The 1,033,528-nt window shown below is 52.3% G+C and overlaps 36 protein-coding genes, 7 long non-coding RNA genes, 4 other non-coding genes and 6 pseudogenes across 151 annotated transcripts, besides 202 other annotated features; 19 read left to right on the top strand and 34 right to left on the bottom strand.

Moving 5' to 3' along the window:
- The first annotated feature begins 2,987 nt into the window (after nucleotides 1–2,987).
- On the top strand, nucleotides 2,988–15,436 carry GPR4 (G protein-coupled receptor 4). The gene is made up of 2 exons (NM_005282.3): nucleotides 2,988–3,105; nucleotides 12,503–15,436. The coding sequence occupies exon 2, from the start codon at nucleotides 13,334–13,336 to the stop codon at nucleotides 14,420–14,422; it is 1,089 nt and encodes a 362-aa protein (NP_005273.1). The 5' UTR covers nucleotides 2,988–3,105; nucleotides 12,503–13,333; the 3' UTR covers nucleotides 14,423–15,436.
- Nucleotides 6,550–7,186: an enhancer, noted in NCBI's record as "H3K4me1 hESC enhancer chr19:46101272-46101908 (GRCh37/hg19 assembly coordinates)". NCBI's record gives its function as "activates a minimal SCP1, AML or CMV promoter by ChIP-STARR-seq in naive H9 embryonic stem cells {active_cell/tissue: H9 hESC(naive)}" and the evidence as "EXISTENCE:reporter gene assay evidence [ECO:0000049][PMID:30033119]".
- Nucleotides 7,187–7,824: an enhancer, noted in NCBI's record as "H3K4me1 hESC enhancer chr19:46100634-46101271 (GRCh37/hg19 assembly coordinates)". NCBI's record gives its function as "activates a minimal SCP1, AML or CMV promoter by ChIP-STARR-seq in primed H9 embryonic stem cells {active_cell/tissue: H9 hESC(primed)}" and the evidence as "EXISTENCE:reporter gene assay evidence [ECO:0000049][PMID:30033119]".
- Nucleotides 20,339–20,518: an enhancer, noted in NCBI's record as "active region_14802". NCBI's record gives its function as "activates an Ori minimal core promoter by ATAC-STARR-seq in GM12878 lymphoblastoid cells {active_cell/tissue: GM12878}" and the evidence as "EXISTENCE:reporter gene assay evidence [ECO:0000049][PMID:35858748]".
- OPA3 (outer mitochondrial membrane lipid metabolism regulator OPA3) lies at nucleotides 20,398–77,773 on the top strand. 3 transcript variants are annotated; one of them, XM_006723403.5, is made up of 3 exons: nucleotides 20,398–20,577; nucleotides 50,551–50,690; nucleotides 51,289–58,919. In XM_006723403.5, exon 3 carries the CDS (start codon nucleotides 51,306–51,308, stop codon nucleotides 51,684–51,686), a length of 381 nt encoding a protein of 126 aa, XP_006723466.1. In that variant the 5' UTR covers nucleotides 20,398–20,577; nucleotides 50,551–50,690; nucleotides 51,289–51,305; the 3' UTR covers nucleotides 51,687–58,919. The 3 variants fall into 3 exon arrangements, with proteins under 3 accessions (XP_006723466.1, NP_001017989.2, NP_079412.1); NM_001017989.3 differs by lacking the exons at nucleotides 50,551–50,690; nucleotides 51,289–58,919 and adding an exon at nucleotides 75,744–77,773; NM_025136.4 differs by lacking the exon at nucleotides 50,551–50,690.
- Nucleotides 21,354–22,289: an enhancer, noted in NCBI's record as "H3K27ac-H3K4me1 hESC enhancer chr19:46086169-46087104 (GRCh37/hg19 assembly coordinates)". NCBI's record gives its function as "activates a minimal SCP1, AML or CMV promoter by ChIP-STARR-seq in primed H9 embryonic stem cells {active_cell/tissue: H9 hESC(primed)}" and the evidence as "EXISTENCE:reporter gene assay evidence [ECO:0000049][PMID:30033119]".
- Nucleotides 22,290–23,225: an enhancer, noted in NCBI's record as "H3K4me1 hESC enhancer chr19:46085233-46086168 (GRCh37/hg19 assembly coordinates)". NCBI's record gives its function as "activates a minimal SCP1, AML or CMV promoter by ChIP-STARR-seq in primed H9 embryonic stem cells {active_cell/tissue: H9 hESC(primed)}" and the evidence as "EXISTENCE:reporter gene assay evidence [ECO:0000049][PMID:30033119]".
- Nucleotides 23,725–24,225: an enhancer, noted in NCBI's record as "H3K27ac hESC enhancer chr19:46084233-46084733 (GRCh37/hg19 assembly coordinates)". NCBI's record gives its function as "activates a minimal SCP1, AML or CMV promoter by ChIP-STARR-seq in primed H9 embryonic stem cells {active_cell/tissue: H9 hESC(primed)}" and the evidence as "EXISTENCE:reporter gene assay evidence [ECO:0000049][PMID:30033119]".
- Nucleotides 27,303–27,938: an enhancer, noted in NCBI's record as "NANOG-H3K4me1 hESC enhancer chr19:46080520-46081155 (GRCh37/hg19 assembly coordinates)". NCBI's record gives its function as "activates a minimal SCP1, AML or CMV promoter by ChIP-STARR-seq in naive H9 embryonic stem cells {active_cell/tissue: H9 hESC(naive)}" and the evidence as "EXISTENCE:reporter gene assay evidence [ECO:0000049][PMID:30033119]".
- Nucleotides 27,676–27,825: an enhancer, noted in NCBI's record as "active region_14801". NCBI's record gives its function as "activates an Ori minimal core promoter by ATAC-STARR-seq in GM12878 lymphoblastoid cells {active_cell/tissue: GM12878}" and the evidence as "EXISTENCE:reporter gene assay evidence [ECO:0000049][PMID:35858748]".
- Nucleotides 40,156–40,953: an enhancer, noted in NCBI's record as "OCT4-NANOG-H3K4me1 hESC enhancer chr19:46067505-46068302 (GRCh37/hg19 assembly coordinates)". NCBI's record gives its function as "activates a minimal SCP1, AML or CMV promoter by ChIP-STARR-seq in naive and primed H9 embryonic stem cells {active_cell/tissue: H9 hESC(naive and primed)}" and the evidence as "EXISTENCE:reporter gene assay evidence [ECO:0000049][PMID:30033119]".
- Nucleotides 40,715–40,764: a silencer, noted in NCBI's record as "silent region_10781". NCBI's record gives its function as "represses an Ori minimal core promoter by ATAC-STARR-seq in GM12878 lymphoblastoid cells {active_cell/tissue: GM12878}" and the evidence as "EXISTENCE:reporter gene assay evidence [ECO:0000049][PMID:35858748]".
- Nucleotides 40,954–41,751: an enhancer, noted in NCBI's record as "OCT4-NANOG-H3K27ac-H3K4me1 hESC enhancer chr19:46066707-46067504 (GRCh37/hg19 assembly coordinates)". NCBI's record gives its function as "activates a minimal SCP1, AML or CMV promoter by ChIP-STARR-seq in naive H9 embryonic stem cells {active_cell/tissue: H9 hESC(naive)}" and the evidence as "EXISTENCE:reporter gene assay evidence [ECO:0000049][PMID:30033119]".
- Nucleotides 42,550–43,348: an enhancer, noted in NCBI's record as "H3K4me1 hESC enhancer chr19:46065110-46065908 (GRCh37/hg19 assembly coordinates)". NCBI's record gives its function as "activates a minimal SCP1, AML or CMV promoter by ChIP-STARR-seq in naive and primed H9 embryonic stem cells {active_cell/tissue: H9 hESC(naive and primed)}" and the evidence as "EXISTENCE:reporter gene assay evidence [ECO:0000049][PMID:30033119]".
- Nucleotides 46,671–47,171: an enhancer, noted in NCBI's record as "H3K4me1 hESC enhancer chr19:46061287-46061787 (GRCh37/hg19 assembly coordinates)". NCBI's record gives its function as "activates a minimal SCP1, AML or CMV promoter by ChIP-STARR-seq in primed H9 embryonic stem cells {active_cell/tissue: H9 hESC(primed)}" and the evidence as "EXISTENCE:reporter gene assay evidence [ECO:0000049][PMID:30033119]".
- Nucleotides 50,919–51,548: an enhancer, noted in NCBI's record as "H3K27ac-H3K4me1 hESC enhancer chr19:46056910-46057539 (GRCh37/hg19 assembly coordinates)". NCBI's record gives its function as "activates a minimal SCP1, AML or CMV promoter by ChIP-STARR-seq in naive H9 embryonic stem cells {active_cell/tissue: H9 hESC(naive)}" and the evidence as "EXISTENCE:reporter gene assay evidence [ECO:0000049][PMID:30033119]".
- Nucleotides 51,549–52,179: an enhancer, noted in NCBI's record as "H3K27ac-H3K4me1 hESC enhancer chr19:46056279-46056909 (GRCh37/hg19 assembly coordinates)". NCBI's record gives its function as "activates a minimal SCP1, AML or CMV promoter by ChIP-STARR-seq in naive H9 embryonic stem cells {active_cell/tissue: H9 hESC(naive)}" and the evidence as "EXISTENCE:reporter gene assay evidence [ECO:0000049][PMID:30033119]".
- Nucleotides 78,217–97,721, bottom strand: VASP (vasodilator stimulated phosphoprotein). Of its 4 annotated transcripts, none has more exons than NM_003370.4 (13): nucleotides 97,424–97,721; nucleotides 87,366–87,537; nucleotides 87,106–87,271; nucleotides 83,794–83,878; nucleotides 82,983–83,032; nucleotides 82,619–82,860; nucleotides 82,382–82,482; nucleotides 81,505–81,556; nucleotides 81,323–81,359; nucleotides 81,058–81,103; nucleotides 80,540–80,630; nucleotides 79,197–79,254; nucleotides 78,217–79,060 (listed from the first exon to the last, which is right to left on the bottom strand). In NM_003370.4, the coding sequence occupies exons 1-13, from the start codon at nucleotides 97,426–97,428 to the stop codon at nucleotides 79,023–79,025; spliced, it is 1,143 nt and encodes a 380-aa protein (NP_003361.1). In that variant the 5' UTR covers nucleotides 97,429–97,721; the 3' UTR covers nucleotides 78,217–79,022. The 4 variants fall into 4 exon arrangements, with proteins under 4 accessions (NP_003361.1, XP_005259257.1, XP_005259256.1 ...); XM_005259200.3 differs by having other exon boundaries at nucleotides 81,323–81,356; XM_005259199.3 differs by having other exon boundaries at nucleotides 82,382–82,479.
- LOC107985315 (uncharacterized) lies at nucleotides 80,887–84,250 on the top strand. The gene is made up of 2 exons (XR_001753959.1): nucleotides 80,887–80,923; nucleotides 83,957–84,250. It is a non-coding gene; the product is annotated as an uncharacterized LOC107985315 (long non-coding RNA).
- Nucleotides 81,330–81,449: a silencer, noted in NCBI's record as "silent region_10780". NCBI's record gives its function as "represses an Ori minimal core promoter by ATAC-STARR-seq in GM12878 lymphoblastoid cells {active_cell/tissue: GM12878}" and the evidence as "EXISTENCE:reporter gene assay evidence [ECO:0000049][PMID:35858748]".
- Nucleotides 82,105–82,657: an enhancer, noted in NCBI's record as "H3K27ac hESC enhancer chr19:46025801-46026353 (GRCh37/hg19 assembly coordinates)". NCBI's record gives its function as "activates a minimal SCP1, AML or CMV promoter by ChIP-STARR-seq in primed H9 embryonic stem cells {active_cell/tissue: H9 hESC(primed)}" and the evidence as "EXISTENCE:reporter gene assay evidence [ECO:0000049][PMID:30033119]".
- Nucleotides 95,657–95,786: a silencer, noted in NCBI's record as "silent region_10779". NCBI's record gives its function as "represses an Ori minimal core promoter by ATAC-STARR-seq in GM12878 lymphoblastoid cells {active_cell/tissue: GM12878}" and the evidence as "EXISTENCE:reporter gene assay evidence [ECO:0000049][PMID:35858748]".
- Nucleotides 96,597–96,796: a silencer, noted in NCBI's record as "silent region_10778". NCBI's record gives its function as "represses an Ori minimal core promoter by ATAC-STARR-seq in GM12878 lymphoblastoid cells {active_cell/tissue: GM12878}" and the evidence as "EXISTENCE:reporter gene assay evidence [ECO:0000049][PMID:35858748]".
- Nucleotides 97,272–98,056: an enhancer, noted in NCBI's record as "H3K27ac hESC enhancer chr19:46010402-46011186 (GRCh37/hg19 assembly coordinates)". NCBI's record gives its function as "activates a minimal SCP1, AML or CMV promoter by ChIP-STARR-seq in naive H9 embryonic stem cells {active_cell/tissue: H9 hESC(naive)}" and the evidence as "EXISTENCE:reporter gene assay evidence [ECO:0000049][PMID:30033119]".
- Nucleotides 97,391–97,570: a silencer, noted in NCBI's record as "silent region_10777". NCBI's record gives its function as "represses an Ori minimal core promoter by ATAC-STARR-seq in GM12878 lymphoblastoid cells {active_cell/tissue: GM12878}" and the evidence as "EXISTENCE:reporter gene assay evidence [ECO:0000049][PMID:35858748]".
- Nucleotides 97,721–97,990: an enhancer, noted in NCBI's record as "active region_14800". NCBI's record gives its function as "activates an Ori minimal core promoter by ATAC-STARR-seq in GM12878 lymphoblastoid cells {active_cell/tissue: GM12878}" and the evidence as "EXISTENCE:reporter gene assay evidence [ECO:0000049][PMID:35858748]".
- On the top strand, nucleotides 97,826–104,390 carry LOC107985314 (uncharacterized). Of its 2 annotated transcripts, none has more exons than XR_007067269.1 (2): nucleotides 97,826–98,515; nucleotides 103,653–104,390. It is a non-coding gene; the product is annotated as an uncharacterized LOC107985314 (long non-coding RNA). The 2 variants fall into 2 exon arrangements; XR_007067270.1 differs by lacking the exon at nucleotides 97,826–98,515 and adding an exon at nucleotides 103,179–103,516.
- Nucleotides 98,251–98,380: a silencer, noted in NCBI's record as "silent region_10776". NCBI's record gives its function as "represses an Ori minimal core promoter by ATAC-STARR-seq in GM12878 lymphoblastoid cells {active_cell/tissue: GM12878}" and the evidence as "EXISTENCE:reporter gene assay evidence [ECO:0000049][PMID:35858748]".
- Nucleotides 98,411–98,660: a silencer, noted in NCBI's record as "silent region_10775". NCBI's record gives its function as "represses an Ori minimal core promoter by ATAC-STARR-seq in GM12878 lymphoblastoid cells {active_cell/tissue: GM12878}" and the evidence as "EXISTENCE:reporter gene assay evidence [ECO:0000049][PMID:35858748]".
- On the bottom strand, nucleotides 102,687–106,757 carry PPM1N (protein phosphatase, Mg2+/Mn2+ dependent 1N (putative)). 3 transcript variants are annotated; one of them, NM_001080401.2, is made up of 5 exons: nucleotides 105,789–106,757; nucleotides 105,134–105,251; nucleotides 104,639–104,744; nucleotides 104,490–104,550; nucleotides 102,687–103,183 (listed from the first exon to the last, which is right to left on the bottom strand). In NM_001080401.2, the coding sequence occupies exons 1-5, from the start codon at nucleotides 106,725–106,727 to the stop codon at nucleotides 103,115–103,117; spliced, it is 1,293 nt and encodes a 430-aa protein (NP_001073870.1). In that variant the 5' UTR covers nucleotides 106,728–106,757; the 3' UTR covers nucleotides 102,687–103,114. The 3 variants fall into 3 exon arrangements, with proteins under 3 accessions (NP_001073870.1, XP_047294180.1, XP_047294181.1); XM_047438224.1 differs by lacking the exon at nucleotides 104,490–104,550; XM_047438225.1 differs by lacking the exons at nucleotides 102,687–103,183; nucleotides 104,490–104,550; nucleotides 104,639–104,744 and having other exon boundaries at nucleotides 105,145–105,251; nucleotides 105,770–106,757.
- Nucleotides 106,460–106,529: a silencer, noted in NCBI's record as "silent region_10774". NCBI's record gives its function as "represses an Ori minimal core promoter by ATAC-STARR-seq in GM12878 lymphoblastoid cells {active_cell/tissue: GM12878}" and the evidence as "EXISTENCE:reporter gene assay evidence [ECO:0000049][PMID:35858748]".
- Nucleotides 107,945–108,254: a silencer, noted in NCBI's record as "silent region_10773". NCBI's record gives its function as "represses an Ori minimal core promoter by ATAC-STARR-seq in GM12878 lymphoblastoid cells {active_cell/tissue: GM12878}" and the evidence as "EXISTENCE:reporter gene assay evidence [ECO:0000049][PMID:35858748]".
- Nucleotides 108,153–119,906, top strand: RTN2 (reticulon 2). 3 transcript variants are annotated; one of them, NM_005619.5, is made up of 11 exons: nucleotides 108,153–108,408; nucleotides 110,061–110,105; nucleotides 110,195–110,674; nucleotides 110,780–111,034; nucleotides 111,822–112,040; nucleotides 115,647–115,854; nucleotides 116,214–116,352; nucleotides 116,494–116,563; nucleotides 116,683–116,729; nucleotides 119,087–119,145; nucleotides 119,411–119,906. In NM_005619.5, the coding sequence occupies exons 1-11, from the start codon at nucleotides 108,375–108,377 to the stop codon at nucleotides 119,490–119,492; spliced, it is 1,638 nt and encodes a 545-aa protein (NP_005610.1). In that variant the 5' UTR covers nucleotides 108,153–108,374; the 3' UTR covers nucleotides 119,493–119,906. The 3 variants fall into 3 exon arrangements, with proteins under 3 accessions (NP_005610.1, NP_996783.1, NP_996784.1); NM_206900.3 differs by lacking the exon at nucleotides 111,822–112,040; NM_206901.3 differs by lacking the exons at nucleotides 108,153–108,408; nucleotides 110,061–110,105; nucleotides 110,195–110,674; nucleotides 110,780–111,034 and having other exon boundaries at nucleotides 111,947–112,040.
- Nucleotides 112,177–112,416: a silencer, noted in NCBI's record as "silent region_10772". NCBI's record gives its function as "represses an Ori minimal core promoter by ATAC-STARR-seq in GM12878 lymphoblastoid cells {active_cell/tissue: GM12878}" and the evidence as "EXISTENCE:reporter gene assay evidence [ECO:0000049][PMID:35858748]".
- Nucleotides 126,513–126,599, top strand: TRU-TCA1-1 (tRNA-SeC (anticodon TCA) 1-1). The gene has a single exon. It is a non-coding gene; the product is annotated as a tRNA-Sec (tRNA).
- On the bottom strand, nucleotides 130,021–137,204 carry FOSB (FosB proto-oncogene, AP-1 transcription factor subunit). Of its 4 annotated transcripts, NM_001411069.1 has the most exons (5): nucleotides 136,488–137,204; nucleotides 134,251–134,571; nucleotides 133,899–134,006; nucleotides 132,494–132,649; nucleotides 130,021–132,353 (listed from the first exon to the last, which is right to left on the bottom strand). In NM_001411069.1, the coding sequence occupies exons 1-5, from the start codon at nucleotides 136,611–136,613 to the stop codon at nucleotides 132,351–132,353; spliced, it is 714 nt and encodes a 237-aa protein (NP_001397998.1). In that variant the 5' UTR covers nucleotides 136,614–137,204; the 3' UTR covers nucleotides 130,021–132,350. The 4 variants fall into 4 exon arrangements, with proteins under 4 accessions (NP_001397998.1, NP_006723.2, XP_047294506.1 ...); NM_006732.3 differs by having other exon boundaries at nucleotides 130,021–132,649; XM_047438550.1 differs by lacking the exon at nucleotides 133,899–134,006.
- Nucleotides 135,107–135,156: an enhancer, noted in NCBI's record as "active region_14799". NCBI's record gives its function as "activates an Ori minimal core promoter by ATAC-STARR-seq in GM12878 lymphoblastoid cells {active_cell/tissue: GM12878}" and the evidence as "EXISTENCE:reporter gene assay evidence [ECO:0000049][PMID:35858748]".
- Nucleotides 136,202–137,103: an enhancer, noted in NCBI's record as "H3K27ac-H3K4me1 hESC enhancer chr19:45971355-45972256 (GRCh37/hg19 assembly coordinates)". NCBI's record gives its function as "activates a minimal SCP1, AML or CMV promoter by ChIP-STARR-seq in primed H9 embryonic stem cells {active_cell/tissue: H9 hESC(primed)}" and the evidence as "EXISTENCE:reporter gene assay evidence [ECO:0000049][PMID:30033119]".
- Nucleotides 137,288–137,567: a silencer, noted in NCBI's record as "silent region_10771". NCBI's record gives its function as "represses an Ori minimal core promoter by ATAC-STARR-seq in GM12878 lymphoblastoid cells {active_cell/tissue: GM12878}" and the evidence as "EXISTENCE:reporter gene assay evidence [ECO:0000049][PMID:35858748]".
- Nucleotides 139,511–140,011: an enhancer, noted in NCBI's record as "H3K4me1 hESC enhancer chr19:45968447-45968947 (GRCh37/hg19 assembly coordinates)". NCBI's record gives its function as "activates a minimal SCP1, AML or CMV promoter by ChIP-STARR-seq in primed H9 embryonic stem cells {active_cell/tissue: H9 hESC(primed)}" and the evidence as "EXISTENCE:reporter gene assay evidence [ECO:0000049][PMID:30033119]".
- Nucleotides 140,012–140,512: an enhancer, noted in NCBI's record as "H3K4me1 hESC enhancer chr19:45967946-45968446 (GRCh37/hg19 assembly coordinates)". NCBI's record gives its function as "activates a minimal SCP1, AML or CMV promoter by ChIP-STARR-seq in primed H9 embryonic stem cells {active_cell/tissue: H9 hESC(primed)}" and the evidence as "EXISTENCE:reporter gene assay evidence [ECO:0000049][PMID:30033119]".
- Nucleotides 148,419–149,385: an enhancer, noted in NCBI's record as "H3K27ac-H3K4me1 hESC enhancer chr19:45959073-45960039 (GRCh37/hg19 assembly coordinates)". NCBI's record gives its function as "activates a minimal SCP1, AML or CMV promoter by ChIP-STARR-seq in naive H9 embryonic stem cells {active_cell/tissue: H9 hESC(naive)}" and the evidence as "EXISTENCE:reporter gene assay evidence [ECO:0000049][PMID:30033119]".
- Nucleotides 149,374–149,623: an enhancer, noted in NCBI's record as "active region_14798". NCBI's record gives its function as "activates an Ori minimal core promoter by ATAC-STARR-seq in GM12878 lymphoblastoid cells {active_cell/tissue: GM12878}" and the evidence as "EXISTENCE:reporter gene assay evidence [ECO:0000049][PMID:35858748]".
- Nucleotides 149,374–150,352: a biological region, named in NCBI's record as "H3K27ac-H3K4me1 hESC enhancer GRCh37_chr19:45958106-45959072".
- Nucleotides 149,386–150,352: an enhancer, noted in NCBI's record as "H3K27ac-H3K4me1 hESC enhancer chr19:45958106-45959072 (GRCh37/hg19 assembly coordinates)". NCBI's record gives its function as "activates a minimal SCP1, AML or CMV promoter by ChIP-STARR-seq in naive H9 embryonic stem cells {active_cell/tissue: H9 hESC(naive)}" and the evidence as "EXISTENCE:reporter gene assay evidence [ECO:0000049][PMID:30033119]".
- Nucleotides 150,660–150,719: an enhancer, noted in NCBI's record as "active region_14797". NCBI's record gives its function as "activates an Ori minimal core promoter by ATAC-STARR-seq in GM12878 lymphoblastoid cells {active_cell/tissue: GM12878}" and the evidence as "EXISTENCE:reporter gene assay evidence [ECO:0000049][PMID:35858748]".
- ERCC1 (ERCC excision repair 1, endonuclease non-catalytic subunit) lies at nucleotides 153,653–197,866 on the top strand. 15 transcript variants are annotated; one of them, NM_001369413.1, is made up of 11 exons: nucleotides 153,653–153,724; nucleotides 155,956–156,027; nucleotides 181,819–181,930; nucleotides 183,807–184,022; nucleotides 184,773–184,876; nucleotides 186,003–186,102; nucleotides 188,303–188,379; nucleotides 190,240–190,339; nucleotides 191,166–191,237; nucleotides 191,455–191,523; nucleotides 195,475–197,866. In NM_001369413.1, exons 3-11 carry the CDS (start codon nucleotides 181,826–181,828, stop codon nucleotides 195,523–195,525), a joined length of 894 nt encoding a protein of 297 aa, NP_001356342.1. In that variant the 5' UTR covers nucleotides 153,653–153,724; nucleotides 155,956–156,027; nucleotides 181,819–181,825; the 3' UTR covers nucleotides 195,526–197,866. The 15 variants fall into 15 exon arrangements, with proteins under 15 accessions (NP_001356342.1, NP_001356341.1, NP_001356343.1 ...); NM_001369414.1 differs by lacking the exon at nucleotides 153,653–153,724 and adding an exon at nucleotides 154,434–154,559; NM_001369412.1 differs by lacking the exon at nucleotides 155,956–156,027.
- Nucleotides 154,002–154,051: a silencer, noted in NCBI's record as "silent region_10770". NCBI's record gives its function as "represses an Ori minimal core promoter by ATAC-STARR-seq in GM12878 lymphoblastoid cells {active_cell/tissue: GM12878}" and the evidence as "EXISTENCE:reporter gene assay evidence [ECO:0000049][PMID:35858748]".
- Nucleotides 154,212–154,341: a silencer, noted in NCBI's record as "silent region_10769". NCBI's record gives its function as "represses an Ori minimal core promoter by ATAC-STARR-seq in GM12878 lymphoblastoid cells {active_cell/tissue: GM12878}" and the evidence as "EXISTENCE:reporter gene assay evidence [ECO:0000049][PMID:35858748]".
- Nucleotides 160,731–160,930: a silencer, noted in NCBI's record as "silent region_10768". NCBI's record gives its function as "represses an Ori minimal core promoter by ATAC-STARR-seq in GM12878 lymphoblastoid cells {active_cell/tissue: GM12878}" and the evidence as "EXISTENCE:reporter gene assay evidence [ECO:0000049][PMID:35858748]".
- Nucleotides 164,808–165,307: an enhancer, noted in NCBI's record as "H3K27ac hESC enhancer chr19:45943151-45943650 (GRCh37/hg19 assembly coordinates)". NCBI's record gives its function as "activates a minimal SCP1, AML or CMV promoter by ChIP-STARR-seq in naive H9 embryonic stem cells {active_cell/tissue: H9 hESC(naive)}" and the evidence as "EXISTENCE:reporter gene assay evidence [ECO:0000049][PMID:30033119]".
- Nucleotides 164,808–165,659: a biological region, named in NCBI's record as "H3K27ac hESC enhancer GRCh37_chr19:45943151-45943650".
- Nucleotides 164,970–165,149: a silencer, noted in NCBI's record as "silent region_10767". NCBI's record gives its function as "represses an Ori minimal core promoter by ATAC-STARR-seq in GM12878 lymphoblastoid cells {active_cell/tissue: GM12878}" and the evidence as "EXISTENCE:reporter gene assay evidence [ECO:0000049][PMID:35858748]".
- Nucleotides 165,160–165,659: a silencer, noted in NCBI's record as "silent region_10766". NCBI's record gives its function as "represses an Ori minimal core promoter by ATAC-STARR-seq in GM12878 lymphoblastoid cells {active_cell/tissue: GM12878}" and the evidence as "EXISTENCE:reporter gene assay evidence [ECO:0000049][PMID:35858748]".
- On the bottom strand, nucleotides 168,496–168,546 carry MIR6088 (microRNA 6088). The gene has a single exon (NR_106736.1). It is a non-coding gene; the product is annotated as a microRNA 6088 (primary transcript).
- Nucleotides 173,916–174,075: a silencer, noted in NCBI's record as "silent region_10765". NCBI's record gives its function as "represses an Ori minimal core promoter by ATAC-STARR-seq in GM12878 lymphoblastoid cells {active_cell/tissue: GM12878}" and the evidence as "EXISTENCE:reporter gene assay evidence [ECO:0000049][PMID:35858748]".
- Nucleotides 176,416–176,595: a silencer, noted in NCBI's record as "silent region_10764". NCBI's record gives its function as "represses an Ori minimal core promoter by ATAC-STARR-seq in GM12878 lymphoblastoid cells {active_cell/tissue: GM12878}" and the evidence as "EXISTENCE:reporter gene assay evidence [ECO:0000049][PMID:35858748]".
- Nucleotides 180,555–180,849: an enhancer, noted in NCBI's record as "tiled region #13779; HepG2 Activating DNase unmatched - State 1:Tss, and K562 Activating DNase unmatched - State 1:Tss". NCBI's record gives its function as "activates a minimal TATA promoter and a strong SV40 promoter by Sharpr-MPRA in HepG2 and K562 cells {active_cell/tissue: HepG2 | K562}" and the evidence as "EXISTENCE:reporter gene assay evidence [ECO:0000049][PMID:27701403]".
- Nucleotides 181,098–181,147: an enhancer, noted in NCBI's record as "active region_14796". NCBI's record gives its function as "activates an Ori minimal core promoter by ATAC-STARR-seq in GM12878 lymphoblastoid cells {active_cell/tissue: GM12878}" and the evidence as "EXISTENCE:reporter gene assay evidence [ECO:0000049][PMID:35858748]".
- Nucleotides 181,208–181,297: an enhancer, noted in NCBI's record as "active region_14795". NCBI's record gives its function as "activates an Ori minimal core promoter by ATAC-STARR-seq in GM12878 lymphoblastoid cells {active_cell/tissue: GM12878}" and the evidence as "EXISTENCE:reporter gene assay evidence [ECO:0000049][PMID:35858748]".
- Nucleotides 184,892–185,392: an enhancer, noted in NCBI's record as "H3K4me1 hESC enhancer chr19:45923066-45923566 (GRCh37/hg19 assembly coordinates)". NCBI's record gives its function as "activates a minimal SCP1, AML or CMV promoter by ChIP-STARR-seq in primed H9 embryonic stem cells {active_cell/tissue: H9 hESC(primed)}" and the evidence as "EXISTENCE:reporter gene assay evidence [ECO:0000049][PMID:30033119]".
- POLR1G (RNA polymerase I subunit G) lies at nucleotides 194,463–198,556 on the bottom strand. 2 transcript variants are annotated; one of them, NM_001297590.3, is made up of 3 exons: nucleotides 198,476–198,556; nucleotides 197,965–198,106; nucleotides 194,463–197,067 (listed from the first exon to the last, which is right to left on the bottom strand). In NM_001297590.3, the coding sequence occupies exons 1-3, from the start codon at nucleotides 198,501–198,503 to the stop codon at nucleotides 195,699–195,701; spliced, it is 1,539 nt and encodes a 512-aa protein (NP_001284519.1). In that variant the 5' UTR covers nucleotides 198,504–198,556; the 3' UTR covers nucleotides 194,463–195,698. The 2 variants fall into 2 exon arrangements, with proteins under 2 accessions (NP_001284519.1, NP_036231.1); NM_012099.3 differs by having other exon boundaries at nucleotides 198,482–198,556.
- On the top strand, nucleotides 198,839–225,562 carry PPP1R13L (protein phosphatase 1 regulatory subunit 13 like). Of its 5 annotated transcripts, none has more exons than XM_017026178.2 (14): nucleotides 198,839–198,908; nucleotides 203,076–203,201; nucleotides 206,861–206,936; nucleotides 207,053–207,195; nucleotides 208,142–208,655; nucleotides 208,764–208,862; nucleotides 208,941–209,032; nucleotides 209,314–209,764; nucleotides 212,860–213,320; nucleotides 219,020–219,151; nucleotides 219,243–219,376; nucleotides 219,472–219,638; nucleotides 222,474–222,673; nucleotides 224,972–225,562. In XM_017026178.2, exons 3-14 carry the CDS (start codon nucleotides 206,882–206,884, stop codon nucleotides 225,008–225,010), a joined length of 2,487 nt encoding a protein of 828 aa, XP_016881667.1. In that variant the 5' UTR covers nucleotides 198,839–198,908; nucleotides 203,076–203,201; nucleotides 206,861–206,881; the 3' UTR covers nucleotides 225,011–225,562. The 5 variants fall into 5 exon arrangements, with proteins under 5 accessions (XP_016881667.1, XP_016881666.1, NP_001135974.1 ...); XM_017026177.2 differs by lacking the exon at nucleotides 203,076–203,201 and adding an exon at nucleotides 200,119–200,201; NM_001142502.2 differs by lacking the exon at nucleotides 203,076–203,201.
- Nucleotides 199,280–199,479: an enhancer, noted in NCBI's record as "active region_14794". NCBI's record gives its function as "activates an Ori minimal core promoter by ATAC-STARR-seq in GM12878 lymphoblastoid cells {active_cell/tissue: GM12878}" and the evidence as "EXISTENCE:reporter gene assay evidence [ECO:0000049][PMID:35858748]".
- Nucleotides 199,450–200,245: an enhancer, noted in NCBI's record as "H3K27ac-H3K4me1 hESC enhancer chr19:45908213-45909008 (GRCh37/hg19 assembly coordinates)". NCBI's record gives its function as "activates a minimal SCP1, AML or CMV promoter by ChIP-STARR-seq in primed H9 embryonic stem cells {active_cell/tissue: H9 hESC(primed)}" and the evidence as "EXISTENCE:reporter gene assay evidence [ECO:0000049][PMID:30033119]".
- Nucleotides 202,405–202,494: a silencer, noted in NCBI's record as "silent region_10763". NCBI's record gives its function as "represses an Ori minimal core promoter by ATAC-STARR-seq in GM12878 lymphoblastoid cells {active_cell/tissue: GM12878}" and the evidence as "EXISTENCE:reporter gene assay evidence [ECO:0000049][PMID:35858748]".
- Nucleotides 202,535–202,784: a silencer, noted in NCBI's record as "silent region_10762". NCBI's record gives its function as "represses an Ori minimal core promoter by ATAC-STARR-seq in GM12878 lymphoblastoid cells {active_cell/tissue: GM12878}" and the evidence as "EXISTENCE:reporter gene assay evidence [ECO:0000049][PMID:35858748]".
- Nucleotides 205,621–206,619: an enhancer, noted in NCBI's record as "H3K4me1 hESC enhancer chr19:45901839-45902837 (GRCh37/hg19 assembly coordinates)". NCBI's record gives its function as "activates a minimal SCP1, AML or CMV promoter by ChIP-STARR-seq in naive H9 embryonic stem cells {active_cell/tissue: H9 hESC(naive)}" and the evidence as "EXISTENCE:reporter gene assay evidence [ECO:0000049][PMID:30033119]".
- Nucleotides 212,601–213,117: an enhancer, noted in NCBI's record as "H3K4me1 hESC enhancer chr19:45895341-45895857 (GRCh37/hg19 assembly coordinates)". NCBI's record gives its function as "activates a minimal SCP1, AML or CMV promoter by ChIP-STARR-seq in primed H9 embryonic stem cells {active_cell/tissue: H9 hESC(primed)}" and the evidence as "EXISTENCE:reporter gene assay evidence [ECO:0000049][PMID:30033119]".
- Nucleotides 213,118–213,636: an enhancer, noted in NCBI's record as "H3K4me1 hESC enhancer chr19:45894822-45895340 (GRCh37/hg19 assembly coordinates)". NCBI's record gives its function as "activates a minimal SCP1, AML or CMV promoter by ChIP-STARR-seq in primed H9 embryonic stem cells {active_cell/tissue: H9 hESC(primed)}" and the evidence as "EXISTENCE:reporter gene assay evidence [ECO:0000049][PMID:30033119]".
- Nucleotides 213,118–213,647: a biological region, named in NCBI's record as "H3K4me1 hESC enhancer GRCh37_chr19:45894822-45895340".
- Nucleotides 213,598–213,647: an enhancer, noted in NCBI's record as "active region_14793". NCBI's record gives its function as "activates an Ori minimal core promoter by ATAC-STARR-seq in GM12878 lymphoblastoid cells {active_cell/tissue: GM12878}" and the evidence as "EXISTENCE:reporter gene assay evidence [ECO:0000049][PMID:35858748]".
- Nucleotides 213,898–213,957: an enhancer, noted in NCBI's record as "active region_14792". NCBI's record gives its function as "activates an Ori minimal core promoter by ATAC-STARR-seq in GM12878 lymphoblastoid cells {active_cell/tissue: GM12878}" and the evidence as "EXISTENCE:reporter gene assay evidence [ECO:0000049][PMID:35858748]".
- Nucleotides 228,183–229,021: an enhancer, noted in NCBI's record as "H3K27ac-H3K4me1 hESC enhancer chr19:45879437-45880275 (GRCh37/hg19 assembly coordinates)". NCBI's record gives its function as "activates a minimal SCP1, AML or CMV promoter by ChIP-STARR-seq in primed H9 embryonic stem cells {active_cell/tissue: H9 hESC(primed)}" and the evidence as "EXISTENCE:reporter gene assay evidence [ECO:0000049][PMID:30033119]".
- Nucleotides 229,022–229,859: an enhancer, noted in NCBI's record as "H3K27ac-H3K4me1 hESC enhancer chr19:45878599-45879436 (GRCh37/hg19 assembly coordinates)". NCBI's record gives its function as "activates a minimal SCP1, AML or CMV promoter by ChIP-STARR-seq in primed H9 embryonic stem cells {active_cell/tissue: H9 hESC(primed)}" and the evidence as "EXISTENCE:reporter gene assay evidence [ECO:0000049][PMID:30033119]".
- Nucleotides 234,334–234,413: an enhancer, noted in NCBI's record as "active region_14791". NCBI's record gives its function as "activates an Ori minimal core promoter by ATAC-STARR-seq in GM12878 lymphoblastoid cells {active_cell/tissue: GM12878}" and the evidence as "EXISTENCE:reporter gene assay evidence [ECO:0000049][PMID:35858748]".
- Nucleotides 234,627–255,363, top strand: ERCC2 (ERCC excision repair 2, TFIIH core complex helicase subunit). 8 transcript variants are annotated; one of them, NR_199646.1, is made up of 24 exons: nucleotides 234,627–234,664; nucleotides 234,968–235,067; nucleotides 236,053–236,130; nucleotides 236,208–236,270; nucleotides 236,457–236,570; nucleotides 240,042–240,158; nucleotides 240,246–240,362; nucleotides 240,653–240,776; nucleotides 240,869–240,965; nucleotides 241,081–241,214; nucleotides 241,289–241,457; nucleotides 243,558–243,676; nucleotides 247,501–247,570; nucleotides 247,657–247,726; nucleotides 247,829–247,930; nucleotides 249,472–249,535; nucleotides 250,349–250,470; nucleotides 251,866–251,958; nucleotides 252,045–252,117; nucleotides 252,384–252,454; nucleotides 252,551–252,694; nucleotides 252,848–252,991; nucleotides 253,479–253,732; nucleotides 254,170–255,363. NR_199646.1 is itself a non-coding variant. In NM_000400.4 (23 exons), the coding sequence occupies exons 1-23, from the start codon at nucleotides 234,660–234,662 to the stop codon at nucleotides 253,569–253,571; spliced, it is 2,283 nt and encodes a 760-aa protein (NP_000391.1). In that variant the 5' UTR covers nucleotides 234,627–234,659; the 3' UTR covers nucleotides 253,572–255,363. The 8 variants fall into 8 exon arrangements, 5 of the variants coding, with proteins under 5 accessions (NP_000391.1, NP_001427284.1, NP_001427286.1 ...); NR_199647.1 differs by lacking the exon at nucleotides 236,053–236,130; NM_000400.4 differs by having other exon boundaries at nucleotides 253,479–255,363.
- Nucleotides 235,032–235,873: an enhancer, noted in NCBI's record as "H3K27ac-H3K4me1 hESC enhancer chr19:45872585-45873426 (GRCh37/hg19 assembly coordinates)". NCBI's record gives its function as "activates a minimal SCP1, AML or CMV promoter by ChIP-STARR-seq in naive H9 embryonic stem cells {active_cell/tissue: H9 hESC(naive)}" and the evidence as "EXISTENCE:reporter gene assay evidence [ECO:0000049][PMID:30033119]".
- Nucleotides 247,739–247,905: a silencer, noted in NCBI's record as "fragment chr19:45860553-45860719 (GRCh37/hg19 assembly coordinates)". NCBI's record gives its function as "represses an EF-1alpha promoter that drives an FKBP-Casp9 reporter gene in an ReSE screen in K562 erythroleukemia cells {active_cell/tissue: K562}" and the evidence as "EXISTENCE:reporter gene assay evidence [ECO:0000049][PMID:32094911]".
- Nucleotides 253,681–264,450, bottom strand: KLC3 (kinesin light chain 3). The gene is made up of 13 exons (NM_177417.3): nucleotides 264,354–264,450; nucleotides 259,401–259,666; nucleotides 258,426–258,656; nucleotides 257,684–257,753; nucleotides 257,040–257,259; nucleotides 256,467–256,554; nucleotides 256,279–256,380; nucleotides 255,598–255,771; nucleotides 254,769–254,859; nucleotides 254,649–254,686; nucleotides 254,453–254,559; nucleotides 254,183–254,246; nucleotides 253,681–253,914 (listed from the first exon to the last, which is right to left on the bottom strand). The coding sequence occupies exons 2-13, from the start codon at nucleotides 259,656–259,658 to the stop codon at nucleotides 253,843–253,845; spliced, it is 1,515 nt and encodes a 504-aa protein (NP_803136.2). The 5' UTR covers nucleotides 259,659–259,666; nucleotides 264,354–264,450; the 3' UTR covers nucleotides 253,681–253,842.
- Nucleotides 258,375–258,669: a silencer, noted in NCBI's record as "tiled region #10062; HepG2 Repressive DNase matched - State 4:PromP". NCBI's record gives its function as "represses a minimal TATA promoter and a strong SV40 promoter by Sharpr-MPRA in HepG2 cells {active_cell/tissue: HepG2}" and the evidence as "EXISTENCE:reporter gene assay evidence [ECO:0000049][PMID:27701403]".
- Nucleotides 264,465–264,554: a silencer, noted in NCBI's record as "silent region_10761". NCBI's record gives its function as "represses an Ori minimal core promoter by ATAC-STARR-seq in GM12878 lymphoblastoid cells {active_cell/tissue: GM12878}" and the evidence as "EXISTENCE:reporter gene assay evidence [ECO:0000049][PMID:35858748]".
- On the top strand, nucleotides 272,024–272,564 carry RPS16P9 (ribosomal protein S16 pseudogene 9; annotated as a pseudogene).
- Nucleotides 281,359–281,601: an enhancer, noted in NCBI's record as "heart enhancer 22". NCBI's record gives its function as "activates a minimal c-fos promoter by transgenic reporter assays in zebrafish embryonic heart {active_cell/tissue: heart(embryonic)}" and the evidence as "EXISTENCE:transgenic organism evidence [ECO:0001131][PMID:20075146]".
- CKM (creatine kinase, M-type) lies at nucleotides 282,325–298,787 on the top strand. The gene is made up of 8 exons (NM_001824.5): nucleotides 282,325–282,379; nucleotides 285,469–285,679; nucleotides 287,221–287,375; nucleotides 289,603–289,735; nucleotides 293,280–293,451; nucleotides 296,668–296,791; nucleotides 297,550–297,739; nucleotides 298,272–298,787. Exons 2-8 carry the CDS (start codon nucleotides 285,487–285,489, stop codon nucleotides 298,448–298,450), a joined length of 1,146 nt encoding a protein of 381 aa, NP_001815.2. The 5' UTR covers nucleotides 282,325–282,379; nucleotides 285,469–285,486; the 3' UTR covers nucleotides 298,451–298,787.
- Nucleotides 296,513–296,670: a silencer, noted in NCBI's record as "fragment chr19:45811788-45811945 (GRCh37/hg19 assembly coordinates)". NCBI's record gives its function as "represses an EF-1alpha promoter that drives an FKBP-Casp9 reporter gene in an ReSE screen in phorbol 12-myristate 13-acetate-treated (for megakaryocytic differentiation) K562 erythroleukemia cells {active_cell/tissue: K562(+PMA)}" and the evidence as "EXISTENCE:reporter gene assay evidence [ECO:0000049][PMID:32094911]".
- Nucleotides 298,788–299,915: 1,128 nt separating the features above from the next.
- Nucleotides 299,916–353,929, bottom strand: MARK4 (microtubule affinity regulating kinase 4). Of its 3 annotated transcripts, NM_031417.4 has the most exons (18): nucleotides 353,561–353,929; nucleotides 346,011–346,211; nucleotides 342,034–342,087; nucleotides 341,833–341,881; nucleotides 340,451–340,516; nucleotides 340,290–340,360; nucleotides 338,919–338,975; nucleotides 333,492–333,728; nucleotides 327,158–327,277; nucleotides 326,585–326,684; nucleotides 324,717–324,826; nucleotides 324,466–324,625; nucleotides 317,536–317,753; nucleotides 310,748–310,851; nucleotides 307,246–307,524; nucleotides 306,978–307,057; nucleotides 305,345–305,389; nucleotides 299,916–302,826 (listed from the first exon to the last, which is right to left on the bottom strand). In NM_031417.4, exons 1-18 carry the CDS (start codon nucleotides 353,609–353,611, stop codon nucleotides 302,762–302,764), a joined length of 2,067 nt encoding a protein of 688 aa, NP_113605.2. In that variant the 5' UTR covers nucleotides 353,612–353,929; the 3' UTR covers nucleotides 299,916–302,761. The 3 variants fall into 3 exon arrangements, with proteins under 3 accessions (NP_113605.2, NP_001186796.1, XP_006723370.1); NM_001199867.2 differs by lacking the exon at nucleotides 306,978–307,057; XM_006723307.5 differs by lacking the exons at nucleotides 306,978–307,057; nucleotides 346,011–346,211.
- Nucleotides 313,364–313,566: a silencer, noted in NCBI's record as "fragment chr19:45794892-45795094 (GRCh37/hg19 assembly coordinates)". NCBI's record gives its function as "represses an EF-1alpha promoter that drives an FKBP-Casp9 reporter gene in an ReSE screen in phorbol 12-myristate 13-acetate-treated (for megakaryocytic differentiation) K562 erythroleukemia cells {active_cell/tissue: K562(+PMA)}" and the evidence as "EXISTENCE:reporter gene assay evidence [ECO:0000049][PMID:32094911]".
- Nucleotides 339,612–340,196: an enhancer, noted in NCBI's record as "H3K27ac-H3K4me1 hESC enhancer chr19:45768262-45768846 (GRCh37/hg19 assembly coordinates)". NCBI's record gives its function as "activates a minimal SCP1, AML or CMV promoter by ChIP-STARR-seq in primed H9 embryonic stem cells {active_cell/tissue: H9 hESC(primed)}" and the evidence as "EXISTENCE:reporter gene assay evidence [ECO:0000049][PMID:30033119]".
- Nucleotides 340,197–340,782: an enhancer, noted in NCBI's record as "H3K27ac-H3K4me1 hESC enhancer chr19:45767676-45768261 (GRCh37/hg19 assembly coordinates)". NCBI's record gives its function as "activates a minimal SCP1, AML or CMV promoter by ChIP-STARR-seq in primed H9 embryonic stem cells {active_cell/tissue: H9 hESC(primed)}" and the evidence as "EXISTENCE:reporter gene assay evidence [ECO:0000049][PMID:30033119]".
- Nucleotides 352,465–353,021: an enhancer, noted in NCBI's record as "H3K4me1 hESC enhancer chr19:45755437-45755993 (GRCh37/hg19 assembly coordinates)". NCBI's record gives its function as "activates a minimal SCP1, AML or CMV promoter by ChIP-STARR-seq in primed H9 embryonic stem cells {active_cell/tissue: H9 hESC(primed)}" and the evidence as "EXISTENCE:reporter gene assay evidence [ECO:0000049][PMID:30033119]".
- Nucleotides 353,495–353,644: a silencer, noted in NCBI's record as "silent region_10760". NCBI's record gives its function as "represses an Ori minimal core promoter by ATAC-STARR-seq in GM12878 lymphoblastoid cells {active_cell/tissue: GM12878}" and the evidence as "EXISTENCE:reporter gene assay evidence [ECO:0000049][PMID:35858748]".
- Nucleotides 353,875–354,254: a silencer, noted in NCBI's record as "silent region_10759". NCBI's record gives its function as "represses an Ori minimal core promoter by ATAC-STARR-seq in GM12878 lymphoblastoid cells {active_cell/tissue: GM12878}" and the evidence as "EXISTENCE:reporter gene assay evidence [ECO:0000049][PMID:35858748]".
- Nucleotides 359,103–360,099: an enhancer, noted in NCBI's record as "H3K4me1 hESC enhancer chr19:45748359-45749355 (GRCh37/hg19 assembly coordinates)". NCBI's record gives its function as "activates a minimal SCP1, AML or CMV promoter by ChIP-STARR-seq in naive H9 embryonic stem cells {active_cell/tissue: H9 hESC(naive)}" and the evidence as "EXISTENCE:reporter gene assay evidence [ECO:0000049][PMID:30033119]".
- Nucleotides 359,793–392,830, top strand: EXOC3L2 (exocyst complex component 3 like 2). Its single transcript, NM_001382422.1, has 12 exons — nucleotides 359,793–359,859; nucleotides 366,139–366,677; nucleotides 370,374–371,007; nucleotides 373,326–373,437; nucleotides 376,934–377,035; nucleotides 377,126–377,226; nucleotides 377,428–377,538; nucleotides 380,287–380,422; nucleotides 386,881–387,003; nucleotides 387,517–387,672; nucleotides 389,006–389,127; nucleotides 391,843–392,830. Exons 2-12 carry the CDS (start codon nucleotides 366,155–366,157, stop codon nucleotides 392,129–392,131), a joined length of 2,409 nt encoding a protein of 802 aa, NP_001369351.1. The 5' UTR covers nucleotides 359,793–359,859; nucleotides 366,139–366,154; the 3' UTR covers nucleotides 392,132–392,830.
- Nucleotides 370,391–371,005, top strand: LOC100420902 (exocyst complex component 3 like 4 pseudogene; annotated as a pseudogene).
- Nucleotides 386,742–387,435: an enhancer, noted in NCBI's record as "H3K4me1 hESC enhancer chr19:45721023-45721716 (GRCh37/hg19 assembly coordinates)". NCBI's record gives its function as "activates a minimal SCP1, AML or CMV promoter by ChIP-STARR-seq in naive H9 embryonic stem cells {active_cell/tissue: H9 hESC(naive)}" and the evidence as "EXISTENCE:reporter gene assay evidence [ECO:0000049][PMID:30033119]".
- Nucleotides 387,436–388,131: an enhancer, noted in NCBI's record as "H3K4me1 hESC enhancer chr19:45720327-45721022 (GRCh37/hg19 assembly coordinates)". NCBI's record gives its function as "activates a minimal SCP1, AML or CMV promoter by ChIP-STARR-seq in naive H9 embryonic stem cells {active_cell/tissue: H9 hESC(naive)}" and the evidence as "EXISTENCE:reporter gene assay evidence [ECO:0000049][PMID:30033119]".
- On the bottom strand, nucleotides 388,117–426,416 carry BLOC1S3 (biogenesis of lysosomal organelles complex 1 subunit 3). Of its 6 annotated transcripts, none has more exons than XR_007066811.1 (5): nucleotides 425,258–426,416; nucleotides 417,759–417,869; nucleotides 417,460–417,613; nucleotides 402,693–402,794; nucleotides 388,117–388,524 (listed from the first exon to the last, which is right to left on the bottom strand). XR_007066811.1 is itself a non-coding variant. In NM_212550.5 (2 exons), exon 2 carries the CDS (start codon nucleotides 425,901–425,903, stop codon nucleotides 425,295–425,297), a length of 609 nt encoding a protein of 202 aa, NP_997715.1. In that variant the 5' UTR covers nucleotides 425,904–425,912; nucleotides 426,369–426,416; the 3' UTR covers nucleotides 423,400–425,294. The 6 variants fall into 6 exon arrangements, 1 of the variants encoding a protein (NP_997715.1); XR_007066813.1 differs by having other exon boundaries at nucleotides 417,460–417,585; XR_007066812.1 differs by lacking the exon at nucleotides 388,117–388,524 and adding an exon at nucleotides 392,580–393,147.
- Nucleotides 388,754–389,288: an enhancer, noted in NCBI's record as "H3K4me1 hESC enhancer chr19:45719170-45719704 (GRCh37/hg19 assembly coordinates)". NCBI's record gives its function as "activates a minimal SCP1, AML or CMV promoter by ChIP-STARR-seq in primed H9 embryonic stem cells {active_cell/tissue: H9 hESC(primed)}" and the evidence as "EXISTENCE:reporter gene assay evidence [ECO:0000049][PMID:30033119]".
- Nucleotides 399,055–399,349: a silencer, noted in NCBI's record as "tiled region #12921; HepG2 Repressive non-DNase unmatched - State 23:Low, and K562 Repressive DNase matched - State 8:EnhW". NCBI's record gives its function as "represses a minimal TATA promoter and a strong SV40 promoter by Sharpr-MPRA in HepG2 and K562 cells {active_cell/tissue: HepG2 | K562}" and the evidence as "EXISTENCE:reporter gene assay evidence [ECO:0000049][PMID:27701403]".
- Nucleotides 417,574–417,623: a silencer, noted in NCBI's record as "silent region_10758". NCBI's record gives its function as "represses an Ori minimal core promoter by ATAC-STARR-seq in GM12878 lymphoblastoid cells {active_cell/tissue: GM12878}" and the evidence as "EXISTENCE:reporter gene assay evidence [ECO:0000049][PMID:35858748]".
- Nucleotides 417,714–417,803: an enhancer, noted in NCBI's record as "active region_14790". NCBI's record gives its function as "activates an Ori minimal core promoter by ATAC-STARR-seq in GM12878 lymphoblastoid cells {active_cell/tissue: GM12878}" and the evidence as "EXISTENCE:reporter gene assay evidence [ECO:0000049][PMID:35858748]".
- Nucleotides 418,135–418,429: a silencer, noted in NCBI's record as "tiled region #2997; K562 Repressive non-DNase unmatched - State 23:Low". NCBI's record gives its function as "represses a minimal TATA promoter and a strong SV40 promoter by Sharpr-MPRA in K562 cells {active_cell/tissue: K562}" and the evidence as "EXISTENCE:reporter gene assay evidence [ECO:0000049][PMID:27701403]".
- Nucleotides 424,202–424,703: an enhancer, noted in NCBI's record as "H3K4me1 hESC enhancer chr19:45683755-45684256 (GRCh37/hg19 assembly coordinates)". NCBI's record gives its function as "activates a minimal SCP1, AML or CMV promoter by ChIP-STARR-seq in naive H9 embryonic stem cells {active_cell/tissue: H9 hESC(naive)}" and the evidence as "EXISTENCE:reporter gene assay evidence [ECO:0000049][PMID:30033119]".
- Nucleotides 425,129–425,629: an enhancer, noted in NCBI's record as "H3K27ac hESC enhancer chr19:45682829-45683329 (GRCh37/hg19 assembly coordinates)". NCBI's record gives its function as "activates a minimal SCP1, AML or CMV promoter by ChIP-STARR-seq in naive H9 embryonic stem cells {active_cell/tissue: H9 hESC(naive)}" and the evidence as "EXISTENCE:reporter gene assay evidence [ECO:0000049][PMID:30033119]".
- Nucleotides 425,129–425,819: a biological region, named in NCBI's record as "H3K27ac hESC enhancer GRCh37_chr19:45682829-45683329".
- Nucleotides 425,510–425,819: a silencer, noted in NCBI's record as "silent region_10757". NCBI's record gives its function as "represses an Ori minimal core promoter by ATAC-STARR-seq in GM12878 lymphoblastoid cells {active_cell/tissue: GM12878}" and the evidence as "EXISTENCE:reporter gene assay evidence [ECO:0000049][PMID:35858748]".
- Nucleotides 426,170–426,489: an enhancer, noted in NCBI's record as "active region_14789". NCBI's record gives its function as "activates an Ori minimal core promoter by ATAC-STARR-seq in GM12878 lymphoblastoid cells {active_cell/tissue: GM12878}" and the evidence as "EXISTENCE:reporter gene assay evidence [ECO:0000049][PMID:35858748]".
- Nucleotides 426,560–426,629: an enhancer, noted in NCBI's record as "active region_14788". NCBI's record gives its function as "activates an Ori minimal core promoter by ATAC-STARR-seq in GM12878 lymphoblastoid cells {active_cell/tissue: GM12878}" and the evidence as "EXISTENCE:reporter gene assay evidence [ECO:0000049][PMID:35858748]".
- Nucleotides 426,642–427,585: an enhancer, noted in NCBI's record as "H3K27ac-H3K4me1 hESC enhancer chr19:45680873-45681816 (GRCh37/hg19 assembly coordinates)". NCBI's record gives its function as "activates a minimal SCP1, AML or CMV promoter by ChIP-STARR-seq in primed H9 embryonic stem cells {active_cell/tissue: H9 hESC(primed)}" and the evidence as "EXISTENCE:reporter gene assay evidence [ECO:0000049][PMID:30033119]".
- TRAPPC6A (trafficking protein particle complex subunit 6A) lies at nucleotides 426,963–442,267 on the top strand. 6 transcript variants are annotated; one of them, NM_001270891.2, is made up of 6 exons: nucleotides 426,963–427,065; nucleotides 440,006–440,073; nucleotides 440,230–440,347; nucleotides 440,953–441,036; nucleotides 441,191–441,284; nucleotides 441,977–442,267. In NM_001270891.2, exons 1-6 carry the CDS (start codon nucleotides 426,982–426,984, stop codon nucleotides 442,006–442,008), a joined length of 480 nt encoding a protein of 159 aa, NP_001257820.1. In that variant the 5' UTR covers nucleotides 426,963–426,981; the 3' UTR covers nucleotides 442,009–442,267. The 6 variants fall into 6 exon arrangements, with proteins under 6 accessions (NP_001257820.1, NP_077013.1, NP_001257822.1 ...); NM_024108.3 differs by having other exon boundaries at nucleotides 426,963–427,107; NM_001270893.2 differs by lacking the exon at nucleotides 440,006–440,073.
- Nucleotides 426,990–427,209: a silencer, noted in NCBI's record as "silent region_10756". NCBI's record gives its function as "represses an Ori minimal core promoter by ATAC-STARR-seq in GM12878 lymphoblastoid cells {active_cell/tissue: GM12878}" and the evidence as "EXISTENCE:reporter gene assay evidence [ECO:0000049][PMID:35858748]".
- Nucleotides 441,101–441,280: an enhancer, noted in NCBI's record as "active region_14787". NCBI's record gives its function as "activates an Ori minimal core promoter by ATAC-STARR-seq in GM12878 lymphoblastoid cells {active_cell/tissue: GM12878}" and the evidence as "EXISTENCE:reporter gene assay evidence [ECO:0000049][PMID:35858748]".
- NKPD1 (NTPase KAP family P-loop domain containing 1) lies at nucleotides 442,359–455,456 on the top strand. Of its 4 annotated transcripts, none has more exons than XM_011526799.3 (5): nucleotides 442,359–444,536; nucleotides 444,979–445,140; nucleotides 446,100–446,537; nucleotides 449,284–449,415; nucleotides 451,425–455,456. In XM_011526799.3, the coding sequence occupies exons 1-5, from the start codon at nucleotides 444,527–444,529 to the stop codon at nucleotides 453,260–453,262; spliced, it is 2,580 nt and encodes an 859-aa protein (XP_011525101.1). In that variant the 5' UTR covers nucleotides 442,359–444,526; the 3' UTR covers nucleotides 453,263–455,456. The 4 variants fall into 4 exon arrangements, with proteins under 4 accessions (XP_011525101.1, XP_011525106.1, XP_011525107.1 ...); NM_198478.4 differs by having other exon boundaries at nucleotides 444,218–444,275; XM_011526804.3 differs by lacking the exon at nucleotides 446,100–446,537.
- Nucleotides 443,936–444,568: an enhancer, noted in NCBI's record as "H3K4me1 hESC enhancer chr19:45663890-45664522 (GRCh37/hg19 assembly coordinates)". NCBI's record gives its function as "activates a minimal SCP1, AML or CMV promoter by ChIP-STARR-seq in naive H9 embryonic stem cells {active_cell/tissue: H9 hESC(naive)}" and the evidence as "EXISTENCE:reporter gene assay evidence [ECO:0000049][PMID:30033119]".
- On the bottom strand, nucleotides 447,836–451,621 carry LOC105372420 (uncharacterized). The gene is made up of 2 exons (XR_935986.2): nucleotides 451,532–451,621; nucleotides 447,836–448,136 (listed from the first exon to the last, which is right to left on the bottom strand). It is a non-coding gene; the product is annotated as an uncharacterized LOC105372420 (long non-coding RNA).
- Nucleotides 448,870–449,587: an enhancer, noted in NCBI's record as "H3K4me1 hESC enhancer chr19:45658871-45659588 (GRCh37/hg19 assembly coordinates)". NCBI's record gives its function as "activates a minimal SCP1, AML or CMV promoter by ChIP-STARR-seq in naive H9 embryonic stem cells {active_cell/tissue: H9 hESC(naive)}" and the evidence as "EXISTENCE:reporter gene assay evidence [ECO:0000049][PMID:30033119]".
- Nucleotides 450,324–450,550: a silencer, noted in NCBI's record as "fragment chr19:45657908-45658134 (GRCh37/hg19 assembly coordinates)". NCBI's record gives its function as "represses an EF-1alpha promoter that drives an FKBP-Casp9 reporter gene in an ReSE screen in K562 erythroleukemia cells {active_cell/tissue: K562}" and the evidence as "EXISTENCE:reporter gene assay evidence [ECO:0000049][PMID:32094911]".
- Nucleotides 451,770–452,395: an enhancer, noted in NCBI's record as "H3K27ac-H3K4me1 hESC enhancer chr19:45656063-45656688 (GRCh37/hg19 assembly coordinates)". NCBI's record gives its function as "activates a minimal SCP1, AML or CMV promoter by ChIP-STARR-seq in primed H9 embryonic stem cells {active_cell/tissue: H9 hESC(primed)}" and the evidence as "EXISTENCE:reporter gene assay evidence [ECO:0000049][PMID:30033119]".
- Nucleotides 452,079–452,138: a silencer, noted in NCBI's record as "silent region_10755". NCBI's record gives its function as "represses an Ori minimal core promoter by ATAC-STARR-seq in GM12878 lymphoblastoid cells {active_cell/tissue: GM12878}" and the evidence as "EXISTENCE:reporter gene assay evidence [ECO:0000049][PMID:35858748]".
- A 2,458-nt stretch (nucleotides 455,457–457,914) lies between the features above and the next one.
- PPP1R37 (protein phosphatase 1 regulatory subunit 37) lies at nucleotides 457,915–512,021 on the bottom strand. Its single transcript, NM_019121.2, has 13 exons — nucleotides 511,673–512,021; nucleotides 466,589–466,686; nucleotides 464,919–464,964; nucleotides 464,594–464,694; nucleotides 463,759–463,878; nucleotides 462,989–463,139; nucleotides 462,742–462,897; nucleotides 461,567–461,679; nucleotides 460,205–460,346; nucleotides 459,940–460,106; nucleotides 459,151–459,847; nucleotides 458,720–458,810; nucleotides 457,915–458,629 (listed from the first exon to the last, which is right to left on the bottom strand). The coding sequence occupies exons 1-12, from the start codon at nucleotides 511,872–511,874 to the stop codon at nucleotides 458,728–458,730; spliced, it is 2,076 nt and encodes a 691-aa protein (NP_061994.1). The 5' UTR covers nucleotides 511,875–512,021; the 3' UTR covers nucleotides 457,915–458,629; nucleotides 458,720–458,727.
- Nucleotides 466,740–467,312: an enhancer, noted in NCBI's record as "H3K4me1 hESC enhancer chr19:45641146-45641718 (GRCh37/hg19 assembly coordinates)". NCBI's record gives its function as "activates a minimal SCP1, AML or CMV promoter by ChIP-STARR-seq in primed H9 embryonic stem cells {active_cell/tissue: H9 hESC(primed)}" and the evidence as "EXISTENCE:reporter gene assay evidence [ECO:0000049][PMID:30033119]".
- Nucleotides 467,491–467,590: an enhancer, noted in NCBI's record as "active region_14786". NCBI's record gives its function as "activates an Ori minimal core promoter by ATAC-STARR-seq in GM12878 lymphoblastoid cells {active_cell/tissue: GM12878}" and the evidence as "EXISTENCE:reporter gene assay evidence [ECO:0000049][PMID:35858748]".
- Nucleotides 468,862–469,062: a silencer, noted in NCBI's record as "peak3514 fragment used in MPRA reporter construct". NCBI's record gives its function as "represses an SCP1 promoter by STARR-seq MPRAs in K562 erythroleukemia cells {active_cell/tissue: K562}" and the evidence as "EXISTENCE:reporter gene assay evidence [ECO:0000049][PMID:32103011]".
- Nucleotides 469,197–470,001: an enhancer, noted in NCBI's record as "H3K27ac-H3K4me1 hESC enhancer chr19:45638457-45639261 (GRCh37/hg19 assembly coordinates)". NCBI's record gives its function as "activates a minimal SCP1, AML or CMV promoter by ChIP-STARR-seq in primed H9 embryonic stem cells {active_cell/tissue: H9 hESC(primed)}" and the evidence as "EXISTENCE:reporter gene assay evidence [ECO:0000049][PMID:30033119]".
- Nucleotides 474,655–474,949: a silencer, noted in NCBI's record as "tiled region #10789; K562 Repressive non-DNase unmatched - State 18:Pol2". NCBI's record gives its function as "represses a minimal TATA promoter and a strong SV40 promoter by Sharpr-MPRA in K562 cells {active_cell/tissue: K562}" and the evidence as "EXISTENCE:reporter gene assay evidence [ECO:0000049][PMID:27701403]".
- Nucleotides 474,970–475,471: an enhancer, noted in NCBI's record as "H3K27ac-H3K4me1 hESC enhancer chr19:45632987-45633488 (GRCh37/hg19 assembly coordinates)". NCBI's record gives its function as "activates a minimal SCP1, AML or CMV promoter by ChIP-STARR-seq in naive H9 embryonic stem cells {active_cell/tissue: H9 hESC(naive)}" and the evidence as "EXISTENCE:reporter gene assay evidence [ECO:0000049][PMID:30033119]".
- Nucleotides 475,919–476,742, bottom strand: EIF5AP3 (eukaryotic translation initiation factor 5A pseudogene 3; annotated as a pseudogene).
- Nucleotides 479,056–479,195: an enhancer, noted in NCBI's record as "active region_14785". NCBI's record gives its function as "activates an Ori minimal core promoter by ATAC-STARR-seq in GM12878 lymphoblastoid cells {active_cell/tissue: GM12878}" and the evidence as "EXISTENCE:reporter gene assay evidence [ECO:0000049][PMID:35858748]".
- Nucleotides 483,103–483,292: an enhancer, noted in NCBI's record as "active region_14784". NCBI's record gives its function as "activates an Ori minimal core promoter by ATAC-STARR-seq in GM12878 lymphoblastoid cells {active_cell/tissue: GM12878}" and the evidence as "EXISTENCE:reporter gene assay evidence [ECO:0000049][PMID:35858748]".
- Nucleotides 485,956–486,005: an enhancer, noted in NCBI's record as "active region_14783". NCBI's record gives its function as "activates an Ori minimal core promoter by ATAC-STARR-seq in GM12878 lymphoblastoid cells {active_cell/tissue: GM12878}" and the evidence as "EXISTENCE:reporter gene assay evidence [ECO:0000049][PMID:35858748]".
- Nucleotides 486,186–486,235: an enhancer, noted in NCBI's record as "active region_14782". NCBI's record gives its function as "activates an Ori minimal core promoter by ATAC-STARR-seq in GM12878 lymphoblastoid cells {active_cell/tissue: GM12878}" and the evidence as "EXISTENCE:reporter gene assay evidence [ECO:0000049][PMID:35858748]".
- Nucleotides 487,776–487,935: an enhancer, noted in NCBI's record as "active region_14781". NCBI's record gives its function as "activates an Ori minimal core promoter by ATAC-STARR-seq in GM12878 lymphoblastoid cells {active_cell/tissue: GM12878}" and the evidence as "EXISTENCE:reporter gene assay evidence [ECO:0000049][PMID:35858748]".
- Nucleotides 488,114–488,769: an enhancer, noted in NCBI's record as "H3K4me1 hESC enhancer chr19:45619689-45620344 (GRCh37/hg19 assembly coordinates)". NCBI's record gives its function as "activates a minimal SCP1, AML or CMV promoter by ChIP-STARR-seq in primed H9 embryonic stem cells {active_cell/tissue: H9 hESC(primed)}" and the evidence as "EXISTENCE:reporter gene assay evidence [ECO:0000049][PMID:30033119]".
- Nucleotides 499,406–499,995: an enhancer, noted in NCBI's record as "H3K4me1 hESC enhancer chr19:45608463-45609052 (GRCh37/hg19 assembly coordinates)". NCBI's record gives its function as "activates a minimal SCP1, AML or CMV promoter by ChIP-STARR-seq in primed H9 embryonic stem cells {active_cell/tissue: H9 hESC(primed)}" and the evidence as "EXISTENCE:reporter gene assay evidence [ECO:0000049][PMID:30033119]".
- Nucleotides 504,708–505,295: an enhancer, noted in NCBI's record as "H3K4me1 hESC enhancer chr19:45603163-45603750 (GRCh37/hg19 assembly coordinates)". NCBI's record gives its function as "activates a minimal SCP1, AML or CMV promoter by ChIP-STARR-seq in primed H9 embryonic stem cells {active_cell/tissue: H9 hESC(primed)}" and the evidence as "EXISTENCE:reporter gene assay evidence [ECO:0000049][PMID:30033119]".
- Nucleotides 506,474–507,063: an enhancer, noted in NCBI's record as "H3K27ac-H3K4me1 hESC enhancer chr19:45601395-45601984 (GRCh37/hg19 assembly coordinates)". NCBI's record gives its function as "activates a minimal SCP1, AML or CMV promoter by ChIP-STARR-seq in naive H9 embryonic stem cells {active_cell/tissue: H9 hESC(naive)}" and the evidence as "EXISTENCE:reporter gene assay evidence [ECO:0000049][PMID:30033119]".
- Nucleotides 507,064–507,652: an enhancer, noted in NCBI's record as "H3K27ac-H3K4me1 hESC enhancer chr19:45600806-45601394 (GRCh37/hg19 assembly coordinates)". NCBI's record gives its function as "activates a minimal SCP1, AML or CMV promoter by ChIP-STARR-seq in naive H9 embryonic stem cells {active_cell/tissue: H9 hESC(naive)}" and the evidence as "EXISTENCE:reporter gene assay evidence [ECO:0000049][PMID:30033119]".
- Nucleotides 511,739–511,948: a silencer, noted in NCBI's record as "silent region_10754". NCBI's record gives its function as "represses an Ori minimal core promoter by ATAC-STARR-seq in GM12878 lymphoblastoid cells {active_cell/tissue: GM12878}" and the evidence as "EXISTENCE:reporter gene assay evidence [ECO:0000049][PMID:35858748]".
- Nucleotides 512,369–512,418: an enhancer, noted in NCBI's record as "active region_14780". NCBI's record gives its function as "activates an Ori minimal core promoter by ATAC-STARR-seq in GM12878 lymphoblastoid cells {active_cell/tissue: GM12878}" and the evidence as "EXISTENCE:reporter gene assay evidence [ECO:0000049][PMID:35858748]".
- Nucleotides 513,419–514,413: an enhancer, noted in NCBI's record as "H3K27ac-H3K4me1 hESC enhancer chr19:45594045-45595039 (GRCh37/hg19 assembly coordinates)". NCBI's record gives its function as "activates a minimal SCP1, AML or CMV promoter by ChIP-STARR-seq in naive H9 embryonic stem cells {active_cell/tissue: H9 hESC(naive)}" and the evidence as "EXISTENCE:reporter gene assay evidence [ECO:0000049][PMID:30033119]".
- Nucleotides 513,466–513,650: a silencer, noted in NCBI's record as "fragment chr19:45594808-45594992 (GRCh37/hg19 assembly coordinates)". NCBI's record gives its function as "represses an EF-1alpha promoter that drives an FKBP-Casp9 reporter gene in an ReSE screen in HepG2 liver carcinoma cells {active_cell/tissue: HepG2}" and the evidence as "EXISTENCE:reporter gene assay evidence [ECO:0000049][PMID:32094911]".
- GEMIN7 (gem nuclear organelle associated protein 7) lies at nucleotides 513,682–529,573 on the bottom strand. 6 transcript variants are annotated; one of them, NM_001319055.2, is made up of 3 exons: nucleotides 529,378–529,573; nucleotides 525,171–525,293; nucleotides 513,682–515,093 (listed from the first exon to the last, which is right to left on the bottom strand). In NM_001319055.2, the coding sequence occupies exon 3, from the start codon at nucleotides 515,083–515,085 to the stop codon at nucleotides 514,690–514,692; it is 396 nt and encodes a 131-aa protein (NP_001305984.1). In that variant the 5' UTR covers nucleotides 515,086–515,093; nucleotides 525,171–525,293; nucleotides 529,378–529,573; the 3' UTR covers nucleotides 513,682–514,689. The 6 variants fall into 6 exon arrangements, with proteins under 6 accessions (NP_001305984.1, NP_078983.1, NP_001007271.1 ...); NM_024707.3 differs by lacking the exon at nucleotides 529,378–529,573 and adding an exon at nucleotides 525,823–525,940; NM_001007270.2 differs by lacking the exon at nucleotides 529,378–529,573 and adding an exon at nucleotides 525,921–525,940.
- Nucleotides 513,759–513,808: an enhancer, noted in NCBI's record as "active region_14779". NCBI's record gives its function as "activates an Ori minimal core promoter by ATAC-STARR-seq in GM12878 lymphoblastoid cells {active_cell/tissue: GM12878}" and the evidence as "EXISTENCE:reporter gene assay evidence [ECO:0000049][PMID:35858748]".
- Nucleotides 514,414–515,409: an enhancer, noted in NCBI's record as "H3K27ac-H3K4me1 hESC enhancer chr19:45593049-45594044 (GRCh37/hg19 assembly coordinates)". NCBI's record gives its function as "activates a minimal SCP1, AML or CMV promoter by ChIP-STARR-seq in primed H9 embryonic stem cells {active_cell/tissue: H9 hESC(primed)}" and the evidence as "EXISTENCE:reporter gene assay evidence [ECO:0000049][PMID:30033119]".
- Nucleotides 514,414–515,524: a biological region, named in NCBI's record as "H3K27ac-H3K4me1 hESC enhancer GRCh37_chr19:45593049-45594044".
- Nucleotides 514,809–519,871, top strand: GEMIN7-AS1 (GEMIN7 antisense RNA 1). The gene is made up of 2 exons (NR_134887.1): nucleotides 514,809–515,131; nucleotides 519,560–519,871. It is a non-coding gene; the product is annotated as a GEMIN7 antisense RNA 1 (long non-coding RNA).
- Nucleotides 515,351–515,524: a silencer, noted in NCBI's record as "fragment chr19:45592934-45593107 (GRCh37/hg19 assembly coordinates)". NCBI's record gives its function as "represses an EF-1alpha promoter that drives an FKBP-Casp9 reporter gene in an ReSE screen in K562 erythroleukemia cells {active_cell/tissue: K562}" and the evidence as "EXISTENCE:reporter gene assay evidence [ECO:0000049][PMID:32094911]".
- Nucleotides 523,392–524,157: an enhancer, noted in NCBI's record as "H3K27ac-H3K4me1 hESC enhancer chr19:45584301-45585066 (GRCh37/hg19 assembly coordinates)". NCBI's record gives its function as "activates a minimal SCP1, AML or CMV promoter by ChIP-STARR-seq in naive H9 embryonic stem cells {active_cell/tissue: H9 hESC(naive)}" and the evidence as "EXISTENCE:reporter gene assay evidence [ECO:0000049][PMID:30033119]".
- Nucleotides 524,926–525,693: an enhancer, noted in NCBI's record as "NANOG-H3K27ac hESC enhancer chr19:45582765-45583532 (GRCh37/hg19 assembly coordinates)". NCBI's record gives its function as "activates a minimal SCP1, AML or CMV promoter by ChIP-STARR-seq in primed H9 embryonic stem cells {active_cell/tissue: H9 hESC(primed)}" and the evidence as "EXISTENCE:reporter gene assay evidence [ECO:0000049][PMID:30033119]".
- Nucleotides 525,863–526,122: a silencer, noted in NCBI's record as "silent region_10753". NCBI's record gives its function as "represses an Ori minimal core promoter by ATAC-STARR-seq in GM12878 lymphoblastoid cells {active_cell/tissue: GM12878}" and the evidence as "EXISTENCE:reporter gene assay evidence [ECO:0000049][PMID:35858748]".
- Nucleotides 528,526–528,935: a silencer, noted in NCBI's record as "silent region_10752". NCBI's record gives its function as "represses an Ori minimal core promoter by ATAC-STARR-seq in GM12878 lymphoblastoid cells {active_cell/tissue: GM12878}" and the evidence as "EXISTENCE:reporter gene assay evidence [ECO:0000049][PMID:35858748]".
- Nucleotides 528,722–533,700, top strand: ZNF296 (zinc finger protein 296). Its single transcript, NM_145288.3, has 3 exons — nucleotides 528,722–529,124; nucleotides 529,338–529,487; nucleotides 532,620–533,700. Exons 1-3 carry the CDS (start codon nucleotides 528,827–528,829, stop codon nucleotides 533,597–533,599), a joined length of 1,428 nt encoding a protein of 475 aa, NP_660331.1. The 5' UTR covers nucleotides 528,722–528,826; the 3' UTR covers nucleotides 533,600–533,700.
- Nucleotides 529,026–529,265: a silencer, noted in NCBI's record as "silent region_10751". NCBI's record gives its function as "represses an Ori minimal core promoter by ATAC-STARR-seq in GM12878 lymphoblastoid cells {active_cell/tissue: GM12878}" and the evidence as "EXISTENCE:reporter gene assay evidence [ECO:0000049][PMID:35858748]".
- Nucleotides 529,596–529,905: a silencer, noted in NCBI's record as "silent region_10750". NCBI's record gives its function as "represses an Ori minimal core promoter by ATAC-STARR-seq in GM12878 lymphoblastoid cells {active_cell/tissue: GM12878}" and the evidence as "EXISTENCE:reporter gene assay evidence [ECO:0000049][PMID:35858748]".
- Nucleotides 533,701–534,243: 543 nt separating the features above from the next.
- Nucleotides 534,244–566,155, bottom strand: CLASRP (CLK4 associating serine/arginine rich protein). 6 transcript variants are annotated; one of them, NR_103529.2, is made up of 21 exons: nucleotides 566,092–566,155; nucleotides 564,889–565,016; nucleotides 553,032–553,129; nucleotides 552,308–552,409; nucleotides 552,023–552,102; nucleotides 548,666–548,750; nucleotides 547,302–547,450; nucleotides 545,836–545,932; nucleotides 544,733–544,811; nucleotides 544,573–544,646; nucleotides 543,005–543,046; nucleotides 540,973–541,188; nucleotides 540,570–540,857; nucleotides 537,606–537,863; nucleotides 537,142–537,185; nucleotides 536,720–536,780; nucleotides 536,076–536,134; nucleotides 535,952–535,998; nucleotides 535,096–535,178; nucleotides 534,639–534,663; nucleotides 534,244–534,397 (listed from the first exon to the last, which is right to left on the bottom strand). NR_103529.2 is itself a non-coding variant. In XM_011526396.2 (21 exons), exons 2-21 carry the CDS (start codon nucleotides 564,985–564,987, stop codon nucleotides 534,355–534,357), a joined length of 2,103 nt encoding a protein of 700 aa, XP_011524698.1. In that variant the 5' UTR covers nucleotides 564,988–565,016; nucleotides 566,092–566,155; the 3' UTR covers nucleotides 534,244–534,354. The 6 variants fall into 6 exon arrangements, 5 of the variants coding, with proteins under 5 accessions (XP_011524698.1, NP_008987.2, NP_001265368.1 ...); XM_011526396.2 differs by having other exon boundaries at nucleotides 535,096–535,256; nucleotides 537,146–537,185; NM_007056.3 differs by having other exon boundaries at nucleotides 537,146–537,185.
- Nucleotides 547,857–547,926: an enhancer, noted in NCBI's record as "active region_14778". NCBI's record gives its function as "activates an Ori minimal core promoter by ATAC-STARR-seq in GM12878 lymphoblastoid cells {active_cell/tissue: GM12878}" and the evidence as "EXISTENCE:reporter gene assay evidence [ECO:0000049][PMID:35858748]".
- Nucleotides 555,302–555,856: an enhancer, noted in NCBI's record as "H3K27ac-H3K4me1 hESC enhancer chr19:45552602-45553156 (GRCh37/hg19 assembly coordinates)". NCBI's record gives its function as "activates a minimal SCP1, AML or CMV promoter by ChIP-STARR-seq in naive H9 embryonic stem cells {active_cell/tissue: H9 hESC(naive)}" and the evidence as "EXISTENCE:reporter gene assay evidence [ECO:0000049][PMID:30033119]".
- Nucleotides 557,640–557,740, bottom strand: RNU6-611P (RNA, U6 small nuclear 611, pseudogene; annotated as a pseudogene).
- Nucleotides 559,135–559,429: an enhancer, noted in NCBI's record as "tiled region #2438; HepG2 Activating DNase matched - State 5:Enh". NCBI's record gives its function as "activates a minimal TATA promoter and a strong SV40 promoter by Sharpr-MPRA in HepG2 cells {active_cell/tissue: HepG2}" and the evidence as "EXISTENCE:reporter gene assay evidence [ECO:0000049][PMID:27701403]".
- Nucleotides 565,612–566,481: an enhancer, noted in NCBI's record as "H3K27ac-H3K4me1 hESC enhancer chr19:45541977-45542846 (GRCh37/hg19 assembly coordinates)". NCBI's record gives its function as "activates a minimal SCP1, AML or CMV promoter by ChIP-STARR-seq in naive H9 embryonic stem cells {active_cell/tissue: H9 hESC(naive)}" and the evidence as "EXISTENCE:reporter gene assay evidence [ECO:0000049][PMID:30033119]".
- Nucleotides 567,008–603,736, bottom strand: RELB (RELB proto-oncogene, NF-kB subunit). 5 transcript variants are annotated; one of them, XM_047439189.1, is made up of 13 exons: nucleotides 603,515–603,736; nucleotides 602,204–602,251; nucleotides 596,690–596,742; nucleotides 595,378–595,386; nucleotides 592,924–593,264; nucleotides 582,990–583,147; nucleotides 579,780–579,871; nucleotides 579,463–579,594; nucleotides 576,208–576,312; nucleotides 572,451–572,666; nucleotides 570,888–570,956; nucleotides 570,672–570,749; nucleotides 567,008–567,795 (listed from the first exon to the last, which is right to left on the bottom strand). In XM_047439189.1, the coding sequence occupies exons 5-13, from the start codon at nucleotides 593,014–593,016 to the stop codon at nucleotides 567,410–567,412; spliced, it is 1,329 nt and encodes a 442-aa protein (XP_047295145.1). In that variant the 5' UTR covers nucleotides 593,017–593,264; nucleotides 595,378–595,386; nucleotides 596,690–596,742; nucleotides 602,204–602,251; nucleotides 603,515–603,736; the 3' UTR covers nucleotides 567,008–567,409. The 5 variants fall into 5 exon arrangements, with proteins under 5 accessions (XP_047295145.1, NP_006500.2, XP_005259185.1 ...); NM_006509.4 differs by lacking the exon at nucleotides 596,690–596,742; XM_005259128.3 differs by lacking the exons at nucleotides 572,451–572,666; nucleotides 596,690–596,742.
- Nucleotides 584,775–585,069: an enhancer, noted in NCBI's record as "tiled region #3318; HepG2 Activating DNase matched - State 9:DNaseU". NCBI's record gives its function as "activates a minimal TATA promoter and a strong SV40 promoter by Sharpr-MPRA in HepG2 cells {active_cell/tissue: HepG2}" and the evidence as "EXISTENCE:reporter gene assay evidence [ECO:0000049][PMID:27701403]".
- Nucleotides 587,976–588,185: a silencer, noted in NCBI's record as "silent region_10749". NCBI's record gives its function as "represses an Ori minimal core promoter by ATAC-STARR-seq in GM12878 lymphoblastoid cells {active_cell/tissue: GM12878}" and the evidence as "EXISTENCE:reporter gene assay evidence [ECO:0000049][PMID:35858748]".
- Nucleotides 593,066–593,567: an enhancer, noted in NCBI's record as "H3K27ac hESC enhancer chr19:45514891-45515392 (GRCh37/hg19 assembly coordinates)". NCBI's record gives its function as "activates a minimal SCP1, AML or CMV promoter by ChIP-STARR-seq in naive H9 embryonic stem cells {active_cell/tissue: H9 hESC(naive)}" and the evidence as "EXISTENCE:reporter gene assay evidence [ECO:0000049][PMID:30033119]".
- Nucleotides 597,930–598,079: a silencer, noted in NCBI's record as "silent region_10748". NCBI's record gives its function as "represses an Ori minimal core promoter by ATAC-STARR-seq in GM12878 lymphoblastoid cells {active_cell/tissue: GM12878}" and the evidence as "EXISTENCE:reporter gene assay evidence [ECO:0000049][PMID:35858748]".
- Nucleotides 602,903–603,182: a silencer, noted in NCBI's record as "silent region_10747". NCBI's record gives its function as "represses an Ori minimal core promoter by ATAC-STARR-seq in GM12878 lymphoblastoid cells {active_cell/tissue: GM12878}" and the evidence as "EXISTENCE:reporter gene assay evidence [ECO:0000049][PMID:35858748]".
- Nucleotides 603,503–603,912: a silencer, noted in NCBI's record as "silent region_10746". NCBI's record gives its function as "represses an Ori minimal core promoter by ATAC-STARR-seq in GM12878 lymphoblastoid cells {active_cell/tissue: GM12878}" and the evidence as "EXISTENCE:reporter gene assay evidence [ECO:0000049][PMID:35858748]".
- On the bottom strand, nucleotides 611,859–650,615 carry CLPTM1 (CLPTM1 regulator of GABA type A receptor forward trafficking). Of its 3 annotated transcripts, none has more exons than NM_001282176.2 (14): nucleotides 650,499–650,615; nucleotides 643,125–643,237; nucleotides 631,990–632,113; nucleotides 630,603–630,761; nucleotides 627,740–627,857; nucleotides 619,897–619,982; nucleotides 618,625–618,745; nucleotides 617,777–618,021; nucleotides 617,027–617,120; nucleotides 614,615–614,805; nucleotides 614,255–614,350; nucleotides 613,827–613,962; nucleotides 612,800–612,967; nucleotides 611,859–612,589 (listed from the first exon to the last, which is right to left on the bottom strand). In NM_001282176.2, the coding sequence occupies exons 3-14, from the start codon at nucleotides 631,990–631,992 to the stop codon at nucleotides 612,303–612,305; spliced, it is 1,704 nt and encodes a 567-aa protein (NP_001269105.1). In that variant the 5' UTR covers nucleotides 631,993–632,113; nucleotides 643,125–643,237; nucleotides 650,499–650,615; the 3' UTR covers nucleotides 611,859–612,302. The 3 variants fall into 3 exon arrangements, with proteins under 3 accessions (NP_001269105.1, NP_001269104.1, NP_001285.1); NM_001282175.2 differs by lacking the exon at nucleotides 650,499–650,615 and adding an exon at nucleotides 650,115–650,207; NM_001294.4 differs by lacking the exon at nucleotides 650,499–650,615 and adding an exon at nucleotides 649,733–649,820.
- Nucleotides 615,410–615,459: an enhancer, noted in NCBI's record as "active region_14777". NCBI's record gives its function as "activates an Ori minimal core promoter by ATAC-STARR-seq in GM12878 lymphoblastoid cells {active_cell/tissue: GM12878}" and the evidence as "EXISTENCE:reporter gene assay evidence [ECO:0000049][PMID:35858748]".
- Nucleotides 615,940–616,099: an enhancer, noted in NCBI's record as "active region_14776". NCBI's record gives its function as "activates an Ori minimal core promoter by ATAC-STARR-seq in GM12878 lymphoblastoid cells {active_cell/tissue: GM12878}" and the evidence as "EXISTENCE:reporter gene assay evidence [ECO:0000049][PMID:35858748]".
- Nucleotides 643,314–643,467: a silencer, noted in NCBI's record as "fragment chr19:45464990-45465143 (GRCh37/hg19 assembly coordinates)". NCBI's record gives its function as "represses an EF-1alpha promoter that drives an FKBP-Casp9 reporter gene in an ReSE screen in HepG2 liver carcinoma cells {active_cell/tissue: HepG2}" and the evidence as "EXISTENCE:reporter gene assay evidence [ECO:0000049][PMID:32094911]".
- Nucleotides 643,634–643,953: an enhancer, noted in NCBI's record as "active region_14775". NCBI's record gives its function as "activates an Ori minimal core promoter by ATAC-STARR-seq in GM12878 lymphoblastoid cells {active_cell/tissue: GM12878}" and the evidence as "EXISTENCE:reporter gene assay evidence [ECO:0000049][PMID:35858748]".
- Nucleotides 645,221–645,421: a silencer, noted in NCBI's record as "peak3513 fragment used in MPRA reporter construct". NCBI's record gives its function as "represses an SCP1 promoter by STARR-seq MPRAs in K562 erythroleukemia cells {active_cell/tissue: K562}" and the evidence as "EXISTENCE:reporter gene assay evidence [ECO:0000049][PMID:32103011]".
- Nucleotides 649,568–649,897: a silencer, noted in NCBI's record as "silent region_10745". NCBI's record gives its function as "represses an Ori minimal core promoter by ATAC-STARR-seq in GM12878 lymphoblastoid cells {active_cell/tissue: GM12878}" and the evidence as "EXISTENCE:reporter gene assay evidence [ECO:0000049][PMID:35858748]".
- On the bottom strand, nucleotides 655,635–659,149 carry APOC2 (apolipoprotein C2). Its single transcript, NM_000483.5, has 4 exons — nucleotides 659,125–659,149; nucleotides 656,667–656,734; nucleotides 656,340–656,499; nucleotides 655,635–656,041 (listed from the first exon to the last, which is right to left on the bottom strand). The coding sequence occupies exons 2-4, from the start codon at nucleotides 656,719–656,721 to the stop codon at nucleotides 655,951–655,953; spliced, it is 306 nt and encodes a 101-aa protein (NP_000474.2). The 5' UTR covers nucleotides 656,722–656,734; nucleotides 659,125–659,149; the 3' UTR covers nucleotides 655,635–655,950.
- On the bottom strand, nucleotides 655,635–662,962 carry APOC4-APOC2 (APOC4-APOC2 readthrough (NMD candidate)). Its single transcript, NR_037932.1, has 6 exons — nucleotides 662,847–662,962; nucleotides 660,310–660,451; nucleotides 659,125–660,060; nucleotides 656,667–656,734; nucleotides 656,340–656,499; nucleotides 655,635–656,041 (listed from the first exon to the last, which is right to left on the bottom strand). It is a non-coding gene; the product is annotated as an APOC4-APOC2 readthrough (NMD candidate) (long non-coding RNA).
- On the bottom strand, nucleotides 659,704–662,963 carry APOC4 (apolipoprotein C4). The gene is made up of 3 exons (NM_001646.3): nucleotides 662,847–662,963; nucleotides 660,310–660,451; nucleotides 659,704–660,060 (listed from the first exon to the last, which is right to left on the bottom strand). The coding sequence occupies exons 1-3, from the start codon at nucleotides 662,920–662,922 to the stop codon at nucleotides 659,895–659,897; spliced, it is 384 nt and encodes a 127-aa protein (NP_001637.1). The 5' UTR covers nucleotides 662,923–662,963; the 3' UTR covers nucleotides 659,704–659,894.
- APOC1P1 (apolipoprotein C1 pseudogene 1) lies at nucleotides 673,814–678,397 on the bottom strand (annotated as a pseudogene). 3 transcript variants are annotated; one of them, NR_028414.1, is made up of 4 exons: nucleotides 678,368–678,397; nucleotides 678,167–678,244; nucleotides 677,270–677,405; nucleotides 673,814–674,200 (listed from the first exon to the last, which is right to left on the bottom strand). The product of NR_028414.1 is annotated as an apolipoprotein C1 pseudogene 1, transcript variant 3 (transcript). The 3 variants fall into 3 exon arrangements; NR_028412.1 differs by having other exon boundaries at nucleotides 677,270–677,590; nucleotides 678,167–678,397; NR_028413.1 differs by having other exon boundaries at nucleotides 678,167–678,397.
- Nucleotides 676,966–677,858: an enhancer, noted in NCBI's record as "H3K27ac-H3K4me1 hESC enhancer chr19:45430599-45431491 (GRCh37/hg19 assembly coordinates)". NCBI's record gives its function as "activates a minimal SCP1, AML or CMV promoter by ChIP-STARR-seq in naive H9 embryonic stem cells {active_cell/tissue: H9 hESC(naive)}" and the evidence as "EXISTENCE:reporter gene assay evidence [ECO:0000049][PMID:30033119]".
- Nucleotides 685,854–690,875, bottom strand: APOC1 (apolipoprotein C1). 4 transcript variants are annotated; one of them, NM_001321066.2, is made up of 5 exons: nucleotides 690,711–690,875; nucleotides 690,467–690,528; nucleotides 690,251–690,328; nucleotides 688,875–689,010; nucleotides 685,854–686,027 (listed from the first exon to the last, which is right to left on the bottom strand). In NM_001321066.2, exons 3-5 carry the CDS (start codon nucleotides 690,306–690,308, stop codon nucleotides 685,970–685,972), a joined length of 252 nt encoding a protein of 83 aa, NP_001307995.1. In that variant the 5' UTR covers nucleotides 690,309–690,328; nucleotides 690,467–690,528; nucleotides 690,711–690,875; the 3' UTR covers nucleotides 685,854–685,969. The 4 variants fall into 4 exon arrangements, with proteins under 4 accessions (NP_001307995.1, NP_001307994.1, NP_001636.1 ...); NM_001321065.2 differs by lacking the exon at nucleotides 690,467–690,528; NM_001645.5 differs by lacking the exon at nucleotides 690,711–690,875 and having other exon boundaries at nucleotides 690,467–690,592.
- Nucleotides 689,521–690,278: an enhancer, noted in NCBI's record as "H3K27ac-H3K4me1 hESC enhancer chr19:45418179-45418936 (GRCh37/hg19 assembly coordinates)". NCBI's record gives its function as "activates a minimal SCP1, AML or CMV promoter by ChIP-STARR-seq in naive H9 embryonic stem cells {active_cell/tissue: H9 hESC(naive)}" and the evidence as "EXISTENCE:reporter gene assay evidence [ECO:0000049][PMID:30033119]".
- Nucleotides 690,279–691,038: an enhancer, noted in NCBI's record as "H3K27ac-H3K4me1 hESC enhancer chr19:45417419-45418178 (GRCh37/hg19 assembly coordinates)". NCBI's record gives its function as "activates a minimal SCP1, AML or CMV promoter by ChIP-STARR-seq in naive H9 embryonic stem cells {active_cell/tissue: H9 hESC(naive)}" and the evidence as "EXISTENCE:reporter gene assay evidence [ECO:0000049][PMID:30033119]".
- Nucleotides 690,279–691,579: a biological region, named in NCBI's record as "APOC1 promoter region". NCBI's record gives its function as "regulatory_interactions: APOC1".
- Nucleotides 690,453–691,579: a promoter, noted in NCBI's record as "-1271 to -145 relative to translation start codon". NCBI's record gives the evidence for it as "EXISTENCE:reporter gene assay evidence [ECO:0000049][PMID:11054415]".
- Nucleotides 690,773–691,228: a mobile genetic element.
- Nucleotides 691,797–692,556: an enhancer, noted in NCBI's record as "H3K27ac-H3K4me1 hESC enhancer chr19:45415901-45416660 (GRCh37/hg19 assembly coordinates)". NCBI's record gives its function as "activates a minimal SCP1, AML or CMV promoter by ChIP-STARR-seq in naive and primed H9 embryonic stem cells {active_cell/tissue: H9 hESC(naive and primed)}" and the evidence as "EXISTENCE:reporter gene assay evidence [ECO:0000049][PMID:30033119]".
- Nucleotides 695,807–699,404, bottom strand: APOE (apolipoprotein E). Of its 5 annotated transcripts, none has more exons than NM_001302688.2 (4): nucleotides 699,277–699,404; nucleotides 698,533–698,598; nucleotides 697,248–697,440; nucleotides 695,807–696,667 (listed from the first exon to the last, which is right to left on the bottom strand). In NM_001302688.2, exons 1-4 carry the CDS (start codon nucleotides 699,329–699,331, stop codon nucleotides 695,950–695,952), a joined length of 1,032 nt encoding a protein of 343 aa, NP_001289617.1. In that variant the 5' UTR covers nucleotides 699,332–699,404; the 3' UTR covers nucleotides 695,807–695,949. The 5 variants fall into 5 exon arrangements, with proteins under 5 accessions (NP_001289617.1, NP_001289620.1, NP_000032.1 ...); NM_001302691.2 differs by having other exon boundaries at nucleotides 698,533–698,613; nucleotides 699,359–699,404; NM_000041.4 differs by having other exon boundaries at nucleotides 699,359–699,404.
- Nucleotides 697,680–698,482: an enhancer, noted in NCBI's record as "H3K4me1 hESC enhancer chr19:45409975-45410777 (GRCh37/hg19 assembly coordinates)". NCBI's record gives its function as "activates a minimal SCP1, AML or CMV promoter by ChIP-STARR-seq in naive H9 embryonic stem cells {active_cell/tissue: H9 hESC(naive)}" and the evidence as "EXISTENCE:reporter gene assay evidence [ECO:0000049][PMID:30033119]".
- Nucleotides 699,285–700,087: an enhancer, noted in NCBI's record as "NANOG-H3K27ac-H3K4me1 hESC enhancer chr19:45408370-45409172 (GRCh37/hg19 assembly coordinates)". NCBI's record gives its function as "activates a minimal SCP1, AML or CMV promoter by ChIP-STARR-seq in naive H9 embryonic stem cells {active_cell/tissue: H9 hESC(naive)}" and the evidence as "EXISTENCE:reporter gene assay evidence [ECO:0000049][PMID:30033119]".
- Nucleotides 701,511–713,946, bottom strand: TOMM40 (translocase of outer mitochondrial membrane 40). 5 transcript variants are annotated; one of them, NM_001128916.2, is made up of 10 exons: nucleotides 713,886–713,946; nucleotides 713,511–713,793; nucleotides 712,740–712,807; nucleotides 712,271–712,363; nucleotides 711,319–711,420; nucleotides 711,134–711,239; nucleotides 704,348–704,470; nucleotides 704,096–704,172; nucleotides 703,890–703,992; nucleotides 701,511–702,170 (listed from the first exon to the last, which is right to left on the bottom strand). In NM_001128916.2, the coding sequence occupies exons 2-10, from the start codon at nucleotides 713,782–713,784 to the stop codon at nucleotides 702,031–702,033; spliced, it is 1,086 nt and encodes a 361-aa protein (NP_001122388.1). In that variant the 5' UTR covers nucleotides 713,785–713,793; nucleotides 713,886–713,946; the 3' UTR covers nucleotides 701,511–702,030. The 5 variants fall into 5 exon arrangements, with proteins under 5 accessions (NP_001122388.1, NP_006105.1, NP_001122389.1 ...); NM_006114.3 differs by having other exon boundaries at nucleotides 713,511–713,790; XM_005258411.5 differs by lacking the exon at nucleotides 701,511–702,170 and adding an exon at nucleotides 702,177–703,812.
- Nucleotides 713,610–714,249: a silencer, noted in NCBI's record as "silent region_10744". NCBI's record gives its function as "represses an Ori minimal core promoter by ATAC-STARR-seq in GM12878 lymphoblastoid cells {active_cell/tissue: GM12878}" and the evidence as "EXISTENCE:reporter gene assay evidence [ECO:0000049][PMID:35858748]".
- Nucleotides 714,560–714,719: an enhancer, noted in NCBI's record as "active region_14774". NCBI's record gives its function as "activates an Ori minimal core promoter by ATAC-STARR-seq in GM12878 lymphoblastoid cells {active_cell/tissue: GM12878}" and the evidence as "EXISTENCE:reporter gene assay evidence [ECO:0000049][PMID:35858748]".
- Nucleotides 714,889–715,390: an enhancer, noted in NCBI's record as "H3K27ac hESC enhancer chr19:45393067-45393568 (GRCh37/hg19 assembly coordinates)". NCBI's record gives its function as "activates a minimal SCP1, AML or CMV promoter by ChIP-STARR-seq in naive H9 embryonic stem cells {active_cell/tissue: H9 hESC(naive)}" and the evidence as "EXISTENCE:reporter gene assay evidence [ECO:0000049][PMID:30033119]".
- NECTIN2 (nectin cell adhesion molecule 2) lies at nucleotides 715,977–758,903 on the bottom strand. 3 transcript variants are annotated; one of them, NM_001042724.2, is made up of 9 exons: nucleotides 758,587–758,903; nucleotides 739,540–739,929; nucleotides 733,051–733,347; nucleotides 731,167–731,284; nucleotides 730,722–730,870; nucleotides 722,836–722,989; nucleotides 719,200–719,263; nucleotides 718,981–719,067; nucleotides 715,977–717,090 (listed from the first exon to the last, which is right to left on the bottom strand). In NM_001042724.2, the coding sequence occupies exons 1-9, from the start codon at nucleotides 758,672–758,674 to the stop codon at nucleotides 716,821–716,823; spliced, it is 1,617 nt and encodes a 538-aa protein (NP_001036189.1). In that variant the 5' UTR covers nucleotides 758,675–758,903; the 3' UTR covers nucleotides 715,977–716,820. The 3 variants fall into 3 exon arrangements, with proteins under 3 accessions (NP_001036189.1, NP_002847.1, XP_047295125.1); NM_002856.3 differs by lacking the exons at nucleotides 715,977–717,090; nucleotides 718,981–719,067; nucleotides 719,200–719,263; nucleotides 722,836–722,989 and adding an exon at nucleotides 726,262–726,977; XM_047439169.1 differs by lacking the exons at nucleotides 715,977–717,090; nucleotides 718,981–719,067; nucleotides 719,200–719,263; nucleotides 722,836–722,989 and adding an exon at nucleotides 726,262–726,647.
- Nucleotides 719,131–719,631: an enhancer, noted in NCBI's record as "H3K27ac hESC enhancer chr19:45388826-45389326 (GRCh37/hg19 assembly coordinates)". NCBI's record gives its function as "activates a minimal SCP1, AML or CMV promoter by ChIP-STARR-seq in naive H9 embryonic stem cells {active_cell/tissue: H9 hESC(naive)}" and the evidence as "EXISTENCE:reporter gene assay evidence [ECO:0000049][PMID:30033119]".
- Nucleotides 719,951–720,450: an enhancer, noted in NCBI's record as "H3K27ac hESC enhancer chr19:45388007-45388506 (GRCh37/hg19 assembly coordinates)". NCBI's record gives its function as "activates a minimal SCP1, AML or CMV promoter by ChIP-STARR-seq in naive H9 embryonic stem cells {active_cell/tissue: H9 hESC(naive)}" and the evidence as "EXISTENCE:reporter gene assay evidence [ECO:0000049][PMID:30033119]".
- Nucleotides 723,765–724,614: an enhancer, noted in NCBI's record as "H3K27ac-H3K4me1 hESC enhancer chr19:45383843-45384692 (GRCh37/hg19 assembly coordinates)". NCBI's record gives its function as "activates a minimal SCP1, AML or CMV promoter by ChIP-STARR-seq in primed H9 embryonic stem cells {active_cell/tissue: H9 hESC(primed)}" and the evidence as "EXISTENCE:reporter gene assay evidence [ECO:0000049][PMID:30033119]".
- Nucleotides 724,615–725,464: an enhancer, noted in NCBI's record as "H3K27ac-H3K4me1 hESC enhancer chr19:45382993-45383842 (GRCh37/hg19 assembly coordinates)". NCBI's record gives its function as "activates a minimal SCP1, AML or CMV promoter by ChIP-STARR-seq in naive H9 embryonic stem cells {active_cell/tissue: H9 hESC(naive)}" and the evidence as "EXISTENCE:reporter gene assay evidence [ECO:0000049][PMID:30033119]".
- Nucleotides 725,465–726,314: an enhancer, noted in NCBI's record as "H3K27ac-H3K4me1 hESC enhancer chr19:45382143-45382992 (GRCh37/hg19 assembly coordinates)". NCBI's record gives its function as "activates a minimal SCP1, AML or CMV promoter by ChIP-STARR-seq in naive H9 embryonic stem cells {active_cell/tissue: H9 hESC(naive)}" and the evidence as "EXISTENCE:reporter gene assay evidence [ECO:0000049][PMID:30033119]".
- Nucleotides 753,830–754,741: an enhancer, noted in NCBI's record as "H3K4me1 hESC enhancer chr19:45353716-45354627 (GRCh37/hg19 assembly coordinates)". NCBI's record gives its function as "activates a minimal SCP1, AML or CMV promoter by ChIP-STARR-seq in naive H9 embryonic stem cells {active_cell/tissue: H9 hESC(naive)}" and the evidence as "EXISTENCE:reporter gene assay evidence [ECO:0000049][PMID:30033119]".
- Nucleotides 756,211–757,193: an enhancer, noted in NCBI's record as "H3K27ac-H3K4me1 hESC enhancer chr19:45351264-45352246 (GRCh37/hg19 assembly coordinates)". NCBI's record gives its function as "activates a minimal SCP1, AML or CMV promoter by ChIP-STARR-seq in naive H9 embryonic stem cells {active_cell/tissue: H9 hESC(naive)}" and the evidence as "EXISTENCE:reporter gene assay evidence [ECO:0000049][PMID:30033119]".
- Nucleotides 758,833–758,932: a silencer, noted in NCBI's record as "silent region_10743". NCBI's record gives its function as "represses an Ori minimal core promoter by ATAC-STARR-seq in GM12878 lymphoblastoid cells {active_cell/tissue: GM12878}" and the evidence as "EXISTENCE:reporter gene assay evidence [ECO:0000049][PMID:35858748]".
- Nucleotides 759,063–759,142: a silencer, noted in NCBI's record as "silent region_10742". NCBI's record gives its function as "represses an Ori minimal core promoter by ATAC-STARR-seq in GM12878 lymphoblastoid cells {active_cell/tissue: GM12878}" and the evidence as "EXISTENCE:reporter gene assay evidence [ECO:0000049][PMID:35858748]".
- Nucleotides 759,223–759,272: a silencer, noted in NCBI's record as "silent region_10741". NCBI's record gives its function as "represses an Ori minimal core promoter by ATAC-STARR-seq in GM12878 lymphoblastoid cells {active_cell/tissue: GM12878}" and the evidence as "EXISTENCE:reporter gene assay evidence [ECO:0000049][PMID:35858748]".
- Nucleotides 760,140–760,539: a silencer, noted in NCBI's record as "silent region_10740". NCBI's record gives its function as "represses an Ori minimal core promoter by ATAC-STARR-seq in GM12878 lymphoblastoid cells {active_cell/tissue: GM12878}" and the evidence as "EXISTENCE:reporter gene assay evidence [ECO:0000049][PMID:35858748]".
- Nucleotides 783,779–796,141, bottom strand: BCAM (basal cell adhesion molecule (Lutheran blood group)). 2 transcript variants are annotated; one of them, NM_005581.5, is made up of 15 exons: nucleotides 795,994–796,097; nucleotides 793,854–793,975; nucleotides 792,809–793,037; nucleotides 792,652–792,722; nucleotides 791,854–791,950; nucleotides 791,580–791,762; nucleotides 790,912–791,048; nucleotides 790,440–790,596; nucleotides 786,563–786,678; nucleotides 786,318–786,459; nucleotides 786,008–786,144; nucleotides 785,710–785,854; nucleotides 785,474–785,618; nucleotides 784,378–784,495; nucleotides 783,779–784,284 (listed from the first exon to the last, which is right to left on the bottom strand). In NM_005581.5, the coding sequence occupies exons 1-15, from the start codon at nucleotides 796,073–796,075 to the stop codon at nucleotides 784,279–784,281; spliced, it is 1,887 nt and encodes a 628-aa protein (NP_005572.2). In that variant the 5' UTR covers nucleotides 796,076–796,097; the 3' UTR covers nucleotides 783,779–784,278. The 2 variants fall into 2 exon arrangements, with proteins under 2 accessions (NP_005572.2, NP_001013275.1); NM_001013257.2 differs by having other exon boundaries at nucleotides 784,378–785,618; nucleotides 795,994–796,141.
- Nucleotides 787,134–787,428: a silencer, noted in NCBI's record as "tiled region #5395; K562 Repressive DNase matched - State 10:DNaseD". NCBI's record gives its function as "represses a minimal TATA promoter and a strong SV40 promoter by Sharpr-MPRA in K562 cells {active_cell/tissue: K562}" and the evidence as "EXISTENCE:reporter gene assay evidence [ECO:0000049][PMID:27701403]".
- Nucleotides 791,193–791,725: an enhancer, noted in NCBI's record as "H3K27ac-H3K4me1 hESC enhancer chr19:45316732-45317264 (GRCh37/hg19 assembly coordinates)". NCBI's record gives its function as "activates a minimal SCP1, AML or CMV promoter by ChIP-STARR-seq in primed H9 embryonic stem cells {active_cell/tissue: H9 hESC(primed)}" and the evidence as "EXISTENCE:reporter gene assay evidence [ECO:0000049][PMID:30033119]".
- Nucleotides 792,377–792,923: an enhancer, noted in NCBI's record as "H3K27ac-H3K4me1 hESC enhancer chr19:45315534-45316080 (GRCh37/hg19 assembly coordinates)". NCBI's record gives its function as "activates a minimal SCP1, AML or CMV promoter by ChIP-STARR-seq in naive H9 embryonic stem cells {active_cell/tissue: H9 hESC(naive)}" and the evidence as "EXISTENCE:reporter gene assay evidence [ECO:0000049][PMID:30033119]".
- On the bottom strand, nucleotides 804,548–827,331 carry CBLC (Cbl proto-oncogene C). 8 transcript variants are annotated; one of them, NM_012116.4, is made up of 11 exons: nucleotides 826,916–827,310; nucleotides 824,149–824,295; nucleotides 823,837–823,993; nucleotides 822,709–822,830; nucleotides 820,799–820,936; nucleotides 815,109–815,196; nucleotides 812,686–812,817; nucleotides 811,580–811,726; nucleotides 810,919–810,996; nucleotides 804,750–804,819; nucleotides 804,548–804,649 (listed from the first exon to the last, which is right to left on the bottom strand). In NM_012116.4, exons 1-10 carry the CDS (start codon nucleotides 827,266–827,268, stop codon nucleotides 804,757–804,759), a joined length of 1,425 nt encoding a protein of 474 aa, NP_036248.3. In that variant the 5' UTR covers nucleotides 827,269–827,310; the 3' UTR covers nucleotides 804,548–804,649; nucleotides 804,750–804,756. The 8 variants fall into 8 exon arrangements, with proteins under 8 accessions (NP_036248.3, NP_001124324.1, XP_011524991.1 ...); NM_001130852.1 differs by lacking the exon at nucleotides 820,799–820,936 and having other exon boundaries at nucleotides 804,554–804,649; nucleotides 826,916–827,331; XM_011526688.3 differs by lacking the exons at nucleotides 804,548–804,649; nucleotides 804,750–804,819 and adding an exon at nucleotides 804,839–805,021 and having other exon boundaries at nucleotides 826,916–827,331.
- Nucleotides 804,713–804,762: an enhancer, noted in NCBI's record as "active region_14773". NCBI's record gives its function as "activates an Ori minimal core promoter by ATAC-STARR-seq in GM12878 lymphoblastoid cells {active_cell/tissue: GM12878}" and the evidence as "EXISTENCE:reporter gene assay evidence [ECO:0000049][PMID:35858748]".
- Nucleotides 806,701–806,901: a silencer, noted in NCBI's record as "peak3507 fragment used in MPRA reporter construct". NCBI's record gives its function as "represses an SCP1 promoter by STARR-seq MPRAs in K562 erythroleukemia cells {active_cell/tissue: K562}" and the evidence as "EXISTENCE:reporter gene assay evidence [ECO:0000049][PMID:32103011]".
- Nucleotides 820,409–820,458: an enhancer, noted in NCBI's record as "active region_14772". NCBI's record gives its function as "activates an Ori minimal core promoter by ATAC-STARR-seq in GM12878 lymphoblastoid cells {active_cell/tissue: GM12878}" and the evidence as "EXISTENCE:reporter gene assay evidence [ECO:0000049][PMID:35858748]".
- Nucleotides 820,469–820,538: an enhancer, noted in NCBI's record as "active region_14771". NCBI's record gives its function as "activates an Ori minimal core promoter by ATAC-STARR-seq in GM12878 lymphoblastoid cells {active_cell/tissue: GM12878}" and the evidence as "EXISTENCE:reporter gene assay evidence [ECO:0000049][PMID:35858748]".
- Nucleotides 840,100–840,224, bottom strand: LOC124900431 (uncharacterized; annotated as a pseudogene).
- Nucleotides 845,156–857,495, bottom strand: BCL3 (BCL3 transcription coactivator). 3 transcript variants are annotated; one of them, XM_011527198.4, is made up of 9 exons: nucleotides 856,154–856,492; nucleotides 853,820–853,973; nucleotides 848,860–848,968; nucleotides 847,979–848,183; nucleotides 847,785–847,873; nucleotides 847,477–847,554; nucleotides 846,727–846,954; nucleotides 846,359–846,476; nucleotides 845,156–845,772 (listed from the first exon to the last, which is right to left on the bottom strand). In XM_011527198.4, the coding sequence occupies exons 1-9, from the start codon at nucleotides 856,407–856,409 to the stop codon at nucleotides 845,585–845,587; spliced, it is 1,425 nt and encodes a 474-aa protein (XP_011525500.3). In that variant the 5' UTR covers nucleotides 856,410–856,492; the 3' UTR covers nucleotides 845,156–845,584. The 3 variants fall into 3 exon arrangements, with proteins under 3 accessions (XP_011525500.3, NP_005169.2, XP_016882599.1); NM_005178.5 differs by having other exon boundaries at nucleotides 846,787–846,954; XM_017027110.2 differs by lacking the exons at nucleotides 845,156–845,772; nucleotides 846,359–846,476; nucleotides 856,154–856,492 and adding an exon at nucleotides 857,072–857,495 and having other exon boundaries at nucleotides 846,483–846,954.
- Nucleotides 845,957–846,606: an enhancer, noted in NCBI's record as "H3K27ac-H3K4me1 hESC enhancer chr19:45261851-45262500 (GRCh37/hg19 assembly coordinates)". NCBI's record gives its function as "activates a minimal SCP1, AML or CMV promoter by ChIP-STARR-seq in primed H9 embryonic stem cells {active_cell/tissue: H9 hESC(primed)}" and the evidence as "EXISTENCE:reporter gene assay evidence [ECO:0000049][PMID:30033119]".
- On the bottom strand, nucleotides 846,479–846,543 carry MIR8085 (microRNA 8085). The gene has a single exon (NR_107052.1). It is a non-coding gene; the product is annotated as a microRNA 8085 (primary transcript).
- Nucleotides 847,910–848,561: an enhancer, noted in NCBI's record as "H3K27ac-H3K4me1 hESC enhancer chr19:45259896-45260547 (GRCh37/hg19 assembly coordinates)". NCBI's record gives its function as "activates a minimal SCP1, AML or CMV promoter by ChIP-STARR-seq in naive H9 embryonic stem cells {active_cell/tissue: H9 hESC(naive)}" and the evidence as "EXISTENCE:reporter gene assay evidence [ECO:0000049][PMID:30033119]".
- Nucleotides 849,463–850,173: an enhancer, noted in NCBI's record as "H3K4me1 hESC enhancer chr19:45258284-45258994 (GRCh37/hg19 assembly coordinates)". NCBI's record gives its function as "activates a minimal SCP1, AML or CMV promoter by ChIP-STARR-seq in naive H9 embryonic stem cells {active_cell/tissue: H9 hESC(naive)}" and the evidence as "EXISTENCE:reporter gene assay evidence [ECO:0000049][PMID:30033119]".
- Nucleotides 850,327–850,486: an enhancer, noted in NCBI's record as "active region_14770". NCBI's record gives its function as "activates an Ori minimal core promoter by ATAC-STARR-seq in GM12878 lymphoblastoid cells {active_cell/tissue: GM12878}" and the evidence as "EXISTENCE:reporter gene assay evidence [ECO:0000049][PMID:35858748]".
- Nucleotides 851,207–851,286: a silencer, noted in NCBI's record as "silent region_10739". NCBI's record gives its function as "represses an Ori minimal core promoter by ATAC-STARR-seq in GM12878 lymphoblastoid cells {active_cell/tissue: GM12878}" and the evidence as "EXISTENCE:reporter gene assay evidence [ECO:0000049][PMID:35858748]".
- Nucleotides 851,367–851,576: a silencer, noted in NCBI's record as "silent region_10738". NCBI's record gives its function as "represses an Ori minimal core promoter by ATAC-STARR-seq in GM12878 lymphoblastoid cells {active_cell/tissue: GM12878}" and the evidence as "EXISTENCE:reporter gene assay evidence [ECO:0000049][PMID:35858748]".
- Nucleotides 851,697–851,766: an enhancer, noted in NCBI's record as "active region_14769". NCBI's record gives its function as "activates an Ori minimal core promoter by ATAC-STARR-seq in GM12878 lymphoblastoid cells {active_cell/tissue: GM12878}" and the evidence as "EXISTENCE:reporter gene assay evidence [ECO:0000049][PMID:35858748]".
- Nucleotides 856,254–856,843: a silencer, noted in NCBI's record as "silent region_10737". NCBI's record gives its function as "represses an Ori minimal core promoter by ATAC-STARR-seq in GM12878 lymphoblastoid cells {active_cell/tissue: GM12878}" and the evidence as "EXISTENCE:reporter gene assay evidence [ECO:0000049][PMID:35858748]".
- Nucleotides 857,254–857,383: a silencer, noted in NCBI's record as "silent region_10736". NCBI's record gives its function as "represses an Ori minimal core promoter by ATAC-STARR-seq in GM12878 lymphoblastoid cells {active_cell/tissue: GM12878}" and the evidence as "EXISTENCE:reporter gene assay evidence [ECO:0000049][PMID:35858748]".
- Nucleotides 857,444–857,923: a silencer, noted in NCBI's record as "silent region_10735". NCBI's record gives its function as "represses an Ori minimal core promoter by ATAC-STARR-seq in GM12878 lymphoblastoid cells {active_cell/tissue: GM12878}" and the evidence as "EXISTENCE:reporter gene assay evidence [ECO:0000049][PMID:35858748]".
- Nucleotides 867,571–868,072: an enhancer, noted in NCBI's record as "H3K4me1 hESC enhancer chr19:45240385-45240886 (GRCh37/hg19 assembly coordinates)". NCBI's record gives its function as "activates a minimal SCP1, AML or CMV promoter by ChIP-STARR-seq in primed H9 embryonic stem cells {active_cell/tissue: H9 hESC(primed)}" and the evidence as "EXISTENCE:reporter gene assay evidence [ECO:0000049][PMID:30033119]".
- CEACAM16-AS1 (CEACAM16, CEACAM19 and PVR antisense RNA 1) lies at nucleotides 880,016–906,162 on the top strand. Of its 3 annotated transcripts, none has more exons than NR_186814.1 (2): nucleotides 880,016–880,363; nucleotides 889,117–889,643. It is a non-coding gene; the product is annotated as a CEACAM16, CEACAM19 and PVR antisense RNA 1 (long non-coding RNA). The 3 variants fall into 3 exon arrangements; NR_186815.1 differs by lacking the exon at nucleotides 889,117–889,643 and adding an exon at nucleotides 906,023–906,162 and having other exon boundaries at nucleotides 880,017–880,363; NR_186813.1 differs by lacking the exon at nucleotides 880,016–880,363 and adding an exon at nucleotides 886,550–886,746.
- Nucleotides 882,379–882,438: an enhancer, noted in NCBI's record as "active region_14768". NCBI's record gives its function as "activates an Ori minimal core promoter by ATAC-STARR-seq in GM12878 lymphoblastoid cells {active_cell/tissue: GM12878}" and the evidence as "EXISTENCE:reporter gene assay evidence [ECO:0000049][PMID:35858748]".
- Nucleotides 882,509–882,618: an enhancer, noted in NCBI's record as "active region_14767". NCBI's record gives its function as "activates an Ori minimal core promoter by ATAC-STARR-seq in GM12878 lymphoblastoid cells {active_cell/tissue: GM12878}" and the evidence as "EXISTENCE:reporter gene assay evidence [ECO:0000049][PMID:35858748]".
- Nucleotides 882,749–882,898: an enhancer, noted in NCBI's record as "active region_14766". NCBI's record gives its function as "activates an Ori minimal core promoter by ATAC-STARR-seq in GM12878 lymphoblastoid cells {active_cell/tissue: GM12878}" and the evidence as "EXISTENCE:reporter gene assay evidence [ECO:0000049][PMID:35858748]".
- On the bottom strand, nucleotides 894,482–906,049 carry CEACAM16 (CEA cell adhesion molecule 16, tectorial membrane component). 2 transcript variants are annotated; one of them, NM_001039213.4, is made up of 7 exons: nucleotides 905,940–906,049; nucleotides 903,707–903,839; nucleotides 901,507–901,851; nucleotides 900,904–901,182; nucleotides 899,332–899,610; nucleotides 897,013–897,339; nucleotides 894,482–894,704 (listed from the first exon to the last, which is right to left on the bottom strand). In NM_001039213.4, the coding sequence occupies exons 2-7, from the start codon at nucleotides 903,741–903,743 to the stop codon at nucleotides 894,694–894,696; spliced, it is 1,278 nt and encodes a 425-aa protein (NP_001034302.2). In that variant the 5' UTR covers nucleotides 903,744–903,839; nucleotides 905,940–906,049; the 3' UTR covers nucleotides 894,482–894,693. The 2 variants fall into 2 exon arrangements, with proteins under 2 accessions (NP_001034302.2, XP_016882284.1); XM_017026795.2 differs by lacking the exons at nucleotides 894,482–894,704; nucleotides 905,940–906,049 and having other exon boundaries at nucleotides 896,858–897,339; nucleotides 903,707–903,758.
- Nucleotides 907,877–908,482: an enhancer, noted in NCBI's record as "H3K27ac-H3K4me1 hESC enhancer chr19:45199988-45200593 (GRCh37/hg19 assembly coordinates)". NCBI's record gives its function as "activates a minimal SCP1, AML or CMV promoter by ChIP-STARR-seq in naive H9 embryonic stem cells {active_cell/tissue: H9 hESC(naive)}" and the evidence as "EXISTENCE:reporter gene assay evidence [ECO:0000049][PMID:30033119]".
- Nucleotides 912,697–912,766: an enhancer, noted in NCBI's record as "active region_14765". NCBI's record gives its function as "activates an Ori minimal core promoter by ATAC-STARR-seq in GM12878 lymphoblastoid cells {active_cell/tissue: GM12878}" and the evidence as "EXISTENCE:reporter gene assay evidence [ECO:0000049][PMID:35858748]".
- Nucleotides 914,992–915,491: an enhancer, noted in NCBI's record as "H3K4me1 hESC enhancer chr19:45192981-45193480 (GRCh37/hg19 assembly coordinates)". NCBI's record gives its function as "activates a minimal SCP1, AML or CMV promoter by ChIP-STARR-seq in naive H9 embryonic stem cells {active_cell/tissue: H9 hESC(naive)}" and the evidence as "EXISTENCE:reporter gene assay evidence [ECO:0000049][PMID:30033119]".
- Nucleotides 915,492–915,993: an enhancer, noted in NCBI's record as "H3K4me1 hESC enhancer chr19:45192479-45192980 (GRCh37/hg19 assembly coordinates)". NCBI's record gives its function as "activates a minimal SCP1, AML or CMV promoter by ChIP-STARR-seq in naive H9 embryonic stem cells {active_cell/tissue: H9 hESC(naive)}" and the evidence as "EXISTENCE:reporter gene assay evidence [ECO:0000049][PMID:30033119]".
- LOC107985306 (uncharacterized) lies at nucleotides 916,656–920,162 on the bottom strand. Its single transcript, XR_007067268.1, has 3 exons — nucleotides 918,970–920,162; nucleotides 917,184–918,357; nucleotides 916,656–916,968 (listed from the first exon to the last, which is right to left on the bottom strand). It is a non-coding gene; the product is annotated as an uncharacterized LOC107985306 (long non-coding RNA).
- Nucleotides 919,809–920,103: an enhancer, noted in NCBI's record as "tiled region #3873; HepG2 Activating DNase matched - State 23:Low, and K562 Activating DNase unmatched - State 5:Enh". NCBI's record gives its function as "activates a minimal TATA promoter and a strong SV40 promoter by Sharpr-MPRA in HepG2 and K562 cells {active_cell/tissue: HepG2 | K562}" and the evidence as "EXISTENCE:reporter gene assay evidence [ECO:0000049][PMID:27701403]".
- CEACAM19 (CEA cell adhesion molecule 19) lies at nucleotides 920,845–939,340 on the bottom strand. 3 transcript variants are annotated; one of them, NM_001389722.1, is made up of 9 exons: nucleotides 937,879–939,340; nucleotides 933,214–933,454; nucleotides 932,236–932,604; nucleotides 928,779–928,929; nucleotides 926,264–926,347; nucleotides 924,866–924,912; nucleotides 923,888–923,973; nucleotides 922,580–922,633; nucleotides 920,845–921,763 (listed from the first exon to the last, which is right to left on the bottom strand). In NM_001389722.1, exons 2-9 carry the CDS (start codon nucleotides 933,266–933,268, stop codon nucleotides 921,710–921,712), a joined length of 900 nt encoding a protein of 299 aa, NP_001376651.1. In that variant the 5' UTR covers nucleotides 933,269–933,454; nucleotides 937,879–939,340; the 3' UTR covers nucleotides 920,845–921,709. The 3 variants fall into 3 exon arrangements, with proteins under 3 accessions (NP_001376651.1, NP_064604.2, NP_001121365.1); NM_020219.5 differs by lacking the exon at nucleotides 937,879–939,340 and having other exon boundaries at nucleotides 920,845–921,766; nucleotides 933,214–933,718; NM_001127893.3 differs by lacking the exon at nucleotides 937,879–939,340 and having other exon boundaries at nucleotides 933,214–933,718.
- On the bottom strand, nucleotides 939,038–961,290 carry PVR (PVR cell adhesion molecule). 4 transcript variants are annotated; one of them, NM_006505.5, is made up of 8 exons: nucleotides 961,025–961,290; nucleotides 957,630–957,977; nucleotides 955,095–955,391; nucleotides 951,183–951,300; nucleotides 947,290–947,438; nucleotides 946,300–946,458; nucleotides 943,877–943,908; nucleotides 939,038–943,460 (listed from the first exon to the last, which is right to left on the bottom strand). In NM_006505.5, the coding sequence occupies exons 1-8, from the start codon at nucleotides 961,101–961,103 to the stop codon at nucleotides 943,389–943,391; spliced, it is 1,254 nt and encodes a 417-aa protein (NP_006496.4). In that variant the 5' UTR covers nucleotides 961,104–961,290; the 3' UTR covers nucleotides 939,038–943,388. The 4 variants fall into 4 exon arrangements, with proteins under 4 accessions (NP_006496.4, NP_001129240.1, NP_001129241.1 ...); NM_001135768.3 differs by having other exon boundaries at nucleotides 946,435–946,458; NM_001135769.3 differs by lacking the exon at nucleotides 946,300–946,458.
- Nucleotides 948,462–948,662: a silencer, noted in NCBI's record as "peak3503 fragment used in MPRA reporter construct". NCBI's record gives its function as "represses an SCP1 promoter by STARR-seq MPRAs in K562 erythroleukemia cells {active_cell/tissue: K562}" and the evidence as "EXISTENCE:reporter gene assay evidence [ECO:0000049][PMID:32103011]".
- Nucleotides 950,438–950,497: an enhancer, noted in NCBI's record as "active region_14764". NCBI's record gives its function as "activates an Ori minimal core promoter by ATAC-STARR-seq in GM12878 lymphoblastoid cells {active_cell/tissue: GM12878}" and the evidence as "EXISTENCE:reporter gene assay evidence [ECO:0000049][PMID:35858748]".
- Nucleotides 951,468–951,514, top strand: MIR4531 (microRNA 4531). The gene has a single exon (NR_039756.1). It is a non-coding gene; the product is annotated as a microRNA 4531 (primary transcript).
- Nucleotides 961,259–961,338: a silencer, noted in NCBI's record as "silent region_10734". NCBI's record gives its function as "represses an Ori minimal core promoter by ATAC-STARR-seq in GM12878 lymphoblastoid cells {active_cell/tissue: GM12878}" and the evidence as "EXISTENCE:reporter gene assay evidence [ECO:0000049][PMID:35858748]".
- Nucleotides 968,157–968,451: an enhancer, noted in NCBI's record as "tiled region #2639; HepG2 Activating DNase matched - State 5:Enh". NCBI's record gives its function as "activates a minimal TATA promoter and a strong SV40 promoter by Sharpr-MPRA in HepG2 cells {active_cell/tissue: HepG2}" and the evidence as "EXISTENCE:reporter gene assay evidence [ECO:0000049][PMID:27701403]".
- On the bottom strand, nucleotides 968,419–991,637 carry IGSF23 (immunoglobulin superfamily member 23). Its single transcript, NM_001205280.2, has 5 exons — nucleotides 991,430–991,637; nucleotides 981,228–981,493; nucleotides 977,627–977,780; nucleotides 969,735–969,799; nucleotides 968,419–968,781 (listed from the first exon to the last, which is right to left on the bottom strand). Exons 1-4 carry the CDS (start codon nucleotides 991,552–991,554, stop codon nucleotides 969,766–969,768), a joined length of 579 nt encoding a protein of 192 aa, NP_001192209.1. The 5' UTR covers nucleotides 991,555–991,637; the 3' UTR covers nucleotides 968,419–968,781; nucleotides 969,735–969,765.
- Nucleotides 989,724–990,225: an enhancer, noted in NCBI's record as "H3K4me1 hESC enhancer chr19:45118285-45118786 (GRCh37/hg19 assembly coordinates)". NCBI's record gives its function as "activates a minimal SCP1, AML or CMV promoter by ChIP-STARR-seq in naive H9 embryonic stem cells {active_cell/tissue: H9 hESC(naive)}" and the evidence as "EXISTENCE:reporter gene assay evidence [ECO:0000049][PMID:30033119]".
- Nucleotides 1,008,216–1,009,040: an enhancer, noted in NCBI's record as "H3K27ac-H3K4me1 hESC enhancer chr19:45099482-45100306 (GRCh37/hg19 assembly coordinates)". NCBI's record gives its function as "activates a minimal SCP1, AML or CMV promoter by ChIP-STARR-seq in naive H9 embryonic stem cells {active_cell/tissue: H9 hESC(naive)}" and the evidence as "EXISTENCE:reporter gene assay evidence [ECO:0000049][PMID:30033119]".
- Nucleotides 1,010,692–1,011,517: an enhancer, noted in NCBI's record as "NANOG-H3K27ac hESC enhancer chr19:45097005-45097830 (GRCh37/hg19 assembly coordinates)". NCBI's record gives its function as "activates a minimal SCP1, AML or CMV promoter by ChIP-STARR-seq in naive H9 embryonic stem cells {active_cell/tissue: H9 hESC(naive)}" and the evidence as "EXISTENCE:reporter gene assay evidence [ECO:0000049][PMID:30033119]".
- Nucleotides 1,015,250–1,015,749: an enhancer, noted in NCBI's record as "H3K27ac hESC enhancer chr19:45092773-45093272 (GRCh37/hg19 assembly coordinates)". NCBI's record gives its function as "activates a minimal SCP1, AML or CMV promoter by ChIP-STARR-seq in primed H9 embryonic stem cells {active_cell/tissue: H9 hESC(primed)}" and the evidence as "EXISTENCE:reporter gene assay evidence [ECO:0000049][PMID:30033119]".
- Nucleotides 1,026,372–1,026,903: an enhancer, noted in NCBI's record as "H3K27ac-H3K4me1 hESC enhancer chr19:45081555-45082086 (GRCh37/hg19 assembly coordinates)". NCBI's record gives its function as "activates a minimal SCP1, AML or CMV promoter by ChIP-STARR-seq in naive H9 embryonic stem cells {active_cell/tissue: H9 hESC(naive)}" and the evidence as "EXISTENCE:reporter gene assay evidence [ECO:0000049][PMID:30033119]".
- Nucleotides 1,027,925–1,028,219: a silencer, noted in NCBI's record as "tiled region #3461; K562 Repressive DNase unmatched - State 12:CtcfO". NCBI's record gives its function as "represses a minimal TATA promoter and a strong SV40 promoter by Sharpr-MPRA in K562 cells {active_cell/tissue: K562}" and the evidence as "EXISTENCE:reporter gene assay evidence [ECO:0000049][PMID:27701403]".

The raw sequence follows: 1,033,528 nt of genomic DNA, 5'->3' as shown, positions 1-1,033,528 counted from the left end.
ATTTTTTAATCACGGCTAATTTTTATTTTTTATTTTTTTTTGTAGAGATGGGGGTCTCACTTTTTTGTCCAGGCTGGTCTCAAACTCCTGGGCTCGAGTGATCCTCCCGCCTCAGCCTCCCAAAGTGCTGGGATTACAGGCATGAGCCACAGAGCTTAGGTGCCCTTTCTTCCCCCTCTGTTTCCCAGGCTGTAGTGCAGTGGTGCGATCTTGGCGCACTGCAACCTCCGCCTCCTGGGTTCAGGTGATCCTCCCACCTTGGCCTGCGCAGTAGCTGGGACCACAGGCACGCACCACCCAGCTGGCTAGTTAAAAGAAATTTTTTTTTTGTAGAGACAGAGTCTTGCTATGTTGCCCAGGTTGATCTCAAACTCCTGGCTTCAATTGATCAACCTGCCTTGGCCTCCTAAAGTGATGGGATTACAGGCATGAACCACCATGCCTGGCCTACATTTTAATTTAATTTAAAAATAAACACAAAAGAGCTGGGCGCGATGGCTGATGCCTATAATCCCAGCACTTTGGGAGACCTAGGCAGGCTGATCACCTGAGGTCAGGAGTTCGAGACCAGCCTGGCCAACATGGTGAAAACCTGTCTCTACTAAAAACACAAAAAGTAGCCGGGTGTGGTGGTGTTCACCTGTAGTCCCAGCTACTCGGGAGGCTGAGGCAGGATAATCACTTGAACCTGGGAGGTGGAGGTTGCAGTTAACTGAGATGGCACAATGGCACTCCAGCCTGGGGGACAGAGCAAGACTCTGTCTCAAAAAAACAAAAAACAAGCCAGGTGCCGTGGCTCATGCCTGTAATCCCAGCACTTTGGGAGGCCGTGGCAGGCAGATGACCTGAGGTCAGGAGTTCGAGACCAGCCTGGCCAACATGGTGAAACCCTGTCTCTACTAAAAACAAAAAAATTAGCTGGGTGTGGTGGTGCATGCCTGTATACCCAGCTACCAGAGGCTGAGACAGGAGAATTGCTTGTACCCGGCAGGAGGAGGTTGTATTGAGCTGAGATCATGTCCCTGCACTCCAGCCTGGGCACAGCAAGACTCTGTCTCAAAAAAAAAAAAAAAAATCAAACCTGACAGCTATCATTTTTTAGTGTTATATGCCACATCTATCTGAAGTCCCTTGACCAATAATGAATTCTCATGATTAGTTTATGAAAGATGTGATGTTAATAATAAAAATAAGCTAATGTTTTAGGAGCACTTATCATTCATTTGTTCACTCCCTGAAAACAATGTTTTTTGTTTTTTGTTTTGAGATGGAGTCTTGCTCTGTCACCCAGGCTGGAGTGCAGTGGCGCGGTCTTGGCTCACTGCAAGCTCCGCCTCCCGGGTTCATGCCGTTCTCCTGCCTCAGCCTCCTGATTAGCTGGGACAACAGGCGCCCACCATCACATCTGGCTAATTTTTTTGTATTTTTAGTAGAGATGGGGTTTCACTGTGTTAGCCAGGATGGTCTCCATCTCCTGACCTCGTGATCCGCCTGCCTCAGCCTCCCAAAGTGCTGGGATTACAGGCGTGAGCCACCACGCTCGGCCAGAAAACAATGTGTTTCACACCTATCACCTGCCCAGCAGTCTTCTAGGCAACAGACATGCAACAGTAAACAAGCCAGACACAAAAATGACACTCTTCCTAGTAGGAAGGCAGACAACTAGAAAAAAATAAGAGAATGTTGCCTTCCCCAAAGGGTAGGGGAAAAGTGAGGCAGAGAAAGATGGGGAGTGTTGGGGTCTGGTTGGCATATTTTACAGACTTGATAGCATTGACACCATTAAATGAGACCGCCAGGAGAAAAGGACCATGATGGCCGGCCTCGGTGGCTCAGGCTTATAATCCCAGCACTTTGGGAGGCCAAAGCAGAAGGATGGCTTGAGCCCAGGAGTTTGAGACCAGCCTAGACAACATAGTGAGACCCCTGTCTATAGAAAAAAAAAATTTTTTAAATTGGCCAGGTGTGGTGGCACACGCCTGTAGTCCCAGCAACTCAGGAGGCTGAGGTGGGAGGATCACTTGAGCCTGGAAGGTTGAGGCCGCAGGGAGCCATGATCGTGCCACTGAACTCCAGACTGGGCAAGAGAGTGAAAACCTGTCTCAAAAAAAGAAAAAAGGTGGGGCACGGTGGCTCACGCCTGTAATCCCAACACTTTTTGGAGGCCGAGGTGGGCAGATAGCTGGAGCTTAGGAGTTCGAGACCAGCCTGGCCAACTTGGTGAAACCCCGTCTCTATTAAAAATACAAAAATTAGCCGGGCGTGGTGGTGTGTGCCTGTAATCCCAGCTACTCGGGAGGCTGAGGCAGGAGAATCGCTTGAACCTGGAAGGCAGAGATTGCAGTGAGCCAAGATTGTGCCACTGCACTCCAGTCTGGGCAACAGAGCATGACTCTGTCTCGAAAGAAAAGAAAGAAAAAAGCAAAGCAAAGCAAAGCAAAGAAAAGAAGGAAGCAAGCAGGCACCATGAGTGACCACCTTGATTCAAAGAGGAAACTGAGGCACGGAGATGTCACTAGCCTAAGGTCTGACCAAGAGTCAGGCTGGAAATGCAACCCCAGAGCTCCTTCTAGGGGTGGCCCTGACTTTGGAGTTGGGGACCTAACAGAACCCTTTATTCTCTCCGTTGTTGGGGAGGAAGATGCAGAAGGTTAATGACCAGAGGATGAATGACTGAAGCCTGGGGTCTCTAAGGGAGGAAATGGCTTAACCCAGGGAAGGTCAGTAGCGGGGGCCTCCTCTTCCCATAGCCGAGGACCTGATAAATTTGGGGGTGTGTGGTTGGAGAGAGGGGACCTTCCAGCTGGGGACTTGGAAGGATTCGGGGGTGTTCCAGTAGCAGATGAGCCTCACCCGTGGCTGGAGGCGTTTAATGGGGTGAAGCCTGAAAGGGGTTAAGGGGCAGCGGCAAAGGTGGGGTTAATGGGGGCGGGCCTGGCCGGGGCGGGGCCTCGGCTGGCGGCTCTGGCCCGGGGGCCGGGAGGAGTAGCCGCTGTTCTGCCCCGCGGGGGCATCCGCTGGGTCCCCGCGCCGTTGTCAAGACCGGGGACCTGGACGCAGCGGAGAGAGGTGCCGCCGCCCGCCCCGTCCAGTCGCCGCGCGCAGGTAAGTGCCGGGTCCTCCCCGGCTGCCCGCGATGCTGCGGGGTCTCACTAGGTTGCCCTGCTCGTGGCGAGACCGCTCCTCCCCGCCCCCTCGGGGGCTGCCTCAGTCTCCCGCGCCGTCTCGGTGCCCGCCCCCTCTGTTGCTCTCCCTGGCTTTGCGTCTGTCTCCAACTCCCGCCTGATGTCTCTGTGTCTGTGGTCCCTCTGCCTCTGGACGTGTCTTTCCTTCTGTGTCTCTGGATGTCTCTGTCTTTTTCTTGATCTCTGCCTCTCTGTCTCCGTCTGTCTGTCTCTGTCTCTCTGTTTCTGGGTCCCACCTCCCTCTGCCCCTGCCTCTGCCTCACCCCCGTCTGTTGTGGGACCTCTGCGGATGTCTCTGACTCTATCTCCATCTCTCCCTGTCTCTGTGTATCTCTTTGCTCTCTCCCTTCCTGTCTCTTCATCTCTATTGCCCTGTCTCTTTCTCTCCGTCTCTTATAACACTGTTTTGGCACCTTCAGCTCTGTCTTCTCTCCTTCCAAATCCTCCGCATCCCGGAACTTTCCTCTGGGCTGGGAACCTGCTTGGGAGTGGGGTAGGGGGCAGGAGGCTTGTGACCTGGGGCAGGCGGACTCTAAGTGACACCATGATCCCAGCGCCCCCTTCACGGAGCCACCCCACTGCCCCTCAGGTCGCACCCAGCCCGCCCGCCAATTTCAGGAATTCCTGCCTGGGGGGTGGACTTCCTCCCCTACTTCCTCTCTTCCAGGATTTGGCTGGGTCACCATTAACTCTTTCCTGCTTCCGCCTCACTCTCCCCCCTGGAACTGGACAACCCCTCCTCCCAAACTAGGCTGAGGAATAGCTCTAGGATATCTGTGAGGCATCGGTTGTGGGATGTGTGTGTGTGCGTACTCAGGCTGGATATGCATTGGGGAATTTGTTTGGCGCAGAAGTGGAGAGGATGGGGCCACACCCCCCAGTTCCCCCTCCAGAGCCCACCATCAGCCCCCCTCCTCCTGAGCCCACCAAGGGGGTATCCGCCCCCACCTCTGTCTTTGTAGATGAACTTGACTTCAGGTTTGGGGTGAGGATGAGGAGGTTTTCTTTTCTGGGGGAATCCCAGCTGAAGAGGATGAAAGACCCATAGGGGCTCCTGGAACCCTGGGAATCCTATGATCAAGTACCTTGAATGTGAACATCTTTGAATGGAAGGGCCCAGATGGAAGAAGCATTGGAGGGGAGGCCTGGGAATTCCAGATCTTTCCAATCAAAGGTCCTGGGGATACTGGAGTCCTTCAATCCAAAAAGAGGAGTGTTGAAATCTTGGCACGTTTCAGTGATGGCAGCTGAGAGCTGGAAAGGGTTTGCGGAGCCACCTAGGCCAACTCCCCCTGCCCCCATTTTATAGATGGAGAAACTGAGGTCCAAAAGCAGAAGTCCCCACAGTGAGTCAGTGCCAGGCTGGAGGGTTGGGACCCCAGTTTTCAACTGAAGCCCAAATCCACAGAGCTGGCTTCTTCTGCTACCACTAAGTCGGATTAATTTGGGGAAAGAGGTCTTCTCAATGAGGAGGGAGAGATGCCAGGGTGAGTAGAAATGGCTGGAATCCAGAAGGGAGGGTTTTAGAAGCAGAGGAGAGAAAATATTTCCAAAACCATGGTGGTGGGGAGGGAGAGGGGCAATAGTTGGTTTGGGTGGAAGGGGTGGAGTTTCGGGAAGAGAGGGAGGGAGGTGGAGGGGAACCGGGATTAACTCCAGCTTCAGTCTCCTGACCCTCCGCCTGGAGCCCACCGTTCCCTCGGGGACAGGGCCTATAATTTGGTTTGTGTCTAGACAAATAATAACTCAGCTGGTGTGAGCGGGGAGGGCTGAGGCTAGGCCCACTAGCGAAAGGGTAGAGAGGCGGCCTGGATATAGCATGTCACCCCCAGGTGGTGAGAATTTAGGGGCCAGGTGGAGGTGGTGACTAACACGCCCCTCTCTTCCCTCCATGAAGCCATAATTTCTTAGAATTCTGCACAATCTTAGAAATCAGGCTGCTGGAATGTTCAAAAGCAGGCGAGAGAAGGGGGGAAAGAAAAGGAAGTGGGGCTCACCGTATTTAGTGTATGTTCCCATTTCTGTAAAAGAGAAAAGGGAAATACATATTCCTGTTTGCTGGGGAAAGATAAAAATCACTGAGCGTTTAATAATAGATTATGAAAGTCATAGAATGCTTAAAAAAATCATAGCGTGTTCTAACAATAGAACTTTCGAATCTTGGAATGTGACACTCCTAGAATATTGGAAACTTAGGGTAGGTACTTACAAAGCCACGATGTAATAAATAGAATGAAAGAAGAGTAACGCTCTAGAATGTTATAATAGAACATTCAACTGCGAAGTGAACTAAGGATAGAACCTGAAGACTGCAGAACCATAGAGACCTAGAACGTCAGAGAGGCCATCTAAGGACTGGTATCCCTAGTAGGCAGTGTGGGCTTTGGGGGCACAGAGACCCTCTCGGTTGAAACAGGGATACTGAGGTGCAGTGGGGCCGTTAGGGTAGCCCGATTGCCCCCTGGTTTCCGCCGGCCGCCAGGGCACCAGGTGGGGAGCGAGGACCAGTGATCACATTTCGTCCCTAATGAGCAGACCGGAGCTGGCTGGTCCCTTGGGGCTGCAGGGAGAAGGCGGGGAGGGGGGGGTGGTGGGAGCAGGAGCCCACAGAGGAGGAAAAGGGGGAGGTGAGATAGCCTGGTGGCATCGGGGACAAGGCTGGTGAGTGAGCCCAGGGGTGCTGGGGGATGCGGGGGGCTGTAGCACTTCTCCCTCTTGTCCTCAAAATCCTCCAAGTTTTTCAGCTTTGCTGGATTTTGGGGTGGCTGGCAGGATGCGGCAGCCGAGGCTGCTAAAGTTGGGGGGGCCAGGTCTTCCTAGTCTTTCCTGTCCCCCCACCATCTCTCCATCCTTGGGTATATTTCTCTTCCCCCCGACTCTCTGGAAGGGGCCAGCAGGGACCCAAGAAGTGGGGGCCTGTGGGACAGACAGGGGGAGCTTCTTGTGGATGTGAGATTTGGGGGTTTACCCCCTCAACAGAGCCTAAGGGGCAGAACTTAGATCCCAACCAGAGAGGGTCCTGGAAGGGGAACGGGGTTATGGGGATCAGGTGATGGAAGGTCGCTTGCTTTCTTTGTGGGGAGAAGGTCGTATCTTCTAGTAGGTTCTCAGAGGGGCCAGAGACGCTCAGAAAGACTTGAGAAAAATTACAGAAGTTCAGAGAGTGAAGAGAAAAACCTCAGGGGAAGGGAAGCTGTTTAGTTAACAGCGACAGGAGGTTTGCCCAGTCTTGAGACATCAAGTGACTTAGACAACTGCCTTGCTGCTGCGGGCCTCGGTTTCCCCATCTGTACCAGGAAGGGGTCAGAAATAGCCTCACACTCCCAGCTGCCACACATACGTCGGCTGCACTGTGGCGTTCTAAGAGTCTGACGTTCCATGCTGACTTTTGGGGTTTCCACGTTGGGCAGATCTCACGTGGGGAAGAAGAGAGGGCTGTCTGGGCACCCCTCCCCCCCATGTCCAGCATCCGCAAGATGCCAGCAGGTTGGGGAGGAGGGGTGGGAGGGAGGAGGGGTGAGAGCTGGACCGGTTCCCCCTTGAGGAAATTAGCAATGGGAAGTGTATTTCCTCCTCTGGCTGCCGGAAGTGTCTCCTGCCCGGGTACCCGAGTTAGGTCAGCAGAGCCCTGGGGGTCGATAGAAAGTGGGGCAAAGGGGACTTCTAGCCCTCGGTGGGTGTCTCCTGCCATGAAGAACCGGTTTATTTCTTGTCTCAGCCCCCTAGTCCCCGTGGAATAATAATAATCGTTCAAATACTGCATGTTACGGAGCTGATATCGCATTCTAGCAAGGACGTTCCGGTCTGTGATGTGATGACTATAAAGCCTGTGCCCCCTTTTACAGAAGGGAGAAACTGAGGCTCCTGGAGACCTAATTCTCTAAATGTCACAGGAGGAAGGGAGAGACTAGGGGCAGAGAGATGGGGAGAGAGAGGGCAGAGGAGAGGGGAGGGAGGTTATTTTGAGTGACTTGGTCTGGGTGGGAGGTTTCAAGTGGAAGGGAGGGACTGGATCACACTGTTCCAGCCTGGAGTACGCCCCCACCCATCCCATCTCCACAGGACCCACAAGCTTCTGCCCAAGAGTCTGGGGTGGGGGAGGCAGCTCTGCCGCTGAGGACCCCACAGGGGGCAGGACTTACTGAGCACGACTCAGCCCTGACCTTTCAAAGTCAATTAAGAAGCGGATAGATCTTGCCCTTTCCAGCTCTCCCCTGACCACCTCTTCCCCTGGGAATGGACTCCTCTCCCTCCCTTCCCCCTCCTCCCCATGCCCTTGTTTGAGCCTGGGGTGGGGTGGGGCAGCCTCATGGGCAGAGAGTATGTTTTTACTCCATGCCTCTGGCCTCTGCAAAGCTTCTGGAATGGTTTTTGCCATTGGCAAATGGCTCTGTGCTCCCTGACCATGACCTTGGTAATTTATTGAGCACCTACTGTATGCTGGGCCTGTCCTGGATGCTGGGGATACAGCAGTCAACAAGGCACACAAAGTCTCTGCCCTCCTGGACAACCTATTCTAGGCAGACAGACACAAACAAAACAGGGTGATGTGAGGAGAGGGTCCTGGGGCAGGGGAGAGTCGGGGACTGAATGGAGAGGGACTCCCGAGGAAGTGAAGGAGGGAACGGAGCTACTCAGACTATCTGAAGGAAGAGCAGTGGCTCACATCTGTAATCCCAGCACTTTGAGAGGCCAAGGTGGGTGGATCACTGGAGAACAGGAGTTCGAGACCAACCTGGCCAACATGGTAAAACCCCATCTCTACTAAAAATACAAAAATTAGCTGGGCATGGTGGTGCACACCTGTAATCCCAACTACTCAGGAAGCCAAGGCAGGAGACTCACTTGAACCCAGGTGGCGGAGGTTTCAGTGAGCCGAGATCGTGCCACTGCACTCCAGCCTGGGCGACAGAGTAAGATTCTGTCTCCAAAAAAAAAAAAGAGCATTCCAGACTGAGAGTATGGTAAGTGTGCAAAGGTTTGAGGCTGGAAAGAAGGTCACTCACTGGCCTTGAGACTGCTGAGGCAGGAAGGAGAGGTGAGTGAGATTGGCTAGGCTGCCCCAGCAGGTCAGACAGAACCTTGTGACTCCGGATGAGGAGTCTGGATTTTACCGCAAGTCCATTCAGAAGCCATTGGAGGGTTTCAAGCAGGGAAGTAACAAGAACTAGGCTGCATGTGGTGGCTCATGCCTGTAATCCCAGCACTTTGGGAGGCCAAGGCAGGAAGATCTTTTGAGCCCAGGAGTTGGAGACCGGCCTGGGCAACATGGGGAAACCCCATCTCCACAAAAAATAGAACGATTAGCCAGGTGTGGTGGCACACACCTGTAGTCCCAGCCACTTACGAGGCTGAGGTGGGAGGATGGCTTGAGCCCATGAGGTCAAGACTGCAGTGAGTCAAGATTGCACTACTGCATGACAGAGTGAGACCCTGTCTCAAAAAAAAGAAAGAAAGAAAGAAAAGAAAAGAAGAAAAGAAAGAGCTGATTTTCATGATAGAAAGATCTTGCCCGGGCGCGGTGGCTCACGCCTGTAATCCCAGCACTTTGGGAGGCCAAGGTGGGTGGATCACCTGAGGTCAGGAGTTCGAGACCAGCCTCACCAACATGGAGAAACCCTGTCTCTACTAAAAATACAAAATTAGCTGAGCGTGGTGACGCATGCCTGTAATCCCAGCTACTCCAGAGGAAGAGGCAGGAGAATCACTTGAACCCGGGAGGTAGAGGTTGTGGTGAGCCAAGATTGGGACATTGCACTCCAGCCTAGGTGACAAGAGTGAAACTCTCCATCTCAAAAAAAAAAAAAAAAAGAAGAAAAGAAAAGAAAGATCTTTCTGGCTGCCATATGGGAAGTGATTTGAAGGAAGCCAGAGTAGCCCAGAAAAGCAATGGTGATGCTACTGCAATGATCCCAGCGAGTGATGACGCTGATGCTGACGCAGAGTGGACAGTGGCAGGCGTTTGAGAGAGACGCACACAGATTCAGGAAGCACTGGGGAGGTGGAGCCCAGAGGACTTTCCCATGGAAAGATGCTCTGGCATCTGGGAGGCTCCCATGGACCTCCTTCCGTCCCCTCTCTGGGGATTGGTTTCCTCATTTGTCAATAGACTCCACCTTAAACTCCATTTTTAACATGTTTTAAAAGTGCATCCTGGGGATTCTTCAGAGGTGGCCTCTCCACCCCCACCTTGTTTCACCAGAGCAGCTAGCAGCTCACCCTTTTCACTGTTTTAGATTGGTTTCTGGTTAAGATCTTGTTGGGGGAAAAAAAAAAAAAGCCAGGTTTCACGTCCAAAAGAACTAAACCAAAAGACCCCTGGATGGAATGGCTCCTGAAGCTGCCTGTGACTCTGGACTTGGCTCTGCTTCTCTGCGGGGTTGATGATAGTCAGGGGCTTGGTCCATGAATATCCTTTGCCCTGTGTATGCAGATCTTCCCAGAACAAAGTGGGTGACAGGCTCAAGGTTCTCACTCAGGAAAATTGCGGGGGAAAGGGCAGAGACAGTGAAGAGAGTGGTCCCTGAGGGAGGAGACTGCTGGCGCTAACCCCAGGGCTTCCCCATGCTCCCTGATCTTGATCTTGACCTTGACTGTTCCCAGCAGCTCCTGGCTCTCCCCTTTCCCTTACTCCTCTGCAGCTTTGGTTCCCAGTCCCCACTGGCAGCCCAGGGCCCTTTTCTGTCCAGTTATTTTTTATTTATTTATTTATTTATTTATTTATTTATTTATTTATTTAGAGATGGAGTTCGCTCTTGTTGCCCAGGCTGTAGTGCAATGGCACCATCTCAGCTCACTGCAACCTCTGCCTCCCGGGTTCAAGCAATTCTCCCACCTCAGCCTCCCAAGTAGCTGGGATTACAGGCATGTGCCGCCACACCTAGCTTATTTTGTATTTTTAGTAGAGACAGGGCTTCTCCATGTTGGTCAGGCTGGTCTCGAACTCCCGACCTCAGGTGATCCTCCCGCCTTGGCCTCCCAAAGTGCTGGGATTACAGGCGTGAGCCACCGTGCCTGGACTTCTTTTTTTTGAGATGGAGTTCCTCTCTTGTCTCCCAGGCTGGAGTGCAGTGATGCTATCTCAGCTCACTGCAACCTCTGCCTCCTGGGCTCAAGCAATCCTCTCGCCTCAGCATCCCGAGTAGCTGGGATTACAGGTATGTGCCACCACGCCCAGCTAATTTTTGTATTTTTAGTAGAGACAGGGTTTCACCATGTTGGCCAGGCTGATCTTGAACTCCTGACCTCAGGCGATCCTCCCGCCTTGGCCTCCCAAAGTGCTGGGATTACAGGCATGAGCCACTGTGCCTGGCCTGTCCAGTTATTCTGGGGTGGAAACTGAAGCACAGGCTGGAGATGAGGACTGAGAGCAGAGATGGCTGCACTCTAGACATCAGGACCTTGGACAGGTCTTGGAACAGCTCTGTGCCTCAGTTTGTCAAAGAGAAAGAACAACTACTTTCCTCATAGGAGTCTTGAAAATTTCAAAGAAGTAATATCCATAAATTGGCCGGGCATGGTGGCTCACTCCTATAATCCTAGCATTTTGGGAGGCCAAGGTGGGAGGATCTCTTTTTTTTTTTTTTTTTTTTTGAGACGGAGTCTGGCTCTGTCACCCCCGCTGGAGTGCAATGGCGTGATCTCAGCTCACTGCAACCTTCGCCTCCCAGGTTCAAGCGATTATCCTGCCTCAGCCTCCTGAGTAGCTGGGACTACAGGTGTGCGCCACCATGCCCAGCTAATTTTTGTATTTTTAGTAGAGACAGGGTTTCACCATTTTGGCCAGGATGGTTTTGATCTCTTGACCTCATGATCCGCCCGCCTCAGCCTCCCAAAGTGCTGCGATTACAGGGAAGGATCTCTTGAGCTCAGGAGTTCAAGAGACCAGCCTGGGCAACACAGGAAGACCTGCATCTATTTTATATATATATATATATATATATATATATATTTTTTTTTTTTTTTTTTAAGCCAGGCATGGTGGTGCATGCCTGTGTTCCCAGCTACTTGGGAGGCTGAGGCAGGAGGATCACTGGAAGCCCAGGAGGTTGAGGCTGCTGTGAGCTGTGATCGTGCTACTGCATTCTAGTCTGGACAAAAGAGCAAGACCCTGTCTCAAAAAATAAATAAATAAAAAGAAATAATATGCATAAAAATGCCTGGAATGGGATCTGCTATGTAGTAGGGCTCAATTAACGTTTGCTGTTATTATCCTTGTTGACAAGAATGGGATTCTTGGGTAAGGAGTGGGAGGCTGGCCCCAGCCCTGGCCCTATTGCTGCCATGCTGTGCATCCTTAGGGAGGTGACTCAGCCTCTCTGGGCCCCTTCTCCCTGTCTGTGACATGATAGAGTTAGACTAGTCTGGCATTTCCTGAAGCATGATATGATACCTGTGCCAGTTTTACAGGAATTCTGCAGGAAAATGCTAAAATCTGAGTTGGGTCATTTTTTTCCCTTTTTCTCTTTCTTTCTTTCCTTTTTTTTTTCTTTTTTTTCTTTTCTTCTTTTTTTTTTGAGACAGAGTTTTACTCTTTTGCCCAGGCTGGAGTGCAGTGGTGCGATCTCAGCTCACTGCAACCTCCGCCTTTTGGTTTCAAGCAATTCTCCTGCCTCAGCCTCCTGTGTAGCTGGGATTACAGGCACGTGCCACCACATCCAGCTAATTTTTGTATTTTTAGTAGAGATGGGGTTTCACCATGTTGGCCAGGCTGTTCTTGAACTCCTGACCTCGTGATCTGCCTGCCTCGGCCTCCCAAAGTTCTGGGATTACAGGTGCGAGCCACCACACCCTACCTTTTTTTTTTTTTTTTTTTTTGAGACAGGGTCTCACTCTGTTGCCCAAGCTGGAGTGCCGTGGTGTGATTATAGCTCACTACAGCCTGAATCCCCTGGGATCAAGTGATCCTCCTACCTCAGCCTCCCCAGTAGCTGTGACTACAGGTATGTACCACCACACCTGGCTAATATTTTTATTTTTATTTTTTGTAGAGACTGGGTCTCACTGCATTGCCCAGGCTGGTCTTGAACTCCTAGGCTCAAGCGAACCTCCCACCTCGGCCTCCCAAAGTGTTGAGATTACAGGCATGAGCCACTGCACCCGGCCTGAGTTGGGTCTTTATTCTAATATCTGTCAGGGGAAAATATGCCTGACACCTCAAATCTGTGTTTTCAGAGAGTGGTTGCTTAGGATGGGGCTGAAGTAGGCATTGTTGGGGTGTCCAGTCTCTGCAGTTCACAGCAATTATGGTGAGGAGTGTGGGGAGAAGAAGGTTGGAGTGTCCATGACTCCCTCACTGCTGTCCTCTCTCCCAACAGGCACTGCAGTCAGCGGTGAACTGACTTCATCCCAATCCCTCAGCCCCCACCAGGACCAGTCTGGAGTCCCTCCCCTGCCCCCATTGAAATTTCCCTTCCGTCCCCAAACTTACCTCTGATCTAGACCTTACTCACCTCCTTCCTGTTTCCTAAGACTCCTTCCTGCCGTCCACAGACCGAGCCTTTTATCTTTGTCCACCCTGTGCCAGACACCTCCTTTTCCAGAACCTTCTCCTTACTGGTGACCTTACTTATCTCTGTTGCTTTCTGGGGTCCTAGGAAATGCCAGCACTCCCACCCACATTGCCTGAACTTTCCAACACTCCCTAACTGCGCTGTGTCCTATCTCAACACTTTCTCATGTATTTCTTGTGTCTTCTAGAACATTCCCCCGCCATTATTACTTCAATATGGCTACACATACTTCCTAATTGCCCTGCAAACCATCTCCTTCTCACCATTGCCCAGCGATGCTTTCGTCTCCTCCATAAACACTCCCGGAGACCAATTTTTGTGTCACCCCCATACTCCCTCGTTGACACACTGACTCCATACATAACCTCCTTGAAAAACCTCTTTATTAATCTCACCATCCTCCAGACTTCCCTCCTGTCATAATTCCATCCCTCCTCCAACTTTTCCCTCTCAAGCTCTGCCCTTCCCAGCCCAGCCCAGCCTACCCAACCTCATCTCTTCCCTGTAGACCACATCCCACCATGTTCCCCTGAGCCTCCAAGGAAGGGGCTCAGGGGGCCCCATGGCCTCCCGCTCCCTGTGGCCCCACAGCCCCCGTGGGCCAGGGGAAGCGCCCCAGAAGCCGAAGTGCCCACCATGGGCAACCACACGTGGGAGGGCTGCCACGTGGACTCGCGCGTGGACCACCTCTTTCCGCCATCCCTCTACATCTTTGTCATCGGCGTGGGGCTGCCCACCAACTGCCTGGCTCTGTGGGCGGCCTACCGCCAGGTGCAACAGCGCAACGAGCTGGGCGTCTACCTGATGAACCTCAGCATCGCCGACCTGCTGTACATCTGCACGCTGCCGCTGTGGGTGGACTACTTCCTGCACCACGACAACTGGATCCACGGCCCCGGGTCCTGCAAGCTCTTTGGGTTCATCTTCTACACCAATATCTACATCAGCATCGCCTTCCTGTGCTGCATCTCGGTGGACCGCTACCTGGCTGTGGCCCACCCACTCCGCTTCGCCCGCCTGCGCCGCGTCAAGACCGCCGTGGCCGTGAGCTCCGTGGTCTGGGCCACGGAGCTGGGCGCCAACTCGGCGCCCCTGTTCCATGACGAGCTCTTCCGAGACCGCTACAACCACACCTTCTGCTTTGAGAAGTTCCCCATGGAAGGCTGGGTGGCCTGGATGAACCTCTATCGGGTGTTCGTGGGCTTCCTCTTCCCGTGGGCGCTCATGCTGCTGTCGTACCGGGGCATCCTGCGGGCCGTGCGGGGCAGCGTGTCCACCGAGCGCCAGGAGAAGGCCAAGATCAAGCGGCTGGCCCTCAGCCTCATCGCCATCGTGCTGGTCTGCTTTGCGCCCTATCACGTGCTCTTGCTGTCCCGCAGCGCCATCTACCTGGGCCGCCCCTGGGACTGCGGCTTCGAGGAGCGCGTCTTTTCTGCATACCACAGCTCACTGGCTTTCACCAGCCTCAACTGTGTGGCGGACCCCATCCTCTACTGCCTGGTCAACGAGGGCGCCCGCAGCGATGTGGCCAAGGCCCTGCACAACCTGCTCCGCTTTCTGGCCAGCGACAAGCCCCAGGAGATGGCCAATGCCTCGCTCACCCTGGAGACCCCACTCACCTCCAAGAGGAACAGCACAGCCAAAGCCATGACTGGCAGCTGGGCGGCCACTCCGCCCTCCCAGGGGGACCAGGTGCAGCTGAAGATGCTGCCGCCAGCACAATGAACCCCGAGTGGCACAGAATCCCCAGTTTTCCCCTCTCATCCCACAGTCCCTTCTCTCCTGGTCTGGTGTATGCAAATTGTATGGAAAAAGGGCTGTGTTAATATTCATAAGAATACAAGAACTTAGGAAGAGTGAGGTTGGTGTGTCACTGGTCAACCTTTGTGCTCCCAGATCCCATCACAGTTTGGCGATTGTGGAGGGCCTCCTGAAGGAGGAGATGAGTAAATATATTTTTTTGGAGACAGGGTCTCACTGTGTTGCCCAGGCTGGAGTGCAGTAGTGCAGTCGTGGCTCACTGCAGCCTCCACCTCCTGGGCTCTCCAGCGATCTTCCCACATCAGCCTCCCGAGTAGCTGGGACCACAAATGTGAGCCACCATGCCTGGCTAATTTTTGTACTTTTTGTAGAAATGGAGTCTCACTATGTTTCCCAGGCTGATCTTGAACTCCTGGGCTCAAGAGATCCTCCTGCCTTGGCCTCCCAAAGTGCTCAGATTAGAGATGTGAGCCGCCATGTCTGGCCAGATAAATTAAGTCAAACATTTGGTTTCCAGAAAATAAAGACAAATAGAGAAGGTTAGATTTTTTTTTTTCCAACAAGTGGATAAAAGTCTGTGACTCGGGGGAAAGTGGAAGGAGAAATGCAGCCGATATAGAGTCATTATGTTTGCAAAGCCCCTGGTCATACAGGCCAGGGAACATAAGACCGCAATTCTAAGTTTCTAGATAAACAGCGATCTCCAAGTCAAGACTGAGGATGAAGAGGGAGAATGTCAGAACTCAAGTGAAGGGCAATCAGGGCAGACTGCCTGGAGGAGTGATGCCAGAAGGTTTGGGAAGAAGGTGTGGGACAAGAAGAAAGGGTATTTATTCATTCATTCAACAGAGGTTTATGTAGGGCACTGTGCTGGGTGGGGCTGGGGACACAACAATGACTGAGGCAGCCTGGCCTTGCCTTCACAGGGCTCACCATACACAAGTAAATAAAAAATATGTAATGTTTGGAATTGCTAAATGGGAAGGGGACATTTTTCTATGTAAAGCCAGTTGAGGGAACAGAGGATGACTTGGAGTCTGATCTGGAGGAGGGCAGAGAAGGGCTTGCTGAGGTGGCTTTCCAGCAAAGACTTGAAGCATGGGCGGCACTCAGCCTTGTGGCTGTTGTGGGAAGAGCATTTCAGGCAGAGGGAACTGCAGGTGCAAGGGCTCTGGGGTTAGACAGTGTCTGAATTTTGGGCCGGGCGCAGTGGCTCACGCCTGTAATCCCAGCACTTTGGGAGGCCAAGGCGGGCGGATCACCTGAGGTCAGGAGTTCGAGACCAGCCTGGCCAACATGGTGAAACCCCGTCTCTACTAAAATACAAAAAAAAGTAGCTGAGCGTGGTGGTGGGTGCCTGTAATCCCAGCTAGTTGGGAGGCTGAGGCAGGAGAATCGCTTGAACCCGGGAGGCAGAGGTTGCAGTGAGCTGAGATTGTGCCACTGCACTCCAGCCTGGGTGACAAGAGCGAAACTCCATCTCAAATAATAATAATAGAGTGTCTGAATTTTGAAAGATAGCAGGTATGGCAGTGTGGCTGGAGAGGAGGTAGAGAGGACGAGAGGAAAGGGGAAATGAGACAAGAGAGGGGACAGCAGGTCGTGTGGGGCCATGTAAATCCTAGTGAGGACTCTGCCTTTTAATCTGAGATAAATGGGAGCTATGAGGGGGTTCTCAGTAGAGGATGAAGGTGATTTGACTTAAGTATTAACAGTATCCCACGGGCTGTTGAGTGGGGAGTAGAATATGGGAGATTGGCTGGGCACAGTGGCTCAAGCCTGTAATCCCAGCACTTTGGGAGGCTGAGGCAGGAGGACTGCTTGAGGCCAGGAGTTTGGGACCAGCCTAGGCAACATAGGGAGACCCAGTTTCTACAGAAATTTTAAAAATTAGCCGGGCATGGTGGTATGTGTCTGTAGTCCCAGCTACTTGGTAGGCTGAGACCGGAGGATCACTTGAGCCAGGAGGTGGAGGCTGTGATGAGCAGTGATTGCACCACTGCACTCCAGCCTGGGCGACAGAGCGAGACCCTGTCTCAAAATAAAAAAGGAATATGGGAGACAAGGATAGAAGTCAGGAGCCCAGTGAGGAGGTGACTGCAGGAGTCCAAGAGGGAGGTGCTGTCAGTTGGGCCGGGTGGGTGGTGGTTGTGGATTTAACAAGGAGCAGTGATCAGCTTTTGGAGTTTTATTTTTGTTTGTTTATTTATTTATTTTGAGACAGAATCTCGCTCTGTTGCCCAAGCTGGAGTACAGTGTCAGGATCTCGGCTCACTGCAACCTCCGCCTCCTGGGATCAGGCAACTCTTGTGCCTCAGCTTCCTGAGTAGCTGGGATTACAGGCATGCACCACCACGCCTGGCTAATTTTTGTATTTTTAGTAGAGACGGGGTTTCTCCATGTTGGCCAGGCTGATCTTGAAATCCTGGCCTCAAGTGATCCTCCCACCTCAGCCTCTCAAAGTGCTGGGATTACAGGCTTGAGCCACCGTGCCCAGCCTTGGATTTATTTTAATGGAAGAAGCACAGGGGCCAGAGGGATTATGAAACACGAGTACCTCACTCATTCCAGGAAAAGGGTGACTAGGGGCTGTGAGCAGAAAAAACTTCCAGGAAGGATCCCAGGCCCTAGTCTAGGGCGGTCACCAGAGAGGCCAGGCAACCAGTCCAAGGTCCCATGGCTGGTGAGTCAGCGCTGGAGCCATCTTGGGTTCCCTCTCCCCTCCCCATCTCTGCTTGTGTTCCCATGCCCCAGGATGGCCAAGGCTGCCCTCCCTCCCCTGGTCTCAGGGGTCACCAGGAATGGCCACTGTTCCATGACCAGGCTGGAGAGCAGGAAGAAGCACCCAGCTCTGAAAAGGCCTCACCCTTCAGAGAAGGTCTCCTCTCCTCTTCCTCCTTACGGGTGTGTAAACAGACTCCTGAGGTGTGAAGATTCACTCACAACCCTCCTACCACCCCGCTCCCCCGGGCCCTCCTCTCCCTTCACAAAGGTTCCCAGAAGACTTTCCCGGGAACCCTTCTCAGAGAAAGGAAGAAGGAGGAGAGGAATAGGGGGAAAAATGCACTCAATGATTTTTCTGGGGTGGAGGGAGCACAGAGATGGCGGAAATCAGGGCTTTGGTGTTGGTGGGCTGGAGGGCTAGAGAAGAGAGGGAGGCCTGGGATCTGGGAGGCCTAGTAGTCTTCCCACCCCATCCCACTGCTGTAAAGCTATGGGAATGGAGGTGATGGGGCCAGAATTTTTCTTTTCTCTCTTTTTTTTTTTTTTGAGACTGAGTTTCGCTCTTGGTTGCCCAGGCTGGAGTGCAATGGCGCGATCTCGGCTCACCGCAACTTCCGCCTCCTGGGTTCAAGCAATTCTCCTGCCTCAGCCTCCCGAGTAGCTGGAATTACAGGCATGTGCCACCACGCTCTGCTAATTTTGTATTTTTAGTAGAGACGGGGTTTCTCCATGTTGGCCAGACTGGTCTCAAACTCCTGACCTCAGGTGATCCACCCGCCTCGGCCTCCCAAAGTGCTGGGATTACAGGCGTGAGCCACCGTGCCTGGCCAATTTTTTTTTTTTTTGAGATGGAGTCTCACTCTGTTGCCTAGGCTGGAGTGCAGTGGCGCCATCTCGGCTCACTGCAAGCTCCGCCTCCTGGGTTCACGCCATTCTCCTGCCTCAGCCTCCCGAGTAGCTGGGACTACAGGCGCCCGCCACCACGCCCGGTTAATTTTTTGTATTTTTTTAGTAGAGACGGGGTTTCACCGTGTTAGCCAGGATGGTCTCGATCTCCTGACCTCATGATCTGCCCACCTCAGCCTACCAAAGTGCTGGGCGTCAGCCACCACGCCCGGCCAATTTTTTTTGTTTTGTTTTGAAACAGAGCCTCGCTCTGTCACCCAGGCTGGAGTGCATTGGCACGATCTCGGCTCACTACAACCTCCGCCTCCCGAGATCAAGTGATTCTCCTGTCTCAGCCTCTGGAGTAGCTGGGATTACAGGTGTGCGCCACCACGCCCAGCGAATTTTTTGTATTTTTAGTAGAGATGGGGTTTCATCGTGTTGGCCAGGCTTGTCTCGAACTCCTGACCTCACATGATCCGCCTACCTGTGCCTCCCAAAGTGCTGGGATTACAGGCGTGAGCCACTGCGCCCGGCCTGGGGACAGAAATTTTATGTTTTTTGAGACAGGGTCTTGTTGTGTTGCCTAGGCTGGAGTGCAGTGGAGCTCATGGCTCACCACAGCTTCAACCTCCCAGGCTCAAACGATCTGTAAAATGGGAAGGGGGCTGGTCCCAAATGGATGATGGACCTTAGGTAGTCCCAAGTTTCTGCATACCTTCCGTGTGGAAGGGACCCTGGAAAAGGTTGTTTTTATGGAATCCTGGCATTCTTAGTAATTCAGAATATCAGGGTTCACACACACACCAGCACCATCAGTAAAGATGAGGAAACGCAGGTCCCTCAGTGCCAGGAGCTTGACAAAGGACACTCAGAGAGTCAGACTGGATACCAAAGAAGTCCAGAGCCCCCTGATTCTGTGTCCTGAATGTATGTTTCCTCCTACACACCACTCCTCTGTTCCTGTTTTCCTTTTTTTTTTTTTTTTTTTTTTGAGACGGAGTCTCGCTCTGTCGCCAAGACTGGAGTGCAGCGGCGTGATCTCGGCTCACTGCAACCTCTACCTCCCAGGTTCAAGCGATTCTCCTGCCTCAGCCTCCAGAGTACCTGGGATTACAGGTGCCCGCCACCATGCCCGGCTAAATTTTTTTTTTTTTTTAGTGGAGATGGGATTTCACGATGTTAGCCAGGTTGGTCTCAAACTCCTGACCTCAGGTGATCCACCCTCCTCAGCCTCCCAAAGTGCTGGGATTACAGGCGTGAGCCATGGCGGCCAGTCCTCTGTTCCTGTTTTCTTCTGTCCCTCTGCCTCCGAGAATCTCTCAATTACCCATCAGCACTCCATCATCCAGGAATTTCTCTCAACCCCTTCCTGACATTGTTTATATGATTTTACTCCCTGCTGGGTAAGAAAGGACAGTCTGGGACATGTCCTTAAATTTATTTCTGAACTAGCTCCCTGGGGAACCTACCTCCTAATGAAGGAAGTTGGGTTGCTTGAGAACGGGTATGGTTTTATTGGCCAAGATGCCAGGCTATCAACCTCTGCAGGAACCTTGTGCCACCCCCTGCCCTGCTCTGGGCCTCAGTTTCCTTGTCAGTTACTTGGGAAAGGGTTGGATTCGCTGCTTCTGGGGGTGAAATGCACCCTCAGGCTGGATTTAGCATTAATAATGCAATCATGACCTGTATAGTAAGAAGGGCTATTTACTGAGCGCTTAACTATATGAATGGCACCATTCTAACCACTTCCCATGGTCCACTGTTTTACACTCAAGATTAGCATAGAAGCCTCACAACAACCCAAAGAGGCAACTGCTATTAGGATTCCCATTTGGTAGACGGTAATACTGAAGTCCAGAGAGGTTATGCCACTCATCTAATATTACACAGCGAGGAAATGGCAGAGCTGGGATCCCAGCCAAAGTCTGTATGACCGCGCGGCTTCCTCTTAATCCCAATGAGAGCCCTAGCTTGCAGAGGAAGGTGTATTTGGGGCTCATAGGACTAATTAGGACTAATTAAGAGCCTCCTTTGGGTGGGGACGCCAACTCGGAACGTGACATCACGAAGGAGTACAGTGACGTTGGCCAAGGCGGGCGTGGGAATCCACACGCCTTCCAGCATCCGTTTAACGGCACCGCCCCCTGACCCGCCTCACTTCCGTGTATATTTGCATATTCAGCGAACGGACGTCGCTACGCCAGCGTCGACGGGGTGACGTCAGGATGCGCCTCTGAAGTTTCCCTCGAGCGTACGTACATACGTACTGACGCACGCATGGCCACGAGAGGGCGGGGGAGGAGTGAAGAGGTTGAGGCGCCCCGCCCAGTCAGCAAGGTTGCGCGTGCCCTGTGAGACCGCCAAGATGGTGGTGGGCGCGTTCCCTATGGCGAAGCTGCTATACTTGGGCATCCGGCAGGTCAGCAAGCCGCTTGCCAACCGTATTAAGGAGGCCGCCCGCCGAAGCGAGTTCTTCAAGACCTATATCTGCCTCCCGCCGGCTCAACGTGAGTCTGACCCGAATTCCCTCCAACCTTTTTCCTTTCTCCAACCCCTGTCAGGTGGTTGCTTAGGGGATGGACTTCTGTCTACGACCAATCACAGCCCGAACCGGCAAAGTCCAGTGGCCAATAGTGGGGGGTTTCTGATAGAGGGGCGTACGGGTGGCCCAGTAGTGAGGGCGGGGCGGGGCGTAAGGGGCGGGTCAAGGAGCCACCACGCGAGTAGGAAATGCCAGCCGATAAAGGAAGAGAGCGCTTGGAGACTGATGCCCTGTTAAACCAATAGTGTGAGAGATGGGAGAAATTTGGACGGGGCTTTCCAGGATAGAGGAGCTAGGGGAGGGGCTGAGGAGAAACCGGACGGGGTCCTTTGCCCGGCTGTCCTTGGGCAACTTCATTTCAAAAGCGGCACCGTGTGCCTCAGTTTCCCCACTGATCTAGGAGGTGCTTGTATATCCTCCGTTTAGGACGTCGACGTGCCTCAGTTTTACTGTAGTCAATAAGTCTGGATTAGGGGCATGGTTCGGGGGTGAAGTCTGGGTTCTGGAGACATGGCCTGGGAATCCGGAAAAGGACTTTGAGCCAGAGAGGACATTCATCTGTGTACTCATTAATGCGCTCATACGCCGTCCTTTCATTCGGTTGACAGACTATGCGGCCTTTTTGCTCAGCACTGGGAGATATACTCCTGATCCATCACTGTCAACCCAGAGTGGTCGGGAAAGTGGGAGCCCCGGAGCTCAGAGGAACTGGCTGACCCAGGGACCTGAGGCCAGCAGGGCTGCCTAGAGGGGGCCGCCCGAGCTCAGATCTAAAGGGCATAGTAAGGTCCGGCGCGGTGGCTCACACCTGTAATACCAGCACTTTGGGAGGCCGAGGCGGGCGGATCACATGAGGCCAGGAGTTCGAGACCAGCCTGGCCAACATAGTGAAACCCGGTCTGTACTAAAAATACAAAAATTAGCTGGGTGTGGTGGCGCACACCTGTAATCCCAGCTACTTGGGAGGCTGAGGCAGGGGAATCGCTTGAACCTGGTAGGTGGAGGCTGCAGTGAGCCTAGATTGTGCCATTGCACTCCAGCCTGGGCGACACAGCAAGACTGTCTCAAAAAATAATAAATAGAAATAAAGGGCTTAGTAAACACCCAAAATATAAACTACTTTAAAAAGGTGATCTTGCCGGGCGCGGTGGCTCACGCCTGTAATCCCAGCACTTTGGGAGGCCGAGGTGGGCAGATCACGAGGTCAGAAGATGGAGACCATCCTGGCTAACACGGTGAAACCCCATCTCTACTAAAAATACAAAAAAATTAGCCGGGCGTGGTGGCTGGGCGCCTGTGGTCCCAGCTACTCAGGAGGCTGAGGCAGGAGAATGGCGTGAACCCGGAAGGCGGAGCTTGCAGTGAGCCGAGATCGTAACACTGTACTCCAGCCTGGGTGACGGAGCAAGACTCCGTCTCCAAAAAAAAAAAAGGTGATCTGTGTTGTGCTACGTGGGACATAAAATAAGGGAATTTAGCATCATTGGCTGGGTCAGAGAACCACTGAAACCGCCTTTGCAAAATTATGACTGACACAGCGAAAGAGATCTAAGTTAACTTACTCCATCTTGCTTCTAACCTCCAAGCTATCCTTGTTCATTCCTGGGCAAAGGCTGAACTAACTTTGGGAGAGATTTAGTTTGTAGTTTATAGTTTAAACAAACATGGTAACAGCCCTTTCCCAAAGCAGACCTCCTTCTTGTCTGGCGACTGGATTGCCTTTGTAGGACTAACATTAGCCACAAGATTAGAAATTATGGTTTAGGAGTCATGCAGCTGGAGGGTACAAGATTCTGACCCTCCCTAAACTGCTCCTAAGATCAGTGCTTGAGATATTTCACAGACCCTGCACTTGATGGATCAGCTGGCCTTACCCAGATCAATAAACTGGCCCATCTGATCTTGTGGCCCCCCAACCCAGGAACTGACTGAGCGCAAGAAGACAGCTCCGACTCCCTGTGATTTCATCTCTGACCAATCAGCACTCCTGGCTCACTGGCTTCCCCTCACCCATCAAGTTATCCTTAAAAACTCTGCTCCACCGAGATCGCACCACTACACTCCAGCCTGGGCGACAGACCGAGACTCCGTCTCAAAACAAAAACAAAAAACAAAAAAACTCTGCTCCAGCTGGGCCCATTGGCTCGCATCTGTAATCCTAGCACTTTGGAAGGCTGAGGGGGGTGGAGCACCTGAGGTCAGGAGTTTGCAACCAGCCTGGCCAGCATGGTCAAACCCCGTCTCTACTAAAAATACAAAAGTTAGGCGGGCTTGGTGGCGGGCGCCTATAATCCCAGCTACTCGGGAGGCTGGAGCATGAGAATCGCTTGAACCCGGGGATGGAGGTTGCAGTGAGCCAAGATCGCGTCACTTCATTCCAGCCCAGGCGAAAGAGTGAAAATCCATCTCAAAAAAAAAAAATAAAATAAAATAAAAATAAAATCTCCCTGAATGCTCAGGGAGACTGATTTGAGTAATGGTAAGACTCCTGGCTGGGGCGCGGTGGCTCACGTCTGTAATTCCAGCACTTTGGGAGGCCGAGGTGGGTGGATCATGAGGTCAGGAGTTCGAGACCAGCCTGACCAACATGGTGAAAACCCGTGTCTACTGAAAATACAAAAATTAGCTGGGTGTGGTGGCGCACATCTGTAATCTCATCTACTCAGGAGGCTGAGGCAGGAGAATTGCTTGAACCTAGGAGGTAGAGGTTGCAGTGATCCGAGATTGCACCACTGCCCTCCAGTCTGGGCAACAGAGCAAGACTGTCTCAATCTCAAACAAACAAACAAAACACCCTCCCGCACAGCCAACTCTGCGTGAATTACTCTTTGTCTTGCAGTTCTCCTCTCTTGATGAATCAGCTCTGTCTAGGCAGCGGGCAAGGTGAACTCCTTGGGCGGTTACACACCATTCATCCCTCCATCCATTCATTATTTCCTTTAGCTGGTATTTTGTGAGCCTCTGCCCTGTGCCAGGCCTTGTGCTGGCAATGCTGGCGAAACAGCAGGGACCAAACCAGCACCAATCTGTGCCCTCAAGGAATTCCTAGTCCTGCGGGGGACAGACGTATCCCCCAACAGTGGGCAGAGCTGAGATGGGGGAGCCCACTGGGCACCTGACATGGCATGGGGTTCAGGGAGGGCTTCCTGGCAGAGGAGACATCTGAATTGGGACCTGAAGGGTGAGGACAACACCAGGACAAGGCGTAAGGAAAGCACTGGGGCAGAGGGAGGAGCACACACAAAGCCCACATGATTAAGGGAGTGCACTTTTTTTCCCCCTCTGTAAGTTTGGATGCTTAAAGTTTGCTTTCCAGGGCCCGGAATTCTTGGTTGTTCGGTGTTTGGTGGGGTCTTTGTTGGGGCTGCAGCTCTTAGAATGGGAAAGTATTAGATTTCACAGTTACCAAAGTGCTTTCCTGTTAGCCATCTCATTTGACCCCCACAACTGTTTTGTCCCCATGTCCGGAAAGAGGAATGACTTCCTCTGGTTTATAGAAGGGAAAATGGAGGTGTTGAGGGCAGCAGTTAATTGCTCAGGTCATACGCAGAGATTTGTGCCAGAGGCGAAACTTTGGACACTGAATTCCTAGACCCAGTTTGTTTCCTGTCTCTGCCTGTCTTCCAAACACTGTGACATTCTTAGCGTTGTGGTTTAGAAAATGGCTTCTGGAGCTGGGCGCAGTGGCTCATGCCTGTAATCCCAGCACTTTGGAAGGCGGAGGTGGGTGGATCATGAGGTCAGGAGTTCAAGACCAGCCTGGCCAACATGGTGAAACCCTGTCTCTACTCAAAATACAAAATTAGGCAGGTGTGGTGGCGCACACCTGTAGTCCCAGCTACTTGGGAGGCTGAGGCAGGAGAATTGCTTGAACCTGGGAGGCAGAGGTTGCAGTGAGCCAAGATCACACCACTGCACTCCAGCTTGGGCGACAGAGCGAGACTCTGTCTCAATAAATAAATAAATAAATAAATAAATAAATAAATAGGCTTCTGTGCTGGGCGCGGTGCCTCCCACCTATAATCCCAGCACTTTGGGAGGCCGAGGCAGGCAGATCACCTGAGGTCGGGAATTAGAGACCAGCCTCACCAACATGGAGAAACCCCGTCTCTACTAAAAATACAAAATTAGCCAGACGTGGTGGCGCATGCCTGTAATCCCAGCTACTCGGGAGGCTGAGGCAGGAGAATCGCTTGAACCCAGGAGGTGGAGGTTGCAGTGAGCCGAGATCACGCCATTGCACTCCAGCCTGGGCAACAAGAGTGAAACTCTGTCTCAAAAAAAAAAAAAAAAAGGCCGGGTGCAGTGGCTCGCGCCTGTAATCCCAACACTTTGGGAGGCCAAGGTGGGCAGATCACGAAGTCAAATTTCAAGACCTGCCTGACCAACATGGTGAAACCCCTTCTCTACTAAAAATACAAAAATTAGCTGGGCGTGGTGGCACGCGCCTGTAATCCCAGCTACTCGGGAGGCTGAGGCAGAAGAATCACTTGAACATGGGAGGCGGAGGTTGCAGTGAGCCGAGATCGTGCCACTACACTCCAGCCTGGGTGACAGAGCGAGACTCCATATCAAAAAAAAAAAAAGAAAAAAAAAAAGAAAGAAAATGGCTTCTGGAGTCAGACTGACATAGGTTTGAATCCCTACCCAGACTGGTGACTTTGGGTACGTCATTTAGCCCCTCTTAGCTTCAATTTCCGATTCTGTACATTGGGTATTATGTAATGGTCACATTAACTGGGCTTGTACTTTGTGCCACGGCTTGTCTGCAGCACCTTCCAGCCTCTGGCACTGGGTCCTCACCAGTTATGATGAGGTAGATACTATTATTATTATTATTATTATTTTGTGTATATACTATGTATGCATTATGCTGTAAATAATATTTATTGTGTTGTGGTGAGGATTAAGTAAATGGATATAAAATGTTAAGTCAGTGCCTGGCATAGGGTCATGGCTGTCACGTAGATGTTATAGATACAACAGGCAGGAAAAAGCAAAACATCTTGCCCTCAGGTACCTTACATTCTTGTGGAGGAAGCCAGACAATAAATGAAATAAATAGTTGGCTGGGCCCAGTGGCTCATGCCTGTAATCCCAGCACTTTGGGAGGCTGAGGCTGGTGCATCACTTGAGGTCAGGAGTTTGAGACCAGCCTGGGCAACATGGTGAAACCCCATCTCTACTAAAAATACAAAAATTAGCCAGGTGTGGTGGCAGGCACCTGTAATCCCAGTTACTTAGGAGGCTTAGGCAGGAGAATCACTTGAACCCAAGAGGCAGAGGTTGCAGTGAGCCGAGATTGCACCACTGCACTCCAGCCTGGGTGACAGAGTGAGATTCCATCTCAAAAAATAGTTAAAAGATGAAGTATATTAGATAGCAATAATTGCTCTAGGAAAAAAATCAGGGTTGTAGAACAAGGAGTATTTAAAGGAAGGCTATAAGCCTAGATAGGATTGTCAGGGAGAACTCACTGAAAATATGCCAAGGAGGGAGGGAACGAGCAGCATTGCCATCTGGGGGAAGAAACGTTCCAGCCCAGAGGATCCCGCATGCACACAGGACCTGAGGCATGAGCGTGCCTGGCACACAGGACAGAGGAAACTGATGACGGGAAAGGGGGACAGTTTGTATGGGGCCTGTGGGTCACTGCAAATGCCTTGGCTTTACTCTGAGTGGAACAGGACTTACTGGAGGGTTCTGTGCAGCAGAAGGACAATATCAGAGTTCTGTTTTATTTTATTTTATTTTATTTTTTGAGACAGAGTCGCACTCCGACACCCAGGCTGGAGTGCAATGGTGTGATCTTGGCTCACCACAACTTCCGCCTCCCGGGTTCAAGTGATTCTCCTGCCTCAGCCTCCCGAGTAGCTGGGATTACAGGCATGCGCCACCACGCCCGGCTAATTTTGTATTTTAAGTAGAGATGGGGTTTCTCCATGTTGATCAGGCTGGTCTCTAACTCCCAACGTCAGGAGATCTGCCCGCCTTGGCCTCCCAAAGTGCTGGGATTACAGGCATGAGCCACCACGCCTGGCCCGGGAGCAGAGTTTTTAAGGATAACTTGGTGGGTGAGGGGAAGCCAGTGAGCCAGGAGTGCTGATTGGTCAGAGATGAAATCATAGGAATTCAGAGATGTCTTGTGCTCAGTTAGTTCCTGGGTGGCGGTGGGGGAGGGGGAGGGCGGGCACAAGATCAGATGAGCCAATTTTTTGATCTGGGTGGGGCCAGCTGATCCATCAAGTGCAGAGTCTGCAGAATATCTCAAGCACTGATCTTAGGAGCAGTTTAGGGAGGGTCAGAATCTTGTATCCTCCAGCTGCATGACTCCTAAACCATAATTTCTAATCTTGTGGCTAATGTTAGTCCTACAAAGGCAATCTAGTCACCAGGCAAGAAGGAGGTCTGCTTTGGGAAAGGGCTGTTACCATGTTTGTTTAAACTATAAACTAAGTTTCTCCCAAAGTTAGTTCAGCCTTCACTCAGGAATGAACAAGGACAGCTTGGAGGTTGGAAGTAAGATGGAGTCAGTCAAGTTAGATCTCTTTTGCTGTGTCAGTCATAATTTTGCAAAGGCAGTTTCAGGATTACAGGCGTGAGCCACCACGCCTGGCCTCAAAATCTAAAATATTTACTCTCTGCCCCTTTACAGGAAGAGTTTTCTGACCCTGCTCTAGAATAGTATCCCTGCCCTTGTTTTTTGACATTGACATTGGAGCCAGTCCTCTGATTGATAGTGTGTCCCGATGTCTGGAGTCTCCTGATTGCTTCCCCGATTGGATTCATGTTGAACATGTTTGGCGGGAACACCACAGACTCGAGGTGCCTCCTAAGGACATCCCTTCAGGGGACTCCTGAGGTCTATTTGTTCTGTCATTTGTGATGGTGATTTGGATCGCTTGGTTAAGGTGTAACCATGTCAAGAACCTTTCCTTTTCCTCTTAGTAATGAATAACCAGTAGATTTGTTTACAAGGTAGAGCCAGCAGGATTTCCCATGGATTGGGTGTGAGACAGCCGACTGGAGGAGGGGCAGGTTGGACAGAAAGACCTGGAGCTCAGTTAGGGACAGGTCGAGTTGGAGATGCTACCAGATATTGCAATGTACTGGCTTCTTACATTTACACCTTTTAATTACATCATTAGTGTCTTCACACTGCTGATTGCCCTTTGCTGTGGCCCCCAGCCATGGTGATTGGAATTTCCCAGGGTGCACTGGCGGCCCTGCTTTCTCTCAGGTCAGGCGTCCTGAGCTGACCAGCAAATCCAGTATCTGTACCTTTGGCTGAGATACTTTTGACTCAGCAGGCTGCGCCCAGCTGTCTCACAGGAGAGGCTGGAGCAGTAGCTGTGGCTGCCTGAGGAAAGAACAGTACATGCTAGAAGCATAAATCATCGATGATGCACCCTGTTGGGGAGGCAAAGATCTTTTTAAACACAGAATTCCTTTGTTTAAATTATTTTAACCCAAAAGTAAAGGAGGTTGGTGATGTTAGGCAGGTTGAGGCCATGCCTGCAAAGTGCACTTTTGGTGCTCCCAGGGAGGCTGTGAGATATCTCTGGGCAGTAGGAAAATTCCAGCTCATCTGTGTTTATTCCTTTGGCGCGCACTGGTCCTTTTTCTGGTTTATCACACACAGTAGGCAGTAGAGTGACTGGTCCCCCAAAGATGTCCACATCCTTATCCCAAGAACCTGTTGAATATGTTACCATGCACAGCAAAGGTGACTTTGCAAATGTGATCAAATGAAGGATTTGGGGATGGGGAGATGATCCTGAATTATGCAGGTCAGGTCAGTGTGATCACAGGGGTCCTTATAAGGGAAAGAGGGAGGCAAGAGAGGGAATGATTTGAGGGATGCTGCCCCGCTGGCCTTGAAGATGGAGGAAGGGAGGCATGAGCCAAGGAATGCGGGCAGCCTCTGGAAGCTGGAAAAGCCGAGGAGATGGATTCTCCACTGGAGACTTCAGAAAGGAACACAGCCCTGCGGACACCTTGAGATTAGCCTAGTGAAAGCCATTTTGGACTTTTTTTTTTGGGGGGGGGGGGATGGAGTTTCATTCTTGTTGCCCAGATTGCAGTGCAGTGGCACGATCTCAACTCACTGCAATCTCTGCCTCCTGGGTTCAAGCGATTCTCCTGCCTCAGTCCCCTGAGTAGCACCCACCACCACACCTGGCACCCACCACCACACCTGGCTAATTTTTTGTATTTTTAGTAGAGATAGGGTTTCACCATGTTGGCTAGGCTGGTCTTGAACTCCTGACCTCAGGTGATCCACCTGCCTTGGCCTCCCAAAGTGCTGGGATTACAGGCGTGAGCCACTGCGCCCAGTTTTTTGTTTTGTTTTGTTTTGTTTTTTGAGAGGGGGTCTCACATGGTCGCCCAGGCTGGATTACAGTGGCATGATCTCAGCTCCCTGCAACCTCTGCATCCCGGTTTCAAGCGATTCTCCTGCCTTGGCCTCCTGAATAGCTGGGATTACAGGCGCATGCCCTAATTTTTGTATTATCAGTAGAGACGGGGGTTTCACCATGTTGGCCAGCTGGTCTTCAACTCCTGACCTCAGGTGATCCACCCGCCTTGGCCTCCCAGAGTGCTGGGATTACAGGCGTGAGCCACCACAACTGGCCCCCATTTCAGACTTCTGACTTCTGGAACTGTAAAATAATAAATTTAGGGCAGGTGCGGTGGTTCATGCCTGTTATCCCAGCACTTTAGAAGGTCGAGGCAGGAGGATCACTTGAACCCAGGGGTTCAAGACCAGCCTGGGCAACAAAGCGAGACCTTGTCCCTACTAAAAATAAAAAACAATTAGTGGGGCATGGTGATGCATGCCTATAGTTTTAGCCACTCAGGAGGCTGCGGCAGGATTGCTTGAGCCCAGGAGAATGAGGCTGCAGTGAGCTGTGACCGCACCCCTGCACTCCAGCCTGGGTGACAGAGCAAGACCCTGTCTCAAATAATAATAATAATTTGTGCTGTTTTAAGCCACTGCATTTGTGGTAGTTTGTTATAGTGGCCGTGGGAAACAGATACACCATGATCATTCATTCAGGTTGCTGAGGTCATTTTTTCAGAAGTGCTCAGCTCTGTGGCCATTCTTATGAATTTAGGCCATGGACTTGGTTTCAGTTTTCTTTTTCTACATAGCCATCTGATCCAAAGCTTGGTGGCTTACCGTAGTAACTCTTAGCCAGGTGCAGTGGCTCATGCCTGTAATCTCAGCACTTTGGGAGGTTGAGGTGGGTGGATCACTTCAGGCCAGGAGTTCGCGACTAGCCTGGGCAACATGGCAAAACCCTTTCTTTACTAAAAATACAAAAATTTAGCGGGTACCTGTGGTCCCAGCTTCTCAGGAGGCTGAGGCAGGAGAATCGCTTGAACCTGAGAGAGGTGGAGGCTGCAGTGAACCGAGATCGTGCCACAGCACTCCAGCCTGGGCAACAGAGCAAGACCCTGTCTCAAAAAGGCAAACAAACAAAAAACCCAGTCACTCTTAGTTTCTGTTACCTTTGTGGCTTGCCTGGGCTCAGCCGGACAGTTCTTTTGCTGGTTGCTGCTTGGCAGGCTCTCATCCAGGTGCAGGTGGAGGTGGCTGGGCTGGAGTCATCTGGAACTGGCACTGGGACTGGGGAGTTGGTTCCCTCTCAGCGTAGCCTCTGGGCCTCTCTTCTCCACGTGGTCTTTCCTGCAGGGTAGCTGAATATCTCACATGGCTGCTCAGGACTCCCCAACAGCCAGATTTTCATGAGGGAAGAAGCAGAAGCTGCAGGTTATTTAAGGGCAAGGCCTGGAATCTTCCAGCGTCATTTCCACCACACTATTGGTCAAAGCAGCTCCAGGCACAGACCACAGTGGGTGTGGGAAAGAACTGCACAGGGTGTGATACGAAGGGGTCCCTGATGGCACAGTCTGCCACAGAGTAGGCACTCTTGGCTTCGGATCTTGGCACTGCTGCTTATTAGCCATGTGACTTTGAGCAGGCAGCTTGACCTCTATGAGCCTCCATTTCCATATTTATCAAATGGGATACTAATAGAACTTATCTCCCAGGATTCTTGTGAGGATGCAGCAGGATAGTGGATAGGCGAGCCCTGGCCCGGGACATGCCCATCTGGTTGCTACTACAGGCTACAGGGGGTATACATGGAATCCGTTTTTTTTTTCTTTTTTTTTTTTTTTTTTGAGACAGAGTCTTGCTCTGTCGCCCAGGCTGGAGTGCAGTGGCACGATTTTGGCTCATTGCAAGCTCCGCCTCCCGGGTTCACGCCATTCTCCTGCCTCTCAGCCTCCCGAGTAGCTGGGACTACAGGCGCCCGCCACCACGCCCAGCTAATATTTTTTGTATTTTTAGTAGAGACGGGGTTTCACCATGTTAGCCAGGATGGTCTCGATCTCCTGACCTCGTGATCCGCCCGCCTCAGCCTCCCAAAGTGCTGGGATTACAGGCGTGAGCCACTGCGCCCAGCCCCCTTTGTTTTTTTTGAGATGGAGTCTAACTTTGTTGCCCAGGCTTTTGCCTTCCTGAGTAGCTGGGATTACAGGCGCCTGCCACCACGCCCAGCTAATTTTTGTATTTTTAGTAGAGACGGGGTTTCACCATGTTGGTCAGGCTGGTCTCCAACTCCTGACCTCAAGTGATCCGCCCGCTGTGGCCTCCCAAAGTGTTGGGATTACAGGCGTGAGCCACCGCACCCAGCCGGAATCCCTTCTTGTCATTACTGCCCAAGTGCCAAAACCTCTGCTTCTAGATAAAGACTTCGTGCACTCAGATCCTTGCCCTGCTGTTTACGTGGTGTGTGTCCTGCATGAGTCCCTCTGCCTTTCTGTACCGAATAGCACTTAACCTCATAGTTCTGATGTTCCCTCAGCACCATTCAGTAAACAGTGTTTACTGTTTACTGTTTGCAGCGCGGCCTCGAACCAGGCTGCCTGCTTATCTGTCCCCGCTCTGCCACTTTCTGTGTGACCCCAGGGAGAGTTATTTAACCTCTCTGGGCCTCAGTTTTATGCTTGTAATTGGGTTGTTATGTGGATATTAAGATCCATAAAACATAGAACTGTACCTGGCCCTCAAGTACTCTGTACATGTTTATTTACTTATTTATTCATTTTATTTGTTTATTTTTTGAGACAGAGTTTCGCTCTTGTTGCCCAGGCCGGAGTGCAGTGGCGTGATCTCAGCTCACCGCAACCTCCACCTCCTGGGTTCAAGTGATTCTCCTGTCTCAGCCTCCCGAGTAGCTGAGATTACAGGCATGTGCCACCATGCCCAGCTAATTTTTTGTATTTTTAGTGAGACGTGTGAATATAAGATGAGATTTGGGTGGGGACACAGCCACACCGTATCACTTGGCCTGGGGGATGGGGACTATGCTGTGGGGGAATTGGGCAGGCAACAGCCTTGTGTAGAACCAGGTCTCTGGCAAGGTACCTGGTGAACTAGAAAAAAACCTCCGTCTGAAGGCACACAAGCTTTGCCCTAGGTAGAGACTGATACATTCTCCTCTGAGAATTTGTAGCCACTGACTGTCCCTCATGTGGGCTTGGGGCCTCTTTGAAAGGTCCTGGAAGTTGCAGGCTGAGAATGAACCCCTAGGGGTACCTAATTGTATCTAAGCACCTGGCAAGGGCAAACATAAACTCTTCCTGCCTGTGCTCTCTCTGCCCAGGCCTTGGAGAAATCCTTCAGATAGAGTTCCAGCACATACAAGCTCACAGTAAAAAAAAAATATATATAGATAGATATATATCGAGATATATATCTATATATATAGTATGATATATATATCTATATATAGTATGATATATATAGATATATATCGAGATATATATCTATATATATAGTATGATATATAGGTATATATTGAGATATATCATATATATAGTATGATATATATAGATATATATCTCATATAGATATATATGATATATATCGATATATATATTTATATACATATATCATGATATATATGATATATATCAATATATATATTTATATACATATATCATGATATATATCCATATATGATATATATATCATATGATATATATATCTCATATCTCATATATGATATATATCTCATATATCTCGATATATATGATTATTATATGATATATGATATATATCATATATTGATATACATATATCATGATATATATCGATATATATCGATAATCTCATATGTTGATATATATGAGATATATATCGATATATATCTCATATATGTCGATATATATGAGATATATATCGATATATATCTCATATATGTCGATATATATGAGATATATATCGATATATATACTATATATATTTTTATTTTTTATTTATATGAGATATATAATCATATATATCGATATATATGAGAGATATATATATATCTCATATATATATCAGACCAACCTGACCAACATGGAGAAACCCCGTCTCTACTAAAAATACAAAATATATATATATATCAATATATATTGATATATATATATACACCACATGAAAAAAGCAGCCACCATGAGCGAGAGCCAGCAGAAAAACATGGCAGGTCACAGCCTGCAAACGTGGAATTATCAGATGTGGATATAAAATACCTAAGCTTATCTGTTAAGAGGATAAAAGAGAAGGATATTAAAACACAAGTAAAATGAAAAATTGCCAGGAAGCTGGAAAAAGAATTAAACAAAACTTCTAGAAAGGACAGCTACAACAGTTGGTGTTCAGCTCTCAATAGAAGGGCTAACTAACCACCAGGTTAAACACAACTGCCAAGAGGATTGGGGAGCTGAAAGGTGCACAATATGGAGGAAAACTAGTGAGCTTTCTGGGGCACTTCCAGTAGATGCCCAGGAGTGCTACCTGCAGGTCCTGATTTGGTGGACGTAGGGAAGGGGTGGACGTGTTTATTTTTAGCAGTCTCTAGAGTACATTCTCACACGCACCAGTGTTTGAAAATCACTTTGCTGGAGTTTATTTATAATCACCAGAGCGTCACATCAGTTATATTATATGGCAGCCAGGCTGCTGCTGGTGACCTCCAAACATTTATTATTATGTTCTCCTATCAAGGAAACACTTCTGAGGTTCCTTCCCTAGCATATATGTATGCACGTGTGTACACATATGTAAAATTATTTAGCAGTCAGCCAGGCACGGTGGCTCATGCCTGTAATCCCAGCACTTTGCGAGTCCAAGGCGGGTGGATCCCCTGAGGCGGGGAGTTCAAGACCAACCTGAACAACATGGAGAAACCCCGTCTCTACTAAAAAAATACAAAAAATTAGCTGGGCATGGTGGCGCATGCCTGTAATCTCAGCTACTTGGGAGACTGAGGCAAGAGTATCGCTTGAACCCGGGAGGTGGAGGTTGCGGTGTGCCAAGATCGCACCATTGCACTCCAGCCTGGGCGACAGAGCAAGACCCTGTCTCAAAAAAATAAAATAAAATAAGTAAATAAATAAATAAATGAAAGTATTTAGCAGTCATGTATAGCGCTAACATATAATAGTATGGTTATATTATATGCATTTAAAAACATACACAAAAATTAGAGGGATGAAACGAACATAAAAATTTTTAAAATAAACTTATTTATTCATGCCCCCCCCCCCCAAATAGTTTTGCTGTCACCGAAAACATTTTCCTATGCAGACATTATTAAGTAAATTTGGAAACTCTTGGTGAAACCCTCTGTGAGAGTCTGGCTTTGAATTTTTTTTTTTTTTTTTGAGACAGAGTCTCACTCTGTCGCCCAGGCTGGAGAGTAGTGGCACAATCTCGGCTCGCTACAACCTCCACCTCCCAGGTTCAAGTGATTATCCTGCCTCAGCCTCCCGAGCAGCTGGGATTACAGGCTTCTGCCACCACACCCGGCTAATTTTGTTTTGTTTTTGTTTTTTTCCCCAAGATGGAGTCTCACTCTGTCGCCCAGGCTGTAGTGCAGTGGTTCAATCTCAGCTCGCTGCAGCCTCCACCTCCCAGGTTCAAGCAATTCTCCTGCCTCAGCCTCCCAAGTAGCTGGGATTACAGGGGTGTGCCATTATGCCCAGCTAATTTTTTTTTGTATTATTATTGGAGATAGGGTTTCACCATATTGGCCAGGCTGGTCTCGAACTCCTGACCTCAGGTGATCTGCCCACCTCAGTCTCCCAAAGTGCTGGGATTACAGGCATGAGCCACCGCTCCCAGCCAGCTTTGACATTCTTTGTATGTGGCTGTCACAGCTGGCAAAGACCTAACTAAGGCACATAGTCTCAGATGGAAGAAGTGTGTCATTGGCTGCGTTTAATCTCGCTGCTCCTTTTTTAGTCCCACCCTTCATTATGCAGAGGCATTTGCTGGAATTTGCTCATGTACTCATGGCTAAATCTTCTGGCCGATTTCTGAACAGGGATCTTTTTCAGAAGCCCCTGTGTAGAGGGCTGGCTGATTTGCAACCTGAGTGCATCCCAGGGAATCTACTTGCGCTGGCTGCAAGCAATATGCCAAGTGGACAGGAGAGGGCGCCCGTGTCAGCCTGGGGATGGCGCCTGCCTGAGAAAGCACCAGAGGCCATCTCGGTCATTGACCCCGGTGTATCTCTGTATTAGTTTGTGCTCATCTGTAATTAATTGAAAACCCAGCCAGTAAATGTCAATCAAACCTTAAATCAAAAGGGTGTTTTTTGCTGGCTTTTCAGTAAGCCCTGAGGAAGGCCTGTTCTTGGTTGGTTTGGTGGCTCAGTGGTGTCATTGGGAACCTGAGGACTCCATCTCTGCTGTGTTGGTGCTCAGGCAGTCCTCATGGCCTCAGTAGGGCTGCTGCGGCTCCAGGCATTGTGCCTTTATGTTTCATAAGGGAGGAAGTCTATGCGTGTGTGTATGGAGGGGCGGGTGGTCAGGTAAGTGAGGGTAACGCTTCAAGGAGGAAAATCCTTTTCCAGAAGCCCCCAGGAAACTCCCCTCACTGCCAGCTTACCACAACCGGGTCACCTCCCACCCCTTGGTGTATGGGAGGTTGCAGTGGTGAGTATCGGCTTCTAAACTCTAATGGAGGTGGGGAGGATGGAATTACTAAGACAGTAGAGAATAATATAAAGTAGCACTGGTAATCAGACGCACTGAAGTTGTTCTGAAATCTTTTTTGTTTATTTTGAGACAGAGTCTTGCTCTGTCGCCCAGGCTGGAGTGCAGTGGCGCGATCTCGGCTCACTACAACCTCTGCCTCCTGGGTTCAAGTGATTCTTCTGCTTCAGCCTCCTGAATAGCTGTGACTACAGGTGCCCGCCACCACGCCCAGCTAATTTTTGTATTTTTAGTAGAGACGGTGTTTCACTATGTTGGCCAGGGAGGTCTTGAACTCCTGACCTCAAGTAATCTGTCTGCCTTGGCCTTCCAAAGTGCTGGGATTACAGGCGTGAGCCACAGCGCTCGGCCCTAGCCTCTCTGTTAATTGCGTCCTCTGAGCCTTAGAAACCCCTGAGTATCCTCTATACCAAGTTGAGTTGGTCTCTCCAGGCCTGGGAGGAGAGTAGAGGTGGGGATCATTTTCTGGGGTGTGGCTATGCTTCAGTCCATTAGGAGGCTGAGTAATTCATTCACTCAACAAATCTTTATTTAGTGCCTGCTGTGTGCCAGGAACTGTTCTAAGAGGCATGACTCAGTAGTCAACAGAACAAAGATCCTTGCTCTCATGGGGCACATTTGAGGGTATTAGTTACCTGCCTAGTGACCCCAGGGCACAGAGGGGTGCCTCATCCCGGATTTCCTGCCAAATTCCCAGGCTGAATCCAGTGGTCCACCCTGCGTCACATCCCCATCCCAGCACCGTCTCTGTGGCCCAGGGAAAGCAGTGCCCTAATTGGCCAGGCTCAGGAGTGGGGTTACCTCCTCCTGAATCCCTTGAACCAAAAGTTGGGGAGATAGGATCCCCCAGGATGCTGGGCAGATGGAACCAGTCATGCCCCTCTGGTAACTGGAGCATTGTGTGTTACTGCAGTCTCGGGTTGCTGTAATGGAAAGATCAAGCCAGGTCTGTGGGAGGAAGCACTGCCTATTGCGGCCTGCACAATTCTGTTAATACTTGGAGCACTGTTAGGGCAAGCTTAAAACTGGCTGGATTGGGCGGGGGCACAGTGGCTCACACCTGTAATCCTAGCAATTTGGGAGGCCGAGGTGGGCGGATCACCTGAGGTCAGGAGTTCGAGACCAGCCTGGCCAACATGGTGAAACCCCATCTCTACTAAAAATACAAAAATTAGCCAGATGTGGTGGGGCATGCCTGTAATCCCAGCTACTCGGGAGGCTGAGGCAGGAGGGTGGCTTGAAACCAGGAGGCAGAGGTTGCAGTGAGCCGAGATTGTGTCACTGCTCTCCAGCCTAGGTGGCAGAGCAAGACTCTGTCTCAAAAAATAAATAAATAACAAAATAAATAAATAAATTGACTGGATTGCCAGGTGGGGTGGCCAACACCCGTAATACCAGCATTTTGGGAGGCTAAAACTGGAGAATCACTTGACCTTTGGAGGCTCAGGTTGTAGTGAGCTGAGATCGTACCAGTGCACTCCAGCTTGTGTGATAGAGTGAGACTGTGTCTCAAAATAACAGTAATAATCATTGTCATCATCATCATCATCTGACTGGATCACATCTGGGGAAGTGCAACCAGGGCAGAGACTGGCTTGAAGCTACGTTTACCCTGAATAATAATTTATTGACTGATAATAACAGCTTTTATTTAATATGCTTTCCATTATCTCAGCAAATGATCTTAACCACCTTATTTAGGGAGTTTATGACCATCCTGGTTTTATGAGTGAGGAAATCTCTCAAAGCGAGAGAAACAGGTTCCCTGAGGCAGTACAGGATAAGAAGTCATATCCCACTGGCTCCCAAACTCCTCCTCTTATGTTTAATTATTGGCACTTGATTTTTTTGGTATATTCTTTGTTGAGATATAGTATCTGTACAATGCAAGGTACAGATCTAAAGGCTACAGTTCAATGAGTATTGGTACATGCATATACCCATGTAACTAGTACCCAAGATATAAAACATCGTCATTACTCTAGAAAGGTCCCTCCTCCCCTGCTCTGTCTCCTTATCTGACTTCTCTCCTTGTTGATTAGTTCTGCTTGTTGTTCAACTTGATATAAATGGAATCATACACTATGAAATTTATGTTTAGCTTTTGTTCATTTGATACTTCTGAGATACTTCTTGCTGAATGTATCAATAGTTCATTTCTTCTTCTTCTTTTTTTTTTTTTTTTTTTGACACAGGGTCTCCCCCTGTCACCCAGGCTGGAGGGCAGTGGCACAAACACGGCTCACTGCAGCCTCAACCTCCTGGGATCAAGCGATCCTCCTGCCTCAGCCTCCTGAGTAGCTGGGACCACAGGCACATGCCACCATGCCCGGCTAATTTATTTTATTTTTTGTAGAGATGGATCTCACTAAGTTGCCGATAGTGGTCTTGAACTCATGGGCCCAGGTGATCCTCACCGCTTGGCCTCCCAAAGTGCTGGGGTACAAGTGTGAGCCACCATGCCTGTCTAGTTTATTTTGTTATTTTGTTTATTACTCTTAATAAAAGTGTATTCTTTTCTTTTATTACAGTATATGAATATGCCATGCTTTGTTTAATAACTGTCCTAGTGATGGGCATTTGGGTTGTTTCCAAGTTATTGCAAGTAAAGGTGCTATGAACATTTGTGTACAAGCCTTTATATGGATGTTTTCATTTCTCTTGGTAGAAATGAAATTCTCCCAGTAATTATCTAGGAGTAAAATTTCTGGGTTATATGGTAAGGTTATATTTAATTTTATAAGCAGCTGGCTGAGCCAGGTGCGGTGGCTCACGCCTGTAATCCCAGCACTTTGGGAGGCTAAGGCGGGCGGATCACAAGGTCAGGAGATTGAGACCAGCCTGGCCAACATGGTGAAACCCTGTCTCTACTAAAAATACAAAAAAAAAATTAGCTGGGCATGGTGGCACGTGCCTGTAGTCCCAGCTATTTGGGAAGCTGAGGCAGGAGAATCACTCGAACCTAGGAGGCAGAGGTTGCAGTGAGTCGAGATCATCCACTGCACTCCAGCCTGGGCGACAGAGCGAGACTCCGTCTCAAAAAAAAAAAAAAGAGAAAAATCAGGCTGGTGGATCATCTAAGGGAGTGGTGGCTCACTCCTGTAATCCCAGCTCATTGGGACTCCAAGGCGGGTATTATCATCTGAGGTCAGGAGTTAGAGACCAGCCTGGCCAACATGGCAGAGCCCTAACTCTACTAAAAATACAAAAATTAGCAGGGCACAGTGGTCTGCGCCTGTAATCCCAGATACTCGGGAGGCTGAGGCAGGAGAATCACTTGAACCCTGGCAGCAGAGGTTGCAGTGAGCTGAGATTGCGCCTTTGCACTCCAGCCTGGGCGACAGAGCAAGACTCCATCTCAAAAAACAATAATAATAATAAAAAAAAGAATATTAAACCAATCTTATATTCCTGCAGAAATCCCACTTGATTATGCTATATTATCTTTTTTATATATTGCTGGCTTTCGTTTGCTAATATTTTCCTAAAGATTTCATCTGTGGTCATCAGTGACATATTCTATAATTTTATTTTCTTGTATGTCTTTGTCAGATTTGATTGATTGATTGATTTGATTAAGACCAAGTGTCACTCTGTCACCCAGGCTGCAGTACAGTGGCAGGATCATGGCTCACTGCAGCCTTGAACCTGGGGGCTCAAGTGATCCTCCTTTCTGAGCCTTCTGAGTAGCTGGGGCCACAGGCATGCACCACCACGTACAGCTAATTTAAAAATCTTTTTGTGGCCGGGCGCGGTGGCTCATGGCTATAATCCCAGCCTCTGGGAGGCTGAGGCAGGTGGATCACTTAAGGTCAGGAGTTCAAGACCAGCCTTACCAATATGGTGAAACCCTGTCTCTACTAGAATTACAAAAATTAGCCGTAATTAGACTAAATACAAAAGTTAGTCTCACTCTGTCGCCCGGGTTGGAGTGCAATGGCATGATCTCAGCTCACCACAACCTCCGCCTCCCAGGTTCAAGCGATTCTCCTGCATCAGCCTCCCGGGTAGCTGGGATTACAGGGTCATGCCACCATGCCCGGCTAATTTTTGTATTTTTACTAGAGACGGGTTTTTACCATGTTGGCCAGGCTGGTCTCAAACTCCTGACCTCAGGTGATCCACCCGCCTCGACCTCCCAAAGCGCTGGGATTACAGGCGTGAGCCACCACGCCCAGCCACTAGACATCAAATTATGTAATGCGTGCAGTTTCGATCAGTGGTATACTAATAGAAATTGCATGATAATGCAATCCAAGAGAAAATTTTGTTTTTTGTTTTTTGTTTTGTTTTTTGAGACGGAGTCTTGCTCTATCACCAGGCTGGAGTGCAGTGGCACCATCTCGGCTCACTGCAACCTCCGCCTCCCAGGTTCAAGCAATTCTCCTACCTCAGCCTCCGAAGTAGCTGGGACCACAGGCGTGTGCCACCACGCCCAGCTAATTTTTTTTTTTTCTTTATTTTTAGTAGAGATGAGGTTTCACCATGTTGGCCAGGATGGTCTCGATCTCTTGACCTCGTGATCCGCCCACCTCGGTCTCCCGAAGTGCTGGGATTACAGGCGTGAGCCACCACGCCCGGCCGAGAAAAGTTTTAACTAAAATCACAAAGAATGAAATTTTTGATTTTAATTTATAGATACATTTTTGTTTCAGAGACTTATGATAGGACATTTGAGCATAAAAAAGTCACATTAGGATAAAACTTTATAGAGAAAGTAAAATGTAGGTGGAACTTCAAAGATAGCAGGGAACAATGCAAACTCTTAAAAAAGAGATAGTTGGTGTATTTTTAAATGGCTTTGGAGGGAGACAGAGAAGCAGGGGTCTGGGAGCCACTGGGATGTCTTTGACCCAGATCCTTCCCATCGTCATCACCTCATGGCCAGGCTCACAGCTAAGCAGAGCCCCTATCTGGACCTCAGTGGCAGGTGTGGTTTTGTCCCCAGCAACACCAGGCAGGGTTACTGGAGTTCAAGGCCAAGGCTGAGTGGGCTCTTGATGTCTGCATTGCCCACCAGCCCCATGCCAGAGGAACAGGCTTGTTTTCAGTGTGGCACTTGCCCCCTGGGCTGTTCTCAGAGTCCTCCTGGTTTACCCCCAGTCAAGGAGGGATCCTGGGCTTAACCCCACCCTCAGTCACTTTGCATGTGTGGTCCTAGTCTCCAGTTCCTTCTGCTTCTTGTCACCGCCCTTTCCCCCTCTCCCCTTCTTCCCTCTACCTGCCCCCCTTCCAGGGTGCCTAGGTCTCAGCAGCCTCCCTGCTGGCTCAGTTACCTCTCAGCCATCTGCTCCCGCCTCAAGGCTTGCATTGATTCCCTCCCCTTCCGCCTAGTCGCATACCCTCCCAACCCCCCCACCCCCACCCTGATGCTTCTCTTTGTTCTTGTGGCTTCTGCTGTCTTTCCTTCCAGGACTGCTATTTTATTGGGTCTTGAGGAGGGAGCAGAGGTGCAGAGGTATAGGCTTAACCTGTGGAATCCTGGGGGCCAAGGTGGCTTGTTTGATTTTTTTGAAAAAAGTTTTAATTATCTGTTTTGGTCAGGCACAGTGGTGCACACCGGTAATCCCAGCACTTTGGGAGGCCAAGACAGGCCGATTGCTTGAGCTCAGGAGTTCAAGACCAGCCTGGGCAACATGACAAAATCTCATCTGTATTTAAAAAAAAAAAAAAAGGCCGGGCGCGGTGGCTCACACCTGTAATCCCAGCACTTTGGGAGGCCGAGGCAGGTGGATCATGAGGTCAGAAGTTTGAGACCAGCCTGGCCAACATGGTGAAACCCCATCTCTACTAAAAGTACAAAAATTAGCAGGGCATGGTGGCGTGCGCCTGTAGTCCCAGCTACTTGGGAGGCTGAGGTGGGAGGACTGTTTGATCGCTGGGATTCCAGGCCACAGTAAGCCATGATCCTGCTACTGTACTTCAGTCTGGGTGACAGAGTGAAACCCTGTCTCAAAACAAAAACAAAAAACAAGACTTCCTTACTCTATTTCAGCTGCTGACAGAAATGCTGGAATTTGTGAGATTATAGTGTCAGAGGGTCTCTCTTGGCTTTTTAATTGTTATCATAGGCTGGGCACAGTGACTCACACCTGTAATCCCAGCACTTTGGGAGGCCGAGGCGGGTGGATCACAAGGTCAGGAGATCGAGACCATCCTGGCTAACACGGTGAAACCCCGTCTCTACTAAAAATACAAAAATTAGCTGGGCATGGTGGCGGGCGCCTGTAGTCCCAGCTACTCAGGAGGCTGAGGCAGGAGAACGGTGTGAACCTGGGAGGCGGAGCTTGCAGTGAGCCAAGATCGAGCCACTGCACTCCAGCCTGGGCGACACAGTGAGACTCCGACTCTAAAACAAACAAAAAAATTGTTATCATACACTATGCTGCAGGATTAAGGAGCCCAGCAAGGCCTTTCCCACCTGGACGGGTGAACCTGACATAAATGCCCAGAAGCAGAATGACTGACTCCAGGGTGTGCAAGGATTTACACTTACACCAGCAAATGGGTGAGAAGGTCCATTTCCTCACAGTCGAGCCACCTGGGGGCTGTTTCTGTTTTCATTTTTCTACTTTGAACTAATTTTAGACCCACAGAAGAGTTACAATAAAAGTACAGAGAGTTCCCACATACCTTTCACCCAGAGTCTCCGGATGATAACATTTTACATAACCACAATGCAATGAGGCGACCCAGGAAATGAACACTGGTATAAAGCCTGCAGGCCTCATTCCTATCTCAGCAGTGTTTCCACTGGTGTCCTTTTCTGCCTGTTCCAGGATCTTCTCCAGAAATGCACGTTCATTTAGGTGTCATTTCTTTTATTTATTTATATTTTTTTTGAGACTGAGTCTCGCTGTGTCTCCCAGGCTGGGCAGTGGCGCGATCTCAGCTCACTGCAACCTCTGCCTCCCAGGTTCAAGAGCTTCTCCTGCCTCAGCCTCCTGAGTAGCTGAGATTACAGGCGTGCGCCATCACACCCAGCTAATCTTTTTTTTTTTAGTAGAGACAGGGTTTCATCATGTTGGCCAGACTGGTCTTGAACTCCTGACCTCATGATCCACCTGCTTTGGCCTCCCAAAGTGCTGGGATTTCAGGTGTGAGCCACCGCCCCCGGCCTATCATGTTTCTTAATAAGGGAATTTCTTTTTCCTTTTTCTTTTCTTTTTTTTTTTTTTTTTTTTGAGATGGAGTCTCACTGTATCACCCAAGCTGGAGTGCAGCACCATCTCAGCTCACTGCAGCCTCTGCCTCCTGGATTCAAGCGATTCTCCTGCCTCAGCCTCCCAAGTAACTGGGATTACAGGTGTGCATCACCACTCCCGGCTAATTTTTTATTTTTAGTAGAGATGGGGTTTTGCCATGTTGGCCAGGCTGGTCTTGAACTCCTGACTTCAAGTGATCCAGTGCCTCGGCCTCTTAAGTGCTGGGATTATTATAGGCGTGAGCCATAATGCCTGGCCCTAATAAGAGAATTTCTAAACATTCCTCATTTGGAAATTTTTTTCTCATCTTTTATTATTTCTTCCCCATCTTTCATTTTTTTATTTTTATTTTATTTTATTATTTATTTATTTATTTTTGAGACGGAGTGTCGCTCTGTTGCCCAGGCTGGAGTGCACTGACTGGCATGGTCTCGGCTCACTGCAGCCTCTGCCTCCCGGGTTCAAGCGATTGTCTTGCCTCAGCCTCCCGGGTAGCTGGGATTACAGATGCCTGCCACCACGCCCAGCTAATTTTTGTATTTTTAGTAGAGACGGGGTTTCACCATATTGGTCAGGCTGGTTGCAAATTCCTGACCTCAGGTGATCTGCCCGCCTCGGCCTCCCAAAGTGCTGGGATCTTCCCCATCTTTTATTATCAGCCAACTTCCTTGTATGAAAGATAAGGATTTGATGTTTTTCCTTTCCCTCTCCCATATTAAATAACCTCTCCCTCCTCCCTAGTATACAGTTCCGGTTACCGGTTCCACGGGATTTAGCCTCTCAGTAGCCAGCATGTTCGTCATGGCCGTCTTGCCATCGTGGGCTCTAGCAGTCACTACTGTGTCCTTATGACGACCCTTCACCATCGAGTAGTGGACCCTATGAGGAATACCTTCCCTTCATTTTACAAGGAAGCAGCCATCGTATGCAGGCGTGTTCCCAATAGTGGGGAAGAGGTGCTTTGTCCTTTTTTTCTTTCTTTCTTTTTTGAGATGGAGTTTTGCTCTTGTTGCCCAGGCTGGAGTGCAATGGCATGATCTCGGCTCACCGTAACCTCCACCTCCCAGGTTCAAGCGATTCTCCTGCCCCAGCCTCCCGAGTAGCTGGGATTACAGGCATGCGCCACCATGCCTGGCTAATTTTGTATTTTTAGTAGAGACAGGGTTTCTCCATGTTGGTCAGGCTGGTCTTGAACTCCCGACCTCAGGTGATCCACCCACCTCGGCCTCCCAAAGTGCTGGGATTACAGGCGTGAGCCACCGCGCCCGGCCTGTCCTATTTGTGCATAAGCTCCCGAGCCCCGGTCCCCCACCACGGAGGGAGCTGTTTGGTCTTAGCAGCACATTTCCTGAGGAAAGGGTTGCATTCCAGCCACCTGCAGTTTCATGCTCAGAAAAATCTTGAACAATAGTTAACTGTGGCCAAGTACGTCACTTTACTTGCCTCAGTGGGTTAAGATATCCCTCCTTTCCCGGGGAAATCTCTCTGGGCTTGGTCAGCCACTGTGTTGTGACCTAGAGTGTCTGAAGTGCCTGTGGCCTGGAGCTCCGGGGCTGAGAGAGATCTGAGCATAGGAGTTTGGGTCCTGAAGTTCTGAGTGGCCCCTGGAAGTAGATGTGACAGTCGAGTGAGAAAAGGGCTTAGGAAATGGTGCCCTGAGAAATGACAGCCACTGAGGCCGAGGAAAGGGTCTATATCAGAGACAGATGTGTAGAGGGGGCCTGGAGCCAATCCAGGAAATCCAGGAGGAGGGGCAATGCACAGTGCCACATTCTCGAGGGGACAGATAACACCAAAAGCATCAGGAGAGAGAGAAGGGAGATGGGGGAGCCAGAGACAGGAGCCATACCCATTGTCCATGGTCACCTCCTGGGCACCTCCACAGATCAGCTTTTTCATTAAGTGCCTGCTCTGTGCCTATCTGGGGCTGGGGACAGTGCAGTGACCGAGTTAGCCTCAGGTCCTGCCTGCATCGGCCTCACAGTCCAGTTGGAGAGACAGACTTGTCACCATGCAGTGAGGACCCAGAGCAGTCAGAGCTCAGATAGAGGATCCCAGGGGTCTGGAGGTCAGGGAAGGCTTCCTGGAGGAGGGGACATCTGAGTTGGGATTCTCCGGTATGGAAGACAGATGAAAGGGAGTGAGTCTGGAGGGAGAGAGTTCAGGGAGGAGACGGAAAACGATTCTATGTAACCCAAGAGTAGATTCACACCAGTGGGTAGGATGTACTTCCAGGAATAAAATTCCTGACAGAAGTCAGGAAGAGGATATTAGGTTAACATTTACAAACTGAGCATTTTCTCCCTTACTCTGTCATTGCCATTCTCCCAATCCTGTCAGTTGAGTATTTTGACCCCCAGTTTTGATAAGGAAACACCAAGGCTCAGCTTGCGAATCCAGAAAGTGACAGAACCAGGATTTGAGTCCAGGTCTGTGCGACTCCAAAGGTCTTGCTGCCATTTATTAAGGCCGGCCTCGTGTTAAGCCCAGGGAGCTTTGAGAACCTTGAGAATGTGTCTGACCCAGCCTATGGTTCAGGGAGGGCTTCCTGGAGGAAGGGACAGTCCAGCTGAGATCTAAAAGAAGAATTGGGAAAAGACAGGAAGAGAGAAATGGAGGGGGCCAGGTGCGGTGGCTCACACCTGTAATCCCAGCACTTTGGGAGGCTGAGGCGGGTGGATCACGTGAGGTCAGGAGTTCGAGACCAGCCTGGTCAACATGGTGAAACCCTGTCTCTACCAAAATATACAAAAATTAGCCAGGTGTGGTGGTATGTGCCTGTAGTCCCAGCTACATGGGAGGCTGAGGTGAGAGAATCACTTGAACCCGGGAAGCGGAGGTTGCAGTGAGCCGAGATTGTGCCACTACAGTCCACCTGGGACAGCATGGCGAGACTCCATCTCAAAAAAAAAAAAAAAAAAAAAAGAAAGAAAAAGAGGGAAAGAAGAGAGAGAAGAGAAAGAAAGAAAAGAAAAGAAAGAAAGAAAGACCATTGTCCATATTCTTTTAAGTAATAGAGAAAGTAGGAATACTGACTTACTCATTTTATGAGTCCAATAGAATACTGATATCAAAGCCTGATAAAGTCATTACAGAAAAGGAAAATTATAGGTTAAGATCTCTCATGAAGTTGGAGTTAGGCCAGACACGGTGGCTCACACCTGTAGTCCCAGTACTTTGGGAGGCCAAGGTGAATGGATCACTTGAGGTCAGGAGTTTGAGACCAGCCTGGCCAACATGGTGAAATCCCGTCTCTACTAAAAATACAAAAATTAGTCGGACATGGTGGTGGGCGCCTGTAATCCCAGCTACTTGGGAGGCTCAGGCAGGAGAATCACTCGAACCCGGGAGGCAGAGGTTGCAGTGAGCCAAGATCAAGCCACTGCACTCCAGCCTGGGCAACAAGAGCAAGACTCTGTATCAAAAAAAAAAGCACCAAAGTCTCATGAAGCAGCACTCAGAGGGTCTCCTCTCTGCCTTAGTCACACCACACTGGAGAGTGTTTCCATGGCCACTGCATTGCAGAGCGGAGATCATGCCACTGCACTCCAGCCTTGGGGACAAAGCGAGACTCCGTCTAAAAAAAATAAAAAAAAAAAACAGCAGAACATAGAATAATAAAAACTGCATACAAATCCCCTGTAGAAATGGGGGAGCGGAGAAAGGGCAGGCCGCATGGGGGCAGAGTGCTCACCTTTCATAGTGGGGCTGGATTATGAGTAGGTAACGATGGCGTAGATCTGAACAAACCTCCAGTTGAAGAGCTCAGAAATGAGTGAGGTATGCTTACTATGGGCTGTCCAGGAGATGGCGCTAGGGGAAAACAGGCTGGCGACCGCAGTAGTTGAGGGTTCCTCTGAGGAGGGGACTTTGGCTTTACATTTTATAGTTTGAGTACTTTGTTTTCTTGCCATGTGTTACTTTTATTTGCGGCAGGAGTTGGGGGTGGGGCGACGGGGAATGGTAGGTTTGTTCTTTTCTTTTCTTTTTTTGAGACAGTCTTGCTCTTGTTGCCCAGGCTGGAGTGCAGTGGCGTGGTCTTGGCTCACGGCAACCTCCACCTCCTGGGTTCAAGCGATTCTCCTGTCTCAGCCTCCCGAGTAGGTGGGATTACAGGGGCCTCCCACCACGCCCCGCTAATTTTTTGTATTTTTACTGGAGATGGGTTTCACCATGTTGGCCAGGCTGGTCTTGAACTCCTTACCTCATGATCTGCCTGTCTCAGCCTCCCAAAGCGCTGGGATTAAAGGCCTGAGCTACCGCGCCCAGCCAGTTTGTTCTTTTCTTCTCACCAATTCCTTCTGATTGCTGCGTGGGGGACAATTGCAGAGGGGTGAGGCTGGGGCCGGCAGGTGGGAAGGAGGCTGGAGGCGGGACTCACTTATGTGTTAAGCTTAGATCTAATGAGCATCATGCGTGTGCCTGGCCTGGCACTGGGCAGTGCTGGGGACACAGCAGTGACTGTGACAGCCCTGGGCCCCACCCTTGTGAGGCTTACAGGACAGTGGGGAGACTGATTGCAGACAGGTAACTGGATAGCCACTATTCCTGGTTGTGATAGGCACTCAGAAGGGGATAGACAGGCTGTATTCCTCCTATTCAGGAGGTCAGGGAGGAGAACGTTGGTCAGAGCTGGGATGGATCCTGGACCAGGACAGCAGAAGGGAATCCACTGGGAGAGATGTTCAAGATGCAGAATGGACCCGACACGCAGCTGAGAGGCTGTGGGAGAAGGGGAACAGCTGGGCTGAGGCCCCCGTCTCTAGCCAGGGGACAGGTGTGGGGCCAGGTGCTGGGTTCAGGTTTGGATGTGCTGAGTGTGAGAGGTCTAGGAGACATCTGGAGCGTGTTGACCCCCGCAAGTCTGGTGAGTCCTCCAGCTTAGCCTGTCCCGGCCCCTCACAGCTGTCCCTTCTAGAATCACAGCCCTGTGATTCATCCCCACCTGGGCCTTGTTTCCTGAACCCCACATCTGACCGCTGGCCCGAGGGAGAATGCCGTCGGCCCCTGCTCTGAAAGCCCTGAAAGCCCATGCCTGCGTGCACACACGCGTGCACACACACACACACCCTCTTGATTTGATTTCCTGTGGCCTGGGTATGTGCCCACTCCCATTGGCACACCTAGACCCACCTGCTGGCCCAGATCCCCATGCTTGGTCTGCACTGAGACACTTGCATTTCCACGCTGGGAACCTCACCCAGGAAGGCTAGAGGATCTGGAACCCTCACCCCTCACCACTCTCTGGCCACTGTGCTAGGTGTCCCTGACATGAAGGAGGCAGTGACAGTTACGGGCCCAGCTCTGGGCCACCACCAGGTCTGGCGAGTGTCATTGTCAGGATGATGCTGTCCTTCCTGTGTTACAGAGGGGCCTTGGGGCAGGCTGTCATTGCTCAGGCAGCAGGTGGCGGAGCCCCGGGGGGACCCCAGATCAGCCTGACCCTAAGACCTCAGTGTGGGAGGGGTCTCCACAGCCTGGACCCCAGGAACCCACAAGCCCAGGGCCTAAGTCACAGCTGTAACAGTAACTGCAGCAGCTGACAGTGACAGTGACAGTGACTTCTCGGGCCCTAAGCTTGCACCTCAGGTCTTCCCTCCAGCTCCAGCAGAGCTCCCCAAGCCTTCCTGCCACCCCACCCCTTTGAAGATGAAAAATGTGTAGTGGCTGGGCTCAGTGGCTGTCTCCTGTCGTCCCAGTACTTTGGGAGGCTGAGGCAGGATGATTGCTTGAGCCCAGGAGTTCAAGACCTGCTTTGGCAACATAGCAAGACCCAGTCTCTACCAAAAAACAATTTAAAAACAGCCAGGCATGGTGGGGCATCTATAGTTCTAGCGGCTCCAGAGGCTGAGGCAGGAGAATTGCTTGAGTCTAGGTGTTCGAGGTTGCAGTGAACTGTGATGGAGCCGCTGCCTTCCATCCTGGACCACAGAGTGAGAGCCCATCTGTTAAATAAATAAATAAATAAGATGGAATATGGCAAGACCCCATCTCTACCCAAAAAAAATAAAATTAGCCAGGCATGGTGGCATGCACCTGTTGTCCTAGCTACTCAGGAGGCTGAGGTGGGAAGATGACTCGAGCCTGGGAGGCAGAGGTTGCAGTGAGCTGAGATTGTTCCACAGCACTCCAGCCTGGGCAACAGAACGAGATCCTGTCTCAGAAAAAGAAAAAATAAATTGTGTGCCCTCTAGTGCATTTTCAAGTTGACAAGTAAAACTTTTCTTCATTAACCTTAAGTAGTTGTGAAGGATGGAATTTCTGGTTCTGGTGTGTTATGATACTGACATGTTCAAACAGCTGGTGCATCCTTCCCTTCATATTTATTGCAGTTCGCATACAATAATGATTTGATGCCTACCAATGTCTGGTTTAAAGATATATATATATAGGCCAGGCATAGTGGCTCACGATTGCAATCCCAGCACTTTGGGAGGCCGAGGCAGCCAGATCACTTGAGCCCAGGAGTTCAAGACCAGCCTAGGCAACATACTGATAAACCCCATCTCTATTTTAAAAAAAATACAAAAATGACTAGGCACGGTGGCTCACGCCTGTAATCCCAACACTTTGGGAGGCCGAGGTGGGTGGATCACGAGGTCAGGAGATCGAGACCATCCTGGCTAACACGGTGAAACCCCATCTCTACTAAAAATATAAAAAAATTAGCTGGGCGTGGTAGCGGGCGCCTGTAGTCCCAGCTACTCAGGAGGCTGAGGCAGGACAATGGTGTGAACCCGGGTGGCGGAGCTTGCAGTGAGCCGAGATCGCGCCACTGCACTCCAGCCTGGGCGACAGAGTGTGACTCCATCTCAAAAAAAAAAAAAATATTAGCCAGGCATACCTGTAGTCCCAGTTACTCAAGGGACTGAGGTGGGAGGATCATTTGAGCCTGGAAGGTCGAGGCTGCAGTGAGCCATGATTGCGCCACTACACTCCAGCCGGGGCGACAAAGCAAGACCCCGTCTCGAAAATAATACAAATAAAAACAAGCTCTTCTTTTTCAGTCAGAAATTTCACATGGTTTCTTTTTGTTCATGTACTTTTGTATTTACAGTCCACATACCCACAGAATTCCATCTAGTGATTTATATGTCGGCAACCAAAATACATACAGAAATTTACATGTTAATTTCCTGTGACCATAAGGTTCTAAATGCTAAGTTATTTTCTTCTGGATTGAGTTAATTTTGAAATTATTAGTGCGCAGTTACTTTAAAATGTTCATCTTTTGGATGGACATGGTGGCTCATGGCTGTAATCCCAGCAGTTTGAGAGGCCAACGCAGGTGGATCACGAGGTCAGATGATCGAGACCAGCCTGGCCAACGTGGTGAAACCCCTTCTCTACTAAAAATACGAAAAATTAGACGGGCATGGTGGCGCGTGCCTGTAGTCCCAGCTACTCAGGAGACTGAGGCAGGGGAATTGCTTGAACCTGGGAGGAGGAGGTTGCAGTGAGCCAAGACTGTGCCACTGCACTCCAGCCTGGCAACAGAGTGAGACTCCGTCTCTAAAACAACAACAACAAAAAGTTCATCTTTTATACATTTTCATGAATAATTACTAAACCTTAAAAGTAAAAGGAGATGTTGCAAATGAGTCTGCAAAGGCACCACACAAGGGTTCCCTCTGTGGTTTCATGTGCCCTTGGATGAATATTAATTGTTGCAGGAGTGAGTCAGGATGCAGCATCAATTCTGCATTGGTTTTAAAGACTCAAGTGCTGAGAACCTTCCTTCATAAAGAAGCAGCTAGGCAAGGAAGGAGTTTTTGTTCCAGCAGCACCACTCACCTCTTGAGCTCCCACCAAGGTATGTGCCCAAAACCTCACTGTGAAGAGCTCGCAGCTCTTAGCTGCACCTTCAGGGCTGATGAAATTCTAGGATTGGAGCCATCAGACTTGCAAAAATGATTGATTATTACAAGTGTATCTAAGTGTTCAGAGGCACTTAGCATCGACTGCCACCTTAAGCTGCCCTTTGGAGCCAGGAGCCCCCCTCTCCCCCATCTGTAGCCCCAACTTTGCATTTTGGGAAAATAAGGCAAGAAAGGAGGTTGGTCTTTCTCCTGGGAAGTGGGTGGGGCGACAGTGCCAGGGCAGGACAGCCAGGATGGCAGTGGCTTAAGGGAGGAACACAGGGAACTAAGCATCTGGCAACTGGACCTTTACACCGTCCATGAACTTGGCGCTGTGGAAGCTCCTGGTGTCCCTCTTGGGGCGCGGCCCCTCAAGTCCGAGGACCTCCCTTCTGGGGCAGTGTTTCTTATTCCTGGCTGCTCGCTAGAATCATCTGGTCTTTTAAAAGACCCCTGGGTTACCCAGGCTAGGTGACTGCATTCCCTGGGTGAGAGGGGTGGGGCTTGCAGGGGGCTCCCAGAGCGCAGCCTGACCCCTCTCTTCCCCCGCAGTGTATCACTGGGTGGAGATGCGGACCAAGATGCGCATCATGGGCTTCCGGGGCACGGTCATCAAGCCGCTGAACGAGGAGGCGGCAGCTGAGCTGGGCGCAGAGCTGCTGGGCGAAGCCACCATCTTCATCGTGGGCGGCGGCTGCCTAGTGCTGGAGTACTGGCGCCACCAGGCGCAGCAGCGCCACAAGGAGGAGGAGCAGCGTGCTGCCTGGAACGCGCTGCGGGACGAGGTGGGCCACCTGGCGCTGGCGCTGGAAGCGCTGCAGGCGCAGGTGCAGGCGGCGCCGCCACAGGGCGCCCTGGAGGAACTGCGCACAGAGCTGCAAGAGGTGCGCGCCCAGCTCTGCAATCCCGGCCGGTCCGCTTCCCACGCAGTGCCTGCGTCCAAGAAATAGGAGCTTGCTGGATGGAACCTGAATTTGGACATGGCCTATGTACCTAACGTGGCCTTCTTCCCGCACCACCCTTGCCTGCGCTGGCCCAGTGGAAACCACCAGGATCTTGATGCAACTTGGCATTTGGTTACCCCTGCTGATAAGAGCAGCCGTTACCTGCCACTGGGACCAGCAGGTGAAGCGTTGCAACATAGCCCCCTCCATCATCCTTCACCTCCTATCCCCCACTCCAAACCAGGACGACCTGCAAGGTCCCAGCCAGCAGGACACCGTGGGCACTCTGGCAAATGAAAAAATGGAACCTGGTCTTGAGCTGAATCAATGTGTTATTGTTACCCCCACCCCCGGTTTACCTGATCAGTGTTAACCTTTACTGGGACACTCATCTGTTACACTGGAACACCTTCTTCTTTTTGTCAATCGGCACAGACCACTGTAAGGAAATGCAGTGTGTTGCAGTGGCCTTTTCTCCCCCTCACCTTCTAAGGTCAGCTCTAGCTGAGCATCAGTGCTCTCTTAAGGAGGAAAAAAACGGTGCGGCTGGGAGCGGTGGCTCACGCCTGTAATCCTAGCACCTTGGGAGGCCGAGGCGGGCGGATCACTTGAGGTCAGGAGTTCCAGACCAGCCTGGCCAACATGGTGAAACTCCGTCTCTACTAAAAATACAAAAATTAGCCGGGTGTGGTGGGGTGCGCTTGTAATCCCAGCTACTCGGGAGGCTGAGGCAGGAGAATTGCTTGAACCCATGAGGTGGAGGTTGCGGTGAGCCAAGATGGCACCATTGCACCCTAGCCTGGGCAACAGAGCAAGACACCGTCTTAAAACCAAAAGTTAACCGGGCGTGGTGGTGGGTGCCTGTAATCCTAGCTACTTGGGAGGCTGAGGCAGGAGAATTGCTTGAACTTGGGAGGTGGAGGCCAAGATTGTACCACTGTATTCCAGCCCGGGTGACAGAGCAAGACTGTGTCTCAAAAAAAAAAAAAAAATCCTGGCTGGGCACGGTGGCTCACACCTGCAATCCCAGCACTTTGGAAGGTCGAGGTGGGCGGGTCATTTGAAGTCGGGAGGTCGGGAGATCGGGAGCTCGAGACCAGCCTGACCAATATGATGAAACCCCGTCTCTACTAAAAATACATAAATTAGCTGGGCATGGTGGCATGCACCTGTAATCCCAGCTACTTGGGAGGCTGAGACAGGAGAATTGCTTGAACCCGGGAGGCAGAGGTTGCAGTGAGCCGAGATTGCGCAATTGCATGCCAGCCTGGGTAACGAGCAAAACTCCATCTTAAAAAAACCCACAAAAGGTCCTGGCCTGCAGTCAATCCCTGGAATCATTGTACCTTCCCTTGAGACCCGAAGTGGACTATTCCAACAGAACCCCCTCATCCTTGAGTCTATGGCACAACCCACTGGAATGGCACTACAGGATCTTTTCTGTGAATGTCCTCCAACCCCCCTTTCCGTGGTGGGAAATTTGATCCTAACTAGGGCTAATCCAGCCTGTCCTTCAGCCTCAGCCCCCTATTTTCCTGTCCTCAGAGTCCCTGGAGCTTGTACTGTGTGGCATGTCCTTTCTTGCCTTCCCCACCTTGCTCAGTAGCATTTCTCAGGGACCCAGTCGAATCCAAGCCCATGGATTCAATTGTCACATCCTTCATCTTCCATCCGTGTCTCCTAATCTGTGTGCTCTTGCTTTCTTTCCTCGGAGCTCTGGACTGACCCGACAGCCTGTCTTCATGTAGCAGTACCCTCCTGCCTCCATAGCCCCCGGTCCCACCCCCATCCTACCAATTAGGCCAGCAGTTGGCCTTAACTGCTTGATTAATTTCCTTGGACTGCCATAACAGATCACCATTGGGTGGTGAACTTGATGGCTTAAGTCCAACAGGAATTTAATTCACACAGTTCTGGAGTCCAGAAGTCTGAAACCAAGGTGCTGACAGGGACACGCTCCCTCTTCCAGCTCCTGGTGATTCCAGGCCTTCCTTGGCTCTGCCTGCAGCTTCACATGGCCTTTTCCCTCTTCTATTTTGTCTCTTACAAGAACACCTGTCATTGCATTTAGGGCCCATCTTAAGTTCAGGATGATCCCACCTCAAGACCCTTAATTACATCTGAAAAAACACTTTTTCCAAATAAACTGTCATAAGCACAGGTCCTGGGGGTTAGTATGTGGACTTGTCTGTTGGGGGCACACCATTCAAGCCATTCAGCCCACTATTCCTCCTCACCCCAAGAGTACGCTGGCGTCCAGGTGCAGTGGCTCACACCTGTAATCCCAGCACTTTGGGAGACCAGGGCAGGAGGGATCTCTTTGAGCCCAGGAGCTGAAGACCAGCCTGGGCAACATAGTGAGACCCCATCTCTACAAAAGTAAAATAAAAAATTAGCCAGGTGCGGTGATGCATGCCTGTAGTCCCAGCTACTTGGGAGGCTGAGGCAGGAGGATCACCTGAGCCCTGGAGGTCGAGGCTGCAGCGAGCCGTGATCGCGCCACTACACTCCAGCCTGGATGACAGAGTGAGACCCTTTCTCAGAAAAAAAGTACCCTGGGACTCCTGCCAACCCCGCGGGCCATTTGGCCTTCCTGCTAGCTGAGAGGAACAGTCTAGGAACCACCCTTTTCTACTGGGTTTCTCTTCCAGGATCTGCCACTGAAGCGGGAGGGGGTGGGTCCCAGTAGCCTGCAGTCTGTCCTTCCGACTGTAGCTCTCTCATTAGAGGAGCTGCAAGGTGATGAAGGCATCCTGAGGCTGTACCTGAACCACCATGTGGATCTCCACAATGGGTACAGAGCTTATTAAAATCAGGAGGGAAACTGGGAGGGTTCTGATGGGGAGAGGCCCAAGAGTCACCCTATGAGCTGGGGAAACTAAGGCCAGGGGTAAGCAAAGGGACTTGCCAGAGATGCCACAGCCAGTGAGGGGCTGACTGCCCAGGGTGGTGAAGTAGTAGGGGCAGAGTGAGAGGCTTGGATTACCCCAGCTGCAGAGTGAGGAGGGAGAGGCGATGGCTGAGCAGAGGCTGGGAGGGTGACGATCTCTACACAGAGGCCCAGACCATCCCAGAGGTGGCGTTGATAGTGGGAGACCCTCTCTATCCCCTCTCAGAGCAGCCCCAGATCACACCAGAGATCATAGCATTGTGTAAACTGGGTGACCATTCCACCTGGGCCCGCTTTTGGGAAGCTGCAGGTGAAAGTGGGAGGGCCGGGCTTTCCCCGACTTCCATCCTCACCTCCCTTCTCTAAAGAGGTAAAACTGGCCTGGACCAAGATCTGCCCAGATAGAAAGCCAAGAAACAGGTTCTGAAACTTTTCTTTTCTTCTTTTCTCTTCTTTTTTCTTTTCTTTTCTTTCGGAGACAGTCTAGCTCCGTCACCCTGACGGAGTGCAGTGGTGCAATCTCGGCTCACTGCAACTTCTACCTCCCAGGCTCAACCAATGATCCTGCCTCAGCTTCCGAAGTAGCTGGGATTACATGTGCCCACCACCCACGCCTGGCTAATTTTTGTATTTTAGTGGAGACGGGGTTTCTCCAAGTTGCCCAGGCTGATCTTGAACTCCTGACCTCAGGTAATCCGCCCGCCTCGGCCTCCCAAAGTGCTGGGATTACAGGCGTGAGCCACCGCGCCTGGCCTGAAACAGCATTTCAGTTCCTTCTGGAAGAGGGGGAGAAGCTGGAGCAGAGGGAACTGACCGAGTGGGTCCTGAGTGGGCTGTGTTTAAAACTGGGAGTGACCCAGGCCAGCTCACGCCTGTCATCCCAGCACTTTGAGAGGCCAAGGTGGACTGATCACATGATGTTAGGAGATCGAGACCAGCCTGGCCAACATGGCAAAACCCCGTCTCTACTAAAAATACAAAAATTAGCCGGGCATGTTGGCACATTCCTGAATCCCAGCTACTCGGGAGGCTGAGGCACGAGAATTGCTTGAACCCAGGAGGTGGAGGTTGCAGTGAGCTGAGATCGCGCCACTGCACTCCAGCCTGGGTGACAGAGTGAGACTCAACTCAAAAAAAAAAAACAGAGGTGGGAGTGTGAACACAGGCAGGAGCTCCAATTCCTGACCCCAGCGCTGTCCTGACCCAGATGGAGTGCTGCTCTCACATCTCAGAGACTTCGCACTCAGCCCTGCCCTGCCCTGCCCTGACAGGCAGCCAGTCATCGTGGGCAGCAGGGCCATCTACTTCCCCCACTGCGGCGTCAGGGGTGGCCAGAGTGTGTGGAAGTGGAAAGAACGTCCTCTCAAAATGCAAGAGGCCAGAGGATGGTTCACTGCTCGTGTGTTCTGCTAGCTAGAATTCTGTGTACCTTGTAATTTGGGGAGAGGGGTTAGAATAAATTTGTAAATGAAGCTGATTATCTTCAAGTTGATGCATTCTTTTTTCATATTTAAAAAGTCCTTGGGACTGGGCGCAGTGGCTCACACCTGTAATCCTAGCACTTTGGGAGGCCAGGGTGGGTGGATCACCTGAGGTCAGGAGTTCAAGACCAACCTGATCAACATGGTGAAACCTCGTCTCTACTAAAAATACAAAAATTAGCTGGGCATGGTGGTTGTGCACCTGTAATCCCACCTACTCGGGAGGCTGAGGCAGGAGAATCTCTTGGACCCGGGAGGCGGAGGTTGCAGTGAGCCGAGATCATGCCATTATACTCCAGCCTGGGTGACAGAGCGAGACTTCATCTCTAAATAAATAAATAAATAAATAAATAAATAAGGTCCATGTCAACCTTAGGAAAAATATCCTTTATTTATTCTTTCACTCAAAAAACTCACTGAGGTGGTCCCGCACCGGGACATGGACCCAGTGTCCTTGGTAGGGCGTCTCCCGCAAAAAAAAAAAAAATAAAAAAAATAAAACACAAAACTCACTGAGTTACCCACTCTCTGCCCCACCCTATGCTGGGGTCACAGTGGTGACAGAGACAGCCCCAGCCCTGCCGTCACCGGGTCTTACAGATGCTCACACGTACATTTCTTTTCCAGTGTTCCCTGCCCCACCCCATAGTTGTTTAGGAAGCAGGGGCTGGGCTGAATCCGGAATCCTCCCTCTGGAGTGACTCAGGACTATAAACCCATTCATCCCAGCTCACAAAACCCTGGGAGGTGCCCTGAGGGCTGTGCCCCTCCCATCTCCTGGCAGGCCCTGCTGTCCCTCTTGTTGGTTTCTCTGTAGGGCAGGCCATTGCCTGGAGGGAGGCAAAATGGCTGAGAGCCACCCCAGGAGAAAATGGGCTTTACATAAGCCCCAACCTGATCTATTGGCTCACGGAGCTACTCCTGGGCTGGTCGCTGTGTTGCTGAGTGGCAGGCTTGGGTCCCCCAGTGGCAATGGCTTGTAGCTGGAGTCGGTGTGGACAGAGAGAGGAGAAGCATGGCAACTCTGAGTGTACTGAGGATCAACTGCACCAGGCTCCATTCTAGTAGCTGGGAGCCAGTTGGGAGCAAGCAGAGGCCCTCACTGGAGCTGACATTCTAGTGCCAGAGACCGGCAATAAAGAAGGAAAGAGTGGCCAGGCGTGGTGGCTCACACCTGTAATCTCAGCACTTTGGGAGGCCGAGGCGGGCCAATCCCCTGAGGTCGGGAGTTCGAGACCAGCCTGACCGACATGGAGAAACCCCATCTCTACTAAAAATACAAAATTAGCAGGGCATGGTGGTGCATGCCTGTAATCCCAGCCACTCAGGAGGCTGTGGCAGGAGAATCGCTTGAACCCGGGAGGCGGAGGTTGCGGTGAGCCAATATTGCACCATTGCACTCCAGCCTGGGCAACAAGAACGAGACTCCATCTCAAAAAAAAAAGGAAAAAGCTAATCCAGCATAGGGTGATGAGGACTGAGAGGAATGGAGGCAGGGTAGGAGTTCCGGACTTACGGGCACCGCTGATCTAGACAGGTGGGCAGGGAGGAGGCAGCGCTTCAGATGGAGGGAGATAGGAAGAGGGCTGTGAGTATCTGTGAAAGTCCTAGGACAGATGTGGCCTTGGCCTGTTCCTGGAACAGCAAGAGTTTCTGGCTGTCAGAATAGAGCAGAGGCTCGCTGACCAAGGCCTTTGGGCCAAATCAAGGGGACCCTTGCTTCCTGTCTTTGTAAATAAAGACTTATTGGAACCCAGGCGCTCATTCGTTTGCATATTTTCCACAGTTGCTTTTGCAGTACAGTGACAGAGCTGAGTATTTGCACAGAGATCCTAGGGCTCTCGTACTCTCTGGCCCTTTACAGAAAAAGTTTACCATCCCCTGGAATAGAGTAAGCGAGGGGAGAAGTTAGGTGAGGGGGCCAGGCAAGCAAAGGCTGCCCCTTGCCTTGATTGGCACAACTGTGGAGGTCATCCCAGCTCTGGAGCCCCAACAGGATCACTCAGGCCTCTGCTTCCACCACATCTGGCTTCAGCTTCCCCCTCTGTGGAGTCCTCCCTCCCTCCCTCCTTCCCCATAGGAAATGACCCCAGTGCTCAGCAGTAACCCCCACTGCGCGCAGATCTCAGAACCTCCACCTCAATCTACAGCCACGTGCCACAATAAGAAGCAGAGTTTTAGGCCAGGCGCGGTGGCTCACGCCTGTAATCTCAGTACTTTGGAAGACCAAGGTGGGAGGATCACTTGAAGTCAGGAGTTCGAGACCAGCCTGCCCAACATGGTGAAGCCCCGTCTCTAATAAAAAGAATACAAAAATTAGCCGGGTGTGGTGGTGCACATCTGTAATCCCAGCTACATGAGAGGCTGACATAGGAGAATTGCTTGAGCCCAGGAGGTGGACGTTGCAGTGAGCCAAGATTGCACTACTGCATTCCAGCCTAGGTGCCAGAGTGAGACTTGGTCTCAAAACAAAACAAAACAAAAAATTAGCCAGGCATGGTGGCACACACCTGTAGTCCCAGCTACTTGGGGGGCTGAGGCAGGAGGATCGCTTGAACCCGGGTGTTTAAGGCTGCAGTGAACTGAGATCAGGCCACAGCACCTCAACCTGGGAGACAAAGTGAGACCCTGTCTCAAAAAAAAAAAAAAGCAGAGTTTATGTAATCCATCGTGTGCATATTTATACAATAATTTACAATTCTATGTATTTTAAAAGTGTATAATTCATATATTATGTGACACAATATATAATGGAATATAAAATATATATTTTATGTCATGTGTAACATAACATCATCTATTATATGTAGTGTATGTGCTTATGTACATATCATTGGAATGAAAGTTTCATTAAATAATTACCCTTAATATTTGCAGCCCGGTTTAATATTTCCTATTTTATTGTATTCCATTTCATGAAGAATAACTACAGATATATATGCATTCTATATACTTAATATATATTATAAACATATGAAACCCATTAAGTGTGTTCCATAACACATTGGATGATATGTTAATATCATACATTATGTATTATATGTCTTGTTAGAACAAGTTTCTCTGAATAATAATTGTTCTTATGTGTGATGGGCAACTTCGTTACTTTTTATTCTCCGTTATTTTATTTCTTAAAGAAAAGCATGGCCTGTCACACCTGTAATCCCAGCATTTAGGGAGGCCGAGGTGGGAGGATTGCTTAATCTCAGGAGTTCAAGACCAGCCTGGGCAACATGGTGAAACCCTGTCTCTACTAAAAATACAAAAAATTAGCTGGGCGTGGTGGCACACACCAGTAGTCCCAGCTACTTGGGAGGCTGAGGCAGAAGAATTACTTGAACCCAGGAGACGGAGGTTGCAGTGAGCCAAGATCACACCACTGCACTCCAGCCTGGGCAACAGAGTGAGACTCCATCTCAAAAAAAAAAAAAAAAAAAAGAAAAGCATGTACATATGATGTATGTATTATACAAACCTGTATAATGTGGGCTGCCTTGGGCCAGCATGAAGACTAACTTTTACTCTGGGAAGAGATTTTTAAGCTGGGATTACAGGTGTGAGCCACTGTGCTCAGCCTCTGGTTGTTGTTGTTGTTTTTTCCATTTGTTTGTTTCATTTTGGACAGGGTCTTGCTCTGTCACCCAGGCTGGAGTGCGGTGGTGCAATCACGGCTCACTGCAGCCTCAGCCTCCCAGGCTCAAGCAATCCTCCCATGTCAGCCTCCAGAGTAGCTGGGAATAGAGGTGTGCCACCACTACACTCAGCTAATTTCTTAATTTTTTGTAGAGATGGGGGTCTCTTTATGTTGCCCAGGCTGGTCAGGAACTCCTGGGCTCATGCCATCCACTCGCCTCAGCTCCCAAAGTGCTAGGATTACAGGTGTGAGCCACCACATCCAGCCCCTTTTTTCTCTGTTTTGAAGTAGAGGCCTATCCTGCCTTGTCTTGATTTCCTATTTTTTGTTTTTTTGTTTTTTTTTTTTTTGAGACGGTGTCTTGCTCTGTCGCCCAGGCTGGAGTGCAGTGGCGCCATTTCGGCTCCCTACAACCTCTGCCTCCCGGGTTCAAGTGATTCTCCTGCCTCAGCCTCCTGAGTAGCTGGGATTCCAGGCACCTGCCACCATGCCTGGCTAATTTTTGTTTTTTGTTTTTGTTTTTGTTTTTTTGAGACGGAATTTTCCTCTTGTTGCCCAGGCTGGAGTGCAATGACACGATCTCGGCTCACCACAACCTCCGCCTCCTGGCTTCAAGCGATTCTCCTGCCTCAGCCTCCCAAGTAGCTGGGATTACAGGCATGGGCCACCATGCCCGGTTAATTTCCTATTTATTTATTTATTTATTTATTTATTTATTTTGAGACGGAGTTTTGCTCTTGTTGCCCAGGCTGGAGTGCAATGGCATGATCTCGGCTCACTGCAACCTCCACCTCCCGGGTTCAAGTGATTCTCCTGCCTCAGCCTCCTGAGTAGCTGGGATCACAGGTGTGTGCCACCACGCCCGGCTAATTTTGTGTTTTTGGTGGAGACAAGGTTTCTCCATGTTGGTCAGGCTGGTCTCGAACTCCCGACCTCAGGTGATCCACCTGCCTCGGCCTCCCAAAGTGCTGGGATTACAGGCGTGAGCCACTGTGCCCAGCCGAATTTTGTATTTTTAGTAGAGACGGGGTTTCATCGTGTTGGCCAGGCTGGTCTCGAACTCCCGACCTCAGGTGATCTGCCTGCCTTGCCGTCCCAAAGTGCTGGGATTACAGGCGTGAGCCACCGTGCCCCGCCCCCATCATCCCTTTTTATGGCTGAATAATAGTCCATTGTGAGGCTAGACCACAATTTGTTTATTCATACATCTGTTGAACGTTGGGGTTGTTTCCTCCGCGTGGTGGCTATGAATAGGGCTGCTATGAACGTGCATGTAGCTTGCAGTCTTTTTAGGCTTAGATCATTTGTCTCGAGAGCAGTGAAGCATCATGGGAAGGGCATGGGCTCAGATCCCAAAATGCCTGGAATCAATCCCTAGCTCTGCCTCATACCAGTTGGATGAGCTTGGGCAAGTCACTGGGTATCTTGTGCCTGATAACAGAACTTCCTTTGTAAGTTTATTATGAAAGTGAATCAATTAATACATGCAAAACACTTAGGAAGTTGCTTAGCACAGAGTGAACGGTTGCAAAATGACTCTGCATTGCCAGCAACAGGAACCTTCCTGGGCTAACTGAAGCAGAAAAAGAACTTACTGGAAGGATATCAGGTAGCTCACTGGAGGCTAAGAAAACCAGCAGGAACCTTGAGAGGTTTACAGTTAGAGATGCCGATGCTGTAACAGAGACCCCATATGTGTAATGATATTGAGTGAACGAGTTTACTTCTTGCTCCTAAAATAGTAACGTTGGCCAGTTGCAGTGTTCACACCTGTAATCCCAGCACTTTGGGAGGCTGAGGCGGGAGGATTGCTTGAGCTCAGGAGTTAGAGAACAGCCTGGGCAACATAGCAAGACTCCTCTTCTACAAATAAAAATAAATTATAAAAATTAAAATACAGCTGGGCGCAGTGGCTCACGCCTGTAATCCCAGTACTTTGGGAGGCCAAGGTGGGCAGATCACTTGAGGTCAGGAGTTCGAGACTAGCCTGACCAACGTGGTGAAACTCCATCTCTACTAAAAATGCAAAAATTAGGCGTGGTGGCGTGTGCCTGTAATCTCAGGTACTCCGGGGGCTGAGGCAGGAGAATCACTTAAACCCAGGAGTTGGAGGCTACAGTGAGCCGAGATCACGTCACTGCACTCCAGCCTGGGCAACAGAGCGAGACTCTGTCTCAAAAAAAAAAAAATTAAAAATAAAAATAGGCCAGTTGTGGTGGCTCATGCCTGTAATCCCAGCACTTAGGGAGGCCAAAGCTGGAGGATCACGTGAGCCCAGGAGTTTGAGACCAGCCCCTGGGCAATATACAGAGACGCTATTTCTTCAAAAATACAAAAGTTAGTCAGGCATGGTGTCATGCTCCTGTAGTCCCAGCTACGAGGGAGGCTGAGGTGGGTGGGTTGCTTGAGCTGGAGAGTTGGAGGTTGCAGTGAGCCGAGATCATGCCACTGCACTCCAGCCTGGGCGACAGAGTGAGACCCTGTCTCAAAAATAAATAAATAAATAAATAAACAAACAAAATAAGACAAAACAGTGAAGTCACGCGCTGGGCATGATAGCTCACACCTGTAATCCCAGCACTTTGAGAAACCAAGGTGGGCAGATTGCGAGGTCAGGAGATCGAGACCATCCTGGCCACCATGGTGAAACCTGTCTCTACTAAAAGTACTAAAATTAGCCAGGCGTGGTGGCAGGTGCCTGTAGTCCCAGCTACTCTGGAGGCTGAGGCAGGAGAATCACTTGAACCAGGGAGTTGGAGGCTGCAGTGAGCCAGGATCGCACCACTGCCTGCCCTCTAGCCTGGCGACAGAGCGAGACTCCGTCTCAAAAAAAAAAAAAAAAAAAAAAACAAAAAAACAGTGAAGTACTGTACCACATAATGAGGTTTCTGTCCACAACAAACCGCATATACAACAGTGGTCTCATAAAATGATACCACCGTATTTTTACTGTACCGTTTCTATGTTTGGATGTGTCTAGACACGCAAGTACTTACCATTGTGTTACAACTCCTGCAATTTTCAGTACAGTCACATGCTGTTTAGGTTTATAGCCTAGGAGCAGAAAGCTCTACCACATAGCCTAGGTGTGTAGCAGGCCACACTATCTAGGTTCGTGTAAGCCCACTCTGTGATGTTTGCACAATGACAAAATCACCAAACAATGCATTTCTCAGAATGTGTCCCTGTCATTAAGCAGTGCACGGCTGTACTAGCCGGGAACAGGTTGGCAGGGCAGCCCTCCTCCACACAGTCATTCAGGGACTCAGGCTGTTGCAGCTCTGCCATCTTCAGTGTGTTTATTTCAAGGTCACCCTGGGGTGGTCTTCATGAGGACCACAGCATGGCTCATATGGACCAGGGCTGGAAGTAGCCGGCTTCACTTGGCTGGCTTATTTTTCCTAGAACTCGGTGCCCTGACCACACCTAACTGCACCTAACTATAGTCCCTGGCTGGGCAGCCACTTCCCAGCAAGGAGCCTGTCTGTTGGGTTGCAGCGAGCATGAAGCACTCAGGGACTCCAAGGTCAGAGGGCTGTCAGCACCATGGGTACCACCCCCTACCACTGCCGTGGACCTACTCCACACCCTAACATGGATCCTAGGGGTCTCTTCGTATCCTTGAAGCCTTCCCCAAGATTTCAGGTTCAGGCTGGGTGTGGTGGCTCACACCTGTAATATCAGCACTTTGGGAGGCCAAGGTGGGAGGATCGCTTGAGCCCAGGAGTTCAAGACCAGCCTGGGAAACATAGTGAGACCCTGTTTCTATAAAATGTTTTAAAATGCGCCAGGTGTGGTGGTGTGTGCCTATAGTCCCAGCTACTCAGGAGGCTGAGGCAGGAGGTTTGCTTGAGCCCAGGAGGTCGAGGCTGCAATGAGCCATCATTGCACCACTGCACTCCAGCCTGGCTAACAGACTGAGACTCTTTCTCCAAAAAAAAATTTCTCTTATTTATTTTGTTTTATTTTTTAGTAGAGACCAGGTCTCCCTGTGTTGCCCAGGCTAGTCTCAAACTTCTGGACTTAGATGATCCTCCTGCCTCAGCCTCCCAAAGTGCTGGGATTACAAGCCTGAGCCGCTACACCAGGCCCCAATTAAATGAGGGGTGACTCTGTATCCAGTCAAGAACAATGGACCTCCCAGACCCCCCTATAGTACAGGATGGCTATGTGGCATGGGGGCTCTGTAAAATCTAGTGGCTTTTCCATAAAAAGTGACAGATTAGACACACACTTCCTCTGACACCCCCTGCCCTCACCTCCTGTGTAGAAGGAGGCTGTGATGCCGAGGGGCAGCAGGCATCTTTTGGGCATGTGGCTAAAAGCCCCATAATGAGGAGGGTAGGGATTGAACGAGAAGGAGCCTGGGTTCCCAGTGACATTGTATGGCAGCCTTCTGGTTGTGGGAGAACAGTCCCCATATGGGGAAGCCATGGGTTTCTCCAGTTTCTGTTGCAGGCTGTTCCTGACTCAGACTAACAGCAATGGCGCTTCCCCAATGCAACAGAGGGGTTTAGATGCTGGAAAATCAAAAACCTCAGAAGTACAGACATTCATTCCTGAGGTCCTGAGTTTGGTGGGATCCACTTGGGCCCAGCATAGAGACTGTGAACCCCCACCCATCCTGCCTATGATTCATGACAGCATTTGCCAATTCCAGTGAGAGAGGTCCTGGACCCCGGTGTTCTGGCTTTTTTGCTTGTTTTTTTTTTGAGACGGAGTCTCTCTCTCTCACCCAGGCTGGAGTGCAGTGGTGCCATCTTGGCTCACTGCATTCTCCGCCTCCCAGGTTCAAGTGATTCTCCTGCCTCAGCCTCCCAAGTAGCTGGGATTGCAGGCGCCTGTCACCACGCCCACCTGACTTCAGGTGATCCGCCCGCCTCAGCCTCCCAAAGTGCTGGGATTAGTATGAGCCACCGTGCCTGGCCCCCTTTTTTTTTTTTTTTTTCTTTCTGAGACAGGGTCTTACTCAGTCACCCAGGCTGCAGTGCAGTGGTGCAGTCACAGCTCACTGCAGCCTCAACCTCCCAGGCTCAAGCGATCTTCCCACTTCAACCCCCCAAGTAGCTGGGGCTACAGGTATGAGCCACCGTGTCCTGGCCTGGTTTGTTTGTTTAAACAGCAAGGCATAATCTACACACCATGAAACTCACCCTTTGTTTTATTTTATTTTTTATTTTTTATTTTTTATTTTTTTTGAGACAGAGTCTCGCTCTGGCACCCAGGCTGGAGCACAGTGGTGCGATCTTGACTCACTGCAATTTCTGCCTCCTGGGTTCAAGCGATTCTCCTGCCTCAGCCTCCCGAGTAGCTGGGACTACAGGTGCACGCCACCACACCCGGCTAATTTTTGTATTTTTAGTAGAGACGGGGTTTCACCATGTTGGCCACGATGCTCTCAATCTCCTGAGCTCGTGATCCACCTGCCTCGGCCTCCCAAAGTGCTGGGATTACAGGCATGAGCCACTGCGCCTGGCCGAAACTCACCCATTTTAAGAGTACGATTTGATGATTTTCAGTAAACTGACATGGTTATGCAACCATCTCCACATTCCAATTTCAGAACATTTCCATCATCTCCAAAAGATCCCTCACATTCATTTGCAGTGACTCTCCATTCTCCTTCCTTCAGCCCCTAAAAATCACTGATCTACTTTCTGCCTTAATAGATTGCATTATTTGGGACATTTAATGTAAATGGAGTCATACAATGCATGGTCCATTTTATTGCATGAATATCTCATTCCTTTTTTTTTTTTTTGAGACAAGGTCTGGCTCTGTCGCCCAGGCTGGAGTGCAGTGACGCGCTGTCTGCTCACTGCAACCTCAGCCCCACCCCCGCCCAGTAGCTGGGATTACAGACATGCACCGCCACGCCCGGCTAATTTTTGTGTTTTTTGGCTGGGTGTAGTGTTCATGCCTGTAATCCCAGCACTTTGGGAGACAGAAGTGGGTGGATAGCTTGAGGTCAGGAGTTTGAGACCAGCCTGGGCAATATAGTGAGACCTCATCTCTACAAAACATACAGAAATTAGCCGAGCGTGGCAGAAAAAATAAAAATATTAAAACTTTTTTGTGATGTTTTTGTAGAGAAGGGGTTTCGCCATGTTGCCCAGGTTGGTCTTGAACTCCTGGGTTCAAGCGATGAGTAGCCTCCCAGAGTGCTGGGAATACAGGTGTGTAAGCCACTGCACCTGGCCTATGTTTAACTTTTTAAGAAACTGCCAAACTACTTTCCAAAGTGGCTGCACCATTTTACATTTCCGCCAGTGACATGCGAGAGTTTTGTTACCCTACAACTGATATAGTTTGGCTCTGTGTCCCAACCCAAATCTCATCTCGAGTTGTCATCCTCATGTGTTGAGGGAGGGAAGTGATCATGGGGGTGGTTTCCCTTATGCTGTTCTCCTGATAATGAGTGAATTCTCATGAGATCTAATGAATTTTAAAATGGCAGTTTTTCCTGCCCTTTCACTTCTCCCTCCTGCTGCCTTGTGAGGAGGTGCCTGCTTCCCCTTTGCCTTCTGCCATGATTGTAAGTTTCCTGAGGCCTCCCCAGCCATTCAGAACTGTAAGTCAACTAAACCTCTTTCCTTTATAATTACCCATTCTCAGGAATTTCTTTATAGCTGTGTGAAAACTGACTAATACAGAAACTTTGGAAGCATTAGTGGTTGTTCACTGTTTTGACTATAGCCATTCCAGTGGCTGGGAAATGGCATCTCATTGTGAATTTGACTTGTATTGCTCTACTAACTAATGTGTTGAGCATCTTTTCTTTTTTTTTTTTTTGAGACGGAGTCTCACTTTTTTGCCCAGGCTGGAGTGCAATGGCACAATTTTGGCTCACTGCAACCTCCGCCTCCCAGGTTCAAGGAATTCTCTTGCCTCAGCCTCCCAAGTAACTGGAATTACAGGCACACGCCACCACACCTGGCTAATTTTTGTATTTTCAGTAGAGACAGGTAGTTTCACCATGTTGGCCAGCCTGGTCTCGAACTTCTGACCTCAAGTGATCTGCCCACCTCGGCCTCCCACAAATGCTGGGATTACAAGTGTAAGACACCGTGCCTGGCCTCACTTGCTTTTTTCTTGAGATAGGGACTCACTCTTTTGCCCAGGATGTAGTGCAGTAGTGCAATCACAGCTCACTGCAGTTTTGATCTTCCAGGCTCAAGCAATCCTCCCCCCTCAGCCTCCTGATGAGCTGGGACCACAGGCATACACCACCACACCCAGCTATTTTGTGTGCGTGTGTGAAGATGGGGTTTCACTATGTTGCCCTCAAATTCCTGGTCTCAAGCAATCCTCCTACCTTGATCTCCCAAAGTGCTGGGATTACAGGTGTGAGACTCCATAGCTAGCTAGAATCTTTTTTTTTTTTTTTTCAGGTGGCATTTTTTTTTTTTTTTTTGATATGGAGCCTAGCTCTGTCCTCCAGGCTGGAGTGCAGTGGTACCATCTCAGCTCACTGCAACCTGCAACCTGCACCTCCTGAATTCAGGCAGTCCTCCCGCCTCAGCCTCCTGAGTAGCTGGGACTACAGGCACACACCACCACACCCAGCTAATTTTTATTGAAAACATATATATTATGAAATATTGCAGACATACAGAAAACAATATAATGAATAACCTTGTACCCACCACTTAGAATTAATAGAAATGAACATTTTGTCCTCTTTGCTTTGGTTTTTAAAGAGAGAAAGCTGAAGCTACAGTTTAGTCTCGTCATTCTCCCTCCCTGCTCTGGCACTCGGGAGGCTGAGGCAGGAGAATCGCTTGAAACCGGAGGGCAGAGGTTGCAGTGAGCCGAGATCGCACCACTGCACTCCAGCCTGGGCAACAAGAGCGAAACTCCATCTCAAAAAAAGAAAATAAAAGAAAAGAAAAAGATACCATCCTCTTTTGTGAGTCAAGTCCTTCTCCACTAGGTTCTCTACCCTTCCCCTTTTGATTGGCAGGAGGTATCTGTATGTCCTAAATTTGAGTTATTTGTCAGATTGATGTATTGCAAATGGCTTCTTCCAGTCTATGATTTGCCTTTTCCCTCTCTTGCTGGTGTCTTTTGAAGAATGAAAGTTCTTTTCTTGTTTTTTTTTTTTTTTTTTTTTTTTTTGAGACAGAGTCTTGCTCTGTCATCCAGGCTGGAGTGCAGTGGCACCATCACAACTCATTACAGCCTTCAACTCTCGGGCTTAAGTGATCCTCCTCGCTCAGCCTGCTGAGTAGCTGGGAGGCGGAGGTTGCAGTGAGCTGAGGTTGCGCCATTGCACTCCAGCCTGGGCGACAGAGCGAGACTCCATTTCAAAAAACAAACAAACAAAAAACAAGTTCGAGACAAGCCTGACCAACATGGCGAAACCCCATCTCTACTAAAAAGTTTTTTAAAAATTAGCCTGGCATGGTGGCAGGTGCACCAGCATACCGGGCTAATTTTTTATTTTTTGTAGAGATGGGGTTTCACCATGTTGCCCAGTATGGTCTTGAACCCCTTCTCTGAAGCAATCCTCCCACCTTGGCCTTCCAAAGCACAGTTTATAGGCATGAGCCAGTACACCCAGCCTCCTACTTTTTTTTTCTAAAAGTGTTATTTTTGTGTCTATCATATTTTGATCTACAATCCCTGTGGAATTAATTTTTGTGTATTATGTGAGGTAGATGTTAAGGTTTATTTTTTTCTCTGTGAATATTCAAGTGATCCAACGTGTCTTAAAAAGTCCATTCTTTTCCCACTGCACTACAGTGTCACTTTCGTCACAAGTCATATGACTGTGCATGTGTGAATATTTCTGGATTCTCTACGCTTTACCACTGGCCTGTCTATTCATGTGGAAATGCCACCCTGTTTTGATGATTATAGCTTTATGATAGCTTTATATCTGGTAGTGTAAGGTCTCCAGTTTTTCTCTTCAGTATTACTATTCTTGGCCCTTTGTGTTTCCATACACTTTTTTTTTTTTTTTTGAGACAGAGTTTCACTCTTGTCGCCAAGAGTGGAGTGCAGTGGCACGATCTTGACTTACTGCAACCTCTGCCTCCAAAGTTCAAGCAATTATCCTGCCTCAGCCTCCCTAGTAGCTGGGATTATAGGCACCCGTCACCATGCCTGGCTAATTTTTTGTTGTATTTTTAGTAGAGACGGGGTTTTGCCATGTTGGCCAGGCTGGTCTCAAACTCCTGACCTCATGTGATCCGCCTGCCTCAGCCTCCCAGAGTGCTGGGATTACAGGCATGAGCCACCGTGCCCGGCCCACATTTTTTTTTTTAATTTTTTTTTTTTTTTTTGAGATAGAGTCTTGCTGTGTCATCCAGCTGGAGTGCAGTGGTGTGATCTCGGCTCACTGCAACCTCCACCTCCTGGGTTCATGCAATTCTCCTTCCTAAGCCTCCTGAGTAGCTGAGATTACAGGTGCATGCCACCACACCTGGCTAATTTTTTAATTTTTTCAGTAGAGACAGGGTTTCACCATGTTGGCCAGGCTGGTCTCGAACTCCTGACCTCAGGTGATCCGCCTACCTTGGCCTCTCAACGTACTGGGGTTGCAGGCATGAGCCATCACACCCGGCAAGAAAACCAGTTTCTAGCAGGGTGTGGCAGCAGGCACCTTTAGTCCCAGCTACTCAGGAGGCTGAGGTGAGAGAATCTCTTGAGCTCAGGAGATCAAGGCTATAGTGAGCTATAATTGTGCTATTGCACTCCAGCCTGGGTGACAGGGTGAGACCTCAACTCTTAAAAAAAAAAAAAAAAAAGAAAAGAAAAAAACAGTTATTATGTTCAAACAATTAAAGTGTATATGTACAATTAAAATAATTTATAAACAAATTATATGACTAAGAAGAATAAGAACTAATTAGGCTGGGCATGGCGGTTCATGCCTGTAATCCCAGCACTTTGGGAGGTCAAGGCAGTTGGATCGCTTGAGCCCAGGAGTTCGAGACCAGCCTGAACAACATGGCGAAACCCTGTCTTTACAGAAAATTACAAAAATTAGCCAGGCATGGTGTTGTGTCCCTGCAGTCCCAGCTACTCAGGAGGCTGAAGTAGGTGGATCACTTGAGGCTGCAGTAAGCTATGATTGCACCACTGCACTCCAGCCTGGGTGACAGAATGAGACCTTATCTCAAAAAAAAAAAAAAAAAAAAGTAATAATTTATCAAGATCACTGCATATAAGGTACGGAAATCAGTTTATTCCTATCATCAGTACCAGCAACAAACAAATAGAAAATGAAATTTGAAATGTTGCCATCAAAATAGTATCAAAATATCTAATACATAGGAATAAACTGAATTTACATGCAAGATATCTATTCTGTAAACTACAAAACATTATTGAGATAAATTTCTTAAAGACCTAAATGAAGAGAATACCATGTTCATGGATTGCATTGACAGGAAAATCTTTTCCTCTACCAATCTAGATCCCTGTTGTTGGGAACCTGCAAATTAATTAACAATAGACAGATCAACACGTGGAAAGAAAAACTTTATTTACACATTAGGCAAGGGAACTCTGTAATGAGTAACTCATTGAATAGCTGGAAGTAAAGGTTTATTTACCAACTTAAGAAAAAGGAGTTCAGGCTGGATGCAGTGACTCACACCTGTAATCCCAGCATTTTGGAAGGCCGAGGCTGGGGGATCACGAGGTCAGGAGTTCAAGACCAGCCTGACCAACATAGTGAAACCCCGTCTCTACTAAAAATACAAAAATTAGCCGGGCATGGTGGCGCGTGCCTGTAGTCCCAGCTACTCGGGAGGCTGAGGCAGGAGAATCGCTTGAACCTGGGAGGCGGAGGTTGTGGTGAGCTGAGATCACGCCACTGCACTCCAGCCTGGGCAACAGAGCAAGATTCCATCTCAAAAAAAAGAAAAAGAAAAAGGGGTTCAGTGGAAAAGTATGGATAGTTCTATTGTTTTCTTTACTTGACTTTTTTTTTTTTTTTTTTTTTGGGACAGAGTTTTGCTCTTGTCACCAGGCTGGAGTGTGATGGCATGATCTTGGCTCACTACAACCTCCACTTCCCAGGTTCAAGCAATTCTCCTGCTTCAGCCTCGAAAGTACTGGGATTACAGGCACCCACCACCATGCCTGGCTAAGTTTTGTATTTTTAGTGGAGATGGGGTTTAATTAGGTTGGCCAGGCTGGTCTGGAACTCCTGACCTCAGGTCATCCACCCACCTCAGCCTCCCAAAGTGCTGGGATTACAGGCATGAGCCACAGCGCCTGGCCTCTATTGCTTTCCTGTGTGATTTTTAACACTAAAAGAGATGGACAGTCTGTCTCCTTCCTGGAATTCGCAGAAAACTCCCTTGGAGGGGGTTAATGGCAGTTGTATTTTCAGGAGGCTCTCCTTTAGTCCAATAAGAGGAGTGTAGATAACATTACAAGTGTTTTCACTGTAAAATAATCTTTGTGCCAAAGCTGTGGATTCCTTCAATTGGAAGGTTCAATATTGTAAAGATATCATCTTATAAACTGATTTATAGATTCAAGTCAATCCCAATTCTATGCCAAAAGGTGTGTGTTTGTATATTTGTGCATGTGCATGTGTGTGCAAACTGACAAACTGATACTAGAATTCACATGGACTGAACTGACTTGTCTCCAGGCCAGAGTCAGAGGCAACAACCTGCCCACTGCTTAATGGTGGCTATGGTGCCTTCTTTCGGGGAGAAGCATGGAGCCTGCCCAGGACGGAGCCGCTTGTTCAACCTTGTGAAACCAATCCCTGGGTTTTCACCTTGACCCTGCCCATCCAGGGCCACCAAGAGGGCCCCTCCCATAGGAGACTGAAGTGAATTCACACACCTCACCATGCTTTGCATTCAACCAACAGAAGCTTGGCCTGGCCTGGCCTGGCCTGCCCTGGAGTACGGACTTACTGGTGAACTGACCTCTCCTGGATTAGGATCCGGCTGATGTTTAAGTACCGGCCTCAAAGGTATAGGGTAAAAGGAAACAACGTACATCTGTAGCACAAGGTGTCTCCTGATTATTTAAAAATTAGCTACATTCAGCTGGGCGCGGTGGCTCACGCATGTAATCCCAGCACTCTGGGAGGCCAAGGCGGGCAGATCATGAGGTCAGGAAATCGAGACCATTCTGGCTAACTTGGTGAAACCCCATCTCTACTAAAAATACAAAATATTAGCCGGGCATAGTGGCAAATGCCTGTAGTCCCAGCTACTCGGGAGGCTGAGGCAGGAGAATGGCTTGAACCCAGGAGGCGGAGCTTGCAGTGAGCAGAGATGCGCCACTGCACTCCAGCCTGGGCGTCAGAGTGAGACTCCGCCTTAAAAAAAAAAGAAAAATCATCCTGGCCAGATGCAGTAGCTCATGCCTGTAATCTCAGCACTTTGGGAGGCCAAGGCAGGTGGATCATTTGAGGTTGGGAGTTCGAGACCAGCCTGACCAACATGGTGAAACCCCATCTCTACTAAAAATACAAAAATATCCGGGCATGGTGGTGCATGCCTGTAATCCCAGCTACTCGGGAGGCTGAGGCAGGAGAATCGCTTGAGCCTGGGAGGCAGAGGTTGCAGTGAGCCGAGATGGTGTCATCGCACTCCAGCCTGGGGGAGAAGAGCAAAACTCCATCTCAAAAAAAATTTAAAAAATAAAAATCATCCTAGGGCTGGGCACAGTGGCTCATGCCTGCAATCAGCACTTTACGAGGCTGAGGTGGGAGGATTGCTTGAGGCTGGGAGTTTGAGACAAGGCTGGACAACATAGTGAGACCCCATCTCTATTAAAAAATAAAATAAAATAAAATAATTTTAAAGCCGAATGGACACTAAACTTCCCTGTATGTTTGGATATTTTATAATCAAATTTTAAATAAAGACTGAAAATTAGGGGGAAAAAATAAGTTCTGAAAGTCAACAAAACCTCCCAGTGGTGTAACAAAAAGGAGCAATGGAAAAAAACAGGAAGGGAAAGTGAGGAGATCAGTGCAGGGTGGCGTTCCAGACTGGGAAGGGGTAGGAGAAGGGTAGGAGAAAATGGAGAGGAGGCAACAGATAAGACACACATTTAGGGGGTCACCAAGACCACCCTCACTTCTGTCATTGACTGCAAGCTCAGGAGTCTCTAAGATCACCATCAGTTTCAGTAATTTGCTAGAAAGACTCACAGAACTCACTAGGATCAGTTATTCTCATGGTTGTGGCTCATTACAGTGAAAAGAATCAGATTAAAAGCAGCCCAGGGAAGAGGTCCATGGGTCCAGGAGAGTTCCAAGTGCCAATTTAATACCTGGTACAGTTGTGGACAGCACTAACTTCTCCCAGCAATGATAAGTGACATGATGTCACCCACCAGGGAAGCCTACCTGAGCCTTGGTGTCCAGGGTTTTTAATAGGGATCAGCATGTGGATAAGGCTGACCACTTGTGTGGCTCCCCTTAGATTCTAGCCCCTCCAGAGGTTAAGCTGATATCACATGGCCCAAAGCCCCCACCATAAATCACCACTGTTAGCACAAACCATATGGTGTGGCCCAAGGCCCCATGTAAACTCAGGCTGGACATTCCAAGAACTAAAAAATTACCTCCCAGGAGTAAAAGGCAAAGGTCAGACCTCTATTTGGATGAAGTTAATCCTTTACTGAGCAGACAAGAAAAATTCGAAGGGCTAAAGAGAGAAACGGGATTTGGATAGAAGATAGAAGAGTTTAAGGGGAATAAGAAAAACATTCATCTTGGTGCAATGTCAGTGCCACAGGGATGACAACAAGCCCCTCTGCCTTTACACATCGTGGAACCAGGCCACCAAACTGCTGAGGAATAGGATTTCGAACTAGTCATTCTGGGGCTAGAATTTATCATCTCATCTAATGTGAAGGTGGAAAAAGATATTTCAGATATTCAAGGATTCAAAACACTGAGATACCAAGCACCCTTTCTGCAAAAGGTATCTAGGGATATACTCCAGGAAAACTAGAATGAAATTCAACAAAGAGGATGCAAGTTCCTCAAAAGAGGAGGAGCAGTATGAAGGAGGACAGTCCTGCAGCAGCCCAGAGAACAGCTAGTGTGTCCACAACTGTTTATTTAATAAACAGAATAGGAGCAAACATCTGGATGATCTTGGTCCCATGGTAAATTTTTGTGGGTCACATAGTTAGTTTGAGAATCATCATTCTAGGAAAAACTAAAACCTTCATACAGTAACGTCAAAGTTGAAATAAAAGAAAATGAAAATGTGGCACGATACGAAGCAGTGAGTCCAGCTGGCATTTAATGATAATGCTTCACATGCCACTGGTTTAGTGAAATAAAAATACATCTTCATTATGGATCTACAGGATTAATATTTCCATAACCTCCATATTTTACATGGTCTATATTTTCAATTTCAGGCAGCACAAAGCATTGCACAAAGCAATTACATAGGTTACCAATAAACAGTAAAAAAAAATAGGCTGGGTGTGGTAGCTCATGCCTGTAATCCCAGCACTTTGGGAGGCTGAGGCGGGTGGATCACTTGAGGCCAGGAGTTCGAGACCAGCCTGACCAACGTAGTGAAACCCTGTCTCTACTAAAATGCAAAAAAAAAAAAAAAAAAAAAAAAAAAAAAAAAAAGTAGGTGACATGGTGGCACACGCCATTGAACCAAGCTACTTGGGAGGCTAAGCCACCAGAATGGCTTGAATCTGGGAGGCAGAGGCTGCAGCGAGCCAAGATCACACCACTGCACTCCAGCCTGGGGGACAGACCGAGACTCTGTCTCGAAAATAAATAAATAAATAAAGGCTGGGCATGGTGGCTCATGCTTGTAATCCTAGCACTTTGGGAGGCTGAAGCAGGCGGATCACTTGAGGTCAGGAGTTTGAGACCAGCCTGGCCAAGATGGTGAAAACCCGTCTCTAGTAAAAATACAAAAATTAGTTGGAAATCACTTGAACCTGGGAGGTGGAGGTTGCAGTGAGCTGAGATAGTGTCACTGCACTACAGCCTGGGCAACAGAGCAAGACCCCGTCTCAATAAAAAAAAACCATACATACATAAATAAAAATAAACAGTAAAAAAATAAAAACCACTTGTAAAAATTGGGAGGGGAGAGGGAAGGAGATAGAATATGTGATGAATTCCATATAGTTCATGGGGTTGAGGGGGAGTGCAGTGAAAAATCAAGTTACAATTTTATTTTTTTTTTGAGATGGAGTCTCGCTCTGTCTCCCAGGCTGGAGTACAGTGGCATGATCTCGGCTCACTGCAGCCTCTGCCTCCCTGTTTCAAGCGATTCTCCTGCTTCAACTTCCAGAGTAGCTGGTATTAGAGGCACGCGCTATCACGCCCGGCTAATTTTTGTATTTTTAGTAGAGACGGGGTTTCACCGTCTTGGCCAGGCTGGTCTCAAACTCCTGATCTCAACTGAGCCACCCACCTCGGCCTCTCAAAGTGCTGGGATTACAGGCATGAGCCACCGCGCCCAGCGAAGTATGAATTATTGATGGAATTAAGAGTTAGCCTCAGGGCCGCGCTCCGTGGCTCACACCTGCAGTCCCAGCACTTTGGGAGGCTTTGGCAGGAGGGTCGCTTGAGCCCAGGAGTTCGAGACCAGCCTGGGCAACGCAAGGAGCCCCCATTTCTACAAAAAATTAAAAAATTAGCCAGGCATGATGGCGCGCACACGTTGTCCCAGCTACTCTGGAGGCTGAGGCGGGAGGAGGATCGCTTGAGCCCAGGAGTTCGAGGCTGCAGTAAGCTGTGATTTCGGCACTGCACTCCAGCCTGGACGATAGAGCGAAACCCTGGCTCAAAAAAAGAAAAATTAAAGAAAAAAAAAGAGCATCAGCATCTTCTGTGTTTATAACGATGCAAAAGCTGACACTCCACCTTCACATGAGTAAGTCATTAGTTAAGGAAGTTTTCCCTAGAGGATTCTGGGTGTGAGGCCTGCACTTGTCTTCGTTAAGGCGTCCCCGCCAGCACGCGTCCGATTGTGGTGACCACATCCCCATTGCTACAACGGGGACATCGAAGCACAGAGGGTCGGGGCTTATAGGAGGCTGCCCTGCAAAAGACCCCTGACTCCTGTCTTTTCCTGCAGTGTACCACTGGCTGGAGATGCGGACCAAAATGCGCATCATGGGTTTCAATGCCGCTGCCATCAAGCCGCTGAACGAGGGTGCAGCCGCCGAGCTGGGCGCGGAGCTGCTGGGCGAGGGCATCATCTTCATCACCGCCTGCAGCTGCCTGATGCTGGAGTATTGGCGCCACCAGTTGCAGCAGCGCCGCAAGGAAAAGGAGCGACGTGTTGCCAGGGAGGCGCTGCGGGGCGAGGTGGGCCACTTGGGGCTGGCGCTCGAGGAGTTGCAGGCGCAGGTGCAGGCGACGTCGACGCAGCTCGCCCTGGAGGAGCTGCGCGCTCAGCTGCAGGAGGTGCGAGCCCACCTCTGCCTCCGAGACCCGCCGCCTGCACCCCCAGTTGCGCCGGCGTCCGAGAAATAGGAGGTCTCGGGGCCCTGGTCTTGGAGGTGACTGCTGTCTGGACTGCGAAGTCTCTGTCTTGGCCTATTCTCCGCACTGTCCCATCCTGGACCGGCCCAGCTGACACCACCCAGTCCTTCGGGGGCGCCGGAGAGATCCTGGGCTGGAGCTGATCGAACCTCCCTACTAACCTGCCCAGTGGTACCTTCCACTGGGACTCTCCGCCTCCTGCAGGTGGAACGTTCCAAGAAGGACCCCGCCCTATCCCACCCCGCCCCTGCCAGCGCATTTGTTGAGCACTTTGGAAAGACAGCGTCTTTTATCAGACCCCACCTCCCTACCGCTAGGTAGGCCAGCAGGACGTCCACCTCTTTTGGCAAAACAAAATTCTGCACCCGGATTTAGCCACCTCTCATTCTGTCACCCGCACCCTCACTCACCTGAGTGGACCCTTCCCCTAGGACGCTCATCCTTTGCACCGAACACCACCTACCTCCTCCTCATTGGTACAGACCATTGTAAAGATGCACAAAGTTCCTACGGACTTCCCGACCCGCCCCCTTCCATCTACCTCAGTCTTAGGGGGAAAGGTGGGGGTGAATCCTGGACTGCGTTAGCTCCAATGAGTCACCACCCTGCGGCTCCTGACCTTAATCCATCTTAGTACCTGTCATTGACATCCTCCCCTCCCTGAGTGGATCGATCCAACATAACCCCCCTCTTCTTCCACCTATGGCGCACCCCACTGGCATGGCTATGCTGGGTCTTCCAGGGAAACGCCTCCCAGCCCGGCATTCTGTGGTCTGTTCCAGCAGGACGTGGCCTTTTGGGAGGAAAAACCGGTCTTGACCAGGGCTAGTCCATTCTGGCTTTCAGGCTCAGTCACTTGGTCACCAGTCCCCAGTCCTGGACCTACTGCTACTGTCCTTTTATCCGGTCCTCCCTCGCTGTCCTCTTCAGTTGCCTTTGCTAGGGACCGGCCTGTCCCTTTACTACCTAAGTCATCGTCAGTTCGCCCAACTTCCCTCCAAATCTGCCCCTCACGGTACGCAGGGATCGCCCTTCCTTCCTGCCTTTGGACTGGTCCAGGTCCTCCTCCGCCCTCCTTCACGCAAAGGCCTCCTCCAGGGGGACTACCTGTCCCTCAGCCCAGAGGTCCCCCTGTCCAAGCGGGGTATTCCACCAGGCCATATGACCTACCCACCCGACAACTGAAGGGGGCGTGGATGAGCTCTGTGACTCTGAATGCTACTTTATAAATCGACTGTCAGCGTTTTCTAATTAAAGGAGCTCTGGGGTAAAGATCTTAAGAACGTGTCTGAGAACCATAATGTGCGTCTGCAAAATGTCATTGAAATTAGGAAAGAAGGCCGGACACAGTGGCTCACGCCTGTAATTCCAGCACTTTAAGAGGCCAAAGCAGGAGGACTGCTGGAGGCCAGGAGTTAGAGACCAACCTAGGCAACACAGCAAGACCGCATCTCTACGAAAAATGAAAATATTAGCTAGGCGTCATACCAAACGCCTGTAGTTCCAGCTACTTGGGAGGCTGAGGCAGGAGGATCCCTTGAGCCCAGGAGTTCAAGGCTGCAGTGAGCTGTGATCCTGCCACTACACTCCAGACTGGGTGAAAGAGCAAGACTCCAACTCATTAAAAAAAAAAAAAAAAAAAAAGAGGAAAGAAGCTGGGAGAGTGGTAGAGTGGGGGCAGAGAATCATCTTATGAGCCCTTTCCCAAATCAGAAACTGAGGCCTGAGGTAAGCAAATGGACTTGCCCAAGGCTACACAAAGTGAGGCTGCTTCTGGCCTCCCCTAGGGTGGTGAAGGGCAGGGTGGGATGGGGAGGAAGTGGCCTCCTAAGGGGCATGGGGAGGGAGGCTGGAGGGGGCAGAGATCATCCTGGCTGCGGGCCTGAGGATGAGTGAGCAGGCGCAATATGCAGGGTGGGAAGGAAGATGAAGGGAAGGTGGATTCCTGGGAGGAGGCAGGGGTTCTCAGCAGAGGACCAAATCTTCCTGGAGGGGCACCGGGGGCCGAGCACACCTCCATCCCCATCAGAACAGGCCTTCAAATCACTCCAGAGATCTTAGCATTTATAAAAACTGGCAGATTTATTCTGCAGGGGCCCATTTTCAAGAAGCTAAAGGTGAAGGTGGGAGGGGAGAAGTTTCCTCCCCTTCTCCTTTCTCCCTCATCTTATTTCCTCCAAGGGGTAAAAAAAATGGCCTGGACCCCAAAACCTACCCAAATAAAAAATCAAAAAACTGAGGTTCCAAAAAGTTACAGCATCTTATTTCCTCATAGAAAAGGGGAAGGAGCCAGAGGGAAGGGGAGTCCCTGGGGTGGGGGGATATCTCACCCCCAGCCCGGTGAGACATCCCCTCCCCTTAAATAGCTGCCCCAAATGGGGCAAGCCCAGGGCTATAGCATTTAAAAACTCCCACATCCCATTTTATCAAAACCAAAGAGAAAAAAAAATTTCCCTTTTCCCCCAAAACCCAAATATATATATATTTTTTTTTCTTAAAAAAACCAAAACTTTGAAGGCATTAAGCGTTAAAGTGAATCTAGAACAAGGGAATGTGAAATTCCCTCCTTCCTTCCCCCTTCCTGTGGGGTTCATTGGTGCATCCCCAGCAGAGGGACCGGCCCCAAGGGGATGGCAGAGGGGAAGGACCAAAGGGAGAAAAGGGCGGGGGCCTCCCCAGCCAATCAGCAGCCAGTGTGGGTGTGAGCAGGGAAGCCACACCCCCTTGGAGTTTTCCAAGTGGGATGGGGAGTGGGAACGATGCATTCCTGTGTAGTCTTCAGCCAATTCCAAGTCAAGTAGAGGCAGGGAAAGCAGGGTGACAGGCCGGGTGTGCGGAAAGGAGAAGCGGGTCTTCTGGGTCCCTGTGGTCAGGGAGAACCCCGCTTCCTCAGCTCCTGGACGAAGGCTGGAAGGAAACAAGGAGCAGAGGTCAGGGGCAGAGTCTCTGCCTCCTCCCTTCCAAAACAGGGCTCTTGCCCAGGGACATGATGCCTCCAAAATAAGTAAATGTTTAAGAACAAAACCAAAGCAAACCACCTCACCTTCAATGATTTCCTCTTTCACTTTCTGCAATTCCTTCTTCACCTCTTCCAGAAGCTCCTAAAATTAATGGGGTAAAACTAATCAGGAGGGGGTACCGGGACTTGCAGGAATGAATCCCCCTTCTTTTATTTTTTGAGAAGGAACCTTGCTCTGTTGCCCAGGCTAGGGTGCAATGGCATGATCACAGCTCATTGCAGCCTCAACTTCCCAGGCTCAGGTAATCCTCCTGCCTTAGCCTCCCAAGTAGCTGGGACCACAGTCACCTGCCGCCACAATCAGGTAACTTTTTCTTTTTCTTTTTTTTTTTGAAACAGAGTCTCCCTGTCACCCAGACTGCAGTGCAGTGGCCCAATCTCGGCTGACTGCAATCTCTGGCTCCCGGGTTCAAGCGATTCTCCTGCCTCAGCCGCCCAAATAACTGGATTACAGGTGCCCCCCACAAGGCCCAGCTAATTTTTGTATTTTTAGTAGAGACAGGGTTTCGCCATGTTGGCCAGGCTGGTCTCGAACTTTTGACTTCACGTGATCCGTCCCCATCAGCCTTCCAAACTGCTGGGATTATGGCTGTGAGCCACCATTCCCAGCCTAATTTTTGTATTTTTAGTAGCGATGGGTTTCACCATGTTGGCCAGGCTGGTCTTGAACCCCTGACCTCAGGTGATCCACCCACCTCGGCCTCCCAAAGTGCTGGGATTACAGGCATGAGCCACCGCACCTGGCCTTCTCAGGTAACTTTTAAAAGTTATTTTTAGAGATGGGGGTCTCCCGATGTTGCCCCAGGCTGGTCTCAAACTCCTGGCCTCAAGCAATGCTCCCACCTCAGCCTCGCAATGTGCTGAAATTACACACATGAGCCACCGTGCCCTGCCAGAGTCCCCTCTTTCTTGTTGATGGAAAAGCCAGGGGTAGTAGGTTTGAGACCTACCCCTACATCGACACCATGACATCGCTGTCAAGGTCGCAGAGTGACTGGAGGATTCTAGGGGAGAATTCTGGATCCTTGGAGCCGGAAAAGTACTGGAGAACATCCAGTACCAAGGTTGGCAAGCGCATTCCAGCCTCCTGCCAACTCCAATTGGTGATGGACAGCTGGGTCAATGTGCGGAAAGAATTCAAGGCACTCATCTGGAATGAGCGCGGTGATAGATTAATAATGTCTGTCACAGGTGCCAGAAAAGGGGGTGTGGAGTCTCGGTCATCCTTGACCCAATCCAGTTTCTCCATTTGTCAGATTGGAAACCTGAGGTTTCTGAGATGTTATCTAGGATCATACGGCATGCCAGTGGCAGGGGCCAGACCTAGATCTCTCTTGCTGTGGTCCCCAACTTCCCCCCCAAGTTACCTGTTTCACCCTCTGTAGGTCCGAGTAATCACTGGAGCTGGGCGTGCAGGGTTGGGTCTCGGAAGTGGTCACCGAAGAAGACGACTTCATCCTGGGGGAGTTGGTGTGGTTTGGGACAGCAATGAGATTAGAGAGAGGACCTGCTTCCCCGCCTCCTATTCCAGGGGTCACATTGAGCTCTGCCTTATAAATTGGGCAAGTCCAAGTATTTTTGGGGCCCCAGTTTTTTTTTTTTTTGGTTTTGGTTTGTTGTGTTTTGTTTTGAGACAGTCACATTCTATTTCTCAGGCTGGAGTGCAGGCATGATGATGGCTCGCTGAGGCCTCAACTTCCTGGGCTCAAGTAATCCTCCCACCTCAGCCTCCTGAGTAGCTGGGACCACAGGTAAGTGCTACCACGCCTGGCTAATTTTTGTAGAGATGGGGTGTCGCCATGTTGCCCAGGCTGGTCTTGACCTCCTGGGCTCAAGCGATCTGCCCGCCTTTACCTCCCCAAGGGCCCCAGGACCGATGGCCTACCTTGGCAAGGTTGTGCTGTTCTTCTCCCAGGGTCTCCGCACAGATTCTGGGGATAGGCAAGAAATCAGAAAGATCAGGGACAAAAGACTGCCCCCCAATCAATCTTACTCCCCCAACCTCATCAGCCCCTGATCAAAGCCCCATCTCAGGAGACTACAATCCCCAGCACCATTCGCCCTGACTCTCCTATAAGGGTGCTTAACATGTGAGAACAGAGTATTCTGGGATTTGTAGTTCCTGTGGCTGGACTGGGCACTCTACTCACCACTCTGGGCCGGGACTCTGGCCTCTGGCTCCTCCTGCTGGTAGGAAATAAAACTGCCATGAGCCAGCCCCTGCCACACCTCTGCCCATTTCCTCTTTCAGGTTCAAACCCCACACATCCCACTATCCCTACCCTCATGGTACGGCCTAAGAGATGTAGGGCAAGAAGAGTCCCTGACTTACATTGGCAGATTCATCCTTGGGGGTTTTCTCCCCAACTTGCGTGGCTTTCCTTCTGCAGGAGAGAAAAGCAAAAACACGTGCTTCCGTCACCCAACCCATCCCCTTCTGAGGGGAGTTCTAGAAATGTAGATCCTAGCGCATAGAATTCTGGAACTCCGAAAACCTAAGGAAACTCTAGTTTTAGAAATTCAAGAGATTGTGCTGGGCGCAGTGGCCTGTAATGCCAACACTTTGAGAGGCTGAAGCAGGTGGATCTCTTGAGGTCAAGAGTTCAAGACCAGCCTGGCCAACATGGTGAAATCCTGTGTCTACTAAAAATACAAAAATTAGCCGGGTGTGGTGACTCATGCCTGTAATCCCGGCTACTTAGGAGGCTGAGGCAGAAGAACTGCCTGAACCCAGGAGGCGGAGGTTGCAGTGGACCGAGATCATACCACTGCACTCCAGCCTGGGTGACAGAGCAAGACTCCATCTCAAAAAAAAAAAAAAAAAAAAAAAAAAAAAATTCAAGAGATTGTGGTTCTAGAATCAGGGTGGAGGAGGTTCTATGATTCTTATATTAGGGAACAGTAAGATTCCGAGGGTGGAGCGGTGCTGTGTTGGAACACTGAGATTGCAGGAACCTGAGTTCCCAGAATTCTGAGGCAGGATCTCCTACGGTTCTAGAATTCTGGGTTTTAGAACATCTACAGGCTACCTAGGTGGTTGCAAGCCTCAGGCATTTCATGACAAACCCCACCATTATATCCCAAACCTGGTTATCAAAGGGGGAACATTCACCAAAAGAAACAAACTAAACAGGAATTGGAGCCCTCCTCTGACTGGGCCCTACTGAACTGGAACTCCAGGTGACTTGGGGGTCCAGGCTCAGGCTCACCTCCGGGCCAGCATGGCGTTCATCTCTTCCATGAGTCCCCCACCTCCGCTTCGACCACTCTCAGCTTTGGGGGCTGTGGGCCCCCCTGAGGCCTCCTCCTGCTGGAGAAATTTAAAAGGGGCAGGAGCTTTAGGGGCAGGCCTTTTGGCCTTCCAGCCCAATGACACCGCCGGCAGCCCTGGCCTCATCCCCCATAAAAGCCCTGTTGCCCCCTGCCCACCTCTCCCGGCCCCTCACCTTGCTGACTTTCCTGAGTTTGGCTCCAGCAATAGCTGCGGCCAGGCCTGGGGCCCCAGCTCCCCCACCACCAGGGCCCTGTGCTGCCGGGAGAGGGGGTGCAGGGGGTGGTCCTCCCCCTGCTCCGTGCGCTGCAGCTGGGACCCCCGAAGGGGGCAAACCTGGGGGTGGGGGGGGACCTGGAGGAGGGGGAGGTCCTGGTGGTGGGGGTGGACCCCCAGCGGGGGGAGCAGGTGGGCCTCCTGAAACAAACACAGAAAAGGGGGCAGCTGAGAGAGAGAAGCCTCATTCTTCACTGTCCAGCTGGCTGGCCACTTCCTCCAGGGAGGCCCCCTCCCAACTCCCGAAGCTATCTGAGCATCACCTGCATTGGAGACCCGGCGCTCTATGTGCTCCGACGGGCCGGGCTGCTGCCTGTGGGGGGAGGCGAGAGAGCTGCCGTCAATCAGGGCCCTAAGGATGGCCAGCGAAGGGGCCAGCGACCTCCGTCCTCTCTCTCAGAGGTCTCCAGGGTGGCTGGCTCCTAATACTCACCCAAGCCTTCCTCCCCTAGGGAACCAAGAAGGGGGCTGGGTGAGAGTAGGGGGAATGGAGGGCAGGGCAGCGACAGGGAGAGATCAGGATGCGAGATCCCAGTCACTAAACTGTCAGGAACACCGAATTACAAAATGCCCAAGATTCTTTCTTTTCTTTTTTTTTTTTTGAGACTCTGTCACCCAGGCTGGAGTGCAGTGGCTCGATCTTGGCTCACTGCAACCTCTGCCTCCCGGGTTCAAGCGATTCTCCTGCCTCGGCCTGCCGAGCTGGGATTACAGGCACGGGCGCCACCATGACCGGCTAATTTTTGTTATCTTCAGTAGAGACGGGATTTCGCCATGTTGGCCAGGCTGGTCTCAAACTCCTGACCTCAGGCGATCTGCCCGCCTCGGCCTCCCAGAGTGCTGGGATTACAGGCGTGAGCCACCACGCCCAGCCACAAGATTCTTTCAACCACCATATTCTGATTTCCAGGAATCTGCAGGGACCAGGAGGTTCTGCAACTCTGAGTGTCAGAAGTTTCTTGAACATTCTGAAAACTGCAAGTTGGCTGGGTTCTGAACTCTAGGAGTCAAGGGTTCCAGAACATATGGAACTCTGGCAGCGGCTAAGGTTCCCCACCCAGGGCCCAGCCCCACCTTTTCTGCTGCTCCACCTCCTCCGGGGAGGGGCCGTTCGGGACCGACCAGGTGGGAAGTGCTGGGGGTGGAGGGGGCCCACCTCCTGAAAGGTGAGAGAGAAAGGGCCATGGATCAGTCCCAGAACTCTGCTCAGCTCTTGGCGCTTCCCTTGCTCTCCCAGGCCTCCCAGGAATCCTGCCCAGAGGCGCTCACTTCCTCCTTCCAGAGGCCCTGAGGCTCCAGGCCCAGGAGGACGCACATTGGGAGGTGAGGCAGCACCAACTTCCCTGGCCTGAGTTGCCCTAAGGTAGGTGCTGTTGTGATGTCCCAGTGACAGGAGAAGCTAAGGCCCGGGGAACAGTCACTTGCCCCAGATTTCTCCAGGGTGGAATGTGCAGGAACAAGACTTGAATTCAGGCTGATTCCAGCAGCCAGGCTCTTAACCACTGTTGGTTTGTTTCGAGACAGAGTCTCACTCTGTCACCCAGGCTGGAGTGCAGCAGTGCAATCACGGCTCACCACAGCCTCCACCTCCCGGGTTCAAGAGATTCTCCTGCCTCAGCCTCCTGAGTAGCTGGGATTACAGGCGCCTGCCACCATGCCTGGCTAATTTTTGTATTTTTAATAGAGATGGGATTTCACCATGTTGGCTAGGCTGGTCTCGAACTCCTGACCTCAAGTGATCCACTTGCCTCAGCCTCCCAAAGTGCTGAGATTACAGGCGTGAGCCACCGCACCTGGCCCCTGGCTAGCTCTTAACCACTGTTACAGCCACTTGGACCTTACCTAAGAACCTGGAAAGGTAAAGAGCTTCTTCCTCACCTACCTCCAGGCCTCTGGCCCTAGCACCTGAATTGAATTGGCTACGAATTAACAATGAATTAGCCCCAATTTACAGATGACTCAACTGAAGCCCACTGTATTTTTCTGTGTGCCCCAGAGGAGCAAGCCCCTTCCGCACTAGCACAGAAGTTGTCCCACGAAGCAAACACCCCTGCATTTGGTGACTTTCAGTTCTACAGCAGTGATTCCAGGCCAGATGCACGGCAGTCACCTAAAACCTCACTACTCAGTCACGTCCGCAGACCAGCAGCCTGGGTATCACCAGGGCACTTGTGAGAATGTGGAGTCTCAGTCCGCCCAGCCCACCTGCACCAGAGCCTGCACTTTAACCAGATCCCCAGGTGATTCATGTGCACGTTAAGGTTTAAGAAATAGCAACTGGGCTGGGCGCGTGACTCGCGCCTGTAATCTCAGCACTCTGGGAGGCCGAGGCGAGTGGATCACCTGAGGTCAGGAGTTCGAGACCAGCCTGGCCAACACTGCGAAACCCCGTCTCTACTAAAACTACAAAAATTAGACAGGCATGTTGGTGCACACCTATAGTTCCATCTACTCAGGAGGCTGAGGCAGAATTGCTTAAACTCAGGAGGCGGAGGTTGCAGTGAACTGAGATCACACCACTGCACTCCAGCCTGAGAGACAGAGTGAGACTCCATATTAAAAAAAAAAAAAAAAAAAAAAAAAAAAGGCCGGGCGCAGTGGCTCACGCCTGTAATCCCAGCACTTTCGGAGGCCGAGGCGGGCGGATCACGAGGTCAGGAGATCGAGACCATCCTGGCTAACACGGTGAAATCCCGTCTCTACTAAAAATACAAAAAATTAGCTGGATGTGGTGGCGGGTGCCTGTAGTCCCAGCTACTCGGGAGGCTGAGGCAGGAGAATGGCATTTACCCGGGAGGCAGAGCTTGCAGCGAGCGGAGATCGCGCCACTGCACTCCAACCTGGGGACAGAGCGAGACTCCGTCTCCAAAAAAAAAAAAAAAAAGCAACTGGGCTGGGTGTAGTGGCTCATGCCTGTAATCCCAGCACTTTAGGAGGCTGAAGTGGGAGGATCACTTGAGCCCAGGAGTTCAAGACCAGCCTGTAGACCATCTCCACAAAAAGTAAAAAAAAAAAAAAAATTTGAAATGATCCAGGTGGCCAGACATGGTGGCTCACACTTATAATCCCAGCACTTTGGGAGGCAGAGGCAGGTGGATCACTTGAGGCCAGGAGTTTGAAACCAGCCTGGCCAATATGGTGAAACCCCTTCTCTACTAAAATACAAGGGCCGGGCATGGTGTCTCATGCCTGTAATCCCAGCACTCTGGGAGGCCTAGGCGGGCGGATCACAAGGTCAGGAGATAGAGACCATCCTGGCTAACACGGTGAAACCTTGTCTCTACTAAAGATACAAAAAATTACCCGGGTGTGGTGGCTCACGCCTATAGTCCCAGCTACTCGGGAGGCTAGGGCAGGAGAATCGCTTGAACCCGGGAGGCGGAGGTTGCAGTGAGGCAATATCGTGCCACTGCACTCCAGCCTGGGCAACAGAGTGAGACTCTGTCTCAAAAAAATAAAAATAAAAACAAAATACAAAAAAATAGCTTGGGCATGGTGGCACATGCCTGTAATCCCAGCTACTCAGGAGGCTGAGGCACGAGAATCACGCGAACCCGGGAGGTGGAGGTTGCAGTGAGCTGAGGTTGCACCACTGCACTCCAGCCTGGGTGACAGAGCAAGACTCTGTCTCAAAAAACAAAACAAAAAAAGAGCCAAGTATGGTGGTGCACACCTGTATTCCCAGCTACTTAGGAGGCTGAGGCAAGAGGATCACTTGAGCCCAGGAGGTGAAGGCTGCAGAGAGCCATGATTGTGCCAGTGCACACCAGCCTGGGCAACAGAGCGAGATCCTGTTTCTGGGGCAGGACCTACCTATGTCTTGATCTGGGAGGTGGTTTCCCGGGAGTGTGCCTGTGTAAAGTTCATGGAGTACTGATCCCTGAGTAATCGTGCATTTTTTTTGTGTTTGTTTTCTTTCTGAGACGGAATCTTGCTCTGTCGCCAGGCTGAAGTGCAGTGGCCTGATCTCGGCTCACTGCAACCTCTATCTCCTGGGTTCAAACACTTCTCGTCCCTCAGCATCCCGAATAGCTGGGATTACAGGCGCGCACCACCACGCCCAGCTAATTTTTGAATTTTAATAGAGACGCAATTTCACCATGTTGGGCACGGTGAAACTCCTGACCTCAGGTAATCCGTGTGCCTCGGCCTCCCAAAGTGCTGAGATTACAGGCATGAGCCACGGCGCCGGGCCAATGGTGCATTTTACACATAGGTGCACACGGTCACACTGGAATGCACAAAATGCTAGTGATAATTTTCCATGATAACAATGAATTCGCTCTATTTTACCGACGAGTAAACCAAGTCCCAGCAGGGTAAAGCGGCAGCCCCAGGCCACACAGCCGCATTCACTGGTCCCCTTTGCCCGCCGCCATTTCTGACCTTCCAACGCCTCTAGGGCACTGGCCATGCCGGCGGCAAACTGGGCCGCATCCTCCTTGCTGCCGAAGTTGAGGCCCCAGACCTGGCGAGCGTCGCGCCACTGATGGAAGTTGGGGGTGGCCTGGTTATACTTGACACCCCGGACGATGGCACAGTTGATGACCACCTGGTGGGAGGGGAAAGGGGGGTGAGGGGCGGCGGGCGCAGGGGTGGGGCGGGTAGGGGTTCAGCCCACAGAGGGGGCCGGCGGGAAGCTGCACCTGCTGGTCGGGCTGCATCTTCCGGCCCACGACGCGAAAGGAATTGGCCGTGGGGTTGTGGTAGATCTGGACGCGGCTGAAGGCCTGGGGACCCGTGCCAGCAGGGAGCCATCGCTTGTTGCCATCATCATAAAGCATCACAGTGGCCCGGCTGGAACAGATGACCGTCTCGCTGCAGGCGGGAGGAAAAGGGAGAGGGGCCGGTCACCTTCTTATCTGGGTCTCTCCTGGGAGATTCCAAGGGACAAAGACAGTGTGTGGAAGGAAGAGAGTGACACAGAGGGAGGCAGGAGCCACGTGGACAGAAGGAGACGGGGGAGACAGATCAGGAGAGAAAATCAGATCAGGAGAGACAGGCAAACACACAAACGAGATGCAAGAGACAGACGCAGAGAGAGGTGGGAAAGGGAGAGTCGGGTTGACAAAGAGGAGAGACAGACTGAAGGCAGACAGACAGATGAACAGATGGGGGAGGGGTGGGGAAAAAGGATGGGCAGACAGGGGACCTGGAGGAAGAGGCAGACACAGAAAGAGATAAAGATGGTCTTGGCGTGGTGTCTCACACCTGTAATCCCAGCACTTTGGAGGTTGAGGCAGGAGGATCACTTGAGCCCAAGCATTTCAGAGCAGCCTGGGCAACATAGTGAGACCCCATCTCTAATAATAATAATTATTATTATTATTTTTATTTTTGTTTTTGAGACAGAGTCTTGCTCTCTGTCACCCAGGTTGGAATGTGGCCTCGACCTCCTGAGCTCAAGCGATCCTCCCACTTCAGCCTCCCAAGTAGCTGGGACTACAAGCATGCACCACCACACCCGACTAATCTTTTTTTTTTTTTTTTTTTTTTTGAGACAGAGTCTTACTCTGTCACCCGGGCTGTCCTCGGCTCACCGCAACCTCTGCCTCCCAGGTTCAAGCCATTCTCCGCCTCAGCCTCCTGAGTAGCTGGAATCACAGGCATGCACCACCAAGCCCAGCTAATTTTTTGTATTTTTAGTAGAGACGAGGTTTCACCATGTTGGCCAGACTGGTCTCGAACTCCTGGGCTCAAGTGATCCATTTGCCTCAGCCCCACAAAGTGCTGGGATTACAGGGGTGAGCCACCACACCCAGTCCACAAAAAAACTTTTTTAATGAAAAATAAAAAACACAACACAACAAAACTAATAAGAAGGAAAAGATAAAGATGGAGAGACAGGCTGAGGGGTGTAAGAGGCCGAGGCCAATGCCAGTGGGGGGATGCGGGTTAGCAGAGCAGAGGGCAGGAGGGAAGACAGAGGGGCCAGAAGGAGGCCAAGAGCCCAGAGCTGCACTAGGGACCAGCCCCTGCCTGACCTCAGTTTCCCTATCTCTACGCACCCCCCTCCACCACTGCCTGCTCAGGAAGAAGCTGAGGCTTGGGAGGGGAAGTGTGAGGCCTGCAGCAGGTTGGGGACCCATCCCAGACCTCTGAGCTCTTCCTCCAAAGGGACTTCCCGCTGCCCACCCCTCGCCTGGCTCCCCAGGGCACTAGCGGCCATTCCCCAGATACTCCCTGCTCTGTGTCTGGCCTATATTGGGTGGGGCTGGGGATGAAGACACAGCAGTGACCCAGACAGCTCCGGCACCACCCTCCTGGGGCTCACAGTCCAGTGTGGGAGACACAGCTGTCCCCAGACGGTACCAACCCAGGTTTAGGACCAAGGAGCCCAGGGTCTGGGGGTACCCTGAAGGAACGCCTGCCCCAGCCTGGAGAGTCAGGCAGGACTTCCTGGAAAAGGCAACGTCTGACTTAGCCTGGGTGGGAGGTGTCAGTAAACTGGTGCAGAGTTCAGGAGCTGATATCCCCAGACCTGGGTTCAAATCCCCACTGAGCCACCTACTTCATGTGACTCAGGCACATGACCTTCCCACTCAAGACCTCTTCTTGCCTGTGAACTGGGAAAATGACAGTCCCCACCTCCAGGGCAGTGGGGGAGGGGCACATGAATCTGGGCACCTAAAGGGCTTGGTACAGCCGGGTGTGGTGGCTCACGCCTGTAATTACAGCATGTTGGGAAGCTGAGGTGAATGGATCGCTTGAGCTCAGGTGTTCGAGACCAGCCTGGGCAACATGGTGAAATCCCGTCTCTACAAAAACGTACAAAGATTAGCTGGGCGTGGTGGTGTGCACCTGTAGTCTGAGCTACTCAGGAGGCTGACGCAGGAGAATCGCTTGAACCCAGGAGGTGGAGGCCGCAGTGAGCTGAGATCACGCCATTGCACTCCAGCCTGGGCGACAGAGTGAAACTCTGTTTCAAAAAAAAGAAAAAAAGCTAAGTGCTTGGTACAGCGTCCAGCACACGCCGAGAGCTCAGTAACTGTCAACATCCCTCTCATGGGCACCACTGGGGCCCGGGACAGCTACAACCCTCGGGACCCTCCCACCAGCCCCTCTGGGAGGTTCAATCCCCTCTCCCCCAGTGAGGAAACTCAGGCCTAGACAGGAACTCAAACAGGAAGTGACTTGCCCAAGGTCACACAGGGGAAGGGGAAGCACTGGTCTCCTCCCCACCCCACCCACACCAGGCTTTTTCCTGAAATGGGGAAGTTGGTGGTCAGAGGTTTCCGGGGACAGAAATTAGACACCCCCCGCAAAGCCTCTGTCTCTAGGAGGGCTGGGGGCTGGGTGTGACACTGATGCTGGGAAGTCAGGGCAGGGAAAGTCCCTAGGCAGACTCAGCTGTGGGTAGGGACCTGGGGTAGGGACCCTCAAATTTACCTAATTGTGCCATCTCCCTCTTACTAGGCATTTCAGGTGGATCAGGGGCCTTAAGCCCCTCCCCCAAAGTCACTCATTTTATTCTCACTGCAGCTTATCCAGAGAGCCACTCATTCTAATTTTGCAGGTGAGGACTAGAGGCCCAGAGAGGTTGAGTGACTTGCCCACAGTCACACAGCTACTGAGGAATAGAGTGAAGATGTGAATTCAGGCTTCCAAGCCTTAACCACCGGGAACTGTGTGGGCCCCACCCAAACACCAGGTGCCCTTTCCAGACAAACACAGCCTCGGGGGCTGTTTCTGGCTCCTGCTGCCCCTGGCAAGGCAGGGTTAAGGCCTCGGCCTCACCCACACCTGCCACCCACACCCAGGGCCGACTCTGGCCAGGAGCCCGGGGCTGCTGCTGCCCCGCCCTGGCTGCACTTTGCTCTCCCAGGCAGCCCTGCCCTACTGAGGCTCTGGACTGGCCGGAGAACAGGGCGCCTGCTGGGTGACCAAGGGGTGGTCTTGCCCCTCTCCAGGGAACACTATACCCATTGTAACAGAAGGATCCTGTTAAAACACGAGGTGGGGCGGGGAACGGTGGCTCATGCCTGTAATCCCAGCACTTTGAGAGGCCGAGGCGGGAGGATTGCTTTAGTCCAGAAGTTCAAGACCAGCCTGGGCAACACAGTGAGACCCCCCATCTCTAAAAAACAAAACAAACTAACAAAAACCTACAAGGTGGGATGTCTCTTCTTCTTCTTGAAGGCTCCAGGCTCCTACGGAATCAATGCCAAGTTCTCTCCAGGGCCTCCGTGATCTGTGTGTCCTCAGATCTCATTTCTTCCCGCTCCACTGTCCCTTGGGGACTCTGTTCCAGACCCTAGACCTCCTACCCCCATGCTGCTCTTCCCGCAGGCCAGACACATTCCTGCCTCGGGCCTGTGTGCTGCTTCTTCCTCAGGCCTAGCCTCTCCCCACTTTCAGGTCTCTCCTTAGATGTCACCCCTTCCAAGAAGCCGTCCCTCACTCCCTTAGCTGGAAACGCTTCTCTCCTTTTCATCCCCTGCTGCACATTTCATAGCAGTGACCCCTGCCCAACACAATATTTGTCTGTCTCCGCTGCCAAAAAGGCAGAAATTTGTGTCCCAGTTGTTCACTGCTGTGTCCCCAGAACCTAGAATGGCGTCCAACACATAGTAGGGACTCAATAGTTACGAAACATCTGTAAAAAAAGGCAAACTTTGGCCAGGGGAGGTGGCTCACGCCTGTAATCCCAGCACTTTGGGAGGCTGAGGCAGGAGGATCACTTGAGCCCAAGAGTTTGAGATTGGCTTGGGAAGGCTGGGTGTGGTGGCTTATGCCTGTAATCCCAGAACTTTGGGAGGCCAAAGCAGGTGGATCTCTTGAGGTCAAGAGTTCGACACCAGCCTGGCCAACATGGTGAAACCCTATGCCTACTAAAAATACAAAAATTAGCCAGGCATGGTGGCTCATGCCTGTAATCCCAGCTACCCAGGAGGCTGAGGCAGGGGAATCACTGAACCCAGGAGGCAGTTGCAGTGAGCCGATCTCAGACCACTGCACTCCAGTCTGGGAGACAGAGCGAGACTCTGTCTCAAAAAAAAAAAAAAAAAAAAAGGAGAGAGACTAGCTTGGGCAAGATGGTGACCTCCGTCTGTACAAAAAACTTTAAAATTAGCTGGGTGTGGTGGCGCTTGCCTGTAGTCCCAGCTACTCAGGAGGGTGAGGCAGGAGGATCACTTGAGTCCAAGAGGATGAGGCTGCAGTGAGCCTTGTTCAGGTCACTTGCACTCCAGCCTGGGCAACAGAGCAAGACTCCCTCACAGAGCAAGACTCCCTCACAAAAAAAGGCAAACTTTTACCTAGGACACCTAACATTTCTCAGTCAGCCTGGGTCCCAGACACTCTTCTTGGTGCTTGACACCAATTTCCCTGCTGCATGACTCTACAACCTCATGGGATAGGCTCTGACGCTCACCCTTTTGACAAGGGGGAATTGCAGGCACAGAGGAGTGAAGGCACTTGCCCCAGATCACACAGCAAGTAAGCAGAGGGGCTCATAGTTGAAACGAAGTTCCCACAAGTTCTTAACTTCATTTAAAGATGAAGAAGCAGAGCTAAATTGAAATTTTTAAAAGCCAAAGTACAAGGTAGTGTTGATCAGAGGCTTTACAAAACCAAAAAAAAGGTCGGGTGCGGTGGCTCATGCCTGTAATCCCAGCACTTTGGGAGGCCAAGGCAGGCGGATCACAAGGTCAGGAGTTTGAGACCAGTCTGGGCAACATAGCGAAACCCCGTCTCTACTAAAAATACAAAAAATTAGCCAGGCGTGGTGGCGGGCGCCTGTAATCCCAGCTACTTGGGAGGCTGAGGCAGGAGAATCACGTGAACCCAGGAGGCGGAGGTTGCAGTGAGCCAAGATCACGCCACTGCACCCCAGCCTGGGGGACAGAGCAAGACTCCGTCTCAAAAACAAAAACAAACAAACAAAAAAGGTAGGCTAGGCGCAGTGGCTCAAGCCTGTAATCCCAGCACTTTGGGAGGCCGAAGCAGGCGGACCTCTTGATGTCAGGAGTTTGAGACCAGCCTGACCAACATGGTGAAACCCTGTCTCTACTAAAAATAGAAAAATTTGCTGGGCGTGGTGGCGCGTGCCTGTAATTCCAGCTACTCAGGAGGTGAGGCAGGAGAATTGCTTGAACCTGGGAGGTGGAGGTTGCAGTGAGCTGAGATCGCGCCACTGCACTCCAGCCTGGGCGACAGAGCAAGACTCCATCTCAAAAAAAAAAACAGTGAGGAGCATATATAAATATATCTGCACTCAGAGTGGTGATATATGCAGAGACTGTTTCCCAAGACACTAACTGTGGCTGCCTCCATTGAGGGGAACTCAGGAACTGGGGAGGGAAGAAACAAATATTTTGTACCATTTATCTTTTGAGACAGAGTCTCTCACTCTGCACCCAGGCTGGCAGTGGTGTAATCTCAGCTTACTGCAGCCTCCACCTCCCAGGTTCAAGCAATTCTCCTGCCTCAGCCTCCCAGCCTCCACTTCCCGAGTTCAAGCGATTCTCCTGCCTCAGCCTTCTGAGTGTCCGGGATTACAAACGTGTGCCACCACGCCAGGCTAATGTTTCTATTTTCAGTAGAGATGGGGTTTGGGCGTTTGCCACATTGGCCAGGCTGGCCTCAAACTCCTGACCTCAGGTGATCTGCCTGCCTCGACCTCCCAAAGTGCTGGGATTACAGGCATAAGCCACCAGGCCCAGCCACCATTTCAATAATTTCAGTAAGTATTTCAAACTGCTTATTATTTGTTTTCTTATCATGGGTTGAAATTACCTATAAAAACCTAACTCACTACTTAAGTTCAATAAATAAAACTGTAAACTACACAAAAGCCAGAACGAAAATCCCATAGCCATAAAACGGGGGTGCGGGGGCTGTGAGATGGAAAGGAGTTCTGCCCATTTCCAGTGTGTTTTCCCGAAGTCTAGAACCCTCCATTGGACATGAGAACACTTTAATTTTCCAGCCAGCCCAGGACCCACTCCTCCCTGCAAGTCCCCACATTTTGGAAAACTCTAGCACATGGCGGATGAAAAGACGGTTCAAGTTGCCTCCTTGTTGTGTGGCTTTGCCTCTCTGAAACTCAGTTTCCAGCCCTGGAAACAATAACTCACTGGGTTCATTGTAAGGATTAAAAGAGATAATGGACAAAAAGCCCTAAACGCAGGAACTGTAACTTGGTACACGCTCCACATGAAGGAGAGAGCTTCCCATCACCAGAGGTAATCAAGCATGGTGAATCCGGTTTTCACAAAACTTGCAGTCTTACCCTTCCCTTCACTGTCCCCTGAACCCAAGACTTAGCCCATACCCTCCTTATACCATAAAACCTATGATACATATACACCACCCTTCCAAACGACAAATCTTCTTTTGTCGGGGATGGGGCTACTCTAGTCCCTTCCTCCTGGTGGGCCTCAGTTTCCCATAAGTGAATAGGAAGATAAATGTTGCAGCTTCGGTTTCATTTGGCTTATCTGAATTATCTTAAGAGTTTTCACAGTGAAAGCACGTTCCTTTTTTTTTTTCTTTTTCTTCATTAAGAACACGGAAAGCATGTTATCTCTATTTTTTTTTTTTTTTTGAGACAGGGTCTCACTTTGTCACCCAGGCTGGAGTGCAGTGGCAAGAATATGACTCATTGCGGCCTCAACCTCCCCAGCTCAAACGATCCTCTCGCCTCAGCCTCCAGAGTAGCTGGAACTACAGGCGCATGCCACCACACCCAGCTAATTTTTGTATATTTTGTAGAGACGGGGTTACACCATATTGCCCAGGCTGTTCTCAAACTCCTGGGCTCAAGCGATCCTTCTGCCTTGGCCTCCCAAAGTGTTAGGATTACAGGCATGAGCCCCGGCGCCTGGCCCTGTTTGAGTTTAATAGGCACCTTGCCTAACTTTCCTGTGCCTCAGTTTCCCCATCTATAAACTGAGTACCGGGGTGGGGAGGCCACAAGGTTGTAATAGTATCATTGTTCGAACTGCCATGAGGGGCCAGGTGTGGTGGCTGACGTCTGTAATAATAACACTTTAGGAGGTCGAGGCGGGTGGATCACCTGAGGTTAAGAGTTCGAGACCAGCCTGGCCATCACGGTGAAACCCTATCTCTACTAAAAATATAAAAATTAGCCGGGCATGGTGGCAGGCACCTGTAGTCCCAGCTACTCGGAAGGTTGAGGAGGAGAATCGCTTGAACCCAGGAGACGGAGGTTGCAGTGAGCCGAGATCATGCCATTTCACAACAGCCTGGGCAACAAGAGCAAAATTTCCGTCTCAAAACAAACAAACAAACCAACAAAAAAACCAGCCAGAATTGCTGTCAGGCACAAAAATGCCCCACATAAAATAGATGCTTGATCAAATGGTCTCTTATTTTTTAAAAATAAAAATAGCTATTATTGGAAGAAGAAAGAAATGGACCCCAGTTCTCCCCAAGTCCCTTCTGCCCTGAGATTCTAGACCTCTGCCTCGCTTCTCTGTCTTCCCAGCACCCCAGCTCCAGTCCCGGACACAGCCAACACTCAACAAATATTTGTCAAACTGGGAGAAAAAGAACTATATCTTGTAATTTTCCATCTTAACATCCTCTCTTCCAACTGCCCCCAGGACTGTCCCCAGCCAAACCAGCCAGAAATCAGAGGATCCTAGGCTCCTCCACCCCTCCAACGTTGCCTAGGAATTTCTGAGGGATCTTGGCCATGTCTTTTTCTCTTTGAGCCTCAGTTTCCCCAGCTGGGTAATAGGGGCATGGGTTTTGAATTCTGGCTGTCCTTGGAGAAGAGGCACAGCCCAGGAAGTCGGGTGTGACCACCTGCAGGGGAGACCCCCTGGAAAGGTGGGAGTGGCCTTTTGGTGGGACAGGCATCTGGTCATTTCTGCACCGCACCCCACCCCAGCACCCCCACAAGACGGGATGCTTGGCCACCACCACAGCAAGAGGTGGGCCTTGTGGGAGGGCCAGGGCTTCCAGGGCTGGTGCTGGTGGTGGTGGTGGTGGTGGGGAGGACAGGGGGCCGGCCCAGACACCGCTCCTGCCCTTTTACGGTTGCAGTGAGTGAGGCAGCACTAACTCGGACATCCGCCATCCGCCTTCCACCGAGCCTGGGACCGGAAACGCGAGGGGGGGTGGAGGGGCGGGGCTGGGGGGCAAGGGGAGAGAAGAGTCCCGGAGGAAGAGGGCGAAGGAAGAGAGCGACGCTCCCTAAACTGACCCCTCTCCAGGGCGGACTTGGAAGGGATGTTGCTATAATGGGGAGCGGATAGGCAGGAAGTCTTGAGGGTATCTGTGGGTGTCCTCCTTGCTCCAAATTTTCCAGCCATGCCTTTCACATCAGAAGGAACAAACGCGGGAGGGGGATTCTCTAGTGGTCATAAAAAGGAATGCCACGCCACTCCGATGTCAAAGGGCAGGGGTTCAGGAAATGCGGGGGATGTGGGCACCACGGGGTTAATCCCCAACCGTCCCCAGGGGCCTCCCTGCTCAGGCTGGGGGCTTTGGGGCAGGAAGTCCCAGAGAGAGTAGAGGAAGGGAGATAGTATTGTCAGGCTCTGGCCCCATGGGAGAGATTATGGGGGGCCAGGGGAGGGAAGAATAGGGGGGATGGTTGGGCCCCCCTGCCCACACTGGCCCCGCCCTCAGGTGAGCCCAGGAGTTCGGGGGAGGCCCCGGCCAGACCAAATCCCTGGGTCCCTTGGGCCGCCACCCCCAGGATTAAATTCCTGGGAAGATAGCTGGAATTATCTGGGAAGCCTGGGTCCCTAGGGAAGAGGGCTATGACCTTGAAGCTTTCCAGCTCCCCCTCCTCCAACCCCAAGGCTCCGGGTGGATAGGGGGACGGTGAGCAAAGGGGGAGGGGCCGTGGTGGGGAAGGCAGCCGGCCTACAGCGCTTGGTGCCCGCCCCCCACACCAGCTGTCTCGACAGGTGAGTCAGGAAGACAAAGGCCCCCTTCCCCCAGCTGCCGCGCCCCCTCCCTCTCCAGGGCCGCGCAGGTGGGGGAGCCGGGCCGCCCTTATGGCCGGAGGCGGGGAGCCGCCCTCTGCTCCGAGCGCCCGCTCGGTCCTAGGCACGGCCAGTTAAGCAGATTGTGTGCGGAGCGACGGGGAAGGGGGGGGTCCCACCAGACTCTGGAGGCTGCGTCCAGGTCCCTGGATCGGTTCACACCAGCCTCCTCCACAGGAAGACCTAAGTGACCCCCAAAATCCAGGGGATTAAGAAGTACCCCCGAAGTTATGGAGCGCGGTCCCACTTGGGGAGACTTTTTCCAGCACCAAGTAAACGGGGGACCTGCACACCCAGGGTCTGAGTCTCAGTCTCTCTTCCAAGTCCCAGGGTATCCCAAATCGGTCCCCCACAATCCTTCCCGGACCTCGAGCTGAAGTCTGGGGGGAGGGGGAGGAGAGTCTGAGCCCTGCCTCAATCCTGGCATCCCTGCGGGGAGTCGCTGCCAACTTTGAGGTCCTCTAAAAAAAGTCTTAACAATTCGGGAGTCCTCCGAGCGCCCCCAAATCTTGAGGGCTCCCAGGAGAACCTCACCGCCACCACCCCCCGAGCTTGGGGAGTCAGTCGTGGAGAAGTGATCGACGGTTCTGGGGCGCGTCCAAGGGGATTCAGCTCAAATCCGAGGCTCCCAAGGATCTGTCCCCAAATTCCAGCCCGGAGCTAGCTGGGGGGGAGGGGGACAAAGGCGGGGCGCGGAGCCCGCCCGGGCGGGGACGGGTCGGGGGGCAGGTCCGGCTCACCTCATGGCTGCTCGGCGGGCGGGCGGCTCGCCCACGGGCTGGCTGCTCCCGGGGCGCCCCTGGCTGGAGGTTCAGGGGTTCGGGGCTGGCTCCGGGCTCGGCTCAGGCTCCCCCAGGGTCCCGCCCCATAGAGTCCGGCTTCCTGGGGAGAATGTGGACCGGGCCGGGGCGGGTCTCCGGGCGCCGCTTCCCTCAGGCGGTCTGATGAGAGGTTCCTGCAGCAGAAAGGGGATGCAGCGTCCGCTCCCCAGCGCGCACCCCTTGCCGGTGGCGGCTACAGTGTTACTCTTACTACTGTACTTCTCTTCGTTACATTTCGTTCCAAAATTCCACTCCCCGCACCCACAATGCCCCGCGCCTTAAAGGGGCCGCGTGCGCCTCCAGGCGAGGGGGTGGAGGGCGCTTAAAAGGGCAACTCTGCACCCTCGGCTTCCGCGATCTCGCTCCTCTCCCCAATGTTGTAGCCCAGGGGTGCACCCTGGGAATCACCCCCACCTGAGGGGCAAGTTGGTGAAGGGGAAGGGGACCTCCCTTGCTTCCTAGTTCGCTCCCACTGTGGGAATTCTGAGGAGGGTCTCGGAAGGGGCGCGATTTCTTTCCCCATCGACTTCTCCATCTCGTACTCCGCTCAATTTTGGGGGTCGAGGAGGACCCTCAAGTTAAGCAAGTGGTCTCAGATTTTCTCCCTGAAATCCCATCTTCGGAACACCGCCCCTCCCCAGCGTTTCTCTTCTGTCAATTTCGGAGAGGTTACTAAGGGGGCGAGACCCCCACCCGCACGGGAGTGGAAGTCGGGGGAGTAGGGCCCAACCCCTCTCACCCCACCCCGCCCGCCCCGGGAAGGTGAGGAGGAAGTGGGCCAAGGGGGCGCGGTCGGTCGCTGACTCACAGCCGCAGGGTCGGGGGTGGGGTGGGGTGGAGGTGGGGACTGGCGAGGAGTGCGGGAGTGGGGGGCCCGGCATTCGCCCGGGGTGGGCAGGAGGCGCCGGCTTCTTTGGTGTGTAAAGCCTCCGGCCCACGCACGCCCCGCTCTGACTCAGTTTCGCCTGCGGAGGACAGCAGGATCATCCCAGCCCTCAGGAGGGCCCGGAGGTGAGGAGACCCTCCCGGGAGCCCCCGCCCCCACACGCCGGCTCCGGGCTGAGCCCAGACACCCTCTGAGGCTTCCGCAGCGTGTCTTGCCGGCCCCGCCCCGAGTGACGTCACTGATTTGGTCGCGCCCCTTGGGTAGAGCGCCACCTGGCCCGGGTGAGGCGCCCGAGCCCTGGGAAATCAGTTAGTTCCACATTTACACACGGGTAAACTGAGGCCTGGAGACAGGGAATGAATCTGGCCTATGGCCCTCTTGCCTGAGCCCCCAGAACCCGGAAAGCCACCAAGGTCTGAGTGTAAAACCAACAATTCTCAGGGCCAGCTGACTATGTGAGAGAATCCACTTTTCCAGCGTATGTCCAAGCCGAGTCCCATGTCCGGATGTTGATGTTGTCCTGACCTCCTTTACCTGGGGAGCACGTCATCCTTCCAGGCCAAGCTTTGACATTAATTCCCCTCCCCTTCTCCACCCCACTCTGGGAGACCTTGAACCCTGTTCCTCGGAGGTTATCATTGTTTCTCAGTGTGTTTCCTCAGGCTGAGTTGTCTGGGAGAATGGGTAGACTAAATTTCTTTTTTTCTTTTTTTTTTTTTGAGATGTAGTCTCTCGCTGTCACCCAGGCTGGAGGGCGCTGGCTCGATCCCCGCTTACTGCAACCTCCCCCTCCTGGGTTCAAGCAATTCTCCTGCCTCACCCTCCTAAAGTAGCTGGGATTACAGGCACGGGCCACCAAGCCCAACTAATTTTTGTATTTTTAGTAGAGATGGGATTTCACCATGTTGGCCAGGCTGGTCTCAAACTTATGACCTCAGGTGATCTGCCTGCCTCAGTCTCCCAAAGTGCTAGGATTACAGGCATGAGCCACTGCACCCAGTTGACTTAATCAATTTCTGGACCTCACTCACCCCAGCCAGGCCCGCCCGGCTCAGCAGCTCAACAAACTTACCTAGTTGAATGAGTTACCAGTTCAGTGTGACCTTGGGTAACTGTGTTCTCCTCTCTGGGTCTCAGCTTTCCCATCTGTGACATAGGAGGGGTGGCATTTCTGGGTGCCACCTACACTACAACAACAGTCAGCAAACATGGTTTTTTGTTTGTTTGTTTGTTGGAGACAGGGTCTTTGTTGCCCATGCCGGAGCGCAGTAGCATAACCAGGGCTCATTCGATCCTCTAACCTCAGCCCACTGAGTAGCTGGGACTGTAGGTCCACACCACCATGCCAGGCTAATTTTTTGTAGAGACAGGGTTTAGCTGTGTTGCCCAGGCTGGTCTCAAACTCCTGGGCTAAAGTGATCAGCCTGGCTCAGCCTCCCAAAGTGCTGGGATTGGAGGTGTGAGTCACCAGGCCCAGCCGGCAAACATTTTCTGTAAAAGTTCAAATAGGAAATATTTTAGATATGCTAGACATAGGGTCTGGTTTACACACTCTTCAGTTTTTCTTTTTTCTTACAAGGCTTAAAAACTGTAAAAAAAACTCTTCTTAGCTTAAGTGCTGTACAAAACAGGTAGCAAGACCCCTGTGTAAGAGAACGCTTGCATATGTACATAACGATCTTTACGGTAGCAGTGATGTGAGAGCAAGAAATTGGAAATAGCTTAAATGTTCATCAAGAGGACAGGGGAGGCTGGGCACAGTGGCTCACGCCTGTAATCCCAGCACTTTGGGAGGCCGAGGCGGGTGGATCACTTGAGGTCAGGAGTTCAAGACCAGCCTGGCCAACATGGTGAAACCCCGTTTCTACCAAAAACAAAAAATTAACCAGGCATGGTGGCACACACCTGTAATCCCAGCTACTTGGGTGGCTGAGGGGCTGAGGTGGGAGGATCACTTGAACCCCGGAGGCGGAGGTTGCAGTGAGCCAAGATCGTGACACTACACTCCAGCCTGGGAGACAGAGCAAGACTCCTCAAAAAAAATTAAACAAAACAAAACAAAAAAAAGATGAGGGCAGGGAATAGTGAAACCCTTGGACATCCTTTTCTGAAGCACGGAGTGAGCAGCAACTTAAGGAGGTGTGGACTGGGCAAGGTGTGTCATGCCTGTAATCCCAGTGCTTTGGTGCTTTGAGAAGCCAAGGCAGGAGGATCACTTGAGGTCAGGGAGTTTGAGACCAGCCTGGACAACATAGTGAGGCCCCATTTCTCTCTTTTTTTTTTTTTTTTTTTTGAGACAGAGTTTCATTCTTGTTTCCCAGGCTAGAGTTCAATGGCGCAATCTCGGCTCACTGCAACCTCCACCTCCTGGGTTCAAGCGATTCTCCTGCCTCAGCCTCCCAAGTAGCTGGGATTACAGGCATGCACCACCAAGCCCAGCTAATTTTTGCATTTTTTAGTAGAGATGGGGTTTCTCCATGTTGGTCAGGCTGGTCTCGAACTCCTGACCTCAGAAGATCTGCCCACCTGGGCCTCCCAAAGTGGTGGGATTACACGTGTGAGCCACTGCGCCTGGCCGAGACCCCATCTCTAAAAAAAAAAAAAAAATTAACTGGGTGTGGTATCATCCATCTGTGGTCCCAGCTACTTGGGAAGATGAGGTAGGAGGATTGCTTGAGCCCAGGAGTTCGAGGCTGTGGTGAGCGATGATTGCGCCATTATACTCCAGCTTGGGATACAGACTTAGACCTTGTCTCTTAAAAAAACGGGTGGCATGAAGTGTGTAAATGACGTGGGTGACATAGAATGAAAACATCCATTAAGTGGATAAAAAGTTGCCAGAGATACGAAGGGAATGAAAAAAATCAAGGAAACACCCAGAATACCATATATTAATACATGTAAAAAGTCCACTTTAAACTCATTGCAAGGGTTACCAGTGAGATAGAGAGTGTGGGGTTAATTTGGTGGTCACAGAGATCTTTTTTTTTTTTTGTAGAGACAAGGTTTTGCTATGTTGCCCATGCTGGTCTCGAATTCCTGGAATCAAGCTGCCTCGGCCTCCCAAAGTGCTGGGATTACAAGTGTGAGCCACCGCACTTGGGAGGTCTCAAGTCTGTCTTGAAAATGCCAAATTTGGCCGGACCTGGTGGCTGGCTCATGCCTGTAATCCCAACATTTTGGGAGGCCGAGTTGGGTGGATCACCTAAGGTCAGGAGTTCGAGACCAGCCTGACTAACATGGTGAAACCCTGTCTGTAGTAAATACAAAAAGTTAGCCTGGTGTGGTGGCACGTGCCTGTAATCCCAGCTACTTGGGAGGCTGAGGCAGGAGAATCACTTGAACCCAGGAGGCGGAGGTTGCAGTGAGCCGAGATTGCACCATTGCACTCCAGCCTGGGCAACAAGAGTGAAAACTCTGTCTCAAAAAAAAAAAAAAAAAGGGGGGAAATTTTATCCTGCTTCTAAGCCTTCATACTGATTGTTCCCTCTGCCTTAGAACACTCTTTGGGGTATTTGCGGAGCTGACTCTTCTCTGTCAGGTCTCTGCTCAACTGTCCCCTCCTCAGAGACCTTTCCTGATTCCCCTGTTTCAAAAGCCACCTCCCCCACCACGGAAAATTGAGTGGCTGAAGTGTGAGAGGGATAGAGAAAGACTTCATTGTATGCCATCTTGCACTCTTTGCATTTCAAACCAAGTGAATTTATTACCCATTCAAAACTACCTGAATTAAATAAATCAAAATTTTAAAAATTGGAAAAAGTAAAAAACCCGAAGTAGCTCCCCTAGTCATTTTCTCAACACATCCTCCTGTTTTATTTTCTTCGTGACACTTGTCAGTGTGCAAGATGACTTCATTTTTTTAGTATTAATTACAGACTGGGCGGGAGAATGGCATGAACCCGGGAGGCGGAGCTTGCAGTGAGCCGAGAGAGCACCCTTGCACTCCAGCCTGGGTGACAGAGCGAGACTCCGTCTCAAAAAAAAAAAAAAAAAAAAAAATTACAGATTGCATCTTGCTATGTTGCCCAGGCTGGTCTCGAACTCTTGGGCTCAAGTGATCCTCCCACCTCAGACTCCCCCAAGTGCTGAGATTACAGATGTGGACCACTGCGCCTGGCGAGATGACTTTATTTATTGATTCCCTTGTTTGCTGCGTCTCCTGACCAAGAGGTCAGCCCCACAGTGGCAAGGATCTTGGTGGGTCAGCCTGGTTCATGACTGTGAGGCTAAGACCTGGCACACAGCAGGTGCCCTGTAACGTATTTGCTAACAGACTAGGCAAAACATGTCTTCTTGTTTTTTACAAGAAAATGTATTTGGAATCACTTATGTAAATAAAGTTTAATAATCAAAACTCTACTTCCCCTCAAAAACAGATGAGTAATAAGAAGGAAAGAGGTTATTGGACTGGGTTATCTCTCAGAATCTGTTCGGCTCTGAATATTTCAAAAACATTTGGTTGGGTTTTTTTGTTTTTTTTTTTTTTTTTTTTTTTTTTCGATTTGGGCTTTTTTCTTTTTGGTCTGGATGTTGGTGGAATTTCCCCATTCGTAAGACTTTTCTGTGAGAGGGAAGTAAGAGAAGAAGAAATAAGCATTTTGGGTTCCTACATTGGCCTTCCTTCCTTCCGCTGGTACATGTAGTTGGGGAAAGGGTCGGTTTTCTTCTTTAGTTCTGTTGAGGCCCCAGAGAAGCAAAGGATCCCCAAAGGACAACAGCTGTCAGGCCTCCATGTCCAAGGCTGAGCCCAAATGCGTGGGGTTGGACTTCCCAGCCCCATCCTGCCCCTTCTGTAACACAAAATGTGGGAGAAGGTAATGAGAAATTCTGTCTTGTCTCCTGGCACCTCTTCCTTTTCCTTTGAGGGACCACCATATCCCATCTCACAATCCATTAAGGTTTGAATGGAGTGGACCCCAACCCCAAGTGCGACCCCAGCCTGGCCAATCAGACACAGTGACTGGTCAGCATGTGACCTGGTGTGGCCAATGAGAACCAGCCCCCAAAGACCACTGCTGCAACTCCGGGGAAATTGGCAAACTTTCTCCACTGGGGAGGACAGGCTGCTGGGGTGTAAGCCTGGAGCTGCAAGTCTCCGCTACCTTAGGAGGAGACCCTGAAAGGTAATGAAGCCAACTCGGAGAAAATAAAAAGAGACCATTCATGATGACATCATCTGACAACTAGATGCAGCCATGCCTTAAGACTCTAAACTCTTCAATTACATGGCCCAGTAAATTCCCTGTTTTGTTTTCCCAGCTTGAATTGGGCTTCCATCTCTCACGACTCAAAGAAAACTGACAAATACCTCCTTCAGCTACTGAGAAATTGTCAACAATCCTCCCTCATCAACATGATAATCACCAAACTCCCACCTCTGCCATGCAAAGGCCTTGGGGCTCTAAACCCAGCTTCCTCCCTCCCATTTCTTCCCTGATGCCACTCCATGCCTTGGTCCACCACTATACATCTTTGGATATCTCCAAATTCTCCTTAGCTATCTGGGCCCCATTACAGCTTCTCTTGTCTAAGACCTGGATCATACTCATGTATGTCCTGATGGTATCTGCTGTGCGTCTAGGCCTTAGAATTGGTCATTAGCATTCCCTGAATGTTTCCATCTTATTCTTGGATGTGGGAAGCACTTGGGCTGATGGGGCACTGCAGAGCGTTGCCGGCTCACATTTCTTGGAGGGGAATCACAGTCTCTTCTCTGCATCTGCGTCTCCCTCCTCATGCCTTGCACAATGCTTCAGGGCTGGGAGTAGGAATGTATTAATATAGCAAGCTGGCTGGGTTGCAGTGGCTCCCGCCTGTAATCCCAGCACTTTGGGAGGCCAAAGCAGGAGGATCCCTTGAGCCCAGGAGTTTGAGACCAGCCTGGGCAACATAGTGAGACCCAGTCTAAAAAAAAAGAGAGAGAGAAAAGAAAGGAAGGAAGAAAAGAAAAAAAGAGAAAGAAAGAAGAGAAAAGAGGAATAAAATATATCAGGCAAATCCCTTATCCTCACTGGCTTCAATTTCCCTGTCACTAAGAGGGGTGGGCGGGGGGGCGTCCCCTCCTAAGAGAAACACTGGAGAACACAGGATCCTTACCTCTCCGCACTCTTCTGAGACCTGGCAGATCTGAGAATAAACTTCAGCAATGACAGTGGCCCTGGAGAGCACAGGAAGGCCCTCAGGAGGGGACTCTCCTCCTTCCACCCCACCCTCATTCCACCCCACCCTTCCTCACCCCAACTCACTTGCAGTCCAGCCCTCCCCCAGGAGGTAAATCTGGGATGTCCTCTGAGGCCAGAGTCCTGAAAACTGTGTTCAGGCTGGGGGGCTTCTGAGCAGAGGCACACAGTTCTGAGAAAGAGTCAAGAGTTAGGCTGGGCACAGTGGCGCACGCCTGTAATCCCAGCACTTTGGGAGACCAAGGCGGGCGGATCACTTGAGGCCAGGGGTTCGAGACCAGCCTGGACAACATCGTGAAACCCCGTCTATACTAACAATACAAAAATTAGCTGGGTGTGATTGTGCATGCCTGTAATCCCAGCTACTCAGGAGGCTGAGGCAGGAGAATCGCTTGAACCCGGAAGGCAGAGGTTGCAGTGAGCCAAGATCACGCCACTGCACTCCAGCCTAGGAGACAGAGCAAGACTCCATCTCAAAAAAAAAAAGAAAAAAAGAAAAAGTTATGGCACAGCCTTCACTGGCCAACCACCCCTCCAGCTGGGCCCCCAGAGTCTGCTCACCAGCGATTCTGCAGCCCAGGGCTGCGTCCAGTGCTAGCTCCCTCCTGATCGCCTCCTCAGAAGGCCTAGGGGCCCCAGGGAAGCAGACCAGGATGCAGGTCATGTTGTCCAGGCTGCCCTGAAGCCGGTGGAGAAAAAGGAGCCCGGTGGGGGAGAGTCCAAGGCAGAGCTTCCCAACAATCCCCAGGTTCAAGTCCCCCACTTCATTCTACTTATGCCCATTTCTTTCGCGTCCCACCCACCTGCCAATCCTCTCTTACTGGGACCAAACCCGGTCCTAGGCGCTCCCAATTGAGAGAACAATGCCTTTTCCCTAAAGCTCCGCCCGCTCTGATGTTTACCTGCTCTTCCACCTTCCAGCACTAATCAATACTTCCGGCCCGGCTCCTACGACCCAGAATCGCCCCTTTCCAAAAGACCACGCCCTTTCTCTTAAGTCCCTTCCACTAACTCTCCCGTGCCTCAAAGCATCCCTCAGGCTCCGCCCCTGTATTTTGGCCCTGCCCACTTCAGGCCACGCCCTTCGCTTGAGTCCTATCCCCTCCTTTGCTAGCTTTACTCTTGCCTCTCTATCAAAGCCCTCCTCCCCAAAACCCCGAGGCTCTCTCCCTCTGCTGCACCAAGCCCCAAAGGTACCACGCCACGCCCCCAGGACCTTGCACAGACACGTGTCCAACAGCTGCGCGCAGAGAAGCTCTGGGGCCAGGCCCAAGCGGAGGCGTGAAGCCACCAGTCCCGCCAGGGCAGCACCAGACACAGTGTCCCAGACGCCATCAGAGGCCAGGAGCATGAACTCGTCCTCAGCCTGGCGTGCCAGTGCGGCCACCTCTGGCTCCGCAGAAACGAGCTGTAGCTCGGGGGGCCTCCCCGGAGCCTCCTTGTAGGTAAAGTCGCCCAACGCTCGCGACACGGCCAGAGAGCCCTCGACGCGGCGGCGGCGGATGGTGCCGCCAGCGGCGTGGATGCGCTCGCGTTCCCGGGGTCGAAGGGGCCGGTGGTCCTCTGTGCTGAAGGCCACGGCGCCAGCGCGGCTCAGCACCGCGCGGGAGTCACCGCAGTGCGCCAGGTACAGAAACCGCGGGGAGACCAGCAACACCACGGCCGTGCAGCCGCCCGTTTCCACGCGGGGCCAGAGGGAGCGCAGGCGCTCGTCGGCGCTCAAGAAGGCTCGGCGCAGCGCCTCGCGCACGCCCTCGGGCTCGCTAGGCTCCGGGCCCAGCTCCTGGAGCACATGGCCTGGCAAATGGCGTGCACCGAAGCGGGCAGCTCGAGCCCCACCGTGGCCGTCGAGGACGGCAAACAAGGCCCAGCCCGGGGGCAGACCAGGTAACGAAAGCCAAGTGCAGTGAGCATCCTCCATGCGCGCGCGCCAGCCTTGCGCTGCGCTCGCCCCGAAGCGCAGGCCCCCAGACGCCTCGGCACCCCCGTGCGGCCGCTGGGCGCGGCGCGGCGCTGTCAACAGAGACCGAGGCCCTTCGGGGGCCCTGCGCCCCGCCTCCTCCTCCTCCTCTTCCTCCCTCCCCTCCTTCTCCCTCTCCTTTTTCTTGCAAGCGGTCCAGAGGAGACGCTGCAGCTGGCGGGCCAGGACCGCCATCCTTCAGCCCTGGGATCAGGAAGGCTCCACCCTGTACACCTGCCCGCCCCCTCCATTAATCCCCTCCGCTGTGAGATTTTAAACCATCTAAATCTCCTTCCTGTCCTTTGACCTGCTCTTTAGGCGGGTCACTAGAAGGAATTACACTTCTGGGTCTCCTGTTTCCTGCACCTACAAAGCGGGGTTTGGGATCTGAATCAGGAAAAAAAAAGAAAAAAGATAATACTGTACCAGTGGCAAACTATTACATAGTACTAATGTGTCACACACTGTTATACATCATCATCTCCAGTTTACATATGGAAGAAGAAACAGAGTCACAGAAGTAACCGGTGTTCCAGGGAAACTAATTCTAGAATCTGTGTTCTCAACACAACACTCAGTCCAAGCTCCTCCCACCTCAGTGGTACAGCCCCCAGCCTCAAAACCTGTAAATACCATACTTGGCCGGGCGCGGTGGCTCACGCCTATAACCCCAGCACTTAGGGAGGCCGAGGCAGGCGGATCGCTTAAGCCCAGGAGTTTGAGACCAGCCTGGGAAACATAGCGAGACCCCGTCTCTACAAAAATTAACATTTAGCCAGGCGCGGTGGAACACACCTGTGATCCCAGCTACTCAGGAGGCTTAGGTGGGAGGATCACCTGAGCCCGGGAGGTCGAGGCTGCAGTGAGCCGTGATCGTATCACTGCACTCCAGCCTGGGCAACAGAGCGAGACCCTGTCTCAAAAAGATATATATATATATATATATATATATATATATATATATATATACATATTTTTTTTTTCTTTACTGTTTTTAGTTCGACCCCTCCCCTCTGGGGCTTCGCTTATTTTCTCTTCCAGGCCCCGCCCATCCAGGATTCAGGCACACAGCTCCAGACCCTTCTAATTTTCGCAGACCTGGAATCGCCTGGAATCCGACCCCACCCAGTTATATTTGAATAATTCCCTGTTGCTTTAGCCCTGCCCACGTTTGAGCTCCTCCGCGTGCCCCAAAAGTTTCTGAATCGTTTCATTCGGCCCCCTTTCTCGCTCCCTCTGCAAATCTAGGCTCGGACCCTACCTCAGAGCATTAGAATCTTTCCACCCCCTCCTCAATGGCACCCCGAGCACCACCCCAACCCACCCAGGGATCCACGCTCTCATCCTCTCTGCCGTGGCTCGTTCACCATCCTCTCCCAAGTCCCTCGCCAGACTCCAGGCCTCCTTCCCTCTTCCCCTAAAGGCTGCGCCCTCTGCGATCTAGGCCCCGCCCTTCAGGCCGCTTTCCCCTCCTTCCTGGCTCCGTAGCCCACCCTCTTGGTTCCGCCCCTTTAGTAAGAAGGCCACGCCCCTCCGCCTGATCCTCGGCGTTTCCCCGCCCCTCACCCTCCCTCTGGTACCGCCCCGCCCGTCTTCTGGCCCCGCCCCCGGCCGCGCGCTGCAGTGCCTTCCCCACCTCGGCCCCGCCCGCCCCCGCCGAGCCGAGCACCAGGGCGGCGGCGGCGGCGGCGGCGGCGGCGGCGGCTGGAGCAGCCCGGGAGGAGGAGGCGGCGAGAATGGCAGCGGCGTCGTGGGCGCGGCGGAGATGAGCGCCCGCGACCCCGGGCCCAGGGCGGCACAGCCGGAGTGGGCGGGGGTCCCGATGCAGGCCCGAGGGGGGCCATGGGGCAGGTCCTGCCGGTCTTCGCCCACTGCAGTGAGTAGAGGAAGACTGGGGCCTGGTGTGGGCCCCAGAGGTTCAGGTGGGGTACTCCCCGGTGTCCCCTCGGCGCTTGCCCGCAGGAGAGCCGGGATGGGGGGAGGAGGCATAGGAGACAAAGGAAGCTCTCCCCTCCCCCGCGCTCTGGCGGCGACGGGGGTAGCCTGACCCGGAGGACCTGGACGAAACAGGGCGGAGGTGAGGGGGCACTGAGACAGCAGGCGGGGGGCGCGCTGCGCTCTGGGACGTACCGCCCGGCCCCGCCCGGGAGCGAGGACGCGCGCGGGGAGCTGTCCCCTGGCTCTGGTGCTGGCCGCAGCTGGCGGGGAGGGGGTTGAACGGAGGGTAGAGCCAGGATGGAAAACAGGGGTCTGGCTCCCAATCACTTGCCTTCGCATCCCATCCCCGTTTTCTGTCCAAGAGGCAGCCCCGACCTCGCCCAAACTGTCCAACCCTGTCCCGGGAAAACAGCCATCCGTGGTTTGGGGGCAAGGACTCATGGGTTCTTAGCGGTCTTTACCACTGGTTAATGGTAATCCTGGGGAAGACCCACACCATTCCAGGCCTCCTATTCCCCAGCTGAGGAAACGAGGTGAGGGCACAGGGCGTCAGATTTCAATTTCCAAACCGCATTGAGCATCATCTATGTGCAAAGCTCTGAACTAGCTCTAAGGGGCTGGATTCCCAGCTGAAAACGCCTAGCCTCACAATCTCTGAGCTCACAGCTATAACAGTCCATGTCTACCGTTCTCTGTCCCACACATGGGGGTTCTGACAGCTGGGGATTTCAACACCCTTAGATCTAGCCATTTCCATGTCTCGCGTGTCCAGATGCCAAAATTCTAAGAATTGGTGATTTCAGCATTTTCGAGTATCATCCCAACATTCTATGATCTTGTCGTTAACTTCAGATTACAAAGGGAGGACCACCTCGTCTGTCTCTCCCCACCGCCCTTACCTCTCTGTTCTCACCTCCCACTCCTCTCCTCCTCAGTCACTCTTCTCCAGTCATATCTTCGCACCTCTCAGTTCCTCAGATGCCAAGCATGGTGCCTGGCTCAGGGCCTTTGCACTGGCTTTCTTCTCTACCTGGAAGACGTCCCTGAACATCTGCATGGCTTCCTCACTTCCTTCAGATCTCTGCTCAAACGTCATCTTATCAGAGAAGCCTTCTTGACCACCCTATGAGAAACAGCACCCCTTCACTTTCTCTTCCCCTACCCTTCTTTACTTTGCTCCCTATGCTCATCTGCACCCGACGTCATATATTCACTTGTTTATTGTTTGTCTATCCCAAAGAGTGTCAGCTCTAGGAGGGCAGGGATTTTGTCTGTTTTCTTCACAGCTGTATCCCCAGGACCTAGAACAGTGCCTGGCACATAGTAGGTGCTCAATAAGTGGTTGTTGAACGAATGAATGAATTGAAACCTCCTAAGATTCCTACTTTGAAGACTCTAAGATTAAGATTCCTGGATTTGGACTTCAAAGACTCTGAGCTTCATCAGGCAGTGATGCTAGGTTTTAGAGTCTGTGTGCAGAATGTTCTAAAAATCCCGTGATTCAAATATTCTAAGATTCCAGGACTGGGACACTTCTGTGATTCGGACAGTCTAAGCTTCTAAGAGTCTTCGATTCTTTCCCTCTCGCAGAAGAAGCTCCGTCTACAGCCTCCTCAACTCCTGATTCCACAGAAGGTAAGTGGTGGGGAGCATGTGAAGGGGCTCAGGGCTGGGCAGCTCAGGGACCTGCTGAGGGAAACAAGGCTCTCCTTCACCCACTGCAGGAGGGAACGACGACTCTGATTTTCGAGAGCTGCACACAGCCCGGGAATTCTCAGAGGAGGACGAGGAGGAGACCACGTCGCAGGACTGGGGCACCCCCCGGGAGCTGACCTTCTCCTACATCGCCTTTGATGGTGTAGTGGGCTCCGGGGGCCGCAGGGATTCAACTGCCCGCCGCCCCCGCCCCCAGGGCCGCTCAGTCTCGGAACCACGAGACCAGCACCCTCAGCCCAGCCTGGGCGACAGCTTGGAGAGCATCCCCAGCCTGAGCCAATCCCCGGAGCCTGGACGACGGGGTGATCCTGACACCGCGCCTCCATCCGAGCGCCCTCTGGAAGACCTGAGGCTTCGGTTGGACCATCTGGGCTGGGTGGCCCGGGGAACGGGATCCGGGGAGGACTCTTCCACCAGCAGCTCCACCCCGCTGGAAGACGAAGAACCCCAAGAACCCAACAGATTGGAGACAGGAGAAGCTGGGGAAGGTGAGATGTCCGAGGTGCTGGGACCAAAGCCAAGAGGGGTGGGTGGTTTCTCCTTGGGGCACCTCCAAGAAGAAAGCTCACGGCCTCCTCTCTCTACCGTATCAGAACTGGACCTACGACTCCGACTTGCTCAGCCCTCATCGCCCGAGGTCTTGACTCCCCAGCTCAGTCCGGGCTCTGGGACACCCCAGGCCGGTACTCCGTCCCCATCCCGATCGCGAGATTCGAACTCTGGGCCCGAAGAGCCATTGCTGGAAGAGGAAGAAAAGCAGTGGGGGCCACTGGAGCGAGAGCCAGTAAGGGGACAGTGCCTCGATAGCACGGACCAATTAGAATTCACGGTGGAGCCACGCCTTCTAGGTAAGCAACGTGTATGAAGATGCTGCATTGGCCCACAGAAGGCAAAAGGTGAGAGGATTTTGAATTAAAGGGACCAACCTCGCAAAGGAACAGTACATAGTGGAAAAGGGAAGAGATAGACGTGATATCACATCTGGCTAGACGTGATAAACTCCGCTTTTTAAAAAAATTTCCCCGGCCGGGCGCGGTGGCTCATGCCTGTAATCCCAGCCCTTTGGGAGGCCGAGGCGGGCGGATCACTTGAGGTGAGGAGTTCGAGATCAGCCTGGCCAACATGGTGAAACCCCGTCTGTACTCGGGAGGCTGAGGCAGGAGAATCGCTTGAACCTGGAAGGCAGAGGTTGCAGTGAGCCAAGATCGCGCCACTGCACTCCAGCCTGGGCGACAGAGCGAGACTCCGTCTCAAAAAATAAAAATAAAATAAAATAATCCTCCCTCTTCTGGAGTGCTCCTCCTAGTGGCTGATTTTGGACAGGCCAAATCCCTGAAAAAATACAGTTCTCTCCTTATTTAGATGTGGCCGTAGAATATTTATAAGTAAACTCTGTGCCTTTTAAAAACTCTTCTTTTTGGCCGGGCGCAGTGGCTCATGCCTGTAATCCTAAACACTTTGGGAGGCCGAGGCGGGAGGATCCTTTGAAGCCAAGAGTGCAAGACCAGCCTGGGCAACATAGGGAGACTCGATCTCTATTTGAAAAAACAAACAAAAACCCTCTTTTTCCTGACCACATCTATTGGCCAGTTGTAAAATGACCCAGCCTTACTTTAAAATATGCTCCGCCTCCAGGAACAGCTATGGAATGGTTAAAGACATCATTGCTTTTGGCTGTTTACAAGACGGTTCCAATTTTGGAATTGTCCCCACCTCTGTGGACAGCCATTGGCTGGGTCCAAAGGGGCCCCACCCCCCCTACTCCTGTCCTCCGGGTTCTACTGAAGTGGGCAAAATCCCCGAGAAGCAGCGGTGTCCCCAGCCTCTCACTCGGAGCCGATATGGGGAGTAAAGGTGGGCTTGCGGAACGGGCTGGACGGGGGCTGAGGTCGGCGGAACGGGGTCCAAACTCGCCCTTATCTCCTGCACATCCGGAGCATTTTTATTACTGATCTGCTTCCGCAGCGCTGCAGGCTGGGGCTAGGGGGCCGAGGGGCAGTATAGGGAGGACCCAGAGGGAGCATGGGGTCCCTTCTCCTTCGAGCCAGCACTTTGGGGCCCAGGAGCAGGGAGGACCCCCTCCCCCAGCCTCGGCCCCAGGCAGCGCTGTCACTCAGGGGCCAGACGGGCCAGAACAGCTGCGGGGAGGCCCCCTCCCCCCAGCGTGCCTAAACTTAGCCCCCGCCTCAGGCGACCTGGCCCCTCCCCCATCCACCGGCGCCGGCCACTAGGAGCCTGCCTGGGAGGGCCCTGCTATGGGGAGGGAGGGGCTGCCCTATTTGGAGGTAAATGAGAGGAGATGCATTGGAAGGAGACGGAAGTGAGGGGTGAGCCTCTAAGAGGGACCGGTCGGAGGGGTCAGTTGGAGGGAGTGTGGGAGGATAGAGAGGATCTGGAAAGAAATAGAAAGGTACTGAGTTCCTGGTTTTCAGGACTCAAAGGAAAGCAGATTACTAAAGTTTCTTTTTCTTTTTAAGCCACAGAGTCTCCCTCTGTCGCCCTTTCTGGAGTGCAGTGGTGGGATCATAGCTCACTGCAGCCTCCAACACCTGGGCACAAGTGATCCTCCCACCTCAGCCTCCCAAGTAGTTGGGACTAGAGCCACAGGCCACCACGCCCTGCTAATTTTCTTATTTTGTTTGTAGAGACAGGGTCTCACTATGTTGTCCAGGCCTCAGGTGATCCTCCCGCCTCGGCCTCCCAAAGTGTTGTGATTACAGGAGTGAGCCTAAAGTTTAGACAGATGAGATGAAGGTTGGGGTACAAAGGTCACTGGTCAGGGCTGAGGTTGGGTTTAGGAGGTGTGTTTTAGGGTCTCAGAAAGGGGTCAGAAATTTGAGTTAGGCCCTGGAAAGGAGTATGGCGTGATTAATACATTTAGGACTTAGAAACATGTGTTGCTAAGGGTATCAAGGGGATATCACTTTACACCTGACAGATTGGCAAAAGTTAAAAAGAACTGCAACCCACTGCAGGGCAGGATGCTGGGAAAAGATCTTTCTCTTGCTTCTTGTGGAAATAAGAACTGTTATGGTCTTACTAGTAAGCAGTGTTTCAAAATTTATGACATTAAAAAAATATATATGACCGAGCGCGGTGGCTCATGCCTGTAATCCCAACACTTTGGGAGGCCGAGGTGGGAGGATCACTTGAAGCCAGGAATTCAACCTGGGCAACATAGCGAGACCCTATCTCTACAAAACATTTAAAAATTAGCCAGGTTTAGGAGGTCGAGGTGGGCAGATCACAAGGTCAGGAGATCGAGACCATCCTGGCTAACATGGTGAAACCCCGTCTCTACTAAAATACAAAAAATTAGCCGGGCATGGTGACGGGCGCCTGTAGTCCCAGCTACTCGGGAGGCTGAGGCAGGAGAATGGCGTGAACCCGGGAGGCAGAGCTTGCAGTGAGCTGAGATCGCGCCACTGCACTCCAGCTTGGGCAACAGAGCGAGATTCTGCCTCAAAAAAAAAAAAAAAAATTAGCCAGGCCAGGCATGGCAGCTCATGCCTGTGATCCCAGCTAGTTGGGAGGCTGAGGCACAAGAATCTCTTGAACTCGGGAGGCAGAGGCTGCAGTGAGCTGAGATCATGCCACTGTACTCCAGCCTGGGTGACAGAGGAAGACTTTGTCCAAAAAAAAAAAAAAAAAAATTAGCACGATATCGTGGTGCCACCTGTAGTCCCAGCTGCTAGGAGGCCGAGGTAGGAGGTTTGCTTGACTCTGGGAGGTAGAGGCTGTAGTGAGCCATGATCACGCCACTGCACTCCAGCCAGGGTGACAGAGTGAGACTCTGCCTCTAAAAATAAAAAAAAAAAAAATGTGGCCGGGCGTGGTGGCTCACGCCTGTAATCCCAGCACTTTTGGAGGCCAAGGTGGGTGGATCACCTGAGGTCAGGAGATCAAGACCATCCTGGCTAACACGGTGAAACCCCATCTCTAACTAAAAATAACAAAAAATTAGCCAGGCATGATGGCACATGCCTGTAATCCCAGCTACTCGGGAGGCTGAGGCAGGAGAATCGCTTGAACCCGGGAGGTGGAGGTTGCAGTGAGCCGAGATTGCACAATTGCACTCCAGCCTGGGCAACAAGAGCGAAACTCTGTCTCAAAAAAAAAAACAAACAAACAAACCAAGGTCAGGCGTGGTGTCTCACGCTTGTAATCCCAACACTTTGGGAGGCCGAGGTGGGAGGATTACTTGAGGTCAGGAGTTCGAGACCAGCCTGGCCAACATGGTGAAACCCCATCTCTACCAAAATATAAAAAATTAGCCGGGTGTGGTGGAGCCCTCCTGTAATCTCAGCTACTCAGGAGGCTGAGGCAGGAGAATTGCTTGAACCCAGGAAGCGGAGGTTGCAGTGAGCCAAGATTGTGCCATTGCACTCCAGCCTAGGCAATAGAGCGAGAATCCGTCTCAAAAAAAATAAAAACAAAAACAAAACACACACACACACACACACACACACACACACACAGACACACAACCAGTCCACCCAGCAATTCCACCCTGGGAATCTGTCTCAGAAATAGTCACTCCAGGAGGTGAGAATATCTGTTGGAGGATGTTGCTTGCAGCCCTGCTTGCGGTGAAGGGGTTAGGAAACAAACTGAATGACCCAGCAATAGGTACATGGTTAAATAAAATGAATGAGAGCACAGGAGCACAGCCACAACACAGAATACTATGCAGCTCTTTAAAATAATGAATTAAGGCCAGGCGCGGTAGCACATGCCTGTAATCCCAGCACTTTGGGAGGCCAAGGCGGGTGGACCACGAGGTCAGGAGTTCGAGACCAGCCTGACCAACATGGTGAAACCCCGTCTCTACTAAAAATACAAAAATTAGCCGGGAATGGTGGCACATGCCTGTAATCCCAGCTACTTAGAAGGCTGAGGCAGGAGAATCGCTTGAACCAGGGAGGCGGAGGTTGCAGTGAGTCGTGATTGCGCCACTGCACTCCAGCCTGGGCAATAGAGAAAAAAATAAAAATAAAATAAAATAATTTTTAAAAAATTGCAAATCGGGCTGTGTGCTGTGCCTCACACGTATAATCCCAGCACTTTGGAGGGCTGATGCAGGAGGATAACTTGAGGCCAGGAGTTCGAGACTAGCCTGGGCAACACAGTGAGAGCCACCTACCTCTAAAAACAGAAACAAAAACAAAAATTAGCTGAGTGGTGGTGCACACCTGTAGTCCCAGCTACTGAGGAGGCTGACGTGGGAGGATCACTTGAGCCCAGGAGATCGAGGCTGCAGTGAGCTATGATTGCACCACTGCCTCCAGCCTGGGTGACAGAGTGAGACCCTGTCTCTCAAAAAAAAAAAAAAAAAAAGGAAATCAGGTTATGCTCAAACAGGTGTGTCGAGAAGTCATTTTCAGCTGTAGGACAGGGAAAGGGAGGTGAGGAGACCAGCCAGGTCAGGTACAAGCCCTGATGCCCCCCACCCCTCCACAGTGGCGGACCTGCTGTACTGGAAGGACACGAGGACGTCAGGAGTGGTCTTCACAGGCCTGATGGTCTCCCTCCTCTGCCTCCTGCACTTTAGCATCGTGTCCGTGGCCGCGCACTTGGCTCTGTTGCTGCTCTGCGGCACCATCTCTCTCAGGGTTTACCGCAAAGTGCTGCAGGCCGTGCACCGGGGGGATGGAGCCAACCCTTTCCAGTGAGAACCCCCGGCCCCTGACCTGAGCCCCTGTCCTGACCCTAAAGCATGACCCACGACCTCAAATCAGGCACCGACTCCCACCCGGACCCCGACTCATCTTGATCATTTTTCATCCCGATCCCCTAACCTACCCTTCAATCCTAATCTCTGATCCTAACCTGGTACCCTTCATCCTCGATCCCTTCCCCTGACCCTGACCCTGACCCCAGCCCTCTACATATGATTCCTCTGAGCTGCCCCTCAGTCCTAACTCTGGTCTTCTCCCAACCGCCATTCCTCTCCCTTGTTTCAGCTGCCCCTGCACCAGTCTGAGCTGGTCACCCACTGAGTCGCCCCACACTCCTTTGTCCCCGCAGGGCCTACCTGGATGTGGACCTCACCCTGACTCGGGAGCAGACGGAACGTTTGTCCCACCAGATCACCTCCCGCGTGGTCTCGGCGGCCACGCAGCTGCGGCACTTCTTCCTGGTAGAAGACCTCGTGGATTCCCTCAAGGTGGCCTGGAGCTCTCAGCCCCTCCTGGGTTCCCCCATTCACCTCTGCATGGCTAGGGGGTGGGAGGGCGACTGTTGGGTAAATTCACAGCATGAGAGGGAATTCCCGGTGGGCTCTGCTGACCCTGACCTTCACCCCCAGCTGGCCCTCCTCTTCTACATCTTGACCTTCGTGGGTGCCATCTTCAATGGTTTGACTCTTCTCATTCTGGGTGAGCTGGGAAGGCCGTAAGGGGCAAATGGGGACTTGGAGTCTGGTGGGGGACAGGGCTCCAGATGGAACTGTTCATCTCTTGGGAACACCCTGACGCCCCCATCTCTGTACCCACAGGAGTGATTGGTCTATTCACCATCCCCCTGCTGTACCGGCAGCACCAGGTGAGTGTGACACCCTCAGTTGTCAGCACCCCAGCTAAACATGGGGGTCTGACCATCTCCTTCCAGAACCGGGGTCCCATTGACAGATGTCCCGGCCAGACACAGGTGTCCTGGCTGCAGCACCTTCCCAATACAACCAGAGTCTAAGTAACATGTCTTATCAGCATCAGCCAGGGACAGGCTTTTTGTTTGTTTTTGTTTTGTTTTGGGTTTTCTTTGAGACAGAGTCTTGCTCTGTTGCCCAGGCTGGAGTGCAGTGGTGTGATCTCGGCTCACTGCAACCTCCGTTTCCTGGGCTCAAGCAAGTCTCCTGCCTCAATCTCTGAGTAGCTGGGATTACAGGCATATGGCCACCGTGCCCGGCTAATTTTTGTATTTTTAGCAGAGACGGAGTTTTGCCATGCTGGCCAGGCTGGTCTCAAACTCCTAACCTCAAGTGATCTGCCCACCTTGGCCTCCCAAAGTGCTGGGATTACAGGCGTGAGCCACTGTGCCTAGCCTTTGCTGCCTTTTTTTTTTTTTTTTTTTGAGATGGAGTCTCGCTCTGTTGCCCAGACTGGAGTGCAGTGGCACGATCTTGGCTCACTGCAGCCTCTGCCTCCCAGGTTCAAGCGATTCTCCTGCCTCAGCTTCCCGAGTAGCTGGGATCACAGGTGCCTGCCACCATGCCTGGCTAATTTTTTGTATTTTTAGTAGAGACCGGGTTTCACCATGCTGGCCAGGCTGGTCTCCAACTCCCGACCTCAGGTGATCTGCCCGCGTTGGCCTCCCAAAGTGCTGAGATTGGCCTTCACTCTTGATTTTAACTGACATGTCAGTTAAATGCTACTGCATTCCAGCCTGGGTGACAGAGCAAGAGTCTGTCTCAAAAAAAAAAAAAAAAAAAACCAAAAAATAAAAAATAAAAACATAAAAATAAAATCAAGAGTGGGATGGCTGTTGCCCACAAGACTGACATTAGCAGGACTGCTGACATCCATCCTATCCAGAGACAGGCGGATGGACTGACAGCCCCTTCTCCAGCACAGCTGGGAGCCACATGATAATATGCCCTGCCAGTTAGTCCTAACTCTGTCCTTCACAGGCTGGAATCACCAAGACTCACAATTAAACTGTATTTAAATCAGGCCAGGCACAGTGGCTCACAACTGTAATCCCGGCACTTTGGGAGGTTGAGACAGGAGAATTGCTTGAGGCCAGAAGTTCAAGACCAGCCTCGGCAACATAGTAAGACCCCCATCTCTACAAAAAGGTTAAAAACTAGCCAGGTGTGGTGGCACACACCTATAGTCCCAGTTACTCTGAAAGCTGAAGCAAGAGGATGAGTTGAACCCTAGGAGGTAGAGGCTGCAGTGAGCTGTGATCATGCCACTGCACTCCAGCCTGGGCAACAGAGCAAGACCCTATCTAAAAAAAAAAAAAAAAAAAAAAAAAAAAAGGCTGGGCATGGTGGCTCACGCTTGTGATCCCAGCTTTGGGAGGCTGAGGCAGGCGGATCACTTGAGGTCAGGAGTTCGAGACCAGCCTGGCCAACATGGTAAAACCCTGTCTGTATTAAAAATCCAAAAATTAGCAAGGCTTGGTGGTGTCCACCTGTAATCCCAGCTACTCGGGAGGCTGAGGCAGGAGAATCGCTTGAACCCGGGAGGCAGTGGTGGCAGTGAGCTGAGATTGCACCACTGCAGTCCAGCCTGGGCCACAGAACAAGACTCCGTCTCAGGAAAAAAAAAAAAAGAAAGAAAGAAAAAGAAAAAAAAAAGAACAAGAAAAAAATAAATAAATAATCCAAAAATTAGCCGGGCATGTTGGTGCACACCTGTAATCCCAGCTATTCGGGAGGCTGAGGCAGGAGAATCGCTTGAACTCAGGAGGCTGAGGTTGCAGAGAACCGAGATCATGCCACTGCACTCCAGGCTGGGTGACAGAGCGAGACCCTGTCTCAAAAAAATAAATACAAATAAATAAATAATTTTTTAAAAAACACGAGTATATAAATCAATCCACTCAGGGACTCGGTGACCAATGCCAGTGCCTTCTGTTCTCACCCTACCCCACAACACACACGTATGCAAACTCACTCAAAGATTAACCATCGTGCCCAGGACACGGCCTCACTGCCAGATACTTGTGCGTTCCACCTGACATCACTCTCCATACAGAGTATGGCCCAACTCACTGACCCTATAACTGGCATCTCTGGCATCTAATGTATTCTATGAAGTTTAGAGCCGGGGGTGGCGTGGTGGGCCACTCTTCACAACTCCTAATTTGGAGGTTGGGGAGGAAGCAGCCTCCTATGTGACTAAAGAGAAGAAACCCCTCCAATCCCTTCTTTCACCTTTCTTTGGTCTCCCCAGGCTCAGATCGACCAATATGTGGGGTTGGTGACCAATCAGTTGAGCCACATCAAAGCTAAGTAAGAGCATGGGGCGGAGGTCGATGGGAGGGGGAAGTGGGGGAGCTTGGGAACCTTTCCTTTCTACTCTCGCTGTCCGCAAATCTCCTGGGGTAATGTCCCCTTGAAAAGGCTGAGGAGGCAATTCCAATGTAGGCCACTAGGTGGAGGGCAGGAGCTGGCTTCGGGCTCTTGGTCAGTTTCCCACCCAGCTTTCCCCGTTGTCCCCAGATGCCCACCCCGCGTCTCTTGCCCCACCTCGTGATCCCACCTGTTTCTCCTTCAGGATCCGAGCTAAAATCCCAGGGACCGGAGCCCTGGCCTCTGCAGCAGCCGCAGTCTCCGGATCCAAAGCCAAAGCCGAATGAGAACGGTGTCTCTGCCCGCAGGACGCCTGCCCCCAGCCCCCGCAGCCCTCTGGCCCCCTCCATCTCTTGTCCGTTCCCACCCACCCCCCTCCTCGGCCCGAGCCTTTTCCCGGTGGGTGTCAGGATCACTCCCACTAGGGACTCTGCGCTAATTACCTGAGCGACCAGGACTACATTTCCCAAGAGGCTCTGCTCCAGGAGTCCAGGAAAGACGAGGCACCTTGGCCGCGGGGCCTGCTGGGACTTGTAGTTGCCTAGACAGGGCACCACCCTGCACTTCCGGACCCGCCGCTGGAGGCGCCGTGAGGCGTTGGTGTCTCCTGGATGCTACTAGCCCCAACGCCGGGGCTTTGCATGGGGCCCAGGGGAGGCCTGAGCTTGGATTTACACTGTAATAAAGACTCCTGTGGAAAACCCGAGGCCTCTTGTGCTTCCAGAACCCTCCAGTTGTTCACCTTTCTGCACTGAAAGGCACTTAAGTGACACTCCAGGAGAACCTTCCCCATCTCTGGAGAAGGAGCTCCCTCTGCCATCTGTGTAGGTTATGAAATGATTGAGGGGAGGCCGGGCGCAGTGGCTCACGCCTGTAATCCCAGCACTTTGGGAGGCCGAGGAGGGCGGATCACTTGAGACCAGAAGTTCAAGACCAGCCTGGCCAACATGGTGAAACCTCATCTCTACTAAAAATACAAAATTTAGCCGGGTGTGGTGGTGCATGCCTGTAATCACAGCTACTCGGGAGGCTGAGGCATGAGAGTCGCTTGAATCTGGGAGATGGAGGTTGTAGTGAGCCAAGATTGCGCCACTGCACTCCAGCCTCGGCGACAGAGCGAGATTCTGTCTCAAAAAAAAAAAAAAGAAAGAAATGATTGAGGGGAAGATGCTGACAGACCACCCATTCCAGGGTTAGCCAAGCCTTGGCAGCCACTTCCCATGCCTGTGCTCAAGGCAGACATCACTAATGGATCCCACACCCTGCCTACTGTGCAGCCACCTCAACTGAGCCCAAACCCACGTGTCCAACGGCCTCTGGATGCCCCTTCCACCCTAAATCTAACCAAACGTCTTCTTCATCCTACCTGATTTCCAACTCAGAGATGTTTTCACTGCCCACGGTGTCACCAGGCCAGACACCCAGGTATGGCTCTGGACTTCTACACACTCACCTCCCACAAACAATCAGTCACAATGCTGTGTCTATCCTGCCTCACAAACTTCTCTCATCCACCCACGTCTCCCCACCCTGATTGCCTCGGGAACAAATACAGGGCCTCCCTGGACTTCCAGTTTCAACACTAATCTGAGGCCTGGCATGATGACTCACATCTGTGATCCCAACACTTCGGGAGGCCAATGTGGGAAGATCACTTGAGGCCAAAAGTTCGAGACCACCCTGAGCAACATAACAAGACCCCCGTCTCTAAAAAAAAAAAAAATTTATCCGGGCGTGGTGGTGCATGCCTGTAGTCCCAGGTACTTGGGAGGCTAAGACAGGAAAATTGCTTGAGGCCAGGAGTTCGAGGTTACAGAGAGCTATGATCACACCACTGCACTTCAGCCTGAGTTACAGAGGGAGACCCTGTCTCTAAACAAAAACAAAAACAAAACACAAAAAAACTACATACTGGGCGTAGTGGCTCACGCCTGTAATCCCAGCACTTTGGGAGGCCAAGGTGGGCAGATCACTGAGGTCAGGAGTTCCAGACCAGCCTGACCAACATGATGAAACTCCATCTCTACTAAAAATACAAAAATTAGCTGGGTGTGGCGGCGCATACCTGTAATCCCAGCTACTCGGGAGCCTGAGGCAGGAGAATCACTTGAACCCAGGAGGCAGAGGTTGCAGTGAGCCAGGATCATGCCGCTGCACTCCAGCCTGGGCAACAGGGCGAGACTCTATCAAAAAACAGCAACAACAAGAACAACAACAAAAAAGACAACTAAACTCGGAAAGGATGAAGCAAAGGGACCCGTGGGGAGACTGGGAGAACACTGAGGTCTAAAGATCCACAGACTTGGGTTTGAATCCTGGCTCTACTACCCCTTCGCTGTATGACCTTGAGCATATGACTTCATCTCTCAAAGCCTCAGTTTCCTCAAATGGAAAACTTATTAGGCCGGGCACGATGGCTCACGTCTGCAATCCCAGCACTTTGGAAGGCCAAGGAGGGAGGATCACTTAAGGCCAGGAGTTCGAGACAAGTTTGGGCAACATAGACCTCATCTCTACAAAAAAATTAAGTAAGAAAAAAAGAGGCCAGGTGCAGTGGCTCACACCTGTAATCCCAGCCTTTGGGAGGCCAAGGAAGGTGGATCACCTGAGGTCAGGAGTTCAAGACAAGCCTCGCCAACATGGTAAAACCTCGTCCCTACTAAAAATACCGGATGTGGTGGTGGGCACCTGTAAGACCAGCTACACGGGAGGCTGAGGCAGGAGAATCACTTGAACTAAGGAGGTGGAGGTTGTAGTGAGCTGAGATTGTGTCACTGCACTCCAGACAGGGCGACAGAGCAAGACCCTGTTTCAAAAAAAAAGAAAAGAAAAAGAAGAAAACTGTCAACCATAACTATACCTACATGTAAAGCCCTTGGCATTGGGCCTGGCATATAATAAATGCACAGTAAGGAGTTATAATATTGTTTCCCAAACCTCAGTCATTCCCCACATGACCTTCATCTTTCTACAACCTGTTCTGCTATTTATCTAATATTTTTCTTGAAAATTGGTTTAATATTTAATAATATAATAACAAATGTATTTTAAGAAGAAAGGTTACCTTGCCACCAGAAACCAGTATTGCTTGCCAGAAATAGAAGACAATAGTAAAAATAAACACAAAAATATTGACGTTTAAAATGTTTGTGCAGCCAGGCGCAGTGGCTCACGCCTGTAATCTCAGCACTTTAGGAGGCCAAGGCACGTGGATCACCTGAGGTCGGGAGTTGGAGACCAGCCTGACCAACATGGAGAAACCATGTCTCTACTAAAAATACAAAATTGGCCGGGCGTGGTGGTGCATGCCTGTAATCCCAGCTACTTGGGAGGCTGAGGCAGGAAAATCGCTTGAACCCGGGAGGCGGAAGTTGCAGTGAGCCGAGATCACACCACTGCACTCCAGCCTGAGCAACAAGAGGGAAACTCCATCTCAAAAAAAAGCCGGGCTCGGTGGCTTACGCCTGTAATCCCAGCACTTTGGGAGGCCGAGGCGGGCAGATCATGAGGTCAGGAGATCGAGACCATCCTGGCTAACACGGTGAAACCCCGTCTCTACTAAAAATACAAAAAAATTAGCCGGGAGTGGTGGCGGGCGCCTGTAGTTCCAGCTACTAGGGAGGCTGAGGCAGGAGAATGGCGTGAACCTGGGAGGCAGAGCTTGCAGTGAGCCAAGATCGCGCCACTACACTCCAGCCTGGGCGACAGAGCGAGACTGCGTCTCAAAACAAAAAACCAAAAAAAAGAAACAAAAAAAAAAAAAACTCACTTGTTCGTCATACACACGTCACATATTAGGAGACAGATAACGGTGTTCCAAGGAGTCCTTACATCCTCAGAATTTGTATACAGAGGTGCCTAGCAGCAACTATCTAATTAAAACAAAGAGGGTTTAGGGGATATATCTTGAATCTGGATTTGCCAAGCAGAGGGAATACTTTTTTTTTCTTTTTTTCTTTTCTTTCTTTCTTTTTTTTTTTTTTGAGACAGAGTCTCACTATGTTGCCCAGGCTTGTCTCTAACTCCTGGGCTCAAGCTATCCGCTCATCTCGGCCTCCCAAAGTGCTGGGATTACAGCGCCTGTCCAAAACTTTCTAAAGATACTCTTAGTTAAACTTCCCATAAGACAAAATGTTTATTGATCTATCACAAAAAGTGGTGGAAGAGGGTCTGATTGAGATTTTGGGTCTGGGAATGACTAAAGCCTCCAAGCTCAAAACAGATTGAAGACTGAAACGGCCTTTATTGGCCAGGTGTAGTGGCTCCCGCCTGTAATCTCAGCACTTTGGGAAGCTGAGGCAGTTGGATTACCTGAGGTCAGGAGTTCAAGACCAGTCTGGTGAACATGGTGAAACCCCGTCTCTCCTAAAAAAACAAAAAACAAAAATTAGCCAGGTGTGGGGGCAGGCGCCTGTAATTCCAGCCAAAAAAAAAAAAACTTTTTTTTTTTTTTTTGACAGAGTCTTGCTCTGTCGCCCAGGATGGAGTGCAGTGGCACAATCTTGGCTCACTGCAACCTCAGCCTCCTGGGTTCAAGGGATTCTCCTGCCTTAGCCTCCCGAGTAGCTGGGATCACAGGTGTGAGCCACCATGCCTGGCTACTTTTTGAATTGTTAGTAGAGATGGGGTTTTACCATGCTTGCCAGATGGTCTGGAACTTCTAATCTCCTGTGATCCACCCACCTTGGCCTCCCAAAGTGCTGGGATTACATGTGTGAGCCACCGTGCCCAGCAGAAACAGCCTTTACTGAGCTCCTCCCAGTTGCCTCAGCCAGTGTCAGAATTTTATATCATGATTTCTCCAGTGAGATCAGTTGTACTAGTCTGGTTATACAAATGAGAAAACTGAGGCTGAAAGAAGGATAGTGAGGCCAGGTGCTGTGGCTCACGCGTGAAATTCCAGCACTTTAGGAGCCCAAGGCAGAAGCATCACTTGAGGCCAGGAGTTCGAGGCCAGTCTGGGCAACAAAGTGAGGCCCCTGTTTCTACAAAAAAAATTAAAATTAGCTGGGCGTGATGGTATATGCCTGTCATCCCAGGGAGGCTGAGGCAAGAGGATCACTTGAGCTTGGGAGGTCGAGGCTGCAGTGAGCCGTTTTTGCGCCACTGCATTCCAGCCTGGGTGACAAAGTAAGATCCTGTCTGGAAGAAGAATGAAAAAAAGACAGTGATGATATTCTTTTATTCATTCCACAAACATTTACTGAACATCTGCTATGTTCTCAAGCACTTTTTAGGCACTAGAGATACAGCAATGATCAAAAATAAAGTGCATAGTTTCATGGTGCTGATATTCTACAGAAGCAGACAGACGGTAAGCAAATAGACACAGAAAATGGCAGGTGGTGATCAGAGTGGTGGGGAAATGTCTAGCAGGGTAAGGGGATAGAGTGACAGAGCTCGCTTTTTAAAAATTTTTATTTTATTTATTATTATTATTACTTTTATTTGGAGATGGAGTTTTGCTCTTTTCACCAAGGCTGGAGTACAATGGCACCATCTCAGCTCACTGCAACCTCTGCCTCCCCGGTTCAAGCGGTTCTCCTGCCTCAAACTCCCGAGTAGCTGGGATTACAGGCGTGAGCCACTATGCCTGACTAATTTTTGTATCATTCGTGGAGACGGGGTTTCACCATGTTGGCCAGGCTGGCCTCGAACTCCTGACCTCAGGTGATCCACCCGCCTCGGCCTCCCAAAGTTCTGGGATTACAGGCCCTGAGCCACCGATCCCAGCCACTAGCTATTTTATTTATTTATTATTTATTGAGACGGAGCCTCGCTCTGTCCCCCAGGCTGGAGTGCAGTGGAGCAATCTCAGCTCACTGCAAGCTCCGCCTCCCGGGTTCACTCCATTCTCCTGCCTCAGGCTCCCGAGTAGCTGGGACTACAGGCGCCCGCCACCACGCCCAGCTAATGTTTTGTATTTTTAGTAGAGACAAGGTTTCACCGTGTTAGCCAGGATGGTCTCCATCTCCTGATCTCGTGATCCACCCGCTTTGGCATCCCAAAGTGCTGGGGTTACAGGCGTGAGCTACCGCGCCCGGCCGCCACTCGCTATTTTAAACTGGGATCAGGGAAGGCCCCACTGAGTGCTGGTCACTCAGTGAGTTTTTGGTATTGACATTTGATCAGATGACAGAGTGAAGGGAGGCGATGAGCCATGGGAACATGTGAAGAGGAGATCCAGGCTAGGGGATCGGCAAGCACAAAGTCCCTGTGGTGGTAGCATGATCCATGTGTGCAGCAAGACATCTGTGTGCCTAAATCCAATAATATCCAAGGGAAGAGGAGTATGTGAGACAGGGTCAGAGGGACCAAAGGGGCTGGATTACAGGGATTTGTAAAGCAGGGTGAGTACTTTGACTTTTACTCTGAAATGGAAGTCATGGGAGAGTTTCATGCAGGAGAATGGTATTGTCAAAGAATCACTGACTTAGAATATTGAATAATTTTTCGTGATGAGTACACCTAAAAGCCCAGATTTCACCACGATGCAATCAACATATGCATGTAGAAATCGGCACCTGTACCTCCTAAATATGTAAAAATTTAAGAAAAAAGAATCACCTTTTTTGTAATAAAAATTGTAACACAAGTTCGATTTCCCTAAGTGGATGGGCTGTTTTAACCGGAATATGGTACTATCCGTTTCTGAGTCTGTCTCAGTTTCTCCAACCATAAAACGCAAGTGCAGAAATTGGTTATGTCTAGTGTTTAAACTCAATCGGGACAGGATGTCTGTCGTCACCAGCACCGAGACAGTTCCTGGGACTCAGTAGACGCTCAATAAACGTTTGAATGAACGCGGAGCTCCATCGGCCTACGCAATTCCATAAAAGAACAGCAGGTGTCGCACCAGCCCTATAGCCGCCTGCTCAGAGCCTTTGGGGCCAGGGTGAATCAGACTCTAACAGGAACCCACTCACCACTCCTCCGCAGAAAGAGAATTCGGAATTTTCCGAGAAGGCGCTTCTGAATGCCGAATCATGAATCTCTCCTCTTAAAAAGCTGACTTTTCATTTTGGAAAAAGGGGGTCCTGGGCCCTTTAACAGCTTGCCAGGTGCTCAAACGCTGCTTCCCAGAATGCGTGGCGCTATGTAAATGAGACGGTTTGGGGAGCGAGGATGATTCATACTATATGAAGTGAAGGCAACGTTTTACAAGGACATCTCTCACGATAAATGAGTGGGGAGAACTTATAGCCCTTGAAGTCAACCATCTCACACCTTTCCAAAGGACGCGACCATAACTCTAAAAGGTAAGCTTTTGCGATCCTTATATAGCTGCGCGGGAATAAGGTTGTCCTGCCCGGATGATCCTCAGTGGTCTGGGGTGCAGGCTTCAAACCTGTAGCTGTCTAGCGACAGAGTGGTTCAATTCCACCTTTCGGGCGGTAGTAACTAAGCGCCTTAAATCTTACTTATCGAACCGGACTTCTTTTGCTTGTTGCCCGGGAGGCGCTCCTCCAGCCTGCACCTGGAGAGGTCGCTGCGGCCTTCCGCATCGCAAACTCATTCTCTGTCACTCCGATCTCTGATTGTCGTTACTTATTTCCCCCTCCGGAGTATAAAAACCCACTCCAAAAGACGGAGAAAAAGTCATCTACCCAGTTCTGGGATATTGGCAGTTTGGAAATTATCCTAGATCTCTCCCCTTCAATTGCTTACTCATTCAGTCGTTTGCTCACTCATTTATTTAATCACGCATGCCGTGATTAATCAGTCAAATACTTGCCCATTTGTTCATCTGTCATTCACTCATCAAACAAGCATTTGCTGAGGACGCAGCGGTGGGTGACAGCCCTGGCCTTGGTCTCCTGGTGCAGTCAGCCCAGTGGGGGAGACAAACATTAAGCCATCATGTAATTACACACTTAATTAACAACTACAAAGGGGATAACGGCTGCAAAGGGAATAGAAAAGTGAGGCCCTCTCATAAGGAGAGCTGAGCTGGTCGGGTGTCATGGGAACATTAGGGCAGACCCTTGAAGGATGGGGGTGAATATTATGGGATATCGAGGGTTCAGGCTGACCCCAATAAAGATGATGGGGGTAATGATAATTGCACCGTCACTCTGCACTTACTGCTGGCATGCACAAGCCTTGCAACTCCTCTTAACAGCCCCCATTCTACAGATGAGGAAATGGAGGCTCAGGGAGATGAAGTCTGTTGTCCAAGGCAACCCAGCCTTTTTTCTTTTTTCTCTCTCTTTCTTTCTTTCTTTCTTTCTTTTTTTTTTTTTTTTTTTTTTAATTTTACTTTAAAAACTGCTCCTTGTAGAGCAGGGTTAACTCATAGGCAGTGTCTTTTTTTTTTTTTCCTTTTTTTTTTTTTTTTTGAGACAGGGTCTTACTCTGTCACCGAAAGTGGAGTGCAGCGGTACGATCATAGCTCACTGCAGCCTCAAACTTCCAGGCTCAAGCAATCCTCCCACCTCAGCCTCCTGAGTAGCTGGGACCATAGGTGCGTGCCACCACTCCCAGCCTCACTCAGACCACTTGACCCATGCTATTTATTACTGCCCTGTATTTTCCTTCCCAAGCCGGCTGCTCACCAAGCCCAACTGTCCTGCCTCCCGAGTGTCTCCTGAATCCTTCCCCTCCTCTCTGTCCCATGTCCCTGGCCCTGTTCTGGACTCCTCCTCACCCCACCCTGCAGGGTCCCCACCCCACTTCCTCCCTGGTCTCCTGCTCAGTCTCACTCCTCTCCCTTCCAGTCACGCTCAGTCTGGGGCCAGAGGGGTCTTTCCTAAATCACAAACCTGCCCCTGCCCCTCTCGTGTTCAAAACCTGCAATAGCTCCCCAGTGCCCTGAAGAAAAGATCTAAACTCCTTAGCCTGGGAATGTCATTATAGTACCTGCAGAATCTGGTCTCTACTAACCCCTCTCTCCACACCCGTGGTTCCAGTCTCCACGAATCTCTGAGTTTTCTCTTTTTTTTCTTTCTTTTTTTTTTTTTTTTGAGACAGAGTCTCGCTGTGTTGCCCAGGCTGGAGTGCAGTGGCACAATCTCAGCTCACTGCAATGTCCACTTTCCAGGTTCAAGCGATTCTCCTGCCTCAGCCTCCCGAGTAGCTGGGATCACAGGTGCCCACCACCATGCCTAGCTAATTTTTTGTATATATATATATATATTTTTTAGTAGAGACGGGGTTTCGCCACGTTGGCCAGACTGGTCTTGAATGCCTGACCTCAGGTGATCCACCCACCTCGGCCTCCCAAAGTGCTGGGATTACAGGCATGAGCCATCGCACCCGACCCTCTAAGCGTTCTCAATGTATCAAGCCTTCTCCCCACCAACAGATCTATGGCTGTGCTATTTTCTTGGCCTTGGCCTTTTTCTATTTCTTTCTATACTCTCTATCCTCCTCTAGGACTCAGCTCAGCTGTCCCCTCCGCCAGGAAGTTTTTCCCGACTCCCAGTCCAAGCTAGGTGTCCCTGCTGTGCTTCCCTAGCCCCATGGGCTTCCCAAACCCAATCCACTTTAGGTTGTCCCTGACTGGCAACGGTGTGTGTCCCCCAATGGACTGTGAGCCCCAGGAGGGCAAGACCTGAGGCTCAGTCCCTATAGTGTCCCCAACTCCCAGCACAGTTGGGTAGGTGCTTAGCACATTTTTTTGAGTGAATTAATAAATGGATTCCACCATGACAAATTCCCTTGCTTATTGATTTACCAAAGCGTCTGAGCGACCCCTGGACCCTCACCTCAATTCCCAGAGGACTTGCTGTTATGCAAATAAGAGACGGCTAGGATTTTGCAATGGGGATGGCTCCACTCTATGTGTAAAAAAAAAAAATGGTCATATATTTGCTTCAGTCAGTCTTGGGTTGGCCCCAATAGTGGTCATATGGAAAACAAAAGGAAACACATCTTCAGTGTAAAATAATTGTTTTTTGTAGTTGTAGTTTGTAAAAAATCCAAGATGACGCCTCATTCCTAGCCTGAGTGGTCTTTAGTAGTTTGCTGTGCAAGTTTCTCAAGATCCTCTTTTTTTTTTTTTTCTCAACATAATGAGATGGGTTGGGGTGGGGGGTGTCTCACTATGTTGCCCCAGGCTGTTCTCGAACTCCTAGCCTCCTACCTCGGCCTCCGAAAGAGCTGGGATTGCAAGTGCAAGCCACTGTGCACAGCCCATTAAGCTTCTTCTGTGTATAGTTTATCTCCTTAGCGTCTGTTTTTAACCCATAGAGCATACAAGCTCCATCACTAGGACACCTCTGTGATCCCACACCTGCAGGCTAACCTTCTGACCCCTTACTTTTTTTTTTTTTTTTGACAGTTTCACTTTGTCACCCAGGCTGGAGTGCAGTGGTGCAATCTTGTGTCACTGCAACCTCTGCCTCCTAAGTTAAAGTGATTCTCCTGCCTCAACCTCTCAAGTAGCCTGGGATTACAGGTGTGCACCACCACACCAGGCTAATTTTTGTATTTTTTGTAGAGACAGGGTTTCACCATCTTGGCAAGGCTGGTCTCAAACTCCTGACCTCAAGTGATCCGCCCATCTTGGCCTCCCAAAATGCTGGGATTACAGGCGCAAGCCACTGCGCCCAGCTGTAGCCACTTACTTTTTCTAGTAGGAGGCACTGCCTGCGAGTACAGGAAGTCCTCCTGACTGTCTGCCTTCCTTTTATCCTGCTGTAGACCCATTGACTAGAAGGAGTTCCTGCATAGGTGTGTGTCTGTGTGTGTGTGTGCATGGGTGTATGATCTCTGTGTGTGTGTAGTCCTTCGACAATCTAACCTCATCCTCTCTTACTAAAAGGAAGCCAGGCAATGGGTGTTAGGAGGAAATAAACACTGTAGCCTGGCGAATGCGTTTTTAAGAGCTTTTTATTGGCAACAGTGCAGAACCAAGGGGAGAGGGGACGGCCCATTGCCAATCTGTCCCAGCCCCCCGGGGTCAGATGCAAAATACAAAAAGAGAACCACAAGTACAGCATGGGGTAGGGGGGTCGGGGATTCATTGAATTGTGGTTGGCAGGAGCAAGCCCTGCTCACACTCTCACACTCGCACCCAGAATTGTCAAAGATACAGATTGTAAAAATCTACGATCCCTCAGTCTCACTCACAAAAAATAAAATCTCATGTCCCCAACGAACCCAGAGTCAGACGACAGCTGGAGCATTGGCAGGGACAGTCAGAAAGGAGACAAGTGAAAACGGTCAGATGGACACAGGCGGAGGAGAAAAGACAGAGGGAGAGAGACCATCGGGAACAATCAGAGGGGCCGAGACGATCAGAAAAGGGTCAGCCCGAGACAGGCTGAGCCAGAGTTTCTAGAAGCAGTTTCCAATTCAACGGCTCGCTTTGAGGGCCAACGTGACCTAGGCCGAGGCTGCAGAAGCGCTCACACACTCACGCGCACGCACACACACACATCCATATATAATATATTTACTTATACATAATAGATATAATTGCCTTTCGGAAACCAGGAAAGGGATAAATAGCTAAGGAATGGGTCTGGGATCAGGATGGGAGACGCGCGACAAGGGGCACGTGGAATGTTTTTCATGCAGCACGGATGGAGGGCGGCGTGGTCCACCCCCCGATATTAAAAAATATAAATTTGCCTCATAAAGAAATCCTCATGAGATGAAGCGCAGGGAACGGCGGGGTGGGAGAGCCAAAACCATGGTCAGGGATGGGCGGACTCGGGCATGGAATCATGAGATTCCAGCCCCTTGAGTCTGCCAGTCCAAAAATATTGGGGGTTTGGGGGTACCAAAGCCTCAGCTCTGAAATCTTCTCCGGAAAAATGTCACAGCCCCTCACTCCCTTCCTGGAGAGGATGTGAGGGGCCAAGGGGTGGGAGAAGTTGGCGTCCTAGGCTGGGGATTGGTCGGGGGACCTTAAAGAAAAAGGCCAGGGCTGAGGGTCCTGAGGAGAGAGAGAGAGGCCACGTGGATGGAGGACTGTCACCCCCTTCTCGGTTCTGTCACCCCCTTGAGTCTAACTCACTGTTGAGGGGAGGAAGAAGGGGGATGGACGGAAGGGAGACCGAGGAAAGGCTTTCGGGAGTGGGGACATTATCCCCCCAGAGGTGTGCTGCCCCACCCAGCTGCACCCCACAATCTGGCCAACTCATTTCACAGTATAAATCACTCCAGCAGGACGGCATCACAGCAGCCCCTGCTGCCTGAAATCAGAGCGGCCCAACGAGGAAGGCCAGGAGGGTCGGCTGGCAGGGGGCAGGGTCTTGGGATAACACTGTCATCAGAAACAAGGCTGGGGGCTGATTTCGGGGTGGGGAGCCTTAGGAGGCCAGAAATTCCAATCAGAGCCAGTTTTTCTGGGAGGGAGTGGCTAGACAGTCAAGGAAGGACGTTCACATTTCAAAAGAAGTCGGGTGGGGGGATGAGATTATTCTAGGGGGGCATCGAATTCCCTTTAAGGGGGGGGCTCACTTCTGCCCAGAGTAAAGAGGATCTCACACCATGGAAATGTGGGATCAATAAGCTAAGGTCGGGAGTGCAGGGGAAACCAACCTAGGCACCCCAAAAAAAGGGTGGGTGTGGGAGACATTGGGTAGGGAGTGGCATTTTTCCTTGTTGAGCCTCTCTGGAGAGGACTCCAGCCCACCCCACAGCCTACCTCCCACCCCCGTCCCTTAATCCTCACACAGGACTGCCCGAAGGTGGGCGTCACCCGCCCCCCTCCCCACCCATCCCCAGAGCTTGGGTTGACGTCAGAGAGCCAACAGTCAGCTGGGGGTGTCCATCCCCTTCCCACCCCCTGTCCCCAAAGTCACCAGCTCTCCGGCCTCGCCGGGGCACAGAAACAAGAGGCAGGACAAAACACAAGGAATCCTCCTGTCCGATGGCAGTGGCGCAGTGGCCGCAGAGGGTCAGACGGAGGAGCCAGGGAGGCCACACACCCACTTTGTCTCTTCCCCTCTCTCTCCTCCTTCTCCTCCTCCTCCTCCTCTTCCAAGTCTCTCTCCCCCATGTGTTTGTTTGTTTTGTGTGTCTAAAGAGTTCACAGAGCGAGGAGGGAGGGCGAGTTCAGGGGATCGGAAGGCTGGTCACTGCCGCTGGTGCGTTGGGCGCCGGCGAACGCGGAGACCTCCGGGCAGGTGAGGACAAACGAAGAAGTGTACGAAGGGTTAACAACGGGGAAGGGGTCGCCGAGGACTTGAACTTCACTGTGTGTAAAGAGAGAAGCCGTCAGGTTGGGGGGTGCGTCTTGGCTGGTCTGGAAGGGCAGGGGCGGTGGTGGCGGGGGCGGCAGCAGCCAGCTGAAGCCATCTTCCTTAGCCGGTGCTGAGCCCGGCAAATCTCTCACCTCCGCCAGCGGGCCCGGCCCGGGCCCCTCTTCGTAGGGGATCTTGCAGCCCGGTTTGTGGGCCACCAGCACAAACTCCAGACGTTCCTTCTCCTTTTGGAGCTCGGCGATCTCCGACTCCAGCTCTGCTTTTTCTTCCTCCAACTGATCTGTCTCCTGAGGCCAGGGAGGCCAGGTCACAGAAGAGAGAGAGGAAGGAGAAAAAAGCATGTCAGTGACCGGGAAACTCGGGTCATGGCTCCCTTGGACTTGCTGCTGGAAGGCAGCCCCGGGCTGAGAAAAAACACCTCCTGAGATGGAGTCCTGGTGGCCATGGGAGTTGGGGCAAGGGTCTTGCCTTCCAGGAACCTCAGTTTCCCCCATCTGTCCAAAGGATGGTACAGAAGGGGCCAGGTTTATGGGGAAGTTTCTGGTGTGCAGGAGGTTTGTTGAATGAATGAACAATCGTTATGTGGTTGGTTTTGTTTTGCTTTTGAGCCAGAGTCTCGCTCTGTCCCCCAGGCTGGAGTGCAATAGTGCAATCATGGCTCACTGCAGCCTGGACCTCCTCGGCTCAAGCGATCCTCCCACTAAAGCCTCCATAGTAGCTGGGACCACAGTGGTGTGCACCACCATGCCCAACTAATTTTTTTTTTTCTTGGTAGAGACAAGTCCTCCCTATGTTTCCCAGGCTGGTCTCAAACTCCTGGGCTCAAGCAATCCTCCTGCCTTGGCCTCTCAAAGTGCTGGGATCACAGGCATGAGCCACTGTTATGTGTTTTTAATGTGTTCCCTTCTATTACCCCTCCCTCTCTACCTCCCGGGGAAGAGAAAAAGTAGAGAAGGAAAGTTGACAATTCCCTTGTTCCCTCAAGGAGTAACAGCTCACCCTGCAGGCATACAGCAGGGAACTCTCAGACCAAGGGAGGACGTAGGAAGGGAGTGGGTTTTGGGGGATGCCACCAGCACCAGGAGAGCTGTGGGTGGCTAGGGCAGGAGGTGGAATAATTTCATTTCACAGGCTTTCCAGAGTGTTAAGGGTAGAAAGAGCCCGGGAGATTTGATGAGGGTTTGCAGAGATGGAGAAACTGAGGCAAAATGGGTTGTTACTTGCTGAAGACCAGATGGGAGAAATGATGGGGGCGCCCCTCTCCTCAAGGGCCCCATGTGGCCCCTTGGGATGAAATGAAGGCTAGGAGAGTAGTCCGTGGGGTCAGGAAATGGGGGGGGGACCAGGAGTTGACTTAAGTCCATGGGGGTCTGTGTTTGTGCCCTGGGCTACCCAGTCTGGCCACAGCAGTACCTAGTTCCATGTGTGGAACGTCTAGTTCTCAACCCAGGATAAGGGTACAGGTGGAGAGGGGGCAGAGAATGGGGAGAGAGCTCCCCTCAACATCCCCTCTCCCACCCCAGGGCCTGTCCTCACCGCCTGGAGTCGGTCGGTCAGCTCCCTCCGCCGGTTCCTGCATTTAGCTGCTGCTAGTTTATTTCGTTCCCGGCGCACCCTTCGCTTCTCCTCTTCCTCTGGGGTGAGCTGAGTCAGGGAGATAGAGGCCATGAGATTTGGGGATACAGCACTCCTCCACCCATCCCGAACCTCTACTTCTTTCAGAACCCCCAAGAGCCAAAAAACAAGCCTCCGGTCCTCGCTCGTGTAGCAAGGATCTTGGGGTTTCTGTAACACTGAGGCCTTAGTGGAGCCCCCCTCCATTCATAAGAAACTTCCTGCCTCTCTTGCTTCCCCCTACCCAGGCCAAGTTCTGATGTCCCTTACTCACCGTCTCCTCTCGGGGTCTCCTAGGCCGGGCTCGGGCTGGGCGGGCAGGCCCAGGCCCACTGGTAGTTCCGCTGGTGGAAGGCCCACCACTGCCACTCGCTCCGCCACTGCTGTAGCCACTCATGCCTGGTGTGGAGTAGCTGGTTCCCGGCATGTCGTAGGGGTCGACGACCGGGGGCTGGGAGGCCAGTGGCTGCCCCTGGGACTGGGCCATGGAAGAGATGAGGGTGGGTTGCACAAGCCACTGGAGGTCCTGGCTGGTTGTGATCGCGGTGACCGTGGGCACGAAGGAACCGGGCATTTCCCCGAGACCGGCGCACTCCTACGGGGTGACACATACACACACAGGCGTAGACACACAAACAAAGACACCGACACACACACACCCAACACACATAACACACACCGACCCCGTGAGTGAGCACAGGGTGAGCGAGTGTGGATGTGTGTGTCACAGGGAAAAAGCCACAACACCCACCCTTCCACTACACCGTGACGCAGTGGTTAATGAGAGGATTTCTGCTCAACTGGCTTCTACCTCCTCCTTCTTCCTCGGGGAAAGGTTGCACGGTTCCAGCGGGTGGTGAATCACACCCCGGGTTGGTGACTCTTAGGTATGGGGGGTGGAGAGGAGGCTGGACACAGCCGGGTGACAGAACCCCCGGGACGGAGCCACAGCCACACACACAGCCACAACACCCCACCCCCACCCCAGAGGCAAGGGGAGGGAGAAGGAGAGGCCTTAGGCCAAGCCTTCCTCTACACTCACACACATACACACCCCCCTCTGCGCGAGGTCCCATGCAGGGGCGGGGGTCCCAGTCAAAAGGGTGTTTGGGGGACGGGCCTAGGAGTTTAGAACAACGTTTCAAGTTACTGTCTCTTCTCAGAGTGAGACTGACGAGTGACAGTTTAGGGTGAACGGACAGGTAGATAAAAGTAACCACTGGAGCTCTCTCAGATTGTCGCGGAGGGGGAATGGTGCGGGACCTGAGCCCCCAAGCCTCAGCAGCGCTCATCTCCCCCCTCCCGTAAATGGACTCCTGGAACTGCTCTGAAGGCTTAACTACTCTCTCGGGGGGCGTGGTGAGGGAAGGGCTGGCTCGCCGACCAATCAGAGTCCTGGGAACCCAGAGGGGGCGGAGCTCCTGGAGACCACCTGGCTGGTTGCCCTTCGGTTCGCGGTTCTAGTCCTGTCTTGGGACACACCGGAGGAACCGGGCATGAGGAGCAGAGGGAGTGGGAATGTGTCTGTGTGTGCCTGGAGAAGAGGGTGACAGCCACCGTATCTCTCCAAGAAACGCCAGCACACAAGCAGACACCCCCTTCTCCTGAGAGCCCAGGGACTAGATCCCCGCAAGGGCCTCGCAGATCCATTGGGTCGCAGACAGGCGCTCTTGTCACGACAGGGATCCCCTCCCTCTGCCTCTAGAGGCGCCGAAAAGAGACCCAGCCGCCAAGGAACCACGGGTTCCGGGGACAGAGAGGGGGGAAGGAAAATGCACCCTACAAATAGGAAGGGAAAGCTGATTGGCCAAGGCGTGCGCCCCGGCGGCCAATCGAAACGCCGGGCTGCCCCCTCCCTTAGCAACGTGGCCCCGGCGTTCCAAAATAGAACGCTCCCGGGACGTCAGGGGCGGGGCGGACGAAGGGGGCGCCGCGCGCCGTGCGTGCCCCGCGTCAGACGGAGGATTCCAGCGCGTCAGCCGTTACGCACGGGTCCCCCGTTACGTCTCCGCGCAGGAGGCGGAGGCAGCGCGGCTGAGGGTTCGAGGCCCCTCTTCCCGATGGGTGGAGGGCGACCCGGCACCGAAGTGGGCGCTCCGAAGGAGGAGGAAAGGAAAAGAGACTGCTGGAAGCTTCCCCGGGATTTCCCCCACCTGCCTAACTGCGCTAGCTTCAGGTCTGGGACCCGAGCAGGGGGCAGTCCCGGGGCCGGCTCAAAGTTCTCAGCCCCGCTACCGCATACACGTTGCATTGAGCAGCGCATTACCCACCCCACCCCCACCTCGCCCCAAAGCCTACCCTCCCTGCCGCGTTCCCTCCTTGCGCTCCACGCACGCAACCAATTGCAAACATCTCCCGACTCTTTGCAGTTTGCAAAGTGCGCTGTGAGCCTTTTCCATCTCAGATCTAGGGTTCTGATGCGCCTTTTTGTGGGGGTTGGGGTTTATTCTTTTCACCCTTGACTTAAAAAATAAAACCTACAAAGCAGCACCCCTACTATCAAAAACTTACCTGGGAGGCGGCGGCGGTGGGTGGACTGCCGAAGGAGTCCACCGAAGACAGATATTGAGACTCGGCAGAGGGTGAGGAGCTGCACCGGGAGCCGGAGTCGTAGTCTCCGGGGAAAGCCTGAAACATTTCCCTGGGCACAGGGGGGCCCCTGTGACCACGCTGAGGTCGCCGGGAAGCCAAGGCTATGGCCGGGTTGGGGAAGTAAGGTGCAAGTCCGGGGTGAGCCGTGGGAGTCCCCGGTGAGCTGAGCGAGTCCTCAAAGTACGCTGTCCGGGGAAGCTCGGGGAAGGAGCAACGTCCCGTTCCAACAATGGCAAAGTTTCTGTGCAGTCTTCCTGCGGTGCCCAGGCCCCCACAGGATGCCGCTGTACCTCTTGAAAGTGCAGGCTCCGTAGGACCCAGGGGCGAGGGAGGGGTTGCTCCCCCAGGGGCAGAAAGCGCTGTCCCGCTGTACAGAATCAGCTTCAGCTACGGTCTCCTCCACGCGTCCGGCGGGTCCCACGGGGGGAGGGGAGTAATAAAGAAGACCAAAAAAAGTAAGTCGGTCCTCCAAAAGAAAATGAAGAAATATCTGGAAGAATCTTTCCAAAAACTTTCTCCCCGGAAAAAAAAAGATTAATGAAATTTCATAACCCCCAAGAAGAACCACAACAATCAAGTTTCCAAGTCTTGGTTCCGCGTGTCCCTGCCGTGGCCGTAGCTCTGAGTCTTATGAATGAAGCACAGACCCGCCAGCCTGTATTTATATGCCCGGGACCCGCCCCCCTGCTTACGTCACCCGCCCCTTGCTGGACAAACTTCCCCAAATCTCCGGCCCCGCCAAATCGAGTCCCGCACTGTCCAGCAAGAGGTCTGTTCTAGACTCGATCTGGTCACTTGCATGACCCTCGGGGCCCTGGGGGTCTCGGGGGTTGCGTTCCGGGCCACTCGGCGGGAGGGGATCCCGGCCCCGCCTTCCCGGAGTTCCTGTGACGCAATTAGCCATATAAGGAGCTCGGCCGGCGCGGCGGAGTGTTTGTTTGGTATCCTAGCAATGACGTCAGAGGGAATCCCTCGCTCGCTCGCGCGCGCGCCCGCGCCCCGCCCGCGCCTGCGCAGTGCAACGCCGCCCCGGGGGCTGGTAATAATAGGCGCTTAGACTAGCCCCGCAGGGACCCCGCTGACCCGGGCGGGGAAGACCCCAGCCTGCAGGTCCCCTTCACCTCTGGCGCCCCCACCTACCCTGTTCTACCGATGGTGCAGCGCCCCCATTCGAGAAGAAGAGCAGATCTCCAAAAGGAGACCCTGATTAGTGTGGTGTGGTCACGTAGGTGGGGAAACTGAGTCCCGAGCGGGCTGTGATGCTCAGGTGAAAGTGGAGGTAATGGAGGGATTCCGAGGCTCGTCCTGGTTTCTGTCCTGATTCGCTGTGCGAGCTTAGGAAATGTTTTCCCTCTCTGAGCTTTAGCTTTAATCTTCCCCGCTGGGCAAAGGATGTGTGTCTTGGACCCTGCTGGCCTTACAGGTCCGGCGTTTGGGAGGGATGCGGATTTGGAGGAGATGGGAAATGAAACTTAGAGAGAAGCCTCTCTTCTGATGGTGTTGGTAGCCTCTCCTTCCACCTTTTAATCCACCCGGAGACAAAGAATGTGTAAGAGGGAGGGGATATTATTATTAATTCTAATAATAATAATTAATGCCTTGTATTTGGCACTTGCCAAGCACAGCTCCTGTGCTACGCCTTTCAGTAGAAGATTTGTAATCCTTAAAACAGCTCTGGAAGGTTAAGAGAGAAAAATCTTCATTTTATAAAAGAAAAAAATGATACTCAGGGAGGTTAAATGACTTGCCCAAGATCCCATCACAAGAAATTCAAACTCAGAATTGTCAAACTCCAGATTTCCTACCCTTTCCATTTCTTTTCTGATTTCTGAGACCTGCCTGGTTGGATGAAACTCCCTGAAAAACCTGTGTCTGGGGTTTTTTTAAATGATAATGGCAATATTAGTAGCTTTCACTTGTCAGGTCTTTTTTTTTTTTTTTTTTTTTTTTTTTTTGAGACGGAGTCTTGCTCTGCCGCCAGGCTGGAGTGCAGTGGCGATCTCGGCTCACTGCAACCTCCGCCTCACCTTAGCCTCTCGAGTTGCTGGACTACAGGCGCGGGCCACCACGTCAAGCTAATTTTTATATGTTTAGTACAGACGGGGTTTCACCATATTGGTCAGGATGGTCTTGAACTCCTGACCTGGTGATCCGCCTGCCTCGGCCTCCCGAAGTGTCGAGATTACAGGCGTGAGCCACAGCGCCTGGCCTGTCAGGTCTTTCTAAGCTTTACAATCTCCTTCTTACTGCTCTTAGCATGTACTGTTGCAATCTTGGCTCACAGGGGTACAGGTGACTACCTGAGCAAATCTTCTTAGCAAATGGGGTTCATGAATCTGACGTTTTTTTTTTTTTTTTTTGACAGAGTCTCACTCTGTTGCCCAGGCTGGAGTGCAGTGCCACAATCTCGGCTCACTGCAGCCTACATCTCCTGGGTTCAAGTGATTCTCCTGCCTCAGCCTCCCGAGTAGCTGGGATTACAGGTGTGCGCCACCACACCTGGCTAATTTTTGTTTTGTTCTGTTTTGTTTTTTGAGACAGAGTTTTGCTCTTGTTGCCCAGGCTGGAGTGCAATGGCACGATCTCGGCTCACCGCAACCTCCGCCTCCCGGGTTGAAGTGCTTCTCCTGCCTCAGCCTCCCGAGTAGCTGGGATTACAGGCATGTGCCACCATGCCTGGCTAGTTTTTTTGTATTTTTAGTAGAGACAGAGTTTCTCCATATTGGTCAGGCTGCTCTCAAACTCCCAAACTCAGGTGATCCTCCCGCCTTGGCCTTCTTAAATGCTGGGATTACAGGCGTAAGCCACTGTGCCCGGCCTAACTTTTGTATTTTTAATAGAGATGGGGGTTTCACCATGTTGGCCAGGCTGGTTTCGAACTCCCAACCTCAGGTGATCCGCCTGCCTCGGTCTCCCAAAGTGCTGGGATTACAGGCATGAGCCACTATGCCTGCACTGACTTGGGTATTTCAGATGCTACAGCCCCCAACTCTTAAGCACCCACTGGGAAGGGTGCTACCAGCTATTTCACAAACCTCAGAGAACCCAGCACTTCCCTCCCAGTGCACAGCCTGGCCCAGCCCTGGGCACAAAGGAAGAAGCACTTTTAAAACATTGAATTTCACAGGTTGAGAGAGGGGCAGGGCCTGTCTCCGGGCTACACAGCAAGCCTGTGGCAGAGCCAAGGCGATGGTTCTTAATTTTCAGGGAGTCCTGATTCCCTGCCCCAATAGTAGGGAGGGTGTAGGGAGATGTGGAAGACTAGAGGGACGTGGGGGGCATAGGTGGAGGTTCAAGTTTCCAGACAAAAGTCCAGCCTCAAGCCCACCCCCTGCCCTGTTCCTCCACGCCCCCTCTGTCTGCCACCAGCCAGGAGGGAGGGACAGAGACTGGGAGATGACACAGCAGCCACTAGTAGGCAGTGACTCGGCCCCAGCATCAGACAGGGAGTGACCCCTCATTCTTCTGTCTCATCCAAGCCCCTCATCTCCTCCTCCATGGAATAAAGGAAACATGCAAAGACCTACCCTGGCTGGCCAGAGACTCCACACCCGACACAGGCAACACAGACTTCCACACAGCCGCTCACCAGGTCACGCGTGGGCAATCACCCACAGCCACATAGAAACAGCTTCACAGACACACACTGGCATGTGGAAACACACACTGTCATATGGTTATCAACACACATGACACACATCCCTACACACACAAGAAGACGTAGGGTTCAGGTGTACAGCCAAGGACAGGTACAGACCCCCAAAACACACAGAGACCCCTAGATCTTTACTAAAGGTGCATATATGATCTCACACATTGACACACACACAACACTCAGAGATCAAGAGAGCAACACACACATATACACATATACACATAGATACACACATACACACACACATATATATATATACACACACACAGACCAACAACCATGCATCCTGCAGAGGGACTCGTGTAAAGCTCTTCACACAACCATAACAAGAGCTAATTCTTCCCAAGAGCTTATATTAACTTATTTAATTCTCACAACACTCCTGTGAGGTACAAATGATCATTTTACAGGAAGGGAAACAGAAGCCCAGAGAGGTTAAGTTATTCACCCAGAGTCACACAGCAAGTAAGTAGCAAAGCTGGAATAACACCATGCAGGGTGTCAGGCTTCAAAGTCTGTTCCTTGAACTATTAGTATTATTTTGAGATAGGATCTTGCTCTGTCATCCAGGCTAGAGTGCAGTGATGCAATCATAGTTCACTGTAACCTCGAACTCCTGGCCTCAAGTAATCCTCCTGCTTCAGCCTCCCAAGTAACTAACAACTACAGGTGCGTACCACCATGCTTGACTAATTTTTTTTTTTTTTTTTTGAGACAGAGTCTCGTTTCTTCGCCCAGGCTGGAGTGCAATGGCATGATCTTGGCTCACTGCAACCTCTACCTCCCAGATTCAAGCAATTTTCCGGCCTCAGCCTCCCCAGTAGGTGGGATTACAGGCATGTGCCACCACGCCTGGCTAATTTTTCTATTTTTAGTAGAGAAAGGGTTTCACCCTGTTGACCAGGCTGGTCTCAAACTCCTGACCTCAAGTGATCCACCCACCTTGGCCTCCCAAAGTGCTGGGATTACAGGCGTGAGCCACTGTGTCCAGCCTAATTTTTTTATTCAAAAAAATGTTTTTAGAGTCAGGGTCTCACTTTGTTGCAGGCTGATCTCAAACTCCTGGCTTCAAGCGATCCTCCCACCTCAGCCTCCCAGAGCGCTGAGATTGCAGGAGTAAGCCACGGCGCCTGGCTTTGAAATTTATTAAATGGGTTTATGTATGTCAATTTATTCACACAGGGATGCTCATGTTCACGAACACACTGGGCATTTATCCTCACACGATCGCAGACCCAGAAGCTAGGTGGCCTAGGCTTATGTTCCGCTTCTATCACCAAGTAGCTTGGTGAACTTGAGCTAGGACATCCGGGGCCTCAGTTTCCCTACCCGACAAAGGAGAACAAGATGTAGTGCCCACTCATGAGACTGGTGGGAAGATATCATAAGGCTCCTGACAGATTGTACATGCTCGTTTTGTTACTAAAACAAAGTCTTCCTGAACTTTATACATGTATACCCTCCTGACCCATATCCGTGGGTCGGTTAAATTTATCATGGGCCCTAGGCACTGTGCCCCTGGGCCTAAGGGAGAAATTGGCCCTGGAGACACACACACACACACATACACACACACACACACACCTGCACTCACAGACATGACACACCTGCCTGCAGAGCATGGAGTGGGTAAATCAAGTTCTTCTCCATAAGGCTCATTCCTTGCCAGGCTCAGTGTCTCATGCCTGTAATCCCAGCACTTTGGGAGGCCAAGGTGGGCAGATCACTTGAGCCCGGGAGTTCAAGACCAGCCTGGACAATGGCAAGACCCCATCTCTACTAAAAATACAAAAACTAGCCAGGGGTGGTGGCGTGTGCCTGTAGTCTCAGCTATTTGGGAGGCTGAGGTGAGAGGATCACTTGAGCTTGGGGAGGGCAAGGCTTCAGTGAGCCATGATCATGCCACGGCACTTCCAGCCTGGGTGACAAAGTGAGACCTTGTCTCAAAAATAATAATAATAAAAAATAAAATAAGAGGCTCCTCTTGGAAGGAGAGCTTCCAGGAGGAGGAGGACCTGAGCATGGGGGAGAGGGTTGCATCTCTGCCCTGGCTCCCAAGGGCTCAGCTCTGCTTGGGGGAGACGGCTGGGGGAGCCTTAGCCTTCTGCCTCCCGCAGGGTGGAGGTGGGTATCAGTGCCCATCCTGGCTTTCCTCAGAGTATCCTGTAAACAGCCCCCGGCAGAGTCTGTGAAGGCCAGCCACACCACGTCCTTCCCACCTTCCTCTGGCCAAACCTCTGCTCCTCTGTTCCTCAGTTCCCCCATCTGTAGAGCAAGAAGGTTGAGTGATGGCGGTCTTCGAAATTTCTTTCCAGCTCTGAAATTTAATAATACAGAGGAGGAGGAGGGCTGGGTGTGGTGGCTCACGCCTGTAATCCCAGCACTTTGGGAGGCCTAGGTAAGAGGATCGCCAGAGGCCAGGAGTACAAGACCAGCCTGGGCAACATAGTGAGACCCACCCCCAACCTCTACAAGAAATTTAAAAATTAGCTGGGCATGGTGGCACACACCTGTAGTCCCAGCCACTCAGGAGGCTGAGGCACGGGCATCACTTGAGCCCTGAGAGATTGAGGTTGCAGTGAGCTATGACTCTGCCACTATACTCCAGCCTGGGCAACAGAGCGAGACCCTGTTCCCCCCCCAAAAAAAATAAAAATAAAAAAATAGAAAAGAGGAAGAGGAGCTGCTGAAAACAAGCACTTAGGAAGCTGTGCTTAGCACTTTCACACTCATTATCTCAGTTAAGCCTCACTCCACGTCAGTCCTCTACATGGATTCTGTTTTGATCTCCTTGTACAGAAAAGGAAACTGAGGTACAGGGGGGTTAAGCCTGAGAGCAGCGCTTCTCAATTCGTGGTGATCACGAATTGCCTGGAGAGCCAGCAGATCTGCTGTGGTCATCTTTTTATTTTTATTATTTTATTTTATTTTGAGACGGAATTTCACTCTTGTTACACAGGCTTGAGTGCAGTGGCACGATCTCAGCTCACTGCAACCTCTGCCTCCCGGGTTCAAGTGATTCTCCTGCCTCAGCCTCCCGAGTAGCTGGGATTACAGGTGTGTGCCACCATGCCTGGCTAATTTTTGTATTTTGTTTTTTGAGACGGAGTTTCACTGTTGTTGCCCAGGCTGGAGTGCAATGGTGCCATCTTGGCTCACTGCAACCTCTGCACCCCTGGGTTCAAGCAATTTTCCTGCCTCAGCCTGTAGCTGGGATTACAGGCGTTAGCCACTACGCCCAGCTAAATTTTTTTGTATTTTTAGTAGAGACGGGGTTTCACTATTTTGGTCAGGCTGGTCTCGAACTCCTGACCTCAGGTGATCCGCCTGCCTCAGCCTCCCAAAGTGCTGGGATTACAGGCGTGAGCCACCGCGCCCAGCCTATTTTATTATTATTTTTTTAAGACTCACTCTGTCACCCAGGCTGGAGTGCAGTGGTGCCATCTTGGCTCACTGCAGCCTTCACCTCTCGGGTTCAAAAGATTCTCCTGCCTCAGCCTCCCAAGTAGCTGGGATTACAGGCGTGTGCTACCACGCCCGGCTAATTTTTTTGTATTTTTAGTAGAGACAGAGTTTCGCTATGTTGGCCAAGCTGGTCTTGAACTCCCAACCTCAAATGAACTCCTGACCTCAAATGATCTGCCTGCCTCAGCTTCCCAAACTGCTGGGATTACAGGTGTGAGCCACTGTGCCCAGCCATCTTTTGCATTTCCAACAAGCCCCCTGGTAGTGCAGAAGCTTTGGCCCCAGGGACACCCCCTGGGAGGAACAAGGTCTGTGGGTTTCTGAGGCTCCAGAGGAGGGGAGGGGCACGTTCATGAGTGTGCACGTGCAGGTGTGTGTTTGACTGTTGTGACTGTGACCTCTGGGAGGGCAAATCCAGGCTGATTTAGTAACGGCTGCCTCCTCAGTGCTCAGCATTGAATAGTGAGTGTGACTGGGTGGCTGAGCCGCTCCACACTGAGCAATCCCTAGGGCTTCCTGGAGGAGATGTCCCTGGAGTTTCAGGGAAGCAGAGTAACCCAGATTGGACACTGTTAGCTTGACCCTCCCAGTACCCCTGCATCCTGCATTATACTCCTCCCCATGGCTCCTGAGGCCCTGAACGACCTGCTCCGAGGGTGCCCTAGTCTCGTCTCTCCTCTCCCCGTTGTGTTCCAGATGCCTGGCCTCTCTCCCTGGACTTCAGGCCTTTGCAGGTGCTTTTCCCTCTGCCTGGGTCACTCTTCCCTTCGCTTCCTGTGGCTCATAGTCTTTTCCTCCAAGTCTTAACTCCCATAACCTCTCCTCCAGGAAGCCCTCCCTGATCTCCAGGCTGAGTCAAGGCCCCCTCTCCTGGGGTCCCTCCCTCCAACTCTGCCAATCTGGGCTCATCATTGTCTGGGGATAGGTTTGTCTCCCTCATTGGGTTGTGAGCTGGGTGAAAGCTCGGCCAAAACCATCCCGGTCACTGCCTTGTCCCCAGCATAGCACGTGGTACCCAATAGGTGGTTATTAAATATTTGTTCAAGCCAGGCACAGTGGCTCATGCCTGTAATCCCAGCACTTTGGGAGGCTGAGGCAGGAGAATCACTTGAGGCCAGTTTGAGGCCAGCCCAGTCAACATAGTAAGACCCTGTCACTACAAAAAAATTTAAAATAAAAACAATATAATATAATATAAGAATAAATGAGGCAGGACTGGTGGCTCATGCCTGTAATCCCAGCATATTGGGAGACTGAGGTGAGCAGATCACTTCAGGCCAGGAGTTCGAGACCAGCCTGGGCAACATGGTGAAACCCCATCTCTACTAAATATACAAAAATTAGCTGGGCGCAGTGGCACACACCTGTAATCCCAGCTACTTGGTGGCTGAGGCACAAGACTCTCTTAAACCCAGGAGGCAGAGGCTTCAGTGAGCCGAGATTGCGCCACTGCACTCCATCCTGGGTGACAGAGCGAGACTCTGTCTCAATAAATAAATAAATAAATAAATGTTTGTTGAGTAAATGGATCTTCACCATTCATTCATTTACTAATTCCTAAACTCTGACAGACTCTCAGACAGAAACATATCTGAGCCTCTTTTTTTTTTTTTTTTTTTTTTTGAGACGGAGTCTTGTTCTGTTGCCCAGGCTGGAGTCCAGTGGCGCAATCTTGGCTCACTGCAACCTCCACCTCCTGGGTTCAAGCAATTCTAATGCCTCAGCCTCCCTGAGTAGCTGGGATTACAAGCGTGTGCCACCACGCCCGGTTAATTTTTTTGTATTTTTAGAAGAGATGGAGTTTCGCCATGTTGGCCAGGCTGGTTTTGAACTCCTCACCTCAGGTGATCCGCCCGCCTCAGCCTCCCAAAGTGCTGGGATTACAGGCGTGAGCCACCACACACCCGGCCAACCTCTCTTTTGCCGTGAGGACAGAGACAGATACACACGTAGACAGGCTGAGATGTCCATATATACACCCTATCCACAGATCTCAACAGGCAGACACCTTTCACCTTTGTCTGTGCAGGCACCTGATGACTATTTGTTTATTTTTGTTTTTGCTTTTGTTTTGAGACAAGGTCTTGCTGTCGCCCAGGCTGGAGTGCAGTGGCGCAATCTCGGCTCACTGCAGTCTGGACCTCCTGGGCTCAATGGTCCTCCTGCCTAGGCCTCCCAAAGTGCTGGGATTATAGGCATGAGCGACCACGCCCGGCGACAAGATGACTTATTTGAACACACGATCACACACACAGAACAAAACACGTGCAGTTGTGCAAACACATCACATAGGTGTTCACACCCCAAACACAGTAAATGACACACACTTTTGTCTACATAGACTTACACATCTCCACACACACACAAATGGGTAGAGCTAGGACCCCTGCTCTCACAGTGATACCCTCAGAGTTGTGGACTTGAAGAATGTCTTCTTTTTTTCTTTTCTTTTCTTTTTTTTTGAGACAGGGTCTCCCTCTGTCGCCCAGGCTGGAGTGCAGTGGCTCGATCTCAGCTCACTGCAGCCTCCACCTCCCAGGCTCAAGGGATCCTCCTGCCTCAGCCCCCCAAGTAGTAGCTGGGACTACAGGTGCCCACTGTCATGCCTGGCTAATTTTCATATTTTTTGTAGATACGAAGTCTCACTATGTTGCCCAGGCTGTTCTCGAACTCCTGAGCTCAAGCGATCCACTCACCTGGGCCTCCCAAAGTGCTAAGGCTACAGGCCTGAACCACTGTGCCCGGCCTACTTGAAGAATTTCTTAGATATCCGTACAGACACGTGTGCGAAGGTTCACTCACAGTCACACCGTACGAAACAGCTCCTAAAGACCCACTGACTTGGCCGGGCGCGGTGGCTCATGCCTGTAATCCCAGCACTTTGGGAGGCCGAGGCAGGAGAATCATGAGGTCAGGAGTTTGAGACCAGCCTGGCCAACATGGTGAAACCCCATCTTTACTAAAAATACAACAAATTAGCTGAGTGTATTGGTGGGCACCTGTAATCCCAGCTACTCGGGGGGCCGAGGCAGGAGAATCACTTGAACCCAGGAGGTAGAGGTTGCAGTGAGCCAAGATCGTGCCACTGCACTCCAGCCTGGGCAACAGAGTGAGATTCCATCTCAAAAAACAAAAAACAAAAAGACCCACTGACTTGCTTGGAGTGGCATCCAAATCTATAGAACAAGGCACTCTAGGCACACAGATACACGAATCACACACCTAGCTTCCACTGCCATGCAGCCTCTTCCACACACACTCACAACTACACACACACACACGGGTTCACATATATGAGTATGCACAGAGTAGGGCAGACACAGACACACCCAGGTACAAACACAGACCTAAGCAGAGAGCCACCCTTGGATACAGACTTGTCCCAGGCCCTGGCCAGGGGTGCCACTCACTGTGGGGGCTGTCTCTCACCCACCCCCAATCCAGGGGGCACACACTGTGCAATGTGTCACTCACTGACTACAACCACTCCAGGCATTGGGTGGTGAGAGTGCTTAGTGAGGCTGGAGTAAGCCAGGAGGACTTCCTGGTGGAGGTGGATCTAGATAATCATGATTGAGTTCTGAAGAGTTATGAATGAGGAGGGAGTCCCTGAAGCACTCTCTCCCTACTACAGACATATATAACCAAAGAAGAGGCAGCAGGAAGGACTGCAGGGAGGTAAGAAGTAGAACTGGACCAAGGCAGTGAGGGTGACTGTTTTGGAGGCCTTCCTAGTTGGACTTAGGGATAAAAATAATGTGTATTTGGCCAGGCACGGTGGCTCACGCCTGTAATCCCAACACTGTGGGAGGCCAAGGTGGGTGGATCACCTAAGGTCTGGAGTTCGAGACCAGCCTGACCAACATGGTGAAACCCCGTCTCTTCTAAAAATACAAAAATTAGCTGGGCATGGTGGTAGGGTCCTGTAATCCCTACTACTTGGGAGGCTGAGACAGGAGAATCGCTTGAACCTGGGAGGCGGAGGTTGCAGTGGGCCGAGATTGCACCACTGCACTCCAGCCTGGGCAACAGAGTGAGACTCCATCACCGAAAAAAAAAAAAAAAAGAAAGAAAGAAACAAAAAAAGGGAAAATAATATGTTTAGTACTAAGAATCATAACAGAGTCACTTGAGAAAGCTTACCGTGTATGTACCAAGTGCCACAAATACAGATGCAGTTGACTCTCTTTTTTCTTCTTCTTTTTTTTTTTTTTTTTTTTTTTTTGAGACAAGGTCTTATTCTGTCACCCAGGCTGGAGTGCAGTGGCACAATCTCAGCTTACTGCAACTTCCATCTCCCAGGTTCAAGTGATCCTCCCACCTCAGCATCCTGAGTAGCTGGGACTACAGGCATGAGCCACCATGCTTAGCTAATTTTTTGATTTTTTGGTAGAGATGGCATCTCACTATGTTTCCCAGGCTGGTCTCGAACTCTTGGGCTCCGGCGATCCACCCACCTTGGCCTCCCAAAATGTCGGGATTACAGGCGTGCCAGCCACCAAAAAAGCGAGAGGATAGCCTGAGCTCAGGAGTTCAAGACCAGCCTGGGAAACATAGTGAGACGTCATCTCCATTATTTAAAAAAAAAAAATGTAGAATGCCTAGAACAGCACCTGGCAGAAAGTATGTTCCCCGTAAGCATAGCTATTACAATAATAGTGATTTTTTTTTTTTTTTTTTTTTGCTATAGGATCTTGTTCTGTTGTCTAGGCTGGAGTACAGTGGTGCAATCAATAGCTCACTGCAGTCTCAAACTCCAACACTCCAGCAATCCACCCTCCACAGCCTCCTGAGTACCTGGGACTACAGGTGCACACCACCACATCCAGCTAATTTTTAAATTTTTTCTTTGTAGAGAAGGGGTCTTGCTATGATGTCCAGGCTGGTCTTGAACTTCTGGCCTCCAAGGGATCCGCCTACCTCTGCCTCACGAGTCACTGTGCCTGGCCTAATAATGCTTGTTAATACCCCCACTCAACAGATGAGGAAACTGTCCCTTAGGCCTCAGTCCCTTAGGGAACTTGCAGGCTTATGGGTAGTGAGGCCCCGCTGGCCTGGGGTGGGTGGAGTCAGGGCCTCCCCAGGCCGGGTGTTGAGTGTGCGTGTGTGCCTTTGCGTGTGTAAGCACATTGGTGATTCCATTGTCCTCCTGACTGACTCTTACGACCAAGTCTCTTACGATTTGGTGATTCTCTGCGCAAACACTCAGACCCCATCCCACCCCTGTGGGTCGCCCAGCCGCTGCCCACAAGCCGCAGCCTCCCCGTCACACCCACACGTGCTTCCTCCTCACCCGCCAGGGCCTCCCCACAGGCTCTCCTTCCCAAACTTTCTCCTTCCTGCCCCACATGGACGCCTGTGGCTGGGTGGTCTCTGGCTGTAGCCACCCTGTCCCTGACTCAGGCCCCATGCCCCCTCACTGACCCCTGTGTGCCCGGCCCAACCCCCGCAGCCAGACGGCCACTCGGGGGTGTTGCGGGGGGTCACAGCAGGCCACGTGCCCGGGGTGGCTGAATTCCGCCTGTGATTCAGTCAGCTTGTCTAGGCTGCCGGGGGTGCCCTGGCCGGGTGATGTCAGCGGCCAGGTATGTGGCTGGGGTTTCTCCCAGGGTGACTCAGGCTCCTGAACTACCCTCTCCCTCCTGCAGACACTCTGGGCTGCTGTCCAGGGCAGGCAGCCGGCTGGCTGCCTGACACTCCCTTCCCTGGCCCCCTCCACGCCCTCTTCAGCACAGAGCTGTGGGAACAGCAGGGCTGGGGGACTGGCACAAGAGGGATCCCAGAGGCCAGGGCCCCAGCCCAGCCTTCCCCTAAGACCAGGACTCACAAGTGGTTGTAGGATGACATTCATTCGTTCATTCAATCAGCCATTCAAATATTTAATCAGCACACCTACACACACACACACACACACACACACACACACACACACACTGCAGTCACACACTCTAGGTGCTGGGGACAGAGCAGGAAACAAGACAGACAAAAATAAAAATTTCCTCAAATGGCCAGACATGGTGGCTCACTCCTGTAAACCCAGCACTTTGGGAAGCCAAGGCAGGAGGATTGCTTGAGCCCAGAAGTTTGAGACCAGCCTGGGCAACAGAGTGAGACCCCATCTCTACAAAAAAATAAGCCTGTAGCCCCAGCTACTCAGGAGGCTGAGGCAAGAGGATCACTTAAGCCCAGGAGGTCAAGGCTGCAGTGGGTTGTCATCATGCCACTGTGCTCCAGCCTGTATGACAGAGCCAGAGCCAGACCCTATCTAAAAAAAAAAAAAAAATTAGCTGGGCGTAGTGGTGGGCACCTGTTATCCCAGCCACTTGGGAGCCTGAGGCAGGAGAATCGCTTGAACCCGGGAGGCGGAGGTTGCAGTGAGCCGAGATCGTGCCACTGCACTCCAGCCAGGAAAGAGAGTGAGACTCTGTCTCAAAAAAAAAAGAAAAAAGAAAGAAAGAAAATTCCTCACAAAGCCTTTATCAGTATCTGCACCTAGTGCATTATTATTATTATTATTATTGTTTTTGACACAAAGTCTCACTCTGTCGCCCAGGCTGGAGTGCAGTGGCATGATCTCGGTTCACTGCAACCCACACCTCCCGGGTTCAAGTTATTCTCCTGCCTCAACCTCCCGAGTAGCTGGAATTACAGGCACACACCACCAAGCCTGGTTAATTTTTTTTGTATTTTTAGTAAAGACAGGGTTTTGCCATGCTGGCCAGGCTGGTCTCGAACTCCAGACCTCAGGTGATCCACCCTTCTCGGCCTCCCAAAGTGCTGGGATTACAGGTGTGAGCCACCGTGCCTGGCCTATTGTTATTGCTATTATTGCCCCCCTCCAAATTCCACTAGCCTGTGAAACTCAGGCTGGTTTCTCTTCCTCCAGGCAGCTCTCCAAACAGCTCATGTTTTTCTTTCTTTTTTTTTTTTTGAGAGGGAGTCTTGCTCTGTCACCAGGCTGGAGTGCAGTGGCGCAATTTCGGCTCACTGCAACCCCCGCCTCCCGAGTTCAAGTGATTCTCCTGCCTCTGCCTCCTGAGTATCTGGGACTACAGGCACGCGCCACCACGCCCACCTAATTTTTGTATTTTTAGTAGAGATGGGGTTTCACCAGGTTGACCAGGATGATCTTGATCTCTTGACCTTGCGATCTGCCTGCCTCGGCCTCCCAAAGTGCTGGGATTACAGGTGTAGGCCACCAGGCCCAGCAAAACAGTTCATTTCTTATAGTTCCCAGCCCCAAAATAGTCCTAGGAGGAAGTCCTTTCTGGAGTCTGACCCTCAGTCTGCCTGCTTCAAATGCGCTCTTTCATCCCTCTTTCACTTCCCACTTTCCCAGTCCCATGGAGTGATTTGAACCTCAATTCCATCCCGTCCCAACTTCACCCTTCATTTACCTTTCCTGAAACCAGACCACGGCTGGGCCTTGTAGCCATTGGGGTGTTCCAGATGCAGCTTCATTGAGTCCCAACTGGCCCTGGAGAAGGTCTGGAACATGCCCATGGTATAGGAAGGAAAGTGAGACTCAGGGCATTTGGGTACCCAGTAACACAGGACTACAGAGCTAAAGCCTGCATCTGCAACCCAGATTCTAGACACGCACACGCACATCCAAGGACACACACAGAGGAAGTAATAATACTGACAACAATCAAAACAGGTATTTTGTAAATGTTTGTTTTCTGCCAGGCATTTTCTAAATGCTTTCCATATGAACTCATTTACTCTCCCACAACAGTCCCATAAACTGGGTCTATTATTCTCCCTATTTGACAGATGAGGAAACCGAGTGCATAGAGGTCCTAATGCTAGCAGGAGGAAGGCCACACAGTTCGGCCGGACGCGGTGGCTCACGCCTGTAATCCCAGCACTTTGAGAGGCTGAGGCAGGTGGATCACTTGAGGTCAGGAGTTTGAGATCAGCCTGGCCAACATGGTGAAACCTCGTCTCTGCTAAAAATACACAAAAATTAGCTGGGCGTGGTGCAGGCACTTGTAATCCCAGCTACTTGGGAGGCTGAGGCAGGAGAATTCGGGAGGCAGAGGTTGCAGTGAGACGGAATCACACGTCTGCACTCCAGCCTGGGTGACAGAGTGAGACTCTGTCTCAAAAAAAAAAAAAAAAAAAAAGACAACAGAGTTCAAATCCATAGTTTTTAGGGGTTTTTTAAATTTTTGTTTTTGTTTTTTGTTTTTCTTTTGAGACAAAGTCTCACTCTGTTGTACAGGCTGGAGTACAGTGGTGTAATCACAGCTCACTGCAGCCTTGATCTCCTGGTCTCTGATGATCCTCCCACCACAGCCTGCCAAGTAGCTGGGATTCCAGGTGTGCACCACCATGCCCGGCTAATTTTCGTTTTGTTTTTATTGTTGTTGTTGTTGTTTGAGACGGAGTTTCACTCTTGTTGCCCAGGCTGGAGTGCAATGACGTGATCTTGGATCACTGCAACCTCTACCTCCCGGGTTTAAGCAATTCTTTAGCTTCAGCCTTCCAAGTGGCTGGGATTACAGGCACCCACCACCATGCCTGGCTTTTTTTTCTTTATTTTTAGTAGAGATGGGGTTTCACCATGTTGGCTAGGCTGGTCTCGAACTCCTGACCTCAGGTGATCCACCCTCCTTGGCCTCCCAAATTGCTGGGATTACAGGCATGAGCCACTGCGCCTGGCCTAATTTTTGTATTATGTGTAGAGACAGGGTCTCACCTTGTTGCCCAGGCTGGTCTTGAACTCCAGGTCTCAAGTGATCCTCCTGCCTTAGCCTCCCAAAATGCTGGGATTGCAGGTGTGAGCCAGTGCACCTGGCCTCCTACTCCACGTGGCCCTGATATGTGCCATGAGGCTCTGATATGTGCCCTGCACTGTGGGGGGTGCCAAAAATTAGAGCTACATGGCTACAGAGACCCTCCTGTGCTATGGCCCACGCAGCTTCTAGACACACACAGAAGACCCAGTACCACAAAATCACTTGCAGGGTTACATGGATGTGTGTGCTCGACATGGACATAAGAGTCATCGATTCATTTACCCAACAAGGAATTACTGAGCACCTTCTCTGTGCAGGGTGGTGCTGGGGACCTGGCAGTGACCACAACAGCCTTGGGTCCTGCCCTCACAGGGTGCACAGTCCAGTGGGGGAGATGGACAGTAAACAAAGGAACAAATATATAATTAGACATTGCAATGAATGCTGTGGAGGGAGCTCTGAAAAATAATCTGTACACAAACGCAGGTACCTGCATGGTTACACACAGAAATCCAGAAACACACATGGCTAGGCACGGTGGCTCATGCCTATAATCCTAGCACTGTGGTGGAAGGCCGAGGTGGGAGGATCACTTGGGGCCAGGAATTGGAGACCAGCCTGAGCAACACAGCAAGATCCTGTCTCTACAAAAAAAACCAGAAAATTAGCCGAGTGTAGTGGCGCTTGCCTGTAGTCCCCACTAGTCGGGAGGCTGAGACGGCGGGGATCGCTTGAGCCCAGGAGTTTAAGACTAGCCTGGGCAACACAGCCAGACCCCATCTCTAAAAAACAAACGAAAAAACCAGAAACACACACACACAGAACCAGAAATGCACGGCTAGAGGCAAAACCGTGCACATCCATGGGTACTTATACAGGCATTGTTTCACATAGATGACCACATGCAAGACTCACAACTGCACACACATTCATATCTACACAGTCAGCAGGGCTACACACTCCCATACACCCAGATACACAAGTGCAAACCACAGAAACCACTCACTGAGTCCTGCAGTTTTGCTCTCACACAGGAAATACCAGATGTGCACATTGTCACCGACTGTTGCTCACCTATAGTCACATCCATTCACACTGTCACACACTCAATTTCTTCTCTCTGCTCGGAGATTCGCCCCAGCCCTGGTCACATGAAGCTACTGGATGGGGGGGTGTTGGGAGTGTGTGTTGGGGATGAGTTGTTAGAACCTCCCAGCTGTGGACAGCTTCCCGGACACAGGATGGAAGGACCACGGGCTGCCTGTCTCTTGAAAGAGGCTCGAGAAAGACAGGCAAGAGAACCCCAAGGGAGCGGGGAAAGGAACGGGAGGGCTTTGGGGCTGTGGCTTGAGTGTGAACAGATTGTCTCCCCTTGTCTGTCTGTCTCCCCTGGTGGGGACCCCAACCGCAACAATGCACCCGGAAATCCGGCAGTCCAAGGCAGAAACGGCAGGCCAGCGAAGTGTGTGCTTGTCCCTATTTTGGTTGTGATGGTTTGGGGGGGATATGAGACAGCCACAGCGCGGGAGGCGCTGGACAGACGGACATGCCGGGGAGGAGGGGGCGCAGACGGACAGATACCCGAGCGGAGGCGGTCCCGGGGCAGACAGGAGGAGCGGGCGACAACAGACGGCGGCTGTCTAAAGGGAAACCGGTAATTTGGGAACCCGGTTCTCCCCCGCTTCCATCACCGCAATCCCCTCCACCCCCCGCCCCGGGCTCCCGGCGGGCCGGTCTGTCCGCCCGGGCCGGTCCTGGCTGCGCCCTGTGCGGCCGCGCCACCCAGCCCGGGACAAACAGCCCTCGCGTTGCTAGGCGACGGCGTTCCACAGTCCGTCGCGTCACCGCGTCTGCGCGGGCGTGGGGGGGGGGGGGGGGGGCGGGCGCACGGAGACGGCGGCCGCGTCGTTTGTTGACGTTGCCCGGCAACCGGCGCGGCGCTGCCGGGCAACGCCGGCCGACTGTTCATTCTCTCTCTCTTTTTTTTTTTTTTTTTGAGACGGAGTCTCGCTTTCGCTCTGTGGCCCAGGCTGGAGTGCAATGGCGCGATCTCGGCTCACTGCAACCTCTGCCTCCCGGGTTCAAGCGATTCTCCTGCCTCAGCCTCCACAGTAGTTGGGATTACAGGTGCGCACCATCACGACCAATTTTTGTATTTTTAGTAGAGACGGGGTTTCGCCATGTTAGTCAGTCTGGTCTCGAACTCCTGAACTCAGTTGATCCACCCGCCTAGGCCTCCCAAAGTGTTGGGATTACAGGCGTGAGCCACCGCGCCCGGCCTGGACTGTTCATTCTCTTAAAGGAGCAGGAGCATTTTACAGCGCCGACCTCGGCCGGCCGCGTGGCGGAACTGAGGCGTTAGAGGGAAAGAAGAGGGTTCCTTCCCTGGCTCATGAAGGTTTAGGGGATTGGAGGCTGGGTTAGCCTTCTTGAGGAAGAGAAAAGATATAAGGCGGGAGCTCTGGGTATTTCAACTAGAGTGTTTGGAGATGTTAGTGCAATATTGATTGCACGTGTGCATAGGCATGCTTGTGGACCTGTATGCATGGGAGTAGGTGATAGAGATACAGGGCTAGCAAGGACTGGGTTTAGTTACCCACTCCGGAACCTTGACCTGTGACTTCCTCTGAGCCTCCTTCCTTCCTGAAATGGAGGTGATAACATCACCCACCCCTAGAATTGTGACCATCAAATCCGGTAAAGCACTTAGTACATAATAAGTGCTCCGTATAAAATAGGTTTAATTATGTTATTTAATAACTGGATTCTGTCCCTAACTCGCTGGGCTTTTTTTGTTTTGTTTGAGATGGAGTTTTGCTCTTTTTGCCCAGGCTGGAGTGCAATGGCATGATCTCGGCTCACGGCAACCTTTGCCTCCCATGTTCAAGTGATTCTCCTGCCTCAGCCTCCCGAGTAGCTGGGATTACAGGCACCCGCCACCATGCTGGGCTAATTTTGTATTTTTAGTAGGGACGAGGTTTCACCATGTTGGCCAGGCTGGTCTTGAACTCCTGACCTCCAGTAATCCACTCACCTCGGCCTCCTAAAGTGCTGGGATTACAGGCGTGACCCACCGCGCCCGGCCATTTTGTTGGTTTTTTTTGAGACAAGGTCTCATTCTGTTGCCCAGGCTAGAGTGCAGTGGTATGATCACAGCTCACTGCAGCCTCACTTCCTGAGCTCAAGCAATCCTCCCGCCTCAGCCTACCAACTAGCTGGGACTATAGGCACTGGCTAATTTTTTAATTTTTAATTTTTATTATTTTTTGTTTTTAGAGACGGGGGTCTCATTATGTTGCCCAGGCTGGTCTCGAACTCCTCCTGGGCTCACCCAATCTTCCTGCCTTGGCCTCCCAAAGTGCTGGGGTTGCAGGCGTGAGCCACAGCGTCCAGCTCCTCACTGGGTTTTGGAATACATAAGACGGTGTTTGTAAAGTACTTACTGCAGCCCGGTGCACTCAATACACAGCAGTCGTTGTATTACTAGAGGTGTTTTTATTATTGTTTCCTCCACTCTGTAAAGGATCACGTGATAAGGCACTAGCAGATGTGGTTGGAATCCTTGCTGTGCTGAATCCTGGCTGTGTGACCCCAAGTAAGTGCCTTGCCTTCTCTAACCCTCTGCTTCCTCTTCAGTGAAATGCATGATCCCTTATCCTTCACAATCACTTCCAGGTAAAGGTCCTGGGCGAGGGGTCCCCTCTCACTGGGCATGTCAGGTCAGTGCCCCGTGTCTGCCGCATGACTCACAGGGCTACGTTATGTAAAGCTCCTTGATTCTGCACAGAGGGCAGGTTATATAAACGTATTTAATGTGCATCCTACATATCAAGCCTGGGGAGGAGACCTGGCTTGGTAAGGCTGAGATTGCTAAACCATGGCACTGGCTGTTTCTGGGAAGTAGGGCCTATTAAAGCATGGGCCAAGGAGACGGTATTGTCTCCTTCAAAAGAAAATACATCTCTCCTGGGGCGGGGTGGGGGGTCTTTCTAGGCCCCCAAATAGCTTTTTGTCTTTCTCAGCCTCTGATGTGTGTTTATCTCTCTCTGCATTTTTTTTAAATTAATAAAAACTTTTTTTTAAATAAAGATGGGGTCTTACTATGCTGTCCAGGCTGGTCTCAAACTCCTGGGCTCAAGAGATCCTCCCATCTCCGCCTCTCAAAGTGCTGGGATTACTGGCGTGAGCAACTGTGCCCAGCCTCTCTCTTCTTTTTTTCTGAACCCTATCTCTGATCTCTCTGTCTCTGTCTCATCATCTCTATGTATCTCTGTCACTTTCTGCTTTTATTCCCGTGAGTCCCTTTCTGGGTCTCTGTCTCTGTTTGTGATTTTCCTTTATTACTTAACTCTCCCTCAGGTTGTTTCCAAACATTCTTAGGAGAAATCTGAGTAGCACCAAGCCCCTCGCAGCTGACTGCTGTGTGATGTTGGGGTGAGCTGTCTGCTCTCTGGGCCTTGACTCTTCTCTGTCTGTAAAATCAGATGCAGTAACTAGTACAAGCAGGCAGGGGTCCCAGTCACTGGGGAGTATTTTAAAGGTGGGTTCCTCCAGTTCCACACCCACAAGCTGTGGGTCAGAATCTCAGAGAAAGACGACCGGGCGCGATGGCTTATGCCTGTAATCCCAACACTTTGGGAGGCCGAGGTGGGTGGATCACCTGAGGTTAGGAGTTTGAGACCAGCATGGCCAGCATGGCGAAACCCCGTCTCTACTAAAAATACAAAAATTAGCCAGGCTTGGTGGCATACACCTGTAGTCCCAGCTACTTGGGAGACTGAGGCAGGAGAATCACTTGAACCTGGGAGGCAGAGGTTGCAGTGAACTGAGATTGTGCCACTGCACTCCAGCCTGGGTGACAGAGCAAGATACTATCTCAAAAAAAAAAAAAAATCTCAGAGAAAGAAGCCCAGAGAATTATGCTATGTGAGTTACTCCCCAGGTGATTCTGAGCAACCAGCCAGAATTGCCGACCTGGGGCTGGACACACCTGTCCAGAGGCCAGGTTCTCATGGTACATAATAGGTGAGGTCCTATGGAAACACACAGCCAGGGACAAGAGTCATTCTGCGGCAGTTAGAGGATCCTGAGTGTGGAGGCGTGAGAGAGACAGAGCTGGGTCAGAGTGAGACAAAGGTCAGAGATAGAGACAAGAAAAGAAAACAGAGAGATACAGAGACATAAAGAGATAGACGCCCGGCACAGTGGTTCACGCCTGTAATCCCATCACTTTGGGAGGCGGAGGCAGGTGGACCACCTGAGGTCAGGAGTTCAAGACCAGCCTGACCGACATGGTGAAACCCTGTCTCTACTAAAAATACAAAATTAGCTGGGTGTGGTGGCACGTGCCTGTAGTTCCAGCTACTCAGGAGGCTGAGGCAGGAGAATCGCTTGAACCTGAAAGGGAGACGTTGCAGTGAGCCTAGATCCCGCCACTGTACTCCAGCCTGGATGACAAGAGCAAATCTCTGTCTCAAAAAAAAAAAAAAAAAAAAAAGAAGCAAATCTGTGTTTTCTGCACACTGCCTGAAAATGCATTCCCAGAGCAGAAGGCCACATTTCCGTGTGTATGCGTGACTGTGTTTCACATGTTGCTGCACGTAGTGCTGGGGTGTGCCAGGCCTAGGCCGTGATTGGATGTGGGAGCCAGATGCTGGGCTGGGAGGTTCTGGGTGGACCCTCTGTGCCTGTGCCAACCTGCCTCTAAGCAAGTGTCCTGGGCCAGCATTCTCCCCATCTGGCTCCTACTTTCTTTTCTTTTCTTTTTTTTTAGACAGAGTCTCACCCTGTCACCCAGGCTGGAGTGCAATGGCGCGTTCTTGGCTCACTGCAACCTCCACCTCCCGGGTTCAAATGATTCTCCTGCCTCAGCCTCCTGAGTAGCTGAGATTACAGGCGCCTGCCACTGCGCTCAGCTAATTTTTGTATTTTTAGTAGAGATGAGGTTTCACCATGTTGGTCAGGCTGGTCTCGAATTCCTGACCTCGTGATCTGCCCGCCTTGGCCTCCCAAAGTTCCGGGATTACAGTTGTGAGCCACCTCTCCCGGCCCAGCTCCTACTTTCTACACCGGCTCCATGTGACTGATGAGGACATGGCTCCGGGAGTCCTGGGGCCCACATGGATGAGTACAGGTTTAGATGTAAATCTAGGCACTGAGAGTGTTATGTTCGGGTGTGTGGGCTTGGGAATAGCCGTCCCAATAGAGGGGTACCATCTTTGGAGCTAGACTGAGCCGTGAGACCTTAGGCAAGTTAAGCGACCTCTTTGGGCCTCAGTTTGCACATCTGTAAAATAGGGATGTTAACTTTTATGGGGATGTGGTGAGTACCACCTAACATAATGGAAAGTGCTGCCATCTACTGATGGCTTGCTATGAATGTGCTTGTCAGCAAATTTTGCCTCTCTTAACTCAAAGGCCTCCAGAATCGATCCCTACTACCTCCTAGTCCAAGTCACCATTGGACTCAACTGGACCATGACAGTGACTGGTCTCCCTGACTCCACACTTGTCCTCCAAAGTCTATTCCCCACCTACAACCCAAAGGACCCTGTTAAAATAAAAAACAAGCCAGGCGCGGTGGCTCACGCCTGTAATCCCAACACTTTGGGAGGCTGAGGTGGGCAAATCACCTGAGGTCAGGAGTTCGAGACCAGCCTGGCCAACATTGGGTTGAGTGAAACCTCATCTCTATAAAAATGCAAAAAAAAAATTAGCCAGGCGTGGTGGCACGAGCCTGTAATCCTAGCTACTTGGGAGGCTGAGGCAGGAGAATCGCTTGAACCCAGGAGGCGGAGGTTGCAGTGAGCCGAGACCACGCCATTGCACTCCAGCTTGGGCAGCAAGAAAGAAACTCTGTCTCAAAATAAATAAATAAATAAATTAATTAACAAATAAGAAACAGTTCACATCCCTCTTTTGCTCAAAACCCTCCCATAGCTCCTGACCCACTCTGTAAAAGACTTCACCTCAGCCCATCGGGCCCTGCGGGATCAGCCCTTAGTCTCTCTGACCTCTTCTGCTCCAGTGCCCTCCCCACGTTCTCTCTGTCCACCCACACTAGCTGCCTCCGTGTTCCTCCAACACACCAGACATGTCTTCACCTTACACCCTTTGCACTTGCTTAGGCCACATATCTGCATGGCTTCTCCCAAACCAACTTCTAGTCTTTGCTCAAACATCACCTTCTCATTTAGGCCTTCCCTGACCATCCCATTTAAAATAGCAACCCCCAACCCCCTGTCTCTGCTTTTCCCAGCACTTACTACTTTCCAAAGTACTATATAATTTGCTTAATTTGCTCATTTGTTCATTTATTGTTGGTCATCCCCCTTCCAATTTCCAAAGAGTAAGCTTCCAGAACAGAGAGCTTTGTCTTGTTCAATACTGCATTCTCACAGTCTTTACCAGTGCCTGGCGTATAGTAGATGCTCAATAAATACCTGTTGATTGGGGCAGGTGCCGTGGCTCACACCTCTAATCCCAGCACTTTGGGTGGCCAAGGTGGGTGGATCACTTGAGGTCAGGAGTTCAGACCAGCCTGGCCAACATGGTGAAACCGTGTCTCTACTAAAAATACAAGAAATAGCTGGGCGTGGAGGCACAGGCTTGTAATCCTAGCTACCTGGGAGGCTGAGGCAGGAGAATTGCTTGAACTCAGGAGGCGGAGGTTGCAGTGAGCCCAGATGGTACCATTGCACTCCAGCCTGGGCCACAGAGCGAAACTCCTCTCAGACAACAATAACAACAACAACAAAAAATCGGTTGAATGAATGAATGATGAGTGTACATGCCAGGAATTGTGCTACAAGCTCTGGGTCTGCGAATTCACTGAATCGTCAGAACAGCCTGATTTGCTAAGCGCTGCGTATTAATGTCCCCATTTTACAAATACAGAAACAGAGTCAGAGAGGGGAAGTCCCTCGAACTGAGTGCAAAGGTCCTGAGGACTAAAGATGGATTATTCTGCCATCAGGGGCGTCCCTGCCGGCCTCGGTGTTGCCCGTGTGTAACTGCATTATTTCTGTGCTTATTTCTGGGCCCCGTCCTTGTTCGATCTGTCGCGTGGTCTTTCCTTATATCTCTGCGCCCCGACAGTTCCCTGTTGCTTCGGCCTCCACGCATGTCTCCGAATTTCTTGCTCCGGGGCCCTGATCTCTGTATCTCCTCTTTGCTGCGCCTCAGTCTCCGGGTTTCTGCGCCCTGAGGCCTCTGGGGGCCAAGGCCGAGGGTTTGGCGCGCAGGCCTGGGTGCTCCGTCCCGGCCCGGTGGCCTCCTGACCGCCCAGCCTCATCTGGCGGCCCTGGGGCGGGGCGGGGCCTGTTGCCTGGAGACCAGTGTTTTGCCGCAGCAAACTGGGTCTCTGGGCCACCGCGGGGGGGCGGCCTGGGAACCCGCGCCGGGCGTGGGAGCGCGCCCGGGAGGGGCGCGGGCCGGCCTTGGGCCTAGGGGCGGGGAGGGGCTCCGGGGTGGGGGGCGAAGCGGCTGGCTGGGGGAGGGGGGGAAATGGGGAACAGGATTTGGGGAGATGAGGTAGGGACATGGGGCAGTTCGAGGAGACAGGAGGGAACTGCGGGAGGCTGGGATTAGGAGGACAAGAGAGTGTATTGGGGTCAGTTGGAGGGAAGCGGGTGAGTCGGGGGCTAGGGAGGGCTGGGAGATATTGAGGAAAGCTTGGGGGAGCCCGGGGAGGGGATTGGGAGGGCCTGGGCAGGATAGTGGGGGTAGTTGAGGGGGTGGGAAGAGGGGCCCGGTATGGATGAGTGAAGGAAGGACCGGGGACACTGGAAGTTTAGGGGATTCGGGAATTACAAGCGATGAGTGTGAGGGCAGAGAGTTTCGGGGGGCGTTGGGAAGGTGTGAAAGGACGGGGTACGGGGTGTAGAGGAGAGAGGTTTGCCGGTTCGGAGAAAGAACCGAACTGCAGGGCCACAGGAGGGTAGAGTTGGGAGGAGATAGGATCCCCAGGGAGAAGGAGGCTAAACCGGGCCGGAAACAAGGGTGAATCAGAAGAGGGGGAGCCCCTGCCACTTCCAGGTTCCTGCGGGAGGGGCCCTCCTTGCCCATTGTCCCCGGCCCGGCCAGGACATCCGGCGACTTCCCTCGGGACGCGACGACGGGTTGTGTAACCCTGCCCGGCCCGCCTGCTCCCGGGGGCGGGGCCTGAGTCTGGACTCCCGGGTTCCTCTCCGCCCCCATCCCAAGGGAGACGCCTGGGTCGGGATCCTGGGGGAGCGGCTCGTGACGTCACAAGTGGGCGGAGTCCACCAACGGCGCGAACCCGTTTTCTTACTCACTGGCGATCTGGGATCTGGGACCCAAGGTGGGGAGGGGTGTTCTTAGCGATCCCCTTGGTTGAAGCAGCCCAATGACCGCGAGGGTAAACTGAGTCCCAGACGGTGCTGACCCTTTTCATTCGATTCATTCATTCAGTAAGATGTATGGAGCGCCGGCTGTGTCCCAGTTACTGCCTTAGGTGATGGGGACACAGCAGTGACTGATCCTTGCAGCCCCTGGGCGGACCCCATCCCAAACTGAGTGTGACTGACTACAGCCATACCTCCTTGGAGCCTGGCCTCCTTCACTAGACAAATCAATAAGATGGACCCTCACATCCAGGCAGCTGGGAGACCCCTCCCTAGTGCAGAGGGCACCACACATCCCTCAGCTCCTGAGTCCCTGGTCTGTGTGTGACTGCATCTCCCCTTCCTCCCCCGATGGCCTGTCACTTCCTCTTATCTTCATCCCCCCCGCGGGGCATGACTAGGGATGCTGGTCTTAAGGCAGTTGGCAAATCACTCAGACGTCATAACTAAGCCGGCTGTGCTATCACCGAGATGTGTCCCTGAGATGTCATTAAGCAGCCTGCTTCTTCTATACATACCTCTGGGGTGCTGTGGGTCTGAGGAGGGGCCACGCCCTGCTGCTGGTGGTTCCTCAGCCTGCCAAACAGAGTTATCTACTTCCATCCAAGCCCTCCATCAGAAGGTTCTGGAAGATGCCTTCCTGGCTACCCTTAGTCTTCTTCCAGGCAGCCTTCCTTGACTCCCCACCCCTGTCACCCTCCCTGGGATTTGTATCCTGGCCTGAACCTTGCCTCTTTGATCTCATCCACTTCCTTGCCTCAACTTTGAAAAGCCTTCAGAACCGGGCCCTCAAAAGGACACATCCTTGCACCTCTCCAAGCCTCAGTTTTCCCATCTCTAAAATGGGCATAGCAATGGGGTCTGGCCTACTCACTGAGTGCTGAATGATTCCAGCCACTTCATTTCTGTGATGGGCTTTGCATAGGCCAGGGACATCGTGAGAGCTCAGTGAATCCTACTGGCCAAGATACATAAAAAATAGTTAATATTGAGAAGTGGGGATCAGAGTGGGAGGGAAATTTACTTTTCCAAGGTATACCCTTTTGTAGTTACCAAAACTTTTTTTCTTTTTCTTTTTTTTTTTTTTGAGACAGGGTCTCTGTTGCCCACGCTGGAGTGTAGTGGTGCCATCTCGGTTCACTGCAACCTCCACCTCCTGGGCTCAACCGATCCTCCCACCCACCTCAGCCTCCTGAGTAGGTGGGACCACAGGTGCATGCCACCACACTTGGCTAATTAAAAAAAATTTTTTTCCCAGAGATGAGATCTCACTATAATGTCGAGGCTGGTCTTGAACTCCTGGGCTCAAGCAATCCTCCCACCTCGGCCTCCCAAAGTGCTGGGTGGGATTACAGGCATGAGCCACCGCACCTGGCCTCTAAACAGTTTTCAAAATTAAAAAAAATAAAATAAAAAAAAAGTGCTGTGCACAGTGGCTCACACCTGTAATCCCAGCACTTTGGGAGGCCGAGGCAGGCGGATCATGAGGTCAGGAGATCGAGACCATCCTGGCTAACACTGTGAAACCCCGTCTCTACTAAAAATACAAAAAATTAGTTGGGCGTGGTGGCATGCGCCTGGCCTGTAGTCCCAGCTACTTGGGAGGCTGAGGCAGGAGAACCACTTGAACCCAGGAGGCAGAGGTTGCAGTGAGCCGAGATCCCGCCACTGCACTCCAGCCTGGGTGACAGAGCAAGACTCCGTCTCAGAAAAAAAAAAAAAAAATTAGGCTGGACGCAGTGGCTTACGCCTGTAATCCCGGCACTTTGGGAGGCCGAGGTGGGCGGATCACTTGAGGTCAGGAGTTTGAGACCAGCCTGGACAACATAGTAAAACCCCGTCTCTACAAAAAAATACAAAAATTAGCCAGGCTTGGTAGCAGGCGCCTGTAATCCCAGCTACTCGAAAATTTTAGAAGTTACTTAAAAATTACCATCTCTGCACTGACTCTGAAACTTATCTAGGTATCTTCCACCCACATTTCACCTCAGGGATGACCCCCCCGCCATCCACCCTGCTACCTGGGTGGAGACCTGGGCCTCAACTGGGTATCTCTCCCACCCACTGCAGGGTCAGGGCCAGGCCCAAGACCTTAGTCACTCATTCTGACCTCTGTCACCCTCAGGGAAGTCAGTGTGCTCCCTTTAAACCCCCAGAACATGCAGTGTAGGTCCTTGAGGCCTGACACTGATGCTTGGAGTGGGCACTGAGAATCTCAGGATATGGAAATGGGGAGGCCCTTAGATGATCTCAGTGCAAAGGGAAGACCTAGGCCCAGGGAACAGAGTTCTGACTGTTCCCAAGGCCTGGAGCTGTTGTGTCCAATCACTGACTTGCAAGGGAGGAAAGAATCTTAGTGGAGGCGGGCTCTGTAGCTCATGCCTGTCATTTCAGTGCCTTCCTAGGAGGAGGCCAGAGGATAGCTTGAGGCCAGGAGCTCAAGACCAGCCTGGACAAGGCGGGCAAGGCATGGAGACTCTGTCTCTACAAAAAAATGAAAAATTAGCCAGGTGTGCTGGTGCACACCTGTAGTCCCAGCTACTAGGAAGGCTGAGGTGGGAGGATCTCTTGAACCCAGGAGTTCAAGGCTGCAGTCAACTAAGATCCCAGCACTGCATTCCAGCATGGGCAACACTGCACTCCAGCCTGGGCGACAGAGCAAGGCCTTGTCTGAAATAAAAAATATTAGTGGAGGTGGGTAAATAAAGAAACGGCTCAAGGCTGAGCCCTAACTCTGGTGACACAGTGATCAAATTTGGTGACAAAGACGGTCATCCTTCCCCAGCCTGAGCCCCGACCCTGGTCACAGAATGAGCCGTGATGCTGGCCATGCCTCGCCTCAGCTCTGAAGACTAGGCCAGACTGAAGTGTCCCATGCTCCAACCCCCAGATCTAAGCCTACCCCTGCCCACAGTAGAAACAAACCAAGAAATCAGATCCTCACCCCCAGCCCTCAGCCCTCAGCCCGCAGGTCTCCTGACTCCCTGTGATCCTCTCGCCCTGCTCTGCCCCCATAAAGGTTGGCCTTGAGGACAGAGATGGTAAGGGGCAGATTCAGGACGACAGGAGATTGGCGATGAGGGTGGAGAGGGGAAATAGGGACAGGAGTAGGACAGGCTGGGGGATGCGGATGAGTACCAGTGGGGGACATCGCTGGGGGTGTAGGGGAGGGGGGAGTTATGATGAGGAATGGAGGTGAAGCTGAGGATGGGGGACAGGGGATGAGGATACAATGTGGGGGACGTAGGAAGGCAGCCAGGCTAGCGGCGGGGCGGGGTCGCAGTCGGGGGCGAGTGTGACCGCCAGGGCAGAGTGGGGGTGCGCTGGGGACAGCGGCGCCTGCTCGGCCGGGCTGCGCCCAGCACCGCTCCCCCCGCGCGCTCCCCCTTCCGCTCCCCGGAAGCGCTGAGTCGTCCTGCCTTATCTGGGGGCCGCTATTTCGGGCTCGGCTCGGAGCGCGGCAACTATTTTTAGCGGAGCTGGGGTAAAAATGGACGCGGCGCCGCGCGGGTTCCCGAGGCCGTGCGCGCCCCCTCGCGACCACTGAGGGCCCCGGGGAGGAGCGCGCGCCTGAGTCACAGCCGTCCCCCTACCCCGAGGCACGGCGAGGGGGCCTCGATCGGGGGCGCCCTGGACACCCCGCGTGCACACCCGCCTCCCGGGCTCCCGGGCGCCGGCGAGCCGGCAGGGCGCAGAATCTTCCAGGGGCGTCGGGACGCGTCCGCCGGGGTTCAGAGCCGACGGCGGAGTTTTGGGCAGGGGCGCCGCGCCCCCTGGTGGCCCCCGCAGGGATCGCAGGCAGGAGCTGGGCCTGAGTCCGTCTCAGCTTATCTATTCATTTATTTTTATTATGATTATGATTATTTCTTTGAGATAGAATCTCGCTATATTGCCCCAGGATTGTCTAGAACTCCTGGGCTCAAGCGATCCTGCTACCTCGGCCTCCCAAAGTGCTGGGATTAAAGGCCTGAGCCACTGCACCCGGCCTATTATTATTAACTACTATTATTATTTTTTTAAATCTGACCTCGTCGTCCACACCCATTTTATAAATGAGGAAACTGAGGTCCGGAGAGGAACTGGGTTGAGGCATTGCAGCATGAACCGCAATGTACCATCATTTCAACTTGAGCTTGGACACTTCCTAAATGGGGAATTCACTGCCTCCCAGAAAACGAGGCGCTATTTGTTTTTTTGTTTGTTTGTTTTTGTTTTTTGAGACAGAGTCTCGCTCTGTCGCCCAGGCTGGAGTGCAGTGGTGCGATCTCAGCTCACTGCAACCTACACCTCCTGGGTGCAAGAAATTCTCCTGCCTTAGCCTCCCGAGTAGCTGGGATTACAGGCATGCGCCACAACGGCTGGCTAATTTTGTATTTTTAGTAGAGATGGGGTTGGGAGAGGAAGAACAGAGAGATGCGGTTAAAAAATACCAAACTACAGTCAGATAAGAGGAATAACTTCGGGCCGGGCGCGGTGGTTCACACCTGTAATCCCAGCACTTCGGGAGGCCGAGTGGGGCGGATCACTTGAGGTCGGGATTTCGAGACCAGCCTGACCAACACGGAGAAACCCCGTCTCTACTAAAAATACAAAATTAGCCGGGCGTGGTGGCGCATGCCTATAATCCCAGTTACTTGGGAGGCTGAGGCAGGAGAATTGCTGGACCCAGGGAGGCGGAGGTCACGCTGAGCCGAGATCCAGCCATTGCACTCCAGCCTGGGCAAAAAGAACAAAACTCTGTCTTAAAAAATAATAATAATAATAAATAAAAATAATTAGCCGGGCGTGATAGTGCACACCTGTAGTCCCAGCTACTCAGAAGGCTGAGGTAGGAGGATCACAGGAGCATGGGAGGCAAAGGTTGCAGTGAGCCGAGATTGTGCCACTGCACTCCAGCCTGGGCGACAGAGTGAGACTGTCTTAAAATAAATAAATAAACAAACAAACAAACACATAAAAAATAAAATTACACATATGGATCCAGCAATCCCACTTCTGGGTGTATATTGCAAATAAATTGACATCAAGATGTCAGGGCCAGGTGCGGTGACTCACGCCTATAAATCCAGCAGTTTGGGAGGCCGAAGCAGGAGGATGGCTTGAGCCCAGGAGTTGGAGACTAATCTGGGCAATGTAGTGAGATGCCATCTCTACAAAAAGCACAATAATAAAAATAAAAAAAATCAGATGAGAGGCCGGGCACAGTGGCTCACGCCTGTAATCCCAGCACTTTGGGAGACGGAGGCGGGTGGATCACGAGGTCAGGAGATCGACACCATCCTGGCTGACACGGTGAAATCCCATCTCTACTAAAAATACAAAAAAAATTTAGCTGGGCGTGGTCTCACACGCCTGTAGTCCCAGCTACTCGGGAGGCGGAGGCAGGAGAATCACTTGAACCCAGGAGGCAGAGGTTGCAGTGAGCCGAGATTGTGCCACTGCACTCCAGCCTGGGCAGCAGAGCGAGACTCCGTCTCAAAAAAAAAAAAAATCAGATGAGAACACGTAGTGACAAAAAATAAAAAATAATATTTACAAATTTAAAAAATTTAAACTCTATTTTAGCAACTTTGAAATACACAATACATTAGTATTAACTGTGGTTACCATGCTGTGCAATAGATCACTGAAATATATTTCTCCAGTCTCGCTGAAACTTTGCACCCTTTGATCAACATCTTCTCTTTTCCCAACCCTCTCCCACTTCCCTGGACTCTAGTAGCCACCTTTATACTGTTTCTATGAGCTCGACTTTTTAAGATTCCATATAAAAGTGGGATCATGTGGTGTTTGTCTTTCTGTGTCTGGTTTATTTCACTTAGAATAATGTCCTCCAGTTCCATCCATGTTGTCTTGAATGGCAGAATTTCCTCCCTTTTCAAGGCTGTATAGTATTCCATCGTGTGTATATGCAACATTTGCTTTATCCATTATGTCCCTTGATGGACACTTAGGTTGACTCCATATCTTGGCTATTGTGACCAGTGCTGCAATGAACTTGAGAGTGTAGATAACCCTTCGACATCCTGATTTCAATTCCTTTGGAAATATAACCAGAGGTATATGAGTCTGCTAGATCCATATGTACGATTTTATTTTTACTTATTATATATATATATACACACACACATATATATTTTCTTTTTCTTTTTTGAGATGAAGTCTTGCTCCTGTCGCCCAGGCCGAAGTGCAGTGGCGTGATCAAGGCTCACTGCAACCTCTGCCTCCTGGGTTCAAGCGATTCTCCTCCCTCAGCCTCCTGAGTAGCTGGGATTACGGGCGTGTGTCACAACGCCTGGCTAATTTTGTATTTTTAGTGGAGATGGGGTTTCACCATGTTGGTCAGGCTGGTCTCGAACTCCTGACCTCAGGTGATTCACCCACCTTGGCCTCCCAAAGTGCTGGGATTACACGCGTGAGCCACTATGCCCGGCCCTTATTTTATATTTTAAAGTCTCACTATATTGGAATCCACTATATATGGAGTCTCACTGTATGGCCCAGGTTGATCTCCAACTCTTGGTCTCACGGGGTCCTCCCACCTCAGCTTTCCAAGGAGCTGGGATTACAAGTGCAGGCTACCATGCCTGGCTGTCACACATGTCGTTTTAAATGTTTAGGCCAGGGTGGCTCACACTCGTAATCTCAGCCCTTTGGGAGGCCAAGGCGGGCAGATTGCAATGTCAAGGCCAGGAGTTTGAGATCAGCGTAGGCAATAGAGCAAGACCCCGCCCCCCCGCTTCATCTCTACAAAACTATTTTTGTTTGTTTGTTTGTCTGAGACGGAGTCTCACTGTCACCCAGGCTGGAGTGCAGTGGCGTGATCTCGGCTCACTGCAAGCTCCGCCTCCTGGGTTCACGCCATTCTCCTGCCTCAGCCTCACGAGTAGCTGGGTCTACAGGCGCCCGCCACCATGCCCGGCTAATTTTTTGTATTTTTAGTAGAGACAGGGTTTCACCATGTTGACCAGGATAGTCTCGATCTCTTGACCTCGTGATCCGCCCGCCTCGGCCTCCCAAAGTGCTGGGATTACAGGCGTGAGCCACGGCGCCCGGCCGAATTTCTCTTGTTTTAAGTCACTGAATTGGGGATAATTTGTTATAGTAGCCGTTAAGAAACTAATGCAATCTGTTTGAGCTTCTGTCCCCTCCACGCTAACGGCAGAGTTTCTGAGGCTTTTAGAGAACATCTTTTCCAACCCTTCCACATAGGGAAGGAAACTGAGGCTCAGAGAGAGGATGGAGACTGAAGGAGACCTCAGGCTTCCCGCTCTTCATCCAGGCTCCGTGGGTCACTGTGGCAATTTACAGATATTTTTCCCGTTTTAAAAAAAATAGGCTGGGCACGGTGGCTCATGTCTGTAATCTCAGCACTTTGGGAGGATGAGGTGGGCAGATCAACTGAGGTCAGGAGTTCAAGACCAACCTGGCCACCATGGTGAAACCCCGTCTCTACTAAAAATACAAAAAATATTAGCCGGGCATGGTGGTACATGTCTGTACTCCCGGCTACTTGGGAGGCTGAGACTTGAGAGAATCGCTTGAATCCGGGAGGCAGAGGTTGCAGTGAGCCAAGATTGCGCCACTGCTCTCCACCCTGGGTGACAGAGTGAGACTCCATCTAAAAAAAAAAGTACAGAATGTGGACTGAACATGGAGGCTCACACCTGTAATCCCAACACTTTGGGAGTCCAAGGCAGGAGGATCCCTTGAGGCCAGCAGTTTGAGATCAGCAGCCTGGGCAACATAGCGAGACCCCATCTCTACACAAAAATAGCCAGCTCTGGCGGTGCACACCTATAGTCCCAGCTACTTGTGAGGCTGAGGTAGGAGGTTTGCTTGAGCCTAGGAGTTTGAGGCTGCAGTGAGCTGTGATCACCACACTGCACTCCAACCTGCGTAACAGAATAAAGGTCTCAAAACAAAAACAAAAAGGCCAGAATGTTTATTGAGTTTTCTTTTAAGGCTGAGACAGAGCACAAGGTTTGGTTGGAGTCCTAGTTTGTTTGTTTACCTGCTATGTGGCCTTGGATAAGAGTCTACCTTCCCTGTGCCTCAGTTTCTCCCTCTGTAAAATGGGCATGGTGAGATAAGTCATCTCAGAGGGTTGTAGTGTGGAGGGCTGCTGTGAGAATCAATGTTACTGTGCGGCATAGTCCTGGAAGTGTTTGAAATGCTGTAAAATGGGCCTGGCACAGTGGCTCATGCCTGTAATCCCAGCACTTTGGGAGGCCAAGGTGGATGGATCATGAAGTCAGGAGTCTGAGACCAGCCTGGCCAACATGGGGAAACCCCGTCTCTACTAAAAATACAAAAATTTGGCCAGGCACCATGGCTCATGCCTGTAATTGCAGCACTTTGGGAGGCTGAAGCAGGTGGATCACCTGAGGTCAGGAGTTTGAGACCAGCCCGACCAACGTGGAAAAACCCCATCTCTACTAAAAAAAAAAATACAAAAAATTAGCCGGGCGTGGTGGTGCATGCCTGTAATCCCAGCTACTCAGGAGGCTGAGACAGCAGAATCGCTTGAACCCAGGAGGCAGAGGTTGCAGTGAGCCAAGATCGCACTATTGCACTCCAGCCTGGGCAACAAGAGCGAAACTCTGTCTCAAAAAAAACAATAAAAATAAAAATAAAAAAATTTTTAAAAAAGGCCGGGTGTGGCAATGTTCGCCTGTAGTCCCAGCTGCTCGGGAGGCTGAGGCAGGAGAATTGCTTGAACCCGGGAGGCGAAGGTTGCAGTGAGCTGAGGTCGTACCACTGCACTCCAGCCTGGGTGACAGAGCAAGACTCAGTCTCGGAAAACAAAAGCAAAAACAAAAAAATGCTGTAAGACAAGAAAAATAAATGAGATGCAACGATTGGAAGGCAAGAGAGAAAACTGCCAGATAGATTCTCTTTTCTTTTTTTTGAGATAGGGCTTTACTCAGTTGCCCAGGCTGGAGTGCATTGTCATGATCATGGCCCTCTGCAGCCTTGACATTTTTGGGCTCAAGTGATCCTCCCACCTTAGCCTCCCGAGTACGTGGGACTACAGGCACATGCCACCAAGCCATGCGATTTTTTTTTTTTTTGTATTTTTTGGAGAGACACGGTGTTTCACCATGTTGCCCAGGCTGGTCTCAAACTCCTGGGCTCAAGCGATCTGCCAGCCTTAGCTTCCCAAAGTGCTGGGATTACAGGTGTGAGCCAGGGCACATGGACAGGTCTCTTCTTCTTCTTCCTCTTTTTTTTTTTTTTTTTTTTTGTGTGTGTGTGTGTGTGAGACATTCTTGCTGTTGGCCAGGCTGGAGTGCAGTGGCACAATCTCGGCTCACTGCAACCTCTGCCTCTCGGGTTCAAGTGATTCTCCTGCCTCAGCCTCCTCCCGAGTAGCTGGGACTACAGGCGCATGCCACCATGCCTGACTAATTTTTGTGTGCGTGTATTTTTAGTAGAGACGGGGTTTCACCATGTTAGCCAGGATGGTCTCGAACTCCTGACCTCACGTGATCCACCCACCTTGGCCTCCCAAAGTGCTGGGATTACAGGTGTGAGCCACTGTGCCCAGCCAGGTCTCTCCTTAAATGCTCCTTTGACAGAGAAACCTCCGCTACCCTCCCATCCACTCGTCCTCTCCTTCAAAGTTAAAATGATGTTCCACATTCTTGTCCTTCATGACACTAATCAGGTTTGTATGATTGTTAGTTCATTGATTCTTTTTTTTTTTTTTTTAAAGACAGAGTCTTGCTCTGTCACCCAGGCTGGTGTGCAGTGGTACAATTTCGGCTCACTGCAACCTCTGTCTCCCGGGTTCAAGCAATTCTCTGGCCTCAGCGTCCTAAGTAGCTGGGATTACATCCGTGCACCACCATGCCTGGCTAATTTGTTTGTTTTTGAGATGGACTCTCACTCTGTTACCCAGGCTGGAGTACAATGGCGCAATCTCGGCTCACTGCAACCTCCACCTCCCAGGTTCAAGCGATTCTCGTGCCTTGGCCTCCCAAGTAGCTGGGATTCCAGGCACATGCCACCACGCCTGGCTAATTTTTGTATTTTTAGTAGAGACGGGGTTTCACCATGTTGCCCAGGCTGGTCTTGAACTCCTGACCTCTGGTGATCCACCTGCCTTGGTCTCCCAAAGTGCTGGGATTACAGGCATGAGGCATTGTGCCCGGCTTAATTTTTGTAATTTTAGTAGAGACAGGGTTTCACCACGTTGCCCAGGCCGGTCTCAAACTCCTGACCTCAAGTGATCTGCCTGCCTTGTTCTCCCAAAGTGCTGGGATTACAGGTGTGAGCCACCGCACCCGGCCTAATCCATTTATTTATTTATTTATTTTGAGACAGAGTTTCATTCTTGTTGCCCAGGCTGGAGTGCAGTGGCGCGATCTCGGCTCACCGCAAACTCCGCCTCCCAGGTTCAAGCGATTCTCCTGCCTCAGCCTCCCGAGTAGGTGGGATTAGAGGCATGTGCCACCATGCCCGGCTAATTTTGTATTTTTAGTAGAGACAGGGTTTATCCATGTTGGTCAGGTCATGTTGGTCAGGCTGGTCTCGAACTCCCAACCTCACGTGATCCGCCCACCTCGGCCTCCCAAAGTGCTGGGAATACAGGCGTGAGCCACTCCACCTGGCCCCCTTACACTCCTAATTATTGAAGGCCTCTGCCTGGGCAACATAGCAAGACCCCGTCTCTACAAAAATAAATAAAAGCAGCCAGGAGTGGTGGCATGCACCTGTAGTCCTAGCTATTTGGGAGGCTGAGGTGGGAGGACTGCTTTAGCCCAGTTCAAAGCGTGCAGTGAGTTATGACTGCACCATTGAACTCCAGCCTGGGCAACAGAGTGAAACCCTGTCTAAAATTTAAAAAATGTATTGAGGACCCCAAAGAGTTTTTGTTGATGTGTATGATTTCTATCAATATTTACTGTAATGGAAATCAAAACTGAGAAATTTTAGAAATATTTGTTGATTCATTTAAAAGTAGCTGGGTGCAGTGGTGTAAACCTGTAATCCTAGCTACTTGGGAGGCTGGGGTGGAAGTATCGCTTGAGTTTGAGACCAGCCTGGGCAGCGCAACAAGACCCCCATCTCTAAAAATAACTAATAATAATAATAATAATAATAATAATAATAAATTAATTTTGTGTTGGCCAGGCGTGGTGGCTCATGCCTGTAATCCCAGCACTTTGGGAGGCCAAGGCGGGTGGATCATGAGGTCAGGAGATCGAGAGCAGCCTGGCTAACATGGTGAAACACCGTCACTACTAAAATATGAAAAATTAGCCCGGTGTGGCGGCACATGCCTGTAGTCCCAGCTACTCGGGAGGCTGAGGCAGGAGAATTGCTTGAACCCGGGAGGCGGAGGTTGCAGCGAGCCAAGATTGCGCCATTGCACTCCAGGCTGGGCGACAGAGCGAGATTCCATCTCAAAAAAATAAAAAAATAAAAAATTAATTGAATGTTAATGTAAGTTATATCTTTTACATGAAAATAACCATGTTTTCCAAAATAAAAAAAAATTTTTTTGAGGCAGGGTCTCAGTCTGTTGTCCAGGCTGGGGTGCCAGGGGTATAATTAAGACTCACTGCAGCCTCCACCTGCTAGGCTCAAGTGATCCTCCCACCTCAACCTCCCAAGCAGCTGAGAACGTAGGCACGCGCCACCAAGCACAGCTCATTTTAACATTTTTTGTAGAGATAGGGGTCTTCCTAAGTTGCCCAGGCTGGTTTTTTTTTTTTTTGAGATGGAGTTTCACTCTTGTTGCTCAGGCTGGAGTGCAATGGCATGATCTTGGCTCATTGCAGCCTCCACCTCCTGGGTTCAAGTGATTCTCCTGCCTTAGCCTCCCAAGTAGCTGGGATTACAGGCGTGTGCCACCACGCCCAGCTAATTTTTGTATTTTTAGTAGAGATGGGTTTCTCCGTGTTGGTCAGGCTGGTCTTGAATTCCTGACCTCAGGTGATCCACCGCCTCAGTCTCCCAAAGTGCTGGGATTACAGGCATGAGCCACTGCTCCCGGCCCTCCAGGCTGGTCTTGAACTCCTGGGCTTAAGCCATTCTCCCACCTTGACCTCCCAAAGTCCTGGAATTACAGGGATGTACCACCATGCACAGCCTGAAACAAAAACTTAGTGAGAGGAAGGGCATTGTTTTAATTTTTGCAAATCACTTTCACGTCAGGCTTAACAGAAGACAGCTGGGTCCTCACGTGTGTGTCTGCATTTGGTCTGTTGCAATATCATGGAAACTGCACTGGCTGATATGGTGAAACCCCGTTTCTACTAAAAATACAAAAAAATTAGCCGGGCATGGTGGTGCATGACTATAGTCTCAGCTACTTGGGAGGCTGAGGCGGGAGAATCGCTTGAACACGGGAGGTGGAGGTTGCAGTAAGCCAAGATCGTGCCACTGCACTCCAGCCTGGGGAAGGCTGAGACCCCACCCCCCAACTAAGTATTATTATTATGGTGTATCATATATTATGTCAATATTATTATGGTAATTTTTTTTTGAGACGAGGTCTTGCTCTGTTGCCCAGGCTGGAGTGCAGTGGCCCAATCTCAGCTCACTGCAAACTTCATCTCCCAATTCTCCCACCTCGGCCTCCCAAGTAGCTGGAATCACAGGCACCCACCACCATGCCCTGCTAATTTTTTGTATTTTTAGTAGAGTTGGGGTTTTGCCATGTTTGCCAGGCTGGTCTCAAACTCCTGACCTCACGTGATCCGCCTGATGCCTCAGCCTCCCAAAGTGCTGGGATTACAGGCATGAGCCACCGCGCCCCGCTTATGATAATAATTTTGTATTTGTAGACCCCCAAAGGGGTGCTGGGGAACCCCCTAAGGTTCTTTGGGCTGCAGGCTGAGACTCACTCCCTAGCTTTTGGTTCCACAGGACCCAGATGTATGTATGCTGGAAACCGAACACCTTTGGAGCCAAGGTGACCTAGGTTTAAGAGAAAGCTCTGAGTGCAAGCAGTGAGATCCAGTACTTTTAGCCCCTTTGGGCCTGGTGTCTTCATCTCTAACATAGGGATGGCGGTGATAATAATAATAAAAGTACATCCCTGCAGGGCTGCAGCGAGGCCCACAGGAGATAAGGCTCAGAATCATGCGTGCCGGTCACAGAGCATGCAATCAACATTTGCTATTATAACGGGAAATGTCATTTTATTTTATCACCAGCACCTTTTATTCATGCAGTTAATTTATCCCAAGGCCTGTCCTGTGCTGGGCAGCGCTGGGGACAAGGCGATGACTGAGATGGCCTTGACCCTGCCCTTATGGGGCTCCCAGTTCAGTGGGTCACGGAGTTTTTATTTGAGGAATTGCTCCGGCTGGACGCGGTGGCTCATGCCTGTAATCCCATCACTTTGGGAGGCCGAGGCGGGTGGATCACCTGAGGTCAGGAGTTCGAAACCAGCCTGGCCAACATGGTGAAACCCCATCTCTACTAAAAATAAAAAATTAGCTGGGTGTGGTGGCATGCGCCTGTAGTCCCAGCTACTCAGGAGGCTGAGGCAGGAGAATCACTTGAACCTGGGAGGCGGAAGTTGCAGTGAATCGTGATCATGCCACTGCACTACAGCCTGGGTGACAGAGCGAGACTCTGTCTCAAATAATAATAATGATAATAATAAAAATAAAGGAATTGCCCTGGGCACCAGGTCCTGGAGGTACATGAGTTCTCAAGGCTGAGAAGGCAAGGAAGAACATTCTAGGGAATGGGAACAGTATGCAAGAAATCGTGACAAGTGGAGAATGGCATGTGCTCTGGAATGGCAACTACCCAGGGTCCCTGAGTCCATTCCTTTGCCTCCAGAACATCCCAGTTCTCTTGCTGGTGAGAAACAAGTGTGTATATCTGGTTCACCTCCCCTCTTTCCGCCTTTCTCATTTTGTATAAATAGGTCCTCCATTCTGTCTTTATTTTTCTTTCCTTCTTTCTTTCTTTTTTTGAGATGGAGTTTCGCTGTTTTTGCCCAGACTGGAGTGCAGTGGCGCGATCTTGGCTCACTACAACCTCTGTCTCCCAGGTTCAAGCGATTCTCCTGCCTCAGCCTCCCGAGTAGCTGGGATTATAGGCATGAGCCACCACGCCTGGCTAATTTTGTGTTTTTAGTAGAGATGAGGTTTCATCATGCTGGCCAGGCTGGTCTCAATCTCCTGACCTCAGGTGATCTGCCCTCCTCGGCTTCTCAAAGTGCTGAGATTACAGGCGGGAGCCACCGCGCCCGGCCCAGTTCTGGGGTTTTTTGTGTGTGTGGAAGTCCCACTTCTGATCCAACCTCAGTCTCTCATGCTGCAGATCTTTCCTTTGCTGTACATCCATCCACAGCCTCTCCAGCGGAGACTTGGGATGTCCCACCAAAAAAGGTGCCCGGGAGGACGCGGAGTAGGGGCTAGGCGCCTCCACTGCCCCCCATCCGGGGGCCTCCGCTTGGGGCCGGGTGAGTCAGCCCCCGGCGGCTCCCGCGTCATCCCGGCCGCTCCGCTCCGCGCTATTTCGGGCTCCGGGCGCTATAAATAGAGGCTCGCCGAGCCGAGCCGCCCCCCTCCACTCGGGCCCCCCTGCGTCCCCGGCCCCGCCGCGATCGCCGGGCCGCGCGTCACCGCGGCTAAGTTTAGAGGCGGGCGGGGACGCCAGCCTGGTCACTGCGCCCCCCGGCGGTGCCCGCTTCCAGAGCCTTCGGCCGGGCTGCTCTCCGCCCCCCGTTCAGGTCCCCTTTGGCGGAATTGTCGGTGAGGGTCCCGTCCTTACAGTCTCCGTCCCCACCCCACCCGTTCCGGGGCGAACAAAGGGCTCGAAGTTGAGAGGAGGGGAAGGTTTGGGATGGGAGCAGGGGCCGTAGCTGGGGAGTGGCCCAAACTGGAGTTGCGGCTGAATTCTGGAACTTGGGGCGTTTGGAAGAAAGAGGCGGAATCGGAGCTTGGATACGGCTGGGGGATTCGAACGCGCAACTCTGGGAGCCGGGGAGATTCGAATCCGGGATTCCAAAGTTTAGTTTTGAAACAGCTTAGGCTGGGAGCAGTGGCTCACTACAGTAATCCCGACACTTTGGGAGGGCGAGAAGGGAGGATCGCTTGAGCCCAGGAGTTCGAGACCAGCCTGGGCTATAGTGAGACCCCACCCCCCCACCCCCACGCCTCTACAAAAAAAATACAAAAGTTGGCCAGGCGTGGTGGCGCGCGCCTGTGGTCCAGCTACTCGGTAAGCTGATGTGGGAGGATCATCTGAGCCCGGGAGGTTGAGGCTGCAGTGAGGTGTGATCGCACCACCGCACTCTAGTCTGGGTGACAGAGAGAGACTCCGTCTCAAAAAAAAAAAAAAAAAAGAAAGAAAGAAAGAAAAAGAAAAAAAGAAAAGAAACTGAGGGTAGAAATCCAACATCCAACTTGCCAACTTGGAAATAACGTAGAACCCAGGGCAATTTTTTCCCCTCGCTCTTAACTAACGTTAACCGATTCAGAATTCCACTGATCGCAGGCGGCGGGCCCTTTACCGCACTTCTGCTTCAAGGAAATGAATCGGGAGCGGGGAATGGGCCGCCTTCTAGGGGGTCCTGCCCCCGCTGGGTTCTGGCGGAGCAGAGAGGCCCCGGCTCCCCAACACTTCCAATCCTCTTGTGGTGCACCATCGCCCCCTTGCAGAAAACGCAGGAGTTGCAGGGTTAAGTCTGGCAATTCCATTCCCCAAGGGGATAACTGAGTCACAAGCCCTTCTACTTGGGATGACCTACTTCTAGAATCGCTGTATGGTCTTGGATACAGAGGCATATTTCATTTTTTCTTTTTTTCGTTTTTTGAGACGGAGTCTCGCTCTGTCGCCCAGGCTAGAGTGCAGTGGTGTAATCTCGGCTCACTGCAACCTCCGCCTCCTGGGTTCAAGCAATTCTCCGTCTCAGCCTCCCGAGTAGCTGGGATTACAGGCGTCCGCCACCACGCCCGGCTAATTTTTTTTTTGTATTTTTTAGTAGAGACAAGGTTTCATCATCTTGGCCAGGCTGGTTTTGAACTCCTGACCTCGTGATCCACCTTCCATCGGCCTCCCAAAGTGCCGAGATTACAGGCGTGAGCCACTGTGCCCGGCCTCCTGGGGGAAAATTATACCTAGTGATGAGACTATTAGACTGATTCTCCTTCCTTCCTACTAGGCGTGAGCCACCTCTCCTGGCCCCTATATCTTCTAACATTGCAAGAAACAATACTAAGAACCTAGGATTCTGGATTTCCTTTTTCTTTCCTTTCTTTTCTTTCGTTTTTTTGTTTGTTTGTTTGTTTTGTTTTGTTTGTTTTTGGTCTCACTCTGTCACCCAGGCTGGAGTGCAGTGGCACAATCGCAGCTCACTGCAGCCTCTGCCTCCTGGGCTCAAGCAATTCTCCCTCCTCAGCCTCCTGAGTATCTGGGACTACAGGTGCACACCAACACACATAGCTTTTTTTTTTTTTTTTTTTTTTTAGATGGAGTTTCGCTTTTGTCGCCCAGGCTGGAGTACAATTGCGTGATCTTGGCTCACTACAACTTCCACCTCCCGGGTTCAAGTGATTCTCCTGCCTCAGCTTTCCAAAGTGCTGGGATTACAGGCATGAGCTACCTTGCCCAGCCAATTTTTGTGTTTTTTTGTAGAGATGGGGTTTTGTCATGTTGCCCTGGCTGGTCTTGAACTCTGGAGCCCAAGCAATCTGCCCACCTTGGCCTCCTAAATTGTTGGGATTATAGGCATGAGCCACCGCACCCAGCCTAGAATTCTGGATTTCAATTGTTAGGGTGAAAAGAAAAAGGCATTTGAGGTAAGCAAGGTTCAGGACAATAAATCTGGGCAATAGATCAAGACCTTGTCTCAAAAAAAATTTTTTTTTTTTTTTTGAGATGGAGTTTCACTCTTGTTGCCCAGGCTGGAGTGCAATGGTGCGATCTCAGCTCACCGCAACCTTTGCCTCCAGGGTTCAAGCAATTCTCCTGCCTCAGCCTCCTGAGTAGCTGGGATTACAGGCATGTGCCACCATGCCCGGCTAATTTTTTTTTTTTTTTTTTTTTTTGAGACAGAGTCTGGCTCTGTCACCCAGGCTGGAGTCCAGTGGCACAATCTCGGCTCACTGCAGCCTCCGCCTCCCAGGTTCAAGCGATTCTTCTGCCTCAGCCTCCTGAGTAGCTGGGACTACAGGTGTGCGCTACCACGCCCAACTAATTTTAGTATTTTTAGTAAAGACGGGGTTTCACCATATTGGCCAGGCTGGTCTTGAACTCCTGACCTCGTGATCCGCCTGTCTCGGCCTCCCAAAGTGCTGGGATTACAGGTGTGAGCCACTGCACCGGGACTCTAATTTTGTATTTTTAATAGAGATAGGATTTCTCCATGTTGGTCAGGCTGGTCTCGAACTCCTGACCTCAGGTGATCCACCCGCCTAGGCCTCCCAAAGTGCTAGGATTACAGACATTAGCCACCATGCCCAGAAAAAAAAAATTAAGTAAAATGGGAAAATGTAGACACAGATAGACACCCATAGATGAAAGACTGATGTGAACAAAGAAACAGAGGGATGTCATGTACATGCAGGCAAGAATAAATAAAAAGATCAATGAACATAACAGAAATGTCAGAAATAGACGTGTGTGTATGGGAATTTGGTATGTGATAAAGGTAGAATTTCAGAACAGTGGAGAAAAGATCTACCTTTGGTCAACTTGAGACAATTGGTTACATCACTCATAAACAACGACCTCGGTGCACTTTCAAAAATAAATCTTGGCCAGGCACCGTGGCTCATGCTTGTAATCCCAGCACTTTGGGAGGCTGAGGTGGGCAGATCACTTGAGGTCAAGAGTTCGAGACCAGCAGGGCCAACATGGTGAAACTCCGTCTCTACTAAAAATACAAAAGTTAGCCTGTAATCCCAGCTACTTGGGAGGCTGAGGCAGGAGAACTGCTTGAATGTGGGTGGCGGAGGTTGCAGTGAGCCTAGATTGCTCCATTGCACTCCAGCCTAGGCAACAAGAGCAAAACTCCATCTCAAAAAATAATAAATAAATAAATAAATCTTACATAGATTAAAGCCAGATGACCTGCTCATTCTAGGTCATTACTGTTTGGGACCGTGTCTGTGTCCCTCACTGAACTGTAAGCTCTGGGAGGACAACACGGGGCTTTTATCTTTTACGTAGATAAAAGAAATGATAGAATATATCATTATAGCCGTGCACTGTAATCCCAGCACTTTGGGAGGTCACAAAGTGACCTCAGGATCAGCTGAGGTCAGGAGTTTGAGACCAGCCTGGCCAACATGGTGAAACCCCGTCTCTACTAAAAATACAAAAAAAAAAAAAAAAAAAAAAAATTAGCCGGGCATGGTGGCACATGCCTGTAATCCCAGCTACTAAGGAGGCAGGAGAATCGCTTGAACCCGGGAGGGGGAGGTGCAGTGAACTGAGATCGCGCCATTGCACTCCAGCCTGGGTAATAAGAGCGAAACTCCGTCTCGAAAAAAAAAAAAAAAAGAAAAAAAAGAATTTATCATTATGACCCTGGGTTATGGCAGGGCTCTTAACACACCAAAAGCAAAAGTCAGAACGGAACAGATTGATAAATAGTTGCGCATAAACACAAATAACTTCTGTGCCAAAAATAACTAAAGTTAAAGCCCAAAGTAGAAACTAGGAGGAAATGTTTGCAATATGGGTAACTAAGGATTAGAATCAGAATCCATAAAGTACCCCTAGAAATTAATAGTAATAAAAAAGCCATACAACCCATTTTAAAAATGGACAAGGAATATGAGCAAGCAATTCACAGAAGACAAAATTTACAAGACCAATACTTTCACAAAAAACATTCCATTTCCTTAGTAATCAGAGAGCTGCAAGTTAGAACAGTGTGATACTATCCTTTCAGGAAGTGACTAATACTAACTCATCAGCCAGGCCCCTGCTCAGATGTCCCTTCCTCCAGGAAGCCCTTCCGGACTCCGGGGCTGAGTCAGGCGCTCCCCCTGACCCCCATCCCACGGCTCTCCCGGGATCTCCCATCCCAGACCTGCCCATTCTGGGTCAGCACTGGGAACGTGTCTGTGTCCCTTACTGAACCGTAAGCTCCGGGAGGACAACACGGGGCTGTCGTTGGTCACTGCTGTGTCACCAGCACGGACTCGCACAGGACCGGGAAGAGAGGAAGCGCGTGGGGGGAATAGGTGTGGAATAAATGAATGAATGAGGAAACTGAAGCCAAGTCAATGTCTGAGTTGGATTCAAACTTAAGTCTCTCCTTACTGAGAGGAGGGACCAAGTTGGATCTCCTGCGATCTGTTCTCCACTGAGCCCTGCCAGGATTCTGGGCACACAGAAGCGCTCAGTAAGGGCTTTGAAACTTAACAGTTTGGGAGCCAGATCCTCAGGCCACATCTCTCTCCTCCCACGACCTCCGCGGTCCTCCAGAACCATAGAGAGTTGTACAGAGATCGCCCTGCTCTATGCTCTACTCTCCTGGGGAGCGGGGCCAGAGAGGCCGGAAGTGCTGCGAGCCCTGGGCCACGCTGGCCGTGCTGGCAGTGGGCCGCCTCGATCCCTCTGCAGTCTTTCCCTTGAGGCTCCAAGACCAGCAGGTGAGGCCTCGCGGCGCTGAAACCGTGAGGCCCGGACCACAGGTGCGGGAGGCGGAGACTGCGGGTGGAGATTGGCGCCGCGGAAGCCAATCATTGCCGAGTCTGAGAGATGGACAAGGCCAGGCGTGGGGAGGGCGTCCAGATGCTAGCCTCGGGGGCCGGACGAACGGAAGGCGGGGGATGGTGGGGACGGAGCCAATAGAATCCGGTGGGGGCGAGGGGCGGAGCGATGGGACTTGTGGACCTGTAAGGGGCGGGGCGAGCCGAAGGTGGAGGTCAAAGGGGCGTGGCGTTACAGAGCCTCTAGCGCTGGGTGTTGGGGACCTGACGCTATGGAGCTCTCGGAGTTTTGTGGGGGACGGCTGTGAGTGGGGGGTTCCTGCTGCGGGATGAGAACGTAGACGCCAGTGGCTCACTCGCTCCTGGCACCTTCCCTTTCAGGCTCCAGATGGACCCTGGGAAGGACAAAGAGGGGGTGCCCCAGCCCTCAGGGCCGCCAGCAAGGAAGAAATTTGTGATACCCCTCGACGAGGATGAGGTCCCTCCTGGAGTGGTAGGACAAGGAGATGCGGGGCCCCTGGGAGGCTGGGGGCTGTTAGGACGAAGAGGATAGGATGGGGCCTGTGGGACCAGGGTGTGGGTTAGTGGATTTGGGGGCCACGGACGACTTGGGGAAACAGTCCTTGGTCCTCCCCAGGTCCCAGTTTCCCCATCTGTGAAATGGATGGGTGGTTCTAAGAGAGGGCTAAGGCAGAGGCCAGACACTGGCATTCAGCAGGTAGCCCCTGATGTGTTTTACGAGGCCAGCACCCTGATTTTTCAAGACATGAATTTATTGCTCGTGTTTAAGAATCGCCAGGTTTTGCAATCTTAAAAAAATCTACACTTTAGACATATTTTGGTAAATGGAAGGACCTGGCAATATTGAAATCTCCTTCCCAAGGGAAAACAATCGACGGGTGATGAGCATTGGCTATGAAGAAAAGGAAAGTGGGCTAAGGATGTAGGGCATGATGGGGGAGAGGACCTTCCTACTCTATTTATTTATTTATTTATTTATTTTTTTGAGACAGAGTCTCGCTCTTTTGCCCAGGCTGGAGTGCACTGGCACCATCTCGGCTCACTGCAACCTCTGCCTCCTGGGTTCAAGCGATTCTCCTGCCTCAGCCTCCCGAGTAACTGGGATTACAGGAGCGCGCCTGGCTAATTTTTGTATTTTTAGTAGAGACGGGTTTCACCATGTTGGTCAGGCTGGTCTCGAACCTCAAGTGATCCGCCCACCTCGGCCTCCCAAAGTGCTGGGATGTACAGGCATGAGCCACCATGCCTGGCCCCTTCCTACTTTAGATAGGAAGGTCAAGGGAGGGCCTCTCTGAGGAGGTGACATCTTGGTAGAGACGTGAAAGAGGTGAGGGAGTGAGCCATGGCGACATCTGGGGTAGAGGGAACAGCCAGTGCCAAAGCCCTGAGGTCAGAGAGAGCCTGCCGTGTTCAAGGGCAGAACGAAGTCTGGTGGGGCTGGAGTAGAGAAAGCAAGGAGAAGTGGTAGAAGGTGTAGTTTCTGAGGCAAGGAGCAGGGACAGATCTAGAGCCTTGTGGGTGATGGTGACAGCTTTGGCTTTCACTCTGAGGCAGGAGCCACCCACCAGCTCTGAGCAGAGGAGGGACATGAGGACTTAGTTAGGGGACAGACTTCCAGGGGGCGAGGGTGTGGGCAAGGAGCTGGTGAGGAAGTGACTTCAGTGGTCCAAGGGTGAAACGCTGGTGGCTGGGACCAGAGTGGAGGCTGAGGAGTGGGGGAGAAGTGGCTGAATTCAGATTTTGAGCTCTCAGCCTTCTGGAAGGGACATTAGGAGGAAGGAGGATGGGCAGCCCTGAAGAGGGGAGAGGGGTCAAGTGCTGTGGCTCACACCTGTAATCCCAGGACTTTGGGAGGCCGAGGCGGGCGGATCACCTGAGGTCAGGAGTTCGAGATCAGCCTGGACAACATGTTGAAACCCTGTCTCTACTAAAAATACAAAAATTAGCCAGCGTGGTGGTACACGCCTGTAGTCCCAGCTATTTGGGAGGCTGAGACAGGAGAATCGCTTGAACCTGGGGGGCGGAGGTTGCAGTGAGCCGAGATCACGCCACTGCACTCCAGCCTGGGTGACAGAGCAAGACTCCATCTCAAAAAAAAAAAAAAAAAATTAGCTGGGCGTGGTGGTGGGCACCTGTAATCCCAGCTACTTGGGAAGCTGAGGCAGAATTGCTTGAACCCGGGAGGTGGAGGTTGCAATGAGCCAAGATAGTGCCACTACACTCCAGTCTGGGTGACAGAGCAAGACTGTCTCAAAAAAAGAAAAAGAAAGGGGAGAGGAACTCACAGGGCCTCAGATGTCCTCTGCTCACCCCAACCAGTCCCCTGCAAACTCCCTTTCTCCCCACAGGCCAAGCCCTTATTCCGATCTACACAGAGCCTTCCCACTGTGGACACCTCGGCCCAGGCGGCCCCTCAGACCTACGCCGAATATGCCATCTCACAGCCTCTGGAAGGGGCTGGGGCCACGTGCCCCACAGGGTCAGAGCCCCTGGCAGGAGAGACGCCCAACCAGGCCCTGAAACCCGGGGCAAAATCCAACAGCATCATTGTGAGCCCTCGGCAGGTGAGGAGGGAGACGGAGAAGTGAGGCCTTGAGGTTTTCAGTGGGAAACGCTGTTCTAGGGATGACTCCAGTGCAAGGAGGTCTGAGTTCCAGCCACTTTGTTCTCCCCATTCATTCATTCATTCATTCATTCATTCGACAGCAGTGTGTGGGTTGAGAGTGCCCCAGCTCTACTTGCTGGGGCTGTGGCTGTATTGGTGTAGCTCTGTTTCCTCACCCCAGGTTTGTTAATTTATTCAAAATGTACTGAATGAGGCTGGGTGTGGTGGCTCACACCTGTAATCCCAGCACTTTGGAGAGGCTGAGGCAGGTGGATCACCTGAGGTCAGGAGTTCGAGACCAGTCTGGCGAATATGGTGACACCCCATCTCTACTAAAAACACAAAAAGTTGCTGGGCGTGAGGGCAGGAAGTGTTCAGGACCACAGGACACGCAGACTGGGGCTGGAGGGAGAGGGCTGAGCTGGAGACAGACCCGGGGACCCTTTAGGAAAGGCCTGGTGCCAGTGGGCATGGAGGGGAGGAGCCTGGATCAGAGGATCAGGGACTGTCCAGGGTTAGGAGGAGAGAGAAGCTGGAAAAGACCCTGCCACAGGTGGGAGGAGGGAGGAGGTGTGGGAAGAGGTGCGAGGAGGCAGGAGGTGTGGGAAGAGGTGGGAGGAGGGAGGAGGTGCAAGAAGAGGTGGAGGAGGGCCCTGTGGTTATCAAGGGTCATCCCTATTGATGGCTTCTGCCCTTCGTCCCTCCCCAGAGGGGCAATCCCGTACTGAAGTTCGTGCGCAATGTGCCCTGGGAATTTGGCGACGTAATTCCCGACTATGTGCTGGGCCAGAGCACCTGTGCCCTGTTCCTCAGGTGAGCTCTGCGGCGCCACCCCAGACTTCAGGAAGGGCACCCCACTGGCCTGGGAGGGTCATGTCCCAGTGTTCTGGACTGTTCTATGAGAAGCCTCTGGGCATGGTCCTGCAGGTTCTGGGCCTTGGTGGGACCCTGTGTTGGAGGCAGGGGGTCTTGGCCTGGAGGTGCCCAGTGCAACAAGAGCTGGAGCCCGAACTCCTGGGTCTCAGGAAGGAGGGGCTGGGGGCCGGACTCCTGGGTCCGGGGGAGGAGGGGCTGAGGGCTGGACTCCTGGGGATCTGAGGGAGGAGGGGCTGGGGCCTAGACTCCTGGGTCTGAGGCAGGAGGGGCTGGGGGCCTGGACTCCTGGGGTCTCAGGGAGGAGGGGCTGGGGGCCTGGACTCCTGGGGTCTCAGGGAGGAGGGGCTGGGGGCCTGGACTCCTGGGTCTAAGGGAGGAGGGGCTGGGGCCAGATTCCTGGGTCTAAGGGAGGAGGGGCTGGGCCCAGACTCCTGGATCTGACGGAGGAGGGACTGGGTCACTCATGTCCCAGACATCCTTGACTGGAGTTGATGAGAAGCAGGATTTCTCCCATCTCTACCCTAGTTAAACAACTTTCCCCTCCAACCTAGGGGCCCCTCTGCAGACAGGGCCAGACAGAGGAAGTGAAACCTCTGAGTTCCTGTGCTCCCTGCAGGCTGTGACAGCTGCAGACTGCTGGGCAGAGCCAGTCCTAGTTCCCTGGGTCATGAAGCCCTCACCGTAGCCCTCCAAGGCCAGAGCAGATGGTTTGGCAGTGGGCCCTGCTTCCCACCGCGAGCCATGCAGTGTCCCCGTGCCCACACTCTCTAGGGCCCCTGGCACCTGTTCTCCCCTTGAAGCCCAAGTCTCTTCCCCTCTTCATGAAGAAGCCAGGGGTCTGGTCTTCTAGGTAAGCACAGCCATGTGGCCCTGGCTGCCAATCCCTGCGGAGCATCTTCTTGGAAGAGTGACCTGGGGCAAGTGACTTACCCTCTGTGGGCCTCAGGACCCTCTGTCCCCCATGCCGTACTCTGAGCCCTTAGTATTCCAGTGAGAGGGAAAAGGGCTTTGGGGGTCTTGAAGAGACTGAGACCTCTCAACTCCCGCTCCCTGCCCCCACCAGCCTCCGCTACCACAACCTGCACCCAGACTACATCCATGGGCGGCTGCAGAGCCTGGGGAAGAACTTCGCCTTGCGGGTCCTGCTTGTCCAGGTGGATGTGGTAAGCAGGGGCTGCTCCCTAGCCAGCCTCACCGGGCTTTGAGGTTGTGCAGTGGGCTGTTGAATCCCTTCCAAGAGGAAATGCAGCTAAAACCTCAGCGAGGAACGTTTTTCACATCTGAGATGACATGGGTCACCAAGACATTATGTTGGCAAGGAGAGGGGAGGGCAAAATTGTCTATTTCCTCTTTCCCCACATCCCCTTCAATTAGTCCCAGATCTCTGCCACCTAAATATCTCTTCTTTTTGTTTTGTGTTTGTTTGTTTGTTTGTTTGAGACGGAGTTTCGCTCTTGTTGCCCAGGCTGGAGTGCAATGACTTGATCTTGGCTCACTGCAGCCTTCACCTCTGGGGTTCAAGCGATTCTCCTGCCTCAGCCTTCTGAGTAGCTGGGATTATAGGCATGCACCACCACGCCCGGCTGATTTTTGTATTTTTAGTAGAGACTGGTTTTCACCATGTTGGCCAGGCTGGTCTTGAACTCCTGACCTCAGGTGATCCACCCACCTCAGCCTCCCAAAGGCTGGGATTACAGGCATGAGCCACCGTGCCTGGCCATATCTCTCTCTTTTATTTTTTTAAGACGGAGTCTCCTCTGTCGCCCAGGCTGGAGTGCAATGGCCAGATCTTAGCCCACTGCAACCTCTGCCTCCTGGGTTCAAACGATTCTCCTGCCTCAGCCTCTCGAGCAACTGGGATGACACCATGCCTTGCTAATTTTTATTGATTGATTGATTGATTGATTGTTTTGAGACAGAGTCTCGCTCTTTCGCCCAGACTGGAGTGTAGTGGTGCAATCTTGGCTCACTGCAACCTCCACCTCCTGGATTCAGGTGATTCTCCTGACTCAGCCTCCTGAATAGCTGGGATTACAGGTGCGTACCACCATGACCGGCTAATTTTTTGTATTTTTAGTAGAGATGCGGTTTCACCATGTTGGTCAGGCTGGTCTTGAACTTCTGATCTCAGGTGATCCTAAAGTGTTGGGATTACAGGTGTGAGCCACCCCCACCAGGTGATTTTTTTTTTTAATTTTTAGAGACAGGGTCTTGCTATGTTACCCAGTCTGGTCTTGAACTCCTGGCCTCAAGCATTCCTCTTCCATTGGGTTGGGTGCAGTGGCTCATGCCTGTAATCCTAGCTCTTTGAGAGGCTGAGGCAGGAGGATCACTTGAGGCCAAGAGTTCGAGACTAGTCTGGGCAACATAGTGAAGACCCCCATCTCTACAAAATACAAAAAATATGGTGGTGGGCACCTATAGTCCCAGCTACTCAGGAGGCTGAGGCAGGAGAATTGCTTGAACCCGGGAGGTGGAGGTTGCAATGAGCCAAGATCATGTCACTGCACTCCAGCCTGGGCAACAGAGCGAGACTCCGTCTGAAAAAAATTAAAAAGATCATAAAACTCACATGGCTCCTAAGCACCCTAGGAGAAAGTTCTGCTCCCTTCCATGACCTATGGGGCCCTGTGTGACCTCCAACCTCTACCCAGTTCTCCAGGCCCGTCTCTAAGATTCCATGCTCCTCATGGAATTTCACATCCTCTCTCCCGTAGGGAGCGAATTATAATTCCTCAAGCCCTCTTTCCCCTCCCATCCTTTGCCCATGCTGTTCTTTATGTCTGGAATTCCCTTTTCTGGTCTCCTTTTCATCCTTTCCTCCTCCTCATCCTCCTTTGGGTCTCAGCTCTAATGTCCCCTCCTCCAAGAAGCCCTCCCTGATCCCCCAGGCAGGCTCAGTCCCTCCTCTGGCTCCCACATCGCAGCCCTGGCCACTCCAGATCATCAGTGTCTGGGGACAGGTCTGTCCTGCTCATCAGACTGTGAGCCCTGGGAGGGCAGAGTCAGGGCTGTCTCAGCCACTGCTGGGTCCTAGCACTGCTTAGCACGGGCCAGGCACCCAGTAGGAGCTTAGAGAGTGACAATTGGGTGAGAGGCTCTTGGCATCCTGAGCTACTGTGTTTTCAGGCTTTAATTCTTTTTTTGTTCTTCTTTTTTTTTTTGAGACAGAGTCTCACCCTGTCGCCCAGGTTGGAGTGCAGTGGCGCGATCTTGGCTCACTGCAACGTCTGCCTCCCGGGTTCAAGCAGTTCCCCCACCTCAGCTTCCCTAGTAGCTGGGATTACAGGCACCTGCCACCACGCCTGGCTAATTTTTGTAATTCCTGGCTTCTAGGTTTCTAATTCTGATTTTCTCCTCCAGAAAGATCCCCAGCAGGCCCTCAAGGAGCTGGCTAAGATGTGTATCCTGGCCGACTGCACATTGATCCTCGCCTGGAGGTGAGATGAGGGCTTCCCTGCCTCATTCAGGCTCCACCTGGGATTGGTCCCTGCTCCCCCATCCCACCCTGCCCAGCCCTTCCCTTCTCCTTCCTGTGTGGGCCTGGTGCAGGCACTGCCTCTCTCTGGCCTTCAGTTTCCTCATCTGTAAAACAAGGTCTTAATTTTTTTTTTTTTTTTTTTGATACAGAGCCTCACTCTGTCCCCTAGGCTGAAGTGCAGTGGCACGATCTCGGCTCTGCCTTGGGGGTTCAAGCAATTCTGCCTCAGCCTCCCAAGTAGCTGGGATTACAGGTGTGCACCACCACGCCCAGCTAATTTTTTTGTATTTTTAGTAGGGACGGGTTTTGCCATGTTGGCCAGGCTGGTCTTGAAATCCTGACCTCAGGTGATCCTCCCGCCTTACCCTCCCAAAGTGCTGGGATTACAGGCGTGAGCCACTGTGCCCGGTTGGAAGCTGAACATTTCATGAGGTTGGCTTCTTGCTGCAGCGGGAAAATAAGCAGTGTTTCTGGTTTTCCTCCTGTCAAACCCAGTACAAACACTTTGTGTGCTGACTTCCCTTCCAAAATAGCTAACATTTCTTCAGCAGTGCCAGGCGTGGCTTTTGGCACTTACAGAGCATTCCAGAGTATTCTCTGATCTTCAAAGTCATACCATCCTCCCCACTTTATTATTATTTTTTTGAGACAGGGTCTTGCTCTTTTGCTGAGGCTGGAGTGCAGTGGTGCTATCACAGGTTACTGAAGCCTCAACTTGACAGGCTCAGGCAGTCCTCCTGCCTCAGCCTCCCGAGCAGCTGAGACTAAAGGCACGCGCCACCACACCTGGCTAATTTTTAATTTTTTGTGGAGACAACACCTTGCTATGTTGTCCCGGCTGGTCTTGAACTCCTGAGCTCAAGTGATCCTCCTGCCTCAGCCTCCCAAAGTGCTGGGATTACAAGCATGAGCCACTATGCCTGACCACCCCACTTTACAGTGAGGAAACAGGCCCAGAGAGCAAACCACTGGCCCAGGGTTACCCAGGGAGAAGTGGGGTTGGGCTCCCAAGAGCTGGCCTGTAGCCAGAAAAGATATCAAGATGCGCCCAGCAGTGGTTACTACCAGGTTGTATTTGGCGGGGGATGGGCTGGAATTTTGATTTTTAGCAACCACAATTGTTTTTTTTTTTTTTTTTTTTTTTGAGACGGAGTCTGGCTCTGTCGCCCAGGCTGGAGTGCAGTGGCGTGATCTCGGCTCATTGCAAACTCCACCTCCCGGGTTCACGCCATTCTCATGCCTCAGCCTCCTGAAAAGCTGGGACTACAGGCGCCCGCTACCACGCCCGGCTAATTTTTTGTATTTTTAGTAGAGATGGGGTTTCACCATGTTAGTCGGGATGGTCTCGATCTCCTGACCTGGTGATCTGCTCACCTCAGCCTCCCAAAGTGCTGGGATTATAGGCGTGAGCCACCACACCCGGCCTTTTTTTTTTTTTTTTTCTGAAATGGAGTTTCACTCTTGTTGCCCAAGCGGGAGTGCAATGGCGTGATCTTGGCTCACTGCAACCTCCGCCTCCCGGGTTCAGGCGATTCTCCTGCCTCAGCCTCCTGAGTAGCTGGGACTACAGGCACGCGCCACCAAGCCCAGCTACTTTTTTGTATTTTTAGTAGAAACGAGGTTTCACCATGTTGGCCAGGCTGGTCTCGAACTCCTGACCTCAGATGATCTGCCTGCCTCATCATCCCAAAGTGCTGGGATTACAGGCGTGAGCCACCGCGCCCGGCCTAGTATTGGCAATTCTTATGACTGACCATAATGAAGCAAATCTATAATCTGATACCTCACCTCCCGGCTGCCCTGTATCCTGTTATCCCAGCCCCGAGGAAGCTGGGCGGTACCTGGAGACCTACAAGGCCTATGAGCAGAAACCAGCGGACCTCCTGATGGAGAAGCTAGAGCAGGACTTCGTCTCCCGGGTGAGGCCACCTCACCTCCCATCCCTGCCTGGGCCTCCCCGCAGCTCCTGGGTGGTTGAGCTTCAGTTCCAATTTTAAGGCACTGTCCATTCATCCCTGGGCCTCGTCTTTCCTGGCCCATCCCACCGAAACTGCAGCTAGAGGGGTTTTCCTGAGCACAAATCTGCTGCTACCCTCCCTAGCTCAAAATCCTCCCATGGCTCCCCAGTACCCCGAGAGAAAGCCCAGACTTCTCACCAGGCTCAACAAGGGCCCGTCAGGCTCAGAAGCCCCGTGGCCTCCACTTCACACTTCACTTCTCCCAGGCCTAGCTCGCTTCTCCAAGCACTTGCCCCTTCTGTTCCCTCTGCCCAATTACCTGCCTAATTCCTTTTTTTTTTTTTTGAGATGGAGTCTCACTCTCTTGCCCAGGCTGGAGTGCAATGACATGATCTCGGCTCACTGCAACCTCTGCCTCCCAGGTTCAAGTGATTCTCCTGCCTGAGCCTCCTGAGTAGCTGGGACTACAGGTGCCCACAACCATGCCTGTCTAATTTTTGTATTTTTTAGTAAAGATGGGGTTTCAGTGTGTTGGCCAGGCTGGTCTTGAACTCCTGGCCTCAGGTGATCCTCCCGCCTCGGCCTCGAAAGTGCTGGGATTATTAGGCATGAGCCACCACGCCCAGCCTGAGATGACTTTTTAATCAGTTGGGAAAAAAAGCGTTTATTGAGTGCTTCCTGCACGCCAGGCAGTCTGGGGACACAGCTGTGACCCAGCCCTGCCCTCCTAGGCTCAGTCTTGCTGGCCTTTCTTCTTCCGACACACTCCTGCCTCCACCCTTTCCAGGTGACTGAATGTCTGACCACCGTGAAGTCAGTCAACAAAACGGACAGTCAGACCCTCCTGACCACATTTGGAGTAAGGAATGGCTCCCCTGCCCCATAGGCATTTCTGTCCCCTTGCCTTTTTTAGAAAGCCTGTCACCCATTTCCTTCCATCTCCCTGCCCACCCCTTGCCCGTCCTGCCTTCCCACAGGCCCTCATCTCCCCTGGGGAATATCTGAGGCCCCTCCTCAGCTGGGACAGGGGAGGCTTTTGTGCTCAACTGCCCTGACCCCTCGCTTTCACCTTTCAGTCTCTGGAACAGCTCATCGCCGCATCAAGAGAAGATCTGGCCTTATGCCCAGGCCTGGGCCCTCAGAAAGTAAGAGCTCTGGGAAAGAACCCAAGGAGTTGGGGGAAGGAGAGAGCCCCAAATAAACACAACCTGAGACCCCAAAGTTTTAAGGTGAAAAAAGAACCAAAGACCAGACACAGTGGCTTCCGCCTGTAATCCCAACATTTTGGGAGGCCAAGGCGGGAGGACTGCTTGAGGCCAGAAGTTGGAGACCAGCCTGGGCAAGTGGACACCTCATTTTTACTAAAAATAAAAAAAACTAGCTGGGCATGGTGGTGTGAGCTTGCTACGTGCCTGTAGTCTCAGCTACTGGGGAGACTGAGGTGGGAGGATCGCTTGAGCCCAGGAGGTTGAGGCTGCAGTGAGCTATAAGCATGTTACTACGCTCCAGCCTGGGTGACAGAGCGATCCTGTCTCAAAGCAGAAGCAATCCAATGAGGAAGAATGAAACTAGATAGCTATCTCTCGCCATATACAAAAATCAAATTAAAATGGATTACAGACTTAAATCTAAGACCTCAATGCATGAAACGTCTACAAGAAAACATTGAGAAGCTCTCCAGGACATTGAACTGGGCAGAGATTTCTTGAGTAATGCCCTATAAGCATAGGAAACTAAAGCAAAATGGACAAATGGGATCACATCAAATTAAAAAGCTTCTAAGCCAGGTGCGGTGGCTTGGGCCTGTAATCCCAGCACTTTGAGAGGCTGAGGCGGCTGGATCACCTGAGGTCAGGAGTTTGGGACCAGCCTGGCCAACATGGAGACACCCCATCTTTACTAAAAATACAAAAAAGTAGCCAGGTATGGTGGCACATGCCTGTAATCCCAGCTACTTGGAAGGCTGAGGCAGGACAATCGTTTGAACCCGGGAGGTGGAGGTTGCAGTGAGCCAAGATAGCGCCATTGCACTCCAGCCTGGACAATAAGAGTGAAACTCTATCTCAAAAATTAAAAAAAAAAAAAAGAATAAAAGGCTTCTGCACAGCAAACATTCCACAAAGTGAAGAGACAACACACAGGATGGGAGAAAATATCTGCAAACTAACCATCTGACAAGGAATCAATAATCAGAAGATAAGAGTTCTAACAACTCTATAGGATAAAATATAATAATCCAATCAAAAAGTGGGCAAAATATTTGAATTAACATTTCTCAAAAGACATACAAATGGCAAGCAGGCATATGAAAAGGTGCTCAGCATCATTGATCATCAGAAAAATGCAAATCAAAACTACAGTGAGGCTGGGTGCAGTGGCTCATGCCTGTAATCCCAGCACTTTGGGAGGCCGAGGCGGGCAGATCACTTGAGGCCAGGAGTTCAAGATCAGCCTGGCCAACATGGCGAAACCCCATCTCTACTAAAAATATAAAAATTAGTTGGGTGTGGTGGCGCATGCTTGTAATCCCAGCTACTTGAGTGGCTGAGGCAGGAGAATCTCTTGAACCCGGGAGACGGAGGTTGCAGTGAGCTGAAATCACACCACTGCCCTCCAGCCTGGACAACAGAAGCAAAACTCCATCTCAAAAAAAACCAAAAATAGGCCGGGCATGGTGGCTCACGCCTGTAATCCCAACACTTTGGGAGGCCGAGGCGGGTGGATCGTGAGGTCAGGAGATTGAGACCATCATGGCTAACATGGTGAAACCCCGTCTCTACTAAAAATACAAAAAAAAATTAGCTGGGTGTGGTGGTGGGCACCTGTAGTCCCAGCTACTCGGGAGGCTGAGGCAGGAGAATGGCATGAACCTGGGAGGCAGAGCTTGCAGTGAGCCGAGATCATACCACTGCACTCCAGCCTGGGTGACAGAGTGAGACTCCATCTCAAAAAAGAAAACCAAAAACCAAAAATAAACTATAATGAGATACCATCTCAGCTCTATTAAAATGGCTTATTATTATTTTTTGAGATGGAGTCTCACTCTGTTGCCCAGGCTGGAGTGCAATGGCATGATCTCAGCTCACTGCAACCTCCGTCTCCTGGATCCAAGCGATTCTCCTGCCTCAGCCTCCTGAGTAGATGGGATTACAGGCACTCGCTACCATGCCCAGCTAGTTTTTGTATTTTTAGTAGAGATGGGGTTTCCCTAGGTTGGTCAGGCTGGTCTTGAACTCCTGACCTCTGGTGATCCACCCACCTCGGTCTCCCAAAGTGCCGGGATTACAGGTGTGAGCCATGGTGCCCGGCCTTAAAATGGCTTTTATCCAAAGGACAGGCAATAACAAATGGTGGACAGGCAATAACAAATGGTGGCGAGGATGTGAAGAAAAGGGAACCCTCATATACTTTTGATGGGAATGTAAATCAGTACAACCACTATGGAAAACAGTTTGGAGGCTCCTCTAAAAACTGAAAAGTTGAGGTTCCACATGATCCAGCAATCCCACTGCTGGGTATATCCCCAAAAAAAGGAAATCAGTGTATGGAACAGGTATCTGCACTCCTGTTTGTTGCAGCACAGTTCACATTGCCAAAACTTAGAACCAACCTGTGTCCATCAGCAGATGACCAGGCAAAGAAAATGTGGTACTTACACACAATGGATACTCTTCAGCCATAAAAAAGAATGAGATCCTGGCTGGGCGCGGTGGCTCACACCTCTAATCCCAGCACTTTGGGAGGCCGAGGCGGGCAGATCACTTGAGGCCAGAAGTTCAAGACCAGCCTGGCCAACGTGGTGAAACCTTGTCTCTACTAAAAATGAAAAAATGAGCTGGGTGTGGTGGCGCGTGCCTGTAATCACAACTACTTGGGAGGCTGAGGCAGGAGAATCGCTTGAATCCGGGAGGCGGAGGTTGCAGTGAGCCAAGATTGTGCCACTGCACTCCAGCCTGGGCGACAGAGCGAGACCCTTTTCAAAACAAAACAAAACAAAACAAAAAAAACATGAGATCCTGTCAATTACAACATAATGAACTGGGGATTATTATGTTAAGTGAAATAAGCCAGGCACAGAAAGACAAACATTGCATGTTCTTATTTATTTGTGTATCTAAAAATCAAAACAATTGAACTCATGGAGATAAGAGTGGATGGATAGTTCCTGGAGGCTGGGGAGGGTAGTTAGGGGCTGGCAGGGAGATGGGGAAGGTTAATGGGTACCACACACACACACACACACACACACACACACAAAGAAAGAATGAATAAGACATACTATTTGATAACACAACCAGGTGACTATAGTCAATAATAATGGTACATTTTAAAATAACTTGGCAGGGTGCGGTGGCTCACACCTGTTATCCTAGCACTTTGGGAGGTCAAGGCAGGTGGATCACGAGGTCAGGAGTTCGAGACCAGCCTGGCCAATATGGTGAAACCCCTGTCTCTACTAAAAATACAAAAATTAGCCGGGTATAGTGGTGGGCACCTTTAGGCCCAGCTACTCGGGAGGCTGAGGCAGGAGAATCGTTGGAACCCAGGAGGCGGAGGTTGCAGTGAGCCAAGATCACACCACTGCACTCCAGCCTGGGTGACACCAGGAGACTGTCTCAAAAAAATAATAATAACTTAGCCAGGCGCAGTGGCTCACACCTATAATCCCAGCACTGGGAGGCTGAGGCAGGCGCATCAGGAGGTCAGGAGATCGAGACCATCCTGGCTAACGTGGTGAAACCCCATCTCTACTAAAAAAAAATACAAAAAATTAGCTGGGCAGGGGCCTGTAGTCCCAGCTACTCAGGAGGCTGAGGCAGGAGAATGGCGTGAACCCGGGAGGCGGAGCTTGCAGTGAGCCGAGATTGCGCCACTGCACTCCAACCTGGGCGACAGAGCGAGACTCCATCTCAAAAAAAAAAAAAATAATAATAATAATAATAACTTAAAAAGATTGTAACTGGATTGTTTGTAACTCAATGGATAAATGCTTGAGGGTATAGGGGAAAATAAAGAACCAAAACCCCACTCTAGATTTACCCAGGAAACAGCTCCTTTAATGACTGGTTCCTCATTTTTTTCTCCCTCCCATCCAGGCCCGGAGGCTGTTTGATGTCCTGCACGAGCCCTTCTTGAAAGTACCCTGATGACCCCAGCTGCCAAGGAAACCCCCAGTGTAATAATAAATCGTCCTCCCAGGCCAGGCTCCTGCTGGCTGCGCTGGTGCAGTCTCTGGGGAGGGATTCTGGGGGTGTCACCTTCTGGTGGCCCAGGTGGGCACCTTCAGCTTTCTTTAGTTCCTCAGTTTCCCGGGGGCAGACTACACAGGCTGCTGCTGCTGCTGCTTCCGCTTCTTGTCCCGGCCTGTGGGAGCCTCCTCCCCAGACTCTGAATTCAGTGGCGGCCCTGGCATCTCCTCTTGGGGCACTGTCTCTGGCATCCGGCTTTCCTGACTCTGCTTCTTCCTCTTCTTGGTGGATCCCGGAGTTGCCCTGGCTTCAGGCTGTCCCTCCCCTGGCAGTTCAGGCTCTAGTGGCTGAATTGGCTCAGTCACTGTGTGACCTCTCTCTTTCTTCTTCTTCTTCTTCTTGGTGGATGTGGGAGCTGCCTGAGGCTCAAGGTCATCCGGCAGCTCAGGCCCCACCACCTCTGTCTCTGGCTCCACTGTGGCATCTTGCTGTTTTTCTTTCTTCGTCTTCTTTTTGGGAGCTGCCAGAGCTGCCTGGGCCTGAGGCTTCGCTCCTTCTGGCTGTTGAGGCGCCATGGTCCCCCCTGGGGACTCCAGAGGCTTCATCTCCGGCTCCACTGGCTCCATCGCCTCCGTCCCTGGCTCCATCATTGCCATCTGTCCCTTTTCTTTTTTCCTCTTCTTCGTAGGGGGCAGAGGGATGGCTTCCTCCAGTGGCTCCACCTTCACCTGTGGCTGAGACTCAACTGTCACCCCCTCCTCTGGCTCCATCCCTTCCGTCCCCTTTTGCCTCTTTCTCTTTTTGGTCGGGGACAGGACTGTGTCTTCTAGAGGCTCAGTGTTAATCTGTTCCTGCTTCACTGTCTTGTCTTCTGGCTCGAAGGTTTCTTTCCCTTTGGGCTTCTTCCTCTTCTTGGTGGTGGACGGGAACAGCACTCCCAGAGGCTCCAGTGTCTCCACTGTGGGCTCTGTCCCCACAGGCCCTGCTGCCTCTGGTTCTTTCAGCTGCTGATTTTTTTTCTTCTTCTTCTTCCGCACATCCATTTCTGGCGACCCCAAAGCCATGTCCACCTCCAGGGCCCCGTGCCCATTCACTGCCTCCTGAGTGACTGGGGCCTCTGTCACCTGCATCTCCTTTTTCTTCTTCCCTGAGGTGAGCAGGTTGGGGGCCAAGGCTGACCTAGGCCCTGTGACTGGTGGGTTGCCCCCAAAGGCACAGAACCGAGGCCTCAGGCCAGGAGGGATCTGTGGTGGGGGACTTGCTGGGATGGGCTGCAGAGGGCTCCCTGACAGGGATTGCTGGGGACCCTCAAGGATCCTTAGGGTGCCCTGGGGGGCTGAGGCACAGGTGAGTCCACCTCCTGCCTCCGTTGAGGGGGCCAGCAGGGTCGCTTCTCCAGCTTGGGGACAGCTGCTGAGGACTCGATAGCGGTGCCGCTTGCCTGCCAATTTGCCCTTGACGATCTGGGAGCCAGAGAGAGGCACATGCCGCCCATTGAAGCTACAGAGAGAAACAGGGAGGGCAGAGGCTTAAGTGGAACAGGAGAGGGAAGGTTTTTTGATTTTTTTTTTGTTTTTTTTTGAGAGAGTCTTGCTCTGTTGCCTAGGCTGGAGTGCAGTGGCATGATCTCGGCTCACTGCAATGTCCACCTCCTGGGTTCAAGCGATTCTCCTGCCTCAGCCTCTCAAGTAGCTGGGATTACAGGCACCTGCCACCACGCCCAGCCAATTTTTGTATTTTTAGTAGAGACAATTTCACTATGTTGGCCAGGCTGGTCTTGAACTCCTGACCTCAAGTGATCTGCTCGCCTCGGCCTCCCAAAGGATGGGATTACAGGCACCAGCCACTGCGCCTGGCTGGCCTCTGGTTTTTAATAAAACATGACTAGAGTGACTCCATCTTAAAGTGAGTAGCTAGGCACTTACAAGGTTCATGCTTATGGCCTGAAAATAACCACATCCCAGGCTGACCACCAATTATAATTACAGAATATTTATGGCCATACAGAACATGTTCCACCAAGCCTGCAGAATGTCCAAATGTCCTAAGAATGCAGCCCCCATTACTTAAATATAACATAAATGAGCAAGCTTAGGTTGCAGGATTAATGGTCGTGGATAACACCAATAGCCCCTACCTTTAGTGAGCTTATCTGCACACTCCAAGTTTAACTATAGTTCCTTATAGTTTCTTATAAGTAGAAATACTAACAAAGGGCTGTGGGTTTCTCCCCCTGCTTTCTGAGGACACTCTACTCTGTAAAGGAGTAGTTTCCAATAAACTTGTTTCTTTCACTGTGCTCTGTGACTCACCTCTAATTCTTTCCTGTGACAAATTCAAGAACCCGCTCTTGGGGTCTGGACCGGGACCCTCTTTTCCGTCAACAAGACCACTCACCATTCTGGGGCAAAGTCTGCAGGGGCCTGAATAAGCCACAGCTCCGTATCTGGACCCGTCAGCGCCTCCAAGGAGAAACGAGGGGACTCTGAGGCTGGGGGCTTCGCGGTAAAGTTGGGGGGACAAGAGAACCGAGCAGCATCTGCAGCAGAAGGGGAAATGGGGTCGACTGACACCTCCTTGCCGGTCCAATCTTGCAGGGCGCGCCTATCGGTCCATTGGTCTTAACCTCGTGAGCACTCCAGTCCCCTCAACCTGGTTTCTCCTTTCTGCCCACCTGTTCCCCAGGGGCGACCTCAATTTCACCGATCCAACCCCTGGGGGCGCCTTGCTCTCCACGGGTAGCCCCCCACAAGATAACCCTCTCTCCGTTCGAATTCCCGTTCGCCCACTGGGAATGCACGCTCTTCGCAAGTCCTGCTTGCAGGTACGCCTCCTTTTCCGCCCGAACCCTCTCGGACGCCCCTTTCTCCTTCCACCAACGCACCCTCCGCACCCCGTCAACCCGCACCCTCACCGCCGGCCTGGGGCTCCTCCATCCTGGGACCCACACCTCAGGCAACCCTGTAGCCCGGGCTGCTCGCACCAGGTTGCAGACCACGTGGATCCAAAGGGGTAGGGCATCATCCGGGAGCGCCCAACTGGTGCGGGAGCGCGGGGGTAGGCATTGCTCGACTCCCGATCTGCAGGAAAAACTGGGGAAAATTTCAACGTGTGCAGAGCAGAAAACCGAGGAAGAAGTCTTTTTCCGAAAAATGTATTCCCGAAAGCCGCTGATTCGCTGTATTGCTGGAGTCAGAGGCCCGTCGGGTCCCGATGGGTCGCCCCCATCGTCTGTCCAATATGGTTTGTTGCAACGCCTCCTTAAAGGGGCAGCCACACTGCTCTTCCTAAGCCTTAAAGAGACAGGACGGTCGATTGGTCTGAAATTCTTGAAGAGACAGGTAAGAATACTAGTTAGTAGGGCTGTGCTTTCTGTGTTAAATGTCTTCTGGGGAGGCCCAGATGCCTCACAAGTTCAGAACTTGACTGGGAGAAGCGGGAAAATGGAGAAATAGGGGCAATCCGTCCGGAGGGCGTGAAGTTCCAGCCAGGGGCGGGGCTTCTGGACTCCGGGGGAGCGGGAAACATAGGGGGAGGAGCTTGTGGTTCTCGAGGGCGGAGCCTCGGACCCAGGAGCCCCACACGCGTGGAGTGGTGCTGGGCACGGTGTAGCGTTTGTGGATCAAATGGGACTTGTAGATGCCCTCGGGGGTTTAGTCTCATGCGTGGGAAACCTCGATGACTTTCAGGAAGGGACCTGATCGGCGACTCCTCCCTGCCCCAGGGAGCGTGTAAACAGCGGCACGTGGACACAGATTTGGGGGACGCACCCACTTCCCTTCCCACTGGGGCCGCCCCGCGTTGGGCGGCGGTTGGAGCCGCGAGACGGTGGCTAGACAGGGTGACCCGACTGCATTCCTGGCCAGTGTGTCAGCGCCACTTCCCGCCCCCTCTGCCAAGATTTAGGATCCTACTCCAGAATTGGGGCACCCCTTCTCCCCAGGTGGGAGAGGCTTTCCAGAGCGGAGGGAGGGTCAAGGGGAAGGGGAAATGTTTCCCCTATCCAGGATCTCCAGACGGTTTCCTTCGCGTGGGCGAGAGAGACACCGGGGTGCAGCCCCTGCGGGCTCCAGGACTACAATTCCCACAGGACCCGAGGCAAAGAGTCGCCCGAGGGCGGTCGCGGAGGCTGCTGGGGGTTGTAGTCCAAACTAAGATTTTGAACTCTTGCTGGGACATCCTTTGAAGATCCAACCCGCGCTTTTTATCGACGGGGAGATTCGGGCTCAGAGACCCTGGGGGATACTGATCAGGAAAGGGGATAGTGCGCCTGAAGGGGTGGGGCAAGGGCTCAGGAGTCAGTCTCCAGCCACAGCGAGGCAGGCGTCTCGGCTCTTCTGTATCTCCCTGGCCTGGTCGCTCTCGGCTTCTGGGCCTCGCCCTTCCTGTCTGTGAAATGGACTCTGGGTGAATCCAAATGGGATCGTCTTGGGCTACGTCCTGTCCCTCCGGGACTACAAGTCCCAAGGTGCTCGAGGCGACCTTGGCTCCCCCTCCCCACCGGGACCCGCCTCCCTCCAGCCCAAGTCACGTCGTCTAACCTGTTCCCAGCTCCTGCCCCGCCCCGTTCTCCGCTCCCCAAGCCGGAGCCCGAGCTGGAGGAAGCCCCCAGGTGCCAGGATCTGCCCGGATCCGTGAGTTTCACCCTCCTGGGGACCAGAGGCCCTGAAAAAGCCCAACACCCGCGTCCCTGGGAGGATTGGGAGGGGACTCGGACGCCAGGTCCCAGGGCGGAATTTGGGGCGCGCCGACACCTGGATCCTTAGAAGGAAACTCCGTTGCCTGTTTTACTGGAGGGAAGGAAAGCGGGTTCGGATGCCTGAATTCTTGGAATGGAGGGATTCTACCCCTTCATCCCGGGGAGACGTTGGAGCTGGAATTCCTGAGTCCCTCGAACTGGGGGGCTCTAGGAAGCCGAGTCTTTGGGTAGTATAGGGGTTCGAATCCCCGAGTCTTGGTCAGAAATGAGAGGCTCAGACTGGTGGGGCTCAAGGTGGAATGGGTGACCACCCTGCCAGCCTCAAGCTGCTGTCTCGACCGATCTTCTAGGTCTCTGAGCAGAATTAAGGGTGGGGCAGGGATAGTGGAGCCTGGGTTCCTGAAGTGGAGCAGGACAGGTACCCGGGGTCCCTCCGGAGGCTGTGTCCCGGCTCTCCCCCGACTTTTCGGCTCGGGGATGGGGGCGGGGTAGGAGAGAAAACACCGAGGCAGATCTCCAACCTCCTCTGTGCCGCTGAGCGAACCCAACATGTCATTAACCTGGGCGTCAGACCTGCCTAACCAGAGAAGGGACATCCGCCCTAGGGCACCCCCTGGCGGAGGTGGGCTCCCCTATTGCCTTATGGGGTGGGAAACAGCTGGGTTTGCAGAGGTAGTTCTAGAACCCAGGGCAGAATTCCGGAAAGCGGCTATTGGATTCTGGGAGGTTTGCATAGCCGGGCATTTAACCATTACACGGAGAGGAAGGGGTAAACTGAGGCTTGGAGCTCACACAGGCAGTAGAGTTTGTAGGGTCAGGATTCTGCCTCCTCCTTCTTCTGCAGCTCTCTGGGGGACGGGATTCCATCCGCCCCCGCCAGATTTTCTGACTAACCTTCTGCCTCAGGGCTCCTTGCCCTGACCCTGAGGTGAGAAATGTCACCTCCACGCCCATCTGTCTGACCTGGGGTATTGTGGGAGATAAGGGAGGGACAGAGGCTAATTCTGGAGGTGTCTGTCTGTCCTTGAGGCGGGGGGAGGGCAGGACCAGGCACCTCCCTCTGTCTATCTCCCCGTTCTCTCCACCCCCATGCGTCCTAAGAAGGGGGATTAAAAACAGAATGGGGGAGGCGAGCATCTGATGAGAGAGGAGTGTTTCCCAATGTCTGGGCTTGAAGGGCATTTGATGATAACCTGAAATGAAATTAAAAATAATAACCGTGGTTGCCAAAACAGGGCTCTGGGTGTACCAAGCTCAGAGCTGGTAGGTAGGTAGGTAGGAAAGCTCGCATTGTCTAGAGGAATCTTGGGTGACTGAGAGGTCTCCCTTTGAATAAGGTTTGCTGACCCCAGGGAAGGACTCCTCATTACGAGTGGAGAAACGGAGGCTGGAGAGTGGATATTGCCCACACCCTGGGCTTTTGCCAGCTTCTGTCTGGAATCTTCCAGGGCTCTCCCAGCCCTCCCGTCCCTAAGTGACTGAGGGTGATCACTGGCCAGACTCAGGAATGTACAGGGGAAATTTAGGACTCTGAGAGGCAAGGGCTCAGGAAGTTGAGACCCTGGGTGTCAAAACTCAGGGCTTGTATGATCTCAGAAAGAGTTGAAAGGGCCCTTTTAGGGGAAAAAAAAATTACATTGAGTCTGGACCCCTCACTCTGTTGCCAGACCCTGTGTTATTATAATGAACAGCCAAGGACATCTGGTAATTATGAATCCTGTATGTGTGAACTTTATTTCGCGCACTGCATTGTTCTAATCACGGCTTATAAATTATGTCACTCAATCCTCATACCCCTTTGAGGCGAAGGTATTAATTCTTCCCATGGTCCACATGAGGAAACAGGCACAGAGAAGCTAAATAACAAGCCCAAGTAGAGGCTTAGAGCAAGAAAGGCCCTAGCCCATTCCATAGACGTCCACAAAGGAGGAAACCGAGTCCCAGAGACAGTGGAGCCTCTCCAGATTCAGTGTGACCCGACAGGGCTGTAGGAGTCCAGCCTGGGTGTTCCCAGCTCAGTCTGGCTCTCTGACCCGGTTCCTACTGAAGATGACTCCTCCAGGAAGTCCACAGGATCCTTAGCCCTAAAGAACCTGGCTGGGGTGCAGAGGAGGCCAGGGAAGGAGAGCCAGGGGTGGAGCGGAGAGAGGAGCCCAGGGGAGAGTACCTGCGGCTGGCCCAGAGCCCGCGGGAGAGCTCGGAGCTAGAGCTAGAGGGGAGCACATGGGAGAGGACTCGGAGGCAGAGGTCAGGGGCAGAGGCCTGGGAACAGACACACGGCCCGCGCCACCCCCGCGCCCCGCCCTTGTACCCCGCCCGGCCCAGCTCCCTTGCCCCGGGATGTACAGCACCTGCCCGGGCCCGCTGCGCATTCCCCGGGCCTGAGCTCAGGCGCAGTCCGCCCTCCTGGCGGGGGTCCGGGCGTGACCGCCCCCTGGTGGCTCCGACGTCCCCACCGCCTGTCCCCGCGACAGCCCCACACCCAGGGTTGGCATTTCCTGAGAGCCAGAGAATGTCAGTATGGAATCTGAGAATCTTGGAAATTTGGGGATCATGGCGCCGTGGCTCACGCCTGTAATCCCAATACTTTGGGAGATCGAGCCGGGGAGGATCCCATGAGGCTAGGAGTTCGAGACCAGCCTAACCACAGGCGCGAGAGAGACTAAATCTCTACCAAAAGAAAAAAAAAGAGTCACTTACAGCTGGCATTAGGGCTGCACAGACTTGCTCATTTATCTATTTTAACAGTTAACAAAGTATTGTTTGTGTATCTCTGAAATTCTAAATGCCCGAGTTTTTATTCCTGTAGTCTCTTCTTCCTGAGGCCTCAATTCTCAGAGCTCTGAATTCTTCCTGCACCTTCTGACCAGGTGGATTCTTACAGTAGTCCTATGAGGTGAACTTTCATCCCCATTTTACGGATTACGAGACTGAGGTACTGTGGTCAGGGTTGGACGGTGGTGCTGCCAGATTTGATGATTTTATTTTAATTTTTTTTAAGAAATGGGGTCTCATTGTGTTGGCCATGTTGGTCTTGAACTCCTGGCCTCAAGTGATCCTCCCCCCTCGGCCTCCCAAAGTGCAAGGATTACAGGCAGAAGCTACCATGCCCGGCCCTCAGATTTGAATTTTTGAAGTCTGACTTCTTACTCATGCTTTTACCAGCTGCACTATACCATCCATCTAGACTTCCAGAGCAGTGCAACCCTGGGTTAGGTAGAATGTGGTACAGAAAGACTCAGAATTCTGGGTTAGACAAATTGGAGAATTCTAGAATGTTCCAAAGATAGAATCTTGGACTCAGAACTTTCCAACAATAGGCTCTTTAGCTGAGGGGTTTAGGCTCTGTAGAACTTTAGTTACAGTCCTAAGGTCCTTACAGTTTGAAAGTCTGGGGCTCATAGAGATTAAAGGGGCCTTTCAGAATAGCTGATTTGGCCAGGTGTGGTGGCTCATGCCTGTAATCTCAGCACTTTGGGAGGCTGAGGCGGGAGGATTGCTTGAGCCCAGGAGTTCAAAACCAGCCTGAGCAACAAAGTGAGACCCCTGTCTCTACAAATTTTTTTTTTTTTTTTTTTTGGGACGGAGTCTCGCTCTGTCTCCGAGGCTGGAGTGCAGTGGCGCGATCTCGGCTCACTGAAAGCTCCGCCTCCCTGGTTCACACCATTCTCCTGCCTCAGCCTCCCGAGTAGCTGGGACTACAGGCGCCCGCCACCACGCCCAGCTAATTTTTTTGTATTTTTTAGTAGAGACAGGGTTTCACCGTGTTAGCCAGGATGGTCTCGAGCTCCTGACCTCGTGATCCTCCCGCCTTAGCCTCCCAAAGTGTACAAAATGTTTTTAAAAAATTAGCTGGGTGGCCGGGCGCGGTGGCTCACGCCTGTAATCCCAGCACTTTGGGAGGCCGAGGCGGGCGGATCATGAGGTCAGGAGATCGAGACCATCCCGGCTAAAATGGTGAAACCCCGTCTCTACTAAAAATACAAAAAATTAGCCGGGCGTAGTGGCGGGCGCCTGTAGTCCCAGCTACTTGGGAGGCTGAGGCGGGAGAATGGCGTGAACCCGGGAGGCGGAGCTTGCAGTGAGCCGAGATCCCGCCACTGAACTCCAGCCTGGGCGACAGAGCAAGACTCCGTCTCAAAAAAAAAAAAAAAAAAAAAAAAAAAAAAAAAATTAGCTGGGTGTGGTGGTGCGAGGCTATACCTATAGTCTCAGCTACTCAGGAGGCTGAGGTGGGAGGACCACTTGAGCTGGGAGGTCAAGAGGCTGTAGTGAGTCACAATTGTAGCCTGGGTTACAGAGCGAGACCCTATCTCAAAAAAAAAAAAAAAGGTGATTTGCCTTCTTCTTTGATGTTGGGGAGACTGAGGCCCAGGGAGTGGAGAGGACTCAACGCCCAAGGTCACACACTCCCTGTTCATCCAAATGAGCCGCCAGCCTGAACAGGTTCTGTTCCTTCGACTTCCCAGACAGAGGCGGGTATCAGCATGCCCCAGCCTGCCCTGCTGCCTATACTGCCAGAGCTAAGTGGTCGATGCAGCAGGGAGGTGGCAGAGCTGGTGGGTGTGGTGGCTAGCATGGGGATAGGGATGGTGCTGGCCTGACCGGTTCCTAGTGGCCTAGCTCCCTCCCACTGGGCCAGTGACCACAGCTGCCCCTCCACCCCTGGCCACCTCCCTGTTCCTCTTGCTAACAATGGGTCAGTGAGAGCCAGACCTCCACTGAATGGGGACCCTAGGGAAAGGAAGCTGAGCAGTCGCTTCCCTCTAGGACCCCTCTAATCTGGTAGAGATGACCCAGAATAAGTTAGATGCGGGTGTGAAACCGATTACTACCGACTTCTTGCAGGGTGACCTTGAACATATGTTTCTGAGCCATGCTTTCTTGCCTGCTAGGGTGGTTTTGACCATCAAATGAAGCTTTCGGTGCACGGCATTTCTCACCACTCTAGAAGGGAGTGGCCCCTCAATTAATTTTTTTTTTTTTAAATAGAGCCTCGCTCTGTCACCCAAGCTGCAGTGCAGTGACACAATCTATGCTCACTGCAACCTGTGCCTCCCAGGTTCAAGTGAGCCTTGTGCCTCAGCCTCCTGAGTAGCTGGGATTACAGGCACATGCCACCATGCCCAGCTAACTTTTGTATTTTTTTGTAGAGACGGGGTTTCACCATATTGGCCAGGCTGGTCTCCTGGCTTCAAGCGATCCATCCACCTCGGCCTCCCAAAGTGCTCGGGTTACAGGAGTGAACCACCGCGCCTGGCTGGTTATTGTTGTTGTTGTTTTAAACATATTTATTTATTTGTTTGTTTTAAGACGGAGTCTCGCACTGTCGCCCAGGCTGGAGTGCAGTGGCGCGATCTCCGCTCAGTTCAAGCTCCACCTCCCGGGTTCACGCCGTTCTCCTGCCTCAGCCTCCCGAGTAGCTGGGACTACAGGCGTCCATCACCACGCCTGGCTAATTTTTGGTATTTTTAGTAGAGACGGGGTTTCACCATGTTAGCCAGGATGGTCTCGCTCTCCTGACCTCGTGATCCGCCCTCCTTGGCCTCCCAAAGTGCTGGAATTACAGGCGTGAGCCACCGCGCCCGGCGGATATTGTTTTTACTACATTTACTACATTATACCCCAAGCAGTAGGCATGGGTTCTAGTACACAGCAGACAGCAGAATTATTATTAAAAAACAAAAACAAGGCCGGGCGCGGTGGCTCACGCCTGTAATCCCAGCACTTTGGGAGGCCGAGGCAGATGGATCACGCGGTCAGGAGATCGAGACCATCCTGGCTGACACGGTGAAACCCCGTCTCTACTAAAAATACAAAAATTTAGCCAGGCATGGTGGCAGGCGCCTGTAGTCCCAGCTACTCGGGAGGCTGAGACAGGAGACTGGCATGAACCCTGGAGGCGGAGCTTGCAGTGAGCCGAGATCGCGCCACTGCACTCCAGCCTGGGCGAAAATGCGAGACACCATCTCAAAAACAAACAAAAACAGGATCTAGCACAGTGCGTCCTGGTCCCTAGTAAACATTCAGTAATTCATAGTTATTCCATCCTATGTTTACCGGCACATTGTAGGTGATCAATAGATAATTGTTCAAGGAGTGATTCAGGTCTTAGGACTGAGATAAAGAGATGGACACGGCCGGGCGCGGAGACTCACTCCTGTAATCCCAGAACTACAAAAATTAGCCGGGCATAATGGCGCGCGCTTGTAGTCCCAGCTAGGCAGAAGATTTGCTTGAACCCGGGAGGCGGAGGTTGCAGTGAGCCAAGATCGCGTCATTGCACTCCCGCCTGGGCGACAGAGCGAGACTCTGTCTCACACACATACACAAAAAAAAAAAAAAAAAGAAAAGAAAAAAAGAAAGAGAAAGTGAATTCCGGAGGTTTTAGACTGGGTTTGGACTTCTCCGTGGCGCATGGACTTGGCTTTGGAGGAGTTGGCATTTCCCAGCTGGGGAGGTGAAAGGGTAAAGGGCTTCCAGGGGAAGGAACTGAGTTGAGGCGTTGTCCCGCTCCTGACGGCGTCTGACTCCCTGAGGGCGGGGTCTAGAGGGGCGGGGTCTTAGCCAGCTCCCTCCCTCCCCACCATGCAGGCGCCCGCTCCGGCCGGCACCATGGACAGCGAGGCATTCCAGAGCGCGCGGGACTTTCTGGACATGAACTTCCAGTGTAAGCTGGAGTAGGGGGCGGGGCTGGCGAGGCGGGGACCTCGGCAGCGGGCGAGGGGTGCTGAGGCCGGCCCCTGCCAGGAGGCCAGGTCCTTACCTCCACTCCCACCTTCCCAGCGCTGGCCATGAAACACATGGATCTGAAGCAGATGGAGCTGGACACGGCGGCGGCCAAGGTGGATGAACTGACCAAGCAGCTGGAGTCGCTGTGGTCAGACTCTCCCGCGCCTCCTGGCCCGCAGGCCGGACCCCCTTCTAGGGTAAGCCTGGTTCCCACCTTGATCTCCAAAGCCAGCCTCTCGCCACAGTCCAGACCAGAGGCCTGGATTTCAGGCAAAATTGCCCCATATAGTTATGCAGGTTGTGGGCTCTTCAAGGGAACTTGAAAAAAGGGGACCAGGCCAGGCGCGATGGCTCAGACCTGGAATCCCAGCACTTTGGAAGGCGAGGTGAGAGAATTGCTTGAGACTAAGAGTTTGAGACCAGCCTCTACAAATGATTTTTTAAAAATCTGGCTGGGCACGGTGGTTCACGCCTGTAATCTCAACACTTTCAGAGACAGGCGGATCACTTGAGGTCAGGAGTTTAAGACCAGCCTGGCTAACATGGTGAAACCCTGTCTCTACTAAAAATACAAAAGTTAGCCAGGTGTGGTGGTGCATACCTGTAATCCCAGCTACTTGGGAGGCTGAAGTGGGAGGATCACACTAAGCCAGGGAGGTTGAGGCTGCAATGAGCCGAGATAGAAAAGAAAGAAAGAAAGAAAGAAAGAAAGAAAGAAAGAAAGAAAGAGAGAGAGAGAAAGCAAGCAAGCAGGGAGGGAGGGAGGGAGGGAAGGAGAGAGAGAGAAAGGAAGGAAGGAGAGAGAGGAAAGAAAGAAAGAAAAGAAAGAGAGAGAAAGAAAGAAAGAAAGAAATAGAAAAGAGGGGACCAGTGGAAGTGGACATCTAAAGGGACCCTCAGAAGGAAAGAGGTGTTTACCTAAGTGGCATAAAGGTGACATAGAGTAATGGGCTAGCCACAGTGCTGATTCAGGGCTGTCTCCCCACCACTACTCACCTGGGCTCTCTGTGCCTGAATTTCCATGGCCGGTCAGCCTCCTCTGGGTTGACCTCCAGTGATCTCTCTTGACACCCCCGCCCACACACCAACCCTTCCACTAATGTCTCCTTTGATCCATCCCTCAATGCCCTGGCCTCCCCACAGCCGCCCCGGTACAGCTCCAGCTCGATCCCTGAGCCCTTCGGCAGCCGAGGGTCCCCCCGGAAGGCGGCCACCGACGGCGCAGACACCCCGTTCGGACGATCAGAGAGTGCCCCAACCCTACACCCCTACAGCCCGCTGTCCCCCAAGGGACGGCCGTCGTCGCCGCGCACCCCGCTCTACCTGCAGCCGGACGCCTACGGCAGCCTGGACCGCGCGACCTCGCCCCGGCCCCGCGCCTTCGATGGCGCAGGCAGCTCCCTCGGCCGTGCGCCCTCCCCGCGGCCCGGGCCAGGCCCGCTCCGCCAGCAGGGTCCCCCCACGCCTTTCGACTTCCTGGGCCGCGCAGGCTCCCCCCGCGGCAGCCCCCTGGCGGAGGGGCCCCAGGCCTTCTTCCCCGAGCGTGGGCCGTCACCGCGCCCCCCTGCCACAGCCTACGACGCGCCAGCGTCCGCCTTCGGGAGCTCCCTGCTAGGCTCCGGCGGCAGCGCATTCGCCCCGCCTCTGCGCGCGCAAGGTGAACCCAGGGGCCCCTCGCGGGGCCTTTGACTCGCGGGGTCAAAGCGGGCAGGATCCGGGGCTCGCCACCCCTCCCGTCTCATCCTCCCTGGAAACTTCTCCCCAGACGACCTGACGCTGCGCCGGCGGCCTCCGAAAGCCTGGAACGAGTCTGACCTGGACGTGGCGTACGAGAAGAAGCCTTCGCAGACAGCGAGCTATGAACGTGAGTGGTGGAGGCCCGGGGAATGGAGGACCCGGAGGAGAGGCAGCCCCACAGACCCTAATGATTCCCGCCCCGCAGGCCTGGACGTCTTCGCAAGGCCTGCCTCGCCGAGCCTGCAGCTGTTGCCTTGGAGGGAGAGCAGCCTGGATGGACTGGGGGGCACCGGCAAGGTGAGGAGGCGACGCCTGGGGAGGAGAGGCTGGGGAAGGTCGAGGAGTGGGGTGGGGGAGCGGGGTCAAGGCCAGTCTCCCCCTCGGGGCTGCGATCTGGGTCTCGGCGCCCGTTCCCACGCTCTCCCTTCACTGTGCTGGGTTTCTGCTCCTTCCTCACCCTTTCTTCTCCCTCACTCCCAGGGCTTCCCTCACCTCCTCTCCCTTCTCGTCTTTTGTCTTTACCTCCCCTCCACCTTCCCTCTCTCACCCGATCCCCTTCTCCCTTCCCTCTTCCCCAGGACAACCTCACTAGCGCCACCCTGCCGCGCAATTACAAGGTCTCTCCTCTGGCCAGCGACCGGCGTTCAGACGCGGGCAGCTACCGGCGCTCGCTGGGCTCCGCGGGGCCGTCGGGCACTTTGCCTCGCAGCTGGCAGCCCGTCAGCCGCATCCCCATGCCCCCCTCCAGCCCCCAGCCCCGCGGGGCCCCGCGCCAGCGTCCCATCCCCCTCAGCATGATCTTCAAGCTGCAGAACGCCTTCTGGGAGCACGGGGCCAGCCGCGCCATGCTCCCTGGGTCCCCCCTCTTCACCCGAGCACCCCCGCCTAAGCTGCAGCCCCAACCACAACCACAGCCCCAGCCACAATCACAACCACAGCCCCAGCTGCCCCCACAGCCCCAGACCCAACCCCAAACCCCTACCCCAGCCCCCCAGCATCCCCAACAGACATGGCCCCCTGTGAACGAAGGTGAGTCAGCAATGAGGGCCCTAGAGGACTGGGTGAAGGGAGGACAAATGGCAGGGGGACCAGACCAGCCCTGGGAGGTGGGGAGATCACAGCCAAATGCCTCTTTACAAGCACTGTCCCTGCAGAGAGCTAGGCCAGGTGAGTTTGGGAATTTGGGTAGGAGCCAGGGATAGCTCAAAGGTTAAGTGTGGACCCTGAAGCCAGACTGCCTGGTTCCACGCTGTGTGACCTTGGGCAAGTCACTTAACCTCACTGGGCCTCAATTTTCTTGAGTGTAAAAGGGAAATAATGGGCCGGGCACGGTGGCTCATGCCTGTAATCCCAGCACTTTGGGAGGCCGAGGCGGGCGGATCACAAAGTCAGAAGTTCGAGACCAGCCTGGCCAATATGAAACCCCATCTCTACTAAAAATACAAAAATTAGCCAGGCATGGTGGCGGGCGCCTGTAGTCCCAGCTACTTGGGAGGCTGAGGCAGGAGAATCACTTGGACCCGGGAGGTGGAGGTTGCAGTGAGCCGAGATTGCGCCACTGCAGTCCATCCTGGGTGACGGGGAGACTCTGCCTCAAAAAAAAAAAAAAAAAAAAAGGCAAATAATGATAGAATCGATCCTATTGACATATGTTATTAAATTCATATAAAGCCTTTAAAACAGCACCTGATGGGCCAGGTGCAGTTGCTCACACCTGTAATCCCAGCACTTTGGGAGGCCGAGGTGGGCAGATCACTTGAGGTCAGGAGTTCAAGACCAGCCTGGACAACATGATGAAATCCCATCTCTATCAAAAAAAAAAAAAAAAAAAAAAATTAGCTGGGCATGGTGGCTCACCACTGTAGTCCTAGCTACTCAGCTTGAGCCAAGGAGGCGGAGGTGGCAGTGAGCCAAGATCATGCCACTGCACTCCAGCACAGGTGACAGGGTGAGACTCTGTCTCAAAAATAAATAAATAAATAGGATCTGATACATAGTAAGCTATCAATAGCTACCATATTAGCCAGGCACCGTGGCTCACCCTTGTAATCCTAGCAGTTTGGTGGGCTAATGCAGACAGGATTGCTTGAGCTCTGGAGTTCAAGACCAGCCTGGGCAACATAGTGAAACTAAAATAGACTTTACTAAAAATAAAAGTACAAAAAATCTGCCGGGCATGGTAGTGGGCGCCTGTAGTCCCAGCTACTCAGGATGCTGAGGTGGGAGGATCATTTAAGCCTGGGAGATCCAGGCTGCAGTGAGCTGTGATAGCGCCACTGCACTCCAGCCTGGGTGACAGAGTGAGACCCAGTCTCAAATAAATAGCTACCATATTAGTTATAATAATTTATTAATATTTTGAGGTGTGAGATCAGTGAGTTAAGCAGATGGGCTGGAGTCTCTCTTCACTGCTAACTTGCTGTGTGACTGAAGATAAATTACTTGTCCGAAACTCTGTTTCCCGTCTGTGAAGAGAGATTAATAATATCTACCCTATAGAATTGTGACGGGGATTCAATGAAATAATGTGTATGTGTGTGTGTTTTGGGGTTTATTTATTTATTTATTTTTGAGACAGAGTTTCACTCTTTTTTTTTGAGACAGAGTCTCGCTCTTTCTTCCAGGTTGGAGTGCAGTGGTGCTTGCTCACTGCAAGCTCCGCCTCCCGGGTTCACGCCATTCTCCTGCCTCAGCCTCCCGAGTGGCTGGGACTACAGGCGCCCACCACCACCCCCAGCTAATTTTTGTATTTTTAGTAGAGACGGGGTTTCATCATGTTAGCCAGGATGGTCTCGATCTCCTGACCTCATGATCTGCCCACCTCGGCCTCCCAAAGTGCTGGGATTACAGGCGTGAACCACCGTGCCCAGCCAAGATGGAGTTTCACTCTTCTTGCCCAGGCTGGAATGCAGTGGTGAGGTTTCAGCTCACTGCATCCTACACCTCCCAGGTTCAAGCGATTCTCCTACCTCAGCTTCCCAAGTAGCTGGGGTTACAGGCATGCACCACCACACCCAACTAATTTTTTGTGTTTTTAGTAGAGATGAGGTTTTGCCATGTTGGCCAGGCTGGTCTCGAACCCCTGACCTCAGGTGATCCACCCACCTCAGCCTCCCAAAGTGCTGGGATTACAGGCATGAGCCACCATGCTCAGCCGTGTGTGTGTGTGTGTATTATTTATATGTATATGCATACTATATAAAAATATATATACACTATATATATAATGTGTGTGTGTGTTTGTGTGTGTGTGTGTATATATATATATTTTGAGATGAAATCTCACTCTTTTGCCCAGGCTGGAGTGCAGTGGTGCAGTGGTGCAATCTCGGCTCACTGCAACCTCCGCCTCCTGGGTTCAAGCGATTCCTGTGCCTCAGCCTTCCGAGTAGCTGGGATTACAGGCATGTGCCACCACGCCCAGCTAATTTTTTTTTTTTTTTTTTTTTTTTTGTATTTTTAGTAGAGACAGGGTTTTACCATGTTGGCCAGGCTGGTCTCAAACTCCTGATCTCAAGAGATCTGCCTGCCTCGGCCTCCCAAAGTTCTGGGATTACAGGTGTGAGCCACTCGACTCAGCCAATAATGCATATTTTTATTTCCACCTGCTTTACTGTCAGAATGAGTAAGACAGAGAAGAAATCATTAAACACCAGGATTCTACTTCCTGCTGGAGTTTTCTGCCTGAGATGTTAGGAGAGGAAACTCTCAGGATCTCAGAAAATCACATCTATCACGGTTGGTAGAAGTAGATTCTAGAGTCAGCCAGAACTGAGTTCAAGTCCCAACTGCATGGCTTTGGGCAACTGACTTGTCCTCTCTGAGGCCCAGATTCCCTTTCGGTAATGTGGAGATGGCAGTGTATCTACCTCACAAAGCAGTGGTGAGATTACAATAAGGTAGGCATGTAAAGCGCCAGGCACATACTAACTGCTCAATAAATGGGAGGCATCATAATTGTATATTATTCACAGCCCAAGGAAAGTGTAGCCCAGAGAGGGCAAGGAACTTCCCTGAGGTCACACAGAAAATCATGTGCTGGTTGTATGCCCTGGAAGTTGTGGAGAGGGAGTGTTGGGTGTCTCCTGGGGACCTGTCCTCTGATGGGCTCTTGTTCCGGCTAGGACCCCCCAAACCCCCCACCGAGCTGGAGCCTGAGCCGGAGATAGAGGGGCTGCTGACACCAGTGCTGGAGGCTGGCGATGTGGATGAAGGCCCTGTAGCAAGGCCTCTCAGCCCCACGAGGCTGCAGCCAGCACTGCCACCGGAGGCACAGTCGGTGCCCGAGCTGGAGGAGGTGGCACGGGTGTTGGCGGAAATTCCCCGGCCCCTCAAACGCAGGGGCTCCATGGAGCAGGCCCCTGCTGTGGCCCTGCCCCCTACCCACAAGAAACAGTACCAGCAGATCATCAGCCGCCTCTTCCATCGTCATGGGGGGCCAGGGCCCGGGGGGCCGGAGCCAGAGCTGTCCCCCATCACTGAGGGATCTGAGGCCAGGGCAGGGCCCCCTGCTCCTGCCCCACCAGCTCCCATTCCACCCCCGGCCCCGTCCCAGAGCAGCCCACCAGAGCAGCCGCAGAGCATGGTAAGTAATACAGGAGGAAACCGGGGTATGTTTGCTACATGAATCCAGGAGCTGTAGCAAAGAGCCCCCCAAATATAGTGGCTTAGATGAGATCGAAGTTTTCTCCTCTTTTGAGTAGAAGTCCAAGAGTTTGCAGCCCAGGACTGTAGGCACCTCACTGGAGTCAGGACCCAGGCTCTATCTACCTGGGGCTCTGCCATCCATCGGGGAGTAAGCCTGCCTTCATGGTCCTAGATGGCTGTCACCAAGTCTGCCCTCCAGCCAGGAAGAGAGAAAGAAGAAGAGAAAGTGCCCTTTCCTGTTTCAGGCAGAACCTGGGAGTTCCATACATCACTCTGCCTGCTCCCACTGGCCAGGAGCCTCATTGCAATGGGATGCTGGGAAATGTAGTCTTTAGGATAGCTGTGTGTGACTATATGGAGGGCCATCTGGGAGTCTTGGCCACATAGAGATGTTCTCTGCTCCTTCTCTCCAATAACCTGTGCCTGTGCCCTGCCCCGGGCATTCCTTCAGCAATCTCGAGTCATACACCTGGACATGACTGAGTCTTGGCACAACAGTGGGTTCATTCTGGGACTGAGAAGTCTTGCCTGAATCAAAGCAGTCACCCTCTCTTCTCTCCCTCTCTGTCTCTGTGTCTCTTGTGTCTGCTCTGCTCTCTCCTCTATTTTTTTTTTTTTTCCAGGCAGAGTCTTGCTCCATCACTCAGGCTGGAGTGCAGTGGCTTGACCTCGGCTCACTGCAACCTCCGCCTCCCAGGTTCAAGCCATCCTCCCGCTTTAGCTTCCCAAGTAGCTGGGATTATAAGTGTATGCCACCACTCCTGGCTAATTTTTGTATTTTTAGTAGAGATGAGGTTTCACCATGCTGGCCAGGCTGGTCTCAAACTCCTGACTTCAAATGATCCACCTGCCTCAGCCTCCCAAATTGCTGCAGTTAGAGGCATGAGCCACTGTTCCTGGCTTTGCTCTCTCCTCTTATAAAATAGTGAGTCTCGGCCGGGCGCGGTGGCTCACGCCTGTAATCCCAGCACTTTGGGAGGCCGAGGTGGGTGGATCATGAGGTCAGAGGTTCAAGTCCAGCCTGACCAACATGGTGAAACCCCCTGTCTACTAAAAAAATACAAAAATTAGCCCGGAGCGGTGGCGCGTGCCTGTAATTCTGTAGCAGGACGAGCCACAGACAAAACTCCTCAGACACCGGATTAAAGAAGGAAGAGGTTTTTATTCGGCCGGGAGCATCAGCGTCTTAAGAGCCGAGCTCCCCGAAAAAGAAATTCCTAGCACTTTTAAGGGCTTACAACGCTAAGGGGTCCACGTGAAAGGGCCACGATAGATCAAGTAAGCGTGAGGAACGTGACTGGGGGCTACAGACATCAGCTAACAGAACAAAACGTTTTACAGTGCTTTCTCATACAATGTCTGGAATTTACAGATAACACCAGTAGTTTTGGTCAGGGATTAATATTATTATTATTATTTTAACCACCAGGACCAGATGGTGGCGCCAAGGTCATCTAGCTATTTATCGTACTTCTGTTTTTTTCCAGCGTTTTGCTTTCTCCCTTTTTTTCCTGTCTTATAAACTAGGGAAAAGGGGAGGTGGGGGAGAAGCTGGGAAGGACAACAGGAGAAGTGGTGGTCTCATTCCAATCCCAGCTACTCAGGAGGCTGAGGCAAGAGAATCGCTTAAACCCGGAAGGCGGAGGTTGCAGTGAGCCAAGACTGCACCACTGCACTCCAGCCTGGGCGACAGAGCAAGACTCCATCTCTAAATAAATAAATAAATAGGCCGGGCGTGGTGGTTCATGCCTGTAATCCCAGCATTTTGGGAGGCCGAGGCGGGCGGATCACGAAGTCAGGAGATAAGACCATCCTGGCTAACACGGTGAAACCCCGTCTCTACTAAAAATACAAAAATTAGCTGGGGGTGGTGGCGGGCGCCTGTAGTCCCAGCTACTCTGGAGGCTGAGAGGAGAATGGCGTGAGCCCGGGAGGCGGAGCTTGTGGTGAGCTGAGATCGCGCCACTGCACTCCAGCCTGGGTGACAGAGCAAGATTCCGTCTCAAAAAAAATAAAAATAAAAATAAATAAATAAATAAATAAAAACAAGTGAGTCTCGGCTGGGTGCTGGACTCCACCTCCTGGGTTAAAGTGATTCTCCTGCGTCAGTCTCCCAAGTGGCTGGGATTACAGGCATATGCCACCACGCTTGGCTAATTTTTGTATTTTTAGTAGAGATGGGGTTTCACTGTGTTGGCTAGGCTGGTCTTGAACTCCTGACCTCAAGTGATCTGCCCGCCCTGGCCTCCCAAAGTGCTGGGATTACAGGTGTGAGCCACCACACCCCGCCAAGATTAAATACATTAATGTAGTGCTTAGCATAATACCTGGCACATAACTGTTAACTGCTCTTACTGTTGTCACCATTGGACCAGGGGATGGTCTCCTGCTGATCTTGGTCCCTGCATCTTGACTGGGAAGAGGGTTGTAGCCACATGGAACAGTCCTGAACACTCCGTGTGCGTAGACAGCGGGAAGAGATCACTTCTCAGAGAAGCAGGGGTCAGGTGGACCCCCCCAAAATGCCTATTCCTAGGCCCTCCTGAAAGTAAAGGCAAGGAACCTTGAGGCTCAGGATTTTGAAATCAAGAGGGGATGAATAACAACATGTTGAAATGGCTGAGCATCCCATTGTAGAATCACAGAGTCCTGGCCACAGAGAAACTTAAAAAATCATAGAATGTAAGAATCAAACGCTAGTGTCACCGTCTTAGGATAGTAACATTTTAGAGCCCTAGAGCATTTAAAGGTTTGAACACGATCTTAGAATTATAAAGTTAGGCTGGGCACGGTGGCTCATGCCTGTAATCCCAGCACCTTGGGAGGCCGAGGCGGGTGGATCACTTGAGGTCAGGAGTTCAAGACTAGCCTCGCCAACATGGTGAAACCCCGTCTCTGCTAAAAATACAAAAATTAGCTGGGCCTGGTGGTGCATGCCTGTAATCCCAGCTACTCGGGAGGCTCAGGCAGGAGAATTGCTTGAACCTAGGAGACAGAGGCTGCAGTGAGCCGAGATTGCGCCACTGCACTCCAGCCTGGGCAACAGAGAGAAACTCTGTCTCAAATAAAATAAAATAAAAGGAAACTCTTCTCTTAAAAAAAATAATTATAAAGTTAGTATCATAGACTGATTATTACTGATTCTTGAAGTCACCAAATCTGACAATTAAAGATGCTCATATTTTGAATTATAAAATCACAAATTCATGCACTGATATGTTGTAATAGAGGGTTATTATTATCGAGACAGAGTCTCACTCTGTTGCCCAGGCTGGAGTGCAGTGGCAAGATCATGGCTCACTGCAGCCTCCACCTACTGGGCTCAATTGATCCTCATGCCTCAGCCTCCCCTATGGCTGGGACTACAGGCATGCACCACCACTCCCAGATAATATTTAACATTTTCAGTAGAGACAGTTCTCATTATGTTGTCCAGGCTGGTCTCAAACCAGGCATGAGCCACTGTGCCCAGCTGAGATTTATACTTTAAATTTACACATTCCACTATAGAGAAATACACCAACACCATAGAGAGCTTGGGGAAAATAAATAAAAATAGAAGAAAGAGGACAAAATCACACCACTCACAGGGAACCATCATTAACATTTTGAATATTTCCTTCTAGTCTTTCTTTTTTTTTTCCTTTTTTGAGATGGAGTCTCACTCTGTCACCCAGGCTGGAGTGCGATGGTGCCATCTCAGCTCACTATAACTGTGCCTCCTGGGTTCAAGTGATTCTCATGCCACGGCCTCCTGAGTAGCTGGGATTACAGGCGTGCACCACCACGGCCACCTAATTTTTGTATTTTTAGTAGAGACAGGGTTTCACCACGTTGGCCAGGCTGGTCTTGAACTCCTGCCTGACCTCAGGTGATCCACTCTCCTCAGCCTCCCAAAGTGCTGAGATTACACACATGAGCCACCGCACCCAGCCATTTCCTTCTAGTCTTTTAAAATGAAATTCTAGGTCAGGCATGATGGCTCACACCTGTAATCCCAGCACTTTGGGAGGCCGAGGTGGGCGGATCACGAGGTCAGGAGAACAAGACCTTCCTGGCTAACACGGTGAAACCCCATCTTTACTAAAAATACAAAATAGCCAGGCGTGGTGGCGGGCGCCCGTAGTCCCAGCTACTTGGCAGGCTGAGGCAGGAGAATGGCCTGAACCCGGGAGGCGGAGCTTGCAGTGAGCTGAGATCGCACCACTGCACTCCAGCCTGGGCGACAGAGCGAGACTCTGTCTCAAAAAAACCAACAAAAAAAAGAAATTCTAACAGAAAAATATTAAAGTTCTCCATCATAGAATCTTTGGATTCCAAAGTCCTGGCCCCTCAGCAATTTGAAATAGCACAGCCTAGCATTTCTGCAATCACAACATATTGGAAACTTGAAATAACTGAGCATCTGGGAATTTTGAATTCAGTGGCTGTTGGGATCTCTGAATTCCAGAATCTTAAAATCACTGAAACTCTGGAAACAGCAAAGACCAGAATCACAAATGCTATGCACTCACACACTTGGAATAAATAAATGCATTTTTTTTTCTTTTGAGACTGGGTCTCACTCTGTTGCCCAGGCTAGAGTGCAGTGGCATGATCATGGCTCACTGAAGCCTCCTTCTCTTCCATTCAAGTAATCCTCCTGCCTCAGCCTCCCAAGTAGCTGGGACGACGGGTGTGCGCCACCATGTCAGGCTAATTTTTTATTTTTTGTAGAGACTGGGTCTCACTATATTGCCCAAGCTGTTCTCGAACTCCTGGGCTCAAGTGATCCTCCCACCTCAGCCTCCCAAAGTGCTAGGATTACAGACATGAGCCACCTCGCCCAGCCCAGAATAAATGAATCTTACAGGAGGAAAATTAAAAATAAGAAAGCCCATGAGGCTGGGCACAGTGGCTCACACCTGTAATCCTAGCACTTTGGGAGGCTGAGGTGGGTGGATCACCTGAGGTCAGGAGTTCGAGACCAGCCTGGACAACATGACAAAACCCTGTCTCTACTAAAAATATGAAAATTAGCCAGGCATAGTGGCGCATGCCTGTAATCCTAGCTACTCAGGAGGCTGAGGCAGGAGAATTGCTTGAACCTGGGGGATGGAGGGTGCAGTGAGCTGAGATCACACCACTGCACTGCACTCCAGCCTGGGTGACAGAGCGAGACTCCATCTCAAAAAAAAAAAAAAAAAGAGAAAAAGAAAAGGAAAATACAAGGAATAATAAAATGCTCAAATTCCAAACATCCGGAATGAACACTCCTGGTAACATTTTGTCATGTGTGTCTCATTGCATTCATTATTAACAAAAGAAATGTGAGACTGTGTGTGAATTGCATAACTGGCTTCCACAATCATTGTTTTGAACTGATAGAATTACTTTGCCACCAATCCCATGGCCCCCCAGCTTTCTCCCAAGTTTCAGGGCCCAAGATTCTCAAATCACAGGATTCCCTGTCTATGGCAGGGAACTGGAGGCTCTAGGAGGAGATCGAAGGCACCCCCTCACCCCATCCCGAGGGAATCCCAGTTCTACCCCTGTCTAGATGGGTGCCACAAGTCCCTGGACCTCTGTTTCCTACTCTAGATCATGGATATACTAACAATCCCTCCAAGTCGCTGACCTCTGCGCCCTGTCCCCCAGGAGATGCGCTCTGTGCTGCGGAAGGCGGGCTCCCCGCGCAAGGCCCGCCGCGCGCGCCTCAACCCTCTGGTGCTCCTCCTGGACGCGGCGCTGACCGGGGAGCTGGAGGTGGTGCAGCAGGCGGTGAAGGAGGTGAGCGCTGCTGAGCGGGAGGTGGGCACGGCGGGGGCATCGCAGATGCCAGCCGCGGGACTGAGTCTTCCCCCTCCCCCGGTGCACTCAGATGAACGACCCGAGCCAGCCCAACGAGGAGGGCATCACTGCCTTGCACAACGCCATCTGCGGCGCCAACTACTCTATCGTGGATTTCCTCATCACCGCGGGTGCCAATGTCAACTCCCCCGACAGCCACGGCTGGTGAGCCCCGACCCGCGCGGTGGGCTGGGTCCCCCGTGGGCGGACGCGCAGCCTCTCACGCATCGTTCCCCGCAACCCCCCACCCCCACGCCTAGGACACCCTTGCACTGCGCGGCGTCGTGCAACGACACAGTCATCTGCATGGCGCTGGTGCAGCACGGCGCTGCAATCTTCGCCACCACGCTCAGCGACGGCGCCACCGCCTTCGAGAAGTGCGACCCTTACCGCGAGGGTTATGCTGACTGCGCCACCTACCTGGCAGGTGCGAGGCAGGGCTGCTGGCGCCTGGGTACCTGGCGGGTGCGCAGGAGCGGGGAGGGGAGCAACTACCCCCTACTAGGGAGAGAAGGGTATGGGGGCTGTACCAACCACTTGGCAGGATTGCCGAGGAGGAGGATGAGGGATGGACCGCTTGCGGGGGTGGGGGGACTATGCCCTCCTAAGGGAAAAGGGGACATGGAGGCTGTGCTATGCGAGCTGGACACCTTTGGGGAGGAGAGTGGCTGTGAAGATTGGTCTGCTCACCTTTCACATCTTCAAGGGTGAGGAGCTGAACGTTTCAACCCTGCCATCTACCTGGCATAGGGCTCTGGGCAGGTGGGCTCTGCCACTTGTGGGAGAGGCATTGCCACACCACTGGCAGGTGAGCAGGCTACAGCTGCCAGAAAGGGGCTTGTAGGAAGACACAAGGCTGTACCCTATCTCTCCAGGGGGCAGGCTACATCACCTGGTTCCCCGACGGGCAGGGCGAAGTAGGCTGTGCCACGGGGATTGTGCACAGGGTCATTTCACACCTGGAGGAGCCAGTTGTATCTCGGTGTGGGCAAGGAACTTCACGGAGAGTTGGAGTGAGGCAGGTCCTAGGACTTATGGGTGAGACAGAGGGTTATATATTTGAAAGGTGAGCCTGGTCAGGCTACAAGACATTGTAGAGACCCCCTGTCTCTACAAATATTTATTTATTATTATTTTTGAGACAGAGTCTCACTGTCACCCAGGCTGGAGTGCAGTGGCTCAATCTCGGCTCACTGCAACCTCCACCTCCTGGATTCAAGCAATTCTCTGCCTCAGCCTCTTGAGTAGCTGGGACTACAGGTGCTCACCACCATGCCCGACTCATTTTTTTGTATTTTTAGTACAGAAGGGGTTTTGCAGTGTTGCCCAGGCTGGTCCCGAACTCTTGAGCTCAGGCAATCTGCCCACCTTGGCCTCCCAAAGTGCTAAGATTCAGGTGTGAGCCACCACACCTGACCTCTACGAAATATTTATTTATTTTTATTTATTTATTTTTTGAGACAGAGTCTTGCTCTGTCACCCAGGCTGGAGTGCAATGGCACCATAGCCCACTACAACCTCTGCCTCCTCGGTGAAAGCGATTCTCCTGCCTCAGGCTCCCGAGTAACTGGGATTACAGGCAAGGGCCCCACGGCCCGCTAACTTTTTTTTTTTTTTTTTTTGTATTTTTAGTAGAGACGGGGTTTTGCCATGTTGGCCAGGCTGGTCTCAAACCCCTGACCTCAGAGGATCCGCCTGCCTTGGCCTCCCAAAGTGCTGTGATTATAGGTGTGAGCCACTGTGCCCGGCCTACAAAATATTTAATAATAACATAAAGAATCAGGAGGAGGCTGAGGCAGGAGGATTGCTTGAATCTGGAAGTTCGAGGCTGCAGTAAGCTTGATCTCACCACTGCACTCCCGCAGCCTGGGTGGCAGAGTGAGACCTTGTCTGAAAAAAAAAAAGAAAAGAAAAGAAAAAGAAAGCCAGGCGCGGTGGCTCATGCCTGTAATCCTAGCACTTTGGGAGGCTCGAGGCGGGCGGATTGCATGAGCTCAGGATTTCCAAACCAGCCTGGGCAACACGGTGAAACCCCGTCTCTATTAAAAATATAAAACAATTTAGCCGGGTGTAGCGGCGTGGGCCTGTAGTCCCAGCTACTTTGGAGGCTGAGGCAGGAGAATTGCTGGAACCCAGGAGGCGGAGGTTGCAGTGAGCCGAAATCGCGCCACTGCACTCCAGCCTGGGCGACAGAGCAAGACTCCGTCTCCAAAAAGAAAAGAAAAGAAAAGAAAAGAAAGAGGCAGATGAGCCAACTTAAAGGACCCTATCATTCAAGGAAGGTGCGAATCTTCCTTAGAGACTGTACCACTTAAGCTAAGCGCCAGGGTAGGGCAAAAGACTGGACCTCTAGGGTTGACACGGGCATTCAGCAATGTACAAGAAGGAAATGAGGGCCGGGCCAGGTGGCTCACGCCTGTAATCCCAGCACTTTGGGAGGCCGAGGCGGGTGGATCACTTGAGGTCAGGAGTTTGATACCAGCCTGACCAACATGGTGAAACCCCGTCTCTACTAAAGATACAAAAATTGGCCAGGCATGGTGGCGCACACCTGTAATCCCAGCTACTTGGAAGGCTGAGGCAGGAGAATGGCTCGAACTCCGGAGGCGGAGGTTGCAGTGAGACCGCACCATTGCACTCCTGCCTGGGCGACAAGAGCGAAATTCCATCTCAAAAAAAAAAAAAAAAAAAAAAAGGCCGGGCGCGGTGGCTCACGCCTGTAATCCCAGCACTTTGGGAGGCCAATGTGGGCGGATCACAAGGTCAGGAGATCGAGACCATCCTGGCTAACACGGTGAAACCCTGACTCTACTAAAAATACCAAAAATTAGCCAGGCGTGGTGGCGGGCGCCTGTAGTCCCAGCTACTCGGGAGGCTGAGGCAGGAGAATGGTGTGAACCCGGGAGGCGGAGGTTGCAGTGAGCCGAGATCGTGCCACTGCACTCCAGCCTGGGCGACAGAGCGAGACTCTGTCTCAAAAAAAAAAAAAAAAGAAAGAAAAGAAATGGGAGCCTCTGACCCTGCCTCGGGAGTGGGTGGCCCACTGGCATGCCTCCCCCAGTTTCCTCGAACGCTCAAAGACGGCCAGTCCCGGCATCTGACTCCAGCTCCGGTTCCCATCCACAGCCATGGGCACACACAACATTTCAGGTGGTTGCTGGGACAGGCGCCAAATTCCAGGGTCTGTCCTGGACCCCACGTGGCCCCTGTTCCTGGACCCCCTGGGCCAGGCTCTCACCTTCCCCTCCGTGGCATGTTTCAGACGTCGAGCAGAGTATGGGGCTGATGAACAGCGGGGCAGTGTACGCTCTCTGGGACTACAGCGCCGAGTTCGGGGACGAGCTGTCCTTCCGCGAGGGCGAGTCGGTCACCGTGCTGCGGAGGGACGGGCCGGAGGAGACCGACTGGTGGTGGGCCGCGCTGCACGGCCAGGAGGGCTACGTGCCGCGGAACTACTTCGGGGTGAGCCCAGGGGAGAAGTCATGGGGACCTCCCGACAGTTGGGGGTTGGGGAAAAGGGGGATCCCACAGGAAAAAGAAGAGGCAACAGGAACAAACCGTTATATTGGGAGAGGGAGGTCTGAAAAGCTCATTATTGCTCATGGGGAGGAGACGAAAAGTCCGTTATATTTAATAGTAATGTCGGGGGTAAGGGTCCCTTATAGTTAGTGGAGTAGGTGAGGAAAAGCCCTTTATTTTATTTTTAAATTTCTATTATTTTTTTATTTTTATTTTTATTTTATTTATTTATTTCTGAAACGGAGTCTCGCTCTGTCGCCCAGGCTGGAGTGCAATGGCGCCATCTGTGCTCACTGCAACCTCGGGCCCCCCCCACCCGGGCTCAACCAGTTCTCCTGCCTGGGATTACAGGCGCCCACCACCACCACGCCCGGCTACTTTTTGTATTTTTAGTAGAGACGGGGTTTCACCATGTTGGCCAGGCTGGTTTTGATCTACTGACCTCAAATGATCCACCTGCCTTGGTCTCCCAAAGTGCTGGGATTACAGGCATGAGCCACCGCACCCGGCCAATTTGTATTTATTTATTTGAGATGGAGTCTTGCTTTGTCACCCAGACTGGAGTGCAGTGATAAGATGTGGGCTCACTGCAACCTCTGCCTCCCGGGCTCAAGTGATCCTCCCTCCTTGGCCTCCAGAGTAGCTGGGATGACAGGCGCATGCCACCACGCACGGCTAATTTTTTTTTTTTTTTTGTATTTTGTGTAGACAGGGTTTCATCACGTTGGCCAGGCTGGTCTTGAACTCCTGACCTCAGGTGACCTGCCCGCCTCAGCCTCCCAAAGTCCTGGGATTACAGGCATGTGCCACCGCACCTGGCTGGAAGCGCCCTTTATAAAGCTGTCAGGATGTAGGGTGCTCGCCAGTACTGCCTTACTAGTTATTTGATTGGTTTCTGCTCAATCCAATGTTTTTATTATCATCCCTGGTTGTATTGGTGGAGAGGTTAAAGAATAATCCATTTTAGCCAAGGGAAGCGACAAAGAAGAATCTCATTTTAATGATGGTGGGTGGGTTACAGAATTGTAGATTAAGGCTGGGAGAGGGCAAAAGACTGGACCTCTAGGGCTGACACAGGGATTCAGCAATGTACAAGAAGGAAGTGGAGGGCCCGGCCAGGTGGCTCACACCTGTAATCCCAGCACTTTGGGAGGCCAAGGCGGGCGGATCTCCTGAGGTCAGGAGTTCTAGACCAGCCTGGCCAACATGGTGAAACTCCATCTCTACTAAAAATACAAAAAAAAAAAGTTAGCCGGGTGTGGTGGCGGGTGCCTGTAATCCCAGCTCATCAGGAGGCTGACACAGGAGAATCGCTTAAGCCTGGGAGATTGATCCTGCAGTGAGCCCTGATGGTGCCACTGCACTCCAGCCTGGGTGACAATAAAAATATATGTTATATATAAATATATAATATATAAATATATAATATATATTTATATATAATATAACAGATGGAGAGGAAGCTTTCATTACACTGCATTGGGCAGAATGAGGAAAAATCCATTAATAAAATTACAGTGTAACTGAGGAAAATTCTCTATTAGGGTTAGGGGAGAAGGCAAGGAAGATTCCGTTACATTCCTGAGAAGGGAGATTTTTTTATTTTGGTTTTTTTTTTCTGTGTGTGTGTGTGTGTGTGTTTTGTTTTTGGAGACACAGCTTCAGCTGCGTCGCCCAGGCTGGAGTGCAGTGGCGCGATCTTGGCTCACTGCAGCCTCCACCTCCCGGATTCAAGTGATTCTCCTGCCTCAGCCTCCCAAGTAGCTGGGATTACGGGCATGCACCACCACGCCCAGCTAATTTTTTGTGTTTTTAGTAGAGACAGGGTCTCGTCATGTTGACCAGGCTTGTCTTGAACTCCTGAGCTCAGGTCATCCACCCACCTCGGCCTCCCAAACTGCTGGGATTATAGGTGTGACCCACTGCTCCCGGCCCTGAGAGAGGAGATTTTTTAAATATGGAGGTGGGACCCAAAAAGACAACCAAGGTGTTAGAGAGAGGTGGGCTTCTCCTTATGGCAGTTAGGAGACACTGGAAATATTCCATTTCATCAGTGGAGGCTCTGATTGGAAGGTTCCATCTGGTTCTTGGAGGTGACACAGAACTTGGATTCTGGAGCAGTTTGGGAGGTGCTGAGAGGTCCCCTTAGGAAGGGGTGGGAGGATAGAGACAGGCAGCGGATTTGCATGTGGGATGAGGAGGTGGGAGCTCCTGATGTCTGAAGATCCTGTCTCTCCCCAGCTGTTCCCCAGGGTGAAGCCTCAAAGGAGTAAAGTCTAGCAGGATAGAAGGAGGTTTCTGAGGCTGACAGAAACAAGCATTCCTGCCTTCCCTCCAGACCTCTCCCTCTGTTTTTTGCTGCCTTTATCTGCACCCCTCACCCTGCTGGTGGTGGTCCTTGCCACCGGTTCTCTGTTCTCCTGGAAGTCCAGGGAAGAAGGAGGGCCCCAGCCTTAAATTTAGTAATCTGCCTTAGCCTTGGGAGGTCTGGGAAGGGCTGGAAATCACTGGGGACAGGAAACCACTTCCTTTTGCCAAATCAGATCCCGTCCAAAGTGCCTCCCATGCCTACCACCATCATCACATCCCCCAGCAAGCCAGCCACCTGCCCAGCCGGGCCTGGGATGGGCCACCACACCACTGGATATTCCTGGGAGTCACTGCTGACACCATCTCTCCCAGCAGTCTTGGGGTCTGGGTGGGAAACATTGGTCTCTACCAGGATCCCTGCCCCACCTCTCCCCAATTAAGTGCCTTCACACAGCACTGGTTTAATGTTTATAAACAAAATAGAGAAACTTTCCTTATAAATAAAAGTAGTTTGCACAGAAATTGACTTTCTTCTCTTTTGATTCTGTTTTGACTCAATACATGCTCATCATTGTGGTTATGATTTTTGGCAAGGCAGTCTGAAAGTAGCCCTTTCTTCTTCTTCTTCTTTTTTTTTTTTTTTTTTTGATCTCACTCTAGTGCCCAGGCTGGGGCACGATAGCGCAATCTCAGCTCACTGCAACCTCTGCCTCCTGAGTTCAAGCGATTCTCCTGCCTCAGCCTCCCGAGTAGCTGGGATTACAGGCATCTGCCACCCCACCTGGCTAATTTTTGTATTTTCAGTAGAGACGGGGTTTCACCATGTTGGCCAGGCTGGTCTTGAACTCTTGACCTCAGGTGATCCACACACCTCGGCCTTCCAAAGTGCTGGGATTACAGGCCATTAGCCACCATGGCCAGCCTGAAAGTAGCCCTTTCTAAGGGATTCTTTTCACACAAGTCCAATCCTTTATTTTATATTTCGGATTCTTCTTTTGTGTCCTTTAGTTTCAAGTACATGCCTGATAATTCTATCACCTGAAGTTTGGAGGCAGCTAATCCTATAGTTTGTTGTGTCTGCTGGTTCTCACTCATGGTGGGCTGTTTCCTTGGGTGTTGAAATTGTAGGTTGAGAGGCCAGGCGCGGTGGCTCACGCCTGTAATTTCAGCACTTTGGGAGGTCAAGGCGGGTGGATCACTGGAGGCCAGGAGTTTAAGACCAGCCTGGCCAACATGGTGAAACCTCATCTCTACTAAAAAGCACAAAAATTAGCCTGGTGTGGTGGTAGGTGCCTGTAGTTCCAGCTACTTGGGAGGCTGAGGCAGGAGAATCTGTTAAACCCGGGAGGCGGAAGTTGTGGTGAGCCAAGATTGCACCATTGTACTCCAGCCTGGGCTACAAGAGCAAAATTCCCTCTCAAACAAACAAACAAAAATCTCTGCCAGCTTGGACAACATAGGGAGACCCTGTGTCGATCAAAAATAAAAAAATTAAGCCAGGTGTGTGGCTCACGCTTGTAATCCCAGCAATTTGGGAGGCTGAGGCAGATGGATCACCTGAGGTCAGGAGTTTGAGACCAGTCTGACCAATATGGTGAAACCTGGTGTCTACTAAAAATACAAAAATTAGCCCGCCGTGGTGGTGTGCACCTGTAGTCCCAGCTACTTGGGAGGCTGAGAAAGGAGAATCGCTTGAACCCGGGAGATGGAGGTTGCAGTAAACCGAGATCACGCTACTGCACTCCAGCCTGGGTGACAGAGCAAGACTCTGTCTGAAAAAAAAAAAAGAAAAAAAAAATTGCCGGGCGTGGTGCCTCACGCCTGTAATCCCAGCACTTTGGGAGGCCAAGGCAGGTGGATCACCTGAGGTCAGGAGTTCGAGACCAGCCTGACCAATATGATGAAACCCCGTCTCTACTAAAAATACAAAAATTAGCTGGGCGTGATGGCATGTACCTGTAATCCCAGCTACTCAGGAAGCTGAGACAGGAGAATCACTGGAATCCAGGAGGCAGAGGTTGCAGTGAGCTGAGATAGCACCATTGCACTCCAGCCCGGGCAACAAGAGCGAAACTCCGTCACAAAAATATAATAAATAAATAAATAATTAGCTGAGCGTGGTAATGTACACCTGAGGTCCCAGCTACTCAGGAAGCCAAGGTGGAAGGATCGCTTGAGCTCAGGAGGTAGAAGCTGCAGTAAGCTGTGATCACGCCACTGCATTCCAGCCTCTGCCACAGAATAGACTTTGTCTCAAAATAATTTTTATTTATTTTATTATTTTTATTTTTTTATTTTATTTTTATTTTTATTTATTATTTATTATTATTTTTTTTTTTTTGCGACGGAGTCTCGCTGTTTCGCCCAGGCCGGACTGCATTGGCACTATCTCGGCTCACTGCAAGCTCCGCCTCCTGGGTTCATGCCATTCTCCTGCCTCAGCCTCCCGAGTAGCTGGGGCTACAGGCTCCCGCCATGGCGTCCGGCTAATTTTTTGTATTTTTAGTAGAGATGGAGTTTCACTGTGTTAGCCAAGATGGTCTTGATCTCCTGACGTCATGATCCGCCTGCCTCGGCCTCCCAAAGTGCTGGGATTACAGGCGTGAGCCGCCGCGCCTGGCCTCAAAATAATTTTTAAAAATGAAAAATAAATAAAGACCAGGAGCCATAGCTCACGCCTGTAATCCCAACACTTTGGGAGGCCCAGGCAGGTGGATCATGAGGTCAGGAGTTCAAGACCAGCCTGGCCAAGATGGTGAAACCCCATCTCTACTAAAAATACAAAAAATTAGCCGGGCGTGGTGGTGGGCGTCTGTAATCTCAGCTACTCAGGAGGCTGAGGCAGGAGAATTGCTTGAACCCAGGAGGTGGAGGTTGCAGTGAGCTGAGATCGCGCCACTGCACTCCATCCTGGGTGACAGAGCGAGACTCCGTCTCAAAAAAAAAGAAAAAGAAAAATAATAAATAAAACCAAACCTCTGCACTCCGTGATTCATCATGAGAGAGATAATGATTCAAATGAAATATATTGCTATGATGACTGTTTCCAAATTGCTAACATAGTTTATGACCAATTTTTGGTTTGTCAAATTCATAATCTGTGAATGTGACCTTATATGGTAAAAGGGAGGTTGCAGTTGTGCTGACCTTGAGGATCTGAAAATGAGACAATAATCCTGGAGTATCTGAGTGAGCCCTAAACCTGGTCTCCAGTGTTCTTTTTTTTTTTTTTTTTTTGAGATGGAGTCTTGCATTGTCACCCAGGCTGGAGTGCAGTGGCACGATCTCGTCTCACTGCAACCTCTGCCTCCCAGGTTCAAGCGATTCTCCTGCCTCAGCCTCTCAAGTAGCTGGGATTACAGGCACCTGCCACCATGCCCGGCTACTTTTTTGTATTTTTTTAGTAGAGACGGGGTTTCACTGTGTTGGCCAGGCTGGTCTCGAACTCCTGACCTTGTGATCCGCCTGCCTCGGTCTCCCAAAGTGCTGGGATTACAGGCGTCAGCCACCATGCCTGGCTCCAATGTTCTTATAAGAGGAAGATTGGATAGGAAGACAGAGACAGGCCATGTGACACTTGAGCCAGAGGCTAGCTGCCAGCTTTGAAGGTTAGGGAAGGGGTTCCGAGCCAAGGAATGCAAGGTATGCAAAGAATTTGGCTCTAGAAACTGAAAAAGACAAGGAAATGATTCTCCCGTGGAGCCTCCCTGGAGATCATAGTGCAACCTAGCAGGAAGGGCCCTCCCACTACCCGCAAACCCCACTTTAGTTTTTTTTTCCTCTAGTGATCGCCATTTTTTTTTTTTTTTTGAGATGAGTCTCACTCATGGTTCACTGCAACCTCAACGTCCCAGGCTTAAATGATCCTCCCGCCTCAGCCTCCCAAGTAGCTGGGACTATAGGCACCACATCCCACTAATCTCTCTCTTTTTTTTTTTTTAATTTTCCGTAGAGACAGGATCTCACCGTGTTGCCGAGGCTGGCCTTGAATTCCTGGGCTCAAGTGATCCTCCTGCCTTGGCCTCCCAAAGTGCTGGGAATATAGACATGATTCACTGCACCCAACCAACATTGGATTGATATTCTCTTAAATTCTCCAACTTTTTCTCCCATTAAGGGACATAGTGCTGTTTATTAGATGGGTAATATCATAGATAATTCGACTTGGACCATGGAGTTCATTCAAATTGTGTATCTTGACAATTTTAGTATTGGCTGATGTAACATGACAATCTAGGAGAGTATTTCCTTGGTATTTAATTCATGTTCTGCTTGGTTTAGCAATTTTATAAACCAGCCTAGGCCTTGCACAGTGGCTCATGCCTGTAATCCCAGCGCTTTGGGAGGCCAAGGCAGGTGGATCACCTGAGGTCAGGAGTTCGAGACCAGCCTGGCCAACATGGTGAAACCCCGTCTCTACTAAAAATAAAAAAATAAAAAAAAAAATAGCCGAGCATGGTGGTGGGTGCCTGTAATCCCAGCTCCTGGGGAGGCTGAGGCAGGAGAATCACTTGAAACCGGGAGGCGGAGGTTGTGGTGAGCCAAGATCGTGCCACTGCAATCCAGCTTGGGCAACAAGAGTGAAAATCCATCTCAAAAATAATAAAATAAAATAAAATAAAATATAAACCAGTCAGTTTCTTCATTAGAGTTCTGGAAATTCTTACCCAGTCCAAACAATATGATCCTAAAATTTATCAGAAACCTATACTCAGGCTGGGTACAGTGGCTCACGCTGGTAATCCCAGCACTTTGGGAGGCCATGGCGGGCAGATCCCTTAAGCCCAGGAGTTCAAGACCAGCCTGGGCAACGTGGCGGAACCATGTCTCTACTAAAAATACAAAAAATTAGCTAGGCACGGTGGTGCACACCTACAGTCCCAGCTACTCAGGAGGCTGAGGTGGCAGGATCACTTAAGCCTGGGAAGTTGAGGCTGCACTGAGCCATGTTCTCACCACTGCACTTCAGCTGGAGCAACAGAAGTGAGACCCTGTCTCAAAAAAAAAAAAAAAAAAAAAAGAGAGAGAAAAGAAACTTTTATGCAACAGTGCTTGTCAGGGTCCTTCCATCCTTTCTCTCTTTCTCCCTTTCTCTCTCTCTCTCTGTCTCTTTCTCTCTTTCTCTCTTTCCTTCTTTCTTCCTTTCTGAGACGGAGTCTGTTGCCCAGGATGGAGAGCAATGGCGCGATCTTGGCTTACTGCAACCTCTACCTCCCAGGTTCAAGCCATTCTCCAGCCTCAGCCTCCCAAGTAGCTGGGACTACAGACATGTGTCACCACGCCCGGCTAATTTTTGTATTTTTAGTAGAGATGAGGTTTCACCATGTTGGCCAGGCTGGTCTCCAACTCCTGACCTCAAGTGATCCGCCCGCCTCGGCCTCACAAAGTGCTGGGATTATAGGCGTGAGCCATCACTCCTGCCATGGAGCTGACTTTTGTTTTTTTCGAGACAGAGTTTCACTCTTGTTGCCCAGGCTGGAGTGCAATGGCGCGATCTCGGCTCAGCGTTAACCTCTGCCTCCCAGGTTCAAGCGATTCTCCTGCTTCAGCCTTCTGAGTAGTTGGGATTACAGGCATGCGACACCACACCCAGCTAATTTTTGCATTTTTAATAGAGATGAGGTTTCACCGTGTTGGTCAGGCTGGTCTGGAACTCCTGACCTCACATGATCCACCTGTTCCAGCCTCCCAAAGTGCTGGGATTACAGGCGTGAGCCCCCGCGCCCAGCCAGGAGCTTTCTAAACAAAATAAATAAGTAAAATATTCAGCATGTCACATGGTTAAATGAGCTCTCAAGAACAATAAAGCAGGGAAAGGGGATATAGTGTGTGTGTGTGTGTGTGTGTGCGTGCGTGCGTGTGTGTGTGTGCGTGCGTGCGTGCGTGTGTGTGTGTGTCTAGGAGGTAGATTTAATTTGGTGGTCAGGAAGCCCTCATTGAGAAGGAGACTTTTTTTTTTTTGAGACAGAGTCTTGCTTTGTCACCCAGGCTGGAGTACAGTGGCATGATCTTGGCTCACTGCAGCCTCTGCCTCCCGGGTTCCAGCAATTCTCCTGCCTCAGCCTCCCGGGTAGCTAGGATTACTGGTATGTGCTACCATGCTTTGCCAATTTTTGTATTTTTAGTAGAGACGGGATTTCACCATCTTGGCCAGGCTGGTCTCGAACTCCTGATCTCAGGTGATCTGCCCACCTCAGCCTCCCAAAGTGGTAGGATTACAGGTGTGAGCCACCATGCCGGGCCGAGAAGTTGACAATTGAGCAAAGAGCTGAGGGAGGTGAGTGTGTCAGCCACATGGCTATCAGGGGAAACAGCATTCCAGGCAGACAAAATAGCTGGTGCAAAGGCCCTGAGATGGGATGTGCTTGTTATGTTTTAGAGACAGCAAGGAGACCAGCATAGCTGAAACAAAATGAGCTGGGGGAGAGAGAGGAGGAGATCAGAGCAGTAAGGTGGGTTGGTATGGGGATGATGAGCAGTAAGCTAGTTACAGAGGACTCTGTAGGTGACAGTAAAGATTTTGGATCTGGGCTGGATGCAGAGGCTCACGCTTGTAATCCCAGTACTTTGGGAGGCTGAGGGAACAGGATGGCTTGAGCCCAATACCAGCCTGGGCAACATAGCGAGACCCTGTCAATAACAAAATATATTTTCTTCCTGTAGGAGATAGAAAAGTAAACATAAAAAAATTTATGTAAATAAATTAAGCCGGGCACAGTGGCTCACGTCTGTAATCCCACCACTTTGGGAGGCTGAGGTGGGAGAATTGCTTGAGCTCAGGAGTTCAACCAGCCTGGACAACATAGTGAGATACCCTCGTCTCTACAAAAAATTAAAAAAAATTAACCAGGCGTGGTGTCGTGTACCCGCAGTCCCAGCTACTCAGGAGGCTGAGGTGGGAGGATCACTTGAGCCCTGGAGGTCAAGGTGGCAATGAGCCAAATTCACACCACCATACTCCAGGCTGGGACAGAGCAAGACTCTGTCTCCAAAAATACAGCCGGGAAGGGTGGCTCACACCTGTAATCCCAGCACTTTGGGAGGCTGAAGTGGGTGGATCTTTTGAGGTCAGGAGTTTGAGGCCAGCCTGGCCAACATAGTGAAACCCCGTTTCTACTAAAAGTATAAAAATTAGCTGGGCAGTAGTGGTGCGCACCTGTAATCCCAGCTACTAGGGAGGCTGAGGCCAGAGAATTGCTTGAGCCTGGGTGGCAGAGGTTGCGGTGCGCTGAGATTGTGCCACTGTACTCCAGTCTGGGCGAAAGAGTGAGACCTTGTCTCAAAAATAAATAAATTAAGAATTAATTAATTTAAAAAAGAGATTTCGATCTGCCCCTGCCTTCCCCTCCAGCTGCCCTTTCTCTGCTCCCTGTGCTCAACTCAGAGCTCCACCCCCACAGGCTTCCTTTCAGCACTCACAGGCCTCAGCTTTCTTCTGGCCTAGAGCTTTTGTGTATGATGGTCTCTCTCCCTGGAACACCTTTCTCACTTCTCTCATCCATCCCCTCTTGCTGGTTGATCTCTTCTAATTATTTTCTGGCTCTACTCAAACCTCGCTTCTTCCACGAAGCCTTCTCTGATCACTTGGCCAACACTCACACCCCACAGTTGACAGTAGACATCCTGTCATAATAAGTCTTTTTTTTTTTTCTTTTTCTGGGACGGAGTCTTGCTCTGTCACGCAGGCTGGAGTGCAGTGGCGTGATCTTGGCTCACTTCTGCCTCCTGGGTTCAAGCAATTCTCCTGCTTTAGCCTCCCGAGTAGATGGGATTACAGATGCATGCCACTATGCCTGGCTTTTTTTTTTTTTTTTTTTTTTTTAGTAGAGATAGGGTTTCACCATGTTGACCAGGCTGGTCTTGAACTCCTGACCTCGTGATCCATCTGCCTTGGCCTCCCAAAGTGCTGGGATTACAGGCATGAGCCACTGCACCCAGCCCATAATCAATCTTTATGGTGACTTGAAGTTTTCCTTCACAGCACTTTTGTACTTGTGATTATACACGTGCGCACACACACACACACACACACACACACACACATTTGAGATAGGTTTTCACTCCTGTTGCCCAGGCTGGAGTGCAGTGGCACAATCACTGCCCATTGCAACCTCTGCCTCCCAGGCCCAGGTGATTCTCCCACCTCAGCCTCCTGAGTATCTGGGACTACAGGTGCACGCCACCACGCCCAGCTAATTTTTGCATTTTTTGTAGAGACGGGTTTTCACCATGTTGCCCAGGCTGGTCTCTAGCTCCTGAGCTCAAGCAATGTACTCGCCTTGGCCTTCCAAAGTGTTGGAACCACAGGCACGAGCCACCACTCCAGGCTGTAATCATATATTCATTTGTATATTTAATATCTGTTCTTTGAGGCCAGGCCTGGTGCCTCACCCCTGTAATCCCAACAATTTGAAAGGCTGAGGGGAGAGGATCACTTGAACCTGCGAGTTTAACCAGCCTGGGCAACGTGGTGAGACCTCGTCTCTAAAAAAATTTAAAAAATAAAACTTAGCTGGGCTTGGTGGTGCACACCTGTGGTCCCAGCTACTCTGGAAGCTGAGGTGGGAGGATCGCTTGAGCCCAAGAGGTGGAGGCTGCAGTGAGCTGTGACTGTGCCACTGCACTCCAGCCTTGGCGACAGAGAAAGACCCTGTCTCAAGGAAAAAAATCTGTTCTTTGAGGGCAGGTGCTGAGGCTGTCATGGTCACCTTTCTGTTCCCAGGGGCCAGCACAGGATCAGACACATGGTAGATGCCACATAGCTATTTGTTGAAGAAACAAACAAAAGCTAGCATTTATGTTTTATTTATTAGTTATTATTATTAATATTTGAAATGGAGTTTCGCTTTTGTTGCCCAGGCTAGAGTGCGACGGCGCCATCTCTGCTCACTGCAACCTCTGCCTCCCAGGTTCAAGCAATTCTCCTGCTTCAGCCTCCCGAGTAGCTGGGATTACAAGCATTTGCCAGCACGCCCGGCTAATTTTGTATCTTTAGTAGAGACAGGTTTTCTCCATGTTGGTCAGGCTGGTCTTGAACTCCCGACCTCAGGTGATCCACCTGCCTCAGCCTCCCAAAGTGCTGGGATTACAGGCTTGAGCCACCGCGCCCGGCCTGCAAAGCCATTTCTAACTCTTGGGCCCAGAAAGGATCACCAATTTCCCTGTCATTCTCCGTTAGACTATTCGCTACTGAGACGATTTTTTTTTTTTTTTGAGACGAGGTGGAGGGGCGGGGGTTCTCGCTATCTTGCTCAAGCTGATCTCGAACTCCTGGGTTCGATCAATACTCAGACAATCTTGGCAGGCGCAGGAGGACCAAATTCTAGTGAATGAGATCGAGTCTCTCGGCTCTTTCCCTTCCATGTTTTCTTTTTGATTGGCCCTCGACGATCCTCAGTGACGCCTCCCGCACCGCCTCACCCGAGAGTCAGCCGCCCTCGCTTTTCCGTGCGCACGCGCAGTATCCCGATTGGCTCTGCCCTAGCGGATTGACGGGCAGGTTAGCCAATGGTCTCGTAATATAGGTGGAGCGAGCCCTCGAGGATGTCCACGACCCGGCCTCTCGCTGAATATTCATGAGGGAGGCGGGTCGACCCCGCTGCACAGTCCGGCCGGCGCCATGAAGTGAGAAGGGGGCTGGGGGTCGCGCTCGCTAGCGGGCGCGGGGGGTCTTGAAGATGGGGTCATCGGTGGGCGCGCCTGGGTCCCCAAGGGGGCGAGGGGAGGGTGAAGGGGTGGGACGGGGGCAGCCGCAGGGAGCAGCAGTGATAGCGAGGAGACACTGAGGGGGCCCCGAGGCTCCTGAGGACCTGAGGGTTACCGGGGGCGCCGGGCCCGTCACCCTTCTCTGGGCTCGACGACCGGGCACTGTGGAGGCGGGAGAGGGGCTGAGGGGACGGGAACTGACCCAGCAGCCCCTGCCGCCAGGCTCAACGTGGACGGGCTCCTGGTCTACTTCCCGTACGACTACATCTACCCCGAGCAGTTCTCCTACATGCGGGAGCTCAAACGCACGCTGGACGCCAAGGTGGGTGGCCGGTGGGCCCGACCCGCCCACTCGACCGGTGGGGCTGCCACGCCTGGGCCTAAGACAGATTGCAGGACGTCTGGATTTTAGAAGTCCGAGGTCCCTGGGAATCCAGGACCCCATAATCTTCCGTTATCTAAAACAATAATGGTGAATAGGCTGGGCGCGGTGGCTCGCGCCTGTAATCCCAGAGCTTTGGGAGGACGAGGCGGGCGGATCACTTGAGGTCAGGAGTTGGAGACCAGCCTGGCCAACACGGTGAAACCCCGTCTGTACTAAAAATACAAAAATTAGCCAGGTGTGGTGGCGGGCGCCTGTAATCCCACCTACTCGGGAGGCTGAGGCAGGAGGATCGCTTGAGGCCAGGAGTTGGAGGCTGCAGTGAGCCATGATTGTGCCACTGCATTCCAGCCTGGGCAATAGTGACACTTGTCTCTTAAAAAAGAAGGGAGAAAAGTTCACTATATATCAGCTACTGTGCCAAATATTTAACCTGCAATTTCTCACAATCCTCATAGTCATGTTATGAGGAAGGTTTTATTATTAGGCCCATTTTATTTTATTTATTTATTTTTGAGATTGAATTACAGGTGCGCGCCACCACATCTGGCTAATTTTTTGTATTTTTAGTAGAGACGGGGTTTCACCTTGTTGGCCCAGCTGGTCTTGAACTTCTGACCTCAGGTGGTTCACCTGCCTCAGCCTCCCAAAGTGCTGGGATTACAGGTGTGAGCCACCACGCCTGGCTTTAGGCTCATTTTAGAGATAGGGATACTGAGGTCTGGGGAGGTGAAGGTACTTGCCTAAGACCACTCAACAAGGAGGAGGCAGAAGTGAGGTTCAAACCCACTGCCCAATCTTAACTGCTGCTGTGTTATCCTGCTGTTCTGAGTTGGTGGCATTGGGGGTCGGGGAGAGTCCCCAGAGTTTGTGTGCCCAAGGTTCTGAGACCCTGTGTGTTGCCCCTCTGGTCCCCAACATGCAGGGTCATGGAGTCCTGGAGATGCCCTCAGGCACCGGGAAGACAGTATCCCTGTTGGCCCTGATCATGGCATACCAGAGAGTGAGTGATGCGCTGAACCCGTAAAGGCAGACAAAGGAAGGGGCGGGACAGGGACTGAGTCCGCTTGTTATCGGCAGGCATATCCGCTGGAGGTGACCAAACTCATCTACTGCTCAAGAACTGTGCCAGAGATTGAGAAGGTAAGCTGGGACTCATCCTGGTGCTCCAGCCCCACTGTTCCCTAGGCCCTATTGGTCCCCCTGGCGGTGGCCGTCACCAGCTTTCGGGGGTGTTTGGGAAGCTGGGGAAGAGACTGGGACCTGGCAGGGCAGGGGTTTGTGCCTCCAATGAGCACAAGCTCCCCCTGCCCCCCAACTTTGGAGTAGGTGATTGAAGAGCTTCGAAAGTTGCTCAACTTCTATGAGAAGCAGGAGGGCGAGAAGCTGCCGTTTCTGGGACTGGCTCTGAGCTCCCGCAAAAACTTGTGTATTCACCCTGAGGTGAGCACCTGTTCCTTCTCCTTGCCCTTAGCCCAGAGGTAGAGAAAACTCTTTCGTCCAACCACAAGTCCTGGATCCCCAGGCCATATCTCTTGCAAAGGCATGCAGTGGCTACACACAGAATTCCCGTCTCAGTGGTCAAATTCTCATTCATCGTGGCCCAGGCAAGCACACTTCCTCCAGGGAGTCTTCAAATTCTACCCAGGCCTAGGAGAGGTTAAAAAGGCAGCTCTTAGAGTCTCTGGCAAGCCTGGTTTCCTGGCTCTGAAACTTACTAGCCCAGTATTTATGGAGAGGCATTTTCTGCCACCTGGGCCTCAGTCTTCCTTTCTGTAAAATGGGGATAATTATGTACCTGCTTCATAAGGTTGCTGATGATAAAATTGGGTGAAATGTTGCAGCCGATGCCCTTAGCATGTACAAAGAGCTAAAAGAATGTTAGAAATTCTCATGATAGGCCAGGTGCAGTGGTTCACGCTTGTAGTCCCAGCACTTTGGGAGTCTGAGGTGGGCAGATCATTTGAGGTCAGGAGTTCGAGACCATCCTGGCCAACACGGCGAAACCCCATTTCTACTAAAAATACAAAAATTAGCCGGGGGTGGTGGTGTACACGTCGGTAATGCCAATCGCTTGTACCCAGGAGGCAGAGGTTGCAGTGAGCTGAGGTCATGCCACTGCATTCCAGCCTGGGTGACAGAGTGAGACTCTGTCTTAAAAAAAAAAAAAAAGAAATTGTCATGATATTTATATGCATAATGATATATGACAAATACAATATTAGTTATCATTAAATTATGCTATAAAATCATTGTACTTGGCTGGGCATGGTGACTCACGACTATAATCCCAGCACTTTGGGAGGCCGAGGCGGGTGGACACCTGAGGTCGGGAGTTTGAGACCAGCCTGGCCAATATGGAGAAACCCCGTCTCTACTGAAAAAAAATTGAAAAATTAGCTGGGCACATGCCTGTAATCCCAGCTACTTGGGAGGCTGAGACAGGAGAATTGCTCGAACTCCCGAGGGGGAGGTTGCAGTGAGCCGAGATCGCGCCACTGCACTCCAGCCTGGGCAACAAGAGTGAAACTCCGTCTCAAAAAAAAAAAAAAATTGTACTCACTGTGTGCCAGGCACTGTTCTGAATACTTTACATGTGGTAACCCACAGAATGTATATATGTGTATATATTATACTTACATATATATGTGTGTGTATATATGTTTTTATATGTGTGTGTGTGTGTGTGTGTGTGTGTGTGTGTATATATATATATATTTTTGTTTTGTTTTGTTTTTGAGACGGAGTCTCACTCTGTCACCCAGCCTGGAGTGCAGGGGAGTGATCTTGGCTTACTACAAGCTCCGCCTCCCGGGTTCAAGCAATTCTCCTGCCTCAGCCTCCTGAGTAGCTAGGATTACAGGTGCCCCACTACACCCGGCTAATTTGTGTGTTTTTAGTAGAGACGGTGTTTCACCATGTTGGTTAGGCTGGTCTCTAACTCCCGACCTTGTGATCCTCCCGCCTCAGCCTCCCAAAGTGCTGGGATTACAGGCATGAGCCATCGTGCCCAGCCTTATTTATTATTATTATTTTTGAAATGGAGTTTCACTCTTGTTGCCCAGGCTGGAGTGCAGTGGCGTGATCTCGGTTCACCACAACCTCCACCTCCGAGGTTCAAGTGATTCTTCTGCCTCAGCTTCCTGAGTAGCTGGGATTACAGGCACCCACCACCACGCCCTGCTAGTTTTTTGTATTTTTAGTAGAGATGGGGTTTCATCATGTTGGCCGGGCTGGTCTCAAACTCCCACACTGGGCCCACAGACTATATATTATATCACATTATTTGTAAGAATATGTGAGAAATAATACATCTAGTGGATGACAAAGAGCACAGGCCTCGGTGACTGATGAAAGGGGAAATGGAGAAGGAAGGGCTGGCTGCCTTGGAGCTTTCCTTTTGGCGTAGGAAAAGGATTTGTTCTTCAGAAAAAGCCTTAGGCTGTGATGGTGCCTTAGAGGGTACAGAGCAGGTCAGGGGTAAGGGGAGTCCCAGACTGTGTGGAACCTCCTTTGATTCTTAGGCCCTGCCAAGGTTCCATGCGTTTTGGCATTTCCAAGGATGAAGTAGTTATCTTCAACCTATATGCTAAAGATTTTTCAGGCTTATTGTTTTAAAATATTAGTTTTGGGCTGGGCACGGTGGCTCACACCTATAATCCCAGCACTTTGGGAGGCCGAGGCGGGTGGATCACCTGAGATCAGGAGTTCGAGACCAGCTTGATCAACATGGAGAAACCCTGTCTCTACTAAAAAGACAAAATTAGCCGGGTGTGGTGGCACATGTCTGTAATCCCAGCTACTCGGGAGGCTGAGACAGGAGAATCGCTTGAACCTGGGAGGCGGAGGTTGTGGTGAGCCAAGATCGTGCCATTGCACTCCAGCCTGGGCAACAGAGCAAGACTCCGTCTCAAAAAATAAAATATTAGTTTTGGCTGGCTGGGCGCAGTGGCTCAGCCTGTAATCCCAGCACTTTGGGAGGCTGAGGTGGGAGGATTGCTTGAGACCAGGAGTTTGAGACCAGCCTGGGCAACATAGCAAGACCTCATCTCAACTAAGAAGACAAAAATTAGCCGGGCATGGTGGTGCACACCTGTGGCCGCAGCTACTCGGGAGGCTGAGTGGGGGAAGGATCACTTGAGCCTGGGAGGTCAAGGATGTAGTGAGCCGTGATTGGGCCACTGCATTCCAGCCTGAGTAGCAGAGGGACTTGTCTCCAAAAATATGTATGTATAACTTGTAGTTGTAAGAATGTAACAATTTTGCTACTCTTTTTTTTTTTGAGAGGGAGTCTGGCTCCGTGGCCCAGGGTGGAGTACAGTGGCATGATCTCGGCTCACTGCAACCTCTGCCTTCTGGGTTCAAGGGATTCTCCTGCCTCAGCCTCCCGAGTAGCTGGGATTCCAGGTGTGCACCACCACACCTGGCTCATTTTTGTATTTTTATTTTTACTTATTTTTTTGAGATGGTGTCTCACTCTGTCGCCCAGGCTGGAGTGCTATGGCACGATCTCTGCTCACTGCAACCTCCACCTCCCGGATACAAGCGATTCTCCTGCCTCAGCCTCCCGAGTAACTGGGATTACAGGCATGTGCCACCACGCCTGGCTAATGTATTTTTAGTGGAGACAGGGTTTCACCATGTTGGCCAGGCTGGTCTCGAACTCCTGACCTCGTGATCTGCCCACCTCAGCCTCACAAAGTGCTGGGATTACAGGCGTGAGCCACCGCGCCCAGCCCAATTTTACTACTCTTGTATCCCTGCATTAAGTTCCCACGCGTCTTAACTAATAATGCAACAGACTGAGGTTCAAGTTGTCCAAAACCCCAGCCAGCTGGGAGGTGTGGAGACCAGGGTTTGAAGAGTGGTTGGGTTTCCACCCTGTCTGGGTGCTAAGATGCCCCACACCCCCAGGTGACACCCCTGCGCTTTGGGAAGGACGTCGATGGGAAATGCCACAGCCTCACAGCCTCCTATGTGCGGGCGCAGTACCAGCATGACACCAGCCTGCCCCACTGCCGATTCTATGAGGTTACTGGAGGGCAGGGCTGAGGGAGGGAGGCAGGACAGGTAGCCTGGGGCAGGCAGCCTCCCTGACCCCTGGCACTCTTGTCCCAGGAATTTGATGCCCATGGGCGTGAGGTGCCCCTCCCCGCTGGCATCTACAACCTGGATGACCTGAAGGCCCTGGGGCGGCGCCAGGGCTGGTGCCCATACTTCCTTGCTCGATACTCAGTGAGGAGGCTGGTGGGATGGGCAGAGGGGCGAGTGTGAGGGTGTGGGCTGCCCGCCCGTCTCCTGTCTGCCCATGTCTGTCTGTTGCTTGCTGTGAGTCTGCCTGTCTGCATCTCCCTGTTGGTGGGTGCCCGTATCTGTTGGTCTGTCTCTATCCATCTGCTCATACTTCTGCCTGGCCTGTGTCTGCCTGTGCAGGCCTGTGTGGGAGTGACGGGCCAGTGTGGCCAGGGGTAGGGGTAGGGGTTGGGGTGGCAGGGCCCTGGTAACCCTGCTCCCCGGCCCCCCAGATCCTGCATGCCAATGTGGTGGTTTATAGCTACCACTACCTCCTGGACCCCAAGATTGCAGACCTGGTGTCCAAGGAACTGGCCCGCAAGGCCGTCGTGGTCTTCGACGAGGCCCACAACATTGGTGAGGGGGGCGCCAGGGGCCAAAGGGATGCCAGCCCCTCTGAGTGAGGCCCCTGCAGGCCTGCCTGAGCCGGCTCTCTCCCCCTTCTCCAGACAACGTCTGCATCGACTCCATGAGCGTCAACCTCACCCGCCGGACCCTTGACCGGTGCCAGGGCAACCTGGAGACCCTGCAGAAGACGGTGCTCAGGTGGGGCCGGGGACGTCTGGCGGTGGTGCCCGCCCTGCCCCTGGGACCCTGGCCCCTGTCTGACTTGTCCCCAGGGTTGCCAGCCCCCTCCCAGCCCCAGCTCATCTCTCCGCAGGATCAAAGAGACAGACGAGCAGCGCCTGCGGGACGAGTACCGGCGTCTGGTGGAGGGGCTGCGGGAGGCCAGCGCCGCCCGGGAGACGGACGCCCACCTGGCCAACCCCGTGCTGCCCGACGAAGTGCTGCAGGGTGAGCCCCGACCCCCCGCTGCCCCCCAGTCCCTTTCCCGCCTCCCCGTCGCCGCTGATAGCGTCTCCTCGCAGAGGCAGTGCCTGGCTCCATCCGCACGGCCGAGCATTTCCTGGGCTTCCTGAGGCGGCTGCTGGAGTACGTGAAGTGGCGGCTGCGTGTGCAGCATGTGGTGCAGGAGAGCCCGCCCGCCTTCCTGAGCGGCCTGGCCCAGCGCGTGTGCATCCAGCGCAAGCCCCTCAGGTGCGGCCCCAGACAGCGCGCGGGGTGGGGGCCCGGCAGGTCCCGGTTATGCAGAGCCGTGTCCTCCACGCCTGTAGCCCCAGGTCACCACTGCAGCATCAGGAGTGAGTGAGCTGGGCGAGGCACGTGGGACCTTGTCTGGTCTGACCTGGGAGGTCCGGGAGCAAGGTTGGAGCTGATCCTGGGTCCGTGCGTCGGGCAGGGGCCTGGCAGGCAACACCTGGCTGGATTGGAGAATCTCCCCCACCCAAGAGAGAGTGGGAGCACCATTTACAGAGGGGCGGGCTGGGGGAGGAGCCAAGGAGGGTGGGAGGTGAGAGCTGGGAGCTAAGCCAGGCCACAGCGGCAGGGAGGGAGTGTGTTGAGAACCAACTGGTGGGGGCCTGGACAGGGGCTTCTGCTGGGAGCAGAAACCAGTACCAGGGCCTCGCAGGCTGGGAGCTGGAGGAGGTGTCCCCGGCCCATGTATCTTCCCACCGATGCCTCTAATCTTCCAAACCTGAGGGCAGGGGCGTCCCCATGGAGTAGTCTGGGCGCATTTTGGGGGAGTCAGTCTCTTGAGGCACAGGGCAGGCAGAGAATGACCAAGGGATACGAGGGGGCTTTTCCTTTGGGTAAGTCATGGGTCTTCTTTGAACTGCAGTTTCCTCCTTTGTAAAATGGCCAAGGAGTCGGGTCTTTACTTCACAGGGTTCTTTGGTGGGTTAATGAGAGAGCAGCGAAGCCAATCACCTACCCTGCCCTGAGCACTAAGGAGGAGCTAAGCCCTTTATGTTCCTTACCTCAGTTGCACCCCCAGTACAGCATCCCCACCCTGCAAATGAGGACACTGGGACTCCCAGAGGGGAAGCCTTTGCCCAGAGCCACACAGCACTGTGCCCGGTAGTTGGGGCTTGAAGCCATGCCTGTGGGCTCCAAAGGCCCTGGCTGCCCTGCCTCTGTGGGTGAGGCCACCTTCCATGTGGGTTTGCCCATCTTCCCCAGGATTGGAGACTTGTGAGGGCAAAGAGGGGATCTCAGTCACTCAACACACATTCCCCAAGTGCCTGCTTCATGCTGGGGACACAGCCGTAGAGGCTCCATGGCCCAGTGGAGGGGACAGACTCATCCTCAGCTAGCGACCAGCCGGGGTAGGCGCCTGGGGTTAGAGGAGCCAGGCTGGGAGGGCTGACGTGCGGGAGGCAGGTTTGCAAGTGTGACTGCCCACCTGGCTTCAAAGCCAGCTGCTCTATGACCCTGCCTCGGCCCTGCCTGTGTGTGGTTGTGGCCGAGTGGCCCTGCACATGCGTGAGTGTGTGGACGTGGTATCCGTGGGACTCTGTGGGATGTGGGTGTTGACTGCATTCCTCTGTGAGCCCATGGGGTTCCGACACCGTGTGTGTCCCCATAGGTGCGTGAGAGGCAGTGGGAGAGGCTCTGGGTGTGAATGCGTGACCATGTGGCCATGCGGGATTAATGCCATGACTGGGGGGTTCTGGGTGTGATTGTGCGTCTCTTGTTTTGATCAGAACCCACTTAGGGCCAGGTGCAGTGGCTCACACCTGTCATCCCAGCACTTTGGGAGGCTGAGGCAGGTGGATCACGAGGTCAGAAGTTCAAGACCAGCCTGGCCAACATAGTGAAAGTCCGTCTCTACTAAAAGTACAAAAATTAGCTGAGTGTGGTGGCAGGCACCTGTAATCCCAGCTACTTGGGAGGCTGAGGCAGGAGAATCATTTGAACCCAGGAGGCGGAGTCGAGATGGTACCAGTGCTCTCCAGCCTGGATGACAGGGCAAGACTCCATCTGAACAAAGAAAAAAAAGAAAAAGAAAAAAAGAACCCACTTAGGAGGTCGTGCTAGCAGGTGTGACAAGTGACCACATGACTCTGGAGTGTCTGATTATTGCTCTGTCTGTGCCATTATGCGGCAATGGCTATTTGTGACATGCAGGTGTACAGCGTGGGGGTGCAAGTTTCCAAAACAGGCCCAGTGCCCACCCTCACTGAGTGCTCATTGGCTGGGGAGACAGGCACGTGACCGTCGTGATGGCGGAGGCAGGGCTGCTGGTCCTGCTCATGCTTCCGTCTGCCCCCCGACCCCGTCTCTCCTCCCCGCCAGATTCTGTGCTGAACGCCTCCGGTCCCTGCTGCATACTCTGGAGATCACCGACCTTGCTGACTTCTCCCCGCTCACCCTCCTTGCTAACTTTGCCACCCTTGTCAGCACCTACGCCAAAGGTAAGCTCACCTTTTTCTGTCCCTGCTGGGCCTCCTAGCAGCTGGAATCAGGGTCCCAGCAGGGTCTAGAGGGTTGTTGGCAGGACACACAGGGCTTTGTGGGGTTTGGCTTGGAAGTGTGGGCCCTATTTTGAAGGCAGTGGGGAGCCATACATAGTTCTTGAGTAAGCCTTGTGCTCAGATTTACATTTTCACAGACTTCCTCGGGCTGCAGAGTGGAGAAGGATGGCATGGGCAGTGGTAAGGGAGGAGGCCAGAGAAATTCTATGGGGTCAGCTCACACTAGAGGGCACGGTAATGAGTTGATCTTTGTGCTCCTGAGGGCACTGGGGAGCCATGGCAGATTCTAGCAAGCAAGGTGCCAGGTCAGATTTGTGCTTTTTTTTTTTTTTTTGAGACGGAGTCTTGCTCTGTTGCCAGGCTGGAGTGCAGTGGTGTGATCTTGGCTCACTGCAGCCTCTGCCTCCTGGGTTCAAGCAATTCTCCTGCCTCAGCCTCCCGAGTATCTGGGACTACAGGCGCATGCCACTATACCCAGCTAATTTTTGTATTTTTAGTAGAGGTGGGGTTTCACCATGTTGGCCAGGACGGTCTCGATCTCCTGACCTCATGATCCACCGGCCTCGGCCTCCCAAAGTGCTGGGATTACAGGCGTGAGCCACCATGCCCGGCCCAGAGTTGTGCTTTGGAAAGATTTCTTCTGGGTGCTGAACGCAGTGGCTCATGCCTGTAATCCCAGCACTTTGGAATGGTTAGGCAGGCAGATGACCTGAGGTCAGGAGTTCGAGACTGGCCTGGTGAACATGGCGAAACCCCATCTTTACTAAAAATACAAAAATTAGCTGGGGCCAGACATGGTGGCTCACGCCCATAATCCCAGCAGTTTGGGGGGCCGAGGTGGGCAGATCACTTGAGGTCAGGAGTTTGAGACCAGCCTGACCAACATGGTGAAACCCTGTCTCTACTAAAAATACAACAATTTGCCAGGTGTGATGGTGGGCTCCTGTAATCCCAGCTACTTGAGAGGCTGAGGCAGGAGAATTGCTTGAGCCCAGGAGGCAGAGGTTACAGTGAGCCAAGATTGTGGCACTGCACTCCAGCCTGGGCAACAGAGCAAGACTTCGTCTCAAAAAAAAAAAAAAGGCCGGGCGTGGTGGTTTACGCCTGTAATCCCAGTACTTTGGGAGGCCGAGGCGGGCGGATCTCGAGGTCAGGAGATCAAGACCATCCTGGCTAACATGGTGAAACTCCGTCTCTACTAAAAATACAAAAAAAGTTAGCTGGGCGTGGTGGCGGGCGCCTGTAGTCCCAGCTGCTCAGGAGGCTGAGGCAGGAGAATGGCGTGAACCCAGGAGGCAGAGCTTGCAGTGAGCCGAGATCGTGCCACTGCACTCCAGCCTGGGCGACAGAGCGAAGACTCCGTCTCAAAAAAAAAAAAGAAAAAAAATAGGCCTGGCATAGTGGCTCATGTCTGTAATCCCAGCACTTTGGGAGGCTGAGGTGGGTGGATCACCTGAGGTCAGGAGTTCGAGACCAGCCTGACCAATATGGTGAAACCCCGTCTCTACTAAAAATACAAAAATTAGCTGGACGTGGTGGCACGCACCTATAGTTCCAACTACTCAGGAGCCTGAGACAGGAGAATTGCTTGAACCCGGGAGGCGGAGGTTGCAGTGAGCCGAGATCACACCAGCTGCACTCCAGCCTGGGTGAAAATGAGAGTCTGTCTCAAAAAAAAAAAAAGAGTTCTTCTGGCAGGGACTAGAGGCAGGAGACTGGGTGGCAGGCAGGGACCTGAGCAGGAGGGGAGGGGCCTTGGCCAGGATGTGGCCATGGGGAGAGAGAAAGGTATGGTTTGGAGAGAGATGTGGGAGGTAGAGAGGCTGGGATATGGGGAGCGTGGTGCCTGGGTTTTGGGACCAGGGACAAGAGGAGTAGAGGCTGATGTTCAGATTTTCAGGTTACGAGAGAGGGACATCATTCTGGAGGCTTTATGGGCCGGTGTTCCCTCCCCATCCTCAGCGTGAAGCTGACCAGGGGCTCAGTCTGCCTCCTGGGGGTTTCTCCTGTACCCAGGAAACCAGATCGGGCCTCATGTCCTGCGGCAGGGCCTGACAGGAGGATGGAGATCTGGGCCCTTGCCCTGGGGCTGGGTAGCGAGGCCGGCTGGCTGCTGCTTCTGCCTCTGTCTCTCTGTCCTGCCCCATCTTCCATCCCTACCTTTGTCATTCTCTACCCACTATTTCCCATCTGCCAACACCTCATGGTCTTTCACCTGGATCATCCTTCCTCATCTTCCTCATCCCCCAACCACCTCCCCCTCATCCTTAGGTTCTCAGCTTAGTAGAGATGTCTTGTCCTCCAGGAAGCCCTCCCTGACCCCCAGGCTGAGTCAGGCCCCTCCTCTGGGCACCTCTGTCCCAGCACTGCCCACTCTCAGTCATCACTATCTGAGGACAAGTCTGTCTCCTACTGGACTGCGAACCCATGCGAGCAGGGGCAAGGCTGGCTTGGTCACCACTGTGTCCCCAGCACAGAGGACTTGATTTTTTTTCACTGTGTGAAACCGAATATGTAAATTCATTCATTCATTTATTTCTTCAACAAACAGGCCAGGCTCAGCACTGTGGAAGCAGCAGGAACCAAAAAAGATCTCATCCCTAACCCCCCAGAACTTATATTCCAGATGGGAAAACCAGTAGCAAAGATGCAGCCAAATAAACAAGGAAATAATTCCAGAAAGTGACAGTTATCATGAAAAAAAATACATTGTTGTGTTGGAATATGTCTGCGTAGAAAAGGTGGCTGGGGAGGGCCTCTCGGAGGGGCTGACTTTTGAGCAGTCTCAGATGACCAAATGGAGCAGCCTTGGGAGGTTTTCCAGGCCACATGGGACCAGCAAGTATAAAGGCCCTGGGGGGACTGAGCCTGCTGATTTTTGAAGGTCAGGCACCAGGCCACTGGAGGCATGTGGGGGCCATGGGAGGCTTCTTGGGGCGGGGAGGTGACATGGCTGGACTCAGGGACTCAGGTTTCCCTAGGGTCCCTCTGGCTGCCGTGAAGCGAGCAGGGGATGATGGGTCCAGGCAGGAGGTGATGGTGGCTGGCCCCGCGTGGGGTCGGGGGCAGTGGGCGAATTGCAGGTAGGTTTTGGAGGCAGAGCTGCCCGGCTTTGCTGATGGCTTAGGTAGAAAGGTCGTGGGAGGCCAGGTGCAGTGGCTCATACTTGTAATCCTGGCACTTTGGGAGCCTGAGGCGGGTGGACCACTGCAGGTCCCCCATCTCTACTAAAAATGTAGAAATTAGCTGGGTGTGTTGTAGGGGGGTGTCCCTATAATCCCAGCTACTCAAGAGGCTGAGGCAGGAGAATCAATCACTTGAACCCAGGAGGCTGAGCTTGCAGTGAGCCGAGATCATGCCACTGCACTCTAGCCTGGGCGACAGCGCGAGGCTCCATCTCAAAAAACAAAAACAAGAAAAGGTCATGGGAGAAAGCTTGAGGCTCTGGCTCCTGGCTTTGGCGTGGGTGCTGGGCAGCCCATGCGGTGCTGGGAGAGTGAGCAGTGGGCGGGGCTGTGGGCTCTCTACTTGGGATCCTTCGTGAAAGTTTGCACAGGTGTGGGCCCGAAGCGGACAGGTTGGGGTGTATTTTGGACTCAGATGCCTGGTTTGGGGCTTAAGCAGTCATGTTTGGTCGCATTTACTCCCAGGCAGTACGGGGTGGAGATTGGGGTGAAGCGAGGGAGCAGGAGAGGGAATGACTGAGTGGGTGCAGCTGTGGCTGTAGTGGGGTAATCTCACCCCTCCTTGCCTGCCCTCTGCAGGCTTCACCATCATCATCGAGCCCTTTGACGACAGAACCCCGACCATTGCCAACCCCATCCTGCACTTCAGGTGGGACCCTGCCCGGTGAGGGTGTGAATGCTCTGTGGGTCGGGGGCCCAGCCCCCCGGGCCCTCACTGCCCTCATCTCTCTCCAGCTGCATGGACGCCTCGCTGGCCATCAAACCCGTATTTGAGCGTTTCCAGTCTGTCATCATCACATCTGGGGTAAGGACCCTTCCCCGTCCCCTCCTAGTCCCTGACCTCCCTCCATGGGCCTCCTGGTCCCTGCCCAGTCCTGCTGAGATCCCTCCCACTGTCCCGCCACAGACACTGTCCCCGCTGGACATCTACCCCAAGATCCTGGACTTCCACCCCGTCACCATGGCAACCTTCACCATGACGCTGGCACGGGTCTGCCTCTGCCCTATGGTGAGTGGGAGAGGCTAGGGCTGGGGCCGGGAGGGGAGATGGGGGCAAGGGGCCGCCCTCCTTCCTTGGCTTCCCCCACTGCTCAGGCAGGAGAGCTTTACAGCGAAGAGGCTGGGTTCGGGATTCAGACAGACTTAGGCTTGATTCTGCTTCTCTGTGGGCTCGACTCTCAAGCCTCAGTTTTCTCATCTGTGAAATGGGAATGTATCCTCCCTGATCTCCCAGGGTGGTTGAGAGGATTGAGAGAGAGAACTGGGGTAAACCACTTAGGTCGCCCAGGGCCTGGCACAGGTAGGCGCTTAGTCAGCATCTTAGCATCTTGCCGAGTACGTGGTCTGGCTGTGACCCAGGTAAGTGAGCCTTCCTCTCCGTCTCCGTCTCTGTAACACGTGCATGTCAACATGAGCCCTCAGTCCCTTATCTGAAGTCCCCAGGCTGGATGTGGTTTTTTGTTTTTGTTGTGCGACGGAGTCTTGCTCTGTTGCCCAGGCTGGAGTGCAGTGGCACGGATCTCAGCTCACTGCAACCTCCGCCTCCTGGATTCAGGTGATTCTGATGCTTCAGCCTCCTGAGTAGCTGGTACAGGCATGTGCCACGATGCCCAGCTAATTTTTGTAATTTTAGTAGAGACGGGGTTTCACCACGTTGGCCAGGCTGGTCTGAAACTCCTGACCTCAAGTGATCCGCCCGCCTGGTCCTCCCGAAGTGCTGGGATTACAGGTGTAAGCCACTGCGCGCAGCCATTTGTTTTGGAATTCAGAATTTTCCAGCCTTTAGAGACAAGGCCTATGCTGTGTGGTGTGTGATGCCCACAGTGGGGTCTGGGCAGCTCCCCCGAGTCAAACTCCCATTTCGGCAGTAAAAGATTGGGAAGCATCACACTAAGGAGTAAGTCAGGCCTCTGGAGAGACTCGGGGCAGGGCAGGTTTTGCTGCTTCATGAGTTTGTGCCAAACTTGAAAAAGAAATGTGTTCAGAGCTTTTGGCTTTTGGAGTTGCCTGTCAGAGGTTGTGGACCGGTAATGACCCCCACTGCATGGTGGTTGTGTGAGGTTGCCGGCTGGTGGGATGCCCGCCGGCATGGCGAGGGGTGTTCTTCGGGATCCGGCTGGCCCAGGGCCTGGGGCTGGCTAGAGTGTAGCTGCTGTTGGAGAGTGTGGACAGACTCGGGTCCGGTTCCATCTTTGCCACCTGTTTGCTGTGTGACCTTGGGCAGGCAACTCACCTTCTCTGAGCCCAGGTCATTTGTGCAATGCAGATAACAGGGTTGCTGAGGGTTCATTCAATGACACTGTGTTTATAAAAAGTTTAGAGCAGACTGGGTGTGGTGGCTCATGCTTGTAATCCCAGCACTCTGGGAGGCCAAGGCGGGATGGTCACTTGAGGCCAGGTGTTCAAGATCAGCCTGGGCAACATGGTGACACCCTGTCTCTCTTTAAAAAAAAAAAAAAAAAAAGCTTAGAACAGCACCAGCAGGTGGTCAGCACTCACGCTGGAGCAGTTGCTGCTGCCTCGCTTATCGTGACCTCTGTTGCTCTCCAGATCATCGGCCGTGGCAATGACCAGGTGGCCATCAGCTCCAAATTTGAGACCCGGGAGGATATTGGTATGCTGCCAGTGGGGCTGGTTTCTGTGGGTTCCAAGAGGGGAGGTGTATCAGTCAGGTGGGCTGAGTCATGCTGCTGTAACAAATATCCCTGGCCTTAGTTGCTCAGCCCAGAGTTTCCTTCTTGCCCGTGGTACACGTCCACTGTGAGCTGGTAGGGGCCTGCCCTGTGTCTCCTCACCTGGGAACCTCCACCGCTGGGTGTGTCAGAGGCAGCATAATGTGACAGGTGGGATCACAGTGGTCACAGTGTATTGTGCACTGGTTCCTAAGGGTGCTCCCCTGGAAGTGACACATGGCCTTTTTTTGAGACAGAGTCTTGCTCTGTTGCCTAGGCTGGAGTGCAGTGGCATGATCTCGGCTCACTGCAGTCTCTGCCTTGCGGGTTCAAGCGATTCTCATGCCTCAGCCTCCCGAGTAGCTGGGATTACAGGCCTCTGCCGCCACGCTGGGCTAATTTTTGTATTTTTAGTAGAGATGGGGTTTCGCCATGTTGGCCAGGCTGATCTCAAACTCCTGACTTCAGATGATCCACCCGCCTCGGCCTCCCAAAGTGCTGGGATTACAGGCGTGAGCCACAGCGCCCGGCCCCTTCTGCACTCATTTCATTGGCCATGGCAAATCACATAGCCAGGTGTGACTTCAGGAAGTGGCAAGGCGGGTCCTCAGACACGCCCGGGAGGAGGAGGAGGGGGATATGTGTGAAAAGCCTGACAGGCAGCCTCAGTGGGGTTTCCAGAAACTCCTAGTTCTAAGACAGAGAAGGGAGGAGGACCTGGGCCAGGAGAGGGCCCAACCTCTGACCCCTTGCAGCTGTGATCCGGAACTATGGGAACCTCCTGCTGGAGATGTCCGCTGTGGTCCCTGATGGCATCGTGGCCTTCTTCACCAGCTACCAGTACATGGAGAGCACCGTGGCCTCCTGGTATGAGCAGGTACGCCTGGCCACCCCCTCCCTGCACCTGCTCTCCTCAGTCCCTGGCACTGCACCGCTATGTCAGCTTCATTCCTCTCACACTCTGATGGTGACAGGTTTCCTGTGTGACAGGAGAGTGTGTGCAGCATGTAGGAATGGGGTGTAAGCAGCACACACCCCCATGCCCCGCCCCCAGTACATCAGGCTGAGAATGCAGATATAAGCCCCAATGTGGGCCCCTCCCTCAGAGGAGTACCCTGTGGCAGAGTCACCCCCACGTTCTAGGTTCCTTGCTTCTCTGCTGCTTTTGGGGTTACCCATCCCTGTTATCCTCCAGCACAGATGGCCTGGTGGGGAGGCCCAGATAGCAGGCGTGGCTCTAGCTGGGTTAGAGGAATTCTAGAGAATTAAGGCTGGACCAAGACTCGGGGCGAGCCTCTCAAGGGTCTGCAGGAGCCCCTTCAGGGAAGCAGCTAGAGGAGGTCGTGGGGCATTCTGGAAACAGGGCTCACCACAGCCAGGCCCTGGGTGACCAGCAGGACATGGGTGGGAGGGGAGGCCACTCTGCACTTTGTGCCTCTGAGCACACCATGGCCGGGCTCTCAGGAGTGGGTGAAAGCACTTTGGGGTGAGGTGAGTGAACTTGGCTAATCCAGGTATTGGAAAGGCACGCATGGGAGGCGGGAACGTCATCCTCACAGCCAGGACATCGGCCTTGTGCTTCAATAGGCGGCTTCCACGCGGCGGGAAAGGTGACCCAGTCCCCACAGCGCAGGTGCCTTTTGTGTCCTACTTAAGACACCTTTGCCTACCCCAAGGTCATAGAGAGAGGCTCCTTTGTTTCCTTCTAGGAGCTTGTGGTTTTAGCTTTCACATCCAGGTCTATGAGGTACCTCAAATTCATCTTTCTATGTGGTGTGAAGTAGGGGGTCAAGGTTCATTTTTTGGTTCCATTTGAAAATCCACTTGCTCCAGTAAAAGCTCTCCCCACTGAACTGCACAGGTGGCTGTGTGTTTCTGGACTCTCCATTCTGTCCCAGTGGTCTGTCCTTGCATTGGCTCCACACTGTCTCTATTGTAGTGTCATATGGGAAGTCTCAGGGCAGCCTCTGATTGGCTCTGCCTGCCTCACAGTCAGCCCCTCCACCAATCGCTGGCAGGGGTTGGGGTGCCCTGATTGGCCACCCGCTTGGGCCACATGCCTGCCCCACTTATCCAGCAATGATTGGTTCCCCACCCAGATCACTGTTTCCCCAAAGAACTGAGGTTGGACAATTCCACCCTCCCTCACCACATCTCAGATGAGCCAGCTGAGGCCCAGAGACATGGTGATGTGGGAGTCCCCAGAAGAGTTGGATGTAACCAGGATGGCTGTGCCCTGAACCCACCCTGACCTCCCTGGGTCCTTCCCCAGGGGATCCTTGAGAACATCCAGAGGAACAAGCTGCTCTTTATTGAGACCCAGGATGGTGCCGAAACCAGTGTCGCCCTGGAGAAGTACCAGGAGGTGGGTGTGCGAGGCCAGCGTGGAGAGGGGTCGGGGAGGTGGCTCTGAGGAGTGACCTAACTTGCGTCTCGGTCTCCCCACCTCAGGCCTGCGAGAATGGCCGCGGGGCCATCCTGCTGTCAGTGGCCCGGGGCAAAGTGTCCGAGGGAATCGACTTTGGTGAGTGGACTGGGCTCTTCCTCCCCAGGTGTCTTCCCAGAGCTCTCTGGAACACCTGCCCGCTCTGCTGTCTGCTCCCGCGGGGAACCACCCACCCCCAGCCTAGGTGCACAGAGGGGCCCTCCCCTCCCCTCTGTCCCTAGGCACCCGGCGGGAACACACCCTCTCCCCCCAACTCAGACACAGCATCCTGGGTCGCGTGAGGCTGTCCCTGTCCCACCAGCCACACTTGTAACCCCCCTCGCCCCCTCTCCTCTGCCCACCAGTGCACCACTACGGGCGGGCCGTCATCATGTTTGGCGTCCCCTACGTCTACACACAGAGCCGCATTCTCAAGGTGAGTAGCTCTGTCTCCCAGGGAGTCCCACAGTGTTAGGATCAAGGGAGGAGTGGCTCCCCCACCTCCCCAGCTTCTCATCCTCCGTATCTGCAGGCGCGGCTGGAATACCTGCGGGACCAGTTCCAGATTCGTGAGAATGACTTTCTTACCTTCGATGCCATGCGCCACGCGGCCCAGTGTGTGGGTCGGGCCATCAGGGGCAAGACGGACTACGGCCTCATGGTCTTTGCCGACAAGGTGCAGCTTCAGGGGTGCCCCTGTGCTCCCATCCCAGGCTCCAAGAACCAGGCTGTTTCCCGTTCATTTCCCAGGTGGGGTGGGTTGCAGGGTGGAGAGTGGCCCAGGCTCCCCGAATGACCTTCTGTCCCTGGCCTGCGCTTCTGCCCACAGCGGTTTGCCCGTGGGGACAAGCGGGGGAAGCTGCCCCGCTGGATCCAGGAGCACCTCACAGATGCCAACCTCAACCTGACCGTGGACGAGGGTGTCCAGGTGGCCAAGTACTTCCTGCGGCAGATGGCACAGCCCTTCCACCGGGTGAGGCCTGCGTCCCCCTCCCGGCACCCTCCCAGGCTGAGCTTCTCCTCCAGAAAGTCCCCTTGGATTCTCCCCACTCCCCACCCTCAGCCTGCCTGTCCTCCTGCCCTCAGCAAAGAGAAGTTTATCGTGCATCTACGTGCCAGGCTCTGGGGGGAAGGGGGAGATTCGAGGGGCCACAGATGCCAGCAGGTGGCCCAGGCACGGCAGGGTGAGAGAAGTTGGGGTGAGGAGGCATTGGGCGTTTTCAGGAGAGACGGTGCTGGCCTGGAGAAAGCCGGTCCTTCTCCGACTCCCTAGCTGGCTCCTCCCTCAGCCCCATCTTATGTTGACAGGGATGGCCCGCTCTGGATTATACGGACATCTCCAAATTCATTCAAACATCCTGTCCCTACTGGCCATTCGGGGGGGTGGTTGGGGAAGTGCAGCAGCTGCCTGGGCCCCTGCCCAACAGTGCCCCCCTCTCCCTTTCCTCTGTTCTCTGCAGGAGGATCAGCTGGGCCTGTCCCTGCTCAGCCTGGAGCAGCTAGAATCAGAGGAGACGCTGAAGAGGATAGAGCAGATTGCTCAGCAGCTCTGAGTGGGGCGGGTGGGGCCATAAACGGTTCCTGGTGACTCCTGAGTCTTGCCTGGCCCTGGTTCCCAGCGGCGGTGGTGCTAGAAGGTCTTATGAAGTCAGGTGACATTTCTCACTGTCACGTCCACAGCCTTTAATCGCAGGAGAAGGCAGCTATCCACCAGGTACCCAGAGGCAAGGGGGGGCCAGGAGATGATAGACCCCCTCTCACCCCACCAGCCCATCCCTCCTGCACTGTTCCCAAGAAGCTGCGGCCAGCGCAGTTCACTGGACGTTAGTGGGGGCTCAGGTCCTGGGTGCTGGCGCTGAGGGTCCGAGGGGCCTTGTCCAGGTGCCAGCTGGGAAACTGGAGACAGGCACAGGGGATGGTTGGAGGGGAGGTGAGGGGCAAGTGTTACATCCACCCTCCAGCTCCAGGTCCAGCCTGGCAGCCAACTATCCAACCCCCTCGCCTCTACCCCAAGTAAAACCCATCTTTGCTCCTGTCCTGGGTCTCTTCTGACACCAACCCACCACCTGCTGACTCCACCACTGGCCCGACCGCCCTGCCTTTGCCTCATCTCTGCACCTACCCACATGGCCTCCTCTATTTTTGACCCAGATGTCCCCCTCACCTGAGTCCCAGGAGCCCTTGGAGCATCCACGTTCAGTGTGTTGAGTGACATGGCTCTCTTCATTCTGCAAAGAGGGCAGCAGGGAGGAAATGAGTGAATCCAGGAGTGGCCCCCCTCCACGAGGGACCTTTCCAGCACAGGGTTTGATCTGTGTGTATCACAGGGGAGATGGGAGCCATGGAAGGTTCTTGAGCAAGATGGGGGTGGGGGTGGGGTGGGCTGTGGATTCTGCTGATGTCAGGGCTCTTTGCCGACCTGATCAACACTCACCCGGCTGCTCCTGCCGCCGCCTCGCCTCGGAGCCGGGAGACCAGCTTCTCACTTCCTCGCCTGATAGACTCACGGATCTTGGAGAGTGAGCTGCTGCGGCGAAGGGCCTGGGGAGGGGCCGGGGATGCTGCTCAGTCCCCCAGGCCCATGCAGTCCCCACGCCCACCCCAGGAGCCGAAGCACAGCCCATCCTCACCTGTTCTGCGTCACCAGCTGTGCCTGTGTTGGGGGCACCTAGGGGGAAAGATGGGGGACACTGAGATGGGGACATAGAGAAGCCACCAGGAGGGAAGACAGACAGGGGCTAGGGGCTCACCGAGAGGGGCGGGTAGGTCCTCCTTGTGGAGGATTTCTTTGTACAGCTCTTCCGCTTGTTGATACTTGTTCTGTTTCAGGTAGGCTGAGGCCTGCGGAGAAGGGAGTGTCTGGGAACTTTTCGGACCCCAGTTCCCAACACTGCATCCAGTCCCGCCTTTTTTTTTTTTTTTGTAGAGACAGGGGTCTTGGTATGTTGCCCAGGCTGGTCTTGAACTCCTAGCCTCAAGTGATCCTCCTGCCTTGGCCTCCCAAAGTGTTGGGGTTACAAGCGTGAACCACCACGTCTGGCCCCACTTTCTAATGTGCTGACCTGGCCGTATCCTTCCCCTGCCTAAAGCCTTGCCCTGGGGCAGAGTGGGTTTGGAGCTCGGCCTTACTTCCTGCCCTGGGGATGGAGGACAGGCAGCCTCCTGTTTCTGAGCCTGTCTGCTGTACTTTGGGCTGGTGGCATGGCCTCGGTGCCTCAGTCTTCCCACACGCAAAGTGGAGCGACAGCTCCCACCTCATAGGGACGCTATAAGAACTAGCGATGTGGGGACCGGGCTAAGAGGGGAGCCGGCCACAGTGAGCTCAATAAATGTCTGCTGCTGCCACCTGTGCCTGCCAGCTTCCGCTTCACTGGCTGTCCTCTGGCTGCCGTGGACTTACGCGTTTCCTGATTCCGTGTTCTGTGCTGAGCCAGCTCCTGTGTCTGACACTTGCTCCAAGGGCCCGGCCTGGGGGGCCCCCCCCCACCCTCACGTTGCTCACCCTGTATCCAACCAATGGGTGCCTCCCCAGGGCAGGACCCTCCACTCTTGGCCCACTCTGAGCCCCAGGGGCCTCACCAGGTTGTTCTTGGTCTTGGCCACGTTGGGGTCATGGGGCCCGCCCAGTGCCTCATAGATGCTCAGGGCCCGGGCATAGTGCCGCTCCACGTCCTCAAACTTGCCCTGGTTCTGGCACAGCAGGGCCAGGTTGTTGAGCTGCTTGGCCACATCTGGGTGGTCAGCACCCAGGACCTGGGGGCCAGGGGTCACAAGTCAGAGGGATCATACAGGATTGGTGGGACACGTGACATCACTGCTGTATGGTGGTCATGAGTTGGGGATTACAGGGTCAAAGCAGAGAGTGACCTGAGAGGTTGGGGGCTGGGGACACAAGTTATACCATCTAACGGGATTACCAAGGTCAGAGGTCATGGTGGTCCAGAAACGTGGGGCACAGGGTGAGATGGGTAGGTCAGGGTTGGGCTTGTGCTGGTGGCCATGAGGGGTTGGAAAGGCTATGGGGGGACCCAGTTGGAGGGTGATGTGTGAGGTAAGGCGAGAGGTCAGTCAGGGTCAAGACCAAACTGGGATCTCAGAAGGTCAAGGGTGATGGGTTGGGTGATCTAGGCTCCAACTGGGGTCTCCCAATACCAAACGCAAGGGGCCCGAGGGTCAGGGTCACGATGTACGTGCTCAGCATCCCTGGGGAGGGCTACATGGGACAAGGGGTTCCTCGGGGTGGGGTGAGGGGGATGGGACCTTCTCTCGGATCTCCAAAGCGCGCTGGCACAGGGGCTCTGCCTCCCGGTAACGCCCACGCTTCCCATAGAGGACAGCCAAGTTGTTGAGCGTGGCGGCCACCTGCGGGGTTGGGGGAGGCACAGGTCAGGGATGGGCAGGTGTGGCCCCACTTTGACCCCACTTCGTCTCCCTGGGGCCCCACTCACCGCGGGGTGCTCAGGGCCCAGCGTCTGCTCCCGGATCTGCAGGGCATCATGGAGAAGGTCTGTGGCTTCTTTGTACTTGTTCTGGTCCCTGTGGGGGGCGCCCCAGGAATGGAGGGGGTTAGCCAAGGGTTGGGGCAGCTGCAGCCACAGGGGCTGGGCCAATCCTGACAGGCCCAGGGAACCTGGCTGAACCAAGCATGGGTGGCACACCCTTTGAGGGCCTTTTGTGGGCCCCTCCATATTTCGCAATTCTCTAACACTGGGCCCTGTACCCCCAGACCTCTGCCAAGCTTCTAGCCACCCCAGGTCTCCTGCCTGCTCTGTTGGGGTCCCTGGTGTCCGTGCTCTCTGACTCCTCTCTGCCTGGCTCAGTGGCCCCCCCAGATCCCTGTCCCACTCCCTCTTTGCCGTTCTCACAGCAGGAGCCTTCCCTTCCTTTCCCATTCTTGCTGTCCCCTCCCCTGACCTCCCTAGGTGCTCCATGGTGACAGAGGGGGCACCAGGATCCTTCCACTTGCACCCAATGGGTCCCTGCCGTTCCTGCCCCCAGCCATGGCTGGCCGCAGTGCTCACCGGTACACCAGCGCCAGGATGTTGAGCATGGTGGCCACGTCAGGGTGGCAGTGGCCCGAGCTGCGCTCCAGGTCCTCCAAGGCCTGGCGGCACAGAGGCACCGCCACCTCATAGCGGCCCTGCCCCGCGTACTGGATCACGAGGTTATGCAGGGTCCGAAGGCGGGCAGGGATCTCATAGCCACCCTGCTGAGCAGCTGCTGCTCCTGCGGCCTCAGGACCTAGGTGGGGTGGGGTGGGCTCTGGGTCACTGCAAGCCTCCTGCCCCTCCAGCCTCGCATGAGGGGACACGTGCCTCAGAACTGCCGGACTGCCTAACTGGCCCCTGGGACTATGGGCCCCCACGCTAACTTCTGAGATAGGAGTCACTAGCATCTAACCAGCTGGTGGGATGCATCCTGGCCTCGGGACAGGAACACGGCAGCCCACCTGCCCTGTGGGATGTGAATACGGGGCCTGCCAGGCTCATAGCGGCTACCCTGTCTTTGTGGCTCCCAGCCTCACCTGCACTGTCACATTCAGGGTCCTCCTCACCCTGCCCTCACCTCCCCATCCCCTGGCTCAGAGATTTTGGGGTCCTGCAGCTCAGAGCCCCCTCCCCACCCTGGCCTGCCATCCTCTGTGGCATGTACTCCCAACACCCACCTTTCCTCTCCTCCTCCTCGCTGGGGAACAGGGAGGCCAGGCTGTCTCGGCGAGGCGGGGACTCAGACTGCTGCAGAGACAGGAAAGTGGGGGGCCGGGGTGGTGGGGGCTTGTTTCAGAGACCGGGGCCCTGGCTCTATCTCAGGTTTTTGTTTTTTTGTTTTTTTTTTTTTTTTGAGACGGAGTTTCGCTTGTTGCACAGGCTGGAGTGCAATGGTGCGATCTTGGCTCACAGCAACCTCCACCTCCTGGGTTCAAGCCATTCTCCTGCCTCAGCTTCCGGAGTAGCTGGGATTACAGGCATGTGCCACCACACCCGGCTAATTTTGTATTTTTAGTAGAGACGGGGTTTCTCCATGTTGGTCATGCTGGTCTTGAAATCCGGACCTCAGGTGATCTGCTCGCCTCGGCCTCCCAAAGTGTTGGGATTACAGGCGTGAGCCACCGCACCCAGCCTATCTCAAGGTTTGAGGGAGGTGGTGGTCACGAGCGTCAGAGGCCCCCTGGGGGTCTGGCGAGGCTCGGGGGCTTCGTGGAGTAGCTAGTGGGGGCGTCTGTGGAAGTTCTGGTGGGTCTGGGGGCTCTGTGGAGGGTTGGGGGACTGTGGCATTCTAAGGAGGGTCTGGGGGACTGTGGGATTCTAAGGAGGATCTTGGGGACTGTGGGATTCTAAGGAGGGTCTGGGGGACTGTGGGGCTCTATGAAGGGCCCAGCACCCCCCGCCTCGCCCTGCCCGTGGCACCTGGCTCTCCGCCGGTGGGTCGTACTGTCGCAGCTGCCCCAGGAACTCCAGGTGGCGCTTCTCCTCCTCCAGCTGGGCCACGGACTCCTCGCTGGCCCGAAGCCGCCGCTGCGTCTCCTCCAGTTCCTCCCGCAGCCACACGTTCTCCTGGGCCAGCCGCCGGGCCTGCGAGCGCAGCCGCTGCTTCTCTGCCTCCAGTGCACCCACATGTGCCGACAGGGCCAGCAGCACCTGCCCGGGGTGGGGGTCCCAAGTCGAGGTTGGTTCCTGCCCTGCCAGACGGCCCCTGACCCAGCCCAGGCCTCGAGTCAGGCCGTAGCACCCCACTACTATGCACGACACCCCCAGATTCTGCAGAGACTCTGCCAACATGGCCCCAGTGCCCTCAGAGGCTCCCAGGGGCCCCTCTGATTTTACCCCCAAACTTGCCCTAGGACCCACAGTTTACTGAAGAATGCCATCTGGTTCAGGGGTCCCTGTCACACACAAGGACCCCCTAAAGCTGCCAAGGGACTCCATCTCTGACCTGGAGCCTCCCCTTCCCAGGCCTGGTTCCCCTAGGCCTCCCCCTGCCCCGGATGTGCCTCTCTGCCATACTTTTTTCTGTTGTTTTTTGGGACAGTCTCTCTCTGTCACCCAGACTGGAGTGGAATGGCACGATCTCCACTCACTGCAACCTCCGCCTCCCAGGTTCAAGCGATTCTCATGCCTCAGCCTCCTGAGTAGCCGGGATTACAGGAGCCCTCATGCCCAGCTACTTTTTGTATTTTTAGTAGAGATGGGGTTTTCCCATGTTGGCCAGGCTGGTCTTGAACTCCTGACCTCAAGTGATCTGCCCACCTCAGCCTCCCAAAGTGTGCCCCTCTGCAATAGTGAACCCTCTCCCAGTCCCCTACATACCTGTCCCCCTCATGCCTGGCCCTCCCTCCGCCCTCAGCTGACCTTCCCCCAGCTCCCCACCTGGCCCCCTCATACCTGGGCCTCGCCCAGCCCCAGCTCGATGGCCTCCAGCGAGTGGCTCACCACCTGCTGCTTTTCCTCCAGCATCTCCAAGCCGGCTGCCGGGCCCTGTCCCGCCAGGGCCTCCGCCAGGTGCCCAGCCAGGCCATGGTGCTCTGCCCGCAGCGCCTCCAGCCCCTGGACCACTTGCCGCGTCTGCCGCACCAGCTCCTCAGGGCTCAGGCGCTCTGGGCCCAGCCCTGCACTTCCAGGAGCCGCTACCTGCACAGACATTGCTGCTCCTGGGGAGCAATGGTGAGGGGTTTGGGGAATCATTGCCCGGGCCAGTCAGTTGGCCCCCAGCCTCTATTCCCATAATGGCCATCAGGACCCCTAACTTCTCCCCATCCTGGCTCTTCCCTGCTCCACCCATCCTGGCCAGCCCTCTGCCTCCACACCCTCTCCATCCCAGTCTCCACACCCATCCCAGCCAGCTCTCATCTGGAACAGTCTTGTCTACCTTCGTCTGTCCTCCCAACCCAGGGTTCTGCCCTGAGGACAGTTCCCAAATCCTATGTGTAATTAACCAAGAGAAAGCAAACAGCTAGCCTGGGGTCCCCCATCTGCCCTCAGCTCACCTGGCCAGCCTTCCCCACCCCAAGGCCCTTGGATCCCCTGGCCCAGAGCTCCCGGTTGGCCGTGTGACCTGGGACCAGAGGCACCCTCCTCTGCCGGCAGAGTGAGGCGGGGCGTGTGGAGGCGGCAGCCTCTGCGTGAGCTCATTCTTAGGGTGTTTTTGTCGGGAACCAGTCAGACCACTGGGGGTGGGTGGGGTGGGAGGAGAGGGCCGAGGGGCCAGGGCCCCCAGAAGCCCAGGAGGCCTCTAGGTTGGGGGGAATGAGGATGGGGCCATGTGTTGGCTCCCAGGCAACAGATGGACCCTGGGGGAACAGGGGCTCCGCCCTCCTCCATCGGACAAGCTTAGCCAGCCCAGGGCCTGTCGGGACACACGTGTGATAGGTGTGGTCCAGGTATGTCACACTGGCCATGTGACAGCTGAGAGTCTGAAGCCCAGCTCATAGTGGGTGGGGGCCCCCCTCTATGGGACTTCATGTGGTTGTATGTGGGTGACAAGGTCACAGAAACTTAGCTGGTGGTGCCTCTGGGGTCCTCATATACACACAAACACACTCCTCAGAAACACCTCACACACCCGCACCCTCCCTTCTTAAAGACACAATGCAACATACACATTTTCCTCTCCGAAATACAATTTGACACACACACGCACTCTCCCTTCTCTCCAATACAACATGGGGCCAGGTGTAGTGGCTCACGCCTGTAATGCCAGCACTTTGGGAGGCCAAGGTGGGTAAATCACTTGAGGCCAAGAGTTCAAGACCAGCCTGGCCAACAGGGTGAAACCCTGTCTCTACTGGAAAAAAAAAAAAAAAAATAGCAGAGCATGGTGGCGCATGCCTGTAGTCCCAGCTACTTGGGAGGCTGAGGCAGGAGAATTGCTTGAACCCGGGAGGCGGAGGTTGCAGTGAGCCAAGGTCGCACCACTGCAATCCAGCCTGGGCAACAGAGTGAGACTTCATTTAAAAAAAAAAAAAAAAAAGACGGTACACACACACACCCTCCCAGAAATACAGTTACACACACACACACACACACACACTCCCTCATTAGAAACACAATGTAGGCCGGGTGCGGTGGCTCACACCTGTACTCCGAGCACTTTGGGATTTTGGCTGAGGCAGGAGGATCACTTGAGCCCAGGAGTTCAAGACCAGCCTGGGAAACATAGTGAGACCCCATCCCTACAAAAATAAAAATAAAAAAATTAGCTGGGTGTGGTGATGGTGTACCTGGAGGCTGAGGTAGAAGGATTGCTTGAACCCAGGAGGTTGAAGCTGCAGTGAGCCATGATAGTGCCACTGCACTCAGCCTGGGTGAAAGAGTAAGACCCAGTCAAAAAAGAAAGAAAGAAAGGACAGCATAATATACATTCTCCTCTTAGAACACGCACTCACTTTCTCCTATTAAATATACAACTCAGTAAAAACATTTACATTTTCCTTTTAGAAATACAACCTAAGACAACACACTGACTCAGGCACACACATATACTATTCTTTCAAAAACAATCTGTATACACTCCCAACACACAGGTATATTCTCTTAGAAATAAAAACCAAGCCTGGGCGCGGTGGCTCACGCCTGTAATCCCAGCACTTTGGGAGGCCGAGGTGGGTGGATCAGTTGAGGTCAGGAGTTTGAGACTGGCCTGGCCAACATGGTGAAACCCCGGCTCTACTAAAAATACAAAATTAGCCAGGCATGGTGGTATGCGCCTGTAGTCCCCAGCTACTCATGAGGCTGAGGCATGAGAATTGCTTGAACCTGAGAGGCGGAGGTTGCAGTGAGCCAAGATCACGCCACCACACTCCAGCCTGGGTGACAAGAGCAAAACTCCGTGTCAAAAAGTGATAATATTATTTAAAAAAAAGAAAGAAAAGCCAACCCACGCAGAAACTAACTCTGTCTCTCCCACTCCCCAAATCACTCACATTCAGACCATCTCCTTGCACTTGACCGTGACACTCGCTGTCCCCCGAACTCACATGGCTCCCAAGCAGCCAACTCCCCACAATGTGCCCAACGCACCTCCAGATGCACACACTCCCAAGATTCACTATGGATCCCTCGCCAGTTTCCCTACTTCCTCTCCCTCCCACTCCAGGCCTGGCCAGCAGGGACTCCCACACCTACACGCCATGCACACACAAGTACTCAGATTCAGCTCCACTGTCGGAACAGAGAGCTGTGAATACGCGTGGAGGGATGCCACGTTCTCGCACACTTCACTCAAGCCACTGCATCCACCATAAGCAGCCCAGCGGTTTTTGCACATGTTGTACATGCACGATCACATACAGTAAGGGTCCTGTACGTTTTGTGCACCACAGACTTGATCGTCATTGATCTCTCCCTCTCTCTAGATATATGTATGTGTATATATGTGATGTATATATCAACCTTTAAAAAATTTAATTTTATTTTTTTGAGACTGAGTCTCGCTCTGTTGCCCAGACTGGAGTGCAATGGCATGATGTTGGCTCACTGCGATCTCCACCTCCCCAGGTTCAAGCGATTCTCCTCCCTCACCCTCCCAAGTAGCTGGAATTACAGGTGCCCGCCACCACACCTGGCTAATTTTTGTATTTTTAGTACAGACGGGGTTTCACCATGTTGGCCGGGCTGGTCTCAAACTCCTGACCTCAAATGATCCACCCGCTCCCCCCTTGGCCTCCCAAAGTGCTGGGATTACAGGCGTGAGCTACCGCGCCCAGCCAACCTTTTTTTAATTTTTAAAAAACTAAACTATGCCCAGCTAATTTTTGTTTTTGTAGAGACGGGGTATCACCATATTGCCCAGGCTAGTCTAGGATTCCTGGGTTCAAGCAATCCCCGCCGCCTCAGCCTCCCAAAGTGTTGAGATTACAGGTATGAGCCACTGCACCCGGCCAATCTGTGTGCTTGTGTATATCACACCATACCTATTCTCACACCTCACACACAAACATCATAAATGGTTGAACTCACAACCACACAGGTTCAAGAGTCATCCTGACAACCACAACCATTCTTCACACAATTTTGCCGATGTAAAACCTCCCTCTATAACCTCAGACACAGCCTTACACACACCACTCCACAGCCAGATTGACAACCACAGCAACAAACACGGCTCAACCACAGCCATCCAGCACTCGGGCTGTGTCCCAGACACACAGCAGCTCCCACACTCACACAGAGCCCCGGGTGCACAACCGCACAGCTGATAATCATAGGCACAGTCCCACACACTGATCCCTGACGCGGACCCCCTTTTCCATCCTGTCACCCGCTTGGAGGAGCATCCCACTTAAATGTCCACGTCTCCACTCCCATCTCCCACAAACTCTCCGTTGCACACCACTGCCAGCCACGGTATCAATGCAGATCACACACCCTCTAGTTCCTCTCTACACACACACACACACACACACACACGCACACACGGCTTCACACACCTCCACACCTCACTCATCCAACCCCAAGGTTCCACGCGCACCGTCCCATGAAACAGCTCCACTTCTGGACACAGTTCCGCCCAGCCCCATGCACCATCACAGTGACACACAATCAAAAGTCAATCATAGTCACCTATCACTGATCCAGTGCCACACTGTCCACCACACGCGCGCGCGCACACACACACACACACACACACACCAACAGGCAGAAAGACAACCACAGCCGCACAGCCTCTTGGTCAATCACACCTAATCCTACAACCAGTTCCACTCTCTGCCATGAAGACAGCCACACACACAGCCACACACATGCACATCAGGCCAAGCAGAAAGTCGACTACAGTCGCACTAGCTCTTGGTCGTAAAGTGCTACCAGCAATCCAATTCTACACACACACCATTCCAGTCAGAGGTCGCCCACGTTTTCACATTGCTAAAAGTGTCACATCATACACACAGTCCCATCACAGGGTTACACGGACAGTCGCTTTCACCCTCATACCCACAGCCTGACACACTCTCTTACACACACGCAAAGCCACACACACACACACACACACACACACAAACACAGGCAGGCAGGAGACTCCCATCGTGGCCCAGCCCCGCAAGCCGCACCAACTTACCCTGGCCTGCCCAGCCCCGCGCACCAGGCTCACCCGCAGTCACAAGGGCCCCCTCCCTCTCCCTCCCAGGCCCCGCCCCGTCCTCGCTGTTTACCTGCGCTGGGGTGGGGGGCATGGGACCCCAGCCAGGCCTCCAGATCCCGGAGAGCCCCAGGACGGGGCAGGGGGCATCCGGGAGCCCCAAGGCCCTTCCCCGTCTCAGGGCGAGCGGGCCCAGGGTTGCCCCCGCCCCCCATCATCGCGGCTCTCCGAGAGTCCCGCGCCCCACTCCCGGCACCCACCTGACCGCGGGCGGCTCCGGCCCCGCTTCGCCCCACTGCGATCAGTCGCGTCCCGCAGGCCAGGCACGCCCCGCCGCTCCCGCTGCGCCGGGCGTCTGGGACCTCGGGCGGCTCCTCCGAGGGGCGGGGCAGCCGGGAGCCACGCCCCCGCAGGTGAGCCGGCCACGCCCACCGCCCGTGGGAAGTTCAGCCTCGGGGCTCCAGCCCCGCGGGAATGGCAGAACTTCGCACGCGGAACTGGTAACCTCCAGGACACCTCGAATCAGGGTGATTGTAGCGCAGGGGCCTTGGCCAAGCTAAAACTTTGGAAACTTTAGATCCCAGACAGGTGGCTTTCTTGCAGTGCCTGCCCCAGAGCCTTTTCCTTGGTTGTGTGGCCTGCTTCGATCTCTCTTCCCACAGATCTCATCGTCTTTAGGTCTCTTCTCAAAGGCCACCTCCTCCGGCAGGCCTTCCCTGATTGCCCCCTTCTAAATGGCACCCTTCCACCAAAACATTACATACTCCTCTTGATTTTGTTCACAAAACTTTTCAGGGCCTAAAATTACCTTATTTATTTATTGAGAGGGAGTCTCGCTCCGTCACCCAGGCTGGAGTGCAGTAGCGCGATCTCGGCTCACTGCAACCTCCACCTCCCAAGTTCAAGCGATTCTCCCATCTCAGTCTCCCGAGTAGCTGCGACTACAAGTGTCTGCCACCACGCCCGGCTACTTTTTATATTTCTAGTAGAGACGGGGTTTCGCCATGTCGGCCAGGCTGGTCTCAAACTCCTGACCTCAAGTGATCCTCCCGCCTCGGCCTCCCAAAGTTCTGGGATTACAGGAGTGAGCCACCGCCCCCGGCCCCTAAAGTTATTTTATATAACATATATCACATCATTATGTTATGTTATATATTATGTTATTGGCAAGGGAATGTGATATCTAAGAATTGGGCTCAGGGTTCAAATTTGATTCCGGCACTTACTTGCTGTGCAGGCCTTGGGCAAGTAACTTAACCTCTCTGTGCCTCAGTTTCCCTAGTCAATAAAATATAAATAGTCTAAGGCTTTGAGAATTGAATGTTAACTAATACAGGGACAGTACTTTTTTTTTTTTTTTTTTTTTTTTGAGACACAGTCTCGCTGTGTTACCCAGGCTGGAGTACAATGGCGCTATCTTATCTTGGCTCACTGCAACTCCTGGGTTCAAGTCATTCTCCTGTCTCAGCCTCCCGAGTAGCTGGGATTACAGGCGCCCGCCACCATGCCCAGCTAATTTTTCCATTTTTAGTAGAGACGGGGTTTCCCCATGTTAGCCAGGCTGATCTCGAACTCCTGACCTTAGGTGATCTGCCCACCTCGACCTCCCAAAGTGCTGGAATTACAGGCGTGAGCCACCGCGCCTGGCCAGGACAGTACTTTTATCAGGGCCTCGCAAATAGAAAGTACTTAGTAAATACTCGCTACTGACTGTATATTATGGGTTCACTTTTTCTCCTCTACTATATAAGCTCTGAGGGCAGGGCTGTATATTGTCAGCACTGTTATCTTCAGCAAGAGCTTGATGCAAAGTCGGTGCTCAATAAATTGTGACTGAATGAAGGAATCAAGTCCTAGAATAGTAAGCTGGCCAAAGCTGGGAGGACACGATTCTAATATAACTTGAGGACGGCGCAGTGGCTCACACCTGTAATCCCAGCACTTTGGGAGGCCGAGGGGGCTGGATCACTTGAGGTCAGGAGTTCGAGACCAGCCTGGCCAACATGGTGAAACCCTATCTCTACTAAAAATACAAAATTAGCCGGGTGTGGTAGCGCACGCCTGTAATCCCAGCTACTTGGGAGGCTGAGGCAGGCGAATCGCTTGAACCCCAGAGGCAGAGGTTGCAGTGAGCCGAGATCACACCATTACACTCCTGCCTGGGCAACAAGAGCGAAACTCCATCTCAAAAATAAATAAATGCATACATACATACATGGCTCAATGCGCGCGGTACCCCGGTCACTACACTATGAAATGCTTCCAGCAGAGGGCGCTGCTGGTCCGTGGACCAAACTCCAGACTCGGCACAGCTCCGCGCTCCCTCCGAATTGCAGCCAACGTGCCCTCTACTTCCCTGTTGTCTGAGCCCCAGTGCTGATGCTTCCTCCTCCAGGAAGCCCTTTCTTATTTCCCAGGTTTCCAGGCTCTTGGGCTCCCACATCCAGCCCTGCCAACTCTGGGTCATCAGTGTGGGGAGACAGGTCAGTCCCATATTAGACTATGAGCCCCAAGAAGGGAGGAGGCGGCCAGGGGCCATGTCAGTCTCCACTGTGTCCCCAGTGCCACCTAGCACAGGCCCAACGCAGAGAAGGCATTTGGGAGAATAGGTGCTGATTGAATCATGGAAATAAAAATTCAAACTCATATCCTAACTACTCCAGCATTTTTTTTTTTTTAAGACAGTCTTGCTCTGTTGCCCAGGCTGGAGTGCAGTGGCACGATCTTGGCTCATTGTGTAACCTCCGCTTCCCAGGTTCAAGCGATTCTCCCGCCCCAGCCTCCCAAGCAGCTGGGATTACAGGCACCCACCATCATGCCTTGCTAATTTTTATATTTTTGTAGAAATGGAGTTTCCCATGTTGGCCAGGCTGGTCTTGAACTCTTGACCTCAGGTGATCCACCCACTTCGGCCTCCCAGAGTGCTGGGATTATAGGCGTCAGCCACCATGCCCGGCCTACTCTAGCTTTTTTAAAAGACAGGTGTCACTCTGTCACCCAGGCTGGAGTGCAGTGGCAGTCGTAACTCACTGCAGCCTTGATTTCCCGGGTTTAAGCAATGCTCCCTCCTCAGCCTCCCAAGTCCCAGGTAGCTGGGACTACAAATGCACCACCATACCCAGCTACTTTTTGTTGTTTTTTGTAAAGATGGGGGTCTCCCTATATTGCCCAGGCTGGTTTTGAACTCCTGACCTCAAGCGATCCTCCTGCCTTGGCCTCCCAAAGTCCTGGGATTACAGGCATGAGCCACTGTGCCAAGCTCCAGCTATTTCTTTCTTTCTTCCTTTTTTTAATTAAGACAGCATCTCACTGGGAGTGGTGGCTCATGCCTATAATCCCAGCACTTTGGGAGGCCTAGGAGGGCGGATCACCTGAGATCAGGAGGGCGGATCACCTGAGATCAGGAGGGCGAGACCAGCCTGACCAATATGATGAAACCGTGTCTCTACTAAAATTACAAAAATTAGCCGGGCTTGGTGGCATGGGCCTGTAATTCCAGCTTGTCAGGAGGCTAAGACAGGAGAATCACTTGAACCAGGGAGGCGGAGGTTGCAGTGAGCCAAGATGGCGTCATTGCACTCCAGCCTGGGCAACAAGAGCAAAACTCCATCCCCTAAAAAAAAAAAAAAAAAGACAGTGTCTCTGTTGCCCAGGCTGGAGTGCAATGGCATGATCTCGGCTCACTGAAACCTCCATCTCCCGGGTTCAAATGATTCTCCTGCCTCAGCCTCCAGAGTAGCTGGGATTACAGGTGTGCACCATCACGCCCAGGTAATTTTTATATTTTTAGTATAGACAGGGTTTCGCCATGTTGGCCAGGCTGGTCTCGAACTCCTGACCTCAGGTGATCTACCCGCCTCGGCCTTCCAAAGTGCTAGCTCCAGCTATTTCAACAGCACAGGATCGAGGGGCAGCAGAGCCTTCCCCCTGCCCCCCATTTTTTTGGCCTCACGACGCTGGACATTGGATCTGGATCTGCTACACGCTTACCACAGGCAGTGCAGGGACTGGAGCCAGGCCAGCAGGGACAAATCTCAGCTGGGTCATTTGCTAGCTGTGTGACCCTCTGAGCCAAGAAGTAACCTCTCTGGACCTCAGATTTCTAGTCTGTCAAACGAGACTCACAGGGTACCCTACTTTAAGGCTGTGGTGAGGATTACTGTATAATCCCCCAGAAAAGGCTTAGAACAGGGTAGCACCCGGTAAATACTATGTGTGTTGGGGGAGGGCAGGGGATGGAGCCGGGCGGGGAGCCAGGCAGATCTAGGTTTAAATCCTGGCCCTGCCATTTCTGTTCCATGTAAACCGGGGGAACAATGATCTCTGGCTGAGCCTCTGTCTCCTCGTCTAGTAAAATGGGGATGATCACACTCATCACACAGCATTGAGGTGAGACTTAAATGAGATAAAGATTGAAAGAAGAAGAAAGTGTTAACTAAGGAAAACCTTTCTTGCTTTTGTTGCTGCTGTTGTTGTTTTTGTTTTTTTGAGACGGAGTCATGCTCTTTCTCCCCGGCTGGAGTGCAGTGGCACAATCTCGGCTCACTACAACTTCCGCCTCCCAGGTTCATACAATTCTCCTGCCTCAGCCTCCGGAGTAGCTGGGACTATAGGCACGTACCGCCATGCCCAGCTAATTTTTGTATTTTTAGTAGAGACGGGGTTTCACCGTGTTAGCCAGAATGGTCTTGATCTCCTGACCTCGTGATCTGCCTGCCTCGGCCTCCCAAAGTGCTGGGATTACAGGCGTGAGCCACCACACCTGGCCAGGAAAACCTTCCTTTAGGCCAGCGGTGTTCCAAGTACTTTTGCACAACGCCAACAATGGCTGATGTTTGAGTTCTTACCCCAGACTGGCCCTGTGCCAACTCCTATATACAAATTGTTAATCTTCACACCAGCTGCGATGATTCGCTCCATTCCACAGGTGAAAAAGATGAGGCACAGAGAGGCTGAGTAACTTGTCTTAGGTCACACAGCCAAGGAGTAGCAGAGCCCCAGAATCTTTGTAGCTGACCCCCCAAGGTAGGCACTATTACCAGCCCCACCTAAAAATGAGGAAACTGGCCGGATGTGGTGACTCATACCTGTAATCCCAGGGCTTCAGGAGGATTGCTGGAGCCTAGGAGTTTGAGACCAACTTGGGGAACATAGGATGAACCTATCTCTACAAAAAAAAATTTATTTATTTATTTTTTTTGAGATAGAGTCTTACTCTGTCGCCCAGGCTGGAGTGCAGTGGCGTGATCTTGGCTCACTGTAACCTCCGTGCCCTGGGCTAAAGCAATTCTCCTGCCTCAGCCACCTGAGTAGCTAGGATTACAGGAACCACACCTGGCTAATTTTTTTGTATTTTTAGTAGACATGGGGTTTCACCATGTTGGCCAGGCTGGTCTCAAACTCCTGACCTCAAGTGATCTGCCCACCTCAGCCCCCCAAACTGCTGGGATTATGGGCGTGAGCCACCGGGCCCAGCCTGTTTATTTTTTTGAGATGGAGTCTTGCTCTGTCGCCCAGGCTGGAATGCAGTGGCACGATATCAGCTCACTGCAACCTCCGCCTCCTGGGTTTAAGCAATTCTCCTGCCGCAGCCTCCTGAGTAGCTGGGACTACAGACATGCGCCACCACCCCCGGCTAATTTTTGTGTATTTTTAGTATAGACAGGGTTTCACCATGTTGGTTAGGCTGGTCTCCAACTCCTGACCTTAAATGATCTGCCTGCCTTGGCCTCCCAAAGTGCTGGAATTACAGGCGTCACCCACCTGCCAAAAAAAATTAAAAAAAAAATTAGCCATGTGTGATGTGTCACACGTGGTCTCAGCAACTCAGGAGGCTGAAGCAGGGGGATTGCTTGAGCCCAGGAGTCTGAGCCTGCAGTGAGCTATTATCATACCACTGCACTCCAGCCTGGGTGACAGAGTGACAGCCTGTCTCAAAAAATAAATAAAAAAGGAAACTGAGGCTCAGAGAGGAGAAATTGCTTGCATATCCAACAAATACTCCACCCTATCCCTTAAGGCCTTAGTTTGCCACGTCAGGAAAATGGGTACATAGGATGGGAGCTTTTCTATTTTCACCTTCTGGCCATAATTTTTTAATTTAAAAAATAATGGCCAGGAGTGGTGGCTCACGCCTGTCATCCCAGCACTTTGGGAGGCCAAGGCAGGTGGATCACTTGAGGTCAGGAGTTTGAGACCAGCCCGGCCAACATGGTGAAACCCCGTCTCTACTAAAAATGCACACAAAGGCCGGGCGCAGTGGCTCACGCCTGTAATCCCAGCACTTTGGGAGGCCGAGGCGGGCGGATCACGAGGTCAGGAGATCGAGACCACGGTGAAACCTCGTCTCTACTAAAAATACAAAAAATTAGCTGGGTGCAGTGGCTGGCGCCTGTAGCCCCAGCTACTCGGGAGGCTGAGGCAGGAGAATGGCATGAACCCAGAAGGCAGAGATTGCAGTGAGCCGAGATCGCGCCACTGCACTCCAGCCTGGGGGACAGAGCAAGACCCCGTCTCAAAAAAAAAAAAAAAAAAAAAAGGCACACAAAAAATTAGCCGGGCATGGTGGCACGTGCTAGTAGTCCCAGCTACTCGGGAGGCTGAGGCAGGAGAATTGCTTGAACCCGGGAGGCAGAGGTTCCAGTGAGCCAAGATAGCACCACTGCCCTCCAGCCTGGGCGAAAGAGTGAGACTCCATCTCAAAAAAAAAAAAAAAAAAAAAAAAAGGGAATGCAGTCAGAAAAAACGTTCATAGACACAGAGAATAAAAGACTACAGAGTGAAAGTAAGCGTTCTCTCTCCCTGATCCCCGGACACCCTTCCCGCAAGCAAACCTGATGACCGTTTCCAATATACTTCCAGAGATATTCCATGAATATGATCGTGTGTGGATGTACGAGTGTGTGGACCCATTTAAGAAAAGCACACCTGATATAATCCTTACCTGTGGAGGACGACAAAATGATGGGCCTTGAACTTTTGGTGTGGCCATGTGACTTGCTTTGGCCAATAGCAGAGGGGCACAAGTGACAGTCGTGTCAGTTCTGAGCTTAGGCCTCAAGAGACCTTGAACATTTCTTTTTGCATCTCAGCATCACCATGAGACGGGCTTCCCCTGAGAGCTTCCTCTCCCCTCAGCCTGCACTCCACAAGGTTCCCATATGAAGCAGAACTTCCCATCTGAGCCCGGCCTGGATTGGCCAACTGTCAGCCAACCCCACATCCATTTTAGAGCTATTGACCAGGCATGGTGGCTCACACCTGTAATCCCAGCACTTTGAGAGGCCAAGGCAGGAGGATTGCTTGAGACCAGGAGTTTGAGACCAGCCTGGGCAATATAGCAAGATCCCCATCTCCACAAAAAAAAAAAAAAGTTAAAATGAGCCAAGTGTGGTGGCGCACACCTGTAGTTGCAGCTGCTTGGGAGATTGAGGTGGGATCCCCAGAGGTCAAGGTTGCAGTGAGCTATGATGGCACCACTGTATTCCAGCTTGGGTGAAAAAGAGTGGGGCAAGAGGTAAGAACCTGTCTCCAAAATAAAATTGTACCAAAATAAAATGTAAAAAACCATGAACCAAAAATAAAATGTAAAAAAATAAAAATAAAAATAAAATGGCCAGGCGCAGTGGCTCACGCCTGTAATCCTGGCACTTTGGGAGACCGAGGTGGGTGGATCACCTGAGGTCAGGAGTTTGAGACCAGCCTGGCCAACATGGTGAAACCCCGTCTCTACTAAAAATACAAAAATTAGCCGGGTGTGGTGGCAGAAACCTGTAATCCCAGCTACTCAGGAGGCTGAGGCTGGAGAATCACTTGAACCGGGGAGGCGGAGGTTGCAGTAAGCCGAGATCACGCCATTGCACTCCGGCCTGGGCAACAAGGGCGAAACTCCCTCTCAAAAAAAAAAAAAAAAAAAAATTAGCTTTTTTTTTTTTCTGATTGCAGCACCACGTGGTGAGGGTCTCTAGTTCACGCTCGCAGCCATGCGGTCCGAGGGCCAGCTGCAATCTGTGCAGGTCTTCGGTGGCAAGAAAACAGCCACAGCTGTGGTGCACTGCAAACACGGCGATGGCCTCATCAAGGTGAATGGGCGGCTCCTGGAGATGATCAAGCTGCGCACACTACGATACAAGCTGCTGGAGCCAGTTCTCTTTCTCGGTCCCGGCAAGGAGCGATTTGCTGGTGTGGACATCCATGTCCATGTGAAGGGGCCTAGATTTATGCTGTCAGTCCATCTCCAGAGCCCTGGTGGCCTAGTACCAGAAATATGCGGATGAGTCTTCCAAGGAGATCAAAGACATCCTCATCCAGTATGACCAGACCCTGCTGGTAGCTGATCCCCGTCGCTCTGAGTCCAAAAAGTTTGGAGGTCCTGGTGCCCGTGCTTGTTACCAAAAATCCTACCAATAAGCCCATCATGACGATCAAAATTCACCTGTATAAGTTTTTGAGAGATTTTAAAATTTCAAGAAAAAAAAATTAGCTGGGTGTGGTGGTACACACCTGTAACCCAGCTACTCCGGAGGCTGAGGAAAGAGAAACGCTTGAACCTGGGAGGTGGAAATTGCAGTGCGCCAAGATCGCACCACTGCACTCCAGCCTGGGCCTCAGAGTGAGTCAAAAAAAGAAAACAAAAAAAAGTTATTAGGCCGGGCGCGGTGGCTCACGCCTGTAATCCCAGCACTTTGGGAAGCTGAGGCGGGCGGATCACGAGGTCAGGGGATGGAGACCATCCTGGCTAATGCAGTGAAACCCCGTCTCTACTAAAAATACAAAAAATTAGCCGGGCGTGGTGGCGGGCGCCCGTAGTCCCAGCTACTCGGGAGGCTGAGGCAGGAGAATGGCGTGAACCCACGAGGCGGAGCTTGCAGTGAGCCGAGATTGCGCCACTGCACTCCAGCCTGGGTGACAGAGCGAGACTCCGTCTCAAAAGCAAACAAACAAACAAAAAGTTATTGCATTTTGGGGTAGTCTGTTTCAATAAAAAGAAAAAGGAAAAAAAGAACGAAGCAACAGAAGACAAAGCAGAGATTTATCCAAGACAATTCACAGAGTGGGAGCGGGCTGGAGCACCTCCCCAATTAGGGTTGTCTTTGTTTTTTTTTTGAGACGTAGTCTCGCTCTGTTGACCAGGCTGGAGTGCAGTGACATGATCTCAGCTCACTGCAACCTCTACCTCCCGCGTTCAAGCGATTCTCCTACCTCAGCCTCCTGAGTAGCTGGGACTCCTAGCACGAGCCACCACGGATGCGCCACCACACCCGGCTAATTATTGTACTTTTAGTAGAGACGGGATTTCACCATGTTGGCCAGGCTGGTCCGAAATTCCTGATCTTGAGTGATTTGGCCGCCTTGACCTCCCAAAGTGCTGGGATTACAGGCGAACCACCGCGCCAGGCCTGCCAGTTAGGGTTTTTATTAAGCTAAAAAGGACCCGGCAACACCCCTAGGTGCCCTTCAGAGGCCTCCAATTGGTTACACTCTATGAAGGGTTGGCTCATGACCAATCAGAGCCCAAGTGGAGACCTGGCTCGCAGTCAATCAGAGGCTGGAGTGGCTTATTATCATGGGAGGGAGAATAGAGCCTGTATGCACCTGTGGCTCTCCTGCCTCCATGAACTGACTGCACCTGCTATTCTGTTGCTTATGCAAACTGGCTGTACCTGATGAACCCCCAGTTACCCTAATTCCCTATTCTCTGCCACACCAGCGCTTTGGGAGGCTAAGCCTGGAGCCCTGGAATTGGAGGCTGCAGGCTCACTTGAGGCTGAGAGTTCAAGACCAGCCTGGGCAACATAGCAAGACCCACCCCATCTGTACAAAAAGAAAAAAAGAAAGAAAAAAAGGAATCCGAAGAGAAAAAAAGTTGAGCAAAAGAAATTAGACAAATGGGCCGGGCGCGGTCACTCCTGCCTATAATCCCAGCACTTTTCAGGCTGAGGTGGGCAGATCACAAGGTCAGCAGTTCAAGACCAGCCTGACCAACATGGTGAAACCCCGTCTCTACTAAAAATACAAAAATTAGCCAGGCGTGGTGGCACGTGTCTGTAATCCCAGCTACTCAGGCGGCTGAGGCAGGAGAATCGCTTGAACCCAGGAGGCAGAGGGTGGCCCGGCCTTCTTCTTTTCTTTGAGATGGAATTTCACTGTTGTTGCCCAGACTGGAGTACAGTGGCACTATATCGGCTCACTGCAACCTCTATCTCCCGGGTTCAAGAGATTCTCCTGCCTCAGCCTCCCAAGTAGCTGGGATTACTGGTATGCATCACCACGCCTGGCTAATTTTTTGTATTTTTAGTAGAGACGGGGTTTCACCATGTTGGTCAAGCTGGTCTCGAACTCCTGACCTCAAGTGATCCACCCACCTAGGCCTCCCACTGCGCTCAGCGAGAACATTTTCTTGGAGGAGAGAGAGACATTCACTGGGAGGGGACATGAGAGAGTTTCTTTGGGAGCTGGTAGTAGTCTCTGTTTAGATCCTGGTGATGCTTATTCACATGTACACGAATATAAAAGTTCATTGATTTTAAGATTAGGGCACTTCACCAAATAGAAATTATGCCTCAATAGGCCGGGCATGGTGGCTCACACCTGTAATCCCAGCACTTTGGGAGGCCTGGGTGGGCAGATCACGAGGTCAGGAGTTCGACCAGCCTGGCCAACATGGTGAAACCCCGTTTCTACTAAAGATACAAAAAATGAGCCAGGTGTGGTGGCGCGCACCTGTAGTCCCAGCTACTCTGAAGGCTGAAGCAGGAGAATCGCTTGAACCCGGGAGGCAGAGGTTGCAGTGAGCCGAGATCACGCCATTGCACTCCAGCCTGGGTGACAGGGTGAGACTCCGTCTCAAAAAAAAAAAAGGAGGGAGGGAGGAAGAGAGGAAGAGAGGGAGGAAGGAAGGAAGGAAGGAAGGAAGGAAGGAAGGAAGGAAGGAAAGAAAATAAATTATGCCTCAATAAAAACAGTAAATTTGGCCGGGCGCAGTGGCTCACGCCTGTAATCCCAGTACTTTGGGAGGCCGAGGCAGGAGGATCAAGAAGTCAGGAGTTTGAGACCAGCCTGGCCAACGTGGTGAAATCCTGTCTCTACTAATAATACAAAAATTAGCCAGGCATGGTGGCACATGCCTATAATCCCAGCTACTCGGGAGGCTGAGGCAGGAGAATCGCTTGAACCTGGGAGGCAGAGGTTGCGGTGAGCCGAGATCCGCCATTGCACTCCAGCCTGGGCAACAAGAGCGAAACTCGATCTCAAAAAAAAAAAAAAAAAAAAAAGAGTAAATTTGAGAAAATAAAATATGAATAAGTGTGAACATCCATACACTCCAAATATAACAGTTCCAATAAAAATACATTTGAAATGATAATAGAATATAAAAACAGGCCAGGTATGGGCCGGGCCGGTGGCTCACGCCTGTAATCCAAGCACTTTGCGAGGCTGAGGCAGGTGGATCACGAGGTCAGGAGATCAAGACCATCCAGGCTAACACAGTGAAACGCTGTCTCTACGAAAAACACACAAAAAATTTAGCTGGATGTGGTGGCAGGCACCTGCAGTCCCAGCTACTCAGGAGGCTGAGGCAGGAGAATGGTGTGAACCCGGGAGGCAGAGCTTGCAGTGAGCCGAGATCACACCACTGCACTCCAGCCTGGGCAACAGAGCGAGACTCCGTCTCAAAAAAAAAAAAAAAAAACACGCCAGGTATGGTGGCTTACACCTGCAATCCCAGCACTTTGTGAGGCTGAGGCAGGAGGATTGCTTGAGGTCAGGAGTTCAAGACCAGGCTGGGCAACATAGCAAGACTGTGTCTTTACAAAAGATACAAAAATTAGCTGGGCATGGTGGCACACATCTGTGATCCCAGCTACTGAGGAGGCTGAGGTGGGAGGATCGCTGAGCTCAGGAGATGGAGGCTGCAATGAGCCAAGATCATACCACTGCATTCCAGCCTGGGAGACAGTGAGATCCTGTCTCTAAACAAACAAACAACATCAAGAAAAAAACAAAACAAAACAAAAAACAACCTGGGATAAACCTAAAGCAGCACCTAGAGGGAAATGTATAGCTAATTTGATAAAATTGATTGATCTGGGGCTGGGTGCAGTGGCTCATGCCTGTAATCCCAGCACTTTGGGAGGCTGAGACGGGCGGATCACTTGAGGTCAGGAGTTGAAGACTAGCCTGGCCAACATGGTGAAACCCCATCTCTATTAAAAATACAAAAATTAGGCCAGGCGCAGTGGCTCCTGCCTGTAATCCTAGCACTTTGGGATGCCAAGGAGGGCAGATCATTTGAGGTCAGGAGTTGGAAACCAGCCTGGCCAACATGGTGAAACCCTGTCTCTACTAAAAATACAAAAATTAGCCAAGGCTGGTGGATGGCAGCTGGAATCCCAGCCACTCAGGAGGCTGAGGCAGGATAACGGCTTGAACCCGGAAAGCAGAGGTTGCAGTGAGCCGAGATCGAATCAGTGCACTCCAGCCTGGGTGACAGAGCGAGACTCCCTCTCAAAGAAAAAAAAAAAGATTGATTGATTTGGAGAGACTGGGGCAGGACAAGTTGGGAGCCATGAAAGACGTTATTTTATTCACCACCCACTACCCTATGGACCAGACCCTGGTCAGCTGATTATGGGGCTGCAGGCTGGCCTGGCTCTCCAGGAAGAGAAAGGAGGAATGGGCAGGGTCTCAACTCCCCAGCCCTGGGTCTGGCCTTGATTTACAACTTGTCTTCTATGAATCAAATGGCATCGTAAATGGCCCGGTTTGGGAAAGGGATTTGAGGAGTGCATGGGGGAGGGCATTACAGGGTGGTGGGCCATGGGGGTGGAGTGCTGCCCTCCCAGAGTCTCTCCTGGAGGTGGCAGCCTCTTCCTGAGGGTAGGGACAGAGACAGATGAGATGCTTAAGAGTAAGACAGGGTTTGAGGGCAGGGCTGCCTTGGGAATGGAGGGAGAAGAGTGTAGACTGTAATTCCAGTTATACTGGCTGTGACCTTAGGTAACTCCCTTGCCCTTTTCGGCCCCAGCGTTCGTCCTCTGTGAAAAGGGGGTTCGACATGAAGAAGTGGGGATCAGGAAGAGATTAGGAAGACAAGCTCCAGGACTGACAGCCTAGTCCAGTCTTGTTCTGCTACTTCCCTGCTGTGTGACTTTCGATAAGTGTTGCAACCTCTCTGGGCCAGCCTTACTTTCCTGATTTGTAAAAACGGCAGTACCTTCTAGACTCCCAGAAGAAAAGTAAATTAAAAAAAAATTGGCAGTACTCACTTCATAGGACTGTTGGAAAATTAAACTAGTGAATACCCATTAAAGTCCTTGGACCCTGAAGTCAGATGGCTGGGGTGATGGGAGATGGGTTGGGGAAGTGGGTACACTAGAGCCTGATGACCTAGAAAGAGGCTGACAATACAGTCTGACGTCGGGGAGAAGCCTGGAAGTTATTTCCACCAAAGCCTGAATCCATTCTTGGCAGCCTTGTACCTGTTTGATTCCCAGTTCTGCCCCCTTCCAGCTGTGTGACTTTGGGCAAGTCACTTAACCTCTCTGAGCCTTATTGTTGGGGACGTTAAATAAGTCAACATATGTAAAGCACTTAGCACAGTACTTGACATACAGGTGTATTCAATAAAAGTTAACTGTCAGGGCCTGGAGTGGTGGTGCGCGCCTGTAGTCCCAGCTACTCGGGAGGCTGAAGCGGGAGGATTGCTTGAGGCTTGGAATTGGAGGCTGCAGTGCACTCTGATTGTGCCTGTGAATAACTACTGTGCTCCAGCCTGAGCAACATAGCGAGACCCCATCAAGAACCCATGTCTAAACAAACAAACAAACAAACAAAAGCTTCTTTGTGGAGTGGCTGTTTAATGTCCATGTTAACCTCCTTCGAGCACATTCTCCTGTCAATGAAGAGGCTGGAAAGCTAAAGACTAGATTTTCCAGAGGGAAAGTAGGAAAGTAGTTCTGGGGCCCGAGCAGTGTTCCTTCAGCCCTTCCAACGATTTTGTCAGTGCCTAATACATGATAGTACAGTCCTTTTTTTTTTTTTTTTTTTTGAGATGGAGTCTCGCTCTGTCGCCCAGGCTGAAGTGCAGTGGTGCGATCTCGGCTCACTGCAACTCCGCCTCCCGGGTTCACACCATTCTCCTGCCTCAGGCCCCGGAGTAGCTGGGACGACATGCGCCTGCCACCACGCACGGCTAATTTTTTTTTTTTTGTATATTTTTGTAGTAGAGACAGGGTTTCACCGTGTTAGCCAGGATAGTCTCGATCTCCTAACCTCGTGATCCGCCCGCCTCGGCCTCTCAAAGTGCTGGGATTACAGGCGTGAGCCACTGCGCCCAGCCAATAGCAGAGTCCTTTCTATTTAAGCTGGGTAGTGGTTACTCTCGCCTACATCTGCCAGATACAGTTACTATTATTTATTTAGTCAACAAATACTCATTTACCTTGAGGGCACTGGGGAGCCATGGCAAGCTCTGAGGAGGGGAGGTCAGCAGGTAGGGTTTAGGTGGGAATGGCAAAGACTGGGACAGGAGTCCAGGGAGGAAGTTGGGTCAGGAGGGACAGTGGAGGCGGTCTTGAGCTAGAGTGGGCAGTGGAGGGGCAGAGGTCGGATTGACAGTCGGGCTCTGGGGGGTGGGATGAAGATACGTGATGAGGGTTGTAAAGCTCCCCAAGGCCAACTGTTTCTTTAAGACTCAAAGCAGAGGGAGCTCACGGCACAAGGTCCTGCTGGAGCGTTTGATTGGCTCAGCCCAGGTCACTGGCCTGGACCATTGCTGCAAGGGATTCTGGGAAATTGAGTTTCTGGCATCTTTGGCTTCTCCAAAGGAGGAGGGCTTACAGTGGGGAATCCCCGAACATAGAAAAGGCTTCTGGCACTGTGTGGCTAAAAAGAATGTGCAATGGGCCCGGCAGGGTGCCTCACGCCTGTAATCCCAGCACTCTGGGAGGCCGAGGTGGGTGGATCACCTGAGGTAGGAGTCTGAGACTAGCCTGGCCAACATGGCAAAACCCCTTCTCTACTAAAAATATAAAAGTTAGCAGAGCGTGGTGGCCCATGCCTGTAGTCCCAGCTACTCGGGAGGCTGAGGCAGGAGAATCGCTTGAACCTGGGAGGCGGAGGTTGCAGTGAGCTGACATCGCACCATTGCACTCCTGCCTGGTGATAGAGCAAGACTCCATCTCAAAAAAAAAAAAAAAAAAACAAACCCTCCCACAAGGTGTGGCTGGACCGTGCCACCCAAAATGCGTGTGGCATGGATCCAGCCTCTTCCCTGCTTATGACCCTCAGTGCCTCCTGTCAGTCTCACAGTGGGATGATGATGATGATTTTTTCCATTTAATATTTTAAAAAATTATTCTAAAAAATTTTTTGTAGGTATTTAGTAGGTGTGTATATTTATGGGGTATATGAAACGTTTTGTTCTTTTTTTTTTTTTTTTTTTTGAGATGGAGTTTCACTCTTTTTGCCCAGGCTAGAGTGCAATGGCGCGATTTCGGCCCGCAGAAACCTCTGCCTCCCGAGTTCAAGCGATTCTCCTGCCTCAGCCTACCGAGTAGCTGGGATTACAGGCATGTGCCACCACCCCGGCTAATTTTGTATTTTTAGTAGAGACAGGGTTTCTCCACGTTGATCAGGCTGGTCTTGAACTCCCGACCTCAGGTGATCTGCCCACCTCGGCCTCCCAAAGTGCTGGGATTACAGGCGTGAGCCACTGCACCCGGCCATGAAATGTTTTGATACAGGCATGCAACTTGTAATAATCACATCGTGGAGAATGGGGTATCCATCTTCTCAAGCATTTATCCTTTATATTACAAACAATCCAATTATACTCCTTTAGTTATTTTAATTAATTTTTGTGTGTGTGAGACAGGGTCTCACTCTCTTGCCCAGGATGGAGTGCAGCAGTGGCTCGATCACAGCTCACTGCAGCCTCGACTGCCTGGGTTCAAGCAATCCTCCTGCCTCAGCCTCCTTGTTTTGATTTTTAGATCCCACAAATAACTTGTGATGTTTGTCTTTCTATACCTGGTTCATTTAACATTTTCTTTTTCTTTTCTTTTCTTTTTTTTTTTTTTTGTGAGACTGAGTCTTGCTCTGTCACTCAGGCTGGAGGGCAATGGTGCCATCTCAGCTCACTGCAACCTCCACCTCCTAGGTTCAAGCAATTCTTATGCCTCAGCCTCCTGGCTAGCTGGGATTACAGGCGTGTGTCACCATGCCAGGCTAATTTTTGTACTTTTAGTAGAGATGGGGTTTCACCATGTTGGCCAGGCTGGTCTTGAACTCCTGGCCTCAAGTGATCCACCCGCCTCCGCCTCTGCCTCCCAAAGTGCTGGGATTACGGGCCTGAGCCACTGTGCCCGGCCCATCTAACATTTTCACTGTCAATCACAATGGGATTAAAACTCCTCCCACAGCCCCTAGGGCACCATGGGTCTGCTCCTGTCTCCCCTCCAACCTCATCTTCTTCCTCCCACTCTCTCCTTGGCCCCATCTGCTCCAGTCCCCTGGCCTCCTTCCTGTCTGTCCTCAGATGTGCCCAGCCATTCTCACCTCAGCGCCTTTGCACCTGCTGTTCCCCCCAGAGCCGCACATGGCTGGCTCCCTGTTCTCCTTCAGGTCTCTGCTCAGATGTCATCTTCCCAAAGAGGCCTGCCTCGACCTCCCCTGCTGCTGTGCCGTCCCCTCATCTGTGACCCTCTTGCACTATCACCTCCAGGACGGCGGGGGTTTTGTGTTTTGTTGTAGCCTCAGGAAGTGCCTGATAGATCCCTGTTTCGAGACCAGTTCCATTTGGTTTTCTGGGCCTCAGTTTCCGTAACCGTGAAGGAGACCCTCGGCAATCTGAGCTTGCTGGGAAAGGGCTGGGCCCCATGTAAATATTTCTAAAGCACCCCTCTCCCCTCCCCCCTCAGATCAGGAGTCTGAGGGAGAGGCACAGAGGCTCCCTTTCTCTAAGCCAGTCCTCACCTGCCTAAGAAGATGTGAAGGAGACCCAGGAGACCCTGGGATAGGGAGGAACTCAGAGGGAAGGGACATTCTTTTCTTCGTCGCAATCCTGGGAGCTCCCTGGAGGAGGAGACCCGATCAGCCTGCAATCCTGGCGCGTCCCAGGAGGAGAAAGCGGCTTCCTCTATACTGTACTCTCCTCCACAGAACCCCCCTCTCAGCCCTGGAAGTCCTTGCTCACAGCCGAGGCGCCGAGAGCGCTTGCTCTGCCCAGATCTGCGCGAGTCTGGCGCCCGCGCTCTGAACGGCGTCGCTGCCCAGCCCCCTTCCCCGGGAGGTGGGAGCGGCCACCCAGGGCCCCGTGGCTGCCCTTGTAAGGAGGCGAGGCCCGAGGACACCCGAGACGCCCGGTTATAATTAACCAGGACACGTGGCGAACCCCCCTCCAACACCTGCCCCCGAACCCCCCCATACCCAGCGCCTCGGGTCTCGGCCTTTGCGGCAGAGGAGACAGCAAAGCGCCCTCTAAAAATAACTCCTTTCCCGGCGACCGAGACCCTCCCTGTCCCCCGCACAGCGGAAATCTCCCAGTGGCACCGAGGGGGCGAGGGTTAAGTGGGGGGGAGGGTGACCACCGCCTCCCACCCTTGCCCTGAGTTTGAATCTCTCCAACTCAGCCAGCCTCAGTTTCCCCTCCACTCAGTCCCTAGGAGGAAGGGGCGCCCAAGCGCGGGTTTCTGGGGTTAGACTGCCCTCCATTGCAATTGGTCCTTCTCCCGGCCTCTGCTTCCTCCAGCTCACAGGGTATCTGCTCCTCCTGGAGCCACACCTTGGTTCCCCGAGGTGCCGCTGGGACTCGGGTAGGGGTGAGGGCCCAGGGGGCACAGGGGGAGCCGAGGGCCACAGGAAGGGCTGGTGGCTGAAGGAGACTCAGGGGCCAGGGGACGGTGGCTTCTACGTGCTTGGGACGTTCCCAGCCACCGTCCCATGTTCCCGGCGGGGGGCCAGCTGTCCCCACCGCCAGCCCAACTCAGCACTTGGTCAGGGTATCAGCTTGGTGGGGGGGCGTGAGCCCAGCCCCTGGGGCGGCTCAGCCCATACAAGGCCATGGGGCTGGGCGCAAAGCATGCCTGGGTTCAGGGTGGGTATGGTGCGGGAGCAGGGAGGTGAGAGGCTCAGCTGCCCTCCAGAACTCCTCCCTGGGGACAACCCCTCCCAGCCAATAGCACAGCCTAGGTCCCCCTATATAAGGCCACGGCTGCTGGCCCTTCCTTTGGGTCAGTGTCACCTCCAGGATACAGACAGCCCCCCTTCAGCCCAGCCCAGCCAGGTACTGCACGGGGCGGGAATCTGGGTGGGGGCCAGAGTAGGGGATTTCTGTGGGTGCTAGAGGCTTGGCTTGGGAAAGGGTCTGTGTGTCACCCCTTGCTCCACCAACATCCTCCTATACAAAGGCAGGTCGGTGCGTGGGAAGGTTGACCCTTGTGTGTCTGGGAGGCCCCTCCATCTGTGAGGCTGCCTGAACCCCCCACTGGGACCTGTGATTTCTGCGGCACAAGTCTTGGGTTATGGGGAGGGATCCGAGATGAAAGGGGTCCTGACAGCTGCCAACTGTCACCCCCTGCAAGGGGCTGTTGAGCCAGGCCTGTGTTCATTACAGTTTGTCGCCAACACTGGCGCCACAAGCCGTGGGAGGTGTGTCTGTCGCCTAGCAGAGTCTGCAAGAGCAGGTGTCGCAGGCTTTCTTTGCGTTTGCTACTGTGTGGGTCCCTGTGACCTTGTTTCTGACTTAGTAGCGGACACATGAGTGTCCTGGGCATGTCCTTGAGTTTGGAAGTGTGACTGTGTGACTTAGTTTACAGTGTGATCTGGGGAGTCTGCGGTGGTGGGGGTGTGTGGCTCTGGGGCTTTCTGCTTATGTCTCTTGTGGGGGGGGTCACCACCCTGCCTCAGTGCCCTCTCCTGGGGTGTCCCTGGCAGGGATTAGGGGGGCATCCTCTGAAGGGAGGGGGTCTGGGCTGCCATCCCAGGATGTCCTTGAGCCCCGAGGCCTGGACCCGTGTCCTCCCAGCCACCCTGGCCCACCTGTCTTGGGCCTGCTGACTTGGTGCAAGCCGAGCCCCGGAATGTGGGGGTGGGGCGGGGCAGCAGCTGGGGGTGGGATGGCAGGCAGTTGCCAGATTCTAAAAATAACCACCCTGGACAGCAGCACCCAAGGTCTTTGGCGGGTCCCTGTTCCTCTTCCCTGGCTTCAGCTCACCGTGGTCCCAATCTCCCTCCCACAATCCCACCTGCTTCCCATCCCCGTCTCCCACCGCTGCTGGAGGCCCCTTCTCCTTTCTGGGTCCCTTCTCCTTTCTGGGTCCAGTGAATAAAATAATAATAACAGTAGGACCTGGCGCAGTGGCTCACACGCATAATCCCAGCATCTTGGGAGGCCGATGCTGGAGGATCACTTGAGGCCAGGAGTCCCAGACCAGCCTGGGCAACATAGTGAGACCCCATCTCTGCAAAAAAGTAGTAATAACAAATAACAATAATAGCAGCCACCAGGGTTCCAGGCTCCAACTCCATGCCAGGGCCTGTGCTCAGCCAACCTCATGGCCAAGCTCAGAGGATCCTGGCAATCCTACGGGGCAGGCTCAGTTCACAGGAGACAGAGGTCCAGAGAGGCCTAGTGACTGGCCTGGGGTCACACAGCAGGGAAATGGCATAGGTGGGATTTGAACCTGCCTCTGACGACCCAGAGGCTGAGCTTTTCTTCCCTTCTGAGCCCTGTGGGAGAACTGTCAGCAGGCAGAGGTGGGGGCAGCTACCCAGCCCTCCCCCGACCCAGCCCTTTGTCTTTGGATTGATAATCCAAGAACCTGCTCACATACTCCCAGCAGCACCCTCACCTCCACCTTCTCACCAGCTCCTCGCACGAACCTTTAAAATAACAACAACAGGCCAGGTGCCGTGACTCATGCCTGTAATCTCAGCACTTTGGGAGGCAGAGGTGGGCGGATCACTTGAGTTCAGGAGTTCAAGACCAGCCTGGCCAACATGGCGAAACCCCAACTCTACTAAAAATACCAAAAAAAAAAATAGCCAGGTGTGGCACACGCCTGTAGTTGCAGCTACTCAGGAGGCTGAAGCAGGATAGTTGCTTGAACCTGGGAGGTGGAGGTTGCAGTGAACTGAGATTATGCCACTGCACTCTAGCCTGGGCGACAGAGCGAGACTCTGTCTCAAACATAATAATAATAATAATAATAATAGCAGCTAAGTGAAATAATGCTTATTGTGTACCAGGCACTGTTCCGAGAGCTACACCTGTATTCACACATTTAATCTTTTCAACACTCCCATGCGGCAAGTGCTGTTAGGATCCTCATTTTCTAGATGAGTAAATTGAGGCACAGAGGTTAAGCAACTTGCCCCTGGCCACACAGCTGGTTGTAGGTAGCAGAGCTGGGAATCAAACCCTGGGCTGATTCCAGAACCTACACTCTTACCCACACAAAATATTTTTCCAGCCTCCGGGAGGGGCCCGTTTTCCACCTGGGGAAATTGAGTTTCCAGCAAGAATGACTAGTCCAGGCTCACCCAACTGGGATACGGCAGAGCCAGGCCCTTGATCTAAGACTCCGGATGCCTTCCTGCTGAGACACAGGGGCTCAGAGAGAGGATTTCTCTTGCTCCAAGTTACACAGCCTGCCTGACCCCAACGCCTTGCCCAGTTCTCTTGCTGCTGTCTGCAAGATGCGAGCTAGGCGGGGCACAGTGGCTCACGCCTGTAATCCCAGCACTTTGGGAGGCCGAGGCGGGTGGATCACTTGAGGCCAGGAGTTCGAGACCAGCCTGGCCAACCAGTAGAGATGGTGAAACCCCATCTCTAATAAAAATACAAAAAAATTAGCCAGGCATGGTGGTGTGCGCCTGTAATCCCAGCTACTCAGGAGGCTGAGACAGGAGAATCTCTTGAACCTGGGAGGTGGAGGCTGCAGTGAGCCGAGGTCTCGCCACTGCACTCCAACCTGGGTAACAGAGTGAGACTCCATCTCAAAAAAAAGAAGAAAAGGCCGGGTGCAGTGGCTCACGCCTGTAATCCCAGCACTTTGGGAGGCCGAGGCGGGCGGATCACAAGGTCAGGAGATCAAGACTATCCTGGCTAACATGGTGAAACCCCGTCTCTACTAAAAATACAAAAAATGAGCCGGCGTGGTGGCGGGCGCCTGTATTCCCAGCTACTCGGGAGGCTGAGGCGGGAGAATGGTGTGAACCCAGGAGGTGGAGCTTGCAGTGAGCCGAGATCGTGCCACTGCACTCCAGCCTGGGTGACAGAGCGAGACTCCGTCTCAAAAAAAAAAAAAGAAGAAGAAGAAGAAAAAAGATGCCAGCTAATCTTCAATCTTCCCCTCCTGCCCTGCCCATCAGGTCTCCTACACCGCCACCATGCCATTCGGTAACACCCACAACAAGTTCAAGCTGAATTACAAGCCTGAGGAGGAGTACCCCGACCTCAGCAAACATAACAACCACATGGCCAAGGTACTGACCCTTGAACTCTACAAGAAGCTGCGGGACAAGGAGACTCCATCTGGCTTCACTGTAGACGATGTCATCCAGACAGGAGTGGACAACCCAGGTGAGCCTCCCCAGTGGAGCACTGAAGGGGCTACATGGGGGCTCTGGAGGCTGCCGGCCATGCCCCAATCCCACCACCCTTGAAGGGGGGGGGGCCTCAGTTTTCTCATCTGTAAAATGGGGCTGTTGTGGGAATCAATGCATTAATATACATAAAGGCTTGGGACAGTGCGAGGTACTCAGCAAACCACGCAATAAACATGCACGAGAATAATGTGAGATCCCCAAGGAGGTCGGTTCACCTCCTGAACCTCAGTCTCCTCATCTGAAAAATGGGCGCCCACGTTGTGAAAACACAAGTCAATGGCTGTGCAGTGCTTAGAGTGGCACCTGGCACCAAGTGAGTGCTCAAGCTCTGACAGGGGGGCCAGGTGCAGTGGCTCATGCCTGTAATCCCAGCACTTTGGGAGGCCCAGGTGGGAGGATCACTTGAGGCCAGGAGTTTGAGACCAGCCTGAGCAACATAGCAAGACCCTGTCTCTACAAAAAATACAAAAAAATTAGCCAAGTGTGGTGATGAGGGCTTGTGGTCCAAGCTACTCAGGAGGCTGCGGTGGGAGGATCGCTTGAGCCTGGGAGGTGCAGGTTGCAGTAAGCCGAGATCGCGCCACTGTACTCCAGCCACAGAGTGAGACCCTGTCTCAAAAAAAAAAAAAAAGAATCTGACAGGGGATGTTATTAATGTTATGGTTGTTTCTCAAAGGACATTGCAAGGCGAAGAGAGCTGGGAGTGGAGGGGAGGCTCTAGTGCCCCTCACATCCAGCTCACTGTGTGATGCCGGGGAGAAGCCCCTCTCTCCTGGCCCCTGTTTTTCCACTGGGAAACAAGAGGGTCTTTCAAGTCTCTTACCCTCCTGACCCTCTGTGGTACGGTGGTAGCCTGAGATCCTAACATTTCAGGCTAAGATGTCATGACTTTGGGTGCTAATGTTTCCGAGGTGCTGATGCTTTTAGCACCATGTACCCTCTGAAGCTCCCCTTTCTCCTTTGACCCCGCCCCCAGCACTCTTTCTTCTCTCCCACCTTGACCCCTCCCAGCCACCTTGACCTCTCCCAGCCTTCCCTCCCAGTTCCCACCAGTCCTCAGTGTTCTCTCTTTTTTTTTTTTTCCTTTGGAGACAGAGTCTTGCTCTGTCACCCAGGCTGGAGTGCAGTGGTGTGATCTTGGCTCACTGCAACCTCCACTCCCTTGGTTCAAGCAATTCTCATGCCTCAGCCTCCTGAGTAGCTGGGATTACAGGTGTGTGCCCCACACCCAGCTAATTTTTGTATTTTTAGCAGAGATGGGGTTTCACCCTGTTGGCCAGGCTGGTCTCACACTCCTGACCTCAAGAGATTCACCCGCCTCACCCTCCCAAAGTGCTGGGATTGCAGGCATGAGCCACTGTGCCCAACCCTTATGATTCTCAATTCCCACCCAGAGGTATTGAATGTACCCGCCCCCATCCCGACACACATGTCCACACAGGCTCCACTGAGCCCACAAGCCCACGCCCTGTTTGCTGGGGACAAGCAGCTCTGACCTCACCCCCACCCCTCCAGGTCACCCCTTCATCATGACCGTGGGCTGCGTGGCTGGTGATGAGGAGTCCTACGAAGTTTTCAAGGAACTCTTTGACCCCATCATCTCGGATCGCCACGGGGGCTACAAACCCACTGACAAGCACAAGACTGACCTCAACCATGAAAACCTCAAGGTCGGTGTCTGCGCAGGAGGGGAGGGCCGAGGGGTGAGGAGGAGAGAGATCACAGGAGAAATGGGGGGAGACAGAGAAATACAGAGACAGAGAGAGACACAGAGGTGTGGAGAAGCAGAGAGATGGAAAGAGAGAGGGACATTGGGAGGCTGAGGCGAGCGTATCACTTGAGGTCAGGAGTTCAAGACCAGCCTGGCCAACATGGCAAAACTCTGTCTTTAAAAAAAAAAAAAAGGGCTGGGCACGGCGGTGGCTCACGCCTGTAATCCCAGCACTTTGGGAGGCCAAGGCGGGCAGATCACCTTAGATTGAGAGTTTGAGACCAGCCTGACCAACATGGTGAAACCCCGTCTCTACTAAAAATACAGAATTAGCTGGGTGTGGTGGCACATGCCTGTAATCCCAGCTACGTGGGAGGCTGAGGCAGGAGAATCGCTTGAACCTGGAAGGCAGAGGTTGTGGTGAGCAGAGATCGTGCCATTGCACTCCAGCCTGGGCAACAAGGGCGAAACTCGTCTCAAAAAATAAATAAATAAATAAATAAAATAAATTAGCTGGGCATGGTGGCGCGTGCCTGTAATCCCAGCTACTCAGGAGGTGGAGGCAGGAAAATCTCTTGAACCCAGGAGATGGAGGCTGCAGTGAGCTGAGATCATGCCACTGCACTCCAGCCTGGGTGACAGAGCAAGATTCTATCTCAGAAAATAAAAAAAGGAAAGAGAGAGGGACAGAGAGACACAGAGACAGCCAAGGAGACACAGACAACCAAGGAGACAGACAGACAAAGGAGAGGGAGAGGGAGAAGAAAGGCACAAAAGCATGTAGAAAAGGAAGAGGCATAGCCGGGCACAGTGGCTCACGCTTGTAATCCCAACACTTTGGGAGGCTGAGGTGGGCGGATCATAAGGTCAGGAGTTCGAGACCAGCCTGACCAACACGGTGAAACCCAGTCTCTATTAAAAATACAAAAATTAGCTAGGCATGCTGGTGTTCACCTATAATCCTAGCTATTCAGCCTGGGTGACAGAGCGAGACTCTGCCTAAAAAAAAAAGGGTGGGGGGAGAGGCAGAGACACAGAGGGAGACAGAAGGGAGCATCAGAGAAGGCAGGAGAGACAGGGAGAGAGAGACACACGCAGTTGCAGTCAGACACAGACAAGGAGAGTGGGAGAAAGGGAGACAGGAAGAGAAACAGAAATGGGCAGAAAGGCTGGGTGCAGTGGCTATACCTGTAATCCCAGCACTTATGGAGGCTGAGGTGTGAGGATCACGTGAAGCCAGGAGAGTTCACGACCAGCTTGGGCAACATAGCAAGAACCCGTCTCTGCCCAAAAAAAAGAAAAAAAAAAGCCTAAAAATTTAGCTAGGCATGGTGGCTCATGCCTGTAATCCCATCACGTTGGGAGGCTGAGGCAGGAGGACTGTTTGAGCCCAGGAGTTTGAGACCAGCCTGGGCAACATAGTGACACCCTGTCTCTATTTTTTTTTTTTTTTTGAGACAGAATCTCACTCTGTCACCCAGGTTGGAGTGCAGTGGCTCGATCTCAGCTCACGGAAACCCCTGATCCCCAGGTTCAAGTGATTCTCGTGCCTCAGCCTCCTGAGTAGCTGGGATTACAGGCGCGCACCACCACGCCCAGCTAATTTTTGTATTTTTAGTAGAAATGGGGTTTCACCATGTTGGCCAAGCTGGTTTCGAACTCCTGACCTCAGGTGATTGGCTCACCTCGGCTTCCCAAAGTGTTGGGATTACAGGTGTGAGCCACCGCGCCCAGCCCCTGTCTCTATTTATAAAAAATTTATTTTAAGTTAGCCGAACATGGTGGCATATACCTACCTGTTAGTCCCAGCTACTTGGGAGGCTGAGGCAGGGGAATTGCTTGAGCCCAGGAGTTTGAGGTTGCAGTGAGCTATGATGGCACCACTGCACTCCAGCCTGGGCGACAGAGAGAGACCCTGTCTCGAAGAAAAAAAAGGAAAAGAAATATACGAAGATGGGGAGAGAGAGGTATAAAGAAAAACAGAGATAGGAGAGGGGAGAGAGACAGAGAAGGGAGAGACAGAGCCCAGGTATGGGTGGCGGGGAGAGGCTCCACACACCCAATCAGTGAGGATGCAGAAGGCAAAGGAAGCAACAGGGAGACTGAGGGGAGCATCTGGGGGAGACCTGGGCTTGCTGGAGAGGGCGGAGGATCTGCCTGGTCCTGATCTCCCACCCGCTCTCCAGGGTGGAGACGACCTGGACCCTAACTACGTGCTCAGCAGCCGCGTCCGCACTGGCCGCAGCATCAAGGGCTACACGTTGCCCCCACACTGCTCCCGTGGCGAGCGCCGGGCGGTGGAGAAGCTCTCTGTGGAAGGTGAGCGCCCCTACCCCGTCCACTGCTGGGGTCACCCAGCCCTGGCTCTGTTCCTCCATGGGCAGGTCCTCGGGTCTCTTTGGGCCCCCGCTTTTCAAAGTAGGGGAAGAGCTTGGTAAATCGTGGGGGCTTGGGGAATGGCGCGGGCTGTCAGCATTACCTGCTGTGTTGGAGATTCAGGGATGCTGTCCAGACCCGACGGCCCCTGAGAAGACCTACGCAGACACCTGGCTGCCCCCAGCGTCCTGCCATCCGTTCATCCAGCACACATTTCCAGGGGTTCTTGCCCTGTGTGGGGAGATAGGGGTCCCTCACTGTTCTCACAGAGTGTTCAGCTGGTGGGGAGACAAGAGGAAATACAGAAACCCACAGATGAACAAGATAATTCAAAAGTGCCATGAAGCCAAGACATGGGTGTGGTGGAGAATGACCGAGGGGAGCCACCTCAGATAGGAGGAGTTGAGGCCGGGCACAGTGGCTCCCACAGCAGTGCGGGAGGCCTAGGAGGGAGGGTCGCTTGAGCCCAGGAGTTCAAGACCAGACTGGGCAATACAGCAAGACCCTGTCTCTACAAAAAAGACAAAAATGAGCCAGGAGTGGTGGCACACACCTGTCATCCCAGCTACTCAGGAGACTGAGGTGGGAGGATCACTTGAGCCCGGGAGGTTGAGGCTGCAGTGAATCGTGATTGTGCCACTGCACTCCAGCCAGGGTGACAGAGTGAGAACCTGCCTCAAAAACAAATAAAAAGAGGCCAGGCACAGTGGCTCACACCGTAATCCCAGCATTTTGGGAAGCTGAGGCAGGTGGATCATTTGAGGTCAGGAGTTTGAGACCAGCCTGGCCAACATGGTAAAACCCCATCTCTACTAAAAATACAAAAATCAGCTGGGTCTGGTGGCACACACCTGTAATCCCAGCGACTTGGGAGACTGAGGCAGGAGAATCGCTTGAACCTGGGAGGCAGAGGTTGCAGTGAGCTGAGATCACGCCACTGCACTCCAGCCTGGGGGACAGAGTGTGACTCCATCTCAAAAAAAAAAGTTATGTTTATCCTATACTGTAGTCTGTTAAGTGCACAATAGCATTATGTCTAGAAAAAAAAAAGTACATACCTTAATTTTAAAATCCTGCTAAAAATGTTGTGATCATTTGAGGACTCAGCAAGTTGGAACCTTTCTGTTGTGTAGGGCCTTGCCTTGATGTTGATGGGCTGCTGACTGATCAGGGCGGTTGTCGTTCAAGGTTGAGATGGCTGCGGCAATTCCTTCCTTCCTTCCTTCCTTCCTTTCCTTTCTTTTCTTCCTCCCTTCCTTCCCTTCCTTCCCTCCCTCCCTTCCTTCCCTTCCCTTCCCTTTTCTTCTCCGTCCTTCCTTCCTTCCTTCTTTCCTCCCTCCCTTCCTCCCTTCCTTCCTTCCTTCTCTTTCTCTCTCTCTTTTCAAGACAGGGTCTTGTTCTGTTGCCCAGCTGGAATGCAGTGGTGCAATCATGACTTACCATAACCTCCAACTCCTGGGCTTAAGTGATCCTCCCATGTTGGTCTCCCAAAGTGCTGGCATTACAGGTGTGAGCCACAGTGCCTGGCCAGCAGTAATAGTTTGAAAAGAATCTCTTTTTTGAGATGGAGCCACACTCTTGTCGCCCAGGCTGGAGTGCAGTGGTGCAATCTTGGCTTACTGTTACCTCCACCTCGTGGTTCAAGCAATTCTCGTGTCTCAGCCACCCAAGTAGCTGAGATCACCGGCATGCGCCACCACGCCTGGCTAATTTTTGTATTTTTAGTAGAATCGGGGTTTCGCCATCTTGGCCAGGCTGGTCTCAAACTCCTGATCTCAGGTGATCTGCCTGCCTCAGCCTCCCAAACCACTAGGATTACAGGCGTGAGCCACCGCACCTGGCCTATGAAGCTTTTTATTTAAAGTGAAAAATGTTGACTCTTCCTTTCACTTGAACACCTCGAGGCCATTGTAAGGTTATGAACTGAATTGGCCTGATTTCAAAATCATGTGTCTCAGGGAATACGGAGGCTCAAGGAGATGGGGAGAGATGAGGGAATGGCTGGTCAGTGGGGCAGTCCGAGCACACACATTTATCCATTAAGTTCACCCTTTTATATGGGCAAGGTCGGTGGCACCCCCCAAAATTAAAACAGTAACATCAGAGATCACTGATCACGGATCGCCATGACAGATATAGTAATAATGAGAAAGTCTGCAGTACTGTGAGAATTACCCACATGTGACACAGAGACACGAAGTGGCACATGCTGTAGGAAAAATGGCTCCAATAGACCTGCTGGACAAAGAGTTGCCACAAACCTCCAATTTGTAAAAAACACAGTATCTGCAAAATGCAATAAAACGAGGTATGTCTGTATATTATATGAATATGTATAAGATATATAAATATTATAGATTTATTGTACATATGCACAAACACAAATTCATTATACACATATTTTATACATGAATATACAAATAAACACACAATTTTTTTTCTTTTTTTTTTTTTTAGACAGAATCTCACTCTGTCACCCAGGCTGGAGTGCAGTGGCAAAATCTCAGCTCACTGCAACCTCCACCTCTTGGGTTCAAGTGTTTCTCGTGCCTCAGCCTCTTGAGTAGCTGGGATTACAGGCGTGTGCCACCATGGCCGACTAATTTTTGTATTTTTAGTGGAGACGGGGTTTCACCATGTTGGCCAGGCTGGTCTCAAAATCCTGACCTCAAGTGATCTGCCTGCCTTGGCCTCCCAAAGTGCTGGGATTATAGGCATGAGCCACTGCGCCCAGCCTACAATTTTTTTTTTTTTAAAGATTGGGGTCTTGGGCCAGGCGCCCAAGTGGAGAAACCCCGTCTCTACTAAAAATACAAAATTAGCCGGGCATGGTGGCGCATGCCTGTAATCCCAGGTACTTGAGAGGCTGAGGCAAGAGATTCGCTTGAACCCGGGAGACGGAGGTGGCAGTGAGCCAAGATCGCGCCATTGCGCTCCAGCCTGGGCAACAAGAGCAAAACTCCGTCTCATAAAAAAAAAAAAAAAAGATGGGGGTCTTGCTATGTTACCCAGACTGGACTCGAACTCCTGGGCTTAAGTGATCCTCCTGCCTCAGCCTCCCCAGTATCTGGACTACAGGCTCGTGCCAGTGCACCTGGCTACCATTCTACTTTATAATAATTTTTACTAATGGCCTCTCAAAGTCCTGAGACTTCAGCCATCTGTGTTGCCAGCCATTAGGAGCAGGCACCAGCACACTGTGGCCTGCAGGTGGATTGGATGTGAGGGTCCCTCAGGGGAAGAGGTGGGTCTGTTTTCCAGATTGAGCACATGGGGTGGCCATTCCTGGGGGCCTGGACAGATGGCAGGAACAGATTTTGGGGAGCCGTCACAAGTGTGGGTTTAGACACAGGGTTCAGGTGCCTTTAGGACATCCAGGGGGCCAAGGCCCAGGCCCGTTAGGAGCAGCAGCAGGGGAAACCCTGGGCCTCCACACCCTGGTTGAGGTGGGACAGGCTGCTGACCACTCCCTCGTGTGTCCCCATAGCTCTCAACAGCCTGACGGGCGAGTTCAAAGGGAAGTACTACCCTCTGAAGAGCATGACGGAGAAGGAGCAGCAGCAGCTCATCGATGACCACTTCCTGTTCGACAAGCCCGTGTCCCCGCTGCTGCTGGCCTCAGGCATGGCCCGCGACTGGCCCGACGCCCGTGGCATCTGGTGAGGCCCCTCCCCGCCCCCTGGCTTCCTCTTCCCCCAGCCTCCTCCAGTCCTGCAACGGCCCTCCTCACTCCTCCACCAAAACCAAGGCCATATACGTAATTATGATCTTCTAAATGCCACGGAAAATGATCTTGCCCTCCGCCCCTGCCCATCCTGTGGTCTGTGTGTCAGATTTTGGGATATCTGGACCGGAGAAGTGGTAGTTAAAAACTTAAGACTTGGCGGGGCACGGTGGCTCATGCCTGTAATCCCTGCACTTTGCGAGGCCAAGGCGGGGGGATCACTTGAGGTCAGGAGTTTGAGACCAGCCTGGCCAACACGGTGTCTACTAAAAATGACAAAAATTTAGCTGGGCGTAGTGGCAGGCGCCTGTAGTCCCAGCTACTTGGGAAGATGATGCAGGAGAATCGCTTGAACCCAGGTGGCGGAGGTTGCAGTGAGCCGAGATCGTGCCACTGCACTCCAGCCTGGGCGACAGAGCCAGACTGTCTCAAAAAAAAACAAACAAAAAAGAAAGAACTTAGACTTGGCCGGGCACAGTGGCTCACACCTGTAATCCCAGCACTTTGGGAGGCTGCAGCAGGAGGGTCGCTTGTGCCCAGGAGTTCTAGACCAGCCTGGGCAACATAGGGAGACCACGTCGCTACAAAAATTAAAAAAAAAAAAAGCCAGGCGCGGTGGCTCACGCCTGTAATCCCAGCACTTTGGGAGGCCAAGGTGGGCGGATCACGAGGTCAGGAGATTGACACCATCCTGGCTAACACGGTGAAACCCCGTCTCTACTAAAACTACAAAAAAAAAAAAAAAATTAGCCCGGCGTCGTGGCAGGCGCCTGTAGTCCCAGCTACTTGGGAGGCTGAGGCAGGAGAATGGCCTGAACCCAAGAGGCGGAGCTTGCAGTGAGCTGAGATCGTGCCACTGCACTCCAGCCTGGGCGACAGGAGACTCCGTCTCAAAAAAAAAAAAAAAAAAAAAAAAAAAAAAAAGCCAGGCGTGATGGCGTATACCTGTGGTCCCAGCTACTCGAGAGGCTGAGGATCAGCTGGGCCCAGAGGATTGAGGTTACTGTGAATCATGACCGAGGTACTGCACTCCAGCTACCTGTCTCAAAAATAAGAACTCAGACTTGAACCGTACTCCCTAGGTTCAAATCCCAGCTCTACCATTTACTAACTTTACTAGCTTTGTGACCTTGGGCAACTTATTTTATTTTTCTCTACCCCAGTTTCCTAGCTATAGGATAGGGATCACAATAATTTGTAGTTTCTGGTGTTCTTGTGAGGATTAAATGAGTTAATTTATGTAAAGTATTAAAAGCAGTGCCTGGGCCAGGCGCGGTGGCTCACGCCTGTAATCCCAGCACTTTGGGAGGCCAAGGCGGGCGGATCACGAGGTCAGGAGATCGAGACCATCCTGGCTAACATGGTGAAACCCCGTCTCTACTAAAAATACAAAAAATTAGCTGGGCTTGGTGGCAGGCGCCTGTAGTCCTACTTACTCGTGAGGCTGAGGCAGGAGAATGGCGTGAACCCGGGAGGCGGAGCTTGAAGTGAGCCAAGATCGCATCACTGCACTCCAGCCTGGGCGACAGACCAAGACTCTGTCTCAAAAAAAAAAAAAAAAAAAAAAGCAGTGCCTGGTATACACTAAGTGTTCAGTACATCTTGGTTATTCGTCTTATCTTTATTATAAAGTATTATTGCTAGACTTGTTTTGACTCTTTGAATCCCTGATTCAGATAGTCAAAGATTTAGAGAACCTAGGTTTCAATCGATGAAGGGAGCCTGGGTGCTAAGATATACAGATGGGATGATTCTAAGATTTCAAGATTTTAAATATTTTTAGGTTTTAAGATTCCACTCATTTATTTATTTATTTATTTTGAGATGGACTCTCACTCTGAGGCCCAGGCTGGAGTGCAGTGGGTTGATCTCGACTCACTGAAACCTCCATCTCCCGGGTTCAAACGATCCTCTCACCCTCCGCCTCCTTAGTAGCTAGGACGACAGGCATGTGCCACTGTGCCCAGCTAGTTTTCGTATTTTTGGTAGAGACAGCGTTCTGCCATGTTGCTCAGGCTGGTCTCGAACTCTTCACCTTAAGTGATCCGCCCACCTCAGCCTCCCAAAGTGCTGGGATTACAAGCGTGAGCCACCATGCCTGCCCTCAGGTTTTTTTTTTTTTTTTTTTGAGACAGGGTCTTGCTCTGTTGCCCAGGCTGGAGTGCAGTGGTGGGATCATAGCTCGCTGCAGCCTGGACCTTCCAAGGTCAAGTGATCCTCCCGCCTCAGCCTCCCCAGTGGCTTGGACTACAGGCATGTGTCCCACCATGCCTGCTAATTTTTTAAATTTTGTAGATATGTGGGTCTTGCCATGTTGCCCAGGGTAGTCTTGAACTCCTGGGCTCAAGCAATCCTCCGGCCTTGGCCTCCCAAAGTGCTGGGATTACAGGCATGAGCCACCACACCCGGCCATTTCCGGATCTTAATATTTTATGTTCTTTTTTTTTTTTTTTTTTGAGATGGAGTCTCGCTCTGTTGCCCAGGCTGGAGTGCAGTGGCGCGATCTCGACTCACTGCAAGCTCCACCTCCCGGGTTCTCGCCATTCTCTTGCCTCAGCCTCCTGAGTAGCTGGGACTACAGATGCCCGCCACCATGCCCAGATTTTTTTTTGTATTTTTTAGTAGAGACAGGGTTTCGACGTGTTAGCCAGGATGGTGTCGATCTCCTGACCTTGTGATCCGCCCGCCTCGGCCTCCCAAAGTGCTGGGATTACAGGCGTGAGCCACCGCACCCAGCCTTAATATTTTATGTTCTAAGATCCTGCTTCTGAGATGCTAGGATTGGGAGCTAACACACTACGATGGGAAGATTTTCTGGTCCTGAAACCAGATGTAGGATTACCAAGTGTTATCAGTTCTGATCCCAAGCTTCTGTTTGTCAAACATCCTGAGATCCCAAGGATCTATAATAATACTGTTCAAAGACTTAAGTCCCTAAAAGTCCTTGATCCCAGGATTCAGCGTTTTGCAGATCCTGTGACATTAGAGTCTACAGGTTTAAGCTTCTGCGTTTTGAGGAGGCAGATGCCACCCACCTCCCACCCCTCAGGCCCTCTTCCCCCATCGGTGGGCAGATGTTTTGGGGGAGGGCTGGGAATGGGGTTCCCACGGGGCTGACACCTTGGCCTCTTGCTGCGGCACCTTACTCTAGGCACAATGACAACAAGAGCTTCCTGGTGTGGGTGAACGAGGAGGATCACCTCCGGGTCATCTCCATGGAGAAGGGGGGCAACATGAAGGAGGTTTTCCGCCGCTTCTGCGTAGGGCTGCAGAAGGTGGGTGTCTGCCCTTAGCTGCTGACTTCTGACTCCACCTTGAACGCCCCACCTGCTTTCCGAGGCCCCGCCCCTTCCCCTATACTAAGCCCTGCCCCACCCATTTTCCAGGGCCCTGCCCCCCGGACCTGGCTCCACCCCATGCCAAACCCCGCCCCCCAAAACTAGCCCCACCCGCTTTTCAGGGCCCCGCCCCTGGACCCAGCTCCACCCTATGCCCAAGCCCCGCCCGTAAGGATCCGCCTTCAGGCCGGGAGCGGTGGCTCACGCCTGTAATCCCAGCACTTTGGGAGGCTGAGGAGGGTCAGGAGTTCAAGACCAGCCTGGCCAACATGGTGAAACCCCGTCTCTATACTAAAAAATTAATAAATAAATAAATTATCCAGGCGTAGTGGCGCGCGCCTGTAGTCCCAGCTACTCGGGAGGCTGAGGCAGGAGAATCGCTTGAACCTGGGAGGCAGAGGTTGCAGTGAGACGAGATCACGCCATTGCACTCCAGCCTGGGTGACACAGAGAGACTCTGGAAAAAAAAAAAAAAAAAACCCGCCTTCAAAGCGTTCTTAGTCCCCGCCCCTCAAAATCCTGCCTTGGTCCCCATTGTCTAGCCAGCACCCTCGGAATCTCCTACCTCCCTGTTCCCCTCAGAATCCCACCTCCACCACGTTCCCACGCCCTGTCCCTCCGGACCCTGTCCATGTTGCGGGTGCATTTGGGGGTGCCTGCCGGCGCTGACCCCTGGTCCTCTCTCTGAACCTCAGATTGAGGAGATCTTTAAGAAAGCTGGCCACCCCTTCATGTGGAACCAGCACCTGGGCTACGTGCTCACCTGCCCATCCAACCTGGGCACTGGGCTGCGTGGAGGCGTGCATGTGAAGCTGGCGCACCTGAGCAAGCACCCCAAGTTCGAGGAGATCCTCACCCGCCTGCGTCTGCAGAAGAGGGGTACAGGTACGGCTCCCACATCCTTTGCACCACGACGGAGGGGGAGCGAGGGCCCTTTGCAGGGATGCAAGGAGAGGTGCGACATCCCTGCGAGTTCTGGGGATCCGGCAAGGGCTGACCCTCTGTGAGCTTGCATTTCTTCCTCTGTAAAATGGGTGTCAATATGCCTATGTGATAGGAGTCAATGTGGGATTTTCATGATTATATAATATGCATTGCACATGCCCTTGGACCTCCCTCGGGGCCTCAGTTTCCCCATTTATAAAGCGAGGAGTGGTCAGGATTCGACCCTAGGCCGCCTGGCTCCAGAACCCACTCTCTTACCCACTATACTATGTTTGATAACTGAGTGGCGTGGTACCCCATCTGAAGTCAGAGACTCGTGAGCTCACGAATGAACAGGCATTACCTGTGTGCAGGTAACCTGTTACACAGTAGGCACTCACTACATGCGGCTGTTGCATTTGGCACGGGGGCCACGTCCCAGCCCCTCTGCACCTTCGCTGCCTCTTCACGCCCCTGTCCCTTGCTCCCACAGGTGGCGTGGACACAGCTGCCGTGGGCTCAGTATTTGACGTGTCCAACGCTGATCGGCTGGGCTCGTCCGAAGTAGAACAGGTGCAGCTGGTGGTGGATGGTGTGAAGCTCATGGTGGAAATGGAGAAGAAGTTGGAGAAAGGCCAGTCCATTGACGACATGATCCCCGCCCAGAAGTAGGCGCCTGCCCACCTGCCACCGACTGCTGGAACCCAGCCAGTGGGAGGGCCTGGCCCACCAGAGTCCTGCTCCCTCACTCCTCGCCCCGCCCCCTGTCCCAGAGTCCCACCTGGGGGCTCTCTCCACCCTTCTCAGAGTTCCAGTTTCAACCAGAGTTCCAACCAATGGGCTCCATCCTCTGGATTCTGGCCAATGAAATATCTCCCTGGCAGGGTCCTCTTCTTTTCCCAGAGCTCCACCCCAACCAGGAGCTCTAGTTAATGGAGAGCTCCCAGCACACTCGGAGCTTGTGCTTTGTCTCCACGCAAAGCGATAAATAAAAGCATTGGTGGCCTTAGCTTTGTGCGATAGTTATTGAGGGAGGACGTGCAATTGGCCACTGTGTGGTCTCAGAGTGGTTTGTCCTGTCTAGGCATGTACTAAACATGTCTTATCCCGGGTCTAAAATGAGGCAAAGTTAGGTCACAGAATCTAGTCCAAAAATTAGAAGGCTCTATGGGGAATCTGAGACCCAGAGAGACACTGAGCCCAGTGTCACTCACCCAAAGCATGGGCCCTTTCCAACTATGGCTTTGAATTAGTCATGCTCAGATCTCAAACACGAGGTCCACGCTGGGGAGGAATGCAGCCAAACGAAATGTCTGAAACTTGAATTTAGCCCAACGGTCTCCAGTTTTGAGACCTCCCATGCAGCTCGTCACATCTACCTATATTCTGCTTCTCAGTGGCCTCCTTCTGTCCCGTCTGACTTCATCCCTCTGTAGCTGCTGCCAGTCCCTTACTTTCTCAAGAACCTGCCATGGCTCCCCATTTCTCCTAGAAAGCTTTTCTGTTATTTTGCAACTCAAGGCCACACTGAAATGCATACCATTTGCTGGAGGCTCACCTTTCCAGTTCTTTCCCCATTACTCCTCTGATTCTTTCACACCTGACACCCTCCAATTCCCACCTCAATGTCTTTGACCAAGCTGTTTCCCTCTCCAATCTGTGAGTCTGAGCATCCCCATGAAGTCTTTAGGGATAGGCCTTTTGGAGAACTCAGTCCCAGGAAGGAACAGGAAAGAGGTGTGGTAGAGCAATTGGTGGAGGGAGAAGAGTTAATAGAAGTCAAGCAGTAGCTGAACATGCATTGGGTGTTGGGCACGTCAATCACCTCCACCCAGTCAAACAGGCCAATGTCTACGTTAACAAGGACACAGTCGGTGGGCCCCAAAAGACAAACGTTTTAGGGAAAAAAAAAAGTGAGGTGGGAGTAAATGGAAGAACCGACAAAGCCCTCAGGAACCTAAGGTGCTTTTTCAAACCTCAAGAGTCACAGAGATTAAGGGCCCTTGTAGTTCAATCTGCCCTCTGTTTTACAGAGGGGAAATTGAGGCCTAGGGATGTCCCCAAAAGTTCCCAGGGAGATTACTACAAGGAAGGTTAGGAGAGATTCTAAACATTAAGGTATGCAGAACCTGTGAGATGCTGTGATGTTCTTTACTGTACTGTCCCCAGTTGAAGATCCCAGCTCCACACCCAGAGGCTACATAGACCACACACGCCAGTGGGGACCTTCTGAGCCAGCCAAAGCCACAGTCCAGACACCTGTTACCAGGTCCTGCCCACTTTGCCTCACAGGACTCTCTTAAATCTATCTGCGCTCTCCCCATCTGTCCAGCCCCGACCTCTTTCCTGATCTTCTGACCTGTCAACTTCCCTCCCTTCCACCCTGCACATAGCACAAACCCGCCCATCTCTACCCTACCTACAACCTTGCCATGGCTCCCCCAGTGCCCTTGGAAGAAAGCCCAGGCCCCTGTCCATAACCTTCAAGGCCCTACTGACGCCCCTAGCCCCATACCTCACAGCAATTCTACACTTACAAAGTCACATGCCATTTGTTGAGGACCTGTCCTCTCTCTTGCTCCCTGGCCCTTGTATGTGCCATTTGCTGTGCCTAAAACGCACTCCTATCCATGTCTAGCTGGCTCCTTCTCCTCCAGGAAGCCCTCCCTGGCTGAGGCAGGCATCACCTCTGGACTCCCCTATACCAGCCCTGCCCAGTCGCTGCCTGAGGACACATCTGCCTCCTCCATTGGACTGTGAGCTCTATGAGGGCAGTGTTGGGGCTGTCTTGATTACCACTGTGTCCCCAGCACAGAGGATGCTCTCAGGAATTGACCAAGCCTCTTCCCTGAAGTTCCCTGAACTTCCATGGTTCCCCAGTGCCATGGGGAGAAAGTCCAGCTTATTCATTTTGGCCCCAAAGGTGCTGTGTGAATAAGCTCCGCCCTTCTGTACTGCACAGACTTCAACCACTATAATCTGTCCAGCTCCCATGCCTTTTCTCCTGCTCATGACACTTGACCTTCCTTTGAGGAACCCCTACTAAGTGCAGCTCTGAGTCTGGCCACTCTAGAGTCACAGTGATTGGTTTAGAGAAAATCACATGGCCCATTTGGGCCAATGAGAGTCTGCCCTGGGACTTTTGCTGGGAAACTGACAATGAGGGTCTTTCTGCTGCAGAAAGCTGGAGGGATAGAAACTTCTAACTGCTGAAGTCATCTGTGCCACCAGGAAAGGAGCCCTTACTTGATAAAAATTACTAGAATTCAACTTACACTGAAAAAATAGATGCAATGGCCTGATGCCTGGATCAAACCTACCTGAAGCCAGGTGCCCCTGGACTATTAAGTAACATAAACCAACAAATACCTTTTTGCTTAAGCAGCGTAGATGGATTATTAGTCCTAATACAGCATTTCTCTTGCTGATTCTCCATCCATGCCCAACACAGCAGCCACACTGAAATTACCCAGTTCTCTGAAGATATACCACATACTCCCACTTCTGGGCTTTTGCCCAGGGCAAACTCAATGCCTAACTAACTCCTACTCATCCTTCAACACCCCATTCCAGCATTAATTCCTCTAGAGCATCTTCCCCAATGACCCCACCCTGCCCACTTTCTCTTCTGGGCTCCCCAAGACAATGGTTTGTCCGGTGTCTGTGTCAGAATCCCTGTCTCCCACAGACAGAGCTTCATGTCTCTGTGTCCAGCACTGGGCCTGGCATGGAGTAGGCATGGGTCAATGATTGTTTATTGAATAAATTTACTACTGGAGTAAGAAGTGGCTTAGAGTCCAGTGTAACATGGTGGCTGGGAGTGTGAGTGGATGAATGGGGGGCCCGATATAGGAACTGGGGCCTCGGGGATGAGGCCGAGTTCCATCCTGCCTTCTTCCACGACCATCCTTACCTTCCCACCCCCACCGCTCCCATTCTGCAGATGAGAAAACCGAGGCTCCGAAAGGAAAAACCACTGCCTGGATTCCCACGCCTCTTCTTTAACTCATTTGCAGGTGAGGGCAGGGAAGGAAAATCCTAGGGTCAGCATTGGGGAGGGGGGGACTCTCTTAAATTTATTGGGCAACAGGCTGCAGGTGAGGGGGCTGACAGGAGGAGGGTCGGGGTGTAATAACTTAAAAACCGTAGGTGACAGCGGCAGCTCCTCAAGAGACCTTTGCAGAGGGGAGGGTGTGGGGTATTTACAAGGATTTGTACAAAGTGCCCCGCGCCAGCCTGGGGCAGGAAGTGGGGGTTTGAGCGTGAGGGGACGGGAGGGGAAGGAATCTGCCTCTCTGACCCCCACTCCCAGTCCCCCAGATTCTCCAGTCTTTAGGCTCAGCAGCTCTCCCTGCCCCTGCCCAAGGCCTAATTTTGAGCTGTTGGGAGGAATGGAAGATTTCCTCAGTTTCCCTCCCTGCCCCTGCCCTGTCCCCAAAGTCTCCTCAGGTGCCCTCTTGGTAGGGCGAGGGAGGACAGGACTGGCTGGAGGCTCCAGGAAGGTGCCAGCTCCCCCCGCTGAGCCCCCTCATCCTTCTTCTGTGCTGAGCGGCCCCAGAGAACAGCAGAGGGGACAATCTTTGCCCCCAAATATAATTCAGGGAAACTGAGGTGATGATAAAGGGAGAATCCCCTCCCTGGCCCCTTCCCCTCCTGTAGAAGTGAAGGCGACAAGGGAGAGGAAGAGTAAGGGCCCTGGGACCGTGGTGGCTCAGAGCTCGAGGTCGTTGGAGATGCGGGTGACGAGGGTGCGGAAGGCCAGGGCGGTGCCCGCCACACGGCGGAAGAGAACTCCCCGCAAGCCTGGCCGGGGCAGCTGGCAGACCTCCACTTCGAAGTGGGACAGGGGCTCGGGCCCGCCCGCACCCCCGTGCAGGCAGGCCAGCAGGAACGGCTGTGGCTGGCGGCAGCGGCAGCGGGCGGCTGCTGTGGCCTGGCGCAGAGCTGCCATCAGGGCCTCAGGAGGGCGCGAGCTGGTCAGCTTCACACTCCAGGGGAATCGGAGCAGCCGGGGGGCGGTTTCCGTTTGATCCCAAGGTAGATGGCAACTGAGGCGAGAAGATGTCAGGGGTCAGAGATGGGAGCGAAGAGGAATGTGGTGGAGGGCTGAAGGGACAACTCTTCCCAATTCGGGACACATTCCTAGCCATCCCCTCAAAAAACATCTTCCCCTGTTACCCCAGCGACAGTTTCAACTGGATACAGAGCTGCCCAGCTAGAGACCACACTTTCCAGCCTCCCTTGCAACCAGGTGTGACCTTGTCTGTAAATTCTGGGACATGAGCAGAAGTGAGATGTGCCATCCACATCAGTTCCTTCAAAGAACCTGCATGTGCCAGGCTCTCCTGTCCCACATCTCCCAGGAGCTGGACTTAGCAGTGGCACAGGCCAGCCTCAACTGTGAAGATGACAAGGGCTCCAGGGAATCGGGATGCAATAACCTGGGGACCTGAATGACCGCATAGATCACAGTGGCCTTACCAGCCTGGCTTGGCCACATGGTTTGAATGTTTGAATGAGAAATTTCTTTTTCCTTTTCTTTTTTTTTTTTTTTTTGAGACGGAGTTTTGCTCTTGTTACCCAGGCTGGAGTGCAATGGAACGATCTCGGCTCACCACAACCTCCGCCTCCTGGGTTGAAGCGATTCTCCTGCCATAGCCTCCTGAGTAGTTGGGATTACAGGCACGCGCCACCACGCCTGGCCCCAGCTAATTTTTGTATTTTTAGTAGAGACACGGTTTCACCGTGTCAGCCAGGATGGTCTCGATCTCCTGACCTTGTGATCTGCCCGCCTCGACCTCCCAAAGTGCTGGGATTACAGGTGTGAGCCACTGCGCCCGGCTTTTTTTTTTTTTTTTTTTTTTGAGACAGAGTTTCGCTCTTGTCGCCCAGGCTGGAAGGCAATGACACAATCTTGGCCCACTGCAACCTCTGCTTCCCGGGTTCAAGCAATTCTCCTGCCTCAGCTTCCCAAGTAGCTGGGAGAACAGGCACCACGGCCAGCTAATTTTTGTATTTTTAGTAGAGACGGAGTCTCACCATGTTGGGCAGGCAGGTCTTAAACTCCCGGCCTCAGGTGATCCACCTGCCTTGGCCTCCCAAAGTGCTGGGATTACAGGCGAGAGCCACAGTGCCCGGCCACTTCTTAGTTTTTTTGAGACAGGGTCTTGCAATGCAGTAGTGCAATCACAGCTCACTGCAGCCTCGACCTCCTGGGCTCAAGTGATCCTCCTGCCTTGGCCTCCTGAGTTGTTGGAATTACAGGCATAAGCCACTGTGCTCGGCCTCTGGGGGCTTTTTGATTGTCACATGTCTTAGGATGGGAGCACTGCTGGCACTGACTAGGTTGGGGATGGGGTAGGTCAGGAATGAAAAACATTCTCCAATGTGCAAGAGGGCCCTGCACAACAAAGAAACGTCCCGCCTGAAGTACGAGAGTGCTGCTCTACATGAGCATCCCAGGACTAGCCTCCCTTGTTCCGGTGGGGCCGCCCCTCAGCTTGGGTGAGCACGACTCAGCTCTGCCAATGATAGCATTCTACTTCCCGGCCACTGTGCTTGGGTCAAGGGTGACCACATGACCAGGTCTGACCAACCAGAGTACTTCTCCTCTCTGGCTGCAGGCATTGGTTTAGGAATGAGCATGTGACCAAGTCCCAACCAATGAGAGTCAGCCCTGGCAGTTTGTTGCAGCTGCTGGGAAGGCTCCGGTTTCCACTTGGGTCTCTAAACCGGGAACTCAGACAAAACCAGGGCTTGGCAAACTCCAGTGCTGTCTGCTTTTGTAAATAAAGTTTCATTGGAACACTGCCATACCCATTTGTTTTGTGTTGAATATGACTGCTTTTGCACTACAATGGCACAACTGAACAGGCGTGACACAGGGTGCCTGGCCCTCAAAGCCTAAAATCTTCATGATCTGGGTCCGTACAGATGTTTGCCTCCTGCTGGCCCTGAGCTGCCAGCAAACATTGTGCCATGACTGGATGAGAGGCAAAAGGAGGTGGGGGCATTGACCAGAAGAGGAGTTGAGTTGTGGATGGGATGAGGCTTTTTTTTTTTTTTTTTTTTTTTTTTCAGACGGAGTTTCACTCTTGCTACCCAGGCTGGAGTGCGATGGCACAATCCAGCTCACCGCAACCTCTGCCTCCCGGGTTCAAGCGATTCTCCTGCCTCAGCCTCCCGAGTAGTTGGGATTACAGGCATGCGCCACTACGCCCGGCTAATTTTTGTATTTTTAGTAACGACGGGGTTTCTCCATCTTAGGCTGGTCTCAAACTCCCGACCTCAGGTGATCTGCCTCCCTTGGACTCCCAAAGTGCTGGGATTACAGGCTTGGGCCATGGCACCCAGCCGGAGGCTGAAGTTTAAGATGATCAAGGGAAGGTGCTTGGGGTTGGGTGGGAATGAGAGGAGCTGGCAGAGAAGGCTGGGGCCACAGGGCATTTCAGGAAGTTGGCCTTGCAGGATGAGACTGGGGCCCCATCTAATGCCCTGGGGTAAGTGTCGGGAGGTGCTGAGGCAGGAGAGGGGAAGTGGCAGTCAGGGGTAGGCCCAAGCACTCACCTTGTGACCTCAGGTCCCCCGATTCTCTCAGGTTCGTCTGCGACCCTAGGGGAGGGGAGGGGGACAGAGTGTCTAATCTGGACATAGGGAACCCACCTCCCGCAACCCACTGCCTCTGGGACTCCAAGCAGCCCCTGCCTCAACCCCAGTCCCTCCGGGCTGGTGAGGGCCTGGAGTCAGGATTTGATCTCCTTGTCCATCCCCATAACGGGGCTCATTCTGAAATGGTTAGTGCAGGTCACAGGAAAGATACTGAAGAATGTGGAAGATGAAAGGGAGGGGAGTGGGCAGAGACACACCCTTACATAGATAAGTGGCCACAGAGAGAAAGAGAGAGACACACGCACGTGTGCACACACACACACTCCCTCGCTCACATATACATTCATGCTTTGCTCAAACAACACCTCCTTCGTGAGGCCTGCCCTTTTTTCTTTTTTTGAGACAGAGTCTCACTCTGTCATGCAGGAGTGGCGTGATCTCAGCTCGCTGCAGCCTCAACCTCCCAGGCTCAAGCAATCTTCCTGCCTTGGCCCCTGAAGTAGCTGGGACTACAGGCGCGTGCCACATCTGCTTTTTGTTTTTTGTTTTGTTTTGTAGAGATGGGGCTTTGCCACATTGCCCAGGCTGGTCTCAAACTCCTGGACTCAAGTCATCTGTCCAAAGTGCTGGGATTGCTGGCCTGAGCCACCTCATCCAGAGGCCTGCCCATTTAATGCTGCACCCCATCCCTTCCCCACACCCCTTATTCCCCTCCCTGTTCAATTTTTTTTTTTTTTTTTTTTTTTTTTAGAGACAGGTTCTCCCTCTGTTGCCAAGACTGATGATCATAGCTCACAGCAGCCTTGACCTCCTGCGTTCAAGTGATCCTCCTGCCTCGGCCTCCCAATTCCATGGGAATACAGGTGCAGTCACCACGCCCGGCCAATTTATTTACTTTTTTGTAGAGATAGGATCTTGCTACGTTGTCCAGGCTGGTCTTGAACTTCTGGGCTCAAGTGATCCCCTCGCCTCAGCCTCCCAAAGTGCTGTGATTACAAGCATAAGCCACCAAATTTGGCTCCTACTCTATTTTTCTTCTTAGTTACTTCGCACTACCTAGCAGTCTATATAGTAAGTATATTTTACTTATTTCTTTGTTTTTTGTCTAGATCCCTTAGTAGAATGTTGGGTCTGCCAGGGCAGGAGTTTTGTACATTTTGCTCACCCTCTACTACAGGGCCTAGGACAGTGCCAGGCACACAGTAGGGGCTCAATGAATAATAGCAATTAATAACTAATACACATGTAAAGCACTTTCCAAGGCAATGTTCTACGCTCAGTCCATACGTCACTTCATTTAGTCCTCACAATAACCCTAGGAGACAGGTATTGTTATTACTATACCCATTTTACAGAAGAGGAAAACCAGGCCCAGAGACCTTGAGTGACTTGCTCAAGGTCACTTGGCAGAGCTGCCATTTGAACCCCCGAGTCTGGCTCCATAGGCTGTGCTTCTGTGAGTAAATGAACAACCAGACCCCACGCACAGACCCTCACATCCACAGAGCCCCCTCCCAATGCCCGCACACACAGGTCAGACATGCAGGCAGGGAGGCAGAGCCAGCGAGAACAGGGCATGGACGGGACTTACTGATCTTGGATCCCTGGGGCAGAGAGGCGCCCGAAACACAGCGGTTAGAGTTCTGCCGTTTAGAGGGATCGAGGGTAACCCTGCAGTGTGAGGAGGGAGGTGAGGGGTGACAGGGGAGGAGGAAAGGAGGAGGAGGAGGAGGAAACGAGGAGGAGGAGGAGGAGGAAGAGGAAATGTTGGGGTACAGGAGACAGAGCAGAGTGGAAGACAGGTTAGGTCCCATCGGCCCCCCGCCCCGCCCTGCCCCTGCCATCCCCGCGGAGCTCACCTTCGGGTCAGTTTGGAGGTCAGCTTGGTGAAGAGGTTGGTGGTGGGGCGGGGCCGCCCGGCGGGCAGGGGTGCAGCCTCATGGGCCAGTGTGGGAGAGGCAGGGGGCCCATTCTGCACACCCCCACCACCCCCACCCCCTGCCCGCCGGTCCCGGACCTGGCCACCATGGAAGGTGCTGCGGATGGTGGAACCACGTGCCAGGCGGCTCCGCTCCCCTGATGGGGGTGCCAGGCTGTGACTGGAGGGGGAGGCAGGGGGCACCCGTGGGGTGCCTGAGCTGTGGGCAGAGACAGACAAGTCAGGGTGGGGGACTGAGGCAGGCCAGGGCCCCAGTCCCTTTGATTCTTCACATTCCTGTCCTGAGACCAGGGACTGCAACCAGCCTGGAACTCAGAGACAGGGCTGCAACGTACAGTTGTGCAGGCTGTGCACTATACAATCCTAGCATTATTTTACTGACTCTCTCCTCTCCTATTACCCCTCCTTCAAACTGTCCCTTCTTCAAACTCTACCCGCTCCAAATCATCTCCTATCACAACTCTCCTCTCTCTAAACGCAGCAACTGAATAGATGCACAGACATTTTTGGGTGACTTCCTTGCTATTTGCCGAAACCTCAGGAACCAAATCAACTTGGCAAACACTTTGCTATCTGAACTCTCACCATCTAAAATCAGGAAAGGGATAGATGTAAAGGTCAAGGATACCTGTATTCACTATGGTAATCTGGGCAGTGGGGGTTCCACTGTCCCAGGACCCTCCTCCAGCCCCTCGGACCCTCCTAGTCGACAGCAGGGGCCAGACCTCCATCTCCTGAGTTCAATTCTCCTGCCTCACCCTCCTGAGTAGCTGGGATTACAAGCGTGTGCCACCATGCCTGGCTAATTTTTTTTTTTTTTTTTTTTGAGACAGAGTCTCACTCTGTCACCTAGGCTGAAGGGCCATGGGGCAATCTTGGCTACTGCAACCTCTGCCTCCTGGGTTCAAGTGATTCTCCTGCCTCAGCCTCCTGAGTAGCTGGGACTATAGGCATGCAGCACCACGCCTGGGTAGTTTATGTATTTTCAGGAGAGATGGGGTTTCACCATGTTGGCCAGGCTGGTCTCAAACTCCTCACCTCAGGTGATCCACTGGCCTTGGCCTCCCAAAGTGCTGGGATTCCAGGTGTGAGCCACTGCGCCCAGCCCAGACCTCCAATTTCTATCCTCCCAGGGACTCCAGGCCCAGCCTGGATCTCAGAGAAGAATCCTGATTGTGGCAGAGGCTGTTACTTCTCCCTTAGAATCCATCCTCCCTGTTTCGTTCTTGGTAACCAAACCCCTAAGAGTATGAGCACTGCACATGGCCACCCAGCCAGAGACTACATTTCCCAGACTCTCTTGCAGCTAGAGATGGTTATGTGACCATGCTCCGGCCAATGGGATATAAGCAGAAGTGCTCTGTACCATCTCTGGGTGACGCCTTTACAAAGAGTTGTTGCTTGTCCCCTACTCTTTCCCCACTTCTTCCTGATTGGGAAATGATGGCTGCTGGTGCAGCGGCCTCAGTCCCAGAGCTGGAAACTCATTTTGGGGCTGGAAGAACTTACCTGGGTCCTTGGAGGACCCTCCGGACTAAACGTCCTTTTTATTTAAATTACTCTACCCTGGGATCTCTTTGTTTTTATTACAGCAGCTAGCTGAGTCTATACTTTTTATTTTTTGTTGTTTTTAAATTTTTTTTTAATTTTTGATTTTTTTTGTCTGAGTCTGTAATTTAACTGTTCCACTATCTCTTGAGCAGAACTGGAAGGCCATGTACTACAGTGATTACAAATAAGATTCTGGAGTCAAGTCTGGAATCTGCTTCTTGACTTACCAGCTGTGTGGCCTTGGATAAGTTACTTAACCTCTCTGTGCCTTATGTCCTCAGCTGTAAAATGGAGATATTAGGATCTACCTCACAGAGTTGTTAGGGGCACTGAGCCAGGCAATAGACATAGAAGCCTGGCATGTAGCTGCTGCTTCATGAATGTTCACTATTGTTATTTGATAACCACCAAAAAAAAGCACTCTCAAGTCACTGAATGAAGGCCTCCTAAGCATCAGACCCAGTGCCAGGTACAGGACACACCTGATCTCTACTGCATCTCTATAATGGGGCCTGGAAGTGGACAGCATCAGCCCTTTTTTTTATGAGACGGATTCTTGCTGTGTGGCTCAGGCTGGAGTACAGTGGCGCAATCCCAGCTCACTGCAACCTCTGCCTCCCAGGTTCAAGCGATTCTCCTGCCTCATTCAGCCTTCTGAGTAGCTGGGATTACATGCACATGACATCGTTCCTGGCTAATTTTTGTATTTTTAGTAGAGACAGGGTTTCATCATGTTGGCCAGGCTGGTCTCGAACTCCTGACCTCAGGTGATCTGCCCACCTCGGCCTCACAAAGTGCTGGGATTACAGGTGTGAGCCACCATGCCCGGCCAGCATCAAGCCCATTTTACCGAGGAGGAAACAGAGGCACAGGGATTTACCCGGTCATTCTGCTAGCAGTGTGAGCACAGAGGTAAGATTCGAACTCAGAACTGAGTATTCACAGAATCGTGACTTTTTTTTTTTGAGATGGAGTCTCGCTCTGTTGCCCAGGCTGGAGTGCAGTGGCGTGATCTCGGCTCACTGCAAACTCCGCCTTCCAGGTTCACGCCATTGTCCTGCCTCTGCCTCCAGAGTAGCTGGGACTACAGGTGCCCACCACTGCACCCAGCTAATTTTTTTTTTTTTTTGGTATTTTTAGTAGAGACGGGGTGTCACCATGTTAGCCAGGATGGTCTCGATCTCCTGACTTCTTGATCCACCTGCCTCAGCCTCCCAAAGTGCTGGTATTACAGGCATGAGCCACTGTGCCTGGACAGATTTGTGACTGTTAACTACCCCATTCCTCTGCCCACACCCAGTGGGAACACCTGCACCCACTAATCAGGTGCATCCCAGAGTGTGCCCTGGTGTTGGCCATCAACCTGCCCTACAGCCCTGGTGGGGGGCAGTGTCCTCATCCTGGAGCTGGCCCCATTCTAGCTGGCCTTGACCTGTGATGTGAACCAATCCCTTCCCTCTCTCTGCTCCAGCCAGTCTGAACTGGTTTCCCTCCCTTGCCAGCTGGAAGAGACCTCACAGACTCAGGCCAACAAGCCGGAAAACCAGCCAACCAGATGACGCTGAAGCTGTGACATTCTGGGGCTTCTCTCGAGTTCTAAAAATGGATCATTCAAAAAATCAATTCAGGTTCCCAAGGCTTGTAGGCGGAGAACAGGGCCAACTGCTTTCCTGGTGCTTAAGACTAATTAATTAAGTGGGGAGGATTTTCAGGGGGGTACATGGGTCGATTCTGCCAAGGGCAGGGCAGATACACTCACTCTCTGGTCCCCATGGCACCAGCCTCCAATGCCTATCATCTCAGATCAAGGGAGGTCCTGTTCACCTACCCCCTACTTCCCACCCCTCACCCTGTTGCTGCCCCCTCCGTACCTGTTTTCTTTCCCATTTGGCAACAGTGACGGGCGCTCAGCCCCCGGGCGTTCTGTGCAAACGTAGGTGTTTCTGCGGGTCATCATGCTAGGAGGGAGGTTGTTCTGCAGGAGACACAGCCAGGAAGGGAGTGAGGGGGTGAAGACATGCCCCTGAGCTTCTCCCTCTTCCCTTCTCTGCCCTCCCCATCGATGAATAAGTCAGGGGCTCATGTGGGAACCCAGGGTGAGTAGGAGATGGTGAAAGGTCCCAAAGATGTGAAAGGTTCATGAGTAATCCCAGCCACCGAGGCTGAGTCAGGGGAGACCCCTGGAGACCGGAGAAGAGGGGGGCACTGAGGGAAAACGAGGCAGGGAAGGTTTCCAGGGGGCATCCTTGTCCACCGCTCTTCTCCCAGCAATGCCCACCTTCTTGAGGTCCAGCCCAGCCACACCAAACGTTTGCTAATGTACTTATTCATGCCACATTCTGTCACTGTGACTAGCCTGTGCACTGGCTGTCTCACCTGTTAGAACATTACTCCTACCTTTTCCCCTGACTCACTCCTACATATCTTTCAGGTGTCAGTTCATAATCTACCACCACCCCCGGCCCCAGGCTGAGTCACGTGCCTCCTCCTTTGGGTTCCCACAGGCCCCTGGGCTCCCCACTGCAGCTTCAATCACTGTGCTGTCAATGTCTGTTCTCATATATGTCCCCATCCCATACTGGGCTGTGAGCTCTGGGAACACAGGGAATATCAGGATTATGCTGCCTCATAAACATGTTAGGAAGAGAGCCCTCTTTTTCTATTCTCTGGAAGTTTGTCTAAGGTTAGTGTTATTTCTTCTTTAAGTGTTTGGAAGAATTCCACTGGTGGGAGTCATCCAAGCCAAAAATTTTCTTTATAGGGAAGGTTTTCAGTTACGAATTCAATTTCTTTAACAAGAATATAAGACTGTTCAGGTTTTCTATTTCTTCTTGTGTCAGTTTTGATACAGTGTGTTTTTAAAGTAATGTGTCCATTTCATCTAAGCTGTTAAATTTATTGGCACAAAGTAGTTCCTAATATCATCTTACTATCTTTTAATGTTAGAACAAAGTTCCCCTTTTCATTGTGGATACTGGTGATTCATGTTTGCTGTCTTTTTTCCTTAATTGATTTTTACCAGGGGTCCATTGGATTTTATTTATTTATTTATTTTTTTGGACAGAGTTTCACTCATTTTGCCCAGGCTGGAGTGCAATGGCATGATCTCAGCTCACTGCAACCTCCACCTCCCAGATTCAAGTGAACCTGCCTTAGTCTCCCGAGTAGCTGGGATTACAGGTGTGGACCACCACATCCAGCTAATTTTTTGTATTTTTGGTAGAGATGGGGTTTCACCATGCTGGCCAGGCTGGTCTCAAACTCCTGACCTCAAGTGATCCACCCGCCTCAGCCTCCCAAAGTGCTGGGATTACAGGCATGAGCCACCACGCCCAGACTGATTTTATTAATCTTTTCAAAAAACCAACTTTAGGTTTTGTTGCTTTATTGTACCTCTTCTTTCTCCTTCACTGATTTATTCTCTTTAATGCCTCCTCCCTTCTACTTTTTTTGAGATGGGGTCTTGTTCTGATGCCTAGGCTGGAGTGCAGTGGGGTGATCATGGCTCACTGCAGCCTCGACCTCCTGGCCTCAAGTGGATCCTTTCACCTCAGCCTCCCAAGTAGCTAGAACCTCAGGCATGTGCCACAACACTTAGCTAATTTTTATTTTTGGCAGAGACAGGGTCTATGTTGTCCAGGCTGGTCTTGAACTCCTGGGCTCAAGCAATCCTCCTGCCTCAGCCTCCCGAACTGCTGGGATTACAGGCATGAGCCACCAATTCCGGTCCCTTCTACTTTCTTTGAGGTTTATTTGCTTTTCCTTTTTTACCTTCTTAAGGTGTGGGTTTCGTTTAGCAATAACAATAGCTCTCATTCACTGAGTGCTTACTGTGCCAGTATGTGAAGTACTTCACGTATGAGATCTTACAAGATCCTCACAATGACCCAGGTTCTTTAATGAGCCCATTTCACATAGTGAGATATCAAAGATCAGAGAGGTGAAGTTACTTGCCCAAGGTCACACGGCTCATTAATGTAATTCAAACTCTACGTGGCTTCAGAGTCCCGGCCACTTTCTCAAACTGCCTCCACCCTTTTTCTCTTTTTTAAGAGATAGGATCTCACCATGTTGCCCAGGCTGGTCTCGAACTCCTGGCCTCAAGCAATCCTCCCACCTCAGCCTCCCAAGTAGCTGGGACTACATGTGTGTGCCACCATGTCCAGCTCTGCCTCCACTCTCCTGTTCCTATGTTGAGGATATTTTCGTACTTTGCTGTTCTTGGGAACTCAGATGCAAAAAAGCCAAGTCCTACATTTCCCAGAATCCTTTGCAGCTCAGGTTCTGCATATAAGTTGGGTTCTGCCAATCTTTGCATTCATGAAGATTTGGAAGGTGGAAATGGGGCAGCAGCTGCTCTCCTGCCTGCTTTGACTTCAGCTCACACAGGCAAGGCTATGAGATGAAGGTCTTTGCTTCAGCAGGGCCCCAGTGCCTATTGTCCAGCCCTCTGGGCATCAAGAAGCTCTTCTGATGGAGGATGAAGTTTTTGAGTCTTGGGTTACAGCCATGACAATGTGGTTTTTTGTTTTGTTTTGTTTTGAGACAGAGTCCCACCCTGTCACCCAGGCTGGAGTGCAGTAGGGCAATCTCAGCTCACTGCAACCTCCGCCTCCTAGGTTCATGCCATTCTCCTGCCTCAGCCTCCCGAGTAGCTGGGACTACAGGTGCCCGCCACCAAGCCCGGCTAATTTTTTGTATTTTTAGTAGAGATGGGGTTTCACCGTGTTAGCCAGGATGGTCTCGATCTCCTGACCTCGTGATCCGCCCGCCTCAGCCTCCCAAAGTGCTGGGATTACAGGCGTAAGCCACCGCGCCTGGCCCTAATTTTTGTATTTTTTGTACAGATGGGATTTTGCCATGTTGGCCAGGTTGGTCTTGAACTCCTGACCTCAAGTGATTCACCGCCTCGGCCTCCCAAACTGTTGGGCTTACAGGCATGAGCCACCATGCCTGGCCTAACAATGCACTCTTGAATTCACCAGTGCTGGGGCAGCCTCAGAAGGAGCAGCTCCCTTGGTGGGTCAGTTCTGTGGTGTGGTTGTGACTGTTGTTCCTACAAATCCCACCCATTGTCCGCTCCTCCAGTCCTTCCTACAATTTTGTTTTCTTTTTTCTTTAACCACCTCATCCTCTCCTTCTTTGGCCCTGCCGCTCCCATCCATTCTCTGGGTTGTGGATCATTCTCTGACACACGGGCCTCAGAGGCTGCATTGTGAAGCTCCAGGTCTCGGGGCTGGGGAAGAGCCAAGGGGCATGAATTTGTACTTATCCGGAATACTCAGGACACACAGGCATCCCGGCCTCCCTCCTGTGCCACCTGCCTGAAGTTGAGCTGATGCCTTCAAGATCTGTTTCCCCAAGGCCCTTCTGCTGTTAGGTAGCCAGTGAGCTGTCCTCAGGTGCACCCTCTCCTGGCCCATCCCCACGGGGTTCCCTCACAACATTCCACTCCCCTCCCTGTACTGACCCCGGGCTCTGCACAGCCCTGGAGTCCAGGGCCCTGAACCTGGACTAGCAGTCCTCACAGGTGGTGGCAGGGTCACAGCTAGCCAAACCAAACACAGCCGGTCATTGCCAGTTGCTGCTGGCTACTGCTGGTCATGGCCAGACACTGCTGGTCAAAGCCTGTCACAGCCAGTTAAGGCTGGTCATGGCCAGTCACCAACAGTCAGGGACAGTTAAAGCTGGTCATAAGTGGTAATAGCCAGACACCACTGGTCACAGCCAGATACCGTTGGCCAAGGGTTGTCACGGCCAGTCAAGGCTGGTCAAAGCCGGTCACAGTCAGTTGCTGCTGGTTAATACTGGTCATGGCTGGACACTGCCAGTAAAGGCTGGTTAATGCTGGCCACAGCTGGCTGCCACTGGTAACAGGTGGACACTTGTGGTCAAAGCTTCAGTGGGGCCCTGTCAGGCACTGCCAGTGAAGGCCAGTCACAATCAGTCAAAGCCGGTCAAGGCTGGTGAATGCTGGTAACAGCCAGACACCACCAGCCACCACGGCTGGGTGCCTCCTGATGGTCAGGACCTCTGGAGAAACACCCCTACCTCGCAAACAGCCATGCAGTGAGACCTTGGTTTGCCTTGGGTGTTTAGAACCAAAATAAACTGGAAGTACCCAGGGGCACCAAGAGCACTAAGAAGAAGTTAAAAAGATGAATGTTCTCAAGAACGTACGAGAAAAATTAGTATTTAAAAACTTTTTTGTTTGTTTCTTTGAGACAAGGTCTCCCTCTGGAGACTCCCAGGCTGGAGTGCAGTGGCACGATCTTGGCTCACTGCAACCTCCGCCTCCTGGACTCAAGTGATCCTCCTCCCTCAGCCTCCCAAGTAGCTGGGACTACCAGCACGTGCCACCACCACACCGGACTAATTTTTCTATTTTTTGTAGGGAAGGGGTCTCACCATTTTGCACAGGTTGGTCTCGAACTCCTGAGCTCAAGCAATCCACCCACCTCAGCCTTGCAAAGTGCTGGAATTACAGGCGTGAGCCACCATGTCTGACTAAAAACTTAATTTTTATGACTTTTTGTTTTGTTTTGTTTTGTTTTGAGACAGAGTCTTGCTCTGTCGCCCAGGCTGGAGTGCAGTGGCGTGATCTCGGCTCACTGCAACTTCTGCCTCCTGGGTTCAAGCAATTCTCCTGCCTCAGCCTCCTGAGTAGCTGGGATTACAGGCGTGCACCACCACGCCTGGCTAAGTTTTGTATTTTTAGTAGAAATGGGGTTTCACCATGGTGGCCAGGCTGGTCTCGAACTCCCGACCTCATGATCCGCCCACCTTGGGCCTCCCAAAGTGCTGAGATTATAGGCATGAGCCACCGTGCCCAGCCAACTTATTTGTTAAAGAGCAAAATCTTATGGTAAAGGATAACTATAAGTATTTTGTGTCTGTGTGGGTGGTGACCCATGCTTTTTTTTTTTTTTTTTTTTTTTGAAACAGAGTCTTGCTCTGTCACCAGGCTGGAGTGCAGTGGCACGATCTCGGCTCACTGCAACCTCTGCCTCCTGGGTTCAAGCAATTCTCCTGCCTCAGCCTCCTGAGTAGCTGGGACTACAGGCATGCGCCACCACAGCCAGCTAATTTTTGTATTTTTAGTATAGATGGGGTTTCACCATGTTGGCCAGGTGGTCTCGATCTCTTGACCTCATGATCCACCCTCCTCGGACTCCCAAAGTGCTGGGATTATAGGCGTGAGCCACCGCGCCTGGCAGGTGACCCATACTTTTAAAAGTTTAGGCCCACAATTGGCTCAGACTCACACCTGTGTGCACCCTGGTCAAGGCTGGGACTTGACTGGTAGTAACCTGCCGTGACCAGCCTCGAAAGGCCAAGGGCACAGCCACGTGGGGCGGCTACTGAACATGTGCAGAGCAGAAGAGCAGGGAGTGGGACCGAATGTAGATGCCGGAAGAGCTGAGGAGCTGGGGAAGCTGCTGCTGCTTCCCACGACTTTTTTTTTTTTTTTTTTGAGACAGAGTCTTGCTCTGTCACCCAGACTGGAGTGCAGTGGTATGATCTTGGCTCACTGCAACTTCTGCCTCCCGGGTTCAAGCGATTCTCCTGCCTCACCCTCCAGAGTAGCTGGGACTACAGGTGCATGCCACCATGCCCAGCTAATTTTTTGTATTTTTAGTAGAATTGAGGTTTCACTGTGTTAGCCACGACGGTCTCGATCTCCTGACCTCATGATCTGCCCGCCTTGGCCTCCCAAAGTGCTGGGATTACAGGCATGAGCCATTGCACCTGGCTTTTTTTTTTTTTTTTTGAAATGGAGTCTCACTCTGTCACCTATCCTGGAGTGCAGTAGCGCAATCTTAGCTCACTGTAGCTTCCGCCTCCTGGGTTCAAGCGATTCTCCTGCCTCAGCCTCCCAAGTAGTTGGGATTATAGGTGCCCGCCACCACGCCCAGCTGATTTTTATATTTTTAGTAGAGACGGGGTTTCACCATATTGGCCAGGCAGGTCTCAAATTCCTGACCTCAAGTGATCCGCCCACCTCTGCCTCCCAAAGTGCTGGGATTACAAGCGTAAGCCACTGTGCCTGGCCTGATTTTTTAAATTACTATTAATATTTTATTTATTGATTTATTGAGACAGGGTTTTGCTCTGTCACCCAGAATGGAGTGCAGTGGCGGGAACACAGCTCCCTGTAGCCTCAACCTCCTGGGCTCAAGTGATTCTCCCACCTCGGTCTTTCGAGTAGCTGGGACCACAGGTACATAACATGATGCCTGGCTAATTTTTTTGATTTTTAGTTGAGATGGCGTCTGCTATGCTTCTTGAACTCCTGGCCTCAAGTGATCCTCCCGCCTCGGCCTCCCAAAATGCCAGGATTACAAGCATGAGCCACTGTGCCTGGCCTTTCCCACATTTTTAAAAGCACTTAATTTCCTGTATTAAATCCTTTCTGCCAAGAGTACGTTCTGCACTTCTTTGACACAGAACACTAATTTATACGCTAACATCAAATGTTAGTGTATAAACTGAGCTCAGGCAAACAGAGGCACTCGATAAATGTTTGTTGAATGAATGAATGGGTAGAAGAAGGAGTTGGTAAGAAGGAGTTCCGTCTGGGGAATGAGATGAAGGCAGGGCCTGAGGAATGTGGCCCAGGTGGCGCCCCCAGCCCTGCCCCCCAGCCCTGGTCACTCACGGGGGTGCTCGTGCTGTCCTTCCGCCGCTCTGGGATCTCTGCCTTGTTGGGGTTGTGGGCGCTGCTGACCATGGGGCTGGAGGGGGGCAGCCCTCGACTCCCACTCCCCGCGGTGCTGCAGCTCGCCTTCCGGCCTGGCAGCCGCTCCTCCTTCAGCTCCGCCTCCCCCGTGCTCGTCGGGCTGCGTTTGGGGTGCAGGGGTGCAGGGGATGGGCCACCTGGGGGAGGGGGTACCGTTTAGAGCTGGCATCACCACGGAAACCCAGAACTGACTCTGGGGGATCGTTGGAACCTGAGAATTCCTCACGTGGGTTGCAATCTCTGTGTGGGCCATTCTGACAATATCTGTCAAAATTACCTCAAGATTACCAACGCACATATACTGACTTAGAAACTCCAAATCAATGACATCATGCACATACAGGCCATTCATTGCACCTTCTTTTTTTTTTTTTTTTTTTTGAGACAAAGTCTGGTTCTGTTGCCAGGCTGGAGTGCAGTGGTGCGATCTCCGCTCACTGCAACCTCCACCTCCTGGGTTCAAGCAATTCTCCTGCCTCAGCCTCCCAAGTAGCTGGAATTACAGGTGTGTGCCACCCCACCTGGCCTGTACCATTAGACTGGGAACAGCCTAAATGCCCCTTAGTAGAGGAATGACTAGATAAGTCAAGGTATTTCCACAGTGGAAAATTATGCAGCTATAAAAAAGAATAAGGAAGCACTTTATGCACCAGTACAGAATGATCTTCATGACGGACTGGAAAGTAGAAAAGGCAAGACAAGAGATGGGTCAACAATGTGTTATCATTTGTCTACAAAAGCAAAAAAGTGTGTATCTATATCTACTTGCTTATATATGAATATCTCCAAAGGACTATAACTTGTTTCAAAAGGGGAGAATTTATTGTTTTTATATATCTTAAGTTTCCTTCTTTTTTTTAATTTTTTTATTGAGACAGGATCTCACTCTGTTGCCCAAGCTGAAGTACAGTGGTGTGACCTCAGCTTGCTGCAACCTTGGCCTCCTAGGCTCAAGCCATCCTCCCACTTCAGCCTCCCAAGTAGCTGGGACTACAGGCACACACTACCATGCCCACCTAATTTTTGTATTTTTTTTTGTAGAGACAGGATTTCGCCATGTTGTCTAGGCTGGTCTCAAACTCCTGGACTCCAGCGATCCTCCCACCTTGGCCTCCCAAAGTGCTGGGATTACAGGCGTGAGCCACCGCACCCGGTCCCATATTTATCTCTTTACATGTTTGTTTATGAATAAAATCTCTCCAAAGGAATTCATATTAAAACCCATAACAGGGCCAGGCGCGGTGGCTCACGCCTGTAATCCCAGCACTTTGGGAGGCTAAGGCGGGTGGATCACAAGGTCAGGAGATTGAGACCAGCCTGGCTAACATGGCAAAACCCTGTCTCTACTAAAAATACAAAAATTAGCTGGGCATGGTGGCATGCACCTGTAATCCCAGCTACTTGGAAGGCTGAGGCAGGAGAATCGCTTGAACCTGGGAGGCAGAGGTTGCAGTGAGCAGAGATCACACCATTGCACTCCAGTCTGGCAACAGTGCGAGACTCCGTCAAAAAACAAAACAAAAACAACAACAAAAAACCGTAACAGTTGCTGCATTTGAGAAACTGGGAGCTGGGGATATGTGTTGGATGAAGACTTTTTCACTGTCTATCCTTTCCAAACTAACACATTTTCAAGGATGTTATTGTATGAACAATTTCAAAAGCAACACAAAATAATTCTGGTCTCTAGGAACATCTTAGGAATCTACTGTTTTAGAACCCGGGGGTGAAAAGTGATCTCAAACTTGAGAGGGTCAGAAGGTCTGCTTGTTACATCCTCAGGAGCGATACATGCTCAGAAGTCCCAGAACCACAAGCTGAGAGCTCTACAATGACAATGACAGATACCTGGCACCTGCCAGCAATCCCTCTCTGAGAATCCCTGGAACTCAGGTCTCAGTGTGGGGAGTTCTGAAGGTTACCACGTTCTAACCATATGATACCAAAGTCACAAGCTCCTTAGGAACTTTCTGGGCACGCCCTGTCATTTTACAGGTGGGAAAGACAAGACGCAGGGGCAGGGAATGGTTTGACCTCCAGCAATGGTGGGGGTAGGGCAGAAGCACCACTTCCCGTGTGGGGCTCATGCTGGGTCTCAGATTCCCTGACACCTCTCTCCTCCCTCACTTCAGTGTGGAGGGGAGGTCAGAGCGCAGGCTTTCAGCAGCCACTTTGTGCAATGTGTCCTCCTGTGCCCCCATTACAGCAGATTAATCCCAACTGGACTCGATATCAGAGCTCCATCCTGATCCTGATGAGTGGACCAAGGAGATTCTAGCTAACACTTGGGCTGGATTCTTTTTTTTTTTTTTTTTTTTTTTTGAGACACGGCAGTCTGGCTCTATCGCCCAGGCTGGAGTGCAGTGGCACGATCTGGACTCATTGCAACCTCGGCCTCCCAGGCTCAAACCATCCTCCCACCTCAGCCTCTCAAGTAGCTGGGATTACAGGTGCACACCACCATGCCCAGCTAATTGTTTTGTTTTGTTTTTGAGACAGAGTCTTGCTGTTGCCGCCCAGGCTGAAGTGCAATGGCACAATCTCGGCTCACTGCAACCTCTGCCTCCCGGGTTCCAGCAATTCTCCTGCCTCAGCCTCCCAAGTAGCTGAGATTACAGGTGCTCACCACCACACCCGGCTAATTTTGATATTTTTAGTAGAGACAGGGTTTCACCATGTTGGCCAGGCTGCTCTCAAACTGCTGACCTCAGGTGATCCACCCAGCTCGGCCTCCCAAAGTGCTGGGATTACAAGGCAAGAGCCACTGCGCCCAGCCTAATTTTTGTATTTTTCTGTAGAGATGAGGTTTCATCATGTTGCCCAGGCTGGTGTCGAACTTGAGAGCTCAAGTGATCCACCCAATTCAGCCTCCCAAAGTGCTGGGATTACAGGCGTAAGCCACTGCACTCAGCCCTGGGCTGGATTCTAAAACTGAGATGTAAGAAATCTAGGAGCGGGCCAGGCGCGGTGGCTCATGCCTGTAATCCCAGCACTTTGGGAAGCCAAAGCCAAAGCAGGTGGATCATGAGGTCAGGCGATCAAGACCATCCTGGCTAACACAGTGAAACCCCATCTCTACTAAAAATACAAAAAATTAGCTGGGCGTGGTGGTGGACACCTATAGTCCCAGCTACTCGGGAGGCTGAGGCAGGAGAATGGCATGAACCCGGGAGGTGGAGCTTGCAGTGAGCCAAGATTGCGCCACTGCACTCCAGCTTGGGCAACGGAGCGAGACTTTGCCTCCAAAAAAAAAAAAAAGAAAAGAAATCTAGGAGTGGCTGGGCACAGTGGCTCACGCCTGCAATCCCAGCACTTTGGGAGGCCGAGGCGGGTGGATCACCTCAGGTCAGGAATTCAAGACCAGCCAGGCCAACACGGTGAAACCCTGTCTCTACTAAAAATACAAAATTAGCTGGGCAAGGTGGCTTGTAATTCCAGCTCGGGGGCCTGAGGCAGGAGAATCAGTTGAACCTGGGAGACTGAGGTTTCAGTGAGCCACCATCGCACCACTGTACTCCAGCCTGGGCGACAGAGTGAGACTCTGTCTCAAAAAAAGAAAAAAAAGAAGAAATCTAGGAGCTGAGAGATCTAGAAAAAGATAAGGTGAGATATGTAAGACAGAGAAAAAAAAGATTAGACAAGCAGACAGCCTAGTACCTGTCCCAGAGTAAGAACTTCACCCCTGCAGACAAGCAGGGCTGTAAAACGAACAGAGTTGGAAAACACCCTGAAAGTTCCTCAAACTATTATTAAACACACAGTTACCAGATGACTCAGCAATTCCACTCCCAGATACGTACCCAAGAGAAATGACGGCAAAACACAGCCACACAAAAACACGGATACAAATGTTCACAGCAGCATCATTCACAACAGCCAAAAAGTGGAGGCAATCCACGTGTTCATGAATGGATAAACAAAATGTGGTCTATCTATGCAATGGAATATTACTTGCCAATGAAAAGGAATGAAGTGCTGATACCCATATCATGGATGAACCTTGAAAACTTTCTGCTAAATGAAAGAAGCCAGTCACTGAAGGCCACACATCGTGTAATTCCATTTACCTGAAATGTCTAGAATAGCCAAATTCATCGACATAGAAAGTAGATTAGTAGCTGAGGGTGGAAGGGGGATTGGAAGTTGATTTTTTTTTTTTTTTTTTTTTTTTTTTGAGAGGAAGTCTCACTCTTATCGCCCAGGCTAGAGTGTAGTGGCGCGATCTCAGCTTACTGCAACCTCCGCCTCCCAGGTTCAAGCAATTCTCCTGCCTCAGACTCCTGAGTAGCTGGGATTACAGACGCCTGCCACTACGCCCGGCTAATTTTTGTATTTTATAGTGGAGATGGGGTTTCGCCATGTTGCCCAGTGGTCTCGAACTCCTGCGCTCAGGTGATCTGCCTGCCTCAGTCTCCCAAAGTGCTAGGATTACGGGCATGAGCCACCATGCCCTGCCTGGAAGTTGATTGCTAAAAGTTGTGAATTTTCTTTTTGGGGTAATGAAAATGTTCTGAAATCGGTCATCATGATAGATGTACAACTCTATAAATATATTAAAGCCACTGAATTGTGCACTTTTTAATTTATTTTTTGAGATGAGGTCTCGCTCTGTAACCCAGGCTGGAGTACAGTGGCGCGATCACGGCTCACCACGACCTCGATCTCCTGGGTTCAAGTGGTCTTCCTACCTCAGCCTCCCAAGTAGCTGGGACCACAGGCGTGTACTACCACACCTAATTTTTAATTTTTTAGGGGGCGGGGTGGCGGAGTCTCGCTCTGTGGCCCAGGCTGGAGTGCAGTGGCGTGATCTCGGCTCACTGCAACCTCCACCTCCCAGGTTCAAGCAATTCTCTGCCTCAGCCTCCCGAGTAGCTGGGATTACAGGTGCCCGCCACCATGCCTGGCTTTTTTTGTATTTTTAGTAGAGACAGGGTTTCACCATCTTGGCCAGGCTGGTCTTGAACTCCTGACCTCGTGATCCTCCCACCTCGGCTTCCTAAAGTGCTGGGATTACAGGCGTGAGCCGCTGTGCCTGGCCAATTTTTAATTTTTTTGTAGAGACGGGGTCTTGCTATGTTGCCTAGGCTGGTCTAGAACTCCTGGGCTCAAGCAATCCTCCTGCCCTCAGCCTCCCAAAGTGCTGGGATTACAGGCGTGAGCCACCATGCCCGGCCTGAATTGTGCACTTTAAATGGGTACGTTGTTTGGTATATGAATTTTAACCTTAATAAAGCCGTTAAAAAAAATAGAAGAGAGGGTTAAAATTTGATGAGTGTGTGGGTGAAGGGACCTCTCAGAAGTCTCCATGCCTAATGGGTGCTGATGGTGGTGTGTATCCTTTTTTTTTTTTTTTTAATTTTTTTGAGATGAGGTCTCTCTGTTGCCCAGGCTGGTGTGCAATGGCATGATCTCGGCTCACTGCAACCTCCGCCTCCCAGTTTCAAGCAATTCTCCTGCTTCAGCCTCCCGAGTAGCTGGGATTATAGGCACGCACCAACACGCCCAGCTAATTTTGTGTTTTTAGTAGAGACAGGGTTTCACCATGTTGGCCAGGCCGGTCTCAAACTCCCAACCTCAGGTGATCCACTCACCTCGGCCTCCCAAGGGATTACAGACATGAGCCACCGTGCCTGGCCCAGATTTAAACTCAGACTCTGTATTCATTTTCTGCAGCAGATGAGATGTCTGTCAGTTGCAGAATGTGGGGTATAATCAGCTGTCCGCCCAGCTCTCTTCCAGAGCCTCCTTTACTTCAGTGTGGAGGCAAAGCCAGAGGGCAGACTCTCAGCAGCCACTTTGTACAACGTGTCCTCCTGTGCCCCAGTTACAATGGATTAATTCAAACTTGACTCTGATATCAGAGCTTCATCCTGGACCAGAGATTCCAGCTGCCATTTGGACTGGTCTCTAAGGTAAGAAATTGGGGGCTGGGTGCAGTGGCTCACACCTGTAATCCCAGTACCTTGGGAGGCTGAGGTGGGTGGATCATGAGGTCAGGAGTATAAGAGCAGCCTGGCCAACATGGTGAAACCCTGTCTCTACTAAAAATACAAAAATTAGCCAGGTGTGGTGGCAGGTGCCTGTAATCCCGGCTACTCAGGAGGCTGAGGCACAAGAATCGCTTGAACCCAAGAGGTGGAGGTTGCAGTGAGCCAAGATCACGACACTGCACTCCAGCCTGGGATACAGAGTGAGACTCTGTCTCAAAAAAAAAAAGAAAGAAAAGAAAAGAAAAGGCTGGGCACAGTGGCTCACACCTGTAATGCCAGCACTTTGGGAGGCCGAGGGTGGATCACGAGGTCAGGAGTTCAAGACCAGCTTGGCCAACATGGTGAAACCCCATCTCTACTGAAAATACAAAAATTAGCCGGGGGGTTATGGCAGGCGCCTGTAATCCCAGCTACTCGGGAGCCTAAGGCAGAAGAATCGCTTGAACCTGTGCAGCAGAGGTTGCCATCAGCCAAGATCACACCACTGCACTACAGCCTGAGGCACAGAGTGAGACTCCATCTCAAAAAAAAAAATCGGGGAGCTGGGACATCAGGAAAAAAGATAGGATGAGATAAGTGAGAGACAAAGGAAAAACCACACAAGCAGAGAGGAAGCAAGACAGAGAGTGTCTGCTCTGGGTCTGGCTGCTTTTCCGGTTTTAATCCCTTCCTGAGCCTGGCTGTGCATTCCTGCCTCCAAGTTCCATGCAATGCCCTGTGTCTTTATAAGACATTCCTCCCTCTCTGAGGTTAGCTCCAGTGGGTTTCTGTTGCTTGCCAATCAGAGAACCCTGACGTAACTGTAAGTCTGGGCCTTGGGGAGAAGGAGGGTGCGTGAGGGCGTGGGGTTGATACTCACAGAAATCGCTATGCCTGCGCTGGCGGTGGTAGGTGGAAGAGGAACTCCGCTGCCCTTTGCTGTGGCTGGTGCCTTTGCTGGAACTTGTTCCGTTGGTGGTGTCGCTGGGCGCCCGCACCCGTGCCAGGGCCAGCCCTGGGGCGCCCCGGTCCCCACCCTCCTGCGAGAGGATGACAGATGAGGCTCTTCTGCACCCCAAGTCCCTCCACCCAGGCATCACGCGTCCCCAAGGGCCCCTGGCGCCCCCTGACCTCAGTCTTCCTGCCCAGCAGGAGGTAGGTGGCGGTCACTTCGTTGTACTTCTGGCTGGTCAAGGACTCTTTGATTTCTTCCCGTGTGTAGCCCATACCCACCATCACCTCTGGGAGGGGGGGATGGAGAGAAGTTTCAGACTCCCAGAAACTTTAACTTCCATCCATTTCTCTTTTTTTTTGAGACAGGGTGTCACTCTGTCACCCAGGCTGGAGTGCAGTGGCACGGTCACAGCTCACTGCAGCCTCGGCCTCCCCAGGCTCTGCTGATCCTCCCACCTCAGTTTTTGTATTTTCAGTAGAGACAGGGTTTTGCTATGTTGTCCAGGCTGGTTTGAAACTCCTGGGCACAAGCAATCCACCCACCTGGGCCTCCCAAAGTGCTGGGATTACAGGCATAAGCCACTGCACCTGGCCCACTTCCACTCATTTCTGTGTCATTCACTGGTGTCTGCTCTTTGACCTGTCCAGTACCCATCCTCCCTTCCCAACAGCACATTGATTTCCTTTGAAAGAACATTCTTTCCGCTCAGATCACGTGGATGGCTCCCCTGCTCCAACCCTAAGGCAGGCGGATAACCCAGGTCTGGCTAATTAGTGTGTTCTACACCCAAAGCCACACTGACTGCTTCATTGAAGGCATGTGACCCAGATCTGCTTGCCTCCTGGAGAGCAGCCTGGGAAAAAGCTACCACAGAAAACATTCCCAACAACTGTCTCTGAGCACCTGGATACAACTGTGCCTGAAGGCTGCATACTCTATTCATTTTAGTTATGTGGCAGAATAAATCATCACTATTAGGTTAAACCATACAAAATTGGTGGTACTGACAATTTTAAACCAAAAAAATGGCAATTTCATATGGTTCAACTTTTTGTTGTGTTCAACCTACTAATATAATTAGGTTGATACAAAAGTAATTCCGGTTTTTGCCATTTAATGGTAAAAACCGTAATTATTGTTATTTTAGATGGAATTTTGCTTGTCGCCCAGGGTGGAGTACAGTGGTGCAATCTCAGCTCACTGCAACCTCTGCCTCCTGGATTCAAGCAATTCTCGTGCCTCAGCCTCCAGAGGAGCTGGGATTACGGGTGCCTGCCACCACACTCATCTAATTTTTGTATTCTTAGTAGAGACGAGGTTTCATCATGTTGGCCAGGCTGGTCTCGAACTCCTGACCTCAGGTGATCTGTCAGCCTCAGCCTCCCAAAGTGCTCAGATTATAGGCGTGAGCCACTGTGCCTGACCTTTTTTTCTTTTTTTGAGACACGGTCTCACCCTGTCGCCTGGAGTGCAGTGGCATGATCATAGCTCACTGTAGCCTCAAATTGTTGGGCTCAAGGGATCCTCCTACCTCAGCTTGCTGAGTAGCTGAGACTACAGGTGCACACAACCACAACTGGCTAATTTTTTATTTTTATTTTTTTGTACAGACAGGGTCTCCCTATGTTGGCCAGGCTGGTCTCCAACTCCTGGGCTCAAGTGATTCTTCTACCTCGACCTCCCAAAGTGCTGGGATTACCAGCATGAACCACCTCGCCTGGTCTCTCTTTATGTCTTAATATCAAAGCGAACATGGGCCGGGTACAGTGGCTCACACCTGTGATCCTGGCAATTTGGGAAGCTGAGGCAGGCAGATCACCTGAGGTCAGGAGTTTGAGACCAGCATGGCCAACATGGCAAAACCCTGTCTCTACTAAAAATAACAAAAATTAGCCGGGCATGGCGGCAGGCGCCTGTGGTCCCAGCTACTTGGGAGGCTGAGGCACAAGAATCTCTTGATTCTGGGAGGCGGAGGTTGCAGTGAGCCGAGATTGCACCACTGCACTCCATCCTGGGTGACAGGATGGCTCTCCCTGACCCTCACCAATTCTCTTGGTGTCCCCGAAGTCCTCCTCGGGCTCTGTGTATGGCTTCAACTCCTCACCCTCATAGCCGATGTTGATCCATTTGTCTTTCATGATTTGCTGCAGGCATCAGGAGCAGGGAAGGGGGAAGACAGGTGTCAGAAGGAACCAGAAATCATACAGCTTCTGCCCTGCCCCAAACCTCCGAGGCCTAACACCCAGAATTGCGGGCTTCCTAAGAGATAGCGCCTCCTGGGCCTCTCTCTCCCCCACGTCCCCTGCCGGAGCCTCCTGATGCCACCCTCCCTCCTCCGCATCATCTGGGTCCCTGGCACCCTGTAATCATCCTAGGAGCTCATTAGCTAATTACTGGCAAGGCAGGGAGTGGGTGAGCCTGTCGGGGGGGTGGCGTCAGGACAGGCCTGGGAGCTTTTCCCTGGACGGCCTGTCTACCCCCACTCACCAGCAGCAGATCTTCGGTGGGCACAGGAGAGGAAAAGTGTGTCAAGAAGGCTTTTGTGGGTGGGGGCAGGCAGAGTTTAGGGGAGTCAGGAGACTAGAAGGGCTCCCGCTGGCTGTGAGGCTGGGCTCACCTCGAGAGTACAGCGTTTAGCTGGGTTCAGCACCAAAAATCTCCGCAGGATGCTCTCACAGTCTGTTGACATGTAGAAAGGGACCCGGTACTTCCCTCTGAGTACTCGCTCCCGCAGCTCCTGCAGGGATGGGGTTACTGGAGGAGGGGGTCTGCCCCGCCCCCCACCTATTACACACACACACACACACACACACACACACACACACACACACACACAACCTTTGTCCCAACCCCTTTGATAGAAGTGACAGAAGCTCTGAGTCCCAGTCCTTGACGAGGTAAGCAAAACCCCATTCCTTTCTCCTGACCTCAGTTCCCTGTCCATAAAATGGGAACATCATATGGACGCTGCAATTTAAAAAAAAAAATTCTTGGCCAGGCGTAGAGGCCAAGACCGGAGGATCGCTTGAGCCCAGGAGTTCAAGAACAGCCTGGGCAACACAGGGAGACCTCATCTCTACAAAAAATAAAAAATGACCTGAGCATGGTGGTGCACACCTGTAATCCAAACACGTTGGGAGGCCGAGGGAGGAGGATAGCTTGAACCCAGGAGTTCAAGACCAGCCTGAACAACCAGCCTGTCTCTACAAAAAAAAAAAAAAAAAAATTTAAGCTACATAACTTTTCATTCAGAGGAAAACTTGCAGAGAAAGTTTATTATCTGGCCAGGCACGGTGGCTCACACCTGTAATCCCAGCACTTTGGGAGGCCGAGACAGGCAGATCGCCTGAGGTCAGGAGTTCGAGACCAGCCTGGCTAACATGGTGAAACCCCATCTCCACTAAAAATACAAAAATTAGCTGGGTGTGGTGGTGGCTGCCTGTAGTCCTAGCTACTTGGGAGGCTGAGGCACGAGAATCACTTAAACTCTTAGGAGGTGGAGGTTGCAGTGAGTTGAGATCACGCCACTGCACTCCAGCCTGGGTGACAGGGCGAGATTCTGTCTCAGAAAAAAAAGGAAGTTTATTCTCTAAGTCAGGTAAGAGGGAGGTAGGTAAGTGAGTCAGCCACTGGGGCCTCGGTCTCCTTATCCGTGAAAGGGATTACAGGACCCACTTCACATGCTTGCTACCAGGGTACAGGTGAGTTAATATCCGTAAAAATGTGGCTGGGCGCGGTGGCTCACGCCTGTAATTCCAGCACTTTGGGAGGGTGAGGCAGGCAGATCGCCTGAGGTCAGGAGATCGAAACCAGCCAGGCCAACATGGCGAAACCCCATCTCTACTAAAAAAAAAAAAAATACAAAAATTAGCTGGGTGTGGTAGCAGACCCCTGTAATCCCAGCTACGCGGGAGGCTGAGGCAGGAGAATCACTTGAACCCAGGAGGCGGAGGTTGCAGTGAGCCGAGACTGCGCCACTGCACTCCAGCCTGGGCGGCAGAGCAAGACTCCATCTCAAAAAAAAAAAAAAAAAAAAATCTGTAAAATGCTTACCACATGCCTGGCCCAGAGCCAGAGAGCGGTATGTAAATATGAGATTCACTCAAGGGGAAGGAGACCCTACTGCCTCTCCTGCCTTCTCGTCTCTCCCCTCCCCCAGCCATGCCTGCTGTCCAAAGAGACACACTCCTCAAGGCCATTCATGGATTTATCTGCTGGCTTTCTCTTTAAGGGCCTTTTATGAGAGGCCCTACCAAAGCTGTGAAAAATAAGATAAATCCATAGCTTGGCAGACCAGGGGGAGCTCTTTCCATCTGAATAAAAAACCGCAATAGGCCAGGCGTGGTGGCTTATGTCTATAATCCCAGCACTTCGGGAGGCCAAGGTGGGAAGACCGCTTGAGCCCGTGAGTTTGAGACCAGCCTGGGCAACACAGCGAGACTCTGTCTCTACAAAAAATACAAAAATTAGCCAGGTGTGGTGGCACATGCCTGTGGTCCCAGCTACTCAGGAGGCTGAAGCAGGAGGATTGCTTGAGCCCGGGAGGTTGAGGCTGCAGTGAGCTGTGACTGCACCACTGCCCTCCAGCCTGGGTGACTGAGACCTTGTCTCAAAAAACAAACAGACAACAAAAAAAACGAAGGGAGGCAGAAAACAGGTAGGAATGAATTGAGCGTTGGGGGTGAACAGGACTCCTTTAGGACAGAGTCCTCTGCTGCAGCATTCTCCTAAAAGGGCTGAAAGATGCCCATGCCTGGGGAGCCTCTGCAGATCATAAAGGGCTATTAATATTTAATTTGGATCACTTTCAGGACACTTACCCCTTAGCAGGCAGTGTTCTAAGTGCTTTATGCATATTACATCCATTTTCACAACGCCGCGAAGCCCGGTTATAACGCCCACTTTCCAGACGAGGAGGTTGAGGCCTGGAGGGGTTTGGTCACTTGCCCCAGGATTGCACAGCCAGAAAGTGGCAGAGCCTTGGCTCTGGAGCCTGTGCTGTGTGACCACCATGCCACACTGCCTATCACGTGATGGGGGAGAAGAAACCATCAGGCCACCACTGCCACCTCCAGCGCAGCTCCCAAGCATGATGCTGTGGCCAGATGCCAAGCTCCAGTGAAGGGCTTAACATATGCAGACGGGCTGCAAGCAGATGCTTTTTTTTTTTTTAAAGAGACAGGCTCTTGTTCTGTCACCGAAGCTGGAGTGCAGTGGCGTGATCATAGTTCGCTGTAGCCTGGAACTCCTGGGCTCAAGCAATTCTCCCACCTCAGCATCCCAAGTAGCTGGGACTACAGGCATGCACCACAATGCCAGGCTAATTTAAAAAATATTTTTTGTAGAGATGTGGTCTTGAAATGTTGCCCAGGCTGGTGTCAAACTCTTTTTATTTTTTTGAGATGGAGTCTTGCTCTGTCGTCCAGGCTGGAGTGCAGGGGCGCAATCTCGGCTCACTGGAGCCTCTGCCTCCCAGGTTCAAGTGATTCTCCTGGATCAGTCTCCCAAGTAGCTGGGACTACAGGCACGTGCCGCCACGCCTGGCTACTTTTTGTATTTTTAGTAGAGACGGGGTTTCACCATGTTGGCCAGGCTGGTCTCAAACTCTTGACCTCCAGTGATCTGCCCGCCTCGGCCACCCAAGGTGCTGGGATTACAGGCATGAGCCACGACACCTGTCCTGAATACTCTTAGTGTCTTCATCTTACAGGTGGGGAAACTGAGGTTCAGAAAAGGACATGTCCAAGGTCACTCAGAAAGGAAATGACAGAGCTAGAACCTGCCTCTTCTCAGCTGTGTGCCTCCTTTGCACAGCAAGGCCTGGGGTGCCTGGTGGGGACACCAGGATGGCAGAAAGTGACAAGGACCTGGGGCAGGTAAGACACTGGCCTGGCCCTTCAAAAAGGTCTCTTAGCTTCATGCTTGAGGCTCAGAAAAATTATTCTGTGACAACACCTCCCCACCCCAGACTTCAGCTATGGCCGGAGTGTCAGAGCCTGTTTTGTTTGTTTGTTTTGTTTTGTTTTTTTGAGACAGAGTCTTGCTCTGTCATCCAGGCTGGAGTGCAGTGGTGTGATCTCGGCTCACTACAACCTCTGCCTCCCTGGTTCAAGCAATTCTCCTGTCTCAGCCTCCCGAGTAGCAGGGATTACAGGCGCATGCCACCAGGCACAGCTAATTTTTGTGTTTTTGGTAGAGACGGGGTTTTACCATGTTGGCCAGGCTGGTCTTGAACTCCTGACCTCAGGTGAACTGCCCACCTCAGCCTCCCAAAGTGCTGAGATTACAGGCCTGAGCCACCGTGCCCGGCCAGAAGGCTGTCTTGAATGAGCACTTTGCATCCCTGATCTCAGCCAGTCCTTAAAAATCACTGCCACAAGGTTGGTATCATCTTTTTTGTTTGTTTGTTTTGAGATGGAGTCTCGCTCTGTTGCCCAGGCTGGAGTACAGTGGCGAGATCTCCGCTCACTCCAAGCTCCACCTCCCAGGTTCATGCCATTCTCCTGCCTCAGCCACCCGAGTGGCTGGGACTACAGGCGCCTGCCACCACGCCCGGCTAATTTTTTGTATTTTTAGAAGAGACGGGGTTTCAGTGTGTTAGCCAGGATGGTCTCGCTCTCCTGACCTCGTGATCCGCCCGCCTCGGCCTCCCAAAGTGCTGGGATTACAGGCGTGAGCCACCACGCCCGGCCCACAGGGTTGGTACCTTTATGATCTTCATTGAACAGCAGGTGAGACTGAGGCTTAGAGGGGTTGGCTATTTGGCCAAGGCCACTGTGAAGAAGGGACTCCCTCCTCTTCATCACTCAGGGTTCCGCTTTGATGGTCTGTCCTCTGCAAGTATTTCCCTGACTTTACAATTTCATATCACAGTACGTGCTCCTCACGGGCAACGCAGAGCAGGACAGAGCGTCCCAGCTGCAGAATTCCTGCCCCAATGCACCCCCGATTCCAATCGAGAGGAAACACCAGGCAACCCAAATTGAGGGACGTTCTGCAAAATTAACTGGCCTGAACTAATCGATAATGTCAATGTCATGAAAGACAAAAGAGAGGCTGAGAACTGTTCCGGATGAAAGGAGACACAAGAGATGGCGCAGCTAAATGCAACGCAGGGACCCGAGTGGATCCCCGACTGGGAAAAAAAAATAGCTGCCAAAGATATTCCTGGGATGATGGATGAAATCTGAGTATGGGCCATGGCGTAGAGGCCAGGATTATACCACTGCTGTATTTCCTGTATGTCACCGTCAACAGGAAAACGCCCCTGGTCTCAGGAGATAACCCGCTCTCGCCTTTAGGGATAAAAGGACACAGCGTCTGCAACTAACTGTCAAATGCGCCATCAATGCCGATGAGGGCAGCAAAGATCATGTGCAAATACAGACAGATAGAGCAAATGTGGACACAGGCCAGCGATTGTGAAGCTCCTGAAACATACCATGTGTTATTTGCTCTACTGTTGCAACTTTTCCGTAGATTGGCAATCGTTCAAAATAAAAAGTTCAAAGGGGGAAAAAAAAAAAGCAAGCAACAACTCAGCCCACACCTCCCATCCCCTTACAGTATTCCCCCCAGCATAGCACAGGCCAGCATCTGATATCATATCTAGTTTGCTTATTGTTTTGTTAGCTGCCTGGCCCCAGTAGGAATGTTAGTCTGGGAAGACAGGAACTGTTTTGTTTGAAGCGAAGTGCACAATTCGATGGCTTTTAGTATATGCACGGAGTTGCACAATCATTACTACATTCAATTTTATTTATTTATTTTTTGAGACAGAGTCTCGCTCTGTCGCCCAGGCTGGAGTGCAGTGGCACAATCTTGACTCACTGCAACCTCTGCCTCCCAGGTTCAAGCGATTCTCCTGCCTCAGCCTCTCCAGTAGCTGGGATTACAGGTGCCTGCCACCACACCCGGTTAATTTTTGTATTTTTAGTAAAGACAGGGTTTCACCATGTTGGCCAGGCTGGTCTCGAACTCCTGACCTCAGGTGATCTGCCTGCCTCGGCCTCCCAAAGTGCTGGGAATATAGGTGTGAGCCATCAGGCCGGCCACTACATTGAATTTTAGAACATTTTTCATCACCTCAAAAGAAATTCAGTACCCTTTAGCAATCAACCTCCAACTTGCTCCTCCCCCCCAGCCTCAGGCAACCAGTAATCCACTTTCTGTCTCTATGGATTTGCCTATTCTGGACATTTCACATTAATGGAATCATACATTCTGTGGCCTTATGTGACTGGCTTCTGTCACTTAGCACAATGTTTTCAAGGTTCACCCACAGCGTAGCATATACGAGGGCAGGGTTTGTTTTTTAATTTCTTTTTGGAGACAGGGTCTCCCTCTGTCACCCAGGTTGGAGTGCAGTGGCACGATCTCAGCTCACTGCAGTCTTGATCTCCCAGGTTCAAGTGATCCTCCCGCGTCAGCCTCCCAAGTAGCTGGGACTACAGGCGTGCGCCATTATGCCCGGTTAATTTTTGTATTTTTTGTAGAGACAGCGTCTCCCTATGTTGCCCAGGCTGGTCTTGAACTCCCAGGCTCAAGTGAGCCTCCCGCCTCCGCCTCCCAAAGTGCTGGGATTATAGGCATGAGCCACCGCACCCGGCCAAGCAGGAGTTTTTGCCTCTCTTGTTCTCGCCTTACATGCAAAGCCCAAAACAGAGCCTGACACAGAGAAGTGGGCCATAAATATTAGCTCAGTGAACGGATGAGTCAGGATTTGAACTCAAGCCTATCAGCTGCAAAGATCATGCCCTTAACCCCAGCATGGCACAGTCCATTCGGCTGGCCTCACTGCAGAGGGGACTTGAATCCTGCCCATCCCCCATCTTCCCATGAGAACTCAGGCCAGTCCCACCACTGAGGCCCTCTGCAGGGGAGGTGTGGGGGGGATAGGGGCCTGACTGTGGGGAGGGGCTGATGCCCCTGCACCCAGCCCCTCTCGGTACCTTGAGGTTGTGCCCGTCGAAGGGCAGGGAGCCGCTGACGAGGGTGTACAGGATGACTCCCAGGCTCCAGATGTCCACCTCCGGCCCGTCGTACTTCTTGCCCTGAAACAGCTCCGGGGCGGCATATGGGGGGCTCCCGCAGAACGTGTCCAGCTTCGATCCCAGCGTGAACTCGTTGCTGAAGCCAAAGTCAGCAATCTTGATGTTGGCCTCGGCATCCAGCAAGAGGTTCTCAGCCTGCAGGGAGAGAAGGAGAGGGCGGAAAGTGGGACTCAAGGCCAAAGCCTTTCATGGACGTGGGAGGCAGACAGGAGCACAGGCTCTAGGGCTGGCCCACAGGGATCAACTCTTGGGCCTGTCCTTTACTCTCTACCTGACCTTAGGTAGTAACTTTACCTCACTGAGCCTCAGTTTCCTCATCCATAGAATGGGGATAATCTTAGTTCCTATTTCATAGCGTAGTTTGAGAATTATGAGTTAATCCACATAGAAAACCTAGCACAGGCCAGACATAGTGGCTCACGCCTATAATACCAGCACTTTGGGAGGCCAAGGCAGGTGGATCACCTGAGGTCAGGAGTTCAAGATCGGCCTGGCCAACATGGTGAATCCCCATCTCTACTAAAAATACAAAAATTGGGCTGGGCACCGTGGCTCACGCCTGTAATCGCAGAACTTTGGGAAGCCGAGGTGGGCAGATCACCTGAGGTTGGGAGTTCAAGACCAGCCTGACCAACATGGAGAAACCCCGTCTCTACTAAAAATACAAAATTAGCTGGGCGTGGTGGCACATGCCTATAATCCCAGCTACTCGGGAGGCTGAGGCAGGAGAATTGCTTGAACCCAGGAGGTGGAGGTTGCGGTGAGCCGAGATCATGCCATTGCACTCCAGCCTGGGCAACAAGAGCGAAACTCCGTCTCAAAAAAACATAAAGATAAAAATTAGCCGGGCATGGTGGTGTGCGCCAGTAGTCCCAGGTACTCAGGAGGCTGAGGCACAAAAATTGCTTGAACCTGGGAGGCAGAGGTTGCACTGAGCTGAGACTGTGCCACTGCACTCCAGCCTGAGCAACAGAGTGAGAACTTGTCTCAAAAAAAAAGAAAAGCTAGAACAGTATTTCATACCCAGCGAGTACTATGTAATATCACTATTACCCCATGTGGTCTGCAGATCTAGGGGTCTTCAGGTAATCTCCTGCCCCTCTTGGAGCCTCAAGTTACCCAGCAGAAACAAAATAAGGCCTGATTGCTCAAGACCCAGGAAAACGAAAGCAATAATTTAATCCTGGTTGCATATCTACCATGCACTGGGCTCTGTGGACTATCAATTATAACAGTGTCTGTCTGCATAACGTGAAGGTGAAACGACAGACTCTCGGAGAATTCCAGCTGCAAATCCCAGCTCCACCACTCACTCGCTGTGTGAACTTTAGGTGGGTTACCAGACCTCTCTGTGCCTCAGTTTCCTTGTATGTAAACTGAGGGTGATCTCGACACCTGCCTCAAGCGTGGTTGTGGGTTTAAGCGTAAAGTGCTCACAGCGGCCCCTAGAGCACAGTCAGTGATCAGTAAACATTTCATGGCCGGGCGCGGTAGCTCACGCCTGTAATCTCAGCACTTTGGGAGGCCAAGGCAGGCAGATCTCCTGAGGTCAGGAGTTCGAGACTAGCTTGGGCAACATGGTAAAACCCTGTCTCTACTGAAAATACAAAAATTAGCCAGGCGTGGTGGCGGGTGCCTGTAATCCCAGCAACTTGGGAGGCTGAGGCAAGGAATCGCGTGAGCTGAAACTGCATCACTGTACTCCAGCCTGGGCAACACAGCGAGACTCCATCTCAAAAATAAGTGAATAAATAAATAAATAAACGTTTTGTATTGTTATAAAGTTTTGTCTATTTTTTTGCGGCATGCGGTCTTGCAATTGCCATTTCACAGGGGAGGAAACAGAAGCTGTGGGAGGCCACAACTCATGCCCATTGCAAGAAAGCAGCACAACTAGAATCTAAACAAGGCCACCCGTTTCCACAGTGCGCGGAGGAAGAAGCCTCCAGCCTTCTGACTACAAACAGAGGCACACCTCCACCTTTCAAAATGTCACCCGCGTCTGGCCCATCCCAACTGCGGTCCTTCCCTCGCCCAGGTCACCAGCATCCCTGGCTTCCTCCCAGGTCTCCCTATGTCTCCTGGTTTATTTCTGGACCACTCTTCCCCAGCTCCTGCCCCAATAAAGGCCCAAACCCTACAAAGACACACCACAGAGCTCCTCCCTAAACCTGAATGTAATAGCATCTGGCTTGCTCGGGGCTTACTTTTTCTTATTTTTTATTTTTGAGATGGAGTCTCACTCTGTCACCCAGGTTGGAGTGCAGTGGCACGATCTCGGCTCACTGTAACCTCTTCCTCCTGGGTTCAAGCGATTCTCCAGCCTCAGCCTCCCGAGTACCTGGGACTACAGGCGCCCACAACCACACCTGGCTATTTTTTTTATTTTTAGTAGAGACGAGGTCTTGCCATGTTGGCCAGGCTGGTCTCGAACTCCTGACCTCAGGTGATCCGCCCACCTCGGCCTCCCAAAAAGTGCTGAGATTACAGGTGTGAGCCGTCACGCCAGGCCAGGGATTACATTTCTTTTCCTGCCATTTGAGGCTCCGCAATCCAGCCCCAAAGTCACATGGGTTGGTCCCCTTGGTTGGTACCCCTGGTGTACTAATACGACCCCAAAACTCGTGTTAGCTGCTTTGGGGACCCTCCACCAGGGGACATACGACCTCCAGGTGAATCATGGAAGCCTCTAAGGTGCTGCCTCCAGGGCCGTGTGGAGGGACACCCTAGCCCAGTGGAAGGAAGTGAAGAGAGGGTTAGCACTTGAACCTCTATAGCAATTTGTTTTTTGTTTTCATTTTGTATTATTTTTCTTTTTTTCAGATGCACTTTCTGCTTTTGTATTTTTTGTTGTTGTTTTTAGAGACAGGGTTTTGCTCTGTTACCCAGGTTGGAATGCAGTGGCATGATCATGGCTCACTGCAGCCTCAACCTCCTGGGCTCAAGGGATCCTCCTGCCTCAGCCTCCTGAGTAGCTGAGACCACAGGCATACAAGCTAATTTTTTTTCTTTTTTTTTTTTTTGAGATGGAGTCTTGCTCTGTTGTCCAGGCTGGAGTGCACTGGCGCGATCTTGGCACACTGCAACCTCCACCTCCCAGGTTCAAGCAATTCTCATGTCTCAGCCTCTCAAGCAGCTGGAATTATAGGCACGCGCCACAACGACCACCTAATTTTTGTATTTTTAGTAGAGATGGAGTTTCACCGTGTTGCCCAGGTTGGTCTTGAACTCCTGGCCTCCAGTGATCTGCCTGCCTAGGCCTCCCAAAGTGCTGGGACAGGTGAGAGCCACCGCGTCCAGCCAAGCTAATTTTTTACAATTATTTTTTGTAGAGATCAGGTCTTGGGTGTGTTGCCCAGGCTGTTCTCGAACTTCTGGGCTCAAGCAATCCTCCCACCACAGCCTCCCAAAGTGCTGGGATTATAGGTGTGAGACTGCGCCTGGTCCTCCATAGGAATTTGACTGTGGAATTTCTTTAGAATCTAATAATAGCTTTTAAAATGGGGTTTGTGGCTGGGCACAGTGGCTCACACCTGTAATCCCAGCACTTTGGGAGGCCAAGGCGGGCAGATCACCCAAGGTCAGGAGATTGAGACCAGCCTGGCCAACGTGGTGAAACCCCGTCTCTACTAAAAATACAAAAATTAGCTGGGCATGGTGGTGCCCACCTGTAATCCCAGCAACTCAGAAGGCTGAGGCAGGAGAATCTCTTGAGCCCAGGAGTTCGAGACCAGCCTGGACAACAGAGTGAGATCCCTTGTCTACAAAAAACTCAAAAATTAGCCAGGCTTTGTGGCTCACACCTGTGGTTCCAGCTACCCAGGAGGCTGAGGTGAGAGAACTATTTGAGCCCAAGAGGTTGAGGCTACAGTGAGCTGTGATGGAAACATCACACTTCAGTATGGGCAACAAAAAAACAAAACAAAACAACAAAACCAACCCAGTCCTTCCTCACAGATAGTTCCAGAAGCACTTCCTTAAAGCACTTAGGATGCCGCCTAGCACACAGGTGCTCACAAAACGACAGTCAAGACAACCGGATTTGAGCCAACCAAACGGTCAGCCACCTGGTCTTGGAGCGCGAGGACTGAGACATACAGCGGAAGGTGTGGAATGCGGACCCTGGGGCCACAGGTACTCGAGGAGGCTGCCTGGCTCAGCTCCTACAGGTAGCTGGGCTGGAGCCCCGTTGAGTCCCTTCCTGCCTGGTACTGGCCAAGGTGGCTTTTCTCTCAAAGCCCCTTCTCAGACTGGACACGGTGGCTCACATCTGTAATCCCAGCACTCTAGGAGACCGAGGCAGGTGGATCACCTGAGGTCATGAGTTCAAGACCAAGCCTGGCCAACATGGTGAAACTCCGTCTCTACTAAAAATACAAAAATAGCTGGGCATGGTGACAGGTGCCTGTGACCTCAGCTACTCGGGAGGCTGAGGCAGGAGAATCGCCTGAACCCGGGAGGCGGAGGTTGCAGCGAGCTGAGATGGGGCCACTACACTCCAGCCTGGGCAACAGTGTGAAACTCCATGTCAAAAATAAAAATAAAAACGAAGCCTTCTTAAGTTCTCAGATTCCCGGCCAGGTGCCGTGGCTCATGCCTGTAATCCCAGCACTTTGGGAGGCTGAGGCGGGCGGATCACAAGGTCAGGAGATCGAGACCATCCTGGCTAACACGGTGAAACCCCGTCTCTACTAAAAATATAAAAAATTAGCCGGGCTTGGTGGCGGGCGCCTGTAGTCCCAGCTACTTGGGAGGCTGAGGCAGGAGAATGGTGTGAACCCAGGAGGCGGAGCTTGCAGTGAGCGGAGATCGCGCCACTTCACTCCAGCCAGGGCGACAGAGTGAGACTCTGTCTCAAAAAAAAAAAAAAAAAAAAGTTCTCAGATTCCTGTGACTCTGGGACCCTGTGGGCAGAGTGACTCTGGGGCTCTGCAACCTAAATCCTCAAGGAGTCCTGAATGTCCTAAGGTCGGAGAATGCCAAGGTCCCAAAGGCTCTGAGAGCGACAAACCCCTTATCATGTCCCAGCGTCCTTATCCAACAGCCCTGTAGCATCCAGGGCCATTTTGGGACACTTTGTTTCTCCCTGCTTTGTTCACTCCTCCTGTCCCCTCCCCCCCATCCGCTCCCCCATCTGCTGGCCTTGTTTCTGCCACAAAAGCTTGGGAAAGGGTCAAGGGGGTGCTGGGTGTGGAGGGAAGAGCAGGAGGAGAAAAGGGCTGGAGGAATTTGCTGGAGGCCACGGAAACCATGGAGGGGTGGGGGCAGGGAGAAGTCTGTGGGCTGAGCCGTGGTCCCTGAGATCACAGCGGGTCGGGGGCTTACCTTCAGGTCCCTGTGTACAATATTTTTCTGGTGACAATAGTGCACAGCCGAAACAATCTGGGAGGGAAGGGGAAGGTTGGTTATTTGTGGCTCCCAAAACCCTCAGCCTCCCTCAGTGGACTGTGAAACCACTCACAGCTGGGCCCCAGGCCTCCCCAAGGCACAGCCTGAGATCTGGGGCCTCACACCCTGATTCAGTCACAGCAAGAGGTGCCCGTGGAACCTGGGCAGACACACGTCTCCCCCAGGACACCCCCATGCCCAGGGATGTCGGAACCAAGGCATGGGGACCAGCCTCTCTTGACCTTCACATCTGGAAACTCCCATGGGGATATCCCATACCTGTAGATAGACAGGCCGCCCCAACTCACCAGGGCTTATGGCCCTTGAGTTCAGGACAGCAGCGTCAAGGCAGAAACACCCTCACACCTGCACATCTTCCTAGCCGACATGCCCGGCACCCTCACACCTGCACATCTGCTTACCCCACATGCCCCGGCACCCTCACACCTGCATCTCCTCTTACCCCACACACCTGGCACCCTCACACACGCACATCTTCTTACCCCTCATGCCCCAGCACCCTCACACCCACAACTCCTCTTACCCCACACCTGGGCACCTTCATACCTGCATCTCCTCTTACCCCACACCTGGGCACCCTCACACCTGCACATATTCTTACCCCACACCTGGGCACCCTTATACCTGCACTTCTTCTTATCCCACATACCTGGGCACCCTCACACCTGCACGTCCTCTTACTCCACACCTGGCCCCCCCCACACTCTTACACACCTGGGTGTCCTCACTACCACACACCTGGAAACCCATACATCTGGGCACTCGCACACCCGGGCACCCACATACCGGCATGCCCTAGTACCTACAAGCTTACACAACCACCCCTCAGCCCTCTCTTGCCCATCTACCTGGGGTGCCCTACACTCTCTTCCCCACACACCTACATACCTACATACCTGGGCACCCACATAGCTACTGCCCACACATCTTTTGAATCACACTCCGGCACACTCACACCTGGCACCCTGGCACCTTCGTGCCCCCATCACCCACACACCTACGCGCTGGGCACACCCACATGCCCTACACATGCAACACCTGCCCACCGGGGCGCCTTCATGCCCAAACATCCTCTCACCCACCCAACGGGGCACCTGCAAACCTACATCCGGATGCCCTCACATCTGGGCAACTATATGCCCAGCACACCCAGCTCTGCACCTTCACCCCTGCCCAGACTTAAGCCCCGCCCCCAGGTCGCTGGACAGCCCAGACCATGCCCAGCTCTCAGACGCCCTCCCAGGGACCCAGGCACCCAGTCAGCCCCACCCTCAGCCCTGCCCCAACCTGTCGGAACTTGGCTCGAGCTTCCTTCTCCTTCATGCGGCCATGCGACACGAGGTAGTCAAACACTTCTCCTGCAGGGCAGAGGCCGAGCGGGGTCAGGGTCAGGTGCAGCGGCAGGGGGAGGTGGCACAGGGGCAGGGCGGAGAGGGTGGGCGGCTCACCAGCACTTGCGTACTCCATCACCAGGTACAGCGTCTTCTCAGTCTCAATCACCTCAAAGAGCTTCACTATAATGGTTGGGAACAGTGTAGGGCATTAGGGAGAAAGGGCCCCTCCTAACCTGTCCTCAGTAACTATGCAAATGTGCCAACCATAACACCCCCACCCCAACTCAACACTCAATGGCTCCCTACTGACAGCAAGATTTTCCAAACTCCTCAGCCCCCTCTACCACCCTTTCCACTTTCGTTTTTTTTTTTTGAGATGGAGTTTTGCTCTTGTTGCCCAGGCTGGAGTGCAATGGCGCGATCTCTGCTCACCCTCCCAGGTTCAAGCGATTCTCCTGCCTCAGCCTCCCGAGTAGCTGGGATTACAAGCATGCGCCACCATATCCGGCTAATTTTGTATTTTTAATAGATACGGGGTTTCTCCATGTTGGTCATGCTGATCTCCAACTCCCAACCTCAGGTCATCCACCCGCCTCGGCCTCCCAAAGTGCTGGGATTACAGACGTGAGCCACCGCGCCCAGCCACCCTTTCCACTTTCTCTCTCACAAGAATGTCAGCTCCATGAGGCCAGAGATTTGTGTCTTGTTGTCTTCCCTGTTGTGTCCCCAGGGTCTGGCACATAGCGGCCACTCAATCAATAATTACTGAGTAAATGAATGAATGAATGAACAAATGCTGCAGCCACATCCAGGCGGAGCTAAACTCCGCTTCTCTCACTAAAGACCCCTCACTCCCGCCTCTGCCCAATGATAATGACAGTGAGGATGTTGATGCTGGTGGAAATAACTGGACCAAGTCCCATAGCTCAGCCCAAACTAAGCATTTTGGATGCATCATCTTTGTCAATCCTCACAATGACCTGGTAATAGGCCCTCTTATCACCCCTACTCCAGAAGAGAAAATAGAGGCTCAAAGAGGTTAAGTGACTTGCCCAAGGTCACACAGCAGTGATGCAACTATGAGAAACCAGGTCTCTAACTTTTTCTTTTTTTTTTTTTTTTGAGATGAAGTCTCGCTTTATTGCCCAGGCTGGGGTGCAGTGGTGCGATCTCAGCTCACTGCAACCTCTGGCTCCTGGGCTCAAGCAATTCTCCTGCCTCAGCCTCCCGAGTAGCTGGGATTACAGGCGCCCGCCACCATGCCCTGCTAATTTTTGTATTTTCAGTAGAGACAGAGTTTCACCATGTTGGTCAGACTGGTGTCGAACTCCTGACCTCAAGTGATCCACCCGCCTCGGCCTCCCTAAGTGCTGGGATTACAGGAGTGAGCCACTGCGCCTGGTGGGTCTCCAACTATTCTAACCACTGCCACCACCCCCAACTCCTTTGCAAGTGTTCCAGTTGGTGGCCTGCCCCTGCTCCCATTCCCTCCTCACCGATGTTGGGGTGGTTTAGGCCCTTCATGATGCGGACTTCTCGGAACAGCTGGGCGTGGCCAGAAAGGAAGACAGAGGAGAGTGAGGGTGGGTGGCTTGGGGGATCCTTTCCCCAGCCGGGCCCCCGCAGGAAGGGTCAGGTGGGTCACCCGGCTGTGCCGGAAGCCTGGCTCCTGCTCTCCCCCGTCTCCCCAGCCTCACCTTCTGCAGGCTGCTGGGATTCAGCTGGGTTTTGTCGATAATCTTGATGGCAACCTAGAGGGGGAGGAAAGGAGGAGGGACGGTCAAGGTGCCACAAGCCCCACTGGATATGGTGGCTCAGGCCTGTAATCCCAGCATTTTGGGAAGACCAAGGCGGGAGGATCACTTGAGGCCAGGAGTTCGAGACCAGCCTGGTCAACACGACGAAACCCTGTCTTTACTAAAAATACAAAAATTAGCCAGGTGTGGTAGCAGGCACCTGTAATCCCAGCTACTCTGGAGGCTGAGTTGGAAGAATCGCTTGAGCCTGGGAGGCAGAGGTTGCAGTGAGCCAAGATGACGTCACTGCACTCCAGCTGGCCCAGCTCAGATCACCCTGGGATATCCTTCCTTTGCCCCCTCTCCCAGAAGAGCCCTCACTCTGGGCCATACCCTGTGGATGGGGAACTCAGGGCCTCAGGGCCTTTGCACAAGCTGTCCTCACTGTCTCCACTGCCACCCTCACTTCTGCAGAGAAATATCCTTATTCCACAGCAGGGCCTGGCTGACGCTGCTCCAGAGCTGCCTGAGTGGATGTGGGCATGGACGAGACCTTGAGGGGATCCCTTTGTGAGGGCAATGAAGATCACTGGCCCATCACATCTTTGTTTTGAACAAATGAACAGTGGAATAAATAACAACTGGTTAACATGCACTAAGCCCTCACTACAAGGACTATGCGCTTTACAAACGAGAACTCTTAATCTTCACAACAACCTGTGAGATAAGTGCTAGGATTATCCCTCCCATTCTCCGCACCCACCCCACCCCCCCGCCCCCTTTTCTTTTGGAGGCAGAGTCTCGCTGTGTCTCCCAGGCTAGAGTACAGTGGTGTTACAGTGGTGTGATCATAGCTCACTGCAACCTTGACCTCCTGGGCTCAAGTGATCCTCCCACCTCAGCCTCCCAAGTAGCTGGGACCACAGGCACATGCCACCAACATTTGGCTAACAGGATTATCATCATTTTACCAACAGGGAAACTGAGGCACAGAGCTGTTTAGTCATTTGGCCAAAGTTACATGGCTAGTAAATTGTAGTAAGTTGTGGCCCAGATTTGAACTTATGCAGCCTGATGGAATCTACCTCTTAAACACAACTTTTAAAACAGCTTTGAGATACATCATGGGGAGGAAATCAGAATGTCATTGAACTCTCCTTATACTTCTTTTGCAGTGAAACTTTTTTTTTTTTTGAGACAGAGTTTCCCTCTTGTTGCTCAGGCTGGAGTGCAATGGCGCAATCTTGGCTCACCGCGACCTCCACCTCTCAGGTTCAAGGGATTCTCCTGCCTCAGCCTCCCGAATATCTGGGATTACAGGCATGCGTCACCATGCCTGGCTAATTTTGTATTTTTAGTAGAGACGGGGTTTCTCCATGTTGGCCAAGCTGGTCTTGAACGCCCAACATCAGGTGATCCGCCTGCCTGAGCCTCCCAAGGTGCTGGGATTACAGGCATGAGCCACCGCACCCAGTCTGCAGTAAAACTTTTATTTTATTTTTAAAACAGAGATGGGGCCAGGTCCCTCTCAGAAACCCCTGGAACCAGATCCACATATAGGGAACCATGTGTTCTTCATGGAAGAGAGAGCCCCTTAGCTTTCCTCATATTCTCACGAATGTGTTTTTAAAAATTTTATCAAACACTTTTTATGCCAGTATTGAGACGATCATATGGTTTCTCTTCTTTAATCTGAGAATGTGGTGAAGTACATGAATAAATTGTCAAAGGGAAAAGAACTTTGCATTCCTGAGATAAAGCCAGTTTCGTCATCACACAGCTTTCTTTAATTGATTTGCCAGGTTCTGTTTGTTAATATTTTGTATAAGATTTTTATACCTATGTTCACCAGATTGGCCTGTAATTTTGTTTCTTGTCTGGTTTTGCTCTTAAGGACAAACTAGCGCGTAAAAATCAGTCAGGCAGTGGCAGTTCTTTCTTTAGTCTCTGGAAGAACTGGCATAAAATGTGAACATCTGGTAGGATTTGCCTGTAAGACCATCGGGGCCCGGTGTCTTTTGCGTGTATGGTGTAGACAGCGTGAGGGCAGGGGAGAGTCCATCCAAGGCAGGATAATTCATTCCAATCATTTCTCTGAAGTTGAAGGAGGGGTGGGGAAATCATGAAATCACCCACCATTCCTTTTCCTCTAAGTGAGTTAGAGACCTCATATCTAGGCTGCAAAGCCTGTGTGGGCCCTTTTTGCAATAATGTCACCATACTCAGCACAGATGCCTGCTCTGGAAGAGGTGGTGGGGAGAGTGAGGCTGTGTGTAACTGAGAATACAACATAAATAAACCTGCTGTGTTCTCCAGATCACAGGAAGATTTCAAGGAACCAAAGTCCACCCTTAAAACAGAGAGGCAGCTCAGGTTTATTTATTTTTTATTTTTAATTTATTTACTATTTATTTATTTATTTATTTATTTTTTGAGATGGTCTTGCTCTGTCACCCAGGCTGGAGTGCAGTGGCACAATCTCGGCTCACTGCGGCCTTCGCCTCCTGGGTTCCAGTGATTCTCCTGCCTCAGCCTTCCAGGTAGCTGGGCTTACAGGCACGCACCACCACACCCAGCTAATTTTTGTATTTTTTTTTCAGTAAAGATGGGGTTTTGCCATGTTGGCCAGGCTGGTCTCGAACTCCTGACCTCAGGTGATCCACCTGCCTCGGCCTCCCAAAGCGCTGTGTTTGTTGGTATGAGCCACTGCACTCGGCCAATTTTTTTTTTTTTTTTTTGAGACAAAGTCTCGGTCTTGTTGCCCAGGCGGAATACAGTGGCACCATCTTGGCTCATTGCAACCTCTGCCTCCTGGGCTCAAGCAATTCTCCTGCCTCAGCCTCCCAAGTAGCTGAAATTACAGGTGCCTGCTATCACACCAAGCTAATCTTTATATTTTTAGTAGAGACGGGGTTTTACCATGTTGGCCAGGCTGGTCTTGAACTCCTGACCTCAGGTGATCCACTTGCCTTGGCCTCCCAAAGTGCTGGGACTATAGGAGTGAGCCACCGCGCACGGCCTTTTAATTTTTTTATTTTTTTGAGACAGAGTCTCACTCTGTCACCCAGGCTGGAGTGCAGTGGCATGATCTCGGCTCACTGAAACCTCCGCCTCCTGGGTTCAAGCGATTCTCCTGGCTCAGCCTACTGAGCAGCTGAGATTATAGGCATGTGCCACCACGCCCAGCTAATTTTTGTATTTTTAATAGAGACAGGGTTTCATCATGTTGGTCAGGCTGGTCTCGAACTCCTGACCTCAAGCAATCCACCTGCCTCAGCTTCCCAAAGTACTGGGATTACAGGCGTAAGCCACCATGCCCAGCCCTCTTTTATTTTATTTTATTTTTATTTTTTGAGATAGGGTCTCACTCTGTTACCCAGGCTGGAGTGCAGTGGTGAGGTCACACCTCACCGCAGCCTCAAACTCCTGAGCTCAAGCGATCCTCCCGCCTCAGCCTCCCAAGTAGCTGGGACCACAGGCACACACCACCGCACCCAGCTAATTTTTAAAAAATTTTACTTATTTTTTAGTGGAGACAAAGTGTTGCTATGTTGCCCAGGCTGGTCTCAAACTCCTGAGCTCAAGGAATCCTCCTGCCTTGGCCTTTCAAAGTGCTGGGATTACACGTGTGAGCCAATGCATCCGGCCACAGCTCAGGTTTATCTACAAAAGCCACATGCATCCTTAGCAACGCACACATTGGACTGCCTGTGATCTGAGATTTCCCGGCAATTTCAGGGATACATGAAATTAGTTCTCTTTTCCCATGGGGGTGGTTCTGGGAACATCAGAGATATTGTGACCTGTCCCATAGAGAGTCGGGAACTTACCTGAGGCCACAAAGCAAACCCAGGGCCAATCCTGACCTCTATCAACATACACCGAAGACCTGGTCCCACAGGGACCTGCCCCGAGCCCCACCCTGTGCCCATACTCACCTCCCGACCAGTGAGGATGTGCCGAGCCAGCTTGACTTTGGCAAAGTTGCCCTTCCCAATGGTCCTCAGCAGGCGGTAGTTGCCCACGTGGGGCTGCTCCTCGGGACAGGAGGCGATGGAGTTCCGGCAACGGGCACCCAGTGAGCGGCTGGACCAGGACGGGCCTTTGTCCGAGGAGCGGCCACTGCCCAAGGTGCCATGCTGGGCGGGGGAGATGGAGCATGAGCTATCCAATCCCACCTTCCGTGGAACCCGTGGGCTAGTGCACTTAACTTGAGGCCTGGCTACCGGCCCCTCCGTGGCCCTTTTCAAACTCAGGCCCCAGAGAGCCAAGCATCCTTCATCTTTCTCTACAAAAAGACGCCTCCAGGAACAAAAGCCCCCATGTCCTCCAAATCTGCAACATTCAGGGCCCCAGGCATCACACCCCTTCTTCAACCCTCACTGCAGTCTGACTACCCCCAACCTCCTTGTCTTTTTTTTTTTCCTTCGGATGGAGTCTTCCTCTGTCACCCAGGCTGGAGTGCAGTGGCACGATCTCAGCTCACTGCAACCTCTGCCTCCCGGGTTCAAGCCATTTTCCTGCCTCAGCCTCCCGAGCAGCTGGGATTACAGGCGTGCACCATCATGCCTGGCTAATTTCTGTATTTTTAGTAGAGACGGGGTTTCACCATGTTGACTAAGCTGGTCTCAAACCCCTGACTCAGGTGATCCACCTGCCTCGGCTGTACGGATTACAGATGTGAGCCACCGCATCCAGCCCCAACCTCCTTTTCTAATTACACACATACCTCAGAGATATCGCAAGTTTGGTTCCAGACCACCGCAATAAAGCAAATACTGCAAAAAAGCAATGCACATGAATCTTTTGGATTCCCAGTGCATATAAAAATTATGGGCCAGGTGGCCAGGTGCAGTGGCTCAGGCCTGTAATCCCAGCACTTTGGGAGGCTGAGGTGGGTGGATCATGAGGTCAGGAGTTCGAGACCAGCCTGGCCAATATGGTGAAAACCCCATCTCTACTAAAAAAATACAAAAATTAGCCAGGCATTGGCACACGCCTGTAATCCCAGCTACTCTGGAGGCTGAGGCAGGAGAATCACTTGAACCTGGGAGGCAGAGGTTGTAGTGAGCCGAGATCGCTCTACTGCACTCTAGCCAGAGTGATAGAGTGAGACTTGGTCTAAAAAAAAAAAAAAAAGGCCAGGCATGGTGGCTCACACCTGTAATTCCAGCACTTTGGGAGGCCGAGGCGGGCAGATCACGAGGTCAGGAGATTGAGACCATCCTGGCTAACAAGGTGAAACCCCATCTCTACTAAAAATACAAAAAATTAGCCAGGCGTGGCAGTATGCGCCTGTAGTCCCAGCTACTTGGGAGGCTGAGGCAGGAGAATGGCATGAACCCAGGAGGTGGAGCTTGCAGTGAGCCGAGATCGCGCCGCTGCACTCCAGCCTGGGTGACAGAGCGAGACTCTGTCTCAAAAAAAAAAAAAAAAAATATTATGGGCCAGGCGAGGTGGCTCACGCCTGTAATCCCAGCACTTTGGGAGGCCAAGGCAGGTGGATCACCTGAGGTCAGAGTGTGAAACTTGCCTGGCCAACACGGGGAAACCCCGTCTCTACTAAAAATACAAAAATTAGCCGGACATGGTGACGCGCACCTGTAATCCCAGCTACTCAGGAGGCTGAGGCAGGAGAATCACTTGAACCAGGGAGGCAGAGGTTGCAGTGAGCTGAGATCGCGCCACTGCACTACAGTCTGGGTGACAGAGTGGGACTCCATCTCAAAAAAAAAAAAAAAAAAGAGAAAGAAAAATTGTGTTTACATCATACTGCAGTCTACTGAGTGTGCAATAATAGCATTACAGCTATAAAAACAATGTACATACTTTAATTTTATAATACTTTCTTGTTAAAAGATGCTAACAATCATCTGAACCTTCAGTGAATCACAATAAAACAAAATCATTGACAAGGCGGGAGGATCGCTTGAAGCCAGGGAGTTTGAGACCAGCCTGGGCAATGAAGCGAGACACCCATCTCTAGAAAAACTTAAAAAAAAAAAATTAGCTAGGCATGGTGGCATATGCCTATAGTCCCAGCTACTCAGGGGGCTGAGATGGGAAGATCGCTTGAGCCCCAGGAGGTTAAGGCTGCAGTGAGCTATGATCATGCCACTGCACTCCAGCCTGGGCAACAGAGCAAGACCCTGTCTCTAAAAAAAAAAGAGGAAAAACATCACTGATATCAGATCACCATAACAGCTATTATAATAATGATGAAAAAGTTTGAAATACTGTGTGAATTACCAAAATGTGACAGAGACACAAATTGTGCACAGGCTGTTGGAAAAATGGAGCCTACAGGCTTGCTCAACACAGGGTCGTCAGAAACCTTCAATTTGTAGAAAACACTGTATCTGTGAAGCTCAATAAGGCAAAGTGCGAAAAAGCAGGATATGCCTGTCCTGGAGCCTGGATCAACTCTACAATATTTTGCCCTAAATGAGGCTGCCCTCAACCCCAATCAACGCTGACCTCAATCTGGACTCGAGGCTCCTCCTCCACCACCACTGGTCCTGACTTGCTATTTTACCCATCAACTGTCCCCTCTCCAGCCCCCAAATTCTACTTCAAACCCAAATGTCAACATTTGATTCCCAGTGGAATGCCCCTAACATTTGATTCCAATCACTGTTACCCCAGATTGGACTCCAAACATTGTAACCAAGTCTTATTTTTTTTCTTTTTGACACAGAGTTTCACTCTTGTTGCCCAAGCTGGAGTGCAGTGGCCCAGTCTGGCTCACTGCAACCTCTGCCTCCTGGGTTCAAGCGATTCTCCTGCCTCAGCTTTCCCGAGTAGCTGGGATTACAGGCATGTGCCACCACACCTGGTTAATTTTGTATTTTTAGTAGAGACGAGGTTTCATCATGTTGGCCAGGTTGGTCTTGAACTCCTGACCTCAGGTGATCCACCCACCTCGGCCTCCCAAAGTGCTGGCATTACAGGCCTGAGCCACCACCCCCTGCAGGGTAACCAAGTCTTTCACTGGCCCTGAGACCTGGTTGAATCCCTGTTATCCTCCTTCCATGGGAAACACTGTTGCTTCTGCCACCCCCTGAAACACCCAGGGCTTGAGAAGCGCCCTGACTTGCTGTCTCCCACACCATGGCTTCTCTCCTCCTGATGTTCTGTTCCTACTGTCCTGTCCCTCCCTGGCCTCTCTCCCCCGCAGGTCACCTGCCTGCTCTGAGCTGCCCTGGCCTGATTGGAAGCCCCAGGGACTGTCTCCCTTTCAGGGCTGGGGCTCAGGGTGCCTGAGGCCTCCCGCCAAGGCAGTTCTGCCTGTGCCCTTCCGGCTGGGAGTGGGAAGCAGGAGGACAACAGGAGGGGAGGAAGAAAGGCCAAGAGGCTGATGGGCTGGGGGCCCAAGTCTCTGAGAAAGACACTGCCGGGCCACTTGATAGCAACGACAACTAACGTTTAATTAATGCTGGTCATTGATGCAATATGAGGCCATTACCACACTATTATCTCCATTTTACAGGTGGGGAAAGTGAGACCCGGACCCACGATCTGAACCCAAACAGTTTCCACCAGTATTTTTTTTTTTTTTTTTTTTTTTTGGCAGAGTTTCACTCTTGTTGCCCAGGCTGGAGTGCAATGGCACGATCTCAACTCACTGCAACCTCCACCTCCTGGGTTCAAGCAATTCTCCTGCCTCAGCCTCCCGAGTGGCTGGGATTACAGACGCCCGCCACCACAACCGTCTAATTTTTGTATTTTTAGTAAAGAGGGGGTTTCACCATGTTGGCCAGGCTGGTCTTGAACTCCTGACCTCAGGTGATCTGCCCACCTCGGCCTCCCAAAGTGCTGGGATTACAGGCATGAGCCACCGTGCCCGATAGTTTCCACCAGACTTGATGCTCTTCTCTGTCACAATACCACACTGCCTCTCACACCTGAACCTTTTTTTTTTTTTTGAGACAGGGCCTTGCTCTGTTACCCAGGCTGAAGTGCAGTGGTGTAATCAAGGCTCACTGGAGCCTCAACTGCCTGGGTTCAAGCAAATCCTCCCATCTCAGGCTCCTGAGTAGCTGGGACCACAGGAGTGCACCACCACACACAGCTGATTTTTAAATTTTTTTGTAGAGATGGAGTCTTGCTATGTTGTCCGGGCTAGTCTTCAGCTCCCAGGCTCAAGCCATCCTCCTGCCTGGGTCTCCCAAAGTTCTGGGATTATAGGTGTGAGCTACCACGCTGGGTCATGAACCATTTCTACAAAGCAGCTCATGCTATGGACCAAGTCCTGTGTAAACAGGTAACTCGCCTACACTTAATTCCTGCAGTAGCCCAGGGAATGACTCCATGTTCCAGCAGAGAAACTGAGCCTTGGAGAGGGAAGGTGCCATGTGAAGGTCACACAGTCCATTCACAGGGGCAGAAAGACAACCTCCCCACAGCTGGGCAGTTCCAACCACCACGGCCAGGGCTCTAACCACGCGTCCGCCACTGCCTGCCGTGCCCTCACCCTGGCCTCCAATGTGGGTCCAATTATGATCTGCAGTCTTCAGACGGGGACACCCAGGCTCAGGCAGGGGGAGTCCCTCCCCCAAGGTCACAGGGCAGATGGAGCAGAGTGCTGGGATGCGAACCCCGGCCTGCTGATTCCTCCTGAGTGCTGAGCCAGGCTTCCCCACAGGCCCAGGCTTCTTCCCAGGAGAGACCAGGGAGGCAGGTGGAGATCCTGGAGATAAGGCCTCCGATCCCCACCAAGATAAGGACCTGGAGAAGAAGCCCTGTCAGGTGGCGCCAGGGCAGCCAGCTGGAGGTGGGATGGCACCACGCTGAAGGCAGCATGGCTGAGGGACCCCTGCGAGGGGCAGCTGGGGCAGTGGGTGACAAAGCCCCTGGGGGCCGGGGGTGGGAGCTAAAATTGGCCTGCACCACCAGCTGGCCTGGCTCCCTCCCGCCCGGCTGGCGCCCCAACACCCGGGACTGTTGCTAGGGAACCTGGGGAGGCTGGCCCCCTGGTGGGGGGCCCTGGAACTTGGGGTGGGGGAGCATGACCCCACGTGGCTGTAGCCATGGTAACCAGGTAACAGGAGAGGGGGCTGCAACCTCCCATTCCAGAGGCAGGCAAGTGACTCCCCACCAGGACTGACAGGCAGGTCTTAGTGACAAGAGTTGGAGGAGAGAAAAGGGGATTAGCCATCCTCAAATCCGCACCATGCACGCATCTTAACAACCCAGGGAACAGCAAGTCTTCATTAGGCGTTCCACTTAACAGACAAGGAAACCAAGGCTCAGAGAGGTAAGGTTACTTGCCCGAGGTCACACAGCTAGGGAGGGACAGAAACAGGATGTGAACCCAAGTTTATCTGAACAATTAAAGTAGTGCTAATAACCACAACAGCCACGACACATGCCAGGCCCTGTGCACCTTAGTCACATCACGTCGCTGGCTCCTGCAAACATCCCTAACAGTGGGGGGCCATCATCAACCCGATTTAGAGATAAGGAAACTGAGGCTGCAAGCTGGGAGTGAATCTGCAGGCTCACTCAACAACCAATAACAGCCCTGAGCTGAGAATCCACGGGCTGTCTGACTCATACCCACAGCCACAATAGCAGCTGGCATTTGTGGAGTGCTTCCTAGGTGCCAGCCTTCGCCTGAATCGAGTAAGCCTTGGAGGCACTCAAGCGGTCACCCCTATTTTCCAGGGCAGGAAACTGAGGCTCAGAAAGGGAGAACTGGTTGTCTGAGGACACAAGGCAAACCAGCTGGCCATGTCAGCATTGGAACCCAGGACTGTGGAGCCCCTGGCACCTCACTGTAGATTGTAGTGACCAAGGAACAGAGGTGGTAGGCATTTCATTAGACTCCAAATTGGAGTTCTGGCCCATAGTGATGATGCGGGGTGGTCTCTGTGAGGGAGGGATCTGCAAGATGAGGAAGGGACAGATATAAATCTCTCTGATGGTGTGTGTGTGTGGGGGGGTCTGTCGGAGGTGAGGGAAACAGGGGGAAGGGGAACAGGGACCTGGCAGAAGGATTTGGAGAAAGCCACAAAGATCCCAGGTGGGGAGAAGTCTAGGATTGGGTGGTGGGCAGGTCTTTGGAAGTGATCAGTGATCAGAGACACAGGAGATGGGGAGGGGCCTCTCTGGGAAGCAGTGTAGGGGCAGGGGGCGCCTGGGAATGGTGGAAAGTGACAAAGCCATGGGGGCAGTGGAAGTCAGAGGCCAGGAATCCCTGGGTCTTGGGGAAGCTCCTAGGAATCAGAGAAGGGGGCTTCTAGGAGAAGTCCTTGAAACCAGAGAAGGGTCTGGGGGGCCTGGAAGTATGGGGTAGGAACTTCTTGGGCAAGGAGCAGCCCAGATGAATAAAGGCTGAGCCCTGGGGAAGGTCAAGGGGTCTAGAAATTTGGGGAGAAAGCTTCCAGCAGATTGACCCAAGGGAAAAGGGCTTGAAACCAGGGCAAGACGAGAGGCTTCAGGTCCAGGAGTTTTCTGGAAGAAGGATCTGGGGCCAGGCCCTGTAGCTGAGGAAGGCCTCTGAAGCTGAGGAGGGGGCTTCCTTGGAAGGCCAGACTCCCAGCAAGGAAGGGGGAGGCCCTGGGGCAGGAGAAAGGACGGTGGTTTGTGGGGAAGGGGTCTGAGTTTGGCCTAGCAGGGGGTCCAGAGGTTGGGGGTTGGGGAAGGGGCTGCCTGAAGCTGAGAAGTTGATAGAGGGCGGATGAGGCCTGGAGTCAGACTGGTCCAGGGCCTAGAAATACCAGCCTGGGTGAGGTGAGGGCCTAGAAGTTGGAGGCCAAGGCTTCCTGGGAGAGGAAGAGACCAGAAAGGGTCCAGGTGGCATCTGGGGGCCCCGGGGTGCTGGGATCTAGGGACAGGGCTGCTTGGAAGATGGGGACCAGGCCTGGGACGGGAGAGACCTTGAAGAAGCCAGAAAAGGGCCGGGGCCCAGGAGAGGTGGAAACCAGCTTCCTGCCAGGGGCTGCCCACAGGCGCCCTGGGTGCGTCCTGGAGGGGCAGAGGGCTGGGAATAAGAGGAGGGGGGCTCCTGGGGAGCCGGCACCCAGCCCCAGACAGGGAAGGCCGGAGCCAGAGGCAGGACTGGGCCAGGCCCTGCTGAGAGTGCCAGGGCCGGGCCTTGGGGGGTCAGGGGCCCTGCAAATCCGGGAGGGGGCGAGGTGTCGGACGCGGACGGCCTGGAGGGGAAACGGCTTAGCACAGGCAAGAGAAGGGAGGGGCTCCTGGAAGCAGGGGAAGGGGCTTCCTGGAGGGAACAGACCCGAGCGGAAGCGGTCTGCACGGGGACAAGAGAGGGGTCCCGAGAGAGGGGCGCCCCCAGGGGTCGGGCTGGGCTGGAAAAGGTGGGGAGGGTGGAGAGGCCTGGAAGTCCGGGAGGGGTCGAGAGGTGACGAGCCGGGTCGGGCCCAGGAAACGAGGGTAGGGGCTCGCGGGGCGAGGGGTACAACGGGGAGAAGGGTTTGGCGGCTGGACCCAGCCAGGGCTCCCCAAGGGGCCGGGCCCCACTCACCGTGTCCGAGTTCCGATCGTTGCCCGGGGCCAGCACCGTCCGCGAAGACATCTTCTCCGGGTCCCGGGGGGCAGGGGCGGCCGGGTGGGGGGGGCGGGGGTCCCAGGGTCCCCTCTCTTCCCCTCCCCCCCCGCCGGCCTGGGGACGCGAGCTCAAAAGCTGGGCGCCGAGAACGCCCGGGTCCGCGCGGCGGGAGAGGGGGCAGGGCGGGGGAGGGGAAGGGACGCCGAGGGTCCTAGTGGCCCCGTGCAGCGGGGACCCCGGGCGCCATGGGGGCGGCGGGCAGGCGGGCGGGCGGGGGCCGCGGAGGGGGCGCGGAGCCGGCCCAAGCGGCGGCGGAGGGAGGCGGTGGAGGGGCTGGGGAGGGAGGAAGGGACGTCAGGGGGAGGGGCGGGCAGGGCGGGGCGCCGGGACCCCGCCCCCCGCCGCCGGCCCTTAAAGGCGCAGGCCCGGGCTGGTCGGGGCGCCGGGGGCTCCGGGGGCTCCGGGGGCGGAGGCGGGTCTGGGCACGCCGGCGGGGAGCGTGTTCTCGCCCGAGACGAGAGGCGCACTGGAGAGGAGAGAAGGGGAGAGAGAGGCCGGGGCAGAGCGCCAGAGACGCAGAGAGAGAGATCGAGAGACGTAGAGATAGAGAGACACGAAGAGAGAGAGACGAGTTACAAAAGGGTGGAGAGGCGCAAGGAGATGAAGGAAGAGCCAGATGACAGAGAGAGAGAGACGCAGGGAGACAGAGACAGAGAGACCCAGAGACGCAGAGGGACAAAGACTGAGAGAGACCCCACACACACACAGGGAGAGACAAAGAGATACAGAGACGCAGAGATCTGTGAAGAGATAGAGATAAAGGGACTGAGCCAGAGAAGACCCCAGAGGCGCTGCCCACATTGTCCCTCCCCCTGGCCCATTCTCTCCCCAGTTGGCGGGGGGGAGCGGGGGAAGCTCTCCCCTCGGAGGCCTAAGGGTGGGGTGGGTGAAGGGGATGGTGTGCGGGGCTTGGCCACTGCTGAGGGCTCAGTGACCTCCCTAGTCAGGCTGCCTCCACTCAGCCACATAGATCCAGACCCGCAGGTTGGGGCTGCAGCATCCACTCCTTTGCACCCCAGCTGGGGTGTGGGGACCCTCTCTGTCCACCTGTATGACCCGGGGCAAGCACTTGCCCTTTCTGGGCTTCACTTTCCCAGTTTGTAAAGTGAAAGGAAGAATCCGTGTGTTGCTCACTGGCAGGTGCGAAGGAACCCTGTGCAGGTATTCGCCTGCAGGGCACAGCCACTCCCCATGCGGGCAGGCTGAGACCAGAGAGGACAAGAGCCTCTCGGAGGCCACACAGCGCTGTGGGGACCATCCATGCTCTGTGGACCAGGGTGGGATGAAAGAAAGACAGGCATTACATAGTCTTGGCCTGGGAGTCACATGGTTTTGGGAAGGGGTCTGTGCCCTGCCTTCTTCTATCTGAGGCTTATTTTCCTGAGCCTCAGTTTCCCCTTCTAAAACAGCAGTGTGCTGGATCTGGCTGGAGCGAGCTGATTGTTATGTCTCAGGAATTTTGGAACTGGTTGTTAAACACAGCCATTATTAAAAATTAAATTATGCAAACATACAATTAAATTACATTAAAGGTACAAGTAATACATACTCATCACGTCCTAGTTATCTTACTACATTTGCCATTATCTGTGATCTTGAGGTTACCTACGTCTATTGTAGCTGCACAGTAAAATTACTATATAATGGGGGGCAAAAATGCCATGTGATATCACCTTGGTAGCTTGAAATTAGCCATGGTGGGAATATTTACACCATGGAAATTGGCAAATGCTACAAATTAAGGCTCCACACCCCCACCTGCAGAGAGCTGGGGGTGTTTTGTTTTGCTTTGCTTTGTTTTGTTTTTGAGACAGGGTCTCACTGCATTACCCAGGCTAGAGTGCAGTGGCACGATTATGGCTCACCGCAGCCTGGACATCCCCGGCTCAAGCAATCCTCCCAGCTCAGCCCCACCAAGTCACTGGGACTACAGGTGTGCACCACCACGCCCAGCTAATTTTTTGTAGCCATATTGCCCAGGCTGATCTCCAACTCTCAGGCTCAGGCGATCCTCCCACTTCGGCCTCCTAAAGTGCTGGGACTACCCTGCACTCAGCCAAAAGCTGGTTGTGAAAGCACAGCACTGCTTGATACTATGAGCAACACAGACTCATGGCAGTTGCCCTTGTGCCAGGCTCTGAGCAGTTTCTCCTTTCTGCCACCCCAAGAGGTAGGGAGCATCTTTATCAATCCCATTTGCAGATGAGGAAACAGAGGCCCAAGGAAGGGAGAAACGTCACACGCTGAAGGTCACACGGCAAATTAGTGGCAGGGCTACAATTTGAATCCAAGTGCTCCCAAGTTCCAGAACTTGGACCCTCTCTCAACCACTGTGGTTTCCTGTCTCCGAAAAATAATAGCAGCAACCTCAGGCTGCTACTATTTTTATTTGTCAATTTGTTTATATTTATTTGTTATTTTAATGTTACTGCTAACAAATAAATGAGAATCTTTGAGTAAAGTGCTTCACAGGGGACCAGATTCAAAATTCATATGTGGGGACATTATTATTACTATTTGGCAAATATGGCCCGAGGAGCCTCAGGGACAGTGGCAGAGAGGGTGGAGTTCCGGGGTAGTGTTCTAGACGTACTGTGATCCCAGGGACGCCGCAGGGTGAAAGTGGGGGTCTTGGGGGTAGGCTAGAGGGGCTGAGCGCCCCCAACCCGTTCCCTGCATTGGCGCTGAGAGCTGCAGTTCTACCGTGCACCACACGGGGGCAGCCGATCACCTCCCTACACGCGCCCCACACACTCCAGGGTCCACCCCTGCCCTCCCTTCCCCAACAGCGTCCCCACCCCATTTCCCAGATGTGGGGGGACCGAGGCTTACAGAGAGGGAGGCTGCAAAGTGGATGAACCTTGAAAACAGCATGTGGCCGGGCGCGGTGGCTCACGCCTGTAATCCCAGCACTTTGGGAGGCCGAGGCGGGCGGATCACGAGGTCAGGAGATCGAGACCACGGTGAAACCCCGTCTCTACTAAAAATACAAAAAATTAGCCGGGCGCGGTGGCGGGCGCCTGTAGTCCCAGCTACTCAGGAGGCTGAGGCAGGAGAATGGCGTGAACCCGGGAAGCGGAGCTGGCAGTGAGCTGAGATCGCGCCACTGCACTCCAGCCTGGGCGGCAGAGTGAGAATCCGTCTCAAAAAAGAAAAAAAGAAAACAGCATGTTTAGCGAAAGAAGTCAGACGCAAAAGACCACTTACTGTATGCTTCCATTCATATGAAATATTCAGAATTGGCAAATCCATAGACAGAAAGTAGATTAATGGTTGCCAGGGGTTGGAGGCTGGGGAATGAGAAATGACTGCTGATGGGTACCAGGTTTCTTTTTGGGGTGATGAGAATGTTCTGGAATTAAATAGTGGTGACGCTTGCTGCAACCTTGTGAATATACTAAAACCTACCGGACTCTGTTTGAAAAGGGTGACTCTTATGTATGTGAATTGTATTTCAATAAAAAATAATAATAAAATTTAAAAAGGGGGCTGGACGCGGTGACTCACACCTGTAATCCCCGTACTTTGGGAGGCCAGAACGGGAGGATCACTTGAGCCCAGGAGTTCGAGACCAGCCTGGGCAACATAGTGAGACCCTGTCTCTAAATCAAAATAAAAAAAATAATTTTTAAAAAGGAGGGGGACGGGCACGGTGGCTCACGCCTGTAATCCCAGCCCTTTGGGAGGCCGAGGCGGGCAGATCACGAGGTCAGGAGATCGAGATCATCCTGGCTAACACAGTGAAAACCTGTCTCTACTAAAAAAAATACAAAAAATTAGCCGGGCGCTTGCAGGTGGCAAGCGCCTGCGTCCCAGCTACTCGGGAGGCTGAGGCAGAAGAATTGCTTGAACCCAGGAGGCGGAGGTTGCAGTGAGCAGAGATCACGCCACTGCACTCCAGCCTGGCGACAGAGCAAGACTCCGTCTCTAAATAAATAAATAAATAAATAAATAAATAAGGCGGGGTGGAAATCCTGCACGATCCCAGTACATGATGGGCCACTGCTGACCATGGGTCCGCGGTGCAGAGGCCGAGCTGGGGGGCAAGGCCTGTTCCTCTGCCTCCCGACCTGGTCATCCAGCTAGCCCTTCCTCCACAACCTATGTCTGGTGAATTCATTCCTTCAACTGGGGCATTCAGACCTTTGAATCTTAACCCTTGGATCCAGGAGGGAGCTGTGATCCCTAAGCCCAGCCCCCGATCCTAATGTTGACCCCAACCCTGATCCCAGCCTGGACTTTGCCTAGGCCAGTGATCACGCATCCCCCTCAGGCTGTGCCTGAGCACTTGAACACAGTTTATCTTATTTATTTATTTGTTTGTTTGTTTATTTGAGATGGAGTCTCACTCTGTCTCACAGGCCGGAGAGTGCAGTGGCACAATCTCGGCTCACCGCAACCTCTGCCTCCTGGGTTCAATCGATTTCTTCCGTCTCAGCCTCCCGAGTAGCTGGGATTACAGGTATGCACCACCACACCTGGCTAATTTTTGTGTTTTTAGTAGAGGCAGGGTTTCATCAGTTTGGCCAGGCTGGTCTCAAACTTCTGACCTCAAGCGATCCACCCACCTTGGCCTCCCAAAGTGCTGGGATTATAGGCATAAGCCACTGCAACCAGCCCAGTTTTATTTATTTAAAAAAAATTTTTTTTTTCTTAATTTTTGAGACAGGGTCTCTCTCTGTCACCCAGGCTGGAGCGCAGTGGCGAGATCATGGCTCACTGCAGCCTCCACCTCCCAGGATCAAGTGATCCTCCCACTTCAGCTCCCTTAGTAACTAGGACTACAGCGTGCCACCACACTTGGCTAATTAAAAAAATTTTTTTTTTTGTAGAGACGGGGTCTTGCTATATTATCAGGCTGGTCTTGATCTCCTGGGCTCAAGCAATCCCCCTGCCTTGGCTCCCAAAGTGCTGGAATTACAGGCATGAGCCACCACACATGGCCCTAGCCTTTTAAAGTAACCCTGACTCTCATACCCAACCCCACCCAGCACCAGCTCCAGCCCCAGCCCTCACTTCACTTGGCATCCCAACTCTAGCAGGAAGTCCATCTCCAAACCCACCTCCAACCCTCAGCTTCATTTAAATTCATTTAAATCTTGACTACTGAGGGCCAGGCACGCAGCTAGGCTTATAAAGATGAACAGGATCAACAAAGTGAGCTTTGCTGAGTTTATCTGCAAGGAATCCAGTTGCATCTGATAATTTCAGATTGTAGAAGGTGCAATAAAGAAATTGACAGGCTGGGCACAGTGGCTTACGCCTGTAATCCCAGCACTTTGGGAAGCCGAGGCAGGAGGATGGCTTGAGGCCAGGAGTTTGAGACCAGCCTGGAGAACCTAATGAGACCCGTGTCTCTACAAAAAATACAAAAATTAGCTGGGCATGGTGGTGCATGCCTGTAGTCCCAGCTACTCAGGAAGCTGAGGTGGGAGGATCTCTTGAGTCTGGGAGATCCAGGCTGCAGTAAGCTATTGTTACGCCACTGCACTCCAGCCTGGGCAACAGAGCAAGACTCTGTCTCAGGAAAAAAAAAAAGAAAAATAAATTGACAAAGCAGAGTGACGACTCTGTGAGACGGGACAGTGGAGAACAGAGGAAGAGACTGTGGGGCTGGAACTGGGATGATGAAAAGGAGGGCCTCATGCAGAGACCTGGGTACAGGGGCTTCTAGACAAAGAGAACCACAATTCCAAAGCCATGTCCAGTGCCCTCCTCCATAGGTCCCCCTCCCCAGCCCCTGGGCCCAGCAAAACTTCCCTCCTGGTCTTCAGCCCGTGGCAGGGAACTCTAGAGAGATGCGTGCCTGCCCCCCGGTTCTCATTCTAAGGCCTCGGGGCTTGCCCATGCTGGAGAGCAGCTCTGGGCTGGCGTCCAGCTTGGGGTGTCTCCCCGGGGCGCCCAGGATGGTGTTGTCACCTTGGGAGGCGTGAAGAGCATGCAGGAGTGGGCGGATTCCGGCCTGGAGCGGGGGTGAGGGTGGGGGCCCAGCTGTGGGCCTCGGCCTTCCCAGCCCAACCGCAGCCTGGCCTAAAAGGGCAGACAGATAATGAGTCCTTCCCGCCCCTGGCCCCAGAGAGGGAGGGGTTTCCTGACAGGAAATTGTCCTCCTCCGAGCACCCCCCCAACTCAGATCCAAGCTCCCAGCAGTCCTGGCTGAAGTAGCCTGGGGACAGGACAGCAGCGGGAACAGAAGGACGGGCAGGAGGACAGAGGTGAGTGTGCTGGGGACAGGGGGAAGGGGTCCCCCTTCCCCAGGGCAACTGGGAAAACAGTTGCCCTTAGTTGCACTGGACCAGAGCTGATGAGAACCTGTACCTTGAACCCAGCAGAGGCTGGGGGCAAAGAGAGAATCTGGGGCCTGACTCCAGAGGGGTGCTGGCGAGAAGGCAGAAAGGAGATGAAAATGAGAGGAGGGTGCAGGGGAGAATTTGAGGACTCGCGGGGTCCACAAAGGGTGCAAGGGAGCATTAGAAACCTTGGTGCCACCAAAGGAGAATAGAGATGAGATGACATTGGGTCGAATGTCCTGCGAGTCTGGGCGGGAAGACTGAGGCCAGGAAGGATCGGGTATTTGTTCTATCCCAAGAGATGGGGTCTCGGAGATGGGAGACAGGGACCAGGTAGGGATTGAGATCAAGCAGGAGAGACCGAGATCAGGTTGGGATTGGAGATGTGGATGAGCTTGCAGTGGTCTGGGCTGATGACAGGATTGTGTTTGGGGTCAAGGACTAGATTGGGGTTGCACTGGTTGGGGTTGGGCTTGGGGACATGCCATATGGAAAGACCGTTCTCTAATACAGATGCTGAGCGTTGGAGGTGATGGATTCCGCAAACCGAGGTCAGGGCCGCTGCAGAAGGTTAGGGACTCCGGGGAAAAGGCTGGCAGTGAGGAAGAGGAGGAGGGGCTCAAAGAGGGAAGCTCTGGTGGCCAAGACATCCTGCGGGCCTGAGAGGCTGGGGGCTTGAGGGATGCCTCGGAAGTGAGTCAGGGGCTGGGCACTGGGAGGCAGACAGAGGGTTGGAGGGGGCAGGATGTCAGCACCAGTTTGCAGAGGCGGGTGTTGGAGCCAGGAAGGGGAAAGACGTCGGAGACAGTTTTGGGAAAATGTTGCAGCCAGGTTTGGGGATGTTGGATCCAGTTTGGAGGCGATATTGAAGCCAGGTGGGGGAAAGTCAGATGTAGTCCGGGCAAGGTTGACTTCAATTGGAGGGAAATTCGAGCCTGAAATTTTGAGAGGAAGATGGAGACAGTTATGGGGTGGAGGGGGGATGATGGAGCCATTTTGGGATGAGGCATGTGGATGCCAGTTCAGAGGATGAAAGAGAAATCAAGGCTGGGTGTGGTGGCTCATGACTGTAATCCCAGCACTTTGGGAGGCTGGGGCAGGTGGATCGCTTGAACTCAGGAGTTGACCAACCTGGGCAACAGGGCGAAACCTCATCTCTACTAAAAATACAAAAATTAGCCAGGTGTGGTGACTTGCACTTGTACTCCCAGCTACTCGGGAGGTTGAGGTGGGAGGATTGCTTGAGCCTGGGAAGCAGAGGTTGCAGTGAGCCGAGACCATGCCACTGCACTCCAACCTGGGTGACAGAGTGAGACTGTCTAAAAAATAAAAGAGAAGGACAGAGTGCGGTGGCTCACACCTGTAATCCCAGCACTTTGGGAGGCTGAAACAGGCGGATCACAAGGTCAGGAGTTCGAGACCAGCCTGGCCAATATGGTGAAACCCCATCTGTACTAAAAATACAAAAATTAGCCAGGCGTGGTGGTGGGCACCTGTAGTCCCAGCTACTTGGGAGGCTGAGGCAGGAGAAATCGCTTGAACCCTGGAGGTGGAGGTGCAGTGAGCTGAAATCGCGCCATTGCACTCCAGCCTGGGTGACAGAGCGAGACTCCATCTGAAAAAATAAAATAAAATAGAAGAGAAATGAGTGTGCAAATAATGTGTGTGCATGGGGGAGTATCTATTGCACACAGCCATGGGGGCTCCAGGCAAGGGGTCGTCATGGTGACTGCCTCCTGTGGGGGCGGGGGCCCATGGAGACCGGAAGGAGGTCCGAGAGCGTTTCTAGGAACTGGAGGGTTGAGAAGCAGCAGCTCAGGGGTTGAAACAGGGAAAGAAAGAAGGGGCCTCCCCATCATGGAAAGGGGTGCTCTTACTCATAACCTAGGCAACCCAGGCCTTTTGCACACCACCCTCTTCCCAGGCCTCCTGTCCACCCCCGCACGTCTGCATAATCCTGACCCTGTCCTGACCTGCTCAGAACCCTGTCGTGGTGACAAACAAGCTACACGTCCAGCAATAGAAGAACAAGTGAACATCTGACCCTTTACACAATTCATATAGTGGAATATTACATAGCACTTAAATGAACTGGAGCTGTATGGCTAGACATGGATAAATTCTCACAAGTTCATAACGTGAGCAAAAAAATAAATTTTAAAGCAAGTTGCAAGATACAAATAGTATGATACCATTTATAGAGAGTTTGAAACCATGTAGAACAGTATATTATTTCTGGATACAAGTCTATGGAGCATGGGATAAAAATCTACTTGGACGGGTAAACAGCACATTCATTCTGGATGCTGGATTCCTTAGGAGAAGGCCAGAGCGAGTGGGACCAGGAGAGGTGGCAGGAGGAGGCTGCACGCATTTGTAATTCTTTTTTTTTTTTTTTTTTTTTGAGATGGAGTTTCGCTCTGTTGCCTAGGCTGGAGTGCAGTGGCACAGTCTGGGCTCACTGCAGCATCCGCCTCCTGGGTTCAAGTGATTCTCCTGCCTCAACCTCCCAAGTAGCTAGGACTACAGGCACCCGCCACCACACCCAGCTAATTTTTGTGTTTTTAGTAGAGGCAGGGTTTCACCATGTTTGCCAGGTTTGTCTCAAACTCCTGACCTCAGGTGATCCTCCCTCCTCGGCCTCCCAAAGTGCTGGGATTATAGGCGTGAGCCACTGCGCCTGGCTTGTTCTTTAAAACAAAAATCAGGGCAGTGGATGGTGGCTCACGCCTGTAATTCTAGTACTTTGGGAGGCCGAGGAGGGAGGATTGCTTGAGGCCAGGAGCAGGAGTTCCAGACCAGCATGGGCAATATAGCGAGACCCCATCTATAACAAAAAATTAAACAATAAAATTAGCAGGATGTCCCCGTTGCTTGGGAGGCTGAGGTGGGAGGATCGCTTGAGCCCAGGAGTTCAAGGCTGCAGCCAGCCATGATCACGCCTCTGCACTCCAGCCTGGGCAACAGAGTGAGATCCTGTCTCTAAAGACAAAAGCAACAACAAAAACCTGAACTAAGAGAGCAAATGATTGTGTGAGCTGTGGCTAGGATTGTAGGCACAGAAGTGTTTATTAAGCTTGTCTTCTGTACTTTTCCGAATGTTTGAACTATTTCATTGTTTTAAAAAGCACCTATCTGTGGCTCTGCAGGGCTCTTGGAAGAAAGCCTGTCCCTTATCAAGGAACTTAAAGCCCTGCGTGGCCTGCTCCCTAGTGACCTCTTCCAGCTCGACTCACCCTCCTCCTCCCCACACAAGGAATGAACTGTCTTGCCACTTTCCTTCCTTCATTTCCTGTTTAGCACCCATTCCCTGAGTGTCTGCCCTGTGCTGGGAGCTGGGGACACAGTGGTGACTGAGACAGCCCCAGCCCTGTCCTGCTGAGGTTTGCAGTCCAGTAAGGGACACAGATCTGTCCCCAGACAGGGATGACCCAGAGCAGGCAGAGGTGAGGTGTGGGAACCCAGGGACTGGGAGCCTGAGGGTCACAGAGGGCTTCCTGGAGGAGGGGGCATGGGGCTGAGTCCTGAAGTGTGAGTCCTGAAGTCCTGACTGGAGCATGGAGAACAGGCGTCTATGTAGAAGCACCAGCAGATGCTGAAACCTGGAGGTTCCTGGGGTAAGGAGGAGGCTACGGGACAGCACTAGTGACGTGTGCAGCTGCCAGAGCATGAAGGCTGTGGTGAGAGGCCTCAGCTTTGTCCTGAAGATACTAGGGAGCCATGGAAGGCTTAGGAGATGGAGAAGAGCAGGTTTGTGCTTTTTCTTTTCTTTTTTTTTTTTTTTTTTTGAGATGGAGTCTTGCTCTGTCGCCCAGGCTGGAGTGCAGTGGCGCGATCTCAGCTCACTGCAATCTCCGCCTTCCGCGTTCATGCCATTCTCCTGCCTCAGCCTCCCGAGTAGCTGGGGCTACAGGCGCCTGCCACTGCACCCAGCTAATTTTTTGTATTTTTAGTAGAGACGAGGTTTCACCATGATCTCGATCTCCTGACCTTGTGATCCGCCCGCCTCGGCCTCCCAAAGTGCTGGGATTACAGGCGTGAGCCACTGCACCCGGCCTGGTTTGCGCTTTTTCAAGGTCCTCAAAGGCGGACTGGAGGTGCCAAGACTAGAGGCTGGGGACCAGGGAGGAGGCCAGGGCAGGGAAGTGGGCAAGGGTTCCGCTTGGGGTAGGGGCTATGGGAAGTGAGTGAAAGGAGGGAGCGCAGACTGAAGAGAGGCTTAGGAGATGGAATGGGCAGGACTCAGGAAGCTGTAATGGCAGGGATGGGGGCTGCCCTGGCCACTGCTGTGTCCCTAACGCCTGCACAGGGCTGGGCCCATGGCTAATACCTAGTAAGTTGTTTTGTTTTATTTTATTTTTTGAGACTGAGTCTTGCTCTATTGCCCAGGCCAGAATGCGGTGGTGTGATCTCAGCTCACCGCAACTTCTGCCTCCTGGGTTCAAACAATTCTCCTGCCTCAGCCTCCCGAGTAGCTGGGATTACAGGTGCATGCCACCACGCCCGGCTAATTTTTTACTTTTTTTATTTTTAGTAGAGACGGGGTTTCACCATGTTGGCCAAGCTGGTCTCGAACTCCTGACCTCAGGTGATCTGCCTGCCTCCACCTCCCAAAGTGCTGGGATTACAGGCATGAGCGACCACGCCTGGCCTTAAGCCATTTTAAAAGCATACAATTAAGTGGCACTTAATGCATTCACAGTGTTGTACAACCATCACCTTTATCTAGTTCCAGAGTGTCTTCCTTTCCCCAAAAGGAAACCCTGCATCCATTAGCAGCCACTCGCCATTCCCCGTTCTCTCCAGTCCTATTGTCAGTCTCCTTTCTGTCTCTAAGGATTTGCCTAGAGACCTGCGAGGTGATTTGCACCTGTAATCCCAGCACTTTGGGAGGCAGAAGTGGATAGATCCCTTGAGGCCAGGAGTTTGAGACCAGCCTGGGCAACATAGCAAGACCCTGTCTCAATAAATAAATAAATAAATTAATTAATTAATTAAGTGGGCATGGTGGTACACACCTGTAGTCCCAGCTGCTGAGGAGGCTGAGGTACGAGGATCATTTGAGCCCAGGAGTTTCAGGCTGCAGTGAACTATGATGGGGCCATTGCACTCCAGCCTGGGTGACAGGGTGAGTCCCAGTCTCAAAAAAAAAAAAAAAAAAAATTAGGCTTTGCCTATTCTAGACATTTCCCAATAAGTTTTTGCTGAAGAGATGAATGAGGGAGAGATGACAAGGGTACAAATCAAACAGGAGAAATGAAGGGGATGAGGGGGTGTAGGCAGGTGCTCAGGAGTCTGCCCTGGACGTCTGGGTGGATGGTAGGGCCTGAGTCCCCATATCATCTCTGCCCTTGACTGACTGTGTCATCTTGGGAGGGAGCCTTCCCCCCTCTCAGCCTGTTTCTCCACGGAGTAGGAGGATCAACTTAAGATAGAGAATATTCCAGGCCAGCAGAGGTGGCTCACTCTTGTAATCCCAGCACTTTGGGAGGCTGAAGTAGGTGGATCGCCTGAGTCAGGAGTTCAAGACCAGCCTGGCCAACATGGTGAAACCACATATCTACTAAAAATATAAAACTTAGCCTTGTGTGGTGGCGCGCGCCTGTAGTCCCAGCTACTCCGGAGGCTGAGGCAGGAGACTTGCTTGAACCTGGGAGGCGGAGGTTGCAGTGAGCCGAGATCGTGCCACTGCACTCCAGCCTGGGTGACAGAGTGAGTGAGACTCCATCTCAAAAGAAAAAAAAAAAAGAGGCAAGGCGCGGTGGCTCACGCCTGTAATCCCAGCACTTTGGGAGGCCGAGGCAGGTGGATCACAAAGTCAGGAGATCGAGACCATCTTGGCTCACACAGTGAAACCCCGTCTCTACTAAAAATACAAAAGTTAGCCGGGCGTGGTGGTGGGCGCCTGTAGTCCCAGCTACTCAGGAGGCTGAGGCAGGAGAATCGCGTGAACCCGGGAGGCGGAGCTTGCAGTGAGCTGAGATCGTGCCACTGCACTCCAGCCTGGGCGACAGAGCGAGACCCCGTCTCAAAAAAAAAAAAAAAAAAAGTCCCCATCTTATAAGCTTGTGCAGATCAAGGGCTTATTAAGTGCTCAGGCAAGTGTCTGGTACGCTCACCCCAAAGTGCTCGGTACACAGAGGCACCGTCATCCATACCACCATTGTCATCAGCATCGCCCATGGTCATTATTTTTTTCCCCAGGTCCCCACCTGTCAAAATGCCTATCCTGAAGAATCTGGGAGTGTCAGACCCTAAGGTGCCCCGGGCGGGGACCCTGCCCCTGAGGTCCTCTCGGAACCCCTTTGAAGAAGTTTCAGGGCTGGAGGAAGAAGAGGCCGGGGAGCTGGGGTCCCTCCCCAATGGAACATCTTGTCGCCGCCGCGCCACCCTGGAGAAGCTTGCGGGCCTGGCCCCCTTCCGGCTGGGCTGGGCCCCGGGCCGGCGGGCAGGCAGCCCTGGGGATGGGCAGCCCCGCTCTTTCTTGGGCCGTGTGCTGGTACCAGGGATACGCAGGAGCTCAGCAGATTTTGGCCTCCTGGCCCGGCTGCATGGGACCCGAGCCCACGGCGACGAGGAGGCAGCGGGGGAGGCCGCCCGGAGACTGGCCTTCCTGAGACTGGGGCGTGGATCCAAGCCCCAGCGTGCGTCCCTGGCTGAGAGAGTGGTGCCTGCAGGCGAGGCAGCTCCAGAGCCCCCACCCAAGGTCCCAGAGCCCCCAAAGATGAAGGAGCCATTGTCAGGTGAGTCCGGAGCCCTGACCCTGTCCTGGGAGAATCCCAGTGCCCATGTCCATCCCCAGCCCTGGTGGTCCCAGGCTTCATACTTAAGCCCATCCCAGCTACCACCTGTGACCCCGACCTGCAATTCACATGTCTAACTCACATCTCCCACCTCCATGCCAGCTCCAACCCATTACCACTGCAGTCCTAATCCCTGTCGTCAACCTTTCTCTTCAGTGCCACCTGTTAATATATGCCCACCCTCAATCTTTGCCTCCTCCACCTGCCGTCTTCAGCCCTACTCCCATGTCTAAAGCCAAGGGAATACCTGATTTTGGTCCCATCTCTCCCCCTTCTCTTTCTATCCCCAATTTCTTCAATTTCTTTATTTTATTTATTTTATTATTATTATTTTTTTGCCTCTGTCGCCCAGGCTGGAGTGCAGTGGTGCAATCTTGGCTCACTGCATCCTCTGCCTCTGGGGTTCAAACAATTCTCCTGCCTCAGCCTCCCGAGTAGCTGATATTACAGGCATGTGCCACCTGGATAATTTTTGTACTTTAGTAGAGGTAAGGTTTCATCATGTTGGCCAGGCTGGTCTCAAACTCCTGACCTCAAGTGATCTGCCTGCCTCGTCCTCCCAAAATGTTGGGATTACAGGCTTGAGCCACGGCGTGTGGCCAATTTCTCCTTTTTATGAGGACACCACTCACATGGGATTCGGGTCTGCCCTATGATCTCACTTTAATTTGATTGCCTCTGTAAAGACCCTATTTCCAAATCAGGTGACATTCTGATGTACTGGGGTGAAGACTTCACATATCTTTTTTTTTTCTGGGGGGACGTAATTCAATCCCTAACACCACCCTGTCTTCATCCTCAGTCCCCATTCCTACTCCAAGCCCCAGTGTCTTCCTCAGTGCCTTTTCTGTTCTCACCCCACACTTATTCCAAGCCCACCATCAGTCTCTATCTGAGACACATCCGTATGCTTCTCGTACAGCTCATCCTTTCCTCCAAATGCCATCTAGTTTTGGAGACAAGGTCTCGCTCTATCACTCAGGCTAGAGGCTAGAGTGCAGTGGTGCAATCATGGCTCTCTGCAGCCCTGACCTCCTGGGCTCAAGCAATCCTCCCACCTTAGCCACCAGAGTAGCTGGGACTACAGGCACATATGATCACACCTGGCTAATTTTCACATTTTTTGTAGAGATGGGGGTCTCGCTATGTTGCTCAAGTTGGTCTTGAACTCCTGGCTTCAAGTAATCCTCCTGCCTCAGCTTCTCAAAGTGCTGGAATGACAGGCATGAGCCACTGCGCCTGGCCTAAACGCCATCTTTAATGTCATTGTCTATGTCCAACACCATGGCAACCCCCAACTGGTCCAGCCCCGTTTCATATCCCATTCTTCCCCATGTTCACCTTCCACCCTTTTAAACTCTTTTGGTCTCACTCTTAACCCCCAACCCCAGGCCCCTCTCAGCACCCACCTTCCACCCATTTCCCTCTGGCGACCTCCTTTTTTTTTTTTTTTCCTTTGAGACAGGGTCTCACTCTGTTGCCCAGGCTAGAGTGCAATGGTACAATCTCAGCTCACTGCAACCTCCGCTTCCTGGGTTCAAGCGATTCTCCTGTCTCAACCTCCTGAGTAGCTGGGATTACAGGCATGCATCACCATCCATGCCTGGCTAAATTTTTTTTGTATTTTTTGTAGAGATGGGGTTTTGCCATGTTGGCCAGGCTGGTCTTGAACTCCTGATCTCAGGTGATCCACCCGCCTCAGCCTCCCAAAGTGCTGGGATTACAAGCATGAGTCACCGCACCTGGCCATCAACCTCCTTATTCAGTCCTATTTGAGTTCCTAGTTCTTCCTCAGCCCCCAGTTTCAATTCCAACTCCAAACGCAACCTCCTCTTCATCCCTAATCTATCTTCACCCCTATCCTGAGTCCCAGTCCTAAACCCCCATCCCCAACCTCCATTTTCAATTCCATCCATGTTCCTATTCCCAAGCCCAACTCACTTCCACAATTCATCTTCAAACTCACATCAATCTTTTTTTTTTTTTTTTTTTTTTTTGAGATGGAGTCTAGCTCTGTCATCCAGGCTGGAGTGCAATGGCAAGATCTCAGTTCATTGCAGCCTTCGCCGCCTGGGTTCAAGCAATTCTCCTGTCTCAGCCTCCTGAGTAGCTGGGACTACAGGAATGCACCACCATGCCTGGCTAATTTTTGTATTTTTAGTAGAGACCAGGTTTCACCATATTGGTCAGTCTGGTCTTGAACTCCTGACCTCAGGTGATCCGCCCACCTTCCAAAGTGCTAGGAGTACAGGCATGAGCCACCGCACTCGGCCTTCACATCAATCTTTATGTCCTTTCCATCCTCAGCTTTCACCTACATTCCCCTCCCCCACCTCTCCAACCTCATCCCTACCCAGACCCCAATGTCATTCTTGCCTCTTTCCCATTTCTGTCCAGACTCCCACCTGACCTCATCCTAACCCTAAACTCCCTCATCCCAACCCCCACCTTCACCCCATCCTCACCTCCGGCCCTATCCCCATCCGTGTCCCAATCCCCATCTTAATTCACCGCCACCCCCAACCCTGCCTTTATCTCTGCTCCCGTGCCTGAGCCCGGCTTTTAGCCCCGAGGCCCGAACTGCTCCAGGGCTGGGGACCTCAGGAGAGCCTTTTCTGTCCTCTGATGCCCTCCACGTTCTGGCCAGAGGCTATTTCAGCCCCAGCTCCCTGGGGACTGGGAGGGCACTGGAGGGAGGTGAGGAGGGGGTGACTAGAGCCCCGCCTTCTGGAAACGGATGGGCAGAAATAGCGCTGGCCAGGAAATAGTTTCTCTGCCAGGGAGGAAGTGGAGGGGGGTGGAGGTGTCGAGGGTAACCCTGGGCTGCCAGGACCCTCCTTCAGCCTCAGAGGCCTTCCAGCCCGACTCGCCTTTCTCGAGGCAGTCTGAACTCATCAGAGGGCCAGATCAGCCCACAGCCATCCCCACCCCAAAAAGACCCCATCAGTGGTCCCATATCCTCTCCCCATCTCCAAGTCACCACCCTGCCCCTCCTACTCCCACCGGCTGCCTCCATCTCTCTCCCCCTTACGTGGCTCCTCTCTCAACCTTCTCGCCTCCTCCGACCCCTCCTCCATTTTTCCGCCCTGCAACCTCCCCAGATCCCCTCCTCAGTCACAGGCATTTTTCTTTTCCCCCTCTCTCTTTTTTATTTATTTATTTTTGAGATAGAGTCTCGCTCAACATGTTGCCCAGGCTGGGGTGCAGTGGCGCGATCTCGGCTCACTGCAACCTCTGCCTTCCGGGTTCAAGCGATTCTCCTGCCTCTCGAGTAGCTGGGATTATAGGTGTACGCCACTACGCCTGGCTAATTTTTGTATTTTTAGTAGAGACGAGGTTTTGCCATGTTGGCCAGGCTGGTCTTGAACTCCTGACCTCAAGTGATCCGCCGGCCTCGGCCTCCCAAAGTGCTAGGATTACAAGCATGAGCCCCTCACCCTGACCCCTCCCCTACATCCTTCACTCAACATCCTTCTTTCTTGCTCTTCTCCGGGCTCTTCTCTGCCCCCACACTTTCCCGCCTCCTGTAACCCTTTTCCCCTCATCTCTCTCCCCTTCCTAAGCACCCCCAACCCCGCGTCCGGCATCGCCCTCCTCCCCCCCGCGCACTGCTGACCTCCCGCTTTGCTCCCGCAGTGCTGGAGATCCTGAGCCTGATCCAGCAGCGCGAACTAGCGCGTGCGGACGAGCACATCCTGGAGCTAGAGGCCGAGGAGCTGGCGCCGTCGAGGGGCGGCGCGCCTGGGCCTCCCAAGGCCGAGGGCGCTGGCGGGGGCCGCCGGGCGCGGGACGTGGCGCTGCTGTACGAGGCCCTGCAGCGCGAGCTGTGGGCGCTGGTGCGCGAGACGCTGGCGGGCCCCGGGCCGGGAGCGTGCGCCGGGGCTGGCGCGGTGGCGCAGCTGGGCCAGGTGCTGGTACAGGAGGAGGCGGCCGACGGGCGTCGGGGTCCCGGGGCGGCCCGCAAACTACGCGCACGCTGGGCCGAAGCCGTGGCGCGCGCGGCCCGGGAGCGCCTAGAGGCAGCGGCTCCCGGGGCGCCCGGGGGCCTGGCCGGGCAGCTGGAGGCGCTGCGGGCGCGGCTGCTGGAGGATATGGCCGTGGTGCGGGGCCGCCTGGCGCCCGCCTACCCCGCCGGCCTGGGCGCCTTCGGCGTCTACCTGCGCGGCTACCACGGGGCCCTGGCCGAGTGGCTGGGGGCCTCCGCCCGTCGCAGGCTGCCGCTGGCCGACCGCTACGCGCTGCTGCACTGGCACAATCAGGTCTACCCCAGGTAAGCTGGACTCAGTTGCCCAAGGTCACGTGAAACCCTCAGCCCTACCCCCTAGCACTGGCTTCTTCAGACCTTAAGGACCTTGGGACAGCTGACCCTACAGTCCTAGCACTTTAACACCATTAACCCATCCAGTCGTCAGCACCGCTGACAGTTACAATCCTAGACTCTCACTGCTACCGAGGCTTCCGGTTCCAGCACCTTAGTACCATGGACGCTTGCAGTCCTAGAATAAGAGCTCCGGCACCACTGTGGTCCAAAAACCTCAGCGCTCTGTCAACACTTACACTCTAGATCGCCTCGCTGTCCACCCTTCCAGTCCCCGAATCTTAGCACCATTGATTCCTCTAGTCCTAGAACCTTTGCGTTGCTACTTTTCCGTTCCTAAAATCTCAACACCATTCATTCTTCTAGACCTACATACAACCTTAGCATCATCGACAGTTACACTCCTAGCATCTAAGTAACACTGATGCTTCCAGTCTTAGAATCCTAGCATTCCCACCCTTTCAGACCTAGAACCTATTGGCACCATTGACTCTTCCAGTTCTACAATTTTAGCACTATCGACAGTTTCAATCCTAGTAGCTCAGCACGGTGGGCCCACCAGTCCAAGAACCTGGGCTTCATGACACTTACGCTACTAGAATCTTAGCTGTTCACCCTTCCAGTCTTAGAGTTTTAGCACTGTTGACCATTCCTTCCTAGAACCATAGCCCCACTGACCCTTCACCTTAATACAATGACACTTAGAATTCTAGAATCCTACACTGCTTTCTCTTTAGAGCCTAGGGCATTAGTACTGTTGACGTTTCCAATCTTAGAACTTAGAATGTATGGTGCAACCATAGAAGCTTAGTACCAATGAAGCTTTGAATCCTAAACCTTAGCCTCATTCCCTCTTTTGGTCTTAGAACCTCAACACTGTTGATCCTTCTAGTTTTAGGACGTTATTTATTTATTTATTTATTTATTTTGAGACGGAGTCTTGCTCTGTCGCCCAAGCTGGAGTGCAGTGCTGCAATCTCTGCCAACTGCAACCTCCGCCTCCCGGGTTCAAGTGATTCTCCTGCCTCAGCCTCCCGAGTAGCTGGGATTACAGGCGCCCACCATCATGCACAGCTAATTTCTGTATTTTTAGTAGAGACGGGGTTTCACCATGTTGGCCAGGCTGGTCTTGAACTCCTAACCTCAGGTGATCCACTTGCCTCGAACTCCCAAAGTGTTGGGATTACACGCATGAGCCACTGTGCCCGGCCTAATTTTTTTGTATTTTTAGTAGAGGCGGGGTTTTACCATGTTGGCCAGGCTGGTGTCGAACTCCTGACCTCAAGTGATCCACCCACCTTGGCCTCCCAAAGTGCTTCGATTACAGGTGTGAGCCACCATGCCCGGGCCAGTTTTAGGACTTGAGTGCTGTTTGCCCCTTGAATTCTATAAGGGTAGCACCCAGAACCTCAGTACCATGGTCCCTCTCAGTCCTAGAATCTTATTACTGTTGAGACTTTGTGTCCTAAAACATACCCATTCTTGTGGCCGGGGGATGGACTATGGTGATTAGCCACCTCCAGGTCACCTGTCTACCCCAGAGAAAAGGGAGTTAGCCACATCCAAGCCACACGTTGGACAGTGAAGGGGGTGGGTGGTTCTTCCAACAAAATCAGGATGCTGTCACCGGAAGACTGGGAAGGCAACAGATACCCACATTGACCACATAGATCTCATTTGGGAATGTATGTCAATAATGCTCTCATGTTATCTATAAGGGATGGAGGCAGGATAGGGAGTCCGGAAAGCTTCCTAAAGTGGTGGGAACTGGGTTTGGTCCAATTTGTAGGGCAATGGTGTTTATAATTGAGAGGATGCCATGAGCCCAAGTCTGGGGTGTTTGGGGGTGGATATTGATGATATCACATAGCTCCAGGCATGTAAGCTCGTAGAAGGTGGGGAGAGAGGGCTGGACTGGGGAAGCCTCCAAGGCCAGGTAAGGCAGCAGGGCCTCAGAGCATAGGTGCAAAGGGAACTTCTGTCTGGTGAAATGGATCATGGGTGAAGCCTTGCATGTCAGATCTTCAAGCCTGGACTTGACCCCTAAATATCATGCCGGGACACCATCCATCAGGGAGCTGACTCAGAGAGCTGGAGCCGGGGAAGCAACAATTCCAAAGACTTCCTCTGAGGGATGAGCAGAGATGACTTAGAGAGAGGAAGGGAGTGGCCCAGGGTCACAGAAACAGTGGGTAGGAGGGTGTGGGGAAGGTTCCAACTGCCCAGCCCCACTTTTCACAGACCTCCTTTTCTCTCACCCCCATCCCCAGAGAGGTCCTAGGGCTGGTGGACATGGCCGCCCTGGAGAATGGGGAGCTGGGGCCCCTTCTCTCCCCTGGCACCCTGCGGGGTTTGGAGGATGAATGCGTCACAGATGTTAAGGTACCTGGAACTTTGCATTTTGGAAGCAGGAGGTGCTGTGGAGGGAGGGGGTCACAGTGGGCTTGGGAAGCCTGTCCCCTCCACCTTTCACTCTTTCCAACTCCCTTTTCCCTTTACGAACTTCTGAGTTCTATCCATGTGCCATAGACACAAAGGCCGCTGTACAGAGACACTTGGTAAAGGTTCAGTATATCTGGACACTTCAAACCTTAGAGTACAAGAAAGTTAGTCACAGAACTACAGCTCACAGGCCCAAAGACTCACAGAAGTATAGCATCAAAGATTTTTTTTTTTTTTTTTTTTTTGAGGCAGGGTCTCGCTCTGTTGCCAGGCTGGAGCATTGACCTCCTGGACTCAAGCGATCCTCCTGCCTCAGCCTCTCCAGTAGCTGGCACCATAGGCACGTGCCATCAGGCCTGGCTGACAAAGATCTTCACATATAAGCAGGGCTGGTAATAAACATGGTTAATTACTGAACCTGCACAGACACCGCTGAGCAGAATGGCCCAGCCATGCACGCCGTCCCCGGCTACAGTGATGTTTGCTGTCTCAATTCCAGTCCTACTTCCAGCCACAGAAATCAGTCAATGCTACTTAAGAGCCTAGAACCATAGAAAAGAGATCTGGATCCTTAAACTCATCAAATTGAGGATTATACTTTTTTATTTTTTTAATTACAGATGTCTCCCTCTTTTGCCCAGGCTGGAGTGCAGTGGCATGATTACAGCTCACTACAGCCTCGAACTCCTGGGTTCAAGGGATCTTCCCACCTCAGCCTCCTGAGTAGCTGGGATTACAGGCACACACCACCATGCCTGGATAATTTAAAAAAAAAAAATTTGCAGAGACAGGGTCTTGCCATTTTGCCCAGGCTAGTCTCAAAATCCTGGCCTCAAGTGATCCTCCAGCCTCAGCCTTCCAAAGCTCTAGGAGTATAAGCATGAGTCACCCCAGCCGAGACAACACATTTGATCAGAGAATCAGAGATGTGAGAACCTTTGCAGCCCAGCCTTTGGAGTTCTTGAAACACAGAATCTGAGAATCTTAAACTAACTGTTTGGCAGAACCTGAGAGCAGAGTCTTGGGACCAAAAGACAATAAAACATAGACCCTTGGCCGGGCGCGGTGGCTCACACCTGTAATCCCAGCACTTTGGGAGGCTGAGGTGGGAGGATTTCTTGAGGCCAGGAGTTCAAGACCAGCCTGGACAACATAGCAAGACTGTCTCTGTTTTAAAACTTTTGTGGCCGGGCACAGTGGCTCACGCCTGTAATCCCAGCACTTTGGGAGGCCGAGGCGGGTGGATCACGAGGTCAGGAGATTGAGACCATCCTGGCTAACACAGTGAAACCCCGTCTCTAGTAAAAATACAAAAAATTAGCTGGGCATGGTGGCGGGTGCCTATAGTCCCAGCTACTCTGGAGGCTGAGGCAGGAGAATGGCGTGAACCCGGGAGACGGAGCTTGCAGTGAGCCGAGATCGCACCACTGCACTCCAGCCTGGGCGACAGAGCGAGACTCCATCTCAAAAACAAAACAAAACAAAACAAAAATGTTTTGTAAAACATTTTAAAAGTTAGCTGGGTGTGGTGGCACGTGCCTGTAGTCTCAGCTACTCAAGAATCTGAGGCGGGAGGATTGAGTCCAGGAGTGTGAGGCTGCAGTGAGCCATGATGGTACCACTGCACACCAGCCTGGGGGACAGAGCAAGACGTGGCCTCTAAAGAAAAACAATATTTAATATAAATAATACTTCATACATATCATAATATGTAATAATAGGATTTATATTTAATATAAATATTAAGTATACATTATTTGTGTATACATATTAACATATAAATGTGTATATTATAAATAATATACAATAATATATTATATTATAGCTTTATTTATAATGTACACATATATATATTTTGAGACGGAGTTTCACTCTTGTTGCCTAGGCTGGAGTGCAGTGGCACAAACTCGGCTCACCGCAACCTCCTCCTCCCGGGTTCAAGTGATTGTCCTGCCTCAGCCTCCCAAGTAGCTGGGATTACAGGCATGCGCCACCATGCCCGGCTAATTTTGTATTTTTAGTAGAAAAGGGGTTTCTACATGTTGTTCAGGCTGGTCTTGAACTCCCAACCTCAGGTGATCTGCCCATCTTGGCCTCCCAAAGTGCTGGGATTACAGGCATAAGCCACCGCACCTGGTCACATGTATCTATATTATTTATAATATATTATTTATAATATGTATTATTGATTTATATTTAATATTTATATGTTAATATAGATTACATATTTCATGTGCTATAGTATATAATACATACTAATTATTAATATATAAATAACGTATTATGAATTATTAATATACACATTATATAGCTTATACTAATATTTAATATATAAATATATTACATATATAACATATATTTAATACATAAATATATGTATATATTTAATACATAAATATATGTATATATTTAATACATAAATATATGTATATATTTAATACATAAATATATGTATATATTTAATACATAAATATATGTATATATTTAATACATAAATATATGTATATATTTAATTATACACACACGTGCACACACACACAATTAAGCCCTTGCTTATTAGATGGAGGAAGCTTAAAACCATGGACTAATTTTATTTTATCTATTTATTTATTATTTTTTAATTTATTTTTTTGAGATGGAGTCTCACTCTGTTGCCCAGGCTGGAGTGCAGTGGCACAATCTCGGCTCACTGCAAGCTCCGTCTCCCGGGTTCACGCCATTCTCCTGCCTCAGCCTCCTGAGTAGCTGGGACTACAGGCGCCCACCACCACGCCCGGCTAATTTTTTGTATTTTTAGTGGAGACGGGGTTTCACCGTGTTAGCCAGGATGGTCTCCATCTCCTGACCTCGTGATCCACCCGCCTCGACCTCCCAAAGTGCTGGGATTACAGGCGTGAGCCACCGCGCCCAGCCTATTTTATTTTTATTTTTGAGTTGGAGTCTCACCCTGTTGCCCAGGCGGGAGTGCAATGGCATGATCTCCACTCACTGCAACCTCTGTCTCCCAGGTTGAAGCAATTCTCCTGCCTCTGCCTCCTGAGTAGCTGGGATTACAGACACGCACCACCACGCCCAGCTAATTTTTGTATTTTTAGTAGAGACGGGGTTTCTCCATGTTGGCCAGGCTGGTCTTGAACTGTTGACCTTAGGTGATCCGCCAACCTCAGCCTCCCAAAGAGATTACATGTGTGAGCCATCGCGCTTGGCCAAACCAGACTTTTAATATGAAGTTCCAAACCACAGAGTTAGGAGTGGGAAGGGCTGCAGAAGTTTTCTGGCTCAGCCTCCCTCCCCAGCATCACCTTGACAAGCTCATAGGTAGAATCCAGAACTGCTTGGGGTTAAGGGCTAGGGGATTGTGGTGGGAGAAAGAGATAAAAAAAAAGACCTCCAGGCCGCCCCCAACTCCTGCCTGTCTCCCCTCTCCCTACTGTAGGCTCAGACCCGGGCTGCCCTTCTCCGTGTGCTGCAGGAGGACGAAGAGCACTGGGGGAGCCTGGAGGACCAGCCCAGCAGCCTGGCCCAGGATGTGTGTGAGGTAGGAGGTGGAGGGAGGCTGGGGGATGGGCTGGATGGAAAGTGGGACCTTGCCCCTCCTCACCTCTTCTTGTCGCCCTGGACCTCACAGCTGCTGGAAGAGCACACAGAGCGAGCACCCCGCATCAGCCAGGAGTTTGGGGAGCGGATGGCCCACTGCTGCCTAGGCGGGCTGGCAGAGTTCCTGCAGAGGTAGGGGAACCTGGGAGCACAGGTTAGCTCTGCTGGGGGTTGGGCATCAGGGCCTGGGATCCAATAGAGAGAGGAGAGATGAGAGGGAGTCACCTGAGGACAGGTAGAGTGCCACCGCAGGGATGGTGGCTTTGGCAGGCTGGGTGCCCACGAGGGACCCTGACCCAGTGGCGCCCTATCTGTCCCCTTTCCTCCCACCAGCTTCCAGCAGCGTGTGGAGCGATTCCATGAGAACCCAGCAGTCCGGGAGATGCTACCTGACACCTATATCAGCAAGACCATCGCCCTGGTCAACTGCGGCCCCCCACTGAGGTGAGGGCATCCATGGTGTGATGGAGGGAGGACCAATCCAAGGTGGAAGCTGACCTGGGATGCCCGGATCCTGGGTGGGGATTGCAGAACTGACTCAGGGGAGTCTGAGCATGGGACCTTAGACGCATAAAATCTGGGAGTCCTTGAAACAGCCATAGCACCACAGAGCATCCGAATATTGGAGTGTTCGAATTACAGAATCCTAGACGCCGGACTCAAGACTCTAAGAATGATAGATTTTGGCTGGGCACAGTGGCTCATGCCTGTAATCCCAGCACTTTGGGAGGCCGAGGCAGGCGGGTCACGAGGTCAGGAGATCGAGACCATCCTGGCTAACACGGTGAAACCCCGTCTCTACTAAAAAATACAAAAAAAAATTAGCCGGGCATGGTGGCGGGCACCTGTAGTCCCAGCTACTCGGGAGGCTGAGGCAGGAGAATGGTGAGAACCCGGGAGGCGGAGCTTGCAGTGAGCCAAGATCGCACCACTGCACTCCAGCCTGGAAGACAGAGCAAGACTCCGTCTCAAAAAAAAAAGAATGACAGATTTTTTTTTTGCCTTTTTATCCTTTTTGATTAGTTTAACTAAAAAAAAAGAGAGAGAGATGGGGGCCAGGCATCGTGGCTCACACCCGTAATCCCAGCACTTTGGGAGGCCGAGGCGGGTAGATCATGAGGTCAGGAGATCGAGACCATCCTGGCTAACACAGTGAAACCTTGTCTCTACTAAGAATACAAAAAAATTAGCCGGGCTTGGTGGTGGGCACCTGTAGTCCCAGCTACTCCGAAGGCTGAGGCAGGAGAATGGCGTGAACCTGGGAGGCGGAGCTTGCAGCGAGCTGAGATCGCGCCACTACACTCCAGCCTGGGCGTCAGAGCGAGACTCCGTCTCAAAAAAAAAAAAAAAAAAAAAAAGAGATGGGAGTCAGCTGGGCACAGTGGCTCACACCTGTAATCCCAGCACTTTGGGAGGCCGAGGCGAGCAGTTCATCTCAGGTCAGGAGTTCAAGACCAGCCTGGTCAACATGGTGAAACCCCATCTCTAAAAAAATACAAAAATTAGCTGGGCATGATGGCAGGTGCCTGTAATCCCAGCTACTCAGGAAGCTGAGGCAGGAGAATCGCTTGAACCTGGGAGGTGGAGGTTGCAGTGAGCCAAGATCCCGTCACTGCACTGCAGCCTGGGTGACAGAGCGAGACTCCATCTCAAAAAAAAGAAAATAAAAGAGATGGAGGTCTCTCTATGTTGCCCAGGCTGGTCTCGGACTCCCAGGCTCAAGTGATGCTCCTGCCTCAGCTTCCCAAAATGCTGGCATTACAAGCATGAGCCACCTTGCCTGGCCATTCCCATTTCCTATCATTGTAGCAGTCTGTGTTCTTCCATTGCCGAATGGAGAACAGTCCAGACCAAGCACTTTCTGCCCAAATCACAAACACTGGGCGCTTGACCCAGCAGATCCTCTAGGAATGCACCCTTCAGAGGCCAAAAGCTCATGGGATATGACATATGTGCAGGGTTCCTCCCTGGAAAAAATGGAACCAACTGTCCATCTATCGAGGGCCAGTTAAATAAATGATAGGACAGCTAAGCAGTGGAATCCAGTTCAGATGTTAAAAAGGAGCGTGAGAACTCTTCATGCCCTAACGGAAAAGTCTCCAAGCTGTTGAAGGAAAGGGCAGAAGTGGGTATACTATTCTACCATTTGTATTACAAATAATAGTAATCATAATAAATGGCCGGGGCAGGATGCAGTGGCCCATGCCTATAATCCCACACTTTGGGAGGCCAAGGTGGGCAGATCTCTTGAGGCCAGGAGTTCAAGACCAGCCTGACCAACATGGTGAAAACCTGTCTCTACTAAAAATACAAAAATTAGCCAGGTGTGGTGGCGGGTGCCTGTAGTCTCAGCTACTTGGGAGACTGAGGCAGGAGACTCACTTGAACCTGGGAGGTTGAGGTTGCAATGAGCCAAGATCGCGCCACTGCACTCCAGCCTGGGCAACAAGAGCAAAACTGTGTCTCAAAAAAAAAAAAAAAAAAAGAGAAGAGTAAGGGTACAGTTTCAGAGCTGTAGACCATTAGAACCCCAGACTTGGCCGGGTGCGGCGGCTCATGCCTGTAATCCCAGCACTTTGGGAGGCCAAGGCAGGTGGATCACAAGGTCAGGAGATCGAGACCATCCTGGCTAACACGGTGAAACCCCATCTCTACTAAAAATACAAAAAATTAGCTGGGTGTGGTGGTGGGCGCCTGTAGTCCCAGCTACTCGGAAGGCCGAGGCAGGAGAATGGCATGAACCTGGGAGGCGGAACTTACAGTGAGCCAAGATGGCACCACTGCACTGCAGCCTGGGTGACAGAGCGAGACTCCGTCTCAAAAAAAAAAAAAAGAACCACAGACTTTTAGAATGGAGGCCTCCACACTCTCACCCAGAAAGCACCAAGAGAAACTGAGACCCGAAGACACAGAGAGACCCCCCTTCCCTCCCCCAATATACCCTAGACCTCCTAGCCATCCCTCAGCCCCCCAACATCCATGAGTCCCCTGACGTCCCCAGACACCCCAATCCCCAGACACCCCCAACCTGTCAAGCATCCCCTGACCCCTCTCCAGAGTCCCTGACCTTTCTCAGCCCCCCATCTGACCTGTCACCCCTGTGCCCCTCTGATCTACCTAAGGGAAGACAGGCCTAGGCAGTTGGGCTGAGATGTTGGGGTCCCTCAGTTTTGGCTCTGTTGATCCCCACAGAGCTCTGGCCGAGCGCCTGGCCCGGGTGGGGCCCCCAGAAAGCGAGCCGGCCCGGGAAGCATCTGCTAGTGCTCTGGACCATGTGACCCGGCTCTGCCACCGTGTCGTGGCCAACCTGCTGTTCCAGGAGCTGCAGGTGAGTGAGGTGGGAGGCCAGGGTTGGGGCCCATGCCAGGACAGGGAAGCGCTGCCCCCCACCATCCTCCAGTTCCTTTTAGCCCATGGCTCAGTGTTTGGGAAGCAGACAGGGGCGGGGGGCAGGGGCAGTTAAGGCCATGCCTGGGCTGTTGGTGGAGTGGAGAGGGTGCACCCACCGGGATAACAGAGGGCCATCAGCAGGAGGGGGCTTGAGGTTTGGATGGAGCCCCTCCCCACTGAGGTCCCCCAGATCCCTGCTCAGGCTCTCCTAGACCCCAGAGCCCCATACACCCATCTCCTGGTCCTCGTGCCCGCCCTATAGGGGTTCGGTGCAAAGGTGGGTGAGTGAATGTGGTAGGGGGGTGGGAGCACTGAGGAGAGAGACTGCAGGGGGAGTGTGTTCCTGGCCGTAACACAAGCTCAACCCATGTTATACAGTGGAACACTCCCCTTCTCTCTGCTCAGAATCCTCCCACAACTCCCAGCTCACGCAGAGCAAATGCCAAAATCCCACTGTAGCCCCCACAACCCGGCACAATCAGCCCCTTCCCTCACTACTCTCCTTCTCAGACCTCATCTCCTGCCCTGCCCGCCACCCTCCCCCCACTCCTGGCTCTCCCACTAATCCCACTCCAGCCACGCCAGCCCCCTTGCTGTCTCTTAACCCAGCAAGTACATTCCTGCCTCAGGGCCTTTGCACTTGCCCTTCCCTCTGCCTGGAATGCTCTCCCTCTCACAGCCACATAGCTGCCTCTCATGCCTGTTTCAAGTCTTGTTTTGTTTTGAGACAGTCTCCCTGTGTCGCCCAGGCTGGAGTGGAATGGCACAATCTCAGCTCACTGCAACCTCTGCCTCCCAGGTTCAAGCGATTTTCCTGCCTCAGCCTCCCTAGTAGCTGGGATTACAGGCATGCACCACCACGCCCAGCTAATTTTTTTGTATTTTTAGTAGAGATGGTGTTTTACCATGTTGGCCAGGCTGGTCTCAAACTCCTGGCCTCATGTGATCTGCCCACCTCGGCCTCCCAAAGTGCTGGGATTACAGGTGTGAGCCACCATGCCCTGCCTCAAGTCTTGACTCAAATGTCACCTCAGTGCGACCTTCGCTGATTGCCCCATTTAAAACAGAAGCTCTGACTGGGTGCGGTGGCTCACGCCTGTAATCCCAGCACTTGGGAGGCCAAGGTGGGCGGATCACTTGAGGTCAGGAGTTTGAGACCAGCCTGGCCAATATGGCAAAACCCCGTCTCTACTAAAATTACAAAAATTAGCCAGGTGTGGCAGCACACACCTGTACTCCCAGCTACTCTGGAGGCTGAGGCAGGAGAATTGCCTGTACCCAGGGGGCTGAGGTTGCAGTGAGCCAAGATCGCACCATTGCACTGCAGCCTGGGTGACAGAGCGAGACTTCCCTCTCAAAAAACAAAAAAACAGAAGCCCCTAGACCAAACCCCCCTCCCGACTCCCTGCTATTTTTCTCCAAAGCACTTACTGCCACCTGCCATGCTATAGCGGTTGCCACCACGCCACCATGCTAATTTTTGTATTTTTAGTAGAGACGGGGTTTCACCATGTCGGCCAGGATGGTCTCGATCTCTTGACCTCGTGATCTGCCCACCTTGGCCTCCCAAAGTGCTGGGATTATAGGTGTGAGCTACCTCGCCCTGCCTATTTATTTGTATTTCTGGTAGAGACAGGGTCTCACTATGTTGCCCAGGCTGGTCTTGAACTCCTGGGCTCAAGCGATCCTCCTGACTTGGCCTCCCAAAGTGTTGGGATTACAGATGTAAGCCACCACACCCAGCTTGCTATCTTAAATATACAGACTTTATAGCAACAGCAAACACATTCTCAGGACTCACTGTGCCAGGTGCTTGAGAGTATCGGCTCGTTTAATTCTCACTGCAATCCTATGAGATGGGTTGTAGATTCATTTTACAGGTGAGGAAGATGAGACCAGCAAGTGGCAAAGCCCATTGCGAATCTACGGTCTTAGTCTATAAACCACTATGTATGTTTGCTTTTTTGTTTTTGTTAAATTGTTTTTGAGACAGAGTCTTGCTCTGTCACCCAGGCTGGGATTACAGGCATGAGCCACTGTGCCTGGCCTTATAAACCACTATGTATGTTTTGAGGGAGAGAGAGACACAGACAGAGAGAGCAGAAGCAAAAGAAACAGGGAGAGACTGAGAAAACAAGATAGGTGAGGGAGGAAGGAAAGGAGAGAGACTGGGACAGAGGGACAGAGGGAGAGACATCAGAACCAGCTAGAGATAGACTGTGCGTGGTGGCTCATGCCTGTAATCTTAGCACTTTGGGAAGCCAAGGCAGGCAGATCACTTGAGGTCAAGAGTTTGAGACCAGCCTGGCCAACATGGTGAAACCCCGTCTCTACTAAAAATACAAAAAATTAGCCAGGCGTGGTGGCAAGCGCCTGTAATTCCAGCTACTCGGGAGGCTGAGGCAGGAGAATCGCTTGAACGTGGGAGGCAGAGGTTGCAATGAAATGAGATCATGCCACTGTACTTCAGCCTGGGCGACAGAGTGAGACTCCGTCTCAAAAAAAAAAAAAAAAGGAGAGAAAAACAACCAGCTAGAGACATGAAGAGACAGGACACAGTGCTGTGCTCGCATGCCTGTGTGAGTGTGTGAACAGCTGTAGGCTTTTGAGGGAGTGTTTGTGTGTGTGTGTGCGCCGTGTGCATGAGTGTGCATGTGTATGTGAGCATCAGCCAGGGTGGGGACCCTGGGAGAATCACCAGGGCCCAGGCATTATGTGGGTTCCCTCATGCCTTGCTCCATTTTTGGAGGTTCAGAAAACAGAGCTGGCCGGGCGTGGTGGCTCACACCTGTAATCCCAGCACTTTTGAAGGCTGAGGCAGGAGGATCGATTGAGCCCAGGAGTTCAAGACCAGCCTGGGCAACATAATGAGGCCTCTTCTCTACAAAAAATAAAAAACAATAAGCTGGGTGTGGTGGTGGGTGCCTGTAGTCCCAGGTACTTGGGAGGCTGAAGTGGGAGGATCGCTTGATCCCAGGAAGTTGAGGATGTAGTGAGCTGTGTTCACACCGTAGCACTCCAGCCTGGGAGACAGTGCAAGACCCTGTATCAAAAAAAAAAAAAAAAAAAAAGCCCTGCTGGGCACAGTGGCTCACACCTATAATCTCAGCACTTTGGGAGGCCAAGGCAGGCAGATCACAAGGTCAAGAGACCATCCTGGCCAACACGGTGAAACCCCATCTCTACTAAAAATGCAAAAATTAGCCGGGCATGGTGGCACGTGCCTGTAGCCCCAGCTACTCAGGAGAGTAGGCAGGAGAATCACTTGACTGGGAGGCAGAAGTTGCAGTGAGCCAAGATCGCGCCACTGCACCCTAGCCTGGCGACAGAGCGAGATTCCGTCTCAAAACAAACAAACAAAACCCAGCAACACATTAGACATGGTGGCTCTCACCTGTAATCCCAGCACTTTGGGAGGCTGTGAGGTGGGAGGATTGCTTGAGTTCAGCAGTTCAACACCAGCCTGGGCAATATAGTGAGACCCTATCTTTCAAAAAAAAAAAACCACAAAAAAACAAAAAAGAAAACTGGGCTGCTGTCAGGGTGAGAGAGCAGGTGCTGAGGCTGAGCTGAAGAGGGAATTAGACGCCCTCCCATGGATACCATCTTGGGGATATCTCCGAACTTCACATGCCCTGTGTCTACCCAGACTGCAGCCTCTCCCCCGACCCTCCCCCCGCCCCTGTCTCAGGGAGAGACCCACGGCCTGCCCATCTCCAGGGTCTCTGGTGTCCTCCAGATACCTCCCTTCCCTCCCCACAGGTGGTGGTCACTCACTTCATCCTATGAATTCTACCACTTGGATTCTCCTCTTCCCCTTCCTCACCCCCTTTCATCCCCTCCCTATCTCCACTTTCCCCTTTTTTCCAGCCTCCTCCATCATTTCTACCTCAGTCTCGTCTCCTCCCATCTCGGTAAAGCACAAATCTGACCCTCTCCCTCCCCAGCTCAAACTGGCCATGGCTGCCTAGTGCCCTCAGGAGAAAGCTGGGGCTTCTCCCCAAGCCCAGGAGGCCATGTGCAATCCAGCCCTGCCCCAGCCTCACCTCTCCCCTCCCTGTCTTATGCCTGGAATAAACCCCAATGCCAGCTTCAGGGTCGCACAGCTTCCCTCACCCCCAAAACACACACTTCGAAAGGCCCAATCTTGGTTTAATGCTCTTCTGTCACTGTCTTAAAGTTATTATTATTTTTTGTTTTGGGCAGGGGGAAAAAGAGTTTTGTTTTTGTTTCTGTTTGTTTTTTTGAGATAGAATCTTGCTCTGTCGCCCAGGCTGGAGTGCAATGGCATGATCATAGCTCATTGCAGCCTCAACCACCTGGGCTTACATGATCCTCTCACATCAGCCTCCTAAGTAGCTAGGACCACAGTGTGGGCCACCATGCCCAGCTAATTAAACAAACAAAAAAAAATTATAGAGAGGGAGTCTTACTATGTTGCCCTTGGCTCAAGCAATTCTTGAGCCTCAGCCTCCCAAAGTGCTGAGATTACAGGCATGAGCCACTGTGCCCAGCCCTTAATTAATTTATTTATTTATTTTTGAGACAGAGTTTTGCTCTTGTTGCTGAGGCTGGAGTGCAATGGCTTGATCTCAGCTCACTGCAACCTCCGCCTCCCAGGTTCAAGAGATTCTACTGCCTCAGCCTCCCGAGTAGCTGGGATTACAGGCGCCCACCATCACGCCTAGCTAATTTTTTGTATTTTTAGTAGAGATGGGGTTTCACCATGCTGGCCAGGCTAGTCTCGAACTCCTGACCTCAAGTGATCCACCCACCTCAGCCTCCCAAAGTGCTGGAATTACAGGTGTAAGCCACCATGCCTGGCCCCTTAATAATTTTCCAATGAGATCCGCCTGGCCAAAAGACGGTTTTTAAAATGGTGAACTCAATTCATTTGGTGCATTTGCAAGGTGCAATACTTTCCTTCATTTACCAGTGGAAGAAGTTAGAAATTAACTTCCCCCCAAAATCAGCAAATGGCAAACACATTTCCTTGAAAGTCACAGTCGCATATACAGTGCATTCTAGAAAAGAGGGGGCAAGACAGGTTCCACCCACTTTCACAAGTTTCGTCAAATACCGGATCTACTCAAGGGTGGAGAGAAAAGGCAACTTTCAAAAAGGAGGATGTTATTAACTGAGGCATTTACTATACTCCTTCCTAAGAGCTCCAGATGGGGAACATGTTTTCTCAACCAGACCTAGGAAGTGGAATGTGGAAGCAATCCGTCCTCCTTCCCTTAAGGGCTGTGCATAGTTAATGAATTTTAAAAATATGTCTTAAAGTTCTTACTTTTTCTCTTTTTTTTTTTTTTTTTTTTTGAGACGGGGCCTCCCTCTGTTACCCAGGCTGGAGTGCAGTATCATGATCATATTTCACTGCAGCCTGAACTCCTGGGCTCAAGCCATCCTCCCACCTCAGCCTTCTGAGTAGCTGGGACTACAGGCACATGACACCATACCCAGCTAATTTTTATTATTTTTAATTGATTTACTTATTTTTGAGACGGAGTCTTACTCTGTCGCCCAGGCTGGAGTGCAGTGGTGTGATCTCGGCTCACTGCAACCTCCACCTCCTAGGTTCAAGCAATTCTGCTGTGTCAGCATCCAGAGTAGCTGGAACTACAGTTGCACGCCACCGCGCCCGGCTAATTTTTGTATTTTAGTAGAGACAGGGTTGAACTCCTGACCTTAGGTGATCCACCCGCCGCAGCCTTCCAAAGTGCTAGGATTACAGGCGTGAGCCACTGCGCGCAGTCCCAGCTAACTTTTAAATGTTTTGTAGAGATGGGGTCTCGCAATGTTGCCCAGGCTGGTCTCAAACTCTTGGGCTCAAGCTACCCTCCTGCCTCGGCCTACCAAAGTGCTGGGATTACAGGTGTGAACCACTGTGCCCGGCCCTTAATAATTTTTAAATGAAGTCCCCTGTTTTCATCAACCACACTGACCTTTTCGCTGGTCCTCTCCCTGACATGCCCATCTGAAATCTGAACTTTCTTAATACTCACTATTTTCTCCCATTGAGCCACTCCCCCTCCCCCATCCCTCACTTGGCTAAGGAAGATCATCACCAGGGCCTCAGTTCCGGTGTCCCCTCCTCCAGGAAGCCCTCCATGGCTCTATGCTGAGTCAGGCATCCCCTCTGGGCTTCCTAAACCCCTGGGTTCCCGAGTCCCAGCCTTGCCAGCTTTGGGTCATCACTACCTGGGGACCAGTCTCTCTCCCCTTCTGGACTGTGAGTCCAAGGATGCCAGGGCTGGGGCTATCTCTTCCCCTTGTGTTCCCAGCACCGCACAGCCCTGGTTCAACACGGAGCAGGGTTGCAGGAACTTATTCCTAAGTGAAGAGGGAGGGTGGGAGGGAGGAGAGCGTGACCCCCTACTCTGTCCCTGCCAGCCACACTTCAACAAGCTGATGCGCCGGAAGTGGCTGAGCAGCCCGGAGGCCCTGGATGGCATCGTGGGCACGCTGGGTGCCCAGGCCCTGGCCCTGCGCAGAATGCAGGACGAGCCTTACCAGGTGCACCTGCCTGAGGGGAGGGGAGGTGGGGGTGGGGGAAAAGAGGGGAGGAGGAAAGGGGAAAGGGACGGGAAGAGGGGAGATTGGGAGGTTGGGAGAGCCAAGAACGCTCCTGCTGGAGGAAACCCCTCTAAGGTGGGGAGCGGCTCCCTGTGGATGGGAGAGGTGGCCCCTGCCCGGGGTCTGCGGGGAGGCATGTGCGTGGAACTGGGGTGTAAGGCGGGGTGCAGACTGAGTCAGGGCCCCTGAGAGTGGAGCTTGGGGAATGGGGAGAGGCTGGGATGGAGCACCCTTTGGGGACCGGCAGAGACTGTCCGCGGGCTAATTAGGGGGCCAGGGAAGGCATCCTAGGATAGCTCAGGGGCTGGGGACTGGGGCGTGGGCACGGGAAGGGTGCCCATGGGTGCCCGGAGTGGATGTGGGCGAGTGGGGCGGGGGTGGCCTTCAGACTGGCGGGATGGGAGTCCGTGGGGCATGGCTCACACCCCTCGGGTTTCCCTCCTCCGCCTCCAGGCGCTGGTAGCCGAGCTACACCGGCGGGCGCTGGTCGAGTACGTGCGGCCCCTGCTCCGTGGGCGCCTGCGCTGCAGCTCGGCGCGGACCCGCAGCCGCGTGGCCGGCAGGCTCCGGGAGGACGCGGCGCAACTGCAGAGGCTGTTCCGGCGGCTGGTCAGTGTCGGGACGCGGTTGGGGGTGTTTCAGAAACCAGGACAAGGCTTGGCTTCCGAGAATCTCAGGTCCCAAAAGCCAGGGGGAGAGGGGCAGAGCTCAGGACAGAAACTCTCACCCAACTTCGGGTCAATAGCAACCAGTAACTTTGACCGACACCCTTTGCACTTAAAACCTGGCTTTCTTGCTCTGAGAACTCGCCTCTGGGCGCTTTCCTCGGCTGTTAAATAAGGCGAATAATGGTCCCTATCCATTGTTTTGAGGATCAGATTGGTTAATTCCTGTTAAGTGCTTTGGACAGTGCCTGGCTCAGAGTTAAAACTCCTTGCATTACCAAAATTATCCGGGTGTGGTGGCTCACGCCTGTAATCCCAGCTACTTGGGAGGTTGAGGCAGGAGAATCGCTTGAACTAAGAGGCGGAGGTTGCAGTGAGCCGAGATCCTGCCACCACACTCCAGCCTGGAGGACAGAGTGAGACTCTGTCTCAAAAAAAAAAGAAAAAAAAGACTCCATGAACGTACAGAGAAACTACATGCAACAGAAACACAGAAATCCTAACATTTCTAAACCCTGGAATTAAAAACCGCCAGATCTTATTTGTACCCAGTTGTATTCAGCTGGGCTGGAAGGGCCTCATTCAGTCGCTCTTCTTGGAGTTCCAAGCCCGGAGTCCTTGGAATGTTTTCTTTGGAAAATTTTTGAGATAATTGTAGATTCACATGCAGATGTAAGAAAGAATGCAGGGAGCTTCCTTGTACACTTTGTCCAGTCTCCATCCCCGCAAAGGCAAGATTTTGCAGACGTGGAAGAGGTTTGGAGATGTTTCCCAGAGTTCCAAATTACCTGCAAAACTGGGAGGAGATTATATTATGGATTTTTCTCAAATGTGGCCATAGTATGTCTTCTGCTACATTTTATTTTTTATTTTTATTTTTATTCTTTATTTTTGAGACAGAGTCTCGCTCCGTCACCCAGGCTGGAGTGCAGTGGTGCAGTCTCCGCTCACTGTAACCTCTGCCTCTCGATTTCAAGTGATTCTCCTGCTTCAGCCTCCTGAGTAGTTGGGATTACAGGTGTGCACCACCACGCCTGGCTAATTTTTGTATTTTTAGTAGAGATGGGGTTTCACCATACTGGCCAGGTTGGTCTCGATGTCCTGACCTCTAGTGATCCACCCGCCTCGGCCTCCTCCCAAAGTGCTGGGATTACAGGCTTGAGCCACCACCCCTGGTTTCTGCTACATTTTAGAGATGGTATAACAAGCCAGGAGGGGCAGGAATTGGCAGGGTCAATCTTGGGAGGGTGTGACCCCGCACCCTCCCTCCCCTGCAGGAGTCCCAGGCCTCGTGGCTGGATGCCGTGGTGCCCCATTTGGCTGAAGTCATGCAGCTGGAAGACACGCCCAGCATCCAGGTGGAGGTGGGAGTGTTGGTGCGCGACTACCCAGACATCAGGTGAGACACCCCGCCTGGGCCAGGGCTCGCCGTGCCTGGCCGAGGTCTCCTGGCGGCCTTGGCATCCGTCCCTGTGCTTCCTGCCTCCTGAGGGAGGGAGCCGGTGAGCGTGTCTGACGGCCGTTTCCTGCTGGAACCAGGGCATTATTAATAAGATTTCCCTCCTTCTCCTGCCGCCGCTGCTGCCTCCGCCGCCACCGCCACCAGGGCTCACAAACAAACAGGCGGTCACAGGAAGCCCAGGGCAGGGGGGCGCAGGGCTGCCTGGAGGCAGGAAGGGCCAGCCCGCAGGGGAGCCGCAGGGGACTCAGGGACACGCAGGGCACACGGGCGCACACGCACTGGGACAGCGGCAGGCGCAGGCGGCATTCAACTCCTGCCAGGTCACTTCCTTTGTAGGTGACCTTCTCGGAGCCTCAGTTTCCTCATCCGTTCCATGGGGATAGTAGTATTCTCGTCATAGGGTTATTAGGGAAATTTATCATCATCATCATCATCATCATCATCCATGACTATAGTAACAATTCCAGTTCTCACTCAATGAGTTCTTATTTCAGACCTAAATAAGCATCTTACATGCCAACTTTTTTTCTTTTTTTTTTGAGACAGGGTCTCACTCTGTTTCCCTGGCTGGAGTGCAGTGGCACAATCACGGTTCACTGCAGCCTTGACCTCCTGGGCTCAAGCAGCCCTCCCACCTCAGCCTTCTGAGTAGCTGGGACCACAGGCATGCACCACAATGCCCAGCTAATTTTTTGTATTTTTTGCAGAGATGGGTTTCACCATGTTGCCCAGGCTGGTCTCGAACTTCTGGGCTCAAGTGATCTGCCTGCCTCGGCTTCCCACGAATGGGGAAGTGTGAGCCACCGTTGCCCAGCCCATGCCAACTTTATAAGGGGTATTTTGTTGTTGTTTGTTTTGTTTTGTTTTTTGAGACAGAGTCTCACTTTGTCGCCCAGGCTGAAGTGCAGTGATCTCAGCTCACTGCAACCTCTGCCTCCCGGGTTCAAGAGATTATTGTGCCTCAGCCTCCCAAGTATAGGCATGTGCCACCACGCCCGGCTAATTTTTGTATTTTTAGTAGAGATGGGATTTCACCAAGTTGACCACACTGGTCTTGAGCTCCTGACTTCAGGTGATCCGCCTGCCTCTGCCTCCCAAAGTGCTGAGATTACAGGCGTGAGCCACTGCGCTTGGCCTATAAGTAAGGGGTATAATTAAAGCTATTGAAATATCACGCCTAGCAAGTGGCAAAGGTGGAACTTGAACCCAGGCAGTAGACTGGCTCTAAAACTAGTACACCAGATCGGCCGGGCATGGTGGCTCACGCTTGTAATCCCAGCACTTTGGGAGGCCGAGGTAGGTGGATCACCTGAGGTCAGGAGTTCGAGACCAGCCTGGCCAACATGGTGAAACACCGTCTCTACTAAAAATACAAAAATTAGCCAGGTGTGATGGCACACTCCTGTAATCCCAGCTACTCGGGAGGCTGAGGCAGGAGAATTGCTTGAGCCCAGGAGGCGGAGGTTGCAGTGAGCTGAGATCGCGCCACTGCACTCCAGCCTGGCCAACAGAGCAAGACTCTGTCTCAAAACAAACAAACAAACAAACAAACACACAAAAAAACTAGTGTACCAGATCAGCACACCACACCACCATGTGACAGTGCTGGATGGTGGTGGCAGTGGTGGTGGCTGCCGGAGCAACGCCAGTCCTTGCAGTGCTATTTGGGCAGACACATTCTCAGACATACTCAGAGAAACAGAACCCCAGAAAAACAAGGAGTGAGGCATGAGCGGGTTTCAGTTTCAGCACTGAGGGTGGGGGTCCTGGAATTGATTCAGGGTGGTCAGTTCTGATTCTGGGGGATAAGGTCATGTCCTTGGGAAGGCACATATTCCTGGAGTCCCATGGGGTCCCAAGAAGTCCCAGTATTCTTGCTGATGTGGAGTTTCTGAACTTGAATATTGGATCATGAGTCAGAACTTGAATCTGTAGCTAAGTTTAAGAGTTTGCTAGCTGGGTTGGGTTTAGGGGGTTGAGCTTGAGATTAGGAGGTACCTAGGGCTGAGGATTTAGGGGGAGTGGGGTACAAGGTTTCTTTCTTTTTTTTACTTTTGAAATGGAGTCTCGCTGTGTCACCCAGGCTGGACTGCAGTGGCGCGATCTCAGCTCACTGCAACCTCTGCCTCCCAGGTTTAAGGGATTCTCTTGCCTCAGACTCCTGAGTAGCTAGGATTACAAGCGCCTGCCACCACACCCAGCTTTTTTTTTTTTTTAATGTATTTTTAGTAGAGAGAGGGTTTCGCCATGTTGGCCAGGCTGGTCTCGAACTCCTGACCTCAGGTGATCCGCCTGCCTTGGCCCCCCAAAGTGCTGGGATTACAGGCATGAGCCACGGCACCCAGCTGAGAAGGTGAATTTTAATCACGAGCTGAGGCTTGGGGTGAAAAGGAAGATCCCAGGGCTGGTTCTGGGGTTGGTTGTAAGGGGGATTTGGAGATGGTTGGAAGTGAAGTTCTGGAGGGAGCTGGTATGAGGTGAGGGCCTGGGCAAGGGAGCTGATTGGAGGGAAGGCTCTGGAGGGGACACAGAGGCCCCAGAACTCAGGCAATTTCTGGGATAGGTGAGGGGGTCAGGTGGGGTCCACGGCTGGGTTGGGTGTGTGTCTAGAGCTGGGGATCTGCATGCACCTGTCTGTTCCTCTCCCCACAGGCAGAAGCACGTGGCAGCCCTCCTCGACATCCGTGGCCTGCGCAACACAGCCGCCCGCCAGGAGATCCTGGCCGTGGCCCGGGACCTGGAACTCTCTGAGGAGGGAGCCCTGTCACCCCCTCGGGACCGTGCCTTCTTTGCAGACATCCCTGTGCCCCGCCCATCTTTCTGTCTCAGCCTCCCTCTCTTCCTGGGCCGCCTCCCCCTCTCCCGGCTGGCCAGGCCCAGTTTGGCCTGTCTGCCTCGGCCCCGGCCTCCGTCTCTAGCGCGACCTCGGGCCCAGCGCTGAGGGTCACCCAACCGCCGGCCTTAGTGACCCCATCTATGCTGCTGACAAGCCAACCTCCCGTACGGCGCCCCTCCTGACTCCCTGCCTGGGACCACACACCCCTGGGATAGAAAGACCCTTAGATGTCTTTTCACCCAACCCCAAACTCCCTGTACAGAAGGGAAACAAACGCCAGGCACGGTGGCTCATGCCTGTAATCCCAACACTTTGGGAGGCTGAGGCCGGAGGATTGCTTGAGCCCAGGAGTTCAAGACCAGCCTGGGCAACATAGTGAGACCTGCCCCCTATCTCTACAAAAAATAAAAAATTAGCTGGGCACGGTGGTGTGTGCCTGTAGTCCCAGCTACTGGTGAGGCTGAGGCTGGAGGATCACTGGAGTTCGAGGCTGCAGTGAGCTATGACTGTGCCACTGCACTCCAGCCTGGTCAACAAAGCAAGACCCTTTCTCAAAAAAAAAAAAAAAAAAAAAAGGTAGGGGGAAACAGAGGCCAAAGAGACAAAGCATTTTCCCAAGGCCATGAAGCCTGTTCCCAGCACCTCCCCTCCTGCCATAGCCCAGAGTGGTGAGTGTCGTTCTGGAAGTCTCTACAGAAATATCCCAGCTCCCCCGCCCCTTTCCCTCACCTCAAGGTCTGGCCCCAATCCAATGTATTAAGGAACGTTCGATACTTAGAATAAAGAGGTTTCTATTTAACACAAGGAAGGGCTGAGTCCTGAGTGTGTTGTGGGGAGGAAGGACCGGGGAAGCAGGGCCCCGGGCCAGTGGCTTCTCACACACCCAAGGCCGGGCTGGGCTCCAGCTCCTGGGCAGGGTAGTGGAGGTAGAGGGAGGCTGCATGTGCTGGGAGCGACGCCAACCCATGTACACCTCCTGGCTGTGTGGCTCTGAGGCCAGGCCTTCGCCACTCTGAGCCAGGGTCCCTCGTCTGGTCAATCTCAAAGTGCCTGTCCATTCCTGGTCCTGGTGGCTCCATCTTGGCACACCCTCCCCATCCATCCTTAGCCGGGAAGCTGCCCTGTCAGGAGAGGAAGGAGGTTGGGGGCAGGGCTGGCGGCATCCAGGGCGCCCTCCTGGGTTGACGCAGGAAAGTCTCGGGGTGGGAAAATTTCCAGCCTCTCACCCCCAGCCCCGCCGGATCCTAGTCCCCACGGAGACCTTGAGGTCACCTCCCTGCTGACTCCTGCCCCTCCGGCCTGGGCTGGACAGCCCGTGATGGATGTTTCCTGACTTGTGGGATTTTTTGTGTGTATGTGGTTTTTTTTTTTTTCCCTGAGAAGTCAGAAAGAGGAGGCAGCCAGGGGTTAGCACTGGGGCTGGGTTTGGAACTTCACGCATGCACATTTGAACTTGGGGAGGTAGAGACGAGGGACTCTCGGAGCCCAAGGCTGTGCTTCCTGACCCGAGGCAGGAAGCTGCCCCTCTCTGGGCTGAGGTTCCTGTGCCTTTCTGGGGGAATTGCTTAAACTCTCTTTCCCCAGGCTGAGGCAAGAATGTCCTGAGGGTGCACCTTCCTCACTTTGCCCTCTGAAAATGACATTTTCTTTTTTTTTTTTTTTTCAGTCAGAGTCTCATTCTGTCGCCCAGGCTAGAGTGCAATGGCGCGATCTCAGCTCACTGCAACCTCCACCTCCCAGGTTCAAGCAATTTATTCTCCTGCCTCAGGCTCCTGAGTAGCTGGGATTACAGGTGCCCCCCCTCCACCACCACCATACCCAGCTAATTTTTGTATTTTTAGTAGAGACGGGGCTTCACCATGTTGGCCAGGCTGGTCTCCAACTCCTGACCTCAAGTGATCTACCCGCCTCAGCCTCCCAAAGTGCTGGGATGACAGGCATGAGCCACTGTGCCCAGCCCGAAAATGACACTTTTTATGTTGCCAATATGCAAAAGAGCAAGAGAGGAGTTGAGGAATCAACAATATTGTGCAGTCCATAGACATTTATTATTTATTTTTTAGAGACAGGGTCTTTGCTCTGTTGCCCAGGCTGGAGTGCAATGACACGATCATAGCTCACTGCAGCCTCTACCTCCTAGCCCAAGTGATCCTCCCACCTCAGCCTTCTGAGTAGCTGGGACTACAGGCTCGTGCCAGCACACCCAGCTAATATTTTATTTGTTTTGTAAAGACAGAGTCTCACTATGTTGACCAGGTTGGCCTCAAGCCATCCTCCTGCCTCATCCTCCCAAAGTGCTGGGATTACAGGCGTGAGCCACTGCCACTGCCCTGTAGGCGTTGAATTAAACATATAAGAGCCTCAGTTTGTCAATGTACTTTTCAGATGTTGGTCCTCCATTGAAAAACAGCTTTTGGCTGGGCACAGTGGCTCACACAGCAGTTTGGGACACAGAGGTGGGAGGATCGCCTGAAGCCAGGTGTTCAAGGTTGCAGTTGGCTGTGATTGTGCCTCTGCGTTGTAGCCTAGATGATAGGTGAGACCTTGTCTCATTAAAAAAGAAAAAAAAAAAAGTGGCCGGGTGAGGTGGCTCACACCTGTAATCCCAGCGCTTTGGGAGGCCGAGGTGGGCGGATCATGTGAGGTCAGGAGTTCGAGACCAGCCTGGCCAACGTGGAGAAACCACATCTCTACTAAAAATTCAAAACTTAGCCAGGCGTGGTGGCGCATCTATAATCCCAGCTACTCCAGGAGGCTCAGGCAAGAGAATCACTTGAGCCCAGGAGGCAGAGGTTGAAGTGAGCCGAGATCGTGCCCCTGCACTCCAGCCTAAGAGACAGAGCAAGACTCCATCTCAAAAAAAAAAAAAAAAAAAAAAAAAAAAGTTAAAATAGTAAATTTTATGTATATTTCAGCACAATAAAAAAATTTTAAATAAAGAAACCTCATACTCATTTGTAGTTAATATCCAATCTCCCTAGTAACTTTCTAGCCCTAAGCAGACACTAATCTCTCTGTCTCTATTAATCTACCTATTTTGGACTTTTCACATTTGGAAATACATAACGTAGTCTTTTGTGACTGATGTTTTTCATGTGCATAATTTTGTTTTGTTTTGTTTTGTTTTTGAGACAGAGTTCTGGCCAGGCACAATGGCTCACGCCTGTAATCCCAGCACTTTGGGAGGTGGCTGAGGTGGGCGGATCACGAGGTCAGGAGATGGAGACCATCCTGGCTAACACAGTGAAACCCCATCTTTACTAAAAATACAAAAATTAGCCGGGCGTGGTGGCGCATGCCTATAATCACAGCTACTTGGAAGGCTGAGTCAGGAGAATCGCTTGAACCCGGGAGGCAGAGGTTGCGGTGAGCAAAGATGGTGAGCCAAGATGGTGCCACTGCACTCCAGCCTGGGCAACAAGGGCGAAACTCCGCCTCAAAAAAAATAAAATAGGCCGGGCATGGTGGCTCACGCCTGTAATCCCAGCACTTTGGGAGGCCGAGGCGGGCGGATCACGAGATCAGGAGATCGAGACCATCCTGGCTAACACGGTGAAACCTCGTCTCTACTAAAAATACAAAAAATTAGCTGGGCGTAGTGGCAGGCGCCTGTAGTCCCAGCTACTCGGGAGGCTGAGGCAGGAGAATGGAGTGAAACCGGGAGGCGGAGCTTGCAGTGAGCCGAGATTGCATTACTGCACTCCAACCTGGGCGACAGAGCAAGACACTGTCTCAGAAAAAAACAATAATAACAATAAAATAAAGAAATAGAACTACTCTCTTCGAAATTTTCAAGTATACAATACATTGTTATTAACTGTAGTTGGTCAGGCGCAGTGGCTTATGCGTGTAATCCCAGCACTGTGGGAGGCCAAGGTGGGCGGATCACTTGAGGTCAGGAGTTTAAGACCAGCCTGGCCAACATGGTGAAACCCCATCTCTACTAAAAATATAAAAATTAGCCGGGCATGGTGGTGCTCGCCTGTAATCCCAGTTACTCAGGAGGCTGAGGCAGGAGAATGGTTTGAACCCGGGAGGCAGAGGTTGCAGTGAGCCGAGGTAGCACCATTGCACTCCAGCCTGGGCAACAGAGAGAGACTCCATCTCAAACAAACAACAAAAAAAAAACAAAACTGTAGTCACCATGTTGTGCAATAGATCTCCTGAACTTACTCCTCCTAACTGAAATTTGTATCCTTTGACCACCGTCTCCCCAGTCCTCCTTTTCCTCTTTTCTAATTAAGCATTTAAAAATCTATCAATGTCTTTCTAAGCATTACTTTATCTCATGTCATGTATTTTGATATGTTATTTTTTTTCATTGAGTTTTATGTAGTTTATACTTTCTCTTTTGATTTCTTCTTCGACTTCTGGGTTATTTACTTTCCAAATACTTGTGGGCTTTTTTTTTTTTCTTTCTGAGATAGTTTCACTCTTGTTGCCCAGGCTGGAGTGCAATGGCACAGCCTCAGCTCACTGCAACCTCAGCCTCCTGGATTCAAGTGATTCTCCTGCCTCAGCCTCCCAAGTAGCTGGGATTACAGGCACCCACCACCACACCCAGCTAATTTTTGTATTTTTAGTAGAGATGGTGTTTCACCCTGTTGGTCAGGCTGGTCTCGAACTCCTGACCTCATCAGGTGATCTGCCCACCTGGGCCTCAAAGTGCTGGGATTACAGGCGTGAGCCACCACGCCCGACACCACGCCCAGCTAATTTTTGTATTTTTAGCAGAGACAGCGTTTTGCCATGTTGGCTAGGCTGGTCTCAAAGTCTTGACTTCAAATGATCCACCCACCTCGGCCTCCCAAAGTACTGAGATTACAGGTATGAGCGATGGCACCTGACTGATTATTTTTATTTCTAAGAGATTATAGATTCATAAGAAGTTACAAAAAGAGAGGCTGGGTGTGGTGGCTCATGCCTGTAATCCCAGCACTTTGGGAGGTCAAGGAGGGCAGATCACGAGATCAGGAGTTCGAGACCAGCTTGGCCAACATGGCAAAACCCGTCTCTACTAAAAATACAAAACTTAGCTGGGCGTGGTGGCAGGTGCCTATAATCCCAGCTACTTGGAAGGCTGAGGCAGAAGAATCGCTTGAACCCAGGAGGTAGAGGTTGCGATGAGCCAAGATTTCGCCACTGCACTCCAGCCTGGGTGACACAGCAAGACTCCATCTCAAAAAAAAAAAAAAAGTACATGGTGGTCTTGTTTGCCCTTCATCCACTTACCTGATGCTAACATCTTATATAACTGTAATACAACATCAAAACAGGACATTGACATTAGTTCAATTCTAAGACCTTAATCTTCCAATTTCACTGGTTTTACTCACTCCTATGTGTACCTGTGCACATGTGTGTGTATGCAGGTGTATGCGTGTGCACCTGCACATTCCTATGTGTAGCACTAGGCAAAAATTTTTTTTAATTTTTTGAGATGGAGTCTCGCTCTGTCTCCCAGGCTGGGGTGCAGTGGTGTGATCTCAGCTCTCTGCAACCTCCACCTCCTGGGTTCAAGCAATTCTCGTGACTCAGCCTCCCGAGTAGGTGAGACTATAGGTGTGCGCTACCACGCCCAGCTAGGTTTTTTTTTTTTTTTTTTTTTTTTTTTTTTTGAGACAGAGTCTCGCTCTGTCACCCACACTGGAGTGTGGAGTGCAGTAGCACTTGAATGTAGACTGCGAGAAGTTAAAGATGTGGACTATAAACTCTACAGTGACCATTAAAAAAACAAGGCAGGTGAGGCGCGGTGGCTCACGCCTGTAATCCCAGCACTTTGGGAGGCCGAGGCGGGTGGATCACCTTAGGTCAGGAGTTTGAGACCAGCCTGGCCAACATGGCGAAACCCCATCTCTACTAAAAATACAAAAATTAGTCGGGCTTGGTGTCGGGCACCTGTAGTCCCAGCTACTCAGGAGGCTGAGGCAGGAAAATCACTTGAACCCGGGAGGCAGAGATTGCACTAAGCCGATATCGTGCCACTGCATTCCAGCCTGGGCAACAGAGTGAGACTCTGTCTCAAAAAAAATAAAATAGCTGGGCGCGGTGGCTTACACCTGTCATCCCAGCACTTTGGAAGGCTGAGGAGGGTGGATCACTTGAGGTCAGGAGTTCAAGACCAGCCTGGCCAACATGGTGAAACCCTATCTCTATTAAAACAAATTAGCTGGGCATGGTGGCAGGCGCCTATAATCCCAGCTACTCTGGAGGCTGAGTGAGGCAGGGGAATCAGTTGAACCCAGGCGGCAGAGGTTGTAGTGAGCCTAGGTCGTGCCACTGCTCTCCAGCTTGGGTGACAAGAGTGAAACTCTCAAATAAATAAATAAATAAAATAATAAAACAAAGAGCTATAGCTAATAAGCCTACAAAAGAGATAAAATGGAATCATAAAAAAATTACTTGATTAATCCAGCCAGTCATAGTGGCTCATGCCTATAATCCTAGCCCTTTGGGAGGCCAAGGCGGGAGGAATCACTTGAGCCCAGGAGTTCAAGTCCAGCCTGGGCAGCACATGAGACACCATCTCTATTAAAAAAAAAAAAAAAAATTTAACTAGGTGTGGGGGCACACGCCTATAGTCTCAGCTACTGGAGAGGCTGTGGTAGGAGGATCACTTTTGTCCAGGAGTTCGAGGCAGAAGTGAGCCATGATCACACCACTGCACTCCAGCCTGGGCAAAAGAGTGAGATCCTTGCTCAAAAAAAAAAAAAAAAAAAAAAACTTGATTAATCCAAAAGAAGGTGGAAAAAGAGAACAATGACCAGATGAATCAGGAAAAACCATGAAAATAATAGATTTTTTTTTTTTTTTTTTTTTTGAGAGTTTCACTCTTGTCATCCAGGCTAGAGTGCAATGACGGGATTTCAACTCACTGCAACCTCCACCTCCGGGGTTCAAGCAATTCTCCTGCCTCAGCCTCCCAAATAGCTGGAATTACAGGCATACGCCACCATGCCCAGCTAATTTTTGGTATATATATTTTTTTACTAGATACGGGGTTTAACCATGTTGGCCAGGCTGGTCTTGAACTGCCGACCTCAGGTGATCCACCCGCCTCGGCCTCCCAAAGTGCTGGAATTACAGGCGTGAGTCACTGCGCCCGGCCCCTAATTTTTATGTTTGTAGAGACGGTATCTCAGTATGTTGCCCAAGTTGGTCTCAAACTCCTGGCCTCAAGCAATCACTCTGCCTCTTTTCTCCACGATAACCACTCTAATAGGTGGAGAGTGACCTTGTGGTTTTCATTTGCGTTTCTCTAACGACTGAGGATGTTGAGCAGCTTTTTGTGTACTTGTTTGTCATCTGCATATCTTCGTTAGTGAAGTGTTTATTCAAATCATTTGCCCTTTTTAAATAATTGGGTTGTTTGTTTTCTAGCTATTGACTTTTAAGGGTTCTTAAAATATCTGGATACTAGTTGTTTATCAAGTATGTAATTTGCAAATATTTTCTCCCACTGTTTGGCTTATCTTTTCATTCTCCTAATAATGTTTGTTGAAGAGCAGAAGTTTTTAATTTTGATGGAATCTAATTTATCAAGATTTTCTCTTATGATCATGCTTGTACATAATGAACTTTTGCATCATCTAGGGTCACAAAGATTTTCTCCTATGTTTCCTTCTAGAAATGTTAAGTTTTGCATTTAGTGATGTGGTCCATTTTGAGTTAACTTTTGTACAGAACGTCTTTCTATTTAAAGTGTATTTTGGCCAGGTGCAGGGCTCACGCCTGTAATCCCTGCACTTTGGGAGGCTGAAGCGGGTAGATCACAAGGTCAGGTGTTTGAGACCAGCCTGGCCAACATAGTGAAACCTCATCTCTACTAAAAATACAAAAAATTAGCCGGGTGTGGTGGTGGGCACCTGTAATCCCAGCTACTTGGGAGGCTGAGGCAGGAGAATTGCTTGAACCCGGGAAGTGGAGGTTGCAGTGAGCTGAGATCATGCCACTGTACTCCAGTCTGGGCGACAGTGCAAGACTCCGTCTCACACACACACACACACAATTTCTTGTGGGCAGCATAGAGTTGGGTCATGCTTTTTCATTTAGTCTGAAATCTCTGTCTTATAATTGGATGTTTACATAATTTAGAGTCAATGCAATTATTAGTATGGTTAGGTATAAATCTATTATTTTCAGCCAGGCATGGCAGCTCACACATGTAATCCTAGCACTTTGGGAGGCCAAGGTGGGGGGATTACGCGAGGTCAGGAGTTTGAGACCAGCCTAGCAAACATGGAGAAACCCTGTCTCTACTAAAAATACAAAAAAATTAACCAGGCATGGTGGTGCATGCCTGTAATCCCAGCTACTCAGGAGGCTGAGGCACGAGAATCACTTGAACCCTGGAGGTGGAGGTTGCAGTGAGCCAAGATCATGCCACTGCACTCTAGCCTTGGTGGCAGAGTGAGATTCCATCTGGGGAAAAAAAAAAAATTCTGAATATCCTGAGACTGCCATGCTATGCAGAAGCTGAAGCTGGGCATGGCAAGAGGCAGCATGGAGAGAGAGATAGATAACTGGTCAGCCGCAGCTGATCTAGCCATCCCAACTGAGATGTCAGACATGTAAGACGCCATCTTGGATTTCCAGCCCAGCTGAGCCTTTGGATGACTCCAGCCCCAGCTGCCATCTGAATGCAACTAGTTGAGAAACTCCACCCAATCATTGGCTCATTTGGCAGGGTGCAGTAGCTCACACCTGTAATCCCAGCATTTTGGGAGGCTGAGGCACATGGATCACCTGAGGTCAGGGGTTCAAGACCAGCCTAGCCAACTTGGTGAAACCCTGTCTCTACTGAAAATACAAAAAAATTAGCTGGGGCATGGTGGTGGGTGCCTGTCATCCCAGCTACTCGGGAGGCTGAGGCAGGAGAATCGCTTGAACCCAGGAGGCGGAGGTTTGCAGTAAACCGAGATCACACCATTGCAGTCCAGCCTGGACAACAAGAGCAAAACTCCATCTCAGAAAAAAAAAAAAAAAAAGGCAAAACAAAAATCAGCCGGGTGTGGTAGCCAGCACCTGTAATCCCAGCTACTCGGGAGGCTGAGGCAGGAGAATTGCTTGAACCGGGGAGGCAGAGATTGCAGTGAGCCAAGATTGCGCCACTGCACTCCAACCTGGGCGACATAGTGAGACTCCATCTCAAAAAAAAAAGAATCGACTGGTTAAACCCACTTAACCTACTGAACCATGAGATGTCATATTTGACTGCTATTTTAAGCCAATGAGCTTTTGGGGTGGTTTGAGATTTTGGGATGGGACTGCTATTTTAAGCCAATGGGCTTTTGGGGTGAGGTGCTACCCCAAAATGCCACCCCTCCCACATCTCCTGGCAGCAGTCAGATGGCAAGGAGAGAGAATCTGTGCATTTGGGGTAGGGAGAGCTCAGTGACTGATTTGAGGCTTTGCATTGGAACTCAGCGCTGTTCTATTACAGTGGAAAGCACCATGGGGCAGAAATCAGACACCACCCATGGAGGGAGCATTTAAATGATCATTAGACAGAGGGAAATCATCTATTCTAGTGGTGAGAACCTGAGTTCTGGCATGCCTAGCCACTGCGGGCCAAAGTGCTCTGGGACCCTAAATCAACTTGAGGCTGGGCGCGGTGGCTCATGCCTGTAATCCCAGCACTTTGGGAAGCTTAGGCAGGCGGATCACGAGGTCAGGAGTTCGAGACCAGCCTCACCAACATGGTGAAACCCCGTCTCTACTAAAAATACAAAAATTAGCTGGGAATGGTGGCGCACGCCTGTAATCCCAGCTACTTAGGAGGCTGAGGCAGGAGAATCGCTTGAACCCAAGAGGCAGAGATTGCAGTGAGCCGAGAGCACGTCATTGCACTCCAGCCCGGACAACAGCAAGACTCCATCTCAAATAAATAAATAAATAAATAAATAAATAAACTTGAAAGGCAGTCAGGCCACAAGGACTGCAATTTCTGGGCAAGTCCTGGTGCCTTGCTGGGCTCAGAACAAGTGGACCTGGAGGGCATGAGGCCCACTGAGACATTGGCTGAGGCAGCCAAGGGAGTGCTTGAGCCCCCGAGCCCCAAACCCCAGGCAGTATAGCTTGCAGTTCCGGGAGAGACTCCTTCCTTCTGCTTGAGAAGAGGAGACGAAAAGTCAAGAGGTCTTTGTTTTGCAACTTGGATACCAGCTCAGCCATAGGAGGATAGGGCACCAGGCGGAGTCCTGAGGCCCCCATTCCAGGCCCTAACTCCTGGATGACATTTTTGGACACACCCTGGACCAGAAGGGAAGCCGCTGCCTTGAAAGGAAGGACCCAGTCCTGGCAGGATTCATTACTTGCTGACTAAAGATCTCTTGGGCCTTGAATAAACATCAGTGGTTGCCAGAGAGTGCTCGCCGCAGGCCTTGGGTGAGACCCAGTGCCGTGCTGATTTCAGGTGTGACCCAGCGCATTCCCAGCTGTGGTGGCCCTGGGGAAAGACTCCTGCTTGAGGAAAGGAGAGGAAAGAGTAAAGGAGACTTTGTCTTGCATCTTGGACACCAGCTTGGCCACAGTAGGGTAGAGCACCCAGCAGCTGCTGGCATCCCCAATTGAGGTCTTGGCTCTTGCACAGCATTTCTGGACCTGCCCTGGGCTAGAGGGGAGCTGTCTTCCCTGAAGGAAAAGACCCAGGCCTGGCAGCACTCACCACAAGCTGACTGAAGAGGGCCTGGGCCTTGAGTGAACATCAGCAGTAGCCAGGCAGTACCTGCCATGGGCCTGGAGCAGTGGTGGCCACAGAGAGAGACTCCTGTGTGAGGAAAAGTGAGGGAAGAGTGGTGTATTAGTCTGTTTTCATGCTGCTGATAAAGACATACCTGAGACTGGGTAATTAATAAAGAAAAAGAGGCTTAATGAACTCCCAGTTCCACGTGGCTGGGGAGGCCTCACAATCATGGCAGAAGCTGAAAGGCACGTCTTTTTTTTTTTTTTTTTTTTTTTTTTTAGATGGAGTCTCACTCTGTCACCCAGGCTGGAGTGCAGTGGCACAGTCTGGGCTAACTGCAAGCTCTGCCTCCCGGGTTCACGCCATTCTCCTGCCTCAGCCTCCAGAGTAGCTGGGATTACAGGCGCCCAGCTAATTTTTTGTAGTTTTTAGTAGAGACGGGGTTTCACCATGTTAGCCAGGATGGTCTCGATCTCCTGACCTCATGATCCACCCGCCTCGGCCTCCCAAAGTGCTGGGATTACAGGCGTGAGCTGCCATGCCTGGCCAAAAGGCACGTCTTACATGGTGGCAGGCAAGACAGAATGAGAACCAAGCCAAAGGGGTTTCCCCTTATAAAGCCATCAGATCTCATGAGACTTATTCAATACCACAAGAACAGTATGGGGGAAACTGCCCCCATGACTCACTTATCTCCCACTGGGTACCCCCTATAACATAGGGGAATTATGGGAGCTACAAATCAAGATGAGATTTGGGTGGGACACAGCCAAACCATATCAAGTAGGAAAGACTTTTTCTTGTGGCTTGGGTGCCAGCTCAGCCACAGTAGAATAGAGCACCAGGTAGATTCCTAAGGTTTCTGTCTCCAGGCCCTGGCTCCCAGATGGCATTTCTGGACCTGCCCTGGGCCAGGAGAGAACTCACCATCCTGAAGGGAAGGACACAAGCCCGGCAGGCTTCACCACCTGCTGGCCGAAGAGCCCTTGGGCCTTGTGTGAACATTGGTGGAAGCCAGGTAGTGGTTGCCACGGGCCCTGGGTGAGACCTAGTGGTGTGTTGGCTTTGGGTCTGACCCAGTGCAGTCCCAGTGGTGGTGGCCACAAGGGTACTTGTGTCACCCCTCCAGCAGCCCCAGGCAGCTCCGTACAGAGATAGAGAGACTGCGTTTGTTTGGAGAAAGTAAGGGAAGAGAAGAGTTTCTGCCTGGTAATTTAGGGAATTCTCCTGAATCTTAACCAAGACCACTGAGGCAGTACCTCTAAGATTCCTTTTTTTTTTTTTTTTGAGACAGGGTCTTACTCTGTCGCCCAGGCTGGAATGCAGTGCTGCAATCTCCACTCAGTGCAACCTCCACCTCCCATGCGCAAGTGATTCTCCCGCCTCAGCCTCCCAAGTAGCTGGGACTACAGGCGCCCACCCCTACGCCTGGCAAATTTTTGTATTTTTTGGTAGAGACAGGGTTTCACCATGTTGGCCAGGCTGGTCTCAAACTCCCGACCTCAGATGATCCGCCTGCCTAGGCTGCCCAATGTGCTGGGATTACAGGCGTGAGCCACTGCGCCTGGCCAGCACCTCTAAGATGCTGCAAGAATCACAGCATTACTGAGCCTGGGGTGCCCCCTAATGCAGATACAGCTGCAGTGACCAAAAGTTTAGTTCACAACACTCAATTTCCTGGCAAGCCTTCCCAAGAAGGATGGGTTCAAATAAGCTCAGACTACAAAGACTACAATAAACACTGAACTCATCAATGCCCAGCCATTGACGAACATCCACAAGCATTGACACCATCCAGGAAAACATGACCTCACCAAGTGAACTAAACAAGGCTCCAGTGACCAACCCCATTGTGACAGAGCTATGTGACCTTTCAGACGGAGAATTCAAAACAGCTGTTTTGAGGAAGCTCAATGAAATTCAAGATAACACAGAGAAGGGATTCAGAATCCTATCGGATAAATTAACCAAACAGATTGAAATAATTTTTAAAAATTAAGCAGAAAGGGGCTGGGCACGGTGTCTCACACCTGTAATCCCAGCATTTCGGGAGGCCGAGGCAGGTGGATCACGAGGTCATGAGATCAAGACCATCCTGGCTAACACGGTGAAACCCCATCTCTACTAAAAATACAAAAAAATTAGCCAGGCGTGGTGGTAGGCGCCTGTAGTCCCAGCTACTCGGAAGGCTGAGGCAGGAGGATGGCATGAACTCGGGAGGTGGAGCTTGCAGTGAGCGGAGATCGTGTCACTGCACCCCAGCCTGGGCGACACAGCGAGACTCCGTCTCAAAAAAAAAAAAAAAAATTAAGTAGAAAAAATTCAACTGACACACTGAAGAATGCATCAGTCTCTGAACAGTAGAATTGATCAACCTGAAGAATTGGTGAGCTCAAAGACAGGCTATTTGAAAATATGCAGTCAGGCCGGGCACAGTGGCTCATACCTGTAATCCCAGCACTTTGAAAGGCTGAAGTGGTTGGATCACCTGAGGTCAGGAGTTTGAGACTAGTTTGGCCAACATAGTGAAATCCTGTCTCTACTAAAAATAGAAAAATTAGCTGGGCATGGTGGTGCATGCCTGTAATCCCAGCTACTCAGGAGGCTGAGGCTCCAGAATTGATTGAACGCAGGAAGTGGAGGTTGTAGTGAGCCAAGATTGCAGCACCACTGCACTCCAGCCTGGTCGACAAAGTGAGACTCTGTCTCAAAAAGAGAAGAGAAGAGAGGAGAGGAGAGGAGGAGAAGAGAAGAGAAGAAAGAAGAGAAGAGAACAGAAGAGAAGAGAACAGAAGAGAACAGAAGAGAAGAGAAAAGAGATGAGACAGGACAAGACACAGCCAGAGGAGACAAAAGAAAAAATAAAAAAGAATAAAGGCCAGGCGCAGTGGCTCACACCTGTAATCCCAGCACTTTGGGAGGCCGAGGCAAGCGGATCACGAGGTCAGGAGTTTGAGACCATCCTGGCCAACATGGTGAAACCCCATCTCTACCAAAATACAAAAAATTAGCCAGGTGTAGTGGCAGGCACCTGTAATCCCAGCTACTCGGGAGGCTGAGGCAGGGGAATTGCTTGAACCCGGGAGGCGGAGGTTGCAGTGAGCCAAGATCGTGCCACTGTGCTCCAGCCTGGAGACAGAGCAAGACTCCATCTCAAAAAAAAAAAAAAAAAAAAAAAAAGAATAAGGCACACCTACAAGATCTAGAAAATAGCCACAAAAAGGAAAAATCTGAGTTTTATTGGCCGTAAAGAGAAAGTAGAGAGATTGGAATAGAAAGTTTATTAAGTGGGATAATAACAGAGAACTTTCCAAACCTAGAAAAAGATATCAATATTCAAATACGAGAAGGTTATAGAACACTAGGCAGATTTAACCCAAAGACTACCTTCAAGGCATTTAATAATCAAACTCCCAAAGATCAGGGATAAAGAAAGGGTCCTAAAAGCAGCAAGAGAAAAGTAACAAATAACTTACAATGGAGGCCGTGTGCAGTGGTTCACGTCTGTAATCCCCAGCATTTAGGGAGGCTGAGGCGGGTGAATCACTTGAGGCCAGGAGTTACAGACCAGTCTGGGCAACATGGTGAAATCCCGTCTCGACTAAAAATACAAAAAAAATTAGCCAGGCATGAGGCCAGGCGCAGTGGCTCACACCTGTAATCCCAGCTACTCGGGAGGCTGAGGCACGAGAATCGCTTGAACCTGGGAGGTGCAGGTTGCAGTGAGCCGAGATTTCGTCACTGTACTCCAGCCTGGGTGACTGAGTGAGACTCTGTCTCAAAAACAAAAACAAAAACAAACATACAATGGAGCTCCAATACGTCTGGCAGCAGACTTCAGTGGAAACCTCACAGGCTAGGATAGAGTGGCACGACATATTGAAAGTGATGAAGTTGGCTGGGTGCGGCGGCTCACGCCTGTAATCCCAGCACTTTGGGAGGCTGAGACAGGTGGATCACCTGAGGTCAGGAGTTCAAGACCAGCCTGGCCAACATGGCGAAACCTTGTCTCTACTAAAAATACAAAAAAGTTAGCTGAGCGTGGTGGCGGGTGCCTGTAATCCCAGCTACTTGGGAGGCTGAGGCAGGAGAATTGCTTGAACCTGGGAGGCGGAGGTTGCAGTGAGCCGAGCTCGCACCACTGCACTCCAGAGCCTGGGCAACAAAGCAAGACTCTGAAAACAAAACAAAACAAACAAACAAAAAAACCCCTTCCCCATATGGTTCTAAGTTAGAGTTGGCCAAAGGAGAAAATTGCATGAAAACTGGAAGAAAGAAGTTTAGCACAGTATTTTTCTTGGACGGTTGCTCTATTTAGATGGGGGAAAAGACAGATGTAGATGCATTAGGGGGTTCCCATTTGCTCTCGCTCTGCCCTGCAGGGTGAGACAGATGCAAGTGTTCGGGACCTTGTTTCCCCCACACTCCTGTTTATCTCTTCTCAATTTTCTGCCCTGCTAACCACCAGTGACCTCGGGCTCAACATCAGATGCAGAGGCAACAGCCTTCCATGACTCTGATAGTTGGATATGCCTGACTTCCCAGATTTTCCTGCAAACTCTGACTTGTTCCCCTGTCTAGTGCTTCAGGAGGGCTGGCTAGAGATTTTTCATGGACTCCCTAACTCTCCTTTCTAGATCTTTTTTTTTTTTTTTTTTTTTTTTTGAGACGGAGTCTCGCTCAGCCACCCAGGCTGGAGTGCAGTGGTGCAATCTTGGGTCACTGCAACCACCATCTCCCAGGTTCAAGCAATTCTCCTGTTTCAGCCTCCTGAGTAGCTGGGATTACAGGCACCCACCATCATGCCTGGCTAATTTTTGTATTTTAGTGGAGACGGGGTTTCACCATGTTGGCCAGGCTGGTCTTGAACTCCTGACCTCAGGTGATCCACCCGCCTCGGCCTCCCAACGTGCTAGGATCACAGGGGGAGCCACCACACCCAGCCTCTAAATCTTCTTTTTTATTCTTTTTCTTCTTCTTCTTTTTTTTTGGTGGTTGTTGTTGAGACAGAGTCTCACTCCATTGCCCAGGCTGGAGTGCAGTGGCACAATCTCAGCTTACTGCAAACTCCACCTCCCGGGTTCAAGTGATTCTCATGCCTCAGCCTCCTGGGTAGCTGGAATTACAGGCACCTGCCACCACACCCAGCTAATTTTTGTTTACTTTGTAGAGACAGGGTTTCGCCATGTTGCCCAGGCTGGTCTTGAACTCCTGAGCTCTAGCAAATCTTCCCACCTTGGTCTCCCAAAGTGCTAGGATTACAGGTGTGAGCCACCGCACCTGGACTTCTTTTTCTTTTTTTGAGATAAGGTCTCACTGTGTCACCCAGGCTGGAGTGCAGTGGCACGATCATAGCTCACTGCAGCCATAAGGGAGTAAAGGAAAGAACACCCCTCAGCCCCCTCCACTCCCAGCATCCCACCCACCTGCTGAGGTCCCACTTGGGTCCCTGTGCCCAGGAAACCCCGTGGGCCCCTGTGGGACCATACCCCCTGCAAGAAGCCATGGCTTCTGAGCACTTCCCCACTCAAACTCTTCTGAGTCACTGATCTCTCTCAGACACTTTCCTAAAATTGATTTTTTTTTTTTTTGAGACAGTCTTGCTCTGTTGCCCAGGCTGGAGTGCAGTGGCCCCATCTCGGCTCACTGCAAGCTCTGCCTCCCAGGTTCACGCCATTCTCCTGCCTCAGCCTCCCACGTAGCTGGGACTACAGGCACCCGCCACCATGCCTGGCTAATTTTTTGTATTTTTAGTATTTTTAGTAGAGACAGGGTTTCACCGTGTTAGCCAGGATGGTCTTGATCTCCTGACCTTATGATCCACCCGCCTCGGCCTCCCAAAGTGCTAGGATTACAGGCGTGAGCCACCGCTCCCGGCTAAGAGTTTTTTCCTTTTCAATTCTCTCACTTACCCAAAGACCCCTGCCTCCTGCTCATCAAATTCACTCCCATCTCCCTAAATTCCCTCAGGAATATTCCCCTAGCACCTCCTCCTTGGCAGGCTCAGTGCTGTGGGACACTGAGGACCACCCAGAGGGGTCAGACCTACCCTGACCTCAGACCTCCTAGCTCAGCCTCACCTGGACCATGGACACCATGTTGCATTATATTTGAGACAGAGTCTCGCTATGTCACCCAGGCTAGACTGCACTGGTGCGATCTCAGCTCACTGCAACCTCCATCTCCTGGGCTCAAGCAATTCTCGAGCTTCAGCCACCCAAGTAGCTGGGATCATAGGCATGTGCCACCATGCCTGGGCAACAGAATGAGATCCTGTCTCAAAAAAAAATAAAAAATTAAAAAATAAAGTAGCACCTAACAGAATTTAAAATGTACTCACCCTTTGACCCAACAACTCCACATCTGGAAATGTGTTTCTTTCCAAGATACCCATACATGTGGGAAATGAATATATTCAAAGATATTCTTTGCCACACCATATGTAGTCACAAACAATAGGGAACACCCTGAATGATCATCAATAGGGGAATGACTAGCAGATGGCTTGGTCACCGTATAAGTAAACAGAATGGCTCAGCTGTTTTTCATTCTGATTAGAATGCTCTCCAAGACATATGACTACTTGAAAAAGGCAGGCTGGGCACGGTGGCTCACGCCCGTAATCCCACCACTTTGGGAGGCCAAGGCGGGTGGATCACCTGAAGTTGGGAGGTCGAGACCAGCCTGGCCAACATGGTGAAACCTTGTCTCTACTAAAAACACAAAAATTAGCCAAGCGTGGTGGTGCACACCTATAGTCCCAGCTACTCGGGAGGCTGAGGCAGGAGAATCACTTGAAGCCAGGAGGCGGAGATTGCAGTGCACTGAGGTCATGCCATTGCACTCCAGCCTGGCCAACAAGAGAGAAACTCTGAGGAAGGAAGGAAGGAGGGAGGAAGGGAGAGAGGGAGGGAGGGAGGGAGGGAGGGAAGGAGGGAGGGAGGAGAACAGTAGGCTTCCATGTAAATTAAATATACATTTGTGGCTGGGCCCTGTGGCTCATGCCTATAATCCCAACACTTTGGGAGGCCAAAGTGGGCGGATCACTTGAGTGCAGGAGTTCAAGACCAGCCTGGGCAACATTCCAAAACCCCGTCTCTGGTAAAATTACAAAAAGTAACTGGGCATGGTGGTGTGAACCTGTAGTCCCAGCTACTCGGGTGGCTGAGGTGGGAGGACTGCCTGAGCCCAGGAGGTCTAGGCTACAGTTAGCCATGACCATGCCACCGCACCTTAGGAAGGTGGCAGAGTGAGACCCTGCCTCAAAAAGAATAAAAAATTGGCCAGGCGCGGTGGCTCACACCTGTAATCCCAGCACTTTGGGAGGCAGAGGTGGGTGGATCACACGAGGTCAGGAGTTCAAGCCCAGCCTGACCAACATGCAGAAACCCCATCTCTACTACGTGCTGGCGCATGCCTGTAATCCCATCTACCGGGAGGCTGGGGCAGGAGACTCGCTTGAACTGGGAGGCGGAGATTGCAGTGAGCTGAGATCATGTCATTGCACTCCAGCCTGGGCAACAAGAGCGAAACTCCATCTCAAAAAAAAAAAAAAAAGTATAACACACATACCAGAGTTCACAAATTTTTAGTGTGAACACAAATCTTTAATTTCCACCCCTATGAAGAAATACAATATTGACAGTGGCTCAGATGCAACCCTTCATGCAGTCATTACCCCTTGCCTCCTCCCCAATTAACTGCTGTCCTGACCTTCAACACCCCTAGCATGGTTTTGCCTGGTTCTGACTGGAGATAAGTGGAATCATACGGTATGTGCTCTGGCTTTGTTGGTGGAACATTATGCTTGTGAGATACATTCATGTTGTGTACAGCAGAAGGTCATTCGTGTTCATTGCTATAATGTCTGTTGTATGAATGTAGCATGCTTTACTTACCCAGTCACCAATGGATTGACATTTAGATTGTGTCTAGTTTGAAGGTACAAACAATTTATCTAAGCACACTGTCTTTTGGAACACATATGTGCTCATAATAAACAAGAGGGAAATAAATGGAACGATCGCGGGTGTATTAGTCTGTTTTTATACTGCTATAAATAAATACCTGAGAAATTGGCTGGGCGCGGTGGCTCATGCCTGTAATCCCAGCACTTTGGGAGGCTGAGGCAGGTGGATCACCTGAGGTTAGGAGTTCGAGACCAGCCTGACCAATATGGTGAAACCCCATCTCTACTAAAAATACAAAAATTAGGCAGACATGGTGGCACAGGCCTAAAATCCCAGCTACTTGGGAGGCTGAGGCAGGAGAATTGCTTGAACCTGGGAGGCAGAGGTTGCAGTGAGCTGAGATCGTGCCACTGCACTCTAGCCTGGGCGACAAAGTGAGACTCCATCTCATTAAAAAAAAAAAAAAAAAAAAAAAAAGGCCAGGCGCGGTGGCTCACACCTGTAATCCCAGCACTTTGGGAGGCCAAGGAGGGCGGATCGTGAGGTCAGGAGATCGAGACCATCCTGGCTAACACGGTGAAACCCCTTCTCTACTAAAAATACAAAAAAATTAGCTGGGCGTGGTGGTGGGTGCCTGTAGTCCCGGCTACTCAGGAGGCTGAGGCAGGAGAATGGCATGAACCTGGGAGGAGGAGCTTGCAGTGAGCCGAGATCACACCACTGCACTCCAGCCTGGGCGACAGGGCAAGACTCCATCTCAAAAACAAAAACAACAACAACAAAAAAAAAACAGAAAAAATGGAATAGAAACTTCAGTGACTACACAGCAAAAGGAATACACATTTTGCAAAAACAGTTTTAAAAAGTCAAACAGATGGCTCTAGCCCTTGACAAGCAAAACCCAGCAATCTCCAAGGAAAGGGTGAATCCAATTTCAATAATTAACATATTATAATACTCCAAAAGTCCAATTTTCAACAAAAATACTACAAAACATACAAAGAAACGGGCAAGTATGGCTTATTTATAGTAAAAAAAAGTTCTTTTGACAGAGACCATCTCTGAGGAAGCACAGACATTGGAATTACTAGTCACAGACATCATCGACTGTCTTAAATATGCTTTATGAGCTAAAGGAAACCATAGACAAAGAATAAATGGAAATCAGGAAAATGATATACAACCAATATACAAACAACATGAGAAAATCAATAAAGAGATAGCAATTATGAGGAGGCAGGGGAAGATGGCTGAATAGAAGCCTCCAGTAATCATCTCCTTCAGAAGAACAACCAGCTGAACAACTATCCACACAAAAAAGCACTTCATAAGAACCAAAATCAGGTGAGCGAACACAGTACCTGGTTTTAACTTCATATCACTGAAAGAGCCACTGAACGGGGTAGCAAAAATAGTCTCTTTTTTTTTTTTTTTTTTTTTTTTTTTTGAGACGGAGTTTTGCTCTTGTTGCCCAGGCTGGAGTGCAATGGAGTGATCTCGGCTCACAGCAACCTCCGCCTCCTGGGTTCAAGTATTCTCCTGCCTCAGCCTCCTGAGTAGCTGGGATTACACGCGTGTGCCACAACACCCGGCTAATTTTGTATGTTTAGTAGACACGGGGTTTCACCGTGTTGGTCAGGCTGGTCTCGAACTCCTGACCTCAGGTGATCTGCCTGCCTCAGCCTCCCAGAGTGCTGGGATTACAGGCGTGAGCCACCACGCCTGGCTTGAAATGTCTTCCTCACACTGGAGGAGATAAGCGGGAAGAATAAAGAGGTCTTTGTTTTGCACCTTGGATATCAGCTCAGCCACCGTAGGATAGCGCACCAAGCAGGGTCCTGAGGGCCCCATTCCAGGCTCTAGCTTCAAGGCGATTTCTAGAAACATCTGGGCCAGAAAAGAAACTGCTGCCTTGAAGGAAATAGCCCAGTCCAGGCAGGATTCATTACCTGCTGACTAAAGGACCCTTGAATAATCAGCAGCAGTACCCAGGCAGTACTCCGTGTGGGCCTTGAGTGAGACTCAGAGACACACTGACTTCAGATATGACCCAGCATATTCCCTGACGTGGTGACTACGGGGAGAGGCTCCTACTGCTCAAGGAAGCGGGAGGGAAGAGTAAAGGGGCCTTTGTCTGGCAGCTTAGTTACCAGCTCGGCCACAGTGGAGTAGAGCACCAAGTTGGCTCTTGGGGGTCCCTGATTCCAGGCCTTGGCTCTTGGATGTCATTTCTGGACCTACCTTTGGCCAGAGGGGAGCCCACTGCCCTGAAGGGAGAGACCCAGGCCTGGCAGCCTTCACACAAGCTGACTGAAGAGACCTTGGTCCTTAAATGAACACCGGCAGTAGCCAAGCAGTAGCTGCCATGGTCCTGGGGCAGTGGTGGCCACAGGGAGAGGCTCCCCTGCTTGCAGAAAAAAGAGTGGGGAAGATTTTGTCTTGTGGCTTGTGTGCCAGCTCAGCCACAGTAGAACAGAGTACCAGGTAGAGTCCCTAAGGTTTCCAACTCCAGGCCCTGGCTCCCAGATGGCATCTCTGGGCGCACCTGTGATGGGGGGCTCACACCACACTGAAAGGATGAACACAAGCCTGGCTGGATTTGCCGTCTGCTCCTCACAGAGCCCTAGGGCCTTCAGTGGACATAGGTGGTACCCAGGCAGTGCTGACCACGGGCCTTGGGGGAGACCCCGTGTTGGGCTGGCTACACGTCTGACCCAGCACAGTCCCAGCACTGGTGGCCACAGCAGTGCTTGTATCACCCTTCCCCCAGCTCCAGGCAGCTCAGCACAGAGAGACTCCATTTGTTTGGGAGAAAAGGAAGAAGACAAGAATCTCTGCCTGATAATCCAGAGAATTCTTCCAGATCTTATCCAAGACCACCAAGGCAGTGTCTCTACAAGTCTCCAAGGGCCACGGCATTCCTGGGCTTGGGGTGCCCCCTGATGCAGATACAGCTGCAGTGACTAAAGACTTAGATCGCAACACAAAAGTCTTTTCAATACCTGGAAAGCCTTCCAAAGAAGGATGAGTACAGACAAGCCCAGACTGTGAAGACTATAATAAATACCTAACTCTTCAGTGCCCAGAAATGTATGAACATCCTCAGGTAACAAAACCATCCAGGAAAACATGACCTCACCACAGAAACTAAATAAAGCCGGCCGGGCACAGTGGCTCATGCCTGTAATACCAGCACTTTGGGAGGCCGAGGCGGGCAGATCACCTGAGGTTGGGAGTTCAAGACCAGCCTGACCAACATGGAGAAACCCTATCTCACTAAAAATACAAAATTAGCTGGGCGTGGTGGTGCATGCCTGTAATCCCAGCTACTCGGGAGGCTGAGGCATGAGAATCGCTTCAACCAGGGAGGCGGAGGTTGTGGTGAGCCGAGATCGTGCCATTGCACTCCAGCCTGGGCAACAAGAGCAAAACTCTGTCTCAAAAAAAATAAAAAAATAAAATAAAAAATAAACTAGGCTGGGTGTGGTGGCTCACGCCTGTAATCCCAGCACTTTGGGAGGCCGAGGCGGGCGGATCGTGAGGTCAGGAGATCGAGACCATCCTGACTAACATGGTGAAACCCCGTCTCTACTAAAAAAACAAAAAATTAGCCGGGCGTGGTGTCGGGTGCCTGTGGTCCCAGCTACTCAGGAGGCTGAGGCAGGAGAATGGCGTGAACCTGGGAGGCAGAGCTTGCAGTGAGCCGAGATTGCGCCACTGCACTCCAGCCTGGGCGACAGAGCAAGACTCTCTCTCAAAAAATAAAATAAAATAAAATAAAATAAAATAAAATAAAATAAAATAAAAGCATCAGTGACCAATCATAGAGAGACAGAGATACGTGACCTTTCAGACAGATAATTGATTAGCTGTTCTGGGGTTGGGTGCAGTGGCTGGCGCCTGTAATCCCAGCATTTTGGGAGGCTGAGGTGGGCAGATCACTTGAGCTCAAGAGTTCGAGACCAGCCTGGGCAACATGGCAAAACCCCGTTTCTACAAAAAAAATACAAAAATTGGCCAGGCATGGTAGTGTGCACCTGTGGTCCCAGCTACTCAGGAGGCTAAGGTGAGAGGATGGTTAGAGCGCAGGAGGTGGAGGTTGCAGTAAGCCAAGACTGTGGCACTGCACTCCAGCCTGGGTGATAGAGCCAGATCTTGTCTCAACAAGAAACAAACAAACAAAAACTATATATATGGGTGGGGGAGAGAGAGAGAGAGAGAGAAGGAGGGGTCTGTTTTGAGGAAACTCAACAAAATTCAAGATAACACAGAAGAAATTCAGAATTCTATCAGATAAATTAAACAAAGAGATTGAAATAATTAAAAGAATCAGGCAGAAGTTCTGGAGTTGAAAAATTCAATTGACAAACTAAAGAATGCATCAGAGTCTCTCACCAGCAGAATTAATCAAGCAGAAGAAAAAATTAGTGGCTGGGCATGGTGACTGATGCCTGTAATCCCAGTACTTTGGGAGGCCAAGGCAGGAGGGTCACTGGAGCCTAGGAGCTTGAGACGAGGCCAGGTTACATAGCAAGACCCCTTTCTCTATCTTAGAAAAAGAAAAAAAAAGAAATAATTAGTGAACTTGAAGAAAGGCTATTTGAAAATACACAGAGGAGACAAAAGATAAAAGAATAAAGCATACCTACAAAATCTAGAAAATAGCCTCAAAAGGACAAATCTAAGAATTACTGGACTTAAAGAGGAGGTAGAGAGAGACAGAGGTAGAAGGTTTATCTAAAGGAATAATAACACAGAACTTCCCAAATCTACAGAAGGATATCGGTATTCAAATGTAAGAAGGTTATAGAACACCAAGCAGATTTAACCCAAAGAAGACTACCTGCCGGGCGTGGTGGCTCACGCCTGTAATCCCAACACTTTGGGCGGGCGGATCACCTGAGATCGGGAGTTTGAGACCAGCCTGGCCAACATGGAGAAACCCCATCTCTACTAAAAAATACCAAAAAAAAAAAAAAAAAAGCCAGGCTTGGTGGCACATGCCTATAATCTCAGCTATTCGGGAGGCTTAGGCAGGAGAATCACTTGAACCTGGGAGGTAGAGGTTGTGGTGAGGTGAGATCGCACCATTACACTCCAGCCTGGGCAACAAGAGCGAAACTCCGTCTCAAAAAAAGAAAAAAAAAAAAAAGAAGACTACCTCAAGTCCTTTAATAATCAAACTCCCAAAGGTCAAGGATAAAGAAAGAATCCTAAAAGCAGCAAGACAGAAGTAACAAATAACATTCAATGGCGCTCTGGCTGGGTGCAGTGGCACATACTTGTAATCCCAGCACTTTGGGAGGCCAAGGTGTGTGGATCACTTGAGGTCAGGAGTTTGAGACGAGGCTGGCCAACATGGTGAAACCTTATCTCTATTAAAAATATAAAAATTAGCCAGTGGGGTTGGGGAGGTGGCAGAGGAGGGGATGGATGGTTAATGGGTACAAAAATAATAATTAGAAAGAACAGCCGGGCACAGTGACTCATGCCTGTAATCCCAGCACTTTGGGAGCCCAAGGCGGGAGGATCACCTGAGGTCAGGAGTTTGAGACTAGCCAGGCCAACATGGTGAAACCCCATCTCTACTACAAATACAAAAATTAGCTGGGCAGAGGCAGAGGTTGCAGTGAGCAGAGATCACGCCACTGCACCCCAGCCTGGGCAACAGAGCAAGACTCTGCCTCAAAATAGTAATAATAATAATAGGCTGGGAGTGTTGGCTCATGCCTGTAATCCCAGCACCTTGGGAGGCCAAGGTGGGTGGATCACCTGAGGTCAGGAGTTCGAGACCAGTCTGACCAACGTGGTGAAACCCCGTCTCTACTAAATATAAAAAATTAGCCAGGCATGGGGGCGCGTGCCTGTAATCCCAGCTACTTGGGAGGCTGAGGCAGGAGAATTGCTTGAACAAGGGAGTCACAGGTTGCAATGAGCCAAGAATGCACCATTGCACTCCAGCCTGGGCAACAAGAGTGAAACTCTGTCTCAAATAATAATAATAATAATAATAATAATAATAATAATAATTAGAAAGAATGAATAAGATCTACTATTTGACAGCACATCCGGGTGACTAGTTGTACATTTTAAAGTAACTAAAAGAAGCCGGGCGCTGTGGCTCACACCTGTAATCCCAGCACTTTGGGAGGCTGAGATGGGGGACTGCTTGAGGCCAAGAGTTCTGTACAAGCCTGGTCAACATGGCAGAGACTATCTCTATTAAAAAGAAAAAAAATAACGAAAAGGGTGTAATTGACCAGTTGCGGTGGCTCATGCCTATAATCCCAGCACTCTGGGAGGCTGAGGCAGGCAGATCACCTGAGGTTGGGAGTTCGAGACCAGCCTGGCCAACATGGTGAAACCTTGACTCTACTAAAAATACAAAAATTAGTCGGACATAGTGGCATACACTTGTAATCCCAGCTACTCGGGAGGCCGAGGCAGGAGAATTGCTTGAACCCAGGAGGCAGAGGTTGCAGTGAGCTGAGATCACGCTGCTGCACTCCAGCCTGGGCGACAGAGTGAGGCTCTCTCTCAAAAAAAAATGTGTAATTGGATTGTAACATAGAGTAAATGCTTGAGGGAGTGGATACCCCATTTTCTATGTTGTAATTGTTACATATTGCATGCCTGTATCAAAACATCTCATAATGTACCCCATAAATATATACATCTACTATGTACCCACAAAAAATTAAAAAATTAAAAAAAAATAAAGTGCACGGGAGGGTATGCATAGGTTATGTGCACATACTAGGCCATTTTGTATTAGGGTCTGGGGCATCAGTGGGGGTCCTGGAAGGAATCCCCCACAGGTACCCAAGTGAGGACTTTACCTTTGTATATTACGCGAGTTTTCCAACAGAGGGCAGTAAAGAGTTGGAGGAAGAGGTGCCAGGTGGGCTAGGACTCTGTTTCACTCTGGCGACATTCTCACAGTCGAGCAGCTTCCTCAAGCGTCCCTGCGCATACAGCATGCCACATTGTTCACTGGGCGAGAGGGAACAGGCTGTGTCACCCCAACAGTCCCAAGGAGACCAGATGGGGCCAGGTGAAGGGTGATCACAAAGGGCCCTGGGTCAGTGTGCGATGCCTGCAGCTTGGCGGGGCTCCCCAAGCAGGTGTGGGGACATACCCAGCATCTCAATCTCTAGGCCCTGCAGCTCTGCCTTAATGGCCCCAAAGATCTCCAAGCCTCCAGCGAAGTTGGCCACAATGACTCCTGTGGTCCTGCTGTGAAGCCGCTCTGGAAAGAGAGGTGTTGGGGAGTCAGGCCCTTAACCGAGGTCGCCCCCAATCGTGTCCCCTCCCTAGCCCCTGGCCCTGTCCCTCCCATGGCCCCAGCCCCCATCCCTGTCCCAGTTCCATTCTAGATTCTGCTCTTGGCTGGACATCAGCTCCAGCCCCTGACCCTGACCCTGACCCCTGCCCCAGTCCCTATCCTGGAATTCTCCCAGCCTGGTCCTCCTGGCCTCCACCCATCTCCTTTGCCTCCTGCTCCAACTAGCTCAGGTTTCTACTGATGAGGATGATGTTCAGACCTCTCCAGTGGAGCTGCAGGGGATTCATTCATTAAGTCAACAAATAGTGACTGCCTGCTGACTGCCTGTTATACAATGTTGCTATAGGCACTGCCCATACAGAGCTGAGTGCCAGAGAAAAACAAAATTGCAAAGGCTCTGTCTGGCAGCTTAGAGGACAGCCCAGAGTCCAGTATTACTCAGTGAAGTGGCCAGTTGTCTATGAGCTCAGCGAGATGGACCCAGGACCAGATCATAGGGCCTCCAATGTCCCAGTAAAGACTGTGGTGTTGAGGCTGGGTGTGGTGGCTCATGCCTGTAACCCTAGCACTTTTTTTTTGTTGTTGTTGTTGAGACGGAGTCTCACTCTATCGCCCAGGCCGGAGTGCAGTTGCATGATCTCTGCTCACTGCAACCTCCACGTCCCAGGTTCAAGTGATCATTCTGCCTCAGCCTCCTGAGTAGCTGGGATTACAGGTGCGTGCCACCACACTGGACTAATTTTTGTATTTTTAGTAGAGACACGGTTTCACCGTGTTGGCCAGGCTGGTTTCGAACTACTGACCTCAGGTGATCTGCCTGCCTCAGCCTCCCAAAGTACTGGGATTACAGGCTGGGCATGGTGGCTCACTTTAGGAGGCCGAGGTAGGAGGATTGCTTGAGCCCAGGAGTTCAAGACCAGCCTGAGCAACGTAGTGAGATCCCATCTCTAAAATAATAATAATAATAATATACGATTTGGCTTTTATTCTCAGTGACAACAGAAGTCCAATAATTCAAGTGTTTGCCACTTCCTTCATTCATATCTTCATTCAAAATGTGTTTACTGTGCACCTGCTCTTTGCTAGTGGTGCTGGGGACACAGAGTGACCAGGACAGACCCAGTCTCACCCCCTCCCATGCACCCTCCACTCAGTAGCCAGAGGTTTCTTTTTTTTTATTTTGAGACAGAGTCTTGCTGTGTTGCCCAGGCTGGAGTGCAGTGGCGCAATCTTGGCTCACTGCAATGTTCGCCTCCCAGGTTTAAGTGATTCTCCCGCCTCAGCCTCCTGAGTAGCTGGAATTACAGGTGCACACCACCACGCCCAGAATGATTTTTGTATTGTCAGTAGAGACGGGGGTTTCACCATGTTGGCCAGGCTGGTTTCGAACTTCTGACCTCAGGTGATCCATCTGCCTTGGCCTCCAAAGGCCTGGGATTACAGGCATGAGCCACCGCACCTGACCCATCTAGGTATCTCTTGCTAAAGCACAAACTCGTCCCTGCCTCTCTCCTGCTTGGAACTTGCCTTGGCTCCCCAGGGCCCTTGGGACAAAGCCCTGCTCCTCATTCTGGCCCTGTGTGGCCTGGCTCTTGACTGAGTCTTCAGCTCTCCCTCCTGCCAAAGGCCCCTCTATAGCAGTCCATGCACAACAGACAATTCATCTCGCCCAAACAAGCACCCCCAGGATTTTCCTGCCTCTGGTTCTTTGCACATGCTATTCTTTCTGCCTTGAATGCCTTTCCCCTTGAAATGTGGTTAGCAAATATTTGTGGAGTGGGTGTTATTAGCATTTTGGTGCATGTCTGACCCTCTCATCCTGCACATCTGAGGGTGATGTGTTATGTGGGACCGAGTGCCCATCACCTTTGGAGGGAGGCTGTGCCCGAACGTCTCAACAGCTCCATGCATCTGAGAGGCTGATGCCGTGTGATGGTGTGAAGGCCATTCATTCATTCAACAAACAATTTGCCCAGTATCTACTCTGTGGTTTCCCTGGGTTAGCTGGCCCTGGCCAAGACAGCCTCAGCCCCGTCCTCATGGGGCCAACAGTCCAGTGGGGGTGACAGACCAGTTCCCAGGCAGTGATGACCAGAGTGGTCATCACTACCCAGTGACTTGCAACTAGCCACAAATAGTCTCTCTTACCCCAGTGTTGCCCTTCCCCTTGGGGGCTATCTCCTCCTCCCTTCTTACCTACTGCAGGACAATGGTCTGGCTTTTCTCCCACCTTTCCCCTGTATCACGACTTCTCCCTCTTCTGAAATACTCCCAGCAGCATACAAACATGCCATGACCCCTCCCATCTTCCCCATCTAGGTACTTCCCCAGTCGGTCCCTCCTTCCCTCCCTCCCTTCCTTCCTTTTTTTTTTTTTTTTTTTTTTTTTTTTGTTTGAGACAGAGTCTCGCTCTTTCACCCAGGCCAGACTGCAGTGGCGCTATCTTGGCTCACCGCACGCTCCACCTCCCGGGTTCACGCCATTCTCCTGCCTCAGCCTCCCGAGTAGCTTGGACCACAAGTGCCCGCCACCGTGCCCAGCTAATTTTTTGTATTTTTAGTACAGATGGGGTTTCACCATGTTAGCCAGGATGGTCTTGATCTCCTGACCTCGTGATCCACCAACCTCGGCCTCCCAAAGTGCTGGGATTACAGGCGTGAGCCACCACGCCCGGCCCCTTTTTTATTTTGAGACAAGGTCTCACTCTGTTGCCCAGGCTCGAGTGCAATGGCACAATCATGGCTCACTGCAGCCTCGACCTCCTGGGCTCAAGTGATTCTTCCATCTCAGCCTCACGAGTAGCTGGGACCACAGGCGCACACCACCACGCTCAGCTAGTTTTTGTATTTTTTGTAGAGATGGGGTCTCGCTATATTGCCCAGGCTGGTCTCAAACTCCTGGGCTCAATCAGTGCTTTCACCTTGGCTTCCCAAATTGCTGGGATTACAGGTGTAAGCCACCATGCACTGCCACTTCCCCATTTCTTACCATCCCACCCCTTCACTCAACATTGCAAAGAGGATGGTCTCTGGCTCTCCTTCCACACCCTCTTGTACCCTCTCCAATCAGATTCCCATCCCTGCCATGCCAAGGTGGGAAGATCCATTGAGGCCAGGAGTTCAAGACCAGCCTGTGCAAAATAGTGAGACCCCACCGAAAGAAAGGAAGGAAGGAAGGAGGGAGGGAAAAAGAAAGAAAGGGGCTGAAAGCCAGGCCTGGCTAGTGAGCTGGAGTTTAAGGAGTGAGGGAAGCTCTGTGCTCCAGGGCTGGAAGTCCACCATGAGACCACTAAGCTGCCACTCTCCCAGGCAGCTCAGCTCCTCAGGGACTCTCGCTAAACTCATTGAAAAGGGAAGTCCTGACCAGGTGTGGTGGCTCATGCCTGTAATCCCAGCACTTTGGGAGGCAGAGGCAGGCAGATCACAAGGTCAGGAGTTTGAGACCAGCCTGGCCAATATGGTGAAACCTCATCTCTACTAAAAAGAAAAAAAAATAGAAAAACTAGCTGGGCATGGTGGCACGTGCCTATAATCCCAGCTACTCAGGAGGCTGAAGCAGGAGAATTGCTTAAACCTGGGAGGTGGAGGTTGCAGTGAGCTGAGATCTCGCCACTGCACTCCAGCCTGAACGACAGAGTGAGACTCCATATCAAAAAAAAAAAAAAAAAAAAAGAAAAGAAAAGAAAAAGAAAAGGGAAGTTCTGGGAGATCATCCTCTTTGAATTGTGATCCACTCGCCCTAGGTGTGGAAGGGGAGCTGGAGGGAGTGCTCAGGAGGGAGGAGATGCTGGTTGATCCGCACCTACTTTTTTTTTTTTTTGAGACAGAGTCTTGCTCTGTCCCCTGGGCTGGAGTGCAGTGGCGCAATCTTGGCTCACTGCAACTGCTGCCTCCCGGGTTCAAGCGATTCTCCTGCCTCAGCCTCCTGAGTAGCTGGGATTACAGGCATGTGCCACCATGCCTAATTTTTATATTTTCAGTAGAGACAGGGTTTCACCACGTTGGCCAGGCTGGTCTCGAACTCCTGACTTCAGGTGATCTGCCTGCCTCGACCTCCCAAAGTGCTGGAATTACAGGCGTGAGCCACTGCGCACAGCCAATAATACAATTTTTTTAAAGCTCACCTTTATCTGGCCCCTTCTGGTACTGCACTCAGCACCCCCCTGCCCCACAACCACCCCACACTTCTCCATTCTAGGTGGAGAGCAGAAATCATCTTCTTCTGTTAAACAGGTTATGGTCCCTTTCCCTTCTGCCTCAGGGCCCTCGCATATGCTGTTCTCCCTGTCTGCAACTCTTCACCCTACTCCCATTTCACCTACTTCCACCTTCCGGGCTCAGCTCCAGCACCACTCATCACTTCCTCTCTCCCGCCCAGATTAGGTCAGGTGGATCCCGCTCCACCTTCATAAAGCTCCTTTACTTCTTCATGGCTCTAATCATGGTGCCAAGAAAATTGTATCTAAATTATAAATTATGGCTGGGTGCAGTGGCTCATGCCTGTAATCCTAGCCCTTTGGGAGGTCAAGACAGGAGAATCCCTTGAGCTCAGAAGTTCAAGACCAACTTGGGCAACATTGTGAGAGCTCGTCTCTATTTTATTTTTTAAAATTAATTATTTTTTATTTATTTTTGAGATGGAGTCTCACTCTCACCCAGGATGGAGTGCAGTGGCATGATCTCAGCTCACTGTAACCTCCACCTCCTGGGCTCAAGCGATTCTCCTGCCTCAGCCTCCCGAGTAGCTGGGATTACAGGCATGTGCCACCACGCCTGGCTAATGTATTTTTAGTGGAGATAGAGTTTCACCATGTTGGCCAGGCTGGTCTAGAACTCCTGACCTCAGGTGATCTGCCTACCTCGATCTCCCAAAGTGCTGGGATTAAAGACATGCGTAACTGCGCCTGGCCTATTTATTTTTGAGACAGAGTCCTGCTCTGTCGCTCGGGCTGGAGTGCAGTGGCACGATCTTGGGTCACTTCAACCTCTGCCTCCAGGGTTCAAGCGATTCTCATGCCCCAGCTCCCTGAGTAGCTGGAATTACTAGCACGTGCCTCGGCCTCCCAAAGTGCTAGGATTACAGGCGTGATACATCGCCCAAAATTTTTGTATTTTTAATAACTACAGGGTTTCACCATGTTGGCCAGGCTATCATCTCTATTTTTAAAAATTAAACTATAAATTATGATTACTAGAACTATCTATGAGAACATCTTATTACTGTTTCTCCCACTGGACTGCGACCTCTGTGAGGGCAGGGACTGGGTGCTATACCCCTAGCCGCAGCACAGGTCAGGTACCCAAAACGTGTGTGTTGAATTAATAAAATACGAGTAAATACAGAACCAGGGCAAAAATCTAGGGCCCCTGATTTCCCAACTACAGCTTCACCTTCCATAAGCCAGGCATGGAGGTCTCGGGACCCCCATTCTCAGAGAAATCAACCAACTCACCCTTAGCTTAGATAGGGAAACAAAAGGAACTAACCATAAGGGTAAATGCTTAAGAGTTTTAATCAGTCCGCCATAAAAAGCTCCTCCCCATTCTCCATCTTGGGGGCTCAGATCTTGGCTTCGGGTTGAGATGAGGGACAGGGATATCAGGCTGGGAGAGGAGAGTAAATATGAATGCGGCTGAGGGACCAGAGCTGGGATCGGAAGAAAACACAGGTGAAAAGGAGCAGAAAGAGACTGCTAACCCCAGTCCCTGAGCCAAGTCAGAAATCCAAGTCCTTTTATAGCATCCAGGAGCCAAATGTAGTGAAATCCACACATCATATCGTTCTTATCTGCAAAGTGCTGTCATCTGGCGCTGAAAGCACCAGGACTGGGCTGAATTGGGCCCGAAGTGCCTGAAGGGTGTCACTTTAGGTCTGGAGAGTCAAGAGGAGACGCCACCTTGGCCTACAGAGTTGAGAGCGAGCATCATCTTGGCCTGGAGGGGTGTGCAGGAAATGCCACCTTGGTCCAGGGAGTTGGGAGGAAGATCCCCTGCCTTGGGTTAAGAGGGGCCATCATTTTGGGCCTGCAGAAGGAAGGAAACCATGGGGAGTCCCCAGACCCCAGGATCAGGGAGGTGTAAGTAGGATGGAGACAGTAAAAGAAAGCAAAACCTATCCCACGACACTGCTGGACTTGGGAAACAGAAATCAGGCTGAGAGGGCGGGGCTAAGCTCAAAGGGGAGGAGGCAGGAGGCAGATGGGAGAACAAAAAGTAGAACCAGCACACGGAACCAGGGCCAAGCTTGGGCAGCAGAACAAGGACCCAGCTGGCTAGGCGCAGTGGCCCACGCCTGTAATCCCAGCATTTTAGGAGGTGAGGCGGGTGGATCACCTGAGGCCAGGAGTTCGAGACCAGCCTGGCCAACAAGGTGAAACCTCATCTCTACTAAAAATATAAAAAGTAGCCAGGCGTGGTGGTGCATGCCTGTAATCCTAGCTACTCGGGAGGCTGAGGCAGGAGAATCGCTTGAACTCGGGAGGTGGAGGTGGCAGTGAGCCGAGATCACGCCACTGTACTCCAGCCTGGGAGACACAGTGAGACCCTGTCTCTAAAAACAAAACAAGGACCCAGCCTAGGGTGAAGGCAGTTCTGGAAGTGGAGCTAGGATGGGAGGCGTAGCCAACTGAGTGAAGGAAGACGGCAGGGAAGCTGTGCCACATCCTGGGTTCTTGTGGGAAGAACGGGAACAAGCTCCCCACCATAAGCAGAAACCAAACTCAGAAAGGCAGAGCAGAGCCCAGTGTGTGGTGGCTCACACCTGTAACCCCAGCACTTTGGGACGCCACAGTGGGAGGATTGCTTGAGCCCGGGAGTTTGAGACAAGCCTGGGCAACATAGTGAGACCTTCTCCCCTCTTCAAACCGACAGAAAAAAATTAACCGGGCAGCTGGACGTGGTGGTGCAGGTCTGCAGTCCCAGCTACTCTTGAAGGCTGAGCTGGGAGGATCACTTGAGCCCAGGAGGTCGAGGTTGCAGTGAGCAGTAATCCCGCCACTGCACTCTAGCCTGGGTGACAGATAAACACCCTGTCTCCAAAAAAAAAAAAAAAAAAAAAAAATTGGTGAGCCCCCAGGGTGGAAACAGATTAAGGAGCAACTATGTAACAAAGGCTGGAGCCAAGCCCCAGGGGAAGGCTCAGAACCAGGCGGCAGGGTCAGGATCGGGAGAGGAACCAGATCTAAGGATAGTGGGGCCCTGGTCTCCGCAGTAGGGGTTGAACTATATCCAATATAAAGCATTATCCAAGGGGACCGGATTAGCCCCCATGGGTGACACCAAGATGGGAGCGGGGGTGGGGGGTGATAAGAGACACAGGAGACAGAGTCAGGTCCCAGAGGCAGCAAGGCCTACCCCCAAATTGCAGTCAGGTTGGGAAGTAGAATCATGGCTAGGCCCGCGGCCCCGGGTCTTTCTCAGGCTCGGTCCCTGGCACGCCGCGGATGTCCGGCAGCAGGCGGCAGCCAGCCACGATGTCCAGACGCTCGGCCAGCGCACAAAGGTCCCCGCGCGCCAGGCGCACGCTGTGGGCCGCCGCCAGCCCCGCCGCCTGGGCTGCCGCCAGCCTACTAGCCAGGGCGGCCACGTCGCGGCCTGCACGGCGGTAGACACCGCTCACGGCGGCCGCCACGTCGTGGTCCAGCCGCGCCTGGCTCTCCGCCAGCCGAAGTTGCAGGAGCGAGCGCGCGGGGGCGGGCGCCGGGGCCTCCTCCGTGCCCCAGGCCTCCTCCGCCGATTCCCGCTGCACCACGAGTGGAGGCAGGTCCCTCGGCGCGGCCGTCGGTTCCGGCTCCGGCTCCGGCTCCGAGTCGGTCTCCGCGGCTTCCCCAGCCACCCGCAGCCCCGTGGGGCGGCCGCGCGTCGGGCCCGAAGGACCCAGGTACAGCTCCTCCTCCTCCGACGAGGACGCAGAGCGCTCGGAATCCGTCTCGGTCGCCTCCCCCGGCACCACCGTCTCCGGCCTCCGCAGGGGCCTCCGCCGACGACCCTGGGACGCCATGGCACCGAACTAGGGGAGAAGAGCGAAGGGACTGCACGTGAGACCGGCGCCGCGGTGGGTAAAAGGCGCAGGTCCTGGATTCCCAGCCCCTTCGCTGATTCTCTTAACGACTTGGTGTCAGCTGCTCCCCGTCTGGGCCTCAGTTTCCTCTTCTGTAAACTGGGTGATGATGGGGGTTACTGGACCCCAGGCTCTTCAGCGTACAGATGGGGAAACTGAAGACCAGCTCGAACAAGGATCTGGGGCCCGAGTTCCCGGAGTCCCAAGCCGAGGTCTTTACGAATTTGCCTCCTAGTAGAGGCCACACCCTCCACCTGGTCCACCATGCCAATCTCAGACCCGGAAGCACACGGGCCCGTGAGCTGCTCGGGACCAGCGCCAGAGTCGCAGAAAGGATGACAGTCCGACTGGACTCTGCTGGGGGCACTCATGGGATGGGAGAAGCGCTAACGCCAAAGACCGTACCCGGCAGCTGACGCTCGGAGCTTGCGAGATCCGCTTCCTAACCCGAGTGCTGCGTTCTCACCGTGGCAGCTGAAGGGCTGTGATTTCAACCAATAGGGGAGCGGGTTGGGCGGGCATTAGCGGCCAAGTCACGTGGATTCGCCCGGCTACCAATCAGGAAGCAAGTTCTCAGCATCAGCTTTGAGTGAGCGTGCAGAAGAGTCACATGAATGGAGGAACCGCCAATAGAGAAACAGCTGGGCCGGCTCTTCCAGGTTGTGCGACGAGGAAAGTCTGGAGTGGACCAATAGGGATTTTAAAAGCCGAGTATGTCACGTGTAACCAGTAATTTGGCCAATAGGAATGCTCGAGAACCCGGAAATAGGGAAGGGACGGCAGTAAGAGCAGAAGATGTTGCCACATGTGGCCAGAGAAGGCGTAGGCCCGCCCCCTAGTGTCCCAGGCTCACGCGCACACCACCTGAGTCCGGGGCGGGGAGGCGGGGCTAGTCTAAAACACCAATGGAAGCCGGAGTAGGAGGGCTCGCGCCATGACGCAAGAGGCGTGGCTTACCAAGCCTGGCCAATGAGAGCTGGAAGCGCTGGGCGCATCTTTAGGCGTGCGAGGAGGGGGCATGGCGGATACTGTGTTGTTTGAGTTTCTTCACACGGAGATGGTGGCTGAGCTGTGGGCTCACGACCCCGACCCCGGCCCGGGGGTGAGCGCCGGGCTCCGTGGGGAGGAAGCGGGGGCCACCAAGGTAACGCCTCTGGGAGAGCGGAGGGCGCGTCAGGCGTCCGGGTTCGAACCCGGCCCAGCCCCGGCCTTGCAGGGCAACGTCTGGCCCTGGCTTCCTCCTTTGGAAAGTGGCGTTCGCGACGGTGCCGGCTCGGGGTTATTGCTAAATTGAGCGCGATGATTCAGGGTAAAGCACTTAGCTCAAGGCCTGAGTAAGCGGCTAGTAATCATAATAATGCTGTTATTGGGCGTGTGCTGAGGACTCGCCTCCCCCACTTACTAGGTGTGCGACCCAATGACTTAATCTTTGTGTGTCCTAGTTTTCTCTTTTGTAAAATGAGTATCATAACGTACCTAAGCCTCAGCGTGGGACATTTATTTATTCGACACCCACTTATTGAGCGTCTGTTGTATTCCAGGCACCGTTCTAAGACAGAATCCCTTCCTTGTGAAGCTTACATTTCACTAGGGGAGTCAAATAATAAAATGAAATATGCCGGCTGGGCGCTGTAGCTCCCAGCACTTTGGGAGGCCGAGGCCGTCGGATCACCTGAGGTCAGGAGTTCAAGACCAGCCTGGCCATGGTGAAACCCCGTGTCTACAAAAATTAGCCGAGCATGATGGCGGGTACCTGTAATCCCAGCTACTCGGGAGGCTGAGACAGGAGAATGGCTTGAACCTGGGAGGCGGAGGTTGCAGTGAGCCAAGATTGTGCCATTGCACTCCAGCCTAGGCGACAGAGCGAGACTTGTCTCAGGAAAAAAAAAAAAGAGATAATGGGGTTTTGCCATGTTGCCTAGGCTGGTCTTGAACCCCTAGGCTCAAGTGATTCTCCCGCCTGGGCCTCCCAAAGTGCTAGGATTACAGGCGTGAACTACCGTGACTGGCCCGGGACTGTGTGTGTGTGTGTGTGTGTGTGTGTGCGCGCACGCGCATCCTGCTCGGTCGCCCAGGCTGGCTGGAGTGCAGTGATGCAGTCATGGCTCACTGCTGCCTCGACCTCCTGGGCTCAAGCGATCATCCCACTTCTCAGCCTCCCAAGTAGCTGGGACCACAAGCGCTGCTGGCGCCACCACACCTGGCTAATTTTTTGTATTATTATTATTTTTTTTAGTAGAGACGGGTTTTCACTGTTAGCCAGGATGGTCTCCATCTTCTGACCTCGTGATCTGCCCATCTTGGCCTCCCAAAGTGCTAGGATTACAGGCGTGAGCCACTGCACCCGGCCAATTTTTTTTTTTTTTTAGTAGATACGGGGTTTCACCATTTTGGCCAGGCTGGTGTCGAACTCCTGACCTTGTGATCCACCCGCCTCGGCCTCCCAAAGTGCTGGGATTACAGGCGTGAGCCACCGCACCTGGCCATGTAAGACATTTTTATTGGCTCTGGTTTCCTTCCAGGGTTAGAAGCCCCAGGGAGGATGTTGCTTGTTACCATCTCGATATACAGATACAAACCTGTCATAAGTTTAAAACATCATAAATCAAAAATGCATTTAGCCAGATGTGGCGACTTGCACCTGTAATCCCAGGTACTCAGGAAGCAGAGGTGGGAGGATCACTTGAGGCCCACCGTTCAAGACTAGCCTGGGCAACATAGCAAGACCTCACCTCTAAAAGAAATTTTTATTTTTATTTATTTATTTATTTTTGAGACAGAGTCTTGCTCTGTCGCCCAGGCTGGAGTGCAGTGGCGCAATCTTGGCTCACTGCAAGCTCCGCCTCCTGGGTTCACGCAATTCTCCCGCCGCAGCCTCCTGAGTAGTTGGGACTACAGGTGCCTGCCACCACACCCGGCTAATTTTGTTTTTTTTTTTTGTATTTTTAGTAGAGATGGGGTTTCACCATGTTAGCCAGGATGGTTTTGATCTGACCTCGTGATCTGCCCGCCTCGGGCTTCCAAAGTGCTGGGATTACAGGTGTGAGCCACTGTGCCTGGCCAAGAAATTTTTAAAATTAGCTGGGCGTGATGACACATGCCTATACTACCAAGAACTCGGGAGGCTGAGGTGGGAGGATTGCCTGGGCCCAGGAGTTCAAGGCTGCAGTGAGCTATGATCATGCCACTGCACTCCAGCCTGGGTGATAGAGTGAGACCCTGTCTCTAAAAAAACATGGGGATTACTCAGTGAACCATCAAAAATTTTTGGACTCTTGGAGCTTTGTCATCATTGGAGGAGACAGACAAGTAAATGAGTAAAGTGTCTGGTACATTGTGTAACTGCTATGAGGAAGATACAGCATGGCCCAGGGAGTATGCATCAGCCTGGGGGTGGGTAATAATGTCCCAACACTCCATATCCTTCCTGGCTTTCAAACGAGAAACCCTGGAGTCCCAACACCTGCCTTGTCTCCCTCACCTGCAGCCCTCCCCCAGGCTCTGCCCAGTCAGTCTAAATACCTTTCTCACGTGGCCCCTCCTCTGCCCTGGTCCAGTGCTTTCCGCTCTCCTGTGAAATGAGCCTGCTCCCTTCTCCCAGCCCATTCCACCTGTCACATCTTCACCATGCTAACAACTATTAATCCTTCAGATCTTAGCGTAACAATCCCTTCCTCAGGGATGCCTTCCCTGAGCCCCCAGTCAAATTTGGATCTCCTTTATACATTCTCCTGGTCTCCCTCTCGCACTTTTTTCTTGGTAGGCTTCATCATACTCAATAAGGATGTATTTGATTTTTTTTTTTTTTTTGAGACGGAGTCTCGCTCTGTCGCCCAGGCTGGAGTGCAGTGGCGCGATCTCGGCTCACTGCAAGCTCCGCCTCCCGGGTTCATGCCATTCTCCTGCCTCAGCCTCCCGAGTAGCTGGAACCACAGGTGCCCGACACCACACCCGGCTAATTTTTTTTTTTTTTTTTGAGACAGAGTCTCGGTCTGTCCCCCAGGCTGGAGTGCAGTGGCGCGATCTGGGCTCACTGCAAGCTCTGCCTCCCGGGTTCACGCCATTCTTCTGCCTCAGCCTCCCGAGTAGCTGGGACTACAGGTGACTGCCACCACGCCCGGCTAATTTTTTGTATTTTTAGTAGAGACAGAGTTTCACTGTGTTAGCCATGATGGTCTCGATCTCCTGACCTTGTGATCTGCCTGCCTTGGCCTCCCAAAGTGCTGGGATTACAGGTGTGAGCCACCGCGCCTGGCAATTTTTTTTTTTTTTGTATTTTTAGTAGAGACGGGGTTTCAATGTGTTAGGCAGGATGGTCTCGATCTCCTGACCTCATGATCTGCCCACCTCGGCCTCCCAAAGTGCTGGGATTACAGGCGTGAGCCACCACGCCCGGCTGATTTTTTTTTAAAGAGAGTCTTGCTCTGTCACCCAAGCCGGAGTGCAGTAGCATGATCATAGTTCACTGTAGCCTCACACTCCTGGGCTCAAGTGATCCTCCCACCTCAGCCTCCTGAGTAGCTAGGAGTACAGGTGCACACAACCATACCCTGCTAATTTTTAAATTTTTTGTAGAGATAGGTTTTCACAATGTTGCCCAGGCTGACCTTGAACTCCTGGGCCCAAGCGATCCTCTGGCCTCAGCCTCCCAAAAACTCACACCTGGGATTACAGGTGTGAGCCAGCACGCCCTGCCAGGATGCGTCTGAATTGTGTATCTGTATGATCCTTTAATTCACATGCGTCTCCCCCAGCCGGAGTGTACTTTGTGCGGGATGGGCCTGGGTGTGTATTGATGACCACTGGATGTCCTGGCTCGTAGTGGGTCCTCAGTGTGGACGTGTTGAGGAGGTGAATGCAGAGCCTGTGCCGTGGCAGGTGGGGATGGGTGGGGACTGGGATTCATTTGGCTTATGAGCAGTGCTAGCTCTTCCCTCCCTCCCCTCATATGAGTGCTTCCTGTGTGCACTCATGGCTTCTCACTCTTGATTTCATTTGATCTTCTGATGACCCAGAGAGGTTGGCATGGTCCTCCCCGATTTACAGATGAGGCGGCGGAGGCTTTGATGGACGGAGTTCCTTGCTCTCAAGTGGCAGAGTCAGGAGCGCGACCAGGCCTCCCACTTCCAAAGCCTGTGCTGTAAACTCTCACTTGCATTTCCCAGCATTTGCCCTGGGAAGGATTTTAATGGGTTTCTGTGGTCAAGCGAGTGTGGGAAACTGGCTTACTCAGCTCTGCTCACCACCAGCCTTTCAGAGCACACGAATGTGCCTGGGACCTTGGGCAGGGGTTCCCTACCCAGCTGCCACTACATTCCGATGCTGGAGTCCCACACCAGAGACTCTGACGAACCCGGTTGGGGTGAGGCCTGAGTGTCAGGCCTCAGAAAGCTCCCAGGTGGCTCTCGCTGCAGCTAGGGGTGAGAACTGCATCGTTTCCCCTCACTCCTTCCTCCTGGGGAGCCCCGTTTTTCAGGGGGCCTGTCATGAGAAACGGCTTCCTCAGTCCTTTCTCTTTATTGGCCCCACCTCCTCTCTCCATTCCTTCTCTTTGGCCCAAAAGGGTTCCTCTGAACCAGACAGGCCTCCCGTTTCCTGAGGGCGTCTGTGCAGTACTTGCACAGTGTTGACTGCATTTAGTCCTCAGGACAGCCCTCCCGATTCACAGAGGAGGGACCCTGTGCTTGGTAGAGGAAGGGATTTCGAGGTGGTTCAGCAAGACTCAAAGGCAAAATTAGAACTCAGGCTTCTGGCCCCAGGGCTTCTGGGTAGCGCAGGCCGCCTTTCCCACCAGCTTCAGAGCTCCTTGAGGACAGGGATGGTGGCTCCTTCATCTCTGTCCCCACAGCACAGGTGCCCAGGAGCCACAGCCAGTGTGTAGGGCTTTTGTGACCTCCTATCCTGCCTGGTACGGTGGTTATTTGTGGCCATTCTCCTGGGCTGTCACAGGTTGTGAACTGGAGGACCGGCCAGAGGGGCCAGGAAGGCCTTTGTTCTCTAAGGAGGAGAAGCCCTTGGAGGAAGCAGCCGTGGCTTTTCTACCTCAGAGGCTTTGAAGACAAGGGAAGCCTTTGGGCAAAGAGAGGATTCCCCTGAGTGCATGTAGTAAAGAGCTAAGGCGCTGTCACCCATTGTCTGAGACCAGGCCCGAGGCGCCCCGAGAATAGCCCTGCTGCGCCAGGCCTCCATCCACCACACCCCGAGAGTGCACTTGGGCAGCCCCTTATCTGAGGAGGGTGTGGGGCGGGCGGAGCGGCTGTCAGATAGGTCCCTGCCCGGAACACCGTCCTGAGCATCTGTGGCTGGGAGCTCCAGCGAGGCCCTCCTGGGAACTGGGGCTCCATCCCGAAGGCAGTGGGAGCCATAGCCGGGTTTAAACTGAGGTGCGCCTGGCTCAGATTTACATTCTAGAAATGTCTCCCTGGCCACAGGAATGGACTGGATGGAGATTGGCCTGGGAAGGGCCCCGCTGTTGCAGGAGCTTAAGGCAGAGGCTGTGGTGGGCTCAACCTTCCGGGCTGGGCCAGGGGACAGGATGGGGAGTTCTGAGTGGGCAGAGGCAGGATCTGGACTTGCTCAGGATGCCTTGCTGGACCAGGGAGGAGAGTTGAGGGCAACAGCAGGGAAGTCCTGCAGGCTTCTCGCACCCACCCCTCACTCACCCATCTGTGTGCCAGCACTTCTGTCTGTGTGCTTTTCTTAACCAGGGCTGCTCCTTCCCTGGGTTCCCCACCACACCCCTGGGCCTGGCACAGAGTGGCTCAGCAGGTGGGCGTTGAACAGGGTCAGCCTCTGCCCAGGAGCTAGCAGGTGCCTAGAGAACAATCGAGGGGTAGGGCAGACACAAGAGACAGGAAGGGGTGGAGCACATGGCCCCCACCCGCCTCCCTCCCAGTTCAGGGCAGAATGTTCTCTTAAAGGCAAAATTAGAACTCAGGCTTCTGGCCCCAGGGCTTCTGGGTAGCACAGGCCGCCTTTCCCACCAGCTTCAGAGCTCCTTGAGGACAGGGATGGTGGCTCCTTCATCTCTGTCCCCACAGCACAGGTGCCCAGGAGCCACAGCCAGTGTGTAGGGCTTTTGTGACCTCCTATCCTGCCTGGTACGGTGGTTATTTGTGGCCATTCTCCTGGGCTGTCACAGGTTGTGAACTGGAGGACCGGCCAGAGGGGCCAGGAAGGCCTTTGTTCTCTAAGGAGGAGAAGCCCTTGGAGGAAGCAGCCGTGGCTTTTCTACCTCAGAGGCTTTGAAGACAAGGGAAGCCTTTGGGCAAAGAGAGGATTCCCCTGAGTGCATGTAGTAAAGAGCTAAGGCGCTGTCACCCATTGTCTGAGACCAGGAGCTCCCAAGTGTCTAAAGGGGCTTTGGTTTGCTTTTTCCGTTCATCCTCCTTGGAGCTCAACCCCTTGGCTTCAGTCTGGACGTGTGAATCTTCCTTTAGCTCAGGACATTTTTCTCCTGTGATCTCTCTGATGATTTCTTCTCCTGCATCGTTCCCTGTATGTCCTGTAGGCACCACAGGGAATATTAGACTTCCTGCATCTCTTCCAAGCATCCTGTAGCTTTTCTCTCATTTTTTCCTCCCTCCTGTTTTTCTTCTGGGAGGTGTTATCTGTCTTACAGGTTTCTCTGTTATTCAGTTCCCTTGTTAAAAAGTGTTGATTTTGGCCACCATATTTGTTCATTTCCAGGAACTCTGCTTTGTGTCTGATTGATCCTTCCTGTGTGGTGGATGTCATTAGCACCGACACTGATAAGACTTCCCTTCCACCTTTCCTTTCATCCGGTCTGTGTGTAAACTCAGCAGAGGCAGGCGTGGGGAGCCCCAGAAATGCACCGGCTCTGGGCTGGGCTCTGGCAGATTCATATGAATGGGAGAGTCTCTGTCTGGCCAGCCCTTCTGTTTTGTTTTGTTTTGTTTTGTTTTGTTTTGTTTTGTGACTGAGTCTCGCTCTGTCACCCAGGCTGGAATGTGTTGGTGTGATCTCAGCTCACTGAAACCTCTGCCTCCCGGGTTCAAGCGATCCTGGTGGCTCAGCCTCCTGAATAGCTGGGATTATAGGCGTGCGCCACCACGCCCGGCTAATTTTTGTATTTTCAGTAGAGACAGGGTTTTGCCATGTTGGCCAGGCTGGTCTCAAACTCCTAACCTCAAGTGATCCTCCCGCCTTGGCTTCCCAAAGTGCTGGGATTACAGGCAAGAGCCCCCGCGCCCAGCCCCTTCTGTTTTTAAGAAAGATAAACCCCTAACCTCTGAAGAGCTTTTGCAGTGACATGGGCATGGACACCACCAGGTCTCGCTGTGATGAGGTGGGTGGAGGCTTCTCCCTTCCTCCTCCGCCCTTTCTTCCCTGCCTCCTGCTCCTCCTCGGCCCCTCCCTTTTGCTGTGATTCCCCACAGCCCTTTTCAGTTCAGCCAGGATCTGAATGGCCCCTGTCCAGGGCTGGGTACAGTGGGGCCAGCAGTCACACAGCCGTGTATCCAGCTGTTGCCACCTGCCAGTCACACCACCACTGTGAGCAGGTACTGCCATTAGCCCCATGGCACATGTGGGGAAACTGAGGCACGGGATGGTTGGCTAATCTGCCCAAGGTCACAGAGCCAGTGAGTGGCGGGGCCGAGATTCAAACCCAGGCAGTGTGAAGTTCATGAAGGGAAAAGCTGAACTTGCTGGAACCCCTTCAGACTCCACGCTCCTGGCCTGGCTGAAGGACCCTGCTGACTCTCTCCCCCAGCTCACCCCTCCGGGGGCTGCCGTCCTGGCTGTGACCTGGGCCTGGTGTGCCTTCACAGCCCACTCCTGCTGTTGAACTCCCCCTCTTCCCTCAGGCTCAGCACAGTCGGGGTGCTTCCTAGGGGTGGGAGTGCACCCTCGCAGCACACCTGCCTCCCTCTTGGCAGTCGCTGTGAGCATAGTGAAGCCGGCCATTGCACCTTTGCCCATTCCCCGGGTGAAACGCCAGCTCCAGCAGGGCAGGGACTGAGTCTGTGGCCCACTGTGGCTGGCATTCAGGCAACGTGGCCTGCGTTGACCCTCAGGTTGGCTGCACTTGCCTGCAGGGGAAAATGCCCCCTCTGCAGCCCACTCTGAGGGCCCCTTCCCTTCCCCGCCTCTCACCCCTGCCTTGGCACATGCCCTTTGCTTGGAATACCTGCCACCTCCGGCCCCCTCCTGGAGGGCAGGCTCTGCACTGCACTGCCCGGGCCCCTTGCACTCAGTCTCCCAGCCCTTCCCAGATTGTCAGTTGGCATCATTTGGGCACCTGTCAACCCTGCCAGGCAAGGTAGGTGAGCTCCTGGAGGACACTAGGAAATGTCTGTGGCATGAATGAGGGAGGGACATAAAGGAGCCCTTAGCGAGTGGGGACACAGACGTGTTCCACCAGAGTGCAGCCTGGCCCTGCCTCTGGGAGCTTTGCTGTGGACACAGACGTGTTCCCTCAGAGTGCAGCCTGGGCCCTGCCTCCAGGAGCTTCGCTGTGGGAGGAGGTGACACGGGAGCCGCAGCTACCAGGCAGCGAGCTCTCGCCCGGGCTGTTCTAGGTGCTGGCTACAGGAGCCCACAGAACAGACCCCCTTCCTTCCTGGGGTTCTCCTCCAGCCAAGGGCTTCATCCCTCATTGGCTGGGGCCGTCTCCTTGTTTGACAGATGTGGAGGCTGTGAATGCAATAAGTAAGGCTCCCGGAACTGCCTTGAAGTACTCAGGTTGCCTTTACCAACCCTTACTCCTTGTGAGGATCCTGGAGGTAGCTGCCATTAATATTCCCCTCCTTTGGGCTGGACGCAGTGGCTCACACCTGTAGTCCCAGCTACTTGGGAGGCAGAGGTAGGAGGATCACCTGAACCCAGGAGGTAGAGGCTGCAGTGAGCCAAGATCGTGCCATTGCACTCCAGCCTGGGTGACAGAATGAGACCCTATCTCAAAAACAAACAAAATGACCCTCTTTTTTACATGAGGAAACTGAGGCACAGGTATTCAGCCATTGGCCCAGGTCCCACACTGGTAAGTGCTGGGGCGGATCTGGACCCAGGCGGTGGCTCTGCACCTGCGCCGCTGGTAGTGCTGCCATGAAGGACCCACGGGCAGGGGTCTCTTCCCACTCTGTCTCTCACACACACCTGCCCGTCTCCTGCAGTCATCGGCCCCTTCCATGAGCCTCTGCTGTGTGGCCGGCCCTGCTGTGCCTGAGGACACTGGAGGAAAGCAGATGGTGACACCAGAGGGAGACAGTGCAACAGGAAGCCGTGTCGTTGTCACCCATGAGGGCGAGGCCTGGCAAGGGGCCAGGCAGAGGAAGGGCCACCTTGGCTTCAGATATGGGCGACCTCAGCTCAGGCCCCCCCGCCATTCCCAGCGCTCCTCACCTCCGTGAGGCCCTCAACAGCCATGGCTGTCACCCCACCCACCCTCCTATCTGGACCTGCTGGGGTGTGAAAGACAGTCCCGTGCTGAGGGTGCCTTGGATGGGTTCTTCTTAACCTCAGAGCCCCTGTTTCCACCTGGAATTACAGCCTTCTGTGAGGCTGGAAAGGTAAAACAAGAAGGCTGTAGAAAACGCCTGCCACACAGTATGCCGGTCCTGGAATAACATTTTGTTGTGACATTGATGAGGAAAAAATAATGATTCCCGGGACCATTGTCTGGGTGGTGGTTGTGGGTTCTCCCTGTGCTGGTGCAAGTTCCTCTGGGCTCTCCTTTCCTTGTGCATCCTTGGGATGTGTCCGCTGGGTGAGCTCCCGGGTCTCCGTGGGCCCAGTGTGAGTGAGTGTGGGCCCGTGTGCGCCCTGTGATGGGATGGCGTTCTGTCCAGGGTCCATTCCTGCTTTTGGCCCTGCCAGGACGGGCTCTGGCCACCCAGGACCCTGAGCTGGAGGAAGCGAGTAAATGTCTTACTGGTTTTTTGTTTTTTATTTATTTTTTAAGACAGGGTCAGGGCCGGGCGCGGTGGCTCACGCCTATAATCCCAGCACTTTGGGAGGCCGAGGTGGGTGAATCACGAGGTCAGGAGATCAAGACCATCCTGGCTAACATGGTGAAACCCCGTCCCTGCTAAAAATACAAAAAAATTAGCTGGGCGTGGTGGCGGGTGCCTATAGTGCCAGCTACTCAGGAGGCTGAGGCAGGAGAATGGCGTGAACCCGGGAGGCGGAGCTTGCAGTGAGCCGAGATTGCGCCACTGCACTCCAGCCTGGGCGACAGGGCGAGACTCTGTCTCAAAAAAAAAAAAAAAAAAAAAAAAAAAGACAGGGTCTTGCTGTTGCCTGGGCTGCAGTACAGTGGCATGATCATGGCTCACTGCAGTAGCGACCTCCTGGGCTCAGATGATCCTCCTGCCTCAGCTTCCCAAGTAGCTGGGACACGGGTGCATGCCACCACACCTGGCTAACTTTTGTATTTTTTGTAGAGAAGGGGTTTCGCCATGTCGACCAGGCTGGACTCGAACTCCTGGACTCAGCTGGGCGCGATGGCCCACGCCTGTAATCCCAGCACTTTGGGAGGCCGAGGTGGGCAGATCACCTGAGGTTGGGAGTTCGAGACCCGCCTGGCCAAAAGAGAAGAAACCCTGTCTCTACTAAAAATACAAAATTAACCGGGCGTGGTGGCTCATGCCTGTAATCCCAGCTACTGGGGAGGCTGAGGCAGGAGATTCACTTGAACCCGGGAGGCAGAGGTTGTGGTGAGCTGAGATCGCGCCGTTGCACTCCAGCCTGGGCAACAAGAGCGAAACTCCGACCTCCCAAAGTGCTGGAATTACAGGAGTGAGCCACTGCGCCCGGCCTAATCTTTCTTAAACGTATGTATAGCTCACATTTATTTCAGTGTTTAATATTTCAAGTGTTTTCATCCTTATTTAGAAGTTTGGTGATGTGTTTGTACCAGAAATATGGCATTGGAACTTCACTCTTGTTTATGTTAATTAACCTGCGTGAAATTGGTTTCATCATATGTCATTTTGCTTAAAGCCATAGTTTCCAAGAGCCTGTTGACAGCATTAGGTAAGGACTTACGGTGTCCTTTGTTGATGCACGTTGTCTCATCAGCCAGTCTGTTAAGCACCACCCACATGCCAAGCTCTGTGTTGGCTGCTGAAGGCCGGATGTGAATTGGTCAGCCTGGGTCCCCACCTTCACAGAGCTGTGTCCTCATCCAGGGACAGTGTGCAGTGGGCAGGGCTGGGGACGCAAGCTGGGAGGGAGGAAGGGAAGGAAGTCGGTACAAAGGCTCAGAAGTCTGAGCGAATGTCCTCAGGGGGCAGAGGAGAGGGTGAGGGAGGGATGGAGGCAGCTGGGCCCGCAGGCTGCAAGAAGCCTTCCTCGGACACGCTCTCCAGGCTGGGAGACCCGCTCCAGGGCTGGAGCCAAGCAGAGAATTCGCATCCCCATTCGGATGGCTGCGCTGATGGTGCAGCCCTGGAGGGAGGAGGCGGTAGCTGCCATTCCCAAGGGAAGGTGGGGGTCAAGGGCAGGAGAGGGAGGGCTGCAGGGCTCAGGCCTGGTGACTGCAGGCTCCTGAGAGCAGCCAGCGGGAGGGTGAGCTTCCTTCAGCTCAGGGCTGCACACCTGCCGCCTCTGTTCCCCCACTTCTGCTCTGCCAGGCTTTCTCTGAAAAACCTGGCGCCTCACGCCCCAGCCGTCCTGGGATTTCTGGTGCCCCCCAGTCTGGGCCTCCTCCCTTCCTCTGCTTGCAGCAAAACACCCGAATGAAAAAAAAAAAAAAAAAGATCCATGGCCAGGTGCAGTGGCTTTTGCCTGTAATCCCAGCACTTTGGGAGGCCAAGGCGGGCGGATCACTTGAGGCTAGGAGTTTGAGACCAGCCTGGCCAACATGGTGAAACCCCATCTCTACCAAAAATACAAAAATTAGCCGGGTGTGGTGGCACACAGGCCTGTAATCCCAGCTACTCGGGAGGCTGAGGCAGGAGAATTGTTTGAACCCGGGAGGCGGAGGTTGCAGTGAGCCAGCATTGCACCACTGCACTCTACCTAGGCAACAGAGTGAGACTCTGTCTCCAAAAAAGAAAACTCGCCAGGCGCGGTGGCTCACGCCTGTAATCCCAGCACTTTGGAAGGCCGAGGCGGGCAGATTGCCTGAGCTGAGGAGTTCGAGACCAGCCTGGGCAACACAGTGAAACCCTGTCTCTAATGAAATACAAAAAATTAGTAGGGTGTGGTGGCGTATCCCTGTAGTCCCAGCTACTCTGGAGGCTGAGGCAGGAGAATTGCTAGAACCCGGGAGGCGGAGGTTGCAGTGAGTCAGAGATTGGGCCACTGCATTCCAGCCTGGGCAATGAAGCTAGACTCCATCTCTTAAAAAAAAAAAAATCCATGAGCATCTCCTCTCCTCCAGCCATGCCCTCCACACACACAGGCACGTGGACAGACACCGAGTGCAGCCCTCCTACCTGGGGCCTGCCTCTGCCAGCACAGTCCCCTCCTGTATGGACCCTGGCCTACCCTCCAGACACTACATGGCAGCCACTGTCCTTTTCGAGCACCCAAACGAAGATCTGCCTGTCCCGAGCTTCCACGTGTTCCCCAGGGATCTTGGCCAATATTATAAGGCATGATGATCATGGTTGACTTCCACAGCCCCCTTTCCTGTGGCCCAGCCTCCAGCCCTTGGGCAGGTCACCTGGAGCATCTTGGTGGAGTCGCAGCGCCCACTTCCCAGGGCATTGTGAGGGTTCGCGCTGAAAGCACGTGCAGCCTGTCATGGGGGTTATCAGGAAAAGTCATGGAGGAGGAAGGGAGCCTGGGGAAGACCCCCATTGTTCCTGAGGGAAGGGGGAGCTGGTTCTTGGGGGCTGATGATCTGGGGATCCAGAGAGCCTGCAAGGTCTGCAGAGGTGGGTGAGGGAGCCCCAGCACCCTAGAGGCCTGCCCCTGCCCTGGCCGGGCTGTGCCAGAGCCCCTCCCTGCTCACCCCTGAACTGACGAGCACCAGCAAGTTGGTCTTTGGGTCCCCTGGCAGGTCCCCCCCTGGGTGGCCCCGGGTTCGTGGTGGCTAAGGGCCCCTGAGCATCTCTCCCCTGGCCTTCTAGGGACAGAAGATGAGCCTGTCGGTCCTGGAGGGTATGGGGTTCCGTGTGGGCCAGGCTCTAGGCGAGAGGTGAGCGCGGCCCCTCCTGCTCTCCCCCAGCCTGGCTGGCAGGGCTGGGCAGGCCCCGGGCGGGGAGGGTTGCATTGCTCCATGCAGGAGTCGGGCCTGTCTTCCTCCCTCTTCCTGGCCTGGCCCCACGGCCTCAGCTTGGTACTGCCCCACCAGGCTGCCCCGGGAGACGCTGGCCTTCAGGGAGGAGCTGGATGTCCTCAAGTTCTTGTGCAAAGACCTGTGGGTGGCGGTGTTCCAGAAGCAGATGGACAGCCTGCGCACCAATCACCAGGTGGGAGCACCCCGGCCTGCCCGTCCAGCTTCCTCCTGAGGGCAAGACCAAGAGAGTGGGAGGGGAATCCCCCGGCGCCAGAGCAGCGGCTGCCGGGACCCGCCCAGAGCTTTCCCACAGGCGGCCGCAGCTCTTGCTCTGTCTGATCCTCTAAGGGAAGCCAGGAGGCTGCGCTGGGGCATAGGGGGTGTTTCCGGAACTTCTCCAGCCTACCAGGAGTGAGCCATGCATGGGCAGAAAGCCCCTGGTGGCTGCCTGCCCTACCCCCAGTGTGATGCTGCTTGTCCCAAGCTGGTCTAGTCCCCCAGTGACACCCAGGCTGTACCTGCCCTTCTGCATCTTCCTGGGCCGGGTCCCCAGCTTTTCTGCACAACCCTGGGAGGCGAGGGCAGGACCCACACTCCCCAGGGCACAGGCACCCACTCCAAGTTTGGAAGCCCTGGGCCCTACCAGAGCACTGGAGGCCAAGGCTGTGACTCCAGTGGTTCTCAGGAAGGGGGCCTTCCCAACCTCAGCCCAATCTAAGACCTGGGTTCCTGCTTACCCTCCCTGCGCTTCAAATGTACAGGCCCCGACCCCACCCACCAGCCTCTCCTCTCCCCCAGGGGACCTACGTCCTGCAAGACAACAGCTTCCCCCTCCTCCTCCCGATGGCCTCTGGCCTGCAGTATCTGGAGGAAGCACCCAAGGTATGGGGGGAGCTGGGGCCTTGTCCACACCTCCCTTCCTCCTGTTTACCCAGCCCCATCCCACATCAGGCCTTTCCCCAGGCCTAAGGGGTGCCCCAGACCTCGGGTGCTGGCCTCCCCTCTCTTCCCATGCTGGTCTGTGTTCCCTCCTCAGTTCCTGGCCTTCACCTGCGGCCTCCTGCGCGGCGCCCTCTATACCCTGGGCATTGAGAGCGTGGTCACCGCCTCCGTGGCAGCCCTGCCCGTCTGTGAGTCATGGGGGGTGGGGGGATTCTTCTCATCCCTTGAGTTGCTGGGGGCTTCAGAGTTCCAGCCCCACTCCTGTGTGTGTGCCTGGGAGGCAGGCCCAGTTTTAAGTCACCTGCTCAGCCACACGGCTGGTGCAGGCCCATCTGTGCCCCTGGCTCCGTGACGTCGCCAGCCCTGCAGAGAGAACTGTCTGGCGGTTTTGAACATCGTTTCCCAGCATGGGAGCCGAGGTGGACGCAATAGAAGTTATCCTCACTGATCCTTCGATGGGGGCGACGGCAGGCTCCAGGGAACTTGCAGCCTGCCTGACTGGGTGTCCTCTGTCAGACAAGCTGGAGCCCCATTCCTGCCTGGGGACAGCCTGCCCCACCACCTCCCCCACCTTCAGTTATTTTGCCTCTGCCGGTTCCCCAGGCCCACTCATGGGGGCCCCCGGGGCCCCCGTGGGGTAGGACCGAGCAATGCATACCACAGAAGCCCGTGCCGGGCGCTTCCCTGGGGCCACATCCGTGGCCCTCATGCTCCTGGTTACTCACACAGCTCAGGGATGCGGCCCCGTGGGCGGGAGGAAACAGCCCAACCTAGCCACTGGGGTGTCAGTGCAGGACGGGGGTGAGCGCCTAAGAGCCGTCCAGGTGCCCTCTGCCTCCCCCATCCCATCCTCAAGCCTAAGCCAGGCCTTCTCTTCCAGGTAAGTTCCAGGTGGTGATTCCGAAATCCTAAGCCTGCCTCGCACCTGCTGAGCCGCACTGCTGCCCCTGGCCTCACCGGCCTCAGGAGACGGTGGGGCCGCTGCATTTCGGGGTGGTCTTGGGAATCCCAGGCCCTAGGGGTCACATTTGCTCAGGAAGTGGGTATCAAATTGAGGTGGGGGTGTCAGAGGAGGCAAAGGGGTCCCAGCTGCGGTCAGGACTGTGGTGGGATTCCCGCCTCGGCAGCGTCACTGCCCAGTAGCTGCTCAATAAAGGCTGTGTGTGTGGAATCTGACTCAGAGCAGTGGGGGAGGATCTGTGGACCGACTGTCACAGGTCCTGCAGGGGAGTGGGTACCCTCTCTGGCTCCCATGCCCCTCAGACCTTCCCTCCCCTGCCACGTCCCCCTCCACTCCCTCCCTCCCCGTGCTCCTGGCAGAGGGATGCTGGCCTCCGGCATGGGCGGCCTTACTGGCACCTCTGCCAAGTCAACAAGTCTGGGGCTGCCCTCTGCCCGGCGATGTGCACAGAACGGAGCGTCTTCCTGGGGAGCAGGGCTGGGAGTGCCCGGAGTGTAGGCCAGGTCGGGCTGGGGCTGCCAGGGCTGGGGATGCATGGGGTAGGGGGAGGCCAGACACCCCCATGGACACACGCGGCCCCTACGCACTCCTGCTGCCCGTCCCTGGGCAGAGTGGCCCTTATGCTGCCCCCTCCCACCCCGCTCGCATCTGTAGCATCTGGGGACTCCTGGGCTTCGCCGCCCGCTGCCTGACATGGGTAAGTGCCCCAGGCTCAGAGCTGCCCACCAAGGCTGGGGGTGAACCCCAAATGGGATGAGAAAGGGGCCCCTTGCTAAAGAACCTCCCCTGTAGAGTGGGGTCCAGTCACCCCGTCAGGCCCTGCCTGGGTCACCCCTTCCTATTCCACCTGGCTGAGTGTAGCTGTGTCCTGTGTCTGCCTCTGCAGTGCTGCCCGCCTGGCCCACTCCCCAAACGCCTGCTCCCCCTAGTGTCCAGCAGCCTCCTGGCCACTGTGCTCCCAGCCCGGGGCAATCTCGTCCTGCGGAGACGGCTCATTTACATTGGGCCACGCTTCATGATCGGGCCGGGGGTGTGGGGGGTTGGCACGGAGGCCCACTGCAGATGCCCACGCTCAGATGCCAGCCCCGCCTCCCTGGTGGGCCAGGGAGGAACCTTCCCAGAGCAACCGGCTTGAAGGGTGGGGGAGGAGACGGGGTCCCAGGTCGCAGGAAGGGCCCTGGCTCTGGCCGTAGGGAGCAGTGTTTGGTCACCTGGGCAGAACTCAGGGCTGGGTGGGTTCCCTTTATCTTGTCCTGGGCACTGTTCTGGGGCTGCCTCCCCCATCCCCATCGGAGCACCCCGTCTGTCAGGGAAGCAACTGTTGACCCCGTTACGCCAGCAGCCACAGGGAGCCGGGGCCCCAGAGAGCCGAGGGGCCTTCAGGGCATCTCCTGCCCAGCCTTACCCCGGCCCTCACCCCTCAGAGGGCATCTGTGGGGAGGCAGTCACTGAGTGCTGGCCCCGAGGGCAGGAGACAGAGCCTTGGCGAGCCTGGGAGTAGCAACCACTGACTGCTTCCAAATCCCCGCCCTGCCTCTGTGTGCCCTGGGGCCGAGGACTTCACTTCTCTGGGCCTCAGTGTCCTCATCTGTGAAGCGGGCATCACACCTGGCCCCCTGGGTGGTGGAGAGGAAGACGGGGCTATGGTGTAGCAAGCCTTGATGTGTGTGCTGTTGCCCTTGTCCTATGGACATCCATTTAGAACAGCGCCAGGTAAATGGGTCAGCACAGCCCCGGGTCAGGTGCGCCAGGCCCTGAGCTGAGGGGACTCCCACCCAGTGCCTCCCTCGCGACAGCCACGAGAGGCAGGTGCCCACTCAGCAATGAGGAAGCCATGGCTCGGAGAGTGAAGTCACCTGCCCAAGGTCACATACCTGGGCCACGGAGGAGCTGGCATCCCAGCTCCCTGTCCCCCCCACACCAGCAGAAGTGCCTGGGCCTGTGGCTGCCTTAAGGAGATTGAGGCAGTGCTGCGGGATGCATCTCCGTTCCTTACCAGGGATGGGGACACAAGACTGAGTCCAGTCGGAGTCCCAGTCCTCGAGAGCAGAGAGCACTGGGACAGGCAGGCGCTGGGGAAGGGGCGGGGACAGGCAGGCAAACCGGTCAGGCGGGCACTGGGCTGAGGCCTCCATCTGGATGGGCCTGCGCTGACAGTCCGGGCTGGTGTGGCAGCTGCTCGTGGGGCAGGCAGCTGGGGCCGTGAGGCCACCGTCAGGTACGAGTGGGACTGGGACTGGGGGTGGGGAGTGGTGGGCAGGCTACCAACTCTCAGCACCCCAGTTTCCTCTGCCCCTCAGCCTTTCCCTATCCCTGTCCCCCACACAGCATCCTTCCCTGTCCTGCTTTCGGCTCTTCACATTGGAAACGCGGTACACCCATCTTGCCCGAGTTTGCTGAGCCTCTCCCCAAATTGGACCACCGCGATTTCATTGCTCCCTCACAATTCCCCCTCCACCGTATCATTCAATGCCCACAGGTACCCAGCTCTGATTTTCACTCACCCTGCTTCTCATCTGCTCTCCAGCTCACCTCACTAGCTCCATGTCCTTCCAAAGCGTGCCAGCCTCCCACAGCGCCCACACCTTAATGACCCCTTGGTCACTCAGCCACCACACCGGACCCCCTATTTCCCCAGCCCATGTCTGCTCAGCACTCCCCAGTGTCCTAGCCTCTTGGAAACTCCCAGGAGCTTCCCAACACCCAGCCTCAAATTAACCCCTAGCCAACCCCAGCGGTTCTCCGTTCCCTCCTCTGGCCATCCCTCCTTATCCTGCCCCTCACTGTACCCTGAAGGCCACCTCTACCCCCTTCTCCCAAGTGACCTAGGAACCCAGCATCTGGGACTTGGCCTTTCCCCTGTCCAAGCTGTCGGGCAGGGCAGGGACCCTGACCTCAGCTCTCTGCTGTTCGTGCCCCAGAGGCTACGCCAAGCCTGTGTGCTCCCTCCTGCCTCAGGAGCAGGCCCCCAGCACCCAGCTGCCCGGCTGCCATGCACAAACATTACAAAGTCCACTTCGCCAAGGATGCCCAGAGCCCCAACGGGCACTACTTCTGGGACCCAGAGTTGGGGCACCGAAAAGGTACGGGTTCAGTTTGGGGGCGGGTGATGGCCGACAGAGGCCTGTGAGGAAGCCAGAGTGAATGGAGGAACAGAAGGGGAGCTGTCATCCCCAGGAGAGAAAAGCCACTTGCACTCCACCCAGAGGCATCTGTGTAGCAGCAGGGCCTGGGACCCAGGACCCGGACCACAGGGCCTGCGGGCCCAAAGATAGGAGCCTGGGCTGGAGTTGGAAGCAGGGGCCGCCTGGCCTGCCCTGCCCCGTTTCCAAACCCTGAGGCCTGTGTGGATGGCCTCCAGCCTGGAGGGGAGCAGTGTGCTGGGAGTGAGGGGTAGGAGAGGGAGCCCCCCCACTGAACATGTCTGGATGAGGCTGGGCCCAGTTTCTGGTGGTGACCACAGGTGATCTTGTTCAGGGTGGGGAGGGGGCAGTGCCCTCCCACTGGGGCTGATTCAGCCTCCTCAGGGCTAGGGCGAGGGCTGGAGCTTCCCAGGTCACCACCCTTCCTGCCACCCTGGCCCGAGCTGGGGACAAGGTCCACCCCCCACCCAAATCCCTGGCCTACCCCTCTCCACGCCACCACCCATCACTCCGGCCTCCCTGGGCCAGCCAGGGCCAGCTCCCAATGGATCTTCTCAGTTTCCCTGACCCCTGCACTGGCGGCACCCCCCAGGGATCCAGGAATCTGCTGTGGCAGGCACCAGCCTCCATTGAAGCCCCAACCTCAGGCGTCCTCTCTCTGCCCCCAGCTGAAGTCCAAGCCTGCACCTTCCCTGCTCCCCCGCCATGGGACAGCACAGACCCTGGGTCCCTCCCCTGCCCATACCTCCCCCGCACATAATCTTACTTTTTGAGGGGTTTCTGGGGCTCCCAAGAATACTCTGGCCCCCAGGTTCTACCTGAAGACTTGGTCTGGCTTGTGCCGGTGCCCCCGGGGGTCGGGGACACAGGCCCAGTCACCCCCACTTCCTTCCTTCCAGGATGCTGTCATCAGTGGCGCCAGGACTCAGCGGCCCTCCGAGCCCATGGGCCCTGTCGGCCTTCCCCCCAATCACACTGGCAGCTGGCCTACCACAGCCACCAAGTGGGTGGCAGTGGCTGGCGCCGGGGCCTCCTGCCCTCCGTCCTGCAGCAGCAGCGGCAGCCCCAGTCCCAGCCCTCACCTCCCAGCCCCCTGCGGCAGCGGCTCTGCCCCATTCACGAAGCCCAGAAGGGGCTGCCTGCAACCTCCACTGTCCCCAAGGAACCTGCCAGCGCCCCTCAGGCGCCCACCTTACCCACCACGGCACCAGCCATGGCCAGGAGTGGCCCAGCTCTACCCTCCGCGGCTGGCGTCCTCCTGAAGCCCAGCGAGCCCACTGATGCCCGGCCCCTGCCCGCCCCAGCGGCCTGTGGCTCCTTCACTGCCTACAGCTCCGGTGCTCACCCTGGCCTTCTTGGGGGCCCTGTCCCCACTCCTGCCGCCTCACTTCCCACCTGCTCTCCTTGCTCCCTGCCTAGCATCTTGCACCTGCCCTCTTCATCCACACCCTGTTCCCTATCTAGGAGGGGTGCGTCCCTGGCCATGGGGCTCAGGCTGGCTGCCTCAGCTTTGCCTGTTGGGGTCCAAGGCTTCCAGGCCAGGCCTGCCCCGTGCCTCCATCCTGCGCCAGGCAGTGAAGGCCTCCCTCTCCTTCCCCCTTTCCCTCTGCCGACACCCTGGCTCTGCTCTGGTCTCTTCTCAGCTCCCTCCTCTGGCTCAGCAGGGTACAGGGTACATGGGGCAGGGATGGTGAGCCCTGGGTTGTTGGCTGGCTCTGGCGTTGGGGAAGACAGAGCTAGGGAGTAGCCTGGGGAACGGAGAGCAAAGGTCAGCAATGGGAAGACCCACTTGCTTGCTCTCTCCCTCCCTCATTCACTCCATGACTAGGTATCCAGCACCCTGAGCGTGCCAGACCCTGTTCTAGGGGCACAGTGGGGAGTGGGATCAACAGACATCTCTTGTCTTCATGGGGCTCACATTGCATTGCAGCCGGGGGCAGGTACAGGAAACATGGAAATTTAAAAGTGGCTGGGAGGCCAGGTGCAGTGGCTCATGCCTGTAATCCCAGCACTTTGGGAGGCTGAAGCTGGTGGATCACCTGAGGTCAGGGGTTTGAGACCAGCCTGGCCAACATGGTACAACCCTATCTCTACTAAAAGTACAAACATTAGCCAGGTGTGGTGGCTGGCGCGTGTAATCCCAGTTACTCAGGAGGCTGAGGCACGAGAATCACTTGAAACCGGGAGGTAGAGGTTGCAATGAGCCGAGATGACACCACTGCACTCCAGCCTGGGTGACAGAGCAAGACTCTGTCTCAAAAAAAAAAAAAAAAAAAAAAAGTATGTCTGGGCGCACTGGCTCATGCCTGTAATCCCAGTAGTTTGGAAGGCTGAGGCAGGAGGATCGCTTGAGGCCAGGAGTTCCAGACCAGCCTGGGCAGCATAGTTATGCCCTGTATCTACAAAAGATAAAATAAAAAATTAGCCCAGCATAGTGATGCACGCCTGTGGTCCCAGCCACATGGGAGGCTGAAGAAGGAGGATCCCTTGAGCCCCAGAGTTCGAGGCTGCAGTGACTTATAATTGTGCCGCTGCACTCCAGCCTGGGTGACAGAGCAAGACCTTGCCTCGAAAAGTATGCCACTCGGTAACAACCACACTAGGTAAAAATAAAGCAGGGACAGGAGATGGGGGATGTCAGGGTTTGCAGATTTAAATCGGGTTGTCAGGCTGGGCCTCATTAAGGCAGCGTTTGAGCAGAGACCCTGAGGAGGCATGTTCCCGGGCCAGCAAGGAGCCAGTACTTCGGCTTTTGCCCAAAGGAGGCAGGAGCCGAGGATGGATGTGAGCTGACAGGATCTCCAGGAGAATGGGCTATGGGAGGAGGACGGAAGCAGGTGGCCGAGGGAGCAGGAGATTGCAAAAATCCAGGCGAGAGGTGCGGCAGCCTTGCCGGGGTGGCGGCAGCAGAGGTGGAGACGGCTGGGTTTCCAGGTCTGGATTGAAAGTAGAGCAACAGGGACTTTAGGTCGGGCACAGCCCTGTCACCGGAGCCTCAGGGCTACGATGTCTATTTCACACACAGGGAAGTAGAGGGTGGATGAGGTGGGGCCACCCAGTGATCTGGCAGAGCTGGAATTAGACCCGCCTACCCACACCTCAGTAGAACTACTCCTGAGTCTGCTTCCTGGCCTCCTGGCTCTGCCGCCAGGTGTGGCCCGTTTCCTACAGCCCACCAGGCCTCTCTGAAAGTGGCTGTGTTACCCCCACTGTGCACCACAAAGCTGGCCCCATGTGTCCCCCCAAGACTGAACCCTACCTTTTTGATACCCCATTTCCAGGTCCAAGAAGCAACCCTCACTGGGGGACAGGGTGCCCTCTGCAGAGTGGATGCCGTAGTGCCAGTGCCTGGTCCCCAGGGCCCTAAATGGCCACTGGAGACCATGACATTGACCAAGGGCCCGGCGCTGGCCAGACCCTTTGGCATTCCTGCTCCCTGGTGTCTCTGCTGCCCCACTCTTCAGAGGGAAATGAGCCTCTCAGAGGTGGCTCTCCCTGGGGTCTGCAGACAAAGGCGGTGGGGCTGGGACTGGAGCTCCAGTCTGGTCATCTCTCTCCCAACCCTGGGCTCAGGTGGGATTAGTGACTTGCCAGCATGATGGACAGGACGGTGGGAGGAGCCTGCGGCCCAGGGCCTCTCCATGCTCTGGCCGGGCCAGCAGAGCAGGCAGGAGTGGCCTGGAGTCCTGCTGATGGTGGAAAGTGGTGTCTTGGCATCTGAGGGCCTCGTATCCCAAATAAAGGCCTTTGGGATTTTCCCCGGGGGAATCACGGGCTAGTGACCAAGCAAGCCTGGTGACCTAGGGCCAGGAAAGCTGACTTCCCGCAGCCTCAGCCTCTGGTGTGTGGCTGGGGGGATTCCAGCCTCCCAGCCTCAGCCTGGTGGGACCCAAAGGGGCACAGCTCGCCCTGGAGGTGAGGGCCACTGATGGCCACAGAAACCTCCACTGCAGGGTTTGACCTGAGTCCCCTTTGCACAGGGTGCCAGGAAGGGGCTGATAGTGGGGGCCATGGAGGGCAGATGGGAGGAGGGTGGTGCCTGGCCAGTGGTCCTGACTCAGTGTCCCCACTCCCAACCACCAGACATCCTGACAGAGGATGACGTCTACTGCAGCTGCCTGGCCAAGACACTCTGCCACGTGCCGGTCCCTGTGACCGTGGGTTTCTATGCCCCTTTCGGCTGCCGCCTGCACATGATGCTGGACAAGATCACGGGTGAGGAGCTGTGTGTGTTTGTTGGGGGGAGGATGAGAAACAGGGCCTCTGGTCCCCGCCCAGCTCCAGGCTTCCCCCAGATCCCCCCACCCCTGTGGCCAGCCTGCCCCAGCCCAGGCCCTCCCCAAGCCCATGCCTCTACCCCGGGCTCTGCTTCTCTGGCCTCCTGGCTGCCCCCAAGTTTTACCCTTCCCTGCTTCTGCCACCAAATCCACTCCAAGGACTCTTTCTGAAGGACAGATCTGACCCTGTCCCTCCTGTGCTTGGTGCCTTCCATGCTCCCCAGCACCTGAGGCAGAAAGCCCAGGCTCTTTATTGAGGCTGCAGGCTCCTGCCAAGCCCCTACTGGCCTCTGTGCCACCCAGACCCACCTCTTAAGGCTTGGTGGTCACAAAGTACCTGATACATAGATGCCAACTGAAGACATGAACTGCAACCCGCCAGGTTCCCCAGCAGCTTTTTTTTTTTGAGACGGAATCTTGCTCTGTCTCCAGGCTGGAGTGCAATGGTGCGATCTTGGCTCACTGCAACCTCCGCCTCCCGGGTTCAAGTGACTCTCCTGCCTCAGCCTCCCAAGTAGCTGGGATTACAGGCGCTCACCACCACGCCCAGCTAATTTTTTGTATTTTTAGTAGACGGGGTTTTACCATGTTGGCCAGATGGTCTCGATCTCTTGACCTCATGTGATCCGCCTCAGCCTCCCAAAGTGCTGGGATTACACATGAGCCACTGCACCTGGCCTTTTTTTTTTTTTTTTTTTTAAATGGAGTCTCACTCTGTCGCCCAGGCTGTACTGCAGTGGCGCAGTCTCAACTCAGTGCAGCCTCCACCTCCCAGGTTCAAGCGATTCTCCTGCCTCAGCCTCCCAAGTAGCTGGGACTACAGGTGCCCACCACCAAGCCCGGCTAATTTTTGTATTTTTAGTAGCGATGGGGTTTCACCGTGTTGGCCAGGCTGGTCTTGAACTCCTGACCTCATGTGATCCGCCCACCTCGGCCTCCCAAAAAGTGCTGAGATTACAGGCGTGACTCACCGCGACTGGCCTCCCCAGCAGCTTTGATCTGGATCAAGCCCTGCTGGAGCTCAGACCTCAGCCCCACGTGGGGCCAGAGGGGCTGGGACTGACGTTCCTCCTACGTGTGCCCAGCCCTGGTGCAGGCCCAATAGCCTTTCCTTCCTGTACTGACTGTCCATTGAGCACTCACTGTCCTGTCCTGTGTTGTCACAGGGTCCCGGGAGGAGAAGAGGATATAAAGAACAGAGAGTCCCTACTCCTCCTGCTGGGTGCTGTAGACACTCCCGCTCATTCACTCTGTGACCTCAGATTTCTCATGATCTATTGTTCAGGCATTCCCTAAGCACCTTCTGGTGCCCAGGGGACACGGTGACCAAGACAAGCAGGACCCTGCCCTTCCGGCTCACAGTCCAGCAGGGGAGAGAGACTTGTCCTCAGACAGTGATGACCCAGAGTAGGAATGGCTGAGGGCCCCCGACCCAGCCTGGGGATCAGGGAGGGCTTCCTGCAGGAGGAGCAGTTAAGTCAACAAGATAAGACCGAGGGTGTATCCTGCTGCCTAGCATAGCTCCTCCTCAGCATCTCATTCATTCATCCCTTACACCGACCACTTGTCCCCTGCCCCACTCTCAGAACCTTCCCGGTGCCCTCCACACCCTCGCTCCGCCTCCAGCCTCTTGCCCATCCCTGGCTCTTCCTCGTATCTCTTTTTGCCTCCTCCCATCTCTCCTCTGCCGGCTCTACCTCTGCCCATCCCGACCCCACAGCCTGGCCTTCAGACCGCTTCCGGTCCAAGCCCGGCTCCAGGCCTCTCCACGCCCCCGCTTCTGCACCGGCTTCCAGCTCTTTAAGGAGCGGCCGCGGCTCGCTTCCAGCCCCTCGCCTCTGCTGGGCGCCCCTCGCCTCTCCAGGAGCGCTCCGCCCTGCCCGTACTAGGCCCCGCCCACCCCGGCGGGTCTGCGGCTCACGCGGCTCCCGGGCTCCCTTCCCGCAGCGCTGATGCAGCAGGAGGCCGCGCAGCGCGAGAGCGAGGAGCTGCAGCACGTGCAGTGGCGGCCGCGTGCCGTGAGCGGCTGGGGCGTCCCGCAGCTACTGTGGTACCTGGTGTTCCTGCAGCCCATCATCACCGAGGTGCACCTGCGGCGCAGGAACGTGCAGTTCCTTTTCATCCGCTTTAGCGCCTGGCAGTACGCGGGCACCGACAAGCTGTGGGCCGGCCTGGTGACCACGTTGTGCGAGGGCATCCGCCGCCACTATGGCGCACTGCCCTTCAGCGTGTACTCGGTGCTGGGCAACAAGCCGGCCACCAGGCAGGACTGCTGCCAGAGCGAGTGGCATTGTCGGCGCCGCGTGTGCCTGGGGCTGCTGGCGCTGCTGGCGGCGCTGGGCCTGGGTGTGGGGCTGCTCTACTTGTCACTGGGCGGCCACGCGCTGGGCCACGGCAGCCCGAGCGGCAGCCTGCTCAAGGTGTTTGGCGGCGCGGCCACCACACTGTCGGGCTCGGGGCTGCTCATGGCCGTGTACTCGGTGGGCAAGCACCTGTTCGTAAGCCAGCGCAAGAAGATCGAGCGGCTGGTGTCGCGTGAAAAGTTCGGCAGCCAGCTGGGTTTCATGTGCGAGGTGAAGAAGGAGGTGGAGCTGCTCACCGACTTCCTGTGCTTCCTGGAGATCTACCAGCGGCGCAGGCTGCGCGTGGTGCTGGAGGTCACCGGGCTGGACACGTGCTACCCGGAGCGCGTGGTGGGCGTGCTCAACGCCATCAACACGCTGCTGTCCGACAGCCACGCGCCCTTCATCTTCATCCTGGTCGTGGACCCCAGCATCCTGGCCGCGTGCCTAGAGAGCGCGGGCAACATGAAGGGCACGGCCGATAACGGCTACCTCTTCCTCAACCGCACTGTCACGCTGCCCTTCTCTGTGCCCATTATGGGCCGCCGCACCAAGCTGCAGTTCCTGCACGATGCGGTGCAGAGCCGCGACGACCTGTTGTACCGCGAGATGACGCGCAAGCCGTGGCTGCCGGGGGACGCCGGGGGCGAGAGCGCGCAGCTGCTGGCGGTGCAGGCGCAGGCGGGGACGGAGCGCGGGCAGGGCCGCATCGACGACGAGGCGGCGCGGCGAATCCAGGAGGCGCTCTTCTGCCTTCACGACGAGCGCGACTGCCTCTACGAGTACGTGCCCGACAACGTGGTGTCCATGCGGCGCATCGTCAACACCGTGCCCATCACCGTGCGCCTGCTGCAGCAGCAGCAGCAGCAGGGGGACTTTGGGGGCCCCACGCCGCGCCAGGCGGTGGCGTGGGTGGTGCTCGCCAACCAGTGGCCGTGCCGCCTGAGCTGGGCGCTGCAGTGCCTGGAGGACCGGCAGCAGACCGGGGGCGCGCCCGAGGGCCGCGCGCGCCTCTGGGACGTTTTCCGCGACAACAGCCGCGAGCTGCACACCATGACCAAGGCGTTGCAGAACGTGCTCGACCTGGACGGCGACCCCGAGCTCTTCGAGCGCTTCCTGGGCGCCGACTTCCCCTTCACCGTGGCCGAGGCGCAGAGCCTGCTGCGCTGCACGGTCAACCTGGACCACTCCATCCGCCGGCGCATGGGTCTCATCCGAGCCGTCAGCGCGCTCAAGCCGCCCAGCCCGCCCAAGTCCCCTACCCGCGATACCCCCCACGCTGCCCACCGGGCCAACAGCGCCTCCAGGGCGCCCCCGTCGGGCCGTGCCTCAGGGCAAGCCGGCGAAGGCCACCACACTGGGGACTTGGCCCACAGGGGCAAGCTATGGCCGGTGGCCTGTGCGCTCTTCCGTCCAGGGCAATCCAGCCCAGGTGGGCCTTAAATGGAGGACTTGGCGGGCAGCAGGAGGCAAGGGTTCCTCCATCTGCCCAGATGGGAGAATAGGGGGCTGGACTGGGGCCGCAACCCAGGGTCCGAATGAGCCCTGTGAGGCCCACACCCCCAGGTGAACCTGAGCCAGAGCCGTGGACATAGCTTCCAAGGAGTGCGGCCACAAGCCGGTGCCAGCATGAGAGCAGGCACAGAAGGACCAGTGAGGAAGTCAGGGTATACATGCAATAAATGGAGGTGTTGAGAGCCCGGAGTTGCTCTCCGCATCCTGATCTGACCAGGGACCAGGCCTGCCCCGTCCTGCCACAGGGCCTGCCCCATCCTGCTAAGCCCACTTACTCCTCTGCACCATGCTGGCCTCCTCATCTGGCATCTCTGTGGCAGGAGAGGCTGCGGGGGTGGTGGGTGAGGCTGCAGAGATGACAGGTGGATGGGCCAGGTTGACTCAGGCAACATGGAGCGCCCAGGCCTCAGGGAATCCCAGTCCTTGTCCCCATGCCCTAGCTTGCCCCTCTGTGAGTAGGGCAGGGGCTGGCATTTCTGAGGATGACCTCGGTGACCTCAGCAAGCTGCTCCACCCCTAGGGTGGCTCCATTCTCAACGTAATGGGTTAGACCTCGCTGGCACCTCAGCCAGCTGGAGTGGGTGGCACTAACCTCCCCCAGACAAATAACTGTCCACAGGGTACCTGCCTTACGAGTCACTCCAGGGCCACTGGTTAGTCACTGACACTGAAGCCACTGCATCAGCCCCCTGATGAGGACAGGGAAGTTGGGCAGAGATGGGGACATACAGGGCCCAAGCCACAGCCAGCCAGGAGGGGTTACACTAGGGCTCCCCCACTTTCCCTCTGGGCAGAGCCCTGGGCTGGGGGTGGGTGTCACTCCTCTGGGCAGTTCCTGATTCCTCACTGGTCAAATGTTCAGCCACACGCTCAGGCCCTGGGGTGCCTGGCCCAGTTCCAAGTGTGTGCCGGCAGGGGCCACAAGGGCCAACACTGAACATACCCTGGGATGAGGCTGAGGGTGTGGCTTCTGAGCCAGGGCCCTGAGGCTGGTGGAGGGGACAGCCCCCGAGGAACCTGAGAGCTCTGCAAAGGCACACACCCTCAGGCCATGGGACTGGGTCACTGACCTCACAGTTCTTTAGTTCCAAGGCTGGGCATAGCATCCAGGTCTGGCTGCAGCACCGGAGTTCTCTGGCCACAGCAATTGTCACAGGTGCATGCAGGTCAGTGGGAGCCCTCTATGATCTTCCCTGGGGCTGGGCAAGCAGAGGTGCTGTTTCCCATTCCTGGACTGACTAAGCTGGTAGGATACGCCTGGACCTCCTGGGAGCTGTTTCCCAGCAGTCAGGGAGAGCTGGCCTCAGAGGGAGAAGGATGGGGCCTCGTGACACCGTTAAGTCTGTTTCTGTAGATGTGTGGTTGGGGTCAATATATCCCTGTAGCCTCCCTTAAGCCAGTTTCAGTTGGGTTTGTTTCTTACCACCTGGAATCCAAGCTGAAAATAAATTTTCACTCCTGTTACCAGGAGTGGGGTGCTGTGAGAGATGCTAACGTGTAGACTTGGCTGGAGGTGAGGGCAGGACTGAAGCCCCCCATGCCTCAGTAAGAAGCTGCATCAGCCTGGCCAACATGGTGAAGCCCTGTCTCTAATAAAAATACAAAAAGATTAGCTGGGCATGGTGGTGCATGCCTGTAATCCCAGCTACTCAGGAGGCTGAGGTGGGAGGATCACTTGAACCCGGGAGGTGGTGGCTGGAGCCAAGATGGTGCCACTGCACTCCAGCCTGGGCGACAGAGCAAGACTCCGACTGATTAAAAAAAAAAGCCGCAGCCTCTGTTACGTGGTACAAGCTGTGGCCAAACTGTTGGTCACTGTATCTTCACGTGGAGCTGCTATGAGAACTTGCACCTGTGTAAAGCCACGGGACCGTTGTCACGAACAAAAAAGGAGCACGGCTGACCTGTGCGCCTTTCCCAGCAATGAGTCAGGGAGCAGGTTTCCCTTCTCCACTCCCTTCCCCCATCTGCCCACTTGATCCGGGATCCTTGAGGCCCTGGGGAGCAACAGAGCCCTAAGAGCTTCAAAGGGGCCTGGGTCCAGGAATAACTTGGTGAAGAGCTGCCTGCCACTCTGAACATCCACATGTGACAATAAACATCTCCTGTGTTAGGACATTGAGATCTTGCATGAAACAGACCCCCTACGTCTTCAGCAAAGGCTACCAAAACGTGACAAGCTCGGGTGACACTTGGGTGGCTGAAGGGAAGGGGAAGACAAGATGGCAAGGGGGATCCTCTCAGCCTCCAGCCCTCGATCTGGGACCCTTCAGAAAATCAGGAGCGCGGCAGGCTGGGGTGTTGTGGTAACGGCTGTGGTTTCTAGAGCTGCTCTAACACAGTCTAACAGACCACGTGCCTTTGAAGGACAAATGTATCGTCTCTCGCTTCTGGAGGCTAAAAGTTCCAGATGAAGGAGGGGCTCTCTGTGCCTGCTCCCCACTCCTGGTGCATTGCTGGCCATCTCCGCACTCCCTGGCTTGCAAAGGCATCACCCCATCCTCTGTCTTCACGTGGCAGTCTCCCTGTGCCCAAATGCCCCTTTTAATAAGGACACCAATCAGACTGCAGCAGGGCCCACCCGAGTGACCTCATTAAAATGAGTTAAAACTTGATTACCTTTGTAAAAACCCTATTTCTAAGTGAGCTCACATTCTGGGGTACTGGAGGTAAGGACTTTAAAGATCTTTTTTTGGCCAGGCGCAGTGGCTTACGCCTGTAATCCCAGCACTTCGGGAGGCCGAGGTGGGCAGATCACGAGGTCAAGAGATTGAGACCATTCTGGCCAACATGTTGAAACCCCGTCTCTACTAAAAGTACAAAAATTAGCTGGGCGTGGTGGTGCACGCCTGTACTCCCAGCTACTCGGGAGGCTGAGGCAGCAGAATTGCTTGAACCTGGGAGGCGGAGGTTGCAGTGAGCCGAGATTGCGCCACTGCACTCCAGCCTGGCAACAGAGCGAGACTCCAGCTCAATAAATAAATGAATAAATAAATAAACAAACATCTTTTTTTGTGGGAGACACAATTCAACCCCCAACAGTAAGAAAGGCCCAGTTCCTCACTCCAAGCTCAATTTAGTGAAAGCAAATCAAGGGACAGGCTGGGAAGAGGATCCCTGTCCCTCCCCTAGCATACCTCACATGGGGTGGGGAGGCAGACGGCCAGCGGGCTGGGTGAGACCCCAACACAGCTGCCTCCACAGAGGCTGAGACCATGAGCAACGGCTAATATCGACCAAGGGCCTCTGAAGATCGTTGGGGCACTGTGCTGACCCAAACCAGGCGAAGGACAGAGGTCTCTCAGTACCTTGATGCAAACACCTCACATGCCCCGGCCCCTCACCAAGACGGGCTGGATCCACAGTGGCCAGGAGGGGGCCCCTTCTTCCCTTCACCCATGGCCACATCGCACATTAGCAGAGCTGGGGACAAGCTGGCTGTGCAGGGATGGGAAGAGTGCTGCGGGCTGCTGGCGGCTGTTCTGTGTAGCTTCCCTAAGTCCCTCGCCCAAATAAGAGTCCTAGCCGTGGCTGACCTGGGGAGCAGTTAGGACACTTACAGCTGCAAGGGACCAAACAGCAAACCAGCAGTGGCTTCCTAAGGTGTTCCTCCCAGAGGCCAGGGTGGCTGGGGGCAGGGGACTCCCTGGTGTGTGCAGGAGCTGAATGACACCAGGGCTCCAGCCTGCGACTGTGGTTCTCGTGATGTCACCACAACGCCTCCATCCATGTCAGCCTCCCACACGGGAAACAAGGGGATGGGTGGCCCAGAAATGCTCGTTTAGTAATTTTTTTTTTTTTTGAGACAGGATCTCACTCTGTTGCCCAGGCTGAAGTGCAGTGGTGCAATCACACCTCACTGCAGCCTCAACCTCCTGGGTTCAAGCGATCCTCCCAACTCAGCCTCCTCAGTAGCTGGGACTACAGGCACACGCCACCACACCCAGCTAATTTTTGTATTTTCTATGGAGATGGGGTTTCACCATGTTGCCCAGGCTGGTGTCAAATTCCTGGGTTCAAGCAATCCTCCCACCTCAGCCTCCCAAAGTGCTGGGATTACAGGTGTGGGCCACCATGCCCGGCCTGCTCCCCCCTTTCCTAAAGGGAAAAACAGACCTCTCAGAAATCCGCAACAGCACCCCCATGGCCCCCCAGGCCCCTGCTGGCAAAGGGGAACAAGCCGCCCACCAGGCTCCTGCAGTGCTGGCTGGGCCCGGGGCATACTCCCACCTGCACAACACCTGGGGCTGCCAGGGACAGGCTGGGATCTGTTCCTGTTGAGCGATGGGCGACTGGGCAGAGCCACTCCATATCCAGCATCCTGAGACCCTAGACCTGAAGCCAGGAGGTATCTGGGGCCTGTCTCTCCCTGCAGAAAGGATGGGTGTAAACTCGCCTGGCTGGGAGGTGACCGTACGAGACACCAGAGCATGGATGCAGAATAGACGGGACTGTGGGGGAAGACGCAGTAATGCCTGACCAGTGCCCTGGCAGATGCTCTGTAACCAGGAGCTGTGATGGCCTCCACCCAGCCCACCCCCAGCAACCACCTCCAGGATCCGCACGAAGCAGACGTTGGGCAAAGTGAACCCAGCCCCAGTTTATTAGAAAAGGTGTGAACAGAGTTGCACCGACAGGAGTAGCCCCAGCCCTCTGCCCACCCTCACCCACACCCATGCCACTCGCCCCCAAAGGGCTGTAGTGCCTCTCAGGGCGCAGCCTCCAGTGGCCTGGACAGCAGGGTCCCGGAGTGCCGGCTGCTCCCGCCCCAGCTCCCTGATAGATTTATTGCACTTGAGAAAAAGAAAGCTCTGATCCTCTGCTCCCATCCCCCCACCCTGCCCGGCCTGCGCTGTCTGGGGCTGTTCTGTGCATCTCAACCACCACCAGCACGCACCGCCTCTCCGGCACCAGGCTGCCTGCCCGGCCCTGTGCCCGGGGCCACAGGGGACCATCCCACCACCACCCAGGACGCCTGCCCTCCGCAGGGCAAGCCTGGCCCCTCCAGAACAGGCGCCTGATGTCCTTGGAGACCTCCTCCTCCTCCTGCTCCCCCTCCTCCCATTCACCCCCAGAGTCTTCCAGTGCTGGGCTCATAAATAGAAGTGCTTGAGTCACGCGCGGAGGGCCACTCCCTGTAGCTCCTGCACCCCTTGTAGTGTTGCTGTGGGGGGAGGGGGGCCCCAGAATGGCCCCCACCCCTGGCATCCTGGGCCTCAGGAAGGCTGGGGGGAAGGTGAGCAGATTCTCATGGCTCTGGCCTCAGCTCATCGCAGACCGACCGGAAAAAGGGAACTTGGGGAGGAGAGATTGGGGGAGAGACTGTCAGAGCCAGAGGCTCTCTCAGCTCCTCCCGAGTGCTGTGGGCCCCGGGCCTGGCCTCACCTAAAGTGTCACAGTGTCTCCTGCCCGGATTCCTGACTGGCTTCCAGAAGCAGCTCCTCGAGCTCCTTCTCGTTCTTGGAGCAGCTCAGTTCTGTGTGGGAGGACGGGCCAGCACCCCCGTCAGGCGGGTGGGGCAAATACAACCTGTCCCCAGCCCGGCCCCAGCCAGACCCTCAGGGCCTGCAGAGTGCCCAGAGACCGCTGAGATGGTCAGGCTCAAGGCAGCACACCTTACATGCCCCCCCACCCCAGGAAGAGCTCCCAGGACCCAAGGGAAGCAGGGTGGAGATGAGAACTAAGCCCCACTTTGCTGGCCCCTGCGAGAACCATTTTAAAGAGGGGGAAACTGAGGTCCACAACAGGCAGGGGCTTGCCTGGGGTCACATACAGCACCCAGGGCCCCTCAACACCTGCCCTAGGGCCCCTCTCACCGTGCTCCAGGCCGCAGCTGCCCCCCTTGACCTCAGGCCCCGGGGGCGGCTCAGGGGGCAGTGCCAGGGCGAACTCGGGCTTCAGGCCGTTGGGCAGTGGTGGCCCTGACCGAGGCGGCTCCGGTGGTGGCTGAGGCTCAGAGGACCCTGTGTCCCGGGTGTCAATGGCCCCGGCTGGTGGTAGGGAAGGTGAGGCGGGTGGGGAGGGAGGGGGTGGGGGAGAGGGAGGGGTGGGGGACGCAGGGGGCTCTGCCCTCTCGGGCGGGCTCTCCACCCGGGTCACCACAAACACCTTGTGGCCCCGGCCCGGGCTGGACACGGAAATCCGCTGCTCGGTGGGTGTGGAGGGGCTGCCTGGGGGACTCCTGTCCCCAGGGCCCAGGGAGTCCGTGGGGGGCACCAGGGCAGGACAGGGGGTCTCGTCCCTCTCCCCTTCCTCTTCCTCCTCTTCCTCCCCATCCGAGTCCGAGTCTGAGTCTGAGTCCGGGCTGGGTGCGGGGCTGGGGGCCCCGTTCTGCACCCCAGCGGCGGGCTCGTCGTCGGGCTGGGGCTCGGTGGCGGTGGTCTCAGGCATGGAGGCCGACAGCTGTGGCGGCTGCTCCTTCTCCTCCCTCTCCCGCGCCAGCACCAAGTTGCGCTTGCAGCCGTTCTGGATCTCGGCCAGCAGCGCCTTCTGCGTCTCGATGAAGCTCTTCACCTGTGGCGGGAGCGCCTGGCTAGGGCTCTCAGGCCGGCCCCACCACCCGGCCTTCCGCCCGCCCCAGGGCTGCAGGACCGTCCCCTGCTCACCGCCTCTTTCTTGGGTTCACGGTCGAGGTCCAGGCGCAGCAGTGAGTGGTTCACCTTGAGGGCCAACGACAGTGCCATGAGCCCGCCTGTCTTGATCTCGTTCTCCCGAAGGTCCAGTCTCAGGAGGCGGGGGCTCTCAGCGATGAACTCCGCCACCGCCACCGCGCCTGGGGGGGCACCGCAGGGGCTGGCCACGGGCCCCACACCCGGCTGGCCGCCCGGCTGAGCCCACCAGCCCGCACCCTGGCCCGGCCCCGTACCCTACCCTCGCACGTGAGCTTGGTGGAGGCCAGCCCGAGGCGCAGCACGCTGCGGTTGCTGATGAGCCCGTTCTTGAGGTGCCGCACACCCTCGTTCCCGATGGGGTTGTGGCCCAGGTTCAGCGTCTCCAGGCTCTGAGTGTGCGGCTGGAGGGAGGGGGTGTGAGGGTGAGGAGGAGGCCGTGATGGCGGAGGAGACCCAGGAGGCCAAGTCAGGAAAGAAGCCGGGAAGAGAGCCAGGCCCGGGCGCTCCTTTTCTTTCGCGCGCCTGCGTGAACACCGGCGCCGTCCTGCCCTGCCGCAGGCCTGGCCTGAAGTCCCTCCTGTGCCTGAAGTCTCCCCAAATGCCAGGTCCCCCGTCCACTCCCAGCTCCCCAGGCACCCAGTCAGTCCCTACCCCCCACAGCCTGGGCCCCTGGCCAGGGCCTGGACCTTGAGCGCCCTGAAGCCCCCAAGGAGGGCAACTCTTATCCCGGGGTTTGAGCACACGAGTGCTCGCCCTGAGAGTCTCTGTACCTGAGTGGCTTGCTTTAAGCACCACATAAAAACTGAAAACCAGGCACGGTGACTCACTCATAATCCCAATACTTTCGGAGGCCGAGGTGGGGGGGATCACTCGAGGTCAGGAGTTCAAGACCGGCCTGGCCAACATGGTGAAACCCCGTCTGTACTAAAAATACAAAAATTAGGCCGGGCGCGGTGGCTCACGCGTGTAATCCCAGCACTTTGGGAGGCCGAGGAGGGTGGATCACAAGGTCAGATTGCGACCATCCTGGCTAACATGGTGAAATCCCCTCTCTACTAAAAAAATACAAAAAAATTAGCTGGGTGTGGTGGTGGGTGCCTGTAGTTCCAACTACTCGGGAGGCTGAGGCAGGACAATGGTGTGAACCCAGGAGGTGGGGCTTGCAGTGAGCGGAGATCGAGCCACTGCACTCCAGCCTGGGCGATTGAGGCTCCGTCTCAAAAAAAATAAAAATAAAAAATAAAAAAATTGGCTAGGCGGGGTGGCGGGCACCTGTAGTCCCAGCTACTTGGGAGGCTGAGGCAGAAGAATGGCTTGAACCCAGGAGGCGGGGGCTGGAGTGGCTGCAGTGAGCCTAGATGGCGCCACTGCACTCCAGCCTGGGTGACAGGATGAGACTCGGTCTCAAAAAAAAAAAGGAGATAATGAAAGAAGGGCTCCTCCTCAGGGAAAACAGGCACAGAAGCTGAATGAGGAAGCAGGTGGGGCTGAGTTTAAATCGTCTTGAACCTGCAGGATGGGCAGGACAGGAGCCGTCAGCTAGAGGCAACTGTGCTGAGAGCTGGAGTGGGAGGTGGCAGCGGGGACCGAGGTGCCTCCCTTCCCTGCCAGCCTGACTCACCAGTGTCATGCCCAGGAAGGCCATGCCTGTGTGCGTGAGCTGGTTGTTCCACAGCACCAGGGTCACCAGCCCCTTCCTCTGCTCCTTGAGGCCCTCGCAGATGTAGGCCAGACCTGGAGGAGGCCGGCAGTCAGAGCCCTGTCTGGGGTCCGGGTGCTTCCTGGGGAGGGGACTGCAGGGTAGGAGCAACCCCCTCTGCTTAGGACCTCCATGGAGGCCCCGCAGTCCCAGGCCTTGCCCTGCAGCCCTGCCTCGGCCTGGCACCCCTGGGCACACATCTGTGACCCCTGGGCCTGGGTGCCTGGATGACAGCCTCCACCAGATGCTTCTGATCTTTGCTCAAATGTGACCACCTCTGGCCCACCTCACCTCACAGCCAGCTCACTCCCACCCACAGTCACCACTGTCTCCCTCCAATGCAGATCCCACCATCTGACAGGCTGGAGATTTCACTCATCTTATCGTTGTCTCTCTAGACTGGAGTACAAACTCCCAAGGGCAGAGCCCTGTGTCTCCCTCCGAGCTGAGCCCAGGGGCCGACAGCCATGGCCCTTGGCAGGTGCTCAGTAGAGTGGGGTCTGGGCCTGCCACCTGGGGACACAGTGACCCACCCCACCCCTCCAGGATGCAACAGGAACGCCTCCTTTGACGGCTCCCCATTCTCTGCTCAACCCCCAGCATCAAACACCAGAGCTCCTCCCACTGCACTCACTGCTCCCGCGGTCTGGACCCTTTCCCAGGCTTCTCACAAGGCTGGTTCTGCTCCCAGCCTCCGGATGGAAGCCCAGAGGCCCCGCCCCACGGTGGTCTTCCCTCCTCTCCCATCTGAAAGCAGCCTCTAGCTGACCCTGTTATGGCAGCAACACTGCTTTCTTTTCAGATTGTAATTATTCACTTCGCCTCATCCTGCGGCTGTCAGCTGAGCTGTCTCCTCCTCCTGGAAGCCCTCCCTGGCCCCCAGACTGATCGGACCCCGCCTCTGGGCTCCACCAGCCCAGTCCTGCCCACTCTAGGTTGTCACTGTCTAGGGCGGGTCTGTCTTCCTCCTGGGAGCCCCAGCAGGACAGCGTTGGGGTGGTCTTGGCCATGTCTGTGTCCCCAGCACCACCTAGCGCAGGGCCGGGCAGAGTGGGTGCTGGGTGACGGGTGTGGGTGGGGTGGGCCACTGCACCCACCCGAGTCTAGCACGTGGTTGTTCCGGAGGTCCAGGATCTGCAGGGAGCAGTTGAACTTGAGCAGGTTACCCAGCTGGGCCGAGTCCTGCAGGCCGTTGAGCTTGTTGTCCGCCAGGTACAGCTCCCGCAGGTTCATGTTCATCTTCAGGGCCGTGGCTGGGGACGGGGAGGGGGCACGGTGACTGGGCAGGCCCCTGCCCCCCAACAGGCTGCACATCCTGCTCACCCTCCCGGGCTTGGGGCTCACCGAGCAGCATGAGGGGCCGCCCCGACAGGCTGGCGTTCTCCAAGTGCAGCACTGCCAGGCTGCTGCGGATGCGCAGGGCACGGGCCACGAAGGGCGCCGAGTGGTCCAGCAGGGGCGTGTTGCGGGCGTCCAGATACTGCAGGCAGCTCGTCTGCAGGGGCAAGAGGACAGGGGTGAGGCACTGGCTCAGGCCTGCCCCAGCACTCCCTGGCCCCAGGACCGCCCCAGCACTCCCTGGCCCCAGGACCTGTGCCCCCATGTCTCAATGAGCAACGAAGCCACAGCTGTCGTCTGGCTATGTCGCCTTGTTTTACAATGGGGGTAACTGTGGCTGGGGAGGGAAGGCTCAGCCTGGGGTCCTGTGGGTGAGCGAGGCAGGGCTGGTGGCAGCCAGGATCTCCAACTCCTGTGTGGCTGGGAGGTTACCAGATAGCCCCGTCCCGTCCCTCCACCCAGCCTTCACACAGGAGTGACGTGGGGATGGCGACCATGGCCACCTCCAAGGGGATGACATTACAGAAGGATGACATTACGGAAGGGAGAAGTTGGAGGTCATGAAATGCCTCGCAAGGAGAGAAGGGGCCAGGGGGCCTGGGGGCCAGGACACCTCTCGGCCCTGTTCTCCTGGCCTGAGGGCCAGGCCCAGCATCCCCACAACAGCCCACACTCAAGAGCTCATGCAGTCAGAGCCTACGGGCCATGCCCTGAGAAAGTGCCTCCCCGTGCTGGGAGCCTGAGCTGCCTCTTCCTGGAAGCCGAGAGGCGCCCACCTTGCGCATCATGTGGGCGGCCGCCTGCCAGCCCCGGGTGCCGATGTGCTTGTTGAAGGAGATGTTGAGGTGGGTGGCCGACTCGTAGTACTCGATCATGTCGAAGAGGGCCGAGGCACCCTGCGCATAGAGATTCGGGGGCTCAGCCTCAGCTCTGGGCTGCCCTGGAGGAGAGGCGTGGGCCCTGACACCGGGCCCCACCGAGAGACGATGGGTCCAGGGTCTGGAGAGAGCCACACGGGAGAGGAGGACAAGCACAGACAGGGCCCCGTGAGCCACGGGGACAAACCCTTTCCTTCTCTGCTGTAGTCAGTTTTGTTTTCTGTCACTTGCCCTCCAAAGTCCTTGACTGACGTGCTGAGTGACCAGGACAGGCCTTGGTGTTCCTGAGCCTGGGCCTCAGTTCTCCAGGTCCCCTGCCCCTGGATCCCGACACCTGGGGTGCCTGGGGACTCCCAAGGCTGAGGAGGTGAGGGCCCTTGGGCCTTGATGGGAGGCTGCTCTCAGAATGCTTCCCAAGCCCACCCTGTAGGAGCTGGACCCTCCAGCGTGGTTCCTGAAAGGGCTCCTGGGGGCCACACGCCTGCCCCTCAGCCCAGCTCCCTAAGGCTCTCCTTGCTTATGAGGGTGGGCCATAGGTGCCCCAACGCGCCCTCCACATCCACTCTGGTCATATTGGATGTCTCCCTCTTGCCCTGCAAGAGGCCCCGCCCTTGCGCCACCCCTCAGCCTTTGTCTAGGGGACCCCCTCCTCCTGCAGTGTCCTCTCCCCACCCAAACCTCGAAGGGGCCCGGGAGCTCAGGGAGCCAAGTGGGCGGTGGCAGGGCCGCTCACATCTTCATCCAGGTTTGTCTGCTCCAGGTCCACGACCTTGAACTGCAGCCTCTTGAAGACCTCTTCCAGGGCCTCACAGGTCTTGTAGTCAAGCTTCTCACCTGGGGGGAGACAGCAGCCGTGCGCATGTCTAAGACAGTGCACCTTTGCATGGCTGGAAGGGCCCTCTGCCCCCAACCTCCCACCCCCCACCAGGCCCAGCCCCTGCCCTGGCTGAGCTCAGCTCCAGAAGCCGCTAACCCCAGGCAGGTCCTCAGACCCAGCTCTAGGGAGCCCCCGACCTGCCCATGACCCAAGGGCTCTCAACCCCTAGCCAGACACACACCTTTCAGGTCCAGACAGTCGAGGCGGTGCCCGAGGTCTGTGAATTCCTGAGAAAGTAGAGTGGGGTTAAGGCAGGAAGACACTTGAACAGGGGGGCAGCCGAGGCCCCAAATGGCTGCTATGCCTGAGGTCAGGCAGGGTTCTGGGGTGGGGTTTGGGCGAAGGCACTGAACAGAGGCTCAGAGGCCACCCACCAGCTGGAACCTGGGGTACAGGGCCTTAGACAGCGAGAGAACTCTGCACCCACACAACTGAGGACCAGCCAGCACTGCAGCCAGGCAGGCCTGGGCGAAGCCCTCTGCCCCAGCGGGACCGAGTGAGGGAGTGGGCCCAGCATCTCTGGGTATGTCCCAGCAGAGGAGGGAGTCTGTGCAAAGGCTGTGAGGCAGGAAATGAGCCTGGGAAGATGGCAAGGCTGGGCACAGGAGGCTTCTTGGTGAAGGCAGGGCCTGGGGCCCAGCACCCAGTCAGAACCCACCGTCCCGCAGATGCCAGCACCCGCGCTCTGAGCTTACACACATCACCTGCAGGGTGGGTGCTGCAGGGCTGGTCTGAACCAGGCCGATGGGGTCCAAGGACCCACCCTCTCAGCTGCCACACTGAGCAGCCACCCTTCCTGGGACCTGACAAGCCCCTCTTCTGGAATGTTCCAGAGAACCTACCCTAACTCCAGTGAACACTGATGGACAAGGAGCGTGGTTGCTTCCAGCACAGCTGAGGGTACAACAGCCCGAGGACAGGCAACCCTGGAACCCTCGGAACGAGCGGTGCTTCACTGACTAGGCGCCAGGCCGGGGCCCACAGGAGAGGTGCCGAGGGAGGGGGCTGGGGGACCGGCAGGGTGGGAGAGCGACCAAATGGAAAACCAGCAGGTACCCCTCAATAGCCACCTTGCCAACGCACAGAAAAGGCCAGGAAATGCCGAGTGGCCAACAACGGGGGTTCCCGAGGAGGGGGCCTTGGGGCAAGAGATAAGAGGTGGATTTGGCTTTTCAGATCTGTAGTATTTTTATTTTTTTAAATCTGAGGATATGTGTTATTTCTGTAATTCTGACTTTTATGAATATGCTGGGCATGGTGGCTCATGCCTGTAATCTCAGCATTTTAGGAGGCTGAGGTGGGCAGATCACCTGAGGTCAGGAGTTTGAGACCAGTCTGGCCAACATGGCGAAACCCCGTCTCTACTAAAAATACAAAAAAAATTAGCTGGGCATGGTGGCGTGCACATGTAATCCCAGCTACTTGGGAGGCTGAGGCAGGAGAATCGCTTGAACCCAGGAGGCAGAGGTTGCAGTGAGCCGAAATGGCGCCACTGTACTCCAGCCTGGGAGACAAAAGCGAGACTCCATCTCAAAAAAAAAAAAAAAAAAAAAAAAAGAATACATAAATTTTGTAATTCAGACTCACAAGAATCGTAGATATGCCTCTTCCCCAGGGAACAGCGTTTCTTTTGGGGCTGACAGATACCTGAATGTCTTACTTTATAGAATTCTGTGCTCTTCAAATTTATGAAGAAACTGATTCATTCTCTAGCTGAGCAGCAGGCTTTCAAAGATGTATTCATGAACACCTGGGGCTGGGGAGTGGGAGGCCCTCTCCTGCTGGGCTGGTTCCACCCTAGGGCCCCCCTTGACACCCACACCGGACGCACCCACCCTGTCCCGCCCATACCTGCAGCTGCCTGAGGAGCTTGGGGATCTGCCTGCAGTTCAGCTTCTGGCAGGCCTGCTTGTAGGCGCCGATGACCTCGTCCACGGTCACATTCTGGGCTGCAGGCACAGGGGACCCAGGCCTGTGACTGTCCACACCCCGAGTCCTTCATGGGGCTCCACCCACTCCCGCCCTAAGGCCTCTGCCCATACTGCCCTCTTCAGCCCTCCCCCAACAACAGGCTGCCTGAGCTCTGTCCTCCCTTTCAGGCCCCCCGCTGGCCACTGCCCGAGGTAAAGTGCCCTTGGGCACCCCCACCCCAAGTCACCACTGCCCTCCACGCCTCACCTCCGCTCCAAGCACCTTCACACAAATACACAATGAACAGCACACAATCTTTCTACACATCAGCCACCTCCCCTACTAGCCCGGGAGCCCAGGAGGACAGGACTGGGGCTGTCTTGGTCACCACCATGTCTCCAACACTGTCTCGGTGTTTTGTTTGTTTTTGAGACAGGGTCTCACTCTGTTGCTCAGGCTGAAGTAAAGTGGTGAGAACATGGCTCACTGCAGCCTTGACCTCCCAGGCTCAAGCATCCTCCCGAGCAGCAGAGACCAAACGCTTGCACTGTCACGCCCAGATCATTTTTATTTCTGGTGGAGATGGGGTGTCACTATGTTGCCCAGGCTGGTCTCGAACTCCTGGGCTTCAGCAATCCTTCTGCCTCAGCCTCCCAAAGTGCTGGGATTACAGGTATGAGCCACTGTACTTGGTCCTTGGTTTGTTTTTTTTTTTTTTGTATTTTTGTATTTTTGGGTGAAAGAATGAATCCTCACTTCAACCCTATGAGGAAACCAAGCTCAGAGAAACAACCTTGCCCAAGATCACACACCTGGTATATATGCGAGCCGGGCTTTGAACTCAGCTCTCAACTACAATGCCACGTGCCTCTCAGGATCCCCACTCCCAAAACACTCTCAACAGCTAAACATCGCCGTACGCTATTCAGGGCCCGGCCCCTTGACGCAGGACACAGAAGCAGTTGGAAGAGACAGGCCTGGTCCCGGGTGTTCCCAGGCTAACAGGCAGTGGCTCCCAGCATGAATGAAGGGACGTAGCCCAAACCCAACAGCTGCAGCCCCGGTCCCTGGAGGGCCACAGCCGCCACCATGCGGAAGGGAGGGCTGGGCTTTCTATCTACACAGATTTGCCTTTTCTGGACATTTCATTAAAATGGAATTGAAACTGTGTGGCCTTCTGCGGTTGGCTTCTCTTACTGAGCATAATGAGCGTGAGTTTCAGTCCCTTTATACTGCTGAAGAGTAATTATAGGATGTGCTGCGTTGTGTTTGCCCATTCACCAGCTGACAGGAATTTGTACTGTTTCCAGTTTTTGGCTATTAGAGCTTGGATTTTACCTCAGGGTGACCAGCGGAGCAGGAAGGAAAGGCTAGGAGCAGAAGAGGGAGAGGTCAGGACTGGCCGTTAGAAAGATCTTCGGGCCAGCAGATATTGGGCATGGAGATGCCACAATGGGCAGGGAAGGGGGCCAGGAAGAGGGCTTGCTGGCAGCTTCTTGGGGGGGGGGCCCCTCGCCCTGCTGCCAATCCGCTGCTGCTGGACGCAGTGGGAGTCCCTGAGAGAGCTCCCAGTCCAGTAATATCTCCGTGTGGACTCCTCCTCCTGCCACCCTGCTAGGCCAGGGGCTCTGGACCCCTGGTCTCATCAAGCACTGCCCCATTTTCTAGGGGAAGAAGCTGAGGTCTGGGTAAAGTATGGTGTCTCCCTGGGACCAGGTGGCTGGTCCAGAGCAGAGTCTAACATCAGACCCTGGGACTCCGCTCTGGCCACTGTGCTGGGTGGCGGTGGGTTGCTGAACTGCGGTGCTGGAGGAAAGAAGCCGACAGAGGCCAGCCGCCAGCCTCCCCAGAGGTCAGGCCTGGTCCCTGCCTGAGCACTTCCTCCTCCTTGGGGGTGGAGGCCTGGGAGGAGCTGCAGGGGATCAGCTGATGGCAGGTGCCCCTCTTGCAGACAGAAAGGGAGCTGTCTGACAAAGGCCCATGTGCTTGGTGACCCTGGAGCTCTAGTGGGGACCGGAGCTTGCCCTGCCTGGGAAGGCAGCCCCCAGGACTGCAGCAGCTACCCCAAGCCATGGACAAGCCCATGCATGCCCTGGTCTTAACCATTTGACCCCCAAAGGGCCCACGAACTTGAGGGGAGACACTTATCTCTTTATTTTCATGAATGGAACTGAAATTTAGCATTTCCTTCTTATTAACAGAGGCCAAAAGAGAGAGAGAAAAGAAACAGTGTTTAGCAGACCTTGAGACTGACATGAAAAGAAACGACAGATATTTTCCCATTGCATCAAGTTACTGCAGATTCTGAATGCCCATCACTACTCTGAGACTGAAGGCCTTATTACAGCTGCTGCTACATCCTATCGCTTCACATGTCAATTCAGTGAGGAAGAGCATTTAGCTAATGATATTCCAACTGGCATCCTTTGCAATCCTATTTAATGTTTCGCCTTAAAAATCATCATTCCAGGCCAGGCATGGTGGCTCATGCCTGTAATCCCAGCACTTTGGAAGGCTGAGGTGGACGGATCACTTGAGGTCAGGATTTCAAGACCAGCCGGGGCAACACGGCGAAACTCAGCCTCTACTAAAAATACAAAAATTAGCTGGGTGTGGTGGCACGCTCCTGTAGTCTCAGTTACTCGGGAGGCTGAGGCAGGAGAATCACTTGAACCTGGGAGGCAGAGGTTACAGTGAGCCAAAATCGCGCCATTGCACTCCAGCCTGGGTGACAAGAGCCAAACTCCATTTCCAAAAAAAAAAAAAAAAAAAGGAAATGCAAAATTGGAGGAACTATCAGAAGCATAAGAAGAATTCACAAGACACACAGAGCAGCGCTGCCCACGGACTTCGTGCCAGGCGCTTCATCCAGGAGCGAACGCATCGACTCTGTGAAGCAGGGAGCCAGGCCAGGCCCACCCTAAGCTGTCCTCTGTGGCGGCTGAAGCCAGGGTTCAAGTCCTAGCCCCTGGCTCAGGAGCTCTGGAGCCACTCTCAACTCTCCACATTTCAGCTTCCTCAAGCTTTAAACGGGGAAGAGAAGCGTAGCTGTTTTACAGGGTGGGTGAACTAACGGAACTAAATCGTTTGTGGAGAAAGTCCGGCCCGGGCCTAGCACTGCAAACGCTTAGCAGCAGCTCATGTCACACCATTGCCAGGGTCCAGGATCAAGCTGGGGGTGGGCACCGCTGGGGCGAGGAGGCTGGCCCAGAGCTGGCTGTGGCATCAGGGTGGATACCACCATAACCCCTGACACAATGGCAGCCGGTCTCATGCATTGGGATGGCACCTCTTCTTTTTTTTTGAGACAGAGTTTCACTCTGTCGCCCAGGCTGGAGTTCAGTGGCATGATCTCAGCCCACTGCAACCTCTACCTCCCTGGTTCAAGCGATTCTCCTGCCTCAGCCTCCCGAGTTGCTGGAATTACAGGCACACGCCACCACACCTGGCTAATTTTTGCATTTTTAGTAGAGATGGGGTTTCACCACGTTGGTCAGGCTGGTCTCGAACTCCTGACCGCATGATCTGCCCACCTCGGCCTCCCAAAGTGCTGGGATTACAGGCGTGAGCCACCGTGCCCAGCCAAGATGGTGCCTCTTCTTTGTTCCAAGAGCCTCTGAGTGAGCTTGAGGCCCAGTTTCTAGGCTGGCAACCTTCACTCCCCACACAGCAATCAGACCACACCTTCAGCTGGGCACCTACAGGGTCTGGAACCAGGTCCGGCCTTGCAGGAGTCACCACCAGAGTCAGAGACCGAGGAGGTCACATCCGCCCAAGTGCTTACAGAAGCGCCGTAGAAATGCACTTCTACTAAAAATACAAAAATTAGCCGGGCGTGGTGGTGGGTTCCTGTAGTTCCACGTACTCAGGAGGCTGAGGCACTCTCAAGTAGTTGAGCCTGGGAAGTGAAGGATGCAGTGAGCCGAGATCGTGCCACTGTACTCCAGCCTGGGAGACAGAGTGACTCTGTCTCAAGAAAAAAAAAAAAAAGGAATGAGCACACCAAAACTAAGATTTTACAAATACTATTGCTTAGAAATGAGGCCAAATGTATTCAAATAAAAAAGAAACCAATCTATTAATAAGAAAAAAGAAAGAGCAGCATGGGCAGATCAGAGAGGAAGTTCGCGCTGACAGCACTCACACCCGCCAGGCCCATCCCCAGCACTTCCAATGCAAATAAACACAGCTTCAATTCCCTGATCACTTCCATCACGGGAGTATTAGTATCCTCCCACTTTAGAGAGGAGACTGGGCACATGGCTCACGCCTGCAATCCCAGCACTATGTGAGGCCAAGACAGGAGGATTGCTTTAGGCCAAGAGTTTGAGACCAGCCTTGCCAACAAAGCCAGTCTCTACAAAAAAAATTTCAGAAAAAAAAAAGAGAGGAGAAAACTGCGGCATGGGGCAGAGGTGCGATAACTTGTCCAAAGTTGCAGGGAGAGCAGCTGGCTGGCCCAGGATGGGCCCCTACACACACCTGTCCATTTAAAATGGTGTGAGGAGGTGGCTAAGAAGAAAATGGCAGCGTGAAACAGTTCATGAGCAGGCGTGGGTCAAAATAACTGACTCTGGCGTACTGAGCACTAACCACATGAGAGATGCTACCCGAGGCATTTCACACCCAGTTCCTCAGTATCTGCACTCAATGCGGACTCACGAGGGGAGGTGATGGGTCCACCACGTCTGACCACAGGGCCAGCTTGGACCCATCTGACTCTGCCATGTCACAGCCCACATGACCCCATGATGGACATGGAAAAGGTCATGTGATGCCCAGTGTCTCCTTTAAGGCAGCAGGAAGCAGGTGATCTTTGTCAGTCACGGCTTCCAGGCAGAGTGACTGAAGTCTCATAAAGGGGTGGGTCCCCAGGATCCAGGGGAGCATAGCCACAGGACCCCTATTCCACAGGCAAGGCCAAACAGCCATGGCAGGACTGTAGTTCATTCAAAGGCTTTGGTGTAGGGCCTGGGCTGGAGCTCAGAGCCAGGTTCCAAAGGGAAGGGCTGCGCAGTGGTTAGGGCACAGCTGTGGCCCTGAGGGATGGGGCTGGGATCTTTGCTGTCTCTCTCACACACTCAGTGACCTTAGGTGGGCTTCACAGCATCTCACAGGTCCCACCTGAGATATAGAGTCTTGCAATATGGTTAAGAACGTGAATTCTGGGCCGGGCGCGGTGGCTCACGCCTGTAATCCCAGCACTTTGGGAGGCTGAGGAGGGCAGATCATCTGAGGCCAGGAGTTCGAGACAAGCCTGGCCAACATGGTGAAACCCCGTCTCTACTAAAAATACAAAAATTAGCTGGGTGTTGTGGCGCATGCCTGTAACCCCAGCTACTCAGGAGGCTGAGGCAGGAGAATCACTTGAACCCGGGAGGTGGAGGTGGAGGTTGTGGTGAGCTGAGATCGCACCACTGCACTCCAGCCTGGGCAACAAGAGTGAAACTCCTTCTCACGGACACACAAAAAGAACATGAGTTCTGGGGCGAGACTGCCTGGAGTCAAATCCTAGCGCCCAACTCAAACTCTTGAGCAAAGCAATGTGACCCGTGCCTCAACTGTTTTATCCCTAAAATGGGGATGAGTGTAACTAACTCCCAGGGTCGTGTGGCGAGTGAGTGAGTTAGTAGGGTCCCTCCCTGGAACCAGTGCTTAGCACACACATATACATGCTCACTTGGTCCAGGGGTAGTGGCTCATGCCTGCAATCCCAGCACTTTGGGAAGCCAAGGCAGGAAGTTCCTTTGAGCCCAGGAATTCGAGACCAGCCTGGGCAACATAGGGAGACCTTGTCTCTACAAAAAACTAAAAAATCAGTTGGGCATGGTGGTGCGTGCCTGTAGTCCCAGCTACTTGGGAGGCTGAGGCAAGAGAATCACTTGAGGCCAGGAGTTCGAGACCAGCCTAGGCAACATGGTGATACCATCTCTGCCAAAAATTTAAAAATTAGCCAGGCGTGGTAGTGTGTGCCTGTAATCCCAGCTACTCGGGAGGCTGAGGCGAGAGGATCACTTGAAACCAGGAGTTCAAGACCAGCCGAGCAACAAAGTGAGACCCTGTCTCTACAAAACAAACAAAAAATACAAAAATTAGCACATGCCTGTGGTCGCAGTGACTTGGGAGGCTGAGATGGGAGGATAGCTTGAGCCTGGGAGTTTGAGGCTGCAGTGAGCTGTGATTGTGTCGCTGTACTCCAGCCTGGGCAATAGAGTGAGACTCTCTTAAAAAAAAAAGAAAAGAAAAAATACGTAACTGCTCCTTAGCTTTTACATTCCTCTTGTTTTTCCAGCATGCAGTAAATCCACCATGTGCACACAAGTATGTGGGGGTGGGCACGTGTGTGAGTGTGGGTCTCAAGGTCAGGGCTCAGATGCATTTGCTCAAGTCCAAGGCTCTGAAGGCCCATTAAGCAGGGACCAGAATTCAAGTGGCTGTCAGAGAGGAGGACAGGTGTGTTCAAAACACATGTGTTTGGGTGTGTGAGTATTTTCTACAAAGCAGGCATGTGTTGGGGATGGATCTGCAGAGGTAACGGCTTGGAATAAGAAGACCTGAGTTCCATCCCTGGCCTGCCGAGGCTGTGTTAAATGACCACAGCAACCTCTTTCCCTCCCTGAAAGGGACACCTGTGGGGTCGCAGGCAACAAGGGACGTGAGAGCACCCATGAAGTAGCTGGCACCAGTGTCACAGTGTGGCTTAGTCAGCAGGAGACACAAATGGAGAAAAACGTGATGATGGTGGTGGTGATGGTGGCAGCCACTTCCCGGTATCAGAAACTTACTCTGTGTAATGCATAGTGCTAATAAGCACTTTCTAAAAAACAAAGGGGTCAAGGTCTTGCTATATTGCCCAGGCTGGTCTTGAACTCCCAGGCTCCAGCAATCCTCCTGCCTCAGCCTCCCAAAGTGCTGGAATTACAGGCGTGAGCCGCCTCACCCAGCTCCTAAGTACTTTCCATGCACAATTTCACTTGGCCAGCTCAGCACCCCTATGATGCTGGCATAACTAGACCTCCATCTTATCAGGGAAGCAATCTGGGAGAAGAAAAGACACCTGCCCAAGGGATGGAGCCTGGAAGTGGCAGGACTGGAACACACCCCAGGACTGTCTTGACCTGAAACCACAGCACAGCTCAACTCTCGGCTCCCTTGTCTGGCCTGAGGAGGGGAAGGGCTGGGGCGGAGGCAGGGTGTGGGGAGCCCTGGGTGGGATGGTGAAAGGCATGAGCTCCAGGGAGAGATGCTGCTGTGCAGCAGCTGGCGGGCAGGGCCTTGCTGCTGCAGGGATGGGGCTCTGCCGCTCGCCCAGCAGGTGGCAGCCAGCTCCCCAGGGAGAGGATGAAGGGCAAACAGAGCTTGCCTCCCACTCCCGCCGGCTGTGGCCCTCACAAAGGGACAGAGAGAAACCTGACGCCGGGCATCAGGTGACAGGCAGAGAGATGTCTGTCTGGCATTTGCACACAGGTGCAATGGTACCCAAGAGATGCAAGGACAGGTTGGGCATCAGGGGGCGGTGATGACTCACACCATCCGTGCCAGCCTGGAGCAGGGCGGGGGAAACAGACACAGTCATCCAAGTGGGAGTCAAAACACCAGGAAGCAACACTGTGCGGGCTGGGGGACACAGTGGGAGGGTGTCAACTCTCAGAGGAGGGATGGGGAGGGAGGAAGTCCAGACAAGCCTGGAGCAGGAATATTTAGGGCTGCTCCGTAACAACCATGCTACCTCTGGCTGGAAATGACCTTCCCATGCCCCAGTGTCCACCACATGAAATCGGGACGTCTGCGAGCCAGGTTCACAGAGCACCAGAGTCAGGAGGTCCTAGCTAGGGCCCAGGGGCCCAGATTTTAACAGGTCCCCATATGACTGTGATGGCAACCAGGCTCAGAATAACCACGCTTTGCAATGCAGGTGTTATTTTGTTATTTTGGAATGAACAGAAAGGAGCCAGGGTGAGCTGGCCTTGAAAGGAGTGTTCCCAGAGGCCCCACCGGGCTCAGGTCTGGGTCTTCATTCAGGAGGCCCACTGCGCAGTCCCTGTGCAAACCCCGTGGCAGGCAGCAACCACTGGGGCAGGCTTAAGTGTGACGGTGGGAGCAGGCTCGGCGCCAAAGCACACCGGGAGGGGAGCACTGGGGATGATGTGGGACGGTGACCCCGTGGACCCTGGTGAGGACTTCGCTCTCATTCTGCAGGAGACCGGAGCCACTGGGGGCGAGGGGCAGAGCAGCAACAGGATGGATTCAGGCTCATGGGAGGATTGTATTCTGCAGGAGTGGGGTCCCCTGTAGTACTCACGGGGAGGGGACCTGATCGTGCAGGTTGGCAGTCAGGAATGGCACACCAGATTGCCATCTTGGATGGTGACAGCCTCACCTGTCCCTGGGTTTTGGCAGCTGAGCCCCCGCTAGTGCTCCAGCTCCAAGAGGGGTTGTGGGACACAGGCGAGTCAATGCCTGCAGCCCAGGCATCCCCCTGCTTGGCACCCTGCTGGTTAGGTCCTGTGCTGCCTGGACCCCACAGAAGCCCCCCAGCCACCCCAAGAGACATCCTTTTACTATCCCCTTTTCAGAGTCAAGGCTCACAGAGGCAAGAGTACAGACTAAAAGGCCCAGGTCTGCCTCGACTATTATTGTTTTTTTCCATATTAAACTTGTAGTTTTATTCAGGTTTGATTTTAACAAATGTGTTGGGGAGAGAGACCGCAGGGAAGGGTAAAGCCCATGGGGGCAGGACCCCTCCCCGCTCCTCCTTTTCCCTCCCCATCTAAAGGGGTTTGGGGAGAGGCACAGGTACGGCAGGGGGCTGGCCTTAGTCTGTGGGGGTCGTGCTTAGGGTATAGGACCATGGGGAACAGGGGACCAGACCAGGGGTGAGTGGGGAGGGCACAAGGACCATGTGCCAGAATCCACCGCTTTCTGATTCCAGATTGAATTAAAATAAATAAATAAGGCCGGGCTCAGTGGCTCACACCTGTAATCCCAGCACTTTGGGAGGCCGAGACGGGCAGATCACGAGGTCAGGAGTTCAAGACCAGCCTGGCCAACATAGTGAAACCCTGTCTCTACTAAAAATACAAAAATTAGCCTGGCATGGTGGCACGTGCCTGTAATCCCAGCTACTCGGGAGGCTGAGGCAGGAGAACTGCTTAACCCAAGAGGTGGAGGTTGCAGTAAGCCGAGATGGTGCCCCGTGCACTCCAGCTTGGGCAACAGAGTGAGACTCTGTCTCAAATAAATAAACCACAAGCATCGCCCACCGTCTCCCCCCAACCAGGGCTGTAGTGCGAGCAGGGAAAAGGATGGCAGCTTCACCAAGGCCATGGCTTTGCTTGTTCCTGGCCAAGGGAGCTAGGTGAAGGGCAGGGGCTCCCCGACAGATTGAAGGGGTGGGAAAAACAAAATAAAACATCAAATACATTGTGTAGGAAGAGTCCAGCCTACAGAAGGCCAGAGGAGGGGGCCTCTGCAGTCTCAGAAGATCACTGCTGCCACCACTGTCACCCTGGGAGCCAGTTCTTTTGCCATGGCCTTGACTGCAACAGCTGCCTCCTCTGTCATGGCAGACAGCACGGTGATCAGGGTCCCTTCTCCACAGCGGTACTTTTGCTCATCTCCTTGCCAAGGTCTCCTCTGGCAGACGAAGAAGGTCCTCTCGCACCTCCCTGCTGTCCTGGAGCAGTGAGGGGTACCTTCCTGGATGCCAATCAACTGGGAGTCATTCCTTTTGATGCTGGGGACACCCACATTATAAGGTGACAGGCAGTTATTTTTATATTTCTTCCCAGTAAAGATGTCAATACCAACCAGGTGGACCTTGACGCGGCTGTGCTTGCCAGTCTTCCAAGCAGACATCTCAAAGACCTTACAGGGCCAGCCTTTGAGCACCACGAAGCCAGTGTTACATAATGCTGAGCACTGCATTGGGAAGGAGGCCGAGGCCCCTGCATCTCTTGTCTCGAAGTCCAAATCATCTGCCATTTTAAGAGGCTTCGATTCCAGCTCTCGCAAACACACTGACTCAACCTTGTCTTCTCGCTGCAAACCCAACCGCTGCCTCTGGGCCTGCTGCTGCCGCTGCCTCTACCACCCTGCCTTGACTTTAAACACACACAGCTGCAGGCATCACAATATTTTGCTTAAATGATCAGACTAGGCTCTGCAGCAACTACTCAACTCTGCCTTGTAGCATGAAAAGAGTAATAGATAGTATATAAACAAATGAGCCTGGACATGTGCAAATAAAACTTTATTTACAAACTCTGTCGGCTGGCCTGGGCTGTGGCTGCTGTGGATTGTCATTAGCTAAGCTCCATCAGAGATCCTTCCAGAAGGACATACAATAAACTAGGTGACTGCTTTTAGGAAGGTGAGCTGGCAAAGCCAAAGGAGGACAGGGAGAGAGAAACTTCCTTCTCTCTATATACATTTTTTAAAATGTTTAATTTTATTAATACATAATTATTATACATATTTATGGGGTACATGTGGTATTTCGATAAATGCATACAAGGATTGAGTCAGGGTAATTAGCATATCACCTCAAACATTTATCTTTTTTTTTTTTTTTTTTTGAGATGGAGTCTCGCTCTGTTGCCCAGGCTGGAGTGTAGTGGCACGATCTCGGCTCACTGCAACCTCTGCCTCCCGGGTTCAAGGGATTCTCCTGCCTCAGCCTCCCTAGTAGATGGAACTACAGGCATGTGCCACCACACCTGGCTAATTTTTGTATTTTTAGTAGAGACAGGGTTTCACTGTGTTAGTCAGGATGGTCTCTATCTCCTGACCTCATGATCCACCCACCTCGGCCTCCCACAGTGCTGGGATTACAAGCGTGAGCCACCGCGCCCGGCCCAAACATTGATCATTTCTTTATGTTGAATCTCTGTCCACCTTTTTACATCTTTTGAATACTGAGGCACATACAGGTCTAGTCATAAGCCGCATAAAGCCATTTCAGTCAATGATGGACTGCATATGCAGCCGGTGGTCCCATAAGATTTCCCACTATATTTTTACTGTCCCTTGTCTACGTTCATATACACAAATACCTACCACTGTGTTACACTTGCCGAGGGTACTCAGCACAGCCACATGCTGTGCAGGTGTGGAGCCCAAGAGCACTAGACTATTCCAGGTAGCCCAGGTGTGCAGTAGGCATGCCACCTAGGGTTTTTTTTTTTTTTTTTTTTTTTTGAGATGGAGTTTTACTCTTCTTGCCCAGGCTGGAGTGTAATAGCATGATCTCAGCTTACTGCAACCTCCACCTCCCAGGTTCAAACGATTCTCCTCCTGCCTCAGCCTTCCGAGTAGCTGAGATTACAGGCACACGCCACCACGCCAGGCTAATTTTGTATTTTTAATAGAGATGGGGTTTCACCAGGTTGGTCAGGCTGGTCTCAAACTCCTGACCTCAGGTGATCCGCCCATCTAGAACTCCCACAGTGCTGGGATTACAGGTGTGAGCCACCAGGCCTGACCAGGCCTAGGTTTGTGTAAGTCCACTAGGATGTTCACATGACCATGAAATCACCTAACGACGCAGTTCTCAGAATGTGTCATCATTAAGTGATATAGGACCGTATTACTACACAACTCACACATTAAGGTGAAAGAAACCAACATCACCAGCCCCTGAGCAGCCTGGCCACAGGCCGTGCTCCTGGTGATGTGCTGACTCAGAAGGCTCCCATTCCTGAGGCTTCCGGCAGATAATCAGATAATCGATAGGACCTGGTCACTGCTACATGCACAGGGATGGGCAGGGTGGAGAGAGAAGCTGGGAAGAACCTGGCTTCAAGCCTGGGTGACTGGATAGCTGGTGGGGTCCCAAACCAGGAAACACCGCAACACATGGAAATAGAGATGTCATTTTCTTTTAAGAGCATGGAGGCAAGTATTATTTACATAATCTCAAAAGAGAAAAGAAACACTTATTGTGGTATTTTCCAGAATTCTCAAGCCGGGGAGGTAGGGCGAGGGTGCAATAAAGTCACACCTGGAAACCAGGCCTGAGCTCTTGTTCACGACAATAAATAACCACCAACATGGCAGAGCCCCATTTCCCCACAGCATGCGGGCCTCGAAGCCAGGCGCCTGGGTTCCAATCCCTGCTCCGTCGCCAACAGCACAGAGCAGTGACTGCCCTGGGCCTCCCTGCTGCATCAACAGCACCTTCCCAGGGAGGGCTTGGTGAGCTCACCCAGCCTGGCACTCAGCACCACAAGGCACACAGGAAGGGCCCCTGTCCCTGCCCTCCAGAACCGTATGTTACAGTTGCTGCCACCACTCTGTGCCTGCCACATGCACCTACCCCACAAGGGGGCACCATCACCATCGTTCCACCTCACAGGCTCTGCAGGGAAGGTCCCAGTTGGGAGTCTCATGGCAGGTGAGTGACCGGCCCATGTGGGACAGCGTCTCAAGGAGCAGCCTGGGAATCCGGTGCTGGGCCTCTCTGCAGGACTCTCCATGCTTGTCAGCCCCCACGACTTGGGCACCATCCACCCCTATCTGGATGGTGGGCTGCACACCCTCGGGAAGGAGCCTGGGGCACAGGGGGTGTGGTCCACCTTTCCTGAAGCCTGTGCACTTGCAGCAGCCCCACAAGTAGAGATTTCAGGTCAAGTGAGAAACTCATCCCACAGGGAGCTCTGCCTTGGCGTGGGGTCTGGGAAAGGACGAAGAGGTCTGAGGCCAGAATGGCCCACTTCTCTTCCTGTCTTCCCCTGGGTGGACCAGCCTTGGTCACCCAATCTCTCTCACCCCAGGAGCCTGGATAGGCCTCTTCACTTTACCTTGACTCCCCGCTGTCCTCCCCAAAGGTTCTAGGAGTGGATAGGTGCCCCGTCCCACAACCTCTGTTACAATGATCGGTCAGGGACAGGAAGGTTACAGAGCCAGCCACAGCCGGTCCTACGCCCTGAGATGGAACTCTCAGGAAAGAGGAGCTCTCTTCCCACTAGGGTGGTTAAGACTGCATCCCATTTCTAGAGCTACTGGCAGCCATCCCTGCACCCATCAGGAGGGAACAGCCTTCCGCGAATGAAGCCAGCTCAGAGGAAAGCCAAGCTCAGATATTTTATTTTTTAGATGGAGTCTCGCTGTCGCCAGGCTGGAGTGCAGTGGTGTGATCTTGGCTCACTGCAACCTCTGCCTCCCAGGTTCAAGCAATTCTCCTGCCTCAGCCTCCTGAGTAGCTGGGACTACAGGCACGCGCCACCACACCCGGCTAATTTTTGTATTTTTAGTAGAGACGGGGTTTCACCATGTTGGCCAGGATGGTCTCCAGCTCTTGACCTAATGATCCGCCCGCCTCGGCCTCCCAAAGTGCTGGGATTACAGACGTGAGCCACTGTGCCCGGCCAAGCTCAGAGATTAAAGAGATATTGTTTGATAAAGAGATACTGTGCCTGACACCACACTATTCAGGACCCTTCAGACCCATAAGACAACAAATCTCCTCTTTTTGCTTCAACCATTCTGCCTCAGGCTTCGAATTTAGGAGAATTCCAAGCTTCGAATTTAGGAGAATTCCGTCTTGCCTCTCATCTGGTAAACATTTCCCAAAACCTATTTTTTGGGGGGTCCCCATCTGTCACCCAGGCTGGAGTTCAGCGGCTCAATCATAGCTCACTGCAGCCTTGCACTCCTGGGCTCAAGTGACCCTCCCACCTCAACCTCCCAAGTAGCTGAGACTACAGGCACACCCTACCATGCTTGGCCAGTTTTTTTTTTTTTTCTTTTTTTATGTAGAGACCGGGTCTCAGTATGTTGTACAGGTTGGTCTTGAACTCCTGGGCTCAGGTGATCCTCCTGCCCCAGCCTCCCAAAATGTTGGGATTACAGGTGTGAGCCACCAAGCCCAGTCCCCAAAACCTACTCAGGCCAAGCTCTGTGCTGGCACTGGGGAGACAGGGATGGCTCTGAACTGGTCCCTGCCCTCCAGGGGTTCTTGTCTGGCAGGGAAGGAGCACACAGATGATGCGTGAGAGCGAGGAGGGGGCCGTGCACGCACTGGACTGAGGAAAGGCCAGGCAGACAGGTAGAGTCAGGTCTCAGGGGCCGCCCTTCAGCCTTGTCAAAAAATCTGGACCTCTCTTGGGAGAATTTCTAGGATCATTGGGGGAAAAAAAAGAAAAGAAAAATAGACAATCTGGACCTCTCCACTCATGGGGCACTGTGCTCTGGCCACACCCAAATTCTTCCCGTCCCCCGAAGGGCCCGGTGCTTCCCAGCACCTCACATTCTCCCTCCCCTTTACACATTACACGGTACATGCTCTCACTGCTTACTACTTCTTCAATTCTCAGCTTAGGGATGCCTTCTCCAGGAAGCCCTCCCTGATCCCCACGGTAGGTCAGGCCCCACCCTCTGGGCTCCCCGTCTCAGCCCTGTCCCCTCTGAGTTGTCACCATCTGGAGACCTGTGTGTCTCCCCCACTGGACTATGAGTCCTAGGAAGACAGCATGGGGTGGTCTGTGGTCCACACTGTTACCCCAACATTGCTCCACATGGGGCCAGCCAGGCACAGAGAAGGGGCCAAGACAGGCACAGAGAAGGTGAGTGAGCGGACAGAGGAGAAGCTCACATCTGGCCACTGCAGTAGACCCTGAAGGTAGATGGGGATGTTCTGGCCAGGAAGGGCCCGGTCTACTCCATGCTTAGGAAGATTACTGCGGGGACTTGGCCCAGTGAACAAGGAAGCCTGCAGGCAGGGGAGAGGGATGCCAGGGCCTCAAAGCTGCAAGAAGCTACTCATGTAGTGAAACACGTTCTAAAATTCTAAAACATGCCCTAAAGCATTCCCTGCACAGAATGGTGCGAGCAGCTCTTTACTGAACCCCTTCCCTACCAGGCACTCTGCCAAACACTCGATTACTGCATTTAATCCGCATCATAATCCTGCAGAGTAGAATTTCCAGCCTCTACCACGCTACAGAGGGAATGGTCTTCTGAGGCCACACCTGTGGGAGCGGACAGAGGGAGGTTTGAACCAGAGCTGTCTGTCCTGCATCAGTACCCTGAAGCCCTCAGGCCCCGGCTTCAAACCGGACAGACAGGTTGTGGGAGCCTAGAAATGCAGCCTTCTCGAACTTCAAGACAGGGAGGCTGCCAGAGAGACTGTCTTTCTCTGTTGGGTTTCCAGGATGTGGAGAGCGGGTCCTGCCCTCAGCAAGGATGCGCTCGTAGGTTTCTTCCTGGTGCCTGCAGGAAGACCCAGCCTCCAGAGGCCCTTCACAGGTGCCAGTGCTGGGCGGGAGAGGTGTGGGCACCTGGTCCAGCCTGGGGTGCACTCACCCCTGGGACAGCCCCCAAATGCCTCCAATAGGCAGTGGCCCAATCCCCCACAAGCCAGCTCTGTCCCAGAGCCTTCTGCACAATCAGTGAGACAAATCCAGGGGCAGTGGCAGAACAGCATCAAGGCTATGATGGAGGGAGGGAGGGAGGGGACATGGAGGCGGGGAGGATGGCCAGGCTGGGATCAGCTGCAGCGGGAGGCATCTGGAAAAGTCTCAGAGATGACAAAGATGCAAAAGGCGTCTCTGGCAGAGGGAACTTTGTGAAGAAAGTGCAGGTGCAGGAGGCTGCCTGATGCATCTGGCAGTGAGCTGCACAGATCGGGACCTGGAGTGTGAGACGAGAGGGGTCAGCAAGGAGGCTGGAGGGGTCAAGGTCCTGCTTATGGAGCACGGGAGGCAAAGCATGCACATGGGAGAGCTGCATGGCCAGACCTCACTTGGGGGTGCTGGGGAGGGGCTGCTACAGTCATTGAGGTCCTGATCCTTGCCAGTGGCAGAGCCATCTGGACACAGTGCCTCAGGGTCTTTGCACCTGTTACCCCCTGCCCAGAGCACCCCTCTTCCTCACACCCCAACGGCTCCTTCCCTCCCTGCCTGCAGGTCTTCACTCCCAAGTCACCTCCTCAAAGGCCTTCCCTGGCCACCCTCCAAAAAGTCAGCCCCTTTATCACTATGAATCCCTGCTTCCTTCTCTAGGTGGCACTTCTCATGACCCAGCAGGAAGCGTACTGATCTGTGCATTTATGCTATAATGAGGGGAGAACTCTTACCCCTTTTGTTCACTGAAATATCCCCAGAAGGGTCTTTACTGGGCACACAGTAAGTGCTCAATAAATATGTGTTGACTGAAGGAACAGGAAGGTGGGGCTGGGGTGGGTCTCTGGAGTCAGCACAGGTGTGAGTCCCCAACTCAGACAGGGCCAGCTGGGTGAACTCAGGGAAGGTCCCTTCTTGTCTATGGCAGGCTTTTGGGTGCCCTGCACTCAGGCAGCGAAGGTGTGCACGTGATGAGGTCACCAATGGGTGTGCTCAGCCCAGAGCCAGCCTGGGGCAAATGCCTTCTACGCACCTTCACTAGGTGTCCAGTTCCGTCCTCTGCTCCCACAATGCCACGGCCTCAGTTGGGGGGCAGGGGAGGGACAGAACCACACAAGGCCTCCTGGGGCCTGAAATAGGGAGGAGGAGGCAGAAGAGTACCCACAGAGCTTTCTGTGGGAACCCCACACCCCCAAGGCCTCGCTACCTCTGCGGATGTGCTGCTGCACGTCTCTATCCCTGCAAAACCACACGTCTACACTGCCCACGTGGAGACCATCCTCACTCCCGCCTCCAAGCCCTTCCCCAGGCTGCTCCACACAGAATCAGAGTCTGATCAGTCATGTAAGCCCAATGCAGTGGGCTTCCCAAGGGCAGGTATTTCTCAGGGGAGTATCTTTACTGAAAGGGGCCCCAGGGCAGCCTGATATGTAGTCAAACCCAGATTTCTAAGTCCAATCCTGGAGCAACCACAGAATGACGCCCGTGGAGGCCCCAGCACCCCACCGCGGGCATCCAGAGGCCCCTCAAGAGCAGGGCTCACACCAGCCCCTGGACTCCCTGTATACACTGCACACAGCTGCCCACACATCTCTCAGGTCCTTGCGTGAGGACCCTGTATATTCACTGCGTGGCACTGGTCAGGTTTCCTGGGTAGAAAAGGCTCTTCCTGCCTCTAACCTTCTTCCTGTATTTGGGGAGCTCCCTACCTAGGGAATCCAGTGGCCTCAATCCCGCCCATGCGAGGGCCCAGCTGTCCTCCTGCCTGGTGACATCCTCCCCACACATTCCCTTGCTACAAATTCTGCAGGGGTCTGTTTCTGGGCTTACAGCCGAGGGCCATGGCTGACACATGCACTGCCTCCCATGGCAGGGAGACAGACGCCCTGAGGAGGAAAGTCCCTCATCCCAGAGTGTGAGTGTAAATGCAGGTCTGTGCTTCTGACCCCCTCTTCCAGCCACTGCCATGCATTTCCCAACAGTAATCATCCCCACGCTCTCCCACCACTCCTACAATCCCCAGTGGCACTCAGCAGAGAGGCATGGGGGAAGAGAACAAACACTGCTTGGGGCCCTTCTACTGTGCTTTACCGGTGGAGCCGTAACTTTGCGCCCACTCCCAAAACTAAGCGATTGACAAACTCGATCTCGTTTCCACTTCCTAATGGCCCTGAGAAATAGAAATTATCTCCCCAACTTTCCAGGGGACGCTTAGAGATGAGAAAGGACCTGACCAAGGACATGGTTCCGTCTCAAAGGCAATTTGGCAAGACCAGTCAAAAGTACAAATGTGCGGGGCACAGTGGGTCACGCCTGTAATCCCAACACTTTGAGAGGCCAAGGCTGAGGCAGGTGGATCACCTGAGGTCAGGAGTTGGAGACCAGCCTGGCCAACATGGTGAAACCCCCGTCTCTACTAAAAATACAAAAATTAGCCAGGTGTGGTAGCGGGTGCCTATAATCCCAGCTACTTGGGAGGAGAATCGCTTGAACCTGGGAGGCGGATGTTGCAATGAGACAGCGCCACTGCACTCCAGCCTGGGCAACAGAGCAAGACTCCATCTCAAAAAAAAGTAACATGCATATACCCTTTGATTAGCAATTACACACCTGGAGATTAATCCTACAGACATACTTGCAAAGATGAAAAATCATACATGTAAGGACAGTCACTGCAGCAGCTTGTGAATGCAGAACCGGAACCAACCACAATATCCACCAGCAGGGACCGGCTAGCTCCCCAGAGTTCATCCACGCAGTGGAGCCCTGCCGCCACAGAGAATGAGTGTGCGCTCTCTTAGCCAACAGGGAACAGGTTTCAAGACACAAATGAAAAAAGCAAGGTGCAGAACGGTATGCTCATGAATGCTACCCTTTATGCAAGAAGTGGGGAAAGCCGGGTGCGGTGGCTCACGCCTCTAATCCCAGCACTTTGGGAGGCTAAGGTGGGCGGATCACAAGGTCAGGAGATCGAGACCATCCTGGCTAACACAGTGAAACCTTGTCTCTACTAAAAATACAAAACATTAGTCAGGCGTGGTGGCGGGCACCTGTAGTCCCAGCTACTTGGGAGGCTGAGGCAGGAGAATGGCGTGAACCTGGGAGGAGGAGCTTGCAGTGAGCGGAGATCGCGCCACTGCACTCCAGCCTGGGCGACAGAGTGAGACTCCATCTCAAAAAAAAAAAAAAAAAAAAAGAAGGGGAAAATAAAAAATCTGTGCTCCTCATTTAAAAGCAAATGAACACAGAGATGGAGTAGCCAGTGAAGCAGCCGGGAACCAGGAACAAAGAGGGACCCCAGGCCCTTCTCCGGGCTTCCTGGCAGCCCCTAAAGCCCCTCCTGGGGCGGCGGCCTCCTTCAAACAGCAAGGTTGTGCGGGGTGCTGGGGGGTGGAGCTGGCTCTTCTCTGAGCACCACACCCACCACCTCTCATGTGTGCAGAGCCACAAGAGACACAGCCCTACCTGGCCACTTTCCCAGTGGTCTGATCCTGGGCCTGGGGCAGATGACAGTGGAGGACAGAGGGTGCCGGCTTGGGGCTGAGTGTTCCCACTGTTTCACAAGCAATGTATAGGTAAAATGATAGCTATCTTAGAGCTGCTGCAAAATAATGCAGGTGAGAGTGGCATGGAGATAGGCAGGAACAGATTGGCCATGTAGTCATCAATTCTGAAGCCAGAAAGTGGGTCGGTCCATCAGACTCATTATACTCCTACTTTCTTGTGTCTGAAAATGTCCATCAAAACACAGTTAAACGGGCCAGGCACCGTGGCTCATGCCTGTGATCCCAGCACTTTGGGAGGCCAAGGTGGGCAGATCACCTGAGGTCAGGAGTTCGACACCAGTCGGGCCAACAGGGCAAAACCCCATCTCTACAAAATACAAAAATTAGCCAGGTATGGTGACACATGCCTGTAATCCCAGCTACTCAGGAGGCTGAGGCAGGAGAATCGCTTGAACCTGGGAAGCAGAGGCTGCAGTGAGCTGAGATCGTGTCACTGCACTCCAGCCTGGGTGACAGAGAGCAAGACTCTGTCTCAAAAAAAAAAAAAAATTAGACGGGTGTTGTGGCACGTGCCTGTAATCCCAGCTACTCGGGAGGCTGGGGCAGGAGAATCGCTTGAACCCAGGAGGTGGAAGCTGCAGTGAGTGAGATCACACCACTGCACTCCAGCATGAGTGACAGAGAATGAGACTCCGTCTCAAAAACCAAAAAACAAAACAAAAAGTTAAATGAGAAAAAAAAAAAAGCAGCAGCTGCTCAGAGGCGGTGGCCCACAAGGAACCCAGAGGCGGCAGGTGGGCCGGGAGGGAGGTCTGGCACCAAGGCCAGTCTCTCACGACAGAATTAGTTATAAAGCCCAGCCCGGCTGTGGAGGCAGCCACCTGGGTGGCTCCCTGGGGCCCGGCCAGCAGGTGCTCAGTGAACGTGGGCTAAAGGAAGGAAGGAACTTGGGCCTCATGCCCACCCCTGAGGGACAGGACAGCCAGATGGAGGGTTGTCAAAGGAGAACTCTGAGGTACACGGTGAGGGGTGGCAGGAAGCTGGGGCTCCTGGCACAAGTCCGTAACTGTGGTGTCCCAACGTTCGGCAGGGAGTCCACTGACAGCTGTCATTTACTACGCAGTTATCTCAGGCAAGCCCTTTATGTACCCGAGCTCCCTGAAACCTTAGCACATCCCTGGGAAGGGGATATGGCCGGGACCCCCAACCCAAGACAAAGAAGAGGAGGGTCAGAAAGGTCACATCCCTGAGTGACCACACAGACCACACACTGTGGGGATCCTCCTCTTTCACTGCTGAGCCACTATGACCTTCAGAGTCAGCCTCCTAAATGAGAGCCCAAAGTCAGCTCCGTGGCCACACACTTGCCTTCCAGGAACAACATCCTCAGATGCCCTGTGACACAGGTCACAGGCCCCGGGCTTCCCACCCACTCTGCACTGGGGAACCCTCTCCCCCTGCTAAACTGGGAGCTCCCCTGGGCACTCATGGGGACAGCGGCTGGGTGCCGGGAGGCCTGGACATAGAATAGGGCAGTGACACAGGCCAGCCTGAGGGGAGGGCTGCAGCTACCTCTGTAGGCAGTTGGAAGCCCAGGCGGGGACTTCTGGCTGCTGAGCCTGTTCGGAAAAACCTCTGCCTGTGACTCCTTGGGAAAAATGAAGGGACGCTGGTGGTGAGTTCTTCTTCCCAGTGAACAACCGCTGGGCACCTCCACCCCCAACAGCCTCTCAGTAACCCAGAGGCCTGAGAAACGCGGATCACGCGGGGGCTGGAGCTGTAAGGCTGAGGAGGACACCTTCCCCAGCAGCCTCGGGCTCATCAGCTGAGCCACTGAGTCAACAATGCCAAGGACGAGCACTGGCTTACGGAGCCAGCCTCCTGCCAGGTGCTACTCTAAGACTAACTCTGCGGCCTCATTCTTGCAGCCCGGTCTACCAGCTGCCCTAAGCCTTTGCTCGGGTAGCCCCACTGGCCTGTCCCTGCCTTGGGTGGGATGGCTGGGACAATCTCCAGGCTAGGTTTCCCACCACCAGTCAGCGCTTCAGAACTGCATGCCCATGGTAGGCACACAGAAGACCTGGTGGGGACCTGCAGGGAGACTCCCTGAGATCACCTCCCACCGTAGAAGGAAAACCCACGTCCTGTGCAGTCCCCGCCATTCAGACCCAAAGCAGGCGCACAATTAGCTTAGGAGACCGTGCAGGAGCGGGCTGGTTGCTGCCACAGGCTTTCACTCGGCACCACCTGTCCCTGCACTGAGAGTAAAACCTCAACTCCTCAGCCCAGGACAAGGCCCCCTGATGCCAGCACTCCACCGGGGCTCACCCTCGGCTCGCCCACGCCTCCTCAGCCACTCTACAGGCTTTGTGGTTTGTTCCCGCCTCCGGGTCTGCAACTGCTCTTCCCTCCCTCTGACAGCTTCCCTCCCCTCCTGCAGCTTAAGCCGCAGCTGACTTGCCATTCAGATCTCAACTCGAAAGTCACCTCCTGGCCAGGCGCAATGGCTCACACCTGTAATCCCAGCACTTTGGGAGGCTGAGGCGGGTGCATCACTTGAGGTCAGGAGTTCGAGACCAGCCTGACCAATATGGTGAAACCCCATCTCTACTAAAAATACAAAAATTAGCCGGGTGTGGTGACACGTGCCTGTAGTCCCAGATACTTGGGAGGCTGAGACAGGAGAATCGCTTGAGCTGGGAGATGGAGGCTGCAGTGAGCCAAGATCGTGCCACTGCACTCCAGCCTGGGCAAAAAGAGCGAAACTCTGTCTCAAAAAAAAAAAAAAAAAAAGTCACCTCCTCTGAGAAGCCTCTCCTGACCCCTTTCTGTAGCAGCACCCCCATCCCCATCCCCCACACCACACCCAGACAACACTCTGCCTCCTCACTGGACACGTCCCAATCTCTAAGGATCTACTTGCTCGTTTTCTGTCCTAGACCAAGGGCTCCCTGAGTCTAGGGACGTCACTGTGGTGTCTGTCGCTGTGAGTCTATGAATGAACGAATGCACCGACTCACTCTGGGAAATGAAGACAACGTCCACCCTTCCCTTCTCCCCAGAGAACCACGGGCTGGAGGGAAGGGAGCCCGCAATGCGTCCTGGAAAGTTAGCCTGCTCAGGGGAGGCTGGGATGGCCGGTCCTTCCCTCTCAGACCCCCGTGCCCTCCTCAGGCCTGCTGAGAGGCCGTGAGTCCTGCAGTTTCCTGGGTGAGAGGGGCTCTTCTCTGCCCTTCCCGGCAGGGAGGCACCACCATTCAGCCAGTGGGTACCGTGGCCACATGCTGCAGGATGGCCAGCTCCAGGGGGCGGGCTAGGCTTACATAGCCAACAAGGAGCCAGGCCTCCAGACCCCAGGCCTCAGGCAGGGATGTGGGCAAGGCCTGCCCACTCCAGTGAAGGGCGCAGATGGCAGGTGCCACAGGCCTGCCTTCCCTTCCCCTCGTCCTGACCTTCCCAACTGCCTGCCGCAGCTGAAGATCCTGTTACAGAAACAGATGCGGTCAGAACACACTCATGGCTTTCCAAGTCTCTTGGGACGGAAGGAACAAGGCAGATTGGGCGCACCTTCCCTCATGCCACAGCGCCTCACACACAGCAGCTGCATGTAAGGTCAATGGCAGGCTTGGATGAAAGCGGAAGTCAAGGCCTTAATCCCTGGGTCCCCAGTCAAGCAGTGTGCTAAGCACCCGAGTCCCCCCATGTGACACACAACTTTTTTTTTTTTTTTGAGACAGAGTCTCACTCTTGTCACCCAGGCTGGAGTGCAGTGGCACAATCTCAGCTCACTGCAACTTCCGCTTCCTGGGTTCACGCAATTCTCCTCCCTCAGCCTCCCGAGTAGGTGGGATTATAGGCACCCGCCACCACACCAGGCTAATTTTGTATTTTTAGCAGAGACGGGGTTTCACCATGTTGGCCAGGCTGGTCTCGAACTCCGGACCTCAGATGATCCACCCGCCTCGGCCTCCCAAAGTGCTGGGATTATAGATGTGAGCCACTGCGCCTGGCCGCAACTTTTAACGATAAATAATTTTTACGAGCAATGGCAAGCACTTACATATACTACCTCATTTACTGTCTTCAACAACCCTAAGATAGGTAGGGTTTATTATCCCCATTTCAAATGGGGAAACTGAGGCCACAGAATCAGTAAAAGTCAGAGCCGGGATTCGAGCCTGAGCAGTCTATGGCTCCACAATCCTCACTCTTAGCCAAACCCTTGACCTTTCTGTTCATGCCACGGTTTGGGGTACAGCTATCCCTCCCCCATCCTTTCCAAAGGAGGAAACTGAGGCGCAGGGAGATGGAGCATGTGCCAAGGACACACAGCACAGGTAGGCCTGACTTCAAAGCCCACTTCATCTGGTTGGTGGACCCCATGCCTCACCCAAGAGTTTAAGGCGTTCAATATCCTGACCCAAGCCAGGTACCTACCCACCAGCCTCGCCACTGTCTCCTCTGTTCCAGCCTTGGTTTATTTCCTTCCAGACCCTTCTCTCAATCTGCAGTGGTGCTGTCTGCTGGTTGGCCAACTTGTTTCCCACACTTCCCTCTCTCTGGACAATAAGCCTGGAAGGCAGGGCCGGGCTTGCCTTGCCACTGCTGTGTCCCCAGTACAGGACTGGGCACTGAGCTCAATACTCGCTGAATGCATGCCTGAACCACTAAGAAAACACAGCCAATCCTGTGGTGGAGACTAATAACACTCTCAGAACACAAGGGCCCAAGACTGTCCCCTAGCCCAGGGCTTTCTGCTGGGATGTGTAGGGGGAGTTAGGGGGTTCCTTTATGGCCTCCATAAGCCCCCCAGCTGGAAGGAGCTTCCCAAAGGGATGTACACATCTGAGGACACTAGTGACTTTCTGCCTTGTGATGTGAATGCACCTTCCGAAAATTTAATTTTTTATATTTTGTGGAGATGGGGGGGGGGGTCTCACTTGTTGCCCAGGGTGGTCTTGAACTCCTGGCCTCAAGTGATCCTCCTGCCTCGGCCTCCCAAAGTGCTGGAATTATAGGTGTGAGCCACTATGCCCAGCCTGTGAATGCACCTTCTAAACACATGTAACAGCAACCTAGTGAGGGCATGGCCTTTGCAGTCAGACCTTGTATTTGGGGGTGCCTATTTGGGGTGTCTGCAGAGCCTCCTCTAAAAACTGCCCTCCACCCCAACAAGCGTGGGCTGGCCCTCTATCGCCCATTTGACAGGGAGGATGTGGGGTCCTAGCTAAGCCTGCATGAGCTGCCCGGGTCAGGGGGCTGGACTGGGTGGTCCTGTTCCAGACACCAGGAGGGCTGGGCTTGTGTGGCCCATGGCCAGCCTAGTGGAAGACGTTCTGAAGAGAGAAAGAGGAACAAGGAGTGCATGTGTTCCAGAGAGCAGGTGGCAGACCTGGTTCCTGCCAGCTTTCAGGACCCCTGGGAACAGGCAAAGCCTGGCCTCCATCCAATGAACACCCTCATTCACCTCCTGTGGCCCCAGGTGGATTCTGGCCCTGATAACTCAACAGACCCCAGTTGACACAGGCAATGGCTCTCGACCCTTCATGGCTGAGTCTCCTCATCTGCAAAATGGAGCCAATGAGACTGAGACTGACACACAAAGACTTCTAAAAGCAGCCACTGAACTCTCTTGTGTAAAGCGTCTAGTGTGGGGCTGGCGCGTGGCAAACGGAAGCCCCTGTTATTGCAGAGGCCAACGCCTCAGCAGCCCCCGGGAGAGTGGATGCTGGATGAGCAAAGAGCAAGCAGAGCCACCAGCTCCAGCCAGGGGCCCCCAGTCACCACCCCACCTGCTGCCTCCACCTGCCCCCGGGCTCTGAAACGCTGACCACACCCACTCCTGTCTGCCCTGAGACAAATATTTACCCAGGGCTGGGCACCTGATGGTGCCGAAGTGAAGACCTGGGGATAAATAATCACCAAGAGTGGTGAGGGGGCGGAGAGAACTCTCTGAGTGAGCTCACGGAGTGGAGGGGAACGCAGACTCAGGGACAAAGGCAGCGATGGCCCAGGGCTGACCCTGCCTCCTCAAATCAGAGGCAGCACTGGGGCCAAGTAACTCTGTTCCTCAGTCTCCCCATTTCCAGCTTTGCCATGAAGAGTCAAGAGGACAGGAGGTAAAGCTCTCTGAATGCCTGGTGCCTGCAGACAGGCTCTGCTACCATCGTGCAGGGCAGGGGCTGGGCTCTGGCTGCCAGGAGTGAAGTTCAGATTTGCCACTGACTAGCTGTGAGGAGCTGGATCTCTCCTTCATTGGTAAAATGGGGCAGCAATTCCACCTACCTCGTGGGATATGGATGGGATAAAACCAGCTGATGCACGGAGGGCTCAACGCCATGCGTGGCACCCAGTGGGTGTTCCACCAACGCTAGCTATTATGATTCCTGTTACGAATCTACAGGCCCACAGTGGCCCCCATACAGCCCTAACTGCTCTGGCACTGCATGAGAAGGCTGGCCTTTTCTACTTTTTTTCTAAGGGTAATGCACATCTTCCTGCCCTCACCCTCTTCAGAAAAGACATGCCAACACTTGAGCTCCCAGAGGGCCGGGTGGGCTTCACATTTCTCTGTGAGGACCCTGCCAGCCGCACATCCCCAGCCCTGCACACTATGGAAGGGGTGTGTAGTTAGGCACTGACTCTTCTCTAAGCTGTCGAGGGCAGGAGCTGTGACCCCTCCCTCTGCCACAGAGCCCAGCACAGGTAAAGGAATCTTGAACACTCAGGCATTAGGGAAAGTATGAGGCTTTGGGCTTACATGGCCTTGGGGTCCAGGTCCTACTCCAGAAAGTCCTGGATACTAGAATCCATTTCTTCCTCTTGACCCCAACTGCCTCAAGCTCAACAGTACCTGCTTCACCCAGCACCTGCTTCACCCAGCACCTGCTCTGTGCCCCGGGCAGGGTCATGCTGGAAACAGCGTCCAAGACAACCCTAATCCTGGTCTCTGTCCACACAGGAGTCCTGGTCCAGTCGGGAAGGCAGACCCATCCCTAGACAGTGACAAGCCAGAGTAGGTAGAGCTGGGGCAAAGGAAACCCCTAACCCAGACTTGGGGTTGGGGGCGTCCTGAAAGAGGGACCATCTAACACCACTGGCCACTAGAGGGCAGGGACTGTGAGTCTTGTTCGCATTGCCCCCCAGAACATAACTACACTAGGCACACAGCTGCTGCTCCCCTAAGTAGGTGCTGAAGGAAAGACAGCCAGGAAGGAGACTCTTGGAGAACAAGCAGGAGTCAGTCAGGTAAAAGGTGGCGAGAGCCACTTCAGAAAGATTGGCATTACCTTGAGAAGCCAAATGTACTCATCAACTATGACCAGCCATTCTGTTCCTAGCTCCAGACTCTAGCGAAAGTCTTGCTCACGCCCCAGGTGAAATGTATCAGAAGGTAATCCCACGCCTGTCATCCCAGCACTCCAGGTGAAATGTATCAGAAGGAATCCATGCCTGTAATCCCAACACTTTGGGAGGCAGAGGCGGGCGGATCACTTGAGGTCAGGAGTTCCAAGACCAGCCTGACAGACATGGTGAAACCCTGTCTCTACTAAAAATACAAAAAAGTTAGCCAGGTGTGGTGGCAGGAGCCTGTAATCCCAGCTGGGATTTGGGAGGCTGAGGCAGGAGAATCGCCTGAATTCAGGATGCAGAGGTTGTAGTGAGCCAAGATTATGCCACTGCACTCCAGCCTGGACGACAGAGCGAGACTGTCTCAAAAGAAAAAAAAAAAGAAAGAAAAGAAAAACCAAGACCCAGGAATTTCCTCACAATACCATGTTTATGAAACTCAAAAACAGGCAGAACGAAACACCATGCTTTTCAGCATGCAGACATGGTTGATAAAACTTTTAAAAAGGCCACCTGATGACCCTTTCCCTTTTTATTGAACCTGACACACCTGTCCCTCACCCATCCACCCCCGCCCCCCGCAAAAAATAAAAAACACAGAATGACAATGACAACAGTCAGGACAGTGGGCTCCCTCCACCCACCCACAGGCAGAGGTGAGTTAATGGCAATGTTCTCACTCTGAAATTAGGAGGGAGGCTCACAGGTCTTCAACATATTACACTTCAACAACTTACATGTACATTACATACATATTCCATATGCCAAGAAGATAAATGGGCTGGGCAAGGTGGCCCATGCCTGTAATCCCAGTACTTTGGGAGATCGAGGCAGGCGGATCACCTGAGGTCGGGATTCGAGACCAGCCTGGCCAACAAGGCAAAACCTTGTCTCTACTAAAAAAATACAAAAGTTAGCTGGGTGTGGTGGTGCGCACTTGTAATCCCAGCTACTCAGGAGGCTGTGGCTGGAGAATTGCTTGAACCCGGGAGGCAGAAGTTGTGGTGAGCCGAGATTGCACCACTGCACTCCAGCCTGGGTGACAGAGTAAGACTCTGTCTCAATTAAAAATAATAATAATAATAATAATAATAATTAAAAAGCAGAAGGGAGGGAGAAGAGTGTTGCAACAGACAGAACAGCATGTGCAAAGGCTCAGAGGAGACAGAGCTCTTGGAGCCTTGGGGAACTGAAGATCACTGTCAGGGTCAAATGAGCATACAGGCAAGACAATCCGGCAGAGGACTCAGCAGAGCTGGGGGCACCGAGGTGCTTGACAAGGGTTTGCTGAGTCATTTAGTGGCTCAATGCTTCCTAGCACTGCCACCCACCCAAGTCCTCAGTAGGTGACAGGGCCAGGCTCGGGAAAGGGGGCCTCTGAGGAAAGCCCAGCACTCATCGGTAGACATTCAGTCCTGCCAGAACCAGGCAGGCTATTTCGGGCCACCTGCCTCAGGCTTCTGGTCATGGGTACCAGATGGCCATCTGAATTCAGAAGCTTTGGGAGTGCTTTAGATTGGAATTTTAGAAACTGTAAGCTGTTTACTGGTCCAGCAAAGGCTCCAGTGATGGAAACCAGGTGCTTGGAATTTCTTACTGCCCACCCTCACCTTCCTCCTTCATAACAAGAGGGTAATGCCACCAACCCTCAGAGGTCTGTTTGGGAACTAATGAACATATTTTCATTCATTCATTCTTTATGCAACAACCTGGGCTAGGCAGACAGCCGTGAACAAAACAGGGCTGGTCCCTGCCCTCAAGGACTGGGAGGAAGGCAAACAAATCACCCAAAAATTTACCAGTTATAAGAAGAAAATGCATATTATAGGGGAAAACACAGGGGATACAAATTCAGATTTGGAGGAATAGTTAGAAAAGACCCATAAGAGAAAAGAACATTTCGACTGAGACCTAAAAGATGAGTAAAAGTAAGAAATGTGGCCAGGTGCAATGGCTCATGGCTGTAATCCCAGCACTCTCGGAGGCCAAGGCAGGAGGATCACTTGAGCCCAGGAATTTAAGACTAGCCTGGGCAACACAGGGAAACCCCGTCTCTACAAAAAATCCAAAAATTAGCCAGGTGTAGTGGTACGTGCCTGTGGTCCCAGCTACTCAGAAGGCTGAGGCGGGAGGATCACCTGGGCCCAGGAGATCTAGACTGCAGTGAGCCATGACCACGCCACAGCACTGCAACCTGGGAGACAGAGCAAGACTCTGTCTCAACAAAAAAAAAAAAAAGAAAAAGGGAATTCATTAATTCCTTCAAATATTTATTGTTGTCTATTCTATGCCAGGCACTATTCTAGGTGCCAGGCTACACTGGTGAACAAAAAAGCCAGACATCCCATCTCAAGAAGCTTACACTGGATGGGGACAGGAGGCCATAAGCCAACAGGAGCCACACAAAAGTCCAGGCCATCCTTCCAGACAGAGGGAAGAGTCGGTTCTGAGGACCCTCCAACAGGGCAGAGGGGGAGCAGAGCTGAGGCTGCAGATGCAGGTGGGCGACAGATCCTCAGGGCAAAGAACAGTATTCCTGAAGAGTCAGGAAGCTACTGGAAGGAAACAGCACATGACATACAGGACCCTCATACAGAGGGTGCTGATGACGTGGTGGCCATGGCTGTGGGAGACGAGGGAGTCCAGGCTCCTGCTGAAACTTGAGGCTCCTGGGACTTGCTGAGCCTCCATAGCTGTGGTGGGCTGGATGTGTCCAGGGACCCAGGCAGGGCTGCCCTGGCTTCTGCCATCTTCAGCAAGTGACCAATGACCCCAAGTAGCAGTTTCTTATCTGCAAAAATGTGGGGCACCAGCAGGTTCACCGAGTCACTCAGCCTGGTGCTCAGCAAATGGGGCTGGAGTTGTGGTTACAGTGGACCCTCTGTAACCTGCTAACCCTTTTCCCAGGCCGGGCCTCCACTAAAGCACCCTCTCTCCTACACTGCAGGGCCTCCAAGGCCTGGGCTGCCACTGCCTCCTCTGCCCTCTCTGAGGGCCCCAGCCCTGTGTTTCTCCATCCCAAGCTGTTCACACTGAGATGGGGCTTTGCTATGATGACTCGGTGAAATAGCAGAGGAGAAAGTGCTTCTCTTTAGTGTCCTGCACCCCTGTCCCCCACCTTTCCTGCAAGGCAAATGATAAATGAGGACAAATATATCTGCACAATAAAATTACATCTATCTTCAATAGAGGAGTCCTTATAAAGGTCCCAAAATAAAAATAGGCAAAGGGCATGAAGAACCAATTCCCAGAACCATGTAACATGTTAACAATAAACAGGTTAGGTCGGGCGCAGTGGCTCATGCCTGTAATCCCAGCACTTTGGGAGGCCAAGACAGGAGGATCACTTGAGGCCAGGAGTTCGAGACCATCCTGGGCAACATAGCGAGACCTCATCTCTACAAAAAACAAAAAAGACCAGGCACGGTAGTTCACGCCTGTCATCCCAGACTTTGGGAGGCCAAGGCGCGTGGATCACCTGAGGTCGGGAGTTACAGACCAGCCTGACCAACATGGAGAAATCCTGTCTCTACAAAACATACAAAATTAGCCGGGTGTGGTGGTGCATGCCTGTAATCCCAGCTACTCGGGAGGCTGTGGCAGGAGAATCGCTTGAACCTGGGAGGCGGAAGTTGTGATGACCTGAGATCGCGCCATTGCACTCCAGCCTGGGCAACAAGAGTGAAACTCCATTAAAAAAAAAAAAAAACCCACAAAAATACAAAACAAACAAACAAAACCGAAGTTAACTAGTAGTCAAAAGAACGCTCGCTAAAACAAGACACCATCTTAACATCAAGGCACCCACATGCAAATACTATTCATTCAATCATTAAAAAAAAAATCTGGTCAGGTGCAGTGACTCACGCCTGCAATTCCAGCACTTTGGGATGCTGAGGCAGGCAGATCACCTGAGATCAGGAGTTTGAGACCAGCCTGGCCAACAGTGAAACCCCGTCTCTACTAAAAATACGAAAATTAGCCGGGCGTGGTGGTGCGCGCCTATAATCCCAGCTACTCGGGAGGCTAAGGCAGGAGAATGGCTTGAGCCTAGGAGGTGGAGTTTGCAGTCAGCCAAGATCACGCCACTGCACTCCAGCTTGAGGGACAGATCGAGACCCTGTCTCTGGCCATGGTTTAAACCTCAAAAGCAGAAAAAAAGAGAGAGACCCTCTCTCAGAAAAAAATCTAAAGCTACAGTGGTGACTATGACGACAGAACCCTAGCCCTCAACACTCACTGTCCAATGTGGGCACAGCCAGTATCTGAGACTTCCAATGTTCCTTCCCTTTGACCTGGTAAAATCACCTTCTAAGAATTTTTTCTAAGAAGGCTACCCGTGTGATGAGCATGAAGATTTATGGACAAGGACGAACATCACTGCATTATCTATGCAACTGAAAACTGGAAAGGACCTAAACGCTCAGCAATGCGGAAATGGCTAGAATGAATTACAACAGCCCAGTGATGTACTTTAAATCATGCTTTCTAAAAAAACGGAAAAATGAAGTGCAGAAGCAGGATATTCAACTGTATCTACAGTATCCTCACAGCTTTATTTTTATCTAGCGGTGGCTGTGAATCTAGCCAGAGAGAAGAGACGGGAAGGAAATGCACTGGCATTACACGCTGAAAACATCCCAGGTGGTGCAAATCGCTCAGCTGAGAAGTCCTGCATCCGGGATACACGTATATAGAACTCTCACAACTCAATAATGAAGGGACAAACAATTCATTTACTTATTTTTTATTTATTTTTGAGACAGAGTCTCACCTAGGCTGGAGTCCAATGGCAAGACCACAGCTCATTGCAGCCTCGACCTCCTGGGCTCAAGCAATCCTCCCACATTAGCCTCCCAGGTAGCTGGGACTACAGGCATGAGCCACCAGGCTTGGTTAATTTTTTACATTTTTTTATAGAGATGGGGTCTCACCATGTCGTCCAGGCTGGTCTCGAACTCCTGGGCTCAAATGATCTGCCCACCTTGGCTTCCCAAAGTGCTGGGATTACAATTGTGAGCCACTGCGCCTGGCTCCCCTTTTTTTTAATAGAGACTGGGTCTTGCTATGTTGCCCAGGCTGGTCGCGAACTCTTCGGCCTCCCAAAGTGCTGGGATTATAGGCATGAATCACTGTGCCCGGCTGGCTCAATTTAAAAATGGGCAAAAGAACTAAAAAGACATTTCTCCAAAGAAGATACACAAGTGTTCAGCAAGCACATAAAAAGATGCTCAACATCAGCTGGGCACGGTGGCTCATGCCTCTAATCCCAGCACTTTGGGAGGCCAAGGTGGGCGGATCACGAGTTCAGGAGATTGAGACCATCCTGGCTAACATGGTGAAATCCCGTCTCTACTAAAAACACAAAAAATTAGCCGGGCATGGTGGCGGGCGCCTGTAGTCTCAGCAACTTGGGAGGCTGAGGCAGGAGAATGGCGTGAACCTGGGAGGCGGAGCGTGCAGTGAGCCGAGATCACGCCACTGCACTCCAGCCTGGGTGACAGAGCGAGACTCCATCTCAAAAAAAAAAAAAAAAAAAAAAAAAAAGATGCTCAACATCATTAGCCATAAGGAAATGCAAATCAAAAGCACAACGAAGCCTGAGCAACCCGGTGCAAATCCATCTCTACAAAACAATTAAAAATAAGAAAATCAGCCAGGCATGGTGGCTTGTGCCTGTGGTTCTAGCTAATCTGGAGGCTGAGGCAAGAGGATCACTTGAGCCTGGGAGGTGGAGGCTGCAGTGAGCTAGGATTGCACTACTGCACTCCAGCCTGGGCGACAGAGGAAGACCTCATCTCAAAACAAACAGGCCAGGCGCGGCGGCTCACGCCTGTAATCCCAGAGCTTTGGGAGGCCGAGGCGGGTGGATCATTTGAGGTCAGGAGTTCGAGATCAGCCCAGCCAACATGGTGAAACCCTGTCTCTACTAAAAATACAAAAAAATTAGCTGGGCATGGTGGCGCATGCCTATAATCCCAGCTACTTGGGAGGCTGAGGCAGGAGAATCGCTTAAACTTGGGAGGCAAAGGTTTCAGTAAGCCAAGATCCTGCCACTGTACTCCAGCCTGGGCAACAAGAGCGAAACTCCATCTCAAAAAAAAAACAAAAACAAAAACAAAACAGCTGGAGGGGTGGCCGAGGAGAGCAGCAGGAGCCTGGACCCAAGTGCCAGGGCATCCTTGGGTAAGTGCCGCCCCTCTCTGGTTACCCCTCTACCCCTGAGATGAGGAAGGGGCTGGTGCCAGCCCTGGATTCTTTTGACTGCACTGGAAGGCAGTAAGCACAAACACCTGGACCTAACAGCTGGTGGGAGGACATTCAGTCAGATGGCCCCGCCTGTTGGTGTCTGCTCCACCCCAGGACCAGACAGGATCAGGCCACTGTCAGACTTGGGCACTCTAAGCCAGGCTCCATGAGGGCGCTGTCCCTGGGCTCTGCCAGCAACAGCCCCAACTCCATTTTAATGGAACAACATTTACTGAACACCTGCTCTGTGCCTGGAGCTGTGCAGGAGACACAGCAGGGACCGAGAAAGCCCCGGGCCTGACCCCCTGGGACTTGTCCAGCAGGGAACACAGGTCCAGGCACAGCAAGGAAGGCAGCCCTCCAGGGAAACGGAACACTGACTGTTCATTGTGATCATAGTAGGCAGAACCGGGCCGGGAATCAAGGATCCCAAGCCCGTGACAGAAGGGGATTACAGAACACAGAGTGAGAACGGAGTCATGGAAGCTTGGCTGGGTGGCCGGTCGCCCCTGACACCTGTGACACATGGGTCACAGGGAATGGGGAATTAGGTCACCTGCCACAAAGGTACACGGCAGATCAATTATCAGAACCTTGCCTGCCACCCCGTGACAGGGAGGAGGTCCTGGGATCCAATCACTCCCTAAATGGTGCGGTGTCCTACATGGAGAGATGGGAAACACTGACGCGCAGTGGGAAAGGACCCCGGGCACCATCCTGCCCCACAGAGAGGGCAAGCATCCTGGCCTATGACCCCCAGCAAGTCAACAGCAAAGACGGGCCTGTTTGCCAGTCCTGCGCTGCCATTCTCACCAGGCTGGCGGGGGGATACCAGAGGCAGGCTTTGTACTCCCCTCCCTAAAGCTCCTCCTCCTCTCTGCCCACTTCCTTTTCTGGACCAGGGACTATGCTAGGGTAGGGACTGTCTGAGCTGCTCATGGCAAGGACTAAGACCCAGCATTGCATGCCACTTCCTTCTCCACCTGCCATATTGCGCTCCTGCCCAGAGCCAGGCCCAGTGCCACGTGGTCTGGGGCACTGGGGAATACAGTGGCACCAAACCCAACCCACCACTGCCTAGTGATGCTTCCAGTCCAGGGCAAGAGTATCAGCAGGCCCGCAGATAAGCAGATCGCTGGCCACCTGACGGGGAGCCCATTAGGAGGGCCAGGAAGGAAGGGTTTGCTGGCACCTGAAAGATTAGTGAGAGCCACCTGTGTGCGTAGGTGGGGCCGGTCTTCCAGGACAGGATGTGGGGAGCTGCCTGCGTGTTCTAGGACTGAAAGGAAGCCACGATGGCTTGAACCCAGCAAGAGCATGGCAAGGTGATCTCGGTCGTGGCCGGCGATGGTGGCAAGAGCCAGGTTATACCTGGGCTTCCTAACCTGTTGCAGGGACACTAGATCAGAGGGAAAGGCAGCAGGGAGGTCACAAGTGTGATGTGAAACAGGAATAGCAAAGTCTGCTTTTTCAAGAATGCTGTGGCTGCTAGGTGGGGAGCGGGTTGGAGAGGGAGCAGGAGAGCCATTGGGAGGCCCCTCCACCTGGCATGGCAGGGACAGCAAAGTGGAGGCAAAACAGGCGCTGGTTGGCAAGGAATGAAGGAATGAATGCAGGAAAAAAGGACTCAGTGAACGAAATCTTCCTTCCCCACACCCCATGCTCCCTGACTGTCCTGAGCCCCAGTGCCTGGGTTACAAAGGCTTTGCGGCACCCGGCCTGGGTGCTCATAAGCAACCCCACTTTGCCCGGAGTCCTTAAGGTTCCTGGAGGCGTTCAGTGGTTCCACCCCTCCCAGGAGCCAGATGGACAGGATGCAGCCCTCTGCAGCACTGGTCCAGGGAGGGGAGATGGGCCCGAACAAATAACAACAGAGCGAGGAGGCGCCATGGGAACCCAGACGAGCGGAGCAGAGCTTTGTCCGGGGATTAGAGAAGGCCTTGCCCAGAAGGCAGCACGGGAGGGGGAGTTGGTCAGGAAGGGCAGGGGACTATCGAGGGGTGTGCTGGGCAAAGGCGCCTGCGTCTAGGCGTGGGAGGGGTAACGGGAATTGGTCAGGAAGGGCAGGGGACTAGCGAGGGGCGTGCTAGGCAGAGGCGCCTGTGTCTAGGAGGCTGGGCGTTCTGTGGGAAAGGCCTCCCACACCAGGCCCACGGGTGTGGACTTTGTCCTGTAGTTACAGTGGAGCCCTGGGGGCTTTCTGAAACAGGACAGAGGATCAGAACCATTCAAGCTGCCGGGCTATAACTCAGCTCCTCCTCTACTACCTGTGTGGCCTTGGCACCTCTGTGAGCCTGTTTCCTCCTCCAAGATTAACGATGCATGTAAAGAGCTTAGCCCTGTTAAGCGCTCCATAAATGGGAGCTTTGAGTACCATCACCTCCATCACCACCACCAGGAGGCATGACCCCTGCAGAGAGTCACTTCCCTGCGGCTCGCTTTCACCTTTTGGCAGCCCCACTCTCCCACCCTCCCTCCCTGTTGTCCTGGGGAACCAAGCGAGTTCAGCTGTGACAGTGCTTTGCTTTGCAAAAGGGAAGACTGCACAGGACGCGAGCAGTTCTCCACTACATCGCTGACAGCAGCTGGTGAGAGCCTCGGAGACCGTGGAGAGAGGGAGGGGTGGGTGTGAAGGTGGCACACGAGTCCGACCCCGGCGGGTCCCAAGCGCCAGCTTGCTAGAGGAGCCCGCCCACCTAACCAGGGAACACATTCCCAGCTGGAACCCAACCAGCCCTGAGGGGAGCATCCGACTGCAGGGCTCCCGACCCAGGCTTCCGCTGCGAAGTGAGATGGGCGCTGGGCAAGTCACATGAGCTGTGCGGATGTCAGCAGACACTTCCAAACCTCCACCCCCACCTTGAGGCAACCGCTCAGTACCAGCTGCCTAGAGGAAGGGAAGGGGTGAGAACAACTTCTGAGTGCCTACTGTGTACCTCCATCCACCACCAATTCATCCAGTGTGAGACCCTGCGGAGGGCCAGGCACCATGGAGGGTGCTGGGGACACAGGTGAGCCAAGACAAAGATGGGTCCTGCCTTCATGGACCTTCCTACTTAATGTACGAAACATAGCCAAGCATGACGGATCTCTCGAATTCCTTTTGGCACCCAGCCTCTGAACCACCTTCTTGCAATTAGGGAAGCCCCTCCACATCTCCCACCTCCTCTTAGCTGAAACAGCAGACCCCAGCCTCCTGTGTGGCTCCAGCCCAGGAGCCTGACGTGGGCTCAGCCCTGGAGGTGCTGTGGCGGCTATGTAACAGGAGCGGCATCAGCTCCACACTTGATGCAGGGTGTGCTCCTGCTGGCGTGGGCCCCAGGCCTGGCTCTCTGGTCTTCCCAGAGAGTCTAAAAACTTTGAGAGAGTCCTCATCTGGCAAAATGGCTTCACAAATGGGGAAAGTGGTCCAGGGAGGTCAAGGGACTTGCCCAAGGCCACACAGCCCAAGTGTGGAGGAGCCGAAATCACACTCAGGCAGATGATCCTACCCGCTGGTCATCTAGCCCCACCTGCCTAACCCTTACAGCCGGGGGAGGCAGGAACCAGTCAAGTTCAAGGCAGTGACCACCTCACTCAACTTTCCCATGTCCTCATGAGCGCCTGCAACAGCCAGCTACTGTTCCAGCTGCTTTCCAAGTAGAGGCTAATTTAATCCTCAATCCCCATACAAATGGGGACACTGAGGCAAAGAAGCTGGGTGATTTGCCCAAGGGCAGAGCTGGGACTGGCACCCAGGGGGCTCCCGTGCTGCCTCTCAGGTTACTGCCATTTCACAAACATGGAACGAGGCCCGCTGCGGGCTCCAGAGTCTCCTCCTGGAACCCTTGGGCCAGACGTGTTTTAGAATCAGAATTTTCTGGATTTTATAAGACTGATCAGACACCGATATTGCGCTAAGCCACCAGAGGGGTTTGGGATGGTCTGTAGAGTTTTCTGGATCTGGGTACTGTGAGACCTGAAGGGACTGTGGAGGTGAAGTCACTGGAGAGGTCACCGGACTTCACAGCCCACACGCCTCCCACAGCCCATGCAGGGGCAGGATGTCCCAAGCAGGCCAAGGACACGCTGGCTGGGGGAGCACGAGGGAAGGGACTCAGATCCAAGGAGAGAAGGGAAGGGGAATAACAGTCACCTCAGAGGTGCTATGGGAAACAGTGGCATCGGCAAACCTGCTGGTGGAGGGGAGGACTCAGAGGAATCTGATGAAGAAGTCAATGAAGTCAAGTGTCAGCTATCAGCCAATATGAGGCTACGCCAAGCCTACAGCCTCCGGGCTCCTGGCTCACGGCCCCTCCCTGGCCTCCCTGTCTCAGTCTCACCCTATTCATGTCACCTCCACACAGGATTCTGTTAAAAACACCCACCATGCCCCTCCTTTTTCTTTTGAGACAGGGTCTCACTCTGTCACATAGGCTGGAGGGCAGTGGTGTGATCACAGCTCACTAAAGCCTCGACCTCCTGGACTCAAGTGATCCTTCCACCTCAGCCTCCTGAGTAGCTGGGACTATAGGCACATGCCACCATGCCCGGCTGATTTTTGTATTTTTTGTAGAGACAAGGTCTCGTCATGTTGCCAAGGCTGGTCTTAAACTCCTGGGCTTAAGTGATCTTCCCGCCTGGAGCTCCTGAAGTGCTGGGATGACAGGCGTGAGCCCCCCATGCCCAGCCCAGGCCCCTTCTTAAGCCCTCTGGGGCTCCCTGCTAGCACAGCCCATAAGGCCCCACACAGCAGTCTCTCCTGCCTCCTCCAGCCTCACCTCTGACCAGCCTGCCTCTACCTCAACTAAGTCTGGCTTTTTTCTGTTCTTCAGACATACCAGGCTGGTTCTCTCTGCCTTCCACCCCTGGTGCACTCCTCCCACTGCTCCTCACCTGGCTTACTGCTGGATTTCCTTGGTGACGTCCTTTCTAGGAAGCTGCCTCTGCCCTGCCCTCCTGCACACCCTGTGGACCCTCCCTAATCTGAGTCCTCAGAAGCCTGGTTTGCTGAGAATTCTTTACTGTGTGTCTCCCTCACTTGACTGTGACCCCCACAGAAGCATGGACTGGGCCTGTCTTCTGCCCTGACTCGTAACACGTGGCACGGCCACACCATGCTGAATGCATGACTGGTTACGGGGTCACCAAGTCACTCACGCAGCAAGAATATATTGAGCGCCTATCACATACCAGACACTGAGTAGCACAGGAAGAACACGTCCCAGAGGCCAAGGGTCAGAACAGCAGGCAATGCTGAGGACAGAGGAGCAGCACAAATCTCCAGGGACTCAAGCTGTCCACGAACCACAGTGACCCCCTCCTGCGTGCCCACCAAGGCTGGGCCCTTACCCCACCTGTTTCTGTTTCTCCTCCCTGCCACAACACCGCAAAGCCAGCACTGTTGCCTCTATTTTATAAACGATTCTGGGTTATAGATGAAGAGACCGTATGGCACGTTGCACCGAATGCGTCCAAGCACTCAGCCGCCGCACAGGGGTTATTACTGCGCAGGCTTCGGCGCCAGGCTGGCTGCCTGGATTTGAATCCCAGCTCCACCACTTACCCACTGTGTGACCTCAGGAAAATTACTTTACCTCTATGGGCTCCATTTCCTCATCTACAAATTGGGGCAAACGGCACCTACCTCCTGGGGTGGCTGTGATATCTAAATGCGATAATACACAAAAGGCACTGAGACCAGTGCCTGGTACAGGCACATGGAAGGCAATGACTGGTGATGACTAAGGTCAGCCAGAAGGCAAGAATTTAACCCACCTGCCCCCATGCCCTACTGCAGCAGGTGGCCGGCTCAGCTTGAATTTCTGCAGTATTTCAATGCTCACCTGTTAATTTGCTCCAAAAAAGGCTTTGAGGTCAATGCCAGCCACCCCTGAACTGAGGTCTGAAGGCAGGCTTGGGACTGAGTGATGGATGGCGGAGCAAAGCACACAGACAGCCAAGCGAGGTTGTCAGAACCACCTGGGGAGCTTTTGTAAAAACAGGTTTCTGGCCTCCGTGCTCAGTGACTGCTCCAGCTGCAGTCCGTCCAACACAGGGCATTTGGCCCCACGGTTCTTAATCCTCTTGGAGTCGGATGCCTGTGAAGGTTCGCAGAGCCCCAGTACTCGCTCCCAGAAACAAGTGCACACGCACTCCCGCTGACGCACTGAAGGCTGGTTACCGAGTGCCAGCTGGGGGCCAGCTTCGCGTGCTCTTCCGGGAGTCAGAATGGGTGCTAAAGCCTGTCTGTAGGTCCCTGAGAAAGAGTCCTCGTCCTGGCACCAACTGGATTAACTACCACAAAAAAAGTTTCCTGTAAATCCCACCATGGGGTGTTTGATCCCAGGAAAACACCCCAGTCCTTCGGACATGTGTCCCGTGCCCGAGCCCTCCTGTGTGCTAGACTAGGGTCACAGAGGTGACTCATACACAGTCTTTGCCCTTGAAGGGGGAAATAGATGCGAGCACAGATAATCACAGGCACAAAGAATCAGGCGGCCCAACTGCATGTACAGGCACGGAGAGCGGCGAGTCACAGTGTGCAAAGGGCCTGGGAGGGCAGAGGACAGGCACCAGCACAATACCACCACTAACCTGATCATGCTCCAACAGGGCAGGGGGCTGGGGTGGTGGAGCCCCCGCTCCAGAGGAGACTCAGGCTCAGGGAGGAGCTGCAACTTGTCCAAAGTCATCAGCCAGAGTAGGCAGAAGCTGGAACTAACATGGCCAGTGTGGAATCTTGGTACCCCTGCTGCCTCTTCTACTAGTGGGCTGAGACAGGCTGATTTAGTTTTAGCTCAGAGAGATTGGACAAATTGTCCACGGTCACACAGCTTGGCAGAGACAGAGTCAGGCCTGGAGGTCAGGGACTGCTGGGGCACCCAGCCTGGAGGAGTGGGCCTCTGAGGGAAAGCAGGGACGCTGACGTGGGACACTATAGGGGAAAGAGGAGTACAAATACACAACACGGGCAGGAAACAGAAACAAAATGTTAGGGCTATAGGTGGGGGCAGAGGAGTGGTGATGACAGGAATAACAAGGGAGGCATTTGCTGGGCATTTACTATGGATCAGGCACTGTGTTATCTCACTTAATCCTCCCAATCACCCTATGAGGACATACTGCTGCATTTTAGACACAGAAAAATCGAGGCAGAGAGAACAATCGCCAAAGTCACGTGGCTGCTCAGTGGCAGGGTCTACTTGCCAACTCCAGCAGCAGGAGGTGGAGCTGGGCCCAGACGGAAATCTGAGCAGATGCATCAAAGCACCCGCCTCGACCCTGTTCCCTACTCCCCAGCAGCTCCACCACGAATGCTGAAGCAAGCCGATTCTCTAACCTGGGGCCTCTTTCCACCACTGACAGATGCATGTCTACCTGTCCAGCCTGCTTTTAGGACTGAATCTGCAGCACGGGTTTCAATAGCCAACAGTATGGCATTTCCATGCCCTAAGATCCGCATTTAAGAACACCCTGCCCCCACCCCTCCCGCTGCCTTCCAAAGCTCAGGTGGCCAGAGATGGTAGCATGCTTGGGCCCCCTCACCCTGCCCTGCAGACACCTTGACTTCATGCAAGTAGCTTCCTAGTGGGCAAACCCCCAACGCACACACACTGGAGGACTGATGGTCAGGGAGCAGGGAGTGAGTCACCGGCAGGACTGGAGGAGGGGAGATGAGTCTCCCGGACTGTGGCTGGTGTCATGTGCTCTCATCACAAGTCCCTCTCACATGCCTATCTTTCCAACCCCACAGAGTTCAGCTGGGACTGAGGAGACCAGCCGAGCCTCAGGTCATTCCTGCAGTTTGGCCTGATGGGTTCCTTGTGTAAGTCTGGCCTTGGCCTTCAGAAGAGCTGAAGGGTCTGCCACAACATGATGGGGTGCAGTGCAGCCGGCTAGCTCGCTCCCCACGGGCACCCACGTGCCCAGCCTGGCAGTGCTGAAGCGGCCTCTTTCACTCACGATTCCCAGCCTGCCTCCTCCCCGAGCTTCCCTGCCCATCTACACACACCTGGCTGTGGCTTGCTGAGGAGACCTGCCCCCAGCAGGTTCACCCTATCCTCTGACATCCTGGTGGTCTGCAGGGCAGGGATCACTGGCCCTGTTTCACAGGTGAGGAAACACAATGCTCTGCAAGAACCCATGCTTGCCAGAGGCCACAGAGCACACTGCTGCCCCACTGGCATCCCCACGCCAGGCTGCTCAGGCCCCTGACATTCAGCTACATGTCACTCTGCTAGGTGGCTCTCAGACACCACCAGGCCTCACGGGCCCACAGGCGCTCATTCAACAACTGAGTGTCCTTGAGGAAAGCGGAGAAGAGGATGGACTTCGGCCTCTGCTCTCCCATTCCAGCGCGGGAGAGAGACCACCACCAAGAAAACAAGCACACAACAGAAGAACATCAGATGGCCATTCACGTAATGAGGAAACAGCAGCCCCAGCAGGCGGAACCCCACTGTGGGAGATGGGAATCCGGATAAGCCTGGGCAGGCTCGAGACCCTCCCTCACAATCCCCCTCCTCCAGATCACCTCATCTCCAGGAATCCCCAAACCCTGGGCCCCTGCAGGGCCTGAGGGAGCGCTCACCCTCAGGTAGACACCCCCCACAGCTCCCACCCAGCTGGGCCACCACTGTAGCCCCAGGGGTGAGGCTCTGCTGAAGGAGACCCCTGCACTGGGGTGCCCCCAGTGCTGCTTCCTCCTCACCCAGGGGCGCTCCTCCATCCCCTGGCCTAGGCAGCGCTCCATCTCTAGCACGGCACAACAGCTTCCGGATAACTGAGTCTCCCCCCTTCAGACCTGTCAGCTCTTCTGTTACCCCTTGGCCTTGGGGTCACGCCACCCTTCCACTAGATCCACAGCTCAAATGACACCCCCTGTCCCTCCCCACAGCTTATGAGATTGATGCCAACAAATCTCCTACCTCTGTTCCAAGACCAAGCAACCCCTCCCTGCAGTCCTCCAGCCCCAGACCCTCTGGGCCTCTCACTTGGGCCTCCCCTTAGACCCACTTTCTGTACCACGATTCCTCTTCACCCTGGCGAACCCTCCACCTCCCACAGCCCCATGGCCAGTGAACCACTCCATCGTCCTCCCCAGCATGGAGCCTAACCCCTGCTCCTTGCTGTTCCCAGGCCCTTGGGTTTTCTGTCCTGCAAATCCCTTTGTCCAAACTCACCAACTTCACCAATGACCCCTCCCCTGCCCAGGCCCAAGATCATCCAACTCCTCACTGCCAAGCCAACTCCTCAAGCCCTCTTCCCAAACAGGATGGACCAATTCTTCCAGTCCAGTCCATGTCATCACCTCTGCAGCTCAGACGCACGGACTCCTCGAGAGTGTGAGTCCCAACCAGACCTTACTGCCCCTCTCTCAACCGCTGGAATGAGAGACTCCCCCAGCCTGGAGAGTGTTACCCACTCTACCCCTTACCCAGGACAGACCAACCGGCACCCCTCCTCTAAACTCCTCCCAGCCAGGCTCCAACTGCCCCTCTTTTCTTGACAGATAGCCTTCTGCCTCTCCAGTTCTTTCACTGCCTCTTCAAGACTGCACGTGAAAACAAACAAACAAACAAAAAACAAATCTGCCTGGATGACAGCTGCTATTTATGTGGCAGAAATTTATGAGGACTATCTTACTTCATCTTCACAACTACCCCATGGTAAAAATTAGCACCTCCATTTGCAGAGAAAGAAACAGAGGCTTGGAGAGGAAAAGTGGCTTACTGAATGAAAGCCAAACCTGTTCTGGGAATCTGCAGACCAGAAACTTTACCCCCCAAAGCCCAATCTGTGCCAGACTCTCTTGCTGCCCTCACCCCTGACCCTTCAGCCCACAAACTGACCATCTTCCCCCTCGCACCTCACTCCAGGCCCACGCATTGACTGCCATCTCTCCCCTCTCCTGGAAGCCTCTGAAGCAGCCACATCCAGGCCCCACCCCATGCATGAACTCCTCCACACCAGCCCAAGATGACCAACACTGTCTTAATAACAATGACTGCCATCGAGAACACTCACCCTGGCCAATTCCTTTCCATATGTGACTTCATCCAGTCCTCTCCTAAATTCCGTGGCAAGAGTATTGCCACCTACTTCACAGATGGGAAGACTGAGGCTCAGGAGTTAGGTAACCAGCCCGAGGTCTCAAAGGATCTGACCTGGAGCCTCTGCTCTTGAAACACCCTGCTCTGCCTCTCCAGGTCTTTCCCCTTCCTGCTCTGGACTGGATATCACGCAATAGCCAGGGGGCATTCTGACTGTGCCCGGGTCCCAAACTAACCACCTATCCCTGGGGCCTAGAGCCCAAGGACTTGGCTGGCTCCTAGTGCCAAAACTCTTTTTTTTTTTTTTTTTTTTAAGACCGGGTCTCTGTCACCCAAGCTGGAGTTCAGTGGCGCAATCACAGTTCACTGCACTATCGACCTCCTGGGCTCAAATGATCCTCCCACTTCAGCCTCCTGAGTTGCTGGGACTACAGGCGTGCACCACCACACCTGGCTAATTTTCGTATATTTTGCAGAGACGCGGTTTCACCTTGTTGCCCAAGCTGGTCTTGAACTCCTGGGCTCAGGTGATCTGCCCACCTTGGCCTGACAAAGTGCTGGGGTTGCAGGCATGAACCATGGCGTCCGGCCCAAAAGTCTTAATTTAACCACTGCCTCTTTAAGAATAACTAGCCAGCCGGGCACGGTGGCTCATGCCGGTAATCCCAGCACTTTGGAAGGCTTAAGTGGGCAGATCACCTGAGGTCGGGAGTTCGAGACCAGCCTGGCCAACATGGTGAAACCCCCAACTCTACTAAAAATACAAACATTTTTAGCCAGGTGTGATGACAGGTGCCTGTAATCCCAGATACTGAGGAGGCTGAGGCAGGAGAATTGGCCTGGGCGACAGAGGGAGACTCCGTCTAAAAAATTATAATAAGTAGCCAAACTGTCATTCATGATGGACTCCCTGTGTGTTCAGTTTCCAGTTACCATGTTTCCCACCCTCACATCAAAGCCACCAATTCCTCCATTGTCCACAGACTGGCAATAGTTTCTCCCCTTGCCCAGGGCCGGCAGATCAGCTTCTACAGAACCACGGCCACCACAGCCAGTCTGATCCCTCACTTCATGGGCTCCACCCCAGGAGAACTGACAGACTTCTCCAGCACAAAATGGACTCAACACTGCCCTGCATGTCCCAAGCGACTTTCCACTTTCCCAGCCCTATGGCTCCAACACACTCCTTTCAGCTCCAACACTGACCTGACCCTCTCCAGTGCGCTGGCCCTCTCTCCCAACACTTCAAGTAGCCAACTTTTTCATCTCTCTCACCTGCTACTGGCCAGCAACTCCAATTTCTGACTTGATAACATCCCCCAATTCTTTTTTTTTTTTTCTTTGAGCCGGAGTTTTGCTCTTGTCACCCAGGCTGGAGTACAATGTCGTGATCTTAGCTCACTGCAACCTCCACCTCCCGGGTTCAAACGATTCTCCCTGCCTCAGCCTCTTGAGTAGATGGGATTACAGGTGTGCACCACTATGCCCGGCCAATTTCTGTATTTTTAGTAGAGACGGGGTTTCCCCATGTTGGCCAGGCTGGTTTTAAACTCCTGACCTCAGGTGATCCACCCACCTTGGCCTCCCAAAGTGCTGGGATTACACGCCTGAGCCAATGCACCCGGCCATCCCCCAATTCTTTCTCAGGAAGGAACAAGAGGACCCTTCCGTAGCCATGTCCCAAACATCCTCTGCTCCTGAATGACTGACAGCCTTCCTTCTGCTTCTCTTTTTTTTGGAGGAGGAGGCGGCGGTAGGCGTTGGCTTTTCTTCTTAATACCACATTGCAGCAGGCGGCGGTGGCTCACACCTGTAATCCCAACACTCTGGGAGGCCAAGGAGGGAGGACAGCTTGAACCCAGAAGTCCGAGACCAGCCTGGGCAATGTAGTGAGACCTTGTCTCAATAAAAAAGAAAACATAAAAACCACACTGCCTCTTTCTCCCTCACCCAACCACAAATTGACCACCACCTCTGCTCCTCTTCTGGGACCTTATCTTGACTCCTTTTTACCAAGTCCTCTATAGCCACAGTCCAAGTTTATAGTCTCCCTCTTTCCAGCCAAGAAAGTGGCCAACACGACCACTCCTTGCCCCAAGGCTTGCAGACCAGCAACTTAACCTCTTTTTACCCCCATAGACCCATCAAACTCTTTCAACTGCCCTTTCAGGCCCAGTGTTGACCCGCTCCTCCTCTCAACTGCTCCTTCTCTCCTTCTCTGGTGGAACTACGAACGCAAAGGCTGCCACACTCTACATCTGACAAAACACCAAACTTTCTTTAATTGCTCATCGTTTTAAACCCTAAAACGATCACCATCTTTGTCTCGGGTGGGTGGGGTGCGGCAGAAACCAGATACTTTTCACCTTCCCAACTCCATAGCCACCCCCTTTCTAACAGACTACGGTTCTAAACTGACGACTGTCCCCTTATTCACCATTAGGTGCAATCTATTGAACGCCACCTCGAGCCGGGCCCTGCACCGATCCCTCCCGACTCCCGGGTCCCTCTCGAGCCCGCCCCCGCTTCACCCGCGGTAGCTACCATGTCTCCAGGGGTCTTTGGGCTCCACTGCTCCAGACACGATATCCTCGTCGGACGGGAATGTGACGCGCTTGGCTGCAGCCTTGAGGCGCCCATCGGCGGGGGGCGACGCGGGGCTGGGAGACCCGGCCTCAGCTGGGGCCTCTTCAATGTCGCCGTCCGCGCCCGGCACGGGCGGCGCCTCCTGCGGCGCGATCTCCATAGCCGCCGCCGCCTCCTCACGGGGGCCCCGGGGACATGCCCCGGGCCCCGGATTTGTCTCTCCGGGTCCGCCCGCCGTCCCGGGGCATGGGCTCCGCCGCCGCTTCAGGCGCCGCCTCCGTCCGCTCTCCTAGTGGTCGTAGTCGTCGCCGCCGGGAGCCCAAGCGCGCCTCCGCCGAGCCCCGCGCGCGCCTGCCCGTTCGCAGTCACACTTTCGCTCGAGGCTGGCGAGCCCGCCGCTTACTATAAGAAGCAGAAAATCGATTTCAGCGACTTGCACGTAGAGTTGTCCCGCGGGTGACATGAAGAGAGAAACAAAGGGCAGGAAGGGCCACGGAAAAAAGAAACGTGAGCAGCGAATCTGCAGAGCCGGAACTGCAGACTATGAGGGGCGGGGCGAAGTAGACGCCGTCTCCAAGAGCAGCGCGCAAGCGCGAAGCTGAGCCCACGCCTTCCTGCCGGAGTCCAAATAACGAATATTCAGCTCCCGCACATTCGTCAAGAGCCCAGGGAATGGAGTGCATAGAACTGAAAACACCTGGCGGGGCGCGGCGGCACACGCCTATAATCCCAGCACTTTGGAAGGCTGAGGCGGGAAGATCGCTTGAGTCCAGGAGTTCGAGACCAGCCTGGGCAACATAGCAAGGCCCCGTCTTTACAAAAAATTTAAAAATTAGCAGGGTCTGGTTACAGGAGCCTGTAGTTCCAGCTACTTGGGAGGTGGGAAGATCGCTTGAGCCCGGTAGGTTGAGGCTGCACTGAGCTATGATCGCGCCCCTGCACTCCGACCTGGTAGACAGAGCCAGACCCTGTCTCAACGAAAGGAAAGAAATGGGCCGGGCGCGGTGGCTCACGCCTGTAATCCCAGCACTTTGGAAGGCCGACACGGGCGGATCACGAGGTTAGGAGATCGAGACCATCCTGGCTAACACGGTGAAACCCCGTCTCTACTAAAAATACAAAAAATTAGCCGGGCGTGGTGGCGGGCGCCTGTAGTCCCAGCTACTCGGGAGCCTGAGGCACGAGAATGGTGTGAACCCGGGAGGCGGAGCTTTTAGTGAGCCGAGATCGTGCCACTGCACTCCAGCCTGGGCGACAGAGCAAGACTCCGTTCCCCCCCCCCCAAAAAAAACAAAGGAAATAAATGAAAACATTGAGGCTAGACTAACTGATGAAGAGTGGTAACGGCATGAAGAAGTCGAAAAGAAAGGCGGATAGGAGCTGCATTCAATATATGAGTGCAGTTGATGGATGCTGACAGGGATACTCTGGAGACGAAGTCTCGGCCCCTTCGCTAGTCTCTAGTCCTCCATTTGCTCGCTGCAGTTACATCAACAGCTCTCTGTATCGGGGTAGAGTTGCATAAAATACAACTTAAATTACAATGCTAAAATAAATATGAGCCCATGAGCGGTATCATAGGCCTGATTTTAAAAAACAAAACCTAGGAGAAGGTAGAAATTCCAAAGGCGAGAGACGAATCTGCCAACCTAAATCCTGGGTGACAAGGCTGGTGGATCACCGAGGCAAGAAAGAACCAGCGTGAGCTCAAGCCACACCCCTAGGCTCAGACCCAACGCTTGACATTCGCCGCCGCACTTTCGCCACGCTTGCCGAAGCGCACCCGGCTAACTAGAGGAGGCGGGGCTGAAACCATAAAAGGGAACTGGGGCGGAGCGAGCTGCGTCGTCGCCAAGGCAACTCGAGAGCTAAGTCCGGGCCTCGGCGGAGCCGGCGCTGCGAATGGACTGATGGCCGCTGAGGCTGCTCCTGGCGCGGTTCATCATCGGCCGCCGCACTTTCGCGACTGAGACGAAACGACACTCACCTTTACTTAATGGAAGGCTTCGCTTACATCCTGAACTTAAAGGAACTACAGAAAGGGACAGAAACTGCTTTCTTTTTAAACAATGCGCTGAAAGGTTACTAGTGATAGGAGGCTTAGTGAAGCGCGTGATGTGAACGGCCACGCTGCAAGGCTGGAGAGAAAAGAGGAGGGAGTGAAGTTGCACCCTGATCGCGAATCCTCGGCCTTTTATCAGGGGCGCCGCCACTCGGGGTCCGACCATTCGCCTCCAACGAGGGGACAGCGAATCTGCTGTCGTGTGCAGTCCACAGCAACCACAGGTGGGGCAACAGGAGGAGCGCTTGGGCACGACCACGTGACCCAGCACGAGCCACCGCCCGCCCCAAAATGAAATCAAATCCTAATCTCCCAATCCCGGCATGCCGGTCACTCCAGCCTTTCCAGGAGACTTGCGGCCGTGCAGCCCCTACACCTTTATCTGGACTCCTGTCGTACTTGGCCCAGCTCCACTGGATTCAGCCCTTGGATAACCACCCTACCAGCCCCTAAAGATGACTCCATCCCCGTCGGTATAGTTAATTAAAGAAAAACAGGAGTCGAATTTTCCTGGGGTAACTGGTTCTTTAGCAGGAGGGGAGCACTGGGGAGTATCTTCAGGGTGGCTGGACTTTGCAGCCTCTTTAATAACTTCCCCCTGTGCAGGTTGTATCCTTTATCACCCCACCCCGATGCCCCGGTCTTCAGGAAATGGCAGCAGGCCCATATTTCTGTAGGGTTCAGAGTTCTGTGAGGTAGAGCATTCCTTCCAATGGGATCTTAGAATTCCTAGAGTTGCAGAATTTTACTGACTAGACCCAGGAGGTCTCAGGAGTCCAGACTTGCTTAAAGCTTGGCTCAAAATTCCAAGGGAGCTCATAACTCCATGGGGCCCAGAGTTCCTGGCTCGGGAACATTGGGAGGCCTGGGATACAGTGCCTTAGCCTCAAGCAGAAAAGTGAACACAATATCTTTATGGCTTGAAGGTATATGAAATAATGTCACTACATCGGAGCAGCGCCTCTGCTTGCACACCTATGGGAGTCTGCAGCTGTGACACGTAGAAGTTGGCCACATCCAGGTCGGTGGCTCCAAAGTGGGCGGCCACACGCACACCCTCGTGCAACGTGAAGCTCACCTGATGACCCACCATGGCCAGCAGGCTGCGGAGGTAACGCTCCCGAAGGGCGGCTCGTGCCCGCTGCTCCTGGGATTCCAGGGATTCTTGAGCTATGGGACACTCCTGGATTTCAGGAACCTCTGGCCTCAAGGGGGCTCTGCGTCCATCAGGGGCAAAGCCACGGCTGAAGCCATCAGGGCCCCGGGGCAGCCGGAGCACAGGCACGGGAATGTTCACTGGAGTTTGCATTGTCTTGGCTGTTGAGTGAAGAAAAAGAGCAGGAAGTCATTACATGGTAAGCATGGGGCTAATGGAGGAGGGAGGAGTGGAAGCAGAGGCTGGTCTACCAGGCAGCTCCACTGCACCTGCCCCAGACTGATCCACCCTCCTAAAATCTGTGCCATCGTCCCCCAATGGCTTGGATCAGAAACAAAAGTGTCACATGCACAAAAACATGAGCCCCGTGAAGGCAAGGACCTTTGTCTGCTTTTATAATGTTTTTATCTCAACTTATAGGCAATAAATATTTGCCAAAAGATGAACCTGGCCAGGCATGGTGGCTCATGCCTGTAATCCCAGCCCTTTGGGAGGCCAAGGCAGGAGGATCACTTTGAAGCTGGGAGTTTGAGACCAGCCTGGGCAATATAGCGAGACCCCATTTCTAAAAATATATATATATATTTTACATTAGCTGGGCTACTCAGGAGGCTGAGGGAGAAGGATTAGTTGAGCCCAGGAGATGGAGGCTGCAGTGAGCTGTAATTGTGCAACTGCACTCCAGCTTGGGTGACAGAGTGAGACACTGTCTCTAAAAAAAAGAATAAACCCCAGCTTTCTCTCACACACAACCCACCCAATCCATCAGGAAATTCTATCTTCTAGATAGATTCCCACTCACACATGAGCTAGCTTGAAAGGGCTCCCAGTGGCCAAATCTGGAATTATTTGAACAATACAATAATGATAGTTACAGATTATAACCCACTGGATAAAACAGAAATCCAGAATCCATACCAATAATAAATAAATGAATAAATAAGGAAGAGAAGGAAAATATAATCCTTACTGTAGACTGGCAAGTAAATAAATATAAAAGGAATAGATGCAAAAATGTGTGGATAGGGCCGGGTGCGGTGGCTCACACCTGTAATCCCAACACTTTGGGAGGCCAAGGTGGGCGAATCACTTGAGGTCAGGAATTCGAGACCAGCCTGGTCAACATGGCGAAACCCCGCCTCTACCAAAAATACAAAAATTAGCCGGGTGTGGTGTCATGCGCCTGTAGTCCCAGCTACTCGGGAGGTTAAGGCAGGAGAATCATTTGAACCCAAAAGGCGGAGGCTGCAGTGAGCAGAGATCGCACCACAGCACTCTAGCCTGGGCGACAGAGTGAGACTCTGTGTCAAAAAAAAGAAAAAAAAAAAAAAGCATGGATGGGAGTTTGATGAAGTATAAGGTATCTACATAGTCTTAACAGACTTATAAGATATTCATTCACTGTAAAGGGCAAACACAAATTTATACTGGAGGAACCTGGTATGCACCCCCTTAACTTAGTGATCAAAGCCAACATCTCCAGGAATGGGACACTAAGAAGGCAGGGCACCACTTCTGTGCTATTCCTTTTCTTTTTTTTTTAAATTTTAAAGAGACAGGGTCTCACTATGTTGCCGAGGCTGGTCTTGAACTTCTGGCCTCAAGTGATCTTCCAGCCTCTGGGCCAAACAAGGACAACAGGGATAGGCATGGTGGCTCATGCCTATAATCCCAGCACCTCAGGAGGCCAAGGTGAGAGGATTGCTTGCGTTCAGGAGTTCAAGAGCAGCCTGGGCAACATGGTAAGACCTCGTCTCTACTAAAAATAAAAAACATTAGCCAGGCTTGACAATGTACTCGTGGAAGTCCCAGCTACTCAGAAGACTGAGGTAAGAGAATCACTGGAGCCCTGGAAGGTTGAAGCTGCAGTGAGCTATGATCGCGCCACTGCACTCCACGCCTGGGCAAGAGTGAGACTTTGTCTTAGAAAAAACAAAAACAAAAACAGCACAACTAACCTGGGCTCTTCAAAAATATTAAAGTCATAAAAGACAAAGAAAGGCTGAGAAAAAAATTGTATAAGGCTGGGAGCAGTGGCTCACACCTGTAATCCCAGCACTTTGGGAGGCCGAGGTGGGCAGATCACTTGAGGTCAGGAGTTCGAGACCAGCCTGGCCAACATGGTGAAACCCCGTCTCTACGAAAAATACAAAAATTAGCCAAGCATCGTGGCGGGCACCTGTAATCCCAGCTACTCAGGAGGCCGAGGCAGGAGAGTCACTTGAACTTGGGAAGCAGAGGTTGCAGTGAGCCGAGATTGTGCCACAGTACTCCAGCCTGGGCGACAGAGCAAGACTCTGTCTCAAAAAAAAAAAAAAAAAAAAATTATATATCTATATATACACACACACACATATTTATTTATTCACAACCTAACACTTCTCACCTCCTCCACTGCCAGCATCCTGCTGCAGCCACAGACACTTCCTGCCTGGAGTACTGTAGTCAACTCCTCACTGGGTCCCTGGCTTCCACCTTCACCCCCCGCCGTCTGCACCCCAACACCCTGTTAATGCCTGAGTCAGATCATATCCCTCCTCTGCTCGGAGCCCTCTTGTGGCTTCTGTCTTAGCTCTGGATCCTGCCGGCACCCTCGTGGTGTACCACGCTTGCTCTCCCCACCCCAGCCACACAGGCCTCCTCGCTGATCCTCAGGCGCGATGCCTGGCAATCCCTTCTTGGGCTCTTGCACTTTCGGTTCCCTGTATCTGCCTGTATCTCCTTTCCCTCCGTGAGTTTCAAGGTGGCCACCTTGCTTTTCCCACTGCTGGATCTCCAGCCCCCAGAAACTGCCTGCCATAGAGACCAATGAGAATTCATGAATGAGCTGGGCATGGCGGCGCATGCCTATAATCCTAGCACTTTAGGGGCTGAGGCTGGAGGATCACTAGAGGTCAGGAGTTCGAGAGCAGCCTGGCCAACATAGTAAAACCCCGTCTGTACTAAAATACAAAAATCAGCCGGACGTGGTGGTGCGTGCCTGTAATCCCAGCTACTTGGGGAGCCTGAGGCATGAGAATCACTTGAACCTGGGAGGCAGAGGTTGCAGTGAGCAGAGATTGTGCCACTGTACTCCAGCCTGGGCAACAGAGCAATACTCTATCTCAAAAACAAACAAACATTGGCTGGGCGCGGTGGCTCACGCCTGTAATCCCAGCACTTTGGGAGGCCAAAGCAGGTGGATCACGAGATCAAGAGTTCAAGACCAGCCTGATCAACATGGTGAAACCCCGTCTCTACTAAGAATACAAAAATTAGCTGGGCATGGTGGCACGTGCCTGTAATCCCAGCTACTCATGAGGCTGAGGCAGGAGAATCGCTTGCACCAGGGAGGCAGGGGTTGCAGTAAGCGGAGATCTCGCCACTGCACTCCAGCCTGGGCGACAGAGCAAGACTCATCTCGAAAAAAACAAACAAACAAAAAACAAAATGAATGAAGAGTGGAGATCCCAGGCCGGTTTAGCTGTGTGACATCAGTAAGAGACAGTTTTCTCTTCCATTGTATGGAAAAATAGCCCCAATTGCTGCCTATGCTGTTATCAGGATTCAACAGGCTCCTGCCAGACAGGGCCTGGCACATTCTAGGTTCTCCATAATAGTGAACTGCTCTTATTGTTAGTATTGCTGTGTGACCTGGGGTAAATGGCTTGACTAATCTGTGCCTCTGTTTCCCCATCTGTAAAACAGAGCCCTAACTCACAGGGCGGGCATGGGGACTAAATTACCTAACTAACCTACCATGTTTGGCACATGTCTGGGACATATGAAGCGCTATGCTATGATGTTGAATGTGTATAGGGAAATGCTGGCCTTGTGGGTGCAGACCTGAGAGAGGAGGACCTAGGTTTTAGCAGCTGCACCACTCCCTGTGGCTTGGTCCTCTCCTCTCTAAACCTAGTGAGGACTAACTGAGCTGAGTGACAAGTGTTGGGTACCCAAGACCCTGGGGCCAGGCACAGAAGGGAGGTGATTGAAATTGTCCTGTTTCTTTTTTTTCCTTTTTTGGAGACAGAGTCTCACTCTGTCACCCAGGCCGGAGTGCAGTGGTGCCACCTCGGCTCACTGCAACCTCCGCCTCCCAGGTTCAAGAGATTCTTGTGTGGCCGGGCGTGGTGGCTCACGCCTGTAATACCAGCACTTTGGGAGGCCAAGGCAGGCGGATCACGAGGTCAGGAGATCGAGACCATCCTGGCTAACAAGGTGAAACCCCATCTCTATTAAAAATACAAAAAATTAGCCGGGCGTGGTGGCAGTCGCCTGTAGTCCCAGCTACTCGGGAGGCTGAGGCAGGAGAATGGCGTGAACCCGGGAGGCGGAGCTTGCAGTGAGCCGAGACCACGCCACTGCACTCCAGCCTGGGCGACAGAGCGAGACTCCGTCTCAAAAAAAAAAAAAAAAAAAAAAGAGATTCTTGTGCCTCAGTCTCCCGAGAAGCTGCGACTACAGACACACACCACCATGCCCAGCTACTTTTTGTATTTTTAGTAGAGACGGGGTTTCACCATGTTGGTCAGGCTGGTCTCGAACTCCTGACCGCAAGTGATCCCCCCCATCTCAGCCTCCCAAAGTGGTGGGATTACAGGCGTGAGCCACTGTGCCTGGACTAACTTGTCCTTTTTCTTATTAGGCTCTTCCTGTCTCTGCACCTGAACTGTGAGCCCCTTGCAAGACAGGACCCTGCAGATAGACCAAGGATGTGAACCAGGGCTACTCAGTCTGGACACTATTGACATTTGGGGCTGGATAATTATCTGCTATGTTGTGGGGGCTGTCCAACGCATAGGTGTAGGGTTTGAGCAGCATCCTAGCCTCTGCCTCCTATTAATAGATGCCAGTAGCATCCCATCTTCAAGTTGTGACAGCCAAAAATGTCACCACTGGTGAACAGTGAATTGGTGAATGTGAATTGCATCTCAATACAGTTTTTTTTTAAAGTCTCCATGAATTGCCAAACGTCTCCTGATGGCCCCAAATGAAACACTGATGCAGACAAACAGGTCACAAAGAGGGAGGAAGGAATAAAGATGGCTATAGAAGACATGAACATAGGCTGGGCACAGTGGCTCCCGCCTGTAAACCCAGAACTTTGGGAGGCCGAGGCAGGCGGATCACCTGAGGTCAGGAGTTTGAGACCAACCTGGTCAACACGGTGAAACCCTGTCTGTACTAAGAAATACAAAAATTAGCCGGGTGTTGGCCGGGCACTGTGGCTCACGCCTGTAATTCCAGCACTTTGAGAGGCCGAGGTGGGCGGATCACCTGAGGTCAGGAGTTCGAGACCAGCCTGACCAACATGGAGAGACCCTGCCTCTACTAAAAATACAAAATTAGCCTGATGGTGCATTTCTGTAATTAGTGGTGGTGCATGCCTGTAATCCCAGCTACTTGGAAGGCTGAAGCAGGAGAATCACTTGAACTCAGGAGGCAGAGGTTGTGGTGAGCCGAGACTGCGCCATTGCGCTCCAGCCTAGGCAACAAGAGTGAAACTCTGTCTCAAAAAATAAATAAATAAATAAAATTAGCTGGGCTGGGCATGGTGGCAGGCTCCTGTAATCCCGCCTACTCAGGAGGCTGAGGCAGGAGACTCTCTTGAACCCGGGAGGCAGAGGTTGCAGTGAGCTGAGATATTGTGCCACTGCACTCCAGTCTGGGTGACAGACTGGGACTCCATCTCAAAAACAAACAAACGCCCCAAAAATTAGCCAGGCATGGTGGCACACACCTGTAATCCCAACTACTCAGGAGGCTGAGGCATAAGAATCGCTTGAACCCGTGAGCCAGAGGCTGCAGTGAGCTGAGGTCATGCCACTGCACTCCAGCCTGGACAACACAGCGAGACTCTGTCTCAAAATAAATAAATAAATAAATAAAATTTTTAATTAATTAATTTTATTTTATTTTATAGAGATGAAGTCGCACTATATTGCCCAGGCTGGTCTCCAACCTGGGCTCAAGTGATCCTCTTGCCTCAGCCTCCCAAAGTGCTGGGATTACAGGTCTAAGCCACCATGCCCAGCCACTAAATTTTAATTTCTTTTTTTTTTTTTTTTTTTTGTGAGATGGAGTCTCGCTCTTGTCGCCCAGGCAGGAGTGCAGTGGCGCGATCTTGGCTCACTACAACGTCCGCCTCCCGGGTTCAAGCGATTCTCGTCACTCAGCCTCCCAAGTAGCTGGGATTACAGGTGCCCGCGACCACGCCCAGCTGATATTTTTATTTTCAGTAGAGACGGGGTTTCCCCATGTTGGCCAGGCTGGTCTTGAACTCCTTACCTCAGGTGATCCACCCGCCTTGGCCTCCCAAAGTGCTAGTATTACAGGCGTGAGCCACCGTGCCCGGCCTAAATTTTAATTTCAGAAAGCAAGAAGCAGCTGGGCACGAGGTGGCTCACACCTGTAATTCCAGAACTTTGGGAGGCTGAGGCAGGTGGATCACTTGAGCCCAGGAATTTGAGACCAGCTTGGGCAACATAGCAAAATCTCGTCTCCAGAAAAATAGAAAAATTAGCTGGGCAAAGGGTGCGCTCCTGTAGTCCCAGCTACTCAGGAGGCTGAGGTGGGAAGATCTAGTGAGCCGGAGGAGGCTGAGGCTGCAGTGAGATGTGATTGCACCACTGCACTCCAGCCTGGGAAGAGTGAGACCCTGTCTCAAACAAAAAAAAAAAAAAAAAGAAGAAGAATTGGAAAAGAAAATGTGAAAAAGAGCTCTCCCTGGGAGGCATCTAAACCTCATCACCCACTCTGCATAATTAGCTGCCAAATCTTACTGATCTCACATGCCCATAGGTGGCCCAAATAGAATCCTCCTTGGCAAAATTGTTTTGGGGATGGAGTCTCACTCTATCCCCCAGGCTGGAGTGCAGTGGTGCAATCTTGGCTCATTGCAACCTCTGCCTCCTGGGTTCAAGCAATTCTCCTGCCTCAGCCTCCTGAGTAGCTGGGATTACAGGTGCGCGCCACCATGCCTGGCTAATTTTTGTATTTTAGTAGAGACAGGGTTTCACCATGTTGGCCAGGCTGGTCTACATCTCCTGGTCTCAGGTGACCCACCCCCAGTTCAGCTTCCCAAAGTGCCGGGATTACAGGCGTGAGCTACCGCGCCCAGCGGGCAACATATTTTCAATTTTAACTTTATTTTATTTTTCTTCTTGGCAAAATACGTAGCAGAGGTCTGCGAACCTTCTCTGTAAGTATTTTACTGTCACTGCTCAACTCTGCCACAGTAGCACAACAGCAGCCATAGACAATATGGAAACAAATGAACATGGCTGTTCTCCAACAAAACCTTACTTACTGGGACACTGAAATTTGAATTTTATATCATTTTTATGCACCAAAGAAAAGTTTTCTAGCCAGGTGCGGTGGCTCACAACTATAATCCCAGCACCTTGGGAGACTGAGGCTGGAGAATTGCTTTAGCGTAGGAGTTCAAGACCAGCCTGAGCAATATAGCAAAACCCCATCTCTACAAAAAAAAAAAAAAATTAGCTGGGCATGGGTAGTGTGCGACTAGAGTCCCAGCTACTAAGGAGACCGAGGTGAGGGGATCGCTTGAGCCTGGTAGGTGGAGGCTGCAGTGAGCCATAACTGTGCCACTGTACTCCAGCCTGGGTGACAGAGTATGAGACCCTGTCTCAAAAAAAAAAAAATTCACTCATCCACATTATCTAGCATTGTTAGCACATCATCTGAGTGCCTGCTCTGTGCATGACCCACATTGGGCGGTCTTGGAAACACGTCTAGGACTGAGAGCCCAGTTCCGCCTTTGTGGGCTCACAGTCCAATAGGGGACACAGACCTGTCCTTAGGCAGTGATGACCCAAAGTGAGTAGGGCTGGAATGAAGGAGTCCAGAGGAGACACCTGACCCAGCCTGGGGGATAGAGGGTAGTTTCAAGGGAGCCCAGGAAAGATCCCTATGATAAGATTACGTTTGAGCATAGACCTGAATGAAATTAGGAATGGAGCCATGTGGAGATTCCAGTCAGAAGGAAGAGCAAAATGCAAAGATCATGGAAAGGGTGGCTTTGGGGCGTAGCAAGGCCAGTGTGGAGGAGGTGGGGGCAGGGACAGAGAGAGTGCCTTGTGGGCTGTGATGACAATTTGGGTCTCTACTCTGAGACTGAAGCCACTGGACAGTTCTGAGTGAAGGATGGGCAGAATCTGGCTTAAGGTCCTCAGGATCCTCTGCCTGCTGCATGGACAATAAACGAGATTGAAGGGAGACACTAGGAACGCAATGAGGAGGTCACTGTAGTGGTCCAGGTGGAAGAAGATGGCGTCTAGTATGGGCTGGGGACAATGGGAATGGGGAGAAGTGGTCAGATTAGGCTATGTTTGAAAGGTCGAGGCTGGGCGCAGTAGGTCACGCCTGTAATCCCAGCACTTTTGAAGGCTGAGGTGGGTAGATCGCCTGAGGTCAGGATGAGACCAGCCTGGTCAACATGGTGAAACCTCTCTCTACTAAAAATACAAAAGTTAGCTGGGTGTGGTGGTGCGTGCCTGTAATCCCAGCTACTCGGGAGGCTGAGGCAGAAGAATCGCTTGAACCCGGGAAGCGGAGGTTGAAGTGAGCGGAGATCGTGCCATTGCATTCCAGCATGGATGACAGAGTGAGACTCCATCTCAAAACAACAAAAACAAACAAAAAAAGAAAGGTCAAGAGCCCTCGGTGATGGACAGGATAAGGGATATATAATTTGAGGGAAAGAGCAGCCAAGGGAGACTCCAAGGTTTTTTTTTTTTTTCCTGACAGGGAAGACCACGTGAATGGAATTAAGGGATAGTTGCATTTTCTAATTTTTTTTTTTTTTTTAAGACGGAGTCTCACTCTTGTCGCCCAGGCTGGAGTACAGTGGCATGATCTCAACTCACTGCAACCTCCGCCTCCCGGGTTCAAGCAATTCTCCTGCCTCAGCCTCCCAAGTAACTAGGACTACAGGCGCGCACCACTGCACATGGCTAATTTTGTATTTTTAGTAGAGACGCGGTTTGGCCACGTTGGCCAGGCTGGTCTCAAACTCCTGATCTGCCTGCTTCAGCCTCCCAAAGTGCTGGGATTACAGGCATGAGCCACCGTGCCCGGCCTTGCATTTTCTAATTTTTTAAAAAGCACATTTACTTATTTATTTACTTTGAGGTGAGGTCTCGCTGTATTGCCCACGCTAATCTTGAACTCCTGGACTCAAGATATCCTCCCACCTCAGCCTTCCGAGAAGCTGGGATTACAGGCCCACGCCAACACGCCCTACTTGCATTTTTTATTTTCTCTGACCACTGTCACTCCAATTTAGTCAGGCCTCACCAGCCCCCAGGGTCTTTCCTGAGCCTAGATTAACACTTGAGTTTCAAGAGAAACCCCCTAGTCTCTAGGGTGAGTACTTACTAAATGACTTAGATAGGATTAGAGTGGCCAAAGAATTCTGTTAAATCCCTGGATAAAATGAAATTAAGGGAGGGCCAGTATAGGGCCTTGTTTTCTCCATCAGGAAAAAAAAAAAAAAAAACAAAAAACAAGGGAGATTTGGTCATATTGATGCAATCCCCATTTTTGTAAAGTGGCCAGTGAAGCTGGCAGGTCAAATCTTTCCTCGGGCTGGGTGCAGTGGTTCACACCTGTAATCCCAGCACTTTGGGAGACTGAGGGAGGCAGATCACCTGATGTCAGGAGTTTAAGACCAGCCTGGCTAACATGGTGAAACCCTATCTCTACTAAAAATACAAAAAAAATTAGCTGGATGTGGTGGCACGCATCTGTAATCCCAGCTACGCAGGAGGCTGAGGCAGGAGAATCCCTTGAACCAGGGAGACGGAGGTTGCAGTGAGCGGAGATCACGCCTCTGCACCCCAGCCTGGGCCACAGAGTGAGACTCTGTTTCAAAAAAAAAAAAAAAAAAATCATTTCCTTGGTGCAAGCTGGAGGGTGGAGGAAGAGGGAGCAAACTCTGGTCCTCACCCGTGCCCCATGTAGAAAGGCAGACTGTGGAGCCAAGGTGTGACCTGATAAGAAACTGGTTTAAGAAAGATCACACAGGGTGTGCCCAGGAGGGTAGAGGCAGGCGTTATCCATTGTCCCTGGTGACCTGGCCCCAGAGGCCTTTATCCTTTCAGTCTCCAAGGCAAGGATTTCCGAAGGTTTCAGGGAAAAATGCCCAAGCCCATCCCCCACGACTTGAAAAACTAGTCTGTTAGATTCAAGAGCCCAACACTTAGGTCAATGGCAGGGGCAGGGGTTTCACAGACCTCCCTCCTGGTGGCCCCGGTGCTCCAGAGAGGAGATCAGCTCAGTGGACAAACATTTGGCCAACTCTTCACAATTGCCAGGGTGTGGAACCAGCTGAGTTGTCAACAGAGAAGCCGCCAGACCTAATTAATTAACCAAGGTGTTGACGTGTCCACAGACACACACACACATACAGACATCATCGGCTGCTGAATCTTGATGCAAATTAGCTAAATGGGGCCACCCGAGAGGGTCAGAACCCCAAGCACAGAATCTCTCCCCTCCCCTTCTCCCCTGGGGCCGGTCAGTTTCCTTTCAATTCCGCCCTGACCACCCATTGCTCTCCTTTTCTTATACTAAGTAGGTCCTCCCGGCCCCCAGGCGTCCACTCCCCACACCGCCCTGGGCGTTCGGACTGGACCTTCTTCCCACCTCCAGGCTCAGACTGAGCGAGCGATTCCGCTCCAGGTAAAGCGGGATGACTGCCACCGATGCTTCTGTTATCGTGGCCATTTATTATTTTCCGGAGGGGAAGTTTTTCTCCTTCTCCCTTCTCCTCACCCCACCCGCGTGGGGCATTCCCGCTGCCGGCGATCGGGATCAAACAGTCCCTGATAGGAGCGTCTGGGGACCAGAACGTCCCTCCAGCCGGCGCTGCAGGCGCGGTCCTACCTCTTTCCGTCACTCAGGGCGTTGCACTGGGGTGAGCGTCCAGAGCTGGGGCCGGGGAGAGGGAACCTGCTGGCGACCCCCCACCACCTTGTACTCACCGAGGTCCGCGGCTACTGGTGTCCCCACTTCCGCCGGCGCCCCCGCTGCAGAGGCCCGGGCAGGCCGCAAGCCGCGGAGCCTGGGTTCCGCCCGCGCCGCCGCCACTGCCCCACGTGGTCGCGGGCTGGCTCGCAGGCTTGGAAGCCAGCACAGCCCGGGTCGCCACCTGGCCCGCGGCTTTGCGGGGCACTTGGGACCGATCTTCCTGCCTGCGAGTTGGGGGCGTCTGGGATGCCCATTTTAGGCAGGAAGAAACTGAGGTTCAGAGAGGGGAAGACTTCCTCCCTGCTGGGTTAAGGGCAGAGCTCGGTCTTTGCATCCCCATCCCCCTACACATACCCACTCCTAACCCCTTGCTTCCAGTGGGAACCCCCGCTCCTCTACAGGAAACCTGGAGATCATGGTTTCAGATGCCGCATACTAAGAAAGTAGCTGGGCTGGATCAGAGGCGGTCATTTTGTCCTCCAGCTCTCCCTGCAGTCCCATTTTACAAAGGGGGAAACTGAGGCCTTGAATGGGGAATATGAACCTCCCTATTCCAGGCCCAGTCAGAATTCACTTTCTCCTTGCGGGGTCCTCTTTACGCAGGGATCCTGTGGGCCTTTGCTTTCCACTAGATCACCAAGGCCTAGTGCCAGGTACACAATTTGGTGCTCTGCAAATATCTGTTGAAAGAATATCATCAGACACATAGTAGGTGCGCAATAAATATTTGTTGACTTAACTATGAACGAGTAGGGGTTGTATTTATGAACAAGACAGACTCCCATCCTGCCTCCTAGAACCTACGTTCTAGTGGGGGTAGAAGGGACAGAATAGGGTAAAATGAGCAAATATGTAAACAAGATCCTTCAGGGTTTGATCAAAGTGATGTATAAAGAATAAAATAGGCCGGGCACGGTGGCTCACGCCTGTAATTCCAGCACTTTGGGAGGCTGAGGCGGGTGGATCACCTGAGGTCAGGAGTTCGAGACCAGCCTGGCCAACATGGTGAAACCCTGTCTCTACTAAAAATAGAAAAATTAGCCGGGCATCTGTAATCCCAGCTACTCCGGAGGCTCAGGCAGGAGAATCACTTGAACCCGGGAGGCGGAGGTTGCAGTGAGCTGAGGTCGTGCCACTGCACTCCAGCCTGGGCAACAAGAGTGAAACTCCATCTCAAAAAAAAAAAAAAAAAAAAAGAGTAAAATAAGGGCAATGGGATAGTGGGTGGCTGGGTTGCCATGGAACTTAAAATTGGGTGGTCTGAGGCTGAGTGCAGTGTCTCACACCTGTAATCTCAGCACTTTGGGATGCTGAAGCAGGAGGAGCGCTTCAAGCCAAGAGTTTCAGACCAACCAGGGCAACAAAGCGAGTCCCTGTCTCTATTTAAAAATAATTTTTTTTGAAAAATTAAAAATTACAAAAAAAAAAAGGGTGATCAGAGGAGGCGGCAGTGAAGAAGAAACCACCTCAGATAACCCTCTAGTTCCAACCTGCCCTACCTCCTTTGACAGATGGAGAAAGTGAGATCCAAGAGGGAACTGGGGACAGATGGAGGTCATGGAGTGTAATTTGCAAGGCCTTCAGCAGGGTGGGGCTACTTTAGATACTGTTGGTCAGGGCCCTCTGCTCTCAGGAGGACAATGGAACCCAGACCTGAATAACAATGTGCAGAACTCCAAGAGATCAGCATCTGAAATCAGCATCTGGGCTGAGGACAGCTGGGGGAGGACAGGTTCTTGCCCTGACCTCAGGGGGCTTGCATTGGGTGGGGGAGAGGACAGTCCACAAGCCGTTCTATACTGTCGTGCAGTCGGTGCCAGGAAGAAAAGAATACTCATCAGGGATTGAGGGTGGGGCAGGGTGTCGATGCCACTTCAAACAGTGAGCAGACAGAACTGCTTAGGGGAGGGAAGTTCAAGGAGGCGGAGTGGAGGCAGGTGAGCTGCTTGGCTATTTGGTTTTAATGGCGACTTCTGGTCTAGGAACAGAGTCGATGTGTATGATTACAGTCCTCCTCTGCTCAAAACCCTCCTAAGGCTCCGGTCTCAGGAAAACCAAAAGACCTTAAAGCGATCAAAAGATTGCTTGGATCTGCCCCCATATTTTCACTGAACTCAATCCCCAACCCGTATTGCCTCTCCCTTTCCTTGTAATTCCTCAATGCCCAGGCCCACTGGCTGGGCTTCCTTCCCTCCAGCCTCAGCTCCACCATGCCCTTTCCCATCATAGGGGAGAAAATTGAATCCCTCAACCCCAGTAACCCTCTCCGCCTTTCCAGCTTTCTTTTGCTCCATGGCACTGGTCATCATGAAGGGCCATCTATATTTTACGTAATTATGTTTATAGTGTCTTCCCCCACCGTCTGAACTCCGTGCAAACAAAGATTATCTTCTGTTTATTCCCTCCTGTATTCTCAGGGCTTCAAACAGAGCCTGGCGCACAGGAGGCACTCAGTGAATGCTTGCAAAATGAATTTTTATTGTAATGCATTTAATGAAATAGCCCAGATTACTATCAGGCACCTAATAAGAAACGTGACCGACTATTTTTCTCGCTTGGGGGTGCGTGTGGGCATGCCGTGTCTCAGTTTCACCCGCCCTAAAACGGGATCAGGGATAGCTGTTTCAATGCCTTGTGGGAACTCGGTGTGATTAAATTTGGTCACTAAGCCAAACGCACGGGACACTGCCTAGATTGAGTTAGGCCGCCGTCAGGGCCCCAGCAGGGCGGCTCGGTCCCCTCCCATGAGCCCCGCCCTGGTAGGCGGAGCCACGGGCCCGGCCAGCACGTGTAAGAGTTCGCGGCGGGTCGCCGCAGTCACTCACCTGAGCGCGCACGGTCCGCGCGTCCTCCGCTCGTGCGTCCTCCGCCCGCCCGCCTGCCTGCCTGCCCGCCCGCTCGCTCGCCCGGCCCGCGACTCATGTCCCGCCGCAAGGCCGGCAGCGCGCCCCGCCGAGTAGAGCCCGCGCCCGCCGCCAACCCAGACGACGAGATGGAAATGCAGGACCTCGTCATCGAACTCAAGCCCGAGCCAGACGCGCAGCCCCAACAGGCCCCAAGGCTGGGGCCCTTCTCCCCGAAGGAGGTGTCCTCGGCGGGGCGGTTCGGCGGCGAACCCCACCACTCCCCTGGCCCCATGCCCGCCGGGGCCGCCCTCCTCGCCCTCGGCCCGCGGAACCCGTGGACCCTGTGGACGCCGTTGACCCCGAACTATCCCGGTGAGCACCCCGGGCCCTGGGCCCAGCCTCCCTTACCTTTGACCCTCGGGTGGGACCCTTCCCTTTGGGCATGGGCCCCTCGCCCTGCCTTATCTCCTTCGCCCCGTCCTGCCCCTCAGGCCCCCTTCTGACCTTCGGTTTCCCCTCTCCTTCAGCACCCTCAGCCCCCATCCTGGCCCCACCCCACGCTCACCACCCGCTTCCTCCCTGCAGACCGCCAGCCCTGGACCGACAAACACCCAGATCTGTTGACCTGCGGCCGCTGCCTGCAGACCTTCCCGTTGGAGGCCATCACTGCCTTCATGGACCACAAGAAGCTGGGCTGTCAGCTCTTCAGAGGCCCCAGCCGCGGCCAGGGCTCAGGTGAGTAAAGCCGGGTGCAGTCCCCCTCTCAAGTTCGAGGGCTGGGCTTCCTGCTGGAAAGGGGCTGGGCTGGACGGCAGGGCACTGAGCACTACTTCCCCTTTCTCGCTCCCCATCGGGTGCAGCCTAGGCGTGGCCAGGGCCTGCCCGTCCTAGGGCAGGGACCAGTGGTGGCGGTGGAGGGGGGGCGGGGGGGGACTGGGCAGGGAAGGAGGGCCGCCTACAGGGTGTGGCCAGCCCCAGAAGACTAGCCCGGGATTTTGCCCCCCCCAACACACACCCCAACCTGGTTTCACTTCTCCTTCCCCTTGGCCAGAAATAACTGGCCAGGTGGCTGGACCAGGGTGGCAGTAGGAGGGGACCTCTAGGGAGGGCAGCGGCCGGGGGGAGGGGGAGTGGAGGCCAGCTGGAATGGGGAGGTTGCCACCCCCTCCTGTCTCTCTCTGTCAATTCTGATTGAGGTGCTAGTACAGCTGAGTGTTCAGAGCCAAGGAAGGGGCTTCTGGCTTCCCTCGGTGATGGAATCTCCCAGCCCCGCGTGCTGGGAATCCCCTGGTTTGAGCGAGCTCCCGGGTGCTGGACACCCGGGTTCCTTCTCTTGGGAGGGAATTAAAAGCCTTCACATGGGGCTTGACCCTCGGTGAGCTTTTGGTCAGTGTTGGCTGCAGGGCTTAATCCAAACCTAGTTTCCAGCCCCCTGGCCCTTGCCCTTCTGAGACTTTTGAGAAGTGGAATTATTTAGGGTTGGGCCAGGGAGGGTCTGGTGGTGGGAAAGAGGAGGGGCTTGTGACTGATTGAATCAGCTTTAGAGCTGGAGCATGGAGAGTGGCCTGGAGGAGCGAGCGAGGGGCTGTGATGGAATCGCTGGAACAAAACACTACAGGGCTTGGAGAATCATGGGCACCTTGGTTTCACAGGCTCTGCTGTTTGAGCGCTTATGTGGACCAAAGCTCTCAACCATTCCCCAAGCGAGGTCACAACCACCCTTGAAAGGGAGGGGATCTCTAGGGTCCCTGAATTCTAGCAACTGAGGCACACAGAGGACTATGTCTTGCCCAAGGTCACACAATTAGGGAGCAGAGAAGTCTGAATTTGAATGCAGGCCTGTGCTCTTGACCCAGGACTGGTTGTATCACAAAGGTTGTCCCATCCAAGACTCTAGAATTTGAAAAATGGAAAGGCTAGTTCACCTAGGAAGTGTCCACTGAGAGTACCCCGAAGGTCCAGATAGAAATCCAAATTCAGGTTTGGGGGCTCAATTTGAGATCCATGCAGAGGGTGGGGGACCCAGGTCACTACCACCTCTTTACTAGGTGGCCGCTAAGCTTTCTCTGTAGCTACCCCATTATTTTGAGGTGGAGTCTTACTCTGTCACCCAGGCTGGAGTGCTGTGGTGCAATCTCAGCTCACTGCAACCTCCGCCTCCCAGGTTCAAGTGATTCTCCTGCCTCAGCCCTCCAAGTAGCTGGGACTACAGGCGTGCACCACCATGGCCAGCTAATTTTTGTATTTTTGGTAGAGACAGGGTTTCACCATGTTGACCAGGCTGGTGTCTCAAACTCCTGACCTCAGGTGGTCCACCTGCCTTGGCCTCCTGAAGTGCTGGGATTACAGGCATGAGCCACCATGCCCAGATATCTCAATTACTTTAAAAATTATTTTTATTAAACCAAAAAAAATTTTTTTTTTTGAAACAGAGTCTCGCTTTTGTCACCCAGGCTGGAGTGCAGTGGTGGGATCTCGGCTCACTGCAACCTCCGCCTCCTGGGTTCAAGCGATTCTCCTGCCTTAACCTCCCAAGTGGCCGGGATTACAGGCGCGCACCACCACACCCGGCTATTTTTTATTTTTACTAGAGACAGGGTTTCATCATGTTGGCCAGGCTGGTCTCAAATCCCTGACCTCAAGAGATCAACCCGCCTCAGCCTCCCAAAGTGCTGGGATGACAGGTGTGAGCCACCGTGCCCGGCCTAAACCAAAAATCTTATTCAAAAGCCTCTGCTCCCAGCCAGGTATGGTGGCTCACGCCTATAATCCCAGCACTTTGAGGGGCTGAGGCGGAAGGATTACTTGAGGCCATTAAGTTAAAGAATAGCCTGGGCGGCCGGGTGCGGTGGCTCAAACCTGTAATCCCAGCACTTTGGGAGGCTGAGGCGGGCAGATCATGAGGTCAGGAGATCGCGACCATCCTGGCTAACACGGTGAAACCCTGTGGCGTGGTGGCTGAGGCAGGAGAATGGCGTGAACCCCGGAGGCAGAGCTTGCAGTGAGCCGAGATCGCGCCACTGCACTGCAGCCTGGGCGACAGAGCAAGGCTCCGTCTCAAAAAAAAAAAAAAATAGCCTGGGCAACATAGCAGGACCCCATCTCTTTAAAAAATACTAAATTAAAAATTTAAAGCAAAAAAAAAAAAGCAAGCAAGCCTCTGTTCTGCCCTCTCCCCCTCCCCCAGTAGTCTGGATTGAAATCCCAGCTTCACCCCTTCCAAGCTGTGCAACCCTGGGGAAATGCCTCTCTGTGCCTCAGTTCTCCTGTCTGGAAAATGGAGATCTTATTTTCCTGTCCTGAGGGAAAGCCGGGCTATGAGCCATGGCTCAGCACCTAGCATGTAGGAAGCGCTTACTGAGTTAACATAACTTTTTAAAAGATTTTCAAACACATGGCCCAGCACAGTGGCTCATGCCTATAATCCCAGCACTTTGGGAGGCCGAGGTGGGTGGATCACTTGAGGCCAAGAGTTCGAGACCAGCCTGGCCAACACGGTGAAACCCCCATCTCTACTAATTAGCCAGGCATGGTGGCGGGCGCCTGTAATCCCAGCTACTCTAGAGGCTGAGGCATGAGAATAGCTTGAATCCAGGAGGTGGAGGTTGCAGTGAGCTGAGATCGTGCCACTGCACCCCAGCCTGGGCGACAGTGAGACTGTCTAAAAAAAAATGTTTTCAGGTACTTAGCACCCACTCCACAGATTTTTCGTGTCCACCCCTCCTCTGAGCGTCAGCTTCCTGGTCCTTCCAGGGTGTGTGTGTCTTGTTACTGCCAAGTCCTTTGCCCCTGCAGGAGTGCCTATCCCACAGAAGGTGTCCAGCTGGCAGCTGTCCGCACTAACACTCTGCCTCTTTTTCTTACCAGAACGAGAGGAGCTGAAGGCCTTGAGCTGCCTGCGCTGTGGCAAACAGTTCACAGTGGCCTGGAAGCTGCTGCGTCACGCCCAGTGGGACCACGGACTGTCCATCTACCAGACAGAATCAGAGGCCCCGGAGGCCCCGCTCCTGGGCCTGGCCGAGGTGGCTGCAGCCGTGTCGGCAGTGGTGGGGCCAGCAGCTGAGGCCAAGAGCCCCCGTGCAAGTGGCAGCGGCCTCACCCGGCGGAGCCCCACCTGTCCTGTGTGCAAGAAGACCCTCAGCTCCTTCAGCAACCTCAAAGTGCACATGCGCTCACACACAGGCGAGCGGCCCTATGCTTGCGACCAGTGTCCCTACGCCTGCGCCCAGAGCAGCAAGCTCAACCGCCACAAGAAGACCCACCGGCAGGTGCCGCCCCAGAGCCCCCTCATGGCCGACACCAGCCAGGAGCAGGCCTCTGCAGCCCCTCCGGAGCCGGCTGTCCATGCTGCTGCCCCCACCAGCACCCTTCCATGCAGCGGTGGTGAGGGGGCTGGAGCCGCCGCCACAGCAGGTGTCCAGGAACCCGGGGCTCCTGGCAGTGGGGCTCAAGCCGGCCCTGGTGGAGACACTTGGGGAGCCATCACCACGGAACAAAGAACTGACCCTGCAAACAGCCAGAAGGCATCACCCAAAAAGATGCCCAAGTCAGGGGGCAAGAGCCGCGGGCCCGGGGGCAGCTGTGAGTTCTGCGGGAAGCATTTTACCAACAGCAGCAACCTGACGGTGCACCGGCGCTCACACACCGGGGAGCGCCCCTACACCTGTGAGTTCTGCAACTACGCCTGCGCCCAGAGCAGTAAGCTCAACCGCCACCGCCGCATGCACGGCATGACGCCTGGCAGCACCCGCTTCGAGTGCCCCCACTGCCATGTGCCCTTCGGCCTGCGAGCCACCCTGGACAAACACCTGCGGCAGAAGCACCCTGAGGCGGCCGGCGAGGCCTGAGCCCAGGAAAGCCCCCCTCACTGTCCCTGGTACCGCTGCCAACACCCATTGACCTCCTCGTTTTTGCCCGCCTTCTCCAAGTAAATTTTCCCTTTTATTTACACCCGTCTGGACTCTGGCTTTCTTGGGGTGCATGAGGTGGGGCAGGAGGCTTCCCCTCCGTGGGGTGGACGGCTGGACAGACCGGTTTGGAGTGAGGGGGTGAGGGAACGGCCAGCCCCCAGTGCCTGGGGCGCAGCAGGACTGGCACAGAAAGCTGCGCTCCCAGTTCCTAGTGCGGGCGAGGCCAGGGCAGGGGCTGAGGCGAGGGCGGGGAGAGGCCCGGACCTGTCGCCAGAGGCCCTGGGCAAAGGGGCCCATGTGGGACATGCTGGGCCGACACCCTATGTCCACATCTGCGGGCAGGTCTGGGCCCTCTCCCTTGGGACTGTGCCCTGGCCTCCTGAGCAGGCCTCACTGAGCCATGGCAGGTTCTGATGAACAGGGGCCTGCCACTTAGCCATCAGATGGGGGCAAGATGTCCCACACAGGCAGCACTGGCATCTGGCCTGTAAACCCAAGCGCCCTCCCAGCTGGCTCTGCTGGCCCATGGGCCCTGGGGTGGGAGAGCCCTGCACCAACCACACAGATGACACTGAGACAGGTGACGGGAATTAAATAACTTTTGACTTTATTTCACTAGAGATAAAACCAGCAGCATCACAGCTTGAGCCCCTTACCCACCCCCTTGTCCTCCCCACCCCCCACTCTTCTGCCTAATGTCGGTAATGGGGGCTTCGGGATCGGGACCTTGAGCGCCTGGAAAGAGAAAGGGAGGGGCCGTGAGGATGGGGCATACACACATCAACACACCTGGGGCCGTGGATGCTTCAGTGATCGGGGCACTTGTCTGTGGAGGGAAGGATGTTCCCCAAGGGATGAGACCAGCCCCTCCAACTGGAGGTGGGTACAGGGTGAGGCTGGAGGAATGACAGCCAGGACCTCCCATCAAAGGACAAGTGTTACTTCCAAGAAAGTGGAGGGTCATGGGCTTCCTTACCTTCGAGAAGAGCTGTATTCTCGACCTGGAAAGAAAACAACAGGTGAAGAGCGAGCAAACATCCAGGGCCAGGGCCTCTTCCTTGACCTGGGGTGAGGTCCTCAAAACTGAACTTCAGGGGTTGTCTCCAAATGAGGGGACATTTCCAGAGAGTCCAGTGGCTGCCATCTGTGCCCCTCACCAGCCCATGCCGGAATGAGCACTTCTAATTGCTGCAATCACCTTGTGACTAAAGCAATCTGTGTGTGTGTGTGTGTACGTATGTGTGTCACCATGTTGGTCAGGCTGGTCTCGAACTCCTGACCTCAGGTGATTGATCCACCCACCTCAGCCTCCCAAAGTGCTGGGATTACAGGCGTGAGCCACCGCGCCCGGCTGTACTATGGTTTTTTTGGTAACCCTGCTTGACACTTTTCTTTAAAGCCCCAGAGCCCTGCAGCCTGGTGGGGACACTCACTGTATCGGGGGGAGGGTGAGCGGCTCTGCCGGCTGTACTGGCGTTCCCACTCTTCTCTCTCCTTCTCTCGGCGTTCCCGCTCCCTGCGAAGGCATGGCATGAGCATCTGGCCGGGAACACTGGACACACTGAACTCAGGGAGGGCAGGTGCTTCCAACACCCTACTCCGAGGAAGACAGTAAACCAAGGGGGCCGGTACTGCCACCAATCCCCGCTTGGAAAGGGAGCCCCAGGTTCAGAGGGACCCCAGCTGGCGGGGCTGACTGGAATCCCAGCCCCTTCCTAGGAAAGCCTGGGGAACAGAGGGAGGCAGGATAGTCCCATCATTTCCTGCCGCACTGGGGCACCTGCACACAGTGAGTGTTGAAATGGTCTCCGTCACAGTGGCCAGGCTTGGCAACCCAATGGCTACGTCTACTGGGTGCCTCCTCCGTGCCTGGCCTTGATCTTGTCAAATCCTCCCAACAGCCTGTGAGGTGGGACAGTGACTGTATCTCCATTTAGGAGATAAGCAAACTGAGGCTGGGACAGGAGAAAGACCCATGGCGGTGGGTGAGTGGGGAAGGGGTATCAGGAACAGCTTGCCAGGCCAAAAAAACAGCAAAGGTGACTGGCACTTGGAGGCTGGAAGAGCTGGGAGGAGGTCGCGGTGGCGGGAGGCAGGTCGAAATGGTGGGAGGAAATTCAGGGAGAGGAGCAAGAGAGGCAGCTGGGCACAGCCCCGAGGGCCAGGCAGGGATCTCTGCCTTTCATCCACCCACAGGGAGCTGGGCAGGGCTTGAGCCAGCAGCCCATGGTGGGAAGGCCAGGCAGGCCAGGAGGTGTGGCCATGGGACAGGGAGGGGCAAGGTCTTACTTCATGCGGATCTTGCGGGCCATGGCTCGAAGCTCGTCTTCCCGCTCCTGCAGCAGACAGGGCTATGAGGACGTGGCCAGGCCAGCACCCACCCGTCACCCCAGCCCTCCCTTTCCCACTTCACCTGCCGCTCATGCTCCTGCTGGATCATCTTTTCTTGTGCCGCCTTCTTATCCGCCTTGACTGTAGAGAGAAAGAACAGGGTGGCTGAGGGGTTCCCTTAAGAGCCCCACTCTCTTTTTTCTTTTTTTTTTTTTTTGAGACAGAGTCTCGCTCTGTCGCCCAGGCTGGAGTGCAGTGGCGTGATCTTGGCTCACTGCAGGCTCCGCCCCCCGGGTTCGCGCCATCTCCTGCCTCAGCCTCCTGAGTAGCTGGGACTACAGGCGCCCACCAACATGCCTGGCTAATTTTTTGTAGTTTTAGAGAGACGGGGTTTCACCGTGTTAATGGTCTCGATCTCCTGACCTCGTGATCCGCCCACCTCGGCCTCCCAAAGTGCTGGGATTACAGGTGTGAGCCACCGTGCCCGCTAAGAGCCCCACTCTCTAAAATGAGGAAGCTGAGCTCAGACAGGTCAACCTGACTGCAGAGGCCCCAGCATAGCGGCAGCGGAGCTGATGCAAACCCATTCCTCCCCAGAGCACCTCCGTGCCTGCGTGGCCTCTCTAGGGAAGGGCCAGGCCTCCCAAAGTGGTGCTGAGTCTCCTTGCTCCCACTGCCAAGGGAAAGAAGAGCTGTGAAACCCTGGAGGGACAGGGCAGAACATACACTGCCTGTTCAGCGCCTTCTGCATCCTCAGTTTCAGCTTCTCCTGAGGCGTCAGCTTGGGCTGGGGAGGGGGGAGAAGAGGCGGGAGAGGGGGTGGGTGTCCCAGAGCTCCCACAACCCACCTCAGCCAAAAGCCTGGGGCTTTGTGCGGGGGGGGGGTGGGGGGGGGAGAACGACGTGGGGAGGAGGGGCAGGCTGTGGACAGCCCTGAGGCTCCCAGAGGTTCAGTGACAGGTGGAGCCCCAGTGTACAGTGAGGAGGGGAGAGGGACATGGTTCTCACAGGGGCAGACCCTTCCCCTCCCCTCCCTGTCCCTGGGGCTGGATCTCCCAGCCCACCCGGGCCCCCCTGCAGGCCCACCGGGCCCAGCTCTTGGGCACTGCTGCTGACGGGAATTAGACGGGCGAGTTCCAAATTCTTACTGACTTTGGCAGCTCCTGTCTCTTTACCAGCGGCAGGTTCGGTCCTGGGTGGGGGCAGGGCCAGAGGACATGGTTGGGAGGGGGAAAGGGCAGCTGCCACCTCTGACCCCAGCCTCAGCACTGCCCTCAGACCAGGTAGCCAAGGCATGGGCCTCAGATGCCCCAGGGTGCAACCATGTCCCTCTCAGACCCCACAGAACCTGTAAGACAGGGACCTGTCCCCCTCTGACCCTCACCCAGGACAAGGTTCTAATTGTGCAGATCCTCCAGGATTTGGTGTGTCCTCCTCAGACCCCCCAGGCCAGGGCTGTGTCCCCCTGAAATCCACCCTCCCAGGCCAGGGCCATACACCACCCCCCAGACCTCCCAGGGTAGGGCTAAGTTCCCCTCAAAAAGAAAACAGTGATGTTCACCCTCCCCACCCGAGATTGGCAGCCCTCTTCCTCCAGACCCGCCCCGCTCACTTTTTCAGCTTCTCGCCCACAGCAGGGGACGCGGCCGGCCTGGTCAGCTTCTCTCTTGCGGGTGATGGCGAGGGGCTCTGGCTGCGGCTGCGGCTGCGGCTGCGGCTCTGGCTGGGGCTGGGGCTATGGCTGCGGCTGCGAGTCAGGCTGCGACTGCGGGACGGGCTGAGGGACCAGCTGCTGCGGCTGCGGCTACTGCTGTGGTGCCTGAGGCCCCGGCCGCCCCGCCTGTAGCGGTCCCCTGAGTGGGAGCGGCTCCTGGGGATGCAGCAGGGCGGGAGGAGGACTGTGAGGCTCCAGGGACCCCAACCGCACCCCACCCTGGGTCCGGATCCACAGTCCTCCTTCCTGCAAGGCCCAGGGTGACAGGCTCGACTCTCCTCTCCTGCTACTCTCCCTCCAAAATGTCCCAGAGCGGCATTCCGGCCTCCCTCCGGCTACAGAGATGGCGCTCTAGATACACTCAGCCTAAGGGCAGTCCTGCCATCATGAGCCCTGCCTGGCCCACGTCACCTCTCCCTCACTAGACACCCGCTTGCTAACTTCCCGGGAGGTGAGCTCTGGGAGGGATGGCTGGCTCCCCCTTTATGAGCCGTGTCCAGCTCAGGCACAACAGTGTTCCACGGTGACCTCATCTACACCCTCACCCACCACCTCATCCTGCTTGTGTCCAGGGTCTCGACAATAGTGGGGACCACCCCTTGTCCTCCACCAGTCTCAGCACAGACCCACAAGTTCCAGTCTGGGGATGCGGAACCCCATCCTCTCCCTGCTCAGGACACTGGTGGGACTCTCCACCCACTGCCCACTCTCAGGCTGGCATGCAAGATGTGCCCAGGTCCCACCTGTCCCCCAAGCCTTTCTCCTGTCATTGCTCTGGGTAAGCTACAAGGAATATATGACCTGGAAGCCAATTCTGGGCCACACGCTGACTCTGCTTGGGCTCTTTTTTTTTTTTTTTTTTTTTTTTTTGAGACAGTCTCTCTCTGTCGCCCAGGCTGGAGTGCAGTGGTGCAATAGCTGGGCTCACTGCAACCTCTGCCTCCTGGGTTCAAGCAATTCTCCTGCCTCAGCCTCCTGAATAGCTGGGATTACAGATGTGCACAACCACACCCGGCTAATTTTTGAATTGCGTTTTTATAAAATAAAAATTTGTTGTCATTATTAAGAAAACAAGGGCCAGGCGCGGTGGCTCACGCCTGTAATCCCAGCACTTTGGGAGGCAAAGGTGGGTGGATCATGAGGTCAGGAGTTCAAGACCAGCCTGGCCAACACAGTGAAACCCCGTCTCTACTAGAAATACAAAAATTAGCCAGGTGTGGTGGCGCATGCCTGTAATCCCAGCTACTTGGGAGGCTGCGGCGGGAGAATCACTTGAACCCAGGAGGAGGAGGTGCAGTGAGCCGAGATTGTGCCACTGCACTCCAGCCTGAGTGACACAGTGAGACTCTGTCTCAAAAAAAAAAGTAAAGGAAACAAGAGCTATCCTCTAAAAATCCAGACCCTCAACTTCTCCTGAGAACTAGAAAGACTGGGTGACACTAGACCTGCTGCTGAGCGGTCAACGCCCCGACTGGAGGGAACATGTGCTTGCCAGGTCAGCAGGATCTCTACCTGGCCCCTCTACTTTACCTGCCAGACCCTGAAGGCAGCTGACATGGCGATCAGTGCTACAATAACGCAGGTAATGATGCTGACGATATTAACGGCACTTAGCCAGCACCAGCCCTGTCCTAAGCACCTTACATGGGTTTACCTGTTACACCTCTAACAGCTCAGAGAAGCGGATGCTATTACCGCGATTTTACAGAATTAGAGGCCCAGGGACTCTACACTCAGGCAGGTGCCCTGCAGTCTATGCTCCTACCAACCCAGCGTCGCTGCCCTTCCCAGGGCAGCCCTGACCCCAACAGGCAAGGGGACCGGAAGGGGGTGGACCAGTCCCCAGGTGACTTTATTTTCTAAACCATCCCTAGAGCTAGCCTCTCACCATGTCGTCTCCAAAATGAAATGTCTTTTTTTTTTTTTTTTCTTGAGACGCAGTCTCACTCTGTAGCCCAAGCTGGGGTGCAGTGGCACAATCTCGGCTCACTGCAACCTCCGCCTGCGGGGCTGAAACGATTCTCGTGCCTCAGCCTCCTGCATAGCTGGGACTACATGCGCGTGCCACCACGCCCAGCTAATTTTTTTTTTTTTTTTTTTTTTTGAGACGGAATCTCACTCTGTCACCAGGCTAGAGTGCGGTGGCACGATTTCAGCTCATTGCAACCTCTGCTTCCCGGTTTCAAGCGATTCTCCTGCCTCAGCCTCTCAAGTAGCTGGGACTACAGGCGTGTGCCACCACACCCAGCTAATTTTTTTTTCAGTAGAGACGGGGTTTCACCATGTTGCCCAGGGTGGTCTCGAACTCCTGAGCTCAGGAGATCCGCCTGCCTCGGCCTCCCAAAGTGCTGGGATTACAGGTGTGAGCCACCACGCCAGGCCAAAGAGCTGTCTTGATTTTTTCCACCCGCTTCGCTTCCCCATCCGCTCCTGGCCACACAGGAACGCGCCCCTCCCCCTCCGCAAGGGGTTTCCCAGCCCTCAAGGCCCGGACCCGTCCCTTCAAGCTACAGAAAACCCTGGAGCGTCCATGCGCTTTCTACTCCCCTCCACCTGGAACCCCTGACAGCAAAAACAGTCTCCTGAGGAGAGAGAGATGCACAGTCTCCTCTCCACACCCTGTCGTGGAAAACAGCGGCTGGGATCCACCTCCACTGCCACCAGAACGCGCACGCAAACACCCATGCCTTGCCCTTTCCAACCAAGGGCTTCCTGCGGAAGAGCAGTGGCCTGTGCCTGTCCCCTTAGATGGGGTGTTCTCTGAGCTGGACGGCCAGGTTTCCTCCCTCTGAGCACCTTCTCCCCAGGATCGGAGACCGCGCCCCCCCAGCCCCTCCCACCTCCACGCCCAGCCACACACACCTGCTTCTGCGCCGGGGCCCGTAACCACCACGCCGGGCGGGCGAGCGGGAGTACCGGTGTCCGTCTCGGGAGCCCCCACCTGAGTGCCGCCGGCCACGGCTACGGGACCGGGAATAGCGCCGGGAGCGGGAGCGGGAGCGGGACCAGGAGCGGGACCGGGAGCGGGCGTGGCGGCCGGAACGGTAGTAGCCCCCACCACGGCGAGAGCGGGAGCTGGAGCGAGAGCTGGAGCGGGAGCTGGAGGTCCTCGAGGCAGAAGAGGAGGAGGAGGAGGAGGAGGAGCGGCGGCTGCAGGCGGGGCACGGAGGGCCGGTCAGCGCAGGCCTGAGCCGCGGCCCCCCTCTGCCCCGGGTACCCCCCATGGTGACCGGGGCGTAGGGCGGGCGGCGTGAGCGTTACCGACCGGGCGCTGGCATTACGTCCCGGGGCGGGGCCGCCAGGCTGGGGAGGTGCGGGGGGCTTCCCTGTGGTGACTCCTGATGCTGCTGCGGCAGCAGCGGCTGCGGCTGCCTCCTCATCGCTGCCCCCAAAACTGGTGATGAACGTGATCTTCTCCTCGCGGCCCGGGGTCGGGGAGCGGGAGCGGGAGCGGGACTCTGAGCTGGACTCCGAGGGTGACCTGCGGGTAGGGAGGAGGAGGCTCACTAGCTCAGGCTCCCGGAGCCTCTTCGGGAACAGCACACACAGCAGATCAACAGCAGCGCCAGCGCGGGCCACAGCGACCCGGGAAACCAGGCGGGTGGATGGAGCCTGGAGGGCAGTGGAGACCCAGCTCTGGACAAGGACTTGACTCACAACCATGCAGCCTTCGCTAAATAACCAGGAAGGACAATGACACACAACTGCTCTGATTTTATGTGGCTATGAAAAATGGATGAGCAGGCCGGGCGCGGTGGCTCACACCTGTAATCCCAGCACTGTGGGAGGCCGAGGCAGGCCGATCACTTGAGACCAGGAGTTTGAGACCAGCCTGGCCAACAAGGCAAAACCCTGTCTCTACAAAAAATACAAAAAAAATTTGCCGAGCATGGTGGCGCGCACCTGTAATTCCAGCTACTCAGGAGGCTGAGGGCACGAGAACTGCTTGAACCTGGGAGGCAGAGGTTGCAGTGAGTCCAGGTCACGCCACTGCACACCAGCTTGGGCAACAGAGTGAGACTCCGTCTCAAAAAAAAAAAAAAAAAAAAAAAAAAAGATAAGCAGATCTCTGTACAAAACACAGAAAAGTTTTACTCAAAAGATACATGGATAATCTGGGAGGAAAAAGCAAGTTCTAAAACACTGAGTGTGGTGCAATTCTATTTTAGTAAAATAAAAACAAAGTGGCCAGGTGTGATGGCTCATGCCTGTAATCCCAGCACTTTGGAAGGCCCAGGTGGGAGGACTGCTTGAGGCCAGAACTTCAAAACCAGCCTGGTCAACATGGTGAGCCCCATCTCAATATTTTAAAGAAAAAAAAAACAAACGTGTTTTTTAATATATAAAATTTTAAAAATAAAAAGAAAGTATCTGATATTCCTGACACTCCCATGTATGGAGCACTAACCTACACCTTTTATTTCCCCAGAAGCCATTCAACACCTTATCTCATCTAACCTCGACCCACAGCCCCATGAGGAAGATCCCATTCCCACCCCCATTCCGAAGAGGGAACTGGGCTTCAGAGAGCTATGGAGCTTGGATGAGGGGGACTGGGATCAGACTGAGCTTGGTCCCTCACAAAATCCCTTCTCCAACCACTCTTTCATCCACGAGACAACGACCTGTGCCCAGCGGTGCTACTGAGTGCCCGTTATTTCCCACTGGCCACTTCTGGAAATTGAGATTAAAGTGACTTGATTTCTCAGTCACACTGTTTTGCCATATTTGGTCATTTTTACCACAAGGCTGCACTGTATTTAAATCAGAAAAATAAAATAAAGAAGCTTCAAAGATAAAGAAAATTTTATTGGCCGGGCGTGGTGGCTCACGCCTGTAATCCCAGCACTTTGGGAGGCTGAGGTGGGTGGATCACGAGGTCAGGAGATTGAGACCATCCTGGCTAACACGGTGAAACCCTACTAAACTCTACTAAAAATACAAAAAATTAGCCAGGCCTGGTGGCGGGCACCTGTAGTCCCAGCTACTCAGGAGGCTGAGGCAGGAGAATGGCGTGAACCTGGGAGGCGGAGCTTGTAGTGAGCCAAGATCGTGCCACTGCACTCCAGCCTGGGCGACATAGCGAGACTCCGTCTCAAAAAAAAAATTTTATTTAAAACTGGGAAAACAAGACAGTGATCTGGAAAACACAAAAATGATTCAGACCCAGAACATATCATGCAGTCTGTGATCTTGGGGTGGCCTAGCAGGGTGAACCTCCCATCCCCTCCTCAGCACCCCTGTCCCCATCAGGAGGCTCCCTGTCTGCTATTCCCTGGTCCTCCAGAGCAACTTACCGCTTATAGGGGTCATAGGTGGGGCTGTCTCGGCGGGCATAGCTACAGAGAAAAGAATGGGGTGGGACAAATTAGGGCTTAAGATCTCAGCAGTCATGAATTTGGGATAAGCCCGCCAACCTGAGGACCCAAAGCTAGGTACCTGGCACAGTGAGGGGGCTGCTGACCAGGTTGGGGGCCTCCCCTTAATTCCTCCACCCACCCCCACCTCAGATCTGTCCAAAGCATGAACTTAAGCCCCACCCTACAATGTCCTAGACCCATCATGACTCTGAGGAACTTGGACTTCAGCAGCTCTGGTTCTGCTTGGCCTCCTGACCCTAGAATGAAAGCATCCCTCCTCCCAATCCTTGTCTCTGGCTCTCACTGGGTCCGGGCTTACTAATGATGATGATGATGATGATGATGATAAGATTAAAATAGGCTGGGTGCGGTGGCTCACGCCTGTAATCCCAGCACTCTGGGAGGCTGAGGTGGGAGGATCACTTGAACCCAGGAGTTTGAGACCAGCCTGGGCAACACCGCAAAACCCCATCTCTACTAAGTATTTTTTATTTTAATTAGCTGGGCGTGGTGACGCATACCAGTAATCTCAGCTACTAAGGAGACTGAGGTAGGAGGATCGCCTAAGCCTAGGAATTTGAGGCTGCAGTGAGTCGTGATTACACCACTGCACTCCAGCCTGGGTGACAGAATAAGACCCTGTCTCTGGGGGAAGAAAAAAAAAAGAGAGACTATCACAGCTGAGGAAACTGAGGCCCAGAGAGGTGAAGTCACTTGTCCAGCATTACGTAGCTCATAAAGGAGGAAACTGGGATCCAAACCCAGGCCCTATGGCCACCCAGCCTGGGCGTTCCTGCACTACCCTCTGTGTGCCTCTGTGCCACCGCTGACAGCAATGACGATTGGTGCTATTCTTTAAGGAATGTTTCCGATACCAACCGCTGAACCTACAAGTTGTTTAAGCCTTACAGGAACTCTCAGTCACTCTCCTTTAAGAGATGTGGCAAAAAGAGGCATGGGTTTGCACAGGGCCTCTCCTCAAGGCCTCCTGACCCAGGCTGGGCTTTCCTCTCCAAGCCAGCCTGCCTCATCCAAACCTGTCCCAAGACCTCCCTGTGGGGACTGCCCAGCCCTCTCTCCAGGTAGGTGATAATGCCTTGTTTTCCAAAGGAAAAAATTGAAGCTCAGAGAGTTCGGGAAGTCACTTGTCCAAACTCCGACACAGGAAGAAGCCAAGCAGCAGAACTGGGTGAGAGTCCAGGGCAAAGCCTGTGCCCTCTCTGCCGCCTTGGTGAGAGCCTTATGCCGCCTGTGCATGGGCTCCTGGGAGTCTGGCAAGGGCCCCCAGTCCAGTAGGGTGAGGGGAGGGGCTGGCAAGGAAAGGAGTCCACATGGCCCTCAAGGCCGTTCCTACCTCTAAACCTTCACGATGGCCATGCATCGCCCCACTAGAAAGACTCCTTTCTCAAGTCAAATGCCTGCCTCCAAAGAGCTTTCTCAGGCCCTAAGCCCCTGCTCTCCTCCCCCAGATGCCAGCAGGGTGGGGGTTCAGGGAGAAGCCCTACCTGGGTGGGCTGATCTTGCGACCCCTCAGCCGCTTCTCCCGAAACTCTCTCCGCTGGCGTCGAGAGCGGCGTCCCTGGAGTAGGGTGGGTGCCAGGTTGGTGAGGGGGTGCCCTCCCTGTGACACACCCCTGTCCCCTTCCACTCCAGCCCAGACCTCACCGAGTACATGGCCTTCTCCTCCTCAAGAGCCTTGGCATGCTTGATGGCCTCTGCCTCCTCCTTGTCTTTCCGGAGCATCCTATAGAGGTGGGTGAGAATTAGGGTGGAGGATGGGGCAGGCCACAGGGTAAGGAGGACACAGACTGAGTCATCAGAGAAAGTGAGGGACCTGAGTCACCCCACGCCAGCCTGAGGTATCTTTCATTCAATGCCACTTATCAAGCACCCTCTGTGTGCCAGGTGCTATCTTAGGTATCAAGAACTGAGCACTGAAAAAAAAAAACAGAAATCCTCACCTGCACGGGCTTACATTCTAGGGGAGAAGATAATGAGCAAGGGAATAAAATGTGTGGTCCATTAGATGGTAGAGCAAAGGCAGAGGAAGCTGCAGTTTTCAAGAGGGAGCTCAGGGAAGCCACACAAAACAGGGTATCTAGAGAAAAACCTGGGGGAGCAAGCTGCAGACGTCCAAAGCGAACAGCAGACAGAGTGGCCCAGGGGCTGGCCCAGGCCTCTGCACTTGAGGAGCAAGGAGACTGTGCAGGCTGGGCAGCGGGGGATGGTGGCGGTTGAGAGGACCAGATGGGTAAGACCTTTCGGCCATGGTGAGGACACTGGATGTTCCTGAGGGAGGTGGGAGCCACAAAGGGCTCTGGGCAGAGGGTGCCATGCTCAGGCTCCGTTTCTGGTTCACTGCCCAGTGAGCTGGGACCATTCTGTGTGGTCTTGTGAGCTCAGCAGGGGGTGTGGCTCAGGGTAGAGGTACAACCAGCAACTGCCAGGATAAATAACCAGGGAATGAAGCCTCTCCACTAGAGGGCGCTGTCCCCCAGCCTAGGAATCCCCAGAGCTTCGAAGAGTCAGATTCGCCCCAGGTCGCACTAAGTAGGGCAGGCTGGGTGACTTGGGTGCAGCCTGTTTCTGCACAGATGAAGTGGGGCCACGACCACCATAGGCTCAGGGACCTGCATGTGTAAAGTCCTGGGCCCAGGGCCAGGCACACAAATGCTCACAAACAGGATGGCTGTCAATACCGGGAGTAATAGTGAGATGCCAGGGTGGGGCCCACAGAATGGGTAGGGGTGTCAGCAGGCAGGCCTCACCTGACGAAGTCACCGTCGGCCATGCCATAAGTCGTGGCCTGTTTGTTGAGATCTGCCACCTGCTCCTGGTTCAATTCATCCACGTCCACCTCCACGTCTGCACCAAGAGAAAGGCTGTCAGGAGCCACGGCCGAGCGAGAGGACAGGGGAGAAGGGGCAGTGCTCCAGGAGGCGGGGATGATGGGGCGCCCGCCAGACTGAGGGATTCTTCAGGAAGGGATGGCATCAAGTCTGGCTCATCTTGGCATGCCCTAGGCTGGCACTGGGCTTGCCAGAGGTGAGCACAACACACAGTGGACAGAGGCAGCTCGGGGACAGGGCTTGAAGGGGCAGATGAACGGAGGGAGGGAAAGAGAAGGGAGAGATGGACGGATGGGTGCAGGGATGGATGAAGGGATGCAGGGATGGATGGATGGATGAATGGAATGGAGGCAAGGAAGGAAGGAGGGATGGGTGGATGGAGGGAGGGAGGAATGGATGAGTGAGGCGTGTGGTGGGGTTGACGTGAGAGGGAGGACTGAACAGGGGCGGAAAGATGGCGGCTGGAGATCACGGTGGGTGGCAGGCAGGGTGTGGGTCACAGGTGTTTGGAAGCAGGGCGTGTGATAAGCCAGAGGAAGGAGGGCTGGGCGGAGGTCAATGTGTGGCTCCACAGAGTGTGAATAAAGAGCCAGCTACTGGGCTGAGCGCGGTGGCTCACGTCTGTAATCCCAGCACTTTGGGAGGCCGAGGCAAGTGGATCACGAGGTCAGGAGTTCAAGACCAGCCTGACCAATATGGTGAAACCCCCGTCTCTACTAAAAGTACAAAAATTAGCTGGGCGTGGTGGCGTGTGCCTTTAGTCTCAGCTACTTGGGAAGCTGAGGCAGGAGAATCACTTGAACCCAGGAGGTGGAGGTTGCAGTGAGCCAAGATCATGCCACTGCACTCCAGCCCGGTAACAGAGCAAGACTCCATCTCAAAAATAAATAAATAAATAAATAAAAAGAGCCAGTTGCTGGAGTAAGAACCAGGATGAGAAAAACAGAGAGACTTGGGGGTGGTTTGATCAGTGGGAATCCAGAGGGGAGGTGAATGGCAGAGAGGAGGGTGAACAGATGCCTGGCGGATGGGGGCTGACTCTGTAAGAGGATGAACACTTGTTTTCCAGAGGAGGGAAGAGAGCAGGAGAGAGGGGCAAAGGCAGAGAGAGGCCGGCCCAAGTGGAGGAGAATGGAGCCAACACCTAGGAGGGGAAAAGATCATAGAAATAGCACCCTAGAAATGAGAGATGAGTGAGGCAGAGGAAGGCCGGAACGGAGGAGGACAGGAGTGAGACAGGGGCAGCAGGAGGCTGGTGTGCCCTGGGGCGGGGTAGGGAGAGAGACACGGTTCGTAAGCACGGGGTGCCCCACAGAGGGTGAGGGACGAGACACAGAAACGATGCCCAGGGACTGCAGGTGGGGAGGGCAGAGAGGGGACCCCACCGATGTCGGGGATGACCTCATCTTCGTCCGAGTTGCTCTCCTCCTCGGCCGCTGACTCCTCCTCCTCTGGCTTTTCTGCCGCCTTCTCTACCTCGGCCACCGTGCTGTCCTCGTAGGTATAACCGATGGAAGCCTTCTTCTCTGCCAGCCTGAGAAAGGGGAGCTGGTAAGCCAGGGCCGTGCCCAGTGGAGATGAGGGCCCCAGGCTAGCCCCACACACCAGTCTCGAGTGCCACGGCCCCCTCCCCTCAGGCTCTCCCTCAGCCTAGGACCCTCTGCTCCTGCCCACACCCAGCTCCTCCCTCTTCCTCCACATCTGAGCTCTAGGGCCCCACCTGCCAAGAAGTCCTTGACTGGTACCCTAGGGTGGGTCAGCACTGTCCTGAGCTCCCCAGCCCTGCCTTTGTTGGGTCATCTCTGTTGGGGAAGGTCTGTCTCCCGCCTAGACCATGAGTCCCACAAGGGCACAGCCCAGAGTCCTCCTGAGCAGCCAGGTGCCCCAGCTTTGCCCTGAACAGAGCAGGGCCTGAGCAGGATCCTGAGGCTGGGGCCGTGGACGAGGGCTGAAGTCTCCAAGAAGCTCCCAGTACAGTCCCATGGGACCCCTCCCAGTGGAGGAAGGCGGCAAGCAGTCAGGGGTAGCAGGAGGGAAGGTGTCACTGAGGGAGCTGCCCAGCCCCGAGCCAGGGCTCCAGGCTACCGTGCACCAGGGCAACAGCAGCTGGCCTGGAGGAGAGCTAAGCCCTGCAGAGGGAATAGCGTGTGTGAGGGCGGGAGGCCTGCACTCATCAGACTGAGGTGGAGAAGAGAGAAGTGAGACTGCTCGGCCACTGCTCCTCAGAGGCAGCTGCTCCAGGATAAGGCCCGGGTCTCCCCAGCTACTCCTTGAGGGACGCGGCTTTAAGAAGCCTCTCTCCAGAGTGACATCAGCTAGGGCTGACTGCAAGCTCACTACATGGCAGGTGCTGGAATAGGTACTTCACAAGCCCCATCTCCTGCATGCCTCCCAACTCCAGGCAGTAGGGCCTCCTGCCAGCCCCATTTTACAGGGAAGCACAGCAAGGCTCAGACAATTCCCACTCAGGGCCTCACAGCCAGGACTCAAACCCAGGGCTGTCTCACCACAGGGCCTGCACCTCCCACCACTTCCCAAGCTGAAAATGTAACGCAGAGCCCTCGGCAAGCCGGGGCCCCCTGACAGGGCTTCTTCCTCTACACAGTTATTAATTGAGCACTGACTGTGTGCTGAACACCATCCTTGGTTTCGGGGAGACCCTGGTGGACAGGATGGAAGAGGCCATGCCTGGCTGGGGCTCCCAGCCCTCCTGCCTCCTCAACCCCCTGCACCCCAGACCCCGACTCACTTCTTCTTCTCATCTTCGCTGGGTCTCTGGAGGCCTCCGTACAACTCATCAATGTAGATCTGGTACAGGCACTGCTCCTCTGAGACTGCAGCAAACAAGAGACCCCAGGTCAGAGTGGGTTGGGGACACTAGGAATTCAGTGGGGGAACACAAGGGTGCGGTGGGGCAGGAAGACAGGTGCAACCCCAGTGCACCTTGGGGGGCAGTCACCACTTCCAGATAATCAAACTATGTCTGGTGGGACACAAGCAACTGCAGCAGAGCCTTGGACACACGACCTTGGTCAAGGGACTTAACACATCTGTGCCTCAGTTTCCTTTTCCGTAAAATGGGACCACGGGCAGAGTGAGTGCCTGGCCTGGTACTTGGGCACTCTACCACCATTCTCACTGTTTCTGGAGGCCTCTGGCTGGACCCTTCAGAACCATAACCTGCTCCTGAGTGCCACACGCCATTCTGACTGCACAGGTCACTCCACTGCATGCCTCTCTGTGGCTCATTTTAAGTTAGGTGTGGGCTGGGATGACCTGGGCTCTCCTGCACCCCCAACACCCAGCCTGGGGGACTCAACAATGTACCAGAGCCTTCCTGATCTTCCCTGCAGTGAGACACGTGTCCCTGACTCGCTGTGGGACAGTGGGTTGTAAGTCCCCTTCCTTCCTTCCCTCCCTAGGCCTCAGTTTTTCTTTTCTTATTTTTTTAAGACAGAGTTTCACTCTTGTTGCACAGGCTGGAGTGCAATGGCGCGATCTTGGCTCACCGCAACCTCCGCCTCCCAGGTTCAAGCGATTCTCCTGCCTCAGCCTCCCCAGTAGCTGGGATTACAGGCAGGCGCCACCGTGCCTGGCTAATTTTGTACTTTTAGTACAGACAGGGTTTCTCCATATTGGTCAGGCTGGTCTCGAACTCCCGACCTCAGGTGATCCACCGCCTCAACCTCCCAAAGTGCTGAGATTATATGCATGAGCCACCGTGCCCGGCTGGCCTCAGCTTTTCTATCTGGAACAAGAGGTGGGCAGGCTGGCAGGCCAGAAGGGGATGTAGCACGGCCCTTCCTTGTTCTAGCAGATACCCCAATTTCTACTTGTTGTCTCCAAAGCCCAAGAGAGGCCCTGCTGACCCTGTCTTGCACAAGCGCCCTCGCTCTCCCTGCTCCAGCCACACGGGCCTTCTCTCTGCCCCTCCAGTGTGCTCACAGTCCTGGCTGACACAGGGCTTTGCACAGGCTGCTCTCGGCCTGGAATCCTGTGGCCTATCCGTGCCTCCCAGGGAGCTTCTATCCAGGACTTCTGTCCTATTTTTCTCAGAGAATGGCACACTGTCTGTCACATCACCTTGGTTTGCAATTGGCATCACTGACATTGATTATGGAGCTGCTGCCCTCTCCCCTACCATTGCCACACCGCAGGTGTTCAATGACTGTTTGTGGAAGTGAATGAATAAATGCAGAGTGAGGCGAAACTAAGGGGAACCCTGGCTCTACCACCAGGAAGCCATGTGGCCTGGAATGATGGCAAAAACAGTATCAATTATAACACATGTCCCTGATTCTAAGGCCTCAGTGATCACTAGAATTTTGGCAGCCTCTGATTTTAGAAAATCAAAAAAGCATCTATCTTAGAAATAAACAAATACTGGACTAGCAAACCCACATGGAGGGCTGACTGTGCCAGGCTCGGTGCTGGGGTTTTATACACATCATCTCACTCAACTCTTACAACCACCCCACGCAACAAAATCAACACCACCACCCTTCTCGAGGAGGAAGCCGAGACCTGCCAGGTGGTAAGGGACAAACCCAGCAGAGAACTCCATCCTTCCCTTAACTCCACAGGGAATCCCAAGAAAGGGAATCTCAAGTCCTTCTTGGTAGGTGAGTTAGGAGCTTTCCATCAACAGGGAGCAGTGGTTAAGGACACGTGGAGAATCCCAGCTCCTTGGACAGGGTGTTCCCCCTCGACATTCTTGTCTGTAACATGGGGTGATGGCCAGGCGCGGTGGCTCACGCCTGTAATCCCAGCACTTTGGGAGGCCGAGGCGGGTGGATCACGAGGTCAGGAGTTCAAGACCAGCCTGGCCAAGATGGTGAAATCCCCGTCTCTACTAAAACTACAAAACTTAGCCGGGCATGGTGGCATGCGCCGGTAATCCCAGCTACTTGGGAGGCTGAGGCAGGAGAATCACTTGAACCCAGGAGGTGGAGGTTGCAGTGAGCTGAGATTGCGCCACTGCATGCCAGCCTGGGCAACAGAGTAAGACTCAATCTCAAAAAAAACAAAAAACCCCAAAACGGGGTGTCACCCCTACCTTGCTAGGTGGTTGTGCAGATGTAATGATAATACAGACAAAAAAGCCCAAGTCTGTTGGGATCCAAACCTCCCTGGGCAAGCCCAGAGCAGCGAGAAGTTTCCCTGAGCCTCTGTTTCCTCATTTGGAAAATGACAATGGTGATAAGGCTGGGCTGGGAGAAAATTCCTGGACATACATGAACACTTGGCAAATTGTCAAATGCTGGCAAATATTCATTTAAATCAAGGAGAAATTTCCTTTTTAGAGCTCACAATCTGATCTGTGCGGGCAGAGTAAAATACACAGAGGTAAAAAATCTGTTCCTGGCTGGGCATAGTGTTTCATGTCTATAATCCCAGCAATTTGGGAGGCCAAGGCAGGAGGATCACTTGAGCCCAGGAGTTCAGACCAGCCTGGACAACACAGTGAGACCCCATCTTTCTAAATGCTTTTAAAAACGTATTCTTGGCTGGGCGTGGTGGCTCACACCTGTAATCCAGCACTTTGGGAGGCCAAGGTGAGCAGATCACCTGAGGTCAAGAGTTCGAGACCAGCCTGGCCAATATGGCGAAACCCCGTCTCTACTAAAAATACAAAAAACTAACTGGGGGTGGTGGCGGGCACCTGTAATCCCAGCTACTCAGGAGGCTGAGGCAGGATAATCACTTGAACCCAGGAGGCAGAGGTTGCAGTGAGCTGAGATCACACCACTGCACTCCAGCCTGGGCAACAAGAACGAAACTCCGCCTCAAATAAATAAATAAATAAAAATAAAAACATATTCTTGCTATTTTCTCTATTTTTTAAAGAAAAACGGACCACAGAGTCAGAAGGCATGGTATATGGACGTGACTCTGCTGGGAACAACCCATTCGGCAGACATCCCCTATACCAAATCTAGAAGGGGAAAGAGATGCAGGCAAAGTGAGTCTATCGTAGAGCTGGAGCCGGAACCCAAGGCCCTTTAGTAGAAAGTATGTGGATAAAACTTTTCTTCCCAAACCTATCTAGGTCTTCCAGGCTCCAGGCTCAAACCCCACACCCCACGTCCCCCCACAGATCACTCACTGCCGGCAAAGTCGTTCTGCACCAGGCCTCTGTAGCGCTCGTAGTTACACTTCCGTTCGTCCGACTCCTGTTCTGGGGAGCTTTAGGGAAGGGCGAGACCTTGAAATCAGAGAGAAGGAGTGGATCCCCCCCCAAGCCAGCAGGAAGGGAAATGAGGCATCCCCCTCAGGCTCAGGGCGGTACCAAATAGGAACGGCTCCTAGGAAGGTGACAGGTAGGCTGGGAAAAGAACAGGGGCTCCTGGGTATGACGCTGTGCCTGGCAACCCCCTGGGAGGTGGCTTACATGGTGGTGAGCAGAGGGGGGGTGTAGTCGGGGATGTGGTCCAGGTGGGCACGGACATCGAATCGGTCAATCATGTTGTTGGTGTCCCCCTGCCAGGGCATCCTGAAGTGGGAGGGGAGCAAGAAAGCAAGAACCTCAGGGTCCATACTGCCCAGGACACAAAGCACCTGCTCCCTGCCAGCTGAGGCTTAGAAGCCTGGCCCTCAGCCTGCTTTGGTCCCCATGCCATGACCCTCACCTCAACCCCCAGCTCTCAGTCCCTTCTGTTGCAAGCCTCCCTGAATCCACATTCAGGCTCCTGGGACCTGAAACAGGCCAGTCATCTGACTGCCCCTGGGGACACCAGGGCCCCATTTCTCACAACCAAGCAATAGTGGGGAACTTGAACCAGGTCCTAGAGGGTATTTGAGGGGCGGGCCCCAGGCACCCTGAGCCAGCTCGGGTCTGGCAACCTACTCTCTGCTTCCTCTGGGCCTCTGGCCCTGGCTCCACCCATTTCTAAGTCCTCCAACCATGACTGCTACTCTGGGGCCTCCACCCCAACCCCTGCTCATTGTTCTTACACCCTGTGACTATCACCTTCATATGCGGGTCACACCTTCCCTGCCTCTGAGTCCCCAAAGGTCTGTCCATACTTCAGTCTCTGCTCCACACTCTACACCACCCCAGGTCCGTTTTGACTCCCAGACTTCAGACACTCCCCTGCCTTCCATATCAGTCTTACATATTAACAGGGCTCTCAGCGGCCAGGGCGACTGCAGAATCCAGGTGCACCTTGCAAGCTCGGCCATGTACCTGCAGGAACTGGGCTGGGTCCTTCTTCTGCAGGGGTAAACAGGACTGAGGTCACCACCCAACAGAGCTCCAAACCCCACCCCCTCACACACAACCGAGCTTAGCAGCAAGCTCACTTCTTTTTTTTTTTGAGATGGAGCCTCACTCTGTCGCCCAGGCTGGAGTGCAATGGTGCTGTCTCGGCTCACTGCAAGCTCTGCTTCCCAGGTTCACGCCATTCTCCTGCCTCAGCTTTCTGAGTAGCTGGGACTACAGGCGCCCGCCACCATGCCCGACTAATTTTTTGTGTTTTTAGTAGAGACAGGGTTTCACTGTGTTAGCCAGGATGGTCTCGATCTCCTTACCTCGTGATCCACCCGCCTCAGCCTCCCAAAGTGCTGGGATTACAGGCATGAGTCACCGCGCCCGGCCTGCAGCAAGCTCACTTCTAAGGTCAAGTGGGCCATACCTCAGAGGTGAACCAACCTGCTAACCTTCAGAAATAAGGGAATTGGCTAGGCATGGTGGCTCACGCCTGTAATCTCAACACTTTGGGAGGCCAAGGCAGGCAGGTCATCTGAAGTCAGGAGTTCCAGACCAACATGGCGAAACCCAGGCTCTACTAAAAATACAAAAAATTAGCTGGGCGTGGTGACACATGCCTGTAATCCCAGCTACTTGGGAGCCTGAGGCAGGAGAATCGCTTGAACCTGGGAGGCAGAAGTTGCAGTGAGCTGAGATTGTGTCACCGCACTCTAGCCTGGGCAACAGAGCAAGACTCCATCTCAAAAAGAGAAAAAAAAAGAAATTGAAGAAATAAGCTATTGGTTCCTCTCGAGGTGGTGGCTCAATCTTCTGCATAGCCAGTACGAAGACCTCGCTCTCTAAAATATCAGCCCCCTTAACTCTTCACCTCCCATCCTCCGGGCCGTTCATTTAGAGACTGGTGTGGACACTTCAGCCTGGACCAGACTGCATCCGCACATGGGAAGATGACCAACATCATTAGCCATCAGGGAAATGCCAATCAGAACCACAAGATACCACTTCACCCACACTAGGCTGGCTGACATGGAAAGGACAGACTGTAACAAGCAGTGGGTCGGGCATAGTGGCTCACGCCGGTAATCCCAGCACTTTGGGAGGCCGAGGCAGGCGGATCACCTGAGGTCAGGAGTTCGAGACCAGCCTGGCCAACATGGTGAAACCCTGTCTCTACTAAAAATACAAAAAAATTAGCCAGCCATGGTGGCAGGCGCCTGTAATCCCAGCTATTTGGGAGGCTGAGGCAAGAGAATCGCTTGAACCCAGGAGGTGGAGGTAGGTTGCAATAAGCAGAGATCCCACCAGTGCACTCCAGCCTGGGGGACAAGAGCGAGACTCCATCTCCAAAAACAAAAAACAAAACAAAACAAAACAAAACACAAGTAGTGACAAGAATATAGAGAAATCAGGATCTTCAACTGGAGTGCAATGGTGCGATATCAGCTCACTGCAACCTCCACCTCCCAGGTTCAAGCGATTCTCCTGCCTCAGCCTCCTGAGTAGCTGGGATTACAGGCATGCGCCACCATGCCCAGCTAATTTTGTATTTTTAGTAGAGATGGGGTTTCTCCATGTTGGTCTGGCTGGTCTTGAACTCTCGACCTCAGGTGATCCGCCTGCCTTGGCCTCCCAAAGTGCTGGGATTACAGGCATGAGCCACTATGCCTGGCCTACTACTTGTTATAGTCTGTCCTTTCCATGTCAGCCAGCCTAGTGTGGGTGAAGTGGTATCTTGTGGTTCTGACTGGCATTTCCCTGATGGCTAATGATGTTGGTCATCTTTCAATGTGTGGATGCAGTCTGGTCCAGGCTGGGCTCTGCCTCCAGGAGATTTGCTGACACATGTTGGGCCGCACCCCACCCCCCACCCCACTCCCAACCACTCAGCCCTCACAGGTGCTGGCCTGTCCCTCTCTGATTTCTTCCCTCCCCTACTCTGCTCCAGGCACACAGGCCCTCGCCTCACGCCATTCCTTGGGCATTCCAGACATGCCCCGTGCTTCTGCTCGGACCTCTGTGCTTCTGCTCCCCCGCTTATTTCAGATCTCCTCCTAAAAGCCGTCCTCAGTGACTCTATCTAAATAGCTCCCCACTTATCTACCCCAGCTCCTTCACTCTGTGGCTTTATTGAGAAGTAATTCATATACCACACAATTCACTCACTTAACTCCACTTGTTTTCTTTTGAGCACCCGCTACCACCTGCCACTGGACCTAATATTCATTCATCACCTTTCTCCCATGTTAGAACGTAACTCCCAGGAGGCAGGGCTCTGTTTTGGCTGCTATATCCCTAAAGCCTAGAACAGGGCCTGGCCCACAGCAGGCGCTTGAGAACACCCAATGAAGGAAAGACAGGAATAATCCTTACTAACAGATGAAGACTCTGAGCCCCTTCAGGAAAAAAACACCAGCTCCAAGTTTCCAAGCTCCTGCACATCCTCACTCTGTCTCCATCTCAGCCCTCAGCCAGCAGATGAGAAGGTGCAGTCCGGGCTGAAGGAGCTGAGTCACTCACCAGGACCACAGCTAATACCTGGCTAGTTTCAACCCCGCACTCACTATGTGCCAGGTGCTGGGCTGCTGTGACTCTCATTTCACACCTAAAGAAACTGAGTCTAAGGAACACTCAAGACCACAGGCCCAGCGAGGTGGCGCTGCTGGAGTCCAGCTACTCATGCTGCACCTCGCCTGCCTCCCTCGATTCCTTAGCTGATTCCTCAGCTGGGGCCACACAGCGCACCCAGCTCCCTCTGCCCTGGGACAAGCCAGCCAAGTCCAAGGCCAAGATCCCATCATACTCCTGAGGCTGCTCCAGGCCAAATGCCCAGTTCCCACAGCCAGGACTCATGGGACACTGTTTGCAGGACAGAATTTGGCAGGTACAGGGAAGCTACTGGCAGGGTCAGCTTCACAGAAAGGAATAAGCACTGAGCCGGGAGTAAACACCAGGAGTCCAGAGCCTGGTTCTGTTGGGAGATTCTGGAAAAGTCAATGAACCCTACTAAAAACCAGGCACTGTTTTATGTGCACTGTCTCACTCGAATGTCCCAACCATGGAAGAAACATACTATTCTTTTTCTTTTTTTGAAACAGAGTCTCGCTCTGTCACCCAGGCTGGAGTGCAATGGCGCGATCTCGGCTCACTGCAACCTCTGCCTCCCAAGTTCAAGGGATTCTCCTGCCTCAGCTTCCCGAGTAGCTGGGATTACAGGTGCCCGCCACCACGCTTGGCTAATTTTGGTATTTTTAGTAGAGACAGGGCTTCACCATGTTGGCCAGGCTGGTCGCTAACTCCTGACCTCGTGATCCGCCTGCCTCGGCCTCCCAAAGTGCTGGGATTACAGGCATGAGCCACCACGCCCAGCTGGTACTATTCTTATGCCCATGTTACAGATGAGTAAACTGAGGCTCAAAGCCATGGGGTCCACCTGCCTGACATTAGGAATAAGCAGAACTAGGATTCAAACCCAGATGGGCCTGGCTACAAAATCTGCTTCTTTTTATTTATTTGCTTTTTAAGAGTAATTTTTTGTTTGTCTGTTTTGAGACAAGAGTTTCACTCTTGTTGCCCAGGCTGGAGTGCAATGGCATGATCTCGGCTCACTGCAACCTCCGCCTCCCAGGTTCAAGCGATTCTCCTGCCTCAGCCTCCCGAGTACAGGCATGCACCAAAATGCCTGGCTAATTTTTTGTATTTTTAGTAGAGACGGGATTTCACCATGTTGGCCAGGCTGGTCTCGAACTCCTGACCTCGTGATCCACCCGCCTCGGCCTCCCAAAGTGCTGGGATTACAGGCATGAGCCACCACGCCCAGCAGGTACTATTCTTATGCCCATGTTACAGATGAGTAAACTGAGGCTCAAAGCCATGGGGTCCACCTGCCTGACATTAGGAATAAGCAGAACTAGGATTTGAACCCAGATGGGCCTGACTACAAAATCTGCTTCTTTTTATTTATTTGCTTTTTAAGAGTAATTTTTTGTTTGTTTGTTTTGAGACAAGAGTTTCACTCTTGTTGCCCAGGCTGGAGTGCAATGGCATGATCTCGGCTCACTGCAACCTCCGCCTCCCAGGTTCAAGCGATTCTCCTGCCTCAGCCTCCCGAGTACAGGCATGCACCAACCTGCCTGGCTAATTTTTTGTATTTTTAGTAGAGATGGGATTTCACCACGTTGGCCAGGCTGGTCTTCAACTCCTGACCTCAGGTGATCTGCCTGCCTCAGCCACCCAAAATGCTGGGATTACAGGTGTGAGCCACCACATCTGGCCAAGAATAATTTTTTTATTGTGGTAGAAAACATTTACCATCTTAACATTTTTAAGTGTACAGTACAGTAGTAGTAACTACATCCACCCTGTGGTGCAACAGAGCTTTAGAACTTTTTAAATCTTACAAAACTGAAACAAAACTGAACTTCCCCTTTCCTCCTCCCCCCATCCCTGTCAACCTGCACTGTATTTTCTTTTTCTGAGGGTTTGACTTTTCTTTTAGGTTTTTTTTTCTTTACCAAAAATACAGAAGGTTTCACGAATTTTTGTGTCATCCTTGCACAGTGGCCATGCTAATCCCCGTATCGTTCCAATTTTAGTATATGTGCTGCCGAAGTGAGCTCCCTTCCTCCCTTCCTCTCTCTCTCTGTTTTTTTTTTTTTTTTTTTTGAGATGGAGTCTTGCTCTGTCACCCAGGCTGGAGTACAGTGGTGTGATCACAGTTCACTGCAGCCTGGAACTCCTGGGCTCAAGCAAGGTTTAACTATTTTAGATACTTATCAGCGGATCATACAATACTGTCTTTTTGCGACTGGCTTATTTCACTTAGCATAACATCTTCAGGGCTCATCGATATTGTAGCATAGGACAGGATTTCTTTCTTTTTTAAGATTGAATAATATTGCGTTATGTGTAGAGACCACATTTTCTTTCTCGATGTATCCCTCAATGGACATTTAGCTTGCGTCCACCTCTTGGCTATTGCTAATAATGCTGTAATGAACATAAGTGTATAAGTACCTCTTCAAGATCCAAAATCCACTTTTTTTTTTGGAGACAGAGTTTTGCTCTTGTTGTCCAGGCTGGGCTGCAATGGCGTGATCTAGGCTAACCACAATCTCTGCCTCCCGGGTTCAAGCGATTCTCCTGCCTCAGCCTCCCAGGTAGCTGGAACTGCAGGCATGTGCCACAACGCCCAGCTAATTTTGTATTTTTAGTAGAGATGACGTTTCTCCATGTTGGTCAGGCTGGTCTCAAACTCCTGACCTCAGGTGATCTGCTCACCTCAGCCTCCCAAAGTGTTGGGATTACAGGCGTGAGCTACCGCGCCCGGCCCAAAACCAACTCTTAACCACTGGATTATCCTGTCTCTAGGATCAGATTGTGTCAGAGGAGTTCATGAAGTTACTCATTCATTCATTCATTCATTCAACTGTTAAGCAGACCTTGTGCTAGGGTATGGCAGTAACTGAGATAGCCCTGGCCCTGCCCTCATGGGCTCACAGTCCAGTGTGGGACACAGACTTGTCCCCATACAAGGACAACCTAGAGTGGACAGCGCTGAGATGGGGGCCCACAGGGGGAACACCTGACCCAGACTTGGGGGTCAGTCTGGAGCTTCCTGGAGGAGGCGACGCCTGAGCTGCGACCTGTTTACTTCTTATTTCCGTATCAACAGAGGATTCTGTTTCTTTATCCAAACCACTGATTAAAAAGGAAAGTTGACAAGGACAGAAGCAATGACAGAACCGGAGTCTGCTTGGGACTGAAGACAGGGAGAGAAAGCAGGCACCAACGACAAATCAGGAAGACAGAAACCAACTGCATCTGGACATACTCATTCAGCCTGCCACAATCTACCGCAGCTTCACTGACACTCGCTCCACAGCCTCTGCTCTCGGCCCAAGGCTGAGATGAGAGTCCCCTCCTCAAAGCAGCCATCAGCCACGGCCCAGCCATACTCCACAGCTTGGCAGCCCAGATCGGAATGCAGGTCACGTTCACATACAGGGACAAAGGCCGCTTGTACAGGCCTGCACCACAAAGCACCCATAGACATTGGTTCTTTGAGCTCTTCCCCATTATCCAGTGAGAGGGGTTGGTCGTCACCACTGTCCTGAGGGGGAATACAATGCAGCAAGCTTCCCTGCTAACAGGGAGGGGGCCTGGAGTCTCAGCTCCAGCCTTCCTTCCTCTGCACCATCCCTCCACCTGGATCCAAACTCCAGTTCTATCAGCAACAGTAATGTCAATAACAAGAGCTAATATTTACTGAGCGATAGCGACGCTGGCCAGGCTGCTCTCAGTGGTCCATGTGTCCAACACTCCAACAACATCGAAGGACATGCTCTTGTCTCCACTGTTAGTGGCAAACCATTAATTGGCAACCAACATCTATTCCCTTTGCTACAACAGTAACAGAACTCCAAATATATCTGGTCAGGGCGACCCAAAATAAAGTCTACACCTCTTAGCCTTCCTCACGGCTGTTCATAAGACTACTTCCTGGTCAGCAGGGGAGGAGTGGAAATGTTACGGGAAAACATCCCGAAACTTTTTTTTTAAAGACAGGGTCTTATTCTCCCACTCAGGCTGGAGTGCAGTGGTACAATCACAGCTCACTGCAGCCTCCACCTCCTGGGTTCAAGAGATTCTCCCACCTCAGCCTCTTGAGGAGCTGGGACCACAGATGCACGCCATCATGCCCGGCTAATTTTTGTATATTTTGGTATAGACGGGGTTTCACCATGTTGTCCAGGCTGTTCTCGAACTCCTGGGCTCAAGCAGTCCTCCTGCCTCGGCCTCCCGAAGTGCTGGGATTACAGGCGTGAGCCACTGCACCTGGCCTAGAAACTTTCTCAACAAATGGCATGAGCGCTTTGCCCCTTTTCCTCCCTTTTTCCTCCCTGCTGGATAGAATGAAGACATGATGGCCAGAGCCTCTTAGACCTCGATGCAACACTAGGAAGAGAAGCTGTGCCCAGGAGAACAAAACAGAAGCGGCTTAGGTCCCCGAGCTAACTGGTTACCTCTTGGCTTTTCTGTGGCTAAGAAATAAACATCTATCTTGTTTAAGCCACTGACGGATGCTCTAGGTTTGTTAGAGCCAAAGCTGATTGTCCATGTGACATCCTTTCACATGTGGAAGAGGAAATGGGCTCAGGGAGGCAGTCACTTGCCCACGTCACACTATAGATAAGTGGGATCGCTAGAATTTGAACCCAGAGCCCCATGACTCCCAAATTCTAAGGACTAACCATGATGGGATCTCACCTCCTGGCTGTGTTGCCTTGGGCAAGTCACCTCACCTTTCTTTTTTGAGACAGGGTCTCACTCTGTCACCCAGGTTCCAGTGCAGTGGTGCAATCACAGCTCACTGTAGCCCCACCCTCCCAGGTCTCATCTTGCCTCAGCCTCCCAAGTAGCTGGGACCACAGGCGCATGCCACCAAACCTGGCTAATTTTTTTTTATTATTTTTTGCAGAGATGGGGTCTTGCTATGCCTCATCTTTTTGAACCTCTATTTCTGCATGATAAGGCGCAGGTGAAAAGCTTAGAGAGGTTAAGGGTCAGAGACTGGGTTATAGTGCCAGCTCTGCCCTCATGCTATGTGACTGTAAGCCACGTATCTCCGTGCTCCAGTTTTGTCCTCTGTAAAATGGAAATAGTAAGAACCACCTCCTAGTCTTGGGTGTGGCTTTGATGAAGCGGAGACACAAGCCAAGTAGTTAGCACAGTGGTTACCACAGAACTGCCCAACAGCGTTAGCTGTTATCGTGGCATCACCTTTAACACAGGCATGATCAATACCTACCTCGCAGGCCTGTTCAGAGGACTACTATGCCAAGCTGGTGAGCACTGGGTCTGGCGCACCATGGGCCCTTAATAAATGGCAGCTAGGCTGGGTGTGGTGGCTCACGCCTATAATCCCAGCGCTTTGGGAAGCCAAGGCAGGCGGATCACTTGCAGTCAGGAGTTTGAGACCAGCCTGGCCAATATGGTGAAACCCTGTCTCTACTAAAAATACAAAAATTAGCCGGGCGTGGTGGTGGGCACCTATAGTCTCAGCTGCTTGGGAGGCTAAGGCAGGAGAATTGCTTGAACCCGGGAGGCGGAGGTTGCACTGAGCCGAGATCGTGCCACTGCACTCCAGCCTGGGCGACAGAGCCAGACTCCATCTCAAAAAAAAAAAAGGTAGCTATTCATTCCTGAGTGCTGTGTTCCTAGGCCACTTCTGGGGCCTCAACTATGACCAACAGAGACCCAGGCCTTGCCTTGATGATCACATCTTTCTGACACTATCGGAGATGAGTTCTCCCTTTAGCCCCGTGGTTCCTTCCTGGGTGGCAGAGGTAAGCAAGGAGCTCTCAGAGCTTCCTCTTCTCTGCTGAGTGGAAGTAAGAGCGGTCTCTGTCTCACAGGTGACTGTGGGGATTCAAAAAAAATCCTGCATCTCTCACATGGCCTGGGGGTGCCTGCGAAGGATCAATTAAATGGTTAATTACTATTGTTAATATTGTTTTATTCATCTATTCTTTCAAACCATATTTGATGGACCCAACCCTAGGGTACAAACGTGACCCAAATATAATTAGTCCCCAGTCTCACAGAGCTGGGTATGTGCATATACGTATGAATGGAAAAAATTTTTTTTTTTTTTTTTTTTTTTGGGACGGAGTCTCGCTCTGTCGCCCAGGCTGGAGTGCAGTGGCACTATCTCGGCTCACTGCAAGCTCTGTCTCCCGGGTTCATGCCATTCTCCTGCCTCAGCCTCCCGAGTAGCTGGGAGTACAGGTGCCCACCACCACGCCCAGCTAATTTTTTGTATTTGTAGTAGAGACGGGACACACACACACACACACACACACACACACACACACACACAAAGTATTCCTTATCTGAAGTGCTTGGGATCAGAGGTGCTTCAGATTTTTTCAGATTTTGGAATATTTGTCTATTCATAATGAGATATCTTAGGGATGGCACCCAAGTCCAAAGACCAAATTCATTTATACTTTATAAGCACAGCCTGAAGGTAATTGTATACAATATTTTAAATAATTTTGTGCATGAAACAAAGTTTGTGTAAAGTACTTATATGTGAAACTTTCCACTTATAGTGGGGCATCATGTCAGTATGCAGAAAGTTTCAGATTTTGGAGCTAGCCGGGCGTGGTGGCTCACGCCTGTAATCCCAGCACTTTGGGAGGCCGAGGCAAGCAAATCACTTGAGGTCGGGAGTTCAAGACTAGCCTGACCAACATGGTGAAACCCTGTCTCTACCAAAAGTGCAAAAATTAGCCAGGCATAGTGGCACATGCCTGTAATTCCAGCTACTCAGGAGGTTGAGTGAGGCAGGAGAATAGCTTGAACCTGGGGGGTGGACGTTACAGTGAGCTGACATCATGCCACTGCACTCCAGCCTGGGCGACTAAGCAAGACTCTGCCTCAAAAAAAAAAAAAGATTTTGGAGCATTTCGGATTTTGAATTAGGGATGTTCAACCTGTGTATGCGTATGTGTGTGCGTGTGTGTATACATACATACACACACATATATATATATATATAAATTTTTTTTTTGAGATGGAGTCTCACTCTGTTGCCCAGGCTGGAGAGCAATGCAACCTATGCCTCCCGGGTTCAAGCAATTCTCCTGCCTCAGCCTCCCGAGTAGCTGGGATTACCATTTACTCCTGTATTACTGCCCCAGCCTCTTCCCTGGTCTGCTGGCCTCCAGTCCTGGCTCCTCCAGTCTGTCCTCCCTAGAAGAGTCCAGGAGGCCTTTCTAAAGCACAAAACTGACCCTGTCCCTTCATTGCTCAGAGCACCTCTATGGCTCCTAAGTGCCCTTGAGAGAAAGCCCAGGCTCCTCACCACCTCCAGCTAATTTCTGTATTTTTAGTAGAGACGAGGTTTCATCATGTTAGCCAGGCTGGTCTCAAACTCTTGACCTGAGGTGATCCACCTGCCTTGGCCCCCAAAATGCTGGGATTACAGGCGTGAGCCACCACACCAGGCCCATGTATGTGTATCTTAAGTGTGTTAAATTCCACAAAGGGGAAGGAAAGGGAGCTATGATTATGGCATTTTTAGAGGACACCTGACTGAGCTTGGGAAACAAGACTTCTCTGAGGACTGAGATCTGACAGATAAGCAGTAGTTAACCAGGTATGGGAAGAGCTCATACAAAGGTCCTGTGGCTGGGGAGCGCTTGGGTCAGTGGAGGAATAGCAAGGAGGCCAAAATGACTTGTGCAAAGGAACAAGGCAGAGTGTGGGGTGGTGTGAGTCTGGAGGAAGGGCAAAGGCCAGGCCATGCAGGACCCTAAAGGCCACAGTGAGGAGCCTGGGCTTTCTCTCAAGGGCACTTAGGAGGCATAGAGGTGCTCTGAGCAACGAAGGGACAGGGTCAGTTTTGTGCTTTAGAAAGGCCTCTTGGACTCTTCTAGGAAGGACAGACTGGAGGAGCCAGGACTGGAGGCCAGCAGACCAGGGAGGAGGCTGGGGCAGTAATACAGGAATAACTGGGAAAGGTCTATATAAATGTCATCTGACAGGAACACTGAACCTAGAAAACAGGTGCCATTTCAAGCTGGGATCCCAAGGATACACAGGAGTTAAATAGGTGAGGGGGGGTAATATAGGCCAAAGCCCTGTGGTGGCAGAAATAGAAGGCCAGTGGAGCTGTCCGAGTATGAAGCTGAGTGGTCAGACCACAAGGGTCTTTTAGGCCAGGGATAGTTTGGTCTTCCCCGCAAAAACAACTGAAGCATCAGACAGGAGAGGGAAGTGGTCAGGTTTCACTTAATATTCACTCCTTTTTTTTTGAGACAGTCTTTTTTTTTTTTTTTTTGAGACAGAGTCTCGCTGTCGCCCAGGCTGGAGTGCAATGGTGCTATCTCAGCTCACTGCAGGCTCCGCTCTGCCCCCCTCCCCGGTTCACACCATTCTCCTGCCTCAGCCTCCCGAGTAGCTGGGACTACAGGCACCCGCCACCTCACCTGGCTAATTTTTTGTATTTTAATAGAGATGGGGTTTCACCGTGTTAGCCAGGACGGTCTCGATCTCTTGACCTTGTGATCTGTCCACCTCGGCCTCCCAAAGTGCTGGGATTACAGGCGTTGAGTCTTGCTCTGTCACCCAGGCTGGAGTTCAGTGGCACAATCTCCATGCACTACAGCCTCCTCCTCCCGGGCTCAAGCAATTCTCGTGCGTCAGCCTCCCAAGTAGCTGGGACTACATGCACACACCACTAAGCCTGGCTAATTTTTGTATCTTTAGTAGAGATGGGGTTTCACCCTTTTGGCCAGGCTGGTCTCGAACTCGTGACCTCAGGTGATCCACTTGGGATTACAGGCGTGAGCCACTGTGCCAGGCCAACTTAATACTCACTCCTATTGTGTGCCAAGCCAAATCTCAAGAGTGGCTGAGCTCTTCTGGGAATGGGGAACACAGCAATAAGCGAAACAGACATTCTGGAGGTGGCCAGTCTAACGTCAGGACTGCTCTGAGGGTTACAGAGACTTCCCTTTTTCTTGCTAACACCGGATCGGCACTGGGAGGCCACACCAAACGACACAGTATGCTACAACAAACAGAAGCCCTTGGGATCCCACCAATGATTATCCTCAAGAAAAGATTAATGAATATACTCCTGAGGAAATGAGCCTCTTGTCTTGACATACTTCCAAGCCCAGATTTTACCAGGATGACCAGCTGTGCCCCCCAACCCAGGGTCCCTCACCCCAGACAAAAGGCCAGTTACTCACGATCTTTTCATAATACTCCCGTCTCCGCTCCGCCCTCTTCTTGTAGTCGACCATCATGCCTCGAAGCTTCCGCTCATGCTTCCGAGCCTCGTGCCACATTGTGGTGAGGCCAAGCCTGGGGCCTCAACCTGAGGGATGAAGGGACCAGGAAAGTCAGATGGTCTGTGAAACCCGTATGGGCAGAATCAAAGTCATCTAACAAGTTGGTGGCAGAGTCGATCCCAAACAACACATCTCTTAGCTTCAGGGAGCAGAAGTGAAGCTGCAGAACAGTATGCCAGATGTTCAAGTCCATCCCTAACAACTTCGATCTAGAAGCTTGGGCATTCTGAAAAACCCTCAGGTGATTCTGAGGTGAGCATCACTGGGAAAGGGGTGTCCTAGATTCCACGCGCTGGAGTCGGGAATGAAAGGTTTTGAAACATCAGCAGTGTTTGAAGTAGGGTCAGAAGGCAAACCCTGAGCACTTAAGGCTGGAGCTCAAGAGAAAGAGAAGAACTGAAAAGGCTCCCACTAGGGGCCATGCGTGGGGTTGGGTATGAGTCTGGGTGGTAGAGGGATAAGGAGAATAAGGATGAAGGCAGGTGGAGGAAATCGGAGAAAGCTTTTAAGGGAACAGTGCAGTTGTATGAAGGTGGAGGTCGAGGACAGGTGAAGGGCGTGGCGGAAGATGAAGATGCTAGAGGGAGTGGGAACACGGGGAGGGAGTGTTGCAAGGAGACCAGAGTGAAGCTGAGGTCTAAAGATGGGATCTAGATGGCGGGGTGGGGAGAGCATCCAAAGAAAAAGAGCGTAGAGCCTGAGAGAGGCGGAGCTGGCTGACAGGAGGGCGTGGGCTGAGCTTGGGGGCAGGGCTTGCGGGAAAGGGCGGAGACCGAAGGTTTGGACGGGGCTTGTGGATCGCGTCGCGGCCTGAGGATTTGGGCTGGGTTTTTTTTTTGTTGTTTTTTTTTTTGACAAGGGGGCGGGGCCTGTGATAAGCTGCTGGGCCGAAGGCCGAGTTCGACGCGGCAACTTCTGGCCCACAGCCGGGGCACGGGCTCGGCCTGAGGCCCGTCAGGCCTAATGGGGTGAGGGACGAGCGATCCTCGGGGCCGGGACGCAGCAGAAGCCCACAGCAGCATGGGGAGAGCCTGAGGAAAGGGAGAAGCTGGGCTGAGGCCTGCCCGAAAACCGGGAGGTCGAGCCGCAGCCTGCACTCACCGGCTGGTCGCCGCCTCCCACCGCTGCGCTCGCGCGCGGCCCGCACCGGAAGCGGAAATGAAAGGCCGCGCTAGGGGGAGGGGGCGGAGCATGGTGGAGGGCCGCGCAGCGCACTTCCGCCGACGAGAGAGGCGGGTCCTAGAGTCGAGAGGGGCGGGATCCCGAGGAAGAAGTGGGAGAGCGGAGAAGGGAAGAGCTTGGATGCTTTATCTTTTTATCTTTTTTATTTTATTTATTTATTTAATTTTATTTTTTTGAGACGGAGTCTCTCTTTGTCTCCCAGGCTAGAAGGCAGTGGCGCGATCTAGGCTCACTGCAACCTTTGCCTCCTGGGTTTCAGCTATTCTCCCACCTCAGCCTCCCGAGTAGCTGGGACTACAAGCGCGCGCCACCAAGCCCGGCTAATTTTTGTATTTTTAGTAGAGATGGGGTTTCACCATTTTGGTTAGGCTGGTCTCAAACTCCTGACCTCAGGTGATCCACCTGCCTCGGCCTCCCAAAGTGCTGGGATTACAGCCATGAGCCACCATGCCCGGTCTCATTTTTTATTTTCATTTTCATTTTTTATTTTTTTGAGACACAGCCTCGCGCTGTCGCCCAAGCTGGAGTGCAGTGGTGCGGTCTTGGCTCACTGCAACGTCCACCTCCTGGGCTCAAGCGATCCTCCCACCTCAGCCTCTAGAGTAGCTGGGATTACAGGCGCGCAGCACCACGCCCGGCTAATTTTTGTATTTTTTGTAGAGACTAGGTTTCGTCATGTTGCCCAGGCTGGTCTCAAACTCGTGAGCTCAAGCGATCCTCCTGCTTTGGCCTCCCAAAGTGCTGGGATGACAGGCCTGAGCCCCCAGCCTGGAGGCTTTCTTTGCTACTAAGGGACTAGGGCGTTTCCCAAGCCCAGAACAGACGAAACCCCGGAGGCTCAAAAACTCATCTTTATTGGGAAGACTCTGAACAACCAACCTACCCCCCACCTTCAAGTCTGGGGAGGGAGGGCCAGGAATCTGCCCCCTCCTCCCATATGTACAATCTTTTCCGAATCCTACTGGAGAAGGTGCCCCCACATGTGGGGACAGAGGCAGCTGTAACAAGCTAGTGCACGGGAGCCATGTCCCTTTTCCTCTCCGGACTCAGTTTCCTCATCTGTAAAATGGGCTCAAGGGGAAACCCGTGCAACGGAGCTTCTCGCCAAGGCTGAATATGTCCACTTCAGAAGCATGAGGAAGGGCCAAGGGGATGGGGGTGCTAGACATCCTGGTTGGGATTGCACGGCTCCTCCACCTCCCTCCCCACCCAGTGCCCCTCCTCTGGCATCGCGGGGCTACGTGGCTTCAGGCCCCGGGGATAGGAGGCCGCCCCCAAAGGCCGCCTCGCGGTAATGATTGGGGAACATGTTGCTGCCCACAAGGCTGGCGGTGCCTCCATCCCCGGGGCCCGGGGCCTGGTACGAGTCCAGTGTCAGTGGTTCAGGGCCGGGGGTCTCCCCAACCACGGCCCCGGCACCTCCGCTGCACACAACAGCGCTAGCGTGTGGCGGTGCCGGGGGCAGCAGGTCCAGCATGGTGAAGAGTGTGGGGGCCGTAGGGTCGTAGGCAAAGCCATCGTCCAGGAGGTCAGGCCCGCCAGGGGGCTCCAGGCCGGGCAGGGACACGGTGCCAGAGAAGAAGTCAGGGTCTGGCAGCAGGGCTGACGGCGGGAGGAACGGGCCTACGGGGATGAAGACAAGAGAAGTGTAGTGTGATTTAGGGCTAACTTCTGATCAGGCCCTAAATCAAATGCCCTACTCCCTGCAAAATGTGATATCAAGGTGGCCTTTTTTTTTTTTTTTCTGAGATGGAGTCTCATTCTGTCACCCTGGCTGGAGTGCAATGACGTGCTCTTGGCTCACTGCAACCTCTGCCTCCCCAGTTCAAGTTGATTCCCCTGCCTCAGTCTCCTGAGTAGCTGGAACTACAGGCCAGGCATGTGCCATGCCCAGCTAATTCTTATCTTTTTAGTAGAGACGGGGTTTCACCATGTTTGCCAGGCTGGTCTCGAACTCCTGACCTCAGGTGATCCACCTGCTTCGGCCTCCCAAAGTGCTGGGATTACAGGTGTGAGCCACCAAGCCTGGCCTTAGGTGCCCTCTTAATCCCAAGGAGAATCCGTGTGGGACTATCACCATTCTCAGATAATAAGTAAATTGAAGGCCAAGCGTGGTGGTTCACACCTGTAATCCCAGCACAACGTGACGAGACCCTGTCTCTACAAAAAAATTATTTAAAAGTTAGCTGGGTGTGGTGGTGCCCGCCTGTAGTCCCAGCTACCTGGCAGTCTGAGGCAGGAGGATTGCTTGAGCCCAGTTTGAGGCTGCAGCGAAGTATGATCACACCACTGCACTCCAGCCTGGGCAACAGAGCAAGACCTTATCTCTAAAAATAATTAATAATAAGTAAACTAAGGCACTGAGGGAAAGTAAATGGAAGGCTCACACAGCTGTTGTGGAACTGGGGTTGAAACCATGCTCCTACACAGCTGTGGAGAGTTTTCCCTGAGAGTGAGAAAGGAGAAGAGGTTCCAAAGCCCCCCAACATACAGAGACAACCCAAAAAGTGAAATCTCCAGACCATGGGAGACACAAGTTGGGAAGTCACCAGTCCCAAAATTGTCAGAAAAAATAAATGTCATTCTCAGGCATAATGGGGACTTAAGAAAAAATAACAATCAAATCAAAAAGTTTCATTATAAGAGGGATTCTCAGGCCAGGCATGGTGGCTCACGCCTGTAATCCCAGCACTTTGGCAGGCCGAGGCGGGCAGATTACCTGAGGTCAGAAGTTCAAGACCAGCCCGGCCAACATGGCGAAACCCCTTCTCTCCCAAAAATACAAAAATTAGCAGGGCATGGTGGTGGGCACCTGTAATCCCAGCTACTCAGGAGGCTGAGGCAGGAGAATCACTTGAACCTGGGAGGTGGACATTGCAGTGAGCTGAGATTGTGCCACTGCACTCCAGCCTAGGCAACAGGGCAAGACTATCTCAAAAAAAAAGAGGGACTCTCTTTTTGGAACAAGACAAACCTTAGAGACACAAGGGACTATTTTCTAGCCTTCCTTGCAGCCTGATGTGATCATGTGACTAAGGTCTGCTAACTGGAACGTGGGCGTAATGGCTGGAGCTACAACAGCCACCTTGCACCATGAGTTGGCGAACTGAAAATGGCAGAAGCCTCGGTCTCTCGATGATCATGCAGTCACCAGACCATCCCTGGAACACCTACCTATGGACTGTTTTTTGTTTCTTGTTTTTGAGACGGAGTCTTGCTCTGTTGACAGGCTGGAACACAGTGGCACCATCTTGGCTCACTGCAGCCTCCACCTTTTGGGTTCAAATGATTCTCCTGCCTCAGCCTCCCAAGTAGCTGGGACTACAGGCATGTGCCACCACATCCAGCTAATTTTTGTGTTTTTAGTAGAGATGGAGTTTCACCATGTTGGCCAGGATGGTCTCTCTCTCTTCACCTCGTGATCTACCTGCCTTGGCCTCCCAAAGTGCTGGGATTACAGGCGTAAGCCACAGTGCCAGGCCTGTTTTGTTGTTGTTGTTGTTGTTGTTTTGAGAAGGGTCTCATTCTGTTGCTCAGGCTAAAGTGCAGTGGTGCAATCTTGGCTCACTGCAACCTTCACCTCCTGGGTTCAAGTGATTTGTCTGCCTCAGCCTCCAAGTAGCTGGGACTACAGGTGTGCACCACCACACTCGGCTAATTTTTGTATTTTTAGTAGAAACAGGGTTTTACCACGTTGGCCAGGCTGGTCTCAAACTCCTGGACTGAAGCAGTCCACCTGCCTCAGCCTCCCAAAGTGCTGAGATTACAGGCATGAGCCACTTTCAGTCCCTACAGACTATGTATGTGAGACAAGAAATAACGTTCTATCCTGTTGAAGCCCCTGTTATTTTGGGTTTTGCTGTAAATGCAGTTAAATGTGATCATAGGTGGGATGCAGTGGCTCATGCCTGTAATCCCAGCACTTTGGGAGGCTGAGGCAAGCAGATCACCTGAGGTCAGGAGTTCAGGACCAGCCTGGCCAATGTGGTAAAACACCGTCTCTACTAAAAAATACAAAAATTAGCCAGGTGTGGTGGTGTATGCCTTTAGTCCCAGCTACTTGGGAGCCTGAAGCAGGAGAATCGCTTGAACTCAGGAGGCAGAAGTTGCAGTGAGCTGAGATCATGCCACTGCACTGCAGTCTGGGCGACAGAGCGAGACTCCATCTCCAAAAAAAAAAAAAAAGAAAGAAGAAATAGATCAAATTTTAAAACACCACTGAGCTAAGTATGTACTGGGCCTTTTCAAAGGAGTCCCTGAGGCTCTGAGAGGTAGAACAACTTAATGAAGTTCACATAGCAAGGAAATGGCCCAGAAGAGATCAGAACTTCCATTCTGTCTCCAAAGCCCTCATTCTTTCTACTCTATGTTGCTGGCTAAGTGCTGAGTGACTCGCCTTGTGGCTGCTCTTGGAGGGCGTGAAGAGGCCAGAAAAGCAGGGCTGCCACTTACCCTCTGCCCACCCAGGGGACAGGGGCTTATGTGTAGCTGGGACCCACCTGAGCCGTGGTTGGGCAGGAAGTGGTCCAGGATGGCCGGCTTTTTCTTCCGCCGTTTGCTCTCGATGCCATGGGGGTCTGAGGGAAGGCAGAGATGAGGACCCCTGTTCCCCGACAGCCCTTCCTCCCCAGCCTGGGGTGGGACAGGGCAGTGGGGTCAGCTGTCCCCTCCCCAGAACCTGGGGATGGGGGTGGAAAGGGGCAGAGGGCACACACCAGAGCTGTTCAGCTCCCCAAGGACGTCGGGCATCCCCCGTTTCCGCTTCTTGTCCACGCCGTAGCTGTCTGTTAAGGAGATACCAGGGACACACAAGAAGTAATTCATCAATAATAATTAATTCCTTTATTTATTTATTTATTTATTTATTTTTAGAGACAGTCTTGCTCTGTTGACCAGGCTGGAGTGCAGTGGCACGGTCTTGGCTCACTGCAACCTCTGCCTGCCAGGTTCAAGTGATTCTCCTGCCTCAGCTTCCCAAGTAGGAGGGATTACAGGTGTGCGCCACCACGCCCAGCTAATTTTTGTATTTTTTTAGTAGAGATGGGATTTCACTATATGTTGGCCAGTCTGGTCTTGAACTCCTGACCTCAAGTGATCTGCCTGCCTTGGCCTCCCGAAGTGTTGGGATTACAGGTGTGAGCTGCTGTGCCAGGCCTATTTTTTTTTTTTTTAAAGATGGAGTCTTGGCTGGGCGTGGTGGCTCACTCCTGCAATCCCAGCACTTTGGGAGGCTGAAGTGGGCGGATCACCTGAGGTCAGGAGTCCGAGACCAGCCTGACCAACACGGCGAAACCCGGTCTCTACTAAAAATACTAAAATTAGCCGGGCATGGTGGCGGGTGCCTGTAGTGAGTCTTGCTCTGTTGCCCAGGCTGGAGTGCAATGGCACAATCTTGGCTCACTGCAACCTCTGCCTCCCGGGTTCAAGCAATTCTCCTGCCTCAGCCTCCCGAGTAGCTGGGACTATAGGCGCCCACCACCACGCCCGGCTAATTTTTGTATTTTTAGTAGAGACGGGGTTTCGCCATGTTGTTCAGGCTGGTCTCGAACTCCTAACCTCAGGTGATCCGCCTGCCTCAGCCTCCCACAGTGCTGTGATTACAGGCATGAGCCACTGCGCCCGGCCTACACACTGGCCTCTTTGTTGTTCCTGGAGCACCCCAGGCACAATCCGGCCTCAGGACCTTTGCACCTGCTGTTCCAGCTGTTTAAAGCACTCTTCCTCCACTCTCACTATTTCCCTAGAAAACTTCCCTGCTTAGTCATCCTCCTGTCCTCAGCTCAGCTGTCCCCTCCTCCAAGAAGCATTCCCTGACACCTACAGCTGGGTCAGGTACCCCCTCTGGGCAATGTGAGCCCTTGAGCACTTCATTCCAGTCCTGCCCACTCTGGTCATCACTCTGTAGGGACAGGCTGTCCCCTATCCTCAGGACTATAAGCCTCATGAGGACACAGCTAGGGGCCGTGCTGGTCACTGCTGTGTCTCTAGCAATACCGAGCACAGGCCCGGGCATGTGCAGGATGCTGAGGGGAGGAAAGATTAAATACTCTCCAAATGTCACAGGACAGCTACTATTATTTCCATTTTGCACAGAAGAATGAGGCTCAGAGAGGCCAAGGTCACACAACCAGTAAGCAGCAGAGCCAGGATCTGAACACTGTCTTTGTAGCTCTGAGCCTGCATTCTAGTTCTGCCTCTTTCCCATCCCCACTGGGGTCTCCCCAAGGCCAAAGACCTAGTCTCCGAGGTGGTGGGTCACCCTGGGTTGCTGTAGTTACCATGGTCGCGAGGCAGGTACGTGAAAGGCAATGGCTCGCTGCAGACCCCATCGGTGAGCCGCTGCAGGAAGACGTTGACTGTCACGGGCTCGACAATCTCCAGGTCCTCGTAGGGCGGCGTCTTGAACACAATGGCAATCTGGCGGTGCACGTCGGCCTGGGAGAAGTCAGCCCGACCTTCCCAGGAGGCCCTGCTGAACACCACTGATATGTCCTCTGGCAGGAAACGGGGGACATCAGCTAAGCCAGGACATCTGGACCACTGTGCTCCCAACTTGCCCAGCCTCCCCTAAAATCAAGACTAATATTCCCCCTTTTTAAAATTTTTTTTTTTTGAGAGTCTTGCTCTGTTGCCCAGGCTGGAGTGCAATGGCGCGATCTCAGCTCACTGCAACCTCTGCCTCCCGGGTTCAAGCAATTCTCCTGCCTCAGCCTCCGGAATAGCTGGGATTACAGGCATATGCCACCACGCCCGGCTAATTTTATTTTTGGTTTTTTTTTGTTTGTGTGTTTTTGAGATGGAGTCTCACTCTGCCTCCAGGCTGAAGTGCAGTGGCATGATCTCGGCTCACTGCAACCTCCAACTCCCTGGTTCAAGTAATTCTCCTGCCTCAGTCTCCCGAGTAGCTGGGATTATAGGCATGTGCAACCACGCCCAGCTAATGTTTGTATTTTTAATAGAGACGGGGTTTCACCACGTTGGCCAGGATGGTCTCGCTCTCCTGACCTCGTGATCTGCCCGCCTTGGCCTCCCAAAGTGCTGGGATTACAGATGTAAGCCACCAAACCCGGCCTTGTTTTATGTATTTTTATATATATTATCTCATTTAATCCTTATAACAATTTAAGAGGTAGGTAGAATTAATATCCCCCTTGCCAGGCACGGTGGCTCACGCCCATAATCCCAGCACTTTGGGAGGCCGAGGCAGGCGGATCACGAGGTCAGGAGATCGAGACTACCCCGGCTAACATGGTGAAACCCCGTCTCTACTAAAAATACAAAAAAATTAGCCGGGCATGGTGGCAGGCGCCTGTAGTCCCAGCTACTCAGGAGGCTGAGGCAGGAGAATGGCGTGAACCCGGGAGGCGGAGCTTGCAGTGAGCCAAGATCGCACCACTGCACTCCAGCCTGGGGGACAGAGCAAGACTCCGCCTCAAACAAACAAACAAAAGAATTAATATCCCCCTCATGTCCAGGGATCCTCAAGATCACCCTCAGGTGGTTCAGTAAGAGGACTCACAAGACAGCATACAGTCATACTCACAGCTATGATCTGTTATGGCAAAAGGATACCAGGCACAGTCAGCAGAGAAAAAAGGTGCCTGTCCAGGCATAGTGGCCCACACCTGTAATCCCAGCCCTTTGGGAGGCTAAAGCTGGCAGATCACTTGAGGCCAGGAGTTCAAGACCAGACTGGCCAACACAGCAAGACCTTGTCTCTACAAGAAAATTAAAAAATTAGCCAGGCATGGTGGCGCACGCCTGTGGTCCCAGCTATTTAAGAGACAGAGCGAGAGCCTGGTTCTTAAAAAAAAAAACAAAAACGGAAACTGAGGCTTGAAAGTGTTGAGACATCACACAACTGGTAGCGGAAGAGTCAGGATTCATGATGCTACTCTGCCTGCTATTTATTTTTCTTGTCTTACTGCATCGCCCGTCATCACAGTACCTCCATGTACTGAGACTTTATATGTGTCAGTTACATATAGATTGCCTCTAAGTCACACAACAACTCTATGAAGAAGGTACTATTAGGTACCGTATTGTATAAAGACGAAAATGAAGGCACAGAGAGGTGAAGTCACTTGTCCAAGGTCACACAGCTGGCAAGTGTTAGAGCCAAGATGGAAACCCAGGAAGGCTAGAACTCTTCACTACCAACTCTGTTATAACTTGGGGAAGTTACTAGATATCTCTGGAACCAGTTTCTTCACTTTACTTTATTCTATTTTGAGACAGAGTCTCGCTCTATTGCCCAGGCTGCAGTGCGGTGGCACCATCATAGCTCACTGTAACCTCCAACTCCTGCACTTAAGCAATCCTCCTACCTCAGCCTCCCAAGTGCTGGGACTACAGGCACATGCCCCAACATGCCTGGCTATTTTATTTCATTTTTTGAGACAGAGTCTCACTGTGTTGCCCAGGCTGGTGTGCAATGGCATGATCTCGGCTCACTGCAACCTCTGCCTCCCAGGTTCAAGTGATTCTCGTGCCTCAGCCTCCCAAGTAGCTGGAATTACAGGTGTGTTCCACCACACCCAGCTAATTTTTATATTTTTAGTAGAGACAGGGTTTCACCATGTTGGCCATGCTGGTTTTGAACTCCTGACCATAAGTGATTCGCCCACCTTGGCCTCCCAAAGTATTGGGATTACAGGTGTGAGCCACCACAGCCGGCCTAATGCCTGGCTATTTTTTAATTAAAAAGAACTTTTTTTTGTAGAGATGGGGGCTTGCTATGTTGCCCAGACTGGACTCAAACTCCTGGGCTCAAGTGATCCTCCCACCTCAGCCTCCCAAAGTGCTAGAATTACAGGCATGAGCCACCAGCCCAGCCGGTTTGTTTTTGGTTTTGATTTTTTGAGACAGGGTCTGTCTCTGTCGCCCTGGCTGGAGAGCAGTGGTGCAATCTTGGCTCACTGCAGCCTCCGCCTCCCGGGCTCAAGTGATCCTCCCACCTCAGCCTCTCAAGTAACTGGGACTACAGGTGCACACTACCACACCTGCTAAATTTTTTATTTTTTGTAGAGACAGGGTTTCACCATGTTGCCCAGGCTGGTCTCGAACTCCTGAGTTCAAGTGATCTGCCCGCCTCAGCCTCCAAAACTGTGCTAGGATTACAGGCATGAGCTGCTGTGCCCAGCTGTCTTTTTCTTTTCTTTCTTTTTTTCTTTTTTTTGAGACAGAGCTTTGCTCTGTGGCCCAGGCTGGAGTGCAGAGGCGTGATCTCGGCTCACTGAAACCTCTGCCTCCCAGGTTCAAGCGATTCTCCTGCCTCAGCCTCCCGAGTAGCTGGGATTACAGGTGTATGCCACCACAACCAGCTCATTTTTGTGTTTTTTAGTAGAGATGGGGTTTCACCATGTTGGGAGGCTGGTGTCGAACTCCTGACCTCAGGTGATCCGCCCACCTTGGCCTCCCAAAGTGCTGGGATTGCAGGCATGAGCCACTGCGCCCAGCCCTCATTTTTGTATTTTTAGTAGATATGGGTTTTCACCATGTTGCCCAGGCTGGTCTCGAACTCCTGAGCTCAAGTGATCCACCCACCTCAGCCTCCCAAATTGCTGGGATTACAGGCTTGAGCCACGGTGACCAGCTGTCTTTTTTTTTTAAAAGCCTGTTTGAGGAAGGGCCATTTGAACAGAGATGAATGAAGTGGAGTTGCTTCTCCTGTCCTATTTGCTTTACCCATAGCGCTTATCAGAACCACCGTAAAGCGTTCATTTATGCAATTCCACCCTTAACATCAGAGTCCTCTGGACATGTCGTGAGCTCTGTGATGGCACCGCCTAGCTTGCAGCATGGGTCACCACAGACGAGTCTCTGTCGTCCTACGCAGACGGGTGAGAAGGCGACTCAGGGAGTGAATGAACCCATCAGCTGTGTCTGACTGCAAAGACAGTGTTCTGGACCCTTGCACTCTGGTGCCCTGGTTAACCAGCTCTTTCTCATCCTTTCATCTTCCCGGGCTCCCTGGCTACCCCTCCAAGTTGCCAGACCCCGCTCTGCCCAAGCTTGCTGCCCCAGGCCCCTCACCTTTCTGCACCTTGTCGCAGAGCAAGTAGAGCTCCTCGCCACCGGTGCACGGCCCGCTTTCCTTGTTAATTCGGCAAATCCGCAGCTCTGATGTGTTTGTGGATTCTGGGAAGGAGCAAGAGGAAGAAGTGTATTAAAAAAAATCCCGAGAATTCAGTCACCAAAGCCTTACTGGGCACCCAGTGGGTGCCATCCCCGGGGCCCTGGAGACGTAGGGAATTGAAAAGGCAGGGCATCTGATCCTCATGGAACCCATAGTCCAGGTGGAGAAAGAAGTCACTCGGACAGAAGGGGTTAACGAACAATCGCCAGCCCTCAAGCTGAAGCCCGGTGAGTGTCTGTCCAAAACGAAGATCTTTTGCCGGGCATGGTGGCTCACGCCTGTAATCCCAGCTCTTTGGGAGGCCGAGGCAGGTGGATCACTTGAGGTCAGGAGTTTGAGACCAGCCTGGCCAACATGGTGAAACCCTGACTCTACTAAAAATACAAAAATTAGCTGGGTGTGGTCCCAGTTACTCAGGAGGCTGAGGCAGAAGAATCACTTGAACCCAGGAGACAGGGGTTGCAGGGAGCTGAGATTGCACCACTGCACTCCATCGTGACAGAGGAAAACTCCGTCTCAAAACAAAAAACAAACAAACAAAAAAATAACAAAACAAAAGAAGATCCTTTGCTAGGCAAGGTAGCTCACACCTGTAATCCCAGCACTTTTGGGGGCCCAGCCAGGAAGATCACGTGAGGCCAGAAGTTCAAGACCAGCCTGGGCAACATAGCAGACCCCCATCTCTCTCAAAAAAGAAAAAAAAAATTGCCAGGCATGATGGCTCACACCTGTAATGCCAGCACTTGAGGGGCCGAGGAGGGAGGATCGTTTGAGCCCAGGAGTTCTGGACCAGCCTGGGTAACATGGTGAGACTCTAGCTCTACAAAGTTTTAAAAATAAAACTTAGCCAGGTGTGGTGGCACATGCCTGTAGTCTCAGCTACTTGTGAGGCTGAACTGGGAGGATCACTTGAGCCCAGGAGTTCAGGCTGCAGTAAGCTATGACTGCACCACTGCATGACTGCCTAGGCAACAGAGTGAGACCCTATCTCTAAAAAAAAATAATAAAAATAATTTTTAAAAAATGTTTAAGGGAGACCCTCAGACCTCAGGGAGAGTTGATGGGGTCCCAGGTGAGAGAAGGTTCCTTGAGGAGAGTTTGATAGACTGTAATCATGTAGTGGACACCTGTTGTTTTCCCCATCTAGTAGTCCTGACCCCTCTTCTTTTAACAGCCTCCAATTTTCCCTCAAGGGACCACCCCTCATCTTAGTAACTGGGATTGGGCAGGGCTGAGCCCACTTCCTAGCTCAGCAGTAATTGAGCGCATGCCCCAGACCTGGCCAATCAGAGCAGTGCATCCCTCTGGCCAAAGCTGATTTGTCAAAAAGGAGCAAATGACCAAAACCAGGCCAATGAGAGATAGACCTGAGACTTTAAGCAAAGCTATTAGGTAAGAGAAGCTAAAAGCAGCTTTGGGAGTCGGGGAGAGGTGCCAGGCAGGTAGGATATAAGCATGGATTCTAACATGGAGGAAGAACAGCTGAGAGACAGAAAGAGACAGATATCTAATGACATCACTGAGGCCCTGGATGCAGCCAGACCTGAAGCACTATGCTACATCTGCATTTTTTCTCGTTAATAGAACAAATAGAATAACTTATTCTCTTTTTTCCCCCTTAAGCCTATTTAAGTAAGGATTCTTTTTTTTTTTTTTTGAGAAGGAGTCTCGCTCTGTTGCCCGGGCTGGAGTGCAGTGGTGCGATCTCGGCTCACTGCAAGCTCCGCCTCCAGGGTTCACGCCATTCTCCTGCCTCAGCCTCCTGAGTAGCTGGGACTACAGGCGCCCGCCACGACGCCCGGCTAATTTTTTTTTTGGATTTTTAGTAGAGACGGGGTTTCGCCATGTTAGCCAGGATGGTCTCGATCTCCTGACCTCGTGATCTGCCCACCTCGTCCTCCCAAAGTGCTGGGATTACAGGCGTAAGCCACCTCGCCCGGCTAAGTTGGGATTCTATCACTTGCATCCATAAATGCCCTGACTGAATTAATATCCCATTTTGATGCTTACAGCAGTCACTATGGGTTGGCTAAAACCTACCAGTTATTCCCAGTCCCCTCTTCTATGCCTGTATCCCTCTATAGAGGGTGAAAAATCTAAGCACTTGCTTTCCCAGACCACCCTGCAACTAGGAGTGGCCATGGGACCAAGCTCTGGCCACTGAAAAATAAGCAGAAGTCTACCAGGGTGATTCTGTGGAATATAATGCACTCTCTCAGAAAGGGAGAGAGATTATTACTTATGCTGCCTCTTCCCTTGGGCTGCCTGGTATAGTTGTACAGATTGTTCATTCTACAACACTAGAAGATTCCATTTTGGGTTTGATGTTTTTTTTTCTTGTTTTTTGAGACGGAGTCCCTCTCCATTGCCCAGGCTGGAGTGCAGTGGTGCAATCTCAGCTCACTGCAACCTCCGCCTCCCAGGTAGCAGGGATTACAGACGTGTGCCACCATGCCCAGCTAATTTTTGCATTTTTAGTAGAGACAGGATTTCACCACTTGCTCTGTTGCCCAGGCTGGACTGCAGTGGCATGATCACAGCTCACTGCAGCCTCAACCTCCTGGGCTCAAGCAATCTTCCCACCTCAGCCTCCAAAGTAGCTGGGACTACAGGTGCATGTCACCATGCCCAACTAATTTTTTTTTTTTGAGATGCAATCTCACTCTGTTGCACAGGCTGGAGCGCAGTGACGCGATCTCGGCTCACTGCAACCTCCGCCTCCCGGGTTCAAGCAATTCTTCTGCCTCAGCCTCCTGAGTAGCTGGGATTATAGTCGCCTGCCACTGCGCCCAGCTAATTTTTGTATTTTTAGTAGACAGGGTTTTGGCATGTTGGCCAGGCTGGTCTCAAACTCCTGACTTCTCAGGTGACCTGCCCGCCTTGGCCTCCCAAAGTGCTGGGATTACCGGCATGAGCCACCGTGCCTGGCCACCCAGCTAATTTTTAAATTTTTTATAGAGACAGGGTTTTGCCAAGTTGCCCAGGCTGGTCTTGAACTCCTGGGCTCAAGCAATCCTCCCACCTCGACCTCCCAAAGTGTTGGGATTACAGGCGTGAGCCACAGCGCCTGAGCCATTCATGCCTCTGTAAGCGGGACATTCTGACACCTGCAGCCAAGGGCAATCCTAACGGCCACAGCACTCTCAACTCACTCTTGTCATAGACGGGCTCGGAAAGCACAGGATCCATCCGGCGCATCTGTCCCTGCTGGTCCCGATATGAGGCCTGGAAGCAGATCCTCACCACATTCATGTCTACTTCCTGATGGTTCTTCAGGGACCCAGCTGTCGGGGGAGATATGGGGAGGCTGAGGGTGGGAAGTGGAGACCCTCTCTGGGGTACAGGGGAACGGGGAAGGGATGGGGCTGGAGGAGACGGTGGGGCCTGGAGTGGTGAGGGGACCAGGGTGAGCACGGAAGTCAAGGGGTTTGGGAGGACGGGATGGTCAGGTCAGGCAGGGGGTGCTCACCGTTGTAGGGGTCAATGCCCAGTTGAATCTTCCGCTCAATGGCAGCCTCAATCTCCTTCTTCCTCACACACTGGATGCCCAGGTTGTTAAAACTGAGGGGGTGACGGGGGAGGGAGAGGAGTGCTCGTGAGCAGGCAAGTGTGGCCCTAACCTGCAGGAGGGCTCTGGCAGATGCTGCTGTGGGGCTCAGGCTCTCAGGGGCTGACATCCCAGGCCCAGGGGTCCCAGCATTAGAAACGGTCTGGGGTTTAAACCTCTCAGAAGGCCAGCGCGGTGGCTCACACCTGTAATCCCAGCACTTTGGGAGGCCGAGGCAGGAGGATCACTTGAGGTCAGTAGTTCAAGACCAGCATGGCCAACATGGTGAAACCCTGTCTCTACTAAAAATACAAAAATTAGCAGACATAGTAGTGCATGCCTGTAATCCCAGCTACTCGGGAGGCTGAGGCAAAAGAATCACTTGAACCCGGGAGGCAGAGGTTGCAGTGAGCCGAGATTGTGCCACTGCACTCCAGCCTGGGCAACAGAGTTAGACACCATCTCAAACAATAAAAAATAAAATAAACCTTTTGGCCAGACGTGGTGGCTCACATCTGTAGAATCCCAGCACTTTGGGAGGCCAAGGTGGGCAGATCACGAGGTCAAGAGAGGGACACCATCCTGGCCAGCATGGTGAAGCCCTGTCTCTACTAAAAATACAAAAATTAGCTGGGTGTGGTGGCGCACACCTGTAATCCCAGCTACTCAGGAGGCTGAGGCAGGAGAATTGCTTGAGCCCGGGAGGTAGAGGTTGCAGAGAGATGAGATCATGCCACTGCACTTCAGCCTGGCGACAGAGCAAGAATCTGTCTCAAAAAATAAAAATAAGCATGTCAAAGGTTCTTGAGAAGATCCAGAACATGCCTTATCTTTACCATGTGAGAACACTGGCCAACTTCATCTTTAATAGGAAAACTTCAGGCCGGGCGTGGTGGCTCACGCCTGTAATCCCATCACTTTGGGAGGCCGATACGGGCAGATCAGGAGGTCAGGAGATCGAGACCACCTTGGCTAACACGGTGAAACCCCGCCTCTACTAAAAATACAAAAAAATTAGCCAGGCATGGTGGCGGGTGCCTGTAGTCCCAGCTACTCGGGAGGCTGAGGCAGGAGAATGGCGTGAGCCTGGGAGGCGGAGTTTGCAGTGAGCCGAGATCGCGCCACTGCACTCCAGCCTGGGCGACAAAGCGAGACTCCGTCTCAAAATAAATAAATAAATAAATAAAATAAGAAAACTTCAGGGCCAGGTGCGGTGGCTCACGCCTGTAATCCCAGCACTTTGGGAGGCCGAGGCGGGTGGGTCACAAGGTCAGAATTTTGAGATCAGCCTGACCAACGTGGTGAAACCCCGTCTCTACTAAAAATACAAAAATTGGAGGCCGAGGCGGGTGGGTCACAAGGTCAGAATTTTGAGATCAGCCTGACCAACGTGGTGAAACCCCGTCTCTACTAAAAATACAAAAATTAGCCAGGTGTGGTGGCTGGCGCCTGTAATCCCAGCTACCTGGGAGGCTGAGGCAGGAGAATCGTTTGAATCCAGGAGGCAGAGATTGCAGTGAGCAGAGATCGTGCCATTGCACTCCAGCCTGGGTGACAGAGTGAGACTCGGTCTCAAAAAAAAAAAAAAAAAAAAAAAAAAAAGAGGCTGGGCACAGTGGGCTCACACCTGTAATCCCAGCACTTTGGGAGGCCGAGGCGGGCGGATCACGAGGTCAGGAGATGGTAACCATCCTGGCTAACACGGCGAAACCCCGTCTGTACTAAAAATACAAAAAAAATAGCCGGGTGTGGTGGTGGGCGCCTGCAGTCCCAGCTACTTGCGAGGCTGAGGCAGGAGAATCACTTGAACCCAGGAGGCAGAGCTTGCAGTGAGCCGAGATCGCGCCACTGCATTCCAGCCTGGGCGACAGAGCGAGACTCTGTCTGAAAGAAAGAAAGAAAGAAGGACGGAAGGAAGGAAGGAAGGAAGGAAGGAAGGAAGGAAGGAAAGAAAACTGCAAATTAAACACCAATGAAGATGCCTTTGTTTTGGGGCACTCATCAAAATAGCAAAAATCAAAATGTTTCATAATACTCGGTGCTGGTGAGGTTGTGGAGAATCAGGTGCTCTCACCCATTACTGATGGGTCTGTAAATTGCATAACATGGCAGTATTCATTCATTCCACAAATATTTCCTGAGCACCTACTATGTGCCAGTTACTATGCCAGACACTCGGAATACAGCAGGGAATGTAAGAGACAAGATCTCTGCTCTCGGAACTTATATTTTCACTAAGTTTAAAAATTTCTAAAATTAAATCTTCCAGACCTGAGTGTGAGCAATACTCAGCCCTACCTCTGAAGTGCGTGCTGCCTTTAGGGCTCTACCCAAAGTCAGTGTAACACAGTGAAGTGTGTCACTACCTTTCTGTCTCTTTGCACTATGAAAAAATGCTCAAAGTTTTAGATGTAGCCACTGTATGTTGTGTAAGCATTTGTGGACATATGCAAAATAAAAGTTATACAGTGCTTCTGTTTTAAAAAGAAAGAAAAGGCCGGCACGGTGGCTCATGCCTGTAATCCCAGCACTTTGGGAGGCCGAGCTGGGAGGATCACCTAAGGTCAGCAGTTCGAGACCAGCCTGGTCAACATGGTGAAACCCCATTTCTACTAAAAATCCAAAAAATTCGCTGGGTGTAGTGTCGCATGCCTGTAATCTCAGCTACTCGGGAGTCTGGGGCAGGAGAATCACTTGAATCCGGGAGGTGGAGGTTGGAGTGAGCTGAGATCGAACCATTGCACTCCAGCTTGGGCAACAAGAGCAAAACTCCGTCCCAAAAAAAAAAAAAAAAAGATGAATTGTAAAGTAAGAGAAAGAACAGACCTTGCAGTTAAGTCAGGTCTGCAGTCAAATCCCAGCTCTGTCATCAATTATCTGTGCTCCTTACCCTCTCTGAGCCTCAGTTTCTTCCTCTACAAAATAGGGATAAAATGTATGTGAATATGTGTGTGGCAAGGCTCCAGGCCTAAGTGAGGCCCTCCACTGTCCCCAGGCCTGTCTCCCACCTAGAAGAGGCAGTGGGGAGGGTTTACCCAAGCTGCCCTCTGCTCTAAAGTTTCATGGGTGGCCTCCAGTCGCTTAGAATCTCCATGATCAAGGATGAGAGGTCGGAGGTCAGGGGGTGGGTACCTGTGCCGGGGGCTGACGTGAGGCCGGAGCCGCACCCTGCAGATGCCGTCGGTGCAGTCTTTCCCCACGAGGCTGTGGGGGTGGACTCGGTGAGGCCAGTCCTTCCACACCAGGCAGGCAGTCACCTCCACCTCCCGCAGCCCTCCACAATCCCGGAGCTGCAGGAAGAGAAGTCCTCTTTGGGGGTCCCATCACCGATGCCTGCGTCCATCCAAACTCCTTGGGGCCTTCCTTGGCAGCTCCCCAATCCTCTCCCCACTAGGGTCCTCTGTTGGGAGCTCCCCAACCTTCTCCCGCGACCAGGATGATGGAATGTGTTTGCTTAAGACCACTTTGGGCCGGGCGAGGTGGCTCACGCCTGCAATCCCAGCACGTTGGAAGGCCGAGGTGGGCGGATCACCTGAGGTCGGGAGTTCCAGACCAGCCTGGCTAACATGGTGAAACCCAGTCTCTACTGAAAATACAAAAATTAGCCCGGCATGGTGGCGCATGCCTGTAATCCCACCTGCTCGGGAGGCTGAGGCAGGAGAATCGCCTGAACCTGGGAGGCGGAGGATGCAGTGAGCCGAGTTCTTGACACTGCACTCCAGCCTGGGTGACAGAATATGACGGTCTCAAAAAAAAAAAAAAAAAAAAAGGCCACTTTGATATCCTAAACCAGAAGCTTCCAACTGATGAACTGGGGGGCCTCATATAATATCTGCCCTACAGGCTGCTTTTTTAGGCCACTCAGGCTTTTTTTTTTTTTTTTTTTGAGATGGAGTCTCGCTCTGTCGCCCAGGCTGGATCCGCTCACTGCAAGCTCTGCCTGCGGGTTCACGCCATTCTCCTGCCTCAGCCTCCCGAGTAGCTGAGACTACAAGTGCCCACCACCATGCCCGGCTAATTTTTTTCTATCTTTAGTAGAGATGGGGTTTCACCGTGTTCGCCAGGATGGTCTCGATCTCCTGACCTCGTGATCCGCCCGCCTCGGCCTCCCAAAGTGCTGGGATTACAGGCGTGAGTCACCGTGCCTGGCCTTTTTTAAATTTTTTTGTGACAGGGTCTCGCTGTATCACCTAAGCTAGAGTGCGGTGGCGGGAGATCTCAGCTCACTGCAACCTCCGCCTCCGGGCTCAAGGGATTCTCCTGCCGCAGCCTCCTGAGTAGCTGGGACTACAGGCGCACACTACCATGCCTGGCTAATTTTTGTGTTTTCAGTAGAGACGGAGTTTCGCTACATTGCCCAAGCTGGTCTCAAACTCCTGAACTCAAGCGATCTGCCTGCCTTGGCCTCCTAAAGCGCTGGGATGACAGGCATGAGCCACCACGTGAAAATTTCAGTGTCATGGAAGACTATAAAGATGGGTGCCATGGCCGGGTGCGGTGGCTCACGCCTGTAATCCCAGCACTTTGGGAGGCTGAGACGGGCAGATCATGAGGTCAGGAGATCGAGACCATCCTGGCTAACATGGTGAAACCCCATCTCTACTAAAAATACAAAAAATTAGCTGGGCGTGGTGGCGGGCACCTGTAGTCCCAGCTACTTGGGAGGCTGAGGCAGAAGAATGGCGTGAACCCGGGAGGCGGAGCTTGCAGTGAGCCAAGATCGCGCCACTGCACTCCAGCCTGGGCGACAGAGCGAGACTCCGTCTCAAAAAAAAAAAAAAAAAAAAAAGATGGGTGCCACATTTGGGGTTAAAAGACAACAAATGATGGGCCAGGCACAGTGGCTCACGCCTGTAATCCCAGTACTTTGGGAGGTTGAGGTGGGAGGACTGCTTGAGACCAGGAGTTCAAGACCAGCCTGGGCAACCCCGTCTCTATAAAAAATACAAAAATTAGCCAGGTGTGGTGACAGGCATCTATAATCCCAGCTACTCTGGAAGCTGAGGTGGGAGGATCACTTAAGCCTGAGACGTGGAAGTTGCAATGAGCCCAGATTGCGTCACTGCACTCCAGCCTGGGTGACAAAGTCCCTGTCTCAAAAAAGAAAAAAAAAAAAAGAGAGAGAGAGAAAGAGAATAAATCATGTATTGTGACCTGGGTGCCTGGGTGGTAGGTAGTTACACTGTGTAAACTACATATGTATACATTATATGTAAAAATTCAGAGCTTTAATCTTAACTATATATGATCAATTATATCTTAATTTTTTTAAAAAAGGAGAGAAGGGCTGCGCACAGTGGCTCACGCCTGTAATCCCGACGCTTTGGGAGGCCGAGGTGGGGGATCACCTGAGGTCGGGAGTTTGAGGAGGCCGAGGTGGGTGGATCACCTGAGGTTGGGAGTTTGAGGAGGCCGAGGTGGGTGGATCAACTGAGGTCGGGAGTTTGAGACCAGGCTGACCAACATGGAGAAACACCGTCTCTACTAAAAATACAAAATTAGCCGCACGTGGTGGCACATGCCTGTAGTCCCAGCTACTCGGGAGGCTGAGGCAGGAGAATCACTTGAACCCTGGAGATGGAGGTTGCGGTGGGCCCAGATCGTGCCATTGCACTCCAGCCTGGGTGACAAAGCAAGACTCCTTCTCAAAAAATAAATAAATACATAAATACATAAATAAAGAGAGAAGGAGAGAGACTAATGAGATAGGACAACCAAATGCAACATGATCCTTGGTTAAATCCTGGATTAAGGAGGAAGAAACAACTATAAAACACATTTTGGAAACAATTGGGAAATTGAAATATGGACTGTATATTACATGATTTGATGGGATTACTAATTTTCCTAGAGGTGATTAATGAGATTGTAGCTACAGAGGAGCTTATGATTAGGAGATACATCCTGAAGGAATTAGGGGTGAAGTAGCATGATGGCTACAATTCATTTGTAAATGAGTCATCAAAAAAACAATGTGTCGGCCAGGCGTGGTGGCTCACACCTGTAATCCCAGCACTTTTTGGAGGCCAGGGAAGGTGGGTTGCTTCAGCACAGGAGTTCAAGACCAGCCTGGGCAACATGTGCAGACCCCATCTCTACAAAAAATACAAAAATCAGCCAGGTGTGGTGGAATGCACCTGTAGTCCCAGGTACTCAGGAGGCTAAGATGGGAAAACTGCTTGAACCCTGGAGATCCGGGCTTCAGTGAGCTGTGATGGCGTCACTGTATTCCAGCCTGGGCAATAGAGCAAGACCCTGTCTCAAAACAAAACAAAAATGTATGTATCTGTGTGTGTGTATGTTTGGCTGTGCGGAGACAGAATGAGAGACACAGCAGATGTGGCAAAATGTCAACTGGTGAATATAGATGAAAGGCACTAGCTTTCAGCCGAGCGCGGTGGCTCACGCCTGTAATCTGGCGGGTGGATCACCTGAGGTCAGGAATTCGAGACCAGCCTGACCGACATGGAGAAACCCCGTCTCTACTAAAAATACAAAATTAGCAGGGCGTGGTGGCACATGTCTGTAATCCCAGCTACTCGGGAGGCTGAGGCAGGAGAATCGCTTGAACCTGGGAGGCACAAGTTGCAGTGAGCCGAGATCGCGCCATTGCACTACAGCCTGGGCAACAAGAGCGAAACTCTGTCTCAAAAAAAATTAAAAAAAAATAAATAAATAACAGGCACTCACCTTTCAAAGATACTCAGTGTATTATTTTTTAACTTTTCTGTAGGTTTAAATTCTTATTTATTTATTTTTTTGAGATGGAGTCTTGCTCTGTTGCCCAGGCTGGAGTGCAATGGCATGATCTCAGCTCACTGCAACCCCTGCCTCCCAGGTTCAAGCCATTCTCGTCTCTACCTTCTAAGTAGCTAAGATTACAGGTGCCTGCCACCATGCCTGGCTAATTTTTGTATTTTTATTTTATTTTACTTTTTTGAGATGGAGTCTCGCTCTGTTGGCCAGGCTGGGGTGCAGTGGCACGATCTCAGCTCACTGCACGCTCCACCTCCTGGGTTCACGCCATTCTCCTGCCTCAGCCTCTCGAGTAGCTGGGACTATAGGCGCCCGCCACCACACCTGGCTAATTTTTTGTATTTTTAGTAGAGACGGGGTTTCACCATGTTAGCCAGGATGGTCTCCACCTCCTGACCTTGTGATCTGCCTGCCTTAGTCTCCCAAAGTGCTGGGATTACAGGCCTGAGCCACCACGCTCGGCCAAGAATTTTTGTATTTTTAGTATAGATGGGGTTTCTCCATGTTGGCCAGGCTGGTCTCGAACTCCTGACCTCAGGTGATCCACCTGCCTCGGCCTCCCAAAATGCTGGGATTACAGGCGTGAGCCACCGCGCCTGGTCTCTAGGTTTAAATTCTTTTATCATCCAAACTAATCAAAAGGGCTGGGCACGGTGGTTCGTGCCTGCAATCCCAGCACTTTGGGAGGCTGAGGCGGGTGGATCACCTGAGGCCAGGAGTTCGAGACCAGCCTGGGCAACATGGCAAAACCCCCTCTCTACTAAAAATACAAAATTAGCCAGGCATGATGGTACAGGCCTGTAATCCTACCAACTCAGGAGGCTGAGGCAAGAGGACTGCTTGAACCTGAGAGGCAGAGATCGCACCATTGCACTCCAGCCTGGGCAACAAGAGCAAAACTCTGTCTCAAAAAAAAAAAAAAAGGAATAATAACAAATTCATCAAAATGTATACATTAAGTATGTGCAATTTTTCTTACATCAATTATACCTCAATAAAACTTAAAAAGAAAAACTAGACAGGAAAAAACTAAAACTTTTTTTTCCAAGTAAAAGATTAGGAAAAACTTGGAGCCCACAATTAAAATTATAAGACATCACATTATTTCGGATTTCCAGAATTGTTTTTTTTTTTTTTAGACAGATTCTCTCTGTTGCCCAGGCTGGAGTGCAGTGGTGCGATCCCAGCCTCCAGGGCCTCGAACTCCTAACCTCAGGTGGTCCGCCCACCTCGGCCTCCCCAGATTTTTCTTTTTTAAAAAAGGAAGATATAGCAAGTGAAGCCAGAATTTTTGCTCAGCAGCCACAGGCAGCAGCAAATAAAAACCAGCCCCGTTAGGCAGGGCCAGTCCCACTTGGCAGCTTTGAGTCACTGGCTCAGCCCTGCTGGCATTAAATACCTTCTGAAGCCTGCTCTGAACTTCTAAAGCCCAAGCCTATAAAATACCATTAACCATTGGTCTCAGTGGGGGAGTGCTGCCCCCTAGGGGAAAAATGGGATTTGGGGGGTGGCTGGTTGACACTGATGTGGACCCTACCGCAAGTAGACAGGACCAGTTATGCTGGACAGTTTATAATACCAGGGACAGTCCCGCACAGCCATCCCACAGCCAGCAAGCCTTCTGAACATCCTGCCAAAGATTCGAGTCAATAAGAAACCTGTTTAAAATGACCAGATCCCAGAAACTTGCTCTATTGTTGCTGAGTGGATTTGTTTGTTTGTTTGTTTGTTTGTTTTTAAGACAGGATCTCGCACAGGCTGGAGTGCAATGGCACGATCTCAGCTCACTGCAACCTCCGCCTCCCAGACTCAAGCAATACTTCCACTTTAGTCTCCCAAACATCTGGGCTTACAGGCATGCATCACACCTGGCCCTTGCTCTGTTTGACACCAATAATATTCTTTCCCATAATTGTTTTTCCTTTTTCTTTTTTGAGACGAGGTCTAACTCTGTCACCCAGGCTGGAGTTTCCCATAACTGTAATACCCACTGAATTTTCAAAGATTGCAACCAGCACACTAATTGTTTAGACCAAGAGTTGTTCGCCACTTTGGAAAATCCCCTCACCAACCGCAACCCTGCACGTGTGACATATAAGTCACTAAGTCTGCGCAGCTGGGTCAGGCTGCATTTGTGGCCACGGCATTAACAAGGAGCCTATATATAGTCACAAACAACTGCCACCTTCCTCATATATCCTGTGGGGCGTTTACATATTGAAATAAATGTGATTATATATGCTGTATTAATTTCCTTTTCTTTCTCTTTTATACTACAGTTTGGTGTAAAATATGGAGTTTTGGCCAGGCACGGTGGCTCACGCCTGTAATCCCAGCACTGTGGGAGGCTGAGGCAGGCAGATCACTTGAGGTCAGGAGTTCGAGACCAGCCTGGCCAACATGGTGAAACCCCGTCTCTACTAAAAACACAAAAATTAGCCGGGCCTGCTGGCAGGTGCCTGTAATCTCAGCTACCCGGGAGGCTGAGGCAGGAGAATCACTTGAACTCAGGAGGCGGAGGTTGCATGCCACTGCACTCCAGCCTGGGTGACAGAGCGAGACTGCATCTCAAAAAAAAAATAATAATAAAATAAAATAAAATATGGACTTTGGGAGTGACTGTGAATAGAGGTAGGTAATATTGTCTACAAATCTCACTGGGTCAGATAGGGTTAAAACCATTCATTTAACCAGCTCCCCGCTGTAATAGTAGGAGATTCTGAAAAGCTTAGAGTCAACAGTCTCGGACTCATGCAGACTCCAGGGCTGAAAGCTTTTCATCCTTGAGATGTCAGTTGGGACTGTGGAAAAAACATTAGACTTTAGTTGTTTCTTTTTTCTTTTTTTTTTTTGAGATAGCATCTTTCTCTGTCACCCAGACTGGAGTGCAGTGGTGTGACCATGGCTCACTGCAGCCTCCACTTCCCAGGCTCAAGCAATCCTCCCCATTCAGCCTCCCATGGTGCTGGGACCCCAGGCGCATGCCACCACGCCTGGCTAATTTTTTTATTTTTATAGAGACGGGCATCTTGCCATGTCACCTGGGCTGGTCTTGAACTCCTGGCCTCAAGTGATCCTCCTGCCTTAGTCTCCCAAGGTGCTGGGATCACAGGCATGAGCCACCATGCCTGGCCCATTAGGCTTTAGAATAAGTCCGACCTGGCACCAAATCCAGGCTCTACCACTGGCCATCTACAAGATAAACCTCTCGGGTCTTACTGTCTTTATGTGTAAAATAGGTATGCAAAGTACCTGGTACATGGAAGCACTCAGTAAATGGCGGTAATTACAATAGTAAACTTGCTGTGTGCCCTGTGCAGGTAACTGCCCCTCTTTTAACCTCAGTTTCCTACTCTGAAGATGGGGATAAACATCCTGAATCCAAGCCAGGCATGCTGGCTCATGCCTGTAATCCCAGCACTTTGGGAGGCCGAGGCAGGTGGATTACCTGAGGGCAGGAGTTTGACATCAGCCTGGCCAATGTGGTGAAACCCTGTCTCTACTAAAAATACAAAAATTAGCTGGGCATGGTGGTGCACACCTGTAATCCCAGCTACTTGGGAGGCTAAGACAGGAGAATCGCTTGAACCCAGGAGGCGGAAGTTGCAGTGAGCTGAGATCACACCACTGCACTCCAGCCTGGGCAACAGAGCAAGACTCCGTCTCAAAAAAAAAAAAAAAAATCCTGAATCCAGATTTGGAGACAGGTCATTCCCTATGGTTAGGCATTTACCATTCTAAATCTTGGAAATCAAAACCAACTCTGGGGTCCGAGCACGGTGGCTCACACCTGTAATCCCAGCACTTTGGGAGGCTGAGGCAGACAGATCACTTGGGGTCAGAAGTTCAAGACCAGCCTGGCCAACATGGTGAAACCCCATCTCTACTAAAAGTACAAAATATTAGCCGGACATCATGGCGCGTGCCTGTAATCCCAGCTACTTGGGAGGCTGAGGCAGGAGAATCGCTTGAACCCAGGAGGTGGAGGTTGCTGTGAGCTGAGATTGCACCATTGCACTCCAGCCTGGGTGACAGAGCAAGATTCCATCAAAAAAAAAACCAAAAAACAAAAAAAAACTCTGAGCCAGAATAACTGCCTGGGAAGACTTAGAAATTAGGCCGGTGCGGTGGCTCACACATGTAATTCCAACACTTTGGGAGGCCAAAGTGGGAGGATTGCTTGAGGCCAGAAGTTCAAGACCAGCCTGGACAACATGGTGAGATGCCAACTCTTCAAAAAAATACAAAAATTAGCCAGGCACGGTGGCATGCACCTGTAGTCCCAGCAACTCAGGAGGCTGAGGTGGGAGGGTCTCTTGAGCCTGGGAGGTGGAGGCTGCAGTGAGCCGTGCTTGTGCCACTTTACTCCAGCCTCTGTGACAGAGAGAGACCCTGTCTCCAAAAAAAAAAAAAAAAAAGCCTTAGAAATTAGAAGTTGGGGAATACAGTTAAACATGGGATGATACATCTCAGTATATCATCCCATAGATAACTTACCAATTCATTACAAAGGGAAAGTTGTATCTTTATCATGGAGAGACCTGATAGTCACCACATTAGCTGGAGGATCCAACTCAGCATCACCAATATTGGGAATAACGACATCCCACGTCCCTTGATGTGAGACACTGAGAAGGCCACAGCATCACTGCTGGAGTGTTTCTGCCAAAAATGCATAATCTGACCTAATCTGGAAACAGCCAACAAACCCAGAATGTGGGATATTCTTTTTTTCTTTTTCTTTTTCTTTTTTTTAGAAGGAGTTTTGCTCTTGTCGCTCAGGCCGGAGAGCAATGGCACGATCTTGGCTCACCGCAGCCTCTGCCTCCCGGATTCAAGTGATTCTTCTGCCTCAGCCTCCCGAGTAGCTGGGATTACAGGCATGCACCACCACGCCGCACTAATTTTGTATTTTCAGTAGACATGGGGTTTCTCCATGTTGGTCAGGGTGGTCTCGAACTCCCGACCTCAGGTGATCCGCCTGCCTCGGCCTCCCAAAGTGCTAGGATTACAGGCATGAGCCACCACGACCAGCTTCAGAATGTGGGACATTCTACAAAACATCCGTCCTGTTCTGCACAAATGTTCAACTCACGAAACACAAAGACAGATTGAAGAACAGATCCAGATTAACAGACACCAAAGAGGCCAGGCACAGTGGCTCACACCTGCAATCCCAGCACTCTGGAAGGCCAAGGCATGCGGATCACTTGAGGTCAGGGGTTTGAGACCAGCCTGGCCAACATGGCAAAACCCCTTCTCTACTAAGAAATACAAAAATTAGCCAGGCGTGGTGGTGGACCTGTAATCCCAGCTACTCGGGAGGCTGAGGCAGGAGAATCGCTTGAACCCGGGAGGTGGAGGTTGCAGTGAGGCGAGATCACACCACTGCACTCCAGCCTGGGCAACAGACCAAGACTCCGTCTCAAAAAAATAAAACTTACCTGTACCTTATTAATACATTAATACCCTGCCAAAAGTAATCACCTTTGCTTTTTTTACTTCCAGTGTTATATATATTTGTTTGTTTTTTAATGGAGGCAGGGTATTGCTCTGTTGCTCAGGCTGGAGTGCAGTGGTGCGATCTTGGCTCACTGTAGCCTTGACCTCCTAGGCTCAAGCGATCCTCCCACCTCAGCCCTACCATGTAGCTAGGACTACAGCCATGTGCCACCACACCTGGCTAATTTTTGTATTTTTTGTAGAGATGGGGTTTTGCCGTCTTGCCCAGGCTCATCTAGAACTCCTGAGCTCGAGTGATCCGCTCGCCTCGACCTCCCAAAGTGCTAGAATTACAAGCCTGAGCCACCGCACCACGATCTGCCTTCTTTTTTTTTTTTCTTTTTTTTTGAGACAAGGTCTCACTCTGTTACCCAGACTGCTATGCAATGGTGCAATCTCAGCTCACAGCAGCCTGCACCTCCCTGGGCTCAGCTAATCCTCCCACCTCGGCCTCCTAAATAGCTGGGATTGTGCCACCACACTCGGCTAATTTGTGTACTTTTAGTACAGATGGGGTTTCACCATGTTGGCCAGGCTGGTCTCGAACTCCTGACATCAAGGGATCCGCCCGCCTCAGACTCCCAAAGTACTGGGATTACAGGCGCGAGTCACCGTGCCCAGCCAAATGTCCGACCCCTCCTTTTTTCTGAACCTTTTGGATTCCAGGCCAGGTGATAGTATAATTAATATCTGGTCCAACAATAACAACAACAGCCACCATCAAATAAACGTATAAATGCATGTGGATGGCTCCGGGGTGCAGGGGAAGCCCCAGTCCCACCCGCCCGGGGCCGCTCGCCGGGCCCACCTCGATGGCGGGCAGCGTCTTGCTGGCCTCGGTGCTGCTCTCCCCAAGGATGCTGCCGGCCGAGCGGCCCTCGCACTCGTAGCGGAAGCGCATGCCGCGCTGCTTGGGCTGCTCCGTGATGACCAGGTGCGGCTGCGGGCCCGGGCCCGGCGCTGGGGACACTAGTCGGCCCAGGGGGCAGCCCCAAGGCGGCGGCGTGGCTGGGGGCGCCACAGGGCCCAGGGTGACCGTGCTCAGGGACGCAGCCCCGCGAGACACCAGGCGTGGCAGCCCCTCGCCCGGGCCCGGCTGTCCCCCGTCCAGGCCGAAGCCGTTCTCCTTGATGTACTCGTCGATGATCTCTGCGGGAGAAGAAAAAACGGGTGGTGACGCCCATTCTTTAAAAAATTAAAAAAAAAAAAAAAGGCTTGATTACCCCCGAGACGTTTTCCATCCCATTTATCTCTCTCTCTCTCTCTCTCTCTCTCTCTCTCTCTCTCACACACACACACACACACACACACACACACACACACACACAGAGTCAGGGAGGCCAGGTGCGGTGGCTCACGCCTGTAATCCCAACACCTTGGGAGGCCAAGGTGGGTGAATCAATTGAGGTCAGGAGTTCGAGACCAGCCTGGCCAACATAGTGAAACCCCGTCTCTACAAAAATTAGCCCGAATGGTCTCCCACGTCTGTAATCCCAGCTACTCAGGAGGCTGAGGCAGGAGAACAGCTTGAACCCAGGAGGCGGACACTGCAGTAAGTCAAGATCGTGACACTGCACGCCAGCCTGGGCGACAGAGTGAGACTCCGTCTCTCAATAAATAATAGGCTGGGCGCGGTGGCTCATGCCTGTAATCCCAGCATTTCGGGAGGCCGAGGCGGGCGGATCATGAGGTCAGGAGATCGAGACCATCCTGGCTAACACAGTGAAACCCTGTCTCTACTAAAAATACAAAAAATTAGCCAGGCATGGTGGCACGTGCCTGTAGTCCCAGCAACTCAGGAGGCTGAGGCAGGAGAATCGCTTGAAACCGTCAGGCGGAGGTTGCAGTGAGCCGAGATTGCGTCACTGCACTCCATCCTGCGCAACAGAGCAAGACTCCATCTCAAAAAATAATAATAATAAATAAATAAATAGGCTGGGCATGGTGGCTCACGCCTGTAATCCCAGCACTTTGGGAGGCCGAGGCAGGCGGATCACCTGAGGTCAGGAGTTTGAGACCTGCCTGGCGAACATGGTGAAACCCCATCTCCACTAAAAATATAAAAATTGGGCATGGTGATGTGTGCCTGCAGTTCCAGCTACTCGGGAGGCAGAGGCAGGAGAATCACTTAAACCTGGGAGGTGGAGGTTGCAGTGAGCCAAGATCATGCCATTGCACTCCAGCCTGGGCAACAAGAGCGAAATTCCATCTCTAAATAAATAGATAAATAAATACAAAAATGAGCCAGGTATGTTGGTGCATGCCTGTACTCCCAGCTACTCGGGAGGCTGAGGCAGGAGAATTGCTTGAACCTGGGAGGTGGAGGTTGCAGTGAGCTGAGACAGCACCACTGCACTCCAGCCTGGGCGACAGAGCGAGACTCTGTCTCAAAAAATAACTTAAATAAATAAATAAGAAAGAACTTGCTCCTCCAACTGCCTGTTCCACACGGTCCCCCATTCAACCCATGCTGGCTGCTTCTCCTCCTGGTCTCAGCTCGTATGTTATCTCTTCAGAAAAGCCTAACCTAATGTGTCTTCTCCAGGCCATCTCTCCCTCGTCCTGTTTATTTCTTTCACAGCTCTCAGCCCAGGCTAACATTATCTTGCTCATCTGTTCATTTTCCTCTGTCTCCCACACCGGGCTATCAGCTCTGCGAGGGCAGGGACTTGGTTTTGTTCATGGCTAAATCCCCAGGGCCTAAAACAGTGTCTGTCTGTACTCACTAGGGGATTAATAACATTATTTTATTTTAATTGGTTTTCTTTTTGAGACACGGTCTTGCTCTGCCGCCCAGGCTGCAGTGCAGTGGTGCAATCATAGCTCACTGCAGCCTCGGCTTCCAAGGCAACCTCCCAGGCTCAGGTGATCCTCCCACTTCAGCCTCCTGAGCAGCTGGGACTACAGGTGCGCACCACCATGCCCGGCTAATTTTTAAAAATTTTGTGTAGAGATGGGGGTCTCACTATGTTACCCAGGCTAGTCCTGAACTCCTGGCCTCAAGCAGTCCTCCTGCCTCTGCCTCCCAAAGTGCCAGGATTACAGGTGTGAGTCACACAGCCCCCGGCGTGCTGAGTGTTTTCCAAGTGTCAAGCACTGCTAAGTACCTTAGGAGCATGACTTCGTTCAAATCCCTCCACAGTCCTGGAAGTCACACAGTGACACCTCTCCCCCACCCCCACTGAACAAGGAAGGCCAAGACCCCCTTCTGTAGGCACTTGGGTCCCTCAGCCTCCCCGCAAACCTGCCCTGTGATACTCACCCAATTCATCTGTGGAAGGAAGAGAAAGAGAAAGAGAAAGGTAAGGTCCAGAAAGTGGTCACAACTTTTCATCTTTTAAGACAGATTCCCCAACCCTGTCCCTCCTGTGACCCTTCCGTCTTCCTCCGTCCTGGGAAACCCTGGGCTCTGACTTGCTGGGGCACTAAACCCCAAACCTCATCTTCTCCTCTGGGCTACCATCCTTTCAACCTCTAATGTTGGGGTCCCAGCATCAGGGTATCCTCCAACTAAGCCAAATGCCTCCCGAAAAACATTTAGACCAGGGATTATGAAGTCTTTTTGGGAACCCATTAGAAAGGGGTCTTAGCACCAGGAAAAAGTGGATGCCCAAATTTCCAAACAAATTGGGGTGTGTTCCCTCCCTGAAGTCCACCCCAGGGTCCTGGAGGTCACTGGCTGGTGTTTAAAGATACAAAGAGGTGGCCAGGCCTGGTGGCTCACGCCTGTAATCCCAGCACTTTGGGAGGCTGAGGTGGGCAGATCACTTGAGGTCAGGAGTTCGAGACCAGCCTGGCCAACATGGCGAAACCCCGTCTCTACTAAAAATACAAAAATTAGCTGGGTATCGTGGTGGGCACCTGTAATCCCAGCTACTCGGGAGGCTGAGGCAGGAGAATCGCTTGAACTCAGGAGGCAGAGGTTGCAGTGAGCTGAGATTGCGTCACTGCACTCCAGCCTGGACAACAGAGCGAGACTGTCTCAAAAACAAACAACAACAACAACAAAAAGATGCAAAGAGGCTGATCTGAACCCAGGCAGCCTCTTGCTCTGTACCCCAGCCCTGTCCTCCCACAGTGACCACCCAAAATCCCAGATTCACCCCTGCTTCCTAAGTGAGGAGGTACAGTAATGCTGGGTCCTCAGGGAAGCCCCTTTTCACCTCCCCAGGAAAGCTCAGCCCTTCACAGAATCGTGGAGGAATCGAAACCGACCTCCCGTCATTCCATAGACAGGACAAGGGGAAGCCCAGAGGCCGCCAGTGAGCCTTAGAATCACACAGCAACGGAAGGCAGCTGCAGCCAGGTGTCCCACCCAGGGCTGCCTGCGCTGGTCTCTGGCTGGGGATTTATAGACGCGAACCTGTTCCGCTGCTAGATCTGTCCTCCTCTGTTCTCAGGGAGTGGCTCCTGGCAGCCAGACCTTTGCCCCTTGAAAGGTAGTTTTCCTGCACCCCTTATCTCATGGGATCTGTGAAGCCAGTAGGGTGCCAAGGTCCCCCCAATTTGGCAGATGGGGATACTGAGGCTGGCAGAGAGGAAGGGACACGCTCTAGGTCAGTGGCAGGGCCAACCTCAAGTCACTTGAACTGGGAAAATCCTTCTTAGGCATCTGTGCTGGATGAACCTGGGGACCCAAAGACAGAGTTAGACTTTGGACCCTCCAGAGGCTCCCGGGCTGTAGGGGGAGACTGAGTCCTGGGCGGCTGTGGCTGGAGCTCTGGGTTCACTGCCTCTGTTCAAATCCTGGCTCTGCAACTTGCTAGTTGTGGGGCCATAAGCCTATTACTTCACCTTTTTGTGCCTTGGCTTCTTCATCTGTAAAATGGGCACAATAATAATGCCTACCTTGTTGGGCTAAGATACTTTTATTTAATATTTTATTTTATTTTATTTTATTTATTTTTATTTTTTTGAGACGGAGTCTTGCTCTGTCACCCAGGCTAGGGTGCAGTGGCACAATCTTGGCTCACTGCAACCTCTGCCTCCTGGGTTCAAGTGATTCTCCTGTCTCAGCCTCCCGAGTAGCTGAGATTACAGGTGCACACCACCACACCCGGCTTTTTTTTTTTTTTTTTTTTTTTGTATTTTTAGCAGAGACGGGGTTTTACTATGTTAGTCAGGCTAGTCTCGATCTCCTGACCTCATGATCCGCGCACCTCGGCCTCCTAAAGTGCTGGGATTACAGGCGTGAGCCACCACGCCCAGCCTATTTTCTATTTTTTGAGATGGAGTCTTGCTCTGTCACCCAGGCTGGAGTACAGTGTGGTGCATTCTTGGCTCACTGCAACCTCTGCCTCCCGGGTTCTAGCGATTCTCCTGCCTCAGCCTCCTGAGTAGCTGGGATTACAGTCTCGTACCACCATGCCCGGCTAATTTTTGTACTTTTAGTAGAGACGGGGTTTCACCATGTTGGCCAGGCTGGTCTCGAACTCCTGGCCTCAAGTGACCCACCCACCCCAGCCTCCCAAAGTGCTGGGATTACAGGTGTGAGCCACCACGCCTGGCCATGGGCATGATTTTAGAGCATGGAGTGTAGAGTCACATAGAGTTGATTTGAATCTCAGCTGTTACTCACTGGCTGTGCAGCCTTGGGCAAGTCACTTACCGTCTCTGAGCTTCCTCTACAAAATGAGGTGTGAGCTCCTACCTCAGGAACTAACATGAGGATTCAGAATCACACAGGTAAACTACTTAGTGCAGGTTCTGACCACGCGACATCTTCCAGAAAGCTTAGTTAATATTATTATTATCTCAAGTCCTCTATTAGCCAGGAAATTATTCAAGTTTCTGCTCAAATAGCAGTGCCTCCCTTTACCCCCAACGTGGACTTGCCACCATTCAGGGGCAGCCAGGATGGGCCACGTGAGAGCAGATGTGAGAGCAGGAAATTGACTATGTATGTGCTGCCTCAGCCTTTGCACAGGCTGGTCTCTGCCTGAATGCTCTTCCCCCAGTTCTTTGCATGGCGTGACTTCCTCCTCCTCCATCTTCAGTTCCTTGGTCAAACGTCACATCCTAGACAGCTCTTCCCTGACCATTTTATCCAAGAGAGTCCCCTTATCCCCCACTCCAGTCCCTCAAAGTCAGGTGCCTTTGTTTTATCATTTTCTTTTTTTTTTTTTTTTTCAGATGGAGTTTTGCTGTTGTCACCCAGGCTGGAGTGCAATGATGCAATCTCAGCTCACCACAACCTCCGCCTCGCAGGTTCAAGTGATTCTCCTGCCTCAGCCTCCTGAGTAGCTGGGATTACAGGCCACCACACCCAGCTAATTTTCGTATTTTTAGTAGAGATGAGGTTTTGCCACGTTGGTCAGGCTGGTCTTGAACTCCTGACCTCAGGTGATCCACCCACCTCGGCCTCCCAAAGTGCTGGGATTACAGGCATGAGCCACCACACCCAGCCTGTTTTATCATTTTCATGGCGCTGATGAAGATGTCACATGACCTCACATTACACTGACTCATACCTGTCTCCTATAGACTGGGAGCATTGAAGAGTGGGAATAATGTCTGTTTCTCCTCATTTTATCCCCAGGGTCCAGCATATGTCTGGCCCTTCACAATGAAGGGGATTTTCTCGCTGGGCACAGTGGCTCATGCCTGTAATCCCAGCACTTTGAGAGGCCGAGGTGGCTGGATCAGTGGAGGTCAGGATTTTGAGACAAGCCTGGCCAACGTGGTGAAACCCCGTTTCTCTAAAAGTACAAAAATCAGCTGCGTGTGGTGGCACACGCCTGGAATCCCAGCTGTTTGAGAGGCTGAGGCAGGAGGATGGCTTGAACCCGGGAGTCGGAGGTTGCAGTAAGCCTAGATCACGCCACCGCACTCCAGTGTAGGCGACAGAATGAGACTCTGCCTCCAAAAACAAAAAGGGAATTTTCCTTCCCATTCTATCTCACTAGTTCTCGTATCCCCACCCTGTTATTAAATATCATTGACCCCAAGGTTTCTTCATAGCCCTTATCACATTTTATAATCCCATATTTAACTTATTGTTTACGTGTCTGCCTCCTCATCTAGGTAGGGAACCCCAGGGCCAGGCCTGTCCTCAGCACTGCTCGGCACAAGGCCAGGTACAGAACAGGCGCATAATAAATATTTATTGAATGGATGACATCAGAAATAACTCTCATTTGAAACCAAAGATCTAGGTCTTGGACCAGAAAAGTCTCAGCCTTGGCCGGGCACGGTGGCTCATGCCTGTAATCCTAGCACTTTGGGAGGCCAAGGCAGGCAGATCGCTTGAGGCCAGGAGTTCCAGACCGGCCTGGCCAACATGGCAAAACCCCGTCTCTACTAAAAATACAAAAATTAGGTGGACATGGTGGCACACGCCTATAATCTCAGCTACTCGGGAGGCTGAGGCAGGAGAATCACTTGAACCTGGGAGGCGGAGGTTGCAGTGAGCCGAGATTGTGACACTACACTCCAGGCTGGGTGACAGAGCGAGACTCTGTCTCAAAAAAAAGAAAAGTCTCAGCCTTGTTCCTGCGCAGGACCACCGCTTGGGCAGTGTCTGTCACTGATGCCATCCTCCCTAAACTCACAGACCTGTTGGGGAACCGGCCTCACTTCTTCAATGGCCAAGCCAGAACTTGGGTCCATCCCAAGATTATATCTCCAGAGAAAGGCCCAGACCCAGCTAACTGGAGCCACTGAGTATTCATAACAACAGGACTACCCCTGCCCTCCAAATCCTGGCAAATGTATATAAGAAAAAATGTCATAATTTGGTTGAGATTCTGCATTTCCTTGGGCAGCACTGAATTTTGGCTGGGGGACTTTATAGACTAGTAGTTCTAGGCATCTCTTGGGAGCTTGCTAAAAATGCAAATAATTTCTCATCCCAAACCTACTGAATCAGAAACTCGAGAGGTGGGGCCTGACATGGTTTTTTGTTTTTTTTCCTGAGACGGAGGCTCTTGCTCTGTCACCCAGGCTGGAGTGCAGTGGCACGATCCCCGCTCACTGCAACTTCCGCCTCCCGGGTTCAAGTGATTCTCCTGCCTCAGCCTCCCAAGTAGCTGGGATTACAGGTGCCTGCCACCACGCCTGGCTAATTTTTTTTGTATTTTTAGTAGAGATGGGGTTTCAACATATTGGCCAGGCTGGTCTTGAACTCCTGACCTTGTGATCTGCCTGTCTCGACCTCCCAAAGTGCTGGGATCACAGGAGTGAGCCACCACGGCCGGCTGTTTTTTTGTTTGTTTGTTTGAGACGGAGTTTCACTCTTGTTGCCCAGGCTGGAGTGCAATGCCATGATCTCGGCTCACGGCAACCTCCACCTCCCAGGTTCAAGTGATTCTCCTGCCTCAGCCTCCTGAATATTTGGGATTACAGGCATGCGCCACCACGCCCAGCTAATTTTGTATTTTTAGTAGAGATGGTGTTTCTCCATGTTGGTCAGCCTGGTCTAGAACTCCCGACCTCAGGTGATGAGCCTACCTCGGCCTCCCAAAGTGCCGGGATTACAGGCATGAGCCACCACATCAGGCGACATTATGTTTTAACTAGCGCTATGGATGATTCTGATGCACATGGTTTAAGAACCACTGTCTGGCCAGGCACGGTGGCTCGCGCCTGTAATCCCAGCACTTTGGGAGGCCGAGGAGGGCGGATCCTTTGAGGTCAGGAGTTCGAGACCAGCCTGACCAACATGGAGAAACCCTGTCTCTACTAAAAATACAAAAAATTAGCTGAGCGTGGTGGCACATGACTGTAATCCCAGCTACTTGGGAGGCTGAGGCAGGAGAATTGCTCGAACCTGAGAGGTGGAGGTTGCAGTGAGCCGAGATCGCGCCATTGTACTCCAGCCTGGGCAACAGGAATGAAACTCCGTCTCAAAAAAAAAAGAACCACTGTCTGGCCAGGCGAGGTGGCTCACACCTGTAATCCCAGCACTTTGGGAGGCTGAGGCGGGCGGATTACCTGAGGTCAGGAGTTCAAGACCAGCCTGGCCAACATGGTGAAACCCCATCTCTACTAAAGACACAAAGTGGGTTGTGGTGGCGGGTGCCTGTAATCCCAGCTACTCAGGAGGCTGAGGCAGGAGAATTGCTGAACCCGGGAGGTGGAGATTGCAGTGAGTCAAAATCGCATCAATGTACTCCAGCCTGGGTGACACAGCGAGACTCTGTCTCAAAAAAAAAAAAAAAAAAAAAAAAAACACAAAAAACAGACAAAAAAAACCCACACACACACCAAAAATGAACCACTGTTATAGACTGTCTAGTAATAATAATTATTATCGTTATTATTATTATACCACTAACAGTTAACACTTACTGAACCCTTACTGTGTGCCAGATACTGCTTGGAAAGTGTACCTGTATCAATTCATTGAATACTCTCAATTTCCCTGAAAGAGAGGCACTGTTATTCTGTCCATCTTACAGATGAGGAAAACTGAGGCCTGAACTGGGGAACTGACTTGCAGACATTCACACAGGGAGGGGCGATGACAGCAGTATGTAAACCCCAGCTCCAAAGCCCAGGATGGCAGTGATTACCTTCTACTAAGCCACAGTGAATCTCTAAAGAAGCCTTTGCGCATGGATAGGTGGTAAGATTTACCTGTCACGCTTTTTTTTTTTTTTTTTTTTTTTTTGAGTCGGAGTCTCGCTCTGTCTCCCAGGCTGGAGTGCAGTGGTGCGATCTCGGCTCACTGCAAGCTCCGCCTCCCAGGTTCACGCCATTCTCCTGCCTCAGCCTCCCGAGTAGCTGGGACTACAGGAGCCCGCCACCACGCCCGGCTAATTTTGTTTTTGTATTTTCAGTAGAGACGGGGTTTCACCGTGTTAGCCAGGATGGTCTCGATCTCCTGACCTCGTGATCCGTCCGCCTCGGCCTCCCAAAGTGCTGGGACTACAGGCGTGAGCCACCGCGCCCGGCCACCTGTCACGCTCTTAACAGTCCAAGAGGTAAGAAAACCTAGGGGGCCCATCTCAACTGGCAGGGAGGGATGCACCCTGTCAGGAGAAAGCTGAGGTGGACCTCGTGAACCCCCAAACAGAGACATCTCTGTGGAGTCCTCCCAACCTCATCCTGCATGAGCGAGTGGGCAGGAACTGTGGAGGGCTGCTCACCTGTGCTCCTGGAAACGGCGAGCGAGAGTGAGGAGAGGTCGGGGGACCCTGCAGAGAAGGAGAAACGTCTCAGGAGGTGATGGGGGGCAGCCAGAGGACCAGAGAATATCCCAAGGAAGCCCCACCCCTTCCTCTTCTAGCCCTTCCCCTCTGGATCAGGCCCCTCGCCCTGACTGCCCCCCTGCGTCTGGCCAGGCTTACCAGCTAAATCATGGACAGGTCCTGGCCTTTAGTTTCTGTGGTTCGCCCCACCCTTCATCACACTCAGGGCCCGCTCCTTTTCTCCCTTAAAGTTGGGCCTGGAGGGGACCCCATCTCAATCTCAGTTTAAAAAGTCCCCATCCCGCTGGGCACAAGGGCTCACACCTGTAATCCCAGCACTTTGAGAGGCCGAGGCGTGCGGATCACCTGAGGTCAGAAGTTCGAGGCCAGTCTGACCAGCATGGTGAAACCCCGTCTCTAGTAAAACTACAAAAATTAGCCGGGTGTGGTGGCGGGCACCTGTAATTCCAGCTACTCGGGGGGCTGAGGCAGGAGAACTGCTTGAGCCCGGGAGGCAGAGGTTGCAGTGAGCCTAGATCGTGCCACTGCACTCCAGCCTGGGCGACAGAGCGAGACTCCATCTCAAAAGAAAAAAACAAAAAACAAACAAAAAAAAACATCCTCCTGTCAGGGTCAGACCACTTTTAATTTTTTCAATGTCAAGGCTCCGCTTCTCCGTCTGGAGGCAAGCCCCACCCCCTCCTCATTCTCTGTGTCGGGCCCCGCCCTGCTTTTTTGGGTAACAGGCCCTTCCCCTCCACTCGGCCAGAGTCAGGCCCCGCCCCTTCCCCTTCTTTCGGCCAACTCAGGCCCCGCCCCCTTCCTGCCCTCACGGCCAGGCCCCGCCCCCTCACCCCTCAGCGTAGGGCCCTGCTTCCTTTTTTGAGTCAGGCCCGGCCCTCTTCTCATAGTCCGGGTCGGATCCCGCCCCTCTTCTCCCTCTCTGGGCCCGGCCCCGCCCCGATACCGCCCAAGAGCAGCTTTCGCTCCGCCTTCTCTGAGTCAGGCCACGCCCCCTTCTTTGCCTCAGGGTCAGGCCCCGCCCCCTCTCACTCTACAGCGGGACGCCTCGCTCGAACCTCGGGCCGTACCCCCTCATCACCCTCTGCCTTCTTCCTACGCCCTAATACAGTGTCTCAGGAACCCTCACTCTGCCCCCGCGAAACCCTTAGACTCCCATAGGAACCCCCAGACTACTCCGGGACCGCCAGAATCCCCGCATCTCCAGCCCCGCCCCAGACCCCTCTCCTGAACCCCAGCCCCGCTTACCTAAGGCCCCCAGCTCCGGCGCAGCCGGCGGTCTGGCGACGCGGCGACTCGGCATGGCCCGGCCAGTGGGGACGGACGGCCCAGAGGCTGGCCCAGACCGAAGCATGCACGCGGGCCGGCCGGGCGGCCGGGAGGCACGGTCTGGTGGACGATCGCGGGTCGGACGAGCGGCGCAAGGGCTGGGGCCGCAGGCCGGGCAGGACGCGCGGCGCCCGGGGCTGCGCGGGGCGCGGGGCCGGGCCGGGCGGGCGGCGGGCGGGGGCGGGGCGGCGGAATTCCCCGGCGCCGCCGGCCTGCGCGCCCATTGGTCTGCACCCCGCCGTGACGTCACGCCTGGGGAACGGGAAAACCCCCACGCGTCACGTGATCGCGGGGGCGGGGCCGGCCGGGAAAGGGAGGCTGGGCGCTCAGGAGGGGTTGGGCAGGCGTCGCTGCCCATTGCTCTGGACGAGACAACTGAGGCCTGCTTAGAGCCATCACGCCTTACCCATTGAGCAAGCCGGCAAACTGAGCCGCTCCCCGCTTTGGTCTCCCAGTGGGACTTGAACCTGCCGTTTCTCAGGCTGGAAGGGGAGCTTCAGGATCGAGAGGTTGGCAGGGCTCTACACCTGCCATCCATAATAATATTTCGGAAACCTCCAAGGTCTCGCTACACCTCAGTTTCCTCAACCGTAAATTGAGGATGAAGATATTTAAGGAACGTTTAAAGCTAGCGTGTCAGCTTCAGAATTTATGTTTTGTGCGTTGTTGTAACCCCAACGCCTAGACCAGCGCCTGGAACACCGTAGGTGCCCAATAAATGTTTATTGGAGGCCGGGCGCGGTGGTTCATGCCTGTAATCTCAGCACTTTGGGAGGCCGAGGCAGGCACATCACGAGGTCAGGATTTCGAGACCAGCCTGACCGACATGGTGAAATCCCATCTCTACTAAAAATACAAAAATTAGCTGGGCGTGTTGGTGTGCGCCTGTAATGCCAGCTACTCCGGAGGCTGAGGCAGGAGAATAGCTTGAACCTGGGAGGCGGAGGTTGCAGTGAGCTGAGATCGTGCCACTGCACTCCAGCCTGGGCAACAGAGCGAGACTCCCATCTCAAAAAAAAAAAAGTTTATTGGATGAATGCATGGATGTTTTATTTATTGGTTTGTTCCTCCCTGCAGCCCCTGAAAGTTACCCATAAATAGCCCAGACCACTTTGAGCTCAAAAGCTCAGTTATTCAGTCTGCGAATGGCAGCAGTGTAGCCTCCGTATACATCCTGAGCTGTGTGCCTAAACCCTGAGCTCATCCCTATCACCAGCGCCAGAAGCATATGATAGGATTATTGCAGAAGGGACTCAGGCTGAAAGAGGGGCAGCCATTTGGCTAGATCACATTCCTAAGCCTCTCATATTCCTGAGAACGACTAGGTGATCTATTAGGTTCTAAGTTGGATGCCAGGCGCTCTCAGACCACAGATGCAGGGTTTGTTGTCTTTCCTTTGCTTGTATAAAATTTGGGTGTTCTGGCTAGGCACGGTGGCTCACACCTGTAACCCCAATACTTTGGGAGGCCGAGGCAGGAGGATTGCTTGAGCCTGGGAGGTTGAGGCTGCAGTGAGCTGTGATGACGCTATTGCACTCCAGCCTGGGTGACAGAGTGAGACCTTGTCTCAAAAAGAAAAAGAAATAACTCTGTAAGTTGAATGTTCACAACAATTGTGTGAAGTATATGGTGTTATTGATCCCCACATAGCAGATGAGAAAACTGAAACCCGGCAAAATTAATTTCTCCAAGGTCACACAAATTAATAGACACAAATATTTAAAACACAAAATTCTTAGAACAGGGCCTGGCACATGTGGGTGCTATATACAAATGTGAACTTTTTTTTTTTTTTTGAGGCAGGGTGTCACTCTGTCACCGAGGTTGGAGTGCAGTGGCAGGAACATGGTTCACCACAGCCTCAACCTCCTGGACTAAGGGGATCCTCTCACCTCAGCCTCCAGAGTAGCTGGGACTACAGGCACACACCACCGCATCCGGCTAATGTTTTCTTTTCTTTTCTTTCTTTTTTTTTTTGAGAGATGGAGTCTCGCTCTGTCACCCAGGCTGCAGTGCAGTGGTGCGATCTCAGCTCACTGCAATCTCTGCCTCCCGGGTTCAAGCGATTCTCCTGCCTCAGCTTCCCAAGTAGCTGGGACTACAGGCATGAGCCACTGCGCCCAGCCTGTTTTCTATTTTTGTAGAGAGAGGATCTGTTGCTTAGGCTGAGCCAGTGCACCTGGCCAAAGGGCAACTAACTATTAACATCATTTTATTTAATACTCATGACCGTCCTATTATTAGACCCACTTTACAGACGGGAAACTGAAGCTCAGAGAGATGAAGTCAGTTGCCTGAGGCCACACAGCTGGTGAGCTGGGACCACAGGTGTGCGCCACCATGCCTGGCCTAATTTTTGTGTTTTTAGCAGAGATGAGGTTTCACCATGTTGCCCAAGCTGGTCTCAAACTCCTGGATTCAAGCGAGCTGCCTACCTCAGCCTCCCAAAGTGCTGGGACTACATTTCTTTCTTTCTTTTTTTTTTTTTTTTTTTAGTAGAGATGGGGTTTCACCATGTTGTCCAGGCTGGTCTTGAACTCCTGACCTCAGGTGATCCGCCTGTCTTGGCCTCCCAAAGTGCTGGGATTACAGTCGTGAGCCACTGTGCCCAGCCCTATTTCTTTCTTTTTTTTTTTTTGTTGAGATGGAGTCTTCCTCTGCCACCCAGGCTGGAGTGCAGTGGCGCGATCTCGGCTCACTGCAAGCTCCTACTCCCGGGTTCACGCCATTCTGCTCCTCAGCCTCCCGAGTAGCTGGGACTACAGGCGCCCGCCACCATGCCTGGCTAATTTTTTGTAGTTTTAGTAGAGACAGGGTTTCACCGTGTTAGCCAGGATGGTCTCAATCTCCTGACCTCGTGATCCGCCTGCCTTGGCCTCCCAAAGTGCTGGGATTACAGGCGTGAGCCACCACACCCGGTCTTCTTTCTTTTATTTAAGACATGGGATTTTGCTGTTGCCCAGGCTGATCTTGACCTCCTAGCCTCAAGTGATCCTTCTGCCCGAACCTCCCAAAGCGCTGGGATTACAGGCGTGAGCCACTGTGCCTGGCTCTTCAATTTACAGTTATTACACACAGCGTAACAGTGTCAGGCACTGCTCTAAAAGCTAGGGACATAGCAAGGCACACAGCAGACAAAAAGCCCTTGCCATCAAGGAAATCCAAGTGAGGAGACAGATGGAAAACAGATAAGCAAATATTATGTCTGATGGTGATGGCAGTATTACAGGATAGAGCAGGATAACGAGAAGGAGTTCGGAAGATAGTTTGGGTTAGGAAGATCAGGGTCTGAGAGGTGCCATTTGAACAGGGAGTCAAAGGAGGTGAGGGATTCATGTGGATATCTGGGGGAGAGTGTTCAAAGCACAGGGGCTAGCACGTGCAAAGGCCCTGTGGTAGGAACATGCATGGCATGCTTAAGGAATAGCAAGAAGGCTGGTGCAGAGTGACTGACAGGAAAGGGGTAGAGATGAGGGCAGAGTGATGGACCAGTAAGGTGACGAGGACACTGAATAATATTAAATGTAATGGATGAAGCCAACCACATGCAGCACTTACACTAGTGCTTGGCTTATGATAAGGATGACAAATAGCAGCTCCAATTGTTATAGGACCAGAAGCTCTCCTGATTCCTCTCTGCCTCTTGCCAATGCCAGGCCTCAAAAATGTTTGTTGAGGCTGGGTGCAGTGGCTCATGCCTGTAATCCCAGCACTTTGGGAGGCCAAGGCAGGCGGATCACCTGAGGTCAGGAGTTCAAGACCAGCCTGGCCAACGTGGTGAAACCCCGTCTCTACTAAAAATACAAAACTAACTGGGTGTGGTGGCATGTGCCTGTAGTCCCAGCTACTAGGGAGGCTGAGGCAGGACGATCACTTGAACCCAGGAAGTGGAGGCTGCAGTGAGCTGAGATCACGCCACTGCACTCCAGCCTAGGTGACAGAGTGAGACTGTCTCAAAAAAAAAAAAAAAAAAAAAAAGTTTGCTGAATGACTAAAAGGACATGTCAGGGCCAGGCACGGTGGCTCATGCCTGTAATCCCAACACTTTGGGAGGCTGAGGCAGGCAGATCACCTGAGGTCAGGAGTTCAAGACCAGCCTGGCCAACATGGTGAAACCCCATGTCTACTAAAAATACAAAAATTAGCTGGTGTGGTGGCGGGCACCTATAATCCCAGCTATTCAGGAGGCTGAGGCAGGAGAATCACTTGAACCCAGGAGGCGGAGGTTGCAGTGAAGTGAGATCGTGCCACTGCACTCACTCCAGCCTGGGTGACAGTGACTCCATCTCAAAAAGAACACAAATAAATAAAAAGGGGCCAGGCACAGTGGCTCACGTCTGTAATCCCAGCACTTTGTGAGGCTGAGGCGGGTGGATCATGAGGTCAGGAGTTTGAGACCAGCCTGATCAACATGGTAAAATACCATCTCTACTAAAAATACAAAAATTAGCTGGACGTGGTGGCGCACTCCTGTAATCCCAGCTATTCAGGAGGCTGAGGTAGAAGAATTGCTTGAACCTGGGAGGCAGAGCTTACAGTGAGCCGAGATCGCGCCACTGCACTCCAGCCTGGGCGACAGAGCAAGACTTTGTCTCAATAAATAAATAAATAAATAAATAAAGGATAGCCAGGCGCCGTGGCTCATGCCTGTAATCTCAGCACTGTGGGAGGCCGAGGCAGGCAGATCACTTGAGGTCAGGAGTTCGAGACCAGCCTGACCAATATGGTGAAATGTGAAACTCTGTCTCTACTAAAAATACAAAAGTTAGCTGGGCTTGGTAGCAGGTGCCTGTAGTCCCAGCTACTCAGGAGGCTGAGACAGGAGAATTGCTTGAACTCGACAGGCGAAGGCTGCAGTGAGCCGAGATCGTGCCACTGCACTCCAGCCTGAGCAACAGAGCGAGACTCCATCTCAAAAAAAAAAAAAAAAGTAAATAAATAAAAATAAAAATTAAAAAGGACATGTCAGATATCCTCAGTGCTCAGGATTTCTGCTGGGCTGTGAGCCCCATGACGGCAGGTCTGGGTCTGTCTTGGTCCTGGCTGTATACACAAAACACCCCAGCACACGGCACTACCCAGGGGCAGGGTTCAGCTGTTACATTTGTTGACTGCTTGTCACAGTCTCCAGTGTCTGAATATGAGCCCCACCGAGGTCCACACTTCTGGATGTGTTCATGTGTCTGGGAAAGTGAATGTTGGGGTTGTTCAACATGCACTCATTAAATATTCCTGGCGTGGCTTCTCTGTGTTTGGCCCTATGCTGGGGACACAGCAGTGATCAAGACAGGTCTGGCTATGTCCTCACGGGGCTCCATCCAGTGGAAGAGACCAACCTGTCCCCAGTGATGACTCACAGTGGGCAGGGCTGCCATGAGAGACCCCAGAGAACTTGGCAGTCAGGGAGGGCTTCCTACAGGAGTGAGCATTGGAGCCACAGCTTGGAGGACACATGGGTAAGATAAAGAAGGGATAAGCCAGCTGTGATGGCTCAGGCCTGTAATCCCAGCACTTTGGGAGGCCCAGCTGGGAGGACTGCTTGAGGCCAGGAGTTTGAAACCAGCTTTGGCAACATCGAGAGACCCCAACTCTACAAAAAATTTAAAAATTACGCAGGCGGCCAGGTGCTGTGGCTCACACTTGTAATCCCAGCACTTTGGGAGGCCGAGGCAGGTGGATCACAATGTCAGGAGTTCGAGACCAGACTGGCCAAGATGGTGAAACCCTGTCTCTACTAAAAATACAAACATTAGCCGGGTGTGATGGTGGGTGCCTGTAATCCCAGCTACTCAGGAGGCTGAGGCAGAAGAATCGCTTGAACCCGGGAGGTGGAGGTTGCAGTGAGCCAAGATCGTGCCACTGCACTCCAGCCTGGGCAACAAGAGTGAGACTCCATCTCAAAAAATAATAATAATAAATAAAAATACTAAATAAATAAATAAATAATTACGCAGGCGTAGTGGCACTTGCCTGTGGTCCTAGGTAGTTGGGAGGCTGAGGCAGGAGGATCGCTTGAGCCAGCAGGTCAAGGCTGCAGGGCTGTGATTGTGCCACTGCACTCCAGCCTGGGGGACAACGCAAGACTCTCTCAAAGAAAAAAAGAAGTGGACAGGGGTTGTGTGCCTGGGGGCAGGATCCAGGTAGGGGGAAGACCAGGCTGGATGCAGGGGTTAATAAGTGTCCCCATCACCAAGGTCTCAGTCCCCAGTAAGGAGCCTGGGCTTTCTCCTGAGGTCACTGTGCACCCACAGTAGGTTCTGAGCAAGGGCTGGGCAGGGTCAGGTTTGTGCTTTAGTAGAATAAACTATAAAGTTTCCTCTAGCTGGGCCGGGCAGGGTGGTTCATGTCTGTAATCCCAGCACTTTGGGAGGCTGAGGTGGGCAGATTGCTTGAGGTCGAGACCAGCCTGGCCAACATGGCGAAATCCCGTCTCTATTAAAAATACAAAAAATTAGCCAAGCGTGGTGGTGCATGTCTGTAATCCTAGCTACTCAGGAGGCTGAGACAGGAGAATCACTTGAACCCAGGAGGCAGAGGTTGCAGTGAGCTGAGATCCTACCACTACACTACAGCCTGGGCAACAGAGCAAGATTCTGTCTCAAAGAAAAAAAAGAGTTTCCTCTAGCTGCTAGCTAGAGTGTGAATGGGATGTGGGGAGGGCAGGACCGGGACAGGGGACCAGACAGAACACTGAGCAAGAACACCACAGGGTAAGGAGGGGCATGGAGCAGGTGGAGCAGGTGGTCCCAATGAAGAGGTGAGACCCCCAGGGAGTTGTGGGGGTAGCTGATGGGCCTTGTCAAAGGCTTGGGCGTGGAGCTGTGAGAGGAGGAAGAACCAGGGGTGACGAGGCCAGGAAGTCCAGGTGGCTGGAGAGCCCACCAGTCTCAAGGGGCTGCAGAGCCCTGTACCTCCGGGGTTCCTAGGAGCCTGTCAGTCAGGCCATGGTGCAGAGGCTGGGGTTCCTCCAAGGGCACCGGGGATCCATGGAATGGTATAGAGTTGGGGGGCGGGTAATGGAGACCCATGGCTGCCCTGAGGGATGGGAGACTGCCATGGCCTGTGGACCTGTGGTATGGGGCTCCGAGGGTGCCATCGTCTCCCTGGGGCCTCATGGATCCCCTGACTGGCTCTGCAATATGGGGTGGCAGCTGGAGCCTGAAGGAACCTGGTGTGGTCCTCAGCGTTGGGCCCCCTATCCCAGAAGTGTTGCTGAGACCACCCCCCAAAACAGTAAACCTGGGAATGTAGGGTCCCCAGCCCTCAGAACACAGAGGCCTCGCTCAGCTCACCTATCCAGTGGGCGAAGAGTCCCAGCACCAGGGGCTGGGATGGGAAATCCAACTCATGCCACCTCTGTTGTCAGCACAGGCAGCCCCGGGGATGTGATATGACACCCCAACACTCACAGAGTGCTACAGCCAGCCAACCAGGTGCCACTCAGGCAGGCTGAGCCTTCACCCCCATGCTCCCCAAAATTGGGAGTGGGTGTCAGCGCAAAAAGCCAATGGCACACATTTAGCGTGCCCCAACTGCTGTGCTGAGGCCTCAGGGTGGCAGGTGCTCATGGCGACCCGGCTGAAAGCTGTACTTGGCCCTGCCTGGTGGTGTCGGGTTAGGAGACATTCAGCGGGCACATGGCAGGCTCCAGCCTGCACCCAGCAGGGGCAGCTGGCAGGAAAGGGTATAGGGCAGCGAGCTCCCTGCAAGCAGCTTCCCCAGCAATCTGAAATGAGGCCAGTTAATGAAATCTCAGAGGGCTGGTGGGAGGGCGAGAAGTGAGGAAGAGGCCTGGCCTGGCGGGTATGGCTTTTTTTTTTTTTTTTGAGATGGAATCTTGCTGTGTTGTCCAGGCTGGAGTGCAGTGTGTGATCTGGGCTCACTGCAGCCTCCGCCTCCCGAGTTCAAATGATTCTCCTGCCTCAGCCTCTCGAGTATCTGTGATTACAGGTGCCTGCCAGCATTCCCAATTAATTTTGGTATTTTTAGTAGAGACAGGGTTTCACTATGTTGGCCAGACTGGTCCCAAACTCCTGACCTCAAGTGATCCATCCACTTCAGCCTCCCAAAGTGTTGGGATTATAGGTGTGAGCCACTGCGCCCGGCCAGGTATGGTTCTTGACACAAGGTCACAATCCCCACCTTTACAGGTCCCGTACCGTGTCAGGTCACTCTCCCAGACCCAGGAAAGCCACCTCATCCCTGCTGGAAGCTGTTGTCCAAGGCAACAGAGGAAGGAAGGCACGAGGAGGAGGGGCAGTGCTGAGTTTAAGTTAAACACCCATATGAATTTATTAAATCCAGACTGTGTTAAAGGGCGGCGGTCTAGGAGGGGGAGTGTGGTAGGGGGACGAGGGACAAGATGATGAACGGCCGTGGGCATCCCGTAGGGGGGCCCGGCCCCACCCCCGCCCAACCCACCCCCTCGGCAACGCTGCATCAGCTTCACCATGATTCCCAGTGGTGCTGGGCTGGCAGGGCGAGATGGCTGGAAACACAGAGGGACAGAGGGACAGACAGCGCCTCCACAAACAAACCCTGGCCTGCCCCGGCCCCTACATCACACGCTGGGCCCTGACCTGAGGCGGGCCTCCCACCGCCCCGGCCTGATCTGTCCAGGGAAAGGGCGACAGGGAGGGGAGGCGAGGGGGCCGGGACGCAGGGGTAGTGGTCGCCAGGAGCCGGAGCAGGTGAGGACCAGTCTCGACTAATCCTTTTTCTTGTCCTCTGCTGGCTTTGGAGGGGCTTCCTGGGGCTCGCTGGCAGAGCTGGCCCCCTGGGTGGGCTTGGTGGGCAGGGACGTGGAGGCCTCCTCCCTGGTGGCGGTGGTCGTGGTGGGTGCAGGTGTGGGCGTGAGGGCCCCTGCTGCTGTGGGAACCTCGGCCACGGGGGCGGCAGCTGTGGGGTCTTCTCCACTCATGCCAAACTCGTTGACTCGGGTGGGGTCGACGCGGTAGATCCACCGTTGGTAGAGGTAGATGAAGAAAACCACATCTGGAGAGGGGTGGGAGGCAGTGTGAGGTCGGGCTGGCCCGTCCACAGCCAGGTGGGCCTGGGTGGAGAGGGCGTGATGCAAGGGCGGGGCCGAGCCCCCTCAGACTGAGCACCCCATCTGGGGCCGTGGCACCCCCTCAGGCCTGGGCCCTAAAGACTGCCTCAGGGCCCTGTTCCGGTGGGAGCTCCCACCTGCCCACCGGGCCTCACCGTCCCGCAGGCAGCCGATCCGGTACATAACGGGCATCTTGATGACAAAGGCGAACAGGTCGTCGATGAATGTGTTGAGGGCCTTGTAGGTGAGCATGCGCCAGGGAAGGTGGGCCACAGACTTGAGCTTGTAGTTGATGAAGAGCTGGGGCGTCATGGTGATGAAGCCTGCAGTGAGAGCACCCATGAGCAGAGGGATGGCCTCTCCCACCTCTCCCCTGTGCACTCTGCACTGGCCATACCAGCCCCCTCACCACTTCCTACACCTGGGCACACTCTACCACTTCCTATACCTGGGCACACTCTACCAGCGGCCTCTGCACTGGTGGGGCCTTCTGTCACATCCGCACAGCTCTCTCCCTGGATATCTGAGGCCTCTGTTTAAATGTCCTGTCCTCAGAGGGGCCCCCGGACCCCTATTAATGTGCATCCTCCCACCACTCTGCCCTTCACAGTACTCACTATTGGCTGTGATTCACCCGGTCTTTTGTTTTTTGAGACAGGGTCTCACTCTGTCACCCAGGCTGGAGTGCAGTGGCGTAATCATGGCTCACTGCAGCTTCAACCTCCTGGACTCAAGGGATCCTCCCACCTCAGCCTCCCAGGTAGCTGGGACTACAGGCACGCACCACCACTCCCCAATAATTTCTGTGTTTTTTTGTAGAGATCGGGTCTTGCCAAGTTGCCCAGGCTGGTCACGAATTCCTGGGCTCAAGTGATCCTCCTGCCTCAGCCTCCCAAAGCATTGGGATAACAGGTGTGAGCCACTGCACCTGGCCCTACTTGTTTACTTGTTCCCAAGACACAAAGGCCCCCTGAGAATGAGGACTGAAGCGTACTGTTCATGTCCTCCCTGAAGTCCTCTCTGACCCCAGATGGGGCCATGTGTGCCCTCGGGCCTCCCTATATCCCAGCTCTGCCCACCCTAGGTTGTCCCTGTCTGGGGATGGGTCTGTCTCCTACACTGGGGCTGTGAGCCCTGCGCAGCATGGGGCCTGCTCTCTCCTGGGGCGGCCGGACCGCTCACCGAAGGTCAGCAGGAAGCCGTAGAGCATGCTGAGCACCCAGGAGTACCAGCCCTTGTGCTCCAGGTACAGAAGACTGTAGACGGCATAGCAGCCCAGGAGCGGGAAGAGGATCCAGGACAGGTACCGGAATGCCATCTGTGGGGCCACAGGGTGGGGCTGTCAGCCAGCTCCTCAGCCCTGCCTGGCAGCCCTGCTCCCCGCCCTCACCCACCACACCTGGTCTGGCAGGCCGGGCAGGGGGAATTTCCAGGTAGCCCTGGGGACTCCGGACTCGCCCAGGGAAGCAGTTATGGCAGATGGGGGACACAGAGGATGTGGCACAGGCTGTAAAGCATGGGTCCGGCAGACAGATGGCCGGCCCCGGGTGCCTCAGGGATACGTGGTACCTGGAGACCACCCCCAGGGGCCCACTGTGCAGGACACTCACATCATCATACACTTTGGTCGAGGACTCGATATACGTGGACTTGTCCTTGAAGGATAGGCGGGGGAAGATTCCTGCCACCCTGTGCTCTCGGTCCAGCTGTGGATGAGGTGGGTGCCATGGTCAGTTGCTACGCTGGCTCCCACCCCACAAGCCAGAACCAGCCCCTGCCCTTCCCCACCGTTCCCAGTTCCCCTGCCCCATGTGTGACCCAAAAAATCCCCTGGTGAGAAAATCCCCTCAGTCCTGGGAGTGAGGCACTTGCTGGGAATCCCCCGGGGGCCAGCTCCAGGGTCCAGCTGGGCCACACTACCCCCTCCCAACCCCTGCAGCTCCCGAGACAGCATGGCGCCCCAGCCTTACCCGGACGTCCATGACCTTGGTGATCTTCCAGAGGTCGATGAGGACCCCAATGAAGACGCTGACCTGGACCACGAAGTTGGTCTCGTTGTCCAGGATGTAGAGGAGGACCACGAATGACTGGAAAACGCCGAAGAAGACGGAGCGCACGGACAGGCCCTCCAGGGACTGCCGGCTGTTCCAGAACTGGATATCTGTGCGCAGGGGGTAGGGGGGAACCAGGAGGCTGAGGAGGTGCTGAGACCCTACTGCAGCTCCCTCAGGCCCCCTTGGCCTGCATCCTCACACCCTGGGGTGGGGCTGGGTCCTCAGGAGGGGTGCTGAACGAGACCCCTCTCTCCCAGGAAGGCTCTCATATTCATTGGGTGACCCCCAGAGCACCAGACAGGCGGCACCCCTGGAGCCCTCCCATAGGACGTCAGCACCCAGCACCCCAAGGTGCAGTCCCTTGACTGATGGTGACGGTGACTGGTGCCATGGACAGGGCTCACCACGTGCCAGGTGCTAAGGACTGGTCAGGGAAGCTGCTTCCCTGAGGCCAAACAGCCTGGCATGGCAGAATCTGAAGGGACGCGGGGTCTGTGCCACACCATGGTGCCAGCTCGCCCTCCCTGGGAAGGAAGATCTGTGGCATGCACTTCAAGACCACCTCCTCCAGGCCCCTGCCCTGACACCGGGAAGGAACTGGCTCACAGCCATGCTCAGGAAACTGAAAAGGGCCCTGGGCTCCAGTCTGGAGCTCCTTCCAGTGCTCCGCCTAGATGCTGCCAAGGATCCATGTCAGCATGCTCCTCTCTGAGCCCTGGTCTCACCACGGACACCCCTCTCTTGACCCCGCCCGGCTGAGCATCTAACCGCAGCCACAGGAGGCTGAGCCACCACGTCTGTAGCACAGTGGTGGAGCCAGGTCTGCAGTCCTGCAGAGTCAGGGCCAGCTCTGCACTCAGGGAGTGAGGGCTGTGAATTCTGGTCCATGTGCACCCTACCCCATCCCAGAGCTCCCCCACATCCCAGAGCTCCCCCACATCCCAGAGCTCTGGCACACTCCATAGCCTCACCCCACCCACCCCTGCCCATCAGAATGACCCCTGTCCCAACTGAGAAGAATGGGTCTGGAGACAGGGTTCTGGTGGGTTCTCGTGGGAGCAGTTGGGCCCAAGCCTCTCCTTAGACCAGGGAGGCCACACAGCACTGGTGCCAAGTGAGGCCTGCGCCCCCTGCTGCATGACACTGGGGAGGACAGCCTTCTTGTGCCTCATTTCTCACTGGACCCCAGCCAAGCCAGCTCCTAGGCAGAAGGGTCCCGTCTCCCAGCGACAGCTGGTAGATGGCTGGCTGGGGTCGGCACCAGCTCCTGTGCCCGTATGACACTGCATTCTTCCAGATGGTAGTTCTCAATAATGGCAAGAGCGTCCTTTTTTTTGGAACAGGGTGTCACTCTGTTGCCTAGGATGGAGTTCAGTGGTGTGATCATGGCTCACGGCAGCCTTGACCTTTCAGGCCCAAGCCTCCCGAGTAGCTGAGACCATAGGCACACGCTGCCATGCCCAGCTAATTCTTAAAAAAAATTGTGTAGAAACGAATCTCGCTTTGTTGCCCAGGCTGGTCTCAAACTCCGGGGCTTAGGTGATCCTCCCACCTTGGCCTCCCAAAGTGCTGGGATTACAGGCGAGAGCCACCACCAGGCCGGCAATAGCATCTTAATACCAGGAATACTACTACTCATTCCTCTTGCCGCCTGCGGGAGCTACAGGGCCGCAGGCCACTCCTTCAGACTGGGGTGCTCTGGGCAAGGAAGAAGTGGCCTGCAGGGCCTAGAAGATGAGAGTTGGGGCTGGAACCATCTGCCCCTTAGGAACCGTGTGACTGGGCAAGTGACATCCCTGAGCCTCTGGCTCCCACAGGGCTCAAGGAGCTACTGGGGAGGGTACCCAGGACAGTGCCTGGCATGTGGCTGCTTCTCCTCAAACGCTGGCCATCAGTATGGTCAGCCTTAGAACCTAGGGACCTTTGGGGGACAGTGCTCCTCCTTCCCACTTGGGCAGGCCCCGTCCACTCAGCCCTAAGCGGCCTCCCGCAGCAGGCAGCCTGCCGGGCAGGGTGGCGGGAGCAGCTCCGGGGCTTCCCTGCTCTTGGCTCTGGAGTTCCCCAGCCCTGCTTCCTGGCAGTATTGGCCTGGCCTCTGCCCCACCAGCGGGCCAGCCCCTCCCTCAGCTCCACACCCGGTGGGTGGGAATTTCTGGGTTGGGAGTTTTGGGGCCACTGCCCCTCCCCAGCTCACTAGGCCTCTGGAGAGTGGGGCTGAGAGACCCCAGGCAGGGGGAGGACATGTGGGGAGGGAGGGGAGGAGGAAGGGGGCAGGTCCTGTCCCCCACCCTGCACAGCCTCTCACTAGCCCTGGGGTCCTGTTCCTACCATTCTTGAAGGCCAGGAACTCGAAGACACTGTGAACGATAGACACGATGATGGTGAGCGCCAGCAGGTAGGGGTTGGTCTCCAGCAGGGCCACCTGCAGGGGACACATGTGAGCACAGCCTGTCCCCACCCAGGAGCACCTTCACTAGCTTTTGTCCCGAGGGCTGCCCCTGGGGCCGCCTGTAGAGGGAGGCTGAAGGTGGGCCAGCCAGGAGGAGACTGGGTCAGAGATGGGCAGATGGGGAGAGAGAGGAGGGTGACTCACAAAGACAGAAGAGACGGGGAGATGGCACTAGGGGAAGAGGCAGAGGCCAAGGGAGTGCTGCGGGGAGTGGGTGAAGGGACACTGGGAGCCAGGAGCAGAGACCCAACAGTGACGACAGCCCAGGAGGCAAAGCCGAGCCTCACGCCACAGACACAGGCTGACATTTCAGGACCCAGTGAGATGGCAGAGACACAGAGTTGGAGCCAGGGCCAGGGACACAAGGTCTGGGACAGAAGGAGGAAGGGACAGGTCTGGACCCAAAGGGTCCAACAGAACAGCCTGGGGAGAGGACCCCCAGTCATCTAGGGCTGGAGGGCTGGGTGCCCACTTCCTTTCACTGTGGAGAAGGGACCTGGGAGGTTGTGAAACTGTGGGCAGAGGAGCACCAGGCGGGAGGTCCCACAGCCCAGGCCTGGCACACTTCCTCTTGGCCTCTTGCGCCCAGGAAGGCACCGGGAAGTCCCGCCCACACCGGCCGCACTCACCTTCACCGAGTCCTGCTCCTCATCTGACTGCTCGTACAACTCATCACCCAGGAAGTTCCAGGGCGACTTGGTGCTCTGGGCAGCATAGAGCTGCCAGCGCCAAAGCGAGAGTGGGCAGAAGGAGACGCGGAGCGGCAGGCTGGCCAGGCTCTCGTTGATGGGGTAGTAGTCCTTCTGCAGGTTCCAGTAGTCATTGAAGTAGATGATGGGATAGTAGTCACCGCTCACGGCGTCGAACTTCACATCTGCAGCACGTGGGGCAGGGGCACCATTTGGCCCGGGCAGGAGGCCAGGGTACCCGCAGGCCTCAGATGTCTGGAGAGACCCAACAGGGCCCCTCTACAGAGACTGGAGGACAGGGGACATTTCTAGGCCACACCATGAGGAGCTAAAGGGTGCCTTGACCTCAGCAGAGGGGACTGAGGCAAAGGGCAGGCAGGTCCCCACTGAAGGGGGCAGCTGTGGCTCAGCTCCAGCCCACGGCTGCCCTGTGGGTGACCATGTAACCCAGTTTTATAAAATAAGCCAGAAATTGTGGCTTTTAAGTGATACTGCCTCAATTTCAAAAGCTGGCAAGTGATAAGACATTTTTTGAAAACAGTTTGTGGGCTGGATGGCACTTGATTGCGGACCGATGCTGGCGTGTAGAAGTCAGTCCTGGGGTCCCCAGGGGTGGTGGTGTGGGAGAGGGAGAGGACATGGGAAGGGGATAGGACAGGGTGGGAGCTTGGGAGGGTGGAGCCCTGGAAAGCTCTCTCAGGGGGACAGGGCCAGGAGAAGACAAGGAGATGGACCCCGAGCACCCTCTCAAAGGCTCTGCAGGCAGCTGGCAGGGCTGGGGAGCTTACATTGATCCAGGGGAGGGGGCACACTGCCCTTCACCCACGGCGTGTGGTCGTCCACGATGTTGATGGTGATGTTGGGGTGCCAATGGGAGATCACCTCCACAGGCCCATAGTCCTCAGCCCTCTGAGGCAACATGGGGGGAAGGACCTCAGAGGCAGGTGGAAGTGCTCGGGGACTATCACTCTCTGTACACTTCCTCCCCAGGGTTCCCGAGAAAATCTTAATCTTTGCTTTCTTTTTTTTCTGAGATGGGGTCTCACTATGCTGCCCAAGCTGGTCTCGAATTCTGGGCTCAAGCACGATCCTCCCACCTCGGCCTCCCAAAGTGCTGGGATTAGAGGCGTGAGCCACCATGGACAGCTTCTTTTCTTTCTTTCTTTTTTCTCTTTTTTGGAAGAGATGGGGTCTCACTATGCTGCCTGGGCTGATCTTGAACTTCCGGGCTCAAGTGATCCTTCTGCTTCGGCCTCCCAAAATGCTGGGAAAACAGGCATGAGCCATCTCCCCTGACAACCCTGGCAGCAGAATATCAGCCACCACAGCAACTGCTGGCAGAAGGCTCTCCTCCCTAGGCTTAGAGATTCCGCCACCCAGGACCCTTCCGGCCACCGACAGGATCCTCCCACCCCACATGTAGAAAACCGAGGTAGAGGTAGAGGCAGGGCTGGCATCCTAGGCCAGGCTGCGAAGCCCAGCCTCATGACAGCAGGCTCCACACACTCTTGCACGGTGGCCTCAGCTCCATGAGCAGGGACCACCCCCCCAACACAGGACCACCCGCAGAGAGAGGAAGTCTCTTAGTGCCCACTGCAGGTTAACCACAGATTAACTGCCCGGCTCCCCAGCCCACTGGGAGTGACAGCAACTATGAATCCTGCAGTTCCTACTAAAGCCATATTCTCGTGTGTGTGCTTGGAGCCAGGCTGAGCTTGGGCTCTGGGGCCTGGCTGTGTGGGTGAGAGTCCCTGGCCTGCCACTTCCGGCTGAGACTGAGCAAGTGTCCTCATGTGACAATGGGACTGTGATGTAGACCCCTCCCAGGCTGGCAAGAGGCTCAGGTAACCTTGTCTGGGATCCTCCTCACTCCCTGAGAGACAGCTGCCTCCTGACCCCATTTCCCAGAGGAGGAGCCCAGTGCTCAGGGAGGGGAGGTGGCATGACCGAGCCGGCATGGTGGTTCAGTGGTGGTGACAGATGACAGCCCCAGTGGTCTGGGATGAGCTGTGAATGGCCTGGCTTGGTCCCTATAGGCCCTGACAACCCTGCCCATTTACCTTGATCATTTCTGGGTCCGCTTCTGTCTCTCCTGTCAGCAGGTTCTTGGTTTTCTGAAATCGTCTGCGCTTGTATTTGTTGATCACTGTGGTTGGGAGGTGGGAAAGGAGGGGACGTGAGACCTGCTGGCACCTGCAGCCTCCAGAGCCCGGACCCCTGCCCACCAGCAACGGCTCACGGTCTCCTGGCATCCACCTTGCACTCACCTGCTGAGATCAATGTGACCTGGAATGCCAGAACTGCCTCCCCAAATCTCAACGAATCCCAGTTCCTCATGATCATGGGGACGCCACCATCACCAAATGCCCCAGGCAGAAACCCCAGCTCAGTAGGGCACTGTAATCCCAGCACTTTGGGAGGCTGGGGCGGGCAGATCCCCTGAGGTCAGGAGTTAGAGACCAGCCTGGCCAGCATGGTGAAACCCCCCGTCTCTAATAAAAATACAAAAATCAGCCGGATGTGGTGGCGGGTGCCTGTAATCCCAGCTACTCGGAAGGCTGAGGCAGGAGAATCGCTTGAACTAGGGAGGTGGAGGTTACAGGAAGCTGAGATCGCACTGTTGCACTCCAGCCTGGGCAACAAGAGCGAAACTCCGTTTCAAAAAGAAAAAGAAAACAAACAAACAAATAAATAAAAACAAGTGACTGATCATGGCATCCCGCAGCTTTGGAACCCCAGACACTCACCGTAGCCCCGGTGACCTCTCAACCCTCACCACCTTCCACTTCTCAAACATGCCAACCCGGGGCCTTCAGGCGTGCTGCCCCGTGTCCCAGGAACCCATGCCCTGACACAATCTTCGTGGCCTGGCTCCTCCGTGGCATTCAAGTCCCTGGCAGAATGTCCTTCTTCCACAGGGCTTCCCTGGCCACCCCACTGAATGAGCCTATGCAGTCATTCTCCTGCCAGCTTGTTTCCTTCACAACATTTCACCACTATCCAAAACCACTTAGCCAGTGGTTTACCTGCCTGCTGTCTGTCCCTGCAACCAGTCTGCAAACTCTGTGCGGAAATGCGGGTAGGGGCAGGGCCTGTTTGAATACACATGGGGCGCCTGCACAGGCTCGGTGATGACCAGTTGAATACATGACTATAAAGAGGCAGCAGACGGTTCCAAAAAAGGCCTGAAGCCACCAACATGAGAAACCAAGATGAGAAACACTTTGAGGCTGTGAATCCCCAGCCAGGAGTTGGCCTCACTTCCTCTCGCAGAGGCCCAGTTGGCCACAGGCCCCCTGCCATGTTGTCCCAAATGCTGCCGGGGAGGAAGGGGCTTGTGCGTGCCCACGCTCCATCTCCCAACCTCTGCCCTGGCCTGGGGACGTTTCTGTTTTTTTTCTGGAGACAGAGTCTCGCTCTGTCACCCAGGCTGGAGTGCAGTGGCACAATCTCGGCTCACTGCAACCTCCGCCTCCTGGGTTCAAGCAATTCTCCTGCCTCAGCCTCTCAAGTAGCTGGGATTACAGGCGTGTGCCACCAGGCTCTGCTAATTTTTTGTATTTTTAGTAAAGACAGGGTTTCACTGTGTTAGCCAGGATTGTCTCAATCTCCTGATCTCGTGATCTGCCCACCTTGGCCTCCCAAAGTGCTGGGATTACAGGTGTGAGCTGCCGCACCTGGCCCGAAAAGAAGCTAAGTATTTTTCTTTTTTCTTTTCTTTTTTTTTTTTTTTTTTTTTTTTTTTTGAGACAGAGTCTCGCTCTGTCATCCAAGCTGCAGTGCAGTGGTGTGATCTTGGCTCACTGCAACCTCCGACTCCCAGGTTCCAGCTATTCTCCCACCTCAGCCTCCTGGGTAGCTGGGACTACAGGCGTGTACCACCACGCCCGGCTAATTTTGTATTTTTAGTAGAGACAGGGTGTCACCATGTTGCCCAGGCTGGTCTCAATCTCCTGGCCTCGTGATCTGCCCACCTCAGTCTCCCAAAGTGCTGGGATGACAGGCGTGAGCCACTGAGCCCGGGGACTTTTCAGCTCTTCCTTATGCTATGAAGGAAAACTCAGTCTGCCCTCCCTCAAGTCTCTATCCTGTCCCCTGGGGCCAGGGAGAGACAGGGAAAGGGGAAAGAGACCTGGCCAACAGCGGGGGCTCTGGGGGCAATCTTGGCTCTGAATCCTACAAGCTAAGGGATGCTGGTGAGTGATGTCACTTCCCTAAAGAAGGAAGAAAAGCCTCACCACTTCTTGGCCCAGGGCCTACTGCTTATTAGCAGAAACGTCATCCTCATTTTTTTTTTTTTTTTGAGATGGAGTCTCACTCTGTTGCCCAGGCTAGAGAGCAGTGGCATGACTTCAGCTCACTGTAACCTCTGCCTCCTAGGTTCAAGCAATTCTCCTGCCTCAGCCTCCCGAGTAGCCGGGATTACAGGCATCCACCACCATGACCAGCAATTTTTGTATTTTTAGTAGAGACGGAGTTTAACCATGTTGGCCAGGCTGGTCTCAAATTCTAACCTCAAGTGATCCACCTGCCTCGGCCTCTCAAATTGCTGGGACTACAGGCTTGAGCCACCTGGCCAATCCTCATCATTTCTATGATTATTAAATCATTGGGGATCTTCCTCCTGTGTCCAGGGGGAGAAACCAACACTCAAGGGTTGACTTGGAGAAAATTCCAGGGGGACATGCCCCAATCGTGTCCACACCTGACAGAGACTGTCCAGGGAAGGGAGAGCCCCAGAGGGCAGCGCTGGCTGGTGGAGGGGGAGGCACAGGGGAGAGAGGCTTTGGCTCAGGCAAAGAACACATTCTGCAGCTTGGAGGCATCCAGACCAGATGGACCTGGCTCCTGTGGGGAGGAAAAAGCCCCCCTTTCTTGGAGGAAAATCTTCTAGAGCTGCACCATCCAGTATCAGGGTTGCTGGCCACATGCAGCTACTGGGCACTGCAAATATGGCTGGTCCAAACCAAGAAGTGCTATGATATAAAACACACGCTAGACCCTTTTTTTTTTTTTTGACATAGTCTCGCTCTGTCGCCCAGACTAGAGTGCAGTGGCACGATTTCAGCTCACTGCAACCTCTGCCTTCTGGGTTCAAGTGATTCTCCTGCCTCAGCCTCCCGAGTAGACGGAATTACAAGCGTTAGCCACCATGCCCGCCTAATTTTTGTATTTTTAGTATAGCTGGGGTTTCATTATGTTGGCCAGGCTGGTCTCAAACTCCTGGCCTCAAGTGATCCACCTGCCTCAACCTCCCAAAGTGCTGGGATTACAGATGTGAGCCACCGTGCCCAGTCACACACACTAGATTCTGAAAACTGACACAAGGGGAAACAAAAATGTAAAATATCTCACTTTTTATACTGATCATATGTTGAAACGAGAATATGTTGAGCTCAATTAAACTATTATTGATATTAATCTCATGGTTTTTCTTTACCTTTTTATTTATTTATTTGTGAGACAGGGTCTCCTTTTGTTATCCAGGCTAGAGTGCAGTGGTGTGATCACTGCAGCCTCAACCTCCTGGGCTTGGGTGATCCTCCTACCTCAGGCTCCCGAGTAGCTGGGATTACAGGCATGTGCCACCATGCCTGGCTAATTTTTGTATTTTTATTAGGGGGGGTTTTGCCATGTTGCCCAGGCTGGTCTCGAACTCCTAGGCTCAAGCAATCCTCTAGCCTTGGCCTCCCAAAGTGCTGGGATTACAGGTGTGAGCCATCACGGCCCTGGCCTTACCTTTTTATTATTTTATTTATATTTCTTTTTGAGACAGGGTCTCGCTTTGTTGCTCAGGCTGAAGTGCAGTGGCCTGATCACAGTTCACTGCAGCCTTGACCTCCTGGACTCAAATGATCCTTCTACCTGAGCCTCCTGAGTCGGAGGACACTACAGGTTGCGCACCACCATATCTGGCTAATTTAAAAAAATTTTTTGGCTCACGCCTGTAATCCCAACACTTTGGGAGGCCAAGGCAGGTGGGTCCCCTGAGGTCGGGAGTTCGAGACCAGCCTGACCAACATGGAGAAACCCTATCTCTACTATAAATACAAAATTAGCTGGGCGTGGTGACACATGACTGTAATCCCAGCTACTTGGGAGGCTGAGGCAGAATTGCTTGAACCTGGGAGGTGGAGGCTGTGGCGAGCCAAGATCATGCCACTGTACTCCAGCCTGGGCAACAAGAGTGAAACTCTGTCTCAAAAAAAAATAAAATAAAATAGGCCAGGCGCGCTGGCTCATGCCTGTAATCCCAGTGCTTTGGGAGGCCAAGGCGGGTGGATCACGAGGTCAGGAGATCAAGACCATCCTGGCTAACACGGTGAAACCTGGTCTCTACTAAAAATACAAAAAAACCATTAGCCGGGCGTGGTGGCGGGCGCCTGTAGTCCCAGCTACTCAGGAGGCTGAGGCAGGAGAATGGCGTGAACCCGGGAGGCAGAGCTTGCAGTGAGCCGAGACTGCACCACTGCACTCCAGCCTGGGCAACAGAGCAAGACTTCATCTCAAAAAAAAATAATAATAAATAAATAAAATGAAATAAAATAAATAAAATAAAATAAAATTTTTTTTTGTAGAGATGAGGTCTCCCTATGTTGCCAGGGCTGGCCTCAAACTCCTGGGCTCAAGCGATCCTCTGACTTTGGCCTCCCAAAGTGCTGGGACTACAGGCATGAGCCACCGTGCCTGGCCTCTCTTTACCTTTTTACTCTTTAGTATTTTTCTATTGGAAAAATTTTAATGCCTTCTCTGGCTCACATCCTATCTCCATGGGACGGAGCTGCTCTAGAATACTGATTATTGGCCTCTTGGGGATAAAAGGGGCTTTTCTTTTCTTTTTTTTTTTTTTTTTTTGAGATGGAGTCTTGCTCTGTCGCCCAGGCTAGAGTACAGTGGCACGATCTCGGCTCACTGCAATCTCCGCCTCCGGGGTCCAAAAGATTCTCCCACCTCAGCTTCCCGAGTAACTGGGATTACAGGCATGTGCCACCATGCCCAGCTAAGTTTTGTATTTTTAGTAGAGACAGGGTTTCACCATGTTGGCCAGGCTGGTCTCGAAGTCCTGACCTCAAGTGATCTGCTTGCCTTGGCTTCCCAAAGTGCTGGGTTTCCAGGCATGAGCCACCACAACCAGCCAAAAGGGGGCTTTTCTGAACTCACACTCTCCTTCACCCTGGAGTTTGTGGGTGGCTCACTCCAAGTCCTTCTATGTCCCTGCTTTGAGGGTCCCAGCTCCAAGGCTGGGGAGGGAGGCCTGGATGATCCTAGTATGCTTTTCAGGTTCACTGTCTGCAGGTTCTATTTTACAGACCAGACTGACTGTGAATAAACCTCACCACACAGTGACATGGATCACACTCACCAAAGACAAAACTGCAGAAAATACTGGCATCGATTTGGGTCAACGGGATGATTAGGTGATCGTCAAACGGGGTACAAGAATAGGGTGAAGAGCCACCCACCTGGGTCACCTTCAGAGCGACCTCTGAAACATCGGGCATTTTAGCCCAGACCCCTGACGTATCCCCCTGCAGGGAAACATCTGTGAGACCAACCCTGTAGGTCACACCCCCTCAAGCCACTTCTGCCTGGTTCTCCAAAGATCTCACCACATGGACGTCAGCCGGGTGGGACATACCAACGCAGCACATTCTTCAGACACACTCACTCAGAAAGGGGCTCAAGTAACTCCAGAAGACCTTTCCAAGTCATTTCTAGGGACCCACATAGAGTCAACTTTTCATTTCATCCAGTATAGGTGATAAAAAAAAATTACCATCCTTTAGGATATTTTTGTACTAAAAGAAGTAGGTAAGACCTAACTCATACAAATAGAATTCTGTCTGTTGCTGCGCCACCCAAAACCAGCCAGATGGATCTTAACCAAATCCACAGGGAATGTCTGGAATAGTCCTCAATAAAGTGAAAGCTAGGTGGAGTACACAGAACTCCCGTTAGAAGAATGGGGGGCTTTCTGAGGAAGCCATTCTCCAGCTCCGCTCAAACAGGTACAGCAAGAGATTTCTACGGCTGCCCATCAGGAGACAGAGGACTCAGGGAAAAAGCTCACAGAGAACCAAGCAAGGCTGGGTGTGGCAGCTCACACCTGTAATCCCAGCACTTTGGGAGGCCGAGGCAGACGATCACTTGAGGTCAGGAGTTTGAGACCAGCCTGGCCAACATGGCGAAACCCCGTCTCTACTAAAAATACAAAAACTAGCCGGGCGTAGTGGCGTGTGCCTGTAGTCCCAGCTATTTTGGAGGCTAAGGTGGGAGAATCGCTTGAACTTGGGAGGTGGAAATTGTGGTGAGCTGAGATAGTCCACTGCACTCCAGCCTGGGCGACATAGTGAGACCCTGTCTCAAAAAAAAAAAAAAAAAGAGCCAGGCAAGCAGAAAGATGACAACAATTATTAACTTCTCGAAAACAAGAGGACGGACAATGCTATGGTTTGAATGTTTGTCCTGGCCAAAACTCATGCTGATTCTCCCACCTCAGCCTCCCAAGTAGCTGGGACTACTGATGTACTCTAGTACTCCCCACTCCCAGTGAAACTTAATCCCCAATGTGCCAGTACTGAGAGATGAGGCTTTTAAGAGGTGACTGGGTCATGAGGACCCTCCCCTCAGGAACTGATTAACCCATTCATGGATTAGTGGTTTAATGGATTAATGAGTTATCATGGGAGTAGAAGTGGTAGTCTTATTTTTTATTACTATTGTTTTTTCAGAGACGTGGACTTGCTCTGTCGCCCAGGCTGGAAAGCTGTAGTGCAATCACAGCTCACTGCATCCTTGACCTCCCAGGTTCAAGCGATCCTCCCACCTCAGCCTCCCATGTAGCTGGAACCACAGGTGCTCACCACCATACCTGGCTATTAATTTTTGTAGCAACGAAGTCTCATTATGTTGCCCACACTGTTCTTTGAATTTTATCTATTTTTTTTTTTTTTGAGACGGAGACGGAGTCTTGCTGTGTCACCAGGCTGGAGTGCAATGGCGTGATCTCAGCTCAATGCAACCTCCGCCTCCTGGATTCAAGCGATTCTCCTGCCTCAGCCTCCCAAGTAGCTGGGACTACAGGAGCATGCTACTACACCCAGCTAATTTTTGTATTTTTAGTAGAGACGGGGTTTCACCGTGTTGGCCAGGATGGTCTCTATCTCTTGACCTTGTGATTCACCCGCCTCGGCCTCCCAAAGTCCTGGGATTACAGGCGTGAGCCACTGTGCCCGGCCTCTATCTATCTTTTTGAGACAGGTTCTCGGTCTGTCACCCAGGCTGGAGTGCAGTGGTGTGATTCTGGCTCACTGCAACCTCCACCTCCTGGGCTCAAGCGATCCTCCCACCTCAGCCTCCTGAGCAGCTGGGACTACAGGCACACGCCCAGCTAGTTTTTGTGTCTTTTTTGGTAGAGACAGGGTTTTGTCATGTTTCCCAGGCTGGTCTCAAACTCCTGGGCTCAAGCAATCTGCCCACCTTGTCTCCCAAAGTGCTAGGATTACAGGCATGAACCACTGCACCCAGCCCACAAATTATTTTTGAGTGTCTACTTCTATCAGGCCCCTACTGTGCAAAAGTCAACCCTGGCCCTTCCCCCTTGGTGAAGGACGTCTCCTCCTCTCCAAGAGTCCCTGTCTCCAGCTGCTTTTTCTGGCCAATTTCTCTCTGGTCCCTGAGCCTCCGTGGGTCTCCCTTCCTCCGTGGGTATCCCTGCTTAGTGTCCACAGGGCTCTTTCAGGCTGGGTGGGGCTTGAGCCTGCCCTGCCAATCCCACCCTCTTTGAGCACAGGCTTCCTGCCTGCCCTCCTGGACTTGGGATTTGTCCGCCACATTAGCCTGGGGGCTCCCAGGATGCTGGCCTCCTGGACAGTGGGTCCTGGCTGCAGGGGAGCGACTTACTCCGGGACATGTGGACTGTGGCAAGCCGGCGGTACAGGGCCTTCTGCCGGGGGTCTGGGTGGAAGCCACTCTTGGTGAAGTAAACGTGGATGTAGATGGAGCCGTTCTGCTGGACGCTCTGCAAAAGACGGAAGGTCAGGTGGGCAGGCTGGGCAACTGGGGTGAGGGAAACGTTAAAGCCCTGCCTGGCACCCATCTGCAGCAGTTTCCTCCCCCTCAACTCTCTGGCCATTTACTGAGTACTCAGGGTGGGGCATGTAGCTGGGTGGCAGAGAGGTAAATGCTGGAGTCAGACAGACTCAGACGCCCGCTCTACCTGCCATGGCCGTGTGAGCTCAGCTTCTCTCTGAGCCTCAGGGCCCCACCTAGAGGATGCGAAGTTCCCACAGCACTGACCCGAGGGCACCACTGCAGGGACTACCTGGAGCACTGGCACACAGCTCAGTCAACGAGCTCTCGTTAAGCTCACTCAACAGGAAGAAGCAGCTGACCGACATGGAGCTCCTACTATGGGCCAGACCCTGCCCTGGGCACTTCAGACAACAGCTTCCTAATCTAACGAGTTAACACACATATAACATGTCAACCTTATGCAATGGGTCATGTTACCACCCCATTTTGCAGATGAGGCAAACGGGGCTCATGCCAAGGGGTCACATAGTGTGTGGCAAGTACGCAGATGGAAACCCAGTCTGTGGGCTCCTGGGTGCTACTCCCTGCTACCTCCAGCTGGCCCCTCTCTGCCCAAGTCTTCCTCATTATCTCATCAAGTCTCCTTGCCTCCCAGGGAAGGGGGACTATTCTCACTTGATCCAGATGAGGAAACTGAGGCTTCAAGAAGGGAGGCAAGTTGTCCAGGGGCACTGGGTGGAGACAAAGGCGAGCACTGAACCTCTCTGATCCTTGTGCAGAGCTCGAATTCAGTTGGCCACATTGTGTTCTCCTCACTCTCCCTATCTTTTTTAGAGATGGGGTCTTCCTGTGTTGCCCAGGCTGGAGTGCACTGGCTATTTGCAGTTGCGATCATGGCACACTACAGTCTTAAACTCCTGGGCTCTGGCCATTCTCCCACCTCAGCCTCCTGAGTAGCTGTGCCTACAGGCACATGCCACTGTGCCCAGCTCTCCTGCCTTTTAAGTCCACTTGGACCCCACCCTGAAGCTTCGACTTAGATCCAAGCCCTTGGAAGCAGATCCCCCTGCTGGGCCTGCCAGGCCCTGGTCCTTCCTTGGATCTCGTGGCAAGGCCTGGGGGCTGGGCTTGAGGTCTCTGTGGGAGTCACCTCTCAGTGCAGGTCAGAAAGTCCAGCCAGGTGGGGTGGTTCATGCCTGTAATTCCAGCACTTTGAGAGGCTGAGGTGAGAGGATCGCTTGAGCAGAGGAGTTTGAGACCAGCCTGGGAAACATGTTGAGACCCCATCTCTACAAAAAATTAGCTGGGCATGGTGGTGCATGCCTGTTGTCCCAGCTACTTGGGAGGCTGAGGTGAAAAGATTGCTTGAGCCCAGGAGGTTGAGGCTGCAGTGAGCTGTAATTGCACCACTGCACTTCAGCCTAGGCAACAGAGCAAGACCCCATCTCAAAAAGAAAAGAATGATGGCTGGACGCGGTGTCTCACGCCTGTAATCCCAGCACTTTGGGAGACCAAGGTAGGTGGATCACTTGAGGTCAGGAGTTCAAGGCCAACCTGGCCAACATAGTGAAACCTTGTCTCTACTAAAAAATAAAAAAATTAGCTGGGTGTGATCATGTGTGCCTTAGTCCCAGCTACTCAGGAGGCTGGCACATGAGAATCGCTTGAACCTGGGAGGTGAAGTTGCAGTGAGCCAAGGTTGCGCCACTGCCCTCCAGACTGGGTGACAGAGCGAGACGCTGTCTCAAAAAAAAACAAAAAACAAAAAAAAAAACCAGAATGACTGTGTCCACATTCTGCTTCTAGCTACCCAGACAGAAATAGAACAGAAATGTGCCCTCCACCCCAAAGCTGAGAAGGCCTGCTGGGGAGAAAGGAATGAGGGCAGCTGTCTTGGACTCAGCCGAAGAAGGCCCCAAAGAGAGATGTCCCTTTTACTTGTTCAATACTTGCTGATTCTGCACCCAGCCCCACGTTGGGCAGTGCTGGGGACATGGAAGTGATCTAGGCAGCCCCAGCCTTATTATCACAAGGCTCACAGTCCCATACAGGAGTCCCAATGAGGCCCCAGAATGGGCTGGGATGGGGAAGCCCAGCAGGTGTGAGAACCCAGAGAGGGTGCTTAACCAAGCCTGAGTGCTCTGTGAGTCAGGGAGGGCTTCCTGGAGGAGGTTGGATTTGAGCCTAGGGCTGCGAGAGTCCACAGCCGTAGAGCCTGAGTCTGAATCTCTCATGCGATGTGGCCTTGGGTAAATCACTTTCCTTCTCTCTCAGTTTCCTCACATGTTAAATGAGAATAATAACAGTTCCTGCTTCACAGGGTTGCCGGGAAATTTCCATGAGTCAGCCTAGCTTAGTACCCTGCACTTAGCTCAATCAACATTAACTAATATTATTTTGAAACGGGGCTGCCTGATAAACTGGTGATAGGCAAACATCCCCAAGGACAATTACTAATCTTTCACCAGTTTAAAGTGGAGGACTGCACAACCTTAGAGGTAGCTGGGAGGGTCCCAGGCCAATTCCACCCCTATCTACCTTTTTCAGGTAGGGGAAAGTGAAGCCCAGAGATCTCAGGGACTGGCTTGTGGTCACAGACCATGTGAGCCCAGGGAAGGGCCAAGCCTGGAGCCCAAACTCCACATGCTCTCAGCAAGGAGCGGACTGGAGGAAAAGGTCCTTCAGTGCCAGTCAAGCAGCCATGGGGCCAGAAACCGAGAGCTGCCCCCACCTGTGGGATATCGAGCTCAGCAAAGTGCTCGTAGCAGCCGTCTGAGTTCTCGCCGCTAGTCCAGTCGCCATACACAAGATCGTGCTGTTCCCAGAAGAGTGCCGACGTGGCGTTGAAGTCTGTAAAGTGCTCGTGCTCTGAGATGTACACATGCAGGTTCTGTTGGGACAGGAAGGGAACAGAGCTCAGGCCTGCTCTTCAGAGCCTCTGCAGGCTGGCTAAAGAGCTATGGCAGCGGTCAGCACACTCAGGGGAACAGTAATTATGGAGGACAGGGGAGAGGAGAGAGGAAGAGCAGCAGAGAGGACATATTTTCTCTTTTCTCATACCACCATGTTTGTCCTGGTCTGAGCCTGTGAAGTCAACGAACAAAGAACACTTGGAGACTGGCCAGCCTGCCAATTAGAATTTAGGGGTAGGAAGGGGCAGGAGCTCCCTGAATGATCTCCTGCCCTCATGGCTGCTGGGCCTTCCTGGTCAGAGCTCTGCAGGCTTATGGACGAAGCAGTCCAGAGCTACAAAAGCACTGTGAGCCACCGGGCACGGTGGCTCATGCCTGTGATCCCAGCACGTTGGGAGGCCAAGGCGGGTAGACCACTTGAGGTCAGGAGTTCGAGACCAGCGTACCAAAAAGGTAAAACCCCATCTCTACTAAAAATACAAAAAATTAGCTGGACGTGGTGGCACATGCCTGTAATCCCAGCTAGTCGTGAGGCTGAGGCAGGAGGATCACTGGAGCCCGGGAGGCAGAGGTTGCAGTGAGCTAAGATTATGCCACTGCACTCTAGCCTGGGCGACAGAGTGAGACTCCATCTCAAAAAAAAAAAAAAAAAAAACCCACTGTGACCCAACAAGAACTTCCTCCTTTCTCAAGCCCCAATGGCCATGTTTGCTCAGAAAAGCCTAGACTGACAGATCTAAATGCTTTTGCTCTGGAGGCTCCTGAAGCCCTGCCCTGCCTGTGCCCAAGCCCACTGTGGAAGTGCAGGTCTCCTCTCCTTCCGGGCCCACCTCCTGTCAGCCTCTGCTGGCTCCCTGCCCTCCCCACCTCTCACACTCTCTCCCTTGCACATCTCCCTCTGCAACCCTGAAAGGCTGAACATACTTTTGAAATATAACATCCAAAGACCCTGATTTAACCTATTTTAACCAAATGAATTTGCTTTTTCTTTTGGGTGACACAGGTTTTATGTGCTGGGGATGGACCCAGGTGACAGAGGTCTCACGTGTTGGGGATGGGCCCAGAGTTCCTCAACCCTGGACCTGTTTTCCTAGACCTGCCAGTGAGCAAGGACCTGGTCTGTCCCGACTGCTGACATCACTCCTCCACATTCCACCCCTCCACACCCCATCACCTCCCAAGTCTGCCCTACCACCCGGCAGTTACCATTAAAGTGTCTTTGGGGAACAGGTTGCGGCTGGCGACGCGTGGAGCTCCTCCGGGGCCCGCCTGGTCCTGAGGGGCCGGCCCTCGGCGGAACCAACTGCTGATGGCCCAGATGATGAAGATCCTGAGGAGAGAAGCAGCAAGGTGGTGAGTCCCCAAGCCTTGGCTCTCCGCCATAGACCCGCCTGACTTCCTTCTGACTTAGCACATGCTGGCGCCTGACCTGGGGCTAGTGACCAAGTCAGGGAGGCCCTGAGAAGGTAGTCACAGGGCTGGCAAGGAGATAAGATGTCCCTAAAGACCACATCTGGGGAGGGAGCCCAGATGCCACCGTTTGCCAGTGTGTGGGGGTAGCTGGCACTGCCCTGGTCTGCATGCAGACCCTTGACTCTAAATCCTGCAGGAGCTCCTGGTGACCACAGGGCTGCAGGGGCTGACTCTTGACTCAGACTGGGAAACCTGCCATCCAGCCCCCTGGGATCCCCCGAGAGGAGACTAAGAATCTGGAACCCCTTCAGTGTGCAGATGGATGAATTAAAAGAAAAAAGAAATAAAGAAAAAATAATAAACATAAAATTTTTAAAAGAAAGAATCTGGAATCCTAGCGCTTCAAAAGCACAGAACCGGGGATGGTTAATGGCTACAAAAAATAGAATGAACGAGGACGGGCGCGGCGGCTCATGCCTGTAATCCCAGCACTTTGGGAGGCCAAGGCGGGCGGATCACGAGGTCAGGAGATTGAGACCATCCTGGCTAACATGGTGAAACCCTGTCTCTACTAAAAAATACAAAAAAATTAGCTGGGCATGGTGGCGGGCGCCTGTAGTCCCAGCTACTCCGGAGGCTGAGGCAGGAGAATGGTGTGAACCCAGGAGGCAGAGGTTGCAGTGAGCCAAGATCGCGCCACTGCACTCCAGCCTGGGCAACAGAGCGAGACTCCATCTCAAAAAAAAAAAGAATGAATGAGATCTAGTATTTGGTAGCAAAACACGGCAACTCTAGTCAATAGTAATTTAATTACACATTTTAAAATAACTTAAGAAGTATAGAGGCCAGGCACAGTGGCTCATGCCTGTAACTTTGGGAGGCTGAAGTGGGCAAATCACGAGGTCAAGAAATCGAGATCATCGTGGCCAACATGGTGAAACCCTGTCTCTACTAAAAATACAAAAATTAACTGGGCCTGGTGGTGCGTGCCTCTAGTCCCATCTACTTGGGAGGCTGAGGCAGGAGAATCACTTGAACCCGGGAGGCGTAGGTTGCAGTGAGCCGAGATTGCGCCACTGCCCTCCAGCCTTGCAACAGAGTGAGACTCCATCTCAAAAAAAAAAAAAAAAAAAAAAGTATAATTGGGTCAGGTGTAGCAGCTCATGCTTGTAATCCCAGCACTTTGGGAAGCTGAGGCAGGCGGATTGCTTGAGCTCAAAAGTTTGAGACCAGCCTGGGCAACATGATGAAATCCCGTCTCTACAAAAAATATAAAAATTAGCTGGGCATGGTGGCCCATGCCTGTAGTCCCAGCTACTTGGGGGACTGAGGTGAGAGAGTCACTTGAGCCCTGACGGTCAAGGCTGCAGTGAGACGTGATTGCGCCACTGCACTCCAGCCTGGGAGATAGAGAGCTTGTCCCAAAAAAATTAATCAATTAATTAATTAAATTTTTTAAAAAAGAAAAGGAAAAGAACCGAAGGCACAGAAGCTTAGAAAGAGCAACATTTCTGAACTTTTGGAGAATTTTTGGAGAAGCAGATAGTAAGTGATACGTTAGTTCCAATTTTAGTAACAGTGGGCTTAATTATTCAGACCAACCCTCTCACTGGAAAAAATTGGAAAAGCTTGATAAAATTAATACACTAAGAAAATATCAATATATTTTATATTTGTAATTATACATATTGATAGAATGAGAATATATGCTGCTCACGTATTCTCGTATTTGTTCTCATGCATGTAATTTTTATCAAGTTTACATATGAATATATATAAATAGACAGCTCTGAAGAATGGACACGACTGTAGGTTACCAAACCTTCAGGCAAAAACTGAAGGGAAAGTGGGAATCCTAAAGTAGTAAAGGATCGGCCGGGCGCGGTGGCTCAAGCCTGTAATCCCAGCACTTTGGGAGGCCGAGGTGGGTGGATCACCTGAGGTCAGGAGTTCAAGACCAGCCTGGCCAACATGGTGAAACCCCATCTCTACTAAAAATACAAAAATTAGCCAGGAGTGGTGGTGCATGCCTGTAATCCCAGCTATTCGGGAAGCTGGGGCAGGAGAATCGCTTGAACCCAGGAGAAGGAGGTTGCAGTGAACCGAGATCGTGCCATGGCACTCCAGCCTGGGCAACAAGAGCAAAAAGTCCATCTCAAGGAAAAAAAAAAAAAGAAGTAAAGGATCTTGGATTTGCAGGTCTAGGGGAAAAAAAAAAAAAGAATAAGTAAAGGAGCCCTATAAGCTTCTTCATGTGTCCGAGGACATCTGCTAGGTGTTTTGGTGGGTGACAAAAATGCTGGCCTAGGCTGGGCGCGGTGGCTCACACCTGTAACCCCAGCACGCTGGGAGGCTGAGGTAGGTGGATTGCTTGAGCCCAGGAGTTTGAGACCAGCCTGGGCAACACACAGTTTCTACAAAAAATACAAAAATTAGCCAGGCATGGCAGCACGCACCATGCCTATATTCCCAGCTACTCAGGAGGCTGAGGTGGGAGAATCACCTGAGCCCAGGAGGTCGAGGCTGCAGTGAACCACGATCATGCCACTGCACTCCAGCCTGGGCAACAGAGTGAGACCCTGTCTCAAAAAAAAAAAAAAAAATGCTAGCCCAGGGCACATACAACATATGAGGTAACCAGAGACCTACCCTATAGGAAACTAAGACCCCACAAGGTGCAAGCCTCCACCCCTGAGAAGGAAGGAACCAGGTGGCCTACCCATTCCCAGGAGTTGCACAACAGGTATGCAGGGCGAAGTATGCAAGGCCACTCGTGGGATAAGGAGTCACGAAGGGCAGCTCAAGCCCTGAACCTGGTGCAAGGAAACCTAGGACTTGGTAATGCCCCCAGGCAGAAGCAAAGGCAATCCTCTCTGTAGGAAAATATGCTCATCCTAGCCCTGAAATTCCTACAAATAACTTTTCAAGTATAATGACTAGGACACAGACAGAGATAAGCCAGGCACAAAAGGAAACGACATTATGAGCGAGAATCAGCAGCAACAACAGATACCAAAACCAAAACGAGGCTGGGCGTGGTGGCTTACACCTATAATCCCAGCACTTTGGGAAGCCAACACTTGAGGTCAGGAGTTCGAGACCAACCTGGCCAACATGGTGAAACCCCATCTCTACTAAAAATACAAAAATTAGCCGGGCGTGGTGGCGGGCGCCTGTAATCCCAGCTACTTGGTAGGCGGAGGCAAAAGAATCGCTTGAACCTGGGAGGTGGAGGTCGCAGTGAGCCGAGATCATGCCACTGGACTCCAGTCTGGGTGACAGAGTAAGACTCCATCTCAAAAAAAAAAAAAAAAAAGTGTCCTTAAAGAGAAGAAATATTCCTTCTTGATTTATTCTTCTCTCCTGTTGCCTGGAGTGTGGATGTGATGGCTGAATCTTCAGCAGCTGTCTTGGGCTATGAGGATAAAGGGAAAAACCTAGCAATGGCACAACAAACAGCAAGGAGTCTGGGTCACTGAAGACTGCAGAATCCTAGTCTGCCTCCATCCAGACTGGTATATCAGAGAGAAATGAACCTGTACTGTGTTAATGGAGGTTTCTCAGCTGCATGCAGCCATGTGATTAAATGATTCAAGTACTTATTAATTATAGGTATGATAACCATACAGCAGAAGAGGTTATGAGCCCAGCCTCTAAACTACAGTATCTTCATCTGAAGCCCAGCTCTGCTACTTACTGTGACCTCAGTGGTCAACTTCAATGGTTGAAATGGGGATAATAACAGTGCCTACTCTCATAGGGTAGTTTATAAGCATTAAACACATTAAATTATATATATGTTTATATAGCGTGTATATACATCTGACACACGCACACGTACCTCAGAATGGAGCCTGGTGCATACCCAGTAAGTGACTGAGAAGTGTTAGCTATTACTGTTATTTTAATCATAGGAAAAAGGCATACAAAAAACTTTGGAGCAGAAAAACACTATGAGTAAATTCTAGTGTGGGTGGGGTGCCTCCCTGCTGAGCCCTGATCAGGGGCAGGATCAGGCACAGGAACTTGCCTCTGCCTGTAGAAGCCACAAGGCCCTGGGGTCCAGGGTCTTAGGGGCCACGGTCCAGCTGAGCCATCGCTACCTCCCCATGAAGTCCCTGATATGCACGTCTGGGGAAGGTCTGGACCTGGCAATCTCTGGGGATACCGATGCCTCCAGCAGAGGCTCTCATTTTAGTAAACACACCAGGGGAGAGTGTAGAAGCAGTGATGCCCCCAGGCAGCTCTGCCCCTGGCTTAGTGTGTGGCTGTGGGGGTCCTAACCCCTCTGGGCTTCTAGATCCCCATGTATAAAACAAGGCCAGGCCTTTTTGGATTCCAGATCCCCAGTCCCCTGAAGAACGTCCTGTGTGTATCCACACGCCCACAGTTCTGTGGACCCTCTCAGAGGGCTCATGGCCATGGCCCCTCATCCATGCACCCAGGCCTGCAGGAGACTGGACCTTTCTAATGCTTCCTGATGTACTTGAGTAAGCAAAGAAAACAGACATTAAATCCTTTCTCCCACCCAAATAGGTATTCTACAGTCACAGGTTCAGAACATTTTTAAATATATGAAAAGACGTATAATCAAAACTCTCCCTCCCACCCCATTCCTTTATATACCCAGTTCCTGCTCCACCTCCCACTCCAGGTAACCACATGTGCTCAAAAACACAGACGCCACCCGCTATCTAGAAAGGCTATTCCCACATAATCAGCTTCAAGCTACAAGGAGTTCATGGGCCCCTGAAAACAAACCCTGGATCCCATTTTAAGAACTGCAGCCAAGATGGTCTCCGAGCACCCACCCGAACTGATGTTTGATGCTGCCTAGTTCTAAGAAAGGAAATTAGCCTACAGTGTGACTTGTATTAAAAATGTCTCTCTGAAGGAAGCTCCCTATGCACTGACGTGGAAAGATTTCAAAGATATATTGTTAATGAAAAAAATCAAGGAGCAGAACAGTGTGTAAAACAGGCTACCTCTTATGTAAAAATGAAGGGAAAGATAAAAATAATTTTCATGCAGAGCTGCTTGCAGCATGAAAAAAAAGAAGGTGATATATAAGAAAATCTGAAGTCTTTACGTGGCCATGGGGAGGGGAGGTGAAGTGGAGACGGTAAGGGACAGGGGCGCATGACTGAGAAGCGTAGGGCACATGGCAGGAATTTTTGAGGCACACATGTCAGTTTTGCAACTTAACAGAGTGGGGAGGTTTCTTTCCTGCAGTTTCTCAGTGTCCTGTGTGACACTCTTGGAGGACACCAGGCAGGCAGTTCTGCTCTAGTCTAGAATGTGATCAGTGACTACATCAGGGATCATGAGTTGTTTTTTTTTTTTTTTGGGACAGAGTTTCACTCTTGTTGCCCAGGCTGGAGTAAAATGGCATGATCTCGGCTCACTGCAACCTCCGCCTCCCGGGTTCAAGCGATTCTCCTGCCTCAGCCTCCTGAATAGCTGGGATTACAGGCATAAGCCGCCATGCCCGGCTAATTTTGTATTTTTTGCAGAGATGGGTTTCTCCATGTTGGTCAGGCTGGTCTGGAACTCCCGACCTCAGGTGATTCACCTACCTTGGTCTCCCAAAGTGCTGGGATTACAGGCGTGAGCCACTGCACCCGGCCTCATGAACTTTTTTTTTTCACTGTTTCACTATATATTTCCTAAGGTTTTTGTTTGTTTGAGATACAGTCTCACTCTGTTGCCTAGGCTGGAGTGCAGTAGTATCATCACGGCCCATTGCAGCCTTGACCTCCTGGGCTCAAGCGATCCTCCCTCTTCGGCCTCCCTAATAGCTGGCACTACAGGTGTGCGCCATCACACCCAGCTAATTTTTTAGTTTTTTACAGAGATGGGGTCAGGATAGGCGCGGTGGCTCACGCCTGTAATCCCAGCACTTTGGGAGCCCGAGGTGCGTGGATAGCGAGGTCAGGAGATCGAGACTATCCTGGCTAACACGATGAAACCCTGTCTCTACTAAAAATACAAAAAATTAGCCGGGCGCTGTGGCGGGCGCCTGTAGTCCCAGCTACTCGGGAGGCTGAGGCAGGAGAATGGCGTGAACCTAGGAGGCGGAGCTTGCAGTGAGCCGAGATCGCGCCACTGCACTCCAGCCTGGGCGACGGAGCGAGATTCTGTCTCCCAAAAAAAAGAGAGAGAGAGAGAGAGATGGGGGTCTTACTGTGTTGCTCAGGCTTTTTTTTTTTCCACGTTGAACAACAAAAGGAATCATGGCCAACATTGTCTGTGTGCGTGCCAGCTCCTGCACCCCTCAGTTGACATGAATTCTCTTGGAATCCTTCTGATGCACCCTGAGCTAATTGTCAAGATTCCCTGTCTGTGAGGTGGAAAATGAGGCTCAAGAAGGGTGATAACCTGACCAGGCCACAGAGCTCAGAGGTGGCAGGGCTGAGATGTCAGCAGGGCTGTGCTCTTACACGCTATCTGACACTACCTGCCCCCCGCCTCCTAACTTTTCTCTATTTTAAACAACTCTATCTGTGAGCATCTATATATAATCCCATTTAGGGCCAATTACAAAAATGTGTGCCTATGGGATGGCCACCAACACATTACACTTTTTTATTTTTGAGACTGTGTCTCGCTCTGTCACCCAGGCTGGAGTGCAGTGGCGGCATCTTGGCACACTGCAAGCTCCGCCTCCTAGGTTCACGCCATCCTCCTGCCTCAGCCTCCCGAGTAGCTGGGACTATAGGCGCCTGCCACCATGCCCGGCTAATTTTTTATATTTTTAGTAGAGATGCAGTTTCACTGTGTTAGCCAGGATGGTCTCGATCTCCTAACCTCGTGATCCACCCACCTCGGCCTCCCAAAGTGCTGGGATTACAGGCGTGAGCCACCGCGCCCGGCCCACATTACACTTTTTCATTAGCTTTTTCTTTTCACTCTTCGTATTGTTTGAACTACTTAATTTTGTAAAATAAACACTCATAATTTATAAGCTAAGGGAAACCAGTAATAAGATTTTATGGAAGAGATAAGTAGCTGCCCCCCATAACCACTCTCCTCTTCTTCCTCAGTAATAGGAGCCCTGCTTTCCAGCAGGGTGCTCAGTTTCCCAGATTAAAGACCACATTTCCCAGCCTCCCGTGCAGCTGGCCATGGCCATGTGAAGACATTCTAGCCAAAGGAATGATTGTTTTATTTTTTTATTTTTGTTTTATTTTTTGAGACGGAGTCTCGCTGTCGCCTAGGCTGGAGTGCAGTGGCACCACCTGGGCTCACTGTAAGCTCCGCCTCCTGGGTTCACACCATTCTCTTGCCTCAGCCTCCTGAGTAGCTGGGACTACAGGCGCCCGCCACCACACCTGGCTAATTTTTTTGTATTTTCAGTAGAGACGGCGTTTCACTGTGTTAGCCAGGATGGTCTCGATCTCCTGACCTCGTGATCTGCTTGCCTTGGCCTCCCAAAGTGCTGGGATTACAGGCGTGAGCCACCGCGCCCAGCCATGATTGTTTTATTTTTATTTTCTCTTTTTTTTTTGAGACTCAGTCTTGCTCTGTCGCCAGGCTTGAGTGCAGTGGCACGATCTTGGCTCACTGCAACCTCTACCTCCCAGGTTCAAGTGATTCTCCTGCCTCAGCCTCCCGAGTAGCTGGGACTACAGGCTTGTGCCACCACACCCAGCTAATTTTTGTATTTTTAGTAGAGATGGGGTTTCACCATATTGGCCAGGATGGTCTCGATCTCTTGACCTCATGATCTGCCTGCCTCGGTCTCCCAAAGTGCTGGGATTGCAGGCGTGAGCCACCGCACCTGGCGGGATGATTGTTGTAAACATCTCTGCTGTGCAATTCCTTCTATCTCATAAGTAGGGAAGCTGATTGCCTAACTGCATGGTGTGGTCTCTTATTTTGCTAAAATACATCTCCAAAAAGCAAAAAAAAAATAAAAGGAATATCTATTTTGCAGAGGAGTAAACAAAGGCTCAGAGCAAAGAAGGTGACTGTCACTAGGTCTAGGCAGGAAGGATAGAACCCAGTGCCAAGCATATTCCCCCGCCACCACCCAGCATCTCCCCAGGGCCTCAAACAGAAGCTGGGCTTTGAAAAAACAGGCCCTGGGGTCCCACTGCCCAGGAATAGCATGTGAACCCACAGGTAAAAGGGTCACCACCAGGCAGTCACAGAAGGACAAATGCTGTCTGATTCCACATACAGGAGCTAACTAGAGTAGTGAAAGAGAGACAGGAAATAGAAAAGTGGCTGCCAGGTGTTGCAAGGAGGAAGAAATGGGAAGCTTGTGTCTGATGGGTATGGAATTTCAGTTTGGGAAGAGTAAATTCTCGGGATGGATAATGGTGATGGGGGCACAACAGTGGAGATGTACTTAATGCCACAGGACTACATACTTAAAAATGGTTAAAATGGGCCAAGCGTGGTGGCTCACGCCTATAATCCCAGGACTTTAGGAGGCTGAGGCGGGTGGATCACCTGAGGTCAGGAGTTAGAGACCAGCCTGGCCAACACGGCAAAACCCCATCTCCACTAAAAATACAAAAATTAGCCAGGCGTGGTGGCAGGTGCCTGTAGTCCCAGCTACTCAGGTGGCTGAGGCAGGAGAATCGCTTGAACCCAGGAGGCAGAGACTGCAGTGAGCCGAGATTGCACTACTGCACTCCAGCCTGGGTGACAAAGTGAGACGCTGTCTCAAAAAAAAAAAAAAAAAAAAAAAAAAAAAAGGTTAAAATGAAAACATAGGTTAAAATGGTAAATTTGATGTTATGTGCAGATGTGGGCTGAATCATGTCTCCCAAAATTCATATGTTAAAGTCTCAACCTTCAGTACCACCGTGACTAGATTTAGAGACAGGGTCCCCCCAACTTTTTTTTGCGATAAGGTCTCACTCTGATGCCCAGACTGGAGTACAGTGGTGTGATCTCGGCTCACTGCAGCTTCAACTTCTGAGGGTCAGGCAGGGCCCAGTGGCTCACGCCTGTAATCCCAGCACTTTGGGAGGCTGAGGCGGGTGGATCATGAGGTCAGGAGTTCGAGACCAGCCTGGTCAACATAGTGAAACCCCATCTCTAATAAAAAAAAAAAAAAGCAAAAATTAGCTAGGCACTGGGTGCAGTGGCTCACGCCTGTAATCCCAACACTTTGGGAGGCCAAGGCGGGCAGATTGCCTGAGGTTGGGAGTTCGAGACCAGCCTGACCAACATGGAGAAACCCCATCTCTACTAAAAATACAAAATTAGCTGGGCATGGTGGCACATACCTTAATTCCAGCTGCTCAGGAGGCTGAGGCAGGAGAATCGCTTGAACCCAGGAGGTGGAGGTTGCAGTGAGCTGAGATCGCGCCACTGTACTCCAGCCTGGGAAACAGAGCGAGACTCCATTACAAAAATAAAAATAGGCTGGGTGCGGTGGCTCACACCTGTAATCGCAGCACTTTGGGAGGCCAAGGCAGGCGGATCATGAGGTCAGGAGATAGAGACCATCCTGGCTAACACGGTGAAACCCCATCTCTACTGAAAATACAAAAAATTAGCCAGGTGTGGTGGCGGGTGCCTGTAGTCCCAGCTACTCGGGAGGCTGAGGCAGGAGAATGGCGTGAACCCGGGAGGCGGAGCTTGCAGTGAGCCAAGATTGTGCCACTGCACTCCAGCCTGGGCGACAGAGCGAGACTCCGTCTCAAAAAAAAAAAAAAATACATAAAATAAAAATAAAAAAATTTCCAAGGCTCAAGTGATCCTCCTACCTCAGCCTCTTGAATAGCTGAGACTACAGGTACGTGTCACCATACCTGGCTTTTTTTTTTTTTTTTTTTTTGAGATGGAGTCTCACTCTGTCCCCAGGCTGGAATGCAGTGGCACGATCTCAGCTCACCGCAACCTCTGCCTCCTGGGTTCAAACGATTCTCCTGCCCTCAGCCTCCTGAGTAGCTGGGACTACAGGCACGTGCCACCACACCCAGCTAATTTTTGTATTTTTTTTGTATTTTTTATTTTTTTTGAGACGGAGTCTTTCTCTGTTGCCCAGGCTGGAGTGCAGTAGCGCGATCTCAGCTCTCTGCAAGCTCCGCCTCCCGGGTTCACGCCATTCTCCTGTCTCAGCCTCCGGAATTTTTTTATTTTTAGTAGAGATGGGGTATCACTATGTTGGCCAGGATGGTCTCGATCTCTTGACCTCGTGATCCACCCGCCTCGGCCTCCCAAAGTGCTGGGATTGTAGGTGTAAGCCACCGTGCCCAGCCAGATTTTTTTATTTTTAGTAGAGACAGGGTCTTACTATGTTGCCCAGGCTGGTCTCAAACTCCTGGGCTCAAGCAGTCCTTCCAACCTGGCCTCCCAAAATGCTGGGATTATGAGGGTGAGTCATTGTGCCTGGCCCAGATAGGGTCTGTAAAAAAGTAAGGTTCAGTGAGGTCATTATGGTGGGTACTAAGCCAGTATGACTAGTGTCCCCATAAGAGGAGCTTAGGACACAGACACACACAGAGGAAAGACCACATGAAGACACAGGGAGAAGACGGCCTTCTGCAAGCCCAGGAGAGAAGCCACAGAAGAAACTGCCCCTGCCCACAGCTGGATCCTGGACTTCCAGCCTTCAGAACTGTAAGACAATGAATTTCCTATTTCAGTTGTTTAAGCTACTCCGTCTATATTACTTGATACAAGGGCCCTAGCAAACTACTTCAGTATTTTTTGTGTTTTTATTTTTTCACAAATCAGGTAGCCCCCCAAAAACCAGAACAGGTTCAGGGAGACTCCCTACTTCAGTATGTTTTACCAGAGTAAAAAAAAGGTTTAGAAAACATTCCATCATACAAAAAAAAAAAGAAAAAAAGCAACTCTACCATACAGTAATGATCACCATCCTCAGCTGATCAGCTGACTTTTCCTTTCTTCCTTATTTTTATTTGAATGTTTTCGGTGAACAAACCCAAGTCCCGTCTGCTCACCTAAACAGCACACCTTTGATGACCTGCCAGGCATTGGGTGCCGGCTGGGCCGGTGGGTTCTGAGGCTGGGTCTCCGCTGGCGGGTCCCTCCCGATGCTGCCATTGCTGGTCACCTGTGGGGGACAGAGGCCAGGGTAAGGAGGGAGAATGGACACGGGGGCTGTCTTAGACACCATCATGCATGAAGGCCAGGCACAGGCTGGGCAAAGAGTGGGTGCTTATCAATAACTGGAGAATGAATCAGTGAAAACACCTGGGAAGGTGCGGTCCTCTTCTTTTAGGAGGAAAACACTCGCAGAGCACCTCTGTGACCTAGGGACAGTGGTGACCTAGAGAGTCTTTTGCTGTCCTCCTGGGGTTTAACAGCCCGGTGGGGGAGAAAGATTCATCTCTAGACAGTGACTGTCCAGAACGGGGCAGGAATGCAGGAGCCCTGAGAGGCACCTGGTCCAGTCTAGGGTTCGGGGCAACTTCCTGGAGAAGGGGGCATTGAAGCTGAGACCTAAAACATAGCAAGTTGGTGGCACAAAGGAGGAAGTGAGAGAAGCAGCAGGTGCAGAAACAGAAGATTAGAGGCACAGTCTGATTCTGATGACTGTCCACTGTTCCCTGGGGCTGGAGCCAGGATGCAAGGAGGTGGCTATTGGGGACAACAACAGAAGGAGTCTTATGGCAGGTGCCAGATTCTTCAAGGCTGGGGCTTAGCTGAAAGAGCCTTCCCTGGGCAAACCATTCCTGAGGCCCCCTCTGTGGCCAACCCTGCCCTCCAAGGGCCCCTGGTCCAGCAGGTGGGACAGACACAGAAAAACACAACCAGACTATCAGCTGCTACCATAAGCCACGGCCACAAGACATGTCTGTGACAGCACACAGCACACTAATCCTGAGGCCAAAACTATGACCAGCTCCATCCGGCTGCTGAGCAAAGGGAGGCTCAGAGAGGTGAAGCCACTTGTCTGGTCACTCAGGAAGGACCGCAGAAGCAGAATGACAGAAGGGAAGGGGGGCAGGCAAGGGAGCCAGGCACGGCTTCCCAGAGGAGGACTCTTCACTCAGACACAGAAGGTCACAATCAGAGACTCTCTGAATGCCAGGTTTGGAAGGGGATGTTCTGCTCACCCTTCACGCACCCTGCTAGCTCCCCAGTCCTGTTCTCATTCACCCCTCCTCCCAGCTGTCCCCTCAGCCATCAGCCTTCAAGAGGCAGGACCAGGGCTATCACAGTCACAGTTAGCTCAAGAGCACCAGTGGCACAGAGCAAGGCTGTGATAAACACCTGTGTGGCCACCGCTGCCTGAAGGACTCACCCCGGACGCTCAGGTCACCCAAACCCACTTCCCTCTGAGGCTCCAGTGTCTGGCCCTCTCCTCCACAGCCCCTAGTCCACTCCTCTGCAATGTTTTCTCCATTCACCTTACCCACCAGATAGCAAATGTCCCAGGAGCATGGTTAGAGGGGCTACATGTGTTAAATGTGTCACTTGTCACCTCCTGTCCCCTTCACCAGCAAGAGCTCTTTCCTGTAATCTCCCAAAGCACAGGACACCATTGGAGGGGCTCCAGGGTCAAACAGACCTCAGCTATAGTCCTGGTCCCACCGTTCTTGGCTGTGACACCTTGGGCACATCACTTCACCTCTCTGACCTGTGGACCAGGTTGTGAAAATACTGGAACATTTTAGACAGAAATCTGGGCCCTGCTTACCCAGAGCTGGGGATCTAGAAGGAAACACACTAGAACGGTAAACAGGATAATTAAAAATGGTACATGGAAAACAAGCAGGGGGAAGTGACAGCAACTGAGTTGGGAACAGGGATCCACTTTGGAGTGGGTGGTCAGAGAGGCCTCCCTGAGGAGCTCCCTTTGACGTCTGGGTCGTCTGGGTGAGACCCTTAGGCTGAGACAGAGAAAGCCACATTCTGATGAGGAGATCTATGGGGCGGGGGTCGGCTGGGGAAGGGAAATCAGACAGGCACAAGGCCCCCTCCTCAAGGCCAGCCTAGCTATTGGGAAATTTAGGGGTCCAAGTATGGGTTTCAATGGGTCTGAGCTGATTTGGGGTCAGGAAAGGACACTTGATGCCAGGTCAGGATTTGAAGCTGCATCTGACTGACTCCCAGGTCTCTTCGCTTACCCGTTAGTGATGGGCAATCTGGCTGGGAACCTTCCCACGGAAAGGCAAGTTAAAACCACAATGAGGTGTCACTTCACACCTATTAGGATGGCTATCAGCAGAAAGACAATCACAAGTGCTGGCAGGGATGTGGAAAAACAGGAACCCTCGTATGCTGCTAGGGGGGAAAGTAAAAGTACAGCTACTTCGGAAAATATGGCAGTTATTGAACAAGTCATATGTGCACCTACTACACAATCCAGCAAACCCATCCTGAATGGCTACCCAGGAGGCAGAAAACATGAAGCCAGACCAGGCGCAGTGGCTCACGCCTATAATCCCAGAACTTCAGGAGGCCAAGGCAGGAAGACTGCTTGAGCCCAGGAGTTCAAGACCAGCCTGGGCAACACAGCAAGACCTCATCTCTATAAAAATACAAAAATTAGCCAGGTGTGGTAGTGCATGCCTGTGGTCCCAGCTACTCAGGAGGCTGAGACGGGAGGATCAATTGAGCCTTGGAGAATGAGGCTACAGTGAACCAGGATCACACCACTGCACTCCAGCCTAGGCGACAGAGCATGACTCTGTCTCAAAAACAAACAGTGGCCAGGTGTGGTGGCTCATGCCTATAATCCTAGCACTTTGGGAGGCCAAGGCAGGAGGATCCATTGAGCCCAGGAGTTCGAGACCAGCCTGAGCAACACAGGGAGACCCTGTCTCTCTTACTTAGAAAAAAAAAAAAAGAAACAAAATACAGCCACAGAAAAGCCTGTACATGAATGTTCATAGCAGCATTATTGGCAACAGACAAAAACTAAAAACAATCCAAATATCCTTCAAGGACTGAAAGAATAAACTGTGTCATGTCTGCAGACTACCACTGAGCAGTGAAAAGGAACAACTGTGAGCACGTACTTTAGGATTTCCCCAAAGGCCAAATTTCCCTGATCCTAGGTTGTAAAAAATAAAATAAAAATGAACAACTGCAGATCTATGTAACAACATGAACCTCAAACCCATTATGCCCAATGAAAGAAGCTGGACACAAAAGACTGGATGTTGTTTAGATCCTTGTTTAAGACATTTTTAGAAAATTACAGAGATAGCACCTCTGTGGCTGCCTAGGATTGGGAGCAGCAGAGACTGTAAAAGGGAACTTTTTGAGGGGACAGAAGCTTTCTCAGACCAGACTGTGGTGATGGCTGCACCACACAACTGCATAAATGGACCAGGAGCCAATGGACTCTATCCTAAGAACAGGTGAACGTTATACCATCTAAATTATACCACAAGGCTGGACGTGGTGGCTCACGCCTGAAATCCCAGCACTTTGGGAGGCCGAGGTGGGCAGATCACCTGAGGTCAGGAGTTCAAGACCAGCCTGGCCAACCTGGTGAAACCCTGTCTCTACTAAAAATACAAAAATTAGCTGGGTGTGGTGGCAGGTGCTTGTAATCCCAGCTACTTGAGAGGCTGAGGTAGAAGAATTGCCTGAACCCAGGAGACGGAGGTTGCAGTGAGCCGAGATTGTGGTGAGAAAGCGAGACTCCGTCTCAGAAAAAAGAAAAAAAAAAAAAGAGTCACTCTTTTCAGCTCCTATTTCCCTCAGAGTAAAGGCCAAGTCCTCCCCATGGCCTCCAAAGCTTGGCATAATCTGCATCTGTCCCCAGCCACCCCTCTCCCCTCACCCGCTCCAGCCTCCTCGCCCTTCCTTCATCACACCAGGCACCTCCCACTTTAGGGCCTTCGCACTGGCTGCTCCTTTGCCTGAAAAGCTTTTCCCTCGTGTATCTTTGGGACTCCCTCTCTCACTTCCTTCAGGTCTTTGTTCAAGCGTCACCTCCTCAGAGAGGCCTTCTAGACTACCCTATTTAATTGCAACTCTTCTACCCACCCCTCACTTCCTATCCCCATCCCAGCTTTATTTCTGTCCATGGCACGCAGAGCCATCTGAACTGCTGTTTTTCTTATTTATCTTGTTCACTGTGTGTCCCTGTCTGTGCTTCCCCTATAAATTCAGCTCCAACTAGAACATAAGTGTAAGGGCCTTCAAGAGGGCAGCACCTATTTTATTCACAGCTGTATCTCCAGCATCAGCAAAGGCCTAGCATGGAGTAGACTCAATTCGCATTCGCTGAAGGAAGGAATGGCAAAGCTGTGGGTTCTGTGTCCGAGTTCCTGGCTACAGGAGCAGGCTAGCTAAAGCAGCAGACTGTGCAGAGGGTGTGCCTGCTGTGCACTAGGCCCTGGGCATGGGAGAAGGGTGGCAGTGGCTGTGGACACATCAGTGACTAAGACACAGTTCCTGCTCTCGGATCTGCACGTCCACGCACACACACAATCCCCAGCAACATCTGCTAAAGGGTCCAAGAAGTAGCTGAGACCACCAGGGCTAGGCAAGAGCAGGAGGAAGCTAGGTTTTGCGGCATGTCTTCACTGATTACCTGGATCCACCACGGCATCAGGGAATTCCACCTCAGCCCAGCCTCTGTTTCAAGATCCGCTCATTCCACAAACACTGAGCACCTCCTCTGTGCCTGGCGCTGAGCTGAGTGGTGCTAAGGAAGCAGTGGTGATCAAGGCAGTCCTGGCTCTGCCCTCCTGGGGTTCCCAGTCCCCAGACAGTGAAACCCAGTAGGGCAGGGCTGGGACAGCGGAGCCCAGACAGTCAAAGAGGGCTTTCTGCAGGAAGGGACATCTGAAATCTGTAGGACTAATACACATCAACTAGCTAAAGAGGGGAGAGACCTGTGCATAGACTATGAGGAAAGAGACTGAGAGGCAATAAAAGAGGTTTAGAAATAAAATAGGTTCAGAGCAGCGGATCCCCTTTAGCGCAGTTGTTCTCACGCAGGGATGGCTTTGCCCCCCTGCTCTTGGAACATTTGGCAATGTCTGGAGACATATATGGTTGTCACAACTGGGGAGGGGCGTGGATCCTACTGACATCTAGTGCGTAGAGGCCACGGATGCTGCTAAACATCCTAAAATGCACAGGGCAGCCCCCCAAACAAAGCATTATCCAATTCAAAATGTTGATAGTGCCGAGCTCGAGAAATCCTAGTCTAGTCTGAAGAAAAGTGTCGGATCGTGCAAGACTGTGATTTATTAAAGAATTTGTACTTTGTCCTAAAGGCAAAGGGGTAACTCTTGATTGTTTTTAAGCAGAGTTGGTACAAGAGAAGATCAGAGTGCCATCTGGAAGCTCAGGGCAATGAGAACAACCTGGGCCCTGGTCTCTCAAGCCACCATCAACCCAATAATCAACAGAAACCCAGAGGGGAAACGACCTCCTTTCAGCAAGACTGGGAAACCCTTGAAGACAGGAACTGAGCCTTCATTCCAGCACTAACTCAACAAACATTTCCTAAGCTGTCCCTGAAGCCAGGCCCTGGCTGAGAATGCTGAAAAGATTCAGAGCAGATACAGTGGGCTCTATCACACAAATTTCATCCATGTGTCCTACCCAAGTGATACCACTTGCTCTTTCTCTGGGCTCCCCCAGTCCCTGACACAGACTTTTGTCACCAACCTAATCATTCAGGATTACAACTGTTTACATGTCAGTCTCCTCTCTTCGTCCCCTGACAGCAGGGATATGGCTGGCCCTCCTGTCCAACCTCTGCATTTAACACGGGAGAGATAAAGGCCTAAAGAGGGAAAGGAACTTGCCCAAGGTCACACAGAGAGTCAGCTTCATTCTCCCCTCTCAACCCGCACTCCTTTCCCCTGAGCTGCCTCCCACATGTCAGTGACATCCCAGTGGGTGGGTCGACAGCACCTTCATGTCTCTCCATCTATTCCCCAAATGCCTGAACGGTAGCTGCCTGAAATGGTATGCTCTGCAGTGTGTTAAGACAGCAGTGGGGCAGAAGTCATCCGCACCAGGACTAATTAACCCATAGAACTATTTTACATTAAAACCACAACCATACCAGTCCCTGTGTCAGCAGTGTCTTGTAACTTCTACATAAAGTTACAAACCTAACCAGGATGACCTTCTAGAAGCGCCTTAGTCTCACTGTTCCTTGAATTCCCGTCTGTAAAATGGGTCTGTCGGCCGTGCCCTGCTAATACTGACTTCCCCACAGCTAGAAAACTCCCAATTAATCACTGCGCACACCTCAAACACTACAACGAGACCTGAACGCCAGACCACTCTAGGAACGGCCTCAGAGCATGGAATCGCGGAGTTGAGAACCCAGCGCGCCAAGGTACAAGCCTGCGCCCCTCCGAGCCACTGTCTCCCCGGATCGAGCAATGAGCCTGGTGGCCGCCCGGCTCGAGCGTGCAGGGGAACCGACCCGCAACAGGGCCCTGTTCCCGGCACCGTCCGGCCTCCCGGGCGGTCCGGCCCTGCCTGGGCCGGGTATTCAAGGTCCCTCTGGCCAAGGAGCCCCCAGTGCACGGGATTCCGTGACAAGAGGTAGGACACGCCCCGTGGGAGGCCCCCCGGCTGGGGAAGAACCCCCTCAGTCCCCTCTCGGCCTCCGTACCTGACCGGAGCTGCCTCCCCCGGCCGCCACCACGGCGCTGCGGGCCCCGTCCGCCTCCTGCGCCGCCGCCATCTTCCCGCTCCGGGTCCCCGCCCCCGCCGCCAGCCCCGCCCCGTCCCCGACTTCGCAGCGCAATCGCGCGAGATTTCACGCTTTCCTAGCCCCGCCGGGCCACCCTATCCGGCAAGAGTGCCGCAGCCACGCCTCTCAGGAAGGCCACTTCCGGCTATGGAAGGACCAACCTGGCCACCGTACTCGTCTTTCTCCCAGCCCGTTTGTTTCCACCTAATAAAAACACTGTATGCTCCGAACTCCAGGACTTTCTCGGCCAGCATGTGCCTCCCGCAAGTTCTGTCCCTTCCGTCCCTTCACATTAACCCGCCTTTTCGGTTATATGAGCCTTTCGGGACATCCTGTCCGCTTCTCCCTGCCGATTCTTCGCGTCCTTTTCGTTCCATGTTTCTTGAGCTTTACCGGCCACTGTACGGCTTCGAACCACGCCCCTCTTTCGTCAGAGGAACCTTTCTGGCCACCGTATTCTGATTCGAAGAACTAGCCTTTTGCCCAGCACCCTTGTCTTCTGACCCCTCTTCCTAAGACAACTCTTTCGTTCAAGTCTCCTGAGCTCATATCCTTTCTGTGTTTTTAGAGTTCCAATTCCAGGGGTCTTACGGCCAACAAACCTCCGATGAGACCCTATGATACACCCCCAAGCCTTCGGACTGCCCTGCCTAGCACGCATGCGCGTTCCCTCAGTGGTCCAAACCTCGCATCCGTGGGCTAGGCTTCACGGGCTCTGAGAATTCCACAATTTTTCATTAGCTGTGTGTCTTCGTACAGCTCTAAACCCGGCCATCTGCTGAGAGACCCTTAGTTTGGAGAGGGTGTTACGGAGGCCCAGAGAGGACAAGACTCTCAGAGGCTGTTAACTGTTCACCCGTGAAATTGGGTGGATGTCTGGCCAGGGTTCTAACCCTTGTGGTGCTACTGACTGGATAAGATATCCTGGACAAGTGACGTCTCTCTCTCTCTTTTTTTTTCTTTTTTAGACGGAGCCTCACTCTCCCCCAGGCTGGAGTGCAATGGCGCGATCTCGGCTCACTGCAACCTCGGCTCACTGCATCCTCGGCCTCCCGAGTAGCTGGGATTACAGGAGCACGCCACCACTCCTGGCTAATTTTTTTTTTTTTTTTGAGACGGAGTCTCGCTCTGTCACCCAGGCTGGAGTGCAGTGGCGCGATCTCGGCTCACTGCAACCTCTGCCTCCCGGATTCAAGCAATTCTCCTGCGTCAGCCTCCCATTTTTTTTTTTTTTTTGTAAGTAGAGACGGAGTTTCACCGTGTTGGCCAGGCTGGTGACAAGTGACATCTATGTTTGAGCCTCAGTTTCTCCCCTTTTATAAACCAGGGATATAATCGTACTCGTTCTTCGTCTTCCCGTTTTGCCCCGCTGTGTTATTGGGAAGACGTAGTTAGATGGCGAATGGAAAACATCAGGCCCTGGGCCTCATGCTTAAGTGGTCAATATTTGGAGCGCTGTGATTATGAACCTTATATATTACCTGGAAAAAGAGTAAGCTTTGCATTGGGATATTCTGAATATATAATTATCATTTTATTATCGGTTTCCTCCACTTTCCTCTAGGTCTCAGCCCTGTAACAGTAGCTCTCGCTCTAGGAAACTCTCTCTGAGCCCTTTTCCTATCCTCCCTTGCCCCCTCAGCTCCTCCACCCCATCCCTGCTCACTTTGTGTCATCACTGTCAGGGATGGGTGTGTCTCCCCAACTGGGCAGGCTGACCTGGGACTGTTGTGGTCACTGCTGTATCTCCAGCACTGCCCTGGGGATGATTGCCCTGGGGATGAGGCTCTCTAGGTGCAGAAGGTGAGTGACTTACCTCTCTGAGGGCTAACACAGGACAAGAAGGAACCTTAGAAAACTTCGCTCCTCAGCCAGGCGCGGTGGCTCACGCCTGTAATCCCAGCACTTTGGGAGGCCGAGGCAGGCGGATCACCTGAGGTCGGGAGTTCAAGACCAGCCTGGCCAACATTGTGAAACCCCGTCTCTACTAAAAATACAAAAATTAGCCGGGCATGGTGGCGGACGTCTGTAACTCCAGCTACTCGGGAGGCTGAGGCAGGAGAATTGCTTGAACCCGGGAGGCAGAGGTTGCAGTGAGCCAAGATCATGCCACTGAATTCCGGCCTGGGCAACAGAGCAAGACTCCACCTCCAAAAAAGAAGAAAGAAAAGAAAAAGAAAACTCAGTGCCTCATCCTCACTGTTACAGACAATAATGGTGTTAATAACGATTCTTTGAATGTGTAGGCCCAGTCTTTTAAGTCCAGGGATGAAGTGAATAGACTAAGACAGGGATTGAGGAGAGACTTTGTGGGGTCTGAAGCTTATGTGTTTTGTGGGCCTCTTTTTTTTTTTTTTTTTGAGATGGAGTCTTGCTCTGTCACCCAGGCTGGAGTGCAGTGGCATGATCTCAGCTCAATGCAAGCTCCGCCTCCTGGGTTCACACCATTCTCCTGTCTCAGCCTCCGGAGTAGCTGGGACTACAGGCGCCCACCACCACGCCCAGCTAATTTTTTGTATTTTTAGTAGAGACGGGGTTTCACCGTGTTAGCCAGGATGGTCTTGATCTCCTGACCTCGTGATCCGCCTGCCTCTGTCTCCCAAAGTGCTGGGAGTACAGGCATGAGCCACCGCGCCTGGCCTGGCCTCTTTTAAAAAGTACAAAATTGGCTGGGTGTGGTGGCTCACACTGTAATCCCAGCACTTTGGGAGGCAGAGGCTGGTGGATCACCTGAGGTCGGGAGTTCGAGACCAGCCTGACCAAAATGGAGAAACCCCATCTCTACTAAAAGTACAAAATTAGCTGGGCATGGTGGTACATGCCTGTAATCCCAGCTACTTGGGAGGCCAAGGCAGGAGAATCGCTTGAACCTGGGAAGCGGAGGTTGTGGTGAGCCGAGATCATGCCATCGCACTCCAGCCTGGGCAAGAAAAGGGAGACTCTGTCTTGAAAAAAAAAAAGTACAAAATGACTTGTACAAATTTAGGTAGAGGACCATGGAAAGCCCAGGCAAGTGAGGGGCTTTGAAACTTTCTCCAGCCTCACTGCAACCCCAACTGCGCTCTCAGCTATAAATACAAACTGCTGCAATCTGCTCTCCAAGTCTCATACACTGCAAGGGCCAATGTGTTGGAGCATGATGAGGTCTAAGCTTCTCATGAGAAGTGTGACCTTGGACAGGGCTCCTGTGGAGGCAGGTTCCCTGCAGAGCCTTCCTATGCTCTGTGGAGTGACCAAATAAATTCTGCCATTCCGTCCAGGCTTCGTGGCTCATGCCTGTAATCCTAGCACTCTGGGAGGCTGAGGCAGAAGGATCGCTTGAGCCTAGGAGTTTAAGACCAGCCTTGGTGACATAGCGAGATCCTAGCTCTACTAAAAATTAACAAAATTAGGTGGTGTGGTGGCATCCACCTGTGGTCCAGCTACTCTGAGGCTGAGGTGGGAGGGATGCCGGAGCCCAGGAGTTCGTTCGAGGTTGCAATTAGCTGTGATCACATTACTGCACTCCAGCCTGGGTGACAGAGTGAGACCCTGTCTCTAAAGAAATTAAAAATCATAATAAGTAAAAAATTCTGCCATTCCTGCTGTATGTAAGTCACAGGACAGACCCACTCTTCTCTCCACTAGGGGGCGCAAAATACTGATCAAGGGCTGTGATTTCAGGTTCTAAGGGAGAAAGGGGGCTGGGGATCCAACCTTCTAGGTCCTGAGGAGAAGGGACTGGGGGGTCCCAGACTCCTGAGTTCTAGGGGAAGAAGAATCTAGGGGCCTGGACTCTGGGGGCCCTGAGGGGAATGGGGTTCTGAGAAAGAAAGGAGGAGTCTGAGGCCAGCACCAGGATTGGTTGGAAGCCGAACTGGTCCGGGCAGTGCTTTGGCTTGGCTTGAGTCCGTGGGAACCAAGTGGACACAGCAGGGATTGTTACTCCAGGGTCTTCCCCTCCCCACCACCCCCTGCACTTGGCAGCCTCTGTTCTTCCCAGGCCCCGGGGACTCGGGGGCATTGCCCACAGTCCCTCTCCAGGGCCCCTGTTTTTTACTGGACTCAGCTGCCCAGCCTCAGGACCTGGGAAAACTGCCCCAAGGGTGTTGAAAGCCTGGCAGGAGGTTAATGCCAAGCAGATTAGGAGAAATACAAGCAGTGGATCCCCAGAGACCAATAGCCCCACCCATGGGACTTGGGGAGCAGTACCACCCTGGACTCCCTCAGGATACAGGAATCTTGGCCCCCAGCCCCCTTCATTCATGGTCCCAGCACTGGCCTCCTTCAGACCATGGAGCCTCTGCTTATTTGCACCTTCTGCCTTCTGTGCTTTTTGCTTGCAATTTTTTTTTAATAAGTTTTTCTTTTTTTTTTTTAGAGACGGAGTCTCACTCTGCTGCCCAGGCTGGAGTGCAGTGGCACTATCTCCGCCTCCAGGGTACAAGCAATTCTCCTGCCTCAGCCTCCAGGTAACTGGGATTACAGGCGCGGGCCACCCCTAGCTAATTTTTGTGTTTTTATTAGAGACAAGGTTTCACCATGTTGGCCAGGCTGGTCTTGAACTCCTGACCTCAGATGATCTGCCCACCTCAGCCAACCAAAGTGCTGGGATTACAGGCGTGAGCCACCACGCCGGCCCTAGAGGTTTGTCTTCTTGGGTCCCAGCCAAGAAGTACTGACTTGGGCACCATTCTCCCTCTGCCACGGGACCATTATACACTGATTGCAATGGCACGTTTAAAGTGTCAGCCCAGGCCTGGTGCGGTGGTTCACACCCGTAATCCCAACACTTTGGAAGGGCAAGGTGGGCAGATCGCTTGAGCCCAGGAATTGGAGACTAGCCTAGGCAACTTGACGAAACCCCGTCTCTACTAAAAATACAAAAAATTAGCCAGGTGTGGCAGTGGGCATCCCTAGTCCCAACTACTTGGGAGGCTGAGATGGGAGGATCTCTTGAGCCCAAAAGGTCAAGGCTACAGTAAGCCAAGATCTCACCACTGCACTTCAGCCTGGGCGACAGAGCAAGACCTTATCTCAAAACAAAATAAATAAAATAAAAAATGTGTCAGTCCAGCAACTGTAAGGCAGGAAAATAGGGAGGCAGGGAACATAAGGCCAATTCACTTCAGCTATAACAGGAAACATCCTCTCCGGTAGGCCATAAATGACTTTGTAACTTTTCTTCATCCTCTCCATTTACATAGGGTGTACCAGAAGTAACCAGTGGAAGGGGAATCCTCTAGGGGGAATTTAAACTCCCAAAAATTCTGTAACAGGGCTTTTGAACCCATATGCTTGGGCCCGCTCCCACACTGTTTAGTGTATGTTCGTTTTCAATAAATCCCTTCATTCCTTCCTTGCTTTGTTTGTGCGTTTTGTCCAGTTCTTTGTTCAGGACGCCAAAAACCTGGACACCATTCACCGTTAACAACTGGAGACTGTCAGAGGCCACTGTGGACTAGCTGTGTCTATGATTTGTTATTTTACAAATGAGAAGGCTGGATTTTGGCATGGCGCGGTGGCTCATGCCTGTCACCCCAGTACTTTGGGAGGCTGAGGCGGGTGGATCACTTGAGGTCAGAAGTTTGAGACCAGCCTAGCCAACTGGCAAAACCCTACTAAAAATACAAACATTAGCCGTGCACAGTGGCACATGCCCATAATCCCAGCTACTCCAGAGGCTGAGGCACACAGAATCGCTGGAACCTGGGAGGCGGAGGGTGCAGTGAGCCGAGATTGCACCACTGCTGTCCAGCCTGGGTGACAGAGTGAAACCCTGTCTCAAAAAATAAAAAAATAAAAGAGAGAAAGCCGGACTTCAATAAAGATTAGTCTCTAATTGCTGTTACGATTATTTATTGTTACTATTCACTGCTTTATTCCCATGGACCCATGGGTTAGAGCTCCATACATAAAGTAGGTGCTCATTAAATGTTGGCTGGACTGAGTCAGCCCCTCCATCTTGGCCCTTGAGTCCTCAGAAAAGCAGTGCCATCCATGAGAAGCAACTTGAATTGTATTTTTTATTGAAAAGAATTCAGGCTAGAGTTGGGAGGAGGATGCAAGAGCTACTGGGAAGGGGGAGCTCAGTCTGAACCTGGGGGATCAGGGGAGTAGGGGACTCTCCCCTTGTCCACTGATGGGGGGTCTGGCTGTTACTCCTCTCCCTTCAGCACAGAAAGAACTTGGTCAGTAAAAATGCCTGTGTAAGTGCTCATGGCTGCTGTGCTTTTGCTGTACAAGTCCCTGGGGAGAAAGCACAGATGGTTAGAGGGAGGAGGGGCTGGGGGCCTGGACTCCTGGGTCTGAGGGAGGAGGGTCTGGGGACCTGGACTCCTGGGTCTGAGGGAGGAGGGGCTGGGGGCCTGGACTCCTGGGTCTGAGGGAGGACGGGCTGGGGGCCTGGACTCCTGGGTCTGAGGGAGGAGGGGCTGAGGCCTGGACTCCTGGGTCTGAGGGAGGAGGGGCTGGGGCCTGAACTTCTGGGTCCTGGATGCAGTCGGTGGTATGGGCCAGACCCCATTTCTCCAGGGGCAGGTGCTACCTGAGTTTCTCATCTACAGCGGGCAGGTATGTCTTCTCGTACAGGTTCTGGGCGGCTGTCTTTGCTGACTCCCAGTAACTGGAGAGAGATTCCTTCACCTGGGTGAGGAAGGTCGGGCTAGGCATCTCATCTTGCTGGGGCTGTTGGGTCCCCTGGACCTCTGCAGGGGGAGAGTGTGTCAGGAGAGCCCGTGGGGCTGCAGCAGGGGGAAAGGAGGAAGGAAGAAGAGGAGAGGGCAGAGGCAGAGGTAAGAAGGGCCTGGGCTGGGAAGATGCTTGGAGCTCATTCCCCTCCCCAAGGCTTCCCTCCCCGGAAGCCCACACTCACCAAATCCCAATACCAGGAGGACAAGAAACAGAGCTGGGAGGAGTCGTGTGCCCATAGTGTCCAGAGACCTGGAACATTGAGGGGGTGTCATGTGGCAGGCTGACTGGAGGCGGCTGTTCCTGTGGTCACGCCCCACTCTGGTGGGGGGGACTGAGATCCTGCTCTGTGTGAGCTCGGTGTCCCAGTCAAGTTTCCCATGCATGGACTTGGACACAGCCCCCTTCTTGGGCCTCACTTTCCAACATTCTGTGATTCTACTCCTGATTTTAACATTTTAATTATTATTTTTTTCTTTTTTGAGATGGAATCTCACTCTGTTGCCCAGGCTGGAGTGCAGTGGTGCAATCTTGGCTCACTGCAACCCCCACCTCCCAGGTTCAAGCAATTCTCCTGCCTCAGCCTCCCCAGTAGCTGGGATTACAGGCACCCGCCACCACCCGGCTGATTTTTGTTTTCGTATTTTTTGAGATGGAGTCTCGCTCTGTCACCCAGGCTGGAGTGCAGTGGCGTGTTCTCGGCTCACTGCAACCTCTGCCTCCAGGGTTCTAGCAATTCTTCTGCCTCAGCCTCCCAAGGAGCTGGAATCACAAGCACCTGCCACCATGCCCGGCTAATATTTTGTATTTTTAGTAGAGATGGGGTTTCACCATGCTGGCCAGGCTGGTCTCGAACTTCTGACCTCGTGATCCGCCCACCTTGGCCTCCCAAAGTGCTAGGATTACAGGCTTGAGCCACTGTGCCCCACCTGATTTTTGTATTTTTAGTAGAGATGGGGTTTCACCATGTTGGCCAGGCTGGTCTTGAACTCCTAACCTCAAGTGATTTGCCTGCCTTGGCCTCCCAAAGTGCTGGAATTACAGGCATGAGCCACCATGCCCAGCTGCTAATTTTTATTCTTTTGTAGAGATGGGAGACTTGTTTTGTTGCCCAGGCTGGTCTGGAACTCCTGGGCTCAAGCGATCCTCCCATCTCGGCCTCCCCAGGGTGCTGGGAGTACAGGTGTGAGCCACTGAGCCCAGCCTAGAAGGCTTTCTTGAGCACCTAAACAGTTCTGGGCCCAGCAGGGAACACAGCAAAGCCTCTGCCCTTTGCTAAGGCTGAGTCAGTGCAGGGAGGTGCTCTGCAGACACCATTAAGGACCTACAGTAGATCAAATGTGTTACCTTAGGGCTCTGCCCTAAGTCAGACCTCATGTCCCTGCATCTCCTCACTGAGTTCTCACCTGCTCTATGAGAGAGGCACTTTTGGTGACGAAGAACATGCACAGGGCACAATATCATCATCCACACGTAGGAGATGAGGAAGTACGGCAGAAAGAGGGTGAGATCTGATCCCCGGAGAAAGAACACAAGCAAATGGTCTACAATTCTTTTTTTTTTTCCAAGACAAGGTCTTGTTCTCTCGCCCAGGCTGGAGTGCGATGGCGCAATTTTGGCTCACCGCAACCTCTGTCTTCCGGGTTCGAGCGATTCTCCTGCCTCAGCCTCCTGAGTAACTGGAAATACAAGCATGCACCACCATGCCTGTCTAATTTTTGTATTTTTAGTAGAGACGGGGTTTCACCATGTTGGCCAGGCTGGTCTCCAACTCCTGACATCAAGTGATCCGTTTGCCTTGGCCTCCCAAAGCGTTTGGATTACAAGTGTAAGCCACCACGCCCAGCCTACAGTTCTTTTTTAGTTTTTTAAATTTTTTCATTCTTTTTTTCCGCCAAGACTGAGTCTTGCTCTGTCACCCAGGCTAGAGTACAGTGGCACGATCTGGGCTCACTGCAACCTCCGCTTCCTGGGTTCAAGCAATTCTCCTGTCTCAGCCTCTGGAATAGCTGGGATTACAGGCATATGCTACCACACCCGGCCAATTTTTGTATTTTTAGTATAGATGCGGTTTCACCATGCTGGTAAGGCTGGTGTCGAACTCCTGACCTCAAGTGATCCACCCGCCTCGGCCTCCCAGAGTGCTGGGATTACAGGCATGAGCCATTGTACCTATCCCTTTTTCTTTCTCTTTTTTAGAAATGGGGTTTCTCTGTCACCCAGGCTGGAACACGGTGGCAAGATCACAGCTCACTGCATCCTCAAACTCCTGGGCTCAAGGGATCCTCCCCACCTCAGCCACCCTAACTCTAAGCAGAAGCTCAAATAGTCTACAGTTCTAAATTCTGTGATTTGTGGAGTGTGGTGGTGCACCTGTAGTCCCAGCTACTGGGGAGGCTGAGGCAGGAGGATTGCTTGAGCCCAGGAGTTTGAGTCTAGCCTGGGCTACATAGCGAGACTCCATCTCCCTCTCTCTCTCTCTCACACACACACACACACACACACACACACACACACACACACACAGTCATGGTTCCAACACGGGCTTCTAATATTGTGCCTCTTAAAATTCCTGCTTTATCGATCTTTGCCCTCTCCCTGCTGACGCCCCCCTGTCCCCGCACCCTGAGTCCCTTTCTTACCAGACTCTGGCAGGCTGTCCTCACCAGCTCCGGACGGGCACAGAGAGGATTTATAGTGGTTGAGACCCACTTCCGCTCCACAGCCACAACCCCCATCCTTTGTCTAGGCCAAAGTCCTGGCCAACAGAACTGCGGAGGGGGTGGGTGGGGACAGAAAGGGCAATGACGTCCCCCAAGGTCACGTCACAGGGAACCTTCTCTCAAGTGACAGGGAACCCTCACTCTGAGAATTCGCCTCCGACAGAGGCTGGGTTGGGGGCTGTGGAGGGGTTGGAGGTGCTGGGTGCCCACTGGGAATGGAGTCAGAGCTTGTAGGAGACAAGGGCGAAGCTCTCAGTGAGGGCCATCATGGGGACCTGCTGACTCCACCCACGCTCCTGCCCTCACCCTCCTGAAACTGACACGCCTTGAAGTCCCCCATTCTCCGCAAGCCCACAATAGGGTGTTATTCCTTGATACCCTTCCCGACCTCCCTACTCTTCCTTCCCCATCAGGTGTCACCTCTTCTACTCATTGATTCCTGGGAGGCAGTGGGGTGGGTTTTTTTCTGGCCACACTGGGGAAGGATCCAGACAGGGACACAGGTGAGACTTTATTTATTGGAGAAGTATGAACTTTTTTTTTTCTTTTTGTTTTACCCCCAAGAGATCTCGCTGTGTTGCCCAGGCTGGTCTCGAACTCCTGGGCTCAAGCCATCATCCTACCTCAGCCTCCTGAGTAGCTGGGACTACAGGCACCCGCCACAACCACACCTGGCTTTTATGAACATTTTAACCCTGGTCCTTGTCCCCACAGACAAGCCTGGGGCACAGGCTGTGGGTCTTCTTCAAGAGGCTGTCTTTGGATTCGAGGAACCAGGCCTTGGTGAGCGGACCCAGGTCCCTCAGGTGGTCGTCATAGTAGGTCTGCATGAAGCCCCGGAAGGTGCTCGGGCTCCTACAGGAGAGAGGACATCACAGTGGAGGCCCCAGCTCTCCCCAGGTGTTCTCTGCCCCATTTATCCGCTCCTCTCTGTGACCTAGGAGTTCCTGCTCTCAGCTCTAACCCTCCACTCCTCCCAGACCTAGGGGTCACAGCCCCACTCCCACCCTTTCCTCCTCCCTGAGACTCAGGGGTCCAGGCCCCAGCCCCTCCTCCCTCAGACCCAGGAGTCCCCTCCCACCACCCAGCCCAGCACACCCTCACCAGAACCATTGCCACCCGTCTCTGGTCCTGTTCACCACTGTCTCCAGCAGCTCCTTCATCCTGCCCCTCACCAGGCTCCAGCGACTCATCTTTAGCTTTGGTGGGGGGCTCAGGGTTCCTTCCTGGGCCTCTGGCTGGCATGCTAGGTGGAACCAGAGGGCAACTTGGGTAGGCTGGGACCCTAGAATCCCCTTCTCCCTTTCCCTCCATGCTCATCCTGTGTCGCTCCCGGTGGCCCAGGGGCAGCCCCCTGCCAGTCCTCTTGCCTCCTGCCTTTACCCTTATGTGTCCCCTGACCGCTAACCCCTCTTTAACCATCAGCCATCTCTTTTTTTTTTTCTTTTTTCTTTTTTTTTATGAGACAGAGTCAGTCTCTTGCTCTGTTGCCCAGGGTGGAGTGCAGTGTCATGATCTCGTCTCATTGCAACCTCCACCTCCTGGATTCAGGCAATTTTCCTGCCTCAGCCTCCCGAGTAGCAGGGATTACAGGCATCTGCCATCATGCCCGGCTAATTTTTGTATTTTTAGAAGAGATGGGGTTTTGCCATGTTGGGGCCTCGAACTCCTGACCTCAAGTGATCCACCCACCTCGGGCTCCCAAAATGCTGGGATTACAGATGTGAGCCACCCCGTCCGGCTGGGCCATCTCTTCACCTTGTGTCAGTAGTCCCTCCTGTCACCCTGTCTGCCTGTGGTTCCCCTCTAATGGCCTCTCTAATTGCCATCCTCTGATGCCTCCCTTCACCACCTGATTTTGCTGCCCAGGAACTACCCCCTTCTCCCTTCGTTCTCCTGTGACCCCCACCCTGTCTGAGCTACCTCTGTGGACAGTGGAGGGAGAGCAGGAGGTGACTTTCTGCCCCCAGGGGCAGACATTGGCTTAGCCTTGCTGTCAGTTCCTCTTTCCGGGCCAGACCTTCTACCCACGCATCTGGACAAAGCCTCGCCTACAGAGACCAGCCGTCACGCGGGGGCCACATGTAGCTAGCTGTGTGCCTTGGCCGGTGACTTATCCTGTCTCCCCAGGACTGTTTCTCCTTTTGTAGAACGGGGTAATAATATCTACCTCAGGGTTATCGTGAGAATTAAGAGTTACTACATACGATGCACATGGAATGGTGCCTTGCACATTGTCTACATACGTGTTAAATTTTTTTTTTTTTTCAGACGGAGTCTCGCTCTGTCACCCAGGTTGGAATGCAGTGGCGCGATCTCGGCTCACTGCAACCTCTGCCTCCCGGGTTCAAGTGATTCTCCGGCCTCAGCCTCCCGAGTAGCTGGGACTACAGGCGCATGCCACCATGCATGGCTAATTTTTTGTATTTTTAGTAGAGATGGGTTTTTACCCATCTGTTAGCCAGGATGATCTCAAATCTCCTGACCTTGCGATCCACCCGCCTCGGCCTCCGAAAGTGCTGGGATTACAGGCATGAGCCACCGTGCCTGGCCCTGTATTAAAAATTTAAATTTCTACTGGATAATGCTGATCTAGAATATGATCCCATTTTAACATAAAGTACATGGCCGGGCGTGGTGGCTCATGCCTGTAATCCCAGCACTTTGGGAGGCCAAGGCGGGCGGATCACCTGAGGTCAGGATTTCAAGACCAGCCTGGGCAACATGGCAAAACCCTGTCTCTACCAAAAATATAAAAAAATTAGCCAGGCATTGGCCAGGCGCAGTGGCTCACGCCTATAATCCTAGCACTTTGGAAGGCCGAGGCAGGCGGATCACGAGGTCAGGATATGGAGACCATCCTGGCTAACACGGCGAAACCCCGTCTCTAGTAAAAATACAAAAAATTAGCCAGGCGTGGTGGTGGGCTCCTGTAGTCCCAGCTACTCGGGAGGCTGAGGCAGGAGAATGGCGTGAACCCGGGAGGCGGACGTTGCAGTGAGCCAAGATCACGCCACTGCACTCCAGCCTGGGTAACAGAGCGAGACTCCGTCTCAAAAAAAAAAAATTAGCCAGGCATGGTGGCGTGTGTCTGTAGTCCCAAATACTCTGAAGACTGAGGCAGGAGAATCCCTTGAAACGGGTAGGCGGATGATGCAGTGAGCCAAGATCGCACCACTGCTACCACTGCACTCCAGCCTGGGTGACAGAGTGAGACTCCGTCTCAAAAAAAAAAAAAAAAATGCATATGCAAAACACAGACGTACACACCAGCACACACTCACCCCCTCACACATGTCCACACACTCAAATATTTTGCACACACATACCCCACAGAGAGACAGGTGCACACAAATACACATATGCACACAGACATGCACTTTTTTACCACGACTGCATACTCCCACTTCCACGCACGCACGTGCACACACACAGATGATCCCAGTTTGTACCAATGTGACATTCACACTTCACTCTCAGCCACCGACACACACACTCCCCGACACGCACATGCATACGCACGCCATGAAACGCACACACTCCGTACTCATGTCTCACGTGGCTACAGAGCCACAGGACACACAGCCACACTCACACCCACCAGGTGTGGGCCCCACATCCCTCCACCCACTTCTTCTCACCCCCAATGCAGGCCAGGACCAGCACGCAGAGGCACAGGGCAGGCAGGGCCTGGAGCCTGTTTCTGAGGAGGGACATTTCTGGGGGTTCCGTGCCTCTGTCCCTCTGTGCTCAACTCTGCGGGCCGGGGGAGGGGAGGCTGCACAGAGCAGGGCCCTCCCCCGGCCACCTCCCCGCTTGGCAGAGACTTCAGAGAGCAGGGCCCAGGTGACAGTGGCAATCAGAGGTCATGCCTCTGTGGGCCTCCCTCCTTCTCACCCTCCCACACAGTGCCCTGAGAGAAGACAGAGGCTCTTGAGCCTCCTGCACTGAGGCAGGTTCAAATCCTGTCTCCACCTCCCATGACAGCCTCATTTGCTGGCCTCAGTTTCCTCCTCCATAAAGTGGGAGGCACAGTACATATTTCAGTATATTACTTGAACAAATACAAAGAAAGGCGCAGTGGCTCACGCCTGTAATCCCAGCACTTTGGGAGGCCGAGGTGGGCAGATCATATGAGGCCAGGAGTTTGAGACCAACCTGGCCAACATGGTGAAAAACCCTGTCCCTACTAAAAATACAAAAATTAGCCAGAAGTAGTGATGCGTGCCTGTAATCCCAGCTACTTGGGAGGCTGAGGCAGGAGAATGGCTTGAACCCGGGAAGTGAAGGCTGCAGTGAGCCGCGATCACACCACTGCACTCCAGCCTGGGTGACAGAGCAAGACTCTGTCTTGAAACAAAACAAAACAAAAAATGAAGAAAGCTCTTACCGTGGAGACTGGCAATATAGGTGCTCAAAGATCATTGCTGTTGGCCAGGCGCGGTGGCTCATGCCTGTAACCCCAACACTTTGGGAGGCCGAGGCAGGCGGATCACGAGGTCAGGAGATTGAGACCATCTTGGCTAACACGGTGAAACCCCATCTCTACTAAAAATATGAAAAATTAGCCAGGCGTGGTGGCAGGCGCCTGTAGTCCTAGCTACTCGGGAGGCTGAGGCAGGAGAATGGCGTGAACCTGGGAGGTGGAGCTTGCATTGAGCCGAGATCGCGCCACTGCAGTCCAGCCTGGGCGAAAGAGCAAGACTCCGTCTCAGAAAAAAAAAAAAGATCATTGCTGTTATTATTATCTTGTGTCTAATTTCTCCTAGTCACTGGGCTGCAGGGCCAGGCTTGTGGTAGGGCCTCAATAGGGCCCAAGGGTTGATGAGAGGAAATAGCAACACAGTCTCATGTCTCCAGCCTCTGTTTCTTCCTAGGTGGGCTCGAGCCCGATCACTTCCAAGCATTCCTTGAGTTCTCAATTCCAACTCTTTCTCCTCTGGGTGACTCTGGCTTCAGATGGACCTGGGCTTCGAATCCCTCACTTCTTCACCGTGTGACCTGGGCAAATACGTTTTCTTTTCTGGGGCTCAGTTTGTTCAACTGTAACACGGGGTTGATAGGGAGCACCTGCCTCCCAGTGTCCTCATGCAGGACGGCTGAGGCCTATGCAGGAGAGCTGCAGGTGCACATAGTAGGAGGTCATCAACATCAGGCCCAGGGCCAGGGCGGTGGCTCCCACCTGTAATCCCAGCACTTTGGGAGGCCGAGGCAGGCGGCTCACTTGAGGTCAGGAGTTCAAGACCAGCCTGGCCAACGTAGTGAAACCCCGTCTCTACTAAAAATACAAAAATTAGCCGGGTGTGGTGGAGCGAGACCTTGTCTCAAAAACAATAACAACAACAAAAACCAACAAAAAACCCACATCAGGCTCGGTCCCAGTGCCAGAAATAGAGCATTTTTCTCCTGAAGGACCCAGCTGCACCCCAGGGCACATGGCTCAGGGGACTATGGACTGGATTCTTTTTTTTTTTTTTGAGACAGAGTCTGGCTCTGTCGCCCAGGCTGGAGTGCTGTGGCGCGATCTCGGCTCACTGCAAGCTCCGCCTCCCAGGTTCACGCCATTCTCCTGCCTCAGCCTCCCGAGTAGCTGGGACTACAGGCACCCGCCACCACGCCCAGCTAATTTTTTGTATTTTTAGTAGAGACGGGGTTTCACCGTGTTAGCCAGGATGGTCTCGATCTCCTGACCTCGTGATCCGCCCGCCTCGGCCTCCCAAAGTGCTGGGATTACAGGCTTGAGCCACTGCGCCTGGCCTGGACTGGATTCTTTTGTCTACGCTTGCCAGACGAAATAGAGGAGGCCCAATTACATTTGAATTTCAAATCAACAGTGCATGACGTTTTAGTATAAATATGTCCCATGAAATATTTCAGAATTATACCAAAAAGTTTTTTTTGCTATTAATCTGAAATTCAAATGTAACTGAGCATCCTGTATTTTTACATGGCAAATCTGCAAACGCAACCTTGGCCACAACCTGAACAACTGTGCAGGACTGTCTTGACCCAGATGTCTGCCTTGGCAGAATCCTGTCCATCCCAGAGGCCCCAGCGTGAGCACAGTAGGTGCGCAACAGATGTCCCCTGGAATTCCTCTGTAGCAATCATCAGCAGATTGAAAACACCCAGAGTTTCTGTTTGGGATGACGAAGACATCCTGCAAATAGTGGGGATGGTTGCACAACAGTGTGAATGTACTTAATGCCACTGAACTGTACACCTAAAAATGGCTGCAATGGTTAAGTTTTTTTTTTTTTTTTTTTTTTTTTGAGGCAGAGTCTCACTCCGTCACCCAGGATAGAGTGCAATGGTGTGATCTTGGCTCACTGCAACCTCTGCCTCCCGGGTTCCAGCGATTCTCCTGCTTCAGCCTCCCGCGTAGCTGGGATTACAGGTGTGCGGCAACCACACCCGGCTAATTTTTTGTATGTATGTATGTATTTGAGACATAGTTTCGCTCTTGTTGCCCAGGCTGGAGTGCAATGGTGCGATCTTGACTCACTGCAACCTCCGCCTCCCGGGTTCAAGCGATTCTCCGGCCTCAGCCTCCTTAGTAGCTGGAATTATAAGCGCCTGCCACCATGCCCAGCTAATTTTTTGTATTTTTAGTAGAGACGGGGTTTCACAATGTTGGCCAGGTTGGTCTTGAACTCCTGACCTCAGGTGATCCACCTGCCTTGGCCTCTCAAAGTGCTGGGATTACAGGCGTGAGCCACCATGGCTGGCTCATTTTTTTGTATTTTTAAAGAGACAGGTTTTCACCATGTTGGCCAGGGTGGTCTCAAACTCCTGACCTCTCAGGTGATCCATCCACCTCAGCCTCCCAAAGTGCTGGGATTGCAGGCATGAGCCACTGCGCCTGGCTGCCCAGCTAATATTTTTATTTTTTGTAGAAACACAGTTTTGCCAAGTTGCCCAGACTGGTCTTGAACTCCTGGGTTCAAGTAATCCTCCCACCTCAACCTCCCAGAGTGTTGAGATTACAGGCGTGAGCCACCACACCCGGCCATGTTGTTTATATTTTACCACAATTATAAAAAAACAAAAACAGCCAGGTACTGTGGCAGGGGCTTGTAGCCCCAGCTACTCAGAAAGCTGTGGTAGAAGGATTCCTTGAGCCCAGGAGTTTGAGAGTCCAGCCTGGGCAACATAGTAAGACCCCGTCTCTTAAAAAAAAAAAAAAAAAGCTGGGCACGGTGGCTCACGCCTGTAATCCCATCACTTTGGGAGGCCAAGGCGGGCGGATCACGAGGTCAGGAGTTCGAGACCAGCCTGACCAACATGGTGAAACCCCCGTCTCTACTAAAAATACCAAAAAAAAAAAAAAAGTTAGCTGGGCATCGTGGTGGGCACCTGTAATCTCAGCTACTCAGGAGGCTGAGGCAGGAGAATTGCTTGAACCTGGAAGGTGGAGGTTGCAGTGAGCCGAGATCGCGCCACTGCACTCCAGCCTGGGCGACAGTGCGAGACTCAGTCTCAAAAAAAAAAAAAAAAACAGGCCGGGCGCGGTGGCTCACGCCTGTAATCCCAGCACTTTGGGAGGCCGAGGCGGGCGGATCACGAGGTCAGGAGATCGAGACCATCCCGGCTAAAACGGTGAAACCCCGTCTCTACTAAAAATACAAAAAAATTAGCCGGTCATAGTGGCGGGCGCCTGTAGTCCCAGCTACTTGGGAGGCTGAGGCAGGAGAATGGCGTGAACCCGGGAGGCGGAGCTTGCAGTGAGCCGAGATCCCGCCACTGCACTCCAGCCTGGGCGACAAAGCGAGACTCCGTCTCAAAAAAAAAAAAAAAAAACAACAAAAAACAAGGGCCAGCATGGTGGCTCGTGCCTGTAATCCCTGGTGGCAGGATCACCTGAGCCCAGGAGTTAAGACACTAATCTGGGCAACATAGGGAGACCTCATCTCTACTAAAAATAAAAAAAAAAAATTTAGCTAGGCGTGGTGGCATGCCCCTGTAGTCCCAGCTACTCAGGAGGCCGAGGTGGGAGGATTGTTTGAGTCTAGGAGTTCAGGGCTACAGTGAGCTATGATTGTACCATTGCATTACAGCCTGGGTGACGCTGTCTCCACAACAAACAAAAGCCCAAAATAAAAAACAAAAACAAACCTACTGTGTGTTGTGTTATGATTGGTGTGGGGTTCAGAGCCTGACTCTACCTGTTGCTTCTTTTCCTTTCTTTCCTTCCCTCCCTCCCTTCTTTGTTTTTTGAGATGGAGTCTTGCTCTATTGCCCATGTTGGAGTGCAGTGGCGCGATCTCGGCTCACTGCAACCTCCATCTCCTGGGTTCAAGCAATTCTCCTACCTGAGCCTCCCGAGTAGCTGGGACTACAGGCGCCTGCCACCACACCCAGCTAATTTTTGCATTTTTAGTATAGACAGGGTTTCACCACGTTGGCCAGGCTGGTCTTGAACTCCTGACCTCAGGCAATCCACACGCCTTGGCCTCCCAAAGTGCTGGGATTACAGGTGTAAGCCACTGCTCCTGGCCTGTTTTTTTTTCTTTTTGAGATGGAGTCTTGCTCAGTCACCCAGGCTGGAGTGCAGTGACGTGATCTCAGCTCACTGCAACCTCTGTCTCCCGGGTTCAAGCAATTCTTCTGCCTCAGCCTCCTGAGTAGCTGGGATTACAGGCGTCCGCCACCACGCCCAGCTAATTTTTGTATTTTTAGTAGAGACGGGGTTTCACCATGTTGGCCAGGCTGGTTACGAACCCCTGACCTCAAGTGATCATCCCGCCTCAGCCTCCGAAAGTGCTGGGATTATAGGCATGAGCCACCGCGCGTGGCTGACTCTACATCTTTCTAGCGGTATGACCTGGTACAAGTTGCTTTACCTGTGTGGGCCTGTTTCTTCATCCATGAATGGGAGTCATGGACTATCTACCTCATAGGGTTGCCAGGGAGAGTAAAGATCGTGCACAGAAAATGCCGCATAGGTGCCCCGTCAACGCCAGCTACTGTTTAATTCGTGCGCGCTTCCCCAGCACACACTGTGTGGCAGGAACCATGGCAGGGCTTTTAGATGATTACTTTACTTAATTGCGGTGGGGCATGGTGGCTCATGCCTGTAATCACAGCACTTTGGGAGGCTGACACAGGCAGATCACTTGAGGTCAGGAGTTCGAGATCAGCCTGGCCAATATAGTGAAACTCTGTCTCCACTAAAAATACAAAAATTAGCCAGGCATGGTTGTGGGCGCCTGTAATCCCAGCTACTTGGGAGCCTGAGGCAGGAGAATTGCTTGAACCCGGGAGGCAGAAGTTGCAGAGAGCCAAGATGGCTCAATGCACTCTAGCCTGGGTGACAGAGCTTTCCATCTCAAAAAAAAAAAAAGGTGGGGGAGCTGGGCGTGGTGGCTCATGCCTGTAATCCCAGCACTTTGGGAGGCCGAGGCAGGTGGATCACAAGGTCAAGAGATTGAGACCATCCTGGCCAACATGGTGAAACCCCATCTCTACTAAAAATGCAAAAATTAGCTGGGTGTGGTGGCGGGCGCCTGTAGTCCTAGCTACTCAGAGGCTGAGGCAGGAGAATCGCTTGAACCCGGGAGGTGGAGTTGGCAGTGAGCCGAGATCACGCCACTGCGCTCCAGCCTGGTGACAGAGTGAGACTCCATCTCAAAAAAAAAAAAAAAAAAAGAAAAAGAAAAACAAAAAAACTACTTACTTATTTGCCACAAAAACCCTATCAGGTGGGCATCTTCATCATTTCCATTGTACAGATGGAGAAACAAGCCTCAGGGTGGGGGCGCAGCCACTTACTGACGACTCCTCAACCAGCAAGTGGTGGTTTTGAACCGGGACCCTCTCACACTACCTAACCAGGCCAGGACAACCTCTGCCCCTCTCCACCAAAATCCAAGAGATCAAGGGGATGTTGGAAGTGGTATGGGCCCTGAGAGGTCTCTGACCTCTGCCGCAGCTCCAAGGTCAGCACGCAGGGAGGGCTATGTGTTTGCTGTTTGCTGCTTGCAATGTTTGCCCATATCAGGGACGGGAACAGGCTGAAGGTCATTCAGGGTGGACTTCAGAGGCAGCACACAAACAGCTGCTGGAGGATAGGAACTAAGAGGTCGGAAGGGGGCAGGGCGGGCCCAAAAACAGAGCCTGCAACTCTGTTCTCTAAGTCACCAAGCCCCAAAACCACTCTCAAATCTTTCTCTCTACCCCTGGATCCTTACCCTGGTCTGAATCCCATCCCCTCATCCCCCGAAACCCTGCACCCTCCTCCCTGCTAATCTTCTGGTGTCTCTAGCCACTCCCCTCCTGGCTGGATACTCTGGGTGATTGCAGGGAAGGCTGGGGTAAAAAAGGGTTTGAAATGTCCCTCCTAATGCATGTTGAAAAATTGAGTTATAATTCACATTCCATAAAATTTACCCTTTTTTCTTTTTCTTTTTTTTTTTTTTTTTTTTTGAGATGGAGTCTCACTCTGTTGCCCAGGCTGGAGTGCAGTGGGGCAATCTCAGCTCACTGTAGCCTCTGCCCCGCAGGTTCAAGAAATTCTCCCGCCTCAGCGTCCCAAGTAGCTGAGACTACAGGCACTTGCCACCACGCCTGGCTAATTTTTTAATTTTTCGTAAAGATGGAGTTTCACCATGTTGGTCAGGTTGGTTTCGAACTCTTGAGCTCAAGTGATCTGCCCGCCTCGGACTCCCAAAGTGCTGGGATTACAGGCGTGAGCCACCGCGTCCTGCTAAATTTACCCTTTTAAAGTGTACAGTTCAATGGTTTTTCCTATATTGGCAAGGTTGCACAATCACCACTATCTAATTTGGAACATGGCTCACTGCAGCCTCAACCTCCCTGATTCAAAGCCATCCTCCTACCTCAGCCTCCCAAGTGGCTGGAACCACAAGTGTGCACCACCATGCCCAGCTAATTTTTTTTAGGAGGGATGGGGTCTTGCTATGTTGCCCAGGCTGGTCTTGAACCTCTGAGCTGAAGCAATCCTCCCATCTTGGCCTCTCAAAGGTTAGGATTACAGGAGTGTGCCACTATGTCTGGCAGGGGATGATTTTGGAAGAGAACTGGAGGAAGTGAGGAGGGAGCCAGGCAGATATCTGGACCCCTGGGGAAGAACATTCCAGGCAAGAGGAACAGTAACTGCAAGGGCCCTGAGGTGGGAACCTGCCCAGTACATTGGAGGAATAGCAAGGAGTTGCTTGTGAGTGATGGAGAGAGAGGGATGAGGCGATCGTGAACCGGGTAGTGTCCTGTTTGTAGGCCTTTGGTAAGTTCTTCTGGGTTTGCTCTGAGAGAATCAGGAGAGTTCTGAGCAGAGGAAGAGCATAATCTGACTTGAGGCTGGGCACGGTGGCTCATGCCTGTAACCCCAGCACTTTGGGAGGCCGAGGAGGGTAGATCGCTAGAGCTGGGCAGTTTGAGACCAGCCTGGGCAACATGGTGAAACCCCGTCTCTACTACAAATACAAAAATTAGCTGGGTGTGGTGACACACACACACCTGTAGTCCCAGCTAATTGGGAGGCTGAGCAGGAGAATCGCTTGAACCTGGGAGGCAGAGGTTGCAGTGGACTGAGATGGTGCCACTGTACTCCAGCCTGGGCAACAGAGTGAGACTCCGCCTCAAAAAACAAAAAAACAAAAAATCTGACTTGAGTTCTAACAGGCTGCTGAGTGAGAAGAAAGGAGAGTATAGGAGTTTGGAGGGTTGATTTTGGGGGAGAAGGGAATGCATTAACCCCAGAGAGTAATATTTATAATTTATTTATTCTCTTTCTTTCTTCTTTTTTTGGTAGAGACGGTGTCTCACCATGTTACCCAGGCTGGTCTTGAACTCCTGACCTCAACTGATCCTCCCATCTCAGCCTTCCAAAGTGCTGGGATTACAGGCATAAGACACTATGCCCAGGTTCAGGATTTCCTTTTTTTTTTTTTTTTTTCTCCTGAGACACAGTCTCACTCTGTCATCCAGGCTGGAATGCATGGCGCAATATTGGCTCACTGCAAGCTCTGCCTCCCGGGTTCACGCCATTCTCCTGCCTCAGCCTCCCGAATAGCTGGGACTATAGGCGCCCGCCACCATGCCCAGCTAATTTTTTGTATTTTTAGTAGAGACAGTGTTTCACCATGTTAGCCAGGATGGTCTCGATCTCCTGACCTTGTGATCCACCTGCCTCGGCCTCCCAAAGTGCTGGGATTACAGGCGTGAGTCACTGCGCTCGGCCCAGGATTTCCTTTTATGTTTTGAGATGGAGTCTTGCTCTGACGCCCAGGCTGGAGTGCAGTGGCATGATCTCAGCTCACTGCAGTCTCTACCTCCTGGTTCAAGCTATTCTCACGCCTCAGCCTCCCAAGTAGCTGGGATTACAGGCACACGCCACCATGCCTGGCTAATGTTTGCATTTTTAGTAGAGATAGGGTTTCACCATGTTGGACAGGATAGTCTCCAACTCCTGGCCTCGAGTGATCCTCCTGCCTTGGCATCCCAAAGTGCTGGGATTACAGGTGGGAGCCACCGAGCCTGGCTTCAGGAGTTCCTTTTTTTATTTTTTGAGATGGAGTTTTGTTCTTGTCGCCCAGGCTGGAGTGCAACGGCACGATCTCTGCTCAGTGCAGCCTCCGCCTCCTGGGTTCCAGTGATTCTCCTGCCTCAGCCTCTTGAGTAGCTGGGTTTACAGGCACCCGCCACCATGCCTGGCTGATTTTTTTTGTATTTTTAGTAGATACGGGGTTTCACCATGTTGGCCAGGATGGTCTCCAACTCCTGGCCTCAAGTGATCCTCCTGCCTCGACCTCCGAAAGTGCTGGGATAACATGTGTGAGCCACAGAGCCCGGCCTCAGGGTTTCCTTTTTAAGGATGCTTTACATTCCATTGCACGTATAGACCACATTTCCTTGACCCATTCATCTGTTGATAAACATTTAGGTTGTTTCCATATCTTGGGTATTAAGCAGACCTGCAGTGAACATGGGAGGGCAGGTATCTCTTCAAGGTCCTGATTTCAATTCTTTTGAATAAATACCCAGAAATGAGATTGCAGGATCATTTGGTAGTTCTATTTTTAATGTTTTGAGGAAACCCCATACTGTTTTCCACAGTGGCTGCAGTGTTTGGTGTTCCCACTCGCATTGTAGGAGTCCCTTATATATTTTGAATATTAACCCCTTATTAGATATATGGCTTTCAAATATTGTTCTTATGCAATCTTAAGCTGGGCGCAGTGGCTCACACCTGTAGTCCCAACACTTTGGGATGCCAAGGCGGGCGGATCACTTGATGTCAGGAGTTCGAGACTAGCCTGGCCAACATGGTGAAACTCTGTCTCTACTAAAAATACAACAAAAGTAGCCAGGTGTGGTGGCACATGCCTGTAATCCCAGCTACTTAGGAGGCTAAGGCAAAAAAATCACTTGAATTTGGGAGGCAGAGGTTGCAGTGAGTGGAGATCGCATCATTGCACTTCAGCCTGGGTGACAGAGCCAGACTCCATCTCAAAAAAAATTTTTTTTTTACATAGGGTTGTTTTGCATGTGCATGTGGTTTAATTTTACGTAAGAGCTGGGCACAGTGGCTCACGCCTGTAATCCCACCACTTTGGGAGGCCAAGGCAGGAGGACTGCTTGAATCCAGGAGTTGGAGACCAGACTGGCCAGCACGATAAAATGCTGTCTCTACTAAAAATACAAAAATTAGCTGGGTGTGGTGGCACACACCTGTAATCCCAGATACTAGGGAGGCTAAGGCAGGAGAATCTGTTGAACCCAGGAGGCGGAGGTTGCAGTGAGCCGAGATCATGCCCCTGCACTCCAGCCTGGGGTACAGAGTGAGACTCTGTCTCAAGAAAAAAAAAAAAAGGCCAGGCGAGGTGGCTCATGCCTGTAATCCCTGCACTTTGGGAGGCCATGGCAGGCAGATCATGTGAAGTCAGGAGTTCAAGACCAGCCTGATCAACATGGAGAAACCTCGTCTCTACTAAAAATACAAAAATTAACCAGGCATGGTGGCACGCACCTGCAATCCCAGCTACTTGGGAGGCTGAGGCAGGAGACTCCCTTGAACCTGGGAGGCGGAGGTTGCAGTGAACTGAGATGGTGCCATTGTACTCCAGCCTGGGCAAGAGGAGCGAAACTCTGTTTCAAAACAAAACAAAACAAAACAAAAAACCTCAGCCCCTCATCTCGGGTAGACCACACTAGGAAAAGTGTAGCATAGTGACATTGCCTGGCTGAGGGTTCAATCTAGTTCCAGTTCTCCACTTCCTGGCTGTGTGACCTTATACAAGTAGCCTCACCTCTCTGGGCCTCAATGCCCTTATGGGATTATTAAGTCCCAGTTTGCAAGGTTCTTAGGAAGATTCTTTTGAGACCATAGAGTTAAAACATCCTTAGCACAGGGCAAGTAGATGGGGCATTGGAGGGCTTGTGAGGAGTCCGTAAGGTTCAGCCCCTGCCCTCTCCCACAGCCCCTACCCTCTCCGGCACCCCTGCCCCACAGTGAAGAAGCAGTCAGACAGAATTTTCTTTTCTTTTTTTTTTTTGACGCGGAGTCTGGCTCTTGTCACCCAGGCTGCAGTGCAGTGGCACGATCTCAGCTCACTGCAAGCTCCACCTCCCGGTTTCAAGCGATTCTCCTGCCTCAGCCTCCCGAATAGCTGGGACTACAGGCGCCTGCCACCACGCTTGGCTATTTTTTTTGTATTTTTAGTAGAGACGGGGTTTCACCGTGTTAGCCAGGATGGGCTCAATCTCCTGACCTTGTGATCCGCCCGCCTCAGCCTCCCAAAGTGCTGGGATTACAGGCGTCAGCCACCATGCCTGGCCAGAGAGAATTTTCCATAGGATTTTTATTGGTCACACCTGGGCGTGTGACCACATTGGACACACATGGAGGGCGTCCTCAGTACAGGCGCTGGGGTGTTGGAAATTTCAGAGGCCCCTCCTGGGATGTCACCCTTCAGGTCCTCATGAGTCAGTCTTGAGTTTCTCCTTCACTTTCCGAAATGTCTCTGAAAACCAATCCCTGTGGGGAGGAATAAGGAAGGGGGTCACTGTGTGCAGCTACCTCCCAGGCTGTTCAAATTCTACCTGCTACCTGACTCCCACCTCTTCCCCTTGCTGAATCTCCATCCCCACTGTCTGTGGGATTAGGAGGACCGCTGGGCTGGGTGGGCCAACTTCTGTGCCTCAGTTTCCCAGGTGGACCAAAGCACGTTGAAGTCTAAACACTTTACCCTTGGCTGGGCATTTGGCTCACGCCTGTAATCCCAACACTTTGGGAAGCCGAGGCAGGCAGATCACTGGAGGTCAGGAGTTCGAGACCAGCCTGGCCAACATGGCAAAACCCCGTCTTTACTAAATTACAAAAATTAGCCACCCGTGGTGGTGCACGCCTGTAATCCCAGCTACTCAGGAGGCTGAGGCAGGAGAATTGCTTGAACCTGGGAGGTGGAGAGTGCAATGAGCTGAGATCACACCACCGTGTTCCAGCCTAGGCAACAGAGCGTGACTCCGTCTCAAAAGAAAAGAAAAGAAAAGAAAACTTCACTCTGGCCTGGCTTTCAAGGCCTGCCATCTCTTGCTACCCACTCTTTCTTCCAGCCTGCCCTTGCCCTATCTGTTCCCCTACTCATTCAAAGGTACTTTCCAGCCTCCCTGCGTATGCCCAGGCTGTTCCCCTGCCTGGGATGCCACCCGCTCTTGCTTATTGATCGACCTTCTTGACTTTGGACCTTTGCCTCTCCCTCCAAACAATCAATCTTTCTTTCTTTCTTTCTTTTTTTGAGACGGAGTTATGCCCTTGTTGCCCAGGCTGGAGTGCAATGGCGCGATCTCAGCTCACCGCAACCTCCAGCTCCCAGGTTCAAGCAATTCTCCTGCCTCATCATCCTGAGTAGCTGGGATTACAGGCATGCACCACCATGCCTGGCTAATTTTTTGTATTTTTTTTTTAGAAGAGACAGGGTTTCTCCTTGTTGGTCAGGCTGGTCTCAAACTCCTGACCTCAGGTGATCTGCCCGCCTCAGCCTGCCAAAGTGCTGGGATTACAGGCATGAGCCACTGCACCTGGCCTCCAAACAATCTTTCTAAGTTTAGGCCTGACTAGATTTTCCCTCCCTCCCTCCCTCCCTTCCTTCTTTCTTTCTTTCTTTCTTTCTTTTTTTTTTGGATGAGACAGGGTCTCATTCTGTTACCCAGGCTGGAATGCAGTGGCACAAACATAGCTCACTGCAGCCTCAACCTCCTGGGCTCAAGTGATCCTCTTGCCTCCGTCTCCGAAGTAGCTGGGACTACAGGTGTGTGCCATCACGCCTGGGTAATTTTTTGTATTTCTAGTAGAGATGGGGTTCTCAAACTCCTGACCTCAAGTGATCCACTCACCTCAGCCTTCCAAAGTGCTGGGATTACAGGTGTGAGCCACCGCGCTCGGCATATTCTTCACTGTTTTATTCCCCACATTGAAACAGTTTCTAGCACTTAGCAGATGCTCAATAAATATGTGTTGAGGAACGAATGACTCTCTAACTTGCCAAAGGGAGCAAGTGTGGATTTGAAGATGTACTGAGCATTTACAATGTGCCAGACACCCTATAGGCCTTCTGCTTTACTTCCCCACAGAACCACCATTTCACAGGAAAGGAAACTGAGGCTCACAGTAATGCCTCTCTCTTAAGATCACACAGGGAGTAAGGGGCTCTATGCCAGCCTGGGGACTCAGGTCCCACCAAGCTTGTGTCCTTCATTACCCCACAAGACCATCTTTTTTTTTTTCAATTTTTTTTTTTTTTTTTGAGACGTGGATTCGCTCTTATTGCCCAGGCTGGAGTGCAATGGCATTATCTCAGCTCACTGCAACCTCCGCCTCCCAGGTTCAAGTGATTCTCCTGCCTCAGCCTCCCAAGTAGCTGGGAATAGAGGCATGCACCACCATGCCTGACTAATTTTGTATTTTTAATAGAGACGGAGTTTCTCCATGTTGGTCAGGCTGGTCTCAAACTCCCAACCTCAGGTGATCTGCCCAACTTGGCCTCGAACCCCCGATCTCAGGTAATCTGCCCGACTCAGCCTCCCAAAGTGCTGGGATTACAGGCATGAGCTATCGCACCGGGGCTGGCTTGTATGCTTTTTGTTTTGTTTTGTTTTGTTTTGTTTTTTAAATAGAGACAGGATCACCGGGCATGGTGGCTCACACCTGTAATCCCAGCACTTTGGGAGGCTGAGGCGGGTGGATCACAAGGTCAGGAGTTCAAGACCAGCTTGGCCAAGATGGTGAAACCCCATCTCTACTAAAAATACAAAAAAATTAGCCGGGCGTGGTGGTGGGCGCCTGTAATCCTAGCTACTCAGGAGACTGAGGCAGAGAATTGCTTGAACTGGGGAGGCAGAGGTTGCAGTGAGCCGAGATGGCGCCACTGCACTCCAGCCTGGGCAACAGAGCGAGACTCTGTCTCAAAAAAAAAAAAAAAAAAATAGAGACAGGATCTCGCCATGTTAGCCAGGCTGGTCTCAAACTCCTAGGCTCCAGCAATCCTCCCACAGTGCTGGGATTACAGGTGTGAGCCACCGTACCTAAGCAAAACCATCTTTTTTTTTTTTCTTTTGTGACGGAATGTTGCTTTGTTGCCCAGGCTGGAGTGCAGTGGTGCAATCTTGGCTCACTGTAACCCCCACCTTACTGGTGCAAGCAATTCCCCTGCCTCAGCCTCCCGAGTAGCTGGGATTACAGGTGCACACCCCCATGTCAGGCTAATTTTTTGTACTTTTAGTAGAGACAGGGTTTCACCATGTTGGCCAGGCTGGTCTTGAACTCCTGATCTCAGGCAATCCGCCCGCCTAGGCCTCCCAAAGTGTTAGGATTATAGGTGTGAGCCACGGCGCCCAGCCCAAGACCATCTTTTAAAATGTGGCCTGGATGGGAGTCCGGGAAACTGTCCCTGACGTCTGAGATCCTTGAGATCTAGCTGTGTGACCAGAAGGATGCTGTCAGCCTCTCTGGGACTTGTTTTTTTTTTCAATCTGTTCATCTTGGACATCCTCCAGGGCTCCACACAAACACACCCCAGCCCTCCCGTGCCCTGGGAAGGGTTCTAACCACATCTTGGCAGGAAGTTCACTCTGTGTGATGCGGTTGATGAATTCCCGAGTGTAGTCCTCCAGGGTCTTTCCTAACTCCTCCAGGCCATCAAAGGGGTTGGAGACTTCTGGAGCCCCCTAGGCTGGGGCTGGGCCTGCCAGGAAGATGAGGCAGGGGTGCAAAATTTGGTTGTTGTTGTTGTTGTTGTTGTAGTTTTGAGACGGAGACTTGCTGTGTCAAATGGTGCGATCTCGGCTTACTGCAACCTCCGCCTCCTAGGTTCAAGCAGTTCTCCTGTCTCAGCCTCCCAAGTAGCCAAGCGCGCACCACAACGCCTGGCTGTTTTGTATTTTTAGTAGAGATGGGGTTTCACCATGTAGGCCAGGCTGGTTTCGAACTCCTGACCTCAAGTGATCTGCCCGCCTCGGCCTCCCAAAGTGCTGGGATTACAGGCATTAGCCGCCACGCCCCACCAAAAATTTGTTATTGGAACCCCCTTGGGGTGGGATCCCGGGGATAGATAAGGAGATCCTTGGGGATCATGTGGTTAGAATGGGGAGGATACTGAAGTGACCGCGTGGGGCTCAAGCCGCTGGGAATTGCCTTACTCAGCACTGACCTCCTCCCACAGCCCATCGCCCCATCACCCACTTTCAAGGCTATAAAAGGAGGACAGCCAATCCCAGAGGTGTGGAGATCCATACGTCATCGGTTACTAGGGCTCTCCTGGGCAGATTTGGCGCCTGCCGGACTGAGCCTGGGCGAACCTGGAGACCCACTCGACCACAATGGGGCAACCACGACCAAGAAGGGGCCCCAGAGCTCTCAGAGGTCCTCTAAGCCGGGACCCCAGGCCTGTAGCCACCTTCACTCTTCCAAATCTCCAACTCCGCAATTCTCCCATCCCACTTTTACCTTCCAAGACGATCGACAGAACCACCACCAGGACCGGGAGCGACAGGAAGAGCCTCATGGCGAGGCCGGAGGGGCACCCTGGAGGCGGAGGCAGGGGTTCAGGGGATCAGTGGCACCCTCCTCCCTCCCTCCCACGATCCCCTCATCTCCCTTTATGAGTTCTTGCAGAGTGGAGGCGGGTGTCCCTCCCAAGCACTCAACAACCTGAATCCTTGCTGGAGGGCTTGGTTGGGAGGTCCTGTCCTGCCCGCAGGACCTTTATCAGGCTGGGGAGGGGGCGGGGCAGGTTGATGTTGATCTCCCTCCTCCTGAGCCTTCCCCTGGAAGATTGCCTCCTTCTGCCCACCCAGGTTTTTCTCCTCTGCCCCTGGCCCGTGGGCGTTGGGGTCAGGTGGGGTCCTGACCATTTCCCTTAGCTCCGAAGCCCTTTACCATTCAGCACCCTCACCTCCCAATCTCCCTGACTCTGGGGGGTCCTCAGACTACCATAGCTCCTTTCCCCACTCAGAGGACAGCCTCGTCCTGTCCCTGTGGCCATCTTCCCTCAGGGGTCTCCCAGTAATAACCCTGTGATCTCATCCCCCCCTCATTCACACCGTGTCCCTAGATCACCTCTTTCCCTCACTTCCCCTCTCTCAGCAAGCCTCCTCAGCCCCAACAACTTTTCCTTTATGTTGCTGGGGCCTCCCAGTTGGCCCCGCAACCCTGCCCTGCGTGCCACCTCCAATTTCTTTCAGACCAGCCCTTGAAACATCCCAGACCACCCTGATATTCTCTGGGCTCTTAACTTGATGATTTTCAGTCTCCCTTTTTTGCAAAGGGAAGGGGTCGCCTTAGCTGGACACTAAAAACCTCACCTGCATTGGCCAGGCATGGTGGCTCATGCCTGTAATCCCAGCGCTTTGGGAAGCTGAGGAAGGAGGATCACTTGAGCCCAGGAGTTAAGAGACCAGCCTGGGCAATATAGGGAGACCTCATCTCTACAAAAAAGTTCAAAAATTAGCTGAGCGTGGTGGCGCACACCTGTAGTCCCAGCTATTCAAGAGGCTGAGGTAGGAAGATTGCTTGAGCCCAGGAGTTCGAGGCTGCAGTGAGCTGTGATTGCGCCACTGCACTCCAGCCTGGTGAGACAGAGTGAGACCCCATCTCAAAAAATTAAAACCTTCAGCTGCAAAGCTCTGAGTGTATGCCCCTTCTTCCCTTCCACCGGGCCTCACCCCCTTTGGCTGGCTACCTCCCCCAAACACTCTATCTGCTCTTATTCACCCTCTGATGCCCCTCCTGGCACCAAGCCTGCTTCCCACCATCACCACATCCGTCCCCCAGGGCTGGAGTCCAATTCCTTCCCCACCAGCTGCCTTTGACCGCCAGTGACCCTGGCAGCTGATGGGGAGGGTGTCCTCAGCCCAGCCTCAGACTCTAGTTCGGCTGGCCTTGTGCCCCCACAACCACGTGTCAGCCTGGCGGTAGGGGGATGGTTGTGAAAGGGACAGCATAGACAAGACCCTGGCAGGATTGCAACATCCCTCTGGCCAGCTCAGAGCTTCCAGTCCCTGTAAGCCCCAGGGGCCCCCCTACTTCCTCAACTGAGCCCAGCATTCCCCAAACATCCACCCAGATGTCTGCTTCCCCGATCCCACAAGAATAGAATAACAATGCTCCTGATTTTCCAACCTCATCCTCCCCTCTGCTATAGGGGTTTCTGTTTAATAGATGGGGAAACTGTCACACAACCAAGAACATCCAGTAGGGCTCAGTGAGGGGCAAAGAGGGGGCTACTGACTGGGCGCAGTGGCTCACACCTATAATCCCACCACTTTGGGAAGCTGAGGCAGGAGGATCTGCTTGAGCCCAGGAGTTTGACACCAGCCTGGGCAACACAGTAAGACCCTATCTCTAGAAAAAAATTAAAAATTTGGCCAGGTGCGGTGGCCCACGCCTGTAATCTGTGCACTTTGGGAGGCCTAGGTGGGTGGATCATTTGAGGTCAGGAGTTCTAGACCAGCCTGACCAACATGGTGAAACCCCGTCCCTGTCAAAAATAGAAAAAATTAGCCGGGTGTGGTGGCACAGGCCTGTAATCCCAGTTACTTGGGAGGCTGAGGCTGACCAACATGGAGAAACCCGTCTCTACTAAAAATAGAAAATTAGCCAGGTGTGGTGGCACATGCTTGTAATCCCAGCTACTTGGGAGGCTGAGGCAGGGGAAGGTTGTGGTGAGATGAGATTGTGTCACTGCACTCCAGCCTGGGCGACAGAGCAAACCTCCATCTCAAAAAACAAAACAAAACAAAACAAAAAAACCAAATGTTTATTTGCCACAAAAACCCTATCAGATGGGCGTCTTTATCATTTCCATTGTACAGATGGGGAAACAGGCTTCGGGGTCGGGGCATAGCCACTTACTGACGACTCCCCACCCAGCAAGTGGTTTTGAACCCGGACCCTCTCACACTACCTAAACCACGCCAGGACAACCTCTGCTCCTCTCCACCGAAATTCCAAGGGGTCGAGTGGATGTTGGAGGTGGCATGGGCCCAGAGAGGTCTCTGACCTCTGCCCCAGCTCCAAGGTCAGCAGGCAGGGAGGGCTGTGTGTTTGCTGTTTGCTGCTTGCAATGTTTGCCCATTTTAGGGACATGAGTAGGCTGAAGTTTGTTCAGTGTGGACTTCAGAGGCAGCACACAAACAGCTGCTGGAGGATGGGAACTGAGGGGTTGGAAGGGGGCAGGGTGAGCCCAGAAACTCCTGTGTGCCTCTGAGCCTGCAGCTCTGTTCTCTAAGTCACCAAGCCCCCAAACCACTCTCATCTCTTTCTCTCCATCCCTGGGTCCTGGCCCTAGTCTGAATCCCATCCCTTCATTCCCCGAATCCCTACGCCCTCCTCCCTGCTAAACTTCTGGTGTCTCTAGCCCCTCCCCTCCTGGCTGGATACTCTGGGTGATGGTAGGAAAGTCTAGGGTAAAAAAGAGTTTGAAATGTCCCTCCTAACGCATGTTGAAAAATTGAATTATGATTCACATTCCATAAAATTTACCCTTTTATTTATTTTTTTGAGGTGGAGTCTCACTCAGTTGCCCAGGCTGGAGTGCGGTGGTGGAATCTAGGCTCACTGTAGCCTCCACCCGCCGGGTTTAAGCGATTCTCATGCCTCAGCCTCCCAAGTAGCTGAGACTACAGGCACCCACCACCACGCCTGGCTAATTTCTTAATTATTTTTTTTTTTTTTGAGACGGAGTTTCGCTCTTGTTGCCCAGGCTGGAGTACGATGGTGTGATGTCGGCTCACCACAACCTCTGCCTCCCGGGTTCAAGCAATTCTCCTGCCTCAACCTCTGGAGTAGCTGGGATTACAGGCATGCGCCACCATACCTGGCTAATTTTTTGTATTTTTAGTAGAGACGGGGTTTCTCCATGTTGGTCAGGCTGGTCTTGAACTCCCAGCCTCAGGTGATCTGCCCGCCTCGGACTCCAAAAGTGCTGGGATTACAGACATGAGCCACCGTGTCCGGCTAAATTTACCCTTTGAAAATGTACTGTTCAGTGGTTTTTCCTATATTGGGAAGGTTGCACGATCATCACCAGTATCTAATTCAGAACATGGCTCACTGCAGCCTCAACCTCCCTGATTCAAAGCCATCCTCCTACCTCAGCCTGCCACGTGGCTGGAACCCCAAGGTGTCCACTACCATGCTCAGCTAATTTTTATTTTTTATTTTTTATTTATTTTTATTTTTAGAACGGATGGGGTCTTGCTATTGCCCAGGCTGATCTTGAACTCCTGAGCTGAAGCAATCCTCCCACCTTGGCATCTCAAAGAGTTAGGATTACAGGCGTGTGCCACCACGTCTGGCAGGGGATGATTTTGGAAGAGAACTGGAGGAAGTGAGGAGGGAGCCAGGCAGATATCTGGACCCCTGGGGAAGAACATTCCAGGCAAGAGGAACAGTAACTGCAAGGGCCCTGAGATGGGAACCTGCCCAGTACATTGGAGGAATAGCAAAGAGTTGCTTGTGAGTGATGGAGAGAGAGACAGGGAGGAGGCGATCGTGGACGGCATAGTGTCCCGTTTGTAGGCCTTGGTAAGTGCTTCTGGGTTTACTCTGAGAGAATCAGGAGAGTTCTGAGCAGAGGAAGAGCATAATCTGACTTGAGGCCGGCCATGGTGGCTCATGCCTGTAACCCCAGCACTTTGGGAGGCCAAGGAGGGCTAATTGCTAGAGCTCAGGAGTTCGAGACCAACCTGGGCAACATGGTGAAACCCCGTCTCTACTACAAATACAAAAATTAGCTGGGTGTGGTGGCACACACACGCCTGTAGTCCCAGCTACTTGGGAGACTGAGCAGGAAAATCGGTTCAACCTGGGAGGCAGAGGTTGCAGTGAGCTGAGATGGTGCCACTGCACAGGCTGGGCAATAGAGTGAGACTCCGTCTCAAAAAACAAAAAACAAAAAATCTGACTTGAGTTCTAACAGGCTGCTGAGTGAGAAGACAGGAGAGTATAGGAGTTTGGAGGGTTGATTTGGGGGAGAAGGGGATGCATTAACCCCAGGGAGTAATATTTATACATTTATTTATTCTCTTTCTTCTTTTTTTGGTAGAGATGGTGTCTCACCATGTTACCCAGGCTGGTCTCGAACTCCTGACCTCAAGTGATCCTCCCACCTCAGCCTTCCAAAGTGCTGGGATTACACGCATAAGCCACTGTGCCCAGTTTCAGGATTTCCTTTTATGTTTTGAGATTGAGTCTTGCTCTGATGCCCCGGCTGGAGTGCAGTGGCATGATCTCGGCTCACTGCAGCCTCCACCTCCTGGGTTCAAGCGATTCTCATGCCTCAGCCTACTGAGTAGCTGGGATTACAGGCGCACGCCTGGCTAATTTTTTGTATTTTTAGTAGAGACGGGGTTTCACCATGTTGGCCAAGATGGTCTCCAACTCCTGGCCTCAAGTGATCCTCCTGCCTTGACCTCCGAAAGTGCTGGGATAACATGCGTGAGCCACATCGTCTGGGATGTGAGGAGCCCCTCTGCCTGGCTGCCCAGTCTGGGAAGTGAGGAGCGTCTCCGTCCGGCCGCCATCCCATCTAGGAAGTGAGGAGCGCCTCTTCCCGGCCGCACATCGTCTGAGATGTGGGGAGCGCCTCTGCCCCGCCGCCCCGTCTGGGATGTGAGGAGCGCCTCTGCCCGGCCGCGACCCCGTCTGGGAGGTGAGGAGCGTCTCTGCCCGGCCACCCCGTCTGAGAAGTGAGGAGACCCTCTGCCTGGCAACCGCCCTGTCTGAGAAGTGAGGAGCCTCTCCGCCCGGCAGCCACCCCGTCCGGGAGGTGAGGGGCGCCTCTGCCCGGCCGCCCCTACTGGGAAGTGAGGAGCCCCTCTGCCCGGCCACCACCCTGTCTGGGAGGTGTGCCCAACAGCTCATTGAGAACCGGCCAGGATGACAATCGCGGCTTTGTGGAATAGAAAGGGGGGAAAAGTTGGGGAAAAGATTGAGAAATCGGATGGTTGCCGTGTCTGTGTAGAAAGAAGTAGACATGGGAGACTTTTCATTTTGTTCTATACTAAGAAAAATTCTTCTGCCTTGGGATCCTGTTGATCTGTGATCTTACCCCCAACCCTGTGCTCTCTGAAACATGTGCTGTGTCCACTCAGGGTTAAATGGATTAAGGGTGGTGCAAGATGTGCTTTGTTAAACAGATGCTTGAAGGCAGCATGCTCGTTAAGAGTCGTCACCACTCCCTAATCTCAAGTACCCAGGGACACAAACACTGCGGAAGGCCTCAGGGTCCTCTGCCTAGGAAAACCAGAGACCTTTGTTCACTTGTTTATCTGCTGACCTTCCCTCCACTATTGTCCTATGACCCTGCCAAATCCCCCTCTGTGAGAAACACCCAAGAATGATCAATAAAAAATAAATAAATAAATAAATAAATAAATAAAATTTAAAAAAAAAAACATGTGTGAGCCACAGAGCCCGGCCTTAGGGTTTCCTTTTTAAGGATGCGTTACATTCCATTACATGTAGAGACCACATTTCCTTGACCCATTCATCTGTTGATAAACATTTAGGTTGTTTCCATATCTTGGGTATTGAGCAGACCTGCAGTGAACATGGGAGGGCAGGTATCTCTTCAAGGTCCTGATTTCAATTCTTTTGAATAAATACCCAGAAGTGGGATTGAAGGATCATTTGAGAGTTCTATCTTTAATGTTTTGAGGAAACCCCATACTGTTTTCCACAGTGGCTGCAGTGTTTGATGTCCCAACTAGGATTGTATATTATACATTTTGAATTTTTTTTTTTTTTGAGATGGAGTCCCACTCTGTCTCCCAGGCTGGAGGGCAGTGGCGCCATCTTGGCTCACTGCAACCTTCGACTCCTGGGTTCAAGGGATTCTCTTGCCTCAGCCTCCCAAGCAGCTGGGATTACAGGCATGTGCCACCCCACCCGGCTAATTTTTTTGTATTTTTAGTAGAGACAGGGTTTCACCATGTTGGCCAGGCAGGTCTCAAACTTTTGACTTCAGGTAATCCGCCCGCCTTGTCTTCCCAAAGTGCTGGGATTACAGGCATGAGCCACTTCACCCAGCCTGAATATTAACCGGTTATTAGATATGTGGCTTACAAATATTTTTCTTATGAAATCTTAAGCTGGGTGCGGTGGCTCACACCTGTAATCCCAGCACTTTGGGAGGCCAGGACGGGTGGATCATTTAAGGCCAGGAGTTTGAGACCAGCCTGGCCAACATGGGGAAATTCCGTCTCTACTAAAAATACAAAAAAATTAGCTGGGCGTGGTGGCACATGCCTATAATCCCAGCTACTCAGGAGGCTGAGGCAGGAGAATCCCTTGAACTCAGGTGGTGGAGGTTGCAAGGCTGCAGTGAATGGAGATTGTGCAACTGCACTCCAGCCTGGGTGACTCCATCTCTTAAAAAAAAAAAAAAAAAGAAAGAAATCTTAATTACATAGGGTTGTTTCTCATGTGTATGTGGTTTAATTTTACATAAGAGCCAGGCACAGTGGCTCACGCCTGTAATTCTAATACTTTGGGAGGCCAAGGCAGGAGGATTGCTTAAGCCCAGGAGTTGGAGACCAGCCTGGCCAACATGATGAAACCCTGTCTCTACTAAAAATACAAAAATTAGCTGGGTGTGGTGGCGCACACCTGTAAATCCCAGCTACTTGGGAGGCTGAGGCAGGATAATCTCTTGAACCTGGGAGGTGGAGGTTGCAGTGAGCTGAGATCGCACCACTGTACTCCATCCTGGGGGAGAGAGTGAGTCTGCCTCAAAACAGAAACAAAAACAAAAAAAAACCTCAGCCCCTCATCTCGGGTAGACCACACTAGGAAAAGTGTAGCATAGTGACATTGCTAGGCTGAGGGTTCAATCTAGTTCCAGTTCTCTACTTCCTGGCTGTGTGACCTTATACAAGTAACTTCACCTCTCTGGGCCTCAATGCCCTTATGGGATTAATAAGGCCCAGTTTGCAGGGTTCTTAGGAAGACTCTTTTGAGACCATGGAGTTAAAACATCCTCAGCACAGGGCAAGTAGATAGGGCATTGGAGGGCTTGTGAGGAGTACCTAAGGTTTAGCCCCTGCCCTCTCCTGCAGACCCTGCCCTCTCTGGAAGCCCCTACCCTCTCCCGCAGCCCCTTCCCCAGAGTAAAGAAGCACTCAGGAGAGAATTTTCTGTAGGATTTTTATTGGTGGCACCTGGGGCCACATGGAGGGAGTCCTCAGCACAGGCGCTGGGGTGTGGGAAATTTCAGAGGCCCCTCCTGGGATGTCACCCTTCAGGTCCTCATGAGTCAATCTTGAGTTTCTCCTTCACTTTCTGAAATGTCTCTGAAAACCACTCCCTGTGGGGAGGAATAAGGAAGGGGGTCACTGTGTGCAGCTACCTCCCAGGCTGTCCAAATTCTGCCTGCTACCTGACTCCCACCTCTTCCCCTTGCAGAATCTCCATCCCCACTGTCTGTGGGATTAGGAGGACCGCTGGGCTGGGTGGGCCAACTTCTGTGCCTCAGTTTCCCAGATGGACCAAAGCACGTTGAAGTCTAAACACTTTACCCTTGGCTGGGCATTTGGCTCACGCCTGTAATCCCAACACTTTGGGAGGCCGAGGTAGGCTGATCACTTGAGGTCAGGAGTTCGAGACCAACCTGGGCAACATGGTGAAATGTCATCTTCACTAAAAATACAAAAAATACCATGTGTGGTGTCACACACCTGTAGTTCCAAGTACTCATGAGGCTGAGGCAGGAGAATTGCCTGAACCCGGGAGGTGGAGGTTCCAGTAAGCCGAGATCGCACCACTGTACTCCAGTCTGGGTACATCTCAAAAAGAAAAAATAAGGCCGGGCGCCGTGGCTCACGCCTGTAATCCCAGCACTTTGGGAGGCCGAGGCGGGTGGATCACCAGGTCAGGAGATCGAGACCATGCTGGCTAAGAATACAAAAAATTCTACTAAGTAAATTCTACATTCTACTAAGAATACAAAAAATTAGCTGGCGTGGTGGCAGGTGCCTGTAGTCCCAGCTACTCGGGAGGGTGAGGCAGGAGAATGGCATGAACCCGGGAGGCGGAACTTGCAGTGAGCCGAGATCAGGCCACTGCAATCCAGCCTGGGTGACAGAGCGAGACTCCGTCTCAAAAAAAAAAATTTAAAAAGAAAAAAAAAAAAAAAAAAAAAAGAAACACTTCACCCTGGCCTGGCTTTCAAGGCCTGCCATCTCTTGCTACCAATGCCTTCCTTTTTTTTTTGAGATGGAGTTTCGCTCTGTCACCTGGACTGGAGTGCAATGGCACTGTCTCGGCTCACTGCAACCTCTGCCTCCCAGGTTCAAGCCATTCTCCTGCCTCAGCCTCCCGAGTAGCTGGGACTACAGGTGCCTGCCACCACACCCAGCTAATTTTTGTATTTTTAGTACAGAGAGGGTTTCATTATGTTGAGCAGGCTAGTCTCGAACTCCTGACCTCGTGATCCGCCTGCTCAGCCTCCCACAGTGCTGGGATTACTGGCGTGAGCCACCGCGCCAGGAGTTTTTTTTCTTTTTTGGCATGGAGTCTCGCCTTGTCGCCCAGGCTGGAGTGCAGTGGCATGATCTCGGCTCACTGCAACCTCCGCCTCCCGGGTTCAAGTGATTCTCCTGCCTCAGGCTCCCGAGTAGCTAGGACTACAGGAATGCACCACCACGCCCGGCTAATTTTGTATTTTTAGTAGAGACAGGGTTTCTCCATGTTAGGCTGGTCTCGAACTCCTGACCTCAGGTGATCTGCTTGCCTTGGCCTCCCAAAGTGCTGGGATTACAGGTGTGAGCCATTGTGCCTGGCCTCCAAACGATCTTTCTAAGTTTATGCCTGGCTCTATTTTCCCTCCCTCCCTCCCTTCCTTCCTCCCTCCCTCCCTGTCTTTCTTTTCTCTTTTCTTCTCTTTTCTTTTCTTTTTTTGTTGAGACAGGGTCTCATTCTGTTACCCAGGCTGGAATGCAGTGGCACAAACATGGCGCACTGCAGCCTAGATCTCCTGGGCTCAAGCAATCCTCTCGCCTCAGCCTCCCAAGGAGCTGGGACTACAGGCATGGGCCACCATGCCCAGCTAATTTTTTTTGCATTTCTATTAGGGACGGGGTTCTCGCACTCCTGACCTCAAGTGATCCACCCACCTCGGCCTTCCAAAGTGGTGGGGTTACAGGTGTGAGCCACCGTGCTCGGCACGTTCTTCACTGTTTTATTCCCCACATTGAAACAGTTTCCAGCACTTAGCAGATGCTCAGTAAATATTTTTGAAAGAACGAATGACTCTCTAACTTGCCAAAGGGGGCAAGGGTGGGTTTCATGATATACTGAGCATCTACATGTACCAGACACCCTGTAGGCCTGCTCCTTTACTTCCCTGTAGAACCACCAGTTTATAGGAGAGGAAACTGAGGCTCACAGTAATGCCCCTCTGTCAAGATCACACAGGAAGGGGTGCTACTCCAGCCTGGGGACCCAGGTCTGGCCAAGCTTGGGGCCTTCATTTTCATTACCTCACAAAACCATCTTTTTTTTTTTTTTTTTAAATGGAGACAGGATCTCGCCATGTTGGTCAGGCTGGTCTCGAACTCCTGGGCTCAAGCAATCCTCCCATCTCAGCCTCCCATAGTGCTGGAATTACAGGTGTGAGCCACCATACCTGGGCAAGACCATCTTGTTTTTTTTTTTTTTTTTTTTTTTTTTGAGACAGAGTCTCCTTCTGTCACCCAGGCTGGCACAATGTTGGCTCACTGTAACTCCCACCTTCCTGGTTCAAGCAATTCCCCTGCCTCAGCCTCCCGACTAGCTGGGATTACAGGTGCACGCCACCATGCCTGCCTAATTTTTTTGTATTTTTAGTAGAGACAAGGTTTCACCATGTTGGTCAGACTGGTCTCGAACTCCTGACCTCAGGCAATCAGCCCACCTCGGCCTCCCTAAGTGCTGGGATTGCAAGCATGAGCCACCGTGCCCAGCCCAAGACCATCTTTTAAAATATGGCCTGGATGGGAGTCAGGGAAACTGTCCTTGAAGTCTGAGCACCTTGAGATCTAGCTGTGTGACCAGAGGGATGTTGTCAGCCTCTCCAGGACTTGTTTTTTTTTCAATCTGTTCATCTTGGACCATCTGCCAGGGCTCCACCCAAAAACACACCCCAGCTCTCCCGTGCCCTGGGAAGGGTTCTAACCGCATCTTGGCAGAAAGTTCACTCTGTTTGATGCGGCTGATGAGTTCCCGAGCCTTGTCCTCCAGTGTGTTTCCAAACTCCTTCAGCTTATCCAAGGCACTGGAGACGTCTGGGGTCCCCTGGGCTGGGGCTGGGCCTGCCAGGAAGATGGGCAGGGGTTCAAAATTTGTTTTTTTTTTTTTTTTTTTGGAGATGGAGTCTTGCTCTGTAGCCCAAGCTGGAGTGCAGTGGCATGATCTCGGCCTACTGCAACCACCACCTCCCGGGTTCAAGCAGTTCTCCTGCCTCAGCCTCCCAAGTAGCTGGGATTACAGGTGTGCACCACCACACCCAGCTATTTTTGTTTTGTTTTGTTTTGAGACGGAGTCTTGCTGTGTCAGCCAGGCTGGAGTGCAGTGGTATGATCTCGGCTCACTGCAACCTCCGCCTCCCGGGTTCAAGTGATTCTCCTGCCTCAGCCTCCCGAGTAGCTGGGCCTACAGGCGCGTGCCTCCACACCTGGCTAATTTTTTTGTATTTTTAGTAGAGACGAAGTTTCACCATGTTGGCCAGGCTGGTTTCGAACTCCTGACCTCAAGTGATCTGCCCGCCTCGGCCTCCCAAAGTGCTGGGATTACAGGCATGAGCCACCCTGCCCGGCCAAAAATTTGTTATTGGAACCCCCTTAGGTTGGGATACCGGGATGGATAGAGATCCTTGGGGATCATGTGGTTAGAATGGGGAGGAATGGCCGGACGCGGTGGCTCACGCCTGTAATCCCAGCACTTTGGGAGGTCGAGGCAGGCGGATCACAAAGTCAGGAGATCGAGACCACGGTGAAACCCTGTCTCTACTGAAAATACAAAAAATTAGCCGGGCGCGGTGGCGGGCGCCTGTAGTCCTGCTGAGGCAGGAGAATGGCGTGAACCAGGGAGGCGGAGCTTGCAGTGAGCCGAGATCGCGCCACTGCACTCCAGCCTCGGCGACAGAGCGAGACTCCGTCTCAAGAGAAAAAAAAAAAAAAAAAAAAAGAATGGGGAGGAATACTGGAGTGACCTGGTGGGGCTCAAGCTGCTGGGAATTGCCTTACTCAGCACTGACCTCTCCCAGAGCCCCCCACCCAGCTTACCCACTTTCAAGGCTGTCGAAGCAGGACAGCCAATCCCAGAGGTGTGGGCCTCAATACGTCATCGGTTGCTAGTGCTCTCCTGCGCAGATTTGGCGCCTGCGGGACTGAGCCTGGGAGAACCTGGAGACCCACCCGACCACGATGAGGCAACCACGACCCAGAAGGGGCCCCGGAGCTCTCAGAGGTCCTCTAAGCCGGGACCCCAGGCCTGTAGCCACCTTCACTCTTCCAAATCTCCAACTCCGCAATTCTCCCATCCCACTTTTACCTTCCAAGACGATCGACAGAACCACCACCAGGACCGGGAGCGACAGGAAGAGCCTCATGGCGAGGCCGGAGGGGCACTCTGGAGGCAGAGGCAGGGGTTCAGGGGATCAGTGGCACCCTCCTCCCTCCCTACCTCCCTCCCACGATCCCCTCATCTCCCTTTTTGAGTTTCTTGCAGAGTGTAGGCGGGTGTCCCTCCCAGGCACTCAGCACCAACCTGAATCCTTGCTGGAGGGCTTGGTTGGGAGGTCCTGTCCTGCCCGCAGGACCTTTATCAGGCTGGGGAGGGGGCGGGGCAGGTTGATGTTGATCTCCCTCCTCCTGAGCCTTCCCCTGACCGCCTGCCTCCCTCTGTCCACCCACGTTTTTCTCCTCTGCCCCTGTCCCGTGAGCGTTGGGGTCAGGTGGGGTCCCGGGCACTTCCCTTAGCCCCAAAGCCCCTCCCCGTTCAGCACTCTCACCTCTCAATCTTCCTGACTCTGTGGGGTCCTCAGACCACCTTAGTCCCTTTCCCCACTCAGAATGTAGCAGGAGGAGCCGCAGACAAAATTCCTCAGACGCTGAGTTAAGGAAGGGGTTTATTCGTTCGGGGAATGGGCAAGATTCCTGTCTCAAGAGCCGAGCTCCCCGAGTGAGCAATCCCTGTTCCTTTTAAGGGCTCACAACTCTAAGTGGGTGCACGTGAGAGGGTCGTGATCGATTGAACAAGCAGGGGATGCGTGACTGGGGGCTGCATGCACCGGTAATTAGATCGGAACAAAACAGAATAGGGATTTTCACAGTGCTTTTCTATACAATGTCTGTAATCTATAGATAACCTAACGGATTAGGTCAGGGGTCAATCTTTAACCACCAGGCCCAGGGTGTGGCGCGGGCTGTCTGCTTGTGGATTTCATTTCTGCCTTTTAGTTTTTACTTTTTCTTTCTTTGGAGGCAGAAATTGGGCATAAGACAATATGAGGGGTGGTCTCCTCCCTTAAGAAGACAGCCTTGTCCTGTCCCTGTGGCCATCTTCCCTCAGGGGTCTCCCAGTAATAACCCTGTGATCTCATCCCCCCCTCATTCACACCGTGTCCCTAGATCACCTCTTTCCCTCACTTCCCCTCTCTCAGCAAGCCTCCTCAGCCCCAACAACTTTTCCTTTATGTTGCTGGGTCTCCCAGTTGGCCCGGCGCTCCTACCCTGCGTGCCACCTCCAATTTATTCCAGACCAGCCCTTGAAGCACCCCAGACCACCGTGATATTCTCTGGGCTCTTAACTTCATGGTTCTCAGTCTCCCTTTTTTGGGAGGGGAACGGGTCGCCTTAGCTGGATGACACTGCAAAAACCTCACCTGCATTAGCCAGGCATGGTGGCTCATGCCTGTAATCCCAGCACTTTGGGAAGCTGAAGAGGGAGGATCACTTGAGCCTGGGAGTTCGAGACCAGCCTGGGCAATATAGGGAGACCTCATCTCTACAAAAAAGTTCAAAAATTAGCCGAGCGTGGTGGCGCATGCCTGTAGTCCCAGCTACTCAAGAGGCTGAGGTAGGAAGATTGCTTGAGCCCAGGAGTTCGAGGCTGCAGTGAGCTGTGATTGTGCCACTGCACTCCAGCCTGGTGGGACAGAGACCCCATCTCAAAAAATTAAAACCCTCAGCTGCAAAGCTCTGCGTGTATGTCCCTTCTTCCCTTCCACCGGGCCTCACCCCCTTTGGCTGGCTACCTCCCCCAAACACTCTATCTGCTTTTATTCACCCTCTGACGCCCCTCCTGGCACCAAGCCTGCTTCCCACCATCACTACATCCGTCCCCCAAGGCTGGAGTCCAATGCCTTCCCCACCAGCTGCCTTTGACCGCCAGTGACCCTGGCAGCTGGTGGGGAGGGTGTCCTCCGCCTAGCCTCAGACTCTAGGTTGGCTGGCCTTGTGCCCCCGCAACCACGTGTCAGCCTGGCAGTAGGGGGATGGTTGTGAAAAGGACAGCATAGACAAGACCCTGGCAGGATTGCAACATCCCTCTGGCCAGCTCAGAGCTTCCAGTCCCTGTCAGCCCCAGGGGCCCCCCTACTTCCCCAACTAAGCCCAGCACCCCCCAAACATCCACCCAGATGTCTGCTTCCCAGACCCCACAAGAATAGCATAACAATGCTCCTGCTTTTCCAACCTCATCCTCCCCTCTGCTATAGGGGTTTCTCTTTAATAGATGGGGAAACTGTCGCATAACCAAGAACATCCAGTAGGGCTCAGCGAGGGGCAAAGATGGGGGCTACTGGCTGGTTGCAGTGGCTCACGCCTGTATTCCCAGAACTTTGGGAGGCCAAGGTGGGCGGAGCACTTGAGGTCAGGAGTTCGAGACCTGCCTGGCCAACATGGTGAAACTCCGTCTCTACCAAAAATTCAAAAATTATCCAGGCATGGTGGTGTGCACCTGTGGTCCCAGCTACTCAGGAGGCTGAGGCAGGAGAGTCGTTTGAACCCATGAGGTGGAGGTTGCAGTGAGCCAAGATTGTGCCACTGCACTCCAGCTTGGGTGACAGAGTGAGACTCCGTCTCAAAAACATAAAAAAAATTTAAAAAAGGGGGCTCTTTGTCCTTCTCCTTCCCAGGCTCCAGGATGTCTCTGTGGATGGTTGCTGGGTCAGCTCCTGTCCCATACGACTCCCTGCCAGCCTTTGTTCTGGAACCTCCTTCCCATCCTTGTCCCACCTCTGGATCTGACTGGGGATGTGGTGAGATAGGGCACCCTGTCTGCTTAGACATCTTCATAGGTTGGTGGGGCGTGGTGGCTCACACCTGTAATCCAACTACTTTGGGAAGCTTTGGCAGGAGGATCTGCTTGAGCCCAAGAGTTTGAGATCAGCCTGGGCAACATAGTAAGACCCCATCTCTACAAAAAAGTTTAAAATATGGCCAGGCATGGTGGCTCACTCCTGTAATCCCAGTGCTTTGGGAGGCCGAGGCGGGTGGATCACCTGATGTCAGGAGTTTGAGACCAACCTGACCACCGTGGTGAAACCTCGTTTCTACTAAAAATACAAAAATTAGCCTGGTGTGGTGGTGTGCGCCTGTAATTCTAGCTACTCAGGAGGCTGAGGCAGGAGAATTGCTTGAACCCGGGGGGCAGAGGTTGCGGTGAGCCAAGATGGTGCCACTGCACTCCAGCCTGGGCGACAGAGTGAGACTCCATCTCAAAAAAGAAAGAATTAGCCAGGCATGGTGGTGGGTGCCTGTGGCCCCAGCTACTCAGGAGGTTGAGGCAGGAGGGTTGCTTGAGTTGGAGGCTGCAGTGATTGATGATCGTGCTACTGCACTCCAGCGTGGTCGACTGAGCAAGGCACTGTCTCAAAAAAAAAAAAAAATTCTTAAAGGTGAGAACTCAAGGTTCGATTCTTCAGGTGGGAGATGTGGCTGATGCTGATTCTCTCATTGACATCTGGGGAAACTGAGGCTCTGAGAGGGTGCTGCTCCAGCTCCTGGACATACGGTGAATCAGCAGCAGGCCCAGCAGACCAGGCCCCCTGCCTGTGAGCACACTGACCCTTCCCCTCCTCACTCAGCCCTGGTGAGTCATCTCCAGGGGAGGGGTGCTGCCTCCACGTGGGTGATCAGAGCAGTGCCAGGGAAAGCACCAAGTTCAGGGTGTGCAGGAGCCAAGATGGGCAGAGGGACAAGCAGATGTTGCAGCTGGCCCAGGAGATACAAGCTCAAGTCTCAGCCTGTCCCCCGTTGGTGGGAACCCTCCTCCCCGTCTCTGAGAACTGAGGGGGTGGGAGGAGAAGAGAGTGCCGGCGGCTCCTGGGCTTCCATCCAAGCTTCCCCTCTCTGAGCGCCAGCTCTCGTCTCAGCATGGGCCTGGTGCAGACTCCGACAGAAGAGCCGCTCCCTTCTCTTCCCAGCCTGGATTCAGCACCCAGTAGGCTTGTTGGGAAACATGAGGGGTAGACATCACAACTGGAGGAAAGGATGGAGAATGAGGGATGGTCCGGGTGAGGTGGCTCATGCCTGTAATCCCAGCACTTTGGGAGGGTGAGGCAGGCAGATTACTTGAGGTCAGGAGTTCGAGACCTGCCTGGCCAACAATGCCGAAGCCTTGTCTCTACCAAAAATACAAAAATTAGTCGGGTGTGGTGGGACACGCCTGTAATCCCAGCTACTCTGGAGGCTGAGGCAGGAGAATTGCTTGAATCTGGGAAGTGGAGGTTGCAGTGAACCAAGATTGCACCACTGCACTCCAGGCTGGGCAACAGAGCAAGACTCTGTCTCAAAAAAAAAAAAAAAAAAAAAAAAAAAAAAAGAAAGAAAGAAAGAGAATGAGGGTTGGGCAGGGAAACCCAGTTCACAGTGGGTGAAGGGACAGCTAGCTCAGAGGGAACCGGAGAAGCAGAGAGCTCAAACCAAACTGAATGGCAGAAGAAGAAATCCAGATGAAGGGGGTTGGGGGAGAAACAAGCAGGCCGGGGAGAAAGAAAAGAAACCGTAGGAGGGAGAGATAAAAGATAGAAGTGGAGGAAAACAGGAAGCCAGAGTCTCCTGAGGAGAACAGGGAGAGACAGAGGGGTGGGATGGGGTGCAGGGTGGGTGGGAAGGAGGCAGATATCAGATAAGACTGGAGGAGAGAAGGGGGAGAATAATGACAGCAGAAAAAAAATGAAAATAGCTTAGAATAAAGGCACCAATCTCAGGTCATTTGGAGTTGCAACTCTGAGGAACAAGTATTATTAAGTTGGGCAGGCCGGGCTCGGAGCCCCATGCCTGGAATCCCAGCACTTTGGGAGGCCGATGGCGGAGGATCTCTTGAGCCCAGGGGTTTGAGACTAGCCTGGGCAACATATTGAGACCTTGTCTCTACAAATAATAATAAAAAGCTGGGTGTGGTGGTGCTAGCCAGTAGTCTCAGCTACTCAGGAGGCCAAGGTGGGAGTATCGCTTGAGCCCAGGAATTCCACATCAGCCTGGCCAACAAAGCCAGACCCCATCTCCACACACACCACCCCCCCCCCCAAATTAATCCTAGTGGTATGCGCCTGTAGTCTCAGCTACTGGAAAGGCTGAGGCGGGAGGATCACTTATCACTTGAGTCCAGGAGGTGGAGGCTGCAGTGAGCTGTGATGGCGGGTGACAGGGTGAGACCTTTCCCTGCCCCCTAAAAAAGAAAGAGGGGCAGAGGCCGGGCATGGTGGCTCAGGCCTGTAATCTCAGCACTTTGGGAGGCCGGCGGGTGGATCACTTGGTCAGGAGTTTGAGACCTGCCTGGCCAACATGGTGAAAGCTCGTCTCTACTAAAAATACAAAAATTAGCCGGGTGTGGTGGTGTGAGCCTGTAATCCCAGCTACTGAGGCAGCAGAATCGCTTGAACCCAAGAGGCAGAGGTTGCAGTGAGCCAAGATCGTGCCACTGCACTCTAGCCTGGGTGACAGAGCCAGACTCCGTCTAAAAAAAAAAAAAAGGGCAGAGAGAAAGATACACACAGACACAGATGGAGAGGAGGGGGCTGAGAATTGTGTGGCCAGTATGTGGGCAGAAAGAGAAACTGAGGCTGGGGCTTAGAGGAAATCACAGGGGGAGGCCAGCAGATGCGTGAAACTTGGTGAATCTTTATTAAACTAGGGTCCACCCCAGGAGGACGGCTGGGGCGGGGACAGGGTCTCCCGCTGCAGGCTGCGCGGAGGCAGGAGGCACGGGGTGGCGTGGGGTCGCATGGCTGCAGGCTTCGGCGTTCAGTGATTGTCGCTGGGCACAGGGGCGGCGCTGGTGCCCACGGCAGCCTGCACCTTCTCCACCAGCCCGGCCCACTGGCGCTGCATGTCTTCCACCAGGGGCTCGAACCAGCTCTTGAGGCGGGCCTGGAAGGCCTCGGCCTGCAGGCGTATCTGCTGGGCCTGCTCCTCCAGCTTGGCGCGCACCTCCGCCACCTGCTCCTTCACCTCGTCCAGGCGGTCGCGGGTCCGGCTGCCCATCTCCTCCATCCGCGCGCGCAGCCGCTCGCCCCAGGCCTGGGCCCGCTCCTGTAGCGGCTGGCCGGCCAGGGAGCCCACAGTGGCGGCCCGCACGCGGCCCTGTTCCACCAGGGGCCCCAGGCGCTCGCGGATGGCGCTGAGGCCGCGCTCGGCGCCCTCGCGGGCCCCGGCCTGGTACACTGCCAGGCGCTTCTGCAGGTCATCGGCATCGCGGAGGAGCCGCTTACGCAGCTTGCGCAGGTGGGAGGCGAGGCGCACCCGCAGCTCCTCGGTGCTCTGGCCGAGCATGGCCTGCACCTCGCCGCGGTACTGCACCAGGCGGCCGCACACGTCCTCCATGTCCGCGCCCAGCCGGGCCTGCGCCGCCTGCAGCTCCTTGGACAGCCGTGCCCGCGTCTCCTCCGCCACCGGGGTCAGTTGTTCCTCCAGTTCCGATTTGTAGGCCTTCAACTCCTTCATGGTCTCGTCCATCAGCGCCCTGCGGCCGAGAGGGCGGGAGGGTGTCGCACAGTGGGAGGCGGGGAGAAGGGCTGGGATGGGGCGGGCGAGATGGGGATGAGCCAGAGAGACCCAAGAGGGAGAGAAGGAACGGGGCAGAGGCCGAGAGAAGGAGACAGAGACAGATGCAGAGAGCAGATGCAGAGGGCAGAGGCAGAGACGAAGAAGGAGCTAGGAGGCCGGGCAAGGTGGCTCATGCCTCTAATCCCAGCACTTTGGGAGGCCGAGGCGGGAGGATCGCTTGAGCCCAGAAGTTCAAGACCAGCCTGGGCAACACAGTGAGACCCCATCTCTCTGTCTCTATATAAAAGAGCTAGGGAAGGACAGAGACAGAGCCAGGACGAGTGTGAGAGACTGAGTCAGAAGGGAAGAGAGAGAGACAAAGCTGAGAGAGAGAATTCCAGAGAGCTAAAGCCAGGAGTCAGAAATGGGAAGAGGAAGCTAGAACCAGCAGAGACCCAGGCCCCCCAAGACTTAGCGACAGGGGCAGAATGAAACCTGGACCTGGGGAGGTATAGCCGCCCACCAGGAGGGTCAAGGGCCAGGATGGGGACACTCACCTCAGTTCCTGGGTGACCTGGGAGCTGAGCAGCTCCTCCTGCACCTGCTCAGACAGTGTCTGCACCCAGCGCAGGTAATCCCAAAAGCGACCCAGTGCCAGTTCCCAGCGCTGGCCGCTCTGCCACTCGGTCTGCTGGCGCAGCTCGGGCTCCGGCTCTGTCTCCACCGCTTGCTCCACCTTGGCCTGGCATCCTGTGTGGAACAAGTTCAAGGTGGGTCAGGGTCCTTCTGACCCCGTCCAGGCATCTAGTACCTAGGGGCACACAGAAGGTGCTCCACAAATGCTTCTTTGGAGCCATGGTGGGCAGGGTGAGGGGGGAGTCGGTTTAATCACTTGGAAAGCATTATGTATTTATAAACAGGGTCTTGCTCTGTCACCCAGGCTGGAGTGCAGCGGCCTGAACATGGTTCACTGCAACCTTGACCTTCTGGGCTCAAGCGATCCTCCTGCCTCAGCCTCCTGAGTAGCTGAGAGCACAGGTGTGTGGCACCATGCCTGGCTAATTTTTGTATTTTTAGTAGAGACAGGGTCTCACTATGTTGCCCAGGCTGGTGTTGAACTCCTGGGCTCAAGTGATCCTCCCACCTTGGCCTCCCAAAGTGCTGGGATTACAGGGGTGAGCCACCGCGCCCAGCGGAAAAGCATGTATTGAGTGTCCTTGTGTGCCCCAGGCAGGGCTGTGTGGGGGTGATGGAGAATAAAGATCACAGCTGCCCCGTGTCTGGTATTCACTATCTGCCTGCAATGCATTAGAAACCTCTAACTCCCAGCCAGGTGCGGTGGCTCACGCCTGTAATCCCAGCACTTTGGGAGATCGAAACGGGCAGATCACCTGAGGTCAGGAGTTCCAGACCAGCCTGGCCAACATGGTGAAACCCCGTCTCTACTGAAAATACAAAAAAGTTAGTCGGGTGTGGTGGCATGTGCCTGTAGTCCCAGCTACTTGGGAGGCTGAGGCAGGAGAATGGCGTGGACCTGGGAGGCGGAGCTTGCAGTGAGCCGAGATCCCGCCACTGCACTCCAGCCTGGGCGACAGAGCGAGACTTCATCTCAAAAAAACAAAACAACAACAACAAACAACAACAACAAAACAACTTCTAACTCCTATCTCAAGGATGGGGGAAACCGAGGCCCAGAGAGCGTCAAATCGCTGTTCAGAGCCAGGAAGCAGCACAGAAGCCTCAGAAGAGGGGGCCCAGGGTCTGCCTGAATGGGGCCAGGAGGTTGAGGTGAGGATGAGAGGGGGAGGAGCGGGGGGAACCGAGCAAGCCCCGCCCCCATACCTGCCAGGAATGTGACCAGCAACGCAGCCCACAGAACCTTCATCTTCCTGCCTGTGATTGGCCAGTCTGGGGAAGGAGAAACTGTCAATCAACCGCCAGTGAGGACTCCTCCCACCCCCAGCCCGGCCCCAACCCGGCCTCACCCCAGGTTAGCCTTCCAAGCCTTGTTGCATTATCTGCAACAGCCTAATCCCAGCACATTTACCAAGCCGCCCCCAACCCATTCCCTATTTAACTCCCTCCTGGTCTTCTCTTATCTCCCCATCCCCAGGTCGGCCTCCATAGAAAATTCCATCTTCCTCTCCCGGGGTTCAAATTCCATCCCCCCACCCCCTCCCCACCGCCGGTTCCATCTCAGTCCCAGTCTCGCATTCCTCATTCTCCCTTCACATTCTAAGCTCCAACCTCACAGTTAAGCGCCGTGTTCCATTTATGAGCTAATTCAGTCCTCATTTTAAAGTTCTCCAATCGACGGCTAGCTACCGTGTCGCTGCCCCTGGCTCCCCAGTTATGGAGATCTGAGGACACTGGGGACACCCAGTAGGTGCTCGATAAATGATAGTGACAACTCGTGGAGTCCTGCTATGGCTTACATCCCAGTCCAGCTGCTCTCCCCACCCCACCTTCTAGCGGGTCGGGTCGTCTCTGCTGCCCAGCCCTTCCCAGGTCCAGTCCCCTGCTGCTTGCCTCACCCCCGCTCCTCCTCTCCCCAAGCCCGACCCCGAGTAGCTCTCCTGAGACTACCTGGAGGCCAGGGGTTCCCAGGGTCCCAGCTCTTTCTAGAGGCCCCTGAGCTCATCCCCGTGCCCCCGACTGCGCTTCTCACCGGCTCCTGGGGAAGGACGTCCTTCACCTCCGCTGGGGCTGAGTAGGACTCAAGGATCCCAGACTTGTCCAATTATAGGGCTCCCCCTGTCCCGCCCCCTCCCCCAGGGATAGGGCGGGCTGGGCCAGCCCCCAGTCACGAGGTGGGCTGTTCTCCCCCTGCCCCAGGCACAGCAGGGCAGAGGGAGGAAGGAGGTGGGGCATAGAGGTCTTTTGACCACCCCCCACAGTCCCCAGGAAGGGAGGACACCTCGCCCAGTAATACAGACACCCTCCTCCATTCTGGGGGCCAAGCGTGGAAGGGGAATGTGGAGGCTGCCGCCCAGAGTCCTCCTTTCCTGACCCTGTCCTTTCCTGTGCCTGGATGAATGTAATCTGGAGAGGGGGCTGGGGATCTGGACTCCTGGATCCCAGAAAGAAAGTAGGGCTAGGGGGCTGGACAGAAGTGGGATGGGAGGGGCTGGGGGCGGTAGCTCACGCCTGTAATCCCAGCACTTTGGGAGGCCACAGTGGGCGAATCACTTAAGGTCAGGAGTTTGAGACCAGCCTGGCCAACATGGTGAAACCCCATCTCTACTAAAAATACAAAAGTTAGCCAGGCGTGGTGGCGGGCGCCTGTAATCCTAGCTACTTGGGAGGCTGAGGCAGGAGAATCGCTTGAACCCGGGAGGCGGAGGTTACAGTGAGCCGAGATCTCGCCACTGCACTCCAGCCTCAGCAAGAGGGAGACTGTCTCAAAAAAAGAAAAAAAAGAAAGTGGGGCTAGGCGGCTGGACAGAAGTGGGATGGGAGGGGTGGGAACAGTATGATGCACCTGCTAAAAGTCGAGGCTTTGCAAATGGGACCTGGGTTTTAATCACAGCTTCCTCTTTGGTTGTGACCTTGAGCACAGGGGAGCCCCCTCCCCACATGTGAAATGAGATTCCAGCACCTCCCCCTGGCTGCCACAGGTATTGTGGTTTCCAGGGGCTTGAAGCCGTGCTTCTGGGTTAAGGTTAGGATTCTGGAGTCAAATTGCCAGGGCGTGAATCCTGGCTCTGCCAGTTGCCAGCTGTGTGACCTTGGGCAAATGACTTGTCCTCTCTGAGCATCAAGTTCCTTTGCTCATCAGACTGGGAAAGCAGCGGCACGGGTATGTTTGGTGACAAGCTAACGTGTATTGAGCATGGAGGACAGCCCTGGCACACAGCGGTCCTATGTTAGGGCTAGCAATGGACAGGCCACAGTGAACGCTCAGACGCTGTCACTTTCCTAAGCCCTGTTATAAATCCCAGATGTTTCAGAGGAGAAACCCGTGGTTCAGCAGCAAGACGAATGGCAAAACCACACAGTGAGAACTGGGAGAGACTGGGACTCATTCCTGGCTCCTGGAGCGGGTGGGATCAGAAGATTCTGCGGGTCAGGGGAGGCTGAACTCCTGGTTCGAGAAGGAACCCCCAGTGCCGGGCCGGGCCTGTTTGCTTTGGCTGGCAAGGGGTGGCTGAGGTGGGGTTGGTAACCTGGGGTTGGTTCTACTCAGCAGCCTCCTTCCCCAGACCCTGGGGGCAGACAGGGTTTCAGTTCCTGGAGGCTCGGGAGTCGTGGTGGGCATCAGCTGACCCCAGCCCTAGGTTGGCAAAATCCAGACAGCACCAAGTCCTCAGACACAGGTGACCCAACTCCCATGGCTGGCCTAGGCCCCTCCTCCCAGGCCTGCGAGTCCTTGAGCCCCTTCTCCCTGACACAGCAGTTCCTAGTACCCTAGTTGTTCTGAAGCTGTTCCAGTAGCTTGAACCCTCTCCCAGCTCCCTGCCCCCATCTCTGCACTCAGAGACAGTGTCATCTCTGCTGCTGCAGTCTGCAGGGACAAAGTCCTCTATAGCCACTCCGGCCAGGTCAAGCTGGGGGCAAGTGACCTTGAGACCCTACCCTCAGGCAAGGGAAGGCCCGTAGTGTCCCCCAGCAGGGCAGATGTTCCGGATGGGAAGATAGCGACCCCAGGCCACGCTGCGCCCCTCTGAGCCGGACTTAAGGCAGCATCAAGGATCCGCTGCTTTCCGTGCTCCGGCCCTCTGGCGCCCCCTGCAGGCGGCTGGGGGAAGGTCAGGGCGGCCAGACTCCGGATGAAATGCTCAAAACAGGCCAGACACACTTGAGAAAACGGAGGCCTCCCATCGTTTTTTTTCCCACGTATATTTTTTGTTGTTTTTTGTTTTTTTTCTGTAAAATGTCCCGGTTCTTCCATAACTTATAAACATGATTTATACCGAGGAGATGGGAAAGTGGACGGGGCAGGGTGGACTGACCGGGGATGGGGAAGCTCCTCTCGCTGCCCCCTCGGGGCGGGCCCAGGCCCTTTGGAGGATGGGGACGCCAGGACACTCCTCCCTGAGGTTGTCTGGCCGCCTCTGCCCCTGGTGCTCAGAATCCTGCGTGCCCCTCAATTCCGGAATCCCTCCCGGGACCCCAGGCCCACTGGGCATGCTGCCCCTGCTACTCAGAATCCCGAAGCGCCATTCAGTTCCAGAATCCCCTCCTCAGCTGCTGGGGTGGCGGGGTCCCTCCTTTCCAATGTCCCCCCCGACCCCCAAGGGGGGAGGGAAGGGAGGGGGGCTCAGGTCTCCCCTCTGTGGCAGGGGGAGGTGGAGGTGGAGGTGGAATCGGAAGGGCGTGGAAGGCGGGGGCCAGGAGGGCTCAGCCGATGGTGAGGCCAAAGCCACACTGAAACTTGTTCTTGCGGTGATTCAGGAAGGCCCCAAGGGCCAGTGTCAGGGGCAGGGGTGGGAGCTTCTTCTCCAGCGTGGCACCCACGATCCAGTTGCTATCCACAGAGCCTGCAGGGAAGAGCTGAGGTGAGAGGCGTGCCAGCTTCCCACCATATCCATGCAGAGTTCCTGGCCACCTTGGATACCAGCCACATGCCGACAGCTTCCAGACCTTTAACCACACTGCTCCTGCCACCCTGAAACCCCATCACACCAACAACTTCACGCTGGAGCAAATGGCTCACTCCTCCTCTGCTCTCCGCTCAGTGACCCCTGCCCTCTGAAAAGCCCTCTAGACCCCTGGGTTCCCCCAACCTAGTCCTGCCCACTCTGCGGATGAATCTGTTCCTCTCACTGAGTCCCGTGAAGACAGGGCTGGTCACCGCTGTGGCCCCAGCAGTGCTCAGCAGGAGGCTCAAACACCCAAAATCTGTGAGCCACAGATATCCAAGAAGACTTAAGACTGGACATTGGGACTACGACCAGTGTGCCTGAGATGAGGTTCTGGATTTAGTTGTGACCTTGAAACCTCTGGAAGCCTCAGTTTCCACTAACGTAAGATGAATGGGGCAGGCTCGAGGCTTCCAAAGTGCCTTCTACCCTGGCTGGGTGTGGTGGCTCACACCTATAATCCCAGCACTTTGGGAGGCCAAGGCTTGAGTCCAGGAGTTCGAGACCAGCCTGGGCAACATGGTGAAACCCCCATGTCTCCCAAAACTATCAAAAAAATTAGCTGGGCCTGGTGGCATACACCTGTGGTCCTAGCTACTCAGGAGGCTGAGGTGGGAAGGCTGCTTGAGCCCGGGAGGTGGAGGCTGCAGTGAGCCGCAGTTGCACTGCTGCACTCTAGCCTGGGCGACAGAGGGAGACCAGTCTCAGAAAAATAAGAGAGTCAAGTGCAGAAAAATAAGAGGGGATGGACAAAGCTCCAGCTTGGCCCAAACACCCATCAGATGCTCCACCAGATTTTTTTTAACATTTATTTATTTATTTCATTTTATTTTTTTTGGAGATGGAGTCTCACTCTGTCACCCAGGCTGGAGTGCAGTGGTGCAGTCTCAACTCCCTGCAACCTCCGCCTCCCAGGTTCAAGTGATTCTTGTGCCTCAGCCTCCTAAGTAGCGGGGACTACAGTTGCAGCACGCTACCACACCTGGCTAATTTTTGTACTTTTAGTAGAGAGGGGATTTCACCACGTTGGCCAGGCTGGTCTCCAACTCCTGGCCTCAAGTATTCTACCTGGCTTGGCCTCCCAAAATGCTGGGATTACAGGCGTGAGTCACCACGCCTGGCTGCTCTACCTACTTTTTTTTTCCAAGCATAAAACATAGTAGAGGGTTGTCCACCTACTTTTTTTTTTTTGAGATGGAGTCTTGCTCTGTCACCCAGGCTGGAGTGCGGTGGCACGATCTCGGCTCACCGCAAGCTCCGCCTCCTGGGTTCATACCATTTTCCCGCCTCAGCCTCAGTAGTTGGGACTATAGGCACCCGCAACCACACCCGGCTAATTTTGTTTTTGTATTTTTAGTAGAGACGGAGTTTCACCGTGTTAGCCAGGATGGTCTCAATCTCCTTACCTCGGCCCGCCTTGGCCTCCCAAAGTGCTGGGATTACAGGCGTGAGCCACCGCACCCGGCCCCACCTACCTTTTAACAAGTGTTCCCTGGTAATGTGGAGGCCCACAGGGTGGCAGCACACTGTCCTCCAGCACCTGTGGTGGCCCACACATCCACTCAGAGTTGAGTCACCTCCTGCCTGTTTCCCGCGTAGGGGAACCGAGACCTTTACCTTTGAAGAGGAGGTTGGCCTTGGGCAGGTCCAGCTGGTACCCGAAGGAGACGCTGGTGTCCTGCATCCTTGTGCTGGCCTCAAACTCCACACCCACCTGCAGCTGGAGGGGCCGGAGCAACACATGAGAATTAGCAAGTGGCCCCACCTGGACTTCCAGGCCCAGCAGCCCCTGGCAGCACCAGCTAGTCCCTGCACCCACTCACCTGGTCACTGGCTTTGTGGTAGTATGTTGCGTGCATGCCCGCCTGGCCCAACGTTACCGTTGCCAACCAGTTGTTCACTGTCAGAGAGTGGGGTGGAGGCGGGGTCTCATTACCAAGGGGATTTGGGCATCTGGGAACCCAGGCCTCCTCCCTCAGACCTGAGTGTCCAGGGCCCTAGCCCGTCCTCCCTCAGACCCAGGAGGAGTCCAGGGGCCCAGCCCCTCCACCCTCGGACCCAGGCGCCAGGCTCACATGTGTATTTCCCAGCTAGAGACATGACAGTGCCCTCCTCTCCAGGCCGCCGGTGGTAGACCAGCTCTCCACCCAGGGCCAGGCAAGGCGTGATGCTCTGGAGGTAGTGGGCTACGAGGATTCCTGTGGGCAAAATGACGATCAGTTTCCACCCACCCTGAGTGCCAGGCTAGACTCCACCTCCAGGAAGCCCTCTAGGCTCACCCCGGCTGGAGGCTTGGGCTTGCTCTCAGGCCTCCCTCAAGGGCTCCTTTCTCCTAACCCATCGCCCAGGGGTTCCCTACCGCTGAGGTCAGCGTCCCAGGCCCTGCTATGACTGCATTACCTGAAGGACCTCATCTGGTCGACACAAGCCCATGTGGTCAGCATTTATCCACCCCCACTTACAGAGGGGGTCACCACCACTTATAGAAGCTTACAGGGTAAGTCACTCACTCATGCTCACAAAATGTGTCAAGGGCAGAATCCAAGCCTCCACACCTCCCAAACCCAGGCTCTGAGCCACTCTGCTGCTGAGAGGCCATTGGGTAGAGTGGGTAAATATGCACAGCCTGGGTTCGAATCCCAGCCCTGCCACAGGCTGGCTGGTGACCATGGACGCTGGCATCATCTCTCTGTGAACCTAACTGCCTCTTGGGGTTGTGAGGAATCGAGTGCTCAGCTGTGGCTGGGACTTGCTGCACTGAGGTCCAAGTCTGCGTTCCTGTGTCCCTCCACCGTAGGGAGTGCTTGCTGAACAAGAGAACTGCCACCTTTGGGCTGCCTTTTCAAGCCTCAGGATGGAGATGGATTCACTTTGGTGTCTTTCGAGCCTAGCAGGGTACAGGCCACAAATGTGATTTTATAGGGCCAGAAGAATTGGGGAGGAAGAGAGTGGGAAATAGAGAGGGAGGGACAGGGAAAGAAAACAAGCCTGGCGTGGTGGCACGTGCCTGTAATCCCAGCTATTTGGGAGGCTGAGAAGGGAGGATTGCTTGAGCCTAGGCATTCGAAGCCAGCCCGGGCAACATGGTGAGACCCCATCTCAAAAAAAAAAAAAAAAAAAAAAAAAAAAAAAAAAAGCCAGATGCAATGGCTCATGCCAGTAATCCCAATGCTTTGGAGGGCTGGGGCAAGAGGACAGCTTGAGGTCAGCAGTTGGAGACAAGCCTAGGTGACATAGTGAGACCCCATCTCTACAAAAAATTTAAAAACTTCATCTAACTACAGATTATCATAAAAAAAAAAAAAAAAATCAAGGCCAGGCACAGTGGCTCATGCTTGTTGTAATCCCAGCAGTTTGGGAGGCCAAAGTGGGTTCATTTGAGCCCAGGAATTCGAAACCAGCTTGGGAAACATAGCGAATACAAAAATTAGTTGGGTGAGGTGGTGCACACCTGTAGTCCCAGGTACTAAGGGGGTGGACGTGGGAGGATTGCTTAAGCCCAGGAGGTGGAGGCTGCAGTGAGCCATGATAGTGCCACTGCACTCCAGCCTGAGTGACAGAGTGAGAATCTGTCCCAATAAGCAAACAAACAACAAATAAATAAATTTAAAAACGTAGCCAGGCATGATGGCACATGCTTATAGTCCCAGCTACTTGGGAGGCTGAGGCAGGAGGATCACTTGAGCTCAGAAGGTCAAGGTTACACTGAGCTATGATCACGCCACTGCACTCCAACGTGGGCAACAGAGATCCTGTTTCAAAAAATAAGAAATTTAATTTTTTTTTTTTTTTTTTGAGATGGAGTCTCGCTCTGTCGCCCAGGCTGGAGTGCAGTGGCACTATCTCGGCTCACTGCAAGCTCCACCTCCCGGGTTCACGCCATTCTCCTGCCTCAGCCTCTCCGAGTAGCTGGGACTACAGGAGCCCGCCACCATGCCTGGCTAATTTTTTGTATTTTTAGTAGAGAAGGGGTTTCACCGTGGTCTCGATCTCCTGACCTCGTGATCCGCCTGCCTCGGCCTCCCAAAGTGCTGGGATTACAAGCATGAGCCACCGCGCCCGGCCTAAAAAATTTTTAAAGAAAAAAAGAGGCTGGGCACGGTGGCTCACACCTGTAATTCCAGCACTTTGGGAGGCTGAGGTGGGTGGATCGTCTGAGGTCGGAGGTTCGAGACCAGCCTGGCCAACATGGTGAAACCCTGTCTCTACTAAAAATACAAACATTAGCTGAGTGTGGTGGTGCACACCTGTAGTCCCAGCTACTCAGGAGGCTGAGGCAGGAGAATCGCTTGAACCCGGGAGGCGGAAGTTGCAGTAAGCTGAGATTGTGATTGTGCCACTGCACTCCAGCCTGGGAGACAGTGCAAGACTTCATCTCAAAAAGACAAAAAAAAAAAAAAAAGAAAAAAAAAAAAAGAAACAACACATCTGCAGAGACAGAAATGAAGGGGGAAGAGGGACTGAAGATTCACAGTTGAGAAATCCACCACGATCGAGCAATCTCCTAGGGTGCAGCCCTGGAGAGGAAGACACGTGGAGAAGGGAAGGGAGGTTGGGGGCCACGAGACTGAGGGCACACAGAGAAGCTGAGACAGCACAGAGCAAAGCAGGTGCGAAGATGCTTCCCAGACCAAGATGACCAGAGGGGCAGACTAGGGGCCCCACAGTGGGAGCAGGCTGGCCTGCTAGCATGGAGCCAGCCTGGAGCCAGCTCTCTGGAGCTGCAGGAATAGGGGCCTTTCATACCTGCAGGCATGGCTGGGTGGAGCTCTCAGAGGGGCTGAGTGTTAGGCGGCAACCCCCAAGATGAGCCTGGTGGGTGTGAGAGAGGCCGTGAGTTCATGGCCAGTGCCCTGGTGGCATCTTCTGGGGAGGCTGAGATCAGAAGTAGGCTGCAGCTGGTCCCCATGGGCTCGGGCAAGCGACTGTGTGACTCTCCTTCCCAGAGGAGATGAAGCAAATGAATCCCCGAACCCCCCACTGGTTGTTGAATCACCATCACACGGGCGGGGCACAGTAGCTCACGCCTGTAATCCTGGCACTTTGGGAGGCTGAGGCAGGAGGGTTGTTTGAGCCCAGGAGTCTGAGACCAGCTGGGGCAACATGGCGAGACCCCCATCTCTCCCTCTCTCTCTCTTTTTTTTTTTTTTTGAGATGGGGCGTTTTGCTCTTGTTGCCCAGGCTGGAGTGCAAAGGCGTCATCTCGGCTCACTGCAACCTCTGCCTCCCGGGTTCAAGTGACTCTCCTGCCTCAGCCTCCCGAGTACCTGGGATTACACGCATGTGCCACGACGCAAAAATACAAAAATTAGCCGGGTGTGGCAGTGCGTGCCTGTAATCCCAGCTACTTGGGAGGCTGAGACAGGAGAATCACTTGAACCCAGAAGGTGGAGGTTGAGGTGAGCTGACACTGTGCCACTGCACTCTGGCCTGGGCAACAGAGACTGCGTCTCAGGGCAGAGGTATGTGAGGTGGGGCAGGGGAAGAAAAGAAAAAAAAAATCACTACCATTACCACTCTGGTCAGTGTTATCCCCTCATTCAATCAAGGGGGAGACTGAAGCCCAGAGGGAAAAGCAGCCATCTAGAGTGAGTGACTTAGAATCTCTGGCCTCTGAGTTCCAGGGACTGTTGGAACTGAGGCCATGAGACCCTCAAGTATCTTTCTAACCATCCTTCCCATCTCCTGGGCCACCCCCCCAGTTTCTCTACCCACAGCCTCCTCTCTAGTCTCATGCCCCAACTTCAAGTGACCTCACAGACAGCAGACAGAGGGATCATGTTAAAGCACAAACCTGACCCTGTTGACCCCCTGCCCAGAACCTGCCATGGCTCCCTCGTGCCCTGAGAAGATATGGGTTCCTCAGCACACCTGCAAGGCCTTGGATGGCTTGGCCTCAGCTTCAGAATAGAACCACTCCCCCTTCCCAGGCTCCCAAGTAGCTGGGACTATAGGCATGTGCCCTGCCAGCTCAGCGTCCCCAGTAGTTGGGACTACAGGCATGTACCACCATATGCCTAATTTCTAATTTTTTTTGTAGAGACAGGGTATTGCTATGTTGCCCAGGCTGATCTTGAACTCCCGATCTCAAGCGATCCGCCCACCTCAGCCTCCCAAAGTGCTGGGATTACAGGTGTGAGCCACTGTGCCTGACCTGGGACCCCCATGAGGGCAGGAATGGGCTGTCTCGGTCACTGCTGTGTCCCAGCCCAGGGCTGGGCACACATGAGGTGCTCAGAGTGAAGCAGAAAAGGAGCTGTCACCATTGGGAGGGGCTGGGGAGGCTCACGGGCTCCTGAATTAAGCTTCCATTCAAATCCCAGCTCCTCTGCTTCCTGGCTGTGTCACCCTGGGCAACTGATTTCACCCCTGGGCCTCGCTTTCCTTATCTGTGAAATGGGGGTGCCTGCGGGCATTGTCCCCATGGAGATGCCAGAGTGGAGCAAGTGGTGACTGTGCATGTGGCCCAGTGCTGAGGCCGAGAAGTCGGGCCCTCTCATGGACTCCTTCACTGGGAGGTAGTTGCTTCTATTGTGCCCAAGTGACAGATGAGGAGACTGAAGCCCAGAAGGGCTGGAACCACTTGCCGGAGGTCACAGAGCCGCCTGGAGGTAGAGACACCCTGGGTCAAGTCGGAGCTGTTGGTGGCAAGAGACTCGAGAGCTCAGCCCTGACCGGCACACGGCAGGCCCTGTTCTCACTGGTGTCTGGGGGAAGGAAGAGGCACTGGAAAGGACTAGAGACCAAAGCGTCACTGGTGGCCCTGGGCTCCAGGAGGCCAGTGCTGGGGAGCACGAAAGGACCAGGCGAGCGAGGCGGCACAGGGAACGGGGTTGCTGGCGCCGTGAAGAGCAGGGACACTGGAGTCCCACTGGCCATGTGCCCTTAGTGGAGAACCTCCTCTTGGCCTTGCAAGATGGGGACAATGGTGGACGACAGAGGGCGACATGCGCACGCAAGCCTTCCCAGTCATGTCAAGACCAGAGGGAAGAATTCCATGCAGCAGGGACAGAGTGTGCGTCGGTCCTGGGGTAGAACCAACTCGGTGGTTTCAGGAACCGTCAGAAAAGCTTGCATGGTCGGCCGGGCGCGGTGGCTCACACCTGTAATCCCAGCACTTTGGGAGGCCGGGGCGGGTGGATCACTTGAGGTAAGAAGTTCGAGATCAGCCTGGCCGACATGGCGAAAACCTGTCTCTACTAAAAATACAAAAATTAGCCAGGCATGGTGGCGCGCGCCTGTAGTCCCAGCTACTAGGGATACTAGGGAGCCTGAGGCAGGAGAATCGCTTGAACCAGGGAGGCAGAGGTTGCAGTGAGCCGAGATTGCACCACAGCACTCCAGCCTGGGCAACAGAGCAAGACTCCGTCTCAAAAACAAAAACAAACCAACAAAAAAGGCTCATGTGGTTCAACTGTAGTGTATGAGAAGATGGGGTGATGTCACCAGGTGAGTTGGGGACAGGAAATGTTTCTTCCTCATGGGGCCCCTACAGATCAGCCTCACCTAGGAGGCCTCTCTGCACCTGCTGCACCTCCAGCTTCCCTGTCTCCTGGGTTTTCTGCCATGGCCCTTCCCTTCCCTCACCCCTGTTCCTGCTTCTCCCTGCCTGGAATCTTCTTGCTCCTGTCCCCCAGCCGGGGTAGCCCCTTCTCCTCCTCTGGCAGCTCAAAAGTCAACACTTTTGAGTCTCCCTGGGCTCCTGCAGCGAGAAGTGGTGACTCTCCCTAGGCACTCCCAGGGGTCCAAGGCCAACCCTAGCTCCCCTCCCCGCCTGCACGAGTCATTCACTCAGGACTCAGCGCTCAAGAGCCTGCTCTCCACGACACAGTGGATGGCTGCACAAAGACACAAAGCTGGCAATCCGAAACTCCATCCTTCCAGTTCCAGCCAAAAACTACAGAGTCATCGCCTCCATCCGGTCTCAACAAATCCTGGCAGCTCTGCCTTCAAACAACATCCAGAATCCAACCTCCTCTCCCCGTCCACTCCCTCCCAGTGGTACCCCCTTTGGAGTCTGCTCTCTACGCCAGCTGCAGGGTCCTGTGAGAAGCTATGCCTTGGTTTCCGAAAGCCCCAGACTCACTCAGAGCGAAGGCCAAGGCTCTGCAAAGCCTTATGCAACCAGGGGACCATCCTCCCTCAAGTTCCTTTCACGAGTCCCGACTGCACTACTTGCAGGCTGAAAAGCTGTTTCCCTGGCCAGGCGAGGTGGCTCACGCCTGTCATCCCAGCACTTTGGAAGGTCAAGGTGGGAGGATTGCTTGAAGCCAGGAGTTCCAAGACCAGCCTGGCCAATACAGCAAGACCCCATCTTAAAACATTTTTTAATACAAAAGAAAATCTCAGTTAAAATTGCGCTGACTGGCTGGGCGTGGTGGCTCACACCTGTAATCCCAGCACTTTGGGAGGCTGAGGTGGGTGGATCCCTTGAGGTCAGGAGTTCAAGACCAGCCTGACCAATGTGGTGAAACCCTGTCTCTACTAAAAATACAAAAATTAGCCAGGCGTGGTAGCGCATGCCTGTAATCCCAGCTACTCGGGAGGCTGAGGCAGGAGAATTGCATGAACCCAGGAGATGGAGGTTGCAGTGAGCCAAGATCGTGCCACGGCACTCCAACCTGGGTGATAAAGCAAGACTCCATCTCAAAAAAAAAAAAAAAAAAGACTGCTCTGACTCACCCACTCATGGTCAGTGGGTGACCGTCTCACCCACTGTAGTATGTTGCCTGATGTTTCAAAATCACTCCTGCTGAGCCACTTCTCCAGTGGCAGAAAAGGAGGTTCACAAATGGGGTGGATTTGCTGGCAAAGCCAGAACTGCAGTTTTGTGACCACCCTCCAAGCCCTCCGCCTCTTACCTGAACCCACGAGGACGTCTGGGTTCCCCAGGGTGACGGCTGCTGTGAAGTCAGAGCCCCGATACTCCCCGTCCACCTGCCAGTTCACAAACTTCGACTGCTGGGTCTGTGGAGAGGAGGGGGTGTGAGGGCGGCTCCCTGCTCACGGTGGCCGAGGGGAGCAGCAGCCTCCGTGCCCCACTCACCTGGATGGCCATCTTGGACCTGAGACCGGGGCCCAGCTGGTGAATGACCTGAGCGTTGAGACTGCCACTGTTGTCCATGTCACCCACCAGTACAGGGAACGCCTGTGAGGCAGAGAGAACGGAAGGGGTCAGAGGTGGTGCACTGTGCAAGTATGTGAGATGGGCCGGGGTGAGAAGCCTAGGGTCAGAAAGCCTCGGATGGGGGTCCCCTCCTCCACGAAGTGCTCTCTGACCACCTAAGCTGAGTTAGGCTCCCCGACCTTTGGGTTCCCCCATGTCAGCCTTGCCCATCCTGGCTTGTTACTCTCTGGGAACAGTCTGTCCCCTGCCCCACGGGTGAGTCCCATGCTGTTTCAGTCATGTGTGCCAGCACAGGGCTGGGCACAGAATGTGTTGTGCAATGAAGGTTTGCAGAATAAACACATTTGCTGAAGGGAAATGACAGAAGCAGAGACCTCATTCAGTCCCCCCAACCCTGTCTGGGCCTCCAGTTTTGCCCTTCCTAATAACTAGCCCCCACATGGCCACCCCAGAGATGCCCCAGAGATTTCTACAGCGGGAACCTGTGGACCACGTCTTTCCCTTGACCAAACCATGCCATGACTCTCCACAACCCCCTAGAGAAAGTCCAAAGCCTAGTCTGGCATTCAAAGTTCTGCATGATCTACAGTCCAGCCCTTTCCACCCTGGGTCATCGCTGTCTGGTGACAGGGTGGCTGTGGCCACATCCCCAGCACTGCTCAGCATGGGGCCAGGCAGAGAGCAGGGGTTTGGCGGATGTTTGCTGGATGAAGGAATTATTTGTGTCCCAGTGCACCTCGGAGAGATGCAATCCCCATCTCCAGGCTCTCGGTAGCTGTGACCTTTTCCTGATGAGGCCGTCTTAGCTTGACATTTGGCTACAAATTTGTTATTAGAAGGATACAATGAATGGATGAAAAAGGAAGCTCACCTCTGTGGGACTCAGCTGCTTTGTCCCCACATATGTGACCCCGAAGTGGTAGTTGGACTCCCCGATTGTGCTGAGGGCTACTGTGTGGTTGACCTGGAAGGAAAGCGAGAGCTGTGACGATACTGGACAGATAGGCTTGCCCACTGAAGAGGGCAAGGACAAGGTCTCTGGGCTGGGCAGGGGATGAAGACTGGGAGGCACGGCCTGACTAAGAGACTCAGAGAAAGGAGGTGCTGCCGGTAGGCCCACAGACCTGTTCCTTCACTCCAGCCTAGCTGCTATGGGGAGACAGTACCTCTGGATTCTAGGTCCCCAAACTGAGTAGTCAGTCTGGCACTATATCTCCGAGTCTTTTCAAGTATCAGGGAGCCCAGCTCTTGAGGGAGGAGTAATTGGGCCGAGTGTGCAGATGCAGGGAGGGGGACGGCGGGGACGATCTCTGGTGGGTAAGGACACCAGGAAGGCTCACCTGAAAATGGTTACTCAACCCTTTGTTGACTGTGAGCTTGACACCCTCCATCTGAATGGGAAACAGCTCTGGAGAAGAGAAACGCTGTCACACTCCACTCCAACCCCACACCAACTCTCATCTCTTCCTTCCCTACCACCCCCAGCTCTCTCCAGAGACCCACAGCAGAACATCTCACAAAGGATTCCACCTGTAAAGAGGCAGTACAGCCTAGTTAGACAGGGCCAGGGCCTTTGCTTGCTCAAATCTCACTGCCACCAAGCTGAGCAACTTTAGGTCAAACTCATCATCTGAAAGATGGGACCCTCACCACACAGAATTGTCCCAAGGATCTAATGAGTTAACGTATAATGAACACCAGAACAGAACTCCATAAATCTCCACCACTACTACTACTCTAATTGCTCCAGGCTGGGATCCGGAGGCTTTGGGTCCCATACCCAAGGAACCTCGCTGACACCTTGCTGACACCGTGACCTTGGGCCTCAGTTGCCTTCCCGATCACAAGAGAAGTCTGGCTTGGCTGATCCCGGGGCTCCTCAGGTCCCTAAAGGCTTTTCTCTACTGCTATGACATTCCATCCCGTTTCCAGCATTTGATTCCATCATTCTAAGCCCCAAGTCCAACGTTCCACCATTCGATCCCAACATCACCTCCTAGTGCTGTTAAATAATTCCAATGGTGCGCGCCAAATCCCAGAGTCCCCAGTGTCCTCCCCCTTCCCCCGAGATCCAGGCCATCGCAGCCCAGCGGGGGCCCCTCGCCCCTCACCCTTGCACTTCCGGTGGCACTCCTCGAATGTGCCCGGGTTGGGCAGGCAGCCGCAGGCCCCATCCTCGGCGGCCCCTGAGGCGCTGGCGGTTGCAGCCCCGGGGGTCCGTTCCGAACTTCGACTCGTACTGGTGCCGGCGCCCAGGCTGCCTCCCAGCGGCGGCAGCGTGAAGCCCGGCGGCGAGGGCGGAGGTGGCGGCAGCCCCACGAGGGCCGGCGCAGGCGGCGGTGGCGGCCCTGCGGGCGGCGAGCTGGCAGCCAACACGTTCCCCATGGTCGCCTGCTAGGGGAGAGGTCAGAGGGCAGAGGTCAGGGCCCGCGCGCCCCCGACTCAGCCCCAGCAAATCCGCACCCGGCTCCGGCCCCGGTTCTCACTGGCGGCGGCGCCTGCTCCCGGCCTGGGCTCCGCTCCCACCCCGTGCGCCACGCGCAACCGAACCCGCTGCCGCCGCCGCCACCACCGTCGCCCCGCCCCACCTAGCCCATTGGTTTAGTGTGCCCTGAGGCCCGCCCACCAGCGTCAAGACTCGGTCTTCCCATTGGACTTGTGCATAAAGTCCCGCCCACTTTCCCTGAAATGTCCTTTTGTATTGGTTCTCACTCGCAGGGTAGCCACGGCGCCCCTCCCACCCTTCCCATTGGCTCGCAGCGCCTGCGCCTATTGGCTCGCGTCGCCGCGGGTTCCGGTGCTAACCCGCCATTGGTCTGTGCTGAGCATTTTGCCACGCCCGCTGAGGCATCGCCCCGCCTCTCTCCTGGAGGAGGCCCTCTTTTGATTCCGCCCCGCGGCGAGGTTGCTGTGATAATTGGTCGGCTTTGACCCTTGCAGCATTTTGATTGGCTCCAGCGTGTACGGGGTCGACCTTGGTGGCGTATCAGCTTGGTACTCTCATTGGCTAACGTTCCAGGGTCGAAGGACAGGTAAAGGTGGGTTGCGCGGCAGAGGCGGCTAGGCAGCAAGGTCAGGCCTCGCGTCCCACCAGGCACCGCGGCAGCCGGGCCCCCACCCCACCTCTGGTTCGGAGTAGCCGACCTAAAACCGGAAGTGCTGGCCCTTCCCAGAGTGCCTCGGGAGAATTCTAATCTGTTCTGCGAACCCTGCGCTGCTCCTCGTTACCCACAATGCCCTCATCACCTCTTAGCGAAACAGTTGCCTTAGACCCACCCCTTTCGTTACCCATCATGCCTCTTGTTCCTCGCGTCACTGCGGCTTCTATCTTTGGCCCATTCATTCCTCTCCCATTACCCATCATGCCTCTGCCCCATTCATTTGAGCTTCATTGCCCAGACTACTTTTAGCTCCAGCCTGCCTGCTCACTTTCGTCGTTCTTCCGGCCCTTCTCTAATTAGCCATCATGTTTTGGATCCATGAACTCCTGTCCGTTACCTCCCTTGCCCCCGGTCCCTATTTTTCCATTATTCATCACTCTGCCTCTGGCCCATTCATTCAGGTTTATTATCCGTCATGCCTTGGGCTCCTATTACAACATTATTCATGATTTTGCCTTTAGTCTACTTTTACTTGCCGTTTATTCATTAAACTTGAGCCTCTTATACTTTCGTTACTGCTTTTTTAATTTTTATTTTTTTAAAGACAAGGTTGGACTCTGTCACTCAGGCTGGAGTGCAGTGGCGCCATCATAGCTTACTGCAGCCTTGAACTTCTGGCCTCAATCGATCCTCCTACCTCAGCCTCCAGAGTAGCTGAACTACAGGTGCGTGCCACCACGCCCGGCTAACTTTCGTAGAGGCGGGGTCTCACTGTGTTTCCCAGGCTGGTCTCTTAACTCCTGGACTCAGTCGAGCTTCCCGCCTCAGTTTCCCGAAGTGCTGGAATTACAGGAATGAGCCACTGCATCTGGCCAATTGCTATTTTTATCTTTGTCCCATTCATCATACTGCTGTTGCAATTATGAATGTTCATTAAACAGCATGCCCTGGACCCCTCCCCATTCCATTACTCAACATTCTGTTTTTAGGGCTGGGCGCAGTGGCTCACGCCTGTAATCCCAGCACTTTGGGAGGCCGAGACGGGTGGATCACGAGGTCAGGAGATCGAGACCATCTTGGCTAACGCGGTGAAACCCCGTCTCTACTAAAAATACAAAAAATAAGCCGGGCGTGGTGGTGGGCGCCTGTAGTCCCAGCTACTCGGGAGGCTGAGGCAGAGGAATGGCGTTAACTCAGAAGGTGGAGCTTGCAGTGAGCCGAGATCATGCCACTGCACTCCAGCCTGGGCGACAGAGCGAGACTCCGCCTCAAAAAAAAAAAAAATTTTGTTTTTGATTGATACATTTTTGCTCATTACTCTCTCAATTCTTATTTTGTATCTTTGGTCCCTTTGTTTTTGTCTTTAACTCTCTTGACCCCAGTTCACTGATTCTCTCAAGCCCTTAGACTCCTTCCTCATTCCCCTTCATGTCTCACCCCATCCCCTTCACATCCCACAGAAAAGGCAAGACCTGGTCAAAGTATAAATTCATATTTTGTAGGAAATGTAGTTTACAAAACAGTATCAATTGCTACCCCCAATTCAGATGACCCACTTTCCCCGGAAGGGGGATGTTTAGGTCCTATTCCACTGGGCAAGGGTAAAATGATTCAGTAGTCTTCCAGGTTAACAGTAAATTCTTCTCCCAAGGCTGGGGCCATCAAGGCACAGTCTGTATGAGGCTCACCCTGTCTGACCCTAGGCTGGGGCTGCTTGCTTGGTAGGCAGGAATTGGGGTGGGGGTGGGGGCTCAGGGAAGGGTCTGGACCCTGAGACTTCTGCTTACAGGAGGGTGCTGGGAAAACCCTGCCTTGGGCTGGGGAATCCCCTCTTTCCCACCTTTGGGGAACAGGGTGGGGAGGGGGTAAGTGGGACCCTGCTGCCTGGAGGGCTCAGGTCTGAGCAGCAGGGAGCCCTCAGCGCCCACTCCAGCAGACCTATTGGGAATTTACTACCTGAAGACAAATTATAGGTCTAGGGTCTTCTTTGTGATTTTGGGGGAGTCGAGGCATTGGGGGGTGAGAGGTATGGTCTAAGGTCACAGTCTGGGAGAGGAGTCCTTGGGATCAGAGGTTGTGCAGAAGCACCTTCCCCACCTCCTGCCTCATGAGATAAGGTTGCCAGGATTCCATTATCACGGTGAATTTCTCTGGGCTCATGGGTTAGGGGTCATAGTGGAGCCACCAAGGTAGACATCACAAATGGAATGCATATGTGTTAACTGACAGTGGCCTGGCCAGAGGTCAGGGGGCACTAGATCCTTGGCAAGAAAGCTAAGGGATCAACAGGTGAGATGTGAGACGCCAGGCGCATGGCAGCTCACACATACATGGCCCGGGACATGACAAAGCCTTTGCCCTGGTAGGAATCAGAGGGGCTGCTATAGGACAGAGCATCATAGATGGGGTTGATCTTGTCCAGATACTCTTCCTCCTCCTCCCCCTCCTCATCCTCTAGATCCAGGGAAACGTCTTCCACAGCAGGTGGCCCTGGAGGCACCGGGATGGGGGACCCCAGGCTTGTGGCTCCAGGGTGCAAGGGTCCTGACCGTTCTTCCAAGGTGGGCAGCTCATGGTATCGAGGCATTTCCTGGAGGTAGAGAGAGGACAGGAACTCAAGATCACTTCCTACGCACGACACAGATTACCAATCTGCTCTTGACCCCAAAATCCTGACCGCTCTCTCCCCATGCCAACAAGATGCCACCTCACTCCTTGTCCCCTGAGGCCATATTGCACTGGGACATTCATTCAGCCCTTCCTTAACCCAAAGCCCAGCTCGTGCAACTCACCCTGTTAATCCTGGGACTCACTTTTGACACTCGATCTCTGCAAATCTTTCCCCATGAACCTTTCACCTCAGTCTTGACCTCAAATACTTAACCTTGGGCTCTAAACAGTCCTTTGAACCTTGAGCGCAACCTCAGTGTCTGACCCCTGACCTCCAGTAGACCACTGAGGGGAGTGACTTGATTTGTCTTGTCCCAGCTTCAGGCACAGTATCCAGCAAATGTAGATAATCAATTTTCTTTCATTCTGTTTTTTTTTGTTGTTGAGACGGAGTTTTGCTCTTGTCTCCCAGGCTGTTGTGCAATGGTGCAATCTGGGCTCACTGCAACCTCTGCCTCCCGGGTCCAAGCGATTCTCCTGCCTCAGCCTCCCAAGTAGCTGGGATTACAGGCGCCCGCCACCACGCCCAGCTAATTTTTGTAATTTTTAGTAGAGACAGGGTTTCACCATGTTGGCCAGGCTGGTCTTGGAACTCCTGACCTCAGGTGATCCACCTGCCTTGGCCTCCCAAAGTGCTGGGATTACAGGCGTGAGCAACCGCACCCGGCCTTTTTCTTTTTTGAGACGGAGTCTTGCTCTGTTGCCTAGGCTGGAGTGCAGTGGCGTGGTCTCAGCTCATTGCAACTTCTGCCTCCTGGGTCCAAGCGATTCTCCTGCTTCAGCCTCCTGAATAGCTGGGATTACAGGAGCATGTCACCCATGCCTGGCTTATTTTTGTTTTTAGTAGAGAAGGGGTTTCACCTTGTTAGCCAGGGTGGTCTGGAACTCCTGACGTCAGGTGATCTGCCCGTCTCAGCCTCCCAAAGTGCTGGGATTACAGGTGTGAGCCACCATGCCTGACCAGATAATCAATTTTCATTGACCTAATGACTTTTCCTCTTTTTTTTTTTTTTTGAGATAGGGTCTCACCCTGATGCCCAGGCTGGAGTGTAGTGGCACAGCCCCAACCACCTGGGCTTAAGCAATCCGCCCACCTCAGCCTACAGGCATTTGCCACCACATCCAGGTAAATTCAGTATTTTTGTAGACGCAAAATGTTGCTGGGTAGCCCATGTTGCCCACGCTGGTCTCGAGCTCCTAGGCTCAAGGGGTCCAGCTACCTTGGCCTCCCAAAGTACTGGGATTATAGACCAGAGCCACCATGCCCGGCCCAGGTGATTTTATTTATTTGGTTTTATTTATTTTTTTGAGACGGAATCTTGCTCTGTTGCCCAGGCTGGAGTGCAGTGGTGTGATCTTAGCTCACTGTAACCTCGGCCTCCTGGGTTCAGGCGATTCTTCCTCCTCAGCGCCCCGGGTAGCTAAGATTACAGGCTCGCACCACCACACCCAACTAATTTTTTGTGTTTTGAGTAGAGACGGGGTTTCACCATGTTGCACAGGCTGGTCTCGAACTCCTGACCCCAAGTGATCCTCCTGCCTTGGCCTCCCAAAGTGCTGGGATTATAGGCGTGAGCCACCGTGCCCAGCCCCCAAGTGACTTTAAATTCTAACCTTGTGACCTTGGGCCTTTTCACCCCTGACCTCCCCCATGGAATCCTGAACACATCTCAATGCATTAAGCACCAACCGGGGACACACCCTTGACCTTGAGTTATGACCTTTAGTCTTTGACCTCTTTTGCCAGGCCTGACCCCTGGCCCTTCAACCCAGACCCCCAACCCACCTTTGTCTTCCCATGAGCTCCTACCTGCTCAGTGCATGAGGCGCCAGCATCAAAGTAGGGGGTCTTGAGTGGGCTGTGCTCCGAGGCCCCCAGAGTGAAGAGCTGGGAGGGCTGTAGTGGGAGAGGGGCGGGGAGGTCAGGAACTGCCCCCACCACCCAGCCAGCTTCTCCCTGCCAGGCCCCTCCCAGCCCTGGGGTGGGTGTGGAGGTGGGGATAGCTTGGGCTCCAGGGAAAGTGCTCACCATCTCCTGTGCCTCCAGCTTCGCTTTTGGGGTCGGTGGCTTGTAGGAGGGAGGTCCCTCCAGGCTGTGGGGTAGGAGGTAGGACAAGTGGAGATTAAGACCCAGGCATCCCTCTGACTCCGGGGTTATGGCACATGCTGTTCCCTCTACCTGGGTCTCCCTTTCCCCTGCCCCCTTTTCTTGCCTGGAGTAAGAGTTTTTATTCATTCCATGAATTCCTCTTTTTCCCGGAAGCCTTCAGGTTTCCCCAGTGGATCAGGAATTCCTGTTACACGGACATACCTAGCTGTACTTCCCCCTCAGGGCACTTACTGAATTTGTACTTGAAATGTTATTTATAATTACCATGCCCCACTGTGAGCTCTGGGAGGGAAAAAAGATCTGTGTTGGGCTGGGGGCAGTGGCTCACGCCTGTAATCCCAGCACTTTGGGAGGCTGAGGCGGGCGGATCATCTGAGGTCAGCAGTTCGAGACCAGCCTGGCCAACATGGTGAAATGCCATCTCCCCAAAAAATACAAAAATTAGCTGGGCATGATGGTGCACGCCTGTAATCCCAGCTACTCAGGAGGCTGAGGCACAAGAATCGCTTGAACTCGGGAGGCAGAGGTTGCAGTGAGATGAGATCACTCCACTCCAGCCTGTGCAATAGAGTGAGATGCCATCTCAAATTAAAAAAAAAAAAAAAAAAAAAAGAAAGAAAGATCAGCCAGGCGTGGTGGCTCACGCCTGTAATCCCAGCACTTTGGGAGGCCGAGGTGGGCAGATCACCTGAGGTCAGGAGTGTGAGACCAGCCTGACCAACATGGAGAAACCCTGTCCCTACTAAAAATACAAAATTAGCCGGGCGTGGTGGCGCATGCCTGTAATCCCAGCTACTCAGGAGGCTGAGGCAGGAGAATTGCTTGAACCCGGGAGGTGGAGGTTGTGGTGAGCCGAGATCGCGCCATTGCACTCCAGCCTGGGAAAAAAGAGCGAAACTCCACCTCAAAAAGAAAAAAAAAGAAAAGAAAAGAAAAGAAAAAAAAGAAAGATCTGGGTCGTCAGCAAGGTGTCTCCAGAATCCACTATGAGGAGTTCAGTAAATATTTGTGAAAAGAATGAATGAATAAATGAAGTGCCTTCCTGTCCCTCAAATTAGGTTAAAGTTCCTGTCCCTCATTCTACACACCCACAGACCAAAGCATACAGTAATGACAGGTGCTTACGATGCATTCTGTCAGCTCAGATGTCCCCTCTTCCAGGAAGCCCTACCTGACCATCCAGCCTGGGTCAGATGCCCCCTCTGGCTTCTCAGAGCTTGCTCAACTGCCCTATCCCATCACTGGTCATGCTACACCATCACTATCTGGAGACAGTTTTGTCTCCTCCTCCATATTGTGAGCTCCAGGCCGTCTCGGACACAGTGGGTCACAGCATGGAGCTGCACACAGAGGAGATCAGCAGCAAGTTATTGGTTTGAACTAACTAGATGATTAAGACAGTGGTGTAACAGACCTTCCTGTGCATCAGAAAAACTTAGAGAGCTTGTGGTAAATACAGATTCCAGGCTGGGCATGGTGGCTCACGCCTGTAATCCGAGCACTTTGGGAGGCTGAGGTGGGTGGATCACCTGAGGTCAGGAGTTCAAGACCAGCCTGGGCAACATGGCAAAACCCTGTCTCTACAAAAATACAAAAACTAGCTAGGTGTGGTGGTACGTGGTCCCATTTACTTGGGAGGCTGCGGTAGGAAGATTGGTTGAGCTCAGGAGGCGAAGGTTGCAGTGAGCTCAGATTATACCACTGAACTCTAGCCTGAGGGACAGAGTGAGATCCTGTCTCAAAAAAACAAATTTTGCATAGCTCGCATACCTCAGACTGCTCTGAGCTATTTTTCTTTTCTTTTTTTTTTTTTACAAGGTCTCACTCTGTTGGCCAGACTGGAGTACAGTGGTGTGATCATAGCTCACTGCAGCCTCCACATGCCCCCACCCCCACCTCAGCCCACCCAAGTAGCTGGGACTACAGGCATGGGCTACCAGGTCTGGGTAATTTTTGTATTTTTTTTGTAGACAGGTTTCGCCATGTTGCCCAGGCTGGTCTCGAACTCCTGAGCTCAAGTTATCTACTTGGGTTGGCTTCCCAAAGTGCTGGGATTACAGGTGTGAGGCACCGTGCCCAGTCTTTTATTTTTTAAGATACAGGGTCTTGCTCTGTCACCTGGGCTAGAGTGCAGTGGCATGATCATAGCTCATTGCAGACTTGAGCTCCTGGGCTCAAGTGACCTCCCACCCCAGCCTCCTGAGGAGCTGGACCACAGGTGTGCACCACTTTGCCTGGCTAATTTTGTTTGTTTTATTTTTTTAGAGATGGTGTCTCACTTTGATGTTCAGTCTGGTCTCGAACCACTAGCAACAAGAGCCTTGGCCTTCCAAAGTGCTGGCATTGGCTGGGCGCAGTGGCTCATGCTTGTGATCTTAGCACTTTGGGAGGCCGAGGCGGGTGGATCACTTGAGGTCAGGAGTTCAAGAGTAGCCTGGCCAACATGGTGAAACTCCGTCTCTACTAAAAATACAAAAATTAGCCGGGCGTGGTGGCGCGCATCTGTAATCCCAGCTACTCGAGAGGCTGAGGCTGGAGAATCGCTTGAACCAGGGAGGCGGAGGTTGCAGTGAGCCGAGATGGCGCCTTGGCACTCCAGCCAGGGCGACAGACCAAGACTCCATCTTAAACAAAAACAAAAACAAAACAAAGTGCTGGGATTAGAGGCAGGAGCCACCCTGCCTGACCCACCCTGCCTGACCAGTGTTACTCTTTATCTTCAGGTTTCTGGAATTTGTGATACAAAGAGCAATGGATAGCCAATCAATAGCTTACGTTATTTTAATGTAAATTCTCCATAACAATTTAGGAACCGCCCTTTCTTCTTTTATTAACAACTGGCCAGCCATGGTGGCTCACGCCTGTAATCCCAGCACTTTTGGAGTCTGAGGAGGGGGGATCCCAAGGTCAGGAGATAGAGACCATCCTGGCTAACACAGTGAAACCCTGTCTCTACTAAAAATCCAAAAAATTAGCTGGGCATGGTGGTGGGCGCCTGTATTCCCAGCTACTCCGGAGGCTGAGGCAGGAGAATTGCTTTAACCTGGGAGGCAGAGCTTGCAGTGAGCCGAGATTGCATCACTGTATTCCAGCCTCGGTGACAGAGTGAGACTCCGTCACAAAAAAAAAAAAAAAATGTAGTAGGATCCTGGGCTCCGAGGAGTCTTTGCAGAGCGGAGCGGTCAGAGCCACCCTGCGTGGCCATTTTTTTTTTTTTTTTTTTTTTTTTGTAGATGGGGGTAGTCTTCCTATGTTACCCAGACTGGGCTCAAATTCCTGGGCTCAAACGATCGATCTCCCCACCTCAGCCTCCAAAAGTGCTGGGATGGCAGGTGTAAGCCACTGTGCCTGGCCCCCAGCTAATTTTTAAATTCAATGCCATACTTTATAGCAGAGAGAAACCCATACCTCCCTACTCCATTTAGACCCCAGTTCCTTTAGGTCTGTCTGTTTCACACAGCCATTATGGAGAATTTTCTCCCACCCTCACCCCTACCCCATACTCCTCAGTTCTTCGACCCCTCTCCCATCCCCGTCTCAGGGCCCATCACTTACTCTTCGTCCTCCTCTGCCCCCTGCAGCGTCTGCTCCTTCCGCTGCTGCCGGCAGATAAGGATGCCCGTGGCAGCCACAGCAGTAGCAATGATGGCGGCGATGATGCCCCCGATGATGCCGCCTGTGGCCCCTGCGCCTGCTGTGTTGGGGGTCTCTGCAAGGAGAGGGACAGCGTGAGGGGGTCTCCAGGAGGAAGCCACAGCTCCTTATTCCAAGCGACCATCCCACCCCACATCATCGCCTGCCTGTCTATGTCCTCTCCCATGGGCAGGGGACATTCTTTCATTCAACTCAAACTGCTGAGCATGAGGAAGGAGCGAGGATGTGTGCCCCGCATGGGAGATGAGTGGAGAACAAAACATACAAAGTGTCTACCTTCATGGAACTTTGATTCTGGTTGGGCAGGGAGAACAACAGTAAGCAAACCAGTACAATAGCTCACATGCCAGATGGGAGTAAGTCACGGGGGATACAAAAATATACAGTGCGGAAGTGATAGGAGGTGCAAAGTGGGGTCCCCGAAGGTAGTGGGAGGGCCTCTACCTTACTGTAAGGTGACAACTGAGCAAGGGCCTGAAAGAGACACCGGGGATGAGTCATGAGAGTGTCTGGGGGTATCGCAGGCAGCGCAAACAGCCAGCGGCCCTGCAGGAGGCTTGTGGGGCTCTATGGTTTTTTTTGAGACGGTCTCGCTTTGTCACCCAGGCTAGAGTGCAGTGGCATGATCACCACCAACTGTAGCCCCAATCTCCTGGGCTCAAGCGATCCTCCCACCTCACCCTCCGGAGTGGCTGGAACTACAGGCATGTGCCGCCAGGCCCAGCTTTTTTTTTTTTTTTTTGAATTTTTTTGTAGAGATGGGGTTTTGCCATGTTGCCCAGGCTGGTCTTGAACTCCTGGGCTCAAGTGATCCTCCCGCCTCGGCCTCCCAACGTTCTGGGATTATGCCGTGCTCGGCCTGCCTTGTATTGTTTTTAAAGAACAGCAAGTAGACTGTGTAGCTGGGGCAGAATGAGGCGGGGCAGAGTGGGAAGATGAGAGGAGAGGAGACAGGACCAGGGGCGGCTAGAAGACAGAGAATGCGGGGACAGAATTCTGGGATCCAGAATCACCTCTGGGGACTAGAATCTCCTTCCACTTATCAGGAAGGGGGTTAGGGCTTGGGGCAGTGACTGACGCCTGTAATCCCAGCGCTTTGGGAGGGCGAGGCGGGCGGATTGTTCAAGACCAGCCAGGGCAACGAGCACAAGACCTCATCTCTAGAAAAAATTTTAAAAATTAGCCGGGGGCTAGCCGGGCGCGTTGGCTCACGCCTGTAATCCCAGCACTTTGGGAGGCCGAGGCAGGTGGATTACCTGAGGTTGGGAGTTTGAGACCAGCCTGACCAACATGGAGAAACCCTGTCTCTACTAAAAATACAAAATGTTAGCTGGGCATGCTAGCGCGCGCCTGTAATCCCAGCTACTCAGGAGGCTGAGGCAGGAGAATTGCTTGAACCTGGGAAGCGGAGGTTGCCGTGAGCCAAGATCGCGCCATTGCACTCCAGCCTGGATAAGAGTGAAACTCCGTCTTAAAAAAAAAAAAAAAAAATTAGCCAGGGGCCAGGCACAGTGACTCACACCTGTCATCCCAGCACTTTTGGAGGCTGAAGTGGGAGGATCGATCGCTTGAGCCCAGGAGTTTGAGCCCAATCTGGGTAATATAGGGAGACCACCCCACTTCTTAAAAAAAAAAAGGCTGGGTGCGTTACTCAAGAGGCTGAGACAGGAGAATTGCTTGAACTTGGGAGGTGGAGGGTGCAGTGAGCCGAGATCGTACCACTGCACTCCAGCCTGGGTAACAGAGCTAGACACCGTCTCAAAAAAAAAAAAAAAAAAAAAAAAAAAAAAGGCAAGACAGGAAAAGGGGTCGAGAAGCGAGAAGCCTGTTTGCTCCTGGGCCTCTCCTTCCTTGCTAGCACCTCCCGTTTCCATTTCTCAAGTCTTTCCTAATGGAAGAGTTTTTGGAGTGGTTACCCGTTTACTTGCCAATTTCCATACTAGACTGTGTGCCTGAGGTTCGGCACACAGTAGGTGTTTGCTGGGTGTGTAAGGAGGACTCAGCATGGCACTGAAGGATCCACTGTGTGCCAGGCGGACCCAATTCCCCGCCCCTGCCCTCCGGTTGTCCGGGTGGGGTGGGTGGGTGAGTACAGACAACAAACAACCAGAGGAAGTAACAAGTATGGAAGGGCCCGTGGGGGTCACGCATGCATCGGCCTCACTCTCCAGATGAGGAGGAAGCTTCCAGAGGACGCTGGACTGTTGGATCTCCACTGCTCCCGTTCCACAGCCTGGCATCCTCTGGAGGGCTTCAGAGGGTGGGGGAGTGAGAGAGAGAGACTGCCCCTCGGTCCACACACACACCTTCATCCTAAACATACTGCTGCTATTCTTGTGGTCATTATGGCCGTGCACACCGGAGGACGGCACTGGGTCTGTGCAGGCCACAGCTGCAGCCCCAGCACTGCCTGGCACAGGGCTTGGTGGGGTCTGTGGAGGTCAATGAGGCTGCATGAGGGCATCACGGGCATGTCCTTACTGGGTCCCACGACAGCCTTGTGAGGCCGATGGAAACACCTGCCCCGTGTTACAGAGGAGGCATGGAGGCTTGGGAGAGCAGAGGTGACGCGGGTAAAAACCTGTCCCTTACTGAGCCTGGGAGTTCAAGGACCAAGGGCCGCCCCTCCCCCCGTCTTTGCTTTTCCAGTTGAGAGGAGCTGGAGGGAGCTGCCGCCACTCCCAGGGAGCCACTGAAAAGTCCCCTGGGGTGATCCCTGGGGGCAAGGATGGAGAAGGAGGGGAGCCACAGTCGGGGTGGCCAGAGGTGGGACTTCCCCAGCACCCCCCGCCTGCCCCATGCCCTCAGGGCCCCTAAGAATGGGAGTGGGGAGCAGCCCTCCCCTCCCGAGACCCCCAGCAACCTGGGGGAGTTGAGGTCTGAGGCTCCACTGGATCACAGCCCTCTGGCCTCATTCTCTCAGGACGCAGGGAACCTGGCTGAGCCCCTGCTGTCCCCACCCCCACCTCCACCCGAGGGCCCAGGAGTCCAGAGAACTCCTGCCTCTGATGGGTCTGGCCACACCATCCAGAAAGGCAGCCTCTGTCCTGGGACCCAGGAGTCCAAATGTCCAGGCCTCTGAGTCCCCAATCCAGTGACCTGAATCCTAGTTGCACGAGCCTTGCGGTTCTCGGCCATCCAATGCGTCTTTCAAGGATCCAAGTGGTCCGAGCCCCACAGCCTTCCCCAGTCTAACCCCTGCCAGGCTCTCGTTCCCCGGGGGCGTGGATCAGCTCTTCCCAGCCCTGGGACCTAGGAGTCCCTGTCCCACCCTCTCTTTCCCCAACATGCAAGGAGGGGGTCTGATGTATTACAAGACACCCCTGATGTTTTCCTCCAAGGCATTTATTAACTCCTGAGTGTCACGGGGCCAGGGGAAGGCTGGAGCCAAAACCAAGTCTCTGGGGGCGGGGGTCCTCTCTGGATCCCCACTACTCAGCTCCCCGGGCTCCCCATGCAGCCCTAGAGACGGGAGAAGTCCAGTGTGCTGTTCCACCTCCCTCCAAGTCCCAAGAAAGTGGGAGGCAGTGTTCCACTCCAGTGTCGTCCAGACGAACAAGTCCAACCAGTCTGGAACCCTAGGCCGGCGTGGTCAGGTCGGGGGCGGGAGGGCCGGGCCTGGCTCTGTCTCTGTCTGTGTCCAGGTCACACATAAACTGCCCGCCGTGAGATGAGGGAGCCGTCCAGCTGGGACTCCATGTCATCCTCGAGTGCTGGGGGTGGAGGCAACATGAGGCCTTTCTCTGCCTTCTCTTCCTCCTCCTCCTCCTCCTCATCCTTGCCATCTGGTTCCATGGGACCAGGGACTACTGGTGTCCAGAAGACGGGGTCCCCATTTCCCAACACCTGAGCTTTCGGATCGTAGAATCCCCCGTCGCCACTGGCTCCTCCTCCTGCTCCTCCAGGGCTCTTCCTCCTCCTCCTCACCCTCAGCAGGATGAAGGCCAAGGACCCCCCAGCCAGAAGCAGCAGCACCAGCAGTGTCCCCCCCACGGCCCCCCACACCAGCGGGCCCACATCTCGGGGCGAGGCCCTGGGGGTTTCTGAGGAGAGAGAGAAGGAGGGGTGAGAGAGAGAGAAAGGGAGACACAAGATCACGAGGATCGCTCTGGGGAGTGAGGGGGTGGGGGAGATGCAGGATAGGCGGGGATGGAGGGAGCGGGAGTGACCAGAATGAGGGGGTGACTCTGGGCAGAAGAATGGAGGAGGAGGAGGAGGGGGGTGGGGAAGCAGAAGCCCCTCCGCCCTTCGCTACAGCCTGAGCACCACTTTGTACAAGGAGGGGGATGCCAACCGGTGGTCCCCAGGTGTTAGTGTTTTGCAAAATTTAAATTGCTAGCCAACCTTTCAAAAATCAGGCGATTTCACTTAAAAATCCAGGTTTCTCTTAGGGGGACAAATCAGATCTAGCAACACCAAACTCCCATGTCTGGCGATCGCCGTAGCCGAGTGGAAGCTGGCTATTTGGATGCAATAGATCTGGCCGCCCGGTCACTGGCCAGGACCCTGGTGCCATCTGACTTCGCAGCCCTCCCTGAATGTGCTGTGGGGTCCTCACAAAGCTATGAGCTTGGGGGCCACACCCCCTCGGGGGAGGACAGCTGGGTTTCAGTGGGAGGCTGTCTGATCCCAAAGCTCTCTGCAGAGGGCCACAGATTCCTGATAATTCTGCCCTCTTGAGTGGCTGGGAGCATTTATTCCAAGTGCCGTGGCTGCCTCATCTCTAGGCCACTTATCCCCAGTGTGTAAAATGGGGTTCTCACAGACCGGGACAGTGGGACTTCCTTAGTGCTCCCTGCAGGGGCTGAGCAGGTGGGGATGGGGGATGGGAGGTAGTGGGGAGGCGGAGAGAGAGAGGAAGCCATGAAGTGCTGAGGAGGGCAGTGTGAGCAGGGAGGGATGGGGCTCCTGGGCCCCAAGCCAGGGACAGAAGTCAATGTAACCAGAACCTACCCACATCCACTTCCCCCATCCCTGCATGCAAGGCATAACTGGGACAGACGGGGGTGGGGGGTTCACCCACACCTGACCCCACCTCTACACCTCGACACACAGGAGGGGCTGAGACCCAGGAAGGACATCTGTTTCTGTTGTTTTCAAACAGGGGGTCATGACCCAGCGGGCTGTCAAATCAGCTTAGTGACTCACAAATAGCATTAAAAAAAGGAGGATAAAATCTTTTTTGGTAGGGGGTAGGGTGGTATATATGTCTCTAACTATACACTGGGTTGAGGAGTGAAACAGATTTTTCTCCTGTGCTGGTCACTAACTGGACCAGGTTGAGCCTATCTTGGGAGGCTTGTCTCTGTTTCTGGAGGTGGCATTGGTGTTTTGGAACTCGAAGCTGAGTCTGTTCATATGTCTAGGGTTCAAAGCTCTGAATCAGGCTTAGTGTGCTGGCTCATACCTGTAATCCCAGCACTTTGGGAGGCCAAAGCTGGAGGAATGCTTTGAGGCCAGGAGTTCAAGACCAGCCTGGCCAACATAGCGAGACCCTGTCTCTATTAAAAATAAAAAGTTCTCTGAGTCTCCCTAAAGATAGATCTGTCCTGTGGTGCGGCGTTCGTATCCTATGTTCGTGCTGCTGTGGACTCCATACTGTGTCTCTGTGACGACTCTGTGTGTGCCTGGATGTGGGTTCGTGGCTCAGAGACCCTCTGAGAGTGACCCCAGGAGCTTTGAGTGTGTCTCCTCTGGCTGTGGCTGTCGGGGCACTCACTGCTTGAGACGGGATTTCTAGAGTGCTTGGAGCATGCACGTTTCTGCAGGCATTATCTGAAGGCACGTGTCTTTGTAATGGTGTTATTGGCTGGGGGTGGCCCTGTGGCCACTGTCGTGGGTAGGTGGGGGTGTCTTTCCACAGCGCTGAGTCTTTCTCTATTGCGTCTGTGTTCTGCAGGCTCTGACCTTGGAGCCACCTGCTGGGTGTGTGGGCAGGGGATCAGCTTGTCAGGTGTATCTGGGGTAGAGGTTAGGGGTGTATTTCCAGTTCGGTGTCTGTCTGGGCGGGTGGAGCTGACCCTCCCCTGGGTGTGCTACTGAGGGCAGGGACTGTGGCTCATTCACCATTGTATTCCCAACCTCAGCAAGAGTGCCTAGCAAACAGGAAACACATATTTGTTGAATGAGAATCTCCCTAACGGACTTTCTGGATAATTTCGGAGGAGTTTCGGGGAGTTTCGGGAGGGTTCCTGGGAAGAAGCTCCTCCCAGGATGTCTTTGATTTTCCGTCTGAGGGTCTGTGAGTGAGGGATGACATTCCTCCGTGTGCAGCCGTTGCTGTCCTGGATTAGTTTTGCCCCCAGCGTGTCTGTGTGACGTCTTCCTCCGGGGACTTATGTGCATCCTCACGCGCCAGGCGAGCCCAGAGCGGGACAGCTGTCTCTCTGGGTTTGCTGTCTGTGACAGTGTTTCCCGTAGGGGTGTCCTATCTCCCTGGCTGTATCTGGATTCCTGAAGAGGTGTCTGTTTTCCCTCGGGTGTCCCTGCAAGTGTGTGTGCATTCTAAGATTATGACTCAGTAAGGGGGTCTGCTTCTGTCCCTCCGTGGCTAGTCTGTCTGCATGACAGGGACAGCCCCTGTCTGGGAGTTTGTCCCTACACCTTCAGTCATGTTTCTGGGGGGCCTGCACATTGCGTGTTTGCACAGGTGTGCTGCATGGACCGTCGCCCTGGCGTGTTTCTAAGAATGTCTTTTTCTGGCCAGGCGCAGTGGCTCATGCATATAATCCCAGCACTTCGTGAGGCCGAGGCGGGTGGATCACCTGAGGTCAGCAGTTCGAGACCAGCCTGACCAATATGGTGAAACCCTGTCTCTACTAAAAATACAAAACTTAGCCGGGTTTGGTGGTGAGCGCATATAGTCCCAGCTACTCAGGAGGCTGAGGCAGGATAATTGCTTGAACCCGGGAGGCGGAGGTTGCGGTGAGCTGAGATTGCGCCACTACACTTCAGCCTGGGCGACAGAGCGAGACTCCATCTCAAAAAAAAAAAAAAAGAATGTCCCTTTCCAGGTGTCATCTGGCTTCGTTCAGTCTATCTTGGCTGGTGCCACTGTCCTCCTGGGTGTGTGTCTTGGTGACAATGGGTTTGAGCGTGCAGGGTTACCATCCAGGTGAGTGTCTGGATTCTGATGCATCTCTGCAACAGAATTTCTCAGCACAGGGAGTGTCTGTGGCTGTGGATCCTGCCAGCTGTGGCTCTGACAGGAGGGGTCTCTGGCCCTATCTCCAGGACCCAGGGGTCTCTCTGTCCCAGGAAGCATGGCTCTGTTAACAGTCCCGGCCGCGCTCTAGGTGTGTGGCCCTGCAGTTGTGAGTTTGACCCAGTTTCCATCACTGGGTGATGGTCTGGCTTTGTGCTTTTCCTCTTTGGCTCCGTGCCTTGGGGCCGGATTGTGTTTCTGGGGGTGGGAGCTCTTGGTTTCTGTCTCTTTGAAGTTTGCATGCCTGACTCTAGGTGTGCGTCTTTCTCAGGAGCTGGAGCCCAGGGCAGCTTCCTCGGGTCTATTCGTGAGGACCCTACCCAGGCCTCTACTTTCTAGGAACCCCGAGCAAAGTCCTCAACCCCCCAACTCTGCTGCCTTCACCTACCCCGACACCCCAAATCCAGACCCCAGTCTGAGGCCACGAGGGGAAGGCCAACCCTCATCTCCCCTCAGCCAGGCAGGTCTGCATCCCTCCCAGGTCGGCGGCGCAGCCTCCCCCAGTGCAGCCCCAAGTCCTGAAGGGCAGAACTCCAGGGGAGCGGACCCAGGTCTCCACACACGGCCCCCAAGACCCACTCACCTCGGACAAAGATGACCTGCTCAGCGCGGCCCATGCCCACGGCATTGGTGACTGTGCAGACGAAGGTGGTATTGAACAGACTGTCCACTGCGTGGATGACCAGCTGGGAGCCCTGGGCCACTGCGGAGGTCGGGAAGGTGCCTGAGGTCCTGGAGGGGTGTGGGGTCAGGTGAGAGGGATACCAAGGTCGAGAGGGGAGCACAGGCCTCATCCCTAAAGATACACCCACCAGGAGCCAAGCTCCAGGGACCTAAGTACTCCCGGAGACCCCAAATTGCCAAAATGCAAGCTCCCTTCATCCTGGAGGACTTAGGAATTTAGGCCCAGCCCCTCCTCCCTCAGATCCAGGAGTCCAGGCCCCCAGCCCCTCCTCCCTTAGATCCAGGAGTCCAGGCCCCCAGCCCCGCCTCCCTCAGACCCAGGGTTCTGAGACCACGTGACTCACGTGCTCCAGTCATAGCCCGTGGGCTCTGGGTTGCTGCGGACGTCACAGCTCAGGGTGGCATCAGTACGGCCGAGGTACCAGTTGTCATCATAGCCGGAGATGGACACTTCAGGAGGGTCTGGGGGAAATGGGGGGACTGGATCAGCAAGGAGGAGAATCCCAGAGCGGGTGGACAAGTTAGCAGATAGACAGGAATGCTAAAGAAACGGGGCGGGTTGGCAGGAGGTACAGCAGTCAAAACTGTCTGGGGCAAATCAGTCCAGGCTGTTGTGTGCTGATGTCAGTGTAGACACTGTTCAGGGAAACCACTGTGGATAATTTTGTGGGAGTTATTGTTCAGTGCTGGCAGTGCCTAAGGGAGCCACTACAAATAATGTGTGTGTGTGTGTGTGTGTGTTTTTGAGACAGGATCTTGCTCTGTTGCCCAGGATGGAGAGCAGTGGGGTGATCCTGGTTTACTGCAAACTCCACGTCCTGGGCTCAAGCCATCCCTCCGCCTCAGCCTCCCAAATGGCTGGGATTACAGGCATGTACCACCACGTCCAGCTAATTTTGGTATTTTTAGTACAGACAGGGTTTCACCATGTTGCCCAGGCTAGTCCCGAACTCCTGACCTCAAGTGATCTGCCCGCCTTGGCCTCCCAAAGTGCTGGGATTGCAGGTGTGAGCCACCGCACCCGGCCTGTGTGTGTGTTTTTGGCATGGAGGGAGGATGTCAAAACAGGGTTTGGGCAACCAGTGTAGGTCCCGGGAGGAAAGTGGCACAGACGAGGCTCAGGGGAGCTGTTGCACTTATGGGCGCACGTGATGCATGTTGCCTGGGGGAGCTGGTGTAGACTTGGCTTAGGGAATCTGTGTAAGTGGAGGCATTGCCTGGGGAGCTAGTGTAGACAACATTGAGTTGGGATATGTGGTCATTTTGGACAGTGGTGGAAGAGGTGGTTAAGCCAGTATTTGAGGGATTCTGTGTGAAGAGTGCCAGGGTGGCCTCTCTGGGTAACATTACGAGGTGTGAGTATAGGCAGTTTCTGGAAGAGCTAGCAAAAAACCCAGTGGGAGGGGTCAGGATCAACAGGGCCCGGGGGGTGGAGCCTGTAATGTAATATATAATATAATGTAATTATATTATATTAAATAACAATAATAAATAATGACAAAATATATGTTAATATATAATATATAATTTATATATTTTATATAATATATAATATATAAAAATATAATAATAAATAATAAATAATAAATACAATGTAAATAATATCAAGGATCAGGGGTCGGTGTAGAGACTCTGGGAGACTCAGTATAGATGGCACCTAGGGAAGTCAAGGCAGAAGTATGGGAAGGTGTGGAGACGATGTTAGGTTGGGCAGTGTAGACATGTAGACATGTGGACATGGCCCAGCATGATTGATCTAACGGTCCAGGGGCAGTGTCAACCGGGGTCCATGGGAGCCAGAAAAGACACTGTTGGGGGCAGCTCTTTGCTGGTAAACCAACTCTCTGGGGAATAAAAGAAGCCCCCATTTCTAGGGTTTGCCAATTTCCTTGGTGTAAATATTCCCCAAGGTTGATTTCAAGCTACCGAGAAGACTTCATTGGATGTGGAATTGGAAAGAAATGTATCAAACTGGCTCTTGCAAGCCCATCCCAGGTTACCACAGACTAGGCACAGCATGCAGGAACCCAGTAAAGCCAATGTAGACAATGAGGGGGAAGTATGTAGATTTGCCCATGGGAGCCAGTGTAGACAATGGCAGGAAGGTAGTGCAGAATTTGGCTTCAGGGAACCCACGTAGACAACATTCAGAGACAATGTAGACAGTGCTTTAGAGAAGCCAGTGTAGGCAGTTTTGATGGGGGAGGGGTCACCCCCGATACACTCACAGCGTACAGAGAGGGTCACAGGTATCAGGGCTGGTTCCTCGAAGCTCTCATGCTCCACTTTGCAGGTGACCGTGACACCATCTGCTCGGCCCGAGGGCACCAAGGTGAAGCGGCTGGTGACAGTGACAGTTCCGGCCAGGGTCCCTGACACCTGAGTCTCTTTGGCTTCCCAGTCCAGGGATGAGAGCCAGGAGATCCGGGCAGGTGGGCGGCCCTCTTTGGAGATGCAGAGGGCCACTGTCGTAGGGTCCTGGCTGAACGTGACCTTCTGGGCCTCAGCTTGGTTCTTGGGCTTGGCTGGGGAGAGGAGGAGAGGGGGTGCGTCACTCCTCACCGGCAGTCATTCAACAAACACTCAGCAGAGGAGCAGGGTGGTTAGGCCCTAACTGCCGGGGTTCCAATCCCAGCTCTGCTGCTTATCAGCGGCCTGGCTTGGGATAAGTGGTTTTGCAACTCTGTAGCTGTTTCTTGTTTTGTAAAATGGGGATAATGAAAGTACCCACCCCTAGGATTGCTGTGTGAATTAAATAATACATTGATAGGTAAATGGCTTAGGGTAATGTCTGGCCTGCACTGCCCTATCCAAGTGTTGCCCATTTTATTTTACTTTATTTATTTTTTAGAGACAGGGGCCCGCTCTGTCACCTGGTCTCGAGTGCAGTGGTGTGATCATAGCTTGCTGCAGCCTGCACCTCCTAGGCTCAAGTGATCCTCCCGCCTTGGCCTCCAGAGTAGCTAGGACCATAGGCATGCACCACCATGCCCGGCTAATTTTTAAATTTTTTTGTAGAGATGAGTTCTTGCTATGTTGCCCAGGCTGATCTCAAACTCCTGAGCACAAGCCATCTTCCCACCTCGGCTCCCCAAAGCTCTGAGGTTACAGGCGCCTGGCCTGGCCATTTCGGTATACTGTCTCTTCGCCCTGCCAGAGATGCAGAGACAGGGTCCAAAAGCCTAGAGGAGGCTGAGATTTAAAAAAAAGCTGGTCGGGCGTGGTGGTTCACACCTGCAATACCAGCACTTTAGGAGGCTGAGGAGGGTGGATCACTTGAGGCCAGGAATTTGAGACCAGTCTGGCCAACATGGTGAAAACTCATCTCTACTGAAAATACAAAAATTAGGATGGGCGCAGTGGCTCATGCCTGTAATCCCAGCACTTTGGGAGGCCCAGGTGGGCAGATCACCTGAGGTCAGGAGTTCTAGACTAGCGTGGCCAACGTGGTGAAACCCCATCTCTACTAAAAATGCAAAAATTAGCTGGGCGTGGTGGCAGGTGCCTGTAATCCCAGGTACTCGGGAGGCTGAGGTAAGAGAATTGCTTGAACCTGGGAGGCAGAGGTTGTAGTGAGCCGAGATCGTGCCACTGCACTCCAGCCTGGGTGACAGTGAGACTCTGTCTCCAAAAGAAAAAAAAAAAAAAGGAAAAAAAAAAAGCAAATCAAGGCCGAGCGAGTAACTGAGTACTGTGGTTCAAAGGTCCAGCTGGAAAGGCCCCCTGTTCCTTTTCCTGTAATCACCATTAGATGATTGAATGACTGGAAGTGTGATAAAGGCAGAAAATCTCAAAGCCGTTTCTTTTTTTTATACCCTTTCCACCTCATTCTCTTGGAAAACATGGAAAAAAATCACAAAAACAAAACTCCAGGAAGAATAGCAGCTCATGCTTATGATGTGTGTCCCCCACCCAGACTCACATCTTCTGTTGCTTTCTGGACCTGGGTATCCACCTCTGAACTTCTCAACACGGTCTGACTCTCCTCTTCTTCCCAGCTCTCCCTTCCCACCGCCTTCTCCCCTGACCATCGTGGAGCATCCAACAAGCCTCCCCACATCCTCCTGGCCGCCCTCCAAGCTGTTAGAATAGTGACTCAGGGCCCGAGCCCACCACTTCCCCATGGCCACCTCCCCTGGCCACTCCACATGCTCCCCATCCACGCCCTCCTCAGTCTCTGCCTCCACCCACTTTGGGGTTTTGGTTGGTGATTTTGTGCCTGGATTGCTTTGGCCTCCTTCTCCAGACCCCACTCCAAGCCCCACTTCGTCAAGGGCACTTTCCTGACCGCCGACTCTGGCCAACTATTCCTTGGTGGCTCACGCATCATGAAGACAGAGGCTTTGGCTGTTTTGTTCCTTACTTCTGCACCAGTGTGTATACGGAAGCTCTTGAGGTTATCTCTCTCTCTCTCTTTTTTTTTTATTAATTTGAGACAGAGTCTTGCTGTCACCCAGGATGCAGTGCAGTGGTGCAATCTCAGCTTACTGCAACCTGCCCTTGCTGGTTTCAGCAATTCGCCTGCCTTAGCCTCCTGAGTAGCTGGGATTACAGGTGTGCGCCACCATTCCTAGCTAATTTTTATTTGTAGTTTTGGAGACCCTCTCTCCAAGAAACAAACAAACAAACAAAAGCTCACTTGCAAGAGCTGCTTGCCTTGGCCCCTGCTTGAAGTGTATATTCAGGGCAACTTCAATCTATGCTCCCAGGTGGTCATCCTCAAGCTTTGGGCTTGATTAAACCCTACACTTAATCATATTTTCTTTTCTTTTTTTTTTTTTTTTTGAGATGGAGTCTCGCTCTGTCGCCCAGGCTGGAGTGCAGTGATGCGATCTCGGCTCACTGCAAGCTCCGCCTCCTGGGTTCATGCCATTCTCCTGCCTCAGCCTCCCAAGTAGCTGGGACTACAGGCACCCGCCACCACGCCCGGCTAATTTTTTTGTATTTTTAGTAGAGACAGGGTTTCACCGTGTTAGCCAGGATGGTCTCAATCTCCTGACCTCGTGATCCGCCTGCCTCGGCCTCCCAAAGTGCTGGGATTACAGGCGTGAGCCACTGCGCCTGGCCCTTAATCATATTTTCTGAGTCTCATTATTTATTTATTTATTTTGAGACAGAGTTTTGCTCTTGTTGCCTCTCAGCCTCCCAAAGTGCTGGGATTACAGGTGTGAGCCACCGTGCCCAGCCCTGAAGTTATCTCTGGATGAGAACAAATGATTGCACAAGAAGAGAGGCGTTTGTGAGGGTGGGGAGGAGAAGAGCTGTCCTTTGTATTATGGAAAACGGCTGTGGTTTCATGTGTTACTGGAAAGGGAAGTGTTTACTCAAGGATAGCACAGGGTGACCTTCTCAGACGCTCTGGGCTGAGAAGGGGGAAGAAAAGGCATCCAGAGTGACGTGGCTTCTGGGAAGTTGCCTAGGGAAGGTGGGCTCCCAGGGGACTTCCAACATATTTTTTTTTTTTTCCAGACAGAGTCTCACTCTGTCGCCCAGGCTGGAGTATAGTGGCGCGATCTCGGCTCACTGCAAGCTCCGCCTCCCGGGTTCAAGCCATTCTCCTGCCTCAATCTCCCGAGTAGCTGGGACTAAGGCACCCGCCACCACGCCTGGCTAATTTCTTGTATTTTTAGTAGAGATGGGGTTTCACCGTGTTAGCCAGGATGGTCTCGATTTCCTGACCTCGTGATCCGCCCGCCTCGGCCTCCCAAAGTGCTGGGATTACAGGAGTGAGCCACCACGCCCAGCCTCAAGATTTAAAGAAAGAGCATTCGTAGCTGGATGTGGTGACTCATGCCTGTAATCCCAGCTATGCAGGAGGCGGAGGTAGGAGGATCCCCTGAGCCCAGGAGTTCGAGTCTAGCCTGGACAATGTAGTGAGACTTTGTCTCAAAAAAAGAAAAAAAAAAAAAAAGAAAAAGGAAAAGAAAAAAAAGCATCCTTCAAAAAAAATCTTCCCTGCCTTCTCTATTTTTGCCAAGTATCAGTCACCTTCCCGCTGGGAGTCCTATTTTTTTTTTTTTTTTTTTGAGACAGGGTCTCGTGCTGGAGTGCAGTGGTGCAATCTTGGCTCACTTGCAATCTCTGCTTCCCAGGCCCAAGCGATCCTCCCACCTCAGCCTCTTGGGTAGCTGGGACTACAGGTGTGTGCTACCATGCCCAGCTAATTTTTTTTTTTCTTGTAGAGATGGGGCCTCACCATGTTGCCCAGAGTGGTCTGAAACTCCTGACCTCAAAGCGATCTGCCCACCTTGGCCTCCTAAAGTGCTGGGATTACAGGCGTGAGCCACCGCACCAGGCCTGGGACTCCTCTCTGATCCTGCTTCCCCCTCAATCCATGGGCAAGCCCAGCACCTACTATCTTCTAAAAACACCACTATATGCCGCCCGCTTCCCTCTGCCCCCCACTGCCTCATCCGTCTTCCCAGCAATGCCTCTTCTCCCCTCTCGTCCCAGCTCCCTTCTACCTCCGTCCACTCCTCCAATCACTCCTCATACTGCTGCCGGTCATTTTTTGCAACCTCAAACGTTTGTCCAGATCTCTCCTGTGGCTTGACACCTCCCATGGCTCTTAACCATGCTGAGGGCATAGTCCAGCCTCCTCGCCTCCACCTGTGAAGCCCGTGTAATGTGGCCCCGCTGAGGGTCACCCAAGCCCTTGCCTATCCTCACCAGCCCCCTTTCCATTCCTGGAACGCGCCCAGCTCCCATCTCATGCCCACCTCCCAGGTTTCTGTGCCCGTGCCCCTCTGCTATGCCCAAAGGTAGCTCCTTCTCAGACTCCAGGACTTGACTAAGACGCCTTCCCTGCACATCCTATCTCAATGAGGCCACTATGTCCCCTACTTCTAAGCCGTTTTACTTCCTGCCCGGACTGGACTTGTTTTAAGACAGGGTCTCGCTCTCTTGTCCAGGATGGAGTGCAGTAGCACAATCACAGCTCACTGCAGCCTCAACCTCCTGGGCTCAGGTGATCCTCCCACCTCAGTCTCTCGAGTAGCTGAAATTACAGGTAAGTCACTGAGCCTGGTTAATTAAAACAATTTTTTTTTCTTTCCTGGCCAGGCTCAGTGGCTCATGCCTATAATCCCAGCACTTTGAGAGGCCCAGGTGGACGGATCACCTGAGGTCGGGAGTTCAAGACCAGCCTGGCCAACATGGTGCAACCCCGTCTCTACTAAAAATACAAAAAAATTTAGCTAGGTGTGGTGGTGGGAGCCTGTAATCCCAGCTACTTGGGAGGCTGAGGCAGGAGAATTGGTTGAACCTGGGAGGCGGAGGTTGCAGTGAGCCGAGATCGCGCCACTCCACTACAGCCTGGGTAACAAGAGCAAAACTCTGTCTCAAAAAAAAAAAAAATTTTTTTTGTCATTGAGACAAGAGTCTTACTATGTTGCCTAGGATGGTCTCAAATTCCTAGGCTCAAGGGATCCTCCCACCTCGGCCTCCCTGAGTGCTGGGGTTATGGGCGTGAGCCACAGCACCCGGCCCCACCCGGACTTTGTAGTTGCCTTACCCTGTGGTTTCTCAGCTCCCATTCTTTCCCCTCCCAACACAGCCAGGAGGAGCTGGTGAGAACCCAAGCCAGATCAAACCTGTCTGCTGCTAAGAACCTACTACAGCTCTTATCCTCCCTGGGCAAAAGCCAAAGGCTTCTTATAGTCCACAAGGCTTTTGCCAATCTGTCCCCATCCTCTCCTTGACTTTATTGCTTCCTACTTTCCCCCACTCATATGTCTCCAGCCACCCTGACTTCCTTCCTGGCCCTCAAATACTCCAGGTATTCCTGTCTCAGGGCCTTTGTACTTGCCATTCCGTCTGCCTGGAACGCTCTTCCCTTAGATACCCAGAGGGCTCCTCCTCTCCTAGTTTCTGCCTAAATATCCCCAGACCTCCTTAGCTAGAATTGCAACTTGGCCCTCTCCAACTTCCATGGCCCCTTTAACTGCCTGACTTACTCTTTTATTTATTTATTAGAGATAGGGCCTCACTCTGTCACCCAGGCTAGAGTGTAGTGGCATGATCACAGCTCACCGCAGCCTCAAATTCCTGGTCTCAAGCGATCCTCCCACCTCAGCCTCCCAAGTAGCTGGGACCACATCTGCGCACCACCATGGGCTCAAGCAATCTACCTGCCTCAGCCTCCCAAAGTGCTTGGATTATAGTCGTGAGCCACCACACCCAACCTCAATACTTTTTTTTTTTTTAGACCGAGTCTTGCTCTGTCACCCAGACTAGAGTGCAGTGGTGGCACAATCTCGGCTCACTGCAACCTCTGCCTCCTGGGTTCAAGCGATTCTCCTGACTCAGCCTCCTGAGTATCTGGGATTATAGGCACGGGCCACCACACCCAGCTAATTTTTTATTTTTCGTAGAGACAGGGTTTCACCATGTTGGCCAGGCTGGTCTTGAACTCCTGACCTCAGGCGATCTGCCCATCTCGGCCTTCCAAAGTGCTAGGATTACAGGGGTGGGCCACTGCGCCCAGCCAATACTTATTTTTTTGTTTTTCCCAAGAATGCCTGGTTGCCTGCCACATCCTCAGCACACAGAAAAGCATCTGGCACGCGGTAGGTGCTTAATGAACATTTGCTGATGGATGGAAACCCACAGAGAATGTGAACCTCACAGCTGAAGCCAAGAGAGAAACTGACCCGCAAGGGGATGCTCCCACACCGCGGCCCTCCCACCTCCTTGCCTCCCGCCCTTACCCTGCTCACCTATGACTCTGAGCCAGGTCATCCCTCGGACGGACCCCTTGGGGAAGGTGGCAAACTCGCAAGTGTAGTTGCCCTCGTCCTCCACCGTGAGCCCGTGGAGGGCCAGCGTGGCGTCCTGGAGCTCTGCCTCTGTGTCTTGCCCAGTGCTCTGCTTGGCAGAGACGAAGGACAGCCGCTCGCTGCCAGGCTTCGGGCTGGGGAAGCTGGGACCCATCTTAGGGTGGAAGGCGGCCACATTCTGGTGGTTCGCAGGTGCATCTGGGCGCTGCCAGGTCACCAGGGAGATGTACAGTCCAGGAACAGGTGGCAGCAGGTGGCACGGCAGCTCCACGGTGCCCCCGAGCTGGCCTCGCACCTCGGGTAGCACTTGAACTCGCACATCCTGGGCTCCTGGGCAGAGAGGACAGAGAGTGAAGTAGTCGGGTGGGGGAGGGACCCAGACACCTCCAGGCAGGGCCACCACGAAGGGGGCCCCACGGGAAATGCAGGCTCCGCATGCAACGTAGGCAGCTTCGCAGCATCCTGATTCCAAAAAAGCCACCTGGAAAAGACATTTTAGGGAAGACTAAAATGACTATTCTATTATACAACTATAACGTGTACTATGAGTTCATATTACATATGATTTTGGAATTGCTGTTCATGTTCCGAGGTGTGATAATTAAATTGTGGCTGTGCACACACTATTTTTCCCAGAAGATATGAAGTCGCAATGTCATGATCTCAAGTTACTCCTAAATGGTTCAGCAAAAACCAAAATATGTCACCCATTGTCAAGTGGGTCTAGGTGGAGAAGGTGAGGGAGGCTCCAGGCCATTCTTCTTTTTTTTTTTGAGACGGAGTCTTGCTCTGTTGACCAGGCTGGAGTGCAGTGGCGCGATCTCGGCTCACTGCAAGCTCCGCCTCCTGGGTTCACGCCATTCTCCTGCCTCAGCCTCCTGAGTACCTGGGACTACAGGCGCCTGCCACCATGCCTGGCTAATTTTTTTCTTTTTTGTATTTTTAGTAGAGATGGGGTTTCACTGTGTTAGCCAGGATGGTCTCAATCTCCTGACCTCGTGATCCGCTTGCCTCAGCCTCCCAAAGTGCTGGGATTACAGGCGTGAGCCACCGCGCCCGGCCACCAGGCCATTCTTACCTGTATTTGTATGTTTAAAAGTTGACATGATGGCCAGGGTAGTGGCTCAAGACTTCAATCTCAGCACTTTGGGAGGCCAAGGTGGGAGGAATGCTTGAGCCTAGGAGTTCAAGAACAGCCTGGGCAACAGAGTGAGACCCTGCCTTTAAAATTAAAAAAGAAAATAAAAAAATAAAAGTTTTCTTTTCTTTCAACTACATTTTTTTTCTCAGACAGGGCCTCACTTTCACCCAGGCTAGAGTGCAGTGGGCCACCCAGCTCACTGCAGCCTTGACCTCCCAGGTTCAAGCTGGGACTACAGGCATGTACCACCACACCTGGCTAATTTGTATTTTTTGTTTGTTTGTTTTGGTAGAGACAATGTCTCGCTATGTTGCCCAGGCTGGTCTTGAACTCCTGGACTCAAGTGATCCTCCCACCTCAGCCTCTCAAAGTGCTGGGATTATAGGCGTGAGCCACTGTACCCAGCCCACCCCAAAATTTTCATAAGATTTTTTTTTGGGGGGGGGGAATCCTCTGAAAATAAATCAATAAAAAAAAACTTTCATAAAATACATTTTAAAACATTTAAAGGCTGAGTATTGTCTTCATCCCCCCTCAGTAATATACTTTCTCTCACCTTCCTATGAAACCTACAGACCTCCTACATAGCATTTTTTCTCAAGTTTCTTTTTTTTTTTTGAGACTGAGTCTCGCTCTGTTGCCCAGGCTGGGGTGCAGTGGAGCAATCTTGGTCACTGCAACCTCCATCCCTGGTTCAAGGGATTCTTGTGCCTCAGCCTCCTGAGTAGCTGGGATTACAGGCGCCCGCCACCATGCCTGGCTAATTTTTGTATTTTTAGTAGAGATGGGCTTTCACCACGTTGGCCAGGCTGGTCTCGAACTCCTGACCTCAAATGATCAGCTCCCCCCTTGGCCCTAAGTTTCTATTTTTTTATTAAAATAAAAATTTTAAAATTATTATATTTTTAGCAGGTGCAAGTGCCAGTTTCTTACATACATATATTGCATAGAGGTGAAGTCTGGGCTTTTAGCATATCTATCACCTGAATAGCAAACAGCGTACCCAACAGTTAATTTTTCTTTTTCTTTTTTGAGACAGGGTCTCACTCTGTCTCCCAGGCTGAAGTGCAGTGGCACAATCTTGGCTCACTGCAACTTGAGTGGCTGGGACTGCAGGCATGTGCCACCAGTGCCCGGCTAATTTTTGTTTTTGTAGAGATAGGGTTTTGCCATGTTGCCCAGGCTGGTCTCAAACTCCTGAACTCAAAGTGAGCAGCCCGCCTCAGCCTCCCAAAGTGCTGGGATTATAGGCATGCACCAATGCACCTGGCTTCCAACAGTCAATTTTTCTTTTTTTTGAGACAGACTCTCGCACTGTTGCCCAGGCCGGAGTGCAGTGGTGTGATCTCGGCTCACTGCAACCTCCACCTCCCAATTTCAAGCAATTCTCCTGCCTCAGCCTCCCGAGTAGCTGGGATTACAGGCGCACACTACCATGCCCGGCTAATTTTTTTTTTTTTTTTTTTTGTATTTTTAGTAGAGACGGGGTTTCACCATGTTAGCCAGGATGGTCTCAATCTCCTGACCTCGTGATCTGCCGCCTCGGGCTCCCAAAGTGCTGGGATTACAGGCGTGAGCCACCGCGCCCGGCCAATTTTTTAATATTTTTAATAGAGATGGGTTTTCACTATGTTGGCCAGGCTGGCCTCGAACGCCTGACCTCGTGATCCACCCGTGTCGGCCTCCCAAAGTGCTGGGATTATAGGTGTGCGCCACTGTGCCCAGCCTCCAACAGTTAATTTTTCAACCCTCACCTGTTTCCCTCCCTCCCACCTTTTGTAGTCTCCACTGTCCATTATTCCAATCTTTGTGTATCTGCTGTTTAGATTCCACTTATAAGTGAGAACATGTGGTATTTGACTTTCTATTTTACTCAGGATAATGGCCTCCAGTTCCATCCGTGTTGGTGCAAAAGACATGATCCCATCCTTTTTTATGGCTGTGTAGTATTCCATGGTAGACATATACCACATTTTCTTTCTTTTTTTTTTTTATTGTTCCAGGATACATGTGCAGGTTTCTTTTTTCTTTTCTTTTTTTTTTTTGAGACGGAGTCTCACTCTTTTGCCCAGGCCTGAGTGCAGTGGTGCCATCTCGGCTCACTGCAAGCTCTGCCTCCTGGGTTCACACCATTCTCCTGCCTCAGCCTCCCGAGTAGCTGGGACTACAGGTGCCCGCCACCACACACAGTGAATTTTTTTGTATTTTTAGTAGAGACGGGGTTTCACCGTGTTACCCAGAATGGTCTCGATCTCCTGACCTCGTGATCCGCCGCCTCGGCCTCTCAAAGTGCTAGGATTACAGGCGTCAGCCACAGTGCCCGGCCTGTACATTTTCTTTATCCAGTCTATCCATGATGGGCATTTGGATTGAGTCCATGTCTTTGGTATTGTGAATAGTCCTGCAATGAACATACGCATACATGTATCTTTGTAATAGAATGATTTATATTCTTTTGGGTATATACCAGTAATGGGATTGCTGGGTCAAATGGTATTTCTGGTTCTAGATCTTTGAGGAATCGCCATACTGTCTTCATAATAGTTCAACTAATTTACATTCCCACCAACAGTGTAAAAGCATTCCTATTTCTCCACAACCTTGCCTGCATCTGTTGTTTCTTGACTTTCTGATAATGGCCATTTTGACTGGTGTGAGATGGTATCTCATTGTTTTGATTTGCATTTCTCAACGATCAGTGATGTTGAGCATTTTTTTCATGTTTGTTGGCTGCATGACTGTCTTATTTTGAGAAGTGTCTGTTCGTGTCCTTTGCCCACTTTTTTAGGTTTTTCTTTTCTTGTAAATTTGTTTAAATTCCTTGTAGGTTCTGGATGTTAGACCTTTGTCAGATGGATAGATTGCAAAAATGTTCTCCCACTCTGTAGGTTGTCTGTTCACTCTGAGGATAGTTTCTTTTGCTGTGCAGAAGCTTTTTAGTTTAATTAGATCCCATTTGTCAATGTTTGCTTTTGCTGCACTGCTTTTGGCAATTTCGTCATGAAATCTTTGTAGATATAGACCACATTTTCTTTATCCAATCCTCCATTCATCGATGGACACTTAAGTTGATTCCATATCTTTGCTGTTGTGGATAGTGCTGCAATAAACATACAAGCGCAGGTGTCTTTTTGATATAATGATGTCTTTTCCTTTGGGAGGATACTCAGTGGAATACTGGACCAAATGGTAGTTCTATTTTTAGTTCTTTGAGAAATCTCCATGCTGTTTGCCATAGAGGCTGTACTAATTTACATTCCCATCAACAGTGGGTAAGCGGTCCCTTTACTCCAAATCCTTGCCAGCATCTGTTTTTTTAGACTTTTTAGTAACAGACATTCTGACTGAGGTGAGATGGCACCTCATTGTGGTTTAAATTTGCATTTCTCTGATGATTAATGATGTTGAGCATTTTTTCATGTTTGTTGGCTGCCTGTATGTCTTCTTTAGAAAAATGTCTCTTCGGGTCCTTTGCTCATTTTTTACGTAGTTTTTTTTTTTTTTAAACAGCTTTATCGAGATATAAATTCTTACGCTACACAATTCACCCATTTAAAGTATACAATTAAGGCTGGGTGCAGTGGCTCACACCTGTAATTCCAGCACTTTGGGAGACCGAGGTGGGTGGGCCACTTGAGGTCAGGAGTTTGAGACCAGCCTGGCCAACACGGTGAAATACCCTGTCTCTACTAAAAATATAAAAATTAGCCGGACGTGTTCACTTGAACCCAGGAGGCGGAGGTTGCAGTGAGCCGAGATCGCGCCTCTGCACTCCAGCTTGGGTGATAAAGTGAGACTCTGTCTTGAAAAAAGAAAAGAAAAGAAAAAACAATATATATATATAATTTTTTTATAAAAAAGTAAAATAAAAAATACAGTACAATTCAGTGGCTTTAAGTATATTTGGAGTTTTACATCTGTTACTATAATCAGTTTTAAGGTATTATTTTTTGAGACAGGATCTCACTCTGTCCATGCTGGCGTGCAATGGCGCGATTTCTGCTCACTGCAAACCGTCTCTGGGGCCGAAGTGATCCTCCCACCTCAGCCCCCCAAGTAGCTGAGACTACAGGTGCGAGCCACCAAACCCAGCTAATTTTGTATTTTTTGTAGAGATGGGGATTCATCATGTTGCTTAGGCTCCTGAGCTCAAGCGATCCACCTGCCTCGGCCTCCCAAAGTGTTCGGATTACGGGCATGAGCCACTGCGCCCAGCCTGGGCATTTTTATAATTCCCTAAGTAACCCCCTTATCCATTAAGCAGTCACTTCCCATTCCCCCAGCCACGATGCAACTTTCTGTCTCTGTTGATGTGCCTGTTCTGGACATTTCATGTAATAGACTATGTAGCCTTTGTGTCTGGCTTCTTTCACTTGGCATCTTGTTTTCCAGGTTCATCCATCTGTAACACGTGTCGGCGCTTCACTCTTCTTTAAGGCTCAATAATATTCCACTACATGGACGGACCACATTTTGTTTATCCATTCAGCCGCTGATAGGCATTGAGGTTGTTTCAACTTTTTGGCTCTGATAAATAAAGCTGCTGGGATCATGCAAGTTCAAGTTTTTATGTGGACGCATGTTTGCAGTTCTCAGCCAGCCTAAGTGGTTTCTCACCTTTTTTTTTTTTTTTTGGAGACGGAGTCTTGCTCTGTCACCCAGGTTGGAGTGCAGTGGCACGGTCTCAACTCACTGCAACCTCTGCCTCCTGGGTTCAAGCGATTCTCCTGCCTCAGCCTCCTGAGTAGCTGGGATTACAGGTGCGAGCCACTACGGTCCGGCTGATTTTTGAATTTTTAGTAGAGACCAGAGTTCACCATGTTGGTCAGGCTGGTTTCAAACTCCTGACCTCAGGTGATCCACCCGCCTTGGCCTCCCAAAGTGCTGGGATTACAGGCGTGAGCCACGGCGTGTGGCCCATGTTTTCTCACTTTTAATATAAACAAGAACAAGAACAAATCTTCCTCTGCTGTGCACGGCAGTACAGCATGGCGACTGAGTGGCCCATAGTTCATGGGTTTGAATCCTGGCTCTGCGACCTTGTGCAGGCCACTTAACCTCTCTGTGCCTCAGTTTCCCCAGCTGTGATGTGAGGTTAATAATAGTGCCTGCGTCCCAAGGGCTGTTTAAAGATTAAAGAATAGCTGTGGAACACTCAGCATAGGGCCCCAGGAAATGAGAGGTCAGTGCTTGCTAAGTAAACATAGGAAGCTCAGTTTAATTACAGGTGGCCTTGGCACTCAGCCCCCAGGCCAGGAAAGGCCAGGGCACAAGCCTCATTTCGAGGGCCAACACCACTGCCCAGCTCTGTCTGATGGAGATGGGCCATGGAGGCGGTGCACAGGCCCTGGCGTCATACACACAGGAACCCCAGGGAACACCATCCTAATGAGTAACTCTTATGAGGGGTCCCCGGTGGAAGGCAGTCCCCTTGGGTGGGGACAGGCCGAGGATCTTTGGGTAAGAAATCATCAGTAAATTATAGCAATACAAGAACAGAAATTAAAAATAAAATAAGGCCAGGTGTGGTGGCTCACACCTGTAATCCCAGCACTTTGGGAGGCCGAGGCAGGAGGCTCACTTGGGGCCAGGAGTTTGAGACCAGACTGGCCAACATGGCAAAACCCCATCTCTACTAAAAATAGAAAAATTATCTGGGTGTGGTGGCAGGCACCTGTAATCCCAGCTACTCAGGAGGCTAAGGTGGGAGAATTGCTTGAACCCGGGAGGTGGAGGTTGCAGTAAGCTGAGATCATACCACTGCACTCCAGCCTGGGTGACAGAGAGAGACTCGGTCTCGGGAGGGGAAACAAAAAGAAAAGAAAGAAAGAAAAAAGGCTGGGTGCTGCGGCTCATGCCTGTAATCCCAGCACTTTGGGAGGCCGAGGCGGATGGATCACCCTGAGGTCAGGAGTTCGAGACCAGCCTGGCCAATATGGTGAAACCCCGTCTCTACCAAAAATACAAAAATTAGCTGGGCGTGGTGGCGGGCCCCTGTATTCCCAGCTACTTGGGAGGCTGAGGAAGGGGAATCACTTGAACCCAGAGACCTCGCCACTGCACTCCAACATGGGCGATAGAATGAGGCCCTGCCTACCTTAAAAGAAAAAATGTAAATAAATATAAAAAAAAAAGCCATCAGCGAAGACTGAAGTGTGACATAAATACATCATCTCCACACAAGTCCCACAAACTCAGGTGTGTCACTTGGGGGAAACAAGTCAAACAAACTCAGGTGTGTCACTTGGGGGAAAAATGAGGCTTTTCCAGTCCAGAGGGGCCACCCCCACCCAACTTGAGAAAAGAAAAATAGCTCAGATCAGTCTGAGCTATGCGAAATGTATCAGGCCCAGGGAGACTGTACAGTGAATAGGGGACTTCGGTCACACGCCTCCTCCACCCATGCCCGAGGCAGTGGTTCCTGCACAGCTGCCCTCCCCATTAGCTTCTTGTTCCTGGAATTTGTGATACAATAAACAGTGCATAGCCAATCAATACCTTCTGTTATCTTTTTTTCTGAGCCAGACCTGCAGATACCTTATGCTGTTTCAATGTAAATTCTTGGTAACAATTTAGGAACTCTCTCTTCTTTGTTCCTTAAAAATCCACTTGCAGACTGGGTGCGTTGGCTCATGCCTGTAATCCCAGCACTATGGGAGGCCGAAGTGGGTGGAGGATCACTTGAGGCCAGGAGTTTGAGACCAGCCTGGACAATATAGTGAGACTTCATCTCTTAAAAAAAAAAAAACAAAAACAAAAACCCGGCACGATGGCTCACGCCTGTAATCCCAGCACTTTGGGAGGCCAAAGCAGGTGGATCACCTGAGGTCAGGAGTTCGAGACCAGCCTGGCCAGCATGGCGAAATCCCATCTCTACTAAAAAAATAAACATTACCCGGGCATGGTGGCAGGTGCCTGTAATCCTAGCTGCTAGGGGGGCTGAGGCAGGAGGATTGCTTGAACCCGGGAGGTGGAGGTTGCAGTGAGCAGAGATTGTGCCACTACACTCCAGCCTGGGCAATAGAGCAAGACTCCGTCTCAAAAAAAAAAAATAGCTGGGCAAGATGGCTAGGGCCTGTAGTCCCAGCTACTAGGGAGGCTGTGGCAGGAGAATCACTCAAGGCCAGGAGCCCGAGAAACTGACGCTGCAGTGAGCCATGATCACACACTGCACTCCAGACTGAGTGACAGGGTGAGACCCTGTCTCAAAAAAAAAAAAAAAAAGTCCACTTGTAATCACAGCTAGTCAAAGGGTTTATTTGGGGCAACTTGAATCCACACTCCGGGGTGGCCATCCTCAAGCTTTAGGCTTGAATAAACTCTATACTTAATCCTATTTTCTGAATCTTGTTATTTAACGCTGACACCCTTTCCAGCTGGCAGCCTTGTCTCCAAGCCCAACTTCCTCCATCTGTAAAATGGGGATGTTTCAGCCACCCTCCAGGGTCCCTTGTGCCAGTTCCAGGGAAGGACTTGCTCATGGGGGATGTTCACGGGGCGTGGCCCAGGTGAGCAGAGCAGCAGGGGTCAGCCGCCTGCTGCAGGCCAGATCTGACTGTGGTGCATGTTTGCTTTGGCCCACAGAGTGTTATTTCAGTTGGGAAGTAGCAGCCCACACAGAAGGCCTGGAGATTGCTGTCTAAAGCTCCAGACAGAAGTCCGGATATGTGGCTCCTGGGGGCAACAGCTGGGTGGGGCTGAGGAAGGACATCACCCCCCTCCCACAAGGCACACTCCCTTCCGGCTCCTCCAGATTCCCCAGGTGCTGGGACTTATCACCCGCCTGGCCCCCAAAGGCACTAAGGTTGGGATCAGGGTGGTTAAGCGCTCTGGCCCCTTCCTAGCTAGGCAAGGGGGGAAGGCCACTCAATGAGGGTCAAGGAAAGCCATTTGGGCCTGTGTGAACTGCAGAGACAGCAAAGTAGGCTGGGGCCGAGGAAGTTAGTTTCCTCTTTGTGGCAAGTGGGAGCCGTTGCGGGTTCTTCAAATAGAGAATGACTTAACTTCATCCAAGGAGGCCTGAGGGGAAGGTGGTGGGCTGAGCAGAGATAGATGACCAGACAGCAAAATGACACAAAAAGTTGGCAATGAAAAGAACAAGAGGTTAAGACTGAGACTGAGTGTTGGGGAGGAGGCTAATAGGTCTTAGGATTTTATTTTTTTGAAACACATTCTCGCTGTATCACCCAGGCCAGAGTGTAGTGGCGCCATCTTGGCTCCCTGCAACCTCTGCCTCTGGGTTCAAGCAATTCTGCCTCAACCTCCCGAGTAGCTGGGATTACAGGCATATGTCACCACACTCAGCTAATTTTTGTATTTTGAGTAGAGACAGGGTTTCACCATCTTGGCCAGGCTGGCCTCGAACTCCCGACCTCAGGTGATCTGCCTACCTTAGCCTCCCAAACTGCTGGGATTATAGGCGTGAGCCACTGTGCCCCACCAGGATTTAAAATTTTAAAATGGAAGGGATTTGGTAGTAGGGAGAGAGGGAGGGATCAGGAAAAGGCAGAACCTGGAAGAATCTGGCTGTTCTTTCACATCTTATAGGTCAAATCCAAAAAACAAATAGTTACTCAACAAACAGGTCCTGGGTGCTAGAGGGTCTGCCCTCTCCAGCCCTGAGGTTTGTCTGTGTTTTTCCCCTACTGTATCCCCAGCACCTACAACAGGGCCTAGCATGTAGTAGGTGCTCAGTAAACACTGCCAAGTGAATGAATGTTGCTAAGTGTGGATGCTGCAGAAGTAACAGGACAAATCAGGTGCTTGTTTTCCAGGGTTGACATCCAGATTGCAGGGGGTACAAATATTGCACAAATAATTATCACCAAGAATGCCTGGAAGACGGAGTAGGGGTGGTATGGGAGGAACCTGAAGAGGCTTGACCTGTCTGAAGGAGGGAGGGACGATGAACGAAAGAAGAGCTTCCTGGAGGAGGAGACCTGAAAAGCTGAGCCCCAGGTCCCTGGAGCCCCACACCCTTCACCTCCTCCAAGTCCCTGGGTCTCTGGGATTCAGAGTTTTTTTCTTTTTTTTTTGAGACAGATTCTCACTCTTTCGCCCAGGCTGGAGTGCAGTGCCACTATCTCGGCTCACTGCAACCTCCGCCTCCCAGGTTCATGCCATTCTCCTGCCTCAGCCTCCCGAGTAGCTGGGACTACAGGCGCCCGCCACCACGCTCTGCTAATTTTTTGTATTTTTAGTAGAGACGGGGTTTCACCGTGTTAGCCAGGATGGTCTCGATCTCCTGACCTCGTGATCTGCCCGCCTCGGCCTCCCAAAGTGCTGAGATTACAGGTGTGAGCCACTGCGCCAGGCTGACTCAGAGTTCTTTTTTTTTTTTTTGAGACGGAGTCTTGCTCTGTCACCCAGGCTGGAGTGCAGCAGCGCGATCTCGGCTCACTGCAACCTCCGCCTCCCGGGTTCACCCCATTCTCCTGCCTCAGCCTCCCGAGTAGCTGGGACTACAGGTGCCCGCCACGACGCCCGGCTAATTTTTTTAGTAGAGATGGGGTTTCACCATGTTAACCAGGATGGTCTCGATCTCCTGACCTCGTGATCCGCCCGCCTGGGACTCCCAAAGTGCTGGGATTACAGGCGTGAGCCACCGCGCCCGGCAACTCAGAGTTCTTTTTAAAAAAATTTTTTTTGAGGTGGAGTCTCACTCTGTTGCCCGGGCTGGAGTGCAGTGGCGCAATCTGGGCTCACTACAGCCTCCGCCTCCCCAGCTCAAGTGATTCTCCTGTCTCAGCCTCCCAAGTAGCTGGGATTACAGGCATGTACCACCATACCCAGCTAATTTTTGTAATTTTAGTAGAGATGGGGTTTCGCCATGTCAGCCAGGCTAGTCTCGGACTCCTGACCTCAAGTGATCCACCCGCCTCGGCCTCCCAAAGTGTTGGGATTATAGGCATAAGCCACTGCACCTGGCCAGATTCAGAGTTCTTGACTTAAGGAGCAGTCCTGTGGCTTCCAGGGGCCCAGATCTTCCTTCTAAGGGAGGCTCCCCTCCAATCCTCCATTTAGGATGGCATCTGAGCACTACTGGATTTGGAGGATTAAAACAAAAAAACCGACTTTAGGATGGGGCGGTGGCTCAAGCCTGTAATCCCAGAACTTTGGGAGACCAAGGTGGATGGATCACTTGAGGCCAGGAGTTCGAGACCAGCCTGGCCGACACAGTGAAACCCTGTCTCTACTAAATATACAAAAATTAGCTGCATGCCTGTAATTCCAGCTACTTTAGGGAGAGTCGCTTGAACTCAGGAGGTGGAGGTTGCAGTGAGCTGAGATTGCGCCACTGCACTCCAGCCTGGGTGACAGAGTGAGGACTCGGTCTCAAACAAACCCACCACTTTTAGCTTCTTGTGGGGCACACTCCTCGGGGGGTTCTTTTACCCCGAGATACTCCACCTCAGCTGCCACCTCCTCTCCCCTCCCTGGTTGACTGCTCTTCCGCCCTTTTGCCCTGTTACGTTCTCTGTCTGCATAGTGCTTCTCACCATCTCACACACTAGATATATCACATCCTCCTGGAAACTGACTGCCAGCGCCACGAGGGCAGGGATCTTCTGTCTGTTTTGCTCACAACCTGTACCCTCAGTATCTGCAAGAGAGATTGGTACCTAGTAGATGCTCAGTACTTGCTGAATAACGAATGAATGAGGTTCTAAAATCCCTGGGCGCAATGGCTCACGCCTGTAATTCCAACACTTTGGGAGGCCGAGGAGGGCGGATCACGAGGTCAGGAGTTTGAGACCAGCCTGGCCAACATGGTGAAACCCCGTCTCTACTAAAAATACAAAAATTAGCCGGGCGTGGTGGCGGGCCCCCGTAATCCCAGCTATTCAGGAGGCTGAGGCAGGAGAATCACTTGAACCTAGCAGGCGGAGGTTGTAGTGAGCTGAGATTGCAGCACTGCACTCCAGCCTGGGGGACAGAGTGAGACTCCATCTCAAAAAAAAAAAGGGCCAGCTGTGGTGGCTCACGCCTGTAAACCCAGCACTTTGGGAGGCCAAGGCAGGCAGATCACGAGGTCAGGAGATTGAGACCATCCTGGCTAACACGGTGAAACCACGTCTCTATTAAAAATATAAAAATTAGCTGGGCGTGGTGGCAGGCCCCTGTAGTCCCAGCTACTCGGGAGGCTGAGGCAGGAGAATGGCGTGAATCTGGGAGGCAGAGCTTGCAGTGAGCTGAGATCGCGCCACTGCACTCCAGCTGGGGGGACAGAGGGAGACTCCGTCTGAAAAAAAAAATCCCATTGCTGTAAGTTCCCCATTCTGAATTTCTAATTCCAAATGAATGAATAGGATAGTTCAGGCCCTGTGGGGTTAACATTCCTTTTTTTTTTTTCTGGGATAGGATCTCACTCCGTTGCTCAGGGTGGAGTGCAGGATCCCAGCTTGCCGCAGCCTCAACCTCTTGGGTTCAAGCAATCCTACCACCTCAGCCTTCTCAGTAGTTGGGACTACAGGCGGGCACCACCATACTTGACTAATTAAAAAAAATTTTTTTTTGTAGAGAAGGGGTCTCACTGTTTGTTGCCTAGGCTGTTCTCAAACTCCTGAACTAAAGCGATCCTCTTGCCTTGGCCTCCCAAAGTGCTTGGATTACAGGCGTGAGCCACCGCGTCCTGCCTACAGTCCATTTTTAAGGCATTTTCACCTCTTTCTCTCTCACCTCATAAGCAATCTATCAGGAAACCCTGTCACCTCCTTCTTTGACATTTATCTAGTTAGACCACCTCTGACGCCTCCCCAGTCCCTGCCCTGGTCTAATCCACTGCCACTTCCCACCTGGAGGACTGCAGTTGTCCTTGTGGTTTGTTCCTATGCACAGCTAGAAGGATCCTGCTAGAAAGTGCAGAACACGCCCTCCTCTGCACAGAGCCCTCAGGAAACAAGCCCAAGTCTTTTCTGTTTTTTTTTTTTTTTGAGACGGAGTCTTGCTCTGTCTCGGGCTCCTGCCTCAGCCTCCTGAGTAGCTGGGATTACAGGTGGTGGCTACCATGTCTCAAAAAAAAAACAAAAAAAACAAAAAGAGAAAGAAAAAACCCTCACAGGCTGGGTGCAGTGGCTCACCTGAGCTCAGGAGACCAGCCTGGGCAACACGGTGAGAGCCCGTCTCTACTAAAAATACAAAAATTAGCTGGGCATGGTGGCACCTGCCTGTAATCCCCACTACTTGGGAGGCTGAGGCACAAGAATTGCTTGAACCTGGGAGGCGGAGGTTGCAGTGAGCCAAGATCACACCACTGTACCAGCTTGGAAGACAGAGTGAGAGAGTGAGACACTATTGCCAGCTTGGGCAACAGAGTGAGACTCTTGTCTCAAAAAAAGAAAAAAAAGAAAAAAGAAAGAGCCCTCAGTGGGGCAGGGGTCTCGGGGGGAGGCGCCGGGATCAGGGTCGGGGCTGTGGGGACGGAGGATGGCGAGATTGGAAACACACTCAGAACTTGGAATGGGAAAGCAGGACCAGCGGTGGGGGTGACAGGGAGAAGCTGGGAGGGTTGGGACTTGGAGGCTGACAGGGCTGCGGAGGTAAAGGGGACAGGGGTGAGGGCCGCTGCCCAGACGCTCTGCATGTCAGGTGGAGGCAAGGGAGATACAGCCAGGAGGTTGGTCAGCCTGGAGTGAGCCCCCATCATCCAGCACACTGCTAGGCAGGGGCTGTGCCATGAACTTGGCCAGGACATGGCCAGCACCATAGCCAGGGGACTGTGGCCATGGGAACACCAGCCTCCCTCAGTGTCACTGGGCAAGCCAGACTGGTGACAGCTTCATGAAGTGTGAGCTGGGTCCCCAGACACACTTCCTCTCCCTGTGGACTGCACCTGCAGGCTTCCTGTGGTGGCAGAGTGGAGGCTGCCCAGGGTGTAGTGTGAGCCCATGGGAGAACAATGGGGACAGACACAGCTTGAGACCCCGAGATCCAGGGATGGGTAGACCAAGGCAGCGAGGAGGGTGCAGAGTGACCTATGGAACCCTGGAGGAGAGGTTGGGGGCTTGGACTCCTGGGTCTGAGAAAGGAGGGGGCTGGGGGCCTGGATTCCTGGGTCTGAGGGAGGAGGAGCTGGAGGCCTAGACTCCCAGGTTTGAGGGAGGAAGAGCAGGGGGCCTGGGCTCCTGGGTCTGAGGGAGCAGGGGACTGAGGCTGGACCCCTGGGTCTGAGGGAGGAGGGACTAAGGGCCTGGACTCCTGGGTCTGAGAGGGGAAGGATGGGGGCCTGGACTCCTGGGTCTGAGGGAGGAAGCACTGGTGGCCTGGACTCCTGGGTCTGAGAGAGCAGGGATGGGGGCCTGAACTCCCAGGTCTGAGGGATTAGGGATGGGGGCCTGGACTCCTGGGTCTGAGGGAAGAGGGCTGGGGCCTGGACTCCTGGGTCTGAGGGAGGAGAGGCTGGGGCCTGGGCTTCTGGGTCTGAGGGAGGCGGGGCCTGAAGCTGGACACCTGGGTCTAGGGGAGGAGGAGCTGGGCTCCTGGACTCCTGCCTGGCTGGCTCCCCAGGGCCTGGCTTCCCCCGCAGATCTATAAAGCACAGCGACCCAGCCTCCCATGGCAAGGCACGTCGGGACTAGAGAAGGCCCTTGAAGGCCAGAGGCTTTGAGTACTGGCCTCAGCTGCTGCCTCAGTCACCTTGTCAGTTAATTAATTGTATTAATCACAGTGCCCAACCCCCACAGCGGAAATCCAGGAGCTGGTTCAGGGAGTGAGCAGCGGCTGCAGCAGCCAGGATGTAGGGCTGTCTGTCTGTGCCTGGATTTCTGCACCTGCCCCCTGGCCTCCTCTAATCCGTGTGTTTTGTTTTGTTTTTTTGAGATAGGATCTTGCTTTGTTGCCCAGGGTGGAGTACTGTGGTGTGATCTCAGCTCACTGCAGCCTCAACCTTCCTGGCTCATGTGATCCTCCCACTTCAGCCTTCCAAGTAGCTGGGACTATAGGCACACACCACCACCTTTGGCTAATTTTTAAATTTTTTGCAGAGACAGGGTTTCGCCGTGTTGCCCAGGCTGGTCTCGAACTCCTGAGCTCAAGTGATACACCTGCCTGGACCTCCCAGAATGCTAGGATTATAGGCATGAGTCACCATGCCTGGCTTCTTGAAAGTCTTTTAATGGTATCCCTGCTGTCTCTTAGCGTCTCTTATCTGTGTCTTCCGGGGCCTCTTCTATCTCTCTCTGTGTCTAGTTCTTAGGGTCCCTGTCCCTCTGTGTCTCCAATTCCCAGGGTCTCTCTTGGGGTCTCTGTTACTCTTTTCTCTTTTGAGACAGGGTCTTGCTCTGTGGCCCAGGCTGGAGTGCAGTAGTGCAATCAGGGCTCACTGCAGCCTTGAACTCGGTTCAAACGATTCTCCTGCGTCAGCCTCCCAAAGTGCTGGAATTACTGGTATGAGCCAATGTGCCTGGCCTCTGTCACTCTTATCTGTGTCCCCCAGAGTCTCTGGTCTCTGCTCTGTGCCTCTTATATTCTCTGTCTCTTTGTAACAGCTTTATTGAGACATTATTCCCATACCATACAATCTACCCATTTAAAGTGTACAGTTCAGTGGCTTTTGTATATTCAGAGTTAGCCATCCATCACCCGAGCAATTATAGAACATTTTCATTAGCCTGAGAAGATACCCTGTCCCCGTTAGTCACTCTCTTCCTCTTTCCTCTGTATGTCTGACATCTCCGGTCTCTTTCTCCGTCTGGGTCTCCCTGTGTCTGGAACCTGGCTCTCTGCCTTGATTCCTGGGGTTCTCTTCTCACAAGCCTTCTGGTCTACGTCTCTGTTTCTGTCTCTGACTGTGGAGTCTCCCTGCCTCCTGGGTCTCCAGTGCCCTGTCTCCCCATATTTCTGACACACCTTCTCACAGCCTGGCCCATCTTGCTGGGTCCCCTCTTCTCCTCCCCTTCCTGCTCCATTTGTCAGCACTGCTGGGACATTAAAAATGTAACAGCGTCCCAGGCAGGGGCGGGGGAGCTGGCCCATGTGCCCAGCTCCCTGTCCCTTCTGTGTTCATCACTCCCTGTGGCCCCCACATGTCGCTGGCCTTGAGGCCCCCTGTACCCTGACCTCCGTGGGTCACGGCACCTCTGCTGTCCCACAGCTGGAGTCTTTGGGGCTCCCTGCCTGTCACCAAACCCCTTTCCTTTTCCTGTCCCTGCCTTCATCTGGTATCTATGTCTAGCTCCCTTCCCCCACCCTCCTCCGTCCCATTCCAGTGTCTTTCAGCCTCATCCCTGTGTCGGTATTTCACTCCCCCGACCCTGTGCCGGCATTTCACTCCCCTTCTATCCTCTGATTCCATTCCTACACGTGTCTCTGACCCCATTCCTAAATCTGTGTCTGACCGCTTCCCTCTATTGGCCTCTGTACCCATCCTTGTAGCTCCAGCCTCTCTATATACCCACCCCCCAACTTCTCCTCTGCCCAGTCCCCCTTCCCTAATGAGAGGAGACAGCCAGGCTGCCGTCCCTCTGCTCCCCTCCCCCTCCACTACGTGGGGCTGCCTGGCGGACATGGACACACGGATGGGCAGGGAAGAAAGCTGGGGGAGGGGAGCCGGCCCAGCTGGGGGCCCAGGTGGTGCACCCGCATTCCCCGAGGAGGCCAAGCGGGGGAGGCAGTGGAGCTAGACAGGTATACAGAGAAAGACGGAGAGGAGAGAGAGAGATGGGGAGAGGAGAAGAGAGAAAGAGCTTGGAGAGGGATGGAGAGAGAAAGGGTGAGAAACGAAGAGAGATGAAGAGGGGGAAAGAAAGTGAGGGAAGGAGGAAAACAGGGAGGGGGAGGGGAGAGAGAGAGAGAGGGAGAGCGAGCACATGCCAGCCGGCCAGCCAGTGGACAGCAGAGGCGAAGGATTGGGGTGGGGGTGGTCAAGAAAGGGGCCGACAGCTCCTTCTCCAGGGGCTAAGAGGTTTCACAGGGAATCAGTGGGGCCTGGGAGCCTTCCGGATGGTCCGCAGGGAAAGGATTGTTATCTCAGTTTTTTTACGAGGGAGGAAATGGAAACTCAGAGGCACTTCCTGGAGCCCACCCGGTGCGGGGCTCTGAAGAACCGGAGCCCGGCTTCCCCGGGACCTGCTGTGAGACCTTGAGAAGGCTGCTTGCCTTTGCTGAGCCTGTTTCCTCATCTCTAAGATGGAAACAGAAACAGGACCTGTTTCCCAGGGCAAGCTGGAGCCTTCGGTGAGATCATGCACCAAGCTAACAGTAGGCTCAGGGTCTGGTGGGTTCGGAGAATTCACCCAGAGGTGCCAGTTCTGATCTCATCTGCCTATTTCTGCCTGAAGGGAGAGGCAGGGGATGGAAGCGGAGTTCCCAGCTCTGGGTCAAAGCTGGGAGGCCAGTGAGAGCCATCCTGGGGGAAATGAGGCCAGAGAGGTGGCCGGGGTTCCCCCAAGATCCCCCTGAGCTCTCTTCTGCGCAAACCCTCGGGAAACTCTAGCATCCCAGAGTTTGTCGCTGGGAATACACAACCGGGTCACCTGCAAGGGGCGGGGCCAGCGCCTCTTTCAAGGGTTCCCTCCCAGCCCCTCCCTCCCCAGGGGGGCCGCTCTCCTCCCCTAGTGGGGTGGATGGAAGGACGCCAGGGGGTCCAAGGCATAGCAATGGGAGGGACGGGGGATAAGGGCGGCGGCTCCACTCGTCCACCTCCTGCTATGGCTCTGAGGACAAAGGCGCTACCAGAGGATAGATAAGGTCCCGAAACCGGGGAGTCCGGAACCCGGAGCCAGGAGCGCCCGCCCCGCCCCTCCCTGGCTCGGCGAGAGTGAAACCAGGAAAACTTCCCCGGCGACGTCTCCGTCGCCCCCGACCATTCATAGGGAAAGGGAGGAGTCTCCCAGCCTCTGGGACTCGGGGCCTCCCGTTCTATCTGGGACTCAGGCGACTGAGACTCCAGCCTCAAGACAGAGCCTTCGACCCTTGATCATATCTGGAGCCCAAGAGACGGGGCCCGCTGCTCGCACTTCTGTTTGGATCTCAGAAGACGTTCCTCTGCCTACAATTAAGTCTGAAGCCCACGAGATCGAGTCTCCTGTCCCCCGGTTCTGCCGGGAACCCTGAAAACGAAGCCCCCTGCCCACAATTAAATCCAGAAGCTACAAGTTTGATCCTCTCTCGCCCCCAGTTTTACCTAGATCCCAGTTAGACTTAGCGCCTAGCCTCCATTCTACCAGGGACCCTGAAGACGGAGCCCCCGGCCCCTAATTTTTCTGGAGTCCACGGAGTCAGAACCCCCAACTCCCTGAGGTTCGGGGTTGGAGCTCCGAGCTCAGGCCCTTCCCCCTAAGTCGCCAGAACTCTTATCCTTAGCCCTCCAAGGGACCCGAATCAGGTCCGCTTGTCCTCAGTTCTCTCCGGGCCTCAGACGCCCAAGCCGGGAAGAAGGAAAAATAGGGGAGGGAGGTGGTCTCGCCTCTTCCTCGAGACCTTACTGCGGTAGGTGGGGGGAACATTCCCCACATTCCTGAGAGGGGTAGAGGAGACAGAGACCCAGATCCGGGTGAACTACTCGGCGCGGGGTGGGGAGGGGGCACCAGGCCTTCCTGGGATTTAACCCTTTCGGCGCGGGAATCCGAGAAATGGGGAGGGGGACAGACAAGCAGGCGTAGGATGGGCAATTGGATTAAGAAGGATGGGGGTGGTGGTGAGAGAGATGCAGAAAGGAGGGGTCAGAGTCTCCTCGAGAGAATCGGACGTGTAGGGGGTCGGAGTCTGTGGGGCCAGCCAGGAAGGGGGCACGCGAGAGGGGGCTCGGGGAGCCGGGGGTGGGCGGGGAAGGTGCTCGGCTTCCCCAGCTCGGAAGGTAAGGTTGGAGGGGGTCCGCGCGAGGGCAGGGGGCCGTCCGCTCGTCTCACCGGTTTCCAGGAGCAGCAGCAGCAGCAGCGGCCACAGCAGCGGCGTCGGCGGCGATCTCGACGGCAGGAGGGCAGCGGCCCGGGCCATGGAGGGCCCGGGAGGGGACTGGGCCCGGCCGGAGGCCCGCGGGCCACTCTGTGGGGGCCGATCGGCTGGGCGGTTTAGTAGGTGCCTGTGGGGCTCCGGCTCCGGCTCCGGGCCGGTTCCCGCTGCGCTCTAGCCTCCCTGTTCTGCTCTCCCGGCCCAGCTCTCCCCGCCCGGCTCGGCACCCCCGGCCTCTCGCTCAGCTCCGGCGGTTCGAACCCGCTGACGTCACAGGATCCACCCGCTGCTCCCCCGAGTCAAGCCGACCCTGGCTCCGGCCCCGCCCCCTCCTGGCGTTCTGACCCCGCCCCCCGGATTCCACCCCTGTTCCTCCCCGGGATTCCATTCTCGCTCCTCCCCAGGATTCTAAGGTCGCCCCTGCCAAAGAATTCTGTCTCCTTCGCTCCCGGCGTTAAACCACGCCCCCTAAGGTCTAGCCACGCCCCCTCTGCTCCCGAGTAGTTCCCACGCCCCGCCCCCTGCCTACCGGCCGCCTCGCCAAGGTCTTGCCACGCCCCTTTCGGCCCTTCCGGCCGACTCCGCCCCCACCAGCCCCGCCTCCACCAGCCCCGCCCCTCGCCCTAGCCGGAGTTCTCTCGGTCTCTTAGCTCAGTCCGTCCTGGCCTCTGTCCCACCCACAGTTCGAATCCTGCCCTTTCCTGCCTGCCCGGGTCCTCTCATCACAGTTGCCTGAGGCACGTGGGGCTTTACGGTTCTGCCCCCAGCACGTCCCGGTTGTGCGACCTCCCCGCAGGTCGAGCCCATCGCCCTGAGCCTGTTTCTCGTACCCTCGTGCGTTTCTAATCTCTGCCCCGAACTCTAGGTGTCGCTGCACTCGTTTCTTTCTGGATTTCTCTGTCTCTCTTACGTGTCTTTGTGTCTCTCTCACTCTCTTTGGGTCTTCCTCTCTGTCCCTGTATTTCTGCCTCTCTGGGTCTTTCCGTCCTCATGCTTCGGTGTCGCTCTGTTTCTGGTCTTCCTTTGTCAGTCACTGTTTCTTTATTTCAATAAAAGAGACGGGGCGGGGGGGCGGCGGGGTCTCACTATGTTGCTGAGGCTGGCCTCAAGCGATCCTCCCGGCTCGGCCTCCCAAGATGCTGGGATTACAGGCGTGAGCCACCAAGCCCGGCCTGTCTGTCACTGTTTCTGGGTCACTTGGTCCCCATGTCTCTTTCCATCCTTTGACTCTGTCTCTGTGTCTCTCTGTCTCTATCTGTGTGCCTCTCTGTCTCTGTCTCTATTTCTGTGTATCTCTGTCTCTATCGGCCTGTCTCTGTGCCTCTCTGTCTCTGTGTGCCTCTCTGTCTCTGTGTTTCTCTGTCTCTATCTCTGTGCCTCTCTATCTCTGTGCTTCTCTGTCTCTGTCTCTCCGTGTGTCTCTCTCTGTCTCTATCTGTGTCTCTCTGTCCCTGTCTCTTTCTCTGTGTCTCCCTCTCGGCGTCTCTTGTCTCTGCGTGCGAGTCTCTCTCGCTGTCTCTCTGTCCCTGCTCTGTTCTCTGCTTCCTTCCCTCCCTACCTCCCTGCGCGCCCTGGTCCTCCCCTCCCAACACCTGCTCCGCGCCGCCTTCTCACCGCAGCCACCCGCCAGGGGGCAGCAGAGACCGGCCCCCGCGCTGCGCTGGCCCGGCCGGGCTGGGTGGGGCTGGGCTCCAGTCCGGCCTCCGGACCTGGTCACTCCCCGCGTCCTTGTCCCACTTCCCCTATCTCCCCAGCCTCCTCGCGTCTTTGTGTCTCTCGCTCAGACTCGGGCCCTTTGTCTCTCCCAGCGGCTCGCCCTCCTCCCTACCCCCACCTACCTCTTCGCATTCTTTGGGCTGCCCAGGGGGAGCTGGTGAGGCCGCGCCGGGGGGCGGGATGAGGGCGCGAAGCGGGAGGCCGGGGGAGGGGGTGCCACGGAGCGCCAGTCTGGGCCCAAGTTCGTCCAGGGCCAGGAGGCGCGGAGCTGCTCAGCTGGGGGCAGGTGCTTGGGGGCTTCTTGCCCTAGCAAGAGGACCACCTAGGCTCGCCCTCCCTTCCACCTGCCACACACCTGGGCTTTCCTCCCCAGAAGGACTAGGTTTCAAGTAGCAGAGGCTGTTATCCCTCCGCATTCGAGTCTTAGTTATGATCCTTTTTTTTTTTTTTTCTTTGAGACGGAGTCTCGCTCTGTCGCCCAGGCTGGAGGGCAGTGGCGCGATCTCGGCTCACTGCAACCTCTGCCTCCTGGGTTCAAGCGATTCTCCTGAGTCAGCCTCCTGAGTAGCTGGGATTACAGGCGCGCGCCACCACGCCCGGCTAATTTTTGTATTTTTAGTAGAGACGGGGTTTCACCATGTTGGTCAGGCTGGTCTCAAACTCCTGACCTCCTGATCCACCCGCTTCAGCCTCCCAAAATGCTGGGATTGCAGGTGTGAGCCACCGCGCCCGGCACTTACGATACTGTTAATACATGTAGTCAGCACTTACCGTGTGCCAGGCACTGATCTAAGTGCACTGCGAATATTATCTCATGTAAGCCATGCAGCGCCATGGGCGATAGGGAAACTGAAGCAGAGAGATGAAGTGACTCACTGAGTTACAAAATGGCAGAGCCAGGGCGGGGCGCCCTGGCTGACGCCTGTAATCCCAGCACTTTGGGAGGCTGAGGCGGGTGGATCACTTGAGTTCAGGAGTTCGAGACCAGCCTGGCCGACATGGTGAAACCCTGTCTCTACTTGGGAGGCTGAGGCAGGAGAATCGCTTGAACCCGGGAGTTGGAGGTTGCAGTGAGCCGAGATCGCACCACTGCACTCCAGCCTGGGCAACAGAGTGAGACTCAGTCTGAAAAACATAAAATAAAATAGAAATTAAAAATAAATAAAAATAAACAAAATGGCAGAGCCAGAGCTGACTCTTCTAAGCACCTTATTTCTCTTAGTTAGTTCCTCACAGGGATCCCATGAAGGGGACACCATGGTGATCCCCATTTCACTGAAAAGTAAACTGAGGCACAGGGTGGTTGTTTGCCCCAAGCCACCCAGCAAAGACACATAGCAGGCCGGGTGCTTCTTTTGGGCCCGGATGGTCTGTGCTCTTTTTGTTTTTGAGACGGAGTCTGGCTCTGTTGCCAAGGCTGGAGTGCAGTGGCGCAATCAATCTCGGCTCGCTGCAACCTCCGCCCCCCAGGTTTGAGTGATTCTCCTGCCTCAGCCTCCTGAGTAGCTGGGATTACAGGCACGCACCACCACGCCCGGCTAATTTTTGTATTTTTAGTAGTGACGGGCTTTCACCATGTTGGTCAGGCTGGTCTCGAACTCCTGACCTTGTGATCTGCCTGCATTAGCCTCCCAAAGTGCTGGGATTACAGGGGTGAGCTACTGCACCCGGCCAGTCTGTGCTTTTAACCTCCATGCCATGTGAGCTCCAGATAGCTTGTGTCTCAGGCTTGGCACAAACTGGGTGTGAGGATGGCTGGACAAATAGGCGCACACATAATAAATGCATAGCAGCTACAGCTACTCGGGAGGCCGAGGTGGGAGGATCACCTGAGCCCAGGGAGGTTGAGGCTGCAGTGAGCTGTGATTGAGCCACTGCACTCCAGCCTGGGAGACAGAGAGATTTTGTCTCTAAAATAAATAAATACACAAATAGGCCTTGCGCAGTGGCTCATGTCTGCAATCCCAGCACTTTGGGAGGCCAAGGCTGGCAGATCACTTGAATTTAGGGGTTCAAGACACGCCTGGCAACATGGTAGAGCCCCGTCTCTTAAAATATATATAATAATAAAATAAAACAGTAAAATAAATAAATGTGCTTAATTTATTTATGTATTTAATTTTGAGGCAGGGTTGTGCTTTGTCGCCCAGGTTGGAGTGCAGATCTTGGCTCCCTCTAACCTCAAACTTCCCAGCCCAAGGGATCCTCTGCCTCAGCCTCCTGAGTAGCTGGGACTACAGGCATGTGCCACTATGCTCGGTGCATTTTTTTTTTTTGAGACAGTCTCTGCTCTGTCGCCCAGGCTGGAGTGCAGTGGCGCGATCTTGGCTCAGTGCAAGCTCCGCCTCCCAGGTTCATGCCATTCTCCTGCCTCAGCCTCTCGAGTAGCTGGGACTACAGGTGCCTGCCACCACGCCCAGCTGATTTTTTGTATTTTTAGTAGAGACGAGGTTTCATGGTCTTAGCCAGGATGGTCTCGATCTCCTGACCTCGTGCTCCACCTGCCTCGGCCTCCCAAAGTGCTGGGATTACAGGCGTGAGCCACTGTGCCCGGCTGCTCGGTGCATTTTTAAATGTTTTGTAGAATTTGATTCTCGCTTTGTTGCCCAGGCTGGTCTTGAACTCCTGCCCTCAAGTGATCCTCTCACCTCAGCCTCCCAAAGTGCTGGGATTACAGGTGTGAGCCATCGCGCCTGGCAATAAATGTGCTTTAGATCTCTCTGACCTTCTCTCCCCAATCTGAGGCCAGGTTTGTGGACCAGGACCTCTGGGTTTTAGTGCCAGCCTTGCTACTAACTTGCTTTGCAAAATCCTGGGACCCCCGTTTATCCATTGAACAAAAGAACCAGTCCCCAGGAAGTCTTCTTCTAGGAAGGCCTCTAGCACCTCCTTTCTCCTGGCCTACGAATGAGTGGGCTTAGCTCTCTCCTGGCTGTTCTTTGTGAGCAGGGATGAGCCCAGGAAGAAAGCCCCAGGAGGCTGGCCATGGTGGCTCAAGCCTGTAATCCCAGTACTTTGGGAGGCCGAGACAGATGGATCACCTGAGGTCAGGAGTTTGAGACCAGCTTGGCCTACGTGGTGAAACCCTGTCTCTACTGAAAATACAAAAATTAGCAGGATGTGGTGGCGGGTGCCTATAATCCCAGCTACTTGGGAGACTGAAGCCGGAGAATCGCTTGAACCCGGGAGGTGGAGGTTGCAGTGAGCCAAGATTGTGCCACTGCACTCCAGCCTGGGTGACAGCAAGGCTCTGCCAAAAAAAAAAGGAAAAAAAAAAAAAGAAAGAAAAAAATGCCCCAGAGGTGTAGGCTGGAGTTTCACACCCTTGGGTCACAAGCATGAGGCTGAGCACCAAGTTTGGTGACAAATGACTGGGTGGGTTCCACGCCCGCCTGGGGAGTTGACTTTTAGTGTCAAGGAGTCCCAGAGGTGGCACTTCACTGAAGAGCCATAACCACTAGAAGGTAGGGGCATAGGTAGGGGCAAAGGCTTCCTGACGGAGCTATGGAGCTGATGCCAAGTATTTTACCTGCCTGGCAACCTTTCCTTTCTTTTAGCAGCAGCAGCAGCTCCCCTAACCACTTCCTCCCCTCAGTCTTTTTTTTTTTTTTTTAATTAAGACAGGGTCTCACTCTGTCGCTCAGGCTGGAGTGTGGTGACATTACCATGGCTCACTGCAGCCATGACCTCCCTGGCTCGGGATCCTTCCATGTCAACTTCCCGAGTAGCTGGGACTACAGGCATGTGCCACTATGCTTGGCTAATTTTTCTATTTTTTTGTAGAGATGGGTTTTTGGGTTGTTGCCGAGGCTGGTCTTGAACTCTTGGGCTCAAGCAATTTGCCTGCCTCGGCCTCCCAGAGTGCTGGAATCACAAACGTGAGCCACCATACCCGGCTCTTATTCTGAGACAGGGTCATGCTCTGTTGGCCAGACTGGAGTGCAGTGGTACAATCATGGCTCATTGAAGCTTCCACCTCTCAGGCTCAAGCAATCCTCCCACTTCAGCCTCCCAAGTGGCTGGGACTATAGGCATTCGCCACTGTGCCAGAATAATCTTTTTTTTTTTTTTTGAAACGGAGTCTTGCTCTGTTGCCCAGGCTGGAGTGCAGTGGAGCGATCTTGGCTCACTGCAAGCTCTGCCTCCTGGGTTCACGCCGTTCTCCTGCCTCAGCCTCCCGAGTAGCTGGGACTACAGGCGCCCGCCACCATGCCCAGCTAATTTCTTGTATTTTTAGTAGAGATGGGGTTTCACCTTGTTAGCCAGGATGGTCTCAATCTCCTGACCTTGTGATCTGCCCGCCTCGGACTCCCAAAGTGCTGGGATTACAGGCGTGAGCCACCGCACCCGGCCAATCTTTTTTTTTTTTTTTTTTTTTCTGATACGGAGTGTCAGTCTGTTGCCCAGGCTGGAATGCAGTGGTGTGATTTTGGCTCACTGCAACCTCTGCCCCCTGGGTTCAAGTGATTCTCCTGCCTCAGCCTCCCAAGTAGCTGGGACTACAGGTTTGGGCCACGACGCCTGGCTATGTTCGCAGTTTTATTAGAGACGGGGTTTCACAATATTACCAGGCTGGTCTTGAACTCCTGACCTAAAGTGGTCTGCCCTCCTCTGCCTCCCAAAGTGCTGGGATTACAGTCGTGAGCCACCGTGCTCGGCCTGCCAGACTCATCTTTTGACTTTTTTGTAGAGACAGGCTCTCACTAGGTTGCTCAGGCTGGTCTTGAACTCCTAGGCTCAAGCAATTTTCCTGCCTTGGCCTCCCAAACTGCTGGGATTACAAGCATGAGACATGACTCCTGGTATACATATATATATATATGAGACTATATATATATGTATAGACTATATATATATATATATGTATGAGACTATGTGTGTGTGTGTGTGTGTGTGTGTGTGTGTGTGTATATATATATATATATATATATATATATATATATATATATATAGTCATTTGCAATCAAATATAACCTTACTAATAAACTATATACCCCAAAAAATCTGTACATGTCTGGGAGATGCACAGAGCTTTGTAAATTTCCAAGGGCAGGGCAAGGAGGGGCTGGTGGTGAAAGCTTTCAGAATTCTTCAGGATGTCCAGGCTTTGAAGAATAGGCAAGCTTTGTCACAGCACGGGATATGGGGAAGGGCATTCCAGGTAGGAGGGTGGTGACAGCGGGAGCAGGGGATGTGAGGGTCAGTATCTTAGAAGGTCCAGAATGCCAGCTGAAGGGCGGCTCATGCTCTGGGAACCACAGAAGGTTAAAGAGCAAGGGTAGTTTACTACCAACTTCTCTTTACTTCCTGGAGCCCCAGATCCTGAGGTTCACCCCTCCCACTTTCCTATTGCCCTAGGCCTTTGTAATGTAGGCTGGAGTTTCAACCCTTGGGAGGAGGGGTCATACTGATGTGGCCCCAGGCTGCCATCTCTATGCAAATTCCCTGGGATGCCATGCAGATGAGGGACCTTATGCAAATGTATTCCCTCCTGGTGGGGCAGGCTGGGATCCTCCACTCATTAACTTGGGGACCAGGTACTGGATGGAGAACCCTTTCCTCTTCTCTTTCCCTTCCCACTAGCCATCTGTTCACTCGCCATCCAACTCACCAAACCCCAACACCAATGTCTGCCTTTAGAGTGGTATCTCTGTATCTGGTCCCTGCCCTGGACTAAGGGAGTGTTTGTATTTTATTTATTTTATTTTATTATATTTTATTTTACTTTTGAGATGGAGTCTCGCTCTGTTGCCCAGGCTAGAGTGCAGTGGCGCGATCTCGGCTCACTGCAAGCTCCGCCTCCCGGGTTCACGCCATTCTCCTGCCTCAGCCTCCCGAGTAGCTGGGACTACAGGCGTCTGCCACCATGCTGGCTAATATTTTGTATTTTTAGTAGAGACAGGGTTTCACCGTGTTAGCCAGGATGGTCTCGATCTCCTGACCTCGTGATCCGCCCGCCTGGCCTCCCAAAGTGTTGGGATTACAGGCGTGAGCCACTGCGCCCAGCCTATTTGTTTATTTATTTATTTATTTTTGAGACGAAGTCTCGCTCTTGTCCCCCCAGGCTAGCGTACAATGGTGTGATCTCGGCTCACTGCAACCTCCGCCTCCCGGGTTCAAGCGATTCTCCTGCCTGAGCCTCCCGAGTAGCTGGGATTACAGGTGCCTGCCACCACGCCCAGCTAATTTTTGTATTTTTAGTAGAGACGGGGTTTCTACTAAATCATGTTTGCCAGGCTGGTCTCGAACCCCTCACCTCAGGTGATCTGCCTGCCTCGGCCTCCCAAAGTTCTGGGATTACAGGCGTGAGCCACCGCACCTGGCCTTTATTTTTTTTTTTTTGAGACAGAGTGTCGCCCTGTCACCCAGGCTGGAGTGCAGTGGTGTGATCTCGGCTCGCTGCCACCTCCGCCTCCTGGGTTCAAGTGATCCTTGTGTCTCAGCCTCCTGAGTAGCTGGGATTACAGGCGCGTGCCACCATGCCCAGCTAATTTTTGTCTTTTTTTTTTTGTAGAGACAAGGTTTCACCATGTTGGCCAGGCTGGTCTCGAACTCATGACTTCAGGTGATCTGCCTGCCTCGGCCTCCCAAAGTGCTGGGATTACAGGTGTGAGCCACCGCACCTGGCCTAAGGCAACCTTTTTGCTTTTCTCTGTGTCTCTTTATTTTTCCTTAGATAATCACAATAATTAACATGTACTGCACATGGACTCTGTGCCAGGCTTTGTACTAAATACTTCCCTGGTTATCTCATCAAATTCTCCCCTCCATCCTCTGATCCTCTGTGTGCATTTGCTGTATTTTTTTAAAGGGAATTTTCAATTCTGTTATATAGGGAACAAGAGCCCTATAAATAAGGACACAGACAGGTGAAATGAAGGATGGATATTAAGAAGCAACTCAAGCCGGGCGTGGTGGCTCACACCTGTAATCCCAGCACTTTGGGAGGCTGAGGCAGGCGGATCATGAGGTCAGGAGATCGAGACCATCCTGGCGAACACGGTGAAATCTTGTCTCTACTAAAAATACAAAAAATTAGCCAGGCGTGGTGGCACCCGCCGGTAATCCCAGCTACTCGGAAGGCTGAGGCAGGAGAATCAGTTGAACCCGGGAGGCGGAGGTTGCAGTGAGCTGAGATCGCGCCACTGCACTCCAGCCTGGGCAACTGAGCAAGACTCCGTCTCAAAAAAAAAAAAAAAGCAACTCATGAGACCTGTTAGACATACTAAGAATGTGAGCTGAACACAGATGGGAGGGATGCAGGGATCCAGTAAGCTCCAAGCATTCATGCGTCCTGTGGGCGACACCCACTCTGCTCCATGAGTCCCAAGCCCAAGACACAGGTAAAAGCTGTGGCTGCCAAGCAGGTGATCAGCCAGCTACAGTCATCTAGCTTCTCATGTTTATTTTTGTTGTTGTTTTGAGACGGAGTCTCGCCCTGTTGCCCAGGCTGGAGTGCAGTGGCGTGATCTTGGCTCACTGCAAACTCCGCCTCCCGGGTTCAAGTGATTCTCATGCCTCAGCATCCCCAGTAGCTAGCATTACAGGTGTGCCCCCCTACCCCTGGCTAATTTTTGTATTTTTAGTAGAGATGGGGTTTCACCATGTTGGCCAGGCTGGTTGAGAACTCCTGACCTCAAGTGATCTGCTTGCCTCGACCTCCCAAAGTGCTGGGACTACTGTTATTTTATTTTTTGAGACAGGATCTCGCTCTGTTGCCCTGGCTGGAATGCAGTGGCTGGATCACGGCTCACTGCAGCCTCAGCCTCCCAGGCTCAAGGGATCCCCCTACCTCAGCCTCCCGAGTAGCTGGGACTACAGGCGTGTACCGCCACATCAGGCTAATTTTTGCATTTTTTGTAGAGACAGAGTCTCTGTTTGTTGCCAGGGCTGGTCTCGAACTCCTGGGCTCAAGTGATCCTCCTGCCTTGGCCTTCCAAAGTGCTGGGATTACAGGCCTGAGCCACAGCGCCCAGCCTGTTTTATTTTTTGAGTTTTGCACAACATCTTTTGTTTTAATCAAATCTCTTTGTTTTACTCCCATAGATTTGGCTTCAAAATTGAAGATCTAGATTCCATGTCCAGAGAAAGAGAGAACCTGATGAGTCTTGAGAACAAGACCAGGGACAAGATCTCTGAGCTGGAGTTCAAGGTCAACAGCCCACTTTGGTTAACAAGAGGCACCTCCTGGCTGTCCAGTGCTTCCTCGTGGAGGAGTCAACTGCTTCTCTTGGGAGGTGGAGGGTGTTCCCATCCAAGTGCCTCCTCAGGCCCTAGAGAGTCAGGGATTGGTTGCAGTTCCTGAAGTCTCTTCCTAGGTCTGTGGACCTTCTAAGGAATTCCACTGACCACTTTCCCCACTGGAGTCCAGCAACACCATTAGGATGTGAATTATTATTATTATTATTATGTCTTGGAGACAGGATCTTGCTCTGTCTCCCAGCCTGGAGTACAGTAATGCCATCATAGCTCGCTGCAGCTTTGACTTTCTGGACTTGAGCGATCCTCCCACTCTGAGTAGTGGGGACTGCAGGTGTGTGCCACCATGTTTGGCTAATTTAAAAATTTTTTTGTAGAGATGGGATCTTGCTGTGTTGCCCAGGCTGGTCTTGAATTCCTGACCTCAAGTGATTTTCCCGCCTTGAGCTCCCAAAGTGCTGGGATTACAGGCGTGAGCCACTGTGCCTGGTGGGTTGTGAAGTTTGTTCATTGATGTCTCCCCAGTGCCTGGCACACAGTAAACACTCAATACACTTTTTATTTTTTTGAGACGGAGTCTCGCTCTGTTACCCAGGCTGGAGTGTAGTGACTCGATCTCAGCTCACTGCAACCTCCGCCTCCAAGTTTCAAGTGATTCTCCTGCCTCAGCCTCCCGAGTAGCTGTGACTACAGGCATGCACCACAATGCCAGGCTAATTTTTGTATTTTTAGTAGAGATGGGGTTTCACCATGTTAGCCAGGCTGGTCTCGAACTCTTGACCTCAGGTGATCAGCCAGCCTTGGCTTCCCAAACTGTTGGGATTACAGGCGCGAGCCACCACGCCCTCTGAACTTTTCTTGAAGGTATGATTGCGTGAATGGAGGAATGAATCCTCAGGTGTGTTTTGCCAGGGGCTGGCCAGGCATGGCTTTCCCAGTAGGTGCTCTATTGCATTGGAAAGGTGGAACAGGCTTGACTTCCATGTTTGTGAATATAAACTGGCCTCTTAGGTCTTTCTTTCCTCCAGTCTTTCCTCCTCAGGCATAGATGGTAAACAAAATGTCACCAACCTCACCAGCAAAGTGCTCATTTCCCTGGGGCCAGAACATGATGTACACAGACACAAATTTAGCATATTTGATATCATGATATCATGCCCACCTGGTGGGGTCAGCTGGGTGGGCTGCCCACCTGGGCCCCAAACCTCTCTCGCACTCTTCCTGGGAATCTATCCTTTTGCTGAGACTGCAGGCTATGCCTCTTGGAGGTGGTAAACAGAACTTCAAGGGGCAGAGACAGGTACATGAGGCACCACACAGACCCACTGACCCAGTCTGGCTCCAGGGTTAAACAGATCTTGAGACAATGAAAATAAACTTAGCAATAATCAAAGCTTTAAAGTAAAAGCTTCTATATATATGTGTGTGTGTGTGCGCGTGTATATACACATATATATGTATGTATTTATTTATACATATATAAATATATATGCGTGTATATATGTACATATAAATATATAAAATTAAAGAGATGTGGGAGGCCGGGCGCGGTGGCTTACACCTGTAATCCCAGCACTTTGGGAGGCCGAGGCGGGTGGATCACAAGGTGAGGAGATCGAGACCATCCTGGCTGACACGGTGAAACTCCGTCTCTACTAAAAATATAAAAAATTAGCCAGGCGTGGTGACGGGTGCCTGTAGTCCCAGCTACTTGGGAGGCTGAGGCAGGAGAATAGCGTGAACCCGGGAGGCAGAGCTTGCAGTGAGCCGAGATCGCCCCACTGCACTCCAGCCTGGGCGACAGAGTGAGACTCCGTCTCAAAAAAAAAAAAAAAAAAAAAGAGAGATGTGGGAGGTCGGGCGTGGTGTCTCATGCCTGTAATCCTAACACTTTGGGAGGCCAAGGCAGAAGGATGGCTTGAGCTCAGGAATTCAAGACCAGCCTGGGAAACATAGTGAGATCCCATCTCTACAAAAATAAAAAATTAGCCTGGCGTGGTGGCACATGCCTGTGGTCCCAGCTACTCGGGAGGCTGAGGCAGAAGGACTACTTAGCCCTGGGAGGTTAAGGTTGCAGTGAGCAGTGATTGCACCACTGCACTACAGCCTGGATGACAGAGCGAGACCTTGTCTCTAAATAAATAAATAAGGCTGGGCGAGGTGGCTCATGCCTGTGATCCCAGCACTTTGGGAGGCCGAGGTGGGCAGATCACCTGGGGTCGGGAGTTTGACACCAGCCTGGCCAACATGGTGAAACCTTGTCTCTACTAAAAATACAAAAATTAGCCAAGCATGGTGGTGCACACCTGTAATCCCAGCTACTCAGGAGGCTGAGACAGGAGAATCCAGGAGGTGGAGGTTGCAGTGAGCTGAGATCGTGCCATTGCACTCCAGCCTGGGCAACAGAGCAAGACTCCAACTCAAAAAATAAATAAATGAATGAATGAATAAATAAATAAGTAAATAAATAAATACATGAAGGTGCTGGGTGTCACTGCATTGTTTCTTTCTAGACTTTCCTCTGTCTCTCTGTTTCTGTCACTATCTTTGGGTCTCTTCGTGTTCCTAAATTTCTGTATCTCTGGGTCTTTCGTTCCTTATGCTTCAGCATCCCTCTGTGTTTCTGGTCTCTGTTTGTCACTGTTCCCTTTTCCTTCCCTTCCGTCCTTCCCTCTGTGGCTCAGGCTGGAGTGCACTGGCCAGATCACGGCTCACTGCAGTCTCCACCTTCCTGTGACTAGGTGATCCTCCCATCTCACCCTCCGGAGTAGCTGGGACTACAGGCTCATACCACCACACCTGGCTAATTCTTTTGGATTTTTTGTAGAGATGGGGTTTTGCCACATTGCCCTGGCTGGTCTTGAACTCCTGGGCTCAGGCGATCTGCCCACCTCTGTCTCCCAAAGTGCCGGGATTACAGGCATGAGCCACTGCAGCCTCCAATTATAATATGTGCTTCTCAAATACCGGTTCCTATTTATTTGATGCCATTAGTAGGTTAGAAAGTATAATGTAAGCTGGGCGCTGTGGCTCACGCCTCTAATTCCCTTCCTTCCCTTCCTCCTTTTCTTCCTCCTTCCTCCCTCCCTTCCTCCCTTCCTGCCTTCCTCCTTTCCTTCCTCCTCCCTCCCTCTCTCCCTTCCTCCTTTCCTTCCCCCCCTCCCTCCCTCCTTCCTTTTCTTTCTTCTTTTTGAGACAGAGTCTGGCTCTATCCCCCAGGCTGGAGTGCAATGGCGTGATCTTGGCTCACTGCAACCGCCGCCTCCTGGGTTCAAGTGATTCTACTGCCTCAGCCTCTCTAGTAGCTGGGATTACAGGCGTGTGCCACTACACCTGGCTAATTTTTGTATTTTTAGTAGAGATGGGGTTTCACCATGTTGGCAAGGCTGGTCTCGAACTCCTGACCTCAGGTGATCCTCCTGCCTTAGCCTCCCAAAGTGCTTGGATTACAGGCGTGAGCCACCACGCCCGACCCAATTCTTTCTGATATATACCCAGAAGGGGAGTTGCTGCATCATATGTTAAGAAATTTTTAAATAAATAGATGTTATGAAGCAGCATATTAAAAAAAATAAACAATGTAGTCAAATAGAGTTTCTCCAAGGAACTTGGCAATTTTAAATATTTAATAATTTATGCCAGGTGTGGTGACTCATGCCTGTAATCCTAGCACTTTGGGAGGAGGCCGAGGCAGTCGCATTGCCTGAGCCCAGGAGTTCAAGACCAGCCTGGGCAACATGGTGAAACCCTATCTCTACAAAAAGTACAAAAATTAGCCAGGTGTGGTGGCATGCTCCTGTAATCCCAGCTACTCAGGAGGCTGAGATGGGAGGATCACCTGAGCCCTGGGATGTTGAGGCTACAGTGAACCGTGATTATGCTACTTTACTCCAGCCTGGGTGACAGAGTGAAACCCTGTCTCTTTTTTTCTTTTGTTTTAAGAAACCGTGTCTCAGGTGTGGTGGCTCACGCCTATAATCTCAGCACTTTGGCAGATTGAGGCAGGAGGATAACCTGAGGTCAGGAGTTCAAGACCAGCCTGGTGAACATGGTGAAACCCCGTCTCTACTAAAAATACAAAAGTTAGCTGGGCGTGGTGGCGGGCGCCTGTAGTCCTAGCTACTTGGGAGGCTGAGGCAGGAGAATCACTTGAACCCAAGAGGCAGAGGTTGCAGTGAGCTGAGATCGTACCGCTGCACTCCAGCCTGGGCGACAGAGCGAGACTCCATCCCCCCATCCCCCCAAAAAAGAAACCTTGTTTCAAAGAAAAATTTAACATTTTCTACCCACTTAATAAAGTGACACTGTATGAAAAAATTTAAAAAATTCACATAACAGATTAAAAACCTGTTAAATATATTTATATATACACATGTAAACGCACATGTGACATACGTACTTTATTTTATTTTATTTATTTATTTATTGAGACAGAGTTTTGCTCTTGTTGCCCAGGCTGGAGTGCAATGGTGCGATCTCAGCTCACTGCAACCTCTGCCTCCTGGGTTCAAGTGATTCTCCCACCTCAGCCTCCTGAGTAGCTGGGACTACAGGTGCCCGACACCATGCCAAGCTAACTTTTGTAGATTTAGTAGAGACGGGGTTTCACCATGTTGGCCAGGCTTGTCTCGAACTCCTAACCTCAGGTGATCCACCTGCATTGGCCTCCCAAAGTGCTGGGATTACAGGCATCAGCCAACATGCCTGGCCATGGACTTTATTTTAAAATGGGATCATATTCTAGATCTGCATTACCCTGTAGAAATTTCTGTACTGGGGGCCGGGCGCGGTGGCTCACACCTCTAATCCCAGCACTTTGGGAGGCTGAGGCGGGCGGATCACGAGGTCAGGAGATCGAGACCATCCTGGCTAACATGGTGAAACCCCGTCTCTACTAAAAATACAAAAAATTAGCTGGGCGTGGTGCGGGCGCCTGTAGTCCTAGCTACTCGGGAGGCTGAGGCAGAAGAATGGCGTGAACCTGGGAGGTGAAGCTTGCAGTGAGCCGAGATCGCCCCACTGCACTCCAGCCTGGGTGACAGAGCAAGACTCCGTCTCAAAAAAAAAAAAAAAAAAAAAAAGAATAAAAAAGAAATTTCTATATTGATGGAAATGTTTTATATCTGTGCTGTCCAATATAGTAACCACAAGCCACAATTGTCTGTTGAGCAGTAGAACTGTGGCTATTGTCACTGAAGAATGAGATTCTACATTTTATTTAGTTTTAAGTAGTTTACGTTTCTATAGCCACATATGACTAGGGATACCGTATTAAACATCAAGGATCTAGAAAGTATTTTCTGAAACATATCACTCACTCAACATTACATTGGTAGCTTCACTCCGATTTTATTTTATGTATTTGTCTATTTTTTTGAGACAGGTTCTTGCTGTCATCTAGGTTGGAGTACAGGGGTGCGATCACAGCTCTCTGCAGCCTTCATCTTTCTGTCACAGTCTCCCGAGTAACTGAGGTTACAGGCACCGGCCACCACGCCTGGCTAATTGTTTGTATTTTTAGTAGAGACGGGGTTTCACAGTGTTGGTCAGGCTGGTCTTGAACTGCTGGTCTCAGGGGATCCACCCGACTCTGCCTCCCAAAGTGCTGGGATTACAGGTGTGAGCCACCTTGCCCGGCCGAAGTTATTTGTTTTTTTTGAGACAAGTTCTTGCTGTCACCTAGGTTGGAGTACAGTGGTGCGATCATATCTCACTGCAGCCTCCCTCTTCCCGCCACAGCCTCCTGAGTAGCTGGCACTACAGGCTCGTGCCACTATACTCAGCTAGTTAAAAAACTTTTTGCTGGGCGCGGTGGCTCACTCCTGTAATCCTAGGACTTTGGGAGGCCAAGGCGGGCGGATCACGAGGTCAGGAGTTTGAGACCAGCCTGATCAACATGGTGAAACCCTGTCTCTACTAAAAAAAATACAAAAATTAGCTGGGTGTGGTGGTGTATGCCTGTAATCCCAGCTACTCTGGAGGCTGAGGCAGGAGAATCGCTTGAACATGGTAGATGGAGGTTGCAGTGAGCCAAGATCACACCACTGCACTCCAGCCTGGGCGACAGGGTGAGACTCCATCTCAAATAAAAAAAAAAAGTATAATATAAACCATATGCCAATCACAAACAGAACCAAAGTTATATGTTAGCATTAACATTTTTTTTTAGAGTGAGGTCTTGCTGTGTTGCCCAGGCTGATCTCAAACTCCTGGCCTCAAGTGATCCTCGTGCCTCAGCCTCCTGAGTAGCTGGGACTAGGCATGAACTACTGTGCCCAACATTTTTTTGTTTGTTTGTTTGTTTTTGAGATGGAGTCTCACTCGGTGTCCCAGGCTGGAGTTCAGCGACACAATCGCAGCTCACTACCACTTCCACCTCCTGGGTTCAAGGGATGGGCTGGGTGCCCAGCTATTTTAGGATAAATTTTCAAAGAATGTGCATGGCTCAAATGAAGAAATCTAAAATATCTTTCTAAGGTATTTAAAAGAAAATATGAATATTAGTAAAAATGGTCTATGCATAGAACCCAGAAACTAGAAAAGAACAAAATCAAGCAAAAGTATTAATACTTAGGATGATGGAAGTAACTTGGGTGGGTTTGGGGCAAGAGCTCCTTAAAATAAGAGAGTCTGAAAGACATTTCTGGCTAGGTGCTATTTTGAGCCAAAATCTGCAGTATGAGAATGAATGAATTACGTGAGGATCTGTAGTGAAAGATTTCAGGACAAATGAAGGGTAAGTTTGAGAGTCCTGGTCAGGTGTGATGGGTCATGCCTGTAATCCCAGAGCTTTGGGAGGCTGAGGCAGGAGGATCTCTTGAAGCCAGGAGTTCAAGACCAGACTAGTCAACACAGAGAAACCCCATCTGTAAAAGTTTTTTTTTTTTTTTTTAATTAGCCAGCTGTGGTGGTGCATGCCTGTAGTTGCAGCTACTGAGGAGGCCGAGGTGGGAGGACCTGCTTGAGCCCCAGGGTTTGAGGCTGCAGTGAGCTATGATCACACCACTGCACTCCAGCCTGGGTGACAGAGCGAGACCCTGTCTCAAAAAAAGAAAAAAAGAGGTAGGAAAGAAACAAAATATTCAAGGGCTGGAGAGACAGACTGTCTGATAGGATGCAGGCAAGGAAAGTGAAGCTAGGGATGGCAGAGAGAGAGGCACTATGCACGCAGCCTTTTGTAGGAGTTTGAATTTTATTCTAAGAGAAATGAGAAAACCTGAGTCACAGACGGGTTTCTAATCTGCTATTTATTTATTTATTTATTTATTTATTTATTTTTGAGACGGAGTTTCACTCTTGTTGCCCAAGCCAGAGTACAATGGTGCGATCTCTGCTCACCGCAACTTCTGCCCCCTGGGTTCAAGCGATTCTCCTGCCTCAGCCTCCCAAGTAGCTGGGATTATAGGTGCGCACCACCACACCTGGGTAATTTTTTGTATTTTTAGTAGAAACGGGGTTTCACCATGTTAGCCAGGCTGGTCTCAAACTCCTGACCTCAGATCATCCACCTGCCTCGGCCTCCCAAAGTGCTGGGATTACAGGCATGAGCCACCGTGCCAGGCCTGGTTTATGTTTTAAAAAAGCATAAATTTCGAGAATACGCAGTACACGTATGCATTAGGACGCTCCTGGAAAAGTATAAAATTATGTTTAAAAGCAGTTATAGGCAGGGCATGGTGGCTCATGTCCATAATCCCAGCACTTTGGGAGGCTGAGGCGGGCAGATCACCTGAGGTCAGGAGTTTGAGACCAGCCTTGCCAACTTAGTGAAATCCCATCTCTACAAAAAATACAAAAATTAGCTGGGCCTGAGGGCAATGCACCTGTAGTCCCAGCTACTGGGGAATCTGAGGTGGGAGGATCACTTGAGCCCAAGGTCGAGGCTGCAGTAAGTCATGATTGCACCATTGTACTCTAGCCTCGGCGACAGAGCCAGGTCCTGTCTCAAAAACAAACAAACAAACAAACATACATGAGAGCAATGGGTCAGCCTGGGCAACAGAACAAGACTACATCTTAAAAAAAAAAATTGGCCCGGCATGGTGGCTCACGCCTGTAATCCCAGCACTTTGGGAGGCTGAGGTGGGCAGATCATGAGGTCAGGACATCAAGATCATCCTGGCTAACACGGTGAAACTCTGTCTCTACTAAAATTAACTGGGCATGGTGGCATGCGCCAGTAATCTAGCTACTCTGGAGGCTGAGGCAGGAGAATCGCTTGAACCCGGGAGGTGGAGGTTGCAGTGAGCCAAGATTGCGCCACTGCACTCCGGCCTGGGCGACAGAGCAAGACTCCATCTCAAAAAAAAAAAAAAAAAAAAAAAAAAAAAAAAAAAAAATTGGCCGGGCGCAGTGGCTCACACCTGTAATCCCGGCACTTTGGGTGGCCGAGGTGGGCCAATCACCTGAGCTCGGGAGTTTGAGACAATTCCGGCCAACATGGTGGAACCCCGTCTCTACTAAAAATAAAAAAATTAGCTGGGCGTGATGGCATGTGCCTGTAGTCCCAGTAACTCAGGAGGCTGAGGCAGGAGAATCGCTTGAACCCGGGAGGTGGAGGTTGCAGTGAGCCGAGATCTCGCCACTGCACTCCAGCCTGGCGACAGAGCGAGACTCCGTCTCAAAAAATAAATAAATAAATAAAGAGAATTGACAAGTGAAAGTATTGCCTATAAGATAATTTCTTTTTTTTTTTGTGAGATGGAGTCTCGCTCTGTCGCCCAGGCTGGAGTGCAGTGGCATGATCTCAGCTCACTGCAAGCTCCGCCTCCTGGGTTCACGCCATTCTCCTGCCTCAGCCTCCCGAGTATCTGGGACTACAGGCGCCCGCCACCACGCCCGGCTAATTTTTTGTATTTTTAGTAGAGACGGAGTTTCACCGTGTTAGCCAGGATGGTCTCAATCTCCTGATCTTGTGATCCGCCCGCCTCAGCCTCCCAAAGTGCTGGGATTACAGGCGTGAGCTACCATGCCCAGCCCCGCCTATAAGATACATTTTAAAGTTATTCTGTATTTTATAGAGCCATATGAGCTTGGTGTTTTATTTTTTTTTTAACTTTTACCATTTTAGATTTAGGAATTCCACTTTAAAAGGATGGGAAGGGTGACTGAAAGGTAACGTTTAAATTTTTAATTGATGTGAGTATTAGAGCCATCAAAGATTGCTGTTGAGCATTTGCTTTTATAAGTGCATTGATCCAGGTGAAAGAAGATGTATGTTTGGACTGATGGCCGTGAAACCATTTGTAGAAAGAGCTAGCTGCAGCTCTATGCCCTGTGGCAGGGTATAGAGTTAAAAGGTTTATTGAATATGGGAAGCCGGGGGATAAGTGGTCAGGAAAGAGAGCTGTATGGGAGGGGACCCATGGGATGTGCCTTTGGGTTATGTGAGTGGGAGGTAAAGGAAATGGAGGAATCCAGGATAAATTCTAAGTTTTGGGCTCACCCAGCTGGAGGGCAGGGATACCATTTATGCGAGAGGAAAGACTGGAGGTCGATTTGGGACATAATAGGTTTGAGGTATCTATGTGGATATCTGTCTGTCTATCTATCATCTATCTGTCTATCTATCTATCTATCATCTATCTATCTATCTATCTATCTATCTATCTATCTATCTATCATCTATCTATCATCATCTGTCTATATCTATGTAAAGACAGGGTCTCACTCTGTCACACAGACTGGAGTGCAGTGGTGCAATCAAGACTCACTGCAGCCTCGAACTCCCAGGCTCAATCAACCCTGCTGCCTCAGCCTCCTGAGTAGCTGGGATCACAGGCATGCGCCACCATGCCCGGCTAATTTTTTGTATTTTTAGTAGAGACAGGGTTTCACTATGTTGGTCAGGCTGGTCTTGAACTCCTGGGCTCAAGCGATCCGTCTGCTTTGGTCTCTCAAAGTGCTGGGATTACAGGCATGCCTGGCTACCCCCTGCCTGGCTATTTTTTTGTATTTTTAGTAGAGACAGGGTTTCGCTATGTTGGCCAGGCTGGTCTTGAACTCCTGGACTCAAGTGATTCACCCACCTCGTCCTCCCAAAGTGGTAGGATTACAGGCGTGAGTCACGGCACCCAGCCTGAGATAAAAGCTTTATAAGATTAGAGGTTAATATTCCTGGTGTGTAGAGAGATCCTGCAAATTAATAAGAAAAGGTAAAAAAAAAAAGAGAAAAGTAGGCAAGAGTATACCACAGTTCATAAACAAGAAAAGCAAATGGCCAATGAACATACAGAGAAACACCATTTTCACACTAGAGGTCACGGAAATTCAAATGAAAACAAATTAATATGCCATTGTGGTGAATTTGTATAATTCTATATTGTCTTAGCATCCATTCTGAATATGTTTAACTTTCTCATGCCAAAATCTGGACTTAGTTATCCTTGACACAGTTTCCAGCTCTATACTTCCTCCCAGTCCTTCCTCCCTCCCTCCCTGCCTCTCTTCCTTCTCTCTATTTCTTTTTTAGAGACAGGGTCTCATTATGTTGTCCAGGCTGGTCTCAAAATCCTGGCCTCAAGCAATCCTCCTGCCTTAGCCTCTCAAAGCACTGGGTTTACAGGTGTAAGCCATCATGCCCGGCTCTCCTTCCAGTTTCTTACTGGAGTTGATCAAGGTATCAGCTTTATCTCACCTCCTCCTGTATGGGACCATCTCTGTATGGGACAGCTAGATAGATACAAACTACTTGACCCAAGCTACTGATCCCCACACCTCCAATGAATGGACTGTGCAGATATGACAACCTCCATCACAGTGTGTCTCTATGGAATTCTTGTGCCTGCTTGTTCTAAACCCATCAGTTAGAACTCTCCTGGGGAACTCCGTCTCCGCCATGCCCTGGACCGCAGTAAAGGCTTTGGGGGGGTCTCTCTCCACCTGCTGGTTGAGCCTGCATGTCTCAGGCAGCTGCCCCCTTCCCACTGGCCCAGGGAAGTGTGCTGCTCTTTTCTCTCTGGGATCCATAAGTAATAAACTGCTTCTGTTATATCTTTCTTTCTTCTTTTTTTATTTTTAAATAGAGACAGGGTCTCGCTATGTTGCACAGGCTGGTCTCGAACTCCTGAGTTCAACTGATCCTCCTGCCTTGGCCTCCCAGAGTGCTAGGATTACAGGTGTGAGCCATCATGTCCAGCCTCTGCTTCTGTTATTTCTTCTTCCTTTATTTTTTTGAGACAGAATCTCCCTCTGTCGCCCAGGCTGGAGTGCAGTGGCATGATCTTGGCTCACTGCAACCTCCACCTCCTGGGTTCAAGTGGTTCTCCTGCCTCAGCCTCCTGAGTAGCTGGGACTACAGGCGCACACCACCACGCCCGGCTAATTTTTTTATTTTTAGTAGAGACAGGGTTTCGCCATGTTGGCCAGGTTGGCCTCAAACTCCTGGCATCAAGTGATCCTCCTGCCTTGGCCTCCTGAAGAGCTAGGATTATATGCGTGATCCACTGCACCCTGCCTCTTTCTGATATTTCATGTGTTTTGTTGAGTTGCCTCCTTTGTGTGTGTCACTTGACTGACACACCTGAACCTAATGACTTTCCTGGTTTGGAATAAACTGGACACAGGTCAGATAAGAGCCACAAAGGGTCTTGGCCAGTATAAATACATTTCCTGTGAGAGGGACACCTGTGTACAAGTCAGACACTTAGGCATTGGGCTGCCTGCCAGGATAAAGGAAAATCTGCTGAAAAGCACATTGTAAACACTTATGATCTAATCCCCTGGAGCCCAGGCAGGGCAAAGCCAGAGTCTATGGCCATGCTCATGAAAGGGACCTCAAGACCAAATTATCGGCCAGGCACGGTGTCTCACACCTGTAATCCCAGCACTTTTGGAGGCTGAGGCGAGTGGATCACCTGAGGTCGGGAGTTTTAAGACCAGACTGACCAATATGGTGAAACCCCGCCTAAAAATTAGGCCGGGCACAGTGGCTCACACCTGTAATCCCAGCACTTTGAGAGGCCGAGGTGGGTGAATCACGAAGTCAGGAGTTCAAGACCAGCCTGGCCAACATGGTGAAACCCCGTCTCAACTAAAAATACAAAAAATTAGCTGGGCGTAGTGGCGGGTGCCTGTAATCCCAGCTACTCAGGAGGCTGAGGCAGGAGAATTGCTTGAACCAAGGAGGCAGAGATTGCAGTGAGCCGAGATTGTGCCATTGCACTCCAGCCTGGGCAACAGGAGCGAAACTCCGTCTCAAAAAAAAAAAAAGAGACACAAATATGAGAGCCATTTTGTTACCCATCAAGTAGGCAAAAATTTAGAGGATAATTGCAAGTGCTGGCCAAAGTATGGAGTAATGGGCACCTCACACACATTGACAAGAGTGGGAACTGCAGGTTTTTTGGAAGAAGAAAGTTGTTAATACAAAGTTTTTTAGAGGCCGGGCTCAGTGGCTCAGGCCTGTAATCCCAGCACTTTAGGACGCCAAGGCAAGCAGATCATTTTGAGCTCAAGTTCAAGACGAGCCTGGGCAACATGGTGAAACCCCGTCTCAACAAAAAATTCATAAATTAGCCAGGAGTTGGTGGCTTATGCCTGTAGACCCAGCTACTCAGGAGGCTGAGGCTGGAGAATCGCTTGAGCCTGGGAAGTGGAGGTTGCGGTGAGCCGAGATCTTGCCACTGAACTCCAGCCTGGGTGACAGAGTGAGACCCTGTCTCAAAAAAATAAAAAAATAAAAATTTTTTTTTTAGGCTGGGTATGGTGGCTCATACCTGTAATCCTAAAACTTTGTGCAGGAGGATTGCTTGAGGCCAGGAGTTTGAGACCTTGTCTCTACAAAAAATAAAAATAAAAATTTAGCTGGGTGTGATGGCATGTGCCTGTGGGTCTAGCTGCAGAGCAAGCTGAGGCAGGAGGATCACTTGAGCCTAGGAGTTTGAGGTAGTGAGCTATGATTTTGCCACTGCACTCCATCAAAAAAAAAAAAAAAAAAAAGAATGAATGACAAAGAAAAGCCCACTTTTGGGTGAATCAGTGAGAGAAAGCTGTCACAGTAGTGGTGGGTGAAATCAAGGAGTAAATTATTGCCATGGGAAAACCGTCAGGAGCACTTCCTACCACCACACAGTTGAAAAACAAACAATAACCTTGTGTTTGTTTTAAATGAATTCAATAAACCATGGGATCTGAGCGCCTTAACGTGGCCCATGAGCTCTTCTGCCTGGGCAGGCTGCTTGGTTTACCTACCAGGAAGGAGGCTTCTGTGGCATCCGAATAATTTCCTATGGTGACAGATCCCACTCTGTCCACTTTGTGGCTGAGGTGACTGAGAGCAGAGAGTGGAGCTGCGTGCCTGAGATTTGAGAAGGCAATGCTAGGAGGCCCTGGGTGGTGTGTGAGTGCAATGCCCCCATCACCCCACATGGCTCTAAGATCACACTGACACCTCACAGCAGCCCGCCGTGGCCAAAGTGCAATTGATCCCCATTCGATGCACAAGAAAGGCTCAGAGAGGTGAGGTCGCCAGCCAGTCACCCGTGCTGACCTCCCGCTACCCTCCTCCGTCCTTCTAGGCAGCTGCTTGCATTTCCTCTCTCCCTTTCCAACTGCAATGATCTCTCTAACTCCAGTTCTTCTTTCTCTGTATTTCTCTTTAAAAAATTATGTAGAGATGTGGTCTTGCTGTGTTGCCCAGGCTGGTCTTGAACTACTGGCCTCAAGTGAACCACCTGCCTTGGTCACACAAAGTGCAGGACCACAGGTGTTTGCCACCATGCCCAGCTAATTTTTTATTTTTTTGTAGAGATGGGGTCTCACTATGTTGCCCAGGCTGGTCTTGAACTGCTGGCCTCAAGTGATCCTCTTGCCTGTGCTGAGGACTGCAGTCGTGTGCCACCATGCCCGGCTAATTTTTTATTTTTTGTAGAGATGGGGTCTTGGTATGTTGATCAGGCTGGTCTCAAACCCCTGGCCTCAAGAGATCCTCCTGCCTCAGCCTCCCAAAGTGCTGGGATTATAGGCATGAGCCACTGGACCTGGCCCACTACTCTTTTTGTCTGTCTCCCCAGATCTATTTTTGTCTCTTACTCCAGGGCTCTCTCGGAGCTTCCCAACCCATCCCTCTTGCCTCCCCCTAAATCTTTCCATCCCTTTCTCACGTCCCTCTTTCTTGGCCTTGTAATGTCTGTGTGTCCTCTCTGCCCCAGGCCCCCTTTTCTCTGGATTCCTCCAAGCTCCCCGCTTTCCCCAGGGACTCCTCCCCAGAGGAGGTGGCTCCATCCCTAATTCTATTGACTCTACAGCTAAGAGGGAGCTTTTCCTCGCCCAGTTTCAATTCCCTCTGGGGCTCTGGCAAGACAGACTGGGAACTTTTACTTAAGGGGACAGCACCCATCTCCAGGCAGACGCTGGTCCTCGGGGGCCAAGCCCAGCACCCTCGGGACCTGGCATCTTTCCGTCCACCCCCGGCCAGCTAAGTCGCCCTCTGCGTGCTCACTCGCTCTCATGCTGTCATTTCTTTTTCTTTTCTTTTCACGGAGTGTCTCGCTCTGTCGCCCAGGCTGGAGTGCAGTGGTGCGATATCGGCTCACTGCAACCTCTGCCTCCTGGGTTCAAGATTTTCTCCTCCTCAGTTTCCCACGTAGCTGGGATTACAGGCTCGCGCCACCATGCCTGGCTAATTTTTTGTATTTTTAGTAGAGATGGGGTTTCACCATGTTGGCCAGGCTGGTCTCAAACTCCTGACCTAAAGTGATCCCCCTGCCTTGGTCTCCCAAAGTGCTGGGATTACAGGTTTGAGCCACTGAGCTTGGCCTCTTTTTGTTTTCTTCTTTTTTTTTAGAGATGAAGTCTCGCTTTGTCACCCAGGCTGGAGTGCAATGGCGTGATCATAGCTCACTGTAACCTCGTATTCCTGGGCTCAAGGAATCCTCCCACCTTAGCCTCCTGAATAGCTGGGACTATAGGCACACCTGGCTAATTTCTGTATTATTAGTATTATTATTTGTAGCGATGGGGTCTCCATATGTTGCCCAGGCTGGTCTTGAACTCCTGGCCTGAAGCCACCCTCCAGTGTCAGCCTCTTAAAGTGCTGGGATTACGGGCGTGAGCCACCACCACTGGGATTACAAGAATGAACCACGGCGCCCAGCCCTGTCTCATTTCTTTCTCCATGACATCAGGCGTCTTCTGAGGTCTTGCAAGGGGGCGGATGGGGGGGCAGCTGAGAGCAGGGAATCACCTGCATCGCCCTTCCCCTCCCTACTCCCAGAGGAAGCTCTGGCCACAGGATGGTGTTGATGTGACAAACAGCATTTATTCCAGACTCCAGTGTCCACAGATGATGGGGTGGGGCGGAGGTAGGGCGGGGGCAGGAGTGGGACCAGGGGCGGGGTGAGGGGGGGGAATCCAGTGTCAGACTCTGCAGCAAGACGTCAGGTGGGGGGACCAGCAGGGGAGGCGGGAGGTAAAAATAGCTCCGGCCAGCCGACCCTCGGAGCCTTGTCCCAGGCTGGGCCTTGGGCTTGGGTCCAGGAGCTATTCTGGGGCCTGGGAGAGTCACATTCCCTGGAGGAAGGCCCCCTCCCACCCACCCACCCTCCCTCTCCTTCCCTCCCGGAGGCAGGCAGCCACTGTGGGTCCCTGCCTTGCCGGCAGAGGAAGGAAGGGAGGGCTGGGCAGGGAGAGGGAAGAGGGAAGAGGGAAGGCGGGGGCGGGCATGGCGTGAGCAGGGCTGGTTCTCTGATGCCTGCAGCTCCAGGTCCAGGGACAGCCTCTAGGAGGTTCTTGGCTCAGCACTGGGGAGCGGATGGAGAGGTCAGCCTGTGCCCACGGGCGTGCTCCACTGCCCAGCAGGTCCCTCTCACCAGGGGGCCCAGGCCCTCACCCACCTCGTCTCCGAAGCCCCCGCTGCCACCCCTGGCTCCTCCGGAGGCACCTCCCATGAGAAGGCCGGTCTGCTCTGGTTGCTCCGACCCCGAGTGGCTCAGCCCTGGCTCCCCTGGCGGCCTGGGGGGAGGAGGCAGCGGGCGGAGGCGTCGTGTTGGAGGTGCACACGGCAGGGGGAGGAACTGAGGATGGGGGTGGGTGGGACTAGGATGCGGCTGGGGATGGAGGTGAGGATGGGGGTGTGCTGGGTGGGGATGGCATAGGGATGGGGTAGGGGCTGGTAATGGCACTGGGGTTAGGGTTGGGCATGGGGATGCAGATGCTATTGGGGTTGGAGGTGGGAATGTAGCTGGAGTTGGCTTTGGGATCGGTCTGGGATGGTTACGGATTGGAGGTGAGGACGGCCATGTGGTTGGGGCTGGAGACAAGGTTAGATGAGGAGGAGCTTGGGGAGGCTTAGGGGTTGGATTTGGAGTCAGGAATGGGGACAAGATTGGGGATGGGGACATGGGTGAAGTTGGCTTCGGGACGGTGGAGGACTAGGGTTGGGAAATGGCTAGGTGAGGGCTGGATGGTGAGAGATAGGCTTGGAGGATAAATTGGAGTTAAGGGTGAGCTCAGGGGGATGATGGGTGTTGGGGCTGGAGGTTGGGGGAGGATGGGGATGTGGCCAGGGCTGGAGAGGAGCTTAGTTGAGGATGGTTTGAAGGGGGTTATGGATTGGAGTTGAGGGGAGATTGGGGGCAGGGTTGGGATTGGAGACAGGCATGGAGTTGGGGATGAGGCTGAGCTAGGGGCAGGAGAGGTGATTAGGGAAGGGGATGGTGTTGAGTTTGGCTTGGGGATGGGTTTGGGGATGGCCCTGGGTTGGGTTTGGGGCTGCAGTTGGGGATGAGGATGAGTTGGGGATGGCTGTGGATTAGTCTGGGGCTGGGTTTGGGGCTGTAGTTGGGGATGAGGATGGGTTGGGGATGGAGGTGGATGTGGTGGGATGTGGGGTGGAGGATAAGATGTGGTTGAGGTTATGGGTTGAGCTTGGGGTTGAGGGTGGGGATGGGGTTAAGCTATGGTGGTCATTGCAGATAGCAGGCCACTCACGGAGCCCCCTTCTCCCGCCGCTGGCGGCAGCAGGGGCCCCCTTTGCGTCTCACGCAGTAGAAGACAGCAACGACGAGGAGCAGGAGGCCCACGCTGACGGCCACGGCCATGACGGCCACTCCAGCCTGGGAGGTCTGGGGGCTCACTGCAGGGACAGGATGGAGAGAGGCGTGGGTCAGGCAGTGGGCTCTGTCTGCCCCACACCCGGCTCCTCTGCCACCACCTCAGTCACTCACCGGTGCCGAAGTGGAAGACATGGCGCTTGTTCCCGTGGGGGTTGGAGGCTTCACAGGAGATGCCATCGCGGCTCAGGGCGCTGGTCACTTTCAGGGTCAGAGAGCTGCTCACCCAACCCTGCCGTCCGGGGATTGGCTCTGCGGGCTATGGAGGCTCCGATCAGGCCCCGGCTGGTGGGGTCAAGGGGTGGGGTCAAGGGCAGAGGTGAACGACGTCCAGTCTCCCAGGAAGTGGAAAGGAGGGTGTGATACTTGGATGAGTGAGAGGGGGCTCAGGGTGGAGAGGAAGGTCCCTTACGCTGCCCCCCAATTGGCTCCAGCTGAGTTTGGGGTCTGGATGGCCGCGGGCAGAGCAGATGAGTGTGACTTCGTCTCCTTCCCTCCAGCTGCCATCTGCCTTGGGCTCTATTTCCGCTGTCTTTAGCTCTGGCGAGCCTGTGGGTGGTGGGGATGGGAAGAAAGTGAAGGGAGAGGAGAGAGAGAGAGAAGAGAGGCATCGAGCAGAAGATGGAGTCCCCAGCCAGGGACTCAGGAACTCGTCCTGTTTGTCCAGGTCCCACACCCCACACTGTCCCCATCCAAGCCCACCCCCTCCCTGCCCCCTGAACCTTGGACCAGCAGCGTGAAGTTCTGGGTGCGGCTGAGGACCGGGACTGTGGGCAGGGAGGCCTCACATACGTAGGTGCCATTGGAATCGAAGGTGATAGAACTGAGCGACAGCATGGGGCCATCGCCCAGGGGAGTGGAGTCCTGGGAAGGGCAGAGGAGGAGGAGGACGCTGTGAGAGGGCGAGGAGTGAGGGGAGAGAGGAGGGTGCGAGTGCAGGGCCCGAGGGGGCTCCTCTCCCTCTCACCTTGGTCCAGCGTAGGGCAGGGGTGGGCAGGCCGTGCACGGAGCAGTTCACGACTGCACTGCTGTTTAGAGGTAAGGAAAGCACCTTCCCCTCGCTGAGCTCCAGGGGGTCCAGATCTGCAGTGGGGGACAGTCTGTCACTCGTCCCAGACCGCCACCCACTCAATTAGGGGCTCTCCAGGGGCGGTCGGGGGTGCAAACATGAATGGACAGTTGGAAGCAGAGAACAGCAAGTAATCCTCCTGGTTTACCCCATCTCCATGAAATCTCCATTCTCCCATCCAGGCTCTCCAACCAAAAATCTAGCAGTCTAACCCCAACATTGACATGCCCAAGTCAATTACTTTTCTTCAGAGCTGACATCTGAGCCCAAGGTTAATGAATAACCTTAGGTGTGGAAGGTGTCCCTTCTGTGACTTTAGCACACAAACCTTTTGCTCAAACCCCAACCTGTGGGGTAACCTCCCTGTTACCCCCAAACATCTTTTCTGCAAAGTTTTGTTTTTGAATAGAGACAAGGTGTTGCTATGTTGGCCAGGCTGGGTCTCAAACTCCTGGCCTCAAGTGATCCTCCTGTCTTGACCTCCCAAAAGTGCTAGGATCACAGGCGTGAGCCCCTGCTCCTGGCCTCAGCAAGTCTTTATCTGGTCTGCTCCCAGGACAAATCCTCTGGCTTCCTGCCACCTCTGGCCCCAGGTTTGACTGTCCCAACCACCTCTTCACTAGCCTGCTCCTCCCTCTTGTCCATCCTCCACTGAGCAGCTAGAGGGACCTCTTTAAAACATCCACTGGTCAGGCCGGGCACGGTGGCTCATGCCTATAACCCCAGCACTTTGGGAGGCCGAGGCGGGTGCATCACCTGATGTCAGGAGTTCGAGACCACCCTGGTCACATGGTGAAACCCCATCTCTACTAAAAATCCAAAAGCTAGCTGGGCATAGTGGTGCATGCCTATAGTCCCAGCTACTTGGGAGGCTGAGGCAGGAGAATCGCTTGAACCTGGGAGGTGGAGGTTGCAGTGAGCCGAGATTGTGCCACTGCGCTCCAGCCTGGGTGACAGAGTGAGACTCTGACTCAAAAAAAAAAAAACAAAAAAAACCAACCACCCACTGGTCATCCCTCCCCTCTGCATAAAACCCTGCAGTGGCTCCCCAGTACCCTTGGCATCGAGGCCAAACTTCTTGAGGGTGCCTAAAAGATGCTGCCTGGTCTGGCCCTCACCCACCTCTTGAACCATCTCCCACTCTTCCCCATTCCTCCTGTGCTCCCAGCTACCCCGTTCTCTTGCTGTTTTTCTTGAGTAGACCAAGTTGGGGCCTGCCTCAGGGCCTTTGCACTTGCTCACTCTACTTGCAGTGCTCTTTTTGTAGCTCTCTGCATTTCTTCTTCTTATTATTTTTTTTTGAGAGAGTTTGGCTCTGTCGCCCAGGCTAGAGTGCAGTGGCGGGATCTCAGCTCACTGCAAGCTCTGCCTCCTGGGTTCATGCCATTCTCCTGCCTCAGCCTCCCGAGTACCTGGGACTACAGGCACCTGCCACCACGCCCAGCTAATTTTTTGTATTTTTAGTAGAGACGGGATTTCACCGTGTTAGCCAGGATGGTCTCAAACTCCTGACCTCATGATCTGCCCGCCTCTGCCTCCCAAAAGTGCTGGGATTACAGGTGTGAGCCACCGTGCCCGGCCAATTTCTTTTTTCTTTGAGACAGACTCTTGCTCTGTCACCCAGGCTGGAGTTCAGTGGCACGATCTCAGCTCACTGCAACCTCCGCCTCCCAGGATCAAGCGATTCTCCTGCCTCAGTCTCCTGGGTAGCTGGGATTACAGGCACCAGCCATCATGCCTGGCTAATTTTTATATTTTTAGTAGAGATGGGGTTTCACCATGTTGGCCAGGCTGGTCTCGAACTCCTGACCTCAGGTGATCCACCTGCCTCGGCCTCCCAAAGTGCTGGGATTACAGGTGTGAGCCACTGTGCCTGGCTGCTGTCTGCTTTTCTGAGTCTCACTTAAATGTCTCTTCTCAGAGGCTTCCCTGACCTCCCCTATTGTGGACACCCAGATCTTTCCTACAGCACGGAAGGACTTATTCCACCAGCTGCTAAGAAGGATGACAGCTGTCAGCCTGCAGCTGTCACCCCTCTCTGGGAGCTGCCTCAGCTGCTGAGAGCCCCTTGCCTAAGGCCAGCACACCTCTGAGGACTGGTTGATGTAGAGGTTATTAAGGCCCAGCCCCCTCACCCCAACTGGGGACAACTGTGAAGGGCCATCCTGGATTCCAAGTACCCCGTGGGGCTGACTGAGGCCCTCTTTCTTTCTTTTATTTGTTTCTGAGATGGAGTCTCACTCTGTTGCCCAGGCTGGAGTGCAATGGCACGATCTCAGTTCACTGCAATCTCCGCTTCCTGGGTTCAAGCGATTCTCCTGCCTCAGGCTCCTGAGTGGCTGGGATTACAGGTGCATGCCACCACACCCGGCTAACTTTTAGTACAGAGGGGGTTTCACTATGTTGGCCAGGCTGGTCTCTAACTCCTGACCTCAGGTGATCCACCCACCTCGGCCTCCCAAAGTGTTGGGATTACAGGCATGAGCCACGGGGCCCGGCCTACTTTTTTATTTTTATTTTTCCTGAGACGGGGTCTTTCTCTGTCGCTCAGGCTGGAGTGCAGTGGCACAATCTTGGCTCACTGCAGTTTCAACCTTCCAGACTCAAGGGATCCTCCCACCTGGGCCTCCGAGTAGCTGGGACTACAGGTGTGTGCCACTATGCCTGGCTAATTTTTAATTTGTGTGTGTGTGTGTGCAAATGGGGTCTCCCTCTGTTGCCCAGGCTGGCCTCAAACTCCTAGGCTCATACAATCCTCCTGCCTCAGCCTCTCAAAGTGCTGGGATTATAGGCATGAACCACTGCACCCAGCCTGAGACCTTCCTTAGACTTCAGTCCAACTTCTCACCTTGCCAAATCTTGCTTCCTTTACCTCCCTAGACCCAAGAGGTGCGGAACCCAGGGTACTTCCCATAAACTTCTTGCCTGAAAACATCCAAGTCAGAATCTGCTTCTCAGGAAAGCAGACTGCAACACCTGCCACCTAAAATAATCCCCTCTCCTGCTCTCTCTCACTGGTGATATCACCTGTAGATACACTACTGTTACGAAAGGGCTTAGTTAGCATTTACCATCTGTCTCCCCTACTGAAATAACAGGGGTGGTCTGTCTTGTTCACAGATGTGTCCCCAGCATCTGGCGCAGGGTCTACCCCAGGAAGGGATATGTAAGAAGTGCCAAGGGAGAATACAGCCTTTCCCCAGGGCCTGGATGCGAATGAACTGAAAATCATTCTTAGAAGCCTGGGATTCAAGGGATTGGTGAGAAATAGACGGTAGGAAGGATGGGCAGTGAAGGTAGGAACCAGAGGAGCCTGGGGGGTGATGAGGAGATAGCCTTGACTGGGGAGAAGGATCAGCTAGCTAATGGTGGAACTGGCCAGGTGGACCTTGAAGGCCATGGTGAGACACCTGGGCTTCTCCCAAGGGTACTGGGGAGCCATGGCAGATTCTGAGCAGAGGAGGGTCAGGTCTGTGCTATGGAAAGAGCTCTCGACAAGATGCGGTGGCTCACTCCTGTAATCCCAGCACTTTGGGAGAGCAAGGCAGGAGGATCGCATGAGGAGTTCGAGACCAGCCTGGGCAACGTAGCCAGGTCCTGTCTCTGGGAAAAAAAAAAAAAAAAAAACAACCAAAAAAACCCCCAAGAAATGCAGAGAAAGGGTTGAAGGCAGAGTGTTTGGGATGACAGAGCAACTTCAGGGCTGTAGGGAGGAGGGCGCAGAGGCACTGATGCCAGGGCCCCTCCTGCCCGCCCGTTCACCCAGGGCTCTCACAGGCCACGCGCAGCTCCAGCGTCTTGGAGAGCTGCACGTCATCTGCCGCGTCGTAATCCTCCACTCTGCAGCCATAGGTCCCGCTCTGGCCCCGGGTCACTCCCTCCAGGGTCAAGTTCCCCTCGAGATTCACATTCAGCACTTCCTCCTGCTCATCCTGGGAGACGGGGGACGAGGAACCAGGCTCAGAAGCCACCCCGGTTCAGCGGGCTCATGCTAGGTCAGAAGCCACCAGGTTAGTGTCATGCTAAGCCAGAATCAGGGGTCAGGGGCCATCAAGTCAGGTGGCATGCTAAGTCCTGACTCTCTCAAATCAGGGGTCAGAGGTCCTTTTAGTTCGTGGGCCACCAGATCAGGTGGCTGCCTAAGCCATGGGGACTCCCAGGTCCCACATTAGAAGTTATGCAGGTTAGCAGGTCACAGAGGTCAGGGGCTGGGGGGTGGATCCCAGAGGGACCCTTGGGTGGGTCACCTGAAGGCGGAAAAGCGTATACTCCGGGCTGGGGCTGCCGTCCCCCCGGCAGAGCAGCTGGACAGTGTCACCCTCGCGTACCCAGCCTGCTGGGGTGGACGGGCTGCCCACCCAGAACTGCACGTGCTCCGTGGGATCTAAGGGAAGGGCAGGGAGATGGGAATTGTGATCAGGGGAAGGGTCAAGGCTAGAGGACAGGCGAGAGGTCAGCCCTGCATCCCAGGTGAGGGCTATGGCGGGTCAAAGGTTACGGGTCATAGGTTTCAAGCCTCAGGTTCACAATTATTCTGAGTGCCAGAGTTCAGAGGTTGAAATAAACTAAGAGTATAGGTCAAGAGTCAGAGGTCCGTATGGGCGATGGGTCAGTGTGAGACTTGGAGCCAGATGTCATGGGGGGACCCAATTCAGTGTGAGAAGGTGGAAAGCACCATTTAGTCATAAACTTCATGGGGTCCAGGGTGCTAAGTGGAGGTCGGAGGTCAGAGGTCAGGATGGGGCTTGTGCGACCAATTGAGGTCAGAGGTCAGTGGCCAGCACTAGCACATTTTTTTTTAGCATGAAGTAGGGAGGCAGAGGGTCAGAGGGGAGTGTGAAGCCCCCGGGTGGAGGGTCAGGCCTCATGAGGTGTGGAGCCTGAGGTCAGAGGTCAAAGGCCAGCACAGACTCACAGTGCAGGGTGAGGTGGAAGGTGGGGCTGTCCAGGCGGCCGTGGCGGCCCTCGGGCAGGCTGTAGTGGGCGGCGCAGTGGAAGCTGGCGTCTCGGTCATCCTTGCGGAGCCGCAGGTAGAGGGTGCTGGTGAGGGAGAGCAGGCCCGAGGCCTCCCGGACCGTGCGGCTGGTCATGTAGCCCTCTGGGAGAGATCGGGGGAGGTGGCAGTCAGCCAGGCCATAGCCCCGCCACCCACCCCAGCCCACGTCCCGCCGCGCTCCTGCGCTGCTCACCTGGGTTCATCTCTACGGGCACCTCCAGGCGCTGCCCGTTGCGATACCACGTGATCTTGGGGGCCGGGTTCCCGTTCCGGCTGTTGCAGGTGGCGATCTGAGGCAGACACGGGCATGGCCCTGGGCTTGGAGCTGGGACTCTGAAGTCGGGGCTCCTCTCTCAGGAGTTCTCCCCACTCAGACTCATGAGCCGGGCTCCTAACTCCCGACTCTCCCAGGACCCAGGAGTCCAAATTCCTAGTCCCCGACTCAGACTAAAGAGTCCAGGCCTCCAGCACCATCCTCCAGGGACCAAGGATTCTGGGTCCCCCAGCTCTCTCCTTCCTAGGACACAGGAGTCTTCCCCCTCTGCCCTTCCTTTCTTTTTTCTTTTCTTCTTCTTTTTTTTTTTTTTTTTGAGACGGAGTATTGCTCTGTGGCCCAGGCTGGAGTGCAGTGGTGTGATCTTAGCTCACTGTAGCCTCTGCCTTCTGGGTTCGAGTGATTCTCCTGTCTCAGCCTCCCGAGCAGCTGGGATTACAGTTGCACACCAACACACCCAGCTAATTTTTGTATCTTTAGTAGAGACGGGGTTTCATTATGTTGGCCAGGCTGGTCTGGAACTCCTGACCTCAGGTGATCCGCCTGCCTCTGCCTCCCAAAATGCTGGGATTACAGGCATGAGCCACCTCGCCTGGCCTTACCCCTCCTCCTTTATTACCCAGGGGTCCCCAGCCCCTCCTCCCTCAGACCCAGGAGTCCAGGGCCCTGTCCCCTCCTCCTCCAGGACCCTGGGGCCAAGGTCCACCCGAGAGGTACCTCCTGGGCAGAGTCCTCCATCACAGACAGTGTCCCTTTGTTGGGGGAGACCTCAGTGGCCTCTGGCTTTGCTGTGAAAAAGACGTTCACGTCAGGAGCCCCTGCCCTGCGCCCCTCCCTGCCTGCCTCCCTTCGGGGGATGCCCGAGGACACTTACCAAACACGTTGAGCCGCGCAGTGGCCTCAGCAGTGCCTGCCGCCCCTGCCCTCACCACGCACACGTAGTCTCGCTCGTCGCCCACCTGGGCCTCAGCCAGCACCAGGCGCCCCTGGGAGTCCAGCTGGTATGGGGGACTGCGGCCCCGGGTGTCGTGCATTGTGACCTGGAGCTCAGAGCCCTGCATCTCAGCCGAGGCTAGGCGGGGGCGAGCTCCCGAGCGGTCGGTCTGTGGGCGCGGGGCAGGCTCTCAGCTCCGGGTGTCCCAGCGCTCCTCAGTCTCTCTCTCTCTGGGTCCTTTCTCTCTGCAGCTCCTGGCTCTGCCTCTTTTCCTCTTGTTATGGGTCTCCCTGGTCCCTCTGTCCCTCCCCACCTTCTCCTGCCCCCATTCCCTATCAGTTCTTGATTTTTCCTGTCTCCTTTTCTCCATCTCATTCCGGTCCCATCCCTTCTCCTCTTGGTCTCTCCCTCTCCCGATTGTCTCTCATTTTCTTTCCTCTTTTTTTTTGAGATAGAGTCTTGCTCTGTCGCCTGGCTGGAGAGCATTGGCTCGATCTCGGCTCACTGCAACCTCTACCTCCCAGGTTCAAGCGATTCTCCTGCCTCAGCCTCCTGAGTAGCTGGGATTACAGGCACATGCCATCACGCCCAGCTAATTTTTGTATTTTTAGTAGAGACGGGGTTTCACCATGTTGGTCAGGACAGTCTTGATCTCTTGACCTCGTGATCCACCCGCCTCGGCCTCCCAAAGTGCTGGGATTACAGGCGTGAGCCACCGTGCCTGGCTTCTGCTTTCTTGATGTCTGTCTCTGTTCTCTCTCTCAAGAGCCCGCAGTCCAGAGCAGGTCAATGTCATTCTAGACTTGGCTGTGCCTAGACACGGGGCACCTTGCAGATCCCTTCCCCTCAGTGGGACTCAGTGACCCCATCTGTAACAAGGAGTGTGGCTTGGTGGATCTCTACAGGCCTTAGGCACTGATGAGAGAATGAACCTTTGCTGCCCTGCTGTGCCCTGACTCCAGGCCCCCCAGCCCCAAGCACTCACAAGGAACCATTCCAGCATATAATGGTCGTGGGTTCCCGTAGGGGTGCAGTCCAGAATGACAGACTTTCCTCGCATCACCTCCACCAGCGGGGGTACAGACAAGCGCACCTCCGCCTGGGCATCTGCAAGAGAGCAACTGAGCTATCATCCACCACACCAACAGGAAGAGCCCTCCAGACAGGGTCCCCTCTCCCCCAGGACACAAGCGTCCAGGTCCCAGCCCCTCCTCCCTCAGACCCAGGAGTCCAGGTGCCAGCCCCTCCTCCCTCAGACCCAGGAATCTGGGCCCCTGTCCCCTCCTCCCTCAGACTCAGGAGTCTAGGCCCCAGCCCCTCCTCCCTCAGACCCAGGAGTCTAGGCCCCAGCCCCTCCTCCCTCAGACCCAGGAGTCCAGGCCCCAGCCCCTCCTCCCTCAGACCCAGGAGTCTAGGCCCCAGCCCCTCCTCCCTGAGATCCTTTCGCCCTCCATCCCTTCTCCCTGCATCTCTGGGTCTCAAATCCATCTCTCCCTGCACTTGCAGAGCTCAGGGCTCCTCCTCTGGGCTGCACAGGGCCCTGTGGCCTCCGCTGAACACTCCTGGGGTAATACTGCACCAGCCTTTGCTTATCCCAACAGAGCACACGCCACCCCCCAGGGCAGGGCCAGGCCTGGCTCAGCCATTTGCCTCCAGCACCCTGGGCAGGGCCACCTCTGTGATGATGGATAAATGTTTCTCTCCATCCTGGTCTCCACCTTTGCGTGTGTCTCTCCTCTTGGGTCTCCATCTCTGTCCCTGTCTCTGCCTCTCTCTGCACCTGCACCACTCAGTCCCTGGGTCTCTTCCGCTCTCCCATGAGTGAGGGGCTGGGGTGTGGGCTGCGGCTGGGCCCGGAGCTTAGGCGGGATGGATGTGTGGGGGCGGTGAGGGGGGACAGGGCTGGGCAGGTTTCAGGAATGTGGGAGGGACAGGCTGGCTGAGACCTGCCCGGCCTGGAGCCAGAGCCCCCAGCCGCCTCTTGGCCCCCCTCAGTTTGATACAACAGCAAACGGGATAAGTCGAGTCATCTTGCAAAAGGATAAGGTTGAGGCCCAGGATCTTGGGAAGCTGGGCACCTGGACTCCTGGGATCAGAGGGAAGAGGAGGCTGGGGCCTGGTGGAGTAGTTATTGTAGAAAAACCACCACCCTCCCTCACCCTCTGGGCTGGCATCCTGGCATCAGCTCTCAGTGCTTCTTAGAAACTCCCTTCCCTTCTCTGCTCAATCTGGCCCAGCCCTACCCCTGGGGACCCACTGTTGACCATGAGTGTGCCAGGGGCCTGGATTCCCAAGCGCTCACCTCTGGCCCCAGCCTGTCCCCAGGGAGGGGTGACGGGGTCCAGGCTGGTGCCTAAGGCTGGGTCTGATCTGCAGACAAGTGGAGGCAGAGAGTTCCTCTCTCTTCCCCAATCTCTCTCATCTCTCTGTCCCTCTGTCCCCAGCACCCCCACCCCCACCCCCCAGCCCCCGGCCTCCTCTCCTTCTATCCTCATGCAGGTGTGTAAATGTAGCTGAGGCCCCAGGAAGGGGGCCTGTCACTTGGAAACACTTTGTTCCACTGTCACTGCCCGGGGCTGGTGCTCCAGCCCTTTCCTGAGGGAGGCGGGTTCTTTATACTGGACTCTGGAAACTCCTAAATACATGTGGATCGCTGGTGTGGGGACACATGGTCCTCGCTTCTCTAAGGGGTCCCTGGACCTCTCAAAACTTGAGGACCTTTGAGGGAGAGAGCCCTGGGGTTTTGATCCTCTGTGCCCTGGGGGAAGCTATTCTAGCCACTGGAGGCCTGGACTCCTGGGTCTGAGGAAAGAGGGGCTGGGGGCCCAGATTCCAGGGTCTGAGGGAGGAGGCAGGTGGGACCCAGATTCCAGGGTGCTGAGTGGGAAGGGGGCTGACTTCTCTGGTTGTCTCTGATCCACCGCCTGGGTATCCCCAGCTCTCCTGCCTGGCTGTCCCCAGATCTCTCTCACTGGAAGGCGTACCTTCCAACACTCCCATATCCCTCCTCCTTGGGGTCCCCACATTTTGCTTCCTGGGGTCAGGGTAAAGCCCTTTCTCCTCGCTTTCCCGGGGTCCCCAGGGGCCTCTCCCCAGTCCCACCTTGCCCTCAGCCCGAGCCATACCTGGGTGCGCCGCCAGCAGGACTGCGAGCAACAGCAGCCGCGGGGCCCCGCGCGCCTGGGCCGGTGCGTCCGGGGGCTCCATGTTCACGGCGGCGGCGGAGACTGAGCCCGGGCTGCAGCTCGGCCGCTGCGGGGCTGGGAGCCAGAGGCCCCGCCCCCGGCAGCCCCGCCCCGCCCCGCCCTCCAGGCCCCCCTCGTCCCCCGATGCCCGGGCGCGGGGCCAGGACCTCCCACTGCCCGGAGCGGACCTCCCAGTGCACGGGGCCAGGCTCGGGGCTCGTCCGCCCCCAAGCCTAGAGCTGTCCGGGCTTACTGACCAGCGCCTGCAGCGGGGGGCCTGATCGACCAGCGTAGCCAGTGACCCGAGCTGGGATCTCACCAGGCAATCGCGGACCTTCTCCTCGTTATTCTGACCAGGGGCCTTGGGGACTCGTCCCCACTGTGACCAGCAGCCTGGGCTGGCATCGTCGATTTTAACCAGAGGACCCCACTGCAACCTGTGGCCTGCGATGGCCTCTCCCAGTGTAACTAATGGCCCCAAGCGTGCCGTCCGAGTGGCCTGCACTGGCCTCTCCCAGTCCAACCAGTGACCCCCGCAGCCTGACCAGTGGCCCCCAGCAGCTGCTCCCAGTATGCCCGGAGATGTTTTCCCCTGTGGTCAGTGCTCTGGGCTGCTTTCCTCGTCTGACCAGTAGCCTGGAATCAACCGGTTTAATCTCTTATTTTCAATGGTCTTCAAATCCAGGTCCTCCTAGGCCGCTTCGATGATGGGGCTGGGGGTGGGGTACGGGGTGCCCTCTCTGCTTGCTCACCCATGGAAGGCCCTCCCACTCTTCCCCCTATCCAGGGAATCCCAGGAATGCCACCCTCCCTTCCTCCTTCCCGCTCTCTCCTTCATTCCCTCCCAACCTTGTGGGGAAGGGAGGAGTCAGACTGGCCAGAGCAGGTGAGGAGGGCAGGGGAAGAGGCCAGGGCACCTGCGGGAAGGGGGAGGAGTCCAGCCACTGCTAGGAAGCGTGGGTCACAGGTCCGACTGCCCAAGGCCCCTACAGGCCAGGTCAGACTGGGACAAAATCCCCCACTAGATGTCACTAGTTGCCCAGGACAGTGGTCAGAACGTGGGAGGGTGGGGGGTCGCTGGCCACACTGGGAGAGGTTACCCAAGCTTCTGATCAGCCTGGGGGTTGAGGTAGCCCTGGAGCTGGGCTTTGCCTGCTCAGACATACAGAGAAGGCTTGGATTACAGGTCAGCCTGGGAGTTATTAGACTGGTCAAGGTTACTTTATCCATTGGTCATACAGGAGACCAACGTTTTTTTTGTTTGTTTGTTTTGTTTTTGACAGGGTCTCGCTCTGTTGCCCAGCCGGGAATGCAGTGGGCGCAATCATAGCTCATTCAAACCTCAACCGCCTGGGCTCAAGCAATCCTTCCACTTCAGCCTCCCAAGTAGCTGGGACTATAGGCTTGTGTTACCATGTCCAGCTAATTTTTGTATTTTTTTGGTAATAGAAACAGGGTATTACTATGTTGCCCAGGCTGGTCTCCAACTCTTGGGCTCAAGTGATCCTCCTGCCTTCCAAAGTGCTGGGATTACAGGCATGAGCCACTGCATCCATCCTACAGAGCAACTGTTACATTGGGAAAGACCTTTTAGGATTAACTGTACCATCCCCTCCTCCAGGAAGTCCCCTCTGCCTTCCCTGGCTGGGTCAGGTTCCCCCTCTGGGCTCCCCCACCTGAGCCCGGCACACTCTGGGGGTCCCTGGCTGGGGATAGGTCTGTCTCCCTCAGTGGACTGTGAGCCTGTGAGGGCAGGGCCAGGGATGTCTTGATCACTGTGGTGAGCTAAGGGCTCCTCCCCTGGGCACCCCGCCCAGCACAAGACCAGACACAGTGCAGGTGCTCAGGGAAGGTTTGTTTGCAAGGCACACAAACTCACGTGCAGATTCCATCCAGACTGGAGCATCCCAGGATATACAATACAAACTCACTCATGGGGAATGCGGCGGCACTCCAAGACAGTCCCAGGTGCTGTCAAGCTCACACACTGTGAGCACCGACACCCATACCCTAGCTCTTCTGTCCCCAGCCTGTGCACCTTCTGTTTGGGCTGGACCCTGGTACATGCCCTCTCAGCAGCCATCGCCCACTTCCACCTCCCTCAAGAACCCAGCCAGCTGAGGCTGGGCGCTGTGGCTCATGCCTGTAATCCCAGCACTTTAGGAGGCCGAGGTGGGTGGATCACCTGAGGTCAGGAGTTCGAGACCAGCCTGACCAACATGGTGAAACCGCATCTCTACTAAAAATACAAAATTAGCTGGGCGTGGTGGCACATGCCTGTAATCTCAGCTACTCAGGAGGCTAAGGCAGGAGAATCGCTTGAATCTGGGAGGTGGAGGTTGCACTGAGCTGAGATCGTGCCACTGCACGATGTTGCCTGGGCAACAAGAGTGAAATTCTGTCTCAAAAAAAAAAAAAAAAAAAAGAAGAACCTAGCCATCTGAGGTTCTGGGTGAGGGAGGAGAACTCTATGGCATGTGTATGAAGGAGAAAAGTCAGAAACACCAAAACAGCAGCCGTGGACCCTTGCAGACTTGCAGAAACTAGTCTTGTAACATCATCTGCCTTTGTCCCCTGTAATTTATTCTCACAAAACAGCCTGAAGGATTCCTTTTACATGTGAATCAACTCATGTCACTCTTCTGCCCCAGGGTCCTCCCATGACTTCTGTCTCACTTAGGGTAAAAGCTGAGGTCCAGGTCAGCCGCAGGGACTCACGTCTGTAATCCCAGCAATTTAGGAGCCTGAGGCGGGAGGACTGCTTGAGCCCGGGAGTTTGAGACCAGCCTGGGCAACATAGCGAAACCCCGTCTCTACAAAAAAATATAAAAATGGCCAGTCATGGTGGCCCATGCCTGCAATCCCAGCACTTTGGGAGGCCGAGGTGGGTGGATCACCCGAGGTCAGGAGTTTGAGACCAGCCTGGCCAAAATGGTGAAACCCCCTCTCTACTTAAAATAAAAAAATTAGCCAGGGGTTGTGGCAGGTGCCTGTAATCCCAGCTACTCGGGAGGCTGAGGCAGGAGAATTGCTTGAACCTAGGAGGTGGAGGTTGCAGTGAGCTGAGATCATGCCATTGCACCCCAGCCTGGGTGACAGAGCGAGACTCAGTATCAAAAAAAAAAAAAAAAAAAAAAAAAGTTCTAATTCCATCCATGCGGCCGCAGGTGTATATCCTCACATATTTTAACTAACAAGGCTTATCTTTTCTGAAACTCTGGGCTCAAGCGATCCTCCTACCTCAGCCTCCCAAAGTGCTGGGATTATAGGTGTGGGCCACCACGGTTGGCCAGACTTACCTTTTCATTGTTTTTGAGACAGAGTTTCACTCTTGTTGCCCAGGCTGGAATGCAATGGCGTGATCTTGGCTCACTGCAACCTCCGCCTCCCAGGTTCAAGCAATTCTCCTGCCTCAGCCTCCCAAGTAGCTGGGATTACAGGCATGCGCCACCATGCCCGGCTAATTTTGTGTTTTTAGTAGAGACAGGGTTTCACCATGTTGGCCAGGCTGGTTTCGAACCCCTAACCTCAGGTGATCCACCAGCCTCAGCCTCCCAAAATGTTGGGATTACAGGCGGAAGCCACAGTGCCTGGCTGACTTATCTTTTCTTGACCTTTTTTCCCATTATTTTTCACACAGTGTGTGACGATTAACTTTACAACTAGCTCACAGCTTGTGGAATATGGGGAGAATGACATATTTGGAGGGGAATGGTTCTTCCCTGATTCCAGTCTCAGATCTGGAAAATGGAACTATTGAAATTTTTTGTATTGGGTGGCAGTGTGAATGCATTTTTTGATTGTACAATGAGAGACGGTTGTGCGGGGAAAGTTTCGATAAGAACTTCTGCAAAGGGCCTATTGATATTGAACATTCAAAGCCAGCTGTGGTGGCTCATACCTACAATCCCAGCACTTTGGGAGGCTGAGGCAGGTGGATCGCTTGAGCCCAGGAATTTGGGACCAGCCTGGGCAACATGGCAAAACCCTGTATCTACAAAAAATACATATTAACCGGGGGTGGTGGTGGTTTGTGCTCGTAGTCCCAGCTACTCAGGAGGCTGAGGTGGGAGGATCGCTTGAACTGGGGAGATCAAGGCTGCAATGAGCCAAGATCGTGCTACTACACTCCAGCCTGGGTGAAAGAGTGAGACCTTGTCTAAAAAACAAAACACAACAAAAAAAACCAAAGGAGCGGGCTATAGTACATATTTTGCGGGAAGGATTACCTAGCATCTGCAGCTCCTTCCCACATTTAAGGAAATTCCTACTGTCTGAAAGCCTCTGTTGCCCACTCTTGAAGCCAACAAGAATGGATGTTTGCTTTCCTGCATCTGTTGGAGCTAAGGTGACTTAAGCTTGGCAAATCCTTCCACACTTTTGAATATCAGGAATTGGCCACCTCTTCCAGCCATGCATGGCAGCTGGGACAGATTCTGTTTTCCAAAGACGGCTACAACAATCTCTTTCTTTTTTCTTTTTGAGACAGGGTCTTGCTCTGTCACCCAGGTTGGAGTGCAATGGCATGATCATGGCTCACTGCAGCCTCGTCCTCCAGGGCTCAAGTGATCCTCTCACCTCAGCCTCCTGGGTAGCTGTGAGTACAGGTGTGCACCACCACTCCTAGTTAATTTTTTTTTTTTTGTAGGAATGGGGTTTTGCCATGTTGTGACAGTGTCTTTCATCCCATGTGTGTTTCCACAATGAGAGCTTGATACTCTTTCCATCAAGAGCTGGGGTCTATGGCACCCTCCTCTCAAATCTGTGCAGTTTGGTGACTTGCATACAACCAACAGAATTCAGCTGAAGTGAAGTTGCGGAACTCCCAAAATGAGCTAGAAAAGGCCATGCAGCTTCTGCCTGGGTCTTCAGCGGCCATATAAAGTTTGACTACCTTGAGGCAGCCATGCTGTGGGGAAGCCCAAGCTGGCCAGTGCAGAGACTATATGGTGGGGGAGGCCCTGAGACCACAGAGAGATGCCCACTTGTCCAGCACCCCCAGCCGCCCTGTGGCAAGCATCACTGATTGCACTGTTTGTTTGCATCCTGAGCCAAAACAAACCAGCCACGCCTTTCTTCAAATCCCAGCCCACAGCAACCATGAGACTTAATGCAATGATTGCTGTCATTTGCGGCTAAGTTGTGAAGTGATTTATTACCAGCAACAGCTAATGAGAAGAGCAGCCATATCCTATTTCTGGGGCAGCAGAGGCAGCGAGACAACTACAGTGTCTAGTGGCCATCGCCAGCATGGCCTCATCAGACCGGTTCCGTGGTGTCACTGTGGCTGGGTTACCATTGCTGGCCAGTTGCCAGGATTCTTCCTGCTCACTTTCCAATCCTGATTCCCCAGTTCACTCCTGGGATTCTGTGAGTGACCCCAAATCCTCTCAATAAATTCCCTTTCTGCCCCTGAGGTAGCATCTGTTGCTTGGAACTAAATCTGTGAAAATTCTCTTTCTTTCTTTTCTTTCTTTCTTTCTTCCTTCCTTTCTTTTCTTTCTCTCCTTCCTTCCTTCCCTCCTTCCTTTTCCTCTCTCTCCCTCCCTTCCTTCCTTTTTTTTTTTTTTTTTTCAGAGTTTCGCTCTTGTTGCCCAGGCTGGAGTGCAATGGCACAATCTCGGCTCACTGCAACCTCCATCTCCTGGGTTGAAGTGATTCTCTTGCCTCAGTCTCCCGAGTAGCTGGGATTACAGGTGCCCGCCACCATGCCTGGCTAATTTTTGTATTTTTAGTACAGACGGGGTTTCACCATGTTGGGGTGAAAGTATAGACGGGGTTTCACTCCTGACCTCAGATGATCCACCTGCCTCGGCCTCCCAAAGTGCTGGGATTACAGCTGTGAGCCACTGCGCCCGGCCCTGATACATTCTTTCAAGCCTCCTGTCCATTGGAATACTTTTTCATCATTTAAAAAATTTTCTTTTCTTTTTTGAGACAGGGTCTTGCCATGTTGCCCAGGCTGGAGTGCAGTGGTGCAATCTCGGCTCACTGAAGCCTTGACCTCCCAGGCTCAAGCCATCCTCCCACCTCAGCCTCCTGAGTAGCTAGGACTTACAGGCATGTGCCACCATGCCTGGCTAATTTTTCCAAAATTTTTTGTGGAGATGGAGTTTCATCACGTTGCTCAGGCTGTTCTCAAACTTCTGAGCTCAAGCATCCCGCCTGCCTCAGTCTCCCAAAGTGCTGGGATTACAGGCATGAGCCACCACGTCTGGCCTCATCATCTTTTAAGTATCAGCTCAGACATCGCCTCCTCCTGGAAGCACTCCCTGACCTCCCAGGCTGAGTCAGGTGCCCACTCTGGGTTCCTGTAGCCCCCTGGGATTCCCTACCCCAGCCATGCCCACTCTGGGTCATCACTGTCTAGGGACAGGTCTCTTTCCTCTAGTGGAAGGTGAGCCCTAGTGGGGCAGTGATCACTGCTTCCTGGTCAGCATTGCTCAGCCCAGCGCTGGGCACAGGGCAAGGTCTCCGGGAATGGGGCAATTTAAACAAGGTGGAGGGAGGCTTGGGCCACTCCAAGATGAATCATGAGGTGGTATCTCTTCTTCCTCAGCAAGATTTAGACTGGAAGTTAGCAGTTACTCTGGGAGAAAGATGTCAGAGAGGAATGAAGGACAGAGAGAGGGATGAGCACAGACCGTGGCAAGGCAAGGTGGATAACCATCAGGGAAATGTGTGGTCCTTTTGACCAGGGACTTAACCTGGATATCTGGGTCTAGGTCCAGGGATTTTTTTTGCCATGATGAAGCAGGAGGGTTGGATGCCCGATTCTCAGAAAACTTGGGATTCTGGACTTCTAAATCCTGAGAGCAGGACTCCTGGGTATCACAGAGAAGGCTGGGGGCCCAGTTTCTTTTTTTTTTTTTTCTTTTTTTAAGACAGGATCTCGGTCTGTCACCCAGGCTGGATTGCTGTGGCACAATCACAGCTCCCTGCAACCTCAGCTTCCTAGGCTCAGTCTTTCCCACTTGGCCTCCCAAAGCCTTGGAATTACAAGCGTGCGCCACCGTGCCTGGCCCCAGATTCCATTTGAAGATCTGAGGGTGGAGGGGCTGGGGACCTGGACTCCTGGGTCTGAGGGAGGAGGGGCTGGGGCCTGGACTCCTGGGTCTGAGGGAGAAGGGGTTGGGGGTCTGGACTCCTGGGTCTGAGGGAGGAGGGGCTGGGGCCTGGACTCCTGGGTCTGAGGGAGAAGGGGTTGGGGGTCTGGACTCCTGGGTCTGAGGGAGGAGGGGCTGGGGCCTGGACTCCTAGGTCTGAGGGAGGAGGGGCTGGGGCCTGGACTCCTGGGTCTGAGGGAGGAGGGGCTGCAGTATGGACTACTGGGTCTGAGGAAGGAGGGGCTGCAGTATGGACTCCTGGGTCTGAGGGAGGAGGGGCTGCAGTATGGACTCCTGGGTCTGAGGGAGGAGGGGCTGGAGTATGGACTCCTGGGTCTGAGGGAGGAGGGGCTGCAGTATGGACTCCTGGGTCTGAGGGAGGAGGGGCTGGGGCCTGGACTCCTGGGTCTGAGGGAGAAGGGGCTGCAGTATGGACTCCTGGGTCTGAGGAAGGAGGGGCTGCAGTATGGACTCCTGGGTCTGAGGGAGAAGGGGCTGCAGTATGGACTCCTGGGTCTGAGGGAGGAGGGGCTGGAGTATGGACTCCTGGGTCTGAGGGAGGAGGGGCTGCAGTATGGACTCCTGGGTCTGAGGGAGGAGGGGCTGGGGCCTGGACTCCTGGGTCTGAGGGAGAAGGGGCTGCAGTATGGACTCCTGGGTCTGAGGAAGGAGGGGCTGCAGTATGGACTCCTGGGTCTGAGGGAGGAGGGGCTGGAGTATGGACTCCTGGGTCTGAGGGAGGAGGGGCTGCAGTATGGACTCCTGGGTCTGAGGGAGGAGGGGCTGGGGCCTGGACTCCTGGGTCTGAGGGAGAAGGGGCTGCAGTATGGACTCCTGGGTCTGAGGGAGGAGGGGCTGGAGTATGGACTCCTGGGTCTGAGGGAGGAGGGGCTGCAGTATGGACTCCTGGGTCTGAGGGAGGAGGGGCTGGGGCCTGGACTCCTGGGTCTGAGGGAGAAGGGGCTGCAGTATGGATTCCTGGGTCTGAGGAAGGAGGGGCTGCAGTATGGACTCCTGGGTCTGAGGGAGGAGGGGCTGCAGTATGGACTCCTGGGTCTGAGGGAGGAGGGGCTGGAGTATGGACTCCTGGGTCTGAGGAAGGAGGGGCTGCAGTATGGACTCCTGGGTCTGAGGGAGGAGGGGCTGGAGTATGGACTCCTGGGTCTGAGGGAGGAGGGGCTGGAGTATGGACTCCTGGGTCTGAGGGAGGAGGGGCTGCAGTATGGACTCCTGGGTCTGAGGGAGGAGGGGCTGGAGTATGGACTCCTGAGTCTGAGGGAGGAGGGGCTGGGGCCTGGACTCCTGTTGTTCAGGTGGGGACCAGGCCTGGGGACGGCCCTTTCCCAGTGCCTGCTGCCCTCTGCTGCCCCCTGCTGGCCACTGCACTCTTCCTTTGCACCCTGGAGGACAGACCAGGCTTGGCAGTTTATTTCGGTTTCACAACCCCCTTCCAGCCCTTGGGGCTCCCTTGAGCAGCACATCTGGGTGCCCTGTAGGCGGAGAGAGGGGTGGGTTAGATGAGGTCACCTCCAGGTGGAGGAGGGTGGAGTGGGGTGGAGTGGGCCAGGGAGGGTTAGGGAATGGACTCACCTGGCCTTCAGGCCGGGGCAGGGTCCTGGGGTCCCAGCGCAGCTGGAGGGGAGTTCCCCTTTAGGAGTCTCTGCAATGGAGATATTTTGAGAGGGCGGTTGATTCCCGGCATCCAATCTTTCCCTCTGCCCCTCTTCCCTGTCCCCTTTGTCTTAGACCTGGGAGTCCCAGACCACCTGGGGGCTGGAGGTGGCTTCCTGCGCGGCTGAGGCCACAGCCTTAATTCTTGGCAAGAGAAGAGGGGCCCGAAGTCTGGGGAGGGCCAAAAGTGCCTGGGGGGAGGAGATGAAGAAATGTCTCTGCTAGGCTGCAGCCTGGGTGGACGTCCTTTCACAGGCCCTGGACAGGGGTGACACAGTGGTGGCGGCCACCATCTGACAGGACCTTTGGCCTTGTCCCTAGTCCATGCTGCCTTTTCCCTCTCACCTCTAACTCGTGTAGGATGAAGTTTCAGTTTGTCTGTCCGCCTGTCCATCCATGTGTCCACCCTTCTGCTCACTTGTGTGCCCCACAGACAGTTCCCAAGCCTCTCCAGTGGGTCAGGCCCTTTCTTTCTTTTATTCTCTTTTCCTTTTCTCTTTCTTTTTTCTTCTTTTTCTTTCTTTTCTTTTCTTTCTTTCTTCTTTCTCTCTCGCTCTCTCCTTCCTTCCTTCTTTCTTTTTTCTCTTTCCCTCCCTCCCTTTCTTTCTTTTTCTATTTCTCTCTCTTTCCTTTCTCTCTCCCTCCTTCTTTCTCTCCCTTTCTTTCTCTCTCTCTTTCTTTACTTTTCTTTCTTTTTTAAAAACAACAACAACAACAACAACAAACCGAAAAAACAGGGGCCACGCGCGGTGGCTCACACCCGTAATCCCAGCACTTTGGGAGGCCGAGGTGGGTGGATCACCTGAGGTCAGGAGTTTGAGACCAGCCTGGCCAATATGGTGAAACCCTGTCTCTATGAAAAATACGAAATTAGCCAGGGGTGGTGGCACATTCCTGTAATTCCAGCTACTTGGGAGGCTGAGGCAGGAGAATCGTTTGAACCCAGGAGGTGGGGATTGCCATAAGCCAAGATTGCACCACTGCACTCCAGCCTGGGCAACAAGAGCGAAACTGTCTCAAAACAAAACAAAGCAAAACAGGGTCTCGCTCTGTTGCCTCGTCTGGAGTGCAGTGATGGGACCATAGCTCACTGCAGCCTTGACCTCCTGGGCTTAAACCATCCTCCTGCCTCAGCCTCCCAAAGTGCTGGGATTACAGGCATGAGCCACCGCGCCAGGCCAAGGCCCTGTTTTTCGCTCTGAGAAGACAGCTGTGAACAAGACAGAAAACTATCTTTGTCCTGGTGGAGCTGATGCTCCACTGAACCCGAGGCTCGCAGTGACTGATCAGCTCCTGAACAAGGAAATGTCCCAGAGCAAGTTCCATGTCCTTCAAAGTGCCTGGGAGAGGGAAGATGCCGGGGAGGCCTCTTGGAGATGGGAATGACCCAGCTGATGCCTGAGTGCAAGAAGGATCCAGACAGAGGCTCCGAGTGAGTGGAGGCTTGCTGGCAAGTTAGAAGAGCAGCAAGGGTCCAATGTTGCCGGAAAGGAGGTGGAGTAGGGGAGATCAGAGAGGTGGGGAAGAGTCAGATCCCCAGCCCCAGGTCTTTGGGCGGCGGAGAGGACTTTGGCTTGAGTTCTTAGAGCCCTGGGGAGCCAGTGGGGATTTCTTTCTTTCTTTCTTTCTTTTTGAGACGGAGTTTTTGCACCGTCGCCCAGGCTAGAGTGCAGTGGCACAATCTTGGCTCACTGCAACTTCCACCTCCTGGCGGAAGCGATAATCAAGCGAGAATCAAGCGATTCTCCTACCTCAGCCTCCCGAGTAGCTGGGATTACGGGTGCCCGCCACCACGCCTAGCTAATTTTTGTATTTTTTAGTAGAGACGGGGTTTCACCATGTTGGCCGGGCTGGTCTCGAACTCCTGACCTCAAGCAAAGGATTTGCCCACCTCGGCCTCCCAAAGTGCTGAGATTACACGTGTGAGCCACCGCGCTTGGCTGCCAGTGGAGATTTCTGAGAGGTGAGGGAGGGGATATGACTCAGGTTAGAGATGACTGAGCTTGCTGGCTTCATCAAAACTCATGGGGAGGCTAGACGAAGTGGCTAATGCCAGCAATCCCAGCACTTTGGGAGACTTGAGCCCAGGAGTTAGAGACCAACTTCGGCAACACGGTGAGACTCTGTCTCTAATTAAATTAAAACATTAAAACAAACAAACAAACAAACAAAAAAACCCAGCCTGTGGGGCTTGTGTCAGGCTGGTCCCCATTTTCCCCATGAAAACACTGAGGGTCAGAGAGGTCCTCAGTGGTCAGTGGGGTGATGAGATCCAGCTCAATGGCAGTGTCGTCCCCTAAAGGGAGGTTTCTCAGATGGAGAACAGCAGCGTGCAGACAGCAACCCCAGGGGCCACAGCACCATACACAGATCACAACCACGGTGACACTGACCACTGACACAGTCCCATCACATCCAGTGTCCACAGCAGCCCCAGCCTCACTGCTCAAAAAATTTAAAAATGATTCGGGTGTGGAGACAGGCACCTGTAGTCCCAGCTACTCTGGGGGCTAAGGAGGGAGGATCACTTGAGCCCAGAAGATTGAGGCTATAGTGAGCTGTGATTGTACCACTGCACTCCAGCCTGGCTGACAGAGACCCTATTTTTTTTTTTTGAGATGGAGTCTTGCTCTGTCGCCCAGGCTGGAGTGCAATGGCGCTATCTTGGCTCACTGCAACCTCTGCCTCCTGGGTTCAAGCGATTCTCCTGCCTCAGCCTCCTGAGTAGCTGGGATTACAGGTGCACGCCACCACACTCCGCTAGACAGAGACCCCATCTTAAAAAAAAAAAAAAAGCAATGCCAGGCACATAGCAAAAGTTATGACAGGCGGGGCCCACTCCTGTAGTCCCAGCACTTAAGAAGGCCGAGGCAGGCAGATGACCGGAGGTAAGGAGTTCAAGACCAGCCTGGCCAACATGATGAAACCCTGTCTCTACTAAAAATACAAAAATTAGCCAGGCATGGTGGTGAGCACCTGTGACCCCATCTACTCGGGAGGCTGAGGCAGGAGAATCGCTTGAACCTGGCAGGCGGAGGTTGCAATGGGCTGAGATCGTGCCACTGCACTCCAGCCTGGGTGACAAAGTGAGACTCCATCTCAAACAACAACAACAACAACAAAAGTTATGACAGTGCCTTGCTGAGAAGTAACAAACCCAAGGCTGTCTCTTCTGTGGTATGTTTTGAAGAATGAAAGACTAGGTGGGAGTGGACTGGAATTTTAATCAGGCAGGGTTTGGGGAGAGGAGGAAAGGGTGGGGGAGGCGGAGGGTATGGCCTAGGCAAAGGTGTCACCATCAGGCCCGAGGTCCCTGTCAGCCTGCTGTCCTGGCTGTGTCCCCCATCACTGTCCTCTGGGAGCCGGCTGAGTGCCTCCTAATGTTTCCATTTGCTTTTGGCGGCAGGTTGGATCTGTTTTTAGCTTCCCTGGCTGGTTTCACCGCCACCCTCCCCCCCACCGCCCCGCTTCCTGCTGGCTCTCTTGTTTGCTGTGGTCGAATAATGTTCCCGGACTTCCTGAGCTGTTTGTTTGAAGACAGCTCAGTATTGATCGAAGCCTGTGTGTACTCAGCCGGAGATACTAAGAGATCTGCTTCTCCCCAGCAATCCAGGGTCCCAAAAATCCTGGGGTGGCAGCGTAGGGAGAAAAGAAAGCCAGGACAGGGCTTATTAAAAAATAAGTAGGCCGGGCGCGGTGGCTCACCCCTGTAATCCCAGCACTTTGGGAGGCCGAGGCAGGCGGATCACCTGAGGTTGGGAGTTCGAGACCAGCCTGACCAACATGGAGAAACCCCATCTCTACTAAAAAATACAAAATTTGCCAGGCGTGGTGGCACCTGCCTGTAATCCCAGCTACTCAGGAGGCTGAGGCAGGAGAATTAGCTTGAACCCCAGAGGCGGAGGTTGCAGTGAGCTGAGATCATAATATTTCACTCCAGCCTGGGCAACAAGAGTGAAACTCCATCTCAAAAGAAAAACAAACAAACAAAGAAACAACAAAAAAATAAGTAGATGGTTTGGGGGCCTTAAAGACTCCAACGCTGACTTCTCCTCTTTCAGGCTGTGTGGTTTTGGGCAGGTACTGTCACCTCTCTGAACTTTTTTCCTCTGGAAAATGGGGAGAGGAACATTCATTTGTTTGTTTGTTTTTTGAGACAGGGTCTCACCCTCTGTCATCCAGGCTGGAGTGCAGTGGCGCGATCTTGGCTCACTGCAACCTCCACCTCCCGGGTTCAAGCGATTCTCCTGCCACAGTCTTCCAAGTAGCTGGGATTACAGGTGTGCGCCACCACGCCCAGCTAATTTTTGCATTTTTAGTAGAGACAGGGTTTCACCATGTTGGTTAGGCTGGTCTCGAACTCCTGAACTCAGTGATCCACCTGCCTCACCTTCCCAAAATGTTGGGATTACAGGCATAAGCCACCGCGCCCAGCCGGGAGAGGAACACTTTTGACTTCATAGGGCTGTTGGGAAGACTCACTTCAGTGTATTCATTTGGCATCTATTTATTGAGCACCTATGACGTGTATGTGTGCTAGGCACTGTTCTGCACTCTGGAGATATGACGGAGAAGACAACAAAGGCCTGACCTGCAGGAAGGTTGCAACCTGACAGTGATAAAAGCCGACAAAACCAACCCTAAGCTCTGCCGGGTGGCGAAAGATCTTTGAACATACAGCAGAGCAGGGCCCCGAGGGACAGCGGTGCTATTTTCATCTTTTCTTTTTTTTTTTAGAGAACGGGGTTCCGCTATATTGCCCAGAAAGGTCTCAAAATCCTGGGCTCAAGCTTTCCTCCTGCCTCTGCCTCCCTAACAGCTGGGATTACAGACTCTTTTTTTTTATTGGTTTAGAGACAGGGTCTCATTCTGTTGCCCAGGCTGGAGTGCAGTGGTGTGATCACGCCTCACTGGAGCTACCAACTCCTGGGATCAAGGGACCCTCCCACCTCAGCCTCCTGAGCAGCTGGGACTACGGGTGTGCGCCACCACTTTGGGCTAATTTTAAAATTTTTTTGTAGTGTTGGGGTCTTGTGATGTTGCCCAGGCTGGTCTCAAATGCCTGGGCTCAAGCCGTCCTCCTGCCTTGGCCTCCCAAAGTGTTGGGATTGCAGGCCGGGCATGGTGGCTCATGCCTGTAATCCCAGCACTTTGGGAGGCCAAGGCGGTGGATCAGCTGAGGGCAGGGGTTTGAGACCAGCCTGGCCAATGTGGCAAAACCTCGTCTCTACTAAAAATCCAAAAATTAGTCGGGCATGGTGGTGGGTGCCTGTAGTCCCAGCTACTTAGGAGGCTGAAGCAGGAGCATTGCTTGAATCTGGGAGGCAGAGGTTGCTGTGAGCCGAGATTATGCCACTGCACTGCAGCCTGGGCTACAGAGTGAGACTCCTCTCAAAAAAAAAAAAAAAAAGTACTGGGATTGCAGGCATGAGCCACCACCCCAGCTAGGGGTGCTATCTTGAACAGAGTGGTCAGGGAAGGCCTCCCTGAAAAGGGATGGGAAAGCAAGCCTCAGGAAAGACTGTGCAGGCCAAGGGAACAGCTTATGCAAAGGCCCCGAGGTAGGACACATCTGGGATGCTGGAAGGAGAGCTAGAAAGTCCTTGAGGCCAGGCGCAGTGGCTCACTCCTGTAATCCCCGCACTGTGGGAGGCTGAGGGGGGCAGATAATGAAGTCAGGAGTTCTAGACCAGCCTGATCAACATGGTGAAATTCTGTCTGTACTAAAAATACAAAAATTAGCGGGGCATGGTGGTGGGTGCCTGTAATCCCAGCTACTCAGGAGGCTGAGGCAGGAGAATTTCTTGAACCCGGGAGGTGGAGGTTGCAGTGAGCCAAGATTGCGCCACTGCACTCCAGCCTGAGCGACAGAACAAGATTCCGTCTCAAAAAAAAAAAAAAAAAAAAAAAAAGAAAGTCCCAGAGGGGGAATGAAAACAAGGGAAGAGGTCACAGAGGGGATGGGTGCCTTGGAAATGGGTGCCAAGGATGAGTCCCTGCCCTGGCACCCCTGAGTGCACAGGTGAACCAGGGACCCTGGAGGTGAGTGAGACCCCAGCCCCCAACCTCAGACCAGCGCCTGACTCACCACTTTCGGCTGGGCATTTCTGGGCTTCCTGGGGGGCAGATCTGGCCGTGGGGGCAATGGAGGAGCCGAAAGGGGCACCTGGGGTGGGACAGAGGAAGGAGAAGGGGCTTGTGAGCTGCCATTTTCTTCTCGCCTCCATGTTCTCCTGCCTGGGACTCAGCATTCAGGCACTGTTCTAGACTCAAGATATAACAGAGACCAAGACAACGTATGAACACTTAGGAGGGTTACAGCCAGGGAAAGCCACAGCCCCAGCCCTTGGGGAAGCAAAAGACCAGTTCCCTAGGACCTGAGAATCTTGTTATCAGCCCCCTCCTCTCCTAGAACCCAGGAGTGTGGGCCCTCAGCTCTTCCTCCCTCAGACCCAGGAGTCCGGGCCCCCATATTCTCCTCCCTCAGACCCAGGAGTCCAGGTCCCCATACCCACCTCCATCAGACCCAGGAGTCCAGGCCCCTAGCCCCTCCTCCCTCAGACCCAGGAGTCCAGGACCCCCAGCCCTCCTCCCTTAGACTCAGAGTACAGGCTCCAACCCCTCTTCCCTCAGACCCAGGAGTCCAGGCCCCCAGTCTCTCCTCCCTCAGACCCAGGAGTCCAGGCTCCAGTCCCTCCCCACTCAGGCCTCAGGAATTTGGATTCCAGCTCCCGGCTGGCCCTGCTCACCTGCCCCAGCTCCAACTCCCTGCCTTCCTGGTCACTGCTGTTCCCTGAGTCCTCAGCAGTAGCCTGACCGTGGAACTGGTAGATACTCACGGCCTCCCAGCCCTTGATCTCGCAGCGGCAGAAGGGGCAGGTCTGGCTGTCCGAGTGCTGGGGGAGGTCGGGAGGGAAAGGGTCAGTGCTCCCCTGCTCTCCATCCTGTCCCTTGGGCCAACGAGGAGCTCCCCGCCCAAAAGATTGATGTGGGGAAGACAGACAGAGGAAGGGAGACGGAAGGAGAGAAGAGTCGTGGAGAGCAGAGGAATGTGGAGGGAAATGCTGGGAGGGAAGGTGAGAGAGGAACGGAACCAGAGCCGAGGTCAGGAGGGGGCACACAGGCCAGGGATCCCCATGGAGCTGTGGCCACAGCTTCCGGGCCAGGCCTTTCCAGGCTCAGACCCTCAGGTGGCCCTTGCTGTTGTTGTTTTTTAAAAAAACGGAGTCTCGCTCTGTCACCCAAGCTGGAGTGCAGCGGCACGATCTCTGCTCACTGCAACCTCTGCCTCCCAGGTTCAAGTGATTCTCATGCCTCAGCCTCCCGAGCAGCTGGGATTACAGGCCCCTACCACCACACCCGTCTAATTTTTGTATTTTTTTTTTAGTAGACACGGGTTTTCACCATGTTGGCCAGGCTGGTCTCGAACTCCTGACCTCAAGTGATCCACCCACCCCGGCCTCCCAAAGTGCTGAGATTACAGGCGTGAGCCACCGTGCCCAGCCTCACTGTGGCCTTTGGGAGGTCACTATTCTCAGCCCCGTTCTCCAGGGGACGAGGCTAAGGCTCAGAGACGTGAAGCCACTGGCTGGGGATCACCTAGGCAGAGAAGGAAGGAGAGCTTTCCACTGATAACATTGCCGGAGAGGGAGAAACAGAGGCAGCGTGTGCAGAGTGGGATGGAACCAGAGGCCCTGGGAAAGACAGCCGGGCTCCTGAGTGGTTGCCATCAGCTCTTTGCCCTCTCTGGCCTTCGGTTTCCCCATATGATCAATGAGGCATGGAGATCCTTTTGGGGCTTTCCCTGTAGAGAGGGGGAGACCAGAGGGGAAGGCGCCACAGGGGTCAGACCCACCTGCCAGGCAGCCAGGCAGCAGCTGCAGAGCAGGTGCCCGCACGGCTCAATCTTCACATCCTTGTTGCTCTCAGCACAGATCTTGCAGAGCTCAAATGTGGAGTCCATGGCCCAGTAGAGCTGCAGCTGCTCCTGGCAGGTGAGAGGATAGAGAAGACAGCGAGGGGCATGCGTCAGCCACGGGGACACAACTTGGGCCACAGGAAGAAAATCCCAAACCTCGGCTGGTTGTGGTGGCTCACGCCTGTAATCCCAGCACTTTGGAGGCTGAGGCAGGGGGATCATCTGAGGTCAGGAGTTCGAGACCAGCCTGGTCAACATGTTGAAACCCCGTCTCTACTAAAAATACAAAAATTAGCTGGGCATGGTGGTGCATGCCTGTAGTCCCAGCTACTCAGGAGGCTGAGGCAGGAGAATCGCTTGAACCCGGGAGATGGAGGTTACAGTGAGCTGAGATTGCACCATTGCACTCCAGCCTGGGTAACAAGAGCAAAACTCCGTCTCAAAAAAAAAAAAAAGAAAGAAAGAAAATCCCACACCTCCTCTATCTTGGCGCTGTGGCTCATGCCTGTAATCCCAGCACTTCTGGCGGCCAAGGCAGGTGGAATGCTTGAGCCCAGGAGTTCTGGACCAGCGTGGGCAGCATAGTAAGACCCCGTCTCTATTTAAAAAAAAAATAATAAACCAAACCTCTGTGCCAGAACTGAACCCTCTCCTAAGTCCAAGGCTGGCATGTCCAATGGCCTCCTACATGTCTACACTCATTTTTTTTTTTTTTTTTTGGAGACGCAGTCTTGCTCTGTTGCCCAGGCTGGAGTGCAGTGGCGCGATCTTGGCTCACTGCAACCTTTGCCTCCAGGTTCAAGCGATTCTTGTGCCTCAGCCTCCTGAGTAGCTGGGACTACAGGCATAAGCCACCATACCTGGCTAATTTTTGTATGTTTAGTAGAGATGGGGTTTCACCATGTTGGCCATGCTAGTCTCGAACTCCTGACCTCAAGTAATCTGCCCGCCTTGGCCTCCCAAAGTGCTGGAATTACAGGCGTGAGCCACCTCGCCCGGCCATGTCTTCACTCCTTGTTATGAGACTTCTTCTCCCCAGTTGTCTACACCCAGTGGTGCCAGATTTAGCAAATAAAAGTATTGGATGCTGATGCTGCTAAATTTGAATTTCATTATTTTTCTTTCTTTCTTTTTTTTTTTTTTTGCGGGACAGAGCCCCACTCCGTTACCCAGGTTGAAGTGCAGGGTCGCAATCTTGGCCTACTGCAACCGCCAACTCCCAGGCTCAAGTGATCCACCCGCCTCAGCCTCCCAAAGTACTAGGATTACAGGCATGAACCACTGTGCCTAACCTAAATTTGAATTTCTTTCTTTCTTTTTTTTTTTCTTTCTTGAGACCAAGTCTCACTCTGTTGCCCAGGCTGGAGTGCAATGGTGTGATCTCAGCTCACTGCAACCTCCGCCTCCTGGGTTCAAGTGATTCTCGTGCCTCAGCCTCCCAACTCAAGTGCCTCAGCTGGGACTACAGGTGTGAGCCACCACACCCAGCTAATTTTTGTATTTTTGGTAGAGATGGGTTTCACTATGTTGGCCAGGCTGGTCTTGAACTCCTGACCTCAGGTGATCTGCCGGCCTCGGCCTACCAAAGTGCTGGGATTATGGGTGCGGTGGCACCCGGCCTCCAAATTTGAATTTCATGTAAACCGTGAATACAATTTGAAGTATAAGGATGTCCCAAATATTGCACGGGATATATTTATACTAAAAAAAATTTAGGGCCAGATACAGTGGCTCATGGCTATAATCCCAGCACTTTGGGAGGTGGAGGCGGGAGGATTGCTGGAACCTAGGAGTTCAAAACCAGCTTGGGCAACATGGCGAAACCCCATCTCTACAGAGAAATACAAAAATTAGCTGGGTGCAGTGGCTCACACCTGTACTCCTGGCTGCTCGGGAGGCTGAGGTGGGAGGCCTGCTTGAGCCCAGAGGTCGAGGCTGCAGTGAGCCATGATCGCACCACTGCACTCCAGCCTGGGCGACAGAAGAGATTCTGTCTCTAAAAATAAAAATAAATAAAAAATAAATTATTTATTTGTTATTGTTGTTTTTCTCACTCGTAGGGTGGCTGTGAAGATTAGGAGCTGGCACGGGGCTATTGCTGGCAAATGCTCGAATGCATTAGCTGTCCTGATGATCTCAGCAGCATCAGTTCCTTATTTAATCCCCGTGATCACCCCTGGGAAAGAGGCAGGAGGAGCCGTATTTTCCGGAAGAATAACTGAGCCTCAGAGAGGTCAAGTGATTTACCCAAGGTCACAGAGCCACCAAGCCAACATTCCAACCCCAGGCCTCTGAGCCAAGGCAACGTGGGGGTGGCAGGGTCAGGGAACTGGGACTGCGGGTGCAGGTGCGGGTCTCACCTCTGACACGTGGATGCGCTGCTGGGGTTCTGCCTGGCCGAGCTCAGTCAGGTCTGGGTTGTGGGTCTTTCCATCTGGGTAGAGGTAGCTGGGGGAAGGGAAGAGAGGGGGACTGGGGGGCCATCCAGTATTTCCCACCCCCAGATGAACAAGTACCTTTACCCCCTACAGGGCCCCATATTTCCCTGAGTTGAGGATCTGTCCCAAATCCATTGCTGGCCTGGGCTTATTTTCCCTCCACCCACCTCTAATTGGGACTGTGTCTTCTCAGATACCCCAGGGCAGGGCTATGTCCCCTCAGACTCCCAAGGTAGGGCACACAAAACCTCAGTGACTCAAGCTCCAGAAACAAGGATGAGATAGACTAAGAACCAGAAAACGATATGAAAATTTCTGGCTTAGGGCAGGTGTGGTGGCTTACGCCTGTAATCCCAGCACTTTGGGAGGCCGAGGTGGGTGGATCATCTGAGGTCAGGAGTTCAAGACCAGCTTGGCTAACATGGTGGAACCCCGTCTCTACTGAAAATATAAAAATTAGCTGGGCGTGGTGGTGCATGCTACTCAGGAGGCTGAGTCAGGAGAATTGCTTGAATCCAGGAGGCAGAGGTTGCAGTGAGCCAAGATCATGCCATTGCACTGCAGCCTGGGCAACAGAGTGAGACTCTGTCTCAAAAAAAAAAAAGGGAAAATCTCTGGCTTAGCTCTTCTAGAACCTCACCCTTCTCCACGCCCAAGCATAACAGATTTTAGTGTCACAGATCATGAAAGTGATCAAATCCTAGAATCTGATAATATCAGGATGGAAAGATCCTCTGAGAGCACCTGTACCACTTCTTCCCTCACAGACAGTGACCCAAGGCTCAGGGTGGGAAAGGCATTTGCCCAAGGTCACACAGCAAGGACCAGAGAGACCGAGAACCAGGGTTGTAGGCGAGATCTCAGCACTGGGCTCCAGGACACCGGAGAAGCAAGCTCTGGGCTCCCTGGGTCTCCCCCTGGATCATTTCCTCGGCCTATCTGGCATGCCTCAATGCTACTCCAGTTATTCCGACATGTATAGCACATGAAATATTGGACCCTCAGACTCCCTGAGGCTAGTGGCCCTGCCTGGCCTGTCATGTGGAGCAGTGCAGGATCCCTGACCTGGGCCCCACAGTGGCTCTCTCACTAACACACTGTGTGACCTGGCTGGGGCCACTCGACCTTTCTGGCCTCAGTTTCCCCTTCTGTAACATGGACATGATCATGCCTGAGGCAAAGATTTGTGATGGATTAAATAAGACAGTGCTGGCCGGGTACAGTGGCTCACACCTGTAATCCCAGAACTTTGGGAGGCCAAGGCAGGCAGATCATTTGAGGCCAGGAGTTTGAGACCAGCCTGGCCAACATGGTGAAACCCCGTTTCTACTAAAAATAGCAAAATAAATAAATAAATACAATAATAATTAGCCAGGCATGGAGGTGCGTGTCTGTAATCACAGCTACTTGGGAGGCTGAGGCAGGAGAATTTCATGAACCCAGGAGGCAGAGATTGTAGTGAATGGATATCGCACCACTGCACTCGAGCCTGGGCAACACAGCAAGACTCTGTCTCAAAAAAAAAAAAAAAAAAGAAATTTTAAAAATAAATAAATAAGAAAGACAGTGCTTATAAAACATGCAGCCCTGGCTGGGAGCAGTGGCTCATGCCTGAATCCCAGCACTCTGAGAGGCTGAGGCGGGAGGATTGCTTGAGCCCAGGGGTTCGAGACCAGCCTGGGCAACACAGAAAGACACTATGTCTAAAAAAAAAAAAATTAAAAAAATTAGCTGGGCATGGTGGCATGTGCGTGTGGTCTCAGCTACTCAGGAGAGGCTGAAGCGAGAGAATCCCCTGAGCCTGGGAGGTCGAGGCTGCAGCAGTGAGCCGTGTTCATGTCACTGCACTCCAGCCTGGGTGACAGTGAGACCCTGTCACAGAAAAAAAAAGAACCACCAAAAGAAACATGAAGCGCTGGCCAGGTGCAGTGGTTTACACCTGTAACCCCAGCACTTTGGGAGGCCGAAGAGGGAGGGTCGCTTGAGCCCAGCAGTTTGAGGCCAGCCTGGACAACATAGTGATACCTTGTCGGTAACTAATTTTTTTTTTCTTTTTTTCTCTTTATTGAGATGGGGGCTCACTATGTTGTCCAGGTTGGTCTCAAACTCTTGGGCTCAAGTGATCCTCCCACAAAGTTCTAGGATTTCAGGCATGAGCCACCATGCTTGGCGAATAAATTTTTTTTTTTTTTTTTTGAGATGAAGTCTCACTCTTGTGCCCTAGGCTGGAGGGCAATGGCGTGATCTCGGCTCACTGCAACCTCTGCCTCTCGGGTTCAAGCAATTCTCTTGCCTCACCCTCCCAAGTAGCTGGAATTACAGGCGCCTGCCACCATGCCTGGTTAATTTTTGTATTTTTAGTAGAGACGGGGTTTCACCATGTCGGCCAGGCTGGTCTTGAACTCCTGACTTCAGGTGATCTGCCCGCCTCGGCCTCCCAAAGTGCTGGGATTACACGTGTGAGCCACCGTGTAATCCCAGCACTTTGCTGGGTGCCCGGTGCAAATAAATTTTTTAAATTAGAAAAAAATTTTAAATGCAGCGTCCTCCTCTGTGCATAAACACCCAATAAGAAGGGACTTCTACGATTGACTTTATTTTATTTTTATTTTTATTTTTTGAGACAGAGTCTGGTTCTGTCACCCAGGCTGAAGTACAGTGGCGCGATCTCGGCTCACTGCAAGCTCCACCTCCCGAGTTCACGCCATTCTCCTGCCTCAGCCTCCTGAGTAGCTGGGACTACAGACGCCCGCCACTGCGCCCAGCTAATTTTTTGTTATTTTCAGTAGAGACAGGGTTTCACCGTGTTAGCCAAGATGGTCTCGATCTCCTGGCCTGGTGATCCACCCACCTCAGCCTCTTAAAGTGCTGGGATTACAGGCGTGAGCCACTGCGCCCAGCTTATGATTGACTTTATTTTTATGTTTTTGAGATGGAATCTCACTCTGTCACCCAAGCTGGAATGCAGAGGCGTGATCTTGGCTCACTGCAGCCTCAACCTCCCGGGTTCAAGCAATTCTCGTCTCAGCCTCCTGAGTAGCTGGGATTATAGGCATACACCACCATGCCTGGCTAGATACCAGGTTTCACCATGTTGGCCAGGCTGGTCTCGAACTCCTGATCTCAAGTGATCTGCCTGCCTCAGTCTCCCAAAGTGCTGGGATTACAGGCATGAGCCACCATGCCCGGCCTCTGATTTTTCTGTTTTAAATGGTCCCCAAGAGTAGCTGAAGTGTTGTCTCCTGTTCCTAAGTGAAAGAAGGCTGTGATGTGTCTTATGGAGAAAACGTGTGTGTTGTATAAGCTTTGCTGAGACACAAGTTATACTGCTGTTGGTTGTGAGTTCAATGTTAGCGAACCAACAATAGGTACTGAATAAAGTGTCAATTTTTTTTTCTTTTTTTCTTTTTTTTTTTTCTGAGACGGAGTCTTGCTCTGTCGCTCAGGCTGGAGTGCAGTGGCACGATCTCGGCTCACTGCAACCTCCGCCTCCAGGGTTCACGCCATTCTCCTGCCTCAGCCTCCTGAGTAGCTGGGACTACAGGTGCCCGCCACCACGCCCGGCTAATTTTTTTTGTGTGTTTTTAGTAGAGACGGGGTTTCACAGTGTTAGGCAGGATGGTCTCGATCTCCTGACCTCGTGTTCTGCGCGACTCGGTGTTCCAAAGTGCTGGGATTACAGGTGTGAGCCACTGCGCCCGGCCTTGAATAAAGTGTCTTTAAACGAAAACATACATAAAGGTTACTATGTTGTGACTGGTTGACAAAAATGTGGTGACCCAGCCGGGCGTGGTGGCGTGCACCTGTAGTCCTAGCTACTCAGGACCCAAGAATGTATTTCCCCTGGGAGCAACGGCTTGATATTCAATAATTCAGGGTGTGTGGTGATTTTATAGAAGATAATTACTATAAATTGGCCAGGCGTGTGGTTCACACCTGTAATCTGAGCACTGTGGGAGGGTGAGGCGGGCAGATTGCTTGAGTTCAGGAGTTCGAGACCAGCCTAGGCAACATGGTGAGCCACACCCCACCCCCATCTCTACCAAATATACAATAAAATTTTTTTGTTTTGTTTTTTTCAGATGGAGTCTCGCTCTGTCACCCAGGCTGGAGTGCAGTGGCGTGATATCAGCTCACCGAAACCTCCACCTGCCAGGTTCAAGCAATTCTGCCTCTGCCTCTGGAGTAGTTGGGATTACAGGTGCACGCCACTGCACCCAGCTAATTTTTTTTAATTTTTAGTAGAGATGGGGTTTCACCATGTTGACCAGGCTGTTCTTGAACTCCTGATCTCAGGTGATCCGCCTGCCTTGGCCTCCCAAAGTGCTGGGATTACAGGCGTGAACCACCGTGCCCCACCAAAAATGTTAAAAAAATTATATATTAAAAAATTAATAATAATTATTGCAAATAATCAACAGCATATCTACCTATCTGCCTATCTATCTATCTATCTATCTATCTATCTATCTATCTATCTACCTATCTGACTATCTAGCTAGCTACCTACCTTCCTATCTCCTCTCTTGTATGTCAGTAGTCATATAGATATGACTGATAAGAAAATTCTGGCTAAAGGTGAAACTCTGAAAAGAAACCTGTCTTCCTGGCCGGGCACAGTGGCTCACACCTGTAATCCCAGCACTTTGGGAGTTCGAGAAGGGAAGATCACTGGAGGTCAGGAGTTTGAGACCAGCCTGGCATGGCAAAACCCCATCTCTATTAAAAATCCAAAACTTAGGACCGGGCATGGTGGCTCATGCCTGTAATCAGCATTTTGGGAGGCCGAGGTGGGTGGATCATGAGGTCAGGAGTTCGAGACCAGCCTGACCAACATGGTGAAACCCTGTCTCTACTAAAAACACACACAAAAAATTAGCCGGGTGTGGTGGTGGGTGCCTGTAATCCCACCTACTCAGGCGGCTGAGGCAGGAGAATCGCTTGAATCTGGGAGGCAGAGGTTGCAGTGAGCCGAGATCATGCCATTGCACTCCAGTCAGGGCGACAGAGCAAGACTCTGTCTCAAAAAAAAAAAAAAAAAAAAAAAAAAAAAAAAAAAAAAACACCTGTCTAGCAAGTTCTCCAGTTCTGTTTCTGCCCCATCAATCTAGATTCTAGAGCAGGATCTCATATCTAGAAACAAAAGCTGGCTGGGCACGGTGGCTCACGCCTGTCATTTCAACACTTTGGGAGGCCGAGGCAGGAAGATCGCTTGAGCCCAGGAGCTCCAGACCAGCCTGGGCAGCATGGCGAAACCCCATCTCATTTTTTAAAAATTAACTAAAGTAAAAGAGGAAGAAAATAGAAGCAAACGCTCTTGAGCTCAGTTCCAAGGAATGGAGCCCTTGCGGTTGTGCCCAATGCCCCACACACTTCTCCTCGGAGCTGTGGCTGGGCCCGATCTATGGCCACTTTGTGCGACCCTCAGAGGCGCCCCTTCCTCAAGACCTTTGACTGCCACCTGCTGGAATTTTGTAGTACTGCAGATTTGAGATGTCCCCTATGTGAATGGTTGCACCCTCAAACGTGGTGGCCACCGGCAGTGCACAACATGCAAGATCTTTCCAACCAGATTTTGCTGACACCCTCCTCCTACCAGAATGGAGACTCACAAGCCGTCCTTCTGTCCCTCCAGGAGCACCTGGGACAGGGGTTTGTTGGCAGGGATGGTCTGCAGGATGCTGCCATCTGAGCTCACATAGCCGATGGCCCACTGCCCCAGGCGAGTACAGCTGGGCCGGAAGATGTAACTGGAGGGAGAGGTAGGTAGGATGGGGTGAGGGAGTGGTCACTGCCATCCCTTTTGTGAACTTCCAGTCCCCTGGCCTGTTGGGAATCCAGGTGTCTAGGTCCTCACCCCCAGCTTCCCATCCTCTAGGCAACGGCATGTGCTAGACCCCTGCCTGCCTCTCTAGGGGATATATGCTGTTTTTGCCTGCTTGGCTCTTTTATGATAAAAACAGCCCTGATTCCATTTGGAGATCTCTCCTCGCTTCACTGGAGTTTAAACAAGGCTGGGGTGGCCAATCAGTGCATTTCAGGACCCCTGACCACAGTGATGGGAGTCCGTTCTGGGACTTTCGCTGCAAGTGTCAGAGCAAGGTGCCCCCTTTCTTACAGAGGTTGCTAAGAAGGTAGGGTACACAGCTGGGACTTCTAGAAGTCATTTGCCACAATGAGGAGAAACCATGTTTGAGAATGAAGCAAACAGAGGAAAGCAGAGAAAGGGGATGAACAGGAACTGATTCCTGACAGTAGCCATTGAGCACCTGGATCTAGCTGTGCCTGAAACCCACACCCTAGGCTTCTTTTCTTTTCTTCCTTTTTGTTTTTGAGACAGAGTCTTGCTCTGTTGCCCAGGCTGGAGTGCAGTGGCGGGATCCTGGCTCACTGCAACCTCCACCTTTCGAGTTCAAGTGATTCTTGTGCCTCAACCTCCCAAGTAGCTGGGACTATAGGCACGCATCACCATGCCAGGCTAATTTTTGTATTTTTTTTTTTTTTGAGATGGAGTTTCACTCTTGTTGCCCAGGCAGGAGTGCAATGGCGTGATCTTGGCTCACTGCAACCTCCACTTCCTGGGTTCAAGTGATTCTCCTGTCTCAGCCTCCCAAGTAGCTGGGATTACAGGTGCACGCCACCACGCTTGGCTAAATTTTTGGTATTTTTAGTAGAGATGGGGTTTCACTATGTTGGCCAGGCTGGTCTTGAACTCCTGACCTCAGGTGATCCACCCACCTCGGCCTCCCAAAATGCTGGAATTACAGGCGTGAGCCACTGCGCCAGGCCTAATTTTTGTATTTTTAGTAGAGATGAGGTTTCACCATGTTGGCCAGGCTGGTCTCGAACTCCTGACCTCAAGTGATTTGCCCGCCTCGGCCTCCCAAAGTACTGGGATTACAGGTGTGAGCCACTGTGCGGGGCCTGGCCTTTTCAATTATAGGAATTTATTCTTTCCTTTTTCTTTTCCCTTAAATAAGTTTGAAGTGTAACTGGAAGAATGCTAACGCACTCACCGTCCTACCCCTGCACCTCAGCCCTGCAGAGACTCACAAACCTGACCTTCTCTTCTCTTGGTATCTAGACAGCTCAATTCTCAGCCCTCTAGGGGGACCCAACAGCTCAAAACTCCTGGTTGAAATAATTTAAGGACTCTCATGTCTTGTTTTTCAGTCTCCTATGCCAACAGGTGGGAAATTCATACTCAAAATACTGAACAGATGGTACAACATGACTCTGACCTACCAGAAACGGACCTTACCCTCAAGCGGGTCTTTGGGCTCCTTGCTAGAGCGGGCACTGTCCCTTAGCTGCAGGATTATGGGACAGTACAGGAGGCCTCGAGAGAAGAGGCGGGCTGGGAGGGGCACTCAGTGTCCTGCCTCTGAGTTATCAACTCTCTGGGGTCCTGGGTACCTCTGTTCCCACTCTTGGAAGGACATCTGGGCTCCACCACGCACCAGCCCAGAGCCCAGATCCCTGAGCCCTGCAGCCTTGTTCTGCTGAGCCCTGGACCCTTTACCTGCCTGGCTTGTCCCTGCAGGCCTGCAGACGCTCTTGGACCTCATCATAGGTGAGGAAGGCCATGTAGCCTGGGTGGTTGACTGCCAGGAGCTGCCAGTTCTTGAGGAGTGTTGGCCATGGCTGGGGTGGGGCAGGGCTTGGGTCAGGGAGCGACCAGGGAAGCAGCTCACATCCCTAAGTAGTCCCTAGGGCTCGAGGATCCAACCACCTCCTTCACACCCATGGTGGGCCTCAGGCATATCCCTTTTACAAGACCCCAAGCTCTTCTTTCTCCAGAACTCAGGAGTTTGGGACCCTAGCTTCCTCCTCCCTCAGACCCAAGAGTCCAGGCCCCCAGCCCTCCCCTCCCTCAAACCCTGGAGTCCAGGCCCTCACCCCCTCCTCCCTCAGACCCTGGAGTCCAGGTCTCCAGCCCCTCCTCCCTCAGACCCAGGAGTCCAGGTCTCCAGCCCCTCCTCCCTCAGACCCTGGAGTCCAGGTCTCCAGCCCCTCCTCCCTCAGACCCAGGAGTCCAGGCCCCAGCCCCTCCTCCCTCAGACCCAGGAGTCCAGGCCCCAGGCCCTCCTCCCTCAGACCCAGGAATCCAGGCCCCAGGCCCTCCTCCCTCAGACCCAAGAGTCCAGGCCCCCCGCCCTCTCCTCCCTCAAACCCTGGAGTCCGGGCCCTCACCCCCTCCTCCCTCAGACCCTGGAGTCCAGGTCTCCAGCCCCCTCCTCCCTCAGACCCAGGAGTCCAGGCCCCAGGCCCTCCTCCCTCAGACCCAGGAGTCCAGGCCCCAGGCCCTCCTCCCTCAGACCCAGGAGTCCAGGCCCCAGGCCTTCCTCCCTCAGACCCAGGAGTCCAGGTCCCCGGCCCCTCCTCCCTCAGACCCAGGAGTCCAGGTCCCCAGCCCCCTCCTCCCTCAGACCCAGGAGTCCAGGCCCCCAGCCCCTCCTCCCTCAGACCCAGGAGTCCAGGTCCCAGCCCCCTCCTCCCTCAGACCCAGGAGTCCAGGCCCCGGCCCCTCCTCCCTCAGATCCAGGAGTCCAGGTCCCGGCCCTTCCTCCCTCAGACCCAGGAATCCAGGATTCAGCCCTCTACTTCCTCCTGGACCCAAGTCTAGCTCCCAGCCTTGGCCTTCCCTGACCTGAAAGAGCCTGGTGAAGACGTCGAACTCGAAGATGGACACGTGCCCGCTGCAGGTGAGGTCAATGGTGGTGCGCAAGGCCAGGGCTGTGCAGCCTGGTTCCACAGGGTGGCAGGTGCCCAGGAGGGACTCAAACTCAGCCCAGGGCAGCACACACCTGGGTGGGAGAGGGGTGGGGGAGACACCGCTGAGGCCTCCCAGAGCCTATGATGGGAGGGTCTCCAGGAAAGAAGCAGCTGTGGGCCTGGACCCCTGGGTCCCTGGGCCAGGGCAGGATGGGGCTCCGGGAGCTGAGGACAAGGGCTTACTCACCGGGCTCCGCAACTTTCCCTCCAGAAGGTGTGGGCGGGGGCCTTGGTGAGCTGGTACATGTGTCCACAGTACTTTCCCCCGGGGAAGAGTGCGTGCAGCTCTGCGTGCATGTGGCTGAAGATGATGGCCAGCTTGGCCAGCTGTCGCCTGTGGGGATGGGCAAGGACTCTGGCTATCCTTGGGGCTCCCACTGACACCCTCTTCCTCCCCTCATGGGGAACACCTGCAGGGATAAGGCTCTGGACTCTATCTCAACAGTGTAAGGTAAGAGTCCATTCCTGCTGGGCGTGGTGGCTCACGCCTGTAATCCCAGCACTTTGGGAGGCTGAGGTGGGTGGATCACTTGAAGTCAGGAGTTTGGGACCAACCTGGCCAACATGGTGAAACCCTGTCTGTACTGAAAATACAAAAATTAGCCTGGCGTGGTGGCGCCCGCCTATAATCCCAGCTACTCAGGAGGCTGAGGCAGGAGAATCGCTGGAGCCCGGGAGGCAGAGGTAGCAGTGAGCTGAGATCACGCCACTGCACTCCAGCCTGGATGACAGAATAAGACTCCATCTCAAAAAAAAAAAAAAAAAAAAATTAAAAACGATATACATGGCTTTTATTAGATTTTGGCCAGAAGCAGTGGCTCATGCCTGTAATCCCAGCACTCTGGGAGGCTGAGGTGGGTGGATCACTTGAGGTCAGGAGTTTGAGAACAGCCTGGCCAACATGGTGAAACCCTGTCTCTAATAAAAACTATAAAAATTATCGCTGCGTGGTGGCGGGTGCCTGTAATCCCAGCTACTTGGGAGGCTGAGGCAGGAGAATTGCTTGAACATGGGAGGCAGAGGCTGCAGTGAGTCAAAATTGCGCCACTGCACTCCAGCCTGGGCAACAGAGTGAGACCATGTCTAAAAAAAAAAAAAAATTACGCTGAATTTTGCAGAAATCCAGCTCTCCTATATATTAAGGGAAGACTATTTGATTCTGTATGACAGTGGTTCTACCTACAGGTACGAGTGTCTGACTAGTCAGCTCTGCCTTCCAAGAATAATTGTGCCTTGGCATTTTCATTTAAAACATAGATAATATTTATGAAAAAAATTCCTTTGATCACTCTCTTATAATTTGGGCATTATAGTGATTAAAAAACTATAGGTGGGTAGGTTGTTGAACCTCTGCATGTCCTCTCAGGATGAATTAAGGAAACACTTGGCTGGACATGGTGGCTCTCACCTATAATCTCAGCACTTTGGGAGGCTGAGGTACGAAGATCGCATGAGGCCAGGAGTTTGAGACCGGCCTAGCCAACATAGCAAGACCTCCTCTCTACCAAAAAATAAAAAGATTAGTCTGGCATGGTGGTGCACGCCTGTGGTCCCAGCTACATGGGAGGCTGAGGTGGGAGGATCACTTGAGCCCAGGAGTTGGAGGCTGCAGTGAGTCATGATGGTGCCACTGCCCTCCAGTCTGGGCGACAGGGCCAGACCTTGTGTCCAAAAAAAAAAAAAAAGAGACACTACAAAATATTTAATATAAAGAAGTGGCATGGGTCCCTGAACTAGACCTTGTTCTGGGCTCTGGGCCCCAAACCTCATCTGCCTGGTCACTCTGAGATTCCTTCCTCAGTGCAGAACAGCAGAGGGGTGGCCTCCAGGCAGGTCCTGGGTCTGGAGCCAGCTGTTCCTCAGGAACTAAAGACCAAGTGGGTAGTCCAGGCAGAAACCGTGATGGGGGCCTAATGATCAGTTTCTTTGGGTGTGTCCATCTACCTCTCCTCCACCTAGGAGCCCATGGGGTCTCCACATTCTGAGGCCTGATCCTCCCAGCTGGGCCTCCCAAAGAGCTGGGATTACAGGTGTGAGCCACCGTACCCAGCCAGACCAGGCCAAGTTCTGATCACAAATGTGCACACATCTAGAAAACTTTGAATCAGAGAATAATAGTAATAGCTAACTTTTATTTTATCCTCAGTGTAGGAAACCCCATGGGGTCCCTGAATTCTGAGATAGTGGGATAGTGGGAACCAGAATTGGGCTGCTGGGTGACCAAGGAAATGGCAAAATCGGGCTGAGGGCATGGGTGCCCAAGGAAGGAGAAAACTGGGTGGCCCATTTTCCAGGTTCCCTTAGGAAGGAGGGGCTGGGGCCTGGACCCCTGGGTCTGAGGGAGGAGGGGCTGGGGCCTGGATCCCTGGGTCTGAGGGAGGAGGGGATGGGGGCCTGAGTTTCTGGGTCTGAGGGAGGAGGGGCTGGGGCCTGGACCCCTGGGTCTGAGGGAGGAGGGGCTGGGGGCCTGGACCCCTGAGTCTGAGGGAGGAGGGGATGGGGGCCTGAGTTCCTGGGTCTGAGGGAGGAGGGGCTGGGGCCTGGACCCCTGGGTCTGAGGGAGGAGGGGCTGGGGGCTGGAGCCCTGAGTCTGAGGGAGGAGGGGGTGGGGGCCTGAGTTCCTGGGTCTGAGGGAGGAGGGGCTGGGGCCTGGACCCCTGGGTCTGAGGGAGGAGGGGCTGGGGGCTGGAGCCCTGAGTCTGAGGGAGGAGGGGGTGGGGGCCTGAGTTCCTGGGTCTGAGGGAGGAGGGGCTGGGGCCTGGACCCCTGGGTCTGAGGGAGGAGGGGCTGGGGGCTGGAGCCCTGAGTCTGAGGGAGGAGGTGGTGGGGGCCTGAGTTCCTGGGTCTGAGGGAGGAGGGGGTGGGGGCCTAAGTTCCTGGGTCTGGGGGAGGAGGGGCTGGGAGCAAGACCTGGGCCTCACCCCAGAGGACTTTGTTCTGGGGCGAAGGCTCACCTGAGTCTGGAGCCCGCCCGGAAGAGCTCGTCGTTGGCACTCCTTCGGCCCCGGGGAGGCAGCAGCGCGGCCACCTGCCTGCTCTTGGCCTCCAGATTGGCCAGGTAGATGAGTAGAAAGTCCCCAGAGCCGCCGGGACCCCCGGGGCCGCCTCCGCCGGCCGCCCGCCGAGAATGGGCCACCTCTCGAAGCAGCTGCGCTGTGCGGGGCAGCAGGTCCCGCAGCGAAGGGGGACTCACGGACAGCCGGGGGTCGACGCATTGCTCTTCTAGGCGCTGCAGCATCCTGACTGCCCGGCCCAGGGCGCGGGCCTCTTCCCACTGTCGCCCCCACGGGGCCACCGCCAGAGCCATGGGAGCCTCGCGTGTGCCGGGAAGGACCGGTGCGGCTGGGATAGGGGCGGCCTCGCCCAGAGTGAAAGGAGAGGGCGGGTCCTAGAGAACCGGGGAGGGGCCTGCAGGTACCAGTGTCTCCAAAGGGGGCGGGGGCTGGAGGACCTGGCACGTGGGTCTTCAAGAGGTGGGATTTGGAGGCCGGGAGCGGTGGCTCATGCTTGTAATCCCAGCACTTTGGGTGGCCGAGGTGGAAGGATCACCTGAGCCCAGGAGTTCAAAACCAGCCTGGGCAACATAGTGAGGCCCTATCTCTAAAAAATTTTTAAAAATAAAATAAAATGTGGCTGGGCGCGATGACTCACAACTGTAATCCCAGCACTTTAGGAGGCCGAGGCAGGCGGATCACCTGAGGTCAGGAGTTCGAGACCAGCCTGGCCAACATGGTGAAACCGTGTCTCTACTAAAAATACAAAAAAGAAAAAAAAATTAGCTGGTGCGGTTTGAGTTTGATTCTCAAAAAGGAGCAGGGTGGGGTGGCTTTGGTGGGTAGCGGTAGGAGGGGGCTTCTCAGTGTGTGGGTGGGAAGTGCAGGTAGGATATCTGGGTCCCTTCAGAGAGGGGCAAGGGGCTAGGGGAGGCCTGGGACTTTTTTTTTTTGAGACAGGGTCTTGCTTTTTCACCCAGGCTGGAGTGCAGTGGTGAGATCTTAGCTCACTGCAACCTCTGTCTCCCAGGCTCAAGTGATCCTCCCACCTCACCCTCCTGAGTAGCTGGGGTCACAGGCGCGCATCAGCAGTCCTGGCTATTTTATTTTATTTTATTTTTTGTATTTTTAGTAGAGACGGGGTCTCACCATGTTGCCCAGGCTGGTCTTGAACTTCTGAGCTCAAGCGATGCATCCGCCTCGGCCTCCTAAAGTGCTGGGATTACAGGCGTGAGCCATTTTGCCCTGCCACGGGACTCTTCTTGGAGAGGGGAGGGGAAGGGCTGGGAGCTACCGAGAGGTGGGACTTGGACACAGCGCCTTGTCGAAGGTATGGGTCTTTGGTCGTGGCATGGGATTAAAGGTCAGATAACTGAGATTTCAAGGAGGAACCGGTCAGGGAGGCATTGCTCTCTCTCTGTCTCCGAGGAAGGAGGCACAGAGCCACCAGGCCCTTGGGTTCCCTAGAAGCAAGGGTTTGAAAGTGGGTGTCTGAGGGGGCAGGAATTTGGCAACAAGATTTCTGGGTGCCCCTAATGGTGTGGCATGGGAGAAATCAGGCCAGAGTTAAGATACTCCTGAGTCCCGAAGAAGCCAGGCGGGAGGATGGCGTTCAAGACTGTGGGGGCGGGGAGCAACTCATTTGTGTAGGGGTGGCCGGGCGTGGCTTTCACCCAACCTGTAGAACCTGTAACATCAGCCTGGTTGCTCAGTTGCTCGCTGGGCAGCCATCGGGGCGCTGTGGGCCTCGCCCCTAAGCAAGGCATTCTGGCCGCGCCCCATCCTAGGCCAAGCCAAGTTCTTTTTTTTTTTTTTTTTTTCCTGTGATACAGGGTCTTGCTTGGTCTTGCTCTGTTGCTTAGGCTGGAGTGCAGTGGCCTGATCATAGCTCACTGCAGCCTGGATCTCCTGGGCTCAATCAATCCTGCCTGCTCGGCCTCCTAAAGAGGTGGGATTACAGGCGTGAGCCACCATGCCTGGTCAGACCAGGCCAAGTTCTGATCGCAAATGTGCACATATCTAGAGAACTTTGAATCAGAGAATAATAGTAATAACTAACTTTTATTTTATTTTATTTTATTTTTTTGAGACAGGGTCTTGCTCTGTCTCCTAGGCTGGAGTGCAGTGGTTGTTGGATCACCACTCATTGCAGCCTTGACCTCTGGGGCTCAAGTGGTCCTCCTGTCTCAGCCTCCCTAGTAACTAGGACTACAGGCATGCACTGCCACGTTGGCTATTTTTTTTTTTTTTTTTTAGTTTTTAGTAGAGATGATGTCTCACTGTGTTACACAGGCTGGTCTTGAACTTCTGAGCTCAGGCAATCCTCCAGCCTGGGCCTCCCACAATGCTGGGATTACAGGCATGAGCCACTACACCCGGCCATAGCTAGCATTTATTGAATGCTTGCTGTCTATCAGGCCCTGTGTGTAATGCTTTGCAAACATTGGCACACTGAATTCTCAAAAGTCCTTTGAGGTCGGCGGGTAGGGGGCATAGGATGAGAGCCGAACCTCCCAATGCACCCTGAGCCCCTCCTTAGCCCCACCCCCATCTCGTAGGAATTGAAAATCTTAAAATTTTTCTTTAAATTAAAAAACGACCAAAAAGAAAATAAATAAAAAAATAAAATAAATAAATAGATTGGGCCGGGTGTGGTGGCTCATGCCTGTAGCCTGTAATCCCAGCACTTTAGGAGGCCAAGGCGGGTGGATCACTTGAGTTCAGGAGTTTGAGACCAGCCTGGCCAACATGGTGAAACCCTATCTCTGCTAAAAATACAAAAATTAGGCTGGGCACAGTTGCTCATGCCTGTAATCCCAGCACTTTTGGAGGCTGAGGTGGGTGGATCACTTGAGGTTAGAAGTTGGAGACTAGCCTGGCCAACATGGCAAAACCCCCTTTCTCAAAATACAAAAATTAGCTGGGCATGGTGTTGCGTGCCTGCAGTCCCAGCTACTCAGGAGGCTGAGGCGGGAGAATCGCTTGAATCCAGGAGGCAGAGGTTGCAGTGAGCCAACACTGCAGCACTGCACTCCAGCCTGGGTGACAGAGTGAGACTCCATCTCAAAAATAAATAAATAAAAATAAATAAATAAATAATTAAAATAATACAAAAATTAGCTGGGCATAGTGGTGTGCCTGTAATCCCAGTTACTTGTGAGGCAGAGGTAGGAGAATCGCTTGAACCCGGCGGGGGGAAGAGGTTGCAGTGAGCTGAGATCATGCTGCTGCACTACAGCCTGGGCGACAGAGCGAGACTGTCTCAAAAAACAAAACAAAACAAAACAAAACAAAACAAAAAACAAAACAGGATGAAAACCCATTAGCCTGAAAAAGTTCAAAGTGTTGACTGGCAAGTATTGGCAAGGAGCTGCTCTGAGTGCAAATGGACAAACTACATTGCAGAGCAATTTGGCAGCATCCACGAGACCTTTGGACAAATGGACAGGTCATTTGTCCAGTTACCTCTTTCAGAGCTGTGGCTTGTAAACACTTTTGCTGGACATTAATACAGCTATAGACACCTGAAGCAAAAGTTTCACAGAAGAGCTCTCACTCCGACTATGAGCATGCACTCTAATAGCTTCTATTTAATTCCATTTCATTAAAGGAAAAATTGTTTATAACCCACTAAATTGATTTCACAACCCACTAATGGATCTTGTTTGGCCGTTTGAAAGATACTGCCCTAAGAAACTCCAAGAGACATGTTCAGGGATGTTAATTGCATTCTTGTTGGAAGTGGAGGAAATTGGCAACAAGGTGGGTGTTCACCACCAGCAGCCTGACATAAATTGTGGTGTACTCTCACAATAAACTCTTGCGCAGCAATTAAGGTGAATGAACTGGACACAAATACCAACAGTGTGTGTCATAAACACATAATAATGAGTGGCCTGGGTTGAATCATTCCCCTCCCCACCAAGTTCATGTTCACTGGAATTTATGAATGTGACCCTATATGGAAATAAGGTCTTTGCAAATGTAATCAGATCAGGATAAGTTTCTACTGGATTAGGGTGGGTCCTAAATCTGACTGATATCCTTATGAAAAGGAAATTTGGATACAGTTACAGGTGCACACACACACACACACACACACACACACACACACAACATATGACGATGGCGGCAGAGAGATTGGAGTGATGCATCTATAAGCCAAACAACACCAAAGATTACCAGTGAACACCACAAGCTGGAAGAGGGGTGGTGCTCACGCCTGTAATCCTGTCACTTTGGGAGGCTGATGTGGGAGGATCGGTTGAAGCCAGGAGTTTGAGACCAACCTGGCAACATAGCAAGGCCCTGTCTCTACAAACAAAAACAAAAACAAAACAAAGCAAAACCAAAAAACCAAAAATGGTTGGGTGCAGTGGCTCACGCATGTAATCCCAGCACTTTGGGAGGCCAAGGCAGGCGGATCATGAGCTCAGGAGTTCGAGACCAGCCTGACCAACATGGTGAAACCCCATCTCTATGAAAAATACAAAACTTAGCTGGGTATGGTGGCACGCACCTGTAATCGTAGCTACTCAGGAAGCTGAGGCAGGAGAATCGCTTGAACCCAGGAGTCGGAGGCTGCAGTGAGCCAAGATCATGCCACTGCACTCCAGCCTGGGCGACAGCGCGAGACTCCGTCTGAAAAAGACAAAAACAAAGAACAACAACAACAAAAAAAAACTGGGCATGCTGGGATGCTGCCTGTGGTCCCAGCTACTCGGGAGGCTGAGGTGGGAGGATTGCTGGAGCCCAGGAGTTTGAGGCTTCAGTGAGCTATGATTGTGTTGCTGTACTCCAGCCTGGATGACCCAGTGAGATCTTGTCTAAAAAAGAAAAAAAATCTGCAACTATATGAACTCTTTTCCTAGATTTGACAGGTTTTTTTGTATCCACTTTGCAACTATAATAACTCTTTTTCCAGATTTGACTCAAAGTGGATACAAATGAAGTGAATGACATGAAAAGATGCTCCACAATGTGATCCACTAAGGAAATGAACATCAAAACCACAGTGAATGCTGCTTCACACCCACTACGATGACTGTCATAAACAAGACAGACAATCACAAGTGTTGGCAAGGATATGGAGAAATAATTGGAACCCTCTACGCTGTTGGTGGGAATGTAAAATGGTGCAGCTGCTTTGGAAAACAGTTTGGCAGCTCCCCAAAATGTTAAACACAGGGCTAGAGCATTCCTACGTATATATATATCCCAGAGAATTGGAAGCATATATCTACCCAAAGACTTGTGGAAACAACCTAAATGTCCATCAGTTGAAGAATGGATAATCAAAATGTGGTCTGCTCATACAACGGAAAATTCTTTGGCCATTAAAAGGAATGATTTTTTGTTTGTTTGTTTGTTTTGAGATAGGGTCTTGTGCTGTCTCCCAGAGTGGAGCGCAGTGGCACAATCTCAGCTCACTGCATCTTCGATCTTCCGGGCTCAAGCAATCCTCCTGCCTCAGCCTCCTGAGTAGCTGGGACCACAGGTGCATGTCACTCCCTGCTAATAGGAATGAAGTATCTCAAAAAAAACATAATGCTAAGTGAAAGAAGCCAGTCACTGGCCAGCCTGGGCAGATCACAGCTGTAATCCCAGCACTTTGGGAGGCCAGGGCAGGCAGATCACCTGAGGTCAGGAGTTCGAGACCAGCCTGGGCAACATGGTAAAACCCCCTCTCTACTAAAAAACAAAAATTAGCCAGCCGCAGTGAGATGCGCCTGTAATCCCAGCTACTCGGGAGGCTAAGGCAGGAGAATCTCTTGATCCCGGGAGGTGGAGGTTTCAGTGAGCTGAGATAGTGCCGTTGCACTCCAACTTGGGTGACAGAGCAAGATTCCATCTCAAAAAAAAAAAAAAAGGTGGGGGGGCCGGCCGCAGTAGCTCACGCCTGTAATCCCAGCACTTTGGGAGGCAGAGGCGGGTGGATCACGAGGTCAGGAGAACAAGACCATCCTGGCTAACACGGTGAAACCCCGTGTTACTACGTCTTACCGTGTTACCCACGTCTCTACTAAATATACAAAAAATTAGCCGGGCCTGGTGGCGGGCGCCTGTAGTCCCAGCTAGTCTGGAGGCTGAGGCAGAGAATGGCGTGAACTCGGGAGGCGGAGCTTGCATTGAGCTGAGATCGCGCCACTGCACTCCAGCCTGGGCGACGGTGCGAGACTCCATCTCAAAAAAAAAAAAAAAAAAAAAAAAAAGCTACAAGAGAATAATTGTGATGTTCTAAACACAAAGAAAAGATAAACGAGGTGATGGATATCCCAGTTACCCTGATTTCATCATTGCACATTGTATACATGTATCAAAACATCACATGTACCCCCACAATATGTACAACTATGTTATGTCCAAAAATACAAAAAAGGGAGAGTATGTTATGGGTTGTCTAGAGCTGGAAGGGTGTTGAGGGGAAATAGGGAGTGACTACTAATGGGTATGAGGTTTCTTTTTGGGGTGAACAACTGTTTTAAAATAGAATCTGGTGAGGCAGGCATGGTGGCTCACGCCTGTAATCCCAGCACTTTGGGATGCTGAGGCAGGTGGATTGCTTGAGCTCAGGAGTTCGAGACTAGCCTGGGCAACACAGTGAAACCCTGTCTCTACTAAAGTATAAAAAATTAGCCGGGCATGGCGGCATGCACCTGTAATCCTAGCTACTCGGGAGGCTGAGACAGGAGAATGGCATGAACCTGGGAGGCAGAGGTTGCAGTGAGCTGAGACTGAACCATTGCACTCCAGCCTGGGCGACAGAGCTAGACTCCATCTCAAAAAAAAAAAAAAAAAAAAAAGTCTGGTGATAATTGCACTATTTTGTGAATATACTAAAGTCACTGAATTGTACACTTTTTAAAATTTTATTTTTATTTTTATAGAGACGAGGTCTCTCTGTGTTGCCCAGGCTGGTCTTGAACTCCTGAGTTCAAGTAATTCTCCCACCTCGGCCTCCCAAAGTGGTGGGATTACAGGCATGAGCCACTGCGCCCGGCCAGAATTGTACACTTTAAAGAGGTAAATTGTATGGTATACACATTATATCTCAATAAAACAGTTAGGCTGGATGAAAAAGCCAAATACCGCTCATTCTTACTTGTAAGTGGGAGCTAAACGTTGAGTACTCAGGGACATAAAGATGGCAACAATAGAAACTGGGGACTGCTAAAGTGGGGAGGGAAGAAGGGAGGGGGCAAGGGTTGAAAAACTGTTGGGTACTATGCTCAGTACCTGGGTGACGGGATCAGTCGTACCCCAAACCTCAGCATCATGCAATATACCCAGGTAACAAGCCTGCACATGTACTCCCTGAATCTAAAATGAAAGTTGAAAAAAATAAAACGAAATAAAGCTATTGAATAAAAAGTGGAGACCTGAGGATAGCCACAAGAGGGCGCTCTGAGCACAGAGTTACCACCTCCCTTGGGAACGGAGTTTCTCGGCCACGCCTCAAACTATGGCCATACCTTCGAGGCCCTGGCCACGCCTCTGGGACTGTGGTCCCACCCCCAAGGGCCTAGCCCCACCCCTACACCTTAACCACACCCTCAGGTCCTGGTCACACCCTCAAAGCAGTGTCTGAAGCAGCCCATTCACGCCCCCAGCTCCCCAGACTCTGACCACAAATGCATGCACAGACTTAGAGATACTCGGAAACACAGAACCTTAAACCATAGACTTTTCTTTTCTTTTTTTTTTTTTTTGAGACTGAGTCTCGCTCTGTCGCCCAGGCTGGAGTGCAGTAGCGCGAACTCTAGTCACTGCAACCTCCGCCTCCCGGGTTCAAGCGATTCTCGTGCCTCACGCTCCCGAGTAGCTGGTATTACAGGCGCATCTCACCACACCTGGCTAATTTTTTGTATTTTTAGTAGAGACGGAGTTTCACCATGTTGGCCAGGCTGGTCTCGAACTCCTGACTTCAAGTGATCTGCCCGCCTCGGCCTCCCAAAGTGCTGGGATTACAGGCGAGAGCCACCGCGCCTGGCCAAAATCACAGACTCTTAAACCATGACTTTTACTTTGAAATCATTTGTTTTTCTTTTGAAATTATTTTAAAGTTACAGAGAAGTTGCAAGAATAGTTTCAGACATTACGTCCCTTTGCCTCTAAATGCTTCAGTTGCATTTCCAAGTGTAAGGACGTTCTCTTACACCACCACAGTACAGAGGAGCAGTGTACATTTCTCAGTGACAGTAGTATCCAACAGTGCAGCCTGTATGCAAATTGCCAGCTGTCCCCAAACTATCTGTCATAGCAAAAAGTTTTCATCTCTTCGGTTTCCTTCAGTCTGGTACGGTTCCTTGGCCTTTCTTTGTTTTTCATGGAATTGACATTTTTGAAGATTATAGGCTAGTTCTTTTGGAGAAGGTCTCCTTGATTTGGGTTTGTGTGATGTTTCCTTGTGATTAGATTCTGGTGGCAGGAGTGTTACAGAAGTGATGCTGTGTCCTTCTCTGTACATGATATCAGGAGGCACACGATGCTGGTTGTCCCAAGAATGCTGACAGATTTGGTCGGTTGGTTATGGTGAATCATGGAATCCCAGACCTATCGATTCACCAAGTCAGTCTCTTCCATCCCTGGGCCACAGTTTCCCTTTCTATAAAGTAAAAGTCTGGCTTATGTGAAGGTCTGAAAACACACTTAAAGAACAGATGTGTTCGGCTGCGCGGTGGCTCATGCCTATAATCCCAGCACTTTGGGAGGCCGAGGCGGGCGGATCATGAAGTCAGGAGATCGAGACCATCCTGGCTAACACGGTGAAACCCCATCTCTACTAAAAATATAAAAAATTATCCGGGCGTGGTGGCGGGCGCCTGTAGTCCCAGCTACTTGGGAGGCTGAGGCAGGGGAATGGCATGAACCCAGGAGGCGGAGCTTGCAGTGAGCTGAGATCACGCCACTGCACTCCAGCCTGGGCGACAGAGCGAGACTCCGTCTCAAAAAACAAACAAACAATGAAAAAAAGAAAAGATGTGTTCTGTTTACCTCTCACACTCTTTTTTTTTCTTTTTGTTTTTTGAGACAGTCTCCCTCTGTCGCCCAGGCTGGAGTGCAGTGGCTGAATCACAGCTCACTGCAACCTCTGCCTCTGGGTTCAAGCAATCCTTCTACCTCAGCCTCTCAAGTTGGTGGGTGCCACCATACCTGGCTAATTTTTGTAGAGATGGGATTTTGCCATGTTGCCCAGGCTGGTCTTGAACTCCTGGCCAATCCACTCACCTTGGCCTCCCAAAGTGCTGGGATTACAGGTGTAAGCCACCGTCCCCTGACTCTGTGTGTGTGTGTTTGAGGCAAAGTCTCTCGCTGTCACTCAGGCTGGAGTGCAGTGGCATGGTCACAGCTCACTGCAGCCTCAACCTCCTGGGCTTAAGCGATCCTCCCACCTCAGCCTTCTGAGTATCTGGGACTGCAGGCACGTGCCACCATGTTCGGGGTTAGAGCCGGGGTCTACCCATGTTGCCCAGGATGGTCTTGAACTCCAGGGCTCAGTCTGTCCTCCCACCTCAGCCTCCCAAAGGGTTGGGATTACAGGTGTGAGCCACTGTGCCCGGCCAATGCTCTTAAAGTCACTTTTTGGAATGTCCCAGGCATTTAGAATCTGGCAGATTTCACACACGCATCTAGGAGAGATGTCCTCTGTCTTTCTGGGTTTACTCAATGTGGTGAGGACAAGCGAGTGGAGCCCCGAGAAATGCATTGAAGGTATGACTTCTGGCGTTAGAGCTGTCCCCGGAATGCTGGGACTGTCACCCATGAGGAGCTTTGGAAGTTGAGGGGTGAGTGATTGAATTATTATTATTATTTTTCTGTCACCCAGGCTGGAGTGCAGTGGCACGATCTTGGCTCACTGCAACCTCCCCCTCCCAGGTTCAAGCAATCCTCCCACTTCAGTCTCCCTAGTAGCTGGGACTACAGATGTGTGCCACCATATCCAGCACATTTTTGTATTTTTAGAACAGACGGGGTTTCACCATGTTGGCCAGGCTATGAGTGCTTAATTCTGTGAAGGCTGGGAGGCTGGAGACCCCAAGCAGGACCCTTCCTCCATCTTTGGAGTCTGCCTTTCTCCAGCGGAAGGGGGAAGACTGTGGAAGGACATGTGCCTAGTCCCAAGGTCTAGGAGGCTGAGTGGGGATTTCCATGTGTACAGAGGCCAGATCCCTTGTTTTAGAGAAGTTACTTATAAAGTTCAGTGCTGGGTTCAGCTCTCAAGCCCCGGGACGGTTTCTCATACACGAAAAGCCACATCACCCACAGCCTAGACCCACAAGCACAAGAGGACTTCCAACACACTCCAGACTGATGATGGGCCAGGTCCTGGGCTAAGTGCCTGACACTCACACTCTCATTAAATGCCCAACAACCCATCAACCCCAAGGGGTCGGGGGGATTCCCTTCTTACAGGTGAGGAAACTGAGGCTCAGTGTGGTGAAGTCACTTCACCTTGAGTCATTTAGTCATTTGGTGGCAGAGCCCTGGTTGTGACAGATACATGTGCGGCCCCTCAATAACCATTCTCTCCTCTTCCTTTTGTAGCAGAACCCCTGAATTTTGGCTGGGTACATGCTGCCCAGATAAAACCACATTTCCCAGCCTCTGTTGTGATAGGTGTGGTCATGTGACTAAATTCTGGCCAAATAGGATGTGATGTGTATGATGTGTATGACTTCTGGGTTGTAGCTTTAAAGGTAGGGGCATGCGATTGACTTTTGTTTCTTCTTCCCAGTGGTTGGAATGTGGATGTGATGGTGGGAGCTGGAGCAGCCATTTTGGACCACACAATGGAAGTGTGAGGTGAGGGCAGCAGAACAACCAGGTAGAAGGAGCCTCGATCTCTGACATCCTTGGCTACTATTCTAGATGCGGGTGTTCGCTGGGCCTTTACATGAGAGAAAAATAGACTTTCATCTTATTTAAGCTACTATTGGGTGGACGTGGTAGCTCATGCCTGTAATCCCAGCACTTTGGGAGGCCAAGGTGGGTGATCACCTGAGGTCGGGAGTTCAAGACCAGCCTGACCAACATGGCGAAACTCCATCACTACTAAAAATACAAAAATTAGCCGGGCGTGGTGGCAGGCTCCTGTAATCCCAGCTACTCGGGAGGCTGAGGCAGGAGAATCGCTTGAACCTGGGAGGCAGAGGTTGCAGTGAACTGAGATTTTGCCACTGCACTCCAACCTGGGTGACAGAGCAAGACTCTGTCTCAAAAAAAAAAAAGCTACTATATTTCTTCTTTTATTTATTATATTTTTAAAGACAGGGTCTCACTCTGTCACCCAGGCTGGAGCATAGTGGTGCAGTCATAGGTCACTGTAGCCCTGACCTCTCGGTGTCAAGTGGTCCTCCTACCTCAGCCTCCTGAGTAGCTGGGACTACAGATGCACGCTACCATGCCTGGTTAATTTTTGCGTTTTTTTTTGTAGAGATAGGGTTTCGCCATGTTACCCAGGCTTTTGCCATGTTACTCAGGCTCTTTGTTTTATATATTTTTTAAAGATAGGGTCTCTCTCTGTTGTCTAGGCTGGAGTGCAGTGGTGCAATCATAGCTCATTGCAGCTTCAAACTCCTCTCGGCCTTTTTTTTTTTTTTTTTTGAGATGGAGTCTCCTCTGTCACCCAGGCTGGAGTGCAGTGGTGCGATCTCAGCTCACCGCAAGCTCCGCCTCCCAGGTTCACCCCATTCTCCCGCCTCAGCCTCCCGAGTAGCTGGGACTACAGGTGCCTGCCACCACGCCTCGCTAATTTTGTTTTTGTATTTTTAGTAGAGACGGGGTTTCACCATGTTAGCCAGGATGATCTGGATCTCCTGACCTTGTGATCCGCCTGTCTCGGCCTCCCAAACTTCTGGGATTACAGGCGTGAGCCACTGCACCCTGCCTCAGCCTTTGAATAGCTAGGACCACAGGCACCTAATATAATTTTTTTTTTTTTATTGTAGAGAGAGGATCTTGCTATGTGGCCCAGGCTGATCTCAAACTCCTGGGCTCAAGCAATTCTCCTGCCTTGGCCTCCAAAAGTGCTGGAATTACAGATGCGAGTCACTTCACTCTTTCAAGAGATGGGGTCTCACTACATTGCCCAGGCTGGTCTCAAACTCCTGGGCTCAAGTGATCCTCATGCCTCAGCCTCCCTCCCGAGTAGCTATGACTACAGGTGTGTGCCACCATGCCCAGCTATATTATTTAATTTAATTACAACCGTGGAATAAAAAAAATGTAGCTAAAACACACATCTAGGCTATGACCTCATTGTTCCATTTTTCTACCAGGACAAAGAATAGGTCTCATCGTCTCTACTGTGTTTCCTCTGACCTCAAAACTGTCAAAAATTCTTAGATGATGGCAACAGCAATTCCCATTTATGAAGCTCTTACTCAGCACCATGGCCTGTAATAAGTATTGCACAAAATTTACTTCCCCCCACCTTTTTCCTTTTTTGAGACAAGGTCTCTCTCTGTCACCCAGGCTGGAATGCAGTGGCGCAATCTTGATTCACTGCGGCCTTGACCTCTTAGGCTCAAGTGATCCTGCCACCTCGGCCTCCCCAGTGGGTGGGACTACAGGCGTGCACCACCATACCGGCTAATTTTTGTTTTTTTTTTGGAGAGACAGGGTTTCACCATATTGCCCAGGCTTGTCTTGAACTCCTGGGCTCAATCGATCTGCCCACCTCCAGCTCCCAAAGTGCTAGGATTACAGGCGTGAGCCACTGTGTCCCGTTCATATTTTTTTTTTTTCGGTTTGGACAGGAAGGAGGATTTATTGGTGGGTGTGAGTAAGCAGGGCTCGCCACTATTCCAGGGGCCTATGATTGGGGATGTATCTGATGCCACAGCCATCCAGGATGAGCTACTTCTCAGCCACCGTGTCTTCACATTCATCTGCACTAAACTTGGTAAAGTCCCACCGCCTTGAGATGTGGGTCTTCTGGTGGCCAGGGAGCTTGAACTTGGCCCTGGGTAGGGCCTCAATCACGTGTTCCATGTTCTGCAGCTTGGTGCGGATGGACGTGATGCCTTAGCCAATGTGAACCCTGGCCACCACACCCTGGGGCTTTCCAAAGGCGCCTCGCATACCTGTCTGGAGTCTAGACTGGGGTGAGGTCAAGATCAGAAACATGAACATGCATCGGAAAGGGCTATCTCCAAGGTCTCTTAAGGCCACCGCTACACGCAGCAGGCTGCGTATACTACTGAGGGCACTGCTGTTTGCCGCCACTGCATAGGAGGAGAGGAGCACAATTAGCTTGACTAGTGTTCATGTTTAAACCTTGGAGCAAACCTGCAAGTTGCTCTAAGGATTAAACATAAATATTGGCTGGGTGCGGTGGCTCATGCCTGTAATCCCAGCACTCTGGGAGGCTGAGCCAGGAGGATCTCCTGGGGTCGGGAGTTTGAGACCAGCCTGACCAACATGGTGAAACCCTGTCTCTACTAAAAATACAAAAAATTAACTGGATGTGGTGGCGGGTGCCTGTAGTCCCAGCTACTCGGGAGGCTGAGGCAGGAGAATGGCGTGAACCCGGGAGGTGGAGCTTGTAGTGAGCTGAGATTGCGCCGCTGCACTCCAGCCTGGGCGACAGAGCGAGACTTCATCTCAAATAAATAAATAAATAAATAAAATTAAAAATTAGCTGGGCATGATGATGCATGCCTGTAATTCCAGCTACTTGGGAGGCTGAGGCAGGAGAATTGCTTGAACCTGGGAGACGGAGATTGCAGTGAGCAGAGATTGCACCACTGCACTCCTCCAGCCTGTGCAGCAGAGTGAGACTTAGTAACAACAAAACAAAACAAAACAAAACAAAACAAAACAAAACAAGAGACAGGATCTCCCTCTGGCACCCAGGCTGGAATGCAGTGGCGTGATCATAGTTCACTGCAGCCTTGACATCCCGGGCTAAAGTGATGCTTGAACCTCAGCCTCCTAAGTAGCTGGGACTGCAGGCACACACCACCAGGCTCATGCTCAGCCAACACATTTTTTGATCTTCTGTAGAGACAGCGTCTCACTATGTTGACCAGGAAACATAGAAATAATCTCTCCCTCCCTCCCTCCCTCGCTTGCTTCCTTCCTTCCTTCCTTCCTTCCTTCCTTCCTTCCTTCCTCTCCCTCTTTCCTCCCTTCCCCTCCCCTTCCCTTCCCTTCAAGACAGGGTGTTGCTATGTTGTCTGGGCTGGTCTTGAACTCCTGGCCTCAAGTGATCCTCCCACCTTGCCTTCCCCAAAGTGCTGGAATTGCAAGTGTGAGCCACTGTGCTCAGTGACAAATGTCCTCATAAGAGACAGAGAAGAAGACATGGACACACAAAGGAGAAGATCATGTGAAGACAGAGGCAGAGACTGGACTGATGCAGCCAGAAGCGGAGGAATGCTTGGGGCTACCAGAAGCTGGAAGAGGCAAGGAAGGAGTCTCCCCTACAGTTTTTGGTGAGTGCGGTCCTGCCGACGCCTTGATTTTGGACTTCCGGACTTCAGAACTGTAAAGGAATACATTTCTGTTGTGTTAAGCCACCTAGTTTGTGGCAGTTTGCATGGCAGCAACAGGATTTTTTATTTCTTATTTTTTATTTTTTTGAGACGGACTCTCGCTTTGTCTCCCAGGCTGGAGTGCAGTGACGTGATCTTGGCTCACTGCAACCCCTGCCTCCTGGGTTCAAGCTATTCTCCTGCCTCAGCCTCCTGAGTAGCTGGGATTACAGGTGCACACCACCACACCTGGCTAATTTTTGTATTTTTAGCAGAGACGGGATTTCACCATGTTGGCCAGGCTGGTCTCAAACTCCTGACCTCAAGTGATCTGCCCGCCTCGGCCTCCCAAAGTGCTGGGATTACAGGCATGAGCCATCGTGCCTGGCCAGCAACAGGACATTAACATGCCCTTCAAGCCTGGCAGCTTCAGAGATACCAGAGCACAGGGTCTGGGTCAGAAACACTGAAACATAGTTGCAAACAGAAAGACGCATGGACGTCCCAGTCAGGCGGGCCAGGCACACACAGGTCACCCAGTCAGTGCTCACACAGGCCATCCAGAAGTGCGTGTGCATGAGTGTTTGTGTGCACACACACAGCCCTTCACAGACCCCAGTGATGCCATCCAGGAAGTTGTTAAGGCAGCTGGCCCCACAGATGCAACTACATTACAGAGTGATGGGGATTAAATGTTCACTATCAGCAATTCACATGACGACCCAGAGAAGCCCCCACAGATTAAACAAACAAACAAACCAAAAAACCCCATAAAAAACAAAAAACACTCAGTGCTATGGTTTGAATATTTTTTCCTTCAAAACCTCATGTTGAAATCTGATCCCCTCACTTGAACCCAGGTCGAGGTTGCAGTGAGCTAGGATCTCCTGCTGCACCCCAGCCTGGGTGATAGAGTGAGACTCTGTGTCCAAAAAAATGAAGAAATTTGGGCCTGGCACGGTGGCTCACACCTGTAATCCCAGCACTTTGGGAGGCCGAGGCGGGTGGATCACTTGAGGTCAGGAGTTCAAGACCAGCCTGGCCAACAGGGTGAAACCCCGTCTCTACTAAAAATACAAAAATTAATTGGGCATGGTGGTGCATGCTTGTAATTCCAGCTACTTGGGAGGCTGAGGCTGGAGAATCGCTTGAACCTTGGAGGCAAAGGCTGCAGTGAGCCGAGATTGGGCCTCTGCACTGCAGCCTGGGCGACAGAGTGAGACTCTGTCTCAAAAAAAAAAAAAGAACTTTGATTCCCAAGGTTGGAGGTGGGCCTGATGTGAGGTGTGTTTGGGCCATGGGGGCAGGTCCCTCATGAATAGATTAATGTCCTCCCTGGCGGGTGAATGAGTTCTCCCCATTGACGCCCATGAGAGATGGGTGTTAAAGGGAGGCTGGCACTTCTCTCTCTCTGTCTCTCTCTCGCTTCCCCTCCTGCCACTTGATCCCCACACACGTGTGGTTCCCTCGGCCTTCTGCCATGAGTAGAAGCAGCCTGAAGCCTTCACCACAAGAAGCAGATGCTGACACCATGGTTCTTTTATTTATTTTTTTGAGGCAGGGCCTCACCTGTTGCCCAGGCTGGAGTGCTGTGGTGCGATCATAGCTCACTGCAGCCTCGAACTCACAGACTCAAGCAATCCTCCCACCTCAGTCTTCCGAGTAGCTGGGACTACAGGTGCCTGCCACCATGCCCAGCTAATTTTTTTTTTTTTTTTTTTTTTGTACAGACAGGGTCTCACTATACTGCTCGGGCTGGTCTCAAACTTCTGGTCTCAGGGGATTCTCCTGCCTCAGCCTCCCAAAGTGCTGGGATTACAGGTGTGAGCCACCAGGCTTGGCCTCAATTTTGGACTTCTTTTTTTTTTTTTTTTTTTTTGAGACGGAGTCTCACTCTGTCACCCAGGTTGGAGTGCAGTGGTGCGATCTCGGCTCTCTGCAAGCTCTGCCTCCCGGGTTCACACCATTCCCCTGCCTCAGCCTCCCGAGTAGCTGGGACTACAGGTGCCCGCCACCATGCCCAGCTAATTTTTTGTATTTTTAGTAGAGACTGGGTTTCACCGGGTTAGCCAGGATGGTCTCGATCTCCTGACCTCGTGATCCGCCTGCCTCGGCCTCCCAAAGTGCTGGGATTACAGGCGTGAGCCACCGCGCCCGGCCGATTTTGGACTTCTTATGCCCAGAACTGTAAGAGAATAAATTAGTATTGTTTGGCTGGCACGGTGGCTCACACCTTTTGTAATCCCAGCACTTTGGGAGGCTGAGGTGGGTGGATCACTTGAGGTCAGGAGTTCCAGATCAGTCTGGCCAACATGTCAAAACCCTGTGACTAGTAAAAATACAAAAAATTAACCGGGTGTGGTGGTGCACGCCTGTAGTCCCAGCTACTTGGGAGGCTGAGGTAGGAGAATGGCTTGAACCAGGGAAGTGGAGGTTGTAGTGAGCTGAGATTGTGCCACTGCACTCCAGCCTGGGTGACAGAGTGAAACTCTGTTTTAAAAAAAAAAAAAAAAAAGTTAGCATCATTTCAAGCCACTGAATTTGTGATTTGTTATAGTGGCAACAGGAAACCATTACAAACCCCGACTGACACACAGAGGCATACCCCAGAGTCAAAGCACAGATGTGTGGCTGGGCGCGGTGACTCACGCTTGTAATCCCAGCACTTTGGGAGGCCAAAGCAGGCAGATCGCCTGAGGTCAGGAGTTTGAGACCAGCCTGGCCAATGTGGCAAAACCCCCTCTCTACTAAAAATACAAAAATTAGCCAGGCATGGTGGTGGGTGCCTGTAATCCCAGCTACTCTGGAGGCTGGGGCAGGAGAATCTCTTGAACCCAGGAGGCGGAGGTTGCAGTGAGCCGAGATCACGCCATTGCACTCCAGCCTGGGTGACAGAGTGAGACTCCATCCCCCCCCAAAAAAACAACAACAAAACCACAGATGTGGTCCATTAGAGGGGCCCCATGGAACCACTAAGTAAAACTGTCTCACGCCATGTGAGGCAGTCACAGGGCAACAATCACAGCATCACCCCAGATCTCAATGTTAGGAACACTCCCAAGCACCACGCACTCGGACAGCCAGAGACGATTGGGGCTGAAGTCAGCTGTGGGTTATCACCAGGACCCCCACACTACAGAAACACACATGCCCAGGGTCACTACGGAATCCAACAGGGTGCCCTGGAAAGATATCACACACCGGCCAGGTGCAGTGGCTCATGCCTGTAATCCCAGCACTTTGGGAGGCCGACACAGGAGGATCATGAGGTCAGGAGTTCAAGACCAGCCTGACCAACATGGTGAAACCCCGTCTCTACTAAAATTACAAAAATTAGCCAGGTGTGGTGGTGCACACCTGTAATCCCAGCTACTCGGGAGGCTGAGGCAGGAGAATCGCTTGAACCGGGGAGGCGGAGGTTGCAGTGAGCCGAGATCGTGCCACTGCACTCCAGCTTGGGCGACAGAGCAAGACTCTGTCTTGAAAAAAAAAAAAAAAAGATATCACACACCACGTCCTCCTTAGAAACAATGGTACAGTGACAATGATGGCAACATTCACAACCAAACACACCAGAAGTCCCAGAGTGACACACAGGAGATTGTCTGTCTGAGACTCACAACATCACTCTGGGAGTCAACTGGATTCAGTGCACGGGTGTGCACACACACGAAGGCACTTCCGCCAGGTCCATCTCATGAAAGAGGCCCATGCACCCAAGGGATATGGTACAAAAATAGTTTATTACAAAAGAAATCCAACCAAAATGCTTAATAATTTACATCGTGATCCGTGCCCGTTACGGCCCACCTCTCCCCTCCTCAGTTATCTGGTAGAGAGTGGAGGGGAGTGGCTGTTCCCTGGGTCCACCAGCTCTGGGAGGGGACATGGAAATGGAAGATGTGGGTGGCATTCCGGACAGGGACTGGTGCCTGAGAATGCTGGGGTCAGAGTCCTGGGAGGGAGCGAGATGGGGGAACATCTGTGCTCAGAAGAGGGGGTGTATGGGTAGGTGCATGTGCTTCTGTGCAAATCCTGGTCCCGAAGATGGGGGGGGGGGGCAGAGTGAGATCTTCACAGTTTCCAGAAGGGTTGACCCCACAGGGCAGGGGGGCCCCTCCTCATGAGTCCAAGATCTGCCCCCCCATCCCCCTCAGCTGCCTCCTGGAGCTGGGGAGGGGGGCACCGGCCGGCCAGGGCCTCGGAGGACCCCAGCAAAGGGCAGGAAGGCGGGTGGAGATGGGGAAGGAAGGAAGAAATTGGGAGGAGCCATGGGGAATCCAGGGGGGTCCCTGGGGGGAGACTGGGAGGGTGAGGAGGATGGTGATGCGGAGAGAAGACCTGAGGAAGGAAGAGAGACAGAGGGGTGGGTGGTGAGAGGCTAGACCCAGAGAGCAGGGGCTGGGGCCTGAGATCTGGGTCTGAGGGAGGAGGGGCTGGGGGTCTGGACTCGGGTCTGAGGGAGGAGGGGCTGGGGATTTAAACTCCCGGGTCTGAGGAAAGAGGCATCTGGGGACCTAGACTCCTGGGTCTGAAGGAAGAGGGGCCGGGGGTCAGAAGGAGGAGGGGCTGGGGGTGTGAGGGAGGAGGGGCTGAGGTCTGAGGGAGGAGGGTCTGGAAATCTGGACTCCTGGGTCTGAGGGAGGAGGGGCTGAGGTTTGAGATAAGAGGGGCTGGGGGTATGAGGGAGGAGGGGCTGAGGTCTGAGGGAGGAGGGGCTGGGGGGTCTGAAGGAGGAGGGGCTGGGGTCTGAGGGAGGAGGGGCCAGGGGTCTGAGGGAGGAGGGGCTATGGGTTGGGATTCCTGGGTCAGAGGGAGGAGGCTAGGGGCCTGGACTCCTGGATCTGAGGGAGGAGGGGCTGTGGGTTGGGATTCCTGGGTCTGAGGGAGGAGGCGCCAGGGCTGGAGGTTGGGAACGGTTTCTCACCATTGGAGCTGAGGCGGCTGCTGCTCTCGGGGGAGGTGTTGGCGCTCCGGTCAGGGGAGGGGTCTGGCTGGGAGGTGGAAGCAGGCCGGGTGGCCTTCCCCCTCAGGATGTCGATGACCTGTAGGAAGATGGGCGTGACCATAGAGCCACCCATGCCTCACAGTCCTCTCTCCCATCCCTCCTAGCTCACTGGATCCAGGTGGTGGCCTCTCCACTTCTCAGTATGAAAAGATGGGCAAGGCACTTTTTTTCTTGGTGCCAGTCTCTCCTCATTTCTGGAACTCACACCCGCGCTTTCAGAGGCTCACCCACTCCCCTCCACGCAACGGCACAGACACCCTCACTCCTCTGCGCTCTGGCACACTCGCCTGCAACCAGCCCGCGGACACACGTGTGCAAGGGGCATGTCCACAGCTGCCCCGGCTCACCCTGCGGCTGCGCGCCACCATGAGCGGCGTGTCGTTGTGGCAGTTCTTGAGGCTGCTGTCAGCGCCGCTGCGGACCAGCGTGCGCACCAGCGGGAGGAGCCCGCGGCCGGACGCTGAGTGCAGGGCGGAGCTGCCGGAGTACATTTGCGCGTTCACGTTGGCGCCGTGCTGCGGGACGGGAGGGCCGGGTCAGGAGGGCGCGCGGGCCACCCGGGGTAAGGGAACAGAGGCTGGAGGCCCGGGTGGGTGGCCGGCACGTGGGGCGGCACCGGATCGGGGTGGGGTCACAGGAAGGTAGGAGCGAGAGCCAAGGGCAGGCCAAGCGGGACTGCGTTGGCGGCGATGAATTAACCGGAGCTGGACACCGAGGCCCGCGCCCCAAGGAGTCGGGGGAGCTGGAGGGGGGAAGGACAATGCGTGGACAGGGCCTAGCTGGAAGGCGGGGTCAGCCAGGCCATCGCAGGGCGGGGCCTAGGCCGTTGAGGTGGCAGAGGAGGAATGGGACAAGTTCGTAGCCAGGGGCGTGGAGCCCGAGGGTCGAGAAAACTAGGCCTTAAAGGATCAGAGCTGGACGCGGAGCAGGAGCCGGAGCCAGAAGTGGAAGGCGGGGTCAGAGCTAGGGGCTGAGGCCAGAGCCGGGTTGGGGTCAGAGGATAGGGTGGGCGCGAGGCTCAGGGGGGCTGTACGCACCTGCAGCAGCAGCTGCACCATGCTAAGGCTGTTGTTTTCCACGGCGTGGATGAGCGGGGAGCGGCCGCTCTTAATGTCCTGCGGCGGGGAGGGAAGGTCTTAGTTTCTCCAAGCTCTGCTCCAGCAGCCGGCGACCCGCATCCCGTCCACATCCCATTCGCGGGGTCCAGCCTCTCTCTTGGGTCTGATACTCCAAGCCCCACCCCACCCGGGTGCTCTCCCACGCCAGCCCCACACTGGCCCCGCCCCCGCCAAGACCCCGCCCCTGCTAAGGCCCCGCTCCCTCCCAGCTCCTAGTGCACGCTCACCACTGCGTCGATGTCGGCACCGCGCTCTAGCAAGAGCTGCACGGTTTCTTGGCACTCGGTGTTCACTGCCACGTGCAGGGCGGTGAGCCCTGAGGGAGAGGAGGGCTCGGTGAAACCTAGGCCCGGGCTTTGCGGCCGCTGATGGACTCCAGGTCCGCTGGACAGCCCAGCGGTGCCCCGCGGTAAATGCTTACCGTCATAATTGCGGGCCTCCAGGTCCAACGTGCCCGGAGCTGCGCTGTCCAGCAGGGCTCGCAGGCAGGTCGGGCTGCGGTGCTCGCACGCCAGGTGAGCGGCCGTCTGGCCATGGCGGTCCAGCGCCATGGGGCTGGCACCAGCTGTCACCAGGAGCCGGACCACAGACGGTAATGTGGTGATCACAGCCAGGTGGAGCGGTGTCTGGGGAACAGTGACTGTGAGGGACCTGTGTCCAGCCCTGCTCTCTAGTCCTGCCTCCCCCAGGTTTTCTGAACCCTTATTCCTCATCCTGCAGTCTTCCCCAGGAACAGAAACCTGAGACACCTCCTGTCTCAGATTCAAGAGTCCGGGCCCCATGCTCCTCCTTCCCCAGGACCCAGAAGACTGGGCCTCCAACCTCCTCTTTCCCTAGTACCTGAATTCTGGGTCCCCAGCCCCCTCCCTCCTCACTAGGAGGTCTTTAGGCCCCCTCCCTCTCAGGAACAACCAGTCCGAGGCCCCAGAGCCCTTCTTCCCCAGGAACCAGGAGCCTGGAGCACCTCGCTACTTAGAGTCCAGACCCCAGCCCTCCTCCCTCAGACCCAGGAGTCCAGACCCCCAGCCCTCCTCCCTCAGACCCAGGAGTCCAGATCCCCAGCCCTCCTCCCTCAGACTCAGGAGCCCAGGACCCAGCCCTCCTCCATCAGACCCCGGATCCCAGGCCCGCAGCCCTCCTCCATCAGACCCAGGAGTCCAGGCACCAGTCCCTCCTCCCTCAGACCCAGGGGTCCAGGCCCCAGCCCCCCTCCCTCAGACCCAGGAGTTCAGGCCCCCAGCCCCTCCTCTGTCAGACCCAGGAGTCCAGGCCCCAGCCCTCCTCCCTCAGACCGAGCCTCACCTGCCGTAGGTTGTTGTAGATGTCGAGCTCCCGGCCCCCCTGCTGGAAGAGGTTGACCAGCCGGTGCACAGCTGGCAGGTTACCCTGCACCACAGCAATATGGAGAGGCCTGGGGGTGGGGGAGTGAAGGAATCACAGGCATTAGGGGTTGTTCACCTCTCACCCTCATGCTGTTGGCAATGCTAACTCCAATGTGTTGAATACTTTGGAAATGTCCCCAGTATTCAAACACTTCTCCCCACCCACTCCCTCCATCCTGATTTACCACCCGCTCCCTCCATCCTGCTTTAGCCACCACTGGCTCCCTGCTGGTCTAGTACAGTTCCATCCTCATGGCTTCTCTGCTTCCACCTATGCTCTACTGTCTGTCCCCCACACAACAGCCAGAGGGACCCTTTTATTTTATTTTATTTTATTTGTTTGAGACGGAGTGTTGTTCTATCGCCCAGGCTGGAGTGCAGTGGTGCTATCTTGTGCTCACTGCAATCTCTGCCTCCCAGGTTCAAGCGATCATCCAACCTCAGCCTCCTGAGTAGCTGGGATTACAGATGTGTGCCATCGCGCCCAGCTAACTTTTGTATTTTTAGTAGAGACATGGTTTCACCATGTTGGCCAGGCTGGTCTCTAACTGCTGGGTTCAAGTGATCCTCCTGCCTCAGCCTCAGCCTCCCAAAGTGCTGGGATTACAGGCGTGAGCCACCACGCCCAGTCTGGAACAAAAGTTTTGACTAAAAGGGAGGTGAGGACAAACTGGGATGGGGCCATTGTTCTGGAGGCGGTACAGTCCAGAACCCCCTTCTAGACTGAAGGACTCACTCCCTCAGCTTCTGGGAAGATTGTCAGCTTTCAGACCATTTGGGAATTACCCTCAACTCAAGAGAGCTGCTTGTCCAAGGTCACGCCCCATGTGAATCAAGGGCAGCTGCCCTTCAATGGCATCCAGTCACTGGTTAATGCCAGCATAGAAGGCCTAGCCTCCTGACCCCAATGCTGAAGGCCATTCCAGCTTCAATATTCCCTGTGGGACAGCTGAGGCCGTGTGGAGGCGACACAGCAGCTCAACTTCTCCCTCTGCCCAGATGGGCTTCCTTCATCCCACAGGTGTTGATGGAGAGCATTTCCAATAAACTTCCTGCTCAGTTTCCAGAGACCCCAACCTAGAACAGCTATTCAGAGACTGGTGTGTGTGCATGCGTGCGTGCTTGTGCACGCCTGTGCTGTTTGCATGGGGTGGGGGACAGAGTGGAGGACCCAAGGAGGACTGCGTGTACACAGTGGGTGGCAGGATCTTTATTTAAAGTTTACTAAGTAATTCCTTTCTCACCAGCACCCGTTTCTCTTGTGGAATGTGTCTCTAGAATCCAGTTTAAACTAGCCTCCCAGGTGGTTCTGATGGAGTGCAGAAATCCCGGGGCCAGAGTTGCAAATTGGGCCACAACCCCTCCTAGCGTAGCCGCGTGCTAGGGCAAAGCCATGGGGGCCTTTCGGAGCCTCAGTTTTCTCTTATGTAAAGTACAGCGTCCACATGCCAGGGTGAGATCACGCAGGTGAATCGCTGAACCTGACTCCTAATCCGTGAAAGCCAAATTTAAAAATAAAATGTTGAGGGAGGGGCCGGGGTCCCTGGGAAGGGTCCCCCCTTCTCTGCATCTCCCAGGACGCCTGGCCTGGGTCCCTCTCGGGGCGGCCAGGGTTAAGTGAGGGCAGACGCAGCGAATGATTTCAGAGAAACCGTCCAGGCCTGAGTTCCCATAAACGCGCGGGCCGCAGGGGGTGGGGCGGGGCTGGAGGAAGTGGGGACGGGAGGGGCGACCCAGCCCTCGGACTTCCAGTAACAGGTCTGCTGGGCGGGGCTCTGCTTCCTGCTCCCGGGGGAGGGAAGCCTGTCCCGCCGGGGATCTACCCTGGCCACCCCTGGCACCCCAACTTCCATCCTCGAATGGGGCGGGGGAAGGGAGTGCCCAGCCCAAGAAGACCTAGCTCCCTTGAGGTGTGTGTGTGTAGGGGGGGCGCATAATCCCGAGTCCTCCCGCCTGGGGGACCCTCTGGAACTCCACCCCGCAGAGCTCAGGCTCCAGCTGGCTGCAAGTCCTCCTTATCCCGGCATCCACCCCCAACATCTCTTGGGAGCCAGAAATAGCCCTAACTCTTCTTTAAGAATAAGGACTTCCCCCGTCCTTCAGAGCTCCAGGATCCCAAACTACCTTGCCAGTCCTTGTCCCCTCAGAGACCCAGAAATACAGCGCCTCAAACCCTGGCCCTTTGGGAACACAGACTTTCAGGCCCCTTGGCGTGACCAGTTTCACCAGCCCAACGTCCTGCTGCCGCTGTCGTGAAATTCTTAAGTTTTGAACAAGGGACTCTGCAAATTTCTGTATCTGGTCCTGCCCGTAAAGCCCCTCTGAGTGCCAGGTCCCCAAGCTGCCAAGCTGCTCCTCATCCCCTCGGAGATTAAGGAATACAGTTCCCCAACTTCTGCCTTCTGAGAATCAGAACATCACCCCCCCCCCCCGCCCCCGCCTTCCTGCCCCCTCCCCAGGTTTCTGGCTGCCCAGTCCCTAACCTCTTGGGGGTCCAAATGCCCCAAGGCTCGTACCCGCCTGTGAGGAGATGGAAGCCCAGCCTCCCAACCTTTTGGCTTCTGCGGGGACCCAGACTTAGCGTCCCCCGCCCTCCTCGCCCCCACTGCCCTCCCCCGCGGGTGTGAAGAGGAGCCGGTGGCGCAGGCTGGGGCCGGGCCGCTGCCCGTTCCGGTAAAGTCTCAGCCCCAGCGGAAGGGGTTAAGGTTGGAGGAAGCGCCAGGAGGGGGGAGGCTGCGAGTGAGTGACGGGTGCTGACGTGGGGGAGGCAGAGCAGCTGGGTTGCGGTCAAGTTCTGCGGGAAGGGATTTCCCCCAGCAGGCAGCTGAGGCAGAAGTGTTTGCCTTGGGGGAGAGTCGGAGAGGGAGGGTGTGGGGAGGGCCTGGGGCTGGAGACTGGTGGGCCGGGTGGCCTCTGGCAAGCACCCTGCTTTTCAACAGCATGGACAGCTCACCACTGGGGGCAGAGACTGTCTGATTAAGCCCATTTCATAGATGACCCCCCAGAGGTACCCAGAAGGGGAGGGAACTAGGTTTTATTAGCTCTTTATAATCTAGGCCACTTTCTCCTGCTAGGGCTCTGGAGATGGCCTGCAACCACCCTGGGAGCTCTGCTCAAACATTACCCATTTCCATGCATTGAGCACTTACTGTTTGCCCAGCCCTGTTCTGTGCACTGTATTAATACATGTGTACAAGATCTCACTGAATCCTAATTGTGATAGGTGCTATTATGAGACCCAGTTTCCAAATAGGGAAACTGAGACTCAGGGACATGAAATCACTCAGTGGGCCAGTGGCGGAGCAGCCCTCTGCTACTTCTCTGCAGAAACAGGCCTGTTCATCTCTACCTGTGGTTTCCAGGCCCCAAACTAATTCTCACAGAAGTGCTTTGTATAAATCATGTCATTTCTTCCTCCCAGAGACCCTCACACGCGATGGTTCCTGTTTTTACAGAGAGGGAAACTGAGGCACAGAGGGAGTAGAACGTGGCCACGCTGAGATTCCAACCCAGGTCAATAGAATAATAAGAATCATGATGATCAATTGCAGTGAGTGCTTACTATGTGCTAGGCACAGACCAAACCCTCCCGTGCAGGACTTCTCAGCAGCCTCACAAACATGTTCTTCAGACTGCAGGTGATAAACCATGGGGGTTGTGAAATCAATTTAGGGGATCTTCAAATTAATGTAGTGGGCTGTGACCATGAAACAATGAAGTCGACTAGAATAGAAAATGGCAAAGTAAAGCTGTAAGCTGGGCTCGGTGGCTCACATCTGTAATCTCAGCACTTTGGGAGGCTGAGGTGGGAGGATCACTTAAGCCCAGGAGTTTGAGACCAGTCTGGGCAACATAGCAAGACTGCTGTGTTTCTACAAAAAAAAAATACAAAAATTAGCCAGGTGTGGGGGTAGCGTCTGTGGTCCCAGCTACTCAGGAGGCTGAGGTGGGAGGATCATTTGAGCCCAAGAGATCAAGGCTGCAGTGAGCTATGATTGCACCACTGCACTCCAGCCTGGGTGACAGATCGAGACCCTGTCTCAGAAAAAAAAAAAAGAAAAAGAAAAAAAGAAAAAAAGAAAATGTCACAGTAGAACCCACATAGTAAGGGCGAGTATTGTTTCATTTTGTGCAATTTTAATTTCAAGTTTGTGTGTGTGTGTGTGTGTGTGTGTGTGTGTGCTGGGTTTGAGATAAAATAATAGTAATATTAACAAACACTTACTCAACATTTATGCCAGGTCCAGTGATAGTTTTACATGTATAATTCATATAGTAAGTTAATCAATGAACTGTCTTTCTTGTTTTTAGGTTGTGACAAAATATCTAAAGACCACCGTTCCAAAAATAGTGTTCTAGGGGTGGGCTTGGGGCTCATGCCTGTAATCCCAGCACTTTGGGAGGCCAAGGCGAGTGGATCACTTGAGGTCAGGAGTTTGAGACCAACCTGGCCAACATGGTGAAACCCTGTCTCTACCAAAAAATACAAAAATTAGCCAGGCTTGGCAGTGGGCACCTGTAGTCTCAGCTACTCGGGAGGCTGTGGCATGAGACTCACTTGAACTTGGGGGGCAGAGGTTGCAGTGAGCTGAGATCGTGCCACTGCACTCCAGCCTGGGCGACAGAGTGAGACCCTGTCTCAAAAAAACAAAAACAAAAACCAAACAAAAATAGTGGCCTAGGAGGTAAATGCTCTCAAGGTGCCCATTCTTCAGAGGAGGAAACTGAGGCTCAGAGCAGGGAAGGGCCTTACTCAAGGTCACACAGCCTGTGGTGGAGACCGAGTTCTGACTCAGGTCCACTGGGAGCTGAGTGGCCCTGTGTTATGGACGGCTGGTCTTCCCAACCACCCCTCCCCTTAATAGGGGACTGTCACTCACGTGTCTCCGTCCTCATCTGCACGGGTGGCCATGGCGATGTCAGCAGAAAGGGGGTGTTCCATGGGGCACATCATGGGGTATAGGGGTGTAGGCAGGTTCACCAGAGGAAACGGGGAGCCCATGGCCCGAGTGGGGTACAAAGGCAGTAAGGCTCCTGGACAATGGAGGACAGAGAAGGGACATGGGTGAGGCCACACCCACAGACCCTCAACCCGCCCCCCACTTCTAAAACTTTGCTCCTGTGGTGTCACCTGCCCTTTCTCCTGGGTCCCTTTTGCATCCCATACAGGGTCCTCAGGGCCTAAAACAAACCCCCTTCCACGTCCCTCCTCTGGGCTCTGGCAGCTTCCTCTCCCTCTAGGGCTGGTCACCCTCATTGTCACTTATCTTCTGACCTCAATCTCCAATCAGACAAAGGGTCCCTTAAGAACAGAGGGTGCACCCATCATCACCTAGCAGGGGACCCCAGGGACTGTCTGCAGAGTGATTTTGTGGCTGATGAATTGCTGGGTGCAGGGTGTGGGATAAATGTAGAGTGGGTTTGGGGAGAGTGGAGGCAGAGAGGAGGTGTTACCAGAAGCCTGTTCAAATTGTTTTTGAGATGTAGTCTCGCTCTGTTGCCCAGACTGGAGTGCAGTGGCACGATCTTGCCCCACTGCAACCTCTGCCTCCCAGGTTCAAGCGATTCTCCTGCCTCAACCTCCCAGGTAGCTGGGATTACAGATGCTGACCACCACGCATGGGTAATTTTAGATCAAACTGTTTAAAAAGGGGCCACGGCAGGCCGGGCGCTGTGGCTCATGCCTCTAATACCAATACTTTGGGAGGCCGAGGCGGGCGGATCACCTGAGGTCAGGAGTTCAATACCAGTCTGGGCAACATGGTGAAACCCTGTCTCTACTAAAAATACAAAAATTAGCCAGGTGTGGTGGTGCATGCCTGTAATCCCAGCTACTCGGGAGGCTGAGGCACAAGAATCCCCTGAACTTGGGAGGCGGAGGTTGCAGTGAGCCGAGATCACGCCAATGCACTCCAGCCTGGGCGACAGAGCAAAACAAAACTCTGTCTCAAAAAACAAAAACAAAAACAAACAAAGGCGAGGGGACCATGGCAGCAGGCAAATCCATACCAACCCATCACACAGACGGGGAAAACTGAGGCCTGCTTTCTCACTCTTGGAATAGGAAAGCTGGGAGGCCGTGGCAGAACTCCTGATGCACATAGCTTGAGGCTCTCCAGCTGTCACGCTGATGGGGTGGAGGGTGCAGAAACTACCTAAAGTTTTGGGGCTCTGTAGAACGGCTCTCTGCAGCTTTGGGGGTCAATTGGGGATGGTGACGTGGCCACAGCTGTGGTAGAGGACACCCCTTCTTGAGATCAGGGATGGAGATAGGATGGAGAGAAGAGTGTGTGGTCTTCGTCATCTGCTGATCCTTGTGGGCCCTCTGTTCTTGAACTCCCAAGTTTCCAGGTCCTCGTATCTCCAATACCAGGCCTTGAGGCCTTGAGGCTTTCTGTCTGGAGACCCCTGAAATTTTCATCCTGCCTCTAAATTACCCAAAGTCTCAGAATTACCCAATCTTAGGATCCTCAGTCCCCTGATCCCTTCTGCCCACCTGATCTTGACCTCAAATAGGACCCTGATCACTTGTGGCCCCACATAACTGAGTACCCAGAAACCCGGGTCTCTGTTCTCCTGGGTCCTCAAGACCCCCTGGTATCTGGGTCCCTGGAGCTCTGGTTCATTTCCTTGGATCCTTGTGATCCCAGATATTGGGGTGCTCAGAACCCCATCTCTGTTTTCATAATGCCCATGTCTCCAGATATCTTGGTTCCTGAGATTGTGACATCCTGAGATCCTCAGTATCTGTCTCCTTAGAACCCCAGTCTCTGTTACCCTGACTCCCTTTGATTCTAATAATATCAGGATACAGGGAACCCCAGTTTCTCCAGCCCAGCTCAGCTTCCTCATAACGCTACACATCTGGCTTAAGAGCTTGTACTTTCTTGCCCCTAGGATACCAGGCTCTGTGCCCTGATTCCCTGACACCCCCATATTTGTACCACTGGGCATTGTCCCTGGCCCCCCCCCCCCCACGTCACTCAGCCCCTGGGCTTTGCCCCCCAGGGTCCCCAAATCCCCAGATCCCAAGGCACAGCTTACTGGCTCCCCGATGATCTCATATCTATATCCTTGGAACCTGGGCTTATATCCTCTTGTCCCCCAGGTCCCTGGAGAGACACCGGTTTGTGCCTCAAGCTCTGCCTCCTGGCTCTGGTGACCCTATGCTCTGTGTGGATCCCACCCGGCCCGGACCCTCGGGGGCCACTCACCGGGGTAGTAAAGCGCCTCCGGCCGGGCCAGGCCGTGGGGGGGCCCGGGGACCGCCGGCAGGTCGCAGCCGCCGCGCAGAGGGTCCAGGGGGACGACAAGGCCCGCAGCGCCGCGGGGAGCGGCGGGCTCCGGGGAGGGCGCGCGCAGCGGGCGCTTGCGGAGCGGCAGCGCGGCGCCCGGGAGTCCGGCGGCCTTGGGCCGGGTGCGCAGGTCCACGGGCCCCTCGTCCATGGCCCCCGCGGGGCATCGGGGCATGGGGCCGCCGGGGACGGCGGCCGGAGAGCGGCTGGGCTCGGCTGCACGGGAGGGTGGTTTCGCCGGGCGCCGGGACTTCCCCTGCAGCCGGCTGAACTGAAGGGACTTTTGTCGGCCGGGGCGGTGCCGGCCGCCCGCCTCCCCGCCCCCGGCCCCCCCGGGGCCACCCGTACGCCCCAGGGGTTTCCTGGACCCGCCGCTGCTCCCGCCGCTCTGAGGTGCAGCCTGCCCTGCGCCCCGCCCGCGCCGCGCCCCGCTTGCCCCCTCCCGGCCCGCGGCGCCTGGGGCAGCCAGGCCTCGGCGGGGGAGGGAGAGGAAAGGAGGGGTGGGGGGAGAGGAGGCGGGGTCGGGGGGTGGGGGGGTGTCCCCACCCCTGCTGCCAAGGGCCGCTCTCTCTGCCTCTGTTTTTGTCTTTCTGGCCCTATCTCTCAACATCTCTATCTCTGAGTCTGTAACTGTCTCTCTGGTTCTCCTGTCTGAGTAGGTGTTTCTCTCCGCAACCCCGCGTTTGTCTCTGTGTGCTCTGTTCCGTCTCTGTCTCTCTCTTTTGTCTCTTTGTGTCTGTCACCATCTCTCTGCCTCTCAGTTGCTGTCTGCTTCTCTGTCTCTCAGGAGGCCTTGGCATCTCTGGGACGGGGTTTGGAATCTCGGTTCCCACTTACTCGCTGGGTGACCTTGGCCAAACACTTCCCCTCTCTGAGCCGTTTCCTCCTTAGTGGGAGTGAAGAGACGCACCCGGGGCAGGGACTGGCACTCGGCAGGCGGCCAGGAACGATTCCTCTCCCTCCCCTCTTCCATCTCTGCCACTCCACGTGCCTCATCAGCTGTGGGTCTAAAGGGGCTGGGGGTGGGGTGAGGGTGGGGAGCGCTCCACTGATTGTGTCTCTGCACTCGTTGGGGGCCCTGCCCCCAGCCGGGGCCCGCGGGGCACCGGGGTGGGTGCTCGGAAAATCCTAGGTGCACAGAGAGAAAGAGACATGGAGACAGGCGCAGAGATCTTGAGAGAAAGAGAGATAGCAAGAGACACGGACACCAGGCCAGAGTCAGCGCGACCGAGGCCGGTGCTGCAGGAGCGGGGAGCAGTTTGGCTTCCCCCCGACTTCCCCTCCCACCTCGAGGAGGGGTTGATGGGTGGGGAACAGGCTAGGCGGGTTGGGGGCATGACTCAGGCTGGAGATGGGAGGGAGGGAGGAGGGAGGCGGGACTCTTCCCCGTCTCCTCCCCTCCTCTCCCTCTCCCCGCCCCGGGGTGGGGCCCCGAAGGTCCGGGGCTTTCCCGGATTTCCCTGGGGGCGGGGCAGCCGCTGGGGTTGAGTCCGGGTCACTGAGTCACAGGAGGCGGAGAGGGAGGCTTTGGGGACACAGGGGGCGGGGCATGGGGGCTGCACCCCGGACTTGCCCAGGGGGCACGCGGCGTCTCTCTGGTTCTCTCCCCCGGTCTCCTTCTGTCTTCGAAACTTGCCTGACCTCCCTCTGGTTGTCTCCTGCCCCGCCCTCTGTCTCTGTCTCCCCATCTCTGTTGCTGTCTCTGTGTCCCCTGGGACCTTGAAAGTGGGTATTGGGGCCCCGGGAAGGGACTTTGGCCGGACTCGGGCCCCACCCGAGTGGATCGTTAACCCAGGATGTGAGAAGTGGCTGTGTGGAGAGGCCTCACCCCTTCCCTTCCTTTCGACCTCTCTCTGGATCTCCCTTATCCCCCTTCATGGCGAAACATCCCGAGCACAGACCTGTGTTAATTCCACCTCCACCCCTTGCTCCCGGTGGGACCTCAGACAAGCCATCCCCTGCCTTGAGACTCAGTTTGTTCTTCTGGAAAATGGGACCAATGGCAACCCCTGCCTGCTGGTGTTGTGGGGGCCACAGCAAGGGAAGAGGGGAGGAATTCGGTTGGACAGGCTGGGGGCTGTGTTCCCTGCCCATCCAACCCCACCCCTGGGGACCCTCAGACACAGGAGAGGGGTGTGGAGCACTATCCCAATGCACAGAAAGGAAAGCTGAGGTTTGGAGGGGCGAGGCTTAGGGTGGGGACCCTCAGAGGTAGGGTGGGAAGGACACCCAAGCCTGTCCCACTCCTGGCATCCCAGGGCAGCTGGTGCAGTGGTTCCAACCTAGCAGGACTGTAGAGGGGAGAAGATGTGATGGGTCCGGTGGGAGCTTCGAAGGGCTGGGAGAGACGGTGCTGCTGGAAGAGAGGGTGCTGATGGTTCTCTGAGGTTGGAAGAGGGATAAAAGGGTCAGAAGGAGGAGGATCTGAAGAAGGAAGATAGGTCTGAGAGAGAAGTAGATGGTTTAGTGGGAGGAGGGGGAGAGGATCTGAAGGAGGAGGACAGGGTCTGTTGGAGGAGGTAAGGGTCTGATGGAGGAAATAAGGGTCTGAGGGTGGAGGCGAGGTTTGGAGGGAGGAGGTGAAGGTCTGAGGGAGGAGACAAGGGTCTGAAGGAGGAGATAAGAGTCTGAGGAAGGAGGCGAGGGTTTGAGAGAGGAGGTGAGGGTCTGAAGGAGGAGGTGAGGGTCTGAAGGTGGAGGTGAGGTTCGGGGGGAGGAGATGAGGGGCTAAGGGAGGAGGTGAGGGTCTGAGAGAGGAGACGAGGGTCTGAAGGAGGTGGGGGTCTGAGGGAGGAGGTGAGAGTCTGAAGGAGGAGATAAGCATGTGAGGAAGGAGGTGAGGGTTTGAGAGAGGAGGTGAGGGTCTAAAGGAGGAGGTAAGGGTCTGAAGGTGGAGGTGAGGTTTGGAGGGAGGAGGTGAGGGTCTGAGAGGAGGTGAGGCTCTGAAGGAGGAGGTGGGGGTCTGAGGGAGGAGGTGAGGGTCTGAAGGAGGAGATAAGCATCTGAGGAAGGAGGTGAGGGTTTGAGAGAATAGGTGAGGGTTTGAAGGAGGAGGTAAGGGTCTGAGGGAGGAGGTGAGGGTCTGAAGGAGGAAGTGAGGGTCTGAGTGAGGAGGTGAGGGTCTGAGGGGAGGGGAGAGTATCTGAGGGAGAGGGCACAGTCTGAGGAAGTCTGAGAAGCACTAAGTGAGGGGACGCAGCTCTGAGGGAGGAGGAGAGAGTTGGAGGGGAAAGAAGGGTCTGAGGAAAGAAGATTTGGAGAGAGTCTGAGGGTAGAGGCCAGATCTGAGGGAGAAGAAAGAGGCTCAGGGGAAAAGATCTGAGGGTCCGAGGGTGGAAGGCATGGACTAGGGGAGGAGGAGCTGGTGGGGTGGAGGGGTGGAGAGGCGTGCCTCCGGAGCCAGCAGGGACCAAGGGGAGGGAAGGGAAGGGAGGCTGGGAGGCAGCCCCGCCCTGCAGCTGTCTCTAATTTCCCAGAATCTTCTGCTCTCAGGAAAGTCCCAGCTCCCACAGCAGCCTCCCTCCAATGTCGGGAACGGAGGATGCGGAACCAGGATGGCCACCCCCACCCTCCCCCGGCTCCTTGCACCCCAGGCGGAAAGGACTAGGGTCTCCTTTCTCTGGGCCTTGGCCTCTGGAGGGCCCCCACCCGCAGGGGCAGCCCCTGGATGAGTCTTAGAAACTTCCCAGAGGAGGCCAGGAAGTTCTGCTTGGTGTCTAACCACTTTCCCCTCATGCAGGCCGCCCTTTGTACCTGTTCAGATCTCCTCCCCAGCTGCTGTTTCTTTTTCCCCAACCCATCCTGGGGGAGGAAAGGCCAGGAATTTACCTGCTCAAAGTCCTGAGAGGGAAACGAAATTCCATCTGGAAGTCTGTAGGCTTGAGGCAGCTTTCTTGCTCTCAGGGGCCTCAATTTCCCTTTCTAAGAGGAGAGAGTAGGGCTGGTCAGGGCCTAAGTTCCCATCTGGCTCAATTACTGGGTCTTGTCCTGCTTTTTTTTTGAGACAAGATCTGGCTCTGTCTCCCAGGCTGAAGTGCAGTGGTGAGATCATAGCTCACTGTAGCCTTGAACTCCTGGACTCAAATGATCCTCCTGCCTCAACCTCCCAAGTAGGTGGGACTACAGGCATGTGCCGCAATGACTGGCTAATAAAAAAAACAATTTGTAGACTCAGGGGGTCTCACTGTGTTGCCCAGGGTGTTCTCGAACTCCTGGGCTCAAGCGAACCTCCCTCCTCGGTCTCCCAAAGTGCTGGGATTACAGGCGTGAGCCACCGCATCTGGCTTCCTTGTCCTACTTTGTTTTGAATTGAGGCCTGGGTCCAAGTCCTGTCTCCTGATCGTTAGCTTTGTGACTTCCGGGCAGTTACTTAACCTCGTGGAGCCTCAGCTTCCTCATCTGTAGAGTGGATCACATCAAGAAAATATGACTCTGTCCCATGGGGTCTGATGTATAGAAGGCTCTTGATGCAATTTAGCTGCTATTAGTTTTATAATAATAATAATAATAATAATAATAATAATAATAATATAACATTATATATTATTATTGTCCTCATCAAATATCCTGTGTTTTCAATAGCAGGACCTGCTTCATTGGGGAAAATAGAATTCAACATGCTGGGCTTAGAGACATAGTTTTGAGCCCTGGCTCGTCCATGTGCTAGTTATGTGACCTTAGGCAGGTGGCTTTCCCTCTCTGTGCCTTCCTTGTGACTTTATTATTTTTTAATTTTTATTTTTTGAGATGGAGTCTCGCTCTGTCGCTCAGGCTGGAGTGCAGTGCCATGATCTCGGCTCACTGCAATCTCCAATCCCTGGTTCAAGCAATTCTCCTGCCTCAGCTTCCCAAGTAGCTGGGATTACAGGCGTCCGCCACCATGCCCGGCTAATTTTTGTATGTTTAGTGGAGACTGGGTTTCACCATGTTGGCCAAGCTGTTCTCAACCTCCTGACCTCAAGTGATCCACCTGCCTTGGCCTCCCAAAATGCTGAGATTACAGGTATAAACCACCATGCCCAGCCCCTTGTGACTTTAATAGTGGCGAATGGGGCCGGGCATGGAGTGTGCTCCTGTAGTCCCAGCACTTTGGGAGGCCAAGGTAGAAGGAAGAATCCCTTGAAACCAGGAGTTCAAGACCAGTCTGGGCAACAAGGGGACACCCTGTCTCTACAGATTTTTTTTTTTTTGAGACAGAGTTTCCGTCTTGTTGACCCAGCTGGAGTGCAATGGCGCAATCTCGGCTCACTGCAACCTCCACCTCCTGGGTTCAAGCGATTCTTCTGCCTTAGCTTCCTGAGTAGCTGGGACTACAGGCCCGTGCCACCATGCCCAGCTAATTTTTGTATTTTTAGTAGAGACGAGGTTTCACCATATTGGCTGGACTGGTCTCGAACTCCTGGCTTTGTGATCCGCCTGCCTCGGCCTCCCAAAGTGCTGGGATTACAGGTGTGAGCCACCACACCAGGCTTACACAAAATTTTTAAAAATTAGCTGGGCTCAGGAGGCACCTGTAGTCCTAGCTACTTGGGAGGGTAAGGTGGGAGGATTGCTTTAGGTGTAAGGCTGCAGTGAGCTATGATCATGCCACTGAACTCCAGCCTGGGTGACAGAGTGAGACTCTGTCTCAAAATAATGGTAATAATAATAATAACAGGATGATAACAGATCCTGTTTCACAGGCTTACTGAGCAGATTAAATAAGAAAAGTGTGTGGAATAAATGAATGAATAATGTTCATTTCTGTCTCCACGCTGCTGGCCTTAACCCTTACCCTATCCAGCAGACCAGGGCCTCCTTCTCACCCTTTTCTACTCACAGAGGAGACAAGACAGAAACATTCACTCCGGGCTGAGTTGCAACTAAGAATTGGCCCACTTAATCCTCTTAACACCTTGTAAGGAAAATTCAGCTAAAAACCCAATTTTATAGAGGAGGAAACAGGCACAGAGAAGTGAACTCACTGCCCGGGTCACACGGTGAGGAACTGGGGAGAGCTGAGATTTCAAGCCAGGTCCCTGTGACCCCAGCACGCTTCTGACCTGGGAGAAGTGGCCATGAGTCTCGGAGACTGCAGGTGTGCCCTTCCAGCTTGATTCTAGGCCCCTTCTCCCTGGGAAGAAATGGTTTAGATGGGGAAACTGAGGCATGGAGAGGGAAAGTCATATGTCCGAGGACACCCATGGAGATTCGCACCCTGGAACTCTTCTCTGCTGCCTCCTGGTATGGGGAGGGTCCGTGCGTGGAGAGAGGATGGCATTGCAGCAGGAGGGAATAGAGTTAGACTTAAGGGGCCGGGCATGGTGACTCACGCCTGTAATCCCAGCACTTTGAGAGGCTGAGACTGGAGGGTCATCTGAGGTCAGGAATTCAAGACCAGCCTGGCCAACAAGGCGAAACCCCGTCTCTACTAAAAATACAAAACTTAGCCGGGCGTGGTGGTGGGCGCCTGTAATGCCAGCTACACGGGAGGCTGAGGCAGGAGAATCGCTTGAACCCAGGAGGCCGAGGTTGCAGTGGGCTGAGATCGTGCCACTGCGCTCCAGCCTGGGTGGCAGAGCAAGACCCTGTCTCAAACAAAAAAGAAAAAAAAATAGAGTTAGACTTAAGAGTCCCTTGAGGAGGAACAACCACTAGAGCCTCCAGAGAGGTTCAGGGAGAGCAAGTGAATTCCGCAGACAGAAGGATACAGAGACTCTGGGCCTGGATGGGAAGGGACATGCCCAAGGTCAGGCTGCCTCCAGTCTGGGCCCTGGGCTGGAAGTCCACACGGCTCCGCTCCCTGAGGCTGCTCTGCCCCACCCCCACGGGTGAATGCGGGCCAGCTTCCTGGAGCATGGCCTGCACCTCCTGGTTCCTCCCCACCCTGGAGCCTTGGCAGCTCTGGGAGCTCCTGGCATTGAGCAGAATCAGCCCATCTGGGGCCTAAGCCAAGACTTAATCTTCCCCTTTCTGCCTCTTGCTGGGTCTGCACGCACGACGCTGAGTCAGAGGATTGCGACATCCTCTCTTGGCAGGCCAGGGAGACTGGACACCCTCGTCCCCCCACCCTCTCCGCCGCCCCTGCCAGCTGCCTTGATCAGAGAGGGGTGATTCGGTGGGGGGAGTGTGGAGATCAGCATCTGCCCTGGGTGGGTGGATGGGGGTCTGGGAAGGCGGGGCATAGGAAGGAAGGTCACAGTGGTCTCAGCGAGGTGACAGTAGACAATCAGGTACTAGTGGGCTAGTGTCCTCATCTGTGAATGGGGCCCTGTCTAATTGTTTGGGTTCCAATCCCAGTTCTGTCACTTACCAGCTGTGTGACCCTGGGCAGGTGATTTATTTACCCTCTCTGAGCCCCAGTTTCCTCATCTATAAAATGAGGGTAAAAACAGTGCATGTCTTCCGGCGGTGTTGTGAGAGTCAAATGAATTCACACACGTCAGCACAGGCCTGGCACAGAGGAAAGTCTCAGTAAATGGAAGATATTATTTTAAAATGATTGTTATTATTCATATAGGTATGGGAGTGGCAGCCACAGAGACAGGCAGCTCACATCCCCCTTCAAGAAAAAACCTGTTGGCTGGGTGTGGCGGCACATCCCTCTAATCCCAGTGCTTTGGGAGGCCAGGATGGGAGAATCACCTGGGCCCAGGAGTTCGAGACCAGCCTGGGCAACAGAACAAGACCCCGTCTCTACAAAAAAGTACATTTTTTTTTTTTTTGAGACAGAGTCTTGTTCTGTTGCCCAGGCTGGAGTGCAGTGGTGTGATCTCGGCTCACTGCAACCTCCGCCTCCCAGACTCAAGAGATTCTCCTGGCTCAGCCTCCCAAGTAGCTGGGACTACAGGCACATACTACCATGCCCAGCAAATTTTTTTTTTTTGAGACAAAGTTTCACTTTGTTACCCAGGCTGGAGTGCAGTGGTGCAGCAACCCCTGCCTCCTGGGTTCAAGTGGTTCTCCTGCCTCAGCCTCCCAAGTGGCTGGGACTACAGGCATATGCCACCAATCCTGGATAATTTTTGTATTTTTAGTAGAGATGGGGTTTCGCCATGTTGGCCAGGCTGGTCTCAAACTCCTGACCTTAAGTGATCCTCCTGCCTCAGCCCCCCAAAGTGCTGGTATTACAGGCATAAGCCACCATGCCTGGCCTCTACAAAAAAATATAAAAATTAGCCTGGCATGGTGGTGGTGAGCCTGTGGTCCCAGCTACTTGGGAGGCTGAGGCGGGAGGATTGCCTGAGCCTGGGGGGCTGAGGCTGCAGTGAGCTATGATCATGCCACTGCACTCCACCCTGGGTAACAGAGTGAGACCCTGTCTCAGAAATTTAAAAAAACAAAACAAAACAAACAAAAAAAACGGACTTTTGATCTTGCTGCCAGGCATGCAGAGAGAGCAGACAGCCTCTGACATTGGCAGTTGACTCCTTTGAGGTCTGCTTCAGCTTACCGGCTGGGGCATGGTCTCCTGGGCAGTCTCCAGCCAATGACAGGTGGGGTTCAGAGGTGCTAGCCATTTCTGACCAGGGTGGGACTTCTCTAATGCAAGAGCCTTCCTGTAGGGGGGGCATTACAACTTGACAGTCCCCCTTGCTCACTCCTCTTGCTTCCTCCTTTCCTTTCTGAGGTGCTGTGCCCTGCATATATATATATATAGATAGATACACACACACACAACACACACACACATATATATACACACACACATATATATACACACACATATACGTATATATGTGTATATATATGTATATGTGTGTGTATATATATACACACACACGTATGTATATATATACACACATATATATATTTAAGATATGTGTGTGTGTGTGTGTGTGTGTGTGTGTATTTAAGAGATATATATGTATGTAAGAGACAGGGTCTCACTCTGTTGCCCAGGCTGAGGCTGAGGTGCAGTGGTGCGATCATAGCTCATTGCAGTCTTAGCCTCCTGGGCTCAAGCGATTCTCCCACCTCAGCCTCCTGAGTAGCTAGGACCACAGGCGTGATCCTCCCACCTCGGCCTCCTGAGTAGCTGGGACTATAAGTGTGTGTCATCATGCCTGGCTAATTTCTTTTTCTTTTTGTTTTTTGAGACGGAGTTTCGCTCTTGTTGCCCAGGCTGGAGTGCAATGGCGGGATCTCAGCTCACCGCAACCTCTGCTTCCTGGGTTCAAGCGATTCTCCTGCCTCAGCCTCCCGAGTAGCTGGGATTACAGGCATGTGCCACCACGCCTGGCTAATTTTGTATTTTTAGTAGAGACGGGGTTTCTCGATGTTGGTCAGGCTGGTCTCAAACTCCTGACCTCAGGTGATCTGCCAGCCTCAGCCTCCCAAAGTGCTGGGATTACAGGCGTGAGCCACCGCACCAAGCCATGCCTGGCTAATTTCGAAAATTTCTGCAGAAATGGGATTTTGCTACGTTTCCCAGGCTGGTCCATAAATCTTTCGCATGCCCAATTCCGTATAATCATCTGTCTTCTGGGGGAGCTGAGCTGTGATGATGGCACTGGAGTCAGACAACCTGACTGAGTATTGGCTCTGCTACATACTCATCTATCTCTTTGGGCCTCAGTTTCCCTGTCTGAGTTACAGAATAATGACAATGAGAATAATAACACCATGGCCGAGAAGAGCTAGTGAGTCAGCAATATAGCCCTTGGCAGGATTGCCTGGCAGAAAATGAGGACTGTATACGTACATCATCCTCATCCTCATTCCTAAGGAGCTGGGGCTCTGGAGTCAGACCCACTTGGTCTGTTCCCCACTCTGCCAGTTTCTGGCTGTGTGGTCTCTGGCAAGAGTGCCATGCCCTCTAAGCTTTGTTTGTAAAGTGGGGACAGACTCCTCCCTCTCAGGGTAGGGCACTGGCGAGGTCAAGCATGGAAAGTCCCCGCGGAGCCTGGGATGCTGTGGACATGCAATAACCAGGTGATGTCATGGGGGCTGGGGTGATAGGTGAGCCATGATCAGCAGGGCAGGCATGTCTGGCCCCCCCAGTGAGGCCCTGGGTTTGGGCTGACGGAGAAAGGGAAGTCCCAGGGCTGGGGAACCGTGGTGTCCTCCTGCAGAAGTTCCCTGATTCTAGGATTCACCAGGGAGGTGGGGAGGGGAAGCCCCCTGCCCTGCTCATTCGGGCAGCCAGAGGGCAGGGAGAAGGTACGGGAAGGAAGGCACTGACATGGTGGGGGAGTGCCTCCCTCATTGGACTAGAGCTTCCCAAGGATGGGAGGAAGACCTCTGCCATCAGACTTGGAGGCCCCCAAGGTGGGGACATGTTTCCCATCAGTGTAAGAGTTCCTTGAGGGTTTGAATTGCATTCTTCCTCCTCCATCAGATCAGAATCTCCCTGAGAATGAAAGTGTGACTTCTTCACAGATTAGATATCTCTAAAAGTGGATTTTGCTTCTCCCATCGGTTCCGTGAAGATGCATGGGGCATCTGGGTTCAGGACTAGATCTAAAAGGAAAAAAAAATGGGGTGGGGCAGCATGACTCCCTCCTCTGTCTAGATTCTCAATTGAGGGGAGCAATTTTGCCCCTCCTCCCCAGAAGACATTTGGATGAATGTCAGACTAGACTAGAGCTTCCTGAAGATAACAGGCATGCCTCCACCCTCATAGGAAACCTCCCTGTGGGTGGGTTTGGGTCCTGCCTCCTCCATCAGACTAGAGCTCACTACGCTGTAAATCTTGAATCCTTCTTGGGACTAGGAGTGCTGTCCGAGTAAAATTAAGTTTTGTCCATCAAATTAGACTAGGAAATATAAATTTCCCCAGGAGGGAGCTGGTATGTGCCTCCTCCATCAGATTAGTGGTTCCTTCTTGACTTGAGTTGGGGGAAATCATGCCACCCCTATCAGCCTAGCCACTCCCTAAGTAGGAGCCCTCCCATTGAATTAGAAGCCCCTCTTCTCAAGCCCACCCTGGCAGGGTGGAGCATGGTGCCTATCCAGGAGGGACAGTCCCTTTCCTGAAACTCCAGCCTTTTCCCTGGAAGTCGGTGCCTCCCCTACTCAAGGCCACAACCTGCCCTGTGGCCACCAGCATTTAAAAATACAGATGCAAAAGTCCCTCAGGCTCCTGGGAAAGCCGAGGTCACACTGGGCCCTTCCTCATTTGAGCCGGGACATGGCACACTCACCTCCCTTGTTTCCAACCGTCATCCCAGTGTCCCAGTCGGGGCCACCCATACCCTCCAACACATTCCCAGGATACTGAGGATGGGGCAGGGCTGTCTCTACTGCCTCATCCCTGTGGAGTCAGGTGGTTGCAAGTCAGGAGCAAATCCCAACACGGCAGCCTCTCAGCCAAGCAATCCTGGGCAGGCTCAATTTCCACATCCAAAAAGAATGGGACTGGCCCAGGATTGTTGAGGTTGCATCTCCTCCCAGGGAGAGCCAGGCTCTGGGGTGGCTGGTGGGAAGAGAAATAGATGACCACTCTTACTGGCGTCACGCTCTGCAGGAGGTGGGGTGGGGGCGGGGAGGCGCTGGCTTGTGGCCTCTACTCTGAACATCACCTACCCTTGAACTTGTCACTTCAGCCCACTGTGGTCACACAGAGTCACAGCACATTTGCTCACTTCTGGGAAAATCAAATTGTATTTGCTGTTTCAGATCCCAAATTCTCCTGTGGGTTCCTGGTGCACCGTGCACCAGGTCTCTGTGCCAGGGCTCCATGCCAGGGCTCAGAACTTTTGCCCACCGCCCCCTGGAGAGCCACGTCATTTGAGGAACAGAGATTTGGAATCGTGGGATTAAAAAAAAATCCCTGAAAATTATGAAATATAACATGGGGAGAATTGCGTACAATTAAAATATATTGTTCTGTTTCAGAGACTTTTGTAAAGGAAACAGTTAGGTTAAGAAAGTGTTGCTGGGCCAGGCGCGGTGGCTCATGCCTGTAATCCTAGCACTGGAAGGCCGAGGGGGCGGATCACCTGAGGTTAGGAGTTCGAGAGCAGCCTGGGCAACATGGCAAAACCCCATCTCTACTAAAAATACAAAAATTAGTGGGGCATGGTGGTGCACGCCTTGTGGTCCCAGACACTCTGGAGGCTGGGAGAATAGCTGAACCGAGGAGGCGGAGGTTGCAGTGAGCAATATTGCTATTGCGCCAATGCACGCGAGCCTGGGTGACAGAGTAAGACTCTGTCTCAAAAAAAAAAAAAGAGAAAAAAAGAGAAATAGTGTTGCTAGTTCCTCAGAAGCTCCTTCATGCCTCTTCATGCCTCACAGCTCCCTCCCTCCTGGAAAGGTGACCTGTATTTTGTCTTTTATGGTATAATTTTCTTGCTTTTCTTTATATTTTTGCTACCTACGACTACTACGATTTTGAATTTTTAATAAAGGAAATCTTTTTTTTTTTTTAGATGGGGTCTCGCTTTGTCATCCAGGCTGGAGTGCAGTGGGTGTGACCATAGCTCTCTGGAGCCTTGAACTCCTGGCCTCAGCCAATCTTCTGGCCTCAGCCTCCCGACTAGCTGGGACCCCAGGTGCATTGCTACCATGCTTAGCTAATTTTTTTTTTTTTGAGACAGAGTTTTCCTATTGTCGCCCAGGCTGGGGTGCAATGGTGCGATCTCGGCTCACTGCAACCTCCGCCTCCTGGGTTCAAGCGATTTTCCTGCCTCAACCTCCTGAGTAGCTGGGACTACAGGCATGCGCCACCACGCCCGGCTAATTTTGTATTTTTAGCAGAGACGGGGTTTCACCATGTTGGTCAGGCTGGTCTCGAACTCCTGACCTCAGGTGATCCGCCTGGCTCAGCCTCTCAAAGTGTTGGGATTACGGGCGTGAGCCACCATGCCTGTCCTAAAGGGAATCTTATTGTACAACCTCTTGGATCTGGCTTCTTTGACTCAATTTTATGTCTGTGAATTTCATTCATATTCTTTTCTGTTTTTTCTTTTTTTTTTTTTTTTTGAGCTAAAGTTTAAAGTTTCGATCTTTTTGCCCGGGCTGGAATGCAACGGCGCAATCTTGGCTCACTGCAACCTCTGCCTTCTGAGTTCAAGTGATTTTCCTGCCTCAGCCTCCTGAGTACGGTTACAAGTGTGCACCACCACACCTGGCTAATTTTGTATTTTTAGTAGAGATGGGGTTTCACCATGTTGGCCAGGCTGGTCTCAAACTCCTGTCCTCAGGTGATCCATACCCCTTAGCCTCCCAAAGTGCTGGGATTACAGGTGTGAGCCACCTTGCCTGGCTTTTCATTCATATCCTTGAATCTATTGGAGTGTGTTTATTTTTTCATTGCTGTATACTATTCTCTTGCATGGATATAGCACAATTTATTTTATTTTATTTTTTTTGAGACTGAGTCTTGCTCTGTCACCTAGGCTAGAGTGCAGTGGCATGATCCTGGCTCACTGCAATCTCTGCCTTCTGGGTTCAAGCGAGTCTCTTGCCTCAGCCTCCAGAGTAGCTGGGATTACAGGCATGTGCCACCACGCCCAGCTAATTTTTGTATTTTTAGTAGAGATGGGGTTTCACCATGTTGGCCAGGCTGGTCCTGAACTCCTGACCTCAAGTGATCCACCTGCCTCAACCTCCCAAAGTTTTGGGATTACAGGCTTGAGCCACTGCGCTCGGCTGTATAGCACAATTTTTGAATCTATTATTTGTTGGTGGGCAGAAGGTTGGTTTCCACTTTCTGACTGTTTTGGCCAATACTGCTCATGCTCATGAGCGTGCATTTTTCTGCATTCTCCAGGACTAGAATTGTTAGGCTGCAGGGTGTCCCCTGTAGAAGACATGGCCAGACACTTTTCCCACGTGGTTATGCCAATTCTCACTCCCATCTTCAATGTCCGCTGTGAGTTCTCCTTGCCCCACATCTTTATCAGTACTGGATCTACCAGATTTAAAAATATGAGTCATCCTGCTGTGTGTATGTGTGGATTGGAATCTCAGGGTGGTTCTAATTTGCATTTCCTGGATCAATAATGAGATTCAGCACCTTTTCCTATATACATTGTTCACTTGAATCCAAGCATAAGAGAATCTTAAGGACAAAGAATTATAGACCCTTACAATCTTAGGTGCAAAGAATTCTAGGCTGGGCACGGTGGCTCATGCCTGTAATCCTAGCACTTTGGGAGGCTGAAACAGGAGGATCACTTGAGCCCAGGAATTTGGGACCAGCCTGGACAACAAAGTGAGACCCTGCCTGTGGTCCCAGCTACTTAAGAGACCGAGGTGGGAGAATTTCTTGAGCTTGGGAGATTGAGGCTGTAGTGAGCTATGATCATGCCGCTGCACTCCAGCCTGGGCAACACAGTGAGACCCTGTCTCAAAAAGAAGAAGGAGAAGGAGAAGGGGAAGGGGAAGGGGAAGGGGAAGGGGAAGGGGAAGGAGAAGGAGAAGAGGAGGAGGAGGAGGGAGGAAGAGGAAGAGGAAGGAGAAGGAGAGGAATTCTAGAATCCTAGATTTTTAGGAACAAGGGATTCCAGAACCCTATGCCTCAGTTTCCCCATTTGGATAATGGGGATAATAGAAGTCTGTAACTCATCATGTAGGTAATGTTATATGTGTACACCTGGCATGAAACTTGGCACACAGTGAGTGCTCAGTAAATGTGATTTCTGTCATGGCAAAAATTTTATACATTTTGTTCTCCCTTGTATCATTAGGACCTAGGGCAGAATAGAGGCCCAGTAAGTATTTACTGAATGAATGAATCTTAGTATCAAAGGATCAAGTAAACCTGCAGTTACAGAACTTTAGGAGCAAAAATGGGTAGAATTTAAGAAATTAGGCCAGGCACGGTGGCTCACACCTATAATCCCAGCACTTTGGGAGGCCAAGGTGGGCGGATCACCTGAGGTCAGGAGTTCAAGACCAGCCTGACCAACATGGAGAAATTCCATCTCTACTAAAAATACAAAATTAGCTCGGCATGGTGGTGCATGGCTGTCATCCCAGCTACTCGGGAGGCTGAGGCAGGAGAATCACTTGAACCCAGGAGGAGGAAGTTGCATTGGGCTGAGATTGCACCATTGCACTCCAGCCTTGGCAACAAGAGCAAAACTCTGTCTCAAAAATAAATAAATAAATAAATAAAATAAAAATAAAAATTAAGAATGATCGAAGTCTTGGATAAAGAAAAATGTGGTATGTATACACCGTGGAATACTATGCAGCCATGAAAAGGAATAAGATCATGTGCTTTGCAGGGATACAGATGGAGCTGGAAGCCATTTATCCTCAGCAAACTAACGCAGGAACAGAAAACCAAACACCACGTGTTCTCACTTATAAGTGGGAGCTGAATGATGAGAACACATGGACACAGGAAGGGGAACAACACAAACTGAGGCCTGTTGGGATGGGGAGGGGTGCAGAGGGAGGGAGAGCATTAGGAAGAATAGCTAATGCATGACGGGCTTCATACCTAGGCGATGGGTTGATGGGTGCAGCAAACCACCGTGGCACATTTTTACTATGTAACAAACCTGCACATCCTGCACATATACCCTGGAACTTGAAAAAAAAAGAAGAATGATCAGAGTCTTAAGAACTAAAGAGAGATAAAAATGCATCCTTGGCAAACTTAAGATTCACTATTTATTTATTTATTTATTTATTTATTTATTTATTTTTATTGAGATGGAGTCTCACTCTGTCACCCAGGCTGGAGTGTAGTGGTGCGGTCTTGGCTTATGCCAACCTCTGTCCCCCAGGTGCAAGCGATTCTCATGCCTCAGCCTCCCGAGTAGCTGGGACTACAGGTGCACGCTAGCTAATTTTTTTGTGTTTTTTAATAGAGACAGGGTTTCGTCCTGTTGGCCAGGCTGTTCTTGAACTCCTGACCTCAGGTGATCCGTCCACCTTAGCCTCCCAAAGTGCTGGGATTACAGGCATGAGTCACTACGCACGGCCAGATTCACTATCTTAAATTTATATTTATTATTAATTATTATTATTATTTTTAGATATGGGGTCTTGCTCTGTCACCCAGGCTGGAGTGCAGTGATGTGATCATAGCTCACTACAGCTCCAAACAGGAGGCTCAAGTGATCCACCTGCCTGGGCCTCCCAAAGCACTGGGACTACAGGCAGGCACCACCTTGCCTGCCCTTTATCTTAAACTTTTAGAAACAAGGAAGCTGCCCGGCCAATGCCGTCTAGCTCAGAGTGAGAACAGAGAAGAGAAAGGAGCGGGCGCCCAGGTCTTCTCACCCTCCCTGTGTCCCCTCCCCTGGGTGGCTCTTATAGCCACTTCTCATTTCCATGGCCTTTCCTCAGCCTCCCCACCTCCTCCTGCCTGGTCCTCCCTTTGCACAGGATGGAACCTGAGGAAGCTGCTCCTTCCTGAGCCCCATCATCGGGAGAAAGTCCAGGATCCTGCCGCAGAGGACCCACACCAGCTACCGTCTTCCTTCAGCCTTATCCCCCGGCTCTGTCCCACCCACACCCCTTTCTGCCTCTTAGCCAAGGCCTCTCTCGCACCATCCTCCTTCCATACATACCCCTTTCACTTCAACGTCAAAACTATACCTCTTTCTTGGAGATCCAAACCAGGTCACACAGTAAGTGCTCAATAAACACATCAGGCCCCAGCTCTGACAGCCTTTCCTCCAGGAAGCCCTCCCTGATTTCTCTTTCTAGTCTGAGTCAGGAGCCCCCTCTGGGCCCCCCTGACCATGCCAGCCCCAACATTCTGGGATGCGACTGTCTGGGGACAGGCTAGTCTTCCCCATGTGTGAGCCTGTGAGGGCAGGCCTGGGGCTGTCACTGCTGTGTGTATCCAGCACTGCCCCAAACAGCAGAGACCTCTGGGCACGGGGCTGTCAAGCCCATCTGACTGTTCACAAGGCTTGCTTACAATGCTCTTAATTGTGTGCCCTCGATGCCATTTCTCTGGGATCCCAGGGATGGCTCCACTCACTTTTCCAGGTCAGCAAAGGAGTGCCCGATGGTTCAAAGGGATGCAGGTGAGGCCCTGACAGTGCTCAGCCCACCACCTGCCCTCCGGAGACATAGGAGCCATTGTCAGCTGCTCAGGTCTCTGTCTCCAGTTCCCCTCTAAAAGCTCATAAAGCCCCTCTGTTTCACTTGTAAACGTTTCTTGCATGAATCCACAGTGAGACCTGAGACCTCAGCACCTGCCCTCAGTGATCATTCCCTCCTTCCCAACTCCCTCATCATTTACCCAGGCACAGAGAAGTTAGGAGCTTTGTCTAAGGTCACACAGCCAATAAGGGGGAAGAGGAGCTAAATGTGTGTGTGTGTGTGTGTGTGTGTGTGTGTTTTGAGACGGGGTCTCACTCTGTCACCCAGGCTGGAGTGCAGTGGTGCATTCACGACTCACTGCAGCCTCCACCTCCCGGGGCTCAGGTGATCCTTCCCCCTCAGCCTCCTGAGTAGCTGGGACTACAAGCATGTGCCACCATGCCCTGCTAGTTTTTGCATTTTTTTTTTTTTTTTTTTGTAGAGACAGGGTCTTGCCAGGAAGCCCAGACTGGTCTTGAACTCCCGGGCTCCAGTGATCCTCCTGCCTCAGCCTCCCAAAGTGCTGGGATTACAGTCCTGAACCACTGCACCTGGCCAGGAGTTTAGATTTTAAAAATCAACTGTACTGAGGTATAATTTACATGCAATAAAATACACCTGTTTCAAATGTGTGTGTTTGGCGGGGCATGGTGGCGCATGCCTATAATCCCAGCTACTTGGGAGGCTGAGGCACTTGAATCCAGGAGGTGGAGATTGCAGTGAGCTGTGATCTTGCCACCGAACTCCTGCCTGGGTGACAGAGCGAGACTCTCTCAAAAATAAATCAATTAAATTAATTAAAATTAAATTAAAGAAGGAGTATGCTAGATGAGTTCTGATAAACATGTACAATCATTTAATCATATCCTGATCAAGATATAGAACATTTCTAGTGCCCGGAAAAGGTCCACTGTGCCCTCCTTGCAGTCATCTCCTCCCCTTGTCCCCAGACACTGGCAGCCACTAATCTGCTTTTTCTTTTCTTTTTTTTTTTTTGAGATGGAGTCTCACTCTATTGCCAGGCTGGAGTGCAGTGGCACGGTCTCGGCTCACTGCAACCTCTGCCTCCCTGGTTCAAGTGATTCTCCTGCCTCAGCCTCCCTAGTAGCTGGGACTACAGGCGCCCGCCACCATGCCTGGCTAATTTTTGAATTTTTAGTAGAGACGGGGTTTCACCATGTTGGCCAGGATGGTCTCGATCTATTGACCTTGTGATCTGCCCGCCTCGGCCTCCCAAAGTGCTGGGATTACAGGCGTGAGCCACCGCGCCCGGCCTCTTTTCTTTTCTTTTTCTTTTTCTTTTTTCTTTTTTTTTTTTTTGAGACATTTTGCTCTGTCACCCAGGCTGGAGTGCAGGGGCGCGATCTCTGCTTGCTGCAGCCTCTGCCTCCCGGGTTCAAGTGATTCTTCTGCCTCAGCCTCCCCAGTAGCTGGGATTACAGGCAGGCACCACCATGTCCGGCTAATTTTTGTATTTTTAGTAGAGACGAGGTTTCACCATGTTGGCCAGGCTGGTCTTGAATTCCTGACCTCAAGTGATCCACCCACCTCAGCCTCCCAAAGTTCTGGGATTACAGGCATGAGCCACCACACTCAGCTATATCTGCCTTTTTTTTTTTTTTTTGAGATGGGGTCTTGCTCTGTCACCCAGGCTGGAGTGCAGTGGCACGATCTCGGCTTACTGCAACCTCCACCTCCCGGGTTCCAGCGATTCTCCTGCCTTGGCCTCCTGAGTAGCTGGTATTACAGGTGCCTGCCACCACGCCCGGCTAATTTTTGTATTTTTAGTAGAGGTGGGGTTTCACCATGTTGCCCAGGCTGGTCTCAAACTCCTGACCTCAAGTGATCCACCTGCCTCAGCCTCCCAAAGTACTGGGATTACAGGTGTGAGCCGCCACACCCAGCTGCTTTTTATCCCTATAAATTTGCTTTTCCAGGATGACATGTAAATGGGATTACAGAGTATGTAGTCCTTAAAAAAAAATCATTGACAAATTTACCTACAGTAAAATTCACTCTTTTCATCATACATTTCTTTTCTTTCTTTCTTTCTTTCTTTTTTTTTTTGAGGAATGTTCTCACTCTGTCACCCAGGCTGGAGTGCAGCGGTGCGATCACCACTCACTGCAGCCTCAACCTTTCAGGCTCTAGCGATCGTCCCGCCTCAGCTTCCTCATTAGCTGGAACTACAAGTGCACGCCACCAAGCCCAGCTAATTTTTGTATTTATGGTAGAGATGGGGTCTCACTATGTTGCCCAGGCTGGTCTTCAACTCCTGGCCTCTTGCTTTGGCCTCTCGAAGTGCCTGTGGGGCATGCAGTTCTTAAAGCTTTGACAGGCTCATGTGGCTGTGTAGTCACCACCAGAATCAAAATATGGATATGTCCCACCACCCCTAAAACCCTTCATCTGCCCTTTTGGGGTCACGCCCATCCCCCACCCCACCCCTGGCAACCACAGGTCTGTTTTCTGTCCCTCTAGTTTTGCCTTTTTCAGAGTGTCTTGTAAATGGAGTAATGTAGTTATTATCATTATCATCATCATCATCATCACCATCATCATCAATATTTTTATAGAGATGGGGTCTCACCATGTTGCCCAGGCTGGTCTCAAACTCCTGGGCTCAAGCAATTCTCTCACCTTGGCCTCCCAAAGTGCTGGGATTACAGGCGTGAGCCACTGCACTCGGCTGAACACTGTAATTTTTGAGCATAGCTTCTTTCACTCAATATAACACAGTTGAGGTCCATCCACGTTGTGTGTATCAATAGCAGTTAGTCTTCACTGCTGAGTGATATTCCATTGTGTGGATGGACCACAGCTCGCTTATCCACATACAAGCTGAAGGACATTTGGGTTGTTTACAGTTGTTGGCAATTATGAACAGAGCTGCTGTGAGTGTGTGTGCATACAGTTTTTTTGTGTGAAAATAGGTTTTCATTTCTCTCGGGTCAATACCGAGGAATAAAATTGTTGGATCCTATGGGAAGTGTGTATTTAACCTTGCGGGAAGTTGGCAAACCATTTTCCAAAGTGGCTGCTCGGGGCTTGCACGCCCACCAGCAGCCTGTGGGAGTTCTGGCTGTAGAGCTACGAGGTGAATCCGGGTCTGAGAGATGACACTGAGGTCTTAGGCACCACGCCACACCACTCCTGAAATATAATAACAATTGCGGCAAGAGCTCTCGTCTGTCCACAAGTCGACACTGTGCATGCAATTATTAAAAAAAAAAAAAAAAAAAAGAAGGTGCTGATGCGGTGTGATTTTCCAGATGTATTGCTGTATTGCTAGGGGAAAATGCAGGCCACAGCAAGACTGTGCACCATTTGCAAAGCGGCCCCCGCCTGTAATCCCAGCACTTTGCAAGGGCAAGGTGGATGGATCACTTGAGCCCAGGAGTTCGAGATCAGCCTGGGCAACGTGGTAAAACCCCGTCTCTACCAAAAATACAAAAATTAGCTGGGCATGGTGGTGCGTGCTTATGGCCCCAGCTACTAGGGCGGCTGAGGTGGGAGGATCATTTGAGTCCAGGATGTGGAAGCAGCAGTGAGCTATGCTGGCACCACTGTACTCCAGCCTGGGTGACAGAGTGAGACCCTGTCTCAAAACAAAACAAAACAAAAAAACGGAAACTGGGAGGTGAGAACAGGACTGGGGAGGGAGGGGCAGAGTCGTGGTGGGGAAGTGACAGCTCACTGCCATTTGGTCCTTTTTGAATTTTGGAACTTGTGAACACCTTACCTTTTCAAAACACACACACAATTCATTCACTCTGCTAACAGGTTTTCCAGGCCCTGCCCTGGTGTTGAACAACTAAGATTCCTGCCCTTGGGGAGCCACAGACTCGTCCATCCATCCAGGAGACAGTCAACAAGACAAGGAAAATACAGCCAATGGTATGTATTTGCTATGGAGAAAAATAAAACTGGTGAGGGAATGAGGGAGATGGAGCATAGGAAGTGGAAGCTGTTGTTTAAATCTGGTGGCCAAGGGAGGCCCTCCAAGGAATGACGTTTGGGGCTAAGACTTGAGTGAGGGGAGGGAATGAACCATGTGGACATCTGGGGGAAGAGTATTCTAGGCAGAGGGAACAGCAAGTGCCAAGGCCCAGAGGTGGGTCGGAACAGCTGTTGGAGGCCAGTGTAGCTGGAGCAGGATGAGCTGGGGGAGAGTGGGAGGATGGGGAGAGGGGAAGGGTGGCAAGGAGATGGCTCAGGATCTTATGAGCCACTGTAGGGACATAGGCTTTTACTCAGAGGGAGATGGGAGCCATGGAGGGTTCTGGGCAGGGGAGGGATAATCTGACTTCATTTTTTATTTTTTTTCGAGATGGAGTCTCGCTCTGTCGCCCAGGCTGGAGTGTAGTGATGCCATCTGGGCTCACTGCAACCTCCGCCTCCCAGGTTCAAGCGATTCTCCTGCCTCAGCCTCCTGAGTAGCTGGAATTACAGGCATGTGCCACCAGGCCCAGCTAATTTTTATATTTTTAAAATAGAGACAGGGTTTCACCACGTTGGTCAGGTACCATGTTGGCCAACTCCTGACCTCAGGTACTCTATCTGCCTCGGCCTCCCAAAGTGCTGGAATTACAGGCATGAGCCACCATGCCCAGGCCAGGTTTTAATTTAATTTAATTTGTTATTATTATTACTGTTTAGAGACAGGGTCTCACTGTGTTGCCCAGGCTGGAGTACAGTGGTGCCATCTTGGCTTACTATAGCCTCGACCTCCTGGGCTCAAGCGATCCTCCCGCCTCAGCCTTCTGATGACTTAGGTGTTAACAGGATCCCTGTGGCTGCATGTGGGGGAAAGACAGGTCCTTGTGGAGGTGCAGCAAGGACCCAGGCAGGGAGTCCCATGAGGAGGTGACTGCATGGTCCGGGCCTTCAGTGATGGTGGCTGGACCAGAGTGGGAACTTTTTTTTTTTTTTGAGACAGAGTCTTGCACTGTCACCCAGGCTGGAGTGCAGTCGCATGATCTTGGCTCACTGCAGCCTCCACCTCCCGGATTCAAGCGATTCTCATGCCTCAGCCTCCTGAGTAGCTGGGATTACAGGCGCATGCCACCACACCCAGCTAAGTTTTGTATTTTTTGTAGAGACGGGTTTTCACCATGTTGCCCAGGCTGGTCTCGAACTCCTGGGCTCAAGTGATCTGCCTGCCTTGGCCTCTCAGAGTGCTGGGATTACAGGCATAAGCCACCTTGCCCAGCCACCATTTTTTTTTTTTTTTTTTGAGGTTGAGTCTCTCTGTGTCGCCCAGGCTGGAGTACAGTGGCGCAATCTCGGCTCACTGCAACCTCTGCCTCTGGGGTTCAATCGGTTCTCGTGACCTCAGGTGATCCACTTACCTCAGCCTCCCAGAGTGCTGGGAAATACAGGTGTAGGCCACCGCGCCCGGCCCTACATCTTTACTTCTTTTGGTCGTGGGGGCTTTTGGAGAGGTACAGGGAACCAGGAGACGGAGGACAGAGAGGACCCAGGGGACCGGGCCTGGCCTGTTTGAGCTGAGACCTGAAGAGCATGGGGAAGTGTTTGAAGGAGGTGAACAAAAGGCTTTATTAGAAAACCAGAAAGGAGGCTGGGCGCGGTGGTGCATACCTGTAGTCCAAGCATTTTGGGAGGCTGAGGCGGGAGGATCGCTTGAGCCCAGGAGTTTAAGACCAGCCTGGGCAATGAGTGAGACCCTATCGCTAAAAAAAAAATTTAAAAATTTACCCAGGTGTGGTGGCATGTGCCTGTAGTCTCAGCTACTCAGGAGACTGAGGTGGGAGGATTGCTTGAGCCCAGGAGGTTGAGGCTGCAGTGAGCTATGATGGCACCACTGCATTCCAGCCTGGGGCCAGAGCAAGACCCTGTCTTAAAAAAAAAAAAAAAAAAAGAAAAAGAAAAGAAAAGAAAGAAAAAGAAAAAAAAATACAAGCAGTGAGTGGTCAGGCTGTGGCTGTGGCACAGCACTTGGCTTTCTCCTGGGGGCACTGGGGAGCCATGGCAGATTCTGACCAGGGGTCAGGGTTGGGTTTCCAAGGACGCCTCTGGGTGTGGTGCGGGCAGGGAGACCAGCTGTGCAGCAAGACACCAGGTGGCCTGGGTTAGGAGGTGGGTCAAAGAGGGAGGGGTGAAGGTTACCAATCATAGATTTAGGAGGCAATTTTCTTGGAAGGAAAGGGTGGGGTGCATGCTGGCTTGCTGGCGCCACTATCAGCCACTGTCCCAAGGTTTTCTTGTGCGTAAACTCATGGAGCGTTCACCACCACCCACTAGGTATCCTCATTGCACAGCTGGGGAAACTGAGGCTGAGAGAGACACACTCGCTGGCCCCAGATCTCACACAGCAGGTTATAGGAGCCAGCATTCAAACTCCTGGAGTCTGACTCCAGAGCTTGGACATTTTCACGCCCCTGACTCCTTAAAGCTGGAGAAGCTGAGGCTCCCAGTTGGGGTGAAGTTCCAGGTTCAAGACCACACAGCCGGGAACTAGAAAGGAAGGATTGAACCCACACCTTACCATGGGACACGGCCCTGCCCATCCCCTCTCCTCCCAGCAGCGTGAGGGCTCGACCTCCGGGGAGTCCCCGTTCTGGGTTGGGCGCCACTCCTCCCTCCCTATCCGCTTCGCGCCCGGAGCTCTCTCCGGACTTTAACCCTGGGCCGCCACTGGTGGCGACGCTGCCGATAAGGGGAGGTGGTTGGTGCAGAGGCCAGCAGGGCAAAATTCCCCTACTCCCGGTGCCAGGGGAGTTACCCAGGTCAGGGGCGGGGGCGGGGGAGGGCAGGGGCAGAGGAGCGGGCGGAGGGGGAGGTGGAGGCATCTGCAGCTGGACAGAGAAGTGGTGCTTTGTTTCTCTGTGCCTCAGTTTCCCTCTTGGTAAAATAGGCATGGTTCCTCCTATGGATGTAAGAAGGACCTAGGAACCTTTGCAAGGGCAGAGGAGTCCGCCCCTCTGGTCTGACTGGGAGACAAGGTGTTCCCCAATCTGATGGTGGGGACAAGGTGGCCCAACACAGTGGGAAAAATAAGGAAACTAAGGAGCTCTCACCAAATCCCATGAGGGAGACAGGACTGTCCAAATCCAATGAAGAAGATAAGAAGCTCCAGTCCTGTGCAGCAAGAACGAGTGTCCAGTCTATATTTCCAGTCTGCCAGGGGAGGTAAGGAGCAACATTCTGATGTGTAAGACAATGTATTTATTTTTGTGAGTCAGAGTCTCGCTCTGTCGCCCAGGCTGGAGTGCAGTGGTGTGATCTTGGCTCACTGCAACCTGTGCCTCCTGGGTTCAAGCGATTCTCCTGCCTCAGCCTCCTGAGTAGCTGGGATTACAGACGCACACCACCACGCCTGGCTAATTTGTTATTTTTAGTAGAGACCGGGTTTCACCGTGTTGGCCAGGTTTGTCTTGAATTTCTGACCTCAGGTGATCCTCCTGCCTCGGCCTCCCAAAGTGCTTGGATTACAGGCGGGAGCCACTGCACCTGGCCAGGAGTGATACTTTGATGTGTGAGACAATGCAGTTCTAATTTGATGGGGGAGATGGGTAGTCCTAGTCTGATGGGGGTGTTGAAGGGCTCCCATGCCTTCTGGGAGAGCTGATGAGCTTCCAAATGAATGATAGAAATGGGGAGCCCCTCAAACTGGTGGGGAGACAAAGAGCCTGCTAGTCTGATGAGGGAGGTAAGAATCTTCCTGTCTGAAGTGGGAGCCAGGGTGCTCCCGTCTGAGATTCCAAGGTGAGGAAAGAGACGAAGAACATACTCACTGCAGCTCAGCCAGCTCCTTCCTGAGCCTGGGAGTCAAATGGCCCCAGGATGCCTGGCCAGGGAGCCAGGACCAAAAGACAGAGACGATTTGCTCTCCTGACCCAGGGGCAGTTCTGCCCAGCTCTGGGCCTGATCTACTTTTGGCAAAAAAAGACCTGGCTGGTGGTGTACGGGCACCACCTAGCGGTTGCCATGGGCACGCCTTCCATCCGGAGCTTGGGGAGAGCAGCTCCTTGGAAGACCAGAGAAGGGCTCCTTGGACTCTCTCCCTGGGACCTGGGTCCAAGTACCAAACTACCCCTGAAACTGGATTCTGTGCATCATTCCATTCACCCTGCATGTGGCAGCTGGGGGAGTCTCTTGGAAGTACAAGCCTACCTCTGTCTGTCCCTTGCTCACAACTCTGCAGTGGCTCCCTGGTGCCCTGGGAGGAAGTCCACACCCGGCCACAAGGCTGGCTTCTTCTGAACAACCCTATGCTTCAGTTGAACAATAAGTAGTTTCTCAAAGGTGTCATATGCAAAACTTACCTTCAGGCCTTCGCACAGGCTGTTCCCTCTGCCAGGAACACCCTTCCCTGCCTCTTCCCCAGCATCTCTCCTACTCCTCCTTCAGGTCTTGGAGTAGATGTCTCCGCCCTCGTGAGCCCCCTGGTCAGGGTCATGGTCTGGTGGGGCTGTCGTGGTCACTGCTGTGTTCCCCTGGGGCCTGACACTGACAATGCACTCCAGGGAATGTTTATGGAATGAATGAGTGAATGAATGAATGAATGAATGAATGCCAAGCTAAAGAGTTTGCCAGGGCAGCTGTAGGAGAGTTTAATCAGGGCCAGGACACGATCGGATTTAGAAGCCCCTAGGCTCCCCCCAGCTTTTTTTTTTTTTGAGAGAGAGGGATGGAATCTGACTTCGTCGCCAGTGCAGTGGCGTGATCTTGGCTCACTGCAATCTCTACCTCCCAAGTTCAGGCAATTCTCGTGCCTCAGCCTGCCAGGTAGCTAGGATTATGGGTGCACGCCACCACGCCTGGCTAATTTTTGTATTTTAATAGAGACAGGGTTTCACCATGTTGGCCAGGCTGGTCTTGAACTCCTGACCTCAGATGATCCGCCCGCCTCGGCCTCCCAGAGTGCTGGGAATACAGGCATGAGCCACTGCGCCTTGCTGGAGCCCCTAGGTTTCCTCTCAACCCTAGGCTTTTGCACATACTCTTCCCTCTCCCTGCACTATTTACACCTAGTAACTCCCACTCATCCTCTAGGTATCAGATGAGCTGTCCCTTCCTCCAGGAAGCCCTCCTTGACCCCAGGCTGGGTCAGGCATGCGCTCTGAGCTCCTGCAGCCTCCTGGGCTCCTCCATCCCAGGCTGTGAACACTGCTGGGCTATTATTACCTGGGGACAAGTCTGCCTTCCCACTGGATCTGGGAGGGCAGGCTGGGTTCTGTTCACCCTCTCTGCCTTCTCCTCTGAGCTAACAACATCTGCTAGGACCTGGGTTCAAATCCAGATGCCCCTATCTTTGGAGCTCCTTAGGTGAGTGTGGGCCTCTCTTGGAGCCCCTGTTTTCTCGTGTGAAATGTGGGGAGAATGAGAAGCGTGCATGGAAAACCTCCCAGGGCTGTGGTGGGTGCAGTGAAGAGACGAGATCCTGAAGTCCCGAGCTGACCATGAGCCGGGTGACTACGGGTGACCCACTTCCCCTTTTGGGGTTCATCTGGCTGGATGAACGGTAGCAGCAGCCCCTTCCTGCCGGGACATTCTGGGAGGCCCGCTCGGGGCTTCCCGAGGTGGGAGGGTCAGGGACAGGCTGAGGGAAGAGGTGTCTGTTGGGTTAGGGGAAAACCAGTCTTCCCCATCATGAAACGGATGATGGGGGGGAAACAAACAAAGCTGGCTCCACCACGGCGTGAGGGGAAGTTGGGGGAGAGGATGAGGGGGCCCCATGAGGTGGGTGAAAACCACAGTCCACAACTTGTCGCCAACTTCCCGCCTGGAGCCTGTGTGCCTCGGGTGAGGCTCCCTCCTCATTGGCCTCAAACAAGACCTATCTTCATTCCAATCTCCAACCCAGCCCTGCCTGCAGCCTTCTGGCCTCAGAAATGGCAGCTTCATCCTTGCAGTGGCTCAGGCTCAAAGCTTGGAGACCCCTGACTCTTCTTGTCCCTCGCTTTACAATTCTGCCCCCAACAGTCTCTTTCCACCTCATGGCCAGAGGGATCCTGTTAGAACCTGAATCAGGGCCGGGCATGATGGCTCACACCTGCAATCCTAGCACTTTGGGAGGCTGAGGCAGGTGGATCACCTGAGGTCAGGAGTTCAAGACCAGCCTGGCCAACATGGCAAAACCCCGTCTCTACTAAAAATACAAAAATTAGCTTGGCGTGGTAGTGCATGCCTGTAATCCCAGCTACTCAGGAGGCTGAGGTAGGAGAATCACTTGAACCCCGGAGGCAGAGGTTACAGTGAGCTGAGTGGGCACCATTGCACTTCAGCCTGGGAGACAAGAGTGAAACTCTGTCTCAAAAAACAAAACAAAACAAAACAACAACAAAATTAGCTGGGTGAGTTGGCACATGCCTATAATCCCAGCTACTGGGAAGGCTGAGGCAGGAGAATCACTTGAACCCAGGAGGCGGGGGTTGTAGTGAGCCGAGATTGCGCCACTGCACTGCAGCCTGGGCGACAGAGCAAGTCTCCATCTAAAAAAAAAAAAGAAACTGAATCAGAACCCATCCAGCCTCTGTGGCTCCTACTTCACTTGGGGTGATGGCCAAAATCCTCGCCATGGCCCTCAAAAGCTGAATCCCTGCTCCTTTTTTTTTTTCTTTCTTTTTTTTTTTTTTTGAGAGGGAACCTCTCTCTGTTGCTCAGGCTGGAGCGCAATGGCGCCATCTCAGCTCACCACAACCTCTGCCTCCTGGGTTCAAGTGATTCTCCTGCCTCAGGCTCCTGAGTAGCTGGGATTACAGGCTTGCACCACAATGCCTGGCTAATTTTTGTATTTTTACAAAAATAGAGTTGAAGTTTCACCATGTTGGCCAGGCTGGTTTCGAATTCCTGACCTCAAGTGATCCGCCCACATCGGCCTCCCGAAGTGCTAAGATTACAGGCGTGAGCCATCACAACTGGCCATTTTTTGTCTTTTTGATGACAGCCATCCTAACTCAGGTGAAATAATACCTCATTGTTGTTTTGATTTGCATTTCCCCAATGAGTATGATGTTGAGTATTTTTTCATATACTTGTTGGCCATTGTATGTCTTCTTTTGAGAAATGTCTGTTAAGATAATTTGCCTGTTTAAAAAATTATATTGTTGGCCAGCCATGGTGGCTTACACCTATAATCCTGGCACTTTAGGAAGCAGAGGTAGGAGGGTTGCTTGAAGCCAGGAGTTCGAGACCAGCCTGAGCAATACAGCGAGACCCTGTCTGCACAAAAAGTTAAAAACAGCCAGGTGTGGTGGTGCACAGTGGTGGTCCCAGCTACTCACTTGGGAGGCTGATGTGGGAGGATTGCTTGAACCCAGGAATTGGAGGCTGCAGTGAGCTATAGTTGCGCCACTGCACTCAGCCTGGATGACAGAGCAAGATGTCATCAAAAAGACAAAAAATGGCCAGTCGTGATGGCTCACACCTATAATCCCAGCACTTCGGGAGGCCGATGCGGGTCGATCACTTGAGGTCAGGAATTTGAAACCAGCCTGGCCAACACGGTGAAACCCCGACTCTACTAAAAATACAAAAATTAGCTGGGCGTGGTGGTACAAGCCTGTAGTTCCAACTACTCAGGAGGCTGAGGCAGGAGAATCACTTGAACCTGGGAGGCAGAGGTTGGAGTGAGCTGAGATCATGCCACTGCACTCTAGCCTGGGTGACAGATTGAGATTACATCTCCAAAAAAAAAAAGTCAGATTTTTTTTTTTGTGTTGAAATGTTTGATATATTGTATATTCTAGATAGAGTTCAAGACCAGCCTGGCCAACATGGTGAAACCCCATCTCTACACAAATACAAACATTAGTTGGGCCTGGTGGCAGGTACTGTAATCCCAGCTACTCGGGATGCTGAGGCTGGAGAATCACTTGGACATGGGAGGTGGAGGTTGCAGTGAGCCAAGATTGCACTACTGCACTCTAGTAGCCTGGACGAGAGGGCAAGACTCCATCTCAGGGAAAAAAAAAAAAAAAAAAAAAAATATATATATATATATATATATATATATACACATATATATATATGTATGTATATATATGTATGTTTGTGTGTATATATATATGTATGTGTATATATATGTGTGTGTGTGTGTGTGTGTATATATATATATATATATATATATATATATATATATATATATATATAAAATTAGCAGGTCATGGTGGTGAGCACTTGTAGTCCCAGCTACTTAGGAGAGTGAGGCAGGAGGATTGCTTGAGCCCAGGAGTTCGAGGCCACAGTGAGCTGTGATTGTGCGGTTGCACTCCAGCCTGGGCAACAGAGCAAGACTGTCTCAAAAAAGAAAACAAAAAAGAAATATAAAATGTAAAGTTGGGTTAGTTGTGTAAGTGATAAATGCTGTGAAGAATAAAGCCAGACAACTTTGGGTGTACAGGGGACCCCTCTGAGGAGGTGACATCTGAGCAGAGACCTGACTGGAGTGATGCAGGTGTCTGAGGGAAGGAAATTCCTGGCAGCGGGAACAGCCAGTGCAAAGGCCCCGAGGAAGGAGTTGCTTGATTTGTTCAAACAATAGCCAGGAGGCCAGGTGGCTGCAGTGAGTGAAGGAGAGGAGATGATGAAGGGAATGACGGGCGGGCAGGCCTGCAGACCATTGTAAGGACCCTGGAGTCCGATCCGAAGGGGAGATGCTCCAGGAAATGTGGCTTTACCTCTGGGCGCCTCAGTATCCTCTTCTGAGAAACATGCAACATGACACCTGCGTCTGAAGGTCTCTGTGAGGACTCAGGGAGCTCCTGCCTCCACAGGCAGGAGGCAGCCGCACAGGTGAGGCCCTTTGGCTGCACTGGTCCTGTGCAACCTTGCAGATTTGGGGTGCCCTCTCTGGACTCTGCATTCTCCACACTGTGTGTCAGGATGGGCTGAAGCTGATGGGGCTCATTCCTTGGTTCCCAAAGTCTGGCCTTGGCACCCCCTCCTCCATGCTCCTCTTCTGTCTCCTTCCTCTTTCTTCTCCTCTTCCTCCCCATCCCTCCTCCTCCTCCACCTCCTCCACCTCCTTCTTCTCCCTTTTTGCCCTGTTCCCCTTTTCTCCCTCCTCCACCCTCCTCCTACTCCCTTCTCTTTCCTCCTTTTTTTTTTTTCTCTCTCTCCCACCTCCCCCTTCCCTCCTCCCTGCTCTCCATCCTGAATCAACATTCCAGTCCATGGAAAAAAACAGGGCAGGCTTCCTTCCTCTCCCTGGCAGGGCTCCAGAGAGGGACTGGGCCATTGTGTATTCTGGCCTCAAGGTCACCCCGACTCCCTGCCCTCCCCAGTGTGGTTATTTGAGAAAAGGCAGCTTGGGTGAGGGGGAAGGGATTGGGGCTGAGAGGGGTATAGTCTGCCTCCCCACCCACGGCTGGTGGAACCTGAGGGCCCCCGGCGCCACCAGAGCTTCGTGGCTTAATGGGGGAGGCGAGGAGCCACTGCGGACCTGCTCGGGACAGTGAAGGGCGCCAGTCTCAGCCCTCATCTGAAACCTGCTCCGTGACCCTGGACTAGTTCCTGCTCCTCTCTGGACCAAATCCTGGCCCTGCTCCTTTCTGGCTGAGTAACTTTGGGCAAGTCACCTCCTCTTCTTTGTGGTGTCTCACTTTCCTTTTTTTTTTTTTTTTGTCAAACAGTCTCTGCATCTGAGTCCCCCAATTTCCCAGCTAACAAAAATTCCCTAGACCCTTTGTTAAAAATTCTGCTTTCCGGGCGTGGTGGCAGGCGCCTATAATCTCAGCTACTCGGGAGGCTGAGGCACAAGAATAGCTTGAACCCGGGAGGCAGAAGTTGAAGTGAGCTGAGATCATGCCACTGCACTCCAGCCTGGATGACAGAGCAAGACTCTGTCTCAAAAAAAAAAAAAAAAGAAAAAAAAAAGAAAGAAAATTCTTTCAAGTCCCCACCCTGGAGAGACAGGTTTTCTGGGCCCAGGCAGAAGCCTGGGATATATAACTTATTTTATTTTATTTTAATTTTTGAGACAGGGTCTTGTTCTGTCTCATAGGCTGGAGTGCAATGGCACCATCACAGCTCACTACAGCCTCAAAATCCTAGGCGCAAGCAATGCTCCCATCTCAGCCTCCCAGGTAGCTGGGATGACAGACAAGTACTGCCATGCCCAAATAATTCTGTTTTTTTTTTTTGTTTTTTGTTTTTTTTTGTAGAGATAGGGTCTTGCAATGTTGCCCAGGCTGTTCTTGAACTCCTGGCCTCAAGTAATCCTCCTGCCTCAGCTTCCCAAAGTGATGGGATAACAGGCGTTAGCCAGTGCTCTTCGCAGGGATGTTTACGTTAATAAACAGGAGATTTGGGAAATGTATTAATAGTTCCATTTCAAAGGGAAGCTTTGAGGAGCAAGTCAGAGAACCTGTGCTGAGAGCACCTACCCTGGAACCTGCGATGATGAGCATCGTGTTTCTAAAAGCTCATACACATTTATTATTATTGCTTTTATTACTTTTTTTTTTTTTTGAGACAGAGTCTCACTCTGTCTCCAGGCTGGAGTGCAGTGGCACGATCTAGGCTCACTGCAAACTCCGCCTCCTGGGTTCGAGCGAATTCTTCTGCCTCAGCCTCCCAAGTAGCTGGGACTACAGGTATGTGCCACCACGGCCAACTAATTTTTGTATTTTTTAGTAGAGACAGGGTTTCACCATGTTGGCCAGGATTGTTTTAATCTCTTGATCTTGTGATCTGCCTATTACTTTTTTTTTTTTTTGAGATGGAGTCCACTTTGTTGCCCAGGCCGGAGTGCAGTGGTGCAATCTCCGCTCACAGAAACCTCTGCCTCCTGGGTTCAAGTGATTCTCATGCCTCAGCCTCCCAAGTAGCTGGGATTACAGGCGCACATGATGACATCTGGCAATTATTTGTATTTTTAGTAGAGACGGGGTTTCACCATGTTGGCTAGGCTGGTCTCGAACTCCTGACCTTAGGTGATCTGCCTGCCTCAGCCTCCCAAAGTGCTGGGATTACAGGCATGAGGCACCGCGCCCGGCCTATTATTACTTTTTGTCAGCAAATCTCAGTGATTACAATGTAAAGAACATCATATATTACATAAAGCGAAGCAAACCTGCTTAGTAGGATTAAGTTCGCCAGGACAAATGTTATCTTTGAAGCAGGGTGTGGTGGCTCACACCTGTAATCCCAGCACTTTAGGAGGCTGAAGTGAAAGGATTGCTTGAGCCCAGGAGTTTGAGACCAGCCTGGACAACAGAACAAGACCCTGACTCCACAAAAAATGCAACAATTGGCCGGCGTGGTGGCTCATGCCTGTAGTCCCAGCTGCTTGGGAGACTGCAGTGAGCCATGATTGCATCACTGTATTCCAGTCTGGATAATGCTGAGACCCGGTCTGGAAAAAAAAAAAAAAAAAAAAAAAAATGGCCGGGCGCGGTGGCTCATGCCTGTAATCCCAGCACTTTGGGAGGCTGAGGCGGGCGGATCACCTGAGGTCAGGATCACCTGAGACCAACCTGACCAAAATGGAGAAACCCCGTCTCTACTAAAAATGCTAAAAAAAAAAAAAAATTAACCGGGTGTGGTGGCTCATGTCTGTAATCCCAGCTACTGGGGAGGCTGAGGCAGGAGAATCGCTTGAACCCAGGAAGCAGAGGTTGTGGTGAGCCGAGATCATGCATTGCACTCCAGCCTGGGCAACAGGAGCAAAACTCCGTCTCAAAAAAAAAAAAAAAAGAAAAAGAAAAATGTTATCTTTGCTTTTTCTATCTGCCTGTTGTTAAAATCTAACACCTTAGTCTGGGTCATAGGCATTTATTGAGCATCCATGTTTCAGGCTCATTACTTGTATTAACTAATGTGATCTTTTCAACAATCCTAGGAGGCAGGGGCAGTATTATCATCTCCATTTTACGAGGAGGAAAAGCAAGCAATGTACCCAAGTTCCCACAGCTAAAAAGAATTCTGTCTGTCCTCAGAGCTGTGCCCTGAAACCCTCTGCCCTGCTGAAGAATGGAGAGGACTCCCCCACCAGCACCTCCACCTAGGACACATGGGAACTGTGGGACTTGGAGCAAAGTTTTCAAGTCTCTGTGCCTTAGTTTCCTCACCTGTAAGTTGGGGGAATGATAGTAACTGCTCTTAAGAGCTGCTGTAGGAATTGAGATCTTGCATGAAAAAGGATAAAACCAATTGATATGGTTTAGTTCTTAGTCCCCACCCAAATCTCATGTCCAGTTATGATCCTCAGTGTAGGAGGAGGGACCTCGTGGGAGGTGATTGGATCGTGGGGGCAGTTTCTAATGTTTTAGCACCATCCTCCTAGTGCTGCTTGTTTAAAAGTGTGTAGCACCCCACCTTCCTCTCCTGCCGGCCATGTGAAGACGTGCTTGCTTCCCTTTCACCATCTGCCATGATTGTAAGTTTCCTGAGGTCTCCCCAGAAGCAGAAGCCTGTATAGCCCACAGAATCATGAGCTGATTAAACCTCTTTTCTTTATAAATTACCCAGTCTCAGGTATGTCTTTATAGCAATGTGAGAATGGACTAATACACTGATGCTCGAGATATAGGAGTGATTATTATTTTGTGGTTATTGTTATTATTCTTTCCTACACTCTTAATGAAGGGGATTGCACTACTTGAGATAATTCAGTAAAAGAGCACAGAGATGCCCAGAGGGACGGAGGACCTGGTCTTGGGGACATTTGAGCCTCCACCACACCCTGAGGCTATGGGATTTTGCTTGACCTAGAAACCTGAGCTGCTTCTCCTTCCCTCCTTCTGCCCCTCCTGCTGGCCTCATTCTGCATCAACTGCACACAATCACAGCTCAGAGCAGCAGCTCCCATCTTTCTCAAACCCCTGCTATGGGGGCTGTGACTCTTACTCCTTGGGCTCAGGTGAGGAAGGCCATTTTGCCTAGCTGAGGAGGTAGAAGTTCCAAAGCTTGGAGTGGCCAAGCCTGCCAGCTGCCCACCCGGGACCCATTCTCTCTGCCTTTCTTAATACAAGAACCTTGATGTTAATTGGGGCAGCAGCATACCCAAGGCAATGACTGCAATTCCCTGCCTCCCTTGCAGCTAGGGTGGCCATGGTACTATGAGCTGGCCAATCAGATCTAAGCAGGGGTTGTTGGATGGGCCTTAGGTAAAGTTCCCTTAAAAGGGGCACAGTCCATAAACTGGCTAGGGGGAGTTTTTTTTTGTTTGTTTCCCTTTGTTCCCTTCTTTCTGCTTCTTGCCTGGAACATGGATGAGGCAGCTGTGACTCCAGCAGCCATCTTGGGCCATGAGGTGATGGAGAGGATGGAAACCCCAAGGTAAGGATAATGGAACAGAAGAATAGAAGGAGCTGTGTCCCTGATGACACTACAGGGCCTCCATTCTAGCTCTGAACAATCTGCTTCTGGAGATTTTTTACGTTTGAGAAATGAGAAAAATAATCTTCTAGCCATATAAGCTACTCCCTGTGTATCTATTCTGCCTAATTGTTTATGCTAGTTCCAATATTTCTTACTAGCCACTGAAGATAATTTCTTTTGTTTTGTTTTTTGAGACTGAGTTTCACTCTTGTTACCCAGGCTGGAGTGCAATGGTATGATCTCAGCTTACTGCAACCCCTGCCCCATGGGTTCAAGCAATTCTCCTGCCTCAGCCTCCCAAGTAGCAGGGATTACAGGTGCCCTTTTATCTTATATATTAATCTCCTTGGCTTTTTATTATTTGTGTTCCTTATTTATACTTCTGTTTTTTTTTTCTTGATCACACCATGCCCGGCTAATTTTTGTGTATTTTTAGTAGAGATGGGGCTTCACCATATTGGCCAGGCTGGTCTCGAACTCCTGACCTCAGATGATCAGCCCACCTCGGCCTCCCAAAGTGCTGGGATTACAGGTGTGAGCCACAGTGCCCAGCCTAGCCACTGAAGAGAATTTCTTTCTTTCTTTTTTTTTTTTTTTTTTTCGAGACAGAGTCTCGCTGTGTCACCCAGGCTGGAGTGCAGTGGCGTGATCTCGGCTCACTGCAAGCTCTGCCTCCCAGGTTCACGCCATTCTCCTGCCTCAGCCTCCCGAGTAGCTGGGACTACAGGCACCTGCCACCACGCCCAGCTAATTTTTTTTTCTTTTTTTGAGACAGGGTCTTGCTGTGTCGCCCAGGCTGGAGTGCAGTGGCATGATCTCGGCTCACTGCAAACTCCGCCTCCCAGGTTTGCACCATACTCCTGCCTCAGCCTCCCCAGTAGCTGGGACTACAGGTGCCTGCCACTGCACCTGGCTAATTTTTTCTATTTTTAGTAGAGACGGGGTTTCACCATGTTAGCCAGGATGGTCTTGAACTTCTGACCTCGTGATCCACCCGCCTCGGCCTCCCAAAGTGCTGGGATTACAGGCATAAGCAACCTCGCCCGGCCAAGAATTTCTAACTGTTATATCTAGACTCTAGCCACATCTATGTCAAGTTTTTATGTGAACTTGGGTGGATGGGGGTGGGGTGAAGGTGGTAATATGGATGCTATTTCTTCTTTCTGGGCTGGATAGTGTTGGGGTTAGTAGTATGGGCTCAAGTCCATCCTCACGTCCCAGCTAGAAGCCCCACAATGGAGACCACTAATTTAGATAATAGCTTTCAAACTCCATAGAGCTCCCTCAGTGTCCCCTCCGGTGAGGTGGAGTCAGTGGGTGGAACTTTAGGCTCTCTCCTTCCTCATGGGCTTGAATTGGTCACATGGCTGCTTGCAGCTGCAAGGCAGTTTGGGAAAGTGAGTACCTGACATTTTCAGCTTCTAGAGAGGGAGGCAGTGCGTGTGTCATGGAAGCAGGGAGGGCAGTGGGCTGGGGAGCAACCAACAGATCCCTCTTCAGTCAATGTATATTTATTGAGCAACCTTTGCTTCAACCAGACCAGTTTCTCTTTTCTCTCTCTCTCTCTTTTTTTAGAGACAAGGTCTTGCTCTGTCGCCCAGGATGGAGTGCAGTAGGGTGATTATAGCTCACTGCAACCTTGGCCTCCTGGGCTCAAGCAATCCTCCTGCCTTAGCCTCCCATGTAGCTGAGACTACAGGCATGCACCACTATTCCTGGATAATTTTTGAAAAACTTTTGTAGAGATGAGGTCTTGCTACATTGCTCAGGCTGGTCTGGGACTCCTGGGCTCAAGTGATCCTCCTGGCTCAGCCTCCCAGAGTGCTGGGATTACAGGTGTGAGCGCAGCGCCCACCCCAGGGCCTTTTATTTTATATATTAATCTCCTTGGCTCTTTATTATTTGTGTTTCTTATTTATACTTCTCTGTTTTTTTTTTTTTTCTTGATCATACCTGCAGAAAGTCTGTCTATTTCATTGCATTTTCAAAGAATCAGCTTTAGGTTTTATTGGCCATGTTTTGTTTTACATTTCATCTATTTCTGCTTTTACCTTTCTTCATTCCTTAGCTTTTTTCTTTGGTTCGTTTTGTGGACTTTTTCTAGTTTCTTGAGTAGAAAGCTTGTTTTATTCATTTTCAAGTCTTTTTCCTTTAGTACTCTCAATGCTTATAAGCTATCATTTTTCTCTTCAAGGATGGCTGTGGCCATGTCCCACAGGTTTGATGTATATGATGCTTTTACTGTCATTTGATTCTGGTTGATATCTTGTATTTTAGTTGCTTCTGTAGTCCAAGTGTTACTTTTTTTTTTTTTTTTTTTTGACGGAGTCTTCTTGCTCTGTTGCCCAGGCTGGAGTGCAGTGGTGCGATCTTGGCTCATTACAACCTCTGCCTCCCAGATTCAAGCAATTCTCCTGCCTCAGCCTCTTGAGTAGCTGGGATTACAGGAGCATGCCACCACGGCTGGATAATTTTTGTATTTTTAGTAGAGACGGGGTTTCACCATGTTGGTCAGGCTGGTCTTGTACTCCTGACCTTGTGATCTACCTGCCTCAGCCTCCCAAAGTGCTGGAATTACAGGGGTGAGCCACCGCGCCCGGCCCCAAGTGTTACCTTTTATTTGTAAAATTTAACATTTTTTATGAGACGTAGTCTCACTCTGTTGCTCAGGCTGGAGTGCAGTGGTGCAATCATGGCTCACTGCAGCCTCAAATTCCTGGGCTCAAGTGATCTATAGGCATGCGCCACCATGTCTGGCTAATCCCAGTGGTATTTAAATTTAAGTAATTTTTTTTCCAATTCTATAGAAATTTTGGGGGAGACGAGTATAGCTATTGAATTGGTATCTATAGTTGGTTTTATTTATTTATTTATTTTCAAAAATAGAGACGGGATTTTGCCATGTTGCCCAGGCTGGTCTCAAATTTCTGGGCTCAAGCGTTTCTCTCACCTTAGCCTCCTAAAGCGTTAGGATTACAGGCATGGGCACTGTGCTGGGGCTATATTTGTTGCATTGCTATTTTAAATATTAATAATAAATTGACCTGCCATGTAAACTTGTATTTGAAGAAAGGGCTCTGAGGCTTTTAAAAATGGTTTGGAAAAGTCTGGTCCACCTCAAGTCCACACCTTTTTACTGATGGGCAAACTGAGGCTCTAGTGAATCCGTGGCAAATGCAGGATTTTGATCCAGGTTTTATAACCCTCATTCTGGAGGTCTTTCACCACCCATCACCCCAACTCAACACAATCATCCCCAAAAGGGCCTTTCTCGTCTCTGCCCAAACCTGTCTTTCTATTCTAAGCCTCGACTCGGCCATCACCACTCCTGACCAATGCCAAGAACCTGTTTCCAGTGGGGCATTGCGGCTGGGTGGGGCCTGTGGCTCCCACTAATGAGACGAGTTAGAAAACACACTCATTCTGGCCCCCACTTCCCAGCTCTCCACTCCTGGCCTCTACCTCTGCCCCGCTTGCATTCATCCATCCACAGGGCCTTTCCTGTGGCTGCAGAAGGAAGGAGATATTGTCAGGGTTGGGCAGATAATGTTGGAGAGACATGCGGGGAATCCCAGGACAAAGTTGTGTCTTTGATTAAATGGGTGAGGACTACCAGAAGGTGATGGAAGACTTCTTGCAAAATATGGTCATTTCCTGAGCACAAGCAGCCCTGTTTCGGGGTCCAGGTGACAAAATGAGGTGCAGTGTAGGGGAGAGCCATGTCCCACAGAATGCTGGTGCTCCAAGAGGGGCAGTCCTTGGCCAGCTGGGGAGCAGGACTCTCACATATAACCTGGAGCACTGCGGGAGGGGCACAAGGCCCTGGCATCCAGCAGTGGGGTGTGGAGCACGGTGATCTGGGCCCATCCTCCTGCACGTGCACACCCAGACTGAGAAAAGTCTTGGGGGGGAAAGGAAATGAGTGCGGCCACCAGGAAATGGCGGGGCTAGCGGTGGTGGAAGGAGAGGCTGACACACGTGTGCATTAACCAGGACGTTTATGGCCTCGGTGGCTCCCCAACAGCTCAGCGAGGGAGTGGGGCCCTGTGGCTCTAGCTCTAGGGTGGAGGCAGGAGAACAGCAGGACCACAGCCTGGCATCCTCGCTGTGGGGGAGTGGTTCCCACTCAGAGGGCGAGGACCAGAGGATGGTGCGAAGAGCTCTTCTCTCTGGACGTCTCCAGGGTCACGCTGTTACCCCAGGGCTGTGGGGCATATGGGGCGAGGGGGCGAAGGAGGATGTCAGAGAGATGGAGGACCAGGTCCCCAGTGCCCCCACCCCTTCTGCTCCCCTGCCCACCCCGGGCCACCCAGTGGCCCAATCCACCCCACGCTCAGCCTGTGCCAGGTTCAGGTTCAGGAAGGTAGCGTTGGTCCTTGTGCGAGGGAGGGAGGTTGACTGTGAGAAGAGAGAATGGGTGAAAAGGAATCCCAAGGCTTTGCCGGGGTGGCCTGCTGCCACTGAACAGCATTCTCCCCTAACACTGACCCAGAAAACCAGGGTTTGATCAGTGACTGGATGAAAGTGGGTGACTGGCAGTGGTTGAGTCCTTGATCCTGGAAATTTCCAGTGATAGGGGAGGCACCATCCCGGACTCAGGGACATGGCTTCTGAGAATGCTCTGTCTGCTGGGGGAGGCAAGATTCCAGACTTGGGGAATGATCTCATCCCCAGTGTCTGAGAGCTAATGGGGGAAACCTGGCCCTGCTGTAGGGACATGGACTCAGACCTCTGGGGATGCTCAGTCAGATGGAGGATACATGGACCCTGACTCTGGGAGCTCCCAGTCTGATGGAGGAGACATAGACCCTGACTCTGGGATCTCCCAGTCTGATGGAGGAGACATGGTCCCTGACTCTGGGAGCTCCCAGTCTGATGGAGGAGACATGCTCCCTGACTCTGGGAGCTCCCAGTCTGATGGAGGAGACATGGTCCCTGACTCTGGGAGCTCCCAGTCTGATGGAGGAGACATGGTCCCTGACTCTGGGAGCTCCCAGTCTGATGGAGGAGACATGGTCCCTGACTCTGGGAGCTCCCAGTCTGATGGAGGAGACATAGACCCTGACTCTGGGAGCTCCCAGTCTGATGGAGGAGACATGGACCATGCCTCTGGGAGCTCCCGGTCTGATGGAGGAGACATAGACCCTGACTCTGGGAGCTCCCGGTCTGATGGAGGAGACATGGTCCCTGACTCTGGGAGCTCCCAGTCTGATGAAGGAGACATGGTCCCTGACTCTGGGAGCTCCCAGTCTGATGAAGGAGACATGGTCCCTGACTCTGGGAGCTCCCGGTCTGATGGAGGAGACATAGACCCTGACTCTGGGAGCTCCCAGTCTGATGGAGGAGACATGGTCCCTGACTCTGGGAGCTCCCAGTCTGATGGAGGAAACATGGTCCCTGACTCTGGGAGCTCCCAGTCTGATGGAGGAGACATGGACCCTCACTCCTGGAGTTCCCAGTCTGACGAGGGAGACATAGTCCCTGACTCCGGGAGCTCCCAGTCTGATGGAGGAGACATGGACCATGCCTCTGGGAGCTCCCAGTCTGATGAAGGAGACGTGGTCTCTGCCTCTGGGAGCTCCCAGTCTGACGGAGGAAACATGGTCTATAACTCTGGGAGCTCTCAGTCTGATGGAGGAGACCTGGATCTTGACTCTGGGAGCTCCTAGTCTGATGGAGGAGGCATAGTTTCTGACTCTAGAAGCTCCCAGTTGATGGGGAGACACGGTTCCCAACATCTGAGAGCTCCCAGTCTGAGGGAGGTGACATGGTCTCCAACACTTGGGAATTCCCAATCCAATGGGGGAGACATTGTTCCTGACTTCTAAGAGCTCCCAGTCTGATGGGGAGACATGGTCCCCAACATCTGGGAACTTCCATTCTGTGAGGAGACACAACTTCCACACCTACAGGCCTCCATCCTAATGGAGCAATCATCCTTATTTCAGTTTGAAAGAGAAACTCCACCATCTGATGATAGAAACTTTGCCCTCACAATAATAGAAAGGAGGAGACATGATCCCCACTGCACAGGATCTCCCAGTCTGAATAGGGAGGCCTGATTCATCCTTATTCTCTGCCTGCAGTCTGATAGGAGAGGTAAACTCCTATAATTAACCCATTACCCCAATATGGACCCTATGTTTTAGGGTCCACCTGTCTGCAGGAAAAAGGATGCTCCACCATCAGACTATGCCTTCTCTTTTAAAACCTTCAGTGTGCTGTACCTCTTATTTGAGAGAGAAGGCATGGGGGTCCCCTTTAGCAACCCTCAGTCTGATGGAGGAGGCCTGTCTACCCACAGTGTAGGTCATTAGTTTGATAGAAGAGGCAGAACCCTATTTGGGGACCCCCAAGTTAGGCGGAGGAGACAAGGCTGCTTCCTTCAGCCTGATGGGGGATGGGTATCCATCTTTGGTCTATGTCCCCCCAGCCTGATGGAGGAAGCAAAGGCTCCTTTTGGGAGCCCTTGTCTAAAAAGGGGCACGCCTTGCCCCTTCCCACACACTCACGGGCCACCTGCAGCTCCACTTCCAGTGTCTCAGTCTTGCCCTGCACTGTGACAGTCTTGAGTGTGTAGCGGCCAGTGTCTGTGAGGTTCAGCTTCTGCACCAACAGCGAGCAGTTGGGGAAGCCCACCTCCCGGCCTGTGTGCGCGGGGCCTGCAATCCAGGTTCCTGACGGCAGCTGGCTGAGCAGCCGGTTGGGCTCGGAGGCAGGCCCGCGGTACCAGGCGTAGACCAGCAGGTCCTTGGGGTAGCCCTGCACGGTCAGTGTTACGTCCTGGCCCTCCGTTGGCTTGGTGGGCACGGGCACGATCATCGTGGCAACTGCTGCAGCTGGGGAGAGAGCGAGCGGGCTGGGTCAGTTTGGTCTGCATCTGGCATGGTGTCCCCTTCCCAACCCTTGCTGGCCTCCCCCCAGCTGGCTGGCACTCCCCATGTAGGGTGCTGGGAAGGAGACTGAGGAAGGAGGTGACTTGTGCGGTGGTGGAGGTGGATTCTGGGTCCCAGTAGTGTCTGCTGGGGTCTGTGTTTCCCCTATCAGACTACAAATTCCCAGACTTTGAGAGGTGTCTCTCCCATCAAACTGGAAGACCCTAGAGGCTTGGGTCATGTCTCCTCCATCAGATTGGAAATTCCCAAAATATAGGGGCCATGTCTCCCCTATCAGAGTGGAAATCCCAGAAAATGGGGACCATGTCTTCCCCATGAGATGGTTGGGACTTGTGTCTGTCAGACCGAGAGACCCCAGAATGTGTAAGCCATAGCTCCTCCATCAGATTGAAAGATTCTTGAGGGTGAGAGCATGTCTCCTCCATCAGATTGAAAATTCCTACAAGGCGGCAGCCCTGTTTCCTCCATCAGATTGAGAAATTCTAAATTGTTGCTGAGTTTTTCCAATCAAGTTGGGGACCCTGGAAGTTAGAGGGAAATGTCTATTCCATCAGACTGGAAATTCCTAGAAAGTGGGGTCCTGTACTCCTCCATCAGATTAGGAGTACCCCAAAGGTGGATACCCCATCAGACTAGGAATGCTCAAAAAACAGGGCCATGTCTCCTGGAGACCAAGTCTCCCCATCAGAAGGAAATTTCTCCCCAAGTGCAGACTGTGTCTCCTCCATCTGACTAGGAGCTCACTGAGGGTGGGTTGTCATATCTCCCTCATTACTGACATGAAGGATGAGGCATTGCCTCTTCTCTTTGAGCAGCTATTCCTTGAATAAAGGAGCCATGTTTCCCTGTCCCAGGATCATCTCTCCAAGGACAGAGGCCTTGTCTCCTCCATCAGATTAGTCTCCCAAGGTGGAGGGAGGGTGGCGTCTCCTTTTCTTCTGTGTCTCTCCCAGCACCTGCCACAGAGTTGCTGACAGTGCTAGAAGCCCTTGGGGGCACTGTATCCACTCCCTGCACATACCTGCATACCTTGGACACCCCCCTTCTTGGACTGCACAGACAGGGCTTGGGGTGGCGCCTGAGGTCATCTGGTCCATCCCCCTGTCTCCTGTCAAGACCAGCTGCCAAAGCCCCAGATGAGTGGAGCGGGAGTCACACTTACCTCTGGGGATGCCATTTCTGCTTTGGGTGAAAATCCACCCCTTGGATGAGACCCAGCCTGTTAGTGGGAGGGAGGGAACGACCATTCCCCACTGTCCCCCGGGGGCTGATGGCCACTTGGGAAGGAACCGAGGTAGAATTAATGAGGCCTTAATGTTCAAAGCCACCATCTCCGGAAGATGAGAAAATGTCGCCTGAGGATCCCAATGGCTCTGAAATGCCAGCTGCCTGCACTGCCCCAGCCCTCAGGTCATTTTAGGACAGAAGCAAGATGACAATGCCTCCCCAGCTGTTTCTCCATTTGCCAGCAATTGGCTGTGATTCTTCAGTTGTGTGTGTGTGTGTGTGTGTGTGTGTGTGTGTGTGTGTGTGTATACCCATCATCTGGGTCAGATAACTGGGTAGTCTAGTTGGCTGCACAGAATTTCAGCTGTCTGTGTGGTGGGGTGGGGGCGGGTAGAGGGTCAAGGCCCTAAACAGCTGGTGACTGAATTTAGAGCAGTGGCACCCACCTGAAGTGATATCTGAGTGATTTTCCACTCTGTCAACCCACAATGGTTTGCCATTTGTTCTCTAGGTGAACAGGACACGGGCTGTCTCTCTTTAGACCCAGATGCAAACAGATCTGCCTGATATGCCACTTTGTCACAGCTCATGAATGAACTGTGAATCTACCATGTTCCAATTCTCTGTTGGGCAAATGGTGGCTTAACCTTCGCAGCCTGATGAGGCCTCCATGGGGACTGGGGGGTGGTCAGGCTGGGGGTGACTCACCAGAGAGCTTGACCACGACTGAGGCAGATCCAGATAGCAGGGTCTTGGTGTTCTTCGCAATACATGTGTACGTCCCCTCCTGGGCGGCTGTCATGCTGCTGATGTTGAGGTGGTCTTGGCCGTTCTTTAGGGCCTGCCCGTTGAAGGTCCACACATACTCGGGCTCTGGGCAGGACCTGGACACGCACCACAGGGTGAGGGACGTGTTGAAGTCAACTTTGATGGTGCAGCCTGTGCGGGTGGTGGAATCCTGGAGGATGGCCACACGCTCTGGGCCAACTGTGGGGGCAGGAGGGAGATAGATGGGGCAGTAGAGGGAAGGAGGAGTGGAGGTTGGTACCCCTGGTTTTCTCTCCACCAAGCTAGGTCCCTGGGAATATCTTGGCCTAGTGGAGGGGAAAAAAAGCTCTGGCCTTAACTCTAACTTGTTCTAGGATCTTGAGAATCACTCCCTCTAAGAGGATCTCACCTTTCTCTCCTGTAAAAAGAATGTGTTGGGCAAGATAATATTTCAAGGTATTTTTGAAATCTATGGCTCCATTGACAAATAAAAAAAGCCTAAATGATTTTTTTTTTCTGACAAAGCCATTCTAAGAGTGTAGAATTCTAGGGCTTCAAGAATTGGTGCTTCTAGGTTCTAAGGTTCTAAGCTTCTAGAAATCTATGTTTCTAAGATTCTAGACTAAGATTTCAGGGTTAGATTCTAAGATTCTAAGAATCTCTGCGTCTAGAGGTTCTAAGATTCTCAGAGTCTGGAATTCAGTGCTTCTGAAGTCTGGAATTCTCTGGTTGTAAGATTCTAGGATTGTAGGCACTAAGTTTTTCTACATCATGGGTCCTCATGTACCTTGGTGATTTATTTTCCCAGGATTCCACACTGCACATCTGCTGCTCCTGGGAACGACTGCATGCTTTGGTTATGTTGTTAAATTTTGTGTCCCCTCCCATTACACTATTCCCTCCCCTGCTCCCTTTTCAAACCAACTGGCCCTGTTTCCTTTCTCTGTAGATATTGCTCCTAACTGAAGGATTATTCAATAGTAAAGGTGGTCTGTAGAAGTCCTTTAGGATATGGGGCAAGTGTATTTTTTTTGTTTGTTGTTGTTGTTTTTTTTTGTTTGTTTGTTTTTTGAGACAGCATCTTGCTCTGTCGCCCAGGCTGGAGTGCAGTGGTGCAATCATAGCTTACTGCACCTGCAACCTCGGCCTCCGGGGCTCAAGGAATCCTCCCATCTCAGCCTCCTGAGTGGCTGGGACTACAGGCATGTGCCACCATGCCTGGCTAATTTTTATGTTTTTTGGTAGAGATGAGGTCTTGCCATGTTGCCCAGGCTGGTCTCAAACTTCTGGGTTCAGGTGATCCTCCCGCCTAGGCCCCCCAGAGTGCTGGGATTACAGGCGTGAGCCACTGCACCTGGCGAGGGCAAGTGCACTTTAAGAGGGGTCCCTGGTCCCCAATCCCAGCTTGCCTGCTGACTCGCTGTGTGCCCTTAGGCCCCCTCTCCTGGCCTCAGTTTCCCCATCCATGAGGTTTGGACACTGGGTATCTCCAGTGGGGCCAGGAGGACTCACAGTACACGGTCAGGTTGATGGGCTCGCTGCGGCTGACACTGACCGGGTTCCACACCTCACACTGATAGGCGCCGGCCTCCTCCCGGCGGATGCCATGCCTGGCCAGCACCCGGCCGTCAGGGGACAGGCCCAGGCGGAGAGCGACGGGCAGGGCCCCACCGTTGAAGAACCAGCGGACCTCGGCGGTGGGGCTGGGGCTGCTGCACATAAGGCGCAGGGTGTCTCGACGTTCCACCAGCGCTGTGCTGTTGGCCAAGACTGTGGGCTGGGCCAGGATCTCTGTGGGGGCAAGAGACAGAGGGGGAGGGGGCCGGACACCACCTGCTCTGAGGGCCTTCCCTTCCCCCAACAAGGGGCATGGCCGGATTGTGGCTGGGCCCCCACACCCTCAGCCGGAGGGACAAAGAATGGTTTTAGGAGGCAGGTCTAATCCTGGAGGCCATCTTGAAGGAGGTGAGCATTTTGAGGTTATTTTAGAAACTTATTCCCTGATGGTTTCCCTGATGATTTGTTGGATTTTTTTTTTTTTTAAAAAAAAGAAGGATTGAGAAGGAGATGGGAAGGCCCAGCTGGGGCAGAGGCGGGTGTTGGGGGGTGTCTCACCATGGACCTGCACGTGTCCGTAGCCCACCTCGGTCTGCAACTGCCTGTTGAAGGTCTGCAGGATGTAGGTGCCTGAGTGCCGGGGCAGGATGCCCTGGATGTCCAGGCTGCCATCGGGGCGCACAGCCTCCCGCCCCGTGTGGGCCGGGCCAGGAGTCTCATCGCCTGTGCTCACGATGTAGCTGGCCACCAGGTATGACACGCTGAGTGTGGGCCCCGCATACCAGCTGTAGGCGAGCAGTTCCCCCGAAAGCCCATGGACGACCAGCGTGACGTTGTCCCCTTCGCTCGGCTGGGCAGGCTCCAGGGTGATAGAGATCTCGGCCCCCACATTCAGGAATGTGGCTGAGGAAGAGGAGTCAGAGGGGTTGGATGAGGCAGGTTTGATCAATCGCCCCATTTGACAGAAGAAGAGACTCAGGCTCGGGGCATGTCCCCAGCCCAGTGTCCTCTGTGTAAATGAGGACAGGCAAAACCAGGATTTGAACCTGCAACTCTGACTCTCAACATCTCAGCCACCTAATCTTTCTGGGAGTTTATCTGCATGGCTTCGAGTACACTGTCTTTCTCTGTGTTTCTGTTCTTCCAACTCTCACATGGGGATGACAGGTCTACCTGCCTGGTAAGGTTGTAAGGATTCTGTATACATACCATGCTTACAATGCCTGGTATACAGTAAGTGCCCAATACATGTTAGTCAGATGCAGGAGCTCAGTCCCAGGGAGGGACTCAGTCCGAGGGAGGGAGGCGTGTGTTGTGAGGATTGGGTCTGATGGACTGTGCCAAGGATCTAGCATCACATCTTGCATACAGCAAGTGCAAAGCAAGTGCTCGGCCCACAGGACCTGCGGCTTTAAGCCGGACCCAAAGGGTTTTCCCATCGTGACAGTCACCAAACTAAGTCTCGCGAGATCCGGCTGCGTATCCAGCCCAGCTAATTGTATGGCCCCACGTAGGATGTCAGGGCCTGCCCCCTGGGTCCTGACTCCCAGTCTGGGGCTCTGCCTCTGCCTCTCCAAGCTCGCCTACAGCGGAAAGCAGGGGTAAGATGAACACACTCCACCCCTTTCCTTCTCAACCAAGCAGATCAGCCCCAAGCCCGATGAGCTGGTCGGGGCTGCTTGGGTTTGAATGACGTGTGGTTTGAATGCCCGGAACGGGCGGCTGTGACAGTGCTCACGTCAAAAGGACTGACATGGCTGGCCAGCTTTCTGGTACTTTCCAGGCTGTTAGAGTGTGGCTAGGAGTGAGGGTCTCTGGGTCTAGCCCTCAGTCCTGCCACTCTCTGGCCGTGTGACAGCGGCCAATGGTTTCACCTTTCTGAGCCTCGTTTTCTCCCTATGAAGTGCGGTTCATGTGTGGGCCTCCCTCATAGGTGGTTTGGGGTTGTTTTTTTTTTTTGAGATGGAGTCTTGCTTTGTTGCCCAGGCTGGAGTGCAGTGGTGCAGTCTCGGCACACTGTGACCTCCACCTCCTGGATTCAAGTGATTCTCCTGCCTCAGCCTCCCGAGCAGCTGGGACTACAGGCATGTGCCACCACACCTAGCTAATTTTTTGTATTTTAGTAGAGATGGGGTTTTACTATGTTAACCAGGCTGGTCTTGAACTCCTGACCTCAGGTGATCCGCCCGCCTCGGCCTCCCAAAGTGCTGGGATTAGTGGTGTGAGCCACCTTGCCCGGCCCCTCATAGGTGGTTTTAAACCATGAGAAGCTCTCAGAACAGCTCCGGGCACACGGCATATGTGGTGCTGCTTATAATGACCTTTACATGACCCTGTCAGTGAGGCCCCATTCACAGGTGGGTACACAGAGGCTGAGAAGGGAAAGGCAACTGCCCTAAGCTACATCTTCCGGGAGAAACAGCTGCTGGGAAGAGTTTAGCCTCATCAAGGCTTCCATAGCTGATAAAACAGAAACCTGCAGGAATGAAGGAGCAACAGCGGCTCCCTTGTCCTGGCTTGTGCCCTGGGCTTAGAAATCTCCAAAGCCCACCCTGAAAACCTCTCTGGGTGGCTGTCCCCAGCCTGCCCAATGCAGATGCCTCTTGGAGGGGTAAACTGCCGGTGTGAAGCAGGGCTGCCCTCCCTCCCTAGCACGCTGGACTTCTGCTCACACCTTCCCTCTCTCAGACTGGGGGTCCCCTCCCCTCCCTGGGGTCCTCGGGGGGCTGAGGTGCTGGGGGGTGCCATTCTCGCTCACCACTGAGGAGCAGCCAGCTGTACCCAGTCAGCGCCATCTTTCACCCCAAACCGAGTCTTGGAGATGGTGGCGTTGAAGTCCCAGTGCTCGGACTCCCTTCCTGGTTGGGGCTCGGCTCCGTCTGCCGCAGGACCTGGGAGGGTTTGGTGATTTGGAGCCAGGGGAGATCACCTGAATTTGGAGGGATCGAGTCACCAAGGATCTGGGGCCCGGTTTGGGTACCAGGGTGGGTGTGGCGGGCACCGGCCAGAGGCCGTGACCTGGGCAGGCCTCCTGGGGCAGCCGCCTAACCCTCTTTGTGCCGAGGGCCTGGATTTGGTACTGGGAGAGGAACCAGGTCACCGAGGAGAAGAGAGGAAAAGTAGGGGAAGGTTTTCGGGTAGTTCTTACCAACCACCCAGGCCCGTGGCCTCCTCAGAGAGCCTGGGAGTCACCAAGGAAGAAAATCAGTAAAAGGTGACTGCACCTTTCCCAGCCCCACCCAGTGCAGGGGACCTACAGGTGTTGTCTCAGCGGATGGCAAAACAACCCTGTAAAGTGGGCACCTTTAGGACCCCCCTTTGCAGATGGAGATGAGCTAGGTGGGGACTCCCACTTGTCCGGGTTCCTGCAGGGAGAGGGGATTTGAGCCCTGCTCTGTGTGCAAACCCAGACAGAAGGGCAGGAAACTGTATGGCCACATGCTTTCTTTGGGGCTCTCCTTCTTGTTGGCTTCCTGCAAAGTGCTCAGAAGTTCACATTCTCTTTCTCCCACTTCGGAGGCCTTGTTTTCCCCTCTCTGTCAAATGGGCGTATTCGGAGGCTTTGGGGCCAAGGAGAGCTGAGTTTTGACACCAGCTCTGCACTTACCCAAAGTGGGGCTGGGGACAGTCCCTTGTTGAGTCTCCATTTATTATTCTGATAAATAGAGATGATGGCCGGGTGCACTGGCTCATGCCTGTCATCCCAGCACTTCGGGAGGCCAAGGCAGGCGGATCATTTGAGGTCAGGAGTTCGAGATCAGCCTGGCCAACATGGCGAAACCCCATCTCTACTAAAAATAATAATAATAAAAATAGCCAGGCGTGGTGGCAGGTGCCTGTAGTCCCAGCACTTTGGGAGGCTGAGATGGGCAGATCACCTGAGGTGAGGAGTTTGCAACCAGCCTGACCAACATGGCGAAACCCCGTCTCTATTAAAAATATAAGTTAGCTGGGTGTGGTGGCTAACGCCTGTAATCCCAACACTTTGGGAGGCCAAGGCAGGTGGCTCACGAGGTCAGGAGTTCGAGACCAGCCTGGCCAATATGGTGAAACCTCGTATGTACTAAAAATATAAAAAATTAGCTGGGTGTGGTGGTGTGCACCTGTAGTCCCAGCTACTCGAGAGGCTGAGGCAGGAGAATCTCTTGAACCCAGGAGGTGGAGGTTGCAGCGAGCTGAGATCACACCACTGCACTCCAGCCTGGGTGACAGAGTGAGACTCTATCTCAAAAAACAAAAGCAAAAACAAAAAATAAAAGTTAGCCGGTCATGGTGGCACATGCCTGTAATCCCAGCTACTAGGGAGGCTGAGGTAGGAGAATCGCTTGAATCCAGGAGGTAGAGGTTGCAGTGAGCCGAGATCCTGCCACTGCACTCCAGCCTGGGTGACAGAGCAAGACTCCATTTCAAAAACAAACAAAAAAATAGAGATGATATGGACCCTACTTCAGGTTTGTTGACAGCAGTTAGTGAGAGGCTACAAGTCAGGGATTTAAGCCAGAGCCTGGTGGACGTGGGTCTGATTGGTATGCCTGTTATTAAAAGTATAGGCTCTGGCCGGGCGTGGTGGCTCATGGCCGGACGCAGTGGCTCATGCCTGTAGTCCTAGCACTTTGGGAGGCCGAGGTGGGTGGATCAACTGAGGTCAGGAGTTCAAGACCAGCCTGGCCAGCATGGTGAAACCCTGTCTCTACTAAAAATACAAAAATTAGCTGGGTGTGGTCGCGGGCACCTGTAATCCCAGCTACTTGGGAGGCTGAAGCAGGAGAATTGCTTGAACCCTGGGCAAAAGAGTGAAACTCCATCTCAAAAAAAAAAAAGTATAGGCTCTGGACATAGTTCCACTGTTTCCTACCTCCAGGACCCTGGGCAATTTATGGACTCTGCCAAGCCTCAGTTTCCTTATTTGTAAAATAGGGAAAACAATAGTACTCACATCACAGGGCTGTTGAAAGGATTAAGTAGATACACATGTGAAGTACAGTACTTACCACGACTGGCGCAGAGTAAATGCTCAGTAAATCACTCATTCACTTATTGGACAAATACTGAATGAGCACCTATTGTTTGCCAGGTGCTGTTCTAGGCGCTGAGGATGCAGCCGTGCACAAGACGGATGAAATCCCTGCCCTCAGGGGGCCGACATTTGCGGAGTAAATAAAGGAAAGGTAAATATCTTCCACGTCAGATTGAAAAATAAAGTCAGAAAGGGGATTTGCCATTTTATTTTTTGTAGAGATGGGATCTCGCTATGTTGCTCTGCCTGGTCTCAAACTCTTGGCCTCAAGTGATCTTCCCACCTTGGCCTCCCAAAGTGCTGGGATTACAGCCATGAGCCACTGCCCCTGGCCTGGTTTGCTACTTTAAATTGGGGTGGAGGGAGGGTAACAGGGAAGGTGTCTCTGAGATGATGCTGGGCAGGAGCCGAGGGGGTTGTGGTGCCAGAGCTGCTGATAGCTGTGTTCTTATGACCTGCATCCTGATGGCTTCTGAGTCCTGGTTCCTCTGAGGCCTCTGCAGCCTGCTTCCGGGCAGGGGGCCACACCTGTGCTCACCTGTCCTGGTTTGCCTCCAGCACTGTGTCCTGGGCTGCCCTCGTGGGGCAGGGCTCTAACAAGGGGGAGAAGGCCCTGAGGAGGTGCGGGTGAGGCCAGGTGAGAGGCACAGAGGATGTCCTGGCGCCTCCTGCTCCCCTCTCCCCACCTGTGACCTCACCTCACTCTTCTGCGTCCTGGCCCAGAGCACTGGGACCTCATCCCAGTATCAATCAGGATGCCTCCCTGATGTCCCTGGGCACCTCTCACTCACCTTGTCCCAAACTGACCTTGGCATCTTCCCCCAGAAGTGTATCTTCCCCTGGTGCCCTTATCAGGGAAGGCGCCACTACCCACCTCATCGCTGGGAAAAGAGACCTGGGGCCTCATCCCTGATGCCTCCCCCTACTCCCCGAACACGCCACCCCTTCTGGCAACTGACTCTACGTATATCTTCTCTCCCTCCCTGAAGCCCCTGCCCTGGTCTAGGTGACCACTCCACCACCCCACCTTGCCTGGGTCCTCCTGTCTCCCCACCAGCCTCCTCCCTAGTCTCTGGCCCTGGTCTCCCCGACTCCCATTGCCCCTCCACATGGCAGACAGAGGCTCTTTCCAAAACAAAAACCTGCCTCTGCCCCTCCGTGCTCAGAACCTGCTGTGGCTCCCCAGTGCCCTTGGGAGGAAGCCCAGGTTCCTCACTGTAGCCCAGGAGGCCCTGCCCGGCCTGACTCCTGCCCACCTGACCAGCTACATAGAATACCACTTGCTTCCGGGAACCCTCTGCTTCAGTTCTTCTGTTTCACTTGCACTCTACCCAGAATATCCCTGCTTCCCTCTGCTCTATTCCACTGCCTTCCCCAAACCCTCTCCTCCAGGAAGCCCTCCTGGACTTCAGGGCCTGGAATTCCCTGTCTCAGCCCTGACTGCCTTGGGTTCTCGCTGTCTGGGGCTGGGTCTTTTTCCCCCACTGGCCTGGGAGCCTCAGCTGGGCACGGCTGGGCTGTCACCACTGTGTCCCCAGCACTGCCCAGCAAATCACCTGGCACAGAGCAGAGGCTCACAGCATGTTTGTGGAACTGGACACCAGGTGTGGATGACACAGAGAGAGGAGTCTTCAGAGAGGCTCAGGTTCCTGGTGATCTGCTGTCTGCCTGCGGAGTGTGACCAGGCCGGGCTCTAGAGGCCCTCTATCGTCACATCCACCCTTCCTAGTCTGCCCCCATCCTCCACCTCCCTGGCCCCTCCTCTGGTGCTCCCGGCTGTGAGCCCAGATCCTTGGTTCAGTCAAGAGCTGCAGGCTCTTTAGCACCTGCTGTGCGCCGCCGGGCTGCGCAGAAAGCAGACGGGGTTCTTGTGGGCAGGGGCTTTTTCCTGTTTGTGCAGTGGGTGGGGGGTGTTCATGACATTGACTTCCCTGGGACTCTTCTGAGGATCAAAATAGGCACATGGAGTGTTCCGTGCCGGGCCTGCCTCAGAGCACGTACTGGGGGCACAGTGGTCGTTGTTCCTCCACCATTTGACAAATGTTTATGGAGCACCAACTATGTGCCGGGCACTGCGCTAGGCGCTGTGGGGTTACAGCCGTGAATACGGTAGACACAGAGCTGACCTATTGATTGGGGAGACAGTTAATAGACGAATACAAACATGAGCAGTGTTAGAACAGGTGGGGACAATGCTGTGGAGAAAAATAAAGCAGGGGAAGGGATGGAGGTGGTCGGGGCACTGGTTTATGCAGGGCAGCAAGGCGACATTGTCAGAGCGACATTGGAGTAGAGGTTCAATAAGGGGGGCCGGGCGCGGTGGCTCACACCTGTAATCCCAGCATTTTGGGAGGCTGAGGCGGGAGGATGGCTTGAGCCCAGGAGTTCGAGACCAGCCTGGGCAGCGTAGAGCACGTCTCTACAAAAAAATTTAAAAATGAGCCAGGAGTGGTGTTGCACGCCTGTAGTCCCAGCTATTTGGCAGGCTGAGGTAGGAGGATCGCCTGAGCCCAGGAGGTTGAGTCTGCAGTGAGCTGTGATCTCACCACTGCACTCCAGCCTGGGCGACAGAGCAAGACCTTGTTGTCTCATTAAGAAAAAAAAAAAAAAAAAAGAGCGCATGCATACACAATAATGTAAAACAGATAATCAGTTTTTTATATTGATTCTGTGCTGAAATGACATTTTGCATATGTTGTGTTAAATACATTCGTTTCACCTTTCTTCATGAGATGAGGCTGGAAAAGGTTGAATTGTGTTTGCGGCTCCACTCTTGCTCCTGTTGGGTAGTGCTGGACCAGGCAGGAGGTAGTGGCGGCTGAACCAGGGATGGGAGAAGTGGTCAGCTTGTAGATGTATTCTGCTGATATCATTCTTCTTCTTCTTCTTCTTCTTCTTCTTTTTTAAATGGAGTCTTGATCTGTCATCCAGGCTGGAGTGCAGTGGTGCGATCTTGGCTCACTGCAACCTCCACCTCCCAAGTTCAAGCGATTCTCTCACCTCAGCCTCCCGAGTAGCTGGGATTACAAGCATGCGCCACCATGCCTGGCTAATTTTAATATTTTTAGTACAGACAGGGTTTTGACATGTTGGCCAGGCTGGTCTCAAACTCCTAACCTCAAGTGATCCACCTGCCTTGGCCTCTCAAAGTGCTGGGATTACAGGTGTGAGCCACCGTGCCTGGCCCATTATTCTTTTTGACAGCTTCAGCTTTTCCTGTTATCCATCTCCCCGCTGCCCACCCCCAAGAAAACCCATTTTGCAGACAAGTAAACTGAGGCCCCGGGCCATTGCCTCATAAGATTGGAGCAGATGAGTCTTATCTTCTCTGCACAGCCATCTGGGGACACGGGTCTATGACCTTGTTTGGTCAGGGTCACCCCTTGCCCGCCCAGCCCTCTTGTCTCACCAGTCACTTAGTTTCCTTGGGAGCGGGAGGGAGGCTGGGAACTCCTTTATCTGCTCTTCAAGACCCTGCCCACCACTGACATCATCAATATATATTAGATGTAAACGTCAGACTTGGGCCTCCGTGGCAGAATCCTTGTCCTGTCCTCTCTGGGCAGGGGTGGGGAGGCCTTGAGACTGAGGGTTTGGCTGGAGCTAATGTCTTAGGCTGAAGCAGGTTTCCAAACCCCTTTCAACCTCCCCTTATCTTGGGCGAGGCAGAGGGGGCCGTCATATTTGCTCAGGGTGTGGCTTCCTGTGCCGGCCTGTCAAGGCCTGGAGTTGGCTCTGGCTGGGCCTGGAGAGGTTGTTCTTGGGGAGAAAGGACCAAATGTCCCCTTAATTCCTGACCCTAGAAAGAACACCCAGGTGGCCAGGCGTGGTGGCTCACGCCTATAATCCCAGCACTTTGGGAGGCCGAGGCGGGTGGATCACCTGAGGTCGGGAGTTCGAGACCAGCCTGACCGACATGGAGAAACCCCACCTCTACTAAAAAAAATACAAAATTAGCCCGGTGTGGTGGTGGGCACCTGTAATCCCAGACACTTAGGAGGCTGAGGCAGGAGAATCACTTAAGCCCGGAAGTCAGAGGTTGCTGTGAGCCGAGATCACACCACTGCACTCCAGCCTGGGTGACAGAGTGAGACTCTGTCTCAGAAAAAAAAAGCACCTAGGCTTCCATGCAGGAGAGGAGGCAGGTGGATCGGAGAAGCTCCAGACCTTTCCATAGGCTGTTCCCTGTGCTTGGATACCCGTCCCCACCCTCCTCACCTCATTCATCTGGGTTTTTCCAAGCCATTCAATCATTTAACAAATATTTGTCAAGCATGGACTATGTACCAGGCTGTTTGCACAGAGACATCCTTTCCTTTGTTGGGCTAAATCCTATTGGAGGGAGATGGGCAATAATAATAATAAAAAAAACCTGATATGGCATTTAATGTCAGGCAGAGATAAAAGCTATAAAAAGTAAAATAGGTCAGGTGCAGGGGCTCACGCCTGTAATCCCAGCACTTTGGGAGGCCAAGGTGGGTGGATCGCTTAGGCCAGGCGTTTGAGACCAGCCTGGGCACCACAGTGAGATCCTATCTCTACAAAAAAGTACAATAATTAGCCAGGCGTGGTGGTGGTGTGCACCAGTAATTCCAGCTACTTGGGAGGCTAAGGTGGGAGAATTGCTTGAGCCTAAGAGGTGGAGATTGCAGTGAACTGAGATTGCACCACTGCATTCCAGCCTGGGCAACAGTGTGAGATTGTGTCTCAAAATAAATAAAATTAAATAAAATAGGGCAAGTGGATAGAGAGGAGCAGGGGTTGCTGTTTTAGTTTGGGAGGTGGTGGTGGTGGCGCTTTTTCTGGCCTGAAGGAGGCGACAGAGGAGGGAGCCTGTGGGTGTGTGGGAGGAGAGTGTTTTTGGTAGAAGGTACAACAAGTGAATTCAAGGCCCTGGGGCAGGAGGGGCTTTGATGAGCATAAGGACAGCAGGGAGCCTGGTGTGACTGGAGCTGAGTGAGGGGCAGGGGAAAGTGGGAGAAGGTGGTCAGAGGGGGACTAGCCACCTAGAGCTTTTCTGGAAGGTGCTGGAGGGGAGGAAGTGAAGGGCAGAGTTAGGGGGATGGAGGCCAGCAGAGAGTGCCAGGGTTCTCTTGGGACCCTAAAGGGACCTGGTTAGGGGTTCCTTCCTCTCTCTGCACCTCATTTTTCCCTTCAGGAAAGTGGGAAGGGGTTGGACTTGGATTTAGAATTATGGTTAGGCCTGGGTTGGGCATGGTGCCTCACTCCTGTAACCCCAGCATTTTGGGAGGCTGAGGTGTGAGGATTGCTTGAGCCCAGGAGTTTCAGACCAGCCAGGGCAACATAGTGAGTCCCATCTCTACTAAAAATAAAATAAAAAGAAAGGCTGGGCACAGTGGCTCACACCTATAATCCCAGCACTTTGGGAGGCTGAGGCGGGCAGATCATCTGAGGTCGGGAGTTCGAGACCAGCCTGACCAACATGGAGAAACCCCGTCTCTACTAAAAATACAAAATTAGCTGGGCATGGTGGCGCATGCCTGTAATCCCAGCGACTGGGGAGGCTGAGGCAGGAGAATCGCTTGAACCCAGGAGGCAGAGGTTGCAGTGAGCCAAGATCCCGCCATTGCACTCCAGCCTGGGCAACAAGAGTGAAACTTCATCTCAAAAAAAAAAAAAAAAAAATTAGCCAGGTATGGTGGCACATGCCTGTAATTCCAGCTACTCTGGAGGCTGAGGCAGGAGGATCACTTGAGCCCAGGAGATGGAAGCTGCAGTAAGTTGTGATCACGCTACTGCACTCCAGCCTGGGGGACAGAGTGAGACTCTGTCTCAAAAAAAAAAACAAAAAAACAAAAGTTGTAGAATTCTTTTCTCATTCCTTTAGAATGGTTAAAACAATTTTTTTTTTCTTTTTTGAGATGGAGTCTCGCTCTGTTGCCCAGGCTGGAGTGCAGTGGCACGACCTCAGCTCACTGCAACCTCTGCCTCCCGGGTTCAAGCGATTCTCCTGCCTCAGCTTCTCGAGTGGCTGGGATTACAGGCGCATGCCACTATACTCGGGTAATTTTTATGTGTTTTCAATAGAGATGGGGTTTCACCAGGTTGCCCAGGCTGGTCTCGAACTCCTGCCCTCAAGTGATCTGCCTGCCTCTGCCTCCCAAAGTGCTGGGATTATAGGCGTGAGCCACCGCGCGAGGCCAATGGTCAAAACAATTTAAAAACCACTTTTTATTATGGGAAATTCTACGCACCCATCGAAAGCAGAGAGAAGAATGGTGTCTGCCCTCGCAACCACATACCCATCACTCAGCTCATAGGCAATCTGGTTCCCTCTCCTCACCCACGGCCCTCTCCTGTATTATTTGAAAGCAAATCCCAGCCATCAGATCATTTTATAGCTATTTCTGCCTGTATCTTTAAAAGATAAGGACTCATTTAAAAATAACACACTCACAATGCTATCATTTCACCTAAACAGTGAACATAAAAATCAACAATTCCTTAATATCTTCAAATGCTCAGTGTTCGAGTTTTCTGTTGTTCAGCAAAGCCATGATTTCTTGAATAATATCATAATTCCTTTTGGGCAGCCATCACTCAAATCTAATTTTAGAACACTTTTATCACCCTGGGAAAATTCCCTTCTGCCAGGATCGAAAAGTGGTTCAATATTTTGAAATTTCTGCCTCAGCAGTGAAGTGCTTTCTTCTGACGGAAACTTACCTGGAACCCCAGTGTGTTCAACATGTAAACAACACCTCAACCCACACCTGTCCAACCCCCCAACCGCCCCCCCGGTACAGGATCCCCATCCAGGGCTGTAGGCAGACCCGGGGGGTGGGAGAGTTGGTGGACAGTGGCTGTGTATACCTCTAGTGGTCTATCTACATCCATTGACCCTGAGACCCTAGGAACCCGCACAAAACCTTTTTGCACACAGAGTTGAATCGGGAGGGCAGGGTTTTCCCCGTGAATCATAGTGACTCTTGGTCATGGCCCAGCCCACTTCCTTCCCTGCCACCAACTTACTCATTTGTAAAGCAAGGAGCCACAGCCCTGAGAATCTAGGGTGTACCAGGGCTCGTGGGAAGAGGAGGTGGCAGAGGGAAGCAGTGTGCCCTGGTGGGCAGAACTTGGGTGGAGAGAGCCTGGGAGCCGGGGATGGGCGTGGGGGGCGTCTTAGTTCCCGTCAAGGACACTGGTCTCAAGCTAATTAGGCCAAACATAAACACGGTGCCTGAAATTCCACCATCAGCGAGACCTCCTTTGGGTTAAGCATCACTCTCTCCCCTGTGCCCTTTGTAGAGGGCAGACACCTCTGCCTGGACACACAGACCCCACTTGAATGGGCATGGATTGCATCTTGGTTCACCTTCCTTTCAGGCTGGGATGAGCAGAAGACAAATTTTCGGTGTTAGAAACTTTGGTTTTGTTCTCAGCTTGTCCACTGATACCCTGGGTGACCTCACCTTTTTTTTTTTTTTTTTGAGACAGAGTCTCGCTCTGTCGCCCAGGCTGGAGTGTGGTGGCACAATCACAGCTCACCGCAGCCTTGACCTCTTGGGGTTAAGCAGTCCTTCCACCCCAGTCTCCCAGGTAGCTGGGACCACAGGCACACACCACCACGCCTGGCTAATTTTTAAATATTTTTGGCCCAGTGCGGTAATTCACGCCAGTAATCCCAGCACTTTGAGAGGCCGAGGTGGGTGGATCACTTGAGGTCAGGAGTTCAAGACCAGCGTGGCCAACGTGGTAAAACCCCCGTCTCTACTAAAAATACAAAAATAAGCCAGAAATCGCTTGAACCCAGGAGGCAAAGGTTGCAGTGAGCCGAGATCGTGCCACCGCACTCCAGCCTGGGTGACAGGGAGAGGCTCCATCTCAAAATAAATAAATAAATAAATAAATGAAAGTAAATAAATAAATTTTTTTGTGTGTGCAGACTGGGTCTCGCTGTTACCCAGGCTCATCTTGGACTTCTGAGCTCAAGCGGTCCTTCTGCCTTTGCCTCCTAAAGTCCTGGGATTAAAAGCATAAGCCACTTTGCCTGGTCAGCTTCACTTACTTAACCTCAGTTTCCTCATCTGTAAAATGGGGATAATCACAGTACTAGGTTGGTGCAAAAGTAATTGTGGCTTTTGCCATTACTTTTTTTTTTTTTTTTGAGACGGAGTCTTGCTCTGTCCCACAGGCTGGAGGGCAGTGGCACAATATCGGCTCACTGCAACCTCTGCCTCCCTGGTTCAAGCGATTCTTCTGCCTCAGGCTCCTGAGTAGCTAGGATTACAGGCGCCTGCCACCACACCCAGCTAATTTTTTGTATTTTTAGTAGAGATGGGTTTCACCATGTTGGCCAGGCTGATCTCAAACTCCTGACCTTGTGATTTGCCCGCCTCGGTCTCCCAAAGTGCTGAGATTACAGGAGTGAGCCATTGCGCCCAGCCAATTTGCCATTACTTTTTTTTTTGAGACAGAGTTTCACTCTTGTTGCCCAGGCTGGAGTGCAATGGCGCGATCTTAGCTCACCGCAACCTCCGCCTCCTGGGTTCAAGCGATTTTCTTGCGTCAGCCTCCCAAGTAGCTGGGATTACAGGCATGCACCACCATGCCCAGCTAATTTTTAGTAGAGACAGGGTTTCTCCATCTTGGTTAGGCTGGTCTCGAACTCCTGACCTCAGGTGATCTGCCCGCCTCGGCCTCCCAAAGTGCTGGGATTACAGGAGTGAGCCACTGCGCCTGGCTTTGCCATTACTTTCAATGGTATAACTTCACTCACAGAACCGTTGTGAGGATATCAGTGAATAAATGTAAAGCCCTTAGCATAGTGCATGGCGTATAATAAGTGCTCGGTAATGTTTATTATTAATTATTATTATTACATTGAGTTCCAGGTCATCTCCCCTACTAGACCTCAAGCTCCCTGAGAGTAGGAGCTGGGCTGGTTTATCTTCACCTCTCTCATGCCAGTCAAGTTCATGTAACAGAGTTTGGTGATAGTAGTTGCTCAACAGACGTTTGTCAATGAATGAATGGGGACTGCTAGGTTGGGAAAGGGAAGGATGTGTATAATGAGCATCCACACTCCTTGGGCCTCTGCCTTGTGCTGGTCAGTGCTGGGAGCCCCTCAGTGATGGAGATAGCAATTGTGCTTATAGGGCTCATAGTTCAGCGGGACAGACCCATCCCCAGGCAGTGATGGCCCAGACTGGGCGGGGCTGGGGTAGGTGAGCTCACAGGAGAGATCTGACCCAGCTTGGAGGTCAAGGAGGGCTTCCTGGAGGAGGAGGTGTATGAGTTGAGACTTGGAGGGTGAATGGGGTGGGCAGGAAGAGTGGAGCTGTGTGCCTGGGGGTGTGCAAGGGCCTGGAAGTGAGATGGAACACAGTGTGTGGGGAAACAGAAAGAAGTTAAATCTGGGGGACTGTAGACCAGGGGTGAAGGTGAGAGGGCGGTGGGTGCTGAGAGATGAGACTGAGCGTCCCCTGGACTTTGCAGGCGTTGGAGGCAGTGGTGAGGAGCTTGGACTCTAAGGCACTGGGGAGCCATGGATGGTTTTGAGCAGGAAGGGGCTAGGTTGAGTTTGGGCTTTAGAAAGATCCCTTGGGCTGCTCTGTGGTAGGAGAATGGGAGTGGGGAGGAGTCCAGGCGGGAGGCTGGGGCAGGGAGGGGAGAGAAGCTGCCTGGCCCAGGGCTGGGCTGCAGGTACTGGGGAAGGCCAAGTTCAAGAGGCCTGGAGGGCAGGGCCTGGTGCCTGCCGTGAGAGTGGGGAGGGAGGTGTCCAGGTTTGGGGTTGGAGAGCTGGATAGACTCTCTGGGTTCCCAGAGGGGTAAAGAAAGGGGCAGAGACGGGGTGGGCGCATGGGGGGGCTCAAGGTAGCTGCAGCGCTTGTGCATGATCTGTGTGGTGCTCTGCTGCCCCCTGCTGGCTCAGGGCTGACCCTCTCTTGCAGCAAGTCTGGCAATAGTGACGACCCAATAAGCACAAACCCCAAACAGTGAAAGAAGGTGACATTTCTGGAGTGACAATGAATCAGGTGCTACAAGATGCACTTATGTTCACTGTCCCCACTCACACACCCCGACCCCGGTCTCCAGCTATCCCCTCCTGCCGACTCAGTACTGACCTCTCAAACCCGCCTGCTTTCTCTCCCCACTCCCTCGCTCCCTCTTTTCCTCCCCGCTTGCTTTCTCTCTTTCTTTTTTTTCTCTTTCTTTTCTTTCTCCACCTCTTCCCCCCCACACTCCTCCTCCCTCCCCCACCCCATTTCTCTCTTTCTTTTAAAAAATATTTTGCGAATCTGGCAGCCTCTGAACCAGAATAGGTTCAGAAAGGCTCCACCCTTTCTTCTTTTTTAAACGGTTTTGCGGTGTAATTCACATACCACACAATTCATCCATGTAAAGTATACAATGCGGGCTGAGTGCCATGGCTCACACCTGTAATCCCAGCACTTTGGGAGGCCAAGGCAGGCAGATCACTTGAGGTCAGGAGTTCGAGACCAGCCTGGACAATACAGTGAAACCCCGTCTCTGCCAAATACAAAAATTAGCCGGGCGTGGTGGTGCACGCCTGTAATCCTAGCTACTCAGGAGTCTGAGGAAGGAGGATCACTTGAGCCCAGGAGGTTGAGGCTGCAATGAGCCCAGATCGTAACCACTGCACTCCAGCCTGGGCGAGAGAGCAAGACCCCGTCTCTTAAAATGAAAACAAAACCAAAATAAAGTGTACAATTCAATAGCTTTTAGTAAATTCACAGAGTTGTGCAGCCATCGTTACAATCAATTTGAGAACATGGCTAGATGCCGTGGCTCATGCCTGTAATCCCAGCATTTTGGGAGGCTGAGGTGGGCGGATTGCCTGAGCTCAGGAGTTCGAGACCAGCCTGGCCAACATGGTGAAACCCTGTCTCTACTAAAAATACAAAAATTAGCCAGGTGTGGTGGCATACACCTGTGATGTCAGCTACTCGGGAGGCTGAGGCAGGAGAATCGCTTGAACCCGGGAGGCGGAGGTTGCAGTGAGCCGAGATCATGCCAGCCTGGGTGAAAGAGCAAGACTCCATCTCAAAAAACAAAACAAAACAAAAGAAAACAAACAAACAAAACATTGAGAACATCCTATCACCCCTAAGAGAAAGCTTGTATCCATGAGCAGTCACTTCCCCATTCCGCCCTTCCTCCCAACCCAACAACTACTACATCCACTTTCTGTCTTGATGAATTGCCTGGGCATTTCATAGCAATGGGACCCTACCATATGGAGTCCTTTGCGTCTGGCTTCTTTCACTTAGCACAGCGTTTTCAGGGTCATCCTTGCTGCAGTATGTGTCAGGGCTTCATTTCTTTTCATGGCTGAATAATGTTCCACTGGATAATACAGCCATGCGTCACTTCATGATGAGGATATGTTCTGAGAAATGAGTCTTTAGGCGATTTCATTGTTGTGTGAACATCACAGAATGTGTTTACACAAACCTAGATGGTAGAGCCCGCTACACATCTAGGGTATAGGTACAGGCTATTGCTCCTAGGTGACAAACTTGCATAGCCTGTGGCTACATTGAAAACTGTAGGCAATTGTAGCACAATGATAAATATTCGTGTACCTAAACATAGAAAAGATACAGTAAAAATACCGTGCCGGGCGCGGTGGCTCACGCTTGTAATCCCAGCACTTTGGGAGGCCGAGTTGGGCGGATCACGAGGTCAGGCGATCGAGACCATCCTGGCTAATACAGTGAAACCCCATCTCTACTAAAAATACAAAAACTTAGCCAAGCGTGGTGGTGGGCGCCTGTAGTCCCAGCTACTCCGGAGGCTGAGGAAGGAGAATGGCTTGAACCCAGGAGGTGGAGGTTGCAGTGAGCCAAGATTGCGCCATTGCACTCCAGTCTGGGCAGCAGAGTAAGACTGTCTCAAAAACAAAAACAAAACAAAACAAATAAACAAAAGAACTCATTCGTCTGTTCATGGGCATTTGGGTTATTTCTACCTTTTGGCTATTGTGAATAATGCTGCTGTGAACAGTCACACAGAAGTGTTTGTGTGGCCATGTCTTGATTTCTTTTGCAAACCTGGCCCTGTCGCAGTGTGTACAACACCCCTGCTCCCCACCCTCCCATTGCTCGAAGCAGTCACCCAAGAGTTGACCCTCTCCAGCACCTCTTAAGCATGCCCGTTCCAGTAGGTTCTTAGCACCTGCTCCATTCCTTCACAGCATCGTCATCCCTGACATTATGTTCCATGTGCTTTGTTTTTCTGTGGCCTGTCTCCCACTAGAAGGTCAGCTCTCCAAAAGCAGCCATCACTGTCTCATTCATGGCTGTCTCCCCAGAACCTAGAATAGGGCTGTCCACAACAGATGCTCAATAAATCTTCATTGAATTGATGAACAAACCAATTATTGGCACACTCTTCTCTCCAATCCCCTGTATCCAAACCAGAAACAAATTCTGTCAATGTTTTGTTCTAGAGTGTTGCTCTGTTGCCCAGGCTGGAGTGCAGTGGCATGACCTCGGCTGAATGCAACCTCTGCCTCCCGGATTCAAGCGATTCTCCTGTCTCAACCTACCACCACTCCCGGCTAATTTTTGTATTTTTAGTAGAGACTGTATTTCAGCATGTTGGCCAGGCTGGCCTTGAACTCCTACCTCAAGTAATCCGTCTGCCTTGGTCTCCCAAAGTTCTGGGATTATAGGCGTCTGCCACCATGGATTTCAGTCCTCCTGTCTGCAGAGCCAGGAGTTTGAGACCAGCCTGGCCAGCATGGTGAAACTTGTCTCTACTGAAAATACAAAAAAAAAAAAAAAAGTAGCCGGGTGAGGTGGTGTGCACCTGTAGTTCAGCTACTTGGTAGGCTGAGGCAGGAGAATTGCTTGAGCCTGGGAGGCGTAGGTTGTAGTGAGCTGAGATCGCACCACTGCACTCCAGCCTCGGCGACAGAGCAAGACTCAAAAAAGAAAAGTCTCAAAAAAGAAAAAAAAAAAAAGAGAGAGAAAAGATGGAATCCCCTCACACTCCTAGCCCTGAGCCCTGGCTACCTGGCTGGCTTGGTTGACCCTCTTAGCAAGGCGGTCAAAGGCCCAGGCATTTGGTGTCTGGAGCGGTCTGAGGATGGAGAAGTCTCCCAGAGAGTATTTGCATACTGAGTCAGCATGAGACGCAACTTCTCCTTCTGTGATTTCTTCCTCATCCTCTAGATTAGTTTCCCATTTCCTGTAAAAAATTGCCACAAATTTAGTGGCTTAAAACAACACAAGTTTGTTATCTTATAGTTCTGGAGGTCAAGAATCCAAAATGGGTCTCACTGCACTAAAGCCAAGGTTTCAGCGGGACTGTGTTGCTTTCTGGAGGTTGTAGGAAGAAAATCCATTTTCTTGCCTTTCCTCAATTCTGATTTTTTTTTTTTTTTTAAGACAGAGTCTCGCTCTGTCACCCAGGCTGGAGTGCAATGGTGCAACCTTGGCTCACTGCAACCTCCGCCTCCTGGGTTCAAGCGATTCTCCTGCCTCTGCCTCTCCAGTAGCTGGCATTACAGGCACCCGCCACCACGCCTGGCTAATTTTTCTATGTTTGGTAGAGACGGGGTTTCCCCATCTTGGCCAGGCTGATTCTTGAACTCCTGACCTCAGGTGATCCCCCTGTCTCGGCCTCCCAAAGTGCTGGGATTCCAGGCATGAGCCACCACCCTCGGTTCTGTTTTTTTTTTTTTTTTTTTTTGTAGAGACGGGGTCTTGCTATGTTGCCCAGGCTGGTCTCCAACTCCTGGCCTCAAGCGATCCTCCCACCTTGGCCTCCCAAAGTGCTGGGACTGCAGGCGTGAGCCACTGAGCTTGGCCCTCCTCCAGCTTCTAGAAGTTTCTTGCATTCCTTAGCTCAAGGCCCCCTTCCGTCTTCAACACTCACGATGGCCCATGGACTCTCTCACACTCAATCATTCTGACTCTGAAGTGCTGCTTGACTTTCAGCTCCTTCTCCCGTCTTCAAAGGGCTTTGCTTCCTTTGTTGTCACAGCCCCTCTGACTCACGCTTCCTGTGTCCTTCTCGATTATAAGGATCTGTGTGATTACATAAAGAGCCTGCCAGGGCAATCCAGGATAATCTCCCCAAAGCACGATCCTGAACTTAATCATGGCTGCATTCTTTTGTCATATAACGTAACATTCACAGGGGATTAGGATGTAGACGTCACTGGGGGGCCGTTATTCGCCTTTCACAGCACCCTGCCCCTCAAAGCCACAGTCTCGGCAGTGCCTTACCTGGCCCTGCGCCATGTGCCCCTCCGTCCATCTCCTGACGTCAACTTCCACCCACCTTTTCCTCCTTCCCCACCCTCTCCACCACACTGGCCTCCTTGCTGCTCCTTTTTTTTTTTTTTTTTTGAGGTGGAGTCTTGCTCTGTCACCCAGGCTGGAGTGCAGGGGCACGATCTTGGCCCACTGCAAACTCCGCCTCCCGGGTTCAAGTGATTTTCCTGCCTCAGCCTCCCCAGTTGCTGGGATTACAGGTGCCCACCACCATGCCCGGCTAATTTTTGTATTTTTAATAGAGAAGGGGTTTCACCATGTTGGCCAGGCTGGTCTTGAACCCCTGACCTCAAATGATCTGCTTGCCTTGGCTTCCCAAAGTGCTGGGATTATAGGTGTGAGCCACCATGCCCAGCCCCCTTGCTGCTCCTTGAATATGCCAGGCATGCTTCTGCCCCAGGGCCTTTGCACTGGCTATTCCCTCTGTCTGGAATGCTCTTCCTCCAGAGCCCCACATGGCTCCTTTCTTCCCCTCCTACAAGTCTTTGCTCATTTGTCACCTTCTCAGCGAGGACCTCTGTGCCCTAATTAAAAATCTCAGTCCCCCAATACTCTCGACCCCCCTCCATTTCCCCAATACACTTATCCCCATCTGACAGACAACGCATGTTCATTATTTATTTTATTTCCTGATTCTTTCCCCTGCCAAGTGACCCTCTGGGAAAGCGGGAGTTTTTGTTTTGCTTTCTACCAGGGCTGCAAGAGCCTAGAACTGGGTCTGGCATACAGCAAAGGCTCATTTATTGCTGAATGAATGCATAGTTTGGGGAAGGGGAGGACAAGCTGAGGCCACATTTGGGACGGGTGCTGGGGTGGGGTGGAGAAGGGAGCTGCTGCCCAGAGGGACTCAGTAAGATTCAGGGTGGGGGCCAAGACCAGCAGCTGGCAGCAGGTTCTGAGAGGGGCTGGGCCTGCCTGAACAGGGAAGGGGTCCAGCAGCCGTGGTCACCTTGCTGGGACTGGTGTGTGGGGCCACAGGCCTGTGAGGCTGGGCCTCTCTGCCACCTGAGGCCCGCATGGTGGGGTGTCTGCCTTGTCCTAAGGGGAGAAGACTCTGAGGGTCACTAGTGGAGTTGGGGTAGGGCATTGAGGACAGACAGTTGGGAGCCCAGCCAACTGCCTGGGAGGCAGGCCTGAGGCCACCATCTTGTCCCCAGATATCCAGATCTTGGGGGACTTTGGCATGGAAAGGGGCCAGAGCCTGCCTTTCACAGGCACATGGCCCAGGCCAGCTTGCTTGAAGGAACAGACCGAAGGCGGGCGTGCATTCACGGGCTGCACAAGGACCTGGGCCTGTTACAGTCTCCTGTCCCCCTGCCAGGACACCTGCCCCATGTGCTGCTGAGTCTTTGGCTGAGTCCACCTCATCGGCCCCACAGCCCCCAATGGCCTTGTCCTGCTGGTCTCAGGTGTGAGGCTCCCAGAGGAGGGCTGGGGCCTTGTCTTCTCCCTGGCTGGCCTGGCCCAGGACCCATCAGGAAGTTGGCACCAGCTGGCAGTAGGGGGCAGGGTCGGGGTTTAGCAGGTCCTGCTTGGGGGGAAGAGAGAACAGAATTATGACTGGGTGGAGGGGGAGAGTCTTGGGGAGACAGAGAGGGACAGAGGATGAGAGACAGCGTGAGATGGAGAGAAACCCGCAGAGAGAATGGAAGAGCAAGGTGGAAAGAGAGTGAGATGCAGAGACAAGAGGTCCTGGAAGAGCCAAGAAATGAGGTGGACACAGTGACAGAGACAAAGAGGCAGGAGAGACAGAGAATGGAGAGAGAGAGAGACAGAGATGCAGAGAAACGAAGACATGTAAAGAGATGCATCTTAGACAAGGCAGCATGAACAAACTGGAAACAGAAAGACAGATTAAAAAGGACACAGCAAGAGAAACTGAGAGAGAGAGAGAGAGAGAGAGAGAGAGTCCAAGAAAGGGGAAGACAGACATACAGACATATGTAGGCCACTGAGAGAGAGAGACAGAACTACAGGGACAGACAGCTGACAGGAGGGGATGGAGAGGGACTGAGCTCTGCGGTGGGGTTTCACTGGGGACCTGACTGGCTGTGTGGCCCCAGGCAATCCCCTGTCCCTCTCTGGGCCTTGTTCCTCCTGTGCAAGTTCAAGGTTTTGGATCCCTTTTGCAAAGAAGGAAATTGCAGCCTTGGGAGGAAAAGGGACTTGCCAGGGTCTCTCAGGGAGGCGGTTTGGGCTTCTTCGAGAGCAGAGACCGTGAGGCTTGGGGGGACGAGGGGAGGAAAGCCCCCAGTTTCAGTTGTCTTGACCCCTCCCCACCCCGGCTTCGGGGCTCCTGGATCCGTGGGATCCCCACCACCCCTCCCAGCTCCCAGCTCCATACCTGGTACTGGTGGTTCTCTGGCTCCGCCTGCAGGTGTGGGGGTGTGGGCAGGGGCTGCAAGGGAAGGACACGGGTGAGTGGGCGCTCGGCACCCCCCACCCTCTAAACTTTGACCTTTGGTGCTAGGACAGTCTCAGATTCCAAGTCCCCATCACCCCTCCCAGACTGTGAGGCCCCTGGGCAGAGGGGATTAGCTTCCTTACACCTCAGTGTTCTCCTCTGACAAATGGGCACTGGGCCCCAGCTTCGTGTGGTATCCAGTGGCCCGTCAACCACTCCATTAACTCTCAGTCTACCCCTGTCAACACCTCTGGTTCTAAGCTCTTAGCCTTAGTGTTTTATGTTTCTCTTATTTTTCACTTTTTTAGAAAAAGACAGGATCTTGCTCTGTCACCCAGGCCAGAGTGCAGTTGTGCAATCACCACTCGCTGCAGCCTCAAACTCCTGGGCTCAAGTGATCCTCCCTCCTCAGCCTCCCTGGTAGCTGTGACTATAGGTGCACACCACCATGCCTAGCTAAATTTTTGTAGAGATGGGGTCTAGCTATGTTCCCCAGGCTGGTCTCAAACTCCCGGCCTCAAGCAATCCTCCCACCTTGGCCTCCCAAAGTGTTGGGATTTACAGGTGTAGAGCCATCATGCCCAGCTAAGTTTCTCTTTTTATTTAATCTAAATAACTTTTTTTTTTTTTGGGATGGAGTCTCGCTCCTGTCGTGCAGGCTGGAGTGCAGTGGCATGACCTCGGCTTACTGCAACCTCCACCTCCTGGGTTCAAGCGATTCTCCTTCCTCAGCCTCCCGAGTAACTGGGATTACAGGCATGTGCCATCACACCTGGCTAATTTTTGTATTTTTAGTAGAGACGGGGTTTCACCATGTTGGCCAGGCTGGTCTCAAACTCCTGACCTCAGGTGATCCACCCACCTTGGCTTCCCAAAGTGCTAGAATTATAGGCGTGAGCCACCACGCCCAGCCTAAATGACTCATTTTTATAAACCTTTCGTTATATATATATAAAACCTCCCCATTATAAAGGTAGTGGCTGCTCAGTGCAGAAAACACAGACAAGTATAAAAGAAAAGAAGATAAAACCCACCCACCAGCCTCCACACCCCGGAGACAAATGCTGCTTCTGTTGTGCTGTTTCCTTCCAGTCTCTTTTCCTTAGGATTTTTAAAAACAGGGAACAATATATAGAGAGTTGAGATTCCCAAACCTGGTGTCAAGATGGCCCAGAGGACCACAGCCAGCTCAGAGAGGAGGCGCCTGTTAGCATTGGCTTCAGGGGAGAGGCTGGGGACGGGACTCACCCGGGCTGGGTTTATGGACCTTGTGTCACTGATGGGGGACACCAGGAGGACTGGAGAGGGCATCACTTCATAGATGTTGTTGTCACCTGAAACAGAGGCCAGGGGAGGTACCAGCTGACACATGGGCCCCACAGGCCACTCTGACTGCCTGTTGACATTCATTTATTTATTTATTCAACTAACATTTGTGCAAACGCTTCTTCTAGCCAAACCCAGTGCTGGGGACACAGTGCTGACCACGACAGTCCCAGGCCTGCCCTTCCAGGACTTACAGTCCAGTGGGGGACGCAGACCAGTCTCCAGAGTGACAACCTGGAGTGTTTAGGGCTGGAGTCGGGGGACTGGGGGCGGGTGGGAGCCCAAGACGGGGTGCCTAAGTAGCCTAGGACTCAGTGAGGGCTTCCTGGAGGAGGGGGCATCTGAGATAGTAGAGAGAAGTGAGTGAAGCTAAGGCAGGAGAGGGTGAGTGCAGAGGTCTGGTGAGAGAGCCAGCTGTGTTTCAGAAACTGTGTTTGATCTGTCTTGTGAAGGGCCTTGAGAACCATGTTAAGGAGACTAAACTTTGTCCCAAGGGCACAGGGGAGCCATGGAGGGCCTTTGAGCAGAGGAGTAACATGATCAGAATTTTAGAAAGACCTTGTCCTGGGATGGGTTGGAGGGGTCTGGAGGCTGGGAGACCAGTGAGGAGCTGGGTGTGGGGGGTCTAGGAGGCTGGTAGTGGCCTGTGGAGGTGGATGGGATCCACTTGCATGATGGGATGGGGATGCTAGCCACTGAGAAGAAGAGAAAAAGCAGGTTTGGGGTGGGTGCCGATGCGCTCAGATTATGTGGGTGAGTTCAGGGGGCCCCAGAGAGGTCTCGGGGCAGGTGCATTGGGAGGTCTCTGAGTGAGGGAGAATAAGCGGGCTTGTGGCTATAGGGGAGAAAGGAGGAGCTGAGAGGAGGGCTAGGTAGTGAGATCTGGGGCTCCCGCCTTACCAGCATCATGAGCAGGGCCCAATTCTGGCTTCTCTGTGGTCGCCATCCTGGGGACACATAGAGGGAATTGATATTAGGATAGAGAGACACTCAGGCGGGGGGAGAGAGACTTAAGAGAAGCTGGAAATCCCACCAGGTCCCTGAAAGCCACATGGTCTCTCCTTCAGAGTGAGCTAGGATGAGGCCTGAACTATCCCAGACTTTTCTTCCATAATCCTCATCCGCAATCCCTCAGTTTCCCTAGCCACCACCTTATGCCAATGAATAGTGTTCCCCAGACATCACCATTTACAGAGATCACCTAAATGATCCTGCTTCATCCACCTGTCTTATGATTTCCTTAATATTTCTCTTTACATAGATTCATTTGAATACCCTTATTTATTTTTTATTTTTTAATTTTTTGAGACAGAGTCTCGCTCTGTTGCCCAGGCTGGAGTGCAATGGCGTGATCTCAGCTCACTGCAACCTCCGCCTCCTGGGTTCAAGCGATTCTCCTGCCTCAGCCTCCCAAGTAGCTGGGATTACAGGTGTGTGCCACCATGCTCGGCTTATTTTATTTTATTTTATTTTAATTTTTTTTTTTGAGACAGAGTCTCGCTCTGTCGCCCAGGCTGGAGTGCAGTGGTGCAATCTCGGCTCACTAAAAGCTCCGCCTCCCGGGTTCATGCCATTCTCCTGCCTCAGCCTCCCGAGTAGCTGGGACTACAGGCACCTGCCACCATGCCCGGCTAATTTTTTGTATTTTTAGTAGAGACGGGGTTTCACCGTGTTAGCCAGGATGGTCTCGATTTCCTGACCTCGTGATCCGCCAGCCTCGGCCTCCCAAAGTGCTGGGATTACAGGCGTGAGGCACCATGCCTGGCCCATGCTCTGCTAATTTTGTATTATTAGTAGAGACAGGGTTTCACCATGTTCATCAGGTTGGTCTCGAACTCCTGACCTCAAGTGATCCACCTGCCTTGGCCTCCCAAAGTGCTGGGATTACAGGCATGAGCCACTGCACCCGTCCTGAATACCCTTAATTTTAAAAGTACACTGGAACCAAGTGAAATGGCTCATGACTATACTCCCAGCACATTGGGAGACCAAGGTAGGAGACTTTTTTGAGGCCAGGAGTTTGAGACCTGCCTGACTCACAAAGTGAGATCCCGTCTCTACAAAAATTACAAAAATTAGCCAGGTGTGGTGGTGCACACCTGGGGTCCCAGCTACTTGGGAGACTCGGGTGGGAGGATAGTTTGAACCAGGGAGGTCGAGGCTACGGTGAGCTACGATCGCACCACTGCACCCCAACCTTGGCAACAGAGTGAGACTTTGACTCTGAAAACAAAAGTACTCTTGACACCGCTATAGCAAGTTTGTTAGTTCACTAAATAAGTATTTACAAGCACCAACCATGTGCTGGGCGTCACTGAAGGCACTGGGGATACAGCCGAGCACAAGATGGACAGAGATCCCTGGCCCCTCGGAGCAGGCAGTCTAGGGTGGAAAGAGAGGGGAAGAAAATTGGAATAAAGCATTGACAGTAGAATATCAGAGAGCAACATCCTTCCCTATGAAGGAAAATGGAGAGGGGGGAGGGGGTGGAAGGTGTGTGTGCGGTTTTGAGTAAAAAAATAGTAATTGGGCTCAGTGGCTCATGCCTGTAATCCCAACACTTTGGGAGGCCAAGGTGGGCAGATCACCTGAGTTCAGGAGTTTGAGACCATCCTGGCCAACATGGTGAAACCCCGTCTCTACTAAAAATACAAAAATTAGCCAGGCGAGGTGGTGGGTGCCTGTAATTCCAGCTACTCAGGAAGCTGAGGCAGGAAAATCGCTTGAACCCCTGAGGCGGAAGTTGCAGTGAGCCGAGATCGCGCCACTGGATTCCAGCCTGGGCGACAAGAGCAAAACAAGAAGAAGAAGAAAAAAAAGCTTGGAAATGGTGCACTCCTGTAGTCCCAGCTACTTGGGGGGCTGAGATGGGAGGATGGCTTGAGCCCAGCAATTCAAGACAGCCAGGGCAACACAGGGAGATCTTATTTTTACAAAAAGTAAAAAATAAGCTAGGCATGGTGATGCATGCCTGTAATTCGAGCACTTTGGGAGGCTGAGGCAGAAGGACCGCTTAAGGCCAGGAGTTTGAGGTCAGCTTGGGCAACATAGCAAGACCCCATCTCTACAAAAAATAATAATACAGATAATTAGCCAGGTGTGGTAGCACAGGCCTGTGGTCCCAGTTACCCAGGAGGCTGAGGTGGGAGGATCACTTGAGCCCAGGAGTCTGAGGCTGCAGTAAACTATGATCATGCCACTGCACTCCAGCCTGGGTGATAAAGCAAGACCCTGTCTCTTTAAAAAAGAAAAAGAAATAGGCCAGGCGCAGTGGCTCATGCCTGTAATTCCAGCACTTTGGGAGGCCGAGGCTGGCGGATTGCCTGAGATCAGGAGTTTGAGACCATCCAGGGCAACATGGTGAAACCCCATCTCTACTAAAATACAAAAAATTAGCCGGGCGTTGTGGTGCACGCCTGTAGTCTCAGCTACTTGGGAGGCTGAGGCACGAGAATTGCTTGAGTCCCGGAGGTGGAGGTTGCAGTGAGCCAAGATTGCGCCACTACACTGCAGCAAGACTCTGTCTCAAAAAAAAAAAAGAAGAAGAAGAAAACAGAATCCATGGCACATAAGGAAGAGTTGAGAAAGGAGACAAAATTGCTGCTTTCATATTCTGGGAACTGGTGAGTGGCAGAAAAATTAGACATCTTATCTACAATCAGTTCAGAATCAATTTCAAGAGACAAAGTTCTGAAGACGCTGATGTCATAAGAAAGGAATTTTTCACGAATAGACTCTCCCTGGGGGAAACAGGACTGTCTCTCTCTCCTCTCTCTCCTCTCTCTCTCTCTCTCTCTCTCTCCATACAAGTAGGTAGCATCTGATAGCTGTGCCTGCTGCTGCCCACTCCCCTTCTTTGACAATAGCAACCAGTTTTGTTTTCCTTTGGAGAGCCGGTCTACACTCTCAATCCACTTGATTAAACGGAGTTGGATCTAGCCCAGTCTCTGGGGCTGCACAAATAGCCCAACTTTGGCCAATCAGAGCTTTCCCTGGCCACCAACCCCTGGCCACAGTGATTGGTTCATGAAAAGTCATGTGATCTGAGTTAAGCCAATGAGAGGTAGACTTGGGGCTCTTGTTGGAACTACCAGGAACAAGGTGGTCTCCTTGCTAGGAATGGCTAAACCAGTGGAGTATGAGCCTGGGCCCCCTGGGAGTGATCTTGTGGCAACAGGGGAGAGCCTGCCTGAGAATGAAGCCACCGAAGAAAAATACAGAGTTGACGAGTATATAAAGGAGTCATTTGAGAACATTGAGCCCCTGGATGCAGCCTACCTGAATAAGTTATGTAGTATTAAACAATTCCTTGTTTTTTGGGCAGGGAACAGTGGCTCATGCCTGTATTCTCAGCACTTTGGGAGGCCAAAGCTGGAGGATCACTTGAGCCCAGGAGTTCGAGACCAGCCTGGGCAAAACCCCATCTCTACAAAAATAAAAAAAATTAGCCAGGCTTGGTGGTGCACACCTGTAGTCTCAGCTACCTGGGAGGCTGAGGTGAAAGACTCACCTGAGTCCGGGGAAGTTGAGGCTGCAGTGAGTCGTGATTGTGCCACTGCACTCCAGCCTGGGTGACAGAGCGAGACCCTGACTAAAATTCCTTCTTTTTGGTAAGTCAGTTTAAGAATAGGTTTTCTGTCCCTTGCAATGCAGAATTCTGTTTAATACAGGATAGAAAGATTCTTTTCACCCCAGGAGTTCCAAGATTTGATGAGATTGTGTATGAGCCGGATGATGTGACTTGTGGAAGAATCCATGGGGCTTGAGAAGACAGTGGGAGCAGACAGGAGAGGGACACTTGGGGACCCTGTACCTGTGGCTCTGGCCCCTCCAGTTCCTTGTCACCAGGAGATAGGCAATGCAGCTGATGAGAAGGGCCCCGGCAGCAAGAGATCCAATGATGGTGGCCGCCAGGATCCCAGCGTTGGTGGGCAGGTGTGTACTGGGCAGCTCCTTATTCTTTTCTGAGGGGTGAGAGAAAGAAAGAGAGAGGGGGGACTGTGCGATGTCTCCTGAGGGCTCCCCCAGTCCCTCACCGACTATATCAGTGACTGCATGGAGAACTGAGGTGCAGTTTCCTATTTCCAGCCCAGAGCTTTCTCCTGCTTTTCAGATCTGAGTATCCAACCATCTGGGTGGCACATAAAATCCAACATGTCCCAGCGGGCTGGGCGTGGTGCTCACACCTGTAATCCCAGCAATTTGGGAGGCCGATGGGGGAGGATCACTTGAGCCCAGGAGTTCAAGACCAGCCTGGGCAACATAGTGAGACCCTATCTCTATTAAAAAAAAAATTTCAACATGTCCCAGATGGAACTCCTTAGCTGTCCTATATCTCGATGTTGCTGCTTCCCTAGGATTTCATACGATCCTCAGCACATCCAAAATCTGCTTGCTGACATGCTCCCCAACCCTACCCCATCAAACTGATTTTTTTTTTTCTTTTTTTGAAACAGCGTCTCACTCTGTTGCCCAGGCTGGAATGCAGTGGCATGATCACGGTTCACTGCAGCCTCCAACTCCTCGGCTTAAGCCATCCTCCCACCTCAGTCCCCCAAGTAGCTGGGACTACAGGCACACACTACCACTCCTGGCTAATTTTTAAATTTTTTGTAAAGAAGGGGTGTCACTAAATTACTTAGGCTGGTCTCAAATTCCTGGACTCAAGTAGTTCTACTGCCTTGGTCTCCCAAAGTGTTGGGATTACAGACGTGGCCACCGAGCCCAGACCCAATCTGCTTTGCTTTTTCTCACTTCGGTTGATGATACCTGAATCCCTTCAGCAGAAGGATGAGGTTCTGGGCTGTGTTTTGCAGGAGATGTAGGGGACTTGGAGGATTCTTAAACTGGACTTGCTAGAATTAAGACCACGCCTACCTGGCTCTTACCCTCTGACCTCCCAGCTTTACTCTCAAGCTGGACATCTGTTCTATCCCAACCCGTCTTGGCAGCTAAGCTCATAGACTATGGGATCCTAATGCTGCCCACTGGCGGTGTGGCCTTGGGCAAATTACTCAATCTCTCTGTGACTTGGTTCGTCTGTGAAATGAGGATAATATGAATACCTAGTTCTTAGGGTTGTTATGAAGTTTGAAATACACACACACACACACACACACACACACACACACACACACGCTGTTCTCTGAATGATCCAACAAAGAAGTAAGCTCTATGCCATTTTACAGATAAGGAAACTGAGGCATGGAACAGTAAATTGACTTGCTTGATGGCTCACAATAAGTGCAGTGCTGGGATCATACCCAGGCCACCTGAACTCCTTAATGACCATGCTGTGCAGCTTCCAAAGGGGGCACCTGTGACCTGGGAACCCCGGAAATGTGGGGAGAAGTCACTTCAGGCTCCACAAGTGAAGTAAGGACTGTTATCTCCAACCGGACTAGAGTGTCATTTTATGCAGATTTGTGTAATCAAATTAATGCATATGTTGAGTTGACTTTTGCCTATTTCATCCATTTCTGTAAAATTTTTTCTATTCACTGTCCAAAACTCATTTTAAAATTTAACTAGGGGCCAGGGGTGGTGGCTCACGCCTGTAATCCCAGCACTTTGGGAGGCCGAGGTGGGTGGATTGCCTGAGCTCAGGAGTTGGAGACCAGCCTGGGCAACATGGTGAAACCCAGTCTCTACCAATAAATAAAAAAAATTAGCTGGGTGTGATGGCATGCGCCTACAGTCCCAGCTACATGGGAAGCTGAGGTGGGAGGATCGCTTGAGCCCAGGAGGTGGAGGTTACAGTGAGCTGAGACTGGGCATGGTGGCTTATTCTTGTAATCCCAGCACTGGGAGGCCAAGGTGGAAGGATTGCTTGAGGCCAGGAGTTTGAGACCAGCCTGAGCAATATCAGTAAGACCCTGTCTCCACAATCTTGCTTTTAAATTGAAAAAAAAAAAAATAAGGGCATACAATCTATTTACAAGTGCTGTACCCTCATGATCTAATCACCTCCCACAAGCCCCACTTTTTTTTTTTTTGAGATGGAGTCTTGCTCTGTTGCCCAGGCTGGAGTGCAGTGGCATGATCTCGGTTCACTGCAACCTCTGCCTCCTGGGTTCAAGTGATTCTCCTGCCTCCCAAGTGGCTGGCATTACAGGCATCTACCACCATGCCCAGCTAATTTTTGTATTTTTAGCAGAGACGGGGTTTTACCATGTTGGCCAGGGTGATCTCGAACTCCTGACCTCAGGTGATCCACCCACTTCAGCCTTCCAAAGTGCTGGGATTACAGGTGTAAGCCACCGTGCCAGGCCCAAGCCCCACCTTTTAATACCATCATCTTGGAGGTTAGGATTTCAACATATAAATTCTAAGGGGATCTGTGTCCTGTGGAAATGGCAAGGGGCCACAGCACCTCCCTCCCTCAATCACCTTCTTCTGGTCTCTCCTCTAAGGTCACTTCTTGAGTGAGGTCTCCCTGATGACCTCCTTTCCCATGTCACATCATTCTGGTTCGTATTCTTTACTCAGCAAGTCATAACCACTGCGTGCCTCCATTTTTCAATCTGTAAAATGGAGACAATAATGGCGCTGGCCTCATGGAGTTGTTTTAAGGTAAAAATGAGTAAATATAGAGTAATGGTTCTCAACCAGGGGTGATTCTTATCCCAGGGTGGAGACATTTGGTAATATCTGAAGACATTTTTGGTTGGCATGACTAGGAAGCTGCTACTGGTACCTAGTGAGTAGAGGCCGGGGTGCTGCTGAAATCTCTGCAATGCACAAACCCTCTACTAGTAAGAACTGGCCAATACAAAACATCAGTAGTGCTGAAGCTGAGAAACTATGCTTTAGGGAAAATGTTTAAGATGGTGCCTGGCTCTTAACGATCACCCAAGAAATGCCAGCTGTCATTATTGCCCACCACCCTTTCCCTCACACTTTGCCCCGAGTGGATTCATCAGTAAATACTCGCTTTATAAACATAAAGATTGAGGGATGCATTCCTCACAACCAGGCATACAGTAAGTGCTCGATAAAAATTTGGTTAATGTTAGTGCATGTGAAAGGTAAATGAGATGGTGCATTCTCCAGTGTCAGGCACAAGGCGGGCATTTCATAGATATTTTATTAGTTAATGCATGTGAGGGTTAAAGACTATCTCTGGGGATTGGTACACAGTAGATGCTCAATATGTGTCAAGTGAATAAATGAGAGGACCAAATGAAATGGTGTTTGCACAGCACCTGGTGCATGGTAGCTGCTCAGGGCTCATTAGCTTCCTCACCTCATCCCCAGACCCTAACACTTACCAGCTACCTGGACCTCAGTCTTGGCCTTCATAGTCCATTCAGAGTTGATGGTAATGGCTACTTGGTAGGTGCCACTGTCTGTAGGCTGGGCGCGGCGCAGCAGCATGGAACCATTGGGGAAGCCCACGATGTCTCGCTGTCCCATGGCACTGCCATCCCTCTGAGGCCGTTGTATCCCAGGGATGTAGGTAAATAGCCTCGTGCCTCCGTACGTCTCCTCCCCCAGGTACCAGTTGAAGTCCTGGAAGGTGTCTGGGACACCCTGGACTGACAGGAGAAGGTCCTGGTTCTTTTGAGGCTGCTCTGGAATCTTCTGGATGTAGAGAGCTGCCTGGGAGCCTTGGAGCATCCAGAGGACCAGGATTGAGGCTGTGGGAAGTTACAGGGAAGGGCTGAGATCAGGGGTGTTGCCAGGGACCATGGCATGCTCCTCTCTAGATACAGATCTTCAGCGGGGAGCAAGGACTCTGAGTGCTGCTCATTGGAAACAATGCTGGGATTGATTAGTGATGTCTGCCCTGGGTGCAGGAGTGGGAACACAGGCATGGTTACCACAGATTTGCCATCCTGTTGATCCAGAGGTTTTTCTACCTTGAGATGCTGTGTGGCCTGCTTCTAAACACATGGACTCTCTGAATTCATTCATTCATTCATTTATTCAACCAATACTTATAGGCATATGTAATATATAAGCTATAATACCAACTATATGTAATACATCTAAACTTCCTTCAATTTCTAGACACTGGAGATATAGCAGGGAACCAAACATACATAAATTCCTGCCTTCATGGTCCTAACATTATAGAAAATTCCATAGATAAAATGGCAATGAGGCTGTGATTCTGTTGCCCCTCCCCCATCTTATTCTAATTTCATCCTCTCAGGTAATCTTTCCCTACTTCTAAGAGGAAACTTCAATCTCTGGGCTGAGTCCCCATTTCTCCCCTTGGCCTTTAGGGTCTATTTCCTCCTTACCTGAGAGCAGGAGGCTCTTTGAGAAGCAGCCCTGGGTCCCCATGGGAATCTCCATCTTGGCGTCTTGTGGAAATGCCAAGGGGCCACGAGCTGGACACTAAGGGGGCCAGAGGGGTGGGCCCTGGCTGTCTGAAGTAGGCCAGCTCAGTGGGGATCCCAGGGGTGCCTTAGAGACACCGCTGGGGCTGGCCCAGCCCCAGCATGCCCTGTCCATGGGCTCTGGAGGCTCCACCTATACTCCCTGGGATGGGAGCACAGACAGAGGTTGAACCAGTTTTTCAGGGTGACTGGGGAACTTCCCAGGACTCCTCCCCTGACCCTCTTCAACCTCTTTTTCTCACTCAGCGTGACTACAACAGCAGTCACTGTAGCAATAGTCATAACAGCCTCTGTTTGAACAATTCCCCTGGGTTTGTTCAAACACACACTGCCTCATTCAGCAGCCACCATAAATAACTGTTCCCATTGCACAGATGTGGAAACAGAGGCCCAGGAAAAGAGGCAAGTCTGCCAATAGACAGAGGTGGGATTTCACCTGTGGCTGACTCACTTGAAGGCTCTGAGGCAGGCTGGGTGCGGTGGCTCACGCCTGTAATCCCAGCATTTTGGGAGGCCAAGGTGGGTAGATCACGAGGTGAGGAATTTGAGACCAGCCTGGCCAACATGGTGAAACCCTGTCTCTACTAAAAATACAAAAGTTAGTCAGGCGTGGTGGTGGGCACCTGTAATCCCAGCAACTGGAGAGGCTGAGGCAGGAGAATCACTTGAACTTGGGAGGCAGGGGTTGCAGGGAGCCGAGATCGCGCCACTGCATTCCAGCCTGGGTGACAGAGCGAGACTTCGTCTCAAAAAAAAAAAAAAGCTCTTAGCCTCGTGTTTTTCTTTTTTTTTCTTTTGAGATGGAGTTTCGCTCTTGTTGCCCAGGCTGGAGTGCAATGGCGCAATCTCAGTTCACCGCAACCTCTGCCACCTGGGTTCAAGCGATCCTCCCACCTCAGGGAGTAGCTGGAAATGCAGGCATGCGCCACCACGCCCGGCTACTTTTGTAGTTTTAGTAGAGACAGGGTTTCTCCATGTTGGTCAGGCTGGTCTTGAACTCCTGACCTCAGGTGATCTGCCCACCTTGGCCTCCCAAAGTGCTGGGATTACAGGTGTGAGCCACCGCGCTCAGCCTGTTTTTTTTTTTTTTTTTTTTTTTTTTTTTTCTTGAGACAGGGTCTTGCTCTGTCTTTCCATTCATGAACATTGGTTGTCTTACCATTTAAATATGTCACCTATAATTGCAAGAATATTTTGTAGTTTTTGGATTGGTTTCTTTTTTAGATGCTGTGTCACCCAGGCTGGAGTACAGTGGCACAATCTCAGTTTACTGCAACCTCCGCCTCCCAGGTTCAAGTGATTCTTCTGCCTCAGCCTTCTGAGTAGCTGGGATTACAGGCATGCGTCACCATGCCTGGCTAATTTTTGTATTTTTAGTAGAGATGGGGTTTTGCCATGTTGGCCAGGCTGGTCTCAAACTCCTGACCTCAGATGATCCTCCTGCCTCGGCCTCCCAAAGTACTAGGAGTATAGGCATGAGCCACTGCACCCAGCCCCAGAGTGTATGTTTTGTACTTTTTTGGATCATGTTTATTCCAAGTGTGTTATTCTTTTTTTTTTTTTTTAAGACAGGGTCTCGCTCTGTTGCCCAGGCTGGAGTATAGTTGCATGATCATTGCTCACTGCAGCCTCCAACTCCTGGGCTCAAGCAATCCTCCCGTCTCAGCCTCCTGAGTAGCTGGGACCACAGTTGTGTGCTACCATCCCTGGTCAATTTTTATATGTTTTGTAGAGATGGGATCTCACTATGTTGCCCCAGGCTGGTGTTGAACTCCTGGGCTCAAGTGATCCTCCCACCTTAGCCTCCCAAAGTACTGGGATTACAGATGTGACTCACCATACCTGGCTTAGCCTAGTTTTTAAAAAGCATCCTCCATTCATTCCAGCACACATTCCCAGTGCCCAGTTGTGTGTGCTGGGTGATGTTGGTGACACAGTGATGATTGAGACCACCTCTGCTCTGCCCTCTGTCCACAGTAGGGCACACAATCCTGTAGGGTTTGGGGGGGCAGACCCCTCTCACACAATTATGATCCAGAGTGATCAGGGCTGGGATGGAGGAGCCCAGGAGTCTGGGAGAGCCCAAGGAGACACACCTCATTCAACCTGACGGCTAGGGAGGGCTTCCTGGGGGAGGGGGCATCTGAGCTGAGACCTGGAGTAAGAGTAGAAATGAGGCAGATGATGGGGTGAGGCAGCATGAGGTGCACCAGGCAGCATAAATAGCAATGCAAGGATGTGGAGGCTGAGATAGTCATCAAGGTGTATTGAGGAGGTTGCAATATCTTGGGTGAGTGGAGCCAGGAAGGAGGGTGTGGGGCCTGTGTGTGTGAGGCTGGGAGGTAGGAGAGATCAAATGTGCTCTGTTGGTTGGATCAACAGAGCTTGGATAATGGAGGGTCTAGTGTTATGCTGTTTAATATCATAGCTATTAGTCATATGTGGCTATTTAAATATAAATTTAGGGAGGCACAGGTGACCCACACTTGTAATCCTACCCCTCTGAGAGGCTGAGGTGGGAAGATTGCTTGAGCCTAGGAATTGGAGACCAGGCTGGGCAACATAGTAGGACCCCAACTTTACACAAAACAAATTTAAAAAATTAGGTAGGCTTGGTGGCTTTCAACTATAGTTCCAGTTACTCAGAAGGCTGAGGCAGGAGGATTGTTGAACCTGGGAGGTCAAGGCTGCAGTGAACTTTGATCATGACACTGCACTCCAGCCTGGGTGACAGAGTGAGACCATGTCTCAAAAAAATATACTGAATAGGCCAGGCGTGGTGGCTCATGCCTGTAGTCCTAGCACTTTGGGAGGCAGAGGCAGGCAGATCACTTGAGGTCAGGAGTTCAAGACCAGCCCGGGCAACATGATGAAACCCTGTCTCTACTAAAAATGCAAACATTAGCTGGCCGTGGTGGCGCATGCCTGTAATCCCAGCTACTCGGGAGGCTGAGGCAGGAGAATCACTTGAACCTGGGAGGTGGAGGTTATAGTGAGCCAAGATTGTGCCACTGCACTCCGGCCTGGGCAACAGAGCAAGACTCCATCTCCAAAAAAAAAAACTGAATATATATATATTATTTTATATATAATATATATTATATATAATTATATATTATATTATATATATTATATTATATTATATTATATATTATATTTATATATACATATTATAATATATAATATAATATATAATATATTATAATATATAATATATGTATATAATTATATAATTATATACATATATAATATGTGTATATAATTATATAATTATATACATATATAATATGTGTATATAATTATATAATTATATACATATATAATATGTATATAATTATATAATTATATACATATATTATATATTTATATTATAACTAATATATAATATATATAATATATATAATATATATATTATATTATATATATTATATATTATAAAATATATATAATAATATATAAATATATTATATATATAATATATAAACATATTATATAAATATATTATATATATAATATATAAACATATTATATAAATATATTATATATATTATAAACATATTATATAAATATAATAATATATAAACATATTATATAAATATAATAATATATAAACATATTATATAAATATAATAATATATAAACATATTATATAAATATAATATATAAATATTATATAAATATATATATAATATATAAAATATATTATATATAATATACTATATAATATAGCATATAAATATATATAATATATTATATAAAAATATATAACATATTATATAAAATATTATATAAATATATAATATATAAATATATTTATATATTATATATTTATATATACATAAACATATAAATATATAATATATACTATATAAATAATATAAATCTATATAAATATATACTATATTTATAATATAGTATATATTTATATAGATTTATATAATTTATATATATTTTATATATTATATATAATTTATATATATTTTATATATTATATATAATTTATATATATTTATATATTATATATAATTTATATATATTGTATATATTATATATAAAATATATAATTTATATATAATATATAAATTATATAATTTATATATATTTATATATTATATATAAATATATATAATTTATATAATTTATATATTATATATATAAATATATAATTTATATATATTTATATAATATATATTATATATTTATATATATAATATATATTTATATTTATATATCTATATAATATATATTATATATTTATATATTTATAAATATATAATATATATTTATATATAAAAATATATACATATATAATTTATATATATATTACATATACATATAAAATATATGTAAAATGTATGTGTATGAATATGTATATATAAATGTATATATGTGTATATATATTCAAAGTAACTAAAATTAAATGCATTAAAAAATGCAGTTCCTCAAACTAGCCACCTTCAAGTGCTCACTAGCCTCAAGTGATCAGTGGCTACTCCATTGGACAGCACAGATGGAGAACGTTTTCATCATCATCTCAGAAACTTCTATTGGGGAGTGAGAGCTGACCTAGGGATCTGAGGCAGGCGGTGCCAGGCATTTCTACCCAGTGAGGTCCATCAGGAAGAGACAGCTAGGTCGGGGTGTGGTGTATCCATAGCACTTTGTGTGTGTCTGAGTGTTCCGGACACACGTCTTCAGCTTGTTGGGGGTGATGGTATCTTCTAGAGGCCCCAGGTTGAGGCAAATCAGGAATCTTGACGTTGAACTGCCTTGAATGATGGAGTGGCCCAGCTATACACTGAATGGCTGTAGAGTCCAGGGCAGCTCTGCTGTGAGCTGGTGAGTCTGGCTGAAAACTTGGTTCTACCACCATATGGCTGGGGTATTTTGTGGCACACGACTTCACCTCTCTGGGCCTCAGCCTCCTCCCCTGGAGAATGGGGATAAGCATCACCACCTCACAGGGATGTTGGGAGAACTGTATGCAAGAGGCCCAGCCAACAAGCAACAAATGCCTGTCATTGTTATTATTATTATTGCTGTTGACCTTGTCTTTGGATTTGCCCCACCTCCCACATTGCCCCCACCCCTCGTGACCCTGCTCAAGAGAAGTGTATTTTCCCTGGAGGGATTTCCAATCCTCCACATCCTCAATGTTCCTTAATGCCTGGAAGATTTCATGCTGGGTTCGTGGGGTCAGAGTACCCTCAGAATCCACCTGACAGATTCTCACTCTGTCGCCCAAGCTGGAGTGCAGTGGCACGATCTCAGCTCACTGCAACCTCCACCTCCCAGGTTCAAGCGATTCTCTTGCCTCAGCCTCCCGAGTAGCTGGGACTATAGGCGCACGCCACCACGCCCGGCTTATTTTTGTATTTCTAGCAGAGACGAGGTTTCACCATGTTGGCCAGGCTGGTCTCGAACTCCTGATCTCAGGTGATCCAATCCACCTCGGCCTCCCAAAGTGTTGGGATTACAGGCGTGAGCCACTGTGCCCGGCCCTTCAATCCTTCCTGCAGTTTTGTAGTTTCCTTGGTCTGTCTCCGGGAGAGAAGTTGTTGCAAACCCAGCAGTTATTTCCAGGCATGGATTAAGCAAAGCCAGCTATTCTGGATTTTCCGGTGGCTGGATTCTACTCTCTCTGTCTCCTTCCCTGCCTCCCTCCATTCTTCCCTCCCTCCCTCTCTCTTTCTTCCTCTCCCTTTCAAACAATCACTTCGATTCCTTTTGCATTATTAAAAGAAGAGTCAAGGTTTATTGCAGAACTTGTAGACAGTACTTAGAATAAAATTCAAACATGTTCCAACCACCCAGACAGAGGTAGTCACTGCTGGTAACAGAGGTCTAGGAGTCCATCCTGTCCTGCAGCCTTCATCTGGGCCTCTCCCCAGCCCCAGAGGGCAGGTCCTGTTTGGTCCAGCCTTCCAGGCGGTCCCATTCTTTTGGCCAGGGATTGGTTGAGCGGTGGGCGGCGCTGGTGAATGAGACCGGAAAAGACGCTGCTGGGTGAGGTTTCTGCTGCTGGATGCGGTTTCTCGTTCCTACAAAGGCTCACCCAGGTAGGGATGGGCAGCTTCTCTGGGTCTGAGTCTGGATGTGATGCCTGGAATGCAGCAGCCATCTTGGCACCAGAGGGTGATGCCAATATGTGGAGGAAAGCAGAACAAACAGCAGAGCAGCAGAACTGGGCCTGCATGCTGTGCCCGGAGTAGAGCCAGGCAATCCAGTTTTTTTTTTTTTTTTTTTTTTTTTGGAGACAGAGTCTCACTCTTGTCACCCAGGCTGGAGTGCAGTAACTCGATCATGGTTTACTCCAGCCTCCACTTCCCGGGTTCAAGGGATTCTCCCACCTCAGCCTTCTGAGTAGCTGGGATTACAAGCATGCACCACCACACCTGGCTAATTTTTTTTGTAGAGACACGGTTTCACTATGGTCTGGTCTTGAACTCCTTACCTCAAGTGATCCACCCGCTGCAGCCTCCCAAAGTGCTGGGATTACAGGCGTGAGCCACTGCGCCCAGCCCGTAATTTTTTGTAAAAAGTTAGATTTCAGTAGCACAGACATTTTCACCCCAAGCAATCTGCAACCCAGAGGCTTCTGGGACCTCACAGCTCCTCAAGGTGAGATCGTATCAACCTGAAAAGATTCCCGACTCCCGTGCAGGAGCAATGCAGAGGGAGGGTGTGGAGTGTTTTAGCCTCCTTATGATCTCCATCATACCCTGCCCCCCGCCAAGTCTCTGATAAGGATAGTTGCGGTTTTCTTAACCTTACTATAAGTTTATACAACACCTATACCAAAATTCTGGGCCCACTCTCCATTCCTGGCTCTGTGGACTCCAAGGATGCCCCCTCCCTCCAGAAAAAGGTCATCGCCTACGTCGCTGGTGGGAACAGAACTCAGCACAACTTCTGTGAGGGTTCATTTGTCAATATCTATCACAATGACAAGAAACATACTCTTTGGCCCAGCAATTCCACCTCCAGGAGTGTGTCCTACACTCAGGTGTTAACATGAGCTAAATGACAGTGTGCATTGGCCAGGCACGGTGGCTTATGCCTATAAATCCCAGTACTTTAGGAGGCCAAGGCGGGAGGATTGTTTGGGCCCAGGAATTTGAGACCAGCCTGGGCAAGATGGCAAGATTCCTTTCTCTAAAATAAAAAAAAAAAAAAGTAAAATAAATGACAGTGTGTAAAGTTATTCACTACAACATTGTAATAGTGAAAGGCTGGAAAGGATACAAATGCCTGTCCTTAGAGGCCTCGTTAAAAAAGCCCTGTACAGCCCTCCCATGGAATATGAGGTGGGTGTAGAACAACTCAGGAGGCATTCTCTGAATTACCAGAAACTGAGCAAAAAAAGTAAGGTTCAGGGTGGGCGCGGTGGCTCACATCTGTAATCCTAGCGCTTTGGGAGGCCAAGGCAGGAGGAGCACTTGAGCCCAGGAGTTCCAGCCCAGCCTAGGCAACATAGCGAGATGCCTATCTCTACAAAAGTTAAAAAGAGATTTAGCCAGGTGGGGTGGCGCCCACCTATAGTCCCAGCTACTCGGGAGGCTGAGATGGAAGGATAGCCCGAGCCCAGCAGGTCGAGGCTGCAATGAGCCATGATCACGCCACTGCACTCCAGCCTGGGCAACAAAGTGAGACTCTTATTTCTAAAATAAATAAATAAATAAACAAATAAATAAATAAATAAAGTGCACTATTCAATGGTTTTTTGGTATAATTAATTTTCAAAAATGGTGGTTAAAAAGAGATAACAGACAATTTGCCATTTTAGCTATTTTTGAGTGTATGATTCAGTGGCATTCATTACATTCACAGTGTTGTGTAAAACTGGATATCCATGTGCAGAAGAATGGAGCTGGACCATTACACTCCAAACACAAATTAGAATGGATCCCTCATGTCTTTTTATCTTCTAATTTTGGGACGTTTATGTACTATCTAATTAAAAAAATTAGCTTAGCATGGTGAGGGGCAGCTGTGGTCACAGCTACTTGGTAGGCTGAGGTGGGAGGATTGCTTGAGCCCCGGAGTTAGAGGCTGCAATGAGCTATGATCGTGCCATTGCACTCCAGCCTGGGTGACAGGAGACACCGTCCCTTAAACATTTTTTTTGGAGAGGAAAAAAAAAAAGACAAGCTGTTCCTAAGGTGCCTGGGAATCCCAGCCCTTATGGCCCTCTTCATTTAGCGTCTTGCTTCCATGCCTCTGGTTCCATCCCACGTGGTGACAGTACACATGAAACCTGTCTGCTCCTTGATTTCCACAAAAGACCCCATTGCACACAGCCGCTGGAGGTACAATAAATAAGCTTTAATGAGATTCTGGGTGCTGGAGACAGACAAGGAGCTTACGTGCCACCAAAGCAACCAATGTTCCTTTATCTCCCCAACTCTGTGGGGTCCCACTGGCCTCCTCACCCTTGAGCCCTTTGCCCCTGCCATCCTGCTGGTTCCTATCTCTTCCCCACACTTCTCTGTTCCCGGCTCTTCCATCTCTGTCCAGAGCAAATCCTCTGTCCTGCTTATTTTCTCTTGCAGAGCAGCTCAAGCTTTGCATTCCCATTTAGCATCTTGGCCCAAGGTCTTCTCTCCCTCAACGTATTTTCCCAAACAGTTTTCTTTATAAGAGGAATTCTGCTGTCTGCCCTCAAGATCATAGACCTTTTTAACTTGTCAGTTGCACTGAGCAGCTGGGCCTCCTGGGTCTTGGGTCGCATCCATCTTGGTCCTATAGGAGCGTGTCCTGAGCAACTGCAGCGCTGCCTCCCCCTGCATCCCTTCCCCCTTGTGTTGGAAATTGCATTTGCTTCTTTTGTGGGTTATTTCCTGCCAGTCCCAGCTTGCTGGCTGCAGATGCTGGCAGAAAGTGGCTGCAGATGCTGGCAGAAAGTGGCTGCAGCTGACAACCTTCTTCAAGTTCACATCTAGTAGTTTTCTCTGCTCCTTGGACACCCCCCAGGCAGCTGCTTGCGGCCTGAATTGCAGCCTCTGGTGACCAGGGTCAGTGGCTGTTTCTTGTAACCACAGAGATCTGACGGATACAGAGATTTAGAAGCTCAAGGCCAGAGGCCAAATTTTTACCAAAATTCTCTGGTGGCCCACACCCTTCTGTGTGGTCTGCTATGCAGTAAAGGCTTAACCTTGCCCAAAGAAAGATCGGGCCCTTTATCCTCAGCTCCTGGGCATTCATCTCTAAGCCCTTGGAATATCCTGCCTGGTAGCTGATCTTGGAGTCTTGGGCCACTCTGGGTGGTTCATGCTAATGATGTGATTTATGGTGGGGGTCTTGGGCCACACGGTATTGGCTTGATGTATGAGGTCAGCCGTGTGGATGGTGAGCTGCTTAATTCAGCACTTTGGGAGGCCAAGGCAGAAGTATCACTTGGAGCCAAGAGTTCAAGACCAGCCTGGGCAACACAGGGAAACCTCGACTTTACAAATAATAAAAAGATTAGCCAGACGTGGTGGCACATACCTGTAGTCATAGCTACTCAGGAGGCTGAGGTGGGAGGATGACTTGGCGTTGAGAAGTCAAGGCTGCAATGAACTGTGATCTCACCACTGTACTCTAGTCTGCCAACAGAGCCAGACCCTGTCTCAAGACAAACAAAAAACTCTGGACACAAAGATCTCGAGTGAGCTGCTCTGGTTGGCAGTATTGGCAGTACTTCTTGCATGTTGTCACATGTTGCTGTGAGAATCAGGTGCTGCCTATATGGCTCCACTGGGAGAGGGCAGATGGAAGCCGTCGCCTCATCTGTCGTGGAACGTGTGCTGTGCACCTCCTCCCTTTGCTGATCTTAATCTCTGTCCTTTTACTGTAATAAACTGTAACTGTGAGCCTAACAGCTTTCCTGAGTCTAGTGAGTCCTTCTAGCAAATGAAAGGAGGGTGGTCTTGGAGACCTATGAACTTGCACCTGCCCCCGTCGTTTTGAGGTCTGGCACAGGGAGGGAGGCTGGTCTCTTTGGAGGGGGTCTTCATCCATTGGGGTCGGGTCCAACTCTGGAGGCCCACGTCCTTGCCAGCTCCAGTCTCTCTCCCCTCTCAGTCCCGACGCTGTCACCTTGTGCCCTCTGTCTGTGGATCCTGGGAAGAGCTGTTCTCTCTGCTCACAGCTGAATAGGAGACATGCTAGAAGAGGGTTTTCAAATTTTAGCCTTGGGGCTCTTTTGAACAAAATCAAACATCTTCCCACTGAAGCCCCATGTGCAAAGAACTGCAGGCCCGTCCCCTCCTCTCTCCCTGGAAGCCAGGGCAGTGCTTCTCAAGGTGTGGCCATGGGTGGAATTGAAGGGGCGTGGGGCAGGGGGGAGAGAGCGGATATTAAAATGCAGATTCCCTGGCCCCATCACAGACCAGACTGTCTGGGGCTGCGTCTTAGCAAACTCTACAGGGGATTCCGCCCAGCAGGAAGGGTTGGGAAATGCTGCTCGAGGCACCAGGAGAAAAGACCCAGGCTCCTGAGGCCGGGCCGTGGGCATCTGAAGACGTCTGGTCTGTAGTTCGTGCAGACCCCACACCCTCCTTAGCTCCAACACTGCACTTACCCCATTAGCTGAGGCGCTGGCATGCTCTGTACCTGGGGAAATAGGAGGGGAAGTCGTCAGGAAGGAATAATGCTGGGAAGCATGGGAAGAAGACATGCCTGGGTGTCAGGGCCCTGAAAATGTCAAGTTCTGCCTCTGCTATTACATGGGGGTGCCATTTCCCTTAATGGTATACACGTGTGTCAGACAGGGATGGAGGGTGTGCTTTCTAAGGATTTAGCCATCCAGTTATTCACTTGGTTATGAAATATCCATAAATATCGAGCCTGGCTCTGGAACCAGATGGATGGGTTCAAATTCCATCTCTGTCCTTTAGGAGCTGTGTGAACTTGGACAAGTGACTTAACCTCTCTGTGTTCAGTTTCCTAGACTATTCAACAGGGGTTTATTTAGCAAATAGTAGTATTATTCAGCAAATGGTGAATGTCTACTTTGTGCCAGGTACATTCTAGGTGCTGGGGACACAGCTGTGAACAAAACAGATAAAAATGCCTGCTCTTGGCCAGGCGTGGTGGCTCACACCTATAATTCCAGCACTCTGGGAGGCTGAGGTGGGCGGATTGCTGGAGTCTAGGAGTTTGAGACCAGCTTGGGCAACACAACGAAACTCCATCTCTACTAAAAATATAAAAAATTAGCCAGGCGTGGGAGTGCACGCCTATAATCCCAGCTACTCGAGAGGCTGAGGTGGGAGAATCACCTGAGCCTGGGAGGTTGAGGCTGCAGTGAGCCAAGATCACATCACTGCACTACTCCAGTCTGGGCAACAGAGCAAGATCTTGTCTCAAAACAAAACACAAACAAACAAACAAAAAGCCTGCTCTTGTGCAGTTTATGTTAATAATAACAATAATAGTAATAATAGCAATAACAATCATAGCAAATACATACTCAGTATGTGGCTTACCATGTGCCACCTACTGTGTTAAGTGCTCTACTGTATTATTAGGTACCATCACCCCATTTTACAGATGAGGAAACTGAGTCATACAGCTTAAGCTATTTGCCTATGGTGACATCACTAATCAAGCAGTAGCTTTAGGGCCCAGATACAGGCAGTCTGGCTCTGGAGCTGACACATTGAATCACTCAGCAAACACTTCCTCGAGTGCCTCTTTTATGCCCGGCCCAGTGGTAGGCGGTCCTGGGGACACAGTCATGACAGTGACAGCCTCAGGTCTGCTATCTTGGGGCTCACAGTCCACTGGGGATGACAAACAAGTCCCCCACGGTGATGACCCAGAATGGGCAAGGCTGGAGTGGGAGAGCCTAGTGGATGCTTGGCTCATGCTTGGGGGTCAGGGAGGGCTTCCTGGACGAGGCAGTATCCGCCTGGGTTGTAAGGGAGCAGCTTTGTTTAGTGGTTGAAGGAAAAGCTTGGTAGTCAAAGATCTGGCTTCTTCTCCCCAACAACCATGTCCAGCTGTTTGACCATTGGCAGGTAACTTCATCTCTCAAAGCAAATACTTCCTCCTCTGTAACATGGGGCTCACGGGAGAACCACTTTGCTGGGTGGTTGTGGGCATTCAAGGAGATTGTACAGGCCAGGTGTGGTGGCTCATGCCTGTAATCCCAGCACTTTGGGAGGCTGAGGCGGGTGGATCACAGGAGACCAGGGGTTTGAGACCAGCCTGGCCAACATGGCGAAACGCTGTCTCTCCTAAAAATACAAAAATTGCTGGGCATAGTAGTGCGTGCCTGTAATCCCCGCTCCTTGGGAGGCTGAGGCATGAGAATCGCTTGAACCTGGGAGGTGAAGGCTACAGTGAGCCGAGATCGCACCACTGCACTCCAGCCTGGGCGACAGTGAGAGCCTGTCTCAAAAATAAATAAATAAATACATAAATAATAAAAAAAATTAAAAATTAAAATCGAGGGGGTTATACATACAAAGTGGCATGTAGACAGTGCTCAGCAAAGCATCGTTCCTCTGATTACAGAATGAGCTGGCACACTTCTCCAGAAGGAGCCATGGGAGGGTGCTCCAGGCAGGGGAACGGCCTGTGCAAATCTCTTGAGGTGTGAAAGCATCAGACCCTTTTAGAGCTGAGGATCAGAGGTGCCAGTTCCTGCCACCTCCTCCTAGGAGTCACTCCTGAACAAGGCAGATGGAGTAAGGCTGAGGGCTTAAGCATTATTTCACCCTCCATCCATCTGGCAGGGACTCCCACATCACCTGAATTAAATTCCAAAGTCCCTACCATGGCATTAAGACCCTATACGCTCTTCTCCCACTCTGTAAATAATATTTGTAAATGTAATCAATGAACCAGTGAACAAGGCTCCCTGGCTCTGCACCCTCATCAGTCAAATGGGGGAAACCTCATGGCAGTGGGGTGAGGATTCAGTGAGAGGCACACTGGAAGGACTCAGCACAGAGCCCGTAGTAGGTGCTCAATTACGGCAGCTCTGGTGATGCTCACTCGAGGGACACAGATGACAGTGCCAAAGGACCTCACGGGAACATTTGGACCAATAGAAATAAATCCCGATCCCCAGCAGGATCAGAAAAACCAGGATTCCCAGAACCAGGAAGATGATGGCGTTACGGGACATGCCTGAGTGCTCACTGGGAGGTCCCTCTGAAAGAGAAGGAAACAGGTATTTAGGTAAGGAAACTCTTGGGGTTTATCCCTCATTCTTGAAATGGCATCTTGAATTTCCTTAGGGAGCCACCACTCCACTGCCTCAGTCTATTTAATTCAGGTGGAATGGATCCCACCCTCTGGTGCCCAGAATGGGACTTTGACACAGGCCTGGCCAATCAGAATATTCCATTCTCCCTGGCTGCTATGATTGGTTCATAGGTGGGCTGTGGCCTAAGCTGGGCCAATGAGAGCCAGCCCTGGGACTATGGCTACAGTTACTGAAAGTGGTATGTTTTTTCTCCTGCTGTTGCCATTCTGGTAGAATGTGAGCCTGTCCCTGCCGAGGGCCATCTTGCTTCAGAGCCTGCCTGAGAATAAAGCCAGTATAACGAAAAGCAGAGACAAGAGATGTATAAAATAAAAGTTCCTGGGTTACAAGGTTGGAGCCCCTGGATCTAACCATACCTGAAGGTGAATTTTCAATAAAGTCCTGTTTTGTTTGGTTTTTTTTGCTTAGACTACTTTGTGTTTCTGTCAATTGCAATTGATAGAGGTCTGCCTAATATATTTGGAAAGGCCTGAGTCCCTGAGAGAGAGGGATTCCACATCTATCCCAACCTGTGTGTGTGGAGGGAGTGTATCCAGGCAGCTGAACAACGGTACCAGTGATATAGGTATGGAGTTAACAGGGGAGTAAAGCTGGCCCCACTGGTCCTTTTGTGAGAAGGCTTAGGAGAAGGATGGGAGCCAGAGAGCATTAGACAGGGAACCCTGCCTCGACCTCTTCCTTTGGTCCCTGTTCTTCCCACCCAGGGAGTTCCTCACCTTTGACCTGGACGGTCAGTTCTGCCTGGCGAGCTCCTAGGGCATTGGTGACGTTGCAGATTAAAGTTGTGTTGATTGGTTTGTCCACAGGACGGATCAGGAGCTGGGCGCCCTGGGCCACAGCAAAGGGTGGCAGGGGACCCATGGTCCTGGGAGAGACAGAAAGGTGAGGAGGTGGCCTCTGCTGCAGGTCCGGAGTGACAGTGATTGAGCACGCACTACGTGCCCAGAAACCCTCACGCCCTCTATAGCATAAGCGGAGAGCAACTCTGGAGGCCCCCCAACTCTTCCCTTCCTCTCATGCCCACACCCAACCCATTAGCCAATCATGTCGGCCCCGCCTTAAGATCCATCCAGAATCCCACCTCTCCTCAGGGCTTCCACGGTACCTCCCTGCTCTGGCGCTGTGCATCCCGGCCCCCAGCAGCCGCCTCCACGCTGGGCTCCGTTTCTGCCCTCGCCCCCTCGTCTGTTCCCCACATGGCCACCAGAGGTCGCCTGTGAACCCTAAGTCAGTTCCCATACCTCAGCTCAGTACCCTCTGGGGGCCTAGCCTGGCTCAGAGTTAAACCGAAGTCTTCTGGTGTCACAGGCCCCACGTGATCTGGCCCCTGCTACCTCTGCCCACGTTTTCCATTACTCTCCCCTTTGCTCCCGCCTCTGCATCCACAGTGGCCTCTTTGTTGGTCCTCAAACTCTCCAGTTAGGTGTCCAGGGTGTTTGCTTATGCAGGGACTGATGGATAGAAATGGGTTTGCCCATGCTGTTCCCTCTGCTGGAATGCTTTCCCCCTAGGCACCCGCAGAGCTCACCCTCATCTCCTTCAGGCCTCTGCTGGGATGTCACCTTAGTAACACCTCACTTGGCCACCCTATTTCAACTGTGATGATCACCCTTCCCATCCCCTTCTCTTTAATTTATTTAATTATTATTTTTTTGAGACAGCGTCTCACTCTGTCACCCAGGCTGGAGTGCAGTGGCACCATCTTGACTCACTGCAACCTCCACCTCCTGGGTGCATGGAATCTTCCCACCTCAGCCTCCTGAGTAGCTGGGACTACAGGTGCATGCCACCACACCCGGCCAATTTTTGTATCTTTTTTGGTAGAGATGGGGTTTCGCCATGTTGGCCAGGCTGGTCTTGAACTCCTAGCCTCAAGTGATCCTCCCATCTCTGCCTCCCAAAGTGCTGGGATTACAGGTATGAGTCATGGCGCCCAGTCCCATTCCCTTCTCTGCTTTGTCTTCTCCATGGTATTTATCACCATTGCACACACACTACACACTTTATCTTGCTTCTTGTTTCTTTCACCACTAGAATGGAAGCTCTATATGGGGAGGAAATTTGGTCTGTTTTATCGACCAACGTATGTTGGTTAATTGCACCCGGCACACAGTAAGTAGTCAAGGAACACTGGTTTAATGAACAGAGGTGGAGGAGATGGAAGCATCAGGCTTTGGGTGCTCCGCAGAGCTGGGATGCAAACGCAGCTATCTGGCTCAAGAGCCTGAATTGCGGTGCTTTGAGGCAGGACAGTAAAGGCACCATCACACCAGTTGAAAACCTTTGACCGGCAATTCCTTCCACGGACAACTGCTGACAAGTGACCAGTGGGGATGGACACCACCATGGCATTTGCAGAGTTGAAAATGGAAAATGACATCTGTGTCCTCTACTAGGGACTGGTTAAATAACTGATGACATCCACATATGTTGGAATCCCTTCCCTGCCCTTTGGGAGGCCCAGGTGAGATGACTGCTTGAGTACAGGAGTTCAAGACCAGCCTGGGCAACATAGTGAGATCCTGTCTCTATTCTTTGAATTTTTTTTTTAAAGTGGTGGAATCCCAGCAACACTAAAAAAGGGGCCAGGTTAGCCAGGCGTGGTGGTGTGTGCCTGTAGTCCCAGCTATCTGGGAGGCTGAAGCTGGAGGATCGCTTGAGCCCAGGAATTCAAGGCTGCAGTGAGCTGTGATTGTGCCACGGCACTACAGCCTGAGCAACAGAGTGAGGCCCTGCCTCAAAAAAAAAAAAAAAAAAAAAAAAGCAGGAGAGCTGGGGGTGCTCTGAAATGCATAATATGATTGATGGATGAATAGAGGGACTGAAGGAATCACAGAAACGTGATAAAGCAAGCACAGTAAAATGTTAGCAGGGGAATCCACGTGGTGGAATCTTAAGTGTTCACTGGAAAATTCCTATGATTTTTCTGTATGTTTGACAGTCTTCCTAATACAACGTGGGGGAAAATGGAGTTGTGGATCTATGTGCTTTGACATGGAAAGGTATTCACAAGACAGACGAAAAGGTTCAAAATTATATGTACAGCATAATTCCAGTCTTTGTTTAGAAACAGAGAGAAAAAAGACAGGATGTATAATAAGGGGTCACTGGGTATTTCTGGAGGTGGCTGGGTACACTTGAACTATAGGCACTACTTTCTTCTTTTTGCTCATAACTAAATTGTTTGATATTTCTACAGTGGACACAAGTTATTTTTGTAATAAGGAAAAAGACCTAAGGCTGGGCGAGGTGGCTCACGCCTGTAATCCCAGCACTTTAGGAGGCTGAGGTGGGTTGATTGCTTGAGCCCAGGAGTTGCAGACCAGCCTGGGCAATGTGGCAAAACCCTGTCTCTGCAAAAAAAATACAACAAAATTAGCTGAGTGTGGTGGCGTGTGCCTGTAGTCCCAGCTACTCAGGAGGCTGAGGTGGGAGGATCACCTGAGCCCAGGGAGGTCCAGGCTGCAGTGAGCTATGATCACGCCACTGCACTCCAGCCTCGGCAACAGAGCCCCTTCTTTAAAAAAAAAGGGCGGTTCAGTAAAATTATGTAATTTATGTAAAATTATGTATTATAAAATTATGTATTATCTCTTTGCCTTTTTCTTACCTTGCTCTTGATCTCAGCCTCAGTGTGAATCTGGGGAAATCTTATTGCTGTGAGCCTCAACTTTCTCATCTAGACAATGGGGATATATAGTACTTGCTCCATCCAGAGATAACCAAGTAGGTTACACAAGGTGACGGTGAGGTGGTTACAGTCTAGAGTGGGGGTGTCCAATCTTTTGGCTTCCCCGGGCCACATTGGAAGAAGAAGAACTGTCCTGGGCCATACATAAAATACACTAACACTAACAATAGCTAATGAGCTAAAAAAATTCGCAAAAAAAAAGTCTCATAATGTTTTAAGAAAGTTTACAAATGATGTGGCCTGCAGGTTAGACAAGCTTGGCCAAGAGGCGGAGGACCAGCTTTGGAGCCGAGCGCTGATTCAAGGGCCGCTTCTGCCCTCTCGTGGCTGGTCTTTAACCTGGGCAGGGCAACAGCTGCTGACTGTGCACAGCATGGGGTCACATGGGATTCGGGGGAAGTACCGGGCACAGAGCAGGCACACCCCAAAAAGCAGGTGCATCCACCAGCCAGGATTCAACCACCTGCTAAACGCCTCAACCGCAAAACAGAGATGTCAAAACAGAGATGCCCCCCACTGGGGGCCCGAAGTCAACCTCCTCTTTTTCTCTTTTCTGAATCTCCCTCCTCTCTTAGACCAGGAGTCCAGGCCCCAGTCTGTCCTGCCTCAGACCCAGGGGTCCAGGCTCCCAGCTTCTCCTCCCTCAGACCCAGGGGTCCAGACCCCCCAGCCCCTCCTCCCTCAGACCCAGGGGTCCAGGCCCAGCCCCTCCTCTCTCAGTCCCAGGGGTCCAGACCCCCAGCCCCTCTTCCCTCAGACCCAGGAGTCCGGGCTCCCAGCCTCTCGTCCCTCAGACCCAGGGGTCCGGGCCCCCAGCCCCTTCTCCCTCAGTCCCAGGAGTCCAGGCCCCCAGCCCCTCCTCCCTCAGTGCTAGAAATCCAGACCCCCAGCCCCTCCTCCCTGAGACCCAGGACTCACGTGCTCCAATTATAGCCTGTGGGCTCTGGGTTGCTGCGAGCATCGCAGGTCAGGGTGGCCTCATTCTGGCCAAGGTACCAGTTGTTATCATAGCCAGAGATGGATACCTCTGGGGGGTCTGCAGGAAATGGATACAGAGGTTCAGAGACTGGGAGGCTTTGGGGGGCCTGGGGCTACGCGGGATTCACGACACTGCAGGAAAAGGCCCGGGGATATTTGGAAAACAGCGGGAGCTGGAGAGGCCTAGGAGGAGTCTAGGTAGATGGGGTGCCACAGAGAGCAGAAGCCTAGGAGTCCTTGGTCAGTGGGGACATGGAGAAGGCTTCTGAGGAGCTGCTTTTCTCCACTAGCTTTCCTGGGTAGCCTGGACCAGGCATGTCTTGGGTGTCCTGCAGGAAAATGCCTCCTCCTTTTCTCACTCATAGGCAATGACCACTCACAACACACAGCAGTGTATTCAAGGTTCTGACAAGTCCTGCAGGAAAGAGTCCCAGATAACCCTGCTCTAGGCTGCTGCTCAGCCATCCCATACGTGATTGACAGCGAAGACCTTTCAATGTCCTTGGGGGCAGGCCAATGGGACAGGGTTTTATTCGGGGGCGAGGGGTAGGAGTCAGTGTAGATCTCCTCCTCGCTCAGACCCAGTGACAGTGTTGAGGGACTCCAGTATAGACAGTACCTGAGGGAATCTGTGTACCAATTGCCTGGCGGGGAGTAAGCAGTATAGACAATGGTGGGAGGAACAGTATGAATGATGTCTAGAAGAGCTTGTGTGGATATTACTGATGGGTTCAGTGTAGACAGGGTGTTGGAATATTACAGCAGATGCTATATTGTCGGGCCAGTGTTGAAAATGTGGTGGTGGGGGTGAGATCACCCCCACATATACAGTGTGTCCCCGGGAGCTGACGAAATTAAGACAGGCTCTGTGTATGTGTGTAGACAGTATTTGGATGAGCCAGTGTAGATGATGTGGGAGCTTAGTCTAGATCTGTGCTGTCCAATATGGCACCTACTGGCCACATGTGACTACTGAGCACTCGAAATATAGCCAGGCCGAAATACACACCAGATTTCAAAGGCTTTACTAGGACAAAATAAATGGGAAAGATCTCAAGAATAATTTTAAAAAAACAATTACAAGTTGAAATAATATTTTAGGTATATTGGGTTAAGTAAAGGCAATTATTAAAAATTAATTTTGGCCAGGCACAGTGGCTCATGCCTGTAATCCCAGTACCTTGGGAGGTTGAGGCAGGAGGATCACTTGAGCCCAGGAGTTTGAGACCAGCCTGGGCAACATAGGGAGATCCTGTCTCCAGAAAAAATAAAAATAGGCCGGGTGCGGTGGCTCACGTCTGTAATCCCAGCAATTTGGGAGGCCAAGGTGGGTGGATCACGAGGTCAGGAGTTTGAGACCAGCCTGGCCAACATGGTGAAATCCCGTCTCTACCACAAATACAAAAATTAGCTGGGCACTGTGGCCAGGGCTTGTAATCCCAGCTACTCGGGAGGCTGAGGCAGGAGAATCACTTGAACCCGAGAGGCGGAGGCTGCAGTGAGTTGAGATCGTGCCACTGCACTCTAGCCTGGGTGACAGAGCAAGACTTCATCACAAAACAAAAAAACAAAAACAAAAACAAAAACAAAAATTAGCTAGGCATGGTGTCACACGCCTGTAGTCCCAGCTACTCAGGAGACTGAGGCTGAGGTGGGAGGATCACTTAAGCCCAGGAGGTTGAGGCTGCAGGGAGCTGTGCCACTGCACTCCAGTCTGGGTGACAGAGTAAGACCCCGTCTCAAATAAATAAATAGATAAATAAATAAACAAATAAATTTCATCTCTTTCTTTTCTTGTTTTTGAGATGGAGTTTTGCTCTGCTGCCCAGGCTGGAGTGCAATGGCGTAATCTCGCTCATTGCAATCTCCGCCTCCCAGGTTCAAGTGATTCTCCTGCCTCAGTCTCCCGAGTAGCTGGGATTACAGGCACCCGCCACCGTGCCTGGCTAATTTTTGTATTTTTTAGTGAAGACAGAGTTTCACCACATTGATCAGGCTGGTCTTGAATGCCTGACCTCAGGTGATCCACCTGCCTCGGCCTCCCAAAGTGCTGGGATTACAGGCGTGAGCCACCGTGCCTGGCCTCTTTCTTTTAATTTTTTAATGGGGTGGCCGCTGGAGAATTTAAAATCCTATATGCAGCTTGCATGCTATTTCTGTTAGACAGCACTGGTTAGAGAGTCCTGGGGCTGTCAGTGGAGATAAATGTGTGGGTGTCAATGTCGATGATGCCATGAGGGAGCTGGTGGAGGTAACGCTGTGCAGGAGAATCAGGACAGATGCTGTCAGGGGGCTGTGCAGACAGAACACAAGGAGGCCAGTGTGGTGATGTGGGGTGAGACTGGATAGCCTGTAGATGAGCCAGTGTAGACAATATTGGGCAGAGGAACATGGAGACTACACTGGGGGACTCTGCAGACACTGCTTAGGGGAGCCAGCACAAACAATGTGAGAAGATCAATGCAACTAGCACCCGGCGGAGACAGTTGATCGTGGCTCAGGGGAACTGGTCGATACAATGTGGGAGGTGAATGCAGACAGTTCTCCAGGGAGTCAGTGTAGACAGTGTCAGGGGGCACTTTAGAGAGTGCCTAGGAGAACCAGTGTAGAAAAAGTGGGGTGTTTACATAGACAGTGGTCATAGGAGCCAGTGTAGACACTATGGGAGACAGTGAAAACACCCCACAGCTGGTGGCCAAAATAGGTGGTGTAGACAATGGGGTTAGTGCTGTCTGTGGCCCAGGAGAGCCAGTGTAGACAATGGTAAGGCAGTGTAGAAAATGGACAAGGGGCCAGGTGCAGTGGCTCACGCCTGTAATCTCAGCACTTCGGGAGACTGAGGCGGGAGGATCACTTAAGCCTAGGAGTTTGAGACCAGCCTGGGCAACACAGCAAAACTCTCTCTAGAAAAAAACTGTAAAATTAGCCGGGCATGGTGGCTGCACCTGTAGTCCCAGTTACTTGGGAGGCTGAGGGAGAAGGATTGCTTGAGCCTGGAAGGGTGAGGCTGTAGGAACCATGATCATGCCCCTACACTCCAGCCTGGGTGACAGAGCGAGACCCTGTCCAAAGGAAAAACAAAACAAAACAAAAAGCCGGGCACAGTGGCTCATGCCTATAATTCCAGCATACTTTGGGAGGCTGAGGCAGGCCGATCACCTGAGGTCAGGAGTTCGAAACCAGCCTGGCCAACATGATGAAACCCTGTCTCTACTAAAAATACAAAAATTAGCCAGGTGTGGTGGTGTGCACCTTTAATCCCAGCTATTTGGGAGGCTGAGGTAGGAGAACCACCTGAATTTGGGAGGCAGAGGTTACAGTGAGCCGAGAACATGCCACTGTACTGCAGCCTGGGTAACAGAGTGAGACTCTATTTCAAAAAAAAAAAAAAAAAAAGGAAAGAAAGAAAAGGACAAGGGAGTGGGTGTAGACAATAAGGGAGGCAGTGTTGATCGTGGCCAGAAGAACCAGTGTAGCAATGTGGGGAGGGTCATTGTGGATACTTGCCTGGGGAAATGGGTGTAGGCAGTTTAGGGGCAGTGTAGACTGTGCTCAAGGGAGTCAACAGAGTGTCAGGTATCCGTGCAGACAGCCGCTAGAGGAGCCAGGGCAGACAGTCTGGGTACCAGCATTGACTATGGCCCAAGTAAACTGGTGTAGACAATAGGGACAGTGTTGTTTACGGCCCAGGGGAGCTGGTGCAGACAATGGGGGTGGGTCGTGTAGACAGGAGTCAGGGGAGCCGGTGCAGATGATGGAAGCAATGCCTACAGTGCCTTGGGGAGTCAGTGTAGACAGTGGTGGGGGCAGCCCGGCAGGGGTTCTTGCCATCGCTGACTTGGGCACACTCACAGTACACGGTGAGGTTCACAGTCAGCAGCTGAGGCTTCTCAAAGCTCTCGTGCTCCACCTTGCAGGTCACATTCTTGCCGTCCACCTGGCTTGAGGGCACCAATATCCAGAGGCTGGTGACAGTGACTGTGCCAGACAGGAACCCTGGCACCTGGCTCGTATTGGGCATCCCGCCCAGGTCTGAGTGCCAGGTGATTTGGGCTGGCGGGCGACCCCCTGTGGAGACGCAGCGGGCCATGGGCACTGGCTCTCCAGTGAGCTGGACCTTCTGAACCTCAGCTGTGTTCTGGGGCTTGGCTGGGAAGAGGAACAAAAGCAACAAGTCATTCAATGAACCCCTCCGTGGCAGAAGGGGGCATTCATTAAGGGTACAGGATGGCATGGTTGCTGGGCGGGGTGGCTCACGCCTATAATCCCAGAACTTTGGGGGGCTGAGGTGGGTGGATCACTTGGGGTCAGGAGTTCGAGACCAGCCTGGCCAACATGGAGAAACTGTCTCTATTAAAAATTAGCCAGGGTATGGTGGCACACGCCAGTAATCCCAGTTACTTGGGAGGCTGAGACCAGAGAATTGCTTGAACTCGGGAGGCGGAGGTTGCAGTGAGCTGAGATTGTGTCACTGCTCTCCAGCCTGGGCGACAGAGTGAGATTCTGTCTCAAAAAAAAAAAAAAAAAAAAGATACAGAATGGCATGGTTTAAATCCCAGCTGTGTCCCTGAGCAGCTGTGTGGTCTTGGGCAAGTCTGTGCCTCAGTTTCCTTGTCTGTTGACAGGGGATAGTGATGGGATCACAGGCAATGAGAATATGCAGGTAAAGCTCTTAGAATGGTATATAATAAGCGCTCAATAAATATTGTTTGGTGGAAAGTGCTGGAGCCCAGCAGTGACCAAAATAGCCCTGGTTCTGCCCTCATGGGTACACAGTCCAAGGGGGCAGACGGACTCTTTCCTAGGCAGTGATGACTCGGAGAGGGCAGGGCTGGAAAGGGGAAACCCAAAGGGGGTTATCCTGGTCTGGGGCTCAGTGGAGGAGAGGAAGCCTGAGCCCTGAAGTTGAGAAGGGAAGTGACTTGCCCATGGTCACACAGCTGTAAGCAGCAGAGCTGGGCTTTCACATAAAGTCTGTCTGACTCCAAAACCACCTTGACCATCTCTTAATCATCATCCTGGTGATTCCCAAACCTGGAACTTCCTTCCCCATCATTACCTATATTATTTACCGAAGATTTCTCCTTAACTTGACTCACTGTTTCTGTTTTACCCTCATCCTAAACCATGATACCCAGAATCCCAGGCTTGCTGGAGTGACAACAGCTGCCTTTGGTTGGGTGTTGTGTGCTAGGCACAGTTCCAAGCCCTTGACATTTCATGAGTTTCTCATGCACAGGCTTGGAATAGTTCTTGGCACATAAGCTTAAAAAGAAAAGAAAACAAAACAAAACAAAACAAAACAGAAAACAAGTTGGGCATGGTGGCACATTCCTGTAATTCCAGCTACAGGGAGGGTAGGAACATCCCTTGAGCCCAGGAGTTCCAGGCTGCAGTGAGGACCTACTATGATCACACCACTGCACTCCAGCCTGGGCGACAGAACTAAACTATCTCAAAAAAAAAAAAAGGGTCAGTTTTTTTGAATCCTCATGGTGATCCCTATCCCACAGATGAGGAAACTGAGGCACAGAGACTTCTTGCTCAAGTTCCAAGAGGAAGGCTTCATGGAGCTCATGAAAATGAAAGCATGATCCCCTCCTCTTTTGGGTATCAGGATCCTTGCTTTCCTGTCTGTCTGTTTCAACTTTCTCCTTCTTCACCAGATAAAGTAACAGTAACCGACAGCTCTAAGGGGCTCACATGGGCCAGCGGTGAAGCGCCGCTGCCCTAAGGCTGCAGCTTTGGTCTTGGGCAAGTCTGTGCCTCAGTTTCCTTGTCTGTCAACAGGTGATAATGATGGAATCACAGGCAATTAGAATATGCAGGTAAAGCTCTTAGAATGGCACATAATAAGTGCTCAATAAATATTGTTTGGTGGAAAGTGCTGGGGCCCAGCAGTGATCAAAATAGCCCCGGTTCTGCCCTCATGGGTACACAGTCCAAGGGGGCAGACAGACTCTTTCCTAGGCAGTGATGACACTCAGGACAGCTTTCCAAGGGTGATGCTGTTGTCACCAACCCTTTTACAGATGAGGAAAGGAGGGACCCAGAAGAGGCCACCCAGGCCTCCTCCCTTCCTTCCCAGTCCCCTCCCAGCTCCCTTTCCAATATACCCCTCCTCCTCCCTCAGGGCTTTCTGATCCCAGGCTTGGGGGTCCTTACTCCCTGAGATCTCTGCTTTCTTCCTGCCCTGCAGCCCCTCCCCCCACTCACCTCCCCCCACCCCACCCCACATCATTGCGCTGCCCCCTCCTTTTGTCCCCAGGGGATCTGCTGTGGAGGGAATCTCCCTCCCTCCCAGGCCTCCCCGCTCTTTGCCAACTTCCCTGATCCTCCCACCAAGTCTCTGCCTTTCATTCAGCCTCCCCAAAACCCCCTGCTCACCAAGCACTCGGAGCCAGATATCCACGCTCCTGCTGCCCTGCGGGAACGTGACGAACAGGCAGGTGTAGTTGCCTTCATCCTCTACGCGCAACCCGAACATCCTCAGCGAGGCATTCCGCAGCTCCGCGCCCAGTCTGGCTGCCACGAATTCCAGCCGTTTGGACTCCGAATAGCTGGGGCCCTGCGTTTGGTGGAAGACGGCCATGCTGCCAGATTCACCATGCCGCGCCCAAGTCAGCTGTGACACATGCGTCACCTCCATGTTGGGCACCTGTAGGTAGCAGGGCAGCGTCACGGAGTCGCCCAAGAAGCCGGGCACCTGGGTGGGCGCCTGCACGACGACGTCCCCTGCGGAGAACCGAAGAGAAGGTGTCAGACCCGGGGCGTTCTTGGACTAGATAGGGAGGGGCTCCAGGAGCCCGGGCACCTGGGCGTGCACTTGCACGCTGGGGCCCTGGATCCCCGGTGGACCGTGGGGTGTGGGGGGAGGGGGAACTGGGGCACTAGTTGGGGCCATGGCAGGCGAGGAGGGTAAGGGCGTCTGGGATGGTCTGCAACTTGGCCGTGCTCCTTCACTTTGGCTATTTATTACCGTATTTCTTCTATTATTACCGTATTTCCCTGAATCTCAACATCACTGATTTAAAAAATTGTGGTAAATATTGTGGTTAAAAAACTAAATTTACCATTTAAGTCATTTAAAGCATACAGTTCAGTGGCACTATGTACATTTCACGATATTGTGCAACCGTTACTACTATATAGCGCCAGAACTTTTTCTTTTCTTCTCTTTTTTTTTTGAGACGGAGTCTCTCTCTGTCGCCCAGGGGGAGTGCAGTGGCGCGATCTCTGCTCACTGCAAGCTCTGCCTCTGGGGTTCAAGCGGTTCTCCTGCCTCAGCTTTCCGCGTAGCTGGGATGACAGGCTCCCACCACCACACCTGGCTAATTTTTTGTATTTTTGTTTTTAGCAGAGATGGGGTTTCACCATGTTGGCCAGGCTGGTCTTGAACTCCTGACCTCAAGTGATCCTCCCACTACGGCCTCCCAAAGTGCTGGGATTACAGGTATGAGCCACCGCACCTGGCCCAGAACTTTTTCATCGCACCAGTGTCGTAGGTTTCACATACCATGACTGTTGTCATTTATAGCACAACTTGCCATTAGGGGTTAGAATAACCCCAATGTAGAAAACGGGGAGAAATCTTGGGTCTTCAAATCCATGAAACACTGCATTATTACTCTGGGTGGGTCCTGGTTGGAAGAATGTGGGGGATTGAGGCACGAGAGGAAGGCAATTATAGCCCAGGAGTTTTGGGTCCCTTCAGTTTTCTGCTGTGGAGCTTCAGGCCGGTTACTTAACCTCTCTGATTCTTTTTCCTAGTTTGTAAAATGAGACTTAGAACAGTGGACACTCACAGGGTGCTGACACAGATCAGGGGCTATTCTGGGTGCTTCACATATATCTTGGCATTTAATCCTCAAATAGCCCCCCTGAGGCAAGCACTACTGTTAACATCATTTTACAGACAGGGAAACTGACACAGAGTATAGTGTCCTCCAAGTCATACAGAGGTTTAGTGGCAGAGGTGGGATTTGAACTTGGGCGGTCAGAGACTGACCTCTAATCCCCCAGGTCCTATATAAAAATCTTTCTGCTAAGGGCCCTAGCACATAGTAGGTCCTCAAAATGTGACAGCGCTTATTGACACTAATAAACATGGTCCTATGCATTCTTTTTTATTTTTAAATTTTTATTTAGTTAATTATTTTTGTAGAGATGGGGTCTTGCCATATTGCCCAGGCTGGTTTTGAATTCCTAAGCTCAAGTGATCCTCCCACCACAGCCTCCCAAAGTGTTGGGATTACAGGCATGAGCCACTGTGCTTGGCTGCAACCAGCCTGGGCAGCATAGCGAAACCCTGTCTCTACCAAAAATACAAAAAAAATTAGCCAGGTGAGCACCTATAATCCCAGCTACTCCAGAAGCCACAGTGAGAGGATCGCTTGAGCCTGGGAAGTCGAGTTTGCAATGAGCCGGGATTGTACCACTGCACTCCAGCCTGGGCAACAAAGCAAGACCTTGTCTCTCTCATACACACACACACATACACGCACACACGCACTATATATATATATATATATATATATATATACACAAAACATATAAATAAATAATAAAATATGTTATCTATTTACTCTTTAAATGTATAATAAAATATATATTATTTATTATATAAATAATATATGTTATAAATATATAATATATTTAATATATATTTATTAAGAAATATATTATTATATATTATCAATTATATAATACATAATACATATTATATATTATAATAATATATATAATATATAATATACATATTATATATTATAATAATATATATAATATATAATATACATATTATATATTATAATAATATATATAATATATTATAATATATTATATATTACTATAATATATATTATATATTTTATTATATATTATATATTACTATAATATATATTATATATTTTATTATATATTATATATTACTATAATATATATTATATATTTTTATTATATATTACTATAATATGTAATATATAATAATAATATATAATATATATATTTATCAGGAGTTTGAGACCAGCCTGGCCAACATGGTGAAATCCTGTATCTACTAAAAATACAAAAATATTAGCCAGGCATAGTGGCACATGTCTGTAATCCGAGCTACTCGGGAGGCTGAAGCAGGAGAATCGCTTGAACTCGGGAGGAGGAGGCTGCAGTGAGCCGAGAGCAGGACACTGCACTCCAGCCTGGGTGATGGAGTGAGACTGTCTCAAAAAAAAAAAAAAAAGAATGAAAGAATGAATGAATGGCCAGGCCCCTGGAGTCAGACATTGGGGGTCAGAGGGGTAATGGTGTCAAGTGTCACCCACTGTCCTCCTCCCCAACATCAACCATCCCCTCCGTCCAGACCCAGCCTGCCAGCACGCTGCTGGGTTATGGCCTGGGTATGCTGAGCAGGAACCTGGGTAAGGTAATCCGGCATGCGTCACCATCTGCTGATTTTCCGGGATTCACTTGCCTTTTTGGGAAATTTCCTCACCCAACTCCATCCCCTTTCCGAGGGGCCCAGAGGAGGGTCTTGTGCCCGACCCGTGTTGCTGCCAATTTCGAGGAATTTCTGTACCCAACTCCGACCGCTCTCCGGGTGGCCAAGAGGAGGGTCCTGCCCTCGCACCCTCGCACCGTGTTCCTTCCAACCCCGGGGCAGAGATGGGGGGTGGGTGGCGCCGGGCGGGGCCGTCATCTTCGGGAACCCAAGGGGGCGAGTACCCGGCCTGGATGCGGAGCTGGGAGCCAGACAGGGGCCACCGGACTGCGCGGGGGTCACTCACCGGTTCCTGGGGGTGGCCAGGACAGCACCAGTAGCGCCACCAGCAGCAGCGGCCACGCGGCGGCCATGGCTCGGGCCATGCCAGTTGCTCCGAGCAGCTGGGCCTCCCGCGGGCGTCTCCTCGCTTCCCGGCGCCCGCTCGCTCTGCCGCGGTCGCTGCGAGTCCAGCTCCCGGAGCTCAGGTCCTGGAATCCCCGGGGGGCCGCTCCTCCAGTGCCTGGGGTGGGAAGGGGAATACCCACTTCTTCAAGCTCCAGACAAGTGACTGGAGCGGAGGGGAGTTGGCGGCCAGTCCCGCCAGGCGCGGGGTGGGCCACCCAGGCTGGCCCTCCCCGCGCGCCTGCGCCTGCGCAGGTCTCTCCCGGCGCTCAGTCCCGCTGCAGACGCGCGCTCGCTCCGTCGGTGCCCACTAGAAGAGGCGGCTTCCTGTGTGAGGTCGCCCACATTCCAGGTGAGGAAACGGAGGCACACGGAGAGATTCAGCAACTTACTAACGGCTCGCGGTTGCCGAGTGGCAGAGCTGAGGTTCCAACTCGTGATGGGACAGATCCTGAGCCCACCAGGCTGTCCTTCCACGCAGCCTAAACTTCCCATGGGCTTTGGGGTCAGACAAGACCAGGGCTCATGTTGGGCAAGTGGTTTCTCCTCGAGGGCCCTCAGATTCTTTATCTGAAAAATGGGCATAGTAGGGCGCGGTGGCTCAGGCCTGAATTCCAGCATTTTGGGAGGCTGAGGCAGGAGGACTGTGTGAACCCAGGAGTTAGAGGCTTCAGTGAGCTACCATTGCGCCACTACACTACAGCTTGGGTGGCAGAGCCAGACCTGTCTCAAAAAAAAAAAAAAAAGTTTGGGGGCTGGGGGAGCAAGCGCAGTGGCTGACGCCTGTAATCCCAGCACTTTGGGAGGCCGAGGCAGGAGGATCACCAGAGGTCCAGGAGTTCAAGACCAGCCTGGCCAACATGGCAAAAACCCATCTTTACTAAAAATACAAAAATTAGCCGGCATGGTGGCACATGCCTGTAATCCCAGCTACTGGGGAGGCTAAGACAGGAAAATCACTTGTACCCGGGAGGCAGAGGTTGCAGTGAGCCAAGATCGGGCCTCTGCACTCCAGCCTGGGCGACAGAGTGAGACTCTGTCTCAAAAAGAAAGAAAAAAGGGCATACTAACAGTACTTACCTCACAGCGTGGTCTGTAAAACTTAAACAAGAAACTGCCTAGCTCAATTTCGGGGATATAGTTTGTACTAAATAAAAAGCTGATATACCAACAATAGCAGCAGTGGCAGTGACAATTATTATTATTGTTGCTTTACAGTTGGCATCAAATAATAATGTTCATGAGAATGGTCATTCATTCATTCTTCATTCAGCATATATTTATTGATCCAGCCAGTATCCCAGGCACTGGGTATACAGCAGAAAATAAGACAGACAAAAATCTCTGCCTTTAATGAAGACCGTGTTCTAGTGGAGGGAAACAGACCATAAACAGATTAATACCAGAACTCCATCAGGTCTGGGGAAGATAAGGGTTATGGACCAGCCTGCAGTAGGGAGAGGGGAGGAGGGAGGGGGGAGAGAGAAAGAGAGAGAGAGAAAGAGAGAGAGAGAAAGAGAGAGAGAGAGAGAGAGAAATGAGAGAGAAACAGACACACTCAGAGATAAGGGCTGGGAGACAGAGACAGAGAGATTGAAAGAGATAGAGACACAGCATAGACAGAGGGAGATGAGAGAGAAATGAGAGGTGACAGAGAGACTCAGAGAGCCAAACCCTCAGAGACAGAAACTGAGAGACTTCCTGGTCCCCAGAGGTGGCTGTCCTGGCCAGGGTCTCCATGAGGCCGACTAACAGCTCTGGTCCCTGTGCTCTGACATCTTTATATGTTTTTTATTTTTATTATTATTTTTAGACAGGGTCTCACTATTTCACTGAGGCTGGAGTGAAGTGGCGCCATCATTGCTCATTGCAGCCTCCACCTCCTGGGCTCAACTCCTGCCTCAGCCTCCTGGGTAGTTGGGACCACAGGCATATGTGATCACACCCAGCTAGTTTTTAAATTTGTTGTAGAGATAGGATCTCGCTATGTTGCTCAGGCTGGCCTTGAATTCCTGGCCGCAAGCGATCCTCCCACCTCGGCCTCCCAAAGTGCTAGGATTGCAGGCATGAGCCACTGTGCCTGGCCCCACATTCCTGTATCTTTCTGTAAAATCCTTCCTTTGGCTTTTGGCTGGCTTGGAGGTTTCTGTCCCCGGGTGCCCTCTCTAACTTGGATCTGATGCTTGTGTATGACACATCTGATGCTTGGGGTCTCTCACCCTGGATGTATGTAGGTGAATTTCTAAATGGAAACAGGGAGGCTAGTCTCTTGGAAATCTCTGAATTTTCTGTCAGTGTTGTTTTGCTGAGTTATTTCCAAATTGGGAATCTGTGGCCATCGTTATGTTCCTCCTCTGGATGATGCTGTCACCATCTGGGATTCCCCCACTTCTCTGGGCTCCCAAGCTCCTGTGGCTCCAGGGACTCCTCTCAGGGCCCTGGAGGGTCAGAGGCTGCTCCGAAGAAGCAGGCTTAGAAGAAAAAGCAAGTTTGGTTCGGGGCATATCTGCTTGCTTCTGTGTGTTTCTCTGTCAAGAGTCTAAATTCCTTGAGTGTTTGGACCAGTTGTAGACATTTTCTTCACTCAAGTGCTGAAATATCATCTGATAAAATAGTGAATGGAGATCTCCAATGGGCATCTTATTTTTTGTGTGTGTTTGTTTGTTTTGAGACAGTCTTGCTCTGTCTCCCAAGCTGGAGTGCAATGGCGTGATCTCGGCTCACGGCAGCCTCCGCCTCCCAGGCTTAAGTGATTCTTGCGCCTCAGCCTCCCAAGTAGCTGGAATTACAGGCCTGCACCACCATACCCAGCTAATTTTTTTGTGTTTTTAGTAGAGATGGGGTTTCACCATGTTGGCCAGGCTGGTCTCGAACTCCTGAACTTAGGCGATCCACCCTCCTCAGCCTCCCAAAGTGCTGGGATTACAGGCGTGAGCCACCATGCCCAATGGGCATCCTCTTGATGCTGTGGTTTTCAAACTTCTGGATCCAAAAGGATCATCAGGAAGCTTGTGTAATTAAGCAAATATGAATCCATTTCCTTATTCTTCCCTCTCCCATTAAAAAATAAAATGGTAGCATTATTCTGTATCTTTCTGTTTTTCACTTAGCAACATATCTTGGTGATTTTCCCATAGGCAGATATATTGAGCTACCTCATTCATTCATTCACAAATGTGTACTATTCCATTACATGAATGCACCGTCATTTTTGAAACTGTCTTCAGGGGATGGGCTTTTTGGGTGTTTCCAGCCCTTTTGTACTTGCAAACTGTGCTTCCCTGGGTCATCATGTCCATGGCATTTCCCATGTATGTAACAGTATCTGTCATATTTATTCCCAGAAGCTGATTTGCTGGGCCAAAGGCCATGCACATTTGTGGTCTAGAGGATGTTGCCAAATTGCTGTCCAGCACTCATGCCAGCAAAGTAAGGTCGTGGAGTGGCTTCTACCCAGAAATGCTCACGGCAGTCAGGGAAGGTTTAAAATTTTCAGATATGCCCCCACCCCCTGTATTTCTACAAAAAATTAAAAAATTAGCCAGGTGTGGTGGCACATGCCCATAGTCCCAGCTACTTGGGAGGCTGAGGCTGGAGGATCCCTCAAGCCCAGGAGTTTGAGGCTGCCATGAGCCATGATTGCGCCACGGCCCTCCAGCCTCGGTGACAGAGTAAGACTCTGTCCACCCCAAAAAAGAAAATGTCAGATGTGAAGCTTTGTCCAGAAGGGTGTGATGTAGGAGGCCTGGGAGCAGGGGGAGAAAGAAAGACATGGAGAGGAAGAAAAGGAGATTGGGAACGAGGGCTCCAGAGACTCCCTTGGTTCAAATTCTGCTTCCACTAATTGGTAGCTGGGAATCCTAAGCAACTGGTATCGCTTCTCTTGCCTCTTTTTTCTCATCCATAAAATAGGGGGTCATAAAATCATGTGGTGTTAGTTAAATAAGTTATTTAGAAATAAGTTATATGTGGCTGGGCATGGTGGCTCATGCCTGTAATCCCAGCACTTTGGGAGGCTGAGGTGGGTGGATCATTTTGAAGGGGGCCTGCCCCTCCACACCTCTGAGTATTTCTCACAAGGTGGAGACGAGAGACTGAGAAAAGAAATAAGACACAGAGACAAAGTATAGAGGAAGAAAAGTGGGCCCAGGGGACCGGTGCTCAGCAAGTGAGGACCTGCACCGGCACTGGTCTCTGAGTTCCCTCAGTATTTATTGATCACTATCCCTACTATCTCGGTGAGGGGGATGTGGCAGGACTATAGGGTAATGGTGGGGAGAGGGTCAGCAGGAAAACGTGAGCAAAGGACTCGGTGTCATAGATAAATTTAAGGAAAGGAGCTGTGCCTGGATGTGCACGTAGGCCAGATTTATGTTTGACTTTACACAAATATCTCAGTGCAGTAAAGAGCAGTATTGCTGCCAGTGTGTCTCACCTCCAGCCATAAGGCAGTTTTCTCCTATCTCAGTAAATAGAATGTACGATCGGGTTTTACACCGAGATATTCCATTCCCAGGGACGAGCAGCAGACAGATGCCCTCCTCTTATCTCAACTGCAGAGAGGCCTTCCTCTTTCACTAATCCTCCTCAGCACAGACCTTTTATGGGTGTCGGGCTGGGGGACGGTCAGGTCTTTCCCTTCCCACGAGGCCATCTCTCAGGCTGTCTCAGTGGGGGAAATCTTGGACAATACCCAGGTTTTCTTGGGCAGAGGTCCCTGCTGCCTTCCGCAGTGTATGGTGTCCCTGGTTACTTGAGACTGGAGAATGGCAATGACTTTTACCAAGCATACTGCCTGCAAACACATTTTTACCAAAGCACATCCTGCACAGCCCTAAATCCATTAAACCTTGAGTCAATACAGCACACGTTTCTGCGAGCACAGGGTTGGGGCTAGGGTTACAGATTAACAGCATCTCAAGGCAGAAGAATTTTTCTTAGTACAGATCAAAATGGAGTTTCTTATGTCTTCCTTTTTCTACATAGACACAGTAACAGTCTGATCTCTCTTTCTTTCCCCCACACTTTTGAGGTCAGGAGTTCAAGACCAGCCTGGCCAACATGGTGAAACCCCATCTGTACTAAAAACACAAAAATTAGCTGGGTGGTAGTCGTGCACACCTGTAATCCCAGCTACTTGGGAGGCTGAATCACTTGAGGTGGAGGTTACAGTGAGTCAACGTCATGCCACTGCATTCCAGTCTGGGCAACAGAGTGAGACTCTGTCTCAAAAAAAAAAAAAAAAAAAAAAGAAATATATGGTCTAAAAAGTTATTTATTTAACTGCTCAACAAATGGCAGCAATTATTATTGATGTCTCCTGGGGCTTATGATTCTTTATCTGAAAAATGGGCATAGCATGGCACAGTGGCTCAAACCTGAAATCTCAGCACTTTGGCAGGCTGAAGTGGGAGGACTGTTTGAGAAGAACGCATTAAAGCTCTTTGGTGCGATGCCTGACAATTACCACTATGGAGACGTGGCTGCTCTTTAAACAATTTTTAAAATTTTTTTATTTTTGGCAGAGTCTTGCTCTGCTGCCCAGGCTGAAGTACAGTGGCACAATCTTGGTTCACTGCAACCTCTGCCTCCCGGGTTCAAGCGATTCTCATGCTTCAGCCTCCCAAGTAGCTGGGATTACAGGCCCGCACCACCACGCCTGGCTAATTTTTTTTGCATTTTTAGCAGACAAGGTTTCGCCATGTTGGCCAGGCTGGTCTTGAACTCCTGAGCTCAGCTCAGTCAATCCATCTGCCTCGGCCTCCCAAAGTGCTAGGATTACAGCTGTGAGCCACTGTGCCCGGCCAAAAAAATTTTAATTTTTAAATTTTATTTTTCTTAAACACCAACTCCAACCAGAAGACCTGGCTGCTCTTTTATTTATTTATTTTTTTTTTTGAGACGGAGTCTCGCTCTGTTGCCCAGGCTGCAGTGCAGTGGTAACGATCTTGGCTCACTGCAAGCTCCACCTCCCGGGTTCACGCCATTCTTCTGCCTCAGCCTCCCGAGTAGCTGGGACTACAGGCTCCTGCCACCACGCCAGCTAATTTTTTGTATTTTTAGTAGAGACAGGGTTTCACTGTATTAGCCAGGATGGTCTTGATCTCCTGACCTCGTGATCTGCCTGCCTCACCTCCCAAAGTGCTGGGATTACAGGCGTGAGCCACCGTGCCCGGCCATCTGGCTGCTCTTGTTATTAATGATCTTAATGTTGTTCTCTAGTACAGCTGACCCCTCCCTCACCAGGAAGCCCTCCTGGATCCTCCAGTCTCCATTAAGACTCCCCCCTGGCCTCCCAGAGGAGAGTGATGACTCTGGGTCATCACTGGGAACAGGTCTGTCTCCCTCACTGTACTATAAGCCCTAGGAGGGCAGGCCCAGGGCTGCTGTGGTCACCTCTTGAGGCAGGAGAATAGGGAATTAGGGTAACCAAGGGTAAAGCCATAAGCAAAAGAACGCAGGTACACCTAGTTCTAGGCAAGATTAGGCAGCACACAAGCCACATCCCCATTCGTGTGATAACAAGGGACAGGGTTTCACCATGTTGCCATGCTGGTCTTGAATTCCTGACCTCAGGTGATCTGCCCGCCTTGGCCTCCCAAAATGCTGGGATTACAGGCGTGAGTCACCGTGCCTGGCTAACATCTCTTACTTATTTTATTTTATTTTTGAGATACTGTCACTCCCTCACCCAGGCTGGAGCACAGTGGCCATGATCTCGGCTCACTGAAACCTCTGCCTCCTGGGTTCAAGTGGTTCTCCTGCCTGAGCCTCCCCGGTAGCTGGGATTATAGGCATGTGCCCCCACATCCGGCCAATTTTTGTATTTTTAGTAGAGATGGGGTTTCACTATGTTGGCCAGGCTGGTCTTGAACTCCTGACCTCAGGTGAGCCACCTGCCTTGGCCTCCCAAAGTGGTGGGATTACAGGTGTGAGCCACTGCGCCTGGCCTGCTATGACACATTAATCATGTAAGGTAAATAGTCAGTGGCTGGCACATGGAGAGCCCTCAACAGACAAGACTTGGACTCAGTTCTGCTACTATTATTGCTAAGCAGAATGCCATGTTAGGTGGTTCTGTGTTGGTCACAGAAGCACCGAATTTTCCTCAAATGTGAGATATATCCCCCAGAGGAGTTTCAGCCATACTTGTGTGCCCTGTGCCTGCTATCTGTCAGGATCCTCCTATGGAGAGGTATTAAACTTGAACAGTGCAAAGCTCAAAGGTTGATCTTATTTGCAAACATGCCTCTCCCACTCTCAGGAAGAGAGGCTTCATGAGAAACCATTCAGAAGTGGTGGTGTTTTAATTTATTTTTTGGTTCTTTTTGAAAAAGAGAAAAAAAAAGCAGCATGTGTAAAAGACATATTTTGGGGTCTGGCCAATTTCCAAGGTAAAACCTCCCCCCTGTTTTCTGAGCACTGAGCTCCCACAGACAGGGATGAGCCTCTGATGCTTTGCTTGCACAACGTGTCACGGCGATGGGACCAAGGATGGCACCGAGTCAACCCATCAGATGTTTTCTTCAGGTGTTTCAGAAACAGGGCAAAGGGAGTCTGGTTACGTTGGGTTGTTCCCTTGAACAGAGATGTTGTAGACTTGGAAGCTATGGGATGGGTTTTTTTTTCCACGTGGATAGAGAGGTACAAAGCACCCATCTGCAGAGAGAGACAGAGAACTGTAAATTCCACATGCAGGAGGAAAGGAATTGTAAGGGCTTGGGGTGGGGGTGAAGTGTGTGTGTGGGGGAGGCTGGCAGAGAGAGCTGTGTGTACTTCCACATTTCTTCGTAGATTGCAAAAATGGCCACAGATTTTTCCCTTCTTAGCAAGAGGTGGAGTCAACTTCCCCATCCCTTGAATTTGGCCAGTCATGTAACTTTGGCCAATGAAGTCCTTTCTGTGGCAGAAGTGATGGCATGTCCATTTTGAGCTTGAGACTTAAGGGGCCTTGAAGTTTCTGCTGTTACTCTTGGAATCCTGCCTCTGCCATGTGAACAAGCTTGGGTCACCCTGCTGGAGGATGAGAGACAACATGAAGGAGAGGCCAGTTGTCCCAGCTATGAGGCTATCCTAGTCCAGACAGCCCCTGGGCAATCTGTCAACTGACCCCAGATGCAGGAGCGAGCCTGGCAGAGACCAGAACTACCCAGCTGAGCCCAGCCCAAATGGATGACCCATGAAATTGCAAGCTAAATAAATGGCTGTTGTTTCAAGCCAGTGAATTTTGGGGAGGCAGTTTGTTACAAAGCAAATGCTGACTCACACCTATGGATTGCTGAAAAATTTCATAGGTCCTTATATTAAACTGTTCATTTTATTTTTTCCTGAGCTACGTCAGTGAGTTTCTTTTGCATGGAGCCCAAGAGGTTTATGAAATATAGACTGCTTGTTTAGGCAGCTTCCAGGAATTTGATGAGCTGGGCAGATGGGGTGCTGGCAGTTGGCAAAAGAAGAGAAAAGCAGCTCCTGGAGCTCTCCACAGGAGGGGAACATCTCACAGACAAATGACCAGGGAACCAGGAGGGAGGAAATCACATATGGAGTCTCTGCCCAAGAACTTCTTTCTGTTCCCAAACCTAGGATTTCCTTCACACCCTTCCTGGTATTACCTCTTCAGCTGACAGGAGAGTTGCCCACATTTCAGCTGCATATTCCTATTCTCTGCCTGTCAGTCCTGCAGTGGAGAGAGAGAGAGAGACAGAGAGAGAGAGAGAGAGAGAGAGAGAATAAGAATCATCGACTGAATTATTATCCGTTCCCCAAATTAATATGTAGTCCTAACCCTCCAATGTGACTATATTTGGAGATAGATTCTTCAGACACAGTAAGGTTAAATGAGATCATAAGAGTGGGGTCCTGATCCAATAAGACTGGTATCCTTACAAGAAGAGGAAGAGACCCCAGGGATGAGCATAGAGAAAAGGTCACGTGAGGACACAGTGAGAAGGTGGCCTTCTGCAAGCCATGGAGAGGGGCACTATGGGACATCAAACTGGCTGCCACCTTGATCTTGGACTTCCAGCATCCAGACTGTGAGAAAATAAATTTTTGTTGTTTAAGCCCCCCCGGTCTGTAGCATTTTTGTTACAGCAGCTGGAGCAAACTAATACAATCATCATCATCACATGGCTGAGGTTTATTGAAGGCTCATCACATTCCAGGCACTGTTCACAGCTCATGACTCCCACCATTTTACTTAATCCTCACTCCTGTCTTTGGAGGGAAGTATAATCACATCCCTGGGTTTTTTTTTTTTTTTCTTTTTTCTTTTTTTTGGAGACAGTCTGGTTCTGTTGCCCAGGCTGGAGTACAGTGGCGCTATTTTGGCTTACTGCAACTTCCGCCTCCCAGGTTCAAGAGATTCTGTTGGGAACATGCCCCCCAAAATCTGGCCATAAACTGGCCCCAAAACTGGCCATAAATAGTGGCCTGACCCTCCAGTTCTTTCTTTTCTGGAGGACGCTGGGCGAAAAGTAGTTGCCCCAGTGACTGTTCGAGCAGCGCCTGGAGCGACTGCTGTCAGTTCTATTCAGGCAGGAATCCAGCAAGCTAGAAGAGAAGGTGATTTAGAGGCTTGGCAGTTCCCTGTTAGAATACACCCCCCAGATCAACAGGGAAATATTATAGCTACATTTGAGCCTTTTCCTTGTAAATTACTCAAAGAATTTAAACAAGCTATTCATACTAAAAAAGAATGTAGAAATAATCAGCAAGTCAGCTGCCAGATAGGGGAAAAAAGAAAACTGCTGAGTCTGAAATATGTCCAACATGTAAAAAAGGAAAACACTGGGCTAATCAGTGTCACTCTAAGTTTGATAAAGAAGGGAACCTGATTTCAGGAAATGCCATGAGGGGCCTGTCCTGGGCCCCATTCCAAACTGGGGCATTTCCAGCTCAGGCCATTCCCTCACACCCGTACAATGTCTGTCCCCCGCCACAGCCGGTAGTGCCGCAGTAGATTTATGCTGCACAAAAGCTGTGAGCCTTCTGCCTGGGGAACCCCCGTAAAAGGTCCCAACAGGAGTCTGTGGACCCTTGTTAGCGGGGACAATAGGATTACTTTTAGGAAGGTCTAGTTTAAGTTTAAAAGGGGTACAAACACATACAGGAGTCATTGATTCAGATTACAATGAGGAAATTCAAATTGTTACATCTACTTCTGTTCCCTGGAAAGCAGAGCCAGGAGAGCGCACAGCACAGCTCCTGATTGTGCCGTATGTGGGAATGGGGAAAAGTGAAATTAAATGAACAGGAGGATTTGGAAGCACAAAGAAACAAGGCAAAGCAGCTTATTGGGTAAATCAAATTACTGATAAACATTCCACCTGTGAAATAACTATTCAGGGAAAGAAATTTAAAGGCTTGGCAGATACAGGAGCGGACATTTCAATCATTTCTCTACAGCACTGGTCGTCCACGTGGCCAATTCAACCCACTCAATTTAACATAGTTGGAGTTGGTAAAGCCCCTGAAGTATATCAAAGTAGCTATATTTTGCATTTTGAAGGGCCAGATGGACAACTTGGGACTATTCAACCAATTATAACTTCTGTATCTATAACTTTGTGGGGGAAAGATTTATTACAACAATGGGGAGCACAAGTTCTAACTCCAGAACAATTATATATCCTTCAAAATCAACATATGATGCATGAAATGGGGCATGTCCCTAGCATGAGACTAGAAAAAAATTTGCAAGGTTTGAAAGAACCGCTTCAAGCGGAAAGACAAAGTTCCCGCCAAAGATTAGAATATCATTTTTGATGGCAGCCATTGTTAAGCTTCCAGAACCTATACCTTTAAAATGTTTAGAACAGTGGCCGCTGAGTAAAGAGAAACTGGAGGCTTCAGAGGACTTAAAACTGGCCTTTAATAGTCATAGATTTAAAAGACTGTTTCTTTACTATCCCCTTAGCTGAGCAAGACTGTGAACGGTTTGCATTTACATACTGTAGCCTGCTAAGCATTTTCATTGTTTTACAGATGGGTCTAGTAATAGTACAGCTTCTTATTCTGGCTTGAAAGGTAAAGTTTTCCAGACGCCCTATACTTCAGCTCAGAAAGCGGAGCTTGTAGGTGTAATTGAGGTATTGACTGCTTTTGATATGCCTATTAATATGATTTCTGATTCTTCATACGTGGTTCATTCCACACAGTTAATTGAAAATGCTCAGTTATGATTTCATACAGATGAACAACTGATGACAAAAACAAAAAAGAGGGAGAAACAGGGATTATGGGACAGCCCATACACAATTGAGTCTAGCATTATTAACTTTAAATTTTTTGAGCCTGCCCAAAGGCCAGATGTTATCAGCAGCTGAACAGCATCTACAGAAACCAGCTGCAAAGACAGAAGCAGAACAATTGGTTTGGTGGAGAGATCCAATAACAAAAAGTTGGGAAGTAGGTAAAATAATAACTTGGGGTGTTGGTTATGCTTGTGTTTCTCCAGGCCAACATGAACAGCTGATTTGGATACCATCAAGACACCTGAAATTTTAGCATGAGCCAGATGCCAAGGAAGAGACTCCGGGAGGATCCTGAGGACCCCCCGGTTGCAGCCATGTCGAGGCTGATGCTGAGGAGGACCCCAACTGTCACGAGAAACACCCGTCGAACACAGCCACCCAGCTGGAGACAGATCAAGAAGCTGTCACAGATGATGGAAGAAAACCTGAGGAAAGCGGGACAACCACTCAGAATGAGTAATGGTAGCTATGATAGTGGTAATCACCATTGCCGTGAGTATTCCTTAAAGAAGGGCTGACACAGAGAACAATTATACTTATTAGGCATATTCATCAATCTTGGCTGGCAATAATGCCTGGATGTAATCACTCTATGACACAGTTACATGTGCTTTCTGATCTCAGTATTTACCATAACAAATCTCCTCCTATAATTGAGGCATACTGCCCTCAAAAACCTATCTGTAACAAAATTGAACCTGGCCAGAAAAAATGAACATACTTGTTTAGGAAGATTGCATTGCAGAACAGGCAGAGGTGCTGCACAACGATTCCTATGGAATCATTATTAATTGGTCCCCTAAAGGGATGTTTAGCTTAAATTGCACCAACAGGCCCCCCCGCAAAACCTGGCCATAAACTGGCCCCGAAACTGACCATGAACAATATCTCTGTGGCACTGTGACATGTTCATGATGGCCATGACGCCCACGCTGGAAGGTTGTGGGTTTACTGGAATGAGGGCAAGGAACACCTTGCCCACCCAGGGCGGAAAACCACTTAAAGGCGTTTTTAAACCACAAACAACCGCATGAGTGATCTGTGCCTTAAGGACATGCTCCTGCTGCAGATAAGTAGCCATACCCATGCCTTTATTTCAGCCCATCCCTTTGCTTCCCATAAGGGATACTTTTAGTTAATCTAAAATCTATAGAAACAATGCTAATGTTAATAAATACGTGGGTAAATCTCTGTTTGAGGCTCTCAGCTCTGAAGGCTGTGAGACCCCTGATTTCCCACTTCACACTTCTATATTTCTGTGTCTTTAATTCCTCTAGCACCGCTGGGTTAGAGTTTCCCTGACTGAGCTGGTCTTGGCATGATTCTCCTGCCTCAGCCTCCCAAATAGCTGGGATTACAGGCATGCACCACCATGCCTTGTTAATTTTTGTGTTTTTAGTAGAGATGGGGTTTTACCATGTTAGCCAGGCTGGTCTCGAACTCCTAGCTTCAAGAGATCTTCCTGCCTCGGCCTCCCAAAGTGCTGGGATTACAGGCATGAGCCACTGTGCCCAGCCTGTTTTTAATTTTTATTTTCAATTAAAAAAATGTTTATTGAGACAGAGTCTCACTCTGTCACCCAGGCTGGAGTGCAGTAGAGCAATAATGGCTCACTGCCACCTCGAACTCCCAGACTCAAACGATCCTCCCACCTTAGCCTTTCGAGTAGCTGGAACCACAAGCATGTGTTATCATGCCCAGTGAATTTTTCTTTTCCTTTTTTTTTTTTTGTAGAGACATGAGTCTCGCTATGCTGCCCAGGCTGGTCTCAAACTCCTGGACTCAAGCAATCCTCCTGCCTCAGCCTCCCAAAGTGCTGGGATTACAATTGTGAGCACCACACACTGCCATATTCCTGTTTTACAGATGAGCCACTGAGGGGTTAAAGGGCTCCCCCAAATTCCACAAGGTCATGTACAGCAGAGCTGAGATGTGAATATAAGTAGCCTGGCTTCAGGTCCCTCTCCTCAACTACAAACAATGGGGATCTCTCCTGGCCCTTGGTGGGCATGGTAGGCATGCATGGGGTTCCTGCCTAGCCCATATACACTTCTTTTCTGAGAAATGTTCCTCCTCACTGGGAGGGTCAAGGCAGCCATGTCCATGACACGTGGCCTCATCTGCAAGGTCACAGCTGATTGGATGAGGCTAGCTCCTTCCAGCTGATGCCCCCATTGGCCTTGTCCCAGGAGTCTGTTGCTCACAACTAAATAGGTCTTGGCCACAAGGGCGGGGAAGACAGAAAGTGACCCTTCTTGCCTGCTCATGAGGGCAGGGACTTGAGGTGCCTGGGTGAGGATTTTCATGCCAGCCTGACTCCTCACCTTTCCCCTCTGTAGACTTAGATCAGGGTTTGATTCAGGGCCAGCCATTCATTCGCTGTGTGTCCTTGGGCAAGTTAATGAGCTTTTCTGAGCGTTAGCTCTACTCACTTGGGAAATGACGACAATAATAGCACCTAGCCCTGAGAGTTGGGGCTTTCAGCACCTGGTACGTGCTGAGGGGCCAGGACATCGGAGCTGCCACAATGATGAAGGCAATCTGGGTGGCCGAGGCTGCAGGCTGGCCCTCCCTTGCCCCTAGATGGTTGTGTGCAGGACTCATGGATGGAGACCTGGCCCCAGTTCCTCCCAGCTGGTCCACAATGTCTCCCTAAACCACTACCACCTACAGATTTCTCTTCCTCACAACATAGATTACAGAGGTCTGTACAGTTACTGATGGTGGAAAAGGCAGTGTAGACAGGAGCTAGAACAAAGTGGCAGGCAGGAGTCTAGGCTTGAATCCTTTCTCTCCAGCTGTGGGCCCTGGGCAGATCACTACTCTCTGGACTGAAATGAGATCTTCACCCCTACCACAGCCCCCTCACCTCCCCAGCTCTTATGGAGATTAAATAGAGTAATGCTTGGTGGCTTATGCTTGTAATCCCAGCACTTTGCAAGGCAGGCAGATCATGAGGTCAAGAGATCAAGACCATCCTGGCCAACATGGTGAAACTCCGTCTCTACTAAAAATACAAAAATTGGCTGGGCATGGTGGTGCCCGCCTGTAGTCCCAGCTACTTGGGAGGCTGAGGCAGGAGAATCACTTCAACCCAGAAGGTGGAGGTTGCAGTGAGCCGAGATTGCACCACTGCACTCCAGCCTGGCAATGGAGTGAGACCCCGTCTCAAAAAAAAAAAAAAAAAAAAGAAAGCATATAATAGGTGCTCAATACATGGTAAGATCAAGTTTTTTAAAAACATTATTTTTTTAATTTTTAGAAATAGGGTCTTGCTCTGTCAAGCAGGCTGGAGTGTGGTGGCACGATCATCGCTCGCTGCAGCCTCAAATTCCTGGGCTCAAGCAATCCTCCCACCTCAGCTTCCCAAGTGGTGGGACTATAGGTACGTGCTACCATACTCAGCTAATTAAAAAAAAAAAACTTTAGTTTTGGTAGAGACGGGGTCTCACTATGTTGCCCAGGCCGGTCTCAAACTCCTAGGCTCAAGTGATCCTCCTGCCTTGGCCTTCCAAAGTGCTAGGATTACAGATGTGGGCCACCATGCCTTGCTGATGGTAAGATATTAATAGCGTTGTAGTACTAGCCAACATATAGGATCAAATATAAGTCAGATGCCATCCTTCCCTTGCACTAGACCCTCCATGGCTTCCATCTCACTCAGAGCAAAAGCCAAGTGCTCAGAGAGCCTACAAGGCCTTATGCAAGGGTCTAGCTGCCTTCCCCTGCCTCCCTACTCCCTCTCTGACCCACATGTTACTTCTCTGCCCATTCTTCACACCACTCTGGCCACCCTGGGCTCCTCACTATTTCCTGAACATGCCAGGCAATCCTGCCTCAGGGCCTTTGCACTTGCTGTTCCCTCTGCTGGATATGCCATTCCTTCAGACCCTCACGTGGCTCCCCACTCCCTCCCTTTGTTCAAATGTCACTGTCCCAGGGAGGCCTTCCCTGACTCGTTAAATGCCACCCCACTCCACAATCTTTGTCCTGCTTCCCAGCCTCACTCCTCTCCTTAGCGCTCATCCAACATACTATCTTTTTTAAAAGATTTATTATTATTACTTTTTTGACTCAGGGTCTCACTCTGTGTCCAGTGTGGAGTGCAGTGGCATGATCCTAGCTCACTGCAGTCTAGACTTCCTTGGGCTCAGGTGATCCTCCCATCTCAGCCTCCTGAGTAGCTGGGACTATAAGTGCATGCCACCATGCCTGGCTAATTTTTATATTTTGAGAGAGATGACAAGATGTCTTGTCATGTTGCTCAGGCTGGTTTCAAACTCCTGGGCTCGAGTGATCTACCCACCTCGGCCTCCCAAAGTGCTGGGATTACAGGTGTGAGCCACTACACCTGGCCCATCCAATATACTATCTATATTTCACTCATTCATTGTGTTTCTTGATGGTGTCCCCGACCAGGATGCAAGTTCCATGAGGGCAGGGTCTTTCTGCTGTTTCTTCCCTCGGTATCCTCAGTGCCTGGCACAGAGCGGTCACTGCAGATATGTGTAGAGAGGACGAACATAGTACTTACCACATTCCAGGCACTGCTTTAAGTTTCTTAGAAATATTCACTCACTGGACGGGTGCAGTGGCTCATGCCTGTAATCCCAAAACTTTGGGAAGCTGAGGTAGGCAGATCATGAGGTCAGGAGTTTGAGATCAGCCTGACCAACATGGCGAAACCCTGTCTCTGCTAAATATACAAAAATTAGCCAGGCGTGGTGGTATGCACCTGTAATCCCAGCTACTCAGGAGGCTGAGGCAGGAGAACTGCTTGAACCTGGCAAGCAGAGGTTGCAGTGAGCCGAGATCGCACCACTGCACTCCGGCCTGGGCAACAGAACAAGACTCCATCTCAAAAAAAAAAAAAAAGAAAAAGAAAAATTCACTCACAACAACCCAACCCAACAACCCAGAGAGTCAGATGCTATTATTATCATCCCCATTTTGCAGATGGGCAAACTGAGGCACAGAGAAGGGGAGTGGCTTGCCCACAGCCTCACTGCTAGTAAGTTACAGAGCTGGGACTTGAAGCCAGACAGCCCAGCTCTAGTGTCCTCTTCTATCTCTTTGTTGCTGTGATCCCATTTTGGAAACCAGTGAGTCAGATGGGCTCCTCAGGAGTCGCTATCACCCTCCCTGATGGGGGTGTTGGTTTCATCTCTGTTTCCTTGTTGAGCCAGCTCTGTGCCCCATGGGGGCTGAGTGGATGTTGCCCAGTGGACGGGGGTGAGGGATAGAGGTACCTTAGGCTCTGGATGATGATGAAACACATGCCTGCAATCAGTGCCCCGGCTCCCAGGATCCCAGCCGCAAGGAGCCCGATGGCAGAGCCTCCTGACAGGGACAGAGTGGGGTCTGGCTCCATGGGCTCTGCTTCTGTGGGCTGCATGATGGGTTCTGGGGACCAAGGAGGGGTGAGATTGGAGGAGCCATCTGCCCGCCCTCCCTGTGCACCCCTCCCTCCTGCCATTCCCCCTCCCAAGTGTCTCTTCAATCCATCCTTCTCTTCCATCCTCCAGGTCTCTGGCCCCCTCTCCTCCCTGCTCTCCTGCCCTAGTCCAGCACCCATCCACCTTCCTACCACATGGAAGCCAGGAGGATCTTTCTAAAGCTCACACCTGACCCTGTTCCTCCCCTGCTCAGAACCCTGCTGTGGCTTCCCAGCACCCTGGGGCAGAAGTCAGTTTCTCACCTTAGCCTTCGAGGCCCTGCCACCTGGCCAGCCTCATCTCTCTCATTGCCCTGCCTTTATAGCCATGCAACCCTGGACTCCACTCAATTTTCCAAGCTCATCCCTTTCTTTCTCTCTTGCCTCCAGGCCTGTCCATGCTGCACTGTCTCTCTGGAATGCCATCTCTCTCTCTTGGCTTGCATAATTCCTTTTTTTTTTTTTTTTGAGACAGAGTCTCCCTCTGTCACCAGGCTGGAGTGCAGTGGCACAATCTTAGCTCACTACAACCTCCACCTCCTGGGTTCCAGTAATTCTTGTGTCTCAGCCTCCCTGGTAGCTGGGATTACAGGCACATGCCACCATTCCCAGCTAAATTTTGTATTTTTAGTAGAGATGGGGTTTCACCATCTTCTTCACCATCTACTTCACCATGTTGGCCAGCGTGGTCTCAAACTCCTAGCCTCAAGTGACCCACCCGCCTCAACCTCCCAAAGTGCTGAGATTACAGGAATGAGCCACTGTACCTGGCCAGCTAAGCATAATTCTCAGCTCAGGTGTCCCTTCTTCCAGGAAGCCCTCCTTAACTCCTAGGCTGAGTCTCATAGCTCTCTGGGCTCCCCCATCCCAGCCCTGCCCACTCTGGTGATCACTGTCTGTGGACACTGGACTGTAAGTCTTGTGAAGGCAGGGCTGCAGCTGTCTTGGTCACCAGAGTGTTCCCAGCTGTGTGGGCTGGCCACACAGCAAGTGCTCATAAACATTTCCTGGGCAGTTGATGAATGAGCAAAGGAGGTCTTGGAAGTATTGTCCTTCTCACTGAATATCAGGGTCACTAGGTGATATAAGATTTACATTTTTTCCCCCAGTGCATCAGCCCTGAAGCTCCCACTGGACCCTGGCCAGGGAGGTGAGGTGGTTCTCTGGGACCCAGCCAAGCTGAGATTCCCATCACGCATTCCATTTCCATGTCCCAGCTCTGAACCTTGACTCATGCATTCTTTCCTACCCCAAATACCCTCCCTCTCTTCTCTCCTGGCCAGTTCCTCTGCATACCTCTAGTTCACTCCAAGCCATGGTAGTCCATTTTCATACTGCTATGAAGAAATACCTGAGACTGGGTACTTTATTAAAAAAAAGGAGGTTTAATGGACTCCCAGTTCCACATGGCTGGGGAGGCCTCACAATCATGGCAGAAGGTGAAGGAGGAGCAAGGCATGTCTTACATGGCGGCAGGCAAGAGAATGTGTGCAGGGGAACTGCCTTTTGTAAAACCATCAGAACTCGTGAGACTTATTGACTATCACGAGAACAGCATGGGAAAAACTTGACCCCATGATTCAGTTACCTCCTACCGGGTCCCTCTCATGACACATGGGGATTATGAGAGCTACAATTCAGGATGAGATTTGGGTGGGGACACAGCCAAACCATATCACCATGTGTCCCTCCATGAATAACACACTAAAAACAATATTCACCATAACAGCTGCTATTCAAGGCACCTGCTGCCTGACAGTTGTTCTGCCAAACTCAGTCACCCCTTGTTTTCGTTCCTTATAACAACCCTGAAGAGGTATATAGGATTACCTCCATTATACACATGAGGAAACTGGGGCTCAGAGAGGGGAAGTCACTTGCGCTAAGTTACCCAGCCAGGAAGGCACGGGAACAGGGACTGAACTGAGTTTTGACCAGGTCCCAAACCACTTCTCTGATCTCAACAACTTGCTGTCATTTTGATTGCCACCTAGGGCTCCATATACCGACTGTATATGGTAATAGCTACAATTAATAATGACAATGCTAATTGCAACAGTGTTATTGGCTCACGGTTATTGAGCACTCATTAGTGTTCGATAGTGCTAGACATTATTGTTTTAAGCTATTCACCGGCTTATCTCATTGAATGCTCACAACTACACACTGGGGTAGGCACTATTATCTTCCCAGTGTTATAGATGAGGAAACTGAGGCACAGAGAAGTCAAGGCACTGGCTCAGAGTCACACAGCCAGGGATTCAAATTCCAAAGCCATTGCTTTGAACCACTCCTTAGATGATGACAATGGTGATTTTTTTTTTGAGACAGTCATCCTCTGTCACTCAGGCTGGTGTGCAGTGGTGCGATTACAGCTCACTGTAGCCTTAAACTCCTGGGCTCAAGTGATCCTCCCATTGCAGCTGGGACTACAGGTGGCATTACCATGCCTGATTAAATTTTTAGTTTTTTTTTTTTTTTTTTTTTTTGGTAGAGACAGGGTCTCACTATGTTGTCCAGGTTGGTCTCTAACTCCTGGGCTCAAGTGATCCTCCTGCCTCAGCCTCCCAAAGTGCTGGGGTTACAGGTGTGAGCCACTGCACCTGGCCCACTCCTTAGATTTTGATCTGCATTTTTTGTAGGTATGTGCTGAGACTCAGAGAGGCAAAGAGGCTTCCCATGTTCATGTAACAAGCAAATGGTTGGAGCCAAGGACCCAGGTAGCCTGGTCCAGATCCTAAGCTGGGCTTTCATCATAGTTAACCTCTTTGAGCCTCAGCCTGTCATCTGAAAATGGCCTAATTGGCTGGGCGAGGTGGCTCATGTCTGTAATCCCAGTAGTTTGGGAGGCCAAGGTGGGTGGATCACTCGAGCCCAGGAGTTCGAGACCAGCCTGGACAACACAGTGAAACCCCGTCTCTCCTAAAAATACAAAAATAGGCCAGATGTGGTGGTGCATGCCTGTAATCCCAGCTACTCAGGAGGCTGAGGCATGAGAATCACTTGAACCTGGGAGGCAGAGGTTGCAGTGAGTTGAGATCACAGCACTGTACTCCAGCCTGGGTGACCGAGCAAGACTCTATCAAAAAAAAAAAAAAGAAGAAGAAGAAGTAGAAGAAGGAGAAGGAGAAGAAGAAGGAAGAAGAAGGAGGAGGAGGAGGAGGAAAAGAAGGAGAAGAAAGAAAAAGAAGAAGAAAGAAAAGAAGAAGAAGAGGAAAGAAGAAAGAAGAAGAAAGTGGCCTAATAATCCACAGTCCGCCAGGTGGATGGAACATTGGAATGACATTTTGCCTATAAAGGGTCTCACAGGGGACTGCTCATAGTAGGTGGCTTAATGGAATCATAGAGGCTGCCACAGGCTGGAGAGGGTGCAGGGCTCTTGGGTGGGGTGGGGTGGGGTGGAATGGGGGACTCACTTGGCAGCGAGATGGTTACAGGCTCAGAGACCAGCTGTTTCTTGCTGTTTGTGGCTATGCACATGTAGGTGCCCAGCTGCTCACAGGACAACCGTCGGATGAACAGCTTCTCTCCCATCCCACAGGGCACCCCACTGAAGGTCCAGCTCAGCACAGGCTCAGGGTCCATTGTCACCACCCACTGCAGGATCACAGAATAGTTGAGCTCACTCTGGATGACTCCCCGGATAGCAGCTGGGAATGTCTTCAGTGGCATTAGTTGGAGGCTGTCTGTGCAAACAGGGAACAAGGCCACAAGAGTGGAGTCCACTCAGAAAAGCTGGGCATTTCTTCTGCCCACCATAGAGACATCCATTCTTTCATGTGTTCATTCATTCATTAATTCACCCATGAATGTGTTTGAAGAGCCTGGTCTGTGCCCAGTGCCCCCAGTCCAACCCCTTGCCCTTCCCACTTCCAACGGCCAGCACCTGCATCCCGTTGCCTGAGGACTTTCACTGGTGGCCAAAGCCTACTCTGCCCATGGAGGCAGCAGGCTGGAAGTGCTGGGGAATGAGCACATCAGGGAGCAGCCCTCCACAATGCCAGGACACGTTGGTATATAAATTCCCCAGCTCCCTCTCTGCTATGTGGGATAACTCTGCAGAGTCATTCCACACCAGGGCCTGAGTTCCCCAATGGGACTGTGCTCCAGTTGCCCATGGTAACCAGCTTGGGAACACAGCTTTTATTATTTCCTGCCTTCTCTGCCTAACTTCCCCACTCTCGAGTTCCTTGCACCTCCCAAACAGACTATCTGTCCTTGAATCCTCGCCTCTGGATCTGGGTGAACCAAATCTAGGACTCTAAGGCTCTAGGACTCGGGGGCTCAGCAGTGATTAAACAGACGCTGTTGCTGCCCTCATGAAACTTACGATTGAGTGAGGAGAGGGTCAACAAACTGACAAGTATATATAGTGGTGGTAAGGGCTGTGAGGAAAACTGCACAGGGCTGTGGGGTTGGACTGGGGGTGGGGTAAACCCGTTTCAGGTAAGGTGGGTCAAGGAGGACCTCTTTGGGGAGGTTATGTTTGAGCAGAGTCCTGAAGAAGCAGAGGAATAAGCCATGTGGATTCCTAAGAAAAAAATGTTCCAGGCAGAGGGAACACCAAGTAAAAGGCCCTGAGATGGGTGTGAGCCAAGGTGGGCATAGAGAGGAGGGAAAGGGAGAGAGGGCTGGGAGAAGAAGTCAGAGAGATAATGGGAGCAGATCATGCTGGGGTTTCCTGGGCCAGGGTGAGGACTCTGATTTTGACTCTGAGTGCAGTAGGACCCATGGGAGGACTGCCCAGAGGAGGGACGTGAGCTGGCTTAGGTTTGAACAGGCTCACTCTGGCTATCATGTGAGAACTTGACTTTAAGTTTGGAGGAGTGGAAACAGCCCAGCGAGGAGGTGACCCAAGAGGTCCCCACTTCTTGTCTGCATTTTTCAGGTGAAAGGCTCTGAGGTTTGGGGCTCATTAGGGCCAGGCTTCGTGGTCTAGTAGGGACACATCTGGGATTTGAACTCCCAGACTGTGCTGGGAACTTCCACTTAGAGCTGATTTCTGATTTCAATGCAATGTTATAAGTGAAAAGAACTTTAGCACAACCAGAGACCTCATGAAAGGCTTCCTGGAGGAGGTGTCTGAGTTAAGCCTTGAAGGAGGAGAAAGAGCCCACTAGGTGTACAAACAAGAGGCAATATAACAGCCACCTGGATTGGGCTCTTTTTTTTTTTTTTTTCTTGAAACGGAGTTTTGCTTTTTCATCCAGGCTGGAGCTTGGCTCACTGCAACCTCTGCCCCCTGGGTTCAAGCAATTCTCCTGCCTCTGCCTCTCTATAGCTGGATTATAGGCACCCGCCACCACATCCGGCTAATTTTAGTATTTTTAGTGGAGATGGGGTTTCACCATGTTGGCCAGGCTGGTCTCAAACTCCTGACCTCAGGTGATCCACCCGCCTCGGCCTCCCAAAGTGCTGGGATTACAAGCATGAACCACCATACCCGGCCATGGATTGGGCTCTTACTGTGAGCCAAGCACACGTGTTAATCCATGGCTTGTTATACTGCATGCGAGACCCATGCCCAGGTGTCTAAATCATTAGTAGACTGTGATCAACATTCAAAACATGAAAAGAAATATTATAGAAAACATCAGAGAGCATTACTCATAGTAATAACTGTTACTACACTTGCCTTTTGGTTAGTTGTGGGATATACTGGACATGATGTGAAAAGCATTTCTCATGAAAGCCACTGGATTTATTCATTTAATCCTCACAACAATCCTATGAAGTAATTATTATTATTCCTTTTTTTTTTTGAGACAGGGTCTTGTTCTGTCACTCAGGCTGGAGTGTAGTGGTGCAATCATAGCTTACTGCAACCTCCACCTCCCGGGCTCAAAGTCTCCTCCAGAGTAGTTGGGATTACAGGCGTGCGCCACTACATCCAGCTATTTTTTGTAGAGATGGGGTCTCACCATGTTGCCCAGGCTGGTCTTGAACTCCCGGGCTCAAGTGATCCACCCACCTTGTCCTCCCAAAGTGCTGGGGTTAAAGGTGTAAGCCACCGTGCCGGCCTTATTCCCATTTTGATGAGAAAAGGAAGGCTCAAAGAAGTCAAGTCCTTTGAAACAAACAGGGCTATTTTTTTTTTTTTTTTTTTGAGACAGGGTCTTGCTGTGTCCCCCAGGCTGGAGTGCAGTGGCAAGGTTACAGCTCACTGCAGCCTCAACCTCCCGGGCTCAAGGGATCCTTCCATCTCAGCCTCCTGAGTAGCTGGGACTATGGGCGCACATCACCAGGCTTGGCTAATTTTTAAATTCTTTGTTGAGATGGGCGTCTCATCATGTTGCCCAGGCTGGTCTCGAACTTCTGAGCTCAAGCAATCCTCTCACCTCGGCCTCCCAAACTGCTGGGATTACAGGTGTGAGCCATAGCACCTGGCCAGGGCTAACATTTACTTGCTCTTTGTCAGGCATTGTTGTAGGCATTTAGCACTGATTAACTCACTTACTCCTCACAGTCACCCTATGAGGTAGGTTCCACTATGACCTCATTGCACAGATGGGGAAACTGAAGTGCAAAACAGAAAGTTACTTTTTTGCAGGGACTCAGGGGCATAACAGATGCCAGAGGGATTTGATCCAGGGAGTTCTGGCCACACAGCCTGCACCACCGAGCGTGAGTTCCTGCAACCTCTCTCTTTAGAAAGGGCCCTTCGGACTGAGAATGGCATAGGCGAAGGTGTGGAGCCAGGCCTTTAGAAGAATTAGCCTTCAGGCCGGGCCCGGTGGCTCACGCCTGTAATCCCAGCACTTTGGGAGGCCAAGGCAGGTGGATAACCTGAGGTCAGGAATTTGAGACCAGCCTGGCCAACATGGTGAAACCCTGTCTCTACTAAAAATATAAAAATTAGCCGGGCGTGGTGGCGGGCGCCTGTGATCCCAGCTACTCAGGAGGCTGAGGCAGGAGACTCGCTTGAACCCGGGTGGTGGAGGTTGTAGTGAGCCGAGATCGCACCACTTCACTCCAGCCTGGGCGACAGAGCGAGGCTCCATCTCACACACACACACACACACACACACACACACACACACACACACAAAATTAGTCATCAAATCACAGAAATACAGATGGATGAACCTCAGCGGTCCATAAATTCTCTGGGAGGGGAGTAAAAACCCCTCTGTGCAGAAGTGGGGTTCTAAGTGTGCAGTGGCATGGTCTTGGCTCATTGCAACCTCCGACTCCCAGGTTCAAGCGATTCTACTTCCTCAGTCTCCTGAATAGCTAGGATTACAGGCGCCTGCCACTATGCCCGGCTAATTTTTGTATTTTTAATAAATACGGGGTTTCACCATGTTGGTCAGGCTGGTCTTGAACTCCTGAACTCGTGATCTGCCCGCCTTGGCCTCCCAAAATGCTGGGATTACAGGCGTGAGCCACTGCGCCTGGCCGACACTGGAACTTTTTGAGTCTTTGTTAGAGCATCAGAATCTGAACCCTAACTAAGTTGATCTCTGTTATGAACTGAATTGAGTCCCCCACCAAACATATATGTTGAAACCCTAACCCCCAGTACCTCAGAATGTGACCGTATTTGGAGATAAGGTCTTTAACGAGGTGATTAAGTTAGAATGAAGTTGTTAGGGTGGGTCCTAATCCAACCTGACTGGTGCCCTTATAAGAAGAGGAAGTTTGGACACACAGAGAGACACCAGGGATGTGCACACACAGAAGAAAGACCATGCAAGGACAGAATGAGAAGGCACCCTTCCGCAAGTCAAAAAAGAGAGGCCTCAGAGGAGATGAAACCTGCCAGCAGCTTCATCTTGCAATCCATCCTTCAGAACTGTGAGGGAATAAGTTTCTGTTGATTAAGCCTAGAGTATTTTGCCCGAGCCGACTAGGACAGTCTCTGGACTATCTTCTAAAAGGAGGATGGGTCTGGTTACTCTCAGGGCTTTGTTTTCCTAATTCAGATATGAAAGTTTGAGTCCAGGTGATAAAAATATAGATGAGGTTGAAGGCTGCTACCAGACCTTCTCTACCTTTCCCAAGTGATGATGAATGCGTATCTCATGAATGTCTGTTGCAAGTCTTGGCTGTTATAATGTGGATATTTATCCCTGCCAAAATCTCATGTTGAAATGCGATCCCCAGTGTTGGTGGTGGGGCCTCAGTAAAGGTGTTTGGGCCACAGGGGCGGATCCCTTATGGCTTGACGCTGTCCTCATGGTAGTGAGTTCTCATGAGATCTGATTGTTGTAAAATGTGGCACTTCCTCTCTGACTCTCTCTTTCTCTTGCTCCTGTTCTCACGGGAGACACCTGCTCCTCCTTTGCCTTCGCTATGATTAAAAGCTCCCTGAGGGCTCCTTAGAAGCTGAGCAGATGCTGGCATTACACTTCCACCTGTGGAACCATGAGCCAATCAAACGTCTTCTTCTTTTTTTTTTTTTTTTAAATAAATAACCCAGTCTCAGGTATGTCTTTATAGCAATGGAAGAACAATCTAACACAACGACAAAAAATAGCCACAACACATTGCAACTCCTCTCCTTAAGAGGTGGGGCCTTTTTCCTTCCTGTTGAAGCTGGGCTGGCCATGTGACTTGCTTTGACCAATAGAAGGTGGCAGAAGTGATGGTGGTCAGTTTTGAGCCTGGGCCTGAAGGAGTTTTGCAGCTTTACCTCTTGTTCCTCTTCCATTGCTGAGTGAACAAGCCTGGGATAGCCTGCTGGAGGTTGGGAGGCTATGTGGCCCACTCATCCCCATCACTCCAGCCACCAGCTGGTCCATGGCCAGGCACATGAAGGAGGTCATTCTGGACCAGCCAACACCCAGACACCCCAACAGCTGAACACAACAACTGTCCAGCTAGATAAGTGATTGATGTTTTAAGTTTTGGGGTGGTTTATTGGGGAGCAATGGATAACCAGCATGCAAAGTGTCCTGGTGGGCTCTTCTGAGGTCCAGTGGGTCTGCTTTCTGAGAAGTCAGCCCCTCCCACTGCGGGGCCCCACTCACTCTTGACATGGATCTGCTCCGTCACACTCCTGTGTCCCCTGCTGGTTTCCAGCACGACGGTGTAGCTGCCCGAGTCCTGAGCCGTCATTTTCTAATGACCAGGCTGCCTTGGGTTCCCAGCATCTCCCGGCCAGTGTGAGCAGGTCCTGGGAGGCCCTTCGGGGAGAATATCATGGCTGCTGGCTGGGCGTCATACCCTCAGAACCAAGACGTGGTGAGAATGCCTTCAAGCCTTCCGGGGACAGGAAGATGGACACTGGCTCCTTCGGTCAAGGTGTTCAGCTGTGCCGAGAAGGGCAGCTCTGAGAAGGCAGAGCAGGTGCAGGATGTGAGCAGGGCGCCTTGGAAGAGCAGGGAAGGAGGAGGAATCATTGATTCCTCTCCTTGACCCCTTGAAGCACGCACGTATATTATACTGGATGTTGCAAAAATTGGTTTTCTACCCTTCTCTGCTCCACTCTGCTGCCTGAAAGGCTGACTTCTCTGAGCTGTGTTGTTGGGGTCCCCTTACCTTTTGCTGCTGGTTGGTTTCTGTCAGTGGGCACGTTGGCAGAAGAGGAGAGGGCAGCGGGGGAGTAAGCTTGAAGGGATTAGTCCTACAGTTGGCTGGGTCCTTCTGTTCCAGCCCACAGCTCCTGTTGAGTGTCTCTCTCCATATACTACTAATGTCTTCTGGTTCTGGGATCTGCTTTGCTCCATTTACTCCTACCCAACCCCTCACCCAACATTTTCTCACCACCTTATTTAGAAATAATAAAGGGTTATAAATCAATGTGAATGGTACATTTTTAAAGGGTGACATAATGTTTGTTCTGGACACTGATTAAGTTATAACCTTGCCACTATTTTTTCTTTTTAAAATTAACAAATACAAATTGTGTATATTTATGGTGTACAATGTGATGTTTTAAAATACATATACATTGTGGAATGGCTAAATTGAGCTAATTAACATATGCATTACCTCATGTACTTATTTTTTTTGTGGTGAGAACACATAAAATCTACTTTCTTAGCCAATAATTTACTCATTTAAAGCGTACAATTCAAGAGCTTTTAGTATACTCACAGAATTGGGCAACCATCACCTCAAGCAATTTAAGGACATTTTCGTCACCCCAAAAAGAATCCCTGCGTCTCTTGGGCACCACACCTAATCCTTTCACTCCTGATAGGCATTTTTTTTTTTTTTTTAATATAAGAGTAGGCCGGTGTGTTGGCTCATACCTGTAATCCTGCACTTTGCGGGGGCGGGGGGAGGGGTGGGGCAAGGCTGGAAGATTACTTGAGCCAGAAGTTCAAGACTAGCCTGGGCAACTGAGTGAGGCCCTGTCTCTACAAAAATAAAAAATTCGCTGGGCATGGTGGCACGCGCCTGTAGTCCCAGCTACTCAGGAGGCTGAGGTGGGAAGATTCCTCAAGTCCAGGAGTTTGAGGTTTCAGTGAGCTATGATCCTGCCACTGCACTGCAGCCTGGGTGACAGAGCAAGACCTTTCTCCCTCTCTCTCTCTCTCTTTTTCTCTCTCTCCCTCTCTCTCTCTACATATATGGTATTACTCATATATACTCATATATATATATTTATTTATTTCCATTTTTATAGCAGAAAACTTAGACTCCTAGAAATAAACACTATGTTTTGGAAACTTTTACTGTTTTTTTTTTTCAAGCTTTATGCTTGTTATTGTTTCTATTTCCTTCTTCTTTTTTTTTTTTTTTTGAGATGGAGTCTCGCTCTGTCGCCAGGCTGGAGTGCAGTGGTGCAATCTCGGCTCACTGCAAGCTCCACCTCCCGGGTTCAAGTGATTCCCCTGCCTCAGCCTCCCGAGTAGTTGGGACTACAGGCGTGCGCCACCACGCCCAGCTAATTTTTTTGTATTTTAGTAGAGACAGGGTTTCACCATGTCGGCCAGGATGGTCTCAATCTCCTGACCTTGTGATCCGCCTGCCTGGGCCTCCCAAAGTGCTGGGATTACAGGTGTGAGCCACCACGCCTGGCTGTTTCTATTTCTTTTAAACAAAAAGTAGAATTATGTTCAGCAATTCTTACAAGGCATCACAAAAAACAACGTCTGCTCCTCATTATAGAATAATTTGGAAAGTAAAGTAAAAAGCAGTAAAACAAATCCTTAAGCCTAATACTCAGATAACCACTTTGGGGAGTATATTTTCTTTGAAGGTTTTTCATAATTTTTAAAATTAATTTTTAATCACTCAAGAGCTTCTCCTTAGGAAAAAAAAGTAGACCCATATAAAGCCAAATATCCCTTTGACCTCCACCCCTACGCTTGTCCTGGTCACACTCTCGAGGTACCTGCTGTTATCAAGAGAACATTTTGTATTTACAGAGTTGAAGTTCGTTGCACTGTGGCTTTGTTTTCCTTTGGACAATGTTTTGTAAGCTCCCCCAGCTCACTTTGCAAACATGTTGTAAACCACTTTCTAAAAACTGGTTGCTGTTTTATCCAGTGGCACAGCCAATTTCCAAAGTACCCCACCCTCCCGCCCCCAGGAAGATCCAGCAACACACAGCATGCCGTGTTTCCATCACAAAACTACAGCAGCCTAGGAGAAACTTTCCAATCTCCTTTTCTTTCCTTCCTCCCCTCTGCCCTCCGCCCTGAGAGAGGCCTCAGACAACAGCTCTGACAAAATAGGGAAGAGGCCCACCACGTCCCTTTCCTCCTTCCAGTGTGACACCTGCCTGAGCTGGGGACAGAGCAAAGCTTTGAACTAGGTGGACTTTGAGGTTTTAAAATTACATGGAACTGAACTTTTTTTTTTTTTTTTTAAAGATGGAGTTTCGCTCTTGTTGCTCAGGCTGGAGTGCAATGGCACCATCTCAGCTAACCGCAACCTCCGCCTCCTGGGTTCAAGCAATTCTCCTGCCTCAGCCTCCCAAGTAGCTGGGATTACAGGCATGCACCACCACGCCCAGCTAATTTTCTGTTTTTAGTAGAGACGGGGTTTCTCCATGTTGGTCAGGCTGGTCTTGAATTCCTGACCTCAGATGATCCGCCCGCCTTGGCCTCCCAAAGTGCTGGGATTACAGCACTTTGTAATCCCAGCCACTGCACCCGTGAGCCACTGCACCCGGCTCAGAACTGAACTTTATTTATTTATTTTTGAGACGGAGTCGTGCTCTGTCGCCCAGGCTGGAGTGCAGTGGCACGATCTTGGCTCACTGCAAGCTCCGCCTCCCGGGTTCACGCCATTCTCCTGCCTCAGCCTTCTGAGTAGCTGGGACTACAGGCGCCCGCCACCAGGCCTGGCTAATTTTTTGTATTTTTAGTAGAGACGGGGTTTCACCGTGTTAGCCAGGATGGTCTCGATCTCCTGACCTCGTGATCCGCCTGCCTCGGCCTCCCAAAGTGCTGGGATTACAGGTGTGAGTCACCGCGCCCAACTCAGAAGTGAACTTTTAAGACCTGGATAAGGAAGCAATTCATTCACTATCTGAGAGGCAGATGTGTGTGGTCTCTGGAAAGTGTGGTCTGGGAAGCCAGCCCATCTGGCTTCAAATCTTCAGTCTGCCACTTCCAAGTGTGTGACCTGGAGAGGGCACATGACCTCTCTGAACCTCAGTTTCCCCTTCTGTGAAATAGGGATCGTACAGCTCTGATCTCAAAGAGTTGTGATAAGAGGTAAATGTTACTATAGGAAAGCACTTAGAACGGGCTGACAGGCTGGGCGCAGTGGCTCACGCCTGTAATCCTGGCACTTGGGGAGGCCGAGGCAGGAGGATCGCTTGAGCCCAGGAGTTCGAGACTAGCCTGGGCAACATAGTAAGACCTCATCTCTACTAAAAATAAAAAATTAGCTGGGTTTGGTGGCGCATACCTATGGTCCCAGCTACGCAGGACGCTGAGGCAGGAGAACAGCTTCAGCCCAGCAGGTTGAAGCTGCAATGAGTCATTATCGGGCCACTGCACTGTAGCCTGGACAACAGAGCAAGACCTTGTCTCAAAACAAAACAAAACAAAAAAACAAAAACCCCAAACAGGCTGGTATATAGATCTATTCAGTTACAGTGACCTTCTATTACGGCTGTTATTATTTTATGATTGTTATTATTTATATGTATTATTACTAAGTTGCGGATTGCAGGGGTGAGACAGGGCATTCTGGTGGAAGGGGGCTGGGCTGGGGTCCCAAATTCTGATCCTGCCCCTTGCCAGCCCTGTGATCTTGGGTAGGTGACCTGTTCTCCTCTTTGCGCCTCACTTCCCTTCTTCCTAAAAGAAGCCAATAGGGTCATCTCTTGTGGCGGAGTGGCCTTCAAGAGTTCTCATGAGTTGGGTGCCTGAGCTGCATGGGCCTCAAACTGACAGGGTCAAAGCTCTGAGTGGGGGTGACTTGGACTCGTAAGGAGACACTCTCCTCCTTGTCCCTGGCCCGTGGTGAAGCCGCTGTCTCCAACGCACCTGTTAAAAGCAGCTTCCTCCAGGTAGGGGTGTGGCTGGAGCTGACGTCCAGAGGACCCCTCATCTCGTGTTCTGTCCAGGGACTGTGCAGAGAAGGTCTCCTCATCACACATGGGGTCTTCATAGACCTGTACAGTCGCGTCTGCAGCCCCGGCCTCACCCTGCAGGACCCTGCTCACGATGACCATGCCCTACCCTGGCCACTTCCCCACATGACTTACACCAAGTTGGCTGGGAAGTCACCTCCAGCCGCATCCTTCTCTAGCATCGGGTCAGTGGTGGTGGTGGGTGGGGACCAGGCTGGGACAGGGTTCCTGGGAAGGGGGCTCTGAGGTTTTGCTCTCATTCTCTCACCGTACAATCCCCGCCGGGAGATGGAGGGAGAAGCAGAATCGCCCGCTCCTATCACTCACATCAAAGGCAAGGAATGGCCAAAGGTCAACCTGGTAGGAGGTGACGGGGCTTTGGACTCTGAACCACAGCTTTTCTCCTCTGTAAAATGGAGGCGTTAATAATAGTGCCTGCCCCAGAGTCAGACAGGGCCGTGGACACAAGGTGCTTGGAGTAGTGCCTGGTCACGTAGTAGGCGCTCAACGAATGGCAGTCACTATGAAGTCAATGCTAATTATAATTTGGTGTCTAGGATGTCCTGGAGGCATGTTTAGAATCCCGTTATCAGGAGCTTGCTCAGACTATATCCTGAATTTTAGATTCTAGAAGGATAAGCTACACTAGCTACTTTTTCCTCACCCTTCTCACTCCCCAGGTCCATTCTTTCCTCCTCAAATTAATAATTATATTACTCAAACTAATAGCTGGTGTTTATTGAACACCTACTATATGCCGGACACAGCATTAACCTTGTAACAGGGTTGCCTAATTTGAATCCTCATAGCAACCTCGAGGGGTAGATATGAGCATCCCCATTTTCTCGTGGTGCACAGGGGCTAAGTAACTCACCTACCATCACACAACCGTTCACAGGGGCTTTCTGCCAGTTTTTGGAGGCACCAGCTCAGGGGCTTTGCATGAGCCGTTCCCTCTCCTTAGAACCTTACTCATGTAATCTCAAAGCTGACTGTATCTTATTATTTTGGCTTAATTCACACACATCACTCTATCAAAAAGGCCTTTCTTAATGCCTGCTGCAACTCAGTTCCCCACCTCTTTGCTAGCAAGCCACACTGTTTTGTTTTCTTTACATCATTTACCGCTATTTTAGATGATTTATTTATTTGTCCACTTGTATTATCTGTCTCTCCCTCCTTAGTCCCACCTCTCCGACTTGAATATCAGATCCAGGAGGGCAGGGATGTTGTCTGGCTTGTGGCTATGTCCCTAGTGACTAGAACAGTGCCTTGCATATAACAGGTGCTCAATACATGTTTTTGTTTTTGAGACGGGGTCTCACTCTGTCAGCCAGGCTGGAGTGCAGTGGCACGGTCATAGCTCACTGCAGCTTCAACCTTTTGGATTCAAGCAATAATCCTGCCTCAGTCTCCTGAGTAGCTGGGACTACAGTCTCACACTACCATTCCCAGCCAATTAAATTTTTTTTCTTTTTGTAGAAATAGAGTTTCACTATATTACCCAGGCTGGTCTCAAACTTCTGGGCTCAAGTGATCCTCCTGCCTCAGCCTCCCAGAGTGCTGGGATTACAGGCATGAACCACCTAGCCAGCCTACATGTTTTCTTTTTAGTGAATAAATGAATGAAGAGCAAGTGAGTGAAATGGGAGTGTTCAGACTTGAACTCAGATCTTTCTGACTTAGAAGCTCATGCTTTTCCCTCCCAGAGAGGTTCAGGTTCCACCCAGGGGCTAAGGTTCACCCATAAGTCTCTAATAATAGTCATTATCAGGTGACACAGTTATTTCTTTATTAGCATTTGCTAAAGTGCCTTTTTTATAGTTGGTCTGAAGGCCTCTGCTGGAGTGATTAGCTAGGTCAGGAGACCACTGTAGGAAAAAGTAAATATTTACGATGCAGTTAATAACCATTATGTTGTAAGGTTTCTGGGGTTTCTACCCAGCCAGTACTCTCTTGTATCCAGGTAACAGCACCTGGAGTTCTCTTTTGGAAACCAGCCTCCTCATGGCTCCAGGGAGGTGAGGGGCCCAGGACTGGCCAATCAGAGCACTTCATCCCCTGACAACAGTGATTTTTGGAGACCTGGGCGTGGCACTCAGAACAGGCCAAGGAGAAGCAATCTCTTACGGATTTTATTGGAACTCTGGGGAATAAAGCAATTTTTCTTTTTTCTGTTTTTAAATTTTTATTTATTTATTTAAAGACAGAGTCTTGCTGTGTTGCTCAAGCTGGAGTGCAGTGGTGTGATCTCTGCTCGCTGCAACTTCCACCTCTGGGGTTTAAGAGATTCTCATGCCTCAGCCTCCGGATTAGCTGGGATTACAGGCATGTGCCACCATGCCCAGCTAATTTTTTCATATTTTTAGTAGAGACAGTCTTTCACTATGTTGCCCAGGCTGGTCTTGAACTCCTGGCCTCCAGTGACCCACCTGCCTCGGCCTCCCAAAGTGGTGGGATTATAGGCGTGAGACACCGCACCCAGCCTAAAAGCATTTTTTCTTGCTTCCGGGTTTGCTGAGCTGAAGAGATCTCAGTGTGCAGCTGCTGGGGGCCATCTTTCTATCATGAGTAGAGAGATTGCCTAAAAACGAGGCCAACACATGTGAAAGCATAGTCAATGCACAGAAAGAGAGATTTCTAATGGCATCATTTAAACACCTAGATTCAGCTGTGCCTGATGTCCATACTGATCCTTCAGCTTGTGTGCTATGCTGGTCTGTGTATTCTCATTGTTTCCCCTGAAGTCAGTTTGTTTTGGGATTCAGTTACTTTAAATCCCAAAAGAACTTTGATTGAGGTCGGGCACGGTGGCTCACACCTGTAATCCCAGCACTTTGGGAGGCCGAGGCAGGCGGATCACTTGAGGTCAGGAGTTCTGGACCAGACTGACCAACATGGAGAAACCCTGTCTCTACTAAAAATAGAAAATTAGCTGGGCGTGGTGGTGCATGCCAGCTACTCGGGAGGCTGAGGCAGGAGAACCTCTTGAACCCAGGAGGCAGAGGTTGTGCTGAGCCAAGATCACGCCATTGCACTCCAGCCTGGGAAACAGGAGTGAAACTCGGTCTCAAAAAAAAAAAAAGAAAAGAAAGAACTTTAATGGAAAGGAAAGATGAAAAACAGAGCTTTGAAAGGATCTGACTCTCAATCTAGCTGAGACTCAGGCTGGATAAGGGAAGACTCTGGGGAAGAGACGGTGAAGCGGACCCCTGCAGGACGAGGAGAACTTAGCAGGTCACTGTTTCTGAGGACTGCAGAACTCCATGTAAACCTCTGCATTAAGAGATGACCAAGGCCAGGTGTGGTGGCTCATGCCTGTAATCCCAGCACTTAGGGAGGCTGAGGTGGGAGGATTGCTTGAGGCCAGGTGTTTGAGACCAGCCTGGGAAACATAATGAGACCCCCATTTCTACAAAAAAATAAAAAAATTAGCTGGGCATGGTGGCATGCATGTGCCTGTAGTCTTAGCTACTTGGGAGGCTGAGGTGGGAGAATTGCTTGCGCTCAGGAGTTCGAGGCTGCAGTGAATTATTATTGAGCCACTGTACTCCAGCCTGGGCAGCAGAGCAAGGCTCTGTCTCAAAAAAAAAAAAAAAAAAAAAAAAAGAGAAAAAGAAAAGAAAGAAAGAGATGATCAAAGTTTAGCAGGGCATCTAGCAGCATAAGGTCGTGTTCTTAGGATGACTCCAGCCCCCAGTTAAAATACCACCCGAGAAAGCTCTACCTTGCCAGGAGAATTTACTGTCTGACCTAGCCAATATCTGGCAATATACCCCTAATTTCCCTTTTCAGAGCATTTACTAAGAAGGGCCTACAATTATGACTCCTTCCTTTTTCAGACATGGGTGTATATGTATCTATATCCTACAACTCAGGGGTGTTTCTAGAGGATCTGAAAGCCATTCCTTTGAAATAGAATTGTCAGAAGGAGAGGACCTCCATCTCCCAGTCTCTGCGGGAGGATAGAATTCTAACTATGACAATTGCCAGCTAGCAGACACAGCTGGCTGAATCCCATTGACACTGTACAATTTTTTTTTTTTAGATGGTGTCTTGCTCTGTTGCCCAAGCTGGAGTGCAGTGGCATGATCTCGGCTCATTGCAACCTCTGCCTTCCGGGTTCAAGCGATTCTCCTTCCTCAGCCTCCTGAGTAGTTGGGATTACAGGTGCACACCACCACGCCCAGCTAGTTTTTGTGTTTTTAGTAGACACGGGATTTCGCCATGTTGGCCAGGCTGGTCTCGAACTTCTAACCTCAGGTGATTCACCTGCCTTGGCCTCTGAAAGTGCTGGGATTACAGGCATGAGCCAGCCAACTTTTTATGATTTTTACTTGCAGTGCCCTTCTCTCGCCATCCCTCATTCTGCCTTCTAGACACCCAGCCACCTCTGCAGGAATCTGAACGGAGCTCAGCTCTTTCCCCTACTGCCAGTGGTTACTGAATAAGATCCTTTTCACAGCTTTAACTGATGTCCCGCTTTGTTTATTGTGAACATTTCTCAAACCTCAGTGTTTCTCATACCACATTCGTAATTCTTTCCATATGCACACATCACCTACACTTTTCTTTTTCTTTTTTTTTGAGACAGGGTTTCCTTCTGTAGCCCAGGCTGGAGTGCGGTGGTGTGACCACAGCTCACTGCAGCCTTGACCTCTTGGCTCAAGTGATCTTCCTGCCTCATCCCCCCGAGTAGCTAGGACTACAGCACACACCACCATGACCGACTAATTAAAAAAATTTTTTTGTAGAGTTGGGATCTTCCTATGTTGCCCAGGCTGGTCTCAAACTCCTGGGCACAAGTGATCCTCCTGCTTTGGCTTCCCAAAGTGCCGGGATTACAGGCCTGAGCCTCTGCACTTGGCTACCCTTTTTTTTTTCTTTTGAGACAGAGTCTCGCTCTATCACCCAGGCTGGAGTGCAATGGTGTGATCTCAACTCATTGCAACCTCTGCCTCCTGGGTTCCAGCGATTCTCCTGCCTCAGCCTCCCAAGTAGCTGGGATGACAGTCGCCCACAACCATGTCCAGCTAATTTTTGTATTTTTAGTAGAGACAGTGTTTCAGCATGTTGGCCAGGCCGGTCTTGAACTCCTGATCTCAAGTGATCCACCTGCCTCGGCCTCCCGAAGTGCTGGGATTACAGGCGTGAGCCACTGTGCCTGGCCTCCGGCTACACTTTTCTTTACTCAACATTTTTCTTTAAAATGACTCATCTAAAATAAGTTCACTCATTTTTTTAAACAATAACACCCACGAAATTATATATGAATATGCTAATTATATTTAAATGTAGATGACAGTAACAAAATGAAAATAAAACATATCTGTCCACATACCATGTGGAATTTTTTTGTGTGTCACTGAAAGAGCAGGAGCCCATATGGAGGAAATAGTCATGACAATTGCTAGTATTTATGGAGAACTTGGCTCTGAGCCCAGTCCTACTCTTTGCATAGATTAGCATTACATATATTCGTTTATGTAACTTCACACTTTACATCGTTTAGCTCTTTTATCCTTTCAACAACGCTGTGAGGCAGGTGCTGCCGTTCTCCTATTGCAGAAAAGGAAACTGAGGCTCAGAGAGGTTAAGTGACTTATCCAGGCCACGAAGCTGCTGAATAACTGGGCAGAACCAGGTATCAGGCTCTGGAGGCTGTGTTCTTAAGTGCAACAACCTTTTAAAGTCATTTGGGTCTCCTAACATCCCTAGCTGGTAGAAATTGCTTCCATTTTTTTACATGAGGAAACAGAGATTCATGGAGGTTAAATAAATTGTCCAAGTTCACGCTCAAGTAAGTGGCAAAATCAGGATTTGGACTTAGGGATTTGGACCTGGGATCCTGAGTTTGGCTCTGTGATAGGTGAAGAGAGGTCGGTGTTGGGTGAGAGTGTGGGGCTGTGGGGAAGTGCATTCCAGGTTGAAGGAACAAACAGGTTGAACTTGCCCTTCCATCCTGGAACCACTTTGAATCTGTTAGGAATAACGTTTAAAATTTTAAGGAAATTGAACACTTGAACAAAGGATTTTTAGCAAAGCAATTTTATTTTTGTGCAGAGGGGTGGGTGTCTCTTTGGCCAGTTGCCATGAGAGCATACCTGAGCAAAGGGGCACGAGAGTCTATTTTTCATGCAAGTCTTGCTCTTTTACCCTTTCCCCATTGGCTGGGGTTGGGTCGTACAATTTAAACTAATTTTGGTTGGCTAAACGTTTGGTTTTTTTTTAGATAAGGTGGGCACGTAAAAGAAAGTGGAGAGGAAAGGGGAAGGGGTGTTTGTAATGAGTTAGAAAGTTAGTTTTTTTTTTAAATAAGGAAAGGAATGTGAGTTGGTATTGATAATGCTTGGTACTGTGGCATGTCTGGGCATTTAACAAAGGCAAAAAATAAAAGGGGGTTACTATAAATTAAAAAATAAAAGATTGATTGGGTTATTTAAAAAAAAAAAAACCTCATCATATTCCACAAATCCATGTGCCCAGCTTCAAACAGACCTTGAGCAATCTCTGGAAATCTGTTTATTTCTCGTTGGTCAGTTCCTGGTTCCAATTTTCTCAGCAGCCATTCCAGCCTTCACTGCCATATACAAAGCCTAGATCACTCATAATTATACCCAAGAACCAGCTCAGCTTCCTCTGGTTAAATTTCACTCACTGGGTCTGAACACATTTTATTTCCTGCCCCCACCCATAAACTTGTGAGCCAGTCTCACTTCCTTCCTCCCATTCTCAGACAATGAATTTACTGACATTCAAGGTCAAGACCTGTTCTCCCGGCTCCTTGAGTCCCTGTACCATCAGTCATCATTTCTCCTGCCCTGTGTGAGGGAATCCTACATTTCTCACATCTCTATGAGAAGGACATGTCACCGACCTGAACTGGGTCTGTTTGCCTGCACACAATGGAAAGCCACACACCAAAGCCTTGGGAATTTTTTTTTTTTTTTTTTTTTTTTTGATGGAGTCTCACTCTGTCGCCCAGGCTGGAGTGCAATGGCGCGATCTCGGCTCACTGAAAGCTCCGCCTCCCGGGTTCACGCCATTCTCCTGCCTCAGCCTCCCAAGTAGCTGGGACTACAGGTGCCCGCCACCACGCCCAGGTAATTTTTTGTATTTGTAGTAGAGATGGTGTTTCACCGTGTTAGCCAGGATGGTGTCGATCTCCTGACCTCGTGATCTGCTCACCTCAGCCTCCCAAAGTGCTGGGATTACAGGCGTGAGCCACCGCGCCCAGCCAACCTTGGGATTTTGTAGACAGAAAAGTGTATTGCAAGGCTGTCAAGCAAGGAGATAGGAGTCAGGCTCAAATATATCTCCCTGAGCTAGGGGTTGGGACAGGTTTTATAGTCCCAAGGGTAATGAGGCATGATCTGATTGGATCTTGCCTTATTGTGAACATTTCCCAAACCTCAGTGTTTCTCGTACTACATTTGTAATTATTTGCAGGGAGGCATGATCTGATTGGATCTTGTAATGAGGTGATGTGGGGAGGCATGATTTGATTGGACCGTGCCCTGGGGTGATGCCAGGGCTCAATGTGATTGGATCCTGGATCCCGCCATGCAGTGTCCACTTCTTAATTCAATCCTCACTTCCCAGTCTGAGTACTTGGGTTTCAGTCAAGGTTGCACGTTTGGTTCACCTGGGCATGCTTAGGTTATGGACCTTCAACCTGGGAGTCCGTGGCAACTGAAAAACAACTTACAGCTTTGTTACATAAAAGTTGAATCAGATTGGTCTGGTGTGGTTACAAATGCCCCTATATTTCCCAGTCGAAGGCATCCCCTGCCCCTCCTAGAGGTTTTGGAAATCTCTTCCTACAATTTGATTTTGTGTGTGTGTGTGGAGATGGGATCTCATTTTGTTGCTCAGGCTGGTTTTGAACTCAGGGCCTCAAGTAATCCTCCCACCTCAGCCTCCCAAAGCACCGGGATTATAGGCATGAGCCACTGTGCCCAGCCCATCTTCCTACAGTTTGGTTGTCACAATGCCTGAGGATGAAACAGTAGTGACATTTATTGGGCAAAACCTCCTGCAATAATAGGTGGGACTGTCCCATACAACAGAAACTTGTCTCAGCTAAAATATTAATACTGCCCCAGTTAGAAATCTGAAGTTGGAATAAAACTTTTGGCTTTTGTCCCCTGCTATGAGTTTGATGAGTCTGGGAGAAGAAAATGAGCTTACTTGGCTCAGATCCTCTCCTCCCATTTTTGGATTTACCTGTCTCCAGAACGACTACAGTTTGGTCTGCTTCCTCCTACTATGTGATAATGTACCTGCCTTAGCAGAGGAAGCAACTATTGGGGTTGTAAATATATATGGCAGAGAAGCTAGTGGTGCCTCCCCAATCTACGAGTCCTTTCATAGTTAGAGGAGTTTAAGTTTGGCCAATGGTTGCCTGGAATAAAGACTAAATTTCCCAGCCTTCCTTGCAGCAGCTGTAGTCACGTGAGCATGTTCTGGTGAATGGTATGTGAACAGAAGAGTTGTGTGCCATTTCTGGGTCATGCCCTTCAATAAAGTTCTCCCTTTCTTGTTTTCCCTACCTTCAGGTGGAAGTGGGGACATGCTGGGGGATCTGGGAACAAGTGTGCGACACGCTAGGGGCCCTGGGAACAAGCGTGTCGATGAAAACCCTCTAAAATATATACATTTTTTGAGACAGAGTCTTGCTCTGTCACCCAGGCTGGACTGTAGTGGCACAATCTTGGATCACTGCAACCTCCGCCTCCTAGGTTCAAGCAATTCTCGTGCCTCAGCTTCCCGAGTAGCTGGGATTGCAGGGGTGTACCACAACGCCCAGCTAAGTTTTTTGTATTTTTAGTAGAGACAGGGTTTCACCATGTTGGCCAGTCTGGTCTCGAACTCCTGACCTCAGGTGATCTGCCCACCTTGGCCTCCCAAAGTGCTGGGATTACAGGCATGAGCCACTGTGCCTGGCCCTGTAAAATATTTTAAGAGATTTATTCTGAGCTAAATATGAGTGACCATAGCCCATGACACAGCCCTCAGGTGACCCTGAAAACATATGGCCAAGATGTTTGGGGTGTAGCTTTGTTTTATACATTTTAGGGAGACACGAGACATCAATCAAAACATTTAAGATATACATCGGTTCAGTCCAGAAAGGTGGGATAACTGAAAGTGGTGGGGGAGGGGCTTCCATATAGGTCGATTGAAAAATTTTTCTATTGGCAATTGGTTGAAAGAGTTATTATCAATAGAAAGGACTGTCTGAGTTATGATAAGAGGTTGTGGAGACCAGAGTTTTATGATGCAAATGAAGCCTCCAGGTAGCAGCCTTCAGAGAGAATGGATTGTAAATGTTTCTTATCAGACTTCAGGTCTGTGTCGATGTTAAATGCTGGTCTGTTTTTCCTGAACTCCAAAAGGGATGCGGCCATAATGAAGCACTCATACAGGAGCTAGAAAGAAATTGTTTAGGCAGATAGTAAGGGCAACAGAGTCTGTGGTGGAATTTCCCTTTTAACAAAAAGCCGCCCCAAAGTCACGTCTTTTATACAAAGAGCATCCTGAAAAACTGAGCTGTAAACATAGATAACCAAAGTAGTGGCTCGCTTGGGTGAATGCCGGCAGCTGTGCCAATAGAATAGGGCTACCTGGAGGCCAGGTATGTTCAACATGGAGGCTTTATCCTCCCTTTTCTTTGTCACCACATGTACAGTAAAAAAAAAGCAGGCAACATGGCACAGGCCAGGTAGACAGCCCATCTGCATAATAAAAGATTGGGGTGGGGTGGCCAGCTTTTTCAGGAGCTATGCAAAAGGCACACCTAACCCTAACCAGCTCTTTGCATGCTATACAAATGGCACACCTGGTTCGACCAATATTTTGTGCCCTATGTAAATCAGACACTGCCTTTTCAAACTCATCTATAAAACCTCCTGCACTTCACCATGGACCGGAAAACCCTCTTGGGACCCCCCTCTCTCTGCAGAAGACAGCAAAATTTTCTCTTTATTTCACCTATTAAACCTCTGCTCCTAACCTCACTCCTTGTGGGTCCACATCCTTGATTTCATTGGCTTGAGGCAACGAATCTCGGGTATTACCCAAGACGAACAACCCTGCTTCAGCACATCCAACCCCAACCCCCATCCCACCCGTCATGGGCTGAACCAGTCTTTCAGGTTAAATTTGGAGTGGCCTGGCCAAGGAGGGAGTCCGTTCAGATGGTTTAGGTGTGTGGTAGGTGGCGGCTTTGAGTTGTATTTTTGGTTTACAAGCTCAGCATCATAGGGATAGCAGAGAACAAGATGGAAGAGCACAGACTCATGATACCCTCACAAAGCAGAACTGCATACCAGCTAGGACTGTTACAGGAGAGAGAAATTCATTTCTATGGAATTTAAGCCATTGCTATTTTTAATCTATCACCAGCATCCAAACTTACATCCTATGTTGATATTTAGATTGGAGGCGACAGGAAGCAAAGGAGGTGATGACAAACCCATTGGGCTACACAGCTTGGCCACATTCCCTGATATTGCGTATTGCTTAGGAAATACTGATGACATGCTGATCTGTCTCTCTCTCTCAGTTGGTTCTGACTTCTGGCCAGGACTAAGGATGTCATTTGTTGATGAAAAAAGCTAAACTCTAAAATATTTGAAAATATTTATTCTTAGCCAAATGTGAGGACCATGACCTATGACACAGCTTCAGGAAATCCTGAGAATGTGTGCCCCAGATGGTTGGATTACAGCTTGATTTTGTACATTTTAGGGGGACAGAAGTTACAGGCAGACATCAGTCAGTACACGTAAGGTATACGCTGATTCAGCCCAGAAAGGTGGGACAACTTGAAGTGGGGCAGAGGGGTTACAGGTCATAAATGGATTCAAAGATTTTCTGATTGGCAATTGGTTGAAAGAGTTAAGTTATCATCTCAAGACCTGGAATCAATAGAAAGGAATGTCTGGGATAAGATAAGTTGTTGTGGAGACTAAGGTTCTTTTTTTTTTTTTTTTTTTTTTTGAGACAGAGTCTTGCTCTGTTGCCCAGGCTGGAGTGCAGTGGCGTGATTGCGATCTCGGCTCACTGCAACCTCTGCCTCCCAGGTTCAAGCAATTCTCCTGCCTCAGCCTCTTGAGTAGCTGGGATTACAGGCACCCGCCACCAATGTCTGGCTAATTTTTTATATTTTTAGTAGAGATGGGGTTTTGCCATTTTGGCCAGGCTGGTCTCGAACTCCTGACCTCAAGTGATCTGCCTGCCTTGGCCTCCAAAAGTGTTGGGATTACAAACGTAAGCCACCACACCCGTTTAGATTTTTTTTGAGATACCACTGAAACAGTGTCATTGCCTGGGGTAAATACCCGAGATTCGCTGTCTCACAGCCACAGAAAACTAGGACATGGACCACCAGAGTAAGATTAAGAGGGGAAGTTTAATAGGTGAAAGAAAGAGAAGAGCTCTCTGCACAGAGAGGGGTTCTGGAGAAAATAGGTTGCCACTTTGGCAGTGAAATGCAGAAGGTTTTATAGATGAGATTGAGGAGGCTGTGTCTGATTTACATAGGACACGAAAGATTGGTCGGACCAGGTGTGCCATTTGCATAGCACATGATGAACTGGTTAGGACTAAGTGTGCCGTTTGCATAGCGCGCAAAGAAGCTGGCTGCCCCACCCAGCTTCATTATGCAGATGGGTTGTCTACCTGGCCAGTGCCATGTTGCCTGCTTTTTTTTTTTTAACCGCACATGTGGTAACAAACAAAAGGGAAGATGGAGCCTCCAGGTTGAACATACCTGGCTTCCAGGTAGCCCTTTTCTATTGGCACAGCTGCCAGCATTCACCCATGCAAGCTTCCAGCTTGCTTATCTATGTCTGCAGCTCAATTTTTCAGGCTGCTCTTTGTTTAGAAAAGAAATGATTTTGGGGCTGCTTTTTGTTAAAGAGGAATTCCACCAAGGACTCTGTTGCTCTTACTATCTGCCTAAATAATTTCTTTCTATCTTCTGTATCATCACCAGTGTGTTTTGAGAGGCTCTTGCCTGTGTGAATTCAGCAAGCCCTGCAGAGGTCTGGAGCCGACAATTCCAGTTAGCAGCAACAGCAGCAGCTTTTTGATTCCCCACCTGCCTGTGATGGTGGAGACAGCAGCTCCTCTGATGGGTCACTTTCGCAGCTTCAGATCATCGTGGGGTACTAATGGAGTCAGAGTCCTTTCTCTTTTCCATCATAGAACAGTCAGATGTCTTTCCCAGGGATGGATCTGTCCCCTTCGCCTTCTGAGAAATTGAATTAGGCCAGGTGCAGGGGCTCACACCTGTAATCCTAGTGCTTTGGGAGGCCAAGGTGGGAGGATTGCTTGAGGCCAGGAGTTCCTGACCAGCCTGGGCAACATAGTGAGACTCCATCTATTTTTTTAAAAAGTTAGCTAGGCAGTTAGCTAGTGCCTGTAGTTCCAGCTACCAGGAGGCTGAGGTGGGAGGATTGCTTTAGCCCATGAGTTCCGGGCTGCCGTGAGTTACGGTTCCTGTCACTGCACTCCAGTCCCAGCCATTCCCAGGAGACAGAGTGAGACCCTGTCTTTAAAAAAATAAAAAAAGTAAAAAACAACAAAAAAAAGAATTTAAGTTAATTCAATCTTCAATCAAATCAGAAGCACATGAATGTCCTAACACCAGACTGACCCCTGAAATATCTTAGGAAACACAAGTGCAATAGTATTCCAAATGAAAGCAATTTTCTCATCTTGCTGTTTTCAGCCACCATCCATATATCAGCATGAAGGAAAATATTCATTTAAATGAGACAAGACTGTTACATTATCTATATGTTTTAATAAAAATTTCTAGCAGAGTCCTGGGTGGTCTTTTTAGCTCTATGAGGGTAGGGGAAGGGAGAATGGCCAATGAAAACTCATAATTCTTTGTACTTTTTAGGAAAAAGGAGTGTCATTACCAGGAATAACAAATTAGAAATGAAGACAATCAGCCCAGCTTTGGGAAGTTAGAGGTGGCTCTTGCAGGATGCAGCAAGAGCAGTCTCTGAAGTCTGGGTGTCTTATAGGACTCCTTTGTGAGAACCACATTTACAAGGAAGGTTTTATGAGGGAAAGAGTGTCTGCTTTTCTATAGTTGCAGAAGAGAGAATGATTTTCTCCTTTTTATGCTGCTGAGATTTTTATTTCCAGGAGTTACAACAGCCCAGAGTTTCAAGGCAAAATCTTGCAATCACATTTTTTGGTATTGAGAGGAGAACAAAGCAGCAGCTCTAATACGGTAAAAATGTGACAACATGGGAAAGAAATAGGAGTAACAGGATTACTAATAAATAGAAGATGATGCATGCAGCGTTTTGCATCCCCAAGATGAATAAACAAAGTAGGAAAGAAAAGTGCCAACTTCGGTTGTGCTGTGCTAGGACGCCTGAGAATCTGGGCCAGTCATTTGGACTCAAGAATCTGTCACTTTCAGCTGTATCTCATTCAAAGGTTAATGGTGACATTAGGTTTTCCCATATCTTGGAATAATATCCACATCTGCCCAGTTGTCTCTTGAAGAGTGGCATTTGGAAAATTCTTGACTTCTTGCAAAGCTGAGACGTCTACAATGGTGACAACTTGCAGTCTTTAAGTTTTAATTGAGTTTCCCCTCTGCCTCTTGGTGTCGACCCCACATTTACAAACATTTTCAGGGACATTCCTCCTTGCCTCCTGTGTTCCTGTTCCTCATCCCATCCTATGCTTAACTGAGCCGGGGCTGTGTTTAGACGAGAAAACCAGCCCCTCAAACATGACTTTGGATGCTTTTGGCCATACAAAGTGGATAACTCAATTCAAAGTGGTTTAAAACACTGACGTGTATTATCTTATGTAGCAGGGATTCCAATGAAAGGGCAGTTCCTCGGTTGGTTAATACAATGGCTCAGTAATAACACCAAAGATCCAGGTTCTTCATCTTCCTACCCCAGCCTCAACAGGTTGTCCTCTCATGGTGACTTCCCTCCCAGTCCAAGATGGTGGCCAGCCGCATCCAGAGACACAAAAGGGGAATTGCTGCTCCTAGTTCTCTTCAAGATCCAATAAAATCTCTCCCATCAGCCCCCAGCAGACTTCTTCTCACTAGGCATTGGCCAGAACAAGGTCCCATGCCCATTCTTCTTTCCCTTTTCTCCAACTGTCCAAAGAATACCCAACGGTTTCTGCTCCCAACTCCCAATTCTCACTCATCTAGAGAGCTGGTCAGGACCCTAACAGGTATGCCTGAGAGAATAGTTATGTGCTACCTGGGCCAGGTTGCCCTCTGCTCTTCTCCTAGACTGTCCGCCATTTGCCACCAAATTCTTCCTGTTGCTTGTCTACAATGACCCTGTCATTTGGGCTGTAACAAGAGTAATCTATCTTGTGTGAATGATATATAGAAGCTATTGTTATTGTTCTATCTCATCCTGCTCCACCTTGCCCTGCCCTTCTCTGGAAGTGGATACAGCGGGGGATACCCCACTCAATCTAGTTCTTACATCCCCTTCTCATCCCAGGTGGCTGTGGACCAGAATCAGGACCAGTGCCTTGCCCACCTTGGTGGGAGCCATTTATTGTGCTCTGTGTGAATGGTGTCCCCTGGTCGTGGAGGTGTGTATTTTGGGTGAGGACAATGGTAAGATAAGGGCTCGTCTAGATGGGGGTGCAAGACTGGATCCTTCATCTCTGGGTTGGGGAGGTGAAGAAGATCGGAACTCACCCCATTTACAGTTCCTGAAGATCACCAGGTAAACACTCCCTCTGGCTGCCACACAGGAAGAGTGGATTGTTGATTCACATTGGCTCCCAGCTGGGCAGGGCAGGGACCTTGTCCTGGCTGGGGCTAGGATTCTTATCAAGAGTTTCTTCTGGCTGGGCTCCAAAAGGCGATTAATGGCTGCTTGGCCTTGGGCCTGTTCCCCAGGTTGCCATCTGCTCCAGGTTAGTGACATCCACTGGCCCACTGTGGATAGTTTTTGGTGGAATCAGTTCTCCAAATGTCTGTCAGGAAACTTTTCAGTTTAGAGACCCTCAGGGGCTGAAGGTTTAGGATGCCCACCATCTCTACAGAAGGAAGAAGGTTTTGGAAGAGACGCTTCTGATGTCCACATCCTCTATGTCCTTGGTAATACATACCCTGATTTTTAAATGGATGCATGGGAGTCCAGCAAAAAATATATTCTCTAGGTTCCCTGGAGCTAAGTGTGGCCATGTGGCTGACTTTTGGCCAATAGATAGAAGTAGAAGTGTTATATGAGGCTACTAGGAGCTGGCCTTAAAGATAGCTTTTGTTCCTAATCCTTTCACTACTGAACAGAATGTGGATATGATGGCTGGAGCTCTGGCAGCCATCTTGGACCCCAAGTTATGTACTGAAGATGACAGGCCAGTAATAATTGAAGGAGGCTGTGTCCCCAGGATTATGAAACTGCCACATTTGCCCTGAACTCTCTACCTCCAGACTCCATTTATGTCAAAGAGAAACTTCCATCTTGTTGAGGCCATTTGATTTTGGGGTTTTCTGTTACTTGCAGCTGAAGCTAGTCTTGACAAAATGCTCTCTCTGGGAGGAGGAATGCAGGATGCATCCTGTCAGGGCAGGTGTAGCTCTTAAGGTTCTTTTGGGTCTATATGGCAGGAGTCCAACTTGAGGCAGTTTACACACAAAGGGAAATTTGTTATAAATGAGTTCCAAGACAGGAGAGCACAGAGACACCCAGAACCAGAGGTTCCAATCCCCTCAGGGACCTCTCTCTCTCATTGTCCCTCTCTCTCTCAAAGTGCCTCCCAAAGTGCTGGGATTACAGGCATGAGCCACCACACCCAACCTCTATTTTTAATTTTTTGAGGAGCCACCATACTGTCTTCTACAACAGCCATACTAGGTTGCGTTCCCACCAACAGCACACAAGGTTTCCTTGTTTGCTGCTCCACATCCTTGCCAATCCTTGTTATTTTCGTTTTTGTGATGGTAGCCATTCTAATAGCTGCGAGGCAATATCTCATTGTAGTTTAGATGTGTCTTCCGCTAATGATTAGGGATAGTTGAGTATCTTTTCATGTACTTATTGGCCATTTATTATGTTCTTTGGAGAAATGTCTATTCAAGTTCTTTTTGCCCATTAAAAAAATTGGATTTTTTTTTAAAATAGTTGTATTCTGGAAGTTTTCTATATATTCTGGATATCAATCTCTTATCAGAAATATGATGTGCAGCTGGGCATGGTGACCCACATCTGTAATCCCAGCACTTTGTGGGGCTGAGTTGGGAGAATTTCTTGAGCCCAGGAGTTTGAGACCAGCCTAAGCAACGTAGTGAGAACTCATCTTCACAAAAATCTAAAAAATTAGCCAGGCATGGGGCAGCACGCACCTGTGGTCCCAGCTACTCGGGAGGCTGAGGTGGGAGGATTGTTTGAGCCCAGGAGTTTAAGGCTGTAGTGAGCTGTGATTGCACCACTGCCCCCCAGCCTGGGTGACAGAGCAAGACCCTTTCTCAAAAGAAAAAGAAAGAAGGAAAGAAGTAAAGAAAGAAAGAAAGAGAGAGATAGATAGGAAGAAAAAGAAAGAGAAAGAAGAAAGAAAAAGAGAGAGAGAGAAAGGAAGAAAGAAAGAGAGAAAGAACGAAAGAAAGAAAGAAAAAAAATATGATTTGCAGATATTTTCTACAGGCGCACACCTGGCAGGCTGAGGTGGGAGGATCACCTGAGTCTGGGAGGTTGAAGCTGCTTGAGCCAATACTGTGATCCTGCCACTACACTCCGGCCTGGGTGACAGAGTGAGACACTATCTCAAAAACAGGCAAACAAACAAACAGCCTAAATCATATCTCGCCCCTTCTCTGCTCAAAGGCTCCAGTCTCAGGCTGAGTCAAAGCCAAAGTCCACAGTGACTGTCTAATCCACACCCGCCCCCTCCCGCCCTGCAGTTCTCCGCCCTCTCTTTTTACCCTCTCCCCTCACTCACTTTCCTCCAGCCACACCCTCTATCCCTGTTCCTCACACAGCCAGGCTACCCTCCAGCTCCAAGTGGACCTCTGCCCTGGGACGCCCTCCCGTCTAGATGGTCCTCTCCCGGATCTGCCCTGGCTTCTTCCCTCACCTCCTCCAGGTCTGCTCAAGCATCTCCTCCTCCAACCTCCTAGCATTGTAACATTTCTCATCTCCCTTCCCCGTTCCTGCCTTCTCCATGGCATTGACCATCCTCAGACAGACCCTGTAATTTACCCATTTGCCTTGTTCATTGGCTGTCTCCCAGCTGGACGTCAGTTCCTCAAGGGCAGGGACTTGGTCCTGCACCCTGCCACATCTCCAGCACCCAGCACAGTGCCTGGCTTCATTAATTCATTAATTCTTTCATTCAACATTCAACTATGAAGGCTCAGCTGAGTTCCAACTGGCAGGAGTGTTCGTTAATTTTTTTTTTTTTTTTTTGAGGCATAGTCTTGCTCTGTCACCCAGGTTGGAGTGCAGTGGAGCAATCACTTCATTGTAACCTCAAACTCCTGGGCTCAAGAGATACTCCTACCTCAGCCTCCCAAGACCACAGGTGTGCGCCACCACACTTAGCCTATTTTAAAAGAATTTTTGAGGTGGGGCACAGTGGCTCACGCTTGTTATCCCAGGACTTTGGGAGGCTGAGGCAGGCAGATCACTTGAAGCTGGGAGGTCGAGACCAGCCTGGCCAAAATGGTGAAACACTGTCTCTACTAAAAATACAAAAATTAGCCAGGCTTGGTGACATGTGCCTGTAATCCCAGCTACTCAGAGGCGAGGCAGGAGAATCTCTTGAACCTGGGAGGTGGAGGTTGCAGTGAGCAGAGATCATGCCAGTACACTCCAGCTTGGGTGACAGAACAAGACACCATCTTGTTTTGTTGTTCAGGCTGGTCCGGAAGTCTTGGCCTGAAGCAATCCTCCTGCCTCAGCCTCCCTGATTGCTGGGATTACAAGCCTGAGCCATCGGGTCTGGGAATAGCTGTTGAATGGGTCGGCCAAACAAATATCCCAGTGCTGCCTTCCTCCTAAGCCCCACTCAAGTCCTCCTGGCTGCCCGCAAAGGCAGCTCCCTTTCCTTTCTTTCCTGGTGATCACTCTCCCGTCCCTGGCCCCTAACTATGACCTCTTCTAAAAGTGCCCCTACCCCCAGGCGCACCTCATTCCTCCTTCCTCTGCTCCACATCCCTTAGTCAATCCCTTCATGAAAGCATGTTTTTCACACTGCAAAAAAAGCACACAGTGAAGCTGTCCTATTCTATAGGCTTATATATAAGCCTATAGAATATTTTTTTTGAGGTGGAATTTCACTCTTGTTGCCCAGGCTGGAGTGCAGTGGCGAGATCTCGGCTCACTGCAACATCTGTCTCCCGGGTTCAAGCAATTCTCCTGCCTCAGCCTCCTGATTAGCTAGGATTATAGGTGCCCACCACCATGCCCAGCTAATTTTTTTGTATTTTCAGTAGAGACGGGGTTTCATCATGTTGGCCAGGCTGGTCTCGAACTCCTGACCTCAGGTGATCCACCCTCCTCAGCCTCCCAAAGCGCTGGGATTAGAGGCATGAGCCACCGTGCCCGGCCAGAATACATGTTCTTCTGGGGCTCCACATCAATGTCCTAGGCTTACACCTGCATTGTCCTTCCAACTGTCTTGGGCAGGTGACTTTGTGCACACGATCCTCTTTCTTCCTCTGTGGAAGGATGACGATAACTTCTACCTCACTGTGTCATTGTGAGCACTCAGTGACACATGGCGTGTAAAGTCCCTGGCACAGAAAATAAATTCAATAAGAGGGGGACGCAGAGGGGGACGTCCACATGTGTCAGGCCTCGTGTTTGTGCTTGGGAAATTGTAGGGGTGGGTTGCCCCTCCACACCTGTGGGTGTTTCTCGTAAGGTGGAACGAGAGACTTAGGAAAGAAAAAGACACAGAGACAAAGTATAGAGAAAGAAATAAGGGGACCCGGGGAACCAGCGTTCAGCATATGGAGGATCCCGCCAGCCTCTGAGTTCCCTTAGTATTTATTGATCATCTGTGGGTGTTTCTCGAAGAGGGGGATGTGTCAGGGTCACAAGACAATTGTGGGGAGAGGGTCAGCAGACAAACACGTGAACAAAGGTCTTTGCATCATAGACAATGTAAAGGATTAAGTGCTGTGCTTTTAGATATGCATACACATAAACATCTCAATGCTTTACAAAGCAGTATTGCTGCCCGCAGGTCCCACCTCCAGCCCTAAGGCGGTTTTTCCCTATCTCAGTAGATGGAGCATACAATCGGGTTTTATACCGAGACATTCCATTGCCCAGGGACAGGCAGGAGACAGATGCCTTCCTCTTGTCTCAACTGCAAGAGGCATTCCTTCCTCTTTTACTAATTCTCCTCAGCACAGACCCTTTACGGGTGTCGGGCTGGGGGACGGTCAGGTCTTTCCCTTCCCACGAGGCCATATTTCAGACTATCACATGGGGAGAAACCTTGGACAATACCTGGCTTTCCTAGGCAGAGGTCCCTGCGGCCTTCCGCAGTTTTTGTGTCCCTGGGTACTTGAGATTAGGGAGTGGTGATGACTCTTAAGGAGCATGCTGCCTTCAAGCATCTGTTTAACAAAGCACATCTTGCACCGCCCTTAATCCATTTAACTCTGAGTTGACAGAGCACATGTTTCAGAGAGCACAGGGTTGGGGGTAAAGTTATAGATTAACAGAATCTCAAGGCAGAAGAATTTTTCTTAGTACATAACAAAATGGAGTCTCCTATGTCTACTTCTTTCTACACAGACACAGTAACAATCTGATCTCTCTTGCTTTTCCCCACAGAAATTTATGGTCAGTAAAGGAGATAAGACTGATGCTATCTGGGCCAGAAGATGGGAAAGCCCAGTGTTCTGGGGGTGACTTCCTGCTTGAAGCAGGAAGCTGGGTCTTCAATTGTTCATTCATTCATTCACTCGTTGTTCAGCTATGAAGGCTCAGCTGAGTTCCAGCCAGCAGGAGTGGGTGGGGAGTGCAGAACAGAAGGAAAGGCAAGCCTGGTTGAGGGAACTCAGCAGGCAAAGGACCAATGCTAAAGGGGCTGGAGCCAAATCTGGCTCTGAGAACCAACACGATCCTTGCTCATTTTGAAGCACCCCAGTTCTCGGTGCACTGGATGGATCTTACATGGCAGAAGGGATGAGGGTCTCCCTGGGGTCTCTTTTATAAGAGGGCACCAATCCCATTATGAGAGCTCCTCCCTCATGATCTCATCACTGACCCAAGCCTCATCTCCTAATACCATCACCTTGGGCATTAGGATTTCAACATATAAAACCTTTTTATTTCAACATATAAAATAAAATAATTTATTTTTATTTTAATTTACTTTATTCATTTTTATTTTATTTTACATTTATTTTATATTTGTATTTATTTTATTTTACATTTATTTTATATTTGTATTTATTTTATTATACATTTATTTTATATTTGTATTTATTTTATTTTACATTTATTTCTATTTTATTATTTTATATTTTTATTTATTTTATTTTTGTCTTATGACCTCACTAGAGTAGTTGAGGGCATTACTCCCAACTTCTTCCACTCGTCAAAGCAGTCCATACATTTATTTTTATTTTTATTTTTATTTTTTTGTGTGTGACAGTGTCTCACTCTATCGCCCAGGCTGGAGTGCAGTGGCACGATCTCAGCTCATTGCATCCTCCGCCTCCCGGGTTCAAGCAATTCTCCTGCCTCAGCCTCCCAAGTAGCTGGGACAACAGGCGCGCACAACCACGCCTGGCTAATTTATTGTATTTTTAGTGGAGATGGGGTTTCACTATGTTGGCCAGTCTGGTCTCAAACTTCTGACCTCAAGTGATTCGCCTGCTTCAGCCTCCCAAAGTCCTGGGATTACAGGCATGAGCCACTGCACCCAGCCTATTTTTTTCATAGAATAAAGTGAAAGCAAGTTTTTTAAGAACGTAAAGGAATAAAGAGTAGCTACTCCATAGGCACAGCAGTGGCATGGGCTACTCGGCTGAGTACATTTACAGTTACTCTTTGATTATATGCTAAGCAAGGTGTGGGTCATTCATGAGTATTTCAGGAAAGGGGCAGGGATTTCCTGGAACTGAGGGTTCTTCCCCTTTTTAGACCACATAGGATAACTTGTGGACATTGTCATGGCATTTGTAAACTGTAATGATGCTGGTGGGAGTGTCTTTTAGCATGCTAATAATGTGTTATAATTAGAGTAGTGAGGACTACCAGAGGTCAGTCCTGTCACCATCTCGGTTTTGGCTGGCTTCTTTACCACATTTCATTTTATCAGCAAGGTGTTTGTGACCTGTGCTTGCCTCCTATCTTGTGCTGGCCTCCTATCTCGTGCTGGCCTCCTATCTCATCCTGTGACTATGAATGCCTAACCTCTTGGGAATGCAGCCCAGGAAGTGTCAGCCCTATTTTACCCAGCTCCTGTACAAGATGAAGTTGTGAAATGGCCTCATTTCTGAGGTGACACCTGAGGTTTGTTGTCTCACGGCCATGGAGAACTGGGACACGGACACACAAAGAGTGAGGTTACTGCATAATTTGTGGTAGTGGGTGACTGCGTTTACACTTTCCCCTGGGGGGAAAGAAAAGAGTGAGGTTGACAGCAGAAGTTTAATAGGCAAAAGAGAGAGAATAGCTGTCTGTTACAGAGAGGGGGTCCCAGAAAAATAGGTTGCTGGTCCATGGTGAAATGCAGGGGTTTTTATAGATGAGCTGGTGGGGAGGCAGTACCTGCTCTACATAGGGTGTAAGAAACTGGTTAGGACCAGGTGTTCCATTTGCACAGGGCATGAATTTCTGGCAGCCCCCACCCCAGTCTTATTATGCAGGTGGGTTTTCAGCCTGAGCTGCACAATGTTATCCATTTCTTTCTTACTGTATACTTGCTAACAAAAAAGGGAAGATTGAGCTTTCATGGTGGACATGCCTGCCCCGCAGGTAGCCCTTTTCTTTCTTTTTTAGAATCTATTTTTATTTTTATTTTACTTTAAGTTCTGGGATACATGTGCACATCAGGCCTCTGAGCCCAAGCCTGCATGTATACATCCAGATGGCCTAAGGCAACTGAAGAACCACAAAATAAGTGAAAATGGCCGGTTCCTGCCTTAACTGATGACATTACCTTGTGATATTCCTTCTCCTGGACAATTAGTCTCTGGAGCTCCCCACCGAGCACCTTGTGACCCCCACCCCTGCCCGCAAGAGAACAATCCCCTTTAACTATAATTTTCCACTATGTACCCAAATCCTATAAACATGCCCCACCCCTATCTCCCTTTACTGACTCCTTTTTTGGATTCAGTCTGCCTGCACCCAGCTGATTAAAAAGCTTTATTGCTCACACAAAGCCTGTTTGGTGGTCACTTCACATGGACGTGCATGACAGTGCAGAACATGCAGGTTTGTTACATAGGTATACATGTGCCATGGTGATTTGCTGTACCTATCAACCCGTCATCTAGGTTTTAAGCCCCGCATACATTAGGTATTTGTCCTAATGCTCTCCCCGCCATCCCCCCACCTCCTGACAGGTCCGAGTATGTGATGTTCCCCTCCCAGGTAGCCCTTTTCTATTGGTGCAGCTGCTGGCTCTCCCCCATGCAAGCTTCTAGCTTCCTTATTTATGTTTGCAGCCCGATTTTTCAGGCTGCTCTTTGTTAGGAAAAATGATTTCTTGGGCTACTTTTTGTTAGAAGGGAAGTTCTGCTGAGAGCTCTTTTGCCCTCACTATCTGCCTAAATAATTTCTGTCTCCTGTGTTAGTTGCTCTGGTCTGAACACCTCTGGCAATTCTGTAACATAGAGTCATCTTTCCAGGAGACTCTCTCCCTTGCTGGCTTTGAGGAAACAAGTGGTCATGTTGGGAGGCCCATGTGGGCAAAATCCAGCAAGAAATGGAGATCCTCAGTCCTACAACCAGTTAGCAATTGAATGCTGCCAATGTAGCAGAACAAGCTACAGACAAAACCCCTCAGACACTGACTTAAAGAAGGAAGGGCTTTATTCAGCCAGTAGCTTTGGCAAGACTCACGTCTCCAAAAACTGAGCTCCCCTAATGAGCAATTCCTGTCCCTTTTAAGGGCTTACAACTCCAAGGAGGTCCGTGTGAGAGAGTTGTGATCGATTGAGTAAGCAGGGGGTATGTGACTGGGGGCTGCATGTACCGGTAATCAGAACAGAACAGAACAGGACAGGGATTTTCACAATGCTTTTCCATACAATGTCTGGAATCTGTAGATAACATAACTGGTTAGGTCAGGGGTCGATCTTTAACTACCAGGCCCAGGGTGTGGTGCCGGGCTGTCTGCCTGTGGATTTCATTTCTGCCTTTTAGTTTTTACTTCTTCTTTCTTTGGAGGGAGAAATTGGACATAAGACAATATGAAGGGTGGTCTACTCCCTTACCAACGCCCTGGTTTCCAAGCAGATCCTTCCCGAGTTGAGCCTCAGATGAGACAGCAACTCTGGCTGACATTTGGTTGCAGCTGCAAACCAAAAAGTATCTAAGACAGGTCTCAATCAATTTAGAATTTTATTTTGCCATGGTTAAGGATCATGATCCATGACACAGCCTCAGGAAGTCTTGAGAACACGTGCCCAGGTGGTTGGGTTATAGCTTAGTTTTATACATTTTAGGGAGACAGAAATTATAGGCAAAGACATAAATTGATACATGTAAGGTATACATTGGTTTAGCTCAGAAAGGCAGGACATCTTGAAGCCGCAGAGGGGGCTTCCAGGTCCCAGGTGGATTTAAAGATTTTCTAATTGTTGCTTATAACATAATATCTGAAACTGTGTAATTTATAAAGAAAAGGAACTTATTTCTTACAGTCATGGAAGCTGAGAAGTCCAAGGTTAAGGGGCCACATCTCGTGAGAGCCTTCTTGCTGGTGTGGACTCTCTGCAGTCTATAGAGTGCAGGGCATCACATGACAAGGGGCCATGCTAGCTCAGGTCTCTCTTCCTCTTCTTATAGGCTACTAATGCCACTCTCATAATAACCTATTAATTCATTAACCCATTAACCCATGAATGGATTAATCCATTCATCAGAGCAGAACCTGCATGACCCAATCGCCCCCTAAAGGTCCCACCTTTCTATACTGCCACATTGCCTATTAAGTTTCAACATGAATTTTGAAGGAGACAAGCATTTAAACCGTAACAACGTGGTTTCCATATTTGATATGAGAATGATTATTAAAGTTCAGGTCCTCTGTCCTGTTCTCTGTGTCCTCATCTAAAATTTGACACATTGGCCAGGCGTGGTGGCTCATGCCTGTAATCCCAGCACTTTGGGAGGCTGAGGTGGGTGGATCATTTGAGGTCAGGAGTTTGAGACGAGCCTGGCCAACATGGTAAAACCCTGTCTCTACTGAAAATACAAAAAAAATGACCTGGGCATGGTGGTGTGTGCCTGTAATCTCAGCTACTCAGGAGGGTGAGGCATGAGAATTGCTTGAACCCAGGAGGCAGAAGTTGCAGTGAGCTGAGATTGCACCACTGCACTCCAGCCTGGGTGACAGAGTGAGACCCTGCTCCAAAAAATAAATAAAATAAAATAAAATAAAATTTGACACATCACATTAAGTTAATGACAGAGACAAATTTTCTTTTTCCTTTTCCACCAAAGGAAAGCCATATGGAGTCAATTTTAGAAAATACAAACTGAAATATTAGCTATTAGTACTTTTTTTGGTAAAAGTATTGGTGGTGTGTGGGAACATATTATTGATGAGATGTTAGATGCTTGTTTTCTGGGCTCGCATGATAACCTGTGATGAGGACTCTGTGTTTTTGTCCCCAAGATCTGCTCTCTGATATTCAACCTTCTCCATCCTCCTCTGTGTCCCAGAAGGCCACCTGCATTAGTTATTTATTGATGTATGACTAATTACTCCAAAATGTAGTGGCTTAAGACAATAAAACATTTGTTATCTCATAGTCTCTTTGAGTCAAGAATCTGGGCTCAGCTTAGCCAGGTCTTTTCCCTCTGATGCGATCAAGCTACTGGACGGGGGCTGCAGTGTCATTCAAAAGCTCAACTTGGGATGAGGGTATGGGGTGATTGTTCTGCTCCCAAGCTCACTCAGATGGTGTTTGCTACTGGCAGGTAGCTTTCCCCTCAGAAAGTGATTCAAGACAGAGTGAGAGAGAAGTTGAAAATAGAAGCAACAGCCATTTTGTAACCCAATCTGAGAAGTGACAGCCATCACTTTCTGCTGTACTTCATTCATTAGAAATGAGTCACTAGGTACAGCCCACACTCAGGGGGAAGGAATTAGATGAGGGCATGAATATAAAGAAACAGGGATCATTGGTTCTTGCAACTTCTCTCTAGTAAAGGAATTGCAGTAGACTTGCATCATACACACATTTAATTTATGAAATTTTAACTATAGAAACAGGTGGAAATACAGCTCTAATTTGAGGCAGCAGCTCCATCTATGGCTCAATGGTGAAGCTGTATTTTGCAGATTTGTCCTGTTGGGTACTGAGCATCTCTGTACACACTGTAAGTATGCATACAGCTACTGCTGTACAACATTTTATGTATAAAACCACATTCACTGCATGCATAGGGGATTTAAGACATATTCAAGGTGAAACCGAGCTAACCTCAATGTTCACCTTCACTCCTAAACCTAAAGAATGCTTTCACTTGATTCAGAATTCTGGGTTGACAGTTGTTTTCCTTTCAGCACTTAAAAAATGTGCCACCAAGATACAGGTCATAAAGACTTTGCTGATGAAACAGGATGTGGTAAAGAAGCCAGCCAAACCCACCAAAACCAAGATGGCGACAAAAGTGACCTCTGGTCATGCTCATTGCTCCTTATGTGCTAATTATAATACATTAGCATGCTAAAAGATATGCCCACAAGCACCATGACAGTTTAGAAATGCCATGGCAACATCTAGCACTTACCTTATATGGTCTAAAAAGGGGAGGAACCCTCAGTTCCAGGAATTGCCCACCCCTTTCCAGGAAAATTCATGAATAATCCACCCTTTGTTTGGCATATAATCAAGAAGTAACTGTAAGTGTACTCAGTTGAGCAGCCCATGCCATTGCTCTGCCTATAGAGTAGCCATTCTTTTATTCCTTTTCTCTCTTTCTTTCTCTTTCTTCTTTCTCTTTCTTTCTTTTCTTTCTTTCTTTCTCTCTCTCCTTCCTTCCCTCCTTCCTTCCTTCCTTTCTTTCTTTCTCTCTCTCTCTCTTCCTCTTTCTTCTTTCTCTTTCTTTTCTTTCTTTCTCTCTCTCTCCTTCCTTCCCTCCTTCCTTCCTTCCTTCCTTCCTTCCTTTCTTTCTTTCTTTCTTTCTTTCTTTCTTTCTTTCTTTCTTTCTTTCTTTCTCTTTCTCTCTCTTTCTTCGTTTCTCTCTTTCTTTCTTTCTTTTCTTTTTTCCTTTCTTCCTCTCTTTCTTTCTTCTTTCTTTTTTGAGACAGTCTTGCTCTGTGGCCCAGGCTGGAGTACAGTGGCAAATCTTGACTCGCTGCAACCTCTGCCTCCTGATTCTCATGCCTTAGCCTCCCAAGTGTCTGGGATTACAGGCATGCACCACCATGCTCAGCTAATTTTTGTATTTTTTGTAGAGACAAGGTTTCCCCATGTTACCCAGGCTGCTCTCAAACTCCTGGCCTCAAGCCTTGGCCTCCCAAAGTGCTGGGATTACAAGCGTGAGCCACTGCCTTGGCCTCCCAAAGTGCTGGGATTACAGGCATGAGCCACTGCACCTGGCCTATTCCTTTTCTTTCTTAATAAATTTGCTTTCACTTAAAAAAAAAGTGCCACTTTCTTCTGGCCACTATGGTTCCTGATGAGAAATCTGCCATCATCTGAATTGTTGTTTTGGTATAAGTGATGTGTTTAGTTTTCTCTGGATGCTTTCGAGATTTTTCTTTGTGTTTGATTTTCCACAGTTGGATGATGATATGTCTGGGTGTAAATTTCCTTGGAAAGGATCCCTGACATTGTGTGAAGCATTGTGCATACATCTGCATATTCTGAGGAAGGGCCTGAAGCTTCAGTCCAGGATCACACAACTTTCAATGCATTTTCAAAGGAGTCCAGGACTCCGTGATCATTAGCAACCAGTGGTTTCTATGAAGTTATTGGAGGTGGCTGGAAGGCTTGGGGAGCTTGAGGATAACTGGCAAGATATGATCAACTAGCGCATCTGAAAGGGGTTTAAACTTCCCTGAAATTATTTGGCCACTTGTGTGGTTCAGTCTATTTGACTGGAATTTCCCTGGGTGAGGGGAGCTGAGGAGTTAAAGGTTGTAGGGACTGTGGAGGACCTTGGTGACTCCAAGGAGGCTTTTAGGATCCTTATTCTCTTAATACTCTATATCTGCCCTTCACTCATATAAATACCCATGGGAAGTGAAAACATGTGCTGGCCATACAGACACAGTTTCTGGAGAAGTCCAGGCTTCTCTTCCAGCCCTGTTGCTGCCCCAGAGATTCTGATGCCCCCACAGGGAGGGTCCAGGGAGGAGATTCTCCCCCATCATGGGAGAGGGGTGCGGCCATGTGGGGTTCCCAGGAGCCCAGCTTGAGTGCCAATACCCATCAAGAGGCTGGGCTCCATCATTCAAGAACTCCGTGGGTTGGAAGACAATGCTCAGACTTGATATAAGGAGATGCAAAATATGGACCAGAGGCAGCCCAGCCAGGGGCTCCTCAGCTAGAATGGAGTTGGTCTGGTCTCCCTTGCACATTGGGGTTTTATGGCAAAAAGACTGGGCATGTCCAACTGGCTTGTCTGCTATAAAAATCCAGAATGAGATTACAGGTTTAAATCACAGCATGTTTTTCCAACCAGTCTGGTTCTTAGTCACCCACCATCCCCGACTGGGCTGAGGAAAAGATGAGGTAGGAGATAGGTTGGCAGGACTTATTTCTCAGTCCTGAAGGGACAGAATGAAAAAACTGGCAGGAACCAGCAGATGGCAACAAAAGCAATCCTTAGCTGCCCTCATTGTGCATTAGCACAAGACATTCTCACCAGAGCCATGACAGTTTACAAATGTGTGGAAATCACCCGGAATTTACCACCATTTTCCTAGAAAATTCTAAATGACCCACCTCTCGATTTGCATTGACCTACCCCTTAATTTGCATGTAAGTGAAAGTTGGTATAAGTGGGTATAAATACAGTTGGCAACAGTCCCTACCTTGCCTGCTCTGAGCACATTACCTATGAGATAGCCCTGCTCTGCAAGGAGCAGTACTGTGCAATAAAAGATTGCTGTCTAACGCCACCAGCTCACCCTTGAATTCTTTCCTGGGCAAAGGCAAGAACCCTCCTGGACTAAGCCCCAATTTTGAGACTTGCCGGTTCTCCAGCAGAGAGGGTGCCCCTCTAATGAGGATGCATGTGTGGCTTTGCTGAGTGGTAAGTGCACTGCCCTCATCCTCAGGAGACTTGTTGAAGGTGGAGAGGCCCTTCTGTGTGACCCTCAGGGCTTCTCCCAGTTGGACCATCCTGAAGGGTCCATGTGGACTTGAGTTCAGTCTGTTCAAATTGACACCAGAATCATATTTGGTCTGCACCCAGCCAGACCTTTCTAGGTGGGAAAAAGTATAAGAAGTGAAAGCTGTCAACAGCCTGGCTTCCAGAAATGAAAGCCTCCAAATTGGTTCAAAGAGCAAATTGGAAATGCTTCAAAGTACAAGCTCTGGGTTTGAATTCTGGCTCAGCTATTTTCTAGCAGAGTGACATTTGGCAAATTACTATACCTCGCTGAGCATCTGTTTCTTCTTTTGTAAAACAGAGATTACGATATAGGTTTTTCATGGGTTATGTTACTTCACTTTATTTTATTTTTTTTGAGACAGAGTCTTGCTCTGTCACCCAGGCTGGAGTGCACTGGTGTGATCTTGGCTCACTGCAACCTCCGCCTCCTGGGTTCAAGCGATTCTCCTGCCTCAGCCTCCAGAGTAGCTGGGATTACAGGTGCCTGCCACCACACCTGGCTAATTTTTTGTATTTTTAGTAGAGATGGGGTTTTGCCATGTTGGCCAGGCTGGTCTTGAACTCCCGACCTCAGGTGATCCACCCACCTCAGCCTCCCAAAGTGCTAGGATTACAGCCATGAGCCACCGCACCTGGCCTATCATGGGTTATCATGGGTTATGTTATTAAAGGAGATCATGTATGTGGCATGCCTAGCAAAGTGCCTGGTACAGAGTAACCACTCACAGGTTAGCTGGTATTCTCATTTATAATTGCTGGTCTTGCAGCTTTTCAGTCCATGTCTACAAACAAGGTAAAATGCATCACGGCAGTCCAGGCCTTTCTGCTGGCTCTTTCCCCTGCACTAGCCCTGGAGATGCCTCAGAAGCTGGAAGCAGGACTAATGAGGCAACAGAAGGTGGTTGGGTTCTGGATGAGGGTGAAGTCGTGGGTGGGAGCATTCCCATTGTAGAAAGACTGGTGCCACGGGTGGGGAGAGATTTGGGGTCTGCCCTTCTTTTCCATTAGCATTACCTGACCAACCCCTACACTCCCCACCACCACAGGGAGCCTAAAAAACAGCAGTCAGCCTGGGCGCTGTGGCTCATGCCTGTAATCCCAGCACTTTGGGAGGCCAAGGTGGGCAGATCATGAGGTCAGGAGTTTGGGATCAGCCTGGCCAGCATGGTGAAACCCCATCTCTACTAAAAATACAAAAATTAGCTGGGTATGGTGGCAGGCGCCTGTAGTCCCAGCTACTCGGGAGGCTGAGGTAGGAGAACTGCTTGACCCCAGGAGGCAGAGGTTGCAGTGAGCCAAGATCGAGCCATTGCACTCCAGCCTGGGCAACAGAGCAAGACTCCGCCTCAAAAAACAAAAACAAAAACAAAAACAAAAACAAAACAAAAAAAACGGCAGCCAAAGCTAGGACAGGCAGTATAGCATTGAGAGTTGCTTCTGCCCTGTTGGAGGGTGAAGGGGTGTGATTAACACAGGTGCAGGGTCCTGTCCTGTCCCTAACTTTGCCTTTTAGACTCTTTCCTGTCACTTGCTGAGAGCTAGGGTGTTACAACAGAGGGATACACACACACGGGAATAAGAGAGTGCAGAGGCAGAAGTGTGGACTGGGACGCCCAAAGCTCCGCACTGTGGCTCCTTGTCCCCCAAGCTCAGCAGGGGTACAAGCCAGTGCCAGTGAATGGCCACCAAATACTTGAACAGTGTTTATAACAGTTCTCTTTCCTGTTGCTGGATATAATTAATATTTCACTTTTTTTTTGCTCCATGTACATATAAACATTCGTATCCCAAGGTGGTTTTAAAATACATTTCCATCGCTAGTGAAGCTGCCTATCTCTTCTTAAGTTTGATAGTCATTTGAAGATGATGTCCTCTGTGAGTTGCCTATTCATGTACTTTGCCAATTAAAAAATTGTGTTGAATCCCAGCACTTTGGGATGCTAAGGCAGGAGAATTGCTTGAGCCTAGGAGTTTGAGACCAACCTGGACAACATAGTGAGACCTCATTTCTACAAAAAGTTTTAAAAATTAGCCCAGCATGGTGGCACAGGCCTGTAGTCCCAGCTACCTGGGAGGCTGTAGCTGGAGGATCACTTGAGCCCAGGAGATCTAGGCTGTGGTGAGACATGATCATGCCATTGCACTCCAGCCTGGGTGACAAAGCAAGACCCTATATCTAAAAGAAAAAATGCATTGTCTCTTTTTTTCCTGTTGCTTTTCAGGAACTCTGTGTATATTAGGGATTTTGAGCACTTGCCAGTTGGGTTATCCTTGTCAACGCTGTTGTCCTGGGACACCAATGGGGCCGTTGCCATGAGTGACCAACAGGGGGCAGAGCTGCCCTCGGCCAAGCGGGGACGACGTCTCAGCTCAGAGTTGGGAAGAATATTCAAGGCATCTGCTTGTGCCTGGGCTTGCTCTGGGTCCTTATATCCTTCCTATATCATCTTCTTTTCTTCTTTCTTCTTTCTTCCTCCTCCTCCTCCTCCTTCTTCTTCTTTTTTCTTCTTCTTTTCCGTCCTCCTCCTCCTCTTCCTCGTCTTCTTCTTCCTCTTCCTCTTCTTCTTCCCCTTCCCCTTCCGCTCCTTCTCCTTCTTCCTCCTCCTCCTCCCCTTCCCCTTACTCTTCTTCTTCCCCTTCCCCTCCTTCTCCTTCTTCCTCGTCCTCCTCTTCCCCTTCCCCTCCTTCTCCTTCTTCCTCCTCCTCCTCTTCCCCTTCCCTTTCCCCTTCTCCTTCTCCTTCTCCTCCTTCTCCTTCTCCTTCTCCTCCTTCTCCTTCTCCTCCTTCTCCTTCTCCTCCTTCTCCTTCTTCTTTTTGAGATGGAGCTTTGCTCTTGTCACTCAGGCTGGAGTGCAGTGGTGCAATCTTGGCTCATTGCAACCTCCACTTCAAGCAATTCTCCTGCCTCAGCCTCCCAAGTAGCTGGGATTACAGGCATGCCAATACTAATTTTTGTATTTTTAGTAGAGACAGGATTTCACCATATTGGCCAGGCTGGGTCTCAAACTCCTGACCTCAGGTGATCCACCCACCTCAGCCTCCCATAGTGCTGGGATTACAGACATGAGCCACCCCGCCTGGCCCTTTGATTCTTATCTTTGAGATTTCTTCGTTAACTAAGGGAGGGGCATCAGTGGGGATGGCTATTACACTTTCTGTGGGTCTCATCAGTAAAATCCCTAAATCCAGGAGCAGTGTAATGCAGTGGTTAAGAATGCAGGCTTTGGCATTAGATGTGGGTCCAAATACCAACTCCTCCCCTTATAGGGTGTGTGGCTGGGGGGCTTTTTGAGCCTCTCTGTTCTAGCCTGATGGCCATGGGGATGGAAACTTGCACTTAATTTGGATTCAACTGCTCAGTGCAGGGTCTCACACATTCATTCACAAAATATTTATTGAACACCTACCATGTGCCAGGCACTGCGCTAGGCTTTGGGCATTTACAAGAGTGAACAAAACAGGCAGAGGGGCCAGGTACAGTCACTTGCACCTGTAGAATCACCTACTTGGGAGGCTAACGTGGGAGGATCGCTTGAGCCCAGGAGTTTAGGACCAGCTTGGGCAATATAGCAAGACCTCATCTCTAAAAAAATAAAATAGAATTAAAAAAACCAGGTAGAAATCCCTGCCTTTAAGGGACTGATATTAGGGAGAGCAATCAACAAACACAAATCAGTGGAGAGTGTCACACGGCGATGAGTGTGTTGGAAAGAAATAAACCAGACAGGTGGGACAGGAAGTGCTAGGCTGTACACAGGACAGCCAGGGAAGGCCTCTCTGAAGAGGTGACATCTGAACAGGGTCCTGACTGTGGTGAAGGAAAAAGCCATGTGGCTATCTTGGGAAGAGTGTTTGGGGCAGAAAGTAAAGCAAATGCAAAGGCCCTGGGGCAGGACTGTGCCCTGAGTGTTGATGAACAGTGGAGAGGCCAGTGTGGCTGGAGAGCGGGGAGTAAGGGAGGAAGCGGGAGATAAGGGTGGGGCAGGGATGGGGCCAGACCATGGACCTTGCAGGCCAGTGTTGGGACTTAGGCATTTTCCTGAGTGAGACAGAAGCCACAGGAAGCCTCTGAGCAGGCAAGGGACATGAGACAACTTAGGTGTTAGCAGGAGGGCAGGAGCAGGGAGCCCAGTGAGGAGGCTACTGCAATGGTCCATGTGGGAGATGGTGCTGGTGTGGGTGGAGCTGGTGAGAAGTGGTTGGATTCTGGAGAAATTTGAACGCTGAGCTCAGGATTTGCTGTTGCATCGGCAAAGCTGGTTTCTCAGTAAATACAAGTTTCCTTTTCTTTCCAATGAGCCTCCCTGAAGCTCCTGAAGATTTTCATTTCCTGTCTCCCACCTGAGTCTTCAGACTGGGCCAGATATGCAGGATGAGACTTCTGGCTGAGGCTTGAGCCAAAGACTGGAATCCAGTCAGGGCCAGATTTCAGACTCCTTGTATGGTCCTGGGGGGATCACTTGCTCTCCTGGGGCCTCTGTTTCCCCATTTATACAGCAGGAAGCCAGGAGGGGAGCATGCAGTCCCCTGCCCTCCCACGTTTGCCTACCATGAGGATGATTGGGAAGAGCAAAGGGCACGAATGCTGGGCCAGAGACATGACCAAAGAGGAGAAGTTAATGAGACATTGAACAGTTGTAAACCGAAGAGGGCTGTGCCAGTCCCTCCCTGGCTGGCCACCAATGCCCCATGGGCACGGCCCTCATCATGGGGACAGAAGGCTGGGCCATCTCCTCTCTGGGCTAGGGCTCCGGGCAGGACACACAAATCGGCTCACTCTGGGGTTCTTGCAGTCTGTTCTCCGCAAACCAATGTCCTTCTAGGAGGAAGCACTCCTAAAGGACCCATGGCCCGGTTCCTGGTTGCTCCCCATGGCTGGGGTGAGCCCTGGATGGGAGCGTTGCTCGTAGGTGAGGGTGTGGCTGAGAACTGAGGTTGGGGAGGGCATTTCTCAGAGGTTATATCAGAGCTCTAGTCTTGGCTGGTCCCATTTCCAGCTTCCCAGAGCCTGCGTACCTGACAAATGTGCATTGTCCCAGACTCACTCTATTAAACAATCATGTCTTAAAGGGGAAGTTGCAGGGCAGGGAATCTTTGAGTAGGACAAGCCAAATTAATTTCTTGCTCCACCTCTGTCATCTGTGTGATCTGAGGTAAGTCACTTGACCTCTCTGATTAATTTCCTTATTTGCAAAATGGGGCAATGATTGTACTTCCCCTTCGGGCTGCTATGAAAATCAAAGAAACCCCATTTTGAGAGCCTGGAAAATAGTAGGCAGGAGGCTTTAGGCGATGATGAACAGAAATGATGAAACGATAAAGAAGGTAGGAAAATAGGATAGTCCCGTAACTGATGATACTCTCTGATACTTACCGAGCACTGAGGATGGGCCAGGCCCTGCTCCAGGAGCTTGACATAAACAGTCTAGTCCTCTCAGCTCCTCTACAAGGGGGCACTGTGAATTAATCTGCTTTGCATTGCTATAAAGGAAAACCTAAGGCTGGGTAATTTACAAAGAAAAGAGGTTTATTAGGCTCATGGTTCTGCAGACTGTACAAGCATGGCAGCATCTGCTCAGCTCATAATGAGGCTTCAGGAAGCCTATCATCATGGCAGAAGGTGAAGGGGAAGCTGAGTATCACCTAGTGAAAGAGAGGCAAGAGAGATACCAGGCTCTTTTTTTTTTGAGATGGAATTTCACTCTTGTTGCCTAGGGTGGAGTGTGATGGCACAATCTCGGCTCGCTGCAACCTCTGCCTCCCCGGTTCGAGTGATTCTTCTGCCTTAGCCGCCCAAGTAGCCAGGATTACAGGTGCCCACCACCAGGCCAAACTACTTTTTTGTATTTTTAGTAGAGATGGGGTTTCACCATGTTGGCTAGGCTGGTCTTGATCACCTCAGGTGATCTGCCCACCTTGGCCTCCCAAAGTGCTGGGATTATAGGCATGAGCCACTGTGCCCAGCCTTTATTTTTTTATTATTTATTATTATTTTTTTGAGATAGGGTCTCACTCTGTCACCCAGGCTGGAGTGCAGTGGTGCAGGCTTGGCTCACTGCAACCTCTGCCTCCCAGGCTCAGGTGATCCTCCTGCCTCAGCCTCCCAAGTAGCTGGGACTACATGTGTATGCCACCATGCCTGCCTAATTTTTGTAGAGACAGGGTTTCACCATGTTGCTCAGGCTGGTCTCGAACTCCTGGGCTCAAGTGATTCTCCTGCTCCAGCCTCCCAAAGTGCTGGGATTACAGGCATAAGTCACTGCACCCGGCCTGCCAGGTTCTTTTAAACAACCAGCTTTTGCATGAATGAACAGAGCGTGAATGCCTTCATTACCGCAAAGATGGCGCCAAAGCCTCATGAGGGATTGCCCCATGACCCAAAAACCTCCCACTAGGCCCACATCCATCATTGGGGATCACATTTCAACATGAGATTTGGAGGGGACAAACATCCAAACGATATGACACTGTTACTATGGGCCCCATTTTCCAGATGAGGATGGAGGCCCAGAGGCAGCACCGTATAGTCGCCGATGCCATGGATTCAGATTTGGCTCTGCAATTTGCACTGTGTGAACTTCAACAAGCCATTTAAACTCTCAAGGCCTCAGTCTCCTCATCTGCAAAATGGGTAGCTCTAACCCCTGCCTCACAGGGTTGTTGGGAGGTTCAATGAATTGCCATTTGTAAAGCACACAGAACAGTTCCCGGCACACAGCAAACGATTAATAAGTGTTTAAGAGAAAACAGGCCAGGTATGGTGGCTCGAGCCTGTAATCCCAGCACTTTGGGAGGCTGAGGTGGGCAGATCACCTCAGGTCAGGAGTTCGAGACTAGTCTGGCCAACATGGTGAACCTTGTCTCTACTAAGAATACAAAAAATTAGCCGAGTGTGGTGGTGTGCACCCATAGTTCCAGCTACTTGGTAGGCTGAGGCACGAGAATCACTTGAACCTGGGGGGCGGAGGCTGCAGTGAGCCGAGATCACACCACTGCACTCCAGCCTGGGCAACAGAGTGAGACTCTGTCTCAAAAGACAGAGAGAGAGAGAGAGAGAAGGAGAGAGAGAGAGAGAGAGAGAGAGAGAGAGAGAGAGAGAGAGAATAGCCAGAGATGTGGGTAAATTGCCCAGAGTCACAGAGTCACATAGCCATGTAAAGCAGGTGTTAGAATCAGAGACTGGCTCTGGAATCTTCCCTGTTAATCACCCCATAGCATTGCCTTTTGAGCAATAAGGGAGGGCACTTAGGGACCCTGAGGAGGTACCCAATCTGCTCCCAGGAGGCCAAGAAGCTTCTTGGAGGAGGTGACATCTGAATTTATCCTGGAAGGAAGAGCAGGAGTTAATTGGCAAGGGGAGGGCAGGAATTTACAAATGTAAAAAGCCCAGAGGAAAGAAAAACAGTGCACATTCTCCATGATGTGGATTTAATCTGAATGGCATGTGCTGTTCAAGCAAGTGATCAGCAAAAGACAGGACTGGGGACAGGGCCAATGGATAGATCAGGAAGGGTCATGTGTATAAATTTATTTTGCACATCACAGGTTATTTTCTCAGGCTGAATTCCTGAAAATAAAATAGCTAAGTCAGATTTTAATTCTTGATACATGGCATAAAATTGCCCTTCGAAATTATTGTGGCAATGTAGCCTGCCATGAAATGTACATGAGAGTGCCCATTTCTGAACATCCTTGCCCACACTGGGCATTATTGTTTTAAGATGCTTTGGTGATTTTATATTACTAAAGGTTTCCAAGGGGAGGGTAGACATTGAAGTCCTGGGGACAATGGTGTTTGAGGAAGAGGGGCCTGGAGGGGTGTGCAGGGAAGATACCAGTTGGGAAGGAGGGGAGGTAAGAAGGGAAGAGACTGGTTTGTGGATTCGACATGTAACAGAGGCAACTCCTAATGTCTTTTAGGTTTGAGATGCTTCTGATGGGGAAGAAATCTCAATTAGAAAACAAGACTTCCTGAGAAGGTCCCCATCCTTAACCCTGAAGTGACAGGAAGCTCATCACCTCCCCTCCTGAACAGCCTATTACACTATCTGGTCCCACAGACACGTTTCTGTTACCATCCATACTAGTTTCCAGCGGTGGTTTTGGCAAATTATTTAGGTTGGTGCAAAAGTAATGGCAAAATCTGCAATTACTTTTGTACCAACCTCATACTACAAACTTGTTAACCTAAAACAACAGCATTTTATTCTCTCACTGCTCCAGAGGGCAGAAGTTGAAATCAAGGTGTGCATAGGCCGAGCTCCCTCTGCAGGTTCTAGGAGGAACCTCCCTTGACACTTCCAGCTTCTGGTGGCCCCAGGTGTTATTCAGCTGATGGCTGCATCAGTCCAGTCCCTGCCCCAGTGTTCACATGGCCTTATCCTCTGTGTATCTGTGTATCCGTGTCTTCTCCACTTCTCTCTCTCTCTGTCTTTTTTTTTTTTTTTTTTGAGATGGAGTCTCACTCTGTTGCAAGGCTGGAGTGCAGTGGCGCAATCTCGGTTCACTGCAACCTCCATCTCCTGGGTTCAAGCGATTCTCCTGCCTCAGCCTCCCGAGTAGCTGGGATTACAGGCACCTGCCACCATGCCTGGCTAATTTTTGTATTTTTAGTAGAGACAGGGTTTTGCCATGTTGGCCAGGCTGATCTCAAACTCCTGACCTCAGGTGATCTGCCCATCTCTGCCTTCCAAAGTGCTGGGATTACAGGCATGAGCCACCTTGCCCGGCCTTCCTCTTCTCTCTCTTATAACAACACTTTGTCATTGGATTTAGGGCATAGCTGGACAATCCAGCATGACTTCATCTCAAGATCTTTAACTTAATTACATCACGAGGATCCCTTTCCAAATAAGGCCATATTCTCAGGTCCTGGGTGGACATATTTTTTTTAGGGGGCCACCATTCAACCCCCTAAACCATCATGATCATCTTTTTTTTTTTTTTTCTTTTGAGACGGAGTCTCGCTCTGTCACCCAGGCTGGAGTGCAGTGGCGCGATCTCGGCTTACCGCAACCTACGCCTCCTGGATTCAAGCGATTCTGCTGCCTCAGCCTCCTGAGTAGCTGGGATTACAGGCATGCACCACCATGCCTGGCTAATTTTTGTATTTTTAGTAGAGACGGGGTTTCACCATGTTGGTCAGATTGGTTCCGAACTCCTGACCTCGTGATCCGCCCACCTCGGCCTCCCAAAGTGCTGGGATTACAGGCATGAGCCACCACGCCCAGCCGGAAATTCTTTTTTTCTTTTGAGACGGAGTCTTGCTCTGTTGCCCAGGCTGGAGTGCAGTGGCACAATCTCAGCTCACTGCAACCTCCACCTCCTGGGTTCAAGTAACTCTCCTGCCTCAGCCTCCTGAGTAGCTGGGACTACAGGCGCGTGCCGTGCCACCACACCCGGCGAATTTTTTGTATTTTTAGTAGAGACAGGGTTTCACCGTGTTAGCCAGGATGGTCTTGATCTCCTGACCTCATGATCTGCCTGCCTCCACCTCCCAAAGTGCTGGAATTACAGGCGTGAGCCACTGCGCCCGGCCAGGAAATTCTTAACACTTGGAACCCCGCCTTCATCCCTAACTCCTGCAGCATTAGATCCACCACCCATCATGTGTTTAATAAATGCAGGTTGAACCAGATCCTGCTCCAGGAGTTACAGTGTGATTATGTAGCAGTACAATCTGGTTCAACTTTTATGTAACAAAGTTGTAAGTTGTTTTTAGGTTGCCATGGACCCTCAGGTCACATAAACTGAGCATGCCCAGGTGAACCAAGTACGCAACCACAGGGGAACCTAAGCATTTGGACCAAGGAGCAGGGACAGAATTAAGAAGCAGACATAACATGGCAGGATCCAGGAGCCAATCAGATCAAGCCCTGGCATCACCCCATCATGGCAGGATCCAGTCAGATCATGCCTCCTGGCATCACCTCATTGCAAGATCCAATCACATCATGCCTCCTTACCCTATGCTTATAAAAATCCTGACCCTGCCCCCAGTGTTGGGAGCCGAAAAGGCCAAAGGGATCGTGACCAACTCAGCATTCCGCTGGAGGCTATATGATCAAATAACAAACTGTTTATCATGAATGCAGGATGTGGGCAAACTCACACTGCCCTGCCACCAAAAGGTTTGCTGAGGGACATCATTCCCGGGCTCCGGGCTCCTTGAAGTTATCTACTGAGAATATTAGCGCCTATTGCTCAAAGGATGCAATCTCGAAAGCCTGCTGTGAACCAAACGCCCGACTGACAATTACTCGACAATCACTCCCCACTTTCTCACTATCTCTTTTGCCTAATAAATATGGAGGGCCGTGTAAAGCTCAGGGCGCTTGTCCACTAGAGGCAAGGTGCCCCCTGACCCTTTCTTCCAAATATACTTCTTTGTCTCTTGTCTTTTATTCCCATGTTTGCCCCACTTTGTTCAGTCCAATAGGTCCGCGGCACCCCAGCTCAGAGAGGTTACTGCTTTGGGAACTATCCCTAGTGTGCTCTTTACTTGTTGCAAGTAATAAAATCCCCATGCTAAATCCTCTTTGGTTGCAGTCATTGGGTTGATACCTGCCAAGTGTCTGAACCCACCTGATGCGTGGGTAACAACTGTTGTCAAATGTGTGAGTCTCTCTTGGGAAGAGCAGGAAACACCGTGCTGGTGGGCAGCAGTTGCCTGACTTTATCTTCTCACCCCGAAATCCACCCCCTCACTTATTTCAGTGATTTGAAGTGTCATGAGCCTCCCACCACCGGGCCTTTGCTTACACTCTTCTCTCCATTTGCAACACTCTTTATGTCAGGTGGGGATTTGGTTCAGCTGCATAAAATAGAAACTCAAATAACAGTGGTTTAGTTAATAAAGGAGTGTAGTTCTCTCTCATGTAAAATAAGTTGTGGTTGGTTGATCACAGACACGGCTCCGATTCTCTACTCTCTGTATCGAAGCACCTTGTAATGTGACTTTACAGCTTCTCCCACAAACAGGTGGAGCCTGTTTTCCTGTACCCTTGAATCTTGGTTGACCTCATGACTTGCTTTGACCAAAACAATGAGGTAGAAATAATAAAGTGGCAGTCCTGAGCCCAGGCCACAACAAGTCTTGTGCATTTTTGTCTGTCTCTCGAAGTTCCTAGGTTTTAGAGAGGTTTGTTACATGGTGATAAGTAACTGATACAGACATCTCAGTGTGGTCTGGTGACTTCATGGTCACCAGGTACCCATGCTGTGGGATAATTAAGGAATCAGAGGGACCAAGGGGTTGAGGAGGAATTATTTAATTATTTAGGTGCACCGACCCAGTCAGATTAACATCCAAAGGACTGAGCCCCGAACAAAGAGTCAAGCTACCTTTTAAGCATTTCGTGGGGTGGGGGGAGTTCTGTGCAGGGGGAAGCGTATTACAGAAGCAAGAATTAAAAACAGTTATTCAGTTAAGACATGCATTACATTATTTCTTACTTTTCAAGGAATAATATGTTTTACGACTTGAGATTATCTGTCTAATGACCTTGCAGCTGCACAGCTAGAGAAAGAGTCTTCACAATGCCTGGGAAAGGGAGCGATAAGGCTCACTAGCCACAGACAGAAAAACAGGCAGTTAATTTTAAAGGACTCCAGCTGTTTCTCTTCCTCAAGGGGAATTGGGTTTTCTTACATACAACTGAGTTTTTGCTTAGACAGTCTTTAATTTCTTTTGATTCCTGTTCCACGCAAGCTCCTTCTATGTTTCTGTTCCATTATATCAGACATAGCTTCCTTCCTTAAGTCAGTTCGTCATTCAGAATGGCTGCTGGAGCTCCAGTCATTACACTCTTCCTCACTGTCTTTGTCTACTTAATTCTGACCCATCCTTTAGATCACAGATGAAACATCAGATCTTCAGAAGAACATCTCTAATTCTCATAGCATGATGTATTTTTACTACATACCGCTTATCCTTGAAATCTGGGTAACTTGCAGCGTAACTGGCTCTGTCATTTACTAACTGTATGACTTGAACAAATGACTCTTCTTCTCTGAGCGTCAGTTTTTCTATCTATAAAATGGGGACAGCAAGAGATCCTGCTTCATGGAGTGAGAATTAACTGAGATAATTCAGTGTATGCCTGGCGATAGTAACTGCTGAACAACTGGCAGGTAGAATAATGTTTCCAAATTTGAGAGGTAAAACAGTGGAATGGGAAGGACCATGAACAGTGGATCCAGCCTGCAAAGGTTCAAATCCTGGTTCTGCCTCTTATCATCCATGTGACTTTGGGCCAGTGATTCTGTGTCTCAACTTCTCCATATGATAAATGGAGATGATGATAGTTGTATCTAACTTCTAGGACTGTGGGAAAGATAAAATGCGTTCACCATGTAACAGGACAGCACCTGATCATTGGTGAACAGTTTTGTTGTTGTATTTTACACACACACACACACACACACACACACGTATATATACACACAGAGAGAGAGAATAGATTGCTTCTGTTTCTCTGCAGACAGAATATATGTTGTTTCCACTTTATTTCCTGCTATAAACAATGCTGTCATGATTATCCCAGAAGTAAATATGTTCACATATCTATAATGATTATCTTAAGATAAATGTAAGAGGAACGGTGGGGTCAAAGAGAGTGTACATGTGTATGTTTTTGGATGCATCTTGCAAAACTGTTCTCCAGAGATCGCTAGCACTGGGTGTCGTCATTTAAAAATTCTAGGTCGGTGGTTTTCAAACTTCTGTTTTCTTTGTTTCTTCCATATTCATCAAGCAGTACATATTTGTCAACTCTCTCTGCCCCTGTACCTTGCTTTCCAAGTGGACTGCAGACTTTGAAAACCAAAGATCAAGGTGATTACCAAGTGTCCCTTCAGGAGGTTGCTTTCCTTGTTCATTTTGGGTCTTTGGACCCTGCTGGTGGAAATTGCTGCCATGCAGAATCTGAGGCAAAGAGCCTACTTTGATCTTTTATCTTGCTATCACTTGTTCTGATAAGCTCATGTCCACGTCCTTCAAGGCTGCGCAATATCAACCCCTCCACACTGGGTCGCAGGCCCTTAACAAAAATTAACCCAGAGACCAGGCTGGTGTCAATACCTCTGTAACCCCACCTAGGACCAGCACTGCATGGCTGGCGCCTCAGGTGGCAGAGGGGACCTCTGGAACCAGCAGAGGCTGCCTCACCCACCTCTGGGATAAACACAGGCCACACTCCTTGTCAGCAAATGCAGTGCCAAGCATTCTTTCTGGCCAAAGCAGCACTGGGGCTGGACCTTCTGTGATGGCAGAGCCTGGAGGAATCTGTAGAATTGGTAAGACCCAAACTGGTGCCAGTGGACCCTGCCCCAAACTCTCAGTGTGGAATCTGGGGTGAATGGGAGTGGGATCCAGGGAGCAGTACTGATGGGCTGTCTTCTGAGAGGAGGTAAAACCAAAGACCCTATAGAGGGCGGGGCTTTTCAGACACTATTGAACTTCCCCTAGGCCTGGCCTCCAGCTGGGAGGAGGCAGAAGGACAGCTAGACTGGTGAGGCATCAAAGAAACAGGGCTGGCCCCTTGGAAGGTCCCTGCAGAGGTGGTGGGCTTTGGACATGGCTCTGTCTTGCAGGTAACAGTTACGGATCATAATTTCTGATTTTCTTCCCCACTGATATCTCTCACCTGGATTGTTGCAGTCACCTCCTAAATGGTGTCTCCTGCTTCTGCCTTGCCTGGGGTCACCACATATAGCTGTATGG

This window comes from Homo sapiens, chromosome 19, assembly GCF_000001405.40.
Source record: "Homo sapiens chromosome 19, GRCh38.p14 Primary Assembly".
Classification (NCBI taxonomy): Eukaryota; Metazoa; Chordata; class Mammalia; order Primates; family Hominidae; genus Homo; species Homo sapiens.
This window is presented reverse-complemented; position numbering and strand designations above follow the sequence as displayed.

Excerpts from the sequence above, each read along its gene's own strand:
- GPR4 (NM_005282.3), top strand. The coding sequence starts at position 13,334 with ATGGGCAACCACACGTGGGAGGGCTGCCACGTGGACTCGCGCGTGGAC.
- OPA3 (NM_001017989.3), top strand. The coding sequence starts at position 20,436 with ATGGTGGTGGGCGCGTTCCCTATGGCGAAGCTGCTATACTTGGGCATC. Across the intron at positions 20,578-75,743 it reads CTGCCTCCCGCCGGCTCAAC|TGTACCACTGGCTGGAGATG; the intron begins GTGAGTCTGACC and ends CTTTTCCTGCAG.
- VASP (NM_003370.4), bottom strand. Across the intron at positions 81,557-82,381 it reads AACGCCATGCTGGCCCGGAG|AAGGAAAGCCACGCAAGTTG; the intron begins GTGAGCCTGAGC and ends TCTCTCCTGCAG. Across the intron at positions 81,104-81,322 it reads CAGAGTCCCGGCCCAGAGTG|AATCTGTGCGGAGACCCTGG; the intron begins GTGAGTAGAGTG and ends GCCTATCCCCAG.
- PPM1N (XM_047438224.1), bottom strand. The coding sequence starts at position 106,727 with ATGGCGGTCCTGGCCCGCCAGCTGCAGCGTCTCCTCTGGACCGCTTGC. Across the intron at positions 105,252-105,788 it reads TGGACACGTGTCTGTGCAAG|GGCAGCCTGGACAACATGAC; the intron begins GTCCTGGGGGCG and ends CACCGGCTTCAG. Across the intron at positions 103,184-104,638 it reads GGGGGAGGGCTGGACTGCAA|AAGGGGCAGGATGGGGCTGG; the intron begins GTGAGTTGGGGT and ends TTTGTGTTACAG.
- RTN2 (NM_005619.5), top strand. The coding sequence starts at position 108,375 with ATGGGGCAGGTCCTGCCGGTCTTCGCCCACTGCA. Across the intron at positions 115,855-116,213 it reads GATGGAGCCAACCCTTTCCA|GGCCTACCTGGATGTGGACC; the intron begins GTGAGAACCCCC and ends TTGTCCCCGCAG. Across the intron at positions 116,730-119,086 it reads TGCTGTACCGGCAGCACCAG|GCTCAGATCGACCAATATGT; the intron begins GTGAGTGTGACA and ends TGGTCTCCCCAG.
- FOSB (NM_006732.3), bottom strand. The coding sequence starts at position 136,613 with ATGTTTCAGGCTTTCCCCGGAGACTACGACTCCGGCTCCCGGTGCAGC. Across the intron at positions 134,572-136,487 it reads CCACCGCCGCCGCCTCCCAG|GAGTGCGCCGGTCTCGGGGA; the intron begins GTAAGTTTTTGA and ends GTCACCCCGTAG. Across the intron at positions 134,007-134,250 it reads GGAGACCCCGAGAGGAGACG|CTCACCCCAGAGGAAGAGGA; the intron begins GTGAGTAAGGGA and ends TCCCTGACTCAG.
- ERCC1 (NM_001369408.1), top strand. The coding sequence starts at position 181,826 with ATGGACCCTGGGAAGGACAAAGAGGGGGTGCCCCAGCCCTCAGGGCCG. Across the intron at positions 188,380-190,239 it reads ACATTGATCCTCGCCTGGAG|CCCCGAGGAAGCTGGGCGGT; the intron begins GTGAGATGAGGG and ends CTGTTATCCCAG. Across the intron at positions 190,340-191,165 it reads AGCAGGACTTCGTCTCCCGG|GTGACTGAATGTCTGACCAC; the intron begins GTGAGGCCACCT and ends CACCCTTTCCAG.
- POLR1G (NM_001297590.3), bottom strand. The coding sequence starts at position 198,503 with ATGGAGGAGCCCCAGGCCGGCGGTGAGG. Across the intron at positions 198,107-198,475 it reads GCCCCAGGCCGGCGGTGAGG|ATGCTGCTCGGTTCTCTTGT; the intron begins GTGCGGGTTGAC and ends CTTCTGCTGCAG. Across the intron at positions 197,068-197,964 it reads GCAGACTTTGCCCCAGAATG|CTTCAATGGGCGGCATGTGC; the intron begins GTGAGTGGTCTT and ends TTCTCTCTGTAG.
- PPP1R13L (NM_001142502.2), top strand. The coding sequence starts at position 206,882 with ATGGACAGCGAGGCATTCCAGAGCGCGCGGGACTTTCTGGACATGAAC. Across the intron at positions 206,937-207,052 it reads TCTGGACATGAACTTCCAGT|CGCTGGCCATGAAACACATG; the intron begins GTAAGCTGGAGT and ends CCACCTTCCCAG. Across the intron at positions 207,196-208,141 it reads AGGCCGGACCCCCTTCTAGG|CCGCCCCGGTACAGCTCCAG; the intron begins GTAAGCCTGGTT and ends GCCTCCCCACAG.
- ERCC2 (NM_000400.4), top strand. Across the intron at positions 251,959-252,044 it reads CCCTGGAGAAGTACCAGGAG|GCCTGCGAGAATGGCCGCGG; the intron begins GTGGGTGTGCGA and ends TCCCCACCTCAG. Across the intron at positions 252,455-252,550 it reads CACAGAGCCGCATTCTCAAG|GCGCGGCTGGAATACCTGCG; the intron begins GTGAGTAGCTCT and ends CCGTATCTGCAG.
- KLC3 (NM_177417.3), bottom strand. The coding sequence starts at position 259,658 with ATGTCTGTGCAGGTAGCGGCTCCTGGAAGTGCAGGGCTGGGCCCAGAG. Across the intron at positions 257,754-258,425 it reads ACCCACCGGCGGAGAGCCAG|CAGTCTGAGTCCCCGCCTCG; the intron begins GTGCCACGGGCA and ends CTGTCTCTGCAG. Across the intron at positions 255,772-256,278 it reads CTTTGGAGATCCGAGAGAAG|GTCCTGGGTGCTGACCACCC; the intron begins GTCCCATCCCCC and ends CCTGGCCCCCAG.
- CKM (NM_001824.5), top strand. The coding sequence starts at position 285,487 with ATGCCATTCGGTAACACCCACAACAAGTTCAAGCTGAATTACAAGCCT. Across the intron at positions 293,452-296,667 it reads CCCGACGCCCGTGGCATCTG|GCACAATGACAACAAGAGCT; the intron begins GTGAGGCCCCTC and ends ACCTTACTCTAG. Across the intron at positions 297,740-298,271 it reads TCTGCAGAAGAGGGGTACAG|GTGGCGTGGACACAGCTGCC; the intron begins GTACGGCTCCCA and ends TTGCTCCCACAG.
- MARK4 (NM_001199867.2), bottom strand. The coding sequence starts at position 353,611 with ATGTCTTCGCGGACGGTGCTGGCCCCGGGCAACGATCGGAACTCGGAC. Across the intron at positions 307,525-310,747 it reads CCAAATGGGAAAGAAAACAG|CTCAGGCACCCCACGGGTGC; the intron begins GTACGGAGGGGG and ends CTCTGCCCACAG. Across the intron at positions 302,827-305,344 it reads GGGGGACCTGAGGTCACAAG|TTGCCATCTACCTTGGGATC; the intron begins GTGAGTGCTTGG and ends TTCTCGCCTCAG.
- EXOC3L2 (NM_001382422.1), top strand. The coding sequence starts at position 366,155 with ATGCCTATCCTGAAGAATCTGGGAGTGTCAGACCCTAAGGTGCCCCGG. Across the intron at positions 373,438-376,933 it reads AATGCGTCACAGATGTTAAG|GCTCAGACCCGGGCTGCCCT; the intron begins GTACCTGGAACT and ends TCCCTACTGTAG. Across the intron at positions 387,673-389,005 it reads AGAGGCTGTTCCGGCGGCTG|GAGTCCCAGGCCTCGTGGCT; the intron begins GTCAGTGTCGGG and ends CCTCCCCTGCAG.
- BLOC1S3 (NM_212550.5), bottom strand. The coding sequence starts at position 425,903 with ATGGCGTCCCAGGGTCGTCGGCGGAGGCCCCTGCGGAGGCCGGAGACG.
- TRAPPC6A (NM_024108.3), top strand. The coding sequence starts at position 426,982 with ATGGCGGATACTGTGTTGTTTGAGTTTCTTCACACGGAGATGGTGGCT. Across the intron at positions 427,108-440,005 it reads AGGAAGCGGGGGCCACCAAG|GGACAGAAGATGAGCCTGTC; the intron begins GTAACGCCTCTG and ends CTGGCCTTCTAG. Across the intron at positions 440,348-440,952 it reads GCCTGCGCACCAATCACCAG|GGGACCTACGTCCTGCAAGA; the intron begins GTGGGAGCACCC and ends CCTCTCCCCCAG.
- NKPD1 (XM_011526799.3), top strand. Across the intron at positions 446,538-449,283 it reads CTTCACTGCCTACAGCTCCG|ACATCCTGACAGAGGATGAC; the intron begins GTGCTCACCCTG and ends CCCAACCACCAG. Across the intron at positions 449,416-451,424 it reads GATGCTGGACAAGATCACGG|CGCTGATGCAGCAGGAGGCC; the intron begins GTGAGGAGCTGT and ends CCCTTCCCGCAG.
- PPP1R37 (NM_019121.2), bottom strand. The coding sequence starts at position 511,874 with ATGGAGATCGCGCCGCAGGAGGCGCCGCCCGTGCCGGGCGCGGACGGC. Across the intron at positions 466,687-511,672 it reads CAAAGACCCCTGGAGACATG|CCCAGAATGTGACCGTGGAC; the intron begins GTAGCTACCGCG and ends CTGTGCCTGCAG. Across the intron at positions 460,107-460,204 it reads CACCAAGCTCACGTGCGAGG|GCGCGGTGGCGGTGGCGGAG; the intron begins GTAGGGTACGGG and ends GTGCCCCCCCAG.
- GEMIN7 (NM_001319055.2), bottom strand. The coding sequence starts at position 515,085 with ATGCAAACTCCAGTGAACATTCCCGTGCCTGTGCTCCGGCTGCCCCGG.
- ZNF296 (NM_145288.3), top strand. The coding sequence starts at position 528,827 with ATGTCCCGCCGCAAGGCCGGCAGCGCGCCCCGCCGAGTAGAGCCCGCG. Across the intron at positions 529,125-529,337 it reads GTTGACCCCGAACTATCCCG|ACCGCCAGCCCTGGACCGAC; the intron begins GTGAGCACCCCG and ends TCCTCCCTGCAG. Across the intron at positions 529,488-532,619 it reads CAGCCGCGGCCAGGGCTCAG|AACGAGAGGAGCTGAAGGCC; the intron begins GTGAGTAAAGCC and ends TTTTCTTACCAG.
- CLASRP (XM_011526396.2), bottom strand. The coding sequence starts at position 564,987 with ATGTGGCACGAGGCTCGGAAGCATGAGCGGAAGCTTCGAGGCATGATG. Across the intron at positions 552,103-552,307 it reads CCCCCTCTGCTCACCACCAT|CTCCCCAGAACAGGAGTCGG; the intron begins GTAAGCCACCTC and ends CCTTCCCTAAAG. Across the intron at positions 540,858-540,972 it reads GGACGTAATGCCAGCGCCCG|CCGCCGCTCCTCCTCCTCCT; the intron begins GTCGGTAACGCT and ends CCCCGCCTGCAG.
- RELB (NM_006509.4), bottom strand. The coding sequence starts at position 603,620 with ATGCTTCGGTCTGGGCCAGCCTCTGGGCCGTCCGTCCCCACTGGCCGG. Across the intron at positions 579,872-582,989 it reads CACGTCAGCCCCCGGCACAG|TTTTAACAACCTGGGCATCC; the intron begins GTACCCACCCCC and ends TCACCCCCTCAG. Across the intron at positions 572,667-576,207 it reads CTGCGACAAGGTGCAGAAAG|AGGACATATCAGTGGTGTTC; the intron begins GTGAGGGGCCTG and ends GTTTCCTGCCAG.
- CLPTM1 (NM_001294.4), bottom strand. The coding sequence starts at position 649,804 with ATGGCGGCGGCGCAGGAGGCGGACGGGGCCCGCAGCGCCGTGGTGGCG. Across the intron at positions 618,746-619,896 it reads CGGACCCAGAAATGATCAAG|AGGGCTGAGGACTATGGGCC; the intron begins GTAAATGGGCAG and ends ATGTTGCCTCAG. Across the intron at positions 612,968-613,826 it reads CGGCTTCCTGCTGACCTTCG|GCTTCATCACCATGACGCCC; the intron begins GTGAGCGGTCCG and ends CTCTCACTGCAG.
- APOC2 (NM_000483.5), bottom strand. The coding sequence starts at position 656,721 with ATGGGCACACGACTCCTCCCAGCTCTGTTTCTTGTCCTCCTGGTATTG. Across the intron at positions 656,500-656,666 it reads CCTCCTGGTATTGGGATTTG|AGGTCCAGGGGACCCAACAG; the intron begins GTGAGTGTGGGC and ends CTCCCCCTGCAG. Across the intron at positions 656,042-656,339 it reads GCTGTAGATGAGAAACTCAG|GGACTTGTACAGCAAAAGCA; the intron begins GTAGCACCTGCC and ends CTTTCTCCCCAG.
- APOC4 (NM_001646.3), bottom strand. The coding sequence starts at position 662,922 with ATGTCCCTCCTCAGAAACAGGCTCCAGGCCCTGCCTGCCCTGTGCCTC. Across the intron at positions 660,452-662,846 it reads GGTCCTGGCCTGCATTGGGG|CATGCCAGCCAGAGGCCCAG; the intron begins GTGAGAAGAAGT and ends GGTTCCACCTAG. Across the intron at positions 660,061-660,309 it reads GACGGGTGGCAATGGTTCTG|GAGCCCGAGCACCTTCCGGG; the intron begins GTGAGGGTGTGC and ends TCTCTCCTGTAG.
- APOC1 (NM_001379687.1), bottom strand. The coding sequence starts at position 690,308 with ATGAGGCTCTTCCTGTCGCTCCCGGTCCTGGTGGTGGTTCTGTCGATC. Across the intron at positions 689,011-690,250 it reads TCTGTCGATCGTCTTGGAAG|GCCCAGCCCCAGCCCAGGGG; the intron begins GTAAAAGTGGGA and ends TCTTCCTGGCAG. Across the intron at positions 686,028-688,729 it reads TCACACAGCTAGATCTCAAG|GGAGTGGTTTTCAGAGACAT; the intron begins GTGCTCAGACTT and ends TCCTCCCCACAG.
- APOE (NM_001302688.2), bottom strand. The coding sequence starts at position 699,331 with ATGAGCTCAGGGGCCTCTAGAAAGAGCTGGGACCCTGGGAACCCCTGG. Across the intron at positions 697,441-698,532 it reads GCTGGTCACATTCCTGGCAG|GATGCCAGGCCAAGGTGGAG; the intron begins GTATGGGGGCGG and ends TGTTCCACACAG. Across the intron at positions 696,668-697,247 it reads CAGGTCACCCAGGAACTGAG|GGCGCTGATGGACGAGACCA; the intron begins GTGAGTGTCCCC and ends TCTCGGCCGCAG.
- TOMM40 (NM_001128917.2), bottom strand. The coding sequence starts at position 713,784 with ATGGGGAACGTGTTGGCTGCCAGCTCGCCGCCCGCAGGGCCGCCACCG. Across the intron at positions 712,808-713,510 it reads GTGCCACCGGAAGTGCAAGG|AGCTGTTTCCCATTCAGATG; the intron begins GTGAGGGGCGAG and ends TCTCTTCTCCAG. Across the intron at positions 711,421-712,270 it reads AGCAGCTGAGTCCCACAGAG|GCGTTCCCTGTACTGGTGGG; the intron begins GTGAGCTTCCTT and ends TCTGCCTCACAG.
- NECTIN2 (NM_001042724.2), bottom strand. The coding sequence starts at position 758,674 with ATGGCCCGGGCCGCTGCCCTCCTGCCGTCGAGATCGCCGCCGACGCCG. Across the intron at positions 722,990-730,721 it reads GCAGGTCATCTTTGTCCGAG|AGACCCCCAACACAGCAGGC; the intron begins GTGAGTGGGTCT and ends CTCTCCTTGCAG. Across the intron at positions 717,091-718,980 it reads GCGCCTCATGCACTGAGCAG|GAAATGCCTCGATACCATGA; the intron begins GTAGGAGCTCAT and ends CTCTACCTCCAG.
- BCAM (NM_005581.5), bottom strand. The coding sequence starts at position 796,075 with ATGGAGCCCCCGGACGCACCGGCCCAGGCGCGCGGGGCCCCGCGGCTG. Across the intron at positions 790,597-790,911 it reads ATACGCTTTTCCGCCTTCAG|GATGAGCAGGAGGAAGTGCT; the intron begins GTGACCCACCCA and ends CCCGTCTCCCAG. Across the intron at positions 786,145-786,317 it reads CTTCACGCTGCTGGTCCAAG|GCTCGCCAGAGCTAAAGACA; the intron begins GTTCAGGGGGCA and ends CACCACCCACAG.
- CBLC (XM_011526688.3), bottom strand. The coding sequence starts at position 827,268 with ATGGCTCTGGCGGTGGCCCCGTGGGGGCGACAGTGGGAAGAGGCCCGC. Across the intron at positions 815,197-820,798 it reads GAGGGACAGAAGGACGGCTT|CTACCTCTACCCAGATGGAA; the intron begins GTGAGTCTCCAT and ends CCCTTCCCCCAG. Across the intron at positions 810,997-811,579 it reads GGGAGTTGGAGCTGGGGCAG|GTGCCCCTTTCGGCTCCTCC; the intron begins GTGAGCAGGGCC and ends GTCCCACCCCAG.
- BCL3 (XM_011527198.4), bottom strand. The coding sequence starts at position 856,409 with ATGCCCCGATGCCCCGCGGGGGCCATGGACGAGGGGCCCGTGGACCTG. Across the intron at positions 847,555-847,784 it reads GTGCCGACATCGACGCAGTG|GACATTAAGAGCGGCCGCTC; the intron begins GTGAGCGTGCAC and ends TCCCCGCCGCAG. Across the intron at positions 845,773-846,358 it reads CAGCCGCCTCAGCTCCAATG|GTCTTCTCTCCGCATCACCA; the intron begins GTGAGAAACCGT and ends TTCCTTCCTCAG.
- CEACAM16 (XM_017026795.2), bottom strand. The coding sequence starts at position 903,743 with ATGGCGCTGACTGGGTACAGCTGGCTGCTCCTCAGTG. Across the intron at positions 901,183-901,506 it reads CGGACACGTGCAGGTCCATG|AGATCCTGGCCCAGCCCACA; the intron begins GTGAGACACCCC and ends TTGCCCCCACAG. Across the intron at positions 897,340-899,331 it reads AGTCGTGGTCAAGCTCTCTG|CTGCAGCAGTTGCCACGATG; the intron begins GTGAGTCACCCC and ends CTCTCTCCCCAG.
- CEACAM19 (NM_020219.5), bottom strand. The coding sequence starts at position 933,268 with ATGGAGATTCCCATGGGGACCCAGGGCTGCTTCTCAAAGAGCCTCCTG. Across the intron at positions 928,930-932,235 it reads GACTGAGGTCCAGGTAGCTG|AAAAGAATAAGGAGCTGCCC; the intron begins GTAAGTGTTAGG and ends CTCACCCCTCAG. Across the intron at positions 922,634-923,887 it reads GGTCCATAAACCCAGCCCGG|CCCCTGCCCACACCCCCACA; the intron begins GTGAGTCCCGTC and ends CTTCCCTTGCAG.
- PVR (NM_006505.5), bottom strand. The coding sequence starts at position 961,103 with ATGGCCCGAGCCATGGCCGCCGCGTGGCCGCTGCTGCTGGTGGCGCTA. Across the intron at positions 957,978-961,024 it reads CTGGCCACCCCCAGGAACCG|GGGACGTCGTCGTGCAGGCG; the intron begins GTGAGTGACCCC and ends GGTTCTCCGCAG. Across the intron at positions 951,301-955,094 it reads TGTGAACCTCACCGTGTACT|ACCCCCCAGAGGTATCCATC; the intron begins GTGAGTGTGCCC and ends CATTTCCTGCAG.
- IGSF23 (NM_001205280.2), bottom strand. The coding sequence starts at position 991,554 with ATGAGAGCAAAACCTCAGAGCCCCCTTCCCAGGAACCCTGTCCCAGCC. Across the intron at positions 981,494-991,429 it reads GACTTCCCAGCCAACTTGGT|CCTCCAACTAATGCCACTGA; the intron begins GTAAGTCATGTG and ends TTGCACAGACAG. Across the intron at positions 977,781-981,227 it reads TGTAACCATCTCGCTGCCAA|AACCCATCATGCAGCCCACA; the intron begins GTGAGTCCCCCA and ends CTTGGTCCCCAG.